This window comes from Achroia grisella, unplaced genomic scaffold, assembly GCF_030625045.1.
Source record: "Achroia grisella isolate CSIRO2021 unplaced genomic scaffold, CSIRO_AGI_Agris_v1 utg642, whole genome shotgun sequence".
NCBI lineage: Eukaryota > Metazoa > Arthropoda > Insecta > Lepidoptera > Pyralidae > Achroia > Achroia grisella.
In genome coordinates, this window is record NW_026712979.1 from 2681208 (window position 1) to 3808431 (window position 1127224).

Here is a 1127224-nt window from a genome sequence, read left to right on the forward strand (position 1 = left end):
TCCAATTGTGACAAGTTCACAGGGAATTTATAATAATAGTTTCCAGGGGGAACCGCGTGGAGGTCAAGCTGACATATGTACATTGCTAATTTATTTATTTATTTATTTAAACTCTTTATTGCACCAGACAAAGATATAACACATAAAATGATATAATACATAAACTGATACAAAAGGCGGTCTTATCGCTAAAAATCTCTTCCAGACTACCAGTAGAGAAAGTAACATTAAGATAAGAAAATAGTAGGTGGTGCACGTAATGAACATAAATATACATTTGTACATAAATATATCTATTAATATATATAATAAAATATAAACATACGTAAACATACATATACTTAATAATGCACATATCTTCAGAAAATATGAAGGGAACTGAGACAAAGAGGACAATATGAACTTAAAGGGAAAGAAAGTGGGATTTGACAGAGACTTTGAAACTAGCAAGTGACTGAATGCTTCGAATGCAAGGGGGGAGTGCGTTCCATAACCTGACAGCCTGGACAGAAAAGGATTTATGTGATCATTAGTCCGTTACTAACAATCCCTTTCCCACTAGACCAATATTGTTATATATATAAGATTAATCAATCTGAATTACAATTAACAAAAGGAGATTAATTTCAGATATGACGGCTAATAAAGACCAGTGGAAAAGATGACATACAGCACCAAATAAAGGTACGAAGCAATGATGAATATAAGTGCTATTATAAAAGACGGGGCAATATGTGTAGCCGCTAGAACTGAGCCGGTGACTGTCGTAATATATTACTCTAATTTACCCCTCACAAATGCCACACGCCGTCGTTTATTTTTATTACCTATCTCCACCGGACATTCATCAAAGTCCAAAATTTCAAATGGTCTTTTTTATTTGGCTGAAATACAGGCGTAATTTACATACAAAAAGGTAACGAATACGCCAACTTAATTCCATTTCATTGAAATTCTTTTTCCATTTGTTAGTAAGTGTTTTTTATTAATCGTTGTGGAAATAGAAAATCAAATTTAAAATGTCTTTATTCATGTAGGTCTATTACAGACTCTTATGATATGTCAAATCTACCGTCAGTTCGGAATGATTTCGAGATGAGAAGAACTGACAAGATACTCAGCTCGTATTCATTTCAAATAAATGTTATATATGTTTACAATGATAACAATTCAAATTGGAAAAATCTTTGTAAAATAAACTTATATAATTACACTTTTGAATAGTCATATCTTTTTATTCTACGATTTAAGTGTAATTTGGATATGGGTAAGATATCCATATCGAGTATAAATTTAAAGAAATTTTCTTCTTAGTATTTTTTACTAAATATATAATTCATGCCAAATTATGCTGATATACATTATGTTTATAATTTGTTAAATCTAAATATATATAACTCAAAGGTGACTGACATAGTGATCTATCAATGCACAGCCCAAACCACTGGACGGATCGGGCTGAAATTTGGCATGCAAGTAGATGTTATGTCGTAGGCATCCGCTAAGAAAGGATTTTGATTAATTCTACCCCCAAGGGGATAAAATAGGGGATGAAAGTTTGTATGAAACTTTGTCAATTTTAAACCGATCGGGCTGACATTTTGCATGCATAAAGCTATTATGACGTAGGCATCCCTAAGAAAGGAATTTGCTAAATTGCACCCCTAAGTCTGGGATAAAATTTGGTACAGTACTTACACGCTGACAAAGGACATAGGCTACTTTTTAATGCGAGAAAGAATTCTACGGAGAAATAAAAGTATATAAGAAAATATCGTCATTTTTAAAGTTAGATTAGGCTGTTAATTAAATACAAATAAATATGACATTGAAAGTTTGCAAAAATGTTACCTTTAAGAGGAGAGATTACATTAGGGGATGAAAGTTTATATCAAAATTCGTCATCTTTGTAGTTAGAACGATGAAACTTTTTCTTTGGGTTCTTGGGTTGAATTATTAAATATTTTTTCTTTATTTAGTTAAGGTCACATATAGATTATAATTTAAAAAGATACTATATGAATTGGGCGAAATATAATGATAAATGTCCAATAAGTGTGATGCAGACGAAATTATTTGGCACAGCTAGTCAATAATAATACAATATAATTTTCCAATTATTGCTTTTGTTTCACTCGTAATTAATGATCGATACAACGATTTTTCATTACATTGTTGAAATAGACGTAATGAAAATATAATAAAGGTTAAGTAAATTTATTGTCTACATCATTTCATTAATAATGAAATATTATATTTTGTTTTTACATTAATTTAATTGAACAAAATATTTATCTTATGAAGTTATGATTTCATGGGATATGGGCGCGTATTTTTTTAATATATTTCTCGGGAACGGCAATGAAGCTGACAGAAATCTAACCCACCTAATGGTAAGTGAGAACCGTCGCTTATAAACATAATATAATAATAATAAAGTATTTTTATTTCTTGCTCATTACAAAGTTATTGTATTACAAATATATATATATATATATATATATCGTCATATAAATTAAAATCGCTATTAAAAATAGGGGTTAATCGTAGAAGGGTGAAAATTTAGGGTTGTTAAAGAAAATTGTCGAAATAATGAAAATATTTTTTTTGGAGTGAGCCACCCTTAATACCAATTGCCAGTCCTACTGAATATACATATAAAATTTCATCAAAACCGGTCAAGCCGTTTCGGCGGCATATAAACATGAAGCCTCTGACATGGGAATTTTATATATTAAATATATGTGTGTATTTATATAGATATATTATATCTATTTCTTACTTTATTGTTAATAAACTTTTTTACTATAAGTTTGTATTATTTTATAACTATTTGTTATTAATTTGTTTTTATATATATATATATATTTATTTAGTTAGAAAGAACTCCCATTGGGTAAAGGCCTCCTCCAACATAATAATAATATCTCAGGATAATTCACACAGCGCACTCTAGTCCCAAGCTAATCCGAGCTTGTGAATAAAACCGTTTGTTTAGGAGATTGTTTGTCTCATACGCACTGCGGCTAAGTACGGTTGCGAATTATAATAGATCTTAAACCTACTGGCAATAAATCCTTTGAGGTGTGGATTTTTTTACCGTTGCACTGTTCGGCGTGGATAGAGAATTCATCCCCCACATGCTGGAACCTAAATGGTCTCGGACAGTGCGGGTTCAGAGGCGTTTCCTACCACGTACACTTAGATTGGTGAATGAACTACGTGCCGAAGTTTACTCGAGAGAGAGAGCATGGGGTTTTCAAGATATCTTAAGGGTCAACTACGCGCACGTGACATCTTTGGTGTTTCAGACGTCCATAGGCTACGGTAACCGTTAACCATCAGATGGACCATATGCTTGTTAGCCACTTACGTAGTATAAAAAAATGGGATTACAACAAACCTATTAAACCGCACAAAATTACTATCATATGGAAAATTTCTTAGATTATATAGTACAAACAAGCAACTTCATTCCCTGGTGATGCGGGTGTTCATGGACAGCGTAGTCATTTACCATCAGGTGTGCCGCAAGCTCGTTTGTCCCCTGTACTATAAAAAAAAGTTTTACAACCTCCATGCTACAGATACTCTATACCCGCACCACACGCACATAAGTCGCTAAATACACTATATATATATATATATATATATAGGTGGGAAGAGAATTGTTGGTAATAGGGTCTAATGTCCCCATTGCTAGCAATGTACCATGTTAAATCGACGTTTACGCAGTTCCCCATAAAAACCATCGTGGTTAATTCCTGATTATTTAATCACAGGCAAACTGACCTAACCTCATGCTCATCTCATCATCCTCCACTGGTGCCCCGCCAGCGTAAACCGTTAGCGCAGGCGGGCCATTCCATTATATCCATAAAAAATAGAAACACTGTATAGTCTAAATAAAATTGAGTTAAAAATAACATACATATTAATCTCTTTTAGAATAAGCTGAAATCGTACATTATATTGATGAAACCAACGAAAGTGGATCTCTGATAGGCCGCATGAACGATCTCGATGTAAGCACAGCCCTCGCCTTCATTAGTGGGTGTACTATGGTACAAGTCATTAGCGATTTTCAACTCATATTTTTTATGACACATTTTTTGTTAAGCTAGTTTAATTATAACATACTATTTGACCCGCGCAGTTTCATCTGCATCACACTTAACATATCATTATATTTCGCTACATTTACATATTATCTTTTTAAATTATAGCCTATGTGTTATTCTGATGTTTAATCTATTTTACTGTGAAGTTTCATCTAAATCAGTTCAGTAGTTTTCGCGTGAAGAAATGCCTCATTTAAATAGTTTTCTCATCAGGGTTGTAGAAAGAAGATTTCGTTTGATATAGATTTGGCACGGCTCCATATGCATTATCGCTTGATTTAGATAATACATAATATTTTTAATCAATTTGTAATACTTTAAATCATACATATATATATATATATATATATATAACATTCCAGTACACACTAAACATAAAGTTGCAATAAATACGATTTTACATGATAGAAAGGCACATTCAATTTCTATATAATAATTATATCACCTTAATAGTTTGTCATGGTTTAACTATGTATATTATTTTTAATTACTTTTGTCCTTCTTTCTCTCATAGAAATTTAAAACAGAATATCCTATATTAACGATCCAGATTGTTATATGTTATGAAGAATTCATTGCTATTATAAACGTATTTCTTTGTTATATGTTGCTTAGGTATCTTTGTTAACTGTATATTTTGTTTTCCTTCACTTATATCATACAATATACGTCAAAGTTATTTAATATATTATTCACATTCCTCTGACGCCTATATCTTGTACCTATCACTACTAACCGAAAAACGTATCTACACCCTAAGGACTGTAAGAAAATATTTACACGCCAAATTAAACCGGCTCGTTTCGTTTCGATTAGTCTTCAAGGGACCTTATATTCATCATTTATAAAGGTATACATGTATCCCCAAAAGGCGTAGATGCTATTCCTATAAAAGTTAGTGTTATGTACCTGGAGATATTGTGGTACATTTTATTGAATTACGTGTTATTTTGCGGATCTCCATTTCACTGTTTAATGCATTTATATTCCGTTCAATTCCCTTTATTTGCATGTGTGAGACCACAAATATTCAGTGCGGAAGCTTAACTACCGATTACTGGAAGCGTTACGACCTTTTCTGTTGGTGATCAAATTCCGATCGTTGTAGAGTCTACTCCCTTATTGCGACACCTGTTTCGCCTCTGAACGAGGCATCATCAAGCATTGAATAGAGCTCGGATATATCTTTATAGTTTAGTGTTGACTATGCGGCGACCAAGCTGAGACACATTTGTGATCTCACCATGCTAATGATAATGGAATTAAACAACATAATATTCTGCAACAGCGCAAACCCCAAATCGTTAATCCTAGCACCTGGATTAGCAAACCCTATAGGCTCGAACACCAAGACTACCATGAGAATGAAAAGGTTTAAGTCGCCAAAACACAAGTTAACAGGAGTACAATGCAGAATGATTCATATTAAAAACAAAACCTTAATAAAACTGGACAGCGCCGAACAAACAGCGTTTAAAAATCTCATGATAGTACTGGAAACATGGACAACAAGCTGCAAAAGAAGGAAAAATAGCACTAAGGGTCATAAGTATTGACCCCATGAGGGTAGGTGTCGACACGCAGTCCCGGACAGATTGGAGTATACCAAAGCCTCAGAACACTATCAATGAATAGTACATAAGGGAAAGAAGAACCTACACTATTACACACACATTTAACACAATATTTTTGGTGGGGCAAGTGATGAAAAGAAGAAGCAAAAAGGTTTAAAATAAAACGCAAAAAAGGGAATTCACTTAAGCCTATGGACAGTAAAAGCGTAGTAAAAAAAAGATAAATAATATTTAAACAAATAGTGATATCGAGATACCTCCAGGTACATTCACTCGATTATTTATAGTTTCGTAGCTATTACTCGCGACTTCGTCTGCATCTTGCTTCATGAAGTATTCAATCTTATTGAGATAAAATATGGCTTATATCCTCGTGATATAATCAATCTTCACTAAGATCCGTTCTGCCATGTAGTCGTGAAAAGGTAAGAGTACATTCGTATTTATAATTATAATATTATTAGCTATTACTCGAGACTTAGTCTAGTGGTTTAGCACACCACCCTACTTCCAATGGTTACGGGTTCGATTCCTCGCATGGTGTACACATTTATATTCATGAGTATATATGATTGTTTGTATCGGTCTGGATGTTCTGTATGTATAATATGTATGTATTTACGGAAAAGACAATATATCTATGTATTTGTATCTGTTACAGAGTACCTATAATACAAGCTTTAGCTAGTTTAACTTGGGTCTAGATGGCGCTGTATATATGGTCCTGATATTATACATTATAGAAACCTTTCTTAACTATGTGATCTTAATTTGACATGACATTATCTAAAAACATAATCCGGAAAGCTTTAGAACCCGAAGGTATGCACAGACAGACAATTTCGCATTTAAAATATTAGCATTCAATTGGTTTATCTTATAGTTTAGATGTACCTTTTTATTTTTGTAATTAATATTTCTCCCTGACATAAATTATGGAAATATAGAAAACAGCTAACGGTCTACACTAGCAAGGCGCCAGCGAAGGATGGTAGGATGAACATGAAGTTGGCCAGTTAGACCATCGAGACAATTTCACCAAGAATTCACCTCAATGGTTTCCAGGGGGGATCGCATGGAGGTCGATTTGGTATTGGTTTTATTTAAAAGGGGTCGATTCGACGTGGTACATTGTTAGCAATGTTACAAACAAAATTAATACGAATATCTAATCTTGCTACATAGTATTTATTAAAGATCAAAGGAACTTCTTTTTATTGTGGTATTTATTATACCCAGCGATATGGCTACGCCAAATTACTGAGTTGCAATATCTCTAACCACTCCATTTGGGTTATCAGTCGTTAAGCTATTCAAATTCAAATTCAAAAATCATTTATTCATGTAGGACATTTTAGCCGCTTATGAACGTCAAATTTTTACATTATAATTTTATTTTTTCCCTACCGTCCAGTTCGGTATATAGATCCAATTGAGAAGAACTGGCAAGAAACTCAATTGAATTTTTTAAAGCCAGTTTATTTACAATGTATATGTATATTATATAGGTGTCTATGTCTAACATTAAATGAAAATTCAGTGCATGAACAACTATTGCCATGCACACTCGTCATTCAAGTACTCGTTTAGTGAGTAATAGGCTTTGCTCAGTAAATATGATTTAACAGATGTTTTGAATTTATTTAAGGGTAATTCCAACATATCCTTTGGTATCTTATTGTAAATTTTTATACCTATTCCCATAAAAGACCTATTAACTTTTTCTAAACGATACTTGGGGACAGCAAGTTTGTCTTTAAATCTTGTATTAATATTATGAATATTGCTGTTTTTTGGAATATTTTATATTCTATATTCATTTATTTTTAAATAAAAACTGTTGCTACTATAGAATCTCATTAGAAATTTAACTAAATATTCCCGACACGAAATATTTACATTGCCCTTATAGGGGAACACGTATCGACCCAAATTGCGAACCTCAAACGATACACCTCTCTTAATTTCCTGCAATAAGTGTGCCGCTTGATCACGGGAAATACGACAAATACTGGAAATACTACTAGTATTTCTTCCTATATCTTCTCTGATTACATGTTTTTATTTATATGTATATTTATAGATATATATATTTACTAGGTGTGCTGGAATAGTGAACTTGACCAAATAAGGAAAACATTTAGAAATGTAACTCATAAAATCTATGTGAACAGATTAATCGAAATAATGAATTTCCATACTAACTTTCATCCCATATTTTATATTAAGGGTTTTTTTTTAACTTTGATAGTCATATTTATTTATAGTTAATACATAGCCTAAAATATAAGTCTTAAGCTTCTAGCTTTAAAAATGACTCCATACAACATTTCATCTACCGTTTCAACCCCTTACAACCCTTTTTTCACATTAAAAAACCTATATCCTTTCTCAGGGTATAGACTATCTACAATAATACTACTGAAACAATTTAAATGATATTTGGTACACTACCAAATTTCATTTACATTTTTTAAGTAGTTTTGTCGTGAAACCGTGACAAACAGACAAAGATACTTTCGCATTTACTATATTAAATATGAATGTGCTTGTTAATATTATACCGGTTTTTTACACTTCAAATACAATATATAACAATGTAAACATTACTCCTTCAGAACAGAAATAAGTAAAAGATAATAAATGCCCAGCCGAGTCATACAAATCTCAGTCATTAGTTATAGCAGTAAGATTGCAAACCATTTACCTTTTTTTGGTTAATATGTCAGAGAACTTATCTCTATCGAACACAAAATGGCCGTATTTATCTACATTAGAACCGTGACATTCTCTTTATTTTAAAAATAGAATGAAATTCTCGCGAATATAGGACTCGGATGCCAAATGAATTTTTGAAACTTCTTTTACTTCCAGTTCCTACCGGTTATAATATGTATACTAGCAATTCGTCACGGATTCGCACGGAAGCATTAATAATCCTTGTTCATCTAAATATATATAACTCAAAGGTGACTGACTGACATAGTGGTCTATCAACGCACAGCCCAAACACTGGACGGATCGGGCTGAAATTTGGCATGCAAGTAGATGTTATGACGTAGGCATCCGCTAAGAAAGGATTTTGATTAATTCTACCCCCAAGGGGATAAAATAGGGGATGAAAGTTTGTATGAAACTTTGTTAATTTTAAACCGATCGGGCTGAAACTTTGCATGCATAAAGCTACTATAACGTAGGTTTCCTCTAAGAAAGGATTTTGACAAATTCCACCCCTAAGCTAGTAAATACATATAAGCTTTCCTCTTGGATCACATCAAAATACGTTGCGTAATTTAAAAGATAAGGGAACAGTTAGCGGCTATTTTGTTTTACACTGTGTAAAGAAGTACAAACAGGGTATTATTATATAAAAGTATTATATTGAGTTGTAAGATTTTCATTATATTTAATTTACATAATGAATACAGGAGTTTCGATATGAAATAACAGACTTATTCTTTTAAAGAATCTATTACTGGATCTAAGCAATTACAAAGTATAATTAAGTTAATAGATATTTTTGTGTATATTTGTATTCAAACCAAAAAGATGTAAAGAATCCGAACAATGCAAATTCGTCCATTTGTCCATCTATTACAGAAACTACTATTGCTATAGTCATATATATTATTTTTACTCTTATTTAATGGGAACTTATATAACGCTTAGTATTAAACTATATTAAAAATTAACTATACCAAATTAGTACTTAAAAAAAATCTAGTTCAATCTTTTTAACTTTAATTTTATTTTCCTGGATTAGTAATTTTTTATTTAATGCCATTTTGTATTAATATTGCGATATTATCTGAAAAAATATATTTTGTAAAAAATATATCAAGCAATCAGAACAGCTGAAAAGACTTCGCAATACTTACTGCTGTTCTAGTTTAAGGACATATAATGTTTATGAGAACGTCTATATATTACTTCATTTCACAAAATATTTCTTATTATTTTTTAGCAAATAATTATTTGTAATTTCAAATTTATTGGTATATTCATAAAGATCATTTTACTGAATCACTGACCTTCAAATATAACAGAACAGTTGTTTACTAATATTCCTCTACAGCACCTTCAACAATAGACCAATCATAAAACATTTCAGATTCTCCTTGAATACCTCATTCATTGGATGCTCCATTAATCTAATCAGAGCTTTAGATCGTTGGACAAAAGGCAGAAAATCGAATAGCAACAACAAAAGAAAGTTCGTAAAATCCGCTCTTGATTGTGACTTTTGTAAGCAGTTTGTAAGAGACTCAGTTAATTGGTTAAGTTACACAATAAAGTAGGTACCATCGTATATCGTCAGTCCATCGCATTCGACCCCTAGAGGTTTAGCGGTTTAGAACACTGCTTTACTGCTCGGTGATTGAAGGTTTGATGAAAAAAAAAGTGAAAGAACTCTTCTTCTTCTTCTTCTTCATCCTCGCCTCTTCCCGTTACTCGGGGTCGGCTTTTCTAATCCTGGGGCGCCATACATTTCGCTGGTAAGCATCGTCATTTGATAGGCCCAACTCCTTCATGTCCCTATGGACATTTGTCAACCAGGTAGTTGGTGGCCTGCCTCGTCCTCTTTTTGTTGTAGCCATGGAAAGGCACTTTCTCACCATGTGGTTTTCAGGTTTACGCAGAATATGTCCATACCACCTAAGTCTACATTCTTTAAGTTTTTCAGTAATAGGTACCACTCCGAAGCTGCCCCTTACATGCTCGTTTCGGACTTTATCTGTAAGCGTAACTCAACCCGCCCAACGAAGCATACGCATTTCAGTAGTGTGTAGCTTTTGCTCATGTACTTGCTTAGTAGCCCACGTTTCACTACCGTATAGTAGAACTGGTCTAACTGCTGTTTTATAAACCTTGCCTTTTGTTTTTATTGGCATTTTTGGGTCGCACAACACCCCCGTGAGTTCGCGCCATTTACTCCACCCAGACGTGGTTCTATGAGTAATGTCGGCTGTAATAGTGCCATCCTCAGCAATAACAGAACCCAGGTATTTGAACTTGCTTACTCTTGGTAGGATTTCTCCGTCCAGCTTCAGTTCAGTGTTTATTGTACCAGATTTGTCGGGGCCGAAGTTCAACACCATGTACTCCGTCTTAGTTCTACTAATGCGCAATCCACCAGACTCTAGAGCTTTCCTCCACATATCTAAACTGCCCTGTGTTTCCAGTTTGGTTTCCGATATCAAAACCACATCATCTGCATATAAGAGGTTATACGGTACTGGTTTCAGAATGTTCTCTGTGAGGTAGTTCATTACCATATTAAATAGTAAGGGGCTAAGAGCACTGCCCTGATGCACCCCCACTTCAACATTAAAACTCTTAGATACACCCGCTGGACTTCTGACACTGGTTTGTACATTACAATACATATCCGTAATGAGCTTTATATACTGTTCAGGAATGTTCTGAGACCTTAAGGCCTGCCATATTAAAGTTCTCGGTACGCGGTCAAAAGCTTTTTCGAGATCTATGAAAGTCATCCACATGGCTTGTTTGTTTTCACGAGCTTTTTCAATTAATAGCCTTATAGCGTGTATTGGTTCAGTAGTTCCCTTCCCAGTAGTAAACCCAAATTGGTTTTCAGATAAATTTACTGAACTTCGAAGGCACTCGCTTATAACTCGCTCCCAGATCTTCAGGGTGTGTGATGTGAGTTTAATACCACGGAAGTTCCCGCACTCTCTAACATCTCCCTTGTTTTTATAGAACGGGACCAACATACTTCTTCTCCAAGCATCAGGCATCTCCTCAGTGACCAAGATCCTGTTAAAAAGCTTCGAAAGCCAATCTTCTCCATCGGCCTTTAGAGATTTCCAAAGCTCGACGGGTATATCATCTGAACCCGTTGCTTTGTGGTTTTTCATTTTAGAGATTGCTCTTTTTACTTGTGCCGGAGTAATCTCATTAATCGGTCCTTTGGTTGCCGGAAGTTCTAGCACGTGTTCCCTAGGAAATTCCTCGTTTAATAAGTTTTGATAGTACTCATACCATCTTTCACAAATATCCTTGTCGTTCGTTAATAAAGTGCCTTCTTTATTTTTAATAAATTTTGTGGTTATGAAGTCTTTGCTATCATTATATCTACGTTTAGCTATTCTATAAACATCGTTGCCAGAAGATAATTCTAGCTGCTGATAAAAGTGGGAGTCGGCTTTCTCTCTCTCAATTGCCACTGTTCTTCTTGCAGAACAGAAAGAACAAAATAGTAAAAATCCTTACTAATATTAAAAATGCGAAAGTAACTCTGTCTATCTCTCTCGCTTTCACGCCAAAACTACTGAACCCATTTAAATTAAATTTGGTGCTATCTGTGTACCAAATTTCATTTAAATGGGTTCAGAGATGTCTGGACCCTGAGAAAGGACATAGGCTACTTTTTAATGCGAAAAAGAGTTCTAAGGTGTTAAAAGTGGAGATGAAACTTTTATATGGAACTATCGTCATTTTTAAAACTAGAAGCTATAAAGTTATTTTTTAAGCTGCTGACTAAATATAAATAAATATAACATTCAAAGTTTCTAAAAATATTACCTCTAACGGGGTAAAATAATTGATGATTTTTTTATGAATATTCTTAATTTTTGTAGCTAGAACGATGAAACTTATTTCTTTGGCTTTTTTGATTTAGATTATTTTTTTTTCTTTATTTGATCAAGGTCACTATTCACTTATCCACGCGGACATAGTCGCGGGTACAGTTACTATAGTATTAAATATAACGGATATAAAATACCTACATCGAGGAATTGAACTCGTGATTATTGGAAATAAAACGGTGTGTTAAAACGCTAGATCACTGGGGTTCTCAAATAGGATGAATAAATAATATGTATATACAAGTAACCCATATAATGATTTCATCATGGGATAATCCATGGGATTGGAATAAACCGGGTTCCATGCGAGACAATCCGAATAATATTCTAACGTTACATGAATTAATAATGCTTTCAGGATTCTAGAAGTTACCGAGGTCAAATTGTGGGACGAGATTGCAATAATATTAGGGGATACCGAGATAATGGCTTGCGAAGTGGAAACATCTATTCGCTAAATTAGGTTCCCCGGTCGATTCCACTGGGCTAGCCACCCTAATTTACCGTGGTGTTAGTATTTTGTTGGATTTTGACAAGAATCGTGTAGTAAAATATTATAATATGTCTCATAACTCGCACAGCGCCATCTAGTCCCAAATTAAGCAGAGCTTATGTTATGGGGGTAAAACGACTGATATATATACATGGTCGCGAGTTCGATTCTTTGACTCAGTCGGTATGATTAATTGTATTGGTCTGAGTGTTTTTCATGTCTATATTGTATGTGTTTACGCAAAAATGTATGTAATGTATAGTTTTAAGTTTGACGCGGTCATTATTTATACGTATAATTAGTAAATCATGGAATCTTACCACGTTTTATTTTTATCGAGTTCCCGATATTTCGGTAGTGTTTCTACAGCCATGATCATGGGTAAACTGAAGAGCAGCGGGTACATGGTAAATAAATCTTTTATGGGCAGACATATTCGTCTACCTTCACACGTCTTCGTATGTTGCTACTATAAATAAATATCGGGAACGCAATAAAAATAAAACGTAAGATCCCGTGATTTACTAATTATACGTATTAATGTATGTAAGTGTAAATCAGTGTAATTTGTAAAGTACCCATAACACAAACTCGGTTACGCATGGAACTGGATGGCGCAGATTGAATTGTCCAGTCTTCTTCTTCTTCGTTTCAACGGCAACCAAATACATATATTTAAATATATTTTCCCCAGAACGCCGCGACAACCCTTGCGCACTCCGTCGCATCCCTTAGGTCCCCCTTTGTGCAGACTGCTGGGCACAAAGGACAAGCCAGCAGGTGTGCCATAGTCTGGGATGGCGCTCCACAGTCACAAGCCTCACTTGAAGCGTCACCCCACTTTATAATTGTCCAGTTAAATATAAACATTTTATATTATACTAACTGTGCCCACGGTCTCATACGCGCACAATTTATGGCTTATGTATTATTCTGATACATAGGCTTTATCATTGTAAAGTTTCATTTAGTAGTTTTTGCGTGAAAAAGTAACAACTATATCCATCCATCAACACCAACAAACTTCCATGTATATTAGTAAGATTTTATATAAACACACATTTTATACTTTATTGCCGTGTAATTGCAAATTGGAACGCACTTCGAGCTGCGAAACTCAAGTATTTCTCGCGGCTTTGCAACAAATTTGCAAATTTCAAACGGATAAAGTTAGTAGCTTCTGAAGTATGTGATAGACGAACGAACACAGTTGCACCTAAAGATCCGTTATAATTTGGTCCTAATATTATAACTTTAGCTGTGCACGTAGTTTTACCCGTATGAAAATTGTAGTCTATGTATTATTCAGAGGTAAAAGCTATATTTCTATAAATCCATTGAGTGGTTTTTGCGTGAGAGAGTAACAAGCCATCCGATGGATGGATGTTAGCGCAGGTGGGTGCACCAATCCATTATCATCCACAAGAAAAAAATACAGTTTATAATTTATAATACTTAAAAAACATGTACCAACTCGACTCGTATCCATATAAATAATTCCATTTGACGTAGTTTAAAATACAAGAGTACATACTAATAATTTCTAAAATAGCCAGCATTTATTATTCAGCCAAATTATGAATTAAATCCCGTGCTTACAGTGACCGCAATGCAAATGGACACTATGTAAACGTTTTGTTTCTGACATTGCATATGACATCAGCAACCGCATGCACTGAGTAGCAGTAGCTTCATTTAAAATTAAATATTATTTTTGAGGTTGTGAGTGACCAAAATAACTCGATTCACAGAGTCTCACACTAACTATAAAAGAATAAAGCCTACGGAGAAAAATACTAAATTATAGTTAATGCCAAGTGCAACCTTTTTCAAAACAATATCTGTATGTTTTTTTTTAATAATCTTTGGTTACTAGTTTTCAAATTAAGAACTTTAATAAGATAGACTTTACACAAATACCTCTCTAGTCTCTCTCGCCTATTATAGCCACCATTTCTTTGTAAGATGTATTTCAGTGGAAAGATAAGATATGACTGAAATTACAGCGTACTAAGCCATGATGCCTTAGTCCTTCAGAACGACAATGCATCATGGATTCCCCGATCAAGATATGTTATATTTTTGGAAGAAATAAATTATAACGAAAATTTATACAGTTTAAAAAAAAATTTACTTAATAATAAACATAATTTACACGTAAGTAAAATACATTATTCAGTTATTGTTTTCTTACTTTCAGAATAGTCGGCGTTAAAGTGCCGGCCTGGTATGAGAGGGCCGTCGCAATCCACTTCGTCCCTTAACTTCCACTGTTCACCCCTCTACGGAAGATCCTTTAAAATTCCCTTCACCTTCTCGCTTTCCTTTATCTTAATCCTGTTTCCATTAATTAACACACAAATGCACGCAAACAATTTAACGTTTCAAAATCAATTAAACACTATATATAATAATTCATTAAAACATTTCAACTTTAATTACGCCAATGCATCAAGTAATATTGATGATAATACAACAATAGTATTTAGTGAAAAATATCAAACACTATTAGATAGGTTCAGAAGAAAAAAAGTAACAAATACAAATTTAACACCTCATAATGAAAGCAATAATTTGGAAACGTCAACAAAAGTTAATAGGAAAGGTGTAATTAATAACACAACTTTAAAAAATGATAATGAAGTTTTAGAATTTCAATTATTAAATAATACTGTAGATATAGAAGCTAACAGAACGTATAGAGAAATAGAAACAAAACCAAGAAAAATAGATGGCAACTCAATGGAAAAACTAAGAGTGGACGATGCAACTAGAACTAAAATATTTCATGACTTTTTCACTACTGTACACAAAAATGTTAAATCTAAATCTGAAGTGCATGATAATGATCAATCTGTAGATTTAATAAGATTCAATGAAAGTATAGTAGAAGATTATTTAATTGGAAGTAATATAGAAAATACGTCAAATCAAGATATAGTGACAAGATTCTTGAACGAGTCATTAGGATATCCTATTGATGACCTCTTTTCCTCTCATATTCCTGCAACTGCAACATTGCAAACACCACGAGCAAGCTTTTTCGATGGTAAGTTATGCTAATTCTAAATACTTACTACAATTAACGAGCTGGCATTGTACATTATTTTGCAACATTAACATTACATTTTACATTTCATATTTCACCAAAAATCAGTTCATCATCAAGAACGCAGCGCATACTCAATTAACATTAATCGTTTTACTGGCAAAAAACTCAGCTGAACTTCATTACTTAATAGATTTATATTATTTTGTTTCATTCCGCTACAATTAGCTTGTATTAAACCACACATATTCAGTGCGGAAACTACCTAATTCTATAACATAAATATGAACTAAATTTCTTACTTCATTTATTTCGATATTGTTAGTCCACTGAATGTACAGTTGGAGTTTTCAGTCAAATGATTTGACGTTGGAAGCTACGTGAATAGTTTAATATTTAAAAAAATATATGAAAAAAATACAATTTACTTACGTAATGTTATCAAAAGTGAAGGAAATTAAAATCACATCCTATGGTTTATGAGAAACCATTTCATAGCCTATTGACTTTTTATAGCGCCGCACTATAGCAATTGATCAAATCAAACCAAGATGAGGAGGGGAGATGTGCCTCCCATCCCACTCGTAAGTTAGGTGCAAAATTGTACTCTTCTATTTATTACTCGAAGCAAACGATTCTTATACCCGCCCGCTGAAATAATAGTTTATTTTATGATCGAGTGGATCATATATTCTATATCTTCTTCTATATATTCTATATCTTCGACTTTTTGCTAGAATAATACATTTTGATTTATTTGAAATGAAGACAAATTAAAATTTATTCTCAGAACTCAAGATGGAGTTGTTACCCGTTCACATTATTAGAATAATGTTTTTTTTTGCCGTTACCCGTGACTTCATCTGCTCAAACTCACACTTCGTCCCTGTTTCACCTCTTTTCATATTATTATTTAAGACTAGCTTTACTCGCGTCTTCGTCCGCTTGGAATTTAACTTTATTTTTCTAAAATAAAAGTAGCGTAAGTTACTTCTTATTACATCAGTTACCTGCCTGCTAAAAAGTCTCGTCAAAATCGGTCCAGCCATTTCAGAGATTAGCCGGAACAGACCGACAGACAGACAGACAAAAATTATAAAAAATGTTATTTTGGTGTATGTAGCGTATTTATATTCATATGCATGTAGTAAAAAACGGTTATTTCAATATTACCAACAGACGCTCCAATTTTATTTGTATGTATAGGTGTATAGATAAGACTATATATCTATAAAATTAATTACAAGCCGTTTAATCATGAAAACGTGAAGAAACAGACATGCGTTCTCGTTTATACATATATAGGTAATATTATACATATCTATAAGGTCTAATATTACGAATAGGACAATATTACAATCAGCACTAATATCATTGACAACTATTCAGTATCTGAAATACAATAGTAAGTTAATTAATATTATCGTTCGGAAACGTATGAAAATTATGGATAATGAATTAGAGATGAATAAAAAACAATAACATCACTCATCAATCAATCAACATCACTCATCAATCAATCAACAACACACAATAAATCTTCATTTCATTTTCATTTTATTTATTAGTATACTATTTATTAGTAAAACATTTATCTTTATTTCATTTTCATTTTATTTATTACTATTTATTTATCAGTTGATCAGTTCTCCCAGAGTCTGTACTCAATTTGCCAAAAAAAAAATTCAAATATGTCATAAAATATTTTCTTTGTAAAAAACCTTATTATAAAATTGAAAAATGTATACATGATAATAATGTTTTTGTAGACAATATCTAACTTAAAATTCATAGCGCTGACAATGTTATCGGATTGAACAGAGATTAAGTGCGTAGCGGTTTCTATATTGATTATCGTATGCCTAATCCTTGTTTAAATATAAGTAAATCAATATTTATTTAAAAGAGCAACACACAAGTTCCTTGTTTGTTCTTCTTGTGATGAATCTGCATTCCGAATAAGCGGTAGAATAAAAAAACTTGACTATTCAAAAGTGCTTATATTAAGTTTATTTGTATAAAGATTATTTCTATTTTTATTTCAGTGCATAATATATAAATTAATTTCATTACCATTGCTAATAAATGGTGGTTGAAATTGATTGAAATTCGATCATAATTCATTTTATGTGATGAACATTATTGAGTTTCTATTGTGCGTGTGTCAAATACATGGTAATATGTATTTTTTATGCATATTTAAAAAAAAAATTGTCTGCACTTCTTCTAAATGTGTGAATTTTCTTATTGCTTAGTCCGGGCAATTTTCGTAACAAAGAAACAAAGTTCAAATTCTTTGCACACACAGTATAATGATTATTACATGAACACAATTTTCTTATTAAATGTAATTTTTTTTTAATTATTTTTTTTAATTATAATTTATATTAAACAAAGGAAAATCTCAATTTACAACCAGCGAAACGATTCAATATAGCGCGAACTAAAAACATATATTATCAATACCATGATGGAAGATGTTTATTCTTATTATATACAACATAAAACAATGTTTTTATAGTTCTGTTAACTAACACACTATATGTAAATTGCATATTTACATAGAAAACAACCAGAAATAACAAAAAGGTTATTCGGATTAACGAAGATTAGACAAAGAATTGTAGCCATTCAACAAACCAATTACACTTTTGATAATATATCATTATTACATTAATTTTTGTTTGCACAATTGTTATATAAAAAATCATTTAAAAACTAGATAATTACAAACATGATTACAAGTGTACAACAAACCAATTACGAGCCTGTCAAATGACGAATATATTAGACACAGGCTGTCAAATGACAATATATTCTGTATCATTCGTAGGCTTGTGGGCCTTGTGTTTATAAATAGTACCATTTAAGTCCAAATCCAATTGATTGAGTACGTACTAATTTTCATGACTAAAAGTTTAGCAACGGTTATCAGCTATCGGCCGTCGATTCAAATGAATGCTCACTCGCATGTAAATGCACCCCGCTTCATTGGTCACAATCGTCAGAGCTTTGTGAACGATCAGTTTCTGGGCAACGCAATTTGCAACTGATATTAGGTGGAAATTGACAAACTTTGACACTAGTCAGTGTGTATTCAACTATAACTCTGAACGTGTTTGTAGCTAAAATAGAATAGAAAATAATTTATTCAAATAAACTTAATTTAAGCACTTTTGAATAGTCTTAACATTTTTTTTTATCTACCGCTCGTTCGGAAAGCTGTCTCATCGCAAGAAGAACGTGCAAAAAACTTGTGTGTTGCTCTTTTACATAATCCTGTAATTTTATATAATATAATTTTATATAATAATGTAAGTTTTCATTTACAAGTCGAAACGTGTGAATACAAACTACCAACCAGCACAATTTTTTTTGGGTCAAATATAAATATACAATAAGTAATAATATAAATAACTTGTTGTATTTAATTATATAATAATTAAATTATATACAGTGCTTCTATTGGACCTACCGTATATGCCATAACTTTTTCACAAGATCCGATAAAGTCTTCTCGAAATATATTTAAAAACTAGCTGTTTCCCGCGACTTTGTCCGCGTAGACTTCAATTTATTTTTAATAAAAATAACCTATGTTTATTCTTATAACATTAGCTTTCTAACAATGAAAGCCCCATAAAAATCGGTCTATTCCGTTTCAGATATTAGCAAGACATTTTATTTATTTAATGTAGGTAAAGTATATATATTTATATATATACTTATATATATATAAGTATAAGTAAAGTATATATATTTATATATATACTTTCAAATAATTTTGTGAAAATCTGTTAATCTTAAAATTACAAACAGACACTTCAATTTTAATAAATTGTATATTTATACCAGGCTATATATAGTATGTATACCCCGCCTTAAACATCAGGCATCGTTTTATATTCCTTTCCCCGAACAAAAGAAAATATTTTCCAGACAAAATAAATCGTTTTACAAAATTAGACACGACACGGTCAAACGCCCAAGTAAATTTGAGGCATAAAATAAATTAATTTACCTCGCTAAATAATCATGTCTTGACCTTTAGAATAGACCTCAGCAAAATTAATTGGCAGGTGGCCCTACCTCCTGAGTAAGGTAATGCGTGGTGATACTAAAATTGCTCACAGTAATAGTTTATTTGTATAGTACTAGTGGTTGCCCAATAGTGCAAATATGACTATAATTCATTTAAATTATTAGGAACTATTTTGTCAAAGTTTATATTTCTGTGCGTGTGTATGTGTGTATCAATTACATAGGTAGTGCATATATTGTTTTTTTATTAATTTAATGTAATTTAAAACAATATTATTACATTCTGAACTCCTTCTATATACAATCCATAAGTGTGCAAATTTCATACTCCAAAAAAAAGGGGTATAAAGTTATTGTTTCACGTATTAATATAATGATTACGTGTACAAAGCTAACGATGTTTCAAGCTAAGGTGTCAATTATATTGTACTTGTATTTATAAAAAAAATCGTACCAATCCCATACAGAGTTCCGTTTACTATTTCTTTATTTATTTTAACTTTAAGCAAACCAAAGGGCATTCTCTACCAGTCTACCATAAGGCAAACAGGGAAATTAGCAAGCAGTGCATTATAGTTAACAAACACAGCTACGTGGTAATTTTTCGTCATTATTTATACATATAACATCAATTTTAGCAATAATACATATTACTATTTGTTTTCCTAATTATTGGATCTCAGACCCATATCACTGTTCTCGCTCATACCTCGTAATCCCACATGACGCCAACAGCGTGCGCTAGAGATGACATAATAATTCTTTCTCTTTCCCACATATACTAAAAATATTATTTGACATACATACAATAATATAATTGTGTATATACGAATGTTTGCATCGTGCGAGGAATCGAACCTGTCACCAACAAACAATTGTTAGACCAACAATTCTTCCGACCTTTCCGTCTTCCAAATTAATCATAATTCATATGGAATCACTTGATAGGTTTAGCAAAGCGAATAAACGCCATTACCCCGAAATACCCTGAATGACTCAGGACTATAAGAAAAGGGGTAATCGAGAATGAATAGGCGGGGTTAACGAAGTGAGACGTTAATCGGGTACGACACGGTGGTTTTGGGGTAAATTTATTGAACCCATTTGAGGGTTATTGAATTTACTTATGCGGTAGAACGACGTATGTCCTCTCGTTAAACGTACCGTTAAAATAATGCCTAGTGATTATTGGTATAATTTTTATGGCTTTTAAATGGTTTTAACTTTCTGCTAGCGTGTTTTGAGGTTTAATCTAATTTCACAGACAAACGCGTGGGTAATTTTGGATATAGTTTTGATTCCTCCTGAATAGGGGTTTCGTGGCAAGTTATTTAATATGGCCCTTGTTTTCATTGCAAGAATTCTGAACTTAGTTAATTAATGATACATACATAGATAAGTTACTTACCTAATATGTAGTGAAACTAGCAGAGCTTGCGACTTCGTACGCAAGTACATTCATACTTCGCTATCTAGTGATGGTAATCATCGTGGCCGTCAATCATAATTGACGGCCTCGGTGGTATAGCGGTTTAGCAGACCGCTTCACTTCCGATGGTCGCGGGTTCCATTCCTCCCACGATGCAAACATTTGTATTTATGAGTATGATTGTATCGGTCTGGGTGTTTTCTGTATATATTAGGTATGCATTTACAAAAAAAATATTTATGTATTAATATGAGTTGTCTAGTACCCATAACACAAGCTCTGCTTACCGTGGGTCTAGATGGCGTTGTGTTAATTGTCCAGGGATATATATTTATTTATTTATTATTATTATCATCTATAATTATAAACGCCATATTATTAATTATAATACCCCTAGACAATTCACACAACGTCATCTAATCCCAATTCTTTTTTGTAAATACATATCCAATATACATAATAAAACACCAAAACCGATACAAACAATCATACTCGTGAATACTAATGACTTTCTAAACTAACATTACACTTGATTCTTTCGTTATTCTTTTCACCTATAAGCTTACTGATATAATTATATAAATTCTCTGTTGTTATTAATAACTTCTTCGATTAACAACATAAGCTATTAATATTAGTAGAAATAAATATAATTAGAGACACCGACAATAAATGAACCAAGCAAAGCTTTGAGCGTTATACTTATTAATAAAAAAAACTGTATCTTATATATAAAATGTATCACAGTTTTCGTTCCCATATTCTTCCGAAACGGCTTGACCGATTCTCATGAAATTTTTTGAGCGTATTGAGTAGGTCTGAGAATCGGCCAACATCTATTTTTCATTTAAATGTTAGGGGTAGTCCACTAATTTTTTTTGTTTGCCGGGACAGCTAGTAGTTACATATATTTGTTATTATATATAATTACATATACAGTTCATATTCTAATGATCAGATGGGTCTTATATTTGTTTGTTGTTATTATAAAAAACCATTCATAATTCAATATTTGTATAATTATATAACAAAACAAAATAAAAAGGCATGTTAACAAGATTCAAACTAAAATACACTCTACAGAAATATGTAAATAAATGCATTTAACTTTCCGCCTTAGCGTTAAAAACACTCGGCGAAAGAAAAAGAAACTAAATAATTAACGCGGGCTCTATGTACAAGCGCCCTTTTCCTCTTTTTCAAAGCAAATTGGATGGATAAAAAATTAATGGAAAATGACTTAGACAGAATTATACTATAATGTGGACAATACTCAATGTAGTAGATATAAATTACCGAGGTATACTTTGTGTAAAGATATCTGTGCGAGTATCTCATTAGGGTCGGCAACGCGTATGTGACACCCCTGGTGTTTCAGGCGTCCATAGGCTACGGTAACCGTTTACCATCAGATGGGCCGTATGCTTGTTTGCCACCTAAGTGGTATAAAAAAAAAATCTCAATTTCAACTGTTTAAGCCGCGAAACAGCTTATTTTGATTAAGGGGTTTGATAACTCAGATAGGCTTTATACTTGTTTGCCACCAATGTAATATAAAACTAAGTGTCAAGTGTGCTGAAAACATATTTGCCATTTCAGTTACATAAATGTACAGTTTGAAAGCAAATTATATACTACATATAGAATAACCAACACTGTAATGTATAATCGTTATAACCCTGGGTAATTCACACAGCACCGTTATAAAATAATAATAATAATCTAGGACGATTCACATAGCGCAATCTAGTCAAGGTAAACAGAGCTTGTGTTATGGGTATTAGATTTATTGAAATACATAAATACATTTTTTAAATACAGAATATCACAGCTGTCTTAAACTAGGCTGGGGCCCTTGGGCACACAAGAATTAGGGGCCCTTTTGGAAAGTAAGAAAAAAAAGCTTATTAGCTATAAGAACATAGGAATAGGCAAAGTAATCGGTATAATGGCGTAGTATATGCCTTGTGATAACTTTCTGATAACATTACTGATTTGTGAAAAAAGTGTAGTGTGCCCGACAAAAATCTTTTGAGAATGTGTGTGAGAAAAATTGTCAGTCCTTCGGGGGCCCCCTGAGAATGGGGGCCCTGGCCACGGGCTCCGTGTGGTCTTATGGTAAAGACGGTATTGCAGAATATTCATAGAAATCACTAAGACCGATAAAAACAAGAGCGCGGATCTTAAATTATGAATTAATATAATTTTTCGTCATAAAACTGATACATGCCTCGGAACTTATATATATAATATTTTATTGACACCTGAGATAAAGTTCCATAGGAATACTTAGAAAATAGGAGAAAACTTTATGTAGATAATAGAAAAACTTGGAGTGAAACTAAAAGGTCCGCATAATGTAATATGCCATTACAAATTGAATGCTTACATTTGTAAGGAAAGAAAAAACAACGTTATTGGTCAACTTCCTAAGTAGATAGATCCTTGTAACCTTTTAAGATTTGAAGTAAGTTACAACTTATTCACGACACACAATATTTAAGTGATTGGGTGAAACTAACATTAAATTTATTTTTAGGTGCATGATACTTTCGTTTCCATTGCCTATCTATACTATATAATATTATAAAGCTGAAGAGTGTTCGTTTGTTTGTTTGTTTGAACGCGCTAATCTTAGTAAGTACTGGTTCGAATTGAAAAAAAAAAACTTTTTGTGTTGAATTTTATTTTATTTAAATTTGGTACAGATATAGTCTTAGACCCTGAGAAAGGGTATAGACGTTTTAATGCGAAATAAGGGGTTGAAACGGAAGATGAAAGATTGTATGGAATTATCATCTTTTTTAAAGCTAGAAGCTTGATCCTTATTTATTAGATTAATGATTAAATATAAATGAATATACCTTTCAAATTTGTATAAAAGTTACCCTTGAGGGGGTAAAATAAAATAGGGGATGAATGTTTTTATAGAAAATCGTATTTTTTTTTAAGCTAGAACAAATAAACTGTTTTCTTTTCCTCTTTTGAGTTATATTATTGAATAATTTCTATTTATTTAATTTAAGATCACTGAACACGCGGACAAAGTCGCCGGCACAGTTAGTACGCCCATGTAGAAGGTGACCACAAGCCATTACAGATGTGTACCATTGTACTTACTTCTGGCGTTGACTGATGGTTACATAGTCTTTGTTTCAGACCCTTATATTTTTTCTTGTGATTTCCCTTTTCTCGTTTAGGTTTCATTAATCTGGTCCCAACTGCGTTTGTTAAAGAGGGTGGCTTATTTATATATATATATATATATATATATATATATATATATATATATATATAATATTTAATAAGACTTTTTGAGTGTATTGTGACGTCATTGGTTAAGGGTGGCGGCAGCCATTGTAGTATATAAAAAAAATCTATGAAAATTATTATGTAAATGTTACTTTTTGCTTACATATTATTTAATTAGTTTGTGGGATTTATAAATAGTTAATTTGTTTTATTGTTACGTCTATAGGATGAATTTTTTTTATAGGGGACTGATATCTTCCTTCTATGAGGAACCAGTGCTCTACAATGCAATGTTAACGGATTGTTATAAATGAATGGATATTACTTGTCTTTATTTATTATTCTTGGCAGTAATTTTTTTCTGCTCTATGCCCTTTCAAATATCACCTGTATTCTTTCTTGGTTCTGTATTGTTTATTCCATCATATTCTTTTTATATCATGTAGAATAATTCTGTTGCTTCCTTTGTTACTTCTTTATTAAGGCCAGTGGGATAAAAAGGAGTAATAAAAATTGTAGCTCTAAAATGACTTATTTTGTGAATGTGAAAATAACTCATTGACTTTGTAAAAAGTCTTCTTGAGTGCCTCAACTCAATATCACCTATTTGAGCTACCCAGCGGCTTCCTTGTAAAATGCGTTTCGATTGAAATTAGTATCGTTACCTTTTAATTTCCTTAATACTATTATCAATGCAAAAATAACTCTTTCTGTGTACCTGTGGCGCTTTCACGCCAAAAGTACTGTACCAATTTAATTGAAATTCGCTGCACAGATAGCCCTGAGAAAGATCATAGGCTACTTTTTAATGCAAAAAAGGGTGTAAGCGTCTTAATTTTTAAAGCTAGAAGCTCAAATTTAAGCATTTAAATAAATGTAAATATGACTTTCAAAGTGTCTAAAAATTTCACTACTAAGGGAGTTAGAAAAATAGTGGCATGAAATTTATTTAAATAAATTTGTATGGTCACTATTCCAAGCGGATAAAGTCGGGAGCACAGCTAGTTAATAATTCTTCCATAAATAGAAGAGAACGCTATTACAAAAGCGTAAAAAGCGTTTATTGCAACTATAAATATCGATATTGGTTTTCATACAATGAAACAAATGAAAAAGAACGATCCGACCCTTTAGAAATATTCTAAATCTGTCCATTCATGAATGGTGCTGGTCCAATTCATTTTTTATATTTCAATTGCTTTTCCTGGAGCATTTATTATTCTAACAACAATGGCTTTAAGCGCTTTCCATTCGACGTTCGCAAACTTCTGAGATTGCACAAAAATAGCTCCCCCATCTTATACCGAAATAGCTTTGTGTACTTATTGGTAAAGACTTCAAATTTTAATTATATTGTTGTAATAAATACATAAAATAAATACTTTATACCTCTTCTTCCGAAATTTGCGAACGGAGGAGTATGAAATTTTGCACACTTATAGTTCATACATATAGAGAATAATAAGAAATAATAATAAGTTTATTGTGCAAAAAAAAAAAACAGTTACAAAAATGGACTTAGCTAAGGTTCTATATCTACTATATATACATATAACTTCACTTTTTATACTAATTTAAAATTTTTATGTAGTCAAATCGATTGTATATTAAAAAGTATATATATAAAAAAAATGAGTGCAGAATGCAATTTGTTTTTAATATGCATAAAAAATACATTTCGTAAATAAAAAAAACATTATATATAGAAAATACATTACACACACCACCATGTATATAATAATAATAATAATCTCAGGACAATCCACACAGCGCCATCTAGACCCAAGTTAAGCTAGCTAAAGCTTGTGTTATGGGTACTAGCAACTGATACATATAGTATACATAGATATATTTTTTCTTTTGTAAATACATATATAGAAAACACCCAGACCGATACAAACAATCATACTCATGAATACAAATATTTATACCGTGCGAGGAATCGAACCCGTGGCCATCGGTCGTAAAGCGGTGTGCTAGACCGCTAGACCACCGAGGTCGTATATAACACATACAAGCGTACATACTCTTTTGTGGAAGTACAACAGACAGACAGGCTCCCGCATTTCATTATTAGTAAGGATTGATCGATATTGCAGAACTTTATTATATAATTTCTGCAGAAAGCAATTGCATTGCAATCGCTATCGAACATTCTAGATAGTTTCGTCATAAACTAAGTTTCGTAGCATAACATTGTCTATCACCGTCTTTGGTATTAATTACACTCCTTCCCCCTCTGTCTTCCTGCCCCTCCCACACACATTATGTGGTAATTAATGTCTCGAATCACGATATACATTGTATTAATAGTTGGTAACACATGTTACCTATAAGCACTATTATATTGGCAATTTCTATGAAATTATATACCAATAACCAACTAAAATTAGCTTTTTATTTTAATGCTTGATGCTGTTATTGTAGCTGATTTATTTTATTCATGAGCATTAAATATTGTAATACAATTTATATATATATCTATACATATAAAAAAAATTGGAGTGTCTGTTTGTAATATTGAAATAACGGTTTTTGACTACATGCATATGAATATAAATACGGTACATAAACCAAAATAACAGTTTTTATAATTTTTGTCTGTCGGTTTGTTTGTTCCGGCTAATCTCTGAAATAGCTGGACCGATTTTGACGGGACTTTTATTTGCAGGAGCTGATGTATTTTAGAGAAACCTTTATTTTAGAAAAAATCTCTAATAAACTTTTTTGTTAAATTCCACGCGAACGAAGTCGCGGATATAGCTAGTCTTACATAAAATTTCAGAAATCATCACCTGGCATATCCTGTCATCCTCCACTGGTGCCCCGTCAGCGTATACCGTTAGAGCAGACACAATACCATTACCATCCAATAAAAAAAATTATATTTAATATATGTATTTTATTTAATTTAAAATATCAATGTAATGTGATATAAGATAATTACACTTCACGCCACTGAACCGAACTTAATGCAATCTCAGTGCGGCGAGTCGCATTGATCAACGGATGAACAGATTGGCAGAAAAATATAAACCTAGATATAAATCTAAAAAAAATTCTATGTTAGTACAGGAAATACTTATAACATTACTCCTTTATTTTATTAAAATAAATCATTTTTCTAAATTAATACGTAAAACCGTAAATAGAAGTAGTACTTCGTAAGTTAGTATAACAAAGTTGCAACTCGTGCCGTAGAGCACTGAGCAAATAATCACTACGATAAAAACGTTCCATATTATTTCATTAAACTTTATTACCTTTATTTAAATGCATTCTATAGTTTTATTTCATTCTATTCAGCCTAATCTATTTAAATTCCTACATATTGCGCGCCAAAATTTTGAAAGATCACAATTCAAAATTCGAATACAAAAACGCGGTAAAAATACATTAGGACAATATTGAATTTTAATTTTGGAATGGAATGAATAAAAGATACGCAATATTTTGAAATTATCATAGCATAGTTAATTAAAATATAAAACATTAAGTAGTAAAATTGAAGACATAGCGTCAAAGGTTAGAAAAAATACTTAATATACAGCACAGATAACATAATATTAGTAATCTTTATTCTAAAAATCAGACTAAACATGCAATTGTTAGATACTTGACCAAATCAAATAAGGAACATCAAAATCTTAAGAACAATTCACACCATGAAGACGGCGGCTTATTACCGTCATTTATATGCATACCCATATCTGATGTGAATAATGAGTAACTCACCAATTTAATATTTAATGTCAGCTAAGAGCCTCCATTGCCTGGCGAAATTAAATTTGTACCCTTATAGTGGTGTGTCGCGGGGTGGTATGCTTATATATTAATTTGTCAAACGTAGGTACAATATCGGAGTTATTGATAAGTGTTCTTCTACTGAGCGGTAATTTTATTATTTTTTTGTTTCTTATATCTGTTAACGAACTTAGGTAGAGCCTGTCCGCTTCGATTATTGAGTCAGCGTTTTCACAGTCGACCGATGTGGTGGCACCGCGTACAACAGTTCGTCCCACACCCCCCGCCCGCAGCTCGCGAGCGTCCGTACAAGTGGAAGCAGCACCAGCAGAGTCAGATTTTGAGCCCGAAGTTTTGCCATTGTCCCCGCTGGAAAATCAACGACACAGCGGCATGAGCCTAAAGTGATTCTGAACAAATATAGAAATATATGATACTAGCTACCCGCCCCGGCTTCTCGCCAGTGTACATGTATTAGATACACATAAACCTCGTATTCACTCTATCTATTGCTAAAATGATTAAAATCCGTTGCGTAGTTCAAAAGATCTAAGCGAATAGACAGCGGAAGTGACTTCGTTTTAGATTATACTAGCTTTTGCCCGCGGCTTCGCTCGCCTTAATTTATTCCCTTAGATGCCTACGTCATAGTAGCTTTATGCATGCAAAATCTCAGCCCGATCGGTTTAAAATTGACAAAGTTTCATATAAACTTTCATCCCCTATTTTATCCTTTTGGGGGTAGAATTAATCAAAATCCTTTCTTAGCCTACGTCTACATAATATCTACCTACCTGCACGCCAAATTTCAGCCCGATCCGTCCAGTTGTTTGGTACTCACCGTTGATTTGAGTTATATATATTTAGATAGACTGCTAAAATTGAATTGAATTATGATTGCTAAAATAAATTCAAACATATTAATTCTACGATAAGTTATTCCAAGATGACCTTCCATCTCAAAGTAATAATGGCTTGAAGGTATGATGGTGACATTTCGTATAACGACTCGACTTTCCAGTGTCAGCCACAAAAAGTAAGTTGAAAGGAAGAAGTTGTACAATTAACGTCACGACTCAACTTGCGTTTCGAAGTGGAACGAAAAGTTTCTATTGCAAAGTTAAACACTTTTTTTTAAATCGGGACACTTAAAACCTCTTTAATTCGTGTACTTTTTTTCTTCTTTCTCCAAAGACTGAGTCCGTGCTCTTATTAAATTAATCAATACATTTCAAATTGATTTAAATTATTAATGATTAAATTTCGAGGAAATCAATAAATTTTGGCCATTCCAGTTGTAATTGACTGGTGGACTGTTTGTTGGTTTAAAGCAGACGTGGTCAGGATAAGTAGCTAGTTAAAATGACTAGCTCATATGCGTAACATATAGGATATATAGGTATATGATATAGTCTATATATTTTCATGAAAAATGAAGCAGTATTTCCAGAAATTAACGAGATTAAAGTAAGAAACAAAACTCTTTAGCTTTGTAATATTGACGGTCTGACTGCTTGACGGCGATAGTAAGGCGGTGTATGTGATAAACAGGTTAAACATCCCACCTCACTTTCAATGGTTGCGGATTCGATTGCTGGCAAATACAAACAATTGTATTTATAAGTATGATTGTTTGTCCATTGGATGTTTATTATATATATATATTATTATATATATAGAAAAAATATATATCTGTATACTGATTTAAAGACGCGATCATTACTTATATCTATTTTGTATTTGTATATAATATTTGTGTGTATATATGGTATTATATATATATATATATATATATATAAAAATCACGAAATCTTATTAGGAAAATACCGCGAACTCATTTAAAATAAGTAAAGCGCTATAAGATTCCGTGTTTTTTCCTAATTGTTTGCGATGTTTATTATATATATAGAAAAAATATATATCTGTTATCTAGTATCCATTACACAAGCTGTGCTTAGCTTAGGACTAGATGGCGTTGTGTGAATTGTTCTAAGATATTATTATTATTATAATTAGTATAGATTAGTGTACGGTAGACACAGAGTAGTAAAATATTGTCTGTGGCATCAGTGTGTGCACAATACGAGTTAAGAAACTAAATTATGTATGTGTGTGAGAAGAAAGGTATATCTCTCTGACGTCATTCCCTCTGACGTAAGGGACTAGGCATTAAAGTACCATTGCCAACTCAAATAACGAATCCAATTTTCAAATATTACATATCCGCGTCCCTTTTGATGGAAATAGAAATGTATATGCAATCTAACTAGAGGATATTGCTCGGGGACCAAATGCAATTGTACTACTGTAACTAGATTTTGAGTTCGGATTTAACTGTACATAGATCTATACAAGAAACGCTACGGTACATGTGTACATTTTAGGAGAATACTTGTAAGTTTAAATATGCAAATATCTACAAAGAATATCTTTATATCTATATCTATATAGTAAGCATAGATTTTTATAAATTAAAGCTAACCTGTTTTGGTTTTTAAGCAAAGAGATAATATTGCGATGTAGCGATTGGTAGCTATGCTCGCACTTTTATAGTCTATATGTTATTTTGGTGTATAAGCTATATTACTGTAAAGTTTCATCAAAACCCGTTCAATAGTTTGCGTGAAAGAGTAACAAAGATCCATCTATCCATGTATCCATACATACTTGCAGACCTCGTTTATAATATTACTAAGATTGATAGTTCTTTTTAGCTTTCTTTTACAATGTTACCCCTGAATGTTCTCAGACAGTTATTAAATAATAGATAAAAGAGTTATCTGACATTTGATATCGTTTAATCGTATTTAACGCTTGTTTTGCTTTCATACTTAAATTTAATAAGCCATTTTTAAGCAAAATCTAATATAACTTCCATTAAGGTTATAAAACATCTTTATAAAAGGATATTATCCCTGACTTTCCTTTGTGTTTGTTCAGTTTTCAACTCGTTTAGAATTAACATCCATTCATTTTTAATTGGCAGTGAAAATTATGTCATAATAAGTAGAATTTTAAATAAGTTACAATAAAGTTAGCTAGTTAAATAGCAGCAAGCTGCGTAGATAGATCGTGATTAGAATCGTAACGACATTTAACATGTAATTACTATTTGCTATGTCCGACAGTTTTACCGTTTTATCGTTTAATTTAAATAAAAAGTAGCTACTGTATGTACGAGATGCGATTTTCTAATTCAGCCTGAATTAGAAAATCGCATCTCGTTGTCTATGATCTCTACTCCTACAGTTTATAGAGGGATGTTTATTTAATTCTCAAGACTCTAGTCATGATGCATGTATAATATACTTTGTCATCATCATCATCAACGTAGTATATATACTATACAATAGCAAAATCTATTAAAGTATTGATTTAAGTATAAATTTAATGTAAGTAGTATTTGAGTAGCCCATTATTAGGGGATATTGAATGTACTGATCTTGGCGTTTTCTGACAGTGATTTAGCCCTTCCGGTTTAGCTACCACCGGTCCGGTTTAGCATGCCACAGAAGAGTACAGTGACTTGTTAGGCGGTTTTTATCCTAACTTTGTCAGTTAGTCAGCATTTTCATTCAATGTATAGTGACTGGGACTCATCTCAATGTAATATTATTCCTGCTTCCTACTTCATTTAGTAGCAAGATACAGTTTCTAATGGGTTTAGATCGGATTTCGTACAAGTAAAGTGCTAGTAGAGCAGCTTGGTTATCCTTATATGTTCTGATTGATGAAAGCCTTAGAATTAGGTTTACGGTGTAGGTTTCTGTCTGAAAGATTGATGCATGTTCCCTATTTATAACCTACATAGTTTCAAATTTTAATTTTACTCCACATATTCAATTCTATTTTTAAATGCATTATCTTATATAAAATATAATTATATTATATATAGGTATAATAATTCGTCATAGATATTTAAATTAAAACTAACAAAAAATCGCAACACAACGAATAATGAACGCCTTCAAATACCACAATAACTTAATTTTTACACCACACGTATTAAATTAATTAAATAGCATATATATTACATTTTAACAGTCGCTTAACGACGTTAAGTTCACCTTCATAGGGTCGTAAAGTAATTTAATCAACCCTAGGCAGCCGAAGCTATAAAAATATGACTCCAAAACAAACAAAGGAATTTTATGTGTGTGTAACAGTTGTACTCACTCCTGGACCGTATACACACATATCTATAGACTAGAGATACGTCCCTTTACACAAGTGCAATAATTTGTAATATTTGTTATATGTGCTTTATAGTAATTTGTAATATTTCATCAGATGATCTGATATAATTACTAACATAATTTTTCTAAAATAAAGTAGGTAAATTAAAATAAAAGAATAATAAAAATAAAATAAAAGAATTTTTCTAAAATAAAGGTAGCCTAAGTTACTCATTATTACATCAGCTACCTGCCAATAAAATTCCCGTCAAAATCGGTCCGGCCATTTCAGAGATTAGCTGACAGACAGACAGATAGACAAAAATGGTAAAAAATGTTATTTTGGTGTATGTACCGTATTTATATTCATATGCATGTAGTAAAAAACGGTTATTTCTATATTACAAACAGGCACTCCAATTTTATTTATATCTATAGATGTATAGATAATGAATTATTGTTTATAATATTTAAACAATACTTGATATTAACAGGGACGTAAAGTTTGCCAAAGGGATATCACGTCGACATTAATCCCCTGCAGTTGAAGTTCATGGTCATTACGATGCTAACTTTTACGACCCACACAGCGTAAGGACTGAGCAGAAGTCGTTTAACGTATAATATATGGTCTCGATGGTCTAGCGGTAGGCAGGCGGTGGTAGCATACCGCAGGTTCGATTCCGAGCTCGGCTTAAACATTTGTATTCATAATTATGATTGTTTATTGGTCTGAGTGCTTTCTGTGTATTATATATATACAAAAAAAATGAATTTTTCATCAGTTGTCTAATACCCATAACACAAGCTCTGCTTAGTTTGGGACTAGATGTGTGAATTGTCCTGAAATTATTATTATTTTATTATTATTTTTATCTCACTAAATAAGTGGTAGTTGATACTTTGTATTCACACATTTCAACTTAAAAGTATAAAGTTAATTATTTATAAGAGCAACACGCAAGTTTCTTGCTCGTTCTTCTTGGGATGAGACAGATTTCCCAATAAGTTCTAGATTAAAAAATAATGATAACTGTTTTCTGAAGTAAGTTTATTAAAAAATAATTTTATTGACTGTTTAACATGTGAAGCTTATTTATATTATATACATTCATATATCACATATCCTTCTTTGTTTTAATTATAAGTAAGTCCCTATTGTATCGTAGCGTGGCGAGGTTCAGCTGTGACACGCTGATATGGGTCTCCTGTCTAAGTTAAATATTATAAAGAGAAAATACTAGTTTTTTTATTTGTAATGGAACTCAAAAAAATTTTGACCGATTCTTAAAATTGTATGTGTGGATGCCCCGCCAGCGTAAACCGTTTTTATTATTCCACAAAAAAAACATCTATTGGTAGGGAGGAACGAGATTGTTAATAATGTGGACTAATAATCGCATTGCTAGCACTATACCATGTCAGGTTGGCCTCCACGCGGTTCCTCCTGGAAATCATGTAAAATTCCTGGTGAGTTTGCTACGATGGGCTAACTGACCTAACCTCAAGCTCATTTTATCAGCTGCCTCTGTTACCCGTAACGTATACCGTTAATGCAGGCAGGCAGGGTTGTACCTTCTATTATCATCCTTATGAAAAAAAAATCACCTATCGATGATATTGCCAGCGATAATATACGCTGTATCCAAATGGGTAGCGCCGGCGGGTAGCTACTAGTAGTATAACTGATAAGCTCAAAAAATACTTTCATTCATTCATTCATAATTTAAGAGCTCTTGTCGATGGAGCTCCCGCCACCTTCCACGATCTACTACGATCTACGAAAAAATATAAAACAGTTTTAAAAAAATGCCTAAAGAAAATTACATTATTACGGTTAAATAAAGCTTTAGAGCAAAATAAAGCTCTTATACTATAATATAATTAATGTAATTGTCCAGTTTGTCTATAAGATATTGCTTTAAGTGATAATCGTCTTTTGTATAGCACATTTATGAATTTTTATTTGTAAATATTTTCTGTGCATCGTAGGGAGTTATTGTATGTTGTATGTTGGACTCCAGTCTCCGCAATTAGCCTCTCATTCGGGCCGTTGTGCGTGCTATTATAGGGAGTTATTGTTATTAAGTAGACCTCCGAACCCGGGGCCAGCCACTAGTTAATATTGTAATAACGACTAATGTTCTGCAAATTAAATAGACATAAAATATATCACAAGAAAATCTACCGTAATGGATACAAGAATCACGCACGATATTAAACCTCCCGTTGCGTTTGATGGATGTGGGTATCGCTTTGTGTTTGTAAATCTCTACTCGAATCATATTTTACGACGCTGCCTTTCCCCGGAATTATTTTGAGGCAAATATGTATACGAGTATGCAAGTGACTCGAATGATTTAAAGCAGTGTTTCCCAACGCGGGGCCCACGATCCAGGGGGCAATTAGATTTTTAAGGATGGCAATTCTAAAATGGACTATATATGTATATATTTATATCAGTTGTATAGTACTCATAATACAAGCTCTGCTTAGCTTGGGGCTAGATGACGCTGACGCGAGAGAACTCTCGGTATATTTTTTAAGGATGGCAATTCTAAAATGGACTGTATATATATATATTTATATCAGTTGTCTAGTACTCATAATACAAGCTCTGCTTAGCTTGGGGCTAGATGACGCTGTATGAATTGCCCTGAAATATGATTTTTCCGATAGAAATATATACCGAGAGAATTATTGAGATATTGAGTGGATTACATATATAGCAGTAAATATAACTTACTTTCATTCCGATCACAATTGCACTTTACATACAAACTGTTACTTAGCAACATTACTTATTTTAAATGTGATGGATTATACTTTTTCTTCTTAAATCAATGTGCCTAATAGAGAACTCTCGGTATATATAAATCCAATGTGGCAGGGGACAAGTCTACTGTCTTCTCTGGAATAAACACGAGTTCAACCCTTCCGCTCCGGGCCTTTTGCAATACTAGGTTTCGTTGCCAAATTTAATGAAAAAAAGCAAATTCTCAAATAACTCTTTTCTTAACACTCTTATTACTAAGAATTTTAGAAAGGCTAATGTGAGACACTACATAAAAAGGTTGGGAAACGCTGATTTAGATTCTTGTGGATATTCCGTTCACGTTTTCCGATTTAAGTATTTAATTTCAATATTCTTGTTACTATTCAACTATTTTTCTCCGACTTTGTGATGGTACAACTACTTTTCTATTTTGGGCCATTGTTTTTTTTTTCATTTATTTAGGTCAACAAACAGTTACACATTATACATACGGCTTAAGACTATTTACTAATAAATTTTAATAAATGTGTCACCTACTACGTTAACCACTGATTACTGTAATTATACAATACTGCATAAAGCATGATATCCATGTGTTGCGGAAGGAAGGACTGTATTAGGGCTGGTTAAAAATGAGACACGTTCCTAGGTGAGGTAAAATAGGTGTAATCAGCTCGCTAGCAAAAATATAAAGACAATATGGCATAAGAAAACAAACGGTATATAAAAACAGAACGTCAAAATATAAAATTCAAATATATATAAAAAATATAAAAACTATCAAAAAGGTTGCCATCGGCAACACCATGTATATGACAGTGTTCCACCTTCTCTGTGACCTTACTAGGCCTCTTTTGCGATCCCATTGCCTCAAAACCAATACGTCACACCACAATCTTCAAATTCATAATAAATATATTGATTTCACTTGTACAAAACTTTTCACTAAATCTTGCTGAAACAGCTTCAAGTTTTTTCATAAACTCACTCAAAGAAATTATACTAGCTACCCGCCTAAATTTTGTATGAATTTCCATGAAACAATAAATCCTCCACAAGGAATTCAAAATACATCGAACGAATAGTGGAAAAAACTAATAGAATACAATTTTCTTATACTATTTATCTATACATGCTATATGTATAGATAAATAATATAAGACACGACGACCTCGGTGGTCTAGTGGTTTAGCACACCGCTTTACATCCGATGGTCGCGAGTTCGATTCCTCGCACATCACAAACATTTGTATTCATGAGTATGATTGTTTGTATCGGTCTGAGTGTTTTCTATGTATAATATGTATATATTTACGAAAAAAAAAACTATGTATTTGTATCAGTTGTCTAGTACCCTTAACACAAGCTTTAGCTAGCTTAACTTGGGTCTAGATGGGGCTGTGTGAATTGTCCTGAGATTATTAATATATTATTATAAGAAAATGCCCTTAGGTGCCCGCAGACGTATCATATACCAGTCGTTAATTGCCTGGGGTCACCTGACATTTGCAACAATGCGTTGTATGCTGCATTTTCGTGTACTTTTGTGATAATCTCAAAAACTACTGAACGAATTTTTATGTGGTTCCATCTATAAACAGGTAAATTGATTGAAATATCCGTGCAAAATCAGAGTCAGATGGCTAGTCAATTATAGCGAGAAGCCGTAAAAAGTTTGTTCAAATAAAATATATATATATATATATATATAGTTATAAAATACCAACAGACGATCAGAGAAAGAAAATTATATACTAGCTGAAGCCGTGGTTTCACCTGAGTGAAATTTATAATCTATATGTTATTCTGATGTATTATATAACGCCGACCCCAAATAAATGGGATAAGGAAGAAGCAGATGATGATGATGTTATTCTGATGTATTATATAAGCCATAATTTCGTAATAGAGTAACAAACATCCAACCATACTCACAAACTTTCGCGTTTATAATATTAATAAGATAAGATGCTTTTGCCATTTTTTTGCGGATTCATAGAAAAACTAGCATAAAATAAGGGTCGAGAAATGATTATTGTATTAGGTACGAAAGTAAACATATTCCTAGCAAATTGAGAGCGACTTGATATAGTTTGCATGAATTTTGCCCTTTCGCGGGTCCCTTTTGCGATTCCAATGAAATAGAGGGATGTCGTAATGTTACAGCCCTGGGCCCAGATGTGCTGATCGTTTCTTATATTCTATGAATATAACTTACATTTTCTATCACCAGTATGAATTACATTACTAATGTTTTAGTACCTTTTTTATGTGACGGGAATGATGTTGTCCGCGTAGATAGATAGATAGAGTACCTATACGTTTATTTATATTATACAGAAAACAGAAAAATTACACTTACATTACAGATTTGTCCATATATATCTATTGTTGACAATTCCTCTGACTACTTCATCTAAAAGCGCAGTAATGAAAATGTATGCATACATTTAGTCATCCTAGCTTAACAATATACTGCATACATACGTACTAGGAACAACAACATCATCATCTGCTTCTTCCTATACGTATGTATTACGTATTATTAGTATATATATATTACTATGTAATATTATATTATCTGTGATATTACTGTCAAAATTGTTTAGTAGCTTTTGCGTGAAAAAGTAACAAACAGTCATCCATCTATGCATGCATCACAAACTATCGCATTTATAATAATAAAAAGATTAGGTATTAATTACTACAACAGTTAATTTTTAATCCAAATGTTGAGTGAAAATTTTACAATATTCAGTATAATAGCCCTTAGAATACTCTTAGACTTAAGTTATATTAAAAGAGACGACTTTTAAATCTTTTTAGGAGAGTAAATTACATAAAGCTTCGCTCTCTAGATGCAATTTAATTAAATCCCTGTGCGATTTTCTTTTTGAATTTCATTCTGCAGCTAACAACGGTAACTGCGTGTTATACTTTTAATAGAAAAAATATTAAATGACTATCTTAGAATAGTTGTTCTTTCGTGGACATGTTAATAATTAAAGCCAATTAGTCTGATAAGTCCTTTATATCTTTTGTACCACCAACGCATTTAAACATAACTAAAATGACAGAGATAAAATTGGAAGTACAGATCTTTAGAATTTTTTAATATCGTCCCACGTTAAGCAGAGCTTGTTATTGGTACTAGATAACTAATATAAATACATGGATATTTTTTTGTAAATACATACATAATATAATAATAAGAATCTCAGGACAATTCACACAGCGCTATCTAGACCCAAGTTAAGCTAGCTACAGCTTGTGTTATGGGTACTAGATAACTGATACATATACATAGATTTTTTTTGTTAATACATACATACATTATACATAGAAAACACCCAGACCGATACAAACAATCATACTCATGAATGAATGAATACAAATGTCAATGAGAGTTATAATATCATATAAATGCCTTATTTATATAATCCAACAATAGTTATTACCTACCTGATATAATTATGTAACAAGTCATCTGCGTAGGCTCCTCAGTCTAACCTATGTCTGCCAGGCTCTTTTCTTTATAATCTGTGTTTCGGTGGTAGTGTAATCACAGGATAGGACCAAAGAATATACAGCAATTACCTTTAAATAAATTCAAAACATCTGTTAAATGATATTTACTAAGCCAAATCCTATTTCACTAAACGATTACTTAAATAACAAACGTGCATTGCAATAGTTGTTAATTCACAGGATTTTCATTTAATGTTAGACATAGATAGACACACAATGTAAATATTGTCATTTCTTCTTAATTGAATCTGTATAGTAAACTGGACTCGTCATCATCATCTGGTTCTTCCTTATCCCATTTATATGGGGTCGGCGTAATATGTTTTTCTCTTCCATTCATCTCTGTTCGCAGTCAACCCGTTATTTACTCCCTTTCTCACCATATCATCTTTCACACAGTCCATCCATCTCTTTTTCGGTCTTCCTCTACCCTTTTCACCATCCACATTCATATGTAACACCGTCCTTAGGATATGATCTTCATTCCTACGCACTACTCTTTAACTTCTCCGACATCGGTGCCACTTTCATACTTACTCTGATGTATGTATTCTTTACTTAAACTGTAAGAGGACTGTAGGAAAAAAAATATAATACAAGAAAAGGCTAAAATTTCCTACATGAATGAATAAATGATTTTGATTTGATTTCATAGGAGGCATGACGTTTACTTTTTCAGAATGACAACGCATAAGCGTTACAAGCATCATATAATAATTATAATTAATTTAATGTCTGTCGTACTGTTAACATATATATATAAATATATATATACAGACGACGGTTACCACTTACCAATAGGAGAGTCAGCTTATCTGCTATTCTAACTGTATAAAAACAGATATTGAAAGTTGATTACAATTCCTTGTAATTGGGTATGACATAACCAAAAACATATTTTTAATATTTGAAGATTTACCAAAACAATTATTATAGCGCTATGGTGTAGTGGTATACAGAATATAGCCAACATCATTTTTTTTTTCAATGAATATCAATTGATATTTTTATTTGAATTTTAATAATAACATTAATATATATAACGTATCCTAGAGGTAGGTACAAAAAGTTTAACACAACATTTATATAAGTTAGAAGTGGCCGAAATCGAAATAATTTACATATTGTACGTATATTCTTTATTGCACTCTAATATTAATTAGATAAAATGTGAGCAAAGGCACTTATCTCTAAAAGAGATCTCTTTAATTCGACGTGACAAAGCTAGTAGTGACTGTGTAACGTTAGTGTCATTATTTAAATTTCTAGTTTTATCTACATTCTGTATTATAATATACTATGTACACTTAACCTTAACAAGTGATTATGTATTTAATATTTTGACTCTATGAATTAGTTCACAAAACTTTATATTTTTAAGTTCAACTTAACAAAATTATTTAGATAAATGAAATTATTTAGACTCGCAAATTTCTTTCTCATAATTCTTGTGATGAAACAGATTTCCGAATTAGCGGTAGATTAACGAATAAGTATGACTATTCAAAGTGTTTAAATTTAAGTTTATTTGAATAAATAATTAAAAAATGAGGTAGGATAGAACAGATTCTATCAATTTTGTATGTATGTGGTAGCGGGAGTGTCATTTTTTTTTAATTACCTATTCTATCTCTCTCTTCTCTCGAATCTCTTAGTAATGACAGCCATTTTGTTCACAGATCTCCCAAAATCGACATCAAATCGCATAGTTTCTATACTGGGATTATTCGAGCTGTCGGTAGGCGATGCTCCCCGAGCAGATGGTGCATCCGAGCTGGCGGCAGCTAGGCTTGCAGTGGCACACGTCAACGACAGAGCTCTTCTACCTGGCTACAAGATGCACCTAATCACCAATGATACTAAGGTATTATCTATATTTTATTACCTCACAATTGTGGTAGTTAATTGTTCACTACCCAACGATTAAGATCCAAGTGTTCTCTAGAATGTATTCTCACCCCACTAATCGCTATTGTTCCACCATCTATCGATAATGTGGTATGGGGCGCCGTAGACTAACCACAGACAACGATATTCATTCTAGAAAAGTAGTGTGGAAAATATGGCGCTGCTATCAAGTTTCTAACGGTAGCAAAAACAGCTTATTGGAGTATAATAAACAGCATTTATAAAAAATCATAACATTTATATTAACATTACATATCCCCTATAACAGCGATTTGTATTGCAATCCTCTCTATGAGTGTATTTTTTTATGGATGACAACGGAATGCTATTGCCGCCTGCGTTAACGGTTTACGCTGACGGGGCACCAGTCGAGGATGATAAGATGAACATGAGGTCAGATCAGTTAGACAATCGTGATAAATTCACCAGGAAGATTTCCAGGAGGAACCGCGTGGAAGTCAACCTGACATGGTACATTGATAGCAATCATTAGGACACATTACTAAAATTCCCTTCCTGCTGCTGCGCCGTATTAAATTATGACTCTGATATCTAACCAAACTAATACCTACACGTATTAAAAATTCGAAAGTGGGTCAGCCTGTTTGTTTGCTACATCTTCTCAGCTAAATGGATGAACGAATTTAATTGAAATTTGACATGAAGATAGATTGTATTACGAAATCAAACATAGGCTATCTTTAAGTTCATAAAATAATCTACCACCGGGTTAAATAGGGATTAAAAGTTTGTGAAAACGAAGTCGTGTGTAACAGCTAGTATACAATATAAAAACAAATCAACTTTATTTGACATAGCTGAAATTGTCTGAAAAACATTTATTGATGTTTTATTACGTACGTCTCACGAGAGTCAAGTTTCGAGATAGGATTTTAGTATAAAAAAATTATAGGTACGGATAAAAAATTTATAGTTACTCATATATTTCTAGTTGAAGATTTTAAATGGAAATAAAGTAGACTACCGTTATAAACTACGTTGAAACTTCGTCAAAAAGAAGAATTTATTTTCATTTTACTACTGAACTCACGTTTGCTAGCGAGTAAAATTCAACTGAAACAAACTTGCTAGGTAATGTTAGCTTATAATGTTGCCTATTTACCGTCTCGAATTTCCCACAAATTCTACCCTAAAATCAAGCTTAAAAATCCCTCAAAAATAATACACAAATATACAGTCACGCTGTTATTTCTGATGGAGTAGTCAGAGGCACTGTCAACAGTTTATGTTGTAGTGAACACCATACTAGATATATCGACATTTCGCTTTGTATGTTACAGGGAGCGAACCTACTACCTTCTATTGGATTAATTTTTGGTTTAATATAAATGTTTCTTTCGATGGAGACACAGCACCATTTTTTTTTGTGTCAACCAGATTTTAACTCACGGCCTCTTAAATGTTATATAATAAATAACAATAATTGGGTAGGTACTTGGAGTTGTAATTTATAGTAGTAAACCTAAAAAACTAAGTCACGGTGCTCTCATATTACAAAAATATTAGCAGTCCATATATTGTGACAATTTCTCAGCGTAATATTGTAAAAGCCCAACTGTTCCCAACTGTGCCCAACGGCCCAACAGCCCAGCGTAATATTGTAAAACCACAATCCTCGTTTATAATGGGTTAAAGGCTTGTTTATTTTCATTTTTCCAATATTAATGTGACCAAAACTCAACTAAGCCCAGTTTCATCAGAATTTCCTCTCTTAGCCACAAAATCTCCTCGACTTTGGCAGGAAACTCCCAAATCTGGCATCACTGTTCTACGTTCAGCTCTTCTTGTACCAACCATATAAATTGCAGTAGCTTGCTGTTCGTAACGAATTTGCACGGAAAATATTTATTTATGGAGCTACGGCAGTGTAATCAGAAATCGACTGTCGACTAAGGGTGTTTTATATCAAAGCGTTTTTAGCCTATTTCGAAAAAGGGGTCGGCAATTTTATTATATATTTTTTTATTATTTTTGCCAGATACCAGGATTTGACGATCAATTCTGGTTAACATATGATAACCAAACTATTATATACATAATTATCGAGTTATCAAGTACATCTAATACATAAAATTCTCGTGTCACGTGTTAGTTGTCATACTTCAATGAAATTGATATAATTTCGTAAGTATACTCTGTAGGTATAAGAATAGGTTATTATGTCTTTATACCCCTAAGTTACGAGTAGAACGGTGGCCCACCACTAAAAACTTTCGTATTTTTTGTACAATTTAACTAATTATAATTTTTTCATCATGTTGATTTAGGGTTGTATGTATACAACCCTAAATTCTCACCCCTCTACCATCAATTCCTATTTTTAATAGCAATATTAGTACTTCAATATATACGGCAAAACAAGGCAATCTGGCGATAATTGTAAATCCTTGTTTAATAAATATATAAAAAGAAAATGTTTGCCAAACGCTTGCCCAGTCAGCTAGTATATTTTTATAGGTTTATCCTCTTAGTGACCCGCTTCGGTTTTGCCCACGTGCTTTTGCTTTGTATATACTAAGAGAATGCCTATATCACCCTTTGTCATTTATAAATTTACTAGCGGTTTCCTCCGCCTTAAATTTCAATAAAGATATAGCTTATATGTTATTCTAATGCATAAGCTTTATTACTGTTCATCTGTTCAGCTTCATCAAAATCCGTTCAGTAGTCTTTGCGTGAAAGAGTAACAAACATCTATACCAACAAACTTTTGCGTTTATAATATTATTAAGTAAATTAAATTTACTTTTTTACAATAAAGTGGCTGTAAGTGCCTCTTCACTATTCAACTGTTACCATTCCATCAGTCCATCCAACTATTCATTAACTCGTCCCAACAGGTGTGCGTTTATTTTATACGATAAAGAAGCTAAAACATTTGTGATAATCAGGAGGTTGTAAGTGCCTAGTTACCTTTTACCTACCTGTTGCCTAGCTACCTGTTACCTTCCATCAGGCCATCCAATCATCTATCAGTTCACCAACAGGTGTTGTGTTCATTTTTCATTTTTGACAAAAAAACATATTTTTTGCTCTACAGTGCGACCCTGGTGTGGGTGTAGACCGATTCTTCCATGCTCTCTACACTGAGAGGGACTCCCGGATGGTCATGCTGTTGGGTACTGCGTGCTCCGAGGTCACAGAGAGCATCGCAAAGATCGTGCCCTACTGGAATATCGTTCAGGTAAATTTAATCTTTATAAATTCACAATATCTTTATTCATGTAGGTCTATTACAGACTCTTATGTTATGTCAAATGTACCGTCAGTTCGGAATGATTTTGAGATGAGAAGCGTGGCTCTCAACAGATGTAAATACAGATTTACATTTAAATTCAAATCTAGGAGAATATAGCAATACAATAGCAAATAGTCTGATCACTGTTCGTAACAAGCAGGTAAAACCAGATCAGGGACCAGTCCCCACAAGTATATTATTACCATCTGTCCGGCAAACCTTGTTTTACCATATAAATTAATATTACTATTAAAAAAATACAGATTGATGGTAGAAGTGTGAAAACTTAAAGTTACATGTACATTTTTTACCCGCCATCGGGTACTCGCGCGTTTTAGCGAGAAAATAAAACGCGCGCGATCCTGAGCGATTGCATTTTACTATTTTTTTTTATCACTCTTTCCCGTGTGATAGCGCGTATGTATTGACAAAAAAGACAATTCACTTCCTTTTTAAAATTTTATTTTTTAATCCACAGTTTTTATGTTTCTAAAACACGTTTAAAATTTATAAATCATAAATAACCTTTTAAATATGGCTTTTAATCTATAGCCTGATGTCCTCCATTTTGCAACGACAATTAATCTATATATATAAATAAAATTGGAGTGTCTGTTTGTAATATTGAAATCGTTTTTTTACTATGCAAAATGTTATTTTGGTGTATGTATTTATATTCATACACCAAAATAACATTTTTAACAATTTTTGTCTTTCTGTCTGTTTGTTCCGGCTAATCTCTGAAATGGCTGGACCAATTTTGACGGGACTTTTTTTGGCAGATAGCTAATGTACTAAGGAGTAACTTAAGCTATTGTTATTTTAAATAAAATCTTTCATTTTAGAAAAACAAAGTTAAATTCCACGCGGACGAAGTCGCGTGTACAGCTAGTTATTATATAAAGACGCTAAATCCCTCACGATTGAAGAACGCGGGAATGCGCGATCTGGCAGCGCGCGTGGTTTCTCGTTCTCTTTGTCTACTAAGTACATGCTCGTTGTTTCCTACAGGAAAGCCGATTTCCTCGTGAAAGAGTGTACGTGTAAAGTCAACTAATTATTGGTATTTGCAGGTGTCATTCGGGTCTACTTCACCAGCCCTCAGCGACCGTTCTGAATTCCCACTGTTCTGTCGCACAGTCGCACCAGACTCCTCTCATAACCCGGCAAGAATCGCATTTATCAGGTATCATAGTATTTCATTTGAAGAACCGATATCAAAAATATATATCGGTTGTTTTATATTATAATATTAAGACTAATACACGCATTATATAACAATTTTCAACAGAATATAAATTATTCACAATCGTTATTAAATTATTAATATTATATTATTATTACTCGAGCGTGCGTTTTTACATAGTCTTTTTGACAAGCACAGCTTTGTGTAGTACACTCCCAACAGAAGTATTTCTGTTCTCATATGTGTGTAAATACATTAATAATAATAATATCTCAAGCATTCACAGCGCCATCTAATCCGAAGCTAATCAGTGCTTATATTATGAGTACTCGACAACTGATATAAATACATAGATATTTTTTTTATACATATGGATATAATATACATACAAAACACCCAGACAAACAGGGGTATATAATATATATCTTACGTGGAACAAATAAGTAAATTATTAAAATAAGAACTTATTAGAGATATTGATTAAAAATATAATATATAACCAAAATTATAAATATACGAAGATTTCTTTTTTTTAATATTCATATAAATTAAGAATAATAATAATCCTCCCTGTGATACTTATGATAATAATAATCTCAGGACAACACACAGCTCTAGACCCAAGTTATGCTAGCTAAAGCTTGTGTTATGAATACTAGTTAACTGATACCAATACATAGATTTTTTTCGTAAATATATACACATTATACATAGTAAACACCTTGACCGATACAAACAATTATACTCATGAATAAAATTTTTGTGCCGTGCGAGGAATCGAACCCACGAACATCGGAAGTAAGGAGGTATGCTAAACCGCTAGACCACCGAGGCTATCAAATATATTTCGCATAATATAATAGGTTTAATAATATTAGAAGTAGATAAAGTACAAGAAGTCTCGTATTACACGTAGTTGAACTTATAACTTTCGAATGCGAATAAAATTCCTCAACAACTCTGTAACTTAAATGAACTCAAGACTCGCGAATTAAGTCTTTTTAGACTAGTTTGTATTTGAAGCAGGTTTTATAGTTTACTTTTCTACAATTTTAAAGATAGTATTCACTACTTTTTTATATACTCATAATGAACTTGTTTCAACAGACGTCTGGGACACGTCGAAATTTTTGACAGTTTGACCGTAAAAATTTATTTAGATATTTTATACTATATTATAAATAACTTAGGGAATAATTTTTTTAATTTTTTTATTCTATATTGCATAATGTTTATTGCAGGTGCTAATATTTTTTTCTTATTAATTTATACTTTTTTATCCATGAGTATATAGCGTTTATTCATAAAATAAAAATAAATATTTATTAGTTGCGATTTATTGTAGTTTACGTAATTATATTTTTTTTAACGAAGATTTATATTTATAAAGATGATTATCAGTCAGGATACGAAATATATGTTTAAAAAAATATTACTGTTGTTTAGTACCGATAGTACTATCTTCACTTAATTTGGGACTAGATGGCGTTGTTTATTTTATTTATTTATTTATACACTTTACTACACCAAATACAAAACAAACGGAAAATTGTAAATATATTATACATTAACTGATACAAAAGGCGGTCTTATCGTAGAACAATCTCTTCCGGCCTACCTTTGGGTGGATAGAGAAAGTAAAGATATGAAAAGAGTACGTGGTGTACGTTATAAATAAATATATATATATATATATATATACATTAATACATATACTTATGTAAAAAAATAATAACATACATATACTTGATAGTGCACATAGATTTCAATTAAAAATTGTTGTATAAATTGTCCTGGACCATTGTCTTAACACTGTATCCTGTCTACTTATATAACTAAACACCTGTTTAATAATGTTATAATATTGAAGAACAAAACTTGTAAAATAACGTTTATTTTTGTCGTAATTACGAAGATTGTGTCGGCTTACGACAAGTTCTGTTTTCATTATAAAATTCATTAATTTCTCCGTTGTATACAACCGTCGTTAATACCTCCCTAAGTCCGTTACGAAAGTTCAACGGGAATCGGCAGAAGTTCTTGTTCCCTGATATTATTTTTGGGAGACAAAATGCGTAAACATTACATCCGTATCTTGACATATGTTGTACTAACAACAAATTGTGTTTACAGTGAAAACAAAACGGTTTTATATTTATTATCGTATTTGCAGAAGAGAATTATGATAAAAGTAATTCATGTTTACGATTAAAAGTTTTGACGGCCTCGGTGATCTAGCCGTTTAGCACACGCTTTACTTCCGATGGTCGCGAGTTAGATTCTTCGCAGAATGTATCTTTGCGCCAAATTTCATTAAGAGCTGTTTAGTCGTTCCTTCGATAGAAGGTAAAGAACAGACAAACACGCTTACCTATTTATGATATTAGTATGAATTTTATTAATTCATACTAAAATATCTTTGTTAATTTTATTAAATTCTTGTGTTATACTACACAACTGATAGATATACTTAGCTATTTTTTTAAATATATGCATAATATACATAGAAAAGACCCGAACCAATACAAGCATTCATACTCAAGAATACAAATGTTTGTACCATGAAAGGAATCGAACCTGCGACCATCGGAAGTAAAGCAATGTGCTAAACCGCTAGACCACCGCGGCCGTCAATAATTTATTTTTTTGTTTATATTTCTATAGGCAATTCGGCTGGGACACAGTGACAGCTTTCTCGCAGAACGAAGAAGTTTACTCATTGGCTGTTAATGAGCTGGTGACACAACTGGAAGCTGCCAACATCACCTGCGCAGCATCCATAACATTCGCCGAGTCAGACTTCAAGGAGCAACTACAGCAGCTAAAGGTTTAGAAAATTATACTCTATTATAATTCGTAGAAAGTCCAATTACATATTTCATAGATCAGCAGTCGACAATTCCTGGCCTTTGACTTAGGTGCTTAAAATATTGTCTGTCAATATATATATATGTATATAAAAAAATATAACGAAATACATAATCAAACGTCCAAATTAAAACATATGTATTATTCGTAGACAGAACCTGTGACTATCGGAAGTAAAGAATTGAATCAAAACAAGCTAGACCACTGATGATGTAAAAAAAATCTAAAAAATTAAATATAGGTATTATAATTTTTTTATACTAGGTCTTTATTTAGGTACTTAGTCACTTCAATATTATCTTATCTGTGACTATAAACGAATTGATTTCTAAATGCAAACTAACATTTAACTTAATGCTTAACTTAACTTTTTCTAACTGTATTATTATTATTTAAAGTAAGAAATAAAGAAGTATGCACAGGGTGAAATAAAAAGGTAGATATTGAATACTATTGAAAACAGACCTCGGACAATCTTGGGAAATTTGATACAGACATCATGATCATCATCTGCTTCTTCCTTAACCCATCCGACACTGTGTAGTGCCTCATGGATAAGGTACGATGAATTTATGAAAATTATTATTAAGGGAAAAATAGAAAGAAAGATCAAGGAACAGTTATATTAGGCAAATTAAAGACAAAATTAGAGTCGTTTCCTATCAACATTTAAAAAGGATGATGGAAAATCGTGGGAATTGCCAAGAGCTCCACCGATAAAAGCGTGGCTTTTAAATTATTAGTGAATGAGATTTTTATTTCTTAAGGATAATTTTGTTATGAGAATATTAATAACATTAGGAACACGTCATTCCATCATTATCATAATCTAATCTAATGAATCTCTGAAGAAGTGAATACAGATAATTTAATAGCAACCTATATATCACTCCTAAAGATACGCGATAGAAGATCCATAGAAATGCAACGTATCTCCAGATGCTTATATGAATATCATATAATGCGTGTAACGGCAGTGAAATTATAGGATAAGAGGCATGACATCTTAATCATGCTGAATGCAAGGCAACGCATGAGGTAACACAGGCATCATATGATAATGTAATTTCAGTGGTATTCATATAGACACTAGATAGACAACCTCGCCGCAACCAAGTATCGTTTAAAAAAAAAATATGTTTTTTTTTGGAATAGGTATAAAAATTTCTAATAAGATACCAAAGAATATACTGGAATTACCATTAAATAAATTCAAAACACTAAATTACTTGAATGACGAGCGTGCATGGCAATAGTTGTTCATGCACGGGATTTTCAGTTAATGTTAGACATAGACACCTATATAAATATACCTACAGTGGTATTTTTAATTAGACGAAGTCAACTGACGTTTACTGTGTTGTCAGTATTTGATGAAATAAAAATAGTGTTGTGACAAAGTGAATAATTGAAAAAACTCCTGAATTAATGGAATAGCCTCGATAGTCTAGTGAATAGTTAGTGTGCCGAACTGCCGATATCGGGTACGGGGTTCGAATTTTAGCCGTGCTTTATACATACCAACGAGTTTACGACGATTATGTTCCTATAGTATCTACCTACATATACTGAATACCGAGTATTTTAAACATAAAGAAAAAATTGCGTGTAACTTTTAAGACTGTCCTATTTACAATTCATCATGTAATTGAAACTATAGATGTATAAAATATAACAATATATAACATAATATAGTTAGGTAATAAAAATAAAAAACTTCGCTTATTACAAAATTCATTTTATTCATCATCAGATAAAAAAATCATTGTCGCTTTCAGTGACATTAATTATAAATCTGTCTAAAAATTGACAATAATTTATTTTTGAAACAGTGTTTCGGTCCACGTTTCTCCGGAGACTTAAATTGTTCACTTTGTATTATTTTAATACATTGTAGACTGAGGTCACACCAATTCCCAAAATGTCAGCTGTTTTCGAAATACATTTGTTTTTTTGGGAGCCTCAATAGGTAATAGTGAAGCAGCTTTCTCCTCAAATACGTATTTGTAGACGTTTTGTATCATAAGTTTTTCGGTAACGTCTTTCTTGGAGACAAGCTTTGGCTTGACGTGCTTGGTTGAGGATCCATATTGTTTGTATGAAACAATATAGTAAATATACAATATACCCAACAATTACCACAAACACAACATGAGGAAAAACTTAACAAAACAGCGTGAGCGCAAAAAAACATGGTAGACCTCAGACCAGAGGTTAGGAGCCGAATTACGAACAAAATGGCGACCGACGCTCGCGACGTTGATTTGTGTTGGCATTAGTAGCCGCGCGCTTTGTAATAAGCCGTCAAAAAACTGATTGTAGTTACTAGTAACTTATATCAGAGCACTTTTATACAATTTTATTGTAAAATAGAAATAATATTCTTTTGTAGTTTGAAATGATTAACTATTCACACTCATTGTTCATTCATGTAACTAAGAACTGAACGCATCACTATTACTTTAAATATGGCAACATTATTTTACAATGTGACATTAGCTACTGTCAGCTAGCTTCGTCTAATTAAAAATACGACTATACAATGTAAATAAACTGGCTATTAAAAAAAAAAGAAATCAATTGAGTTTCGTGCCAGTTCTTCTCAATTGATTCTGTATAATGAACTGGAAGGTAAGAAAAATGTTATAATTATAAAAAAAATTGATGCTCAAAGTGGCTAAAATGTCCTATATAAATGATTTTTTTATTTGAATTTATAGGCAATGATTTCCTACGATTGTAAGAAATCAGTTGAGTCATTCCAATTCCAACATAAAAAAATATATACACTGATTCGATGGACGTCGTTAAGATCGTCACTTAAAATTTATTACACCTGCGTAAACTAATTAAAAAGTTTTATATCACTTAATTTCAAATTTCCGCCAGTGTTATTGTGAATTCGGTCCGTACGAAAATAGCTTAAAGACATTTTGCTGGAATTTAATTAATACATTTTGTACAATTCATTAAGAATTAGAACCAATTTCAATTTAAGAATGAGAGTCAGAAAATGAAAACTGAAATACAGTAATAATGGAAAAATGATTACGATTGCGACACGTGTTTCTCGTCTAAACAAGGCATTATGAGGCAATGAATAGCGTTTGAAAGCCTAGTGTTGACTGTTCGGCGTATTATAGTCGTAGTCCATTAAGTAGTTCCAATTATATAAAAAAATATTATTTCTTCGTATATAATGCTCTTGGAGTGAATAGAAAGTAATCAATGAAGTAAAAAGAAATGACGGCTACTTTTTATAAATAATTAGCAGACCCGTCAAACGATGCTTTACTATATCTATCTAACTATCTCTATTAAAAATAGGGGTTGCTGGTAGAAGGGTGAATATTTAAGGCTGTATGAGTTTTTATTGGCAGATCATAAAAAAAATAGCCCAAAAAAAAAAAATATAGAGTAGGTTACCCTTATCTATTAGAATTATAAAGAACAGATAATATCGTATTCTGTTATCTACCGAGTGTATACTCGTGTATATACAATTTCATCTAACCATTTAGGAGAAGTATGGCAACTAACACATATACAAACACACACATATATACATATATATTAAAAAGCGAGTAATAGCTACTAATTCCTTAATAACAATAAATGTCGCGCCCCAAAAACAAAACTTGTTACTGTTTGAACTTCGAAAAACAAACAAAACTTCTCCACTCAACAAAGAAGCGTTCTCATTGTACTAGATAACTTCAGACACAATACTTACAAGATACATTTCTATGTTAATGACTTTTATATTATATATTTTCTTTACTTTAATTAATTAGCAAACATATTTATATGTGGCAGGTATAAGACTTGAAGCAGCTAACGTGCCAGTCGTTGTAATTAGTACTTTAATCAAAGTCACTCTTTTATAATGACTACTCACTTTGGCATTTTTTTATTATTCTTTATTGCACTTAAATATATTTGTAAGTATATTAATTACAACTAATGTTAACAAAGGAGGACTTATCTCTTAAAGAGATCTCTTCCAGTCAACCCAATAGAGCTTGGCTTCTCATGGGTTTACAGTGACTGGTACGACTATATACTAACATTATAAACGTGGAAATTTATAAGTGTGGATGGATGGATGTTAGTTATTCTTTCACGCAAAAGCTACGGAATATGTTTTAATGAAAGTTTACAATAATATAGCTTATATATATCATAATAATAGGCTTTAAATTTCACACTAACATTGTCATACTGCCAGTCTGATCCTTATCCTTACTTAATATTATATATGCGAAAGTAACTCTGTCTTCTTGTCTGTCGTGCTTTCACGCCATTATCATAGAACCTATTTAAATTATTAAAATATAGGCTACTTTTTAATGCAAAAAAACGTAAGGGGTTGAAAGGGGAGAAGAAAGGTTGTATAGAAGTAGTTTTTAAAGCTAGAAGCTAGAAAAACGCATAAACATACTGATATTAATAGTATGAAGAAAAATGATTTGATTTAATTACAATTGTACGTTAAAACATAGGACAGCCTCAGTAGGTTTAGGGGTTATGCACTCTTTACTTTCGATGGTAGCAGGTTCGATTTCTCGTACTGAACCGTACTATCAGTTGTCTAGTATTTATAAGACAAGCTCTACTTAGCTTGGTACTAGATGGCACTGTGTGAATTGTCCTTGGTCATAATTTTTTTTTAATTATCTAAATATATATAACTCAAAGGTGACTGACGTAGTGATCTATCAACGCACAGCCCAAACCACTGGACGGATCGGGCTGAAATTTGGCATGCAGATAGATGTTATGACGTAGGCTAAGAAAGGATTTTGATTAATTCTACCCCCAAGGGGATAAAATAGGGGATGAAAGTTTGTATGAAACTTTGTCAATTTTAAACCGATCGGGCTGATACTTTGCATGCAGAAATCTACTATGACGTAGGCATCCCCTAAGAAAGAATTTTGATAAATTCCACCCCTAAGGGGATAAATTAACGCGAGCAAAACCGCGGACAAAAGCTAGTCATTACATAGAATAGTAATCATAATAAAAAATATATAGTAATATATAGGTGGCACAGACAGTAATATCCTCGTCACAATGTCTATACCTCTGTAGAAATCTTCATTTGTCATCATTTTCGTTGTGGCTACATATACTTTGGTTTTCTCATCAGGCACTGGATACCCGCATCATTATAGGCAGTTTTTCGCAGGAAATGATTCCGAAGATCTTCTGCGAGGTAAGCAAATACAATCATCGTACCTATATGTACATATACGATGATTCTATCGTAAAATGACTGTAAATTTTGCCAATATTACAAAATGGACTGAAATTCGTTTTAAGATTCATAAATGACATTTATCAAATAGGAAAAACTTCTATTGTGATTAAATTGTTTTATAATTTTTTCATATAATTCGTTCTACCTAATTGTCACAAGAAATAATTTTAACTATTAAAGTGTTATCTTCATAATCAAAATTATGTATTCAGACATGTTATATTATAAATGCGTAAAGTATGTCTAAATGTTTGCTACTTTTTTACTAATAGGGTGATAATTAAATTTAATATGTATATAGATTGCATCAGGAACATTGTGCATTTTATTTAAAAAAAGCCAGTCAAGTGACTGGAGCTTGTTATCCTAAAAGTACCGTCTAGTTTAACTCAGTACTTCAGTTAAGAACTGGCAAGGAACTCAGCTGGTACATTTTATGTATGTTTTTTTTATCAGTCTTTTCGCTTACCAACCAGTGGGCCACATTTGTCATTCAAATTATATAAATAAAGAAATACAACATCACGAAAAGTCCCTTCTCTCCCATTGTCATACCATGTCACACATTGTCGACCCTCATCCCCGTGCGTCGTAATTTATCGATAGCCCTCTTTCCTTGTCACACTTTGTGGACCCCCACCTCTTAACGTGTGACATAACTTGTCACACGATAAGGGGTATATATGCATGTATAGTCTGTGACGTATGCCCGCAGGCATTCAAGCTAGGCATGTTCGGAGCGGAGTACGCGTGGGTTGTAGCTGGCGCCCCGCCCCGAGTACGCGGTGCGGCTCCGTGCGCGCGCGCACAGTTAGCCCGCGCTCTCGAGGGGCTGGTCACCGTGACCGCCCACAGAGGGCTCGTCGGCGACCTCGTCTCGTATTCCGGACTGGTGAGTCATCAATATATGTATACTAGCTGTACCGGCAAACGTTATTTTGCCTTAAAATAAAAAAAAAAATAGGGTTGGACCTAATATTTAGGAGGATGAAAATTAGATGTTGGCCGATTCTCAGACCTACTCAATACGCTCACAAAATTTCATGAGAATCGGTCAAGCCGTTTCGGAGGAGTATGGGAACGAAAACTGTGACACGAGAATTTTATATATAAGATATATAATATCATGAGCACTCGAGGAGCTGATCACCGTGATCGCGCACAGGGGGCTCGGCGGCGTCCTCATCTCATATTCCAAACTGATATTCAATGCATGTATATATAATAACACGCGCACACTCGAGGGGCTGGTCACTGTGACCGCGCTCTCGAGAGACTCATATTCTGAACTGTTGAGGAATGTATAAATCTGGCCCCTTCATATCTGATAAACTTGGATCTCTATTTTAAAGAAAAATGCTATTAATTGAGAGCGTCTTGACCTACTGGGTTACTACCTTGAATTATGCCCAAGAGTTCAAGTCTGGTCGACACCAAAAATGTCTATTAATTTATATTTCTGACTGAAATACCAACTCAAAAATTAATGCGAAAGATGGGGGCAGGCTCGCCAAGTTGGATTCAACTATACCCAGCAAAATGTGGACATGTCAACTGCTGCGTTTACCGCAACATCGCCAGTTGACAATTCCTTTGCCTGCCCCATCTGGGATAACGGTCGTAATGGTTATATACGTTTTGCAACCAATGTTACTTGTTTATATAGTAACTTACAATATGTGAAAGAATATTTACAATCAATTAGTTAATTTTTTACTTTCACCACAATAACTAAAATACAAATATTCAAACATGCACTTCGTGTAATATAATACGCAAAAGAAAAATTCATTTTACACTTACATATACTTACATAATATAACATTAGACTTTACTAATATTATAACATTGGAAAATGAGGACGTACTCCGCTAACTTTAAATAATAGACAAGGAAGACAAGGCGATTGTAATTTAAATATAAAACGAATACATAATGCATCTAAATCCAATCCCGCTTTGTATCATATTATTCAAACTTAATCAAAAGTTTCTTTCTATGATACTATCCTGCCTGTTTGATGTAAAGTTGATAACCGTTGCTTATTAACTGTGACAACACATTCTGACATACTTGTTGAACTTTCACCATGGCTACGGCAGATTATATTGTGGCGCGCTTACCTCTCGTGCGTTGATATACCTGAGGACTAAGTTACTACCTACTACTACCTGATGCCAACTGTACCAGAATCTTCGTCAAGTACGAGATTTTTAGTCTTCGGTAACACACTTGTATAAGAATGAACATGTTCATTCTTATACAAGTGTGTTGTACTAGTATTTAACCTATTGAAATTTGCCAAAATACGGTAATGTACGCGGTTAGAGAGGCAAATTAATGTACGAAATTTTATACGAGGGTCTTTACTTCTTCATACGAGGCTGAATGTTTGAAGGTTGGCAACCCTTACATTTCTATATACCCTGAAAATTCACTGCTAAGTCTCACCCATCAAAAAATACCACAGGTTACAAACCAACCTGCAGAATTGACTGAAACGGAAGTACCGACCCAAAAATCTCCTTCTGAACCTGATAAACAAACAATATTGTTCAGTTCATTCAATGACCGCGCAATTTTTTTATAGGTTTAGAACTGAAATTTTAATTGTAATTTATGATCCATAATTTATGATCCTAATGACAAAGCAAAAACCTTTGGAACAATTATAAATGAAATGTATCCCTAATTCCTCGGAACAATACCTTTGGAATAAACGAATGGAAGGATATATTGCGGTGAATTTTAATGAATGGACAATGTACCCACCAGGTGATAATTGCGATTTAAATGATGAACCGCCTATTAGGCTGCTGTAATAGCAATTATAGAATCCCTTCTATAAAAATTGCAGTATTTTTTATTCTCAACGTACACTATATACCTATCTGCAAATATTTTGCGTAATTTATAAGTAAAACGCAATTTGAAAGCATCATAGAATGCATTGTTATATAGTTCAACGGGTTTTAACACTAAAAGAATGAGCATCGTAAAATAGTCACTAGTGGTCGCGAGTTCAAATCTAAAGGATTAAAAAAATAGGTTCATTATAATATTTCTTCTATAAAATAAGTACCGTTTTAAAATATATGTAACTAGCTGCCCTGCGAAACTTCGTCTGCGTAATTTTTTCCTCCATTTAATAACACTCTTCAAAATAGATTCAATAGATCCCTACAACCCCAAAGTTTACCTCTTTATAATATTAGTATTGATTGTTTTCTTTGTAATACTTTATTGTACAATAATATTATAAATAAAAGGACACTATTGACGTACAATGGCGGACTTATCCCAAAGGAGGGATTTCTTCCAGTCAACCTTTGAGTTACTGAGAGGAATTGTGGAGTGATGGTAATAGGTACAATAAATAATACGCGTCACAATGAAATATATAGGTACACAAAAATAAACAAACATATATAAATTAATGTAGTATAAATAATAAGAATATAACTACTTACGGTAAACTAATACAACAATCAATAATTAGTATTGATTGTTATTCTTTTTATTTGGTTTAATATAAAAATAATCGACAAATATGTATAATAAACCATTCTAATGACATAGATGGAGTCATTCTAAATTAGATATATGTAGATCACAAAATCATCAAAATTTCCACGTAGCAACTCAAGGCAGACAAACCTTTATCTGCCATATAGCGGCACCAGCTGGCTAAAATACCAACAAGATACGGAATTATATTCAAATGGAACGGTCTCAACTGTTCAACATTACCATCAAACCTTAATGATTTCTACATTCATGAAATGGCAAAATTAGTGGAGGATGAACATAACAAAAAAGTAATGTAAACTTTTTAAATTAAAAAATCAAGACGAGAGATGAACTAGCGAAATCATAACTCTGGAGTGCCCTCAAATGAAAGTCATATTCGTCAGGTAGGAGTTGGCCTTCAGTCGCTTCATAAGTCTTCCGCGGGATTGGAGTGCCATCTGTACTCGCCCCCTATCGTTCGGTGGAGCTATCAAGGCTCGCCGCGGAAAAAAAAATTGCATATGTTACATTATTAATTCACCAATTACATTTTTATAATAATATATTTATGATTGTTAAAATATGCATGTATTGCTAGAAACGCTACTACTATACTAACAATATTTAATATATACTAACATCGAAAGTATGTCTGTCTTTGTATCTGTTTATTATCATTTCTAATGACTGTACGAAATTTTGATGTTCTTATCTTTAAGATAATGAAATTATCCCTGAAGTTATACCATGTCACGAGAATTGAAATAGATTTCAGGTACCTTTTATATCAAACTGTATATATGAGGGGATGATGAAGTATAAAAAAATTGTGCAGACGACGTCGCATACAATTGCTAGTATTATAATATTTTCTATGGTAATTAGTAAAGAATAATTAGAGAAACGGTCGTAATATATACGAGTACCATGACATCTATATGGGTCGAAACTTGATAAACGGTGAAGAGATTTCCATACCGGCGCGTGTAGTAACAACTTATTAGAATAATATGTACATAAATTTGTGTCTACTGACTCTTCCAGGTTTTGGGTACTGTATTACAAATTAACAACCTACCTACACAAATGAACGGAGCAAATCTGTGCAAACAGTACCTACCTGAGCCTGTTCATCTTTTATTCATCGGCCTCCTAATTCAGTTTCGGGAATAAACGTAGGCAGCTCCGACTGTGGGATTATTCTCTGTGTGCGACGAATTGGTAGATATTTTGAAGGTTAATCTTAGATTTTTATAAGTGCCTATCTAAATGTCAAATTCCACTTAAAGCACCTACAGGTTTGCCACAGTTTTCAGTATTTACTTTGGTGACAATTTGCGGTATTTACGTAAGATATAATTCCCTGTCTCATGCAGAGATGAGAGTTTTGTCACAATTTGCGAAATTTGTTTATTACTTCTTAAGATCTAATTTATGGTTGTCTATATGAAAGTTTACTTTCCTCATCCGAATTATTATTCAAAATCCGCTTTCCCTCTTTAATATTGGTATTATAGTTTTCATATATCCTTGTTGGTGTATGTTGTTTGCTGCATGAACATGATTACTGACTTTTTACTTTGACTCATTATCCTTTGAGTTATTCTTTCCAAGGGGGACGTTCTCTTGGTAAGAGTAAAGGTAAGTACGCATGAGATTTGGATTCCCCTCCCTCGACTCCAAATAACTCACTAAATTAATTATTACTGTCCAAGAAAAAATGACAATCAGAACCTATAGACGTCCCTTTGAAGAAAAATAATAGGTATTATTTGCCGATTCCTTTCTCTTGCCCACTTGAGTTTGAAAGAGTTCGATGCTACCCCCTACCGCCTAAATATGTCACAAAATGAATGCTTGTCCCCTTTATTACTGATCCTGTATATATCTTATTGTTATAATATGGCACTTATCAGCTAACAATGTTTCAATATACATAAATAAATATATTTTCTATCTTCTTTAAGCCATTTGTTTTTCGAAGACATGTTGGCCCCATCATTTATTTATTTATTTACATCATACTGAACGAGCTTTACAGCTTTTCAGGTATATATAATAAATACACTAATTAACAGAACAAAAATTTGATATAAACTTTACAACAACATAATTATGTAATTTTGATACAACCTAAATAATCTAGTGCCATCCTTCGAAAATCCAGAAAATTACAAGTAAATTATATGTATGCATAACCATAGTTGACACACCTGTTCTATATCACAAATTAAATAAGTTGGAGAGAAATGAGACAGCAACACATCAATGTGGAGTATCTAAATATGGGTCTGCAAATAATAATACGTAGGTAAGGAATATGATTTACTTTTGCCTTAGATTTCTTCTTAAGCCGATTGAATATCATTCCACTAGATATACATTACGAGATTAAAAGATTAAATAATCTTCTGATGAATTTCGGAGTCAAATCAGTGGATATGGAATACAATCAAGCAAAAATACGACTTACAGACATTTTTATTATAATAAATAATATATTATTACGACTCTCATCCCAGATGGGGTGTTTCGTGGATATATCTACAAATAGTCCCATAACAATATACATTGTATTGTAGTATGTATTCTAAAACAAATTGAGTTGGGAGTTGTAGACGCTGCGGCATACACTATTTTGGCATCAAAGGAGAAGGAGAATGTTAGGACAAGGATGAAATTATAGTTAGCTCATTATGGCAAATTCACCAGAAATAAACCCAGTTATTCCGAGTTATGATCAGAGTATATTGGCTGCCAGTAGACCCGATTACTAAAAGTCGCCTCCCCCACTTAAAGAGTAGCTTTAAACCCATCTTTTACTACCTAAATAAATATCGGAATATTTAAAACAATCGTCTCTTAGTTTCCTTTCTAAATAAACATGCAATATTCCATAATAATATAGCGCATCAAATAGACGTCGTCATAGAGAAGTCTCTTCATATCTGTCAGGCAGGAGATGGTCTTCAGCCGCTCCATAAGTCCTTCCGCGGTTTTGGAGTACCATCTGCATGTCGCTCGTATTCCATCGCTCGCTATCGGTGAAGTTGTAAAGGCCAGTTGCGGCCAGCAGCATTTGAATAATTTGAAAAAAAAACGTTGTCTAAACGCAAAAAATCTGTTATATTAGTCTATTTTGTTATCACTCACATCTTACCCTCATTCCTCGTCAGTAAGTAATATGTCTTTAAGTAAAATAAGGAGAGAAAATACAAGTAAGTCGTAACTTAGAGGTTATACTCTCACGAAATAGGCTATAAAAATATGGCGTCCCAACCTCGGCAAACATTGTAGTGATACGGCCATGCAAACATTGCAATACTAGTCCGCCCCTAACAGACTGGTTATAAAACATACTCAGTATTTTATCACACGGACATAAATTTTACACCGATAATTAGAGTAAGAGAGAAACTATGCTCAGGGTTTCATTGTTTGATAGAATAAAAAAGGTATACTTTGTGAAAAATCGTCTACTTATATGCTGCTTCCTGACCACTTCTGTCTATAGCTACCAACTACAGTTACCAGCTTGCTTAGGAAATAAAACCCATCGCTCAAGAATATGTTTCAATTGTCCCTGTCAGGTCTAAATAGGTCAGGTCAGGTCTAACGAACTTTGAAAAAGGACGATCACCACATACCTATGTGGGCCGCAGTGTGTCTTAGCATTTGGCAATAACACAAAAACCTCAATAAAATAAAATAAAAAAACGAACTTCCATCTACAGTTACCACTCAATGCATATAGCGATCTCTTACACGTAATATACGATGAGCTGTCAGCATAATTCGAATTCCAACTATATAAAAAAATCTTAATAACTCGCATTAAACGTTCTTTAATTTTATTATCCCAAATGCTTCCTACCCTTCAGTATTTATGTGTCGCGCCTCTACATATATAATGTGTGACATACATAGTTTATTCTATATAAACAAAAAATACAAGAAACATATATATCCTCTTTATAACATTACCATCCATGCTCATATTTGTGTATAACGATCATAATTATGTAATGATACAAGTGCAATAAAGTTTATATATATATATATATATATATATATATATAATTCCAAACCTACCACGAAATTATGCGCATAAAACTTATGACAACGTAATCAACTTAGTTGTGAATATAATAAAATAGAGTTACTTAACTTAATTACATACTATGACTAAGGACTAAGTTACTTAGCTTAATTACATAGCGAACATAAAATGATAATGAGATTTCCATTTGTTGCAGACAAATGAGATGTTCTATCGAGAAATGGAAAGCGCCGGCGTTCCAGTATCGCCCTACGCTCCGCAGACTTACGATGCCGTTTGGGCAATAGCCCTGGCAATGAGCAAAGCTGAGAATCTCTGGCGAAAATTAGAAATGACCGACAATAATGGAACATTACACAAGGGCGGTTGGAAACTCGGATTGGGCCACTTCGATTATGACAGAAAGGATATGGCCGAAGAATTCTTGAACCAACTAGCCAACCTTAGCTTTCTGGGTGTTTCGGTAAATTTATTTATGTCCCACTTTACTTGAATATAATCAGAAATTTAAAGTTATACTGAGTTAGAGTTGGAAGCCTTTGAAAAGGGCTGTTGGATTTATTTCTGAGACACTTATTAAATATTTAGTGAAGTTACAGTTTTAGAATATCAAGTATTTCTTAGACCTTAAGATTTCGTATATAATCAGATGTAAACCATCCATACAAAAAAAAACATAGTAAATATTTGGATACTTAATTTGTTTATTTATTGCTGATGACTTTTTTTTTTATCTTTATTGCACTTTAAAGAGTGTACAAGAGGCGAGCCTTAATGCCATATAGCATTCTCTACCAGCTAACCTTTATGTGAAATGTTCTTGAAAATATACCAGTTTATACAAATCATGGTCAGTTTTCGCACTGATTTGAACCGTAGATTTGAAAAATGTATGTATTTGGAACAAACTATGAACTTAATTATAGAAGAAAAACGATACCTAATAAATACATCATTCTACATAGAATTCTTCAACGTATCCGATCACAATAACTTCAATGCCTACAGAAATGTGATCATTACGTAACTTATATTTAATATTTGAATGGAGTAATTTCTTCCAGGGTCCAGTTTCATTCAACGGAGCCGACAGAATAGGAACGTCTGCATTTTATCAAATACAAGGTATTTACAAAAAAAACCGTACTAAACTTATATTAGTGGCACGGCACAAATGTATTTGTTACAAAAACAACAGCTAACAATCCAATTCCTAAAATCAACAGTACAATTCTAAAGAAATACAGATTTTCAGAGACTTAGCAAAAGACAAAATTCCACTATTAAAACCTCGGAGATGATGCGTATTAATGTATTGGTGGCCACCAATAACTTTGTGTTTTATGTTACATTTGCGACTAACTTTAGATAGTATGGTAGTAGATTTGCTTCCATCTCTCATGTTAAGATTTACACTTGGCACCACACATGATTTGTAAAGAACGGCTAATGTAAAGCGCTAAAGGGATATATCGAATTCCATATAAGCCGTGCCAAAACTCATAGCTGTTTCTTAAAAAGTGGACAGCTGACAATGCCTCTGACTATCCCATTTGGGATTATAGTTAGGGAGAAATTGTTTTAATTTATTATTTACAATTCTATCATGGTTTATTCACAGTTCTATCTAAGTTTATTGTACAATAAAATTGTTTTTATCTGCTCCAAATACCTACGTCTCTAGACTGAGTTCATAAATAATAAATTGTATACGATTTATTGCTCACTGTTTAGTTACTCTTAATATTCATTCGCTTAGAGAAGGGGAATAGGGTCACAATTTGTACCATGGCAGGTCGATTTCCATGTGGTTCTTTTAGGAACTATTCTTGATGAATTTGTCAGGATTGAATAACTGACCTGACATGTTTATATTACTATCCTCCATTTGTGCCAGGCGAGGCTCAGGCGAGTGAGCAATTTATAATGTACATTAGAAAAAAAAACATTGTTGTTATCTTTCTCAAATACCTCTAAATTGAGTTCATAAATAACAAATGGTGGTACAAGTCATTGCTATTTTGTTACTTTGACCATCCATTCGCATTAGTTACAATAAATCGGCTTATTTCAAGCACATCACGTTATTCCAATCCACTTGTATAAATTGTTTGCGACAACCTAAATACATAATTGAATATCTACTGCTCCATGGCGTTTTGATCTGTGACCGTTTTCTTATCCCATTTCTTATTTCAAGTAGGAATTAGGATTCCCTAACAAAAAAGATATAACATCGTGTTCAAGCCACGAAATAACACACTATAATCGTATTATTAAAACAAAAACTACGGGTACCGAATGTCTTCTAGACAACTTTTGACTAGAAATAATCTTTATTATTCGTTCATTCGTAATTTAAGAGCCGCGCTCCTGCCGGCGGAGCTCTTGCCATTTTCCACGATTTTCCACAACCTCTTTAGTTGTTGATACGATACGATTCCAACTTTTTTCTTGATCTGCTTGATAGAGATGTGTCTTCGTCTTACCCTTTCGCTCTTTCATTCTATTTTTCCTTAAATAATATTAATCATAAGTTTGTCGTGTCGTGTCAAATGCCTCATGCTACCATTTATCTCCGCCTATTTCCAATAATATTTATGATCTGTCTATGAATATTATTTATATGAAGTTTAATTGATAAAATTAAAAATTTTATCGTCCACCTATTCGGATTACAACTTCAGCACAGCACAGAACTTTACATTTTCAATTCTAAATACAACTAATAGGTAACAAATATCACAGCTTCATTAGAGTAGAAGTAATCATTACCATTTTATTTATAGGTGGACGACCAAAAACAGTAGCTCTGTATATCCATGGTAGGGAACTGAGGTGTAAAGACTGTGCGAGACCACAATGGGCTGGTGGTATACCAGCCGCGAGGAGAGTCCTGGTACTCAGGGTAGACTCCGTGTGGGCGCCGGCGAGACTCGCCGTGGCGGCCTTGGCTGCTGCTGGTGTAGCTCTCGCTTTAGCGTTCTTAGTGTTCAATTTGCATTATAGTAAGCGAAGGTAAGCCTATACACATTCCTCTTAATCTTTATATATTGTACAAAAAATATATATTTAATAAGATGTCTGTTAGTACGAATATTTATATATTTTCTATTTAGGATATTAAGTTTAGAGGAAAATAAACTCAGGAACCACTAATTATTACATTTAGTACCTATATTAAAAACTCATCAGTTATGTACGCCTAGACGAATACAGGATAGGCCACTACTTACTTAACATGTTATCTACTGACATGTATATTTACTCATTTCTAGTCTATGGATCTTTGAATGTGCTAATTGAAACTAGCAGTTGAATTTGAAAAAACTAACGATGATGGGAACCTCGCGGATAACGGTTGCACATTTTTCGGTTTAGTCGGACGATTGTGATCCTATTTGCATAGCGAGATTAGTTACAACTCTCTTTAGAAATGCGCCAATAAGAGCTCGGTCGCATAGAAAAATCGTTCGACTGAATAATGTGTGACCACACTTAGAGTTTAATGATCTGCAGTTGTCAGATTACACTAAATTGGAGACCGTGAGACCAAAAGTAGTGTAGGCAGACCACAAACCGTGCAGAAGGGACACCGATCGTAGAAGCATATGTTCAACAGTGTACTAGTGAATAAAGTCTACAGTTATATTCTATTTTGTTTCAGATCCATAAAATTGTCATCACCACGGCTCAACAACATGACCCTTATTGGCTGTGTGTTAGTGTACACCGCAGTGGCCTTGCTGGGACTCGATAATGCCACGCTGCCTTCTTACGTACCCTTCTCCGCTATGTGTACCGTAAGTAGTCGCCGGGAAGAAATAGATAACTCTATAGGGCGAAATGACTGCCTGTTCTTTATCACAACTAAGTCTTGAAAGTACAGTGCTGGCCAACAAGGAATGTATCATTTGTATATTATTAGAAAATGTGACTTTTTTATCATTACCTTTTTAATATATTTGTTTGTTTGCTCTATTGCGTAAATCCTAATTTCCAAAAGGTTATAGGCCCATAACTTTTAGGAATAGGGAATAAGTAAATTTGTCTAGTGTCAATGTACCAATCTTTACTATTTAAATATTTTAACTATTGTGTAAATCTATATTTCCAAGTTAAAAGTAAGGAGACTTTTAGCTTAATAACTTTTAAGTCTACTACATTATAAATTCTTGCTATACAGCGGCGCTGCCTGTCTGAAGTTTGGGGTAACATGGATTTTACTTTTCACAAACTGTGGTGTACTATTTAAAATATTATCTATATCCATAATTTACGTATGTACCTACTATTTACTTTTAGTAATGCTCCTGCGAAGTATAAAGTCGAAAAATCTATTTAATATTGTTTCCCCATACGAATTTTTACCCTCTTACGTTTTCCATTTACTTATTCCTCATCTAAATCTTAAAAACAAAACCTGAGAAAAATAATTTTTTGGGTCCAAGTGTTTACGCTGGCGTTAATGATTCAGCTCCGATTCTATTTTATTTATTTATTTATTTATTATCGGAAAACCAAGGCTATTTACAAACATAGTTATAAATATAATTAAATGAGAACGGCCACTTATAGGTTTTCACGGATAGAAACGTAATATAAAATAAAATAAATTAAATTATTATATATATTAATTTATATGCGAAGATTAACAATTACAATTTATAAATATATTCTTTACTACACTTTAAGATACCATAATAATACTAATTGGAAGCAATCTGAGCAAATGTAATTTTACATTATATATATTTTCTTGAAGCAAACTTATACATTTGCTTATTTCAGGGTAGAGTCTACATCCTATCGGCTGGTTTCTCCCTAGCGTTTGGCTCGATGTTCGCCAAAACCTATCGAGTTCATCGTATATTTATAAGGTTCGTATTTACGATACATGCGACCTCTACATCAATAAATCTAGAGCATTTATCCTTTTTGTTCGCACAGTGATTGTCACTCGAACGGTAGTTGTAATAAATCTCTGGAGCCGTAATGGTGACTATGTATAGGCAGAGACTACGCAGTAAAATACGAGTTTTGATTCTCTGGTGTAGGTGAGCAATAAACAATTGTTACGACTATAATTATTGAAATTATGATTACAGGAATGAAATATGTTTAGCGGTTTGGTGATATTAAAAAAAATAACAACCCCAGACGAATCATACCGCCATCTACTCCCAAACTATGCAGAACTTACAATATTAAACAACTGATGCATGCATACGTGAATACAAATGCGAGAAAAAAGATTTAAATGTCAAATAAAACAATTCCTTTGCAAAAAAGCTTACTATAAAATTTAAGAATTCGTTAACGATAATATTTTATAGAAAAACTTTAAATCCATAGCACTGGCAATATTATCTGATTACACTAATAATGAGTGCGTAGCGATTTCTATGTTGATTATCGCATGCCTCTTACTCGTTATACTGTAATTATTTATATAAAAAAACATCTATTAAAAAGAGCAACACACAAGTTTCTTGCTCATTCTTCTTGTGATGAATCTGCATTCCGAATGAGTGGTAGAATCAAAATATGATTATTCAAAAGTGCTTGTAATGCGTTTATTTGAATAAAGATAATTCTATTTCTATTTCTTATTTTTATTTACAACAATGCTAAATAAACTCTACTATAGAGGATAACCATCATATGGAAATGATCTGCAGGGATCGAACACGTCACCTTTTGTAAAGAAAGGCAATGTACAATAGCATGTGTTAATTAGACACAATCAACAACAAACTACCAAACCAGAAATCAAAGATTTACTTGGCGTAACCAAGGATCCAGTAACTTTACAAATTACTGGAACATGATTTGAACTTGAATCTTTGGCTTCACACATCATAGGCAAAGAACTTAAACAAACAGTTATTCTGCAAATAAGCGAAGTAATAGAACACATTGCAAACCATATTAAAGATTAGAACAGAAAAATCTACAATTATCTATAAATATAAATAAAATAGGAGTCTCTGTTTGTAATATTGAAAAATTTTTACTACATGCATATGAATATAAATATAAAAATAATTTTTTACTATTTTTGTCCGTCTGTCTGTCTGTTTGTTCCGGCTAATCTCTGAAATGTCTGGACCGATTTTGAAGTAGCTGATGTAATAAAGAATGATAAAGAACAGCTACTTTTATTTTAGAAAAATAAAGTTAAATTCCATGCGGACGAAGTCGCGGGAACAGCTAGTATAATATATAGTAATAGCTGTAATTCTATACATTTCCAGTAACCGCAGTGGAGTTTGCAAGACGAAGCTCCTGCAGGACACACAACTAATTTCCTTAGTCTGTGCATTACTGGTGATCGACGGCTTAATAGTAACCTTGTGGGTTATGCTTGACCCAATGGAACGACACCTTAAGAACCTAACTATAGAGATCAGCGCCACAGATCGAAGTGTTGTTTATCAACCGCAGGTTCGAGTCTCCTTTAATATAAATGTATTCGCCTCTTTATTAACTGCTGTAGAAAAATTATAAGAATGCTTCTTTTCTTTATGTAATTGGAATAATAATGATAACCCTTGAAAATTCACACAGCGCCATCTAGTTCCAAGCAAAACCGAGCTTGTGCTATGGGTAATAATTATTTTGACAATGGATCTATTCAAACAATCATTCTCAATAGACAAATGTTAGCACCGTGCAGGGTATTGAACCTGCAACCATCGGAAGTAAAGCAGTGTGGCAAACCGCTAGACCAGTATGGTGAATGACAAACAAACTCACGGTCCATCTATTAAGAATTTTAGTGATGTTTGTTTTATTAGACGGTTCCATTACTTAAATAGAAAATAAGCTGAAGCCCTACATGATGGACCATGCCAGTCCGATAACTTACTAAAGCTTCGGCAGTGTCACAACCAGGAGAGACCTAAAGCCCTAAAAAAATACAGATAAAATGTCGTAAGATTGAATTCGTTAATATAAACTCAAACATTTTTATTTTCTAGATAGAAGTTTGCAAATCTCAGAACACTACCGGATGGCTATGCGCTCTCTACGCTTATAAGGGATTGCTCCTAATCGTCGGTGTGTACATGGCTTGGGAGACCAGGAATGTGAAGATATCAGCTCTCAACGACTCCAAATACATCGGGATCAGCGTTTATTCCGTCGTCATTACAAGTACTAGTGTGGTCGTGATTGGGACAATAATTTCTGAAAGGGCTACACTAGCGTACATCACGATTACCAGTCTCATTCTTATTACAACAACATCGACACTGTGCTTGCTATTTTTGCCAAAAATTGTGGCTATTATGAGAAATGGTGAGTTGCTTCAGGGAAGAAACTAAATCTTAGCGTAATAGTAGACATATGATCAATATTTAGTTAGCTTGTAGTTGTTGAAGTGCCTAGTAGGAGTGTGGTACCCATAAAAATTCAACCATAATCTGGAGTCATAGATAAATTGTACCATAAAGGTATGATTATCTCAACCTAAGTTTCCGAGAAATAAAGTTATTCTTACGAATTCAATTATATTTTGTAATTCCAGTGGAAGAAGATCCTGTCATCCAAAGCATGGGACTCAGACTAGAATGTAAAACTAGAAGATTTGTCACGGACGAGACCCAAGAACTGCATTTTAGAATAGAAATACAAAATAAAGTGTACAAAAGAGAAGTAGCAGCACTAGACAAGGAGATTGGAAGACTGGAGAAGTTGCTAGCGGAGCCACTGGAGTCTGCTAGTAGTTCCAACGTGTCCATTTCTTTACATAAACGAGTAAGTTATATTTCTCCAACTTGAAGTACGAATAAACAGACAATAACGCCCATGCGCGAAAAGGCAAATTTATATTTATGCTATATTACTTTATTATTCAAAATATTTTAATGCATAACATAATCAGGTCATAAATCATAAGATTTTACTCTCAACTCCTTTCGTATGCCTGATACAAATTGATTAGACCAGGATAAAATTTAGACCAACAGATACCTAGGTATTCATTGGAAGTAAATTCAATAGATACAAGTAAAGTTTGTTGACCGAGAAAGAAAAACATAACCCAACTATAACATCAAAATTATTCAAGATACCTTTCCTAAAAAAAATCATACTATTATATTTTTTCAGACTGAACTAAATACTGTAGAAGAAGAAGGCCGAACTCGATCAGACTCTGATAGACGTACTCCCAGCATTAGCGGCGGCCTACCAATGCTCCTGCTTTCTGTACTCCCACCAGTCATACCTAGAGCGAGTTGGCCTTCAGCAGAAGCCTGCAGAGGTCGAAACTCAGTCAGCTTCAGTTCCCAACCCAAACTCTTCCATAGAAAATCACAACCAGCTATAGATTTGTACAGTCTGTGTTTAAATAAGCGAGAAGAAAATCCTGGTCTCCTAAGTAGACTAAAAAGCTTTTTCGGAAGCAGACCATCTAGTAGGAAAGCATCAACGATGTCTATAGCAGATCCTACTGGACAAAGTATAGCAGCTGCTTTGAAGATGCACGTAGGAATGATTGCAGGTCTAGTGCCAGGAAACAGGAAACATTCAATGGTGTTATCGTGCAACACATTACATGTACCACATCCAGAAATAAGATTACGAAGAGAGTCATACGCTAAAAGTGGACCGATCATACGAGTGACTGATGACGAACCGTCCTGTTCCTATCAATCAGAAAGGAGTATATCATCAGGTGCACAAAAGTACATCGCTGAACCTGAGACTAAAGTCAATTTTGTACTTCCAAGTACCCATAATAAATCAATGTCCCATCAAAATTCTAGTGAGAGGATCAAAGGTTCGCCGAGGTTTCCTCATAGGATATCACCAACTGCTCTCAGCTTAACAACCTTAGATAATAGACGGAAGACAAGCGCGGATAGTGTGTTCAGTATAGCAGGGAAAGTGTATGATGAACAGAGAAGATATAGTCATCAGAACGTTAGTGATCAAGAGTCTAAAACTAAAGCAATTTTAGAAAACAGGTGGAAGTCCACGGAAGACGCCAGGCCTGGACCTTCGTCAAGTAACTGAAACAACTAAATTGTAGCTCAATGTTAGCAATTTAATAATAAAAAAAAATATAGCTAATAATAACGTTGTCCTGTCCGGAAAGGCATCACCTACTGTTCAATTGTTTTTCAACCATCCAAGAACCCCTTAAAATATAAACTGAAAAATTTATATAAATCTGACCAGCATATTGGAGGAATTATATACGTACAGACAAATCAACAGTCCACATTTTAAATAACGATGATTTCACAAATGTTTTACTTAGCCATATAATATTTTTTCTGTAATATAACAATACAACAAAAGTCCTAAATGCTTGTTTAATACACCCATTAAGTCATGAGAACCAATAATTAAATTTATTGCTCGTAATAGTTACTATTGCAAATTTTAAAGCTGTGGGTAAAATGGTAAAAGTCATCGATGATGCAGATAATAATAGAAATAGAGTTGCAGATGCAAAGTTTACGATTCGCAAGTGCTACTGTTAAATGGTACATACTGCAGAATTGTAGATTTGAATTCAATCATATGAGAATATCTAGTAACAGTCTTAACTAATTAAGACCCCGATTTTTAGCCGATTCACAATATCCTTGATTATAGACAAAAAATGTACATGATGTGCTATGAAATTAAGAATTTATCTTATTCATTCATAATTTAAGAGCCGTGCTCTTGTCCGTTTCCTACGATGTTCAATGAATATCTTTATCGTCTTCCTGTTTTCCTCCCTTTCCTTGTATTCTTCGTTCATAATTTCATCGTGTCGTCATCGGAAAAATGTTAGGGCACTTAATAAAGTGCCCTTACATTTTTCCCCGCATAAGAATTTCCCTACTGTCATATATTTGTAGTATGTAATTATGTGAATGTTAGTTATTTAAAAAACTATGTAAATAATGTAGAAAAGGTAATACAGACTGCTATAAGTCGTAATGTAAAAGGACATTTAACACCAAAGAGTAGAATTTAGAATTGTGTGATTGTTCATCGGGTATTTTTCATTTGCATATTTTTCTTGTTCTTAGTTATATTATTACAAGTATAATTTATAATTGGCTTTTGAGTTGTTGACACAAATGTATGAAAATCTGTTTTTTGTTTGTGATAAAGCTTATTGTAATTATGCGACATTAATTTCTTGTTAATTATGCGGATTTCTTCATAGCGTAGAACAAACTTACATACATACTTAATTTGTATTATAGTTAATTATAAAATATAAGGTGTGCCAAATTGTGTTAATATTATGAGACAGGTGTAGAATATATTGCGTTTCCGACCTACGTGTTGGAGCGATTTTCATAATGCGTCTGTTTGTATTGCTCTTTTTTTAATCTATACATTGTGAATATACAAAAAATACAATTATTTAATACCAAACGTAACAGCATTATAAACAAAATTTTAATTTATAAATACATATAACATCACATACTGTTACATATCTGTAAGATATATATATTACTGTTTTTATGTTGCATATATAAATAGAAAAAACTATAATTTTTATTAAATAGAATTATTGTCAGCGTACTGTTGCAGCCGAAAAGCTACTTATATTCGGTGTAAGCCTTTTAGTAAATAACAGATTATAAAATCAAGCTACTCGTAGATTAATTCATAAAAAACAAACAGACTAAATACTTATGAATACAAAACATTTGTATTATGCGGAAATCAAACCAGCAACTATCCGCAGGTTATAGCTGTGTAATAAACATGTGTGAATATAAGTTTCAAATGTTAAAAAAATATTGTTTAAAATAGCTTGGCTCTTGATTTTAAAACGTTAAATAAACATCAGTGTTTATTATCTGTGGATTCCATGTTATATAGTATTAACTTTATCAAGCAATATAGTATATCACTCTACATGTGTCATTAAATGTCGCCTACACAGAAATGTAGTAGGCATGTTAGTTTTAGAAATTATAATGTAAACTTGCCCTTATATTTTAAGAGAGGTCCTAGAGAAGTGTTCATATTTTATATGTATAAAAAGGGATTCTTAAATTATCAGATTCCTTTAGACTTTCTTCCGTGTGAGATATGTAATTAAATTTTCAAATATTCATGGTTTTTTTTTTCTTAATAACCTTTTTACCAGTTTTTTTTAGTATACACTCGTACTGTACATGTATTATATATATAAACCTTCTTCTTGAATCACTCTATCTATCTATGACATATATATGCATACATAGGGATGGACAGACAGCGACAGCTACTTTGTTTTCTATATATATATATATGTATATATAATGAAATGCAAGAAAGGAAGATTATGATAATCATATGCATAGATCACATTCATTCAGTGTGAGATATACAATAAAATTTTTAAATACCTATGTTTTTCTTACGAACCTATTCACCAGCTTTTCTTTTAGTATAGCAGTGTAAGAAAAAGAGAGTACAAAGATCAGATTGTATAAGTTTCACATTCACATATACTTAATTCCTTTTTTACTTATATCTACATCAGCCAATGTATATTGATATGTTTTTGTGTTACTGTTTTTATATATTTAATTATTTCAAGTGTTCAATAAAACATAAAATAATTAAATACATAAAAACAGAAAATAGAACAAAAAAAAATGTGACCATAATTAGATGTCATTTAAAGAAATTCTGACACCAAACTTTAGCGACAATCTTGAATTTCTATAAACTTTTAAAATAAAAAATAGTAAATAATTTGTATACATTTATTCTTAATCTTTGATATTGTCTTCTATTATATACAATTTCTTTTCATTCATTTTATATTACTATAAAATTATGATTATTGTGATCTTGGAGAGGTTTTACAACAGATACAAAACAATAGACAACGCAAATATATTACTAAATTAAACTCACCTTTATGTTACACAATTATATCACCTGTTATTTTTATCAATCTCTAAAAAAATTTCATCGTCAATTTAATGTTTCTTATATACGCAGTTGAAATCCAAATAAATACTAAAATCTGTCTGAGCATCTGATAACCTTTTCATGACTAAGCGACTGCACCTATCTTCATAAAATTTCACGTAAAGTTAAACTGTCAGCAACTGATAGGCTTTTCATCTGCTCCTTTATATATGGGTAATATCTATTATCTAATATACACATATCTGCACAATCAATACCTTTTGTATTCCAAATTTACGCAACATTTCTGACCAAACCTTTTTCCACCATCCTTACCACTCTATCATCAATGAGTCGTTTAATATTAGCGTTCACATTTGGCAGTTCACTATGCTTCCTCACTGAAGTCTCAATTTTCTGCACCGTTTGTATTTCCCTTGGCCAGGCCACAAAATTTGTAATAGTGCAGTTATCAGGAGAACCTATCCTGCCAGTTCTACCACATCTGTGTATATAGTCGGCGGTGTACAGTGGGAAATCGTAGTTAATTATATGCTGCGTCTGTAAAAGGAATTTTAGTAGGATTTTTAATTCCTATCTAAATCAATGTTGGTAGAAATTGACTTTTTGTTTATAACGAATAAACTCAAAACGACGTCGTCGACGACGTTCTATCAACAACTAAAGCGATTGATGGAAGATCGTGGAAAATAGCAAGAGCTCCACCGACAACAGGGCGGCTTAAATTATGAAATTTTAAAAATAATTTCAATTATACAAAGGAACATTATTAAACATAGGCTATTTTAAAATGTAACAGAAATAGTAAATGATCATCAGATGTTTTACTGTTTCTGTTACATTACCCACCACCACCACGACCACTTTTCTTCGACTAGGTCATCAGCCAGTGGTAACAGTCGCTGGTAGACATAGAGAACACCACTCATGCATTACTATTTCTAAGGTCCAGGCTATTTTAAAATGTAACAGAAATAGTAAATGATCATCAGATCTTTTACTGTTTCTGTTACATTACCCACCACCACCACCACCACTTTTCTTCGACTAGGTCATCAGACAGTGGTAACAGTCGCTGGTAGACATAGAGAACACCACTCATGCATTACTATTTCTAAGGTCCAGGCTATTTTAAAATGTAACAGAAATAGTAAATGATCATCAGATGTTTTACTGTTTCTGTTACATTACCCACCACCACCACGACCACTTTTCTTCGACTAGGTCATCAGACAGTGGTAACAGTCGCTGGTAGACATAGAGAACACCACTCATGCATTACTATTTCTAAGGTCCAGGCTATTTTAAAATGTAACAGAAATAGTAAATGATCATCAGATCTTTTACTGTTTCTGTTACATTACCCACCACCACCACCACCACTTTTCTTCGACTAGGTCATCAGACAGTGGTAACAGTCGCTGGTAGACATAGAGAACACCACTCATGCATTACTATTTCTAAGGTCCAGGCTATTTTAAAATGTAACAGAAATAGTAAATGATCATCAGATCTTTTACTGTTTCTGTTACATTACCCACCACCACCACGACCACTTTTCTTCGCCTAGGTCATCAGAGAGTGGTAACAGTCGCCGGTAGACATAAAGAACACCATTCATGCATTACTCTTTGTGAGGACTAATTATTTATCCTCTAATTATGTAATTATGCCTTTCAATCTATAAACAAAGCATACAAAGCGAGCTGATTAGCAGCATGTAATAGTATGTACATCTGCACATCAGTCTACGAATGAATGTGTCCTTTAGACGCCTTCTCAAGCGTTTTCCATGTGTTCTTATCTTCTGTAAATCGGAACCTCAGTGGGCCGGCGATCTTTTCTAACATCACTAACACAAAGTAAAAAACTACCTTTAAATAAATTGAATGCATTTGTTAAATCATATCTCAACAGATATGATATGATGAACAAAGCCTCTCTCTCACTCAATTACTTAAATAACAAATGTGCATGACAATAGTAGTTCATGCATGGGATTTTCATATAATGTTAGACGTAGACACCTATATATATAAGCATAAATGTAAATAAACTGACAAAAAAAAATTACTAAGTTTCTTGCCAATTTTTTTTAATTGAATTGTATAAGAAACTGGGCGGTGGGGAAAAAAATTGTATTACAAAAAACTTGCGTTCGTAAATCGGCTAAAACAAATAAACAACTTTTCAATATTGAAATTTTTAAAGAACTTCTATGTATAGTAAAATACAGTTTATTACTAAACTTACCCTTAGCGTGTCCAAACCACGAGAGGCAATATCTGTACATGATAGAACATTAACTTTTCCATTTCTGAACATATCGAATTTCCCTAACTTCAATGGCACGGCCATCTGTCCATTTATATTTATACATTCAATGTTATTCTCATTTAGGAACATTGAAACGAAATCACATGTTGACGTCTGATTTGAGAATATCATGACGGGACGCTGTTGGTTCACGTCTGCATTCACTAACTTCAGCAGTTCAGTTGGTTTTTGTGCTTTACCTAGCCGTATGAATCTGAAAGAAAAGCAATAATAGAATAGAACAGATATAGAGACTTCTGATTACTCAATACTCATTTTTTTTATGTACCACTCATTTGGAATGTTGTCTCATCACAAGAAAAAGAGATAGAAACTTGCGTGTTGCTCTTTTAAATAATTTAGTTATAACCTTACATTTCTAAATTGAAATGTGTGAATACAAACTACCAAGTCTAATGCTAAGTCAAAACAATAAATACACAACAAATTGGGTACCTAAATAAGAGTAAACCAGTTGTAGTGATTAGAGCAGATCATTCCTTACAAGCAGTACTCGTTCACGAGTATGACGAATTAGTATGATGATAATAATAATAATAACCCAGAAGCATTCACGCAGCGCCATTTAGTACCAAACTAATACAGAGCTTGTGTTATGGGTACTAGATAACTAATATAAGTAATTTTTTTTTATAATACATACATAATATGCATAGAAAACACTTATACCGATACAATAATCATAGTCATGAATATATATGTTTGTATCGTGCGTGGAATCGAGCCCGCGACCATAGGAAGTAAAGCGATATGTTAAACCGCTACGCCACTGAGGCCGTCAGTAATATGAATTATTTCAATAAAATGAATAGAGCTCGGATATAGCCTGGAAGTCTAGTGTTGAGTGTTCCGCGATTACACTGAAAGACCTATTACTTACTTTTGAGGTACATGTGGTAATACTCTGTGGATATTTGAAGTGGTAACTGTCTTTAGTGAGTCAGGAGCTACAAAAGAGTTGACACTTTCTGGGAGTTCATGTGGCATTGTGGCACTAACGAGAGTGAGTTGGCACCCTATTGGAGGTAGAGTTATTTCCACTTTATATTGAATCTGTAAAATTAAAGTTATTTATAAACAACATAAGTGTATAAAATGTTTAAGTGTTTAATATGAACTTAGATGGATGCTAAGGGAGAGGCGATCAATAAAGTGATGGATGGATTGTGTAAAAGATATGTATTAAAGGAGAGTAAGCTCTGAGCTTACTTAGATATGATAGCTGATAGGGATCAGCGGAAGAAGAGAACATACTTCATCAACCCCAAATAATACGATAAAAGGATACTAATAATGCATGGCATGGCAAAAAAAAAACTAGCTAACCCAACAAATGTTGCTTTGCCATTTAAATTAATATTGCCATTAAAAAATAGGAGTTAATCGTAAAAGTGAAAACTTGAAGTTATATGTATTTTTCAATACTACATCATATAAAAAATAATATAAAAATAAAAATATATTTAGGGGTGGGTCAACCTTACCTTTAGACAGATATCTAAATACTTAATTAGATGTCTAAATGCAACACCAAATAATGTTAACAAATTATTTTTGAAAATAAATATACACAGTGAGTTTCTTGCAAGTTCAATTGAATCTGTAGTCTGAACTGGATGGTATGAAAAATAACATAAATCTTGAATTCCATAAAAGATGATAATAATTTTTAATATTAATACCAGATAGACTATTGCATTAGGTGAAAGTCTGTAATTATAGATATGTACTCACAGAAAATTTTTTCAGTAGATTTGACACCTTCCCAATAAAGGTATCATCTAATAAAGTATCAGCTTCATCCAAAACTACATGGTGTACATTATGTACCTTGTAGATACCGGTTGTAACCAGTTTGCTGTAGGCACCCAGTGTTGTGATCAGCATGTCACAGTATTCTATAGGAGGATCCAGCATTTTTTGCTTAGTCCGTCCACCAATTAGACTGGTTACACTTATATTCAATTCTTGTGCTATTGACTGTGCTACTTCACTTATTTGATTAGCTGCAGAATAAGAATTGCATCATCTATACATATAAATAAAATTGGTGTGTCTGTTTGTAATATTGAAATAACCACTTTTTACTACATACGTATGAGTATAAATTACATATACACCAAAATATCATTTTTTACAATTTTTGTCTGTCTGTTTGTTTAATCTGTGAAATGGCTGGACCGATTTTGACGAGACTTTTATTAGCAGGTAGCTGATGTAGCAAGGAGATGAAACAAAAGTTAAATTCCATGCGGTCAATGTTGCAAAAACAGCTAGTAAATTATAATATTCAGATCCTCTGTGGTCTAGCGGTTCAGCACACAGCTTTTCTATGTACATTATATGTATATTGTTACAAAATAAATGTCAAAATATTTATACCAGTTGTCTAGTACACACAAAACAAGTTCTGCTTATAAGTTACTGCTTGATACTAGATGGCACTGTGTAAAATCTAAATGATACATATAAGAGTATTGATAAAATTAAACTAACATGGGGAAATGAAAAGGTTACTGAGGAATTTTTTTTTGTATGAATGATGGAATATGTGAACACTGAGAATTAACCACAAATTCCAGGGGTAACTGTGTCAAGGTTAAACTATCTTTTGGACAACTAGTTCTCATTATCAAAAAAATATTTTTACCCTTTAAAATAGCACAGTGCAGTACAAGGGACTGCATGCCATTGTAATACATTAAAAAATTAAACTCACCAAGTTCTCTACTAGGTGTAATCACAACAGCCATTGGACTGTTGAATTCTTCCGGAACATGCTGTTTCCATTCCAAAATGTGCTGAAAAATGGGCAGCAAATACGCCAATGTCTTCCCGCAACCAGTTTCAGCGGTGACAACAGTGTTATGACCCTTCAAAATAGCCGATACTGCCTTAGTTTGTATTGCTGTAGGCAAAGTTATACCTTGATCAGACATAACCTGAATCAACTCGTTTTTTAAGCCTATTTCCTCGAAACTCTTTTTGTAAACATTGTCCTCTTCTATTTTATTAGCATTTCCGTGTATTATGAAATAATCCCCTTTGGATTTAGGATGTGACCAACCCTGAGAAGCTAGTTTCACGCCGTCGAACTTGCTATACGATTGTCCCTGGTAATGGTTAAATTCTGGACGCTTGCAAGATATAATTGGTAACTTTTTCTTCACTTGCCTAGCAGAATAAAAGCGACAATAGGTAGTAAATACAGATTGTTTCGACATCTTATTTCATGAAATTTATTAAATTTCTGGTACTGCAGTTTTATTAAAAATACAAAACATGCTTCGTTATAGTGCATGACTTAACATGACAAATTGACAACAAGCTGTCATTCAAATTGACAACTAAAATACAGTTAACATGTATCTACTGTCAATGTCAAAATTTAAGCATACACAATTTTTTTATCTTGTTTGTATTGCTAAATAAATTGTACTAGGAAATCTGGTTGCAATTCTATTTGTGATATAAAATCTTATTTATATATTACTTACATCCATTAATTTGCATTGTGAATCAAGTTAAAAACATCTGAGCCAAATTGTGCAGGGGTTTTGGTAATTGGACTACCCAGTCCGACCCACATATCCAAGAAAAAGAGCTCTAACTCTTCATCATGACGAATTTGGTTGTGAGTGTCAATTACTTTACTTTTACAGCTTTTACATATATTGGACTCTATTAACGTTGTCATAATCCATTTTAAAAAACTAGTTTCTTTTAATAAATGAATATAAAATGCTGTTTCCCCCTGCGCTAACAGTGCTATTGGGACACCAGACGGGCTGATAGATGAGGACATAGTCTGGTCTGGTCCACTGGTAGAGGAATCATCGATATTTAACCACCAGTTTCCAGTACCATGTGGAGGCAGATTTGATAGAATACCTTGTTAGCAATGAGTCTAATGAATATAACAAATAATAATTATTGAATAGTGTAATTTATACTACACTTTCTGTAATCTGGTTTAGGTTGTAGCTGAATGTTACTTCATAGTATACATAGGTACATTGACAACCTCGGTGGTCTAGTTGTTTATCACACCACTATTATTTTAATGGTCGTGAGTTTATTTCCTTGCACAATACAAGTATTTATATTCACGAGTATGACTTTTCATATTAGTCTGGTGGTTATATATATATTATGTATGCATTTACAAAAAAATGTAACTATTTATATCAGTTGTCTGGTACCCATAACATAACTAGATGGCACTGTGAGAATTGTGTTGTGTTATTACTATATTATGTGGTTGATGGAATAGAGATCCCGCCGTAAGTAAAAAGTGAAAATAATATGGGATCATAATCATATCACGCATAATTATCTGGATACCGCAATGTCCTGAAAGGACGTAAACTGTGAGGAGACTAATGGTAAATTCGTTAGACTGGTTATACCGAATTGTCTCAATAATAAAGATGTTAAGAATTGAAATGAGTGCAAAAGTGCTATCATATAATGTTTATGATAAACTAGATTTGAGTGTGATTGAAAAGTTTGATGTGTGCAGACTAGTGTTGCCAGATGTCCTATATTTCCCAGGATGTATTTTAGACTTAGTTTAAAATGTCCCGGCGGGACTGACTGTGTCCCTTGTTCGAACCATGCTCCGTTTTTATTATTAAATTGATCTATCTATGCTAGACAAGAATACTCAAGCAATGTTTGTACCCCTAATTTAATAAAAAGCGAATTGATGACAGTTTCTAATCAGATTATAATTGTATTGATTTTTATAAATATGTTAAAACTAATAAAAATATGTCGAAGCCGACTTGCTCCTCAGAAAAGTATATAAAAAAGTAAAGAATGTCACTATATAATTTTGTTTTTATTTGTCCTGAGTAAAAAACTATATTGTCATAGTTTTTTGCCTATTTTAGCATTTGAGCCCTATAGACTGAAAAAAAATCTGGCAGCTCTAGTACAGACCCACATAGACTATTGGATTCTGTCTAATAATAACCATGACAAAAGAATTTGGTCCTGTCTTGTTTTGATGATTGCTTAAATTTATTTTTAAACAATATTACAATTTTGTCATAAGTAACCAAACCAATGTTAGAGTAAAAAATAATTTGAATCTTGATATTAACAATAAACAAAATACCATTTCTATCATTTCAGGTCAGTAATAGTAGTACAGACAGCAGCTCTGGGTCTTCATCAGACTCAAGTAGCAGTGTAAGCTCATCTTCAAGCTCAGGGTCTGGTTCTACTAGCTCAGACTCTGAGTCTTCCACCTCTGATACTCCAGCCGTCACAACTGCAGCAGTGCCTAAATCTCCACCTAAACCAGCACCAGAAGAACCTAAAGCTAAAGAAGAACCCAAACCAAGACGGCCCTCAAAAGTTAAAATCTCTTCTTCAAGCGATGATGATGCACCAAAAACGGACAGTCCAAAGTCAATGCCCCCAAGAAGACGCTGCTCAGCAAAACCTAAAGCAGCAATTGCAGTCCTGGCTAAAGGCAAACCTTCACCTAGGTTGCCGACGGGGGCAAAGACTCCAAAACCAATACCGAAAACAATGACAAAACCATCAAAATCAGATTCTACATTGAAAAAGAAAAGTATATTCTCTCCAGATAATAGTTCAGAGTCAGAATCTGAAAGCAAGTCATCAAAAAGTCCTAAAGGCTCACCAAAATCTAAGCGGGGATCTAGAAAGTCATTGGATGAAAAAGATACCCCTCCACTGACCCCAGCAGAGAATGAGGATTCAAACCCAAAAGATAATGTGAAACGAAGGAATAGTAATAGACCAAATGGACCCCCTCCAAAGAAGGTGGTGGAAGAGAAGAGCACATCATCCTGTTCTTCGAGCCCGTCTTCAGTGGAATCCGTATCTTCAGACAGTAACAGTGAACCGACCCCAAAAAAGGATCCCCCAAAGACTGGAAAAACAAAACCACCATCTAATACCAATAAGGTTAGTATTGTAATATACCTATTTAAAAGATAACACCTGACCTATGTATTTTTTTTTCATTGCAGCTTCGGTCCTATTGATCGTAGCGATTATAATTTAATTGAATAATTTGTTTAGTATTGGATAACCCATGTATTGAGGATATTATGAAATCAAATCAATATTACTGGCTAATCTAGCCTAAACAATTAAATTACATTGCCTTCAGAAACTGGTTTCTAATTATTTCAGATATTTCTTTTAGCACCATCTAGTGGTAAGTTGTAACTGGGACCTATATATGTGAATAGCACATCTCATAATAATGTGGGGTCTATCTCTACCTCATCTACCTCATCATGCAATGCCGTTTTAGAAGACTAAATCATGTCTCTGTAATCTGTCATTTCAAGTCTTAACATAAGCATTTTTGTCTGTCTTTTCTTTACAGCAAGAGACAACTGGTAAAAGTGGTGACTCAGGTGAATCTGCAACAAGCACGATGCCCCGTAAACTGACGCGATCGCTGTCTGCGCGGGTGTCTAGACTGGCTACAGTGTCACGTCCTACACACACTGACACTGATTCCGATGTTGATGAAAAAACTAATGGAAAGGGGTAAATATACAGTGAACCCGCGGTAATCCGGCCCCTGTCTTATCCGCCCCCTTGTAATCCAACATGGTCTATTATTTATTATTGAATATTTTTTGACCTCAGAGTGCATATACATACATACTTATATAACATAAAATCTTATCACTGGATCTGTAATTTGTCGGATTACAAGATACTCTTTTGTACAAAATTCCGGACTATAGGGAACCTTTAGGCAGCACTCTATAATCCGACAAATTTGATGGTCCGACACTGCCCTGCAAAACGTTTGCCAGATAACCGGGGGTGTACTCTAATCTCTGCATGATGAATAGTTATAGTTATTTCTATGTACTATTCTACTGGTTGATTGTTGGGTAGTCATCAGTCATACAAAATTTTTATGTCTATATTGTAGTGAAGTACATAACACAAAACAAAAATATATATATAGAAATTTGAAATATTCAGAAACTACTAAAATTATTAAAACGTCTGTATTATGATCAGCTGCAATTGCGACAAAGGCGCGCGCACCGACTGACAGAATGTTTTCATACGTTTTTGTAATAAATAATTATCATTCGCCTCTGATTAATTATAATTAAATGAGTCTTTAGATAATAAAATTTGTGGAATGTCTAACTAAAATTGTAATATTGTTCGTGTTTCATACATTCTTGTATATTCAGTATGAAACATTCATACATATATTTCGTACAGAATACACGGGAATAAGAGTAAGAAACTTGAAACACGTGACAATTTTAAAGAGTACAAAAAATGTTAACAATCTATAATTATGAATCGCATGGGCTTTTCGCGAAAAAGAATGTGTTGTAGGACTTAATTTAAATTTGAATTTTATTTTATATGTGTATAAGTAAAAACAAAACTATAGAAAAAGCCTCGGTACACTGAGATATATATCGGAAAACGAACGGCAAGACATCGAAGTATAAAACGAAATGTACAATGAAAGAACTATAAATTTAAATACATATTTAGTATAGAAAATACATTTCTGTCTAGTCAGTACACTAAACAAAAATATGTGATGACAGTAAGGAGAGCAAGAAGCCGCCGCCGAAGGGCCGGCCGGTCCCCCGGTCGCCGGCGGCCGGCGCGGAGGCGGCGGCGGTGGCGGCCGTGCCCACCGAGCGGCGCTGCCCCGTCGGCGGCTGCGACTCCAGCGGACACCTGGGCGGCGCCGCCGCCAGGCACTTCACCTGGGACGCCTGCCCGCGCTACCACCGCGCCTCGCCCGCCGCCTGCCGCGCCGCCGCCGAGGAGCGCGCCGCCGCCGCCGCCGCCCGCCGCCGCGCCGCCGACCTGCTGCTGCAGCGCCCGCGCGCGCAGCCCACCATCGACCAGCGCGCCTACCAGCTCAAGGTCAAGGTGAGCCCGCCGCCGACCTGCTGCTGCGGCGCCCGCGCGCGCGACCATCGACCAGCGCGCCTACCAGCTCAAGGTCAAGGTGAGCGCCGCCGCGCGCGCAGCGCCCGCGCGCGCAGCCCACCATCGACCAGCGCGCCTACCAGCTCAAGGTCAAGGTGAGCCCGCCGCCGACCTGCTGCTGCGGCGCCCGCGCGCGCAGCCCACCATCGACCAGCGCGCCTACCAGCTCAAGGTCAAGGTGAGCCCGCCGCCGACCTGCTGCTGCAGCGCCCGCGCGCGCAGCCCACCATCGACCAGCGCGCCTACCAGCTCAAGGTCAAGGTGAGCCCGCCGCCGACCTGCTGCTGCAGCGCCCGCGCGCGCAGCCCACCATCGACCAGCGCGCCTACCAGCTCAAGGTCAAGGTGAGCCCGCCGCCGACCTGCTGCTGGTGTCTGCGCGCATCGACCGCGCAAGCTGAGCCCGCCGCCGACCGCTGCAGCGCCCGCGCGCGCAGCCCACCATCGACCAGCGCGCCTACCAGTCAAGGTGAGCCCGCCGCCGACCTGCTGCTGCGGCGCCGCGCGCGCAGCCCACCATCGACCAGCGCGCCTACCAGCTCAAGGTCAAGGTGAGCCCCACCAGCGCCCGCGCGCGCAGCCCACCATCGACCAGCGTGTCTAAGATTTCAATATTAAACTCAGTGCATCTCAGCTTAATATTGAAATCTTAGACACGCTTACCTTGTGAGCTCAAGGGAAACAGAAGCTGCCTCCTACCTAGCTATCGTCGGGTAGAATGCCCACCGTCTCAAATTCAATACGAGACGCAGAATTTTCGCTTCATATCTTCGTCCAGTGTGCATACGTCTAACTCCCACTGTCGACTCTATCTCTCATCATAAACACCGCCACAAACTATGCTGAACACCATCTCCAACAAAACTTGAACTTTGCCACCATGTACCAAGAACCTACCACATCGAGAAGTGTTAAGGTCTCATCCTCAACTAAGTAAGCAATTTTTTTTGTTTGCATGTTTCATAAGAAAAAGTATATGATAATACTACAAAAACATCATGATCAAGTATGTTTTAAATTTGTAACTTTTCTCCCAGGATATGCGATCGAAATGGAAGGGCAGCCAGGAACTACGAGAGAAATTAGCTGCGGCTGGCAACGAGGAGAGCACTGAGGAACGTGAACCTATACTGGAAGGTTTTGCACCGGACTACGATCTTAGATTATTCCGAGAAGCCCAGGCTTTAGCTGCTATTAAGATTGAAGAGGAATTGGGTGATATACCCTCTGATAGAGGGACTAGGTAATATATAATTGTGTAATTTACTGACTTCATTTGTAATTTGTAAACATTATTCGTCATTACGCTACACTTGCATAAGATTTTACGACAATTTGCGAAGAAAATTAATAAAAGCAGCAATGAACCTGATCTGATGGTTGCTGTTCAAGTCCGCTCTCGATGCAAACAGTGTCATTCATAAGTATGATCGTATTGGGCTGAGTGTTTCCCTATGGTTGTATACTATGTATGTATTTACAACAAAATATAAAAGTATTTTTTACAATTGTCTAGTACTTATAATACAAGCTCTCCTCTTTTCTGGGACTAAAACAATATTAATATAATATAATATATATATATATATATATATATATATTAATATATAATGCAACAGCATTAAACTTATTTATGTCAGAACGTCGTAACTAAATAAGTTTAGAAGTCTTCACGGTAGTGTAGTACAATCACTTTGCCTCAAAATAATAAAAAAAAAGTGTACAACATGTTAGCATGTTCTCTACTTCTATTATTTAAATTTGGAACATATTTTGAAAGGCTTTCTATGCTTGCAGGTACGTGGTGATGGGCAAGTACATGATGGAGGTGTGGTACCAGTCGCCGTACCCGGGCGAGGCGGCGCGCGTGGCGCGGCTGTTCGTGTGCGAGTTCTGCCTCGGACACCACCGCTGCGCCGCCGGCGCCGCCCGCCACCGCGCCAAGTGCGTGTGGAGGCACCCGCCCGGCGACGAGGTTAGTACTCTTCGCGCCCAATGGGACCCCACCCACACTACGTCTAGGTGCGTACTGTCTGCGCGCACTGAGACCCGCACGGCGATAAGATGAGTACTCTCTTCTCGCGTACCACCCATATGACATGGACGTGCATACTTTCCGCTCGCACTGGAGATTCAATAGATGATAATAGTATGGTGCATGGTATGGTGGTGTTGATAAGATGAGTATGAGGTCAGATCAATTAGCCTTCGTGGCAAATTTACCAAGAACTATTACGATGGTTTCCATGGGAACACTGGATAGAGGTTAACCTATAATTTAACAATGCTAGCAATGGGGACATTAGTCCGCATTGCTAACCTAATCCAATTTAACAATGCAATCTCTCAGGCACACTATCACAATGATTTTCAATGTTATAATAAATGAGTACATTTTTGATTTGATTCTCCGTTGTTCGTAATAAATCATGCACTGCCAGCATATACCTTTAACGAAAGTAAGGTTTTACTTATATTGTTTCTTATTTAGCGACTAGCGCTAAAGTAGGAAAGCACGGGTTTGCAACCCTGTCCCCCGAGCTGTCCCAATCCCGTACTATACAGTATCCCTTTCTCCCAACCTCATCCTACTCCTCATAAATCCTTCCACGCATATTTCCCTTTCCAAATACTCTCTTTCCGGGGGATTGTTAATAATATGGACTCTAGACCTCATTACTAACAATGTATTATGTCAGGTTGACCTCCACGCGGTTCCCCCTGGAAACCGTCTTGATAAATCTTGGTGAATTTATCACGATGGGCTAACTGACCTGACCACATCCTTATCCTATCTTATCATCCTCCACTGGTGCCCCGCCAGCGTAAACATTATCATTCATAAAAAAAACTCTCTTTCCCATTCCCTATTTCTACTCCTATCAATGGTATAATCACTATCCGATGCATGCCCAAGGAGGGTTGACATCAGACAGCCAGCCTTTCATAAAAATAAATGCCAAAGCCTTTTCTCGTAATCAAGTCCGCCATTATCATCCACTAAAAAACCTATTTATCTCCACTGCTTATGATAAAAACAAAACATTGTATTTAACTATAGAAAGTATATTAATTTTGAACCTTATTGCCAACAGGTGTACAGAAAAGACAATTTAAGCGTATGGCAAGTTGACGGCCGGAAGCACAAACAGTACTGCCAGCACCTGTGTCTCCTTGCCAAATTCTTCCTGGACCACAAGACGTTGTACTACGATGTGGAGCCATTCCTCTTCTATGTGATGACATGTGCTGACAATGAGGGATGCCACATCGTCGGTTACTTCAGCAAGGTGAGTCTGAAACGCGCTAATGATGTTTTCACTGGTTATTGTTCATGTACTATATTACAGTATATTATATGGGGGGACGATTCCATGGGTTCAGCGTTCGAGTGCCTGGTCCATCGTGTTTCAGAGATGGAAACTCCCGGGGCTTGTGACCCGGGAGTAGGTTTCAGGGGCCCCTTTGACGACGTACGTGAACACTCACCTTCACTGCCCGTGTTTCTCTCCCAGCCAAATCTGGTAGGAGCCTGCTAGTGCAGCTTTAGATACACGTTCTAATATAGAATCCACTGCAGTTCTAGACAGGCCAAGATCTTTTAGAAGATTGTAGAAAAATTTACCAGAGCTCGATATTTTGGCATATGTGTGAAATTTATATGTTAACCTGGTATTAACACGAATCGTTTTATCTTATTAATAATATTATAAACGCCAATGGATGGATAGACGGATTTGAATGAAACTTTACATTTATATAGCTTATATATCAGAACTAGCTGCACCCGCAACTTCGTCCGCGTGGAATTTAACTTTAGAGATTAGCCGGAACAAACAAACAGACAGATAGATAAAAATTGTAAAAAAATGTTATTTTGGTGTATGTACCTTATTTATATATCACATGCCTGTAGAAAAAACTATTTTTTCAATATTACAAACAGACACTCCAATTTTATTTATATGTATAGATGAAAAACAATTAAAATATTTTATATGTATGAATTTATGTCTGTATTAATTAATTATAATTAAACTCTACTTATAATTATGACTCTACCTCCGCTCATGAACACAGCTAGTGCAACCTAGTCGAAAAGTCGAGAAATAGAAATAGAAATAAAAAATTATGACCTATATTGCTTCAAACGTACTCTTTTTAGTTAAATTAATGCCATTACTCTGTAAATGATATTTTGACCGACAATTGGATGCGAAATTTGATATATATGTTTTTTTTTGTCTATAAATATATTTAATGTTAATTTCTATAAATATTTTTACGCTTCATATAAGCAGTTTTTCTAATGAAAGTTTAATAACTAGTGGAATATAACATATTATCACGAGGGTGGACATAGGGTACCTTTTATTTCAAACAAAAGCTAATTGAAGTCGCAGGAAATAGGTAGTAAATATAATTCAAACGCGCTGCATCCCTTTGAGTATTCCTTTTTTTTTATTCTGTCTCCATAGGATTCGAATTTCAGTGGAGAAAATCGGGTTAAAAATATAACATGCCCTTTGGTGCAATTTTCAAACAAACTTTGTTGGACTTCACATGTTAAAATTTAATGTTTTACGTTGTCGTATTTGTACAAATAAATAAAATTGAAGTGTCTGTTTCTAATTTCAAATTTCATTATATACACATGATGAATATACCTACGACTTTACATCTAAAATGAATTTAAAAAAATGTCTGTTTGTTCTTCTAATCTCAGAAACGACTGGAACGATTTTGTAAATAGATACAGAATATACATAGATAACACACAGATCAATACAATTATAGTCATTGTGCGAGGAATCGAACCCACGACCATTAAAAATAGAGAGGTTCGCTAAACCGCTAGACAACTGACTGACATTGAAAGATTCAAATAAAGATTTATGTCTGCGATTGCGAACCTTAATAGAAAATGCGAATTTTAAATCAATAGAAATAAACAAACTCAATTTTTTAAACGAAGCTTATTACTGTACATTAGTGAAAATCACACCCAAATCAGTTAGCCGTTTCTGAGATTAGCGAGCACAAACGCACGGACAATTTGTAGCACACATAAAAATGATCATGAGTCATTGTTTTGGGTTCTATAACGTTGATGAAGTCGGACAAATAATAGATTTTATTATATATCTTATACAGACATATATTAAGACAGACAAAAATTATAGCAATCATTGTATTGTCTTTTATTACGTTAATAATAAATAAATAACCCCGGACAATTAACATAGTACCATCTCGCCATCTAGTTCCATGCTAAGCAGAGGTTGTGTTATGGTTACTAGACAACTAATATAAGTACTTAGATTTTTTGTACATACATAATATTGGAAATACCCAGACCGACACAAACAAGCGTACTCATGAATACAAATGCACCATGCAAGGAATCGAACCCGCGACCATCAGATAAACCGGTTTGCTTAACCGCTAGACCACCGAGGCCATCAAAAAGGTCCGATAATAATAGATTTCTCATACAGACGGCAATTAATTATATTCTGATATGCATATAGCATAGATTAGCTGTACTTGAGATCTTCGTCCGCGTGGAATTTAACTTTATTTTTCTAAAATAAAAGTAGCCTAAGTTACTTCTTATTACATCAGCTACCTGCCAATAAAAGTCCCGTCAAAATCGGTGCAGCCATTTCAGAAATTAGCCAGATCAAACAGACAGACAGACAAAAATTGTAAGAAATGTTATTTTGGTGTATGTACCTTATTTATATTCATATGCATGTTGTAAAAATGGTTATTTCAATATTACAAACAGACACTACAATTTTATTTATATGTGTAGATCGATATCTTGCCGGACTCACACTAAAAAAAACTGAATGTGTAATTATAGCAAAGCAAATATACACACTACGCTTACTACATCACCGTACTACGGTGGTGAATGGCGTCGCGTCAGCTGTGGGGTCACTGACCGGGGTGGGACACGCCCCTATGCACCCCAACTCACCCCGCAATCCGTCTGCGGTGCGTTCAACACAGACATTTACCTAAAATTTCATATAAAACTTTTAAATTAATACCAAGCACTTAATAATACTCATGCAAAAAGATTTGTTAATTTTTTACTGTATAAAATGTAATATAAGCGGTGGATGTTAGGTATGTTGTGATCATAACCTAGGTCAACATATAACTGACCCCTTCTATAGCAATTCCCGGGCCGTCTAGTCGGCAAACATCAAAAGCTGCTCTAGCGTATTCAATTTGTCCCAAGCTCCCCTCTTTTCAATATGTATTTCGTTATAGTACTGCTTTTATAATTTGAATTTGCACGACTATACAATATATATCTATACATCTATACATATAAATAAAATTAAAGTGCCTGTTTGTAATATTGAAATAACAGTTTTTTACTACATGCATTTGAATATATATACGGTACATATACCAAAATAACATTTTTTTATCTGTCTGTCTGTCGGTCTGTTTGTTCCGGGTAATCTCTGAAATGGCTGTACCGATTTTGACGGGACTTTTTTTCGCAGGTAGCTGATGTAAGAAGGGGTAACTTAGGCTACTTTTATTTTAGAAAAATAAAGTTAAATTCCACGCGGACGATGTCGCGGGAACAGCTAGTATTATATATAAACATGTATATATATATATATATTATTACGGAACAGAGCTATAATTTTGTACAATATATTTTAGATAATAACTTTAAAATCCAAATACAACTATTCACGTACTATATATAATTTTGTACGGAACGCTATCTTCTATATAAAGATATAATGTAATATTAAAAAAATTAAAATAAATACAGATAACAAACAATAATAACCAAGGTACATATATGTAAATATACACAGTCTAGTATTGGGACCAATATAGATATTACCAATAAATAGTGTCTGACATATATATATGTCTAATATATTTAACTGTACCCGCGGTTTCACCCGCGTCAAATGTATAGCCTATATGTTATTCTCATGTATAAGCTATATTATTCTAAAGTTTCATTAAAATCAATTTCGTAGTTTTTGCGTGAACGAGTAACAAACATCCTTCCATCAATACCGACAAACTTCCACGCTTATAATGCTAGTACGATAAGTGTGCGAAATTTCATACTCCATCCGCGCAATTTCCGCAAAACGTGGTACAAAATTTTTACTTCACGTATATGATGGTGATAATTTAGGGTTAAAAAATCCATACATTTTTTAATGGCAAATCTAAATATTATAAAAGAAATTGTTCAAAAAATACAAATAATATTTTAGGGGTGTACAACCCTTATCACTTTGGGGTATGAAAAATACATAGTAGCCGATTCTAAGACCTACTGAATACGCGTAAAAATAAAAATCGATCAAACCGGTTTCGCAGGAGTTATAATAAAAGTAGTATGGTAACTAACATTGTGATACGAGAATTTTATATAATTACTAGCTATTCACCCCGGCTTCGCTCGAGTATACATGTATTATATATATATACATCATCCTCTAGAATCACTCTCTTAAAAAATATCGCTTCGAAATCAGTTGCGTAGATTTAAAGATTTAAGCATACATAGACGGATGGACGGACAGCGACAGCGACTTTGTTTTATACTATGTAATGATAAGATGTAGATAATAAATGAGATGATTTTTATGTACGTCGGTATCGATGTCTAGTTATGTATATGAAGTTGTCATCCGTTGCTCTGAAAATAAATAAACCTTATCTCTTTGATTTGTAGCAGCCATTTCAATTACACGCTCGACGAGCGGTGATATTATCGCGCTCGGTGCTTTATGCGGATTTCTGTCTGTTTGTAGCATCGCAGGTCCAATATGATGTTCAATTTATATCATTCATGTATATTATACTAAACAAATTATTTTTAAATTGCTTCCGACTATAGAGGTTTAGGGTTTTATTTAAAAAATAATTTGTAATATTAATAATCAGTGCAATTATTTTTATTGTAATTTAGTATAGTTTCACATTTTTGTTGTAGTAAAGTAGGTACATTTAAAATGTAGTATCTATTTTATATTATACTACAAATGACATAAAGTTCTAAGTTATGAGTTCAGCTAGTCTACTATAAATTTTAAGCATTTCATATTAGTAGCTATAGTAACATGACACCTTTGACTATTATCTCAGATGGGGTAGACAGAGGCGTTGGCAACTGTTTCCGTTATTGTTGATACGTTGATCATGCGAAAGTGCGATATTTATTCTTAGTTTTGCGCAGCGCATACGCTTCATATGCTCTGCCAAGTTTATAAGCTGTCAGCTTGTTGTTATTTGAATTGATATAAAATTTAAAAATGGAATTTTGGTTCTAAACAACTCGGTATGGGTATGAAATCTAAAGTGACAGATTTTTTTTTGTTGTTGTTTCGATTTGAACCCTTGGATAGAAGTCGAATAGTAAACCACTAGGCTACTATATGTTTACTTACTATATACTTTCTCATTTTTTTTTACGTTGGGAAAATCCCTTATATGGACACTGCCGTTTGGACGGATAGACATAGAGAGACTATACTTTCTCCTAAGTCATCTCTAACTGATATAAAAAGCAAACTGTTCTTAGGAATCACTGAAATATTAACATCTACTACGCCGTAGCACGCTTCCTCAGAATTTCACGGCTACGCTCGCTGTAGACACCATGTGTTATCAAAGACGTTTTATGAATGTGAGTTCTACTATTAATGTAGTAAGGATAAAATTTATTTGTTCACATCGATAGTATTAAAAACCGTTGAATGACAATTCTTTAATTGATGTAATTTGGCTGTATTTTTTACCCTGCAAGTCTACATCGATTGTGATGATTCTTTTTATTAATCAACCTTTTCTAATATTGGCTTTTTTAAGAAAATACATACATGCTTAATATTATACATTGCAAAAGCGTGTCCATTTTCATTGTATATTTGATATTTTTTATGACTAAACTGATTTTAATAAGTTAGTATAAAGATAGATTATCACGAAGATAGACATATCCTTTATCGCGAAAAAGCAGCCAAACTGGCGGGTAGTGGCAAATAAAAGAAATATGTATCCAGCTATAGTGTGGTCCAGTGGACGCTTGTTGCGTGAATGGTTATAATACTTCTGATCATCCCATGTAGGATAGAAATCCTGAAGTTATGTAACAGTTTGTTCGTTTTTTCTGTTAATTTGTAATTAAAGTACATAAAGAGTAATATACTCATCCGAACTGTCAGCCACAAAGCTTGGTCTCCCCATTGATCTTAAACTCGAGACGGCAATACATTAGTTATATGTAGAAGTGTAGAAGACGTCTACAGGGAGACTCGAGACACTGGGGTCGACGACCCGTCCCACCCGGGCATATCCGGGTACAGATTGCAATTTCAGCTGAATTTCATCAGAGCGCTGTAAAACTTTGTAATAGAAATAATCTTTATTCAAATAAACTTGATATAAGCACTTTTGAATGGCCATATTTTTTTGTTCTGTCACTCAGTCGGAACGCAGACTCATCACAAGAAGAATGAGCATGAAACTTGCGTGGTGCTCTTTCTTATTTTTGTGCGAACAAGTTTATTTTATTCCACACTACATATACATTAACTTAATCCTAAGTAGAGTTTGTAAAAATCTCCCTATTGTAGACGCCACTTGCTTTGTTTTTTGTGTTTCCTTTGTTTTAGAGACTCAAAAACCTGTGATTACTAAAAATAACATACCCACAGATTATAATACAAATAGTCTGATCCAACCTTGACGAAATACATTAACTTATTTCTAGGTAGAGTTTGTAAAAATCTCGCCTATTTTACCCTACAAACAACTTATTTTGTTGTTTGTGTTTCCTTTATTTTAGATACTCAAAAAACTCTTATTACTAAAAATACCGCACCCACAGATTATAATAATAACTGTCTGTTCCAACCTTGATGTTAGCAAAATCATTAAAACTCCAATGGAGCCATAGTTATAAAAAAAAAGCGGAGTATGCACTGTCCACTTAAATCTGTTTGCGCTATGTTTGATCGGAGAAAATGCCGTAAGGTCTTGAGTCCACAATATGCCTTAACACCTTTATTTTTATAATTATGCATTAAATCTTAATAATAAATAAATATATATAAACAAATATGAATCCCCATTTTCCCTAGTCACGGGCTCACGCGTAGTTGTACGGAGCGATTTCGCACATTCTTTTTTTGTCGTGTTGTCAATTGTTGTTCAGCAGAAAATTACAAAAGTTAATGTGTACAATTAGAAAAAATCACGGGATTTATTGTTAAATATTCGAAAAATTATCGCTTACTATCCTGTGGGTAAAGCTTTTTTACCAATGCAATAACTAAATAGTTACTACATTTGCTCTTCTAAATTATTTTCTAAATAAATTATAGGCTAAGTAATATAGTAATGGTAAGTTCGAAATTATTAAAATTAGATTATTTTATTCGTTTTTACAAAAAATACTTTTACAATAGCTTACAGTGATGGTCACGATATTCTTCCTAATTTAATTTAAAAATCTGCATTTTTGCAAACACGTACAAGCTCATTTGAGTTACTTGTCATTTCTTTACTCAAAAGCACTACGAACTGACGGTAGATTTGACATGTCATAATAGTCTGTAATAGACCTACCTGATTAAAGATTTGATTTGATTATACCAGATAGCCTATGTCGGTCCTAGTGATACATGTTTTTAGTTTATTAAAATCCGATCAATAGTTAACTGCTGAAAAGGAAGCAAAAAGACATACATTTATAGTACAAATTAGTATACAGTTGCATGAAATCTTCAAATGAATCGTCTGACGGTTCCACATAGCAAATAAACTAATACCAGAAAATAAACAAGATGTCGATAAACACAGCCGTATTCGTAGACATCTCTACATAAATAATGGAAAGTTCACGTGAACTGTACAACTTAGGTACGCCTGTAGCCGGCGAGGCTGCACCGTCTGCAGCATCAGGTCGATGAACCCCTGGGGGGTGGCGTCTCCACTTCCCGATTCGTTAAAAACCCCCATTCCAGCCCTAAGTAAATATTATAAGCTCCTTAACAAACAATTCTAGAACGTGTTTGACAATTTCGCTGGTTTAGCGTATCCGTCGGTTCCGATAGTTGTGAGTTCGAACCACGTATGGTGCAATTTATATTTGTGTATTCTCTGTATTGGAGCGGATATTGTTGTCATTGTCAGGAGAAAGTTCTAATGAAAGAAAACTTTATTAGGAAAGTTAATTGCGAATTTAATTTCATAAGCCAGGACGTCTATTCGTAACATCTCTTGGGGCAGTTAATAAAATAAATTACTTTTAAACACTCCTGAAAAGTAATACCCTTTTTTCCATTTATAAATAGGAGATAGAATCCCAGAAACCTCATTATAAAGGCAGTTTCATTACAGTGTACACAGTAAATATAATTACTATACATCCTACAATAGCTGTCTAGAAGGGATTATTTTTAAACTAAGCAGGGATGCCAAGCGTTGGAGATTTCTCGTTCAACTACTATATTTTTAGCCTTCGGTAAAAGGACATTTTTATCCTTATATTACTGGATAAGCGGCATGACATCTGATGACACATGATAACGTCATGCCCATAGTACTATTCATATATATAGGCGATGGGTACCGATTACTATCAAGTGGGCCGTCAGCTAGTTGGCGATTCCAATTAAAGAAAAAAAAAACTTCTATGTATAAGTGTGTACGGAATTTTAGCCTATAAAAATCTGTCAGAATATTAGATATAATAAAAGAGCTAATTTGAGTCCAGTGGTAAAGCGGGCTATATGACCGCGCGTATTACGAATGGGCCCGCTCGAACGCAAAAATACCTCACCTCTTTAGAATACGCGTTAAGAGTCTTCGCGATTCGCATGGTAATCGAGGTTTCGGATGCCTATCCTTCTTCCTTTCCTAATTCCTTACCCTACCCACCTCCTCTTTAAATCCCGGCAAATTATCCGCATTTCCTACGATATCGCGGGTACTCATAGACAACGGTAATCACTTACCACAAGCAGGAAGACCTTTTTGAGAAGAACTAGAGCTCTGACCAAGAACCCACATAAAACCAAGTCGACTTATAGAAGTCAAACCATCCTGTTCCATTGAACTTTGTTTACCCATCAGCTGTGTTTGTTGAACACCTGCCCTGAGGCAGCGGCCTGATATAGCTTCCTTAATAGACTGGGAACCCAGGTGGGCTGCTGCAGGTTCAAATTAATAAAATGCGGTGTCACTTCAAGCGATGCTTGCGACTGCGGAGCACCAGGCTATGGTCCACCTATTGTCCTGTCCTTTGTGTCCATCATTCTGCACAGAGGAAGTTCTAAAAAAATGCGCCTAACCTAACGGTCGCATTTTTGTGACTGGTGACTTGTGTTGAAGTGACTTGGACCTCAACTCAAAGACCCTAAAGAGCCGAACACCGACATGGCCTAATATTACGATGTACTCCTAAATGCATTACAATACCCACCATATAAGCGTATTGTAGAATACAAGTGCATTGGTAAATACATTTAGTTGCCATTGAAACGAAAGAAGAAGAACTTGCCACTTTAATAAAAAAATCACTATACTTACATTCTTAAGTTCATCTTACAAGGTTAAATGTTTTAAGGTTGGCAACCCTGAAACTAAGCATCCCCGCGGTATGATACGCACACTGCATTGAGATTTATTCGGTTAGGTGTGTGCACCGTCTAGACTGGAGACGGATAGGTCGTGTTCACATCGATAAATTGTCAGTGGCAGCGTGGGAGGGGGACGTCTTTTGTCGCCATCGTCACCTGATTGTGTATGCTGCATTATTTTTGGTTAATATATTCATTTTGTCCCAACTAATATTATTAGCAACACGCCCTTCTTCGTACCGATAATTCATTGTATAATATAGATCTTAGGTATCGCATTCGCGTTATATTCCAGATATCTATATAGATGGAAAATCATTTAAATATTTTTCGAGTATAAACTCAAAAACACTTCATTGATTTATCAACGTCCAGAATTCTGGATATCGAGTTTTAAACTGCTAAAATGTCCTATATAAGTATATAATAGAATTAATAAAATTGATCAACTTTACCAAAGAAGGAAGTAGGAAATTTTTTTTTATTTAAACCTTATAAAAATGTGGAGTAATGTGATTAACTCAGTGTAAGAAATTGCAGGAAGTAAATGTTATTTTAGTCCTCGGCGTGAGTGGTAACATGAACGCCACATGTTAACATGATGTCTGTGGTGCTGTTTACTTATATAGGCGACGGTAACCAACTACCATCGGGTGGCCGTCAGCTTCTTTTCTATTATAATTACTCAAAAAAAGTCTCCTTACCGTTCATGTAGTCTTAAAATATAAAAATTTTATGTCAAGTTGTTTATCCGCGATGGGATCTAAACTACTAAATTTTCTATGAAATTTTTATTTGTATACTTAGTAGGTATAGGTTGTTATCTATTTTTTATACCCTTAAGTGATAAGGGTAAATCAACCCCAAAAAAAATCTTTATTTATTTACAATTATTAATTATCTCATTTATATTAAGATTTGGATAAAATATACATACAATCCTAAATTTACAACCTTCTACCATCAACGTCACGTTATTCATCGCGTTTATTTATCGTTTTTTTTAAAAGCGAAATTAATTTATATGGAAAAATAACGTTTTACCGGGACAGCTTAAAAATAAAGGAGTACAAAGTTTTTGTTTAAGGAATTAATATTATGATTATATTTTGTTTGTACAGGAAAAGAACTCATTCCTGAACTACAACGTGTCCTGCATATTGACTCTGCCCCCGTACCAGAGGCAGGGTTACGGGAGACTGCTCATCGACTTCAGTGAGTATACCCTGTTCGTTAACCGACTTGTAAAAAGGATTAAGTTCTCTAATGAGGTGTATTTTTTAGGTTAGGGTATGGTCAGAACGGCTCTTATAAAGTGATTTGGGAAAGTCTTAAAATACTCTCGGAACTGGTCTATTGAGGAGTACACCCTGTTCGTTAACTGACTTGAAAAAAGGATTAAGTTCTCTATTCAGGTGTATTTTTTTAGATTCGTTATGCCAGAACTTCGTCTTTTATAAACTGATTTGGCGATGTCTTAAAATATTTTCAGGAGTGATCTATTAAACTTGTTCAATGTAAACGAATTCTATCTATACATATAAATATAATTGGAGTGTCTGTTTGTAATATTGAAATAACCGTTTTTTACTGCATGCATATGAATATAAATACGGTACATACACCAACATAACATTTTTTACAATTTTTATCTGTCTGTCTGTCTGTTTGTTTGTTCCGGCTAATCTCTGAAATGACTGGACCGAATTTGACAGGTAGCTGGTATATTAGAATAATAAAGTTCAATTTCGCGCGGACAAAGTCGCGCGAACAACTAGTCGGTAATAAATCTGACTAGGTTACATAAACCTAGTCAGATTTAGTAAAGATAGAATTTGTCTTTTTTTTTTCATACAAAATTATTATCTTTGTTGTTATACAAACATGTTTATACAATGTTACTTTTATGGTTCGCACAGTGGTTCTTATATAAATACTTTACGTAGTTATACTCGTATTAGTTTATTTTATTTATTTACTAACCGTTACCTTTGACTTCGCACGTGGGTAAGATAACTTATTTTTTTTTAATTATTATAAATTATCGAAAACAAAGTCCTGTCATAATCTGTCCAGACAATCAGAGATATGCTACAACAAACAGACAGACAATTTTTATTTAATATATGCATAGATTCACAAGAAACAATCGCATTATTAAACTAGTAATGACCACGTTCTACTATTTCATGGCTGAAATATATAAAATGATTATCATCATTGCCTTGCCTTTATCCCATTATTTATGGTCGGCGCAGTATGTCATTCTCTTCCACTGATCTCTGTCGGCCGTCATATCTGAGCATTCCTTTTATTCATATAACACATCCATCTTTTTTTAGGACGTCTTCTCTCTTTTCATCTATAAAATGATACGTATAACGTAATATTTTGCGCCATAAAACGACTATAACCAGTTTTTACTACTTACATACAATATATATATATATCTCTATTGAAATAACCAGACATAATATATATATTTACACAGCGCCATCTAGTCCCAAGTTAAGCTAACTAAAGATGGTGTTATGGGTACTAGATAACTCATACGTATATGTATGTGTGTATAGATATATTTTTTTTAAATACATACATATTATACATAGAGAACACCCAGACCGATACAAACATGTTTGTACCGTGCGAGGAATCGAACCCGCGACCATAGGTCGTAAAGCGGTATGCTACACCGCTAGACCACCGAGGTCGTCAATACATATGAATATAAATACGGTAGGTACATACACCTGTTTTATGTGTACATTTCTGTTTATTCCGGCTAATCTCTGAAATGGCTGAACCGGTTTTTATGGGACTTTTTGGCAGGTAGCTGATGTAATAAGGAGTAACTTAGGCTACTTTTATCTTAGAAAAATGGAGTTAAATTTCACGCGGACGAAGTCGCGGGTGCAGCTAGTTGTATATATAATAATAATATCCTGGGACAATTCATACAACGCCATGTAGTCCCAAGTTAAACAGAGGGTACTAGACTACTAATATATACTTTTTATATATACATACAGGTTGTACCACATGTTTTAATTAGTATATTGTTATCGTTTTTTTTAATTGATGTTATGACACATACACGCGTCTCGTGTTAGTACTGTAAATTTATTTTGAACTATGTTTCTATCTGTGAAAACCTATAAGTGGCCTCTCTGATGTTATTTATTACAATGTTTGTAAATAGCCTTGGATTTCCGAGTAAATTAAATAAATAACATACATACATAACTCCCAGACCGATACAAACAATCATACCTCGCACCGTGCGAGGAATCGAACCCGCTCCCATCGGAAGTCACTATGAGAATTAAGTTTCAGGTAACAGCTAGTTATGAATTCAAATCATTACTAATTAAACGAAACAGTTATGGCGAATTAATAAAAACCATAGACGTAAAAATCTATAACCTCAATTTACGCCCGACGCACACCTGAGCGGTCAACATCGTAAACGGGGGTTTGTTTTGCCACCCCCATGGGGTGGCGACGCGGCGCGGCCGTCGACCCCCGATCGATGCACTGCAGTATAGATCGGTCTGCCGTCTAGACTCGAGCCGACCCCCTTTGGGGGCCAGGGGGCACGGTGGAGTGGCGAGACGAATTGTAGATGCCACGAATTTTGATGTTCGTTTAATTACCCATTGTTTTGTCGGTGACAACCATAATTGCGTTTTAAAACCATTCAAATAGAAATTGGGTGTTAATTTTTTATTCTAACAACTAATTTTTTATTAATCGACCTATTACGATTAATCAAAAATCAGTCGATTAATAAAGGACAGAGTGTCAAATTGTGTCGCTTTAACAGAATTAGTGCAGAAGTTTACGTTAAGTTAGCAGTATGTTACTTACTGCTCATGTTAAAAGATTTAGTTGATTTTTTTATGAACAGAAAGTTTACGAATAGTATAAATGCAGAAGTGTGTTTTGTGGAAGAATGCAGGTGTACCTAAGCCTTGCCTTCTTAATCGAAGATAAAATTAGGGATGTAGAAAGATTTTCATCCAAACCACAATATGCACTAATACTGTTAATATATTGAATTTGCAATGATGATGATGTGCATGCAACTAAACTGATCTCATGCTCATCTTATCATCCTCCGCTGTCTTATCATACTCAAATACTTTAGTATTCTTGGTCATATGTTCCTACATTAACGTACATGTTATATGTATACTAAGTTCCAACACCGATTTGGATATACTGTAATGGTGTTGTAATATTGAAATGAATAAATAAATAAGTGTTTATAAACAAGTTTTACTTGTGTAAAATATGTCAATACCCTACGTCATTTACATATATACATAGAAATATATATGTAACTGACGTAGCGAAGAATCTTACGTGTATGGTTTCCTTCCAACAGTTCACGGTCAGTTGGCAAACTATTCGATATGCAAGCCCCGCATCTCTATAAACGAAAGATTCCGTAATACGAGTATATTGTTTATTTTATATTTTACCTGATATATTTTTCCGCAACGCTGACCACGTGGCTTGTTATGTCTCAAGAATTATGTCCTAAAATCATGTTATCTTAAAAATCGCAATCAGAGAGTATACTTATATTAAGTGAAGGTATAGTGAGTATAGTTTGTCGAGATAAATATCTAGAGAGTTTCAATAATAGCAACAAACGAGGACGTGTGACATGTGACGCACATTCCCGCAATTTATTTATTTACCATCTACCCGCTCATCAGTTTAACTATGATCATGACACTTGTAAATTTGACAAAATATCAGAACTCAATAATAATATTTTCAATTTTCACTAAAAAAACGACCGACCAATGATTCGAATAAAAAAGTGGTACGGATCTGAAAACATAGTCATACAAATATTTTTTTAATTACAGAGTTATAAAGTAACAGTCATTAAAAAATACAAACTTTAATTTTACGCATTAACATGTCTGAAATTTTCATTTTCATTTCTCCAGGCGTTTTTACTTAAAATCTATAACAAACACAGGAAACGATTTTATTATATGCAAAGATAGAGACAAATGTGTTGTAGCATATACTATATGTATAAAGTAATGAGCAACTCGCAAACTTGCTCTTTCTTCTTGTGAAGAGACTGCTTTTCTAATGAGTGGTAGAATAAAAATAATATGATTAACACTGTTTATATTAGGTTTATTTGTATTAGGATGATTTCTGTATATAATGGTATATATATATTTATATATACAGTCGTTGCTGTTGGTAGAAAATAATATACCCAAGACCATAGAAATATATTGACAAAAAAATCTAGCCACAATTCTTACGGAACCCTATGTATGTTCAATGAGCGGCAACGTCACAGTACACTGCTTTCCTAGCACAACGGTGTTCAATACATCGATTAATTTATTGCTCTTCGCTTCTGGAACAATGACTTTTGTTTGTGTCCTATACGAGGTTAGCAATCAATCATACGCTCTGCCTGATGGATAAGCGAGCGGCCATCGTTTGCACTAGTGAAGAAATTAAATTTTGATTTCAACATATATATTGATAAAGACCGAAAGTGGTCTCTGAAAAAATAAGGTTTAGAGTTGACTGTTGCTGCAGCTTAACAAATGAGAAATTATCTCCCGTAAAATCTACCTGTATCTGATGTTTTATATCTTATTAATATTATAAACGCGAAAGTTTGTGAGTATGGATGGATGTTTAAACTTTACAGCAATATAGCTGTAAAGTTTCATCAAAATAAATATCAGAATACATATAGGCTATAAGTTTAACCGCGGGCACAGCTAGAAGCTGTTTTGATTTAGTTTCCAGCCATTTTTATTTCGTTCTAAAATCAGTGAATATCATTTTATTAACAATATACCATTGAAACTAATTAATTACTTACTACAGTAAACCTGCAGGTCAAATTTTGGTATATTTTGTGCAAATTTAACATAAATAATATTTCTTTCCCAACAGGCTATCTCCTAACCAAGGTGGAAGGAAAGGTGGGCTCTCCAGAAACACCTCTCTCTGATCTGGGGCTGATCTCATACAGATCTTATTGGAAGGAGGCACTTCTGCGGCGGTTATGTTCTGCTTCAGGCGCTACGCTCTGCATCAGAGACCTCAGCAAGGATCTCGCTATTGCGTCCTCTGACATCGTGTCCACTCTGCAGGAACGGGGATTGATGAAGTATTGGAAGGGAAAACATATTGTTTTGAAGAAACAGGTTTGTGCAATTATTGGATATTTAAATCTAAGTTTGTTGGAATTTGGCTATTGGGGCTATGAGTTAGAGATATTATGATCAGTTGGTTATTGGAGATGGTTTATTGAAGTTGAAAACTGAGTGAAGCTCACAGAGTGAATTCAGAATCAGAAGGCGATTCTAATGTGCTCTTTTCAAAAATCTGATTTTTTGCAATAATTGAAATTGTTTGAAGGTGATATTAAAAAGGTGGTGGTAAAAGGAGGAATTTTCACACTATTTCTCGCCCCAGATTTGACTTCCAAAGAAAATATTTGTCTTCACGCCCTTTGAATATATGGTAGTGAAATGACCTAGTGTTTCAGAAGCTTTATCCGCTAGGTCCTTTCTTATACCACGGTGGCGACAAATAAAGATGAGGCTCAATGAATATTGCCAGTTTTGGGAGATGGTTCATAAGTCATTACAGTTGTGTTTTTATGTTATTGGTATGACAATTAAGATAACGACTACCTGATGGTAAGTGGTAACCGTCGGCTATATATATGAACAGCATAACGATAATGCCATGTTGTTTCTGCCTTCGCTAACGGTTTACGCTGACTCCCGTCAGTGGAGGATGATAAGATGAGCATGAGGTCAGGTCAGTTAACACATTTTGTAAAATCCACCAAGAATGGTTTCTAGGGGGAACCGCGTGGTAGTTAACCTGAAATAGTACCCTGACATGACACCTCTTGGGTAAAAATGTGTGGTAAATTTACGAGGCGCTAATGTCTACTTTACGTGTAACTTTCACCCTTTGGGTAAATATGAGTGGTGATCTCAGGAGGTGCTAATGCCTCCTTTCCGTGGAACTTTCACCCTTTGGGTAAATATAAGTGATTACCTCAGGAGGTGCTAATGCCTCCTTTTCGTGTAATTTTCACCCTTTGGGTAAATATGAGTATTGACCTCAGGAGATGCCAATGCCTCCTGTCCGTGTAACTTTCACCCTTTCGATAAAAATAAACGGTATGGTAATGTCAGCAGGAGGTTATGTCTGCTTTCCGTATAACTTTCACACCTTGGGTAAAAATGTGTGGTGTGGTAACGTCAGGAGGTGCTGGAGGAGGTGTCGCGGCGCGCGGAGCGGGCGCGGTGCGTGGACGCGGAGTGCCTGCGCTGGGCGCCGCCGGCCGCCGCCGCGCCGCCGCGCTGACGCCGCGCCCCCCGCGCGGGCCCCCCCCGCGCGCGCCCCGACCCCGACCCGCACCCGCTCCACCCGCACCCCCACCCCCACCCCCACCCGCACCCGCTGGCCGCGCGCCGCCCGCGCCCCCGCGCCCGCACCTGCGCCACGCGCGCCCGCGCCCTGCGCCTGCGCCGCCGCCCCAACAGCAGCGCCGCCCGCGCCCTCTAAGCGCATCGCCCGCAGTGAGACCCCACCTGATATACTTATTAAGACTATTCATAGGTGGTCTAGTGGTTTACTCCGAGTTAAGGGTCGTGAGGTCTGGCAGTCGCCAAAAACTATGTACGTGTTAGTGTATATTAGTAAGTGACTCTCCAGTCCTGAAAGACAATTAATTTAGAAATAAGAGATACCAAGCCAATCCAAGAGAATTGATTCAAATATGCCGAGCGACATGTGAGCATGTCATATGTTGTGTTCACTCCAACGTCGGCAGTTAACGATGTCTATGGCTACCCTGTCTAGGATAAAAGTCTTGGAGATATGTAATATAATATAATTAAGATATAATTAAGTCTATACATTAGTCTCTTAATTATATTATATAATTAAGAGACTAATGTATAGTATTGAAATATTAAATACCCTTTTAATTAATTATTATCAAATTTATTTTTATTTCATAGTTATGTAATTATGTTAAATGTACATATATTAAAATAGTGAACAACAATGGTGTTTTAAATTTATTACACGATTGTTTACAATTGTACACATTATACAAAAGAATTTATTATAATATGTTACGGTCGACATATGATAAAAACTCTTAAATAATATGATCATGGCAAATATCTCGTTTGTATAAAGTGTACAAGTGTGTGTTTATACTTGTAAATAAATTCTATTCTTTTAGATAAATAATTTTATTTTAAATATAATTGTAATAAAGATTTTTAACTAATATTGTATGATTTATTTTATACATTCTATTTTGACTTGTACATATTTAAAAAAAAATACATTATATAATATTAATCATTATCATTTGTTAAAAAATATCTGTGGAATATTACACTAAAATAAATGTATATATATTCTTTTAAACAAATACTATAAATAATTCAATATTCATAATTGAATTAATCTGTATTTCACCTTGTATATTATGTACAAATAAATATGATAAGGACATTTTAAACTGTGAAAACAGTTTAAACAGTTTAAAACGGTTGTTCACAATTGTACACTTTTTATAAATGGGATTTTTATCATGATAATATTATTTATTAGTTCCACCCGTGAACAAGGCGCAACAGCGTCAAAATATCAGGAGCTCATAAATAATATTATTACGGTAAAAATCCCGTTTATATAATGTGTACAATAAGTAAGTTTACAAAATGTTTAGTATCGTAAAAATGTACTTAAAATATTACTGATATAGTGTTGTATGATGTATTGTCAAATAGCTGTTTAATTGTTAACGTTGTTATGAGTGACTATGGACAATGATGAATAAAAGGTCACAGAACTATATAGTAATTTAATATTGAACAAAATTAGTCGTAAAGGCAGTTAGCCTTTACACGTACCCTCTTTCACGCGCGATACGGCTTTTACACATGAAAGTGTGTGCATGTAAATAACGAGACCGAGAGATCCGCTCGCGCAGTCACGCATGCTTCAATAGAGCATGCTTTCGATCGTTTTTGCAATGAATACTTATAATTGCAAAATAGCGGATCTAATTACAGATTTATGGATAATTTATAAATTTTAAAAGTATTTATGAAATTTGAAGAATATCAAAATAAAATAATGTATAGTATCTGAAGAACACGGGTAATCGCGCGCGTTAGAGGGATTGTTCGTGCGTTCATGCAATCGCGCTCCCGTGCATTAAATCGCGCTAGATCCCGATTGCGGCTGAAAGAATATGTCATGTAAAGGCAGCTATTGCCCTTAAATTGTAATTTAATCTTAGATATCGATTAGGTATATTAAAAACTGATAACTCACCTATATTCCAGGGGTGAACAGTGCATGTCTTGGAAGTCGTACAGCTATATGAATGTATTGTACATATAAATAATAGTAAAGAAATTTTGGTTGATGATGGTTACGCTCGTATCAAAGTAAGTAAGCGATGAAACAAACAGATGTAATAGGTATTTTATATTATACTGTTTATACACAAGTATCAGATTTGTATTTTTGTACATATTAGTAAATTTTCATAATTCGTCAGTGTGGGTGGAATATAGAAAACTCGAGAAGTCAAGTAACAGAGATATTAAATGTAGAAAAAATATAAATAAGATTTAGAAAAAGTTCATTGATGTTTATGAAATATAATATAAAGAGTATTCGTTTAGGTTTAGTATTTGTCGAAATATAAAATATATAATATTTAGATACATAGAAATCTCCACAGCGATCACTACATGCCCAGAACCCAACAGGATCCGCAAGCTCCCCTAATTCCTACTTTCCTTAAGTGTTCTCGTTGATTCTCGAGTATGTGAATCTTAAATTTCCTGATGCCCAGGATCTCACAGCATCCACGGATCTCTCAAAATCCTACTCTTAGCTGCTCTTGTTGATTTTCTATTTTGACATAGTGTAGTATATGAACCTTAAATTGCCACAGTCATGATCAGGATCTCATCATCCTCGAGTCCTCTCTACTTTCTACTCCTTAAGGTTAAAAACAGTACTGTCACTGTATTTAACAATTATGTAATTTTTAAAATAAAAATTTTTACGTGAATTAGGCATGAAAAATAATCCATGTTGCATATTTCCGTTAAACACTGGCAGTTTCATTAATGGCAACTGGTGAATTAATGAAGCAAGTAATCATGGCGTTTTTTTTATAATAAAACTTAGAATAGATATGGGTCATCGTATTATCAGGATATGCAATGAAAGTTCAGGATGCTGGAAAAAATAATGTATGCATATTTAACTTGTATATAAAAAAATGCTTTAGATAGTCAAATTGTACAGTTAAACGTTAAGATTATAGAAGTAGAGAAATAGAAATAATTTATATTCTAATTAACTTGTTTATATTAAGGTATATTTGATAAGTCATATTTTTTTTCTACCTAACATTCGTTACACAGATTCAGCCAAGATGTATACACAATAATCTTGCATATTTCAATTTTGTAAAATGATTGAAGTTTAAAAAAAAAATAGTATCACCGCATGCGTCCTGCATTGCTAGTAATTAAAAAAATAAACCTACCTCATCTTTACTTTCCGCATCCTATATTTCGAGCAAATGCTTGCAAGACATTGTCCTATACCTTAAAAACGATTGCTATCACTAGAGCCAGAAGTTATAATTACTAAAGACTCCTCCCCCTCCCCACTCACCCCTCCTCCTACCCTCCCCCTCCTCCTTGAATGAAAAGCGATGTCTGAAGATGCTTTCCTAGACACTGATGTGAACACGTGTAACGACACTCTATAGTTGTAAATCAGAATCATTTCTATCTTTTTTACATCTCTGTTGGCCCATAGGCCAGGGGTGTTCAAACTACGGCCCGCTGACCAAATGCGATCCACGACAGCTTAATGCTAGTACTATCATAGGTCGACTACTTTAGACCAGTGTCTAGAAATATAGTTAAAAGCAGAAAAAGGAAATTGTTTTATTATTTAATGGATCTTTTATATTCCGATACGAATAGCCTATGTGACAACTTAACATTTAGTATGGAAACCTAGCTATCACAGCTAGTGGAAACGTTATGTTACCTTTCCCACTACTGACTAAACAATACAAATCCATTAAGTAATGAAATGGACTTACGCAAAATAACTCCTCATTCAATGAAATGTATGAAACTGTTTTGGCCTTTGGAACATTCTGGAAAAATCATTATACCCCTAATGCATAGTTTGGAGACCCCTGTAAAAGATCATAATATTTTTAAGAACAAACGTGTACAAAATCTGTTTTAAACTAGTTTCCTGTTATTTGTAGTTCAGCTAGATGTATTTCGAATTACATATTTTTAAAATTTAAACAAACGTTGTTTTATTATATTGGCACAATTGGCATACATCTGCAAAATAATGTTTTTTTCATATCACCTTACCACCATATTGATTATTGGTGATTATGATCACCTGATGGTAAGTGATTGCCGCCGCCATGAGCACCCGGAACACAACGTGCGTTGCCGGCCTTCAAGAAAGCTTTCAAGAAAACAGCTCATTCCTTCTTAAAGGAATGAGCTGTTTTCTTGAAAGCTTCAATATCATATCGGATCAGAAATACCATTGCTGGAAGGTAAAATTATCTTCTACTATATGTAGTAGAAGATAATTTTACCTTCCTAAGATTCTTTTACCTTCGTTAGTACTAATAAATTAGTAGTAATAACAATAATAGGTACATTGCCAATGTAAGTACTAAAATTAAATTACTTAAGTTTGAAAAAAATCTGGAATGGATACTGGCTGAAAAGTTTTTTTATGTAATTGGACAAACAAGGAAAATTTTACCTTACAAATGGAACGTCGTAATTGTCACATAAAAATCACTATGAAGGTCTCAAAATGTATCTTATATAGAGGGTCCCTAAATGAAGAGCGATGTCCCTAGCAATGGGACAAGTGGTCCTAATTACTATCAAAATTTCCCCCTAAAGAGTGATCTCATTAAGAGCTGTTATCAATGAAGCCATGTTCTAATTATAAAAAAAAAATATGAAACGGTTTCTGAAATGAGTAAGTACTGGCTGAAAGCTTATTTTAATGTATTATGAATTACGATTAAACAGCACTACGGACTTCACAAAATATATTGCGCCTCCTGCATTGCATTCCTGAGCAGTAAGTACTTATGCACAGTATTTTCTCTGCCATATCTAAACTCTCAAGTCTAAAACAGTTTAAAAAGCAAACTCCTATGACAGAGACAAGCGAGATACGTAGACAGACAGACTTAAATCAAATCAAAATATTTTTATTCATGTAGGTCTTTACAGATTTTATATGGCAAATATACGGTCACGTCAGTTTGGAGTGCTTTAGAGCTAAGAACTGACAAAACACTCGGCTCCTATTCTTTTCAAATGAGCTTGTGCTTATTATTCATGCAAAAAAATCTGTATCTATTCAAATAATTGGATAATTTTTTTTTTAATCTTCGTGATAAATTCCTGGTGAATTTATATGACTGATCAGGCTTAGTGGATATGAACATGATTATCATACGGGTGCACTATCCCATCCATGCACCGCCAGCGTAAATCGTTAGCTCAGATAGCCATTTTTTAATGGTCGATAATGTAATACACCCGGTATTACATTATCGACCATTAAAAAATGGCTTATAAATCTAATAACAATCCCTTCGAAGAAGCGTAAGCGAACCATTCCATATTTTCATCCATTAACGGTTAAAATTAATATCTTCAATAAATTATCTTTGTGTAAAACAAACTTTGCTTTAGCCAGACTGTTCATTTGTTTAATTTACTCATTAATACCTAACAGTAACCGCAGATCCCATTTACAGATAAACAGACAAGGTCATCTTGAGCTGCCTTTTGACATTTAAAAGGTCGTGCCGTCGGCCAAAAATCCCAGAATCGGGCAAACATTCAAATGAACTCAGTTATATATGCGTATCTGGGAATTATTTTGCATCCATGTTTTATATGTTGTTATATACTTAAATTAAAAAAATATATATTTATATATTTAACTTCAGGCAACTTAATATTATTTCTACAATATTGGCCAATCTATACCTTAAGGATTAACATACGTAGAAAATTATAAAATATAAAACTTGATCACCAAAAAAGCTGAAGGTACGACAGTTACCACTTACCATCAGGTGGGAACCTGATGGTAAGTGGTAACTGTCGCTTATATCATGAAAATCGCCACCCCGAGCGTTAAAAGGAACACTATAGGGGAATTGTGAAAGTAGAGTATTTTTTATAATAAAAATTAACAATTTGAAAAGATTACCAACCGGTCACGGGTCGTCTGGTCCATTTATGCATTACAAAAAGTCTTATAATCAAGCTTCTTTATTTTTTTTAAAAGTTCGTTGCTAACTAGCGACCTGCCGCGACTTCACATGGGTGCAATTATGTAAGTTTGTTTGATATAATCTATACATATAAATAAAATTGGAGTGTCTGTTTGTAATAATGAAATAAACATTTTTTACTACATGCATATTAATATAAATACGGTACATACACCAAAATAACATTTTTTACAATTTTTGTCTGTCTGTCTGTCTGTTTGTTCCGCCTAATCTCTGAAATGGCTAGACCGATTTTGACGGGACTTTTTTTGACAGGTAACTGATGTGATAAGGAGTAACTTAGGTTACTTTTATTTTCGAAAAAATCTGTTATTTTAGAAAAATAAAGTTTAATTCCACGCGGACGAAGTCTCGGAAACAGCTAGTTTAAAAAAATTACCGACGCCATTACTCGCTGAAAAAGAAATAGATATGTTTTTTTTATGGATGATAATGAAATGATACACCTGCCTGCACTAACGGTTTACACTGGCGGATCACCAGTGCAAAATGATTAGATGGACATGAGGTCAGGTCAGTTAGCAGATCATGTCAAATTTACAGGAATTTATCACGATAGTCTCCAGAACCGGGTGTGAGGTAAACCTGACATGGTACATTACTACCAATGAGGTTTTTAGTCCAAATTACTGATAATCACCTTCCCCCGGAGAGATGTGTTATTAGTTATTGGTGCGTAATGTAACTGAAAATAGTATAGGTATCTAATAGGCGGTAGTACCCAAAAGTAGTACTAATAGATATAATTACAATACAATAGAAACGAAAACATTCCTATTGTATTGTATTTATATTTATACAAAAACAGAAATGAAAATAAAATTATATTGGCATCGTTTAAAAATGAGACAATAGTAAATTCTATAAATCTTATTAAACCGTAATCGCTAACAAGGTAACGACCTCTCTGGTAGAAAATGGTCATCGCCTTTACACATAAACGACACCACGATTGTCAGTACATTATGATATCCGTATCACATCAGACGCTTTGCTATTATTCAATTAAAAATAAAATTAAAAAACTTTCGAATTTTATCATCATAACCGAAAAAAGAAATATAAATAATGAGGCGCAAATATTTTGCGCAAACAAGATCAGTAGAGTGCTTCCGAATTTTATTTTATTTATTTCAAGTTACTAGATCCATAGTATAAATACCTTATAGACGTTTAGTCTATCGCCAAAGCCGAAAAAAAAATGAGGGTTAATGGTGGTCAATGTATTATGATATCCGTATGACTACTGATCCTTTGCTATTATTAAAAAAAAATAGCAATGCAAAACTTCCGAATTTTGTCACCGAAGCCGAAAAAAATTATGACAAGCAAAAATATTGCGTAAGATATCTACAAAATACAATTCACGTTTACGTCTTTTTTGGAATGGGTTGGAAGTAATTTTGTTGACCCATCAAACAATGGATCTGATACGTGCGCAGGCGCTGCTATCTAAGTAAAACTAGGATGTCAGACCTTGATACGACGGAGTTCAGTCACTCCGTCAGCGGTGACGTCAGGAGCAATTACAGTGATAATTTACGTAACCATTAATAGTTAATGAGGAATGATAAAATGATTTACGGATGCGCTAAGCAACCCGGCACGTGTCTTTTTTGTTGTAAATCCTTAGTACCGGTTGCGTGTCACGCTATTCTCGAATTTACGGTGCATTTGCGGTATTTGAACCGAGCTAGACTTTGTTGAAAGTCGTCTGCATAGGTACCTATATCTACCTAATATAGGTAGGTATACTACCTAATATAGGTGGTTAGGTAGATATAGGTAGGTACTTATATCTACCTAATTCAGGTGCCAAGCTGTTTGCTGTGTAATCTGTATTAAGGTCAAATAAATAATCTCAGAACAATTCACACAGTGCCATCTAGACCCAAGTTTAGCTAGCTAAAGCTTGTGTTATGGGTACTGGATAACTGATACAAATACATAAATTTCTTTTACATAAATACATACATATTATACATAGAAAACACCCAGACTGATACAAACAATCATACTCATGAATGCAAATACATGTGGCATGCGAGGTGTCGAACCCGCGGCCATCGGAAGTAAGGCGGTGTGCTAAACCGCTGGATCACCGAAGCCGTCATCGATGACTGTTAAAGGATGAGTTAAGTGAAATTACAGGATTAGATGCATGACATAATAGTCTTGCGAATTGCAACACATAGTGGTATCACGGGTCTCATATAATAACATTACAGACAGTAGAATTTCTAATATACAATATTACAAATAGTATGAAATATTTTATATAAACTGTAAATAAGTTATAAAATTCAAAAGTAAAATATTATTTTAAACAACCCCAACCAAAAATCTTGAAACGCCTTCATAGATATTAATAAATTGGAACTAAGGACCATCTCGATCGTTAACTTTCCCACAAAAAAACCGCATCAAAATCGGTCCGCACAGATGCGATAGACATTTAAAACTTATGGCACCCCGTATCATGTTTTAACACAATGTAAATTATATTACATCGCGTTAAAAACATTATTCAAAATAATTTTAACCAGTAGACTGATTAAATTTCGAAATTAACAAATTTACTCAGACAACAAGAAATAATCGTGGGTTCTATGTCCTTTAACCTCAGGGTTAGAAAAAAGCCGTCGGGGTCAACCAAACGGCGTAGGTCGTAAAGGCATTGTCTCCTCAATGTGATCCCTAGTCCCCTCAATGAACTGGGGACCTTCAACTCTCGGATTACTGAGTTAGAGATGTTCATAGAATACTAAAATTGTAGGCTTATATCTAGGGTTCCCACCCGTAATATTAATTTAATTAATTTAAATTTATTTATTCAGAAAACAGAGATCGAATTTGTTAGTAACAATTGTACTTAGCCTATGTTAGTATATCTAAAATTACATATTATCATTTAACCCATCATATTACCACGTAACAATTTGGGTCCAAAAACAAAGTATTGGGCTGTCAAATTTATTGCACAGCATTTTGAATGCTTAGAATATATCTTATTATATTCACTTCATACTTGTACTATACATGGCGACCTCTGCAGTTTAGCGGTTTAGCACACCGCCATACTTCCGATAGTTGCGGCTTCGATTCCTCGCACGGTACAAACATTTGTATTCATGAGTATATTGTTTGTATTAGTCTAGATGTCGGCTATCTATCTATATATGTTTTGTACGAATTTAAAAAAAAGTATTTGTATCAATTGTCTAACACATACCCATAACACAAACTCTGTTTAGCTTGGGACTACATGGATAGTGCGGGACCACAGTCCCGTGTCATTATTATTATATTTTAGGCATTTTGTCATCATCATTACCTTTCCTTAGTCCCAGTTAGAACTAAATTAATGAGTCTCAAATACAATTGCTAAGAAATATATATGTAAAAGATAATTTCTTTTACAAAATACGTTCCTTGGCAACTCTAAAATAAGAAATGGGCTGAATTTTTTTACATCGTAGACGTTAAATTATTTTTACTTTCTCTTTTATTAATGCCCTACCTACATACCTTGAACCTGATTAAATTCATTTATATATTGGGTTTACTGTACTGTTATTAGACTCATCTTTCTTTTCAATGCATAAAATAACAGCCTGATGTAACCCACATCATAAATTTAATAAATATTTGCACCTTACCGTGATACATTAATATGGCGCATTATTAACTAATTAATAATTAATTAACTATTAATTAAAATTAAATAATATTTTTAATTTAATTACAAGAAACGAAAGGGCGAGTGACCTATGTAAACACGTGTAAAGTCTGGTGATTTAATGGATCCGGTTGAACGAGACACGTGTCTCTGTAAGGTAAACAAATTCGCAAAAAATATAACATATTTTGATTATATTTGTCCTTATTATACCTAATTATAAGGTATATTCTTGTTTTATTTCAGATCACTAACTTGTTAACAATGTTTAGACCATAAAGGTCCCGTAATAACCCCATTGCTAACAATGCACCATGTCAGGTTGACTACCACGCGATTCCCTCAGGAAACCATCATGATAAATTCCTAGTGAATTGGCCACGACGGACTGACTAACCTGACTCCTTACTCATCTCATCATCCACCACTGCTGTACCCGTCTTTTTTTTTAAGGATAATAATGGAATGATGCCCGCCCTGTGCCAACGATTAACGTTAGCGGGGCCCTAATGGAGGATGATTGAGCAGATCTAGTCAGTTCTCCCAGTCTTGGCAAATGACAATTATTCAAGATGATTTCCAGGGGAAAACGTGTGTCGATCAATCTGATATGATACTTTGTTAGCTATGTGGCTATTAGTTCACATAACTAACAATTCCTTCTCAGCGTATATATATATATATATAAATCTGCACTATCTTTTTCAGGATGAACATAATTACGTAATTTTTTTTATTCATTTATTTAACATAAATTACATAGGTTTTACTACATATATACAGCTATCGTCAAACTGCTTGACAGTTTGTTTTGCAAATACTCCTCTATAATACATTATTACTCTGTATTATAGAGGTTCTTCATTCAAGTTTGAAACTAAAAAATATTATTTCAGTTGTATTGTCAATGAATGATTTTCCTGTAAATTATTTTATAATTTATTTAAAAATACGATTTTAGCATTATACCATAAATGTTATCATCAAGACAATGTCATACGAATGATTAAATTCAAACCATAAAACAACTGTAATTCTATAAATAGTAGACATTTTAGACCTATAAGGAGATTCTTTGGCAATTTTATATATTTGTACTGTATATATTATATATTTATATTTTATCTATAACATGTATAATATTTGAAATAGAGGTATTCTTTTTAACCATTGTTTTTATTTTCACTCCTTTCACTACGCTCTACTATATTACGTGAGAATGTATCTTATTCTCTCATTTATTATTACTAAATACCTATATTTTATTTATATATAACTAGCTAGCCGCCCCGGCTTCGTACAGGTGTACATATATTGTAATACCTTCCTCTTGCATCACTCTATATATTGCGACAAAATGCATTAAAATCCGTTGCGTAGTTTAAAAGATCTAAGCTAAGAAACAGTAAAAGCGTGTTCATTTTATACTGTGTAAAGATTTGGAAATTTTTTGCATAACATAAATTAATTTTATACCCTTTGAACTTCCTTTTAAGTGTTCAAACCAATTTAGGTGTGGTTCTAAAATTGTGACTAAAGCTCTATACACACTATCTTAAAACCTTACTTATGTAGATACTTACATTTACCTAATAAATACTAATAGTGTAGTTTGTATCGTAATAATAATAACCCTAGGCTAACTAGAGCTTGTGTTATATTAGACAACGGATATAAATTCTTAAATTTTTTTGTATATACAAATATAATATACATAGAATATCGAGATCGGTGCAAACAATCATACTCATGAATAGAAATGTTCATACCATGCGAAGAATCGAACCCGCGACCACCTTAATCAAAGCAATGTACTAAACCGCTAGACAACCTAGGCCTTCAAAATTAACATAATATAAAAACATCGCGGCCCAGTCTGATACTACGTAAAATTACACCAAAGAAATCGTGAGATCAAATATTTTTTTATTTTTATTTAATTTTTCTATTTGACATATCGGGAGGCAAAGGTTTCTAGACCATAAAGCCCACGATTTGAAGTGACAATTTCGTGTGAATTCTTAGAATATATTAAAATATGATTTAAAATGAATGATGAAATGAATCCGTCACTTGGACTTTTCTTAAATATAATAATTTTGGTTTAATGGTTGGTTAACTGGTTTAATTATAAAGCGGTTTATAAAAATATTCATACAAACATGTGTCCGCGACTTTTTTTTAATATAAGATATGATAACGTTAATCTTGTTCAAATAGAGTTGTTTACGTGGACTTCGAAACGTCATATTTTTATTTAACCGTCGGTTTTGCGGGACTCTATTAAATTATTACAAATTTACCATAAACCTATTATCTACTGCATAAAATGTCAACAAAAATTATTTGATATTATTTATTTATTTTTAGACAGTAATCTGTCTAATGATTAAATAAAAAAAAAACTATTTAATATTAAAGTTAAAAATGTTGAGCCGTTAAGCTTTATTTCTTCGTTTTAGTATAGACGTTATTCATTATTATCTATACCAATATTAGTAACGCAAAAGAATCTGGTTGTCTATTCGTTTCTTACCTTTACACGGGGACGTAATACCGATATTATTTATTCTGATTATTTTTTATTGTAAAAGTAAGAAAATTTTTTAAAAAATGTTCAAAATTACATTTCCATTAATATTTTGTTGGATTATAAACTACTAAATAGTATGAATTAACAAGATGAAATAATAATAATCTCAGGACAATTACCACAGCACCATCAAGACCCAAGTTAAGCTAGCTAAAGCTTCTGTTATGGGTACTAGACGATACAAATACATAGATATATTTTTTTGTAAATAAATACTTAATTACAGCATAACAAATCTACCTCAGTTAAATACATATATAATTTTGCATTCGCTGCCAAGTGGTATAGTGTTTTATGCATGTATACTTAAAAGTCTCAGTCTGCGTTTATTTTATATTAAATTGTGTTTGAATAAGATTATATTTATTTCTGTTATGATAACAAAGAAATTTCATATCTTGGTAGCCTTAAATTACAAAAAAAAACGTTATATATAAAATTCTCATGCCACATGTTTTTTACCATACTCCTCCAAAACGGCTTGACCGATTTTTATGAAATTTTATATGAAAAATATATACAACCTAACGAAACTTTACCCTTCGACCATCAATCCCTATTTTTTATTAGCCATTTTAATGTATATGGCAAAACAACATTTGCGGGACCAGCTAGTATAAATATATATATTTCATACCTGATTTAAATAGGTATCTACTTAGATACTAAGGCAGTTCATGCATACCTTATGGCACCTACTAAAGTATACTACGACCGAAACGACAATACTTAGTTGTTTTTATAAGTCAATTTGCTCAATATGAGATATATTAATTTATAAAAGATATTTTTTGTATAAAAAGTTTATGATAATAGAGACACAAAATCCATTTAATACTATGCTCTGTAGAAGGGATCCTATAGATGACTCTCCTGTCGCATTTTTGAGTTTTAAACTATCTCTAGCTGTCCCTACGGTTTTACCTGCCTGAAATTTATAGATTATGTATTACGCTAATGTATGATCATCTGCTTCTTCTTTATCCCATTTATTTGTGGTCGGCGTAATTTGTTTTTCCCTTCCATTCATTCCAGTTCGCACACATCTCGTTAGTTACTCTCTTTCTTACCGTATCATCTTTCACACAGTCCATCCTTCTCTTTTTCGGCCTTCCTCTGCCCTTATTCTTATCCACATTCTTAAGTTACTCTAATGTATGAGCGACTATCTTGTATATAAAATTCTCGTGTCACAGTTTTCGTTCCCATACTCCTCCGAAATGGCTTGACCGATTCTTCTGAAATTTTGTGAGCGTATTGAGTAGGTCTGAGAATCGGCCAACATATTTTTCATCCCCCTAAATGTTAGGGGTAGTCTACCCCTAATTTTTTTTTTTTAAGGCAAACAACGTTTGCCGGGCCAGCTAGTAAATAAAATTTCATCAAAATAAGTTAATTAGTTTTTGCGTGAAAGAGTAACAAACATTCATCTATCTATCTATTCTCATGAACTTTCGCGTTTCTAACATTAGTAAGATTCAGAGGTGCCTAAAAATATTTACGCACCTCCGGAAACAATAGTTTCACGTCCTAATTTAGAACAGCGAGTTTTGTTAATGAATGACATAGGTAATGGCAAATTTGCAACTACTCGCCACTGATTGGTCTAGAGTATCGTGAAGTCATTCGTATTGCGAGTCATAAGTGATAATGAGATTGCTTATTATACAGTTGCTGTTGACCTACGCCTCGATGTCACTGTACGTCGTTTTCTGCGCCGGATTTAGATAACTTCAATGCAAGTACTAACATGCATCTGAAAGTGATTCATACTATAACTAGATGTGCCTGCGGATTCACACGTATAAAATTGATATCCTATGTGTTATTGTCATGTATAAACAAGTTAGTAAGTAACCAATATGTCAATCTAAAATATGATCTATCTATTTACCAAATTTCATTCAAATGCATCTAGTATTTTTAGCGTGAAAGCACCGCACAAACTTTCGTCCTATTTTTCGCGTTTATAATATATTAATAAACGCGAAAATTTGTGAATATGGATGGATGTTTGTCACTCTTTAACACAAAACCTTAATATAACTTATACATCAGAAAACATACAATTTAAAAATATATTATGCAGATAAAGTGCGTGCGTAGCGCGGATAAACTAGTGTTATATATATTTCAGATTAACAAATAGGATACTTGTTATCCGAATTTAAGTGAGCATCCCTGCGATATAAAGTCAGTTTGTCTATAAAATACAAGGGCGCTGTGAGTTGATGAGTTGACTCTACCATCACTTGATATAGGCGCTCCTTGAGAACTAAATAAAACTATTAGTACTGGAAAATTCACGCAGCGCTATCCAATCTTAAAGTAAGCAGTTTGTACTATAGGTACTAGATAAGTGAGATATACTTTTTTTTTTATTGTAACTTAGAATAGAACCAAGAATTTCATCGAGGTGAACTTTGAAAAAGTTGTCTCTATGTTTCGGTTGACAAGTGATATAATACAGTGGATTTACAGGATAAAAGGGATGAAATCTTAACCCTCCGGAATGTAAAGCAAGAGTGGTATTATGGCTGTCATAGTAATGTGATGTCTGTTCATGTATATAGGTACCGGTTGCCGCTTACCACAAGATGGGCTGTAAGATTATTTCTCATTATAATTACATAAATATATGTGTATTGTGTCCTTAACACTTTACTATGTGATGGTCACACCATCATATAGTAAAATGTGTTCTAGACCAGTGGGGTCTTCGAATCGAGAATAAACTGACGAAAATACAGAATGAGCTTAGTGAATGTCACAGTTAGACGAGTGGTTAGCTGGCTCACGACGGGACTTGGGGCGTACGGCGCCGCGGTGCGGGACGACGCTACCGCCGCGGCGGGGGCGTCATATTCGCGAGGAGGCTTCCGCGGGCGGGGTCAGCGACCTCGCCCCCCGCGCGGCGGCGGGCGCGCCAATGTCAGGGCCGGTGCAGCCGCGGTCAGCTGACGTCTGGCGACGCGCGGGGGACGCGGCCACAGCTTCGAGGTGCAGTCGAGCTCCGATCGTCCACGGAGACGTACGCCTCAGTGTTCGGCGGCACGCGCTATAAATAGGAGCAGGTGGTGGCGCCGCGCGCTACTCCGGCGCCAGGGCTGTCCTCACCGAGTCAGGTACCTGAAGTAGCGCGCGGTGCCTCCTCCGATATCCGACCAACACTGCAGCAGCCACCGCTCGAACCGCCGCACGCCCATTGTACTTCATCAGGTGCTCTGGTGTTGATGGTTCCAGGCGCTTGTTGGAGTACACTTACCGTGTCGGCGGTTTACGACGTGATTACCAAGACTACAGAGTGCTGACGGGATAGGACGGCATGACACGTGGTTTTGTGCGAGCACGTGGCGGCGTCGAGGCGAGCTCCAGGCGCGGGACTCACCAGGGTGTCAGAAGGTACGTAGAGATAGCGGGCCGTGGGCGTGGAGACAAAGAGTCGCGTGAGTCACGCGGTAATCACGGCGGCGGTTGACGACCGCTGCAGCCTGCAACCTCACCCCCTCCCTTGTCACCACACCCTCGCACATAAATCCGCACACACGCACAACTGCCCACATCACATTTGCATTGGTCATCGAACTCCCCACCGAATCACTGAACAAAAGCAGCTCAAACTGGTTTTCGTATATTTTTCGACATTAGCCGTCTGCCGGTGCTGTTTCCTGTGCGATTCTTATGAGCCTATAAATTAGTCTGGGCATTATGACGGGCGATTTTCAGGCGAATCAACACAAAAAGCCCGTTAATAACTATAAACGAAACCGGCGTAAAAAATGCGCCGATGTCGTCTCATTTCTAGGTATTTTCGACTGGCATCAAGACAATGATTCAAGTACGACCAGTTCATATAGAATTATGTACCTTATTTATTTCGCATTACAATTGTGTTTTCCTTTTATTAAGCGAATTTTTGTGACGTCACGTAGATGGTTACCACTGCTGCGTTCCTTCGTCGTTACATTACCAAGGTGATTTTGAAATGTTATTGCCTCACTTTCTAGTAAGAAACCACTCGGTATTGATAATTTTAAAAACAGGCTTTTAAAACTGCAGTATGGCCTTTATACCACTGCAATAAAGAGGCTTTTACCTCGTAATTAAGTGAAAATATATCTTTGTTGAGATATATAATGCAAACACCCAATAAAAACACAAGTCTCAGGTGGATGAGTCACAGGAATGCGTCTAATTGTCGAAGTGAAGGTAAAGAATGTTCGTGTTAGATTTTAAATTGAAGTGAAGCGAAATCGAGTAGCGTTGGTAATAAGAATTACTTTGTCTACCTATATCTTTTTCCTAATATAATGAATCACTTAAACAGAGTGAGCCTTTCAAAGTGACTCATAATCTCTCAATTTGCGAAGTGAAACTGGGTAACCCAACTGCCTTTCTTTGTTTCACTTCGCAAATAACGTATCTACGGCTTAATTAGATGTATAATAAAATTCTATATTATACGCTGAATATCTCCTACCTTTGAGTAAATTTTACTGTACTGTGGAAATCTCGTAAAAAATGCAAGACGTGTCTTTTATATTCATGAAATGCCCTGTCCTTCGTCCACTTTCGACCGATATTCACTTTCTCTGTGAAGTAAACTCCTTCAAATCATGTGAAGGGCATTGCTCCAGATTGACTGTCAGCTTTTTTTATTGCGAATTCGTCTTCAAAACAAAAGAATGTCGATACTTTCTTTTGTTATGGTCCTAACAGATTTTGTGGTGATGTTTTAAGCTTTTTAATATTTTGGTCTACTATATATGCGTACAAAATTACGTTTACTCCTCGCATTTTACCTATGTTATAAAAATAAAGTTATGACTTTATCCCTTTGGGTTTAGGCATCGACCACAGAGATTAAAATGGCCTCTTGTTGTATCGGAATAGGTTTTCTTATCGCTACTCAATTGCCTTTATTTGGCTGGTAATCATTATGAGTCTTCAAAACTTGTAATATATTATTTAACAATTTTTTATCCGAGTAAATAGAAATTTTCTGCACATTTAAAGAACATTTTAAATGTAAAGAAGATGGAAGAGGTCCGACATAACTTCTAAACTAGAGATTACGGTTACACTAATAGTTCATTTGATTTGTCCCGTTAATTACTTTGTTTGTTAACAATTATAAGCAGAATTTAATTATAATTAATTAATACAGACATAAATTCATACATATAAAATATTTTAATTGTTGTTCATCTATACATATAAATAAAATTGGAGTGTCTGTTTGTAATATTGAAATAACCGTTTTTTACTACATGCATATGAATATAAATACAGTACATACACCAGAATAACATTTTTCACAATTTTTGTCTGTCTATCTGTCTGTCTGTTTGTTCCGGCTAATCTCTGAAATGGCTGGACCGTTTTAGAGTAACTTAGGCTACTTTCGTTTCATAAAAATAAAGTTAAACTCCACGCGGACGAAGTCGCGGGTACAGCTAGTAGAAAATAAAAATATTCAATATTACGGGAACATCAGTTTATATACCGTTTTTACAAACTGACTCTTTGTCTATTGGTAACTTATGCATATTCTATCTTTACTTATTGTCGTTACTTATTTTAGAAAAAAAAATACGAAACAATGAAATATAAAAAAAAATATTTGACAGATTCTTTTTATTATTTAATATATACACACAGCTTGTTTCAGATTATGGTATAAGATGTATTCAATTATATAGCTATTTCATGAATTTCTAGAAAAGATGGAGAGTGTTCAACGCCTGTTTAAATAATATAATAAGCTTTTGTGGGCTTACAAAGACGCAAAAGGATTCTTAAATTTACTTAAATATCTTTTGGGGGAAATATTATTTAAAATAATTGTATTATCTTGCCGTATTTACATAAAGTAAGCTGTGCTTTACGGATTCAATCATTTAATATTTATTAAAAAAATAAAACCAAAAATTTTAATTTTAAATAACTGCCGACTAAAAAAAGTAATTAATTGTAGTTAAGAACCTTCGCGATCACGTCATCTTTCAAACAAAAACCCGCATCATAAATGGTCCATTAGTTTAGGAACTACGATGCAACAGACAGACACATAGACACGTCAAACTTATAACATCTTTTTGCATCGGGGGTTAAAAATGGAGTAGAAAAAAAGTGGTAGTAAATAGAAAGACATTTTACTGTCTCCAAGGGAGTAATTAATTCGATGTTTTATGTTTATAAAAAAATAAACACAGCAAAAATATTTGTAATTTTAGAATATCATATAACTTATTTCTTTTTCTATTATTTGATCCATTTTGTTCATTCTCAATTTTTAATATATAATTATACATACAACAATTTTTATTTATCAGAATAACTACTCAGTTTTCAATTTATATTTTTCTATTTGTGTACAACAATTTTCATTTAAGTCAATATTTATAAATATTATTTTAAGAAATAAAATTATCTCACACCTAGAAAATCTTGTGTACAACACCACTTTAACATATCTTCATAAATGTTAATTGGCAGATAATACTAACAATCTATAACTAGCAAATATTATAAAACTAAAAATCTAATATAGTAGACCAAAACCTACTTAGTTTTATAATATTAGTTTTTTTTCTAATGTTGTTACAGCACAGAACCCTTCAGGGCGTGAATTCTACTCGCCCTTGACCAAATTTTGTAAATTATAACCTAACCGACTGTGTCCGTCGGCTACGTAAACACAAATTAGAATAATAAGTACCCTATACTTATTATTACCATTGTTTTTTAGACAGTTTTTGAATCAACTAAAAAAAATAACTTCAAAATACAACTGTATTTTTATATATTTTTTTTTATACTACTATGGTGGCAAACAAGCATACGGCCCATCTGATGGTAAATGGTTACCGTAGCCTATGGACGCCTGAAGCACCAGGGGTGTCACGTGCGCGTTGCCGACCCTTAAGAAACCTTAATATACCCTTCTTGAAAAACCCCATACTGTAGTCTCATGAGAAAACCTCGGCAGGAAGTCTTAATTATTTTCTCGTGAAGATATGTATTTAACTTTTTTTTTATTTCAAAATATTGTTCAATGAACATAGAGGTTATATTTGAGTAATAAATTAGAATCAGCGTTTCGTCTCCTTAAATGTCATGAAAACCTAACGCATACCTTTTTAATCTTAATAATGCGACCGATTTTAATTATTTCGTTGCCTGAACACGACACTATACATACTAATAAATTATTAAATAATAATAAATAAATTATAGTAAATAAATGAATAATATTTACATTTATAATATTATTATGACTGGAGCGGGAACGCAACTGCTATTTTATTAAAAATGAAATAATTGTAAAAAATGTGTATTTTTCTCAAAAGGGATCACAGCAAAGAGAAAAGTAACAACAGTTAGTCAAAAGTGACATATAAACATACAGATATCAAAGATATAAAGTTTATATAAGAAAAGAAAGAATCAAGCTGCCACCAACAATTATTAATTATAAAATATAACATATTATATTATTAATTTAAATATCTAATAGATACATTATTATTTATATTTATATAGCCAATAATTATATAAAATTAAATAATAATGAATTAAAAAAACTGATACTAATAAATTAGTTAGTAGCTTATTTTAAATTCTCTTTCTTTAATTAAATTCAGTTTTATTTCCATATATTTGTTTTACACAAAATATACTTGGTAGTCATGTTATCGAAGTAAATAAATAAAATATTTAGATTTTACTGTTCGTCAATCAATTCACAATGAAAAAAGATAATAACCAATTTCACTTCAAAAACCGCCGATAATTATTCGCGTTTTAAGCTAATTCAAGAATTGTGGAATAATATGTTTTTTTATAAAGATTATAGAATAACTATTTTTAAAAAGTAGGTACTATTATAATTAGCAAACTAACAAAACACGATGACCACGATTTCACTCACGAAAGCCGAAATACTTTGTGAGTTTTTAGAATATGGTTCGAGTTTCAATGATTCATTCGTAATAAATAAAATAAATAGACATAGCTTTATCTTGGCGCCATCTAGTTTCAGACAAAGTAGCGCTTGTAACCTACTGTTTGTACAAACAACTGATAGACATTTCACCTCACTTATAGTAAATTTAGGTATATACCCAAGCACGTACTTAAAACATCCATTACGATACCAACATACTTATGAGTACAGTTTCATATGACAACATTTTTGTACTGTAATTTTCTATATAAAATTCTCGTGTTACAGTTTTAGTTGCTTTAAGTAGATCTCCGAAGTAGCTTAAACGATTTTGATGACATTTTATATCTATAGGTACTCGGTAGCTCTGAGAACATGTTATCTATTGATAGATAAAGTAATTAGTGTGGTCCATGCCAAAAAAAATATGTTTTGTAAAAAAAATATTATAAGTATTTATTTCCAGTAGAAACACAGCTTACAGAGCAAGCTGCTGGGCGGTTGATATAGGTAGGCAGGGGTAGACGTAGATAGGACTTCTTACAAGAACGCAATATAAATATATTCGTATATCATAAACATAAATTTAAATAAAATTATTCTAAATTAATTATATTCACAATTAAATACATATAAGAAATCTCAATTGAAACGTACCTATATACTTAAGAGGTTTTCACAAATTTATGTTATCAAAGCATTCCGATCGATCAAACTTTGAATAAAAAACACATGAAATTAATCTGGCATATATCAAATCTTTGATAAGGTCTCAAACTTGTTAAACTCTATTTTCACATCGTAGTCAGAAATGAGTTTTATTCAAACCACATAGGTACTATCCTATGTTATTGAGATTTAATAATAATTATCTGTTACCACGATTTCATCTGCATGAAATTTATAATCTCAATGTTATTCTGATGTATAAATTACCGTAAAGTTTCATCAAAATCTATTCAGTACTTTTTGCATGAGAAAGTAAGAAACATCTATCCATACATCTATACTTCCTTTCTCACAAGTTTTCGCATTTATAATATTAGATATTAAAAAAATACCAGTCGGGTATTGAACCTTAAATTTAAGTGAATAATAAGTATACCAATTTCTCAAAATTTGCCAAAATACTGTAACGGTCTTTTCGAAGTTCTAATTTAACGGATTCATATTACTTTATTAAACGAACCAAAACTAATCTTATGGCACAACGGCTACCAACTGCTATAAAGATACGTTGTCTACACAAAATATCCGCAAAATAACGACTATGATTTGTAAATTATAAATTCGATACACCACTCCATCATCCGTCATACTCGTATATCAGTAGATACTCTACTTATGTCATACAAATCAATCTATATCTTATTAGTATTATAAACGCGAAAGTATAGATGGATGTTTGTTACTCTTTTACGCAAGAACTACTGAACGGATTTTGACGAAAGTTTACAGTAATATAGCATATACATCAGAATAACATATAGGTTATAAATTTCATGCGGGTAAAACCGCAAGCACAGCTAGTAAATAAATAACATTGAAACGTCTGTTTGTAATTTTAAATTAACAGCTATTCGTTGAATGCATTTGTCAACCTATACTATGAATATATTTACCTAGGTAAATACTTAAAAAAAAGTATTAATTAAATTTTTGACTGTCTGTTCATTCTTACTAATCTCTGAAACGTCTGGACCGGTTTTGACAAGACTTTCCTTCGCAACTGCGAATAGCTAACTGGTTAATGTTATAAAAAGTAATTTAGGATACTTTTATTTTAGGATCTATATATTGAAATAAAAATAGCATAAGTTAGCAATAATAAAAAGGGTCAATTCCACGCGGACGATGTTAGCTATATATAAAACTTAAGATTTCATTTAAATGCGGCAATACTAGATTTTAAAAACTTTCATATATTTGATCCCAAAATATTGAGGAAATTTATAAGCTATTAAACATCATGCTACAGCTCTTAGAAGCCGAGCAAAAATAAAAACGTCCAAGTGAATGCTAACCGAAACGCGATGGGGTTTGTACGGGGAACTAACGTGACAGCTATTTCTTTTAATTTAAACAGCGCTAATCATTATATTTATACCATATAGGTAGAGCTAATCTACCTATATGGTATAAATCTTATATACCTACATATTCAGAAAATATTTAGGCGAATTAACACAAAACTACATTATCTACAGATTAGAGATTCCTACATTATTTGTACCCGTGTGAAGACCGGGCAAGTCGCTAGTCTTACTATCTTATTAATATTATAAACGCTCTTTCACACAAAAATTACTGATCGGATTCAGATGAAACTTTACAGTGATACAGCTTGCATCAAAATAACACATACATATAATTTAATAAGATATTGTGTAAATTGGGCGAAAAATGATAAAGGTCAAGTAAGTGTGATGTAGCTGCGCGAGTTATAGTAGGTAATATATTAGTATAATTTACTTTTAAAAGACAGTTCGAGCACCAACGTATAAATAAAAGCATGCATACGTTAATGGAGAGAGCGCGCCGCTATCGACTCCACTTGACTTGGCCGCTGCAAAAAAATAATATAATTAAATCAAGATGGCGCGTTTTATCGTCAAACCACTGTATGGATTCACAGAACTTGTTTTAAGGGCGTCTCGAGGTTAGAAATAATAGAAAAATTCCCTTTGCGCAGTTCGTCACCCTCAAACGGAGGCACATCGGGAGGACACCCTCAGACTGGGGAGGGCCGACCTTCCTCAATGCCCTTGCTCGGTAGAGGTCGAGTCTAGTACAAATAACAAGTGACAAGATTAAAATTTATTTAGGAACGTTGTGATAATAATATCGCTAGTTTACCAATTTATAGGACGTTCGGGGCGGCTTATTGACTATATTCTAAGTTCATATTAATTTAGTTGCCAACGCAACTCTATTTTATAGGACAAAGAATGTCTACGAATATTTCGGTTTTATTGTAATGTAGTTTAGAATAACAAGGTTAAAAATGTGATTATTCACAATCACTGACTACCTAATTGATACTAATAATAATAATAAGAGATGAGATTTTTTTGGAAGTTAGGAATAATAATAATCTCAGGATAATTCACACAGCGCTATCAAGATCCAAGTTAAGGTAGTTAAAGCTTGTATGTAGTAGATACCTAATTCAAATACATAGATATATTTTTTTCGGAAATACACATATATAATACTTTAAAAAACACCCAGACCGATACAAAGAATCATACTCATAAATACAAATATTTGTGCCGTGCAAGGAATCGAACCCGCGACCATCGGAAGTAAGGCAGTATGCTGGATCACCGAGGCCATCACACACAGATCGATCAATTTAGAACTTAAGATGCGATTTTTTTAAGGATTAATTAAGATGTAAGACACTTGATATTACAGTAGCGAAGTTCCTACTGTAATATCAAGTTGTAAATCATTTCTTTTAAGTATAGAGATTTCAGGGTCATAATTGATGACATGTAGATTGTCAGCGTCGAGTGTGTTTATAATACTAGGATTGGTAAACATTGATATTATTATAATTGTTGAATAGAATTATAATATTACTAGATGTGCCTGCGACTTCGTACGCGTTTTATAGTGACCTTGATATATTTATTTATATTTAATCAATAGTCTAAACAAACAAATTTCAAGCTTGTACATTTAAAAATGACGATACTTTCATACAAATTTTCATCTCCCATTTCAACCCTTTACAACACTTTTTTTACATTAAAAATTAACCTATGTCCTCTCTCAATGTCTAAACTATTTGTTTACCAAATTTCATTTAAATAGGTTTTGTAGTTTTGACGTGAAAGCGAGACAGACAGATAGAGTTACTTTCGCATTTATAATATTAATAATGATTACTTTTTATTCAACCGCACCTTCCTCCGTATAGCATCAATATATCCGGGTATATATTGACTGATTGAGACAAAAAATGAATAGATAAAGACAAAAACTATCTCCATCTTTATATCAAATGATAAATGTCAAAATTAAATATTAGTTGAACCGTTAGAGCATCAAGAGGTAACAAAAAACAAGTAAATCAACAGAGCAACTTTCATACTTGTAATATTAATCAAATAATTACTCACTACCTATTGCAGCTATAACCTTCTAGACAGAAGCCTATAAGAACAGAGATTTATATAATGGAGATCGTATATAAAAATATTAACTGTCATCGTCGACTTTATCAGTATTTTTTAGTTATAACAGATGACTTACATCCCTAGAAACAATCTATATTCACCTCAAGTTTCGTTACTATAAGTTAAGCCTTTTCGTCGTGAATAGCCTCGACGAGCAACCGCATATGCCTGCTTACGGTGCAATACCCAATTGCCGACACATGCAATTTCACCTCATAATGCATTACACCTCATTACATTTCTTTTAGCAATAAAATAAGTGTTCGAGTAGCATTCAACCAAGGCGGTTTTATTTAACAAAACCCATCATCAATCAATCAATAACTATCAATACTATATAATATACCCACTCAGTACCACCTATGCTACTGCTTTAGGTTGACTAGAAGAGATCTCTTTAAGGGATAAATCCACCTTTGCATTGTATTATCTGTGCAATAAAGAATACTGTAATATCACAGAACTGTGGGCCTAAACCCCCACATAGCCAATACATATAAACGGACAGATACTGTGACTGGAGCGGATCTCTATATATCTATTCAGTAAAAGCAGGAACAATTAACGTGTGTATGTATATTTCCCAAGAGTCAAAAGTCAAATAAAAAGCGGCATCAAAATAATGCAAATATTAAAAAAAACAGTGAATATTTTTGTTTAACTCTGGACAATTTACACAGCGCTATCTAATCCCACGGTAAGCAGAGCTTGTGGTATGGATATCAGACAACAGATATAAATACTTACATACTTTTTTTGTTGTAGATACATACATAATATACATAGAAAACGCCTGACTAACAGTCATACTCATGAATACAAATGTTTGCACCGTGCGAGGAATCTAACCCGTGACCATCGTAAATAAAGCGGTGTGCGAAACCGCTAGACCACCGAGGCAGTCAATATATACCGTGATATGCTGCCAGTAACACAGTTTGGAATTTATAACATTACTACGGATCGTATATTATACATACATTCTGAAATAAATTCTCTAATTGATAATGAGGACCTTATGTAAATCTCCTCTTTTAAAATTACTAGAAAATAAAATAATACGTAGAGCTGTTGCTACGCACTGTTTCGAATTTCTGTAAAGACAGATTCGTGAGGCGGGCGGCGATTTCGTCTCTTCATAGGGTTGTACATATGATAAAATTAATAGTAATAATAATCTCAGGACAATTCACACAGCGCCATCTAGACCCAAGTTAAGCTAATTAGAACTTTATATTATGGGCACTAGACAACTCAAAACTAAAATACATAGATATTTTATTTGGTAAATACGAACATTTTATACATACCAATACAAACAATTATACTAATCGAACCCACGACAATCGGAAGGCGGTGTGCTAAACTACTAAACTACCGAGGCCGTCAGACCGTCATTATATTTCTAAACAAATGTCACAAATATAAGTATTTGTTTTTTTAATGAATAGTATTATTGCTGTCATTCCATTTACCATCAACAGATGGCGATCTTACAAAGTCACTAGTCAAAGTAAAAGTTACAAAGTCGCCACTGCCGTATAATAATACTAGTTGACACATGCAACTTCGTCTGCGTCAGACTTTCCCATTTTTGCTACATTTGCATTGCAGCCCTGCTCCTATTTGTCATAGCGAGATTATATAAACCTTCAAAATCGGTTCAATAGATCTAGAGCCACACAGCCTTACAAGCTCACAAACTACAAAAGGGATTGTTATAGTTATGTGGACTAATAATCCCATTGCTAACAATGTACCATGTCAGGTTCACCTCCACGCGGTTCCTCCTGGAAATCATCGTGATAAGTTCTTGGAATTCGAATTGGACCTTACCTCATGCTCATCCTATCATCCTCCACTGACGCCCCGCCAGCGTATACCGTTAGCGCAAGCGGGTGCTCCATTCCATTATCATCCATTAAAAAAAAGACCTCACACACTTACAAACTTTATTATAATATTAGTAGAGATAAAAGTACATACAGTGTATAAATATCTGGTAAATAATAGCCATACTATAAATTGGCGGACTATATGTTATTTTCTACATTATTCTGTACTTTATTAGTCAATATTGTAGAGCAAATCCTACAATATATAATTCCCGTTATTTCAGCGCCGTCACAACCTTGGTGCGACCTACAGAGGTCTCGACAACAAGTAAATATATACAAATGGCCGTAGACAGAACAAAAACAAAGCCGTTTAGCAACCCACTACTATTATTACACACACCTTATCAATTCTGAGATATTTATTTGTAAATAAAAAAAATTATACATAAATATTTTGTATAGCACAAATATGGCTCCAGGTATCTAGGTAAAGATTGATATCAATCGTAAAAATAGTTAAAAAAAAATTAAAATTTTGTTTGTAATAACTTATAGCGAAGATACTACTTCGGGCAATGAATCCTCCATTATAGATGTACAGATTATCTGTATTCTCTAGTCCTAGACCTACAACTAATACCAGACCAAACCCAGGGCCGATCACTAGTTGCAAAATAAAGTTCTGTCTAATCTAATTTGTATATACATCTATGGAAATAAATATAATTGAAGTGTCTTATTTTAATTTAACAGATATAAGTTAATGAAATTGAAATATTTTTAAACAAATAAATTTTGTCTCTATGTCAGTCTGATTGTTCTTAACCTCTGAAACGGCTAGACCGATTTTGAAGTCTATTTCAGATAGCTAGTATTATAAGGAGTTACTTATGCTAGTTTAATCTCATTTATTTTAATAAAAAAATAGTTATATTCCACGCCAACAAAGTGCGGGAAACAGCCAGTTATACATGTAGTTATTCACGCAAAAAGGCTAACATCATCAAATATAATGTTAGATTACTCTAGTTTTAAACTTTTCGAAATAAAGAAAAATCAAATCCAGAAGAATTATTATGCCTTATTTTATTTGCTCAACGCGACGGTTGACTGGTAGAGAATGCCATCAGGCACTAAGTCCTACTTGTATACAATTTTATGAGCAAAAGAATTAAATCAAAATATCTTTATCGTGTAGACCTATTATAAACTCTTATAATATATCAAATCTACTATCAGTTGAGAGTGCTTTCGAGCTAAGAAATAACAAGAAACTCAGCACTTATTCTTTTTAAATAAGCTTGTACATGTTTACAAAAATACATATCCATTTTTAAATTAAAATTAAGTAAAATAGAGCGACCACCAGCATATGCTATTGTAATTTTGTCAAAGGAAATAGAAATAATAATTATTATATATACAATAACTATTATTTCTATTTATTAATCTACTAAATAATAATAATGAGTATAAAATGGCAGCCCTATAAACTTAATGGCGACCTTCAAGCCTGAGGGATCACATTCCGCGACATAGCAACAACCTCTAGGTCGTTGTAAACGTTAGAAATCGTTGGCTTACAATGGCGAATAGAAACCAGAATAGACCTAATAGAAACACAAAATATTTGTTAAAGCAAATATTTATTTTAAATAACTAATTACGCTAATTAGGATTGTTAATCTATATTTAGTTAATATTGAAAGCTATCTATTTATACAATAGAATTTCTAGGGGTCTAGAATATTTGTTTAAATACTAGTTGTGACGCGCGCCTCTGTACGCATGAAATTATTCTTTCAGTAAGTTATTTAACTTATACTAAATAATTTCTAAAGTTTTGTCTGTATGTTTGTTCGTGCTAATCTCTGAAATGGCTGGACCGATTTTCACGGGACTTTCACTTGCAGATAGCCAATGTTATAAGACATATCTCCTTATAATTTCTAGAATTTTTTTGCTACGTACAAGCACTTGGTGGAATCACCTTCCAGCAATGGATATTTATTATGTATATCTCATATATATACATAATATACATAGAAAACACCCGTAACGATAGACATAGTCAAACTCATATATACAAATGTTTGTACTGTTCGAGTAATCAAACCCGCGACCATTAAAGTAAGGCAGTGTCTAAACATGTAGACCACCCAGACCTTCATTATGCACAAGTGAAATTTACAAATAAAATTGAATAGAAATACCATTATTATTTGTAACTACAAATAATAATAAATTTAAATTATAAGAGTTTGGATTTTTCACGTAACTTCCCTCTGATGGACCGTCAGTTCCTTAGTCATTTTTCGACTTGCATATTACTTATATTATATATATACATGTAACTTGAAAAACCACTTCCTTTTTCAAGGCGATAAATTTTCAAAAAGTTTATTTATATAACGTAAGTACTGCGTATTCGTACCTACATCAAATGAGGAAGAGTTTCTGGAAATTCCCACCTAAATAAAAGATAACGGGTAGTTGTATGCGTCGTGTATTTCTAGTAAATATAGTATCTATAAATAGACATCAGATATTGTATACTAGACTTATACATAGTGAATAAAAAATTCTGTGTACCTCTTCCGTTATATTATGTTTATAATTAGTAAGAAAGCATACTATAATATTATCATACATATATCAATCAATTGTTTACTGTTGACATAAGTTTATTCCATCATCAAAGATTTTATGGAATTTTTGGGGTTTGCAAGTTATACCACGGGTCTTCTTAGACAAGGCCTAAGGCTACCTTTTACCATCCCACCGCTCGCCATCGACAAGGAATTCATCCCCACACGCTGGAACCTAAGTGAACTCGGGCAGTACGGTTTTAATTTATTTATTTATTTATTTATTTAATTCAGGCTACATGGCCCATATTAATTTATAATAATAACCTTATAGACTAACATACATAAGAAATAATAATAAAATATGTAAATAAAATTGTCTCTATAGTCACGGCACTGACGACGGCAATCTGCCACGGTAGCGCCGATAGACCACCCCCTTCGGCCAGTAGTCCTCCTTCATGAAGGTGGGCAGCATGTTGGTGGGGACCCGGGCCACGAACGCTTTGAAGCTCGCTCGCTTAATGGAAGGTTTTCTTGGAAGACTATAGCATGGGGTTCTTCGAGAAGGATATATTAAGGTTTCTTAAGGGTCGGTAACGCGCTCATGATACCCCTGGTATTTCAGGCGTCTATAGGCTACGGTAAACGTTTACTATTAGTGCACTTGTTTGCCACCATCATAGTATAAAAAAAACAACGTCCGCCTATACTTAGGATCTATGTATATTGTAGGGAGTCCATCAAGAATCTTTCTTCTGTGATAATTATATTATCAATCTTGAGGTATGTGATCAGCCTCTTGTTACCACTAGCCATCGTCAGCTTGACGATCTTTTAGAGAATATCGATCACGTTAGTTCCTCTCGGATGTTCGCTTCGATTCGGATTTTCACAGCGAAACTGCATTCATACGTTTGTGAGACCTCATATCAGCAGTAAAGGACCCAATATTATGCATATGTCAAAATACGATGTGCCTATGTGTTTATAAGTATTATTAATGAATAATAATGAAGCGACTACACTTTGGATTGCAGGGAATAACTACACGAGAAGGGCTAAAGATCGTGCCCAGTGGCGTGACTTGGGAGAGGCCTATGTCCAGCGGTACCCTAGAAGTAAAGTCGAATCCGTCACGCAGGAGTTGGCCTTCGGCCGCTCTAAGCTCTTCCGTGGGTTTGGAGTGCATCTGCACTCGCTACCGTTCAGTAAAACTGCCAACTGCGACCAACAGCATTAGAATAGTTCGACAAAAAAGCTAAATACTATATTATACTATGCATAACAGAACCAAGAAACAAAATGTAAATCTAAAAATGTTTTCAAACAAAATATAGCTGACCGCAGATTGTAAGATTACAAAAAAATATTTTCTTTCGTGGTCATTTCTATGATATAGACCTGTCCTTACATCTTATATGTTGACCCACTTTTAACGTCATTCTATAAAAATGAAATTTCTTCAAACATTTTTACACGTGAAATCTTAAATCACAAACAAATAGTTTTCGCCTTGTTACGATTTTATTATATGTAGAGATAAGATAATATTTACTGTTTCTATTATAGCAAGATTTATTCAAGTTTAGTGACATAGCAACCCTGTGTCCAAAGGACATCTTTACCTGAAAATGGCCAGTCGGCCAAGCGGTCGGCCGTCCGTTCACCTACGACCTTGGACGTCCCGACGGCGACCGGCTGGGGAAGTGTCCTATGTATCGATACTTTGTTTCGATGGGACCGGTCGGGGAAGTATGCTATTTGTCGATACTTTGTATCGATAGGACCGACCGTTGAAGTAACCTATGTGTCGATGGGACCGGCTGGGTAAGTTACTTATTCCATAGATGTCACTGTTTATATAGAATAGGAATAAACTTAATATAAGTAGTTATAGTGATTTTTAATTCTGCTTCTCATTTTAGCATAAAAAAGAAGTCAAGGAACTTGTTTTAAATGAATATTGTACAATTTTATATTTTAATTTATGTATATGTAGATTTCTTATCTGGAATATAGGTATAAATTTCTCGTGTCAGTGTTAGTTGGCACACAGTGATTTTTATGAATTTTTATGTGTATACTCGGTAGGTCTGAGAATAGGTTGTTGTTTATATACCCCTAAGGGGACTCACTCAAAAATTTATGTTTTATTTATTTTTACATTACAGTTTTTTTTTTTGATGTGGCAATAAAAAAATACATACATAATTTACTTTCACCCTTCACCACCAGCGCCTAATTTTTAATAGTGATATTAATTTATATGACAACATAACGTTTGCCGTGTCAGCTAGTATATATAGAAATGTAATAATGAGTTGTGCACTAGACCCAATTTCTAGTATTCCAACAATTCATATGTATTTATATGTACACTTCATATAGTAACCACTGGCGGAATTTCAATGGAACTCAGTATCACAATTACTCGTACACTAAATAGGTCAGCATATAGAATGAAATATTTATTCTAGGAAATAATGTAGCATTTCCACATTCTGGTATTTGGAACTAGTTATAAACCGATCGACTTCATTACATAGTATAAAACAAAGTCGCTGTCAATGTCTGTTCGTCGCTATGTATGCTTATATCTTTAAAACTACGCAACGGATTTTGTAGCTGGTTTTTTAATAGATAGAGTGTTATATATAATAGATGTACAACCGGACGAAGCCGGGGCGAGTAGGTAGTATACCTATAAAAAGGCTATGACCGACCTAGTGATCAAATCTATATTTACGTCAAATTTAATTAAAATTTGTTAAGTCGTTTATTAATTACTAGCATAGACTGATATATACATGACTATTTTTATTAACCTATATACAAATATTAATAATATAAGAATATTTCAAAAGTCACAAGATCAATAAAATTACAAAAGGTTTTGTTGATATATTGTGCTATTTTTAGTGGACATAGAATTTTATAATACTTTTTTAATATAATTTATAACAATATTCATCTATGACTGTACTGTCGTAGGCAGTCTTAATGATGGTAGAGTCATAGACAAAAATAAAAGTAGTCATCAAAATATAGTGTAGATAGAGTTATGTAATATACATTTAATTTAATTTAGACTCTGATATAGTTTTCATATTTAATGTTTATAATTAATGTTTCAGAATATTATTCACAAAATACGCACAATCTTGCCTGGAAGACTGTACTTCCGAATCGATACGCTATTGAAATCATCAAGAGAAAACATCATAGACTAGCTGTGTCTTCGGTTTCGCCTGCATGAAATAGATAGCCTATGAGTTATTCTGGTGTATAAGCTATATTATTGTAAATTTTCATTATAATTTATACAGTAGTTTTTGCATGAAAGAGTAACAAACATGCATCCATCCATTCGCTCACACAATTTCCACATTATAATATTAGTAAGATGTAGTTCCTTAACAGCCGACAGAACACATGAAATTCTGTAGTGTTACAGGTGCCCATGGGTGACGGTAACCACTTACCATCATGTAAACCGCAGACAATGACAACAGATTGGTATGCCCCCAAGTTTGAGTGGATTTTATGACAATGTTGTAAGTATGGGAACAAAGGTTTGGTGGATTTGAAATTAGGGGAGTGGGAATTTTGATATTTTGTACTAGGTTTTCTGTACTAGGTACCTTTAGTATGATGTGCATTGAAGTTAAACAAATAAATTAACTGTAGCACATTTGTGGCCTAATACAACAATACTCTGAAAATGAAAGCAAAAAAAACGTATAATTTATTGAGAAATGATCTTTACTAAAAGGGAAGATTTTTCATTTAATGGAATTTAGGCCAAAATTTTGGGGAAAAGCAATACGATACCTTGACCGCATTATTGTTATAAAAATATATTAACTTACATTTAATTACATTACAGCAAAGGCACAGAAAGTAACCACAACTGCATCTACTCTCTCACAGCTATTCTCTTCCTCTAAGTAAGTTATTAAAATAGAAATAATTATTATTGAAATAAACTTAATACAAGCACTTTTGAATCATATTTTTTATTCTACCACTCATTCAGACCGCAGACTCATCAGAATTAATCATTCTTCTGGTGATGAATCAGAAAAATTCAATCAGAAAGTTCTTTAAATGTTGATCAGAATTACATTTTAAGGCCTTTGTACGAATACTAACTTCCAAATAGCAAAGTTGACATAAATAAATAAATAGTTACTTGAGTAACAAAATAAAGTCATAGTTATCAGAGCAGACCCTACAAATAGCACCCGTTCACAAGTATGACGGGTGAGCCAACCATCACATATGTGATGTTCAAATACACACATAGCAACAAAATCGACATATCTCTAACAGAGCCATCGTACAGTCGACTGCATTTGTTTTATAAGCTGTGTTCCGTTTTTTTTTTCAGAGATATTAATGGAATGGTACACTCGCCTGCACTAACGGCTTACGCTGGCGGGGCACCAGTGGAGGATGATAAGATACGCCTGAAGTCAGAAAGTTTGCCCATCGTGGCGAATTTACCAGAAATTGACCACGATGGTATCCAGGGGGGACTGCGACTACGAAGTCAACCTGACATGGTATATAGCTAGCAATTGGGCTACTAAAAGAAACAAGAACTGGTGTTAAGTCCACCAAATGTACTACCCTGCCCTTTCTCATCCTTCTAAGGACAAAGAACCGAATACACTTTAGACATACATTTATGGATGACACCATGACCTCCGGAATGGTTAGGCATCGAGAGCATCACTTGCCTCATATGACTATGGTGATCATACTCGCTTGCTCTCGACCGACAGCTGTATTGACATTCTAATTACGTAAAAAAGCCTCGTTGTGATAAAAACTATGTCTATGGTTTAGTTTTCTTGCAGACAAGTTTTGCTCGATTTGTTGATGAAGGGGCCCGAAATTTTCAAATACGATTCCAGTCGCAAACGCTGTCTTATCCATGTGAAATGCCACGGAATGAATCAAATAAACATACGTACAACAGCCGCACATATTAGGGCACATAAATGTTTATGTACCGCATTTTTGCATGTCTGTGTGTATTTATAGCAGTGGGCGTCGAGCCGCACGACCTTGTGCCCGAGACGCTCGTCGATAGACGCCTACTAAAAACCATGATTTCACTTTTACACGTATTAGTGCGCTGACTAATTTTAGTACACCGCTGCTTTAGTTACCCATTAATTCAGTTTGATCTTATTTCAGATCACCAGTGGATACTGATCGTGTACAGTGAATATAAAAGTCGTCGCGTGGTACAGAGGTGGCGGACAGCGCGCGCCACAGGCTCGCTCGCCAATTTCGCACACGATAAGTTCATCGACTCCTACAAGGATGCGTGAATGTACGGAAATTAACTGATGCGGCATTTGGTCGTTAAAACAACCGACTTCCGATGTTTTTTTTGTTTATTCTCACTGCGTGAAACGATCGCAACGCATTTTTATAGTTACTAAAATAGAATAATATTTTTTAATTAGTGTTTTTTATTAGATAATTACGATTTAAAATGTCTATATTAATATCTCATGGTTATTATTATAATTGTATTCTGTATCTCAATTATTAATGTGTTTATGATAAATATATTAAGTACCTAATTATGTTTTTGCCTACCATCTTTATCCACGTCAGTAACCCTGTCCAATTTCAATATTTAAATCCTTTAAAATGTGAAAGTGAGTTTCTTTGTGAATTGGTACAGTTATATCAATGTCTCCAAAAAAAAAATAAGATTTGGATGAATAAACACAATCCTAGTAAAATTTAATATTCTAGAAATATAATTTCCAATAATAAAGTTAGTAAAGTTAAGCTAGTAAATAGCGAATAATTAACTTGAAGTTTCGTGTAATTTGAAATAAACTTAGTAATCAGTTTCTTTTAAGGTTTAGACATTGACACAGAAGCCTCTTATAAAGTGGAAAGAGAATAATAATAATAACATATTTATCATATTAATACAATCATATTCACACACACATTCGATTCTGTAGTTTTACTCTATTTTTGTCCGTTTTCTCTTACCACGGACATTTCTTGATCTATAAACCATCACACTATCTAAGTATGATATACTTTGTATGATTGAAACATCTGTGCTTCCAATATTGTTGAATGGTTGCGATAAATTACCTAAACAATATTTCTCCACGCAAGCAGTCATTATATTGTGTACATTAAAAAAAATTGAGAGAATAAATTAAATAAAATTCTATTCTATTCTATTCTAAAAAAAACTACAAACAAATCCAAGTCTTCATTAAGTCTACGAGCAAACGCTACGCAAGCTCTACATTATGAATATTTGTAGAATGTGTTAGATACATTGAGCATCTACAACATGATATGAGAATTGTCGACAAGAGAGAGAAAAGTAAAATGATAGTAAAATGACCTACCTTAGTAATTACACTAAATAAGAAATTAAAATTATCAATAAAAGTTATAATTAATCTAACTATAATATCTGTTTTATTTAGTGACCTTAATTTCAATGTCATTTATGATATATTTTTTAAAGAAGCAAATTTTGATCCAACTACTGATGTGAAATTTATTCCACCCTAAACTTTGGCTTTAACATCATTCAGCGTTTATGTAGTACAATCATATATGAAAAAAGTAAAAGTAACTTTTCTTATCAATTCTTTTTATTTTGAACAGATATCCTTCAATTGCAACTCCCTATTCTTGAAGTCAATGAAAATATAATTTGCTAATGTTTCATTAACTTTCCTTACTATGGAATTTACATATTAACCAAAATAATAAATAACTATTCCAAAGAAGATGGTAACAATCACTTGTGAAAACACAAAAATGTTACAATTATTTACAGAAAGGAAATAGTTATAAAATAAAAAATTTCGGTCACGTCTGCGTTTAGAGAAAAAAACTGTATATAATTGGTCCATTTATTTAGAATTCCACAATTTCCTTCCCTTCAATTCCACACTTTCTTTTTGTGTTGGGATTAAACTTAAAGAGATCAAAAATGTAACACTTTATATATAATAAAGTAATTTATATGCGTGAAGCAAAACCTTTGTGTTCCTTTTTACGAAAACGCACGAACGGAGTAGTATAAAATATAGCAAAATTGTTATTTATATAAAGAAGGAGAGAGCAAAAGCAGAATAAGAAAATTGTGTTGACAGAGGAATAGGAAATTTCTCACAATTATAGTTCATATAGAGAAGAGAAATAGTGCAAAATGTTACCATTTTTTTATTATGCATAAAAAATACATTAAATCAATAAAAATAACATTACACACACTACCGTGTATTTCACATAGACACGCACATAATATTTTCTTTATTACCTGTGCAACTGACAGTGTCTGTAATTGTAGAATAGATAGAAAGTCTTTGACAATAGAACCTTAATAATGTTCACACGTAAGTTTGAATTTTGTGGTCGAATTTCAACTACTAATGTAGTATAAACAAACCGGCCACCTGTGGCGTCACTTGTAGTATAACATGCCACATCCAAATGTAACTTAATTTAAGTGATTTCGAGCGTCCACAGCGGTATGTCACTCACACAAATAAAATCAATTGTATTGTCGCCATGCACACAAACAAAGATTTACTATGTGTACACACAGTCGCGTACAACAGGCGGCAGAATTTATTAGAAATACAATATAAATAAAAGCACAGCCATCAGTTTACAGCGATGATTCGCATAATGACAGATAAGCAAGCCCACTCTCGAATATCAAGAAAATTTGTTCGTCCGTTTGTTCTAGCTAATCTCTAAAACGGCTGGACCGACTTTAATAAGAGTTCACTCGCAGATGGCTAACATTATATGGAGTAACATAGGTAGCTTTTATTTTAGATGCAACAGTGAAGGATCACAAGATGAACATGAGATCAGGTCAGTTAGCCCATCGTGGTCAATTCACCAGTAATTTATAACGTTGGTTTCCAGGGGAACCGCTTGTCAACCTGACATGGAACATTGCTAGCAATAAAGTCATCAGTCCACATTATTAAAAATTCTCTTTCTCCTTCGTATATTAGATAGAGTCTGTACAGTGCTATATGCGTAACTCTATGTGAATGGCTGAAATGCCGCTATTAGGCCGCGAGCCAGAAACAAGTAAGGTGACCGATTTGCTCCCGGTCCAATATTTCTAAAATGGTTAAGATAGTTGTGTCACTCAAAGCCACCTATGGTGGTGAGTTGAAGAGCAACCTCGTAAACATGTAAAAAATAATTCAATTGACAGCCTCGATGGTCTAGTGGTTTAGCACGCTTAACTTTCGATGGTCGCGGGTTCGATTTCTCACATGGTACAAACATTTGTATTCATGAGTATCATTGTTTATATCGGTCTGCGTGTTTTCTATGTATATTATGTATGTATTTACAAAAATATATCTAAGTATTTATATCAGTTGTTTAGTACCCATAACACAAGCTCTGCTTACCTTGGGAATAGATGGCACTGCGTGAATTGTTTAGGAATATTACGTTATTTCTGTCCCGTAGCTACATATATTACGTAGCACTATTTCATAGAAATATTATTTGATCTGTAGCAATATAAGTACTATGAAATTACGTAAATATATTCTGTCCGTGCGTCAGTGAGCTGTGGCCCTTAGATCAACTTGTCGGCAACCATTGAGGTATTATATACCTAGAGAAGACACAGCATAAATAAAAAATAGACAAAATAAATATACTCTAATCTCAGATCTAGTATAGTAATAAAGCTATACGTTCAACAGAGATTAGATCTCTGATGAAGGTAAAAGATAAAAGGCATTATTAACTGTGGACGTCATGGTGTATATGACACTAAAAATACTGGCATTTCGTTGGGCAGGTATATTTATAATTAAATCTGGCGGACGCTCTACCATCAACCTACTGCTGTGTTTAGGACTAATTTGGTTTGTTATTGACAGAATAACATGCTCGCATTGCTTTGTGTACCTACCTATGTTTTTAATCCAACACGACGGAGGCAAACTAAGCGACGTGTTACGCAATAATTTTCTTTGTTATCGGTAACTATCGCCGAAGAATCAAAAATATGAATTGAGTTTGTATGCTTGTATGTAACATCCATACAAACTTTTCTGACTTAAAACTCATGGGATCTATAAGTAAGGATAGTAAACCACTACATTATTTATAACTATTATAACTTCATTAATTTTGAAAATAATATAATTAATCGGTAAAGATTAATGTACGCAACGAGTTTCAATGCCTAATATAATGTACTAAATTGCGGCGATAACGCTACAATTTGTTGGAAAATTATATCTCATATCTGGAACATTATAAATTTATATATCTCATTGGTTTCGAGTAAATATAATGGGTCCACTTCTACAAATATACTCTGTCTTCAGAAGTAGAATTCCCCTTATGTTTATAATACATTACCGTACCTATGTATTTATCATTAGACTTTATACAAAGTCGTCTGCGGAGTATCGCTGTCTCTATTTCAGATTCAGTTTCAGCCAACAAACAGCTTGCTTTGTGAGATATGTCGGTACTAAGAATGAGACATGGTAGTGAAAGTACATGATATAGTGGGATATTTTAGTCCTCCACAAATACAATGCATACGGAGTATCACAGGCATCATGTGATGATATGATATTCGTAGTATTTATGATATATGCGAAGGTTGCCACTGACGATACATGCACCGTTTAGCTTTCCATTTCTTAATAGTAAGCTGGTGGCAAACAAGCATACGGCTCATCTGATGGTAAACGGTTACTAATAACCTTAGGATGCCTGAGACACCAGAGGTGTTACGTGTGAGTTGCTGGCCCTTAAGAAATCTATCTATTTAATAAAAAAAAAATTTCATCCGCTCTCGTCGTGAATTGTCAGATTTTATTCAAAATATTTTTTTGTACACAAATGAAATAGCCGTCTCCTATGGCTCCTCTCTCTGTCCTCTCCGTATGGTTGATTCCGTTGGTTAAAAATTTTGTAGTAATTTTTAACCAACGTACAGGGCCCACTCAATATTCGCTCGCGACCCATAGTTTGACAAGTACTGGCATTAAGGTTTATTATAGAGTAAAATAGCTTGTTTCAGATTTCTTTTGTTTCGTGTACCGTGACGGTGACATTCGTATTTTTTTACTCAATTGTTGAATAAATGGAGATCATGGTTTTTCGTGCATATGTATAAATATTTTTATAACAGCCCAATTTCCTTGTGGCCGACGGAATATGTATTGTATTTTTTTTAATATGACGCTAATGGCATCCTGGCGGTTTATCAGTATAGCATGATATACTGATGAGGATAAAGACCAGGTAGCCAATCATTGTCTATTCAGCAGGAATTACCGTAATAGGGGCGTATCTACCGCATTGGAGTAATTTTTAATTTCAATTACCGAATTTTTTTTTGGTATCTGCCCTATTCGAAACTATGAACTTTTGAGATAGAAATCAGAGCATTAGACAATTATACTACAACTTTCTTATTTATTTATTTGTTATGGAATAGGTACAGCTGTAAATATTGTGTAAATTATTTTTTATAAGCCAATTTAAAGTCAAAGCCATGGTAGATGTGGTATGGCAAGGTAATGAGACGTGTAGAGAGTCATATGGCCAAAATACTCTTGAACCTTAACACCGACTCAAAGAGACTAGGAAGACCTCTACTAACTTGGCAGACTATTATCAATAACGACCTAAAGAAAATAAAAAATAACGATCCAGGACAGATGTATCTGGCGAAAAAGGACAAGAAGAGCCGATCCCAAATGAAATAGATAATGCTGGGCAGAGAGAGAAAAAGAAATTTGTTAAAAGAGAATAACAACTATCCACAATTTTGTACGAAAAGTTTTATATAAATATGTACATACAGTTGAACGCTAGAGGAGAACACCGACTATAATTGAAATAATAAATAACCATAACTTAATATCTTGTTCTAGTTTACTAGTAACTACTGTAGTTCACGCATACAAACCCGCAGAATATAGCTAGCAACAAAATAGACATACATATCAAAAACAAAACAACGCAACGTATTAAAATAGTTATTTTCTCGTGCAATATAATATGTTTTAATGTGTTTTATTGCTGATGACTCCAAAAGATAACTAGAATGTCATGTGAATCTGCTCGGAATGGTTCCTGGTTAACATCCAAACGTAGTAAGAAGCGTTCGTAAATACCATTTACAAATTCTAATTTGGATGTTTTTATACTAAAAGGATACCAAAAGACAACTACAGACAGCATTGAAAGTTTTTTTAAGACATATAGAGTTTAGAAACATTTTGTGAACAAAAATGCTGAACAGCTATTCAAAAGGTATCTTTCTCAGTTTCTTTAAATAAAGATGATCTCTTTTATTCTATTCCAAAAAAAATATTTATATATTTTTTTGGAAAAACACGCGAAGGACGGGAAGGACGGCGGTAGATTTTTCTAGATAAACAGGCATTTAGTAATTTATTAAGTAAAAAAAAGTTAACCTTCGAAAAGTGTTTATACTTAAATAAGTACAACTTTTATTCTGTTCAAATTCCAAATAAATTGAGGCACTATTCTCATAAGCGGGACATACTTAAAATATGCGGATTAAAAAGAGAACATCAAGGTCGACAACCTATAACATTATAAAAAAAGCGATAGAATTTAGTTCCCAAAAATACTAATTCAATTAGCAACAACCTGAAAAGTGGGACAGACAGAAGCTCTGTCTGTCCCACTTTTAGGTCCTGCGCGGGATAATTTACTTTGAACTAAAAATCGGAATGTCTGGCTACACTAATATAGTGTTACATATATCTTACTAATATTATAAACGCGAAAGTTTGTGAGTATGGATGAATGTTTGTTACTCTTTTATTATTTTAGTTTTTTTTTAAGACGAATTAGAAGAATACATGCTCAAAATTAACACAACCGAGTTAGACTGATAGGTACCTAAATGAATCGCCAGCAGCTGTCTTTGTACGGGTGAGATATGGCAGATAAAACACGCTGTATAGTTATTATTTACTATTGTTACAATTATTCTTCAACTATGGTTGACCGATAGAAAATGCCGCATGATGTAAAAATGTACAATTACTTTTGTTTAATTTATTTCAGGCAACTTAATATTATTTCTGTCAAAACATTAGCCCATATTATATTAAGGACTAAGATACATATAAGTAGTTACATATATATGAGATATACAGTATTAGTTGTATAAAAAAAAACAATAAACCGCATGAAAAATACCACGGTGATGTCGGTGGTGTTGTTTATGATATATATTCATTATATACCACACTGGTGATAAAGAGACATGTGCAAACAACCGTCCATGACCATGGGGTGATGGTGAATGTTTACCACTAGACCGTGGACCGTCAAACCGTCAGCTTGTTCGCGATTCAGGTTACATTAGAAATCACAAATCGTCAATTTAAATAAATACATGAACACACAAATAATTAAAATCTACGCAATTTGCAAATAAACAGAACTGGGTCAGCAATGTTTCACGACGCGTGTAACACAGAATGAGGAAAACTGACTTATAAATATTATGGTTGAATGATTTATTTTTATAACTTGCAAAAAACATCCTTATATATGAGCAAATGCAAATTTTTGTAGGTACGTTGTAACGCCTATACTGTAAGACGAAATACGACTGATCTACTGAGCAAATAAACACTGACTACATTTTATGTATATAATAAATTAATACATTAGAGCTTTTATTGGAATATATTAGTAACTAGGTACACAATTTTTATCAGGACGACAGAAGGGAAAATGAGTTTGTTAGTAATTGTGATTGTGATTGTGGACTAATAACTACATTGCTAACAATATACCACCGCAAGTTGACTTTCACGAGGTTCTAGAAACCATCATGATAAATTTCTGATGAATTTGCAAAGATGGGCTAAACTGACACTGACTAGACTGACGGACTGACTGACTGACCTGACCTCGTGTTCCTCTTATCATCTTCCACTGGTGCCCCGTCTGCGTAAACTGTAAGCGCAAACGGTGCACCCATTCCATTATCATTCATTAAGGAAATTAGCACGGGAGGTAGTATTCCTACTATGGTATATTTAAAAATCGTATGTACCGTCAATACAAAACATTATTAAGTATTTTGGTACATACTTGATTAATTTCTTAAAAAAAATTAAGTTTCGTCAAAGAGATATGACAACCGTGGTATTTCATACACGGTAACCGTTTGCCTATGCTTATGCTTGATTCAACATTGTACAATAAAAAAGTGAAGTCTAAACTTGCACCTGTTTTGTTAAAAAGTAATTACAAAAAGAATTACTGATTAATTTATTATTTTAGTTAGTTTTATACATAAAAAGGTACAAAAGACTTGTACTTTTTAATGTAATTGGATTGAGAAATATGTTAACGCCCAACCTCGTGGTTAATAGTACTAGTAGTTGGTTTAATGGAACAGATTGTTGGTTTTATTCTTTTTGAAAATTGATAGATACTGTTAATAAAATGGAAATAAAATTATTTATTGGCTGCTATAAAATTTTAGTTTTAATGTCAGTGGCTGTAAAAAAAACTTGTAAAAAGCAACAGTTGAAATTCCCATCTTCATATTCTCCTCAGCTCAACCTACTCTCCAAAACAAGTACTCCAATCTAAAACTCAAGAACGTATAGTTATTGATAATATTAAATCTTATATTTAATGTAATAAATGGCAATACATGACTACGCAAATAAAATGAACACAATATTATATTATATTATATTAGTATTCACCTATTTATATTTATATCAAGTGCTCCCGCTGAGAGACAAACAAATACGATTGTGTACGCTCTTCTCGAAGTATTGCAATGCATTTTTAAACCGCCATATAAATTTGTTACACTTCAAATTCCTTCGCTCCCGCCAAGATCAGCATTGCAGCAATCTGAGCTGTCATATTATGTAGACTACACTGTGCACGTTGCAACAAGATGTATGCAACGGGCATATATATCATTAAAAAGTAATTAAGCAGTATGGTGGTTTTGCTGTTCTCATACGAATAAATAAAAACAAAAAGTAAATTACGAAATTTCGCGGTATTTAACAAAAATAGAATTATAACAAACTTAAATCGATCTCAAAGATAAATGAGTATGGCGTTGACTCCAAAGATCTCAAACAATGCAATTATTTTGCAGTATAAATAGGGAAAATGTACTAATTTGTCAGAGAGAGACAGTATAACGGAATGTTATATTGTAGAAGCGATTTAAGTTTTAAGTTATATTTTCTTTATAATAAAATTCAAAAAATATTTCAACCTTTTTATTTCTTTTTTCAATAACGACATTTAATAAACTAAATTTATTGTTGTTTTTTTTTTATTGGTGGAGAGATCAGACATAAAACAGAAAAAATGCAAATATTAATTGACAAATTAGAGAACAGGCTTTTTTATCAACAAGAAAATCTTTTAAAGATACTCTTTGGATATTGCTGATCAAGTAACAAGTAGGGTTTCTTTAGGGTCAACAACGTGCACTGTACACGTGATATCTTATATATTGCTTGCGAACTGTTGGACTGTATAGTGCTGATTGCTATTTATGGAGAGCCGGTGAAAAAATAAATTGTAGCATGAGGCTATTTCTTAACCAATAAATTATATGGGAGGGGGTGAAATAAGGGAATAAAACTTGTACAGACGAAGCCGCTGGTAACATGCGTCTGTCTGTTTGTTTGTTACCATTTCACGACTAAATCACTGAACGATTCTTAATGACTTTTGACGCAAAGGTAGATTATCGAGACAAGACATTTAATAACTAATAACTCTACCCGACTGTAACATTTGCACTGACTTTGTAGTAAATATGAATCTTCCAAAATTTTATAACCTCAGTGGACGAGCTGTTTAACACACCGCCTTATTTCCGATAGTTGCGAGTTCGATTCTTTGCACGTTACAAATATTTGCTTTCATGTGTATTTGTTTTTATCGTTCTGGATGTTATCTATGTATAATATGCATGTATTTACAACAACTAATCTATGTACTTATATCAGATGTCCAGTACCCATAACCTTTGCTTAACTTGGGACTATGTACATAGATGGCGCTGTGTGAATTGTTCTGAGATATTACATTATTATAATTATAGTGCTAGACCCAAAATTTTTGTAGTAGTATACAATATATATATTTGTGTAGGTAACTAATGTAATATACATTAGTTACCCGAGATGTAGAGTCTATGACCATGACCAAAAATAAAATTTGGCCAAACATTATGATTGAATCGTTGTGATCCTGGTAGCTGCTACCGTGCTGGCTACTGATCATGCCAGTGGAAAACTGTATGTAAGTATTGAGCAAAGTTCATTGCCCTAAATTGCTAAAATTAACTCTCAGTTGCGTCACTTAAAACCCGTTGGATCGGATAAAAAATGGCGGAGAAGACCACTTGCAAATCGATCTCATTTTTACAATACACTGATATAAAACAGCGTTATTAAAACCTATTACTCTATGTCAATATAAATGTAACTTCACAACCATAGTTCCAAACGACAACCTCGGTGGTCTAGCTGTTTAGCACATCGCCTTACTTACGATGGTTGCTGGTTTGATTCCTCGTACGGCACAAACATTTGCATTCGTGATTGTTTGTATCGGTCTGGGTGTTTTCTATGTATTTACGAAAAAATATATATCGTTGTATTTGTATCAGTTATCTAGTACCCGTAACACAAGCTTTAGCTAGATTAACTTGAGTCTAGATGGCGCTGTGTGAATTGTCCTGAGATAACTATTATTGTTATTGAAATAATTCAGAGATATTATCTATTTTCGATGACCTGGTGAACACAAAACTTTACATATCCTAATTTCGCTAGAAAAATCTGAATCTAACATAAAGGGGGTGTGCCTATATTTTGACTCTCTGATCTATCATTGGAGTTTCCATCACAGGAAGGTCAATCCAATAAATTGATAAAATTTTTAGCAACTGTCATATTTTTTTTCAGAGACTTAATTTATTCGATTACGGCATTCTGCTCTTACTAAAAGTAAACTTCCAATACTACTAACTTAAAAATATACTAATCCATATAAATACGATAGATAAAATATTCCATACTAATACTACTATTATGCGGTGTGTTTGTTTGTTATTTATTATTTTTCACGAGTCAATGGCTGAACGTATCTTAATTAAACTTGGCATAAAGCGATAGTATCATGAATATCAGGTTAAAATAATAAGTTAAATTTTATCTAAAAATGGAAACAAAGTAACAGGTAGCACTGGCGTGAAGATAGTTCATATCACGACGACGGATGTAGACTATATTTCATTTAAAAAAGCAGACCATGTCACGAGTAATAGTTTATAATAAAGTACACACATTTCATAATTCAAATTCAATTCCAAACGCGAACGAATTGATACGAAAGCCTACACGCTCTGAAAATCATATGGAATCCAACAAAAACAATTCTATTTCACATCCGTCATAAAATCACAAGCCAGCAGTCCAATTAATTGCTATTATTTTTCCATTAAGAGTTAAATTTAAGTACTATTATTTTTTATTACCATAAGAAACAACTTCAAGATTTGCTGTCATCACTATGACATAATAATAACTATAATAATCATCTTTAATAATAAAAACTAATACTTTTTATTTGAGACAAATAAAGATGATATTACTCCCTTACAAAACGCCAATTTCATATAATAGGACCTAATATTTTAAAAAGTACACTTGAACTAATAAAAATGACAAACTTAAATCTCATAGCAAAATGTTAACGTCACGTAAACGTGGTCACTAGAAACAGGTCACAGAGTCTGCTAGTTAATATAATATAATAATAATAAACTTTATTAGCCAATAAAATATAGATTGTTATATATACTGTAGGATCTGTATAATCTAATCGAATTATGTAGCAAAAATATCGTTGCTATAATATATATTTTTTGTAAGATTATCGCATTCTTTTAAAACTTGTAGTTTTAATTTTAGTCCACTAGGCTCACTATTTAATTATGTAAAAATTTTCGGCACTCAATGTCTATTGTAAAAATACATTTATTGGTACATTTATATATTTATATAACGATTGTTTGTTGCCAAAATAAAGAGAAAAAAATATATTATATTTTTAGTTATGGTCAGTATGTGATAAATAACAAATATGCATATATTGTCATACCAAGCAGCAAACATATCAAGGAGTCCACATCAGCTGGTGTGACGTCACTGCTCGTGTGACTACTATGACGAGAGTTTACAATAACTCAGATAACCTAGAATTCTACGACATGACATCAGGGGCGTTAATAGGTTGCCATCCCACAGTTCAAGGCTCTCTCACTGCTTGATAACGTTTTTGTATATGTTGTTTTTTTTATTCCGTAATGACGGCTGCTTTATGGTAAATTTATTATGAGGTCTGTTAGGTAGTATCATAAAGTTAAAGTTTGGTCTCGGTAATAAAAGCATATTTTGTGTAAAACCAAACTTAACGTACCTATACACCAAACAAAGCATACGGTCCGCCTAATGGTAAATAGTCTAAAAAAGTCTGTAAGATCGGAAAATTTAAAAGTAAAAATACAACGTGTAAAAATAGATTTAAATAGAACTATAATAAGATCATAATAAGGTTGTCATCGGTATTGAGGTTTCTTAAGGGCCGACAACACGTTACTCCCTAGGTGTTTAAGGCGTCCATAAGCTACGGTAACCGTTTACCATCAGATGGGCCGTAGATTTGTTTGTCGAAGTCGTAAGATGAAAAAAATCTTGTTTTGTACCATCCTGAGTATAAAATGACTCTTCGGATATCCAGGAGTATCTGGATCGAACTGCCGATATTGAAATAAAAATTATGCTATAATTTTAATACGGAAAAACCGCAGGAAGATTGATCTCTTGTGAAATGTAATATGGTTGAGTGCAATGATGGCTGGCTCATCCGTCATACTCGTGAACGAGTTGTGGGGACTGGTCTGTTCAGGTTGCGAACACTGATTAGATTTTTTTTTTTTTATATATAGCATATGCTGGTGATCACTCTATTCTCCCAAATTTGAATTTAAATGAAATAGTATTATTGTAAATATGTACAACATTAAAAAAAAATACGAGTTGAGTTTCTTGTCAGTTCTTCTCATCTCGAAATCATTCCGAACTGACGGTAGATTTGACATATCATAAGAGTCTGTAATAGACCTACATGAATAAAGATATTTTTGAATTTGAATTTGAAAACCTCGATACCAAGTTCATTCGTGAACCCATCGTAATTTCACTTTGGATTCAAACATAATACTTTCTAGTAGGTGAATTGCATGTCGATGGCGGACCATGCGATGGCAGAATGCGACAGTAGGCATCACGTCAAACAATTCAATTAATATTGAAAGTCAAACGGCATGCTATAGATCACATACAATCTATAATTAGTTCCAAAGAAACTGTTGCAGGTATACTAAAAAATTTGTCTGGAAAAGATGGGTTTTAGTGATTCACGGTCGCTCCTTATTTCCTGTGCATATATAAATCTATTATTATTTGTACATATTGTTTCTGTGTAATGAATACTTTGGAGAAAACAATCAAGTGAATTTAAATATAACTATAATGATAATTCTAAGCAAAGACGGATGATGATGGCAATCTGCCACGGTAGCGCCCCACCACACCCTTCGACCAGTAGTCCTCATTCATGAAGATAGTCAGCATGTTGCTGGGAACTCGGGTCACAAATGCCTTAAAACTCGTTATGACTCGATTTATAGGTACGTTGCGAGTTTAATAACCATAAATGCAACTTAAAAATTATAAATGATTTTAATTTCGTATTAAGATCGAATTCTACCAAAAGATGTTTCTCAGAATCGATACATCTATAGGTCATCTAAATTGCACATAAAATATGGTCATCCATGTCACAGCTTGGATATTGGAGCCTATAAACCGCATTCCCTGTGACTCAGTGTCGAGTGAGTGACTCGTGACTCATTTCCGAGTCGGATTCCTGCTGACGTCACGGGGTAGCGTGCGGAGGCGCAGCGACACATCGCTATTTTAAACCACATTCCATATTTGAATTGCGCGCTGTAATTGGTCAGCGTGACACGACACGAATGGAGGGAAAATGTGCTTAGAGATAGGAATTCAGTACTGTTGGAATTGTCTTTTTAACTTGAGGAATGAAAATGTGAGATATTAATACCTTTGTCATGTCATGGGGTGCAATATGTAAAATCACTTAGTATAGACAATTGACAAGCTGAAGAGGAAACTCCACTTCACATCCTATGCGGTTGTAGCCCACTCCTGCATAAAGGAAAATCTTCTTTAGAAATTATATACTATCATGAGGAGATAAATACCACCGTTCCTACGAATATCATTCAATTCTTGTGCTTGACAGGTCCAGGTAGCGATCTCTGAAAATAGGTGAGCACAATATATCTATGCAGGTCGGAGTGCTACAGGTCTAAGTACCTGGGAATAGCTCAATCCTCTCAATAAAAAATAGTATGAACACTTAATTTTCCTTTTTTTGTTTCGAGTAAACTATAAAGTTTACGTACTTGTCTGCGTAGTACCACTGTCTCACATTGAACCAACCCGTTATTTTTTTTAATGGATGATAATTGGCGTGTCCTCATGCTACCGTTTACGCTGGCGGGGCACCAGTGGAGGATGATAAGTTGAATATGAGGTCTGACCAGTTAATCCGGAATGATAGTTTCCAGAGGATCCGCGTGGAGGTCGACCAGACCCCTTTGCTAGCAATGTACTATACATTGCTAGCAAAGGGGTCATCAATCCACATTACCAACAATACCTTTTCCCTGCACCAATTTTATATTAAAGAATGAGATGTGATCGTGAAATTATAAGATACAGAGGTAAGCATTTTAGTTCTTCAGAATAGCAAAGCATTAAGGGCTGCCATAAGCATTTTCAGACGCTGTGGTGCCCCTGAAGTTATTCCAAGTATACAGCCCCGGTTACTATTTGCCATCATATATTAAGTCAGCTTAGTTGCATTCCAGTTACATTTTTTATACTACTATGGGACAAAGAATCATACGGTCCATCTGAAACGTTAAACGGTTACCGTAGCCATATCTGAAACTGCAGGGGCGTCACGTGTGCGTTGCCGACCCTTAATTATACCCTATATAAAAACCTCCCTCAGAAATAGCACAAAGTTGAAAATATAAAAAAATAATATTAATTACATAACTTTGTGCTGCAGAGATAAGTTGGTGGCGGTACAAATACTATATTTAATTTTTATTTAATAATATAAAAAAGCGGAAGTTATGGGTGTGGATGGATGGATGGATGTTACTCTTTCCCGCAAAATAAGGAAACTTTACAATAATATAGCTTATACACCAGAATAACATAGGGTTTAAATTTCAGGCGGATGAAATTTCGTTTTTTTACCATCATATGCTTTTGTTCCATATTTCCAAAGAGATGTACGTATTGTTTTTAATTTTCTCTATGTTTATCATACAATTGTAAATGTAAATGATAATAATGTTTTTGTAGAAAAAACTTAACAGACATCTATACATATAAATAAAATTGGAGTGTTTTTTTGTAATATTGACATGACCATTTTTTACTACATGCAAATTAATATAAATACGTTACATACACCAAAATAACATTTTTTACAAGTTTTGTAATAAGGACTATATATTATAAAGTATCTAAGTTATATTTATATAACTTAGATAACTTTTATATATATAAAGTTAAATTCCACACGAAGTCGCGGGAACAGCTAGTATGTATATATAGTAGGAGCGCTGACAATATTATCTGATTGTACTAAGAATGAGTGCGTAGAGGTTTCTATGTTGAATATCGCATCCCTCTTACTTGTTATTGTGTAGTAGTGTAATATTCAAAAACAAACATCTATTCAGAAAAGCAACACACAAGTTTCTCGCTCATTCTTCTTGTAATGAATCTGCGTTCCGAATGAGTGATTGAATAAAAATATGACTATACAAAAGTGCTTGTACTGATTCATTTGAATAAAGATTATTTCTATTTCAATTGAAGACTATGAGCAGATGTTCTAAAAGTTATGTCATCTAAAAAGGCGTAGATTAATGGAACCAGATGACTAATCAATAAAACATAAGGCCAATTTAAGAGAAGTCGATTCTACTGCCAGATATACATAAGGTAACATTATGATATAACTACGAGTCTCAAAAGTCATTAATAGTTATAATATCTCATGGCAATACTTACAACGTCATCTATTCCGAAGCTAAGCAATAAGCTAAGCTTGCGTTGTGGTACTGGACTAATAATATCTCACGACAATTTATGAAACAACGCCATCTAGACCCAAACCAAACAGAGCTTATGTTATAGGTATTCGACAACTTATATAAATACATTACATTACATTTTTTTGTAAATACATACATAATATACATAGATAACAACTTGTCCAATACAAATAATCAAACTCATGAGTATAAATGATTATACCGTACGAGGAATCGAACCCGCGACCATCGAGAGTGAGGTGACATACTAAACAGCGGGGTCCTCAATTAAATTAATGACAATACTAATTATACAATAATAATATAGTATAAGTACCTATATATTCATTATTCATATAATTTTCACTAGAGTAGGTTTATTTTGTTACCAACCATAAAAAGTCTAGTAATAATATTCAGCTATACTTAACTTACTCGTTATTACACTTTTTCTGTTTTTTTGAGATAAAATGTCCATATACAATTTATCTGATCGTCAAATTTTACCAAGATAAATTTAGGCGTTTACTTGCTAAAAAGTAACAAAAACTCATGCAGGATTTGTTAGTAATGGTGACATTGCTAGCCATCTACCATCTCAGGTCGACCTCCATGCGATCACCCTATAGAAACTATCATAGTTAATTCTTGATGAATTCGTCACGATGCGATGGGTTAACTCAACTGACTTCATACTCATCATATCATCCTCCAATGGTTCCCCGCTAGCGTCAAGGTACCGTTTGCACAGGTGGGTTGAATAACTCCATTATCATGAATTAAAAAAAAAAACCAAGACTGATTTTCACGTTAATATGGAAACGGATTATGTAAAAAAAATCAATAACAACATTGAATGCACTCAGCTATCTTACTCCCCCAGCGGGGAAGTAGCTACTAATATGGACCTTAAAACCCATTGCTAAGAATGTAAATGAAGGTTAACCTCCACACGCGTCCCTCTACACTGGTGCCCCGCCAGCGTTAGCGCAGATAGGTTGCATTACGCTATTATCATTAATAAAAATAAATAATGACATCCTTTCACGTTAATAATATTAGTATGTCTATTGAGAAGTTTCAGTAATGATACCTCGTTGCAGCAGTACTTGATTTTTATTCCTTTTTCAATTTGACACTCTACATAATTTGCGTCGCTGTGTTCCACGGACTTGTCTCGGTTACCTCGAACAGCAAGAAAGTAGGCCGTTCCCTCCTTGTTCCCTTCCACTTTATGTCTATTAGTGGCGACATAATAGTGACGCCACCAATATCAAGTGACTGACTAAGGTTCTAAATTTGAAATGTAAGTAACAAATTAGTCAACTGAGTGTTCTTTATGTATTGAAGCTAACATTAAGTAAAACAAATTATTATTAATAAAAAAATAAAGACAGACTTTCACATTAATATGGAAATAGATTATGTGAAAAAAATCAATAAGAATGCACTCAGCTAACCTTTCCCCACAGTATAACAATTGCATGAAGTGCGAATTACAAGTAATAGCGCCTTGTCGCGTGCCTGCACCGTCGAGCAACGCTAATTTATCAGAAAAACGCGTCACGGCCCGCGCCCGGCGCGCGCGCACTTTTTCCAACCGCATACTCGTACGGAAACGCATACGTATATCGCCTTTTTTTCTATAAATACATTAATTTTAATGCGATTGAGAGCAATGGCCGTGTTGCACATCCATCTAAACAATATCATACCGGTGTAATTCTTATCTGCATTAGATTAGTTACGTTTCTAAGTTTATTTGACGTATTTATTTTGTTCACTACGTTTGACGTATTCAGAGTGGTCAAACTTTGCTTTTTAATTTGAATTTAAAAATTCATCTGTAGTTTTATAAATATGTACAAGCACATTTTGAAAAGAATAAGAGCTGTATTTCTTTTCAGTTCTTCTTAGCTTGAAAGCACTCCGAACTGAGCACGGTAGATTTGACATATCATAAGAGTCCGTAATAGATTTACGTAAATAAAGATATTTTGATCTGATTTGATTTGTCAAGCGAATCCTATCAAAAATAACACAATTTTTAATTCAGTTTTTACGAAAATATTCCTATATTACACAATTAAATACAAAAAGTATATCGTCAAATTTAGAATAATTTCGTATTTTGATAATCAGTTGATAAAATGAATCAGTTGCAAAATGTACCTAATTAAGTCGTTTATATTTTCAATCTTAAACAAAACAAAATAAACAACTCCTAAATAAAAACAATAACTATAATTAATACGTACACTAATTAATTAAACTTAAATTTCTATTCTTGAATTTATTATATTTCTTAGCATTCAACTAACCTTTGTCGATTGACCTTATGAATATTTGCACACCAGAGGCGTCTCTAAAGCGTTTTTGACCCTTATATTTATTTCAATAACTAACTGTCACCGCGTTTTCACCGGCCTGAAATTTATAACCTATATGTTATTCTGATGTATAAGCTGTATTATTGTGAAGCTTCATCAAAATCCGTTCAGTAGTTTTTGCGTGAAAGAGTAATAAATATCCATCCAAACTCACAAAGTTCCACGTCTATAATATTAGGTGATGTTAGTAAGATGGCACCCTTTAAAAAGATATAAACAGCATAGTGTACATATCTGTCGGTATATACACTATGCTGTTTATATATAATTAAGATGATTATAATTTGAATAACACGTGATGTATTCAAGTAGTCCAAGAGTATAGTTGCTACTGAATGATGTCGTAGTAACTAAGAATTTATATAATTACATGACTAATTTCATCGTTCGTTCTTCATTGTCCGGTCAGCAAATATACCTTAGCGCAGTATATCGCCTGGAAGAAATCGCTATTTAACGATAAGGCCGCCCATTTTTACCTCTATATTGTAATTGTTGTTTTCTTATTATTTATTTTTATACATATTAATTTATGTAAACGTTATTTTCTGACTGTTAGAGGAATAATAAAGAGTTTTTCATTCATTAATTTATTCATTACAAAATCATAATAATATATGTAGTATATTGTTCAGACTGCTACGATTTGTATGTAACTTTGTATATGTTACATGCAAATCTGTACTTAACATTAAAACGCAAGAGAGAATTTATTACGTGGAAAATAAAGGACAGAACCACATCGATTTGAGAAATTCTTTCTGTATTTAAATACTACATATTATATACTATATATAATATAATACTATATATTCTAGAATAGCATAGGTTATATATTATGTTAATATATACAAAATTCACGAAGTTATGAGTGCCCTGGTGGAGATAGGCGGGCAAGTCTATATTGTTTTTTTTTTTAATTTCTAATGAAACTGGAAAGAGTAGTCATCAGATGTAATGTTAGTGTTTTTTTAAATGTATGATTATGGAACGGTGCAACTGCCTGCGTTGATGGTTTCGTTGGCGGGGCACCAGTGAAGGATGATAACATGAGCATGAAGTCAGGTCAGTTGGCCCATCCATCATGACAAATTCACTAGGAATTTGACAAGATGGTTTCCAGAGGAACCACATGGAGATCAACCTGACTTGATACATTGCTTGCAATCCCTTTCAACCCTGAGGATGTTTAAGGAATGGTGCACCCATCTGCACTAACGGTTTACGCTGGCGGGGCACCAGTGAAGGATGACTATCAATTTATCAATTTGTCAAACCGCGGAGGAGTTCAACCTGACTTGGTACATTGCTTGCGATGGAGTAATTAGTTGACATTACTTGCGTGAAGTGAAAAGTGATTGTTATCCCTTTCTCCCTTAATGTTAGTTATTTCGTACCTATCTGTGCCAACAAAATAGAATTACACAGTACCTACCTACATTGTTGTTAAGCTTATCTTGCCGTGGGACAGGGGTCACATCGACAACGGGTGTCGATGAACCGGCTGACATTGTACAAGGTGACCTACCCTCTATCTGAGGCATACATTAACTGCTAAACGATCATGTTCCAATTTTATTCCAGACTCGTATTTTTTGAATTTCCAAATTAGTTGCGGAGTTATACCGAGCATAATTCAACTAATATTATGGTATCTTATTATTGATGAGAAATTACGAATTGGTATGATATGAAAATTGTGAATTAGGTAATGTAATATGAGAGTTAATTGAATATATACGAATAATAATCTTTATTAGGAACCAAGTTACTCGATTTTCAAACTTACGGTACCTTTTTTAGTAGCAATCCAAAGTTAGGCACCTAGTAACTATTTTCAGTATTTTAAGTGAACTTTACCAAATACTTTTTTTTAAATATATGCCATTTTAATTTTGGTAATTTCGAAAAAAGATATATATTTCTTATAAGAACTCTATCACACTTATAACACTAAATATTTTCTTCTGTTTCATGTTTTCTTTTGAACTTTCCAAATACTTTCTTTATGTATGTACATTATCATACTGAAGCAAATAGAAATGGATATTTATATTAAATTACTACTGAAAAATTGCATTTAGATGGCAAGAAAATATGCTAATATAATATGTTGTATTTGGATGATTCAGGCTCGGTCGATACAAAAGCACATTTTAACTTGTCATTCATAAAAATTGAATTTTTATTAATTATTTTTGTGTATTGACAAATAATGTTGACATTAGAAATATATATAATATAATACTATATATTCTAGAATAACACAGGTTATATATTATGTTATATATACAAAATTCACGAATTGGAAAGTAACACTGATTAATAAAAAAATATAAATTATGTACTAGCTGTTACCCGCTATTTTGTATGCTTTTTCTTAGATAAAAACTATGCCCGTCATTGTGATATAATGAATGTATCTGCATATCAAGTTTTATCCACTTATTTCTGAAAAGGTAACACATAAACATACAAACACGTTGATAAGGATAATTATATACATAAGGAAAGATTAATATAATTATTATTATACAGCCTCGGTGGTCTATCTATCTAGCACACCGCCATACTTGGGTTGGGGCTATTTGAATTTCCAGGATTATTATTGTTTTGTCATTCTAAACGACGTTTGTCACTTTGCATTAGGTGTCCCATTAATTAGAATAGAATAGAATAGAACATCATTTATTCAAATAAACTTAATTTAAGCACTTTTGAATAGTCATAACAATTTGTATTTTGTCTACCACTCGTTCGGAAAGCTGTCTCATCACAAGAAGAACGAGCAAGAAACTTGTGTGTTGCTCTTTTAAATAATCCTTGTAAGTTTACATTTACAAGTCGAAACGTGTGAATACAAACTACTAGCACAAATTTTTTGGGTCAAATATAAATATACAATAAGATTAAATCAGTCGTAGTGATAAGAGCAGATCAGTCGTAATGATAAGAGCGGACCAGTCCCTACAAGCAGCACTCGTTCACGAGTATGACGGATGAGCCAGCCATCACTGCGCTCGACCATATTTTAGGGAGCCCAATGACCCGGCCCATTACGCCGCCACATGTCTGGACATTTTAGTGAGCATGACTACTCATTCCACTCGACCACGTCACAGCTACAAAAATTACTATATGGTAGTTACAGTATTCGCACTTTACATTAATTTGTTTGATAGCCCAGTTACATTAAAAAAACGCCGCAATTAATAGATAAAAAACACTTTCGTTCATATTTTTTTGAGGGTTTTGGGCTATTTTCAAGTGTAAAGACCTGCAAAGATCTATTGTACTCGCCCTTTTTCAAAGTTCGCTACCTAGACCCGTCAGGGACAAGGATTGAAGGATATTCTTAGGAGCTATGGTTTTTATCTCCTCAGGGTAGAATGTATACTTTTCAAAGGGTATATTTTGTTTATACATAAGTAGACATATTATAACAATCCCCATCCCCCCCCCCATCCTAGTTGTTATAATATGTCTACATTACATTCATTCATTAGTCCACATTACTAATAATCCCCCGGGATTGTTAGTAATGTGGACTAATGACCCCATTGCTAGCAATGTACCATGTCAGATCGACCTCCACGCGGTTCCCCCTGGCAACCATCGTGATACATTCCGGTGAATTTGTCACGTTGGGCTAACTGATCAGATTTCATGTTCATCCTATCATCCTCCACTGGTGCCCCGCCTGCGTACACCGTTAGCGCAGGCGGGTCCACCATTCCATTATCATCCTTTAAAAAAACTACATAGGATGTGTAATGTTTCCTCTTCAGTTTGGCAAACTAAGCAGATTTTTGTTGAGCACAGCCTAAGTTTGCCATGTATTTATTCAATTTTCAGTGTGTTTGAGAGCCCTAGTTATGATGCATATATTGTTTTTACTGCTTACGTACTTACCCCTTAACAGACGAACATTTAGACTAGCAATGGTAAGCATTCCGGTATATACCCCAGCACTGGTAAGCACTCAGTTTTCAATGCATGCTAGCAAATCTGTAAATATTTTGTAGTGTCGTTACAACCTAGCACACGCCATCGTAAATACGTAGATCGAGATTTTATTTACAAAAAAAAGTAGTCGACTATACCCACATGGAGGCGCTAATTACGGTCATAGAAAGGTCCATAATGCATCTGCAAAGTAATTGTGGATACTTGAGCGGTTGATCATAGTTTCGTGATGCACGCGATTGTCTTTTTTCATTGGTGCATCGGACCGAGTGACGGCTGAAGAAAAACGCGGAATGAGGTTACCCGCCAACGGTATAGATCTGGAAAAAACTTCGGTCAGCGTCCGCTTTATTGTAGTAACACGTAGCCTATCAGGGGTTTGTTAAGTTATACAGTATAGACTCCAACGAATAACAGAGTCGTGATGTCTTAGATGGAGAATTATTTGTACCTATCTACGAGATCTCACATCGAGCGGAAGATATCGAAATATATAGAATTACTGAGTTATCAATACCTTATTGAGTGAATGGAGACTTATAGTAGGTACCTAGAACACAGATAGTTTACAACATTGTTTTGACGATATCGGTTGATATTCAGTGCTACATACTTGCAGCGGAGTTTGCAGGTATTATATACATAACATAAGATATAAGTTAGTTGTATGAATTTCATAGTACATGCTGTATTTTAGATTTATTTATAACTATCAATACACACAACTTCGAACGCGTGGTATTCGGAATAGATTTTTGTTTGTGAACTAAATAAATTAAAATACTATATATTACAAGAAGTTTATTGTATTATATTTTTTACAAGAGATTTGAGATTACCACTCAGACAAACGGATAAAAATTATAAAGACAGGTTGATAAAGACACATTGATTTTTTATGTGAAACATAGTACAGTAACAGAATTGTAGATAATGCATGAAATATATTAAGTACATATTATAATTTTATATAGGTATGAAGTATATAAAAAGCATCAATACGTAATGCAATAGGATAAAAAGTCACAGTATTCATTAATAAGCATCAAACAAGGTTAAATAACACATAAATAATAAATAAATAAATACTCAGAACATAATCATATAACCATTGCTATTAAATATATCAGCCCCACCTCGACGTGGTCCCCCTGCAAACCTACCAACTGAAAACCATTGGTCAATTCCTGTTAAAATTGTCACAATGGGTTAATTGATCTGCTCATTTTATCATCCTCCACTGGAGCCCTACTAAATAAACCGATAGTGCAAATGGGTGCAATGCCACCAGTCTCTTATTGACCATTAAAAAATGAAAAAAAGAAGACCCGTTGGCTTAAAAGACTTCGCTACTAAACCAATAAAAATAATAAAATAAAACAACATGGCCGACCGACTGATAGACTGACAGAAACTCCAAACAGCTGTAATGTGTCAATCATTACATCATTAAATTCCTCATACATAATATTCTATTATTCATTCGTTTACAATTTTACATCTTTTGTCATGAATTTTATTTTACTCAATATATATATTTATTAATATTATCAAATTGTACTTAATAAACATGCCTATATACAGCATGCCTCTGCTTTTATTATCGCTTTATTTAAGGTAATGTTTATTCAAATTGAAATTTATTATGTTTACTTGTTTTCCATATGTGAAAGTAATAATTTGTTGTCAACTAGTGTGGATTACGTACAACCATCAAATCTGAAGGACGCACATCAGTTCGACCTGCTTATATTCACACAATTCTGGCCGGCAACTGTCTGCACAGAATGGAAAGAGAAGAATCCGTCCCACTCGTGTGCGATGCCCACCAGACCAGACTCTTGGTCTATTCACGGCATCTGGCCGACAAGGCTCGGCACTAAGGAGCCGTCTTTCTGCAATAGAACATGGCATTTCGACCCTGAACAAATCCAGCCTATCGAAGCACAGATGCTGCAAGTATGGCCTAACATTGAAGCAGGTGAGTTGAGAAGTCATTTTATATATTTATGGCTTGTAATATCATAGATCTCTAATAACTACCCTAATAAATATCAGAACCTCTAGCTATAGCAGACATTAAAGTAGGAATCTTATTTATTTTAAATAAACATATATTTTTTATGTTCCAAGATTACAAATTATAATAATAATTTATACTAACGAGAAACCTGTCCTGCCTTTGCATGGGAAAATCATTCAATTAATTTACAGAGAATTTTAACAAATTAATTTACATTACTTAATGTTTTTCAAAATCACTCATCTATTGATGAATACATACAAACAGATACATGGTAAAGGACTTTGTTTAATAATTTAGCTCATTCAAATTAACAAGTTATTTAGTTGGTTTTGATTAATGCAGCATCCTAGCCATGTGTGTATTTCAAAATTATCTAATATTTTGTGTGATCAGTATTATAATACCTTAAAATGGGAAACCATTTCAAGGTATTATAATCAAGTGCAATAATACTAATCATAAGAAGCAAGTGGAAACACTTGCTTCAATATTTATCGGGTGATTAAGAATCAATTTCCTAGTCTAGTAACACCTCCAGTGGCATTAAGCTGTGCTGCTGAATAAAGTTATTGCATTAATAGCTTATATTTTTGATGTTTAGAAGTATCTTACATATTATTGGGAATAACAATCCAATTATTTCTTTGTATTGTAATATACATAGGTTTAAATTATGATCATAATGAATTGTTATGATTACAAATATAAATTCAGATTTATCAATGTTTAAAGTTGATATAAAAATACTTATACTGATACCATTTTCGTTTCAAATAAATGATCAGAATAAAGGAAATATTTTAGTCTATCGCCACAAAATTATAAATAGAAAAAAGTTATAATAAATGTTTTCAGTTTTAGCATGATTTAGAGTTGACTGACATGACATGTACAACAATGAATTGTTTTTGTTGAGTGTTGGCTTATGATTATGTTATTGATTAGATTATTTATTATTAAACTTTTGATAACATTACCAGAGATGTGTGCATAGGCACCTCAATATCACTTATTTCAGATGCCATGTAGCTTACTTGTGTCAGATTAGTGAAATTATATAATAAGAGATATGATATTTTAATACTCGGGGAATGGCAATGACTTAGGGTATTTTTTAGGCTAACAGATGAGCATGAGATCAGATAGCCCATCATGGTAAAGTTTCCAGGGGGACCATGTGGAGATCAACCTGACAAGGATACATTGTTAGCAATGGGATTCTCAGTCCACATTACTAATAATTCCCTTCCCACAATGAATGTGGAGTATTAGGGGTGGTCATGGGATGGGGTGGTGGTGGTCACCTTTAGGGGTGACAATGTGATGACCATAGTGCTGTTAATTTATATAGATGGTTACTGGTTAACATCAGGCAGGTAGAAAACTTGATTGACATTTAAGTTTTCATAAAAAATTGATATATTTTAGTTACATTCCAATTCTATAATTTACTACAATAGTTATAGAATCCAACTGTAATAAAAATTCACTGGAGTGCCAACTTACAATGTTAATGATTTCCTCCTATAACATTGTTCATGTTTATGATTATTCATTGCAATAAAAATTTGCCTATATTATCCTACATATGTTGGTTAAACAGTTAAGTAGTGAGTGTAACAAACAAAATAACTGTTATATTAGAATAAAATAGTGTAGATCTAGGTTCTTCTACTACTCACTAATTTGCCATATCAACTAGCACTAGTTGATATGGCAAATTAAGTTTCTTACACAAATTGCAAACTCTTCCTTTAGTTGATAACCTTTCTTTCTTATTTCTTTTCTTATTGAAAGAAAGAAAGTTGATGGCGGTAGCAAGATGTTGTTGACACACTTTGTCATTGTATTTAGAGTTGTACTTTTAAAATTACAGAAACATCAACATATGCTTTATGGTCTCATGAATGGACTAAACACGGCACCTGCGCTGCCGCGTTGGAGCCTCTTAATTCAGAATTGAAATACTTCTCGCAAGGCCTTGACTGGCTTAAAAAATATAACATGTTAGATATACTGACAGCAGCTAACATTGTGCCCACAGAAGAAAAAGAGTATCCTATTACAGATATCAATAATGCTGTTGTGGAGAAGTTGGGTGTGAGACCGCGAATTGAATGCAATAAAGTCGACGGTAAGAACCAGATATTCGAGATACGCATTTGCTTTAATAAGACCTTAGATTTAGCAGATTGTGACGGCACCAAGTATTATGATGAGTTCAATACGGTATTGACAAATTGTGATCCTTCCCGAGATATATACTACCCTCATAATGTGGCAGAACCTAAACACTTGTATGTACAATTGTACAAACTGACATCTTGGATTCAATGGTTGACACTATAATATTTTATACACCTGATACCACATAACTCGTGATAATAATTTAAATTTATTTAGTATAATATGTTAACATTAATATGAAATTACTTCCTGCAATTAAATAATTTGTTTATGTATATTTAGATTCAATTCAGTATTCTTTTTTATTGAAATTTAGAATGAATTTTATTTTATGATTTTTTAAAATTTACAATGCAATGAAATTTTATTTTATGTGATGTTTCAATATCAAGAACAACTTTAGAAATGTAAATTTAACACATATGTGGCTATTAAAATACATAATTTCATTTAACATTAGAATCTATAAATAGATTCATTTTTTTGTGTGAATAAACTAAGAAAATTGTTTTAAAGCATAATTTATATCTAAATTAGATATTAGAAAGAAATGAGAACTATTAATATCAGGTATAAGGGACATGTACCCAACATTCATATGTAGTATTGAAATATATGCCTTCCAGAGATGATTTCAGTGATTTCAGTGATTTCAGTGCCTAGTTAGACAAAAATATACTACTAATGGGTATTTGAAGACAATATATTGTTATTAATTTAAATATAAGCTATGGTAAGTGACCAGCCTTTTTGATGACTGGATTTCAGCTGAATAATTTTGCACCTTATGACAGTTGAATTTGAAGAATCAGTGTAACAACACTATACTTCAATCATGGGTTTTGCTCTCTCACAAAATGATTCTAAACTAATTGAAACACTAGTAATTTTCCATAGTGACATTTTGCACTTCTGATCTACATTTGATTGAATATTAGAAAAGATTAATTCTATTGAATTGCTGTATATTGTAATAACCTAACAACTATTTGTAAAAACTTATACTTTCAGATTCAGTGTGCAAAATCTAGTATATAAGCTATATAAGGGGACAATATAAGTATAGGCATGTGACCCTATGAGCCTAGCATGGAATAAGTATATTTTTATAATTTTCCCACTGCTTTATTCCTTAATATCTATTGACTATGGAATTATTGAAAAATCGACTGAATATACAAAATATTTATTTGAAATTGCATAAATATTTACCTATCTATAACATAGTCCTTTTAATACCTATTATTCATTCAGGTATCAAAATAAAAGTGTAGCATAATTATTGTGTACTTAAAAGAAACCAAAATAATAATTGGCACCATAATATTTTATATATTTCTTTATATTTTATATTTAAGTTTACACCGTAATGAACTTACACATGTTTATGTTCTTGGGAAATTACTATGATATAATTTGAGAAAAATTATTAGACATCTTTAAAAAACCTGTTTTATTAAACTAGATCTTAGTTTAATAAAACAGGTATTATTATTTAAAGAAAAAGTAATTCATAATTACTAAATATTTTGCATTTGTAGTTCCCAGGCATTTAGCATATAACTACACCTTTCAATTTATATTACTAATCTTCTAGGAGCTTCTATTTTATCATAGAACAACATGATGTAACTAAATGTAGATTTATTATGTAATTAAGGGATTTGTTTGTGTTTATAGGTTGTATACTAATAGCAGTGTTGCCAGATTCATTTATCAAAATATAACTATGACGAAAAATACAACATGAGGTATGAGATAAAGAAATATAAAAAATGTATACAGACACCATTAGTGATAAACTATACCTCCTTCATGAAATATATCCATTTAAATGAAATTTAATGACCTGTAATTTATAGCAGATCTGGTAACGCTGTCTTTTTTCGTTGTACCTACCTAATAGTATTTGTGGCATGACCAATATTTTTATACTAATAATTAACGATATGCCACATGAGTTTTACCTATTGTGATGTTATAAATAAAATTTATGGACTGGAAAAATTGTTTTGTTATCGCTATTTAAATAAATTAAACTATAATTATCGTAAAAAGTTTTGCAAATGAAGCTGAGCTCCTCCAGGGTGACCAAAGAATAAAATACACAAATACATTATAAATAAATACCACATACTATATAATAATTATTAACAGAAGTATTGTAAACGTAAGAGAATCGAACCCGCGACAATCTGAAGTAATCAACCTATATATACACTTCTAAAATTTATGTAAAAGCACTCTAATGAATGAAAGACCGTGAATGTTGTCTTGTCCTCTGGCTGGCTTATGGCTTAATCAGACGGAAGATGAGAATAATAAAACTATATATACATACACAAACTTTATTATTAATATTCATTTTATATTAATACCTGTTAGCCATATACCAATACCACTCGAATCAATAAACAAGCATAACTGTATCGAGATTGTTTCCACTTATTGACCTCTTGACACTATGATCACGGCAGACGGTACCAAACCTGAAAAATTATATTCATATTACTATAAAGTCACACATGTAGCGAATATCATAAAGATATGCAATAATAGTAATCTAATTAATATAAGAGGACGGGAGAAGTGGATTGTTAGTAATGTGGACTAATAACCCCATTACTAGAAATGTGCCATGTCAGTTTATCTCCACGCTGTTCCACTGCTGTAGACAATCCTCGTAAATGACAATTTGTCACTGGTGCCCCGCCAGCGTAAATCCTTACCTCTGGCGGGTGCATCATTCCATTTCAGCCATAAAAATAAATATATGAGAAGCTGGATGAGTGACGGAAGTGATATATAGAGTGAGAAGGGAATGTATGGCATGAGAGAGGAAAGTGGAAAGGGGTGAAAGTGTATACCGATATTTAGAAAATTCAGAGCCAACATCATAAACATATTTTTTTGTAATAAGAGCCTGGTAACTGTACATCTGTACCTCCGTAGACCACCAGTCGTTATGTGCGGCTGTACATTTATTTATGCAATAAAATTATGGTAACATCTTAAGTAAGTGTAATAAATAGTATTATAGAATGAAATTAATATTGAAATATTTTTACCTAATAATTCCAAAGGTTTTTCGTAATCTTCAGTAGTGAAGATTTTCTTCGGGAATGTCGTCATCAGTTTGAAACTATCTTCTTGTGCGAATTCCTGAGCATTCATTTGCAGGTATAACCTGAAGACAGAACAATTTGACAATTATCATTATTATTATAAAATAGCCTATTAACATCCATATTATTATAAAAAAGCCCATTAAGTCTTTACCTATAAGGTATTAGTCTAATATTATCATGCCTCTTAACACAAATTATGAGATTATGACTTATACAGTTTTTTTTTTCTACTTATATCATAAACAAGAAAGATTTTATTTTTATTGTTTGAATAAATAAAGATAGATAAAGTCATAAGCTACTGAACCCATTTTACAACCTATATTTTCAGCAAGTGATATGGATTTAATTTTTAAAACTTAGAGATTTGTAGTATAATAATATCAATCTATAGTATTTCTTTATGTAAATGGCAAACATGGCTCAACATACATAAACAGCGCCACATACAAAGTCTACCTCGGTAACAGTTGGACTATAAAAAAAAGTACTTTGAAATTCCTGAGAAATAGTATTATAAACAGACAAACAACTGATCCTTTAAAAGTCAGTTTTCTTCTTGTTTTTTAATTTATTAAAATAGTGACAATAATATATTAGAACAAGTCAAACAGCATCATTTAGTCCCAAACTAAGCAGAGCTTGTCTTATGGATACTAGACATATGATATCAATACATAGATATATATTTTTTTATAAACACATACATTATATGCATAGAAAACACTCAGACTGTTACAAACAATTATACTTAAGAATACAACTTTTTGTATAGTTCCAGGAATAAAACGTGACCATCGAATGTAAGGCGGTGCGCTGTGTGCTTATTGATTGTAGCCGTCAAATAGAAAAGTAAATATAATTAAAAAAATAAAATATTAAATAAATCATCGTACCTCACAGCGGCAAGTTGTTCCTTGGCGCCAAACGTGTGAGCCAAAGCTTTTCCATCAGGTAATCGAATCTGGATCCTTGCCTGTTCGTAGGACACCTTGGGGGCTGGAGCAGCGGCCGGCGGCGGGACTGGCGCAGGCGCTGCAGCCGGCGGAGCTGTCTGACCTGATGCGGCTAGTCTGAAATATTGAATTATATTTGTTAGTGAAAAATGTGGAAGCTTGACGTTAGGTCAGTCATAATTGTTGATGCTTTCCCCCAAACCATCCTAACACGACCACCCAATCACGGTGGGCTAACTGACTTAATCTCATGCTCATCCTATCATTCTCCACTGGTGCCCCGCCAGCGCAAACCGTTAGCGCAGGGAGGTCCATCGTTCCAATATCATCCACAAAAAACCTGTTTATGCTCTGAGAGTTTCTTAATGTTCTTCAGTACCTATCAGGTTCCAGGGGATGTACTATCACAATCTTACTGGTTTAACACTTAATTTAACCACTCATTTCAATTATGCTTTACATAATTGAAACGAGTGAAAGTGTTGGGCCGCTACGTCTTTTGAAATTGTAATGGTAGAGAAACAGAGGGTACACTAACCAACTACCAACATTTTTAAACACTAACAATAGCCTTAAAGATCTAACTATTTTTATACAATCGGAATGGCAAAGAAATGACGGCCCACTTCCGCGATGATTGAAGAGGTAACCATCGTCTATAATTATATGAACATAGTTATCATGAAATCTGGCTCTGGCTCAAGGACTATGCAGTTTTAATTTAATAGTGATATTATATATACATGTGTTACTAACTTCCTAGCTTGTTTGTCCGCTTCAATTTGTGCTCTAACTCGTTCTCTTGCTTTTTGGTCCTCGACCTTCTCACGACGACGCTGCTCCACCAACTTTTGCATTTCTTGCTCTTGTAACCTCAGACGTGCATCCTGCAGGTCTTTACCAGACTTGATGCGTAGACGTTCTCTTTCTAATGCTTCAGCCTAGAAGTACAGTAAAATTTGACACTGATAATCCTTCTATCCTCTATGTATATTATGTATGTATTTAAGTATTGAATCAGTTGTCAAGTACTATAACATAAGCTCTGCTTAGGTGGATCATGCGGAAAAAAATTGTTGGACCATCAATCATCAATCATCAATTGGAACAGGATATAAGAATAATAAATAGGTAGAAAGTCTACAACAATATACAACAATTGGTTACTCATTAAGTATGTAGGTATGGTGTATAGCATTCTATTACATATTTATTACTTATCACTTACTATTAATCATTTCCTATGATAAACCATGGGTTATCATAGTAAATGATTAACAAGTAGTTGTTAATAATTTACTATAAAAAATGAGTATACAGTCCTAATACAGTCAGTGCCGTGACCATAGATACAATTTTATTTACATATTATTTCTTATTTATATTAGTCTATAAGGCATTTATAATATGGAACAAATAGCCTGAATTAAATAAATAATACACTTTGTGTGTAACCCCACCCTAATTCCACATTGCGTAGGATCTGTGCTATTAGTTTTTTCACTATGTCCACTTGTTCCCATGGTAATTTTAGACAATATGTAAAATGTGTATGTGTAAGAAATAGAATGGTTATACCTACAAAATTACCAGTTCATAAGAAATTAAATTTTATAACTTAGTTGCTTGATCTGTATATTTATAAATAAGTGAATAGTCAGAATTATATATACAGTATTAGTAGTTGTTTTATCGTAACTGTTGCTTGTGACTTTGCTAATTTATAGACTATATCTTTTATCTTTAGATAAAAGGTAGTCTAGGTTCATTATTATAATACAAACTATCTTCACACTGAAATTTCACCAATATCCCAAGCTGGAAATAAATAGACAGCAGACACACAAAGATGGATACCATAAAATATATTATTCTAAGTGGCACAATACTATAAATTTTAGAACCTTAAATTTTAGAAACATGCCTGGGCTGTTGGTTGTGAATAACAGTTAAGGGTAAGTATATACATACATACAAATGCATGAATACTGACCTTTTCTTTTTCCTCTCTTTCTTTCCGTTTCAGTTTCATTCTCTCTTCAAGAAGTGCCAGTTGCGCCTTCTTTTCTTCCTCTGTCAGTGGTTTTTTCTCCTCTGTGGATTCTGAAAAACTACTGTGGTTGGTTTTCGCTGCGTGGAACTCCATTTCATCTTGACTCTTGAAGAGTTTTCCACACTCATCACATTTGAAGGACTTTGCTTCCTCTGGCTTGGTCTCCGATGCAGCGTCAGTAGCTGAAGATGGTGCAGTATCAGTAGATGATGTAGATGCAGTTGTATTACTGCCGATAGTTTGTCCACTCTCCATTGCGGGGTCATCAGCATGAGCCAATAGCCATTCCATGGCAGGTTCAACACCCTTATAATTTGTAACAGCCAGAGCTTTCTCACTGTAAGGGAAGCGCAAAACAAACACCATTTATAACCTAGCCAGAAGAGAGTAAAAATTCGCAACAAATATAATGTATTGAATTAAATTAAACTTACGCTCTTTCCTTGGAGAATCCCATTTCAACAAGAGTTTGTATTTCTGCCATTGTTACAGCTTATTTACATTTATCGCAGTACACTAAAATTGAAAAACTCATTTATCGTAAATTAAAGAATCATCACATCAGCTGTTTGGAAATAAAGCGCAGTCCACACCACAGATTAATTATTATGCTTGACAGCTGTCAGTTAATTTATTTTTTATCGTGATCGTATACTGACATTTTATACCAATTTATAACCTTCTAAACGGCATTGATTGGACACCTTATTAAAGCCAAAATATTTAATTGATACCCTAGCCTGCATTTCAGCTATAACATTTCCTAATATCTTCTATTTGGCTTATACCCACCCTAATCGAACTGGATAGTAATAACATGGCAGATTTTTAGTGCATTCATAGTTGCACTCAGAACATAAAAATATTTGAAGCTTTAAAAATTGTACAAAATTTTATGAAACTGGCCAACAAGAAGTCCTTTTCCTTTTGATATTTTATTTACTCTATGGATTGTTTGGGCGGTAAAATTTGAAAACCCCATTATTTCAAATGCTTGAATGGATCTTATTGGACAGTCTTCATATGATTTTTCAAATACACATTTAAGTATAGAGGAATAACCAAAATATTGTGGAGTTACTCAAGTGGTTTACCAAAATAAATCTGAATTTAACTCCGTATTGCATTATATTATACGTTTATTATATTGATTTATGGCTTTGCAAAAAAGAAACAGGCGAAAAAGTATTCAAAATAGTGATCCAGGCAAAATTTTAGATTTGATAATAAATTTGAATGAAGATACGTGTGCAGGGTTACAAATTAAAATAAATACATATGTTAGTATTGTTAATTTATTCATAGTTAAAGAGATAATTTTATATGATAGTTGTCTATCTATTTATCTGAATAAAACAAAATGTTTTGTGAGATCAATAATTTAAAATCGCTACATAAATATTGCCCTATATTATATATTTTGTGGGTTATTATATGTTTTGTCATCATCAGGGGCAGTAACGTAGAAATAAGTAAGGGAGCGTGGTTGGATAGTTTTGCCGATTTTTCATAGTGTTCCTGCTGATGTAGTGCAGATTTAACTCCCACCGGAACTGCTCTAGAATTACACCTAATTTTAATGTAATTTTGTATGCGATTTTTTTATATCAAAATATAGGTACCGATTTACTGGGGTAGTGCGTAGCAGGAGGTACCTCAGACCCGGTACTTAGTTTGCTTTGTATATGTGTTCTATCACCAAAACACGTCTTGTTTCGATTATGGAATATATATACAAATCGAACGCAGTAAAAATACATTCTGGTTGTCCGCTTATTAGCCATTGCAATTATATTGAAAAACTAAACTTCGAGTAACTTTCCTATTTCTATAAGAAAGCCGAAATGCGTTGATACTTTAAGAGATATTGCATATTAATGATTTGTTTTAAAAATAATAACTATAGCTGTGTGAAGAATGCGATTCGGAGTTGGTGCTACAAATTGTGGTGAACGGCGAGCGCATGGAGGCTTCAATAGAAGCGGTGGGATCATCCATGTTACCTAGAAAGCTGAAAATATGCGTAAGTAACTGACTTACAAAGCGTGGCACTTAATTGTCTATTTTATTTTCTGGTTTTAAACTCGAATGTTTTTACAACTCTGCGTGCCAGGACTTTGCTTCCCTGATGCCTTTGGGCTCGGAATCCCGTAGTAATAAGGATTAGTAGCTCCATTCATACGAATGTACTATATCAGATGAACCTCTACGTGGTCCTGCCTGGTTACTGAACAGTAGGCCTCACTGGCCAGGATGGGCCCAACTAACTTGACTTCATCCCCATCCTATCATCCTTCACTAGCTCGCCAAAGTCATCGTGCGCGCGGCGTATATATTCTATTATATATTTTTTTAATATAATATACTATATACAAAATTCTGGGTAACATAATAATAATAATCTCAGGACAATTCACACAGCGCCATCTAGTCCCAAGTTAAGCTAGTTAAAGGCTGTGTTATGGGTACTAGACAACTGATACAAATATATGGATTATTTTTTCGTAAATATATACATACATACTATACATAGAAAACACCCAGACCGATACAAACAATCATACTCATGAATACAAATGTTTGCCGTGCGAGGAATCGAACCGCGACCATCGGAAGTAAGGCGGTGTTCTAAACCGCTAGACCACCGAGGCCGACGACACAATAATATATAGTATATTATTGTGTCGTCGGCAATAATATATAGTATACAAAATTCTTGGTAAAATAATTAGCAAGATACCCAGTTAATTTGCACCGCATACTTTTAGATGTCTCAAAAACTGTGCGATGTTCTAAAAACGCCGATGGAACAAACGGATCTGTTGTCCAACTTCGAGGCGGACTTTCAAGCGATTGTTTCTCCAGTAAGTCAAATAAGTAGAAAATAATTTTATGATATATTATTTAGGTACCCTAAGGTCTCCGCTGAAAATCAGCGCTATAGCTTTGGCAACAGCAATATGCTGAGGGGAATCCTTTTTAGCAAATATTCCTTAGTAATATATTTACTTTAACACTTATATTTGCATTTATTTAAAAGATTTTAGCAAACATTCCTTAGTATACTTAGAACAACATTTATTTAAAAGAGCAACGTGCAAGTTTCTTTCTCGTTGTTCATGTGATGAGTCTGCATTGCGAATATGTAGTAGAAAAAATGTGATTATTCGACAGGGCTTATATTTATTTGACTAAAGATTACTTCAATACCTATCTATTACGTAAATATATATGTCAATACTAATATGCTCAGATAATAATAATATATAAATATATAAATACTATAATAGATATAAATATATACAAAATATAATGTATATATGCAACAAACAAAGAAATTACTAAAATATATTGTATATGATAACAGCAGGCAGCAACACAAATTTTTTTCTTTCAGAATATTTAATTATAATAATTTATTTATTTATGTCTACTCAGAAACATGGATGGCAACAAATACTTATAGTAATTTTGATAATACAATTCATAAACGATAGATCCCCCGTCTCATTCAAACGGGGATCGAAATTACGATGGCTTGAGCCGAGATTCGAACTCCTAGCGGTGTCCTCAGACTAAAGTCGTATCCGTCAGGCAGGAGTTAGCCCTCAACCGCTCCATAAGTCCTTCCGCGGGTTTGCAGTGCCATCTGCACTCACCCCCTATCGTCCGGCGAAGCTGTAAAGGTCAGCTGGGGCCAAAAGCATTACATTAGTCCGAAAAAAATATTTTTTTTTACCTACAATCAATATGTTGTAAGGAGCTAGTATAACCCAAGAGAGATCACCGAGTTTCCTTTTACAATTAAAAGCTTACTTTCAAACACCAAACAATACCCAGAATACGAAATAAGCACTTCGTATTCTGCGTATTGTAATGTGTTCTATTTATATAAATTCTATAATTGCAGTTTATCCAAAAGGATACTGCGAAGAAGCGAATCGTGATGTTCCCAGTGCTGGACAAGCCGTTTTCAGTTGTGACATGCGTGGTTGCACCGAGAATTGTTGAAGAGCACGTAGCTGTTCTCATACACGAGTGTTTCTTGTACGTTTACTATTATCTGATTGGACAATTTTAATAAAAACCATTTGTTTGTTTAACTGAAATGTCAAGCATTCTCACAGCTTTTCTAGTGGAGTGGTAACCGTTACGCCATAATCTTTACATAGTATAATGCTACGTTTACATTCAGCCGCTTCCCCTGCCACTCGCGCTGCCGGAAATACTGCCGGGCGACAACTGAGCGAGAAGGCTGAATGTAAAAACACGCTGCCACTCGCGCTGCCAGTCCTTTGATTCGCATACTAAAAACCGACAATCGAGGGAGCGCCGGGCAGCAGGAGTGGCAGCGCCAATGGCATGGGAAGTGTTTACACTCTCGCGCTGCTCACTTCCGTGCTCACTTCCCTGCCCACTCGGGCCGAGAGTAATTTGGGCATAAAATGAAGTCGCTTCCGTTGACTGTTCGTTTAGATCTAAATCTTTAAACTACGCAACGGATTTTAATGCACAGTCAAGAGGTAGGTTATATGTATAATGCGTGTGCTAAAGCGCTAGACCACCGAAGTCGTCTAGTCATAACAACTCGTTGTTTCTCTATAAGGCAAAGGCATGTGTGACTGATAAAATGATGATTTCTTCTTTACCATAATATTTTATTTTATTTTTATTTATAACTAGCTACTCGTCCCGGCTTCGCATGGGTGTACATGTATTATATATATAAACCATCCTCTTGAATCACTGTATCTATTATACATAGGGACGGACAGACAGTGACAGCGACTTTGTTTCATACTATGTAAATTGATGTATGTTTGTAAATTGATGAATTGATGATTTATTACACCAAGGTTAAAAGTAGTTACATTGAAAAATATAACATTAGATTAAAAAAAGATAAAATCTATAAAAAAAATATTTTAGATTTTCGTGGCCAGCATTGAAGAAAAGCATATGCTACGAATACGAGTGTTCACTCAAACAGAAGTGTCAACAACTCCTAAGAGTAGCAAGAAGATTATTCACTCAGGTAAGATGCTGGTATATGAGGTGATGATATATGGTTGTAACACACTCGTGCTTAAACAAAATATCTCCTTTGGAAAGTATACACTCTATCCTGGAGATATGAAAACCATCGCTTATAAGAATATTCTTCAATTCTTATCCCAGATGGGTCTAGGCCGCGAATATACATACATATGTAAATCGGGTATATACATATATATACATTCGCATACTATGCGAGAAATCGATCCCGCGAAACAAAGTTAATACAAAAAATAAAGTATTTTAAACCGTAAGCACCGAAGTATTCATATCTCCCTAAGCTTAAAAAGAAGTATGATTAATGTTTTTCCATATATAATAATTCTAAGCTAACTTTAAAAAACTGTGTAGGTGGCATCTTTAGATACCCTACTACAGATAGCAATGGAACAAGCCAAGCAGCTCACAAAGGCTGAGTACTGCGCCGTTATGTTAGTTGATGTGGAGCGAATGGAGCTGGTTGAATCTTGTTATAAGGTATACAATTACAATTGTACTGACTGCATATCCATTTAATTAAATATGAGTACGTAGTGATTTCTTTTGATTGACACCCCTAACCCTTATTAATATGTATTTACTTAGAATTTAGAACAACATTTATTTAAAAGAGCAACACGTAAGTTTTCCCCATTCTTCTTGTGATGAGTCTGCGTTCCGAATAAGTGGTAGATTAAAAAAAATATGACTATTCAAAAGTGCTGATATTAAGTTTATTGAATAAAAAATATTTCTATGTCTATTGAATTTCTTATAGCTTAGCTATATAGCTTCCCTCTCCCCCATCGATTGATCCCCCGTCCAATTCAAACGGGGATCGGAATTACAACAAACCCCTTGCGGTGCCTCAGACTAATGTCCTATCCGTTAGGACAGTACAGCTGCTCCATAAGTTCAAAAATAAAAGTGCAGATGACACTCCAAACTCTGCGGGTTTGGAGTGTCATCTGCACTTTAAGTTTTTTAAAACAACAGTGATTTAAAAGAGCAACACACGAGTATCTTGCTCATATTTCTTGTGATGAGAATGAGTAGAAGAACCAAAAATTTTGACTATCCAAATATCCTTATATTAAGTTTATTTCAATAAAGATTGTTTCAATTTAATTTCAATAACATATTCTATTTCAAGGATGACAAAGAAGTAATTGAACGCCGGTTTCCCCTAAACATGGGTATTGCAGGATATGTGATACAGAGCGGAACGGTGGTGAATGCTAAATCAGCGAAAGAACATCCAGCATTCGACCCGAAAATCGATGGCTTCCCTGCTAAAGAGTGCAAGTACGCATATAACTAATATAGATTTTAATTAGTCGATATTTGTGTTCTTGGAGATCTTTGGGGAAGGCTGCGATGATGATGATGATGATGATTTTTCTCTTTATCTATCTGCGCTCAGCCAATTAGCTTTTATCAGATTTGATTGCTTTCGCTTTTTGTTCGTCTTTATATACCTACATCTGCTGTTTTAAATCGTAGCCAGACGTGACCTTACGTTGCTCAAGTCTTTGCATGTAAGCCTTACAGGAATGTTCTTCGTGTACCGTAGAATCTCTATATATTCCCGAACCTCCTTGTTTTTTATGTACCAAGGTGCATTGATTATAGTTTTTAGTATTTTATTTTGTTAACGCTGTGTTATTTCCATATTGGAATGACTTGCCGATCCATAGTTCTATACAATTAGTTACTACTATATGTAATATTATGTTATCTGTGCTACTATATACACTTTTTATTTTGTAGATACATTATGTATCATTTACCACGTTAAGAGTTAGAAACTGCATTCTTGTTAAAACAATTTTGATAGAAATCTTAATTCCTAATTATATTTCTTCATTTACATAGGATAATATTTATGCCTTAACAATAAAACTTAATTGTTTTTCTCTTTTTTAATACAATTATTTTATTGTACACTTTTAAAGCAGTGTCAATCATAAACAATATTATATATATAATTGCCAGACAATTCAAACAAAATAGCAGTGCCATCTAGTCCCAAGTAAAGCAGACCTTGTGTTATGTGTACTAGAAAACTAATATGATATGAACTTAGATACTTTTTTTGTAAATACATTCATAATATATTTAGAAAATGCCTAGACCTATACAAATAATCACAATTATATGTGTTTGTACCGCCCAAAGAACCGAACCTGCGACTATAGGAAGTAAAGCGGTTATGCATAAGTACTCTAGCTGTGCCCGCGACTTTGTCCGCGTTTTATAGTGATCTTTACCAAATATAGAAAAAATATTTTTTAATAATCTAACCCAAAAAAGGCAAAGAAAAAAGATTCCTCGTTATAAATTAAAAAATGTCGATTTTCTATACACACTTTCATCTCCTAGTTTTTACCCCCTTAAGGGTAACAATTTTATAAATTTAGTCATATTTATTTATATTCAAACAACAACCTAAAAAATAAGTTTCCAAAATTCTAGTTTTAAAAATGACGATACTTCCATAGAAACCTTCATCTCCCCTTTCAACCCCTTCAATCCTTTATAAAGTAGGCTATGTCTTTTATCAGGGTCTAAACTACCTGTGTACCAAATTTCATTTAAATCGGTTCAGTAGGTTTGGCGTGAAAGCGAGACAGACAGACAGACAGAGTTGCTTTCGCATTTATAATATAAGTAAGGATAAGGATTTATAGTCATACAAGTATAATCTTCCAGAACAATCCTTTGCTTTCCAATTCGAGAGCAAACGGGCATCATTGGAGTTGGTCAGCTGATAAACAAAATTGGCGATCCATACTTCGATGCAATGGACGAGGAAATGGCGCTCGCTTTCAGCATCTACTGCGGTGTGTGCATCACCCATTCTGTTGTCTACCAGAAGATACAGGAAGCTCATATTAGGAATACATTGGCCAATGAGCTGGTTATGTATCATATGAAGGTAAGACGAGAAATTCAGGTAATAAATACCTCTATACTTATCCCACATAGAATACTATAGTATTTTTTTATAGCGGGATTTGGGCTATTCGTGACAGAATCACAAGATTATTTCATCAGCCAGCAGCATGTCCGGGTAAGGAGCGTATGCCTGTACTGTTATATTTATACTGGCAATACTAATTCTATGTTAGATTCTGGCAACAATAACCACAACTCTTTGATATTGGTCTACTGTTCCATCTACTACTCGCTCTGTACAATTTAATTAATATTTACATAAAGTATTTAGTTCTATGTTCAGTGTTAATTCCTAAATATGACTGCATCAAAATATGTACCAAGTGGTTCGTAAGGGCCTGCGGATGACCCGAACTGGACAAAGCTAATAATAGCCTAATGCTTTGAAATTGATGATTTGTAGGTAAGCGACGTAGAAATGAGTCGTGTATTGGAGTGCACCGGTTTCCACAACCATCCGCATATACCCAGTTTGCATTTCAACCCTCGTGCGCTGCCCATGCGCGAGCTACCATGCTACGCGGTCAAGATGTTCTCAGATCTCGGCTTTGATAAGAAGTAATTTGATATTTAACTATATTTCTCGTGAGAACACTGTGCTATAGATCTATTATAGAAAAAAAAATCTACTTTTTTTATACACGACGGTGGAAGTATAGGGCCTAAATGATGGTAAATCAATATGATGAACCAGAGGTGTCACATGTGCGTTGTCGATCCTTATAACTTACCTACCTTAATATAGGTACCGTTCTTGAAAACTCGTACTGTGTTTTCAAGGCGATAGAATTTATTTTTTCAGATATGAGTATAAAGTGCACCCATCGTCGCTAACGGTTTAAGATGGCGGCGCATAAAGAATGATAACATGAATATGAGCTCAGGTCCGTTAGCCTACTGTGACAAATTCACTAGGTATTTATCAAGATAGTTTCCAGGGGGAACCACGTGGTTTAACGTCGTACATTATTAGCTATTAGGCCACTATATCTCATTACTGACAATCCTCTCTGCCGGGGAGAAATAGTGGTAATGTGGACTGATGACTCAGCTCAAGCTATGCGTATCCTCAACACAGAGGGTTGTGACATACTGCAGTCGCTGCCCCGCAGGGACTATGATAGGGCTATCATGCTGCTCAGAGATTTTATTCTTGCTTCAGATTTAGCTAATTATCTCATTACTGACAATCTTCTCTGCCGAGGGGAAATAGTGGTAATGTGGACTGTTGACGCCAGTGATGCATTTGCCTGCATTTTTGTCTAATATATTCTGTGACCATTCTAGTCATACTTACCTCTATCTTTACGTTACTAAGATGGCTGATCTTAGTAACGTAAAGATAGAGGTAAGTATACCACGATATCTTATAACGGACTGTTGACGCCATTGGTAGTACTTTGCTATCGATGGCGTCAACAGTCCACACTAGGTACTAACATTTCCCCCCGGCAGAGAGGATTGTCAGTGATGAGATAAAGTGGCCCAATAGCTAATAATGTACGACGTTAAACCGACCTACATATATTATAAACCTGAAAGTGAGTCTGTCTGTTTGTAACTTTCTCACTAGTAATCGGCTGATCTTAGTTACGTAAAGATAGATTGAAGTAGGTGTGACTAGAATGGTCACAGGTTATATTTGGCACAAAATACAGATATTAAAACAGATGTTTTTTTTTTAATTTCATCAGGTTTAAAATAAGTCGGCACAAGATAGTCCGGTTCGTACTGCACGTGAAGAAGGGATACCGCGATGTGCCATACCACAGTTGGCTGCACGCGTTCAACGTTGCGCAGTGGGCGTTTGCAGCTATTACCAACTATAAACTTGTGCAGCATGGTTTCTTCAGGTAATGTAGGATAATATCTTCCATTTTTTATCATTCCAGGATACACTTATTATAATGTCCCAGGATAAATCACACAGCGCCATCTAGTCCCAAGCTAAGGAGAGCTTGTATTATGGGTATTAGACAACTGATACTTAGATATTTTTTTGTAAATACATACATATATACATATGAAAAACAGACAGATCGATACAAACATACTCATGAATAAGAAATGTTTGTACCGGGTAAGGAATCGAACCATCCGAAGTCAACCGCTGGACTACCGAGGCCAACTTTTATTACATTTCTGAATAAAGTAAATAATAAAATAATCATTAATGAATAAAGCTTATGGTAAAAGATTAGTTAGGAGACGAGCTGGCCTGCCTGGAGTTAGTTGTTCAGAAAAGGGATATCGATATCTTAAATATTTAATATTCTAATGCAATATCTTTATTTTAATGGTTGATAATGGAATGGAGCACACGTGTGCGCTAACGGTATATGTACACTGGCGGGGCATTATTGGAGGATGATAAGATGAGCATGAACTCAGATCAGTAAACCCAAACTGCCAATTCCGCCAGGTTATCATGATGGTTACCAGGGGTGCCACGTGAAGGTCAAGTCGATATGGAAATTTGGTAGCAGTGGAGTAAATAGTTCACATTACTAACAATTCGTTCCCCTAATGTGATAATAAATAATATTACGTGCAGTGATCTCCAAGCTCTTATGTACCTGATTGCTGGATTGGTACACGACCTCGACCATCGTGGAACCACCAACAGTTTCCATATCCACGGCCGTAAGTCGTCTTAATTTTAATCCACATCAAAAAAGAAAGAATTTCTCATTCTGACTTTATTTTTTATGTTACCTCTGAAGTATTTTTCCACTTTTATTTGAAAGATTTTTTATTTGAAAGTAGGTATTCCCTTGTCTTGTCATATTAATTTTATTTAGGATCTCATTAACAATATATGTAGAAATCCATAGTATCTATTATATAATAATAATGCCCCTGAACAGTTCACACAAAGTTATCTAGTCCCCAGCTAAGCAGAGCTAGCGTTATTCTTACTAGACAACTCATATAAATACTTAGATACTTTTTTTGTAAATACATATGTAATGACCGATACAAACAATCATACTCATAAAAACAATTGTCTGTACCGCAAGAGCAATCAAACTTCCGACCATCGAAAGCAAAGCAGTGTTGTAAACCTGTAGAACACCGAGGTTTTCATAAATATTTTCCACTGTCCTGTTTAGCTATAGATTAAATTATTTCCTGTGACAATAGAAACAACACTGGCTGCCCTATACTCAAGCGAGGGTAGCGTGATGGAGCGGCATCATCTAGCTCAAGCTATGTGTATCCTCAACACAGAGGGTTGTGATATACTGCAGTCGCTGCCCCGCAGGGACTATGATAGGGCTATCATGCTGCTCAGAGATTTTATTCTTGCTTCAGATTTAGCTAATTATTTCAAGTGAGATCATTTTGTTATTTTTAATTAATTGTAATAAAATATACATTCACGACCGTTAGTTACATGGGAGTAGTCTTTGTTGGTCCACATATTTATCAAATAGATAACTCTGTGTTCTCAAGAGAGCGATTGTGTTTTGTTTGTCCGTTGTTTATATCGATATTATAATAAAAAAATATAAAACTAGTAAAAAATATATAATTACAATTTATTTACAATTTAGTGTTTCATAATTATTTTCAACCTATTTTGATTCATGTAATATCCCTGAGTATATAAAAAAATTAAAATACATTGCCTATATATACAACTCATTTTACTTTTTGAAACGGGATGTTTCAGAAACCTGAACGATTACAAAGCGATCTCTATGGATTATCAGAAAGGAAACAGAGTGCATACTGTAGCGTTGCAAGCGCTTTTAATGAACGCAGCCGATCTCAGCGACCAACTGAAGGATTGGGGCAGCGTTAAAAAGACCGCTGTTAGTATTGGCTTGATATATGTTATAATAAGTTTTAATAAGTTTACAAGAAAGAAATTATGTAAAACGTTTATTTTCGTTATTTTTAGCTAGCTAACATTTTTATATAAAAACAAGATAGAAAAAAGTATTTAAATTGGAATAACAAACAAGCTGAAAGCTTTTCTGATAGAATGTGGCAACCGATACCTATATATGTACATAAAATCTCCCAAATACGTCACTAGTTTTAAAATTAGGGTAACCCTAAATATTAGCTGAAGGTTAGCTGGTAGAGAATGCCATATAGGATTAAGCTTGTCTTTTTATTATGCAATAAAGAACAAAATAAAATTGTGTAAAGTTCTATTTCTAGTATTTGTTAAGTTTAAATTTGCTGTTATCATCTGCTCTCATTGGCTTAAATTCAGTTCTTCGGCGGTTAATGCGCCCGTAGTTGATACCGGAGCAAAGGGGCCCAGAGGTCCCACCTAGGCAGTCCTAGAGTAGTGTAAAGAAGACGTGTCTATCAATCAAATAGGTAGGGTAGAAGTAGACAACTTACCTCGATAAATTAGTATAGAAATGCTTGTAATATATGTTTTCTTTCTATTATATTCTAATGCTGTGATTTCATCCTATATTCGTAACAAACACAGTTAGTGACCGACCGAACTTTAGGTTAAGGCTGAAACTGAGTTCGATGTCCGAAATTCGGTCTCGGTTTCGTTCGTAAAAAACCAGTTTCGTTTGGACACTAGTAGAAGGTACGTCTAATTTGTCTAGTTACATAAAGAAACATCCAGCCAGTTTCGATTTAAGGCTAAATACAGTTTTAGATACTGTGAGACAGTATCTAAAACTGGTTCTAGTTATAAGGTATATAATGAAACAGCAGATCATTGATCACAGGCAGCTGTGCTGACGGAGTTCTTCAATCAGGGAGATGTGGAGAAGAGCCGCGGTGGTCTGCCGTCCATCATCATGGACAGGGAGAAGTGCTTCATCCCAGATCTCGAGATTCATTTCATGCAGACAACGTGCATACCTCTATTCGAGTAAGATCAGTTTAGTCTAGATTAATTGCCTGCCTAATCTTTGTTGTAATGTATATTTACTTTATTTACACGTAAGTTTATTGTTAATTCTTCTTGTGATGAGTCTGCAAAAGAGCTTATTTCTTCTTAAAAGGCCAGTAACGTACTTGCAATTACCCTGGTGTTGTGTGAGCACCTGCAACCTCTGCACCTCTTTTGCAGACGCATTATTGATAATAACTTATTTATTTTACATAAAGGACTTATGATTAAATTGATTTGACTTTCTTCAAGCCAGGCCTCTTATATGATAGGCACAGGAAGAAGCGAGTATTTTAGTCAGCAATTATTATTACACACTTTTTCTCACAAGTTCACATCCATATCTCACATCAACCGAAATAGTGTATAAAAGAAATTGCTTGACCTCAGAAACAGGACAAGTACCTACTATGTATGTTGAAGTAAAAAACATTCCGCATTATTAAAAACTACTATACAAATTATTGCATGAACTAAAATAATAATGCAATATAAAATATATATTTTTCTATGTTTAGTGTACTCGGTCGTATAATTCCCAAGGCGGTGGCGTGCACGAAGATAATTGAAAATCATATGGAGAGATGGGAGGCTGCTAAGCCTGTATTTGCAGAGGTAAACTGCTTACATGCGGGGGAAAGCTGATTGTTACTAATGTAGACTATTGTACCCATTACTAGCAATGTACAATGTCAGGTTGGCCTCCACGCGGTTCCCCCTGGAAACCATTGTGATAAATTCTTAGTGAATATGTCACGATGGGCTAACTGACCTAACCACATGGTCATCTTGTCATCCTCCACTGGTGCCCCGGCAGTGTAAACCGATAGCGCAGGCGGGTGTACCATTCCATTATCATATATATAAAAAAAAACTGCTTACATGCTATAAAAAAATGTACTCATAGATTCGTCGTAACGACGATACAAAATGCGACGTTACGAAGCTAATGACTGTACCACCCCTAGTCAGAGGGAGGGAAAGGGGATTCTTAGTAATGTGGACTGATGACTGCATTGCTATTGAGTCAGGTTGACCTCCAATTTGTCATGATGGGCTAACTGAACTGGCCTCATATTCATCTTATCTTATCATCTTCTACTGGTGCCACGACAGCGTAAACCGTTGCAGGCGGGAGCACCATTCCATTATCATCAATAAAAAAACCCTTTACTTAAATTATTAGGTTCCGCCAACGGCCGGTCTGTCTGTACTCCTAAGTCCGGAATTAGACAACTTGATCGAACTTAATCTGAAAGAGAAGGAACGCCTACGCATCGAGGCTGAAGCGGCCACGGCTGAACAACCCACTGAATAACCATCATTTAGTAATTATAGTATACATGGTGTTCAAAAATGTATTGCAAATAATTTAAATGCGTAAAGAATTTTTTTTAATATAACGTAAATTATAAAGATACTTCTAAATGGTTTCTATTACTACTTTTTGGTACCTTACTTATTGTTTACTTTAATAGTATTCCAATTTTTAATTGCAGAATATATTACTCTATATGATCCATATTTATTACTGAGAAATAAATACCTTATCACATATTTTCAGTTTAATGGTCTTTTATATTTTATTTTATTCATTACTGTGATTTTTTTACTTTATAAATTGTAATCTTTTCAAAATTGTTTATTTGACATTGAGAATTGCAAACTGTTAATTAAATAAATGATATTGAATGTATTAATAAAACACTTGCATATTTATTTCATTTTTACATTATTAAAAAGCTTCATTTAATCTCCAGAAATTACAATAAATTCAAGATTAGTGTCTATGACTGGTATTGATGTAGTTTATAAGAGATCTAGTGACTGATTATGTAACATTGTATCTAGGGTTTTTAATTTATAATTTATTGTAATTTTATGTATAAACGGTTGCAAATATAAATGGAACTGTACGGCTCAGTTTGCAATTGAAGCTTTTAATAAAAAGGAAGGATTGCAACAACATTACATAATCCAGCCCTTCTGTTAGAAAATGAAATGAACTCTATCTGTACCTTAATAACAGCACCACCAGCTTTTTATGTAACGAAATTAACAATTCTAAGTATTATATAGATTTGCAAAATCCGATGGGTATATTGTATAGTTAGTTTTATAGGTTCCCTGTATTACGGTGACCACATGCTTACATACTGTTATGAAAATATAACAATATATATTTGTATTAATTTGGTTGCCAGCTATAAACAAGAAGGATTTGCACTCATAACTGTGAAATATTCTATAGATAATTGCAAATCTATACGCCTGTTTCTATGAATTCTTAGCAAAAGCGTTACATAAACAGTAGGTTCAACTCACATTAAAATTATGAGCTTGGCCTATAAACTCTAAGTATTTTTACACTACATACCACTATATATATTATATTATACACTTATTTTTTAAACGCTAACGGAATAACAATGTCATATAGTAAAATAATCACTGGACTATACATTAAGTATTAGGAAATCGTCAAAGTTCTAATTTCGCGCAAGTAAAAGCTATTTTACTGGAGAGTTATATGATTTTACAAAAACTAATTATTGTATTTTTTTTTTTGTAAGAACGAACACTGCCTAAATTTTGACTTGAGCGAAATTAGAAAATCAATGGTAAACAAGTAAATATATATAAATAGTTATTAATTTATTACCCTGAATAACTTACACAACGTCGTCTAATTCCAAGTTAAGGAGTTTTATTATAGCTATTAGGCAACTGATGGACATATCTAAATATACTTTCTGTATATACAAATATTAGTAGATAAAATAAAGAAACTCTCTGTTTCTGTTGATAATATTACTACCCTTATCTTAAACCTAAGGGCGAAACTCTGATGAAAAACAAGAAGTAGTGTGTCAGAGGTATTTATATGTACATACAACTTAAGTACAACAAACGCAGTTTCACACTGGTACAAAATAACCACAAATCTGTTATAAATAAAGCAAAATAGATATATTTTAAATAACGTTTTAAATAATACGTTTTTAAATAATAACGTTTTTAAAATAAAATGTTACGTGCACATACACGTAATTGATTTGTCGTACAAAAGGTAAAAAATAAATTTTTAATGCTACAAATATCAAAACAGTAGTAAAATTATTGTATTATAAAATACATCACAGTAATTTGAATCCGAGTCTTGTTTTGCACCTACATTGCTTAAAAATATTACGAAAATATAAAAACACTGTCAAAATTTATCAAACATTGCAAACCATATTAAAAATTAAATAGCTTAGCAATTTAAAGAACTAAATATCAAATTATCGAGGAATAAGAGTAATATAAGTATTAAATTTCAGACTAATTTCTTTTCATTTTATACTATTCGGTATTATGTATAAATATAAAAAAATATATTAAATCCTTCGCAAGCAAATAAATATTATAAATAATAATAAATATTTACAATTATTTACTGTGTTATATTAGCTCATTAACATTTATTCTAGAATACAGTATATCTACTTTATCGTGTAGGTACCAAATTGTATTTTAATATCTGTCGCGTGAAACATTTTCATGTTAGTAATATTATTCAATTAAAAAAAATTAAAAGTATATATGATTATAGTACTCTAACCCTTTCAAAGCTGAATAATACGTTTGTGAGTTTTAAAGCGAATGTGAAGTCCAGAAATTTTGATTACATAATATGTATAATGTTAATTATCATATATTTATCCCACATGTTCTAATGATCATTTATACAAAATATACATACATATTATATAAACATCCTAATGAAATTCTATAGATGCCAGTGTAGACATATGATACACATACACTTACGCCGAATCTCTCACCCGATATATCGACGCTGTTACAAGTCTTCCTTAATTATAGATCGATCTTCGGTTACATAATTCGAAGAATCATAGATAGTATTATTATTAGAATGCTAAACAAGCTGATGACCTTACGGTAAGTACGGTAAATGGGAAGTATCGCCTATATACATAAAAAAAACCATGGATTAACTGATGGACATCACGTTATCATGTGAGGACCTTGATGCAACTCATGTAATGTCTTTCCGGAAGGATTAGATGTCATGCCATTTTTTTCTGTAATTTCACTGCATAATCTCACCCTACAATCGGACAAACACCATACAACAGTTTACAAAGCAAGCTACTTGACGGCTGAAATAACCAGTTTATTAAATATTTAATAAATATTTGTAAGTATTTATTAAATATTTATAAGTATTTATTAAATATTTATAAGTATTTATTAAATATTTCTAAGTATTTATCAAATATCACGTTTATTTAATTTGTACATTTATAAACTTCGAAAAATCTTTTAAACAGTGGTCATATGTAACTTCCAGACATTCCCATTATCATATCATAAGTGAAACACGGTCCATAGATTAAACAAGACGCTACGAGTCTACTATTATCTATCACAGACTGATACTAAACGTTCTTTGGTTAAAAAATCTCAATATTATATTTAATGAATGCATTATTTTACAGTATAAAATATGTTACGGTAACTACACTTATTTTATTTAATTAACAAATTCAATTGTATATTAATTTATCAATATAAGCACTTATTCCTATCACCATTTGGTGTAAGTTGACAGTTCTAATCACGTACATTCATAGAGAATGCCCTCTATATCTTACTATAAATAAAATAATATGGAGCTATTACATAATCACTCGACATTCCTGAAAATATAGGCGGGAAAATCAATATTTGTAAATTACTTAAAATTATAATATAATAAATCAGTAATTTGAATTAAATCAATGTTTCATTAAAACTTATTGATACATAAGAATATTTGGTAATATATTAATTTGTATTATATTATATTTTGTGACATATTGCAGTTACCCTATTAGCCCATTCTCTTTGGGTAGGAGTAGCTCTTCTACGAATTCCTGTACCATTCCCCTCATCTTAATATCCATTTCTTCCTGTTCGCTGTAACAAATATAGTAATAATTAAAAATGAATGTCAAACTAAAAAACTACACGGTTACAGCTCAATCCATTACTTGAAAATTTAACATGTATTATCTGTAATTTAGCCTCTATAGTTTATCCTTATAAATGGGAAAATAACTTTGTCTGTCGCGCTTTCACTACAAAACTACTGAACCGCTTAAAATGAAATTTGGTACAGATAGGGTACACCCCAGAAAACCTACTTTTGAAACGAAAAATGGGTTATAAAGTTAAAAGTAGTGTTAAAGACTCACGTGCGTGTAGGTGCGTTACACACGAGCTCGGCATAATACTTGAGCTTGGGTTCGGTGCCGCTGGTGCGGACGGTAACTGTAAGTCCGCCATCGCACGAAAACATCACCATCTCGCCGCTAGTGTAGTCCTGGTCCAGACCGGTGCCTAGCACCTCTGTATAAATAAAATAAATAAATAAAAAATCATCAATAGTCTGTAATTAGTGAAATAAAGAGGCTGCGGGCCATACCACATACCCGTTTACTGTGCAATATCGACAGCCGACAGCGATAATGCCGGACACATGCAATTTCATCTCATAATACATTTCACCTCATTACATTTATTCAACCTAGGCGGTTTTATAAAAAAAAACATATCATTAGCACGGAACTGTGGGCTTAAACTTCACTTTCTTCGGTCCTTCGAGCCGGATATAAATAAAAAATTACGCATTAAATGAACAATGAAATACTCACTTAAATGTCCATCCCCATTGACGTCTTCAGGCATTCTAAACCCAGTCTTGTGGTCAATTATTTGTACTATTTCACTGGTACCAACTTTCTTCGGATACTACAAATTGAAAGCATTTGATTGAGTTGAAAAAACATTCAGATAAAATGCAATAGGGACAACAATCGAAATTTTTTTCATTAAAAAAAACCTACCTCTCCAGGTACGGTGTAGTTCCTGATTCTTCTAAATATCTTCTCAATTATTGCCGGCTCGTGGCAAATATAGTATGAATTGTGTGTGACATGGTACCCATACTCTGCATACAAGTTGACCAGTTGCTCTGCGAGTGAAGATCCTTTAGAATAGAGATGAGACGCTAGTGACGCCACCTGGAGTGGAATATTTCAAGTATTTTTTACTTAAATAGACACAGACAATGTCGTTTTGGTTTTAACATTAACAGCCGTAATCAGAGATGTTCCTTAAATTATAGCTAACGAATATTTGATTAAGTATCATTAAATCTGTTGATGAGCCGTTCCTCCCAGAAGTAAAAATTTAATGATTATTGTATTGTAATCTATTTTAATTCCATATCTGGTTACCTGTACAGCGGCCGATACACCATCCTTATCCGGCACTCGATGGTTGCACATATATCCGATTGCTTCTTCGAATGCAAACAACGGCAACTTGCCTTGCTGTGCCAATAGCAACGTCGTGTTTCCTGTAATAAATAGAAACATATTTCATAAGTATGTATGGGAATAGCTTATTAATTTATATGCTGTCGAAGTGGGAGCGAGAGGTATAAAAGCGAAATCTCTACAATCTTCTAAAGCATCTTAGCCGTTCTAGAAAGTCTGGGCAGGAAGAGAAACACGAGCGGTGAAGGTGAGGGTTGACGTATGTCCGCAAAGGAGACCCTTAAATCTAAACCCAGTTCACAAGTCCCGGGAACTGCCCAGAGTCTATTAGAGGACATGTCGTAGGACAAATTGATGAATCGAGACAATAAAATAACCAAATACTAAGTTAATTTGTCTATCAGAATAAAGACTATAAAAAATTCTATTGTATTTAACAATATTGTTTTTAGGATATATTAAAATAATGCGTACCTTATGTAATACTGTAATAATGTACCTTTCGATAAGTAAAAAGATCTCAAATTTCACTGTATCAACTTCACATAAGGTACACTATGTTACTACATACAAATCAATTTATTGAAATTAATTAAATTTATTTTAAAAATTTTAACTAATAGCATTGTAGCATGTCAGGCTGGCCTCTACGCGGTTCTCTCTAGAAACTATCGTGGTAAATTGCTATTTGTCAAGATGGGCTGATTGATGTGACTTCATGTTCATTTTATCATCTTCCACTGGTGCCTTACCAATGTAAACCGTTAGCGCATGTGGGTGCATCATTCCATTAATTATCCATAAAAATAATAGCATATGAGGTAGCTCACCCATCCATTTAAATCCTGTGAGGGTTTCAACGAATTCTCCCTTGCCCCGCACGAGGGCCCTCAGCATCTTGGAGCTAACGACGCTGGCTATCAGGTACACCTCGCCGGCTTCACCTCGCGCTTCATGCTGCTGCAGTAGCCACCAGCCTAGCAACGCTCCCATCTCGTTACCAGTGAAGATCTTCCATGATTGCTTGCTAAATAATAATAACCCAGGTTTTAAGTTACAGAAAATTACTGTAAACATTTTATAATAATTTTCCATCAATGGAATGTTAATATTTCAATGCTAGACTAGGGTATTATGAACTAATATATACATGTTTGAGTAACAGCTTGTATTCAACTGACAAAAAGACTTACACAACGTCATACTCGGCGACGGCGAGCCTGTCTGCATCTGGATCGTTGACTAACACTAATTTTGCGCGCCTTTCTTCAGCGAGCTGCTGGCTCAGCTTCAGGCACTCCAGTTCTTCAGGGTTTGGGAACTTTACCGTTGGGAAATCAGGATTTGGGTCTTGTTGTTGCTTGACGCTTATTGGTGGCTATAATAAATATATTCTATATAAAAAATCTGAAATATTATATATACTATATAATATACTAAACTAATTAAGTTCTTGTATTAAATATAGCTTCAAAACAGTGGTATACTAGCCCTACTTCCGGCCGTGGTGGTTTACAAGTTTGAACACCGCTTTCCAATATTGGCGGACTCGATTCCTCATACAGTACAAACAGTTATTTATTTTTAAATTATCGCGTTTAGTACCAGTTAGCTCGTGACCACGGCTCGTACAACCTAGTCGAAACATCGAAAGAGGTAAATACCTTTATTTACTATAAAGTTGTTCGTTTTAAGACCCGTTTAACTATAATATATTTATATTCATGAGTAAGATTGTTTGTATAGGTCTGAGTGTTTCCTATGCATACATGCATAGGAAACACTCAGACATTCCAGAAAATTTTATTTCCAAGTATATCTATCAGTTGTCTGGCACCTATAACACAATCTCAGCTTAACTTGGGACTAGATGGCGCTGTATGAATTGTCCTGTTTTATTATTATTATTAACAATATAGGCAATTCACAGTTTGCTGCTTAGCGGGAAATTTGGTACCGTCTTTCTCTAGTATAATGAGTAATATCAGTTCCGGTTTTAATAAGAATATTAGTTCTGTTATCACTTCCGGTATTTCGAGAGTGGGAGTCTAAAGATATCAGGTAAAAAGGCGGCACCATGGCAGCCAAGGACACGTATCCGTTAGGAGGGAGTTGGCTTTCAGCCGCTCCATAAGTCCTTCCGCGGGTTTGGAATCCGCACTTGGCCCCTATCGTCCGGTGAAACTATAAAGGCCAGCTGCGGCCAACAGCATTAGAGTAGTCCAAAAAAAAAAGTTTAGGACTAAATGGCGCTGTGTGAATTGTCCAGAGATATTATTATTACTTCTCTATATAGCATTAGAGTAGTCCGAAAAAAAAGAAACAGCCGAGGACAGACAGTAACCGGAACGGACGAGTCGTGAGCAGGTTTCAAACAATACATAATTATAATTCATTGTTAAAAGTAATACCTTTAAATTAACAGTGTCAAATGCTTTAACAACGTATTCATAGCCGACACCATGCATTGCACTGTACACGACGTCTATCGCTGCTGTTTTGTTCTCTTCTAGAATATTCTCGTTGAGGCTATTCCGTATGTACTCCATATATTTTGTAGTCACTTCTTCTAAACAATCGGTGACAAGTGGGTGTGTCCTTATGTTCTGTATGTCCCAATGTCCTTCTGGGATACTGCAATGAAAAGATGAACTTATAATACATCAAATCACAAATGTATGTAGTTACAAAAAAGGTGTGTATTTATGCATTATGTGCAGCATTTGTGCAGTTGTTTAATATACCCGTAACATAAGCTCACCTTTGCTTAGAAATATTTATTATTTATAGCAGACGGGACAAACAAGGTTGCGCGGTTCACCTGCACCCGCAATACCAGGGGAATTGTAAGTGCGTTGCCGGCCTTTTAAGTAAGACCAAGCTCTTTTCTTAAAGATTTCAATATCGTACTGGTTCGGAAATACCCTTGCTGGAAGCAGATTCCACAATGTAGTGTGGTGGGAAAATAATCAATGAATAGATGGCGCTGTGTGAAGTATCCAGGGATATTATTATCATAATTCGTTTTAAGAAAGCTAGAATCACCATTTTTGAAGCCAGTTGTGAGAATTACTTACTCTAAACACTGTTGTATTTCATCTAGTATATTATCATCATGGGGCGTGATGATCTGCGAACCGTTCCCCCAGTACACCTTGTACCCATTGTCATCTTTGGGGTTATGGGAAGCTGTCACCATGACCCCTGTCGCTGCGCCATATAGTATTGTAGCGAACGACACGAGGGGAGTCGGGCACACAGCGCTGAACAGGTGGACTGGTATAGAAGCTGACACGAAGACTTTTGCTGTCAATTCTGCGAACCTGTGATAATAATATATTCATTTTATTTATACTCTATTGCAACAAATACAGAACAAAAAATTAAAATAATAAAAATATGTTAACTGATACAAAACGTATTATCGCTAAATAATCTCTTCCAGACTACCTTTGTGTGGATAGAGAAAGTAAATATAACAAAAGGGATAACAAAAAGCGTACGTAATGGACATATGTATGTAATAAATAAGACAGAGTTACAAACGCAGTGTGGCAGTGGCATCCATGGCAGGTGGATTTCCACGCGGTTCCCCTTTGAAATCATCGTTATAAATTCCTGTTGAATTTGCCACGATGGGCTAACTGGCCTGACCTCATGTTCATCCTTTCATCTTCCACTGGTACCCCGCCAGCGTAAACCATTAGCGGAGGCAGGTGACCCATACCATTATTATCCATTAAATACGAGAGACAAATGCGGTTGACTTTGCACAGACTACCTCAGCGATATAATAGCGACCTACTTTATTTCGGATATTTCAACAAATTTATATTAAAACCATAATGAATTTACCATCTAAACCTTTTTCAGAAGTCACTTCATTGAAGGAACACACAATGAAAATCCGTTTAATACTTTTTGTAACATGCAACAAGCAAGAAACAAAATATTAACAAAAGTAATTTATATTAGTAATTATTTGTTTATTTTAATTTCAAAATCTTTTGCATTGTAAAGTAATAACAAAATTATTTAAAAGAGCAACACGCAAGTTTCTTGCTCATTCTTCTTGTGATGAGAAAGTTTTCCGAATGAGCGGTAGAGTGAAAAAAAATGTGATGACTATTCAAAAGTGCTTCAATATAAGTTTATTTCAATAAATGATTTGCAATTCTATTCTATTCTTTTTTACAGATATCTGTAATGTGATATGTAAAATTAGGAACCGCGCCAGTTCGGAATGTAATTACAGCCAAGAACTAAAAAACTTGGCTCTAACTCTAGAGAAATGAAATCGTACATTGCTATAATATTTTTTAATAATACTAAGGTGGCAATCAAGCATACGGCCCGTCTGATCGTAAACGGCTAGCCGTAGCCCTAGCCTATAATACAAATGAATATCTAAACATACGGTGAACATAGTGGCTAATAAGATAACTTAATCAGTGATCATAAATTATTTGTAATTTCGATATATGTGGATATCTATATTTATATGAGGGATCTATTCTGTTGGCTTATCAGAAATGTATTTTTTATTCTATGTACATTTGTATTTAAATTTATAGTTATTTTATTGTACATTTATTTATTTATTCAAAGTTTAATGCACAAATACAAAAAAAAAATAAAGGTGCAAATGGCGGACTTAACACCATAAGGTACATTCCTGTACTTTCTTGTTTACACTTCAATATATTGACAATCGTTACTAATATAATATTTCTGTATTTCTAGTATGTATCTTCTATTTTCTTCTTACCTATATATTATACATATAAAATAAAACTACAACATATGTGACGGTCTTGGTGATATAGCGGTTTAACACACCGTCTTACATCCGATGGTTGTAGGTTCGATTCTTCATACGGCCTAAACATCTGTATTCATAAGTATAATTTGTATCGGTATGGGTATTTTCTATGTATAATACTTATGTATTTATCAATTATATAGTACCCATAGCACAGCTCTGCTTAACTGGGGACTAGATGGCTCCGTGTCGAGTTATTACGTTATATCTAGATAATTTGAATGTATCAGTCCGATTTGAACAATTAATTTTACATTTTATAGTCCAACTAGCTGACCGCCCCGGCTTCGCATGGGTGTACATGTTTTATACATATAAACCTACCTCTTGAATCACTTAACCTATTGCTACAAACTGTATTACAATCAGTTGCATAGTTTAAAAGATCTAAGTGAACAGACGAGCGAAGCGACTTAATTTTATGCTGTGAAGGTGCTTCAGTAAAGTCATGTGTATTTATGTATATTTGACCCTAATAAATTAGTGCTAGTTGGTAGTCTGTATTCACACGTTTCGATTTGAAAAATGAGAACTTACAAGGATTATTTAAAAGAGTAACACACAAGTTTCTTGCACATTCTTTTTGTGATGACACAATTTCCGAATGAGCGTAGATTAAAAAAAAATGTTATGACTTGAACAGTCATAACATTTTTTTTTTAATCTACGCTCATAAGTGCTCATAAGTACGCTCATAAAGTGCTTAAATTAAGATTATTTGAATAAAGGATTTTCTATTCTATTCTATTTCTATTCATAGACTATTAAACATCATGCTATAACGTTTACGTTAAGTGTTTACTATTACACACATAGTGATAAACACAAAGTCGTGATAACAGAGTTACGTATTTTTATGACCAATTGTTAAATATAAAATACAGTCATAATTTTGAAGTGGTATAATTTTTTTTACATCCATTTTATATAATTTGTTGTCTTTTTATGTGCAAACGACTGAGCTGATTTTAATATTTGACATGACGATTTGATATTATCGTTATATTGTATTGATTGAAATTGAAATAAAGAAGGACAATACATATTGTTTAGTTTGTTTTGAGGACTAAACGGCTGAGCAGATTTTAATGAAATTTGACGAACGATATATCGATATCAGGAGGCACATATGGACGTCTAAAAACAGCAGCCGAAGTTGTGGATAAAAGTCAATACTTACTATATCTCCTGTGAATACTACTAATTATAATAATCCAAGACAGTTTTTGACAGACATGCGTAAATGTAAGCAGAACTTGTTTAATGGGTACTAGACAACTGGTAGAAACTTAATTAAATGCATTTTTTGGAAATAGATATATAATATACATAGACAACACTCAGAATACAAATCTTTCGTTTCTAACGTGCGAGGAATCGAATCCGCAACCATCGGAAGTATAGCGATGTGGTAAACCGCTAGACCACCGAGGCCGCTATATATGTATCGTATTTATTGCTGTATAGGGTCAGTTTTTTTCATCTTCAAATTAATTCAGAATTAAAGATTTTATTTTAACCACAAAATTATTAAATGCATGCAATGCAAAGCAAAGCATGAACTACAACAGTTAATAGAAAAACTGATTTCCGACCAGTTCCAGAGAAGTTATACATATAAACAAAGAGTCGTGGGTTCGATATTCGTTAAATATTTTTAGGTTACAAAGCCTGCATACTACTACCATTTGTAATAATAAATTACAAAACGCGGTTACATCGCTCTTAATCTTTAATCAATTATAATTCACTTGTTATCGTTCAATGCAACAAAGAATTATCATTAATCAGAAATTATTGTTTTAAAACAATAAAGTTAATAAAGTAAGTCGTTTATTTGACTTACAGACAGATATAAGTAAACAATTAAGCCAGTGAAGATATATCACTGTAAAAAGGCATATTTCAATATGCCTTTGTACAGTGCAAAATGCAAAATTTTTATTACTAAGCCTAAAAATTACATACCTACCTTTAAAGCTATAACTGTAGTGTCTTTGTGTATATTTATAATGAATTGAAATATGAATTAATATTGAGTCATTAGTAGGTATATAATAATATATCTGCAATTCTCTTATCTCTAAGTTTAAATAGGTGACGTTAAAGCTAAATCTGTCTTTGTATATATATTTATATTATAAATTCCAAAAACTGTGTCTGTGTGTTTGTTACCTTTCAAGATTAAATTGCTGAAGCTATCTTTGTAATTTTTAAAATTAAATATTTGTAATTCAATCATGTGATAATTAGGATAGGTTTTTAATTTTGTATTTAATAAGTACCGTCGACTATAAAATAAAAAACAACAACCTTTACCTATAAACTAGTAAAACATTATTTTATTGAGGATTTTTTTTACGAGTACACAAATAAAAAACAACAACCTTTACCTATAAACTAGTAAAACATTATTTTATTGAGGATTTTTTTTACGAGTACACTACTGACAATTTTCTATTTATTCCCGATATTATATTGTCAAATATATGATTGATGACTGTTTGACAACTGACAGCTGCTTTAAATACGTTTAAAGAGTTAACTGTAGGGAATCAGACGTTCAGTATTTATAAACGTGTTTAGCGAAATTTGTAGTGGTGAAATGCAAAATGAAGCTTTGAACACGTTTAAACGCGATCAGTTTCTTTGGTGAAATCCGACCTTAAATTCATGAACTCTGCATACAAACCGAGTTTGAACATAAGCTATCTTTTACCTCACAAAACCTCTATTAACTCGTATGTAACGAGTAACATAAGTACCGTAAATGAGAACCAGTTACTAAAGTAATATCTATCCATTGACGTCAAAAAAAAAGCTTCACAACCACTTGAAATCATAGTGGTAAACCACCCTGAATTGGCGGTGAATTCATGAGGTTTTGTCACAGAGGATAATGGAATGGTGCACGCGCCACGGTTTGGGGGGGCACCAGTGGAGGATGATAAGGTTAGGTCAGTGGTAAATTCACTAGGATTTTATCATTATGGTTTCTTGGGGGAACCATGGGGAGGTCAATCTGACATGGGATTATTTATTCACATTACAATCCCCATCCTCCCAATAAACAAGGATTAGGGTGGTGTATCATTCCAGTAACATTTATAAAAAAAGACGAAGATATGTTTTCTTAGCATCTTTGTTATTACTTATTGATATTATTATTTAATAAATATGTGTTCTTGAGTTAAAATATCTATCCATCGATGTCAGAAAAAAGCTTCACCACCCCTTGAAATCATAGTGGTAAACCACCCTGAATTGGCGGTGAATTCACGAGGTTTTTCCATGGATGATAGATGCACGCGCCTGCTTTTATGTTTTGGCAGGGCATCAGTGGAGGATGATAAGATGAACATGAGGTTAGGTCAGTGGTAAATTCACCAGAATTTTATCATTATGGTTTCTTGGGGGAACTACGGGGAGGTCAATCTGACATGGGATTATTTGTTCACATTACAATCCCCATCCTCCCAATAAACAAGAATTAGGGTGGTGTATCATTCCAGTAACATTTATAAAAAAAGACGAAGATATTTTTCTTAGCATCTTTGTTATTACTTATTGATATTATTTAATAAATATGTGTTCTTGAGTTACGATATGATATGATACACATAATTACCTACATACAGTGACCCCCGCCGACTAAAATACTCCGATAACAATTGATAAGTGATGGTTTACTCATACACATGTTTTTGTTACAGCACTTTGCGTTTACTAGTTAACTTCTACCGCGACTTCGTCCGTCTATACACGAATAATAGCTATAAAGCAAACGTTTATATTCCACTCAAAGTTACACTAACATTTAATTAGCTACTGCTGTGAATTTGTTATAACTAGCTGTACTCGCGACTTCGTCCGCGTGGAGTTTAACTTTATTCTTCTAAAATAAAAGTAGCATAAGTTACTGCCAAAACAAGTCCCGTCAAAATCGGTCCAGTCATTTCAGAAATTAGCCGGAACAAACAGACAGACAAAAATAGTAAAAAATGTTATTTTGGTGTATGTACTGTTAGCTTCAATACCTAAAGAACACTCGGTTGACTAATTTGTTACTTACATTTCATTCATTAAAAACCATAGTAAGTCACGTGAAGTTGGTGGCGTCACGATTATGCCGCCACCAATAGGAATAGAGATAAAGAGGCCGGGAACAAGGAAGGAGCGGGCTGCTCTCTTTGTTCGAGGCGACCGAGACGACCAGTCGTGAATGTACAGCGACGCAATTTATGTGGAGTGTAATTTGAAGAAAGGAATAAACTAAATGTACTACTGTATCGACGTATCATTTCTGAAACTTCCCAATAGTTTCAGAATTGGGATCAACAAGATCTATATTGGATTCTTGCCACGCCTACAAATGCAAGTAACATTTTTATTTTCTTTCTCCATAAGAAAAGAAATGGTTAGAATTTATTGTACACTGAATTCAATAGTGACGCCACGGAATGTTCGAGAAGTGAAAAAACAAATGTATAACAGCAAAACGAAATAACATCAATGTTCCATGCGTGACGTTCCAAATATGACTTTTATAATTTTATTTTTAAATTCATTATTTGGCTATTTGCGATTGCATGATATAGTATCAGTTTATGGACGTACAGGGATGGTTACGTTTGCATCTTACCAGGGCTATTCTATGGCATGCAAATGCGTTGTGCCGTAAATCTCAATTCTAAAAAGTTATGCACTCTAAATCATAATTTATACTTTCGGGTCAAATGAACCAGCCTGAAAATAAAGTATATTTTTTTTTTAAAGAGCCTTCTTAGTAATGATATTTGTGAAAACCGCTAGAAACATACGGCAAATACTCGTAGATGGATTACCCTATAGCATTATACAATCGTCCTTTAATATTGTGAATATCTTAAAGATGGTACACAATGGGAAACTTTATGACGGCAGGTTGCGTTCTTTACTTTTGGAACAGTAATTTTATAGTGTTGATAAATTTATTAGTAGTAAAAACTGTACAAATGCTAACACATTGTAATATGTTATTAAATAAATAAAATAATAATAACGTCTAAGATGCGGCGATGGCCGGTTCCGACAGGATACCAGGACTCCCTGGAAAGTAGTTCGCCCGCCATCATGCGGGTTGTGGTAATTGAATATATACATATATGAAATATATATTGCGGTGTCTTGTAATGGGCACAATGGATTTTGTTAATATCAATAGACGCAATAATAATGTTTATAAATTTTAAGGTACAAAAATAATAAGAAGTACCTGTTGAACGCGATTAGAATTGATATGATAGGATAACGATTGTGTGGCTTTAACACACTGTTCATTCCATCAACCGAACTATCATATTGTTATTCCTCCTTAATATTTAATTCACTTTCTCATTGATGTGTTCGTAATTTTATACAGTTAACATACGTGATATAATTTGTTAAAACATTTAAAAATATATATAAATTCGAATATGTCTATGCCCTTAAAGATAGGATTCTTGCGAGTCATTGCCTCTCAAATGATTTGGCCGTGCTTTTCGAGAACAAGCTAAACTTTCGGGACCATATGACAACATTGTCAAGTGCAGTTATCGTTTTACTGTCGTCATTACTACATCTACCACACATATTCGGCAGCATTCTTCCGATAAAGTTTATTTGCATTTACTACACACGCGACGCTACCTAGTGTATTTGAATATAATTCAGATATGGAGCTATAATATTGTATGGTACACATATAATTCAAAATGTTCAGACATTGATTAAAGACTGGGATATATATCTGGGATTGCCAATTTGCAGATTACAATATGTGTATATGTGGAATGTTTCAATTTGAGCCTTTTATGTAAAAGACAACATAAACTACCAAAAATTATTAATTGCGTTGCAGTACTCCTATATTATTTATTTTCCATATACATTTGATTATTTAACGTTATTTACCGTATTAAATGTAAGTTCTAGGTATATTGTGGTATGGGTCTACAATCCAGTATTATACTAATTGCAGGCTTTTGGAAAATTCTTGTAATGGTAGTAATTTTATTTTGTGTGCAAATAAATAAATAAATTATTGACACACTAAACGGCAATAGAAAATATTTGTGTACGAAATAGACCGTGATTTGTCAATATAACAGTCTTTGATTCATTACTTAATAGGCCTATATTATTTTGTGTATAATTTTGCTATTGTGAGCATGTTTGAGACCACGTATGTTGAGTGCGGAAGTCTGATCACTGCTACTGGGAGCGTTACGACCTTCTTTATTAGTGATGGAATTTAGACGGATCGACCGTTATTGGGGCATCATCATGCATTGAATAGAGTTTGAATATACATAGCTCGAAAGCCTTGTGTTAGACTATTCTGCGAGTAAACTGCGACAATAGAAGTTTTGTTATATAGTTTTATATTTCAAATTAAAAAAATGCATCAATCCATTGGGCGTAGTAACGAACGTCCAATCTTAGTGCTGGTACACTTTGAATATGGACTTGCGAAATAATTCCTCAAACATAATTACAGTTTGTATCAAAATTGATGTATTACTATGCAATATATATTTTAAACATACTTATGGTATATTCAATTGGACCGTTATATTGTGTACTGGTATATTGTATAGACTTTTGCTATTGCTACCCTTATGAGTTTTCATAAATAATGTTTAACTGCATAGTAGACCCGCTAAAACGAAGAGGAAGACTGGTTCATACTTAAGTGGTTATATATGTGTATATTGTATGCGAAACAGTGTATAATGGATTAAACTTTTAAGTTTCAGTGATGGAACGAGACGAATTGTCCATTGGAAAATCCGAGCAAATCAATGAGGTAGTTGGTGGATACGATAATGACCCAGGAGAGCCCAGGTGACAGGGACAGGGTCCAGGTGATCAGGGTTGACCCAGGAGTACCAAAGCGAAAGGGCCAGGGTACCCAGGAGTGCCCAGGCGAGAGGGCCAGGGTTGACCCAGGAGTGCCGAGGCGGGAGGCCTAGATTTTACCCAGGAGTGCCCAGGTGAGAGGGCCAGGGTCCTAGTAAAGGAGTAATCGTGTAGCCTCATGGTCCTATTTTGTATCGGCGAAGTACATCGCCGTTGGGCAGCGCTGCGAAGTGAACCGAAGGAAGGCGTAGCTAAAGAAACCACGGCATCAAATCCAGCTCGTCATTTAAAAGTTACGTATCACCAGGTACTCAGTCATTGCATATGCATAAACAAGTAATATTATAATATAAATTACAATATTTTAATACAAACCCTGGTTAAAGGGTGTATGTACTAATAGTATAAAGGGTGTAGTAGATAGATAACCTATTCTATGTTAATATCACAAAAACAAATCTATTTGTTATGGGTTTACGACAACTTGGGTGTTAACCAAATTGAACAAGACAAGTCCTCTGTATAATTTGTTTAGCGCTTGCAGTAGGTATGTTACGAATACGTTACTGAATAATATTTTCTTGTAATTAATAATTGGATTGGGAGGACAATCTTTTAGTAGCGAAACTGTCTTACAGTTAACTGTTAATAACCGGAAATTGACTATTAATGTTTTGTAATACCTAAGCTGTTACACTGAACTTGAGTGACGTGTAATGTATGTGGTTTATAATGATATGATCATTCTTAAACAAAGACGGGATTATTTAAATAAGTTCTATAAACCATATACCGTACACCTATAATTGTAATAAATTGTTTTAATGTTAGTAAAGAGGTCGTCGTGATATCAATGGTTACCATTAGTTTTCAATATTTTTTTGGATCTCGTTTAAATCATTAAATGAATTATTATCACATTCTAAGTTACTACAGAAATAATTAAACAAAGCACATGAATAATCGATTGTAATATCGATTTGTTGAATCTGACTTAAACTACCTAAATTACTGATTTTTCTTATTATAAAATGAAACACCGCTGAATCTAGGAAACTGTATTAAACAAAAGTACAATTAGCGCCATCTAGCGAAAAAACACAGAATTATTCCCGACAGTATGATTTCGTAAATATTTTTATTCAAATGTCATATCTCGAAACTAAAATTGACTAGTTACTCATAACTATCAGCTGTAATAGGAATATTATCTAAGTTACTAGGTCTCACCACTTAAATAGTTATTTAAGTAAAGCAACTTTTACGCGCTGCTTATATTCTGCCATACCTTTAAGTCCTTTTTAAGTTAGAAATAATCCCTTAAATGGAAATCTATTCATTATCTTTTACCGTAGTAGAACAAAAAAAAAAAAATATTTGCAATATTTTCCACTGTTCGTGCTATTAGTAATCTGGAATTTTATTTTGCCAATTTTGAGGAAATTACCATTCATAAACATTCTTCAGTTTGAATAAATATCTTAAATGACATAAATACTAAGTTGTACCTATCTCGCGGATTTTCAGACGACTTTCGATATATTATAGATGATCTTTCTCTGAGACTTTTGTTTAAAAATTAATAAATATGCTTTTTCAATTAGTGTAGAAAATCTAATCCATTAAATAATTCTCTTTTCAATACAATTAAATTATTTATTCAAGAAACTAAACGTATAATACTGGTAGAGCTCCCTGTGTTATGGAAAACAAATACGAGTGAAACATGTAATAAGAACAAATAAATATTAAGAACTAATAATCGAATTAACGAAATATGACTATGCGGTTAATCTATAGTTATGGTGGAAATGAGAAGTAAACCAGAAATCTCACGACGATCTTCCAAAAGATCTTGGCCTGTATAGAACTATAGTGAGTTCTATACTGGAATGTGTAAACTTGCATTGGCAGGTTCCTACTTGATTTGGTTGGGCAAAAAAAAGAGTCGCGAGGGTTGAGGGTGTTGACGTATCCGTCGACAAAGGGGTCTCTAACTGCTCGGAGAAACCCTCACTGCCACACGATGGACCAGGTGTCCTCACGGTGGTGTATCCATGGAATGTTGGTATCTTTTAAAATTGCTCTAACCTCTTTCATTAATATATTATTTCTAAAGTTCATGAACCCCACAAATATCTGATATATGCATTTTTGTATATAGACTCCACTTTGCGTAATATAAGTGACACTTCATATAACTATGTATATATAAAAAAAAATGTTATAGGTTTATTACTTTATTAGGTTCTAGTTTGTTTTGTTATTTAATCTTCTACAAATTTTCGCAAACTCTTACAATTTATCAATCGTGTGCAGATCAATGTAACCTAGTGCCGACGACTAATGATCTATTAGTATTACGGTAATTCCTTGACAATGGATTGAATGAATCGTTGACTTTCCATGGGTACACATCTATGTATACGGAATTGCGGATGGACTGAAAAAAATAATATGTCTATTGGATGAGAAAATTATATCTTTGTATATTTTATTATTATTATGTATATTTTAAACAAACTACAATTACTAAGCATATTTCAGGAATCTTGAAAACATATGACGATTTACATGATAACTGTTAACTAATTTTCATGACTGTATTAAAGAGACAGTTATTTGACGTTAAACAACTACAAAATAGGTATACCGAACTAATTAAAATGTCAATTATGACAATCTTGCTATTTGAAAGTTTGTATTTGCACAAGATCATAAATATGTGATGCTGAGCAATTGTTTGAAAAAGCAAAGCGCAGGTTACTTGCTCGTTCTTTTGACGAGCGAATTGTTGTGACTGTTCAGGGGTATTTGTGTTGGGTCTGTATTTCTTATTTGTTACATTGATCATTTTTAATTTTACATTAGGTATTTTATATGGTTAGATCTGTAGAAATCAATATAAATATAAAGACATTTAACGATTTACTAAGATGTTTAAAATGTGTCTAGTGTGTTGGAGGTTCCCCCTCCAACATACTCGCTTTTGTGGCACAGATTTACCTAATTCGAAAGTCAGGGCTAAATATAATAAATTATTATATATATTTGTTAATAAAGATTATCATTACCATATAATAAAGGGAAATAGTTGTTCTTTTGAATGTTGTATGAACTTACCAATTAAATTGGCACACCTCATGAGATAATATAAACGAAATATATAGCAAAACTGTTGTAACACCTTATTGATTATCCATATTTGCAAATAAAATGTTGTTATTATTATTAAGGAAAATAATATCTTTGTTATTCTATTATATAATTGTTTATAAATGTTTCAGTTTATATTAATTTTCGTATAGTGACGTTTTGAGTATGTTAGCGTTATTGTTGTAAATAATAAACATTACATAATTGTTCAATTTATGCTGATCATAACCATGCCTGGTCGTAATGGCGCGCAGGGACTCGCTTCGAACAGGATGGCCGAGCTGTTAGCTTCAATACCTAAAGAACACTCGGTTGACTAATTTGTTACTTACATTTCATTCATTAAAAACCATAGTAAGTCACGTGAAGTTGGTGGCGTCACGATTATGCCGCCACCAATAGGAATAGAGATAAAGAGGCCGGGAACAAGGAAGGAGCGGGCTGCTCTCTTTGTTCGAGGCGACCGAGACGACCAGTCGTGAATGTACAGCGACGCAATTTATGTGGAGTGTAATTTGAAGAAAGGAATAAACTAAATGTACTACTGTATCGACGTATCATTTCTGAAACTTCCCAATAGTACCGTATTTATATTCATATGCATATAGTAAAAAAGGGTTAGTATAATATTACAAAGACACTCCAATTTCATAGAATCATCAAAGAACTTTCAGAATTAAGGACGATATCAAGTGAAATGCATACAAAGAAAATATTGTTACAACTCATATTATCATACTTAGTTATTTAATGCACACAATTTTTAAAATATTTTTATAATAATTTTTGTAGCTTAATTATTGTAAAAATAATTAAACAATAATTTAATAATTGGCAAACACCCTTATATAGTACTAGCTGGTCCGCGCAATTTCGTCTGCTTCACACTTACTTGACATTAATTATTATAATTCACCCATTTTATATAATATATTTTTAAATTATAACCTATATGATATTTTGATGTATCATCATTACATAGTATAAAACAAAGTGGCTGTCGCTGTCTGTCCGTCCCTATATATGCTTAAATCTTTAAAACTACGCAACGGATTTTGAAGCGGTTTTTTTAATAGATAGAGTGATTCAAGAGGAAGGTTTATATATATAATACATGTACACCCGTGCGAAGCCGGGGCGAGTAGTTAGTAAGCTATATTAAAGTAAAGTTTCATTAAAAACTCTTCAGTAGTTTTTGTGTGAAAGAGTAACAAACATCCATTGTATAAATTGTAACTTTGTGACCGTTTTTCGCCTTGACTGCCTCAACGTTTTTTGTTTATACACAAAGGTTATCTGATGGAAAATCCTATACGTCATTAAACTTTTTGTACAAGTTTCATTGTGTAATTAAGAATATATAAATATATAACCTTTTGCTGTTGTAGCGTCCGTCGAATCCAACAACAACGCCGTTGTGTAGTTGACTCTGGTTGCACTGCTTTTGTATGTATGAACACAGACCCTAAAACAAATCATTTCTGTTAAGATAACATCTTATGGATCTTTCTAATAGCTGTATTTGAAAATGGACCCGCCAGCACTATACACTGGCGGGGCACCAGTGAAGAATAAGGGGAAAATGGAACTGAGTCATCATTTTTCCTGATGATTATTTACTGGAAACAAACAATCCTTCAAATACAAATTTAAATACATTTATATATTTTGACCTTTAGTTACCTATAACATAATAATAATTAACACACATTATCATAAGAGTGAAATACGAACCAACAGTATCTCCAAGTGTTAATTGAAGCAGCCCTTACTTGTGCAGTTTGCAGTATAACTACGTAACAGTGTGTCCAAGTGTTAATCTTTACATTGTATAAATTATATATAATACTACACTAATACACGTGAAATAACCTATAGGCTATAAATTGCACGCAGATGAAACCGCGGGCGCAGCTAGTACAGCATAAAACAAAGTCGCCGCTGTCTGTTCGCTTATTTCTTTTAACTTTCAGCAATAGATGGACTGATTCAAGAGGAAGGTTAATATGTATAATACATGCGTGTTATAGTATAGAACATATATGAATGCATAGAAAATGAGAGAGAAATGCATATATGAATCCATGCGAAGCCGGGACAGGTGCTAGTTATAAATATAAAGGATCTCTTACTTGTGCAGTTTGCAGGATGACTACATCGTTCATACACATGTAGCCGGCCCCCATGCGCCCGCGCAGGCCGGCCGTACCGAATTTCTGTCTGTGCAACATTGTTTTCTTTAGCTTGTCCCATCGTGCATGGGCTATGTCATCCTCTACTTCTTGGATTGTTTTTGGGTTCTGTGTATAATAACAATTACACAATAAGGGGCCATTATAATATACGTCATAAAAACACAAAATTTTAACTATTAAAATGAGACAAGTTATGACAGGATTTCAACCTGTATTTGAAATGTTATTTCAATATATTTCGCGCCGCCTCTCAGGGGTGGGAGAGGTCCTAGATTTCATCAAGATTGTGACATTGGTAACAACTTTTTAGATTTTCAGATTTTGCCAAATAAATGAGGAAACACCACTACACATCCTGTGTAGTTATATCCTAGTCATGCATAAACAAAATATCTCCGTTGGAAAGTAAACACTATCCTGAGGAGACAAAAACCATTGCTCCTAAGAATATCCTTTAATTCGGTCGGTTTTTCGGTCAATTTACATAATACCTTCTAATTTATAGCCTATTTGAAACTAATGTTACTGCTACACAACCTGTGTAGTAATATCCTAGTCATAGTTTAACGATGGTCTTTAATAACAATGTTAAACACATTCAATGCCGTCAGACAGCAGACATCAAAATATACACATTATGTGTGGATCACATACAATGTATGACAGCCTCAGTCTAGCACATAAACCTACTACCCAGGGTTTTGACTTCTCATACAACACAAACAAAGAAATTTGTTAATATTCCAACAAAAAAAATTGTATTATATGAAAACACAGATTTTTATAATTGTTACATCTATTACAATCTTTCTGTGTATCCTATTTAAAAATGGCTACTCATTAGATGACAGTGACTCCTGTACCTGTATGTTTGTTTACACACATACATATATTACAGTATTTAACTAAATGTATCACTTGTTTAGTAACCGTAATACAAGCTTTGGTTACTTTGGGATTAGATAGTGCTGTGTGAATTATATTTGGTTATTATTATTATACAAAACTTCAAAACAGTAAGAATATAAATAAAAGAGTAATAAACTAAAAACTGGTAGCTCAGAGGACAGGTTTAAATATGGTATAAGACAGTCAGACGGCACTGTTTACCATAACATGCCGAGTCTAGATCACCATTGTCTGACAAAGATAATAATCAGGAAAGAAATTTGTTTATTATTTTATCTTAATGAAATTTACATACATATACCAATTCAAATTTGGAATAATGAAAACAACAGTTCTCATGGCAAAATGAATGATTTGAAAAATTAATTTTAGTTAGGATATGAAAATCTTTATATATAAAAATTATGTGTCACATTGCTTGTCCGCAATGGACTCCTAAACTACTGAACCTATTGCAAATTTGATTTACACATTGTGTGCAATTTGATCGAACCTGAAACATAGGATAGCATACATCTCAATTAATAGTCGCAATATTATTTTATTCAAGAACCTTAGCCACAGCGACGCGTTGCCGGGTCTGCTAGTAATCCATAAAGTATATATAGTATAAAAACTTTACACAGAAATGGATCAATTTTATTTTATTTTACTATAATTTAAGACTTAACTAAAATTATTATCCACTATTCTTTATTCTATTGCAGGTTTTGTATGAATATTTCCTAAAATTATAAAAACGCTACAATATAATAAAAAATAAACTATAAACAAAATGCAGCAATTCAATGACAACATTTTGTTAATCCTAATATTTAAATTGCTGTATTAAATACTTACCTTGTCGTGTTTTAACCAACTATTAACTGCCACATCCAATTTATGGTCACCGCTTTGGCAAATGGTCATTTTAGCTGGATTACTGCCAGATAGTAAGGTTATGTTTTAAGAATTAACAAAATTAGAACCTATTCAATTTAAAACTCAATTTGAACAACAGGTGTAACAACTGAATTGCACGTTAAATAACTATTAACAGAATAATGTATAAAAAGAATATATTATTTGTACAAATTTAGAAAATTATTAGACAAAATTTCTTTAGCGAAGTCTAACACAAAATAGTGGTACTTAGTCAAACAAGGACACAAAAATAATAATACACTATCATTACAAAATAAATAATAATAAATCACAATGTATTACAATGAAAACAAGTTGAATGTGACATTTAGATTTATATATAAAGAGTTAAAGTGATGTATTTGAATTTATATTATGTATAATTTGAAATACAATAGAATTTTAAAAACTTTAAATTCAATGTTACCAGTATTTGCCTTCATTCTACTTTAATTCAAGAAATTTATGTATTTTCTTATTTTTGGTTGCAGCTTAAAATTATTATTATTAAAATAAAACTTTACGAAACTACTATGTTACAATAAATGAATTAACAAAAATTTATTTTTAACAAAAGCTTAGCTTTTTCTAGTTGTACTATGTAATGTTATCTTATCTGTGGTTGTATACACTCGACAGAGTGGTCATGGCTTTCATAATGATATCAGCGACCGGTAGATTCTCTTCGTAGTCGTCCTTGGTGATAGAGCTTCTCGCAATTTGTCTTCATCTGGTAAATAGGATAGGTACAGTGGTACAGTTAACGTAGAAGATACTAATCGGACCATAATTTACATGACAGAAATACATATTTTTTATGCTGTATAAAATAGTGAAACATGTATATATATATATATAGATATATAATAATATATTTACTAATAATTTTTACCCTAATTATAGATATATTAGCGTAAACTGTCAACACTGGTAGAGTTCCGTCTGACTGACACATATTGACATTGACAACTTAACTGACAGTATTGACTGCCGGTATCGGGTGCGTAAATTTTTATTTTTTATACTGTTTTCGTAATATGTCACCTGAGACCCAAAAATATAAGTATATTGCGTAAAATTAATAATCAATTATGATAAAACATAATTAGCATAAAAATACCTAGATCGATATAAACCTTCAAGTATATACAAATATTATAATTAGGTAGCTATGATAAATCAATTTAACGCCTGATATGGTTATGGATATTGAAGTTACGCAGTTTTCTATACATAAAATAGCAGGCGGTATATGTACTAAGGAACATTGGAACGTTGTTACAATTTTAATGAAACTACTATAATATTGGTCGTGTTGCGGAACTATTTAGTTTATTCAAATTCAAATTAAAAATTCAAATTATCTTTATTCATGTAGGTCTATTATAGACTCTTATGATATGTCAAATCTAGCGTCAGATTGGAATGATTTCGAGAAGAACTGACAAGAATCTCAGCTCGTATTTTTTTCAAATTAATATATTATACATGTTTACAATAATATAGTTTAATTTTTATCGTTAGCAATGGGGTATAGCAATTAGTCTATATTACTAACAATCCCCTTACCCCCTATACTAAGGTCATGTAATATTATCTTCTAATCTCTAATCTAATCTAAGGTAGAGGTGGTCTGATTCATTTTGCCTTTGTCACACACTCGGTCATCAGCACCCCCCTGCGACAGAGCTAACATTCAAACCCTTAGCGGTACCCTCAGTCGTATCCGTCAGGCAAGAGTTGTCTCAGCCAGTCCAAAAGCCTTTCAGTGGGTTTGGAGTACCGGTGAAGCCAGCCAGAGTAAAAGCCAGTTACGGCAAACAGCATTAGAATAGTTCGAAAAAAGAACTATTGTATAAACTACAGGCGATATATAATATTTCTGTACAAAAAATATATGTTATCTGTTGTTGCCTACATGCAAATGAAATAACTAGTGGTCGCCCAGTGGTCGAAATTCGACCATAATAAATTTAACATTCGGTAAGACTATAGATAAAAAATAATAAATACAAACAATGTTAATAGACTCTCAATGTAACCACAGACATATATATGTATGTGTGTCAAATACATGGTAGTGTGTATATTTTTTTTTATTTAATGCTTTATTATGCATATCTTAAGATACATTAGTATTCTGAACTCTTTCTCTGTATAAACTATAAAAGTGCGATATTTCATACTCCTCCACCCGCGCACTTTTCGTAAAAAGGGGTACAATTTTTGATTCACATATTATTAAAAAGATTATCGGCGACTGACCACCGCGAAGTCTTTTAATATTCTTTTTATATAAATTTAGTAGGTATTTAATAATATTAATCGTTCTTTTCATATGTCATGTTTTTTTGAAATTTTTCATTATTTTCTTACCGTAGTTCAGATGCATTGTAATGTTATATTGCACTATTATAATCTTCGTGTTTTCATCATAAACACCCATACAATCTACTGATCCGTTACAATATTGACTTCTATTATCTATTTTTTACTTTTTTTAATGTTACTACCAAACAGGCAGATATCATAGTAATAAAATTTAAACTTTGATTTCAATATATTAAGTACATTGTCGCACAACTAATTAAATGATAAATACCAATGACAATTTAACCCGTAGGGGTATTAGGCTTAGGTTTTAAGACTGATTGATTGAGAGCTGATAAATACTTGCATTATTAAATGTCTTACCGAAAAGAAATATTTTTTACGATCCATCACAAAAGCAATCTTTGCAAATGGTTCTAATTAATAGATAAAATACCTAACAATATTTCTAGGGATTATTATAATTAGTTGTATAAATTAGTAGAGAATATTTTATTCCTCGGAATTAGAAAAGATCATGAGTTCGAATATGGCTCATATAAAAAAAATGTATGTACATAAGTCTATAATTCTGATAGCCTATTCAGTAATGGAAACGCCGATAACAAATCATAATCGTATGCATGCACGTCTTTACCATATCTGATTCACCTACTCAGTAAAAGGTGGGTGTGGCATCACGACTTCATGAAGACGCATGAGCTGGATTTTTTATATTTTGGGTTTTTAAATAATGAAAGGCATTGTTGGTAGTTGTTACCCGGTCGGCCATAGATCCCAGAAGGAAGTGTGAAGGCAGAACCTTTTTTCTACTCAATATCTTGCCACAGAGCACTATATAATATCTTATACAGCTCAGATATTATATAGTGCTACTATATAGATTAATTATCCTTTAATATAATTTAACAGTAGGCTTGTCAAATGTTGACCAAACCATGACTCTATGTCATGGTAAACGAAACACTGGTAAATTGACAATGATTCCGATTACCTCATCTAGGATCCTAGTTGTGAAACTGTATTATGTATATTATTGACTAATACCATAGACAAGATATTATTACATTGCTAATATTTTAGCGAGTATATTTAAAAGTCAATGTTTTATTGCTTTTGCTTAGTGTGTTATGCTTTGATAAGCTTTTAAGCTAAGCTTTTAAGATTTGAATTAACGAACTTATCTAATACTCAGTGTGGTATACTTACATCTACAACACTCCCAGCTTCTTCACTTTTATCCGTTTATTTTTATTTATTTAAATTTCTAGTACATTAATATTAAGCGTAGATGTTATACATGTATTTATACAGACAAAGCTGTTTATATACAGATGCATGTATATCTCTGACGTCACTACTAGTTGATTAGGAAACGGCTCGTTCAATCAGTGATGGTCAATCACATAATTGTAATTGCTGTACAGGAACAAAGCACTCCGAGCTGGTCTACTGGGGGACCTTCCTTCTGGAACATCCGTATAATTTGATGCCATTTTAACCGACTTTCAAAATGAGGGTCTCAATGCAGTTGCATATGTACCTATGTTTTTATATGTAATTGCAATGTTAAAGAAGTTAATGGATCACCTGTTGGTAAGTGATAGTCGCTTTGTATATATATGTTTTTAATTTACGTCTATGGTATATACTTCATGTTATGCCCATGTAATTAAACCGTCAGAATCTTCTCTGTATCTATACACTATTATTTCTCTGGTATCACCTAAACTTTTTTTTATGTTCTACCGAATATACCTTTTTTTTTAGTATCTATAGTAATATCTGCCGCTTCCTTTGTGACGACATTCTTTCGGCCTATTTTTTTATCCTGTACATATATTCCTAACCTTTTTTATCCTTATACTACTTATTGCAAATACCTCTACGTAATACCCTAATTATACATTAATATTTACACTACTTATTCTTATTACTTATTGTTTTTAGGACTCCTGTTGCATATTCCAAAAATACATATTTGTTTATCATATTTACTTATAATTAGCGAATATACCAAGGGACTGTCTTGTAAAGAATTGTTCGACACGATGCCTACGGCTACCATTTACTATCGCACTGCTCGCCATCTACAGGGAATTTATCCCCACGCGTTGAAACCTAGGACAGTGTGGTTTCAGAGGAGCTTCCTCCCGCGTACATTTACTCGGAATGAACTATCAGCCGAGGTTTCTCGTAAAACTTCGCGGATTCACTCGCATTGAATCCATTAAATAAGTATTGGAGATCATTACAATAGAAATGAATATTAGTAAGGATTACTGGCTGTTAGATGGCGCTGAAGTAGCAAGGTGTAGACATTATTTTTTTTTTGTTTTTTATATTTTTTTTTTTAAATAATATGTCATCATCCTATGTTCATTCTAATACCTCAAAGAACATGTGTACAAAATTTCATGATGATCGGTTCAGTTGTTTTTGTGTGAAAGCGTAACAATCATCCCTACTTTCACATTTATAATATTAGCACATATAACTGATATGTAAGGATTTTTTTATTTTTATTTATTTAACTTTAATGCACAAAAACAATGTGTAAATATGGCGGACTTAACACCATGCGGCGTTATCTACCAGTTAACCATGAGTGGTGCAGAGAAAGATTGTTGGCGGTGCACTAATATAAATGAGTTAAATAATTTTATGTGTTAATAGAGTCAATAAATTTCTATTGTAGGTATAATTAAATATATAATATATATAACTTCTATACGCATATTAAAAATATAACTGTCTGTATATAAATTATATATGACAAAATTATTAGGTGGGAGACTTATCCAGGTAACCTGTGTGAACCCAATCTATAATTTATACATTTTATTCTATATTTTAGCGAATTTGTACGCGCTAACCTCAAAACGGCTTAACCTATTTTATTGCGGTTTTCAGCAATATATTGTGATAAGCTTCACATAAATGTTTGTTTTATTCCAATCGGTTTAAAAAAGTAAAAGTTATAGTTACTGCGGAGTATACATTCGGGGGTTTAGTTAGTATACAATAACTTTTATTAATGATTCATAAAAAACCGGTAATATATTGCTGAATAGATGAAACGCTCTTTCACTTACGAACTCATGAAATACTTATTTTTAGATACATATTTGTAATCTCACATAAGTATAAATGAATACATTGCTATGATCTGATTTATTGATGGCATTAAATCAAATTATAAGTAGTACGGGCTTACGGTGCTATAGAATGTAGGTATATATAAAATCATAAAACATATATATTTATCAGAATATGTAGCTATTGACGCACTTCATATCAATAAAGATTTTTTTAATTTTGTACAGCATTGGATAATCGTGTGAGATTATTTTGCGTTTCTGCCATATATGAACAACTAGCTGTGCTCGCGGTTTCATCAGTGTTAAATTTCAATAATAAAAAATACAGCCTATGTGTTATTCTGATGTATAAGCTACATGTAAAGTTTCGTTAAAATCCGTTCAGTATTTGCGGGAAAGATTAACAAACATCCAACCATTCATTCTTATAAACAGTCGCGTAAAAATAAGATAATAATAAAAAATATACCTTCACGATTGCGGGTAGTTAGAGACATTGCAATTTTTAGATGTACAATTAATTTTTTAAAATTTATTTTGGATACTAATGTTAAAGTTTTCTTCTTAAAAACACATATTTGGTAATGAATCTATATCTATCCCCACCCATAATAGCGGGATGTACCTGTTACAGGCATTGCTATGCTTACTAGTTCATACCAACAGTACTATTGTAAAGTCCACTGTTTTGCACGTTATTTCAAAATTTTAGTCCGTTATGGATCATATAGATCCTTTTTTTAGTGAAAATTTAGTTTTTAATACTATAAATACTATATTTTTAATACTATAGATAATACTATTGTTTTGTAATACCACAGATAATATAATATTACATAGTAATACTAACAGACTTGTTTCAAGAAACTGCGTCAATTGTGAAACGTTTAAGTTCATTCAGTTAATTCAGTAAATCTTAATTTACAAAATTACATCGAGTAATTGCCTAAGTATTGTAGAAAATTTTCATAGTTGCACGTTTTATATGGATATTTTATATAGAGAGGTCGGCGAAATGCAGTGATTATACGACTTCCTTCAAAAATAACGGCGAGTGAAACCGTAGCGCACTTCTAGTACCAAATTACTTGCAATGAATTATGTTTAGTATCATCGTAAATCTCATATATGTACTTAGTAGATATATGTATATATATATAAATAAATCGGGACGTTGTACGTAACATTGGCATTTGGGCGGGGCACTTTTCCAACAGTGATCTTCTTGGCCGCGTTAGGCGATAGCCGTACGAAAAATCTATCGGTAAACGGTCAAGTGTGAGTTCCCGACGATGGGCACAGAAGACCCGAATAAATTGGCGTCTGTTGAGTTTGAAGTCTATGGCCAAGTTCAAGGTTGGTCCACACATTTATTTTATTTAATAAGTGGAGTGACTTGACGGGTACTGGGCACGAACTGTACCAACCAATAACCAATATGTATTAAGGTTTTGATTTCAGTTTTCTTTTCTGTGCTGGTGTATTGTGCGATGATTCGTCTATTAATTGTATGTATGCAGTAGAGGTATGTCTAGGCTAATAGAAATTACGGCGACCTTAATATATTTTGTTGACAAAGAAAAGAAAAAAATATATAAATTGTTAATACATTTTGAAATGTATTGTTAATGGTACACGTGGTGGTAAATATCAATACATGAAAGCGATGATCAGCGGATATCATCTTCATGCCATACAAGCTTATTAAATTGCCATATTTCACCCTGCAACCGGAGCTCCTTGATGGCTGAAATGGGTGACACAGATGACTTTGTACAAAGTCTATCTCTAGAGAAATTTCATGAAACTTTAAGAGGAAGGGCGCCGGTGGCAATTTCAAGACATAACTAACAACTACGTAAGGCCCAGGCCACAGGCCCTACGTAAAAATTTTTAACATTTGCTAAAACTTTGCATTCACCGCTTGCACCACAAGTTGAGAAGTAGTTTTTATGTGAAATTTGCAAGAATTAGCAAATAGAATAGAATGATGGATGTAACGCTAATCTCCGAAATGACTAGCTGGTTGCTTCTTTGAAGATTTTGGATTCAGAAATGTTAATTTACATATTATGGCCCAATATGTGAGGAAGGTTACAGACTCTATCCATATTATGCTTTAGAAGCCGAGAGAAAAAAGAGCCTATAGCGCAGACAGTCGATGTAATGTAAAGGCAAACAAATCGGGGAATCATGCCGGCCGACTTTTTTGCGGCTAAAACCGCGTGGCTATGTAGTAGGTAATAATATGAAACACGTCCCGACTAGCGAAAAAGCGGCCGTAATGCTATCTACTATAAAACATGGATGAATATAATTGAGTGGGTACTCATCCAATTTCCGTCCGCGTCGTATGTAGCTTAACCTTGAGACTGTTATTATTATCGAAGGCTATTTCTCACTATATACCCATGGTTATATGTATTATATAATACATGTACATATACATATGTAATCTATTCATAACACAGGTAGAAGAGATTGTTGGCAAGAATTTCGTAAGTTGTCAATCATTATCTCATCTCTTGTCAAATTACGACTAATAGGGCTTAGATATATTAAACAATTTCTTTTTCTTTTTTTGATAATAAAACAAGAAAAAGATGCATATGCACCTACTCACTTACATATACATACAACAACATCAACAAACGTATGAAATATTTATTTAAATAATTTTCTTAACCTAACTATTTTCATAACTTTATTTATTTATTTTGTATAAGCTGTGTTTGGGGTAACCATTCGGGGTTATATGACAGTGAATTATTTGGAACAGCCATATGAAATCTTGTTTCTCCGGAATGACAAAGTATGCAATGTACTACGGGCATATTTTTTTTTGTAGCACAGGGTACAAACTAGCTTGCGGCTCACCTGACGGAAAATGATTACAACCGCCTATGATCACCGTATCACAAGGTGTATAGCAAGTGCGTTCCGGCCTTTTAAGAAGAAATAAGCCCTTTTCTTGAAGGTTTCAATATCGTAACGGCATAATATGGCATGATCTTCGTGATGTTGTTATTTTAAGTCATGGTTACCAACAATCAACTTTTTTTGCGATCGATGTACATAAAAAAACTCAGCCGATTTCATAATCATCTTTTTCTTATTCCGTTATACTGTATACCTATAGCTCAGGCTATCATCAGTCCATCATCATAAAAAAAATAGCCTATCAATACATTTTCTTCATGCATATAATGTGGAGTCTTTGATCATCTTGCGATATATTTAGCCGATCGCAACTGGGTCGATGTCAATTGACGATTTGGACGTGATAATAAACAGAGTGCCTCGTGGCTCGTTAGTTTTCTACCCCAAATTATAGACTGAAGAGCATGAGTTCGAGTTTGGAACAAAAAACTTTACTTGTTTATTTTCCATGATATCATGTCGATAAATGCGTAGATTAGGATGACTATCTTTCCAAGCTATACAGGTGGTTTCTTAATCCGGTAGTATTTTAGTACAACAAGGAATAGCTGTATATTTAGCATAACAGAGTTAAACATTAAATAAATATATTTAATTTTACAAGTCCCCCTCTGATCTATCCTCCATCCTAATCATACGAGGATCGAAGTTCAAGTCTAAGCCGAGGTTCAAGCCCCTAGCTAGCTCTCAGACTAAAGTCGGATCCGTTAGGCAGGAGTTGGCCTTCAGCCTCTCCATAAGTAATTCTACGGGTTTGGAGTGCCATCTGTAATCGCTTACTGTACTTGAAACTGTAAAGTCCAGCTGTGGCCAACAGCAATCAGCAATCAATAGTTCGAAAAATATTTAACAAGTGCAATAAAGTATATATTCTATAATTAATTTAAAAGAGTACAATAAAAACAATATACTATTTTTTAAAATAGGCTTATCTAACAAATAATATTTTTACTTAATGATAATCTATTTATGGACATGAATACATAATAATTAATCACAATGCTATCACGGATTAATTTTGTCGGATGATTTTTAATTGTTTAATCAAGTTCATTGGTGGTACTTTTTATTATCTTGGATGGTAAAATGATCACCATTTCGTCACGTAATACTTCCTGTATATGGCTTATGATTAACGTGACCATTTATTTTTTGACTTTTACTTAAAATGGGACATTGGTTTATTATTAATTAACAAATAGTCAATAAAAACCGCTTTTTAAGTTTATTTATTCTGAAAAAGTTAGCTTAAAAGACACGAATTTAAAAATATACCAGATAAGTATAAAACATAACTAAACATTTTGTTTAGTTATATTTATATCTTTCAGAGGAACAAATTTGCTTTAATATAACTGGTGAAGACTTTAAGTAAGAATGTAATTGCACACGTTTTTTTATTTTACTTTAATTTCAAAACGGTTTTAATGGTTTCAATTTATTTTCAAAACCAACTTCAAAACGGTCCGGTTTGAGGAATGGTGAGAAAGAAGAAGAATTTACGAATGTTAATATATTTTTCATGTACCAATGTTAATTATATTTCAGTACAAAAACGAACAACATTTTCTATTCAAAACTATAATTATATCTACGTGATACGTTTAGATTTCATTTTTATTTATCTTGAAAACGATAATTCGTTATAATGTATTCGGCAGAAAAAAAATGTCAAACTGCGAAATAGCCAGATAATAAATGTAATGGCAACTTGATTAACAAAATAAATCAGTAATAGTTATCAGAGCAGCCCAGTCCATACAAACAGCACCCGTTGATGAGTATAACTAAGAAATTGGCAAATCTATAAGTAGCACCCGTTTACCATAACGACGAATGGTAATCGAAAATAATTCACTCCATGACAGCGGATGCTTCACAACGCTATAATTTATCACTTCTTGCATAGCTTCTGTAAATTATCTAATCCTAGGACATTTATAGAGCATATAGTTTATTGTTTAATCTTAACATATATCCTTCCTTTCCTCAGGCTGCTACTTCACGAAGTACTGTAAGGAGCTAGCTGAGCAGCTGAACGTAGGTGGATGGGTGAAGAACACTAAGAAAGGCACTATTGTGGGCAAGATACAGGGCACAAAAGCAGCAATCGATCATATGTTAGTATTTACGATTACTATAATTGCGACGTAGCTAGTTCTGTGACACATGATGACCGGCAGTCAAGCACTGACGTCATTGCCCTGTTTTTGAAGGAATTGTCGAGTTACCTTTTAATAAATTTTAAAAACTCTGTAAAAACACACTGGGTAGTATGTTACTCACTAAACGATTTTTAAATGACAAACGAATGGTCCTAGTGGTTTAATAAGGATTTTGAAATATTTAAACATCTAGCTTATCTTTATTGTTACCTATTTGGTAAACTTTACATAAAACTAGAATTTATTTAGTTCTAGCTGCGCCCACGACTTCGTCCGCGTAAAATGACGATACTTCCATAGAACCTTCACATTAAAAAGTAGCCTATGTCCTTTGTCAGTGTCTAGACTATCTGTGTACCAAAATCGGTTCAGTGGTTTAGGCGTGAAAGCGAGACAGACAGACAGACAGAGTTACTTTCGCATTTATAATATCAGTAAGGATTATTTATTAGTCGGAGTAGGACAAACCTAGCTATTGTAAAAATGTGTATTATAAAATAGAAGAGTTTGTAAATGATAATATTTTATTTGTAGACAAAACTTAAAATTCATAGCGCTGATGATAATTTCTAATTGCACTAGGAATGAATGCGTAGCGGTTTCTATGTTTATTATTGCATGCCTCTTACTTGTTGTTGTGTAATTATTTATTAAAAATAACATTTATTCAAAAGAGCAATACACAAGTCTTTTGCTCATACTTCTTGTGTTGAGACTGCGTTCCGAATGACTGGTAGAATAAAAATAATGTGACTATTCAAAAGTGCTTGTACAGAGTTTATTTGGATAAAGATTATTTCTATTCGACTTCTATAAAGGTACCGCCACAAAGTTTTATTTAACAACACAATACACGTGCGTTCAAGTACTTACTTTCGCCTAATTATACTCGTACTGATAATAATAATATCTAATCTTTATTAGCAAATACAAGAGATATACTATCATACCTTTTGCCCAGGCTTTCATACTACCGAAACCTTTGAGTTACACATCATTAGACTATGGTAGACTTTGTTCAAATTATCTCTATAGGTAGGTATCTCTCATATAATCGCATCTATAATCGACGGCCTCGGTGGTCCAGCGGTCTAGCACGCCGCTTTACTTCCCATGGTCACGGGTTCGATTCCTCGCACGTTGCAAACTTTTGTATTTGATTATTTGAATCAGTCTAGGTATTTTTTGTGTATATTATGTATGTATTTACAAAAATATGTACAATATATAAGTATTTGTATCAGTCGTTTAGTACACTAGCTTTGTTTCATTTATATCACTTGTCTAGTACCCATAACACAAGCTCTGCTTACCGCGGGACTAGATGGCGCTGTGTGAATTGTTCAGGCTAAAAAAAAAGTTGCCGCCCAGCTTGCTTTACAGACTGTTTCTATTTTGATGGGTGAGATACGCCTGTAGAATTGCAATGTTCGGTGACATGACACTTTATCTTTATTTACGTGATTAGTATATATATAGACCAGTACTGGTATAAAAAAGAATCGTTTGTCGTTGTCCCGTTAAAAAGTTGGGAACGCTGTCTTCCGATACAAATATCTAAGCGGGCATTTCACACATAATAATTACCGTTTATTTATATAATAGACTAGCTGCTCCCGCGACTTCGTAGGCGTAGAATATAACTTAATTTTTCTAAATAAAAGATTATTTCAAAAATAAGAGTAACCTAAGTTACTCCTTAATACATCAGCTACCTGCCAATAAAAGTCCCGTCAAAATCAGTCCAGCCAGTTCAGAGATTAGCCGGAACAAACAAACAGACAGACAGACAAAATAAAAAAAATATATTTTGGAGTATATACCGTATTTATATTCATGCATGAATTAAAAAACAGTTATTTCAATATTACAAACAGACACTCCAATGTTATTTATATGTATAGATATTATATGTATATATATACAGAAAAATATAAATAAAAACATAATAATATATAAATAGAAAAATATATGAGAATCCGAAATGCCTTTACAATATTACCTACTCAAAAAGTGTCATACAAAGTAAAAACAAGGCGTATGGGTGAATACACTTAATACAGAAACCTAATGACGATCTTTATCTGTAATATTAATTAATTGCGTGAATCTAATAAAAGGCAAATAAAGGAACTTTTTACAAATTCAATGATAGGCATTAATGCAGAATAAACTTCTTATGTAACTAAAATGGTAGGAGCGAAGAGGTTGGTTGTAATTGGTTTAATAAACTCATTGCTAATGTACCATGTAATTGACCACCGAGCAAATTCCCCCTAGATACCATCATAATAAATTATTTGCCACGATTGGCTAACTGAACAACTTTTATTTGAAAGAACAACAAACAAGATTCTTGCTCGTTCTTCTTGTGATGATACTGTTTTCCAAAAGAGCGGTAGACCCAAAGAAATATTATATGATTGCTATAATGGAATCAAGTTTAGCTTTATACGGATTTTTTAATTATTATGAAAGATTACTAACTAGGTACAAGGTTTTACCCGCGTAAAAATTATAGCCTATGTCTTATTCTGATGTTTAAACTATATTACCGTAACGTTTCATCAAAATCCGTTCTGTAGATTTTGCGTGAAAGTTGAGAGTACACTTTCACGCAAAATCTATGGAACGGATCTTTTTGTAATATTAGTAAGACTCAAAAGCGCTAATATTAAGTTTATTTGAATAAATATACTCAACCAAATTATAGAAGAATACGATACTCAATTTGTAAAAGGCAATTTTTTTAAGGAAAACCCGTTGTAAATAGATAAGTAATACTTATTACAGTGAAATGAAATCAATTCACTATATTAAGTACCACAATCGTGGCATATGTCAATTAAAGTTTTATCTTAAATCTAAATCTGTTTGGTCCTATATTTTCGTGTTATGACGGAACACCAGTTAGGATTTGGCTGTGACATTCCAAATGATGGATAGTTCAATTGTTTCCATAGAAAAATGGGATTAATGAATATATCATATTAGTCGCATTTCTAGCGATTTATTGAATAAATGGCAGATTATGTTTTATCAACATAAAATCCGCGTCGCATGTACTTCAGGTATTAACTAGTCATTAACTGTAACAAGTAATCCATTGACTAGTGATATTCTAAGGTGATTGCTGAGAATTATTAAATATTAAAAAAATTACATAATATTTTTCATACGTGATTTCTTTCGCCATCTTTTACTATAGCACCGCTTGTCATCGACAGGGAATTCTTCCCTACAGCCTAGAGCTTTCGAAACGATCCAGTATAAATAGTTAAAATTATATTTTTTTCTAACTATTGTGTTAAAAAGTATTAAATACGATATTTCTGTTTCTTTAATTGTACCGAAACCACAACATTTATGAAATGGTACTTATTAATAATAATAATATTAAGTATATGTATAATATTCAAATAAAGAAATATACAAAATTATTCAAATTCGAACATCTAAACCTTGTGGGATTTCTATGTAGTTTTATGAAATTATTTTCATTATTACACTGTTGGTGAAATTTCGTTTTCGGCTTATACACAAGGTTAGGAGATACCTACTAACCTTGTGAATCTATAAATATATATATACAAAATTTAGGCGGCATAATATTCTAGGATTTCTGTATAAATTAGATACATTATACAAAAATAATACATCTACTGCAACCTCAACCATGACAATAACGAACTGTTTCTATTATTTTCTCTCACTGTAATGTCACAAGTTATTTACTAATAGCAAATCTCCTTCCGCGTTTAACTTAATTGAACATACGTGCTATAAATGTCAGGCGTAAAAATTGTATTAAGATCACTTCATGGGATTTGGTTTTTTTATGGATGATAATGGAACGTTGCATGCCTGCGTTAACGGTATACGCTGGGCACCAGTGGAGGACGATAAGACGAACACAAGGTCAGGTCAGTTAGCCCATAGTGGCATTTTTACAAGGAATTTATCACGATGGTTTCCAGGGGGAACCTGGATGTCAAAGGTAATTGATTGATGACACTTTACGATCAAGTTCATATTTCAAGGTTAATTAACTTGACAGATAATGTAAACTTTGCACATTATCTGTCAAGTTAATTAACCTTTTACCATCAGATTGCTTATTTGCCACTATAGTAGCAGAAAATAAAAATTCTATATAAAGTAAATAAATTTTTCAATTTAATACGTGACTGCAGAAACAACTGTTGTGAACTTAGCGTTTCATTGTAGAATACGTTGTAAAACTAAATAATATTTTATAAATAGATTATATATTATATTATATATATAATACATAATTTATTTATAAAACAAAGAGGATACCTATATGTATGATACCTGATGGTAAGTGATTACCGCCGCCTATAAACACCAGCAACACTAGGGGAATTGCAAAGCGTTGCCGGCCTTGTAAGAAGGAATAAGCTCTTTTCATGAAGGTTCGGAAATACTATTTTCTGGAAAGCGATTCCACAATGTGGTTCTGCCCGGTAAAAAGATTCTGAAAAAACGATAATTTAACTAATATTTTACTTTTTATTGTTTCAAGTACAAACTTTTTTTTATAAACGTCTATATTATTAAAATATCTTTTTCTCCATCAGAGATTATAAAGAAATAGTTTGGTAGGGATATAGTTACATCAACATGAAAATATTTATTTAAAAAAGAATGCATAATATGTAATAAATAAAAAATATATATGCCAAACAAAGGTTTTATCTTTGTATATATTTTTTATATCTTAACATTATATATAACATATCCCATGATAATATTTATAGTCGTGCAGGCCTTGTAGTCGCAATATGGTTGAAGTTTGTGAGTAGTTTAAGAACATTTGACCTATGTCGCATATAGTGGCAGGAAATCGCCGATTCGACAGTAAATTGATAGCGTCGCGTAGAAATTTGGCTTATGGAGTACGTCTCATACGTAGACGCAGTTAGACCCTGATTTATTTTGTATAGGTTTCCATTAGTTTCTCCTTCGAAGAAATAGAAATATTCTTTATTCAAATAAACTCAATGCAAGTACTTCTGAATAGTCATATTTTTTTATTACACCACTCATTCGGAACGGTTACTCATCACAAGAAGAATGAGCAAGAAACTTGTTTTTGAATAAATGTTGCTTGAAATAAATAATTATACAATAATAAATAAGAGGCATGCGATAATCGACATAGAAACCGCTATGCACTCATTCCTAGTGCAATAAGATAATATTGTCAGCGTTGTCAATTTAAGTATATTCTACAAAAACATTATCATATACAAACTCTTCAATTTTATGGTAAGCACTTTTACAGAGAAAGTGTTTTATATGACATTTGAATCTTTTTTCAGGCTGATTTAGAACAGATGCGGTAGTTTGTAGTAAAACCTTACGCAATTACTTTAAAATGAATTAATAACTTTAGTTTAATGGCATTTAGTAAACCCTGTTTATTATTGTTACGTAAGCTTTTATGAGTGTTATCACTAACTCTTTTTTAATTGTCTATATTTTTCCTAGCATAAATGATATTTTCGTAAATGTATTAAAAAGCAACAGTAAGGATATTTGATTCCTTAAAGCACTCGAGAAAATTTAACTTTTTACAAACAAATCAACTTTATACGCATTATGTATATATTGCCTACATATTAGATTATCTTTTATACTTTGATTTTGCTATATAGATACACTCGTGAGTGTCCACTAGGTTATTAGTATTAAGTCCAATCATTTCATGAAGTACTTAATTGAACAGGAAAAAATAATGTAATCCCTAAAGATTTATATTTTTCCTTTAATACTCGCGTATATCTAAAAGAGGTGACAAATGTTTAATATACATAGGTACTGAATGGAGATAACAATATTAAAGTACGCGCCTATGTTTGTACCAATCGGCATGAGGAAATACTGCAAATTCATCGTGTTCGATAATAATAGATATGTGAACTGTAATTAATTAAGATTATTTCTATTTTAATAATATTTATGTTGTATACTTAAGTTTCGGTTTATTTAGTTTTACCAATTGAAAAATTAATATAAATAAATAACCTGGACAATTAACACAGCGCCATCCAGTCACACGGTAAGGAAAACTTGTATAATGGGTACTAGACAACTGATATAAATATTTAGATATTTTTATAAACAAAACTAGTGTACTAAACGACTGATACAAATACATATATAATGTACATATTTTTGTAAATACATACATAATATAAACAAAAAATACCTAGACTGATTCAAATAATCAAAGACAAAAGTTGGGTATGGGTACTAGGCAGCAGATATATGCTTATACTTAGATATATTTATTTTTTTGTAAATACATACATAATATATATAGAATACACCCAGACCGATACAAACAATCATACTTATGAATGTAAATGTTTGCATCGTACGAGGAAACAAACCATTGGAATTAAGGCGTTATGTTAACCCGCTAGACCACCGAGGCCGTCAAATATCCTTCTGAAATTTTATTAGAGGAATGATTATGATAAATATTCATTACTAATATTTATTTATTTAATGTTAACATTAATTTCAATTTGCATACTCAAAATGTAGCTGAATACATTACCGCTAAAAAGAATCCATTTATCGTATCTCCTCAGTTTCAAGACACTCTCCTTGATGTGAAGCCAAAACTCGAGGTCCTTGGCGTTAATATATACAGTGCCGTTCAGTTTTGCGGTCATTTGGAGGACAAGGCTAAAGCTTGGTGTGCTCAGTAGAGTGAGACGGTATTTCACGGCGGCCCATCACTTCAATTATACAAGGCGCAGATCCAGCCGCACATGGAATACTGTTCGTATCTCGGGGCGGGAGCACTACAATACCAGCTACTTCCATTTGACCGCATTCAGATCCGAGCAGCCAGAATCATTGGTAATCAACGTCTATGTGACAGACTCGACCCATTAGCTTTGCGGCGAGATATTGCATCTCTGTGCATTTTCTACCGCATATATCACGGGGAGTGTTCTGAGGAATTGTTCGGATTAATACCAGCTGCTGAGTTTCACCACCGTACCACCCGCCAGAAACTGAAATACCATCCTGATCATCTGGATGTCTGGTCTTCCACAGTGCGGTTTTCTAGAAACTTCTTGCCTCGCACAACCACATTGTGGACCTTCCAGCAATGGTATTTCCGAACCGATACGATATTGAAACCTTCAAGAAAAGAGCTTATTCCTTTTTAAAAGGCCGACAACGTACTTGCAATTCCCCTGGTGTTGCGGGTGCTCATGGGCGGCGGTAATCACTTACCATCAGGTGAGCAGAATGCTCGTTTGTTCCCTGTTTTATAAAAAAATATGAAACTATGTATTTATTTATTTTTAAGGACAACGTAGCGGAGGAAGTAGAATACATTTCAATAGTGGGACGTATATAAGTTAATTTATTAGTGGTAGCTACATCAACGAGGATTACCACCTATTTTAAAAGAGAAAATGATATTGTTTGTTTCATTATTTTTTTATTGTTTTGCGTAATTCGAATGGTAATAAGCTGACGATCTATCGGATGGTAAGTGATAATAGTCTAATAATACCCGAGATACCACTATGTGGCACTAATTCACATTCTATAGCACACTAAAGAAATGTCATTCCTCTTATCCTGATTGGACTCCCTAATCGCACCCTACAATTGAAACACTATGTCTGAAATAGGTAAGCCTGAGGCACTCACGCAGGTGACATTTTGCAGGCTACGTCTTTGCATTTATGATTTTAATATGGATTCAAAATATCAAATACCAAAGATATTCGTAGGTATAGATACTCTAAAACAAAGACCACTGCCGCGTCTGTCTGTACATTAGCGATAATCTCCTAAAGTTCTGAACGAATTTTCATGAGGTTTTCATCTAATAATAGAGAATGCGATGTTTACTACCCGCATAAGGCGCTATTTCTATATATACCTACATATAAATTTTAGCATGTAAGATCTAGTGGGGGGACCTGGTGACCTGTGATACAGGTTGTTCGGATGCCTAGTACAGGCACCAGCTCTCCACAAATCTGTATTTTTGCATAGAATTTTACATGCCTCAAAGGCTCTGCAGCACTCTATATTTACTGCCCACCTTCATGAAAGAGGACTACTGGCCGAAAGGTGTGGTGTATCGGCGCTACCGTGGCAGATTGCCGTCTTCAGTGCAGTGATCACACAGACAATATAGTTGTATTGGTTTTTAAATATTATATTATATGTATGTTAGTCTATAAGGTATTTATAATATGGGCCTAGTTGCCTGAAATAAATGAATATGTTATTATTATTATTATTTATTATATAAGTACTATATAGAAACAGCTAGTTTATAGTATAATGTTCGCTAATAACCTCAAGATGGTAAATTGTTCCAGGGTCAACTGGCTTAACACCACGGGCTCTCCGGGTTGCAAGATAGAAAAATGTGATCTTACCAACTGGGAACACCTCGTTCGACCTGACTACAGGGATTTTAGCATACGTTTTTAATATGTACTTATACATAAGCTAAGTGAATGGTATATTACGTGGTTTTATACAAATGTAGATTTCTAATTGTATCCGCGGTTCTAACTCCATATAATTATGTATTATTCTGACGTATAAGCTATATTCTTGTAGAGTTTTATTAATTTATTATATATTATTTTAATTCATTCAGTAGTTTTTGCCTGAAAAAGAAAAAAACATCCATCCATACTCACTAACAAACTTCCACATTTGTAATATTAGTAAGACTAGCGGCGTGCCCCAGCTTCATACGAGTAAGTATTTATAAAAAAAAATATAAGTTTAAAAACAAACACACACACACACATATATATGCACTCTTCGATATCAACAAAGTTGTTCTTGTAATAATTTATGAGACCACAAATAGTTGAGTTACTTTATAGGTAAGATTAATTTATTGTACGCATACCTGTTACAATTTTTCTCCAGAACAGTAGAGGGCGGAATAAATGGTCTATTTTTTTAAACATTATTAAGTTATGACAAGTCTGAAAAAAGCTGATATGATTCCGTGCATAGCTGAATCTGAAAATGTATATTCAGGAGATATGTTAATTCTGGTACACATTATATAGGCAGTTATTAAAAGTCTATAGTTTATTAAAGACACTAACTAATTTGTGAAGTATTTTTCTTAAGTTATAGTTGTACGATGTACCTAAAGTACGTACTAGTAAGTATTCTTGAAATTGAACTGGTTTCACCAAGAAAAGAAATAGAAATTGTAATTTTCATTACATAATTAATTTTGTTTGTATGAACAGCTTAATAAATATCTTCAATTATCCACTTTTTTATAAGCTATTCAGTTTCATGAATGCTATTGCGACTAACATATATACGCTTTTCTGAATCATAATATTTTTATAAAGTACGTTATTGATTATAAAATTAAAAACTTAATATGTCTTTTTATTTATTTCAATGATGAACTCCTGCACCATGTTGGGTTGATCTCCATATGGTTCCTCCTGGAAAGCATTGTGTTAAATTCCTTGTGAATTTACCATGATGGGCTAACTGCCCTGACCTCATGTTCATCTTATCATCCTCCACTGGTGCCCCGCCAGCATAAACCGTTGCATACGGGTGGATCATATTACACTCCTTAATTAAAACTAAACTCCATATTACACTAAAAATATTTAACTTTCATGAAATGAAAATATGTAACTAACAGCCATTCTACCTTTTTTCTCGAAATAAGTTCCAATTGATCCACATTGGAATATGACGATGTTAGAATTTCGCGGCCATTAAATTAAATAAACGGTATTATAATTAGTTAATTAGGTTTCCTCTCGATTGTATTTCAGTAGCAGAACGAAAATAATAGGAATTGTAATTAAAATTGATATTTAGATGCAAGAGGTGAATTAGTTTGTATCAGTTTATGTGTTTTCGATGTCTGTCTGTATTTCCAAAAAAATATATCTAAGTATTTACATCTGTTGTCTTGTACCTAAAACACAAGCTCTACTTACCATGGGGTTTGATGGCGCTGTGTTAATTGTCGAGTGTTATTTATTACTTATTTATTTATACTTATCAAGTTTATTTCTTAAATTTAGGTATAGGTATATGTACTACGGCTAGATTCAAATACAATACGTACAGACGGATATGATAATATTATTTGTACGAAAGTGTATAGACAATCACAAATGACATAATTCGTAATAATGGAAAATTTTATAATTTTAATTATACGATATCTTTAGGTACAAATAGATATCTGAACATCGCCATTGTCGATTCTAACATTAATTCTGTAGTTACTAATAACACTAATAACAAACAAAAGGAGGAATTAAATTTATATCATATGTCATTCGAAAGCTACTGTCATTATCTCTACGTGTGGGAAATCAACATCATGTTTGTTTGTATTTTTATACTAGCTTTACCACGCAGATATACCTACGTAAATTAATAATAAAAACTTAGTTTCACACAACGCTATCTAGTCCCAAGCTAAGCAGAGCTTGTGTTATGGGTACTAGACAACTAATATAAATACATAGATATAGTTTTTATATACATCTTAATATTAATAATTACATAGTATAAAATAAAGTCGGTATCGCTGTCTGTCCGTCCCTATGTATGCGTAAATCTTTCAAACTACGCAACGGATTTTAAAGCGGTTTTTTAATAGACAGACTGATTCTAGGGGTACATGTACACCCAGGCGAAGCCGGGGCGAGTAGCTAGTATAATAAACGCGAAAGTGTGTGAATATGGATGGATTATTTGTTACTCTTTCACACAAAAACTGCTGAATGCATTTTTATGAAACTTTACAAATATTTGTATTGTTTTCTATGTATAATTTGTATGTATTTATGAAGTAAAATTGTATCTATGTACGTCTATCAGTTATCTACTACCCATAACACAAGCTTTAGCTAGCTTAACTTACATACTAGATGGCGCGTGTGAATTGTCCTGTCATGAGATTATTAAATGTGCTAAATATAATACATTCAGCTCCACTTAAAGTAAGACACTGTCGTAATTTAACGCTTCAACTGCTGAGACGAATTCATAGAAATGGTAAGGGCCATCATATATTATTTATATTACGTGCCACGTTAAGGAGGGGTCTACAAAGTGTGACAAAGTGTGACGTGATGTGACAAAAAGTTGGAACGGGTCCTGAACTTTGTGACTTTATATTTCAAAATCGGATATTTATTTTATTTATAGTGTAATTGCAATTGTGATGGATTGGATAATTCGATGATGTTGTGATATATGATATATGATAATAGGTTCTGGGACAGCAGGTACATAGGACGAATGGATTTATATATAGAAATAAAATATTTTAGGAAATTCCGAAAGAAAAATATAATGTCACTTTTTTGCAATAATAATTTTATAATACATTACTTTTTAAATATAAAAATTAAACTAAAAAGAGGTTTCATAACATACACCCCACCTTGCGTGTGCGCAATGCTAAAGAACAACAATAAAATAAAAATAAATCACAGGTTTAGACGTCGAGGCAGTTTCACAGGACGACCAGAACGTGTTGTCTTTGTTAAAAGATTGTCGGGCTCAAGAGCGGGATCTGCGACTTTATCATTTGACCCTGATGACTGTGGAAACTGAATACTCTCTAACATCGATAACTCTAAAGGAAATAAACGTTGCAGTGCACGAACACGTTCACCCTTTGCTGTTTTAACACGTGCTACCCTACCGACATTATCAACACCTAAACATATCTCTAAAATGAGACCTAAAGGCCAGTTAACGCGCTTCAAATCATCTGAACCTATAAGCACGATATCCCCAGGTTGAAGATTGTTCTCGTTTTTAGTGTTCTTTTGTACTAGTAAAGATAAATATTCTGACCGAAATCTTTGTTGTAGATCTGTATTAATTTTTTCGATATAACTATAACGAGTAGTAAGGTTAGGTGATTTAACTTGGTTTAAATCAAACGTAGAAGTATTGCCTACCTTAAGAAACATAGCTGGAGTGAGAGCATTAAAATTTTCAGTACTATCTACTATATAAGTCAGAGGACGTGAATTAATGACAGCTTCTGTTTCGCAAAGTACAGTAAACAATTCTTTTTCTAACAGAGCAGCTTTGCCTAAAACTCTCCTCAAAATTTCTTTTATAGTACGAACCATACGCTCCCACCATCCACCCCACCATGGCGCTTGAGGTGGAATAAAGTGCCATGATATTTTTTGGATTGATATTTTGGAAGAAACGTCATCCCAATTAACCGTCGATAAGATATTGTTCGTCCCTCGAAAATTAGTACCATTGTCACTATATATGATTCTGGGTTATAAATATGTCTTCTGGCAGCATACATAATGTGATGGATTGGATAATTCGATGATATTGCTATTGTATATTATGGTTATTCATAATTTATTTATATAATTGTAAATACGAATGTAAAACGGCCAGTCTATTGAAGAATAGTTTTTATGTTGATAACTGCGTTGCTAGTGTGAATAATGAAGTCGAAATGGAGAAATTTATCAACGAAGCTTTAAATATTATGAATGAAGGTAAGTTTGAGTTACGTTGCTGGGTGACTGGTCTTACTCTAGATATAAATCAAACAGACACTTCTGTGTTAGGAGTAACTTGGAATTCACAAACAGACGAATTGTATTGTAAAGTTCCATTTTTAAAACAAATTGATAAAAAAACTTACTAAACGAGTACTATTATCGATAGCTCAGAGCATTTTTGATCCAATCGGGTTTCTTTGTTTTACTACACTGATACCAAAATTGTTAATACAAAAGTGTTGGGAAAGGACAATGGACTGGGATAAGGAACTTACTTTCGAATTAGAAAAGTCTGCAAAAGAATAGCTCCAACAAGTATCATCAATTGAGAAATGTTCCACGAAGATTGAGCAAGTGTAACCTGTCTGATTGTAACAATACCATTCATACCTTCAGTGACGCAAGTCTATATGCTTATTCTGGTTGTGTCTTCTTGAGGTCAGAATATGCTGGTGTAGTAACAGTGCAACTTGTGCTTGCTAAAGCGAGGGTTACACCAGTAAAGCCCATCACTATGCCAAGACTGGAACTTATTGCAGCCTTATTAGCTACTCGATTATGTACAGAAGCAAAATATGCATTGCAATTAAACTGTAAGAGTACTATTGGACTGATTCCAGCATTGTGTTAGCATGGATTAGACGGGGAATTGGTCTTAATGTTTTTGTGCACAATAGAGTTAAAGAGATTATAGATAGGAGTCACGTAGATGATTGGCATCATGTGCCTGGTGAACTTAATCCAGCTGATCTTCCGTCAAGGGGTTGTAATGCTGAAAATCTTTTTAAAAGTCGTTGGTGGGAAGGTCCAGATTGGCTTAAGAAATCCCAAGAACTTTGGCCTTATTGTGAAGTACCTCCTGATGAAAGTGAAGTTAATAAAGAAATAAAGAAAACATGTTTAACTGTCCAGGAAGTTTATAGATTTACTGACAGATTTCTTTATTTTGGAAAATACTCAAAAATTGTTAGAACTGTAGCATGGTGTTTAAGATTTAATAAATACGATTGTAATAGACAGAATAAGAAGGATATTACTGCAGAAGAGTATGAAAAAGCAGAAAATCGGTTATTATATTTAATACAAAATGGAGATATCGATGAAGTGAAAACAAGACTTAGGTTGGATATATTTAAAGACAGTAAGAATATTATTCGTGTAAAAACAAGATTAACACTAAGTGGTGATACAGAAAACTTCGTAACTCCGATGTTATTGCTCAATACATTACTTTTTAAATATAAAAATTAAACTAAAAAGAGGTTTCATAACAGCAATATTACACCATAGCTGAAAAATCCAAATCGGTATTACAACTTAGTATAGTATATGTGATGCTATAAACTTAAAAAGATATTTATTTATGTAATTCGGATATTCATCCATATTATGTTAGTAAACTATTATAAACTATGATAGTTAAATGTTAACATAAGTCGCTCATTTCATATATTTATGCCCATTGCAATGGTGTCCAGTGCATCTAGAATGTACAATCCGACATATTTGTTACGGTGGGTAGGATGCTGTTTTCTATATTATAGAAAGGTTATACAAGAACCCGATCGGATATTCATGGAATGTTAAGAAGGTCGTTTCTAGGTCTCTATGGAAATGGAACACAGATAAAGAGATATTTCGTAGAGATTTACTACAATACACTTTGTATACTTATGTAATGATTTTATGTCCAATTTAACACATTGTTTGTATTTCCGTTTATATGATATAATATTATATTATTTATTAAATTTAATAAACATTATTCTATTCTATACTATTCTATTTATGAAAAAAAACGCTACAATGCCTAATTTAGAATCAAAAGTCTACTTTTGAATATATGCAATAATATATGTGCGTTTTAGGCAGTTTTGTTAGGCCAAAAATGAGTTTGAGGATATTGCTATAGACTGCCTCAATAATCATGATATGTGCTATTCTTTTTATTAATTTTAAGTATCTATACATAAAATTGAAAAGTAGTCGGTACTTTCATGAAAAAAAATATTGAAACATTTTTTGTCTATACGTCTGTCTGTTGTTTGTTCTGATCTTTAAAACGGCGAGACCGGTCCCACGAAGTATGGGGTCCTAGATAATTTACACGAAATTTGTAACTTCACTAGCTACAAGAATGTCACACATTATTGTTGATTGTCTTTAATGTAGATATTGAATCGAGGAATGACGTGTTAATTTAATCTAGTAATGGCGATGCCTAATACCGGATTTAGGAGTTGCATACAAATATAAAGCATCTAGCCGACAACATAGTTATATGTGTATTATTTAACTTCACGATAACGTACGCGTAATTCACATGATAATATTATCTCCACATTGTCTCAATGAAGTTACAAACTTTCCTCTTATCACTGGGTAGGCCATTTCCAACCGTAATGCATTGTTATAAGGATGTAAACTTAGGAAAAATAATTAGTGTAATATATTATCCAGTGCAAGGAACTCTGGTTTTATTCCAGATCACTGTAAATAGATTCTATTATTGGTGCCGTCTTCGTAATTGTTTTGTTTAATACATCGTTTTTATATGTATATGAAGTTGTCTGCAGTTAATTCACATTATTTAATTGTTACGTATTTATATCGTAAATATTTCAGTACTACGCCATGAGCTCACGGGTCAAACATTTAGCTAGAATCATCACACAACTCTTTGCTTCCTTGTTTTTGGGCTCTAATGAAAAAGGAATTAAAATTTCAAATTGTTTTAAATATCTTTTTTTTTCGGACTACTCTAATGCTGTTTGCTTACAGGCTTACAGGCCAGGCTGGAGTGCAGATGGTACTCCAAACCCGCTTTTAATTTCCTATTTGTATTTTTACACTTGTTTATAGTTTTCTTTATTTTTTTCTTAACTGTTTGACTTTCTTGTTACCGGGTTCGGTCGTCTAGGACATCCTGTATACATTCGACACTTGGAAACTGCTCCTTTTGGAGTAATAATAATTTTGTACATATATTTCATGGAAATAAAGTATACGATAGGAATTGCCAAAATTAATGTACTTTGAACTTCAGCGTGAAAAACTTGTTACAATAGTTAATAAAATATGTTACTTTAGGCTTATAATCTCAAATGTAATTAATTTTAAAGTAAACAAGAATTATAATATTTACAAAATGAGCAGGTTACGACTTTGCGTAGACAAATTAAACAATTCAGATAAATATTATTCATTATTTGCCCGGAGACTACCAATAGTGCATTAGCATTTTTTAATTACACGAGATAAAGCTATGAAATATATTTAATATATGTACCTACAGATTAAGTGTGATAAGTGTTAAATAATCTGGGATTATGTGGCACTTATCATTATTAATATAATCTATTTCGGTTATCTGACACTTGATGGGACCAAGTGTCTGGTCAAAATTAACCAGAACCAATACAAAGAACGTACAACGGTCCTAGGTAGAACTGAAGTGCCCAGAATTTGGTCAATTCATACTATATAAATCCAGAAAACATAACATTTCTAGCTTTCAGATAGAATAGCGGTGGACCGTTTTGGAATTAGGAAATTTGTATCTCTTGCTGTGACCTCATGCTAAAGTCGATTTCGTCAGGTCCACGGGTTTAGAATTCCTACTAAACATGTCATTTTCGTCCGGTGACGTTGTAAAGGTCATATGTAAAGGTGGCCCCTTTACAAATGATCTTTACAACTGCAGTAGTTAAAGTAAATAAATAAAAAATAACTTATACTGTATAGATAGTAGAAAAGGTAAATACCTTTTGTACGTATTTTTTCTGTGTCTTTTTTTCTCATGTAGTTTCCTGGAGCTAGATAGACGAATCCATCTATCTAAGTATATTTTGAGGAAATGGATATGTCTCTTAAATCCTACAAGGCTTGTATTAAGATGCTTCTGACGCTATTTCACCTTAAAATTGTTAGAAAAGTAATGAGTGAATAAAAAACAATCGGATATGTTGTATTATAGATCAATTTATTATGTACTTCCGTGACGAGATAGTATTACTATACAATAATGTAGGCACTTACATATAATATATTTACATTAACTTAATTATTGTAATTTAATACATTTATGGAAGTTTGACTTAGAACGAATACTTATAGCTAGTTTTATACAACATTGGTTTTGACAAATCGACATGTCTGTTTATTGGGTTACTGTCTTTCAATTGCTAAAAAATCGAACCAATTCTAAGCGTATCACTATCTTACGTCTAATTATGTTTTCAATAACGTTTCCTTTGTGGGTTAGTGCGGTGGCATACGATGGATTAGCCGTCAGGTTGTTCTAAGAGTATTTTACATTCAATAAGAGTGGGTAACGTCGAATGGCATCGATGCCGTCCGATTGGCGCATTGGTTGCTACGCCCCGCCATCTTTCTTAATGAGCCAATCGAATGGCGTCGTCGGCATGGGCGATCGGACTAAACCTGATAATGTGAGCTCAGATTAATACGACTAATGTTCGTACTGATTTCGATTATTGATTAGCGCATTTGATAGCTAAGCCCCGCCCTTTTCGTTTTGAATATTAAGGCGCCTTTCACCTATATGCGGTGCTCGTATTAGAGCAATCTGACCACAAATCGAATGTATACTGCCGTTCTTAGGCGGAGGACACATAAACCTGCTTACGAGAGCACCGAGCAACCCATTTCTGATAATATTTCAGTATTTCATATTTCTAACAATAGACTGTAAAAACATTAAAAAAGCAGAGAGACATTATGAACTGAGACTAAACTTCTATAGTTCTTTAAATATTACGTTATAATTAAGAATGAAAGTAAAAAAGTAATAAAAGTTTATCTCACATGTAGAAACTGCTTAATGTTTTCAATAATTGCATTGATTGAGGATTCACAATCTGGGTTATTACTTCTTAATGAAACTTAATTAGACTGATTATTTTAATAATAAAATATACAATCATCTTACACTCAGCTCTGAATGTACACCGTTATATATAGGTAAATAAATAATAACCCTGGACAATTAACACAACGCCGTCTAGTCTCATCTAAGCAGAGCTTATCTTATGGGTATTTAGTACCCAATACATTAGATACTTAGGTTTTTTGCAAAAACATACATAATATACAAAGTAAACACTCAGACTAATACAAGCAATTATTCTTACTTATCAATAAATGTTTGTACCGTCCAAGGAATCGAACCCGCAACTATTTGAAGTAATGCTATGTGCTAAAGTGCTAGACCATTGAGGTTGGTAATGAAAAATTATTTGTTATATATACAGTATACTGATATTATGATAACCTAATACATTTATGACATGGAATGTAATAAAAAATGCGCAACGCCAAATCGCGTGATCAGCTCATACAATTCCATTCATACAACCTAACCCCTGATGTCAATACTAAGTGCAAGAAGTTACAAATATAATAATAAAATAACAAAATTTAATGTACTACAGTCAGTTTGTGTGGCAGAAAGAAAGACAAACCATATCATACTACCAAATATATCACTGGTAAACTACAGTAATACTAAACAACATATAGTACTAGAAATGTCTATCGCGTATCACTAGCAAATTATTCGAGGCTAAACTTTCTCTTCAGGAAGTTGTAACGGTAGGTTTGCATCCTCGGGTAACTTTGCTGAGGCTGCGGCGGCGGCAGCAAGGGCCCTTCTGTGTCGTTTTTTCGTCCGCTCTTTGTGGAAATAGAGACGAAGGTAATGGCATGGGAAGACAACACATTCACCCGCCGGCTCCTCCGCATCAATGTACACCCCTCTGACAAGTATAGAGTTGGAACAGTTGAGAAGAATCAGCAGAGTGAGACTGATTATGTGGGAACTCCAATTGCTGAGTTTGGGCGTTTCTGTATGGAAAAAAACACATATAGGTTTTTTACATTGATAATAATAATAGTAGTAACTCAAGACAATTTAGCATCATCAGTGTCACGTTGGAATATACACAATGATGTGTAGACTAGACATGCCTAGTATTGCGTTTATCACGACGTCAGCAGTTAAAAATGCTTCCAAATAAAGGAATTGAGGGGGAGAAGGGGTTCTTTGTAATGGGATTAATGACTCCATCGCTAGCCATGACATGTCAGGTAGAACGCCACATGGTTAAACCAAAAAATCATTTTACTATAATGGCCTGATTGACCGGAATTTATCCTCGCTAGTGCCCCGTCAGAGTATACAGTTAGCACAGGCAAGTGCTTATTAGGATATGCACTATGCTTTAAAATATTAATGTTTTAAATCTAATTTGATAATAAGGAAGATCGTAACGTTTCCAGTAACGGTGGTCAGGTTCCGCACTAGATATTTATTCTAAAAATTGACAGACTTACCAGGAAACCAGTACACGTCAAGCAAGCCCCAAACGCCGCGCCACACGTTGACAGTAGCTATGAAGGAGATGAGATGGTACACGTCGGCCAGCAGCAGCCTGGGCGCGCCGTGGAGCCTCGCAGCCGCCCACCGGATGGGCGCTTGGAGAGCGAACGTGATCACCACCAGCGCGTAGCCCACTATCTGTGTAGAGAACACACATCTGGTTTCATTTCTGCATTCAGCCATTCATCTGTTGGGAAAGTTTGAGAACATATAGTCAACCTCTGAGATACCTGATGTTTGATGATGTTTTCCCTTAATGTAACGTTACTAAAGGAAAATTAATTTAATCTGGAATATAATTGGAATGTCAAACCAGCTAACAGACCATTTGATGTAAAGTGGTAAAGAATCTGTGGCACTTGTAATGTATTGTCATTTCGAGGATTACATTATGCCATCTTACTTTCTAATTTCCACGCTATATTTGAAATATGACAGCTTACAAAGAACAGTTGCTAGCGACAGAATTACACATAATTCTGCATATAATTATTATATAGTCAAGTTTGTACCTCTCACTAGTATTTTTTATATAAGAAAAACCGTTCCAACTGAATCGTAAATTGTTTCTGGAAAAAAAGCTATGTTCCCGCGCAAGGATACAAAACGATAAATACCTATATTTCACCGGCAGTGGATAATGTGAACAGTACAATACCAAAGATAGAATAAATAATATTTGATCCGATATAATATAATCGACACGGAAAATTCAAGTCAAACATTCCCCGACTTCCTTATCTCAACTGTTTATTCTACGGCGACTGGGATGATCATTAAAAGATTTATCAACTAATACCTTAACAACATAGATTTAAAGTTATTTATTGTATTATTAACATAGCAGAATGTAGCGTATTTGTATAGCTATGGAAACGACCGTTCGTGACTCCAAACAATGATTAACATATTTTATGCCTACCTAACTAAATGTACCACTGTTTCACTTTCTAATTTTATGATAACTGTGAGATATATATCACAGCTTTCAGAAGACTATTATTATCTATATTATAGAACTATTCTAGATTTTTGGATCTAATAAACTTTATGCTAGATTTGTTACTGGGTAGGGAGAATTGAGTGCCTTCTGTACTTGAGTATTGTATACTTTCATACAACTCGTCTTACGTCGTTTTTGATTGACTTCTGCAAGACAGATATTAGGAAGATGGAATCATAAATCCCCAGAAGTAGAGAGAGAAGATAGAGAGACAGGTTAGTCGATTAAGATTGATAGGCTAGCCTGTCTCTACCTCATAGGTAGGCTGTCTGTTTAGTTAAAACATTAAAATGTCCGTTCTAGGACCATTTTGATTGAATTATTGGTCGCCCAATAGTCGAAAGTAAACCATAAATCAATTAAATTATAAGTTTGAGCATTATTAAGGTTCTATTGTCAAAGACTATATACTTCTATGCGTGTATGTGTCAAATAAACGTTAGTGTGTACATAGTATTTTTATTAATTTAATTCAAATTTGAAATTAAATTAAATTATGGCTCTTTCGTTCCTTCCTCTATATAAAATATGTTTTATACATTTCTGTATACATAATTTTCGTGTCGTTTTTGCTTCACGTATTAGTATATAGATTTTTTGTCTTAATAAATGTAATCTTTTGTGTTATTTTATAAATGAGTACCAATTATGTAATACAATGAAATCATTTAGGTACTTTAGTTTCATTCATGAATATAAAGTTCCGGTGTCTGAATCTAGACAAAATAAATAGTCGAATATTCATATTACTGCTAGTGTCGTCAATGATAATTAAACACGTAAGTATTTATAATCCTACTGTTTGTTATAACCAAATCGTAATTATACAGGAAATCCGCATTATTGTTCAAAATACAGAGGTAGGTAGGTACCTGTCTGTATAAATCACTACGTTTTTCTCTATTGTAATTATACTAAACATTTACAGAATACATTAAAGGATTCTTCATGGCTTTTGCTATATTTAACCGATTTTAAAAAAATTAGGAGGTTCTATGTTCTATATTTTTTATAGTGAAAATACGAATATTTTGTATTAAAAATATAAAACTGAATTAATTCTAAGTAAGTACGAACTTCAAAAATACCAGACATCATATATAAACTGTTTCAATAATTAGACGCACAAATCCATACAAATAAATAAAATTGAAGTGTCTGTTTCTAATTTCGAATTACCAGCTATTAACTAAAGGCACTTATTAGTTACATCAAAAAAATTTGACGGGACATTTACTCGCAGATAGCTAATGTTATAAGCAGTAGCTTAGGGTACTTTTATTTCTTTTAATTCCATATGGATGTAGTCGAATCTAACATCTAGTTATCTAATAAACACAATAAACGGTCTATATTTCAGGAACTATGGTAATGAGGTAAATGGTACCTACGCCTCGTACCGCTCATACTTACTAATAATACCGCGCGTTCGTCCGTCCGTAGGTTGGTGCGTTGGTGTAGGACTTCAATGTCATATAATTTTTTGGACGTGCAAATAATAATAATAGATATGAATAAAAGAGTGTCGAGGATGAGTTAAAGTATAAATAGGTTGAGTTATGAATCAGTTGAGTTCTTCTCAATTGAATCTGTACACTGAACTGGACGATAGGGAATAAATATTAATAACAAAATACTTACAATAATACAAAAATACTTTCTTAACCGGCTTAAATCTTACATGAATAAATGATTTTTGATTTGATGAATTTGTAGGATAAATACGAGCAATATACACAATAGATTTTCTTATCTCTTGAAGATAAGAAAATCTATTGGTGTTCGTATATTTCAATCAGAGAATAATATATATATAGAATTCAGTGCTGTGGTAAATCACTGCATATTCCTAACTGCATTTCATGTCTATGGCAAATGTTGGAGGTATCAATCGTCCATCATTTTATATCATTAAACACTAGTATACTTATCAAATTCGATAATAAATCGACTAGACTAATTTATAATAATTAAACAAAATTAGTTCTTTAATCTGACATCTGATTAAAGAAAGAACTAATTATAAATAATGATTAGATAATAAAATACATCTGATTTTGAAATAAATGCCCGCAGAGCGTGATAATAAAACTGTGATCATATTTAAACTAAAAATATATTTATCTTATTAAACTTTATACCTGTCATTTATCATAATTAATATTAATGAAGTTTCATTAAAATTAGATAATTATTATCATATTAAAAAACTATATTAATGGTAAAGTTGTTTCATTGTGTTTATTTTTAAATAGATACACTATTTTTAGAATGTTTTTATTTCTCACTATCTAATCCGCGAAAGTTCGTCTGCGTAAATTTTTTGCATTATTTTTCATCAGGTATATGTAACTCTGTTCCTATTGATTATATCATGATGTTATATAGCCTATGATGCTAAAAAAACGTGGTTTTGTTTTTGTAAAAGAATTTTCAAAATTGGTTTATTAGATCTGAAGAGATTTACCGATCTAAACTCTTAACTTTACCTCTTTTAATTATATATTATTACCTTAAAAAAGACATAAGAACATGGCGATATTATTGTATTGATGGTAAATAAATAAAATGGCAACTAAATTTAGTTGTCTATGACACTGACAATTATTAATAATAAATAATAGTTTGTAATTTTGTGAAGTTATTGTAAAAAAATATGTTTACATCGTTAGTAGAGGACAGTTTTAACCTTAAGTACTGTCGTCGTCGTTGATTTTTTTAATGTATTAATTTATTTACTAATAAAGGCTATAGCAAAGAAGGACTCATTGCCCCCCCCCCCCCCCCGGAGTTATGTACTTATAAATTTTATTATAATCAGCATTATGTTATTATAGTTTATTATTTGAGACAAATAAAGATTATTATTATTATATCAGAAATTATAGATGTATGTAATAATAATTTAGAATCTATGTTTAAAGGCACATTACTGTGCTATACTGTGTACCTTGGGGGATAAAGATGGGAGGAAGAATCAATTGCTACGAATATAAGTGGTCACTGACTCAGTGCGCGGTAACATATGACCCATATGCGGAAAGATAACGCTTCTAAATGAAACACCGCCATTCACAGGTTAAGGTTATGTATTCAGCAATTTAGTTTTTTTGCAAAGTATATAACAATCTTACTAATTATGGGTTGATGGATGATTGTTACACTTTCACGCTAAAACTATTTTATTTTGATGAAATTTTCCAGTAATATATATAGTATATATAGATATAGATACATCAGAATAACATAAAAGCAATAATTCAAAAAGATATTACGTATATTGAATGAAATATACATAATATCTTTTTAAATTACACTAATATTATAAACGCAAAAGTTTTTGAGTTTGGATGGATGGATGGATGAAAATTACTTTACTAAAACTACTTTGATGCAACTTTACAGTAATATAGCTTATACATCAGAATAATACATAGGCTATAGTTCAAATAGATATTATGTAAATTTGGCGAAATCATTACACAGTATAAAATAAAGTCGCTGTCGATGTCTGTCTCTATGTACGCTTAAATCTTTAAAACTACGCAACGGATTTTGAAGCGGGTTTATTTAATAGATAGAGTAATAGGAAATAGAAGTAGAAAGTGGAAGGTTTATATATATAATACACCCGTGTGAAGCCGGGCCGAGTAGCTAGTATAATGATAAATGTCAAGTAAGTGTGATGCAGACGAAATTTTGCGGGTCAGCCAGTTTATGTAATTATAACATTTATGTTATCAAAAATGTTTTGTCTCCATAAATAATACAATGAACAATATAATTCATTCACTATAACCGAACCGAAACCGCAAAATATGAGGATTGTTACAATATTTCATTTTTGTTAACGGATATATGAGGTATTAGGTTTTGTTTTAAAGTCTGTATTCAAAGCTACTAATAGGTACCACTTTACAGTACAGTATATAACACAATAGAGGTCAGGCTATTTTAGGCTATTCATCAAATTTCAACCAGATTGAAATCATGTCTGTACATAACATAGGCCTCAAACATAAAATATTTAAATTTAAAATTGCTGTCTCGTACAAATTCTCTATTTACCTCATTTTATAAGTTGCAGTGCATGCATTTTAAATTCATTAAAACAACAATTGACAGTATCTAATTTGATATGTATAGGTTGAAGGATTTTCAAATGTGTCTTCCTATATTTATTTTATATTTAAACGTTTTAATGAAACATTGTCATTAAAATGTTTAAATACGTAAAGCGGTATTTATATACAATAAAACAAAGTTCTTCATCGTGTCTGTCAGTATGTTAGCTGTTATTCTTATAAACCATTGAACCGATTTTCATGCGGTTTTATCTATCAACACTGACGTTGAATATTGAATAAAAGTTGGTCGAAATTTGCGTGCAAAGCCAGGACAGGTTACTAGTTATATAAAATATACATATATTGTCACGTCATACAATCTGACACATTTAGTAAGAAATATAATGTCTTTGTAATCTACTTTAATAATAAATCTATTTAAGCTTCTATTATAAATAGAAGCTTAGTTGAGTCGTAGAATCTTATGATATCAATATATCTATTACTGAATCTATTGTTATCTATTGTTATATATCGTCAAGTACCTATATCATAGCAAATATTTTGGCCTATCATTGCTAGAATAATCCAAAACTTTAGTAGATAAATTGCTAATGTTAAAGTTGTGATTTATACGATTACAGCACAGAACACCTGAAGGAAATAAATGATACATATACTAAAATTTTATATGTTAAAAAATCTATCTTCAACATTAGTCCCTTACAAGGTAGACAGAGAGAAGCTACTTCCATTGTTACATATAACTCTAATGAGCACTAAATAATAAGATTAAAAAAATTATAATTAAATGATTTCTTTAGTCTCATTATTTTGAACTAATATGTACCTATGTTCAAATGCCTGAAAAGTAATGCCTACGTGAATAAATATATATTGTATGTAATAGAATTGTATATTTACAAGTAAAAACAACTAGAAACCTGAAGTTCTTATATAACAATAACTCGTTTCTTTATAACAATATCAAAACAAAACTTAACAATAATAATATCTCAGGATTATTGGACAAGCTTAGCTTAGCTTTGCTTAGCTTGATGGCACTGGGTGCGTTATACAAGCTAGGCAACGCTTGTCTTATGGGCACTAGACAGCTGAAATACATACAATCTGCGACCATCGGAAGTGAGGAGGTGTACTTAACCGCTTGACCACCGAGGTCGTCAGATTGGACCAAGACAAGGAAACTCACCAGTGACGTATAGCTGGATGTGGCTTTATCTTCAGGATATATGAAGATGTCGAGGAGCGCCCAGGACCCTCTCCAGACGAAGACCACTAGCGACCCCACCACAGTCACCGAGAATATGCAGTCCAGGACATACAGCATCGTCTCTCTGCTACTCTGTAAATAATAACACCCATGTTACATACCTGCTCTAATCCTATTTTTTTTATTAAGGACTTTGAGCTATATCTAAGTGCTTTAGCTCTGTAGCCTTGGAACTCGCTGCATAGATCTATTGTGGCGCCCTTTTCTAGTTACGTTACCTAAACTGGTCAGGGACAATAATTGCAAGGATATTCTTAGGAGTGATGATTTTTATCTCCTCAGGATAGGCTAAAACCGCATAGTCCATGCAGTGGCGTTTCCTCTTCAGCTTAGCAATTTATATATTTTATAAATTTGGGACACTATTTCTAAAACGTATATATCCGAAGGTAAAAGAATTTTTACATACAAATGCTGATGTTTCAGAGATTACTCCTCACGTACAAATAATCTCATTAAATTCGCAATCTCTTTACATAGATATTAGTGGAGATAATTTTTACAATAATTATTACTTAATATCTCAAGATATTTGTTTTAAATTAGGTTAAGGTTGCTTTCTGTGTGATAAGTAGGGTTCCGTGAAATAATTTTATAAACGTTGCACAAATTATAATATGAAAGTATCAAAATCTGTAATTACGTAACCAATTTAAAAAAAAAGAAATATTGTTTCCTAATTACAAGTTGATAACTTATTGGAGAATCAGATTATATTATGACTCATTTCATCCCAGCATTGATTATACGATATATACCTATATATCATAGTGACATGACACAATTTACAATACCAAATATTTTGTAAACATTACTCTAGCGTCGTCATTTGTGATAACATAAATTTTTGTTGTTAAATCCGCATTCCAAATTGGCGGTAAGATAAAAAAATGAAGTTTAATGGTGGTGACTGTATCTATATCTGCTTTTGTTGGACCTTGGTAGTTTAGCAGTTTAACACGGCTTCCGATGGTCGTGAGTTTGATGTCTTGTACAATCTGTGTTTATGAGAATGACCATGTGTATTGGGCCGAAATTATTCCATTTATATCGTGTATATAATTCCAAAAATGACAATATTTAGTCATATAGTATCATAGAACTTGGGTTGCCTTATTTTTGGACTAAATCGCGCTGTGTTATATATGTATGTATATACGTGTAAATTTATTATATTTTATTCATAACGATCCCCTTTTCAAATATGTTGACTAAATAAATTTAAATATTATATAAAATAAATAATTAAACAATTGCACATAAAGATCCCTTTGTGAAAAGACGTTATGTACTTATCGATTATAATCACACAACAGATAATTTGGAATTTCAATCGATCGATTAAATTGGGGTAATCCACTGATAACCGGAGCATCATAATGACTAATGTATATAATTAAGTATCTATGTATACATAAACTATAACAATTCTTATCAAATAATAATTATTGGCGGGAAGACGCCGATTGTTTGTTTACTTACTGTATTTAATAATAATATAAACTATGGTAACGTAATATGATTACGACGATTAAGTACACTTTGCATAGTCGTCTGCGTAGGTAATTCTATCGCATCTTTTTAAGCCAAGCAGCTTGTTTTATAAGCTGCTTGTGTTATAGCGAAAAGGGGTTAGAGGACAGTGAGTTTTTTTTAATGGATTATAGTGGGATGTATCACCCAATTGCACTAATGGTGGTGCACCAGTGAAAAATGATAAGTTGAGCATGTATATATGTATAATGATTAACAGTAATGAGTACAAGTGTCAAAAATTAATACGCAAAAAAAATTTGTACCAATTTGTACAAAAAGTGGGCGGATGGAGTAGTATGAAATTTCGTACAGTTTATGTAGATAAGAAGTGTAGAATGCTATTTTTTTTTAATTATTTATAAAAGAAAATGGAATAAATATAAACAGTTATAACTACCATGTAGGTAGTGTGTGTAATATCTGTTTATATTTATTCAATTTTGTTTTTATACACACATGCATTTATTTAATTACGGTCAAATTTACTAGGCGACCAGTAGTCATACTAGTCAAATTACTTTTTCGTAAAGAGTGCCGTAGATTTCCTATTTAACTAGATACAAATATACCCAGAAGGACAGGCAATGCCAAGTGTTACGATCCGTACAACACGCCTGGACCTGACAATGCCTTTGTCTATCCCATTATGAATAATCGTCGTGAAGGGACAATATTATTAATGTTTTCATTTAGCATAATTAGCAACAATATCAAACAATTCTCTGCTGACAATTCTCAGTATAGCATATCAGTAATTTAATCATTATTATCATATCATGTACAAATCGGTACGGAGATTTAACTGCAACAGTACAGATACATTATTACATTACAAAATATGTTGTAATAAATTTACGTATTATACATAAGTATGACATATCATATACTGTATCAAATATAAATCACAGTGACTATTATACATTATATTATATTTATATATTTTTTATCACATTCAAAATGTATCGATTTATGACGTTAACGGGTAGTGAGGCAAGTCATGCTTTCTCGAGATATTCAATAATGATATTAGATTATTAAGATCGTCGGACTAACAGATAAAGGTTTTACTCATCGCCAAAAAAATGCTGTGTCAACGTCTGAGCCATCTAAAACCGCGGTTCCTAGATAAATATTAGATATAAGATAAAAATAAGTTCAATAGCTAAAAGCCGACTACTAAAAACAGTGTGAAATATGAAATGATTTTATCTGAAATTATTATTACTATCGTCTCACTCCCTCAGCTTTTGCTGGTTTTTTTCCACATTATTATTATTATTATTATTGTGTTTTCTATTCCTTTACAAGTTTAAAAGAAGGTAATACTCACCTACACGGGCCTTAGCCAAGTGTGGGAGAGGTTGTGCTGTGTGATGATATTGTTGAGGAGGTCAAGAATTTACGAGTTATGCGACAGGTATTTAGTATTGTGGCTTTTTGTAGGAGATATGTTTTGTCTAATATTATTATTATTATCATTACTAGAACAATACATTCTCACAGTAGTAATGTATGGCATACATACTCGACTATCTATTTCAGAGGAATAAGGAAAAAATACTCCTTTTATTTCCTCGTGAATACATTAAAATCCGTACAGTCGTACGTGAAAAAGTAACAAATAAACGTACAGATACTCTTTCGCCTTGATAATACTGGCTACTGCCTGAAACTTCATCTGCTTTTAGTGAGATAAAAGGTGGCATGTATGCTTTCTTGTAATCTATATTCTTGTCAAATTTAATTAAAATCTGATCTTCAGAATTTACAATATTAATATGAATGCATTATCGTACAAAAAATACCATCCATTTTAGACTTTTCTAGAAGAATTTTCATTAGCATAAACCTTGTCCTGACAACTATGAACAGAACAGAAAACTATGATAACCATCAATCGATTCATTATCAAGTGGAAAATAATTTATCATGATTGTGTATGAAAAATCATCATCACTTATGCGGCAATTGGTTATTGTTTATATTATATAGATAAAATTAGATAAAAATAATCGATAAAGTTTCTTTGCTCACTATTACTTTAATATTATCTATACGGACACCGGTCAGTGTATTAGGTAGGTATACATTTTAGAGATAATGGTAATATCCTGGTGTTTCATTATTGTTTCCACGATATTATGGCAAGAAAAAAATACTTTATTGACAACTAATAATACATAGGAATGCCGGATTAATACGTTTTATGAGTGTAGGCCATTGTATTTCCGCCGCCCTATGGAGGGAAAATTATTAATTTAGAAAGGTATATATACCTAATATACCTTTCTAAAATAATAATTTTCTCTAATTTAACTGTTTGACTTTTATGTAATCGAGTGACCAACTCTCTCGGATATCTGCCGCCCCTAGGTCGCTGCCGCGGCGTATAGGGCCTATTTATAAATCCAGGTCTGATACATAGGTACAAGTGATCACCCAGTGGTCGAAATGCAACCATAAGTAATTTAACATTCAGTAAGACTACAGTCAAATAATATTAATCTATTCTTAATTTTCTTACAGTCTTTAACAATAAACAAAAGAGTATATATGTGTGTATATGTCAAATACATGGTAGTATCTGTAATGTCTTTTATTTTAATTTAATTTATTTTTTATGCATAATTAAACAATAGCATTCTGCACTCTTTTTCTATATAAACGAGTGACCAAAATTTCATACTCCTAAGTCAGCGCAATTTTTGGAAAAAGAAGTACAATGTTTTGGTTAAAGTATCATTACACATTATAAAATAAAATCGCTGTCTGTCCATCCCTATGTATGCTTAAATCTTTCAAATTATGCAACGGATTTTGAAGCGGTTTTTATAATAGATAGAGTAATTCTAGACGAGAGTTTATATATATATAATACATGTACACCCTGGTGAAGACGGGGCGAGTTAATATATAAATTTTCAGCCTATAATATATAAATTGACAACCTCAGTATTACAGCGGATTAGCAGACAGTTTATTTCAGTGGTCACGGATTCGATTTTTCACATGGTACATTAGTATTTATGAGTATAACTGTTTGTATTTGTCTGGATGATTTCTGTATAATATGCATGTACAGTGTTTGTATCAGTTATTTAGTACATATAACACAATCTTTGCTTAGCTTAGGAATACATGGCGCTGTGTGAATTATCCAGGGTTATTTTTTTACTGTTATTTATTTAACGGCTTCGGAGATCTAGCGGTTTAGCACACCGCTTTAAATCCGATTGTCGCGGGTTCGATTCCTCGCAATATACATATATTTGTATATTTGTACCATCGAAGCTGAATATAATATTATATTCTATTATAAGTTATTTTAGTGCAGATTATACTTAGTGTTGACGATTATGGCAATATAAACTACTTTATATTTTTAGGTAGTTACAATTTTCTTAAATGTTGTTATATGGTTTTGTTATTACATGATATTAAGCAATGTTATTATTACTATTATTTATCTAAATTATATTATTATTATTTTTCTAAAATATGTTCCGAATAATATTTTTTACTAATTCCTTAACAATTTTGTATCATTATGTCCATTACCTAAGTAATTATAATACTACTACTACCTTTTGCTGCTATATTGAATTCAATTATTATATTATTTATATATAAAAATTTAAATTCAAATACTAAAACAGGAAATTCAAATCCAAGCCTAAAAACAATGAAACCAGAAAATATTCTCATCTAAAATGTCGTTGATCTATCCCGTTTAACTAATCGTTGAATTATGGACCATAATCATGATGATGATGCACTTTTAGAAAGTATTAACAAAAATAATAATCAATCTGGATAATTGGCCCAAAATTGTATAGTTAATATTTATAATATTTTAATAGTAAACAACAAACAATTACTTAAATAAATATTTTTTTCAAATTCCTAAAAAATAATAGACATTTTTTTTAAATAACGTAGAACTAATTTAAAATTCTGAATATTTTAATGGTTATGATTTATACTAATTTAACTTACTTTAATTTAAGTTTAATTAAAAGTTAGATTAGTCGGAATTATTCCCTACGCTACGGTGAATTGGCTCAAAATATGATTGGTTAGTTATGATATTAAGATTTTTTGATACACATCTCTTGGCTAACCTAGGAGTAGCAAAATTATCATAAGTACAAACATATATATGCTGGGGTCGATTTGAAAAATGAGACTAATTTGCTTTTTCAACGCAGTTAAATAGAATTTTTATGGTAACAAAAATGATGATAGAATACATTCTTAGCTAATGTAAGTTTAAACTGAATGATTCCTACTTGACCTTGACTTCGTAAACATGAGTTCATGATTCGTTTAAACCTTTTTACTGGCAACAAGCAAAAGATGCTATTATCACTAATAGGATAAACGCGACTTCAAGAATAACTCAGACAGGATGAGTACAATATAAGATAGAAAAAATAACTACGCGGAACACACTGTACACATTATGAATACTAACCGTGCGAAACATGGTCGTGCGGAACATGGTGGGGACATCGAAGTAATCCTGAGGGGAGTCCACTGCCACGGCGAACGGCGCTGCAGATATATTCCTCAAAGCCCGTAACGCAGCTAAAGACAACGTCGCAGCTGCCGTCGTGGACAGTAAAGTTCTTGCGCTGTTCCCTGTACACTCATTGAGAAGATTCCAAACTCCCCTCCAAGCTCCCACACACGCAACCGCCGCCAAACACGTATACAACCTCGAGAATATATAATAAGTCAGTCTTCCTGAATCAGGATTAAGGAACTTGTGCAATTGTGATTGAAAAACACACACGAATAAGTCATATAGCAATCCGAAGGCTGCGCACGCGGCTGCGCTCATCACAGGGTTGTCGGGCAAGACGTAAAGGTCCATTAGGGTCCATGTGGACTGCCAATATGTGACCACGGCTGGTGCGACTACGATGCTGGCGAACAGCGCGTCCGCAGTTTCCAGGAGTGCCGCGTGGGCCCTCGAGCCACTCGCGAGAGTGTCGGCCAGTCCAGCTGTGCTTCCGCGCATGGCTGCTGTTAGAGTGCGACGAGACGGTACAGTACGCGAGTAGAGATTACTACATGTAATTGCATTATCGTTGCCTCCCGCGTCGTGACGTCGCACTGTATTTTGTCGGGACGATGTTTCTGCGCGCGCTCCCTTCGCGATTTGGACGCGTTCATGCCGTCCTCTTTTAGTGGCTGTGTTTATATATACAGTAGTATCGAGACTCGTTATGTAGAGATAATAAGGTCTTTTACCATTTTTCTACGTAGTACTGATAACGAGGTTTTACGCGCGCATTAATAATTCATACTTAGTTTCTGATATGTTTGTGAGAACGCTTGTAGTATTTGTTTTATTAATTAATTGGCAATATGAACTGTTTCATGTCGGACTTTTCAACCTTATGATGTCATATGAAATGATGAAGTAAATTAGTACAATACAACAGGGCAACCAAAGAAAGACATCTCGAACACAACACCTTTAATTACATTTATCTGTCTCCTTCGGGGACAGATCCACCTGCTGTGCAGTAGAAGCTAAATGAGTTATTATGGCAAACATATTGAAGAAAACAATTCTATATAGAGCCAATAATGTATTAAGTGCAATAATGACCAACTTTCTTCTGTAAATTTAAACTTTAAATAAAATCACTGTAAAAGTGTTCAATTTCCTCTGAATAGAAATATAATTTGAAATGCAGATTCGGCCAAGAAGCTGAAATTTGCCTGTTGCTTTTTTAAACAGATATTGTACACCTTTATATTTTGAATATTTTTATGAAATATAAAATGAAATATAGAATTGATAATTAAAATAATCTATACTTGGAGTGTCTGTTTGTAATATTGAAATTACCGTTTTTTACTACCTGCATATGAATATAGATACATACCTACACCAAAATAACTTTTTCTACTGATAATCTCTGAATTACTGTTAATCTCTGAAATGGCAGGACCGATTTTGACGGGACTTTTTTTGGCAGGTAGCCGATGTAATAAGGTGTAACTTAGTCTATTTTTATTTTAGAAAAATAAAAAAAAAATTAAATTAGGATCTAAAGTGTGCGTGTTCGGGGTAATCTACTGTACTATTGATAAAAAAAAAGTAGTATAGGACAGGCAATTTAATAAAACAGTCTATATAACATCACACTATAACTAATAATATGTGTGGTAATATGGTGACTAATAAGTACGGAGCTACAAACAAAAATATTGCATAGACAGGGAAAATGTGACGCAGCCGAAGTTAAGTGAGTCAATTAGTGAGAAATATTATTTAATTAATATACTTATGTTCCATAATGCTTACGAATCACGATAAGCTTTGGAATTGAAGGATACAATATATCATTGATATTATTACATCCTCTACGGTCGTTGTCATAAAGTACCAATGATAAATTTCATATTTTTCATAATATTTTAATACCAACAGTATAATTACCTACTACGAGTGTATTGAGATTTAATTTGACAGATAAGTAGAATATCTATCTATATCTCTCCGCATCTTTAGTGTTATCAAATAAACAATCAATCATATAGCTTTTGTAAAGTAACATGTTGTGACTGAGTGATTATTTCATCATTGTGAGTGATTTAATGACGGAAGTTTATTATTAAAGTACCTTCTGAATTATATAGTTGATAGAGTGAGGAAAAACATGAGAGAACATTAAAAAAAGGCCACCAAGCAAAAAAATTGTTACAATTACGTAAAATGTAATTAAATTTCAAGAGTGTATTTAATAATAATAATAATAATTTATTTATTTGCCTGCTACATGGTAATTTTGATCTTACAATATAATAGATATAAGTACACGACATACAGCACCCCGTAGGGGTATGCAAATATTGAAATTGATATCATAATTATTTAATACAATATGTCATTAAATTTCTTTTCATTAAAGACATTATATAAAAACGAATTAAATGACGAATCTCTCGAATTTATAGAATCTACTGTCTTTCTAGGAATCACACTAGATAATAAAACACAATGGGGTGCACAAATTCAAAGCCTTGCAGCGAAACTAAGTTCAGCAGCTTTTGCCGTGCGTAAGGTTAGACAGTACACTGATACTGATACTGCTAGATTAGTCTATTTTAGTTATTTTCATAGTTTACTCTCTTATGGAATATTACTATGGGGAAAAGCGGCAGATATTAAAAATATATTCATATTACAAAAACGTGCCGTTCGAGCGATCTACTGTATGAAGAGTCGTGACTCATTAAGAGAGAAATTCAAAGAGGCAAATATTCTCACCGTTGCTTCTCAATTTATATATTCAAATATCCTATATGTTCATAAAAATCTTGACTTATTTCCAAAAAACAGCAATATTCATAATATTAATACAAGATTTAAAGACAAACTTGCTGTCCCCAAGTATCGTTTAGAAAAAGTTAATAGGTCTTTTATGGGAATAGGTATAAAAATTTACAATAAGATACCAAAGGATATGTTGGAATTACCCTTAAATAAATTCAAAACATCTGTTAAATCATATTTACTGAGCAAAGCCTATTACTCACTAAACGATTACTTGAATGACGAGTGTGCATGGCAATAGTTGTTCATGCACTGAATTTTCATTTAATGTTAGACATAGACACCTATATAAATATACATTGTAAATAAACTGGCTTTAAAAAAAAAAGTAATTCAATTGAGTTTCTTGCCAGTTCTTCTCAATTGGATCTATATACCGAACTGGACGGTAGGGAAAAAAATAAAATTATAATGTAAAAATTTGACGTTCATAAGCGGCTAAAATGTCCTACATGAATAAATGATTTTTGAATTTGAATTTGAATAATAGGTACCACAATAAAATAATAAATGTCACAATATTCCACCAATGTCAATCAATACTATAAATACTATAAAACTATAATTACATAAAGTTTAAGTTTGTATGTTAAATAATCCCTGATACTGTAAAAATTATTTACAACTAACCACTCCTGTAACGTTGCCCTAAAATGCCTTATATTACATTGTTTGATAGCATCAGGAACTTTATTATAAATTTTAATAAACATAGCAGTGCTATGATTTTGGTACAGGGATGTTCTCTGGATAATTTCTAATAATACGTGTATACAATACTGTTGGTATTCTCATTTTGTCTAGATTTAAATATTTTTTTATGAAACTAAATTCTAATATTAAATCACAATTTTATATATTATGTATCTATGTCTAAATAGGTACTATTTTTTTATCGTGTGCTTGAAAGATTATTGACAGACCGTACCATAGAGGGCTAAATGCTGCATAACTGTAATGCACGTGCCGGACTTACCCTGAAGTAAACTTCCGGATAAAGTCGAAAGAATTGTCGCAAAATATGAAAATATAGTAATTTCATAAAATACCCGTACATAGTTATTAATACTTAATGTGCTGTTGAAGAATAAGTAAATACATATACCTGTCTGTTTACCGTCTCTCTGCGTCAGTTTGTCTAATCTATCAAATTTTATATCATAAAACAATAAATTACCCACGTACTATTATTACCTATGATACGCCGTCTTTGTGTGGATAGATAGATAATCATTGAAATTATAATTTATTTATAAAAATATTGAATAAATTACTCTGGACAATTAACACGGACCCATCTAGTCCCACGATAAGCAGAGCTTGTGTTATGGTTACTAGACAACTGATATAATAATGTGATACAATATTTTTGGAAATATTTACATAATATATACAGAAAACACCCTGAAAATTGGACTAACTGACCTGACTCCATACTCACCCCATCATCTTCCACCGGCACAGCAACAGCGTATACTCGTATTTAACGCTGGCAATTGCTACATACTATTATTATTAAATTTAAAAATAGTATACCACAGACTACTTCACCCAACATATTAATGTTTTCTTCATCGTGACATTTTTATGTTATATAAATATCGTTAGAATCTGTGCTAATAAAAAATCGAATTCAGTACGCTTATAAAACTTTTAAAATAATCGATGGGTTGAGTAGAGTTTTTGTATAAAGATACATATATGAATTTACTTCTATAGAGAATCCAATTCAAAAAATTTTGTAAACCCATCGACTATTTTAAAAGTTTTACAAGCACAAACGTACTAAAGTCGATTTTTTATTAGCACAGATTATATTTAACATTCTAATGTCATATTAATCTGCGACCATGAAACTAATGGATGTAACGGTCAGCGAGGACTTACTAGGGTACACTAGTACACTACTACTCAAACTACCGGCTTCAATATAAGTGGATAATTTAATAATATATGACCCTTTGATTTGTATGTTTTTGCCACACTCAGTTTTTTTTAATTAAATTAAATAATTTACCTAATTTAGGACATATTTTTGGTATTATAATCTGAAATCATATAGGTGTTATTAGCGATATTGTACGAATTACAAAAACAATACTAGGATTAAACGTGTTTCGAATTAGGTCGATTATCGTCGGAGTTTATTTGGTATTTTATAAATAACGTACTATTATTAAAACGTCGTATCTCGATAATCTCTCTACAATCGTCTAAAAGATTATGGCCTGTCTAGAACTGCAATAAGTGCTATACTAGAAATTGCATTAACAGGTTCCTACCAGATTTGGTCAGCCAAATCTGGTAGGAACCTGTTAATGCAAGTAGTAGAGTAGGGATAGAAACATGAGTGGTGAAGGTGAATATGATAAGGGGCCCCTTAAACCTACACCCGGGTTACAATTCCCGGGAACTGCTCAGAGTTACTCTCTCTACCACAAGATGGATCTGGCTCCCGCACGGTGAGTCCATGGATTGCTAAGAGGTTCGTCTCTTAATTTCAATATTAGTATAATTTATTATCTTAGCGACTATTACAAATATTATGTCAATAGTAGTATTATTTCCAAATGTATTTTAAGTAATAATAGATTATAATAAAATATATATACCCTAAAATAAACCACATCTAGTCTCAAAGTAAGCAGAACTTATGAAATATTTTTTTTTGTATAAATATATACCTACAATTAATATTACTAACAATATAAAACCGAAAGTTATTCTTTCACACAAAAGCTATTGAACAGATTTTGATGAAACTTTACAATAATATATGTCTGATATTATGTAAATTGGGCGAAATATAATGATAAATATCAAGTAAGTGTAATTCAGATGAAGTTGCGCGAGTTAGCTAGTATAAAATTAACAGATATATTACTCATATATAATCAAATCTGAACCAACCCAACAATGTATTCATAACAATATAATCTTATTAACAATAAAAATTAAATCTCTGAGGTCATGATTTTACGATATACAATTAAAGTAAATGTTGGCCTTTCTTGTGCAGACATAATAATAAGTAGTATAAATACGAAAAAGTGGATTATGTTGTTTAATTAAAGTATTAAATAATATTAGATGTTTAACTAAAGTCTTAAATAAAATTACATTGTACATAAAACATAAAATACCATTACGACTGTCATACCAGATGGGGTAGTCAGAGTCATTGTCAACTATCGATGTTGTGGTGAACGCAACTGCTGACTATCATTTCGCTCGGTATATCTTCTGTACTACAGATTATACCAATTTCAGACACTAGCTCCAGCATTATATTATCAAAAATTCTAAGTGTATTTTTTGCTATCCATCGTCTCTTGGATTGATTTTGGGTTTATTATTAATGTTCTCTTCACCGGACAGTAAGTCTAAGAAATAATTATTTACACACAAAGATTTTTTATGTCGTTCTCGTGGTGTTTTGAACTCACGACTTCTTGGGAGTAATTCGGGGTAGAAAGCCAGTTTTAAGACCACGACGCTCTCTGTTCTATTGGAAATACGAGATTTAGAAAACTAACTGAAAACTAAGAAAATTAGTGAAAACCGGATTATAAATATGAGATTTTTTGAAGAATAGTGAAAACTGGTAACAGATCGGTTAATCCATTACTGAAATTAGCGTAGAACAGATATACAAACGGAAATTATAACAACAATTATTTTAATCTGACATGTTGGGAAAGTCACCCAATAATAGTTTTCTCAATATATACTTCAAATACAGACAGCGAGCAGTTACATTAATTAAAAGTCTATAAAAAAAAATCTCGATGGAGTGCGGAGTTGTCATCTAAAAAGTGCCACAGAAAACGCAATACTTACGACTATTCAAGTAGAACATCAATGTGTGAACAACTATCCATCGTACCTTATTGGTTTTCAATTCCATCTTAATCAAGTGTATAACTTCAAAAGTCGTGAGTTCATTAACCAACACCCTAAAATATGAGTTCAACTATATTTCTCTCTCTCCGGTAATAGCAAACCAAGAGTCAGGATTGCTAATACTAAAACACTTAACTTCTTACGAAAAAATGAAAAATCTAATAAAATCTCGTCTAATAAATTTTGAGTCTTTACCCTCGTATAAACCTTTTGACAGATTTTTATAAGTCAAAAACTTGTACAAACTTGTCTGGAGCTACCCTAGAACTAAAAATCTTCTATATATTCGAAGTCCTTTTATGACTGGCATGCCATGAGCTAAGTTAACCGCGCTACGTTAAATTCAAATATACTCAGAGAAATGCGACACTGTCAACTGTTTACTACGATTATACGATAAGGTCTCTTGCTCTCCCTTCTACGATTACGGTCGTAAAGATATTATTGTTAGAATAAAAAATACAAAATTCACAATAGATAAATAATGCAAAATAAACTTGACTCATATACCAATTAGATAATATAATAAAAATGTTGACCATGAAAGAAAGTAGTCCATATTGTGAGCTTGACCTCTTTATTGTATAAATACTATAATACAGATACTGCTTATACTACAGATGATAAAAACTTTGATAAATTAAACGTATAAGTCAGTGCGACGTTAATTTTGTTTCTTGCTAATCTCGATTGAAATTCGACCGTCTATATCGATGCTCTATAGTTCAATGACTAAAAATAAAGTCGGTTTGTTTACAAATTACAACAGTTTAATATATAATATATTAATAAAAGTATGTGGGTAATGGTTATATTTCTTTACAACTATATTCTCAGATGGGGCAGTCACAGGTACTATACCTGTACTAGTATAGACTTCATGTCTTCGTTATAGTGAACGTAACATTGAGATTACAATATGTCATTGAGAATATCTGAACTGACATTATAAACAAATTTCATTTTGATATAAAACGTTTTTAACATTTCATGTTATAAAATGTAAAAATAGAATAGTGTGCGTTCTCGAGCGATCGGCATTTGTTTTTTGCATACAATTGTTTTACATTGTTGTATTCAACTTATTATAAAATCTTACTAATAAATAAATTCGAAAGTTTGCGAGTATAATGGACGGATACATATTTGTTACACTTTCATATAAAAACTACTAAACGGATTTTTATAAAACTGTTTATACATACATACATAGAAAAACTCATAGGCTATAATTTAAAAATACATTTATTTAAATAATGATATTATGTCATAATAATATTATATATGGGCGAAATACAATTATAAATGTTAAGTAAGTGCGATGCGGACGAAGTTGCGCGGATCAGATAGTATAAAATATACATGTAATTCCAACCATTTGATATTTTTAATGGCTTTAACTATCGATCACATACTATATACCTTGTTGAGGTACAAACATATAAAACAAACAAAAACATATTTTCATTCGCCTATGGAAAGCAATATACATTATCGGGGAATAGGAGCTGCATTTTTTTAATAGTTTCTTAAAACAAATGTAATCTGTGCGAAGCCACGTCGCATCGCTAGTGTATACTATTAACATTGTAAAATATTAGCCTTGAAAGAAAGTAGTTCAAACAACGCGCTTGACCCCTTTTAAGTGTAAATGTATTATAGCATAAACCTGTGACCTTCACTTTAATTTTTTGCTAATCACAATTCCCGAAAAGTGTCGTTTATCATTGATAATTATTACTTGATAGATAATAATAATATTATTGATAATAATAACACTAATCTTATACAGCTTTAATTTTAATGTATGAGCGCCATGCGGGGTCAACTCTGGCTTGATAGAAAAAAATAATAAACTCTCCAAACTTATGTTGGTTTCTATTATTAGAAGACTCACTTTTTTAGCTCTCTTCTTATTGTTTTAAAGAAAACGTAAAATCGTGACGAAGTAGAAACTCTCTGTTTGTTAATGCTTCATGTAAAATGACTGGACGAATTAAGATGAAATTTTCAAAGAATGTAGGTATATAAAAAAAGTTAGGAAAAATAACCCCGAAAAGCTGCAATAATTGATTAAGTGATAATTTCATAATTATTGAATTAATACATGGCGTCGTGTAGCTGTCGTTTGAACACGGTTAATAGGTCTTCCATGCGCTCCACAGTACGAAACATTGTATGATTACCATAGGCTCGCCATGTTTTTAGATACCTCACGAGACATTATGAGGTAGGGTTTTCATTAATTTCAAACTGATTTCCTTCTATTTTGTAAAACACATTAAAGAGTTTACTACATATTGTTTTATTTTTAATGCTGACCTCTGTCGTTTAGCTGTTTAACACACCGACTTACTTCCGATGTCGCGGATTCGATTTCTCGCACGGTAAAACATCTGTGTTCATGAGTATAATTGTTTGTACCGGTCTGGGTGTTTATTACATACATATATTATACAAGTGACCCGCCCAGGATTCGCACGGATGCAATGTTGATACTAAATATACCTGCCTACTACAGAGTGTCCTTATAAACAACGTCTACAGATTTTTTGTCATTAGACAGTACAAACAGTGTTTCTCTACAATATTATACATGTATTATACATATAAAACTTCCTCTTAAATCACTTTATCTGTTAAAAAAAATACGCTTCAAAATCTGTTGCGTAGTTTTAGATATTGAAGCATACATAGGGACGGACAGACAGAAATAGCGACTTTGTTTTATACTATGTAGTGATAGGTATTTACAAGAAAACTATGTATTTATGTCAGTTGTCTAGTACTAACAACACAAGCCCTGCTTAGCTAGAGACTAGTTGGCGATGATATAGACAAATGCTCTTTTATAAATGTATAATAAATAATAATACATAATAATAATTATAATTATACATAATAATTGTTGTGGTTCATTGACAATCCATTATTATTTTCTAGAAACGTTTATTTTTACTTTATCTTATCACAATTATATTGCAATCTATTTTCTATACTTTATCTTATGGTTATATGTAATTAAATGGAGTCTATTAATATATTAAATACGCAATTCCGCTATACGTCAAATGGAAACGGTTCAAACGATTTCTGTTTACAAGAAAATCTGTGTTTGATATATATGTATAATAATTTCAACTAGCGTTTGTTTAAAAAAAGGTTCATTATACATTACATTGACATTATATGGTATTGTGAATATATATATAATATTATATACAAGTATATGATATTTTCAAAATTATATCCATTCTTAGAGAATTATTTTTTTTATAAAATAAAGCTATGTTTCAAATTTTATTTCCCTATACCGGAATTCGGTATCTTTCTAAAGCGACTTCGCCACTCAGGCAATCGCGCTCGTTGATACACAGGGTGGTTTATTAGTGAGTAAGAATCCCACATATCCCCTCGTTACTTCTCTGTCTTTTGAAGATTTTTCCACACGATAAAAAAAAGGTTTAGTACTATTAAAGGTTAGGCTATTCGTTGACAGTCAGGACAAACGATTTCGTTTATAAATAAATAAAAATCTTAAATTATTCGAGAGCACAAGTATAGTATTTTTTTTAAATTTTGATTTGTTTATCTGTGTATTTGTATTCGACCACCTCGGTGGTCTAGCGGTTTAGCACACCGCTTTACGACCGATGATCGCGGGGTCGATTCCTCGCACGGCACAAATATTTGTATTCATGAATATGATTGTTTGTATCGGTCTGGGTCTAATAAATAGAACTAATTTAATTAATTTCTATACTCTTATTTCTACTCTGTCACCACAATATATAGGGTTTCCAGTCAGGAACTTTTCATCTTACATGGCAGAAACGCCTGCCACAGTGAAATATTAATGATGTGTTGATGACGTAAGCCTTAAAACTATTATAATCCTTATGACAAAATGTACAACTTACAGTCATGATATGAGTAAAAGTAAATCTTCAACACAAAGTCAAGTTTACAATAGCAGATGTAATCTTGACACACTATTTACAATTTGACTACAACTGCCATAAATCCTCCAAATAATTCTCGGAACCCGTACGAAGTTTACCTGTTTACTTTATCAGTATTCTTGAGATAAAATCGTAGAATAAATATCAAATAATAAGCTTAGAATTTTATCCCTGATTGATTAATTTTACACACTGTCATGTTAGGCCCGACTTCTATAGAGCGCATTGTCGCTTATTTTTATCGTAACGCTGCAGATGTGATAAAAAAATTGTTTACATAACAATTAAGAATGCTCCTTAGGCTCTTAGCATTAGGGTTCTAATGCTTCGCCATTTCGAGAGGGAAGGCCTTTGCCACAACAGTATAAAAACACAAATCTACAGAAACAAAACAACATGGTCAGAGATGTAGTAAATATCAGAGAATCTTCACGACAATTACAAGTCCTGACGTCTGATTTCTCCCCATACTAAAAAACGGTGTCATCACATTACGCACTATCGAGTGCACTCTATGGACATAGATGAATATGTGTTGAACATGCAAAGACAATAGGACAATAAGAACCACGATAAAAATTAAAGCAACAACTGAGCAAATATAACTATTTTTGATATTTGGTTGATAATATAATAAAAATGTGGCTGAAGAATACTAAATATTCGAAATTAACACTCTAATAACAAGTCAAGTAAAAAATGTCCTGTTCATACTCACAGATTTTTTATATGATTCCACTCGATGGTAAGTGATAGCCGCTTCTATATACATGAACATCACTTCGACATTACATAGTCGTGTGACGCCCGTTTTACCACTTTAGTATAATTATACCACAGATAACATAATATTACATATTATACTATAGTTATCATTCTAGGGCTAAGAAGTTATACCTCTTATGCTGTAATTTCGCTGTCTTATATCACCTTTACAACAAAAACATACCTTACAAAGCAAGCTGCTTGGCGACGGAAATGGGTAGACAGAAGTACCCGTGTAGAAGACAAATTCTGGCTTTGTGAAAACAATACATTTCGTATGTTTATATTAAAAAAACAAGGGCGTAGATGAAAGCAATTGGATTAACCGTACCTAAATAAGATATTTCAGATAATTAATGTAAATTTGAAATATGAATTCTGATTGATAAACCAACTTTCATTCATTCATAATTTAAGAGCCACGTCTTTTATCATTTACTTTATATGTTGATATTACAAGACTCCGATTTAAACAAACACATTATGATATGAAAAATTAATTTCGCTTTTAGCATTGTATAGAGACGGGTCTTTACTGATCACTTATCAGAACACGCGCCCGATAGATATCATTGATATTGGAATATAGTAGCGATCTTATCTAATTGAACGCCAATTTATTTAAGAAAAGATATTATTATTCAGTTTCTACAGGTAAACCCCCTATAGAATCTGTGTTAATACATCTTTAATTTTTTGAAGGTTAATTTTAATATTATCTACCTATATGACTATTAGGAGATTGTTATTAAAAATAAATACAATGATTAGGTTTAATCTAAGACGATATCATCAAATGTTTGAAAGATTCGCTTATGATTCTTAAGTCTTATTGCCTTCAAATAAGGTTATTTAAATGTGTCAGTCTGTCAGATATCTAGGACATCGAGTACAAGCTCGGAACATTTTGAAAACAGATGGCGCTGTGAGTAAATTCATTGTAGTCTATATACCTACTAGTCAGTGAAATTTAGTGGAATATTTAATTGAATAATAGTACTTTTCTTTAAAGTTTGTATTGTTTTATATAACTTATAATTTGATAAACTTGTACATGCTCTTTATGATAATTTGTCTTATACAATAATATAAAAAATTATAAAAGACCTCGCTTTAATATCCATTAGAAAATTAAAGACACTACGATCTATATGGATAGATATATATATATATATATATATACATAGACTGTACGGTCGATATCGGGAAAAGAAATAGAGAGAAATCGGTGTTCAATATGATAGAACTTTTTATTTGAATTTGATCATGAATATTAGCTAAAACATAGAAGATTATTTTTTTTAAATAATAATTTGCAGCTATTATTATTTTAGCTATTATTACGTGATAATAGTTTGACATAATATTGTCTACATTAATTGTAAAGGGCGACTCAGACTTTCTAAATTTTTCAATTAAATTCACACATGGGTATAAATTAGTTCTTATAATAAAATATTTTAATCACCATATTTTACCTAATAGGCATGTTTACTATAGAATAAAAATTATTGAAACCAATTAGAAATGTAAATGTCGTAAGGTATAATTTTTTTACAGTATTAAAATTTGTCATCTATATAATCCGTTCCGGAATAATAGGCTAGTCTTTAGTAATTAAATAAGACTTAAGTGCATTTTAAAATTTATGTATGTAAATTAATTGTGGATATATGCTTTTTCCAAGAAAAGAGGTTTTATATGTCCTTCGATATATATTTTCCACGCATGACTATATTTATGAATAAATTTCGATTATCTCTTGGCCAAGATAATGCGAAGTAAAGTAAAATAAATTAAAGTCAAAGGATAACCTCTTTGTGCAGAAAATCTTTATACAGACGGCGCCGAGATTATATGATATCAATTTAATTTTCCGATTACGGAAAACACATTAATTTGTGTGATAGCGTATACGCTATATAAAATAGTCTATGGTACAATGTTTAAATAAAAATATTTGTATTTCATGCGAATTGTGGAAACTTCCAAGATGATAATACCGTTATCGCAGCTTTAGTCGCAGTATTTGTCAAAACTCGCTTCACTACTAAGAAAAATCAAGTATCACTGATTAACTGGTTGGAGTTAATTATATATTTGTTTCAGTGCTTAATATTGATAGATTAATTGACAAATGTTCCGAGATTAGGACAATAATCGATGATACAGCGCATTATTTAATTTGTTAGTAATGACAGATTATAGTGATGTTATATATGATAATAGAATTCATCGTTGTCTCACTTCAAAATTAATCGACTGCACAAAATCCCTATTAGATAAGTGTGAGACACTAATCAAATAAACCGTTTGGAAATTATTGTAGGGTAAGATCCGGTAGTAATTTTACCTATACGACAGATATGAAACAGAAATAATTAAGCTTATTATTCATTCTTTTTTTTGACAGATAAATTTTAATGGTTTGGGAAGAAAGTCTAAATATCTTCAATTCCTCCCCTATTAAAGATTTAACGAATAAATTCTCAAAACAAAAAAAATAGCCAATAACACAGCGCTATTTAATCCCAAGCTAAGCGAAGGTTGGGTTATAGATACTAAACGACTGATATAAATACATAGATACATTATTTTTGTAAATACGTACGTAATATACATAAAAACACCCAGCCAGACGCAAACACTCATACACGTAAATACAAATATTTGCACTGAGGGAGGAATTTAACCCACAACCAACGGAAGTAAAGCGGTGTGCTAAAATGCTAAACCTCCGATGTCTTCAATAAAAAAAATCGATTACACTCAGTAAACCATTTATTATTTTAATTTTCTATCTATTTTGGAATTTTACTGGTTTGGAAAGAAAGCTAAATATCTACTACTCCTTACCTATTAAAGATAACGATACCTTCTCATGAAGAAAAAAAAAATACTAGCTGATTCCGTAAACGTTGTTTTGCCATATAAATTAAAATCGTTATTAAAAACGGACAGGGATAAATCTGATAGTGAGGGTGACGACTGGAATCGAGTCATAGAGCGTGTTTCAAGGATGAGTTCTAATCATCATACAACATGTTAACCACCTGTCATCCAAAATAAGCAAAGTATACACCGCGCTACCGTGGCAGATTACCATCATGAGTGCCGTGATCACACAGACAATTTATATTTCTTTTCTTATAATTATATTATTCATATGTATGTTAGTCTGTAAGGTATTTATAATATGAGTCATTAGCTGCCTGATTTAAATAAATAAAATAAAACAGAAGGGGTTGCAACTATTTTTTAATTCCACATTATAAAAAAATAAAATTGTGTCCAAAAATATAAAATAAGTTTTAGAGGTGTACAACCCTTACCACTTCGGAGTATGAGAAATAGATAGTAGCCGATTCTCAGACCTACTGAATGTGCATATAAAGTTTCATAAAAATCAGTCTAGGCGTTTCGGAGAAGTATGGTAACTAACATTGTTTTTTTTTTCGCACTACTGTAATTCTGTTGGCCGCAGCTGGCCTTTACAGCTTCACCGGATGATAGGGGGCGAGTGCAGATGGCACTCCAAACCCGCGGAAGGACTTAAAAGCGACTGAAGGCTAACTCCCGCCTGACGGATACGACTTAAGTCTGAGGGCACCGCTAGGGATTCCTCGCTATGGGTAAACCTCGGCTCAGGCCGTCGTAATATCGATCCCCGTTTGAATTGGACGGGGAATCGATCGGAGGGTATTCGAACTACCATTGTGACACGACAATTTTTAATATATATATATATATAAGATTTGCATTGCGTTTGCTCCTGATATTTTAGAACCAGCAAATAATTTGTGTAGTAAGTATGAGGCATAAAAAGCGTAGGCACCCTATTAAATTTTTACCAAGTTATACCGGGTTATTACCATGCGGGGAAAATGAGCATATATTAAGACTATTAGACCACTAGTAGTCTAAATACATTTACCATCCATAACTACATGATATTTTTACTATGGCATAGTTAGAGTCAATATACATAGGTTTTTTAAGAAAATATTGATATTAAAGGAATTGTATTTCATTTATAAAAACTCGTAGATATTAATGATTATACCGATAACATATCGGATAATATGAAAACACTCTCATTATGTGTACAATCTGACAGACAGGCGGAAATTTTCTGCAATTTTATTATTACTATAGATAAGAATTAACTTGGATTATGTCATTTGCAAAAATAATTGTGTTTGTGTCTTTTCAGGAAATCACTTTATTATCTACACACTTCAATTGTACCAGTAATAAAAAGTAACTAGTGAAAATTAATTAAAATATAAGACAATAGCACTAGATACTATAGTCTTTGTTTATGTACTAGATACTAAAATAGTATATGTTTATATAAGTGTATAATATAAGAAGCTACAAGAAAATTAAATCACATTACCTTCTTTTATTCGCCATCTGCTTTAGTTTTAAAATAAATAAATTCTATTATATGACTGTTTCACTGTTCGATAATACAAATAAAGTTAATTAATATAGAACATTAATAAATACTAATTAAACTACTTACAGTTTTCCTGAATCGTGTCGTGAAGAGGTATGTGGGTTCCTTTCCATCGGTGACAACGAAATATGGCGGAGACAGAAGATTACGAGACGATCGCAGCAAAGTTATGGACACGTAGAAGAATATCGTAAATGCTGCTATAAGGACCGGTCTGTAAAGATATATGAAGCAGTTTTTTAAATATTTTATTTTATGAGACTGGAGTTAGCAGCAAGCTGTTGATGGTAAGTAGCAACTGTCAATCTTGGACTCAAAATAAATTCCCATAAGACCTTTCGACCCTGTGTATATTTTTATCCCTATCTCTACAGTCGAGGTCGTCTACTATATTTGTGAAGAATACGTCGGCGTTCCCCATACAAGGTTAATCGGAAAAGTAATTGAAAGTACTCTTAGTAACCAACAACTTTTGTTCTACAACTTTCCCTGAAACCATATAATTTTTTCGAGAAAAATGGGTTCCAAATTCTTATATATATCAACAAAAGTAAATAATCATGATAAATTCATGGTGAATTTACCACGATGGGCTAACTGACTTGACCTTATACTCATATTATCATGCTCCTAGGTGCCCCGTCAGCGTGAACGTTAGCGCAGGCGAGTGCACCATTCTATTATCAAACATAAGTAAGCAACTGATATATTCATTCATTGGCTAATCAAGAAGCCAATATAATTGGTCTTTTCGATATAATCATAATCGTAGAATGTCAGCACTGTTGCCAGTTGCTAAGAAACAGTAATGATAATGTAATGGACTATATCCCCACCAATAAAGACTCACCTGTGAGAGTCATCATCATTTGGAAGTAGGGCAACAACAGTTGCATCCAGCAGGCCCCAGCCACCTCTCCAATGCATGATGCAGGAGAGTGTAAATATATACGTGTAAACTCGGGAGAGAATCCTCTCTCGTAGCCACCTCCCAGCTCCGCCGTCTTCGTTACTCCAAGCACCAGTTGATCGGGCTAAGAGTTGAGATCTAGTACAAAAGGAAATATATATAAATATATTTATATTTTTTAATGTAGTTAGAATAGTAGCTATAATCTTCATATATAAAGAGACATCATGTTATCGCCCCGACTAAGAAATCATGACTGGTCTGCTCTGATAGCTATGACTGATTTATTTCATAAATCAAGTAACTATTAATTTACTTATGTCAAATTTGTTATTTGGCAAGTTGTATTCACACAGAATCTTAAAAATGTAATGCTGAAGAAAATTTATTTAAAAGATCAAAACGCAAGTTTATTGCTTAGTTTAAGCTTACTATAAAATTGAAGAATTCGTTAACGATAATAATATTTTTATAGAAAAACTTTAAATCCATAGCACTAACAATATTATCTAATTACACTAATAATGAGTGCGTAGCGATTTCTATGTTGATTATCGCATGCCTCTTACTTGTTATACTGTAATTATTTATATAAAAAAACATCTATTACAAAGAGCAACAAACAAGTTTCTTGCTCATTCTTCTTATGATGAATCTGCATTCCGAATGTGTGGTAGAATCAAAATATGACTATTCAAAAGTGCTTGTAATGAGTTTATTTGCATAAAGATTATTTCTATTTCTATTGCTCATTCTTCTTGTGATGAGACTGCGTTTAGAATGATTATTCTGTAATAATTTTTGTTAACTGTATTTGTATAAAATTTTCTATTTTTTATCTGTAATCCTACAACCGCTTACAATGGAAGCTATACGTATTGTTGAGGTTAGACTGAGCTACCCAGACCAACTTGTACAGTATATCTCATATAATAAATAAATATATATATATATATATATATGTACATATATTATTTTTAGAACACTAATTGAGGCTTATATAATGTATTTATTAAGGATTATATTGTTAACATCTACTATTAGAAAAAAAGAGCGGATATTCTTATAAGAAAAGTAAATTCTAGAATCATTGGACCAATTTAAGAATTCTTTTATTATTTGACGTTATATTGTAATGATATTCGCTATATAGTACTCGCCATTAAATTAAATTTTGGAAGATTACGATTATATTTTATAAAAAAAAATCATTCGATCTCAATTTATTTAAGACTCACATGTATCATCAAAATGTAATTCAGATAAGCACGCGCAGCACACCTAAATTAACTTCAAGTAAATGAAATTGGTTAAATATAGAGGATGTTGAAAATAAACATAACTTTTTAAAAATTTAACATACCTTATTAAAGCAAAACATATGTGTATAACAATTCCCATCACATATATCTGGGCGAATGGAAATAGTGTGCTATGGAGATCCATAACGCCCCACGTCCCTCTCCATACGCTGACCACAAGCGGTGCAACCACAAAACACGCAAACACAGCGTCACCTGGTAACAATATGGTTATCATCATTATTACAACATAGTATAAAACAAAGTTGCTGTCGCTGTCTGTCCGTCCCTATGTATGGTTAAATCTTTAAAACTACGCAACGGATTTTGACGCTGTTTTGTTTTTAATAGATAGAGTGATTCAAGAGGAAGGTTTATATGTATAATACACGTACCCCCGGGCGAAGCCGGGGCGAGTACTCTGTGAGTAATAAATAAATGTATAAAAACAATAAAGACCCAGGACAATTTACGCGGCGGCGCGCTGGTAGATATGTGTATATACTTAAAAACATTTTGCGTACATAAATATACGGAAAATTCCCTGACAACTACAAACAGTTATATTGTGCTTGTAAGGAATCGAACCCGCGACCTTCAGAGGTAAGGCGGTGTATTATACCTGTTAAATCAACGAGGCCGTCAAATGTACAAATATCTATGATCATTTCATACGTTCCAGGTAACATTTTTTTCTATTTATCGTGGATAACTGTAATAGTCCAAGCGTGGTTAAATTTTAAAATCTTTACATACTTGTAATACAATTGAGACAGATGTTGATTGTCTGTATATGAAAAATATAGGAGAAATACAATTTTCGTCGTTTTGTCTGTGCATTTCTGCACGCTAATAAGAGAAATAGTATTAACGATTTAGTTACGGTTTTAGCTAATATGTTCCTCTTAAATTTGCTTACATTCCGTTTACAAAAATAAGTTACACCGGCACGGAATCGCGGTCTCAGCTAGCTGTATGTAAATTGTAAGAAAATTATTCTTATACCTAATAAATATTAGGTTTGAATAGTTTGTACAAGTCAATATTTTTCGAAATTGTCCACTTTTACACATAGGACGCATTTATCTTTATTCTATGGGCACAGGCAGGGGTTTAAACTTTGGCTTAGGCCGTTGTAACTTCGATCCTCCTTTTAATTGGACTAGTTTTTGATCGGAGGTGCAAATAAAAGTGTTGTGTGATTATTCCAGTGTTTATTTCTCATGTTTCTTCCTCATGTTTCTTCAACTTAAGTCAAGTTAGTTCTAAAAGTATTAGTTAATCAAAGACTAGATGTTTCATGACGACGTCGATGGCGTTTGGTGGCGTTTAGCGCAATACGTAGCCTTCCAATGCAGGCTCTATTCCCACTCAATACAATTATAATCCTTGTTTTGTTTCTATGTGGACCAAATAACGTATTGTACTTCGATTACAATATCTGTAATATATATAAATTTTACTTTTATTGTCTTTACTTTCTTTATCCACCCAAAGATAGTCTGGAAGAGATTGCTTAGCGATAGTACCGCATTTTGAACCAGTTAATGTATTTTTAGTGTTTTATATATTTGGTGCAGTAAAGTATACAAATAAAAAAATAATTAAACATCCTATACTATAGATTAATCTATAGAAAGTTAAACAAGGTTATATATCCAGGTCATGTACCTTATACTTTTTAGTATATGTATCATACTAATAAATGAATTCTAATTAGACTAATGGTTTACGCAGGTAAAGTCGCTGGCTGACAGCCAGCAAGACACTTGACAGCAAGTAGATAACATTTTAAACAGTAAAGAAGCAAAATGTGCAAACTTAACAGTAGATATATTTTTAAGTGCCTATTAACAATCGTAACAAGAGATATATTGCATGTAAAATCACAATTTCACGCTAACCGAGTTATTTTATTGAGTCATTTATTTTGCCACTGTTAGACATTGTTGTCTAATAACCAATTTTATCTAATCTATGTATATACTTAAATAAACACCATTATTATATGAATCATCATATTGTCAACATTATTACACAAAAACTTGACTTCTTCATAAATATCACGTACAGTAGTGTAATCGGTAATTTACTTTTAAATTTGCAATTTTTTTGATATTTTAATCGAGATTTTTTTCTAAACACAATTATCCAATATTACAATAATAATGTATTTTGTGAAAATTTCATCCTAATCCCAGCAGTTTTTTCTGGGACTCTAATACAGAAACTGTGAATTTAGGTTAAAGTTGCATCTTAACGATTTTATTATATTTAAATATAAATAAGAAAGAAGATAAATATTTGTATATATGCAAACATGACATTGGTTTTGATCATTGACCCAATAGTAATGAAATAAGTACATAATACCTATCACGGACAACGGCTACGACTACTCCCGTCGCACAGGAACAGAGCGCTTACATACCATTATGTCTATACTATTCTGAAGTGCCTACCTAATAAATAATCGTGTGACAGAGGGAGGGGTTTTTTTTAGTAACAGCAACTAGCCCCAGTGATGTCAATATAGACACTCTTTCAGATCGATCTCCATGCGTTCTCTTTAAGATACCGTATAGCTGGTGAAATAGCCATAATGGCCTAACCTGATTTCATCCTGATCAAATCATCCTCCACTGGTGCACTGCCGATGTAACCGTTATCCCAGCAGGTGCACTATTCTATGTTGATTCATCGAAAAATACGATAAGTAATAATCAAGAATATTTGGCATTTGTGAGAGGTCTAATTTAAATACTCGAATCAATCAACTCCGTTTTACACGTTAACTTCGTTTAATATCGTTGCTTCCATTCCTAGCAAGTCAGTTAAATACATAAATGAATGCTATGATGTTTGATTATAGTTAAAATCAAAGTTGAGACCTTTTTGATTTGTAAATTATTGTAGTAAACCACTAGATTACAATATTCAGTACTAAATACCTGTACCGTAGCTAACTTCATTGCAATCACAGTCCTCGTCGCCAGGATCACTTGCAGTATCTGACGTTTTCTCTGAAATCTTGGGTATCACTTGAGGCAATAAATTCTCCGATAAACTTGTCGCCATCTTGAAATAAACAGATTACAAGAGGTTTTTAATTTACTTAACATTGGGGTATAATTATCCTGAAAGTTAACTTAGCACCTACTGTTTTATGAAATCTATAACAACTAATAACAAGTATAATCTCCTGCAAATTATTAGTTTCAAAGAAAACAGACGTCATCATACAGTAATATTTTCATTTTACCTTTTAAGTTCGAAGTCCTAAAAACTATTAAAATAGCTAAATAATAAAATTGAAAATAACGATATAAATTGACAATAATCTATTAGTAGATGTAAAACAGTTATAAAACAAATCGCAATCATAAAATATGACTTGATAATCACACAGATTTGTAGGTATAAATGAAAGACTCACCTCTTCTTGCACTTTCCCCATAGCACTGTTTATTATGAAATTTATAAAAGGAAAACGTAAATATTATAGTACTCTATGCTTAACAATAAATGTGTCCATTTGAAACTGAATAGGAATATACTCTTTGACTTAAAAAAAAAAGAAAATTGGCGCGAACAGCTGACAGCTGTGAACGAACCAAACGTTCTATACCAGGATCAACGATTGATTGAGTCGAGAGCTGTGCAACCACTATAGTTGATGTGATACATTTCGCATGCCTAAAGCTGAAAGGTAATTACGCTTTTTTTCTACAATGCTCAGGCACGGTTCAATGTTTTTTTTGTGTTATAAATTTACGTTATTTACGTATCTCGACGTAATATTAATGACTTAAAAAGGAAGAAAAACTCTATTCGATATTATCTACTTTTACATTACCTTCTTCTATTTTCATAAACTTTTCTATGTTTCTTCTATATTCTGTCTAGATTGAAGACTAAAGTCCTGATAGAACAAAATCTTAATCAATTTCAACGTTTATTTAATTGAACTTCGTATGTTTTTGGTAATTTAGCCCGTTATGAATTCTATTTCAGTATTAGAGCCCTCTGTAATCTCTTTCATATTAAGAAAACGACTCTACAGAATATGATAAAGCAGCTCAGTCATTAAAATAAGACTATTAATTAAATTGTTTTTATTATGCATCTTTACATTTTACATTCTTTTATTTACAGAATATATAACAACGCTCTTTGCATGCAGATAGTTCCTTGTAATTGTAAAATATGCAGATTTACGAAACATTTTACTGTTTTTGTTGTAGGCTGATCAACCATAGCCAATTACTGAAACTGTTTGCCGTTAATATATTAAGGAGATGTTAATGTTGTTTTATTATTTATATTTTATGACCACTTTACTTTTTATAATAAAAAGTATGCTAATTATTACAATTACCTCTATGGTATAAGACTAAGCGCCGTTCGCTTTTGTTAGAATGAGCATAATTAAAAATCAACTCCCGTCGAGTTGATTTTTAATTGTGCTCTTTCTAACAAAACCTTTTCTTTTTTTCATCTATAATGTAGTGATTGTTTAAGGACTTTGTACATATATACTTATGTTGAAAGACAAAAATAGGTATAATGACATTTTAAACACTTATGCATATGAATACTGTTAATGTTTTATATATAAGTACATCATTTTAAGCCGAAAAGCGGAGTCTGAAGTCCTTGCTTTAAACATCGGTGAATCTATTGCTTTGTCTTCTTAAGTTATCTTGCCTGTGCTTTGTTCCCACGTAACAATACACACGATAGCGGTAGATAAACGATAAATTTCCAATAAACGTCTTAACCCTGAACTTGACTTATAACAAAAACGTAATGATTTTATGAAGAAAAAACCATGTTACAATTGATTCTCGTCGACAGAATTTTCTGGCCAAAATAGAAAAAACACATTTCTATTGTATCTGTGATATTACGTGATTTTCGTTTAACAAAACGATTAAGTTTTTGTATTAAATAATGTGGTTTAACTCTATATTGTGGTATTACATCTTTTTTCGTCTAGTCTATTTATATAATAATAATAATATACTTGCAAACAAATATTATTATTAGGTATATATAGGTAAAAATTACTTATATTTAATAATACATAATATACCTTCATGACTAATCCCTGATGGGGTAGTTAGAGTCATTGTTAACTGTTGTAGTCGTCAACGTAACACTGGACATGTTCACATTTCTATGTGTATATTTGATTCTTCCCTTGCAGAGAGCGATCATACCGCCACCTATCGGATCAATGTGATTTGTTATCAAACTTTCCAACGCCAAAGTGTTAGTCAGAAATATAAATGAACAAATATTTTTTGTGTCGGCCAGATTCGAACTGACATTTATAACAAGATCTTTGGCGTTAAGTCTAGTTGTAAATCACTAGGCCATGAGCCGCTCGTTTTTTTTCATCTGATCTGTTTTGGTTAGATAATAGCTAATTACTTACTGACATCAATAATGATAGCGGTGACACTTGTAATAAATCTAAGAGATTTAATTAATCTACTTCAAAAATCTCAACAACAACCACGATGGTCAAAGGGTTTAGCACAACGCTTTTTCGTCCGATAGTCGCGTGTTCAATTTCTAGCATAAGACACATTTGTATTCATGACTACGATTGTTTGTATTGGTCTGGGTGCTTTTTATGTATGTTTTGTATGTATTGACAAAAAATGTATTCAATTATTTCTATCAGTTATCTAGGACCTATATAACAAGCACTGCTTAGCTTGGGACTAGACTAGTCTATAATAGACCTACATAAATAAAGATATTTTTATTTGATTTTGAGAATCCACTGTACCCTGTAATTTCACTGCTATAATTCAGCCTTCAATCGAAATACATCTCATAAAGTCATACATCATATTTATTAGGTTACTGTAGGCGACGCACTACGTTATCAAAATATTGTATATCTTTTATTTTTAATTAGTTAATTTTATTATTATATGTACGTATATATACATAAATATACACGATACGTCGTTCTTTGTCATTTTTTAATAAATACATATGAGGGTGCGCAGAATGTAATTAATATATTTATATTAAACGTAGAAAACGGGTAGATTTCTACCCGTTTTCTACACAATATTGTAGTCGGATTCAGACGATCGCGGTGACGCTCGGTGTCACATATAAAATAAGTGCGTGCTCTCAGTTTGTGAAAATAAGTCGGTGTTTTAGTTCCATCCTTTACAGTTACCATATACTTGTACACAGGGAGAAGGGGATAGTTAGTGATGTGGATTGTTGACTCCATTGCTAGCAATGTACCATGTCAAGTGGTCCTGGAAATCATCGTGGTAAATTGCCATTTCCAACTGATCTAACTACAGTCTCATTTTATCATCCTCCGCTGCTGCCCCTCCAGCGTAAACGGTTAACTGCCTGCGTTAACGGTTGCCTGCCTGGAATGAACCTACATCATTCCATTATCATATATAAAAAATGCCATTCACATATCAATACATACTACACAACTATTGCCTTCAAGGCCTCTACAGGTTATACATAATAGGTAAATAAAATATTTTTTTTCTCATACAAATTTTTATGTTGATATAATTTTATTGATACATATAAACAATCTTAGAACGTGAAGTTCAGACGTTATAATATACATTTATTGTTCACAGAAAACGAATTATTGCAGCGATTACAATAGTATTATACAAACCAACAAATAGAATAGTTTCACAGCCAAGCACACATTTAGAATAAATTTATATATATCTAGAGACGTTCCTTACGTGTATGTTATTTTGGTAGAAAAACACGATTTATTATTTTGGAAACATTTTTGGGGCTTAGTGTACTAAATTACAATCATCCTCAATATATGAGACTCATCAATTGATGTCCAATTACAACCTTAAAAATCGTATTTAGCATTATGTACAAAGCATCTCAGTAATAAATAAATAAATATAGGACAATAGTCTAGCATTTTGAAAATTATAAAAACTTTAAATAGTATTAGGCAGTTGATATACGGTCGGTAAGCCGCAAAAGATACCAAAACGGAGTTCATTCGTTACGTTAGTCGCATTCAGGCATCCTGACGACTAACCGACAGTATACCAACCGTCGTAAAGTCCAACCGACTAGATATTACGACTGGACCAAAATTGTATATATAAAAAAATACTACTGATTAATGTAGTTTCTATTATGGTTACAGTTTCAACTAATTTATTATCGAAACCGAAAAGAACAGAAACGTTTAAAGTAGGCTCACAATATTACTCGTACCGACGACGCTCAACAATTTGGATCGGACATTATTAATAATCGTATCGCTTGACTGTGGAATCTACAGAATTTTCGACTAAATTTATATAGATATTTCGGAACTTTGCAAGAGAGAGATTAACTACATTCTTAAGGCTACATACAACAATTTTGCTAACAACTTTTCCATAACTACTTATACTTTAAAAACTTCAAGTTTATAGTTTTAATAACAGTACCTACTTAACAATGGTAAAATAGGTATTAGACTTATAGAAAGAATACTGCATTCAACGCTTTGAAATAGATAAAGTGCAGGCATAACACAAAAAATAAGTTCTATTATTGTTTAACTTCTTTTATTATAACTTTTCGATCTTCCGAATTTAATTTAACTGAATTAATTTCTCGATAATTAAGAATAATATGAAATATCTGTATGCAGGTATTAATTAGTATCATTACAAGAGATCACATTATATGTACAACTTTATATGTATAGTAAAATCTCAGAGATGTCAGAGTAAGAGCGTAAAGTAGAGAGAGAGATTGAGCCTGCTAGAAAATTCGCAACACATGTACGCTATTGAACGTTTGAGAAAGAAAAAAATAGTACCTATATTGATGTGTCACTTGTTCCTTACCCACAAGTAGCCTTTGCCTGACAATAATCCTAAGACCAATGCATAAATTTCTAGTACATTTACACATAGATAGATTATTGTAGGTCCTGATTTGCTTTTCCACTTCTCCGATATTAAACTTCTAGGCAATTAACAAATTGATTCACGCCTAAGTACGGAAATCTTAATTTTTATGATCGAAAATTTTACGAAAATGCTAAGGTTAATAAAGCCATTGCTTGTACCATTACTGGGAGATATTTAGAAATCTTTTGCCACCCGTCTCGTGTCTCTGAGGATCTAATATGGCCGTGGGATATTTAACAATAGGATAATGAAACAATACATCATAATCAGTAAAGAAGGTACTCAGACACCTTAGTTTAGATATTTTTGATTTTTTAGATTTAGTTAACAATAGAAAATATGACTTAAGTATCAGCTCTGTAGATATTATACCGGCCTGTAAATCTAGCTCAGACGTTGTTTCAATAGTTGATATTGTAGTCGTAAATAAAGTTTGTTTTAATAAAGTTACTTAATATGAAAGGGAATGTAGAAAATGATCGAACAAAATATGAATGGAATGTGTCAAAGAGGAAAACATACATAAAAGAAGAGCAAGCAAAGATACAGCAGTTAAAGGACGATGTACTGGGGAGGCATATTTGGACTGCCATCTGTAGTCGCCCCCTATCGTTAGGTGAAGTTATAAAGACTAGCTGAGCCCAACAGAATTAGAATACTTCGAAAAAAAAAGACATACTACGTTTGAAGAGGACGATGTATTTTTAAAATAATAACATATAAACAAACCAATAATGATAATTCTAATTTAACTTTTATTGGACTTAAAATTAAATAAAATAGATCCATGACCCTTAACTGTATTATAATACTCATCGACCGTGGCCATTTTAGACCGTCTGATATTTAAAGATTGTACAAGTAGATCTAGCTAAATAACAAACTAACTACAATAACAGCTTATTATAACATTTTAACATATACATTACATTGTATCTCTCTTCGACATCAATTAACATGTATACTTGACGTAAAGTTTAGCTATTACTTATTTACTTTATTAGTAAGCTCTTTAAAGTTAAAAGTCGATTATAGGAGTGAATAAAAATAACCCTTAAATAACCCCTTCTCTGTCTGCCTTAATCTTTAGTATTAAAGATAATCAAGTACTTAGTGATAGATGAAGAGCATTTAAAATAAAAGATACCATAGACCTATTAATCAGATATTTTTTCCAGTGCTGTCTGTGGCACCTATTATTATAAATGCTCAATAAAAATATATAGCCGTAACCAAATAATGCTAATTTTAGTACAGTGCCATAGTTACAAATTGATAACGGGTTTAGAAGAATAATGAAACGAAAAATATAACTATTTGTCAACTTTCGTTGAATTCAGATAAATGTATTGATTTATCCCAATTCAATGACAAATATTTATTGCTGGTAACTGACAAACACATTACTACTTCGTTTCGGTTGAAAGTTAGGAATCTACCAAATAGTCAGGAATATTACCAAATAGCAAACGTACGACGCGCCGTACAGTGAAATATTACAAATTATATCCGAATAAACACAGAAGTGCTAGAGAATACTCATTTTTATTGAATAAAAAGTACGAAAGAAATCATGTTTTATTTTATTTGAAATCTAGTTTTAAAAACTAAATGTATAATACTATAATAATATATATGCTTATTAAAACCAATTAAATATCATAAAGATATATATACTCGCCAGCACTGTACCTACTATATTCATGCTAGCGTTATTTGGAAGTAAAAATGATTATATTATAAGAGCTATACTAGAAGAAAGATTCAGGCGAGCCATAGCAATTATCTAATCTTAACCTCCATCAAACTTACATGTGCGTTTGTGTAAGATATGTAAATATTTTCAAACAACAAAGATACATTGAGTACATATTATACTTATTTAGAATATATATAACTGAGTTGGAATTGTAGAATGTCCGTGAAATGATAGTTTTCGTCAGTGATATTTCCTATTTAATAATTTACTGAAATACTCGTATAAACTGTTTTTTCTTATATTGCTATGTATTTAAGGTACCAAATTTTTTATATCCTTTTTTGTTAAAATATGTTTTTCATTTCAAAGAACGTGTCAGTCTAACGGTTAAAATTTGTTTTTAATATAAATAAATAGGTTTTAACAAAAATTTTTAACTACATATATGATATGGAGTGTATCAGTTTGATATTGTGTTTTTGGATCAATCAATAAAATATGGTCAATCCTCTCTACCTCTACTGAGACTAAATCTGCGATGAAATTTAAAACCTTTCTTTTTCTCCTGTTTATCTTCTAGGGGTTTACTGTCAACAAGATTATCAGCACTCTTAGCAACTTGTACGCTTTTTCTTCTATTTTTCATTGACTTAACGAGTTTATAGAATTTGCCTTTTTTCTTAGTTGGGTCTTGGGTTAAATCTGGCAGTTCCTCTTCTACTTCTACGCTGAATTCTGATGATATGTCTCCAAGATCTTCAACGCTGTGGCTTTCAATTTCTCTTGTTGACGGCACTACTAGCTTATTTTTAGAGGTGTCCGGTTTCGGTTCCTCCGGAGGAGGCGGTGCGTCAGGGTCTATGCACTGAAAATAAAATTAAACATACACTTTCGACATGAAGCTTTACGTAACGCTAGAAAGAAAGCAATAGGGGCTATAATTTTGTTAAGTCTATTTCGAGGAAGAAAAGAGATGAAGATGAAGATGTAAGAATTTTAGAAGGCACTCAGAACGTGCTATCTTTGAAGACAAGCAGACGACATTGTAAAATATTCCTCGTATCTATATTCTAAGATTTTAACTATATTTTATTCATGATATAACATCCAAAAATCTTTATAGAATTTCACATATAGGTGTAATATTTTTTATAGATTATGATGGAATAATTGATCCGCCTGCACTACGCGCTATTTTAGCTAGGAGGCACTAGTGTAAGATTGTCTACAGAAGGCCCTAATTCAGGGGCGATTTTCAAGCAGTGGTGCGGAGCGATCAAGATCGCCTTTAATTTCCATGTCGCTGAAATCGTTTAGGGAAAGCCTACTATCTAGAGGTGTTTGTGATTGTGATCAGCATATGAAGCATATGAAGAAAGCCTTGAGGCATGAGGATGAAGTTGGATCAATAGCGTATCAATAAATATCTACAATTTATTGAGTTTAAAAAACAGCGCGGATTTTTTATGTCGAATTATATTTTTTTAAGTAATTAGGTATTACCAGTTAGGCATTCCACGCTCTTTGAATCGTTTACAAATAATACGATGAATAAATTTAGGTGAAATTGCGACGGAACTTTCTTTTGAAATTCCCAAACGATGAGTTCGAGAGTGTTTGAAAGTTTTCAAAGAATCCGTTACCCTGTTAATGTAATTGGATTTTGTGGAATATAAAGGGTTAGAAATGTTCAAGAAAAATCTTCTGCCTCGAGATAAGATGTTCATGCAAACATAAACAGGTTCTTGAAGAAAATGTCATGAATAATAAAGCTACACATATACAATACAACTTTATTGAGGTTGTATGTTTTTACAGTGGCTACCTTTGTCTCATCCATTTCAGCTGCCAAGCAGCTTGCTTCGTAAAGTGTATTTCTATTAAAAGGTATAGAGTCATTGAAGAAGACTAAGCTGACTCTGTTAACACATGTCTGTAGTATATCGTGTCATTTATATTGTTCAAGTATATAAGCGATGCCACTTATAGCTTATAAGTGAACCTTCAGTTTATTTGCCATTCCATTAAATAATAACTACGACTAACTCTTACCCATAACATTGTCCACTGTTACCAAAACCTAACTTGATAAATAGTTACCATGTCAATGTTTATTTCCGGAACAAAAAGTCATCAACTCATCAAAGTTATATCCAGTCAGTCTCTCTCCATACAAAATTATGGTTATTACACCAGGAGCATTTTACCCTTCAAGTTTTATATTCTCCTGACTAAAGCTTTTCTACATCCTTCTTAATGATGTCAAGCAATCCTGCTTGCCTCTAAGATATTACATAACATGACATGATTCTATATATTATGATCCCGCAATCATATATGATTGTCATCTTTTCTTGCAAAAATGTAGCGAGTCGCGCCTACCAGATAAGTAAGTCATATTTGTAACAAAATGGGCATCACGTAAGATATATGCAGAAAAACAACAGCTCAGAAAAATAAATTACTACCATTCATCTGTACCTACGCTAGAAAGATGACATCTGTATACATGTACATCATTTGGAATCGTAACTCCTAAATTTACCACCATGAATTACAAAACAAATTTCTATATTAAAATAGTAACGTAAAGTTTTTACGAGATTTTATAAATTGTTATCAAAGAGTTATAAAAATATTAATATTCTTTTGTATAACTTTGATTTCATTACAAAATTAAACATTTCTAAGGGGTATATTAAAAACAGTAGTTATCACTGCGTACATATAAAAAAACATCGTCTACTGGACTATCAACATAGCGCATACGCTTGAAGCTCGAAACTTGACTTTGGACTTAGGTAGGTAAGTATACGCGAAATTCCTGGGAATGGAATATAACTTAAACATATATTTAACAGTAAATGAGATTCCAACGCAAACGTAAACTTGTGTACATAACAAACAACATAATTGCTTTTCCCCAAACCTGTGAATGTAGGTCAAAATGTCTTCAAAAGTTAAAGGCAGTCTCCTAATACTGACTAACTAATTATAACAGTTGTTCAACTGTAAAATCTAAACTGTATAAGCTATTTAACTGTTTTTATAGTGTAATATTTTTAAATATGAATCAGAATGAATGAATGAAGTCATTTTTAGCCTCTTTGCTAAATTTTCTTGAATACTTTGGCTCGTTGTGTTATATTCAAGAGGTCCAGTCCAGAGCTGCAGACGGCTCCATTTCATCATTAAAGATTAACCGTTTGAGTGCCACGCCTTTTCATGAATGTGTGCACAAAAAAGCCAAAATTGATTTTAATGTCATTTATAAATTTTCCTGCAAAAAATCTGTATCTTGAACCATTGTCCAATTTTAATCATGTCTTCCCTGCGGAGCGCTAGATGCTAGTCTAGGAGCGCTATTGCGCTCTTAGGAACTCTACCAAGTAAATTAAAAAAAACATACGATCTAACACTAATAAAAAAGTTCTTACATCGGCTAATGAAATCCTATACGATGGCACTTGCTCAGGGTGCCTCCAGGGCTTATGGTAGGGTAGATCTGTCAGAGCCTTCCAACCAGGATATCGCCGTGCTGCAGCATGCAGTTGGTGAACAAGGCGTGGAGCCAGCTGCGCCGTCACCCTGCCAACATTTAAACCATCCACAGACTTAGATACCTAATATAGTATATATTTTTCTAATTGGAATGATAAACAAGATAACTTTAAAGCAAAGCTACTCGTAAAACATTGATTTCAAAAATATAGATGTCCATCAGAATTTTACAAACATTAAATTAATTAGAGAAGATATATTTGAAAATATAATGAGATGGTAGATATGTCCTAGAATGAAGACTGCGTAATGGCAAACGTAGCGTACCTACACTCCCCGCAGCTAAGTAGAGCGACGATAGAGCTAAAGATCGTACCCAGCTTTGCTATATCCAGCAGTTGATGATAATATAGCTATAAAATATATACCCTGAACATGAATAAATATACACATGGTAGTTGTAAACATGCGACATGTAAAAATAATTAGCATTGCCGCCGAGAGCGTGTCTGGAGCAATTAAGGTAGCACAAATTAGAACAATGTTCATATACAAAACTATTATATTTTATTACTCACTCTAGCCGTGTACATTATTTATAAATAACTAGCTATACGTCCCGGCTGCGAACGGGTTTGATAACAATGTAAACAACTGCAAAAGTGTAAGTAATTTTTGTATTCATACCATTTAATCATATTGTATTACTTTTCCATATCTTTTTTTAATATTTTCTTTTATACAGTCCTGACAACTGAACAATCAGAAAATAAACATGTCCAGGCATTATGCATTAATCACAATTGTTGATATGATAAATGATTGAGATTGTTTCTAGTTTTACAAAGTCTATATACCTCACTTTTTATTTGTTAAATCGCACCTTTACAATTGATTTTGAAGTTAGTGCAACTGAGCCGATGACGAATTCCGGTATAAAGAATAGGATATAGTATAATTAAAGGGTATGAAAGAAATACACATATTCATATTGTGATCTCGTCTGGATGTTTTCCAAGTATAATGTACGCATTTCCAAAGGAGAATGTATCGAAGTATTCTATCAGTAATATATACCATATTACTGACCATAACACAGATCTGCTTAGGTAATAGATAGAGCTGTGTGAATCATCCATGATTATTAAAATAATATTTAGGTAACGGTCTATATTTCATAAGAGAGATCGTCAGCTTGCTTCCCATTCAAATAACATTGAATAAACAACCGTTGAAAATAAATAGCTTAATTTCTTGCCATTTTATTTAACAGATTTTATCATTGCCATATTTAATACCATCTACGGAGACGCAGTTACATTTACACTTATACTTGATTTTTACAATTATATAATGCTTACATACAATGAAATAGGCGCGTCATAACATGCAGTGTATGATTTTGCATAGCAAAATAAACAAAAATAAGGATTACAGACTTCATAACAAACTTAATAACTACTACATCGTCACAATTTACAACATCGTATTATTTATCATGTAACATTCTCACCTGTTGACCAACCAAGCTGGTAATGCTCCACGAGGGTCTGATCTGGACACGTAGCCCAGCCAGCTCCCACTAGTGGTCCGTGTGCGCACAACGAAGCCAGTAAGAAGAGACAATGCCCTGTCAATGGGTAAAAGATTTCGTTTAATAAAAAATATTGTGTAATAATGTATTGTGAATTATTTGTCTTAATGTGGAGGTTATAGAAGAGTAAGCGAGAGCTAGTAGAAACTAAAACTTAAAAGTAAACCTTATTCAAATAATCTCAGTAATAACTATTTTAATATATATATATATTTGTGTAGGTACATCATAATTAATACGGTAAGCAAAATTTCGTACCCTCTTTTACAAAAAAATACGCGAACTATTGAGAATAATATTCGATATATGGCTAGTGTACATATAAAATCCCATCAAAAACATAAATGTGAAATGATAGCCGAGTTTAATATTATGATATATGGCTTGATTGTTGACTTCTACGACAAAAGAGATGAGATCTAAATGGGTGCCAAGTTCAATGGTCTGTCCTGAAATGTATTTATAACAATATAAAATATCATTTCTTCTTATAACTTAGGATAATATACTGTAGCCTAAGGTCTAACTTGGCCAGTTCTCATATACCAATTATTACTTTCGATTGCTAGTTACTATTAATATTAAAATAGGAACCGACAAGTAACATGTTTAGAACTTGCGAAGGCTACAGTATATTTCGTATATGAAAACTAGCCAAGTTAGACCTTAGGCTACAGTATATTATCCTAAGTTATAAGAAGAAATGATATTTTATATTGTTATAAATACATTTCAGGACAGACCATTGAACTTGGCACCCATTTAGATCTCATCTCTTTTGTCGTAGAAGTCAACAATCAAGGCATATATCATAATATTAAACTCGGCTATCATTTCACATTTATGTTTTTGATGGGATATCATTACTTTTTGTACATAAATTATACTAGGTACATATTTATAACTAAATTAATACCAAATTATTTTTGATAAATTACTGTATTTTCGTATATTTACGGGGTATAATTGTCTTTTTTTTGTGTTATTTTCTATATTTTCTTGTAACTTTTAAATGTTGAAGTCCAAAGCCAATTCAGTATCAGGAATTTTTGGGCAAATCGGGGCGGTATAACGTCCACAGATGGTTGTACTCTACAATAGAGCTCTCGTGACTTGGATCTAAACTGTTAAGACGTACCCCATCTAAGGTTTTAACTCTGGAGAGTCCAACGTAAACCTGCCCTTTATTAAATATGGAGGAGCCTATGTTGAGAAGAGGACTGCCAAAACTAAGGCCTTGTGATTTGTGGATAGTAATAGCATATGTTAAGCAAATACGGAATTGTTCTCTTTCAACATATACATTATTTAATATCTGAAACTTCGTATTGACACGTTATAGTTCGTAAAGACGATTATGTAACAAATTGACTGTTATCTATTGAATTCTCAAGAAAACAATTTGTTACCAATGAGTTCTCATTCTCGAGTTAACTATACATTCCTACTTATAACTATACTAAAATTGTTATTAATTTTTGGTTTAAACTATTGTCTATACCATACGTATTTACTAAGATAATGTAATAATAATATAACCACAAATATATAAGTATAATTTAAGAAAGCTATAAATTTCGTAGCATAAATCGCAACCTTATAGGTTAGATATCGAGAAACAAAACATTGAGACATATGAGGGCGGCTGCCATTCGCTCGGACAGGTTCGCGTCAACGTTTTATCGCACCGCTCCCACACGGCGCCGCCGCGGCGCCCTATACCGAAATGTCTATTATTTAATAATTATTTATAAAAATAATGATTTTACACTATCGATGTGCGCTAAATATTGAAATAATAATTAATACCAAATCTCAGTTAATAACATAATAAATACGAAATTCGACTATACTCCTAGTTATAAGTACGAGTATATTTTAGACAGAATCTAAATTATAGCAACTAGTGTTTATCGCTCAATGCAATATTTGAAGTTTGCTAGTTATCGACACTGATGTGAAGGGGTCAACGTAAATTGGTAATGATCGACGTTTTCATACAATATTACTTTCCGTCCAGTACAAGATGAAATTTTTCGCCAGGGATCAATGTCAATTGGTGTATATCGACGTTTTCATAGAATTTTAGTCTTCGTCCAGTATAAGTTGAAATATAATCAATTAAAGTGAAAAATTGTAGTAAAATGATAACAATTTACCAGTTTCAGATTTTTTCCTTTATATTCACCTAATTACCTATCTGCATGCCAAATTTGAACTTCCTAGGTCATCTGGAAGTGGGTTATAATTTTGATCTATAGTTGATCAGTGATAAAAATGACGATTTTTGGACATTAATATCTAAATAACCGTTTGAGATAGGTTTATGAAATTTGGAACACATATTTATCTCGCAAGTCTCAATATATGAACCAAATTTGACAGGTTTGTGTGATAGAGTTTTTGAGTTATGAGGGGGTCAAAAGTGGCTCCAAATGGTTCGTGTAAATATACACACGGTGCTGCAAGCCAGTTTACTTGATTTTTAATTGTGCTCTTTCTAACAAAACCTTTTCTTTTTTTCATCTATAATGTAGTGATTGTTTAAGGACTTTGTACATATATACTTATGTTGAAAGACAAAAATAGGTATAATGACATTTTAAACACTTATGCATATGAATACTGTTAATGTTTTATATATAAGTACATCATTTTAAGCCGAAAAGCGGAGTCTGAAGTCCTTGCTTTAAACATCGGTGAATCTATTGCTTTGTCTTCTTAAGTTATCTTGCCTGTGCTTTGTTCCCACGTAACAATACACACGATAGCGGTAGATAAACGATAAATTTCCAATAAACGTCTTAACCCTGAACTTGACTTATAACAAAAACGTAATGATTTTATGAAGAAAAAACCATGTTACAATTGATTCTCGTCGACAGAATTTTCTGGCCAAAATAGAAAAAACACATTTCTATTGTATCTGTGATATTACGTGATTTTCGTTTAACAAAACGATTAAGTTTTTGTATTAAATAATGTGGTTTAACTCTATATTGTGGTATTACATCTTTTTTCGTCTAGTCTATTTATATAATAATAATAATATACTTGCAAACAAATATTATTATTAGGTATATATAGGTAAAAATTACTTATATTTAATAATACATAATATACCTTCATGACTAATCCCTGATGGGGTAGTTAGAGTCATTGTTAACTGTTGTAGTCGTCAACGTAACACTGGACATGTTCACATTTCTATGTGTATATTTGATTCTTCCCTTGCAGAGAGCGATCATACCGCCACCTATCGGATCAATGTGATTTGTTATCAAACTTTCCAACGCCAAAGTGTTAGTCAGAAATATAAATGAACAAATATTTTTTGTGTCGGCCAGATTCGAACTGACATTTATAACAAGATCTTTGGCGTTAAGTCTAGTTGTAAATCACTAGGCCATGAGCCGCTCGTTTTTTTTCATCTGATCTGTTTTGGTTAGATAATAGCTAATTACTTACTGACATCAATAATGATAGCGGTGACACTTGTAATAAATCTAAGAGATTTAATTAATCTACTTCAAAAATCTCAACAACAACCACGATGGTCAAAGGGTTTAGCACAACGCTTTTTCGTCCGATAGTCGCGTGTTCAATTTCTAGCATAAGACACATTTGTATTCATGACTACGATTGTTTGTATTGGTCTGGGTGCTTTTTATGTATGTTTTGTATGTATTGACAAAAAATGTATTCAATTATTTCTATCAGTTATCTAGGACCTATATAACAAGCACTGCTTAGCTTGGGACTAGACTAGTCTATAATAGACCTACATAAATAAAGATATTTTTATTTGATTTTGAGAATCCACTGTACCCTGTAATTTCACTGCTATAATTCAGCCTTCAATCGAAATACATCTCATAAAGTCATACATCATATTTATTAGGTTACTGTAGGCGACGCACTACGTTATCAAAATATTGTATATCTTTTATTTTTAATTAGTTAATTTTATTATTATATGTACGTATATATACATAAATATACACGATACGTCGTTCTTTGTCATTTTTTAATAAATACATATGAGGGTGCGCAGAATGTAATTAATATATTTATATTAAACGTAGAAAACGGGTAGATTTCTACCCGTTTTCTACACAATATTGTAGTCGGATTCAGACGATCGCGGTGACGCTCGGTGTCACATATAAAATAAGTGCGTGCTCTCAGTTTGTGAAAATAAGTCGGTGTTTTAGTTCCATCCTTTACAGTTACCATATACTTGTACACAGGGAGAAGGGGATAGTTAGTGATGTGGATTGTTGACTCCATTGCTAGCAATGTACCATGTCAAGTGGTCCTGGAAATCATCGTGGTAAATTGCCATTTCCAACTGATCTAACTACAGTCTCATTTTATCATCCTCCGCTGCTGCCCCTCCAGCGTAAACGGTTAACTGCCTGCGTTAACGGTTGCCTGCCTGGAATGAACCTACATCATTCCATTATCATATATAAAAAATGCCATTCACATATCAATACATACTACACAACTATTGCCTTCAAGGCCTCTACAGGTTATACATAATAGGTAAATAAAATATTTTTTTTCTCATACAAATTTTTATGTTGATATAATTTTATTGATACATGTAAACAATCTTAGAACGTGAAGTTCAGACGTTATAATATACATTTATTGTTCACAGAAAACGAATTATTGCAGCGATTACAATAGTATTATACAAACCAACAAATAGAATAGTTTCACAGCCAAGCACACATTTAGAATAAATTTATATATATCTAGAGACGTTCCTTACGTGTATGTTATTTTGGTAGAAAAACACGATTTATTATTTTGGAAACATTTTTGGGGCTTAGTGTACTAAATTACAATCATCCTCAATATATGAGACTCATCAATTGATGTCCAATTACAACCTTAAAAATCGTATTTAGCATTATGTACAAAGCATCTCAGTAATAAATAAATAAATATAGGACAATAGTCTAGCATTTTGAAAATTATAAAAACTTTAAATAGTATTAGGCAGTTGATATACGGTCGGTAAGCCGCAAAAGATACCAAAACGGAGTTCATTCGTTACGTTAGTCGCATTCAGGCATCCTGACGACTAACCGACAGTATACCAACCGTCGTAAAGTCCAACCGACTAGATATTACGACTGGACCAAAATTGTATATATAAAAAAAATACTACTGATTAATGTAGTTTCTATTATGGTTACAGTTTCAACTAATTTATTATCGAAACCGAAAAGAACAGAAACGTTTAAAGTAGGCTCACAATATTACTCGTACCGACGACGCTCAACAATTTGGATCGGACATTATTAATAATCGTATCGCTTGACTGTGGAATCTACAGAATTTTCGACTAAATTTATATAGATATTTCGGAACTTTGCAAGAGAGAGATTAACTACATTCTTAAGGCTACATACAACAATTTTGCTAACAACTTTTCCATAACTACTTATACTTTAAAAACTTCAAGTTTATAGTTTTAATAACAGTACCTACTTAACAATGGTAAAATAGGTATTAGACTTATAGAAAGAATACTGCATTCAACGCTTTGAAATAGATAAAGTGCAGGCATAACACAAAAAATAAGTTCTATTATTGTTTAACTTCTTTTATTATAACTTTTCGATCTTCCGAATTTAATTTAACTGAATTAATTTCTCGATAATTAAGAATAATATGAAATATCTGTATGCAGGTATTAATTAGTATCATTACAAGAGATCACATTATATGTACAACTTTATATGTATAGTAAAATCTCAGAGATGTCAGAGTAAGAGCGTAAAGTAGAGAGAGAGATTGAGCCTGCTAGAAAATTCGCAACACATGTACGCTATTGAACGTTTGAGAAAGAAAAAAATAGTACCTATATTGATGTGTCACTTGTTCCTTACCCACAAGTAGCCTTTGCCTGACAATAATCCTAAGACCAATGCATAAATTTCTAGTACATTTACACATAGATAGATTATTGTAGGTCCTGATTTGCTTTTCCACTTCTCCGATATTAAACTTCTAGGCAATTAACAAATTGATTCACGCCTAAGTACGGAAATCTTAATTTTTATGATCGAAAATTTTACGAAAATGCTAAGGTTAATAAAGCCATTGCTTGTACCATTACTGGGAGATATTTAGAAATCTTTTGCCACCCGTCTCGTGTCTCTGAGGATCTAATATGGCCGTGGGATATTTAACAATAGGATAATGAAACAATACATCATAATCAGTAAAGAAGGTACTCAGACACCTTAGTTTAGATATTTTTGATTTTTTAGATTTAGTTAACAATAGAAAATATGACTTAAGTATCAGCTCTGTAGATATTATACCGGCCTGTAAATCTAGCTCAGACGTTGTTTCAATAGTTGATATTGTAGTCGTAAATAAAGTTTGTTTTAATAAAGTTACTTAATATGAAAGGGAATGTAGAAAATGATCGAACAAAATATGAATGGAATGTGTCAAAGAGGAAAACATACATAAAAGAAGAGCAAGCAAAGATACAGCAGTTAAAGGACGATGTACTGGGGAGGCATATTTGGACTGCCATCTGTAGTCGCCCCCTATCGTTAGGTGAAGTTATAAAGACTAGCTGAGCCCAACAGAATTAGAATACTTCGAAAAAAAAAAGACATACTACGTTTGAAGAGGACGATGTATTTTTAAAATAATAACATATAAACAAACCAATAATGATAATTCTAATTTAACTTTTATTGGACTTAAAATTAAATAAAATAGATCCATGACCCTTAACTGTATTATAATACTCATCGACCGTGGCCATTTTAGACTCGTCTGATATTTAAAGATTGTACAAGTAGATCTAGCTAAATAACAAACTAACTACAATAACAGCTTATTATAACATTTTAACATAACATTACATTGTATCTCTCTTCGACATCAATTAACATGTATACTTGACGTAAAGTTTAGCTATTACTTATTTACTTTATTAGTAAGCTCTTTAAAGTTAAAAGTCGATTATAGGAGTGAATAAAAATAACCCTTAAATAACCCCTTCTCTGTCTGCCTTAATCTTTAGTATTAAAGATAATCAAGTACTTAGTGATAGATGAAGAGCATTTAAAATAAAAGATACCATAGACCTATTAATCAGATATTTTTTCCAGTGCTGTCTGTGGCACCTATTATTATAAATGCTCAATAAAAATATATAGCCGTAACCAAATAATGCTAATTTTAGTACAGTGCCATAGTTACAAATTGATAACGGGTTTAGAAGAATAATGAAACGAAAAATATAACTATTTGTCAACTTTCGTTGAATTCAGATAAATGTATTGATTTATCCCAATTCAATGACAAATATTTATTGCTGGTAACTGACAAACACATTACTACTTCGTTTCGGTTGAAAGTTAGGAATCTACCAAATAGTCAGGAATATTACCAAATAGCAAACGTACGACGCGCCGTACAGTGAAATATTACAAATTATATCCGAATAAACACAGAAGTGCTAGAGAATACTCATTTTTATTGAATAAAAAGTACGAAAGAAATCATGTTTTATTTTATTTGAAAACTAGTTTTAAAAACTAAATGTATAATACTATAATAATATATATGCTTATTAAAACCAATTAAATATCATAAAGATATATATACTCGCCAGCACTGTACCTACTATATTCATGCTAGCGTTATTTGGAAGTAAAAATGATTATATTATAAGAGCTATACTAGAAGAAAGATTCAGGCGAGCCATAGCAATTATCTAATCTTAACCTCCATCAAACTTACATGTGCGTTTGTGTAAGATATGTAAATATTTTCAAACAACAAAGATACATTGAGTACATATTATACTTATTTAGAATATATATAACTGAGTTGGAATTGTAGAATGTCCGTGAAATGATAGTTTTCGTCAGTGATATTTCCTATTTAATAATTTACTGAAATACTCGTATAAACTGTTTTTTCTTATATTGCTATGTATTTAAGGTACCAAATTTTTTATATCCTTTTTTGTTAAAATATGTTTTTCATTTCAAAGAACGTGTCAGTCTAACGGTTAAAATTTGTTTTTAATATAAATAAATAGGTTTTAACAAAAATTTTTAACTACATATATGATATGGAGTGTATCAGTTTGATATTGTGTTTTTGGATCAATCAATAAAATATGGTCAATCCTCTCTACCTCTACTGAGACTAAATCTGCGATGAAATTTAAAACCTTTCTTTTTCTCCTGTTTATCTTCTAGGGGTTTACTGTCAACAAGATTATCAGCACTCTTAGCAACTTGTACGCTTTTTCTTCTATTTTTCATTGACTTAACGAGTTTATAGAATTTGCCTTTTTTCTTAGTTGGGTCTTGGGTTAAATCTGGCAGTTCCTCTTCTACTTCTACGCTGAATTCTGATGATATGTCTCCAAGATCTTCAACGCTGTGGCTTTCAATTTCTCTTGTTGACGGCACTACTAGCTTATTTTTAGAGGTGTCCGGTTTCGGTTCCTCCGGAGGAGGCGGTGCGTCAGGGTCTATGCACTGAAAATAAAATTAAACATACACTTTCGACATGAAGCTTTACGTAACGCTAGAAAGAAAGCAATAGGGGCTATAATTTTGTTAAGTCTATTTCGAGGAAGAAAGAGAGATGAAGATGAAGATGTAAGAATTTTAGAAGGCACTCAGAACGTGCTATCTTTGAAGACAAGCAGACGACATTGTAAAATATTCCTCGTATCTATATTCTAAGATTTTAACTATATTTTATTCATGATATAACATCATCAAAAATCTTTATAGAAAAAATTTCACATATAGGTGTAATATTTTTTATAGATTATGATGGAATAATTGATCCGCCTGCACTACGCGCTATTTTAGCTAGGAGGCACTAGTGTAAGATTGTCTACAGAAGGCCCTAATTCAGGGGCGATTTTCAAGCAGTGGTGCGGAGCGATCAAGATCGCCTTTAATTTCCATGTCGCTGAAATCGTTTAGGAGAAGCCTACTATCTAGAGGTGTTTGTGATTGTGATCAGCATATGAAGCATATGAAGAAAGCCTTGAGGCATGAGGATGAAGTTGGATCAATAGCGTATCAATAAATATCTACAATTTATTGAGTTTAAAAAACACCGCGGATTTTTTATGTCGAATTATATTTTTTTAAGTAATTAGGTATTACCAGTTAGGCATTCCACGCTCTTTGAATCGTTTACAAATAATACGATGAATAAATTTAGGTGAAATTGCGACGGAACTTTCTTTTGAAATTCCCAAACGATGAGTTCGAGAGTGTTTGAAAGTTTTCAAAGAATCCGTTACCCTGTTAATGTAATTGGATTTTGTGGAATATAAAGGGTTAGAAATGTTCAAGAAAAATCTTCTGCCTCGAGATAAGATGTTCATGCAAACATAAACAGGTTCTTGAAGAAAATGTCATGAATAATAAAGCTACACATATACAATACAACTTTATTGAGGTTGTATATTTTTACAGTGGCTACCTTTGTCTCATCCATTTCAGCTGCCAAGCAGCTTGCTTCGTAAAGTGTATTTCTATTAAAAGGTATAGAGTCATTGAAGAAGACTAAGCTGACTCTGTTAACACATGTCTGTAGTATATCGTGTCATTTATATTGTTCAAGTATATAAGCGATGCCACTTATAGCTTATAAGTGAACCTTCAGTTTATTTGCCATTCCATTAAATAATAACTACGACTAACTCTTACCCATAACATTGTCCACTGTTACCAAAACCTAACTTGATAAATAGTTACCATGTCAATGTTTATTTCCGGAACAAAAAGTCATCAACTCATCAAAGTTATATCCAGTCAGTCTCTCTCCATACAAAATTATAGTTATTACACGAGGAGCATTTTACCCTTCAAGTTTTATATTCTCCTGACTAAAGCTTTTCTACATCCTTCTTAATGATGTCAAGCAATCCTGCTTGCCTCTAAGATATTACATAACATGACATGATTCTATATATTATGATCCCGCAATCATATATGATTGTCATCTTTTCTTGCAAAAATGTAGCGAGTCGCGCCTACCAGATAAGTAAGTCATATTTGTAACAAAATGGGCATCACGTAAGATATATGCAGAAAAACAACAGCTCAGAAAAATAAATTACTACCATTCATCTGTACCTACGCTAGAAAGATGACATCTGTATACATGTACATCATTTGGAATCGTAACTCCTAAATTTACCACCATGAATTACAAAACAAATTTCTATATTAAAATAGTAACGTAAAGTTTTTACGAGATTTTATAAATTGTTATCAAAGAGTTATAAAAATATTAATATTATTTTGTATAACTTTGATTTCATTACAAAATTAAACATTTCTAAGGGGTATATTAAAAACAGTAGTTATCACTGCGTACATATAAAAAAACATCGTCTACTGGACTATCAACATAGCGCATACGCTTGAAGCTCGAAACTTGACTTTGGACTTAGGTAGGTAAGTATACGCGAAATTCCTGGGAATGGAATATAACTTAAACATATATTTAACAGTAAATGAGATTCCAACGCAAACGTAAACTTGTGTACATAACAAACAACATAATTGCTTTTCCCCAAACCTGTGAATGTAGGTCAAAATGTCTTCAAAAGTTAAAGGCAGTCTCCTAATACTGACTAACTAATTATAACAGTTGTTCAACTGTAAAATCTAAACTGTATAAGCTATTTAACTGTTTTTATAGTGTAATATTTTTAAATATGAATCAGAATGAATGAATGAAGTCATTTTTAGCCTCTTTGCTAAATTTTCTTGAATACTTTGGCTCGTTGTGTTATATTCAAGAGGTCCAGTCCAGAGCTGCAGACGGCTCCATTTCATCATTAAAGATTAACCGTTTGAGTGCCACGCTTTTCATGAATGTGTGCACAAAAAAAAAGCCAAAATTGATTTTAATGTCATTATATAAATTTTCCTGCAAAAAATCTGTATCTTGAACCATTGTCCAATTTTAATCATGTCTTCCCTGCGGAGCGCTAGATGCTAGTCTAGGAGCGCTATTGCGCTCTTAGGAACTCTACCAAGTAAATTAAAAAAAACATACGATCTAACACTAATAAAAAAGTTCTTACATCGGCTAATGAAATCCTATACGATGGCACTTGCTCAGGGTGCCTCCAGGGCTTATGGTAGGGTAGATCTGTCAGAGCCTTCCAACCAGGATATCGCCGTGCTGCAGCATGCAGTTGGTGAACAAGGCGTGGAGCCAGCTGCGCCGTCACCCTGCCAACATTTAAACCATCCACAGACTTAGATACCTAATATATATATATTTTTCTAATTGGAATGATAAACAAGATAATCTTTTAAAGCAAAGCTACTCGTAAAACATTGATTTCAAAAATATAGATGTCCATCAGAATTTTACAAACATTAAATTAATTAGAGAAGATATATTTGAAAATATAATGAGATGGTAGATATGTTCTAGAATGAAGACTGCGTAATGGCAAACGTAGCGTACCTACAATCCCCGCAGCTAAGTAGAGCGACGATAGAGCTAAAGATCGTACCCAGCTTTGCTATATCCAGCAGTTGATGATAATATAGCTATAAAATATATACCCTGAACATGAATAAATATACACATGGTAGTTGTAAACATGCGACATGTAAAAATAATTAGCATTGCCGCCGAGAGCGTGTCTGGAGCAATTAAGGTAGCACAAATTAGAACAATGTTCATATACAAAACTATTATATTTTATTACTCACTCTAGCCGTGTACATTATTTATAAATAACTAGCTATACGTCCCGGCTGCGAACGGGTTTGATAACAATGTAAACAACTGCAAAAGTGTAAGTAATTTTTGTATTCATACCATTTAATCATATTGTATTACTTTTCCATATCTTTTTTTAATATTTTCTTTTATACAGTCCTGACAACTGAACAATCAGAAAATAAACATGTCCAGGCATTATGCATTAATCACAATTGTTGATATGATAAATGATTGAGATTGTTTCTAGTTTTACAAAGTCTATATACCTCACTTTTTATTTGTTAAATCGCACCTTTACAATTGATTTTGAAGTTAGTGCAACTGAGCCGATGACGAATTCCGGTATAAAGAATAGGATATAGTATAATTAAAGGGTATGAAAGAAATACACATATTCATATTGTGATCTCGTCTGGATGTTTTCCAAGTATAATGTACGCATTTCCAAAGGAGAATGTATCGAAGTATTCTATCAGTAATATATACCATATTACTGACCATAACACAGATCTGCTTAGGTAATAGATAGAGCTGTGTGAATCATCCATGATTATTAAAATAATATTTAGGTAACGGTCTATATTTCATAAGAGAGATCGTCAGCTTGCTTCCCATTCAAATAACATTGAATAAACAACCGTTGAAAATAAATAGCTTAATTTCTTGCCATTTTATTTAACAGATTTTATCATTGCCATATTTAATACCATCTACGGAGACGCAGTTACATTTACACTTATACTTGATTTTTACAATTATATAATGCTTACATACAATGAAATAGGCGCGTCATAACATGCAGTGTATGATTTTGCATAGCAAAATAAACAAAAATAAGGATTACAGACTTCATAACAAACTTAATAACTACTACATCGTCACAATTTACAACATCGTATTATTTATCATGTAACATTCTCACCTGTTGACCAACCAAGCTGGTAATGCTCCACGAGGGTCTGATCTGGACACGTAGCCCAGCCAGCTCCCACTAGTGGTCCGTGTGCGCACAACGAAGCCAGTAAGAAGAGACAATGCCCTGTCAATGGGTAAAAGATTTCGTTTAATAAAAAATATTGTGTAATAATGTATTGTGAATTATTTGTCTTAATGTGGAGGTTATAGAGTAAGCGAGAGCTAGTAGAAACTAAAACTTAAAAGTAAACCTTATTCAAATAATCTCAGTAATAACTATTTTAATATATATATATATATTTGTGTAGGTACATCATAATTAATACGGTAAGCAAAATTTCGTACCCTCTTTTACAAAAAAATACGCGAACTATTGAGAATAATATTCGATATATGGCTAGTCATCCATCAAAAACATAAATGTGAAATGATAGCCGAGTTTAATATTATGATATAATACGACAAAAGAGATGAGATCTAAATCTATGGTCTGTCCTGAAATGTATTTATAACAATATAAAATATCATTTCTTCTTATAACTTAGGATAATATACTGTAGCCTAAGGTCTAACTTGGCCAGTTCTCATATACCAATTATTACTTTCGATTGCTAGTTAGTATTAATATTAAAATAGGAACCGACAAGTAACATGTTTATAACTTGCGAAGGCTACAGTATATTTCGTATATGAAAAAGCCAAGTTAGACCTTAGGCTACAGTATATTATCCTAAGTTATAAGAAGAAATGATATTTTATATTGTTATAAATACATTTCAGGACAGACCATTGAACTTGGCACCCATTTAGATCTCATCTCTTTTGTCATCAACAATCAAGGCATATATCATAATATTAAAATCATTTCACATTTATGTTTTTGATGGGATATCATACTTTTTGTACATAAATTATACTAGGTACATATTTATAACTAAATTTATACCAAATTATTTTTGATAAATTACTGTATTTTCGTATATTTACGGGGTATAATTGTCTTTTTTTTGTGTTATTTTCTATATTTTCTTGTAACTTTTAAATGTTGAAGTCCAAAGCCAATTCAGTATCAGGAATTTTTGGGCAAATCGGGGCGGTATAACGTCCACAGATGGTTGTACTCTACAATAGAGCTCTCGTGACTTGGATCTAAACTGTTAAGACGTACCCCATCTAAGGTTTTAACTCTGGAGAGTCCAACGTAAACCTGCCCTTTATTAAATATGGAGGAGCCTATGTTGAGAAGAGGACTGCCAAAACTAAGGCCTTGTGATTTGTGGATAGTAATAGCATATGTTAAGGAAATACGGAATTGTTCTCTTTCAACATATACATTATTTAATATCTGAAACTTCGTATTGACTGTTATCAAATTGACTGTTATCTATTGAATTCTCAAGAAAACAATTTGTTACCAATGAGTTCTCATTCTCGAGTTAACTATACATTCCTACTTATAACTATACTAAAATTGTTATTAATTTTTGGTTTAAACTATTGTCTATACCATACGTATTTACTAAGATAATGTAATAATAATATAACCACAAATATATAAGTATAATTTAAGAAAGCTATAAATTTCGTAGCATAAATCGCAACCTTATAGGTTAGATATCGAGAAACAAAACATTGAGACATATGAGGGCGGCTGCCATTCGCTCGGACAGGTTCGCGTCAACGTTTTATCGCACCGCTCCCACACGGCGCCGCCGCGGCGCCCTATACCGAAATGTCTATTATTTAATAATTATTTATAAAAATAATGATTTTACACTATCGATGTGCGCTAAATATTGAAATAATAATTAATACCAAATCTCAGTTAATAACATAATAAATACGAAATTCGACTATATAGTTATAAGTACGAGTATATTTTAGACAGAATCTAAATTATACTAGTGTTTATCGCTCAATGCAATATTTGAAGTTTGCTAGTTATCGACACTGATTGAAGGGGTCAACGTAAATTGGTAATGATCGACGTTTTCATACAATATTACTTTCCGTCCAGTACAAGATGAAATTTTTCGCCAGGGATCAATGTCAATTGGATATATCGACGTTTTCATAGAATTTTAGTCTTCGTCCATATATATATAATCAATTAAATGAAAAATTGTAGTAAAATGATAACAATTTCAGTTTCAGATTTTTGCCTTTATATTCACCTAATTACCTATATGCATGCCAAATTTGAACTTCCTAGGTCATCTGGAAGTGGGTTATAATTTTGATCTATAGTTAATAGTGATAAAAATGACGATTTTTGGACATTAATATCTAAATAACCGTTTGAGATAGGTTTATGAACACACATATTTATCTCGCAAGTCTCAATATATGAACCAAATTTGACAGGTTTGTGTGATAGAGTTTTTGAGTTATGAGGGGGTCAAAAGTGGCTCCAAATGGTTCGTGTAAATATACACACGGTGCTGCAAGCCAGTTTACTTGAAACTCGGCTTGACACGCTGCCGCGTGTCTAGATATAGAAAGTTCATCAATGCCTTGCCGTTATCCCATTATTTGGGGTAATAGGTATATAGAATCGTTAAATTATGCCATATCTTTGACACACAGCTAAAGATGATAAGATGAACATGGAGTCAAGATAACCCATCGTGACCAAATCACAAGGAATTTAGTGTTTATGGTGGATTGTGTGGAGTGGACTGTTGAACCCATTTCCGGCAATATACCATATATTGCCAGAAATGGGTTCAACAGTCCACATTACTAACAGTGCCCTTCCACCCTATAAGAGATGGATGGATTTTTAAAGCAGTTTTATATTTTAAAGAGAGAGGTGGATTCTGACTCTAAACAAATGTTTCCCAACCTTTTTGTGTCATGCCCCGCCTTATAGACAAAATAATATCAGGTCAGCCGGTAACCGAGTATGGCGAAATTAACTGCTATAGTTTGTAAGATAAGATCATATAGATCTCATGGAGGTCGACCTGACATGGTATCTGTCTGTCCCTGTTTCCCACCCTTAATACAAATACTTTGTTTGTCTATACTTTCCTAATAAAATTACCTACTCATCAAGGTACTTCATATTACAGTAAATAAGTAACTAACATCACATCATGAATTTCACAATGAGATTATGAAACACAAAATAAACCTAATTTCCTTTACATTGTTCTCCAAATATTTGAAATGCTTAGAAGTCAAAAGTCCATTTATCATCCTTTGTGTCACCTAACAGAAACCCCTCGTCCGCTACAGAAAGGTTTTGTTTTCAAATTGGCCAGATTGCTACACCATAAACCCGTGTTTTAATCTATTAAATATATATAAACTATAATTTTATATAGTAATAAACTAGTAACCCGCCTTGACTTCACTCGAGTGTTCATATATACATGAGTTTTGTATATGTTTTAATGTTAGATCGATGCATTATTTATGGCTGATTCTGATTACATATAGAGGGGCGATTGCTTGTAATAGGGGCACAATGTCTCATTGCTAGCAATGAGCCCAGTAAGGTTGACTTCCACTTGGACGGGGTTCCAGAAGAATCATAGTTCCAATGATTTCTATGAGCTGAGAGGAGTGTCTTCAGGTTTTTAACCGGTGGTAGTCTATAACCACAGGTCTTTATGGATGGATTTTACTGATATAAAAGAGCGCTCTACAACCCATTTTGGTTAATTTCTGGTGAAGTCACCAGTATAATAATTAATTTACCACGATGGTTTCCAGGGAGAAAAACGTGGAGGTTAACCTGACGTGGTCGATTGCTAGGAAAGGAGTCATTATTCTACTACTCCCATTTACCCCTTACCATACCACTCTTACCACCATATGCATATTATCCACTAAGACTAAGAATAGCATTTCAAAAGAAATTTGCATCAAAATCAGCCTATGTAGCATTAAAATAGACTTGTGTAAGACATTAATTACTTAAAATTAAGGTACTTGCCCTTAGCTCAAACGTAGCCAATAAAAGATAATTACTACCGGCAGAGAAAACACACTGCGGGGCGCTTGGAAACTGCTATAACACTATTTTACGACTCCCGATTTGGTCAATAAATCGAAATTTATACTTAAACACGCCGACAATTTTCATTGAAACATCAACCACTTTATGGCAATTCAATTAAATTCATTGGCCATTACAGCAAATGCCATAAAACTTGATAGATATTAAAAGAAAATTACAACGAATAGGAAATTATCCAGAACGATATCATGTTACTTTATTGCAGTCTCTGTGACCCAGTAAAATATATTTGCAAAATCACACATTTTCTTATTCACAACCTTATATAAATAGAAATGGGGTGGTGAGGTAATTATGTAGTTTAGGGTACAGTGGAACTGGCATGTTCTTTTAGTTTGTACAAAAGTCCCTAAATATCAAAGAAATAAAAAAAGCATAAAATTATATTTTTAGATACCCGCCACTTGGTTGCATTGAAATTATCATTTAGTAAATAAAATATCAAAAATACAAGTAGCTAAAGTTTTTCCTTATAACATTAGCTATCAACAAGTGAAAGTCCTGGCAAAATTGATCCAATTATTTTAGAGATTATCAAAAACAAACAGACAGATAAAGGTTTTTTAAATTATTCTTATAATTCTTAAATATGCCTTCATGTGCAGTTAGTGAAAATCTGGGAATTTGAAATACAAATAGATAGTTTAATTTTATTTATTTGTATGTATGGATTAAAATTTTGGTTACAGAATAGAAACGAACACCAATCTATAGATTTGATTCGATTACGTCTCACGCAAAAGGACCCTCCACCCTCCCCTATTTTAATCTACGATCGACAAACTGTGACATTTTAAGACAACTTATTGTAAACATGTACAATCATATTTCAAAAGAATACGAGCTGAGTTTCTTCTCAGTTCTTCTCATCTCGAAATCATACCGAATCTATTTGACATATCATAAGAGTCTGAATAGACCTACATGAAGATATTTTGAATTTGAATTTGAAACTAATAATAATAATAGTTGAAATGCCAAAATATGTGACGTCACATTAGGGAGTCTCATAAATGTGTCCAACGGTGACAAGAACAGGCTGAAGGATCTAAATATCACAATATTCCTGTGACGTGATTAATAGGTGATCCCTTGATACGACCTGACCAGAGATATTTGGATTTTCAAAGCAGTCTCAACCTTTAAGAAAGAGAGGTATTTATCTCGATACGCAAGAAGTGTGCCTATTTTAATTTTTGAATGACCCTTTATAACAGATATATATGGGTTTTCAAAGCAAGCCTTACCTTTAAGAGAGAGAGAGAGAGAGAGAGCTGTCTCTGCTCTCCCGCCTACGAGTAAATCTAAACGAAAGCACTTTTCCGTTATAAGAGAATTAGCTTATCTCGTTCACTGTCGACGCAGAGCCTACAAGATTAATAACGTCATACGTACGTCATAAGACGCCACTTGACACTAATAAGCGAAATGTGGTTAGAAAAGATAAAGTAGTAAGCCGAGGCCGAATTCATTGAATACTAATGATTCCGTATATAAGTATAATAATATAAAAGTCGCCATCTACTTGTTTGCCAAATTGTCTATAAAAATGGTATATCCTAAATCAAATCATACAGCGTTTCACTAAGTATATGAAAGTACATACGGTACCTACATCAAAAAAATATTTTTAAATCTTTGCCTGTCTGTTTGTTTGTTAATGCTAATCTCACAACAAAAATGAAGACCAGCCGTTACCCACGACTTGGTCCGCGTAAAACTAAAATAAATACAATTTCTAAAATAAAAGCAGCCTAAGTTGTTCCTTATAATATTAGCTAAAGTTTTGTCAAAATTGGTCCAGCCGTTTCGGAGATAAACAAGAACAGACATACATCCCTGTATATCTGAATCGTATTATTACTATTCATTATTAGAGTTAAGATAGATTATTTAAGGTATTCTTTTTTATATGAGGTGCAATTATTACAATTTTGTATTTTGTATTTAAAGTACAATTGACTTAAATAAACATCTGAAAATAAAGAACAACATTATAAGCAATGCAATTGAGTAACTAAGGAAACTTCGTTAAAATACTTTTAGTGAATTAGTATTTTTAAAATACACAAAAATTGGAGGAGTATGTAATAAAGTAACCAAGTTCTACCTTAAAATAAATTAGATGGAACAGGAAATTCAGTTTCCCCAACATATTCCAATCATATAACCCAAATATTGCTTAAACCAATTTCGAAACAAATACTCTACTCGATTCGGAGCATGGCTCGCTACGGAAATGAGATTTCTTGCCATACATCATAGTCACTGAGGTTAAGAAAATGTAATCCTTATAAAACAGGGAATTATATGTCAAACGTTAGTATAAGAATTGAGAAAATTTTTAATATTTATAATATTGAATGGTAATAAATTCGAATGATGGTAAATTCATTGTGGTAATATTATGTTTCTAAATAAATATTGTTAACACTACATGAAATAAATGGCATTTTCATAACTTCAAATTTAATTACATATACCTTACGTCAAAATAGTTAAGATAAGAAATAAGTCTCTAAACTCTTTTGTTTAATGTGAAATATTTTTTCATCCTGGCGTTTAGTATACGAAACAGTTATTATGTATTCACACTGTGGTTTTAAATAATGCTTTGTTTTAATCTGAAAAGTTATATTTTTACTGGGTACAAACCACTGGAACGCAGAACTGTCACCCACGCTTCATATTTATTTATTGAAATTTCAATGCACAAATACACAAATAAAGATGCACATAGCGGACTTCAATGATTTCATTGATCTTAATTTACTGTACAAAAAATGCCCAAACAAACAAAACAGCACTAATACTCTATAATATACACATAATCATTAAATCGCAAATTTCGTTATTATGTGAAGATTAAGAAAACAAGTCCAATGAGCATAAATTATCACTAGCACTAATATCATGTAATCATGTGAGGACAAAATCATCTATACCCTATAATTCCTCTGACTCCCATATCCCAGCTGAAACGCAGTATTTCATATGCTAGCTGTTTGGCTCAGAGGAGCCTATACAGACGAATAAATAGGAGTATGTTAAAAATCTATCTTAGTCATGACACGTAACTGGAACCTTTCAATTAAAAGAAGACTCATCAAAATTGACACGGTAACATACATACTGAAAAATGTTGCAACATTTTCTTTAAAGAATAAAACGTATTGTCTTTGAAAACATATCGATGAAAGACGATTGTCACATTACAACACTGTACCCTAATAGTTAAGTAGTGATGGTACGTAGTGGAGGGTCGTCGGTTCGTCACGGATTGACGCGCGTGCCGGCACCGTTATCTAATCATCAAGTGGCCAGCAAACAGAGGGACGCTGTGCTCGCCATACGCCTACGCGACACGCGTCATTATACCCTAAACAATTAGCTTTACCTACTTTATTTTATTCAATTTGTCAAAAAATCAGGCATATATTTCAAAGACAAAACTTCATCATAAGTGTAAAAAAAAATGTCATAATGACATGCATAAGTGGCTGAAAGCGGTCTACATGATTGTACGGAAGTAGCTAGTTAATGCAAAGAAGAACTGATAATAAACGTAAATGGTGCATTTTGTTATGTTATTATATAGACTTTAAATAAAATAATATAGTGTATATGTCTAACATATTTACTAATAGGTCTCCCAATGGTCGAAATTCGACTCTAATTGATTTAAATTATAAGATTGAACATTATATAGGTTCTTTTGTCTAAGACTATACTTTTATGCATGTCAATGTAAATGCAAAATTAAAAAAATATATTATCATTCTGAACTCGTTCTCTATAATGTGCGAGTTTCAAACACCTCCTGCGCAAGGTAAAAAGGGGCACAAAGTTTTTGCTTCACGTGTTAATATAATGATATAAGGAAAATCAAGCGACTGAAAAACTAATGCCATACCATAAACGGTCGTCTTTTAACGCAACCATCGGAACTAAACTAGTATGTTAAATCGCTAGACCGCACCGATGCCGTCTAATTAGAATAGTTTACCTGACAAATCCCTTCCTTGGTGGATAGTCCTTGTGGTAGACTGAGTGATTTAGGATCATCTTTTCGTCGCCTGTATCCAACCACGACCGCTGAAGCACGAAGTCGCGGTTCTTGAGAGGTGCTGGGCATGACACTGTAACAAAAATATTTTTAAGTTTACCTCATAATTTGTGAGATAATATTAAGTATAGATAAGTTTATTGTTGTAGCATCTGTAAGACGCTTATTATAAAAGGGTTAAAATATTTTTATACGATTGACTTGAATATTAACAGCTTGACAATCAAATTGCAAATGGAGAAAATTCTAAAACTAACTCAACATTATATAATTACTATGTAATGTAATTTAAAAACAGTGTTGATGCTGACAAAATTGGAAAAAAAATTGATTATTACATCATCCAATTTTTTTAAGAGGGGATATTTCAAATAGAAGATACGGGCGAATGCTGTAGGTTTCGTAGACTAAAATCTTGTACCCCGGAGTGAGTTCATACTTTCTATTAAGTTCTTCTTGGCTTAAATTACTTACGGAACTGGCGGTAGATTTGACTCAGCATAAGTATTAGTTGTTTGAGGCAAGAAACAGATCCAATATCTGTTTCTTGCCTCAAACAATGGCCATGTTTGGAATACACGTAGCATTCGGTATTAATCAAAGAATAATTAGTCAAAGTCATAGTTTATTAAATATTCTATTAATTTAATAATTAAAATATAGAATTAATATAATAAGAGACTCGTGTTAGTACTGATATTGATCGGATTATAGAAGAGGTAATTAGGCGAATGAAATATTTCATTTATAATTAAAAAGATTATCCGAAGTGACTACCTACTTTAATATTAATTTTACTCAGGACTCAGGGCACGCTTTGAAGTTTCCTTATTATATAATCATGCTTAATACTTAAAATTATAGTACTTATAATAATGGTATAAATAAATTATTAAAATTCAGCATAACCGTTAATGTTACGCAATAAATAATGGATTTATTTCTTTATTCAATCAAAACACTCCAAAATTATTATTGTCAAATATTTTTTTTATTTTACCGCTCATTCGGAGATCAAAATCATCACAAAAAGAACGAGCAATTAAATATAAAAAGCATATATGCAAACAACCAAAAACAATGGTTTCGTATTCTTTTGGGACAAAATATAATCTGATGATAACATACATACATAGATACCGAAAGTTTATAATATATTTTTATAATTGGACTTGAAGTAAATATTTATCAATACCACAAGCTCTGCTCAGTTTGGAACTAAACAGCGCTATATATCCTGAGATACAATATACTCCTAAAATTATTGTCCTAATTCTATATTCAATAACTTAATCATAACTTCTCTTAACTTGAATCTTTATATACCTACAACTCATGATGAAAGATCAAAAGGAAATGACTTTGACTTAAAAAATGCCTACAGGGAAGGTTTTGCATTAATTCAACTTCAAACGTTAGAAACTTTGCAAGCTAACAATTGCTTTTAGAAAGTCTTATTAACAATCGACTAACGATTTAACAGAACTTTTGTACTAGATACCTATACAAAAGTTCGTTCTTGTTAGTGTAAGTTGATTATAAAAGCTTCATGTATCCGTATTTAATTTATCGTTAACAGCATTATCGAGGGATATTTAATAATAGGTACTTCCAGGTATTGTCGTAAAGAACAATCACTTCATTTAATAAAATATTTGATTTATTTAAAATAACATTTACTTCTTTTATTCGTTATGAAATCAACTTCTACAGAAATACCATCAATCTTTTCAGTTTCTGAAGCGAAAATTATATTATTAAATAAATATACACAGATATATTTTATCGAATTAGGTATTATTTGCGGAAGTCCATTTTATTACTTAATGTATTTATATTATTTTGTTTAACTCTTCTAACATTAGCATGTGTGAGATCTCAAATATACGACCGTTCGATTGCTGAAATTATTGGATATGCACCCGACAAGTGTTTCTCCTTTAAACGAGACACTATCAGGTACTGAACAGAGTTTAGATATGTATATCATTACATATTATAAAACAAAGTCGGTGTCGCTGTCTGTCCGTCCCTAAGTATGCTTAAATCTTTACAACTACGCAACGGATTTAGAAGCGGTTTTTTTCATAGATAGAGTGGTTAAAAAGAAAGGTTTATATATATAATACATGTACACCCGTGAGAAGCCGGGGCGAATAGCTAGTAATTGTATATGTAACTTGGAAGCCTAGTGCTATTCTACACTGTACGGTGACCGGACTAATATTATGTTACTATTTAATAATGTAATTTTTAAAGAGTAACATAATAGTAGTCTGGTATTCAATTTCAATATTTGCATACCCCTACTGGCTACTGGGTGCTGCTTGTATTGTACTCTAATTATATTGCAAGATCAAAATTACCTGTAGCAAGCAAATAAATAAATTATTATTATTAACGTAGCTTATAATAAGTGTTTTTTTTTAACTATACAAGAAATAAACTACTTCTTCCTTATAATAGTAGTACAGACAGCCATAGTGTTATGATCTTTAACTATTCTTCATCAAGATTGATGAAGAATAGTTAAAGATCATAAATAAGCAGATGATAAATAATAGCTACTGCTCATGTAGGCATTTCAACCGTGTGTAGCAAACTTGATTGGTTTACTTTGTTCCAATACAAAGTCGAGCACAACAGCCTTCCGGCCCTTCATCGAGAAAGGCTCTATTCGTTCTATTGTAATTGGAATTGAATACACTTTTGTATTAACTGCCATTGGAGTATAATACAAAAAAATATTATTGTTTTTTTTTATGTATATAATTAGAAATACAAACAAATGGCTCACCTGATGGTGAGTGGTAACGGTAACCTATATATAATACATGAACAGCACCACGGAAAGATGTCGTTATGTGTTGCCATTCCAGTGTACTAAGTTGTCATGCAGGATTTTATAATAGTAATTTAATTTATTGTATTATAATTTGACGACCTTGGTGGTATAGCGGTTTAGCATGCTGCTTCACATCTGACAGTCGCGAGCTCGATTCCTCATATTATACAAACATTTGTATTCAGGTTTGTTTGTATTGGTGGGTATTTTCTATACAAATCCTATGTGTAAAAATTTCTAAATGTTTATATGAGTTGTAGCCATAATACAAGCCCTGATTGGCTTGGCAATGGAAACACAGCTTTCAAAGCAAGCTGCTTAGCGACTGATTAGGTAAAAGTAGAGTAGACCCACGCAGATCACTTTCTACAAAGTTACTAGGTTAGAACTCGCCAAATTGCCTCGTAATTTCGACTCCGGTTGAAATGTCACAGGGATTGTTTCGAATTATAAACATTTAAATAGAGACATAAGAATGACCCAAAAAAAACTGAAATTTACTTGTCACTGCCTTAACAGGAAAATGACCAATTTTATTCGGGTGCTGATTACTCAAGTATGCATATAAATAATGCCTAGTGTCAATTTATCCCTATAGATTTACAAACTGTTAAATAGCCGTGTAATCAAACAAAAGAAATAAACGTTTTTCGTTGGTTTAAATCAATTAATATTAACGAGCTATATAGCCGTAGCGTACCGTAGCCTGCATTAAATATAGGCTTTACGTTACTGGCTATTAATGTTTTTTAAAGAGATTTATGATAAAAACAGTGTTTTTTCATTACTCCATTACTCCATTTATTTATTCACTCCATTCTCTTTTATAATGAACTATAAGGTAGGCAGATATCTATAAAAGTTATTTTATATTGGAAAATAATATTTTAGATGTTTTGGTTTAGATTTGAACACCTAGAAATATACCTGAATATATTTTCTACTTTCGATTGTTCGTCTTCATAAAGGATTATAAATTGACAATATTTATAATTTTACAAAGATACACAATTTACTATTTCAATCTTTAAAAGTGAAAACCAAATATACTTACTACACAACAGACATACAATATAGAGTAGGTACTAGATAAAACATATCTTAGATAGTATTCAACATATTATATACTTAATTGACCTTAAGCTAGAAAAACCCGTGACGTATCTAAGATCAAATTTAACTATTGATACTGTGCCTAAAAATGTTATTTTATTATAACACAATGTAATATTTTCAATTAAAAAATATGTGGTTTTATTATATACAGTCTCATGTTTATTAACTGTTTAAGTAAATCTATAAAAAAGTATGCTGGCAACTCTATGGTCAATGGGACTCAAAAGGACTTGTGTCCAGAGCAGTAATTTATAAAAATAAAAAAGTAATCAGCTAAAATTTTCTCACGCCTACACCACATCATTCTACAATATTTTAGCATAGAACCTGGTAGATACATATAACAGAAGATTTTAGAATAAAATAAAATCCCAATATCTACATTATTTTCGTGTTACATCAAACAGATAACCTTATAATTTATTATATCTTTTCTTGCTTTAAGTTTTAACTAATTACAAAAAAAAACAAAATAAATAATTCCATCAGTCGTGTGACGTACATAACAATAGCGCATAATATAAGGAATAGTCTATGACAAAAGCAAAATTATTTATTTAACGCACATGCAAATGCAAACTTAAATCTTAAATGTGCAAAACTGACTACCAATTAATCAATACAATAAGTGTCTACTACAGCCGGTCCTGTTCACACTATTAATTCACGAGATCTATTCATGTTTGCCCAGCACACCGGAAAATTATTCGTTCAATTTGATTTACCGAAGCTAGGACGTGACAAATGGCATAACGAACCAATATTTGGCCTGCGTGCCAATCAAACCATTTCAAGTCTACCCGTATTTGTGACGTCAGCCAGGGACGCCAACCGTATAAGATATAACGATCGTGATATCCACTTATATGAATCCTCATACGAATATTAGATTTTTGTCCCTCAGACATTTATACAAAGATATATTATTTTATAGTAGATGTACAAAATTTGAGATTTTTTTCGTACCAAACTAAGTGTTTTAAGTTTGGCAACCCTGATATCAATGCCTACACGAAAAGTCGTAACGAATAGGGTTGAGATTCGAATTTTAATAACGTATATGTACTCATATTGTATTGATAAAGAAAAAATAACAAATATGCGCTATTTCATTATTTTATTTTGAGATTTATAAATTGGCTGTTTAATTCTCTGTACCAGTACGGACTTGGCCGCATTGATCATTAATATTTATTTTATTAATTTTTTAAACAAAATTGTTATTTGATTGACGTTGATAATTACTTAATCTGTACTTATAGGAGAATATTTTATAATAAAATACTTGATGGTTGTAACTCTGACTCATTTTTGAAATTATTATTATAATAACTACCCTAGATAATTCACACAGCGTCATTTAGTCTAAGTTAAGTTAAGCTTGTGTTTTGACTAACAACTGATACAAATACTTAGAAATTGTTTTATTTATATATATAGAAAACACCCAGACCGATACAAAAAATATTCATATTCATGAATGCAAATGTTTGTACTGTGTAGAATAGAACTCGGTCATCGGAAAAAAAGGTATGCTAAATCGCTGGACCACTAAGGCCGTCACTTTTTCGTAAATTTGCCTAAATATTTTTCAATTGACTTAATAAAGATATCAATACAACTGTGTCGCAATATCATCATTAATCTTCACCAATGCATGTCTCTCTCAATATCTCATAAATACACAAATAAAACTGATGTTACGGTTGCTATCACGATATCATCAATATCATGAAATGTTTCGTTATTATAACCCTCTAAACTGCTACAAAATCCCTTGCGATTAAATATAACTTAGTTTAACACTCGTACTTAATATGAACATCATATACAGCTTTGACGCACTCGTTATTGTGGCTGCACGTCGTGCAATATTGTGTATCTGTGGCGCATTACATTTTGCGCGGAAAAATAAGAGATTAAAAACAAACTTTTCTGCAGACATACTTATTTTGATATACTCTTCATGCTTAATTGTTTTAGACTGTTTTTCATACCTTTAAATATGTGTTACTAACTTTTAATTCCCGAGTATAAATACTGCCTCTATTAACAACTTGCGTTTATTCAAATATATCAGCAGCCCTATAAATGGATGTTATCTGTGGAAAAACTTAGACAACCCTAGTGAAAAAGTATTTCATGTGAATCAAAGGCGAACGGATGCGTGCCACCCAGACGACTATTCATGGCCTCCAGATTCCACATACATACGAGGGACGAGCGTTTTGATTACAGCGACACAATTCTCTAGCTATACAAATAGTATGTCTAGTAACTACAAGTCTATTTTTTATGGTGCAAAGACTTTTTAAATGCAATAATGGCTAACTCGTCTATTATACTCATGAACAGGTGCTTATTGTGACTGATCCACTCAAATTATAATTTGTTTTATTTATTAACACACAAAGAAGATTACCATCGGGACAAAAATTTGTTTAGAAGCGTATAAGTGGTACAAAACTTGATAGATTGTAGTCCAACATTATGTATGCCTAGAAGCTAAATTATATAGATGCATTCCTATGCTTGATAATAAAGTCCTATAAATAGAAAGTAAAATTACTACTTAATACTATGACAATTTTTGTATTTTAATAGATTTTGTTAACATTTATATAAAAAAATCGGTTTAATCTATACATACAAATAAAATTGGAGTGTCTGTTTGTAATATTGAAATAACCGTTTTTTATTACATGTATATGAATATAAATACACTACGATAATTTTTTCTCTGTCTATCTGTATGTTCCGGTTTATCTCTGAAATAGCTGGACCGATTTCGACGGGACTTTTATTGGCAGGTAGCTAATGTAATAAGGAGTAAGTTAGGCAACTTTTATTAAAAAAATATTTTAGAAAAATATAGTTAAATTTAACGCAGACGACGTAGCGGCAACAGCTGGTATTAAATACATTTATAGCGCTTTGATTTGACTGTATATTGTGGAACTTTTGTTTAATTAAGTAACTATTTCACTCATGTGATATTTTGCTTTATAACTGAAACGACAAACACGTCGACGGCCCTTGGTGGTAAGTGGCGCATGTATCGCGCACCAAATTCAATATTGGGTTCACTCAGTAATTTATGTTTTTTTTTAATTAGACTTTATAATTAAAACTATAGAGTGGACTGTCGAAGCTTGTAATTTTTCAGTTAATCCAGTACTGAACTATAGATAGCAATATAGGAAGCCACGGCATTATGTGATGCCCGTAGCTGATACTAGCTCATACTAGCCTAAATGGGGTAAGACAGAGGTACCAACGTGACTCCTTAGAAAGTCTAGCTCTAGTAAATTGGTTGAATAGTGCTACCTGGTTATATATATTCTCACATATTTTTATAATGGAGTAGTAAACAGCCCTGGTTATTGGAAAGAATTCTTGGACATGGATTAAGACATGACCAGGCCTTTACACTTGTAGCTCTGGCTGGCTCGAACTATCGGGAGTTTATAATTACATAACCACAGGATATATCTAGATTATATAATATGTAATTAACCATGAAAAAATGTAAAATGAATTCATGATGTACGTTCAGAGCTCTAAAAATAAATTGTAATAAAAAACAGACATAAATTTTCATTACGTGAACACGGTATCATTATACCGAAGCGCAGAAATGACGGCCTAATATATCCTAATACATATTATATATATATAGGTATAGCATAAGTATAGATGATTAAAATGGCCACTTGACGCGTATCTTCTAGGAAATCAATAATCCGAACGGTGAAACTGAACAAGTGTGTTAATAGACCGTTTTCAATGCGAGATACATTTAGATACCTTATATTATAAGATATTGTTTAGAGGTTTTGTCACGAAGTGCAAACTCAAAACTCAAACTTAGAATATTGATATGTATATGCCAATTCAACATTGTATTCACGTTACAATTTTTATCATTGTCCCATCATTTTATTTTATTTTCACTTGAATGAACATTCAAGTAGTGACTTAAGATGATTAGTAGACTAGTGATTGATAACAAGTGATTTCACTACCATTTCTAGTTCTCGTAACCTGAACGGTATATATATATATATGTATATGCTTGGCATCTCCGAATGAACGAATGAAATATATATATATTTTTGCAGACATCTTTGCACAAAAATTTCCACTAATAAATATAATTTAACCAATGGAATTGCAATAGAGCATTAATTAGTGTGAGATACCTATTAAACGGGTTTGAATGCAAAATAAATTCAATTATGATTTTCCTAAAGTGGCTATTTTAATGTCCCTTTACCATTTATATTCATTATCACTAACCACAGCCGAGTGCTAACGAGCCGCGCTCTCCTGTGACTGTCACACGTGTGACAGGTGGCGGGACCCTTTGTAATACTTTGATCACGTATTCAACTCCGCCTACGTCGCTTTAGAGAAGCCTTATTTATTTTATAGTATACTAGCTAGCCACCCCAGCTTTGCACGCATGTATATTATACATATAAACGTTTCTCTTAAACCACTCTATCTATTGCTAAAAACCGCATTATCAGTTGCGTAGCTTAAAAGATCTCAGCGAACAGACAACGATTAAGATTCATTAAGGTTACATTTACTACATTGACCCCAGCGGAATCGACTTTATTTTATATTATGTGAAGATTATGATACTGATCCTATCCACATATTCTGAGGAAATTTTAAATGCATAATCGGTAGGTCTTGGAATAGGTTGTGCCTATTTTTTATACCTCTAAAAGATGGCCCATACCATTTTTAATTTATGAGAAGGTTCCGATTTCTTTATGATGTGGTAAGACCACATCATAAAGAAAAAGTACATTCACATACCTAAATCTTCACCATTCTACCACTGACCCCTATTTTTTTATATCTATATCTAAATATATATAACTGAAAGGTGACTGACTGACATAGTGATCTATCAACGCACAGCCCAAACCACTAGACTGATCGGGCTGAAATTTGGCATGCAGGTAGACGTTATGATGTAGGCATTCGTTAAGAAAGGATTTTGATTAATTCTACCCGCAAGGGGATAAAATAAGAGATAAAAGTTTGGATGCAACTCTGTCAATTTTAAACCGATCGGGCTGAGACTTGGATGCATAAAGCTACTATGACGTACGCATCCCCTAAGAAAGGATTTTAATAAATTCCACTTCTAAGGGGATAAATTAACGCGAGCGAAGCCGCGAGCAAAAGTTAGTTAATTTATATGACAAAACAACATTTGCCGAATCAGCTAGTTATTTATAAAAAGAGTTTCCTCTCACCCAAAAGCCTAAATGGTCACGTACAGTGCGGTTATAGAGGTGTTTCCCTCGCGATCGTTCAGGCTGTGAAATCAGCTTCCTGCCGGGGATTTCCTTAGAGAATACAGCTGGGGGTTGTTGAAAAAGGTAGTATTAAGGTTACTTGAGGGTCGACGACGCACGCACGTAAGGCCATTGGTGAACGGCTATATACTTAGTCTGTATGAGTCACTTGCCACGTTGCAATATATATTTAAACAGTTTTATATTAATACAAACTATCACACAATGTTTTGTTATACAATTATTAAACAGTATTATTTGTAAATAATCAACATCGAAGATTTATAATTTCTTTTAAAAGTAATAATACTGAGACATAAAAGCACATATGTATCACTACTGCAACACTGTAACATCATGTATTTAGAAATCCATAGACAATAACCTTTTAATATAATAATAATATAAAAAAAAAATCTCCTACAATCACATTACGGACATTCACATATTATTTAATTTATTATAAAAAGAAATATATTTAAAAATAACTAAAAAAATCTAATAATTATATTTTTACAATGACCTTATCTCAAATTGGATGTGATATTACAAAAAAATAACAATTCTGTGTTTTGTCTCTGAGATAAATATAAATAAAGATTTTGTCCCCAGTTTACTGCTACCCATATGGGTAGTAAACGAGTATATACTAGTAGACAAATTGGGTCACAGATAAAACTGGATTGCACGTTAGTCCAATAATGACGTAGAGATAGTTCAATGCTACCACAAAATATCGACTTGCCTGGGAAACGAAAGCTGCTGTAATAGAAGGAAATTAGTGACACTGCAATTAATGTAATTGTTTGATAGATAAACATTTAGCTATCGATTCGTTTAATATTTTAAGTGGTTTATGCTATTATCTTAATTATATTTATAGCCAGACACTATACCTATATAGTATTGTGTAGGGACTAGTTGCATTGAAATTGTTTATGGCGTCAAATAGGTTAAGTGGAACCATAATGATATAACTTTATACATCCGTTTGTCCATCACAGCAATAAATATCGAAAACTATGAATGCTATTATTTTCTTTGGACGAACTCATACTGGTATTTTAAATTACAAGATATAACGTTAGATTCCCAAGTGCCACCAAAATGAGCAGGAATCAACTAATTTCTTAGACCAGTAATTACTTTTAAATCAAATCAAATCCAACCAAAATATCTTTATTCATATTAGGTATATTATATATATTCTTCCATTCATTATTTTCTCTACCTAAAGGTCGTCTGGAAGAGATTGCTTCTTCCGATAAGACCGCCTTTTATACATCCATATCGCTTTTCTGTATAATTTTTATTATTAATTCTATTGGTGCAATAAAGAGTTTGTAAATAAATAAATAAAATATATTACAGACTCTTCTGATATGTCAAATCTACCGTCAGTTCGGATTGCTTACGAAATGAAAAGAATTGACAAGAATCTCAGCTCGTATTCTTATCAAATAAATATTATACATGTTTACAGATTTTTACAATAATACAGATTCATTTTTAAATTCAAATTTGGGAGAATGCAGTAACCACCAGCATACGCTATAGCAATTTCGTTAAAAAAAATAGTCTAATCAATGTTCATAACCCGAACAGACTAGTCCCTGCAAGCAGCATCCATTCACCAGTATGGCGGATAAGCCAGCCATCATTTCACTGAACTATATATATTAGAGGGAACACATTGATTCGGCCCACTACGCCGCCACAAGTTTGAACTTTATAGTGAGCTTGACTGCTTCAAGTAAATTACCATTACAATGAATGAATCTATCAAAGAATAATATTAATAATGTATACTAAACGCGAAAGTTTAAAAATAAGTCAGACCGCTAGACCTCGGTGGTCTAGCGGTCTAGCACACCGCTTTACGTCCGATGGTCGCGGGTTCGATTCCTCGCACGGCACAAACATTTGTATTCATGAGTATGATTGTTTGTATCGGTCTGGGTATTTTCTATGTATATTATGTATGTATTTACGAAAAAAAAAAATCTATGTCCTTGTATCAGTTATCTAGTACCCGTAACACAAGCTTTAGATAGCTCAACTCGGGTCTAGATGGCGCTGTGTAAATTGTCCTGAGAAAAAAAAAAAATACTTACTCGCGTAGTATCCAACGTCATTGTTGACATTAATATGCCCTGCATCCTCAGCGGCGAGCATGTGGGTGTCCCACACGGACCGGTACTCTGGGTCGTGCAGCACATCATACAAGGCTTCGGGTTCCACATCGTCGAACTCAGCTACAACCTGAATATAAATAAATTCTTTAATTTTAATTGTACTTTAGACCTAATTGCGCGGTTGTCTACTTTTTTTCTAGAAAGGCAAGCTAACTATCCTTATAGAAATGGGGAACCGTCTTCTCTATGTACATGAGCAACACCATGACAACGAATTCAAACGGGGGTCGGAATCACAACGACCTGGAACGAGGTTCGATCACTAGCAGTGGCCCCAGACTAAAATCGTAACCGTCAGTTCGCCTTCAGCTGCTCCGTAAGTCCTTCCACGGATTTGAAGGACCATCTGCACGCGCTCGCATTGTTTGGTGAAGCTTTATGAGCCTACTGAGGATCATAGCATTAGAATAGTTCGCGAAAAGATCACCACGTACACTCGTGATTCCTCGTTGCATTTCTCAGGAATAAGGTGTTATGCCTCTATAGTTCTATATCCTGTAATTACACTACCGTATCATTTAAACTGGAACAGAATTTACAAAGCAAGTTGCTAGCGGCGAAAATAGATGAAACAGAGATAGCCATTTTAATACAAAGTTTAGTTGAAAAGTAAAACAAAACGACAATGAATGCAAAGCCAGTTGCAATGTAAGTACATTGTTAGACTGCAATGTTGTCGTATAAAACAAAATACGGAGTACAAACGATGGAAGGTAATGAGTTTTTCTATTTCAATCAATTGCGAAGTAACTTAAAGAAAACAATGTCCACCTTATATTTATAATATCGTTTCTTAATTTTAAGCTACTTTTAGTTATTTCTATAGTAATACTAAATGACTGGACATATTTTGTGTATGGTTATAATTATTTTTAGAAAAAAAACTAACATACACATATATATAATCATTAAACATTAAAAAAAAGAATACGATAATGAAAGTATTTTATTTTAGAAAATATGAATATTTTATGATTCGTCCCCCCGTGAACATCTGTTACAAACGCTGTTATTTCTCGCCTTTCTATAAAAGCTAACATTTCCGTAACGCGTTTAGAGGTTTTCCCCATTTCCCATAGTATATAATGGGAAAGTTTACGCGTGGTTTAGAGGTTTTACCCATTTCCCATAGTATAAAATGGGAAATTTTACGCGTGGTTTAGAGGTTTTACCCATTTCCCATAGTATAAAATGGGAAATTTTACGCGTGGTTTAGAGGTTTTCCCCATTTCCCATAGTATAAAATGGGAAATTTTACATGTGGTTTAGAGGTATACCCCATTTCTCATAGTATAAAATGAGAAATTTTACGCGTGGTTTAGAGGTTTTCCCCATTTCCCATAGTATAAAATGGGAAATTTTACATGTGGTTTAGAGGTATTCCCCATTTCTCATAGTATAAAATGAGAAATTTTACGCGTGGTTTAGAGGTTTTCCCCATTTCCCATAGTATAAAATCGGAAATTGTATAATAGCGTATGTATATCTGCAGAATTTTAGTAAATAAGTAAGGTATGTGTTCTATATAAGTAAAATTGTTGAACATAAATAAATCCTACCATTCTCAGAATAGAAATTTACATAATAATAGAAAATTGATAAGATCCTGGTATGTGTTATTTAAACGACTAAATAGATTGAAGTGAAATTTTGTACGCAAATAGACTATATAAATAAAAATCTTCATTAATACTCACAAAGCCAATGCAATTATATGTAGATAGATACAAATATAAAGATATTCAATATTGGATACCAATATGAACTTGCCGCAATAATACCCAAATATCGTTTGCATAAATAGGTCGTTTATGGGAATAGGTATCAAATTCTACAATATAATACCAAAAGTAATATCTTTTAATATAATTTTTATGTCGTATTATAATATTATTTACTAGCTACCCCTTCCGGAATTTCACAGACACGATTGTATGATTGATTGTGTGTTCTATCTATTTTTTTTTAATAAAATACGGTCCAGTATTCAATTAATAACACTTATCAATTAATAAATAATAATTAAATAAATAACCCTGAACAATTTACACAGCGCCATCTAGTCCCACGCTAAGCAGAGCTTGTGTTATGGGTACTAGTCACTAGGCAACTGATATAAATACTTAGATATTTTTTTTGTAAACAGATAAATAATATAAATAAAATGCGCCCAGACCGACATAAACAATCATACTCATGAATACAAATATTTGCAGTGTGCGAATAACCGAGCCCGCGACCATCAGAAGTAAAGCGATGTGCTAAACCGCTAGACCAACGAGTCCTTTAACATAATTATATAAAAATTTCATTTCCATACACAATTACACATTTTACAATCTGATCGCAATCCTGTTATACGCTTAGCGTTCTACATTCGCGTTGATGTTGATGGATTAATATCGTGACCAAATACGAGCACTGGAAATACAAATAATTTATATATAACTTAATTTGTATATTTTTAACGTGGTAGTGTATATATATAATCATCTGCATACTCTGACTTACCTATTCCTGCCGCTTAGCTGCCAACAAACTGTTTTTTTTACGAAACTATTATTAGTATGTGGTAACTGCCGCCTATTATTTATTTTTAAACTTATATAATACACATTATTAATATAGTTAAACGGATTTTAACACGTATCTATAGCTTTACGGTAAGCTAAGCAGAGCTTGTGTTATGAGTAGTAGGCAACTGATACAAATAGTTAAATACATTATTTTTAAAATGCATACATAAGATATGTTCAAAATCAAATCCCTGTATCATCGTAAGCACAGATATTATATTATATTAGAGTCCGTTAGTTTTCTGTTCCCGCGCGTTCCCTTCCCCTCCCTAACTAGTAACAAACGGACTGTACAGCGGCCTTGACGCGCGCGCGCATTGTGTTGTGAATTAAAATAAATTAGAACTGTGTTAACCTACTGTGAAGCTGGAAAGCTAGCGAAGATACCTTCGAGACCCTGAAGCCCAAGAAATCCGCAGAACCATAAAGGTAAATAACTGATGCTTCCCTAACATTTTGGTAGCAGAGTAGTTTCCCAAACAATATACATAGAAAACACTTAGACCAATACAAATACTCATACTCATGAATTACATATGTGTGCACCGTGCAAGGAATCGAACCCGTGTAGCATAGCAATCTAAACTAGACTACCGAGTCTATGTCAAAATACCGTCATAGTAAATTATAGGCTATGCTATGACACTTTGTTTTTCAGGAAGGGCGTCATGTTGACGTATATATACTACGATTGCCTCAGTCCCTTAGGTGGGCCGAAAGAAAATTTGCTATTCTATAATAGTAACATAAAAAAACTACCGACTAACTTACTAACTAATAGTAATATTATTATCTGCTGTTATAATAAGTTCAGGAGTTCGGACACGAGACGCCTACAGTTGTCTTGTTTCTCTTCATCGTTTACTTGGTTACAAAAACTTTTTAATTCGCATTCACTCTCAGATTCTTATGTCGAAAAACTTATAGCGAAATTAGATATATGTACATCAAATTAATTGAAATAATAAATATAGATAGACTATTACTATTAAGGGTAGACCCTTAAATTATATAAATAGTAGGTAATAGGTAAATATTATTATTTATCTATTACCTACTATTATTACGGGTAAATAATGGTAGATCATTTTAAAAATCTAATGTAAACTTTCGGGGGGAAGGGGATGTTAATAATGTGGACTAGTAACCCTATTGCCAGCAATGTACTATAGTAGATTGACCTCCACGCAGTTTCCCCTGGAAACCACCGTAATAAATTCCTTATGAATTTACCACGATGGGTTAACTGATCTTACTCATCCTCCACTGGTGCCCCACCAGCGTAAAACGTAAGCGTAGGCGGATGTACCATTCCACTATCACCCATAAAAATGGAAGCTTTCCTCTATTTATTATACAAAAAGTAGTTTTTAAAACCTTCAAACCATGTATATGTTACATGTAATATTTTAATTATATAGGTAGCACTATTTGAGCTCTTTTTATTTCTACTTCTACATTTTCGAATTCGAATTTCAACCCTAACACTTTATTTTAGAGGCTTAAATGTAAAAATTACAAATTGGCATATTTTTGGCGTCTTCCCAATGTATTTAGGCTGTGCATTCATATTTGAATACTAATGAGTCAATTGGAACAAAACATGTACACAAAATGTATATAAAATAAATAATTCTTTAGACAATTTATGAAATGAAATCTCAGAGAGCGTATAAATCATATCCAATTAGTAAGATTATACGATGAATGAACAAAATGTCAAGTTAGCGGGCCAAACAGTAATTATGTAAAAAGGTTATATTAAAAAATTAATTAGAACAGAGAATATGAGGTTGGGGCATAAAATAATCACTGCAAAGGTCACGCTGAATATCTGCAGGGAGAATTTTCATCTATTCTAATATTATAGTATAAAGGAATAAAAGATTTCATTCTGTATGTATTTTGGGTAATAAAAAAATAATGGACCGTTTTTTTACAGCACCGCATTAAAAAAATGTTTTGAGGTTCAAATCAAACTGCGTGGAGGCTGAAATACATACCTACCAGGACCTGTATTTCGGTTATAGGATCCAGATTAAGCCGTGAAATTACAGAATAAGAGAGGTGACATGTTAGGCCTCTGGAATGACAACACGTGAGTGATACCATGGTTGTCATATGGTAACGTAATTTTGGAGCTGTATTTCGGTTGTAGGATCCAGATTAAACAGCGAAATAACCTGACATGTTAGTCCTCTGGAATGACGTCACATGATAACGTGATGGCCATAGTGTTATTTATGTATAAAGATCGTTTACCGTTTACCACCAGGTAGATCGTCAGCTTGCCATTCCAAAAACATAAATAAGAAGATCCGACAGAGAGACATTTCTGTAAATTTCAAGAATCATACGGAAATGTCTCTCAGTATAACAAATATCTCTTAATAGGACCCGACTTTTTTTGTCTACCTACAAAAGATAGGAGCATATTGAATTATGACTTCAGGAAGACAGTTTGCCTTATAATTTCTCCGGCGGAAGGCGATATTTCAATTTGAATAACAGTTTTCTTAATACGAGCACGTACTTTGAAAGTCCTAAGTTGGCATTTCCACGTTTTCTACTTAACGCCATTTACGTATCCATTTTTAATTCTCTCGTAATGTTTACTCGTTATAAAAGTAACATTTGTGTAAAAACATACTTAGTGAAATCCTTTTTAAATGACACTGGTAATTCCGTTTAAGGTAAGTAGACTATTTTATTGTAAAGCTATTTTTAATGTACACTGATATAGTGAAGAGATTGCGAATTTTGTGAGTTTTGCTGTATATGGTGGATAATCTCAGAAACTACCGCACCTGCTTGAAAAAATCCCACATAAATATGAATAAAGAATATAAGTCCAAATGAAGGCTAACCGAAAAAAATAATAGATAATAAATTCTTAAAAGAAAATGAGTAGTCGTAATTTTCCTATAAAATAAAAAGCAGTAATAATAATAATGATGTTTATTTTTTCTTATGTAGACATAAATCAAAATTTATCTGTAATATTCGTATCTATTCAAACTACACAAGAGCACTGGGTACTAAGGATAATCATAGTCCTAAGAAAATAAAACAAATGAGAGGTTCTTTGAAGGCGATTGAAAAACACAGTTTAATTGAAAACCTCCTTTTAGAAGTTGAAAAACATAACTCATACGATAACATTGGTAGTCAGGTAATTAAAACGACCGCGACGGGGCGACAGGGTGCGGCTCCCACGGACAGGAAAACTTTCCGTTTACCTTGTCCCTTGAATTGCCAGACATTTAATATATTTTTAATGATATTATGTGCTTACTTAATCGTTATATTAATACGTGAAAAATTTTGTCCCCTTTTTACAAAAATTGCTCGGACGGAGAAGAATGGTATTTGTCACACTTACAGATTATATGGAGAACAAGTGTAGAATGCTAATATTTTTTAAAATTACACATGATATATACATATATATATATATATATATATATATACATGCATATATACACGCATACATACTCTTTTGTTGTTTATTCCTGGTACAAAGATGTTTTTGTATTTGTGTATGACCGAATTTCGAGCACAGTGCGACCACTAGTCCAATTAGTTATACCACAGATAAGATAATATTACATAGTTATGCTAAATTGACATCAACTATGAATAGAATAACAATATTACTCTTGGACGATTTACACAGCGCCGTCTAGTCCCAAAATAAGCAGAGCTTATGTTATTTATACTAGACAACTAATATAAATATTTAGTCATATTTTTTCTTATAAATACATACATAATTAACATAGAAAATACTCAGAAAATTACTAAGAATCATTCTCATGAATACAAATGTTTCAGGAACTCTAGACCAAGGACCCGTGACAATCGAAGTAAGAATGAAGAAAAGCGATGTGCCAAACCGCTAGACCACCGGGGCAGAGTAAAGCAAAGTTACTATTTTGTCTACTTCATTCTTCTAAACTCTGCTATAGATTCTTAAACGATATTCACTGTCATTTCGAGAATTTCTTACACAGCTAGATTATAGTTGTACGAACCAGCACATGCCCTTGCATAGCTATGAACGGCTGTTATTACAGAACGTCATCATCATATACGAGTATATGGATTATAAAAAATGAGAGACAAGATAGGTAAATTCAATGAAATCCAAGCAGTGTAAATCTATTTATATTTCTAAATAAATCCTGTGAAGGAAACACCGATATCAAACTCAAAATGTAACCCAGGGACAATAGTAGGCTCGCCTCTTGTTACGTTGAATCGAAATATATCCAGCGAAATACGGACATGTCAAGTACCGCGTTCACCACAATATCGACAGTTGACATTGCTACTAACTACCCTTACAGAGATAACTGTCACCTGAAATTAGTCTATATGACCGGAAACATGAAAAGCTAAACAGTTACAAGTATACCGCGAATCGTTTATAAAGGAACCTTTTGTTATAAAGTAATTATGTACCCAACCGAGATTCAATTCCGTTTTGTTTTAAACTACGAAAAATTGAGTTGCAAACAATACGAAAATGTAACTGCATACCTACCAGGAAAAGAGCAAATGGACAACTGGTTCAGTTACAGAATTGTTTTTAAATTACCACGTTTGTAGTGGAAAACATAGTGAAACTCTGTTGAAACATTGAGTATAAAGGAATATTTAATTCACATTTATTTGTTCTATTTTTTGAGGTTATCTGTAGCTGTAGCTGTAGACACAACTGAATATGTTAACAATACCTGTAGAGACTAAATTGATCTATATAAACATTATATACCATATTTTACAAGACTCAAGTGAGCGATATTTTAAAGAAAATCTAACAACTGGAGAGAGTCATGAGTGTGCACTTATTAAATGTAATATAAAGATTTTCAATGGATATGTTCGTTAATACCATAGTCCAGGTCACAAAAAACCTACTTCAAACGCATTATTAAAGATAACTCGAACACTACTGGTCGGTTCTTGAACAAATTTATATGTGACCACACGAGAAGTATCACCTTTCAAATAAAGAATAGTATTAATATCAGTGTGCACTCTTTAAAAAATATAGTATAATAGTTTGCAATACAAAGTTTTAAACAGGTTAAAAATAACATAAAATGACAGTAGAATTTGACCTCCTGTGTTTCGCGAAAGTTTAAAAGATATCTTTTATCTTTTGAACGCTATGTTACAATTATGTGCCAGTCGATACATCTAAACATTAATAATTCTGCATAAAACATTCATTCATCAGGGAAATTACATATTTGTTATTCGCATGGTAGTCATATAACGAACAATCTAAGTGGAAAAGTTGACAATGTCAAATGTGTTTTGCATGTAGCAGGCTTTTACGGCACTACGAGGGTCTAGGGACCCTAGAACTTGGTACTTAGTTATTCCAAAGAGCATCAATTTGTTGCTTTATTACGGTCACTTGTGACTAAACAATGAAAGGCTCTGCTCTACTTGTAATAATAGAATAAACAAACTCAGAACATAATTTAAATATTTATTTCTGAAACTAACTGTGCTCGTGGTTTCATCCGCGAGAAATTTATAGCCTATGTGCTCTTGTGACGTATAAGCTGTATTATTGTAATATTTTATTAAAATGCATACGTGAAAGAGTAAAAAACATCCATCCATCCATACGTCGATCCACACAAACCACAGCGTTTATGTGTGTTTGTATGCGTTTATATTATTAATATACATATTTCTGAAATTTAGTCCTCATTAAAATTGATTACTTTCTACCATTTTTTTTTCATGTAATTAAAATTGCAAACAAAGCTTGTAACTTAGTGAGTGGTTGTTACCACTCTCCTATATGGATGAACAGCACGCCTATCATGCAACGCCCATGTTACCACCTGTGGATTTGCCAATCCAGAAGACCGAAATGTTATGCTTTTGCACCTTGTAAGTTCACTGCCATATCTCACCACAACACAGTTTACAAAGTCACATCCTAGGTGTCAGAAATATATGAGACAAATGTAGTCACGCAGACGACTTAGAAAGTACAAAGTATATCTAATTAGAATTCTCTTATTGTTTATTTCGTAGTCCTATAAATTTATATTTGTACACTATTCAAGACGTTATATGACGATGAAAGGGAGATAAACAACCCATCCTTATTTGTTACACATCAGTTGCATCTTTGAAGATCCGGGTCAGCGACGCCATATTGTTTTAGTTAAATAGTTAATGCCAAAGGGCAGTTATTTAAAATGTCAAACCTACTACATTTAATTGTTACTGTACATTTTTGTAGGTTACGTAGTATATAATACTAATGTAAACATATCCTTAAATATATAATTAAAGTTATTTGTTGTTATTTTTAACCCATATATCAAATATATCAATAACCCAGAACAAGCTAAAAGTACCAGATGGGACTCTATATTCAAAGAGCTAAATTCAAAGTAATATATTTTTGTTTTTTATATCTTATAGGAACTTTACGACTTTTTCTTAACTCAACACTTACCAAACTATTTAACACTACTTACATTGCAGTTTTACAGTTTAATGGGTTCACTTTGTAGTTATGTATGAAGTTCCGTCTTGTACCTTTTAGTTGCCATGCTTGTATGTCATTTAAGCAATTAGTTTAGTGAGTACATAATAATAGGCATTATACTTAGCTTTTAAAAAGAGGAACTCATTTGAAATAAATAGTACAATAGAATGCATACATTTCATTAATTTTTATTATTATTATTATTAAATTTTTATTTATTATTATGTTTTTTTTTCTCTTCTATTCTAGTACCACATCCCACCTTTTGTACCCTTTTATTTTAATTACTCTATTAATGTAATTTTCCTGGTGCAATTAAGAGTATATAAATATAAATAAATAAATAAATAAATAAATAAATTAGACATAGACAATAGAGAATTAAATGCAGGTAAATTACTATTGTACAATGATCTACTACAGTCAAAAACCGTACCAGATAGATGCAAATTGCGAGGAGCTCTGACGCCAAGGAAGATAATGAACAGATGCCATCATAAAAGCCATGACCACTCTGTCAAGAGTGAACGATTGAAAAAAAAGAAATTACTAAGGACAAGAGGTACCATAACAACGTCCTACTTTCTAAAAAATAAAATCTTCAAATATCCAAATCTTTTCATGTCGTATTTAACTCATTTGCCAGCCTTTAAATATTCTCCGCTGTCTTTTACGGTTGCCATAAAACATTCGGCGGAAAGCGCTGGAAAGGCAATGTTCAAAATTACTCCACACTCTCAAATATTCCAAGTATCTGGGTGGTTTTCTAAAACTTCGAAATTTCTGGAAGACATTTTAGTCTGATGACTTCAGGATTACTGGCGTAGATTTTAGGCAGCCGTCTGCGTAGCCATCTCAGTCTCGCATATCTGTACCAAATCACTTGCTTCGCCATGCTATTTTAAAAGTAACACTATAATAATGTAATAATAACTCCCCAAAATAAAACTAGAATAAAAAAAATCTTATGCATAATATAAAATTCTGGTGTCTCAATGTTAATTACCTTACTCCTACCAAACGGCTTGATCGATTTTTATGAAATTTTATATGCATATTCAGTAGGTCTGAGAATCGGCTACTATCTATATTTCATACCCCTAAGTGGTAAGGGATATCCACCCCTAAATATATATGTATTGTTTATTTTTCGGCGTAATATTTTATTTTCATTTCATTCTTTAGTATTGAAAAATACATATAATCCTAAATTTTTACCCTTCTAGCATCAACCCCTATTGTTTAATAGCGATTTTAATTTATATGGCAAAACAACGTTTGCCGGGACAGCTAGTCCCAGTATAGAATTCACATAGTGCGATTCAGTCAACAAGATGAACAGAGCTTGTGTTACTAGATAATAGATAGATTAGATATATTAGGTGTTTTCTATGTACATAATGTACATAGAAATACATAATGTACATAGAAAACACCCAGTCCAATACAAACCATCATACTCATATTTATACCGTGTGAGGAATCGAACCTGCGACCATTGAAAGTGAAATGGTGTGTGACCACCAAGTCTGTGGTCTACCGTTTGGCATGGGAATTTAAATTACAAGAGTAAGAGTACATATATACAACAATATAAGAATACAAGAGCATGGTACCATAGTACTCAGGAATGGCGTCGCATGATTATTACTGAATGACAAATCAGGGCAACTAAATGACTGTAGTGGAGGAGTTTTGGCGCATTTTTGTAAAATTTATTAACAATCGAACTAACAGGTGGTAGACAAAATCACAAAATCATCTGCGTAAAAACTGAATAATTGATAAATGAACGCTATAGAAGATATTTTAACATTGTCTAATAAGATATTAATAAAATATGAATAAACAAAAAACTCCACCTACGAAAATCTTATATACTAGCTGTGCCCGCGACTCCGTCCATCCGCATGGAATATAGCTTAATTTTTCTAAAATAAAATTAGCCTAAATTACTCCTTATTACATCAGCTATCTGTCAATAAAAGTCTGGTCAAAATCGGTCCAGCCATTTTAGAGATTATTATTATTATAAAAATTGTAAAATATGTTATTTTGGTGTATATACCGTATTTATATTCATATGCATGTAGTAAAAAACGGTTATTTCAATATTATAAACGGACACTCCAATTTTATTTATATAGATTACGTAGCTCCTAACCGCATGGTACAAAAGCGTAGCTTTTATGTTGTAACATTTTTACTAATATAATATTTTTGTTATGTATGGAGGAGTAACTAGTAAGGTATTTAAGGACCTGTTTTCGTCTTTTGCAACAATTAATTCTACTTCTGGAAACCTTTCAGGGTGAATGCAACGTATTTGTCAAAGAGTTTAACAGTATAGCACAGTGCCTTACTTCCGAGGTTCACGGATTCGATTCCTTGCACGGTACAAACATTTATTCATGACTATGTTTGTTTGTATCGGTTTGGATGTTTTTACGTATTTACAAAAAAAATATTTAATTATTTCTAACAGTTCTTTAGTACCCATAACACAAGCTATGTTTAGCTTGGAACTAGATGGCGCTGTGTATTATTTTGAGATATTATTTATTTATTTATTTATTTATTTATTTATTTATTTAGGAAGATTAACGGTGTAATTTTACATGTTACTTGTCATATAGAATTGTCCTATGCCAATTAATAATCTTCGCCAATAGTATTACCAGATTAAATTTTTCATTAGCCAAATTTAACATATTGAAGTAATCACGTGACAGTGTTTCAGTTGTAGTTATACAGTACAAGTAAATAGATCAACACACCCACAAGTAGCGATGTATCCACAGAATACACAAATAAAGTACGGCTATGTACCGTTAAAGAATTGGTTACATATGAGTTTCCTAACTGAGGCTGTGCTGGAACAAAACAGGTCAATATCATGTGGTACATGGTTAAAAGATTTACATGCTCGTAAAACGAAAGTGTTCTCTCTGTATCTGGTCCTGACTGTAGGGACACTTAATATGGCTCTTTGTCTAAGTCTTAGGGTATTAGTTCTTAAGTTTATTTTTGATAGCAGCTCCGAGCAATCAATTCTTCCGTTCGCTATATCCATAAGATAACAGACATCGTTAATATTGCGTCTCATATACAGGGGTAGAAAGTGATACTTTCTACATCTATCATAGTAATCTACAGAGCGTCGTTTACATTTAAAATCCAAGTACGCAAGAAATCTTTTCTGGATGGCTTCTATACGGGATTTATAAACCTCGTAGTGCGGGTTCCATATTTGGGATGCGTACTCTAAGTGACTTCGAACATATGCGCAATACAATACTTTTAAGGTTTTAATGTTGCTAAAGTTTATTGATCTACGAATGATAAACCCAAGAGCCTTAGAGGCCCTGCTAACAATATAATTTACATGTTTATCAAATAAGAGCTTGATGTCGTGAATTACACCGAGGTCTCTAAATTACGATATTTGTGCTAGATTCTGATTTTTTAAAGTATAGCCCATGTTTAATGTTTTATGACATCGAGTAAATGACATGTAAAAACATTTCGATACGTTGAGATCTAATTTGTTACTATTGCAATAAGACTCGAAGTTAACAAGGTCTGATTGTAGATCTTTTATATCTTGACTACTGCGAATTACTTTTAGAATTTTCATATCGTCAGCAAATAGAATTATTTTTGAATTTTGAAAACATTTATTGATATCGGAGATGAATATAGTAAAAAGCAATGGCCCTAAAATGGAACCCTGCGGTACTCCGGAGGGAATTGGTGCCCAGGTCGATGTAAATCCACTCAGAACCACTGCCTGACTGCGATTGTCAATGTACGACTTGAACCACCTATGTAAGTCCCCATGTATTCCTGCACAGGTTAGCTTATTCAGAAGTAATGAATGGTCGATGCGATCAAAACATTTACTGTAGTCAGTATATATCACATCGACCTGAACTCGCTGTTCCATACCCGAAGTTATAAAATCATTAGCGACTGAGAGATTCGATACCGTTGAGCGGCCACGTAGGAAGCCGTGTTGTTCCTCACCAAAAGAGCTTTTCAATGTGTCATATACCTGGCTATAGACTATTTTCTCGAGTATCTTAGCAAATAAACACAGTTTTGAGATAGGTCTATAACATTCGATATCACTGTTATCTCCCTTTTTAAAAATGGGCGTAACGAAAGCAGCTTTCCACACTATTGGAACTATACCCTCGGAGAGGGAACGATTATACAGAATACAAAGTGGTTTTACAAGGCTCTCTGCACAGTTGATAATGATATTTGGAGGTATATGGTCAGGCCCACCCGATTTGGAGGAGTCAAGAGACTTCAACAACTTCAACACTTTTTTGGGTCTATGATAATCGATGAGATATTAGAGATGCTTTGGGGTATGGTCGAGTCCATCACATCCACGTTGCCTGAGGGAGTCATACTATTAAACGTTGACTGGAAATATTTAGAAAACAAATCGCTTACACTCTGGCCAGTACTAGCTGTAACATTCTTATACGATATTATGTTGGGGTAGGTTCCAGAATTATTTTTACTTTTTAGGTAGGACCAGAAACACTTGGGATCCTTTGTTATACCCTCTTCTATTCTTCTCATGTATGAGTTGAAACAGTCTCTTTCAATTTGTATAGCCCGTCGACGTAAAAGTGCAAAAGAGTTATAGTCAGATAAATTACCATATGTACGATATTTTTTATGAAATTTAAATTTCTCTTTTAGGATTTTTTTAAGTGCGTTGTTGTACCATGGCGGGTAGATCCTAGATGTAATGGTTTTTTGAGGCACAAATTTATCACGAGATTCATAAAGATGACTATAAAACAGATCCACAGCATCTTGAAATGGAATACTATACAGAGTGCCGTCCCAGTCAACGCTCTCAAGTGCAGTTGATATAAGATCATAACTAGCCCTATTATACATGTACTTAGTTCTACGTTCTTGTACAAGCATGTGAATTTGAGTGAAATTAACTTGTATGCTTAAGGACTTATGGTGTCTATCTTCCTTAATAAGTGGAGTGTCACATGCCTGTACAACCGCTCTGTCATTGGACAATACCAGGTCGAGCAATCGATCATTATGAATAATCATAATGCAACACAACACAACTATAAAGTTGTTATTATATTGGGTGAGATTGCACATGGTTAGAATATCAATAAAATTTACTAAATGATCTTGATTAGATGTTGATATAGGTTTTAAATCAAGTTCATCATTTTCTGCCCATCTAATTGTATTTGGGAGATTGAAATCACCTAAAACCATGAATTTGTCAAGGGCATGTGATAAGACCAACCGACTCAGTCCCTCCATAAAGTTGTCCAACTGCATTTTGTAGCTGTTGCCTTGCTCTTCACTTATCAGATAAACAGTACAGATATGTATATTACATGAGCCCGATGGGCGCTTATTACGTAAAGTAATGGTAACCCACAAATCTTCAGCTGAACTAATCCAATTAATTCTATTAGTAACAGTGAGATTTCGTTTAACTGCTAATAGAACCCCACCACCCATACTCTGTCCCGTGCGGAAATAGTCTCGATCACGCCTCCAAACCAAGTAGCGGTCATCAAAAAGTTCCGCATCAGATATACTGTCAAGGAGCCAGGTTTCAGTCAATGCTATGACGTCATACTCATTGAGACTAACCATTCTGTACAGTTCATCAGTTTTTGAACGCAAACCACGGACGTTTTGATAGTATAGGTTAAGAGAAGCCATTTTTATAATGTAATTTTAAATATATAGCAATGTGTAATGTTTTTAATTTAATACGCTGATTATAATTATAAAGTCTCAACGAAGAAACAATCCCACAATGTGGAGACCGCTCCATAAATACCATCAACGAGAGAGAATCATACAAGTTCCAAATTTTGATGTTTATATAATATTTTTTGCAACTCAATTTAGTATTTATGACCTTAACCTTTACAAATATACGACCAGTGTTCCCCCAGCACGTACAGTAATTAAAATTATTGAAAAATGAATTTTGGGCAATCATACCACCACACATAAGTACCAGCCTACACATACAATATACTCTATAAAACAAAACAGATAACAACAACATAATCAACAATATAAAGTTTAGGATAATCACACTGTATTTACATATTAAACTATTTTTGATATGTCTTTTTCCGTGGTTATTTGTATCACGGGAGATGTAATATTTTTGCGAACATACAGCTTGCAATTTTTGACCCATACAAATTGAAACCCCGCTCTTTAGCTACTTTCTTGGCAGAGGATAACAGGTTTTTGTTGGTGTTGGTGAGGTGATCATTAATAAATATTCTATGCGTTCCATGTAGTCCCAGTGATGTTGGTAATAGTGGACTAGTCTTTATAAACAATCTTGCAGCAGCTATGAAGTTTTCCTTCACATATTTATTAGTAAAACAAGCAATAATTGGTTTAGGTTGATTTTGCTCTCTGGTCTGTACTCTAGTTACAAAGTCGAGCTGGTTGTTCGATATAGGATAATTTATTTTCTTTCCGATATTGCACAGAATGTCGTGAAGATATAATATAAATAATATCTCAAAATAACAAATTGGTTTGTATATACTACTAGTATATACTAGTTATACAAACCAATTTACTAGAAACATTAGGTGTACTCTATTAAACAATTATGATAAGTATTTAGCTTTTTAATAACTGTCGGATTTTATTACTATATTCATTTGAATCTATAAATAAAAAGATTCAGAGTCAAATAATATATATATTGCATTCATGCAAATAATGCAAATGTATAAAAAAAGGTGGGGACCGAAAACAAATTTTGTTTTCACAACAGGCGCGGATTGCCGTTTCGAAGACCCCTTTGAATAAATTATTGATTTTTTCGAGAGCATCAAAAAGTCAGGAGGGAGCACAATATTCCCAAAGAAAACAATGGGTGAAACAAATATATAGATAAGCACACATTTGCTTTCACAACCAATTTACGATATAAGCGATTTATATCAAACATGATTAAAAGTATGTAATATATTTGCATATAATGAGGATTAAGATATATAATAAGGTAGAGTCTTATGACTCATACTTATTATACATGGAGTGTTTCAACATATGTAGATATATCACTTTCATAATAGCATAGAAATGTAATAATACAAGCTATACCCGCGGTTTCACCCGTGTCAAATTTATAGCCTATATGTTATTCTGATGTATAAGCTATGTTACTGTGAAGTTTCATCAATAATCCGTTCAGTAGTTTTTGCGTGAAAGAGTAACAAACATTCATCTATAGTCACAAACTTTCGCTTTTTTAATATTATATATGACGTTTTAATAATAAAAATTTGAGATATAATGATAAATCTAAGTTAAGTTGTAAAGTCCTGTATCCGTTGGGGTGTAACTATTGATGATACCAACTATAAATGAATGTACCCATACAATTAGCATTAAAGACATTATATTCTAATCTAGTTTCTTTGGTCATGTACATGAATACTAAATACCGTCACGACTGCATGTGGTAAGCCTAGGTTTTGTTAATGTTGTTGTTAACGCAACACTTGGTATGCCCGCATTTCGCTGGGTATATTAGAAACCAACCTAGCGGGGGCGAGTCTGCCTCCATTCCTCCCTATTATGTACGTATGTATATTAATTATGTACATCTATAATCGATAAATTATATATGAAAACGGAAATAAACGTTATTGATTGGAGGTTAAATTTTGTGACATATACACCCGTAAAATACGAATATTGTAAAACATTTTTCCTACCAACTAAGATGACAGATAGAAGACGTAAGGTGACGTTAAGATAAAGAGATAAATAATAAGCTATAAGAGATTGTTCTTCAAATTTTATCCGCGACATTCCTACTTATATAATAGGGGTATAGGTTTGTATAGAATATTTAAAAAAATGCGCCTAGAAACAATATTGGCAGAACACTTTAAACAGGGTTCTTAATATTTTTAAAAGGTTCAAGTAGGACGTTGAGAGACTCTTCCATAAGAATGGCAAGGTTACGATCTCTATCGCTTATCGATTTTTCTGTTATTTGTTAACTCGGTACATTGTTTTTAATTTTATCTCACAAAAAAATATGTAAGTACTAGAAAAATAAAAAAATAATTCGCTGATATAATATTTGTATTAAAATATTTATTAATATTAATATTTCTATTTACATAGGGACGGACAGACAGCGACAGCAACTTTGTTTTATACTATGTAATGAAAAGGCTAATGCAACTGTTGTAAGTAAGTAGTATATAAGGATTGATTATTACAATAAACAGACAGTATACACTCAAACGTTGTACCTACCATTTGCCTAACAAGCACCACCCTTATACTGTATCTACTAAAAAACCGTGGTAAGCAAGGCCACAGAATGTATAACACTTATGGTTTATTCACAGCTTGTACAATGTACATATATTGTAATACACAGATACAATTACACTGTACACTTTCTTCAACGCCGAGACTATCTACGCGTTCGTAGCGTAGGCGTGGCGCCTACTCAGTCTACAAGTCTTTGTGTTTCATTTGTATCAGAAAACGAAATATATATACATTTAATGCACATATTATATCTAAGGCCTTATGTCGATACCCATGAAACTGTACTAGATATGTACATTCAAGTATATCAAGGACTCAAGGTCGAAATATAAATGAAACTGAAGTATATATAAGATGTAAATGTACCTACATTCAACGAAATATAAATAAGGTATAAAGTTTCAAAGAGTATCTCTATTATGTATTTAAATAATAATAAATTTAAAAAAATTCAATACCTTATACATTCATCACTTACATTATATTATCAAAGATACAAAGGAATTTACCAGTGTGTAGATCTACATACATTCACGCATAAGAACTATACAAAAGCATAAAAAATATTTTAAATAACTAGACAACAGCAAACAGCAGAACAGGTATTAGATAGATTTATAATATATAAATTATACATGAAAATGGATTGTATAAGACAACTAAAAAAACAATAAAACTACGTAAAAACAATAAAGCAGACGTAGTCGCGACAAACAGTATATTTGTATATAATAACAGATTATTCAAAATTTTTATTATTATCAATATAAACTAATAAGGAATCACTGTAGGTTTAATTTAATATGTTATTGTTCTTTCAGCTATTAAGACATTCTATTATAACCTTAATCATATAGAAAATATTTTAACATAATAGGATAATTTAATAATCTTTATAATATAAGAGAAATTAAATTAAATTTGTTTCAGTAGAGTAGACAGAAATTCTGTACTTGAAAGGAAATTAATTTAATCTTTTACCATAACACAGGTTTTCAAAGACTCATCATGTATGCTATACGAACATAAAAGTAAATTGTATTAACAAACTTTTTTAATTTAATTATATTTAATCCTTCTACTATGCAGGAAGCACTAAATTACTGGCACGAAATACCAGAATTAGTACATTCTAAAACCTTAATGATATCCTACTCTAATTAATACTCTTATAGACTAGTGCTATTGAGTAATAACAATATATGCATAATGACTAGTGCCCTCACTGGTAACTGCAAATTAAATAAACATATGACAAACCTAGAGCTGTGTTTAAAAAAGATTTGCAGATTTTCTAAACGGAAGAGGAAACGCCACTACATATCCTATGTGGTTGTAGCCCACTCATGCGTCAAACGAAATATCTCCTTTGGAACGTACACACCAATCCTGAAGTGATAAAAACTATTGTTCCTAAAAATATCCTTTAATTCTAGTCCCTGACGGGCCTAGGCAGAGAACTCTAAAAAAGGGCGAGCACAGTAGGTGCAGGTAGCAGTGCTACAGGTTCTCTTTCATAAACATCATCATCCTTTAAGCCTGGAAGACGTCCACTGCTGAACAAAGGCCTTCCCCAAAGATCTCCACGACGATCGGTCCTGCGCTGCTCGTATCCATTTTAGGTTCTCTTTGGCATTCAGTAATAGCCACACTCCATTAATAAAAAAAACCCACTAAACAATTGCTTAAATGACAAACGTGCAAGGTAATAGTTGGAGCTACATGAATAAATGATTTTCTAATTTGAATTTCTATTTGAACAAAGCGGTTCACACAAAGCCTGTGATTTGGATTTATTTGGGGTCGGCGCAATATGTTTTTCTCTGTGGTAATTCTATATGATTTTTAAATTGAATTCTTGAGATATACGTTAATCTGTTCCATTAAAATGTCTAAACATTTCCGTTTTAATGTGGGATCTCTTTAAACATTCATTTTTACTGCGTAACTCATGAAAATGTAACGCGGAAAAAACGACCAAGTTTTACTTTTAAGCATACTAAATGCTGAATAAGTGAATTTTGGATTTCTTTAAGGGAAATTTTATACAAGTTCGATAGAAAACTTTAATTAAAACTTGAGGAGCGGTCGTTTATCACGAATAAAAAGAAGTTAACTTCTCTTCTACTATTGGCCATATCATTAATCTTTGATTACGACACATAAATGTTTAATTGCCTACTTTGTTCAGTCCTTATTTTATTATTTGAATTTAGCATTTTAGCGTACAATATATAGACGGCCTCGCTGGTTCAGAAGTTTATCACACCGCTTTACTTCCGATGGTTGCGAATTCGATACCGCATGGTACAAACATTTTCTATTCATGTATGTTTGTATCGGTGTGGGTGTTTTCGATGTATATATATTTATAAAGACAAGTATCTATGTATTATGTATTATATCTGTCGACTAGTCCCACACAAGTTCAGTTTAACTTGGGACTAGATGGCGCTGTGTGAATAGTCGTAGGATATTATTATAAAAAAATATATAATTATTAATTAATGCAATAAAAATTAGTAGTATTAATTCTCTTTTACGTCCATTATATTACCAAGACAAATAATCTAAGATGCCATATACCTATTGAACTAAAATGTTCATATGATACATATGAACATATGAATGTAAATTTATTTAAAATTGTGTATTACAATATTTCGAAGGGAATTTAAAATTAACCATGAGTACTTTTTATCTATGTTTAAATAACACTAACATATTAATCTACTCTATAGAACTGTAGTTATATCCTTTTGCTAATTTGTGAATAATTTCCGTAGCGTCCACTTACAAATATTTAAATTGGTATTTTTCACACGTTGGTTTCATTACCGAATTTACAATCATCAAACAATAAATTTTCCTCTTTTTAATATTAGTATGGATAAACTCATTCAAACACATTCTTTTGTTCATGTAAATTTTATTAAAAGAACAACTCTTAAGTACTCACTCTGAGCTTTATTTGCATTATTTGTGAACGATATTAAAATTTAAACAGGTCAGTTTATCTTGTACAAGTTGGCCCGATGGGCGGACATATTCTGATTAAGAAAACAAGCAGAGCAACTGTCCCTAGCACAGTCCCAAATTAGGACAGGCCTAAACAAACCTAACCAGGTAAATGTTTATTTAGCGTTCTTTCGCATTTAATATTAAAATCAATTATAATTTTATACGTGTACACAACAACTGACTGTAAACAAAGGCTTATTTGAGCTCACACGCAAGGGGTCGAGTTGTTAACCCAGTAAAAAATGTTAATTCGTTGCAGAAAAGCTGACATATATCATTGAGTGTAATAAATAACGTCAAAGATTTATTTAGTAGAGAAATATAACAGACCTTTACAGTTCTTAGGGCACCGTGTGCGGCGTCCTCGGCCCACACTTTGACTCCTTCTTTCTCGTACTCCAACGTCCAACCTTCTTCAGATGCTAGTAAGGATTTTAATGTCTCAAAATCGGAGTCGTCGGCTACGCGCGCTTCGCCGCGCGCCCAACCCGCGCCGCCCATCCGACCGCGAACATCACAACACAACTGCAATGTGGCTCACTCGGGCACAGAGTCGATGGGGCGCGCATGCGTGGAATATGGAGCAATTCTTTCTACCGACTTCAAAAAGAGGGTGGTTTCAATTAGACTCTTTTTATATGCACATTACGTGGATAATTAAGTAATATGATCATTTTGATACTAAACTCTTTTTACAATCAAAATACAAATTTGACTTAAATAGCGGGACATTGTCGACTATGTATCGATCAGGAATAATCTGACATTAAGGGTCCTGAAGTAGAGTCACAAGAGCCGTTTTTACCCCGGGTCCCCACCAACATATTGCCCACTTTCATAAAGGAAAACTACGGCCTGAAGGGGGTGATGTGTCTGCGCTACCATGGCAGATAGCCGTCATCAGTGCCGTGACCACAGAGGCAATTTATATTTTATTATTATTTTATATGTATGTTAATCTGTAAGGTTTTTATAATATGGGCCAAATAAATAAAATGAACATCATCATTATGCTATTTGAAATGTGCTATTAAAATAGATTTTCTTTAACAATTTAACAAATAATTTTCTTTACTTTTTATATTTTCGCCTAACACTTGGACCCAAAAGGTACTAGAGTAGATTAATTAATGAAACTAAAATAATTCTTATTTTATTCATTTTCATACATATATTTTTTATATACATAAGATTTTGTTTTATTTAAAATAACTATTACTGAAATTATACCTACTACTTTTTTTACTATGTTTTTAACATGTTTGTGGAACATATTTTACTAAAATTCTCTTCGTATGAAAGCAAAATATCCACTAGAAACCGCATAACCTAAAAACGAGTGAGTAAGCACCTAACACTAATGGTTCAAGCTGTAATGAGCTTAACACCTCCGACTGCGATGTTTTTTATGCGAAAAATAATGTTGCTTAGTCTACGTTTCATTATGTGTTTTCATGACCCTGCTGGTTATAAACGTTTAAATAAATATATATTTGAGAGTAGGTACTTTACTCTGTGTGGAAGTGCAGATGACTTAAATCTATACATATAATAAAAATGTAACTTGTCGCTGTCTGTACATGAAATATTTATGAGAAAACTGAAATAATTGATTGAAGAACCCAAAAATTTGTTGGTAGAGTTTTTGTCTGTTTGTCGCTGCGCTTTGTGCGTACTTATTTCAGAAACACTAACTAATTTGGATGTGGTTTTCACTAATGTATTATGGTAAACTTCACTTAAAATTTTGTATTTAGGCATTTTATTTCCGATTGAAGTGAAATATCTGAATATAGTTTACAAATAATAATATTACGTGGCGGGGTCAACTAACAAACAATAAAGTTTTCGCCACAAATATCTTTACATAGTATAAAACAAAGTCGCTATCTGTTCACTTATATCGTTTAAATTACGCAACGGATTGTAATGCAGTTGTCAGCAATAGATAGTTATTCCAGAAGAATGTATAATGCATGCTTGTTAAAGTATAGAACAAGCCAGGAAAATCAAAGATTCGTAATGCATACGTGCGAAGTCGAGATGGACCGCTAGTAATTTAAAAGTTTATAATGATATTACAGTTTTAGAAATAGCTTTAGAGAAATATCGAGACGCCATTATTTGGAATCATGATAAAATAAATAGAGAATTTAAATATATTTCATTTATTCTGTTGTGACCATGTTCTAGCAGTTGCTGATGTCAGGGAGCGGTTTGTTTTGGCAGTGTTTGGTCCAACCGCGCCAGGCCAGGAACCGATGACGTTTGTATATCTTCTTAGCGCATTTAGAGGCAACGGTGATGTCATCAGTCAAGAGTTCTGGAAGAAAACATCATTTTTTAACATTTTGAAAATATTCTATTATTATTTCTGTTCGCTACGGTATATTATTACGGTTATTTACGGTTTATTATTCTGTTCCTACTGTAGGTACTTTTTATATTGGATTATGATAAAATAGTGTTCCAGATTACGTTAACAATATATTAGTGAAAGATGGTGTGGTGAGCATAAAATTAGATAAATAGGTAAGCTAATCGTAATGATTTCGTCAGAAATTTAAAACTCTTCATTTTCCGGTGGGACCGCTAGAGGTTGGGTTGGCGTACGAACATTTAGTAGCCATATGTATAATACTATTAAAATTCACAATTAAAATAATATAATCATATACTTCTTTGCTGTTTATGAGCGAACAATTTTATTATCACTGTCTGTAGATACCGTCTGATTCGGTTAGCTAGCACTTGAGAAATACTCACATAACACTCGACTGGTACAGTTGTTTATTTAATCCTCATTACTCACAGTCTATCTCCCCATGTATTAATATATAAGTACCAACATATATAATAATGATAATATAATAATAACAATAATAATCAACCTGGATAAATGGTATCATCTAGTGCCACGCTAAGCACAGCTTGTGTTATGGGTACTAGACAACTAATACATTGAAAACACTCAGACCGATACAAATACTCATGAATATAAATGTTTGTGCCATGCGAGAAATCGAACTCGCGACCGTAAGAAGTAAAGCTAAACCGCTAGTTTGATTCTATTAATTTTATTTATGTTATCTTATATATGTGATTTTATTGTGATGACAATATTTTAACTTATACTTGTTTTTATTACTCTCTATGTTATACCACAGATAACATAATCTATGTAATATTATCTCATCTGTGGTTATACCTTGTTTATTTTTTACTTACGGGAACACGTAATGTTACAGTCCTTCCCGGCTGTAGAGGTGTTACTACACCAGTATCGATCGTTAATCTGGAATAGGCCGTAGTCCCTGGATCCATCTTTATTTGGCTTCCCGACTACGTCCGTCCTGCGACTGCTCTCGCTTTCAACCAGGCATACCCCTAGTGGATGGATGTATAATAACTTTAACATACAAACTGACGGTACTACTGTTTATGAGAGAGCTGATGGAAATAGTATCCATCGCTTAAATACCCGAACACTTCATCTCACTTTTTTTTTTATTTTACAATGACCCCGTTGACCAGACTAGTTACAGCTTTATTAAGACATAATTTTTTTATTATATTACTTCATACATAACAAAATGAACCAGAATATACTATTATGTCTATCTTAGGGAGTATACTATGCTACACTATATTTTTGTATTTTTACTTTTATTTTATACACATATAAGAATTCTTTCTTAGACATTTTTATATCTATTACTTTCTATATCTATTGTATACTAGCTGACCCCCTCAACAATGTCTGCTTTACAAAAACGGGTTTTGCAATATGGAGCCATCGCATTCGCACACATTGATGATATCGGGATGTTTAATAGCGTTCCTTGAAAAATGGGCTAGCCAACACTAAAATAATTTTTTTAATCGGATCTGTAGGACCGGTATTTACCTATTACAAAGAGGCAATGTTTGTATGTATGTCATGTGTTTAGATTTTCAATTCTATGATGATGTTGGTTCTACATTCAGATGTAGAAAACACAATTTACACCAATATTCGAACGATTATTCTATTATTTTTTACTATTTATTTTCTTATTACTCACTATTTATGATTGACTGGTAAACCGATTAATTTAAATAAATAAAATACTTTTCACGACATATGTATATATAAACACCTCTTATATATGAAACTAAAAAATCCTATTACGAAAATCGATTAAAATTAATATTTTATTTCCTAATTAGATATATATTACATATAAATGTGACTTTTTTGTACATGAATGGATGAATATTTGTAATTCGTTCACTACTGGATTAATTCTTAAGAAATTTGATATGCAGATATATCATATACTACATTAATAGATAGGTTACTTTTTACTGTTATTAATGGTAAATACAGTGAATTATCAATATAAATATACACTATACTGTGATAGCCTTTTACATATTTTTATCATTTTTGAATTAATTGACCTATAGAGGTCCTGCTAATCAAATTGTGTAAATACCTGATAACAAACTAGCAGGGATTCCCACTGCTTTGCATTCACACAACTGATTATCGTTTTTTACAAAAAACCTTTTCTCAGTATATGCTTAACGAAAAATCCTTATAACATAGGTAACCGAAAGGTGCTATATCAATAAATGGTTCTGATTTTGACTTTAACAAAGCGTGTACGATCTTTTGCAATGATTCCGACTGCAAATTTATGTCAATGGGTCAGTTGCTTTAATTTTCTGTAGCTAATTTTTTGAACAAACTTTAATTCTCGTAGATAGGTAGATAGATAAAAAACAGCATCTGTATGTCTTCGTGATATCTACACGTCAAATTTAATTAAGATCTGTTCACGTGTATAGTGATAATGTAATAAACAAACTTTCGTATTTTATAATATTAGTATGGGTAATATCGAGATATGGAAAAATAAATAAATGTGGACAACTTACATAGTGCCATCTAGTCTCAAACTAAGAATAGCTTTACTAGATTTAAGCCAAATATAACTAGACTTTAAATTTAAACCTTTAAAGAAGATTTCACAAAAAAAATACATTTTAAGTTAATTAAGTAAACTGTATTGAAGTTTCCACATGATATAGTCCTAAAGCTATAATAGCAAATGTTATTCTATATCTTAATACAAAAAAAATGTAGACTTTGATCAAAGTCATCTATTCGGTTGCCTCTGTCGTACTTATTTATGTCATTAAGCAGCTTTCTGTGCAAGCTGTATTCTGGTAGGTATAAATGACAGCAATACTAGCATACGGGAGCTAGACAACTCAGTCCTCAAAAATGGCAATGCATGATGATATCACTAGTGTTATAAATGTTGTGATGTGTATAGGCGACGGTTATGACTTTCCAAGGCCGTTGACTTGTTTCACAGGCCAGTTAAGTATTAAAAAAACTTCAATCGTATAAAAATAGATTCCTTAATGCAACTCATAAACAAAAACTATTAAAAATTACTTACAATCTCTCAGGTTAGCCTCATCAAAACCTTGACTCCTCAGTGCTCCAACCAGTCCACATCTTGTAAACGTCTTCGCGTTGACATAGGATGTGAACGCGAGAGTAACAATAACAATTAATATTAATTTATCCATTTTTTATTACAGTCAATATATCGATAAACCCGCCGTGACCCGTCCAAACAGCAACACAGAAATGATTTAAATGAAAAGTAGGGGAATTGTTCACTTACGTATGTACTTGTTATGTATTAATAATATTTTTTATTACAATGATAAGTCTGAGATTTCTGAACTGATGTTAGTTACTTCAAGTACCTATAATACGTACTCGCATATTTTTTAACGGATGATTATGGAATGGTACACGGGTCTACATTAATGGTTTACGCTGGCGGGGCACCAGAGGAGGATGATAAGATAAGTAAGATCAGTTAACCCATCGTGGTAAATTCATAAGGAATTTAATATAATGGTTTCCAGGCACTGCTTGGAGGTCACTTAATATGGTATATTGCTAGTAATAGGGTTACTTGGAGGATGATAAGATGAGCAAGATCAGTTAACCCATCGTGGTAAATTCATAAGGAATTTATTACGGTGATTTCCAGGGTGAACTGCGTGGAGGTCAATCTACTATGGTACATTGCTGGCAATAGGGTTACTAGTCCACATTATTAACATCCCCTTCCCCCCGAAAGTTTACATTAGATTTTTAAAATGACATATTCTTCATCATCATCATCGCAGCCCGGAAGACGTCCACTGCTGGACATAGGCCTCCCCCAAAGATCTCCACGACGATCGGTCCTGCGCTGCTCGCATTATTTACCCGTAATAATAGTAGGTAATAAGTAGATAATAATATTTACCTATTACCTACTAATTATATAATTTAAGGGTAGACATAATAGTCTACCTATATTTATTATTTCAATTAATTTGAAGTACATATATCTAATTACGTTATAACTATTTCGACATAAGAATCTGAGAATGAAGGCGAATTAAAAAGTTTTTGTAACCAAGTAAACGATGAAGAGAAACAAGACAACTGTAGGCGTCTCGTGTCCGAACTCCTGAACTTATTATAACAACAGATAATAATATTACTATTAGTTAGTAAGTTAGTCGGTAGTTTTTTTATGTTACTATTATAGAATAGCAAATTTTCTTTCGGCCCACCTAAGGGACTGAGACAATCGTAGTATATATACGTCAACATGACGCCCTTCCTGAAGATCAAAGTATCATAGCATAGCCTATAATTTACTATGACGGTATTTTGACATGGACTCGGTGGTTTAGTGTCTAGTTTAGATTGCTATGCTATGAGTATGAGTATTTGTATTGGTCTAAGTGTTCTCTATGTATATGTGAGGTTAAATCAGTTAGCCCAACGTGACAAATTCACCGGGTATTTATCACGAAGCCGTTTGGAGGTCAACCTGACTTGGTACATTGCTAGCGATGGAGTAACTTGTTCACATTACGAACAATCCTTCTCTCTCTAATCTAACGAATCTTTTAAGTAACAGGTACTTACCTATTTAAATAATTATATATAATACTAGCTGTACCCGCGACTTCGTCCGCGAAATTAGTGACCTTGACCAAATAATGAAAAAATATTTAATGACCTAACCCGATAAAAGCCAAATGAAAAAGTTTCATCGTTTCATCTTCAAAAATGACGACACTTCCATACATAACTCTTTCAACCCCTTATAAACTTTCTATCGCATTCAAAAGTAGCCTATGTCCTTTCTCAGGGTCTAGACTATCTGTGTACCAAATTTCGTTTAAATCGGTTCAGTAGTTTTGGCGTGAAAGCGAGACAGACAGACAGAGTTACTTTCGCATTTATAATATTAGTAAGGATATACATTCATAATTACCACCTGTGGAAAAGCCAGAGATAATGCCAACTGGCTAACGTTTAGACAGATGATGGATGGATGTTTGTTCCTCTTGCACGCAAAGGCTACTTATTCTATATATTCAACATCAAATTTAAAAACACATAGACCATAAATGTTACACGGGTGAAACCGCGGCCACAGCTAGTAATTAATACATTTATATAAAATTTGCTACTCGCCGCCGCTTCGCACGAGTGTGCATGCATTATATATATAAACCTTCCTGTTGATTCAGTCTATCTATTAAAAAAACCGCTTCAAAATCCGTTGCGTAGTTTTAAAGATTTAAGCATACATAGGGACGGACAGACAGCGACAGCGACTTTGTTTTATACCATGTAATAATGTCTATTAAGGAATGTGTAGTAGAATCGGAAGTAATCTACCTATTGAAATCTATGTATTTATGAAAAGCGAAAAACATGATATAATATGTAATCTGACACAAATTACTGGTTCTCAAATTTCTTGTTTTAAATATATAGGTTTCTTTGTTTGCTTATATTGAAACAATTGTAAGATATGTATGACCTATCCTGTAATACAAGAATCATTCAATTGTACTGTTGCGTAAAAATGTAATTATACATATATATTTCATTGGATGAAGAGATAGGCAAGCTTTCCTTTAATTTTTTTTTACTATTATTATATAGTTACATATATTTTACAATGTTTTTATTAATATTGTATAGCATTTCTTCTATACGCAGACTAGCATTTGCTGATGTCAGGAAGCGGTTTGTTTTGGCAGTGGTTACGCCAACCGTACCAGGCCATGAACTGATGACGTTTGTATACTTTCTTGGCGCATTTAGACGCAACGGTGATGTCATCGGTTAGGAGTTCTGAAAATAAAATTATAACTTTTTATATAAAACTAGTTGTCGGCAAACATTATTTTGCGATATAAATAATCTTATTAGAAATAGAAAGGTGAAAATTTTTAGTTGTATGGATTTTTAAGGCAGAATCATAAAATTCTCAGACCTACTAAATATACACAAAAAAAGTCTCTAGGATCGGTCAAGCCGTTTCGAAGAAAAACAATTTGTTTGTAACAAAAACTGATAATAATAATAATAACTAATACTGTGACACGAGAATATTATATATTAAACATCTAATTAAATATAAAAAAATATATTATATACACATAAATATAATAAGTACACAGTACATAAAATTAATAAGTACTTTCTAAATCAATCAGACCTAATTAAATTATTGTAAAATGTCATGAAATGATAATTGACCTAAATTCATTTTTATTCTATCTTCTTCCACTATTGGTATCCTGCTAGCTGAGATATATCATTAATGCATCATTACATATTCGTTTATTAACAAATATGTATACATATCCGTACAAAAAACCTAAATAAAAAATCAGTTATAACATTTTAGCCGCTTATGAACGCCAAGTTTTTTGTAGGTATTAATATTTTTTCTTACTGTCCAATTCAATATACAGATTCAATTGAAAAGAACTGGCAAGGAACTCTATAAAATCCAGTTTATTTACATTGTATACTCTATAACGGGTCTATGTCAAACATTAAATGTAAATCCCCTGCATGAACAACAATTGCTATGTACGTTTGTCATCGTTTAATGAGTAATAGTAATATTACATATATTATGTTATCTGTGGTAATAGCTTTGCTATATTGTAATATAATTATATTTACTTACGGGAACACGTAATGTTACAGTCCTTGCCGGCTGTAGAGGTCTTACTACACCAGTACTTATCGTTAATCTGGAACAGGCCATAATCCCTGGATCCATTCTTATTTGGCTTCCCGACTAAGTCCGTCTTACGACCGCTCTCGTTCTCAACCAAGCACACCCCTGCGTAGACAAAAAAGTACCATAACTTCAAAGTACTTTGCTTATGATATTGGAACATACAAACTGATGGTCTACCTGAGAGATACTACTCTCTTACATCCATTACCCCATAGTTGGGGATATTTTTACGTGACTAGAATGGCAATCATGTAACCAAATCACTTTTTTTTAACGTCAAGTGAATCTTTAGACTCCAGAATCGCTACAATCTTACTGGCTAAAAAACCTAACTGCTATTGCTCTTCAAACATATCGCTGAGACCATGGTAACGCTACCGCATTCTTCCAATCCCCAGCTTGATTCCAATCGGAACCCCATCTAGGCGCACAGGAATAGCTTCTGCACGCCTCCAGACTCAAATGGCTCCCTGGTAAGTTTCGAATTGCCCTAACCATCCTCAACCTTTAGGTCAGCCAACACCCCTAATGAAATATGCTAAATGTAGTCTACACACAATAAAAAACTATGTAAAATATACTATGATGATCACGTCTTATGCGTTTCTGAGAATTAGGATATCAGAGCACCTTAGCGCGTAATTTCTATGAAATATTTAGTTCTTCATATTGGAACAGTCCGTTAGTAGCAAATATGTTACTCCACGAACGACAAGTCCATTACGTAGTTAGTAGGGAAACAGAGGGTCATGGAAGTGCCATTAAGTTACAAGTACGACTATTGGGTACCCACATCAATTCGACTATATTATGATGTATGCTCAATACACTTGCAAAAATACATGAAATTTAGAATCTTTACGTAATAATAGTCATCAGTCCAAGACATAGTACATATTCATTTAAAAGTTGATTTAAAAAAAGTACAAAATACTTACAATCTCTCAATTTTGCTTCATCGAAGCCTTGACTCCTGAGCGCCTGAACCAATTCGCATCTTTGAAATGTCTTTGCATTGATCTGTGATACAAAAGCGAATGCAAGAAAAACAAATAATATTTTTTCCATTTCTATTTTTTTTTCGTTAAACCTGAAGCCTGAATTAAAGACGTAGTGATTATTTGCTCTGTGGCACGAATGATTTCGATTGAGAGAGTTACTTGCTTTTATACTGTGAGTACAGTAGAGGCGAGGGATTCCCAGACGTATTCGGGACGAATAAACTCTTTGTTTGGATCTTGTAAAAAATGTATGATCAATACGTAACTTTAAATAAGGAAAATCAATTTCATTAGGTACTGCAATTTTATTATTACCTATTTTTTATAAATGGAGCAAGTATAGGTAACTATTGTAATTTGCAACAAGGGATATCAAATCAAAAAAGCATTTTTTTTTAATAATTATGACGTGCATAAGAATGTGTTTCATATTTTTTAATTGCTAATAATAAATACTAATGAATTTGGAACCTATTGAGTAACAAAATCGGTAGTCTTATGAAAAGAGTCCCGATTTTTTTACTCCAAAAATTCCCGCTTTTTTAACTTTGCAAGTCTCTCGTCAGCTGAAAAAAAATTGGCAACGCTGCCCAGTGTTTGCCTACCTGCTTAGTTACAACGCCTTATTTCCAATGGTGGCGGGTTCGATTCTTGGACTTCATCGGACAAACATTTGTATTCATGAATATTTTTTATTATTCTAGTTGATCTGGTTGTTATTACATCAATAATTCAACGTAATCGATTTGTAAGTATTAATCCTAAGCACCTTTAAATGTATTAGAAAAAGTAATATAATAAAGTTAAAAAAATATACTTAGATCTAGATATGTAGTGGTATTGATATTAGATATAATATTATCTGCATACATATTTACAATTACGGACGAGGTGAAGTCCCATCCACATATTGTTTCTTTTCACTGATAACCTACAATGTGTTGAAGTACTTATTGCGGAATGATGTGAATTATTGTGAATCATTTTCGCATTACCATCCATATTCATATATAACACCTACCTTAAAATATTCTCTTCATTCCTACGCATTACATGTCCATACCATTACAGACGATTACTCTTCAACCTCTCTGACACCGGAGCCACTTTCATACTTCCTCTATATTCATTCTTTATCTTATCCATTCTTGTTACACCACACATCCATTACAACATTCGCATTTTGCATGCAGTCGTCTTTCATCCGTTAAATGATGCTCCATCGTAATTATATTGAATCATTTCAATGAAATGTTCATTAAACATTATTATCTACGATATTAAAATAATATGAATACAATTCATATCATAATGCTTTATTAGAACAAAGCCATGTTTATGACAACATCATGAATATCGTGAATGCCATGAATAAATAATATATGGATTTAGTCTCGCCCTCAGTTATGTAGGGTGATATAACAGATTGCGATGTTTTTAGGTCAACATGGGGTGGTGGACGAATTATGGTCATGAATCAGACGCCGATAGCGTCCGGAAATGTTTATATAATTTGTTACGTTCAATACAAATGAAATCGGTTAAATCAATCAATATACTTCCATTAACGTTTTAAAATAAATAAAACGGGAAAATATAATGTATTTATGTATCATATGTAAATATTGATAAATTAGAATTTATGCGTATAAATTATGACGTAAAATGACCAGGTGAAAGTTTCTAAACTACAATGGTCCGCTTACTAATTTCTCAGTTTACCTTATGGTGGACGGGTAGTCCTTAAGTTCTACACAAGCCTACCAATTCAATTTTTTTATTATTTTTATTTTTGTAGCTTTCATTTATATTTTTACATTAACTGTAAGACTAAGAAAATTAGGTTTAAATTAATAAATTATCTATACATATAAATAAAATTGGAGTTTTTTACTAAAGGCATATGATATAAATACGTTACATACACCAAAATAACATTTTTTACAATTTTTGTCAGTCTGTCTGTCGGTCTATTTGTTCCGGCTAATCTCTGAAATGGCTGGACCTATTTTGACGGGACTTTTTTTTGGCATATAGCCGATGTAATAAGGAGTAAGCTAGGCTACTTTTATTTTAGAAAAATTAAGTAAAATAACCACGCGGACGAAGCCGCGGGAACAGATAGTTATTAATAATAATATCAAAGATCTTTTCTAATATCTGCAAAGCAATTAGACATGTTTATACAGTGATCACATTAAAATACTGTCGATTTGAAACAAATGTACAGCAATATAATGGAACACTTATAACAAAATAACTACTATTGATATTAGAAAAATAAGTCGATTTAATTTAATATTTCTACGTAGAATTTATTAATATTGTTTATTAATAGCTTTAATATTCTGATTCTGGTAGAAAATATAATAGAATGTATGTAATATAGAAATAAAATAGTATAGAATAGTACAAACATTTATTATAATAATAAAATCACTTGGACAGTATTTTAACTATTAGATTTATAAAACTATAATAAAAATAAGATAGTGTAATAGAGACATCAACATCCAGGACTCAACGGGACCGACCTGGAATCTATTCATGCCGTCGTAGATGATTCAGCAAATATCACTTATCCATTATTCATTATATAAAAGTTTACAGAGTACGATTGCGTAATTTCTCTTCAATATTCTTCTCCACTTCCATCACTTTCTTCATAATTGCGCTATCAATTGTTTTCAACTAAAACAAGTAATAATAAGTAGATAGAATAGTAATGTTTTCTTATAAACTAAAACCATAGAGAACAAATTTGACCTTTTGTTTGTATTGGATGAAATAATAAACAATTTTTTAATATATAGAAATCCACATTACAAGCGTAACAAATAGGTAATATGTGTTTTTATATTGGTAGTGACGCTGCTGTTTTATTAAAAAATCGAATTCTGTTGTAAAATTTCTTAAGTTTCTAGTTAAATTATATGTTAGTGTGTACAAACTTGTGATTAAAATGAATAAAATGAATTGAGTCCAATACTAGTATGCATGCGATTAGGTAGACATTTAAAACAATATAGTTGCTTTCTGGTGAATCTAATCATTTAGGAGCCAAATCAGATTCGGCTCATTGGTATCACTATTTCGTATTTTGACGCCCTCAGTGGTTTTGATCAGGGTAAAAAATGTATTCAAATGTAGTCTAGTACCCTTAACACAAGTTCTGCTTAGCTAGGAACTTGATAACACTGTGAGAATTGTCCTGAGTTATTATTAATATTATTTACAAAACAAGTACCAAATACAATTGCATGTTACATCAAATGAAAAATAATGTGGGTAACTAAATCCTATCCTACCTCATTGCAAAATGAATTCTTTAAATTGGTCAATTGCTCCATCCCATTTGCTTTCTCCTGCTCATATTTGGTAGTTAACTCCTTTATTTCCTGTGTGCGCTGCAGCGCTTTCTTGCATCTCTCGCGACACTTTTTATCTTTATCTTCCGCTTCACGAAGGGCACTAAACAAAAAAAAAGTAAATTTTTATGATGTAACCAAAATGACGAATTTTTTTTGCGGGTTTAGGATATTGTCTGTCTCTTTTTTAAAGTTCGCTACACAGACCCGTCAAAGATAGAGTGAATACTTTCCAAAGCAGATATTTCGATTATACAAGAGTGGGCTACAATAACATAGGATGTGTAAGAGCGTTACCTCTTCAGCTTGACCAATACTGCAAATTTTTGTTAAGCACAGGCCTAAATTTGCTTTAGGATTGAAACAAGTAACTTGTTATCAGGGTTGAATATACTAATCCTGGCATTTTCTGCTAGTAATTCAGAGCTTCCAAGTCTGTCACACTCCTGTTTTACCATTTCTTAGAATTAAGGTATTATGCCTTAATAAACTGTAATTTCACTGCCACATACCAAACGGAAGTTGGGGCACAAACCAGCCTGCTTGGCGTTAGAAATAAATGAGATACACTAATGCTAATTACTTTGTACAAGAGGTATATCAGTGGCAAACAAGAACAATATAGTGCATAATTAATTATCATCAACATGCAACCCATCTATCAACCTGATAGATTTTTTTATATGTAATTGGAATGAGAAAGCAGCTGATGGCCAGCCTGATTGTAAATGGTAACCGTTGTTTATATACATGAACACTACAGATTCATTCATTGACATTGTGCAGTAGTAACATGTCATGCCCAGCCTCTCTCATATTATACTGTAATACCCAATGTTAAATCTGAGTCATTATAATGTTAGTACATTCTTATACAAAAACTAAGCCAAACCTTTGTGCCAATGTCTTCTCCTGTTGCCTCTTCAACTGGCTCTCTTGCCTTTTTTTGCTAGCTTCCTCTCGTGCCGATTTCAATTCGGCAAGTTGAATTTGCAATTCCGTTAGCTCTGTATTCAGAACATCCAATTCACCTTCTTTGCTATCGAAGTCTAGATCGCCAGTTTCATAGTCTCTGTAACAATTTTTGTTATATTTTTATTCTCTATGGCAAATAACGCATCATTTTTTTATGGATAATAATGGAATCGTGCACCCGTCTGCGTTAAAGGTTTTCTCTGGCAAGCACTAGTGGAGGATGATAAAAATGAGGTCACTTGACCTCATGTTTATTTCTTATTATTTTAATTAAATTTATCCCGATAGTTTCCAGGGGAAACCGCGTGGAGGCCAAGCTGACATGGAACATTGCTGGCAATCCCCTTCCCTCTGACGCGGCATATTTAAATTAGATAACAGTTAATACTATTTCAAATAATAAAGTGAAAAAGTAGGAATTCGACTATAGCAACTTTCTAATAATAGTTTATTAAGTGAGGTCACATAGCTTATTTCGCCATGTAGTTTTCTACATAAACATCTTGGAGGCTGAAATCGACAAGAACAAGACAGAGATATGCACATATATGACTAAACTAGCTTTTGCCCGCGGCTTCGCTCGCGTTAATTTATCCCCTTAGGGGTGGGATTTATTAAAATCCTTTCTTAGGGGATGCCTACGTCATAGTAGCTTTATGCATGCAAAGTCTCAGCCTGATCGGTATAAAATTGACAGTTTCATACAAACTTACATCCCCTACTGTTAGGTGTATATACGGCCTCCTCACCGATTACGCTTTTTATAATAGTTGTTGTCAAATATAGATTGACATTAGTGTAAATATATTATAAAAAGAGACAATACATATTCTGCTGTAAACGTATATATTATTTATTAGTAAACTCACCATCTCAACAAAAAAGAACCCCATCACAACATCTGGCGACCGTGACTTCGTACAAAAATGTTGAGATTAAGAAAATCCAGAACAAATTTACGCCGATTATTCACAAAGACTGGGAACCAGTTATCAGAATTATTAAAGGAACCCATACCAAATACTGCGGAAATAAAGGCGTGTCATTCAATATTTAAAGGTATAGCAGACGAATTATTTAAAGTTGATAAAGATATTTACAATGAATGGTTGAATGACGACGAAACAAATGAAGATGAATTTTACGCAGATTGTGAAACGGCCGATGAATTTTTGATTAAATGGATTACTCTAGATAATATGTATCAAGACGTAATACAACGGCAGAATAAACATCAACCTGCCTCTCAGTTACCAGTTGTATCACCTGAGAGACAGGATATAAGTCCAAGAACTTCAAATAGAGATGACAATGAACAGAGTGTGATCAATTATAAAAGTACGAGAATTTTAAAGAATTCACACGATGTGAGTGTCACTAGAGACTCGATAAATAAAGAAAGAGATGAAAAAGTCGAGTTAGTCATGTCAGGTTTTAAAAGTTATATAAAAGAAGTAACTGAACCGACAATGGAATATATTTCATCAGGTAGGTAGGAGTAAGAAATACGAGGGAGATAAAAAGATAGAAAATTACGTAACGATATATTCTTTGAAGTATGAAAAGATTACTTACGACTATAAACAAAAGAAGGAAGAACAAAAACTAGATACAATTTTGACATACTATGATTATGTAGAAGTGGAAAATAAATTAGTAATGATTATACAAAGAGAATATTATCAAGCAAATGACGAGTTTAAGAAATTGAAAAACAAGACTATTTTTACAGATGAAAAGGGTATGACAAGAATGAAAACTAAACTAATTCTGATTAAAGAGGAAAATAGAAATTTTAGACATTTAATAATATTACCATCGAGTAGTGTAATTCTATTTCATCTAGTTCAAGACCAGCATACCAGCTGGAAATTTAAGCCACCGGACCCTACTTGGTGGAGGGGAGGTTGGGTGGAAAGATGGTACCCCTGGTGGGAAGGGATAGCCAGAGTAGCCAAGATTAAGACGAACTCTGATGTTTTCGTACGCCCCTTTCAGAGGCTTTACCTTCTAGAAGCTCATTTACTATAAGCTATCTGATGAGTACTTCATGTCTGCGGGAGGATGTTAGGTGTATATACGGCCTCCTCACCGATTACGATTTTATAATAGCTTAGTTGTCAAATATAGATTGACATTAGTGTAAATATATTATAAAAAAGGACAATACAATTATTCTGCTGTAAACGTATATATTATTTATTAGTAAACTCACCATCTCAACAAAAAAGAACCCCATCACAACACCTACTTTATCCTCTTGAGGGTAGAATTAATCAAAATCCTTTCTTAGGTACGTCATAACCTGCATGCCAAATTTCAGCCCGATCCAACCAGTGATTTGGGCTGTGCGTTGATAGATCAGTATGTCAGTCACCTTTGAGTTATATATATTTAGATACCATCATAATAACCCAAGACAATTCACACAGCGCCATCTAGTCCCAAAAGCTAAGCAGAGCCTGTGGTATAACTACTAGACAACTGATTGATATGCTTCAATTATTTTTTTTAAAATTGCATACATAATATACATAGAAAACAATCAGACCAATACAAACATTTATACTCATGAATACAAATGTATGTACTATGCAAGGAATCGTACCCGTTACCTTCGGAGTAAAGGTGATGCCAGACCACAGAGGTCAACGATTTACTGTATACTTACTTCAAACTCTCAGAGAGTTTCATAATCTCATGTAAGAGATTATTGGCTGTATCTAAATTAGGTTTTATTGTCTGCAAGTTCTTCAAGCTGTTCTCCTTTTGCATTAATGTTACTCTTAGAGAATTCAGCTTTTCCTCAGCTTCTTGCACATTCTGTGCAGCTTGTTGTGCTTGGGCCTTTATATCATCTGCGTCATACACTCTCAGAGCCTTTTTACGATCTACTTCCGCCATTAACGCCTCCTTCTGACTTTTCTTTTGTTCAAGCAACACTTCTATTTTGTGATTATCTTTAAGAATATCTTCTAATTCTTGCTTCTCTTCTTCGTGTGCTTCTGTCTCTTGTCGTAACTCCTCTTCGTATTGCTTTATGTCATGATCCAACTGGAAACAAGAGAGAATATATTACACCATGTATAAGCAGGACTAAAATATTTTGCCGAAAGTATCTAAGCGCATCTCCTCAGGTGACTTCACTTGTTGGGTGAATTCTTTTTTTTATAATCCTAATAAAATATAAATTAATAATGGGGAATGTTAGTAGTGTGGATTAATAACCCCATTGCTAGCAATGTACCATGTCAGGTTGACCTCTACATGGTTGCCCCTGCAAAACTGACATCATCTTATCATCCTCCATCAATCCCTTTGGTCATTTAGTTTGTCATCCCTTAAAAAAATAGAGGTATATACTCTGAAGTGAATAATAAAAAAAAAATACTTTTTTAAGTTTCCTTACCTTCTCAAGTCTCTCTGAACGTTTCCCCTTCTCTACAGCTTGTTCATTTAGCATCTCAAGAAGCCTATTCTTTTTGTTTTCTAATTCTTTAACCTGGAGAAATAATATTTGAATAGTTATATTATATTTCTACTGCATATTCATAATCTAAAGTATAATGGTAATTTAAAAAAGAACTGTCATACCTGCTCTGTCTTGGCGAACAGTTCTTCTTCTTCTGGAGCAATGTCTCTTAGCCTGTCCTCATTGAAAACCATCAAATTAAATAACAAAAGCAGTATTGAGTGTGATGTTGTCACAGATGGTTGTAGGAATTGTGTTAGAGTAATATTTAACTTCATTTGTGGAATAACTGTTACTAAGTGATTGATTACACGAGTTATGTTGATGATTGGCAGGAGATCCCAGTAGTAGATTGTGTGCTCGTTGCGACTTTCTTCAGGAGGAGTCTGAAATAATAGTAAGAATAATATCTCAGGACAATTCACACAGTGCTATCTAGTTCCAAATTAAGCAGAGCTTGTGTTATGTGTACTAGACAACTGAAATAAATACATATACATTTTTTTAGTAACTACATACTCATGAATACAAATATGTACAAGATCATCATATTGCACAATTGTGCCACCAATAAGCCGCAAAGCAGCTTCATAGATGTGTTTTGGTTGGGTAGTGAAGTTTAACTTCACTTCTATCTATTCTATCACTTCTAATTTGTGATTGTCTGACACAGCTTCATAGATGTGTTTTGGCTGGGTAGTGAAGTTAAAGCAGTGATATAACAGGATATGGAGGTACATCTCAGTTCACCAGAAAGGCAATGCATCAGTGGTCTCATGAGTGACACATGATGTGATATCCATAGTACCACTAATGAGTGGCTATTGCCACTATTCATGTTGTCTATACCATTGCACTTGTGGAATTATTTTGTTTGAATTTATTACTAATTACTGAAATTTGCACTAGGATCTATATAAATTGACTGTGATAATAACATATATGAGAAGGGCAGCCCAATAGATTACACTGGAAGGAATTAGAGGAGGCCTTTGTCACAAGGCACTTTGTACTGCGGAATATAATATAATCAATAAAGAGTCATAGAAAAATCAAATAAATGAACAAATTCTGTAATATTAATAAAAAAGAAAATGTATAACAATTCAGGAAAAATTAAATATAAAAAAAGTATGGAAATGCAGAAAAAGGCATCTTTATCTTTAAAAACATATACACATCAGCATTCTAAATGTAATGCATATACCATTCCATGATGATTGATAAGGTGCTTAACAGTAAGAAATAAAAAAACTTATGACTTATTATGAAGATTACAGATAAGTGTAATATTTTTAGAATATATTAGAAACATTTCTAAGACCTTGGTAATATAACACTGATTTTAAACTACCTGAAAGTGAAAAAGTAAAATATTTATTAGACACCATGACAAGTCTCTAATATAAAGTTTACCATCTTATTGCAAAGTGACATAGTACTCCGGAATGATAAAGACGTGCCATAATGCTATTAAAGTCAATGTGAATATTAATTAATTAAAACTAAATTTACACAAAATTTCTCACCATCATAACTGCATCTCGATCAATGCCCAGCCTATCAAACACTAAGAAAAGTGCTCCAATAACTGCATGGGGCTTCTTGAGGTCAGCCGGAGTCAACTGATAGTTGGGAAAGTTGTCATTCCAATTACTAATCAGATTATCAACAGTAAACGTCGTTGGTGCACCTGAAATCATAATTTTAAATTTACAATCGTAAATTATTATGATAATACAATACAATTCAGAATATTAATCAAAGATGCTACTACGTACCTCTTTCCATGTTTATTATTTTGCTTATTTATTAAATATGATATGATGATAAATATATACCTAAAGATTAAACGATCAAATATTTTTTGAAAACGAATTCAGCGCAAACCAAACACTTTACTGACAACAATCCATATAAAGTAAATTTTCAAACCATTACATTCTCTGACACTAATTTGATTTGAATTTGGTAAGATTTTACTATATTATGCTATATTTAAAAACTTATGACAATCGAGTCTAAATAATAATTTGAATTAAACGACACAAGAGATCGATAGAAACTGACAACTACCGAGGCTTCTTTTATTGACATTAATTACAGTCACTGTCAGTTAAACACCAGTAACGTCATTCGGTCTCTCAGTCAAACAGTCACAACTGAACTGACGTACGAATATACGGCAATCGGCAATTCGTCACCATTCGCCAATCAAGATTCATTTTCTCTCCTTACTCTAGATGCAATTTACTTTTGTATACGTATGATCTTTTGAAATAACAATAATAATTTATTATTGTATAAAATAAATAATAAGACTTCGCATAAAATGAGAATAACAAATGTGAGACGCGGCAGAATGATCCGTTTAGTTTCAATTTGTGGTATCCTAATACTTTTGATTTACGCTGTTCACAAGTGGTCTAGTGAAAATTTGAGTGATAGCGACGAACCTGTACTTTCTGAAGCAGAAGTTGGCTATTATAAGTTCCATCGTGATGTATACCCAACATTAAAAACAGGTAAATAAAATAAGTACATACTTCATTATCATACATTAAATTGCTACAGTTATTGTGTACAGTTATTCGGCCTATTCCGCCGGTGTATTGTTTCCAAGCTTTGTTTTTGTTGCCTGTGTGAACGATACACAATATTCAGCTTTAAATCAACATTTTTAATTGATCATTATACCCTGCATGTTTGTTTGATAAGCTGATTTGCTTCACTGGTGCAATTTAAACAAAAGTTTACGTGTCCTTTACGCTTGTGTTTACGTGCCTTTTAAATAGGTGTAGGCCTTATCAACACAAATTACGTTAAACCCGTACTACCAATAAAACAAGTACAGTACTACCAATAAAGGTAAATTGTATATACTGTATATGCAATTTTCCTTTAGCATATATTTTATTAAAGAAAAAAAGGTGATAACAAGTAGGTCTAGTGACCTTTATAGTAGAAGCCAAAATTATTTCAAATAAAGATAAATGATGGACATTAATACATAAAAACCTTTTTATTCATCACATTTAATAATTTATATTGTAATTTGTGTTTTGAATGCATAATTGTTCAAAGTGATATAATACACCTAAATATTTTATTTATAATTTTGCCAATCCATAATTATGATGATTATTTTTTATAATGTTATTTTAACAATTGAAGAAATTTCATATATTATTATAACATAGATGCTTTATTCATAATGGAAACTGATGTATTTATTGAAGAGAATCCCATTTATTATATTCATCAACCCATAAAATAACTAACACTGTTTGAAATATATGGCATTACTTAAACTTTATTCCTGTCTTATGTCTGATGTCCTCACCAAAAATCTGGTACAACCTAGCTAAACTACTGTATATACTGAATGGGAGTCACTTCTAGTGTTCCTACAGTAGGTTTATCTTAGCAATTACTAAGAATATTTATTCTACACCTTATGAAGTAATGCAACTTATTTAAATTTGTTTTATTTAGTAAGCAAATTATATTTCAGAGTTGGGCAACTTTGAACCCAAGGATAAGAAGATAACAAAGGGCCCTGGTGAAGAGGGCAAGCCTTACCATATGTCTCAGGATAGAGCCAATGACATAGCAGAATCTGAGAGTGAATATGGCATGAACATTGCTGCCTCTGATGATATTTCCATGAATAGGTATTTAAAATATCATATTAATCCTGACATTTATGTATTACACTGTAACATTAGGTTTAATTATGTAAACAAGTAATAATAATTTATTGCAATCTTAGGTTGTGTTACATAGTTAAGTTGTACATAACTGTGAAAATACATTTAAACATACATGTATAATTGTGCCACCTGAACTAGTAAAGAATTATATGGTGCATTATTTTCTAAACAAGGCAAATATTATTAATTAATCTCTTAAGGATATTTATTTATTTATTATATTATATTTTAAAATCTATATAAACACATGTAAAAGTGTAAAATTTATGTAAAAGTTTTTTTTTATTATTAATTCTTGTAATCTGTCATAGCAGTCATACAAGCACTTGCTATGTGAGATGTATGTATTATATATATCATTTTTACACTAATTTATCCAGGATTTTAAAGATAGAATCATGTTGTTTACTTGTGACATAATAAAAATTGAACAATTGAAGCCTTTAGTAACAGTTTACCTAGGTTGTTTGATGAATAGTTTTCTATACTAAGTGTTCACTATACATATACTCTATATAAGAAATAATGCCATAGTACATAAAAAATTAATTATCTAATATATGCACCAAAATAGTTTATACTGAATTGATTATTTGGCGTTAGTATAAGCTTACTAATATTATAAACGCGATATTATGTGAGTATAAATGGGTGGATGTTTGTTTGTTACTCTTTCACGCAAAAACTACTGAACCGATTTTGATGAAACTACTTATACAACAGAATTCCATATTGGCAATAATTTAAAAAGATATTACGTATTTTGGGCGAAATATAATAAATGTCATGATAAGTGTGATGTAGACGAAGTTACGCGGATAAGCTAGTAATGTATAAATACAGTTCACATTATATTGTTTCTTAATGATAATATATTATCTGATTACCTAATCTTACCCAAAAACTAAAACACTTCTTACGAAACAAGCTACTTGGCCCTGAAATAGACGAGAGAGAGACTTATCTCTACACCTAATTCTTAAATGGCCACAGCTTTAGCAGATAAAAATAAGTACAGCGTATTCACAGGACGATTCCAGACACTCGATTAGATGAATGTAAATACTGGCATTACCCAAAGGACCTTCCAAGTACTTCCGTAATTATTGTCTTCCACAATGAGGGCTTCACTGTTCTAATGAGAACAGTGCACACCGTCATCGACAGGTCACCTCCAAATGTACTTCACGAAATAGTGTTGGTGAGTAATATACACAATTATACAGTAAACATATAACAAATGTTAATTGGGAATGACACTAATAAAGCTACACTTCAGACGTTAGAACATCGACGGAAAAAGGCCAGTCTGTCGGTATTTTTTATGAGACACTTAGGCGAGTGCGCTCAGGATCTGTATAATTTGATCTTCCCTTTTTATCACCGATCTGCACGAACACTAGGACTTCATCCGTATGTCGTGGAAATTCCACATATTCGCACTGAGCAGTTCGCGTAATTTTTAATTCGCACAGCCAAAGAGTGGGATACACTTCCAGCTTTCGTTTTCCCAAAGAAATATAATTCAAACGTCTTCAATACAGTAGTGATTTAATTTCTTCTACATATTACATATTAGGTCTATTCTAGGTCTCGCCATCATTTTCCACCAGTTGAGTTTAGACCCAACGCAAACACATTTATAATGTAAAAAAAAACTGGTTGCATCTATTAAAATTACTTACAACTACGGAGTTTGAAACTGTATTAATTGACAGAGTTGTTGTTTGTGTTTGTCATTTAAGCAGAGCCTCTTTATAAATGTAATCAAAAATTAATGTATCTTTGTTACACTTGCTTCGACTTCCATGATGCAGGTATAGTAGTAGCCTAGTGTGGAGTCATAGATAAAATGTTACTTAAGTTTTCCAAAATAAATGTTATTGTTATTCTTAAATAAGACGGTGATAGTTTTCACACGCTCAGTGCCGCATACCCGAAAGCTGGAACGTGTGAAAAATTATGCGCCATTGGGTACCCAGTAATTGAATCATTAATTAAATACTATTTTATATAGCATATCTAGTTTCTAACTAGCTCCTCTTTAATGGAAACCCGATAACGAACCTTTGTCGAAATACTACGTTAAGCACTGCCTATATCTATCCCCCTTTGAGATCAGCAGTATTATTATTGGCTTGTAAGTTTTATTATTTTTAAACAATTGTTTGTTAAAATAGTGAATAAAATCTTAAAAACATATGTATTTTTCATTTATCATATAGAATTATGATAAAAAATCATAACTGAATACTTTCTTTAAAAAGTACATAAACTATACACCTGTGTAAAAAAAACTTTTAAACTTGTTTATGCAGGTGGATGATTTCTCTGATAAAGACAATTTAAAGAGCAACCTAGACAATTATATAAAACGGTGGAAGGGTAAAGTAAGACTGATTAGAAATACGCAGAGAGAAGGACTAATTCGGACCAGGTCTAGAGGTGCTCAAGAGGCAACCGGTGAAGTTATTGTGTTCCTAGATGCACATTGTGAGGTCAATGTCAACTGGCTGCCTCCATTACTGGCGCCTATTTACAGAGACTACAGAGTTATGACGGTGCCCGTCATCGACGGCATCGATCATAGAACTTTCGAGTATCGTCCAGTGTACCAACACGGTGCGAACTATAGAGGAATATTTGAATGGGGAATGTTGTATAAAGAAAATGAAGTTCCCGATCGGGAAAACGCCCGGCACAAGCACAAATCGGAGCCGTACAAAAGTCCTACGCACGCTGGAGGTTTATTTGCTATAAATAGACGTTATTTCTTAGAGATAGGAGCCTACGATCCAGGTCTACTGGTGTGGGGTGGAGAGAATTTCGAGTTGAGCTTTAAGATATGGCAATGTGGGGGTAGTATTGAATGGGTGCCTTGCTCAAGAGTTGGACACGTGTATAGAGCGTTCATGCCGTACTCCTTCGGGAACCTAGCGAAGAACCGCAAAGGTTCTCTCATTACAATAAATTACAAGAGAGTCATCGAGACTTGGTTCGACGCGGAACACAAAGAATACTTCTATACTAGAGAACCTATGGCGAGATTTTTGGATATGGGAGATATAAGTGAGCAAATCGCCTTGAAGAATAAATTGAAATGCAAAGACTTTTCTTGGTTCATGGATAATGTGGCTTATGATGTTTATGATAAATTCCCCAAGTTGCCAAAGAATGTTCATTGGGGTATGGTTAAGAATAAGGCCACAGGTGTATGCCTGGACACGATGGGGAAGGCTGCTCCAGCTTATATTGGTAAGATAACTCTCTGTATTAATTCGTTTGTTATAATGAAGATATCTCTATAATATTAGAACTCTTGTCTTTAAGATCTAAAGTTTTACTTCATATAGTCAGTACAAGTACACCACTTTACTTCGTATAGTCACGTTTTCGATTCCTCGCACGATACAAACATTTGTATTCGTGAATATTATTGTTTGTATTGGTCTGGGTGTGTTGTATGTATATTATGTATGTCTTTACAAAAATATGTATTAAGTATTTGTATCACTTGTAATAATAACCTCTGCTTAGCTTCAGACTAAATGACACTCATGTAAATTGTCCAGTGATATTATTTATTTCTTGTGAATTAATAAAGATTTTGAAAATTTTTATTTTTGCAAATGCTCTCATTTTGAAATTCTGTATTATATAACGGGATATTTAATCTGAATATGAATTTTCAGAGGTCCGTTACATGTCCGTTCGACGTTATAAACGGGTATTGCGTGCGCGAAAGTAATTTAAATATAACTACGATTTCCACAGATTGTTTTTATTAGTCCTAAGATACGTTTTATTGTATAAAGGTACTTCAACGTGTCACGGCGCTGGAAACAGCCAACTGTTCAGACTTAATGAAGCTGGACAGTTAGGGGTGGGTGAACGTTGCGTCGAAGCTGACGCCGAGAATGTGAAGCAAGCCATATGTAGGCTAGGAACTGTGGATGGACCTTGGAGGTAATGTTATATTATTATAATCTTTATTCTAATAATCTTAATGTAGGAAATGAAATGGTTTTTATATATATTTGTTAGCACTTTTGAAGTCACAAATATTTTACTGCTATCTTATACTTATTTAGTACTACCTCTTATTCACGAGGGGAAAGGGGATTCTTAGTAACGTGGACTAATGACTCCATTACTAGCAATGAACCATGTCAGGTTGGCGGTTCCCCCTGGAAACCATCATGATAAATTCCTGGTGAATTTGTCACGATGGGCTAACCCACCTGACCGCATGTTCATCTTATCATCCCCCATTGGTGCCCCGCCAGCGTAAACCGTTAGCGCAGGCGGGTGCACCATTCCATTATCACCCATAACCTCTTATTCACTGACTCTTCACAAGAAGAACTAGAAAGAGAGATTGAGAAAACATGTGTGGTTGTTCTTTTAAATCAATATCGTTCAGCATGACATATTTAAGATTTCGTGTTACAAACTGCTAATTCCTGGTTATATACATATAATAATAATGATACTTAATCGATACGATATTTGTGCAGACGTAGTCGTGGGCAACAGCTATTAACAAAATAAAATTAATTGGTTACGTAATTTACATAATGTTCCCAACAATTAAAGCATTTAATAATACTAGTGGTCGCCCAGTGATGGAAATTAATTATAATTAATTAAAGTTATAAGTTTGAACATTACTAATAATTTGCGGTTTTATTGTCAAAGACTCGCTTCACGACTTAATCTGAAGATTACTTTGTTAACAGCAAAGAAACAAGATAATTGTAAAAACCGCAAATAGAGGTTCTATTTGCGGATTTGACAATTAACAGTATTGACATTATTTGATATGGATGTTTTGTTATTAGTCGTGTAATAGAATGATAGTGTGTGTGTTTTTTTAAAGATTAATTGTATTTTTAAAGCATAATTTAAAAAAAAACTGCATTTCACGACTCTTTTTACGGCCGCGGTGGTCTAGTGGTTTAGCACAGCGCCTTACTTCCGACGGTCGCGGGTTCGATTCCTCGCACAGTGCAATCATTTGTGTTCATGAGTATGATTGTTTGTGTCGGTCTGGGTGTTTTCTATACATATTATGTATTTATTAACAAAAAAAAAACTATGTATTTATATCAGATGTTTAATACCCATAACACAAGCTCTGCTTAGCTTAGGACTCCCCCTCTGATCGATCCCCCATCCAATTCAAACGGGGATCCAAATTACTACGGCCTGAGCCAAGGTTCGAACCCCCTAGTGGTACCTTCAAACTAAAGTCGTATCTGTCAGGCAGGAGCTGGCCTTCAGCCGTCCATAAGTCCTTCCGCGGGTTTAGAGTGCCATCTGCTCTCGCCCCCTAACGTCCGGTGTAGCTGTAAAGGCCAGCTGCGGCGAACTGCATTAGAGTAGGCCGAAAAAAAAAAACTTAGGACTAAATGGCGTTGTGTGAATTGTCCAGAGATATTATTATTACTTCTCTATATAAACTATATGTATGCAAAATTTTATACTCCTCCGTTCTCGCAATTTTCGTGAAAAGGGGTACAAAGTTTTTGATGCATAACGTCCGGTGAAGCTGTAAAGGCCAGCTACGGCCAACAGCATTCGAATAGTCCGATAAAAAAAAAGCATATTAATATTATGATTTCAGATATGAGGCTGAGCATAATCAACTCATACACCGGCTGCACAGTTACTGTCTCACCCTGCAGCCGCACTCGCAGACCCTGGGCCTGGCCCCGTGTGACCCCAACAACACGTACCAGCAGTGGACCATATCACATAAGAAACCTAATTGGTGAGAGTGGCTTCACATATAGTTGGTGGCTTATTTGTAAGATATACAATTCGGTAGTTAGTGATTCGAACATTCGGAGTCCTTTATTGACAATTTATATTTAAAAATTACCTATTCCTTATGTCTCTGTGATAGCAGATGTTACGAAAATAAGATATTTCTTTCTTCTTTTATTCGCAAATGATAATCTTAGAAAATAATTTTATAAGGTACAGTGCATAAAGATATATTTGAGAAAAAGGCAGAATTGTCGTATATTGTAAAACCTAACTAAAAAGAAAAAAATCATTCCCTTATTTTAAAAAATCTGAAACTATATTATATTATTTTAAAAAATCATAATAATTACTAATATTTATCGATACAGCAATGAGGAAACAATTCTCAAACTTCTATTGTCATCTTTTTATAAATAATTATATAAGTTATAAATTTTTAAAACAGTTGAGACTGATGTAACAGATCCAAAAAACTGTTTTAAAAAGTTGGTTGGGTTTAGTTTAGTTTAGTTGGGTTTTAAAATTACGACAATTCCGCTTTCTTCCATTGATATCGGAATCGCTCAAAAATACTTTCTACACTAAAGCAGCAGGAGCTAACGAGGCTGAGATTATAGTTATCCACACAAATACTCATTTTAGCTAGACATACAATTTTATGTTTTGAGATTGCCATAAAATATATCGTTAAAAAATATATTTCCACTTTCTTTTTAGCCAAATCTGTATTGATTTGTTTTCAGACCGCGATAAAATATATCTAAAATATTTACTCATTTTGCCTTTTTTACATCTAGATACTATATTGGTAATTTTGCGATTTAACCAATTTGACCATTTCAGTAGCAAACTTATATTTGCAATTGTCAAATAGTTCATAAACATAAATCTATTAATTATAATAATTTCCAAATACAATTCAACCAAAATTAAATTCTTAAAAGTAGTAGAACAAATCATACTATGGATAATAAATTTGGAATGTATCTAAAACAAAATTAGTGAAACAGAAGACACTCACATATTGTTAGAATAGGTCGGACTCTTCGTGCCCCGACTTTCGTTTGATTGGGGCATTATCAAAGATGGCGGGGCGTAGCAACTAACGCGCAATTCAACGGGAGTCATCCGAACGGTTCCCGAAGTCTTAGCGCCCGTATAGAAATAAATATCGGTAGATTATGATGTTTTCTCACTTTAGGTGACATATCAATAAATTTAAACCATGCGAAGTGCCTTATTTTCGTAATTTACTGTTCGTTTCGTTAAGCTCAACTACAAGCCATAATAATGTTAGTAATCGGCTATTTTTGTACTTAAACCTCTACACATTCCTATAAATTGAGAATTATTAGACTCTCAATTAGATGTTGAATAATTAAAAATGGAAACATTTTTATAACGCAATAATGTTTTGGAACTTGCATAATTTGTATACTAATAAAAAATATACACATTTTTCACCCAATATTTAATTATATGTTTAATTAGAACATTAATTTATAGTTTAAATGAATATTGAAATTGTATATTTTGTTCTAAATGTAAAAAATATTAATACTACTTGTCTCAAATTGCAATATTTCTCATTGAGGGATTAGCTAGAGAAGTCAGTTGTGTATCGGAACGAAAGGAATCTACTCTCTAATTATTTATTAGGTGAGCGGTTAATTGTAGTTCATTTATAAATACTTAATACATATTACAAAAATGTATAAATAGCTTGTAAAATATAGATACACTATATTAAATTTCCCTAACAAACTTTTATCAAATTATGGAATTGTATATTGTGTTAAACCACACAATTATTCAATTAGGAACTGACAAATTTTTCCTCGTTTGTCACAAAAGTGTGTAGAATTAGTCAAAAGTATTATGTTTTATATATTTTATATTGTATTACCATTAAATGGACAGCATAATATAGACGTAACAAAAATATCAGTACTTCCGATTTTTTATTCAAATTAGTACTCGGCATGTTTTGTGTGGGAGTAGCACGTAGGCGTTTGTATGATCGTAGTATAGAAATAATTGTGCACAATAAACATGCGAATTTTATTATTTGTAAATGGCTAACTAAACTATACAGTCATATATACCAAGTCAAAAGCCAATAGAATACTCACGAACTCCATGAAAGTAAATATTTATACTGAAAATAAATATTGATTTGCATTGATTACGTACCGGCAGTTTGTAAAAATTGCCGGTTATCTAAAATTTATTTCGTCGTTTTGTTTCAATTAATAACTGGCTTTCGGTTTAGTATTTTACAACTAACCTTTTATATTTTAAATAGGAAGCAACACTTATATATATATCTTTATACTATATTATATTATTAGCTGACCGCTGCGCAATTTCGCTACATTTCATTTTCTCCATTTCTGTAATGTATACCATTATTGCTCCGCTCCTATTGCTCATAGCGTGATGTTATATATCTATCAATCTCAATAATTGGGTGATCATATATAAAAGTCAAAGAATTTACAAAAATTGTAACTTTATAATCTATATATTTAAAACCCAATTTCCCTTGGTCACGGCATCACGCGTGAACGACTGGACAAAATTAAGATCAAGTCAGGAGAAAATTAAGATAATATAAAAGAAAAGATAGGTTTTGTGTAACATTGGAAAAATTAATATGATCGATAAGTTTTCTTTAATCTTTGTATATTATGTACAACGCGCATAGTTAAGACAGACATCTGTCAGGTCAGCTAGTAAATGATTAGTCTATTATTTGGTAAATAGCAGCCAGCCATTAGTATATATTTTCATAATTATAACATGATAATGCTCACTTGCCAGAGACTTACATTTTGCATTTAAAGTATTAAAATTAAGTTTAGAAACAATTTTTGAAATTACAATATTTGATACAATAAATTCTGGATTGTCATGAAATAAATTGTGTTTAATTGTCTATTTATTTTTACAAAATTGATTTATAGAATAAGTAACTTATGTATTAATGATTAGGAATATGTTTTATTCAATGTTTATTTCTTTGGAGAGCCATTACAAAATGTATCTCCTTAATTTGGAACGAAATAACTTTTAACTGTTCTATTCTTCCTCTCTACTCTGTTTTTTTTTTATTTAAAAGTGTACTTTATTGTTTTTTTATTTTTGTAATTCGATCCTAATATGTCATTCGACAATGAAAAATTTGATTTATTGTTGTATATTATATGTCTATTTCGTTAGTGTAAAATATATTGTAATATGTCAATTTTAATAATTTTTAATAATAATATGTATTAAATTGCTCATTCGGTTTGTAAAGGTCACAAATTGTGATAAATCTAATATGTTTGTACTGTTATTATTCTGTGCATTATAGCATGAGGGAGGTGATAAATACATAAATCTAAGACATAAGTTTTCTATGAACGTTGCATCTGCATCCAATAAAAAAATTCAACGTCCAAAATTTACGGAATTTGGTACTAACAATGAGGTTCTAGTATTCGTTCAGGGGACTAAATATTGTTTTTTTCTCATTTTGAGATATCATTATCAAAATTAAAATAATTTATTTATATAAGAATTTTTTTACTACTATGCCTGCCGTCCAGTTCGGCTAATTATTGCTGAAAAAAAAATACCAACAAACTCAATTAGTACATTATATAAAAAATAAAAAAAAATTTTAACCTTTTATTGTTCGGATTTTTCTATCTCAGGGAAAGGCTAAAGGATCAGATCATACCAGCCATTGTTGTCGGAAACATTGTATTATGTTAGTATACACCTTTCATATTCGAATTTTGTCATCAGATGATAACAACGTAATTTATGTTTTTAAACATGTCTCCATTACACCACATGTGTCAATACACTATTGTTTAAAATATAATGAGAATTGGATTATTGTTATTCAAACACAGCTGTTTCACTTTTATGAAACATGTTATAGCTACTTCAATTAATATAGGACCTGTGTAAACTAAAGACGGAGAGTACTTTTTTGTTCGTCGTAAAATCAAACCAGATAGCAAATTTCTTTACCATAATAATTATTTTATTATTCAAACCTTAACCAAGTTGTTCTGAGGCTTAATTATGTAATACTGTTACTAACAATTCTTATTTATAACTGATTAAAGTTACACACTGAGACGCAGTTGCACGCTAATTAGTAACGTTTTCAATTGGTAGCTGTAAAATGTTTGCTAGTTAGTAAGTAATGTACTTCTATGAAAGGTAAAGTAACAAACAAACCGACTGTCGCATTTATAATATTCGTATGGATATAGTAATTTACACTATGGGTCGTTTAATTTTCTTCAAACCTTTCCCCTCAAACTTGTAATTCATTAATTATGAAATTCAGCAACCTATATTGTGTAATATATTGGCATAATATCTATGTACGAGTTACAATCGAATTTTAAATGAATTATGTATTTACTAAAATTATAAAATAAAACAAAATATGTATTGATTTCTAGAAATCTATCTTTTTTTTGTTTTTAATAACTTGCTTTTATATATTAGAAATAAATTATTACTGTTGAATTGTTTTTTTTATTCCTTAGCAATTAATACAAATATAAGCTGTATTTCATCATCAGATACAGTTCGTGACAAACAAGAATACCAGTTTTAGACTTTATCTACAAGTAGCCCTGTATGTTAGAACCTGCTCCATCTAGATATTTCAGAATAAATAAGACGAGAATCATTTATAAAATATTTTATTACAATATAATAAATGCTAAAGTATTCTAAGCAGTTACCGTTGTTATAGTTTAACAATAACATATTACATGTTCACTAGTGCATTTTGAGTTAAATATCTATTTTATAGAATTATTATTTTAATCGAGATTGCACAAATGTTTTAACTACATCTTTATACACATTGCGTAATTAAGTTTTATCATTAATGTTGTATAATGTAAACATTTTTATTGTTATATTAGAAGGCAAGGTTACTTGTCAGTAATGAAAAATTAGAATGCTAAATAAATTACAATTATTTGCTTGAAATTCAAGCATATGATTCTTCCCGCGTATAATTTCTTCATATCAATATTTTCAGATATTTCAATTGATACATGTATAATTGTCTCCAATATTCATTACTATTTAATTAATAAAATTATCACATACTAAATTCCAGACAATTTTAATCACTTCTCATAAAAATATGGGTATTCAGTAACGATTATATTTCTTGAGCCTAATGTTTACATTTTTATGTGTACATTTATATTACGATGGCACCTTTACCCACAAGTCATTCCAATTAGTTATTCTCTGCGTAGGCTCCAATGTTGACCAATTAGGTGAAGGTATATCAGGAGCGAGCCAATTAAAGTCATCGAGACTGTTCCAATTATTGACATTTTTATCTAAAGACGACATATTGAAGTGTTTTTCCAAATCTTGATAATACAAGTTGTATGGGGCAGTCCTAATTTCTATACAGTCTTCAACAATACCTTTACTAGTCACATGTAAGTAAATGTCACATTTACTAGAGGTGTGCATTCTTAGTTGTTGACACGCTGTAACTATCTTGCAGCGAGTACACTTCTCAACAAAGACAGATGATGTGACTGGTCCAGTTAAAATAACACAATTATCTAAATTTGTCAAATGTAAAGTCCCCATAACCCCCTTGAGACCGATGGTACAATTTTTCAAGTTGCGTAAGGCTACGTCCCTCTGATAGAGCTCATTATTCTCCAACATTAGCACTGCATTCTCTTTGGAATCAAACCCAAAAAGTTTGTCATCCCACTTGTTGCTATCTGTTTTTCCAGCTCCATCATTTTCATCCAAAGAACTCTGCTTTTCACTGTGCGATTTTGGTAGTTTTTTTCTTGTGAAGCCGAATTTCTTACGTGGTACATACCTGTCTTCCAATTCGTAACATTTGGTTTGTAAGTTCTGAACAATTCCTAAATACTTTCTCATATTGAACTCTTTAAGGAAAAATGATGATGTGACCACATATTTCTGTAAATCATTCACTTCTCTTTTGATATTGTCAAAATGGGACGGGAGCGTACTTATTTCTAAAGTTGGTACTTGGGTGAGTAAATCTTCAATAAACTCAGATTTAATTTTGAAAGCTCCAGAAAAATAATCCTCATTTTCATTACTAACATTTACCTCTTCCCTTGCTCTGTGTGCCTTTTGAATCTTTTCTAATCTCTGTGCATCTCTTTTACATAATCTTTCTAATATACTGTTTTTATCACTCATTTTCCTCCTTTCAATAATCCTTCTATCTTCTTGTTTAATTCTGAATTCTGATTGGTAGCTTCTTGCAAAATAGTTATTGTATCACGGGAAAACTTTCTAGTGTCTGTGTGTTTTGAACCTTCGTCAAACTGTAAAGAGTAGAAAAGATCAATAAATATTTTAAGGTCCATAAAATTTGTATACAATAAATGATGACATAAATGATAAACAGTTACAAAATGGATCAAACCATGATGATATTAAGATGAGAATTTAACCAAAACAAAAATGTATATAATATCTATTATTATATTAAATATCACAGAATGATTTAGTGTACCAATGCAGTAGTTCTAGGGTATTATGCAAGACCAAACAATTATGCACTAAAAACAAGTTATAGACAAAACACAAAGCATGCCACATGATTAGTTCCGCAATATAAAATTCTAACATTTCTTAATGAATTTTTTTATTTCATTTTCCTAATATAAATTTGATTGTTTAATAGTTCAAATATGAAGCAAAACGTTCTAATACCAATAATATAATATTATGTATCTAGAGGTCCCTAATGTAGAACAAAATTAGTATTAATATTTGAGTCTGTGAGAACCTAAGAGATAGAGAATAAAATAAGTTACCTATCAGTAAACTATTTATAAAACATAAATAAATGTTTACATTAAGTCTAATTTAATCTTTTATTAAGGAAGCACAGTGTGTCATTTTATAAATGTATAATTCATCCACACTTTGTAGATTTCCTTGTAAACTAAACGATCAAAATCAATTTGCCCCATCATAAATTGCATCATGGAACACTTAAATCTACATATACAATCTTTAAAAAACTGTCAATTGGATTCTATTATGAAATAATTTCATTGAAAACTTAAAATACTCAAACTAAGATGACAAAATTATTTAGTTAAAAATAATACTGTTTATGTCCATAAAATTCTTATTTAAGATGTATCCATAGTTTATCCTAAGAAAATTTTAATTATAGTAACAATATTACAGAACTGGCATTAATTTTTGTTTACAATTAATTATATTAATTTGGAATATAATTACTAATATTTGATATCGATGGAAGTTTAAAATAAATATTACTATTATATTTAATAAGCAAACAAAAGTAAAAGAGTTGAACTTCTTTACATAATATTTACTGGAACAGAGATATGAAGTGTGTTGTTACTCAGATTAGTAAAATTATGATTTAAGTTTGTTTCCTTTAAATGCTCTATTTCAACTATAACTTTAATGAAGCCCAGGAGACATCCCAATTGAAAACCACTACATATACAAAAACCAAATTCTTATAATGACCTTTTTGAGGAGTTCATCATCAGGTTTGACCACCTTGTACAGTGCTAAACCGAGGCCTCCAAATGTAAACACCCAAAACGCAGCCCTAATAGTAACGCTCATCTCACCAGGATTATATTTTGCCTTCGTTACTCCAAACTTGCTTATCTAGATCTCGGGTTTTATGTCCGCCAATTCTCTCGCCGAGTTGATAGTAGCCTTCTAATACCCAGCTGTGATTCTGGTACATATACAGACGAAACGCTGAAAAAAATATAATTTTGTAATTATAGTGACATCTTGCAGACCTAGTAAGCCATAAGCTTCAAATCAAGAATATCAAAATTTTAGAAATTAGACTATAAAGATAAAATTTTGGAGTAGTTTTTCCAAAGTTTGTAATTATTAAACTAAACCAATTACAAATTGTACTAGGTGTGTCATATAACAACAATTTCCTTTTTTTATATAACTCGAACGACAAACAAGCTAACGGCCCACATGATCGTAAGTAGCAATACACGATATGCATATACCTACATGAACAGCACCATAGATATCACGTTGCAATTTGAAGCATGAACTGTATAATTAAACTATTATGATACATATCATAATAGTTTAGTAAAATTGTATGATAGAAATAAGTCTATCACATGTTCAAGGGAAAAATTACGTAAAACTCATTCAGTAGATTGCCGGCAGTAAATGCGCGTTTTCGTTCAAACTTCGATCGATCACACAAGGAATGATTTGACATAAATCTATAGTAAACTCACCTCTATCAGTGTTAAGTTTATAATAAACACCGTATGAAACTGCAAATCCTAAGGCTTCCGCGAAGAATATAGCTTTCAATGAGGTCCCGATGAAACGCTTATAAGCAGGTTTCGGAGTTTTTGTTAGCATAATATATGTTGGCTGGAAATGGAGACTTAATTTTGAGATGTAATAATTAACATCCCAAATAAAATATGAAAAAAAAGGTAATGGATTCTATATTTCAAGTAATTTCGACCGTATTTGTCGTGGTGACGTCACAAAAAGCACAGACTTTACAAACTGACAGCAAAAAGGTACTTCAGTCAGAATGTCATTTAAATGACAATCAACACGAGAACACTTGGCTATGGTACGTAGGCAAAGGATGTACTTGTGTACAGCTATGTCCTAAATCACATCGCACCTGCCACAACCATGATTTACCTTTAACTTTACCTTTTACTTTAAATATGTACGTACTTATATTGCTACCATATTCATAAAATATTTAGTAAACAGAAATAAAACTATAAAATAACAATATATACTTTTATTAACTAGGTATAAAACTAATACTTAAAATAATAGATGGGCATTACTTATTAAAATATGAGTTACTTTTTATCGGATTAAGGTTCAATGGTTGTACACCATTGAACCTTTTTTTGTAAACGGCTTATACAATATACGTCTAGCGAAGATAATAATTTTATGTTGGGTTTCAGATCATACGAGCGTAAATTTGAATATATAAAACTATGACTTGTTATTTTTTCTCCCAACGTGACGGATTTTCCCAAATTCTAGACAATGCTTCAGCTTCAACATCCGGTGCTTCTGTAATATTAAATATAATATTTTAATATAATATTGGTACTACACACTATGGGTGCTAAGTATAATTATTATATATAGGTATCGAGTTAAAACGTCGTTTGCATTGGCACCTTAGTCTCCTCTATTTAGCCGCATATATAGCGTGCAACATAAATTAATAAGTAAATACCTGTTTCGTCTTCTACACAGTCTTCTTCACACTCTTGAAAATCATCTGTAGGTTCCCCCTGACATTCATGTGGTATTTCGTTAGGTTTGCTAGAACCCTAAAATGTAAGAACATAATGTTAAAATAAAGATCTGGGAATATATCACGAATAATCTCTTATTTGTTGCATAAATAAATATTTAATTGGATCAAATGTAAAAACAAAAAATACTTCTTAGTGGAATCGAAGTTCAAAGTACAGTGAAGTAAAGGTATAGAATATGTAACCTTCTTTTATGGTCACAATGCTTAGAAGCAGTCACTTTTTTTCAGAGGAGTTCGCCTATTTTTAAGGTGATTTAATACTCCCTATAAATAGTGGATTTATTTCATGGTAGTGGCCAGCTCCGTTTTGTCCCAGTGCTGATAAGTGATATTCTCATATTTTGTAGATAGTTTAGACAAAGTTTTGCCTTCTTTCATATAAAATGTATTTATGTTCATCTAGTTGACGCTCCTTATCAATGAAACGATAGAATGAATGATGAAATGAATTAATGACGTAATATTTTTGCCCCTTTACCACTCGGAGAAACTATATTATATACATATTAACCGGTGTATGTTTCTTCACGCCATCAATCAAATTGTATCGGAATCGCGATTGAAATCCAGTTCTCTTGCCATCGACACACTGCCCTTCGCATGGCTTCCATTCTTCCCAAGTTGTCATTGGACATTTTTCTGACGAGTCTGGATCTGGGGTGACTGGTTCCTCACTGAAAGACAAAATTAATATTAAGCAATATTCTTTTTCCATACTTTTTGTATCTACTATAATTTTTTTCACAATGTATAGAACAATATATGTTGCGAATAATTTCTGTTACATGTTTAAGTGGTAGCTTTGCCATGAAAGCATGAAAATAAATGTAAGTACATATACTTTTTATATATGTACGTAACGGGCTTGCTTATAATCTAGCTATGTTTTTGGGGTAGCAATAGTCACTTATCCCGATTACTAAAATTGTGTGTCATAACTAATAAGGTCTTACAGTCACAACAACAATTAAATCAATTCAAATCAAAGATCATTATGTCATCAACTACTAGTATCCTATAAACTTAGATATATCATTTGTACACCATTACGTATTCGTCTATTAACAAATATGCTCAATTATTCATTTAGGATATTATAGCCAAAAAATATTACAAAAAGAATTATGTTAATATTTTGTAATATTTTTGTCTACAGTCCAGTTCAGCACCTATACAGATCGAATCCTTCATAGGATTAGGTACATTGGTGTAAGCAACTCTTAATAGTGGATTTCTTCTTTTTTTTAATTTTACCTATCAGTTAATAATGTGTTATTTTACGAATTCGTATTTTCATTTAATCAATTACTCATAATACCATAAATGAATTTGAAATAGAGTGTAAGGTATAAGAACTGTAACGCACCTCTTAGGCGTAGTAGGCGGTGGTGGCCTTTCCCCGATAGAATCTTCATCGGGTAGGTTCTCATCAGGTTCCCTTTCGTCTTGATCATCTAAAAAAATTTAATTTATATTGATATTTATTTTGTATAAAGCTAAAAGTTTGATTATTTAGTTGAAAGTATTAATAATTTAAAAATACTAGTTTGAATTAAGAAATCCTTTAAATATTGGATAGCCCATTAATTGATGAAGGTTACGATCAATACGAGCAGAGCATCGATTAAAAATGTTGGAAAAATAGAGAAAATGTGACGCAGATGAAGTTGTTGTCTATGTGTAAAGTCTGTCAGTCTGGTAATTAACAGATATACCTTAGCTACCTGCTTACCATAAGATGGTATTTTTATGCAAAAAAAGAAGAATTTTACTCATTTTTAAGACAACTTTTAGTAAACATGTGGACATGAATTGATTGAAAAATAGTTTGCATTTATCTTATCTGTGGTATGCATAAAACATATACTTAAATTTAAAAAAAATCCCTACTAATAAGACCTTTTAACTATTTAAGTGGTCGAATTTCGTGTATAAATTCGCCATTAATGTAAATCTTATTATACAATCATCATCATCATCATTTCAGCCCGGAAGACATCCACTGCTGAACAAATGTCTCGCCCAAAAATCTCCACGACGATCGGTCCTGCGTTGCTCGCATCCAACGCCTTCTAGCAACAGATCATCGGCCCATCTTGCCGGAGACCTTCCTACGCTGCGTCTTCCGGTTCGCGATCGCTACTCGAGGACAACACTGCCCCAACGGCCATCTGTCCTACTATGTGCACTGCCCATTGCCACTTCGGTTTCGCAATTCTTCGGGCTACGTTGGTCACTCGGTTCCTCTACGGATATCCATTTCTACGATCTCGCATAGAAACTCTAAGGATTATAATACAATATAACTTATTATAGTTTACTTAATTACCAACCAGTTGCTGCAATAGTTGCGGAAGTACATCTGGGCGTGCTATACGTCCGTATCAGGTCGAACCTCAGTCTGGCCATTGGTTTCATTTGCTCCTTAGGCACACCTTTTATTGGCAACGACGATATCGGCTGTGGCGGTGAAGTTTCTTCATTTGGCGACTGTTTTAAAATATAATTATCAAGTAATCCATTAACATATAATATATCACATTAACATATATTCAAGAAAATCTAAAAACTTAAAGGATACTCAGGGTCCAGTTCTCACATGCCACTCCCGTTGTATATATGTAATATAGGATATATTGACCGAGAGAGGCCTTCGCCCTAGAAACCATCATGATAAATTCCTGGTGAATTTGTCACGAAGGCCTAAATAACGATGGCCATCGGAGGTAAAGCGGTGTGCTAAACCCCAAGACCAGGCTGGCAAAGTAAACCTAAGTGTGAGTATTAATTTAGTTACATATTTATTCAGTAGATACCTCAAAAGTCTGCCCGCTGTCCGTTCCAGCATCCATCGGGTAAAGGTTTAAAATGGCTATCTTCGTCCACTGCCCTTTACTTTCACATAACTCCATGTTGGATACTCCTAAGAACCAATCCGGGGATGGTAAGATAGCAGTGGATAACGACACCAAATGGTGTTCAGGACTAGTCCGGAAACTGGCGACGGTTCTGTCGATGGTTGTTCGTGGACTGGTTGCCTTAATGATGGTCCGGACATTTGTACCAAGCTGTACGGGAAGAAGGAAATACTAAATAACTTTGCTGTTTAGAGAACACTAAGCTGACCCGCGCATCGTCGTCTACAGCACTCTTGACATTCACCATTATATTTCGCCACATTTACATAATATCTTTTTTAAGTATAGCCTGTGTTACTCTGATGTTATATTACTGTAATGTTTCTTCAAAATCATTTGCGTAGTTTTTGTGTGAAAAAGAAATAAAGCTTAAAATTTAATTCAATTGAAATTGATATTGTTCTAATTTTTCTTTTTTACACAAAATATACTAAAGAACAATATATATTGTGAGGTACATACCTCTTCCTGAATGTCAATTTCAAATTGGGTAGTATTCCCTTGTTCAGCCAACATTTTGAGGCCTGCACTTGCATCCGCATTATTTTTATACAGAATAAAATATGAGTTATGTGAAGCTCCCACCAAGTCGCTGAAACGAGCGAGACCTCTCGTCTCTGGGAACATTTGAGGATGCGTGTTGAAAGTCCATAAGCCTTCAAAAGTTACCTGAATAAATAAATTATCATTCATTAAATAAAAAAAAAATACGACAGTCATATAGCGATCTAGTGGTCTAGGTCTAATTATAGGTTTTAACTTATTGTATAATTTAGCATACGCTAAGAAATGAAATAATTACCCGCTACATTATATTAAACGAGAAATAGAAATAGAAAGTACAAGGACAACTGCGAACAGGTCAATGGAAGACAACAATATATGATGATATACCTGGTACCTGGCCTCCTCACATGCTTGACAGTTCTCATTTTCCATCGGCTGCATGTCTTCTGCTTTGCGTCTATCTTCACATACTCTTTTTGAGAGTGGACCTTCAAAGCTGTACCACACATCAGGCTTTACAGCCACCACCGCGAATATAGTGACACATTTGTTGCCTTTATATGGAGCTATCCAAAGTGCCTGTAATGAATATGACACAAATATCTTTTATCTTTTAATATCTTATTACTAAGATCCTAGTCAATAGGGCGTTAACCCTATTGACCTATCCACAATGGGCTAATTGACATGACTTCATCCTCACTCTCTTATACTTTAATGGTGGGGCCATCAGGACATTCCTATCAGTCATGAACGTAATTCCTGCGTCGTAATCTTTCATATAGAAGCATATTTTTTGTTCTTTGAATACACTATATGCACAATAAAACTTAAAAAAGACGAGCTTCATGCTATGTGATATTATCTACTAGCTAACATTTTTTAGCTTTGAGATCAAAAGATCCGGCTACGGCTATAGTATGTATATAGACCCTAGAATTTTTTTTCTCTTCAAAATTGAATTTGAAGCAAATCTACCGAATGAAAAAACAGATTTGCGAACAAGCTGCATGACATTTACGAATGTGATATAGAATACAGTTAAGTCCAATCGCCAGTTCGTGAAACTTACCTCAACGAATGTTTTAGGCATAACATCTGTTTCTATAACAGTGTTATTGCATTTGGGATGAACTTTCGAGGCGTCGTCATCACGCGAAGGTATCAACTGACCAGGATGTAAATGCTTGGGTTTCCGAGGGTTTCTTTCATTGACATCTGTGTCCTCTCGGACAGATATAGTAAAACCCATAAATGTTGATGTATTGTCTCGGGAGTATAAACGAACTGTAATGTTTCATACAATAAATCATGTTGCTATTATCGGTTTAGATAATAACCAGTAAAATGATATTATTATGTCTTTATAATAATCCGGCTCGATTTCTAAAAAATGAATTGTGTTTAGAGTGAATTGAAGAGAAATTCTAAGATAGTATCTTACAATTTCTGAGAGAGTACTCTCATATCATTGCAATATATTGACTATTGTTTAAAACTGAAAAAGGTAAATAAACGCGGAAATACATACAGACTAATGTTCGTAATGTCACAGGCTCCTAATAGAATACTTATTTCATAACCTTCTGAAATGTCTCAGCTATCAATCACACTAATTACAGAATAATAAATTAAAAATTTCTCGTGGTTTCGCGAGTAAAATTCGAAATTCAATGTACGGACTAGCACTGCAGATTATGATATGAATGACAAGGATGATTATGAAACCACAATGTAACCGAGCCAGGAGAAGTTTCGTTATGTGGTACTAAATGAATTTACCTTTGTACTCCCTATTTGGTATGTACAAGTCGCCAAACGTATCCACGACATCGATGAAAAATCTGTTGTCGGGTGGTAAAGGTGCAGTTTTGGAGCCCAAAGGTCGTCGATCGCAAAGTTCGTCATTACCACGTGTGATTCTTAGTAGCAATAAAATACATAATACCTCGTAGATACCTAGATGAATTATAAGGAAAAATATAACATTGAACAAAATATTATGTGCTGCAGATCAAATGATGTCGATTGTTTTATTACAAAAGTTCAGTAGGAGTGGTAAAAGTCATAATCTGAACTATTTACAACATAAACTGTACCATTTCGATTGTTATAAATATACATTAAAAATGTAACCCGCCCCATGTTCGCTCGGATGCTCATAATATTAGGAGTTTTTAATGTTATTTGAAACCTTTCAAACAGTGAAAGTTTTATGAGGAGAATGTTCAAATTTTGGATTTCCAAAGGTCAACCGCGTGGAGGTTGATCTGACATGACATATTCTTAGCAATAGGACCATTACACATTATCTATACTAAAAATATATCACGCCAGATAGGTTGTAGATAGTTCCTGGTGAATTTAACAGATTCATTCTGCCCTGATGTTCCCCCATCCAACTATCGAGCGCAGCGAGTGCGACAATAAGCACAATAAAAAAATTCTTAAATCGGTGCTGTGGTTGAATTTCCTCGTAACATAATCTAATCTCTCGCTATTTATCTTACTAATATTAAAAACGCGAGAGTTTGTGGGTATGGATGAATAGATGGACGTATAGATGTTTGTTACTCCCTCACGCAAAATCTACAGAACGGATTTTAATGAAACTTTACAATAATATAGCTCACACGTCAGAATATGGATATAACAAATGGGCTATAAATATCACGTAAGTGAAACCGCGGGAACACTTTTATAATATTAGTATGAATCTAAATTACGACTATTAAACTAAAACCATAAAACTCAATTACGTAACTTACCAAAATAACGATCAGCAATCATTTGTATGTACTTCTATATATGTGTATGGACTTCTATGTGTATGTATGTACTGCTATAATAACAAAATAGTATCAACGTTGTCACAAACAGGTCAATCTACGCATCTAGTAAGCAGATGCGTCTCAATTGAGGTTCGCAGACTAACTGCTTCATTAACAATTATATAGTGTAATGTCACACTTGTAAATTGCATCCAATTTTGACCAATTTACTGCGGGAAGCACATATTTTTTGCCAAGCAAAAAAGTACTTTCGGCCACGATATTAATAAATTACCGAAAATTGCTGTCGTTTCATTATTCACATATTTTAAAATACTAGCGACAAATCTTTGAATTTCTCGGCTTGTTCTATACTATACTATACATGTATTATTTATATAAACTATCCTCTTGAATCACTGATCTATTGCTGAAAACTGCAATAAATCCGTTGCGTAATTTAAAAAATATAAGCGAACAGACTGCGGCGACGACTTTGTTTTATATTGTGTTAAGATATTGTTTATATCCAAAATATTATCAAACTGTATTTTAAAGTTATATATATAATATATATTTGTAGCTTTTGCTACAAACTTAAAAAACAAATAATAGGCCCTCTACAGAACTTTCTTGAGTAGCGGTGGCAATCTCGCGAAATGATTATATTTTATTCATATGCACATTTTGTTCCTTTATTCGTTATATTAATATTCAAAAGTAGAAAATTAAATACACAATATAATAAAAAACTATTTATTATATTAAAAGTATTACTATTGAAAATATACAAAAATTAGAGATGACTTTTATAAACGTTGGCGAAAACATGACAAAAATATCAAAAGTACAAAAATAAGTCCAAAAAGGTGAAAAAAATATTTTTATTATATTATTAATATAAAATATTATTATTATATTAAAAAATCCTATAATTCACTTATGCTGTGCAATATTGGAGGTATTGCTTACTCTTGTTGAACACTCTTGTTGAGTTCTAATAATACAAGGTATAAAATTAAAAAATATGTAGTATTTCGATAATATTAATATTTTGTTAAAGGGCTATCTCTCTTTTTTGATCTCCATGAAGTACCCGGAATTATTTGTGTCATTACCCGACGTCTAGCTGCAAATAAATAAAAATTGTAATATGATTAAGACAACTTACCCCAATTAGAGAACCAACATTAAAATAAAAAATATCCCTATTTTTATCAACATACTAGCTGTTACCAACGATTTTGTCCAAATGGAGTCTAACTTTTTTATTAAAATAAATAAAATTTCTAAATATATAAATAATAAAAGTAGCCTAAGTTACTCTTTCTAACAGCTTTCTGAAAGTCCCATCAAAGTCGGTCCAGCCATTACATAGATAAAACAGACAGACAAATCAATTTTTTTATGTAAATAAACTGTTAATTTGAAATCACAAACAGACATTTTAATTTTATTCATTTGTATAGGACTACAAATAAATAAAATAATAATAGATAGAAATCATATTGAAACATTGTAGCAAAAAATAATTATTGATCCAAATTACTGCTGCTTGGTTCTTATTTTATTAATATAGTCCATCGAATATTTCTTTTTTACTATAGCCATCACTGTACAGTTTTTCACTTCTAGTCCAGTTTATTTACCTGTAATGTCATTGGTGTTTTCTATTGTATCACTATCATCTGTACAGCTCTCCTCACATTCGGTTCTCTCAAAATCATCATACAGAGCTTTACAGTATTTGGATACTTCTTTTTTCGCCGAACGCCAGTTCTATAACAATTAAGCATCTATGTTTAACAGGCAAATTGCTTGCTTATTCTTCTTGGCTGGATCTGCATTCCGAATTAGTAATTGTATTAAACAATATAAATACATTAAGTTTATTTGAAAAAATATTTCCTTTTTTATATTTTATTCACTATTTTCTTATTTCTCAATATTGTGGGTGTACTTTTGGAAAGAAAACTGTGCTTGTATAAGTGTACAGACACATTATATTAATAATAACAATACAGATAAGATAACCTAGGACAATTCACACCGCGCCATCAAGCTAAGCAGAGCTTGTATTAAGGGTACTAGACAAATGATATAAATACTGAAATACATTTTTCTGCAAATACATACATATACTTATACGTAGAAAATTCACAGACCAATACAAACAATCATATGAATACAAATGTTTATATTGTACCTACGATGAAATCAAACCTACGACGCGACGTTCGAAAATAAGGCGATGTACTAAAACGTTGCACAAGTGGGGCCGTCATGACGTGCTATACGTTTCTACTTACACTAGGATCATATTTCTCGACGGCCACTCCATCTACTAGATGATAGCGTTCTCTCCATTTATATCCTAAGAGTTTCCCTCCATCACAAGTACCTTCGCATGGACTCCATTCCTGCCACTGGGACATGGGGCATTTCTCCGATGACTCCGGATCAGCGTCTAATGGACTTTCGCTGAATTTAAATCACAGAGCGTCAATAAGTTGGCAAATAATTTTAGACCAAAAAAATAGGAAATATACGTTGATGAATAATGGAGGTATGAAACTTCGTAACCAATAAAAATCTATTATTAAATTATATAAGTATCCTCATTAGAAATAATGTTAGCAAAGGAGGAATTATCTTTAAAAGAGATCTCTACGAGACCCGATACAACGTGGCATAGGAAGTAATAAGTGATGTTGCAAATAATACTTTAATAATAATATAAATAATAATTATATATAGGTATACAAATATAAAGAATGATATGGAATTTCAGGATACAACATGAGGCCTTAAGCGACTCTGAACGTTGAACGACGTTGAAAAGAGCAATAGTTTATATTTTTGTTATGGAAATGATGAGTAAAAAAGTAAGGATAAAGGAATGGCCAGAATTTAGCAATAACGCGCCTCACCCGCCGTCGCCGGTAGGTAGTTCTGGATTTTGATACCTGGAAGGTTCTTCTGGCTCAACCGGACTAGTATCGCTTTGATCTTCTTTCGGATTTTCTTCTGTAGAGGGAGTTTCTTCTTCCCCTTCTGAAATTTAATACACAATATTATATTTATTTATTTATTAAAAGATTTTATACATCTGCATGGGTACCTCAGGATCATCTATATCAGCCTCCAAGAAGCTTTCGTTGTAAGCTGTGTTTCTATCTGTACGGAGTTATGACACAGTCTTCCGGAAACGCATAGCATGATAGGTGCCACATCCGTGCTGATTTATTTTTTGAATAATTCTAATGCTGTTAGTCGCAACTGGTCTTTACAGCTTTACTGAACGATAGGGGAAGAGTGCAGATGGCACTTTAAACTTACGGAAAGATTTATAGAGCGGCTGAAGAGCAACTCCTGCCTGACTGATAGGACTGTAGTCTAAGGGCCGTAGTCTAACCGTGTAGTCTAACCCCTGGTGCCCGTCGTAATTTCAGTTCCAGCTTTAATGGGACAGGGACTCTATCGAAAGGGTACAATCCGTCTAACGTGTGTGTGTGACACGTGTACGTGTCCGGTGCTGTTCATGTAACTCTATAGGCAGTTACTTATTAAGTACTGTCGGGTGAAGTGCCAGTTTGTTTGCAAAAATATATTTTTAGACGTATCTCTCAAACACCATAACCCCCAAACAAGCGGCAACAGTTTGCCAGAATATTGATGTGGAATAATTAAATTCAAATTAGGTCATTTGATTCTTATTTTGAATTTATACTTATTTGGAAGTCTCATGCTATATGTAACAAGTCTTTACCTGAAGCTTCGTTGCATTCTCTATGATATGTTCTCATTAATTTTATATGAAGTCGCCCAAATGGATGTAAATCTTTCATATCTATCTCGTAAAATGGCGAATTTTTATCATATGAACTCATTTGTACTCGAGATACTGCACCTTGCGGGAATGTTTCAATGTTCGGTGACTGAAAGAGTGGTAAAGAAATAAATGATTACGTAGCAAATTATTAGTAGCGTAGCACTTCAGAATATTCACCCTACAATTATTTCTTCTTTACATAGCATAAAACAAAGTCGCTGTCGCTGTCTGTCCGTCCCCATACCTGCTTAAATCTTCAAAACTACGCAAAGGATTTTGAAGGGGTTTTTTTTAATAGATAGAGTGATTCAAGAGAAAGGTTTATGTATATAATACATATACACCCGTGCGTCGCACGGGTGTTCTAACTAGCTAGTTAGTACTATACTAGCTGGTATATAAATCTGATTTTTTTTTATATTTTATTATTATCAAGTATAGTTTGAATCCCTCTGGATTATCATAATTATTTCAGTGTAAATAGAACATATCAAACTATCCGAATAAAACAAAAATGTTACTGTAATATATACCCACGTTACGCAATTTTCGCCTTGTAATGCGTCTCTATACCGATGGTACCCAGTAGAACAGGAACTGCCATTATTATAAAGCTCAATGGCTCATCTTACCTCGTACGACACACCACTATCCGTACCAGCATCCCAAGGAAACAAATTGAGTTCCCTCTCTGCGAGCCACGTGTTATCTTCTTGGCACAGCTCGAATCTGGTGACTCCGAGGAACCAGTCCGGTGAAGGATACAAACCAATGGCTACGGTGACGAGATGATGGACTTTATCCGTTCGGAATATGGCAAGTGATGGATTGCCCATTTTTCGATAGCCGTGTCCTTTAGCTTTTATTAATGTACGCACTCCATCACCAACCTACAAAATTTAAAGTATTTATTATTGTTCGTGTTACACCTACCTATATACGTATATAAAATGGTAGACTCAGTTTCTGGAATGATATCTGGTTTTCTCGCGAGATTTCAGCATGGGGTTTTCAAGTAGGGTTTCTTAAGGATCGGCAACGCGCTCGTGTCACCCTTGCTGTCTCGTGGCTGGCGTCCATAGGCTACGATAACTGTTTACCGTCGGATGGGCCGTATGCTTGTTTTAAAAAAACCCTCCGATCGATCCTCCATCCCATTGAAATGGAGACAGAAATTTCGACGGCAGGTGCCGAGGTTCAAACCCCCAGCGATGCCTAGTCTAATCTTATCTGTCAGGCTGGAATTGGCCTTCAGCCGCTTCATAAGTCCAAGCACTCGCTGTCATATCACTCGATGAAGTTGTAAAGGCCAATGGCGGCTAACATTATATGAATAGTTCGAAGAATAAAAAATATATATAGTAATAAAATGTAGCAAAAGGTTTCAGCAAATTGTTTTTCATTTTTTTATTTTATCAATGTTTCCATAGCATAGTCAATCAGAAATATTCTTATTGGTATTATAGAAAATTTTTAACTCTGCCACTAAATCAGAAAACAGAATCAGTTCAAAAAGAATGAAATAAAGAACTCTTTTTAAACAAATGTTGTTCAACTTTACAATTTTATTAATTCGTGTGAACTACCAAATAGCACCAATTCGCAAGAGTAAAACATTTATAAGTACATAATCAATTGCACCCGTTTTCGAGTACAAGGTAAGGTAAGGTACATAAAATGCTGTAACATTTTTGCTTTATTTTTTTTCATACATTAAATGGCTTGGAAAATATTCATCCTCTGAAATTATTTTAGGCATTAGACCTCATATAGAATTTAAAATATTTCAACACCTATTTATTTAACACCTAATTATTAAATGAGATACCTTTTCCAAAATTTCAGTTTCCAGTTTACTCGTGTTGGCGTATTCAGCTAAATCTTTTAGTCCTTCTGTCACTAAAGTACCAGGAGTCCATAGAACGTAGTCGGCGCTATGCGATACTCCCACCATATCACTGTAACGTGGGATCCAGTCGTTTTCTGGGTACGACTGTGGGTGTGTATTCCTAGACCATATCCCCGTGAATGATATCTAATATTACAAAAAATAACAATATGAGAAACGGTAACAAACTCTATTACTTCCATTATATAGAAATATGTTACTTTTATTTTTTTTCATCTATTATATATCTAACTCTCAAATAGTTTTTAGAAAATCGCTAACCCATTATCTGTATTATTTTAATCTATACACTGAATACATCATTTATACTTTTTCACATGTGATGATGAATATGCTGAAATGATGAAGAAGATACCACCTCATACTTAGCTTCATCACAAATCTGGCACTCGTAGTTCAACCGCGGGGATACATCATCAGGTTGTCGTAAGTCCTCGCATATCTTCATTGTTAACGGGGAACCATCCTCGTACCATAAGTCTTCGTTTTCTGCCACCATAGCGCGTAGAGTGACGCAACCATTGCCAGTAGGAGGAGCTTGCCAATATACCTAAACATTATTAAAATATATGCCATATTCATACCGGTTTATACCTTCTTTATCTGAAATGATAAACAAGCTGATAGCCTACCTACTAGTAAGTGACTACCATTTCTATGATAATGGAATGATGCACTCGCTCCGCTAACGGTTTATTTTTTATTTATTTTATTTTATTTATAATATTACATGCTCTCAGTGAGTATTACAGTACAATACCAATGCACTCCCAAGGAATAAAACGTATGCAATACATACGTTAATAATAATAGTAGTGATAACAATAAGGTCATAAAAAAAGAAAATATTAAAAATAATAAAAAATAAAAACAGCAACTACACAAATTACAATAATATCAATAATCTAGAAATATACTAATACTGATTATGCAGGCGGGGCTCCAATTCATGATTATAAGATGAATGTGTTCGGGTCAGTTAACCCACCGTGACAAATTCATCAGGAACTTATCACGTTGATATCCAGAGAGAAGCTGACAAGGCATGAAATTGCTAGGAATGGGGTCAACAGTCCTTATTATTATAGACTGTTAGACTTATATAATATGGACTGTATTACCACAGATAACATAATATTACTAACAATCCCCTTCCTATTTGAAATAAATAAAATATTGACAAAAGGAAAACTAACCTCAATAGCAGACTTGTAAGTAGCAGCAGCTTGCTCTACAGAATACAAACATCGGTCGCTAAATCTAGCCGTCGTTGGATCTTGAGGTCTTATGTGTCCAGGGAACTGGGATACTGTTCTCCTTGGATTGCGAGGATCTGGCTTCATATCACCCTCGGCTGATATCATGAAGCCAGTGAATTGTGATGTGCCATCGGTCGCTGTGATTTGGACTGTCAAAATCAAATGTAAAAGTGTTTAATTAAAAAAAAACTGAATTGAATTCGAAATGAACCTGTGGCCCTGGGTTCATTTACAAAATAAAACAATTTACTGCAATTTTGACGGTCTCGGTGGTCTAGCGGTTTAACACACCGCCTTTTAACATTTCTATTCATGAGTATGATTGTTTGTATCGATCTGGGTGTTTTCTATGTATAATATGTATGTATTTACGAAAAAAATATATCTATTATTTGTATCAGTCATCCCCCGTAACACAGGCTTTAGTTAGCTTAACTTGGGTCTAGATGGCACTGTGTGAATTGTCCTTGAGATTATTATTATTACAATATATATTATACAAAGGCAGGCAGTTGCTTAATCTGGTACTGAATAAACATTTGAAGTCGTGAAGATGTCTTACGACTTACTTGTGGATTGTAAACTTTTTAGTATTAGGTACATGTTTTAAAAAGAATTTATATTTATAGATAATTAAATCGTGACATGCGGCGAACCTACCGTACCGTTGTTGTATGGATTAATTTGATTAAGAATTCTAAATTATGACTTAGTTTTTGATTACGATCAGATTCAATCTCAAACCTTCGAGGTCTTTCTTCTATTGACCCATTCTTAACACGAATAATTTTGTGTTTAATAAAGGTATACCTATCTCGACGTTAAGACCCTGTTAACAATGTAATGTGTACTAAACACGAAAGTTTAAAAATAACTTCGAGGTCTCCTTTAATATGTATTGGAATGGCAATCAAGCTTATGGCCTACCTACGTAATAACCGTCGCCTATATACATATAGCCGTATGGATGCCATGTGACTCATGTGATACCACTCAAGCGTTGCCATTCCGGAAGATAGACTCAATGCTCTTATAACGTACAATCGATATATACTCGTACAAAGCAAGCTGCTTAGCTGTTTTTTTGCTAGCCTTTGGAGTTCACCGAAATATAGACACTCCAAATCAGCGAAAAGAATTATGGAGCGGCTGAAGGCTAATTCAAGCCTGACGATTACGACTTTAGTCAGGGGACACCGCTAGGGGTTAAACCTCAGCTCAGGCAGTCGTAATTTCGATTCCTGTTTAAATTAGGCGGGGGATTGATCGCAGGGCGAACATGTGAAACAGAAGAGACACAGCCAACTTTGTACGACGTATACGACACTTTGTTTGTGCATGTGTGTGTGTGTGTGTGTGTTTATATGATAATAACTATTACCTGTATAAAGTTGATCTGGTATGTAACTATAATCAAAACCCATAAGTTTTAATTTAAATCTACCGTCTGGGCGCGCCGACGGCGACGTGGCTCCATACGGTCGCCTGTCACATCGGAAACTCGAAACTTCTCCATACACAATAAAAAAAATGTGCAGTATCACTAAATTTATATTGGAATTCATTTTCAGGAATTTAAAGAGTGGTTCGACTCTTTTTTGTTACACATATAAATATAAGTAAGTCCTATTAAAACACAGATTGTTTAAAATGCACTACTACGAAATAACCCTACGTCCTAACGTTGATACGGTGGGAACTGAAACTGATGGAGAATAATGGAGATCATATTACTAACAAGCGTATCAATGACTGCAATACTATACCCATTTAATAATTTAGACAGCGCAGTGGCCTAGGAATGCTACACCGACATACATCTAAGGTGCTAGGTTCGAATCTGGCCTTTACATAAGCTGTAGGCAGTGTCGACTGTTGTTGTCCTTGTGAACACAATACTTCAGATGTCTGCATTTCACTTAAATATGCATTTGAATTAAATATAGCACAACGCTAACGCTACCGTCCAACTTTCCAATTAATTAAATTATTTATTGGGGCTTGCATCTTCGGAGAGTTAGTCAGATATATAAATTGACTTACAATTTTTTTGATGCCAACCAAATTCAAAGTCGCGACCTTTCTACACCATGGCGGCGTAGGTAAACAACAAAGACATGCCATTTCTAAATGATGAATAATATCCCATGTGTTATTTGTTTTTTTACATATACCTAAATTACTTTCAGTACCTACTTCTTAGAATATTATATATATAAATATTATATCAGAATATCCATTGGTATCTTATCCAATACCAATATATATTTTAACCCAGTAGATACCTCTATAGATTATTATTATAATATTAAAATAAGTTAGAGTGAAGAAGGAAAGAATGGTAAGTGTGATTACGAATTGATATCCTTAACTACAGTTTATTATGCAATAGGCGTTTTAATTGTACAAATTAATATTAATTGACACAAATTGGCGTTCTTGTGTGGAGACGAGTGAAATTGGACCCATGATATCTACGTCGATCATTATCAGTTTAATATTCATAATTACCTAGTCTATTTTTTTAATTTTGTATTAATAAATAAAAAAAATATTATTTAGGGTCTTAAGTACAATTTGGTACACCTTATAATTAAAATGGCAAGAGATTATGATCGGAATAATAGTGACTACTTGCTCAGTGGGTACCCGGCGTTGCGTATATTACTGTCAGTATATGTCAGTATTTCATAGAATGTAAAATTCTATTATATATAATCTGTGTTTCGTATTTTATGTGTTTTCATATCCTGTCTTTATTATATTTATTTTTCATCAATTGTTTAATTGTAGTGGAACAACTATTAAAATCAGCATCAAATGTTAAATAGATGTCTACAGATCCAATAAAAATGCCGTCAGCGACGAAAGAAAAGGACCCCACAATCCTCAAAATCGCAGTGGAAATGTTGAATGCTCCCGACAAGGTACCCCAGTTAATAGAATTTGATCAAAGTCAACCTTTATCAAGTATTATACAGTTACTATGCAAGACTTGGGGTTTACCTGACGCTGAAAACTACGCCCTACAGTTCTCCGAAACTAATAATCAGAATTATATTACAGAAAAAAATCGGAATGAAATAAAAAATGGCTCCGTCTTGCGATTGGAACAATCACCATCTAAAACAGTACAAGACATCTTAGCCAAAATAAACTCTGGGGTCGAAGTTGACCAAATTCTGTCTCTAACAAAACTGGCGACCTTGAGCAGTGATCTAACATTTGCTGTCGAGTTTATTAACAAAAAGGGTTTATCACTTATTATAAGCACAATTGAAAATGGAAGGTTCAAAGGGAATGTTTTAAGATTCGCTCTAACCGCTTTTGTGGAGCTCATGGATCATGGTATCATTTCTTGGGACATATTAGAGACACCATTTATCAATAGGGTTGCCAGTTATATCAACAATCAGACAACTGCACCAGAACCTAAAGTAATTCAGTCATCTCTATCTATACTTGAGAATATTGTAGTTAACAGCTCTGGTAAGAAATCACATGTTGAAAAGGAGATAACAATTCCAAGTCTTGTCTCACATTTGCAAAATTCAAATCATGACAGTGTTATCCAACAAAATGCTATTGCTTTAATAAATGCAATATTTTCAAAAGCAGAATATAGTAAAAAGAAAGCTATTGCAGCAACTCTGGCTTCCAAACATGTTCGCAATATTATCTTCGAAAATCTTATAGGAGCTGGAGAAATCACAAAGAGCTCATTTAAAGATGGTCTTGGAACAGAATTGGCCCATCAATTGTATGTCATGCAAACATTAATGCTTGATCTTCTGGAACCTAAATTGCGACAGAGAGCGGACTATCATGAGCAAGAATCTCAAGAAAAGATAAAAGAATTACGAAAGATAGCTTTCGAAAGTGACAGCAATTTTAATATGGAAGTAACAATTAGACGCCAACCAGGAAGTCTATCCAAAGACCCTAAAAAACTTGGTTTCAAGTGTGAAATTGATCCAATAAAAGATTTCAATGAAGTACCACCAGGAGTTCTAGCCCTGGATTGTATGGTATACTTTGCTAGAAATTATAGAGAAGATTATATCAAAATTGTACTGGAAAACAGTTGCAGAGCTGATGAACATGAATGTCCTTTTGGAAAGACAAGTGTAGAACTTGTTAAAACACTCAGTGATATATTACACATAGGGGAACCAGCCAGCGAACAAGGACAGACATATCACCCTTTATTCTTCACACATGACCATCCTTTTGAGGAATTATTCTGCACTTGTATTGTGTTATTGAATAAGACTTGGAAGGAAATGAAAGCAACCACTGAGGACTTTGTTAAAGTATCAAGTGTTGTAAAAGAACAAATTAGCAGAGCATTGTCAGCATCACCAAAAAGTTTTGACAAGTTCCGTCAAAAGATCAATCACCTGACATATCCTGAAATACGACAAATATGGCAACAGGAACGTACCAACAGGGAGGTTTGGGAGTCTCATGCGAGACCAATAGTGGAACTGCAGGAGAAAATAACACCCGAAATAATTGAACTGATTGAACGTCAAAGGTTAGGAGTATTGGTTGGTGGCACCAGGTTCAAGAAATATGCATCACGACCACAGAGAACAAAGGATAAATTCTCCTTCTTCCGGCTCTCTCCCAACCATAAAGTACTGCATTATGGAGATTGTGATGAAAAAAGCACACCAAGTTTAGAAGAGTTGAGTAACAAACTAACAGTGGCTGACATCAAATGTGTGGTTGTGGGAAAAGACTGCACCCACATGAAGGAATTAAAGGGAAGAAAAATTACACCTCACTTGGCTTTCTCTCTTATATTGAAATCTTCAGAGTTAACATCGCTAGATTTTGTGGCACCAGATGAACAGATCTTTGATTACTGGACAGATGGTATCAATGCATTATTGAAAGAAAAAATGACAAGTAAATCATTTGAGTCTGATTTAGAAACTTTATTGTCTATGGACATAAAAGTAAGGTTGCTTGATGCAGAAGGCATAGACATTCCACAGGACCCACCTCAAATACCAGAGGAGCCAGATGACTATAATTTTGTCTATGAGAATAATTAAAACATTTATATGTCATGTGCATAATAATTACAAATCAGTTATTAATTCATAAATTGATGAGCATTTATGAACTTTTTTTTATGTTATTATAAGGTATTATTAATACAGCACAAATATATTATTTTTATCTAAATTTATTTACTTTGATGTATTATAGATTATAAATTGAAGTTTCACTATAAAATCTTATTAAGATTAAAAGAAAGTAATGAATATGAAATTATCGTAGACAAAATAAATGCCGCAAAGTATCTATCATGAAAATCAAGTGTGCGTTATATTTATATTTAAAAGTAGTCGTTTTTCGCTAACTTGTAAGTATATATTTTACAAGTTTAAAAATATACTATATGCTTATTTTCCTGTTGCATTTGCGACATCTATTTAAATATATTTGTCAAAAGTCGTCAGTAATGACAAAATTATTATTATTGTTAAGATACAGCAATCCATTACGATGTACTTCCGTTCTTTACCAAACGAGTGTAGCATATTGATTAGATATTCGATTATTGTATGACAGTACTACTATTAGATAGTTATATACTTCCATGAATTTTTACAGTATTTTTAAAATAACTAATATTAAATATATGTTAGAATTTAAGACGTAATTTTAAATGCTACTAATACGTTTATGTACCTATTTATATACTTTGTCGTATTTCAAAATGTATAGCGACTGAATTTATATAACTTCCATATATGTAGATACGTGGCCATATTCCAATGTTATATTTTGTATACCAAAGATCATGTCTAAAGAACAAAATATATTTATGTGTAATGTCAAAATAAAGGTTAAATTACTTTACATTGTTTTATGCAATTTTTTTCCTAGTGTGGGGTAAATCCATTAGCTTGAAATATTCTATGCGATGATAATTATAAGATGTCATGAGATAAAAGAATAGTAAGTACATGAAAAATGGAGGAATTGTTATGGTATTTTTTGTTGCATGGGGTACTATATTACAGAATGCCAATTCACTGACTACCGGATTTGTTTATTTTGTTCATTTACGCTACTATTGACATATGATATATAAATAATACAATAGAAATTTGTATTGATGTTTATGTATCGAATGGCAAATAACCCTTTGGCTCGCCTAAAAAAAGTGATAACCGTTGGCAAAGCTGTTCGGAATGACGTGAGACAATTCTATCATAAGAATTGTTAGGGCAGAGGAAGGCCGAAAAAGATATGGAAAGACTGTGTGAAAGATGATATGGTAAGAAAAGCAGTAAATAACGAGATGAATGGAAGAATAAACATTACGCTGAACTATTATTAAATTAATAAATAAATGGGATTGGGAAGAAGCAGGCTCGATGTCGACAGTTAAATTGTTTCTGTGAAGTGTAGTCGACAATTTTGTTAAACATGGGGTCAACATATAGGCTAAAGAAATTTTACCAAAATACTCTCGAAGGGAAATATTAGCATTTTTTTCTTATTAATTTTAAATCTGCATTTATTATTGTTGATTAATAAAATAATATATGGCGTTGCATAAAATTATTTATTTATTTGTGTCGTTTATTATCGTAAATTATGGAGATTAAAAATATTGGCGAAATCGCAGGTAACTACGACTAGTACAAAATTAAAACACAAAATCACATGACGTACATACTTTATACACAACAACAATAATAATAATACTATTAAGTAACTATTGCATCTTCGACACCTCGAACTTTGTGTTTATGATTTCCTCGTCGGAATCTAACAGTGGTAACGTGCTGGTCGGTATATTCTCTTCCACCCAGCGGAGATCGGAGTCTAGCGAGTTACTGTTGGGGTCCGGCTTGACAGGATCCCTTGTTTCTTGGGGATCAACATTGATGCTACTGCCCCGCATTTTTACTCCATATGCGTCATTCACAAATTGTTCTTCCTCTTCTGAAATAAATAAAAAAGAATTGTGTTAACTCACTGGATGATCTAATGTAGAGCCTAAATGACTTTACCAAGTCAAATAATTTAAGCTCTTTTAGCTTGATATTTTAAACAAATTATTTTATGGGGTTACTAACAATACTTGTCTACGTACTGTAGAATACGGTTTCTTTTCCTAATGATTTGACGTGTAACTCACAGATTTTGTATAAAATCATGTATGCGATCTTACCTTTGTCATGTTTAAATAATTTAAAATAAATTGCAATATTTGATAGCGAAATTGTCGAGCATGCACGATACACGTTACTATTATTTACATGTGTATAACTTATTTTGGAATATCCATAGTGCTGTTTACATTTATTGGATGGTTCACGCCCGCAAATTACATGAAACTGAATATTCTCAATGTAAAACCACATTCACGTGACTTTAGTCTATATTTACAAAATAAATAAACCTATTCAGCTTTTTATAGTATACATCATTAATTATACAAATTTATGACACTGACCAATAGATGGCGTTGTACTTAAAACGCCCAAAGCTTAATCAGAAATACAATATTACAATTAAGAAAAAAACAAAAAAAATCACCATCTTCGTCGTCGGCGTTGTCTAGAAGCGGCGTGAAAGCATACCGCTGATTGTTGTTGGTCGGTCTCCACAGTATCATAATGACTATGAGCACGCTGGCAAACAGTATGTGCCAATATGCTTCATCCATCCACACCTCTTTCCACTCCTGCAAGTAACAGTTGGTAGTAACTAGAGATGAAACAAATATACTACAAGGCTAGGCTGGATACTGGATTTAGTATCAGGCCGGATACCGTATAGTAAATTAAAAAAAAAAGAAGTGCGGAACTCTTTGTATAAGCTGACGTCTTTGCGTCACAGATGCCCCAATTAGCATGGTGAATATTTGTTTTTTTATGATATATTTAACTGTAGTGTAATTCGGTTCTTAAAAGATAGTAAAATAGAATAATTTTTGCATACTATCTGTTAACCACGACTTTGTCTGCACAAACTTTCATCCCTGACTTTCTCATCATCCAGATTATTTTTCGAGTTAACAGATAGTCTATGTCCATCTTTGTAATACATATATATTTCAATTTTCATTATGACCCCTTCAGTCGTTAGATGATAACAAACAGACAGATACACATTCGAATTTAAGGTTTTCATAGTTTATTAAACGGTAAAGGTAATTTTTAGTTTTCAATCATAGGTTAAACTACGCGATATAAAAAATAACTCCAAATGAAGATAAAGAAAATGCTACTCACCGTGATACATGGTAGCACCCTGTAGGATTTTATAGAGTATAACATAAATACGACTGACGATATCACGGCGAATATAAGAGTGTTCGTGAAGTGTCTGTACAGGGATAGCTTGATTGTGTTTCTGTAATAAATTATAAAAGAAATAATTCAAATTCAAATTCTTTATTTGGGTAACACAAATTTTATTTAGTTCTATGTAGTTGAAAAAGCCATTATCATCCTTTTAAGGATAAAGATGCCAGGAGGCTCCAGTCTTCCATAGGTTATATAGTAAGTTTAGGACTCATCGTATTTTATTTTTTATTTATTTATTTGATGTTCCTGCATTCGTTCATTTAGGAGGGATAATATCATAGGAGGGAAGAGGATTGTTAGCTACGTGGAAAATTGATCACAATGAGATCATTGTGATCAATTTTCCAATTTTCTTAATCTAAAACCTAACTCTTTATCACCAACGGGGAGAGCAGGGGTCAAAAATCATTACGATTAATGGATAGCCCACAAGAAAAGGGAGAAGGGGATCATTAGTAATGTGAACCGACGACTCCACTATTAGCAATGTATCACGTCGGGTCGATCTGCACGAGGCTACTATCCATTCCGCAGACGTATCCCGCCCACAACAGCCACCGTTTCGGTCGCTTCATGCGTTTTTTGATGCGTAATACAGACGGTCCACCTAGATAAGAGTACAGGCCGGTTTACCTGCGCAGCTGCAGCGTGCGCATGGTGTGGGCGAGCGCGACGAACACCCACCAGCACAGCGCGCTGTCGAGCAGCGACAGCGGCGCCTCCGACAGCAGCAGCGCGCGGCCGGCCGGCCGCCGCCGCACGCGCAGCCAGCAGTTGAGCGCCGCCAGCGCCGCCCACAGCGCGCCCGCGCCCACCACGCGCTGCAGCGCCGGGCCCAGCCGCGGCCTGCCCGCCACACACGACACACGCCACACGTCTTACATAATACCGAATCATTCGGTCCACCTCCCCACCCCCATCGGGGGAAAAGGGATCGGTAGTAATGTGGACTCATGACCCCATTACTAGCAGTGTACCATGTCAGGTCGACCTCCACGCGGTTCCCTCTGAAAACCATCGTGATAAATTCTTGGTGAATTTGTCACCATGGGCCAACTGACCTGACTTCACGCTCATCTCTTATCGCCCTCCACTGGTGCCCCGCCGGCGTGATCCGTTAGCGCAGGCGGGTGTACCATTCCATTATCACCCATAAAAAAAAAACACGACAGCCCCATCTGTAAAGCATCCAATAATTTTGGAAGACACAGTTTTAAAAAGTGTATTCTTTAGTGTGATGCCACAACTGTTCACAGATCGCTAGCCCAAGTTAGAAGATCTTGAGTTATAAGATCTTGAGCAGAAAACACATAAAATTTATTATTAAAAACTACACAGCAGTCCATTGCACAATGTTCTCGTACAGCGTAATACCAGGTTGAAGCAAATTGCGTGGAGCTCTATCGCTAAGGCTATATGCTATCATAAAAGCCATGACCACTCTGCCAAGAGTGAAGGACTGAAGAAGAAATACGGCCTCGGTAGTCTAGCGGTTTAGCACACCGCTTTACGTCCGATGGTCGCGGGTTCGATTCCTCGCACGGCACAAACATTTGTATTCATGAGTATGATTGTTTGTATCGGTCTGGGTGTTTCCTATGTATATTATGTATGTATTTACGAAAATAAAATATTTCTGTGTATTTGCATCAGTTATCTAGTACCCATAACACAAGCTTTAACTAGCTTAACTTGAGTATGGATGGCGATGTGTTAATTGTTCTGAGATTATTATTATTAAAAGCAATTGCAAATTTTATGACTTCAAAAAAATCTATAACAAAGATGATGGTAAATAATTACAAAATTAGTGGAACGTAACGTGTTGATGGCTCCTCAATAGGAAATTACTTAATAATTATTACGTTATGATTTCCTTGACTATATTCGTCAATATTGCGGTTTTTTGTATATCTACAATAACAATTTGTTTTCATTTAGTCGAATGGCGAGTAATTTTGCAACTACACAAATCTATCCTCTGACATAAGTAGTTAACAAATATATCTATACATATAAAAAATAAATGTCGCTAAAACTTAAACACAGCATCACTGATTTTCATTTCTATTTTGTTTTTTTCGTTTCAATATAGGAGTGATTAAAGAAAATCGGAAAAATTCTAAAGTTTAGCAACTAGATTAATTAATAGTTATTTATTGATTGATATTAAATTAATCATTAATTTATTGATTGGTATTCAATTAATGATTAATTTATCACGATTGACGATCATTCTAATCTGAAGATTAGAATGATCATCGATCGTGATAAATTCCTATTCGCTGTAATGTGCCAATTAACTTGATCATATATTTCTTTTTGTTCTGTTAGTCAAATAGAAGGACTATTTGACTTTCGAAAATTATTATGTTAATAAACCCGTGAAGCAAAATAGTTTATATAGGGAAATGGTGCAGAATTAAACATATTTTTAAAATTATTCATATAAATACATTAAATCAATATAAAAAAACATTACACACACATAGACTACCATGTAATCCAAGTTAATCTAGCTAAAGCTTGTGTTATGGGTACTAGATAACTGATACAAATACATAGTTATTTTTTCATAAACACATAAATTTTATACATAGAAAACTGATGAATTAAAATGTTTGTGCCGTGTGAGGAATCGAACCCGTGATCATCGGAAATAATGCAGTGTGTTAAACCGCTAGACCACCGAGGTGGAGCGTCGAAGGTAAATAATGAAGGTTCAAGCCTTGTGAATTACTTACTTTACTATACCGAATCCAAGCGATACAATAATGACTAGCATTCGAGCGAGTGCCCTCTTGGCAACAGATAACATCTCCGCAAACATGTACGCTTCCAGGTTGAAGAATCTGAAAATAGAAAAAGACAATATTTAAAACTGCGAAAGTTGAGATCTGGCAGTGACATTACATATTATATTGACATGATATCTTAGTTATCGGAAATAGCACAATAGATAGATAAAATTGTTGTAAATAAGAGAAAGTCAAATAACTAAATTCAATTATAGGAATGGCGCCCCCCCAAACATGTTTAACAGCATCTGCACTAGTCGAATCCAAGCTTATGTCAGTATTTTTGTTAGAAAGTTTTAAAATTGTAATCCGGTAACAAAAAAAGGCTTTGTAATATATATTACAAATTAGAATTTTAATTTTATTATTTAAACTTACATAAAAAAAAAAACATAAAAGCGTTACCCTGTGCGGTTGATGGCTGCGTATACGGCGTAGTATGTGGCGCTCTCGAGCATGCCGAGGAGCGCGACGGCCCCGATCCAGTACTGGATGCGCAGCAGGTCGCGCCACTGCAGCCAGCACACCAGCAGCCAGCCGCCGCTCGCCACGCTGTACACGCCGCACATCACGCCGAAGAACTGCGACAATATTCTTTTTTATACTACGATTTTAGCAAACGAACCATTTCGCTAGTAACCTGTATATGTGGTATACCCATCATTATAGAACTGCATCAATTTTTTTTATATTACGATTTTGGCAAACAATCTATATGGCTATCCCAGCTTATCTCATTTGTATCAGTCGTATCCCCATCTGTATAGAACTGCACTGATTTTTTTTATACTACAGTTTTGACAAACAAGCTGTTTGCCTGTCACATCTGTGTCTGTCGTGAGCCCGTCTGTATAGAACTGTACTAATATTTTTTTTATACTACAATTATGGTAAAAAGTGGTATAAAGTTATCGGTGTGTTTACCCATCTTAGCGCTAGAAGTATGTGGATCTATTTCTACCGCTTAGCAACTTGGTACGTTCACCTTTTAAGGATAAAATAAGCCAGTGAAATTACAGGTTGCTATGGAACATTTTGTACAAAATATTTAATATTTTTATTGAATAATAACAGATTTTCCATAATAGATTTAACATGTTTAATTTTTGATCCCATTGATCCATGTGTGGTTTTAGACCACGTGGATGACTAAAATAGACCATTAAACATTTTTTTCAATATTATCATCTATTTTTCATGTAAAATGGTGATATTTATTGTGCATTTTGTATTAAATTAAATATGCCGGCTTAATCTTTGAGATACGATTATAATATACAGATACCGTCTACATACCGGCAGGAGAGGCCACATAGCAGCAGACAAGTACCCGGACGGCGCCACCATCTCGACACTGACTGTCAAATTGAACTTCGTTTCACTCCATACCGACATTAATAGTTCATATACACCTTCTCTCTCAACAACCACAAGGGGAGTCACTTTCTGAAATAAAAAGAAAATTAGTTGCGAATATTTTATGCTTCTATAGAAAATATATGTACAATATTCACATTCACGATGGTATCCCAGATGGGATAGCTTGAGACGTTAACTGCGGACTGCGTGCGGACTGGCGACGCGCAGACTGCGCGCGCGTCCGCACGTCCTTTTGATTCAATTTTAGGAAAAAAGTATGTAACTCACTGATTGTGTGACTATGGCAGTATTCTTTGCCGCATCGTCTGATAACTTAACCTTATCGTCGTGCATTATAATCGCTTCCTTCCCATGACATGTGTATATGTCTTTTTTACTTAATACTTGATGCACTGTAGCATTGTTTTCGCCTGGAGCTGATCGTTGTGTTCTATGTGAACATTCGATTACTTGCTGAAAAAGGTCTGGATTTACTATCTATATTCACAACTGTTATAATATGAGGGTCACAGTATTAAAGATTAGTAATTATATGAAAAATTGAGAAATTGGTATATTGCAGAATGCCTATTCACTGGATTCAATTATTTTGTTAATTTACACTACTTTTGACTTATAAATAAATAATGCAATAGTTAGACATTTGTATTAATGTTTTATGTAACGAATGGCAAACAACCTGATAGCCCATCTAACATAATTAATACTAAAAGTGATAAGCATCAGCTACAAAGCTTACTTGGAAGCTGAAAAAGACATCATCATAAGTATTATATAATACAAGAAAGTGGAGGGAATATAATACAAGAAAATGGAGGGGATAGAAGCCACAATTGTGGCTATATGATTAAGTACTTTAAATTTATTGTGATAGATTCTTCATAATACGAGGATTTGGAAAATACCTGTTCAGAATAATGAAAGTAGTCTGGAGAACATGGTGTCGGCGACCACTCATATGCAACAGTAACGTTGGTTGGTTGCACTACATCACACTTTACTGAAATAAATAAGTTATCGTTAGTGGAGGTTGTAATGATTTATCATTATTAGCGCTTCTTGATAATCTCATTGTCTATGTTTTTCATTTAATGGCTGATAAAGGAACGGTGCACCCGCGTGCGTTAACGATATACGCTGGCGCGGCACCAGTGCAGGATGATAATATAAACATGAGGCCAGATCAGTTAGCCTAGTGATAAATTCACCAGGAATTTATCATGAAGTTTTCCATCATCAGGGGTCCACAGTAATAAATTAGTCCACATTAATAACAATCTTTTAAATTAAGTGCCGTCACTTTAATGCAGTTTTCAGCAATAGAAATAGTTATTTAAGAGGAATGATTATATGGGTGTTCTATATAATAGAACAAGCCGAGAAAATAAAAGATTTTTAGTCCATCTGCGCGAAGTCGGAATAGGGAGCTAGTTGAATATAAAGCTCAGATAATTGAGATAAGTATTACAGGTATGAAGCAGAAGGGGATTGTACTAATTTATTTGTTAACAAATGGTTCATATGAGATGAAAAATATAATGAAAAACCTGACATTTCAGGTCTATAAATTATGTGGCAATGTTCTTACAATTTTTGACCCTTCCCTTCAGCTTTGTCAAAGCTGTTCGTATATTTTGCAGTTGTATTAAATATATAAATATTATAGAAATTATAATATTTCCTTAATAGTTCAAATTTCCTGTTTTATATTAGAAATTGGTATATGACATCACATATCTATATCACAGGACATTTACAACCATTATCATGGAAAATAATCATTCTGTATGAATGTTGACACACTCTATGGTATAGTGATTTAGCACACCGTTTTATTTCTGATGGTTATGGGTTAAATTCCTCAGACAGTAGAAACATTTGTAATCATGACTGTTTGATCTGAGTGTTTCCTATGTATATTACCATGGTAACATGTTTGGTCTTGAATATAGAACAGAATATATATATTAGAAATTTTAGATTAATGTGGGATTGTTTGTAGCCAAACATATGGCCACTCCCTACTTTAACCTTTGGATTAACACATAGTACACAAGAATTAAAAATAACACATGAGAATATTTTTCCTTATACATTATTAAATTACAAAACTGTTATCAACATTGAACAAAATAATTACAATTTTATTACTACAGTTATATTTTGAGAAACTCAGTGGTCTAGCGGTTTAGCATGTTGCTTTACTTCTGATGGTTGTGGGTTTGATTCCTTCATGGTATAAACATTTGTATTCATGAGTATGATTGTATGTATCGGTCTGGGTATTTCCCAGGTATGTTATGTATGTATTTACATTTATTACTATTATTTGTATTACTTAAAGATTTTGGAACAATGAGTGTGTGTATAGGTCTGGGTACTATCTGTATGCAAGTAAAATATATTTAGGTATTTTTATCAGTTATTGCAGTAACCATAGCTCTGGTTAGTTTATGATTAGATAATAGAGTGCAAATTGTCCTGATATATTATTATTGTAATATAATGCATACTTACATATTACAATGAGTTTTGAATCCTTAAAAAGAGATTTCGCTAATTGAAATTTGCAGTTATCCTGTAAATAGGTAATAATACATTTTACTGGAAGACACATATCGAGATATATTATTTATAATAATACACATATCTTTAGTTTAGTGTAATATACTATTACAATTTTTTTAATATATATTACCAATATATAGCCAACATTATACTGGAATAATATATATAATGGGAAGAATTTTTAAAAAGTTGTAATGATTTCAGATTATACTATCCTCATAAACTATATCCATTCTGTCTGCTTATAACATTAGTACATATAAATACATATGAATTCAATTTTGATTTAAGAAACAAAAATATAATTATTAAATATAATTGAAATTATTGATGAACTATCAAAAAGATCTCACCATCTTTTGATAAAGAGGAAACAGAGAACTGATTCATGTTTTAAAATTATACTTATTTGTAGTAAAATATCTTTATTCATGTAGGTCTATTACAGACTTATAATATGTCAAAGCTACCATCAGTTTGGAGTGCTCTCTAGCTGAGAAGAACTGACATGAAACTGAGGATGTATACTTTTCAAATAAGCTTGTACATGTTTACAATAAATAGAGGATCACCAGCATATGCTATCACAATTTTGTCTTGTACTATTGTAATTATTTAATAACCCTAGTAGAAACATAATTTTATGTAAAAATTACAGACAGCTCTCCCTATGGTAAATGAATTCAATAGATATTTACTAATGCAATCCTATATGTATCCTATATCCTAAAAATTACAAAGCATTCTATAAACTATGACTAATGATCATAAATACTGTGTATATATACTTAATATATATGTACATTTAGTTAATAGTATAACAAGTGTTATCAATGCTATACTATTTAGGGGCTTAGAGTGAGCTTCCTGTAAGTAATCGAATAGGTAATACAAAAGAATAATCCACAACTAAATCCTTACCCCGCTTAGCGGCAGAATCCACTTTCCGATGTCGGAAAAACATAGCGACATTTTGAAGAACAAAAATAAGAAAATTATACGTCGAAACATTATGTGAGTTGAAATTCTAAAAGATTATCTAATATTTATTTTCTGAGATGTATTTTCAAACAACATTATAATTCGGATTAAAACATTTCGCAAAAAATATTAATAAACAGTAGGTAGCTTCTATTAGGATAGGTAGGTACTTTCGGTAATTATATATTTATATTGTATCGTATGATGTGCTAAACTTTTGACAGTTGACATTGACAAATTTCTGACATACTATCTATTTTAGTGAATTCCGACTCCATACAAAAACCAAGGCTTAATAATGACATTAATATTTCATATGTTCTAAGTGTTCTAACGGGTTCCGAAAGAATGTAGGGAGGTGTAAGGATAAAAGATGTTGACTCTAGGTACATATGTATACTGTGGATATATTTACAGATAGTAGGAAAAGGATTTATACATATATTTATAATAGTATGCAATCGGTCTGGTTTTACAGTCTTGTTAGGTTCCTTACGAATCCTATCGAGATATATCCTCCTGACTAGAAAAATTGTATTTCTATGAAAGATCGAATGAACGAATGCTTACTTACAAAATATAATATTGATATTTGTACAAAGCGGATCTTATACAATAATTTAATAAATAATAAGTGTTCAGCAGTATTTACCCATTTTATAGGCATATAAATTATTTCTCATTTATAAATACTATTGTTTTTTTTTTCTCTTCTTTGGCAAGAGGCTAATTACTATTGTTTATATGTACCTTATGATATCGTTAATCTGTGGTATAAGCGTACATTGAAGAGAATCTGGGAAAAAAGCGCGGGAACTTTCAAAGCGACTACACGTATTTTTTCGCGCTAGTTTTGCAAAATTATATTTTATTGAGTTTTTTTTTAGTCAAAACCAGTAAAGATGACGAAGAGGAGTGGGAAGAAGCGAAAAAAGAAAGAGGAAATATCGGATGATACATCCGATGATATTAATTTTCTAGGGTCTGACTCGGAATCGGCACCTGAGGATGTGGATAAGTATAAGGCATTTCAAATACCAGATTATGTTCGGTACTATCCTGAGGATGGTGGAAACTTTGAATACATTGTATTTATGGAGAGTACAGATAGTAATAAGCCAATCGGTGATAGGGATATGATGTCCTTAGCTACTAATTTGAAAAAATATAATAAAGGAGTTAAGCAATTATTAAGGATGAATAAATTTAAGATCGGCGTCATTTTTGAACGCCCCGGTTTAGCTAATGCAGCCTTAGTTAATAAAAAATTTCTAGACGGATTTAAATTAAAGGCAAGTATACCAGCTTCAGCCACGGAAGTAACTGGAGTAGTTCAGCATGTTCCTACGCATCTATCGAACGAACAAATATACTCTAATATAACCAGCTCAAAAAATATTGTTTGTGTACGCAGATTCATGAGGCGTATTAAAGGTGATGATAACACCTTTACAATGCAGCCAACTAAAACCGTCTCCATCACATTTTCCTGTCCTGTACTTCCTGACACCGTCGACCTGAATAGTTGGCGCTTTGTGGTGAGGCCTTATATACCTCCTGTAAAGCAGTGTCTTAAATGTTTAAGGTATGGTCACATCGCTAAGTTTTGTAAGAACGCTGAAAGATGCTCAGTATGCGGAAATAATCATAATTTCAGAAACTGTTCGGCAAATATTAACGAAGCTAAATGTTGTCACTGCAATGGTAATCATATAGCCATTTCATCACAGTGTCCTATTAAGAAAAAGAAAATAGAGGAGAATAAAAATAAAGTACAAAGTTATGCTGATATTGTTAGAGAGAAATCATTTCCTCAATTAGGCAGTACCAAAACTTCACCTTCGGCACAATTTATATCCCTACTTAATTCTGACCAAATTTTAAATACCCTATTAGAATCAATTGTTAAAATTATAACATTGAATAGAACCAATGACAAAACAATATGTACAGAAAATATAAAACAAGTTCTCCTAGAGACATTACAGAATAAAAAAAACCCAGATTAATCTTTCTTTCTTTAATTTTTTATTTCTTTATGGACCATATAGTAATAGTCCAGTGGAATGCACAAAGTTTAGTAAGTAATCAACAAATCTTTACACATTTTCTATTGGAGAACAATATTCATATTGCTCTGATATCAGAAACCTGGCTAAAAGCCTACTATAAATTAAATATTAAAGGTTTTAACATTGTTAGATTAGACTCAGGCAATGACCATAATGGCGTTGCAATTTTAGTTCATAAAAGTATAGAATTCAGTAAAATTGATACATATAGTGATGATTCCTTACAGAATATTGCGGTACGATTAAAATATAAAAACACAGAAATGTCAGTTGTTAGTTTTTATAGCCCAAATAATTGTAGTCCACGTTTTAACAAAAATAAATTCAGTAATCTTCTTAATAGTATTCCAGAACCCATGTTGGTTGCTGGTGATTTTAATGCTCATCACACAGCATGGGGTTGCTCGTCTATTAATGCTCGTGGTCGTGACATTCTTGAATGTATTGATGGTAACAACTTGGTCATCTTAAATGATGGTACACCGACTACAGTAGGATCACACAGATGGCAGAGTAATGCACTTGACCTTACTATTGCATCCCCTTGCTTATCTCTTGCTTCAAATTGGATGGTACATAATGATCCCTTAGGTAGCTACCATTTACCTGTAATAACAAAAATAGTAATTAATAACAATTGCACTAGATTACCAGAATCCTCAGATTATCCCAAATTTCATAATTACAATCTTATAGATTGGACCATGTATAAGAAGACCACAGATAGTTTGTTACAAGATTTTACACTTTACACTTATAGTAATTCACCCCTGCAGTGTTATACTAAATTAATTGATATTTTCAATTTAGCTCTAGACAAAAGTTATATATCAAAATCAAAACCCATAAACTCTACAACTGATATTCCTTTTAAAAATAAAAGGATTCCATTACCTTGGTGGAATGGAAAATGTACACTTGCAGTAGATAACTCTAAACAGGCATATGTTAATTTTAAAAACAACCCATCAGAGGCAAATTATATTACATTTAAAAGGTTACAAGCCAAAAAAAAGTTAATACTTAAAAGAGAACAATCAATTAGCTGGAATAATTTTTGTGAAAATTTTAATCGCACCACACCCATTTCGAAAATTTGGAATACCGTTAAAAAATTCAATAAAACTTACGTATATAGTCAGATTTCAAATAAAAATAACTGGATTTCAGATTTTCTTAAGAAATATACTCCTGACACTGTCGAGACCCAATTTAAATCAAACATTAATGAAAATAGTAACAAATTAAATTATTTAAATAAACCCTTCACTTTTTCTGAATTCAATGCAGCCATATCTACCCGAAGAGATACAGCATTTGGTCTCGATGGCATACCATATAAATTATTAAAAAACCTCTCTTATACCTCTAAAAATATTGTTCTATGTATTTATAATGCACTGTGGAAAGAGTCAGTTATTCCTTCCGATTGGAAAAAAGATTGTATTATTCCAATTTTAAAACCAAACAAAAATGCAAATGAAATAGATTCCTATAGACCCATAACCCTGACCTCCTGCATGGGAAAAATATTTGAGCAATTATTAAAACAAAGATTAGAATTCTACATAGAGAGTAATTGTTTATTACCAGCAAACCAGTTTGGTTTTCGTAGAGGTAAATCTGCCTCTGAGAGTGTTACTCATCTCCATATTGATATATTTAAAGCACTTAAATGCAATGAAGTTTTGATTGGGGTATTCTTTGATATTATCGGTGCATTCAATAATGTCAATCATCACATTCTTACTCTGGAACTTGTTTCTATTGGTATACCTGGAAAAATTATAAACTGGGTCTATAACTTTTTAAATGGTAGAGAAGTTTTTGTTAAAGTTAACAAGCAGTTAATAGGACCTCGTCTTTCTTATAAAGGTGTGTGTCAAGGTGGAATACTTAGTCCACTACTCTTTATCCTCTACATACACAAACTTAATTTAATTTTAGGACCACATGTCAGGAATCTTCAATTTGCAGATGACCTTGTTATATACTTTTCAGGCCCAGACATTAATAAAGTAACAGAAAAAATAAGTAACTCATTGTTAAGATTAACAGATTACTTTAAATACCTCAATTTAGATGTAAGCCCTGACAAATCTAAAGTAGTAATATTTTCTAAAACTAATAAATCCTACAAAAACATTAAAATATTATATAATAATTCACAACTACCTATTACTGCTGAAGTTAGATTTTTAGGTGTTATTTTTTGTAGCAATTTGTCATGGAACAAATATGTTGATTATTTACTAGGTAAAGCTTCCAAAGCATTTAATATTATCAAAGCTCTATATAAATGTGATCCTAAGATCCTTTTAATGCTGTACAAATCCTTGGTTCGCAGCCACTTTGAATATGGCTATCTATGTTTTGGTTCTGACCAAAACAAGCTTCATAAACTTGAAGTACTTCAGAATAATAATTTAAGATACATAACTGGTGCAATGAAAACAACCCCTATAAATTCCTTACAAGTAGAGTGCTGTATACCACCATTAAACCTGAGATTCTGGTACTTAAAACAAAGATTCATCTTAAAATTATTATCCTTTTCTGAAGACCCACTCTTACAAAAGCTCAAACATATTACTTCTTTATTTCCCCTTTCTAATTCTAAAACAGTTCCCTATATACTTCATGATTTCTCTGACTCAATCAATATTGATCAGCAATACAAAATTCACAAAAGCAATAGATTTTGGAATTGTTACTATGGACCATTTGAAAGTAAATTTCCAAATATTAATATTGTAATTGACTCTGAGTTAAGGACCAAACAAGAAGTTTATAACAAGTTGTCTACATTTTCAACTCATCAATCCATATTTACAGACGGTTCTAAAAACGAATCGAGAACATCCTTTGCTCTATACTTACCAAGTATCAGAACTGGTCATGGAACTAGAATACATAAAGAATTTAGTATTTTTTCAGCAGAATCTTTGGCTATTTTAAATGCACTTTGTTATATAAAAGATGATAGGGGCAATTGCAAAAAATGGTTAATTGTCACAGACAGTATGAGTGTTTTAACTGCTCTTCAAAGTAACAAACTACATTATAAAACCAATTATATCATAGATAGCATTAAGCAATTATTATATGAGCTTTCATTGGAGTGTTATGATATTATTTTATTATGGACACCATCACATATTGGTGTTTTTGGCAATGAAAACGCAGATTTCCTGGCAAGAACTATCACCAACAATGACATTGGCGTTGTCAAGGATGTTGCCATACCTTATTCCGACATTCTTTCTATAGTTTACAAGAGTTTTCGTCAAAAATGGGTTGAACAGTGGCAACTTTCGCTAAAGACCAAGGGTAATTGGTTTTACTCTATTAACAAAAATATTAATTCCTCACCCTGGTTCACTAAATCTAGAATTTATAAAAATCGGAAATTTTACACACTCCTTATACGACTTCGTTTTGGTCACGCTAGATTCAATAGTCATTTGTGCCGAATGAAAATAATTGATTCAAATGCATGTCAAGAGTGCAATAACAGCAGTCAGACCCTAAATCACATATTTTTCGAATGTTCCGCTTATAATATTCAACGCTTGGTCTTTATTGATAATTTACTGAACATTTACAAGAAACCGGAAAAAATCCCGCGCGACATCCAAGACATGCTAACTAATTTTGAAACATATATACCTATATATTTATACGTTACCTCGATATCGATAAAACTTTAAATAATTGATACAAGGATATGGACTACGGATAAGACTTAAATTTTGAACACGAATGAAAACAAAAAATAAACATACATAAGAATTGGCCTTTGGCCTCATCACTTGTTCAAATATGAAGAAGTTTAAAAGTAGACTAGGCTGTACGGTCTAAGGATCTTTGCCTGTTCCATCACTGAAAAGGAGATGGACGAATATGGGAAAAAAAAAAAAAAAAATGAAGAGAATCTGTGCCTCTACTTGATATGGTTGATTTCGTGTCAAAATATTTTTGTTTTGTCTGTCTTATTTTATTAAAAAATAATAACTAATGTTTATTTTTAGTGCTATTTATTTATTTTAATGTTTTACACTACCGGATAGCTGAAGATCATATGAAGTATGTGCCATGTTTTGGTGATATGATACAATAAAGAGGCATTGCAGTAGTCATGTCAGATTGCGCGTTGGTAGCCAATGTAAACGAGCACGATGCGAGCATGGACGTGGGGAACGATAAGTCTCTCTTTGAGCCTACTGTTGATATGATGGTAAATGATTTTGACGACGAAAGAACTCTAGACGAAGAAGAAGCATTGGCTGCGGGCGAGCAACAGGATCCCAAAGCCGAACTTAATAGTTTGCAAAGAGAAGGTGATATGCCTTTAGAGGAACTACTGGCGCTATACGGATACGACAGAAGCATGGATAAGCCAGCACCTGAACAAATTCCAGAAGTGGTACCAGAGGAAAATGAAAAGAATGAATCAGCATTGCAGCAATTGTATACCGAGACTGCCAATCCAGAAGCTACACGTTGTCTTAGGTCAGGTTCCAGGCCACCTTCAGAAGAAGAAGACGATTATGATTATAGTCCAGATGAGGATGATTGGAAGAAAACTATAATGGTAGGTAGTGACTACCAGGCTGTGATACCAGAAGGTTTATGTAGTTATGATGATGCATTACCTTATGAAAACGAGGACAAGTTACTTTGGAATCCAACTGTTTTGGATGAAAAAGTTATTGAAGAATATATGAAAAAGATTTGTGCAATGAACTCTGGTTTGGGTGTAGAAGCTGTCCCCCGGGGGAAACAGTTAAGAGATGATGAAGAGGCCTTATTTCTGCTTCAGCAATGTGGTCACAATGTAGAAGAGGCATTAAGAAGAAGGCGGATATCAGCGCAAACTCCTGCACATGCCAGTTTATGGTCAGAGGAGGAATGTCGCAACTTTGAAAATGGTCTCAAAGCACATGGGAAGGATTTTCACCTAATAAGACAGAACAAAGTACGGACGCGATCAGTCGGAGAACTTGTCCAGTTTTATTATATATGGAAAAAGACAGAACGCCATGATATATTTGCAAATAAAGCACGTTTGGAGAAAAAGAAATACACATTACACCCGGGACACACTGATTATATGGACAGGTTTTTAGAGGAACAGGAGGCTTCTGGTGCTGGGGTTGTGCGTCCAGCATCACCATCACCTATGATGGTCTATGCTCCATCACCAGCAGCGCAGCCTGATCCCCTCGCATTAGGAGAAAAAGAGGTATTCTCCCAGTTAAATGCTCACACACCGCCTCCCCGAGCTCTTTCTACAGAAGACCAAGAACCAGATACAGGCTCCTAATACATGCATTTTGGCAATGCCAATTGTCAAGTAGTATGCACTGTTTCTTATAACACTTCATTACAAGTTTATAAATCGAGTGGACATTGACATATAAACATGCAGTTTTCCTTACATATTCCTAGGGACAAAGTATCCCAGGAGTAACAAAATTACTTATTAATATTTGACTTATAAATAATAAATTGCTGTGAAGAACCTATTGGTACTTTCATGAAGCACTCACTAGCGCTGGCGCAAGTATGCTCTGATTGTCATCTCAAATGATGGCTCTTATTATCACATAGCACTGAGTCAGTCTGATTTTACTTTAGCAGATGTTGAACATATAGACTGACAGTGCAGTAATGTGCTGTAATTTTATATTAATTAATAAGAATGAAAAGTAATTGAAATAATTTTCTGTAACTGAATTAAATGGCAAATTAATATTAAATTGTGAAGAATAATTATAATGTTTACATTGAATTAAGTATAATAAATACATTTATGTTGTTGTATGTTGAACATGTAATGTTTCATTTGTCATATTGTGGTGTGGGATTTGTGGGTACAAAGAAGTTATGTTATGTTTTAGCATTTATATTTATATACAGAAATTGAATCATAGAATTGTTATAAATTCAAAGTATATAAAAGCATATTTTCCTTGTATGACTAATCATAATTGAACAGAAATGAACTGTTTCACAGTTCTGTAGGGAGTAATGAGCGAATCCTGCACCACTTGTATATTTCCCTTATTCAGGAAAACTATCATTTTAATTATTTTATTTAATGTTTTTAATTAGAATAATTTGGCTAGACGTTATGAATGAATGTGTGACTGTACCCCATGGGGCCTTTTTATATGTGAATTCTTTTTATGATAAGGTTTTTAATAGTACAATGTAAATAATTATGCTATGATTGATTATTATTTATTTACTTTCTAATGTATAAGGGAATTATACCATGACTTGTATGCATCTACCCATTTACAATGGGTTGTATACTGTGGAACTTAAATAAATAAAACAGTGCAAATTTTTTTGTTTTTATACTTTTATTATTATGCGTATTTTTACTATAAATGCGAAAGTTAGTAACTTTAGGTGGATGTTTTTTTTTTTGTAGATGATAATGGAATGTTGCACCCGCCTGCGCTAACGGTTTACGCTGGCGGGGCAACAGTGGAGGATGATAAGATGAACATGAGGTCAGGTCAGTTAGCCCATCGTGACAAATTGAGGTGAGGTCGACCTGACATGGTACATTGTTAGCAATGGGGTTATCAATCCACATTACTAACAATCCCTTTCCCCCCTAGGTGGATGTTTGCAGGGCCTACTACTTGCAGCGCCTGTGTATAAAATCTATATAGCACCTCTTTTTTTCTCGTCAGGTTGTTTTGGGAGGCCTTATTATAGTTGAGTTACTTATTGATAATTCAACCCATGATCCTCGTCATCATTATCATTTCAGCCTGCAAAACATCCACTGCTGAATAAGGCCTTTGTTACCCCCATAAAACGTCCCTAAGAGATCGATCAGGGTCTCATTTCCTTGAGACACAGACCTAGTTTTCCTTTTTTTCTTTTCTATAATATTTTTGCCAACGAGCTAATAAATACGATAACAAATGAATAAAGATATCAATAGCTACCTACTATAATTATAATCACGAATCTTACTCATATATCTATACATATGAAGAATCTCTTTGCTTTTTACTAAATGCATATGAAAGTAAATACATAAAAAAAAAAGTTTTGTTTCACTTTTTTTCTTGTTAATCTCTGAAACGGGTGGACCGATTTTTACGGGACTTTCAGTTTTAGATAGCTAATGTTAAGGGTAATTTAGGTTACTTCTATTGATATTAATAAAGATAGGTAAATTTCATGCGATTTAAGTCGCGGGTAACAGCTAGTAATTCAAAATAGTTTAGTACTATGTATTTGTCACTTCCGTATCCGTAGACCACTAATTTACAAATTGGTAGATCCATCCTGTCGTTTATCATTTATTAATGATAAAATAGTTTACATTGTGACCGGTGGGTAGAATGAAGTCGCGGGTAACAGCTAGTAGGTAATTCATAATAGTTTAGTAGTATTTGTGACTTCCGTATCCGTAGAACACTAACTTAAAGATTGGTAGTTCGTCATTTATCATACATTAAAGATATCATACTTTAAATTGTGACTGGGTAATTATGTAACTTACTAAATATTTTCGTATGATAGTCAATGAAAATGACGTCATATGACAGTAACGCGATTATATTGACGCTGTCAAGGAGTATTACAACGGAAATTTAATTTGATATAACGATAAACATTTTATACTGTTTTAAATTTGACGCGCTCATTATTTATACATATTAGTAAAAATCACGGGATATTACCTCGACTTCTATTTATCTGCTGAGTTCCCGATATTCAGTTCACCCATGATCATGGTGGTTGAAATACTGCCGAAATATCGGGAACTCAGCAAATAAAATATAAAAAGTGGTAAGATCCCGTGATTTTTATTTATTATACGTATAGATAAACATTTTGTATGCGAATATAATTTACTTGAGACCGTTGCTGTCTATCCTATTCATGTCCATCCATGTCATTGATCGCTTCTCTGATTTGAATGCTATTGTGCTCGTAGTTTGCCTGATGTAATAATAACACAACGGCGAGAAAAGAATTATTAGTAATGTTGACTGCGAACCTAGAAATGTACCATGTCAGGTTGACCTCCACGTGGAGGTCCGACATTCTCCTTGGAAACCATTAATTTCTCGTGAATTCGCCACTTTGGGATAATGACCTGACCTCATGTTCATTTTATCATCCTCCAGTGCCCAAGGCCCTGCCAGCGCAAACCTTTATCGCAGGCAGGTGGACCGTTCCGTTAACAATAATAAAAAATATAACATCTCAATTTAAATTATTATTGTTATCTGTCTGTCTATTTAAAGATCATTATATATTTTAATATCTCTGTATTGGCGATATCGGCTGTCTCTGGAATAAGCTCACAAATCATTCTAACATTAAGTGCATATAAGGTTGACATATTACGCATTTACATTTTAGTGGATACATATTTATGTATCCACTAAAATTATCTACATGGTACACTGCTAGCAATGACGCCAGCAGACTTCATTAATTTCCTTTCGTGCAATTGTAATCTCGTAACAGCAGAGACTAAAATACGCTAAATTTTAAATCATACAGATATTTCTTATTATAATTCTTAATTGTACCGGATTCAAATCGATGGGTTTGTGATTTGAACCAGTCAAGAGTCGTAGAAGCGAAATAAGTAGTACGGTTTGCAAGAGCAACAATAATATAATAATCTATTGATATTGGGTACACACCGAGGGAATCTCGCCATAATTTTTAATTCTTTACTTCATTTAATTTGTGCCCGATGTACATATTTTAATATATTATACTGGGCAAATAACCACTTTGTTTAGATATTGACAGTAATTGACATATCTAAAATTCAAACTATTCAAAGTATCCTGTGCTCTCTGTTGTGTCTAATCTACACCATAATATTACTGATTTCTAATTACTAATGATTTCTATTCATTATTGAAGAAAATTAATAGTCTTAACTATTTTCTTTTATACTAAATTCAAATCTAAATAAAATTTAGGTGTACTGAATAATCTACACGTGAGAAAATAAATATTAATTTTAAATGGATGCAATTGAAAATTATATGGTACTTGATTTATAAACTAAAAATACTTTAAATTACAATAAGATAATCCTATTTAAAATATGATTGAGACAACAGAAATGACAGAAGTTGAGGTTATTAAGGATTTTAAAGAGAATTATGGTAAAGTACGCAAGTTGTTAGACGTAGATAGCAACCATGACCCGGAGAATGAGCCTTATTTATCTAAATACAAAGCTAAAGAACTATTGAATAATATGCGCGACTGTCTTACCAATGTGGCAAAGAGGGATAATTTAGACCGCAGTAAGTTTGAGGCCATGCTAGGAACTGTGTTAATGGACATTGGAATTATTGATATGGAAACCGAAGATTTTTCTTCCAGCGAGAAAGTATTAATGGAAGCAGTGGATCTATTAACACAGGACAGCGGTAATTGTAAGCCGGAAATGGTAACAACATTAATAAATGTCTATAATAACTTAGGTATTCTGTGGTCCAATAGAGAGGAGCCTGAGAAAGCAAAGAGTTTTTTACTCAAGTCTAAAGAGTTGTATGAGACATTTAAATGTACTTTACAAATGCCTCTGACTATCGATCATGGAAATAGTAACTCTGGTGAGGCGTTTATTGGTGATTTTATGTTACTTGAAAAAGCATATACTTTGACATTGTATTATTTGGCTCAAGTGTTTGGATCTTTAAAAGAGAATCTCAAATCTGCTATTTATTGTCATGTCACATTGAGACGACAACTTCAATATTCAGATTATGAACCCATTGATTGGTCTTTAAGCTCGGCAACATTATCTCAGGTGTTTGCTGAACAAAATGGGTTCTTCCAGTCCAGACATCATTTAGCAGCAGCCTCAATAATTCTTGAAAAGTATGAGGAAGAGTTGAAAGGAAATGATAGTAATGATGAAGTGGCTTTGGCTAAATTGGAGACCTTCAACCACAGATCAGCTGATGTTGCACGCTGTTGGGCTAAATATTGCTTGTTACTTATGACTGCGTCAAAAGCAAGACTCATGAGTGATGACGAAACATTGACTGAAGCTATTTCAGGTAATTTAAAATATAATAATACCCGCTTATAACATTCAAATTATAATCAATAATAGAAAAATCATTGAAACTATAATTTTCTCCATATTTTATTAAGAGGCAAACTGAAAAGCTAGTGGCCAAACTGAGAAAAGTATTTTACCTATTTTGCCTTAGTAAGTAATCTCTTAAAAATACTCTAGTAAAAATGTTTTAAATCTATCAAAGGTATAACACACAATTTGCATACAAAAATATTTTTATTTTAAATTTTGGCTTCTTACATTACTGTTATTGAAATACAATAATATACTTCCTATGCAATATGAATTAAATAATGTGTAACTTTTTATTACAGACATGTCAGACTTGAAGTTAGATGATACTGAAAATATTTGTGGTGGTGATATGAAGACTTTAATATTCCCAGATATTGATGTAACGAAATATGAAAGTAAAATAGGATATAAATTCTTATCAACCTACCAGGATGCACGCGAGGTATTTTTAAGTTGTCAATCTTGGCTTAATAAAGCAAAAGAGTATTATAGAGCAGATGTACTAGCCTCTGATTATACAGAACTTATGCAGGATAGTTCACAGTCATACAGTTACCTAGCATTCTTTGAAGAAGATGACGAACGTAGAGCTAAAATGCATAAACGTCGTATTGACATCCTGGAGGATTTGTTAAAGGAGATTAATCCAACATATTACATGCAGTATTGCAGGCAGCTATGGTACGAACTGGGTGAAGTCTATTCCGATATTTTGAATATAAAACTCGACAAAATAAATAAGGAGAAGCCAACACCGCACGCTTTGAAGAAAGTAAACTTGCTATGTGAAAAAAGTATAGAGAATTATGATAATTTTTTAAATTCCGTCAGAAATAAAAATGGGCAGATGCCAAAAAAACTTGAGTTTGAACTTATAAGGCCAGTTATAAGTGCATACGCATTTATCGGTAGAAATAGTATGAAAAGGATAGCTCTAGACAAAAATACACAATTAAGACATGTTCAGAAAAGTTATGATTCATACAGTGCTGTTGTTGACATATGCATGAACGACAAAGATGCTGCAGTTATGATGCATGAAGAGTATATCTTATGTCAGGAGATGGTGAAGATACTCCCAATAAAAATAAATAAACTTCAAGCTGAATTGGCTGCTTAAATGTCTATTCAAACATTTTATATATTGTTGAATTATAAAGATCTTATATTGGTTATTAAAAAATGTTCCTGTGGCTTAAGCTATTGGCTATAATATTTTTTTATATTTATGTTACGCTTATTAATTTAGGTACAATAAGTTGTTCAGTTTATATTGCTGTATTATGCTTACGCTCCTACGTCACCCAATCGAATTACATTATGTGAAATATAATTAGTTTGTTTTATTTAATATATTTTTATAGGGATGAAAGGCAGTGCTAAAGTTGCGAAGAAATATATGATATTATATTATTTATACATAGTGCTAACAAAATGTGTCTGGTTAAAAGTTTTAACTACGTCTGGTTTAACTTAAAACCAGGCGTAGTTAAACGAGAAGACAACTAACTGGTTGTTTGTACATTAAGCAAGTACTGCATATATACATGTATTATATGGTGGTACACCGAGAGTGAGGAATATATGATTCCTCACCCTCGGTGGTCTAGCGGTTTAGCACACCGCTTTACTTCCAATGGTCGTGAGTTCGATTTCTCACGCGATACAAAAATTTGTATTCATGAGTATGATTGTTTGTATCAGTCTGGCTGTTTGCTATGTATAGTATTACAAAAAATCTAAGATTAAATCAGTTATCGCATAACACAAGCTCTGCTTAACTTGGGATTAGTCGACGTTTTGTGTATTGTCCAGGGGTATTATTATATAAGTATTATGCCTTCATGACTAAGACGCACATAACGCTTGACATGTCCACATTTCATATATTTTAAACCTACTTAGGAAATTATCGCAAACTATGAATATGCATGAAATCATATTATCGTTTCAACGTGCTAGTCGCTATTCTTATACTGCACTTTTCATTAGTTGCAATGTCCGACTAATATATAATATATCTATAAATAAATATATATCATCTCGGGAAATAATAATAAAAGTAAACACTAATATAGTAAATTGTTTATTCTGGTAGCTTATTGTACAGAATTGTATAATCACAGTTTTAATGTACCGAAATCAAAAGACATCAATGGTAGAAAATTGTATTAAGATATGATAGATATATATTATGATTATAAACTTAATAATTTTATAGATAACCCTATAACCCCAAATTTTCCATGATGAACAAAGAAATATGTTAATAGCGATGCTTATAAGGTACCCCTACATCCCTCGAGACACAATTGTCACGGCCTGTACAACATTCAGACTGCGTGATTCTTAAGCGGATTGGATTTTACAGTAACAACTTTAGTGTCGAGTAAAATTTATAATGCATCACAACTTCGATATCCCAAACAAGAAAATAAATAAGTAGTTATTTTGATTTAATATCATAAGGCCATACATTCTTTTCTATCCTAAATATATTCAGTCCGATACTATGAATAAATTATATTTGCTGAAACAATTTTAAATTTAGATTTTACTTTACACACAAATAGTAATTACAATACAATCTTTACGAGAATGGATATCACATAAAAAATTATTCGTTGCTTTATTAACCATTCTCATCGTGAAAGGCATATTAAATTTAGTGAGTTATACAAAGTAAATGAAATCCTATTGAATACTTATTCATGATGTGCCTATTCATCTCTAAACTATAGCCATTAAAAAATTACTCCAGCAATTTAAATCTTTATAAACACTTTCTATAACTGATAAATGTTTATTTATATAACTGCGTTTTCATTTATTTTAGACACTATTTACAATTTTTACAAATATCTTAGAATTGTTTTGAGTTCGATAAAAAATATCTAATGTTTCTTCTCCTTTACATGTAAACTAACTTTTATAACGCGTAATATGAGAGACGCGAATGCCTTTAAAATTAAAACTAATAGGATAATGATCACAGCAAAAGCAGCACCCACGTCCAACAACGATAACTGGATGAAGTTCAAATCCCTTGCAGGGGAGTGTAGTGGGTCCTTATGACCCCACCTGATCACACGCTCCACCCAGTACACTGCTGTGTCCAAGGGTTTTGATTGTCTGTCGTGCCACATTTTGGAGACCAGACGAGCATTCAGCCGCATCCTGGAACAAAGGTGTATTTATAAGACATGGTACAAACCCTTATGTGCAGTAGGTACCTAGTAACAATAGGGCTAATGAACTTCACTCACTAATGAACGTCACTTAAATTATTATTATCTTTATGTTCAATAATCTATCTGTATATTTATTTTTAAATTACCCACCTTATTTTAATTTAACCTTAAGTAAACCGTAAACCTTAGTTTAAGCGTTATTAACAAAAATATAAAACAATATACCTAATTCAGCTTTCAAATTTATTATATTAATTGGATTTGTATCTAAAATGATAATATTATCTTATCTGTGGTATTACTTACTCAGCACTCAGAACACTTTGGATAGCTTCGAAGAGAGACTCGTCGGTGAAGTCAGCGTATGAGATTTTCTTGGCAAAGCCTATGGAGACAGCAGCCGCTGCGTTGGTTGGCTGGTCACCGTAAAATGGCACCACCAGCATTGGTTTCCCGACTGATACCGCTTCCGTCATACCGAGCAGACCGCCATGTCCAATAAACGCGAGTACCTTCTTGTGTTCTGAGGAAATATAATAATAGTATCTAATATATTACCTAGGACAATTAACACAGTGCCATCTAGTCCCACGGTATGCAGAGCTTGCGTTATGGGTATACTAGACAACTGATATAAATACCTGGATATTTTGTTCAATGCAGACATAATATACATAGAAAATATCCAGACCGATGCAAACAATCATACTCATGAATACATGTCTGCACCGTGCGAGGAATTGAACCCGCGACCATAGGAAGTAAATCGGTGTGCTAAACCGCTATACCACTAAAGCCCTCAATATAATTTATATAACTAATTAAAAATATATATTCTAATAGATATCTAATAAAGAAAGTCTTTGTATTCGTCTACTCTGCTCCTCCGCTTAATGAACATGCAACGGATTTTATAGAGGATTCACTATCATTTATACGGTCCCGTACACTTTATACAAAGTTGTTAGCGGTAAGTTAAATCAATTGGACGGTAGGGAAAAATGTTAATATAAAAAAAACTTGACGTTAATAAGCGCCTAAAATACTCTTGAACATGAATGAATGATTTTTGAATTTTAATTTGTGTGGGGACCTCTGTGTCATCTATATTAGGCGTCAAGCAGCTTGTTTAGTAAGCAGTATTTTGGTTAAAGGCAGTAAAATTATAGAGTACGGAGACGTACCATCTTAGTTCTCCGGAATAATAATAATAATCATTTTTATTTGTCTCTAATACAATTGCTGCTTGTACTAAAATTTAAAAGTAATGAACGAGACAAAACGGGATCGTTCTGTAACTCAGAGGGGCACAGTAAAAAAAATAATAATATCCCTGGTCATTTAACACAGCCTCATCTAGTACCAAGTGATGTAGAGCTTGTATTAGGGCTACTAGGCAAACACAACAACATCAAGACAGACGATTATCCTCCTAAATATAAATAATACACAAATATTTGTACCGTCCAAGGAATCGGACCCGCGGCCGCTAGACTACGACCTTGGTGGAATGGCAATGCATAAGTTGTTCCGCGGTTGTTACTTGATAATGTGTTGTCTGTGCTAGTACAATTCTTATATATTTATATTAGAAGTAGGTATAAGTGACTGTTGCCACTTATCATCAGGTAACACCTTGCTTGCCATTCTACGTAGAGGAGATGTGATACTCACTTAATAACTCGTACTGTGGTATCCATCTGACCTTCAATACGTTTCCTACAAGAGTGCCTTCTTCTTCACTGTCCTCGTACTTCCATATGACTCTCTGCTTGAACTTAGAGAGAACTCTTATTATCATCTCTTCCTTGTGTTTTGGTATCGTGGATGTCTTTATCAGGGAGCCAAAGCTCAGTAGAATAACACCATGCTCCGACTCGTTCAGGAACTTTTCTATGTACTGGAAAAAATAACAATAGCGTGTTATAATTTAATACTTATTTTCATGTGATTTCATCACTCTCATTTAATACTTATTTTCAGGTCTCAAGTCCACCATTTTGCTTTGCTATACTATATTACTAAAAAGTGGTATAGTAAATTTCAGCTCTATCGAGTGTCTGTAAAATTCAGTCGATCTAAACAAATATACAAACCTTCAGGCGAAATAAATCGTAAAAAGATCATGGGAAATATTATTACTGACAGGATATTTCAATACGATGTTTTAAAACCCTTGCTATTAAAGGAATGATCAGATTCGGACCAGAATTGGCAAATGTAACAGTGAATAAGAGTCAAATTTAATACATTGTCCGTCTTCAAGTTTATATTTGAATTGTATGTACGGGCCTACTTTAATGATATAGGCAAACATTAATGAACAAACCAACAAACGTTGAACGTTAAATGATATGGCCAATAAATAGTTCATAACACAAATATCATGAAATCTAATCATAATAGAAAAATAAAAGGTTAGTTGTTTAAATTGAAATTAAGTACTTTAATTATTTCGGTTCATTCATACAATTTGTCTTCATTTAGACAAACAAAAAGAATTTGGTCATTATTCAAAAACAAAATCTAAAATATCTTCTATAGCCTTTTTTATATATTTATGACAAGTCTCATTTATATTAGCGCACAGTCAATAATTTTGACCTTGCCCAGTTATGGGTCAAAAATTTATATGCGAAGTGAACGCACTTGCAAATCTAAAAAAATATTACCTATAACTCTTTAATTGAACAATTTTATAAATTTACCGGCATAATACGTGCATTATCAATTGTTAGCTTTCGGTGAATGAAGTTACGATAAGAAGCATAAATGCGAACTAGACTCGCAAAATGTGATAAAGCACGAGTGCGGAGTAGAGGAGCGTTGTTTGTACGTAGGTAGTAATAATAAACGGAACTCCGAAATGTTTTGCCATATAAATTACTTACCCTACCGCGGTTTCACCCGCGTGAAAATAGCCTATGTGTTAATCTGATGTATAAGCTATATTACTGTAAAGTTTCATCAAAATCGGTCTAGTAGTTTTTGCGTGATAGAGTAACAAACATCCATCCATACTGAAATACAAATAAAAAATCATTTGTGTGATATCATTTCATTTATGTGTTCAAATTTATTTATATGTATGTTGGTAATAATTGATTCTAAATAAATAAAATATTAATCCAGCTCACAAACATTTGCGTTTATAATATTAGTAAGATTTCTGGATACGGGCCACCTTTATCACCCAGGGGTGTAAAAATATCCTACGAGCTACTCTTAGAGCTACCAAATATACATTAAAATTTCTTAAAAATCGGTCAAGGAACTTCGATAACAAACACCGTGACAAGATTTTTTTAACTGATATTAAACGAACATTGTGTTATCGGTATACCATAGGTATACAATAGGTTCATGTTCTAAAGTTAATATAAGCAGAATTATTAATATTGGATCTAAGTAGACTTAGTACAAAGTCGTGGTTACAAACCTTTGTCTCACCTATAGCTTGTACCTAGTAGCTTTGTAAGCTGTTTTGGTTGGGGTAAAATATGACAGTGAAACTACAGGGTTCAGAGGCACAGGCCTTAGTCCTGCAGGAATACTTGACCTATTATATATTATATAATTATAAAAAAACAATAAATTAAAGTATATAGTTTGATTTTGTATTTACATTTTCAGTGTTTATTTAGAAAGTGACAGTCATATGGATGTTGTGATGTAAAATCTAATCGTAATATGAAGAAAGTTATTATATTTTGTTATGATGAGAATAAACTTCAGAACCTGCATTGATTTATGAAAATCGTTCAGCGTTTAAAAGGTAATTTATTTCAGAGTGACATAAACTATATATTATGTTAATGTATTCAAAACTCACAAAGAGTAAGCGTAAGACCAGTAGATATCTATAAATATGCTAATGGGGGCCCGCACGGAAGTTTCAAGTGTGCCGACTGCGTTATAATCTTCTAATGAGCCTTATCCTTTAGCAGTTGACACTTCCCACCAAATACTTACAACCCCTGCTTTGTTTCAGAACTCTAACCTTGTTGGTTTATCTTATCGTACTGATATTATAAACGAGAAAGTTTGTGACTATGGATGGATGTGTTAATCTTTTAAGCAAAAACTACTAAACTGATTCTGATGAAGCATTACAGTACATCAGAATAACACATAGGCTATAAATTTCATGCGGATGATATCACGGTCACAGCTTGTATTGACATAATATATAGCCTGGAAGAAATCGCTTTTCAGCGATAATGCTATTGTTGCCTCTTTATCTTGCTCATTGGAGTATGTTTCTACATATATTTGTACATAACAGTGCATGTAAATGTTTGTTTTTATTCACGGAGAAAAACAATAAAGAATTTTCATTAATTAATGATATCTATCTTATGTCACTCTGGATGAATATAGAATTCAAACAGTAAAATCTGCAGAAGGGTATAAGGTTTCTATAGGGTTGATAACACGCACGCCCCCTGGTGTTTAGGCTACTTATAGTGTATTATATATTGTGTGAGGTGATAAAGTAAGTTTAGAGGTCACTACATTTTCATAGCTTGTTTGTTGTACCAGGGAACGAGGTGCATGCAATGCAAATGCATGCAAATTTATAGTATGATGCTAATACTCTTTATTTAAAAAATCTTCATATTTTAGTTTTTTTTTTTAAATTTTATATTTACTTTTATATTAAACTCTCATTAATATAATAAATGGAATCAATATAAATATGAATAAAAAATTCTTCCTGTGCTCATTGCGTCTCGATCCAGGGATCGCTTCGGGTCGTGGGCCCGCAGTATTTTGCCTGTTGTGCTACCCCATAATTACTGGATAACCAGTGGGAACAAAAAGGTAGAAATAAAATTCTTTACCAAACCAGTTTGACGCTAACCAAAGCCATTTGAAATTGATATTATAAGACTATCTTATTTTTGAAGACAATGTGAGCCCAAATTCATTTGTACGTGTTCACAGATTTAATAAAAATCTGTGAAGACATGTTTATTATTGTTCATATTTGATATAAAAAGTCTATTGCAAATATCAAAATATTTATTTGAGCTCCCACTTTACACTATTACGTATATATTATTATAATACTACTAACAATGGTCGCGGGTTCGTATCCTCGCATGGTACAAACGTTTGTGTTCATTAGTATGATTGCTTGTATCGGTCTGGGTGTTTTCTATGTATATTATGTATGTATTTTAAAAAAATATCTGTGTTTTTATATCAGTTGTCTAGTACCTAATAACACTAGATGACGCTGTATGAATTGTCTAGATATATATTATTATAAAATAGAGAACTCTAGCAATCATCATTTATTAAGATAAATGGATATGTCCAGTTCTCGTTTCATATTAATTGTCACCCACGATGCCACGGTGTGTGGTTCTAAATTAGTATCCGGGAACCATGCTGTGTCACATTTATTTAAGTGTACGATATTTAAAAATACAATAATTACCAAAGCAAAACGTAGATATAGAGACAGTCCATTTATAAATATTATTTTGTAAGCAAGCAATTGAGTACCTTTTCTATTCGAGATTTTTTTATTTTTTAGTAATCATTTAAAAGGAATTGTAAACCAAAATGTAATGTAATTGTAAAACAAACCGATGACCCACCTGGTAAGCAGTAACCGTCGCTTATATACTCGTGCATGAACAGCACTACAGATTACTGACATCACATTATCATGTGATACACGTGACCATTCATGGGTTATCATTCCAGAGGAGTAAGATATCATGCCTCTTATCCTGTAATTTCACTGCCTAATATGATCCTATTACGAAAACACAGCTAACAGAACAAGCTGACTGACTCCTAAAATAAGTGAAACCGAGCCCACTTCAGTCTCACCTATTTCAGACGACTTTTATTATGATTTTTACTCTCTTGTTGAGATCGCCCTCGATCGTGAAAAAGCATGTGCTAGAAGATAATGAGAGAATAATAACTTCGACTTTTTTTTGACAAGCGCGTGATTTTCATTCACGTCCAATTGGATATGTTGTTCCGCATAGTCCTGAGAAGACAACAACAAATAGAAAGACTTATACATACTTTAAACCACATCGTCTATCATACCATACCTACTCAGCTAAATGTGTTCCTGTCAAGTGTTGTGTTCATCACAGCATCGACAATGGCCAACGCTTCTTGTCTACCCTATTAGGGATGATAGCCGTGATTTTATATCATTGTTCTATTTATACAGTACAGAAAAAAATAAATTTAAAGTATGTCGTGTTGGTTAACTAGGCACTTACCTATATTGTTATCTTTCCATGCACAGCTATTACGTTTCTATTGACTGTTAATTAACCTATATTTGTGAGTGCAATTGGTTTAATCGTTAGCAATAACACACTGGCCTTCAACACTATGGCTACTCTATTCTTATTAACTCCTATTACCCTTACAGTGACTTACAGTTTCTCATAAAAAAGTAATTTGTAAACAGGAACTTGTTATACGTAATTAAAACCGATTAAGTGCATAAAGCTGTGGAGATTTGCAACCCTTTGTATATTTTATAGCTAATACCAGTCAATATTTATTTGTCACATAATTCTTTATTATAAAACCTGATAAATACCCAAATTTTCTGTTTATCCATTAGTTGTATCATGAAACTATAGGTGGATATAGATAATTATTGATGGAAATCTCAGGAGGTCTCAGGTATATATCTAACTATATAAATCTATAAAACTCAAAAACATCGGAACGATTTGGCTAATTTCGTTTTTGAAATATTTATAGAACTCCAAAGAAGGTTTAAGTGGTGAGAAAATACGAACAGATTGATTAGAAAATAATAAAAACTTTCTTTTCCTATACAAATTGTTCGTACCTTTCAAATAAGGTTTGTTCAGAATTTTATTGCGTAACTATACTTCAAAAAACCAATGACATATAATTTGAGACGTAATTCTGAGACGGAATGGAGTTCGCGGGGTCAGGTAGTATAGTAACATAAATAGGTGTAGCTAAGATTAGTCTATTACACAAGTCTGATGGTCTATGATTTACTTATGTTTGTTCTTAATTCGTATTAAATTCAGCTAGTTTAGTAGTTTTATAATCGCTGGTAGGTTTAATTAAGAACTAAACGCTGTAATTAGAGCGCTTTGTTCTCGTTCGTTTTAACACTGAATAAAAAATCTAAGTACTCACAAGTGGTATAGGATACTCGCTTTGATCTAAGTGCATGCCACCAATTTCCACCAGTCCAGGCAGCAAGGGTCTAGCTCCGTTCAGAGTGTGGAATGTATTCGTCAACATCAAAGTGGTATTTCTTGCAAGAATATTTAAGTCAACAATTTTTCTACCGAAATGTTTCTCAAGTATCTTCTGCTCTTTCAGTTGAATTGCATACCGATACCACACTTTGAAATAACAATTCATAACTGTTGATTCTAATCTTTCTAATAACGTATTTGGGTTTTTAAACGAAGAAGTGAATACTGTTAGGTATGAAAAATTGTCTGTGACACCGATGCGTTCCGCTGACCAAGGCAATAAACTACTCGAGAACAATCCAATAACCGGTGCTGTTACTTTGTAAACATTCAACAGGCCGAGCATACAGTCACTATTAAAATATTCCACCAGTACCACATCATAATTTCTACTCAATGCATCCTTCAGTGATGGCCAGTTCACGAGTTTGCTGCATATATCCAGAGCCATATCAGCTAGTGGAGTAATGGCTTCTACTTGTAGAAGCAGGTCGTCTACACCCACTGCCTTTAGGAACGTGTTTCTATCACTGTACTCAGCTAGATGTATAGTTTCTACTCCTTCTTCAGCGATGCCTTGAAGACTAACATATGTGTATTTTTCTGGAGGTACATTAACAGCAAAGACAGATGCGACGGTGACATTGTGACCTTTTTCTATTAGTACCTTCAGTAATGGCTCAAAGACCATGTGATGACTTTTGCCGGTATGCGGAAGGAGGGCTAGTATGCGTGCAGAATTCACATTATGCAGTATTACAATAATAATATACAATATAATGACAATACGCATCACGCAATGCTTTTTATCACAAAAGCAGACAGTATACTGAATTGCAGCGTATGTATGATTAAATGTCTCATTCTGTTTTATCATAGCAATAGTGTTTCATGTAGTTATTAGGTTATCGGTCGAGTTTTGACGCAAAGTTATCTGTTTATTGTATTTACACAACATAAAGGAGAGTACCTATTGAAAGGGTAATTGTCCGTTTAATAATTTGTAATTAGATTATTCAATTAAGTTGTCAAAGCGCGTTAAACTTTAGTAGGAAGAGAACTCTTACAATGTCATTATTTGTTCGCCTGGGTAATTCATTTCGACATTTATTATTGATTCGATGAGGAATAAAATATAAGAATAATTAAATGTGACAGTAAAACTATATTCTTTTAAATTCCAGTTTGTTTCATTCTATTCATTGGGTTGAAAATCATTCAATTTAGTACGTATCAATTCATGGAATTTGATCGGGAATTAGGACAATGTACCTATAGCGCTGAACGGCCAGCTAATAGCCAATTAATTCTTGGTTAAATACTATAAGACTAAAATAAACTATTATACTATATGAATCTTCGAGTATTCCGAATAGTACTATCTGGATATTTGGTTACTTCATAATAAATGAATATGTTACTGATATAAATATGTATTACGATCGACAAATTTATGAAGTACCTACAAGAAATTATTATTAAAAATAAAACGATAGGAAATTATTATTAAAATTAAAAAAACGATAAGGTGTTTTTTCTTAGGAGCTAGTCTGATATTAAGTAACGTTATAAAGACGTAAAATTTGTAAGTTTGTGGATTTGTAGGTAGGTGGTCAATCTCTGGATCTACTGAACCGATATTGAAAATCCTTTTAAAGTTGGTTAATATATTTATTGAGGCTATAAGTTAACATCACGTTATGATCAATACGAGTGAAGCTGTAAAATGTTGCAAAATATGACACAGACGAAGTTGAGCGGTTTAGTTAGTTAAAAATAAACGGAGACAAATAGGGATAAGTAAGGAAAAAATATAGTTTTTAAGGGTTACAACGCAATCAAAATTTTAACGCATTCGAAATCTAAGATATTCAGATACTTCGACTGATAATAGTGTTAAATGGGACAATATTGTTAGTATTGGGTATTAGAGACCCCAATACTAGCAATGTACTGTGTCAGAATGACTTCCACACAGTGCATCTTGGGAATATTTTTGTTAATTCTAACTGAATTATGGACTAACTGACCCGACCTCATGTTCTTACTATTACTTTCCATTAGTGCCGGCCACATACCATAGTGCTGTATCATTATTGTAGATTTAAGAGGATATAGTCGCAACGATCTACTTCTTTATAATTGTGTAGTTAGTATAGAAATAACTGAGGCTATTCATCACACTTTATGTCTTGACATTTTACTTATTAAGGTATTAACTCATTACAACTACAGCACTCGCACAGAATAATAGAACGTTTCGGCGTAAATCAGGTGGTACGCCTTTTTCAGCCGCCTCTTCGCATAAAAGCGAATACTGATTCGCTAATAAATCAATTTATTATTTGCTATTGAATAATTTTTCTGGATTTTCCTTTTTTTATGAATATTTTTTTCTGTGAGGAGACGTCTAAATTAGTGGAAATAATGGAATAATATGAATTAGTGTGTAGTAGACAAAATGATAGCCCATTTGCAGTTGACTTGCTTAAAGTACCTACGCTGTCTTTTCTCTATAATTGTAAATAATAAATAGATTTAGGCTCATCTGATGTATAAACATTACATCGAAGTATTGACGTTATTATTACATATGACTGGTAAATAGAGAAACGACGTTATTATTGCATATAACTGGTACATAGAGCAACACTTGTGTGTTTACCGTTCTTAGGATCCATGACTTATGAGATTTTATTGGATACTAAATTAATGTAATACAAGCACGAGTAGGTGTTTTTTATGTAATTTGATTGGCAAACAAGCTGACCATCCATCCGATGGAAGCAGTAACATCGTGTGTATACATGAACATCACTATCGTTTATATCACAATGATATGATGATATGGTTGTCACAACACGTTATGTGACAACCATATCATCATATCACTCATGCATTGCTATTCCAGAAGACTAAGATGTCATGACTGTTATCCTGTAATTTCTCTGCCAAACGTGCATCCTATAACCGAAACACATCTTACAATGCAAGTTGGTTGGGGGTGGAAATGAAGAGTTTTTACAGTCTACCTCTACTTTTTCGGGCTATTCTAATGCCTTTACGATAGGGGGCGAGTGCAGATGGCACTCAAAACCCGCGGAACTACATACAGAGCCGCTGAAGGTCATCTCCCACCTGACGGATACAACTTTATTCTGAAGGCACCGCTAAGGGTTCCAGCCTAGGCTCAGGCAGTCGTAATTTCGATCCCCGTTTGTATTGTACGGAGAATCGATCGGAGGAATGTCTCCCTCCAGTAATGTATAAAGGTAAATAAATAAAACTAATTCAAATTTAGGCGATGTTATTCTGTGTAACACACTCGCTGTCGTTGTCGCAGTGATTCATTGTCATGAGTGAAGACCTTTACACTGATTTATATATACATATATAATTAAGTTATAATAATAAAATATTATAATAGATAATAAATTACTGATGTGTTTAGAGATAACACAAATTATAGCACCTATCTAATCGTCACTAGAAAGATAAAGTCTGGCTGGCTAATAGACTGAGATTATGTAGTTATTATACCTATTTATAAATAAACATATATCTACGAGTATGTATATGTATGTACATATATATAATCCTACCCGGGTGTTAGTGAAAGATTGAATAAAGACCGACTTTTATAGTGCACTTTAGTTCAATGTCATTGGTTAACATCACGATTGTAGCACTTATGCATTTATAAATAAAGACTGTTATTGTCTATATAATATTAGAAACGTAAAGGAGCCGTGTATGTTAGGTCGATAGCTCTTCAAGATTTTATCACATAGGTGGACATAGTAATAATAATAATCTAAGTACAATTCACACAGTGCCGTTAAGCTAGCTAAAGTTTGCGTTATGGGTACTACAATAGATAATACATAGATAATTTTTTTCGTAGATAAAGAATCTATATATTATCTTATTTCGTAGATATCTACACTGAGACAAACAATCATACTTATGAAAACAAGTCGGTGCCGTGCGAGGAATAGAACCCGCGACCATCGGAAGCGGTATGCTAAATCGCTAGACCACCGAGGCTGTCACGGAGACCACATAGGTTACAATTTATCTAAAAAAACGAAGTCTCCGGTATTAGTAAGTAGTAGTAATAAATAATTAATTAAATCAATCGTCATATATTTAAACAAACTAAAGCTTGTATGGACGTTGGTTGTTATATAATTGATAGACATGTACTTATTTGTTTTGCAAATAAGTACATTTATTGCAACTATAACTGTAATGTAGTATAATAGATTTTCTATAGAAGTTAGAGTTAATAGGAATATATAATGGAAATTAATAATTAATGGCAAATAAAATGTAGGTAATAAATAATATGAAATGAACTCATTTGTTTATGATAATTAATATCAATAATACTAGCGAGACGCTCCAGTTTCGCACGTTATGACAGTTGTTGTACATTACAATTTTTTTATAATAAATTATTGTTCCTAATTGTGGTACGTTTTATTTTTACGACGATACAAGTGAAAGAAACTTAAAATCTATATAGTAGTTGTTTGTTTGGTTGTACGCGGTAGTCTCAGAAACTACTGTTTCAATTATCAAGATATTTACTGAGGAAGGCTATATATCATCACGCAACAACCAATAGGAGCGGAGCATCAATGATAAATGTAAATGCAAAAACGGGGAAAATGTAACTCAAACCAAGTTGTGCGTATCAGTTACTAGGACTTCTATATAAGTACTGCATAGGGTTTGTACATTGCAAATAATAATCATATTTCCTCTTTATAATAATAATAGATAAGTAAATACAAGTACATAATGTACATACACATATTCACTTAGTGTGGTGCAATAGTAGTCAGAGTTTATGTGTAGGTACATATAGGTATGCGATATTTCGACAACCATAGTAATTGTATAGAAAAGAAGTATTTTGACGCTGCTCCTTTTCTCGTACATTATTCTTGAGTTAATATCCTTTTTATCAAAGCTTTATTCAGAAACACACTCTATTACTGAGAGAAAAGGTGCTTAATTGTAAAATTATTGTTAAAAGTATAAATCTGACCAACAATGTAAATGTATGTAGATTTTCATTTTGGAATAAGTCACATTGTCGACATAGATAATTTGTTTTATGGTTTGTTACTGTCAGAAATAATACTATTACTTTACATTATAATAATATTCTTGTTAAAGTACGCAAAATCTACTTATATAGTTTTAATTTACAATGTTTAATACTTACTTAATTCCGTAAACTTTCTTACGTAGATGCATAGTTAAATTGTTGTATAAATTTATAATGAACATAGTATGAAGTGACTCGTTTTTTTTTCTCTATAAATTATATATAACATTCATAGATACATATATTTTATACTCACACTTGGTATAGGTTTTTCAATCCTATTCAAATGCATACCACCAACTTCTATCACTCCGGGCAATAACTCTCGAACTCCATTCAGACTGTGAAATCCATTTACCAATATCAAAGTTATATTTTTCGCAAGCAAACTTAAATCTATGATTTTCTTATTGAAATGCCTTTCAATTATTTCTTGTTCATTCACCTGTACAGTATATCGATACCACAATTTATAGTACAGATTAAAAAACGTGTTTTGCATTCGTTCCATAAAATGCATTGGGTTTGTGAATGGTGAACTCAGTAAAGGAACATAGGATGGATTGTTGCTTGCACCGAAGCGTTCTGGTAACCATGGCACCATACCAGTCGATGATAATCCAATTACTGGAGCTTCCACTTCATGGACATGCAGCAGGCCGAGCATACAGTCACTGTTAAAGTTCTCTGTCAATACCACATCGTATTTCTTCTTCAATACATTTTCCAGTGGCTGAAACTTCACCAGTTTCGAGCATATCTGCAATGCCAACGTATTCAGGGGATAAAACTCTGAGAACTGCTGTATAAACTTATCTAAACCTGTTGCTTTTAAAAATTCATTCCTGTTCTCATACCCTGATATGTCAATTGTCTCCAGACCCACTTCGGCGATACCTGCCAGGCTGACATCAGTGTAGTTTTCAGGCGGATTTTTTTGGGGGAAAAATGATACGACGGTGACTTCATGGCCTATCTCTGCCAAGTGTCTCAGTAAAGGCTCGAACACCATCTGATGACTTCTGCCGGTGTGTGGGAAGAGGCCGAGAATCCGCGCGGAGTCCACATTGTGGAATATGAAGAGCGCGACGACGGAAAGAAATATTACGCGCATCGCGCGATGTGATTAACACCAAGTCGAGCACTGTACTACCGGTGCGCGGCGCGTTATGCCACCATGTCTTCGATACTAATTGTACCTACGGATATACCTACATGTAACATATGGAAAGGGGCAAGGTTCATTTATATGAAAACAGCGATTGTTTCAGTATTATATAACTTTCGATCTAATTACTAATAACGTAATTTGACGAGTCACGTTTTGCGACATGGAATTACTTGAAACCGATATATATTGACGTATATTGATATCAAATTATAATATGTCATATGACACTAACAATATATAATTCGTTTCACTAGGGTGGTGCTTTCCCGATGTTTATAGAAGATGCTACGTAATTCTGCTGGAGTCAAGCAAACGTTACGAAATATTTTCGCTATCTGTTTTCTTATCTGTATTTCCATAAGTTCCCGATGAATTGATATATTTTTTAATCAACGAGTTTACACGAGTGGTGACTGCATACTAAATTTTGTTTTTTTGGAGGAAATATTAGGAACATTGTCAGAAAGAGTCTGACGTTTTGTATGTATAATACACACTAATACATATTATGTATAACGACCTCGGCAATGTAGCGGTTTAGCACACTGGCTTACTTTCTGATAGTTGCGGGTTTTCAGTTGCGGAACTAGATGGCTCTGTGCGAGTTATTTAGGGTGATGTTTTTTTTTAATAATCATTATTTTCCTGCAGAAACGGAACCAGACAACCCTTTATTTATTTGGGGCGGCGTAATGGTTTTACTACCTACTCAGGGATTTGGTTTACCTGCACTTCTGTTATAGTCTCGTCTGTCTGACGTCAATGCTTTTGGGAATGCTTTTGTTGGTGATTAAACCGGCATCTATTATATCGTACAGGCGATAGGGTCAGGATGAATTCTTTGTTCAAAGTCGAAGTCGTAACGTATCTCAGTTTAAAAGATCGGTTTGTGTGTATATAAAAAATTAATTAAATATTGATATCAATAACATAGGACAAACTCAATAATCAACCTATAACACAAGCTCTGCTTAGCTTTGGACTACATGGTGCTGTGTGAATTATCCAAGGTTATTAAAATATCATTATTGCCACAGTGTTCTCAATAAACTGATATCTAATACTGATATGAATTGTAAACTAATTTTAAAATACTTTTAGCTATAGAAATAACAGGATCACTGAGAAACAGGGGTGTAATTAACAATTTTATTATCAAAGAAATCAGAGATACTTATCTGTAGGTAAAGACAGACAAACAGGATAAAGTTATAACGTTATCTGTCCGAAGGTATGGCGGGTCACTACTTACTTGTATAAATACACCCCGTAATATAAACAACCCCGTTTAATTGCCAATTGGAAGTAATTCAGTTCACAATATTATTGATTAGTGTAATAAACATATGATAACAAATCAATAACATAGTCTGTGCAGGCGAGCTGACTATGATATGCAAAAATGGCTTTTCTTCATATATTCTACTTATCTGAATTTTCGAATATTTGATTCCCTTACGATAACAATAAAATTCAGTCAATCGAATTTTAATTGTAAATAGACTTCCCAAATGCGTGATTTTTCATAATTAAATAAATATGATTCTTAATTTGCGTCTCAATTATTTATTCTTATTTAAACTAAATTGTAGGCATTACTTAGTCTTATTATTCGTTAATTACATTATAAGTAATCTTTTTATATGGATACGATCTTCCACACTTCAATACAATCCATCTGCATGTAGAAACTGTGTTGCAACAAATACAATAAAAATGGAAACACTTTCTTGTATAAAAACAATATTAGTATATAATTGCATGTACAAATTTTTATTTATTGGAAAACAAAATCATACTAGTAAATTAAATGTGACCTAAAAAGTAGGATAGGTTTATGTACATCTAAGTATATGTAAGGACTAATATCATTTAGGTATATCATATGAAGAAGGTTGTCATTCAATAATGTCCGTACCTCTGTAGGCATTCCATAACGTGTTAGGCTTAATAAATGTCCGGTAATTAAATTAGTCACATACGTGTTGCTAATATTATTGATTTATGTACTACAATGTACTATATTTTTCCTCTAATCTAAGTAGGATGATTTAGAAGAATAGATAATAGTTACATAATTATTTACTTACGTGCGGTATAGGTTTCACAGTTTCATCCAAGTGCATCCCACCAACTTCCACTAATCCCGGTAGCAAGGGTCGGGCTCCATTCAAACTGTGAATTAGGTTCACCAGCATAAGCGACGTATTCTTCCCTAACTCGTTCAAATCCACAATCTTTCTACCAAAATGCTTCTCAATAATCTCTTGCTCTTTTACTTGCACTGCATATTTGAACCACACTCTATAATAATAACTCAGGAACGTATTTTGTAATCTCTCCAAGAATGAGTACGGATTTATTATGGTCGACGTTAGTACTGGCATGTACGATGGATTTTCAGTAACACCGATACGTTCGGCCGACCACGGCATCAAACCAGTTGATGACAATGCAACGATCGGCGCTTTCATTCCATAGATGTGCATCAGACCGAGCATGCAATCACTGTTAAAATTCTCCACCAGCACCACGTCGTATTCGTTCCTCAAGATCTCATTTAGCGGTGGCCAGCTCACTAATTTTGAGCAAACGTTCACTGCCATCTCATTCAGTGGAGCGAATGCATTCAATACCTGGATAATCGTGCTAACTCCTGTTAACTTTAAAAATCCTTTGGGCGCTTCGAACCAGGCCAAATCGATAGTCTCGACTCCAACTGCAGCGATACCTTCCAAGCTGACATCGGTGTAGTTTTCTGGCGGATTTTTCAGAGGGAAGAAGGACACGACGGTCAAATGATGGCCCCTTTCCGCTAACGTTCTCAGTAAAGGCTCGAATACCATTTGATGGCTTTTGCCTGTGTGGGGAAAGAGGCCGAGTATGCGAGCGGCGTCCCCATAATGGAAGAGTAAAAGCGCGGTGACGGGTAGAAAAAGCGCGCGCATCGCACCGACTGATTCCAAGACGAGTGTATACTGAATCAATGTGGAGAGTTACCCCCCACCGGGTTTTCGTGTTCCGTTCCCGTAGTTATATTTAACGCGCGCGTACCATCACTACACTGGACACGTATAAAGCAAATGTTAATCTAAATGAATATTATTGCAGTTTTATTTCCACAGTGACTGATATAATTATGCATGATTATTTACTGAATGTAGCCAATTAAACTAACTGTTATTGTTTTTAAACTGATAACGGAGACGAACGTTAAGAGATTAATGTCACATTGAAGAAGCTACAATAATATGTGATTTTATTTCAAATTGGGGATATTTTTTTCTTTTATATGTAGGATTGTTATAAATTAAGTAGGTAGCTAGTTCGCTAGTTTACGATTATCTATGCTTTCAAAATGAAAGTGAATTGATTTGATGAACTGACGTTTAACGAATTAATGTTAGACGACTATTATCCTAAGTCGATATTATTTTATTAAACATTAAACGAGTAAGTGGTGGGCAAAAGCAGGAAATATATTTTATTATCCTGTAGAATAATTATTCTGATATTCTGTGCCTGGTGTTAACTAAAATCAAATTTGATCACTAGCGCACCCAAACCGGACTTTTTGACTTTTCTTGACCGTGAATCAGGTGACCCAGTGAGGTCGTTAGCATAAAGCAAAGTGCCTATAGCTGCACTACAGAGGTCGTTGATACCAAATAAATACAGCAAGCAGTGTATAACATGTTAAGTCAGCGATTCCATAACAAAAATCTCGGAAGTGTGAATTGTATTTATACACGAGGGTTCCTTATAAGAATAAAAGCAAGTTTTGATATTATTATATGGTCTACGTTTGTCGTAGTAAAAGGAATTCACAGGAAGTAGACGATGGTATTAATGTTATTAGTACATAATTATTTGTGATGCATTTTCCTACATTTTTAAGAAAATTGTGTATGTGCCTTTATATAATATATATAATTCTATTTTATGTAAAATTAAAATTAATTATGTATCTAATTCTATTCCATTTTTAAGTGGGTAATCTTAGTCAACAAAATTTCTTTTATTTCATACCTATTATTGATTTATCGCTGTGGACTCTTTGGAGATTAGGCAAAGTAATACTGTTCTTAATTTTTTCATCGTACGTTAAAAACTAAGTGGCACAAAATATTATGAAAGCAGTTTTGGAATGTACAAATGACACCTTTTCTTATAGTATAACACTTACTACTATTTTACTACTTCTACTCCACTTAATCTGTAGCATTTCTAACATTTCCAAATACACGTCGCACGCTCTTTAAAACTGTATTATTTTTTTATTTCATGATATCACTAGTTATTATTGACGGCCTCGGTGGTCTAACGGTTTAGCACACCGATCGGTCTGTGTATTTTCTATGTATAATATGTATGTATTTACGAAAAAAAAAAACATATCTATGTATTTGTATCAGTTATCTAGTACCCATAACACAAGCTTTTGGTAGCTTAATTTTGGTCTAGATGGCACTGTGTGAATTGTCCTGAGATTATTTATTATTGGAATATACGAATAGCGCCGTAACAGACAAAGTTGCACTTACAGTGTCCTGTTCTATCATTTCCAGTGCGAACCCTAAAAGTGTATATAAGTAGGTAGATAGATATGTTATGATCTCAATAATAATTTAATGCACTAAAGCAAGCTGATTAACATTAGGTCCAGTTTCTAGTGGCTTGATAACGAATAATAACTTACTTAATAGGTACTTATCTATATTATTAATATTATAAAGAGGGAAGGAAGAGGATTTTTTTGTAAAGTGGACCAATAACCGTAATGTTAGCAATGTCAGATTAATCTCCACGTGGTTTTATCCATTCATTATCTCCACGTGTGTGGATTAGTCTTCCCCTGAAAACCATCGTGATAAATTCATAGTGAATTTACCATGATGTGCTGACCTGATATACTCATCTTATTATCCTCCACTGGTGCCCCGCCAGCGGAAACCGTTAGCGCAGGCGGGTGCACCATTCTATTATCATCATCCATAAGGAAAACATATTATAAAAATGTAAAATTTAAGAGTTTGGACGTTCGAGGTAATCTTCGATACTATTTTTCCGGTTTGTTTTTTTTTTGTTGGATAGCACATTTATCAAGGCTAAATAATATAACATGACGAATAATAGATGCGGAGCTGCAATGAAAAAATTTGCAAAAATAAGGAAAGTGTGACCCAGACGAAGTTGCACAGGTAAGCTGGTATTATTTTAAAAAATTTAACGGCGTTATAAAATAAAAAAATCAGTCAAGTGGGAGGTAGACAGGTGCATATAAGGTTCTCAACAAATATGTAATAGACAGTAATAGTTAAAAATAAAACTTTTATATTCTCAAAAACTGTGATAGTATGAACCTACGTTCACCTTTAAAAACAGTAACTTTCTTTTAACATCAGAAAATTTTATGATAAAATGGTAATATTATTTTGTTACCGTTCTCCATCGAAAGTCGATACCTACATAGCCTAAAAATAGCACTAAGCGGTTCGGGAAAGTACAAATAAACTCTATTTATATGACAGCAGAGTTAAACTAGTTTAAACTAAATGGAAGTATTTTTTCCTTTTCATTACAAGTGGGTCAACTGAGTGAAAAGGAAATCTGAATAAAAAATCGAAAGTATGTAATCTCTGTAATATAGTCTTGTGATACATAAAGTCGGTGCTAAAGAAATAGTGGATTTCCAACCAAAAAGATAAAACGGCATTTTGCCTATTTGTTCGACATGCCTAAAAGTAATATCTATAAATAAGTAGGTACATACATATCTGAAGTAGGTACATATATATTATATTTTCATGACTAACTTTATGCAGTATCTAAATTAAACTGAGTAATGGGTACCTAAATTACTCAGCGCCTTGATAACGTATACCAATACACTACTTGTAGTAGCATAGAATAAAATAGAATAGAAAATAATTTATTCAAATAAACTTAATGTATAGTAAGCATTTTCGAATATAAAATTGTTAACAACATAAATAATATATGTTAATAGAAATACTAGTAACTATTAAATTAAAATAAAATGTAGTGGGTTTTTGTAAACCGCCTGTTTAAAATGTTTGCACCGTGAGAGGAATTGAACCCGCGATCATCAGAAAAGTAAAACGATGTGATAAACCGCTAGACCACCGTAACGAGTGTATTCATTCATTATATCAGTCAAACTTCGTATTTAAATATTATAATTGAAATGAGCCTGTGTTGATATGTCTTTTAAACCAAGTTTTGTGACCCCCCTAACACTTTGTTATATACACTTTATCTAACCTCCTCCCCCGGGGGAAGGAATTGTTAGTAATGGGGTTTAATGATCCCTTTGCTAGCAATGTATCAAGTTGGGCCGACCTCCACGCGGTTTCCCCTGGAAATCATCTTGATAAATTCCTGGTGAATTTGTCACGATGGGCTAACTGACCTGACCTCATAATCATCTTATCATCCTCCACTGGTGCCCCGCCAGCGTATACCGTTAGTGCAGGCGGGTGCAATATATCATTATCATTCATTAAAAAAAACCCTACGTATGACGTTATTTATGGATAGTTCTTAATTACTTGACTGTCGGGTAGTTAATAGATTTCACATAAAGCCGGTTCATATAATTTCTACTCACTTTCCATTGTACTTGCATGGAATATCTGCAGTAGAAAACGTCATCTCTGGTTTCCTGTCATTTCTTTCTCAATTACAATGTAATACATTAGTAAAGTCTAGGTTTTTCTGAGGGTTTTTTTTTAAAGATAGTGGAATGGTGCATCCGCCTGCGCTAACGGTTTACGCTGGCGGGGCACCAGTGGAGGATGACAAGATGAGCATGAGGTCAGGTCAGTTAGCCCATCGTGGTAAATTCGCGTGAACCGCGTGGAGGTCAACCTGACATGGTACATTGCTAGTAATGGGGTCATGAGTCCACATTACTAACCATCCCTTCCCCCATTTTTGAGGGGTTTGGGCTATTGCATGCTGTTTTAGAACAGTTGAATTGCGACCATCTATTAAAGACTAGTGATCGTCAGATATTGTTACGTGGGTGAGGAAATTACTGCTTTCTTTACATCTTTGCGAGGGTGCTGCTCCTCAAGTCACCCCCGGAACATCTGATACCCGCTGCAGCTGATAATAGGAATCAAAATACAACAGTTTTAACAACCATATATGTCTTCGGGCGAGAGAAAATGGTTGACGTAATTTATTCCTGGCTTTGTGAACATTATTTTTTTTTAAACTTTCGTATTTAATGTGTATATGTTGTGGCGCAACTTCTAAGTAATGGATTAATGAAGAATATAACGATAATAAAACAAAAAACAATATTATCGTATTAACGGTTAATTTTTTTTAGCATTAACGGTGTTTACCATTACCGGAAAGGTAAGTAGGACATTTTAATATCAAGTGGAATTTTTGTACTGTTACAAAGTATATATATATAATCTATGCTAACTTTCGGCGGTCGGCAGCTACCATGCGAATACGAATTGCAATTTTTAATAACGGTAAGTATTGTGAAGGGACTTTTTGTCAATGAACGAACACTGCGAATTTACAGTTAGCGAATACGGTTGCCAGCTATGAATAAAATACCTACTGACCGCTACAAACAATTAGGTCGTAAATTTACAGTTCATAACTTACTGCAGATTGCTTGATGAAAAACTTAGTGAACGGTATTTTTTTTGAGAGCTTCTAAATCTGACTGACAACATTACTAGTTTAGTATGAATTCTTGTACATTTACAATTGATCAAAAAACGATACGAAACTTTATTTTGGTACTTTATACTATTTTTATAATTAATCACAACTTAATATGCACAAAGCACAAACTCTAAACTAACATAATATCCTTTGATAGGTTTAGTACTGTTTTATAAAAGTATATTTTTGATCTTTGTAAATACAAATTATTATGGTTTTATTTAACATATTACTACATTAAGAAATATACTAGATTAAGATAGACTACTTTTGTACGATTAGGTAGTTATGGTTTTTCTGTTTTAAAATGGCGTGCCTCATGTTGTGGCACTTACTCCTTACTCGTTACGTACACCGCGCGGCTACACTGTTGCCTAGTTGCGCTTTATTCTACAAAATAATAGTGTTATGCATCCCTTACTTGTAAAAAATAATATTTATAAGAATATATCTTGTAACTATATTTCTCATGTATATACCGTATTTCTATATTGCAAATATGTAAGGATGGAGTTAACACACTCTCGTTTGCGAAAATTATAATGTACATGAATAGTAGGTACTATTTCCACACGCAAGAGAAAATAATAGATGTCCATATCGAGTCGCAGAGTTAGCGGAAGTAAACAGTCAATTCTCATATGAATTATACGAGATTCTTCTGTAATTGGTATTGTTGGAGTATTGTCGTCTAAGACAATGCCTCGTAAATTATTTATAATGCAAAAGATGTATAGTAAACAGTCTTGAATAACAATACCTACTGTTAATTGTATTTTTCGTATATATTCTGTTACTGGTCTATTTAAACCAAAATCAAAATCATTTATTCATATTCGCGAACCACACCCAAAATCAAATAAATGTGTGTATAGTGCGAGAACCGAACTCACGAACATTGTAAGTAATGTGCTAATCCACTGGATCACCACGATCGTATATGAAATATACATATTTGTATACCATACTACCGACTCGCCCTGGTTTTGCTCTGCTATTAATTTACACAAAACTAATGAATTATACGCCTAAACATTCCTCAAAAATAACTGATGATGGAAACCGCCTGTAACTCTGTTTGAAAGAAAGAAAGAAAGAAAAATTGTTTCGTAGTTTTATCCTGAACATATGGACAGACGCGGCGGAAGACTCTCTATTATCAGTGGCGTAGTTACCTAGGAGCTAGCCGGGGCAGTGCACTGGGGCCCTCGAATCCTTACCATAAAATTTCTATTGAACTGAATTTTTCAAAATTTCTCCCATTTTCAAAATAAATATGACAGGTTGCAACCCGACTTTAATCATGCCAACACAGTTGAGAGAAATTCGACAGTTATACCTTCGGAAAAGTTCCCGAAATTCTTTCTGTGGGTTGACAGTGTCATCAAATTGACGGATAGCGATATGTTCGTTTTAATAAAACTTTAATGTAGGGCTCCACTGCTGAGCAGTGTGGCTCCATTTTTTTATTTTCCCCAGGGCCCTTTGTTACCTAACTACGCTACTGTCTCTTATATGATATGTATGTATATCATTTCAGAAGCGGAGATTTAGTTTGTTATTGGCACTTTTTATATCTAACTTTACTTACTTACTTTGACTTATTGTTATGTAGACTATGACGTACTTACCTTGTTTTTTGGGAGATAGATAAGGAAAAGTTAATCATGTACAGGCAATCATAGTGTTAGATAAAACTGTCCATGCAGTAACAACGTGTCTAAACAAATATATTTATCGCAAATAGTTTTTGGCAAATCATTCAACATTTATTTTTAGGCTCAGTGTATATTTTAGGTGTAGGTAATTAACTTATGTATGTGAATTGTTTAATTTAAACTAGTCATCCATTTTCCTTTTCTACATCCTGCTTGGTATATCATTTATCTGTTCATTCTTCTAGTGATGGATGAGTCTACGTTACCAATTCAAATTTCCTTATATTAAGTTTATTTGAATAAAGATTATTTCTATTTATTTTTAGTCGTCATATCTGTTAGTCTCTGCTTAAAACTACAGTAATTTTTATTCTATATGGTCGTGATAAATGCGTAGAGTAATTGGTTTATTGAAATGATTTGTTTATGTTATTATCAAACAGTACCTACGCTCATATTGTTGTCACTAGATACCTAAGCCCTCCAGAATCTGTTGTGTAGATTCGTCTTTGTCTTGGTTTAAGTCATAGACCTAAACTTTTTACTGAGCCTGTCTACCTACTTGGGAACTTAAATTTCACGTAGTAATTCTAAATACAATTTTAGCGTAAGTCAATTCTTGAAAATTATATGGAGAAATATTCACCACGGCCTAACTTCTTCCTGATCTTATAAACCAGATGGAAAACATTGCTAGCATTTAGCCCACTAGTTTCCTACTAAAGCTAGATGATTATAGTCTCAGATTATTAGAACTTGAACTATTTGATAATTCTAGTTACGTTTAGTTAGATATGTATACAAAGAGAAAGAAAAATAAAAAAGTTTTACTGTTGACACGCAGATCGAGTTGTACAATATAGCTTTATAACTTCGTTCATGGTACCGGCATCCGCAAGTCAATTTAAATTTGTAATTTTATGAAAATAGAACATTATTCTTGGTGATATCGAGGTAGTGTACCGAAAAATAGGCCCGGCACAAAATAGTTCGTAACTGATTTTAGGAACATACATATGAAACAATGTTTATTTTTATTACTTAATGTAGGTAGCTTTTTGATTTACAAAAAAGATTGCGTTATGTGTGACTACTCTTAGGCATTGTCCTTAGACATTGAACTATTGAATGATCATTGCCTATTGATTGCTTGTCAGTCTTGGCAAGTTTATCAGGTCAATTGTTAGCCTTGTACAAGTTTATAGATATAAATAAGCAATGCAATACATTAATTTATATGAAACTTTATTATCAAAATACTGTCCAATCACACTGAGGTAAACTGAGAAGAAACATTCCACTTGTTCGCTTGATTGGTATTATCCATAGAGTTCTAACAATAAATTACTTAATGGAGATAACAACTTCATATAATTTATGCAGCAATCAACACCACAATCATTCTGTAAGAAAAACATTAATAAATTGATATGATTTAATAATACAAGTGGAAGTTGCAGGGGAAGTGGAACGGTGAAGGAGTAGAAAAATTAACATAAATATAGAGAATAATTAATATATCTACATTTTATACATAAAATATTAGTATTATATAATACACTAATTATAGTATTAATGCACATATTACTTGAATTATGATCATGAATTGATTGAATCAGATTTTGATTTTATATTTGTTTGGTTTCATATTTGATTAGAGTTTTTGTATGCTATATCTTTGTAAAAATGTAACAATTTTTATAAGAAATTAATATAAATATGAATTAGTTCTTTGTCTGGATTTCAACAAAATGAATAATAAACAAAAACTTGGCATTGCAGAATGGATTGGAACAAGATTTTTATTCCAATATTTTTTCTGATTTCTATGTGGAGTCTTATATACTTGTTTAAAGTGTCTTGTGAAGTTAATCTTTTGTATACACTATAAAATGAATTGTATAGTTTGGCCTGTGAGTGAGCTATTAACCAAATTGTTATCTACTACATCTGAGTATACTTTGCACTGTGATAAAGTTAAATTTTTGAATTCATCACATTGCATTTTGTTTCATCTATATTTTATATACTTTGAACTCTAAATAGAATGATTAATTATATCATACCATTAATAATTTTATGATGCAATAGAATTAATTTACGAGTATTTAATTTATATCAACATGCTTGCATCTTGCATCAGTATTATAACTAAGTTTTAGGTGGCTTATTAAGGAAAAAAGAAGATAATTTATATTTATTTTTAAGTCTTTGATTTTAATAAAATGCTTCTTATGATAAATATATATAATATATAAAAATAAATGTATTTAACCCCAAGGCCGAATTATTGAAATCGACAATAATTGAAAATGATAACTTGTTAGAAAAATTCTCAAAATATCATGTAGAAGATAGAAAAAGATTTTTATCTTGTACATTATGACTTTAATAAAAAGTGTTACTGCATGTAATAAAAAAGAATTATTGTTTGCAATACAAAATAGAAAATTCAAAGGTAAGACCAAGACTTAGGTATATGTATTGAGTATCTTACATACTACTTTTAATTATTTTAAGGTTAGCAGATATATGAATTTTGTTTGTGTACTTATAATTATTTTGTTGTGTGTTACATCATTAATATACCTACATTAAGTAAATATTAATGGAAAGAATTTACTAACCCATAAAGATATAAAAAGAATGACAACAGATAAAATGCCAGCTTGATCCAGCCTTCTCGTTGGCAAACTGTTAAAACATCAGCATTCATAATGCTTGTAGGATCATATAGACCCGGCCCTGACATCACGGGCCTTGTATAGTATCTGAAATTTTTTTTATATTTATAATTAATCAAGAATACTCATAAGATTTTTATAATGCACCCGCCATTCACATTTCTGTCCTTAAAATAAACAATAATATAAAACATTAATTGAATTTGAGCTTTAAATTAGTGTACCGAAATAAACATAACCTAAAATATCTTACCTGTGTATATGGTACAAGATCAAAGGAATGTTTATCAACAATGAAAACCATTCTCCCGATAACAGGAATAGAACATTTATAAATAAATGCAGTAAATACTCCGGTAATACCAGCTGAAATCAAAATAACAATGAGTAAATAATGTAAGCACCTGAAACAAACACTTTTCTTGAAGGTCAAAACTTACAGGATTAAGACTGTTGCACTGATCTATTGGGTTTTTGTAATCAGTCTTTAGTTCATCAAATGCTATAACATGGAATATAGAGAAAAATATGAGAAAAGCGTCAATTATTAAAGCGATAATATAAGAAAAAGCTGGGAAGCTAAACGCCATTTTGACAAAAAATATTTAAGTGACATTGACGTATATGAGAAACTTTTCATAGATTAATACCAAGGAACGAGATCACATGCCTGCCTGTCACATCTTAATTGACAAAAGGAAAACGATTGAAACAGCTTTTTTTTTATTTTGAAACGGTGTTTTAAAAAAATTTGTGAAGGTGGTTTTGACATTATATAGGAATGATGAAAACAAATTACAACATTTTTTTTATTATTAAATATTTTACGACCCTGAAGTTTTCCTTCCTGGCACATTGTTTCTTTAGTCTTAGAATTGCCATCATTTATTTATGCCTTTTTATATACAAACTTTTTAAAGGCATAAAACCTAAATGGTAATTGTTTTATCTCCAACATGGTTGCGTTATAATATTATAATAGAGTTAGTGAGCTTCTTTTATAATCTGTGTATATGGTTGTATATATATTGTTCCTTGTCTTGTTTTTAATGTCTAATGACAGATGTCCAACTCATATGTAATGCGTCTGAATTAAATAGCAGCCTACATATACGGAATCTTTAAGAATGTTTATACAACTTTTTTTGTAAGTTTATAGATAGTCTACGTTAATTTATTTTCGGGATTTGTGTATTAATATTCTAGAATTGCATATATTATCAAAAGAAAACAATATTCAGTATCATTTTAATATGTACCTGTAAAAAAATAAAATGTTAAATACACTACTTCTGGTATTTTGTGCTGTTCAATTGGATTTAGGTGTAGGGCATGATTTTAAAGGCTTTGATGATACAATTCTTTTCGGTATAAATTGGCCGGGTACTCCAGAGAATATTGAAAATTTAATAGATGGAGATGCTAATAAATTGGAGGTAAGTTTTGTTTCGAGAATAAATTTTATGAAATTATAATCTAATATCTAATTACAATATATGTTAATAATGTAAATTATAATAGAACATATAATATGTATTTTTTCTGATGGTTTTCTTGATAGTTATTTAGTAATACCACAACCAAGTCTACAGTGAGTTGGCTTAACACAAACCTTCAAAGAAATCTTTAAACTATAGCATTATTAGGATGTTTTTCATAACAATACCAAAAACATGATATGGCATCTTTCTAGTAATATGTAAAAACCTGAGAAATTATTGACTCACAAATTTTTCAGAACAAAGAAGTGTTAAAAGTCAAAACATCAATTAATGAAAATTATGAGTGTCACATACCAGAGGTGAGAGTGAAGGAGTCTACTGGTATTGAAGAGTATAATGGGCCGACTCCTCTAAATCTTCTGAAACCTATATTTTCTCAAAAGATATGTTCTTATCGGTTAGAGAGTTATTGGAGTTATGAGGTGTGCCATGGAAGGTACATTAGACAGTACCATGAGGAAAGAGATGGTAAGGTATACATATTGTTGTTTAAATAGAAAATAGACTTTTTTCAAAATTAGAAGCTAGAATTGCCTCCTTTTATGTAAGTCAATTAACACACCGTCTTAATCATAAACTAAATGCTTTTAAAATGATATATAATACTTCTGTGTAAAAACTTTAAATGCTTGTCTTGTAAAAAAGTGTACATTTTGAATACTGCCATTTTTCTATTTAACTAATGATATGTCACATTGAGACATTGTTTTTTTCTCTCTATATTTTATTATAAGTTCAAAAGTCTGTTTATCAGCTTTTCACAACTAAAAGGCTGAAGGGTTCGTAATGAAATTTAGTATGAATATGTGTAATATGATTATGGTGGATATAGGCTATCTTTTATCTGAAATAATAATCACTAAGGGAGTGAATTAGTTTATGAGAGTTTGTGCATGCTAAGTTGCTTGTGAATTTATTACTGTACTAGCTGTACCCGTGACTTCATCCACATGGGATATAACTTTATTTTTTTAAATATAAGTAGCCTAAGTTACTCCTTATTACATCAGATACCTGCCAAAAAAAAGTCCCATCAAAATTAGTACAGCCCTTTCAGAGATTAGCTGGAACAAAAAGACACTGACAAAAATTGAAAAAAATGATATTTATATTCATATGCATGTAGTAAAAAAACGGTTGATTCAATATTACAAACAGACACTCCAATTTTATTTATATCTATAGATGTCAAATATGTCACACCTGTGCATTATTGGAGCATCACAAGTAACGTAAAATAAATTTTATTGTACTATTAGCTTCAAAATTCATCATAATAGATTTAAAAAAATACTTTTTGATTATATGATTTTATTATTATTTTATTTAAAATAGCAACAGGCAGCATATTTGAACATTTGTCTTGTCCGTATATGCATTCTGATATATGCATATATGCATTCTGAAAGACTAGTAGAATAAAAAAGATTTTTTTTTATTCTAATAAAAAAGTTTCTTCATTCTACTGCTCATCATCCATATTTTATTACTTTTATTTAAATAAAAGTTGTTATTATTTCTATCACTAAATATTATTATTATTAATTTTCAGGTAAACAAGTCAAAACTCAGGAGTTTTATCTTGGCCATTGGAATACGGCAAAGCAAGTCAAACTGGAGTCAGACATCAAGGCTGCCCAAGAAACCAAAGAACTGCCAAAGACTACTAAAGTAGAGGGACTCAACTTGCCATATGTTGAAATGGTATTGGATGAAGGTAACTAAATATTTGAATATTCACTTTAACTGTCTTATCACTTATAGAAGCCTTGTCTTTATCCCATTATTTGTCATCGGCGCTGTATGTCATCCTCTTCCACTGATCCCTATCAGCCATCATGTCTGACCATACTTTACTTTTTCTTTTCCATCTTTTTTCAGTCATCCTCTCCATTTCCATTCATGGTATATACTTTTATTAATATAGTACATTATATATTTTTTGTTTTACTCATTAATTTTGTTAACATTGCATTGGAACTATTATGGTTACTGGTCACAGCCTAATCTGCGCCCTGCAACTGATTGACATAACTTACAAATGCTCGCAGCTTGGCAACTAAAATAAAGAGACTTGTGTAACCATGCAAACAACTTCTTATAGTGTACCTCTTGGATAACTTTAATGTAATGGTAATAGCACATCAACCTGGTAATAATACATAAATATATTTTAAATTTGAGGCCAATTAAATTCCCTATTTAATTGATCTAGTTGTTACTACTAGTGATGTACTGGATATCGTTATGCATTTCATTCTAACAGTGATTGGTTTGACTCCAGTACTCAAAGTAGCTATAAGATACTTTGAGATTTTCATCAGTTTCTAAAATTTTAAGCAATTTCTTTTTTATTTCTTATGAGACTGAATACATAGTACTTATATATGACTGAACAATTTATTTTTTTACAGTAGGTCTAAAATTGAGGTTTCTAAAAGTTTTTTTCAAATTCAGTAAAATGATAATCTAGTTCATTCTTCAAAGTATGCGCCACCTATCAATTTGAGGTCTTGCGTGCCGACAGCGATTTAATAAGAATACAAAGATCCGTAACCGCGAATTTTGTCACATCATATCCATATCGGATACATATATATACATTTTTAATGATCCGGCACAGAACTAGTACATTACACTTTTTTTTTATTGCATTTCGGGTGTTACTAGAATTAATGGTTATTTAATTACAGGTACAATATGTGATCTCAGTGGGAAACCTCGTCTTACTCGAGTGTTGTATGTTTGCTACGCACATGGCAAACATGAAGTGTACTCATTCAAAGAGACATCCACATGTGAATATGAGATAATAATTCTGTCGCCGCTGTTGTGTGAACACCCGCAGTTTAAACCGAGTGATGTCACAGAGAACAACATAAACTGTTACCCCGTGGATGGTGCACCCAAGAAGCCAAGGAATCTGTTGAAAATGGAAGTGGACAGTTTGAGGTTCCATCACCAGTCTGTTCGACTTTTGAATAACGTAAGTCTATTTTGCTGTATGTTTTGTAAATTTGTTTGTTTATATATTATGTATTATGCTGTAAATTGTTTTTGAGTGTTCACTGCTCATTATTTGAATTTTGTACGAATTTCATCCATTTTTAAGAAATGTTTCGTATTGTACGTGTACTTTTCGTATGGTAAAGATAAAAATTTGATATAATTCTTTTTTTTTAATAATATTAACGACATCAGTTGTGTACCAGTTCAGCATACAGTCTTACTTACGATACGTCTATACGAACTCACATATTCGTTTCGCAAACGATAGATATTTGTTTATATTTATGATTGATTTGATATTCAACAATCATTTGTTTGTAATTCGACTGTTTTCTTTGTATATGGGTATTTAAAAAAATATTTTTGTATTTCTATCAGTTGTATAATATATATAGGACAAGTCCTGGTTCGTGACTACTAAATGATGCTGTTTTAATTGTTCTGTGTTTAATTATAATGGATGAAATTCACTTATAGAAACTATAAGTTTATCTCTAAAATAAACCCTTCTCAGATTATTTTAGAGATAGATTCATAGTTAGTGGTTCGCGTGTTGTTTAGGTCCCACTGTATTTCACGAGTAGTTAAACTCACGTGTTTGTTTTTAAGTGTTTGTTTAATTAACTTAATTACTTTGTATTTATTTGTTTTGTGTAGAAATTAGAAGCTTGATTAACATTTGTGTTGGCATATTCAGGATAATGAGCCTAAGGATATACTTGCTGTATTGAAAGTTGAAAAGATCGATAAGGTAATTGATTTATTTAGTTATTTCTTATATATTTAGTATGTACATTATTTTATATTAAATATATATATTTATTTTACATAATAAGTATTTATGTCACTGTAGTACTTAGATGGCAATATATTTGGTAAGTGTATTGTAGGATAGAACGCGTTATCTGGACACATTATCGACGGTATGAGATTAAGTTAAGATGGGCTCAAAAGGACTGAATTTGTATCCAGGACAGTAAAACATAATAAATAAAAAAAAGTAACACGTTATTAATAAAACACTATTATTATACATATTATGGAATGAATCCATATAAACTAAAACCTACAAATCCGTTCTACATATGTGTGGTGTTATGTCACTTTCTTTAGAATGAAGAGAATAATGTTTTGTTATTATAAATACATGTGTTTTACGATAAACAAGATGTAATTGTTAAGTGAAACAAACAAACTATTACAGATATCGAAAAACTTTCTCCTGACACAATCTTATGTTACCAACTTTGATTCCATTTTCGTTAATTCAGTCGTTTAGCCGTCAAAGGTCACAAACAGACTGACATACTTTTGTGTTTTTAATAATAGTATAAATGTTTATTGTGTACTTTTATTTTTCTTTGTTTATCTGTGTGCAATAAAGTTATTATTATTATTTTATGCCGTTTATTTTCCTATCTATCTACACGCCAGATCACTAATAAGCTAGACAGCCAACTGAGTTTAATTTTATGATGATATGGTGTTGAAGTTGAGGCATGTTTTAATTTCATTTTCAGCTACGTAGCTTTTTTCTTAAATTTCAGGTTACACACCCAAATAACATCACTCTCCATTCTCCTACAGTTGGGTAATTACATGTGTACAATTCTTTTTAGGATGGCGAAACCCACCTGAAATTCGAGTTGCATCCGTTGAGTGAAGATGAAGGTTTAACAGATAGTGCCAATAAAGTGATGCCAGCTATTGACAAGATGTACCCAGTCATTACAGATGATTCACCAGTTCGAGCGTTTCTTAACGGGGAGAATTGTTTGCATGGAGTAAGAATATCTTCTTATATATATGTCTCGTGTCACAATGTTAAGTACCATACTTCTCCGTAAACCATATTATACCATAGACAAGCAAGATTTATTTTTATTTTTATACATATTACAATTATTTACTAGTGAATTACTACTACTACGTAAGTACAAAAATTTTAATTTTTTCAAAGACCAGTCTTAAATCAGATATAATGTAAATTTTACTGGAACGGCCCGTTCTCTTACGTCTTAGGTTAAAGGTCGTCATATGTTTAATTGGGTTTTTTCTGTTTATGTTTGTTTCTTATTTCAGAACTTGGTCAATTATAAACACATTTCAAAAGTATTTTTATATATTTGCAAACATTGTTCCAATAAAAATTTTATCATAAAAACTCATTCATTATTATTATTAGTGTTTTTTATGATAATGAAATTCTGCACCCGCCCGTGCTAACGGTTTACGCTGGCGGGGCACCAGTGGAGGATTATAAGATGGACACGAGGTCAGTTTAGTTAGGCCATGCTAAATTCACCATGAATTTATTACGATAGTTTCCAGGGCAAACCATGTGGACGTCAACCTGACATGTTACATTAGCTAGCAATTACTAACAACCCTTTTACCCCGGTGTTTATTGTGTATATTAGTAATACGCAATCCCATTCAATTGGTTAAAGATGGAAATATTTTTTTTATTTGAATATTAATATTTATATAGCATATTAATAATTTGAAAATAAATAAATGTATAACAAGGATTAAAATTGTTATGTTTTCCAGGGCAGCGGTTGGTGGAAGTACGAGTTTTGTTATGGGAAACATGTGATCCAGTATCACGTGGATCGCAACGGCGACAAGACTACGCTGTTATTGGGAAAATTTGATGAGCAAGAACACCTTGATTGGGTTAAGGCGAATGTAGCAAGGATGCCCAAACCCGTTGGTGAGTTTAATTGATAAATTTAATATGTTTTTAACCCATAAAAATACTAACGACAACATAAAGGGTAGACTCACTGCTCCCTCTGAGTTTTAGATCGTTTTGTCTCGATTATTATTACTTCTAAATTTTATTACAAGCAGCAATCGTAATAGTTTATTACTTGAGGCAAATTAAGATGATTATTATTATTCGTAAATAATTGAGATTTTAGTGTATTGTTTAGTTCTCATTTAAAAGCGCCATGCGTTGTAGAACTTTGTCTGCTTCATTGGGACATATTTTATAGTATATACTAGTTGCTCGTAATGATCTGTAGTGAAATCAAATTTCGTTAATATTCGTTCAAGACCGACGACCATATAGATTTTCTTTTAATTTATATTAGTTTTTAGTTACTGATTAGTAAAACAGGTACAGGAAACAACTGCAATTCAATTACTATATCTCTCTGAGGAGACTGAAAATGGATACAGATCGAGAATTACATACAAAAATCGCATCTATGCACTTATGTTAGAGCTTAAATTGCTTAAATTGTAATGAGTAACAATTCACAATTTACTTCAAAGCTGCCACACCTCATGACTATTTTTTGACAATATTTTGCCCGTTCTATCTAAATACAGTTTTACTATATTGTATTGCGTACGTGCTATTGAGATCCAAATGTGTGCGGTGAATTTTATTGCAGTCAACCTTTTTAAAAGCCGTTTTTTAAATATCTGTACGTTCGAGTTTCAGACGCCGATGTTAAGTTATCGTCACCTTACGCATCACCAATACAACAATTTATTAACTTAAATATCTTAATTACAGAATACCGAACATCAGTATCCCACTTTTATTCAGACGGCGATGTTTGCGACAAGACTGGTAGGCCTCGCCAGACAGAAGTGAAGCTGAAATGTTTGGAGAACTCGTCGAGTCCTGCTCATGTGTCACTTTATTTGCTGGAACCTAGGACCTGCCATTACATACTAGGGGTCGAAACGCCACTAATATGTGATATTTTGCCATTAGCAGACGAGAATGGTTTAATAAAGCAGGTAAAACCACTTGGAACTAAACAAGAATCGGTTGTTGACAAAGACGATACTGCAAGTACTGAAAAAACACATGAAGATGTAAAGAAGTTTGGTAATGACTAGGAAAATAAATATTTGTTTAAAAGTTATCTAGTTCTTTTATTAAGTTGCTTGTCTAAATGTAAGGGATTAACGATGATGATGACGTGTCTAATGTATAGAATGATAATAATCAATATTGAATGAGGGACTCTGTGGTCTAGCAGTTTAGCACTCCAGTTCTGATGATCGTGGGTTCGATTCCTCACAAGGATGTAAACCAAATGTTTGTTGACTATTCATGGGTAAGTTTGTAACAAGCCGGGTGTTTTGTAAGTAATTTGTATTTCTATTTACAAAAAATATATATCTAATTATTTCTATTATTTGTCTAATACCGATAATACAAGCTTTGCTTAACTTGGGACTAGATGGCGCTGTGTGAATTGTCTAAGGTTATTATTATAATAATACGATTTCCCATGTCAAATTTATTAGGCCATTCGAGTCTATCGCGTGTCGTGCGACTATGATTGTCAGGGATATAAACTAGCTTTATATAATTCACTCCCAATTCTACGTTCATTAATCCGTTATGGAGCGAAAGAGAAAGAAAGAAACCTACTTTAGGATTAAAATATTTAGATACAATATAGTAAGTTCACTGAGTACTTATCTGCATCCGGAAATTATAGAATAATTTTAAATTCATGATATTTTAAATTATCTGTATTCCATACCACAGTGTTATATTGTATTATTTATATAGATACAGAAATTACTTGTCATGCTATTTTTATAAAAATATTATTTACATACAAAAATGTCTTCACTGCATGTTATTAGTTGTTTATTAAAGTACTAAGACAGTTCATTAATCCCTTTAAAGGTCTTTAATTAAACATTTTAAAAGTACCTATATTTTTTTCTATAAAAAATGAATGACGCTGTGATTACGAAATTCCTTCACATCCAATACTAAGTCGCAGAAGTAAGCTGTAGAACTCAAACAATTTAGTAATACTTATATACTCTTTAGTTACCTTTTTAAATGACTGAAAATGAGATAAAAGAAACAAATGCGTTTAAACTTGACATTTATTTACATTTATATCAACAAAACGGGTGTTGTATAAAACAGTTCTTTATATTAATTTTCTCATACCAATTGTATACATACTAAATAAGGTGCCTCGAACATGTCTAAAAATAATTCTGCTGACTGCTGGTTAAGATATGCTGGCTCTGTACGTACCGTGACTCGATTAATTCTTATGAAAATATGTATACGGGCTTTTATTAAAACTATAATGTTACTTTTAATAGAACAATCATGAAACATGAAATTTTTGATTGGTTGATCGCAGATAGTAAGAAAAATAATTAAATTATAGTTCTTAAAACTGTAAATATTTGAAATAATATAATTACTTAATTTCCATAATTTATTTAAGAGAACAGAACAAGTTTTTCAGAAAAGGTACATTTAGGTATCTCACGTGACACATTGGTGATTCAGGTCTATAGGCTATGGTACGCTACATTTACCACAGATGATCTGTACGCTTGTTTGCCACCATAGTGGCAATACAATAAACAAATACAGTAAATATTATAAGTACTTAGGAACATTAACATGATCAACTTTTCAAAAACATCGCTGTCGCGTAATTTTCTTGGTTGCTAGGTCATATCTTTGCAGAAGAAGCAAGTATAGTTTTCATAAGTGTAAAGTAAAATTAGACCAAAACATACTGATACTATTTCTCATCAAAGGAAACATTATTTGTTTAAGAATTTTTGATATGTGAATAAATTAATATTAAAACAGACAATAGTTTTTAAATAAATGTTTTCAGCCAGCGTTAAATTATTTTTAAATTAAGTATACGACATTACAAAATGCAAATTTTAACATTAATGTTTATTCAGCTTCTTGTAGCATCTGTTTGTATTAAATGATGGCTGTATTGTACGTGTTTTGTGAAGCTGGTATAAGGAAATATGTTTTCGTCGACCACTTTCCATTAATACATGAGCGTACTAAGTATCAAATACATTTATAACATATCATAAGTCGACGGCTACACGTAAAGTAATTATCATGATCCTATTAATTTTATAAATGCGATAGTTTGGGAATATGGATGTATGAATGGATATTTGTCACCCTTTCACGCGAAAGCTACTGAATGGATTTTTATTAAATTTAACAATAATATAGCTTATACATCAGAAATACACATAGACTATAAATTTCACAGGGATAAAATAGCGTGGATCACAATATTAGCAGTACGTGTAGCCTTCGCCTAAGATTTTCCATAATGTTTAATTCCCTACAAAAAAAAACATTACGACGTTTATTAAGAAATAATAAGTTTATAAATTAATTACCTTTCATGATTACAGAAATTTTTCAAAAGTTCTACAAAAAATTTTATGACCATACTTTAGTGATTACTTGCTCGGTGGTAATGGGACATCCATATCTCATCATATATCAGAAAATTTCTTTGGGCTAAAGAGAAATTACAAATTATATATGTTCCTTTACAATAAAGTTCAATTTTAAATATCAATAATGCGTTATTGATTTTAAAATATAACTCTTTTTAAAATTACCATGACCATTATTTATAAGGCAAATGATATCTAAAGGAATTCTATAATGACATGCAGCAGTCTATGGTACAGCCTTAACTTTTTCCATAGTTTTCACTGATAATTTAAAGTGGTCGACAACAACAATATTTACATTGCGTCCTAGAAAAAATATATTTCCATAACCACCGTGGACGTGGGACAGACACAACAACAACGGTGATGTCTCAATTCTCTAAGATACCTAGAAAATGTAGGTAAAAAATTGCCTTAATTCAAGTTTTGACATTTAACTAGATCACACCTTATAAAACAGGCTAGTCGAATGGTCGTGTCCAGGATTACGTCTATCTCATCCCGAGATAATGGGTATTCCCAATGTCAAATATTTTAACAAACAACCCTTTATATTTATACCTTACAACAAAGAATGATAAGATAAAGAAGCTGTGCCCGTAGAACACCGCAAAGTCAGCCGTCTATTGTTAGAAAATTTCATACAATATACGGAATTCTGTTAGAAAGCCTGGTAGAAAATCTGCCTGTACGCATATTACTTTTACAAGACTTAGAATCTAATAGAATCGCACAAGTTGGGGGTCTAGTATAATTTTTCACATGTTAGTGATTTGTGGTAGGCGTTGGAAATTTCTAACAGACCATTTTTTACAAGATGCTGACCTTAAACACAGTGTCACCACGAGACTAATTTACTGAAATCTGTACAGCTGTAACACTTACAAGGAAACTTATTCAGTCTAGATATTGTCTTTCATCAGACATCGCAAAATGACTAAATTAAACTAAACAATAAACCCATTTTGATAAATATATGTTTAAATATAATGTAAGTAATACTCAACTAAATTAAATTAATACAATAACGGTTGTCTACCTACATCAGTTCTTTATACGAAAAAAGGTAAACATTGATTAAGGCTGCGCATATACATTCGGTTAATGGTTAGGTGGTTTGAATGAGACTAAAGTTGTGTTTGACTCGGATTGGCGCATTTAGCTGTTATGCTCCACATTCTTTGGAGATGAGGATCATTCGGGTAACCTGACGATTAATCGACTGTATACGAACTACTTAAAACGGGGAATACAAAAATTTTAGTTCATATTGGTCGTACATATAGGTAATTTTTTTATAACAGAATCGCATTGGCACATTGTTAAATTAAAGACATAAAAACAACACAAAATAGGTAGGCATATCTATGTATGATATGGTTAAGTTTTAATAAATTTTCACAGCTTTTTGAGCTTCCGTTCAGGTCTTGTAATAAACATAATATTTATGCAAGTCATTAATTTTAACAGAAAAATGTTACAGGTAGGTAAGTAATACTTAAGAATGCATTTCAATAGAGCTATATAATTAAAGTGCTTGTAGTTTTTATCGATGTGAATCGTGTATTATGATAGTGGTATGAACATTAGGTATTTGTAATATTTTTTTATAACAATAAAACCCCATGACATAATGAACTACACGTAAATACCTACCGTAATGAAACAATAAAATGTGCCAGTGAATATATGAAAAATATTTACGAACGATACACAATAAAAATATAATAATTTTATTTTTAATTAAGTGTTCAATTAATGAAATCCGAACCTTATGAAAATAGTAAATATAGTCTATCATTAAATACTTAAAACTAACAAAAATTTTGACTAAAGGGCCAGTGTTCGATGTGTTACAATAAATTGAAAGATGTAATTCATTGTGGTACATTAAATATAAGTTATACACAAACAAGCACTATAAATATTTTGAAAGAGTATATGGATATCGCAACCATAGATCTTGTGACTAGTATAAGCAAGTAATCACTACTTTTGGATTTGCGTCTATGAACTTTTTTATTTGTTTCAAATTTGCGGTTTGAGACTAAGGAATTATAAACATAGAGTTATATACGCAACGTCAAACTTCTTGATGCGACTAAATGTTGTTGTTAATATGTTGAACATAAAAACTGAGGGTGAATTTAGAGCTTAGATAACCATCACAATTGAAACGCTATTAAGACAAGCCTTATTAGGTCTTGTCTGAATAACTTTTTACTTATGAGGTGGTTATAAATATAATCTTTACTGCGTTTGAGATATCCACATTCCCTTCCAATGGCTCACGAGCCAAACAAAGGAATTATTCAAAGATTAAGTACACTATTGACAACAATAAGTTAAACAATAAATACACTGATCACTTTGAGATCAATTCATTATTTCTAACATCTTATATTTTTAAACGAAAAGAAATCAGTGCCACCTTTAAACTATACGAAATTAATTAAACTGTATGACATATAAAACCTTATTATATCCTTGATTATAGGAATAAAGAGGTCGACTTTTATTTTTTAAGTTAAATTAATTTTGTTTAATTTAATTCCATCAATAGGAATTTGGACACCAATATCCGCGTAAAAGACAATGGCCACATTCAGGTTTATTATATAAACGTAAACTAATAAAGTGGTAACACAAAATAATAACAAAATAATGTTGTTAAAACAACTAGGTATAAGTGAACGAAATTACCGTAATACTTGCGTGGTACGCGGCACTCTCGTTTTGTACCTAATCTTGAGTTTGAATGACAAAATATACTGTAAATACTCATTTGTATTAAAAAAACGCAACGTATCGTTTGCCACAAACAAAAACAAGCTAAAAATACTATCTGTTCTTTGGCGTCCACAAACATGAATGTATCGGTTACGAAACGAATTCAACTTATGCTTAGTGTGACTAAAACTTATAAAATAATTATTTCAATAATATAATAATAAACAATTTGGGGAATACTTTGGAAACGATAAATCCTTTGACACAAACCTTAACCTTATTAGTTAACAACTGTGCACATGGACTCCCGTTTTCGAAGGAACCTTATGACCTATTATTATTCAGTTCAGGTGCACCGGATACATCACAACAAACGTTCGGAATCTTACAACCTTTTTTGCAATTGTTTTTTTCAACTTCATTGTGTATTCGTTTTTTGAAAAATTCACTAGGAACGCGTTCTGGAATATTCTAGTACGGTCTCGATAGTTCTTTAGAACGTTTCAATTGAACTTTGAGTCTCTTTGTACCTATTTGGAAGCCGTTCATGGCTTGTATGGCAGCTTGAGCCGAGGGTGCGTTGTCGTACGAGACGAAACCGAAACACTTGGAGAGGTTCGTCTGTTTGTCAATGAACACTTTGGCCGATATCACGTGTCCGAAAGGAATGAACGTGGACGCCAGGTCCTGGTCCGTGAACTCTTGCGGCAGGTGGTATATGAACAGGTTCCCGCCTTCCGGACCTGAAAATACACACTTAACATTAATCCTGTATAGGCACAGCACAGCACAGTTTTTGTGAAACAACATGTGTTGGCGCCAAATGTTAGTGAACTAACAGTGACATTTCGTGCTCGCAGAGAGACGCTAAGAGAATCGACACGTAGTTGTTTGAGTGCGCCCGTTAAATTCAGTAAGAAAGTAGAAATATTCGAACGAAGGTTGCTAAAACGAATACTTACCTATTAATAAATAACTAATACAGTAAAATTGTGTTTGAGATAAACCGAGCCAGTACCAACTGCTGTCCACTAGTTGAGAAGAAGACTTTTCAGTCTTCTAAGGCAATCCTATCTGCTTCTTCAGCACGCAAGTTTGGCAATCAAAAGACCAACTTGCAGATCTATTTTTGTGGGGACGTTTAGTAAATAGTGGGAGTACATACCCTCGACCTGCTTCCCAGCTGCTGCAGCCGCCGCGGAACCCAGAACGGACCCGAGCGGCGCCGCCGCAAACGTGCCGAACTGAGCCGCGTAAGCTGAGCCCAGCGGTTCTGCTGCTGACCCTGTAGTATATATTGTGCTTTATAGTATCATTCGTGCAAACGTTTTACGTGATACATGACTTGTGGAGTTGGAATACTTAGCTCAAAAATAGATAGTTACAATATCTTACAAATATATTCTTTATACAAGTATCACTTTTGAATCGATATTTTTTTATTTTACTGTCATATTTAGAATGCAAATATAAATCGAGAGAATGGCCTAAAAACTCAGTGAGTGCTAAAAACTAATTTTTAAAAATATTATCTATACCAAATTCTTCATTGTGGAGGGCATGAAAGATACCTTCGGCTAAAAAATCCGTTTCTAACTGACCTTATGAAGCCTAGTTTCGGTCACCCACAGAATAGTGTGTGACTGATAGTGGAGTAATAAGTGTATCTTTATTTTTTTAAGCATCATCATTGTAAATGCGTAGGTATGACGTCAAATTGATTAATATCTAAATATATCACTACTTCAAAGTAGTTTGGTTTTCCCTTAAAATTTATATATTATAATTAGAACTGACTGTACTGTACTGGTATGTATAGGTACTACTTTATATACCTACAATTTAGTTGTCATTATGACAAAGTAGTAAACAGCAAGTGGCTATGGAAGGAATCTTATTACGATTTACCTAATGCAGGTTTTTAACTGCCCAGTTTATATTGCAAGGGTATTATAAAACTTTTTACTAAACAATACAAGAAATTGTTATACAATTATCGATCAACAGCGTGTAATAGCTACAGTAAAAAATTGAAAAGTTGTTTCCTGTTTATAAAATTCTCAAATTTATCAACACACTGATTTATCAATATATCTAAGGGGTTTTCAGTAACATATATTTCTGAATATATTTACATATATAACAAATTATTTTCTAATTAATATATACATTATGTTTAAAAAGTTTCCAATAAACAAACACGATATAATTATTATATCATCAAGACAACCATCGTTTAGTTTTAGCACTTCATGCAAGAACACAACGAATGTTAATGTACACGAAACGTGAATATATCTCAATATTTTACAAAAGTTATTTTGTATGGGTAGTTCATGTATTATATATAGATACTAAGTGTCAAACAAATTATACTGCCTTCCATTTCACACACTATATATAAAAGATATATCAATACATAAATCATGAACAACCCTGACACAAATGATAATGCACAACTCATTACGAATTCCAACATTTACAATTATCAAGAGAAATTACAGTCCGCAGCAAAAGAAGCTAGTTATAATTAAAAGTAACTTGTGTTGCTGACCGTAACGATCATTAAAAAAAAGCAATAATTGTTTTAATTTTCCGTTCACAAGACATTCGATCAATCAAGTTAAATACAGCGGTGTGTCAGAATAGTGTTAGATATTTGATTATAAACAAGAAATGACATTAAAATCATTATAACAAGTAACCATATCACATGGAAATACCGACCCCTGGACGAGAAAAAGCATGTTAAGGTCTTGAATAAAAAAAAAAATTTTAAAAACGTTATTAAGAAACTAATTAAATTTTTATTTTATATTTTTCTCCACATTATTTGTTTTTTTGATACAGTTGACAAAATTTGTCAACCGTATCAACTTTCTCCAGGAAATATTCACTTAATCATCAACTATGAAAATAATTTTTGATTCTTACATACCTGACGTGTAGCTCGAAAAGTTCGAAAACTATTTTCATATAACTGATAACGTGAACATATATGTAAAACTGTTATGTCTCTTCAATAGGCAAGTATCACTTTCCGACACACCACATACATAAAAAAAAAACTGTCAACAAAAGGTGAGAGGTAATAAAAAAGAAATAAGCACCCACAATCCGAACAACAATGTAGGTATTCAACGAATTAAGACCGAACATGAGTTTTAAAAGACAAATAATATATTAAAACAAGATTGTCATCGTGATAACACAAACGGCATCTCCTTACCGCTTTCGATTATTAGACACTAGAACGTCTATTACACAATCAAGCAACGCCAGGCAATAAAATACTACCTATTTAACGCCAACATAGAAATTGTACCAAGCGAAACCTAGATCCTTGTAGTAAACGAGATAAGACTTTAGTAAAAAAAATATATCCCCGCCGGTTATATCAGCTAATACAGAGCAATAGAATAAAATATTTTAAAAATTTGTGTCTGTAAGGTCAAAACAAAATCATTAAGTATGTATTTATTTTTAAATTTGTATTTGTTTGTAATTTAGATTAAAACATTTCTTTTCTAGCATGATTTTAAATTAATAAGTAATAATTATTGATAATGTGGTATAAAATCACCACTCTTCGAAAAACTATTAATAGAGATAGCAATATTGTGTTAGAAATGCTCATGTCATGATGACATAAGTTTTATTCAAATTAATCTTACTGCAGATAAGTACAACGTAAATTTCGGAAAATAGAATATTATTATCAACATTTTTTAGGCAGGGATTGTATTGCTATTAGATATACCAACTAAAATAGATTCAATAGATGTAGTTATCTATTGAAGTAAAATTATAACAGTCTTTCTCATTCACTACACAACTCTATGAAGCCAAAGATAAGTCATTCCATGTAAATAGCACACAGTTTCGATACGTTTGCGTTTTTACCTGTTATGTTAGTCTTCCCGAGAAGACCTGAAGTGTGAAAAATGTTCATCGTTAATTAATTCTCTTTTATATTAACTGTTCTCTATATAAATTCCAACCTGAAATAGGAAAGTTTGCGGACAAAATAGATCGTGACAATTTTTCATGGCCTAAACTATGGTACTTAGATAGTGTCACCACACCAATTACGGATTTGGACAGTTCGTGCAATTAGTGCAGAATTTATTTGCCTTAATTGTCTTACAGGACGAATTTAAGGCAGGAAGGAACACGTTCGGCAATAGAGAAAAAGAAATGACAATTATCGTCGCCATTTTCATTCTCGTAGTGCCGGACCTTACGTTCTTCTATTAAAGAATCTTTGCTAATGAGGCAGTTCCGATTCGAGGGATGGCTAGCGTGACGTACGGATAACAATTCCGTTTTCCCGAATAATTCAGCACTGATAGTTGTAATAGGGCAAATAGCCCTTATTAGCTATGAGACGGTTACAAATGGATGTATGTATCTAATTACTCTTTCTATTAAATAGTAAATTCATGTTATTTGTGCTCTCAAATATCCTTAGATCAAATATTTACAATATTTGATCTAAGGATCGTAGCAAACAGGACGCTTTTATCATCTGCGATTATATAGCACTTAGTTGCTTATCGGAAGTTCAGTTGCAGCTCAAATTAAATATCGCGGTTGAACGCTTCATTCTAACTAAACATATATTACATACATAGTTCCAGTTGGGGCATCAAGTAGTTATTAGCAGCTTGCTGCAGAATGCTACATTGTATTGTAAGAAATCGCCATTACGCGATACAGATTCGAAGTGATTGCCAAAACGCGCGAATCTTATACTCTGCATTCGAGTTGGATATAAGATTTGAAATTAGATTGGTAATAATAAAACCAATTGAAGTTTCTAACAAGTTTGGTTTGAAACTGAAACTGTTTTGCGATTCTATAGGACAGATCTGTCAACAGGTTAATTTCAAAGTATCTAATGCTATAAATGATTTATAGATTTATCTATCTATAAGTCATCATATATAAGGGCGTCAAGTGTATCATATTATTCTTCGATTTTTAAGTTAATCTCTTCTGATTGGGTGCTAATTTAGACCAGTATAACATGGCACTGATAACTCTAGGTAAGGGTGACTCCATACCATATTGAACTAGGGCTACTTACACAGTTGTGGCGCGGCAGGCTGTGGTGCCGCTGCGGGCGCCATAGCAGCCGCTTGCGTCACCACAGGAGACGGCGCCATCGCGGCCAGAGCTGCTAAGTTCTGCACCGACACCGGTGCCAGCATCCCGCCGAGTTGATCTGCCGCCCCCCCACCGATCCCGCCCACCCCGCTGACGGCCGCGACCCCGCTTACAGCACCCCCACTCAGGCCTGCGCCAGGGAAACCGATTTCTGGATAGTTAACACCTATGACGAACGAAAAAGCGTTTTATGAAACAGAAAAAAGCAAAAAAGCCAAATTAAAATATATTATTCAAAAGAAAAAAGAGCAGGCATAGTTTTACTGTTAGGCAAAGATATAAAATGCAAAGAAATAAGTAAATATAACTTCACTACTGTCATCTCAGTGGAATTGTTAACTGTCGTCTTCGTAGTGAACGCAACACTTGACATGCTCACATTTCGTTGTGAGCTGTATAGTATGAATATATTTGAAGGCAGGCAGGTGGAGCCAGGAGCCAATCGGTGTGTTTCGGATATTTGGTCAAAAATGGTAATTGACACATAGTTTCATTGTGTAGATCAGATTCAAACTCACGATTTTTTGATCTTTAATCTTCAATTTTGTGGATGGATTTAATGATGACGCCTCGGAACTTTCCAGAATAAAATAAAAAAAAAAACCAATGTTCTACGTCTGACGTTCCACATACAATTTTTGTAAAACTATATTTTTAATACAACTATTTGGCTATTTGCGCAAACAACTCGAAGTAGTAAATCACTAGGGCATGAGACTTAAAAAATATAATGCAACGGACTAAAACCAAACGCAAAGATATTAGTTTGACAATTTATACTTGTATAAATATAAACTTTGGATATCTACTGTCTAATATAAATTTAGTGTTACACAATATTGAAGGATAATATTGCTGCCCCTAATACCTACTTAACTCAAGGCTTGTGAATCATTAAAACAAACAGTGAGTCAATTTGCCAACCACGACCAACTAGTTAGCTACTCATAAATGTATTGACACGAATCATTATGTATGTACGTACGCTCCGCATCCACTGCTACTAGTAGGTACTTGATAATTTTATGAAAACTACGATTGAAATGCGATAACTATCTAAAACTATGCGAAATTAAATATACTATCTTTTCTGACTAGGGTCTTGCTACTTTGATGATAAATCTCGTTTAAAACAGATTAACATTGATAGTTTTTGTGTTTTTGATGTACAAGAGTCTCAGTTAGGAATTTTTAATTAGAACTAGCATTATAATTTCAATTGTTGGATGATTCTTATATAACCGCAGCAATCTATTTCAAACGAGTATATTTTAAAGTTCGTTATGTACAAAATTATGCTGCAGATCTCTGGCTGGTAGACAGGCAATGAATCGTTATACTCATATAAATGTACTTCCACCAAAACAATGAAAGTCTATGTAATATACACCAAGAACTTGGAGATGTAATATAACCAACTGATCAGCTTTGGTTAATGTTAATGAAAAATTAAGAGAGTGTTAACGTTAGTCCATTTACAATAAAACAACCAGTTTGGTTTATTACATCTAAATTAATTCTAGACTCTAAATTAAATCTAACAATATACAGAGAGGGTTAAAAGGGGATCGTCAGTAATCAGGATTAGTGACCCCAAAAAATATCGCGATTAATTCCTGGTGATCATCCTCCACAGTGTCCAGTTAGTGTATATCGTGTGCAGACAGGTGGAGCATATAGTTATCATCTATAAAAGAAATATACATAACGAATTTTAATACCTTGCAATAAAGTTGATCCTTGTCCTTGCATCAACTGTTGCTGCAAGCCAACTGCTTGGATTTGCTGCAACAGTTGCAACTGCGTTGGGGACAGTGCCGCTTCCGAAGCGAGATATGTTGTGGGTGCCACAGGCGCCGATAAGCTCCATAAGCTCGCTTGGATCGCCTGCAGCTTCTTTTGTTCCTTCTCCTTTTGTGTATCAGCAAACTTAACAACTAGTGGCGCTGAACAACCCTCCATCGTTTGACTGTGGTGCAATGCCTGGAAATTGAAAAGCGATGCTATTGTACTAAGGTATAAGAAAATTTATGGAAATTGAAATAATCTTTATTCAAATAAACTTAATATAAGTATATTTGAATAGTCATATTTTCTTTATTCTACCGAAAGCTGACTCGTTACGAAGAAGAAGGACAAAACTTGCGTGCTGCTTTTTAAAATAAATGTTGTTAAATTTTACATTTTTAAGACTTTGCGTGAACACAAACTGCCAAATAGCAGACTGATTTAAACTTCTATTTTTAGTCATATCGTGTTGGGGTTGTATTTACCCCACCTAGCATGTAACATACATGTATTTTACCAATAGGAAAAGACACGTTGGTTTCTTGATATTTTACTTTGCACTGATTTGATATTTATAATAAACTTATTAGCATCAGAAGACCATGTATACAGGCGCTAACGTATAGTACATGTTTACATTCCCATTATTTTATAATTCATTTTTGACAGGGTAACCGTAGCCTCAACAGGAGCTGACGTAAAAATAGGAGTAGTCACTATTTTTATTAAAGTTAAAATGTTTAATGACTTCATATTTTGAGTATTACACACTGCCTACGTTTGTATATTATTATATATTATCCACTTTGATACTAACCATTATTTTTATAAGAATTGTATGATTTTGATGATGATACGCGTCCAAAAATATTTACCTTGAAAAAACTGCTTGCTCTTTTAGAGTCAGCGTGTCAGTCGTGTTATTCGATTTATAAGTTACGATAAATTAATATTATATATTTATTACAAGAAATAAAAATAAATAGATGATATGATACTTTAAAAATGCTACAAGAATTACGAATGTAACTATAAGCGATATGTCAACTTACTTAAATTGTGCTTACATTTAAGTGAATGCTTTCATACTGCATATTTCAGGTATATTCTTTACAACGATAGTCCAGTCACAAAATCCAATTACCTTGATGGCAGCGATCGCCGCCTGCTTAGATACGAATGTGACAAAGGCACAGCCTTTACTTTGACCCTGCGCATCTCTCAGCACCGTACACTCCTCGATGGCTCCGTGTCCAGCAAATAAACCCCGCACGTCGTTCTCCGACAGCTTCTTGTTCAGCATGCCCACGAAAAGCTTGCGTTCTGTGAACAAACAAATTAAATATAAGCAACATTTGGTTTGGGTAATCAACTTTTCTATTTCGAATTGGAGACACAGTGTAATAGTTTAAATTATGTACAGACTTTATAATAATTCGAAGAGAAAATTTCAATAAATTTTGATAAACAGGTTTATGAGTTTAATAACATAGACAAATGATTAGCATACATAATTTTGGGATCATTTTTTGTGCGTAAAACTTGGACCGCGTACAGGCATAAGTTCTAAAGCTATAACCATCATAAATCATCATAATTATTTTTACTACTTTTTGTTAAAAGATGTTTAAATAATCATATGATATGTTACATTTACTCCTTGTATTTGTATTACGGTAGTTGATGATGAATTCATATGAATATATAATACCAGATATTCGTATAACCAAACATATATATCCGTATACAATGACAATGGAACGCAATATTAATTTCAAAACAATGTCGGAAAAGCGCGGGAACTCGTTTCCCTCTCGGAAGTGTCACATTTAAACTCACAGCGCCAACATCAACGTGTTCATATAGCTAACACGTAGCTGTAGGTATCATGTCAGTTATCAAATATTTGCATCGGATACAGTAGTACACGAGTGCAGTGAGTTCTCACGCGTCACAAATCCTCACATATGATCTTTGAAATATGTACTAGCTGATCCTGAGCTTAGCGGCGGAGTGCGAATTTACGACTCACCATGACACCGGCCATAAAACAGTTTTGCCTCTATGCATACCAATTCCAATTTGAAACCTTAAAACTGTAAAGATGCCGCTACCAAGAAATATAAGTCGCGATGTTACCAAGGTAAATAAGAAAATATTTTTGTGTGCAAAAACCGAACGCTCAAAGGAAACACAATGCAATGTAGAATGTAACGCGTAAAATTCAACATTCGGCGTTCTCAAACCCCGGAGGGGGTGGAGCGAGGCGAAATTGAAAAGGTAGCAAGCCGGGCCGTCTGTTACAAATATTTCATGCCCGCAAAATCAGCACGCTCGCACGGAGATTAGCATGAAAATGGCGCGAGAAAACGAGACGGGATCTGGTGAAAAACTCGCTGTGCAAAGCGCGTGTACCCTAATTTCCACCGCTTTGCTTTGTACAGAATGAATGTTTAAATTTGAGAGATCAACACACGTGAAAATGGCTGGAGCGCCGGCTCCAGTGCCTACGGGGATTGAACAACAAATTAAGTACGCTGGTGCGTATGACGACTACTGTCCTACAAACGTGTTTTTCACAATAAAATATCTTTTGGCGTTAACAATTGTTGTAGGAACGTCTAGTTCATTTTCCAGAGAGAAAAGCAAAACATTAGTTTTTGTATTGGGAACCATGTAACTCTATTTGTGATTTTTTTGTGAATATCTACTGAAGCCATATATTTTAGTATTACTTCGCGAGAATGTTTCTTATATATAGTAGATACGCGTATATGTATTGGAATGTTGTTCTGTGCATCGATTTGCAGTTGCGCTACCATGTATTTTTTTCTATATGTTAAACAGTATTCTACTTCTTTTATAGTTAACCACGTTCGCTGGTCACAGCTTTGTGGTATTTGTTACAGACTAAAAATGATCGCTATGATATATGAGCACCATCATAAACATCACAGAATGCTTACGGTACCCATTACTTTGCGATACATAATATAATGCATTATATATCTCATTCTTTATATATATAATAATATTATTTAGAATATGTAATAAATAAACAAGAGTCATCCACGGCGCCTACTTATTTATTAGCCTATTTAATTCACTAGTAGTGATGTACCCACTCGTATGAATACCCATATAGAGAACTTAGCAGTTGTTTATACATAGTAGTAGAATACTTTCATAGATTTCAGAGCATATTCATCAGAATCGTGACAGTTGCGCGTCCACGCAAAAAGTATTACAGATTACTAAGTCGCGTACAGCATACGGGAGCACGAGCGAATCTCTAGATACAATACTAACTACGTCTATTCAAAGTGCTACCGTAAAAGACCAAGGTAACTACTAATTAGAATATTTAAAGTGAATCCTCTCTTAAACACGGAGGGTAATCAGTTTAAATGCAGAAGTAATTGTGTACTTAGCGCAAATAACGTTTTAAAATGTTAATGCCTTAAGTGCGCCATCGGGCCCCGTAACGGCACCGTTCGTTAAACAATTTACATAACCTCTTGACTGAGGCGCGAGGGGGACGAAGGGGAAAGCGGCGGCCGGGGGGAGGGGAAGTTATTTGTACCATAATAAGAAGGAAACAATTTACCTACCGTATAATTACTGAGGAAATGTTCCGAACGGGACGAAGGCAGCTCATTACTGGTATGTTTACACATTTCGTTTGTCTATTGAATGTGTATTGATTAGTTTAAAATTAGTTATATGTATGTATATCGACGATATAGATCGGAATCTACAATATATTGACAGTCCAGTAGGACTGTCCATTCGATCGATATTAGTAAATATCGATCGAATCAGTGACTTATTTTGTATCGGTATGAACTGTCAGTGTGCCGTAAATTCTGATCGATATTGTAGATATCTAAACTATACATTAAAATATATTGTTTAAAATAATTATAAATACCACATAAAAGCTTATTATTGATAAAGATGTGTTATTCTTATGTACTGTATTTATATGGTGTCGAAATGATGTACTAATGTTTTTTTTAATATTTTATTTATTCGCTATGATGGTCATAGATTTAAATAAAATCTATAATGCAACTAACTATGTCTACATCGACATTAATTTTTTAAACTATAATGTAATAGAGGTCTTTAAATACTTAAACATTCTATTTTTCAATTTATTCGTCTTTGCCCACAAGCTAAAGCTACTCGACGAATTGTATGTTAACCTGGTTTTATATGTACTACAGTAGAAAGATATTTCATTCTTGGAGGAAAAACGTTAAAAACTCCCTTGAGAGCGACGTATCAAATATATTCAGTAGTAGCTCTATACGATTTTATTTATGACTACAATGTATGAATTACCCATTACGCTTACGTAATGATTAATTTAAAATATTATATTGTATATAATTAAAAGGAAACTAAGCTATTTCACGATAACAATATCTAAATGTTATCGTCTCTATCTAACACGACGATAGAACATCTTTCTGTCGTCGTGTTAGATAGAGACAACGATCCTTGTAATTAACAAGGAAATATGAGTACATTCAGAAGAAAGATCGAAATTTCATCTCAATTATCTTTATTAATAAATAACGAATCCTCGTAATCTAACCAACTTAGGCAATTACTTCTCCCTTATAAAATTGTGAAGTCTCTTTGGGAGAAGGGGGACTATTCAATTATTTGCCTCCCAGGACCTGTTCTGTTTATAATATAACACAAACAACCGACTGAGAGCCCCTTAAATGACTTTAAATGTATCTTTTCGCGGAGCATTAAGTGCATTTTACTCTAAACATTCATTTTGCATAATTATTGTACCCATCTTTTATGCAAAGAATTTGAGGACTCACTGCATTTATTTAGGACTTTTTAGATGTTATGTTTATTCTAAAATAGGTATATTTAATCGATAATGAAATTTTGTAGAAAATACGACATTAGGATTCTCTACTAGCCAATCCTTGGGAGTTCAGAGCAACCTTTGGGATATTGGAAGATAGTTGAGTACACCAAATGTATAGTTTACACTGTGGTGTAAACTACACATATACATTAAAGACTAGACAGTGTAATAGGTATCCAAACACAGTTTAGAACATATTTGGTACTCTTATGAACAAGCTTTATTTAAAAAAATATAAAATGTTTAAATTCTCTCACGATATGCACAGAAAAATGTGGGCGTTATATTTTGTCTAACATTATAAAGAACAAAAAATGGTTTATTAATAAAATCAATTAGTCTATATTTGTTTGTGATTACGTAATACGCAAAACGTGCTTATAGAAATCAATCAGTAAACATACTCATTACTGGTCAGTTGTAATTAAATATCAAACACACTACACATTTTAAGAGGTGCTATTTAGAAAACAACCTTTTTCTTCCAGGATAAGCCCTACCTGGCAACCCGGGTTCTAACTGTAAAAACTTCATCCTAATGGACGCGCAAATAAACTAACAAACCGATATCTGTACTTGAGGCTTTTCTTCATATTATGTTTATAAACTATATATTCACTCGGCAGACACTAGATGGCGCTTTTTGCATATAAAGTAAGGTTTAAATCTGTTTTTCTATTTAAAGTGGCAATTTTTTAGAGCAACATTAAACTGATTTTTTTTAATCGAAAAATGTATGGAACGCTTTTTATTATTACATTAATAACTTATCGAAAAGTGGTTTTCTTTTAACAATATTCGTGGTCACCCTACACAAGTCCTTTTTTAAAGTTATTTTTTAAGTAAAGCAATACTTAAAATCAAATTTATTTTTAGCGTCTGGAATAGTTAACATTCAATGAAATGGAACTATTTCAGAATTAAGTGAATTTCAAAAAAAAAACCTCAACTCAAACGCAAACGTCTGACGATTAAACAGTTATATCTCTTGTATTATCAAATTTAATTTTACATTTCGCCCTTTACATTGAAAGTACGAGTACATTACCGGCATAATGGGGTTCCTTGTGACAGTAACAGATGAAGGAGAGGCACTTGTACCGTCAACTATACATAAAATCTCTCACTTGCAAATGATTCAGTAGAACCAAATTTACTGACACATCACATTTGGCATTCAGAATTTTACAAACTATAAACCATTCCTAAAGGTTTGTTACTTACAAACTTGCACTTTCGTACAACGAAACAAATACAAGTATTGTATACAATATTGTGAATATACTGACTATAGACAGATTTATAAAGCTAAGCCGAAGAAAATGAAAACGAACTAAAAATGTTACTATAATGACTTGAATTCTTTAAAAATTAGAAAGAACAATATTGTAACTAACAGCCTATTCAAGAACAGTACTCCGCGGCGTTCTTGACGTAACTTTAAATTACCTATGGTAGTCATTTACAGTGGAGAACAGCAAGTTAATTAGTTTTTAAATGGCTCTTTAAAGTGTTAGTTAAAACACGCGTGTAGGTATTTCAAGGTCACAAGAATAATGTATGTAATAAAATGACCTGAATAACAATTTTTACTCGTTTACATGTCACTTTTTAATAGGAAAAAAAGCATGTTATACTAGGTATCACACTACGACCTGCATAGATGTATTGTGCTTGCCTTTTCAAAGTTCGCTACCTAAACCCGTAGGGACAAGAATTGAAGGATATTCTTAGGAATAGTACCTGGTAACATCGTTATACTTATATTAATGTCAAATTTACGTGAACAGTATCCATCATGTCATTATAACCACACATAGTGGACTTAGACTTTAAAGCCAAAACTTTAGAGTGGATTTTCCAAAGTTTTGTAATTTTTTAGATAATCCAGCATTACACATGTATATTAGATGTGCAATATAATGCCCGTGGGTACCATGCTCTTCATGCGTCTCTGTTCCGAAAGACTAACGTGTGTTCCATACTGTAATTTCAGTGTAATATTTTAATACAACTGCTTCCACATTCATCCGTATGTATGAAGTGTACCTCAGTATTATTAAGGGTTTAAAAAAAAATTAAGGGGCAGATTACCACCCAATATTAGCTAGCAACTGGTATTTTACATAAAATAATAAAAGACGTCCTACTGCCATGCCGCATGCCGGTTTAGTGGAAGAAAATGTAGTATGCCAGTTACAATGATACCATATATAAAAATTAAATAATATTGTCTATGTCTTTAACATCCATACAATGGGCGCCTACTTGGTACTAAGGAATTTTGTATAAATCATGTTTAATAATAATTTATGGCACCATTACACAAGTATATATTTACAAGGTAATGTTTTGCTAGATTATTCAGAATAATAATTAGGTATTGTTTCTCAGGCAGTCGTCGGCCGTGATACTCTATACTTATTGCCTAGTTATGCATATACTCATACCTCTGTTTATAAATATCTAATGTTATAATCAACACTTGTATCTATACATAATCAAAACAAAACTATCATCTATGAATAAATGATTACAGTATGTCTAACAACAGTGACTACTCCCGACTTCTATCTGGGTGAAAATATACATAATATATAACAGTAAAAATATACATAATATATTATATATTGAAATATAATATAGACACAATTTTATTATATACGAGTACATATAACAAAATATAACTTTCAATATATGTATACACAAGTAAGCAGCATTAGATTATATTAGATTATAGCATCAAATCAACTCATATAATAGAATATGAAACAAGTAATGAATGAGGAAAAATATGAATGATAGAAATGGATTAATGTCACATTGGTCCTTCGAGTCGGATAGCAACTGTCAACAGCTATGATACTGGATATCATAGCTGTCATAAAGTTATCTTATTGAATTAATATTAACATCGGACGGAATGTTGAGTTAATATTTGTTAAAATAATATAATTTACAATATAATATTAGGATAAATGATCCCGATTATAATCATATAATAATTATTCCTTTAGATTGGATATCACACAATTGAGGCCAATTAAAAAATGTGCTCTAATGAAACTAGATTTTAAAACCAAAATCGTATTGCGGTATCATACCAAATAAATAAATAATAATAATAATATTTTATTATTGTTGTATATAAAGTTTTGATTTTCGGCTCATACTACTTGATAAACATATACTAACTTTTTAAGTTGCACAAGTTTTAGTATGCGCCGTTTTTGTTTATAATTTTTTTTATTAAACAAAACATTATTTTTCTAACAATTAATGTAATAAAATTGTTATGTTAATCAAAACATTATCTTTCTAACAATTAATGTAATAAATCTCAAAGTTAGTCGTGATTTATTGATACATAATTACACAAAATAAACATTATTCTTTTATACACAATTGATGCCTTCAGAATATAATTACGAAATACATTATGAATTTGTAACGAAAATAAATGTAACAGCTTCATATAATATTATGCACAAAGTTTGCACATACGGGTATGTGTGTAAAAGTAGAATTTATAGCACCTAATAAGCTCAGATTGTGATTCCCAGATTCTAATTTAGGTTACAAGTCCAGTCGTAACTCGTAACCAACAAATAAAGGAACCACACGCTGTTAAGTGGAACTTACGAGATCTCAACGTTTATTGCATTATTAGATTGTCTGTATATTCGTAATATATGACATATTTAATTGTGTTAGTTAAGGTAATAACTATTGTATAATTGTTTATAAACATAACATAATAATAATATTAAAACATTTGATTTGCAACTATTTATTTACTTTGTTTAGATATAATTAATGAACTAATGTTATAGTATAATATATCCTTGCAAACTTGGTTTAACTTTGCCTATTTAATGTTCCAAAAACTTTTGCCACTTTTCCGGGGATTATGTTCATAGGATTTATTATGAGTCAACGTACATCACGATATATATACAATAAATTCTTTTCAACTGTTTTCAAGATTTTTGAAATATCATTCTTTTTATGTAGTATTCTAAATACTTTTAGAATACTACATAAAAAGTATACATTCCTAGTCAAAACAATAGATTTTATATTATTTTTCTACATAAATTATAATTCCTTCTTTCTCGTAACGTTAGAGAATAGAACTGACATTTCAAGCCCTCAAAATGAGGGTGGGGAGGGATTGATTGGGATAGTACTGGGGAATAGTAGTTCTATTATTGCTATCAATATACTATGTTAGGTCGACCTCCACAAAACTATCGTGGTTAATTTTCGGTGAAATCTTACCAATGGGCTAACTGACCTAACTTCATACTCATCCTTCACTGATGTCCCGCCAGCATATACTATTTGCTGCAGGCGGTTGCACCATACTATATTCCTCAATAAATAAACTCAATGTTAGTTATTTATTAAGCTGTAATATAACACGTAAAGTAAATAAAGCAGAGTGGCTGAAAACTTACGACACAAAAAGTTTTCAATGGCACATGTATTTATATGGAGGTCGTAGCGGAGGCACGGCCACAACCAACGTGCTTCCCGAATCGTGGGTAATAAGTTAGACCTCCGGTCGTAACTTTCGCCCTTCGATGCGAGTGCTTATGTCTGTTCATACCCGGACAATATGCGGCTAATAGGAACTTATGTGACGTACACACAATTTCATAGCAGTTGTTTAGGTATCTGAGAAACCCAAATCGTGGTTTATATTTTGTAACCCAGATTATTACGAAATCGATACAGCAGTAAACCCTATTATTGCTAGGATACCATATATAATACAAGATAATGTTACAATCATTCTCTACAACAACAATTTACTCGTAAAAATCGTCACAAGGTATTTCAAATCCGCCATATTTAGCTTTTGGGTAACAAGACAAACAATTAGCATTATTGTCGCCAAAGTTGCAATGTTGTAGGTACCGAGGAATTCATGAACTTTGTTTCAATTACAACCTTTGCAACGAGGCAATGCTAGGTGGAGAGGTGTGAACAGTCCGTCTCTCGCTGTGACATGACATACTTACACACATTAATATTAGCCGAGTTACGCCGGAGAAAATATGAATGTGCATTAGTACTCCAGCGGGATGGATGGAGCGTGAATTTTCACTTTTCTTTGAAGCCGCGAAATGCAGACTAATGGTCTTCACGAAATGTGACGAACAGCCTAAGAGCGCCATTTATTTTATTATTTCGTTTTGAATCCAGAGAAAAGTATCATTTCATTTCTTATTCTAATGTTAAGAAAACCAACCTGTACTTTAAGAGTTTTCTTCAACGATCATTATGCAAATGTATAAGGGAATGAAAATTTTAAAATTGTAATATAATCGTTACGAATCAATACTTTCATATTAGTTGTATCACAATGCATTAATAGACAAGGCAGTTCTAAATAAAAATACTTTTATATATACAGAATCTGTATCTATAATACAAGCTGATATATTTAATTCGTGAATATATAATATAGCCATATTTTATGATATTTACCAATGTATGTAAAGTAAATTTTAAAAACGATTATCACTTTCTATCAAGTAGGCTGTCAGGTTATTAGATAATAAAAATCAAATAAATATTTTCTATACCATGTTATTTTAGCAATTGAATGAAAAAACTACGATACAGAGTACGATAAAGAGCCTGTTCGAAAATTATTAAAACACAATCCAATAGATAGTAATTATATAACAAATAAAACACAAATAGAGCTTTCATTTGCTCATTCGCTAACTTTAAATCCATTATTGTATAACAACACTTGCATAAAAGTATGCAACAATGCATTTGTGTCATAGTTACACACGGTGGTAACTTCTATTATGTTCTGTAAGAGGTTTACATCATCTCGTCTCAACTTCTTACATCTCAGAACAAGCTAAATATATTCCACAACTGGGTGCATTTAAATTACTTGCACGGAATAGTTTCCAAGGTATGAAATTAAGGCGAGGAACTAATTTTCTCTCTATTAAGTTGCTACAAAATTGTCAAAACTCGTTAGTACGGCGGCGGCGGCGGGACCCGGCATTGCCGGCTGGTTAATTCGTCGCATCCGTCTGTAATTAACGGGGTTTAAATGTATTGTGCTTATTACACATTAGGAGAATAGCTCATCTCGTTATCGTGGCCCGTTTGAGACAAAACTGAGGACAAATCGCACTGAAAACCAACATAGTTGACGGTAGTAAAATTTTACTTGATTGTCATAAACTTCAATTAGAACATTTAATTCATATCATTTGTTTCAATAGATCTGATTAGATTTGAGTATAAGACTAAATTATTATTAAGAACGTTAGATAAATAGCAAAATTGCTAAATTTATTTCCAAAAAGATTATGTTGTACACTAAAAATACCATGTATATCTGTGACGTACAATGCATCCCATCATTGTGTTTAGAGTTGATTCAAGATAAAAACAGATAACTAGATGGTACCCACTCAGAGGAGTCATAGAACATTCTATGTATTTAGAACGATAAAAATTTTTCTATATAAAAAAACATGATAGATAGAATCTAGAACACCCCAGTGTCATTTCAGAAAGATAATAGTTTCTTTTAAATTGGTCCAAGCTTTAATTATGCAAAGCAAGTTGCTTAACAATTCCATTTCATAGCGAGTACGTGATTCGAGCAATCCAATAGTATTCAATATGAATATTTTGTTTCTCCCATAGTTTCCGCATACAATGGAACCGGCGGACAGAAACTGCGGAGGTTTCGGAATCCGCGAAAAATTCTCGACAAACAAATTTCGTAGCAAACTCGAGCTTTAGAAATTACTGCTCAAATACTGACGACGGTGGCACGGCATTGTTTCCTCGGAGGAAGTGCTCGCAGCCGTGTTTATCTCCCGTTCTGTTTGACGAGAGTTTATTATGTGCGCTAGCTTTTCAACAGATCCGAGAGAATGGGCGCCGAAAATATACCTACCCTTTTCTATACCAACTTCCATGACACTCAGCGTAGGTTTTCGAGCGGATAAGGCGGAATTCCGGTGAATCGTTCAGGTTATTGAATTAACTACATAGAATTAAGTTATAGAGAACGATTCTACTAGATGGCCATACTACTGTGACCACGTCGGTGGTCAGTTTAGAGCATTTTACTTCCGACGGTTGCGATTCCCGCACACCTCTACTCGAACACAAACATTTGTATTCTCGAGTATAGATTGTATGGGTTTTCTATATATACATTTAAAAAAATATATACATACTTCTACCAGTTGTTTAGTACATATAACAAGACGTTTTATTTCACACATATTTTGTTGAATTCCAATAATATTATTAAACAGTTCATAAAAACTGTACAAAACAATATATTTTTTAAATTCTATATCCAATTATATTGAGTTGCATATTTCTCTCAATGGTTTTGTTTATATTTAGAACATTGGGTTATTTTAAAAATATTATTAAAATAACCCAATATTCTAATTATTAACAAAACGTGTGAAATTTTTATTATTTACATAGCTTGACAAAATGCAAACATTACATATTTTTATAACATTTTATTAATTATGTGTGTGTATATGTATATATATATATATAAAGGTAAAAGTAAAAGTTCAGAAAATATATAGGTGCAACATTTTAGGCAAAGAAATAATCTTGCGTCTAAACACAGGACAAACTCGAGTTCGCAAATCACGTTCAAGGCCGAAGTTTATGTAATCTATTAAAACATCCATATTTGAACAGCGTCGGAGCAAAATTCCAAGACAGCGGACACGAATTTTACAGCGCAATGATTTAAAGAAAACGAGCATATACATAATAATAAATAATGAGTTTAGATAAATGTCAGCAGTCTAAAAATTTACTCAAAAGTTACGTGTGATTGTCTTCAAATCAGACTTTTGTTTAAATTTTATGTTCAACCAGCAAATTGCTCAGTTTTTTTTTATGTGATTATTATCCGAGTATTAGGCATTGAGGCTTGGTTGAACATTAGTTACATTGTTCCGTATTCCGAATACTTCCATAATATAAGCAGGTTGTACCACCGGCTTACTTACTGGAGCAAAGGGCGCTTGATAATACTGGCCACCAATAAAATATGTGGCTATTTAAATTTCGAATTTAGAAAAAAAGCAATTTAAAATAGGAAATGGAAGAAACACTCCGTATTTTTAACTATTTTACAACAACAAAATTATTGAATTATTTGATTTAATATGATTGTGTTAAAAAATTATATACACTCTAGAATGCGCGGCCACAAAACTGCACAGGAACGTCCCAATGTGTATTGGGACGTTCTTAAGAATAGGTGAGTGAGTTTTGTGCTACTTTGCTTATTTTGGGTTGTTCAGAGTGTGGAAGACAAATTCGTATTTCTCCTTCCTTTTCCATTAATTAATTTATTTTCAAAAATACAGTCAACTATAAATTTTTACTTATTCATTATACAGATTCGTAATCCAACATAGATAATTTAGTTACTAAATAAAAACAAAATAAGGATAGTAATACAACATTATTTCAGTTATTTGTGATTCATTGTACATTTTGACTGTGATTGACATCGAGTAAAAACTTAATCTAAATGACAAAAATTCAAATATTTAGATAATTTATTTTTTATTTTAAATTTATTTAAATAACTTTAGTACACGTCATACATAGGTAAAAAGTACACATGGCGGATTTAGCACCTAATGACATGAATTAATCAGTAAGTACACCTAAAATAAGGGTTTTAATTATATGATCGTTTTGTTACATTTATTAGTAAAAAAAATACAACATATTCTGAACTGTGATTACCATTCGCGTGTCTTGTAATCACAAAAATTGTCAGAGTATCGATGTTCGAAATTGTTATAGCTATTATCGGAAAACCTAATCGAAATATAATGAAGTCTTCAAGTGACGTTCGCGTGCACAGCATTCGATTATCGATTAAAGACATTTTAAATCGATGTCAAATTTGTGTTGTCTTTATATCAGAAAATCAAATCTAATTGTAACTTGTGCGTGTTTAGTGAGCATTGCAAAAATCTTCTAAATCTCATTAGCTTAATTGTGGAATTATCTAAATGGTCATAACTTCGAACGACAAATACCTGTTTTATTCCACGAAAACTAATAGCTATCAATCTTGAATCAATACAAAACATTATCCAGTGTGAGTATAATAATCAAAATTTACACCGGCAGATACCGTGGAATATATTAAAAAAGTGTTGTCGTATTAAAAGCCTCTTACGTGTGCTAGTAGGTTGTAAAAATGCACGTGTATAACAAGCATGCTTGATCGCTCAAGGAGTCCTTTACAATAGTGAATAAATACTTGGAATATGCAGAAACGTTCGCTTTCCCGACTATAAGTATCGGATTCGTTTATCGATTAATGACTCTAAAGATTTGAAGTGCCGATGCTCGAATGTTGTTGCTATTATCGGAAAAGCGAATTTAAACATAACGAAATCTTGAAAATAATATCTCGTTATAGGAAAATAACGAAACAATACAACTACTTCAGTACTTGATAGCATCTGTGCATACTCGAAACGAGTTGAATATTTTATAGTCTATTTTGTGTTCCCTCTTGTTATGTCATTGTTTGATGATCAATTAAAATGTATTGCAGGTACTACGACTTCCAATTCAATCACTTTTATGGCGCTTTTATATCTAAAGGATCTCTGATTTTAAGTAAATTATTAATATATATGTGTTCTTACTATAGAATAACAATTAGTATATATATATTATTTCAGGAAATTAAATATTAAATAGGAAAGAGTAGCACGAAATCTATCTCTTTGAGAGGTTGAACCAATTTGTCTGTAAGAGGATGCTTTTAGCGATTAGAAATTAAAGAGTATGCTTTGTATCTATTTTTCTTTATTGGGCAATAAACAGTTATATTATTGATAAAGATGAATAAAATTTTGAAAAAACTTTCATAAATAGACGTTAAAAAATGTATAGGTATTACCTTTCTACGAACTTCTAAAAGCATGGTTTTAATTGAAAACGATAAAAATGAAAGTATTTGTAGCGTCCAAATCTGAATAAATTTATATTTCTTTGTATTGTGTTGATCAACAATATTTATATCTGATAGTTACTTTTAAAGTAAAAAATCTTGAGTATTATTCAGAATGTTCTAAGACAATTGAATGCAGTAAGTGACAGCCCTCGAGTGCGCAGCCCTACATTCAACTATAACAATGACGAGCCGGCTACGAATGCTAATAGACTAGGAAGTGTTCCCGAGACGTTTCATTTCCACGCGGATCGCTCGCTAAAATTGAATAAATTTGAATGTGGAACGCAAGTGCGGGACGCGGGGCACCGGGGAGATCGCGGTACCGTACACACTGTATCGAAAACAAGCTTCGTATGAAATATGGATAAAATAGTGATGTGCTGACAGTTGTCACGATATTATTACAATAATAGTATTAATAAATCTATTTATTGCCAGCAATAGTACAGTGACACAGTTATATAACAATACAAATGTTCTATAAAATGATACAAACTCAGCTGTTTTTGGACTGATCTGCACTGCACCCACCACTGGTTTTCAGATTATATCTATATGGGCGACATATGCTGGATATCCACGCCATAATATAATCAAGTAAATAAAGTTTTACTTAAATAAATAAAGAGCGAGATTCTGTGAGGTTATTTTAATTTTTTTTACTGAATTTTACTTTGGAGTGCTAATGAAATAGTGCACAAATAGAACATATACAGCATACATAAGTTATATATACAGACACGCACAAAAATCTTTCTATGCATGTGTAGTGTGTGTGTCTAATTCAATTTTATGTTGAGATTTATCACTGCAATCCAAGAGATGTCTAATAATAATACTACTAATTTTATTGAAGGAGAAAGCTCTATTTTAATTTCTTGTATTTCACAAAAATAATCATAATGGTAGTGTCTGTAGTTATATTATCCACTTTTTATCAGTAATAATAATAACTGAACAAAATATTTTCAGTTAAAAATGAATTATGAATTAACTAAATTATGATTAAGATAAATATAATAAAACATCACAATTTTTTATTTATTTAATCACTTGATGAATGTATAGTTTCGGAGAAATTTTAGCGTAAGAACAGATGTGTTTCCTGTCGATATAGACTAATTTTCATTCATTTTGCCCCCGTGTGACAATTATAGAATCAACGTAGATATAGTGGCAAAAATCCGATTCAAAGGACCAAAATATGTCAGTGATATTACATTTTGATATGACAAAGTGATCAGTTAATGTATTAACTGATCACTTATTAATAATTGATGTATTAATAAGAACACAACCAATTACATCGTATGTGTAATAAATACGTATAAATATACATATATAATGCTAATGCAAGATATTATATAATATTTAGAAGGAAACGCAAGTGAACAGAAATGACGAACGGACATTTTTGCAAATAGTTTCAGGAATGGGACGTAACGAGGTGTTCCTTTGGGAATTTACTAAAACCTTTTCTTAGTGGCTTAGGCATCCATATCTTTATATCCTTTAGGAATTTCGGTTGGTATGTTTCTCTGTAAAATTTTAAGAACTTTTGTCTACCTTAAAGTCATGACATAGAATTGAATTCCAGCTTATAGGAATTTTGTTTGTGCGGGGTAATTGCTAGGAAATTATCTTCTATTATTAGTAAAGTATACCCTGGACTATTCACGCGGCGCCATGTAGCCATCCCAAGCTAAGAAGATCTTGTGTTATGAGTACTAAACAACTGATATAAATACATACATAATATCCATAAAAAATACTCAAACCGATACAAAAATGAACTTTATGAATACAAATGTTCAAAATGAGGAATCGAACCCGGAACCATTGGAAATAAAGCAGTGTACTAAACCACTAGACCATCGAGGCCATCAAAGTCTTTCGAAGCAAACTTGCGTTTCTACAATATCGCAATGTTGATCGTACAATCGCGTCAGCGGGAACGTACCAGACACGCCCGTCAGCAGTATAAAGGAGTGCCACGTGCAGAATCATGTGTCACGCACGCCGCTGCAATATGTCCCCTATGCACTCACGTTGTATTCCCCGAGCTGGCATTGTAGAGAAAAATCGGCTGAAATGTTCTTTAATCGTGAACTATTTTATACAAAGTCACACACAGCGCCCTCTACTATGGAACATTTACAAAAATATATAGTTCAATTTACCATGCAATAAAAATAAGAATACAAATGGTATGTACATAGTGCCTTATACTTATTGAATTTATTGATCAAAGTAAGCAATTAATCAAATTATAGAAATATCGTTCAATGTTGTGTACGAAAAATAACAGTTCTTGCATACTAAAGTAATCCTATCTATTTTTTAAGTTACACTTCAAAGTGTAGGTTATTAACCTCTCTATTACTACTCTGATTACATCAAATTACACATTTGCATGCATAATATCAATATAAAATATATATCTATCAAATTTTAAATATTATAGAAAAATCGGTTAATTTCTAGACATAATGATCTCACGTCCTTTGTAGATGACATGTTCTATATCGTTATTTTAACTACTGTTTATGTGTATTCATAATATCATATAACTAATACTGTAGTCATTCAAAAATGAGTTCTTTTCTTCAGGCACTATTTAGGCACTATTTAAATATCTACGTATATCTGCAAACATATTTCGTACTTAGGAAAAAACGATCTTATATATTCAGATATAAAGAAATACATCATATCTTCATATGCGTACCGAGCTTAAAAATGTTATATTTTCCCTCTAAAAGTCATACCGGAATAGATGAAAAACGTTATTTTTTATACCCCGAAAAGATAACAGCGGCCGTATCACCTCGTAAGTATATTATTGTGTTTTTACGTATATCGATAGGAATTACTTACAATAAACGCAAGAATGCTCAAATACCTTCGTGTTCCCATTTCAGTTTATTTTATCTATAAGCACTTCTCCCGATACGTCCCAGTTTGATGTATCAATTCCGTCACAAATTGAAACGTACGTGTGTATACCTGTATGTAAAGCGTAACATGTTTCCCTTTGTTGGTCTTTGATGTGAGAATCTACCGAGTTTAAACGTAATGAAATAAATGGCGATATTGCTTGCGACGCTCAAACGCCCGAAGGGGAAATTATTTTAAATGAGTACTCGATGAAAATATTTCTTGTTTATCTCTAGTATCGTAGAGTTGTAACGTTTTATCGACTCGTTCAATGTCGATTATTATTGATGCTGTTTAGGTTTATTTTTTATATTAAGAGTCGCTTTTATAATTTTTTATCGAAAGGTAGCTTTTATTATACACGATATAAAGCATAAGTTTTCTACAAATGTATTCAGTTATATGAAGACGTTGTTAAATTTCCGTCGACGTCAAAGATGCAATATGCGCGTATTTTTTATAATCCAGATATGCATATTATATCTAGGATAAAAAATACGATATAAATGTATGCTGTATCTTTATTTATGAGTCAAATTTTGACACTCCTCTTCTCACTAGTTTTAAATAAAAGACAATCTGCGTGCGTCCTCGTGATCAGTACAATATCGTGATCATATACAATATATCCTTATATTATTAACTAAGATCCGTTCTATTGTTAAAATATAACAAAAAGATGGATAGATATATTTTCATATTAACAATATTAGTATGGAGACTTATTCTACATGCGATGGCATGTAATAACATAAACAAAAATGTGCATCGTGCACTGACATGAAAACAATAATTGTTGCTCTGGCAGACAATAAAATCACATAAACTTAAAAACATAAATAATATATAAAACATGGAAAAAACATATAATTACAGTGAGCAAGACAAAGAGGTAACAATGGGCGGCCTTATCGCTAAATTGCGATCTGTTCTAGGCAACCTTAGGATGGAGACGTGTGATTAGATTTGCGTCAAGCGAGAAGTAACTACATAAATGAATCATGATAGATATTTAAAAAATGTTAAAACCACTAGTTTTTGGTTATTAAGCGATGCTAAATTAAGTATGTCTAATAGTCATTGGTGAAGCTAAAAATAAAACAAATTAACAGCATTGTACGATAAATTAATCTGTATCAAACGAAAGGTGTCGACAATCAATGACACAGTGAGAGGCAAACAGAAACGAAAATAACACCGCTAATTCCACAACTCGCGTATGACCGAGCCACTAAACTAATTAAAACTTGCCCGTCGCGTCGCACCGCCCGTGTATCAGGCAGAATGCGTGTGAAAATTAAACAGCCACGTCTCCCAGCTTTCCATTTCACTTGACGTTATGGTTGTCTTCGTCAGACCTACTCACGAGAACGAGACACATCTCCGTAAAATGCTCAAATTAGTCAAATGTTTTAGAATAGTTTAAATATAGTATTGTACAGTTCCGAAAAAATTAAATAAATTATCAAGTACATTTCTGAATTGGTTGAAACTATTGTTGGATGGGTTAACAAAGAAAGAAGAAAAGAAAAACGTTTTAAAGATTCATTTCATGATACGTAATTTGATGCTAATGTAATAAGCAAAGACAGATAAAGAAAAGATGGTATTTATGGTAAACAAATTAGCTTGGTTTTTTTAATATTTAAAATAAAAACATACAAGTTCATCCAACTCCTACACAGTACGCTATTACAGGTACAAATAAAGAAGTGATTGACAGTTGTAAAGGGTTAACATTTAGAAAGGGGCGAGAGGAAACTAATAAAAGTGTAGTGAATTGGAATCCAAACCTAAATCTGTTAAACTGGATAACTTTGATCAAATGTTTGATCAAGTGAGCGAAAACTGAACATTAAAATTAAATGTGCCTATTTAAACAGTACTAAACTCGGATATCAAGCCAGTGCGGGCTTCGACGCTCGTCGACTGATATCGTGTCAATATTTGGGATCACAGACAATCCGAGGGAGACTATCGAATCGATTCGAATTCGAGAGATAATTCCATGTATCGAGAGAGGCTTAATTGGGGATCGAGCAGTCATCCTCTGCGCCAGTATCGAATATATGTTATGTCCGCCAATATTAGTCCAATTTTGTTTTTTTGCGAGTTAATTGGTATACTACTGTAAATAATATCAGCAAATTTAAGAATAGGTTTTTATATTCGACTGTACTTACTGCAAGAGCTAACAGAGCATATGGCTTGTGAAAGACATTTTTAACCTTAAAAATTTTAGAGAAAATATAAAACAATAGTAAATTAATTATAATAAAATAGCATATTATTTTTTAAATGCCCGTTCTCTCAGCATATTTGTAGTCTTAGATGGAAAATATGAGTTGGGCTAAAACTTTTTATTTACACTAAATAACTGGAGTTTAGTTATAAACTTTGCCATATTTGGCTTCCACTTTTTCTTAATATACTATAACAATAAATATCATAATCGGCTAAATAACATGATTATTTGCTGTAATAATACAAGCTGTGATAATATCAGTTCTACATTCAATGCATAAGACTTGCAAGGTAGTCTTACAAATAAAAGTTTAAATTTCTGCACACATAGTTAAGTACAAACAATAAATTCTTCGGTGCTCTCTACTCAGAGGTAACTTGAAGTTTAAGAATATTAAATTTTCTATATTCTAAACGCGTCCGCACATCTCACTTACTCTCATTTCTCGGAATGTTGCTTTGAAAAGTCTGTAACATTGGGACGAACAACTTTCTATAAAATTATTTGTACTTATTTAGAGAAAAACTAAGTGGTAAAAATGATAATTGGTTTGTATTCGGCTGAGGATATCACATTTACAAGCAATAGCATCAGTAGTAATAATTTTAGACCTCTTAGCTTCAACGTACACTCAATCACTTTTACCAGTTCACCTTCCATTGTTTACCGTAACATGTTAGCTCTCATGTTATAAATAGCAAACTTATTACTCCATCGCCCCAGACGGTAGCTAGACGGTAGTAGACAGTAACTGTACGGTAGTATAGCTTTGGCTGTATGTATATATACTTTATTACTAAAATACCTTGAAGTTTGTTTGTCTGTCTGTCTGTTATAAGTTTCTTTTTATAAGCCTATTTAACTAAACTTTAAATCTTTCAATTAAAATAATAATAAATCAATAAGCAACATTTTTGCACTCCTTTCGTTACAAGACCGTAAGACTCTAAGAATTAATTAGGTAAACATAAACAACATGCCGGTATAAACCTAGAAAAAGTTTAAATAAACTTTACTTGATCAGGTCATCATCAAGTAAAGTTTATTTAAACTTTTTAATTTTAATAGGAAGAGAGATTCGTTGTGATCCAATAAAATTGATTAAATCAATTTATGTCCATCTAAATATATCATCGATATTTAGCAATGTAAATAAGTCGGTTGTGATTGGACTTTGATTTCTGGCACTCAATCAATCAGTTCGTATTTAAGATATTGATGTATTTAGACTTGTGACCTTTTAAGTCGTTGCTTCTTTATGATTTATGAATGAATGGAGTCTTTACGGTATTTAAATTTCAAAACATAAATTGCATATAAGATAATAAACTTATAAAACTCAACTTTAAAGAAATAAATTTAAGATTTATATTTAAATAGTTTGCACAGTATACCTGTGTTCTTTCTAGGAAAAGAATAAACCTAAGCTTTCACAAAGTTTATAGCCTGCAAGATTGAGATCGTAAAGTTCGTGAAAACAGACTCATTCTTTTTTTAAATGAATAATTTCTTTGATCGTGTCTATTTTTAATATGAAAATATCTATACAGGCGTAATTGCGCCAAATTAGGACTGACATGTTTGAAACCCAACTAAGATGAACCCCACTAAGATCAAGCATTACTGTTAAGTTTCATCAAAATCCATTCCGTACTTTTTGTGTGAAAGAGTAACAAATATCCACCCATCCATCTATTCTTCCATACCCACAAATTTTGGTGTATCAAATATTGGTGAGAAGTAAGATTACGATGATATTAATATAGGTAATTACAGAGAAGCAGGTATATACTAATTTAATAGGTATTAAATTGCGGAATATTTCGTTACCACGGCGATAAGATGTATTAAGACTGCTTACCTATCAGGTCTTTACTTAAGAGGATTGCGTTGTAATTTTGGGGTCATTAGTTATTACCTACATACCTACATACATACCATTGATGTTCAGGTGATGACAAAAGGTGATGAAAATGACATTATACACAATTCATTCTAATACTATAAATGCGAAAATGTGTCTGTCTGTTTCTTACATTTTTACGACGAGGAAATGATTGACGAAATTAGGCTCAGGCTCATATGGTTAAATTTCGTACAAAATTCTAGAGTCCTAAGGCCAAAAATCTATTTTTACGAAGAGCTGAACAGATTATAATAAACTTTGACGTGAATATTGTATTGCGAGGACAGAAAAATATTGTTTATCTTAAAAAAGCTGATGAAGGTGCTTGTAATAAGCTAGTTTCATATATTTTTAAATTATTATTTGTTTAAATTGCGATGTTATGTTCTCATCAGCTAGAATTGACATCAATCATCAATTGACACAAAAAGTTATTTATTTTTTGGTGTCGGCCAGATTTGAACTCGTCGTGAGTTTGGCGCGTACTGCGCGATAGTTACCACTAGGTCATGACTCTCTTTAATAACTGATTACATAACTGAGATGATAATAAACCTTTTCCCACGATAATATAGGAAGCGAATGTTTTTGTTTAAAAAATGAAAGTAACATGAATGCTTTCTCTTTTGGGTTTGTCTTCGTATATTTGATAGTAATGTACACCATTATTAGTGGTCTAGTGGTTGAACACACCACTTTATATTTTATTAGTCGCTCAACCAATTCCCGGTCAAGTTAAAAATGTTTAAGTACAAATGGCTATATGCAGTGAGAGTATGTATGTATTATAATGTAATGGTATTGTATGTATGTATTAATTATATTTTTTTTAAATAAAAGTTTGTATACAGAAATTTACTAATCATTAGAGCACCACAGTATCACGAATCTAGTGTGAAAGAGAAAAATAAAATAGTTTCTATAAATAGTATAAAACAAAGTCGCAGCTTGCGACGTTGTCCGTGTACTTCTTTTAAAACCACACAGTGCAATTTTGATATTACTTTAACTATTAATACGAAAGATTCTTATGGATTATCCGACGGTCTCGGTAATCTAGCGGGTTAGCTGCTTTACTTTCAATGGCCGCGGAATCGATTTGTATTTGTGAACAGTTGTGTAGTATAGTACCCATAACACAAGCTCTGCTTAGGTTGGGATTAGATAGCGCTATATTAGAATGTCCAGGTTTATTATTATTATTATTATAGGAGTTCCCACGTCAAGTTTATTAGGACATTCCATGTCACTGCGTGACATGATTGGCAGGGATAAAAAGTATAATATATTCCAAATGCTACGTTGATTAATCTGTTAAGGTATGACAGTGAAATATATAAATTTATGTTCGGATTAAAACACTTAATAATTTTTACATTACCCTTTTTTATTGCGCGGTTTGGGCTATTGTCATGTGCTTAGACCTGTAGCACTGCGGCCTACATAGACCTATTGTGCCCCTTGTGTGATCCTTTTTTCAGAGTTCGTTACCTAGATCCGTCAGGGACAAGAATTGAAGGTTACTCGTAGGAGCGATAGTTTTTATCTCCTCAGGATACTCTTGGAAACATACATTCTACATCCATGTGAAGCCGAGGTTACATTACTAGTAACAGATAAAATAAACTTTATTAAATGTTTGACGTTTTCATGAATAATTCATTCAGCATAAATGTTTTTCTTGAACTTCGCTTAAAAATAGTTCCAGAATTATCATTGGTAGGCAACCCGAGGGATTCTCAAGAAGTAGTTTGATAAAATGAAATATATTTTATAGTACACCGCGGAGCTAATATCTCACCGCGTCATTCAACACTGCTAGAAATGTATACCACCCCGGGGACGAGGTCAAAGATGTACGACCATCATGGAATGGTCTATTTCTTTTACTGGATAATGGCATGGTTGACTGATTGTCCTTGCGTAAACACGGGGAGAAGTTATGACTATAATTTAAAGAAGATATTTAATTATTTATTTTAAATATAAGTCAACCGTTCAGTTTCAAAGTACACGTGGTCTATAATTAAAATTGTAACTGTATCTCAAAGAATATTCTAATATATATAAAGAATATACATAATTTGAATGTAAAGGCAGAGATTGTTTCGAATGATAGTAATACAGGTATTAGTTTATTACAAATAGTTCTTGTAATGCCGTAGCATGCGTCACCACGTTATACGAGAACATGAAACAACTAATACATTGAAGAGACCATTTCGCCATGTGCCTTATTAAAGTAAATAAGGGTACTTAGAATTTCGACCCAGCCTTCACTTCTAAGAAAGTACATATCACCAACCTCGATACCTCTGTCTCGAAACCGTTTATAAAATGACAATATCAGATGTGAACGACGCTTCCACCTAACCTTTATATCCGTAGACATATCCGTAGCATTATCGGATATTTCGACTGCGCAGTGGTTCTCGACGGATCCACGTGCTTTACGTGTCTCATCACTAATTCCCTCTTGTCCGAATCTTGTAATAGGATTCTGTTAACATCTTAAAGGGTTATATTTGTGTTATTAAGGGATATTACGGGTATGGATACTTAACGTTGGTGAGTATTAATGAGGGAGCGGTTAGTAAGTACCTGTCAGAAGACCAATACTACTGCGGTATCCTTGTTGCAATGGATATGCTTACAAAAGGCTCGCTATTGTTTATATATTTTATTTCTTCAAAGTGATGAATTCCAAAAGAATATATATATTTTATAAATTATTTATTCTGTAATATTTAAAAAAGTAATCTACGTAATTCTTTAAGTTTGCACCTGTGTCTTCATATATACCAGAATATTTAATAATTGCAGCCCCACGTTGGGCGCCAATGTAGTAAGTTTGTGACGCTTACATATAATATTTTAGGCGCTAGCGGTAGACTACGCATTTAGCAATAATAAACTTCTTATACATTTACGCAGGTAATGTAATAATTAAAATGCTTGATAGAACATTCTCAAATACTTCCTAAGGTTAGGGGTTCTCATTCTTTTTTCCTACAAAAGAATATTAATATTTTTATTCATTACTAGAATATGTTCTTAAGTTATTAATACTTCATTACTAAGAAAAATAGTATGTACAATTAATGATTACGTATCATTAATTGTACTATCTGAGCTTGCTTTTCTATCTTAAGTTCCCCAGAGAAGGCTTCTGAGGGTTCGAAACGTACCACTAGCACGGGCAATACAATTAAGAAATACTATTAATTTAAATATATTCTAATTTTAAACTTATTCGAAATTCAAGAATGAACATTACACCGTTTGTATGTTGATTGTAGATGACATAGATTCACAAGGTGAAATCTATTTAGCTATAAATTTTCAATGCGACAGTACATACTCCTTTAATCTCGCTGAATACAAGCTTGTTTAACCGCCAAACCGAAAGAGACGTCTGTGAGGTAAATCCATTTTAATATTAATTAGACGGTGCTACGGTTGTGACCTCAAGCCTTTTGAATATTTCATTGGCGGCCCAACTTGAGGGTAAATATATCAGCTAGATAGCGACGCGTTGCGGTCTTGTCTGATGTACAGGTGATTGAAGGGCCTTTTCTATTGCCGTTTCAGTTTATATCATGTGTTAGACCACATTCACACGAGCGTTTATTTTATATATAATAATAAACAATACTATAATAAATATATACCACAAAGAGTACACATACAAATTTTCACATTGCGATTGTTTTTTTTTTCTACTATTTATTCCGTATATTATATTATTCCATATATAATAGAACAATTAAAGTTTGACCGACACAACATATAACTTTAGGTGTCAATTTATATTCCAGACTATTCGATAAATTAAATAATGATAACAAATCAAATTAGTATGTTTCCATCCTGCCATATTTGACTCAAATATACTTGGGGAAATGTAGGAATCAAGTGATAAGTTTATCGCGACGTTTATAGTTAGCTAGGGCTTTAACTATACTATTTTTAAAAATTGTTGAAACGATTTACTTGTACTTATGGATTTAGTTTATTGAATTAAACTTATCACACTAAAGGAGGATATTTTCTAATACACAAAACTCAGAAGGAAGAAGCACGATACAAACATCGTAGATAATATAAAAACAGAGAACATAAAAAAACGAATGATAAACACTATGTAATAACAAATGATTCAAGATCAGAACTTAAAACTGAAGTATGATCTATGAAATATAAATGGAACTGTTATGGAATGGAATACAAACGCATAGATACATTTATATGAAATATAAATGTATACGTTTAGATTCCATTGTGAATCAATTGAAAGCGCGAGTCAATGGAACTACGCTCATTCAACTCAGAGAATTGTTTGTCCCTGTTTTTATTCCTTTGACGTTTGCAAATGAATTCACAGTCGGGCCGGCACCGTCATTATGGAACGTCAGATTGACGTAAAACTACGTATATCGTACGCAGATATACAGAAGTTGGTGAGCGGAAATTCTCTATGAATTTACGTTATGAGGGTTAATTGAGATGTTTTCTGACAGCAAAAATTATATAATAAAAAATATAACATACTTTACGATATAATTGCTACATTTTCAAACAAGTTACTCTATTCAGATTCTTGTTAATCGACTAAAATTACAGCATAATCTCAATTAGTATTAATGCAAGTAAGCATCTACGAGTAGTTACAATTCTGAACTAACACAATTAATTAATATATTTGCTAAGTTGTCGAATATATATCTAGCATAATAAAAAAAATAATACGAAGTCTATTAAAAATTACAGCAATAATTATTTCTAGATATGTATTATGTAAATACTACTGTAATGTAAATAATAGTATTAAAGGTAAAATAAGGTATCACAGGACATATAACAAATATTCCACAGCCAAAAGGTGAAAAAAGCCAAATCTTATTAATATTATAAACGCCAAAGTTTGCAAGTATGGATTTTTGTTACTCTTTCACGAAAAAAATTAATAAAAGTCTTTTATCAATCTGTACAGTATTTTAGCTTATAAATCAGAATAGTATATATAATTAGGCTATAAATTTCATGCGAGTGAAACCGCGGGCACAGTTACTAAACGATAAATGTCACACTAACTTCGCAACAGTCTCTCTGTACATAGAGCTAATTCAACAAATAGAAACCGTCCCCGGCGAGCTGCGGTGATTATAACAATTCCTCGAATGTCGACTATCGAACTGTCGACAAAACAATGGCGGACGTGTGTTGTATACTAATATGCAAACGCGTCTTATGTGAGTAGGGGTTTCAATGTTGCTTCAACGTTGTGTCAATTGAAATTATGACTAGAATTATGATTTTATTAATTACGATAATTATAAATTAAATTATAACTATAATTAAAATTTAATATATGAAATAATATTGGTACACTATTGACTATAGAACAGTCCACAAAACAATAGCGGACGTGTCTTGCACACTAATATGCAAACGCATCTTATGGGAGTAGGGGTTTCAATGTTACTTCAACGTTGTGTCAATTGAAATTATAATTAGAATTATAATTTTATTAATTACGATAATTATAAATGAAATAAATTATAACCATAATTAAAATTTAATAATAATAATAAAATTCAACTGTCGACAAAACAATGGCGGACGTGTCCTGTCATACATATTGCAAACGTCGAACTTATGAGGTTTCAATGTTTGGTTGTTGTAATTGATATCACAATTAGAATCATAATCTTATAAATTAAATAAAAAATATTTAAAATATAGTTACATAATATGAGTATAATAGATTAAACTATTTTTTTCACTCAGGGTATATAACTGGATGTTCTTCATACAGGCCGCTTTAATGTGACATTATGTAATGTAAATTTCATTTATATAAGGAACATATAATAAAAATATAGTTGTGTTGTTTGGATGCAATAAATTTGATTTGATTTGATATCAAGAAAACAATGGCGCTCGTGTCTTGAACACTAATATGCAGCAAATGCGTCTAGGGAGATTCAATGTCACATCAACTTTGTTTCAATTGACATAACAATTGGAATTATAATTGTATTAATTATGATAATTACTAATTAAATAAGAATATTAAAATATTATTGCATAGGAATGAATAATTTAATTTAATGGTTCAATAATTCTTAGAGTAATCAGCATGATGAATAAGCGCATGAGGAAACTCGAATAAATATAAGAAAATACTCAATAATAATAGAATATCAATAATGTTATATGACCTCTATTTTTATATGCACGTTCTAGTTCAAGTTATAATATAAATTGTGTTATTAAAGCATGCCAGTTAAGGGAATAATATATAATTAACCAACAATAATAATAATACATAATACAAATTGTAAAATAATGTTTTCCTTTCTTAGAACTATTCAGAAGATTATATTTGAATTATTATGTTTTTCAATAACTAATTTAAATTTTACCTTCTCTATAAATAAAATTTTGAAAATATAACTGTGTTAATTATTTCATTATTCACACTGACCAACTAATAAACAAATAACATCTATTTTTCTATTTTACCTAAAATAAAATAATCCATTTAGACTCAATTTCAATATCTACGTGTTCATTTTGAATAATTATTAATAACCTAAAAAAGATTGCTGTATTACCTATATAATAAAACTACTTATATAGTAAAGGATTCGACGTAGCAACCCTAATAACAAGGTGTGAAAACGGCATAACAGCTGCATTGTCATTGCAGCTGTGTGCCACGCCATGAATACCACACACGTGTACGTCATATACATATATAAGATCACTAGCTGTCCCGGCAAACGTTGTTTTGCCACAATTATAAAAAAAAATTTGGGGTGGACTACCCCTAACATTTAGGGGGATGAAAAATAGATGTTGGCCCATTCTCAGACCTACTCAGTAAGCTCACAAAATTTCATGAGAATCGGTCAAGCCGTTTCGGAGGAGTATGGGAACGAAAACTGTGACACGAGAATTTTATATATAAGATAAAACCAAGCAAAACGCTTTACCTGACAACGTTGCGGCTATATGAATGTGTTATATACCTTAGTATGATATGCATCTCAGGAATGAGTCAATAACTCTTTCCGGTAAGTCAATCGTATAAACTTGACATTGAAACGAAGAAACAAAATTCTTCAAATACATATATATTAACAATCTACGTTACTTCGACTTTGGCACATGTACAGTGTGAGAGTGACTGTACTTGTGTACATATATAATACATGCGTGTATAGATATCGTATTAATATACATATGTATATTAAAAGAAATATCCGAAAATAGTTTATATATATATATAATATGTATATATAAACTATTTTCGGAAAAAATCTTAAAGTTATAGTAAAAACTAAATAAAAATTCGTTGCGTACTGTTGTAGAAGTTAGGGGACAAAAAGATGGAAGAAAAACAGCCATTTCACTTTATGCTATATGCTACAGATAAAAACATATTGCACACAATATTTGTTTAAAACATCTACACACAAAAACGCCAAATGTAATACGCCCCATTTTCCAATAATCTAATTCGACTAATTCACCACTAGGTGCTATGAGTCGTTCGCTTTCGTAGAAACTAACGTAGGCATATTAAAACAGCTGATCATCAATATCATCATAATGTAACCAGATACTTGCATGTGTGTTTTGATTCTATATCGGTCACCGAGTATTTACTCAGCATGAGTATATGTGTGCAATAGGTACGAGTATATACGTATATATAATTATATCAACACTGAATGGATACTGAACCGCAAATATGCTTCACTGGCATTTAGTATCTCCTAAATTACATGAACGTCCAAAATTCTAGTATGCCGTGCGATATTATAATATCGTCCAGAGAAATGTTATTTTAAGCTGTTTATATACTGTATAACAGTCAAGTCTGCCATCAGGTTAGCCAGCCGTGTTTAGGAGAAAACTCGACAGAATACTGCCCCAATTTCAGATTTCAGGCCGGAGAGCTCTCTAATCGTAAACATATTCTGTTTGATAAAAAATGTAAAAACGAAGAAAAATACTGTTAATAATTATTATAATATATAAGCGATGTTCGCCATTTACCATCAGATCGCCAGTCAGCTTATTAAATATAATTGTACCTGCGGATTAGTGTCGACATAACCGATTGTTATATTTACCTGAAAAGAAAAAAAAAACAATTATTAATAGATATTTCAACTCAAGATTTAGGCTGTGGTAAAAATGAGTAAGGTGTGCAAATACAGTAAATCTTGATTTAGGCATGGCTACAAAAGAATGTGATGTGCATATAATACATTAACTTTTATATTTATACTATGAGTAAATTGTATTTTATATAAATATACTATATAATGAGATGATATTTTACAGCGAGAGTAAGAAAATTTTAATTTGCTCCATGTCTAATAATGTTAAAGAAAGAGATATATACTTAAGGTAGGTTTTAGTCTTTATGAATAAGAGATATACATATTCTGTACAAAATTTCGTATTCTGAAATTTATACAAAAGTATAAATTGTATCCATTATACAATGACAATATTAAATTTCAGTAATTTATGTCGCCATTTGATCTACTCATCCCGGAATATTCCCACTGTATAGAAGTTTGGTGTCAAGTTAATGACAATACCTATTTACAAAGCTAGTCCTGACAAGTTTTAATAAGAAATCCGATATATTCTATTATATTCTATTCTATATTAATTTATGGAAATAGAATTAAATAAATTGTGGAATATTAATATAACTTTGACAATTTGATAATGTAATGTGATATTCTGTTGTTTCTGCTTATCCTGAAACAGATATGGTGCATCGTTACAACATTATAGGTCGACAGTTGACGGCGGTGGATGTAATTTTTTTTTATTAAGATGATTATGGAATGGTACATCCTCCTGCGCTAACAGCTTACGCTGGCACCAGTGTAGAATGATAGGATGAGTATGAGGTCAGGTTACTTACAGGTCATCGTGACAAATTCGTCAGGAATTTATTACGATGGTTTCTAGGGGAACCCTGTGGATATCAACCTGACTTGGTATTTGCTAGCGATGATATAATTAGTTTATATATACATTACTAACAATAGTTACATTACTAACAATCTCTTTCCCGTTAACATAAGTGTCTTTATGAGTTTAGATAAATATGTACTCAGATTTTGTATTTTATTTACCAGTTTTCTGAGACTCTAGGTAAGCTAGGCTAGGTAAGGTAGGTAAGGTAAGCTAGTTTCTTTATAGAAACACAATAAAAATTTTTTAACTATAGGTATATGTATTTTAGTAGTGTAAAAAAATTGATTTTAAAAAATTACAGACTAAATGACACTGATAGATAAGGCCATAAGGCGTTAAGCGTCTCTATCTGAACAAAATTAAAATGACCGAAATACAAATAAATTCACAAGTTTTACTTCAACCGTATGGATCTAATAGGTCCTAATAATATCTGTCAATACATCAATTTCAAATTACGCAAAACTGTGATAGAAAAAATTGACGCCGTATTATGACAATGGGGTCAAGGGGCACTCTCAACATAGCTATTGTGTTCTTAAATAACGTTCCAATGTTTTTGTACTCAAAATATCTGATTCTAGTGTTGTTTTTGTACGGTTCTTTTCGGTGTATCGGTAATTCGACCTTGTGACGGTATAAGGGGGTCATTAGACGTACCTAATTTTATATACCTAACAGATGTTTAGGTAAGCTGTAATGCGATATTGCAAACTTTGCTCTAGAGTACAGCGATCATTTTTAACTATACTTACTAAATATTGTTACCAACCGATGTATAGAAAAAATAAATCTAATAGAAACTATATATTTTGTAAAGCGATTACAGTAGCGAAATCTCTTGAAATTATAAAGCACTTACTTATAAATTTCTGTGTTAACAAATAGGTAAAGGCAAATTCATCATCATCATTATCATCGTCCTTGAATATATATACACATATAGTACATGTTTAGTGGATGATAATGGAATTATACTCCAGCCTGTGCTAATGGTTTACACTGGCGGTGCACCAGAGGAGGATGAAAAGATAAGCATCCGGTTAGATCAGTTAGCCCATTATGGCAAACTCATCAGGTATTTATCACGATGGTTTCCAGATGGAACCGCATGGAGGTCACCCTGATATGGTACATTGCTAGTAATCGGGGTCATCACTTAGTACGATGTAAATAAATAAATAAATAAATTAGTCGGAGTCCACACTAATAACAATCCCCTGCCCCCCTCATTGCCTCTATCATGGCCTTACAACTTGACCTAACTTTCCTTCATCTAGATAGATAGTTACAAAATTTAAAATTATAATTAAGAACCTACTTGATAACGTCAGTATCAAACAAAAAATTTGGTCAATTTATTAAGATGTTACAATGTCACAGACAGATATAGAGACACGTCAAACTTCTGACACCCTTTCTTTATGTTGAGAGTGAAAAATATATAACGCTTAAGTTCGTCTATTTAATTGTACGGAGGGTGTATTGTACTGAAAGTGTACTAAAGCAGTTCAAACACGTTAAGTTCTAATTATAGTGGCACCCTTTGAGCGAAAGATTGTCGCAACTCAATCAATAGGCAATTAATTCCCATGTACAATTGTGAAGGAATTAAGCGTACGCTGTTCTATCCCCACTGATACGTAGGGTTGCCTATTCTTTAAACTTTTTATCGGTATATAATAATAATAATATCTAACAATTTTCAGTAATAAGGAGCCATAAAGCTCCTTATTACTGACTTTTATATGGATATATTGGCATCGTACTTCAGCTTTGGACATTTGAAACTTCCGGAAGAAGAAATTATGGAGAAAACCGGACCAAATTCGTAGCGTGGTTTAGAAGATGTAAGCTATTACAGATAAGATACTAAACTTTTTCCACGGACATCTATAATACAATATTTCATCAATTGTAGAATAAATATTTATAATTAAATTATATTAAAAAACAATAAGAGCAGACTGTAAATAAAAAAAAATCTTTCATTGTTATAATAAACATTATAATTTTACAGATAAAAATGTAGACTCAATTGGTTTACTAACTCCAAATTTTTTTTTAACATGGAGAAAATCCCTCATGCCCCGCCCATACAATGAGACATCTACTCACTAAAAACTCCAAGGTATCCCGACAAAGCGTCTATTGCCAGAGTCGCGGGTTGCAATGTGAGTCCAGCGCGAAATTTAATAGAATTCGCTTGACTGACTTATAATATTAGCGATTCCAAAAACATTAAAAAAATCATCAAAATCCATTGGTTTACCAACCCTAGGTATTACGTAGCGATTAAACTCGTCGCGAATTATCCACAACGCGCGGCGCTAGTGGCGACGATACGGTACGCGTCAGTTGCCACAGAATTATCTATTCATTTGTAACAATTGTAACATACATAATACTGTAAATTATAAACCCGCATTACACACGTAAAGTGGTGTTAGTTTGTAGATTAAATTTATCACATTCATCATCAATCATGTCATGCTGCAATGCAATTTGAATTAGCAACTTAGGACTAAAATTTTGGCTCGGAATTTTTTCATTGATTTTCCAAAGAACCGGTTTAATAGAGGAAAACTATGTTACGTTATTTTGAGGTTACGTCACTAAATACTAGCCTTAGGTTCACTTCTTCTATAAATAAAGAAAAGAAATAATATCACATATTTGTATTCTCCGTGTGTGTTTGTTTTATACTTTGTAATTTCAAATTAATAGCTTTTCACTAAACGCATATGAAAAAATATTCGGGAATTATATAAAAAAAATGTAAGAAATTATTGTCTGTGTGTAATTTTGTTCTTGCTCTATGTGAAACTTAGGCTACTTTACTTTTAGAAATTTTATATAATGTATTTCTACGCGGACAAAGTCACGGGTAACAGCTAGTTAAATGACTAATTATGTATAAATCAAAATAAAAAGTGCATATTTTAATTTAATATCATTTTCTATTAATATGTCTTTAAGAGCTATTCTGATATCATTTCCAATGTATGAGTATATTATTATAAATACGATTTGCCAAATATTATCCATTATTCTGTGTATGTATTTAATTTATGTATATAACCTGGATATATAAACAGTAAGTATATTATGCAGATTCGTCGTGGCGGTGTGCTCTAATCCCTCATTAGTGGTTTGATGCCGTACCCGAGAGTGGGAGCGACTTAATCGAAGCAATTTAACTCAATCTATGTAGTCGAATGCAAAATAGGTTTACAGTTACACGGAGTTCGCACTATAATCGTCGGTGCCAAATTGTCGACCCACTTCATTTATCATTCATTTGCCCTCCACTGTTATAAAAGGTATATATATATGTATAAACTTTACAGCATCGTGCTGTCCTGTCCTTGCCAGGGAGGAAGGGGATTGTTAATAATGTTATAATAACGGTTGAACCACGCGGTTCTATCGCGGAAACTATCGTGATAAATTCCTGTTGAATTTGCCACAATGGGCTACCTGACCTTTCGTCATACTCATCTTATCATAGTACACTGGTGCCAGTGCAAACCGTTAGCGCAGGTGGGTGCACTATACCCATTAAAGCATCATCATTAATTAAAAAATATACTCGAAATAGTTCACAATGGTCGTGAGTTCCAATTTGGCAGACACCAAAAAAAATGTGTGTCAATATATATTTTTAACTAGCTCTCCCGTGATGGAACACCGATAACAAAAACTCTTTACCTGCCATATTCGATTTAAATAGGCTCCAGTGAAACGAAATCATGTCAAGTTACCTTTACCATTCGCCTGCAGTTGACAATACTTTGCAACAACTTCATCTGTATATACTTGTGAATAGAAACTGAAATTTGTGAGTCGAAGTCGCAGATTAGAGCTAGTTTTATATAAACTCGAAAAGTAATATACGTGAGAATACTTTGAATGACTCCGAAAGTTTTGAATCAATTAAAGAGTTTGAACTTAATAAGACCATTTGAGAATTTAAATAATCCGGCCGAGGGTTGAAATCGCAAGTGTTGCCGAAAACGGAGAAAGTCAACAGGAGTCGTTTTCCTTTGTTCTTATCTGTACCTAACAAAACAGTCCATTTTTTCGATATATTGCGAATTGTGGTGAGTAAAGTGGCATTCTAAGTATCGGATTTCTTTATATACATAAAATTTATTATATATATTTTTAATGGATGAATAACACCCGCTTGCACTATGGATATATGCTAGCGAGTAACCAGTAGAGGATGATAGTAGTGAGTTTGAAGATCAGATTATGCATCATGGTCAATTCACTAGGAAGGAACCAAGATACCAGAGGATACACCTAACATAGTACATTCTTAGCAATTGGTCCACTAGTCTCTATTACTAACACAAACTCCTCTCTACATATACCGCAAATAACAAAAAAAAATAAAAGGCTAAAAACATTAGAGTGTACTTTCCAAAGTTTGTAATTTTTGAGTTAAAATTATTGTACTAGCTCTGCGGCTGATATTGATCAATTTTTAAATACATTTGGAAAAACATTAAAATGTTAATAAAGTACGAAAATAATATAATAATTGGTTAGTAGATACATATTGTGGAATACATTGTAGAGTTTATGTCAGTGATTGGGAACTAAGAGTATCATCAAGGCGCAAGCACAAATTGTAAATATAGTAGTAAATTTTGGAAGCTCTATCAATTTAAATATTTTCCTGAATTTATTTATGAGCATAACAACAGGCGTTGTCCTGTGTTAGCTATAAATATTCAATGCTAAATTCATAATCACCAAATGCGCGAACTGTTAAACACGCATTAACATAGTTATAAGTTGCCTTAAATTTTCCATTTCACTGCGCAATATTCTTTATTTTTCGTTCCGTAATAACTTTCTATAGAGTATTAGAAAAGAAAAATATGAATAAAAAAATATTAAGTCGTTTGTAAGTCGTGGTAATTACAAAGGAAATATTTGTACATTATACATTGTTATATAAATAGTTTTTTTTATTCGTTATTATGGCCTGCCTAAGGAAATATATATATAATGGTGTTGCTTATGTGTATATTACACAATAGTAACACGTATAGTACAGTAGAGACTACAGCCTTGGGTTTTTCAAGAATATTAAGGTTCCTTAAGTGTCGGCAATGCGGACGTGATACCCCTGGTATTTCAGACGTCTATAGACTACGGTAATCATTATCTATCAGATGGACCGTTGTCACCAACATCGTGTTTAAAAAAATACTGATTTATGTTCACACTGGAACATAACTTTCAAAGCAAGCTTAGTAGTAGAATCGGTGAGATTATCATTGTAAACTACATAGAAGTCATTATGGCGTGACTAATGATTACGCTTATGAATATTAGTAAAATAGGTATAATAAATTTCACAGTCAATCAACAAATTTATATCGTCGACAGCCCTGTCACGAAGTCGTCGGGAACTTTATCAGAAATCTCAGATTTTCAGTTCACGCTCAATATACAATGCTCTTGCATCGTCGATTTTTCGGATTATAACAAAGTTTCAATTGTTCAAGTACCGACTCCCCATTGTCGAGTCGCAGACAGTTTTAGTGTAACGATCTCGAACGGTCATTCGCTCGGCATTTCGCTTCTTTACTCTTTAAGATGCGCAATTAAGAAAATCTGGCGACGAAACTCGAGTTATTCAGCATTTCCATATAATTGCTTTGTATCGCCCTATTAATACACGAGCGGGACTATTAATGAATAAGAAGAGATGTGTCGAGTACGCTGACAACATTCGACGTAAAACCGTGATTTATTTTCCTATAATACAAATGTTTGTATTCATAAGTATGGTAGTTTGTATTGGTCTGAGTTTTTGCTATGTACCTATTTATGTAAGTAAAAATATACAAGATAAATGTATTTTACGTATCCAGTTGTTTCATAACAATAGTACAAGCTACTTAGTTTGAGAATCCTGTAATGGCTATATTATTTTATGAGTAATCTATACAATATTATTTATTACGATAAAATTTATTACTAATGCCGTATCCTTATTGTCTAAGGAGCAACATTATAATCACTATATTTAACGAAATTGCAATTGAGTATCTACTAAACTCAATCACTGGACTGGAAAACTGCTCGAAAAATTTGAGCCAGACGTTAAAAAAAATCATCAAATTATTTTCCTTCAATTGATTTTTATTTTCTGAATTTAAAATTACATGCCGAGTCACGTAGTGTTTAATAGTAAGTATATAACCAAACTCACGTTTGCGACTACCCATAGTACGACGGATGCGGACTCACCCATCGTTGGCGGCGCACGCGCAGTGAATAATAAAACGCACCGTGTGTCAGGATCAATAACCCACTATTACTGTCGAAGGTAGGGATGTGATGAAATAATCGAATATAAAAACCCGATTATAATTCCATTAAAATATATATTTTCTGTTGTTTTAATATTTCAAAAAATCTATTATTTTACAGCGAATATATTTGTTTTCCGATATTTTCAGTGAAATAATGGAATCGGGAAAATAATTAATCACAAAATTATTGTTATGAATATATGATGATATAGATATGATGTAGTTGATTTAATTGATTGTTATACTATCAAAATAACTGATTAATTAATAATTCATTTTTTTAATAAAATGTCCCTAGATGAAGGAATCCTTGTAAAACAATGGAGTGACCTTTATTTGTATCAATATCGTAAGCTGATTACTATTTTATATATATTTATAATTCGCAATGAGAAGCAAATTTTGCTGCACAAGAAGTTTTTTAGTGCAATGTTGCATTGAATACATAATCTTTAGTTCTATTTTATCTTATTTTATTAGAATGGCAAACAAACAGACAGCCCACTTGACAGTTAGTGGTAACCTTCGCCTATATACAACACCAGGATTATATACATCACGTTATCATGATACCACTCATGAATTGCCATTTCAGAGGACTAAGATGTCATGCCTCTTGTACTGCAATTTCACTTGCCTATCTGACCATACTAACGAAATACAGCTTACAAAGCAATTTCCTCGGTGGTCTAGTGGTTACTTCTGATGGCTGCCGGTTCGATTCTTCGCTAGGTGTAATATTATGTATTTAAAAAAACATGTATTCAAGTATTTCCCTGTGTTGTTTATAATCTCTTCGGGCGTAGTGGCTCTGTTTAGTTTGGGACTAGATGGTGTTATATGGTGATTATAAACTGTCCTATTTTACTATTATTTTATTATATTATGCAATAGAGTTCAAACCCAATTGTAATAACTATAACAACAATAAAATAAAACAGTTAAAATCGAGAGTTAATTTCATTTGTCAACCATTAATCATGTCGCGAAATTTTAATTAACTTTTAACTGCAGCGTATTTGTGGCAATAAATTTTAACGGAGCAATAAATTTGAGGTCAGTTAGCAACAAACGCCACCGCAGCTTGTCTGGCCGTACGTTCATCATGCGAAACTAGAATTGTGAACAGAAATAAAACTGTCCAGTCCGTTTGTATATGTTGAATGTAACCCAAAATAGTTCACTAATAATAAATCACACGAGATCTCGAGACTTGTCGTCTGTTATGTGGATATCGGGTTTGTATTGTTTCAACGACTGCTTTGTTATGTTTGTCTATCTATTATCATTATTTTTACTATATATATTAAGACAGTGTGCGGTAATAAAATAAAATCCTCTTATTTTAAACCAGCTTTTGCCCGCGGCTTCGCTCGCGTTACTTATCCCCTTAGGGGTGGAATTTATCATAATCCTATCTTAGGGGATGCCTACGTGATAGTAGCTTTATGCATGCAAAGTCTCAGCCCGATCGGTTTAAAGTTGACAAAGTTTCATATAAACTTTCATCCCCTATTTTATCCCTTTGGGGGTAGAATTAATTAAAATTCTTTCTTAGCGAATGCCTACGTATTAACATCTATCTGCATGCCAAATTTCAGCCCCATCCGTTCAGTGGTTTGGACTGTGCGTTGATAGATCACTACGATTTACGATTTACTATTACTTTAGATTATTTTTATTAACATAGAAATAGGATAGTACGTCGATCATTTCGTCGACATGATTTCTCCATGTAATATTCATATGTATGTTAGTCTATAAGGTACTTATAATATGCGCCATTAGTAGCTTGTATGAAATAAACAAATAAAATTAATATTGATTAATAATAAATACAATCAATAAAATTGTAGAGAATACTTGGAATCAAATAAGGAAACATTAAAAAAAATATATGTTACCATTAATTTATTTATTAGATAAATAATTCTAAGCATAACTGTGGCTCTGAGGGTTTAACGTCTTACACGATTGGGGTTGCCAAAACTCTGTAATCCGTCGCCTAACCACAGCATACCAGAGCATTCTCATCCTGATCCTATAATGAACAACTAAGACTGAATTCCACAAAACAAATACTGGAGTGAAGCTGACATTCGTCATTATACAGATGTAAGAACATTATTGTGTCAAAATATTTGTATCGTTCAGCAATTTATGACCATTTATGTACATTAATAATATTACTACTTTGTTTACCTAAGTAATACTAAACCATCTTTCCTATCTTTATATTTATTTATATATTAGAAAATAATAACAAATAACCCTAGACAAAGACAGCACCATCTAGTCTCAAGAACTGATAGAAATACTTGAATACATTTTTTTACACATTAAAAACATCAAAATGTGCATATAATTGTAGTATATTTCTATAATAATCCATACTAATATAATAAATGGAAAAGATTGCCTGTCTATCTCTTAGTTTCCTTTTGACGACTAACGGGTTAAACTGATCTTAATAAAATTTGTTGTGAAAATTGATTGTATCAGGGTTCTCCTGATACAATCAATTTTTAACACAATTTATTTAATGTTTTTATCTTATTATCTTATATATATATATATATATATTTATATAAGCTATTTGTTATCTTAAAAAATAATCTGGAGGGAGCAAATCTATTCTTTATTAAAAATAATTCGGAGAGGAATTAACTAAACTATGCTATTTTTGATAAAGCATGAATTAAAAAACAATTGTATAACACATAAACAGTAGTGACACAATCTTCATATGTATTGCACAAGTGAGCCTAACCGTATAGCGGGATGTGTTCATTAAGTTGGTGACACGCTCCGCAATGATTGCCTCGTAGTTCCCCTAGAACTAGCACGAATACAGTCGCGATTCTATCAAATTGAGTACGTATTTGATATCTGTGAATCCTTTTTGTACCTATACGTGATGATTGTCATTTTCTACTAATTCGTCAGTTTAGTATTCTTTTACTTTAGTTTCAGAAATAAAAAATCGTCTAGATATACCTAAATATACGACTATTCTTTAGTGACTGCATTTAAAATGTTATAATAATAATAATTTCAATATATTAAATGCTTGTTTGGCACCTTACAGATTATTACATATCAATGAATTGGACTTGTAACCAATCTACATAAAAATATTGCTTGAGATCGCCATTTGTATCTATATTATTCAGTAAATATATTCCATATAATACAAATCTAGTGCCATACCGCCTCTTGTATGTTATTTTGTAAATATTGTCCACGTAATTCACATATGGTGCAATAAATAAATACATTTCTACATAAAATTCCACATGTACTCTACTACTCGAAAAGCATTTCCATAAGAACAGATAAAAATATCACGTTACGGAACAATATTGTTACACATTAGTGTAACCACTGCTATTACGTACTTGGACACTTGCATATTAGCCACGGCGCATACCTGTACAGCAGTGATTCCGACGTCCATTACTCGAACACATGTTCTATTGTTTTCGCTTCATTGTCTCCAAATACTTAAAAACATACGCGTGACGCATAGGTCATTAGCAGTCGACCGTTTTAAAATAAACCCCGTCTGCCCTAAAGAGACCTTTCGGCTGTTAATTCTGCATATCAATGTTGGTATTCAGTGCAGGTGACTCGTGCCTAGTTACGTTGGTCGGTTATATAAATAGTGATGTTAGTTAACAGCCAAGGATTCGGTTCCCGAATACCGATGCTGTATAAATGGGACGGTGACATGTCAATCTTCACCTGACGTGCTCGTTCGTCGCTTCTCGTGTTGTATTATACAGGAATCGAATGTCCGACCACACAGCTACGTGTGACTTTTTATCATGCGCGGTAGGTAGGGTAAGCGTTCTAATGCATTCGTTATGGGCATAGTTTTAGATTGTTTATCGTGGCAGTGTGGTATTTATTTCCATGGATTCTTATTAAATCTTATCTATAGTAAGTGCGACATAGGGTTAGGGTTAAACTATCCTGGCGTTTTGAACAGTCTTCGTATAGCTTCTTAATTTCCGAATTTTGTATATACTTTATATGACTAAAAAAGAGTTAAAAATCGTAGCGATATAATGTAAAATAATATAAATATAATTCTATAGGTATATTTTTTATATAATATAAACCTAACGCACAGATAAATAAAACTGACAGCACAAAGCAATACAGAGTAAATAGAAACAGAAATATATCGTCTGCAGATATAATTCAAAGGAGTAGTAATATCCGCTTCTATCTTTTATACATACATTCATGACGTTATAATAAGGAACAAACAATACTCTCGCATTAATTCTCGTCCCTGGCGCCCTTGCATTCTGTCCCGAGACCCGGGGTCCGTGTCCGGTAGACACCCGAAATACGGACATCGTCCCTTGAGTGATTGATCTATACTAATACAATATGGATTTTAAGAGATACTCTGTATATTACAAGTAATTATGTTTCGCAATATCTATAACTGAAGGAAATTATTTAATAGTATGATAATATATGATAATAGTATGATATCGCTATTAATGAGATATATAGATGTTTCGAATTGTAAAAATTATAATAGTAAATATATGTTGTAAAAAGTATATTTGTAACTTATACTAAATAATACGATTGATAAAATCATGGTCATAGTGTGATCATATGTGAACATAGTATAATAAATTGGTAATAGGATTAATGCCCTGCAACGTCACCAAACACCAACCACAATCATAATTGCCCATGGCTTTTAAGGACATCACTGTATTAGGACATAGTTTATATTAAGGAATCTTTGTATCTAATTTTTTTATTCTATTATTATTTCAAAAAATGATTAAAAAACAATTTAAAGATCTCTTAACTGATCTACCTTATCCTAGACGTCTGCGAGTATGACGCTTCGAATCCGCTTTGGTGTAGGTAGATCATCATCATATGTTTGTCCACATAAGTATAGCTTATCAATCAACGTCGTAGCGCCAGCAGACACGCCCATCTTGGCAATAAAATTCATTGAGATCGAGCGATAATGCTCTGACAATATTTCTTCTCGACTTGGGCAGTTTATACAACGTCGGTGGCAATCACGCATACGATCAGCCCGATGGTAAATGAGTGTCAAAGTGTATGATCAACTAAGTATCACTTTTTGATGGAATAAGAGATTAAAGTGCGTACAAATGAAGTCGCGGGTAATAAGATGTTATAATATAATAACTGGTGAATAATAATGGGCTAAGAGATGTGGTTTCATTGTCACAGTCCCATCTTTCTTTATTTCCTTCATACAGGCGTGATCACCATTCCATTATTTACCATTAAAAATAGTTATGTCGCTATATTATTCTAACTGTGTCATACACATTTTGAAGCCAACGTTTTCAGAAGCCTGACCTATCGTAATAATGCTTTTAATACCGCGTTAATACTGTTAATAGCCTTTGATACATCAAAACCCGCCTTTTGGACGTGATTTGCGACTTAATGTGAAACTATAAAGTGTTAAACGGCGATTCGTTGTAATGCGTTGCGGAAACCATAAATTGAAATGAGTTCTTTTATAAAAGTGGCAATTTTAAGGTTCCGTACCCAAATTACTGTTTATCTGTATATCTATCCATAAGTCACAACATCTTAACATAAGTACCTACCTTCAACTTTTGTTAAAGGTCCTATATATATGTATAGTATTATTGCCTGACGAGGTATTACCAATTTTATTACTTTCTATATATGTTAGTCCTTAAGGTGTATATAAAATGGGTCTATATTGTTATATTAATAATATTAAGTTGCCTGAATCAAAATAAATTTACAAAGGTTATATATTGCTTTAAATTTTGTTATTGCGTGTTTATAAAAATCGTTTCGGTGTAAAACATTTAAATCAAATAGGTAACACTACAAAATTTACAAAGTACTAATGAAAATATTTCTAATTCCTTTATATCAATGGGAAAAATTAAAACTGATGCTAACTATAGTTCATCTTAATTATTTTTTTCAAAATAAAAGAAAAATAGATAAATACTCTTTTGATACCTCAAAAATATATTTTTTTATACAAATATTTAAACAGAAATTGAGTAGCAATAAGTGATTTTGTATTAGCTACTGAACCCTCTTTATGGTTTTTGCCCGTTAATGTTAAAAATTGTTTAAGGGCGATGTTGTAACACAGAAATATTTTAAAACTAGTGTGTGAAATCAAGAGGTTATTACTTTGCTAGTGTGGTATATTGCCAAATATTTGACTGTACTGTTTAACTAGTTTTACTATTGATATAAGCTCGTTACGGGAAAGTTAACTGAAGGTGACGCAACATTAATAGAAACTGGTTAGTAAGTACTCTATCATTTACCGACTTAAGAATTAAAGTTTAAAAATTATTATATCAAAATGATATTCGATTCAAATGTGTATTTATTGCATGTCACACAGATTTGGAACAATCTTGTATTGAATACGAAAACATTTTGATCATAACTAGTAACAATTATTATAGATGTACTTGTAAATCTGTGAGGTTTTTTTTTGGACTACTCTAATGCTGTTGGCCACAGCTGGCCTTTACAGCTTCACTGGACGATAGGAGGCGAGTGCAGATGGCACTCCAAACGCGGAAGGACTTACGGAGCGGCTGAAGGCCAACTCCTGCCTGACGGTACGAATACGACTTTAGTCTAAGGACACCGCTAGGGATTCGAACCTCGGCTCAGGCCGTCATAATATCGATCCCCGTTTGAATTAGATGGGGGATCGATCGGAGGGAGTCTGTGAGGTTCATCAGTTGCTCTAGAATCGATTCCGTTAATTTCTCTTGTATTGTTTTTTTTGAATCGTAACTACTTGATCTTTTGTTTTTGCTGGTATATTTTACTTTAAACCTAATTTAAATTATCAACATACAGAAATGTATATACTGCACTATTTTGTTTTGTATTGTGTTTATATCTATGAGAGTCGTTGAGCAGAGTTAAAATATATTTAAACCAAAAAAACTTATTTTCTTCTAAAAAAACGCAATGGAGAAATGTGATAGCAGTTTTTCTAATAGTTATTTCCACAATATCTTATTTAATCGTGGAATGTGCATCAAAGGTGTTAAAAATATATTAAGATAGAAAACATCGCTGATTTAAAGTGATGAAAACAAAACAGACCACTGATCTATTATTGAGTAAAATGATCTTTACGCTGATAAAAATAAAGATGTTCTGTTTAGAATTTAACTTGGTACAGTGTCACCCGATGACAGTATGAGGCAGTGTGACGGATCGCATCTGTAAGCGAACACGGCTATGACTTAATGCGCAATATGACGACGACCCAGGGTTGTCAATCTCAAAATATTTAGCTTCATACGAAGAAGTAAAACATCTTGTACACGAACGAGGATCCTCATTCGGTTGCCATCCCTGCATCATTATTATATTATTTTGAATTATGAGGTATCACAGTGTTTAATTAAGGTATATTAATATAGATTTGGAGTAGCATCATCCTTACTTCTGTTTTTATTTATAATAATAATCTTGGACAATTCACACAGATTTCCTTACATACGATAAGAATAAATATAAAGGTAGGAAAGATGGATAGGAAATTTCTTAGATATACGAAGTAGTAATATTATTAATGTACATTAATTATCTGATGAGGTTGAGCTAAGGTTAAACGACTGGGGAGATAGAACCGTTTAAGGACACACTTGACAGTTCCAAGTTTAAAAGTAACAGAGTGATATTGAATATAATATCAAATCTGTTCGAAGAATGGAATTGAAATTGGAAATTTTATGTATGATTATAATATGCAATAGCAGCGACATATTAGTATATTTTTTTAATAGTAACGGTAATGTCGTCACGCGATACTGTTTGCAACTTATTTCTCAAGTCACGCGATTTGCAATTGAAAGAGAGTCAGGTTCATTAGTTGTATATACTATTAGAGATTTTTATAAAGCCTTTATAGCTCTGTTATAGTGGGCTTATAAAGGCTTCTTAAATTTTATGAATAACACCGTATGTATATACATATTAATGTATATATAGGGTTAGTTGTAAAGGTATAAGAAAACAAAACCATGCTGCAATAGGGCCTTAGTTTCTTACGACAAATATTATTATAACATTTAATATGTACTGTAAAATATTTTTTTTTATTTTAAAGGAAAATTCTAAAGTCATATGTTTTGTTAATTGTAATCACAAATTTTATAAATATCGTAGTTGCCTATAATAAAGGTTGCGCTTAGTATATGAAATATATTGTAATGTGTATTGTATATGTACTGCACTGACCGTAACGCCTTACACACAGCCCTACACATCTTTTTTCAGTATAGTTTATAATTGGCATCTGTTGTGATAACAATTTTGATTGTTATTCTACATATATGTACTCAAAATATACAAGAAATACCTAATATATAATTCTAAATATATGTCTATATTTAGAATAATATAGAAATGATAGCTGACCTGACAATCGTTGTCTTGTCTTAGTAAATGTGTGAACTGTCAAACGCCCAACGAAGTGTAAATTACTAATTTACTTTATTTCTAGTCCCGTAAAATAAAAAAAAAAACATAAATAAAATGGCTTCAATCGTTTTCTAGTGAAATCAAAGAGAAATAGACATATACAAGGGGGAAAGCGATTGTTGGTAATGTAATCCACATTACCAACAATCGCTCTATTGCTAGCAATGTACCATGTCAAGGTAACCTCCAAGCGGTTCCCCCTGGAAACCAACATGATAAATTCCTAGTGAATTTGTCACGATGGGCTAATTGACCTGACCTTATGTTTATCTTATCCTCTTTATTGCAGAGGGCTGCACCATTCAAATATTAAATAAAGAAGGGAATATATATACAAACAAAATATTTGTTAATATAATCCCTTGAATAAAACGCTTGCATTTCGCAACCGTGGTAAAGCGTCTGAATGTAAAAAGGTTGTTTGCATTGGAAACTATTGACATTCATAGCTGTCTGACACGTGTTTATGTATGAATAATACAATAACAGGCACACAGGATGTGCTGCAGGGAAGGAAGGGGATGGAAATGAGACAAATACCCATTTATTTCTCGAGATTGACTTTAGGCCAAGGGAGCTTTCCACTGCTGATTTGATTGATTGATGTTTATTACTTATTCTATCGTCGAGCACGTCACTTGAAGATAAAAATGTTATATGACATAAATATATGGGGTGGGTAGAGAAAATAGGGTGGCCGCTATGGTTATTCTTATATACTTTTATCTTACAGTACATTTTGCTTTAAAGATACTTTTTTTTTAATAATTTACAGAGCAAACAATACAATTGCACATGTAATTGTATGCGGCTCTTAACATGTTGATTACGAAAATGCTCTTACTTGGAGTTCATTTATATTACATGCTTTTTTATTTGAATACTTCGTTATTTCTCTGTCTTTCATTTATACCCTGTACTTATTGCTTATTCACATGTTAAATTAAATACTATATTTGTTTGCATATTTCGTTGTATTATGTTTAATTTTGTATAATACATAATTTAATAAAATAGAATAATAACAATAATAAAAGACCTTTGCAATAAGACACATTCAAAAACATAATATTACGTGTCACAATGCCAATTAATGTTTGTGGTATTATCAGACGAGAGTATGCAAATCTTAAAATAATTGTATCCAATGCTCTCTCAATACATAGTTATCGATAGAATGTTGGGATGGGACCTACTGTGTATAACAAGTGCGTAATTTCGCTCGTGCGATATCAGTGTTGCTAACAAAATTTGAGCGATTTCACCAGATGAGACAAATAAAATCGTCAGAAATCACCAGTCTTTAACTACTATTTGATACGTTATAAATTTGTATGAAAAAGTAATTATAATTTTAATTAAAATATATTAGAAAATTATGACATTTTTGTCATAATTTTTAATGTGTATGTAATTTTTCGGTTATTACACACACAGTTTCATTATATAGCGCTATGAAGTTAACTGAACTGTACCCTATTCAGTGAACTATTCTAAAAACATTTTTTATTTGTAAATATACTAATTATAATAACTTTTCCGGTGACTAATCTATTTGATTTGTAATCATTATTTGTATAGAAGGAAGGGAAGGGATTGAATCCACCAGTTCTTTTGGTAAAACCACTAAAGTGGCAACACCGTTCGATATACAGACAGCAGTAAGACAAATGAGCCGTTAATAATGCCCGTTTGTATTTGTCGAGTATATTCTAAGCACGTTAGCGTCTGGTGCCGGATTTAGAACGCGCAATAAGAAGGTGTGGACTTGTGAACTCGAAACTTATCCAAAGGGTGATAATGTGTTCTATAGATTATTATGATATCGTTGTTCCCAATATTATTTAGTTGATTTTCAATCGTTTTGCATATACAGATGGTATATTCTTACAAATAGACGATTTTTATAACATTTTTAAAGAAGTACTGAACTAATCCTTCTAGTCATATTATACTAAACAGACACAGGTATATTTTCAAGATTTAGAAAATAATGCTAATTCATACCGTATGTACGAAGGTATAGTTTGGAATGGTAACACGACCTGATGAAGGTGACAAGGGTGTCATATCGTACATATATTGTGAGGTGTATGATGCTATTCATATCTGCCAGTTAACTCGTTTGCCATTCACATGGTCCTGTCACATAAAAAATGCTTTTTACAAGTTTCGAAACATACATTGACTGATTGTATATATTGTTTCATGATTCAAAATCTCGTACAAAGATGCTCGTTGAATAATAAGCGTGAACAGTGCTCGGGAAAAGCTGTACATTTGCATTTCATGTCTATAGCATACTAAGTGAATGTCTAAAACACGCGTTAAATAATTTAAAAGTTTAACCTCCCGATTTTACGGGAAAGTACATAGATAATAAAATATTTATTTTTAATTCTCGACCCAAAAACGGGCGTTCCAAGACGGTTGTTACTACATAGGTACATGAATATACATACATCTTGAATTTGTGTAGATAACTACTAGAATCTATACATCTAGTTTTGAATGTAGTTTCGACGCGGCTTTTTATTTGGAATTGATAAAGATCACTGTACGTTTCTTGCATAAAAAGGTACCTCACGTCAGCCACCTTGAATCAATGCTAAAGTTGTGATAATTTGTTAAAGCCAAAATAAACTCTGTTATTAAATTAATAAAGTATATATTTGGCATAACTAAATAGTTGGTCTGTACTATATAGCTTCTCAAAATGCGCCTTAAATATCGACCATTTCACATTTTGTACGTCGAAAAGCAATACTGGGTGGGCATGATTCATTGAGTTATAATTCAGGACTGGAAAATTACAGAGGGGCCGAAAAAGTTGCGTTATTGCCGATATTAAGCCGCGAGGGGTGAGCGGAGGGGTTCAGGGGTCATGGGGTGTAGGAAATAGTGAATTATTGCCCCAGCGTGCATTACAACGCGGCACGGTGACACCGCTCCAGGAAAATCCTAGGAATAAATCGGTTTGACACTTATGAGATAAATCTGCATGCTTTTATACTTACAATGAAAATTGCTTTTTTAACTTATGTTTTTTGTGGAAGCATGGACCATTACATACATTTTTAAAAATGTTCTTAATGGTTATGATTCAATATGGTAATATAACCTTATGGTTTGCTCAAATAACTATTATAAAATTTTAGGTTATAAAAGAATAATTTACTTATATTTTATATCAAATAAATTGGTCAACTAATATTACCGTTATTTCAATTATAAGTTGAAAAGTTTGATATCTTACTTGTCCTTCTCATTAGCAATTCTTTTGATACAGTTTTTAGGAATTTCGCATTAAATATTCTGAAAACACGATCGAATTTTGATAAGTTTTATAACAAGAAATAAAGTATTACACCAGAAAAAATTAAAGTGACCTTTCATTATTACACTTCGAGTACCTACGTTATATTAGGATAAACAATAGACCTAAATCAAGTGGGCAAAATACATTACTCCCGCTGTCTTCAAAAGGTCAGTTGTACTTACTGGTAAATTATTAATGTAGTATATTATTCCATAATTACCTGAAATTGAAAAATATTTTAATTAAAATACATTTAATTATGTGTATTATATAATTTAAAATATTATTATTAATTTAAAATTTAATATTATTTAATTTAAAACAATAATATAAGAATATGATGCATGTACAAATCAATTATATTTCAAATACAACATGATATCTTTACGCTGTACATACCTAAACTGGCTATATTATATTATTATGCGCGATCAAATACGAACAACAATAAGTAAGTCTATATGTTATAAGTACTATTAAAATTTGTAATGTTCAGTTCATTATTGTCGACGTCTATTACGCTGCATGGAAGGCTGTCACTGAGATTCATTGTAAAATTGACAAGGCCGCATCATAATATTGAATTACTCGGCAATTTCACATCCATTGATTGCTACTATATACACTTCAACATTACCAATCGATAGTAGAAAGTAATGTACAACATTAAATGCGAAAATATCGATACATGCTTGTATCTTGTGTACTTAATGACGATTTTTCGCTAGTTTCACTTGTATTACCTTGCTAATATCTTATTACCACAAAGACTGCTCATTTATGCGAATTACTTTAACGCCGTTTGATTTTACGTCGATAATAAAACCTTGGCCCTATTTAAGTAGGAATTTCATCGTAAAGTTGATTCTTTATACTCATAAGATGTATGAGTACATCATATACATTTTCATATAGTGTATACACGTGTATAATATTAGACGTATGTACAGATACGTATGTAGATATTATATATATTATTGCCTGTATAATTTTCATTCACTACTCATTCGGCTACACTACTGATTCCTCTCAGATTTCAATCAAAGGCTGATTGGAAAAGATCCATCAGTGGAATCAATCATACTTAAATAATTATTTTTTATGCATTTCGTATGCAAATTAGGTATAGTACAATAGAATGAAAATAGAGATTAATAAATTGAGAGGGTTCTAGTCTAGTAGTCTGCTATATGATTTATAGCAAACCGAGGAGGACTACGAGGAATCGTACCCGCGATCATCGGAAATAAAGCGGCGTGTTAAACCGCTGAGAGACCCAATCTGTTTTCCATACCTTTACCTATAAAGGTATGGAAAACAGAAGATATTCTAATATGATTTTAGTTTTAAAGCTATTTGTGGATATAAAATTATGTGCGATTATATATGCGACTGAATGAACACAGTAACGTCATATATCAGTCATTATGTCACGTAGCAACTGCAGAACCGAGCGTGGACATCGATCCGTTTTCCGTAGCCTTCTGTTGATTAGCGTAACCTTGTAAAGTGTAGGTGCACGTATCACCTTATTACTTGAATAATGGTTAGCCATAATAATGGTACATTAGTTTGTACACCTAACTAATAAATATATATCTATTTCTCTATTACCTTTTTACGACTAAACGGCTGAACAAAACTTAATAAAATTTAACGTGAAGATACATTGCACAGCAAAGTTTATAGTTGCCTTTTGTATCTTTTAAACGAAGTCGCGAATCATACCTAGTATTGTTTTAATAATTATGATAAAGGAATGATAGTGCATCGGTCTGCGCTAACAGAATACACTGGCGGGGCACCAGTGGAGGATGATAGGCGAGCATGAGGGCAGGTCAGGTCAGGCTAGCCCTTTGTGTCAAATTCCACCGGAATTTATCATGGTGGTTTCCTGCGAGGTTCCATCGCGTGGAAGTCAACCTGATATTGTATATTGCTAGCAATAGGGTTATTTTCCATATTACTAACAATATTACATAGAGACCACAAGTACAAGTATTTTACATCCAAAATTGGCACGTAATATGCTATATAAATTAAATAATTTTTACTTTGACTTTAATGATTATATTTATTTGCTTTGCAGTTAATAATGTATGTTACTTTATGTATATAAAACATAATTCAAATTCAAATTCAAAAATCATTTATTCATGTACGACATTTTAGCCGATTATGAACGCATTATACATTGTATATTGAGTAGTGAGGACATTACAATATCCACGTCTGTGCAACCTTCCGTTGTGATTAGCGCTGCCTTGTCAAGTGTAGGTGCACGCATCGCCTTATTACGGCGTTGCTTAATATGTACACTGATGCATAAAACTCTACCTTTACCATATTATAAAACAACTCCCCCACTATAGTGTATTCAGGATAATAATTGAATTGAATAGAAATTATCTTCATTCAAATAAACTTAATGTAAGTAATAATAAAAAATGTTATATGGCATTATATAGCATTATATAGTCAGTCATATAGCATTTTTTTATTTCTCCACTCATTTGAAAACCAGACTCGTCCCAATTAAATAAATATCGTTCATTACAGTTAACATACTTTTATCTATCTTGCTATATGAGAAAGATAGATAAAAGTATTTTTTTATAACATTCTTATAATTTTTCAGGATGAAATAAAAATGTGAAGAATATCAAAACAGCAAGTCAATATTTCTCAAGAACACGTATTAAAGTAGAAAGAACTCCTGAATCTATTGATACGTGAAGTAAACAATTTTTTAATGAAAATTACGCGGATGGAGTAGTATCAAAATTAAGCAGTTTTATTTTTATATATTGAAAGAGTGCAGGAAGATAATGATTTTTATCTTCATGCACTCCTAATATCTCACACACATATATACATAATTACAATAGTATCTGAATAAAATTGAAATGAAATATTAGAAACTACAGATGATATGTATAAAAGAAGAGTCAGCTCAGATATGACACCTGATAGGGATCAGTGGAAGAAAAGGACATACTGAGCCAACTTCAAATAATGGATAAAGGCAAGGCAACGGTGACATAAACTATTACACTTGTATGGTTGAGTGTACTCAATAAAATAAGTAGGCGCACTACACACCCAAGTACCGTACAGGGCACCATTGTGTTAACCATTTGCACATATAAGCCGTTGCTACTGTGTACGCGTATTTAGACCGCCAATTTGCCGCTTTTAAACGTTTGTTTGTTCTGCAAATTAGAATCGGGAAGCAGTCATGATGGTCAATGTGGTAGTAAAACATGCAACACAATTGCGTTTATGGATTGCCGATATAGCCATAGCCTGTTTGTTTAATCCTAATAGTCCAAGGCGATAGAGATTTAGTTTGTTACGCTTTCAGCTTAATTAATTATAATGAAACTTGACACTTATGTATATAACATAAAATTTTTATCCCATGGTTTCGTGAAGAAGTGTTTAGTATAAATACTAATAGTTAATATAGGGAGGAGAAATGATTATTGGGACTAGTGGCCTCGTTGTTAGTTATGTACCATGTTAGATCGACCTCCACGCGGTTTACCCTGGAAACTATCTTGGTTATTTCGAATGAATTCGCCACAATTGACTGAGTGATCTTTATTTTCATTTATTCATCCTCCACTAGAGCCCCGCCGGCGTATAAATTTTATATAGCCACATCTAGACACGAACTTAGCAGAGTTTATATATGTAGTATGTACTAGACCATTAAAATACGCACGCAAATTTAGTCTTAAAATATCTGAATATGAAACCAGAACAATCGCAAGTCAACATAATATATCTCAATTCAATTCTAAAACCTACACAATAGCGACAACAAACCTTATATACGCAACCAATACCAATGAGATCGTAAAAAAACTACGAGTAAATATAGCTAAACCGACCTAAAGAATAGATTCTATTTATTTTTTTTATATTCAACAAAGAACTCCGCAGTCTGCAGTGGTTTTTTCTAGGTGTTGTAGCACCGCATCGTTTGCAAACTCGACTTGTATTAGCTTTGGTTGTAATTTGAATTATTTCGACGCCGTTTACAGTGCTTTATACGAAACTAGATTCTGACTTTTTATATTTGTAAAGGTTAAATGTTGTTTACTCAGTGTTTATATTTTCACTGATTACATGTAAATGTGATAAAAACTAATTAATAGTATTTTTTTATATGACGGTGCAAACACTTGTATTCATAAGCATGATTCTTTGTATCAATCAGTTTTCTATGTACAGTAAGTATATATTTACAAAAAAAGAACTAAATATTTATATTAGTTGTTTAGTACTCATAAGTTCTGCTTACTGTGTGGACTGGATAGTATTGTGTTAATTGTCCAGGGTTATTTATTTATTTACTTATGTGACTGGAATGGCAAACAAGTTGACAACCCTCTTGATGGTGTGATGGTAAGTAACAATACCCTTTATATATGAATATCATCATGTGATACCAGTATATCCCACATACACGCTATTTCGGAGTAAGTAGGTGACATATTGAAATAAATTTTGATTTATTCATACTAAATTGTTTTTAAGAATTTGGTTTAAGTGATAAGGCCGGCTTTTGCTAACCACATAGATTTCTTTTGTACTTATACTTTATGTGTCTATATTGATCACATGACTTTGCATAAATGTGTTAAAAACAATTTTTTACAGAGAAATTTGTTCACTATAAAGAATAATACAAATAACCAAGCCTTCGACTTGCTATATATACCCTTTACTAATAATTCCATATTATAACTTATCGAAAAGTTTTATGGTTTTAGTACGTAAGCATCAATATGTATGTACCACAGCATACTTTAAAATGTGCTTCAAGTTGCAAAGTGTGTAGGAAGTTGGAGTAAGCACTTTTGTTGTGAACTGTACCGCCATACGTCACCTTCATGTAAAGACGACACTTGAACCAAAGTTTATACTCTCTGGCGTCAGCGGAGAATAAATCGCTGTCACAAAGCATAAAAAGCGCTACAGATAAATAGAGACGCTAACAATTCTTTAGAACAAAAGAATAAATACAGCTGCATCGAAAACCGTTTTTAAATGGAAAATAATTGATTTGTAGAGACGTAGACATGTGTAGGGTTTAACCAATGTAATGTATAATAATTTTTGACGTAGGCGATTTTTTATAATGATGGTATGATACAACCGGCTGAATAACTGCCACTAGGTGTCTACCATATGCTTTTACTTATGTATAACGTGAATTTTTATATTAATTTCCAGGCTTGCTAGTATTTATTTATATACAACATTTTATACATTTGCATACATTTATAACTTACTAGCTGAGCCCGCAAACGTTGTTTTGCCGTATTAATTAAAATCGTTATTTAAAAATAAAGGTAGATAGAAGGGTGAAAATTTAGGGTTATATGTATTTTTAATACCACATAAAAAATAAAATTTAGTAAAAAATTTTTTAAAAATGTTAAGTATGGCCAACTCTTATCACTTAGGGATGTGAAAAATATATAGTAGCCGATTCTCAGACCTACTGAATAGGCATATAAAATTTCATAAAAATCGGTCAAGCCGTTTCGGAGAAGTATGGTAACTAAAATTGTGAGGCGAGAGTTTTATATATAAGATTACTATTTTCACTCTAATCTAGTGTATAATCCCTATACACTGTCAAATAGTGTTAATTGCTATTGGATTTTACTACCCTTTCAATAATTTGTCTGCTGTAATTTAAAAAGTTTTGGCAATTTTTGTGTTTTCTACTATTTTATGATATTTATTTTCTATTATTTGTTTCCTCCAAAGCGAGGGCAGTAGGATATTATGTGTTGTAGAGTCTGTCATAACTTGTATTAAAGTTATTTAAATAAATTAGTAACTCCGCTTGTCCCTAATAATTATTAATTTACCATCTACTATCTTACTTGGTTCGATATGGTAAATTAATACATTACTCTATTGTCAAGTAATACCTATCAATTTATCAAATCAGAGCGATCCTGTGGTATAGTAGCAATTCCATTATCCAAGTCGATTGCATCTGATGGAATCGCAACAACAAAGGTGGACCCATCGGTATCGGCAATCGATCGTAATCGCGTGCATCGATGCCACTGGCGGCGAATCGATTGTCTTGAACCGACACAAAGTGGGTCAGCTTTATTGAAACTAACCCGGGCACGTACGTGCATCGATAATAAAAATCGCAGTTACTGTATGAGTATCTATGATAATGTGACAGAATGTCATGGTATAAATATCGAGTGGCTCAGGGTTGGCAGGAGTCAGAATTTGTTACAATTCTATATAATAACGAGTTATAACAGGTTTAGCAAGCAACTTTGGGCGCATGTGTAAAGTGTAATAAATAGTGTTATTAGTCAGGACAGAATTAATAGGATAGTGTTGACAAAAAATTTAAGAAAAATTTGGGTTTTAAGACGAATTATGTTGCTCAATCAATAATCAAATCAACTAAATTATACTCAACTATAATCTTGTATACATTATCAATAATTCAATCCTACCTAAAATATATAAAATAGGTAATTTATATATCGTATAAAAATTGATATAAATTAACTTTGAATATTACATGTCACAATATATAATACAAAATTTTGTAGATTTTTTATTATTCTAGTTGGCAACCCTGAGTATCAACTGCATAAAGAAGTCCGTTAACCTACAAATAAAATAGGGTTGACATTTCAGACGTCCTTTACCGTTTCCAATCGATTACAATTCACTATGCCGTGTCTTATTTATTTATGGCGTGCCGCAGAATTGTTTTCTTATAATATTGTCTTTTGTCAAATTGATCAGTCAATTAGTGTTCGATTAGAATTATAATTGTATATTAATAGAATTCTGTACAGTTTTTTTTTATTTTCATTAATATGTATTGTAATAATATGTATTACAACAGATACTTGAAAGAAGAATTTCATATGTAGTGGTCCCTCTATGTCGACTTTTGAAGAAAGGAGGTCAATATTTTATCTACTTGTGTATATATAGCAATACTAATATAAGATGTATCAGTTTTGCTTGATTTATGAGTGGTTTTATGGTGTAGGTTATATGTTGACAGTATTTTTACAAAGTATAAAACGAAGTCGCTTATGCTGTCTGTTCGCTTAGACCAAATGCAGTTTTAGCGATAGGTAGAGTGATTCAATCAGAAGGTTGATATGCACAGCAATGCGAAGCCGGGACGGATAGCTAGTAAAATAATAAACGAAGATTATAATTATCTACTATTTAATAAAGTACTATAATTTTACGAAAAATCTTTTGTATATACCTACTTAATGATTTTTATGCTTGTTTTTTTAATAATAACAATAACAACGGTTACATGACTTAACTCGCCATGTTTAATAGGTCTTTATCGCTGTAGGTGTAATATTATGTCACTAGTACATTTTTCATTGGCAGCTTTATACAAAGCGTACGCTATTATGATTCATAGAGTTTTTGATTCGCTATAAAACCTCAAGAATAACATGACGTACACAGTGTGAAGTATAATTGTGGTATTTAACCACAATATGTTAATGTATATAATTGTCAACCTACATAATAAGAACATTGTCGTGATAATTGAGTCGAGAAGTATGTTCAAATCTTACGTAATTCGTTATCTATTCTATGCATAATGTTCTTACATTAACTACAGCTTTATGTTAAAAAAAAACATTACAAGAATTAAATTAAAGTGTATATATTTATTTGACGACCTCGGTGGTCTAGCGATTAAGTACACCGCTTTTCTTCCGATGGTCGCGGATTCCTCGCACAGTGCAAACATTTATATTCATGAGTATGATTGTTTGTATCGGTCTGAATATTTTCTATGTTTATTATGTATGTATTTACAAAACAAAATCTAAGTATTTATTTCATTTGTACCCATAAGACAAGCTCTGCTTACCGTGGGACTCAGCGCTGTGTAAATGTCCAGGATTATTGATTTGTTTATAAATTAAATTTTAAAACAAACTTTTAGGTTTGCATGTTTAATTGAAGTTATATATATTTTTATCTGTAAGATGATAAAAGTTTATTAGGTAATACCAACACACCGTTGGAAAAGAAAGAAATCGAGGTATACTGTGCATATCATCAAATATATCGCAAAATCATCAGCGTCATTTCTACTTATGCCTTACCTATTTTAGATGACAAGCAGCCTACTTTATAAGTTGTACATAGCGGTAAAGTTACTAGTTACATACGCTAATTTATCATTACATTTAAATAGAAAAAAAAAATTACTGCAATACAATTTGCAATACAGTTATAAAAACTCAGTGTGCAATAATAAAAACAATGCTAAATGCATTGGCATTCTGCAAATATTATAAAATATGAATAGCATGGGGTTGGTTATTCACATTTAAAACGTATGCTATTCTTTTCAGTTATAAAATATGAAAATGATTAAAAAAACTATAAATAATAATAGTTACTTTTACGTATATTTGTCAAGAATGTTTACCATAGTACTAAAAGATCTATGGTAAACATTCTGTAACGACTACATAATGCCAGATCTTAAGTCAAAGAATTTACCTATATTCTATACATAAATTAGATATCATCATTTTGGAGGTACTTAAACGTTACACTTGGTAGAGATTTTTAAAACTTGACTTTGTTTAAGTTGGCATAATTTAGACTGTAAATTAATTATTATAAAATGCATATTCGCTGTGAACTAATAGATACATCTAAATATTACTTAATCAGAGGAGACATGATCAATTGTACATTTACTTTAGAATATTTCAATTCTGTCTTATACAGAAATAGGTCAAAATAATGCTATAGAACCGACCCCATTGTTGTATTCTTACATCACCGCCGTATGCTGTGTCCGTCACGTAACCGAAGAAACGAGCAAAAATACATCAAATGCACTAATTAAAATTCCTTTGAAGAATAACCTACGCAGTGATAAATAAACATCTTTTATTTAGAAAAATCCCGTAGGTAGCCACTGTAATGAAATGTTAAATGAAACTACATCAATTTTTCGCGCTCGACTCGACTCGCGTGGGGAATTGCGTATTGTTGTTAAATATTTGAGATCGCCATAAATGTCTGCATTGGTATTACGTCTACGCTGTATATTATTTACATGGAGTAATTTTTTAAATAACACTAAAAAAGTAAATTTTAATAATATATCAATAAATAAATATAAAATTATGTTTTTGAAACTAAAACGAAGAGAATCAATTTAATGTAGTAGAAAATAAGAAGTAAATATAGAAGAAATTAAGATGTTAAATAATAACCAAATAACGCACAAAGAGTAAAATAAATGTAAGAAGAACGTAGATAATGCAATGTAGTCTGTGTTACGATGTTAACTAAGGGCACAACAATAACAATTTATGAATACTTTAGTGCATCACCATTGTATCTATAAAAGAAAGAGAAAATTGCACGAGTAAAGTAAGTATAAAAGGTGGATTTATCGCTAATTCAATGCCATCTATATACATACAATCTTTGGAAATCCATACTAATATTATAAATGCAAAAAATGTGTCTGTCAGTCTATGTGTTAACTTTCCACAGACAGAACGAAAGAAGAAGATTTTGATAGAGCTTAATACAATTTTTCGTGATAATAGATATAATATATAATAAAAGATTCACCATCCTTGTGATGTAACCACATGGACGGAAACAGCAATTATTTTGTTAAAAAAAAAACAGTTGTAGTCGCATAAAGCGAGGAGTAGTTAGTAGAACGTTAATTTTAGTCGTTTTTATGCTTTTGTAATATTACATTTTCACTGTATATACAATTTTTAGCATTTTATTCTATAGATAAGGTAATTTATTATATCTATGGTATACAAATATTGGCTATTAAAGTTAACACCATTATATTTTGCAAACCTGAAACAATTTAATTTAAGGTTATAAATTTTCCGCTATCTATATCCTTTGGAACTCAGAGTTGGCCTCTAGTTTCAAAGTTAAAGCCTTTAGACGTGGCTATCTAACTTGGGCGACCGTTACGGTATACCAATATAGGGATTGAAGTAAACGGAGCATACGGAGTGCGCTGTTTCTTTGCAGTGGTCGTTTAAAATTCAGTATAAGCACGTTTTGTACGAAACTACGTTTTAAATAAAATATATTGGAATATACAAAACTTCAACAAGGATTTCTATATTGGATTTGTTATTCTTTAACTGAAACAACAATGGTGTATACAACTATTCCACACCAAACAGGCTACTTTTAATTTCGCACCTAAATGGTGGTTGAATGCGAGGTGCAAGCAATCACATCTTATAATTAGGATTTTACGTCCTAAAAAAACCTTAAGATTTGTATTGAGAAAGTTTACTTTGAGTTATCGAATATTACATACAAATACATTCAAAATATATCTCCAATTATTCATTACATAGACACATATCCAAATAATTAATGCTGAAATTGTTACAAATCGCACACAGAATTTATGCTGGAATTGGTGAACCAAGTACAACGTAAACGAATCTACCTTAATACAAATACAGACGTTGTTTACACAAAACATGAAGGTTCCGTACCTGCGAGCCCTTCACTATCAATCCCATCCGTTGATATTAAATTACGTTTCCAGCTACAAGTCTGCTTGGCAAACACCGTTGCGCCAACAATATGATATCGTAATACCGGTAGCAGATAAGGTACATCGGACGCTTTTAAGGATGCCTCTGCTCTTGATAGTTTTATCCAGAGATTTAAAATAAACGGCCATACTCTGCCGTCTACTCGATTGGAGAACTCTTATCGATAACGTGGATTATGTTTTAGTTAATGGTCTCGATGGAATGAAATCGATTTAATAACGCATTAACTATTTGCCGATCAATTTCTATATGCACGCCTGAATATTTTGATTGAAGCTATGAAACTTTTATTCTCTTAGTTTCGAAAAATATTTGTAACCAGATATTACAAATTAGTATAGTAACATTTTGAAGATAGAAGAAGAAAAAACAGAGATAAAGTTTTCTTTACAGAGCAAAATTTTAAAACAAGACGATTATATAATACCAAAAATTGTTTATTTATTTTTTAATAAAACAATGTACATGCTTTATATCGACAGAATTTGATGTATAAATAATCGCGCTTATCGATAAACAAACATCTCTCGACAGATGTTTAAACTGACATTAATATATGGATGCGACGACGGGCGTCTAATTTGCAAATCGATCAATCTGGTCGACGCAACTGATCGAATCAGTTGATTGTGCGACACATCGAGCACGTGTGCTGGCGGCCTATCAGACCGTCGCGTCCCTCGGAAGTATTGTGATAATGATCTCTAGAGTTGTGCCACACTGTTGCAGTCACTTCGATTGAACTACAAAATCTATTTAGTTTCGATAAAGTGCAAAAGGCGACTTTATACATATTTTAGGACGTCGTTTAGACATTGCGGTATCGTTTTATTTTGTATTAATTATATTTGGTTCAAAGCTATATTAGAGATTTATAGTTAAGAATTTTACTAAGTGATAAAAACTGTGTCTGTCTGTCGTTTATCTATCTGTCTCTTTATTACCTTTTCATATAATAATAATAAGCAGCTCAGCGGGCTCTTATTGAAATTGGGTGTAAAAATAGATTGGATTATGAAGACGGATGGCTATGTCTTATGTTTAAAAAGCATAACAAGTCGCGAACAGCTAACATTTAATATACTCAGGTATCAGGTCCGATATATCAGCAAACTAAATTAGTCATATGAATAACAGGTTGCAAAGAAGAAGAGGTTGGAAGAGATCGCTTTTTAGCGATAAGTTCACCCGTTGCTGCCTCTTTGTCTAGTTTATTATTGTTTTTTTTTTATCTTTTTATACAGGAAATATAGTATATGTAATTGTATTTTCTGTAAAAGAAATAGTAAAAAGAAGATACCGATTTTATTTAATAATATTATTTTCTATTTATTTTATGATGCTACAAATTGCGATTTAATATCACAAGTAAAGCTAGTTTAAGTTTCATCCCTCCAGAGGGATAAAACTTAAACTACTCTATATTGGCGTGAAATGTCTATGTACGAGCAGTGCAGCATTAAATAGGTACCTAATCGAACCAGAAACTACGACCATAGAGCTATTAATAGATTTGTAATCCAATGGAGGGGGACGATGTATTATATGCTTACACAACAGTCTGAGTTTGACACAATCGATACATTGTCGGAGAATGTCTGATAAGAATTGCAAGCTTTATTCATTTGAAAAAGTAGCACACCTTATAAATATAAAAATAGGGATTCGAATTTTCATCCATATATCAAATCTGTTGAAATGATATATTTTCTTCTAATTCTTTTCAACTTTTTTGTACGACAACAATTACTGGATATGAAAGAAGAAACAAGAATGAGATGAAAAATTCTATGAGTCACAAAGTAAGACATACATAGACACAGAGACAATCTCTCTCGCTCTACCTTTTTTCAATTTATTTTAAGGATCATTAATTATAATTTAAAAATTTTCTGACTGTTTGAAAGGTAGATTCTACTAGAGTAACAGATATTGTATTTTGAGTTAATAATATACAGTGTGTATCAATTTATATCCGGTCGACGAGGGAGCGAGAGGTAGACTAGCGAAAACTCTCTATAATATTCTAAAAAATCTTTGCCTATCTAGAACTACAGTGAGTTCTATATTAGAACATGTATCTAAAGCTGTACTAGCAGAATCCTATCAGATTTGATTGGACAGGAAGAGAAACACGAGTGGTAAAGATGAGTGTTGACATACTCACCATAAGACTCCTTAAACCTACACCCTAGTCACAAATGTTGCCTGCCATATGATGGACCCGGAACCTGCACGGTGATTGCTCACAAACTTACGAGGTTCAGGGTGAAGCAGAAACAGCATGAACGAAATGCATGAACCCTAGTGCATGAACGAAACATTGCTTGGTAACAACAAATAACAATTGATGGCTTAATAAATAATATTATAGTCATGGGGCTTTAAACTATTTGTAAGTCAAAGTCTTTAATGACAGCACGAGAAGTCCGTGTCCCGTAGTAGTGACGACATCCTTCTGTCTTTTGTTCCCAACTCAATTAAAAGTTAAATCTCGGACTTCGACGGTTAGGGGCAGTTAGTTCGAGTTACCAAATACTACAGAGATCGTGGGGGGGGTGGAGACCACTGGACGCGGTTTGAATTAATTTCATATTTAACTATTTCGTCTTATAACGAAGGTTTAGGGGGCTTACGGGAGACTTTGTTCATATATCCGTAACTCTCAATATAAGCAAGCGTCGTTTACCAGTAGTAAATAAGATTATTTAACTATAGATAGTTCGAGTATTTACATGCATGCATGTCGCTAGTATAGAGTATAAAAGAAGAAGAAACTCTTTACATCTTTTACAAAAAGAAGTAGCGCTAATCAGCTGATATATTAGACATCAAACTATCTATAACGATGTAAGTACATTATATAATAACTGTTAGTTCTAGTAATGATTATTATAATGACAATTGATAACAATGTGACTTGCCATTAAGTTAACCTCAGAATACAAAGTTAAAAATAAATTAAAATACAATTAATTACGCATTAATTATCAATTCAAGGTAAAAGAGTAATTAGGCATTGATATATTACGACATACTTTTGTATTTCAATACATCAGCCGTTTCCTTTGTTGTAAAAAGTACTATTTTAAAATTAAATAAAATTATTTATATAGTGTTTAATCAACTAGTGTAAATGATACATTCCATAATGAACTTGCAAAGTGTTTAAAATAATTTCCACGCCATAGAAAACTGACTGACTGAGATTAGATGAGAAATAATAATATAGCTCTATGGATATTTATGTTTAAACAAATATCTAGGTTTTTTTGTTACGAAATTTACTGTAGTGTAAGTACTGTACTGTAATTTGTAACTTAATAATTATTAATATGCTGAAAATAAGTCAAAATCCAAACCAGATCAAAATAAAAGTGAGAAACCTTATTTCACTAGTCTGTTATGATTTTTAGAGATGCCGAGTTTTAGTGATAGTCATTATTACAACTCTTTTGTTATCTGGAGAAATAATTTTTCTTTAATTATCACACACAAAATTTCTCGTACTGTGTATTTGAAGATAACTCATATCCAGCGATTGAGTAATATTGTACAATAATACATAATTTTGTCACTGCATTTTTTTTGTTAACGCTGCAAGAAGAATCTGTATTTATTATATTCATAAGAAGAAACAAAACAATGGCGCCAATAGACGCTGGACGTTCTATTTTTAAATGAATATTTTTTAATTATTTAATGGATTTTGAAGCCTTCAATAACTTATAATGTTATATAATAATTACTTAATACACTATAGGTATTAGGTAGATTTTGGTGTTTTATAGTTAGCAACAGCTGTTTTATACTTACGTAATAATTCAAAACTTGTATGATGTTATTTTATCGTTATTAAACAGACCAAAAACTAGGTACGCGATTATTATTAGAGCTCCGACATGCAGCATGCAGTAGATGGAGGTGACAATAGAACTAGTGCATTAGGGTTGTCACTCGACATTCAACTCGACTTGGTTTGACATTTTTAGCAGTTAATATATAAATTTTTTCATCAATTTTAAAACGGACGAGGTTCATAATGCGTTCTTGTATTCCTTTTGTTCTTGTTTGTGACACAATGTTTTCGCTAAAATCTATAAAAATAATGATATTTACTATTTATTTATGATCCTATATAGATATCATACTGAAAGACATCATAAAAAAAAAATCACTTTTGTGTACAAAATAAAATTGCTATACGAGTATATACACATAGAACAGATAGAGTTCATTTCACTTAATGTCACCACTGAAGTACATTTTATTTTTTGGATGGAATTTCAGATGCAGATAATATTCGTTGTATTATTAATAAAAAGAACTAATATTCAAGTTTTCATAGGAAAATTACTTGAACTCTTATATATATATATATATATAGATAGACAAATATGTGGAGAATAAAATCTAACATTTATAAAAATTTCATAGCTCGTTTGAGCAAAAAAATGTGCTAGTTGACATTTTGGCATCCCTAAGTTGGAGCGTGAGCAGACAGCCGAGCGAGCGACATTTTAGCGTGGTTAAACTGTTATGTTTACACGGCTCGCTTGATACGAGTGTTACGGTCGTGGCTCGATTTATTACCAGCGTTGTACTAGCTCCGAATTATGGCACCATATTTCCCAGAACAAAAGGGACGTATCTTCAAAAATTAACTTTTAAATGCAATTAATTTGAATTGCAATGGACCAGAACGTTTTATTTACCGTTCGTTTGCTTTTACAAAACTTTTTATTGGAAAACAATATTTACATTGATTGCACACACTAACCTGGACTGTTTTTTACAGTATATTAATGTTTTATTTCGTATGGAAACTAGATCAAAAGTCAATATTTCTCTATCCTAAATTTTGATTTCTTCCTGGGATTGTACTATTTATTACATTATGACCATAAGGATAAAACAAATAATAATAAGAATCGGATATGTATGTGTTTTTTGTTATCTATTTTTTGACAAATTTCGTCCGTATCACTGATTGAGCAAAAAAGTCATTTGTGAAAACACACATCAATAATACATGCTAAATTTCATGAATGCTATTAAAGTGTGACAACGAAACATACAAATAAAAATATTCTTACAACATATTATATAAGACGCAATAAGAAGTTGAAACCTGTGAAATAAAAATAATGCAATCCAATTTCATTATCTATTAACCATTACGGTTAGTCTACAATAAATTTAAATTCTATAAAATATGTACTTAAGCCGTTTTGCTCACAGCAGCAAACCATACGCGTCAGAATGGTAGTGCGTTCGCAGTGCAAATTATAACTGACAAGAGCTTAGAATTGGACATATGGAGTGAGAAATTGCAAATTACATCCTTGTTATTGATATACAGTGGAGTGGCATATGCCTGTTTAATATCTACATTTTATTTACTAAGGTACACTTTATGAAAAGTCGTCTACGTGGGTACCACATTTTCACCTTTTTCATTGTATTGTAAACTTTGTTTTGGAGAGATTGAAATTACAAGATAAATGAAAGACATGACATCATAATTCTATCGAATGTCAACGCATGAGTTTTTCAAGATTTGTTTCATATAAAACTTATGCAAATACATAAAATATTATAATATATTAGCTCAATTTGGCTCTTTAACCTCGTCTTTAAATCTTAGTATTTTAACCAATTTTTGTAGGTCAAAATTTCATATAATCTTGTACTGGAATTAAAACATACTGAATGCTAAACTCTTCTATCTCTACGAGAAACCTCGTACGATCATCCTTGATGTCGGAATATAATTTCGAATTGTACATAAAAAACTGATACATTGAACTTTTTGTTTAGGATATCCTGCGCTAAAAAACGACGGATAAAAAGCGCAGGTACAGTGACGCATAAAATTACTATTGTCTTTTTGTATAGATCATTACACATGTACGGAATACGTAATAAGAAATAAATGCATGATTCATATTGTGCATGCTACAATATGCTCACTTGCACATATCTTAATATGAGTTAGGTATATCCTGCAGCTCTGAACGTGCGAATTCAGGTAGAAAGTATTCAGTTAGTCAATTTAGGACATCGTCTATCAATGTACCAAATTTCATTTACCCATTCAGTACTTTTTGAGTAATACGTTAATAAATATAAATTCAACTGCACAAATAATCGGATTTTCGGCCTCGATTGAATTGATTCTTAGTGTAAATTACAGTTCTTTTTGTAACACCAACAAGAAATTGTTTTTTTTTTCTATATCGTGATACCTCAAGAAATAAATTATGGCCCTTTATGGGTTACTGCAGGTTTGACAAGATTGTGGTAGATTATCGCACTTGGAGGCCCATGGTATAAGTAAACCTGCAAGATATATAATACATAGTATATACTGTTGATTTACTTACACTGTTATAGTAATAAATAACAAAAGATTATCCCTTTGGAATGTAAAAACCATCATATTATTGTTATCAGTGTTCGTACCAACCGAGTCAGCTAACAAGCTCCGCATTGCGGTGGTATTGTAATAAGAGAACGCTTGCGCAAGAAACAGAGCACTTGTTCAAACAGACGTGCGCGCGCGCAGCGCACACCGATAACCATCACAGGGCGACCACCTTCTGCATTTCATGGAAATTAATCCAATAATACTTATACCTTTTTATTGATGTTCCTTCGCCATAAAATTGAGACGCAAATTTTTAGGATTACGTTAAATAAAAAAAAAAACTGGAGAAACTGAGCAGTAGTTCAAACAGACATGCGCCGGCGCAGCGATCACTGATAACTATCAGAGGGCGACCACCTTATGCATTTCATGGAAATTAATCCAATAAAATACGAGTTTTAGGCTCTCACCTAACATGTAAAATAACATGTAAGTAGGTTAGTTACTGCCAGATATGTAGGTAAGTAATAGAAGAAAATAAAGCTTTAGCCGATGTAGAAAAATGAGAGTAATTTTTTTTACGTTTTCTCGCTAATTTTGCACCGATTTCATGATGTGCCAAATTATTAATTCATGGTTTATCACACTGTCTCAATATTCTATGGTTGTGGATATATGATATGCAGGATTATGTATATTTGTTTGTATTGGACTGGGTTGTTTCCAATGTATTTTGTTCATGTAATTAAAATTAAATTAAATTAAAAAGATTGTATGAAAGATGATATGCATAAAAGGAGAGTAAGCTAAGATATGACGTCCAATAGGAATCAAAGGAAGGTGATATACTGTGCTGATTCCAAATAATGGGATTACGGTAATTAGATGGTGATGGTAGATTATTAACAACAGATATTCAGAGTATATCGATCAATAATTTACTGACGCACTATAGTTTCGAGCTAGATGGAGTTGTGAGACTAGAGTAATTTTTTAATTCCCTCAATAATAAAGTCTCGAACTGAGGTATTTTTAACATAAGTATGTTGTGACAGCATAAAGTTTTAAGTCAATGCTCTAACAAGAGAAATCAAACTCGAACAGGGTCTTTAACCATGCTTATCACAGCGAAATGTTTAATAAAATCCGCTTCAGCTAATTTCGTTATAAACAGCATTACATTGCTTATCGCTTCATTGTTACAATCTGAAACGATCTCTATCGTAAGAACGTAGAGTTTTAAATCGTTCACGTCATTCAAATGCCACCAGGTCAGCGATGTAATGTTTACGTTCACAAAAATGCAAGATCTCAAATTGTTTATTTTACGATGTGACAACAACAGTGAGACGTTAAATGCCACACATATTACGAATGAGACAATGGAGCGGAGAGCTGTTCCCACAATTCAAATTGATTGTATTGCAATTTAATACAAACTGAATTTATTTCTAACAAGCGTTCGTGAATCATTGCTCGTAGAACATACATATATGTGTTACTTTGAATGTAAATTTAAATTATATCGTAACAAACATGCGTGGTGGAGCATAAATCATAATGATGCCTTCACGACTGTTATCTTAAATGGGGTAGTAAGGTGTATTATTAGTTGCCAACATTATGGTGAACGGCGACTCTTGATATACTCATATTTACTCGGAATATTTACATAAAAAGTGTGTTATGAGTACTAGACAATACTGAAATACGTTTTGTAATGCACATAGAAATCATCCTGACTAATACAAACAATGATACTCATGAATACAAATGTTTGTATTATGTGAGAAACCGAACACGCGACTATCGGAAGTAGGCCGATGTGCTAAATAGCTAGGCCACCAAGGGCAGTAGTATGTATATCTGTGAACCGCAAGTCATTAATTTACTCTATATAAAGAAAATATTAATTCTCCTTAGGAGTAATTGACTGTAATCGAATGCCTCGGTGGTGTAGTAGTGGAGTACACCGCTTTACTTCCGATGGTTGCGGATTCGATTCCTCGCACGGTACAAACTAGATCAGTTAGTTGTCTATTACCCAGAACACTTGCCCAGCTTGGGACTAGTTAACGTTGTGTGAATTATCCCGGAGTATTATTATTATTATTATATTATTAATGTTACTTCAAATGAACTTCTTAAACTAACAACTACTAACAGTTTTAGAAAACAGTATATTTTCTCCTATAAATGTATTATAGTATCCATCTGACCTTTATTCTGCTCTAATAGAATCTCGGGAATGTAGGAAAAGCGAAGTGACAAATGGTTGAATTTTATAGCCGTCATAAAACTGAAAACACACGACTAATTATTTAAAAAATCAGCGCGTCCATGTGACATTAAAAAGCTTGATAAAATCATTGTATCACATGCAAATGTTTGTTATCTATATTTGCGCAAGCCTCATACACCCTTTTGACAGTCCAGTGTATTATAATTTGTAACACACAAACGTTTGGATGTCTAAATATTTGAGCAAGTGACACATACATCCTCTGGAGATTTGTTTATATTGTAACAAGACGCGTGTATAGTTAAATTACTGTACAACTAGTGATTTACCCCGACTCCGCACGGTAGCAATTACATATAACAGATTTAACAAAAATATTTACAAATTTGCTATAATGAAATTAGTGGATAATTTTATACACTAATGCGACATCGTTGTTATTTCCGTATAAAGATTTGTATTCATGAATGTGATTATTTGTATTGGTCTTTGTGTTTTCTATGTATAATATTTATGTACTTAAACAAAAAATGTATCTATATATTTATATCAGTTGTTTAGTAAACATAACACAAGCTCGGCTTAACTTTTGGGACTATATAGCACTGTGTGAATCATCTAGGGATATTATATTATTATTATAAAAATAGGCATATACATTTATTCATGACGTCAGATTTAAATTAACGTCACTTTTACTGTAAGTTGTGGTAACAAACCATTAGCCTACGACGCTTTCATAAATTAAATAGAATCGGAAGGAATGATGATCCCACTTGATTTAATAGTATCCACTGGCATGGTTTTAGCGAAAGAAACTGAATGAGAATCAACACAGAGAAATTACAAGGAGTTAACTGGGGCGGTTTTAACGAATGGTTGAAGGAAAGTTGTAATAGTGAAAGAAAAGACGGATGTAGTTGCCATTGATAACAATTTGATAGTAAGAGAAGTCTGACCAGTTACTTCGCTATGGAAAATTTACTAGAAATTAACTACGATAGTTTTCAGGAATTTTCAGGCTTGCGTGAATGTAGATCTGGCATGGTACATTGATAACAATGGTAACAATATGGATTACTAACAAACCCTTGCTCCCCCATCTTACACTAGACTGTAGTCAAACACTGTTATATTTCAGTTATGTTTAGCAGCGATTGTAGAGCCTTGTACAAGGTTCAGGGTCGGCGGAGCACACGTGACATCCTTATATGTTGCATATATACGCACGAGCAGACGTAATCTGCAGTACCTACAATACCGTCAATCGTCTAGCCAGCTATATATGAACTAAACTAATATATATATAGGATTTATTATTTGTTTACAATAAATAAACTCAATAAAACTAATCAAATTTTTAGTTTTTTTTAACAAATAGTAGGAAATACGTCATCAGTATATTTTATATTTACATCGCCTAAATTTATACAATATACTGAGTTGTATCAAGGATACAACTAGTAATATATCATTTTTATATAAGGAAAATAATACACTTTATTAAATAATTATAAATAATTATAATTTAATTGAATTATGTAATGTAATGTCCTGTTTTATAATTCTTATTATTTCTTGAAAGCGCGATGATTGATAGGCATATGACTCCATGTATGTAGTTTTGTACGAAAAAAAATGAATAAATATTATATTAAATTATATTTTTTATTTAACTTTCAAAAGGATCGATCAAATAAAATCAAACGTATCTATCAGCTGTACGTGCATAGCGTGAAGTTTAGTGTATTAGAAAGTAGAGCGGATTCGGTTCCTGTTGTTGCATATTTTCGAACGAAACTTAATAAAGATTTCATTTATTTCATTAAGTAATTTGTAATAATTAAATTACAAAATAGTTTCAATCATGTCAACTTAGAGTTATATTATACTTCTTAAGAACATCCAATCTGCCCACAAAACAAGTAAATTAATGTATTTTGTTTTTGTACGTTGTTTGGTCCTTAGTAATCGAATTATCGAACTATAAATAGTTAATTATTTATAGTACATTCAATATTCCGCAGTATAAAGTTTTCCTCCTTAGTCAAACAGCGGTTATTTTATTAAAATAGTATTATTATATATTTAAATACTAATAGAATAATTGTTTGAGTTATCTTAGAAACAACTTTATAGTTAAAGTTAAAGTTTATATATTCATACGGACAGAATAAATATTAAAAATAAATATATATAGGTACATACAAAGTGTATTAAATTAATCATAAAAACAGATACATGCTCATGACAGTTATACTAAAAAGTATCGTCGAATGCATTATGATGCAAAAATGATGACTGCCACAGACCATTCCCGTCGAAATGTATCCCTTTTTTACCTTCATATTGGTTATAGTAAAGACATAGTAAAGGTTGATTGAAAGAGATAATACCAATAAGATCATACCATGGGTTTCTTTCAATCAAACCGCCATTGTATATTCAAATTATCTCTTCTGTTTTTTGTTACTAATGTAAATTATATTATCTACAATAAATATACAATTAACTAAAGCGTATTTAAGTAAGGGCAACTGTAAATTATTAGTTTGTCCGCTATCAAACCCAAATACTGTAATCTCAATAGATTACAGTTACTCTAAGAAATGTATAAAGTAAAATATTACATATAATGAATAATATAACATAAAGAGTTAGCATATAACGGGATTCAGTATTCAGTACTCATGTATTACATTTCAAAAAATTTCGTGGTTTTTCAAAATGTGTTCACAAACGACTCGATACAAATAATTAACAAACATTAAATCTGTTTAAAACTACGAGACGTTCGTTTCTCTTTACGCGACTACATATATCACGGCAACTACACTGAAAAGTATTGTTTTTCTGTACGCACATCGATCAATGTCTCGTAATCGACGAAAATTACACGAAACGTGAAAACTCCGGCGCATCGGCGTATTTAAATATATTACAATTCACCTCGACGCGATTATCAACAATTAACAAGGATAAACACGTTACCGGCACATAATAATGAGGAAAATTTCAGAGTATTTCAAGAGTATAAAGTTACAGTAGTATGTTATGAATACACAGTGTCAACAATATGGAAAAGACAATGGCAGTAGCGACTGCAATTGACATTCCATTGGAGTCTGCGAGTGGCATGTTCAAACGGAGACCACTTCACAGTGGCACCATATGATGACAGGAGCATATATGTAAATCCTCGAACCTGGCACATGGTAGGGCGTCGGATTCGAAGGCGGCAGCCAGTAGGCGGCGTTGATGGGCGGGTAGTTGGTGCCCGTTCTGCCCCCACTCGTCTTGCCGCGTGCGCCGCCCGCCTCGCCACGCATCCTTCACAACACTTCACACATTCACATCACACACGCGTCTGAATTGAACCGCGTCTGACACACAACTGACTAGTTGCCGCTAGTGAGGTGCGCGAGCGCAGGCGATCACTCATTCTTCGTGGACTCGTGTCACCTAGCCCCCACCGTTTTGTTGGGCTAATGAGTTCCGTCCTGCGGCGTCACGGCCATCCGATGACGTTTTCCATTTGGACCGGTGATGTGGATAGAAGATGCGATCTGACAGTGATGTGACAACATAGCAAATGATTTTAACAGCGTCCGACAATATCAAGGAAACTGAAATACTCAATTTTGATTTTAAAACTGAGAAAGAATTAGAAGAGCTTATGTCGTTTAAAAAACTATAATTAGTTCTGAATTGGCGAAGATTTCGCGTAATAATTATATAAACAAAAAAAAAAAATAGTCTAACGAACATTTTTATTTTCGTAGAATCTTAAAATTAGAGAATATCGTTATTCAACTTAACTCTTTATTTTGACGATACAGTTAGCCAGCAGCTAGCTAATGAATCTGTTGAAAATAGTGCAGCAACATCTGATATCTTGGTGTTTCTAATATGTATGAAAGTGATTGATTTGACGTCATCCGTTAGCCTCTATATGCAATAGAGGCGTATTGCAAATATATGAATGTTAATAACCTTATCGATCTCCACAGAGCTATATATCGATATTTGTTTTAATTCGGTACTACTTTTAGGGATTAAGTGATATACAATTTTATTTAGATTCTGTCAACCATCACTATTGCTCCGTTAGCGTACAACATCAGCTTAGCATATCCATAAATAATGGCAACATTGAACTTGTAGGTAAACTCAAGGCCGAGTAGGTGCAGCAAATCAATGAACGTCTGACGTACAATAATGATTGTTCATTATAGTCATGTTAGAGTACTATTTCTTGTCCAAATGCATGTTCAAATTACACTGAATTGTTGTCTGATTTTCAGGTAGCACATTCGGATTGTATAAATTGAGTTGGACATTCTGTAGTAATAAGCAGAAACTAAACTTTACAGAAGTAGACTTTGTACAACGTCATCTACGTAGGCATTTCCGTCTGACCTAGTTTCAGCCGCTAAGCAAATTTGTTAGCTGTGTATTGGTTGAAGGGAAGGGTAAGATATGGCAGTGTAATTACAGAGTATGGAGACATGATGACAAATTCTCCGAAATGGCAATGACGTTTTATCCGTGGAGCTCTTCATGTAGTTGATACTTAATTAAAAATATCCATAAATCTAAAACGCAGTCACGACGTTGATGTTGGCAGTCTGCCTTGGTAGCGCCGATCCACCAACCCCTTCGATCAGTAGTCTTCTTTCATGAATGTGGAACAGTTTACTATGAGATGGGCCATTAGCCACCGTTGTAGTATAAAAAATGTAGATAGTATGTTGGTACAATATAATATTTTAATAAACATCAACATACACCCGGCAAGAATGTCGGTCCGATTTCATGTAAACCCGATCTAATAGTGCGATACAAGATTCTACATTGTATTATTTATATTTTGCATAATTTCCAACCGTATCGCATGCATGACAAAGATGTATTTTGGTCGCTTTGTTTCGTTAATGTGTTATTTTAAGCATTAATTATCGTCTATTAAGTAAACACCCGGTTAATTTAATATGTGCCTATTATTCGCTAATTTGCTTACATCATATTTCATAAAGGAAAAATGTTGTTAAATTTAAGCGCGGTTTTTTTTTATAATTATATAGCAAAATAACATTGTACTAATTTTTAAGTAGCAAGCGTTCCTTGCTTATTTGAGCAGCAGCATGGACATTATGTCATGTGAGGTCCATAGTAGTCCTTTAGCGTTGCAATACGTTGCGCGGTGGTATCATCTGACCACTATACCTTAGTGTCATGAGGTGTCGCTGCATAATATATGTATATGGTACGATGTGATGAGATGTCGCTACTATATTCGTCGTATATTATAATATGCTTATATTACAATATACGACAAATTTTAATAATAATAGCGACACCGATAGCAGTAGTGAGTATACCGATGAAATAATTGTACTATTTATTATAAATTAGTAAGTCTATTTGGCAATGTTAAATAGTGTTAGACATTCAAATTTAATATTTTTTTTTGTAGCATTTAAGTATATTGTAAGCCATCTAGGCTAAACATGTTGGACAAATTCCTTTTGTATGGATATCATCTCCTTATAGCTTATTAGTAACACGTACATTCGACGCGGCATTGTATAGTGGACTGATTTTACACTGTATTTAAATCAATGTTATCTGGAGAGATACTAATTGAAGGGTGTCGAGTGTTGATAGAAATATTACAAGTGTAAGCACAACGTCATAGTACCATGGACCAAATACAGCTATTGAATTTTCGTTAGTTTAATTCAAGAATTAATAACACCTATGCACTGCGACATGAATTTAAACACTAAAGCAACTATAAACTATAAATTAATTGAGAGTTCGCCTCGAGTGCTCCGTGGTTGGCTACGAATTAATTAAGAATTCATAGCCTAGACGCATAAATAAATGGATAATTAAACGAATTATCGTTTATTAAGTCTATAATACATTTATTAGATTTCAGCGAAATAAAATCCAGAATTGAGTTACAATACAAGTGGCAATCAAGTCTTTACTTGGTAAGAATATGTAATAATGATTTTAGGTATATGTTTTTACATAAATTATCCTTTATTAGTTTTGTTAATTGTATAACAATCATACTTAATGTTTCGCTTACATTATCTTCTTATTATATATAGGGATAATATTTGTAAAACTAGATTTATCTAGAACGTATATTTTCATACTTATATATTATTTATGTTCATATACTTTTCCTTAATAATTAAACAATATTATTAAACAATACATTATTTCTCCCATTTGCAATTCTCGAGTAATTCTATATTACTCTAGCATAGTAAATGGGAGATAAAATTGGAATAGCTTTTTAAATAGATAACCTTATAAGAGTTTGTCGTAAAGCGAAATATCAAGCTGAAATCTAGGTAGAATACTCACAAGACTGAAATACTTTCACCATGATACAAAGCTGAATTTTATTATCAACTTTTCAATTTAGTATAGCTTGATCAGGTTATTGCATATTTTGTATGAAGATTTTGACAAATATTCAATCTTTCATTTTACTCTTTGGGGAAATTTGTTCTGTTATATATACTATAATTGGTACTTATATCAAAGGCACTCATTCTATATCGCAGACGTAATGTTTTCTGATATTAAATTGCAAGGTAGACTTTAGCCGTCAATAAAAATGAATTATAGGACAAAATACAGCCATGCGGCTTTGTTTGCGGTCCTTGAGTTACATAGCTTATCGATATGGCTGCATATCGGAAAAGTAAACAGATTAGACCCATATTCGAGGTGTGCGATCGTGTACTGACTATATTCGTTCGAACAAATATAACTCAAATTGAACAATCGATAAAGATCAAAGTCCTTTATTTCTTTTCTGCACATGTTATTTGGAGTCAGTTTGCTGTTTACCTTTAAATATTATTTGCATAAAACACAACACGTCATTTTTATAATAATACTGTTTTGTTAGGGGATTTTTTGTTTTTGTTTTCTAATCTAAGTATTGTGGGAGGGGAACTATTTTTTTTAATGAACGATAATGGAATGGTGCTCCCGCCTACTCTAACGGTTTACGCTGGCGGGCAATAGTGGAGAACTATAGCATAAACATGAGATCAAGTCAGTCAGCCTATCGTCACAAATTTACTAGTAATTTATCACGATGGTTTCTAGGGGGAACCGCGCGGAGGTCAACCTGACATGGTATATTGCTTGGGTCATCAGTCCAAAAAGTATAAACCCCTTTTTCCCACCGAATGGAGTCCCCCTTCGGTGGGAAAAGGGAGTTAGAGTATTGGCTCATTGCTTTGTACCGCTCCACATGGTTCCCATTAGAAACCAGTACAGTTAATATTTCATTTCGCCACGTTCTGAATATAGTTGTATGGAATTAAAACATACCCATTTATTTTAAACGTCACAGTCGATATTTAGAGCATGAGTGTCTTGTATAAATAGTACTCTACCAAATAATATACGAGTAATATACCAATAAAAACTATATATGGGTTTTCACATCAACGTCCACTATCTAAAAATAAAATATGGATTTAAAATTTTGAATGATTAATACATTATTTCAAATTACTCGTGAATTCTCCTATAACTGTAAAGAACGTTAATAAATCTAAGTTAAACAACTTAGATTTGTAAGTAGATTCCATTTTGCTCAGAGAAATGTGGGACGATCATATTCAATTTCGAGCAGAAGAGAATATAATATGTTCTAAGTTTCTTATAACTTATATTTTTATTGACTTACCATTTCTATTTTCACTGTCAGCTGGTTTCATCTGGATTGGATGGTGCATCTGTAAAAGAAATGAGATTTTTGTTAAAGTTAGCATTCATATAAAAAATAAGGGTTTCTTTTGGGAAAACGAAGAAAGTACACATAAATCCAATAATTTAGGCTGTGATATAGACTGACTGAGCTTTAGACAAATCTGTACATCTCTACTCTAGTTATATCCCCCAATATCATATAATATACATCGAATATTCGAAAAGGAAAATAGTAACTATATATATGTTTAAAATTGTAAAATATTATTATTACACAAAATTGAACATATTGTAAATTGATATTGTAGAGTACGCTATATCGATTTTGGAATGTTTAAAATGGCTGTGGATGTCGTAGTATTATCTCTTTGTATTGTCTTAACATAACACTAACATTTGATAAATGTAACAACAAGAATAAAATCTAACGTATTGGTATTTAAGTTTTAAGTTTCCTAAATAATGTTACAATTGGTGAAAATTTCAAAATTAGTAAAGTAATGGAAATTCGTCGACGTCTTAGCAAAGATTTTGTTTTTTATTTGGAAATATTACTCTAAGCTAAAGAGTATTTAATTACAATTGAAAATTATTTATTCGCTATTAACATATTTGGTGTCCTGTGACACGTCGCCGGCGATTGTGATGTATCGATAAATCGATATTTACACTGCAACCACGCATTCGATCGCAAACAATCGACGCTATTCGAATCATTCGTAAACATAACTCGTGCAGTGGATAATGTGTGTAAACATTAGCTACGTTGCTGTGTGACTGGTGGCTGATTGCATTTGTAACGATTAATGACTTATCATTAATAGTTACAGATGCAATTATTTTCATATCAATTAATTGGTCGACCAAATTATTGCTGACCAATAAAATTATTCTATATCGATAAAACAAATTATATAGTATCAGTGATTGAACTAATTTAAAACAAATTAGTTATCTAGTTAGCTACTGACTGAAAATAAGAAGAAGTTACAAGAAGAACGAGATTAAAAAAAAGTAACGTAACTAAAAGTAGGCACTGTTTTTAATTACTTTGCACTATAGAGCTTTGATATTCGTGTATAAATATTTAGACGACGTGTATAGTTGTTTCCCAAGCTCCCCGTGACAGTGATTATTCACAAAATTAAAAACTAGGATAGTTTTTAATTTTCCAAGCAGCAAAATATTATTCGAACACTTTTATTAAAGCTCTGCGGTCATGAAATCGGGTTTGGTGGAGTTTCATATTCATTCTTCCATACTACAGCCTTGATATGCCGATGCTATGATTAAACATAAGTAAATAAAATAAAAATTAATACAATTTGGTGATTTCACATGACTTATTATATTGCATACTATACATGTACTATTTATCATCGGTATATACCACAATCGCATATAATATACACAGCAGTGTAGTTTGAACATATGGCTCTCGTCACTGATATGCATAAAAAACGCTCATATAAATATACTAAATATGCTGTGCGATTTTACCCGCTGTTAAATTTAAAACATGACTACTACTCTTGTAGACTGACCCACCACATCTTATCGCATCATTCGCCCATGCAATTACTTCATTCTAACTTTCCCGAGTTTGCTGCGCTCCCGTGAGAAACAGCGTGATCTTAATAAAGTACAACCCACTTCTAGAATTAGACTAAATAGCAAAAGTTTTATCAAATATGACAGGTAGTTCCAGAGATAGGTGCATTCAAACAAACTATTTAGTTTTATTATACTATAGTATGTATAGATATAGCACGTATGAGGTTATTAGACTCGTAGGTACCAGTACCATGTCACTGCCAATGCCGGCACTATTGTACAATTGCTGCGTATATAATCAAAGCCTTAGCAAGAAACCTACAACTGTGTTTCTATTTACAGTTTAATGTTGAGAACTAAGGTCTTCTGGTATTCAATAATTTAGGTATATAAATGGATTTTAATGTTTGTAGTATTGTTGTTTTATGTTGTGTGGTACTACACAACTGATATAAATAATTAGATTTTTTTTGTAAACACAAACAATCATACTCAAGAATACACATGTTTGTACCGTGTGGAGGATCGAACCCGTGAAAAAGCGAGACCTTTATTTAAATATTTCACATATCCTCCTAATGCATACACTTTCTACAAAATCATGTCAGTCTATAGTAGATTTTTTTGAAATCATATCCTAAAATTAATTTAATTTCATTCATAGTGTAATAATAATTGTAACGTTTCTCGTTGTATTTTGAGAGTAGATATATAAATAAACAATGAAACATATGTAACAGCGATGTATGTGTCGGTCCGTCCGTCTTGTTACGTCTGTCCATCTTTCAACACCACTGTTTATATATAGGAGTTTACAGTTGGTATTCAGCACTGGCAGCGTGCATGTCACTACAGTATAGGAAGATATTTGCTCTTAATTAGTAACAAACAATTTTTAAAGCATTGTCCTTACTAATATTATAAATGCGGAAGTAACTCTGTCTGTCTGTATCGCTTTCTCGCTAAAACTACTCAACTGATTTAAATGAAATTTGGTACACAAATAGTCTAGATCCTGAGAAAGAACAAAAATAGGTGATGAAAGTTTGTATTGAAATTCTTAATTATTGAATATAAAACGATGAAACCTTGTTCTTTAGGGTTAGATTATTAATTATTTTTTCATTATTTGGTCAAGATTCCACGCGGACAAAGTCACGTTAAAAAATATTTGGTCTTAATTAGTAAGATACAATTTTTTAAGCATTATATTTATATCATTAATATTTATGACATACCTAATGTTATAAATAATAATTTTACAGCCCTACTGATTATTTTTTTTATTGGTAATTAGAACTGAAATAAGGTGGTTAGTTTATTTCTATTATAATTATTATGACCTAAAGGAAAATCTGGAAAGCAGCTGTTTTGCACATATTGTACTATACACATTTTCAATCATTCGCATTTTTGATGAATAAAATATCATCATCAAATATCATCCTTGTAATATGAAATGACGGCAGTACGTTCTAAACGAAACACTTTTATTAGTGGCAAAAACAAGCGAGATAGAGGTATGACCACCTCTATCTCGTTTGTTTGTTTTTTAGACGATTTTGTTTATTTAGGTGGACACTCACAGTCAGTGTTTTGCAAACTCGTTTTTTACGTGACCCATTAAGAAGTGACCTCTTTAACCGTCAAAGTTACCTGCCTCGTCTAACATAAAATATTTCAAGGAAAGAGCAATTTACTAGAGGTAGACCGTAAAGAATCGCCAGTGTTGATACCTCAGTCTCATTTACTTCAGCCGCCAAGCAGCATTATAAAATGTATTTCAGTTGTAGGGTATGATTAGGCCGTGCAATTACAGGTTCAGAGACATTCCACTTAGTCATCTAGAATGGCAACGCATGAGTGATACTACGAATATTTAGAGTGATGTCACATGATAACATTATGTTCGTACTGTTCATGTGGGTCTTCGATAATAAATTTTAAAGTTAATACCTTGATGACATGGGTAGTCTAGCCGTTTAGTACATCACCTTATATTGGATGATTGGGGCACTAGACGGTATAGTGTGAATTGTTCTGTATCATTATTATCATTTAAGCTTAGGTAACAGTCTTAGACTACTATTATATATATATATATATATTCGACTAAAAATATTACAATTAAACTACAATTATTTTCAAAAGGATCGCGTGGGTGTTAACTTAACACAATCATTATGTTGTTAGCAACAAATCCACTAATTTCGATTAATAACAAACTCCATAACAATGTTTCTTTCCAGCTAGGTACGGGCGAGGTGCATACTCTCACTACTAGATAACATATAATGAATTATGGCCTACAGCTATTCCAATAACCGAGATAAATCCTATCGCAAGCGCGTAACACCTGCCAACACTACTCCGATGAATCACAAATTACTAGAGATAACTCGCTCGGTACCAACATCCCTTATCTAATTAGCCCTAAGTGATCATTAATCACACCGAGACACTATGGGCAAACATTGGACGAATGTACAATTTGTCACGTTATCCTTGGTGACGGTCACGGCGCGGTAATCGCTGTCAACGTAACGATCATTTTATTACGCGAGACGTGTAAATTTATGGAGATAACCCAGTAATTATTCTGAACCGTAATGATATTATAAAGTTGTTTTATGGTGGCTGTTGTAAGTACATTATGATTATTTGACGTTGTTTTCTTTGCCCATATTTTTAGCAGTTAGTTTAGTAGCCTTCAGCTGTTATGTACATGTTCCGTTTAATTGAGTAGTACAATACAACAGATTTTTAAAAACTTTGAGGAAACTTCGTCTTGTAATTATAAATGTCCGGTATCGTGGAGATACTAGTATTATAAAACAAACATATCACTATTGTTAACATCTGAAGGGGTGGTCAGAGCATTTTCAATTATTGATGTTTTGGTGATATGGTTATGCTTGAAGAAGAAAGAAATTTATTGTCATTTAAAAACATATATTTATAAAATTACAATATCACTAAATAATGTCACATTTTTAAATTACTAGTTTGCAACACGATCCATATTCAGCATATGCTGTGATAGCTTATTGTCACAGCGCTGGTATTCTGAGTAGCTGGGTTGAAAATGGGAACCCGCGAACCTACCATCATCATCATCATCATCATCATCTGCTTCTTCCTTATCCCATTTATTTGTGGTCGGCGTAATATGTTTTTCGCTTCCATTCAACCGGCGAACCTACCATCGTCTCTTAAAATAATTTTTGGTATCATATTGATGTTTTCTTCATTAAAGAGTAGGTAAGATACATAAATGGACCCAAATTTATTTTGGTGTCGACTAGATTTGAACTCCTGATGTCATGGTTGTAAGCAGTGGTAGTAAACCAACGACGACAACGAGTAAGGGACAACGCTATAAACTCACCATTCACGACTACTCTAATAATTAATTAATGTTTAGTGGGCAACAATCAACTGCATATTTTTACTGATTTTCACGTCTCGTTTTATTAGTAGGATATTCTGAGCGTTCTGTAGTTCTATGTACATATATGTATGTAGACAACAATCGAGTCACCTGATCCAGCAAGTATCGAGATTGAACGGGATTGCTTCGGAAATTGTACCTATGCACCTACACTTAGTATGACTTAGACTTACCACATAATAATCGTAGCCACCAATCTTAATATACATATAGCTTTGTTTTACATTACATTATTCAAAGATGTACTCTATATGAAGTCAATATCAAAAGTGAAGGATTAGGATTCATAAAATAGGCAGATTACAGTAAATTATAGAAATTTAGTTCGGTTTATATTTGTAAAACGATTATACATATATACGATATTTTTACTAAAAAAAACATTACATTATGTTTGTGTATTATGAATAATATCGCATAAATGTATGATCTACACATTCCATGTGAATAGGTAATGTAACCGCAACCAGTTTTGATGACAAAGAAAAAATAACTATATAATGTTATACTACATATACTATTTAATGATTGTTGTCCTCTTTTCATAATATTTTTATTGTTTCCATTATCGGAAGTAGCCAGAAATGTAAACTTTTTGTGTCCAATATCAGTCGAATATTTCATAGCAATATTAATGTTTTTTTTTTCAATATTTCATTCATATAACAACGGACAAAAAATAATGCAACGTTATTCCATATCCTATCAAATGGACGACACCCGTAGAGTAATATGTAAAATCAAACAATTGCAATAATTATAATAATAATTATTTCATTTCATTCATAAATTAAATTCAAAATTTACAAAGAATTTTTATAAATCCGTTTTAATATTCACAACACTAACATAAAAAGCGCAATATATGAGTACACCTCCAAATGGTAAATGGATTATTTGAAAAGGTTTGCTAACATAAAAGGTACCGTGTGTTACATAGGGATGATATTGTTTGGTAGAGAAAGTAAGTCCATACGTAAAAAATGGGGATTATGCCACAGCTAGAAAAAGTGTACGAGTTTTTTTTCACGTTACGTTATGAAGCTCATGTATTTTTTTTAAGTTTTATAAGACAACAATTTTGAACTCTTCTTGGTTTATGTGTTGTTGTGTTACATATAACATTTATAATCATTTTTAATTATGGAGTTTGGGCTATAACTCGGTACTAAAAACACCTGTAGCACTGCTATCTGCATAGATTTTATTGTGCTCGAATTGAAAAATATACTTACGAGCGATGGTTTTTATCATCTCAGGACAGTGTGTACTTTCCAAAGGACATTTGCTTATCTGAAGTTGTCTTTAAAATTTATATACAAAAAGGATTGCAAGCCATTGATTTCTATGTGAATTGTTGTAGCATAAACATTACTAAAATATATCACGTCATATACACTCATATAGAAATTGGTTGAAAGCTTCCTTGTATTTGAACTTTGAAGTTCAAAATTAATGAATGTTTAAGTACTCGTTCAATAACAACTCAAAAGCATTTGCAGAGGGCAATTAGGAGATCCCGTACGAAATATTTACAGGCATGGAATTCGATTCAGCGTCCTGATATACTTCAGGAATCTCATAAACCTCGAAGCGAATGAAGCAAAACCTACATCAATATAAATTCCTCATCGGATAACACCATACATGGGCGTGAAAGAATATACACGTACTTTTATAAAATTTCAGTGAAGATTAATGGAGTGCATAGTGCATGCATTATTTCAGTCGCTTAGAACACTGTCTCAATTTCTTACAGTTGTGGTTTCGATGCAAATAATACGAAGATTTGTATTCATTACGTATGATTTTTGATTGACTGATGATGTTTGATTATATGCAATAATCAAATAAATTATTATTCTTTGATATTTTGTATATACACGGTTGAAGTTGTTATGGGTATTATACCCAGCTGAAAGTCAATTATTATATTTATGATACAGAAAAAAATAGTTAACTCGATAAAAGGAATGACTATCCATGTGTATAGGCGAGGGTTACCGTTTATTCTCAGCTTGTTTGCTCTTCCAATTATGACGGCCCTAGAGGTCTAGCAATTTAGCATACCTTTTTATTTTCGTTGGTCGCGGGTCTGATTCCTTGCTCGGTACAAATGTTTGTTTTCATGAGTATGATTATTTGTATTGGTCTGGGTGATTTCTATGTATATTATTTTCGATTTACAAAAAATATATATACCTAAGTATTTATATCAGTTGTTTAGTACCACAAACAACACAAGCTCTGCTTAGCTTGGGACTAGATGAAATGTCCATGGATATTATATCAATAACATTAAAAAAAGTTTCATTAATATCGAAAGGGACAAATTGTAAATATTTTTTTATAACATCATCCAAACGGAGCGATCGTGGAAATCAATTTAGCGTGAAACAGTTTTAAATTGATATCAGATTTCGCCTTTATCACTTTGGCAAATAGTTTACTTTTATATGTATCATACTTTATACCCTTTACGATTAACCTTATACATCCAATATATTTATGTAAAAAGTATTTTTAAGTACGTGTTAGAAAGGGACAATAAAAACCTTGAATCCACGACAGAATAAATTATAATAAAAATACAGTTACATTCAGAAATTGTGGAAAGTGGAAAAGAAAATATATATTTGCATCGCTGTAAGAGAGATAGAAACCTAAAAGGAAGGCGACGAACTCCTGAAAAATTGTAAAAATAGTGAAGCATAACAGTGGACGAGAATTTAATATTATGACATATTGAAGAATATGTAATTAAATAGTGAGGTGAAAAATTACAAAAAGAAGAATAGTCATGGCTGCATACATGTAGTTATAGCCTATTACTGTTGAGTTTGTTTTAAAGGGATATATGTCAGTGATTTACAGTGTACGGAGGTATGTTACTTTAGATAGATAGATAAATATATAAAATATAGTTTATTCGTGAAGAAAATATATTAAATAAAACATGTATAACTACAATAAGATGGTTTTAGGCTTTCGGTATGGCAATGCATGCACGCACGTCTGCAACCACTACCATCGTAGTCCATTTGCGATGTTTTTTTGTTCTTTTATAAACATCAGTTACACTACTTCTATCAAGTCCATAGTCAATTAGTTTACATTTTAAGTATAAAAATGTGACGACGTTGCTTTTCGAATTTCTTCAATATTGTCTGAGGTGTATGTGTGTGTAACTGTTATACATAAACGTATGTGTTAAACAGATTCATGAGCTGTCTAAAAATAAATGAACTGTGACGATTCGCGCCAAGACGCCCGACACAGGAGCTCATTAGTAAACAGCTAATTAATTTATGGATGCTGAAATATGTAGGCGCAGTTACGATAGTTATGTACGAAAGGAACAGCATCTTTACTTTCATGTTTTTTTAGAATGATAAATTAAGCTATTGAGATATTATTTTATTGGAGCTGACGGAAACACTTTATTTATAATAACCGGATTAGACTTTGGACATTAATTTTGAATAATAGATATAATATATAAAATTATTACATCGATATATAATAATAATATGTATAATATTAAGATATATGAGTATAACAAGCACATGCTACATGCTATGTACCTACAGACGAAGATTATTTTATATTGTGTGCATATGTACATATTAACTCTGTCAAATTGAAAAGCATAGGACGTACTTACTATATTACAAACTTTATTAATATTGTGGTATAAATATTTATTTTTAATTTAGGTTATGTACTCACCTGTCGCTTAATTGACTAGAACAAATTGGGAACGCTCGAGTTTGACCATAAAAATTTTAACACTTTATTCAGACGCTTGATATAAACATCAATATAGATAACACTTAATACATCGATGTCACTATTATTGGTTTAGTACTATATCGTAGAGATTTAATTAAGCGCGTAATTTCACGCAATCTAAATAATTTTCGGAAGGCACATAAACAACATGCGACTTCCCCAAAAGAGGTGTTTGTAATGTTAATAAAGTAAGAGCTACATAGGGTGTACTAGCATTTTGAAATAATAATGTGGACCGCACATATAATAAAGCCACAGGAAAAGGGTCAAGAAAGCGTTTACAATGTAGGCACATTAGCTTCAGTAAAAGCCTTGAGGTTTTGAGAGCGAAAAATCCTCCAAAACAAAGGCCCGCCACTTAATACCTTTGTAAATGTCACAGCGAGTGGTCAAAGAGTCACCGATTTGACATTACGCAATCGTTAGTCCCTACAAAGGTGAATGAAAAGCCCACATTTAAAAGGGAGTGGCGGAATCAAAGAAGCCCTCTTAGGCTTATTACACGGTTCGCAGGGGACCGACGGAAAAAGCTGGCGTTGTTTCGATTGAAACGTTCGGCAAAGGCTGAAATCTACTGCAGTACTGATTTGCTGATTGTAGAAATTGCTTACATATATGTAATCTCTACATATACCTTCATGTCAAAACTCGGTACACAGATCAATTATGTAGTCAATCAATATTTTAGACTAGAGTGGGAAATTTTTCAATTTGGCTATATTTTCTGATTGATTTTTTGTATTCTTTTTTATACTATAATGCAATTAATGATCACTTTAAATTATTCCTTTTAAGCTGGTTAAGCTCAGAGTTTAAATTTGTGTATTGCTGAGAAGTGTTGCTTCCATGCAAAATGATTAGCGATTATATTTTTTAGTATAATATATGGACTTATTTGGTAATAATCAACTTCAATCATCATCAAGTCTATACTTTTTATAAATGTTGCAGAATAACGTATAACTAAACTATAAACTAAAATAAATGTTACAGTATAAATATCTATGTATCAATTGGTAACACAAATAATATTATAAATTCGTAATATTTAGTACATTTATTTTTATGTTAAGAATTTGAAGTTCTTATCCAGTAGGCAATGCTGAAGCAAATTCTTTCATTCTTCTGCCATTATCCACTTAGTTAGATAGACTTACACTGCTAGTTTCCCTCTTCGTCTAAATCTACTTTCGGTGTATATTGGTCTTAAATGGGAACGTAAAAAAGCATCGTTGTTCGAAACGGTCGGCGGACGGCAATTACAATGAGTGGGACGTATATATGCGTCGAATTCGATCGTCGATAGAGACGATAAAGGTTAGAGTAAGTCGTTAACTTTAGTGCGAAATTAGTTTGATTTCGGTATAGATTGGTCGACAACGGAGTCGAGATTCCGTTGTGTTTGTTTTTATGTATCTTTTACCTCTTCTGCTTAGTTGAACAGTCGTAGTAACTTGCTAGGGTACTTTTTTATGTAATTGGAATGGTAAAGAATGCTGACGGCCTGACTTATAGAAAGTAGTAATCGCTTATATGTATGATAAGCATCTCGGATACGGGATATCATAAAATAAATTATGCTGTCCTTTTATGATTAAATTATTATAATTTGTTCAATATATTAATGAATAGACCCAATAAAGATACGTATTTTAACAGATACAATTAAGAAAATTGCTTTAATGGCCTATTTATTACGATAACAGTCAAAAGGAAATTTTTAAAATTAGATGGTTATAATTTCTATTATATCCTCTTCATCGTCATTACTGTATTGCGATTCTCCGCTTTTTGTAACCAGAAATATCTGGCCTTACGTACCTACTGGTCATTTTCATTATGAAGTTTATTTCAAACGGTGGAAATATTTTCCGCATACGTAAATAATACTTCACACCAGAGCTAAAAGTTTCTTTTTCAATGAACACATCTTTCAATAAAGCAAGGCTCTTATCGCGCGTCAATCTGGCAACCCCGCTAGTTTTATCATTGTTTCTAAAGAGCTCCCTATCAACTTTGACCCGTTTCCCCGATACAAGATATCGTTATAGAGAGGTAAATAAAAGTTGCCACTGCGACTTTGGTAATTTCCCATGACGAGAAGTTTCTATTCCTGTACCTTGCGCAGGGCTCTGAATGGCCGATATTAAGTTGTGCTCTTGTAAATAATGAAATATCGGACGTCCAAACAATAGATGAATTCTTGTTTGGTATTTATTGTTTACTTTATCGGATCTTGCCGTGTGTCTACATAATTTATTGTATTGTGACTCTTAATAGAATTTTATTGCATAGCTACATAAAATACTTGCAAAGTACCAGTGGCAGAATTAAAATAAAAAAGAATAAGGAAATATTTTGAAATTCTTGAAATCCTATTAATATTATAACAAAGTTTTACGGGACCAAATATTCAGAAGTGGAATATTACAAAGGTACTTGGGCTGGGCATACGAACTTCGCTACGTAGCGTAGCGCAGCGGCTGATGTCTACGAATTTTCATTCTTGCATTATAATGGATAATATAATAATGCACCCGCTTGTGTTAACGGTATACGCGTGATACTAGTGGAGGACGATAAGTTATGAAGTGAGGTCAGTTAGCCTATCGTAGCGAATTAACTAGGATAGGTATGTAAAGATGTACTTCCAGGCTGTGCCCCAGGAAACTCCTGGGGACACAAAGCGTGGAGACGTACTTCACCTATGTACCATACATTACTAGCAACAAGGCCATAACTAAAAATCCCCTCCCCCTATGTCTAAAGATTATAGACAATACAGCAGTTAATACAATAGTCTAACAGAAAAAAACGGTACTTAATTTCATTATAACCAAAAATGTCCCGCATATTTACTATAGTTTATATTTTATCTTTTAGTTTACCTAACATTATTTGACAACGGTGTAGTTGGAGTAAATATTTGTATGTCAAATTTCTCACTTCATTGCAGTAAACCTTCCGAAGCAGGCGAGTTCAATCAAACGGAAGCTTGATTCTGTATTCTCGACCGTAACTCATAGTAGGTATGCTATGACAGGAGCCATTGTCGTGCGCGACCTATAACAGACCATCTGGAAATAATCGGTAGAAAAACTCCTGTGATCCCTGTTTATTTTCGGGACCGAGATGGGGACAATCCCGCCCCCGGAGTTAGAGAGTTGGAAAAAATCGTCCCAAACTAATGGAGCGTACGACGAGAATGAACTTTTAAAGTTGCCACCGTGGCTATTTTGCGTAAAGCTGACATTCACGAACGTGTACGAATATTGGCTTCGATTTACTACCTCATATTTTAGCGAACCTCCGGCTTACATATTCTTTTATACAACTTGAATAAGAAATAAACTGACGGCGCACCTCGTAGGAAATAGTGACCGGTAGAATTTCTATTATAGATATTATATATCTAAGATTATTTCTATTATAGCAATAATCTTTACTCAAGTAAATTTAAAGTACTTTTGAATAATAAGATTAATAACAGTTTTTAATCTATCACTCATTCGGAAAGCAGTTTATGTACAAAATACTTGCTGCATTTTTAAATAAAAATTGTACTTTTATATTTTCAAGTCAAGGTATGTGTGACATTGTGATACCTCTGATAAGGTGCTATTGGTCTTTAGGGCGGACTATGGTACAATTCTTCATACTCAGTTTTGCTGCTATGTCTCACCCTTTAAAACGAAACAACTTACGAAGCAATTCGTTGACGGCAGGTTGTAAATCACTAAGTCATGGCGCACTCAAATCTCTGAAACTTGTTACGAGAGGATTAATTATGTTGCTAACAACCTCATTTGAAACTGGTTAAAATCTTTACGATTATGCATGGTATAACAGTTACAATTGCGAACTATATAAATTGTTCTGTAAATTATATCAAACGGTTCGTATAACAATGTAAATCTGTTGTAATTATTAGTTACATAGGAGATTTCTTAGCAATTACGTTATATAATAAAGTTACTGATTATTTAATTTTTTTATATAAGAATTATCTGTGTGTCTCTAGTAATTTATTTACGTAAAAAGCTCCGGTTTCTTATATTTTTGTGTGTGGTTATAACTTGTAAGGTTTATATAATTTATAATAAATATAATTTATAATACAACACTGAAATAATAAAGTTAGTGCACCGTTTTCTGAGTTTACTTTCATCATAACTACTCTCATTACAAATGTATTATTACCGTTTTACTTCTGTCATACGATTTAATACTATTTCGATTTTTTTCTGTAACAAAACTAGTGACGTCCACTGAAGGATATTAGAATCGAGACTTTAAGATACTGTATAAACACGAGCGGATGCCTTTTGACTACATTCCTCTAAGATATCCGTTCGGATACAAAAGGCGGATAGGAATAAAGTCGGGGGCTATGTTTGCGAAGATCCTTTTGCCGTCGACTTTCATATGTTGCGTTCTACAAAATGTACATGTTCAGGGAGGATTGTACACAATATCGTTCCGTAACTCGTGATATGAAACCGTATTTCGATGGCCCCATTGTTAAGTTCTTGAAAATCTGTTGCAATTTAATTTTCGATGATGGATATCATATTGGTCTGGATATAATATTTTGTAGACTGGGCTATGTCATATAAAATGAGACAGTAGAATATAAAATTCTCGTGTCATAATGTTAGTTACCATACTCCTCCGAAACGATTGACCGATTTTTATGAAATTTTATATGCATATTTAGTAGATCTGAAAATCGACTACTATCTATTTTTTATACCCTATCAAAAAAATTATTATCATTTTTTTATAAGCATTAAAAATATGTACAACCCTAAATTTTCACCCTTCTATCACCTTAAATTTTTTAATCGATTTTAATTTATTATGCAACACAACGTTTGTATAATTATATAGGTCGGGTTGTATTATCATTAGCATTGCCTTTTCTTTATCCCATAGTTTGCAGTCTACGTAGTACGTCGTCATATTCAGATCATATCAGTAGTCATATCTGCGCTTACTTTCCTTTTATACATATCAAATTTCATACATTTCATGTATCTTTTCTAGCATGTACATGTATATATATTATATGTACATGCTAAATGCAAAGACTGTGTAAATATGAAAGATTTATTTTTATATAGGTAATAGTTTATTTTAATGGATAAACTAAAAAACTAAAGACTACTTGTGATGTAGTTAATGTATAATAAAACAGAATTAATTTGGGATTTAAAATTTAATTTAAATAATATTTTTTGGTAGTATAGTACAAGCTATTAAGTTTATTTGGAACTGTATTGTATTTATCGTTGTGAGGTACGACTGGAATATGTCTGAGAAAACTATAATTCCTGCAATTATTCCAAATAATTAGAGTACTAATTTATTTCTTAATCGTGAAGATATAAGTTCCAATCTAGCGTATTTAATAACTGATTTTATTACACTGGTGTTGGTTGTTTATTATACATTTTCGGTATAATTATTATAATATTGGTTTTTATAAAGACTTTATTATATTGATTATATTGTAGTGCGATACATATTTAATAGCACATGGTAAATTGAGCCGTAAAATATATTCTCATACGCAATCTCATTGTAAACCGATATAGAGCGCCGTTTCAATCCGCTGATACGTGAACAGACTGCAATTCGAACTCCGCTATAGACACGTATATTATATTCATCGACCACCCCCAGAAGAGCTACCTCGGCCCGTGAAGCGAATTATTTTAACTTTATAATTTATGAAAACCGAGCGCTGCTAGGGATCCCTCTAAACTGGTCACGGAAGGTAACCCTCTAACTCTTGTTAGGATAATATCAAGAATAGTGTTCGAATGAAGTTGTCTTGAAACTGAATATAGTTACACAGTTCTCTATCTGCCGCCATAGTTCCTTGGAGTTAGCTCATTAGAATAGATGTTAGTATGAAAGTTCGATAACTTTGTGAAACTAAGAGGAAATATGATGCCTTCGATGTGACGTCACAATTTCTATAACCATACTTCCATACTAATATTATAAAGTCAGTTTGTTACTTTTTCGCGACTAAATGGCTGAGGGATGAAATATGACAGTGAAATTTCAGGGTACGCATACATGACCATTTCATCCCCCGGAATTATAACTCATGAAGTTTACAACTCGATAATGTGATGTTCAAATGGAGGCCTTCAGTTTGTTCACCATTTCTATTATATTAAAAAAAAGACTAAAAATGTTCCTGTTAAAATCATTAGCGTTTGAAACGCTGAACGAAGAAACAATACCGCGCCATAAATTTATCAAATGTTTATATTGAAAAATTGTAATAAGTATAAATTTTAAATGCTCTGTAACTATATTATTTTGGTTTTGGAACATTAAATTTATATTTAAATTTAGAATTTGCTTAAAATCATAATGTTTCTTAAATATAACTGGGCATGTTGACCGAGCGCCGGTTCGGACATTGTCGTCGCTCGCCGTCCGTTCCTTCCGGTATATTGTCTTATCCGGACCAGTGCACGACCATCAATCATAACCGTTACTGGTCAAACAAACTCTGCGTGGATCGCAGTAGGTACGTTATCATTATTCGGGGTTAACATCAACTCGCCTCATATTACATAGATAGAGATAATGGGTTTTCTAGTGGGTAGTCCCGCTCGTAAGTACGGGATGAGTTAATGCATTGTCTCTATTAAAAAAAGCTTTTCTATCAATATTAAAGAGAAAGTAATACTTTCTCTTTAAAATCAATCCCACATTTTTTTTCATGTATAGGTGGATTAGGATTTCTAGACCTTTCTTTAATAATACATTAAAAAAAATAACTACTGGTAGGTTAGTTACTTTTTTATTATATTACACAAGATTTTGTACAAACTTATCTTCTTTTTCGACTAATCTTATATTTATATTTTTTTTATTCTTTACTTGGAGCATTCTCTACTAGCCGAAACTTCGTATGTACCCGTCCATCCTAGTGTACTACGGCTACGCAGATCCATCCTCAATGGAAGACTTAACGAATTGTCCCGACCAAAGGGGCGAGAAGAAATTGTCGCCGCGACGAGAGATATAGGTGGCGATATCTCCAGACCCGGGCAATCAAGGAAATTGAAAGGTCGACCGGGGTTGTCCGACCCGGGTATACCTTTCCGCTACATTGTCTTATCCGGCCATACATCATTTTGGCCCGTTTCACCCGCCGATCGGACACCGATAGCCAATAACCCCGCCGTTTTCCAACTATCGTTGCGGTTAATTTAATAAATCGATTCATACGATTTCTTTAGTTATTCCACTTTCCATTGAGTTATGTTTACTAGAATAGAGCATGAAACTATTGGAAAAGCAACTTGTAAATAATAACAGTCTCACTATAACGTATGGTCTTGTCACATTACATTACGCGTGCGTTTGAAATTTTATCGGAATTGGTTCAATGAAACCTTGGCTTTCAATTTTTAATGCGAAAGTAACTATGTTTGTCTATCTATCTGTCTTGATTAAATATAAATAAACATGACATTCAAAGTCAGTTCAGTAAACATTTAAAAAATACGTAGATTTGTTTTTATTTTCATTACTGAAACTATTGTAGAATTTTGGGCTTACGCTAACGATATACGTTGGTAAGGTACCAGTGGAGGACTATAGTATGAATATGAAGTGTCTCGAGTTAGCCTACAGTGGGCAATTAACTTATTTAAGTCCTTAGAATTAAGTGCAATATTTTTACAAACAACAAAAACGCAACAATTATATAAGTAATTTCTGGACAGTTTTAATATACGTCAATAAAATATACGCGATCATCATATATTTGGATATTATTAATAGTAACGATTCATGCTACAACTTAATTTTCATCGTATATAGAAATCAGAACTGCCTCGAACTGTACTTGCGCACAAATCATACCAAACTATGCAAAGTCCTGAACTGGGGCGCCATAAACATAATCAAGTCGGGCCTTAATAAACATATCAAGAATCGGCCGAGTATGTGAGACCTTTTGGGGTTCCCACCCCTGCCCGGTTTGCTGGTATTATCGCGGAAGATGGCGGGGTGGGGGGCATTGGGGGTGTATTATGAAATATGAGGGCCACATCGGGTAGGGACCCGATACTCGGATTACGGGGGTCCGCTAATCTCTCGCTGACTCCGACGAAATTGCTCATTTCCACCGACAATAGAGTTACAAATTCGAAAGCACCTGTTCTTGAAATTAGAAAAGTTAAATCCGCCATCAACCCGTTGCGATAAAATTTTTCTGATAACGCCAAATTGGAATCACTTTCGCATTGTTATTGTTTCTATTTCTTTTATGGGTAAAAAAACGATGCGGCAAGCGTGATATTATGTTTCCATTATGAAGTTACAGAGCTTACTTCTTCAGTGTTTACATTATCAAAATAATTTACTGAATCGGTAGAAAAAAGTATTATCTTTTGGAAGACTAGTCGCTCGCACAGGCTTCACCAGAAAACGTATAACGTATGTGAGTTTTGTATATATTAACATAATACATATCTTATATTAACTTGGAAAAATATTAATTCAAATAGTGACATTTCTCAAATTGTTTCAATTCTTTATTCAGCTTTTATTTACTCATAACAAAATCCGCTCTATCATTTTGTATTAGGTTAGTATACATGATAATTACATGCAATCTCTGATTTTAGTCCATGAACGCCTGCAACACTGTATATGTCAATTGCACGTTAATAACACTTAAATAATAAAAATCCTAGGCACTTTTCTACAATTAAACAGATTTACAGGGCAGAGAATATCAACGCTATATGATAAAGATATTATAATATGAGAGTAATCAGATTATATCATACTTTTTATTGAGTACGTAAGACACTAATGTGTTGTTATAAGTAGATATTGACGTGTATTTCTTTTTTTATCTTTATTAGAAAAGGGACCTCTGTTCAGTTTTGGTATGTCAGTCCCATCGTACTAATATTTAATACAAATAGAATACACGTATTTAATCAACAAAACAAAAAAAAGGCAACTATACAATAAAAGAAAAAGTGCCCATAAAATGTATACAATTACACATCATAAAAATCTATTATCTCATGTATATAACTATGTCTCCTCCCCCCTTCTTTGCTTCCGATCAAGCCTTGGTCCCATTCTAATGGGAATAGAATTTATGATAGCCCGAGATCCTAGCGGTGCTCTTAAGCTAAAGGCGTATCCGTCAGACAGAAGTCCTCCAGTCGTCCTATAAGTTTATCTGCTGATTAACGAGTGCCTTCTATAGTGATCCCCATTTTCATCTCGCAATAGATACATAATACATAATATCGCAGCAGATTGTTACTATTGCAACGATCAGCTGCGATATTAGAGTAGTCGAACAAAAAGAACTACATCATAATTGCATTACGTTCAAATATCACGCAGAATGAATTTCAAAAGGCAACAACACCAACTTGTGCTGGCTCGCAGCCGGCATTACGTTTAATTGCTTTAACTTTTGAGTTTTACGGTTGTCTAGTCAATTCTCTCGTTAAAATTTACTCGCAAAATTGAGTAAGAGCGATTGGATTGCCGAGAAAGGAGGTGGAAGAAAGGGCGCGCGAATACCCGTAGAAATCCCTTTAATCTGAACGATTATCGCTAATGTACCAATTAATCTCTGTATATCTTTGTATCAAATATAATTTATATTTAACAAGACGGTGATAATATCAAAGGAAGTCGTTGGAGCGATAGCATCTGCTTACAGGCCATGTCAGTTAGAAGAAATATTTAAAAAATCAGAACGTGTATTCAAAATAAAACAATATTCAGATAAGTAGAATTATTTAAATTCTTACACTTTAGTAAAATAAAGCTAAAATAGATGGTTCATTTACAAATCATGGTTTTTATTCAAGATAATGATTTAAATATAATTAATATAAATAACGTTATTAAAGAAATTCTACTATAAAAAACTACTATAAATAATATTTAATTGATAATAACATATAATTTTGATCAGAGATCTTGATAAAATAAATTTAATTAATTCAGAATTTCCCTTACGTATAAATGAACATAATTTTTATTTTATTTTTATATATATATATATATATATATATATATATATATATATTATTTATTATATATATATATTATTGAAATAAGTTTTCCATATCAACTAGAATATTAAATTATAAATTGCCTGTGGGGTAACTAAGTTTGTGGAACTTGTACAAAATATTAGGCAAACTTTTGATTTGGCGGCTTGTTCGTATAATTGAATACATATATAATAAATCTATTTGCAATCCAGTTTATCATTATAAACAAAAATACTTAAAAATATTTGTTTAACGTAATAGGAATGGCAAATAACTTGAAGGTAACCTCTGATCATGCCTCTTGTCCTAAGAGGCCTGATAATTAAATACTAGTAATTTTATACTAGTACTAGTAATTTTACTTCCTCATCGCAAAAGCTTACAAAAAAGGCTGCTCAAATAGTAATACGAAGGTGATACTGATGAATTTTTAGAGTTCGTAAAGATTCTCAGTGTAATTATATACTTACCCATAATATTCGATGCTATGTATTTATACCTACCTCTTCATACTCATAATATTATGATGTTACAGACGAACTTGTAATAACAAAGGTATTTACGTATTGTAAAAATACTGAAATATTTTATAATTTATTCACTTGCTAGATTTATAATTATACAAAACTGCATGAATATATCTATACATATAAATAAAATTAGAGTGTCTGTTTGTAATATTGAAATAACATTTTTTACTACATGTCTATGAATATAAATATGGTCATACACCAAAATAACATTTTTTACAATTTTTGTCTGTCTGTCTGTGTGTTCCGGCTAATCTCTGTAATGGCTAGTCCGATTTTGCCGGGAGTAAGAGTAAGGAGTAACTTAGGTTACTTTTATTTAAAAAAAAAATACCACTCGGACCAAGTCGCGAAAATAACTAGTATATAATATAATTTGAAATATCTTTAACAACCATTAAGGTAATTTCCAAAACTAGCCACAAACGTAGGCTTTGTACAAATTGGTAATTTTGGTACATCCTGTACATAACATTACAAGTTATATAATTACAGAGGTGCTCAAGTTAGCCCACGAGGGGCTGTAACCGGCCCACAAAGTGACCCGGATACTATCCTTCTAAGTACCAACGTTTACCAGTCCTGAGTAATATTAATTTCCAGGTTACAAATTACAACTGTTTTTGTATGATGTTATTCCGTTAAGTCCGCGAGAAAGTCTATTTGCATATTTATATGGCGAAGTGGACTTCGTAAAAAATCAAATGTGTAAACCTAAAAGTAACTTAAACTTGTTTTTTTAAGTTAAAAACTTGCTTTTTTGTTTCGTTTATTGTGGTGACTAGAGAGTGAAATTAGGATAGGTTGCACTAAATATCCCATCTAAATTCTATGGAATAGCAATATATGGCAATGATCTCTATATCTATAATAATCGTCTAATTCATGTATGAATTACGACGGTTATCAGATTAAAAAAACAACGTCCAATTCATACAAGGTTCGAAATAAAGATGGCCTGAGTCGAAGTTCGAAACCCTAACGGTGCTAACGCTGTATCCGTCAGGCAAATTCAAATTCAAAAATCATTTATTCATGTAGTACATTTTAGCCGCTTATGAACGTCAAATTTTTACATTCTAATTTTATTTTTTTTCCTACCGTCCAGTTCGGTTTATAGATCCAATTGAGAAGAACTGGCAAGAAAAACAATTGAATTACTTTTTTTAAAGCCAGTTTATTTACAATGTATATTTATATAGGTGTCTATGTCTGCAGGCAGGAGATAGCCTTCACCTGCTGCATAAGTCCTATCGCGGGTTTGGAGTACATTGAGCGATCTGCACTCACCCTATCGTTCGGTGAAGATGTAAAGGCCAGCTATGGTCAACATCATTAAATTAGTTCGAAAAAAAAACAACGATTTATATTATTTACAAAGATGGTAATTAACTAAATATAATTGTAATCTATTGTTAACAGTGTATAATTAAACTCGTACAATGTATTCACATAAATTACTAGGCAAAGTTGACGTAGCGATGGCTTTTATTTACCTTGCATAAAGTGCTTGTAAACCAAACCGGGTTAACGAGTTGAACTTTGTATAAACTAACAATTAATTAACGTATGGGCTCGTAATATCCTGTCAGGTTGATAATGTATTCCGTTAGTATCATAATAAAAAGGTAAGTGATTAAGTTTCAAGTTGATAGTCGAATGATTTTTAACCTCCAACGGAAAAAGAGCGGTGTTATAAGTTCAATTTTTTTTTATAAATATAGAATATGTAAATAAGTTTAACATGTCAATCTGTGTGTGTGTATGTCTGTGGCGTCATAGCTCCCTAACTATGGACAGTTTTTGATGCAGTTTTTTATTGCTTACTAACGTGATGGAGATGACGTGAATAGAACTTCATACATTATATCTTGCCAGTTGACGGATCAATTTTACCAATTTTAGAAGTTTGGGGTATTAATTAAAAGCATATTATAAAAGAAGTTATTAAAAGTAAAATGACAAATATTATTAAAAGCAAAACAATAATTTTAAAAATGAATACCAAAAACGACTAAAGTTTTTAAAATGTTTTTGTTTATTATTCGTGCACTATATTCCCAGTAAACATACGTTTATCACTGATGTTTTGTAGCAAGCTTGTCGTAATGTTCATGATTTGTTTCTTTGCTATTCAGTTCACAATTAAAAGTACTGCGTAGATCATACGTACGGAAACGCGTGTCAGTTACTTTAAAATAATATAATTGATAACTTGACAACCCTATTACGAGGGCTGACGATCCAACTAAACAAAGCGTTGGCGGTCCACTGCCTCCTTGTTTCGGGCGTGCTATCATTTAGTATGGAATTAATGTACCATTTGTTCCTAAAGTGGAACAAATAAAGCTACGGATTTAGGCGAGTTAATTAATAGTTTTGTTACTAAACTAAGATCATAAGAGTATGTGACAACACTGTTATGACATGTCAGATAAACGCACAACTAATTCAACGTTCATTCCTTCATTTATAACTTAAGAGCGACGGTTTTGTCGTTGGAGTTTTGACATTTTCCACGATCTTCCATCATACTCTTTAAACCTAGATACATTAAATCGTTAATAAAACTTACTTAGCCTACGCTCCGCTTAGTACATAATGCTCAAGGAAGATTCGAAATCAGGACATCCGTAGATGAAATAAAGTGTCGGCCACTCTGAAGAACCAGCCAGTTCTGACACAGACCCGGCACTAGAAAGCAGTATAAGATATCTTATTTTCGCTAATTTCGTCAAGTTTGAAGTTAATAGACTCGGAACTTACTGCATATTAATATCCTAAACTAAATCCGCATCCATGTGTTCTATGTTTGGTTTTCAGCCAAGTTTGAAAATGTAAAGTACATAACTTACATATGCAGTTAACAGGTTTTATAGCACATGCATATTATCTGTGGTGTGTAACTTTTTTGTAATTACAAAGATTATGAAAAGTTTACTAACAGTAATAATAAATAATTTTAAATTTGATTGAAGTCATTTGTTTAATTTAAACTTGTTAAAAATTGTCTGCAATCGACATGGGAAATAGTATTAACTATTCAAGAAGATTTAATAAAGTAGGTTTATAATTATTATAGACTAGATATTACTCGTAGCTTCGTCTGCTTTTTAGATATGAAGGACAGCCCTTGTCCGTTCTCATGATACAATTATATTTCATTAAGATACGATCAGCCGTCTGTTTATAATAAAGTAACATACATTTAGACAGATAGAAAAAAATAACATTTATAATATTTGAATGTATATCGACGCTGTTCATCCCATTGCAATAATTCATTGTCAACTGATTTCTTGTAAAGTTATATTCGTACTACAATTAACTTATAGTAGATGGCAATCATATCGGTAGACTGGTAAACTGAAAGATGCGCTGGGACAAGGCTACTAGTAGGCTACACTTATAAATATAATAGAATTGTGTCCTCCGTTTTCAAATCGGTTGATAAATTAGCATATTATGTTGTACTTTGTGGGGGTGGCTTGAATAACCCTCGGGATAAACAAATGGTACATTAATTCAGAATTAAGCGGTACACAATAACAACGTTTCGGAACACGAAGACGGCGAGGCGGTCGGTCCGCGGCATTGTTTAGTATACGGACGTACAGACAAAGACGACAGCTGTCATGTAATGATACTTTATACATATATATAGGACTTTACTTAAAAGGACAAAGGACCTGCAATATATAAAAAAAAAACAGTCATTTCTTCAGTCATTTTGTTTATTACTATTTATTTTGTAAATATACAATAATTACTGAAAATCAGAAATAGCCGTTTCAACATATTTTCTGTACACCTGTAGCGCGAACTAGTATCACTTTTCTCTAAGACTTCTCTGTTATTTTTTCAAATGAATTTTAGTTTGTTTTCGTTGAGAGTTCTTTGTTATTTCTAAATGAATTTTCATTGTAAAAGTCCCAACTATCTTGTGAAAACAAAGTTGACGCGTAGCCGACATCTATCTCGCGCACGTGTTCCGTGTTACGTCAGTGGATTGACGACAACGCTCCCTAAACGACGGTTTTATTTCTATTTGATTTTCTTCTGTCTTCTGTCTTTTTTACTTTTTCTACATGTAGCATCCATTACTTTTATATCTATGGTAGCGTCATCAAAAATTTTACTCAGATAAAATTTTAATCTGTGCTACTGTTACATAAGCGTTTTTTTTTAATGCTGTTTACCGCGACGATTACTCTACAGGCACTCCAAACTTGCGTAGGCTTATGAAGTGACTAAACGCTAACTTCTGCCTACGGCTTTAGTCTGAAGGCATCGCTAGGGGTTCGGCTCAGGTTATCGTAATTTCGATACCCGATATATATGCGAAAGTCCGTCTGTATGTATACATATATATGTTCATTGTTTTAATCTACAGTGTCACCTCCGGCAGTTATTCCTACACAATTGGCAATTCCTACGTTTTCACAGACTGCTGCCACTGTGTTTACTTTCATCTGTAATGCCTTTATCAATCTTTCTTCTATAACTCCGAAATTACATTTACAACCTTTCAAGACAAAACAACTGAAAGAATATAAATGAAATTTTAAATGCAAATAGACTGTATTATGAAGACGAACAAAGGCTATTTGCAATGTAGGTGTACTATCCTAAATACGGAATAAATTTTATAAAAAAAAAATTTAAGAGAATCCCGGGAAATTAAAGAAAACCGGGGCGCATCGCTAGTATCTTATAAAGGTAATGGAGTATTAACCAAGTCGTGGCGTCTAAGCACAAAGTTGCTCGCTCACGCCGAATTAGATCTATCGATTTACTATCCGACCGCTATACCGTTGTGGACAGTTGAAACTTATTGTTACGTTGTTTGTATCTATTCGTGTGGATATTAGTTCTGATATTCCGACTACGTACTGATATATCTTTTCTCTGCACACAATAATATACTAATTCCTACTAAGTTCGCAACACGATATAACAATAATATCGTCTTTCGCAATGTGTTTTGTAACTTTTTTAATTTATATGCCCAATGAAGAAAATCGTTATTTAACTAAAATACGGCTATATTAATATAGAAATAAATAAATATAATAGTTTGTTGATTTTATATTATCTTTGTTAAAAAAAGTGCCTGCCTCTATATTTAAAGTACAGTTGCCCTATCTGATCTGAGGTCATTAAAATACAATCAAACTAATGAAGTTTTAAAGGTTGTGTAATCTACATGTAACATTTTTGCGAGTGAGGTAATCATGGATACCAGAGTAGTGTCATGCGTAGCACCTTGAACGTAGCTGTATGGTAGCATAAAAGCGTAGACAAGGCGTAGCAAAGAAAATACAATGTAGATTTCAATAATTTCATAACAATAACTCAAATGGTATACAAGCAATTAAAAAAATAACTGATGCGATAATTCTTAATGATACCTTCAATACAGGAAAGCGTTAGAAATAACCTCTCATAGTAGAATTTATAATAATTTTAAAGATATTTTAAACCATATTGATAATATTAAAAAACATTACGTTAGTTGACAATGTAATGCTGAGAAAAAAAAAATAAAAAAATTTATTGAATGTAAACTTGGATGAATGTAAAGGGATATAATGAAGGAAACATACATAATTATATAGATAGCATAAAAGATCATATGCATTAAAAATTACTACAGTGGTTGGATACATGAACTAAAACCCAATCTTCGACGAAGTATGTATTGTCATGTATAGTTTCCATTCATAAAAAATAGTCATAAACATATACAGGGTGTGACTAATATTAATATTTATAATATGTAACTGTTTTTTATAGACAGTAATAACTTTTCAACATCGACTAAAGTAATAAGTCCGATTCCAATCAATAATGATGCGATTCCACTTTGTACTTGAACGTCGCAAGAAACCATCAGGAAAATTAATGACCTACTGAATTGCACTTCGATTATACGGCCATGATAAGTTATAGAACGTCTCAATAATGGCCGGTGCTATAATTTTTCAATAACCATCTCATCGGGGACCCCTAAACCTGCAGCAGACTAATGGAGGCAGTCAATTACTTAAGACCGGGGAAACTCGATCATAAATCCGAACCATCGATCAAAGTTCGCCCTGACCCGAACCGAAAATATAGCTTTTCTATTCTGCGAGCACCGGCTACCAAGTGATTGATTTATGACTTTCTAAAACATATTGGTCAGTCTTCGGCCAATGTAAATTGAAGGTGTGCCTTCAATCCTTGATTTGTGTTGTCCAATTATTTTAATAGCTATGAAGGTCACAACCGAATCACTAAAGAATATTTGTGTTATCATTGTAGCAATCTTTACTTAACTCATTGCTGGCCATGAATCTTCTTTCTTAATAAGAAGAATTAGCCCATTATTATCATGCTAGGCTTGTAGGGTTTTACGTCAAGGTTTACTTATCTAGAATGAATATATTTGTGCTTTCTTTCCCATTGGTATAGATCGTAAATAATCGTCTTGTAGTCGTAAATACAAACTAAATTGGAATAAAGATACTAAGTATTTTGGTTAAGTTTATAAACTTTTTTATAACGTCATCCTATATTATTTTAAGTACTAGAATTGTTTTTTTTTGGATATAAAAATGCTTGTATATATGAACTCTACTAGATGGCACCACAAAATAATATTATTTATCTTAATCTTAATAATATTATAAAGGCGAAAGTTTGTGAGTGAAATGTTTGTTACTCTATCACGCAAAAACTACTGAACGGGGATTTTGATGAAACTTTACAATAATATAGCTTATGCATCAGATTAAAATATAGAGTATATTTTTTACTGAAATTTAACGCGGGTGAAACCGCGGGCATAGCTAGTCTACAATAAGAATATTTTGCAATGCGTTTCAATGCAAGTTTATCTATATAAGCATTTTTTAAAATAAATATCCATGTCACAATCGGTTGCCCAGTTAGTATTACTAAAATCATAAAACCGAAATTGGAATAAACATAGCAGATTCTAGCTAAGTTACGAATAAAACTCACTGTTTACCGTAAATTTACGGTTTCGACTCTTTGAACGGGCGAGGTTGAAAAACGTCAAATTGAAACGCGAAATGCAAACGAACCAAGGGCTAAGTAAACACGAACGCAGTTGTAGGTCACTGCTGCGGAATACTATCACAAATATCCATATATATTCTGTGTTCACTACAGTCCATGCAATGCAATGTATGAACTACATGCGCGGGCATAGTACGCTAAGTTCAATAACGATATGGCCTCATGACTAAAATTCCAGATGGGGTAGGTATATAAAAATGTAGACGTAGCAGTATATGCAACACCTGACAAGTCCACATTTCACTGAGAATATTAGAATCAAACTTTGCGGGAAAACGAGCATATTGGTGTCTTTTCTCAAATTGACTTCCTTTGTATACACAAAATATTTGTATATTTTTAAAATGTCGAATACATTTGGGTTTTATTATCTTTGAGGTTTATACGCCAGTAAAGAAATATTTATTTCCATTTTAACAGAATAAAAATAAATGAAAAAGTAGTAAATTCGACGTGTACTCAGGAATTACTTTTTATTTGATAGGATAAGTTTCAGAATGGTGTCGTAATAATATTATAAGTAGATTATTTTATAAAAGGATAAATTATTTTTGAACTAAATGATAACAGTTCGAAAAAAAAATTAGTTCACTTATAAATTGAGTAATATCCTGCCATTTGAGAATCAAATCCGGAATTATTTAGTTATATTTCAAAATAAAAATATTTTGAAGATGTGTTTAATTGTATGGCTTTGTACAATTAAATGTATTGTATTATTAAATAAATGTAATACAAAATATAATCCATTCTAAATGCTTCTAAATAAATTATACACCTACTGAATGTTGTGATCAAGATTTTTCCGCATGAACAGATACGCCAACTCCTGATATTGACCAAACAGAAACTTGCAGAATTTCAAAACTATTTGCAAAACCCGTGACGCTGGCCCTCGCATAAATTAATACCGGACACGGAATAGTTTGAACTTGGATGATTTCTTGGCGCACGTTTCATTAAACTTTCTAATGGAGCGTTTAGTTCAAACCGTATAGTTACAGAGTTACGCCTACAGGCCTTTCTTTGGCATCTTGGTTCAGATGGTGTAGGATTTTTCAATTCTCGTATGAGAATGTTTATCCAATCAGAGTATGTTTATTTGTATTTCTTTTTATTATTTTACGTATATATATATATATAAAAAAGTTGTACTAGTATATGGCCAATACAAAGACACATTATGGAGTGCAAGGTCTGCTTAGAATGGGATAAGATCGTGTTGTGTGCGTTGTCTAGGTATAGTCAAATAATCATAGAGAATGGTTTTTTTTGAGGCTATGCTGATTGTTTTAACCGTAAAGTATTATTGAATTATACAATAATATTGAAGTACAAAATAAATCTAATACATTCCGGATGAAATCATTACAGGAATTTTTATCTATTAAACAAATAATGGTCAAAACCCATGTAAATTTAAATATCTGAAGATATCTGAAAAATGTTATCAGGTTATTTTAAAAGAATTCGATGAACTAATTACTTTGGTTGAGAAGTTGTGTTGCAACGTGTTAATTAGACCTACATACAGAATAAAATTATAGACAGGTTGCGATAGTTGATGATGATGTTGATTGGAAGGTAAATTCAACATTACATTCAGTTAAATCTTTAAAATATTTATTTATTCTCTGCTCCTTTTAGGCGTAATACTGTGTACCAAAAATGTATATTGTCATTTTCTTTTACTGCTCGCCCTCTAAAACTAGTCCGTAAAATCCCTGAATATTATTGCTTTGCTAGTCCTGGACGCTGGTCTTTATTTCCATTTCGGTCCTATTTATTACGGTCTCGTTTTATTGGGACTGGTTTGGTAAATGGATTCTACGAAAGGCTGATTCTAGGTAGTTTCATCAATGGCATAATCATAAATGACCTACATCAGTGAAAAACGGCATATATGTACCTACAAAGAAAAAGTTTTGGATTATAGTAATATGTATATTATAGTAGTTACTAAAGTATATTAGCTTTCTTGTATTATGTAAATTCTAGATTTTACCCGCGGCTTCGCTCGCGTTAATTTATCCCCTTAGGGGTGGAATTTATCAAAATCCTTTCTTAGGGGATGCTTACGTCATAGTAGCTTTATGCATGCAAAGTCTCAGCCCGATCAGTTTAAAATTGACAAAGTTTCATACGAACTTTCATCCCATATTTTATCCCCTTAGGGGTAGAATTAATCAAAATCTTTTCTTAGCGGATGCCTACGTCATAACATCTACCTGCATACCAAATTTCAGCCCGATCCGTCCAGTGGTTTAGGCTGTGCGTTGATAGATGTCTATGTCAGTCACTTTTAAGTTATGTATATTTAGATAGATTACAGTACCTTGTGATTATATTTCGTTACAATGAATTTGATATTAGTTTATATTTTTTGTTTACTTTATATTGAGATTCAATAATTTTTCATAATTTTTCATTTATGTTATATACTATCCATACCGTTTTGTTTTTTTTAACTTGTCACTGTTTATTCATTTTTTATTGCAATTAGTAACGGAGTAGTAGAGCTGATTAAACACATCGGACTTCTTGTTTGTATCCTCGCGTATGTCCCTGGATAATAGCTGAAAATTAGTGGTTTGCTGTATGAGCGAACAATACACTGCGATATTGTTTTTTTTTTTGCATACGGGCGATGCATATAACCTACGTTACACCTACGTTGCTTGTACCTATATTATATGTTGTTAATTGCCTAATGTAGTTGTGTGTATTTATTTTGTATCTTGTTGTTTATATTACCTCATATGAGTGTCCTTCTACGCAATTACTAAAAATTGTAAAAATGTGTTAGTATCGTTTAATGAATACGAATCTAAATGGGGTCCTACTCTCCTTTACTAACAATACAATACGAGTAATGTTCCATATACTTTATATAAATCTTAAGCTACATCTTGTGGATTTATCCATAATATCACCAGAAATTATAAAAACATTATAGTTGTTATAAAATGAGCGTGTATTTTGTAGTCCATTAATGGCTTCTTATAGGATAGAACTATTAATAATTCAATACTGTAAGCCGGTTCCTATTCTATTATTCATTTAAATTCGAACTACAGGTAAATTGTGGTTTCACAAAACTTAAGTCTCCTGGGGGAATAGTATGCCTACCTTATGCTTAAGTACGATTCCGCTAGTTTATTACGGATAAATAAGATACGGAAATATAGTAAGGCGCTGGACATTAAAGACCTTGACACGCTGACTGAAATTTCTACATAATACATAGAAATTACCTTATTATAATTAATATACTGTTTTAAAATTAACGCGGTCATTATTTATACGTATAATTAGTAAAAATCACGGGATCTTGAGTTCCCGATTTTTCAGCAGTGTTTCAACCATGTAGGGTCTACCCGTGATTATGCTGAAATATCGGAAACTCAATAAATATAAAACGTGGTAAGATCCCGTGATTTTTACTAATTATACTTATTATAGCTTATCTGGGTTATAGCATAAAACAAAGTCACCGCTGCTTTTCGCTTTTAAATTGCGCAACAAATCTTAATGCAGTTTTCAGTAATAGATAGAGTAATTCAAGAGGAAGGTTTACATGTACGTCCGTAAGTATAATACATACGTGTTATATGGAACAATCCAACAAAAAAGATTTATAATGCCTCCGTACGTGTAATATAATGATATAATTCATTGTATTAAAATTATTAACTGATTAACCTTTACTAATCTTGCTTGTATGAAATTGGAATTTTAAGTTTACTAAGTATCAAAGTAAATTAATTAATTAATACTGGACAATTTATGCCACTTCATACATGAAGTAATTTTATATGCACAGTCGAATAAAAAATATAAAGTTCACGTACACTGTCTTTTCTTAGTTTAGGATTAGATGTTATGTCCATGCACAATGTTTTGAACTTTTTATTCTACTTAACCATAAAAATAAAATGCTGTGATCAATCACAGTGAACGAGAATAAAACTACTCATTACCTTATGTAAGCGAAAAATAATATTTCGTAACACAGTCCAATCTACGGGAGCACCTATCTTGAAACGTAAAAATAACGAGATACCGCACAATGCGTCCAATCAACCAATATTTCCCCCAATTTCGGCGAAACAACCCCACAACCCCCCACCTGCCACTTCCATCAAGAAGAGCGTTCAGAATCAATCGGTAGAAAAAAGCCCCTGATAATATAATAGAATTGAATTATCACTGAGATGAAGACGAAGCGAGGGAAAGAAAGGCGAGCGACTCGATGGAAAGAGTCAGTAATTCGATTTCGGTAACAATCGAGATGCGGTATCGAATGGGATGTTTGTTCCTCCCCGCTCTCCTTCATTCTTGCCCATTCCGGTAATGCAATAACGAAAATTGTTATAGATCTCGATTCAGCACGCAACAGGTTCTACGCTTCTCAACATCTTAATGTTTTCTATTTACTTAAACTGGACACAAATAAAATAATTCCATTATAAACAATCAACTATAATTTAGTATTCGAAAATAAAACATTCAATATAAAAAAACCAATCAGCGACGACGATTCGCTGGCATCTCGATGCATACACAACCTCTAGTAATATAATATTGACGACCTCCGTGGTCTGGCGGTTTAGCACACCACTTCACTTCCGCGATGGTCGCGGGTTCGATTCCTCGCACGGTGCTAACATTTGTATTCATGAGTATGATTGTTTTTATCGGAATGGGTGTTTTGTATGTATATTATATATAGGGTTTAATACCCATTAGACGAGATCTGCTTACTGTGAGCCTAGATGGCGCTGTGTTAATTGTCCAGGAGTTATTTATTTATTTATTATTATTAAAGACTATCGAAGTCATTGGGATCTATTTACCATATTTTAAATACTTTCTTATGATACTCGATATAAGATCGGCAAAAAATCGGTCATTAATAAATTATTTGTTAGTCAATACAAATCTTAATTATACGAGCATGACATACATTATATGACGAGGTATGGATAATATGTATAAAAATTGAAATACAAACATTTACTTTCCACCTGTTAATGGAATAATGAAATCTATTATTTAGCACTGCATTATTGAATTTACACATATAGTAAGACATTCATATTTTATATTAACTAAAAAAAAATTTTGCGAAGACCACTTTAATAGTAAATCTTCAAAGTCTACCTTTCAAACGTTCGATATTTATTTATATACATATATCGAACGTAATTGAAAGCCAATTTCGACATTGATTGGGTATTCAATCAATCTGCAATCAAATTAATAAATGTTTTCTACGGCATTTAATTTCATTAACAGGTGGAGTATAAAACGTAGTTAACATATAAACGCACTTACCCCGCTCAATGTTTTGATATTGTGCAAAGCGTCTTGCGCTTTCAACGCTGCTTTGCGCGTGAAAAACGTCACAAAACAGCACCCTGTAACAGAAGCGCACACTATACAAAACATGACATTCACGAGGACACGGCAGGACTTAGGGGTATATTACACTATCATAACATATAAAGGCAATATTACCATCATGTGTAGATTAAATAATCTATTTATGGAACAGGCATTTTTATTCTTAAAAGAAGGCTTCAACAACTATATATAATATAATAGAATTTAGTAAAAGTTCAGTTACTTAAATAATACTGCATTTTGATTTTTTTTTTCAAATATTGACACTATACGATCTACCTAAATTATAAGTGCAAAGATTATTTTATTCGTAATCACAATGACATTTGATATATTTGTAGTATTTAAGATGTTTAAGTAACTTTGATCAATTATGGGCACGCAGAAGTAGTCGCGAGCAGTAACTAAGTAATCTATATCATCATTGCCATGCCTTTACCCCATTATTTGGGGTCGGCGCAGTATGTCCTTATGTATTTCATTCCAATGTCCATATAAATAGACAATCTTTATTTTTTGCAAGAATTTTACCAACTAATTCGTAACGCAGACTCATCAAAAAAGAATCAGCATGAAACTTGCGTTTTTCTCTTTTAAATAAATGTTCTTCATTACATTTTTAAGAGTTTGTGTGAAAACACTGCATAGTGCATACTAATATCACTATCAATTTTTACTTTAGATTTATGGGTATATTAGATAAACGATAATCTAAATATATGTAATATACTCTGTAGGAAATGCGCTATCAAACTCGACATTACTATATCTAGGTCTTATGATTATACAAATACAACAACTTAAATGGAATCAACTTATGCCAGTTCTGCTTAATTCTTATCTTTAGATACTTCTCGCCTAATTTTGTATTCTAATATAAATAATTATTATTTAGTATGATTCATGTTAATTTCTATATTGTTCGAATGCTCCCAAAAAATATGCTTTTTAATTAGTTATTGAAGCATGCATGTTTCTAACAATGAGTAAAATTATATAAAATTACAAACTATTTGATATTATTAATAGTATTTTATTTTTAAATATTTTTATAACATCATTTTTGATACATCTATATTGAATTAGTATTATAGTTATCAGTATACTGTTTTATCAGGAAAAAAAGTAAATTACGTGATATTTTTATAATAGATATAGAATACACATCATCTACAGTAGGTAAATAAAATTCATATTTTAATTACAGTATTCATATTAATATATATATAGAATACGAGCTGAGTTTCTTGTTCTGGAAATCATTCCGAATTGACGGTAGATTTGACATATCATAAGAGTCTGTCATAGACCTACATGAATAAATATGTTATGGATTTTGAATCAATATATTTTTTCAGATTGTATCTAGATAAACCAGTCATATGTTGTTGGTCGAGACGATGTATATTACAGATGGTAATAAACTGACAATATCTACATAGAAATATGATCTTATATACTAAATAACAATAGGAAAATGTAAGGTGGGGTGGCACAGTTTAGACACAGCAGTGCTTATAAACAATATTGAATTTGTCTTACTAGACATTATTAAATGCAATTATTATTTTGATGTATCTAGTATACTATATGTATATTATGATGGTGATGGTGTCCCATATTACTAAAACTAGAAAAGTTAAAAAACCACAATGCTGTATTTTTTACTCTAAGAAATTTAGATAACGTATATTTGAAAAGCATTATTTTTCGTAGGTCCACATTGTAGAACAACGTATATGAGTTTTAACATATTATTAACAACATTTGTAAACACGTAACAGACATACAAAACGTCCACGGGTCCTGCGTGGGTATGCACATTGCGTCCAACATTAACAAAAGGGTTTATTCTTGAAACAAAAGGAACTCTTTCACACAAAAGACATTTAGCGAAACAAACAAAAATGTCAACACGAAACACAGCCCGTCTGTTGCGAGCCGAAACAATAATAGGGTTATTATGAATGTTTTTTATTTTTATTTTATTAAATTTTTATTTTATTTTACCTTTCGTGCGGCGAGTGTATTAAATATGTGCAATGCACACGTACACGTACACGTACGCAGCTACATTGGAACATATGTAGTTAATACTACGATGTGTTCAATTACATACAATGTGTTCACAAAAAAAGTATTTAACTATGTATATCTGGTGTTTAGTACCCGTAACTCGAGCTCTGCTTAGTTTGGGACTAGATGGCGCTGTGTGAATTGTCCATTATTATCTTATGTCTACTTAATCTTCTTTCTGAATATATATAAAACTGCCGATAATGTTTCTACATGTCTATTTAAAGTATACTTATTATTATTAATAATAGTCGAGTATCAAGACGATTAATTTTGACGAAAGTAAAGGGCACTTTATAATATCTATAATTCGATATAAGAAACATACATACAATTTACACACATAATATGCACATTGTTGGGTATAGCAACGTTTTGTCCTTTTGAGTGTTGTTTGTATGTAAAATTAAGCAAGTGTATGTATTTCTAAGTTTCGTGTAATATGTTCAGGATAATATTTATTTATCTTATTTATATACATATTAGAATGTTTTACATTTCTATAAAGTTAAAGCATTACAATACAGATTAAAAAAAAATCAACGCAATTTCACCTTTCTTCGAAAGTTTTCAAGTGATTTATCCTTACAATTATAATTTATGATAATATAATCGACTTTGTATCGACAGGAACTTTGGAAATGAAAATTTGTTGAAATATTAAAACGTAAATTAATTTTCCAAGTGTCGCGAGTCGCTTTTATAGAACAACTTCATCAATATTGATAAACGGCTACTTTGGGAGCGTTTCTTGTGTAAAACAGTTATTAATTTTACTAAAAGGAATTTTTGTAAGAACATAAATTAGCTATATAATACGACGTTTCCAAACAATTACGCTTGATTAAAATTCTTTTAATTTGCACATTTTAAAAGTTTATGAAACTTAGAGAGTTGTGAAATAAACAATAGATTATGAACATACTAATTAACTATATTATATGAATGTGAAAGTTTGTCTGTTTGCTAATCTCTCACAACTAGACCTCCAATCAGATCTTAATGACATTTAAAATCTTAGTGTATAAAATATAAAACACTAATTACTATTAACTTTTAAATTATGTCTCGTCTTTTCATCTGCCTCTCTATATCTTTTCGCCTTTTCTGTGTAAATGGCTAAATCATATCTTCTTAAAATTAGGTATATATCGCGAGGATAGAAATAGTCTATATTTATAACAAAGGTATCTGGAAGGGGGTGAAATAGGGGATGAAATCTGTAAACGAAGACACGGCTAATGCTTGATATAGTGTAATATAACAATTACCAAATTACCAGTGAGTTTTAGTATTTAATATTATGTGTCGTAATATAGTTTTAAAAACATTTTACGCCGGCCTCAAATAAATGGGATGATGAAGAAGTAGAAGATAATGATGATGATGTTATAATACAGTTTTCATTACTTAATAATACAACTTTCCATGTGATATTTAAGTATTCTGATGTTCTACACCGGCAGTTATAAAGCATACAACTTGGATGTATACTTGCACAAGTTGGCCGTACTTTATACATAAAATTACACGAGCCAATCGCTCCAGGAAACTTTCTCTGCTATTGGTTGAAGACGTTGAAAGCTTTATTGTTATGATTCCTTAAGGAGGGAACAATAATAAAGCGTCCCATAACAATATGTCTTTGTATATATTTTTCTTCCAAATATACCGAAGTGAAAAATATTATTAAACGAAAGAAAATTTTATTAGTTATATATATATATATATATATATATATATTACGAAGTTATCTCACTATATATCATTCATATTAGAGTTCTATATATTATAGTAAGGATTCCAATGCTAGAAAAGGTTCTATCTATACAAAGTAATATCTGGTCATTCAGTCTGTGTCACATAACTATACAAATTTTTAAATGAAACGGAATAATTGACTACTTTTTTCCCCTCGAATGTTATAATTAAATATTGTTTTGGGTACATTAAGTACACTATTTTCGTCAAATGAAAAAAAACAGTATGTTACTTATTACTATTATTTTAGCTAACAGTTAAAGAATAATCTGTGTCTATTGATTCCTTACAACAATCTTTCAGATGGCTGCAACATTTTAGGTGCATCTAAATTGTACAAAAATCTTCTATAAATAAAATAGATATAATATTGATTGATTGATTGGATATTTTATGTAAGTTATTATATAAAATGTTGTATAATATTTAACATACTCGTCTTAAAGATATATGCATATTTAAAAAGTTTAAGTTCTAAAATAATGTTTATGGACATGGTAAAATAATATATTGGACGTTAAGTAAAATTGAAAGGAATCCTTATTGAAAAATGCTAAAAAGTGCTGAAGGGCGTAATATGAACGAGCCGAAGAACAAACGAGGCCGCAGTGTCCCAATTTCAATATAGTCGTTTGATATATTAATTGGAATTTTAAACTAAGTCTGTAAAACGTTGGTTACGTTCTTGTGGCAAATATAGTTTGCGTTATAAGACCATTAGATTATTTTAGTTATAGTTTTACTTTTAAGTAGTATTGTAATTGTAATACATTATTATGTAATAACTTAAATTTAATTTCTTAATTAAATTTAAGTTAGATATTTGGTTTTTTATGGTTGCTGGATGCGACTACCGTAATTTACGTGTATACTTTGATACTCTATTTTATTCACATTATTGATAACTCTAATACTCATTTTTACTTAACATTAATCAGTTATTATAGTGAGGGTAAACAAGTGTTCCTATTATTTCTATTCTGGATCCTACCTAATACCTCATCTTCATGACGTAATCGAATTGGAATCTTGTTAACTATTTAAATACGATTAAATATGATTTATACTAAGTTGCAATATATTATATATTACAGAATGGAAACATGAATGACAGCATTACAAACCTTTGCTGGCCCCCGTGATCTTGTCCCTTAGCACGTTGATCTGGTGTACTCTGCCGAACTCTTCAAACATTTGTCGAAGATCGGTTTCGTCCATACTTCTAGGTACTTGACCGACGAACATCTGCAATTTATTAATTTTTAACATTGGTTAAAGGAACCTTCAAAAACTTATCTTTTTTGTAACTAGATAGGAAAAATGACGGTCTACCTAATAGAAAGTGGCATGAGTCGTCAAAATACATAAATATTAACACGGATATGACGCCCGTAGTACTCATGCATTTTGAATAGAAGAACTAAAGTGTAATGCTTTTGCCTAGTAATTTCACTGACATATCTCAGCCTTTAAACCGGGAATAACACTTTGGAAACTACTTGGCGGTTGAAACAGGTCAGACAGAGCTACCCACGGAGTCTTTGTACAGAGTACGCCTTGATATGATCTAATATCCTTCAACTTAAGAAATAATAACCGTAAAAATTATCTGTGTCTTAAATACATCTACTATCGTGGTTTCTGTGTCTTTGCTTTATATCTATTATATATTGTTTTATTATATATATATATTACATACTAAATCATATGCAAAAGGAATTAAAAAATTATATGTTATAACATCCTTAAATCTAGGAATAAAGAAACAAAAAAATATATGTTGGTCAAATTTACCTAGTGACGTGGATTTTGAGTTTTTGTGTTTTATGGTTTATATCATTACACAAATTATAATACTAAAATAATAATTATAAAGATTTAATAATACCTATACGGTTATAACCATATATTATAATGGCATTATCCCATTATATATGGTTATAAATCCTATTGTATTTACTGTATTAAGAAGTAGGGTCAACTCTATTAATGTATGTACGTATTTATGTGTATTTTTTTTATTATAATTCTATTAGCCGCATTCAAGTATCTCTGCACATCCCAAAGGTAGACTGGGAGAGAATGCTATAGCATTAAGTTAACTTTTTGTACCAATTTTAGTTAAAGTTATAAATAAATTTTATGAAAATTATCTGTACAGGGATTTGGCTGACGCGACATTTCACAATGGTAACGTTTCGCCGTTGGCGTGAGATGACTGTGATTCTGGATGCATGAGAGATCTGACGATAACAGCATCCCACTAGATGCGACCTAGTATCCGATTCACTACTGTGCTGTGCACAATTTTGCGTCATTTCAAACGATCGGAGTTATGGTTGGATGTATTCTCGAATGCATAAATAAAACTGCTGATGGAAATTCAACATACATATATGTATATAAAGAATTATTACAGAATAATGTAACTTATATTTTATCTTACTGCTACAGTTTTGAATGGCTTCGGTTTCATCCCTATACAATACAATACAATTTATATGTATATCTGTTTGTTTTGGTTTTAAATTAAATTAATCTTCTCATTAGTATAAGACCATTAAAAAATAATTGAGTTTGTCAGTGATGTATGTGAATATAGTTAAGTAGCAGTAACATTAAATAGCTGTGATTACAACTAACTCCATAGCTATTTCTTAAAAAAAATTTATATGTTTTTTCTTATAAAACGATGGCAACAAACAAGCGCACTAATTTGATGGTCTATATCTGATGGTAAACCATTACCGTAGCCTATGGACGCATGTAAAACCAGGGGTGTTAATGCGCGCACACGACCCTTAAGATTCCTTAATATATCCATTTTTAATTTTATATATTTTACCGTCAAATAGTTACTTTATATTCCTGCCTAAACGCGTCTAAAACACAAGAGAGAATTCACTTACTCCTTAAAAATCTTAATATACTTTGGAATGTATTTATTTAAATAAATGAAAAGAAGTTTAACTATAGCCCATCTCTTGACTTAAGCAAAGAAATTACTTGCAGAATAATTACATTTATTGATTTATATATTGGTACCTAGAATAATTATAAAGAGACTAGTTGTCCCGGCAAACGTTGTTTTGCCTTAAATTTAAAAAAAAAAATTAGGGGACTATCCCTAACATTTATGGGGATGAAAATAAATGTTGGCCGATTCTCAGACCTACTCAATATCATTTTTTTTTGAATCGGTCAAGCCGTTTCTGAGGAGTATGGGAACGAAAACTGTGACACGAGAATTTTATATCTAAGATTATAGTTTTAAAATACAATTTTCTACTTAGTTTAGATACCTGGGAACAATGTAAAATTGGATGAAATAAAATTATTATTATTATTAAATTACTTTTTTTATTCTTCTTATGTGATGTAAGGTAAGGTTAAGGTAATACTCAATAATACGAGCTTTAGTCAAGTGTCGGAGACGTAGTTAGAACTCATACAGTTATTGATATTTATTGTTTAATTACATAGGAGTTTGTATATTTTTTATTATTAAATTAGTTTTTTATAGTCTTTTTAAAATAAAAGGTAATACTCAATAATACGAGCTTTAGTCAGGTGTAGGAGACGTAGTTAGAACTCATACAGTTATTGATATTTATTGTTATAATTATTGTACGAGTTTGTATAAAATTATTATTATTATTAAATTACTTTTTTTATTCTTTTTATGTGATGTAAGGTAAGGTTAAGGTAATACTCAATAATACGAGCTTTAGTCAGGTGTAGGAGACGTAGTTAGAACTCATACAGTTATTGATATTTATTGTTATAATTATTGTACGAGTTTGTACTGGTATCAGAATAGTAAGTAAGTAAGCTGTTATTTATTTAAAAAGTAGAGTTGAAATATATTTATTGAACAAACCGGTTGTCAACTGCAATTGTGCAATGATTTAGAGGCAAATATATAAAGGTCATCACACTGTTGATCAGAGTCAATGCAATGGTAGTTATTTATTTATTGTATTTATATGAAATTCCCGTAACCGATTGCTTATCAAACGCTCTGCATATGTCAATAGAGGTCATCCCTCTGTTTATTTAGGAAGGTATGTACATACACATCTTTCTATCTGTGCGTACAAACACACCCTATTTAGCCAATATCAAACATTACTATATTAAAGTAGTATTTCGATCGATTGGATAATGAAACTTAACATAATTCGCTTTAGACATACTTTATGGGGTTATTAAACTGTCAAATAAGTGCAATTTCGTCTAGCTCAATAAATCAATCTATTAATAATAAAATCAATATTAAATATCATTATAGATGAACAGCAGACAAGGCATTTTAAATAAAACCCTAATATTGAATCAGTAACGACTATTTTAGTATGATTACTAATCTCAATATGGTACCATTTGGAAACTATTACGGTTAATTCTTGAAATTCACGAAAACAAAAGCAAGTTTAAGATAGGTACTATTAAAATATACAAAGATGTATAACATAATATACTTATAACATGATTTATATAAGTGTAACATAATATTATACGCCCACAGCTACGTCTTTTTACTATCGCACCGATCACCATCAACAGAGAATTAATCTCCACATGCTTAAACCTAAATAGTCTCAGACAGTGTGATTTCAGTGGAGCTTCCTCTTAGATACATCCGATCCGTACACTTAGATTGTGGAATGAAATACCTGTCGAGTTTTTTTCGAGAGTATACAGAATGTGGGTTTTCAAGAAAGGTATATTCATGTTCATTAAGGGTCGGCAACGCGCACGTGACACCCCAGGTGTTTCAGGCGTCCATAGGTTAGGGTAACCGTTTACCATCAGATGGGTCGTATGCCCGATTGCCACCTACATAGTATAAAAACAAGTAATTGATATAAGTAGAAGATCTAATAAATGAATAAATAACTGTATAAAACAGGGTTTTTTTGGTAAATGAAGATTGATACAATTATGCGTATAACAAATTAATAAAACACTTGATATATTTCCTTTAGTTATTCTACGATTATAGTAGGCAATTATTTATTATGAATATATGTATGTATTATGTATTCACTACACAACACTCACCTTAATATAATCAGGGTCCGGCAAATCGGCCTTCACTTCATTGTTGTTATTGTTATTTATGCTGTTGTTGTTGTTGTTATTGATGTTCATATTCATCCCACTGTAACAAAATATACATTTATTATAATTATTATATCAACACTGTTATTTACTTTATAAACTAATTTTATTATTCAGAATGAACTGACCAAGCACAGTGTACTCGTGTAATATAAAAGTTTTTGTTCTGTATAAATAAATATAAACAAAATTAAATTAATGTCATAAATTTTATTAGATACCTATGGTTATAAATTAATTCATAGGTTACGGTTTTTTAGCATCAGAAAAACCGTTTTGCTTGATTGCCACAAAAAAGTATCATAAAAGGTATAGTTGTTTTAAAAGTATCATAACATAAATGTGTATTCAAAACTAAACTATATATCTAGATATATCAATTTTTTTTTATGAGTAACTAGATACTCATAAAAGAAATTTGATATTTATACTAATAAATGTTACATTTATAATATTTCAATTAAATGTTAAGTTAAAAAATAATTACTTAATATTAAGTAATGTGACGTCAACTTTGATAACAATTCTTAGTCAATCTTGCAGTCATCGTCACTATATAGATAGTATTAAGATCACACAATTATATTATAGGTATATACAAAACATACAGACATCATAATAACCAATAAAAAAATATTTCTATAAGAAACCAGACTGTGTTTACATTGCACGCTGTTTATATAATAAACTAAAGATGGCGCCACAGTCTCCAAGTAAACCACTTTAAGCACTTTTAAATATTAGTAATAAAAATATCACTGAAATAACACTGAGCTGTTGAAAATGAACATCCCAATAGAATTTAATATACGAAAATAATATTTATTATTTCACTATAAAGAGATTCACTAACTGGACAAAGTAAGTTATGTATTGTTTATAGGTTATGTACCTCATTATTCTAGAAAATGTACCGTTCCAAGCTCTGTAGCCGCCGCACTTGTTTGCCATGACGTTATCACTGATAAGCGCATACATCGCTCGATTACAGGCCACTCTTATCACTTATCAAACTCGATCAACAAACGAGACGGTGTCGAGTAGTTACAACGCGCCGAGGTTTAATAAATGCGGGTAGGTACAGTGAATTGGTATGTTTACCCTACATTTTCATTTATTATTATGCCAGACCAAGGAATTTATGTATAGAGCTTTGTTTATTTGATTTTGGCTTTGAAAATGATTCCTGCAAATATATTGTTAGATGTTTAAATGAAATATTGGCAATGGAATTTTGTAATTAGAAGCATTTGAATGAAGAATTATTTTTTTTCTTTTTCATTTGATGTTAGACATTTCCGCAGCGTAAGCTATGCAACAACATTTAATGCCTATTTTTTAAATCTTTAGTTGCATTATTGAAATTTTAGTAAGAAATGCAAATATTTTTCTAATAACAAAAAATATTTCTCTGAGATAAAATAGTATTCTAATGAAGAAATTATTTTTGAAATCTATTCTGTAGTTTTTAGACAACTCGTTACAAACTTACAAAAGCATAAACCTTTAAGTCCTAATACAATTCGTTTTAACCGATGGAAAGTAAATTTATTAGCTTGCTAGTCATGACGATCTTTAAAACTGTAGGTTTTTTAAAAGCTGTAGTGTTTCTAATCCGCTCAAGTTGCTAGCCTTCTTATCGCGATCACGAACCTTCCAAATTTTGTTATATTATTACATAGTTTTTTTATCGATGTGAATCGAATGGTGCTTACGCTATGTACCTACTGGCGGAGTACCACAAGATTATCGGTCACGAAAAATTGCTATTAATATAACCAGGAATTAACCACGATGGTACTCAGAGGCGGATGCGTGGACATTGACCTGACCATTGCTAAAGATGTTAGAGAGCCATTATCAGTAATGGGACCACTAGTTTGCCCTAATAATTCTTTCTCTCTTATTACAAAACGTTTTATTATTATTATATATATTGTTTAAGTTTATTCTAAGTTTTTATTTCCAACAGAATGTAATAATAAGTGCTACCTACCTATCATTTATACAAATATTATAAATACGAAGTTTTTGTGTCCTTACTACGATTAAATCGGCTGTACGTATCGTAAGGAAATTCGAAGTGAAGATAGAATCCTATCATAAGGATGGTCTAGGCTGCTTTTTACATCAAAAAATGCACATCAAGTCACGGATAACAGCTAGCCATTCATAATGTTCTAAATATCATTAGTCGGAATTAGTTTGTTGAATGCGGAAGTACTTGAATATGTGAACAAGTATGACGAATAAGTAAGGTCGCATACAAAACCAGTGTTGCCAGGTTTTGCTTGAAATTCCTCAAAACTAAGGTTTAAAAAAATCTCTACAACTAAAAAGTCTGTATTACTAAGCCTTACTCAACCCTGATTATCTACTTCAATAGGTTTTCGAAACTTATGACCTATTTTTACTAGGCGCTTGTTCCCATAGTTCTTTTTAAGTCTATATAAATGTGCAATAATTTTCCCCCTCACATTTTGTAATTCTCAAATATTTGCGTGTTCAAAATTTCCCCCAACGCAATCAAAATCCCCTTAAATTAGCGGAATAGCTCCCAATGTGGCATGACTGTACATAACATATATTCATATACTCGCTGAAAAAGGCCTAGTGTGGTGGACATGATTCATTGTAATAGCACTCATTATTATCTATGTTATCTATGGATCGATACATTATTTTGGTGATAACATACGAAACTAATGCTGCTAGTAAAAAAATATCACTATTGCATTTAATTTTCAGGGCATGAATTCAAACCATACTTTTGATTTATAGCATGGGCTCCTAATGTTTTTTAATTTCATCGCGCATACTAAATAACCTATAAAAATGCACGTTGTTTTTATACCACGATGGTGGTAATAAGCACACCATGCCTATCTGATGATAATCGGTTACGGTACTTACTAGAGACGCCGAAAACATGAGGCATGTCACATTAATAAAACTTCATAAAAAAACATATTTTACCAGTTAGTTCATTCCACAATCAGAACATGTGTGTGAGGAAACTAATTTGAAATCGCACTGTCCACAATCAATAAGTGTGTGGAGATGCCCTGAGAACTCTCTTTCGATGGCGAGCGGTGTGAAGTTATAAGGTTGCTGTAAGCGTCATATCAACTAATTTGCTTTGTATTAAAGCCATTGTGAAACCCAGGTGATGAAACTTTATCTCCTTCCGACCCTTCATCTGGGTCCAGTTCAACTGGATTACTAGTGAGATCAGGACTATCGACAATTCTCATGGCAATACTCCTTAGTTAGGATCGCAGTATTTCTTAATGTAAGCAAACAAAAATTGCGTAGTTTGTCATTATTTATATAGATATACGTAATCAGGTATCGGCTAATCTATGGCCTAATTCTTAGCACATGGAAGGTGATAACTGTTTGTTTGTTATTGGACTTTATAGGAAAACTAGAAATATACAAATACATATAGTTTTTTAGATTGTTAAATGATTTATTCTAAATAAATTAAGACATATATATCTCTTTTTATATTGGAAGTGGCTAGTATATAATTACTACACATAATATATTAGGACTATTTGTTACTAGATATATGTAGTAATTGGTTTTATGAATCAATGGAGATATTCATTGGGTATACAGAAGTAAATATAATTTATTCTTGATTTCATCACATAAGACATATCAGTTACTTAGCAACAAGAACATTAATTTTGAATGTGATGGATTATATTTTTTATTCCCCAATCAATGTGCCTAATATGAATCAATTGAAATTCAGTGAATATTTCAGAAAACACGCACGTGTTAAATTCATGCAATTTGATATAAGAACTATGTAAAGATCAAGTATCACGAGACCGAACGTGGGCTATTTTATATCTCAAAAGAGGCAGGCAAAGGTGCAGAAGACAACTAATAAGATTGAATTGTATAAATTGCATGGTATTTGTAAGTAAAACTATAGTACAGTACAGTAGGTACCATCATTGCAGCTAGATGCCCACGCCGCGCTCGGATACTGAATCTGTAAACCATCCCAAGACATTCCACGTTTATGAAAGAATTCCCAGGAACCTACGGCACTGCCGCAGAGCTGCCTACGTAATTAGAATTCTTCTGTCTTTATTATAAAGCTGGGTACATTTCTGGGCAGTTATGGGTTTATTTTTAAAATTTAAAAATGGAATCGCAGAGATTTTTTAAATAACAGTTCAAATTTAAAAATATAATTCGAATATCTTTAGTCACTTATGCAAGCCAAGTTTGTATTCAGTTCTTTCCCTACCGTTCTGTTCAGTCTATAGACTAAATTGAAAATAATTGTCAAGAACTCGACTGAATTTGTTTTTTTTAACAAATTTGTTTTTATTATCCACTTATTTAGGGATTTCTGTACAACATTAAAAGTTAATATTAAGTATTTTATAGTGATAATATAAATGTGAAGATGTAACTGTCTATCTGTCTTTCAGTTAGTTATATTTTTACTAAACGCATGAATAGATCTAAATATTTATCGTGAATATACATGGTATAAGATAATGTATATATATGTATATATATACATTAATTTTTCTCTCAAAAAACACACATGACGACGTAATAGTTAGTAATACTATAAATGTAAAAGTACCTATATAATACGTAGTATATATAATAGTCATTCTGTTTCTTCTTATTTTTATTCTGTTATTTTTTTAGTATTAACCGCTAAAAGGAACTTAATTAAGTATGACATAAAGATAGATTATATCTTATATATTATATATTCTATAATGGCCTCATTTTGTAATATAAAGGTCTACCTGCTATCCTATACTTATATTATACATTCGTAGGTAAAGCAATTCGTTTTATCTCACAAAATTTATCTTCGTGTATAAGTTAAATCCTTTCTAAATGGAGAAGTTCAAAAATATCCCTCAGATTTCAGATACGAGACAGTGAAAATTAGCAACTGGTCCCGCAGAATAAACTGTCAGCGGGTCCACTTACCAACATACCCTACTCAATCAAAATCAAAGTTGAAATCAACTGTCCGTCTCATTATCTTCCCTATTGAAAATGAATACAAATTTCGACAATTCCAAACGTACCAATTAGTTCGAGTTAAATAATTATGCATTATACTTATTTATGAATGCCACGACTTTTTACCGCGGTTAACTTTGTATAAAAATCTGCCTCGTGAGTTTTTAGAGTTTAGATAAGAGTTAGCCATTTTAATTCTATAAAAAATCAAATATACTAATACATGCAGTATCTAAGTATTACAGCGATATTTCAGCTAAGAACATATATCAAAAGTTTGTTCTTTGAATATGCCAAGTAGGATACTATCAAATAAATTTACTAATGTACTTCAGTTACTACATCTGTATACTCACTAAAGAAACAAATAAATTGAGTGGCAACACCTCCTCACATGTTTATGTATATGTGGCCGAAAGTATTACTCATTGGCTAACATCAGATTCACAATTAAGGTTGCAACAGACTCAAACCCCATATTCTTCGCAAATCCAAAGGCTACAGATTAGCCTAAATACAGAGACAATCTAAAAAGCCTAATTGCGGATCTTCCGAAGAGTATCAAATCTCCTCTGGAACTAGAACTCATTGTGGATATGTTTTTTAAATGCACATCAAAGTTCAAAAATGTGTGTATAACGTTCTACGTCCACAAAGTCCTAGACAAGGGTTATTAACGCCAACATTTAGATATATTTTGTAGTAATTTATAAATTTGCTACCTACCAACAGGTGCAAAAACATGTTCAGTCTAAAGGTTACGAAGCTCATGTAAATCTGGGCCGCCGTAATATTACTAGTATTAAAATTCTTAAACGATAAGTCCGCCTTCAGTAAATATTTGACGTGACGAAGCGGACTCTTGATAGGCTAGTTCAACACCGTGTAAGATAATGACGTAATAAGTTAAAACATACTCCTGACGTCATGTAATTTAAAAAATAAAATAAAACACATAATTACTCGTACTAAAAAAATATGAGAGATAACATAATGATGCTGGAAAACTCACTCATTGCTGTCTAATTCCAAAATAAGTAGAGGCTATAGAGGGTAATAAATATATCATCACGACTGACATCGTCTCATTTGGGGTAGTCAAAGACAATTGTTCATATCAAGCGTCAATATTTGATATCCCTACATTTTACTCAGTATATTAGAATTAAACTTTGATACGAGACGAACCCATCGTCGCCGCCGTAGAGGAGCCTACACTGTATGTACTTCTAACATCAATTTAATATACATACATACTGAAATACGTATAGAAAGTCCCAAACTAATGCTAACGGACATAATTATGAATAAAATGGTAGCATAGTGCAGTGATCACATGTATTCTGTAATTAAATTTAGACATAAATCTGTATTTTTGCAATCATCTACAAGCTATGTCAAAAGAATAACAGCTGAAATCACTCCTGACGTTACGTCAAATCACTTTATATCTATAGTATAAGGGTATGTAATAGACTTATATGAATAAAGTTATTTCGACTTGATTTGATGACTTACTATTAAGTAACTTGCTCATGAAACTATCTAAGTACTACAAAACGAGACGCAGATAGCGAAATTTTATCAAGACTCTCCCAGGATAGCAGATTGAACATATAGGGTACAGATTCATTGCTATCAGTAATCAGTTTATCAAAATGCAAAGAAGAAAATGTTAGAATTACACCACATTGTGAAATTGTGGGTTTTCAATTTGATAAGATATATGTTGACACGGTGAACGAAATAACTTCTTACAAGATCTAAGTTGAAGATGTGGGTATAAGAAAGGTGATAGAAAAACTACGTGCTACATATGTTGATAATTTTGAAGACAATAAAATTCTGCTAAAATTCAGATTAAGAAAAAAAAGATGTTACAATGGTATAATAGACTCATATCGTCGATATTCTGTCAATTTTTAAAAACATTTACACAATTTATATCAAATAAAATATACCTAGTCTTCAGAATGTTTCTAACTAACATAACTTGACTAATTCTTTTTCTGTTGTTTGAATCTGTCACAACAAGTTTTGAATGACAGAATATATTTGAAAATTTCATATAACATGCAGACTTGGGTGGTAAAAGCTTTTAAGTTTTTTTACATATTCATTTTCTGCATTTTGTTGTCTTAAAAATTTATTTCTAGACGTGCGTGATGTAAAGCACAGTCAATGACACTTATGATATTTGCACTAGAGATTTTAAATATTGTTTCTAATTTAGGATACCAAAGAATTTTATCTAAGATAATAAGAATTACTGACGGACTATGTTTTCTATATTCAAGTAATTTTGGTTTAGTAGGCAATAAATTGGACCATGTTTGTCAATGTTATACGATAGACGACGATGTCAGAAGATAACGAGCAACAATGAAAGAAAGAAAAGAGGAAAAACTAATTGATGACCTTACTACATAGATACATTTGATAGATTTAAAACGAACAAAATCTATGACATATTACTTGTTGTAGGTACATATGACATAGGAAAAAAAATTAATAATTTATATTCCCACTCATGCAGTGAGATTAAATGATAAATAAATGTATAAAGTGTAACAGTGAGCGAAAGAGAAAAAGAGATGCGTACAAGAGAGAGAGAGAGAGAGAGAGAGAGAGAGAGAGAAGAGATGATATGAGATGAGAGAGAGATGTTAAAATAAAAGAAGAGTTAATTATGCTGTGAAGTTCAAATTTAGATACATATATACGCAATCATAAAACATGACTAATGCATTGGTGTCGTGAGATTAAAAAATAATGAGATTGTGAAAAGTAAATCGGATTGTCTCAGTTATCATTGTGTAAACTAAAGAGATTGTTGTTAACACTTGCTTATCAACCTACAAGTATGATCATAACTCATCTGTATAAAAAAAAGTTATAAAGGTCTACAGCCTCTAAAGATGAATGAATTAACGATTCATCTTGTAATACCCTTCTGCCATGGAGCAAGAAAATTAAGGGTCACCCTGCTAGTTAAAGATGTTGCGAGTGTAATATACACTCTGCCTGATAATCGACGTATAACAAAAACTACTAAATCTAGAAAGCTGTAATCTGGAACGTATATATTATAAAGTATCTGCTAAAAGGAGGATCTTTGTAAAACGCCGCGGGTTACAACCTGGACAGCTGATTGTCTATAATAACACGTAAAAACAAGTACATATTGATCTCTAAGTCTTAAAAAATAAGTCTTAGTTTTGATATATTTTTTTACGACTTAGTGATTAAATTATTCAAACAACAAATGGAAAGTAAATGCTATCTATTTCTGAGAGAATCATTAAAACGGGCGCAGAATTTTCGAAGATTAGCATTTACCGTTTTACACCTTAAACAGCTCCTCAGATAAGCTAGCTGCTTGCTTGTAAGCTGTATTCCGATTTGTAGGTTCAAGTACTTATAGCAACAAATGAATAGGTACGTATTTAGGAATACTTTAGATCTGAAGAATGGCAACGTAGGGTTATAACATATATCATAGTATATTTGTATGATATCCTTTGTACTGATAATTCTCAAATCGATGGGTTTTCATTTCAAATAGTTGGTTGCGCAACTTGAATATGTTTGCCATTTTAGTCGAAACAACATAGTCAAAATAACCAAAATAAAAGAACATAGTCAAATTGGGACATTTTTTGGAGTTTGAATGATATAGAATAAAGAACTTACTTGGGCTTGGAGTAGGGTGATGATGGCGATGATGCCTTATGGTTCCTGTTGGGGTGCGTGTGTCTATTTGCGTTGTTGTCCAGGCCGCCGCCCGGCGATATTTTACCGGCGAGTGCGTTCAGTGAGTGCAGCATTGCGGGCGGCGGCCGCTTCGTTCCAAGCGGCCTGGTCACGCTGATGCCTCGAGCCAGTTTGTCGAAAACCTGCCCGCTATCGGTAACCACGGCACCTTATCTCCTGATAAGAGGCGCGGGGGCACACCCGCCCCCCGCCTCATCGCCACCTGACACTGTCACACTCTGCGTATTTACTGTTTGCCGTTTAAACTGATGTAAGGGTCAGCGTCCTGTCCGTTTTGGGCATTTTTTCATAACGTACAAAATTAGTTTTATTTTACACTTTATGTATTTCACACTTTGTCTTTTACACAAATGAATCACTCAATTACTTATCACAGTTAATCTGTTGGGAGTTGGTTAAAATAGGTAAAGATGGCCGTTACGATATTTCTAACTTATGAAAACAGTAAAGTAAATTACAAAAAGTATATAAAATAAAGTAAACGAATAAGCTCGTATTGTAAACATTATTGAATTAATTTTCTTAATGAAGTTAGGTTAAGCGCCTGAATAAAAATGTATAGCAACGAAACATTGTTCGTCGCAATAAAGTTTATCGTAGGCGTTTAAGGAAAAATATGCCGTGAGCAATTGAATTAACCTCGATGAATAAGTGATTAAGGACAGTAACAGTTTTAAAGAAGTGGACTCTTTACTTGTTCTTTCTGAGAAAGAATGGCTAAATATAAGTTATAACATAAATAAAATTTATCTGCAACTTCGCCTATGGATCTTTAGACTTCATAACATTGAACTAATATGCATAGTTTTGAAGTTTTTATTGTTGTTGTTCCAATATTGCTTCATGTATATATGAAATTTAGTATATTAAAAGGTTTAAAGATTTTTTAAAGGTTATTAGAAAAGTTAAAGTCAGTATTAAATTAGGTTTTCACGACCCATTACTGTATATCATACTATATATACCCATCATATTGTCATTATCCAACACTGACACTGTATATGGCATAAAAAGCCCCGGGGAAAACAAATCTACACCACATTACTATAATAAAGCCTCTCGCCTCAATAACATAGTGCCTGTTGGCTCTCTGCCCATTATGCGACTAATAATCATAATGACACCGAATATCATTTTATAAGGCAAACAAACACATTTGTACAGGACGGCGGTCTTTACTAATCTTATACGTTTCACAATTTAGTTATGGTCATGTTTCTTTGATGATAGTAAGTAATATCTGCATCTTCTGATCTCTAGGGACATAAACATGTATATCCCATTAATTAACTATATAAACAGCAAAGTACGAGTAGTTACAGATATATGTATAGATAATTGCATAGTATATGCAAGTGACTTACTCATTCGAGGTAACAACGGACTGTTAACTCATAATTGTTTATTTTTTCGTCCTCGCTTATTAACGAACCACCGTGAAATTTGATGTATATGTTCTAAGAAAAACATTTTATTGTGAACCATTATACATATGTGTATAAGGGGAAAAGGGGATTGTTAGTAATGTGGACTGATGATCTCATTGCTAGCAATGTACCATGTCAGGTTGACCTCCACGCGGTTCCCTCTGTAAACCTTCGTCATAAATTCATGGTGAATTTGTAACGATGGGCTAACTGACCTGACATCATGCTCATCTTATCATCCTCTACTGGTGCTTCGCTAGCGTAAACCATTAGCGCAGGCGGGTGCACCATTCCATTATCATCCATAAAAAAAACATACATATATAATTAATATACATAGCGTATTATGGTCGGATATAGACATAGATGCTACTTATTTAGGTCACTTGGACAATGAAACGCGTCCTGTTTAGAATGATCTATTATGTAAACCATTAGTACCGATTTAAGTCCAATTACAGACAAAATCCATATTAATATTATAAATGTAAACATTCACATGATTGTCTATCTGTTAGTATGTTTGTTATGCTATTCACGCCTAAACCGTTTAACTGGCACTATATGTAAGAATACAGAGTATAATATAAATCTATGGTTATAGTACTAGCTGTTACTATTGACTTAGTCTGGATTTTTTAGATGAAAGATAACCTATAGTCTTGCTCGAATACTATCTATTTTCACACCAATACCGTTGAGCGGTTTAGTCGTGAAAAGTAACAAACGGACAGACACAGTTCGTATTCATTATACATATATAATAACAAATAATATATAATATGGTAGCAAGGGTTTCAATATTCAATAGAGAAATAGTGTGGATATGTAGGATGAATCCTATTTGTGGCTTATTCATCTCGACAGTAGAGAGAAGTCTTGTCAGCGCCAGATTTCGATTGCGTAATGCCATTTTTGTCTTATCAGGGATCCCATTCCGCTATTTCCAGCTAATTTTATCTGAGCAACACTCGCCCGTTTGTTTCCCCCGGGACTGTATGAGTTTCGCGTTAAATGCTAATGCGTATTGACCATGATTACTAATTGCCTGATTCCAGACGTCTGAATTATTTATACTGTGTACTACTTCCATTGTTACAGCACTTCGAGTAATACTGTGTTACTATATGGAGTAGTATGAGTAATTTTATTTACTAAGATATAATTAATTAATTCTTTTTTTTATTATTTAGACTCCAGTATGGTCTAGCACATAGCTTTTCTTCCGACGGTCGCAAGTACGATTCCTCGCACGATGCAAACATTTGTATTCGTAAGTATGATTATTTATATCGGTCTGTGTTTATTAAGTATGTATTATATTTACTATATATATTTATCTATTTTCTAGTACCAATAACACAAGCTTTGCTTAGTTTAGGACTATACGGCGCTGTGTGACTTGTCTAAGTGTTTTATCCATATCCGCTAATGTAGTTAATTTTTTAAATAATATCTAAATTTTATTTCCCTACAACCTCTAATGGTAATTCTATTACCATAATTCTGCACTTAGCACTTTCATACAAGTTGGTACATCATGCCAAAACGAAGCTCCGTTGTGTGCCAAATTTTTACACATTTATTTGTATTTTTTGTGTTGGACAAGTATTATGTGGTAATTTATATCTTTAACATTTTATTCAAGTATTTGTTAAATTTATATATACTTGACATGGTTCTACAACATGTTATATACATAAGTAATATTCACCCGAAAAATTACTCTAAAATTTAGACAGAATTTTCTGAGTATACAGACCTTGACGGTAATCGATCTCACGACCTATAGTTTCTATAATCTGAGGTAGTAATAAAATAGGGTACAAAAATAAATCTATTTATATAAAATACTAGTTATTAGCCGCGATTTCGTCTACTCTTTTAGAGATAAAAGATAACTGATGTCTGCCCTCGTGGGTCAATTAATGAAATTATACCTGAAGATAGTACAGTTATAATTCCATTAATTTTTGGATGAACCATTATCAAAAAAATATTTTGAATATATTGATAAAACATGCAAGTTAATAAATAATAAAAATACTACTTTACAAATCGACCTAACATTTCAATAACAGCTGACAGCTCATCAAATAATAGACAGTCGTAAATAATAATATATTTTTCTGTTTAGCAGCCAACGCACAAAAACCTTGGATATTTTAAAAGTCCGCTCCGGCGTTTTACGAAACAAAACGAGCATGAAAGGGTCGTGGTAACGTCGCGAATTATCCGCATTGCCTATTACGTGAACATAAATTGACGGAGATTTTTTTTATTGAGCACGCCAAATCGCCGACATCACGAAAGCAGGAACCGGCAGGAGTAGATATACCGTAACTCGGGCTGACGCTCGATTTGAATAAGTCGCTTTAGTTTTTATTTCGATTGTACTTATCAAGATTTGTACTATCGATACCAATATTTTTTATCAAGATATATTTGTTGAGAAGCTCTTTTGATATTAAAAAAAAAAGATATTTGATAATTAATATCAAAAGAGAAATTTGAAATGTAATTATATTTCTTTCTTATGCCATTTTTAAGGAGTTGGTGATATATGTTTTTCTTTCTCATTCTTACCATATCATCTTTTCCATCCATCCATCTCTTTTCCAGCCTTCCTCTGCCCTTTAACCATCTACATTCATATGTTAAACCTGTAATTTATATGTATTGGAAATATAATATTATTAAAAAAATTGATAAACATACTGGCAAGTCACAAATATACAATTACTCCTATATCGCTTACTGCTATTATAATAGCATCATAAACGTAGTTATTGATACATTAGCGTGATCTTACCACAGTAAATTACGTATAAACGATCACAACATGGAAGGAAGAAACGCTAATAAAAAATTGATAGCCGTTATTTATGGTCTGTGCTGGTGCAAGCGGGAGATCCGTGGCGGATTAAATGATAAAAGATAGTGGATGAACATTGTAAAGGGTATAATATAAATATTTTGCTTATATTTTACACGGTCACATTATTTTCAACACAAAGTCGAACAATTTTAATACAAATATTATTATCTGTACCATCTATTTAAAAATATAGATAAATTATAAAAAATATTATCTTCATTTCAATCCGAAAGACGGCCACTGCTGAACAAAGGCCTACCCCAAAAATCTCCTCGACGATCGATCCTGCGCTGCTCGCATAATTAGTAATAAAATATTAAGATTTTAATACAATTCACGAATACTTCTCGATATATTTGTGAGCTAGAACCATACCTGTATAATTATTTTATTTTAAAACATTATTTTTTTGCCAGGTTTTTGAGAGATATAATAATTAATTCTATCAAAAACTAATAAAATATCCGAAAAAATTTTGTGTATTCATAATTTTGAGAGCCATAGAGATCTTAATTGCAAATCTCTGGAATGAAAATGTATTAATTAAATAAAAATACTTGTACAAAATTATTCAATCATCATCATCATCATCATCATCGCAGCTCGGAAGACACTGCTGGACATAGGCCTCCCCCAAAGATCTCCACGACGATCGGTCCTGCGCTGCTCGCATCCAATCCATTCAATCATATTTAATTATATAGTTGTATACTAATATTTATTCGAATATATTTCTCTTTCTCATCCTACTCTATGAAAATAAATAATGAAAATGTCTTCATTTACATGACGTACCATGCCTACTTATCTCTGAGAGTCAACGTCGACTGCATTAACGTCGAACAAGTTTCGTCTCTCTAAAAAAGTTAAGAATGATTTTAATTTCACAAGGCAAGTGCCACTTGTCTGGAAAAGTTGTCTCCGGTAATTATTTATGTATTATCCTGCTGGCCAACTGCAGTGGGTCAGTTGGGAAGTTGTAGTGGGGCGAAGTTGAAGGCACTAAGTGGAGTGCAGCATTGAAGTGTTGTGGACGATATAAATTGTTTGGTTTAAAGGCATTGAAAATGTTAAGAGTTGTGGAGTGTTTTTTTTATTTTCTAACAAAGTTGTCCTCTATATACGTCCATTTAAGTTTCTTATTTATTTATTCTATTACGTTCAGTGATTAATCATCATTGCCGTGCCTTTATTATTTTAGGGTCGGCGCAGTATGTCATCTTCTTCCATTGATCCCTATTAACCGTCATATCGAATCTTACTCTCCTTTTGTACATATTATCCTTTACACAGTCCATCCACCTTATTTTTGGTCGTACTTTCCTTTCTTATAGTTAATATGGGAAGAAACAAAAGTTTGGTTACAATTATATAATAACAGGGATTGTTGTTTCTAGTCTGTAATTAAATCATAATATATTATTAAACTAAATAATTGGTAAATACTTATACGGATATATTCCCTTGAGTTAAATAATAAAAAGATATAATATCTTTTTTTTCTACTAGATATATTTCAACAGACATAGGCATTCGGTAGACATTCGGTTTTTTTTGTTTCATCCCAAATGAAACAAAAAAAAAAAATATTAACGACACTTTCAAGATTTTAATTAAGGAATAAGAGCAGATAAAACTATTTTTAATGAAGAAGAAACCTAAGCAGACTTTATACAAGGACTACTTTGTAGAAAGTCTGCTTAGGTTTTGGGAGATGTGATAGTGAAATACTGTAAAGATCTTGAAATATTGTACGGAGGCAAAATTTATTTGCCCTCCGTAATGACAACGCCTGAGGGGTACCACTTTATACCACTTACCATTAGATAGATTGTTAGGGTAGTTAAAAAGAAGTTCAGTTACATAAAAAGAATCTGTTCTCTCTCCTACATCACACACTAATAAAGAAAATGTTATATTGGTCAATTGATTAGTTTATGAAATTCTGTCCAGTGTAAATCTTACAATATTAGATGAATTTAGATCTGTGTTATTACGACTGTATTTTATATGAAGTTTGCCTCTGTATATCTATTTACTTTGTGGTGGCACCACGAAATTTCATTAATTTTCATTCGCCCAACTTTAGCTTGGCCCGTTCCTCACCGAGAGTTATTTTGTTTCGGATTTCAGCGTCGTATCCTGATTTCATAGTTTCGGACGGATGCCTTGCTTGCGAATAATGTAAAGTCGTGTTCCAGATGAGAGGGTCCAACCGAGTTACTATTAAGGTTTTTGATTAGGGTACAAAGGTAAAGTTTGCGGTTTGTTGGACATGTTTTCAAACTTAACTGTAAAAACATGAGTTTGGCCGATGAAAACACCGTTAATGCTATCACAAAATAGCAAAAATCTGTTTTTTAATAACCATTCACTAAATAATAAGCAATACCTAATTTTAAATGTTTTATGCATGTATAATTGCTGAACAGAATAGAATTATGTACAATTTTAAAATTAAAATTCATCCTAAAACAAAAGAATGTATTCAGTATCGATAATTTATCACTTTTATTTTTATTTTATTCTAATTATTGTTTCCACATATATACAATAAAAAAAAAAGTTATAAATTATCGATACTGAATACATTTTTTTGTTTATCAAGTGTAAATATTATCAGTTTATATTTTGAGAGTAAATAATAGGACTAAATTTTGGTAGTACGTAATATTTTTCTTTAGCTAACTACTAATTATAACAATATTTAACATTGGTTTGTATATAGAAATATAGTAATATAAACATTTCAAAAGTGAGCCTAATTAAACCTCAAGAAGAGTATAGAATTGAATGTGAAATTTGATGTTTATTTAAATAGAAAATCCAGTGCAAACTACATTATAATCGTAGCCGCTAAATTCTCCCAAACCTCATTTTATTACATCGTAAACGGTCATGGCATAACATATGCTGTTATATTAAGTATGCGGAATACGGTTGTAAATACGCCCCCGATTTATACGAATATGGTTTGCAAATCAAATTTATCTTTGCAGTGGTGAGCATAAGTGTCAGATAATTATATTTATGACGAGCTGTGCCTGTGACTTTGTACGGCATCGTTTCTAGAACAGCACGTTTTCTATCAATATTTTTTTTGCTATTCATTAACTGTTTAAATGAAACAAACACTAAATTTAAGGGACCTGGACCTGAGATACGTCAGTGTAAAACGTATTCAAATCGATTTAGCTATTCTAAAATTATATAGATGAATAGATAAAGTAGAAACCTTAGAGAGTACAAGGAAAATACTTGTAGTTATGCACCGGTGTATGTTCACATTATCAATTGGCTATAGTTTTTCATAAATTAACAATGAAATTAAAAAGTATTCAAACGAATATTATAAAGAGTTATATTTTATTAAGTGTTGGAATATATTGACTCACAAAATACTTAGGGGTCTTTATCAAAATCCTTTCTTAGGGGGTGCATACGTCATAATAGCTTTATGCATGCAAAGTCTCAGCCCGACTATGTCAGTCACCTTAGATTTATATATATTTAGATTGCAATGCCATATTTCAATTATCATAATGTATCATTTATAGACCAATTAATTATAACGTTATAAATTTATAAAAAAACTAATTTAATACAAAATAATAGTTCACTAACAAAACTTACCTACTATTGTTTTCTTATATTTAGGAAACTTATAAAATAACCTATCAACTATGACCATTAACTTACTCGCCAATAATCTGCTTTTGGTGTCACCAGCAAAGCATTTTTCTCATCACTTTTTTAACAAGCACTTTTTATGCAAAATGTTTGTATCGGATGCTAGTACAGCGCTGTGCACTTTTAACATTATCATCTACAGGTTGACGCCTAACTAAGAGAGTAATTTTTAAATGTATATACAGATAGACAGTCTCGAGTATTTACATTATAAAATATATGTCATCATAATTATTTCAGCCTGGAAGACGTCCACTGCTGAACAAAGACCTACCCCAAAAATCTCCACGATGATCGGTCGTGCACTGCTCTCATCTAATACTCTCTATCGATCGTGATCAGATAGTCGGTCCACTAAAATATAATCTTAACTCTAAACCGCTATTTCGTCGCCTTCATAATTATTCAACAAATTAGGAGCGCCCGCCGACCTTCGTGATACTTTGATGTCAAATATCATTAGAAATAGTTTAGTTATTACTAAACTATCTATTTAAAAATAAACTATCTAATTTACTGTCTATTTTTTGCCTAATGAGACATACAAGATAGATACACCTTCGCAATATTAGTATGGATACTTCTCATAATCACGTCAATGTATATGATGGGACAGATAGTCAAACACATCTCGATATCGCAGCACACCTGTAGACGAACAGCGGGATCTATCCTGACGGCTTAACTCTGTGCCGCTGGTTCGTCGCCTCCACAATTATTCAACAAATTAGGACCGCCGCCGACCTCCGCTATGTACACTTGCCGCGGAAATGTAATTTCCTCCGCAATGTTTTCCTGCCGCCGGCGTTGGCTCCGGATTGCAACGGATATAATAATAACCGAGAAAAGCCCAGCGGACTTGATTGAATCTTGCCCATGGTAAATGCAAATACTTTAGCACCGTTCTGTTAATATAAACTTAGCCCTTTTACATTTTTAAGTGCCATACATTTATATAGTACACCGTTTTGTGCAACATACTCTTTTGTTACACTCCACACACAATCGACTATTTGCTAATATATATAATGTAATATCAAGTTTTCAGTAAAGATACCCATTATGAGACAAAATATAAACCATTCAAATCAGATCCTCTATTTGTCAATCGGTATAAAATAAATATTATATCGAAATCTTGAGTTATTAACACTCTATTAGTACCATAACTAACTCAATAAAGACAGACTTATAATAGTTTATTGATTTTTACGCTTAATTAAAAGCAGTAAGTAAATAAAATATAGAAATATAATAATAACAAAGAAAGGCCCAGCGGACTTGATTGAATCTTGCGCATGGTAAATGCAAATACTTTCATCATCGCAGCCCGGAAGACGTCCACTGCTGGACATAGGCCTCCCCCAAAGATCTCCACGACGACCGGTCCTGCGCTGCTCGCATCCAATGCCTTCCAGCGATCTTGACCAGATCGTCGGTCCACCTTGCTGGAGGCCTTCCCAGGCAAATACTTTAATGGGGCTAAAAATAACTGAGGCGTAAAACAAGCTGGCGTCATGGTCATCAGGTGAACCCTGATGGTAAGTTATAATTATATTAAAGTAGCTATAGTAAGGCACACCAAACGTACCCTTAAATATATCGTCAATATAAGTAAAGTTATAACTAAGTAAGTATATATTTGATATATTAGGTACTATTATTATTTATATTTCTTTCATTTGATTCATATACCATAGATGTATTCTGTATATTATTAAAGTATAACAATGAGTTATATAAAAAAAAGAAACTTCTGCTGAACTGAAGTGGACACCTACTTTTAGTTACATTTAGAAAACAATGTTGTTATTTGGTAATATTAGTAACAAATTTAATTTATAGTAAACGTTACATGAGAGGACTGATACATATAATACATACACACAGGTGTTATATTTACATAGAACACAGGTGTTATATCTACCCAGTTCAGGTTATCAGGGTCCTCATATTTGTTTACTCAACTGAATCGTATTTATATTTATATATGACTGATGTGATTTTATTTATTAATTAAAATAAAAACAAAATCTAAAATAAAAACCTAAGTTACTCCTTATACATTAACTATTTACGAGTGAAAGTCCCGTTTAGGCTTTCGGAGATTAGTAAGTACAAACAGACAGACTGACAAAAACACATTTATAGTTAATTAATTAAAGTAAGTACGATATAAACACACATATGCATTTAGTGAGAATTAGAATTTTAACGTCACAGACACTTCAACAGACACTTCAACTTTATTTATTTGTATAGATATAATAAATGTTACTTGGCCACTGTTTAGCCTATTACTAGTAAGTAGACTAAAGTCTCTTATAGGAAGAAACCATTCCTAGTAGTGGTACGATAATATGTTGTTTTGATGACGAATTACATTTACCGATGATATCTAAATATGAATATATAAAGTTGTTTGAAAGATATTGCTTAACAATAAGACCGTCCACCTTTTGTGTTACACATTTTTGTCTATCATCTTTATATATTTTCTTTTTTTATCGAATCCAATAAAGCCTGTAAATATATATTTCGGCGGTGGATAAGAATAATGGTATTATTATTGAAAGCCACAAAATTCAATAACAAACTTTGATTACTTCGCCACTATAAATATGATTTGGTACGTGTGCATTGAATGAGAAAATATTGTTAGCAAAATTTCAGTAAATATTATTCTAAATGAATAACTAAATTTTATTAACATTGTGGTAAATTGTTTCTATATTTTCTTTACTGCTTCTAATTAAGCGTAAACTTCAATAAACTATTATAAGTCTGTCTTTATTAAGTTAGTTATGGTACTAATTTATTGTAATAGAATGTTAATAACTCAAGATTTCGATATAATAATTATTTTAAACAGATTGACCAATAGAGTTTCTAATTTCAAAGGTTTATATTTTGATATATAATAGGTATCTTTGCCGAAAACTTGATATTATGTTAAATAATATTTTAAATTGATAAAGTATATTAATTTTCCTCATATGCATTAGTGTTAGAAGACAAAACATTAGCAAATAGTCGATTGTGTGTTGAGTGTAAGATACGCATATGTATACGAAGTAGGTGTTTATATAATACACAAGAACATATGCATTCGCAATAATCGAAACTTATGTATCAATGATCTGAGTGACGACCTTGGTGGTATAGCAGTTTAGCACACCGCTTTACTTTCGATGGTCGCGGAATCGATTTCTTGCGTGCACGCAAACATTTGTATTCATGAGTATGATTGTTTGTATCGTTGTGGGTGTTTCTATGTATATTATGTAGGTATTTGATATGTTATGTATAAGTACAGACAGAATGACAAGTTACCTGCAGTATATACTAATTATTTAATCATTATACCAAAATGCTAAATTGAATTAAATAAGAAATCTGTCAGTAGTTTAGACTATGGATTAAATTTAGAAGAACTGCCAACAAAATAAACTGAGTTTTTATAATAGACACTTTATAGACATTTTTATTTTTGTTTGACATTATCGGTATGCTAGGTATACTCGTAAACTGTTTCATATTTATGTTCTCGAGTATTTATTTATCTTTTCCGTTTCTATTATAACTTGTCACTGCCGGGAGCCACTTTCTTATTGTAGGGCGCATTATTTCACGCATTGACTATCTGACAGCCAATTACGGTACAAAAATTGCCAAGATTCGAGTGTCAGATGTCGCAAAAGAGGCAATAATTGGGGTAGGTGTTATTTTCCGGTTTGCGTAGCTTGTTTGATGTCCTTTATACACGGAATATTGTACGTAGATGTATATAATGTAGATAATAAAGAGTGATATTTATTACAATACTAGCTGCAAGCTGCAAGTTTGTTTGTTTTATTTATGGATTATTTTTTGAGATAAATGATAGCCTACATCCATCCTCATAGTATAGTGTACCTTCACGACGTTTATTAAGATTCGTTTATTCCTAAAATACAAATAGTTTGACAGAGACGATTTCCAATTTATAATGTTAGATGGGCGTATAGAAAGTTTTCATTAATTCTTAGTTTGCTTAGAATATTTATCACAGAAATTTAGAGAAAACCAAATATTCCAAGGCGTTTTTAAGGAAGCGTTGACAATCTATACATATAAATAAAATTAGAGTGTCTGTTTATAATATTGCAATAACCGTTTTTTACTACATGCATATGAATATAAATACGGTACATACACCAAAATATTTTTTTTTACAATTTAAGTCTGTCTGTCTGTCTGTTTGTTCCTTTGGCTACTCTCTGAAATGACTAGACCGATTTTAACGGAACTTTTATTGGCAGGTAGCTGATGTAATAAGGAGTAACTTAGCCTACTGTTATTTTAAAAAAATCTTTTATTTTAGAAAATAAAGTTAAATTCTATGCGGACGAAGTCGCGGGTACAGCTAATAACAGAACAGTATGATTCTTTTGTCATAGAAAGCTGAGAATCGAAATTAGTGTTTCATTTTTACAAAGTAACACTTTTGACACACACTAATTTCGACTAATTACTTATCTTTCTAAATAAAGAAGAAAGATACAGCAAAAAAGAGACATTTGACTGTATCTTTTAAAAATATTGGCAATTAAATATGTCTTTTATGATATTTTATTAATTCAAACTGTTTTCTGTCGAATCGGTTTCATATTGATTTTCTAATTATTGCACTAGTTTTTTTTTGTGAAACTAATACAGTATTGTGAAATGAATACAATAATTAATACCTACAAAATATATAAATATAATATTGTATAAAAGGAAGGTGATATTCTAGTCAAATACATAGGAACATCCCAATTACTGAAACATAATAAGAGTAGTATATCGAAACAATATAACCAATTGGTATGGAGTAGACAAAACCACATGGGTCCAACTTTTGAAGATGCAATAAAGTATATGAAAGCGTACTTTTTATTTCAATAAAAATATCAATACATTTATTTGGGAATAAATACGAGTTTAGAAAATTGAATTTACTTTGAGCGTCTCGAGATGGAACTCTTTGAAACAAATATCTTTGTAGGCGACGCGGTCGGTCCATGTATAGATTTCAATATATCTTCTAAGATAAGTTGCTCAGGAGACCAACATGCAGACGAGATGGATTATCTCTTTGTGGCTGCGAAATCGATACAAGTGGATTCAGATTGTAAAATTCAATTTTAACATTGCAAGCAAATATTATAGCCGTTGTATTTGTAGACGACAAAAGATGGAATATATGCATTTATGGCAAAAATACTATATGAATAAATTGTTTATCAATCCTTTATGGCGATGGATTAAATAATGGAAATAACCTATACAAGTCAAATTAAACATATATGTACTCATGTAGGTCTAATTACCGATACTTATTGCGTACATAATTGTCATTAAAATTGAGTCCAAAGAAAAGCAAGTGATAATGTATGAAGTGTCATAGACAGTTACGTCTGGCTCGTTTGGTATAAATAAAAGCTGAGGAGTCCGATTATCTAATCACAAAATTAAAATTCTCCTTATTTTATGATAAATATGGATGCAGGTTCGTTTAATCGAAATTATCATACCAAGTGCACAGAATTGTGGCATTCGCTGGAAGTTTCCGCTATCAAGCAACAAAATGTTGGAACAATGTTCCGCCGTCCTTTTGACACCTAACCACTATACAGTTTTAAAAATAACAAGAAGAACACTTATTACAAATACAAATAATAGGAATTTCATAGTATTTTCTTGAGTAGCGGTTGTTATCGTGCAAAATGATTATTATTACTTATTTTCTAGTTAATTACTTTTACTCGATAAAATTTCAATGATTTATATCAAAGGTTGTATTTATTATACATACTTTTAATCACCTCCCACCTAACAGATTGTACAAACTAGTAACTAGTTTTTATTAATTATTCTCCCGTACCGTTAAATGGATTAAATCTGAAAACCAGTGTTTTGTTGTCTGACCAGTCTTCCGCACTGAGTTTATGTATTTAAAATTTGTAACTTTATAACTTTTTTATTGCTTTTTGTGTTGCTGTAGTTCACATATATGTAATTACACAAACTTGTTAATCTTATGTCGAACTATGTATTGTCCACATTTCTAGAGTGTTGAGTGTGAATTGTTTGTGACTAGTAACAATAAATAAACGATTTATCTTTGTTATAACAAATGTTTGCACATGCGGAGAATCGAACCTGCTATCATCGGAAGTAAAGCGGTGTGCTAAACCGCTAGACTACTGAGGCCGTCGTATATATGTATATACAATCCGTGTCTTATAAGTAGGGGATAATATTGAACTTCAGGTAAGAATATCTGAAATAACAATTTCAGTTTTATTGCCGGCTGTAAACGTAACGCAGACGAGATGTAAACGAAAACTGAGAGGGAAAAGATCGTACATAAAAGTGTATTAGAAATAAGAGGTTTTTTCAGTTGCATTGACTATTTCGACACATATATTTCGCAATTATTTTATGTGATTTAAATTATAAAGTAAAGTAAATAAATAGTAATCTCCTAATTGAAAATGGTAGCCGTTGGCTGTACTTTTACCATCCATTCTTTTCAATGAAGTCTGAATCTACAATATGTCAATCAAAACAAATCAATTTTTTTTAAAAACTTTAATTTGTGTAGGTCAACTACTGACTCTTATGATATGTCATTTCTAACGTCAATTTGAAGAACTTTCGAGCTAAGAATTGAGAAGAAACTCAGCTCTTATTCTGTTCAAAAGAGCTTGTAATTGATTACAAAGTACTTAAGTAAGTAATTTATAAATAGGGAAAATGTAGTGACTACCAGCATTTAATGCATTTTTGTCAAAAGTACCTAATTGAATAAGTAACCGTAACCCAGTAAAAGTATAATAGGTATGCAAAAGTCAATTTCATGATGTAGATCAGGAGCTAGGAGCTCTCAAATAGAGTAGTCAGAACGTAATGATTTATATGTTCTTTCTCTTGGTATATATGAATGCAATGAGGCACGGAGCATGCCAAAGGCCGTCTCTGGGATTAGTTTAAATTTGAATATAATATTATGGATGTTTTTGTCACTAGATAGAAATATAAAGTGATACATAAAGTTGTTTGGCGTTTGCGAGATTTGAAATCCATACCGTACAGTATAAATGGTGGTAAAATTAAAATAAGATCACGAGGCTCTTACTATAAAAATGCATAAATAATCTACTAGTTCCATAAAGTGACTATTCATTAAAACAAATAATCAGTCACACTTTATTTTCCTTTTTCTGTTTTCTTTCGTGACGGAATGTCGCCTTTTAATTTACTTTTAAATATTTCGTGGCATACCTACGTCACATTTAATTATAGTAGCGTTCATATTTACAATTACCATATATTATGTAGAATTATTATTTAACAATTGATTATTTAACCGACTGCGAAAGAAAAGTTAAATGGTTTGAGTATATATCATATATATATATATATATATATATATATATATATATATATTCTAAGATTATTTAATTCTAAATATAATAAGCAACAGGAATATGTCGCCATCAAAGAGTTAATTTGATCATTTATATTACTTGAACTTCGAATGTAATAACTGGATATACGATCATATATAAAAAAAAGTATTTATTTACCAATTATCATTTATAATTTTTAGTACTAATCTTAAAAAACACTCTCGAGTATCTTTTTAAAACGACGATTTCGGTAAGATTACGTCTTCATATTTATCGAAATTATTAAGCATGAAAAATCAGCTTATATACCTATACTACATTCTCCAATCCAGCAGTCGAGTGAACATGTCCATAATAATAATTACAGCTTATCTCCAAAGTGGGGATAAAATATGTGGAAAGTACCACATTTTCTCGTCCTGATATAGCGAGTCTGAGTATAGCGCTGTATATATCCGAAGCGGCAAACTTCCAAACCACAATATAGCCGGCAGGTGCGCCGCTCGAAATTGTTTCTCTCGTCCAATGTAAATATTAGTTAATTAAGTGTAAACCGGAGGTAGCAGTTAGCTCCGCACCTAGGGAACTGTTTGACTTGAGATGGTGTTTAAAAAGTAGAGCCTCGCCGCCAGGGCCATTCGGGGGGGTGTAAGGTGCGATGGACCGAGCGCAGAGGTAGTTAGGATATCGAGCCGAACATCTAGCGGTGTACGAACGTGGGACGACCGATAACCTATAAATAGAAATGGATCTATATTTAATTAAAATATACTAAATTCCGGATATTTCATTATCACAAAAAAACTGGTAAAAGAAAATTTTTGAAATTTGATGAATTCAATATAAATGAAAAGAAAAAAAATCAAAGATTAAGTATTTCAAGCCTTTATATTTTATAACTAAAAATTTTAAATTACATGTGTAATTAAGTAAAAAAAAATCTAAGAAACATTTCACGTTAGCTTACAATAAAAAAACACATCACAATCGGTCCATACATTTATTTAGGAGCTACGATGCCACAGACATTACTTATAACACACGTCAGAGGTTAAACACAAATGTATTTTTCGGATACCAGAGAACAGTCAAGAGACTGTCTACGTTGTGGTGACGCAATTCATAATGCCCATATTTCTCCAAAAATACTTTGAATTTGCATAGCAGATGAGAAACCAACCGCGGTGGCTTGGATTAAACTATAATAGTTTGTTATGTTGGTATTACGTATCTACGGAGAGTTGTTACTCAGGTTACAAACCGCTACCAATTTTTTTTAATGTTAGTCCATATTGTAATCTTTAAACTTTAGTATTTAAGTCGGGTACTTGCATTGGTAGTAAGTGAATTCGTATAAAAAAGTGGTTTATTAAAAAATGTTCTAAATTAACAAAATTTTATCATTTAACTTTTTATTCAGGCTGCTAACTACGAGCGTGACCACGGCTAGTGCAACCTATTCGAAATGTCGAAAGAGGTAAATATCTTATTTATTATAAAAATATTTATGTCAAGACCATATTAACATATTTTTTGAATTTATTTATATTTTAAGGCTACTAAGTATAGTATAGTTATTGATGATGGCCTTAGTGGTTTAGAGGCTTAGCAGAGAGCCTTACCTCCAATGGGCGCGGGTTCGATCCACTCATGATACAAACATTTCTAATCCTGAGTATGATTGTTTGTAAAGATCTGGGTGTTCTCTATCAGTTGTCTGGTACCCATATCCATAACTCAAGTTCAGCTTGGCATCTAATCCCACTAGATGGCGCTGAATAAATTGTCCTGGGTTATATTATTATCATTGTTTACTGAAATCCTGTCTCGTTAACTTCAGAAAATTAATTTACCAACAGTAACCGCCAAAACTATATACACTAGTAATAAATACACCTCTGTGAAATGCCTAATAACCTAGAGATCTCGACACACCCGCCGCATCTGCTACTTACAGCCTTCGTGACACAAACCACATTTCAGCATCCAGTTTTAAACTTTCCTGTATTTTGGTGGTTTCAAAACTTTATCCATTGAAAACGTAGCTTTCCAAATGATATTAAAGTTGTGTACAAATTCTTATAGTTTCAAACAGATCTTGAAACTTGTTTTAATGAAATTGAAGAAATCATTTAACGGTTATTCGCTTTTGGGTTTCCAATTTATGAACTAATATGATTGATATTGAATCCAAGACTCGGAAGTGTTTGGCAATATTATTATTGGCGACCGACCTCTTCAAATTCTTTTGATATATTTATTATTTTAAAAATTTTATTTTTTAGAACTGTCCTTTTGTATGTCATATTCTCAATAAAGAGAAGATAGAATGTAGATACAAAAGATAAATGATCTATTGTACGTGCTTTCATAATTTTTTTTTCTACTTATCATAGAAATATATTTTATTTTCATACTAAATGTCAATTTTATTTACTGGCCATCATTACAGTATTTTTGAATTTAGAAATAAAATATTATTGAAATTCTATTTACAATTTGGAAAGCAATCGGCAATATGTAGAAAGTGGTATAAAAAAAATCGAATAACATCAGTTCAGTGTCTAACACTTATAAATATTGATCCAATACTATCCAGATATATAGAGGATATAATCGCGTTAACATAGACAAATCTGCAAGCCGGTTTAAATACAACGAGCGAGTGAAATAAAGTGCTCACTCGTCCTTATAAAACTATACCCTAATCAGACTTTGTTCACAGGTCGAGCCAGGAAAAAGTTCCCTTTAGCCCGCACCCCCACCCTGCTTCCTACCACACTTCGGGATTAAGTGGGCGCCGCTAGGAGGATTTGCTGACACGATCCGGGCGACAAAAAGTTGCCAATAGTTAACCGATAGATGTGGAATGATAATGTTATCAGACTCGGATTTCCGAAGTGAACGCTTATTTGGAGATTGTTCTAGAAATTGAGATACATATAAATCATTACTGGAGATTTTTCTTTAATGTCTTTTATTCTGAGGTAGTTATAATATTTTACGTAATATTTTAAGTATCTCTATAATAATAATAATAAGGATGGAACTATAATCTTTCGTCATCACTTTTATCATACTCATATAACTTTTGGATTCATTTACGCTTGGCTAAGGTTCGCGTATTTGAACGTATTACCCCCGTAAAAAGGGTGATTTACAAAACACATATAAAAGAATAATAATAATAATCTCAAGACAATTCACACGCGACATTCAGATCTAAGTTAAGCTAGCTAAAGCTTGTATTATGGGTATTAGATAAGTGATACATATTATATATACTCATTATACATATAAAACATCTAGACCGATACAAACAGTCATACTCAAGAATACAAATGTTTGTGCGGTGCGAGGAACCAAATCCACCGAAATCCGACCAAATAAAAAAAAAGTGGTGTACTAGACCACCAAGGTAATCAGTAAGAGATTCTAAAACGTTTACCACTTGCTTTCAGGAGGCTGTACCACCTTTTGCTTTAAACATGTAAAAAAAAAAAACTAAAAAAGACTTTACTTTATCAAGTCTTCTTTCACTATTCTAATGTAATTTATTGAAATGTACATATTTGGTGGTCCCTGAATGAAATAATTATCATATATATATATCAATTTATTTACAGTCCGAGGGTAATATGAGAGTTCCGTGTGAACAAAATCCACATGAAAGAGCTAGTTAAATTGCAAACAGCTTTTGCGCAAGTGGCTAGCGGGCCCCTTGCCCCGTTTGACTGAACAAGAATCTTATTAAAACTTGCGCACTCCATTTGTTTAACTTTTATTCCCATACTGGGACCGGACTGGGTGTATATATTCGAAACGGTGCCTCTGAATTGCCGGAACTCAGCCAGTATAACTTTGAGTGGGTTTGTACTGTGAATTTATGACTTTTATTGTATAGTATGATAAACTATTTTCAATTGAAAAATAATATATATGGCTTATGTGATATAAATAGTTTACTCTAGAAAAATAGGTTAAGAGTCTCTTTTTTATCTACTAATTGTGAATAGAATAAGAGAGAATACAACGAGAATAGAAAAAGAAAACGAGTAAACAAAGAAATTATCAATATTGATTTTAAATATCAATATATTATTAAGGTGTGCATGGCATATACGTCATTTTGTAACGATAAAATTCAATGCAAACAAATATTAAATTAAAAATGAGTGCTTATATTTTTGTAAATCATAAACATTAGTTACGTAAGCTTAATTAAGTTATACGCTATAAATTTGTAAATTATCGTATCGTAAGTGTGTTTTCATTTATAAATTTCCATTAAGTCGATTACGCAATAACTTACGAGCGCAAAACTTACGTACATAAAACGGCCTAAGGAAAATAATCTTTTCGAACTAGTTATAGCCATAGAATTAAATATCGTATTACTTCCAGCTAAATCATTTTTGCTAGACCGAGTGTGAGATATCATAATTGATTGGTGGGGTGCCCTCGGGTATCTCAAACACGAAAATTGATAAAGTTCCCGGCTTGCACGAAAACTCGCTATCATCAACTTTGTGACTGACGAGGAAACAGACCCGCGCTCGCCGATTAGAATAATGTTACTCCAACGTTTATTGACCTCATTTATCATTTATATATTTACGATTGTATACATTATATAAATGGAAAATTTATAATGATGATATTACTGCTGTTACAAACTTTACAATCAGGACATTTGTAACAGCGTCGAAATATTGGGAGCTTTTAAATAATATTATGTAAATACTTCATTTATGTATTATAATATGTTCATATTACATAAACGGATAAAATTGGACATAACTGAGAAAAAAGTTTAAAATAGTGTTAGTATATTTATATAGATTATTTTTGTATTTGATGTATTATTTCCTTTTTAATTAGCGATAGGCCCCGTTTGCTTCAGATATTAATAATTATAGTGATATGACATATATCACTATGTATGTTATATCTTTTGAAATGTTATTTGTACATAACAATCATACGGGTGATAATTAGTTTCCGATAAAAGGTACATTTGGTGTCTTATGGTCAAGTAGATTACAGAATCGACATCCATTCTGTGATTTATTTTCAGATAAGACAAAACCGAAACGGTGCCGATATTCTCAGTACTTTTTTTTTCTAACTCTCACTCTGACAATGTTTTTAACGACTCCATATGTGATTACAGTCGTGAAGGTACATTTTCATGAGACTATTTCTATACTTTTCAATATTTTCTCTCGTTTTAATATCAAAATATTATTAATTAATTTCTTTTTCTATAAACAATGCATCCTATACAAAATTATTAAAATAAATAGGTCATTTATAGCGGAGGGCCTGCGGGTGCTGCTACGCTAAAAATATACGATTAACACCTGAGTATGAAAATGTTTGTATAGGATGCATTGTTCTTAGAAATAAAATTAATTAATAATATTCTGATATTAAAACGAGAAAATATTGAAGAAAATAGAAATAGTGTTATTTCATAACACTATTTCTATTTTCTTCAAGTAAAATTGATCCTAGTAAAATTGATTACTCAAACTGAGACAAATGAAACTAGATATAAAACCTATTAAAAGGTATATATACAGTCAACTTTATATAGATCATAACATCGGGAATGGTCAAAATTATCATAAGGGATCAAATTCAATTTTATAGGGTAATATCCTGCGGTACGCTGTCAGAATAAGTTGTTGTAACGGTCTAAAGTTGTCAAACGTATTTTAGCGACACATTTTCCAATTTTACTAGGTGATAGAATGTATTCTTTATTACTATGTGTCTACTTGGTGAATATTAATGGAATAGAATAGAAATAAATACATACATTTTTTATTTAAATCAATTTAATAAACCTATAAGAATAGAATTTTGTTTGCCTGGTAAACGTAGGTAACGTTTATTACGGTTACTTATTTCAGCTGCTAAGCAGTTTGCTTAGTTTTCGTTTCCGTTATATGGTAAGATCCGTGCGAGTGGGTGTGCGTGCGTGTGTATGTGTGTGTGTGTGTGTGTATGTGAATGCAATGAAAATATGGGATACGAATGCATGACATCTTAGTCCTTTAGAACTGCAACGCATGAGTGACCTCGGGCCTCACTTGATAACGGATGTCAGTTGTGCTGGTAATGTACATATGCGGTTATAATTTCTCCAGAGAAATACCAAACTACTAAAACCAAGTTTTACTGAATACAGTATATACTTAAGCCGTCATTTAATAAAATGACGGCTTAAGTATAAGAGTCTATAAACAATATGTAATGATAAATGTACTTATTAAGGCTACCACTTACCGTCATATTGTTTTATATATAAACTTTTTTGCCATTACAGTTGGATAAAAAAAGTCAAATCTGGTGATTATAATTAGTGGTAAATTAAATCATATTTTCTTTGAAGTATATTATGGAACAACCTGTCAGTTAATATATATACGAAGTTGATTGTACGAGGAACAAAAATTTATGCATGATAATGTGACACATACGAGCCGTGCTCAACTCGTCAATTTCCTGTCTCGTTTTACGTTTAAACCATACAATATACGAACCACAAAACCACATAAGGGCATAGAACATTCCCTATACGCCACTGTTTTTAAGTAATCCAACGAATTGGAGTAGATTTATCCCTTATTGCCGGTCGTTAGTAAAATGGCGGTATTAATTACAAGTATTGTCCGTGGCTTGGGCAGAGGATTAATGACCCGGTATTCTCCGGGGATCATGTATGATACACTAGCACTGTTTCGCGGCTTAGTTTGAGGAAAATAGCAATGTTGGAATTCAATGTGTAATAAGAATTGATAATAACACGATCGAAAAATATATTTATTGCAGTACCAGCTATCATGATATTATGTATATACTAGCAGAAGCCGCAAACGTTATTTTGGCATATAAAAAATAGAGGTTGGTGTTGGAACGGTGAAAATGTAGTGTTGTATGTATTTTTAATGGCACATTATAAAAAAATAAATGTTAGGGGTGGACAACCCTCATCTCTTAGAGGTATGAAAATAGGGAGTAGCTGATTTTCAGACCTACTGAATATGCATATAAAATTTCATAAAAATCGATCAAATCGTTTTGGAGGAGTATGGTAACTAACATTGTGACACGAGAATTTGATATATGTTTAGTTTGTTTGTAATAGTTTATCGTACAATAGAAATTATAAGTAAATTGACATAATCAACTTAAAGAATAAATACCTACAATGGCGGACTTATGGCAAAAGAGGAATTTGTATAGTTTTAAATAAAATTCATATCAATGTCTGTAGCTTATCTAATACATAGTTTTGAAGTAAGTGAAATATAATGTAAATATTTTTAATGTTTTGATCTATATAATTTGGTATATTCAGCCTATTGCATTATGCAGCTTTGCTTGTACTATACTAGAGTTTTTCAGTTAAATAACGTCAACGAAAATTTAATTAAAACCTCCACGGATAATCAGCAGTTACGCAATAAATTCTTAATCTTGGCCACACAAAGTAGAACGTTTCTTTTATTAAATTATATTAAAGGCCCGACCTTTGTGTTGCTTCCGGCGCCTAATGTTTTAGCGTGATGATAATAACGCTTCGTGTCGTTTGGGTAATGTAGTTTTGAGGACAGAATCGTTTTAGCTCAGTTCATGAACTGGGCATTGTTGTACAGTTGGATAAATAAGTTTTGCGTGTGAACTTCAAATCTATACATGCATACTAATGTTATAGTATATATTGTCTTTTTGGTATTTGTAATATTGGTTTGAATATCGAATAGAATCTCGAATATTCTAGACACATATTTATAAACTAACCATAATAACTGCCCTAATTTGTGTGACGAAGAAAAATGTTCAACATATATTGTAATATAACGACATTAAATAACAAAACTAGATCAGTACCTACTAACAAAATCTAAGAAACAAGTCAAGAAATTGCCTCTAGCTATCTTTATAAAATGAAACGACAAATTTTCCTTCTGACGTTAAAATTAATACAAAATTTTGTACCTGGCGGAAGTTTATACGTTGAAATTAATCATGTTCATTATTACATACCTACTTCTCTCGCAAGCCGCTACAGTAAGAACAACATCAAAATAATTGCAAATTGTACATCAAAGCGAGCAAAAGGCAGACGTAGCCGAAGAATTAAACGGCTAAAAAAAGAGGGGTGGGCACGTTGAAAGCAGCGGGGCATCCTCTACCCTTCTTAATTAACGGCACTCTAATTAAAATTCCATTCATTTGACCGGAAAAAACTCATCTTATAGCCAGTCGGATATCTCGGCCATCTTGTACCGGAACGCCGGTAAAGGGTTATCGATTTTGTAGGAGATTAAAATTTAAATCTCCCGATCTTAATTAGTAACTTTTTCACGACGTGGAACTTTCTAATAGTGTTATCTACATTTATATTACATGTGAATAAAATATGAAATTTTTCAAAGTTATGGGTCATGTATCGTAATAAAGAATTCGGGTTTAATTTGGAATTTAGTATCTTTTGATTATCGGATGAGAACTCGATGACGAGTTTACAGATTTCGTGAAATAAAAATGACTAAATAGAATAGAAATTTGTTGTTATATATCTTTGGTGTTTACTAGTGTCGTAAAAAAACTAAAAAGCTAACAGGTATGGTTTTGATAATGGAGATAATGTTATTAGATATAAAAAATATCAGTTCTTCGAAATCGAAACAGTCAAGTTGAACTGAACACAATGTTGTAATTAGGTTAAATTTAATAATCTTAATTTATGTAAAGTGAACACATAGCGCCATCTATTATCACTTTGGGATTAACTCAGCGCACGCCATACTGTATTCCATCTCTCGTTTATTATTTGTCACTTGCGTTGCGCTGTTAAAAACATATTTTAAAATAAAATATAAGATTAACTAAAAGTTGTCGTCTTTTTCTCGATCCAACCATCTCAATATACATGAATATAGAATAGTTGTAGTGATATAAATATTTAATCTATTTAAGTACATACCTGAAAATATACCACGTAAATACATGTATTCGCATTCCATATAATATTTTATTTATTTGATCTTTTTATATTTGTTAAAGTACAAGGGACTGCGATTATATTTGGCATATAAAATGTATTTTCGTCCATCCTATTTAGACTGAATTATTCGTAGAGAATTTTGCTATTGAAGTTCTTTTTTTGGTAACAATTGTCTGATCCGCGGCTAGCTCGTTAGTATAATGGTCGTATTAATTACATCAATGGTTGGTGACCCTGGCTCGGATTAACGAACCCCGTCTGGATATCAAAACTATATAGTATTTCATTATGGAAATAAAACAAATTTTGTATGGATGTAGGTATCGCATCCAGCCATCAATCAATATTTTTATTTGATATGATGAATTAAGAGGAATTATTAATATTAAAATAAAAAAAAATATATATGACTAAGCGTAAAACTCAAGAACGGCAGAACCAATACTGCTATCTTTTTTTTGTATATTTCTTGACGTTCAAGGAATATGCTTATGAAAATTGCCCGGAAAGATGTTAAAAACGAGATATATATATATATATATATATATATATATATAAACACCTCTTTGGGCACTTTGTTGATCACGCCACAACCTAAACACTTGCCGATTCCACCTTTTACACTGAATAACTTGAGTCCTATCGCGTATATCTCAGGCGGTATGGCAACGTCGCATTCTATTTTGCGATGTGGCCATATATATCGATATACGATATACTCGACACTTTTTTTACTAATAATTCGTGACTGAATGGCTCCGAACGGCTAAATTATATACACAAAGACTTTTTGGCTCTGAATATATTCCAAAAATCAATTAATTATGTTGATCACTTTATATACTCGTCCTTACTGCGATACTTATTTTCATCCGAATATATATAGATACCGTAACGGTCTATCAATTATGAATTTATTAATTTACTAATGTAGATATTTTATATTCGCAATGCTCCATACATAGTAACTCCACCGTTGCAGGGGGGAGCACCGTACACCGCAACCCGCGCACACAAACAAATTAGATATTTTTTGAATACACAAAGACTTTTTGGCTCCGTATATATATTTCAAAAATCAATTAATTGTGTTGATCACTTTATATATATATATATTTTAATCCGAATATATATAGATACCGTAACGGTCTATCAATTATAAATTTATTAATTTACTAATCTAGATATTTTATATTCGCAATGCTCCATACATGCAAGCTCCAGCAACGGTGGAGGCAGGGGGGAGCACCGTACACCGCACCCCGCGCACACAAACAAATTAGAATAAATTAAATTCATAAGATTATTTATGTATTTCGACTGCCTCGGTGGTCACACCGCTTTACATCCGATGGTCGCGGGTTCGATTTATCGCACGGTGCAAACATATGTACTCATCGGTCATCGATTGATTTCATCGGTCTGGGTGTTTTATATGTATATTATATATGTATTTACAAGATAAAAATATCTATTTATATCAGTTCAGTATCAGTCTGTGTTAATTGTCCAGCGCTATTTATTATATTTTTATAAACGGTTATCTTTTTCCATCGCACCGCTCGCTATCGACAGTGAATTCATAGAAATGTCAAAAAACAAAAATAGTTTTGTATTTCAAATACTAAATGCAAAATATATTTTCAAAATACTTTATTGAATTTTGTCCAAACCTCAGATATTTTATTTATTTTACATAGGTATATCAATCATTACATAGTGTAGTATAAAACAAAGTCGATGTCGCATCTAACAGTACATAAATAAAGAAAGAAGACTTTTTGGCTCTGATACCGTAACGGTCTATCAATTATGAATTTATTATACCTAATCTAGATATTTTATATTCGCAATGCTACATACATTGTAATATCCGCCTCCATTCATTGTAACGGTGGAGGGACTAAATAGTTGAATAAAACTGAATAAGCAGTTGCTCCACTCTATAGGTATGCGTCGTCGTCGTATGCTGTTCATTTTTTCACTCGTTTTGGCGCCAAGAGAGGGTCACATAGTCGTGGTCAAGTTAAGAACTTATAATTTAATTTTGATGACAATAGATACAAGTAAAAAGTAGGTATTATATTAATGTACGTAAGTACTGTACTTAAAAATATTTATTCTTTATTGTACATTTGAAAAACTTAACACTTAAGGACTTGTACATATACACGTACATACTGCCATTTTCTCTTAAAGACATCCAGAGAAGCACTATTTATCAAATACGCGGGGTGCACCGACCTTTGACCTTATAACAGCTGATTCGCGCGTAACGAATTACATTGCTACTTACATTACTATTCTACAGTGGATATTTCACTATAAAATATTATTATTTCTTTAGATTATGACATAATAGCATAGTTTACATGATTTTAAGGGAAACATACGATAAAAAAAATTCCCGTAAAATGTAAAAGATAAAAAATGGTTATTGTTGGTTATCCTTGAGAGATAGACATATACCATCACGGACTTTTTTGTTGACCTTATTTTGATACATCTCAAAGCACTAGACAATACGCATTTTCATTAAACAGTATTGTATTTTTTTTATTTATTTAACTTTAATGCACAAAAAAATTTGTACATGTGGCGGACTTAATATCTTGCCGCGTTATTTACCAGGCAACCATGAGTGGTGCAGCGAAAGATTATTGGCGGTGCACTAATATAAATAAGAAATGTCAAAAAAAGATATATAAATACAAAGCAAAATATACATTTCTATAAAAAAATAACAATATACATACATAAATATATAACCCATAAATGTATAAATAAATACATAATGACCCGATAATCAAATTATAAGTACAGTCTCAAATTGAAAGTAAGAAAAACAGAAAATATAGAGAGAACTATAGGGATATAACAAAAAGATGTTAAAAAAGGAGAAGGACAGTAAAAAAGTTACAAATTTAAATAATATTCCCGCAATTTCTGTTTAAATGAATTTATTACATTATTATATATATTAGGCATACGACTAGCCTTATGACTGTTACTTTTTTTAATCTATACATCTATACATGTAAATAAAATTGGAGTGTCTGTTTGTAATATTGAAATAACCGTTTTTACTACTTGCATATGAATATAAATCCGGTACATACACCAAAATAACATATTTTACAAGTTTTGTCTGTCTGTCTGTCTGTTTGTTCCGGCTAATCTCTGAAATAGCTGGACCGATTTTGACGGGACTTTTTTTGGCAAGTAGCTGATGTAATAAGGAGTAACTTACGCTACTGTTATTTTAGAAAAATAAAATAAAATTTCACGCGGACGAAGTCGCTGGGGCCAGTTAGTCTATAGATATACCGAGATTTAATATTTAAGTTGCTATTATGTTGTTGACAAAATTTTACTGTAATGTTACTATTACGTTATCCTACACAATTTGTATTATTTTGGATGAATAAATAAATAAATAAATAATAATCTATACATCTATACATACAAATAAAATTGGAGTGTCTGTTTGTAATATTGAAATAACCGTTTTTTACTACATGCATATGAATATATATAAGGTACATATACCAAAATAACAATTTTTATAATTTTAGTCTGTCTGTCTGTCGGTCTGTTTGTTCCGGCTAATCTCTGAAATGGCTGGACCGATTTTGACGGTACTTCTTTTTGGCAGGTAGCTGATTTATAAGGAGTAACTTAGGTTACTTTTATTTTAGAAAAATAAAGTTAAATTCCACGCGGACGAAGTCGCGGGAACACTTTGTTTTTAATAAAAACATATTTTTTGTGGTACTTGAGAATGTTGAAGCCTGTTGTTTGTAATATTGAAATAACCGTTTTTTACTACTTGCATATGAATATAAATACGGTACATAATACACCGAAATAACATATTTTACAATTTTTGTCCGTCTGTCTGTTTGTTCCGGCTAATCTTTGAAATGGCTGGACCGATTTTGACGGGACTTTTTTTGGCAGGTAGCTGATGTAATAAGGAGTAACTTAGGCTACTTTTATTTTAGAAAAATAAAGTTAAAAACCACGTGGACGAAGTCGCGGGAACAGCTAGTGTATAATATATTAGAGATACCTACGTGTTTTTTTATTGATGACTAGCTGTACACGGGATGTAATGGAATTTAACTTTATTTTTCTAAAATATAAGTTAAATTCCACGCGGTACAGCTAGTTGTCGGTAGTCTAGCGATTTAGCTAGCACACTGCTTTGATTCCTGCTTGGTGGTCGAGGGTTCGATTCCTCGCACGCTGCAAACATTTGTATTCGTGAGTAGGATTGTTTGTAACGGTCTGGGTGTTTTCTATGTATAGATAATATATATGTATTTACGAAAAAAATCTTTGTATTTATATCAGTTGTCTAGTACCCATAACATAATCTTCAGCTAGCTTAACTTGGGTCTAGATGAAGCTGTGTGAATTGTCCTGAGATTACTATTATTACTAATTGGTACACAGGTAAACTACTAACTAGGCCATATTGGTGTTGTTTGTTATGGTGAAAAAACTAGTATATATATAAGTTACACGTACAATTTCAAAGACTTATTTCTTCAAAACTACTGGCTATTCTGAAATAAAACTTTAGGGTTTGTATATGTAATGTTTGCATATAAAATATGATTAAAGGTTACCAGTGTATTTACACTTTTACTGAACAAACAGAGTTGTTTAATAGTGAAAATATTGTGTGGAAGACATCAATTACTTTCAGTACATGTATAGCTTTTCTCTTTTCCTAATTATTATTATTATTAAGTTTAAAGTGGTTGAATTTTACGTAAGGGGTATTTATACATTATTTCTAATTTACCATTTATTTTAAGTTTTTAAACTCTATTCATCGAGACCTATCTAATGAGTCCAAACACGATATTTCTGCTCTAAGTTTTCGAAGAGTATGTTCATCATCTGATAATACTGGTGCCAGCATGAAGTCAAGGTTAACAGATAACTAATTACTTTTATTTCGTCAAAATCTTTAGATTACGTATAATAAATTCATAATATCGCTACCTATTCAAATCAAAACAAGTATTAGGTACTTCATGTACTAGTATATAAATTCATCAACACACAAGTAAATGATTTTTAAATATATTCAGAGCCAAATAATCTTTGTGCATTTAAAAAAATTGCCGATACGGATTCACTATTGCAGGAAATTGTTGAAAAAATATATATCGCGTATAGGTATCTACTACTATCGACGAATACATTTGGCAACAACGCGCAACATATGCGATGTTGCCGTTCCGGCCGAGACCATGCCGGAACGGCAACATCGCATATTAGAATACAAAGATAGTGATAGAAAGAGAGAGACAGTGGAATCAGCAATATCTACGGATCGTGGCTGGATCAACTAAGTGTGCAAGTTTATATAAATGTATATATATATATATATATACATTTGTCTTTAATTCAAAGGAAATATAAATAATGAACGCATCACATTGAAAACAGTATAAATAGTTAATAATTTAATAATAAGTTAATAGTTTAATAAGTACGTACGTAATATTATCACATGGTAACAGCACGTATTATGGCAAAAATAAACATCGGCTGATTTGAAAAGATTTATTATAGTAATAATAGTAATCTCAGGACAATTCACACAGCTTCATCTATACCCAAGTTAAGCTAGCTGAAGATTATGTTATGGGTACTAGACAACTGATATAAATACAAAGATTTTTTTTCGTAAATACATATATATTATCTATACATAGAAAACACCCAGACCGTTACAAACAATCATACTCATGAATACAAATGTTTGCAGCGTGCGAGGAATCGAACCCTCGACCACCAAGCAGGAATCAAAGCAGTGTGCTAGCTAAATCGCTAGACTACCGACAACTAGCTGTACCGCGTGGAATTTAACTTCTTATATTTTAGAAAAATAAAGTTAAATTCCACACGGACGAAATCCCGTGTACAGCTAGTCATCAATAAAAAAACACGTAGGTATCTCTAATATATTATACACTAGCTGTTCCCGCGACTTCGTCCACGTGGTTTTTAACTTTATTTTTCTAAAATAAAAGTAGCCTAAGTTACTAGGTAGTAGCCTTATTACATCAGCTACCTGCCAAAAAAAGTCCCGTCAAAATCGGTCCAGCCATTTCAGAGATTAGCCGGAACAAACAGACAGACGGACAAAAATTGTAAAATATGTTATTTTGGTGTATGTACCGTATTTATATTCATATGCAAGTAGTAAAAAACGGTTATTTCAATATTACAAACAACAGGCTTCAACATTCTCAAGTACCACAAAAAAGATGTTTTTATTAAAAACAAGCTGTTCCCGCGACTTCGTTGGAATTAAACTTTATTTTTCTAAAATAAAAGTAACCTAAGTTACTCCTTATAAATCAGCTACCTGCCAAAAAGAAGTACCGTCAAAATCGGTCCAGCCATTTCAGAGATTAGCCGGAACAAACAGACCGACAGACAGACAGACTAAAATTATAAAAATTGTTATTTTGGTATATGTACCTTATATATATTCATATGCATGTAGTAAAAAACGGTTATTTCAATATTACAAACAGACACTCCAATTTTATTTGTATGTATAGATGTATAGATTATTATTTATTTATTTATTTATTCATCCAAAATAATACAAATTTGTAGGATAACGTAATACATTACAGTAAAATTTTGTCAACAACATAATAGCAACTTAAAGATTAAATCTCGGTATATCTATAGACTAGCTGGCCCCAGCGACTTCGTCCGCGTGAAATTTTATTTTATTTTTCTAAAATAACAGTAGCGTAAGTTACTCCTTATTACATCAGCTACTTGCCAAAAAAAGTCCCGTCAAAATCGGTCCAGCTATTTCAGAGATTAGCCGGAACAAACAGACAGACAGACAGACAAAACTTGTAAAATATGTTATTTTGGTGTATGTACCAGATTTATATTCATATGCAAGTAGTAAAAACGGTTATTTCAATATTACAAACAGACACTCCAATTTTATTTACATGTATAGATGTATAGATTAAAAAAAAAAGTAACAGTCATAATTCGTATGCCTAATATATATAATAATGTAATAAATTCATTTAAACAGAAATTGCGGCAACATTATTTAAATTTGTAACTTTTTTACTGTCCTTCTCCATTTTTCACATCTTTCTGTTATATCCCTATAGTTCTCTCTATATTTTCTGTTTTTCTTACTTTCAATTTGAGACTGTACTTATAATTTGATTATCAGATCATTATTATTTATTAGATATTAACTATTAATGCATAAAAAATATTTGTAATAATAAAGAAAATACATTTAAAAAAATGTTGTACTTGTTGTGTTAGTTATTTATAAGATCTTACTATAATTGTTAGCTGCTTTACAATTTAGAAAGCACAATAGGTAATGTAAATTAAAATTAATTGAATACTTAACAACGTTTTGTTCGATTAAATTCATTTAATTATTAAAATAGTTAATTTAAAATTAGAATAAAGACAAAAAAAAATAACAAAAAAAAATCGGTGGCGGGAATCGAACCTTGAGCGTCCGTTTGGTAAGTTGATTTGAAATTCAAAGGCTTATTTCTTATTACTGGTCATTTTGAAATAATACTTAGGGTTTACCCTTATCGGATACTACTACTACACGGAGTTTCGTCAAAATAAAATATCTAGGTTGTATAATAAATTCATAATTAATAGACCGTTACGGTATCTGTATATATTCGGATCAAAACAAGTACTATGAAATAAGAACGAGTATATAAATTGATTAACACAAGTAATTGATTTTTGAAATATATTCAGAGCCAAAAAGTCTTGTTTCTTTATTTATGTACTTGTTAGATGCGACAGCGACTTTGTTTTATACTATACTATGTAATGATTGATATACCTAAAATAAATAAAATATCTGAGGTTTGGACAAAAACTCAAAGGGTAATTTATTTTGAAAAAGTATTTTGAAAATACCTATTTTGCTTTTAGTGTTATAGTACTTTAACTGTTATGTTTTAAGTAACAATGTTTAATTATAATTAATACTACTGCACCAACACTCCGATCGTGCAAAAAAATTTGCTGTTTCATTATTTTTTAGTTCAATTAGTGGTCTACCTAAGTCCTGGGCTAAGGGGGAGGAGAGTCATGACGCCCCCATGACTCCCATGACCTCCATGACGCTCCCCCCTGGATCCGCCGTTGCGTCTTCTCTTTATTCGCTCAGTAACTTTGTTACAAAAGAAAAGATTCCCGTCCAAAAAATAATAAGTATTGAGGTTTGATCTGGAGTCACGTTACTCCAGACTGATTTCTATAAATATTTAGATTATAGACTATTATTCTTGAAATACTAGCTAGACATTATTTTACTGTAGCCATAATGTAGTAGCCCAAACGTGCCAATGAGGAAGCCCTTGGCAAATGCTGCACCCTGATTGGCCCGTTTGAATTGGATCAAGAACTGCTCGTATGCCAAAAAGGTGGATTTGTATAAAATCGTGTATAAATCGCTTAATTATTATTATTACTCGTCGTGACAGTTGTGGCTCAAAACGGATCAACATTTATATATGGTCATCTGGCATTAGATCAACAAAAGGCCTCCGGATCAACAAGTGAAAAAGGATCAACAAAAAACTACCTATACGGCACGTCTGAGCCACAAAGTGCCCAAGGGGATATTTATATATATATATATATATATAAAATATATTTTGTGTTTTCTTTAAATTGAAAATACATATATTTAATGATACATATATTTCCATACAGTACTGTATGTTAATAAATATTAAAAATATTACTGTTATATATACCCATTGATGTATGTTTCCACTTACTACCTAACAGTTACTTCGCTTGTCATTTTAATTACATAAAAAACGTAATATACATGTATAAAAATCATACCCAAAATATACGAATCTAGTGACAAACAACCATTGATTTGGGATCAATGTATATATTTTTAATCGTATTTACAGTAACACGATTAAAAATGTAAACTTCTCTGATACAACAAAAAAACACACTCAATTATACCACTGTCGTGTATTGATCTTTTCCACTTCAAAACTATACATTTACAATACAAATTCACGGCAACAAGCCCACAGCGGTGAGAGAAAAGAAAAAAGAAAAACAACTTGTTTTTTCTACTCTTCACATTATGCAGATTCGTCCTCCCGAATTACTTTTTTAAGCAATAAACAGAGTAGGACGTCGTATAAGAATCTTCGTCTAGAGCAGTGATGTAGAGGCGGCATAAACTCAAGTCATAAACTGTGGAGTAGCGAGTTTCGACAAACTTTCAGTAAGGTCTTGTAAAATTAGCAGTAAAGCGCAAATTTCTTCACATTTTCCAAGTATTATCTATGTCTATGTGGTTACTTTATACATAGAGCAACTGCAAATACAGTGCATACTGTTTTGTAAATAGGTATAATTCTATATTTTTAAATTACTACATTGAAACACATCAGGACCGAATATAACTTGTTTAATATAAGGTCTGGATTAAGCACCAATAATGTAATATAAATAAATATAGACGGACAGGAGAAGCTAAAAAAAAGAAGAATAGAACAAATAGGCAGATTTAAGGTGGACGTTGGAGCAATGCCAGTGAAGTCTTATTATATTGGTCTAAATGTTCTGTAATGTATACTATTTGTAATTAAATATATATGTGTATACTAAGCTACATATAAACATTACTATGTATCTATCTATACACTCTGCTGTGTTACTTCAAACAACATATGAAGCTGCGACTCTGAGAAATGCTAGGAATTTATTTATTTCGAAACATAATTCGAAAGTATTTTTTTTATATATTACTTTAATAAATACTTATTTACAGACGAAAAATGAATTGATTTGTTTGACAGGGACATCCTTGTACATTTTATCGCTAACAAGTTATCACTTGTACCACTGTTTGTCCAAAGGGCGGGACAGTGATAATGGTTATGGCAAAAGTTCGCTGTTTTAACGGCCGTATTCTGTAGCGGCCGCGCGAAACGACTGTGACGTCACTAGACAATTTGTTCTGAATGACTGTTGGACCGATTTCGTCTAGTCTAAGGTCTAGTGACAAAAATATCTATGTAACAACGTCACACACATTTTAATATACAATTAACTTCATTAAAAAAAATCTTACAATTGTACTAAACAATTTTGAAACTTTAAACAATCTTTTGGGACTTAATGCTTAGTACAATAGATTTTTTACATTTTCATAAAATTGTGTACTATAATTGTAATAGTGACTGGAAACAAAAACTTATAAATTGTTTGTTGTTAATATAGGCAGTATCAACTTTGTTGCTATTAGTATACTATTAGTCTAATTTCGATAAGATTCATGAATTTATTGCTGGCACTTACGGGAAGTTAATAGGCATAGTACAATTAATTTACAGTATGAGTTGCTCCTCATACTGTAAATACTTAAAGAAATATTTATCTGATGCTGGTTCAGCGGGAGAATTGTGGGCGAGAATTGCGACTACTAATCATTACATAGCATAAAACAAGGTAGCTGTCGCTGTCTGTCCGTCCCTATTTATACTTAAATCTTTAAAACTACGTTTCTTTTAATATATAGAATGATTCTAGAGAAAAGTTTATATGTATAATACATGTACACTCATGCGAAGCCAGGGCGAGTAGCTAGTATTATTATAAATAATAGTATTTCTTTTAAATAGAACTGATGTGTTTTCAAATACTTTTTTATAAGCATATTCATGTATTTACAATGCTATCAATGACGTTTTTATTCGCAATTAAAATCGATAGAGATATTTACACCAGATTTCGAATCGTAATAAATAAAGTTAACGCGACATACTGGCATGACATTCATCACGAAACTTTATGTTCATTACGACGAATTAATATCTCCACGTTGTCATGGTGACTTTTGTGTCGCGGGATCTTGATCTATCTCATTCGTCTCAAGATCGGATGTTATTGCGAGTTCTCACTTCTCGAGAACTTCGAAATGAGTGTATTTCATGATATAGGCCTGGGGTGTGGATAATGGCGGGCGTCGAAAACTTCAGTAATACTTAATTGCAAAGACTAGAAAAACGTCAAGATCGAGTTGGGGTCGCACATCGAAGTTCGGTACTTCAGATAATCCGTGAATAGCTTTTCTTTGCAATTTCTTGTCTTCAAGCAGCATTCTTAAGGAACATTCACAGAGATTCAGACACATTCTCTTAATATTTTATAAGAACAGAAATATATTACAAAAAAAAATTAAATGAATTTATCTAAAATATTAGCAATAAATTATTTTAATCTGTATCAAATTAGCTTTGCCTTTATACCATTATTTATGGAGTCGGTGCTATTTTTTTAATCTGTATATTAATTTACATTTATTTTTATTGTGACCTGATAATTGTTGATGGTAAGTGCCGGTCGATAAGTGATAGATAACATGCATATTAGACCTTAATAATTTTAAGTATACTATTATTTATATATATATATATAAGGAATCCTGAAGATTTGATGTGAGACTCAACTCAAACAAATTCAAACAAAAATATTTCAACTGTACATAGGTATGACTTTATTGTTTAGATACGAACAACTGTTAGTAGTTAGACAGAACTATTAGGGCTAGGTCTAACTGTCTAAAATTTAATACATAGATCTATTGTTAAGACAGACGTGCTCAAATTTCAAATCAAAAGAACACTCTTTAAATCGGGGTATCTACAGCACTGTTGAATATATTTATTTAGCATCTAAGGAATTAATCCATAGGCTTCAACGCGAGAATGCATACGTCCTGAACTAGGTTAACAGTCTTTGTATAAATAGGTATTACTATTCTGAGATAACGCCGTCGTTAACACGAAGAGTGTTCCTGTAGTAGTGATTAGTTAGCTTTTAAGGAGTAGCTAATGGCTTTTTTAGTTCCACTACTTCGGGCACTAGACAACTGATAGATATACCTAAATCTGTTAGCACTTATTTTTGACTAGCAATCCTCCTTAGCTTTGATCATCATTAAAACTCTAAAATGTTACTAATATTATAAACGCCATAAAGTGTCGATGGATAAATGAAAGGATAGATATCTGTTACTCTTTCACGCAAAAACTACTGAACGAATATTTATGAAACTTTACAGTAATTTATTACTTATACATCATGATAACACATAGGCTATTTAAGAAGACATTATGTAAATTTTGCGAAATATAATGACAAATTTCAAGTAAGCGTAAGTGTAGACGAACTTGCTCGGGTCAGTTAGTAACAAATAAACCAACTCACTTTTAGAATATATCACGTGCCAGTCCGTACCAATATTAAAATCGATTATTTTAGAAAAGAATATAAAAAATAAGTTTTTTATTGACAGTAAATAGTCTATTCTTTCTATAATCGTTTTAAATTTTAAATTTTCTATTATAACAATAATATAATACATTCTCATTGGTGAGTCCTTATGATAAACGACAGAATTATCCTAACTTGCACAGGCTTTTACCTGCATTAAGTCTGCTTCATTGGACACAACCTACATCAAACAAAATGTTGTCTTCTGGTGCGTTATTGACTCAAGTGACCGAGACGCCAGGCGCAGTTGTGCTCATATGCCGTAAGCAACTACGGATCCACTACATGTCATGAGCGCTGTTCCGCTTTGTTAGGGGTACGTCGTATACAGCATCCATTCAGAACTCAATAAGTAAATTTATATATACTAACACATATATGAACATGTTTTTGAAGGAAATACATTCTTAATTTCGTTTTCATACTCGTATACTATCACACAGTGTTTTCAAGCTACCCAATCTAAACTTACTAATATTATAAACGCGAAAGTTTGTGAGTATGGATGGGTAGATGGATGCTTGGATGTTTGTAACTCTTTCACGCAAAAACTACTGAATGGAACAATTCTGATGAAACTTTACGGTAATATAGCTTATACATCAGAATATCACATAGGCTAAATAAATATTAAGTAAATAACATGCAGACGAAGTTGGGCGGGAAAGCTAGTATTATATATAAAATACCAAATAGATGAACACCTATTTGGTACATTTTTACAACCAAATGGCAAATCTCAATAATATTGACGTAAAAATAGATTATTTCACGAGGATGGACAGAGGCTACATTTGATCTAAAAAAAGCAATGAAAGTCGAGGATAATATATATTTGTATAAATTATGATAAATTAGCATAGGATCATAATTTGACCTCTATCCGTTTATTATGAATACGAATGCGAATTTATTTGTTACGCCTTCATATTTAATCGCTTGACAAATCATTGATTTGGGATGCACATATACATATGTATAAATGTAGTTTGGGATGCAGAAAGATTTACGCTACTTATATCTCTACCAATTAATCATAACCTGAATAAGTTACAAATAGAAACTACTCATTGTATAAATATAAATTCATACAGCAATCAATATTCAATAGATATTGCTGCAGTAAAAAGCCAATTGACGTTCAGCATTCAGTACTTTAAGAATCGTGGCTTTATCTCGATTTAATCCATTGTTGTAAAATAGTTGAGAGGTAAGCACAAAGTCGAATTGTGCTTGAATACAATACTTCTCGCCAAGACGGTGTAAAAAAGCGGTTAAGTGTAAATTGATCGCGTACACCGAGGGTTCTGAATAAATAGTATAATATAAATAGTTTTTAATCTGTCTATTTAGTGATTATTGACTATATGAATAGCCTAAGGACATCACGTCATCATACGAAACTCGCATTACCCCTCAGGTGTGACATTCCAGAGAACTAAGATGTTATGGCTAGGTAACCTATAATTTAATTACCAAAAATACAACTATAAAACAACTTAAATAGGTAACTATGAAAGTAGTAAAACGCCTGTGCTAACATTAAGTTTGAGATGACATATATGAATGGAATGAATAATTATTTATAGCTATAGTAAACTTACGACTATAGCTGTGCTTAGGATTTTCTAGGTCTAAATTAAGGTTGCATTTGAATATTTCTCATAAAAGCATTATTGCATTATTCTTGTAATTATTTCTCTTAATCAACTCTGTAATTATTTCAGATTTTTTTCTTCAAAGACATGAAGCTGTTTACATTTTCCATTGAAAATCAATTGACGGGTGTAAAACTGGTACCATAATGGTTTGGAGTTTTACTATTTCGCTTTGGAACCCTAAAAACGAGACGGCGCTGCAACAAAGTTCTTGTAAACTCATTCCCTTAAAATTGACGTGTTGCTCTGAGAATTGCATTGTGAAATAGTACAATCAGTTGTTAATCTTGAAATTTTCGAAACCCCTTTGACAACGTGATTACTGATTTTATTCTTTAACTCCCAAAGGTGAAAATCGGTAATAACGTTGGATATATTTTAAAAATTATTTGTGTTATATATAATAATAGTATACCAGTTGTTATCGGTACTTTGTTTTGTGCCGTCCGTCTTTTTTATGGCTTAAGATAGCCTATTTATTTAAAAACCCGTCCTCGTAATACATATTGTATTATCGCCACATCAAATTTCATTAATCAATGTTCAGCCTATTAATTATTAAAAGGTAACAAACAGATATGCAGACATAATATCGAGATTATAATATAACTGTAGATTTTCATTTATTCTCGTACAGACGAATTTAAAGTGAACAGATATCCAAACATTGATATTCTAATTGTAATTTGCAGTGTCACACATAGGATTTTAATATTTTATTACGACCATTATCGAAATATCAGTATAGTTTAATCCCAAATTGTACCACATTTTAAATTTTGTTTCATTAATCAATAGTCGTTCAAATTTCCTTAAATAGAATATAATTGTTATTAAAATAATTACTTGGCAAAAGTTTTAAACCAGGCCATTCATATCTAAGTAGTCTAGGATGCCCACTTGGGAAACAATCGTTTACTGCGAAATTGAGACGCATTTCAGTACTTAGTGAAAATGTAGCTATGCCTCGGAATATAATATATTATATTCCGAGGCATAGCTATATATATATAGTAGCCTATTTCTACCTTAAATCTATCACTAAGTATAACGCTAGCCTTTTTATATATATTACATCAGTTCAATACCACTAAATCCATCTGCATGGACATCTGCGTTCTATTTTTCGCACTAAGCAACTTCATTTGTTTTTTTTTCAAACCATACTTCGTGGAATTTAATTTCTTTAAAGGTACCATCTTATAGTTTAATATTTTAAAATCTATTAATGGTAATTATGTAGTTGTATTTTGTCGTTTCGGTTAAAAGGCGAGTTAGGTTAATTTTCAGTGTCGAATGACAAAATAAGATTTTGGATTAAAATTGTCTTGTGCATTTTGATTGAACGTTTGACAAGTGGTCAAACGGTCAATCAAAGTTAGATTAATAATTCGACCACTTAACCACTCTAGAGTTGCAGTTACAAACAAAATTTTGCAGTATGCATTTGCAACTGTAAAATGATTCATAGAATATTAGTGTGTTTCAATTGAAAATTGATAACAATTTCTTTACATAATCTAGCCTCATTGTTTTCAAGATCGGGAGGGGCACCACAGTAATTATTAGTTACGTCGTCGGTGCCCCATGGATCCTAGCACAGGAGTCATAAATCCTCCGATGGTTGCTTGTTACACTAGACAAAACAACGATTAATACCGCCGTTACACTAACGATAGGTCGTTTGTTACATAGATATTGCGGTTGCGATGCGATGCATAATGTTTTGTTTTGGATTACTTGTGTTTACAAGTGATGTGTGGGTACGTTGTTTGTGCTTTACGTTGCCTAGGCAGATAGTTTTTAATGAATGTACACTTAAACGAATACTTACATGAAAAATAATACTTTATCTGGCGGAATTTATTTCTACTTTATTTTATTTTTTAATTTATGAATCAAATATAAGTTCAGAAAATTACTAAAGAACGATGATATTTCAGAGAAATATAAAACTGATTCGAATATTGACGCTCTCAGACGAGTTTATACAATTTCCGTTAATAAGTTCTGATATATTTCGATAGTTTTATAAAATTTACAATAAAATTCATATTTACCAAACTGAAGAATAACAATGAAGCTAAAATCAACAAGAGTTTTACCTATATTTGATGATACACATCATATACACATGAACTAGACAATGTGTAATTTAAAAGAGCTTTTTTTTAATATGAAGACTAAGCCATACATTTATTATAACTTCGCTGACTCTTTCACCAGTACAAATATAACAATAATGTAGTTACCTTAATCTTAAAATTTATTAAATTTTAATAGATAAATATAAATTTACTTAAAAGGTAATTTGTAATAAAAATATTAACACGTAAGAGGTAACTCTATGAACACACTTTAACTCCGAATGAATTCCGAATCATATATCCAATACCAATTAATTTTAGAGTTTAAATATTTACAGTTTCAAAAGAGTTAGTGATTGCACTAATAAAAGCTTACGTAACAATAACAAACTGATTTTACCTAAATGTCGTTTGGCTAAAGTTAGTAATTCGTTTTATGGCAATTGCGTAAGGTTTTACAATAAAATACCAGAGTCTGTTATATATCTGCCAGAAAAAAGATTTAAATGTCAAATAAAACACTTCCTTTGCAAAAAAGCTTACTATAAAATTGAAGAATTCGTTAACGATAATAATGCTTTTGTAGAAAAATTTTAAATACATAGCACTGACAATATTATCTGATTACACTAATAATGAGTGCGTAGCGATTTCTATGTTGATTGTCGCATGCCTCTTACTTGTTACACTGTAATTATTTATATAAAAAAAAAACATCTATTAAAAAGAGCAACACACAAGTTTCTTGCTCATTCTTCTTGTGATGAATCTGCATTTCGAATGAGTGGTAGAATCAAAATATGACTATTCAAAAGTACTTGTAATGAGTTTATTTGAATAAAGATTATTTCTATTTCTATTTCTATTACAAGTGTACAAATTGTAGTTACAAATTTCCATTTCCGTTTACCGTAATTCCGCATAAATTGATTCAACTTTCGATTCATGTTTATGATTTCACACAAAACGTCGAATCGTAATGTCGTGTCCAGCAGAACTTGAATTTAGATCGTACCGAACCATAAATTTGCGAGCAACGTCCGACATAAATATCGTTGTTATGGTACAAAGCGAAGACAAAGATTTACATTTTTTGCACGGCAATAGCCTATTTACATTTCAGGCGGGCCGCTGTTGAAAGCGTTTAGATTTAGGTAAGACTTTATGTAATGGATCGCGTATACCTAAATCAAGATATCGCTGTGAGTATTTGACTAAAAATATCGATTAACGACCTCAACGATCTGGTGGTTTGGTGCACTGACTTATTTTCAAATGGCTGCGGATTCGATTCCAGTATAATGTAATCATTGTATTCATGAGTATGGTAGTTTGCGATGATCTGGGTACTGTATATTGTACACATATATTGTTAAGCAGTGCTTGTGTTGCTTAGAGCTAGTTGGAACTATATAAGTTTTTTATGAAATAGTTGTAAAGCTGAAGATAACACTATCCATTATTTAATGTCATATTTTTTTTAAGAATACTAAGATGTGTTGATTCTTTATGTTTATCAAATCATCTCTTAAACAGCAGAACATCAATAATTCAATTGTCGATATTAATTATCATTAGTGTACAAATGATCAGAACACGATACATAATGCTACTCATCTACTTCTAAAATATTACGCTTGTCATGCTTACGTTAAAGACTTTCTTTTCCGAACTTTTTTTTTCTTTCCGCCGCCCACGTGTTTTTAAATTAATATGGTGACCCATGTGTCATACGAGGAATTTATAAAAAAACCACCTGTCGCGTTAATGACTAGTTAATGTACGCGCCACTTGATTTGTGGACACGCAAAGGTTAATAAACTGTTATGTATTTAAATATTTGTAATCAGAATTTCCTGATTTGATTTCTTACAATTACACACGCAGTGCTCAACCGTTACATTTTATTATGTAATAATATTATGACAACAATTCCAATCTGAATAATTGTTATATATATCTATTTATCTTCTTTAGGCATACTGTCATTTGATGTAGAAATAAGTACTAAAATATAGAAGCAGCAGGATTAGCTTTGGGTGAAAGGTAAATAAGAGTCATTAAGAAAAGGCATTACGAATATTAATTTCTCTAAAAAAACACTATTAATTAGAGAATACGTATCTGAAACTATGAAAATGTTTTGATTAATTATTTTTATTTTTCTTCACACAGCGCCATCTAATCCTACAAGCAGAGCTTGTGTTATAGGTACAAGAGAACTGATATAAATAATCAGATATATATTTTTTGTAAATACATACATAATATACATAGAAAACACCCAGACCGATATAAACAGTCATATTCATGAATACAAATGTTTGCACCGTGCTAGGAATCGAACCCGCTACCACCGCGTAAAGTGGTGTGCTAAACCGCTAGACCACCAAGACCGTCGTTTTAACTATTTTTTTATTTAATTTTTAACTGACTATATAGTTTGTCAATGGGCTAACATATTTTATTCTGGTATATTAAAAGTATTATTATATTCCTTACATAATTAACAAAAAACATTATCACAATTCACGCAGCGATTTCGATTTTAGAATTACATTTCCAACGATAGCGTCGGCACACTATTTCTACGGCAAATAGGCTCCGGTCCGATGACTGGAACGTGATCCCGCCCAAATTAGGCCGGCTCGTACCACCAAGTCACGGTGAATGAAACGAGCTTCATGCATTGAAACGGAATAATATGTATGACGAGCCGCAGCGAGTGTATTTATACTGTATATGTACATGTAACTATTAACGGATCTCTCATTATTCGAGTATGAGTTACAGTTATGAATATGCCATTATCTGTAATAGAATGGTTTACAATAGGTTCCATGCAGCGTTTGTATATCAATACATACATAACTTCGTACTGTTAGATATATCAACTCTATGTACTAGTAAAAGTATGTATTATATTAAAATAACAACTATATAACATTAATTTAACTATGTCTCTAACACAATTCACTTTAGCAATTAAAATACAACCAGCACATCCTGTGCTCAAAGACCGAATGCCGCGGCCTACAAAAACCCTCCCTTTTATACAGAGAAGATATGAGTGGGGGTTATATGCAACTAGTTTAACGATACCGAGTAATAATGAAACTACCTTCTTTTAACATAAAATATCAGATTTTTCGACAATATCGATGTGAACCCTAACAGTACATACACTACTTAAATTCAATATGCATTAATTATAATTTCTTTATTTTAATTTATGTATCTACTGTTTCTGGAAGAAGTCAAGAGTCTCGTCAATTGTCTCGTCCTTATGAGCATATTAAGAGATATAAAAGTGTATGATTTAAAAGAAATGTATATGGCTATTTAACCTTGAGCAGATCTCTACTAATATCATGTACATACACGTATACCTTTATTATTATATATATATAGATTATGTATACAGAAAAAAAATAGGTAGAGGTAGTAAATTATATATTCCAAACCTATATACTGCGTGTATGACGAATTTCTTAATAAATAGTTTAGATTGGATTAGATTTAAGATGCCAAGCCAAGGTAACCAATCTTCACTTTTATAAGACACTAAAATGGTATATTTTTTAAGATAAAGACGTATTACGTATACGTATGTATGTAACGTAAAGTAATCTAACAATTTAAGATTCTCATCTATGGTAAATTAAAAAAGTACATTAAAAATCGTAAAGTCATGTATTTATCGTAACTTGGTACTGACAAGCCACCGTACAAGGGGTTAGAAACAATAAAATATGGTTTCGTCGGAGTAACTACGTTCATAAATTTAATACGCATTCACTGGTATGTAACTTTAAGAGTGGAACGAGATGTTATGTATTTTCAGAATTTAGTTCTATATATGTTATAAATTATATATTTAAAGGTTTAAAATTGTAATACGTACATTAAAAGACGAATTCTATTATGGAATACTAACCTAACATTAATAAGTAACACATTTACAAAAAGAGTAGTATTAAAAGATGTTCAGATACTCTCTTTCTTGTTTCTTATATATCGTAAATATTGTAAATAATGATTATATTTTAACACTTTCAATTAAAATATAATAACGCTTAACGGAATTGTTTACTAATTTCTATAATAGTTAATTAGATTAGATAGTTATAATTGGAATTGTTACTTCATTATAATTATACTATATGTATATTAACGATACTATTTTTACTATAATTCTTATAAAACCTTGTACTCAAAAGTCTTAAAGTTCTCATATTACATTTATAAGGCTGACCTTGACGTAAACGGCCAGTTGTTCGGATGATTAGCGAATGCAATTACAAGAACTGCCCCCGGGCAGTAAAACGGTTAGCGTCGGTTAATTATTCATTTATCGTGGCCCGTAGCATAGGGTTTATTTACGATGTGCGTTTAATAGACGGCTACGGAGAACGCTACGCCGTAGCTATGGCTACGGTGATAAACTCTACGAGATTACGACTTGGGATAGAGACGGGTCACACTCGCGTATCAAGACTAAGTTAGTAATCGCCTATAAATTAAATTTCTTCATTAATGTTTACTTTGTCTGTAATACAATGTTTAATAAATAAAAATATTTAACTGATATTCTGTAATATACGTAATCTATAGTAATATTATAAAGAATGAAATATAGAGAGATTTAGTTATAAGGTCAGTGAACACAGAAATAATTGCATGGATAGGTAAATTCTTTCACGTATGACATACACTATGTATTATATTAATATTTACAAAAACTCGCAAAGTTTTAACCATTCTAGCGAAGATGAAGCGGAGCATTATTGTATAAATATTAGCAATAAAATATTGGATTTACATATTCATGTATTATACATATTTAAAATATATTACATAGGAAGTTGAGTTTAGTGTATTTTCCATTAATATCATCATAATGAATAATATAGGAATTTATATGTAGAATAAGAATAGAATATAAAAACTTTTATTTCGGAAAACTTAAGTAACAGAGATTCTGTAACCCCACATTAGCCTATGCCTGTATTGTGGAAGTTAAAGCATGTGATACGGCGATCAGAGATGATAATAATAATATTGCATTTATATAACAGCAATATTGATAATAAAATAATAATATAGGTATATGCATTTGCCGATTTCGTGTATATTGTTGGTTGTGAGAACTCCGAAGTCCCATGGTCAGATCAAATATCACGTCAACTGAATATTACTGTCAGCGCCGCAATACATCAGGCATCTGAGTGCAGCAGATGGCGACAGCTGTTCGACAAGATAGTATAGAGTCACGATCCTCAGCAGTGATGGAACGATTAAGAAGAAGTGAGAACTATTGTAAATTGCGTTAAAAAAGATCTGTCTTAAATCATGTCAATATCTTTAGTTTAGAGAAATCTCTTGTTGGTTTAGATGTTGATTGTATTATATATTGAACTTCATCACAAATTTGAATACATATTTCACTATTTATGAATAAGTTGGCAACTTCTCAAGTAACAATTTAAATTATTCAATTTCCTTGGTTATAAAGCAGAATGATAGACCCGATGGGATGAAATAAAAAAAAGCAATGACTACAGGGTGCTACGATGCTACGTTTGCTACGGGGATAAACTCGCTACGAGATTACGACTTGCGGTATTACACTGTCGATGTGACGTGAATATAAAGAGTTCTGTCATGGTTTATGAGTTTAGTTGTAATGATAATATTACTTAGTAATTATTGAGTGTATTTCTATTCACAGACGGTTCACCAGTGGAGGTAGACCTGACATAGTCTATAGCAATGAGCCCACTAATGTCCATTACTAACAATTGGATTAAAATACACTGAGTTATCATCCACCACGAGGTCGACAGTTTATATTGCTTCTGACCACATTTGCGATAATGGTCGTGAAACAATATTGTTGTAGTGTCTTAATTTATTGCTATTTTAAGATGCAACATCAGGATGATAAATGAAAGAAAGTCTTAGCATTCTATGGATTCACTGTACGGGGGCTGGTCCATCATGTAGCAGAGAGAGAAATTCTGAGCAGCTCCGGGACATGTGACCCAGGTGTATGTTTAATGTACGTCGACGAGGGGCGCCTTGCCAATGTACGTCAATACTCATTTTTAACGCTTGTGTTTCCTCCCTGACCAGCCAAACCTGGTAGGAGCCTGCTAGTGCAGCTTTAGATACACCTTCTAGAATAGAATTTACTGCAGTTCTAGATACGTAAAGATCTCTTTGAAGATTGTAGAGATATTTCGCTAGTATACATCTCGCTTCTACTTTGACCACATATTGAGCCTATTTGGTTAACATAGGCATTTTTAGTTAATTCATTTATTTATTGATTTTATTGCGTAGTATTTAAGTATATTTGTTTCCCATAGTAAAAAATTGTGCAATGTATTTAATTCATAATATTGGTCAGTGAGCATGTTATCGCACGCTATTGTTGGATGCGTTTATGAATTGTGTTCTGAAAGCACAATTTATGAATTTTTGCACACAAATATACAAGCGACATGCGGACCTAGACACGATGTGACATCTAGGCCGTAAAATTAAAGATGAGATGACATCGGGAACAATAAAGTATGAGTGGTCACATGATGACGTGATGTCCGTGGTATTGTGATATACGTGATAGTTACCATTTCCTGTCTTGAACATGAATATGAATGACATCTAAGAATTGTCTTAGTCAATTCACAGTTCTGAATAATTCTGAGAATAAAAAAACCTGCTGAAAACAAACAACGAAGATTGTTATCATTATTTATTTATTTCAGGTAACTTAATAGTAAAAACTTACTGTATATACCTTAGGGAAAGAAAACATTGCCTTCTATAACATTGCATTTATATATATTATATATTATTTATTATATGTTCACGAATTATTAAGTGCAGTTTCCTCCACAATATCAAGAGTCGACAATGCAGCTGGCTACACCATCACAGATTACGGTAATGAGAGTAAATTATTTTTTTAATTCAATTTTCAGAATATATGGGAGGCTGTTTATCACTAGTTTAAACAGCCTGCGATCGGCTAACGCGGATTAATAGGTCAGAAGCACGTCCATAAATTAGTACGGCACGGTAGGACTGTTAAACGAATAATTGATGGTACAAATGGACGGAACCCCCTCACTAAGGCTAAGCAAATTAATTACCCACGTGCCAGGGCAAACGTTGTAGAGGGGCGATGAATAGAAGGGCTATCCAAGCGATCTTAACTGATTATAAAACAAATGAAGAATGTAAAAAATCTAACCCGAGATTTTAGCTGTCCTTTTTTATAGAACAATAGCCTATATATCTCATTAATTTTATTTATTATCTATAATTTATTGGACACCGTTATTCTTTATACCTAAGATTAGGAAAGATCCAACAATTTTCTTAATTTTACATATAAAGATATTCTATATATATGATCTCGTGGTACAATTTATATTCACGTCAAATTCAATTTATCCATGTTTAAGGAATACTCATGAAAATATAGAATTACAAATTTATATGAATTTGAATGAAATATGAACGTGAAATAAATATGATTATGTTATTACTTTTAATATTTTATTAATTTCTTATTATTCATAGCTAGCTATTCACACGGTTTCACGCATGAAATTTATAGCACATATATTATTTTAATGTATAAGCTATTTATTGTAAAGTTCCATCAAAATCGGTTCAGTAATTTTTGCGCAAAAGAGTAACAAATTTCCATACTCATAAACTTTCGCGTTTATAATATTATTAAGATTAAAGATATAAAGAGTTTGAATACATATAAAGTTACTAAGTTTAACTAACTAACAAAAATAGGCTTCGTTTATTAATTGGATTATTCATTTCTATTTTTAAATTGGACCTCTAATGTATTTAGAATACTAAATCATTAACATAAGGCAATCTATAACTTTACTAACATGAAAATTCTATCCCAAGCGTAATGTTCTTTATGTTTATGGATAATGGTTATCTTTGTCTATCAAATCACTACGACTGATTTAATCTTATTGTGTTTTTATATTTGAGCCTAAATAAATTAGTGCTGGTTGGTAGTTTGTATTCACACGTTTCGACTTGTAAAATGTGAACTTATAAGGATTGTTTAAAAGAGCAACACACAAGTTTCTTGTGATGAGACAGCTTTCCGAATAAGCGGTAGATTTAAAGAAATGTTGACTATTCAAAACTGCTTAAATTAAGTTTATTTGAATAAATGACTTTCTATTCTATTCTATTCTATTCTATAAATATATTATCTACATATTTGCTATTTATGTTTTACAAAAATAAACAGCATTTAACATTGAACTCTATTTATAAATTTAATAATTATTTATCAACTTTTATTCACAGAATATCTATCAAAAGCGTTAAATGCTTGTTGAAAATAAAAACAAAAAACACTCCAAGTGATAATTACTTGAATATAAATCAACCTTCATTTTATTTACTTACAGACTTTCGCCTAAAGGTTTTAGCGAGTCAACGACTTCAAACAAAGTTGCTGCGAGTACTGTGTAAATAAATAGCGCAGTGTAGGAGCCCTGATTTTCAAAGGACTTCAGAAAGATGAAGGTTCTTATTAATTTAACTGTATGTGTTTGATTCATGATGATGCTTATGGTTGCTATATGTAGTACTTGTAACACTATGAGTCCGTACGTCTATTCACTTTACAGGGCCGATTTTTATAATCGATCTTGTAGCTGCCTATATTATGTATTTTTAATATGTAGTTGGAATAGCAAACATATAACGGCCCTTCTGATGTATATGACTGTCGCCTATATACATGAACTGCGTACGGACACTACATTATCATGTGCTATATGTTGCCATTCTGGAGGACTAAAATATATATATATATTTACTAGCTGTACCGGCAAACGTTTTGCCTTAAAATAAAAAAAAAATTAGGGGTAGTCCCTAACATTTAGGGGGATGAAAAATAGATGTTGGCCGATTCTCAGTCCTACTCAATACGCTCACAAAATTTTATGAGAATCGGTCAAGCCGTTTCGGAGGAGTATGCGAACGAAAACTGTGACACGAGAATTTTATATATAAGATTGATATCGCTGACTAATCGACTAACACTTTACAAAAAAAACCACTGATAACTCCACAGGGCGATTTTTCGATAGTGTAGCTGCGTATATATTACGTATTTTTTTTATGTAATTAGAATAGCAAACATGTGATGACCCGCCTGATCGTAAGTGATTGAAGTATATATACAGCGTACGGACGTTACTTTGACATGCTTTGAAATTCCGCAGAGCTATGTTGTTATGTGTGTATCTCGGTGTAGGGCATCGATATTCGCAACACAGATGTACACTTCTGTGAATATCATTGTTTCTTCAGTAAATTAGTACACATGTACATCTGTTTTAAGTAAATAAATAAAAATAAATCAATATACATACACAGGGTACGGACGTTACTTTGACATGCTTTGACATTTCGGAGGGCTCAGTTGTTGTGTATCCTTTAATATCTAATTGCACCCTACAAATGAAACACACTTTACAAAGCAAGTTGCTTGGCATCTGAAATAGGTAAGATTGAGACGTAATCGACTTTTTGCAGTCTACCTCTGTTAATAAAATTAAATCAATATATAATATATAATATACATAAAAGTGTATGAATATGTGTGTAATAACAAAAGTTTTGCATTTATTAACAAAAGTTCCAGATTATACATCGTTTTTTATTGTAAAACTAGCTATTACCCGCTACTCAGCTATTATATATAATGTATGGGAGCCCTGATTTTACAGTTTCTTCAGCCGGATCACTTTTAATGTAACCGCCGGAAGTCGATCTCATCGGTCGTCTTTTCTTTTCTAATGAGACTTTTTTCCTTGACATTAATCTCTAAGGCTTCGTCCTTTAAAAAATTCTTGGCGCGTACGAGACTTTGTTTAAAGTAGGGAACCCTCTTAAATTAAGATTTGATTTTATGAGCACGAACGTTGACTTTCAATTTATATTTAAACGTACCTGCAAGGTTCATTGTTTTATTTAAATATATTAGTAACTAGCTGCATTCGCGAAATTTAATTTACTTTTTTTCTAAAATAAAAGTAGCTTAAGTTACTCCTTATTACACGAGGTAACTGCCAATAAAAGTCCCGTCAAAATCGGTACAGCCATTTCAGAGATTAGCCGGATCAAACAGACAGACAGACAAAAATTGTAAAAAATGTTATTTTGGTGTATATACCGTATTTATATACCTATGCATGTAGTAAAAAACGGTTATTTCAATATTACAAACAGACATTCTAATTTTATTTATATGTATGTATAGATATGAAAAGCAATCTGGTATAATTGATATTAACAATTCAAAGTTAATTACTGGAAAACAGCAATTAGTGTCCCTAATCATGTGTGCAATATATAAATATTTCTGAAGTGATGAAACATCAATCATGAAACAAATTTAGTATTATTTTCATATTAATTTACAAAGGTAGCTTTCAAACGTTGATTAATTATAATTTAAATAGTGATGACAAGCATTAGCTATGGGTAAAAATAAGTGCTTGTTAATGAAATTACAAATTCGTAAACATAATAAAATAACTTAGCAACAGCCGATTTTCTTCTCCATCCTTCTTCGTTGAATATAGATTCCTATACAGTGAATCAAGAAATTACTCAAACTGAGTCAAATAAAATATTACTTAAAATTTTATTATATTTAAATATGATTTTTGTAATACATTACATCACAGTAAGTTACTGAGCAGACAGTTAATCTAGACGGTATTATAAGATTAAAAAAGACAATTATATAGTAGTTAAAGGTGAATCGTGGTATTGAAATAACTGGAAATAACATCTTACTCCTCATTAGGTAAGTAATGTAAGTGCTATAAAGCCTACCAAGTCATATAAAGTAACTACTCGTAAATGCACTAAACAGCGTTTCTCTTCTATACATCCTGTCAATTCTCATTTATGTATGAAACGTTACATAAAACAGCAATTTCGATTCTCGGAACGGTGAATAGTGTAAAAGCGTTGTGCGCATAGCTGTACGCGAGTTAATTGACAGATTGAGTGAGAACCCACTCCGGCGCGATGTTGAATCGACAAATATCGTTAGGTAATGAGTGCGAGATCTTTCATATACAGCAGGATGCAAAAACGAGTGAACCCTGAAATAAAAGAATATATTAAATATTAACGGTATTCATACTTATTGGTGACACACCTTTTATATTTCTTTTCTTACTTTGAACCATGTTTTTACATACAATTTTCTACTTATATTTTTGTCTATTGTTGTTGTGTCAAATGTACATTGTGGTACAAAGGATTGGTGAGTTAGTTATTTTATTTATAAAAAAGACATTCCTTGCCATTGCCAGCTGTACTAATTCTAATATCATAAGAGAAAGTGTGTCTGTCTGTTTGATTGTTACTTTTTTAAGACTAAATAACTGGACGAATAATAAAAAAAAAATGAAGGAAGATTGTGTCACGAGAACATACATAAGTTGTTCTTATCTCAAAAAATCTCTGATTGTCTATGTGAACTACTCTTCACAAAAATATATAGGTAATACAGCTGAATATAGTGTTTTTAGAATATTTGTTTTGTAGTCATTTTTGCCAGAACCAAATATTTGGCATTTATATATGTATTTTTATAAATTATAGTAATTGTATTAACCTTTTTTATTATTATTAAATCTACGTTTGTATTTTCTACGCACAATTGTAAATTAAAAAGAATTTAATATATATTTTTTTTAATTATCTCTATATTATTTTAATGGATTATATTGTAACATATGGATATCTCCCAAGTATGAAAAGTAAAATTGTGCGACCATCACCTAAAATTAATGGATTTTCTTCCAGAGCCCACAAATTTATTCATCCTGTGTATGCTATATAGTGCCAATTGCTGTTCGACGTCTGGGACTTTCAATTCGTTACACCGACATATGTAACCCATTGTATGCAGTAATTGTAGAATTTTATGACCTTAGAGGATTGAAGCTTATATATCAAATTACATTATAGTTTTTATGTCTAATCTGGTAATTAACAACCCATTTGAAGATACGTACCAACCGTTGTCTATACAACAGTATCACGACATCACGTGATATCATTTATGAGTTGCCATTCCTTAGGGTAATGTGTCACGCCTCCGTACCACCATAATTTCACTGCTATTTCCCCACCCTTCAAGGTAACCCACTTAGAAGCTGAATAGGTACCTGAAGTACGATATGACTTTCTATAAAGCGTACATTGGTAAAAGTTGAATGATTAATTAATGGAAAGTGATAATTAAAATGTGCAGTTACAAGAATGTGTTGATATATATCATTAGGCTCAGGTCCGTTGGTATACTTGAAGCTAGCTAGATATTGTACTTCTGTACTTAGTAATTTCATTATCTAATCCACCCTCGAAACTGAATTATAGATAGCAAGCGAGCCGCTTCACAACAATAATAGGTGAGGCAGAGTACTCTTGCTGACGATTTTGTACCAAGCGTTCCTTTGGTAGCCATATATCATATCAACCCATTTTTGTCGCACTACTGAGCATGAGTCTCGGGCTATAAAAGGAGGATTTAGCCTACAATTACGACGCTGGACAGGCATCTTGATATAGCACTTTATTCCGAGTTTACTTTCTCTTTTACTGACGTACCTATATGAATGGTTCCTTGCCTAAGTCTTCTTTATGGAATTCTTATGATGAAAAGGAGAGGTGACAAGTCTAATAGCAACGCAAGACAAGTGCGTCAATATTAATAAATATGTATTTTAGAAGAACTTCTTCTTTCTCACTAGTTCCTTTTTTGAATTTTATTTATTTGTCGCTTTCATAATTTTCCTTCGAACTACACAATATTATTGTATCCTTAGGTTGAAATAAGGAAATAAAATCTATAGAGTCGTATAGCAACGTTTTTAAATTTTCTGGACGGTAAACTTCATAGCGTACACACCTATTTGTGTAATCGTATTTATCCAAGATAATATCGTACAAGTAAATTATAAAAGCAGATATTATGTTGGGGAAATTCTTATTTTGAAATACAAAAGCTGTCTTTTGTGTTTATGTAATGGCATGACCGCAAACATAATTGACGTGGATACATCGTTCGTGAGATAAAACGCAATCGCTTCTAATATCATATGGCATACGCCATATATCCCGAATGGGGGCACAAGTTATTTTCAATTCCGACAACAATACGCTGTTTTTCTCGCAAACTACCCACTTAAATATAATGCGGGTGATACCGAGCGAGCGATAGGGTGTTTTTATTCTTTTCACCTGCGGTTTTAGAACATAAGAGGTGGCGATTTGTGTCTATACCAGGTGCTAATAGGACACACAGGTAAATATTCTCATCTAGATCATTGTACAGTAATCAATTATTGCTATAACTCGGTATTAGGATGGAACTAAGCCTGTAAATAAGGTGTTTCACGAATAAAATAGGATAATAAGATTTATAGTCACGGCACACAAATTTTTATACTGAAACCCTCTACTAAAAATATGTGTTTAAAAAAATACACAATTTTTTAGTAGTTTTGTAGTTTTCTTGTAGCTTTTGTGGTTTATTTGTTGATTTATATCATGAATAATACATATAAAATTAATTTAATAATCCATGAATTCGGAAATAGCTCGTAAAGCAAAAAGAAACTAACTAAAGTAGGTTATACATATCGTCTTAGTAATCGTAAATTACCAGCTAAAATTTGTATCCATTATTATTATTAAAATGAGGACCTTTTCATCGAGACTCTTTTTATCCTACTACAAGGGCTACGTTCATAAGAAAGTTTGCAACTAAAGTGGTTGTTAGTTATTTTTTCGCCACTTAATAATGATTGAAAGAAATTAACTGAAATATTACATAATGATTGATTGTATAGTACGTTAGACATAGGCTATATTTAACTTAATAACCTTATAATTTAGTCCTTCCTTTTCTTTTTATTGAATATGTAATGTTATGTTAAGTAGTGTGTATGTTTTTGTGTAATGTAAAAGTAAATGTTAATAAGTGAAATAATATGCACCCTGGGAAGGTATGTGACATCTGAGATACAGTATAATTCTATACTAGTTCAGATGGCACAATTACACTTGTATGTTAAAATTGTATTGAATCTTATGTACAATATGTTAATTATGTAACACAACCTATAACTGCAATAAATATTATTATTATTTATTATTATTAGTATCATCCGACCTGTTACTTTTCTTTTTTAAGAAAACTATTCCGCTAAACATTTGCACCATATACTAAAGTCCCTCATGGAAGTATTTTATTTAGAAATATTGTTTCGGGACACATGTGAGACTCCGATAGACATTTACTGCTGCGCGGATGGCACAGGTATTGAGTTAAGGAGGGAAGAGAGCGATTTAAATTCCCCTTTATGTTGTTGATGTGGGGCCGCCGTGGACGACTAGATTACAGCTATCGGTCAATGTTAGACAAATTAAGTTTTTATGTTCCCTTTTTATGATTTACTAATCGTATACCGTGACCATATCTATTAGCAATATAATCTGTATTACTCACTGATAATGCACTTTTATAACTGTATTAAGTTTTTTTTAATGAGAGCAGTTTTAATAAAATAATCCAAACCAATATACACACATTAATATAGTGAAGTTAAGAAAAATATAAAAGTAAATTCCCCGTTTCTAATTGAAGTGGACAGGTTATGAACATCATATATTAGCAAATTTGTTGTTTTCACTGCCATTATTAGTGTAAACTTACTAAACAATATAGACCAGACAGTACATACGTTATTTGCTATCTGGATACAATAGCTATTATCTTTTAATAACATAATTCTAGTATAATACTAAAGAAACATTATCAATCTCTTCGAATAGCTCTAATGCATAAATAGCTATATATATTCATATCAATAAAGCAAATATTAATAAAATACATAAAATGGAAAAAAGAAATAAAACGTAATCATGCCTTTCAACTGTAATGGACGTTATGGTTCTGTAAAGTTGTGCTTAATGTTTAAAAAAATATAATTATAAGGTCAGTAGGTTTCCCCTTCTGAAAAATTAAGGTATGTAAGTAAATATAACAAAGTAAAAAAATAAAATTGTTGGTTGAGCTGTACAATACTGAATTTACACTATACGGTATATATTGTTGGTATTCGAATACTTGTGAATAAAGTAGTTCATTTAATATTTTTACGTTAATATATTTCGTGCATTTTTCAAGTCATATGTACTCATTAATCTTACATGTATACATCAAAAAGATTCTAATATAAACCGTAACTTACTTCAATTTCTTTTTCATATAAATCATGAAATTGCTGTGAGCTTTTACTGAAGTACACTTCACAATATAATACCTGTTTATTATTAACTTAGGTATACCGTAAGTAGCGTGAATATATGAGAAAATACTGAGAAATGTGTGGCATTAATTTATTTAAAGAGGTTAGAGTAACATCTTAACATATTTATAAGTTGCTTGGAATACCGAATTATTTAGCGAATCTTTTTTTTGGGTAACAGTTTTTTAATATGTACCTGTAATACGAACATAATAATATAATCCACACATATGTTGTCGTGAAGTTAGCATTCTACAGATATCTTTATATATATGTAGATCTAGACGATAATGAGTAAATAGAATATGAACTCATTTTACAATTATTTTTTATTGAAGAGTTTTCATATCGTTTCATAGTCTTGACTTTTGAGAGATTCTGGGAATGTTCAGGTTAGTTCGCGGCTGTGATGGTAACTATAATAGTTCTTTTAGTTCGCTCGTTCCCTACGCAGCATAGAAAGGTATATACAGCTTTCTGATTTGATATCAATTTGCGTTTGGAGCCGCATATTGGATTCTATTAGTCTTACCGAGATTCGCCACACCGAAATAAGAAAATACATGTCTATTCGTACACTAATGATTAGGGTCATTGTCTGTCGTTTACAGTCGTAAGCTAATGTTTATATTTTTGTATTAGCAACTTTATTATGCTCAGAGTTATTTCTGAGTTAGAAGGTAATAAATCTATCTTAATGTTAGAGCGCCCGCCAATAGTTGGCCAATTATTAAAGATTAAAACTATTTTCTACTCAAGTAAAAATAAAAGTCTGCCTGGATAGTTAAGATAAAACCTCTGAATGTAATAAAGTCTCATTACTACTTACGGGCGTTATTTTACAGAAAATTGGGGTTGTACTTTTAACGTACTAGTTTCTGCCTGAAACCCCGTTCGTGTGTCTGTGATAGACTATGACAAACAAATACTCTCATTTATAATATTAGTTAGAAAGTAGGATTATTGATTTTATACTATTAGTTCTATGTATGCTCAATTTACTTATTATTATTTTTATTTATTTAATTTCAATTAAATTATTATATTGTTCCGTGATCCTGTCATGCAAAATGACCGCAAAGTGTTCTCTATGATTTTGACTTCTACAAATATCAAAGTAGCTAAACTTTTTGCTAAAAATTACTTTCTCACAATTTTATTCATTTCAAAGAGTGTGAGGAAGTACTATGATAATTAAAATAGATTTTTTAGAACATGTAGTTTTTACAATACCCTTTCTTGTAGTAGTTAAGTTACACTACTTTAATTAAAGTCATTTAAATAATCTATTAGTCAATAGAAGCTTATTTGTATTCTACATACAAAATATAGATATATGTACGTTTCAAATCCGTCAAGATAAATTTACTTTAAGGGATGGTCGACGCTAGCGTACCCAATCTGGTCCACGTCAATTTATCAATATTGTATTATGAGAGATGGTGTATAATACAAATACTTCTATGGTTACTGGAGGCAATGGAAAGGAAAGAAGAAGGAGGAGGAATTGAAAGGTTAGCGATACGGTAGTCTTCATTAAGGCGCCTTCGACCCATGTATCGTTAGATGAACCAATAAATTTGTTACAATACTTTCTGAAACCTTGAGATTTGTACGTATTTTTAATGTTAGTTGATTTCTATATTATCTGCTATCAATTTTACTGAGTAATACAACAAAGTGGTAATTATTGTAGTGTTAGTATTTTTTTACGGCAAAATGTATATGTTAGCATGTATTTAATAACAAGAAATAAAAATTTAGGCACATATTTTCTTTACGATGAGAGATTTAAAGTGATCCAAAATTACAATTTTTTTTTTGTTTAAATTGTTAATGACATTTGTTAACTGACAATAAAATTACTTATTTAGTAACATTTATTACGTTATATTTAATAACATTTATATAAAAATAATGGCTTTATTTTTAAATAAATGTTATTAAATACATTAATTATGTTTTTCAATATAAATTTCATTTAAATGTATTTATTCTAGAATCCTTGAATGTAGGATTAAATATTTCGAAGGATTTTAAGGTATACTTTAGAAAATTAATTCAAAATCAATTTACAAAGTTCCTGTTGAGATTAATGAATTAATTTTGTAATTTAAATTAAATTTAGAAGAGGATGTCTAGTTAAATTAATTATATATAAAATTAATTATACAAAAGGCGGAAAATTAAGGAAATCAAGAGAAGAGATCAATAGAGACTATTAATAACTACAACACATAAAGATCACATTAGGACTGGTATGGGTCTTTCCTTCTATAGCGAAACATGTATATATTTATTACCGTAAACTTACTAGAAGGACATTTAGAAGGATAACAAGGACATTTATACTGGTGTATTCTTCTTTGTTTTCCTTTTTGAAAATAATTTTATTTCAATTACGTAGTACTATCTAAATAAATTATTCAAATTATTTATAATGATTGCATGAAAATATGTAAAAACAATGATGAAGCAATAATCAAATAACCTTTATTTTAATAATAATAATTTAATAACATTTAAATATAAATTATGGCGTACAAAGATTAGAAGGCCTACTTTATGATACTGAATGATTAATTACTCATTAATATCTGGTGATATATTTTATATTCATGTTGACTACTAGATAAGTTATTTATAGCATACCATGCAACACCTGAGCATACCATGTTTTTTTTATTAATTTGAATTGTTATCAATGTATTCTCCACAGGAGATATGTATGAATTTTAAATTAAACATAGTGTTAGGTGTTAATCAAATTTTACCTTACATTCTTTGATATCCAGTAGCAAACCTCTAGCCCGTAACCTTATTGAATTTATACTTACTATAAAGCTTTTAGTAAACCTATAAGGTTTTAATATTTCTATGAATCTTTTAACAACCTTTACGATACACCTTCCTCAGATATCCACATCAGACAACGTTATAAAAATATCGGATATTTTTACACCGGCATTTGCGAAAGGAAAAATACGAATTTCATTCCACATGTGCGGAGATGAAATTTTCATACCGATAAAAGCGTGCGAATATCTCGCAACCAGAGAGAATACGGGCAACTTTTTTAATCATGCGGCTATTAAATAATAAATCGTGGGTCCCTCCCCTAATCCAGCCGGCAGGGTACACAGTGAAGTGCGCGAGCGAATTACAGTAATTATGTCGGTTCGTCCTAAGGGAATAATTTGTTGGTTTCGGTCCCCCGCGAAATGTAGCGCCGCGACCATTTGGGGACCGGTTGGGGTATAATCACGACGTTTGCGGTCAGTATCGCGATTCTGGTGCTTGTTATATTGTACTACTACGCTTTGTGTTCCACGCTAGTGAATACATATACAAGAAAGAGTTAAGTATAATTTAAAGTATAGCCATAAAGAGGAATCATATTATTTTTTGGTCGTAATAAACAACCTAATAATACAAACAATACCTACATCAATAAGTCAAACGAGTTCACTCCTAAATTAAATTCTGAATTGAAAATAATTAGAAACATTAATTTAGGGTTTCTGAAAATTTTACATATTTTTGGCTTCCTTCGTCGCTCATTCTGTTTTTATTTTTATTTTCCTACTTCTAAACATAGATAAACAGGAACATAATTAATTAATATTCTTTTTTTAATATATTTACACCAAATTTGAAAGTGAATTAGAGAATGATTTATTGTATTTTCCCCTCTTCGATGAGTTTCTATTACAATCACAATGTTTACTGAGGGATAAAGTTCTGAAAAATGTTCAGGTTCTAATCTTTTGAACAAGGATATTTTATTTTGATAAATCATTTATTGTCTAGATGCTGTATTTTTCGTTTACACTTAAGAGTCATGGGTGACATTTGATCGTTCATAATTTTACATTAGAATTTATCAAAATTTGAAAGATATAAGTTTTATTGCTAAGTAAGTAACCTTTAACTTTAGTATACCTTTTAGGATTTAAAAACAATAATCACTGCAGAAGGAATAATCAAAGCTAATTGAAAAATGATGTACATTGTACATATATGTCGCGTAAATACATATAAACAAAAATATATAGCGTAATTGAGGCCATCGTCTATTTTAAAGTCGGAGGCAAAATCAATGTACGCTATACATCGATAAATTTATAATGGGTGTAATATTGAAGTTTTGACATACGAGAGTTTGTTATGAACTTAGAATTTGCTACAGCGTCCGTGGGGAGTAATTTGTATAAGCTTATGCGGTAAGTCTACGGTTCGATATTATTTCAAAACCGCAAGATCAAGTCTATAATGTTAGGTAACAAGTCTAAACATATTTCCTTTATTTATCATTCTTCTACTTCAATATGTAAGGATTTAGAATTTAAGTAAAACAGAACTCTATCATAAGGTTAACTTATAACCGTCTAGTCGACCTTCTATCATAGCGTTTCTGATACGTAATATAAATTTCGATATTGTTTATTGAATTACGTGCAATGACAAATTATGCTTTTTGTTTTATGTCGACGATAAAATCATTCTTCTACTTTAAAAGGTAAGGGTTTAGAATTTAAAAGGTAAAACAGAACCCTATCATCATAGGGTTAACCTATAGCCATCAGGCCGACCGCCTATCATAACGTTTCAGAAACTGAATATAGTTTTGGATATTCTTCATCCAACCACGTGTAATGATAAATTGAAAATGTATTTTTATGTAGATGATATTTAGGTTCTCACACAGACACTATCAGTCCTCAGGAATTACAACGCTAGAATTATATCATATGCATCATAAATAAACTTTCTAATGTGCATAGTGTTATTCTAATCTATAGGGAATGGTAACCACTTTCCTTCTAATTAGTCATTAAGCAATGAAAATCAAAAGAAGTGGTTTTCCATTGCAGTCAAAAATTATACATATCACATAACGTACCATCAATGTGTTCCCATTAAAATGGGGAGGCAACGCTAAATTAATTGCATTGTAAAGCCATAATATAAAGTTACAACACCATAATTTAATGGCCGTTGTCGGCTATGTCATCGTCCAATCTTGATTGTGTTTACATCGGCTGTAAAATTAATTAGCTATTAAACAGCAAGTGCTTTTATTATTCACGTTATACTTTAGTGGTTTTGTTTGATGACATGTAAAAAAATCCCTGTGCGATATGTTTGTATCAATTTTGATTATATTATATAATTAAACCTTTCGTTTTAAATTCGAGACTAAATAGAATAATTCTGTGTTTAAACTATACATATTTTTAAAGTAAAGTGATAAATAATTATAAATTAAAAATAAATAAAATATTTTAAATAAAATTATGTAATTTGAATGGAATATCGTACTTATCGCATGACTGATTGTCTTCAGTCAGTACTGTATGCGCAATCCACCTGAAACAATAAAAAACACATCAATTAGAATAATATTCAAAATAATTATAAACTGTAAATAAAACGTATAGAAAACGCGAGATTATCGCAGTTTGGCCAGTATCTACTGTCTAATTTTTTGTAGAAAAATGTAGAAAGTCGTAGCATATTAAAAAATAATGACCCTACCCAAAAAGAGGCTATTACAAGATGTTTATGTTACACCATATCTTAAGCAAGGGGATGAAATAATGTGATTATTTTTGCAATTGCTCGAGTTCAGTTTCTTCTATATAAACATGATTTCACATATGTTTATATTTCAGTTTAGTTTCATAATTAAAATAGAATCAATCGAATTAGTAGTTTCTATTAAAAATAGATATTCAGTATGTATTTAAAGGACTTTTAAACCTGTAAATATTAGTTATACTAGTATATGAATTTTACATCAAGCATAAATAACTTACCAATAAAGTATCTAAAATTATAAGTTTCTTACAAAAATGTATTTGTATATACCATTATATGTAGTAAATAACTAAACGAATATTAAATGTTAAGACCAGTCCTTATCATTTCATGATAATTATACACATCATGAATCTTATATTTCGAATAACAGTCGAATGGGTTGACAACTTTTTGATATAATTTCTACTCAATTCTACGGTCTAGCCACGACAATGTATATTATAATACGAGTACAACTACAAACAAAACAAGCAAATCAATATTAACGTTCGGTGCGCCGATGGTACTTGGCGGCGACCGCCGGCACTCGGGACACACGATCGATTCCCGATCGGACTGAAATAACGATATAATTCAACTGGCTACCGTATCCCTCGCACCGCACCTGGACCAGGGCTGTGTGGCTATTTGCTAAAATTAACGTAAATGAAATACATTTTGTTTAAAGAAAATTCAGCGCTTTCAAGCCCCAAGGTAAGTAGAGCTTGTTTATGGGTACTAGACAACTGATATAAATGCCATGTTACCTTTTTTTTAATACATATATTAAAAATACCCAGACCGATACAAACAATCATACTCATATATAAAAGTTTATAAGAGGAATCGAACCCGCGACTATTAGAAGTAAGGCGGTGTGCTAAACTAAAAAGATTACTTATGGTAATATCTATCATACACAATCCTATAATATAAGTATGTATGTTTTTTATCTTTTTATACATATTAGTTAATAAAACTGTATTTTTATTGTCCTTAATTTCATTCATTCATTAAATATTCATTATTACAACTAATATTGCGAGGCCAAATTCCTTTATCACAATGTTATGTACATTAGCCATACTATATAGATAAATTAATTTTCAGTTATTTTTTAGAGGTTTTCTAAATTTTATTTTGGTTTATTGTCTCTTATTACTCTAATCTGAGCTCGTAAATGAAGGTTTTCCAAAGGATTAAGGTCTTTAAACCATTAAGCTCTATAAAGGGTCTGCAAAAGTTTCTTTAGGGTTTCCAGATATCCCTAGGCCAACCGCATAATTTCCGACAGGCTGCTTGATCACCGCCATCATGTAAACTGAAACCGGTTAAATACAAAGTATAAAAAAGAATGTAAACATTTTTCTCATGTAACAACCATTAATTTAAATAAAACATATTAAATCCATCTATCATATCTATAAACAATAGACACTGAATACTTATATATTTTCTTGGTTTAAGATAAATGATCTAAAAATTAAGTGACATAACTAAATTACTTTCAGAATTACTTCTTATGTTGTAAAATAATTTGATAATAAATAATAACTTTAACATATCTGTGTATTGTAGTTATAATATCAGATTTTTTACTATTCAAAGTCGTAAGACAAATGATAAGGGTTCCATGATTTTATATATCTAAACAAAAAATTAAACAGGATAATTTTAGACCGTTTTCCAAAGAACATTCTGAAATGGAAAATACTTTCAAAATATTCGAATCAATTCTCAATCAATCAGTAAAAATATATGAAGCAGAGTACTGTAACTGATGACAGACAAACTGCTATTAAATACATCAATTAATTAGAGCTTTCAACATTTTTAGGGTTCTGAATAACCCTAAAAATGTTATAAGCTCTTATTAATTATACCTCGTGTTTCTAGTGGTTTGGGTCAGCATCTGACAACCCTGTCCACTCCGGGGGAGAGAGGGTAGGTGTTAAACGGCGGCGGTCGTAATTCACTATCCGAGAGATTTGTGGGCACATTACAAGAGTAAGGTCAGTAAATTTAAATTCCTTTTACATTGTTCCATTATATTATCATAGCTATGGTATGGTATATGTCAATAAACTTAAACAAATACAGTATGTTAAGATTTTCGTCATGGTCAATACAAAACTTGAGAAGTACATATTTCGTTGGTATATATTGGATTCCACAACGTGATGGACAAGAGCTATCTTTTAGAATAATTGAATTTCTATCGATATTTGTGTCACACAAAAATCACTTAGAAATATATTCAAGTTTTTAGATGTTGACCATACTCAAATTCATGATATGTTGGTACGTGTACTTTGAGACAATAACAAATTAACAATACATCCACCTTAATAATAATATGCACAATTTAAATGATTTAGAAGTTTTATTTAGTCAACATCGTAATATACCAGGCGTTATGAAGGTAGTTACTTACTTAATGTTACTTACATTTATTCTTCTGTCATTTGTTAAATTTTACGGCTGTTTCGAAAGTGCTTTTTAACTTTTTCTGATATAATTTTATATTAGCATTCTAAGTAAAAATAACTGCATAACAACTTGATACGTAAACAAAACTCCCACAATTTAAAGCCTAATATAAAAGTAACAAAAAGCAGAATCGTTAATTTGGATTTATAGAGAGACTTGCATCGTAAAACCCTCGACCTCAGAACAATTTCATTTAGGGGTTAAAAAATTGCTATTCCAATACAAACTTTTCTTTATTAGAAAATAAATTAGTATTAACTTTAATGTATATTGGCTCGGTGATAAAATACTGTTTGTTGATGTTGTATAATAATTTTGCAAATTTACCCATTTCTTATTATAATAAATCCTGTTATTTTTGAAAATATAAATTACCAGTATATAGACAATCAAGACATTGAATAAAATATTGTAGATTTTAATATCTCTTTATATAAAAATACTCGCCCCGGATTCGCACGCTTTTACGCGTATTATATGTATAAACCTTCCTCTTGAATCACTCTTTCTATTTAAAAAAAACCGCTTGAAAGTCCGTTGCGTAGTTTAGTATAGCTACTTTTTTTATACTATGTAATGATTTAGTGTAAGATTTTCAACAATATAATTATGTCTCCCATTATACATGTGAATAAAGATAACTATTCTAAACCTAATAACAACTATAATCTAAAATGTACATTAATAAAATAAAAACTATAGCATGCGAAACATTGGTTAGTAGCATAGTTAATTTTAAAATGCGATATATACAGATTTAAGGAAATAAAAATAGAATTAAGTTTTTACCAGTTCGACTCAACTAAAATAGCTAGCTAATCTCTTTACTGGGGATATAAAAATGATGACGTTTAAAACTGTGCCTAAAAATAATAAAATATACTATGGCTTACACTTTTAATTTCAATCATTAGAATCAATGTTAAAATTGATGAAAATATCATAATATACCTACAAAAGAAGAGTAGAATCTACGTCAATTGAAATTAGACATTATTGCAGAAGTTGACTTTGAACAAAATTGTTTGGATATCTCTATCTCACTTTATTATACCACCAAGCAGCTTACCTAGCAAGCTAAGTTCCTAATTAAAGTTTGAGTTGTCGTATTGCAATTATAGAGTACGACCCCTCCGATTGATCCCCCGTCCAATTCAAACGGGGATCGAAATTACGACGGCCTGAGCAGAGGTTCGAACCCCTAGTGGTGCCCTCAGACTAAAGTCGTATCCGTCTCAGGCAGGAGTTGGCCTTCTTTCATAACACCACAACTATGTATTGTTTAAACTCTACCCGTCATACCATGTAATGAGTGCGTTTGACAACGTCATTGAATCAGAGTGACCGCGTATATTGTACTAAAAATATTAAATATAACTTTTTGTTATTTACTACTTTTTACTAGCTTTCTGAGAATAGAACCATGAATATGAATCTATACAACCATCTGTTCGCCGTAATGTGTATTAAATGTAAAAGTGTTTTATTGGCCAAAAAAGTTTATTATTATTATTATTATTATCTGAATTATTATTAAAAAACTAGAGTATTCAGTTTCATATAAAAAATGTCCCCTCCGATCGATCCCCCGTCCAATTCAAACGGGGATCGATATTATAACGGCCTCAGCCGAGGTTCGAACCCCTAGTGGTGCCCGCAGACTAAAGTCGTATCAGGCAGGAGTTAGCCTTCAGCCGCTCCATAAGTCTTTCCGCGGGTTTGGAGTGCCATCTGCACTCGCCCCCTAACGTCCGGTGAAGCTGTAAAGGCCAGCTGCGGCCAACAGCATAGTAGCCGAAAAAAAAAATAGAGTACGAATATATGACGCTTAAATCCATAGGAATGGCAACACATGAAGTGAAAATACAGCACTGTTGATGTGTATAGGCAAGGCTTATCATTTTCCGCCAGGTGGACTGTCAGCCTGCCTGCCATTTCAGTTAAATGAAAGTAAAAGTTATTAACATTATTTTCAATTGAGTGTATTGAGCCATATGAGTGAGATATGTTTTTATTGTAAAACCCGTTTCATTCCGGGCGACGTGTAAGGGTGAAACGTGAAAATGGGGCGCGGCGAAAATATCACCAGTGGCAGGCGTATTGTGCACTTGTTTTATAGTTTTCATGTTTTTATGTCACACATAAAACTATATGTGAGGTGTCGAGACCGCTGGTATAACACTGGAGTTATGACAAGAATTATTTTATGAAGTCTTTTGTATCAAAGTGAAAATATAAATTCAATGAATAGGGGACGGATTCAATTTATTAAATTTATTTATGCATTTTCTCTTTATCATTTATTCATAGTAGCGATTGATCCCTACTATAGGTATTATACACTGTGCTTGTGTAAACAATTATGACATTAAAATAAATTGTATTTTTAACTACATTCGCTCGCATTGCATGCGTTATTTTAATAAATATTCAACAACATCCTACTAATATATTCACTATTGTATTTGTTATTTTCATATGTTGATTTGTTACTTTAAAAAGTATAAATTACATATTCCGTATAAGTATATTTATTCACATTTACTTTTTTCTGTCTGTATTTTGACATTAGGTTAATAAATGTTTATTATATTTAATTGAAAAAAAAAACAAAAAAAAATTATAAAATCCTTCAAACTATGGATTGTTGAACGATTTTATATTTGCATTTTACATTTTAAGTGATACAAATGACGATGATCCATCACACTTTAGTTCACAGATAACATAATATTACGTACTTTAGATGATATGGGAAAAATTTGGTGACACCATATAACAAACTTGTATATATCCCACAATACTGATAGGTACATCTTAATTATAAAAATATATATATTATCACATATACAATAACTATATAACAAATAATAATATACATGCACAACAACATTAATATTGTTGAATTTTACTTAAGATACCTTTTATAAAATAATCCACAAAGAATGAACAAGAGGAAAGGAACATTAAATATAAATATGTACATAAAGTAAAAGCTTATTGAAAAATAATGGTAAAGACAGCGTTTCGATTTTTATAAAGTTCATCAGCTTGGACGCCTCTTTTTATTTAGCCGAAGAGCATTTTAGTGTTCCGCGTCGAATTTGGTTAAATCAAATCTTTATTAGAACCATATTCCATGGGAAAGTCAAATATTCAGCTCTGCGACGCAATTGGAGGTAAATTATTACATGAATAATTTTCTTCTCAGTAGCATAAAGATAAATATTCAAACTAATATTAACTAGTGGCCCAATAATACTTCTATGTTTAGTAAATTACAAATGATAAAAATATTAATAAATATAAAAATGAAATACTACTTGTATAATTATAAAAAGAACAATATGGAACTAAATAAATATTTTACATGCTTATACGGATTTGACAGAATTTTTATCCCCATTCTCATACCTTCACTTAAAGTCTTAGTGATGTACTAAAATAACTTCTGTGCGTAGCTGGTTTGGGTGAACTTGTGACATAATTTTGGGAGAGTTAACGAACTTTGCCTAAAACGGCCAACTCGGCTCTGTGAAGAGGACAACCGACGTAGAATCAATAGATCATAATAAAATTTCTGAAGGCCCTTCTTTACTTGGAGGCCGTATTTAGCCACCTGAAAAGTATTATAAATAATGACCCAAGTTCTTTTTTTACGAGAGTCAAGTTTTAATAGAGCATTACAACGTTTTTATTATGGCCTCCTGACGTTACCAGTTTTTAACGTTGAACTGTTATTAGCATTTTTTAAACAACAAAATAAAATGTTTCCTTATTATTATTTATTATCATGATTACTGATTTTTTTATTAATTTCAGTTGAAAATATCTAATTCAGCTATTTATACATTTTTTTATGAATAAGTCAAGAATTATTGTGGGCGATAAAGGAAACCAGGGAGTTGTAGGACATAGATATATATTGTATATATTAATATTATAAAGAAACACTACTAAGGGAAACCGAAAAGGATATATAAAGCTTATAAAATAGTTGTAGACAAATAAGTGGCCTGTATTCCATAATTATATTGAGTTCTTTGATAAGAAACTTTTATTGTGAATATTTGCTAGGAAAATACTAACCCCCTATAATTGTACTGTATGTTCGAGTAAGTAATACGATTTAATTATTGAACTTAAAGACGAGTGTGTGAGTGAGTGGGAGTAAGTATGAGAGTGTTATAAGTATGATAAACACGATTGCGGCATCAAATACGCTACTCTGTGTATACGACTTGATGTAACAACGAAATTCTTGAAAGAAATTGGGCGAAAAATAAATATTTTTATTTCTTATCAGCAAGAAAATTATTTGAAACAATTTAATAAACGTTAATTGACTTTACATGCTTAAAAATAGTTATACCCAGAATTTAATTTCTCAAACATTTCCATGAATACTATTCTACTTCGAGAGGTTAAAGCAAAAATTTTCATAAAATAATACACACAGTGGCACACCGACGTTCTCCGGGAAGTCGTCCCGATAAATAATAATAAAGGAATGCTACGGGAGCGGAATTTAATTATTTCCAACAAGTTGGCAGCTCCTGGATTGTGCAAAATAAATTTCGTGAACTCATCCCCTTCTCGCTCCCTCACTAAACAGTGCAATACGCAGGCCGACGAATAATGAAGACCTCTATCCAACTTGTTGGTATATTACATCATACCATAACAACTCATTGATGTCTCACGACAGGACTCGGGTATCGTCCCATAAGAGAAGGATGTACTCGTATAACTTATGCAACGGTTAGGTGTTCTACTATATAAATATCGCTAAAACTCTGACTTGATTAGTACTAAGAAGTTTACAGTTATATTGTTGTATTAAAGAATACAGTTTTAAGTTACTTAAGCATGGTGACATAATTCTATTTCAAGTACAGGGTCTTATAAATATAGCCAATCTTAATAACAATAGCCAATTTTCCTTATGCCACTTAAATTTTTTCGTAAATTTAATATAGAACATCGTACAATAAACATAAAAATAGACTATTGTCATCCAAGTAATTCCGGGCTAATAACTCAAACGTGAGACGAAATTAAGACCGACACCTCAAAAACGTAAACAAAGCGAATCCGCCACACGACTCGACACCTGGTCCTTTTCACTGGGCAAAAAAGCATAAAATGATAGGGCGAAAAAGTAAAAAACGGGCACATTAGCTAAACAAAAGGGAGCCCAGAGGGTCATAACTCGAGGCGCATTTTCCTTTGTCACAGTGACAGTGCTAAATCCGCTAGTGACGTGTATTATTTACGGGCACGGATGCGAGATTGTCCGGCGCTACCTGACGGCGGATCTATGCAAACGCCTCGGAATGGGGTCACGGTTTTCAATATAAGGTGTGTTATTTTATTATGAGACATACCTTCGTTAGTACCTGTATAAATTTATAAAAACTCAAAACATTTATTTAAAAGCATTTCTTCATAATATTTCTTAAATTTATTATCCAGTTTATGTGAGAAATTCGATTGAGATGATCTGGCAATAAACTACGATTTACGTAGTTTATTATTAGATCAGTTGTTCTTTTTTTTAATATTTTAGAGAAAATATATTTTTATTATTAATTTATATTTATCCGGTTATCTACTGATATGCTAATGTTTTATAAAAGTTCTACAGAAACAAATCGGTCTAAAAAATACTACACAAGAGCTGTCCAGACAAGCCTTTGGCAAAAATCGTAACGAGTTTAGAATCTCGTATTATTGCTTCTATATTAATGCGATCAAACCGAAGAGACGAACAGTATTTTGTAGCGGTAATCTGGTATCATTGGTGATTCTTTGTTCGCTAAGCTATCCATTCCTTCACAAATGGGCCACCCACGGCGCCGTCCCGAGCATCAGCGAGCAATGAAATAAAATGTAACGAATAATACTTTCCTGAAAAGAGACGTGGGAGGTCGTATGCGTTTATTCTATTTGGCTCGGGTCGCCTCAGAAAATATGGGTGTTTAGATTTGACTGTTTGTTTGGGTTTTATTTTTTTGTATTTCTTTGTCGTCTTGTAAGTTCCGTCATGACGTGGTAATACTTTGGAATCGATGGAAAATATTTACAAACAAAAGTATGCGGCTTAAGATCACTGTTATCTATCATGTTATATTGACTACATTATGATAATAACTTAATAATAGTACGTTCTTTTAATCGACTCTAAAAACGAATTTGTTCTCATTAACCTATGCTGTAAAAGAATCAATATCGTTTTTTTTAAATTTAAGGTAATCGGAATTTGTTTTAATTATAACATCTGTAATTAATTCGTTTTGAAATTACCTTAAATTTCTAAGAAATATCATAATCCAATGAGTATAATACTATTTTATCTTTCATCATATCGTAATCTTAGACTTTGATATTAGAATAATAACCTATTTCAAATTAGTCTTTTGAGATCAAAGTCTATTATTATATTCTATTTCCATATATTCTAAACACTATTTCTACCAGAGTGTAAACACGAAATTTTATTCGACTTAACACTATAAAACACATATTTGTACAGACACAGGGTTCTACATCTACTGTTTTGTTGGTCTAAGATGATAGCTGCAATTACTTTAGCGATAAGAAAAAATCTACTTATAAATTATGACGTGAAATACATCTATTCAGTCTCATTAGGTCCCCTTGGCTGTATTTAAATTTCCCAACAAAACGCGTAATGAAACAAAGGACGATTCTTACAGTTGGCGAATATAAATTTAATTAGGAAACTCTTGTGAAGTTTATTACGATTTAGAGAAGTTTTGGAGCCACCACGAATAATGTGGAGTTTGGCGCGATTTATTGTACAACTATTTTACAAGTACATATGTAATTGTACATGTACTTTCGACATTTCCGAGTTCTTGCAAACTTGCAAGTTACATTTGCCTATACGTTAATTATGAATTATTGTATTTGTGTAGGTTTGATAATTAAACGGCTGCGTTCAATGTATTAACTTTTGATTGTATGGGTAAAGAGGTAGTTCTTTGTTGAGTATGTTAAATTATGTCATCAGCAGAATATAATTGCGGAAACATATTTTCAATTTTATAAAATATTGTGTGTATGTACTGTATAGTAAATATATATATACCTATGTATATTATATTCTATACAGTAGGTATACTTATACGTATACTATTTTCTATACACATAGGTGTACGAGTAGTAAATAAGAATATATACATAAAAAATAAACTATATAAATTTATCGCTTTATGTATGTATGTTTTAAATATTTATACATTTTTAATCTTTATTTTCCAAGCAAACTTTCTCTTAATATTTCAGAGGTAGGGTATGTAAATTGTTGTGGCTGAGTTTGAAAGATGAACTTAGTCAATACTCAATTAAATCAACGAATTTTGTATAAAATGTTTTCATTCGTTCGAGATTCATCTCGTCTGTTTTAATGTGATATTCTAGTGAGTTTTAATAGTAATTCATAGGGAGAAAAATGATAAAATGTAAATACTTATTTTTTAGAATCGTTGTTGATTTTTTCAAGTATATTATCCAATTAATATACATATACTTGTTATTGACTTGAAAAGCCTAGGTTAAACGAATTAAGAGTACGTAAAGGATGTTGTATAGTTGTCAAAATTCGACCATAATTTTTTAAAATTTGAACAATTTTAAGGTTATACAATCTACTATAAAGGGGATTGTTAGGAATGCGGGCTCGGACACCATTGATAACAATGACTATATCAGGTTGATTGACATCCAAGTGCTTCTCATCTGAAACTATCGTGATAAATTCATGGTGAATATGCTACGATGGGCTAATTGATCTGACCTCATGCTGTTCCTACCATCCTGGACTCTTGACCGCAAGCGTAAACCAATAGCAGGAGTACCATACCTTTATTATCCATTAAAATTTATATCATACTCACATACGTAGTAATAAATGAATTCACTCCAAAACTACTTAACCAAATAAAAAAAAACACTATTTATACCTCTATATATACAAAAAAAAAATATATAGAGATTAAAAAAAAAATTGTATTGTGTCTGTGTGTGTGTGTGTAATCTTTTAATAAATGTATGATTATTGTTATTTATTTTATAGAAAACCAATGGTACCGGTTGTGGTATGCAAATTGTTTTGACTAACTTTGAAAGCTCGACTTAGGCTCGATACCGCAGACGCAGCACGGTATTGTAATAAACGAAGATATCTCTTTTAGCAACTTTTCTTTGAAGCACCTGTTACATTGTTGTTGTAAAGAGCTGTGGCCAACTTTTAGTTTGAAATTAACGTTTCTGGCAAATTATGTAATGAATGATGTTGGTGAATAAATGAAGTTAGTTAATCTATGTATTTAAGGGTCGGTAAGCGCTTATGACCTCTGGTCGGTTGTTTCAAGCGTCTACAGGCCACGGTATCCGTTTATCGGATAGTGAAATGAAGTGAATTTATTACTTAAATGTGGTTTTACAGTCATAGTTTAATAAGAATATTAAACTATCACTGTAAAACCACATATAATTAATAGAATTGATAGAAATCAATTCTATATTGTGCAATAGGCAAAATGTAGTATGTGCCAATTATATTTATATATATAAAAGAATAAAATTTGGAAATTTTAATCAGTGCACATGTGCACAATATATTTGTTTGTAATCATCAAATGACCATATGTTTGTCTATGTTGTAAATCTATATTTACATACCATATTATATGACAATTTATTGCTTAGATTCTTTAGAACAATAATTAGGTATATATTTTTATAAATATTTTTTGTGGAATACATACATAATATTTTATTTAAAAATAAATATAATTTGTGTACATAATAATACAATTACATAAACATAAATTTAGAACTACGATGGTGGCAAATAAACATACGGCTCATTTGATGGTAAACGGTCACCGTAGCCTATTGATGCCTAAGACACTAGGGGTGTCACGTATGCGTTGCCGATCCTTAAAAGTTGAATACAACATATCTATCTTTTTCGTACCTGGAATATCGTTAGAGGAGATGAATAAAATCCATACCGAGTCGTGTTCAATCCTTTGCTAATCAAAACCTTACAATACCTATTATAATAGGTATGATGTTAGTTAAATTGTGGTTTGTCTATGTGATAAATATAATTTTAATCCACATATACGTCTCTGCGTAAATTAACATTAAAACGAACATATTATTCCATTTCGGTTAAATTTAATATAGTTTACCACAAGGATTAATATATAATAATTGAAGCCTTTGATGATGAGATTATGTTATGTGTGGGTAATACCATTGTATTACAGGATTTAAAATTGGAATCTATCATTATAGATTCCAATTTTAAATCCTGTAACTTGTATGGTGCTCCACTGGGTTATACCAAATACACTTAAGTAGGGTTGCCACCTATTTTGAAATTAAAAAAAATATTTTTTTTAATAATAATAGTTATTTAATTACGTAAAAAACAGTACATTTAGGAAATATTGGAGAAAAATAGTTTTTAATGCGTATTTATTATTAGTTTTAGTGGCAAGTATTATGGACGGACATCATTAATTTTGCTCTTAAATTTCCATACTACGTTGTTTACCGTTAATATTGAATTAAAAATGATAATACAGTTAGCGCTATTATATGAATGTGTGGCGAAAAATATTATTTTAATACTGCAACACTACAACGTCAAGGTTTCAGCGGACCAGAGACAAAATGTTAACCGTTATACGTTTGAGATTCAAATTAGCTAACGATCGCATAGATCGCATATGCATCAGGCATCAATAATAATACTTTTTTATTAAATTAAAACTAGCCTTGAATCTCCGATTTACACAACCCAGATCTTCATCTCACGGAAAGGCGCAAACAAAGGTAACATAATATAATCTTAAATTATGCAGTACAATTGGCTAAAAAATAAAATGATATATTACACATATATACTATAATTACGAGTGGCAACCCTACACCCACGCCATATTTAGCGGGGCTTATATCAAGTTCCATTGTTAGAAGCCTTTATAGATACTGAGCTTCGTTACATTTGAGATCTATATATAAAATGAAACCAGTATCATTGGTGATACCATTAGACATCAATTATAATGATACGAGTCATAAAAAATTGTGAATTTTTACGTAAAAATAGCAGGATATATCAGTCCCAAACCATAGATATGATATATATGTATACTCTGTAATTTTATATTTGGAAACATCGTATATACAGTAAAACGGAAAAAAATGTTGGAAGGTCATGGAGTAATATCAGGAAAAGGATATTTTCAGATCGAATTTTAAATTTCGAATTTATAGCGTTCGTCTTATATTAATTTCAGAGTATATGCGACACTCCGAAGTTAATATAAAATGAACGCTCTAAATTCTAAATTTAAAATATGTATTTAAGAAAGTATTTTAACCTCATTTATAATTAACAATAATATTATTTATTTCATTAAGTTCAATAAACTTTTTAATGGTGTTTGCATTCAACAAGTATATTTTTTTTAATCGAATGGTACTTAAAAACCCTGTATGTACTCTGTATACAGTATGTACTCGTACATACTGTACTGCACTTGATATATTGATAACCTCATATTTGTATGTGCAGTTGCAAGTAGGACATAATTTTTGTTAGGTATCTAATATCTTTATTTTTTATCTATAATTGTTGGATTTTATTATCTATAATCATGTCTTATTATATATTATAAAAATTTGTGATGAAACAACAATAGAGATGTTTACCAAAAGATGAACGATGCTTTTTTTGAGTGAATATTTACCTTATGCCTACGGTTTTAACGTTTAAAATGACACACTTCAAGATTTTACTGACGCTGAAAATTTTATGTAAACAAAAAATTATATAAACAATAAGTTATTAACTCTATTACGATGGACATTAGGTGCAATTTTGGGTGGCAGGATGTTAATAAATTTCGTAGACCACATCAGCGGCGGCAGCGGTTACGTTGCGTTCGAAGCCAGGCTTTGCGTCATTTGATGCTTAATCGGAGCATTAGCACGGCAAGGGGCATACGTTCGGATTACTCGCCGTAGTGGACTAATACATGTATTTTAAGAGTCAATCGATTTATTGGGTCATTACAGCAAATTATAATGACAACGTAGGCGGTGTAAAATCACTAGTATCCTGACGACTTAGGCGTAATGCCGGTTAGTCAGGGAGAGAAACACCTCAATGCCTACAATATTCACAATTATCTATCTCTTATTTGTTTTTATAATAATATCAACACTTTCGCTCCAAAACTCCCGCTGCCTCCGTTCAATCGTCCGTCATCCACTTGTCAATGTCACATAGATTACTTTGGCTCTGGCCTCTGACGTTCCGTTTCAGGTTACATGATTATTGACTTTACCATTTTTAATTAATGGTGCGTCACACGATAGTTAACAGTCGGCCATCCTGCAATAGTGTCTGGCCCAGACACATAGGTAACTGATGAGCGTAGTCATGCTTATCAAAGGATATAGTGTCTACAGGATCATATAACAAATACTTAACTAAATAAACTAAAGATACACATTACTTTCATAACATTGACTATCTTAGTATACTGTCAAAGGTTTACAATCTAAAATCAATACTAACAGAGCTAAGTTTCGGCATGCATTCAGAATGCACAAAATATAACATAACATATATTAATTTACATAATCCAAATCACCCAAAAACATGAACAACCTTTTAGAGTAACAAACAATTATTTGGCGGTGATTGACTTCTATGAGTCAGACTGTAACATATCACCATCACAATGTAAGTTTCCGATCTTATGAACATTGCATTTTTTTTTTATACCTCCAAAATAGAACTTGACATTTCTCATCATGAATATTTTAACGGATAAATTTAACATATCACATTACAAAAGGTAAAACTTAATTACCTACATATATAGAGAAAAAAATATAAAGAGAAAGTAATATTCTCGTGACATAAAATTAGAACAAAATCGCTGCCTGCCTTCACCTCACCAATAGAAAATAACAGGTCAATATTATTCAAGTGGTTCTAATACCCTCAATACTACTACTACTATTTTACTTCGACGATACTCTTGATTTACCAGAGAATTATTTTAATATAACATAATTCATTGAATTTCAGTTATGATTTACTTAACAATACCATCAGCTCACTGGTCAAGTAATCTATTGCACCCTTTGAACCCTGTACATTTAGGGAACTATAAATGATTGTAGATACTGATCTCAATTTTCTTTACAACACCAGTTTAACATAAACCAAAACCCACTGTTCCAGATTAATGTGAAATAGAAATAATCTTTATTCAAACAAACTTAATATAAGCACTTTTGAGTAGTCAAGATTTTTGAATCTATCGCTTATTCGGAACGCAGATTCATCACAAGAAGAATAAACAAGAAACCTGTGTGTTGCTCTTTTAAATAAATATTGATTTACTTATATTTAATTAACAACAAGGATTAGGCGTGCGGCAATCAACATAAAAACCGCTACGCACTTAATCTCCGTTCAATCAGACAACATTGACAGCGCTATGAATTTCAAGTTAGATATTTTCTAAAAAAAAACACTGATTTATAAATGATGACATTTATAAATTTTAAAAATTTATAATAAGCTTTTTTTTTTTTTTTTACAAAGAAAATATTTTATGACACATTTGATTTCTTTTTCTGGCAAATTGAGTACAGACTCTGGGAGTTTGTTGTAAAACCTTGCGCAATTTCCATAAAACGAATTACTAACTTTCGTCAAACGAACGTGAGTTTAGTAAGCCTACTATTCACTTTATATTTTATCGATGGTATTCGTAGCCACTTCGGCCATCCAACGTTATCGAAGGGCCTCATTCGATATTATCATAACAGTTAACATCGGGTAATATAATAAAATTAAAATCATATAAAATTTAGTTTGAGATACTTTACATACTTAAAATATGAAAGTTGCCACTGACAACTACACATTACATTTCAACATCATGAATTCAGTCTTTGTTATATTTTTCCGCCTTAAGTTGTATCACTTAATTTTTCACACCAGGTACTAGTCAGCATCTCTGCAAACACGGCTGCCTAGCTAATTAGTGAAATACCTGTTAAAACAAAACATTAAAAAAATGCCACCGCTTGCCCACTATGACTACGGTCTCAACAGATCTGGATTTTATTAGACTCAGCCACCGCTTGCCCGCACAAGGAGCTACGGCCTCAAACTGGTCAAATTCTCATTAGACTCAGCCACCGCTTGCCCACACAAGGAGCTACGGCCTCAAACTGGTCAGATTCTCATTAGACTCAGCCACTGCTTGCCGCCACAAGGAACTACGGCCTCCAACTGAAACACATCAAATATTTAACAACTGGTCATTTTCTCAATGAGGCATTCACCGCTTGCGCACGCAAGGAGTTACGGCCTCCAACTAGTCATATTCTTTATGGTACTATGCTATTTTTACTTCAGCCTCAAGTGCTCTACATTGCAACTCAACTATGGGTTATATGCACTCCCATCAAAATTTACTATTACTTTTTATTCTATTACATATCTTTAAGAACTGGATTTCCTGGTTCCATTTTACTATTTCTCCAACGCTTTAAAGGACTTTATAACATTTAATCATAAGTTAATTCAATTTAATTATGTACCAAATTCGAATTATATATATCTGGTTGATATATATCTAGTATCTACCAATTTCTGAACGAACATGCAATATATTACTACCACATACCCTACTCCTATTATTATCTACCAAATCTTGAGTAGCATCAACAAAAAGCGAGTCGTTCGTTGTACGTCGCATTGAGCACACGCGGATCCCCATTTTCTCCGTGAACTAACGTATACGGAACCATCAGCCGCGATCTCAGCGCAATCATCTCATCAGTATATCATCAAATCTAAATCACCATCATTTACCTTAAAATCCATAAATCGTATTCATAGTCATATGATTATTATATTAATCTCATAATTTCATCAAAGTATTGCAAATCATTTTTCATTGTCATATCAACCGCCCGTTCTATTAGCCATTTTGCTCATAATTCAGCTTGTCATCGATTGTAACTCATCATTGTATCACTAGCATTCCTTAATCTTTCAGATCTATTCGTTCATGTACAACTCTTCACCGCGTATATTTACCGACTATTTCCATAGAGGTGTATCAAATTTTACCTTGTGATCGTCCTTACTACAATCTTGCAGTGTAACTATCTTGTACACCTCGAGCGCTTTATTCATAATATTTCTAAAGTGTCTGTATACGGTGTCTGGGTTCTATAAATTAGCACCTCTTCTAATTTCCCATTAATTACAACAGACACATAAAATCAATTCTGAAAGGATTAATTTCAATTTAAACTATTTAGTTAGTACAATAGTCAATCCGATTTCTCCAAAGGGCGTTCAGCCACACATACAAGTGCATATAGGTGCTCAGACTAATCTATGGAATCAAATGCCCAGCATTTGATTGCGTTGATCATTACTTATAAAAATTTTAACTTCCGTCGTCGTCAAAGACAACGCTTTAAATTTAATTCAATCTTATTTATCTGATCAATATCAACCAAATATTTGAAAACAACATCACCGTTATTATTATAAACTTCCAATATCTCTACACCTGTAATTTTGTACAATTCAACATTAAAACACCCTCACTTATTTAATACATCCGTTCTCGTATGCTATGCAAGTGACAACATCAATTCTTATATGTTGATGAGTTTACTATTAAAAGCCTTAGTTAACACTTTTATTTTACTTCAACTCAACAGTTATGTCAAAAGTGACAATGGTCTAAATACAACACATCCAATCTCATATTCCAGTCAATTGAGTCAACATGTATACCAACAATTCTTACATGCTCGTTAATTTAGCATTATACGCTTCGATTATACTCTTTTTTTTTTTTTTTCAACCAATTAAAATCTTAATAGATACAATATCTCAAGATTTAACAAAGGTTAACTAGAAATTAATAAAATTGGCAAAACCATCTACAACAGTAATTTATAACTGTAAACTGTAATCTATTGTTAACAATATTTAACTTTCTTATATCTTAACTTTCATTTATATCCTCTAGTAACTTTTCTTATATATTCCTGGGATTAAATTGACAGATATAGCCTTACTTCCACAACTTATATTGTCTCTCATTTTATTTGCATTGGATATAAAGGTCTCTTAAAACAGTTATAGGTTCAATAGGATCCTTTCAACTTAAATCTAGTATACCCATGTACACTTTTCAAAACTTTAATGCTCATACATTTAACAACAATCAATTGTCCTTTTGTTTTTGTTTTTCTTTTAACTACCTGTGCTTCTTAAATTTGTATTCACTATAATACCATTATAATTAAAGAACAATGGCTCAGCTCGCAAACATTTTCTCAACAAATAATTCTCTATAACATGTAAAACTTACAACTTAGACCATGCAGTATTTATTTTTCATTCTACATATATGCTATTCATAAAGTAGTTTATTATCCATCAGTAAACCATATAAAAATCTCATAAATTACGCCAGTATCCATATTCATAAACCAGCTCGTCCATACTGACTATCCATGTCTCTCTCTATGGAAGTTTGCATCCAGTCTTCTCCTGCTGTTTCCTTTTTTTTTCTTATGTCATCTGCTTATCTTTTTTTCTGCTGTCCTACGTTTCTTTTGTCTGTCGTCTCTGCCATTTTCTATATATATATATATATGGCTTATAAATTTTTCATTTCATTATATGGCGTCCTACAATCCAATCAATCACAATACTATTTAAATGTTAAATAGGCATTACTATATGTATTTATACCTGTACATATGATACAATTTTCTTTTGAATCATTACTATTTATATATTTTTTTCTTCTATAAATTATACTGATACTGTGCTTGTGAATCACTGTTCATCCCAACGGATACCAACATCTCACTTTCAATCTAAGTTACATTTGCAGTGATTAACTTGTGTTCACAAGATATTGAGGATTTTTCCTATTCTTTTTTTTTTTTTTTTTACTTATATATTCCTGTCATAGCTATACCGAAATCACCATGCACTGTCCTCTACAGTACAGTAGATTCACAGAAGATAATTGGAAGCTTGCCACAGTATAGAAGTGCTCTCTTCATAAAACCGACTAACTTCAGTCTCATCCTCTTTGGTAACAAAGTTATATTAAATAAAACAAACCACATGCTTATAAAGGCATAGCATAAAACACCAACAATCAGGAATTCTCATAAATATATAACGGTTGTATAGAATGGGAACGAATTTCCATGCATGGACAATTATGCAGCCTATTAATAACCACATTACCAAGGTCATCAGCAAAGTTTTCTAGAATATCCATATCTCTTTACTTTCCTAACAATCTTGTCTGTCTGTGTCTCATAATTTTCCTCTATAATAATTTTAAAGCTTATGTACTTTGAATATCTTAACATTGCCTCCCACAGAGACTATTTAATAATAACTAATTAATATACAGAAACTTCATTAGTCAAATCATAAAATATTTTATAATCCTGTAGTCTACAAATACATAGAAGGTAAGTTACATAAACCATTTAAAAATAGTATCCAATTTTTCCTTTCTCCTCTATTTCACCATATCACAGTATACATGTATTCACTTAATTCTCTCCCATCTGTCCATACCTATATACAACAAAAGAGTGCTATGCACTCATTTATTTCCATTTTCCTGCCATAATATCTGAATTATAAAGTTTATTATCCAAATTTCACAATTCTAGACCACACTGTTTGACACAATCCATGTGCTAACTTCAAGATGAGTTCATTATTAACTCATGAATGCTTTAAATCAGTTATTATCTTCTGATATACATTTATTTATATTAATATTCAATAATATATTCTACTTTTTTTTTTTTTATTATCTGTACTTCACAAATATATAATACAATTTGAATTTAAACAATGATTTCCTCCTTGGTTCACATTTCAATTCCAATACAGATTTAACAATGAATCTGTCCACTTTATAGTTTCTTAGTACTGTCATTCTACAAATGACACTAAATAATAAAACTCAATGGATAACTTAAGCTCAGATCCTTGCAGCAAATCTTCAGTTCATTAGCTTATGCACTACACAAGATTGGACAATATAGCAATACATTGCAATATATTACAATAGTCTATTTTCATTATTGTGATAACAATTGTCGTATGTTGTACATATTCATATTATAAAATCATGACATTTTGTGCAATTTACTGTATGGAGAGTTATAACTCATCAAAAGGCAAATACTCTCACTGTTGCGACTCAATATATATATCCAAACATTCTGTATGTACACAAATATTAACTTATTTCCAAAAACTTTTATTCATATTCATAACACTAATAGTAAATTTAAAGACAAGCTTGTTGCTCAAGTATTGTTTAGAAAATTCAACAGGTTTCTTGTACAATCAATAATACAATCAAGAGCCAACAACATTCATTTCTGGAGTTACCAAAAGCTTTTCTTTAGGTTAAAAGACAACTTCATAAATTATAAAACTGAACCATGTAAGAATAGTCTTACCTGTAATCTATCACTTTCTAACATGTCACATATTAATGTGGTGCTTATAAATTCCAACACTCACTTACTAAACATTGTCTCAAATGACAAATGTACATAGCTACAGGTACCTGCACAGGACCTTTAAGTACCTTTATTGATCAACAATGGCTGCTAAGGGCCATTCTAATGAATTTCAAGAGAAGCATCAAAGAAGTGAACCAATTGCTCAAACATATAATACATTCAATCTGAGCATACATATAATATATAATTCCAGCATAATATGACACCTTTGAGGAATTGGATATCATTTCTAGGTGCTTTTTCAACACATTAATAATCAATATCATATGATTATGATAACCTTGAGGATCCTAATAGATCTCAATTGGATTTTATACTAAATAATGATTAAATAAGGAACTATTAATAATAATAGTTTACAGTTATTCGGTTTTTTAACATTGGAGTTTACTACCAATTGTTAGCCATTGCTATATATATAAAATTCAAAACACAGCAAGAAATAAATATAATAATTGTACTATCAGAGTTAAGTACTATTTTCACTGAGAGCTTCACAGCTAATCATGAGATAGCATCTAAAATGTCTTTAATATCTAATATTATGAAATATAACATGTTATGTTGCTGGTATCAGTTTATGTCAACAATATACTGTGTCTATCTATATTAATATGCTTTATTAATTCATTAATAAACACATATCAAAGTATCAACCAATATAATATATATACATATGACAGTGTCTCAATTTGGGAATATAACCACCATCAAGACATATACCTGGACTATGCCTGTGATTGTCATTTATCTGAAATGGGATCATCAAACATATATGTGTACCTATGTAAAGAAATAATAACAATTCTTCAATTCAATTCACGTAGAACAAACACACAAAACTGAACAGTAAGTTTGACTAATTTACTGTGAATTAGCAACAAACTCAGCAATACCATTACACTGTTTATATGTATAACATGGTATGTGTTCTCATGTTCAACCTGTATGTCAACATAGTTAATGTAACTGTTTCTAATCTGTTGATATCCTATCATACTCTATCATAGGCATTAATAACATAACAATAGTTACTCTGTATTTTAAACTAATTAGATAGCCATGTTGTTCTATACTTAATGTATTCATAATACTTCTTTCTTAGGTATATTGTATACCTCAATATCGTGCTACATGTCATGTCATTACTCTCGCAAGTTATCGTACATACTAAATCTATTTAATATGTAGAAAGCAATTCATCCAAAAGTTCAATAAAACAAGTGAGAAACTGCGTTTAATGGTATGCGTGTTATTAACGTAAATTCACTTACCACAACTTCTAGTCAGAATTACCTTACAGTCGAATTTGTAGGCGGGATTGGTACCGCTTCTGAACTTTTAAAATCACTAGTATCCTGACGACTTAGGCGTAATGCCGGTTAGTCAGGGAGAGAAACACCTCAATGCCTACAATATTCACAATTATCTATCTCTTATTTGTTTTTATAATAATATCAACACTTTCGCTCCAAAACTCCCGCTGCCTCCGTTCAATCGTCCGTCATCCACTTGTCAATGTCACATAGATTACTTTGGCTCTGGCCTCTGACGTTCCGTTTCAGGTTACATGATTATTGACTTTACCATTTTTAATTAATGGTGCGTCACACGATAGTTACCCATCCCCTAGTGGAATGTCATGTTATTATTTGATATACTGATAATTAAGAACAGCTTTCGTTTTCTCGGAGAAATGCTGTCCCGGATTATTCAAGCGTATAGTGAATATATTTCTTCTGGGTTACGATGAGATAAGACCAAGCGCGAACCTAATCTTAATATATTTTTTTAATTAAATGTGGAATTGTACGACTACATAAACAAAACAATTACTTCCTTATTAACGAACCAAATTACGTACACAACAATAAGCTCCCTTGCAATATTTGCATTTCGATTCAACTCAGATATTTAGTACTCTGTTAGTTCTGGTTTCCGAATAAGGCCCAGTATGTCAGGTGTTATATTGCCATACTCTTTGGTCTGACGTTGCATTCAATCACAGACACTGTTACCGTATCGCATTCGGTAAGCATATTCTGTGTTCCCACATATACATGACGTGCATTAAACGAAGTCACGAAACTAGAACGTTAAATTTTGAAAGGCCAATTTATAGTTTACGAACAAATACTCGCGATTTCGTTTGTTTTTTTTTAAATGATAGATAACTTTTTCTTAATATAATATATTTTTACGTCAAATTTAGTTAAGATTCATTCAGTTTACTTCTGAAAGGGTAATTTTTAAACTGACAGTCAGACTTTTTTACACTCTTAATATTGGTATGAACGAAATTACCATTGCTTTCTACACTTTCTACTGTGTGCTCTCTGTACTGTGTGTGTACCTCCTGTCCTACAGTAACGAGACTAAGAATATCCACTTAATGCAATCGAAAAATTATAAATAAATCTGAATGCATGAGGTCAAAAACATAACCACATATTCTAAATTTAAATTAAGAAAGTATTGGTGAATAATTTTCGCATGAAGTTTAAAACAAAAAAACTTAAACACATATTCTAAATATAAATTAAAAAAGTAATGGTGAAAAATTTTACGCATGAAGTTTAAAACAAAAAAAAAAAATAACCACATAATTTAAATTTTAATTAGGAAAAGAATATTGAAGAATATTTGACGTGCTTTAATATTTTTTTTATAAATCGCCAACGTCAAAGATGAAAAACAGAATAGGAGGAGGTCGAGATATTGATCTATATACGGATCTAAACCTCGTTTATTCGTGGAACCGGTGACATATGACCACATTTATTTGAAGCGATATTTGGCACTGGGTAGGGGAGCGATGTTTTATTCACTTCAAGTATTTTCTGGATCTCACATAGCCTTCATTTTTGTTGCGTTCATATTTTGTGTTAAAAATTGAAGTTAAAAAAATATAAAAAGTATTCATTTCTTTGTCTGTACATGAATGTATTTTCGAAGTTATAATGTTAAATTCATAAGTTTGTTTCGTTGTATATATCATGTAAAATGTTTAATATTATAATTTGTATTTTCTACGTACGCCAACAAAGTGAAATGATTTTTCCAATAACATTTAAAAATAAAAATGAATTGATGATATGATTTTGTTTATATTACTTCATATATCTAAGTATAAAGTCACTATTTTGACTCGTTAGTGCAGTGTTTTGTTAAGCTGTAAAATAAGTAATCAGAACATATCAAAAGTTCAATTGTCACTATTCATGGTGACATAAAAACAAATGTAAAGCCTTCAAGCCATAATGTCGTTTAATGTTTATAACAGTAAATGTACATATTCTTTTAGAGTATTTTTTTTCTATGTAATTCTTTTTCTACTATGCACAACCAATGATATATATTAAAATTATGTAAGAAAAATAAACCTAAACGAATAATTATTACCCAATAAAAAGATTGTGAAGTCATAATTCAATGACTTTGAAACAAAAGAAAATTCCAAAAGCTGGTAGAAAACTAAGTGAACGTTAATGAAACAAAATAGTATATAAAATATATACTAATATTTTTAATATAAAAACATCTGTCTGTCTGTAGAAATCTTAATGAAATTTGACATGAAGATTGTATTACAAAGACTGAGACAGGCTATCGTTTACCTTAATAAAACAAATAAAGTAGTAGGTAACAGTTAGTATTCCACAATAATGGGACATACACCGTTATTATAACGTTTATAATCATAATAGTGTTTAAAATAATAATTATTTGATTAAATTGACTGCTCTCATTATACTAGTATAACATAGATACTAGTATGTAAATAGCGTGCAACTATTTGTGTAGTAAATTTGTTAGTCAAAACGCAAAGTTCATGTTGTTCTAGTTCATCTCCCATCTCGGTAACTTCCGTAATGTTTAAGAGGAAAGTTGAGCTTGGTTAATAGGAAAAAAGCCTCTATCACATGACATTTTTTCCATTTCCCTCAAGTTTCGAGAATAGGATAAACAAGTTGCCGAAATTCTTGCAAAGTTAAATATAGAGCAAGTACTTTATCCCTAAATGCTTACATAAATATTTTTACACAATTCTGGACAATACATATTATTTCTATTTTAATTTATCTTTTAGAAAATATACAAATACATTAACTAACTTTCGCTAACTATTACAGACTATCAATTTTTATATGTTCAATTCAACTACAATGGGCTATTTAAAATATGCGAGTAAAGTATTGCATGTAAACATAATCTAGAATTATGTTTTATTTACTATCTTGGTAGTCCATCTCATGATCCACATGATGGAAAGTAATCAATTATATACAATACATGAATAGTATAATGGCATCATGTAACGATCATACTTATTTACACATTAAAATATTTCCATACCCCAAGATGCATACATTCATACCCCGTATTTTTAATATCATATAATAATATAGTATCTCTGGATAATTTACAAAACGCAGTCTAGTCCCAAGTTATTATTAATATCAGAGATTTTGTTATGGGTACTAGACAACTAGCAAAAATACGTAGATATTTCTTTTATAAATACATACTATTTAAGTATGTATCTCATATATACTCATGAATACAAATATTTATACCATGCTAGTATTATAACCTGTAACTATGGAAAGTGAGTTGGTGAGCTAAACCATTAAACCACATAGGCCGTCAAATCTACTAACTACTCGACGGCAGAAATTGGAAATGTTAAATTCTTGCTGAAAGCTGGTAGGTATATTTCCATATTTTTTGTTAATACCCTTGACAACTGCAACGAAGCATCCAGTTACAAAGTGAGCACGGCACAACAAATGGCAAGCGAACACATTTACATTAGTTGCCGTAATGTCCAACATTAGGGACCATTGCCTCAAACAGGATAATTTAGGAGATAGCCACGAGCAAAGGCCACGGTTTATTTTCGTACGCGACTACCCCGTAGTAGTAACTTCTCTTTTTTTCTAAATCCACTTGTTTTGGTTGTTTGGTTTTATGAAATGTTCTATTCTGTTGCTTTAGGGTACTCGGCAAAACCACGAATCCTTTTAAAATGTTACCCATTTAAACTCCGGGCGAATATCTGTTGTTTTAATTAAAGCAAATAAAACGTTATTTAAAATTCTAAATATGTACACGAGTAGCTATATTGTTACGGCTACTGAAGAAATGTGCATAAATGGAATATTTAATGCAATACTAATAAAGAAAGGAAAGGAAATCAATTTGAGAATTTCTTTTACAGTTTCAAATTTCAAAATGGCATAAGATTTACATATATTATGGCAAAATATACAAAAATTACAAAGTTTTGAATACCAGGTTGAAGCCGGGGTTGCTAACTAATAAGTAATGATTCCTTAACGATTCATAAAGCAGAATATTATAAAAACAAAAATTAACCATGAATGTAATATATTTTTGCAGATCAAGAACAATAAAGGTAATAATTCTAACTACGGTTTGGGTGTATTTATAGCTAATAATAATATGCAATAAAAAAAGGGGAGAAAATTAAAAATGGAAAGGCCAATAGCATTGCAAAAAAGAACAGTAAATACGTTACCTTCACTTAACCATTAGAAGGCTAATTCTTTTAGGCAATAAAATCGAAGGTTTACAGCTTAAGATATTTATTTACCTGAAACAAGAAAACAAAGTCGTTAAATGTTTGTGGCGTGCCTGAGACAGTAAAAAATTAACGAACGCATTTGCAGGTTTTAATATAAGCCCGTAAATATATGCATTCAATTTGATTAAGCTATTAACTTTACGATTTATAGATCGTGAACTTTTAAAGCTCGATTATTTTCATTGGCTGTTACATTTTGTTTATTGCTTGAATATGTGTTTTTAAAGTGTAATAATAATAACTCAGGACAATTCACACAGAGCCATCTAGTCCTAAGCTAAATGGAGCTTGTGATATAGTAAACAACTGATGGAATTACATGAATTTTTTTTTTGTCCTACATTACATACTATAATAAGAAACATCCAGCTCAATACAAATAATCAATCATATTAAGTAATACAAATGTTTGTATCATGCGAGGAATCTAATGACCATCGGAAGTAAGGTGGTGCAGTAAACCTCTATACCACTGAGGCCAAGTTAATGATTCTGTGAAAAATATGAGTATAATAAGTTGTGAGGGAACTACATCAATTATCTTAATTAACATGCTTTTTATTTTCAAGTTCTTAGTTTTATGATATAATTGTCAACATCAAAAATCCTACTATAAGATCATATAATATTACATATAACAAGGTGGGATGTTTTATCTTTTTGCTCTTCAGTTATTTTCAAATATACTATGATGTAGTGACTTTTTCTTAAAGTTTTACAATAGTAAATATTCCATCCGCGTTTTATGTTATTTTCTTAAAGTGAACGGAATGTCAAAAATATAAAAACACGAAGTCGAAGTTAGTTGGGACATACGTTTTGAGTCATTTGAAAAGTTTACTTCGAATCCATTCAGGTGTTTTCGTTTTAAGGAAAAGATAAAACTAACGTTGAAAATTTGTGTAAAAAACTTTTCATTTCCAGGGACGTAAACATGCTCCCTACTGTATATTTATATATATAGTAGGGAGCACCTCCCCATATATTTTATATCTAGGGAACTTGTTTTTTTTTGTCGCCTACACAAAAAAGTTCAACAATCCATTACAACGATGTAAGGTGACCCTTATTCTCTAGAGAATTTGATTTATACTCTTGCATATTCTTATTTTTATCATGTCAGCCTTTTGTAAAATTATTTTACTATATATTTTTCGTGAATCTGTTTTTATTCGAGTATAAGTTTAACAATGCTATTCTTGTATTGTGATCTTTAAGATGTATAAAGACACCGAGATTGCTCGTACATGTAAATGTCTTTAAGCGGTATTACTCATAAAATAAATCCACGTTAACACCATACGTGCAGTAAATCCACTCACACCTACCATTGATATCGCAACGTTTCTAATTAAACCGCCAAATTCAGAGAGAAGCGTCGACGCGCTAATATAATAAAGCCAGTATAAACCACTCTAAACCGGTTTAATATGAAGAGGGCGCGCGAGGGGATAGCTCAACTTTCCGACGCGGTTGGGCGCATTACAACTTACAACCGGAGCGGATTAACAGCAGTGTGTACTCAGCTTAATGTTGGCTTCTTTGTTTGTAGAGAACTTGCTAACTTTGTATTGCTATAAATGTTATACTCGTTTCACATCATCCAAACTAAAAAAATATATGCTTAATTATCTCTTGAAGATTTCTGAAACTTTCCCGTACCTACTTCTAGTATTTTCTGAAAAGGTTAGGTTAAAGTTCAGTAATACAATTACTGAACTTTATCCTATTATCTCAAAAGTAAAAAGAGAAGACATCAAAAGTCATAATAATGAAATGAGAAAACTAATGGCATCGAAATTAATATTAACATTATGTAATAATTAGTAGTTAATAATAAAAGCATAACATATACTTTCTGGTCTACATATCGTGTTTAAGCATGTATTTGAAGTAATTGGAATAAACAGAGAATGAATGCCCAGAAATCCAGATGGTAATTGCCGGCTACACACATGAACGCCTCTACGTCACATCTTATTATGACATTAGAGTTACCCGTTATGTGATCTGAAGGTCTAAGGTGATTCAACCCTATGATTCAACTACCATACAAAAATAAACACATCCTCCAAAGCAAGCTTTTGTCAACAGAAATAGGTGATGTAGAGGTACCAATACAGACGCCGTTGTTCAAAGTCTACCTCAGTGCCTGAATAGGCATTTATAAAGTTAACTTGTCCATAAGTAAACAATTTCCGGAATTATGCGACCGACTCACTACCAATGCAGATTGACAATCCTTAGCAGAAGTGCAAAGTAGCATTACTAAGTGGTTTCACTTAAATGATTTCCTATTTATACTGTTTTCAGTTTAAATCTATGTAAATTGACTGAGTCGAACTTGTGCGACGTCGCGCTACAACTCTGTAAGGAAAGTTTTTATAGCCATTTAAGTCAGGGTTAGTCCCTACTGTCTTATGTCTACGACTAGTGTCAAAACTATGTGTTTGTTAATAATATATATAATAATCCTGGACAATTCACACAACGCCATTTAGTCACAACCTAGGTAGAGCTTGAATTGTTACTACTAGATTACTGATAGAAATAATGAAATACATTTCGTACATAATTTTATTGATATTATAAATACTATAAAGTTTGTTAGTATGCAAACAATACTAATCAGATTTTGATGAAACTTTCCAGTAATATAGCTTATACATCAGAATAATAGACACAGGTATTCAATAAATGTTATACATAGAAAATACCCAGGTATATAATATATTATTTTTGTATCACTCAGCTTTTCGATTTAAAGATTGTAATAGCGTAATAAATAATGACATACTCATTCATTTTGCAACTGGAATAAATGCGGATAAACTGATAATCAATCAAATGAAGAAGAAGACATTATTATTCTATATTCCCTTTTGGTGAGGTTTATACATACTTCAAGTACAACTTAAAGTTTTACAATACATAGAAATTAGCACAAGAATTTATATGTATACTATAGTTTAAACGATGAGTGGGAGTCACACTCAGCGTTACCAGTATGTTTTAGCTTTTAAGTTGTTTATTTATATTGTGGATAAGAATAGTGATGTATAGTAATGCTGAATAAATGTCTTTATTATTATTATTAATTTCAAATTCGACAATTAACTTTTCCGATAAAAAAACAAAAACGTAGGTATTGAGATTTTTTAAGTAATAACTTAGATTAACTTGCACTTTAAAATAAATCTTCTTACAAACACGCACAAAAAAAAAAACAAGGAAAAACTCACGTTCTGATTGACGCATGAAATTAGGTTTACTTCGAGTTCAGAATTACCCATACAAGTTCCGACATGGTCCAATTAGCAAGCACCAATGCGCTTATACGCTACGCCCCTGTCTTAAAAGGAGGGTAACGGCAGATTAAGAACGAGTGAATAAGAATCACTTATACGTAGTAATTCTTAGTATAAACAAAAGAGGAAAGCTCTCCAAAAGACTTCGCGGAATAGATCGAATCGACTGAAAGTGGAAGCAATTGAAGGAGGCTTGTGATATGACCTACAGCGGAACAGAGCAGATTCAAAAGACAATACATATATATTTCTTTTAAGAGTATCGCAATTTTTTTTTTCTACTCTAGTTTATATTTAGAAATGAAAGTTTAGTTAATAAATTCGATGTGTAACATGTACGGGGAAAGGAGTGGACTGTTAGTAATGTGGACTAAACCCTAATTGCTAATAATGTAGCAATGGAATATTGTCAGGTTAACCTCCACGTGGTTTCCCCTGGAAACCATTGTGATAAGTTCATGGTGAATTTACTACGATGAGCTAACTGACCTGACCCTGCTCATGCTCATCTTAACTTCCTCCACTTGTGTCCCGCCAGCGTAAACAGTTAGCGCAGGCGGGTTTATTCCATTATCATCAATAAGAAAAAAACTACCTTTTATGATACATTTTCATCTTTATTATATGTATAGATTACTCAATACAAATAATTATTGGTATTAATATTTAATTTTACAAACATATTTGACTGTGTAGTGTACTTCGTCTAATCTATAAGTACAAGATATATTGCTTCCACTAATGCTGAAATTTGCAATAGAAATCAATTCAAATTAAATTTATTTTGCTATAAGTATGTACAAAGTATACTCTCTACATTGTGCTGAAGTGTTCTTATGTTATTAGCTTTTCTAAAACCTTTTCAAAATATTTGAGTGTATTCTATCCGGCTCAATTAGCGGGTAGACTTCAATATTCTCAAATCGCCCCTCGGGTGCACTACAAGCACGAGTTAAGAGGAAGGAAGCGACGCCGAGACGAGGGCGTAACATCCCCTTTGCATCGTGACAGTCCTTTCAATTCAAGATGGGTTGGGGCTGCCTTTAATAAAGAAAAAAACAAACGGAAAATCAGACGCACCGATTCTGAAATGTCAATCTAGAAAGTCATGTTTAACATTCTATAAATACAGAAAACCCTAAGTTAATAAGATATTCCTAGTAGATAATGTAGTTAATTAGAATTGGGAATAATGACATACCAATATAGTGAACGGTTATAAAGAGGTGGGTAAGTAATATTTTTAAGTAGTAGCTATTGTAATATTTATGGATATTCTTTTTTTTTTTAACTAAGATATTTTTAACTTTAGATGACCTTTGTTGGATGTTTATACCCATCAAAAGATCTTGAAAGCTATTCCGAACTTGATTTCAGAAATCCGAGATCTAATTTAGCGTGGTTTGAACTTTGACACCTGACTTTCGCTTGAAATTCTTACGACGGAATTTCGTTAACTTGTATAGACTGATAACTCTTCTTTCATTACTATTAATGATTTTGTACTTTTATTGTAATATATTAACTCAATTATATTAGATTCATTTTTATCACAAATTTGTCTCTTTGTCTGTGCGTGATAATCAGAAACTACTTAAACGGATTTGGATGCGGTTTTTATTGATGTATTATGGTAAGCATTAAATTAAATTTACTGAAGTCACAGATTTGTCTTGTTCAAAATATATGTAATGATATTTTAATTACTTATTCATATATTACTCACATACGTCTGTGGAAGAAACAAATTTAAAAAAAATTTACTTAGCTGAAAGGCTTTACGTCACAGCTTAACTAATTGTTAGTTTCACCAAGTTAAAAGAATCTGAAATAGTTACATTGAAAAGACAAAAAAAAAATAGATTGGTATATAGCAAATAAAATTCCTTCCTTCACTGAATAACTAATTTATCAAAGTATAAGATAAACCACTAAAGATAAATAATTAATATTTCCAATATGTCCTTAACATAGCAAAAAAAAAAAAATGGATTTGCGAGAATAAATCTGTGGTAAATAGCTAGAGTATATATTACAATTATAAAGTTATCAACAATTCGAAAGTTTTAAAATTAAATAAAATAATTGCGTATCTACTTCCATTAATCCCTAAATTATACGATTGAAATTTCCATTTATTCTATCCAAAATATCATCGTAAAACAATTAAACTTGTATAGATTAGGAAGATTTTAATCAAAATATTAATTAAGGTGAATTTAAACTCGGCTGAATGTCATTGTATTGAGAAACAACAAAACAAATTATAACAAAACAGAATCAATACAATCTGTTCTCGAATTTAAATCCGTTCGGATGGTGGTTCCAAAACAGTGGATATTGTTTACGCTAATCAAGTTACTGGTTTAATCATATTTCAGTAATTCAGTAATATTAATACGTCGAGGACGATTAAAAGCAACCAGTGATCAATTAGCCAAAATACTCGACGTGAACGTGGGTGGTTTCACAAATTGTAACGTTATTGATTTTATAACCAACTTTTAAAAAGTAAGTGGCATTAAGTTTGTTTTTATAATTCCGAGTAATATACACGTAATAACCACGGATAACTTATACGGCACCATCTAGCCTTAAGCAAACAAAGCTTGGACTACGAATGTGCTTGTCTACTATTGGTTATCTAAATATTCATATTATTTTGGTACCATTTTATGTCCTTTTTGACTCCCCTCTTGGAAATATATACACTTAAAATTAACCCTCTTTTTGTTTAATTTTGTAGTGATCCTGATCCCAATTCACAATGACTTCACTATTACTAAACTTCTGATACAAATACTTAAATATATATTTAAATACATAGGTACGTAATATACATAGAATACAAAGAAACAATCATACTCATGAAGGTAAATGTTTGTATCGTGCGAGGAATCGAATCAAACCATCGGAAGTAAGGCTGTGTACTAAACCGTTAGACCACCATCAGTATATTGTTACATGAACACTTTGTTATAGTAACATTTCGGCAACTCTAAATATTTATACATAATTATGATCACGTAGATCTAGCGCTTTAAAATGATACTTTCGGTTTTGATAGTCGCAGGTTCTATCCCCATAAATAAACAACAGTTACACTCATGATCATAAAATTGCCTTATTAATTTATATTTACCATTATTATCAAATTATTTATACGACTTATTTGTTAAATTATTAGACCATTTATAATATAAATGTCTAATTATATTAAAGTTGTCACAACTGTTAAAAGTCGTAGAAATATATTATGATATATTAAAAAGTAGATTATTTAAATCTTGAGCATTTATTTTAGCTCTGGCATCATTAATATATTCAATTCCACTAGCAGATGACACTTTAATAATGTTTTTAAATTTGTCTCTAACAAAATTTAAAGTAAATCTTTTTTACTGTTACTCGTATTAATAAGAGTAGAAAAAATGTCAACAAATTTTGTAAATTTAAACATATAAATTCCATTTAAACATATTAAATTAGTTAGAAATTCGAAAGTCTGTTTGTTAACTACTAAGATTTAAGAATAATCATGACTATTTCGTTAATTGTCATTAATATTAACAACCAAACATTATAGTTAACCAATTTACATATAATCTTGCACATTTACGTACACATTATATGTAAGCATTATACGCATTTAGTACGGAGACTATATAGAATTCTTTATTAAATTTACATAGGTTGCATACATGAAGTCACAGGTAAAAAATATGTTATCATATTTTCGACGCCGAAAAACCCAAACAACGAAAACAATTTGAACAAGATTCAGTTGCTAGTTTTACTATAAAAATCTAAATAGAAGACTTAGCGAAATAATTTGATCATATGATTAACTAGCTGTTAATAGATTGTTTGTCAACTTTATTAAGTTTGACAATTTTTTTGAAACAACAATCTTCACATCCGTACTCGTGAAACTACATATCTTTATGTTAGATTCCACTATGACATTTTTAACCATTTAATAGACAAAAGGTAACAAAAAGATACAGAAATACTTTTCGCGTATAGTATTATAATTTGGTATCAATAGATTTAAAATATATAAACTAAATTAGAAATATATATACTCAGATAAATAATTTACAAACTTCGTTGCTCGCAAATAAAACCAGTTTAAATCCGTTTAGTTTCAATTTAGATTATACTTGTTAAGTCCTAAGGATGCTGTAATAAAACAAGGATCTGAAATAGTTTAGGTCATTAGGGAATATTTATTTAGCTTACCTTGGTAACTATAATTAAATTGTATATAACGCAATAATTGTTCGAGAGAGAGAGAGTCGGTCAAAAGAGAGTAGTAAAACATAACAACGAAATTCAAAGCCTCAATGATGTTTTTTTCTCTTTCTTATAGGTACTATACCCATAAGAAAGAGAAAATATCAAGGTACGTAAAATCAACGAAGTCGACTGTAAAAGAATGGTCAAACATGAGTTCAAAATGAAGTAAATTCGAATCTAAAAGTCACAAAATGTGTTGTGCCACTGAATAGGCCTTGGTGGTCTAGAGGTAGTACACTACATTACTTCTGTTGGTTGTGGGTTCGATTCCACAAATCATACAAACATTATTTTGTATTTATAAGTTTGATTGTTTGTATCGGTGTTGTGGGTGTTTTTTATATATATGAAGTATGTATTTAAAAAAAAAACAAGTATTATATCACTTGTCTAGTACGCACAGCATAAGCTCTTACATTAGGACTAGATGATGTTGTGTGAATTGTTCAGGGGTATTATTATAATCTGAAAAAAGTATTGAAATTGATAATATACACGTATATAATGCCGTGACATCTAAAATTACTACCGACTTCCAAACTACAAATCAACACTCAATATTACTATGTAAGCCATAATTTACAAATTGATATTAGATTAGGCTCTGAAATGAGACTGCGTCGTATTAATATATAATCTAGTTGTTATATCAAAGTTATTTCATGATATCACGTAAGTCGCATGAAGCCTGACAAGTTTCAAACTACTAATACCAATATACCTACTGATAGGCAATTTGAATATTATTATCTGTACTCACGAACTGTCAAGTGGGTCGGATTGTTTGGGCTTATGATGTAAACTCAACGAACGGGGATATATAATTATATATAAATTATATATGCAGTGTATACATGGTGTGTTTATTGGTAATTAAATATTAATATTCAGACTTAGTAGCATTTTGTGTCACAAACTTTCACAGCACATTGGTAAATTGAAAGAGAATTATGTATATGACGTAATATATATATCTATATATATATGCATGTGAGTATATATAATACATACTAATATCATAAAAATGTTAATATTACAATTATTACTGTATTATTTTTCCAACTATTATAGATTACTGAACTTAAGACTATTCAGAAATAGAATAGTAATATAGTTATCACTAGTTTCAAAGTCATCACTATCCACTTTCCTCAATCACATACGCGTCCTAAATAAACTTCACACTACTTTAACACTTCTGAAAAATTCCTAATAACTCTTGAAAATTATAGTAACATTATTAAAATGATATCAATTAATTATAAATAACTTTCATTTATACAATTTCTGTACATTGAATAGAACGATAGGCGATAACAAATTTGCTCTTTTCTTTTAAGGAAACAGTCTAAAACACAGACAGTGCCATATAACAAGACGAGTATATACATACGCAATTGTAATAAAAACCGGTGCAATTTGAAGAATTGCCATAACATTGTGCGTCCGGGCCGCTTAATAACTGAGCATTCCCTTCTACATTACAAAGATGACAGCCCCCCTCTCTATCTCGGCCATTTCTTTCCCCCGTGGTAGGCGGTAGGTACAAATTAATCTTCCCGAACAATGGCTCCCACTGAGTGGTTTCGTCCTAGCTATTAGAGTTTACATGCTGAGTGGATGTCGATATACCCATCAAAACTACTCAACTATTATTTTTATGTGATGACAGCCTCGGTGGTCTAGCACGCCGCTGTACTATCCGATGGACGTGGGTTCGATTCCTCGCACGGTACAAACATTTGTATTCATGAGTATGATTGTATCGGTCTGAGTGTTTTTTTATTTACAAAAAAAATGTACCATGTATTTATATCAGTTAGCTAGTACTCATAACACAAGCTCTGCTTAGCTTGGGACTAGATGGCGCTGTGTGAATTATCCTGAAATATTTTTTTTTTGTGTAACAAGGATGACGCTTGAATTCCACCGGATGGAAAATGGTAAACATATATATGAATAATATCATGTTTAATACATCGTCAACTGAATCCTGAAATTCTGAAATTTTCACTACCATATCTCTATATTTCATACTTGAACAAATAATATGCTTGACGGCAAAAAAACTTGTGATAAATGATCATGGCAGACTGCTGTCATGACTGTATTGACCACAGAGACAATACTTACATCTTCTTTAGATATAGATATAATTAATATGTTGGTCTATAAGGTATATGTAACATGGGCCAATATTTTTACATTATAATAAATAAATAAATATACCCATGTAGATAACTTTGTACAAACTCTACCTATATGCTACATATTGTTGCAACGTTTATATATATTACATGAATTTTAAAATCCATAAAGGTTTCATAGACTAGGAATACATTTTTTTATTTTTAAACACTGGTTTAAAATAACCTTAAAGTCAATATCCTATTATATAACGTGTACTGCACAGGCATCGTTTTTGTCTATTATGTTACACAGCACTGTATTTGAATTTGATTTCAATTAACTGTACAGGAAGGTGCAGTATGGTAGAGATACGAGATATAAAAATCGACCCTCGTTTGCATCTACACGCAGTCGGCTTTATATTCCTATACAGATACGTACAGATAGATTTATATTAGATAAGAAGGTAAGATTAAAGGGGTCTTTCCATATACATAAACCGTTTTTGCCTTTCATTGCTTTTTCCGGCTTCATTATGTGTGAATTTTAAGCCGCCATTTCTTTTCTGTAGAAAGTAACGATCATACAAATACCGATGGTTAGAACAATATTAGCATTACAGAAATCCAAACAAATACATACGGCTGTTTATAATAATTATAACACCAGGACAAGTTACATAGCGCCATATAGTCCCAAGTTAAGCAGAGCTTGTATTATGGATACTAGAAAAAAGTATATATCTATATCTAACGGTTGGATATACATAGACACCCAGTTCAATACAAATAATGATGCGCATGAATACAAGTGGTTCTACCGTGGAAGGACTAAAATCCCTGACCATTGGATATAAGTCGGTAAACAAAAGTAACCGCTAGACTACTGAGGCCCTTTAAAATAGAATATACTGCTTCTTTTATTCATAAAAACGCCTACAAAACCTGAGTTAAGTTTTGTTCTAATTTTTCGAGTATTTTTTCATAATGTAAATTATAGTTGCAACACTCTTCAATTATTAAAATATAATTTGGTAGAAGGCTTTTGTTTTCATTTCGGTTTTAGTTCTACTGTACCTAATATCCGTAATTAATTTTTGCGTACCTGTAATTCCAAAGAAGTTGATGGTAATTGATGCAATTAATTAACGTTCGTCGATGCGGAGAGAAGTGCGTCAGGAAATCACGTCACCAAAGTATATCTTTTACAAAATTCCTAATAGTTTTACGGTAAAAAACTCGTATTAATATAATAAACCCATAATTTACTGTAGCCATACTATTACGTGTCATGTTATATGCTCCATAAAAGTACGTGCTTACCCTAAAACTGAGAGCATACACCATCAACTGAGACGAAATGCTAACAAGATCGAAATCCCAATAAAAACTTAGTGTAACCCGCCGTATCACAAGTTAGATTGGCGTGAAAATTGCTCGCCCGAAACTACGGGACAAAACTTAATACGGTGTAATTCTCAGGGTTGTGAAACTAACCTTATCTAATTAGTATCGACGGTATGTTCCTGGAGTTACGTTGATAAACTCGACATAAATCTACAAGGAACATTACGTGTCGTAATAGATATACAGGAAAACTGACAAGTAAACGTTTATAGTGTTTAGACAATTTTGTATTTGTTTTTTTCTTACACACGTGTTACGATTTACGTTGAAAATTCAAATGCGAACGACTGAACTACATTTTACTTACATCCACATAGCGCATTCTTATCCAAAGCAGAGCTTGTGTTATGGATACTAGACAACTGATATAAATAATGCTTAGTTACATTTATTTAACATAATATTTTTGCGAGCATTCTTCACAAATAATGTTTACATAATGTTAATAACATTGTGTATGATTTTTATTCTTAAATTATATTTTTATAAACATCCCTTTATTTTATTACAAATAGTATTATTACTGTTAATTTAATGAAAACAATTTGTAATACCTACACATACAGATGAGATACATAAATAGTTCCATATTGTGAGATTAAATTGAAAAAAAGTCAGCACTGTTAGTCTCCAATGAAGTTCTTGGTAGAAAACATCAGAAATCTTCTGCCGAAAATTCAGATTTATCATATTATACTAGACCCCCCTGAATCGTCTAGAAACATCAAGTTTCTACTTAGTGATTAATTGACATGTCTGCGAAACGCCCGACTGAGTTTGACAGTATTGAAAATCGAATATTCGAGGTCGCCTACGTTTTGCCCATTAATAGTGGAATGACAAATAACTCAATTGTTATTGTCAATGACAATTTTAACCGTGAAATTGGGAATTAGAAGCATTACGTACCTACTGTTCAATAAAATCATTATGTCATTCGTTCATAGTCACGCTCTGGTCGGTGGAACTCTTGCCACTTTCTACAATATTTCTTCCCACTCTTTATACGTTGATACTACACAACACCAATTATATCTTTAATTTTTTAAGTACTCGTTCTTTATAATAACAGATAAGAAACTAAAATCTTTTTGTAGGCACGTGTACGCGAGATTGTCGTAACAAACATTAAAACCGCCGTGTTTTAAAATATACCACTATGGGTATGCATTATTTGCTACGTTACAGTGTTGGCAAACAAGTGTACGGCCCATTTGATAGTAAACGGTTACTCGGTTGGCTGTGATATATGTTTGCGAGTTGCATAGAGAAGTGATTCGAAGCAAAATCGAGGTTCTTTACACATAAAATCTAGAATTAATTAGCATGTATCTAAGATAATATATTTGAATGATACCAAGCCTTTTATCCTACTTTTGTACGACTATGTGTGGGTTTTGTACACTGTATGTATGACAAACAAACACCAGTGTGTGTATTCACAGAAAATACTTTCTTATTTTGTCCAAATAAAAGGTTATATTTAATTACTCTTCTTTAACATAATCATTACACATTAAATTACATATACACATTAAAGAACTTATTTAATAAAAACTTTAAATATGTATGTTTTTTTGTTGTCTGGTAGAATAAATATTATATTTTCATGATTTTTTTATATAGTCGATATGTTTTTTTTAATAATGAAATTTTATGTACCGTTTTTTTTCAAAGCACACTTAATTTCATGTCTTTTGTAATATCACAATAAAGGATATTTACATATTTTCTAAGTTGTGAGGGAATATTTGTTCATATAGGTATGTGAAAGCATCGTCATCAAACAAATCGTTTGTTATCAGAATTGTGCACTTATCATACAAATCTCACCATCTCGAGTTCGAAGTTTTAATGATCTAGATCGTACGATAACAGATAAAACCAAACAGCTTAACGGGCTTTCCAACATGGAGTAGATTTTATTTTAGTTCATTTTAGTCACGTTTGTGACAAACAGAACTATTTATTTTTGTTTATTTTAGTTTCCATACTTCCACTTTGTTTAGGCAATTATTAAAGTGGTTATAAATATAATAACCACTTTAATAAACTAATTTATTGTTCTATGATCTTTGTTCCCTTTACGAATTAAATTACGATCTGCCCGTAATTTCCTTGACTTTATGATTTCCGTTTATTTTTTGTATATTCACTTAATCAATTCTAATTTACGTTTTTCCTATCTTAGTTATTATTGTACAAATTCAACGAAACAAAATCGTTTATGGCTTCAAGAATTTGAAAACGTATAATTTTAATAAGCACCAATGTGAAAACAATGGTTTGTAGCCGTGGAAGGGAATGTACCCCCAACGCTCGGTGCGTTGGGGGTACATTCCCCATCGCAGTGGGGCCACAAACATAATATTGTCTTATGGATATAAGCTTATTGAAATATTACACTGTTTAGGGGAAAGTCATTTTTTAATTATGATAAAAGTACGTTGCTAGTTTGTTAAAATACGTAGGCATCTGGGAACCCTGGTTTAAATGTGTATTATTTTTATTTTATACATGTGTATATATTTTTTTTATTATTTTCAAATACATGGTAACTATACGAAGTAACAATATGTATTTTATTCAGTGCTAATTACATGTTTTTATACGTTCATTTTAGTATTCCTATATACTATGCATCCATTTTAAAGTAGAAATTCTTCAAAGGCAAGAGTATTGTTTTTAGGAGTAATTCAATCATATAATTTACTTTGGAAGTAAATTAAAATTGTTTTATTTTCTAGAAAGCAAGCGCATGTTTAAATTATAATTTTGTTGTGATAATTAAGAATTGTTATACTTTATCACATTTTAAATTCTTATAGTTTTAGATAGTACTTTATTTATTACTACAAATAATATTATTTCAATGAATATTCATACAAGTTTAATATTTCAAATACCTACAAACCTTCTGTGACCTAACGTTGTTGAATATTGGCAGACTAAAGCTTTAATATAGATACATATATTACGGAAAACCGAATAACATAAAAACTTATTGACTCGTTGTAAAACTTTGTTTCAATATTCCATTTCATAGAACTGCAAACGCAGTTTCCTGGCAGTTTCTCACCTCAATTTCCATCTTTTATATGTACTCGATAATGCCTGGCAAAGCTCCAGACGTCGTGTACAACCTGATATCCCATTCCATTATTTCTGTTTTTTTTTTATTATAGCTCCATATATTTCAGGTTCATGTCATACAACTCAAAATGATATTATATGTTATACATTTAACCATTTGAGACAGCTATATTTTATATTTGTAAATGCACCTATAAATTTTATGAGAATTATAGTCTACAATTTACTTGAAAATCAATAATAATAGTTTTAATTTTATATTACTAACAGTATGGCAAAACTAAGCTACAGCAGATTTTCTTATCAGTTCTTCTCTGCTCCAAGAACTTACCAATAACTTACCACAACGATGGCAACTTGTCGAATTTAATACCCCAAAGATAATACAATAATGTCACCTAGTCTCAAAGTAAGCAGAATGTAGTGTTATGGATGCTAGGCATCTGGTATAAATATTTGGATTTTTTTTTTGTAATATCATACATAACATACAGATCAAAACAAACAATCATACTCATTAATATTAATTTTTTGTACAGATCGAGGAATCGTATCTGCTACCATAGGAAGTAAAGGGCGTGCTAAACCGCTAGCCCACCGAGGCCGTCAAAGAGAAATAAAGACATTTTGATTTAAATCAAACAAATGCCTTTTGTTATTTTAAAGCGACTCTGCACTATTAATTAATGTAATATAACATACATATTTTATTCTAGTTGTAATGATCTCTAATTTTTTGTTGCTTTGTTTGTCACAGAACAAAGAACCACTAGAGTCAAAATTAGCACGAAATCGATACGAGAGGAAACACTATAAATATCACAGAGTAGTAACAAAATTTGCAGTGAATGGCTGCAACGGACCAAATTTTATTACTACGTATACGTACGTACATAATACATATGGATCTTAAATTGTAACACAAGAACGGCGATGAATTATTGGATGGGAATATAGCTTGTTCGATATGCTCAGCTTTTAAATATTAAAAAATGGCTTGTTAATGATGACGACTCACCGACTTGTTTCACCACCTGGTGCGTATCCCGGGACTAGTATTTATACACATACTAACACTGTCTGATGTTATCAAATAGTTTGCACAGTGAAGTCCTCAGTTTCGTTCACTTTAATTTGCAATTTGAATTAATTATTGAGACAAAACACTTACAGCCGCGTTCTTGATCTTGATGTACAAGCGACAGTGGCGCTCAGTGCACATGTGGCCGCATGCGCAAACTCTCGCACCACCGTTTGTCCCAGTACAGGTGAGGGAGTTTTACAAAACCCAATATAGCTAGTGTTGCAAACTATTTTTATACCTTTTTTATTGTTTGATTTTTTATAATATTATATTGTTTTTATATGACATAAGTCAATTTAATACAAAATATTCTATCAACTACAACGGTGCTGTTTTACTTTTGCTCGTCATATTGATCTCCATCCTTCACATTTGGTCCTTCGTTGCCGTTTTAGTATTTGCTATAACCATGCAAACGAGATCCAAGACGCAGCAATGTACTCGAGCAAAGGATACTAGCGATGTATATTCAGGGTCGGATATGCCTGTCGCAGATGGGCTCAGTCGGTCACCTGTAATTGACCACATCGTAGACGAAGCCACGTTGGCATCTGCGTCTGGCCACCCTGAACCTGTTACATCTAGTCAGTATCCCACAGTTAGCACCGAACGTACGAATATTAGTGCCGGCTCCAGATCGCGTATATCGGGGTCTCTGCAGTCATCGTCCACGGTTAGGGCACGTAGGTTGACTGCAGAGGCACAATTAGTCCGACAAAGTATGGAACGGGAACGTGAGCAGTTCGAACGTGAACAAGAGTTCGCCATGCAGCTGGCCCAGAAAAGGTTTGAACATGAACGTAAGCTCATTCAACAGGCGAAACAAGTAGAAGAACTGGAGATGGAAGCAAACCTAGCGGCTCAGGAATCAGAGCGCCGCTCCACTCGTTTGGTTAGTCCATCACATTCTCGTACTGCGTCCTGGGTAAACGACGCACATAATACTTTTACCTGTCCAAATATAGACATTATTGAGCCCGTAATGAATCCGAAACAAAAAGATAATGCTCATTTTTTAGCAGGTTCAATTCCGGAACCAAACTATGTCGATCGAAATTATGTAAGTAATTCATCTCATCATATTTCGGAACCCATCAACCGTAATATTCAGACTATATTTTCTTCTGATAATGCTAAAAAACATGAATATTTGCAATATGTTAACAATGAACAACCTTTGACATGTCAAATTACATCAAAATCGACTAATAATAATTTATTTCGGTCAACGTCAAATAATGTTCGTTTCTCTAGGCAACCTACATTGAACGATAACAAACAGTTTTCAAACACATTGCCTAAGAACTTAGAAAATAAAATGGATGTTCCAACCGGAGTATGCTCACACAAAATTTCACATAAATTCATCGATTTATTGCCATTCAGCGGCCGAGTGACCGAGTGGCTTATGTTTAAACGTACCTACCAAGATTCTCAACACTTATTTTCACCAACAGAAAATCTCGCTCGCTTGCGATGTGCACTCCGTGGGCGCGCTCTTGAAAGCGTGTCTGCGTTGCTGTACACGGCTGAACAACCTGAAGAAGTTTTAGAGATGTTGGAGCAGACTTTTGCATTGCCGGAAGTCATCGTCTGGCACGAGATTACCCTTGTTCGAAGTTTGCCTAAGATAAGCTATGATCAAAAAGAACTCAATTCTTTCGCATGTAGGTTACGTAATTGTATATCAGTCATTAATAGCTTGAACCAAAAGGAACATTTATACTCATTAGAAATATTTCATAGTGTACTAAGCAAATTGACACCTATATTATATAGTCATTGGAAAGACTTTGCTTACTATAGTGACAGGACAATCCCAAAATTACAACTTTTATCTAAATTTCTTGATATTGAGGCTGATAAACAAAATAGGTTCGGTCTAGTTCTTGATTACTCAAAGCGACCTGCAATAAATGTAGTTAGCAATAATCCTATGCGTTACCATAATATTAATGCCATATCCACACGCAAAACAAATACTGATCTTTGTCGTTACTGTAAAAATAAACACAAATTGACTGATTGTGACAATTTTAAGTCACTTACTTTAGATGACAAATGGCGTTGGTTACGTGAGGTAAAAATATGTTATAAATGTCTTAAGTCAAAGTCACATCGTTGGAAAACCTGTAGAATTGATCGTTGTGGTGTTGATGGTTGTGAACGTTTTCATAACCCATTATTGCACTCGACATCCACACCTTCCATACATCATGCTGTTAATGAGGTTTCTCTCTTGCCTTCTAATGAAACTGATCAGAAAAGTAACGTCATGGTTACTAACACTTATTCACACAACAGCAGCACATTACAACATAATCAAATATTTTTAAAAATCGTTCCGGTAGAAGTAAGTGGGCCTAACGGAAAATATGCTACATACGCCTTACTTGATGACGGTTCAACGGCGACTTTAATCGATTCTGAGGTGGCAGATCGTATAGGAGTCACAGGGCCAAAGGATTCAATTAAGGTTGACGGCGTCGCCGGCATGTCTACATATAAACCTGTCCAGCATGTAAGTTTTTCAATAAAAGGTAAAAACTGTTCTGAGATGTTTTCTGTCACTAACGCCAAAGCTATCGACTCACTTTCATTGTTCACCCAAACTGTCAATCGAAACGATATATTACAACACGGTCATCTTCGAGATTTGAGCAGTGAACTTACACTTGTAGATGCAACTCCTAAAATTCTTATTGGTGCTGAACACTGGTATTTGACAGTAAGTCGTGAAGTTAGGGAAGGTTCTAAGAACCAGGGGTGTGAGTCGGGCAACCTCCACGTTGGCCTTAGTCATTGCTGAGCCACTCATCCCCGGGGACACGTCCGCGGGGAACGGTGGTTCAGGAATGGATGGGGCTGGTACACTCCGGGCAACAGGTAATAATATCTTCGGGTGATTGTTACCTGTTGGCCAATAGCCTGGCGAGGAGTGGGCGGGCGTCGTTTCCGGTGCTCACCCAAATTGTAGATACATGTAAATATCTGTAAATATTTCGTAGTGATAGATCTGTGATGTCTGAAATATGCTGAGTTCGTATGCGGGCTGGGCGGGTTCACGAATTTCCCATTCCTCGAATAAGTCGAGGCTCCCGGAATCGATGAACAGCCCAGCGAGTAGAGGGTGGCCGTCATACTCGACGCTCACTCATAGCCATAGGTATAAATATTTGTACATTTGTATATATTGTATTATTTTTGTAATCAGTGGGGGGTGGGCGTCATTTCTGGCGCCAGCCCGGTTTTTCGTCTTCTTGTATGTTAATATACCCCAGGGAGGTACCGGCCCTTCATCGGTCGGAGAATCCTCCCCCACCGCACCGGACTTGCCGGGGGTGGGCCGTCCCACGTACTCTGGGGGGGACAGAAAATGCCATGGGGGGGTGGAAGGTGTGGAGGTAAGGCCTACGACGAGCGAAGATAAGTTAAGGAGCCACGCCGTAGTACTCACGCGCGGTAGGAGTGCCTCGCTGAATAACCTCGCGGGTGCAGAGGAGGAGAACATGCTAGTGTCATCAGAATCTGGCAGTCTGAATACAGTAGCTTCAGCGACCATGACGGAAGAGGGTAGATTTTGGAGTGATACCTTGGCTGCTCCTGGCTCTAAGAGACGACGGCTAAGCAAAGCTGGCTCGGGGTCAGACCTCGGCTCTGACACTTCGGCCAATGTCGTTGAAGAAGACGCTGGTACTGTGAAGAAAAAAAGAGGGAGAGGGCGTCCACCTACTACCGGACCACTTGCTGGAACAGCCGATGCGAGGAAAGCCTTCATGAAGGCTAATAGAGAGGAGCTTGAACTGCGTGCTGCCGAAGAAGTTACAGATATGGTGTGCAAAATCCAGTCGAACGCTACTACTCAAGACATAACCAGGTCCAATGACACTCAATCGACCCAGGACCTCAAGAAAAAGGTTCTAGACAGCTTGGAGGTAATCGGCAAAGTTGCTGCAAGATCGAGGAACTTAAAGGGTACTTTCGTTCACGCCCTGAATACTGCGGTCGAATCCATTGGTTATGCGGTGACAGAGTTATCACAGCGCTCCACAACGGACGAGACTACGCGGCTTCATGCTGAAAACTCTAAATTGAAAAGCGAGCTGGATGGTCTCCGGAAAGAAATGTCGGAAATGAGGGAAGAAATGCGGTCATTCCGACCTACAAATTCCGAATTAGAGGAAATGCCAGCCGTGGCTGAATTAGGCACTGAGTCGATGCGGTCGCTCATAATGCGGGATGTTGCCGCTCTATTAAAACAACAGATGGAGGAGCATAATAGGCAAATGAGAGAAATCAGGAAACTCATAGCTCCTAGTCGTCCAGAAATAACATCAGAGGAATATGCGTTGGAGCGACACATACCTCTCCAGGGACAATCAAAGAGGGAAATGCTTGCGAACATCCCCGGGGCCGGAGGTCCTGGTTTCCGCGATGCTCCATGGGCAAAATCAGGGCCCAATAAGAAGGGCCAGCCCAAAGCGTCGAAAGCGACAAGTGCTAGCGCTACAAAGGCGGGACCCAGTAGCGCCTCCACTCAGTCGCTGGATAATAGGCGACCAGGGCTGGCGGACAAAGAGCCTACCGACTCTTGGTCCACAGTAGTCAGGAAAGGCAGTAAACTAACTAGCGTACCGGAAAGTCAGACAGCTGCTCTGGCGAACCAATCTAACAGGAAGCAAAACCAGGGTCCTGCTAAGAATGGGAGAAAAGGAAAAGCCGACAAGAGGGGTCCTCCCCGGCCGTCCAAATTGAAGGGACCGCGTTCGACAGCAGTCGTCATCGCGTTACAACCAGGTGCACAAGAGAAGGGTGCCAATTACGCTGATATCCTGCGAGAGGCCAAAGCCAGAATAGATCTGAAGGCCCTCGGTATTGAAACCTTAAAATTTAGAACGGCGGCTACTGGGGCGCGAATTTTGGAAGTCCCCGGTGCCTCGAGTGGAGACAAGGCGGATATTTTAGCCTCCAAAATAAGAGAGTTCCTCCCTGAAGACGTCGCTCGCGTTTCGAGACCCCTTAAGACCGAAGAGATGCGGGTTATAGGGCTAGACGACTCGATTACTCCTGAGGAGATCGCCACTGCAGTGGCTCGTGACGGAGACTGCGAGGTCGCAATGATCAAACTTGGAGAGATACGCCGTAGCACGACGGGCCTCGGGACATGTTGGGTCCGTGGGCCAGTGCTTGCCATAAAGAAAATCACGACAGAGGGCCGCATGCTCGTCGGCTGGGTGTCGGCGAAGACAGAGTTGTTGCGGAAAAGGCCGTTACGGTGCTTTAAGTGCCTGCAAGGTGGACATGTCAGGGAAACGTGCACGCATGAGGATCGCAGCAATTTATGCTTTAGGTGCAGCCAAAGTGGCCATAAAGCTGCCACTTGCAGCTTAGCACCAAAATGCGCAGTGTGTGCGCCCCTGGGGCGGAAAGCGGATCACTGGGTAGGGGCGAAGAACTGCTCTCCCCAGGGAAGAAAACCTCCCGTGTTGGGGCGGCCTCGACCGCTGCATCCCAGGCCACTGTGTCAGGGGTCCCCCCGGTGGAGATGGACACTGATAAATAACGGCTATCCATCGAATCCTACAGGCGAACATTAACCACTGCAGACGAGCACAAGACCTGCTCATTCAAAGTTGCGTGGAGTGGCGGATAGATGTCGTCGTAGCTGCCGAGCCCTATTTCATCCCTGATGGGGAGAACTGGTTCGGTGATTCTGCAGGCCTCGTCGCAATAGGAGCAGTAGGGCGAACGATCTCGTCCCTCCCGGTGTCCCTTCTTGCCAGAAGTGAGGGAATAGTGATGGTTGAATGGGGGCAATCCGTTATTGTAGGAGTATACTTCTCTCCTAACAGAACAGTCGCTCAGTTTGAACAGTTCCTTGATGGTATGGGAGCGATGGTGGACCAGTATCCGACTCGCCCTTTGTTCCTAATAGGGGACTTAAATGCGAAATCGGTAAATTGGGGATCTGTTGCAACTGATGCTCGTGGCGAGGTTCTGAAAGATTGGGCGGTGGCGGCAAACCTGTCAGTTCTGAACGTGGGCTCCACGCCTACCTGTGTTCGGTACCAGGGCGAATCAGTGGTGGATGTTGCGTTCGCCAGTTCGGCCATTGTGGACCGGGTGTGCAACTGGCGGGTCATGGCCGAGGTGGAGACGCTGTCTGATCACAAATATATTAGGTTCGATGTTCTCCCCTCGGCTCCAGCACCGACCCGCCGGGAGAGAAGTGGTGCTCAGTTTCCCAGGTGGGCCTTAAATCGCATGAACCGGGAAGTTTTAATAGAAGCATCAATTGTGCAGGCTTGGAATTCGACTGCGGACGATCCTGTGGAGGTAGAAGCAGAAGCGGCCCACTTTGGCGACGCCATGATGAAAGTGTGTGACGCAGCGATGCCAAGAGCTGGACCACGATCTACTCCACGGCAGGTGTACTGGTGGTCCGAAAATATCGCAGTACAGCGGAGAGAATGCGCAGCCGCTGGGAGGACTTACACCAGATACCGCCGCAGGCGTACTGACCGCAGCGCCGACATTGAAGCTGGTCTGTATGAAGCCTACCGCTCTCTGAAGAAGACCCTGCAGAAGGCCATTAGTGAAGCCAAAGCTAGGGCACGAGAGGTTCTCCTGGAAACACTGGATAGAGACCCCTGGGGGCGACCCTACCTAAATGTCAGAGGAAAATTCCGCTCCTGGGCTCCCCCCATCGCGGTGACACTTCACCCTGAGCGACTACAGGAAGTAGTAGTTACTCTTTTTCCCTCCCAAACTGAATTTTCCCCTCCGCCTATGATGTCTTCGGGAAGGGAGGAGAGAGTGGAGGTGCCGTCGATCACGGAAGCTGAACTGGACACGGCCGTAGATAGACTTAAGGCAAAGAAAAGTGCCCCGGGCCCGGATGGAGTTCCCGGTCGCGCCCTGGCAATCGCCTTAGGTTCTCTGGGGGATCGTCTCAGGCGGCTCTACGACATCTGTCTCCGAAGTGGCCAATTTCCTCGACAGTGGAAGGTAGGCAGGCTCGTCCTGTTACGGAAAGATGGGCGCCCCCTGAATTCCCCTTCGGCGTTCCGCCCTATTGTCCTGCTTGACGAGGTCGGCAAGGTTTTTGAGCGGATTATTGCGGGCCGCCTCGTCAGGCATCTCAAAGAAGTAGGCCCTAACCTCTCCTCGTCCCAGTACGGGTTCCGAGAGGGTCGCTCGACCATTGATGCGATTGCGCAAGTAAGGAACCTCTCGGAGGAGGCGGTTTCCCAGGGCGGGGTGTTGCTGGCGGTCTCGCTGGATATCTCTAATGCGTTCAACACCCTGCCCTTCAGTTGTATCAGGGAGGCTCTACGCTATCATGGTGTACCTCACTACCTCCGAGACATTATTGGGGCCTATCTTCAAGATAGATCTGTCGTCTGTGTCAGGCGGGACGGCGATCTACTAAGGAGGACAATGGAACGCGGCGTTCCGCAGGGCTCTGTGCTAGGTCCCTTCCTGTGGAACGTCGGCTTCGACTATGTTCTGCGGGGGGCGCCACTAGCCGGAACGGGTCTAACCTGTTACGCAGATGACACTTTGGTCACTGCCCGGGGAAGGACTTATCGAGAGGCGGCTCTCCGAGCAACTGCGTGTGTTGCGATAGTAGTAGCGAGAATTCGCCGTCTGGGGTTGCGAGTAGCCTTGGAAAAATCAGAGGCAATCTGCTTTCATGGTCCTCGCCGCGCCCCGCCAGAGGGATCCCATATCATGGTTGGCGGAATAACTATTGAAGTTAAACCAAATATAAAGTATTTGGGCCTGGTACTTGACGGTCGCTGGAACTTCCGGGCGCATTTCAGAAGCTTGGCTCCCCGTCTGATGACAGCAGCGAATGCCCTAAGTCGACTCCTCCCTAATCTAGGAGGACCTCACGATAGTTGCCGCCGCCTCTACCTCGGGGTGGTGCAGTCGATGGCCATGTATGGGGCCCCTATATGGGCTGGTGCACTCGATCGAGTGAACATAGCCATGCTTCGTCGCCCACATCGGGTGATGGCGATCAGGGCCATTAGAGGATATCGCACCGTTTCGTGTGAGGCGGCCTGCTTAATGGCGGGTTCTCCGCCCTGGGATCTAGAGGCTAAAGCCCGCGCGTCTTTTTATTACTGGCGTGCAGAGCTGCGAAACCGGGGCGAAGTCCCTTCAACAGGCGATATTCGCGCCCGGAGGCTGTTAGACTCACGAGACCTAATGGAGAAGTGGAGGAGTAGATTGGAGGATCCAAGGGCGGGTCTTAAAACTGTGGAGGCCATTCGGCCAGTACTAACGTACTGGCTGAGTAAAGGAGGTAGAGGCCCGCTTACCTTCAGATTAACACAGGTGCTTACCGGTCATGGTTGTTTCGGTAAGTACCTGTGCGAGATTGCCCGGAGGGAACCAACGGCCGCTTGCCATGAGTGCAACGACTGTAATCAGGACACGGCGCAACACACATTAGAAGAATGCTCGGCATTCGCCGAAGATCGTCGCGTCCTGGTTGCAGTCATAGGAAATGACCTCTCGTTGCCAGCAGTTATACGTGAGATGGTGAGTAATGAGAGGTCCTGGTCAGCCGTAGTCGCATACTGCGAGTCGGTAATGACCAAAAAGGAGGCGGCAGAGAGAGGACGCGAAATTTCTTCCTCCGCCGACCCAATTCGTCGGAGACGAGCTAGACGGAGGAGGGATGTTGTTCCTCTCCCTCCGCAAGGGCCAGGGGCGGCGGCCGTGGGGGCGGCTGCCTCCCCGTCGACATCGCAGCCTTGAGAAAGTGCGCGCGTGTACCCGCGCTACTTCTTCTGAAGAAGAGTAGTGACCCGTCTACTGAGATGGGTTCCCGCCGTCGGAGCTGCGGAAGAATGCTCGCGCACACCCGGAGCTCCGGCAACAAGCAGTAGAGGTACACCTTGGGGTTTTAGCCGGTAGAAGTCCGGCAGTACCCGCTCGTTACCCCTGGAGCGGGCGGGCCTCCATGACGGATTTCCCCAAGAAAAAAAAAAAAAAAAAAAAAAAAGGTTCTAAGAACCAACCATTAGCTACGCGTACTGCTTTAGGTTGGGTTTTGTATGGTAAGTCAACTAGGTGGACTAAACCAATTAATTTTATAAATCACACCGTTTTCAACGATAGCAGTCGTAGTGATTTAGTTATTGAGGATCTTATTAAAGATTATTTTCGTTTAGATGCTATAGGTATTTCGAAGTTAGACAGTTTGTGTTCCAAACAAGACAAACTTGCTTTAAATACGTTGAATACCACAGCTAAACGTCTGCCGTCTGGTCGGTTTGAAGTAGGCTTACTATGGTGCGAAAATATTCCCGATTTACCTGATAGCTATCCTCATGCGTTATCTAGATTTGTTGGTTTAGAGAAACGTATGGCTCGAGATATAGAGTTCAAAAAGGCTTACTGCAATTTCATTAATAATATGTTTGAAAAGGGTTACGCTGAAGAATGTCCTAAAGATACATACCATGATGCTGTCGGCCAAACTGAATTAAAATCGGTCCGTTGGTACTTACCTCATTTTCCAGTAATTCATCCTCAGAAGAAAAAACTTAGGGTAGTTCACGACGCAGCTGCGAAGACTGCTGGTATAAGTCTAAATTCATTATTGATCCCCGGGCCAGATCTGTTGCAATCCTTACTCCATATTCTTTTTCGTTTCCGTGAAGGTCGTATCGCCTTAACAGCTGACATAAGGGAAATGTTCCCACAAATTAGAATTAGGAACCATGATCGCGATGCTTTACGTTTCATTTGGAGAGAGAATAGTAGCAGTCCGATAAAAGAGTACAGAATGACCTCTGTAATTTTTGGCGCAGTCTGTAGCCCATGTACCGCCTTATACATTAAAAATCGGAACGCCGAGGAATTACAGAAGTCATACCCCGCGGCAGCAAAAGCTATAATTAATGATCACTATATGGATGATTACTTAGGGAGTATGGACGATGAAAACGAGGCTTCGCAGCTCGCGGCTGATATCGTTACTATTTACAAGGCAGCAGGAATGGAAATGCGTGGATGGATATCAAATGTACCCACCGCGCTTACTGCTATTCCTGAAAATTTACGCGCTGAGCCACTTGAGAATGTTCACGTAGGACCTGAAGCATTTGTCAGAACATTAGGTCTCATATGGCACCCACAAAGCGACACCTTTAGTTTTCGTCTTGGGCCCGGTATACCTGATAATGCAAAATTAACAAAACGGAAGGTGTTGTCTCATTTAATGTGTGTGTACGATCCACTGGGTCTTCTTACTCCACTGATAATTCAAGGACGTATATTATTTCAACAAACGTGGAGAACCAGTGTTGATTGGGACACCGAGTTGCAATCAGATATGGTTCAAAAATGGTTATTCTGGTCTCAACAATTACGCAAAATTTCTGATTTTAAAATTCCTCGTTGGTACAGATGTGGGTTCCAGAACAAACAAATCGTTGACAGACAGATTCACGTTTTTGCCGATGCAAGTGAGCAAGCATATTCTTGTGTCGCTTACTGGAGATTTACTTTTTCAGACGACTCCGTGAAGTTATCACTCATTGGTGGAAAAGCACGTCTAGCTCCGCTTAAACCCACATCTATACCTCGCTTAGAACTTCAAGCATTTTTGATTGCAGCTCGTTTTTCTCTTACCATACGCTCCAGTCACAGTGTTAATGTGAATGCAACTTATATCTGGTCCGATTCCACCACAGTATTAAGTTGGATTCGAAGCGACGCCAGAACATTCAAACCATTTGTCGCTAATCGTGTCGGTGAAATCACAGAGATAACTAACGTTAGTAACTGGAAATTCGTACCAGGTAGTTTGAATGTTGCAGACGATGCAACAAGATTTAAAGATCGCGATACTGATTTGAAGCGATGGTTCTCTGGACCCGAATTTTTATTATTACCGGTCTCTGATTGGCCTAGAGAACCATTGACTTCGGAGACCCTATCCACTTTCGAGGAGTTAAAACCCACGAAAGTGGTAGTGGGACTAACAATTCTGGATGAACCTTCATCGGTTACACCAGATCCCTCGCGCTTTAGTGAGTGGTTTCGTTTGGTGCGTGCAACCGCGCGCGTTCACCAATGCGCGAACAAATTTAGATCTCTTTTGGCACGTTTTAAAGATCCAAATTCTAAATTTAATAGGGACTCAAACCTACAATCTCCGACCGCTTCAGATATTCAGAAAGCTGAAATTGCTATTCTCAGAAAGTCGCAGATAGACAGTTTTAACCAAGAAATGGCTCTACTACACGACTCCAAACCTCTGCCAAAATCGAGCAAACTACTTTCTTTGTCTCCTGTACTTGACGAAGAGGGTCTTCTGAGGTTGGATAGCCGTATCAAGCGCCTAAAAAACGTTGATTGTGACGTTGTATCCCCTATTATACTCGATGGTCGTCATCCAGCTGTACGTCTTCTTATTCGTCACTACCATGTCAAAGCCGCCCACACTTTCAACGAGTTGGTTTGCAACGAGTTAAAACAATGGTTCTGGATTTTTCGTTGCCGCAGTGAAGTCCGTTCGATCGCCAAAAGATGCATGTTTTGTGTGAAACGCAAGGCTAACCCACAGATTCCTCCAACAGGTGACCTACCAGAAATGCGTCTTGACCACCATTCACGTCCTTTTACAAACGTCGGTTTAGACTATTTCGGTCCGGTGGAAGTCACAATTGGTCGCCGCAGAGAAAAACGCTGGATTGCCTTATTTACATGTATGACAACTCGTGCTGTTCATCTGGAAATCATCGCTAATCTATCATCTGATTCTGCCATTGCCAGTTTACGTCGCTTTATAGCACGCAGAGGAGTACCGAAAATAATGACATCTGATAATGGAACGTCTTTTGTGGGAGCGAATCGCCAATTAGCCGAGTTCCATAACCAGTCCGTACAAGACTTCGCTGCCGCTAACCATTGTGAATGGAAATTCATACCACCTGCATCGCCGTTTATGGGAGGCTGCTGGGAGCGTTTAGTACGGACTGTCAAAACCGCTCTCCTGACAACTTTAAAGGAGAGAGCACCAAAAGAGGAAGTTCTTCACACTTTCTTGTTAGAAGCGGAGGCTCTAGTCAATTCCAGGCCTTTAACATACGTCACACAAAACGAAGAATGTCAGAGCCTTACGCCGTTTCATTTTTTAATCGGTACTTCATCCAATCAACAATTACCCTTGAGACTTGATGATGGAGTATTTTCATTAAGGAAGGAGTGGCAAAAATCACTTCGCCTATCCGAACACTTCTGGAATCGTTGGCTTAGAGAGTATTTACCGACTCTAAAACCTAAAAAACAGCAAGGAGGCGTGTTCAAGAATTTTAAAGTTGACGACATCGTCTTACTGGTCGATCCTGATTTACCACGAGGAGTATGGCCTATGGGAAGAGTAACTAGGGTCTTCCCAGGCAAAGATGGAGTCGTGCGAGTAGCAGATGTGGCCACCAAAGGGGGCACGCTGAGGAGACCCGTGCGCAAACTGGCCCTATTGCACGAAGACACAATTGTGTAGCAAAGTGCTACACGGGTGGGACGATGTTGCAAACTATTTTTATACCTTTTTTATTGTTTGATTTTTTATAATATTATATTGTTTTTATATGACATAAGTCAATTTAATACAAAATATTCTATCAACTACAACGGTGCTGTTTTACTTTTGCTCGTCATATTGATCTCCATCCTTCACAGCTAGTGTGATATTAAGTTACCTAAAAAAGTTTTTTCTAAGTAAATAACATTTTAGGATCCATATTCATGAAGTCTTCTTCGTTGGATATTAAACACAACGCTTGATTCAATTAACTCGATAACTCGTAATATCGATGTAGAATCTATTTTCAATGGAACCACTCGACTCTTAAAAGCAGTCTGCCTAGACTATGAATATTCTGCAAGTACTTAACTTAATAAGCCCCGCGAAGTGGCTCGTTCTGGTGGAGAATATAGCCTTAAGACCGCAGTTATTGTGCGGTCGAACGTGTCTGGCGGATTGCCTATGAATAGTTATTTATTCTTGATCGTTGGCTAATAGTGAATAGAATTAAATGGTCTGTATAAGATGCTTCCGGCCTTTTATATCCATTGGCTGAGTAAAAATATTTAATTTATGTAGTTGCAATGGCAAACTCGTTGTCTTTCCTCTTGCAAGGATATAATAGCACTGTAGAATATAGAGATCATCCTGTATCTTGTGACATCCGTAATACCAATCATGGGTTTCCATTGCAGAGGACAAAGATGTCATTTTTCTTATTCCGTAGCTATTACGTCTGTCTAACCTACAGTATTTTTAAGCAAGGTAGCTTCACTGTAAATTAAGGATCATTCTTCTATATCGTTGACACTACAACACGTAAGATGACAGCAATAAGAGATATAAACCCACAAAACCCATTCAACCATTGTTGATAAATGTTTTATATAACTTATTTATTGACATTTTTTTTTATAATAACGATTTGTTTCATATATAACAAGTCAATATAATATTCTGCGACTATACCGGTGCCTTTTTCTTTAATCGTCTCGTCTTCGACCTCCTTCCTTCACAACCATATTCGTTCATATTCATGACCATAAATAAGAGAGACGAATAAATATAAATGTTTATTTAACTGATAATAATCTTTAAAACATCGATTTCTGTATTCCAAATTATCAAATGTACTCATATTAGTCTAGAAAATTATCTCTTCTCTATAAATTTCTCTTTATTACATATAGATAAATCATTAGTTTATGTTAATTTTCCTATCATATTAATCATTTAGATATTAGTATGTCTGTTTTAAATTATTACTACGTTTTTGTACACTTATCTGTAGCATTATCTAAATAAATATTACATATTGTATACATAAATATTTCAGAACTACGAGTAGAGTATTAACTCTACTCCTAGTTTTTGAAATATGTGCTTATTTATATAAACTTTTTCATCTACATTCTAGACAGAATTCCATCTATACCTGGAACCACTCAGACTGAGTGAATAGGTAAGTTTACGAATAATAAATTGTGCCAAACTAGCGCAACCTTGCCAATGTTTCGTATCTACTATACGATACGAATGTTTAAATTCACCAGCGCACGTCATGTCAAGATACAGTTGAAAGATTTTAAAACTGTTTGATTTTCTACATTTTATTTTAGCTTTTGGTGAAAGAAAGTGAATTCAAAATTGCATTAAAATATACTTGTAATAAATTAAGTCAATAATACTATACAATTAAAAACAGTCTTAAAAATCGGCAACTACTTATTTATGAAGACAACTACAATATTTCTTTTTTAAGTTTTTTGTAATTTTAAGAATTTTTTGAGATTGGTTCAAAAATAATGTGTATAGTAAACTGACTAAATAAAATACATTTCTAGAAAAGCACAGTCAGTAACACTAATAAATATTTCTAATATGCGGGAATCAATGGTACGAAAGCAGTATTCAAAGCTTGTTTTTCGATACTGCTTTCGTACTTAGTATACCACCAATTCAACAAATAACAATTCAAAGAGAAACTATAAACAACATTACAACATAAGAGGTAAGCATTTAGCACTAAGACCAGCGGGATCATTCGTTGCGACAACACATTCTACTCGTGACAGTGGTCATAGACCTTTACAATAAAAAAGCTTGTTGCGTGTCGCAATTTAATGAAAAATAATAACAGTCCCATAAAGCGTTTTTCACGGAAGTACATTAGACGGATAGTCCATAACAGAGATTGTAATGTAACGAGAATTTATACTGCTCCCCTATTTCTGTCGTAATAATTTTATTATGATTACAGTTATTCTTCAGAGGAAAAAAAAACATATTTATGTTTGCGAGGAAATCATTTCATATACATATAATATATTATCTTATGAAAACGTAGCATATATAAACATTAGATCAGAAATAGCTCTAATGATTTCGATGAAAATTTCTATTTTGTTAACGTATTGCTTTTCAAGATTATCTACATGTGTGGATGTACATCTAATGATATAAACTGGCTGGATCTTAGTTAATCATCCAGTCATCGTGGAATTTCACATCGATGAACTAACTTTGGTTTGAATTCACTGGACTTGAGTACGATGGTTTCTGAGGAAACTGCATGTAGGTCAACGAGGCGGTACATCGATAGTAATGAGTTAAATGGTACCCATTACTAACAACCCCTATCCTTTGATTACTTATCATAAGTTTCCTGTACTTAATAATGTATAAATTTACAAGCAATCAAAGCAAAACAAAATACCTTTTATTGATTTTTCTTATTTAACAAAAGATGATTAGAAGAACACAGACCCTGAAAGTCGCATTGCTGCAGCAACGTTGTCTACCCGAGCATCAACCAACCAACCAACCCTGGAACTATCTGAATCATCCAACATTCGCTAAACTATCAATCATGTCATTAATTACCTACACTTAATGAGATAATTAATTACAAGCAGTCAGAGCAAGATAGAATACCTATTATCGATTTGCCCGTGTAACAAAAGATTTCAAGGAGAATACAGAACCTGCAAGTTGAGTCGTGTTAGTGGCCCGGGCGTCCACATACAATCCTGAAATGGTCAGGATCTCCCAACACCCGCTAAATTATCAATTGCCACAATAGCTCGCAAGCGGCCACACTCCGCGAAACTTTTAATTGGAACGAAATCCCTGCTCCGAAGGCGTTTTAATTAGGAAAATTTCCTATGAACAAGCGGCGATATAATTTCTATGCAAATTGCGCGTTTAACTTCGCATAACAGTGCTACGGTTACTACAGAAGACGGATCGGTTCATTTTATATTAGCGAAGAGCTAATAGATCGAGATGTGATTTAAGTAGCTATAGTTACTTAAATTTATTATGGTTGTATTTGTAACAAATTAGATTTTAATTAAGCATAGGATTCGATGGAATAAGATTAAGTATAATATGTTCTGAAATTTAAATATATTGTCTATTGTGGTTAAAAGGGATTTTAGTCATCAGAAAAATATATTTCATGAAATAGCAGTGAACATTATAATATCATTATGAAATAATTTTTTCTATATATGATAATGTATTAAACAATCATATGGCTTCTTTGATCGTAAACATGAATGCAACCGCTTGATAGGTACTAGTGGCAATACAATATATTAATATGACTTCATTTCTATGTATGAAGTCTGTGTTAATGAACAGATATATATACAAAAGAATAGATATAAATTTACAATAGTTAACCATGGAACCTTTAAAACCGGATGGAAGGAAGATGAACAAAGAGACAATAAGCAGAGTTAATTAAAATTCGTGTCTGTAAAGTGTTTACACATTCAAGTGCTATGTTTTAGGGAAAGCTAGTTAAATAGGTAAGGAAATAATAATGGGTCTTTGATTTGAGTAAAATCAAGTTTGGTCCCGCCACGTCGATAACGTGATGTCAAAGTCTCTATGTAAATAAATTAACCTGCCAGACTTCGCGAACAAAGGTTGGAGGATGCAGAGTTCCGATACCATTATACGATATATAATGTAATGAATGCACAAGTATTGTTTAAAATCATGCTGCTATTAATTTAATTACTTCAGTATATACTCGTGTAATAGAATTTTGAGGTTAATGCTTATCATTGTATCTTATTAATAATCTAAATGCTTATAGATTTTTTTTTAATTTATAACGTCTAACAAACAGTAATACAATATATTATGTATATTGTGATAAGATGAAATATTTTTAAATGTATCACCAACGACGTTAATCACAGTTTACTAAATAGTTTATAATTTTATACAAAGTTACAATATATAGACTTAATGTAACTTATATATAATATTAATAAAAAGAAATCGTAAAATAAATTAATAAAAAAAGGAATTACTGAGAATAAAAACGAATTAATAGTTCATATATTAAATTTAGTAGGTGTTTAAAAAGGTCTGACCAACTATCTACTACTAAATATGATTGAATATGGATGTTTGTTTCACGCAAAACCTACTACACGAATTTTAATTGAACTTTACAGTATACAGCTTATGCATATATCAGAATAACACATATAAATTTCTTGCGGAGAAACTGCGGGCACAGCTAGTGTTAATAACACATATAGTTGTACGATTTACCTAATAAATTAGAGTTACTGTTTGTCTATAAAGACGGCTCATAAAAAAACAAGTAGACATTTCTGATGATAAAAATAGAAACGTTATTATTCTGTTACGTCATATTTTTATATCTTATGGATTCTTAAGAATACGAAATATGCACATGACACCTCTTGGTGTTTTAATCACATAGGCTAATTCAGACGGTAACCATTTACCATCTGATGAGACGTATGCTTGATTGCCATTTTTATGCTATAATAAATATATCTTATAACTAGCTGTCCCGACAAACGTTGTTTTGCCTTAAAATAAAAAAAAAATAACAATAACATTTAGGGGGATGAAAAATAGATGTTGGCCGATTCTCAGACCTATTCAATACGCTCACAAAATTTCATGAGAATCGGTCAAGCCGTTTCGGAGGAGTATCGGAACGAAAACTGTGACACGAAAATTTTATGTATAAGATTATATTAACATTTCTGTTAGTATTAAATTTCTCGGAATTTACAAAATTTAATATATTAGAACAAATCTAAATGTATCTAACCAAAAATCCGCTTTAAGCTTTAAATTGGGCCATTGTCTTACACCTCAGAGCCAGCATTTCGGATCTATGACGTTAAGTAATTAATCAAATACACACGAGTCACAGTTTCAAATACAATGCGCGACAACAGTACACATAGCTATGTATAATGTATGTATTGTAGCTAATTTAGGTATCATGTATGACGAATTTGCTAAATTTAGAGCTATGTTTAACTTATACACACATGAAGATACGATATTATTAGACGATGCTATTTCACTGGTATGAGTATCACTTGAAACCATCGTGGCTGAGAGGTTTAGTTATCCATCTTATATACGCAAAGGTAGTGTAATTCGATATAAAAAATAAACTGAACTAACAGAACTCTGTGATATTAACACCGTTAATAAAACGTAAATCAAATAAATATGAGAAATGACACTAGTTCAGCCGCTTCTATTTTGTGTTCAATTATAATATCTAACTCGGCACTCAAGTCAAGCTTTCCCTACAACGTCGACAGAGCCTCTAATGACAATATCTCTAGTTATCCCATTCTGGTATTACAGTCATGGAGGCACATTACATTATATTATTATGTTATGTCTTATTTATTTATTTATTTATTTATTAAACTTTAATGCACAGATACATTAATAAAGGTACACATGGCGGACTTAACACCTAGAGGCATTTTCTTCCAGTCAACCATAGGGCAAACAGAGATTCATGTGGGCGGTACATTATGATTAACATAACATATACATACAATATATATACAAATCAACAATGAAAGTCAGATTCCTGAAGGAGGAGAGGTAGAGGAAGATTAAATAGTATTGAAATTTGGAATAAAAGGAATTACTCTAGTTCAAGGAAAGGTGTTTACGCAATTTTGATTTAATTGAGAATTTGGATATTATCTAGAGAGAAGAATTAAAAAAAAATAAAGGATATTATGAATTCTATTTGGGTGAGTTCTTTATTTATTTATTTATTTACTGAACTTTACAATAAGCGGGATTAATGCTATTAACATTCTCTATCAGCCAATCTTAGGGAGTGCCTCTGCACTCTCTATACTCGCAGGCAGTTTAGTTCATTACATAAAATATGTTATATAACATATACATGATAAAATAGTACTTCCTTTATATATATATACTAGCTACTCGCCCCGGCTTCGCACGGATGTACATGTATTATATACATAAATCTTCCTCTTGAATCACTTCTATTAAAAAAATCGCTACCATATCGTAGTAGCATAGTTTTAAAGATTTAAGACAGACAGACAGACAGCGACAGAGACTCTGTTTTATACTATGTAAAGATGATAATGATATTATATTCATTATGCAATAAAGTTACGTAAATGAGTGTAGGATACGTAACGTCTTGAATAATGCATAATATTTTTTCAAGATACATATACTAGTACCAGGACAGATACAATAGAAAAAATCGTCCACATAGACATTTATTACTGATACTATAGTAAATGCCAACAAACCATTTTAGCAATGCTAATATATGCACTAATACATTTCTTCTAGACAGGAGTAAAGTAAATATTTCATTGTTAAGTGTTATCGCGGTATACGCTATTTGAGTAACATAACATTAATTTATCATCTATTTAAGATACTAACTATTTATTCTTTCCAGATATTTATATTCCATATCATGTTATTAAATTACTTATAAAATATAAGACATCTCAGATCACATATCTGTTCATATATCCATAGTCCATCGTCTAACATCCTTCTCATTACACTGCCATATTTCTCGTCGTTTATTTAAAACTTTCTTTCTTGCGGATAAATTAAAATACTACTTTGAATATTCATCGGCTAGAGTTATCCAATAATCACTTCACTGTCCCCAATTACAAACGGTTCTATTGAATTGAGCTCGATTCTTAATGGGGCGTCAAAAGGAAATTGTTTAAGTTACTTATCTCTCTGTCTGTTCTAGTTTTAATTAAGTGATCTATCGCTCGCCGAGTTTTTTGTTGAGTTCCCAAGTTTTGCTTTAGTCTTGTATCCACATTATTACCGAGGGAGACTTTGTACAGTATCGTTTGAGTAGATATTTCTGTCTAATCTATTTCTGCTGCTACGAAGCTTGTTTTGCAAGCTGTATTCCTCTGTGATTAATGAGATATTGCAGTGATATTATACGAAGGTATGATATTTCACTCCTCATAAATGTTATGAGGAATTCCACATTTAATATCGACATTTAAGAATTAACACAGTAACAAACAGCTTTTAATCAAATAAAAATATTTTTGTATATTACTGTTCATATCGGACAGTGCGGTTTCAGAGAAGCTTCCTCCCGCGTACACTTAGATTGTGGAATGAACTACCTGCCGAGGTTTTCTCGAGAGACTACAGCATGGCGGTTTTCAAGAAGGGTATAATAAGGTTTCTTAAGGGTCGGCAACGCGTATGTGACACCCCTGGTGTTTCAGGCGTCCATAGGCTACGGTAACCGTTTACCATCAGATGGGCCGTATGCTTGTTTGCCACCTAAGTGGTATAAAAAAAAAATCTACAACTGTTACCACTCTAATGGGCTATACTTATTTGTCATTCCTATGTGTACTGTGGTTATTAGTATATCTAATTATTTGTTTCTTTGATGCCTATTTGTTCCCTTAGCACGCGAAATTATTATTTAAGTAGAATATAATTATTTGTAAGCCTGTATTGAATCGCTTACAATTAATCGCATTTATGATTTAAGTTTGCTGTCAGTTCAATGTCTAAATAATGAGTGTAGTCTGGAAAGTTGTAAGACAATGGCTAATTGTTGTGCTCTTGCCATATTACTAAATCGTGTGAGTGTAACCAACCCGAAACTTAGTAAAGTAATATATGCACTTAATGATTATTAATGATTATTAGCTACTGAATCAAAAGGTATTAATAATATGGTTCATTAACTGCCTGATTTAAATAAATAAATAATTAAATAAAATAAATAAACATGAACAGGTTATTTTCACCTAAAAAAAATAAATAATATTTACACATGAGAGATACGAACATCTTAGCATTTCATAGGTTCACTGAGCGAGCCGGGTCTGCAAAGAGGGAAACTCCGAGCAGTCCCGGGCAACTCCCGGGTCGGGTGATCCGGGTGTAGGCTTAAGGGGTCCCTTGCCGACGTAAGTACGATACGTAAACACTCATCTTCATCACTTGTGTTTCTTTCCCTGCCTGGCCAAATCTGGTAGGAGCCTGGTAGTGCAGATTAAGATACACGTTCTAGTATAACGTTACTACAGTTCTATATATTTCTATAAAATCCTTAAGAATATTGTAGAGAGATTTCGCAGGTATACTCTTGCTCTAACTTCAACCGCATATAAATAACCATGTAGCCATTTTTATATAAAAAGTATTACTAGTACTATACGGGATATATAGTATTTGATTATAATACATGAGATATTTTTTTTTATGATTTCATGAAAATTGGGTAAACCATTAAAGCGTCGTACACAGCCTTATTTCCCAATTAGAACTTCGCCATGATTAAGACGTGTCTATTATATATGTGTATATTTATTCATACTTTCAAAATATATGAAATCGTTTAGGAACGTATATTATTACAATCTTTTATTAAAACAAATATACATGACATATTATTGGCAGTTGTACTTATTGAGCAGTAAATAACTTGTTACATGTATGAACTCTATAATATAACTGTAACAAATACATATAAAATATATGTATTTATATATATATATATATTACGTAATTGGAATGGCAAACTAGCTAACGGTCCATCATCAGCAATTGCATAGAGTTCAGATATAGTTTGGAAGCCTGTGCTACATACCACCGGATTTATCGTATGTTGAGTTACACCATCTAGTTGAATTCAAACTGAGAAACCCAATAAATGATATTGCGGTCGTTACGATATTTTCTAAACAACAATTTCCTGAAGCCGTTTGAAAACCAGACCACCGGTAAGCAGCCGCCGCGTAATTTTCTCAGGCAACTATGAAGAGCAATCGACTTACTCGTATAATAGTTGAAAGCTCCTATTCCGTCTGAGGGAACCACACTGCGGTGCTCTATTCGACTTTTTCAAAACACCACTAACGAGGCACTTTATACAACCGACTTTCAGAAAAACGAACGAATAAAGACAGATGACAAAGTCTGTTTTTGTATTCAGTCCTGTTGTTTTTAGTGCAATTAAATTGCGGAATTGAGAATGGATATTTGTATTCATGAGTTTGTGTATTTGTATAGTTCTGTGTGTTTTTCTATGCATGTTTATTCAACAGTTAATCGAGTACACTGTAGTAGTTCATTATGTAGTACCAACAATACAAACTTCGTTTATATTGGAAGTTTGGACACTGTGTGGTATATTTAGAGTAGTTATCATTATTTTTAGTATTGGTGTAATAATTTTTGTGAAATGATAACATTTCTAATCGATATGATATCTGTTGTCGACACTATATAAACGAAATATTTAGCGTGATTATATTATTTAAGAGCTCCCGATATTTCAACGCTGTTACAAACGTCCTGGTCACAGATAATATAATATTACATATGGTAAACTCGTATTATCACGTTATATAACCCGTTTATTTAATGTGTACAATCGTAAACAACTATGAACATAACCTTGAAATAGTATTTTTGATATTAAATAATGTTTGATAATAAATAAAATATTATTTATATATATAATCATGACGAAAATTTCAAAGTTTTAAGGCTGAGAAAACAGTATTAGAAAAAAAGCTACTATAAGTGGTTAAGATATCTTCTATCTAGTAGTTAAGGTAACGGCAACTTGAATGACTTAAGTTACCATTCCTTACAGCATTCTAATATGAATACTAATTGAAAAGCGTCCATCTGAACATTAGTGACGACCAATCTTTGATATATCTCAGTAAGATTATCGGACTGACGATTTTAGCTTTTATATTTAGCACATTTGAGTTAAGCGAAGGCATGAAAATTTTATACATCCCGATCCATTTGCAAACTTAATGCGGCAACAGACGACTGTTTACAAATATCCCGCGACTGAAATAGTTTGCAGGAAAGCATCTACACACGGCCTTAAAATCGGGGGAAATATTGGAGCAGGGGTGGAATGCGCCATGTATTGCCTACTAGATTGCTTCGTGTGTAGTGAAATCGGGATATAGTTATAGCGTATCCTACTCATCGGATTGATTTTACCTCTACCACAACTATTTCAATACTGCCCTAGATTTTAGCACACTGTATAGCCTATACAGCCAACGTACGAGGCAATCTAGGAAGTAATCACGATAGAATTTAGGGTCGTGTGTAGAAGTTTTGAGAACCCGAAATAGGTCGAACGAAGGCGACGTTTCGGTCGCCACTTATTTCGTATGTATGAAACGAATGTCTGCGGAAGGCGTATTTAAAACCAGACGTTTGACCGACCGCACCACGACTGAATACGTAAACAAAGTTTACGATGCTTCCTCATGACAACTGCTGTACTTTGGTGGAATTATTAAAATGGCAACGTGCGATAGTCTATGTTACAAGAAACATATGGCACTCTTAATATACTGCACATATATAAAAAAAAAAGAATTAAACTTTAAACTAAAACATAAAGCCAATGTAGTATTGTGTCAAGGGTATTGCTATATGTACTGATTTCAATATATTGTATGTTATTCACACCTCAAGCATACCATGGCAGTTAGATATTACAAAGAGACACACCTACGCCTCTCTACAAAAACAAAAATAAACATAACGGAAAAGGTGTACAATATCTGAAACAGTACGTAATAAAAAAATAAATAAGATGCAATTACGTCACAATTGCGAGTATTTACTTTAGGTAGATAACATTTTCACCTGAAAGCGGTTGCGTCTTCCATTTGTTTAAGAAGATCAAAAAGCTTCTTGGATAAACAGCCACAACCCAAAAGGCGCTGGCAGGAAGTGTTTATACGGCAGAAATGTAAAATTATACTGCGGTTTTCTAACGAGAGTGTATACAATATACGGAAAGTCGTTGGGTCATATCTTTTCAGAGTCTGGTGAGTGCGAGACAAATTAAAGAGAAGTCCTATGGTAGGGTGCACGAGTATTTAAAAACTTACGGATATCTGACTGACAATAATTTTCAAAATTTTAATAAAATGCAACTTTTGACACATTTATATTAAGTATAGCTGCAAAAGTACTTTACAGATTTGAATGTGATGCCATATTTTCTCTCTGCTACTAGTATACATGGTGGAAAGTGGCAAATTCATCTATATATACGAACACCACCAAGGAAATCACATAGTCGTGTTATATTCTCCCTTCTCCCGTCCGCCTTATTCGTTGTCATACCTTTGTACTTAATAATTTCACTGCCATATCTCATCTTTCATCTTTCAAAGCAAGTTACTGTCCCAAAAATAGATGAATTTATATGAAGTCTACTTCGGTGTAATGTTTCGAAATAGAAAATAAGAGTTTATTAAAAGTAATCGGATCATTATGGACCTTAATTATTTATAGCGAACTTTGTCGTAAAATTAACTGAGGCTCCTTCGATTTCTCATTATCTTTCTCTTTGATGAGTAAAACCATCCCCTTGGCTCAATAGAAATAAGACTTTTTTTTTAATTTTAAAAGGAAGTTGAAAATATTAGTAAATGCTATTATTAATTCATTTTTGAAGAATACAGTATATATTTTATAAATCTAAAAATATCTGAGATTAATTTGCCGGCCCACTTCTTGCTGTGTTAGATTCCATGTAGCCAAATGTAGTCAAATTTGGTGTTCACGTCGAGAGTTGCGTTCACTATGAAGTCGACAGTTCACAAAGCATTTGACTACCCCATGTAAAGACAATCGTGAAGGTTGAACTTTTTGTTTGTTCGTTACTTTTCACAACTAAACAGTTTCAAGGATCTTAATAAGACTTGAAGGTAGAATGTATCACAATGACGTACATTGGTTAACTTTTATCTGAAAGTATATGCTCGAATGGGATGATATAAGCGATGAAAATTTATGCCTACAAGAATTTATTTATGTTTCGTTACACTAACGTAATGTAAGTAACTTTACTTTACCATTACAAATTAAATATATATTATTTTGTATTATATTAAATATGGTATTATATTAAATAAATATAATACCATTTACAAATTTTGGGAGAAGAGCGTCTATATTCGCAATACAGTTTTATGCTTCTATGAATATCATCATTTTATCAATGATTTGTACATATGTTTCTGTTTCAAAGAAATAAAAAAAAAACATATAAACTTAGATCAATATTTTTCTCTAATAAAGCTTAAGCCATGGTCATCTCAACAGTCGTAAAGACGTGGCATTCAAACGAGAGTACTCCACCCGCATCTCCCCGCGTCCCATTCATTGTGATTGCTCCGCACTCATTATACATATAGACCGACAACTTTTCAGCCGACGACTGGGCATAAAGCCCTTCTGACGGATACAACGCTCCATGCCGTCTAGGATTCAAGGGGAAAAACATTTTTTCCGTACTTCACCAATTGTCAGAAATCTTTTTGAATTTAATATTTCTCATCCATTGTAGATTTTAAAAAGCATACAATTATTTTTTTATTACAATAAAACATTATTTTGCACTTTTTATAAAAGACTACCTTATTCAATAATTTAAAAGTGAATATCTGTTTAACCGTGTGTTACGTATTTATGACTAAACGTCTGAACTAATCCTAATGAAAGATAATTATCTATATGAGATGCGAGTGTATAAATAAGATATAAGGAGTTTAATATACATACTTAAATCTTCTGTAAATATGCGAAAATGTAGAGAGAATGCATGCATGCAAATCCATTAAACTGTAATGACTATAAATGTATGTATCAAGCAAGTATCGAATCTTCATCTAATGGAAAGTAAAGCTATGTGCTAGACTGCTATACCACCGAGGTCTTCAGATAAATCATTTCGGCTTATTCCATATGCCTGTAAATCTCCCAGCTTATTACAAGATTTTATTTTACAAGCTTCATTCCGGTCCAGCCGGGTAGATGGTAGGAAATATGTATGTATTTCCGTTCGTCCATCCGGTTCATATATTATTAATACACGCTACCAGCTGTGTCTAATCTAACTAAGCTATAATTTTCGTGTTCCTAAAGTAATGATATACTTAATAATTTTAATAGAAGAATATGGTCTGATGATGGAGTCAAACATGGCGTAATAAACATTACATTTCCAGCTGAAAGAATTTTAGCCCAAATTTTGCATATTAATAACCCAAGACTTTTGCCATATCGCATTATACGCAAGCTAAGAAGAGCTTCTGTTATAGGTACTAGACAACTGATAGAATTACTTAATTGCCTTTTTTTGTAAAGATATACATAAAAACACACAGACTAATACAATCATAATTATGAATACAAATGTTTGCGCTATGCGAGGTATCGAACTCGTGACTATCGGAAGTAAAACGATGTACCTACTAAAAAAATACAGCACTGATGCCGCCGAAATAATGGATTTGTTAATCAGTTGGAAAAGGATATGAATCTCAGAATGAACATATAGATGTATGTTTATATTCCAAAAGATAAACAGCTTCCATCTAAATAAAATTATTAAACAAACAATTCCTAAATTATAAATTAATAGCGTCTTGTACACATTATACGTATATAAACAAGATATTTTACCTCGTTAATATTATTTATTATTTTGTAACTAAAAACTAAAAATTATTTATTAACATTGAACATGTGGTCTCTTATGCATATCACATTTTTGAATCACTATCCTTCAATCCCAGTTCAATTCTGCTAGCTTCTATAGTCCAGTTGCCGAACTGCTAAGAAATTCAACTGATATATTTAAACAGTATTATTAGAAAAAGTAGCATCTATAGTAAAATTATAAAGAGAGAGTGTAGATATTGTTCTGAGGTTAGTAAACCTAAGACCTATTGCATCGATTTCAGTTGTTCTTTCAGAGCTCGAAAGTGTAGAGTGACATCATTACATAGTACAAAACAAAGTCGCTGTCATTGTCTGTCCGTCCAAATGTATGCTTAAATCTTTAAAACTACGCAACGGATTTTGAAGCGGTTTTTTTAATAGATAGAGTGATTCAAGTGAAAGCGTTATATGTATAATACATGTACACCCGGGTGGCTAGTAAGGTGTATATTATGTAAGTAACAAATATTTACAATCTATTTGGCGCAACAAAATTTCATTTACATAACGAAACAAAATATTAGTAGTTAAGTAGGTTCATAATAATGAACTAATTAATATCTTATTACTCCAGCGGTTTGAATAGCGGCTAAAGATAATGATGCGCTGGGCTTGTTTCCAATTAAAGTTTCAGTTTTATCAAAGTAAACACGGCTTTATAAGCTGCTTTTACTATATGTAGTAGCGTATATGTAGGTACGTAGAGTGTACGCATACAGTTTTAATTATATTAAAGACTAGTGACTCGCGCCAGCTTCGCCCGGATGATCAGTTTTGTGTATTTTTATACGACGACTTCCGGCTACGCTGTTGTTAACATAACATATACATCATGTTTTTGGAGTAGCGTACATATTAAACAGTGATTCAATTTAGTAAATTGATGCTGATAACAGAACTCCGTAAAGAAGCAGAGAGCAGACGACCTCCCTTTTTAAATTATACTAATATCATTATATGTATAAATTTAACACATAATCTTTTTTGAACTAGATATCAAATATTATTATAGAAATTAATAGATTTCTGTACTAGTAATAACAGAGTTAAACAGATATATGTACGCATTATGCGTATCAATCATTATCTGATATTATAAAATACATTTATATTTATGGGTATAACGCTATATGTTTGTACTATATGTCTGAAAAAGTTAATAAGTGTTTGTTTTTCTGTAATTAGATAGACAAACAAAGACACATATCCTCTTCTCTCTTTTAAAATAAAAAAACAAACGCGGTAAGTGATCTCTGGAGGCCCGACACGAGAATTATAAAATTAACTTGGAGAATATTACACAAATTTGGAAGCGGACAATCAGATTCAAACGACTCTATATATCTTTAACTTTTGTTACAATTATTACAATAATAATATATTAAATAATCTACTTTTTTATACATTAATTTATTTTTAATGAACGCCTATTAATATGGTCGTTTCCCATTGCTATTGGTAAATGGTGTTGCCATTCCTGATTACTAAATATATCTACCTACCCTGTAATTTCACCACTATAATTTGCTTTGCTTTCGAACAGCAAAATAAAATCTGAAGTAAATTACTGGTTATAAATTAGATAAAATAAATGTACTCATGCCAGAAGACTTTACATTTTTTTTATAGATACCCTCTGGTAAATATTTATATATATAACAAAAAATAGACATTTTTCTTTCTCGGCTTACTATCAACAGAGTACTATATTATGGAAACTTTTGTAATAATCATTCTATGCTATCATAGAATGACTATTCTATTACTTACATATATTTACTTACAGATGTAGTACAATTCAAAATTAATACAAAAAACAAACAAGGACCGTGTCAAAACTAAACTTTGTACGTGTCAATTCCCAATGAAAACAATTAGGGGCACAAACGGGCCGGCCATTTGCATAGAGGGCGGCGCGGCGCGGCGTAGCCCCGAGCGTGGCGCGATTAAAACCCCTAAAATATACGTCAACGTGTTGACGTTTTGATGAGGCGAAATAAATTGTATGGGGACGGGGGGAAAGATGCCCCGGGCGACGCGTGCCCCAAGAAAATGAAGGTAATAAGCGGACGGTGTCGCTTTTTTAGGCTCCGTAGGTACCTATGATTGCGATGTTATTAGGAATCTGTATGCTAGTATATACTTGTATATAGATCGACCTTAAGTTCTACAAATAGAACTATAACGCCTAGTAGATTTTTTCATACGCACAAAAAAACCAGTTCTAATTTCAATACCGATAAGAATCGTTTATTATTTTATTTTTGCACTGAGTCAATAAACACACGGGACATAAAATCTATATACCTTTTTGCTCCACCCATAATGATAAAGCCGCAACATAATAATCAATCAAATGTAATTATGCATTTTGTATTGTGTACATACAATATTTTTTTGATACTTGACTGTACCATCAGTGTTCTTTTTCAGTATGATTTTTTAATTAGTAATAAACATATAAAGCGTTATACATAAACAACAAATAGGAACCCAATGATATTTTAGTATCAATATAACTAAACAATAAATCCTAAGTAGCATAAATGAAAATGAAAAAGGCATACAAACTTCGCAATCACGTGACCAAATTTATATAAAAAGTACGCACTTATTTTCCGATTGCCATTTTGTTCCTTCGTTAAAAGACGTTCAATTTCATGAGTATTTTGCCTGACTTTCACCTTACCTTATTATTTACTACTCGTATGTATATACCCCGTACTGATGCAGGTACTACATAAAAAAGCAATATAACCAAATCCACACTGAATCTAGTACATAAGTACGTCTGAAACTAGATCATTCGTATGTAAAACAGTCACTACAGTCGTTCTAACTCAATTTATTTCCACGGCAACCTCATAATAGAAACGTCACCGTAGTCGACACCTCGTCAACGACACAAGGGTGACCATTTAAAACTTTCCGGACGGGATACGTCCCTGCTTGTTGAGTGTGCGGTGACATACGTCGAGATAAAATGTCGCCAGTATGGCGAATAAATGGGTTACATTGAAATATTAATAATATCTGTTACATGTTCACCAGTTTCGTACGAGACAAAGAAAACTGGAATGGCTCGAGTTTCATTATTATTAACGGAGATCGCAATGGAGAACTTCCTTTAAGTATATTTTTGTGTATATCTAATACAGATTATCGTATTTTCAAATCAAATTTTAGTTCTGAACTCGTTATGGTAATTTTACCATGCCATTAGCGTTGCTCCCGTGATTGTTCAAATAATTTATACAAAAACACTTCTGAACTTAAATTATTCAGAAGAAAACTTGATACATAGTAATTTAGTAGTACAATCAAACATACACTATTCATACATAAAGCGAGAAAAGTATTTAGAAACTAAATGACACAAATTCAATCACACATAAACAACAAAGCATGGTATTAAGATTATTGTTGTACACAACAAAGAACAACAATGTATTGTAGCTTTATAAAATGTTGTCCACATCTATTGTGACAAAATTCAATAAGTCATTGAAGTCAAACATTAAGTGTCATTAAGGTATGGTTTGAATGTCAATAGAATATTATGGATAATAGAAAAAACGACAACCTTGGTTTAATATTAGATGGAGACGTCATTATCGGAGGAAAATATTAATGGCGTACGGACATAATGGGAATGCAAAAATAAGAAAACCATTGTTAGAAAGGAAGATGAGAACAATAAAATAATACAATCGTAATAGGAATATTACAAGGAATTATATAATATGTTTGTAGAAAATATACAAAGATAAGATGATTACAGTTAAAATAAGTATTAAGTGTTCAACACTGTAGGGAAGGAAGAGATTTCTAGTAACGGGAAATGTGTCTTCATTACTAGTAATATACATGTAAGGTCAACCTGTATGATGTTTCAAGTGGAAACTATCGTAGTTAATTAATTAATTTTCCGTATCATTTTTGCACTGTCGCTAGTACCGTATATCATCAGCGAATCACTCTATCCTCGTCCACTAAAAACAATATAGAACACTATAAACAAAATGCATTCGGGAGTTTATTCCCATATCCCTCATTTTTTATTTATTTATTTATTTTTCGGACTACTTTAATGCTGTTGGCCGCAGCTGGCCTTTACAGCTTCACAGGACGTTAGGGGGCGAGTGCAGATGGCACTCCAAACCCGCGCAAAGACTTATGGAGCGGCTGAAGGCTAACTCCTGCCTGATGCGACTTTAGTCTGAGGGCACCACTACGGGTTCGAACCTCGGCTGAGGCCGTTGTAATATCGATCCCCGTTTGAATTGGACGGGGGATCGATCGGAGGGGACATTTTTTATATGAAACTGAATACTCCAGTTTTTTAATAATAATTCAGATGATAATAATAATAATAATAAACTTTATTGGCCAATAAAACACTTTTACATTTAATACACATTACGGTGAATAGATGGTTGTATAGATTCATATTCATGGTTCGATTCTCAGAAAGCTAGTAAGAAGTAGTAAATAACAAAAAGTTATATTTAATATTTTTTAGTACAATATACGCGGTCACTCTGATTCAATGACGTTGTCAAACGCACTCATTACATGGTATGACGGGTAGAGTTTAAACAATACATAGTTGTGGTGTTATGAAAACCTATATTACCGATATTCTTACACCCTTATTACAACAGGGATTGAGCTCAAATTAAATCAGAATTATGAAATAATACGGAAATGAAAGTTATGACCCTGTGTCTTAGTGTGTATTGAATAAGGTTGAAATTAGCAAGTATACTTATGTCTAGGAATGTGAAAATGATAGAGATAGATGAGCCGGTTGAGGATAGTGATAAATCATGGTGCGTTCGAGAAATTTGTGAATAAAATCCTTTACGAATGTGGGGTAATTGCACTTGAATTTGGCTGGCACTGGCTGAGAACATAGTGTTTGTTTAGGCAAGGAGTATTATGTAAACTTAATGTCAACTTAGCGAAAGTAAAAGCATTTTGAGGATAAGGGAGTGCTTTTAGTATGAAATACTAGATGTTTCCCGTGACCTTTTGATATAATAGCCTGTGTATATCTGTCGTAAAATTCTATCTTCACGCCAAATTTGATTGTTGTCAAAAAGTAACAACAATTGACAAACACACAGACACACGTCCTTATTAATTTAGTATATATTTCAATTCATATTACAAATACTCCTGAGTATTTTATTTACTATACCGGAATTTTACCGATCTAATTTTCATAATTTTTTACTGTTTTGTTATAATGATTTGTTACGTATGTGCATATGTGTTCGCAAGAAATAAAATATTGTAATAGTAGAAATTGATTCATAGAAGATTTTTATTCTTAGAAACAGGGAAGTAAAATTATTTATTTATTCTTTATTATACTTATGACGATCTCTAGTAGCTAACGATTGGGTGAAAATAAAAAGCGGTTGATAGTTTGGTGAGATTTATAAGATAGCTTACCACCAAGATTGGTATCGGCCTCTCACTGCCAATATGGCTATTGCTTTCACAGGTACATATACGTATTAGAACTAAGGGAATAAAAAATATACAGAGAAGACATACGAAAAATATAAAAAAAACATTGTTTTATTTTTATTACGAAAAGTCTAATTATACTAATCAAATCATTGCAAACAAAAAATCACATCTGTTAGGAAGAGGAAAAGATAAATCATTTCATTCTCGTCCCTCATCATTATTTCTAAACGACTTATTTCAACGTTAGGGCAGCGAAACATTTTCGATGATAATTTATCAAATTAATCACATGTATGTCAAGCGTTGAATGCATGCAAATTGATATTGAATTATGTAGGCAAATGTCAAAAATACTCAAGCGGGGGTTGAGAGCGTGTCGGTGCATAACGAGTTAGAAGTATAAGCAAACGTGTTAGTAAAAGCTACAGTTATCGACACATAATGTGATGCGGTTAAAATGTTTGTGACGTCTGACAATAGTGTTGAACCTTTTTAGAGTACCTACGTATGTTTATGACTTTTTCTGATGTCAGAACTTTTATTGCTAACAAGTGGAAATACAATATGACTAATACAATTTTTTGTAATGATTTCTAATTTTCCGTTATTAGTTTTTACCCGCAATTTCTTCCGCTTGATCATAAATAACTAGAATAGAAATTCATTCATAAAATACAACATACCCGTAGTTACGAAATTTGACTATGACTGGGCTTTGAAGTTTTTTTTTTATTAAACCGTTATAATGTTTGAGAAATTGAAGCATAACAAAAAATTAAACTGATGCATTTGTAATACTCGTTAGGATTTAATTATTGTATTAGTATTATTCTAGTTATTTAGAACGCTTGAACTAAACGTCTTTAATTCTTATTTAATTGCTTCAACTAGTTTATATTTTCCATTGATAAAAGTACTAGTTCAACCTAGTCGAAACGTTGAGAGAGGTAAATAATATCTTTATATTATTTATATACACAGATAATTTTGAGTCTAAATAAGAGTACGATTTGACTATAAAACCTCTTAAAGCAGTAAAATAAAATAAAACGAATACTTAATTTAAGCCCAGCACCAAAAAAAACTGAAACATTGCTCAGTAGATTACGTAGTACGTTATTAGAAATGGCGCATTCTCTGCTCACAAAGTACTTAGCTCATCATGAATATTTTGCTTCTTCGTCGAGTATACACATAAACAACCGCGCCTCCCTCACCAAAATTATTGTACTCATAATCATAATGGCTTGCGATATTTGTCGTCTACAATTACCGCAGCCAATTTAAGGGTGTCTAAGCGAGATAGTCGACATCTATCCTCTTTTTTGATTGTAAAAAAATCCCCACTGTCTCCAATTTCAATATATTTGTCGGGGAATTGCTCACTTCGTCTATACGGCGAGTTTACGTGTGTGCAAAATACCAACACACGCCGTCACTCTCCAACGCACCCACACAACGATTTCGGTATTGGCTATCGAATACAAAAAGGTCCCCCTATCCACCTACATCAGCAATACCGGAAACAATTATTTTCACTCGGCACATAAGCATTGTACAGGGTGGGAGTAAAGTGCCATATATATTTTTAATAAAGCCTCATGAAGTCCTTTTGTAAATCTTTTATAAGAGACTACAGGTGTCGTGATTCATACGAGGCCAAACCGCACCTCGTGCCGTCTCAGCTAATGTGTTTACCCCATTACATCTAGGGGTTTCAGGACTACTGTTATATGGTCTGCTTCGTACCCCACTGCGTTATATAAAGTTGGTGTAATACGAAGGGCCGGCGGCATATCTCTGGGGGCCCGCCAATCTGGTTGTGTTTAACTGCCTTCGCATGGATACCGACAAACATCGTGGAGTCGACGCGTTTGCATTAAGTTTTATTACTTCCCACTCTTGTAAATTATAGCTATAATATACGGGTCGAAACTGAGATATTTTCCATGTAAAGCGATAAAAATGTAACAGTGAAAGTCTTGAATGATTCTAGCGTGTTTACGCGTCGATTTTCGTGCAACATGTAATTTTTTGTCGTTATAAATAATGCCATATGCCAATTCACACATTTGACTGAATTCACATTTTTAACGTTATAGGTTTCATTTTTTAATTTAGAGTAATTGGTAGTAAAATTTGATAAATGAAACAATTAAGTAACAGTTGTTTTTAGTGCAACAATAATTGACAATGTAATATTTATTATAATTCTCACCTAAAATTGCAAAGGATTGATTTGTGACAGGATTTTATTTGATTTAATATAACAACCACTGTTTATATACTACGATACGACCTTTAACAAGGTTTGTTTTGTTTAAGGCCCCTATTGTAGCTTCTACGGTAACTTAAGTGGCTTGTTTTACTGAAATCGTGGTACTACGGGCGAGAGTAGTTTCGACAAATTTTACAATCTTTTAAATTATACATGAAGGAAAATTCAAAGCCTGAGATTGTAATACAAATTTTATACCCCATTACTGCGGAAATTTATCACATTGTGGTGGTAGTTGGTATATAATACTAGAGATGAAAAGGTGTGGTAACGTATTGTATTCATACACCGTCATAACATAAAGACTCTATTCAATAACATTAATCAATTGATAGAACGTAAATAATATCGCCTATTATTTCCTATTCGCCTCTGCACTCTACATTAATATGCACCAGTAGCGCTCACTAGTATCAGTATTGGGTAATTGTAATGAACAGAGTATCGAAAGAGCCTGAGTACAAACATGGGTGTTTTCTATGTATATGTATATATATGAGTATTTATATCAGTTGCCTAGTACCGATAACACAAGTTCTATTTAACGTGAGACTAGATGGTGCTGTGTGTATTTTCCAGGTTTATTATTATTATGTACATAATAATATCTTAGGTACAAGTATCATTTATATATTTATGAGTATATTTTATAACCTAAGTATATCTATAATTATAAAATAAATAGTTAAAAATTTATATTGTTTGAAGGAAACCAAACATTATTTTTTAAACATATATTTCTATGATTGAATGAAATAAACTTAATTTTAAGTAATTGGTATTTTCAATAATATACAGAACATATAATAGAATATTATAACAATTCCAATTCTAGTAAAAAAAAGTAGCAAAAAAATTAGATATAAAATAGAAATTCAAAGAAGCTATTAGCTATTTCGAGTGTTGTTAATAATTAAAATACTTCGCTTATTTGCAGCATGTTATCATCTTTATACATTCGTAATCAGATAATAGCATTCGATTAGATTAATGAATAGATCTTAGTTACTTTAGAGCTCTATTCGTGAGATTATCATGTTGCATCAGGTGGTGGACATATCATTAATTTTGTTGTCAAGCCACCAACGGTATACCAATCATCTTAAAAGCATAATAAAGCCAAGTGATTTTCTTTATATTAATGTAATTACTTGTTTGTATTACCCTTATTTATTTTGCTCTCTATTCTAGTAGACTTGATACAGAAATTTGAAGCTTAATAAGGGACTTTATGATTATGTATCAAGTTAGAAATTGTGATTTTAAAGAAAGAAAGTTTTATTATTATATACACTGTCTGTCTGTGAAGTCACTGACAAATCGATTTTATCGTAGTTTTTATTTAATTTGAAAGCTTTTTTATTAGTTTCTAGAGTTCACTTTATCTACTTCAGCCATTTCGGAGTAGCCATAACTCTTTTTTTGTATTTTTTGTTTTTAATTTAAGAAAGTACTCCGTTAAGTTTTGAAAACATTCTTATTACTCGTACCTATTGGTTAGTTTCAAACAATACCGTTTCATTTTAGTGGGCATTTTTGTATAGTTATTTTATTTTCTTATTATACCATATCGATTTATTTTATTTTCTTATTACTCGCACCTATTGGATAGTTCAAACAATATAATTTCATGTGGGCTTATTGTATAGTACCGTATATATTATTTTATAGCAATTATGTTTAAGTTATGAAATGAAAAACACTTTATTGTTCCTCTCACAGAAAGAGTAATTACATAAATTAATATGTACATTAAATATGAAAATAATAACAAAATAATTATAATATAGAGGTAACAATGGGCGGCCTTATCGCTAAATAGCGATTTCTTCCAGGCAACCTTAGGATGGAGAGGAGTGATTAGACTGTGTCTGGTCGAGGTATAACAATTCGTTGTTGGATGTACAATTTACATATTATATACACATACATATAACTACATAATAATCATTATATATAAAATATACATACACACACATATATACATACATATATACATATAAATAAATTAAATAATATCTATACAATAGCGACGTTACTATGCAGATAAGTTTCGTGAATAATATTTTTTAACGCTCGATTTAAAAGCAGGCAGTGATGTCAATTTACGTATGGGAAGTGGCAGATCGTTCCATAGTCGGACAGCAAGTACCGTGAAGGACATGTCGTAAAAAGCAGTATGATGTACTGGTGTCTTTAACTGGAGATTCTCCGATGACCTAAGATTGGCGTTATTAGAGCTATGAAGGAAAACAAACCGCTCCTTCAGATAGTTAGGAGTTGAAGGGTTATAAAGGATATTATGGAGAAGGGAAAGAATGTGAGTATTCCGGCGAAAGCGAATAGGAAGCCACTTGAGTTTAGTGCGAAACTCGGAAACATGATCAAATTTTCGAAGACCGAAAATAAATCTTATAAGAGTATTTTGAAGTCGCTCAAGCTTATTAAGTTGGTCTTCTGTAAGATTAGAGTAACATGTATCGGCGTAATCAAGTATGGGATGAAGAAGAGATTGAGATAGCGTAATTTTGGTAGCAATGGGCAGGAAATTATATATTTTTTAATTTCGATTTTTTATAAAAAAACATTATTTATTTTATCCGTCTAATATTCTGTTTCTATGGAATAGTAACAACAACAATAGTAATAATAAATAAAATATCGTAGAAAAATATCTCAATTTTAGACAATTACATTTGGATTATTCTTTTCTAGGTCCAATAAGTACCTTTTTTACATCTTATTAAACAATCATGACAAGGCGAAATCTATGTATTTATGTGTTAAGATTTCAGATAAAAATGGCTAGAGTAGTCAAGATAAAATTTTCTTAGAATATCTAAATAAATGGGTCAACATATAGGCTTAAGATATATATTTATAAAACTAGCAACCTGTCCTTGCTTCGCATGGATGCATTACAACTCTTTGAATTTCTCGGCTCGTTCTATACTATAACACGCGTGTATTATATATACACATATTTTACTTTTGAATCACTCTGTCTATTGCTGAAAACTGCATTAAAATTCGTTGCGTAATTTAAAAGATATTTACATATTATAAAACAAATAGCGAAGGCGACTTTATTTTATAATAGGTAAAGATATGCCGTTATAGTTGACTTTATAGATCCCGTAATAATAGCAATAGTATGTGGCACGAAAGTATAAATTTGATTAATATTTGTCAAATATTTTATGAAGTCACCACAAGTATAGTACGGAGTGTGTGTTGCTAGCAACAAAAAAATATTTTGAGTTGAATGATTTGAGTCTATGGTAACAGCAATACATAAGGGCGATAGGGTGGTACCATTGGTTCTTTTTCTCTCTGCTTTTTTTCCCGATTTTGTCTATAATAAGTTGCTCAATGTAATTAAATCCTGTGTGATTCAAATATAATAAGTTTGGTCCAGCAAAGGTGTTTTTCTATAATTATCAGCAACCCACAGTCCTTTCTCAACAGTGTGATCTAAAAATAACACAAAATCGAACAAGGTATGTGTTACCGATAGCATGAAATGAAAAATCCGGACAGCCTTTAGAATTTGTATCGAGAGCAAAGCGTGAACCGTAACGTATCGACCGTCGTCAATGTGGAAACGCTAGGAAATACTGGAAAATGTTAGAAATCTATTGTAGTTGTGACAACAAATGTTGGATGTTAGATTCAAGGCAGGAATGGGTACAGATCAATTCGATCCTTCACGTTCAGTTTGAATTATATACATTATATAAAATAACTGACCAAACAAATATACTATTAACAAGTAATTGGATTATATTAAACATTTTCATATTTGTTTATAATATTAATCACGGAAATTATAGACTGTAATGACAACGCTTGGACATTACAGGCTATAATGTAATTTATTATGTACCTATTGATATATATAGATAATAATTACCACTGTGTTTGTTATCTATAGATGAGGGCTATCTATAGAGGGAGGACTTTTGATTAGGTAGATCGCTGGATTAAAATCTTTTATAGTTATTTAAAACAAAAAATACTATTATATAAGGGGATTTTTGCCGTGATTATCTTTGCATTAATTTCCAATATTGCAGCAAGCTATCTTTAATTATGAATACAAATTGTGTATATTCATATATGTTATTCATACTCGTATGTTGTAATTTTAAAAATTGCAACACTTTATCGTTAAATAAATTGGATTGAACAGACGGACGTTCAATAAAATTAAAATGAATTTAGAACCTATAAAATATACGTGTGATATAAATCGTTTGACAATAGGTCATTGAGAACGAGTGGGTTGTGTGCTGTGTTGTGTGTGTGTCACAAAGCGGGCGTAACGAGGGCGCACCGGAAGAGGTCGCTGGCGCTCGCGCAGCTTCCGCACTGGGCGCGGTTGTAAGAAGAGGGGGTGAGAGCAGTGGTGGGGGGTGGAGGCTAGGGGGTAGAGCGTGTTCTGCCGGTGATATTTCCGCTCGTAGTTCGTGTAACGTGCGCCGTTACGTCGGTTTCAGATTTCAGTACGTTTTGTCTGACGGCGTTGTTCCGGCCGGTGAGGATCGAGAGTCAATTATTTTTTTTATAACCTAAAACTCTTCTGTTTGTGTTTTCGGGTGAAATAAAAAATATTTTGTATTTCACTTTTAGTCTATCCGTTTTTATCTATCACACCATATCTCTATACAATCTGACAATATTTATACAGTTATACACGACAACTAAAATAATATACTTAATCGTATTGAGTATCTTATTTTAATTATTATATGTTTAGTTATAATTTGATTTTATTAATTATAATTTTCTTTTTTTTTATTTACTTACTTTTTTTTAACCATAATGATAAGACTACGGTAACCGTTTATCATCAGATGTGCCTTAAGCTTGATTGGCACCAGTGTGATATAAAAAATACAGGTGTACTTATTTTTCATTATACATTTGGTTCTACTACTACACAATTCTCAGAAATTCGTAAATTATTAGATCGTAACTATATACAGATAAGTACGTCATTGTAGTGAAATTGTTAATATGAAAACGAATAGTTTTTCAAGGAAATTGCATCTGAAATGCATTTTAAATATATAAGTGACGTACTACATTCACATATTCAATGCGACAGTTTATTTTTAGCGAATCTATTTCCACCACGCCTCGTTCTATTTCCGTTATGCTAGACACTGACATGGATTACAGTTTCAGGTTTTCAGATTTCACATAACCGTAAAATACTATGTCATGGTTAAATGTTTTGGCACTTTCGCAGATTGGCTTGAAACGCATATGTTGTAATTTATGTGGAGTTTATTAGTATAATTAATTTGTATGCAAGTGTGATAATATTCATTAAAGTACACTCCAATTTTAAAATTAGTACAGGTCTGTTTAGAATATAAATTTAACTTTAAAATTAATATGAAATTATTTTTATACGTCATACATACCGTGATAACTGTTACTCAGATGGGGTAGTCAGAAGCATTGTCAACTATCCATGTTGTAGTGAATATACCACCTGACATGCCTACAGTTCGCTTGGTATATTTGAATGGAACATGGCATCAAACGAGCCTGCCGTTGTCTCTCAGACTATTTTTTTTTTGTATCGATGGTTCCGTTACCGGACAGTCAGTTATAAATATATTGAATACACATTTTTTTTATACCATAATAATATATGAAAGGAATATTAAGGGCACTAAACCATTAGATCACGACACTCACAAATATATATGCTAATAAAATAAAAGTCAAACTAGGTTTTTCCTGCCTATTTTCGTGTTTCCGCAGAAATGCAACCCCTGACTCTACAAGTCAACAGTTAATAGACACCTTCTCGATAAGCACTATATCCTAAGTCTCGACATCATTGTCCACTGAAACACCAAGCGTAAATATAGCACACCACTTTACTTCTGATGGTCGCGGGTTCGATTCCGCGCATTGTGCAAATATTTGTAGTCATGAGTATGATTGTTTGTATCGGTCCGAGTATTTTCTGGATTTAAAAAAAATAAGTATTTTTATCAGTTGTCTAGTACCCATAACGCAAGCTTACTGCGGGACTAGATAGTGCTGTGTCCACGGATATTATTATTATTATTAATTCTAATATGTATTGTAAAAAAGGTACATCACGTGATCACGAACAACCTGAATGTGTTAAAAATGTAGTTTTCAGGTAACATTGGTGCTATTGTAAGTGCCTTATCATGTCGTGTTACAGCCTGGAGCCCTATTAACAAAACATGAGCGGAGCATTTAACGGAATTTGTGAATGCTCAATGTGCGTTTTTTTTCAAATTCCACAAAAAAATATAGTCAAAATACTGTTTTTTAAAATACTAAATTTATTTATTGTATATATATTTATTTACTGAGTATTAATACACATGGAGAACTAAAATTTGCAGACATTTATACTGATATATTGTACCATATTAATAGATGTGAATCATATCATATTACATAAAATTATTAGAAACTGATTTGTAGGGAGGTAGGTTATTTACAAAAAATACATTTTCTATATAAATAAAATTAAATCTTATAGAATCCGATTTGTAGAGAGGTTATTTACAAAAAATACTTTATAAGAAAAATTGAAGTCGAAGTCCTTAAAAATATTTTATTTAACTGGTTAAAGAAACTTAAGTATAATTATAGTAAGTGCAAAGGCTATCTTCTACTGAATACGTAAAATTTTATTTTTTCTTATTATATGACATTTCACTTCATTGTGAGTATTTCTAATTTCTACGTTTAAATTACTAACCACCATAAGTCCATTGCAAATATTATTATAGTAGAAAAAACACAGTACCTGCAACAAAATAATGACAAAAATTAGTCAATGACATATTACAAAATTAAATATAGTCCTCATTTGATTATGAAATCCTGACATCGATATTTATACATTAAAATAGACAGGGTAACTTTCTATTTAGAAAGTCGGTAATGGTAGTAAAACATGTGAATTTACATTTGCTTACGCATGTAAACCATGTGACTATATGGAAAGCTTACGTCAATGGCATACATTTGCAATTTTCCATTAATAACACGGCTAATTGACTGTTACTTCATCTATTTTTAGGGTTGTGCACACCTGAGCTCGATAGAATGTGTGGGTGAACTGTGTTTGCACCCTCAGGGTGGCATAAAATTAACAAAATATTTTTGTCATACACATACACATGCTGCATACTTTAGGACTCCAAAATTTTACATTTATTACGTAATTAATCTAATCGTATCTTGAATAATTACCAACATGGGAACTTTCATGGGTTCATTTTAAATATATATAACAAATTAGGCTTCTTACTTTGTCCACGTGTGTACTTTTGCCTCATCTATTTTATCCGCCGAAGCAGTTTGCTTCATAATATGTGTATCGGTTAAAGGCCGTGAAACTACAACTGCTGGGTACAGAGGCATGACATTCTAGTCCTATGAAAATGCAATATATGAGAAATACCAAGAGCATCACAAGGTGATATCTTAATCCATGTAAATTGACAGGTAATCCACTTACCATCAAGTGAGCCGTCAACTTGCGCCATTGCCATAAAAAAAAAATGCTTATCTAAAATTTGACAATACTTCATTAATACATAAAAAGAGACTATGAGAGTTAACACAATATACAGATACAGTGAAGTCATTCGCCGCACTGAAAAATTGAAACGGCAATCTTTCTAAACTGCCCGAAATTCTGTTGCTGAATAAAGTCAAAAGATATTCCGCGAGCGAGAAGTCGAGCCAATGTTGTATTTATTTCATCTCCGGTCGGATTAGGCTTTCCCACATCGAAACACGAGGCAACAGGTGCCACCCCCCCGCAACCCCCTCACCCTAGTACAGCTACAAAACAAGCACAACAAGACAGAGCACACCCCGCCCGTCACTAAACACTGTTTGTATACATCATGCCGAGAATAAGTATACACAATCGGCCATTCTAATAACCTTTTACAATCGACCGAACTTTACTTAGCTAAAGCTGGAGACACATTTCTAGGTAACGTTTTCTTGAAAGCCTAAAAAATACTGCTTCTGATCCCGCCTTCAATTCTCGGGGTTATAGATTATAAGAAACACGTGGGCTGCTAATGAGCTCCGAGTATTTTATTGTTTATATAGTGGTATTTATGGGAATTGTTAGCACCTGCGCTGAATCTAGGTGGCATTTAGAGTATGAAGCAAGAAAAAAATGGGTATGTACCATGAAAATCGTTGAACAATCAACTACGTCTCTTTCCTCAATCGATAATGATCAATATTGTGTCAGTTTTATACTAGTTTCATATGATTTGAAGTCAGTTAGGTAGGTATATTGTCAGTTAGGTCAGTTAGGTAGGTAGGTATACACGACTGTTCAAGGTAAGGCGGTGTGCTAATCCGCTGGGCCACTGAAGCCGTCTTTTGAGACAAATTTTATACTATTATATATATAAAATAATAAATAATAGCTATGATATAAAAAGTTGATTACAATATCTCTAAAACAAAAATATGTATAGAGGTAAGTATATATTCTATTGAAGTATTCTATATGTTGTACGTCGGTGAAAATTAGAGGACGAGAAAAATGTGATTTTACATGAAAGCTCTTATAAAGATTCAGTTGAGTATAGATTGTTTGCTTTCATGGTCGCCTAACACAATTTTCTCATTGAACGCGTTTGATAGAACAACGTTTTCTTTAGATGTAGCGTGCATGTACGTACGTACAAAAACAAAGTAACTTGTTACAGCAGATGTGAGAAGATAAATATTTGAAGTTGAGGAGCGAGGCTTTTACATCTTGTTGAACAATATTATTATGTCTGGTATTTCTTTTTCGAAACACACAAACTTCTAGATATTGTTAAAAATACAATTTCAACAACGGATGTTACGGTAGATATTATTTGATAATTTAATTTCTATTATCTATGCACATATTGACGGCCTCGATAGTGTAGCGGTTTAGCACACAGCCTTGCTTTCGATAGTCGCGGGTTCGATTACTCGTACGCACAAATATTTATATTCATGAGTACGTCTGTATCGGTGTAGGTGTTTTCTATGTATAACAACATTATATTTACATTAAAAAATATTATATGTATTTATATTAGTTAGCTTAGTTTTATTTGGGACTAGATTCCGCTGTGTGAATTTACAGTGTTTAGAATTAATCACGCAGCATTAAAGTTACATCCGGCAATCAGTTTTTTTTAAATACCCTTAAAAATATATATAATTCTATAGGAACTTAGAATTAAAAAAAAATGTTGAAGATACGACTTACAGTAATATTTGTGATAAGAAAAACAAAGTCTATAAAGAGCTGTTCTCTTTAATGATGAAGCCATTAAAAGTTTTTACAGTTAGAGACAGTTTACAAAATTTAACTGAAAGCAAACATTGTTTCTATACCTACTACTAGTTATTGAATTATTATTATATATATAGTGCTAAACTAGAATATATCTATCGAAAAGAAAAAAATCAAAATATTCAATTAAATAAAAAAAAAATAACCGCATCACTGCTATCTCATATTGATTTCATTAAGAACAGTTATTTGGTCTAATTAGTAGTCGATTTGAGAGGGTCCAGACAACGTATTGTATTCTTTGAGAAGGGTTCCGTGGCTTGACCATTCCATTTTGAATATCGTTACACAGGTGCCCCGTACCGTATTCTATGGGTGTCATATGATGTGTGGGGTCAGGGAGGTTCATTTTATACTGGCAACCCCTTATTGCTGTGGGCTTGCCATTTCGTTATAATTGATTTCCCTTTTTTACGGTTCGGCTGCCTCGCTTCGTCACGCGTGCATCGTTTCGCTCGTATAAAATTGGGGTTCCGTAAAGGCCAGTAGCTATTTATTGTTACACTCAGGATTATTACCATGTATCTGGGTAACGTAATAATAACATGTTTATGTTAGCTGGTATTCGCTTCGCTCGCAGCTTTCCCCGAGTGATTCCATTATTTCCGGTGTCCGTGGAATTTTCCAAAAACCCTTCACAATAACTTTGAAAGGTAGTATTGAGAAGGGTTAAAATGGAAATTGAATTATTGATATGTTGCTATGGGAATAAGCATCCAAAATTCGGTATTAGATATATTATTTTTATTCTTTATCATCATTTTCAATTAGTATAAAAATAAGTCACTCATAAATTGAAAGTAATATAGTAATTAAATTACATATGTACATAAAAATTTGATAAGTTATTTACAAAAACTCTAACATTGATATTCTTATGAATTGATTACACGTCAAGTAAACTTACAGGGACAGAACATACAGATCTTAAACAAATTTTAAATTTAAATTCAACGTTTGTATTTTTAAAATACGTCGTTATAAGTAAAATGAATCGTTTAGTTGTGGGCAGTGATAAAGCAATAATAGCTATAGCACTTAACTGATTTTAATTAGAGACTCATATTCCAAAAACAGCTACAAACAACCTGATATAATACCTGAATAGAGTAATTACAGTGCTTGCATTGTGCAGTCCATGTAACGTCGCCGGCGTAATATTGCACACTGTAGCGATTATCCTAATCACCTTTGAATAACCAACCAAGTGTATTGCAATTATATGCTAGGATTATATCTAGTAGAGCATTCAAGATGGATAGGAATAAATCATATTGCAAATTGCTATATGGCTTTGTAATAGAGTGGGCTTAAACTTGTTATATAGCATCTAAATGAAGGGTCAAGAGATTATAGATAGTTAATATTAAAATAAATTAACTAAAATATTAAAATTAAAATTATGATAAATATTAGAAAACTAATAATGGGTAAGGTATTTCCATTATTTTGGTTTCTTTAAATTCTTCAGGTTGATAATCTTTCTACTCGTAAGAGCCACATTGAACTATACTATCTAAAAACAAAATATGTACATATTTATTTCACATACTAAAATACATTGCTTATTAAAAAGATATTTAACTTGTTTAAAGTGACAATGGAATATATATGGAGCAAAGCCTATTACTCATTAAACGATTACTTGAATGACTAGCGTGCATGGCAATAGTTGTTCATGCACTGAATTTTCATTTAATGTTAGACATAGACACCTATATAAATAATAAATATACATTGTAATAAACTGGCTTTTAAAAAAAAATTGAGTTTCTTGCCAGATCTTCTCAATTGGATCTATATACCGAACAGGACGGTAGGGAAAAAATTAAAATTAGAATGTAAAAATTTTACGTTCATAAGCGGCTAAAATGTCCTGCATGAATAAATGATTTTTGAATATTGAATTTGAATTTTTTGAATTTTATTATTATCTTTGTAATTATATCAAAGTTACTATAAATGTATAACTTACTATATTTTTGTCTCTTTGATTTAATGTATAAAAATATGTATTCCATTTCTATCCTCAGTAATTACTTGTAAACTTGGAAAAAAATATTGAACTGAATCTCCCTGAAACTACAGATCCCCTGATTTTTCCAGTGAATTGGTTGTTTAATAATTATACGATATAATTTTTCATGTCATTAATTAATATGGAAATTAAATGAGCTATTGAGTGACAATTCGACCGACACAGACAGAAGTTAACAAGCAATTAATACGCATTCCAATGACGATGCATTGAAGTGTACAAACATACATTAATTTATATTGTTATTGTAATTCTTGTTTATCATATTAGTCGAATAAAAAAAAAGTGTAATGAAAGTACAAAATAAATATGTACAATTTTATGCGGCAATGATATAGCCAGGATCCAATCGAAGTATCGAAGGATATTGGGAGATATCTTTTATTTGCGGCTATAGACAATTAAGCGGCAGTAAACGGTGATAACCGCTGGTCAAATTGGCAATTAACCTGTTTCCCTCCCACCAACTCGTGATGAAATCTCCGTACAATATCCTGCAAAAGTGTAACGGGGAAGGTAAACAGCTGTTAATTTATATAGAACAAAAAATAATAATTTCCACCGGCAGTGTGACACAGATAAACGAGGAACAAACTGTGCGGTCGAGATTAAAAAATCGCCTTTTTATTTCTAATTTATAATCGCAATAGCAGGCGAATCGCGCGTGTTGGGTGCGTTTTATTGCCCCCAGGGGGCGCTAATGACGTCAAATAATTGGCACTTTAAATGTAAATGACGACACACACCAAACCCCGGCTTTATTAAATTTTGGCATTGATCTAAGCTCTATAATGCGAGCATGGTAATAATAGATTATGATTTAAGTTTTGATGAACTATTTCCGCTGTAGTAGTCCTTAATCTTAAGAATCTTAGATTTCATTTAGAACATCGTCAATCCTAGTTCTGTAGAACTCACTCCTCATTGAGTGTACTAACTCCTCCAGTTATTTAATGATTTTAGAATATTGCTATAATTTACATTATCATAATATTTATAAAATAGTGACATTATAAGATTTGATTTTTGTTATCTACTCTTGTAATTTATATACATGTGTACTATGTATACGATAGTGCATAGTGCAGAATTAAATAAAAAAAGTAAAATATATATAGCGCAATAAAATTTGTATTTTTGTACATTGAATTCCAATTGTCATTAAAATAATAATATTTATTTATATAAATACTTATTTTTGCACTTCTGAAAATTAAAAAATCGAACATTTATTCCTCTTCTAATCCAAACACTACTTGCAAATCATACTTTATGACGTTTTGAGCTTTTAAGCTCTAAACAACTTGTTTTCACAACAAACAAATTCGAGTTCATATTTATTATATTAGCAAGGATAAAAGTTAACGCTTCTATATGAGAAAGCTAGTTAACCGGACGTGGTAAATTAGCTTATTAATTAAAACGCACACAGTTGTGGCCGCTGTGCGTATAAATTCTAAATGTAGCGTGAACATGATTTATATACGCTCTCATTAGCTCTTTAGAGGTCAACAAAATAGCATCACTTATGCATTATCTACCTTTTTATTACTTAAATGGAATAGTAAACAAATGATGATCCACCTGACGGGAAACGTCAACCATTGCCTGTATACATAAACAGGTCTACGGGTATAATGTCATCATATAATAAATATAATAACCGTGGACAATTAACACAGCTTCATCAAATCTCACGGTGTGCAGAGCTTGTGTTATGCGTACTAGACAACTGATATAATCACTTTTTTTTTGTAAATACAAACTTAGTACAAATAGAAAATACCCAGACCGATATAAACAATCACTCTCATGAATACAAATGTTTGTACAGTTCGAGAAATCGAACCTGCGACCAACAGAAGTAAAGCTGTTTGTACTGTTAGACCACCGAGGCCGTCAAATCATATGTAGTTTAGGTACTCCTTTAACGCTCAGGTATCATACTTTCGTACCCTATAATTTCACTATCACGTCTCATCCGTCCACCGAAATTCACTTTACAAAATAAACCGTATGGTGGCTGAAATAATCGTGATAAGGGTACCGACGCACCGACGCAGGATTACTTGAAACCTATCAAAGAACATTATTGACTGTTTTAACATTGCCCATGACCACAACAATTGATTTGCCTATATCTATCTACCTATCTATGAGTGCCATCTTAATTAATTAAATTTGCTGATATGTATATCATCACTAGAAGATTGAAGCAGCAACTATTATTTGGATCTGTATTAAAAATCAAATGCAAAAATCTCATACTATTAAGTACTAGCAGGACGATCTTCTGGATATGGCATTTAACTCGACATTATTATTATTGACATAATCTATATTATTCAATTTTCTATTACAAAAGTCACCAACAGTATTTACTATCTCATTTATATACCTTAAGTATAGTGCTAATATAAAAGAGAAAAAAATGCAGCTTGATTATTGATATAAATGGTATCATATAAATATATTTGCTGAAGATCTGGTAAGGTTTAAAATAAAGAAAACTTCAATACATCCATTTACCTAATGTTGTGGACAATACATCATTGTACCCTGGCATTTATGTGTCACGCAATATAGTAATCAAATCACCAGTGGGTTTAGGATTATGTTGTAGAATAAATTTGCCTCAATGCAAATGACTTGCATTCATCTACAGTAATGCTTGAGTGAATTTAGTTCCATTAGAACAATTCGTATTTAAATTAGATTCAAATTTTCGCACTTCGATTAAAAGCTCGAAGAGCAACGAGCCTAAGTGCTAAGCAAACAGTGGTACCAGCCAACTTAAACCTATGACAAAGTGTCCAAACAATTCTGAACTGTGATTTCAGGAATCATTTCCCTTTTGGATCCCATTTGTCTGCCAGCAAAAGAGGGGTGCAGTACCAAATTAAACTGGTCACATTCATGTGATCCCAATTACTATGTGTAGAGAGGCAAGCCGCTTATGCAAATGACTATTCCCGCGGACGCATCTAATGGTCCATAAGGGTAGAATGGGGTCGGGATGCACTTTTAGCTGACCCCCCTCATACTCCATTGCGCGCTAAATCAGAATCCTATGATAGGGAGTGGCCATCAGAAAAAAGATTCGCAGATTACGATGAGAAATACTGCCGATGTATGCAAAATGGGTCAAATGAAACCAAGCACGGAGGGAGAGACGTTTTAAATATGAATAGAACTTTTCTGTTATAATTTGACATTGTGAGTACGGTCCTAATAATAAAGCGTGGTTTTACATAGATATAGCGGCGTGGTCATGCCTTGGGGTACATCAACGAGGAGATATAATGATATTTCTGGAATAACTAAATGGGGATTATTACATACAAGTGACTAGGAAATCGAAAAGTAAGAAAACAGATTTTTTAGGCATGGTAAAATAATATAAATTTACAATACCTATTATGACGAAGTCGACGAATATTCAGATTTTGAACCTAAAAATTGTGGCGATTTACAAAAACATGTCCACATAAAATATAATCGAAATTAATTTAAAGTTGATATAAAAATATTAGCTCTTGTACTTACAGTACTTATACAATATTTTTCTTCTTGGTGCATCTTCTCTAATTACCTATTCATGAGTATAGTCAATTATTAAAATTATTTAATTTTAATTTATAAATATGAAATGCAATGCCATCATTTCTTTTCAACCAACTTCATAATCTATATATATATATAACTTAAAGGTGACGGACATAGTGATTTATAAACGCACAGCCCAAACCACTGGACGGATCGGGCTGAAATTTGGCATGCAGATAGATATTATGATGTAGGCATCCGCTAAGAAAGAATTTTGATTAATTCTACCCCCAAGGGTATAAAATAGGGGATGAAACTTTGTCAATTTTAAACCCATCGGGCTGAGACTTTGCATGCATAAATCTACTATGACGTAAGAATGGATAAGAATAGATTTTGATAAATTTCACTCCTAAGGAGATAAATTAACAAGAGCGAAGCCGCGGGCAAAAGCTAGTAATATATATATATATATATATTTCTGTCTAGTATGGATTGAATTTGACATATTTGGTCATTTTACATCGAAACTGGATTATTATATATTAGAATACCGCGATAAATGTCGATATTTTACTTAAATTCAAGATTAAATAGAAGGTCGCATCGCGTGACTTGTTCTACCTAAAATTTAAAAATCTATACAGCAGTGTTTATGTTTTGTATAAAATTTATATCTCTGATACGAACTTGCTTGTGCTGCAAATAAATTGGCTATGCTCCCACAAATTGATCAATTTATAACCCGGACGTAGACTTTTATTGGCTCTCATCCCGTTTAATTGCCATCCTACGAATTAAATCGGATACCCAGGTCTATTACACGTAATAATGTAACGCGAACACATGTTGGAGCCTTATGGATTGTCAATTATCCAGTATTTAATTGCTTTGTTCACGGCACCTTAATGTCCCGTGATACGATATATCAGATTGAATTTAATTGGTACTTCCCATTTAAATAAAAACTTAGTAATTACCAATGTAAAATAAAATTTAATGTATATATCAATTATATACATTAAATTTTTAGATATTTACATTCTACTTACGTAGAAAGACATGAATACTAACAAAGAAATGTTAACATACATTGGCTAATACTTTGTTTCATTACAACGCAGGAGGTGTTACGAGGGTATAAACAAAATGGAGTTTTTTTTTCAGACTAGATTCGCCAATTGTGGAGCCCTCTACATACCTGTGAAGTAGCCCAAATGATGTGGATGCATAAAGTATAGATATTATCATTAAAAAAATGAAAACAGTACATGTTGATCTACTTCTAGATTAATAATGTAGGAATAATAAATTCATTTAACAATTTACGAATGTAAAATTTTATTTCCTATTTCCGTAATTGTCGGACAAATATGTCTCCATGTTAGTGGCCATTTTTTCAAGCCTACTTATAAATTGTACTACATTTTACAAGAAAAAAATGTTACGGAATCGAAATAAAAAAAATATATTTTGTGACAAAATGAGTTTCTCAAGGTTTACAATAACTTTCACTGACAATGTACATTACATGTACATTCACGTGTGACATATAAAATACGAAGTTAAAATAAGAAGAAATATGCTTCCATATAATCTATACCTAATAACAAAAAATAACCTCTCAATCTACATGATAAACTGTACTCGTACGTACCCTCGAAAAGTTAAAAAGTCCAGGCTTGCACCAGTCTTTTTCGAATTTCCCCAATCACTTCAACTTCGCATTCACGCATCGGAAACTTTTTTATTTGCATGCCGTACGGGGCCGTTTCAACTTTTTTAATTTGGCCTTCCCCATCTGAGTCGGGTTTTACAAGGGGAGAAAACTATTACAAACATTGCAAGTCTGATTGAAACTATTTGAGCTGGCCAGTGCCTATTGTTATTGAAAATATATTGTATTGTTGTATCGAGCTATAAATCCATGGATAATTACAATGGCACTACAGATATTCAGTTATTAATTTATTGAAGTCGTTTTACGCCTAGACGTAATATATAATATATATAGGTATTGTATTTAAAGATTTTTGTTGTATGAAACTCCAAATTGTAATTAGAATACTAGTAATTTGGTTTTTACCTAAAAACCGACTGTAAATATTGATGAGAGGATAAAATAAATAATGTTTAACATTAAATAATATTGAAAAACTGTTCAAAGAATATATTTTTCTAGCAAATGTAATATACAATATTGTACTATATTATTTAATGTGTCGTTTGGAGTAACTTATACTTTTGAAAAATTTTGTCCATCATTCTTTTGTATGTATTCTATAAAATATAATTATAAAAGCTATATGAACAGGTGTTGTGAATATGAACATTTTCTTTGTTACAGTAAATATATACGCAAATATCATAAAGAAGCCGTTATAAAGTATTAATTTATTATATTTAAAATTGCTAAGGTAAACTTTGTAAGAAATTATCTCAGTAGGTATCTCTGTCTCACTAAAACCCCCCAGACATAAGAAGGTTGGGTACAGAAAACAATGGTAGAAATTTTAAGATGTAGTACAGCAACTATACTTGAACGTGATATACGTAGTGCTGTTCATGTATATAGGTGACTGTTAATAGTCACCATCAGGCAAACTTACTTTCACGTTAGTTTAATTCCAATTCCATAATAATTTTGTATATTAATATGTATTAAGACACAATTATTTTCGTTTATTGAAAATTTTATTGCACAGGTAAGAGATGAAAGTACGACTACCAAATCTAAAAGTATCATCATTTAAAGAGATTAATGAAAGATCGTGGAAAGTGGCAAGATCTACATCGACAAGAGCGCGGCTCTATTACGTATAAAGAATAAAGTGATGGCAGCCATTTTCTATCAAGTATTCGTTACCTTGTTATTACAGTTAAAAAAATGGACAAAGCCACAAATTATAGTTTAATAAACATTTATTCCATTGTAAATACTGAATTTTAAACTTTAATTACTGAAAGTGGAGTTTTTTTCTGATATTACAATTTTAGCATTGAGTTTGATCGCACGCTACATTCGCCGCTAGTTGTAATAACTGTGGTTGTGTTATTAATTTATTTATCGTGACCTGTCGAGATTAACCTGTTACTTGTAGTGTTTTTAAATATACTATGACATTTATTGTACACTGCACTGTGGTTTTAAATTATACCTCCACGATAACTACTCATTTTATTTTTACTATTATCGAAAATTATTCTTCAGGGTCGCTTGTCGCTTACTAAATTGATGATATCTGGATAAGGTGGTACCTGGTTGTATATAATAGGTTGGGTAATTAGGCTATTTAATTTTTTCAAGTATTAGAATAGCAAATATATATACTAGAAATATATTCATGAAAAGCAAGCGCCACTCGTATAGTACTAGATATTCCGTAGGATACCTATGCCCTGTAATTTTCTCTTCCTGCCTCTATATCCTGTAATTTCACTGCCTTATCTCACCTAACAACTGAAACATAGCTCACAAATAAAGGAGCAAGGCGACTGAAATACGTGAGACTAAGGTATCTATGTAGACGAGTTTAAAAGTCTATATCGATAAGTAACAATAAAAGAATGTTAAAGATAATTGACACATACACTACTATTCTTTTAATTCCATAGAGACTCAGTCATATCGAGGTTGGACAACGGGAACTGCTGATCTTTTAGGGGTCAATAATCACAGTGATATTCCTGCTCTGTTTTATAGTGCAGGAATGACGAGATCCGCTTCACGTTTTACCACTCACTACTCTGGGAAAATTCTTATTTAATTTTTATATAATTATTATTACAAACTGATGGCATACGGATCTTGTCACTTGATCATAGTCTATATCCGATTCTTCGCCTACAAACTAACAGGTAAGAGTATAATGAACGCGTTAACATTCCTGAGAACTAAAATAAATATATTTCTCTATATTACTGGTATATTTTACATCTGGTACGATATACAATAACTAGTTTTTGCCTGCGGGTTCGCTCGCGTTAATTTATCCCCTTAGGGGTGGAATTTATCAAAATCCTTTCTCAGAAAATGCCTACGTCATAGTAGCTTTATGCATGCAAAGTCTCAGCCCGATCGGCTTAAAATTGACAAAGTTTCATACAAACTTTCATCCCCTACTTTATCCCCTTGAGGGTAGAATTAATCAAAATCCTTTCTTAGCGGATGCCTACGTCATAACATCTACCTGCATGCCAAATTTCAGCCCGATCCAGATCCAGTGGTTTGGGCTGTGCGTTGATAGATCACTATGTCAGTCACCTTTGAGTTATATAATATATATAGATATGCTTATGGTACAAGTGGGTCTACCCAGATAGACTCATATAAAGCCTCTGTTATACTTACTAAGGGCAAAAAATGCTAAAATTGTAACATTTCTGTCGCCTATAAAAATCTATAAACATTTCCGCAGAGGCAATATATCTTTTATATATTTCTGAAACAACGAATACATTTTATTTCATGTAATCCTGTATTAGCTTCCAATAGCAACATTTCCAATAAAATCAGCAAGGATCAGCTAGTGCCTTGCCCATGGGAAATTTACATTCGCACGCATTTCATTTTTTGTCTCCACCGCGTCTTTGAATTATGAATCTACAACAAATATGTAGCAGGTTGACATTTGATATATTTTGATGATATTTAACATAAATTCAATAAAAAAATACATAATATATTCATTCATTCACAGTTCTAGAGCCGCGCTGTTGTCTGTGGAGTTCTTTCCACTTCCCACGATCTTCCGCTTTTCTCTTTAAATGTTTATAGGACACAATATACTAATAAATTTTCAATTTAATTTCAATATTCATTGACCGACTGCAAAAAAGGTTCTCATGATGGTTATATTTTTTAAAGTTAATAGAACTCCGTCACTTCGTCAATTTTAAACCGAATTATAAGAATAATTTTTAAATTTGAAATAAAGAAATTACTATCCAAATAAAAAAAAATACAAATCTTGTTAAACTTAGATCAGTAGTATAAAAGTTATGAGATAATACATGAAACATATGTACATAACGGTAATCATCACCCTTCTTTTTACGAACAAGAGTGTACAGACTACGAAAAAAAGTGGTGCTAAGTAAAAAGCCCCTTTAGATTAAACTACTTAAAAATGTAACCTTAAATAATACTTTAAAATAATTAAATATAAAAATATATAATTCAAATTTCAGATAAATATATTCTCAGAGATTACATACGAAATGTGTAGGCTGTTAGCCGATATCGTATTGTGCTCAAATATTGGCGAATGCCTTTAATTATTCATGCAAGCACACTGATCGCGTAAACCAGCCGTGATTCCATTGTGATCAATACTAATGAGTTCAGAAGGTGTAGGTGCTGCGTCGGGTGATGCTAATTACTATTCAGTTACCTACCAATTCACTGTTATATTTCCATTGAACAGAAAAGGTCAGTATTATTATGTAACTAACTGTGCCCGTGGTTTCACCCGCAGGAAATTTATCGTCCATGTGATATTCTGATGTAGGCATTAACTATACATTACGTAAACATTCATCAAAATCCGTTCAGAAATTTTTGCGTAAAATCCTAAAAAATATCCAATCCATATTCATAAATTTTGGCGTTGATATTAGTAAGATATTTTGTCTACACATACAAGACATTAAAATGACTACACTACAATAGACCGCAAAATGTGTATCACCTGCATATACCAATAGCTAAAGGGGTATCATCATTTCACTAATGGAAAATATACCTTCATAACTGTTACTATAAATGGGGTGGTCAGTGATATTGGCCTCGGTGGTCTAGCGGTTTAGCACACCGCCTGAATTTCAATGGTCGCGAGTTCAATTCCTCGCACGGCATAATATAATCATAAGTTATAATTGTTTGTTCTGAATATTTTTTATGTACATTGTGTAAGTATTTACAAAAAAATATCTATGTATTTTTATCAGTTGTTTAGTATACATAACATAAGCTCTACTTAACTTGGAACTAGAGGGTACTCTGTGTGAATTAAACTGCCATATTAATACAATTAATAAAAAAAAATATTTCATAAGTATTCTTATAAATTGTTAGACTTTGCTTAACACGCTGCTCTCATAAATGGTGGATATTATAAATAAAAAGACTAGTTAGTTACACTATCTTATACTATAATGAGGTTTGAATTAATACGAGGAGTATTGAAACATCTGAATGTCTCAGCTAGTTTGGGAACGCGACAGGTGACAGGAGCCCCTTGCGGATCAATCTAACTTCGTTAAACATTAATCTTTGTAGGTAAAATTAGATCAATCCGTTTTATCAACTATCTTCAAAATAGACCGACAAATAGGTAATTGAATGATTAATTTTAAAAGTCCTCTATAACGTTAATCATGCAGTAGATTCTCATTAAACTGTCAAATACTTAAATTTAAAAGTTCTAAAGAAATTATTAAAAAAATATGAAGTGAAAAATTTTTCCGCATGAAATAATGAGAGCTTATAATTTTTTTTTATTACAGTGTTTTTTTTTTTATTATACCTATATTTACTTACTAATAAAAAAAATGAAGATATAGAATGCTTTCGCATATATATGGTTCATTATGTATTTCAACTCAAGTTGTTATTATATTATATACATATTGTACGACAATTTATGGAAACTTCTAAACGTGTAATAATAAAAATTATGAACTCAGTTTTACATGTACAGGCACTAACTAAGGAAATTAGCATATGCATACTATAAAAACAAAAGAAGAATTTGTGGTTTATCCATACGACATAAAATTGATTTTCTCAAGTCGCGTCAGAATAGGTATTGAGTTATGAGTTGATGAGGGTATAAAATAAATGTCAGACACTTTATTAAACTGTTCTTCGATAGATGTCACAAGGAAATAATATAGGAATTGACATCTAGTATTCCTATAGAATTTAACTTACGTCCTTACGAGATTTTTTAAAAACCTGATCGTAACCTTCGCCTACATCTCTTTCTTTCTCTGTCTCTGCCTTTCCCATTTCATTTGTGGTCGGCACTCTTAGTCCTTCTTCGCTAAGCACATCTCTCCTAGGTCGTAGTCGTTTATTTCAGTTTTCTTTAGGTTGTTCTGTATAACGGTTTGCCAAGTTTTTTTTATGTTTGATAATGTAATGGTGCTAACTGTTTACGCTGGTGGAGAACCAGTGGAGGATGATAACATGACCATGAAGTCAGGTCAGTTAGCCCATGATTGCATGATCACCAGGAATTTATTAATTACATACCTTACCATTAGTCATTCCTAGCGATCGCCTTCTTCCCAACCATTCGGAATTGTAATTACGGAATAGACGCCTAGTGGTGAGATTTAAAAAATAGAAGATTTTATTTTCGTCGTTTGCAAAAAGTAAGTAAGTGTTGGACATTAACATTAGCGGTAGCGTGTATAATACAAAGGTTTTTCTGTAATATGTTATTATTTTCATGGTACAGCTATGTCGCCACTGCGGCCGACCGCTTGAGTTTAAAGTAGGGTTGCCACATTACTATTTACTGATATTATTTATATAATATTTAATGTAATAATAATTTATTTATTTATATTTATATATAAACTCTTTATTGCACCAATAGAATTAATACATAAGAATTATACAGAAAAGAGATATGGAAGTACAAAAGGCGGTCTTATCCCTAGAAGCAATCTCTTCCAGACAACTTTTAGGTAGGGAAAATACAACAAAAGTGGTAGGTGGCGCATGAATAGAATGGAAGAATATAATAATAGAGATAGGATAATAATACGAATAAATATTAGAAAATAATACACATTATATATACTGTATATAAAATATAGTATATATAAATATAAAATATATATAATACATACATAGATATATAAATATATAAATACTCAGAAATGCAAGTACAAAACAACAATGTCATATGCAAAGAAACAAGATACATAGCAAGAAGGTATACAGGGAAATTTAAGTGGAGAGGTAATGGGATATAACCGAGCTCTTAAAAATGGGTAGTGATTGTGCGCTACGGATGGAGTAATTACAATAATAATACTAGTATGATAATTAATAGTTATTTCCAAATAAATGCATTTATACACAATATACACACAAAATTTAGAGAAACAACCATTACTAAGTATAATATACACATAATATGTCCATAAAACATAGTTAAAAAGTTTAAGGTTTACTTTAAAATACGAGTGAATTTAAATTAAATAGTATCATACTAAATGCATTTTGAGGACCCTAAGAGACTGATAAAGAGTGAAACATTAAACATATCTGTATATATAAAAAAGGGAGGCAAGTGGGATTTGTAGACGCGAGACGAGGGTTGAGGGGTACTGGAAAAACGCATAAGTATCATCCAAATAATTGGGGTTGGACTTCGCATCTGTAGTATTGGAATTCGATGAATATGTATCATTTTGTATTGTCTCAGATGGCTATGAATATGGCTCTTATGTACAAGATATATATATTATCGGATATATCTTGCCGCAGTAAATACAGATAGTATCTTCGTCTAGGAGTATCCAGAACAATACTATAATACATGTAGATTAGATTTAGATTAGAACAATATGTTTGATTTTATGATAATTTATTGATAATAAGAAACGGCGTATATTCTCTTTTTTATATAATTTTTAATGAATGGAATGTTCACTACGTCGCGCTATGGGAGTGTTTAGTTGTAAATTTGAAAACTCCAGTGTATATCTCAAGCGGAATGTTTAAGTGACTGACAGATTATAGGTACCTGAAGTTTATCAGTGAAGTAAATTAAAATCTAATAATAGGCAGATAAATTAAAATCTAAACTGTCTATTAATCAAAAAGAGACGTTTAATCAAATATTATATAAGTCTCAAATAATGAGAGTCAATGTTATTTGAAGGGTACTTTATGAATGTAACAGGTAAAAAAACCACAGACAATAATATATATTATAAATACATTATATATAATGAAATTTTTTACAATAAGTAACAGTCCTCATAGACTAAATGTAATTTTAGAAGGTTCTAGAGATTTTCCTTGAAACCTTATACAGGCTGATATATTTCGGGCATGTATCCAAGTTTGGCATTAAGTTTTAAACCTGACCTCTTTCACCCTTAAGATATTGTTTACATAAAGGTAAACCTAAAACTATAGAATAAAATTTATAAATAAATACATCATAAATAACACATCAAAGATAAATTTTGTTTCAACAATATATTAAATGACTAATTACTGAAAAAGATTTTGATTTTATCAAAATTTTCTACAACGTATACGAAGACAGGGCGGGTCACCAGTAATAGACAAATATTTTTTTGGAATAATTTAAGCTACGTAGTTTCTACTCAACAGCTCTTTTTCGAGCCATTACCGGAATATAGTCCATTTTATTCTATTTAAATTCTTAAGCTATTGAAAGAAATAAATTTATACAGGTATGTTCTACGAGTTTTATAAATATAGTGAAATAATGTTTCAAAAAGGTCCTAAACACTTTCATCAATTACAACCATTTAGTTGAAGTTATATACTTTTCCTATAAAAGTATTTTTTTTAAATCGCAGCATAAAAGCAAAACATATCCTATGTGTTAATTTAAAATACATTTTTCTGTATACTTATTAAACTTACAATATTATAAACATTACCAATCCAGTTCTGTCAAGAAGTAATATTAAAAACAGATTAAAGCGATTAAAATACTACATAAAAAACAAAAGCGACAACCCTATCACGACCAAATGAATCGCATCCATTATGAAAATTGTTGACGTTCGGTTGAAGAATTATGTTATCGATGCCGACGTATCCGTTATTTATGCAAACAGCCCTATTTATTTTACACTGAAAACTGTGTGATATCGATAAATTTTATCCGAAACTATCATTGTGAATTGACGTGTGAGTTACAGGATAGTTTATAATTTCAAATAATAATTACCACATTCTATCGACAATAGTAAGTGGCATATATTACACTATACTACTTTATACCTAATATGAAGTTGAGCGAAAGAATTAGTAACGAATTGGTGGTTTATTTGTTTAATTATTAAATAACATTTGTAATATTTTCCAAATTTAAAATATATATAGTATATGCACAGTTATTAAAATTCATTCGAATTTGGAAAGCAAGTACGTGAAAGAATAATATATAATTCTCAACAAAGATGAATCTAAAATATTTATAACATAGGTATATAAATAGTACTATTTTTTATGAAATAAAAATAAGAGTTTATTTCATGGAGTTCTCAATTTCTTAAATTTAATACAAGAATTCGTAAAAGTTAATAATAAACAGCTTCAGATACCAAATTGACTTCAAAAGGTTTTCTTTTAAATACAAATTGTACGAACGAACTTATTCGGGGATCAATAAAAATTCTTCAGTAAGCCGATTAAAACAATTAAGACATTCGGTTTCAATTAATCCAGAACCTTCCTTCCCCGTTTCGTTTTGATAGATTTCTTTGATGTTTGAAGCAATGGATTTGCGGCATTGCTCCGGAATCGTTAAGACGACAGGAAATTCGTATTAACATTATATACCTATATATAAGTAGAAAGGTAGATTAACTACGTTGCTTTATTAATCATTTTGTACCTATTCATGGTTTCATTTATATCTAACAATTGTACCTTTCCCATTATGCTCGTATATATGTGTTTATATTCAAGGTAACGAAGCTTATAACCGAGCAATATTAATACTTTTTCATATAGTGACAAGCAGTACATGATGCGTATATTTCTATAACTCTATAGATTTCAGAAATTACTTATGTTCATAAAAATTCAGGTATATACAAAATCCTATTCTTACAGAACCAAAATGTTGCTTTATTATTATTTATTTGGAAGTATACGATCACAATTTTGATTATGTTAGCTGAATCATAACTTGTACACTCTGTTTTTTTTAGATGTTAAGTGTTCTAAAAATAAATACTAATAATCCTTATTTAAAATTTAGCAAAATAATTTATAAATTATTAAAGATTTTTTAATGTTCCGGACGGACCATTATAATCGTTAAGATTAAAAACTTATTATAAACCACCTAAACAACCATGTACAGAGCAAAAATTCTATTATAAAATCTACTCTTTTTAATGAAGTTTACCCCACTGTGAAATTAATTAACCTGTTAGCAGCTATCTTTAAAAAAGCGAGCAAACGTCCTACAAACTTTTGTAGCTTGAGTTCTACCAAATTGTTGCGTAATACAATTAAGAAATTGTTTTGTTGGTTTTATGAAAGATTTACGTTTCTGAATTTGCCCGCGCAAATCAGATTGAGTGGAAACTTTATAGGAAAGTATGTCGGGAAATTCACAAATTTGCTTTTTGTCACGAATATCAAAAGTAAACTGTACATTATGGTTTTTTTTATAGTAAAACTTAGAACGCAGTTTGAAAGCTGATAATAAAATAAAGAAGCCCAAGGACAGACATGAGCCATCATAAAAATCAAATGAAACTATGATTACCATTGTTTAATATTGGGGAAGACATTGTCAACAAATGGAAATATTGCCCCTTTGCTAACATTCTACATTCCTAATCAATTCGACAGTCATTCAATAAATTTTTATAAATTTGTATCGATAATGATGTTTATTTGAAACAGAAAATGTGTTTAACAAAGTTAGAACTTTCTAGAAACAGATATTACGTACTTATTTTTTCTTTTATTAAAAAAATATTTCCTATTATCAAAAGTCATCAGCATCATATTATTATGATGTTATATTATTGTTGTATTAAAACAAAGAGTGTGACCTTATGCCATTGGTTCTTTTACTAGGAATATATCTCTTGATAATTATGTATAATACATAGTACCTATATATAATACAATCCATCACGCAACCAGAGTACGAAGATATCAAAAGTATCATCTCAAATATACTTCCATTGAAATATTCAGTTTTATAATTAGAAGAAGTGCCCTTAAATAAGCCAATGTGTCCATTAAAGAAAAATTATGCGGAGGTGTAATATTACTGAGTATGGCGTGCACCAGTATTTTGAGACCCCGTGTCTCATTATAGAACAATTAATGAGGTTGGAACAAAAAACCGCACGCCGCCGCAACCAGCCCTAATGAATGTAGTCATGCGTTTTACAAAGTACGTTTATTGTGGTTGTGATTTTATTAATAAACTTTTGTGCAAACACCGCGAGTGTTTACGGTCATCGTAATGGAATTCGTATGTCATTTTCTCTATTGTAAATTAAAATTTACAAAATTGCATTTACGACCTCGGTGGTTTAGCGGTTTCACATACTTGGTTGATTGCTCCTTCAAACATTTGTATTCATGAATATGATTCCTTTTTATAATATCGCACTTAATTATATTCTTAAATTTATATGATATATTAAACTTCTACGATTAAATTTCCTACTCCACGAAAATGAAATGCAAATAAATATGATTTTACCTTGTACCAATCCAGATTATATATTTTATTTATAAACAAATCTTTGACGTGACCAGACTGAAATAAAAAAGTTACATGAAACTTCCTTATTTTAGTTTATTGGAGTCTTCACTTACTTTGCAGCGTCAATATATAAACCTGTAAAACGTATATCAGTTATTGTCATATATAATAAAATATTGCGTAATTAAACATTGGTCTTAAATGATTAATCACGCAATATTTTATTATATATGACAATAACTGTGCCTTCATAAGATTAAACTGTAATTATTCATTATTAGCTGGCTTGAAATTAAAAGACTATGTTTTATTCTGATATATAAATTTTGTATATTGTTAAAATATTTAATTCAAATTTGTTCAGCAGATTTTATGTGATAGAGTAACAAACATTCATCAATACATACACGCAAACTTCTAATATTTATAATATTTGTAAGATAATTAGTTAATTTGACATAAAGAAGCAGTTCATGACTGTGTAGAAAAAAAAAAGTTTCATAGAAAACCATACTGCAGAAAAACTGGCAATGCGATGCTTCCACCCTAACCCGGATAAGATGCAAACTGAACAAACTTGCCCCATTGGGATTTGAACCTGCGACCACCGCTTTCGGGCGAATTCGATTTCGAAGGGATAAGGAGGGACGTCGAATATTTTCATATTTTAGAAAGGTTAGTGCGTGCGCTCCAAGCTAAAGAAGGGTGTCCTCATTCACCCTAAATATCTGTTAAATTAATGTGCCTATCCGAGAATATAATGGTAAAAGAATCTGTAGGATTTATAGGTATTGTAAGTTAACCTATAGTTTATGTGGACGTACAGAAATGTATTATTATAACTTGGCAAATTGAGGAATTCATTTTGGAATTCTCATACGTGTGAAATTTATAGCCTATATGTTATTCTGCTGTTATTCTACATAGTAGAAAACAAAGTCGCTGTCGCTGTCTGTCCGTCCCTATGTATGATTAAATCTTTAAAACTACGTAACGGATTTTGAAGCTGTTTTGTTTTAATAAACAGAGTGATTCAAGAGTAAGGTTTTTGTGTATAATACATGCACACCCGTGAAAAGCCGGGGTGAGTGGCTAGTAAGCTATATTACTGTAAAGTTTCATCAAAATCCGTTTAGTAGTTTTTGCGTGAAAGAGTAACAAACATCCATCCATACTCATAAACTTTCGCGTTTATTATGATAAGATAACTGAGCCGGTCAACTATTTTTCGTTTCGAAGAACAGAATGATCTGCAATATAGCTGTTAATAAATGTTCTATCGACCGATATTCACTGATTTTCGTTTCTAAGAAAAACATATTTTTCCGGTATCACGATTTGTCAGTGACACAGATTTCCGTTGCCACGTTTTTCAGGAAACATCGCTCGCAGTAAACGTACAATTATGAAATCATTTTTGACCGATCCGATGTTATATTTCCCCGAAAGCAATTCATATGTAGCTCCACACACATTTTAATCAGAAATATCTTTATTTTTATCGCTTTAACTTGTTTATTTTGGTGTGCGAGTACTAACATTATAATTGTAATAATAAATACCTTTGGACAATTCAAACAACGTCACCTAATCCCAAGGTAAGCAGAGCTAGTGTTATGGCTACTAGGCAACTGATATAAATTCTTAGTTATTTTTTTTGTAAATACAAAAATAATATAATGCATGTATTAAAAAAAATATATCTAGATAGAAAACACCCCGATCAATACAAACAATCATGCTCATGAATACAAATATTTGTACCATACCGAACCGGCGACCGTCGGAAGTAAAACGATGTACGAAACCGCTAGACCACCGAGGCCGTGTAACGTAAAAATGTGAATGACCTATTACATTGTGACGAATATCTTAACATAATAATAATGCACTTGGCTTAATATATCTAATATTATTTATGAAAGTATTGACCAGTTTTTATTTCCATCAATTAAAATTGATCAAAATTGATTTGTGAAAATTGATTGATGATCGACAATCTGTTGGCTAATTATGTAACACGATATGAAATTGTTTCTGTTGAAGTTGTGATGCAATATAAAATAATTTTAATTTAAAAATTGGATCACTGGTCTATTCTTTGAAACTAAACTAGTGGGTATATAGTGATAAATTTTGTCCATGAGCATAAGCGACAGAAGGTGTCCTAAATGATTTCGATATTGTATTCTCGCTTATACAGAGAAAGAGAAAAGAAAATCCTGTCCTTACCCATTTATATAGTAATAAAACCTTACTCCTTATTCAATTACGCATACAAAAAAGTACTTTTATAAGACATCAATTAAAATAACGTACAAATGCAATCGAGCATTCTTTAAATTACAACGCTACAATCCATAACAAGACTTTGTAACAACATATCTTATATGGGTTGTTAACTTTCCTGGCGGTGTAATAAAGATATTTTTTACAACTTCACGTAATTGTTTAATATGCTGGTGTAATTATTTTTTGTTGTTCTTTTCGATGTAGCCTCTTTGAAAGATAAATTTAAACAAACATTGTATAAACTATTCTGGTTATTGTCATCTATTAATTTTGATTCTAAGAAACTTTCTGGGCACTACGATAAACGTGAGAGAAAGACGATAATACGGATTTGATATTTATAATTATTTCCTAGGTATGATTGTCATCTAATTTCTATCGACTTTACCGATACGAATTAAACTTTTTATGTATTTGCATTGGTTCCTAAATGGTTTGGAAACACAACTGGACTAAACAAGTGACTGCTTTTCCGGGCACAATGACATCTCCTGGATTCGTTAGTCAAGTATAATAAATATGAATGTTTATAAAGATATTTAGCAGTTTATTACTCTATTAATACGAACGAACGAATATTAATGAAACTGTACTATCTAATCTCTCTGTATAGTCGTCTCTCCAATTTATTATTTTTATTTATTGCTTATTATCATTTAAGCGTGACAAATCTCAGAATGCCGTAAGACGTATTATAATATTCTGTGATTATATGACTTACTGCATTCTGACAAAGAATTATAACAGAATATTAATCTTTAGGATTATGGTACTACGGTAAACTCTAAAAACTGTGACCACAATTTACTGCCAATAAACTTCATGAAATATAACGACGTATTGCAATGTAGTCAACATAGTACAGGTACATTAGCAACATGATAACGATTGTATTAGAGACATTGTAAAATGTTACAAAGATCTGATAAAGTCATTATTTGTAGGTATATTTTTTTATTATAAAATTTGAATAGCAAATAAGTTGCCGTCCTATCTCTAGCGCAGTAACCATGACCTATTTATATATATGTTATGCGCAATAAATAAAACATTTTATAACGCCGTCTATTATTTTATTAATGAAATAAATAATAATAAGTGGTGTATTGAAAATATTTTAATTAATTATATAATTCCGTTAGAGGCAATGTTCTCAGCCTTTTTAGCTTATATGTTAACAAATATTTCATACTAATTCCTCCAACCAGTTTTAAGTGGAACATTAATACACGAACAATAAGTTCTTGGCTTCACATTTTTATTTCACGTATATGTAATATTATAAATATAAGAATCAGTAGAATCTTATACTTACCTACATATGAATTGAGTGCATTATTGCTTGAAGGGTGATATATGGTAGTTAAATTACAGATATATTACAGAGATACTGTATATCAATACCCTTAGTACTCAGAAATAGAAAGGCACGGGAGGTATTAAGGAGTCGCAATATATTTTGTAATGGGTATGGCGCTGTTTTAGGTAGGTGACGGTTGGCATTTTCCATCAGGTGGGCCGTTGTTTCCCTAATAAATCAAAACCAACCAACCAAATATATATCATAACGACTAATATCTAGTATGGGGTAGTCAGATGCATAGTCATTTATCCACATCAAGGTAAATACAACCCTTGGCAGATCCACATTTCGTTGGGTATATTTGTATCCAACGAGATCTCTCTAATTATATTTTTATCGATCCTCCTTTACCGAAGATTGTTACATAAATACGTTGACACAAAGTTTTTTTTTGTGTTGACTTTGTATAAATTTTATACTGATAATTTTTTTTAGTGTAATTTGGAACGTAAGATGTAGACTTAGAAAAACGTAGACTAACTAGGCCATGACGCTATCAGAACAATATGAAAACCAGAAACACGTTGTTTAGTTAAACATACCGATCTGTAGCAATGACGTATTGAACGCGGATGTTTGTATCGGCAACATATCTAAGTGTTTACATTTAAGATTGATTAAGATCACTTGAGCTTCACGAAGATTGGTAACAAAAACAGTAGCATGTTTAGTTCAGGATTCGCATTAACGGTTTATATACTAAGGCAAACATAAACAGAGTATATGTCTATTTAGTGGATACTTCTTATTCTAAGCATAAAATTACGTATATTTTGTAGACAAAACAACATGATTTTGAATAGAATAGAATAGAAAATCATTTATTCAAATAAACTTACATTGAAGCACTTTTGAATAGTTATTACATTTTTTTAATCTACCGCTCATTCGGAAAGCTGTCTCATCACAGGAAGAACGAGCAAGAAACTTGCGTGTTGCTCTTTTAAATAATTTTATTATTACTTTACATTTTTAAGTTTAAGTGTGTGAATACAAACCACCAATTATCACTAATTCAATTAAATACTCAAATAGTAAAAATATTGAATATATAACCACCTGGTTAAACAATTAATAAGAGGAAATCAGTCATAGTGATTAGAGCAGACCAGTCCCTACAAGCAGCACCCGTTCACTAGTATGACGGATGAGCCTGCTATCACTGCGCTCAACCATATTTTAGGGAGCCCAAAGACCCGGCCCACTACGCCGCCACAAGTCTGGACATTTTAGTGAGCATGACTACTCAAAATACCAGACCACGTCAAAGCTACTTACAATTGTCATTTGATAGTCATAGTATTCACATAAGAATGCATGCGGTATATTTCTAATATAATTAAATCAAGAAAGCAATGAGAAAAATAAATTATAACGTTGTATGCTAATAAACTAATTAAAAATTGAATGAAAACAACATAGAAATAAACGCTATCAATTCGGAAATTCAGTGATGAATTTTATTTTTCTTTCTTCCTTTTTCTTACCTTAATAATGTAACGAGATGCAAACAAAATTGCATGTCCTCCAACACCAATACTGCTTATCTATGAATTTATTTTGGTTTAGTCATTAAAGCCTAAAATTTACAAACAAAGAAACTTACTCTTACATGATCATTTATCCCTATTAAATAAAAGGAAGGATAATCTAAATAAAATAAACCTTTCATTTTCCGAAAATAAGCGTAGAGACGTAATTATAGTGAGAAGTATTACATATATAACCCAATACGTAGGCCATGACTTTCTCCATTAAAAATGCTACGTGTATGCCAAATTTCATCACTATTGTCTGAGTCAGTGACATGCCAAGAGGTGACAAACAAACAAATAAACTCACTTTCATGTTTATAGGCGTAAGTATTAAATATTATTATAACTCTGAAATACTGAAGAATTCGGTTTAGTAGCTTAGTACATTGCCAACTCTCAAGATTGATGTTCACATATACGTGTTTACAAGCAAATAAATATTTTATTAAAGTAGCTAATAACATGCGCATACTACGTAGTCTTGTAAATATCTTGTGACAACAGAAAATCTACTTCGGTGTGGTAAGTATTTCGAAATATCAAGTGGTAGGTACAATGTAACAAGTAATATTTACGATATTATATATTCGTGACCATTGAAATACTTGTAGGTACCTGTTACGAAGACGTAACAATGATTTATAACTATTATTTTCAAGCACAACAAAAGAAATTGTCAAACTTTACTTTTCGGAATTATTTCTTCTGGCTGTCTTCACACCAGATCCTTTACGAGTTTAATACTTTTATCTATCTCTTGAACTTGACGTTCTAGCGATAAGGCTGCCATTGTTGCCTCTGTATCTTATTGTGATTATTTTTTAATATTTGTATGAATATTATTATAGTTTCTGTAATTATTGTTTTTGTTCTGTGTAGGAACAGTAAAGATGTTTTCACTCATCAAATAACATACAATTTTTTATTGTATAATCAGTGACATATTTTTTATATATTCTTTATATATATATTTAACTCTGTATTATATTATATTCTATAATTGGGTTAATAAGTCAAAACTAATTCCATTAATATCTACATAATTGATACTCATTTTTGAGAATCTTCAGTCATAATAATGTTACAGATACAAAAGGTGGACGATCTTTTGTGTTTACAACATTGTTATAGCTAAGGACTTCTGGCTATTTGAAATATTTTTATGTTAATGGTAAAAAGTAATGGTATGAATTAATATCCTAAACATAAACATAATTTCGGAGTTTAATTAAAATTAGGTACATAGGATTACGTAGGATAATTGAATTCAAAAAGTGTCACGCGCAGATTTCCGTTAATTATTTGACATTATTGTATTACGTATTGATAAATATTCAAACGTAACTTTTCTCTTTTACTGTTTATTAGAAAGAAAATTATTTTCTATATCTATCTAACATTTAAGGACATATTATTAAATATCTGTAAATATATAAACAGTTAAGAATGTAGATAATTTATTACTTTACACGTATTTTTTGTGCTATTTACTGTTGTAATATTTTGTTTGTTGTATAATGAAAAATAGAACTATATTAATAAAACATCAATTATCTAACCATATATGTATATAAACCATTGGTGATATATTAAATAAATTCTAATGACATGATTAAAAATATATCACATTAAGAAACATATAAAACTGTCAAAATTTATTAAAATTAAAGAAAATTAGAATTTGAAAGACTAATATTAAGTCTAAAATGAGGGATACAGCGAACCATCTTGTTATCATAACGCATTACTTTTCACCTTACAAAAATATAAGAGATAACAACCACCAATTTACCTAAACAATACTGGAAGCCGACCAAATCTCAAATTAAGGAAGCAGCACTCACCATTCAAAATCTCTAAGCCGGCCATAGTGAAATTACACATTGTAATAATGTAGTTGAAACGTAGTAATATCGCAACGGGCCATCTTATTACCTATTACCACTAGAACTAATATTACCAATAAGAATATTGGTAATTTATGATTACCAACACTGCACTGTAACAACGCGTAGTACGTTACGCATGGCGATCTGGGCGGGCGGCAGAGTACGCTCACGCCGAAAGCTCCGGCAACACTGCCGCTGCCGTTCTGCCGCCCAACCAACCCCCGCCCGCCCCAGTATTTCTTTGTTTCGCATCCCCTCGCCATGTTAAACAAATCTCGAGTGCCGTGATCTCTCTTATCAATTGCCTCGATTCTAAAACCGAATGTGATAATTTCTTTGGTAACATTGATTATTTTGTTTCAGCGCGTGGGTTGTTTTCGTTTAAGCCTTTAAGTGAGCGTTCATTATGAAAGGGAAAGCTGTTAGTTCAGGTATATTAAGGTAATGAATATTTAACAAATGATTCTATAAAAGAATTTGAAAATGAAATTAGTGTAAAGTGTATCAATAGAGGACTTTTCTCATATACATTGTTATACACTCGTCTAATATACATGGACTAACGTTCTTTGTGCACATCTTTCTGATAAATAAAATAATATTGAGTTTACAACAATTAACATCATCATATTAAAAATATAAATTAAAAGTAAAATTAGATATATTTGAACTAGTTGACCCACACAACTTCGTCTGCATCACACTTACTTGACATTTATCATTATATTTCATATAAATATATAGTATCTACGTATTATTCTGATATATAAGCTATATTAGTCGTTCAGTAGATTTTGCGTTTATAATATTAGAAAGTTGCATTTGGTATATACTATAATAGATACTTAATGTTTTATAATCTAAGTTAATAATCTACATATTCTTATCCAATTCAGATAATCTGAATCGATGTGGAAATCATCACATGATTACATGAACCATGGCTACGGCATTATATAATATACTATAATAACCATATTGACTCTACATAACTGCGTTCAAACACAACCTTACAGAAACTTTACTAAAAGTTACACAAATCACAAATAAGATAATATTATATAGCACAAAGTTATTTACAATCCTTTCATTTGTCAAACTGCCTATAAATTAAAATTAAACACACCAGCAATTCAGAACTCCTTACCGAAAATATATATTAATATATATGATACTATAACGTATAAACATTAATACCAATTTGACCTACATTAATTATAATTAACTAAATGTTAAATAATATTTTGTTGTCTTTATTTGTTAAAAAAATAACATATATCCATCAAGATAGAATCTAATTTTACGTCAAACTTTATTAAATCCATTTATCTGCATAGTCTTGAGAAGCTAACGAATAGACAGACTTACAGACATACTTTGATTTTTATAATATTAGTATGGAAAATGAAATTATAATTAATTCGATAATTATTGAACCAGTGATGTTTATTAAAATAATCACATAAATTCGCGTACTACAGGTAACGTATAACGTATTACTTTATTAAATTCGCATCAGTTAATTGAATAACGATGCTTTCCGTAACGTTAGTTCCAGCTTTCGGATAATTGGTATTAGCTACGTCATGTTGTAGCTTTATTTCGTATATGGCATTCATTGTGTTTAGTTTTATTACAAAAAATGAATTGCCTTATCGTCGAATTGTTTATTTTCTTGACTATTATTATTTTAAGTTGTGAAAAAAGTATATTATATGTTTTGAAGTTAGATTTTCTATGTCCATCCACATAATATATTTTATCTTCTCGTCAAAGTTCTTTGACACGTTAGTTTATACTTTATATTTATAACTCTCTACTGTTTATAACTCATTTTCCGTGATTTTACTGCGTTTTTTAGATAAAATTCTATCCTTGGAATATCTGCACGTCAAATTTCATTTAGATCCGTGCAACCGTCAACTAGTAACAAACAAACATACACATTTTCATATTTATAATAGTATGAACGTATTTTATATACTATGTATTACAAATACATACAATAATATTTTAAGATATAAAAGAAAGAGCGGTATTTTCATTGATTTTTCATACTGTCAGTTACATTATTTGATTGTATTTATTTTTAGTGCAATAAATCTTGGCTCAAAGATCACAAGTTGTTTATTATAGCCTGTATAAATATTATCCGTGCTAGAAATAGAAAGCACATCTGAAAAAACTTTACGTTGCGTCTACAATGTATCGCGTTAAAAGCTCTACAAAGTACGGATTTATTATTTTACATGATTTTTAAGTATCAAACATAACCCACAGAGGGCGAGTTTAGAAACACTCGGCAACACAGACAATTATCTCATACATATATATGCAAGACGAATATTTTATTCTTTATTAAGAAATACAAGTAAAATAGGCAACACTAAGAGAACAATAATAATATATTAATAATCTCAGGACAATTCAAGTTAAGCTAGCTAAAGCTTGTGTTGTGGGTATAACTGATACAAATACATAGACATACTTACTTACAAAACACCCAGACTGATACAAACAATCATACTTATGAATACAAATGTTTGTGCAAAGAATCAAACCCGCGACCATCGGAAGTGAGGTGGTGTGTTAAACCGCTTGACCTTAACCGTAGTTGGCCAAGTTACTTATATTTGACGTTAAAAATAAAAATTTTGCTTAACAGTAACATAATTTTATATTTCTTGTATCTATTATAATTAAATTCCAGAGGTAAACATAAATATTTGTATATCAATCTGTTCAAACGATTTTTCTTGGAATTATTATCTTTATGACAGTTTGTTTAAATGAGCGACATGTCAAAAACATTTAAGGAATTTTGATGAGGTTTCGCCTACCAGCTGTTCCCAGAGGTTCGTACTCTTATTTCCTTTAATATAAATAAATATATAACCTATGTTTGACCTCGTGATACAAATTATTACAAACAAATCATTGTGATCTGTTTAGGCTTTAAGTAGTGAAAAGATAACAAACGGACAGACAAACACTTTAAAATTTCTATTATTAAATACAGATTTCAAACGAAGTCTAAAATTGAAATCAATTATATGAAGACTCTAAAGTTCTTTCTCGTGAATTGGTATTCTTATTAAGTGAAAATGTAAGGGTTCAGTATACATTTTATCTATGGCATCCTTACAAATATCAGGCAGTGTGATTATTTTACTCAAAGGTTTCTACTCTCAGTATTCTGTTATTACATAACGTTGTTTATTTCGGCGAAAAACATGGAGGTTTCCCATTTTAACACTATTTTTGTGTATATACAACTTAATACTCATATCATTGGAATTTGAACACATTGGCTCTAATATTTTTACAATGCCTTTTTACTGTTGTATTAGTCAATTAATATTTATTTATTTAATAATTTATTCATTAAAGCTTCGCATTTATTATATCTTATATATATATAGATATAAAATTCTTGTGTCACAATGACAGTTATCATACTCCTCCGAAACGGCTTGTACGATTTTTATGAAATTTTATATGCATGTTTAGTAGGTCTGAGAATCGGCTACTAACATTTTATTTTTTGTAAAATTTTTATTATTTTATGATTTCGCATTAAAAATAGACACAACTAAAAATTTTCACTCCTCTACCACTAACTATTTATTTTATATGGCATAACAACGTTTATGTGGTCAGATTTTTATAAATATATATATTTTTTTTGTAATTTATATAAATTGTTTTATAGTAGAAATATATACAACATGTCCTGATAAATTAACATAGCTGAATGAAATATAACACCGGTATCAGTGTGATTCATGTCGGAAAGAAAATATTTACAGTTTATTGGCGTTAAGGTTTGTGTATACGGGTATAGAACTATAAATTTTATAATCGTACAAAACACATACCTTCTTATTCCAAACATTCTGCTTTATGTTTTAGCTCACAATACAATTAATTAAATACGGAATGAAAAAATACTCGTACTTACGGAAACCGTTGATAAAACCCTAAGAATGAACCTGACATAATATACAAAGTACAATTTGTGTTACATTTATGACATCCTTCATGGTGCAGTGGTTTATAGTAAACTGTGAGATTATGCTGAGTGACTCTTTCATCGTCATTATCGATTTTTAAAAATCCATACAACACATGCTACTATGTACTTTATGAACAGAAGTTACAAACTCTGTATAACTTCTTTTATTTATTTATTCTTCTATTTATTTTCTTAATTGCACTATCAAAACATTTATACATTTGGCGACCTTAATACCATACAGCAAATGGTTAAATGATAGTTCTTTACCATCTAACTATTGGGTAAAAACAGAAATCAGTTGAAGGACTATGGTAGGAATAAGCATTTAGGTATTTGTCTATAAATAAAGACACACTTTTAGTATTTGCCTACAAAGAAATTACTATATTCTCTATATTTATATCTAATAGATTTGATGGTAAACAACTTTGTTTTCCGGGTTTATTAAAATAAGAAATGTTTTTAATTTTGTGTTCGGTAATTGTAATTATCATAATTACATAGTATAAAACAAAGTCGCTGTCGCTGTCTGCCCCTATGTATGCTTAAATCTTTCAAAGATTATTATTAGACTTTATTAGACTACGCAACGGACTTTTTTATAGATAGAGTGATTGTAAAGGAAGGTTTATATATAAAATACATGTACATCCGTGCGAAACCGGGCAGAGTAGCTAGTTATTAATATAACAAACGTTCATAAGGTTCATAAGTAGATGTAACTCAATTTTCACAATTTCCATTAATATAAACAATTATATAGAGTATCTCAATTTAAATTAACTTAAGTATGTATGTGTCTATTATACAAGTACTTAGCAGTTTACGGGAGAGATAATGTAATATAGTACATAATATATGTATACAATATTGGGGTATAGCACATATATTAACCATCAGTAAAAACATGTTTAACTGATCTGCCTTTGAACGGACTTTGTTATGGTTTTTTTGAAGAATTACCTACATTATTATTATTTTATGTTATATAATTTTTCAAAAAAACCGTAACATAGACCGTTCATGTCTAATATATCTTCCATTTCATATTGTAGATTTGTAGATAAAAAACCGTAACAAGTCCGATGCGTGGTTTGGACGTAGAATAATAAGCAAAAAATAAACAGACACTAACAAAGACTTCGTTTTATTTTATTCAGAAATTTACGAGAACATAATATACAAATGTGTACCCATATACATGTCTAAATGATTTCAAAAAACCGTACAAATTTGTGTGGTTTAGAAGTAGTACAACAAGTAGAAAAAAATATAGATCCTAACAGAGATTTTGCTTTATTGTATTCAGATATTTACGAGAAAATAATATGTTCTGGGTTATTCATTTATATCTTTTAAATGAATAAATGATTACGTAGATTTATGTTTTTTATTGCCATCCATAAAATATAATTTAAGTTTTATGCATTACAAAAACCAGTATCAACATAGTATCTATAAACCTAATTGAACTTTGTGACGATGTTTAATAAGAGTCATTTGTGAATGTAGACAAAATGACAGTGAACGCTGCAAAACTGTCTGTCACTCGGCAAACGCTTGACGCCGCGACAATTGCTCGTGTCGCCCGCTTTAATCAAGGGTTCTGTGTGTGCAATTATAAAAGCGAATTTTACATAATGATCAATGTCGCGTCGGCAATATTTATAATGAGGTGGGGTGAATATTTCCCCCTTCCTGTCACATCTTGATGAAAGGGAAGAAAATATTTCATGTAATATAGATTTTTTTAAGTTAATCAGTATTTGAAGGGTTAAAAACAGTACCTGTAAAGAAGAGATTCAAATATTTTGAATATGAAAAAATAAGACATATTACTAATAATCTACGACTATATATCATTTATGATTTGAAATAAGAACATATCGCTTATAATATTATGAATATATTTATAACAATAATTAAAACTATCTGGATTAAAAAAAATATTTCTAATAAAAAAGATGGTAGTGTCGAATATTCATACTCAGATTTCCAAGAAATTATTTTAAACTTACAAAATTAGAATACTACATTCTGTTTCTACACATGAACCCTAACTTTGCATTCTTATCTTTGGTTATAGATACTGCACTTTTAATATATTACGATGATGTATTAAAAGGAATCCTGTCCAATATTATAACTTAGAACTTGAGTTTGTTCATTACACTTTCACGCCTAAACGTCTTAACTAATTAAATCATTACAAAATTTAGGATAGAGGAGGACTAATGTCCTTACTTATTATTAATATGTTAAATTTTGTCTGATTTGTCTGAGAATTATCTGAGGCAAACATAGATGTACCAAGTTTTGGACAAAATCTAATTCGTCAGGTAATTACTTAGTTAGTTTTCATAAACAGCCTAAGATTAACATCGATGATCTAGCGGCTTAGCTTACTGCCTTACTTTCCGATAGTCGTGGGTTCGATCCTCGCACGGTGCTAACATTTGTATTCATAAGTATAATTGTTTATTTTGGTCTGGGTATTTTCATGTATATTATGGGTATATTTACAAATATAAATATTTAAGTATTTATGTGGGTGGTCTGAAAAGTTTCCGACGTAACAATGGTTTATAGGAGGAACCAAGACATTTATTATGATAAATTCAAGAAATTAACGTTCGCAAACTTGAAATTTTGTTGTTCTAATATAATAATATATTATAATGTCAATATTCTCTTCGTTCATCAGTTTATATAATATAATTGCGGAGGTAGTAGTATGCTATGTTTGATATCCCAATATTATATATTGGAGTGTAAGTTTGTTTGTTACGCTGTCACGGCGCAAGGGCTTAACAATCTTATAAACCATAAGTATAGTTAGAACGGCAATTTACATATAAAATAATATAACTAATGTCGGTATATATATAACAGTTGTATCAGTTGTCTAATGACCATAACTCAGGTCTGCTCAGCTTGGGACAAGATGGCGCTATGTGGATTGTCCAGTTTCACTTATTATTATGACTATAAATATCTAGTTTATAGGTTACTTAGCAATTAAACGGCAAGACTTAACCTGAGAGTTAACTCAGAAATCTTTTAAAGAATTTTTGTTATACGATTTATTTTTCAAATAAACCGTAGTCTTTATTATGTAAAATATCTTATCTTAAATATTTAAATAAGGCACTTTCGTTCCATGTCCCGTAGGCGTGGCAAGCCCTGTATATTTCATATTCACATTCATTATAATGTGTATAATCCAAGTATTTTTCTTTGTTACCTGTTGGCAAAGAATTTTTTACATATTTTCTCTAGTTTGAAATTCTCTTTACGTGATACCTAAATGCCTATCGTAACTTCAAAAATATAATGTTTAACGGGCTTTAGGAATTTTAGGAATAAGGACCAAAGGTTCAGTTTATACCTGTATCTAAGGAATAAGAACAATGTATGACGTACATAATTCTAAAATTGTTTGAAATAATGAAATAGATAGGTCCTTTATATTTTTAAAGACAACCAGTGTTTATCTGGAAACACGTTGCGATTAATTTTGGTAAAAATATGGACTTTGTTATTTTACATTAGCTAACTAGCTAAAACTAGCCCATGGTATTCTCTCCCTGAATTATGATACCTATATGTTATCCTAGAATATTTATTGTCAATTTATCGGTTATAGACTTTCATATTTAAAAATTTAACAATTCGCACTATTCGATAATAATATATTATCTCCATCTACGCCTCCATCTATACAGATTATAACAAAATCCTTGCCGTGACTGCCTGTACGGTCACCGTAACTTTAAACACTACTGAATGGATTTTCGTCATTAGATAATGTAAATGACATTTATTGAACAACATCAAATAATTACATACATTTTTCAATCAAAACTGTTATTTGTTTTTAAAATTTTTTGTGTAATTTATGAAGATTTTGTGTAAATTTATTGTAATACTCATGCATCTCCGCGGAGGAATGCTAGTTAGATATACAACATAGATCCCCATAAGCTCCATATGATTAGAGTGTAAATATTACTACGACCTCGATCTCCAGGCGTCATTATTGTCGTTCGTGCATTGTCAACCTAAAACGAACTTGTCTGTGACCATTCATTTGTTAATAACAGGAATCTCCGTTTATGTCGGTTCTCACGTTAAATACCACTAATAACAACACACTGTCACATATTATACTGCACGCTGTACATTAGCCGCAACGACAGGTGGCACAGATCTCAGTTGTCGTGGAAACGATGCGACGCGCCGATGAATAATACATCACGCGACCGATCGTATGGTCGTCGCGAGCGGGTGTTATTTGTTAACCCTCTGTGTGCCGTGTATTTCCCTTTGTGATACAAAGCTGATGCGATCATACCGTAAGGTATTACCAGTTATGTTTTGGAATCGAACGATTTTAAATATTGAAGTAAGGTGGACAAATAAAATATTAAATTTTATATTTTAATTTTTTTCATATATTTTGTCGTGGAGATATTTGGGGGAGGCCTTTGTTCAGCAGTGGCCATGTTCCGGGGTAAAATGAATGAATGACTTTGCTCAAAGTCATTTGCGTTTGTCTCAATTATCATCCACTACGTCGCTTACATTGTAAGGTGTTTTTGTGTCTTTGTGGGCAATCAGTGAAATTACATGCTACACAGGTAGAGCTCTTCCTTGTGGTAACTCATGAATGCCACAGAATGTATAACGTAGGTGCTACCTGTCATATATTTAACGATTACAATTTACCATCACGTGGTATACCATCTTGATTGCCGTTGAAAACAAAAACGGTGAACAAGAAAAAAGTGAACAAGTCCTTCACATCAGACTTCAAAACTCGAGACCGATCTCTATTCTCAACAAACTTAAATGACCACCCTGATCATAGTAGGCAAATATGCCCTGAATTTCATGCCTTGTAATGGGATGTCAGTATGGTATTGTGGTTACGTTACCCACAATGTTATCATTCAACGAATGTCTTTGGCTGTCTCTCAGGATTAAAGTCTTAAAATAATTGTATAACATACTGCTCACTATTATGTCCTGATACAATATATCTTCAAATCAAATGTCATTGGGATTTAGCAATAACAAATTATGTCGATAATAATGAGACAAACAAACAATACTATAAACTTTTTTTATATTATTAGTACAGACTAGTCATTATTCGCTACTTCGTTTACTTTATTAGGATATAAGATAGCCTATGTATGTCCTCATGATATAATCCATTATCAAGTCTCATTTATAATATTACTATGAAATCATCATTAAATGTTAGAATATCTACGCTAAAAACTATACAAAGACACCGATATCGTTAGGTACATGCCGCCTAATTTGTACGAGATTATTGTGAAATACTATTATAGATGAACCAACAATTTCAAATAGATATACCGCCGCCCTCGCAATCCAATGCCTCTTGAACACCAGAGGGGCAATTGTATTTGCGACCAGGTGTCGAGCTGCAGGCTTAATTAATCTGGCCATGTTACAGTTGACACGCAATGGCGGTTGCAAGCGTTGCTAGGCAACGGGACGCTTTGATGTGTGCCACCCGCCGCGTGGCTACCTTCTACCCACTCGATATCGAATGCGTTGCTCATTATATTCCCGCATTTTAAGGGTTGATTGAATAACATTGAAGAACAGACTTGGAAAAATTATATCTTTGATAATAGCCAAGTGTTTCCATATAATATTAAAGAACGAATCAATAAAAACGTTTATTGAAATTACAGACCATCTTTTATTAAATAGTATTAGAAATACAGTTTTTTAAAATAGAAACGATTACTTATTAGACTTCATAACAATAATTAGAAAAGTTATTATCAAAATAAATTCAGTAAAAACGAAGATATCGCGTAATGCATGCACAAAACTCCCTTTTAGATATTATTTTTGTTCTACTTTTTTTTTTAATATTCCTTCACAATAAACTGGTAAGCAGAGCTTGTATTATGGGTAGGTACTGGACAATTGATATAAATACTTATTTTTTTTGTAATTACATATATAATATACATAGAAATCGACCGATACAAATGTTTGTACCGAGCGAGGAATCTAACCCGTAACCATCGGAAGAAAAGCAGTGTCCTATACCACTAGACTACGAAAGCCGTTAATGAAACCAAAACGTATGCTAAAATAAAGATAAGTTATGTGATTTAAGTATTGATAATACATTACTGATAATGCATTGGAAAACTTTGCAACAACCCCTTTTCTTCATAAAAACAAGTTTCTGAATACTGTGACAGGTTAATTTATGCTACCACACCGCAACGCTTAACCAGCAGGGCTTTGATTGAAAGCGGTAAGCTTGGAAGTGACTATTTCATTTTAAGAAATCACACTGTTATTAATATAATGGTGATGTAGGATGATAATTATTAAATTAATATTAATAATATTATTAAAAATTTAATTTTTGTTCCCTGAGAAATACAACCCCGGATTCTTCAAGTCTATGGTGAATAGATATCTTCTGGGTAAGCGCGACATCTTAGGTCTTGCCATCATTTACCATCAAATGAGGTAAGACCAAGCGCAATCCCATTATTAATAAAAATTAAAAAATAAAATAAGATGTAATAAGATTTACTTCGTTTATAAATAGATATATTTACTCTGTTCGGTAAATGATGTCTTAGGTTTTTAGAATCTAAATAGTAATAATAACACAGGACTTTACATAACGCTATGTCCCAAACTAAGCATAGTTTATGTTGTTGGTACTAAACAACTGTGCGATATCCTTGAATATATTTATTTTTGTAAATGCATTCTTATGAATGGGAAATACCCAGATCAGTATACTCATGAAGACAAATGTTTGCACCATACGAGAAATCGAACTCGTGACTATCGTAGGTAAGGCGCTGTGCTAAACCTCTAGACCACCGACGACGACAAGTGGATAGCTTCGGTAGAAAATATTAACATTTTTGATAGAAACGTGTCGCCTCTGTGAGTTAAAAGTATTTCTGAACATAGATAATAAATATATACATAACCAATTTTACTTACTGATTCGACTATGATCTATTGGGTAGTGCATTGCGAAACAAACCTGTAACAAAAAACAAAATAAAATGGTCAAATTTTTGTAATCGAAATAATTTGAATTACAAGTTATTGCAATTTATCTATATGTATCGTGACTTTTAGAGTATTGTAAAATAATAATATAGGTATAACGATTGTCTAAATAGATTCATTGTATAATAATATATAAATTAATTGTATCTACTGATATAAGAATTTATAAACGAATATTACCTATTAATTTACATCTTGTTGATTGTAAGAAATTCCTTAAAACCATACAACACCCTATTTGTTTTATGGGTTATAAACAATTCTTTTTATTTTTTCTACAGAGAATGAAGAGCCACATTATTGTACCTTATTTCAAGTGAAATTGTAAGTTTAAGTAGAAACTTATAATTTCTTATATTAAATTAATCACTCTAAATAATATACTGCGTTACTGAAAATAAAATTGAGATATGAACTTTATTGTTAAAACTTTAAAGTCGAATTAATAAAAAAGATTAATTAATAAAAGGAACCAGAATAATATACTTTACCGAAACAGAATAGAGTTAATTATGTGTAAAAAGAGGTAGTCGTCTAACATTGTTATCTTGTACCGGCCTTTGTGTCTTGAGAGGATTTTTTTTGAGACGAGTGCAAAGGACACTCCGAAGCCTTACGATGGACTTAAAGAACGACTGAGTGCAATTTACGCTTGACGAACACAGCTATAGAGTAAGACATCTCAAAGTTTTTCGCTCTTCACATAAGACGTTCTAGGGGATACTTGATAGAAAGTAAACTGGTAACTATACATATAATAAAATTGTTAGCAATATTGAAATAACCGTATTTCAATACATGCAGTACATACACCAAAATACCAGCTTTTACAATTGTCTTGTCTGTCTGTTTGTTCCGGCTAATCTCTGAAACGGATGGACCGATTTTGACGGGACTTTTTTGGTAGGTAGCCGATGTAATAAGGGTTAACTCAGGCTAAAATAGCCTGAGTATTTTAGAAAAATAAAGTTAAATTCCACACGTACGAAGCTGCGGGAACAGCTAGGTAATAATAAATTATAACTTAGAAATAAATTACTAATGTTACAATATTTTTAGAAGCATTTTTATAAATCACTTGATGGAAAATAAACAAGTGTGTGATGTCTTTGTAGTTACGTTTATTTATGAATAATTAATTGTAATAAATAAATAAATTACTTTTTACAATATTTTTATGTGTATTTTTATTAAGCACTAATGCAAGGAGTCTATAATATTTATACGAATAGAACAACCATTTTGATATTTAAAGAGGATTTAGTTATACATGCTAATATCATAATAGGGATGTCAAATATTAATTCATTATCAAAGCAGGCACTTTAAAAAATACCTTCATTATTCACCGATAGAGCCAGTGATAGCTTGTCAATGTGTACTATGTACAAAGTACGCACCTATTACAGCTATCAATCAGCTTTTCTTGTAAGGTGTGTTTCGGTTGAATAGTGTAGTGAGATATGAAGTAACAGGATATGGAGCTATAGTATCTTTATATCATGTTATAGAATAGGTAATACAAAAAAAATATAAAAAGGAGAGGAAAAAAAAGGAGAAGGAAGGGAAAAAAAAAAAGAAAGAAAAAAGGGGAAAGGGAAGTGAAAAAGGGAAAAAAAAAAAAAAAATTGCCGAATTACGACAAAAAGTGAACTGTGAAATTAAACAATCAATAATTAAACAAAACCTGGACTATAACAAATAGTGAACTTTGAAAATAGTGTTAGAATAAGATTTCATATAATTGTATATGCAGTGTAAGAATTCATAATGTGTATTGTTACATTATGAATTCTTACATTGCACAATGTAATGAAAACTGTGAAATTAGTAGTAGTGTAAGATTTATATAATTGTATATGCATATTGATAAATCTAATCTTCCAAATAAAGATGGGTGACACTGCATGTTGTCAACTCACCCGGCCGGCCAGCGGTGGTTCTGGGCCAGACGGATAAGGTCTGCCTCGGTGTCACTGTTAGGCAAATTGTAACATCTCGGCTGGAGTTGTACAAAAATGGAAATTAAATAAATATAATAATATTAAAGTAAATTAAAAAAGGCACGGACGAATATGTCTGTGGAAAAATGTATTTAAATATAAAAAAAAAAAAAAAATAGGTAATACATGAAAGGTACCACAGGCGTTAAATTACGATATGATGTCTGTGGTGCTCTTTATATATGTATATGCCGACAGTTGCTACTTACCATCATATGTACAATTAGGAAAAATTACGGGATCTTACCACGTTTTATTAATTTTAATCAAGAAGTCGGTTATAGGTTCTCTAATGCTTGTAATCCAGTCATTGGCTTAATTAAACAAAAACAAACATTGTGATTAGAAAGTGTAATAACTGTACGTGAAGATACTGTGAGTATAGTTTGCCAAGATGACTATCGAGCGAGTTTCAATAGCTAAAAATTAATACGTGTGAAGGTAGACGAATATGTCTGCCCATAAAATGTTTTGATTACCCGCTGCTCTTTAGTTTACCCGCGATCATGGCAGTCGAAACACTGCCGAAACATCGGAAACTCAATAACTGCAAAAATAACGTTGTAACAATCGGTGAATTTTCCTAATTGTATGTATAAATAATAACCGCTACAAATTTGAAATAGTATATACCATATAATAATAATAATATTAATTTCAGGACAATTTACACAGCGCCGTTTAGACCCAAGTTAATCTAAACTAAAGCTTGTGTTATGGGTACTAAATAACTGATACAAATACATAGATACATTTTTTTTCGTAAATATATACACATTATAAATAAGAAACAACTAGATCGATACAAACAATCATACTCATGAATACAAATATTTGTGCCATTCGAGGAATCGAACCCGCGACCATCGGAAGTAAGGCGATGTGCTAAAATGCTAGTCCACCGAGGTCGTAATATGGGCCAGTATTGTTACATAAAAAAAAATGGAAACATTGCGTTTCCAATCAAAGGCAAAGCTAGGTATAACTTCAATTTCGCAATGGTTTTAGCCTGTCTCTGACCTGTGACTAATGTTCCCGGATCAGATCCGGGTGTGTGCGACACGAATGCACATTTAATTACTCAACGGCTTCTATTGGATCACTAATGTGTCACGCGTAGTTTAAAAATAAAGAGCGGTAGCTTCATTGTGTTCAAAACTCTATAAATAAAAGAAAATTTTATAATTTAATATCTAATAATATAAAATTTAATAAAACATAAATATGTACTACACAGCAACATTACTATCCGAAAATTAAATGACGGAAGTAGGTGTAGAACATCTTATCTACTGTTAATTTGTTTTTTGGTAAGGAATAGTGTTATTAAATGAAACTGTGACCTCTTCTCATGAAGCGTTTATTGCAACAACTTAACGTTTTTGAATTACATAGGGGTGGAGTATCCACCCTTTTTATTGGTGTTCATATATGTCGCGTGATGAGCGGTGCTTGTCACTGGTCTATTGACTGATGCCGTCATCGCTAGGTTTGACGTCGACCAGTGGTGGTTGAGGATGGCGCCTGTGGCTTTGAGCATTATACTGCTCACAGCAGATTTGCTACTACTGTTTTAACATCTACTATAGTGAATTTAATATATGGAAGGACATTTAACACATGGGGGAATGGAATTGTTACTATGTAATATGAACTAATAATCCCATTGCTAGCAATATACCAAGTCAGGTTGACTGCCACGTGGTTCCCCCTGAAATCATCGTGATAAATTCATGATGAATTTACCACGATGGACTAACTGACCAAACCTCATGCTCATCTTATCAACTTTTACTGGTGCCCCGTCAGCGTAAACTGTTACCGCAGATATGTAACACTTTTCCATTATCATCTATAAGAAAAAAAATACATACTTATTGATTGCTTGTAGCTACTAGCCTTCTCTACTACTAGGTACTCTACTTACTAGGTACCTGCCTTCTCCTCTAAACACTGGGACTCAAGTTTATTATTTTGACTCTAATCAATTTACGCTACTTGACAGCGCATTTATAAATATTTGTATAATGACTGCGGTAAACAAAATATACCTACTAAAATCTTTATATTTCTTAAAAATAACTATGAGTATCTAAATTAATTTAAAAAAAATTTCAAAAGTTTTCTTGTTTCAAAATTATTGGGTATTTGATATGGAGGATAATATGGAGTAGAAATATTTAGACTACTGCATGATCGATTTATACTGGTGGACAATATTCGACGAATAAAACGCGCAGTGTCCATAACGTTGCCGGGAACAGTACGCGCCGACAAGAGTGATTGATGAGCGTCGATCGATTACGAACGGACGCCTCGTTGTCAATGTTATTCGATTTCTGGATGGAAAATGCCATAAGCCTAATAAAAGACAAAATCACAAACACACTGTACAGTACATGGCATCATTAGAGCTTATTTTTGTGCCAAAATTCAAGGAAATTCGAGTGGTTTCAAATATTGTTTGCCGCAAAAATATACAATACGGTACAATCTGAAATAGATTTCTTTTTAATTTTCTACAATAATATTAGTATTGGTGACGAAGGTGTACTGTAACAGTAAGATCCTGCAATATACAATATACATGTCTGTAAATAATAACGATAATTTTGGTGTTCTTTATCATTCTTTTTTTCTTCTTTTCTTTTTTAAAAAAGGCATATAGACTTAATGCTTTTTCTTTTTTTATTATACAAGTACTATATATCATATTATGAAGACGTTAATATTGATCCTTTTTAAAATTCCATTCATTTTACAAAATATGGAAGCCACCTATAAAGATATCACTTTCTATAGGTGTTTGTACCTATTGCTGTGTATCCCATTTTTTGCACCGCGACGTGGATAGTGTACATTTTTGTCGAGTCACCGGAAACGAAAGGGCTCGGGACAAAGGGTTGCGCTTGAGGGCAATTTTGAAGTATTTTTTTGTATAGCTGTTGTTATTTTTGACGTGTTGACAATTTGTGCGTATAATATTCCTTCCGCCCACGGCCTCCTTTATTCTTGCTTTCATATCTTCAGATAGACAGTACTTATGTTACACAGATAGACAGACATAGACAGCAATATACATATATACATATAAGGTAGAAGTTATTCCGTTTGAATTTCGTCATAATGTAATTTTAAAACAGCTTACAACTTTCATAGTGCCGATTTCTTATTAATTTATCTTACTATAAAATATATATGTACCACTTTTATTTCACCTCACGTGGCTTAATTTCAAAGGTATTCAACAGACAACATGCATAGTCGGTCGATACATTGGATTCTAGCGTAACAGGCGCAAGCTCACTACTATAACTTACTGATAATGAACCAAATTGATGTAATTTGGTTTGTTATCAGTATTTCTATCATTGTAGCATTAGAAATATAACACACACTAATCTAACGAACACAAAAAAGCTTGAAGCTTTTTTGTGTTCGTTAGATTAGTGTTCACATTCTCACTAAGCCGGGGTAAGTAAGTAGTAAGTACTAGGGCGTGACGCTTTGTAGTTACAAAATAGTACGAAAGCATAGTGTATTAACCAAACTTACCCCTCCAGACGTAGTGAGTTCAGGTAAAAAAAATCTGTATTCATTTATATTCCTGACTAACTATTAGGTGAATAAAGTAAACACCGGAATAAAAAAAAAATCCGAGAGACGGCTGAATAAAAAGGTTAATCCCGCCACACGGCATTTAAATATACTATACGAAATATATCTATATATATGTACTTGTTAAGTGTTACGATATCGCTAATTGACGATACCTCTGATTAGGATAAAACTCGTAACTACATTTTTATATGACATAAATAAAGTAGTAATAAATAAACTAATATGCTATAAAATATGACATGTCGGCATACGAATACCGATGCCGGAGAAAAGCGCGTCACCAGTGACGCGGCCTGAATAATTTACACCCCGAGTCCCATGTAATTTGAACAAATTATAACCGACCGCCGGGAAATTATCCGCTTGTACACCTCGCCACAAAAAATTAGTTCCGACATAGCACGTTTTTAATCAAATCCCTTTGATTTCTTGCCGGGGCTAATTGATTGAATTCAAAAGGGAATTGTGGGCGCTTTGAAGTCGGTTTGTACCTAATCATTAAAATGCTTAGTCTTATTTTGCCTACAAGAAGACAAATCTTACAAGTATTGATACTAAATACGCGAACCGTTTCATTACCAGTTTTATGTCTAAAATCCAGGATTGGCAGTATTTTAAAGACACTTTTGGACTTTTATATCCGATTATAAAATGTATGACATTAGATATTACAATTTTGGAAGGGACCTGAATAAGAACTGCTAAGTTTCTTTATTGACTTAAAAAGAATCAGCTAGCAGAAAAAATCATATAAATAATTAACTGATTTCAATTCTTTTTGTCAATATTATTATTATAGTTAATTAAGTAATTTAAATCAATTTTTAAATCTTTTCCAATAAATATTTTGTATATCTATTTGGTTGATGATAGTGGATTCAATCTATAATATCATACTTTTCATGTACCTATTGTCTCAATATAAAATGATAGATTGATTTTAAGGCAAATAAAGACATTTACTGCTTTAAACATTTCAACTAGGTTATATCTTTACTTGAGTTTCTTTGCAATTTTATAAAAGTGCTAATGATATATCATAAATTTTATTTCGATATTTATCAGAATCAATAGATACATCTGCCGATCTATGAAAAGGTGAACTGTTGGCATTTGGTTGTATTACCAATACTGTAAGACATTTGAAGAGATACACTGTCCAAAGGCAGTAATACAATTAGTAGCTATCAATGAAATGCCGTAAGAACAAACTATATAAGCAATTACATCTGACAAGTTAGAATAGACAATTAATGTATTTTATTTATTAATACTTTTCCAACTTTACTTATAATTACCAAGAATGATTCTTAAAATTAGAAAAATAATCATTAGTAAAACAACTAATGAGTAACTAATTCTTTTATTTTTTAATGAAACTCATTAGTTGTTGAAGTAATGAGTTTTAATTAAAAAAAAATAGGAATATATCTTATAAATTTGCAGTAATTTTGTGTATAAAGACAGAATCATGTATCGAAACCCTCTATACTTATATCTATACTTTGGTTCGTTCATAACCTTTCTACCCGTAATTAGAAAAAAACTCAATTCGTCATGAATTTTAACCAAGCCGCGTACTAATGTGCAGTGGGTCACAATTTCCCCCTTGATTTGCGGGTGTTTGAATATGAATAATTTCGTTCCGAGCTTTTCACTGCCTTTAACAACAGAGGTCCGGAAATGAAGTCTCCATCCTTAATTAAGTTTCGGCTAGGTACCTATACAATTTTTGAAGCTGATTTGTATTTTAAATGAGTACCATATTGTAGATTGCCCAATTATACTTATACTATACAAAAGTCAGTTAGAGTATCTACGAAACTCAAAACTATTCCCAAAGACGCAAGTTAAAATATGTAAATAAGATCAAGTGGAAAATTGATGCTTTATTTTTTTCACTTTAAACACGTTTGCATATTTAGTGTATCATCAGATGGGCCGTATGCTTGTTTGCTATCATCGTAGTAAAAAAACATATTACTTGCCTTTTGATAATATAGACATAATTTGATAGTATATTCATTTTTGAGTCGTATAGAAAAGTGAGTAAATATAAATAAATGTAAGAAGGAGGAAAGATTTGTAATATTATGGAATGCAAGAAATATGAAGCATTGACGATTTAATTTTTATTTGCAATGCAATTCAGTCATTTTCGCGTCACGAAAAAAGCTACTTCAATCGATAATATAAGAATACCAACTTATAACATCTATAAGAAATAACAAGAATCATCATCACTCAATACCTGAATAAATTAAGAAGAAAACATCACATGACGAACGAGCAAGAAACTTCCGTGTGGCTCTTCTAAATAATTATTGTAACTTTACATTTTTAAGTTAAAATATGTGAATACAAACTATTAATTAGCACTATTCGTTACAGTCAAAATATTAAATACACAATCAATTGATTAAGTGATTAAATTGTAGTGATTAGAGCAGACCAGTCCCTACAAGCAGCACTGGCTGACAAGTGCGATGGATAAATATATCAGACATTTAAAAAAGAACAACAATATACCTTGATAAAAATAAAAAGATTCTCTGAAATATGTTTATCAAATGATAGATGTGATTTGAAGTCATAATTGGTTTGTCAAATGCATCAAATAACATTCAGTCCATACAACGATCATGTAGAAATCGTCATCGTGTTTGAACAGTGTATTAAGCTTGAGAAATGCTATCACTTCGCTAAAATTTCTTTCATCTAATGATAGACTAAGAAGCTGCACTTATATAATTGTTATTTTAAACAGATGGAAATTTCTAGAATAAATATATTGTATAGTAATTAATAAAGAGTTTTATTATGATTGATGATCACAAATAAATTTGTCTCTCGCTAGTATACTAGTATGTATTTTCCAAACAGCAACCAATAATTAGTTTGAGCGCCGTACCGCGAGTCATGCAACATGGCGGATTTTATTGCACACGTCTAATCCTTTGGGGCCGTCAAAGCGAAATGCATCTAGTGTACGTGTACAGTTTTTTTTATTTCTGAAAATTAAAGCAGCTTTGTTGTTGCTTGTAATTTTATCCGCGTGGTAATTTATATTTAACTGGCGATCCGTGCCGAGTCTCGTACTAGTATAATATATTGTTCAACTAGCTTTTTTTTTACTGTAAACAATCTGCGTTATTCACTGACAACAAAGTGCTTCATAAGTTAATAGTTTTTTCAGTATTACTTGATTGATTACAAACAAAATATTTTTATAAAGCTTCAGAAACTTTATTTAAATATGTTTAGTTTAATGTGTTTTTCCAAAACGCAATTTTTTATTTTTGAACGAATTCGTCTGCTTTATTATGTTTCAACCCATATTTCAACCCCCTATATATAAATATATTTTTCATCTAAAAGACTGTCTCCATCTCCGTGAAAAACTTTACATTTACGTCTATCTTTAAAATTCATTTAGTCGTAGCCATGAAAACTTAACGAGTAAACAGGTAGGCTTATTTCCTCATTAATAATATTAGTATGAATGTTCAAGTTAGCCTCAATATTTCATTATAACTTGGACTAGTATTTATTAATTATACGGAATCCCTACTATTCTTGAACATAGTCTAAATTAGTCGTTTAAAGTAAATCTAGTACTCGGTATTAAGATTTGTGTTTTTTGACGGGCTTTAATTGGGACGGTCTTGAGCACAGTTCGACAGGTGTAATATTATAAAAATGATTATATTTATCGATAACCAATTTAATAATAAAAATAATCTTATACAATTCTCACAGAGTTATCTAATCCCAAGCTAAGAAAAGCTTCTGGTACGGGTACTAGATAACTTAAATAAATACTTAAATGCATTTTTTCTGTAAATACATACATAATAACATACTAAACAATACAAATAATCATGCTGGTGAATACAAATGTTTGCATCGTATGAGGAATCGAACCCGCGACCATCGGGAATAAAGCGGCGTGCTAAACCGCTAGATCTCTGAGCCCATCTCATATAATATTATAATAAAGTGTATATCAAATTAACTATAAATTAATATTACATCTACTTTCTTTTACTTATATCAATATCACGACACGAAGAAAATAAACATAACAACGTAATTACATTTTTTACTTGTATCTATTAAAAGGAATTTATTTTATTCCTCGTCTACATTTATCTTTTATATTTTTAGCCAAGAACTAAAATTAATTGCGTTTGTACATTGATATAAATTAACTGTGTTAACTTAAACCACCTTAAACAAAATTAATAATTAAGTAATACATTATTAAATTGAAGTTATTGATTGGCGTACCCATGGGCGTTTGGATCTTATATACAGATCGAAATATCCTAATATTTATAACTAGATGTACCCGCGGTTTCACCCGTATATAATTTCTAGCCTATGTGCTATTCCGATATATATGCTATATTACTGTAAAGTTAAAATACGATCAGTAGTTTTTACGTGAAAGAATAACAAACACCCATCCAAATACACAAACTTTCGCGTTTATAAGTTTAGTTTAGTTGTAGTTTAGTTAGTAAGATATGATTGCTAATCTATATTATTACATATATTTACTTGAATAAAAAAATAATGGATCCATGTGTTAAGAATTATGAACATGAATTGGGGGCAAATGTCGCGGGAACAATCGTCATTGGGGAATATAGGTAAAGACCCGTGAATGGGAAGTCCCAGCTAAGGATATTTTAACTTAAATGTATATATTCTAATCCTAATTTATCATAAATATATGTATTTTTCTTGTCTTTTGCTTTGTGACGATCTAATTGACAACAATTTTCAAATTCGTTCATTTAATTACTTGCGAACGCACCCGTAAATTGAAAGTCCTAGTCAGTCTCTGGGGATGTTTTAACAAAAATGTACATTTTATAATCCTAATTTATCATGAATATTTAGAGACGTCATTATTTTGTCTGTTACTTTATGGTGCTCTAACAAGTCAACCGATCATCATAGAGCTTAAACACAACGGTAACATTTAAGATTAAGATAAATATGCTCTATTTTATCAATTTAATTGCCTGCGGACGATGGAGTCAGAACTAGAATAATATATCGATATCGCCTAGTGAAGTTCAAAAACATTTGCAAGGTATTAAAAAACATAATTAATTTAAATAAATTCATTAAAGAAACCAAAGTCTGCGCAAATTCCGCTGTCTTAGGGCTTTAAGCTTACAACCATTAGAATCTTCATTTCAACAGAAAACTGAACACTGGTGGAGCTTAACTTTTATATAAACATGGGTTTTAAAATATAAATATAATAAAATACGTATAAAGTCTCGTCTATAGCGAGTAAACTTAACAAGATGTATGACGAGCATATTTTGTTGTAGAAAAACTTAATCATCAATGGTAAAGAATTGTATTAAGACAAAAAGGAAGTAATAATGAAGAATATTAAAAGAGAATAGGCCCAATTTTATATAATAATTAATTAATAAGCCTAATAGTAATTAGTATTTTAAGATTTTTTTTTTATTTTATTGCTATCATCGTTTATTATTCTGCGTGTAATATACAATGTGTTTTTTTTTTACGTTATAAACTTTGACTTTATTTACATAACTTAATTGTACAAATAAGAACCTAAAATTAAAAACCTTAAAAATTACAATATAATAACTAAAATATATTATTAAAAGGCGTCCCTTTAGGCAAAGATCCGAGATACTGGCAGCGTTCCCTCTTTGAATTGCTAGACTAATTCTTTGTCCGAGGTAGCTGCCAGCACTTGTCTTCTGTGATGTCGGCGAACCTTTTCGTTATTTCCTTGAAAAGTTATAGCGCTAGGACCCCACGGACCAAGGGTGTCTCCTATATGTAAATTATTTAAATGTAAAGTAGTCAATAAATGTAAAGTATTAAATAGACAGTGTTAATTTTAAATCCATCACATTTAAAATTAGTATAATCCTACTTTTCCTTAGCATGAGTAATGACGATTATATGACTGAAGTGATGTGATGGACCCATTTAAATAATAAATTATATTTACTGCTGTATATCCACTAAATATCTCATTAACCTACATTTACATTATCTATGTTTTAGGTGATAATCAAATAATAAGAAAAACAGAACTATTTAGCTATGAAACCTTATAGCTAAACATTGTGATAGATGGTAGGAGGCGCTACATGACTCCTCTCCTTGAGTGTAATGACTCACTGCTCCAGCAAGTTTATTTGAATTCGCCGAAGTCATTAGAATAGAATAGAATAAAAAATCATTTATTCGAATAAACTTACATAGAAGCACTTTTGAATAGTCATAACATTTTTTTTAATCTACCGCTCATTCGGAATGCTGTTACATCACAAGAAGAACAAGTAAGAAACTTGTGTGTTGCTCTTTTAAATAATTTATTCTTACATTCATTGTGTAATAATAACTATCAGTGGTTATCTTTTAGTATGTTGTGTAGACCAAAAGAGACTCCAAAAGACCACATATCCTCTTGTAGAGGATATGTGTCTTATGGAGGATAAGGATACAAGTTTCCCTATATGATTTTCTTAGCAGGTGTACATATAAGTTTTTCAAGGAATTTTCCACGTCCAATAATCAGTGATTATACTGCATTTTCTTCATCATATCTGGATATTAGTGGGCATTATTATTTCATATTAAACGTTTTCATTTTTATTACAGTATCAGAAATAATTGCTATAGTATATTCCGTCGCTGTAGACTTGCCCTAACCTACGCAAGAGTAATATAAGTTCTACTCAGTTTTATTAACGTTGTCAGTGTAACAACTCCGGTGGCGTTTTTATTTACCATTAATAAAGTTGTAAAGAAATTGTCCATGAGATAACGTATATACTTTAGTAGTGTTCCGTAAACATATTTATAGTTTTAAATTCATTGCTAATATTTCTATTTCACAAAAAGTATTTATTATATACTCTACAATGTAGGAGGGGTAGGGATTATTAGTAATGAGTATAGTAGCCCCATTCCATTTTAAATCGACCTCCACAAGGTCCCCCCGTCCTGAAAACCATCATGGTCAATTTCTGGTAAATTTGCCCTGATGGGTAAACTGATTTGACTTCACGTTCATCCTATCATCCTTCACTGGTGCCCGCTAGCGTATACCATTACCGTTTAACGCAGGATATGCAGCACCAATATTATTTTGTCTAAAATAACTCGACAATAAGATGAAGATCTTTGATGAGAAGATCTATGATGGATTTTATCTTTGATGGGATTTTAAATACAACGCATAACACTATTAAGTAAAACCTACAAGCTACCGCGTACCAACTGCGGTTTTTTTTATCATTGCATCTAATTTAAAATTATATAACAAACTTTTAAAGTGAGTAACAAATAAATGTAATTACGTCGGCTTTGGTACTGAAACAATAGGTAAAAGATTTAAACAATTTAATTAATTTCCATATAACCATCATTGGCTCCGTATAACCAAAAACGTATTGAATTTCGTAAAAGTTCTACCTTATTTTGGAGTAGGTATGCTATGTAACTTGTGGAATTCGCTTACCAATTTGTCTGATCAAATACTTCAGTGGACTCACCGTCCTTACATTTTTACTAATATTATAAAAGTCGAACTGTTTTGCTTGTTTATCAAATATTTGTTACGAGTAGAAAATAGATGTGTTACCGTCAACAGCAACCGTTTACCAGCGTGCCTCGCTAAAGTAGATTTCAGTGATATAGTCACGCCATCTAGTATATGAGTAAATTACCTACATATAAATAAAAGAAGAAGTTCACAATATTCGTGTATGCCGTATGTCGCCCGTAACTCGTTATGATTTAAAGAATATATTTTAAAGTTAATAATATTACTATTATTCATTTCGATTTTTTTTATCATCGTTGTTACACGGTGTAGAAAATAAAATTATGCCAATAATTTTAGAATTAGCAATGATATCACTTAACATACAGTAAAAAAAGAAAATATTGGAACTCAAATTCCTCTTCGAATTGAAGTCTGATCTCGTACGTGATGTACTAACAATCCTCACGGAAAATATAAGGATATACCCTCTATTATAAGTTTATTCGGTCTGCAAATTTTTCAATGCGGTTTTTTTAGTCACTAACAAAATACAAGGAATAGTATGCATTGCAAAAAAATACGTTAAATATTTTGTACGTCCTTAATCCTGTACCTAGATAGAAAAACCGATTGTCGAAATGTTTAATAATGCTCCAACTGTCAATATCTAGACTTAAGTGTATGTAAAAAAATATATACGCGAAATCAATTGTATAAGTAGAAAATTAGAAAAAAAAAAACTGCAATTTATTTATTTTGCAGATTTTTTTTTCCACATACATTTTAAAGTGACATTATATTTATTATTGTTGAGTTTTCGATATTTCGGCAGTTTTACTACTGCCATGATCTTCTTAATTTTACTGGTAAGTAATGACCAAGTCAAATTTTAAAAAGTACATTTATACATTATTTGATACAATTGATATTTTATTACTTATATATTATCCAGACGGATTGACTATTAATACAATCTATTAGGGTCTCCTGCTAACAAAATACACGTAAAGTTCAACGGTATAATTAATCTACAAATTTACCTACCTATAGCTTTTCGGTAAAAACCAACTGACCCTTTTTCATCTCATTACCCGACCGTTATTTTATTTTTTTATTCGCCGTATAAAAAAGGTGAATTTAAAGCAAGAGCCCGTCGTTGACCCAGCCCGGGGCTCTCCATACCTGTTGCTGAGCTAATCAATCAATAGTAATCTCTTCCTAGGCCAGGGATGCTAAACACTTTTTTATGTAATTTAGCTTGTTTGTTGTAATTGAGTTCCATGCAATAGAATACATTTTTAATATGTTGTACAAAAAAAAAAAATTCAAAACATACTTCTTACAAAAGTCAGTAAATTTTGTAATTATTATTAATCTATATGAATATTAAATGTCAATATAAATTGTAATCCTATTATTAATAATAGTATAATCAAATATAGTGAAAAAAGGTGTTAATTTCACTGGGGAAAAATGCGCGCAAATAATTCTATGCTATACACCCACATGTATAAATAAGAAAAATAGCAAATAGAATAAATGGCACAGAAATAAATTCGACGACTGAAATTTGTAATGTGTACTAACCTTGAACTGGTGTAGTTTTTTATCTAAAATAAATTGCAGATGAGTACAGTCATGTTTGCCACCCCTATCAACGTAAGGCCTCCTGTATAAATATTTGCATAGAGCCCGCGCCATGATGTATATACGATCGGTCTTGCTATCCGTCTAGGGAACAACACTGACAGATTAATTTGTTTATCGCTGTTGGAACTATGTACATTATTTCCCACTTCAATTGGCTTTAAATATAGTTTTTTAAGACCGTTCAACTAGTATGTTGAACAATAAAAACAAAATATTTCATTTTTTGATTTAAAAAAATTCTCTGGGTTTAGATTCTCCAAGTAAGACACGCGTACATGTAAAGAATATATCAAACTAAAAAGCTGTAGTATACTCATGTAACTGAACTAGTGACATCAAGAAACAGAGTACATCAGAAAATAAATGATTATTTTTTATATTAAATTTACTATGCAATTTGAATGAAACCATTTTTTTCCAATTTTCAATTTGCTTTATTTGGGAAGGTACTTTCATGAATACTATAAATATTATTCAGCTATATATAAAAAGTATATGCACTTTTTACGTTGTAGGTAAGGTCGAAAATACGTTAAGAAAATGAAAAATATTGACCGAGATCAAAATGAGCAAACGCAATATAGATCTATTCTTCATAACTCTACAGGCTTTACTAGAAACATCTATGCACAATATTTTTTAGCCGATATAATAGATAGTGAACAAGTGTTCTCTACACACACAAACATATCGATCCGACAAACCCAAGTAGCTGTTTCACGTAACGTTTTTCAAGATCTGACGTTTGCCAAAATCAAGGTGTGCGTTCGCACTTTTAGTTTGTATCAATCACAAAATGAAAGTGAATGACTCCCTAGCAAAAAAAAAATAACGATTGAAAAATATGATAAAAGATACAGTAAATGTACATAAAATAAATAACTATGTACGAAATATGACGACAATAAAATCCTGCTACCCACAGGCTGCATATCATAAAAATTCAGCACGGCGCTGTGTGGTCGGTATATTCATTAAAAATATAACTATCAAGGGGGAAAAACTAACTAAAGTTGAAGCTGGACAAAGTTGGTATTCATAATAAATTGTGTTTTTATTATGGAAACAACTTTTTCGGGTCAACTGTGATCTCACTGCTGGGACTTGAAGCAGTCGCGAACAAGCTGCGCTTGTTGTTTATGGTTGCATTTTTTACTGTTTTATATACTATTTTTAATTATGAATAACTAAGTGATGCTTACAACTTTGTCAGCAATATCACTGACTAAACTTAATGTCACTGCTATATATTAATAATAATAAATCTCAGGACATTTCATACAGGCCATCTTGACCCAAGTTAAGCTTGTGTTTTGGGTACTAGATAACTGATATATAGATACTTATTTTGTAAATACAACCATAATATACTGTTTATTCTGGGACTAGTTGACGCTGAGTGAATTGTCCAGACTTATTATTATTAACGGTTAAAGAAGATAATACAAAATTACATTAGAATTTATATTACTATTAAGGACAAATAAGAATAAATTTAATGTATTCAAATTAAAATATAATGGCTCTAAAACTTTTAATTTTTGGGATATCAGTAAGTAGATGCAAGCAATAAGTTGACATTTAACGCAACAGAATAACAGACCATAAAATGTGTTCAAAAAATCGTAAAATACTAACTGTAAAATCAGTAACACCACTCGGCCATATGATGCCCGCGAAATCTCACCCGTATTCACCATCCATCCGGGCGGTAAAACTTATTTTCTCGCCGGAAAACCGCATTACCGACAAATATTTATAGCGGAAGGCGTACATACCGGCAGTGAAGTACCAGTACGCATATGCTTTATCCATACCGGACCTATTGCTCCCTTAGGAGTTTGGAATTTACGTGTATATATGTAAATAGAAGGGTCACCTATACCTACCCACAAGCAGAGCTCGCTTGTGTACTGTCGACCACACAACAAGGTTTTGTGAATTTTTCTTTTAAATTGTTTTCTTTACTCTAGTATGTTTCTTTGGCACTCTGTGAAAGAAAAAGTCCAGAGGGAGTACTATGAATACCAAATGTAAATACGGAATGTCAAGGTCAATACATATATTGTTCGTTGTGACGGATGCTTTACATTTATCAAAATCAAATTAATACAAATATTATACAAGCGGACGTGTATTAGTGGATTTTAATGAAATTAGCTAGCTTTTTTCCCACAAAATTTATCTGAAAGAGGTGAAAAAGAGAATGAAAGGTTGATGTCAAGAATAGAAATTAATTATGTATGTATCTAGAATTATTTAAATATTACACCAAATTTTTTAATTTTTTATTATTAACATGTAATAATTAAAATTACCCATTTCGAAAAATTATGAATTTGGAATTTGTCTAAGTATCCATAGCTCTATTCAGCTCTATTCAGTGTGGAACTAAGGTGTGAGATTCTAGTGTCATTTATTATTTATTTAGGCAGATATATTGTATAATCGTATATAAATAATGAACACAATTCAGGGTTACGATCCAGTCGTGGGTAAATAATTAATGTTTAATAAAACCTTAGAAGCTTGATTTTATAGCGGTTTCCTTCGTATGGGGATACGAAGGAAACCGCTCTCAATATAACTGACCTTTATATCAATAACAAGATATTTTCAAAAAGGAACATCGTTACTTTTTAATGATATTCCAAGAGGAAACATAACAGAAACAACGTACGAAAACATACGTTTTATTATTTTTCGCATAGGAATAACATCACATACTGAACTTGTATAAACAGATAACGTTACATAATATAGTTACAAGTCTTGTTTCCAAACAAATAAAACCTACTTAATTATTGACAAAATTATTATATGTCCGTCTATTTATAACATTTTCACGATTAAATAGCTGAACGGATCTTAAAAAAATTTTATGTGATAGTAGATTGTATCATAACTACAGAAATAGGTTATTGTTTATCTCAAACAATTATTTAGATAGGGGTGAAAATAGGGGATGAAAGCTTGTGCAAATCAAGTCACGGGTGAAAGCTACTTATAATATATGTATATTCACACCGAACTTAAGTTTATATGGAAAATTGCAGTTCCGTCTAACTATAGCTATGGTTTACAAGATTTGTAAGCCCTTAAGGCGTGACAGCGTAACAAACAAACTCACTTTCCAATTTATAATATTAGGATAGCAAACAAAGCATACTTCCTCCCACGATGTTGTATTACATAAACTGATGAGCAAACAGAATATTTACTTCACAATATATTATTATATTAGAACAACAAAACTTCAAGTTTGCGATTGTTAATTTCGAATTTATCATAATAAATGTCTTGGTTGCTCCAGTAAACCAATATTTTGTTGTGCCGCAGTAAAGCGATTAACAAACTTTAGTCGTGTTGGACGCAAATGCGTCCAGCGTCGTTTTTTTTATGATTAATTACTAATTAACTACAAATTTTACACAACTCTATTATACTTTATATATTTCTCTACTAATATTATAAATAAGAATTATATTAAACTTAAGCGGAAGTAATTCTAAAGATTTTTATCGTGTGTTTTATCATCAATAGCTGCATATAATACATTCGCTAACAGTACTGGATTTCACTAGCGCAAAGAATAGAGACCTATTTTTTTAAAATACAATACACACCCCATTATTTAGTAATAATGTAGATTTCAAATGAGATTACGAATTAAAAATCAAATATATTAATTTTTTCATTTAATTTAGTTTATAATTTTCTGTATCGTTATGATAAATTCTACGACATTACATGTATATTATAAATTACAATCATTGAATATGGTGAAAGACCTTATATGTGTCCAGAGTAAGAGATGTTTCTGTTATTACAGCAGCGTGGGAATTACGTGTCGCTTAATCCTGTGAAGTACCTACATTCATTTCAGCTTGAAATTAAATTGTAAGTTTAGCTTTTAGTGATTACTAACAGTAAAAAATACTTGCGTTTAAATTAACGCAACAGTAAGTATGCAAAAGTTATAAAAGCTGCCAATTTTTCTGTGATTGCATGTAGCACATTTACAGGTACATGTTCGATATATATTAAAATATATACGTGAGTATAAGTAAACTTCAAATCAAATTTATTATTTTTGAAGTAAATCTATTACAGTCACTATTTATAATTGAAATCTACAGTCAGTACAGAATATAGTTCGGACCGAGTAGAAATAACAACATTTTTAACAATTTGTACAATACACGACAAAAATGATCACATACAATAAACATTTAACACTACAAATAAACCTCAAATATATAATAAAATTAAATAACATTTAAACTCTAATTGTTTTTCTCCTTTAACAAATAGCAAGCATTAATTATAATGACGTATAAATTTGCGTGTGACTGTACTAACATGAGTTCTCCAGGTAAATTCTGGCAATCACAATCCCGCATGTTTTGTCCGTCCCTAAGGGGGGACTAAATAACGGCCCCTTTAGTCTTGAAGGCGATATAAATATAAAACAATACGCCCTTTGTCCATTAAACTCGGCAGGCAGCTATAATTTGCCCGCAAACTTTTAGATTGCCTTTGTTTTGTTGTATGTTTATTTTAAATCAGCCGATTTTGAATCCGTTGCATTATCTATTTGTTATTAAAGAAAATACATATACAAATTGGTACGTGATGATGCGGCTCGAATGCTCAGATGGTAGATGATGTTGCGGCTCGAATGATAGATGGTAGGTGAGGTTGGCTTTGGCAGATTACGGGTTGTAGAAAATAATAGAATTTGATTACTATCTTAAATTTAATGGTAAATATACTTTTTTTTATTAATAATGGGATTGCGTTTGGTCTTACCTCATACTATTCATTACAAATTATGGATGAGTGAACAAATATACGTTAGATTGATGATTTTTGAAGTCTGTACGTACATCGTAGATTTAAATTGGATGGGTGTGCGCTCCAATCAGAACCTCCCTTTGTGTTGCGTTTTGTTACTGCTTGTACGCGACAACAAACAAATATATTATAACATACTGAAAGTTAATTAATAATGAAATGATAATGATGTATCTTCTAGTCATCACAATGTCAATAAGGCACTGTTGACTACTGTTACATTTATCATACACTGTAATGTACACATTTTACATTTTGTTGTCATTATTTCAGATCTAATTACATCAACTAATATTATATATTTTCATTTCATGTTTATTTGAACGTGTTCTCATAATAATTCTGTTCGTAATTTCATCATCATCCATCATCCATTCATACATCAACCAAAATTCATACTTATTCTTTTTGTAAAAGCCAATACAAGATTACTTTAATACTTTACAAGTACAAATACTAAATATAAGGTCTAGATTCTGGTGCATCTCGTATTCGATGGTACTTCTGGGATAACTGACTCAATTTGATCACTATAACTGCATTCCAACTGTCGCCCGGTAACCGCGGGCCGTTCACCATCCAAGTCACGAACTTGGATACAGTCCGAGTTACAGCGGGGACGCGTAAATGCAAGTAATAGCTACAGTTAGTAATTAAAATGGTAGAGCAGCTGTATGCTTATCATCATTGTAACTGATAAGAAAAGTATGAATAGAGAGAACACGTAAGTGCAAATAACAGCTGCAGGCAAAATCAGAATATTAAATCAGCTTTAGGTCTACCTAATAGAACACTACACTCGATAAGAAAAATATATACAAGAATTTATTGTAGGTATCCCTGATGAATTTTTAGTCTTGAGGAATAAGTTATGACGTCTCAATATTTAGTAACTATGCAAAGAGAGACTATAAAGAATGATATATTGGACCTTACAAAAGAAATACTGCTCTACATGCTTTATAATGGAAGATATACATATATCATTACATAGTATAAAACAAAATCGCTGTCGCTGTTTGTCCGTCACTATGTATACTTTAAAAGTACGCAACGCATTTTGAAGTGGTTTTTTAATAGACAGTGATTCAAGAGGAAGGTTTATATGTATAATACATGTATACCCGGGCGAAGCCGAAACGAGTAGCTAGTATAATATAAAGCTGTCCTAGATGACTTTTTCTACAATCACTACATAGATAAAACACAGTTTTTTATTAATGTCATAACTTGTAGAGTTAGGCTAGTACTCTCCGGAATAATTAATTTAATTTGCTTTTTACACTTACCTTTTCTCATTCACGCAAACTAAGCCGTCAAATATAATCACTTATTCTAATTTTTAAATATTATTATAACCAATTGACTATTACATTATCTGTAGATAAGTATAACACATCATAATTACAACCTTTGTAGTATACAAGAAGGTATAATGTTCTTATATAATACCCATACAAAAACATTGACATATTTCTGTCAATTAATAATATATTCAATTGTTTCTTTAATATTTATTTGATGAGTAATTTTATTTGTCCCATAATATATAATGGGTATTGAACATAGAAAACAAACGTAAGCGAGGAAGAAGATTGTATTATGCCCTCACCCCAAATAACAGATAAAAGCTAACTAATGATATTCATTAAGCTTAATAACTCGAAAATCAGGTATGACATTAAATTATAATATTTACCCGCTCAAATTAAAGCCGCAACCCTGTTAGTCTGCGGACCGAGTTCACTAAGAGGTGTTTGTATTGAAATTGATTTATGGAAATTTCACGACGAAGACGCGTTTACTGAGAGTTGGCGAGCTTTAAGGCATAATTAATATATTCATGTGATGGACTTAAAATATTCACGAATTTTTATTGTATAATTTATACTTTGATGTAATAAAAATATTGATGATGAATATAAAACTATAATAATTAAAGATTTTTTTAAAAATAGTTTTTATCAAATCAAATGTATGATATTAAATTTCTCTTTCGTCATGTTCATTGTTGGTCCAATCACGGGCGAACAAGAGAATACTTTTTCTTTTTCACATAGGTTAATTATAAGACGTAAATATAACAGGAACATTTTATTACATTTATGATAACAATTTTAAATCTTATAAGCATTGTTAACTGTCTATATCGCGTAGTGGTAAACTTAACATTTGACATGAGCATGTTTTTGTTATATTTGAATTCAACGTAGCAGACGAGCCTACTGTACTATGAAATGAAATGAAATGGTATTTAGTAGGTATATACTTAAACTCAAATACACAACACTCACAATTACAGTCAGCTTAATATGAAAAATATAAAATAAACATAAATAATAAAACACATACAAAACAAAACTAAAATCTTAAAAACTACTAAGAATTTTAAAAAAAGTATCAAAATTATTACAAAAATAAGTGTTATTATGGTGGAAGAATATACAAAATAAGGTTTCACCACCATGCGGTAGGGCGCGGTCGTTGGTTCAGAAATATGATGTTAATTCGCTGACTGTTTAAAACATCCAAGGCTTGTTACCTGCAATACATTGGGCTCGTACTCCTGGAGACCACCTCTAAACGGCTGTCGCCGATCACAATGATATACATATGATAGATACATTTTGTTTTTAGGGAATTGTAAATATAATTGTATTGAATACATATGGGATATTGTTTTCAATTTACTTCGGTCATCTATTTTAAATATTTTAGTGGAAGGATATTTTTATCAACAGAAATTTGAACCCTACAAACTCAACTCCAGCTTTTATATCTTACTCGATTTACCTGCTCTTTGAAAGCTAATTTATGTAATTGAATACCAGCAGGAAAATTCTAGACCGTTTCTATTGCTTGGAACCCTTTATCTTCAGTTCTTATAATATTTTATTACAACTTTCTTATAATAAATATTACCTAGCAAGCCTTTGTATAGAATATTAGGGTTTCTACAATTTATATTACCTTGGTTCAAAAAGATGAACTTGTTTAATTATTTTGTATATATTTATATTAGGTATGTTATGTACTATTTAAAAAAACAAGTGTATTATGAATTTATGTCAGTTGTCTAGTACCCATGACACAAGATAATAATATTATTTATTATAAAATATTGTTATTAGCTTCTGTTTTTCTCATTATAAATAATAGGTACCACCTGTAAGTAATATTCATTCATTCATTCATAATTTAAGAGCTGTGCTCTTATCGGTGGAGCTCTCGCCACCTTCCACGATCTTCTATCAGTCCTTTTAGCTGTTGATACGACACGACTCCAACTTTTTCTTTAACTTGCTTGATATAGCTGTGTCTTGGTCTTTCCCTTTCTCTCTATTTTTCCTTCAATAATGTTATTAGAAATTAGAAAATTGTTATTAGTGTCCCAATATTTTTCCCCGCCTAAGTAAGTAAGTAATATAACCTATAAAATAGCTATTTACCAGACAACAAAAAAGCGTGACCTGACTTTACATCACTTATTCATAAACCTATATTTGACATGAAATAAAAAACGCGAATATTCTTAATATCCTTTTTATACTCAAGTCGATAGAATATTGATGGCGTCGGATAACATTTTTGGTACAACCTCTTTGATTTCATGAATTTGTATGCTGTTCACGCCCCGGTGTAATCAAAATTTGGTCGATCGAATTTCTTTCGTTTATGTATTTAAAAGGGAATGTCTTAATACATTAGAAGGTAAATAATAAGGGCTATATTAGAGCGATTGTATTGAAATTGGGTATTCTAAATAATAGTACAAATGTGAGTGTGTTTCATATGAAAATATAGGCTACTCTTTCTATCCTGTCAATGGTCAATAAGGTTACTGAAGGAAGGAAGCTGCGGTCTAGAAGTGTAATATAATAAACATAACATATGCTCTCTTACTTATAAAATTACTAGTCATATCCAATAGTTAGCAGAGGCAATACCGCCTCTGCTAACTACAAAAACCTACTATTTATTAAACTAGTATTATATAGATTACACGTGTATAGCTATCCAACCGTTTAAACCTGATTGAGGAAGAAACTTAGAAAAATTACAATACAAGTATTAGTAAGGATTTACATAGCGTTGCCGTAGCTCGTAGCTTGTTCGTATTACCGTAGCAGATAACTAACAGCTACGTCGGTTGCAAGTAGCTACGCAGCTCGTAGCATATACATCAAATACTAACATGTAATTGTATGTGTGTAGACACTTTGTTTACCTAATTAGACCTTATACAAAGATATATATATATATATATATATATATATATATACCCATAATTCATCTATTTTAGCCGCCAATCAACTTGCTGTGCTGAGCTGTGTTTCAGTTTTAAGAATGAGATGTAACAGTGAAATTGCAAGGTATGGGAGCATGAGAACTATATCTTTCGAGATGGCAATGCGTGAAATATGATACGGGATTGCAACACAGAAAATGTGATAACGTGATATCCATGATGAAGTAGATTGTTTTTACCAATCGTATACGTTTATTTTCATTGCTTCCTAATCATTATACTGGATGCTGATATTCTCGGTGAAATTTAGACAAGTCGGTAATTAAATAATTATAAGTAATGTATACATTAACAAATCAATATATTTTGATGTACTCACAAATAATATGTCTGAGATAATATATATTCAATATAAGTGATAATGAAATAAACGTTAGCAGTAGTTCAGCAATATGTCATCATGCAGAAGTAAAACTCGAAAGCACATTTATTTCATAGGAACTAACGAATATTTGTATGGAAATAGGCGACTAGTAAGAGACTACAAGGAGTTATATTTATTTTTATTATTGGTTATTGAATTTAGCCAATATATTTTAATATTAAAAGTTAAATTTTTCATTCCAAATGCAAAAAACTACTATTTCAATGGAAGGTGAGTCGTAGATTTTATGAATTTCACGAACTACCTGTTATACAACGTTACACTTTGTCGATGCCACCCCCTGTTCCCTCATATAACGCATACATAAATTTAAGCATAAAACTTTAATTTTGGTATATATTGCAATATTGATTTAGTGAAAATTTCATGAATGTTTATTTACACAGTTAAATTTCTACAATAACGTATTATATTATAAAAAAATTTAGCGTCTCGAACTACTGTCAATCGTATATTACTCTCCCAAGGGACAAAACCTACGGACGGTCGGTCGATTAAACTCCCGAATTAGTGTAGACAGACGAACAGATGGGACCCTATCATATTTCAGTATAGAAACCGTGTTGCTGCTAAACTTTACTAACTACACCTGTGTGATATACGTTGCTTCATAAAAGGGTGCTTTGAGGTCGAGCTAGGTTGTTGTGCGTCTGGGAGATAGGACTTGTGTAAATAGTGATAGTGTAGACTTGACTATGTCAACTGAAGGAGCAAAAAGTTATAGGATGAGGAATAGAGAGGTATCGGGCTGTACTGAAGACATACCGCTGTACAGGTAGACCGTGTTACATATCTCAATTTGTAACTTTTCACTGCTCTCTTCCATTTCTCTATCTTTCATTATTTTTTCTATTCTAATCTCTTTAGTTCTGTGACTGTCAGACTATCGAGTATCTAGTACATATTTATTTTATATATAAGAGTCTATATATTTATGTAATTTATGATTGTATTTCTTAGATATATATTGTATTTATCGTTCTGTTTATAATTTTGTTGCATTTCACTTATCATTTATTATATTTGCACCGCCAATGGTTGTCTGGGTGAAAATGCCGTATGGTGTTAAGTCTGCCAAATGTACTTTACTATATTTTATGTATTATGTGTATTAAAGTTAAATAATTAAATAAAAAATAAAAATATGAAGTTCTCTTCGCCGAGGAATGAACGAAGCCGCAATGTCACAATTTTAATATAGTAGTTGGACAATTTTAATTGGAATATTGTTAATTTCATATTAAAACTGTAATACTCACTATTTTCTTATAGCAACTGTGGTTACATTATGGTTTCTAGCATACATTCGTTTTAGCATTGAACGAGGATGAACTCATTTTTTGTTATAGTTATAACAAAGAGGTGCTTATATATATATATATATATATATATGTATACTGAACCAGCTAGAATAGGAAAAGTAATATCACTTTCCTATTTATAAATTCTACTTACAAAAATCGTTATAAATATATAACGCTATTATAATAAATATGTCGATCAAAAATTAATCAAGGGAAATTGAGTATTCCAAATATACCTGCCTTTATTTAAGAAATAGATTTCGATTTTATACGCTTAGTAGATCTAAGACCTGGCACAACAACAGAGACAGCATCTTGGTTCAAAAATGAATAACAATAATAATTTCAGGACAATTCACACAGCGCCATCTAGATCCAAGTTAAGCTAGCTAAAGTTTGTGTTATAGGCCCTAGATACATGGTACAAATACATAGATATACTTTTTCCGTAAATATATAAACACCCAGAACGATACAAATAATCATATCATATCATACTCTTTAATATAAATATTTGTGCCATGCGAGGAATCGAACCCGCGACCATCGGAAGTAAGATGGTGTGTTAATAAGCTTGTGTGAGTTTCTTATCCTATTACGGTTGCGTTCCTTTACTGCGTGAATGGATAAATTTGATATAATCACATACGCTGTAGCTGTATATTATATAGAACTTGGACTCATATGGTATTTATACACTAAAATCAATATATACTTATGTGTATATACATGTGGCAATGAATATTTTTTTGTCTTCTTACCAGTGGTGAAATTGCGTTTATTTATATATTTTTAGTAAGTCTTTTAGACTTATATATATAAATAAAAGACTCAATACACTGGCATAGATATATGTAGATACAAAAACAATGAATAAATTTAAAACGAATACTTATATGAATATTAAAATTAATGGTCAATTTCTATTATATACATTACAGTTAAAATAGGTAATTAAGCTATTTATTATTAGATAACTACTAACTTATTAATTTTTAAAAGATTTTAAAAATAATAAATACTTTATTTGAAGCAACCAGTGAAAATACTAGGTCATGACATAACTTATAGTAAGTTGCAAAGAAATTAATTACTGAATATACATAAACAATTCCCTTAAACTTTCAAAATAATATGAAGTATGATTTTTTTGTTATTTACAAGAATATTCAAGCATGAATATATTATATTATTATAAATAATGGGAGTTCTTGGACTACGATAACTAAAATATACTATAAGAAAAAGTATTTATTAAGTCTTTTTATAGCAACCAATTTATTCGTAAATTTGAATACACGAAATTGAAAGTATTCTAGTATTATTTTCTCACTAATACATATATCAATCTTTTGTTTCAATATTTTTAAAGCCGTATTGTACATATAATGAAAAAGTCAAAGAGAAGATAGAAGTATAAACTTTAATATATAGAATGTTTGCGCAATACAAAAATACTACATAAATTATTCCATGTCCTACACTAGACAAGACAAAGTAAGAAATCGATAATAATTATTAAAGAAATTTATTGCAAATTTGATAATGACATATTGTAATTTAAATAATATTGTACAAATGATTCCATATTAAAAGAACTGCATTAGAAAGCGCCTATCAACCACGGTGCAGTCACGCATTCTGACCTTCTTCGGCCATGTATCTCGCCATGGTACTTACTCCATAGAGCGTCTCGTAGTGCAGGGAAAAATGGAAGGCACCAGGCCACGTGGTAGATCACCAATGAGATGGATAGATTAGATCAAGGCCGCAACTAAGTGCTCAGTTTACGAATGTACCCGGAAAGCAGCAGTCCGCGCCGAATGGCGCCGTATTACCAAAAATCTCACTCATCGTGATTCAAAGTGTTGACCACAACCATTTTGACAAGAGTATACCGAGTAAGAAGAAGAAGAAGAAATAAAATATTGTAATGGGTGAAACTGTGATTGTTATAGCCTATGCTGTAAATAATATAAATGACGTAGGGAAGTAACTTGAAACGGTCATGCTCGCTATAAAGTTCAATCTTATGTCGGCGTGGTGGACCAGGTCGACGTGCTAACTCAAATATGATTGAGTGCAATGATGGCTGGCTTATCCGTCATACTCGTGAGCGGGTGCTACTTGTGGGGACTGGTATGTTTGGGCTGCGATCTCTGATTAGTCTGGTAGTCACTCTATTCCCCCAATTTTGAATCTAAAATTCATCTGTATTATTAATATTATTGTATTGTAAACATGTATAACAAAATTCAAATAATGAAAAGAATAGGAGCTGAGTTTCTCGTTCTTCTCATCTCGAAATCCTCCCGAACCGACGGTATTTGACATATCATAAAAGTCTGTAGTAGACCTACATGAATAAAGATGATTAGAATTTGTGATATATTTAAAAAATAAGCATATTTTTCCAAAAAAATTATACTATATGTGTACATTGTACTTTCACATGAAAAATTAAATAAATAATGGTATGTGGATTTATCAACTTCCAATTCAATAAAATATAATAATAATAATACGACTTTATTCTTTATTAAATAAATAACCCTGGACAATTAACACAGCACCATCAAGTCCCCACGGTAAACAGATCTTGCGTTATGGGTATTAGACAAATGTTTGCAACGTGCGAGGAATCGATCCCGCGCCGCTAGGCCACTGAGACCGTCCAACAATCCATACATATATATACATAGAAAAATAAACAGTAAGTACAAGAGTGAACTTATCTCTAAAAGGAGATTTCTTCCATTAATATATTGTTCAAGACGTAAACTTTGTAATAAGTCATTTGCGTGGGTATATCATTCTCTGCCATTTGTACTGTAAAGTAGCTTGCTTTGTAAGCTGTGTTTTGCTTGCAGGGTGAGATTAGTCAGTGGAATTATAGATTAAGATGCATGATATCTTAGTCCGCTGGAATGACAACGTAACACGTATGTGTGGTTTAACTAGCGTCATATAATAAAGTGATGTCTCATACTTAACAGTATGAGTAATTAGCTACTACTAATCTTAACACTTGATACAAGTTTAAAAAAGTCTGTGTTTCACTTCCGAGAGTCGTGTCGAGAGTAGGGCACAAGATGGCGGCCTATGAACAGTGACTCGGACAAAATGGCATTATACGAGCACCCTCGAACAAAACGGACGCATAATGCACATGTATCAAATAATCGTGAATGCCTATATAATAAAATTTGGTTATTATTTTAATTACTCAATGTATGTGTTTATACACAAAAACAAGGACGTAAACATAGATATACTAATATTCCCTTATATATTAGAGGTATATAGATAATTTCATATGTCTATAATTTTATAATAATTGCTTATCAAAGGACGGTCTGGTACAATGATTACTACAATTTGTGTTTAACACGTAAATAAGCTTTAAGGTCTTAAAAATAGAAACTTGAGTATTGTTATTATAAATTTCACATACCATACAAAGTATTATATTTACGGTTTTTTATTATACTAAAACAAAAAATCGAGATTGCTTTGCAACATTTTTCAATAATTAAATTAATTAAAATTCTCTGTGCTTTCACGTTCCGAGTTAGAGTTAAATTTCCCCCGGCGCTATCTAAGTTTCATTACAGAGCGGACATGTTTGCTTTTGTTCTCAGGTCCGTTACCTGTTAGTATAAATAAGAATCTATTGTATATCCTATATATTTTAAAGAACCAAATTGAGTATTTATTTAGGCAGTGTATGCGTTTGAATGGAATGAAGATTTCAATTGGCCTATACTTTTTCATACATACTTCATTAGTATTAAATAATTCTTATTTAATTGACTTAAGAAAAATAAGAAGATTCTAAATTGAACTGTATTATGACATCAGGACTTTTTTCTACTTGAACCGATTTTGATGATTTTTTTTTTGTTTTGAATTCTGGCGCTTGTCATGACAATGTTACTAAAATTTAAAGAAGATCTGTCTTCTAATTTTAGAATAATCCTTCAAAATGTGATTGAAGGCGATTTATTTCGTGACCTGAACATATATGCTATATACATAACTAATATTATTTAACATTTTATTTAATAACATTAACTATTTGAAATTACATAACCGTTTCTACTTCACTCGAGTCGAATAATATTAAAAATTCAATTATAATGTGGAAAAATTATAATAGTTTTGAAAAAAAACTGATTAAAGCGAATATGGGGACTTCTGATTAAAAATACTGCTTCATAGAAAAGCTTCGAAACTGGACATTTTCCAAGAATTGATTAAAATCCAACCGACTGAATGGAGTAACTTTTTATGTTCATTGCATGCCGTTCGACGATCGTTCATTAAAGTATAAGCTTGAATTAATTTTATTCATCGATATTTTAGGTTTTTGCTGTACGTTCACTTCAGATATAAGTAACAGTTTCAGTATTTAAAAATTACTTTATATTGTTATCTTTTTATTTTTAAAACAATCAGAATGTTGACGGACTTTTTGTTAAAAATTAATAAACATTGAATGAATAGTAACAATACATAAAACCAGAATATCGATTATTATAGAGGAATTAATATGAACACATAGAGAATTAAATACAATATGGTATTCTATTGTATTTAATTAGAATACAACTGATGTAAATTTATTTATTTATTTATTTATTTATTCTTTTGTACATAAAAATGTATAAATTATTATACATTTTTGTGTGCAAAACCCTGAAATTCTTAATGCCTGAAATATAGGAGCCATTCTCTTCATACTTCTTTCTTTGCTTATATTTACACACATACATACTCACATGTATATTAAAGTTATAATAATTAATATAGAACATAATAATAAAATAAATAAATAAATAATCTCAGGACAATTCACACAGTGCCATCTAGACCCAAATTAAGCTACCTAAAGCTTGTGTTATGGGTACTAGACAACTGATACAAATACATAGATATGTTTTTTTTTTCTTAAATACATACATATTATACATAGAAAATACCCAGACCGATACAAACAATCATACTCATGAATACAAATGTTTGTGCCGTGCGAGGAATCGAACCCGCGACCATCGGAAGTAAGGCGGTGTGCTAAACCGCTAGACCACCGAGGCCGTCAAATAATGTAAGTAATAATAGTAAAAGATATCTTATATCTATAAATAAGCTTAATATTCTTTTACGAACAGAGTACATTATAGTACATCAAAAATAAATCTCATAATATCGAAACAATCTCTCAAGAAATATAGTAAGATATATTCTCTGCAGTGTAACAAGGCCTAATGTTACGGGACGATTTCCCTCCCGACTTTTTTAGTATATCAAACTTCACTCTACACCGGGGTCGATAAGGTTGCTCTCTCACAGTATTATCATGTCCTTCATACGGCCGCTCTAATGCTTTTTATGTTTTTATTCCATTACTTTGAGGCCGTCCATGAGTGTGCGTCGTGTCGTTAAGGTGACTTACTGCCATAGGTAATGCTTGCGTTACGTTTTATTTTAGTGTATTCTTCATTCTCTTGAAGGTGAATGAGAATAAAGACCCATAGTTTGTTGTTACGATAAGTGACTCACTAACTTTTTCTTGAACGTAGGCAGTAGTGTGAGTTTTATATAGGTTTGAAAGAAGAGTCTAAACTATTATTATAAAGAGAAAATCATTGCGATTTGGAAATTAGTTCAATATTTATAAGATAAATTAGTCTAGTGATTCAGTGAATTAATCTAATCATAAATGGACATATGTATATCCAATTAAGATCTACAGTCCCAAAATTACATGCAAGCGAGCAGTTAAAACCGAAGCTGCGTAAATCGGTACCATTTCTAACTTTTCAAATAAGAGCGCCGTAACTGGATGTCCTTTCTAAGAGACAAAATTGACGATAACATCATTATCTATCTAATCACTATGACTTATTTTCTCTTATTAATTGTTTAACCAGTTGTTGTATATTGAATGTTTTTTCTATTTTATTATTTCATTGATTAGTGCTAATCGGTGGTTTGTATTCACACACTTAAACTTAAATTGTAAGTAAGAATAAATTATTTAAAAGAGCAACACACAAGTTTCTTGCTTGTTCTTCTTGTGATGTAACAGCATTCCGAATGAGCGGTAGAATGAAAAAAAAATGTTATGATTATTCTAAAGTGCTTCAATGTAAGTTTATTTGAATAAATGATTTTCTATTCTATTCTATTATCACTTACTTTAGAATACAGATTTAGATATTTTTATTGATAAGAAACTCAACAGTTGCGCATATTTTTAAAAATGGAATTCTACAAGATTACGTATTTGTGCAACTACAATTTCAACAATGCATCGAATAAATAAACCTTTTTTCGCATCGAGGTTTAATAAAGTTGATAGCACACGACAGCTCATTTTCCTCGCGAATATAAACAACAATTTCCGATTAACAAACGGCGGATTCCGCTCGCGAATGCAATAATTTTAGTTGCGAAATTGTTTGGAACTAATTAAATTATGGGGTCCCCATAAATAACAAACTAATCCCGGCTAGGCGGCGACTGTTAATTAAACAAATTAGTTGAGAGTTGGTTGTAAAATCTCGCGACAGATTCCAACTGAAGAGTGCGGCCCCAACGTACGTGAGCAATTTACTAATGCACAGACGTCGGTGTGCCTATAGCAATGGGGGCTAAAATTGAGGTTCATAACACAGTGATTGAGAACAGCGGACTTGTCAACGAAAGTACGGACAGAGATGAGGATGAACGACTTATGTATAAAATATTAATCACTAAAATAATACTATGTTCTTCTTACAGTACGGGTAAAGATCATTAGATCGAGATAAGGAGACGAGTGTAATCAGTTCACTACTTTACAAAAAATATGTAAATGTAAATAAATATAAATCAAATTAAAGAGTTCAATGTTTTTATATTGAAAAATTCAATTATATACACTTTAATATATAAATTAAGTATTATTATCATATTACAATTAAATTATCCCACAGAATAGTCCTCGTTACTGTATCGTTTAACATTTCCTTTTTCTCAAAAATTGTAATTACTTCAACTAAAATAATTGTCAATTCAGTCAATCACAGTGCATATGAAAGGTGTAATTAGAAGTAAATAATCGCTATTTCTAATAACAATGGCCACACCCGACATGTTAGCACACTGCTCAACGTATGCTCTCTATCACATCGTATTTGCCACTTTCATTACTGTTATTAAAAAGTAAAGAAAAATCTGCATATCAATTACATTAATTAAAAGTCTAGTGTTTCATCAATATTTGTAAATGAAAAATAATATAGAAGTGACAGTCCCTGTCGCTGGAAAGAGCTCAATAATATTGACACAGTAGTCAACCATTCACGTAAAACAATATGTAGTATTAAAAAATGAACAGTAGAAAATGAGATAGAAACATAACACAAAAACATGATATCTTATAATAATGTTAATTTCTTAATCTCACGAAGACATCTCTTTACGTAATATAAATACTACTCTTAATACTACTTTTGTGGCAGCAAGCATACGGCCCATCTGATGGTAAACAGTTACTGTTGCCTTTGGACGTCTAAATTCTGCGGGTATCACCTTGGGAGCTTCTTAAATAAATAGTGTATTTAATGTAAAATAATGTGGCTTAATAATCGTAGGAAAGATTTACATAAAACCCATGCGGCCAAAGCAATGGGTAAAGTTAAGTTTTAATAACCAAAATATGTCAGACAAATTAAATTTCACTAATAAGTTGGTATAAAACTTTACATTAAAGGCACTAGCCGTTACAACAGGTGGATAGACGGTAATGCATTTTTAATTATACTTCTTTTCTTGTTTTATGATTAAACTTTAATACACCAAAGCTCCTTTATACATTTAAACCCCTTAAACTTAATGAGATTCATTTTGAATTAAGTAACACATTTACAAAGTTAATATTTATTAAATAACTTTAAAGTTAATAGACAATTTCAAATATTTTATACAATGTAATGTTTGAATCTACTATATTGGATGCTTCATATTTTGAATACATACCTACAAATGAAATAATAAAGAAATAAATGCCTGTTGTTGTCTAAGAGATTACTAAAATTGGGAATAGCAATAAAAAATATATAGATAATAATAACATAAGTCCGTATTGAATCTGTAATTCTACATGTTTCTTTGGTATTGGTACTTTTGCTATGGTAAGTTTTCCCCAGATTTTCACTTCTAAATCTATATTGATTAATTCTGATACAATTGTAGACTTATCTACACTCCAATGTCTTAACATTGGAAAAGAATTTATATGAGAAACTCATAATTTTTCATACAGTACATATTTATGAAGTTACAGGCAACATTCAGTTTTTAATAATAATTATATTAAAGATTTTTATGACTAAAATAAGCCATTGTATAGTCGAAAGCCATATATTTTCAGTCATATAATGAAATGACGAATGAGGTATTGGGTTTCAAATAATTGATGACATTTTATGCCGTATAGTGCAAATATATTTTTTAATTAATGGCAGCGAGGTAGGCATGCCAGCATATGAATGGGTAACCATGTTTGTTATTAAAATAAAGGTAATTACGAAACGTATCATTACAGAGGATGCTGTGCATTCATAATTACATATTTATACGATAAAATGGCGAATGTAAAAAATACGTTTTCGAAATTTAATAAATTACTGTTTCATATGTTAACATTGTGTTATATTTCATAAAACAAAAAAATAAAACTATTGACTAAAATGACTAATTTGATCAGAATTTATTCTACGTTTAGTTTGAGTAGTCTTACTACCTACCTACTAATTGTTACCCGTGACTTCGTAACATCTGTAATTTAACTTTTCAAATTTTATTCAAATAAATAAAATTTTTAAAAGTGCCCTTTATTACTTCTTATAATATTAGCTATATTCGAGTAAAAGTCTTGTCAAATTCGTTAAAGTTTCAGAGATTAAAAAGAACAAACAGAGAGACTATTTTTATAAAAAACTTTGCTTATATAATACAGTATAATATACATTTAGTGAAAAACTGTTAATTCGAAATTACAAAGAGACGCTATTACAATTTTATTTATTAGTATAGATATCATCCACGAAGCATCTAGTTCGTAATATATATATATATATATATACATACATATTTCGGTTAGAGTGTGAGATAAAGCAGGGAAATTATAGGATACAGAGGATTAATATAATACTGGTGTCACGAATAACATAATATTCTAGTGTCAGTTGATGACGTATGACCATGATATTGTTCATGTACATAAACGACGTTTGCAAATCTATTAAAATAGTTGAGGTCCTGACTCAGATTACTTTATATAAAGTCATTTGTCTGAATTCATTACCGAATAATTATTATTCGTTGTTCTTAATTAAGAAGACATGCTTATATATCTGGATTTGTAAAATACCTACCTTGATTTAAAGCGTTGTGTACATAATTGAAAATTGTCCCACGCCAGGTCACCTCGTCCTAACCAGGCTGGAATGGCGGATTTAATAACAGATAACAGTAAACGGCCCCCGGTTGATGGCTTAACAGGAGATTTAGTTAACGGCTAACCTTTAAACTGAGCCTACAAAATACGCAGACACAGATTATTTGGAAACGTCTATTGTAAAGTGAAATAATCTATAATATATATAGTTCCTAGTTGTACTTTATAGATATCAAATATTTCTATATTATGACTATCAATCCGAATATTATTAGGCGCTGAAAATTATTCAATCATGTGCTTTGACGTATCGGCCTCTATGCAACTGTATAGCTCTATATAGTGAGGGTCCCGGATGCCCCGGAAACCACAAGGTTTCTTAGTATCTGAAGACACATTACTACAGAAGAAGAAAGAAGTACAGAAGTACACATAAGCTGTACGAATATCTTTACTAATAATACAAATGTAAAATTGAGTTTACTGGTGATACTACCGGCTATATTACAATCAGTTATTCCGATAACGCGGACAAAGTAACGGGTAAAAACTACTTTATATACATATATACTGCAAAACCAGCGAAAATTCAGTAAAGATGGTTACTATGCAAGAAAATGTGTTGGAATGCCTTCGCTATGATAGATCCGCTTAATCGTTGCATGCCAAGATATAACTTTTGCATTGTAATTCTGCATATCTACGCATTTTATTCGTTAAAGGAAATATGTGCAAAGTCATTGCTGAGCTGATGCAAAGGTCCTCACTTTACTAGGAATTTAAACATCAACCAGTGTATACTTCAAATATCAAGACTGGAATAATTTACACTGGTCGTTTATTCATTGAAATTATTTCTTTAAAAAAAAATCGAAACACTAGAACTATATATTAGCAGTGATCACTGTTCAATAGGAATATTATTCTAAATTCGTATTCTCTATTTCATTATTTTTGGAGTTAATATACTCACTGTATTAAATCTTAGTATATAAAAGATAAGGCCATTCCATAATGTTGTATATCCATAAGAAAACAATTTTAACAGTTTCAAGCGAGGTGTCAGCTAACAAGTATGCTGGCTTGATGGCGAAAATATTCATGCATATTATTTTGTATAAACCCAAAGTGGGGTCCTTTTGTTTGTTGTCATGGTTTAATAGATTTTGATCAAATTTTTATATTCGGTTCGCATAGCCACAGAATAATAATATTACTATGTGGAAAGAGAATTTAAGAACTTAATTTTTATTACAGTTTTAAATAAACATTTCAAGGAGTTGACAAAAAGACAAAACGATTGTAATACTTAAACAAATAATTTAATGACATAAACTTATTCTTCAAGTCTCGCCAGCGATATCCTATCATATAAATTTTACACACAGTAATATATAAATTAATTAAAATGGAATTTATTGATCTCAAAAATATTATTGTAATTACAATAGTTTAAAATAAAAGTGATATAAAAATATAGGAAATATGACGGCCTCGGTGGTCTAGCTACTATAAACATACTAATAATACTCTAAGGCATGACCTACTTACTTTCCAAATTTTATTCGAATTATATTTGGATTAACAAATATGTATCTATACACCGTTTTTGTATTATAATTTTGTAATAGTAGACATATATTTGACGACCTCGGTGGTCTAGTGGTTTAGCACACCGCTTTACTGCGGATGGTCGCGGGTTCGATTTTTCGCATGGTGTAGATATTTGTAGTCATGAAACTGTTTATATCGGTCTGGGTGTTGTCTATGTATATTATGTACGTATTTACAAAAAATACATCTAAGTATTTATATCAGTTGTCGTTGTTGTAGTACCCATAACAAAAACTGCTTAACGGAACTATCTAGTCCCACTGTAAGTAGAGTTTGCGTTATCCATCATGGTGGACAATTAACACATCGCCATCTGGTGCTGTATTAATTGTAAGTTTTTTTTTTCGAACTACTCTAATGCTGTTGTCTGCAGCTGACCTTTACAGCTTCACCGGACGATAGGGGGCTAGGTACCCCAAACCCGCGGAAGGACTTATGGAGCGGCTGAGGGCCAACTCCCGCCTGACGGATACGACTTTAGTCTAGGGGTTCGAGCCTCGGCTCAGGCCGTCGTAATATCGATCCCCGTTTGAATTGGACTGGGCTCGATCGTAGGAGCTAATTGTGAGGTAAATATAATAATAAGAGGATTAGTACCTGGCATCTTAGATTAATCAATAAACTGTGTTTAGGAGTAAATGACGACATGATATCTACTATGGTGTTGTTCATGTTCAGTGACTGTTACCACTTACCACCAGATGGACTGTCACCTTTTCCAAAGTGATAATGCATTATAACAAATAAAGCAAACACTACAGACTCTATGTTACTCTGATGAAATGACTCTATGTAAGTATATAGTTTAACTAACGCACAAATGTCTACTCCTAATCTATGTTAAGACGTTAAGATAGGTCCCTTCTATACGGATCCCTATGATAACGTCATCTATGTATTTAAGGCAATATTAACATGTACATAGTCGTTGACAAGTCTCACAAGTTAGATTCAAGGGTTCTCAGTACTCAACAAGGCATACTTGGACGATAAATCCAAGTTCTAATCACTTTTTAGTAATCTGTTAGATTTAGTCTTAATGATGTACCATGACCAAAGTATTTTTTATATTTTCTTAAAGCGGTCTAATAACTATTTTTATTATATTTATGATTAACTAGTAATACAGTAGTATAGTGTAATATTAAAAAATCTTCGCCAATATATTTATACCTGTTAGAGTAATTTGTTCTTTGAAATATAGTATTTTCACTGTGTATCTTTCAATATTATTAAAGTAATGTATCATGTTTATATAGTAGCAGTAGATTAAATCCATGCCTTAAAAAGATTATGTCCAGCCAGAGGAATAACGCTGACGAATATTAAAGTAAGCCTCGGTGGTCTAGCGATTTAGCATACCGCTATTCTTCCAATGGTCACGGGTTCGATTCCTCGCACGGTCGCAAACATTTGTATTCATGAGTATGATTGTTTGTATCGGTCTGGGTGTTCTATATATATTATGTATATGTATATATTTACAAAAAAAAGGATCTAAGATAATAAGATTAATATCAGTTACCACTAGGTAGCTTATACAAAGCATAAGCTCTGCTCACCGTGGGACTAGATGACGCTGTATTAATTGTCCGAGGTTATTATTATTATAAAGTCATTTATTTATATTACATATATATATATATATATATATATATATATATATATATATATATATATATATATATATATATATATTACCTAAACCACAGTGCCATTAGCAGGCTGTGAAGCAATATGCCTTTTCTCAGTAGGTAGTAGTATACATTTTTTTTATTACTAACCCTAATAATTACATACATTAATCCATAATACAAACATACTCACTTTTATTCCTATCCATAACTAATGACAGTTTTTTTCATAATAAGTTTACCTTGTCGTGACTTTCCAATTATTCAGTCTGAATAATATTGTCTAGAAACTTCGAAAGTGCTTTGTTATGTTGCAAAAATAAATATGATTTACAGCTTATCGTTGTTAAAAGTACCTAAAGAAATATGATGCTATAAGTGTTTCAAAACTTAACCAATTATAAATTTAAAAGTCGATATCTTTGTTTACTATGAGAATATAGTGAGTTTATTCATTTATTAAAAAAAGAAATGCATTTAAATATTGTCTATTACCTACTTTGACTAAAGATATCACTATATGATGTTATTCCGGAATTATTTAATAATATTATCCGAAATTCTTTCTTTATTTTAAAACTCTACTGACTATTGTGGACAAGTGGGTGGTGAGTGGACAATACCACAATAGTAATGTAAAGACAAAAACAATAACCTACTGTTGCTGTGGAAATAGGTGAGATTGTGGTACCCACACTATTCTTTTTTTGTTGTTGTTGTTGTTATTATCATTTATGTATAAACTTCTATTTCTACCACACCACAATACCTTTCAGTTATTCAAAGGTTGACTGGGAAGAAACCCCTTTTTTTTAGGGTGAGTACAAAGGCGGTACAATTTATTTCTTAAGATCGCTATTTATTTTTGAATGTTCTTACTGTAGAATAAACTGTTACATACAAAACAAACACTCTATAAAACGTCTACTATCACTAAAATTTGCCGGTACTACAAGTGATATGACATGCACATTGCCGTATTATGTTATAATAACTACTATATTAGTATTCATGTACAACAGAAATGATAGAAACGACTGTCACGTCTAATTTATTGAATTCCATAATAAAGAGGCATGCAATGAAATAAAATATAAAAAATTCAAGAAAACAATGTCGGAAATGTCACAGTTGCCTTGAGTCCCCAGATGTTCCTTGTCTGATTTCTCATAAGACAGCGTATCCTATTTTGAAGCGCAGGCAATTGCTTAGATTATGTGCAACTTATTATTTTTACCTTATCACAAAAAGACGAATAACTGTAGATTTTTTTAGTAATCATATTATTATATATATGGTGATTGTGATTCTATTTTAATTCAGCTATATAATGTAACGAAAATAAGATTTTAATTTTAAGAGTTATTTGAATATAAGGATAATTTTTACTCAATCACGTTTGAATTTGAATACAATTCCATGTACCGATTTATTGACATTTTTCACACTTTTAACTTCATATGAAATACAGTATGAGAGTTCATATAATATTGTCTAAACAAAAACATATTTGCAAAAGACAACATAACAAACTTTTTCATATCTAATGCTATTTCTAATTGTATTTGTATTTTTCTAATATTATATATTGTAATATTTCTAATGATATTTTTTCGTATCTATTTCTTATCTAGACAATTATTTTGCCATGCTGACATATTTCCTTTCCTCCCTCAGGATCTATAAGCAACGGTATGCACGAGAGAAAGCCTAAGGAAACGTCTGCTAATAATATCAAATTACATCCCTGATTGACTCCTCGCCTTCCAATATAAGGGTTCTGTAATTCTATCACCCCTACCATTACACAGATGTACTAGACGGCGCAGCCTCTAACTGTCTCGATCCCTAACGAGGTGCAGCCCTATTCATTTTCTTGTTAGACGAGTACTGATTCGTATTCATTCTATACAAGATAATAATACAACTGAAGCCTTGCGTCTATGATGATTGGAATATACAAAGAAATCATGAGCTATTTTATCTCCTTTCAGATGTAATGTAAGTAAGTTTCATGCCCAGAGTTAGAGATCATTAAAGTTATTTTGCATAATAGCAAGTCTGAGAATCTCGTGGTTTGTAGTTTAGTATTTGCCTTCGATACTAAAGGTTGTGAGTTCAAATCAAAACAATATAAAGAAAAGTATGTCAATTACTTCAATTCTTTTCTATCAAACTCTTCAGTGATGAAAATATTGATACATCGCTACTGTATGCATTATTACCTACTACTAAGTAGGTAGTATTAATATATTGTTTAAAATTTGACGCGGTCATTATTTATACGTATAATTAGTAAAAATCACGGGATCTTACCACGTTTTATATTTATTTGCTGAGTTCCTGATATTTCGGCAGTGTTTCAACTGCCATGATCACGGGTAAACAGTTAACCCGTAAGATTCCGTGATTTTTACTAATTATAGGTAGTATTAATATTAAAATATAAGTGTAATATGTATATACATTTGTAATAATAAGTATGACTCGTTATTCAAATTTGATACTCTTTGCTAGCAGGAATAGTGTCAAGTTGTCAAATTGTCAAACATAAATTTAACGATCCCTTTAAAACTGAGAGCTGATCAGATTTGTAATCCAGCAAAAAGTACATATAACTAAAAATATATATTTTTATTTGAAAAAGTTAAAGGAATATGCTCAAATTGAACCAAAAATCTACATTGAAAAAAAAATCTTGCATGACAATGAGGGCATTGTCTTCTGTTATATCTAACATCCTATATATTTTAGACATGCCTTAAAACCATTTAGGAGTAGTTGATAGATTCTAAATAGTCAGTTATCACTGAATTACTATCAACTCTACAAATATATAGAAACATATTTATATTTAATTAAAAAAAAAAAAATATATATATATATAAATTATCATAAATATCAGCATTATTAATACTTTTTTCATATACCTAAACTAATTATATTATTTACGAATTGGGATAGCAGGCTAAAATTGTCTATTACACTACATCAGGAAGTGGTCTGATTATCTAGTAATTGCACGTTTCTCAATGCTCTAATGACTTATTACTTGCAAGCTGATGCTGCTATCACTTCCAATGCTGGCGCCAACGGATATTGAGAAAATATTAAAAGCCAAGGCACCGAGTTTATTGACTGTCTCCCTACTGTACTTAGGCTTCCTAATCAAGCCAGGTAATACCGGCCGCTCCACTGATTGGATATCGACCGTCTGCCCGTTAGTTCTGCTGTTGACGCTCACTTTTCGCAGCTCGTTGGATTTATAGCAATGTTTTCTAACCTTAATACCATGCCCCACCTCAGCCTTTCCAAAACACTTATGCCCCTCGCCTCTTCCCTATGTAACATATCATTACATGATATAAAACTAAGTCGCTGTTGCTGCCTGGCCATCCCAATGTATGCTTGAATCTTTAAAACTACGCAACGGATTTTGAATCTTTGAATTTTCTTTTTAATAGATAGAGTGATTCAAGAGGAAAGTTTATATATATTATACATGCCGTGCAAAGCCGGGTTTGCACGGCATGTATAATATATATGTGGTTTAGTTTCTTTTTTATATTTATACTAGCTACTCACGCTAGTATAAATATAAAAAAGAAACTGTTCACTTAAGAAACTTAAACAATAGGTTTTTTGAATTTGTTATCGAAACAGTAAGTAAATTTTCAAAACATAATGAAAAATTTAAATTTATATACCATATAATTTTAATAAACAGTCCATTTTCGAATTACCCCCCGTAACAATCATATTGCCCCCCTGTGGAGCATGGGCCCCACGACGGGAAACACTGATTTATAGTCTTGAGTCATCATAATGTTTTAATTGCACAAATAAAGGTTCCAGACAACACTATACTTTCGGATGGTCGTGTGTTCGATTCCTCGCACGGTGTAAACATTTTGTATTCATGATTATGATTGTTTATATCGGTCTGCATTTTTTATATAAATATTATGTCCGGATTACCAAAAAAAAGTAGCTATATGTTGTATCAGTTCTTCTGTACCCGTAACATAACACTGCTCTGCTTAGATTGATACTATATGGCGCAGTGCGAAATATCCTGAGGTATTATTAATATTATTTACTAGCTGTGCTGTTTCACCCGCGTTAAATTTGAATATACAAATTTCAATGAAAAATATCATCTATATGTTATTCTTATATATAAGCTATTAATATATATACTGTAAAGTTTCATCAAAATCCATTTAGTAGTTATTTCGTAAAAGAGTAACAAACATCCATCAATACTCACAAACTTTCGCGTTTATAATATTAATAAGATAAGATAATTCAACTGACGTATCATTAATAACATTGATTGGAAGATACTGCAAATAAAATAACCTTATTATGTATTAGTAACTAAGTTTATGCAAACACAAACCACGTAACCAGCAATTGATACTAAATCAACATAAATAGAAATAAAACGCGATCCATTCTACTATAAAAAAATAGAAGACTTTTAATAACACATATTGTTTATTTCAATGTAATCATCTTACATGTACACATGTACGTTAAATTTAACAAATTAGATTGCCAGCATGGTCGATGCACGTGTATAAATAATTCTACATTCTCCTATACTTAGGTATAACAACGCTAACGATGCAACTGCATTACACTGAAGTTCTGTATTCACGCTCCGAAGGACCCCAGTTCATGTTACACATGTGGCCTTTACGTGCTATTGTTGTACAACCTATCTTTGGAGTTTGGTACAAATTATAAGCATTGGAAAATATTTAATGCTATAAATTATATATATAACTAATAATTAAATGATAACTTTAAAAGTTTTCTATTTATTTCGATGTTTTTAAATTAAACCTAAACGTTTTTCTTTTTTTTCACACTTAAGAAATTATTCATATATCGCCATCTAGCGGCTTTCTATATATAAATTGCGAAACATGACCCTTATTATATTAATTGAAATTGTTTTATATTTGTATCACAACTTTGATAGAAACACTTTCATGCAGTGTTACATAATTGGCCTCCAGGTAAATCTTAATTAATATATAATTAAAAAAAAAACATCTTATCATGTGATTGCATAAAGAATTTAAAAAATGTTGTAGTTTCCCTTAACATTGAGACAAGTTTATAGTTTACTTTCTAAATGTGGTGTCAGTTAATATTGTATTGCACTTTGAATCCCGGTCAATCAATTTACTTCAGTCAAGGAAAATGAAGTCATTGCTAGAAATTAAATAATATTAAAACGACCACCAATAAAATTTAAAAAACCTGTCTATCTGGTCACTTGTTTACTATACATGTGTATATACATATATAATTACATACATATACATATATAATTTAATTGCAATCAAGGTACGGACGAAGGTTTAACCGAAATTTCATTTACTTGTATTGATTCAGATAACCCTTGCTGTAACGAACCGTAATGGAGAGTGATCCGAACACGAGAACATAACCGTATGTCATTCAGTAAAGTAAACTAGTATTGGTCTACCAAATCAGAGGACAAGTTCTAGATCGTGTCGGCTCAGATTTGACTCAAGTGCCAAGTCCGAGCGGAAAATGTATGTTAATAATCGCCTTATCCTTTTGCATAACCTATAAAAACCATTTATTTAAAAATATATCTAATCTAGAAAAATATCGTGTATAAGAAAAATAATTACTTTTTGTAATTTACTAGTATCATGTAATATTATATATTCTGTGCTAGTATGCAAATAATAAACCGTATTTTATGTATGCGTTAAATTGTATTGTCTAAATAACATATATAACTATTTAGTTCATCATCATCATCATCATCGCAGCCCGGAAGACGTCCACTGCTGCAAATAGGCCTCCCCCAAAGATCTCCACGGCGATCGGTCCTGCGCTGCTCGCATCCCATGCCTTCCAGCGATCTTGACCAGATCGTCGGTCCACCTTGCTGGAGGCCTTTCCACGCTGCATCTTCCGGTCCGTGGTCGCCACTCGAGGACTTTTACTGCTATTAGTTAATAAGACAGAATTACACGCCTGCAGAGAAACTCCGACAGGAGGTTTGCAGGACAGTGATTGTAAACACTGTAAAAATAGGAAAATAAATATTTTTATCTATCTATCTATGTAGGCAGAGTGAGTATTAAGCTGTGTTTTATGTGGAGGCAGAGTCGATTCTATATTTATTAAAAAAAAATATTACCAGGAACATTTGTTTGTACTACAATAAGAATTGAAAGAGTTGAGGCTTAGTGCTTAAGCTCTGGTCATGGAAACATCGATAACAAATTAAATTAATCCGAGCACCCGCGCCGCGGCGTTAGGTTTCAATTAAACGAAGCGAAATTTCAAGTGTTCCTATTTGCCAAGCCGTCGATTATCGACAGCGACTTTGACTACTCCTTCTGGGATTGTGGTCGTGAATATATGTCATGTGTGTTATTTTCCACACGTGTACCCCATACCGGTAGCAACATATGTTCCCCAGCTATTGCAGTACATAATACATTTGTTACTCCCGCGAATCATATTTCCGACAATATCATTTCGTGAGTCGACGTACCATGAAATACGTCTTGAGTGACTCGGCACAAGATGCCGCCACTAAAAACGGGAAGCTTGTTATACACAGACATACTAACGATTAATACTGTTTCCGGTGCTATAAAATTTTAATTGGTGTATAACTCAAACCTTAAAAAAAAATGCACTTTCTGCCGTGGACAATGAACATCTGAAATTATGAAATTGCTAAGTTTAGAGTAACTTTCACTAGGTATGAGATATAACATAATTGTTTAAACCGTTACGAGATTTTTAAACATATATTTCTATTATTACATTTTAATAGGTAAAACATAATTCTTATATAAAAAATTAGGCACTTTAACTAGTACATTTATAAATAAAATGTAAAACAAGCAAAACGAAATAAATTAAAGAATACTTTTATGATATCTCATTATTTTTTTATGCATCAAAATTGATGATGATATGATATGATTTATAATATTAAAATACCTTTGTAATTATTACGACAAACTTTACCACTCGTTAATTTAAATGTTACGCTCGTTTCATAGCTTTATTTCGCTACGCTATGTGTACTACACGCACCCCCCAACTCGTCCTTTCGAACTGCTTCCGTTGTAATATTTTATCCCTATTTCTCCCCAAATCATGGAACTTCTTTTACAGTGATTTGATGATATTGCACTTTGACGAACCGTGGGGATGTGGAGAAAAAAAAGAAAAACAAGATGGATGATTTCTGGCGAACGAGTGTTCCGGAGGGTCGGACAAGAGCGGTCAAATGCCCTTTAGTATGAAATTGAACACTTACAGTGATTACTTTTTACTTGCTATTGTTAAAAAAATAGTACTTAAAAACTGTCTAGATCTTGGTATTTGAACTACGTCGTTTATAGTAATCCATAGTTGCGCAACAGTTATTCAGTTAAATTTAATAACAGTTTATTTGCGTATATTAAGAAAAAATAAATATTACAAATTGTTATTGTTATATACAATATATACAAAACAGTGTATTTACAAAAACAATTATACATAACCATAGGTTACTTATAACTGTGACAATTGTAAATAATTATGTCAAACTTAAGAGTGGAAGATATGAATTGAACAAAAAATATTATATTCCATAAATAAATCTACACTAATCTCATACCGTTTACAAAGAACTTGTTTGATTGAACGTGCTAATGTTATTTTAAACTGAAAATTAATTTATGTGTCAGATATGCCTGTTCATCCAGGAAGATTATAGACTTTATAATATCACATAACAATCAATAAGAAAAAACTGTCGATTTTTTTTTTGAGAGCATCTACTCTCTAATATGACACAGCGCAAGACTCGTTAGAACACTCGAGTTAAATAATAAAAATAGTTATCATTTATGTGAATAGTCCAGTAATTTGTCCAGACATACCTGTCAGTGCCCCCAGCCATCTTGTAGTCTTGAATTTCCATGTCACCAATATACTGTGTAAAATCTGAAAGTAACGGAATTTCGTTTTTAGATATACAAAAGAAGGTGATTATAAATTGTAACTATGGGTATAAAACTATGAGATTTGGTATCACGCAACGGATTTTGGTAAGGCTTCCACGATTATTTTAATAATTTCATAAGAATGGTTTATATTTGTAATATATACATATATATGGCCTCCATATACTGTATCTTTATTCGTATAAAGTTGAGGCGGATAGTTAGTGTATTCGAATTAATAATAATAATATAATAATAACCTGTACAGTGCCATCTAGTCCCAATCTTAGCAGAGCTTGTGTTATGAGTGCTAAGACAATTGTTATAAATACTTACATTCTTTTTTTAATTAATACTTATATACTGAAAAACACACAGACCAATACAAATAATCATAATCATGAATACAAATTTTTGCACCGTCCGGAATCGAACCAGCGAGCATCGGAAAGTAAGGTGGTGTGCTAATAAACCGCTAGACTACAGAGGCCGTCAATTACCTTTCCATTCGAGATATATGATATCTTTATGACTACCTTTATCTCAGGAAAACAGACAAAGTCGTAGGTAACAGCTGATATGTAGTAAAAATAGAATAAGCAATAAATAATAGTTATAATATATTTTATTGTTATATTATGTTATCTTAATTGTTTACCTCCCCTGCCATTACCAATATACCCGTACAGGATGCTCATAACAATATCGAAATATCGGATACTCACAAAAAGATAATCACAGTAAATATCCTGTTACATATTCTGTGTAATATTATTGTAACATTTGATGATTGGTGATTATAGTTGAGTTATGTATGAATCATGTATTTATTCATTTAGTCGTTATATAGTCGTATATAACATACTAATTATTCCTGCGACTTCGTCTGCACTACATACATCTCTTATTAGATGTAGATTATGTTCGTCCCCGTGATCGTAATCTACCTTTCTATCTTTCATTAAGTTCCATTTTCCTCTTAAGTAATAAAAAAGTAATACACGGTTAGACATATTTTTGCATTTATAATATGAATTATTTTGTAATAAAATGTAAGTTTTATAGAATTCAGATTTATATTCATACTATACTAAAAGCCAAAGTATCTGTTTATCCAATCTGGATATCCGTTAAGAATCCAAAATTATTAAATTATTTATTAAATATATTTTGTACAAAAAAGTTGCCAGTGTATAATAAAAATGAATAATTAAAAACTCCAGTAATTATCCATCTGAACAGGATACGTTTGAATGCGTTATGAACGCCAGGCTTTTCATTATTGAATCACAAACAATGCCACAATAATATGTCATATATACAATATTCAAACAAGGCGGAGAACAAAGGGAGCGTAGTACGATAGTCGAATTATTTATAATTCGACGATTTTCGACAGCATCCACATTCGCACCCTTTGGCGAAAATACGACTCGATTCCGTATTCGAATCACGGCCATCGAACGTCCGGGCGTACGACGCATCACGCGCGTTGTGGCCACGCGCTAAATGAATATTGACATCCAACTAGAGAACGGATTGAATTGATAATCGACTAAGTATCAAACTAAATTCAACTATTTCATAAATATATTGTTATACGAGTCAGTAGATATAGGACCGTAAATGAATATTGACAAGTGAAAACTAAATTAAAGCTGACTGAGTGCTGATAGATTATTACTTTACTTTATTATTTTCATACCTATCAATTTAAAAATAACTTATATTAGATTCTTTTGAATATTTTGTCAATTTCATATTTGTAATTTAAAAGAAAGTAATGTTGATTTATTTTTAACAGATAAATTTATATTTTTAGTGGCATACTTCAAATAATGATATACAGACAAGGAAATTATGATGATGAAAATTACATATTTTAAATAATGTAATTAAAACTGCTGCTGCTAATACAAATAATAATTTAATGCTAAAATCTAAGGATAAAATCTAAGAATCTACATATTAAAAATAATACTAATTAATTTTATTGCAAATAGAATACTACATTAATTGTATTTTAACAAAATATCATACTCAAGAATTTATACTCTTAGTCAAACTTTCATCAATCATCGTTCACTCAAAGATTTATCTATAGAAAACGCTTCCCGCATTAAGTTCTTGTAATTTTATACAACGAAATTAAATAGTACATTTTAAATTTAATAAAACATTTTAAGATTACCGACCAACCGACACTCATTTGTCAAAAGGGAAGGCGAATATACAGACAGAATGACAAAACCTAGCAATAAAGAATGCGACACACCTGTATAATTTGAATGGCAAACAATGACGGTGTCGCGCGACGACCCCGAAATTGAAACGGATAGCGCCATCTGTCTTATATATTTTTCATAATTTCCAAGTAAATAATTTTGTCCATTTTGCAAGATAATAGAGGGGGCCACGGGGGGGTAAGCGGGAGGTTAATGAATGGTACAGATTTTGCATAATTAAAAGGGGTGCCTCAGATGATTGCTTATTTCAATGACTAATGGTTCCGTTTGCGCGACGGCGTCGGGTCTGTATCGTTATTTATTTAAGAAGGCATTTTTGCGGAAAGCTTTCAGGAAACGTTACAGTCAGAAAGTAATTACCCTTGAAAGGTACCTCATGAATAGGACAACAGCTACGTGAATTAAAATTCACTGTTTCCGTCGTACATAAATAATATTGTTGTTTATTTCTACAGAATACTTTTATACGATGGTGATATTAATAATTTTATACTCTTTCTTCAATGTTAGTTATGTACCGCTTTTACATATATCTTACTGTAATACTTTTCTAGGGTTGGCGATTTGAAACCACTCATGACACAAATATTTATAAGACTGTTTGTAATTAAGCAGTGAGATAAACAGAGGGAATGTTATTTTCTGTAAGTTAAAATAAAATAAACTATTATTTCTTTTAAGAAAGACCAGTCAGACTAAAATTCCTTAGTGTTTTGTATATACTTCTGTATCCAGTGCGTGCCTCTGATGACGCTGGCATAAATGATAATAAAAATTGCGATCTACTGTGGTAGATGAAGCATTATATGAAGAAAAAAAAACTAAAATTATAAAGCGATGCGAAAAGTGAAGGATTACTCATGGTGGAAGTCATTGAGAAAAGGCAATTTAATCAAAAGCAAAATGTATACAGAAATGATTACGACGCTGTAAGTTATTACTTGAATTTTTACTTAGTCCGTGACTATACATAATTACAATATTACCTAGATATTTTGAACAGATTTTAGAAGTTTCGAAGGGTACCGGAGCCATAAAAAGCTTACTGTTTTTTGGAAGCCTGTCGCAACGACGTGACGAGGGCGCCAGAGGTACCGCTCGTAAATCATTGCAGTCTACCATACCGTTTATTGTCAGGTTTGGCTTAACTAGATTTTGTGTCTACGTGATTCCCAATTCCAATTTACGTCAATATCTGATTAATCTGTATTGGTATGAATTAATTTAGAAATTGTTTAAATTCTTTCTGATTTTAATTAAAGATATAGCATCTATTTTTTATTATTACTTTAATAATATATATATATATATAATATAATATATATATAATAATATATATATATATATATATATTACACAAAACACAGTGTTTGTATAGATAGCTGTCTAGTGTCGTTTATATATATATATATATATATATATATATTATAAATAAATAAACAATACACACAGTTCAGTCTAACTCCAAACTAATAGTTTTGATATGCTTGATAGGGAAAACTACGACTGGTCAAGATAAATTATTTATTTCAAATATAAATTACATATTGTACAAAAAGCTTTACAGTATATTATTGTATTATATTATGGCCATTAAATGGCGATCGGATTTATTATAAATACTACATTTTAATAACAAATAATTAATTATATATTATTTGCTATAAATTCATATATAATTGATAATAATATAACAGATATAACAATGTATCACATATGTAATAGTTAATATAGACGTTACAACAAATATTCACTAATAATATATATAATGATAATTATATCAACATATAAAATAATTATTATTGACTATATTTCCAATAATACCGTCCATCTATATAATTATAACATTTGTTTAATATATTATTTTCAGCGAATTAATGATTAATTATTATCGTTATATTTGGAAAGAGTATGTCAGATGCATTTCAGTAATTACAGATTGACATTTACTACTTACCTCATTCTGATGGCTGTATAGAATTGAGCTTACCATATGATAGTAATGCTTAGTGAAACGCTATATTAGTGAAAGTATAAGTATATAAGTGTAATATAAGTATTTATAGTCCATACTTTATACTAAAAAAATTAATGTTCTATTTAACAATTCAATTGAACTAAAATTATATAAAACTAATAAGGGTGCAATAGTGGCAATAGCAATGGATGTAGATTCAATAACGGTCGGAAATTGATCATTAAATAGGTCTTAACGCTTCCAGTAACGGTGGTCAGGTTTGAACTGAATATTTGTGGTCTCATATATGCTAATGGTTATACAAAATAATATAAATCCATTAAGTAATGAAATTGATTTCCGGAAATACCTAACCTACCTAACTACTAATTCAATAAAACATAAATTATTTTATTATTGAACACAAATTTTACTCATAAATTATGATGTCTAATTATACCTTAATCAACAGGTTTAATCAGCTTTTCCAACATTATGACATCACAACAAAAAAAGAAAAGTAGGCAATTTTGCGCACCAATTCCTTCTCAACTCGAATAAAAGGAAGCAATTGGTGAATTGGCATTTTTATTCCATTATAATTGCTGTTCCTTTCTTTAACTTTATAAGAACTTAATGAAGACAAACGAAATCATTCCCCCGAAGAAAAAGTTAGCAAATTTCTTCGAACTTGATAAATTGAACCTTTCTCGATTTTCCACTCGGGTATCGAGAACGTAAGTGCCGAACGTTATCGTTCTATCGAAATTTATTAAGCGCCACATTTCACTTGAAATTTTAGTATAAGGGAATTGGAAAAAACAAGCTCGTAAAAATTTTCACAGTATTCGAATATTTCTTAGGACTTTGCCGCCCTTTGTACATTTGCACGTACTTCAAGGTGCTAGAAAATAAAAAGAGAGAAAACGCGTCAAGTTCAAATGCTGAATGAAATATTCGACATCGCCAACTTTTTCAGAGTAATTGACTGAGGTGTTCGATAAAAAAAAGTAGTGAAAAATATACTGACACCGATATATTACTGTTCAGAAACTTTCGCCGAAGTTTTGTAGTGCGCACATCAATTTCGAGTGTCTTGTTCGTTTATTTTGTTTCTAGCAGTACCTTATACAAAATGATATATTATTACAATGTTATATGTAATAAGAAGCGAAATGTTGATAAAATAACAAAATAAAAGAGCAATCTCTAAAATAGGACGCTTAGGAGCTTAGGGAAATCGATTCTAAATAGAAATAGGCCAAGGTTGTAAATATCCTGCATGTCTACCAGATTTCGAGCAAATTAAGCCCTGTTGTTTAGGTAAATAGATAAATGTATTTTAACATCAACAGAATAAACGAAGTAAACTACTGCAGGAAACAACATATTTATATGTCGTAATAAGAAAGGCACACACATATGCACTTAAATTTTAAATCTCTGTTACAAGAAGACAAACTAATTCAGCGACAATTGAGACGATCTATAAAAGATCAATGAAACTGATATCTAGGTTATAAAAAACGTAATCCCATCATAGACGTCACCAGTATCGTAGTCAAATATTATTTTAGTTGACTTTGTACAAAGTCATCAGATAATGAAATGGTGCACCCGCCTGCGCTAACAGGCACCAGTGGAAGATGATAAGATGGGAATGAGGTCAGTTCAATTAGCCCATCGTAATAAATTCATCTGGAATTTATCACGGTGGTTTCCAGGGGGAACCGCGTCGAGGTCAACCTGACATGGTACATTGCTAGCAATGGGGTCGAGAGTCCACATTACTAACAATCCTTTTCCCCCCATATCGACGATGTTGACCATATAACATGAGTTGACAGCTTATTTGCCATTAAAAAAAATACATCCATGTGACTAGGGCATCTTGATTAAATGGGACTAAAAGTAATTTACGTCCTTATCCATTTTAGTTACTACTGAGGCAATAGGTTCAGTCCTTGAGTAACAATAATATACTATAACTCACGTTCAAATTGAATATTAAGAAATCCAGGTACCTATTCTTTAAAAAGCTGTTCAGTATCCGTAGATATGCAGTACAGGAAAATGAGAGAAAAATCACATTTTGCAACAAATCACGTTTTCTACAAAGCATCGAATCAAAGTAGTCACGTTTTTTGTGCTCCAATGATTTATTTGAACCTTTGCTCTTTTGCATTCGCCTTTATTCGGACTATCTCTACACCCGCCCTTTTAGTCAAAGCTATTAGGGCGCGTTTAAAATACAGTCTCTAAAATCGTTTACAGTATTTAATTAAAAAATATTATATTTGCTATGGTGTGAGTTTTTGAATATCAGACTATACATATATAACACTAAAAACATAGTCTAAAAATACTAAGTCCTTATTGGTTATTCTTGAATTCATATTCCGAGTTCAAACATTTATTATTATTATTGATATTTTAAAATTAAAATTACCATATTAAATTTTACTGTTTTCTCTAAACTCGTATACTTTTATACTAGTGGAGTATTTCAATCGATATTCCAAATAAGAAAATATAGTTGCCTCAGTGTGGATTTAGCTCAATGTACCTTCTACCGTCTCAGTCCCTTACCCCGGCTATATTTCTTGATCCCTGTCCGTGGCACAAAAGTGGGAGCGCTGTTAATCTTTTTACGTTGACTGCATTATTTTAGGATCTGTTCACTGTATTGTTTCAGGCACTTTTTATAGCTTACTAGGTTTTACTCGGAGCAGGTGAACTTTAGTCGAGTGCTTATTCAGTTTTTGTGGGATTAGCTTATTTTGACTATTCAAGAATTTCACTGTATTTTGAATTTTGATTTTAATTATTACGGAATATGTTAAACAGATTAACTGTTTCAATATATATTATATTAAACACGAAAGTAAAAATAACTAATGACAATAAAGCGCAATATTTTAAACACTTAATATAAAATATTAGTTTAATATTATTGCTGCTAGCATCTATACTAGGACGTGCCATAGAATCTTAGACGCTAGTTCTCTAAATGGCAATTATGTATGGTTTTCTAAAAATCATCGAACAAATCAAACACTTGTGTTTTTATGTTATAGTCCACATCGAAGCTTTATAATTTTATTAATAACATAAAATTATTATAATAAAATATTGATGATTCAGCTCGACATACGTCGGGATCATTGTGCACAACTTTATTACTGTTACTCTTTTATTGCAACGTTTTCTTCTTTTTCTGTAACTAGAATTTTGGTGTTGGCACGCGAATAACGAGAATTTGAAAAGTTTTCAAGTCCATTTCTCAACAGAGCTCGACAATTTCCAGGAAACGGAGTTCGTCTGTCGTTTCATCGGCAAGTTTGCGTGATGGAATGAATTAAATAAAAAGTATTATGCGAAATATTTTTTGACAATCTCTGTTTCATCCGGGCGCCATGTTGGAAATTTTCTCTTAGGTAGACTTTGTTGCTATTATGCATCTGAGTACAAAGATATGTAGAGCAGGTATATCTTTTTCGCCTGTTTCGCCACAAATCAAATTACTTTTAAAGCCGTGTTTCTGTCTATAGAGTAGCAATATTATAGTGTAAGATGACGTGCACTTCAGTTCTCAAGAAAATCAGCGCATGAATTAGAGGAGCAAAAAAGGGCCTCAATATTGTCCGTTGATAGCCCACGGACAATATTTTGTTCTTTTTGTCGCTATTCTAATAATGTTGACCACAGCTGGCAATTATAGCTTCACCGATCGATAGGGGGCGAGTGCATATGCATTCCTAACCCGCAGAAGAACTTACGGAGCCGTTGAAGGCCAACTTATGCTTGACGGATACGACTTTAGTCTAAGGGCACCGCTAGGGTTTAGAACTTCGTCTCAGAACGTCGTAATTTCGACCCCTGTTTTAATGTTTTGTCCGTAATGGTGTTTAAATGAATAGAATAAGATTGTCACTTTCTATCATGTGGACCGTCAGCTCTTTTGCTATTCCACTTACATAAAAAAAGTCAAACCTAGATTAAAAAGTTTCTTGTGCAATATTCAAACAGAGGATCACCACTCTCGCGTCCAATAAGGGCGGTTGACGGTAATAATAAAAAGTTGGAAGTTTGCGCTCCTGTCACGTGCGTGAGGCAGAGTAGGAATGACGGAAATGGAGGAGCGAGATCGTAATAGGTCGAAAACTGAGACCTACAGGTATGTCTTGAAATGTAATCTGACAATTTATATTATTAACTTGACCCGCCCTTGCTTCGCACAGAACAAGATATTTTTATTTCATTAAATGAATCTAAGTTACACCTAGTTATTAGTTAGTAGAACCTAGTTAATAGTAGTTAGTAAGATATCGCCATCCGTGGAAATAGCATTCAATTTTTGACAAATAGACAGACGGACAAAAAACTGTTCTTTAGAGTTGAATGCATTATAAATCGACTATTTACAATTTTATTTTAAAGTTAACCATGAAAGGTATGCTCCTTTTATTTAATAACTTATTTTTAATTGGAGTTTAGTGTAAATATATATCTAACACGTTGTATATAATTTGGTGTTAATTATTTGAACAGATATACCAAATAGTTTATGACTGTATGATGTAGGTATTTTTATTATAGATTTTCCTATTTAGTAGTCTTTTTTCTTACTGTTATAGTATATATGTTTCAAAGGCTAAATTGTCTGTGTAACGATAATTTTTAATAACTTTATACTCTTATAGTTAATAAAAAGATAAATAAACTTATTTTGTAATAGGTCCCCTTATAAGAAATATACTACTCTATAGTCCATACCTTTTATACATACATAGATAAGTAGTGAACGCTAAAGTTTAAACGTATATTATTCTACCATAAAAGGAGGAAATTAGTCTTCCAATTGAAGTATTGGAAGGGAAACTTCGTGGAGGCATTTGCCGTTTACACGTCGCAACCCCCGAGTGGTGTGTTAAAAAAAATCAACGCAAGTGAATTTCCAACTGTTACATTACCATAAAGGAGGCGGCGTCGAGCAGTAATCATTGCCTGCGCGCATTGTGAACTGAATACAGATAGGTTTATAGCCCTTGCATATACTACTGTCTTTGGAACTCTTTAGAGATATAATCAATCTACAATATATTCTAGAGATCATAATTATAATATAACACATGACAATTCACACAGCGCGATCTAGTCCCAAGCTAAGCAGAGTTTATGTTATATATACTAGACCAAATATAAATGTTTAATATTATACATAGAAAACACCCAGCCTGATATAGACAATCATACCAATGAATACAAATGATTGTACCCTGCGAGAAATCCAACCTGCAACCATTAGAAGTAAGGCAGTGTGCTAAACCACAAGACCACTGGGGCGATTATTAAACACTAGCAACCCGGCATTGGATAATCCATGCAACATTTATATTTTTTACTATCTGACCTGCGCAACTTCCTATACATATGAGAGAAAAAGTTTTCAAAAGGAATTAGTATTTCCCGTTTATGCGAAGGATTTTACTGATGCCATGCTCCTATTTCTTGTAGCGTGATAAATAGGATATCCTAGATCAAAACTAATATAGATCATCAACAACAGAGCATCATGTTAGTATAAATAAAGTTATTTTCATAGATGATGTATATGTTTAATTGAAATGGTTAAGATTTTCTTTTATTAATATCACAAATAATAAAAAAATATATTTCCTAAAACATCCCCAAATAAATATAATTTAGATATACATTTGCTTACTTTCAGCTTGAAAAAAAACATCAATTTTGTTGAAACTCACAAAACCATCACTTAAAGTTTTCAACACTAACTATACATTCAGTACCTATCAAATATTTTCTAATTCCTAGTATATTTTATTATATTATAATAATATTGTAAAGCTCTCATTGTACAGTCGTCTTAACACAATTCAATATGTACAAGCACCTACGTTGTTTAAGAAAGTTCGCGACCGCATTGCTTTTGAGACTTGGCATTTTTTACTTCCCCAACTATCTGCGTTTGACGCAGTCTTATTTCTTTCTACGTAAACTATTGTGAAAATGCACAATTCTTTGTTGTCGGTCTGTAAAGGTATTTCAGTTCTAAAGCAGTAACGGTAAATGGCAGTTGAATATAGTATTGTACTTCTGTCCTAATAGTTATCCATATATTATATTATTTGTGTCCATACTAATGTTAATAAAAAAATATTAGAGCATGAATCTTCAGTCTATTAACAATAAGGGTGTAGTTTAAAATAAAATATTAAGTCTGACACACAAAAAGACAGACATACTTTTTTACATAATTGAAATAGTAAACAAGCTGACGGGTCATTTGATTGTAAGGGGTCAACATCGCCTGTACACATAAACAGCGTCACGAATATCACGATATCTTATGACACCCGTGATACCACTTATGCGTTGCCATTCCAAAGCAAGAAGCTGCCACGTCTTAATTCTAATTTCACTGAACAATCTCATTTTTCTAAAAAGTAAGCTGCTTGGCAGCTGAATAGGTTTCATCAATCAATCAATATTGGATATAGAAGCCTGATAGAGAGCACATAACTATTTAAGTCTACTTATTAGGCAACGTTGACACATATCTTCTATTCCGCTTGCTGTGCCCAACATAATTAACCTACTTTGAAATGTACCTGTCTATCTATCTACTGTAAAATAATGGAATGCAAAGCTTAAATAAATAAATAAATACATATGTACAGTATCGTATTTAAAGAATTATTATCGATAATTATAAATATATGTACTTCAAAACTACTGTTAAACATATGACTAGGCACCATATGTTAGACAAAATCTGGTTATTATCGAAACATATGAAGTGTTCTAATTAAACAATAATTCATGTCGTTCCATGTTTATTACTATTGCGAGGCATTATTAAGCTTCTAATAAATATCATTTAATTGGAAACGCCGTTCGGTAAAGCCCGGGATCCCGCTGTCACTGTGAGTTACTGATCAACGGACGGACCATCATTTCAAGGTATAATTTTATGTATATTATTTTATTAATCATATTTAAGAGCATATAGTTCTAATGATATATTATTAAAACTTAAATAGAAAAGCAGTGAGTTCGAATTTGGCTGACATAAAATATTTTGTAATATTTTTGACTAATTTGATCACGATATTTATTTATTGAAGTTTTAATACACAAGTACAATATAGTGGACGTAACACCTTAAGGAATTTTGTTCCAGTCAGCCATAGATATCAACTATAACAATCCAAATTAATATGAGAAACGCTGATAGAGCCGCCTTTACTATGCCAGGCTTTAATTTACCGAGCAAAATATGGATATCTGAACTTTGTGTAAATTTATATTTTTTAATATCTTGTTCATGGTGTCAGCCGAAATCAAATATCCATTCATTTAGATTTACCAAGAGATAGTGGTAGGCTCGCCCCTACCAAGTTGTATACAAATAGTATAATTTTGTTTTAACTGAACCACTAATAACAATCTAAATAAATCTGGCTGTAGTAGGCGTTGAATTTAAATATACCGAGTCAAAAGAAGCATTGCGTTCTCTACGATATCGACACTCACTACCTTCTCTGAGGTAACGGAAAAGTTACCTTCTACATATCTGAGGTTCGTGAAATTATTATAATTTATTAATGAACTTTAGAAAAGGGAGTTTTTAATGAACTCATATATTTCTTGTTCCGACCCACAAAATTATCTATGCATAAATGAGACATGGTAAAGGGTCACCGTAGGATAAGCACCAGGATTATGTTGGGAATGGGGTAAAATTGAAAACATTACATAAAAAGGGCTTATTGAACGAAGGGCTAAAGTCTTCCAGAATGGTGAGCCAACGAGATAAAGAGCATTAAATAGTACAAATTATTACATACAATGAAAATACAAAAAATATCCGTAAAATAAAAGAAAATTCTAATTACTATAAACAATTATTGACGATTATTTACGACATCTATAATTAACTGTTTTTCATAATTTTTTTAATGTTGTTATGATTATTTATAATTCATTTATTTTCAATATTTGGACTTCATCTTTATTAAAAGTTTTTTATGAAAACAACATAGTCGAAAAGAATGTTTTTTTTTTACAATAGAAATTCTACATGAATTTCTAAAGGAAATTTGGATAAATATTTTGTTTAATTTACAATCCTATTTCTATATAAATAAAAGCAATAATTGCAAATACAGTGCATTGTTTGATAAGTTGTTATAAAATGGATCTGATAAGCATACAACGGTTTTTATAAATCCGACTCATATCATAACAATTTTTCTGTATATGAAAATATATTTTCCATTACATCAGTTTCGATTGGTAATCCCAAATCCTGCCCTTTAATATCTTTTCCAATACAAAAGCCCCTCATTCTGATGTAGACATAGATATACCGAGTGAAAAGGTTGACCAGTCTTTTGTCGAACGCCAATATCCATCGAATTGTATAGAATCTACTACGGAAAGCTCTATTCATGTCAATGCTTATAGGCAGGTGGGTATTTAATAACTGATGTTGTGGAATTTTATGTAAAATACAATGTATTCACATCAAACAATAATATTAGAAGTTTGTCAGGCAGCTGTTTACAACTTTGACAAAAATAAATATCGAGTTAGATATCTTCATGTAAACTCGCGCGTGGGCAGCTCTGTTTCAACTAATTTTAACCACTAACTATCTAGAGTAGATAGTTAGTGGTTAAAATTAGTTGAATTTTGAGCAAGTGAGATTTGAGATGTGGTAGTGAAACAATATGGCATTATTAGTATGTAATATTTTATTTAAATTATAACATGATATCCGTAATGCTGGTCATATATATAATCGATGTTTGCTACTTGCTAATAGCATGGGCCGTTAGTAAGCTTGTCATTCATACACTTGCCAATTAATTACTAAAACGAAGAAGTGATGTCAACGATTTTGATGATTAATTATTAAATATTTGGTTGGGAATTAATTAAAAGCAAAAAAAAGTGAAAAAAATTCTTAAAAAAATTAATTAATCACAGATTCACAAACTAATTAACGAATATTTATTCTTCCTTTATTATTTAATACTGTACTAATATTAAACAAACAACATAGGTTTACTTCCCATTTAAAAATCTAGTTATAGTCATATCATATTTATGGTTTAGGTAAGCTAATAAAATATCAACATTAGAATTAAAATAGAATACTATTAATTACTAATGAACTAACTACTTTATACTTGTTTATGACAGAAAGTCATCGCCTAGTTATTCCGTTTTCCGTGTTGGACACAAAAGTGCTAGAGTTCGAATTTAGTGGACACCAACACTTTCTAATGTATATTTTAGACTACTTTAAAGAGAATTTAAGATCTTAAACCAAATTATCACAGGCAAATATTATAAAAAAAAATAATTTTCACAGATTTTTACGATTTCAGCCAGCCTCAAAGCAGTTCTTTTGTTAGCCGTATTTCGGTTGGGCGGGATATGATAAAAGTGTTATGAAGAGTGCGAGTGAAATTACAGGGTACAGAGGCGTATTATCTTAGTCCTCTAAAATGGCAACGAATGAAGTGTATTACGGGCATATCATTATGATGTTTTGTGCGCAGTGCACTTAATGTACATAGAAAATGGTTGTCACTTACAACCACGGACCACCTACCGTTAGATTTGCCATAAAAAACTTGACAATAGGAATCATCATCATCATCATCATCATCATCTGCTGCTTCCTTATCCCATTTATTTGGGGTCGGCGTGATATGTTTTTCTCTTCCATTCATCCCTGTTCGCATTAATAATACTAGTCCTCTACGACTAGTATATATAACGGGATTTTATCATCAAATAAACATGATATAACTTTTGAATAATCATATATCTTTTTATTCTACCACTCATTCGTAAAACTACAAACTCGCGTGTTGTTTTTTAAATAAATGGTGTATTAAGTTAATACACAATAACAAGGATTAGGCGTGCGACAATTGACTTAGAAACCACTACGCACTCAATTTTTGTCTACTAAGAGAGAGAGACTAGATTTTGTTATGAAGAAAGTAAAGTCCGTGTTAGTGACGTACACTAATTTCATCATGAGAATAAAAACTTGTGATCTTACGATTTTTTATATAATATGTAAACTTTTTTATAATTCAGATAAACCCTACACGAGTCTAACTCAAAGCTAATGGAGCTTACGCACTTTTTGTGCATTATGAAGCGTTTTCCTAACATCCCTTATCGAAAATTCCACATGCATGCACTACTCAATTTGCGACCAGAATATTAAATCGACTTGCTCAAACTTCAGTCGCTGTCTCATTCTTTTTGTATTTTATATAACACTTATTGATAATGTGGTTGCGAAAAATCAACTAATTCAGTATAGTAATAATTATATAAAATATCATGTAATAAAAATATATAAAATAATTTCAGAGTTTACAGAGGCATTTTCAATTATCCACTTCGTGGTAACGTAACGTAACGTATGTCGAAAACGTCTTTCAAGCAGTATAATCAAAAGCAACGGAGTCTGGCTTAATACAATTTCCTGTACTGTACTATTTTAGTTTAGTATAAGTATTTCTATCATAAAACTATTAATATTAAGAAATATAAACAAACACAAAGATTTTGGTGCTAAAATGTTTTAAAACCTCGGCTGTAGTTAGTTAGGCCGGGTTGTAATTCTAAGGTTCAACGTTCTCGGTTAACCTAATAAATTAGCACTAAACACTAACTACAACAATAAAATTTAGTAAATTATAAATCAAGTTACTTAAAATGCTTATAGCGTCTCCTAATCAGGGTAATCAATTACGTAAACTAAATTACTTAATTTACGGTATATGTTTAAAAAGCACGCGCGTGTAATACGTTTACCAAACTAATTTAATCAACATCAAAAGGTTTTTTGCGATACTAACGAATTCAAACATTAGCACATCAGCACTAATCAAGTTCAAAGCGGATAAAACCAGTTCATCGTCTTTGCGAGCCAGTGTTAACCATTCCAATTTTTGGAGGGTCGCAATTTACTGTTGCAATCAACTACAGTGTATACCAACGGCCTACTATATTATAAAACCAAACAGCCTCACCTAATTACATTTTACTATGTATACAATTGGACATATGATACCTTTTAAATAATTAATTTATAATTTAATACATATAATATTTCATAATAAATAGAAAAATATAAAAAAGGTATACTAATTCTATGTTCTAAGTACACAAAGCAAAGATTACATTTTTTAGATTACAAATGTAATGTCTTAATTGCAGACCGTTTTGTCCACAAAGTACTATTAATTATATATGCTCTAACTAAAACAAATAAAAATTAATTTAAATAAATAATATTTATTAATTATCTTTAAACAGAGAAGTAGAGAAGTTTGTAGAAATAGAAGTTATTATTACTACCCAAAATTAATTTACTCCAGAAAACGTGAACTTATATATATTGTTTTTCAGATTGATCACAACTGCTTTAAACAGTCTACCCCTCAAAAAACCCTGGTAACGCGTTTAAAATATCCAAAGGCGTATTGATTTCTGGTCCCCTCTGTTAATAGTAAGGGATGTGCTTCGAGGGTGCTGTCAATATGTTCTCCGTTTTAAGGGAGTACGATACGTAGATACCTAATATTTTATGATGAAAGAGATTGGTAACCTTTTTTATAGACTGGGTAGACAACAAACTTTCTATTATAGTCACTTTTATTATTGTACTTTAACTACAATATTCCTTTAATAAACTAAATCAGAGTTTAGGGACCTATATAATAAATATATTAGTCTGTAATAATACCTATATTAGTCTAAATTACCAAACCAAGGGAATCGTGAGTACCTCTGTCTCATTTCAACCGCCAAATAGTTTTCTTGTAAGATTGGTCTTAGTTGAGATATGGCAGTGAAAAATTATGGATGTAGAACACCTTACGGACGGAATGGCATGACTTGTACTATAGACATAATGACATAAGGATATGTTTTTCATATTGCTGTTGGTGTGTATAGATGAGCACTACCACTTACTACGTGGATCACATATAAATAAATAAATTATAACACCATTTAGGTGTTATAATTTATTTATTTATATATACATATATAAAACTATCATTACATAACATTAATTAGAATTTTGAAATATAAAATAATTATTATGTATTATTTTATATTTTAAATAATTCTTTTAAGTCAACAAAATGTTGTCATTAAGCCATTCTTGAAGTTTCTTTTTAAGTATATTATAGTTCACAGTTTTCATTTGGAAATTTGTTACATATTTTTACAGTCTACAAAGTTTTTGTCATGTTTGTCTGAATTTGGAATGTCATTTAGTTTATGTCCTCTGTTTAATGCTAATTACATAATAATAATCCCGATGTAAAAGTTGGCGTAGATTCATCTTCTCCCATTAGATTACGAAACATATAGACATACAATAGTAAATTAAAAAAACATATATAAATACAACGTTGATTGTTGAGGTTCTCAATTTATTTTTATACCATCTCCTTATTCAAGATACAAATTTCTTTTTTCTTAAATGGCATTACGAAATAAAACAGTTTAAAGAAAACAAAAACAAACTTCATTAACGATACTATGAAACAATGAAGGGCGCGACCTTAAATTCTCGAGGCACGTTTAAGGGCGTAACTCACTTACGACTATTCAATTTGACGGGATATTTTTGAATCAATTTCTCGGTTCGCTTATTTCGCTCGCTCCGTAGCACGTGTCGCTCGTGCGTATAGTTTTATGATACCGCGACGAGACCCTCAGACACGGGGAGCAAATTTCGCGACGCAATAAGTGCGTGCTTTGATTGTTTTAAGTTTACGTGAAAAAATGGACAAAAACAATTTCAGATTTGGTATTCGACGACAATAACGTCAATCTTCACTAGATTTGAAATATATCTTAATCAAATAAATACTTATGAATAGACATTTTTTATTATATAGCGAGAATCAGATTAAAACTATTAGTAATGAGAAAAAAATGGATATTACTTTATAAAACAAGTTAAAAAATAGCTAAGAACTTTTATTTAAAAAAAAACTTGTTGTACTTGTTTTTCTTGCCAGTTTTTCGCAAGTGAAGTAGCAAGCCGAAATGAAATATTAAAAAATATATGACGTGCATATAAGAGTTCTGTATGAATATATTTATTGATATTTGTGTTAATTTTAAATAACAAATGATATGTAAATTGTCATAACATCATAATTATAGCATTTATATGTCAGTTTATTATTAAAAACAAAGTTGCCATGCGTGCGATTTCAATAAATCAATTATGCAATTGCATATTGTATACAGCAATTCCTGTATACAATATAAATGTATGAAATACAAAATAATTGAGGATTTTTGCCATTCTTTCTACTTCCAAAAGGGCTGTAAAGTCGATTGATCTACGTCATATGTATATGTAATTATACTTTTATACAATTTTCACCCTCATCCAAATACTAAAAATACTTAATCATTAGCTTCAATAGCCAATTATAGGTTAGAGAAAATTAAGTTAACATCTGTAAATTGCTGCTTGGCGCAGGCAAATGTATTGTCATTTTATCCAAAACAATTAGAATTTGCTGTCAACTGTCAAACGTAATCGTAAAAAAAATACGAAATAGTAATAATCTAAACGAGAGGTTGATTTAAAATTTCACAGTGTGTATTGAGCCTAAATATTGTGCACTAATATTTCGTCCCTTTGTAGTACTATTGATGTAGTCGTTATATCAAACAGATATACTGTATTGATTGGAGTGCCGAGCGGGGATCGTTAGCTATTTGTAATGGCATCCACTGGTCACGGCGCTTATTGTTATGGTTTTAGTGTAGCCCAACTTACAATATATATCGTTATAGATTGCTTACTTTGGCTGTATGTACATATTCATTAATAACAGGATCATAATTACACTAAAAAGGAATTAAAGATAATTTATAGCCTTTTTACGATCTAATTATTTTGAACAATTTAAGATATCTGAACCACTGTGAAAATATAAAAATATGGCTCTATAAGCAAAGTCCCTTTGTCTTTTTGAAAAAGTTAAAATTAAATAAAGTCCCCATACATGTAAACATTAAAAATACAATTTATTTGAAAATATTAAACAATTGCACTGTATAAATCACTATTTTTTTTACAAATGGCTGATTCATCAAAGAATCTATTGAAAAACGATACTTACAATTATGATAAAAACTTAAAAATAGCACCTATGATAGCTTTCTTTAGTTAAATAAAAACACCATACCATATTTGTAAACAAATAAAAGTTCACTTCTTAGACGATATTTAAACATTCAATTCGTCAAATTCGTCTATTTCATTACCGGCAAATTCTTCAAAGCGGACAGGTCTATTGCAAAGTTGGATAACACGATACCTACAGTTAATATCGGCCCGCACGAATGTCGACTCGTATGATTGATTACTCCACTTTTTTTGTCTCCCATCTTCATTTTATTGAAATTGATGGCTTGTTCAGTTCCATATAGACAGCTACTCGATACGTAATCGGGCGATTTTCAAGTATTATTAATGACTTGTAAAATATAGAAAAAATGCCATGGATGGGAAGGTGATAATTTGTTTAAACGGTGATACAATTGCTTGTGTAGAAGCTAATATAATTATTTATAGCAGATGGTTGTTTGGTTGTTGGGGAGGAGTATTAGAAACTAATTTGTTGAAACTTGAAAGAGCACAAAGAACTGTCTTGAAGGTATTGACTATAAAATCAATTCTATTTTTCACCAAACAATTATTCGATTTGGCAGATAAGTGTCCGTCAATTATTACCTTCGTAAAAATTTTTATATGTTTCTAATCATATAAATTTAAAACGTAAAACCTATAAAATAAATACTATAAAACCTTGTCGTATTGCTTGTAATAGCTAATTGTCATTATTACTTGAGTTCCTATTCCACAATAAATTTAAGGTGGTATCATCATCATAATCTCTTTGACTACACATGTATTCAAAATATTTTGAAATCTATCTTATATCCATTTTTTTTCGGTCCATCTGGTGGTAAACGGTTAGCGTTGCCTATGGACACCTGAAACAACAGGGGTGAAGTGTGCGCGTTGCCGGTCTTGAAGATTTTTTTTACCCTTCTTGGAAAAAGTATAGATGTCAAATACAGGCATAAACTCTTTTTGTTCATATCTTTATTATTTCTTTTAGCAAATTTAAATTTTGTTAAAAAAATTATTTTTTTAATTTTATTAGTAAGTTCAGTAACATATTATACATTTTGGAACTATATAAATTCTGAGGAAGGCATCGATATTGGTCTCAGTTTTATATTTCTGTGAATTTCTCAAAATCTTAAACTAAGCATAACATTTATCGATTCGGGAGATCGCATTTCCCTTATAAAGTATGTTAATTTAATATTATTTAACTGGATGGTTAAACAACAGTTCACCAACCAGATGTTGCATTTAATAAACGAGTTTAACTTCATCATGTAAACTTTGTTGAATTAAGCACTCAGAGCTCAGTTGGCCTTGTCGGTTGGTGTGCATCAACGAAGTTAAGCAACGCTACGTTGCGATTTATAGTAATAATATCCAAGAACAATTTACAAAGCCCCAACTAGTCTAGTAATAATATACAAAGAAATCCACCAGAACGATACAAACATTCATACTTATTTATTGGAGAAGTTCTTTGTTTCCGACATGACTATGGTAGATAGTCAATACAACATTATAGCTGATAAGAGGTGGTAACCTCTCATTAAATAGTAACTATCGCCAAACATACAAAAAACTACATACTCCACATCATCATGTAACACCCGGGATACCAACCATGCGTTGTCTGAAAAGCAACTAGGAGGACTAAAATGTCAATGCTTTTATTCACTGCCTTATCTCATATCTGAAACATAGCTGATGAAATAAACTATTTGGCAGCTGATACAGGTGCGATACAGATGACTTCTACTAGACAAGGCCTACCTTTATAAATTTATTTATTGAGGTAGAGTTTGTGTAATTTTATGTGATTAAAAATAAATACAGGTAAAATGTAACTAAACTGCAATTTATTTCACATACCTACAAAACAGATAAAAAAGCTCTTAATCATCAGATCAAGTCCCAAACTAAGCAGAACTTGATAAGTAACGCTTGTATTGTACGTAAATATAATACGTTAATAAAAATCATCAAGATCAATAATACTTAGTCATTATACTGTTAACTATAATTTACAAAAAGTACTTATTGTGAGGAAATCGAATCAACGACTATCTAAAAATAAGGGAATTTGCCAAACTTGTTCAATACTACCGCCGAAGTAGTCGCGAAAGCATTTTTACTACTTAAGTGCTTAAAAAATAAGCGCATTAAAGCCAATTTATTTTTTTAAAAAGCAGAAGCAAGAAAAGCTGCATAATATTCTATAAAAATATTTAAGGTCGCATTTCAATTAATTTTCATCCGGGAGTAATTACCCTAATAATGATTCAGTAATGATGTAAAAATTCACAATTACGCCGCTGTTGACTGTACTGTCTAGTTCATTATTCACATAGGGTTAGGGCTGCCAAATACAAAAAAATAAATTTATATATAATGTAAGATAAATGTTTACCTGCCAGTATCACTTTATTACGTTTTTTTCAAATTTCACAATTTATCATAATATCATATTTATTTGAAACTCTGTTTTTTTTCATGATATTGCTGCCTCTATTTAACCGTTAATGATTTTGTATGGTATTTATTCTTTAAAAAAAACTAATAAAACTATATACGAAATATAATAATAAAATTTATTATTAGTACTTACTAATATAAATATATCTATGAATGTCCACCATTTGAATCTGTGAAGCGATGACTATATTATTGTTAAAAACCAAAAAAAGTTACTTAATGGCGTAATAGCATATATATATATAGATATAATAAATCCTTTAAAATTGGATATTGCATAACATTGTTTATATATTTTTAATAAACAATCGCGTCAGTTTATAGGCGAATACTCAGTTTAGCAGAGGCTAAATTCCAATGTTAATTAACAGTTACAAACGTTAAATAACATATGTGACAACCCTAACTGGAAACCATAGGAACGAAGAAGGGGTGAAACCCCGCAGTCTCGTTGCTAAGTAATAGAGAGGGTATCTAATTGTAACGTTCAGAATGTATTGTACCTACTTAACTTTATATACCAAAATATATTGTTTTAATTAGATCACGGAGCGTACATTAGTTTTATTTAATCACTCTCCAAACCCAGAGCTTCTCGAATCATAATGGCAAACAAGCTAATGGTAAGTCATCGCCTATATACTTGAGAGACCGTGGTAAGTCATATGGGTTGGCGTAAAAAAACGTAATCCTCTGGGATTACGTTTTTATATCACGGTATCCTGTAATCTCACTGCTTTATGTGCCAGCTGTTAAGAAGATGTGTAATACAGAGATACGCATGCAGACGACTTTATACAAAGTCTCCATTGAAATACAATTGTTACTTTCTAAATCAATAATATCAGAAATGTGGAGAGAAGCTGAAGAATTAGAGTGACCGACATAGCCCGAAGAAATGCGAAATTGAAGTGGCAATGGGCAGGGTATAGCTCGTAGGACAGATGGCCGTTGGGGCAGTAAGTCCTCGAGTGATCGCGGACCGAAAGACGCAGCCTAGTGGCTACTAGGTCGTCTACTACTAGATCATCGGTCCACCTTGTTGGAGGCTTCCAACAAGGTGGACAGGTCCAGCAACTGATCAAGATCGCTGGAAAGCGTTGAATGCGAGCTGCGCAGGATCAAATGTCGTGGAGATTTCTGGGGAAGGCCTTCAACAGTGAACGTCATCCGAGCTAAAATTATGATGATGATAAAGCACACAAAGTAGGTATAGAAAATTATATCAAAGTTATATTATGTGCGTGATCATATTTAATTAATACTTCATAATTACTATATAATATATGATGGAATATACGTGGCTTAGATCATCGAGTGACCCATTTAGTCTAATGGAACAAAATTCAGAAGAGCAGCTTTCATTCTTAGACAGACTTCTAAATGAAAATCGTTTCGAAAGTCGACTTGGTAAGAGTATCTACCTTATCACAAAGGACTTCTTATATACAGAGTGTAAGTTTGAGCACTGGCTTAATCTATATAATGATATATGATGAGTTCGGTGGTTTAGCTGTTTAGCATATCTTCCGATGGTCGTAGATTTAATCCCAATTTGACACAAACATTTGTAGTACCTAATAACCTTCTATCTCTTTCAATAGTATTCACAAAAAATAATATATGTATGTTATTTTTATCAAGCAGCAGAGCATGTAGCTCTGCTTATAAAACCAAATGCCTTGTGCGAATTGTCCAGTCTTATAAATTTTAGTAATTATATAGAGTTATCTTTTGAACGTTTGAATGATTAATCTATAGATACACAAATTAAATCCCTACAGCCATTTAATTTGTAGTTATGCCAAGTTTTAATATATATTTCTTTTATTATGACAAAACTCGGTAATAGTTAACATTTGAATTAGTCAATGATTTTAATTGTTCTGAACGATAACAATAGATTAATTAATTGACTATTGAATAACAATACTTTTGAAACTGAGCACTAGCTAAAAAACTCACACTCTGTATAATTTGATACTCAGTGACCGAACCTTGCAGGATTGCAATAAAATTGCAGCATGCAATCGCAATCTCCCGGGGTTGCTACCAACAATCAATCCCGTGCTGGCGTAATTTACTTTTGCCGCCTTGTAAATAAGGATCAAACATGGACACCAAAGCATTCCAAGTCTTACCCTGGGGCTTTCGCGAAATGAACAAGCGAAAACACAACGTTCCTTTGTGTTGCTTACGATTTGCAACTACTCTTTACTGACTGCTGAAGAAATAGAGGAGTTTTGTTTATCGCGTGAGACGGTTAGCTTATGCTGGGCTTATTTATGTTTTAAGGCATCAAATATTATTAGACTTTAATTAACTGGTAAGAGTAGAATTTTCTTAATTCATCAATATTTGTATATTAGAAAACACAAATATAAAATGGAGTCTTTTTTAATGAATAATATAATCAATGGTGCTTTATAAAGGTACTCGCTAGCGGGGCACCATTGCTCCATCAATCTAATATTTACCCGGTCCCCCAATTATATAGGCTTTGAAAATTGATGTTGAAATCGATGCTAAATATACTCTGATACTTTCCTACCGTGTTTTACGTGTAGGTATGTCATAATTAATAATCACCCACGCCTGCACTATGCCTGAGAATGATCTAAATGATAAAAGTGCATAAACTAAGATTGAGTAAGAATAGAAGCACATTTGGTTCTCTTTACTTACCCTCTCTACTTACAAGAGACATAGCGTTAATATATATAGATAGACAGAAAATATTCTAGAATATCCAGAAGAAAAGATTATTATTTTACGAAAACATTATGTAAACTTGTATTATTACTAATAAACCAATTTTCACCTTAACTTTGGTATTAACAACAAAACTTAGGCAGTAACTTTGACTTGTAACTTTAGGTGGCCGATTCACTATTAGAGTACAATAAACTGTTTGTAGTCTTCGCGCCTTTAGTGAAAACTAACGTATATACATACATTTTCATGTTCAAGTTAATGTTATAAAAGAATATTATAAAATACGAGTATCAACGTACCTCAGTAGCTAACTTCACTCAAATCAAATACGGGACTTTAAGTTTGATACCGCGAATGAAAAAAGTTCGAGTTCCTTCACCGGGGGAATAGCGGAACGCTAAAAAAATTCTGATTTCGTTATCTGTAAGCCTCTTATATTCTTAACACGAACGAACGCCAAAATATTTTTTTTTCTCTCCCGCGCGACGAAATGTAATTTTGCTAGTAACTTTTCACTTAGGTAACTTGCAAACTTCGCAGATGCTACACTGTAAGTTGAGATTATTTTCAAAAGTTTTTTGGAGCACTCCCAAATAAAGTGGGGTATGATTCGCGCTCTTTGCACTTTCCCCATCAACGTTAAATTAACGTGTTTATAAACGTTACTCAAGTTTTTATAGCTTTCTTATTTTTTTTCTCGCAAACGCAAGCCTCGATGGAGCCGTTACTTTTGACAATATTAAAAACTTGAGTTCGTTGTTTTTTTAATAAAAAAAGAGTTCTTATATATCACATTGCTCAGCGGACATTATTTACTTATTTATTTATTTATCTTTTGTTATTACTGAATACCACAAACAAGAGATAAATAAAAACAATACACGTCCCATGTGTTGTAGAATTTACATATTGTCAACTATATATAAACTACAAAATAATAAAATATTATGCCTTTGTAGGGTACAAAGGAATAATATTTTAATATTTTATTCTTTGAAATTGAAATTTAATTCAAATTCTAAATAATTTATTTATATAGGACATTTTAGCCGCTTATGAACTTTAAATTTTTACATTATAATTTAAATATTTTCCCAACCGTCCTGTTCGGTATATGTTATAGATCCAATTGAGAAGAACTGGCAAGAAACTCAATTGAATTACTTTTTTTTAAAAAAGTCAGTTTATTCACAATGTATATTTATATAGGTCTCTACGTCTAACGTTAAATGAAAATCCAGTGCATGAACAACTATTGCCATGCACACTCGTCATTCAAGTAATCGTTCAGTGAGTAATAGGCTTTAATTATCTCGAATATATAATTTGAAGGTGGAATCATATTCTCAAGTTATATTAAGTATATTTAAAAAAAATTACTCCTACTGTATTTAAATCTAATATCATCGACCATATAGTAATATCGGAAATTTTCTTTATTTCCTATTGAGTATGATTGATGATTGTTTTGACGGTAGGTTCGTCCCTTATCACGTTGGACACAAATAATATGCTCAGCGAAATATGAGTATATCAAGCGTTACGTTCACCATAATGCCTACTGTTGACAATGCCTCTGTGATAACTAACTCATTTCGGGTCGAGAGGACATTTTTTAGTATGTAATGGAAACACTCGATACTGTAAATAATCACCTATTTGCAAAAAGTAAGTGTACCTTAGAAACGTGTAAGTTTGTAAGTGTCGATGGATGTTTGTTAATCTTTCACCCAAAACCTACTGACTGGATTTTAATGAAACTTTACAATAATATAGCTTACACATCAGAATAACACATAGGGTACAAATTTCAGGCGGATGAAACCGCGGAAATTTGTCTCACTTACTTCTGCCGCAAACAATTTGCTTTATTAACAATGACTACTTTTGGCCGATCGTCAAAATTTAAATAAATTTTAATAATAATAATTAAGTGTTTGAAGGTATTACCCCCGTAAAAAGGGAGATATACAAAACATATATAAAATAGTAATAATAATAGTAATAATAATTTTAATTTTACTTATTGAATTTTGATAATTCTAAAAATCTTTTTTATTCTAAAAATAAGTTGAGATTATAGATACTTGGTATTTAGTATATGTCCATAAGATCGCTAGCAGTTAGGAATTCCGTGTCGATTTTTTCTTATTGCTTCAACATGGAAAGGACATGAACAAAATTAAAACATTATTAAATAAAACTAAGTACAAAAGGTTGGTCTTATCGCTGATGTAATCTCTTCCAGACAACCTTTGGAAAGAGAGTATTTCCAAAAAAAAAATAGTTTGGCGCATGAGTGGAAATAACTTAGGAAAATAGAATTAATGTAAATAAAATTAAAATTGTCATACGCTTATATAATGTAAACATGTAATATGATTATACTTCTATTTGTGCAAAAAATATTCTTTTATTTGTATATAATCATATCTAAATACATCATTTATTGTAATTTTGTCAACATAAACCGTCAATAAATAAACTGTTATCTTTCAAAATGAATTGTGTCTGTCTATTCTTGGTGACAGTACTATTTGGTTCCTAGTTCCGACATCAACGTTACCTACTTCAAATGGGTGGGGAAACGGAAATGAAAGAAGTTCTTCCAATAAGATTTTCAAGAAGTCTGAATTTTTCTTTGCGTTAACTTGTTCTATCCAGAAATTTTATTTTAAAATATATTTAGGTTCATTGCATTTTGATTCCATAATCATTCACAATTGAAATGTGTTTTTACTATGGCACAAGAATTATACACCGCTTTAGCACACCGCCTTACTTCTGATGATCACAGGTTCGATTCCTCACATGGTACAAACATTTGCATTCATGTGTATGATTATTTATATCGGTCTTGGTGTACTCTATGAATATTATATATGTTATTAGAAAAAGAAATGTTTTCATGTATTCATATCAGTTATCTAGTACCCATAATGCAAGCTCTACTTAAATCAGTACTAGATGGTGCTGTGTGAATTATCTGAGATATTTTATTATTGACAAACAGCTTTTATTTAATATCTAGCTCTATTTAAGTAGTAAGTAGATCAATAGAATCTAATCTAAGAAAAGATATGTTGTATAATAAAAAAAATTTGATATATAATAAAAAAAATGTAATAGTAAAGCCACTCACTATAAATTATTGGTAGAAGAATGAAGAGATAGTATATATAGAAGAGATAGAATGTAAAAAGTCTCTTATGATGGCTTGTCTTTCTTTTGTAAGCCGCTAAGCAGCTTGTTTTGTAAGCTGTTTCTTTTTCTATGTCGTCTGGAATAGCAACACATATGTGGTATAGTAGATATCATGATAGTTATGTTCACCGTGATGTTTGTGTATGTAGGCGACCATTACTTGTTTGTCATTCAAACTTCATAAAACAAAAATTATTGACACTACAATAGTAACAATATTAACACAATTCATTTACCTTCTTAGTAGTTTATGAAAAAATGAGTATTTTCTACTTACTTATGTGCGCCAGTTTGCCGACTTTCTGAAATCTGAAGAAAAAATATACTTTAAAAACAAGCTTTGGTACTCGTATGTATTGGCTTATCTCAATAACTCCATGAACAGACCGTAATTAATACCTGTCAGCTCAGTAATTATCCAGATAAATGAACCCAAGTGTATAGGGTTGCATAATATTATTCAATAGCTACTTTTGAACATCATCAGCAGGTCCATGATGATCTCGGTAGTGTAGCGGTTTAGCACAGCGCACTACTTCGGATAGTTGCGGGTTCGGTTCCTCGCACATGTCATGTATGTATTAACAAAAAAAAAGTTAATTTGTACCCTTGTACAAGCTCTACTTATTTTTGGACTAAGTTACGCTGTGTAAATTATCCTATGTATCTGTATTTGTATGTATAGGTGTTACAATAACATAATACGTGCTAAATTCTGAATAAAGTTGATGTATATGTATATACATGTAGTGAAAATTTGTTAATTTTTAAATTACAGAGTGACTTCAAATTGATTTATTTGTATAGATAAAATTGTTGTGAAATTAATGACAACTGGAGTCATATCAACCATTAAAAAGCAAGGTAGACGATCGTAGGAAGTGGCAAGAGTGGTGTTCTAAAAATATGAATGAATAAATCTGATAAATTATATTATTTAGGTATACGCCAACCTAAAGTACATAAATAATAATTATCCTTTAACATTTTATATTATTCATGACTAACATGAAATAATTAATTCAATTTCAGGAAAAAAGTCGGATAAGATTTAAAAATATTATCCATTAAAAACCCTATTCACTAAACATCTATTTGGAAGTATTTTCTTGGTAAAATGAAACATTCATGTCTGTAAATTACTATAATAGTATGCATCTATATATAACTAAGTCATTAATCTAATATGTATTAATAACGCATGAATATTAATATACAATATCTTCTAAGTTCCTGGAAGGAGGAAAATTACACTAGAAATAGATAAAAAAAAGGCTAATATTTCGAATTTCATAGAATGTCTATTTTTGATTTCTTATTTATAAATATCCTCATTGCCTTCAAACTTTATAAGGACATGTTGACTTCTAGGAACTGTTCTACATGTATGAAATAAATATATTTAAATCATACAGAACTACAATAGTTCCTTACTACTATAATTCCTATTAGGGTTAAGCATAGATAATATCAACTATTGAGGTATTATTTCATTTGTATTAAATAAATGGATAAAAGATATCTATCAAAATGACACAAAACCTACTTCCTACCTAAAGATGTATACTTGAAACTTCTATTACTTCCAAACACTTTCATTTCCTACATAAATTAAATTTATCAAATATGTAATTCCTTTGCCTACAGCTGTCAGTGTGATAAAGCAAATAGAGTTCAAATTCCTTCTTTGCAACGTTTTCAATTTGCATGACAGTATCACAAGTTTTCCACCAAGTTGTCAACTGCATGTCACTGTCGTATCGCGCAATTGTCAACCTAATCGTTTCCAAACGTTGAGAAGTGATGACAGATGCTCCCTAAAATCAAATAATGAATAAAACCTCAAGACTAAGGCGTTTGCACCCCTGTGCTAACGAGAAAAGTTGAGTTTAGCTGATACGGTGACTACCGACTGTTTCGCTTTTAGGGACTGCTCACAGGAAAATGAATCAGCGATTTCATAGATAGCAGTAATAAGTCAATAAGTAAGTATAAAAAGTTAAGTTCGACCGATAAATAAACAGAAATTATTATTTCTTATTAATGAAAGCATTGTAGATCGAATTACGAATCTCGTATTTTAAAAGTGGCTAATCACTGTCAAAAACTCAATGGTCATGAATCATATATTATTTATCAATAAAAAATATTTTTTAATGTCAATATTGCATTCATTCAATTCAACATACAGGCAATATTAATATATAGTTTACCGTACTATGTTCAATAAAAATGGATACTATGTGTCAATCCATTATAATATATGATCACACTATGTATTAAAATCCATATAATGCCAACCAATAATCCTCACAGACGTTTGGTTTTATACTATTACATGAGTTAGATTTTTATTCTACCAATGATCTCATCGCATTGAGCACCTCACTATTGATTAATAATATATTCAAATCGCTGATGGCCTCTGTGGTTTAGCGGTTTAGCACACCGCCTTAGTTTCCAACGGTCGCGGGTTCGATTCTTCGCACTGTACAAATATTTAATTTTGTCTTCATGAGTAAGATTGTTCGTATCGGTTTGGGTGTTTTCTACGTATAATATGTATGTATTTACAAAAAAAATGCAATCATGTGTTTCTATCAGTTGCCTAATACCCTTGGGACTAGATGGCACTGTGGGAATTGACCTGACATATTATTTTTATTTAAATCGCTGATCTTATCAGAATATCCGCAGTGTATGGACGCTTATACAGAATGATTGCCGCGCACGAATGTCAGCGTTTCTGGTTCATCTCCCTCGTTAGAGCACAAACGCAGACGTGAAATTAAAATTGTCTCTTATCCACCGGTTGCCGTCACTGCAGACATGTCAAAATGGAATTTATATTTTAAAATTAATTAAAAAATATTTATTTCATACATTTAACTGTTTAATTATAATTTATGCTATGTAATATACTCGTGAACGGGTGCTGCTTGTGGTGACTGGTTTGTTTGGGTTGCGACACTGATTAGACTATTTGCTTTTTATATACATATGCTGGTGGTAACTGTATTCTCCCAAGTTTGAATTTAAAAAATAATCTGTATTATTGTAAACATGTATACTATTAATTTGAAAAGGATACGAACTAAGTTTCTTGTCAGTTCTTCTCATCTCGAAATCATTCCGAACTGACGGTAGATTTAACATATCATAAGAGCCTGTAATAGACCTACATAAATAAAGATATTTTGATTTTTTTTTTAACTTTTTAACAATTTAAAATAATGTAAATTATTACGAATAAACGAAATAATAAGTATTATAATAAGAATCTATAGTTTTTTGTATCTATCTATACGTATATTATTATAATCGTTATAAGGAGATGTGTTTGTGATATAGTTTGACTTAAAATGGGTGGAGGTATTAGAATGAAATTAAGTATAGATTAATTTGTGAGTACCTATATTATATATATAAACTAAAGTAATATACATTTTATTTCATCTGAGATATGTTTTACACCATTCTATAATTTATTATGTATATATATATATATATATAATATGTACGTATGTATGTATATAGAAAGATCAATATAAACTATGATATTACTATATATATAAGTATGTACAATTATATAGGTGTATAAAATTTTAAACAATGCTTAAGTGGGAGCTTTTTCGAGTGGATGCTACTGCGCTTGTAAGCCGATTAAATACTCTGATGAGGCTACGGACGACGACATACAGACATATATTCCATCGAACATTTCAAGTTAATATTCTCTATGTATAATAAAACTATCATCCAGTTTATTTATAGATTTAATTGAGAGAAACCGCTAAAATCTCAACTCAACTCAATTCATCATCTATAGACGATGAAGAGGACCAGGTAGTCTGTACAATATCAGCGGTGTGAAGGATTCATTTTTTTATTCTTAGTGGTGACCATATATATATATTGTAAATTATTCATTTAACTACTAATTCATTCTCGTCATTGTATTGTATGATATAAAAAGCATAATTATGTATAATATGTATGTATTTACAAAAAAAAATATATATATTTATGTATATGTATCAGTTATCTAGTACCCATAACACAAGCTTTAGCTAGCTTAACTTGGATCTAGATGGCGCTATGTGAATTGTCCTGAGATTATTATTATTATTATAATTGCCAGTATAATCTATAAATATAATGCATTGTCGGCCTCGATAGTCTAGCGGTTTAGCCACCGCTTTCCTTCCGATGGTCGCAGGTTCGATTCCTCGCACGGTATGGATATTTGTATTCTTATGTTTGTTTGTGTCGATCTAGGTGTTTCCATGCTTGTAATAAATTTACATGGTACACATACCATGTTGCACTTATTTTAACCACCGTACAGCTTTTTTGTAGATATTTGACAACTTTATTTGACATTCCAATTAGACCCAAGAAAAAAAACATTTTTTTATATATTTTTTCATAAGACGCTAATAGTATAAGTTTTGAGTGGTTAGTTAAGTTGAAAAGCAAATAGAGTGAATTATGAAACCGTATTGCACGTAATCTGATAGATAGTAGGCGTATTTAGTCTACATATTTATAAGTAGATACAGTGTTAATTCCTCTATGTACATACACTTATGTATAATAAACTACCTGACTTATTAAAATGTATGAGTGACTTGCGAACACCATACTAAGGGGGAAAATCTTGTAATCCGCTTAAATCGACCAAATTGTAAGTATTCAGTCCATTGTCTATAAACATATCCTCTTTACATATTAATAAACAGGAAAAGCATAAATATTACATAGCTAATACATAAACCAAGGTATTATTTTAGTAACTAGTCTTTACCCTTGATTTAGTTTACCTTTTATCCTCTCCCTTGAATTAAATCACAACAAAGAAAGCAAATTGTTTGGAATAAACTATTAAATTTTAATCCTCGATTTCGGCCCTTGCTATTTATTCTTAAAATTAAGAGACAGCTTATACCGTTCTCGTGATACTGTCTATCTAGAAGTCAAATTCATTAAGTGTTTTCCCCTATAATGACTAAACGTCATAAGAAGGTAACACAAACAGAATTAAAGTACATCTGTCTATAGACAGATATACTTGAGTTTTACTTGTATAGACAAGTAAAAATTTGTATATTAATTTAGTATAATAGTTTGGACAATATAGGCCGTGTTGTAGATTGTGTGCGATGTGAAAGGAGTCACTACTTTCAATTTATATAATTTCCACAACAGAAGCTATACAAAAATAAATAAAAACAAAATTATACGAAATGAGACAAGACGCAAAATACAAAGGCTGTATGGTTTTAGTTTCAGTGATTTTTCGAATAAATAAGATGCAAAAAAACTGAAAGTACTGGCTGCTGAAGGCAAATGTTTTAAAAAAAAGGACAGGCACATTCTTTATTTTAAATAATAATTAACTGTTGATGGATAATTATCATATACCCTCATTACCTACTAGTTTTTGTGTTTAAGTAGTTATTTTAATATCAATTAATGGGCAGACATAACAAAAGCATACTACCTATTTGTTACCAGAACTATTTTAAGATAATACTGAAAATTCTGTTTCAGAATTTTGAAATTACCTGGTGGTAAAATGTGGCTGGAACAATAAATCAATACCAACAGTTTTATAGCCACTGCAGCAAGAGATATCTTCCATATATTTTATTGAATAGATAGTATTATCTATAATATTATTAAGGATACTATGATTATATATAAGAGTCAATAAGACTTTCTAATAAGAATTACCAAAATTAATCTTCTTCTATCTATTAACCGTAGAGACGTAGTATTTACCTAAATACTTACTAACTTCTTATTAATCATTGATTGTTAATTGAGACCAAATAAACTGTGTATATATACAATGTTGTGGATTTTCTGATGATCGTCATGAGATAAAATACGTATATTATTGCAACTCTCTAATCTATTTTTAAATCCTTAACTTAGGCGGCCCGGAAACTAGACGAAACGGAAAAAAAAACAACATACTTAATATTTTTTATAGCATTTTTTTATTTTAAGGCTTTATTTACTGTACAAATCTGCTGAGAAGTATGGTTAAAAATTAATAAAAGTAGAAATTAAAATAATTTTGTACCTCTCCACGAGAAAAACACAGTATCCGATTATTCGAGTCACGGTACCACTAAAACGGTCACGGTATCACTAAAAAAATGCACACGATTATCAACACAAAAAATTTCGAACAAATATAAAAATATCGAAATCAAAAAAGACTACATAAAAAATATATATATAAAAAAAACACACAACACAAAATATTAACTAAAATTTTAGTCACATCGCTCCACCATTGTTACTCCACTGAAATACGGGACGTAGAAATGTCATTATTTTTAAATGAATTGTGCCAGTGTCATTAGGTAACAAAAGGAGATTGTATACATAAGGACTTATTAAATTTGCAACAATATCATAATAAAAACAAATCTCTGGAGTAACATTTTTATTGTTTGGAATTTGTAAACTTTAAATTCCAACTAGTTATAGTATTAGTGCTCCATTGCACTAATACTATTTGGCCAACCTTTGCAAAAATATTCAGAGCCCCTTATATTATATAATTTAATTAGAAGCTGACTATCAATTTGATACATACCGTACATGAATAGCACTACAAACATCACATTGCCATGTAACCCCCGTGTAACCTCTCAGGCATTGCTATTCCAGGACATTAAGGCGATATGCCTGTACTTGCAATTGTACTGCTAAATCTCATCGTTTAACGGAAACAAAGCAATCTATTTTCTGATTACGTCAAGTGAGACCATGCAACCCACGTAGACGGGGGGAAGGGCATCGTTAGAATGGGAATTAATAACCCCATTGCTAGCAATGTCCCATTTCAGGATGACCTCCACGTGCCTTACCCTGGACACCATCGTGATAATTCCTAGTGAATTTGCTGTGATGGACTAACCTGATCTTGACCTCATGTTCATATTATTATTCTCCACTGGTGCCCCGTCAGCGTAAACCGTTAGCGCAGGCGAGTGCGCCATTTCATTAACATCCCTTAAAAAAACCCACGTAGACGACTGTACCACTGTATTAAATATATACTCTTTATAAAAATACCGGTACCGAATAGGTCGAATTTATAATCGCATTTCATCAAAGTCAAATTGTATTTATACATTGTTGGAGTTCCATATCTGACCCGATTGCATCACAAATTGTTCATGAATAAATAATAATTCAAAAGGCGACTTAAGGCGAAGTTTTAAGTCTCATATTTCTCACAATAAGTTTATATTTACTTCTTACCTCCCAAACGCGTGATACAATTTGTCACCTAATCAGTGGGTTGATCTGCGGAATTTTGACAAATCAACGAGCGAAGAATAGTATTTAGGGCAGATATGTTTGTGTTGAGTAGGTTCATTCAACTCTGTTGATAAATTCGTTAATAGATCTAGAGATCTAATAACAAATTAAGAGTTGTAAATATTCATATGTAACGCCTCCAAATCCGATAGCACTTTTGGATTGAAATTTGATTAAGCGATTGTTCACAAAGTTTGATGCTGTTAGGTCTGAGTTATAATTTTATTTACATCTTAAAAAGACTGACACAAGATGTGATATTCTGAATGACTTCAATGTATATTCTTCCTACAGTACGTTTGATTCCACGTATGTCGAAACAGAAATGAGAGATGGTCATACAGATCTCTAATGTGGCGACATAGAGTTGGAGACAGAAACATAGGCAGCTGATAGGTGATCGTATGACAACAAACGACAGGGTTGACCTGGAAAAGATGCGCCGCAACCGAAGAAGGTGGAATATTATCCATTAACTTAAAAGAAGACTTTGGATTTCATCTAGGAATAGTTTATTTACTACCTTTATAATTACACTTAAAAACAATTACAATTCCTATATTAACACACAAAAAATATAACAGTAAACCATTTACTAAATTTCCATTTTTGAAAAATTTATGATATGCAATACTATTATTTACAACTAGAAACACTATAAAAAGTGAAGTAATACTATACTTATGTAGGAGTATTTATTAGAGTAATTTATATTGTAATTTATTAGAAAGCCACTCGAATTCAAAGGGCAATTGTAATCCCTTTTCAGTTATTATCCGGCTCGCATTAAAATCGTTCGTAATACCGACCGAATAACCGTTATAAATCCAAACTCTAGACATTTATAACGCAAAATTTTTCTTCGTTTTTGTGTTCAAAATTGCCCTCGTAATATATTTACGTACAAAAGATTCTACGACGTATATAGAACAATCAATTTATGAGATCACTTTGGGCGTTGCGTTGCTTGCGTGGATTAGGATGAAACAAGCATTTTATGTATGTACAAAAAGGTGCATCAATATTCCAAATTTTATTCAAAATTATTCAGTAACAATCAATTCAATTAATTATCTGTTAATAACAAAAAATAAAATTAATTTAATATTTACCATTTTACTGGGATGCGCTAAATCTAAAGATATACGAATAGATAAATCAAATTATCGAATGATACAGGATAAGAGGCATGATATCTTAGTCTTCGGAAGGTGATAAGTGATACGCAGTTCATGTATCAGCTTCTTTCCATTTAATTTAATATTTAAGAAAAGTTGTTTGTAGTTGACGTTTATAGTGAACCGGCTGGTACTGTAGTAATTGCAAAAAACGTTCAATTGAAATACTCATTTGCGCTTTGTCGATTTAAATGTTCATAAATCGCTAAAAGTCTTAAGTTTACTCAGTAACTCAGTACTGATCTGCCTATTTGTAGATATTTATAATTGAATTTAGTGTAATTTACTGTTTTCAAATTGAACATTTAATAAAATTTGATTCGTATCTAAATTGACTTCTTGAAATAGAACACTTGGCCTTAAAATGAAACTGAGTTAAGTCAGTTCATGATTTTAATACACTTTCTAAAGAAATTGATACGAAAAAAAATATTAGCTTGCCTCAGAGGAGAATTCAAAACGTGATCGAAATCTCGGATCATCGTCTTGGAAGTCTAGGAGATAGAATTCATATAATTTTATTAATAAAATTTCAATAATACATTCCTCAAACCCAAACATAAGAAATATCTATAATATACTACATAGTAATCTATATACATATAATAAAAAACCAATTTTTTGCTGTTAGTCAAAAATCTTTCGTCTTTTCTATTTTTAATGTATTACATAGGTTTATAATGAAACGATTTTGTTTTGGCTAGTGATCAATACCTCCTGATTTAATCTAGTAAATTCAATTAAATAATTAACTATGTAATTATTTAATTGAAATAAATAAAAATCTATAAAATACATTTTCTTAGGGAATACTGCTAGTTTAGGCATGAATCATAAGTATAAGGTTTTTAGCATTCCGTTTGTAGTAATCAACTAGAGTAATATACTAAATATTAGGTATGCAGTAATTACTTTAATAAAAAAATGTTATAATAAATTTATGTGAAAAACATGAATACTTTATTTAGAGCGAAAATTACGTATTCACTTTTACTGCGCGTAAAAGTATACAGGCTGCTAGACTATAATTCAAATCAGATTTACGAGTGAATATTACATCATTGTTATTTCTGATATTTATAACTGAATAATACAGAAAAGCTTGTTATTATTTTCCACGATATTTGATAGTATTTTATACGAACAGGTACTAGTATAAACAATATTAACTTTCTTTACTTATTTACATGAATATCCAATATGTTTGAGACTTAGAATACCTTTATTACTTTCTAAAAAGAAACTATGATAGAGACGGAGCTTAATGACAGATTATCTTTTTGAAATATACCTAGCAAAATATGGACAACAACGTTTATTCACGACCGTACCAGCGATGATAACCGTCGTGAAAGCATTATTATTAACTAACTATTATTTGTATGTTTTAATTTCATAAATATATATTGGAGCCAAAGACTGCATTTAACTAGATTATATGTGAATTTTGCAAGACAATCTGTTAACCGCGTCTTCGGCTGCTATTTTATTAGATAAGGTATAGAACATGTCCTCGCCCGTAATACTCTGAGTCTTTAATTAAATTTCATTAAAGATGGCTATATACAGTTGTATATATATATAGTGTTGTATATTTGTATACAACACTGCACATAATCTGGTATGTATACTGTATACTGTATTGTTTTAAAAAAGCAAACTTCGGGAGACGCAGCTGTAAAAGCTGTAAAATGTAGATAGATCTCTGTTTTGCTTCTTGATTGATTCTCTATACTGAGCTATATGCAATGTTGTATTGCTGTAGCACACACATGTGGGTTTACCCATATTGTATTGCATTGCTTGAATTATATATATACTATTTGTAATTAAGTCTGCATGTGTGTACTAAGATACAAATCAAAATTCTAATCTATCTATCTATATATATGTGTACGTTTATCTGTACAGTGTTTGGGTCGCCACTGGTATGTAAGCTTCTTACAGAGCGTCCAACCAATCGGTCAATACTGTATTGTATCTATTCCGTATCCAAGTAACTGCCTCATCAACTATTGAATACATATCGATCGGTTACATTCTAGTATTGGACATTTGCTTCGTAAAAAGTTACTTAATGTTTCCGTTGTTTGTATAGAAGATAGAAATCTAAAATGCATATCTAACGTGCTCTATCAATCACTAACATAAAATTTATAATTATAGTATATAGGTATATATATTCTCGTAATAGGTACAGTCTATGTTATACTTAATCTATAACGTTTGAACTGGATGTTTATAATGTACTCTGTGCATTTTTGTAGAAGCGGAATCTGTATTGTAAAATGGCGGGAAGAACCAAATTAAATGTGTAACGGGAGTTAGCTTTTCATTTAAATAATGTTTAAATTCAGTATAATTTTATACAATAATATATGTTTATATAATTTGCGTATAACCGCATGGTGTCCACATACTACATTTGTTAAGTCGTAATTAATCACTAAGTACGCACAGCCGGACGTATCTTTTATTTAATCATCTCCATATATTATCAACATTATTTATATTCATCGGGAGTAATCCCTATACTTTGTTGATAGTCCACCAAGTATAGGGATTACTCCCTATACAATAGTTTTTGAATAACAGACAGATATCTGCGTTTTGTTAAACATTTTTTAGTTTAAAGATAATTTTTTATCTTTGCCAAAATCCGTTCAGCCGTTTCGTCGTAAAATAATAGGGATAATGAACAAAAAACAGTTAAATCCATTTTCATCTTTACCATTAATATAATAAAGGTGAAAATGTGTTTATGCATTATATATTTATATACTAATACATAAATAACATACTTTAACATAGACAGAGATACTGTCCAATGTTCTAGTGAAAGTAGCACTTCCATATTAACATTTCGTTAAAAATAATTGAATCCAATGTATTTTATATTAATGGTTTGTTATCGTTGTTTGCGTTACCGGATCATCAGTCAGAAATATGTTTTTATTTATATATATTTTTTTTCTAAATCTATTAAATTTTTGTTTCAGGGATTAAGACAGTTCGACTCTTTCACAAAATATTAATAAATAATTACTACTAATAAATAATACACATAATGCGAGAAAATTTAGTAGGTATCGACTAAATTTTCTCGCATTATGTGTATATTATGATCGCATATATGCGATCGACTACAATGCATTGAGTGCAATAAATATTCCAGTTCTGAATAGATTGGTAATGTATAGATACAGCGTGTTCTGAAATCTTTCCATTTTAATATAGAACGCCGAACTTTCTTAAGTATAAAATCTTGGAACTTTTGTTTAAGAGTTGTGTAACAACTACCTCAATTGTGTTAATTAGAGCATTAATTGCTTTCTGGTGAAGTATAAATTGGATATAATATAACATTTGGGTATAGCTAAAATCTGAGCCTGTATAAATAGATAAAATAATTACAAAGAATAATCTATTTATAAATGTAATGTAATGTAATGAATAATTTTTAAATGTAAACAACACGATTTCACGTTAAAGAGTTGTTGATACATCAGTGAAAATACGTATCCTTAAAACTTTTTGTTCATAAATCAATTATAATGAAAATCAGGAACTGATTAAAAATTACTTTATAGGTTTTAACATTAGATATAATATTATGTTACCTGTGACTTTAGTTATAACGTCCATCAATATTTATGTAATTTTTCTTCTAATTAAATCTTTCAAGTGTAGACAGCAATAAGTTTTATTTTTATTTTATTTTATTTTATTATTTCATAATGACTATTTCACTATTTACTGATATGTAACTACAAAGATGAACTTAATGAATAAAAATAAAGTGTTTTCATATATTTTTAACTTTACGCAATTACCTATCAACCTGTATACAATAGCACCTACTGCATCCACTAGGCGGCTCGGTGCCAAATATCCATTCATTTATCCATACATTTTCATACATGCCTTTGTAATACAAATGCTATACATTATCATGCATAGCTTGTACTCTAATCAGAACATTATTCATTTTCATTCTATTTTCGTTGAACAGCCGCTGACATAATATCTCTAGGGACAGGATATTATCATAATTAAGATTTATGATTACATCCATATTAGAACAGAACTGTGGTTCTCAAAGTATTAATTTTAATTACTCCATAGAAATGTATTCTTCATTATATGAGACAACTACTCTATCTACTTTTTAAGATAAAATATAGCCTATGTTCACCTTTAAGAATCAAGAAGCAATGCATAGGTAGTATTCAGGGCATCGTGACGTGATATACATGTATGAGACAACACTATCATCAAAACTTCAACATATTATATGACAACTTCAATGGTCTAGCCGTTTAGCACACCGCCTTAGTTCTAATGATCACTGGTTCGATTCCTCGAATGGTACAATGCATTTGCATTCATGAGTATTGTTTGTATTTGTCTGGGTGTTTACTATGTATATATATATATTAGGCAATTCTTTACAAAAAAAATTGTCTTTCTATAATTTATCTAGTACCCATATCAAACTGAACTTAGGACTTGGGACTAGTTAGCGCTGTGTGCAATGTCCTGGATTATTATTATATGTGTATTACCTATACGCAAAAACTTGTTATGATATAAATTTACGTATTTATTTGTATATATCCAGTAAAATTGTGAAAATCCAATCAAATCCCACTATCTTTGGGGACTGGATTCGTTATACGGTTGTCATCACATCCGTAATTTTCTGTTTGTATTTTTAGGGTTCTCATCTAAATCGGTGAAACGAAATTCTTATTGTGGTATTTCTCTGGTTGATTAACAGTTTATCAGATCATCTATTAGAGATCAATACTTTATTTATCTAATAATGCAAAATTAGTTAAATTCGCACATTTTTTATAAACATTTATGTTTTGTATATGTACTCTCTAGAGCAAATATATTGATATTATAACTGATATTGTTCCGGTTTGTTTTTGTTTACACTAAAATTACTTATGTTTTTAAAACTGACGTTTTTGTTAAATACTAGAAACTACCAATGAATAGTGACAAAATCAAATTTGTACGAAACCCCTCACTAAAATCAGTTGACATTTTATGTTGTTAATTTTATTTCCCTATGTACACATGTACAATATTTTTATATGTACAACTATACACAAATTAAATTGCATTTGTAACTATATCGACACCCTTGAATATACATACGAAATTCTGGTTCACCTGCATTTCAGACCAAGCGGGGAGGAATAGAACGATTCCAGCCAGAGTCACGTCCGATTTTAATAGGGTGTATGAATTACAGGGTTTTGTTCAATCCAATTTCGGGTTTTCCATTCAGTTCTACTATTCCATTTCTTCTATCGCAATATATAGATTATTTGAAGTATTTACTGAATTATATACATTATATTTGTATATACATAGTGTTACTATTACTTTAAACTAGCTTACGCCCGCTACGTCGTCTGCATTATACTTACTTGAAATTTATCGTAACATTTCGACTAACTTTAATAATCATAACATTAATAATCCCTTTTTTAATTATATTATGTATTATTTTGATGTATAAACTATATTATTGTAAAGTTTTATCAAAATCCGTTTACTAGTTTTTGCGTGAAAGAGCAACAAACATCCATACTCGTAAACTTTCGCGTTAGAGTATTTGTAAGATTCGAACCTGGTTACCAATGAAAATAAGATGTTTTCATTCTGATTATTTGTTGTACCTACTACTTACATTATTTGCATTACTTTTATATATGACGTCAGAAAAAAAGGTAAATTAATTTAAAAAAGTGTCAATTTACCTAAATGGCCAATAGCTATGGAGTTGGTAATTTGAAAGTATAACAAAAGTTTAAAATTAATCTATAATACATTGCCTAAAATTACTTAATAAATTGAAAGAATAAGATCATTCTGTATTAAATTAATTTATAGTATAAATATTAATTATCTACAACGTAACAGACTATACACACATAATAAAGTGTTGAAATAATGATATTGAACTAGAAAATCCGAGTGTTTCTCTCAATTTCCCGGGCCGTTGGCGAACATAGTACCGACTGCACTAATTGTTTTGGATGTACTCCAAACTACATACTTACCCGAAATTCATTGGTAACACGCTGCATTAGATTATTCAGCTTTCTCTTGCTGCGACCGTATTACGACTATCAAGTGCAGTCCGAGTTATTATATTGTTCTTTAGATTACAATGTAAATTTTTTATTACATTAATTGCAAATACGGAGACAACCACTTGATGAAAAATTAAATAAAAAACGTACATGAAATATATCAATAGCGTGATAGTTATCGTAAAACACAGTGTGACGCCCATTTACGTGATGACTTCGTATAAAGTCTCTCTCTCTTTCTCTTTCTGGTGGTTCTGATCTGGTCTCATACTAATCTTTGCATATTAAAAACGAAGTCGCTCCCCTTGTCTGGTCGCATAGAACTTTTAAACTACTCAACGGATTTTAATACAGCTTCCAGCAATTAAAGGGGGAGGTTTCTGTGTATAATATATATATATATATATAAAGTGCTAAAAAGCCGTAATTAATTTCATGGAGATGAAATAGCGGGCACCGCTAGTATTATATATGAGAAAGATTGTAATTAAGTACATTTGAATGTTTACAGTCATACAGTCATTTAAATGTCTCTACAGAATTCACGTAATATTCGATATTTTTTGTATATGTTATCAAAAAATTATACAAAAAGAGTTATGAGATATACCTATTTAGTATAACTCGAATTACAAATTGAGTACTGTTTTAAATTATCCATACAATAAAATTCTAAATATCAATAAACTTCTCGATGAAAATAAATATCATTAACAAATCAAATTATATCTCGTCTGTTCAAGAAAATAGTAAAATTCAACTATATAACTACCATATATGAAATGTACTGTGTTTATTAATATTAACATATCAACTTAAGAGACTTCTTAATCTCGGCGGGTTGTATAAAGCAAATGCTGAACATAAAAGTATTATTATTACCCTCTGATATACTTTTTAACAATTCACTACACTACACACAAGTACTAGATTACTAGTGCCTGCTTTCCTCGATACGGCAGCAGATTCAATTTCCGTATCCAAACAAGTGTTTGGGTCAGCGTTTCAATACTTACCTAGAATGTAAGTATAGAATATCACTTTATACCTCAGAAATCGATTTATATTGTTATTTATGTATTAGCTGAAATTATGTGTTTACACAATCCTTAATGTACCTAAAATTTAAATCTGCTTTAAAAATACGACTTGAATTAAAATTGATTTCTATTAGGAACATTGTATTTGATCGATCTTTTATTCTTCTCTATTGACAGTTGCAGTTGAGAATAGTGCATTTGTTATACATAATCGTATATGACATTGAAATATTCACAATTATCTACGAGTATAGGCCATATATCTGAGCTATCGGAATAATAATAATACACCGTCACGCCTGCTTTCCTAGATGGGGTGTCAATTCTTGAGGTCGTGGTGAACAAAACACTAGCCATTCTCACATTACGCTCGGTAAATACAATATAGATATTCTCACTTTTCGACCGATATATTTGAATCTAATTTGGCGGCGAGCCTACCGTCGCCTATCCGATTAAATTAATTTAAAAATACAAAATGACACACAAAGTTTTTTGATGTAGGTCAGATTAGAACTCATGAGCTTTTGTCTTTTGATTTTAATGTGTTTTAAATAAGAAATGATAATAATAATTACGTAATATGTGAGGGATGAATGAAATCAATGACTGTAAATACACTAATTTATTAGTTCTCAGCGGCAGTGAGGTGTCACGACGCAACTGCTATAATATACATATCAATATACATATATTAATAATAATATTTCAGAATAATTCACTTAGCGTCATATAGTCTCGAGCTAACCAGAGCTTGTGTTATGGGTACAAACATAACTTATATAAATACACATAGATATAATTTGTAAATATATATATACTACACGTATAAAACATTCAGAACAATAGAAACAATCATACTAATTAATACAAATGTTTGAATCGTACGAGGAATCGTAGCCGCGACTATTATGTTATTACCATTGATGATCAATCATTATGGAAGTATGGCAGTGTGCTAAACCGCTAAACAATCCTTCTGCGATAACGGTATAAGGTGGAAGATGAGCATGAGGTCAGGTAAGGAGCCTATTGTAACAAATTCCCTAAGAATTAACAAAGTTAGTTTCCAAGTGATGGCGATTTGACAGTTGGGTCACAGTTGCTAACAATCCTCTTCCCGTCCAATAAGAAACGAATACTATACGTAATTAAAACTGCTGTAGTCATTCAGTGTATAATACAAATTGTTTCTTTTGATGTAGGCACGCATGTCATTGTGTGAATTCAGATTTTATAAATGATACCATTTTATAAATCTAGCGGCTAGCGACAGACATGCAGCGCAGAGCTTCGCATTGCAAGACAAGAATAATTACAATTCGAGGTCACATCACACCCACGTCCGCACATTTTATTTTCTCCCGTGCAACGGCCGAGATTTAATACTGCAATATATTTCACTAAAATCACTTTGTTTTTCGCGCGTAGAATATGTGTGAAAGTATTGTTTTTAAGTACAACAAGCCTATGGATGAAATGTAAACATATTAATAATAATATATCGGGACGATACACACAGGGCTATCTCGTGCCAAGCAATGCAGAGCTTGTGTTACGGGTACTAGACAACTGATTATTTTTTGTGTAAATACATACACAATTTATATAGAAAACACCCAGCGATACAACGAACAAACAATCATACTCATAAACATATTTGTTTGTACTATGCAATTAATTAATCCCTAGAAGTAAGGCAGTGTGCTAATCAGCTAGACTATCAAAGCCGTCATATTATATGTATTTTAATTGTGCCTACATTAGATTACTGTTAGATAACTTGTTATGATGTAGTATTATAAATAAACTACTTCACCCCGGGTGCTTAAAACTTTGTTATCTTTTTTATTTATTAACGTAATATCACTCTAGAATAATGTATCTTTGTATCCTTTTTTTAAGAATTTTTGTATCCTGTAGTTCTGAAATCTACTTTTCTCATTACAAAATTCGCTTCCTCTCACACTTTCTTTATGATACACATAAAATAATATCATTATTTGTTATTATCAGCAACTTCTGATCCACGGCGGGCATGATCTCCTCTTAATTTCTTGATTTCTCCTCTTTACAGGAGAATTTGTCCTGCTGTTATATTGGCTAAGTAGTAAGCATTCGTATATGGTTTTATTCAAAGTTTTTCTTCTCTCACATCACAGCTATTCTAAATAGCGCCCAATATATTATAGTTGATCTATTGTTACCTCATAACTACTGTATTTACTAATACTTTATTTATATTTCCATTACATAATGTAATGTAATGATGAAATGCAGTGGTCAATATTATTTATGCATAGATCTCCTAGTAAAGAACCAAGAGAATTTTCACCTGGGCATACAAAGTAAACAACACAATGAATTTTAACGCCATCATTAAATTGAAAATATTATATCCATAACTGAAATGACTGATGGAGTATTCAGAGATATTGCCATCTGCCGACGTCGTGGTGAACGCAACACTTGACATGTCACATTTTGGTGCATATATTTAAATCTAATTTGGCAGCGAGCGAGCATATACGCCTAATTTGGTTAGTAAGCGGTGCGTTTCATGATTGAGGAGTAAGTTAGAAATGAAAATTTCACTACTGAGTTCTTGGCATCAGCTAGATAAGATTTCAGATCTTGTGTTGTTGTAGCAAACAACTAACGTCCCAATGTTAATCATAGATTTATTATTTCAATTTAAATTTTATTTACACCTCTGGCTTAATTAAGCCTATGTCTTATTGCGATGTGTAAACTATATTATTGTAATGTCTCATTAAAATAAGTTCAGTAGTTTTTGCATGACAGAGTAAGAATCATCCATCCATCCATCGACAAAGACAAACTTTCGCGTTTTAATTATTTCTAAGATTACTATGATATTACATAATAATTAATGAGTTTATCTAACCATGACCATACATTTAATTGGTAAACTATATCGCATATAGATAGCAGGGACATGATCAAGGAACGAGATAAAGATAGCGCGGCCGCGCAGAAATGCGTTGACCTATGCAGCACAGTTGATAAGCATGGGTCAGTTGGTACTAGAGAAGTTTATATACGGCACTGGGGCACTGGTGAACATTGTTTTATTTATGCATTTAATCGATACTCGATACGTATATTATAAATGATCCTGTACGAATATTTGTTTGTTTATACATGAGAACAACGATATTTGAAACAAATATAATATTTATACGTATAAGTCCTACAGTGAAACTTCTACTATAAACTTAAATCGCAGTAGGAACTAAAGAATTATACTAAATATATATACATATATATTAAAATGATTGTTTGTATTAAACGAATAAAATAATAATATATAATAAATAGTAAGGGTAGTACAGATTATAATATATCTACTATTTATATTCGTACCTCAATTGTTTATCTTATTTGGAAAATAACAGACATCTATACAATATAATAAAAATAGCATAGGAAAATTCACACAGCGCATCTAGTCCCAATTTATAGATTATATAATTTATCGAATGACGTTTTATTTGCGGAAGTTCAATTCACTATTTACTGGATTTATATTACCTTATTTAGTTCCGCTACAATAATTGTAGTAAATAATTATAGCGAAATTGAACAAAATAATATAAATGTTTTAAGTGGTATATATAGATACATTTTATACATAATATACAAATGTTGGTAACGTGCTAGGAATCGAACCCGCGCCCATAGGAAGTAAAGCGGTATGCTGAACTATTAGACCACTAAGGTGATCTGTAAAATAATACCATCATACCATCCTACATTCTACTTCACTTGTAACTGGTATCGGTTATCTTTTCTAACTTTTATTAGGTCAAACAAGGGAATATAAGATATCGGAATATTCACTTACACAACTGTCCACACTAGTTTCATCCCACATACACAATAAGTAAGTGTGGTCATCTAAGTCTAGTAATTTTTGTATAATTATTATTTTTTGACAGATAAATTTACAAGCACTTTTTAAATTATCAATTCGTATATAAATATCTTATCTAATAATTTAAATTTTGTGCCAGTACAAAAAAAAAATAGTTAATAAGTAGACAGCAATTATATTTTATTAAAATAAAAGGGTAACTAAATAAATGCACTTCTATAATAGTCTTATATCAACAAGGTAAGAAGATATACTAATTTATTAAACAACTCAAAACTGTATCGAACATAAGGTTATAGACCTTTTCAGATACTTTTACTGTGATTATGCCATAATATCGTATATGATAATAAAATGCTTATTTAAAAAATGCTAATTATATCTAATACAAAATTTTTAAATAATTATTTTCAAAAATGTGAAAAATATATTTATAATAAAATTCATGAAGTCAAAATGTAAAATAAATAAATAATAAATACCTATTATTTTTATCAAAAATAAATACGTTTAATTCTAAATTCCATTATATCTTGGACTGTATACATACATATACTTATTTAATAATCGAATTATACACATTTAATATTTGCCGAGAATCATGTATACATTTTTAAATTTAGAATGTTGTTAATTCTCTGCTCATGTCCGAATACAAGAATATTTAAAAAAAGAATACATAAAATTTAAATTTTTTGAAGACTCGAGTCTCCTAGGGGAATTGCATTATCCTTGAAGAGCGCATTTCCCTGGGGTTATAGGATTAGAAATTTACGAGAGTCGCTACTCAGATCATCAAATAAGGTTACTCTATATAGAGTTAATACAGTTTCATAGCTCGTCTATGTAGGTCATATTATGAAATATTATTTCATCTTGATGTAAATGTCATGCGCCAAGAAAGCTAGTCAGTCTATTATAAATATTATTACTGTCATAATTAAATTCACACCTTTGCTCTTCGGGGAGATAAAATATATAAATTACCTCAATTATATATTGAACTAACAGTACGCCCCGGCTTCGCACGGTTTGGATAATGCATAATATACACATATTTAAGTATGCACAGATGCATTTGAAAATTTAAATTCAAGTAAGGCGTATTTTTGACAATTTAGAAGGCAATTAAATTACTTATAGAAATAAATTATATCTCTGTTGCATAATGTAATGTAAAAATTAATATAATATAATTATTTTATTATACATTGTTTGACGAATTTAAATAATTACTATGTAACTTACCTATTCAAATAGTGATAATAGCCATTAAAAATAAATTCACTACACTCACTACACTAACACACACATAAACAAAAACGAGCGTACAACTAATTAGGTTCCCAAACAGTCGACTGCAAAGTTCGTTAATCAAGCGAATTGTTTGAAAACTTCGCGAAACCACGTGTTGCACGAAAAACCCCGGGTAACATTAAAGGCGGAAAAACAATTTTATAAACAGTGGACGCGCGCCACTCGCTTCTCCACCCCACTGTAACTGACAACTGACTGACCGCTACGTATTTACGTACTAGTACGTATAAAACAATTTATTTTCAAAGCAATAACAAACGCATTGAACACACACATCGATAAAATAGAAGAAGTGCGAAAATCGGCATCTTCTTTCACTATAGCGTTCTATTTTTGAATATCTGCCAATGAAACGCGACAGCGCAGACCCGATTCAATGTTTGTTTTTAAAATCTGTTGATTCCAAAGCCAACATAATAAACGATTTGTTATTTCAACATAATTTTCTTAGAGCTTAATCTTCTTTGAAAGCGATAAATAAGATAGATTCGTTTAGTTATGTCATTGTAGGTGCGTTTTGTGAAAGTTTTTGATATAAATCTCATGATTTTATGAAGTTTATTAAACTATAGAGTGAAAATAATATTTTAAAATTTATGTTCCATATTTAAATTTTGACAGTTTTACTCATGTTACCTTTCGTATTTTTTACTCATTTGTGAATTATATAATGTAAATTTCACTTACAAATCTTATTTATATTATAAACGCGAAAGTATAAAAGTATGGATGAATAGATGGATGGGTGGATGCTCGTTATTCTCACGCAAAAACTACCGAATGGATTTTGATGAAACTTTACAGTAATATAACTTATACATAAAAATAGCACATACTACAACTATAAATTGTATACGGGGTGAAACCGCGGGTACAAATAGTACTTACATGTTAGTAAAAATATTACATAGTAACGAAAAGGTGAATTGATAGATTAAAGTGCATATAAGCTGCAATTATGTAACTGCAGTGGACATGTTATTATATGCAATTACATTTTATCGGCGAAACTTGATTATTCATTCTAGATTATTTATCGATTTTTGAGAATACTCAAATATTGGTATAATTGTCTACTATACGTTGTTGTTATGTCTTTAATGTCATTATTATCAGGTCATCAGCTGATATCTTCTCATACTCTACTCTTTCTTTAAACCTCGCATACTGTTATATAAAATGCTTAATAAATATAAAATAGAAAAATATAATATAATTTATTACTAATTCTCTTATAGGGAGAGATTTTAATAATAATAATAATAATATTCACAAACTATAAAAATAATATCCATCAAACACAGCCCACGATTCGTCATCTAGTCCCAATCTAAGTAGAGCTTGTTTTATGGATACTAGACAACTGATATTAACACATAGATAGTTTTGTTTTGTAAATACATACATAATATACATAGTATCCACAAGGCGGTATGGCAAACCGATAGACCACCGAGGCCGTCAAAGTCAGATCATTACATAGCTACTGCAACAAAACTTAAGTGAAACAAAAAAAATCGAACAAAAACCACCTAACGTAATAGCTTTACTGATGACCTATTGTAAAAGGAGGGGGAAGTTAAAAGCAAATGACCAAAATCGATAATATGGCCTTTAAATAATTGATATGTCTAGTCGGAAATAAGTTGGTTTCTACATTTGAATGGCTTGCGTGTCTTATCGACCGGGTACTTCGGGGTTTACCGCCGATACAATCTGACAAAAATTGTGTATTAAATTATTGTATTCATTTGTTTCGAAATCCGTAGATTACGAAAAAAATACATGGCATGTTCAAATCACGTGCATCTCCTTAGTTATATAATAGTATACATATTTCGTTATATAAATACGTTTACATTAATACGGATGCAAAAATGTTGTATCCCATTTTACGAATTTGCAAGAACCGAGGAGTATATTTAATGTATATAAATATGAATGTATAGATTAAATCAATCAAAAACATTACATACACAACCATTATATTATACGACTGATAACAAAACGTCAATGTTAAATAATGTTAATATTGTTGATTGTTAAATCAGCGAATCGAGGTGTGTTTCTGTGCTGTTGTCAAAGTAGCCTATATCTATGACAATAGAACCTTAATAAAGTTGAAACTTATAATTTAAATTAATGATGGTCGAATTTCGATAACTGAGTGAGTACTAATATAGATTAATATTTCCATAAATAGTTTTTAATTATTTAAGATCTATTTATAGCAGTACATTTACTTTTTTAGTAACTCTGTCTAACGACACATATAATTACTCTATATTTTTTGGCCGCCAACACAAATTTGTAAGGGTATCGTGATCATAGTTTTTTAAATATGTTTGTACATACACAGAACATAGACAAAAGTTTCTTTAAATATATGTAAACTTTTGGCATCCTCATCCTATTATTACTATCGATATTTCTGACAGTTCTTGTTGGTTCCAGATACTAATTGTTATCTACAAAACACTTTTACTTCTAGTAAAATATGACTAATGCCATCTAAATAACGACTGTCTTGTTATATAGAATTAAGATCAGTTTGGATTGACGGTTGTTGGGAGCAGACGAGCGCCTTTTAGTATGATGCCGTCTTTACTGCCTGAGCAGTAATAATCAGGTTTATTATAAACTTGTAATAATACTTACCGGGTGTACCTACATGTAATATACATATAAACGTTCCTCTTGAATCACTCTATCTATTAAAAAAAAGAGCTTTGAAACGTAGTTTTAAAGATTTAACTCCACGGGGACGGACAGACAGCGACTATGTAATAATTCTTATCAAATCAATAATTCAGCAGTAGATAATCACTAATAAACAGTCCATGAGAGTACCTCAGTCTCATCTTTTGAACTCACATCATATTTCTAACTAGACAGAAACTCTATATGTATGTTGTCGATGGTAGTAGCTATCGTTGTTTTTGTTTGTTTGTTTTTAGCATCGGGTAAACTGTTTGTTAGTTTTCTATTCCACTTAAATAAAAAAAAAATGTACACATTAGGTAGGGTAACTTAGAAAGAAAGAAAGAAAGAAAGAAAAAAATAATTATTTTCTCTTATAACAAGGAATCTATTCTTAGTTGCAGGACCTTAATTGTCGTTTTTTAAGGCTAAGATAATTCACATAACGCTATCTAGTATTTACAAACTAATCAGAGCTTGTACTTTGGCTACGAAAAACTAATACATATCCTTAAATATATTTATACTTGTTTCGTAAATACGTATATTATTTACTTAGAAACCACCTAGACCAATATAAACAGTCATATTAATGAATACCTAGTGTATACCGCGAGGAATCAAATCTACGATCATCGGAACTAGGGCGGTGTGCTAAACCACTTCATCACCGAGACTCTGAAGGTAGTAACGGACTGTACTACAGATAATGCAGAAGAGTTGTTATACTGGCTGAATGGGTAAATTATGCAAAAACACTAGTAAAAAACAGAGTTATACAAAAATAGTACTTTAAAAAAATTATTAAGCTTCTAAATCATGTTTCAAGATAGTCCGTCGACTGCCGCACTAGGTGTATTTTTATAAATAGTGAGAAATTGTAAGGAATTTTTAAATGAGTTGTTACTAATTTAAAAATTCTTTATACAGTCTGACTTTGGAATTCCGAGAGCTATTCGGATGGGCACTAATTTAGTTGTGAAATAAAATGCTCTTCCTCTTTGTTTTAGAAAGAGAGTCGTAAACTACTTTGAACAGTAAATATTGCATTACAACATTGAATTGGGTGATAATTTCTTACTGCTTTTGTAAGTACAGATTCTGTTTTGTCTATGGTTTTTATAGTTCTGTTCCTTATATAGATTTTCCATAACTGCTGCATTATTTACATATAACTTTTTAGTAAAGCCAATAGTATAGACAGCAAGGATATATAGATATATTATAGGTGCATTATTATTAATAACAGCAATAATATATTCAATAGATGGATCAAAATAACACTGCGTTTAATAAATGGAATCAGGAAAATTTATGGGTTCTGGGTGCATGAATTTTAGTCACTTTAGTCCAATGAATTAGATATTAAACTATGTAGTTTTGCAACCCACATTGAAATAAATACTGTTTTATAATACAATGCAATAATTAGATTAATTGTAATGCATCTTGCTTTGTATGATATGTTTTGGTTGAAAAATTTTCATCTTAAAACATTAAAATTACAAGTTCGTATGCGTGACATCTTAGTCCTCTCCGAAATGCGGAATTCTATGGATGTCGCATGATAAAAATATGTCTATGGTGTTGTTCATGTGGTAGTTATTACTTTCCAAGGGCAATCATAGGGGAGAAGGGGATTGTTATTAATGTGGACCCATTGCTAACAATGTACCATGTCAGGTTGACCTCCCCATGGAAACTATCGTGATATATTCCTGGCGAATTTGTCACGATGGGCTAACTGACCTGACCTCATGTTCATCTTGTCATCCACCACTGGTGCCCCGCCAGCGTAAACCGTTAGCGCAGGCGGATATATCATTCCATTATCATCTTTAAAAAAGGGCATTCATACTGTTTGCTATTCCATTTACATCTATGTATCATTATGAAAAGTAGATATAATATATATACTGACTTCAATGAGTTGCTATTACTTTCTACTTTAGGAATAAAACATATTAATAACGTAAAGCGACATATATTATATCCAAACTTAGTAAAGCTTATATGCAACTACAAAATATTGATGTTAATATAACATATTAATCAATAAAGACTATTATTAGATGATTATTAGTAAAATCTGATTTAAAACCCTTTTGTTGAACATCTGATTGAACAGAGATTAAGTGCGTAGCGGTTTCTATGTTAACTGACGCATGCCTAATCCTTGTTGTTAATTAAATATAAGTAAATCAATATTTATTTAAAAGAGCAACACACAAGTTTTTTGCTCATTCTTCTTGTGATGAATATGCATTCCGAATAAGCGGTATAATAAAAAAACTTGACTATGCTAAAGTGCTTATATCAAGTTTATTTGAATAAAGATTGTTTCTATTCTATTCTATTCTTTACGTGTTTATTGTCTCACAGCTGAAAAAGAATTTCCTCTCAATATATTATATTCGAATAAAAAAAAACAGTTGTGTTTATTCACCTAGAATCTTCTGTAGCAGCAAAAGTTGCAACAAACTTTTCTCCACTGACATTCCAAGACTGTAAGAAATAAACTTTTTCTCAAGAACTTTTTACTGCACATGTCAAAGTTAGGGGATTTCGGAGTAATTTGGCACATTGGTGTCGCGTCGTTAAATAAAGCATTAACGCCTTCTTGTACTTTTAAGTTCGTTTAAAGTTGGATTACACTACGTAGACACTACGTGCTTTTAACATTCATGTTTTTTCCTTTAAGCTGAATGCAAATAAATGGATATTATTTATTATTCCCTTTATTATGTTATATTATACAGGCTAAACTTATAAGTAATTGATACCCTTGAGTCATGATATGGTTATTATTAGAGAAAAGATACCCTAAATCGTTCATTAAAATCCGTTTTGTCGATTATTAGTGAAAAGGTATCAAGTACACAGATAGACTAACAGACAGACTTGCTTTTAGAATAGATATTAGTATGAAAGTATGAACAATAAAAGTAATATTAAGTAAATTTAAAATGTTCACTTTGTGCTTGGATTTGCAGTATTCAACTTTAAACACTAAATTACATAAACTTGAATAAATCATCTACTCTATTCTTTGTTTATGAAAGAAAATGTAAATATTTTTTTTATAAGTTATACACATACACAAACCAGTTATACCACCACAATGACCATTACCATTAATTAATATTATATACATTTACAATATACAGTTCAAAGTAGGTATAAAGAACAAGAAAATCGTAAGGTACCCCTCTACGCTGCCTTACTCTTCAGAAGATAGTCCATTAGCTTGTTTGGTTTTCCAATCACATAAAAAACATCACAAACCAATATACAATAACAGTAGGCAGCTAGGTATGTAGGTATATAAATCGTGTAAGCCACATTATTATAATGGACGTGCATTCTCCTATATCGTACAAAGGGTTCGCTCCAACATCGATATTCTATTTATGGTTGCATTCTATAGGCTTCCACAATGAATAAACTATACGTAACTAGAACGCAGCCTTACTACCGTTTTAATAAAAGAACTAATATACTCAGAGACAAAATAACCCGGGAAAATTCCATTGGTGATTTTCAAATTTGGAAGTATATTCAAATTTCGATTTTCTTACTGCTATAGAGGACAGCATTCCATGGGATGTTGAAAGATTTTGTAAAAAGATATTTAGTAATTAAATTAAAACGAATATTTTTTTACTTATTGGCCAGCTCATGGTCTAATCGAGTCTGAAATACCGGACCTCTATTTCAAGGCTTTTGATTTTAAAGGCATGAAATTCAAATTTGACCTACTATTTTTGATTAAGTTTCCGGAAATGGTAACACTAGTAACTAACTAAATTAATCCAAGAAATGGCAGGCGTCTTTCTCTTACTACTCTATATTATAGACCTTGCGAAATGTGGGCATAAGAGTTTCGTTTATTATAATACCCATAGTTTACGTAGGTTCTGACCCATCTGGGATAGCAGTCGAATGTTTGTTGTTGCTTATTTGACTAATTTTAATTAGTCTAAAATAGCATTATTGGTGATAAATATGTTGATGACTTGATAAATAGGGGGCATGGGATATTAGTAACAGGGAATTGTGACTCTACGTAGTGTTATCATCCAATAATAAAAAAAACATAATGAATAAATTATTCTCTGCACCACCTATGGTTGACTGGTAGAAAATGCCGCATGGTGTTAAGTCCGCCAAATGTACTATACTATATATTATATTGTGTGCATTAAAGTTAAATAAAAAAAAAAAAAATATATAGTTTGTAGTTTTTCTTTACTTATTACTAGCTGTTACCCGGAACTTTGTCTACATAATTTTTTATCCCCAAAATAGATAGTCGGACAGACAGATAAACGAACAATCGACTACATTTTCGAAGTCATAAATAGCATTCTTATTTGAAGTTATAATATACTTTAAACATGTAATATACTTCAAAGTCGATATTTGAAGTAATTTAAAAACTTAACTCTATACGTCTCGAGCGAATTCTATTAGTTTGCAAATTTTTCAATATCTCCTTTGAACGTCATTAAGTCAGCAGAGCTAGAGATTCCAGTGTTGTCGGAAGGGAAGGTAGAATTTTATAATTTAATATGAATTTTAAATCCTCAAAGACGACCGAAATCTCAAACCCATGTAGTGTTTTATATTCTTTTTTATAACCTTGGATAATACACACGGCGCTGTCTGCTGTCTACTCCTAAACTAACTAACCAGATCTTGTGTTATGGGTACTAAACTATTGAAAGAAATACTTAAATTTATTGTTTTATTATAAATACTCGTGAATACAACTTTAAAAAGGGGATGTCCGTATTAAATGTATGTATTATTGTATTAATAAATGTATGTATGTATTAATAAAGACACATCATTGATTTTATTTTTATTGTAATCACGCATTGGCATTAACTCAAAGATCATTAATACTAATATATTTATTTATTTACTCTTTACTGGGCTAAAAGTAAATTACAAAGAACATAAATAGAAGTAGTAAGATACAAAAGACAGTATTATAGCATAAGCAACCTGTACCAGACAACCTTTGGGAAGAGGACAGAAGACAGAAAGTGGTAGATGGCGCAAGAATGGACTAGAGAAATAAAAAAAGACATAGCAATACTAAATATAAATAACAATAATTTACATATATGTATACACTTATTTATAAGAAAAAAACTAATTGTTTTTATTTTTAGTATTTATAAAATGTTTATGGTTCAATATTTCTAAGAAAAATTACTATGTTGTTACACTAACCATTGGTACGAACTAACAGGAGTATAATGATGTCAATACCGGTAGGTGTAAGCAGTTTCTTCAATCTTTACGTAGTGCCGTACATTAACTTAGGCGACGGATGGCGCTTATCATCAGGCGGGCCTTAAGCTTTATTAACACAATATATCTGTAATATTTTCTTTCATATCGTCACAACAAATAATTCGAATTATTTTAACTCAGAATAGTTCATTCATTCAGTTATAATACGAAGCGATCTGTGTATATTATATTTATTGGTAGATTGCTCTGGCACGGCTCCAGCTGCATGGTCACTTTATTACATACATCTATCTCTCGTCGGTTGTCGTAACGATTATTGTGATGTCCTACTCTGGGAATGCGAGGGCATATTTCTAAAGTTTTACCTGTTTTGTCTACGCCATAATAAAATTAGAGATTTTATAGTTTACATACGATTCACTGTTACAAACAACTACTTCACGTGTATAAAACTATTACATTAAAAACATGGATTGACTTACTTTTATTTTTTACGCCATCTATTGTCAAGTAGAGTTAACTAGAAACATGATTAAGAAAATCACAATTTATGGTTTCCAAGAAACTTGAAGTTTTTATAGAGTATACATATTGTGTTGTAATATATACATTATGCAATAGTTATAAAATATGTTTTAAAGACGTAATTACTACTCAGAATATTATTCTTAGATTTGCTTGAAATTTACAAGTACATATAAATTCGGAGATTGTATAGTAAAAATTCTTTGTTATCAAATAATAAAGATGGATGATCCCAAGTTTTCCACTATTTTAGTGATCTATCCAGTTTGAACTGGAGTTTCAATGAGTTATTATTTACACCATCCTAACGGGTTGAATGATAGACGATAATACATTACAGTCCTATAACGTAACAATGAAGACATTTTAACTCTTTATGTTGAACTTCGTTGCATAATTTATTTGACATTTGCTTTTTTCTGAAACCTTATTTCAAATAGCATTCAGTTTATGTTTTATGTACTTTATATTAGAATACTAAATTAAAAAATAACACTTGTTGTCTATTCGATTTTCCTTCTTGGTCTGAGTTGTAGCGTTTTTCGTACGTTTTTGTATATATATAGTGTTCTTATCATAACTTGGTTTTCTTTTCGCCTACAGGTGCTACAAACTGTATCTTTGTTGAGGCTGCTTTAAGACTGAAGAATTACGTAATCCAGTAGTATCTCGCAATAGACAAAAATTTTTGGAAGCTTAAAGAAATTTGAAAAGATATATATGCTCATGGGAGGAACTTGACTAAGAGTACAGTACGAATGAAATAGTTTCAGCTCTTAACGCATAATGGTTCAACGGAATTAATAAATACGGTATATTATTTTCATACACTAATTAGCCTTCATGAAAGTATTTTAAAATGTAAAACAATATTTTCTATATATACGAAAAACTGAAAATATGAATACTATAATTAAAGTAGCCAATATTAGAATAGAACGTAAATAACAACCTACGCATTTTGTGTGCTAAATAAAAATGTTTATTGCAATTTTCAATGGCTTTGAGATATTGTTATCTTATACCCATAACAACAGTAAAAGTGACAGCACAAACGGAAATGTCGACTCGAAATATGATTTCGTGAAAAGAGATAGATGTTTGTTGACGGCCATATACACTATTTCTATATATGTTGTATGTAACATATATATTTTTACACATTTTTCTGACATGCTAAAAATAACCATTGTCAATGTTTAATATTAGAGTATAAAATTACTATATGCACCTTTGATATTGAGGTTATTATATTATATATTATTATATTATATCCATAAATGAGGGCTTCAATTGGATGGATGGTTCATACACCACCACCACCAATCAGATTTTTCAAACCATGAGCATGTCAATTAATTTAATTATGTAAGTAGTCCTGAACACTTTATATTAGTATATAGGTTCAGATCTATCCTCTAATTTCACTATATCCCACTCATAGCTTACAAAGTAAACTGCTTAACAGTAGAAATAAGTTAGTCATAAGTGAGAGATAGTTAGATAGACACAGACTACTTTGAACAAAGTACACTTTTATAAGTAGTCATATTTTGAGTTACAGTTACTTTTGTACCTCCTGTACCAATCCTCGGTAAGTCTCGGAAATAGGAATATAAAGTAACAAACAACCAAATCACCCATAACCGCAAACAAATTAAAAAAAAAAATACTGAATAATAAAAAACCAGGCGAAGTCGCCTGTACAACTAGTAATCTAGTACTTGTTGACATTCTAAATAATTGAGCACTATGTTAGTAAGACCCTATATATACTTCTAAGTGTATTTTCTACTCGACGAAAATAATTTTAAACTGGATGCAGCTATTTGAAGAATTCTCGGCTTCTCCAGAAACGATTATCCTCTCGGCAGTTGAGTGGACGCAGCAAAATGGCGGCGGCACTTCAAGCTCTTGACAGTACTCAAATGCTCTTTCTGACAATTTCGTCCTTACTAAAATATTGAAGGAATACTTACTTAATATAATCAGAAGTATGAAATTTTACAGGGATACCTCATTATAACGCAAGTATAAAATACGGAGGCATTTCTTCAAAAATCGTATTAAACAGAAAGCTGTTTGCATTTTTTTACTGGTAAATTGCTTTAATTAACTTAATTATAGCTTAATTTCATCATTTTGCTTGCTATTTTACGAAATATAAAAATATTAATTGAATGGTTTAATAACTTTGTGAGTTTTATATGTACATATGACATTATATATTTAGTCTATGTCAATGTAGAACAATAATGTAACCCTTCAAACAGTAAAAAAAATCTAATCAGTCCACTGCACTGGAATTTATAATCCATACTCTCTCGTTCTCTCTTTTTCATATTATTATTTATTTATATAAATATCACTGCATATCACTCATATTATTTAAAGAAATAATTATGTAAGTTTTAATACCTTATTGAGTACTAATAAAAAATAAGCTAAATATAGCTAAACATTGAATTGATCAATGAAAAATATATATATCTTATTGAAGATAGCGTAGCTCTTTGCCCTTATACCGCACATGTGTAAAGTGTATGTTATGTGACGAATACTCGTATCCAACTGTATATACGTATATCTTTACATAGTATAAGAGAAAGTCGTAGCCGCTGTCTGTTCGCTTATTGTCTTTTAAATTATATAACGGATTTTAATGCAGTTTTCAGCAATAGATAGAGTAATTCAAAAGGAACGTTTATGCAAAATACATGCGTGTTATAATAGTAAAGAACAAACCGATAAATTCAAAGATTTGTCCGAATCCGGAGCGAGTTTAATATAAACCTTCCTTCAAAAAATTGTGAAAAGTATATAAAAACGCGTGGTGTAGTTTAGTACTAAACGAAGAAACATATATTTGTAAAATAAAGTGTAAAAAGTCTAATACAACACAAAAATTTGGATATTCCAATACTTTTACTATTAACAATTCCTTAAGATTAAGTGTAAAGTGAGAGTTTTGGTTGCTACTTATTCGTAATCGAGCGACGCAGTTGTTGGCGTGCCGCCAGATCAGACCTTCGTAGCTCGTTACATATCAGACCACTTACTCTTACAATTGTGATAAAGTCCCATTTTTTTCGACTTCATTTAAATAAACCGTATTTTTTCAGCAGCAATCTCTGTCATTTATCTGGAAATACATGAATTTTAAAATGCAATCGACCTTTGGGGACAATTATTCAGTTCTGTATGTAAATAGGACAATATTTGTGCAGTAAGCCACATATTTGTTTTTATAAATATTTTCTGTTTTTGTGAATCATGATGGTGACTATTACATGTTATCTTATCTGTGCTATTACCATTCATAAACAAACATAATACTGGGGGAATATAGGTGAATTATAGAGACCGGAATGGCAAACAAATCAGATAGCAAATGGCAACCTTCTCTTATATAAATGAATAGCACCACGGATATCATGTTAACATGCGACGCTCGTAGTACCCCTTATGCGTTGCTATGCCAGGGGATCAAGGTGTTATAGCTACATATCTTCAGTCCAAAGATATGCTGTATACTGTCCACCTCGTATTCCTATATCTATACATATGAAATTCTCGTATCAGTGTTAATAGTAGGCTTAAACGAATTCACTGAAATTTTATAAGTATACATATGTCGTTAGATCTGTCAATAGGTTGTTTTTATTTTAATTTTTGTATGATGTGCCATTAAAAATATATACTATCCTAAATTTTGACCTTTCTCCAACCCCAATTTTTATAGCGATATTAGTTTATATTAAAAAACAAACTACCGGTTTAGCTAGTAAGGATATATATATAAGGTTTGTCGGAAATGTGGGAAGAAAATATCCAAAAATATATAGACGTAAATATATGCGAATTGTATCTTACTATTCATAAGTAAATTATCAATATGATGAATATAAAATGGCTACCAACATTCATCAAAGGATTACATTCGAGGCAATATTTTTTCCAAATACTTACCTCCCGGATATGTTACCCCTGAATTTAGGTGTCTATCGAGAGGCCTGGCATTCTGCCAACAGGATGTTGTTTCATTCTGATCGCTTTGTCACGCTGCTACTCGTTTTTCAACCACTCGTAGTTTCCTTTGGAATAATATAAAAAATGTACGAAGAAATTCCTCGGGAAATCTTTAGCATTTTAGCATTGTAAACGAAAAGTGACGTATCTATGTGTTATTTTTTAAGCAAAAAGCTTTTTTATACTATATTGTGTAACGGGATGTCTACGACAGTCTTTTTGACCAACAGCCAAATGAAGACTTTCAATTGGTATGTACCTCTGTTATATACATTACATGATATTTTTAGCATAAATGGATGTTTTTACATTGAAAGCGAATATAAATATACACGACAATTTATTTTTTATTCCGAATTTGGATGTGTAAAATATATATTTTATTATATATTAATTGGCTTGATCCTTTTCTATCCGATACTGTTAATCTGTTCAAAACTATGTTACAGTAAAGTTAATAATTTATCGGTGTAAATTATACAATCCATTCTTAACTCTATACTTTGTTTTATTCATTCAACAAACAAATTATTTGTTAGAATTACAATAAAAAATCGATGTTGTAATAATAACCTGGTTATTATATTGAATTAATACAACAATTGTATACGGCCGCCCCCCTATTATGGTCCACAGAAAACATAAATTTATTGTAACTTAGATCGCATTCCCTCTCTCCTTTCGAAAATGGCCTCTCACGTCTGCCGAGCTTTGTGTAAATAATGTTCTTTAAATTTATCGCCATAATAAATGTTAGGTCCCCTTTTTCTATGAAAATAAGTTTAAATTTACCGTTTACGGAGGTCAAGTTACATTACATTTCATTTTACAGATGATTTTCGTGTTCCTTCTTTGTTTAACGTTCGTTCCAAATTATTATTTAGTGCTTTAGTTTAGTACAGAGATCAGTACATTGAAGTAGTTTATTATTTTTGTTTAAATTCGCTAATATTAGCGTATGTGAGACCACAAATATTCGGTGCAGAAATCTAACCACCATGACTGTAGTGATCACCTATCTCTATCAGTGATAAGATGTATATATGTATATATTCATACTACACTACACTACATTGTTAATTACTATACAAATTATGATACTATATATATATATATATATATATATATAACTCAAAGGTTACTGACATAGTGATCTATCAACGCACAGCCTAAACCACTGGACGGATCGGGCTGAAGTTTGGCATGCAGGTAGATGTTATGACGTAAGCATTCGCTAAGAAAGTATTTTGATTAATTCTACCTCCAACGGGATAAAATAGGGGATGAAAGTTTGTATGAAACTTTGTCAATTTTAATCCGATCGGGCTGAGACTTGCATAAAGCTACTACTACTTGCATGTATAAAGCTACTATGACGTAGGCATCCCCTAAAAAAGGATTTTTATAAATTCCACCCCTTAGGGGTGATTAATGCGAGCGAAGCCGCGGGCAAAAGCTAGTTATGTATAAATTTGAAGTTTAGTTCGAGCATAATTATAGTATTCATTAAAAATATATCTACATATAAAAAAAAGACTTCATTTTTATACCATTAAGTTATTTAATTTCATATATTGTTTAATTAGACTGTTTATTACACTTAAAATCCTGCGCATAATTTTTATATAATTTATTTTTGTACAAGAATAATTAAATATTTTAAAAGATATGGTAAATAACTCCGGATGTGTATTACAGTTTAATAAACTCGTCAATAAAGTTTCAAAATTTGCCCCTCGATTGCCGTCAATCTGAGCTTCCTCAAAGTTATTTGTTCGGTTCCTGAAGGCAAATACGACTTTGCCTGTCTTATTTTAATAAGTGGTGTTGAGACTAAGGTTGCTTTCATATGGTAATTGATAAGTACTTCTATTTAAGAATAACTGCCTATCGGTTTCTGTGTAAATTATCGCATGCCTCTTATTTGTTATTGTGTAATTATTTATTAAAAAAAAAGTATTAGAAAGAGCAACACACAAGTTTTTTGCTCATTCTTCTTGCAATGAATCTGCGTTCCGAATTAAAAATATAACTGTTCAAAAGTGCTTGTATTAAGTTTATTTGAATAAAGATTATTTCTATTTCTATTTAGGTATACATTTATCAGTTTCCAGTAACATTTAATGAAACTGGAATGTCCAATAAGCTGACGTCCAATATGTTAATAAAAATAATGTTAAATGGTAATTTTAATTGATAAGACCAGGTAATAGTGTTCTTAGTGTTATTCATATATATCTAGGCGACAATACGTCATCATAGTCATCCGTATTATCTTTCATGCATTGCTAGTTCTCACTCTACTATGGTCACCCTTAAGCTGTTCTCATGAAGTAAGCTATTATTTTTGTAATGATGTAGCTAAAAACTAAGCATACGTCTTTTTACAAACTATACCAAAAGTACCTATATTAAAATATATATATAGGTAAATAAAAAAGAAATATTACCTAAGTATAACCATATCAACAGAAATAAATTTATATACCGCGGTACACGGAGCTTTATGTGAAAGTTTTTGAACGCACTGCTGTAATTAAAAGTTTCATCTTTGCTATGTAAATATTTAGAACATCAATCCCTTTTGATCGGATGTCGGAGCAATTTACACGAGTACAGTTTTCACGATTGGTTTTTTTATGCAATTCAACTAAACGGCAGTTAGGCGGCGGATATTGAGATATTTTTTTTTTGGTTTTTTTTTATAAATATATTGGTATAACAATTTTCATTATATTGATTAAGAATACAGTAATTTTTAAAAGCTAAATCATAAATAAATACTTTAAATAATATATAAGATAGCTAAATTACACAAAAAATTATTATTTTACAGCTTTTATTTATTTCTTTGCTCTAAATTAGTAAATAAATGAAATAGTCAACAATCAACATATTTAAATTTATATTACCATATTTATTTTATGTAGATTTTTTATAAAGTGATCAGTGAGTTTTTGTCACTCTTTATTTCATCAGCAGCTTGCAATGGGAAGGAAATATGGGACTAAAATTTCAGCGTATAGGGCATTACACCTTAGACCTAAAAAATGATAACACGTCAAAAGCACTATACTCATCACAATATACTTTCCAATATCCATGGTGTTATTTGTTTATATAGGTAAGAATTACTACATTACGTCAAATATGTCGTCAATCATTTAATACTACAGTTACATTAAAAAACCAACCATTAATAATAAAGTGCTATCACAATTACCTTATATTTATTACTTTAGTTCAGTATAAACACATAAAGCGTACAATGGATGTTTAGTTTAATTGATTTTATAATATATTACTATGTTTTAGAACACTTATAACCAAGTCAAATGTACAAATATATCTCGTAATGTTTAGGTAGAAAAATTGATAGAATGTTGATTAGGAGGTAAAATTACTTTAATTTAAATTAAATGTAAAGATATTGTGTAACAATATATAACGTCATTATTTTAAAAGTCTAAAGAAAATAAAAATAAATACTAAAGAAAAAATATACTACGGGCGTTGTCCAAAAATTGTCTCAAAGATTTAAAAATATGTAGATTAAACCCTCACAGCCTTACATTGGCAATTGTGAAAGAAATTTCTGTGCGGATAACGACTGGCAAATCCCCCATGTGACCACTCGGCGGAATTTACCCGGATAGCAAAAATACCGCACGAAAATACAGTCCGCACACCGCACCGGCAATACTCTTTATGCCGGATTAAATTTTGCGGAGGCACGACTTAGTCGATTTGAGCAGATAATGTCGGGATCAATTTAACTTTTTTATAAGGCTGCAATGGTTACCATAATTCCACAGATTATATTATGTTTATCAAGATATTTACAAAATTGTCGATTCTAATCTCTCGACGAGCGAGCAAAAGTGATGAGGTTACGAAAATATTGATCCTACTAAATTTATGAATTGTAGCATTTATTTATTTAAAATGAATATACGCACAATATTAATTCTTTATTAACATTTATTATTTCACAGATCACTCGCTAAGAAACAAAAGCGATAAAGTTACTTGTTAATTCAGTTTCACTAAAAACTCTGTCCAGGAGTTTAAGTCAAATTGAGTAACAATCTCCAACTCTTTCAAATGTTTTGTGCAGCACAAATGTATATAACATATTTGTATAAAGGCCTGTAACAAAATAGGCCCATATCTAGAAGACGCTCGTGAATTATGCCTAGGACGGGGAAGGCAATCAAGTTTGCTGAACACTAGCCACGTTGCGTCGTATGGCACGACTTCAGGTACATAAGTCTGCCGGAAACTGAGCCCACACAATAGCATCGAGCTAATTTATTAGACAACGCTTAAAGACAGTGAGGCTATAAGAAAAGCGTAATCGTAAAGCGTCGATAAAACGTGTAAATATTTCATGAAATATATTTTAAAATTTTTATTTAAGGCGCCTCCGAAATGTGTTCTTAAGTTATGCGGTGTATTTATTTTCAACTTATTTTTCATATTGAGAGGTTTATTTTCGTAGGCAATTTCGATTATGTTCTGTAGAAATTATAAATCATGTTTATTGTGAAATTTTACTAATATTATAAACGCAAAAGTGTTGATGGATATTTTTACTATTTTACGCAAAAACTACTGACTGGATTTTAATAGCGCTTTACACTAATATAGCGTATACATCAGAATAACATATTATATAGGCTACGAATTTCACCCGATAAAAACCACGGACACAGTTAGTAAAATATACTTCTAAAGCAACATCCTGTATGTTCTCCACTCCTGTCGAACTCCACTGCTGCATCGCCACCGCAACTTACCTAAACTGTTAGTGCAGATAGGTGTACTCTCTTAAATAAAAGCAATGTTTATAAAGACTTTATATATTAGAATTAGTTATACGAAGACACCTTCACATAACGCGTAAAACGTATGTATACTAGAACATAAAACAATGTATTTCCTATATGTATTCGTTTGCGTGGCCCTACACTTAGAAGGTAGTTGGTGAAATTTACACCGGACCACCATGCTGCTCTCTTAATAAGCTTTCTAACAAACACTGAGTAGAAATTATTCGAATTCATGGTTCTACTTATTAAGTTTATGTAATTTGTAAATGGTAGGTACTATGTAAAATATTTTCTATAATGTTTGGCAATAAATCGAAATTATTATTATAGTTAATTTTAAACTTTCGTGTTTAATATACATTATTTAAATTATTAACCGGGTCTTAACACGAATAATTTTATGACAAATAAAGGTATTTACCTCTCTCGACGTTTCGACTAGGTTGCACTAGCCGTGAGTCAGTCAGCTCGTGACCACGGCTAGTGCAAAATAATTTAAATAATTATTATTATATTTCGATTTATTGCCCTCTCAATATAATTTTTAGGATAATCAAGCTGATGACCCCCAGTATAATGGTAAGTAGCAACCGACTCTTATAAACAGTACTAAGAACATCATCATACTGTAATTCCCTAAACAATGATTAAAGTGCTACATTCTATACCCTCTTATTTCACTGTCATGTTTCACCCTTATCCAACCAAAATACTTAAAAAGCAATAATGGCAGCTAAAATGAATAATACAGAGACAATGCAGATGTAAAAGTCTACTATTATAAAAACAATAGGTACCAACCGTCAATCTCTTTTTCCTTGTCTTTGAATAATGAATACGATCATATGAATCAATAGATCATATGAATAATGAATCAATAGATGTCAACTATAATGCACTATTAACTTAATGTGATAGGGGGAGCTTATCGTTTTTCACCAAGCATTCTAACGGGGAGGAACATTTTCCAGTGTTGATTTTATTTATGAGGCGTGTGTAACGCTGTGTGTATCTCAATGTTTTATATCCACATAAAACAGTACTTTGATTTTAATAGTTTAAACTCACGTATTCTCTTTAAAGCTGCAAAAATTTTATATATTGAGATTTACTAGTATGTGCAACAAAGTAAGGGTTGATTAAAATATTATTGTTTCGAAATCGTTAACGACAATAATTATAATTTGATTTTAATGTTTAATATAAATATAATGAGAAAGAAGTTGAAGCCCCATCAGTTGAAAAGTAGTCACTGTAGCCACTAATATATCAACAATTAATATAATATTTTAGATTTTATTAAATTAGTATAAAATGAAGTAAAATAAATAAACAATTTAAGAATGTTTTAAATCGCGTCTATTGAAAACAGATTAAAAAATATATATTATATTGGTAGTAGGATAATTCCTTATACATTTTTAATAATACTAGTGAGCTAGGATAATTTCCAGTCCTATGAATAAATTAATTCAATTATCGATCTAACGGCCTTGAGATACGGTATTGAACTCTTGGACTCTTCATTATTATAATTAAGCCATCAAACTGTGCATTATACAATTAGAATCCATTAGTATCGTTTACAAATTTAACGAATTTAAATGTAAATAAAGGTTCTGTAACGAATCTTGTCAATTTTGGCAACCTATTTCGTATTATTAAAGGTAAGCTCTTAAGAAGTATAGCTATAAAGTTGCTACATTTATTTAAGTAGCATAAATAAAGGGTCCCTTTAAGCTAGGCTTAATTAAGTATCTACTGTCGCGTTTAAAAGTATTCACATGTCATTGCAATAGAAGTACTGAATGTGTCTGTCTGTATATAATTTTAAGCTTTTTTTAATTTAATAATGGTACCTTCATGTCGACGTCACCGTTCATCAACGTCATGATATATCCCAAAAAATAGCTGGGTGTATTCTAGGTCTACCTGATATGGTGGATTATGACACTACCTGATTAATTTTTGGTTTATGTAAGTGCCTCTATTGCTAAATTGTCCGTTAAAAATATAAAAGTAGACACATATTTTTAAGGTATCCAAATCAAAGTAACGACCTATGGTAGTAAACCACTAAGCCACAAGCTCTCAATTGTTTCTGAAGCTAAATAAAGCTTGCTTAGGAAACTATAATTTACTTAGTGAAATTACAATATATTGATCAACATATATCGTAGTCCTTAAGAATGGAAATACATGAGACCGTGATGTCGGCAATGGTATAGCTTGTTTGTCTTTCTATAATCAGTCACGCAAGAAAAAGTTATTACTAACGTCCATAGCACTTTTTCTTTACTATTTAAGATCCGTTGAAAAAAAAATGCGTTCATAGCATATGCAACAACAAAATTATTACCAGTTGTTGAGTTGATACCAGTTATTTAGGTAAGAATATTCTGGAAGACTTTAATTTTATATAGTTTTTTATACTTTCCATTTCCAATACATAAATCAATGATATAGAAAATGTCTAAAGATAAAGAGTTACGCATAACGAAGTACTAACAGACTAACAACTTTTGAAATAATAATACATTTCAAAAGTTGTTATATTTTATCGAATAAACAACTCGTTACAATCTAAATCTCCACCCAAAACCCCAATTTCAAAACTTATCTCACTTAAAAACGTCTAGGGTACCCAAATTGTCTCTTCCAAACGACAATAAGGGTGACAGGGGTGTGAATGTTCACAGTAGATAAGCCTCACACACGACTGCTTTTTGTCTCATAATGCGGCAGTCTTAATACAAGCATTTGTATTAAATCGTTAGCTTATGTGAAGGATTAAGCTAAGTTCAGACTTGGGATGAAGTAATTGCCTCTATGAACAAAATTCAATGTTTTACTGTAACCTATCTAGTTTCCCATTTACCGTGGTGAGGAGACAAAGTATTCATCTAATATACCTTCATGACTGTAATATAACGATAGGATATTCAGAGGCTGTGATAATTATTAACGTCATAGTGGGCGTAACACTTAATACACCCATGTTTCGCCGAGCAAATCTGAGTCCATAATTGCTGGTAGTGTGGAGTTCTCCTGAAAAAAAAATTATTGATAATCGTCTGACTACCACATCTAGTATAACAGTCGTGAAGAAAGTTTATATTTGGAAAATAAGCAAATTATTACGACCAATACATATGTTCTATAGCGAATACAAAGGAATGTAATCACTTATTAGCACATGATTTCTTAGACTAAAAATAAAATAACGCGATAAAATATTTTAAAATTACTTGATAATATTAAATAACTTATTAAATTTAATCTCAAATTTATAAATGTATGAGTATTTTAATACTATACAATATTGCCTTTTAGAAGCCTTTAAGAAGTCAACTTAATGTTACGCGAATGTAATGAACAGACTAAAACTCGGTTAACTTTGTATAAAGTGAAAATACACACTTCATATTATATAGGTACAATATGGGCAAACTGTTAATTGCTACCGGTATTCTTCAAGGCTTTGATAATGTAAGTTTTTGATGATGAAACAGGGAGCATGGCTGGACCTCTATTATTGCAACATGATAACACCGTGTAAGACGACAATATTCATGTTGACAATGGTTTTTAGCAATAAATTGTGATATTAAATATTTTAAAATCAATTATAATATTTTGTAGTTTTTTTTTTTAATTATAAGTAATAGTAAGTAGTAGTAAGACAACTTATGATTTAAAAAAACTTAAATAATATGTTATTATATTATTATGAAAAATTTTTTTTCCCATTAAAAATATATTCAATGGATGAAATGATACATTTTAATCGAAGTGTACATAAAGATTATTTTTGAAGTATATAAAAATCTAGATGCAATTTATAAGAAACAAAAAAATCTACATGATATTATAGCTTTATTTAGGTAAGAATATTAAAAATTGGTTTATACATAGATACATAGATGTTTATGCATAGTTTCCTTTGGGAGTTATTTATTACTACTATGTAATATTATATTATCTGTATTGCTACTATTTTTTATTAAGACATGTATTGTATGTGTATTTACAAGGTATGTATTGTGATGACATGAAATATTATTTTAATTAGATTACTAAAACTTTTACTTGAAATAACTATTTACAAATTATATCACATATTTTTTATATAACTAAATAAAATTATATAATTATCTCATAAATTCATAATCAGAATATACCTAATTACAATAGAAAGCCTCTAAAATTTCACTATTGTAAATATTAACATATAAAGTATTTAGGTTATGAACGAACCCATTCATCACAAAAGACAGAGTCAGTGCCAGTTATCTCTGATGATAATCGATAACCTTCAAAACTTTGAAGTCCATTATAGGAGTTAATGCAAGTGGAAGAATCTGGCTGTCTCTATTTGATCGAGGTCGGGCTAGCTATTAGCAGATTGGACGTGGGAAGTACATCAATCAATGTACAGGATTGACCACGGACCTGTTTTATTGATGAGTTATAGAACAATAGGTGAGAGGGGAGTTGAGATTTGACAGGTGGGGAACAGAGACATGCAGTAGTGATGTGTTAAGAATGATATATTTTTGGTGTTCCGTCACGCGATCGTGCTCTGTTTGATTCCAAATTAATGATGAAAATAAAACTTATATTGTTATTATATTGTAACAAAAAGTAAACAATATATATACACATACGTATTGTATATTATATATATGATGTTTGTGTTTATTACATTATTTAGTAATACTTAATAATACATAATAATTAATAATATATATTTATTATTTTATACAGTAACTATAAATATATATTTGGTCCTATTACTATGCTTATCTCCATCATTAATTTATACTTCACTTCAAGTAGATTATTTAATCTTAGATGATATTTACTTTAGATTACTTGCAAAAATTGCTAATAGTGTAAAGGGGCAAAGTAATGTAGCGTAACGTCAGTTAAAAGAACTATCATATAAAAGATAGTACATATAATTTGAAGCTATATAATGTAGGTTCCTAACTATATTCAAATAATTAATTATAACATGAAAGTACAGCTTATGTTTTTATAAGACCATTCTTGCTTCTTCGCGTTATGTGCTCTGTTTACTATAAATAAATGTATACTTAATAATAGATCATAATATACATTGCTCCAAATCAGTATCTTAACTTTTCAAATATTCAGCAACATACAGAGGCGCCAAATATCCTATCACGTGATAGCATCTCACGTTCAGACGTATTGTCTCTAATCCCATTGTGCGGGAACTTTGGAATTGTTCTAAGGAGAATTAATAGAAGTTGCTCTGAGCCTTCGCCCCTGAGCCCTATTGTGGCTTGATTTATCGGTGAAGAACAATAATAAATCAAATATAAATTGCTCCGGAGAGTGTTCTTCAAGAATACTATTTAGAATTAGTCCACATATTGAGATCGGGTAAATTTGTAAGTTCATTATGAAGATAGTAATTAAATTTATTTACATTCAGATAAACAGCTATAATAATAATAATAGGCCAGTACAATTTACATAAGGCCATTTACTCCTAAACTAAGTTCAGCTTGTTATGAGTATTAAACCATGGACAGGAAATACTGAAATATACATTTTTTTTTTAAATAAAATATATACTTAATATATATATAAATACCAATAAAATATAAATATTTGTATCATGCGAGGAATCAAACCCGAAATCATCAGAAATAAAACTTTTTGCTAACTCTCTAGGTAATCAAAATAAGATCTGCTAGTGACGTGTATATATAAGAACTCCTTTTATATTACTTATTAAACATTCCCACAAACTCCTTCTATTCAACACAAACTCCTTTTATAGATAGATAGATAGAATATTTGTAACACTTTATTTGTAACACAGTAAAGAAAAAGGCATAAATAAGATATTAAAGGACAACATGCATAGTTACAATAAGGCGACCTTATTCGAAAACTTCTTACTCCACCTGTAATAAAATACACTGGCAACCTTAGGGTGCTTTGAAACGATTGCTTTCAGCAATCTTCTGCCAAATCTTGCCTTTCATATTACTTGTTGTACAATTAGCGCATACATTATAATTATACTCCAATTTAAGCTAAGTATTTTATGACAGGTGGAGTAAGAAGTTTCGAATATATTACGGAATACGAATGATATGAATCTAAATGAATAATTATTAAAAGTCAGAATTCTTAGGATGTTAGGATTCTTAGTGTCACGTACTTAAGAATATAATGCGTGATACTTCTTTTCATCAACAAGACCTGCCAGGTGACCAGATAAACGAAGAACAAACACACTATAGTAGGAAAGTAAACCGGATATCAAAGTAGTCTGTCAAGTCCAAAGAAGTCAATAAATCTGCGATGTTTAATCTTTAATACGTATAAGTAATTGGATCCCACAGTTTTTATAGATCTATAGCCATTTCAATAGTAAAAAATAAATATAAATATACGAAACGTTACTCATATATAATTACATAAATTGTAATGATCAGATTATAGTAATGCATTTTATAAAAATTACAGAAATGCAAATCATAGCATGTACAAGTTAGGACATGAGGACAATTGTATACGCCATTGATTTTACTTTTTAAGACAAAATAACCTGTCGATGGAAATCCCTCAGTACCCTCAGTAGCCCCTCACACACGCCAATTTCTAACTCCGATCACGTGCCATAGTTCTTTCTGAAAGGAATTGGCTCCAATAATTTCGAAAGGCAATTGAATTTAAACCTTTTTCTCACGTAACACGCCCCACTTTGCTATGTACTATGGAACAGCAGTGATTCTGGTGGAAAATCTCAAAATCTTTCGATGTTTGTGTACTTCGTATGGACCACGGCGCCCCGTGTTGGACGGTGAAACCTTTTACATCAATTTTCGTATTACCAATGGATTAAATCCAAGGGTTATCCCCTACAAAAGTTTCCGATTGGATTGCGAGCGGCGGTTGTGAATCAATGTTATAAAATTTGTATTCAGCTTGTAACACTACTTACTTTCTCCCTGGACAGCATTCTGATCGATTTAAAATATATGAGAGTATGTGGATTATAATTTTTTACATGTATCGGTCAATCGACATTGTGTCGGTCAATATGCATACTACGTTTTTACTTTAAGTTTAACGAACGAATATAGCAAATATTTCAAGATAGTAATTATTAAGTATTTATTTTAATCTGCTAAAATATTTGTAACATTCATAAAAAATAAATAAAAAGAAATTTTACCTAACTAGTACTATTAAGCTAACAGCTACTGAATGTAGGAGAGGCGTAGTGGTTTGTTGACAAAATAATAGTGAAAACCAAGTCGTATCATTTCAATGGACAGTTTAGAAGAGAACAGGAGAGAAAGAAATGTAAATAAATAGCCACTTTCCTTAATAATATTTACAAATTTTAATTACGTTTGCATCTATTTTAGTTGTCTTATTATCATGAAATATTGTTATGTTAGATTTATTATTTCTATTGACATAACCTAATTTCGATAATTATTTCTTCTTCATTATTTATTAACATAATACCAAGAATTTTCCTGCTATTATGTTATTTAATAATGATCTGACTTATTAGGAATTTTAAAAAGTTACGAAAATGTGAATTACCATAATGGTTTCTGGGAAACAAGTAAAGTAATTATCCAAAGATAGATTAAATTGGGTTTGGTGTAAGATAATAATCAAATCTTGTACTTTAATATAATAATAAGATATTACAAATTGATCTAAATTGCTTTGAGCCTAATAAGAAGAACTTTAATTCGAAACGGAGTTTGTAGCCTGTAGGAAGTATGTAGAGATGAAGACTTTGTAGAAAGTAATAAAATATGTCTAAGCTTTCTTAATGTAAACTATATAAATACAGTCACATCTACAACTGTGATATACATATTTAGCTTTTCATATGAATTTATTGTAAATGATACACTTTGTATAAACTTGCCTACATGGTCACTTCCACCACGCATTTTTCAACTGCCAAACAGCTTAATTTGTAAACTTTTTTGCAGAGATATGACTATGGTGACAGGGTAACTTTATCTAAAATCAAATATATTAAAGAAGCCGCAAAATGAAAAAAAAATACACTTATTAAAAGCAGATGGATAAACTTAAGAAAGTGTCTACTGCTTCTGGAGATTATGATACCTGTACTCTTGTACATGGGATCACCATTTCTCAGAATATTTTGTGCGAAGAACATTCATACAAAATCTTCTTACATCTTTTTCTCTTCATACATAATCATAAACATATGAACTGTACTTTCCCATAATAAAATTCTACGCCATATAGATGTATAGAAAAGGTCAAATTTATCAAATAAAGATATCATATTTATTTTTTTCAATTTTACCTCCTCCTTAATGTACATAATGTAATAACAATGACCCTTTGAATTTTTAAAAAGACAATTACGAGATGGGTTACCTTTTTCTAGTTTAATCGAATTTTACTGTCAGAAACAAAGTGCGATCTTTCAATATTAGTGGTAGAGTTTAAGACTATGTTATGCGCCAACCTCATTACGTACTCACGGAATATTTGTTCAGGTGATAAACGCTATAACATCGTGTATATTGTATTAGTGAATCACATATCAAATCTTCTATCTACGCTTTTGTAACAAAGTAAAAATTCTTCAAATTATTTACCAGAGACAAGATATTTAAGTTTGTTATGTAATAACATGAAGAATATGGTCAGCCTTTGTAACAAATATTCAAACACCTTTACAAACTTCCACGTTTATACAGTATAGAATTACTTCGTAATTTGGTTCAAGTTGATTCTAGTACGTAATTGAATCTGTGAAACTCGATATAAATAATTTTAGATTGTAAAAGCAAATTTATTAATACTGAAACGTCGGTAGGTATAAATTAATTATTTATTTCATAATTCATCGTCCGATTGCTGAATAAACAATATTCAAAATATTGTTATTACATAAATTTGTATACATTTCAAAATTATTTTCGTGGCTTTAGTCATGGCATAATACTGAGATAGATCCCTTACACACACATTATCAGTTCACAGTGACGCGATGAAGGTACTTTGCAGTGGTGGATAAGCTATGCATTTTGCTTTGTTTTTATTATTTTTGTATCTGTATGTTAGTTTATGTTTGATTTTCTTACTCTTTTTTTATGTAATGATTTTAATGCATTGTGTTATTTCTATTTATATGTTATAATAGTATATGCTGCTGTGAGCATCATCATTGTTGTGTGATGTAATAAATATTATTATATTCTATTCTAAATATATGTTAAATGTTAAGTGACTTTAGATACAAAATTTAGTTATTACATAGGAATATTATATTACACATATGGGATCTATTTGATTATTATGTGACATTGATTGGATAAAGATAAGTACACATTTCAATCTTATCTCACGCACTTTCGCTTCGTCTATCTCAATCATTAATCTTTCATTGCTAATTTGTTCTACATGTTCTAATACCGTACCTTTATATCACCTGATATATGGCACTTTAATTCGCCCTAATAGATATATTGGTCATTCATATTAATTTTATTGTTACAATTTATTATTAATCCCCACCCACAAATATTTTTACCTCTCATTGATCTAGAATTACTTCTGCAAACGCAGACTTTTTAGCATTTCCAGTACTAAAAATATTGAAAATTTTATTATAAAACCTAACATTCAATTAAATCATATAAATCTCAAATTAAAGAAACCAATAGCTCATTCGTGTATCCAGTCATATCTTATTTTTCTCATACAATGTTTATTCACAACCAATTTTTCTATGATATTATTATTATAGCTCATTCGTGTATCCAGTCATATCTTATTTTTCTCATACAATGTTTATTCACAACCAATTTTTCTATGATATTATTATTACATGTAGGTATTTAATATATATGTACAAAATTTTCTAAGTAAGTACAATTTAGTATTTTAATCTTTTACTATATATAGTATATATTTACTTAAATAATTAAAATTTTTCATTCTAAGAATTTTTTGTCTAACTTGTAAACAAAATATCAAGTTAAATAAATCAACCATATCCAGATTCTTTATACATAACATCTTATTATATAATGTCATTTAATATAATGGTAGGTGTAACTCTATGTCGTTACTATATGGTCACAAATCCAATAACCGCAATATTGCATCACCGCGTTAATTGACACTAACCATTCAGGGCAATAGAGCTGTGAACATCTCAGGTAAATATGTATATCAATGCTAACATATTTATTTTTATATAAACTACAGATAGAGGAAATAACAAGTCGCATCGACTTGCATACTTTAAATTATGAATATGTGTAAAAAATAAGTTGAAGTAGATTCATAAAATTTAATTAAATAAAAATACATACAATTATTACACAATAGATTAATTGGAGATTTAGATGTTGTTGAATAAACTAGGAACCTAAAACTAATAGTATTAGTCTTATTAAGATACTGGTTATATTGCAACTCATCAATAGATACGGTAATTGTATGGTATACTAAAATTTTGACGCCAGATTTTTAAGTAATTATGTTAGAATAAAATCGAAATAATATTGAATGAATCACATACATTAGATGGTAATTGACCTATTAGTATTATGTACTCGTATTTATATTTTTAATTATTTGTGCAAACATTTATGAATCAACTGTATTTAATAATCTGTAATTTGAATATATAATATTTTATTCAGAATTTTGTTTTCATTTTGAATCAAATACCATAAATAGGTCTAATATTTCGAGTGTACTCTTGTAATCTAGTTCAAAGTAAATTATTATTGGATTTATTACTATACTTATTACTAATCCTCTTGTTCTTCACTATCCTTCTATTCTTTACACTGTACAGTATGTTGTACAATGTTGACAATAGATATTAAATCATTGTTTAAATTTATAACATAGAACTAATAAATCAACAGCAGTATTCTATGATAATATTTCTAAACAGTGATGTAATGTTTGGATGAACACGTTGTTAGTTGAAAAAATATTTTTTTCTTTCAATTGCTACAAATGCAATATATTACACATTTTTTCGGTAGAATAAAGTTGAATGGAATCATGAATATTTGCTTATCATGTGTTCGCATTCGAGTGATTTTGTCAATATGAATAAATCTTAGGCGATGACGACTTATATGAAGTATTGAATCAATAGAATTGTCTAAAATTTATACAAATTGAGCAAACATTATTTTTGATTAAATATATGTATATTACTATAATAAAATATAAACATATTTATTTTTAAATTGCATTTTTCGAAAATTAACTCCTGAATTAAAATTTTATTTTCATCTTGCAGTACCGAGGTATAAAAACAAAATCTAATAAATGCAAAGAATATTATTAAATAATGAATTACAGTTATTATTGTTAAGTATTTTGTCGCGAAGGTAATAATGTATATTAACTGGAATATGTGACTGGAATTCTTCTGAAAATACACAAGTAAAAATAAATTAATAAATAGTATTTGTAATATGGTAAATAGGTTAATAAATGTCAAATTAAAATAACTTAAATTTAGTATAATGAAAATAAAATGTTATGCACAAAACTAATAAACTAAAGAATTCGATCCTTTTTCTCGTACAGTAGAAAGTTGTAGCGCTAAGTCCAAGAACACCGGAATGAATCTTTCTCTCAAATCTGTTGTACTAATTCCGAGACCCTTCCGATGATGTCCAGTGACCATAGCGATGGTAATTATCAAGTGTTTTTATTTTTACCTGGCCGTTCATTATCATAACAGAGTGGAAGCGGCGTAGCGTAGCGTGCGCGGGCGCATCATAGTGATGGGAACGCACGATACACTGGACTTCCGTGTTTTTTACAAATTACGAGGAAAATAAAATAATAACATAAATATAATTACATTATTGTTGTACATAGGCGTTTAATATTTTTATATCGTTACCGTAGTTTTTATCGTTAATTTTATTTCAATATATCTATAATGGGTAATTTTATGAATATCTAAGTTAAAAAATTCAAGATCTTAATAGTATAATGTATTAATATAAATTTTATTCAATACTTTTGTATATAACCCTATAAAGTTATTATAATTCTTTTATTAAAACTAATAAACAATATTTCGTATAAAATAATCTACTATGCATGTACATAATACGATAATACGAGTACAATATACAATCAAAAATTCACTAAATTTATACTAATGTTCTAAAAGAAGAGAGAGGACTTTATTATAAGGACTGTAAACTTAGGAACCACTGTAGTGACTTGAGAAATTCTTTCGTTGTTTGATTGGTGGTTACAGTATTCCAGAGTGACGTAGGTTATATATGCAAAACTCTCAAAGTAACGAGCATCCGGGCGAAGCCATACAATTATACAATATTATACGGTCGATTATCGATAATAATACATCACTTCACTCTCTAACTCGCCTTCCTTGACAGTGTTCAGTGTTACGTACCGAGCGCATGCGCGCGATCGTTTATTTCAGTGGGTTTATATTTATATTAAAATTATTTTTATATGGCAGTGGTGACAAAACCGTGTAGTGACCTCCATTGTATCAGGAATAGAGGCTGTTCTAGGTCTACGCAACATGGCTGGGTAATCACCCTTGTTATAATACTGTTAAGTTAAGAATGACCTTGTTTTACATCGATAACTACTATCTTTTACTATTATACAAATTATCACCTGTAACAAATAATGTATTTAATATTTTTATTTATATTTTAACCTTATCGTGTAGGTAGTTGGGACTACTGCAAGTGTAAATATTCCATTTGTAGATATATTAAAATTCTAAATAAATAAATAGTAGTATATGTAGTACGAGACAATAGAATCACCAAATATTTCCAACTAAATATGGATATGTGCGGTGTAGCTTCGAATACGTCGTTTACAATTTACTCTCTTTGTCTACTTCATATGGGATGCTAGTCGTGAACATATATTTTTTATATCACTAGGAGTGTTTCATCCGTTATAATTTTAAATTAATTATAGGGATTATTCTGCTTTAGTCAAGTATGAAAGCTGACAGTATTCACCAGAATAGAAAATCATGTAACGCCCATTAAATAATGAAACAAACACTGAATAAAAAGGTTGTTGCTTGTACATGGAAGATATATGAAATCGAAATAATTATTAAAATATTTTTCTGTATATCTGTACGCGCTTATCTCAGAAATGACTACCATTTGGGCGCGGTTTTCACAAATGCGGTACGGAAATCTTTACTTAAATTTTTAGAATTATCAGTTTTTAATGTATTTTATAAATTAATAAATTATAAACTAGTGTTATTCCGAACATCACGAGTTCTTATTATGAAAATTCAGTTCATAATTCTATAAGTTATTGATTATGAAATATAAATTTTGTTCAAGTAGCGTAAATAATCTTATTTTCATGGCCATCAAGAACGCTTAGCGTGATTGTAATTGACGGAGCCAATAAATTATATGCTCTGTGTGAGGTAATAGGTATTTATACTAATATTATAAATGGGGAAATGTATCTGTTTATTGCCTCTTTGCGATTAAACAGCTGAACAGATAGATCTTTAGAAAACTTGACGTAAAGATATATTGTATCATAGACTGTATTATCTCAAAAAATCTTCTAGAAAGAAATAGAAAAGAAACGTATGAATATTCTTGTCTCTACTTATTGTACAAAATTATAAAAAAAAAACACATTTCGATAATGGATTGGTACTGCCAGCTAATGATATACAACAACTAGATATAGAGATGAAGTCAGTATGGTCAAAATTGGTCAGCTTATAGCTTAGCTCATCTTTTTATTGTCATTTTCTCTAACGAATTCATAAACTATGATGCCGGTGCTCTCCAGAGAGATTGCATGCAGGTTACCGAGCTAAGTGCAGTTGTCTAAAAATTATAGTGGGTAGTTCGGCAAGGACAAGCTTGACTACATTTATTCTCATGGTATCGTGTACTACCGGTGCCCAACCATCATCAATTTTATCATCATCAGTCAATAGTTATACATAATATATTGATTAGTCATCAAAACCCAAAAGCATGTAGAGGAGTGTATGTAGCATGGAGAGGAGTTGCCTTAAGGCTTCAGTCATTAGATTCTGAACACCAGCTAGGTGGTACTTATTGAAATATATTCAACAAGGTTAAGCACTACAATTGTCACGGCATTCGAGTGTAAAGGAATAGTGTTTTTTTCCGAATTTTCCTTGTGTTAAGCCAAGTGCTTATTATTTATTTTCTAACTTAAAAAAAAATAATATTCCCTTCTATGTATTTGTTTATATATAATAAATATATACGGTTGTCTTTTTTCAATTAATGATAATGGAATTGTGTACCCGCCTACGCATTATATATATGAGCATGAGATCAGGTCAGTTTACCCAAATTTCGTAGCAAATCACCACCATACGGTCGTATTGAGCCCGTATGGGTATAATCAAAACAATGAATTCTGATACGCTATTTAACGTCTATTTATTTTCACTCTAAAACTTTTAAAGTGTAGGCAGAAAAAGACAAAGGTATATTTTGTAAAAAGTTATATACGTGGGTATATTTCGTTACTTATTACAGCCATTATGTCACTTTTTATTGACACCATACTGACGTCATGTGATAACGTGATAGTCGTGGTGCTGTTATTATAAGCGACGGTTACCAGTTACAATCAGATTATTTGAAATTCTAATTAGGTATATAAATAAAGTGTAATTATATATGCTTACACAAAATTTAACTCTCGCATCAGACAATGCAGACACTGTCCTTTAAAAGGTCGACTTGGTATTCCTTAGTACCAATTGCTTCTTCTTTAGCATACTTAAGCTTAACTTTTATACATTTATATTGAACTGCTATCGTTACGATGAAAGATCTTTCAATTTCGCTGTAACTCTTCGAACTGTAATTCTGCATCAGTGAATATTTTGAAGGCCACTAGCAGTCAACCACGGCGATGATACGTTGTGAGATTATAGAATACTTGTACGGAAACAAATTAATCGACTTTTTTTCGAATGCTTCACGCTTCGCTTGTTTTGCTTGAATACACGACAACGCCTTTGAAATTGGATATGTAGTTTTTTTACAATATACCCCACACCTTCATCCACGCAGAACAAGTTCCGAATTCTTGAAAAGATTTGGTAAGAAATTAATTATCAAATACTTTTTTGGCCTTATGGCGGCGTTTCAGTCACATTTCCTCCATTTTATTACAGTATTTTTTATTGTAACTCCGCTTCTACTACTCGTAGCGTGATGATGATAGCCTACAGCCTTCCTTGATAAACGACCTTTGTACTTTTAACCGTTACAATGCCAAGGTCTCCATTAACTTAACTACACTTAAAAATATATGATGTCCCTTACACAAAACCAAAATTTAACCGCAAATGTGAAATTAATTTTCCATGAAACTATACAAAGTAGTCAAATTAAGGTGATTATTTATTACTTATAAGTCATCTTTACAAGGTTCTGTGATTGTGTTATTCAGTAGACGCGAAATCTGCATACTCTAAGCTAGTATGTTGACGAATACCTGGTGTAATACTATACTGTATGTTTAGAGTCATTCTAATACTACTATATATGTAACAATTTGTAAAGCTGTTTCTATCTTTGTTATTGAATTACGCTTACATGTCTTAAGGGATTTGAAAGGAATGTTGTGTATACATTGATAAACTATGTACTGTATTGATGTATAAGATACTATTGTTCTAAGTCATATGGACAAATCTATATACGCACCTAGTTAAAATATAGACAATTCTATATTAATATAATAACCATTCTTCTTTTTATCAGCTATATCCTGCGGGAATATTCACGTGAATTTAGGTAATAAATATCCTATGTACTACCACAGATAACATAATCTACTATAAATATACTAATAATAAATACTCTAAGTCATGACCTACTCACTTTCCAAATTTTATTCGAATTATATTTGGATTAACAAATATGCATCTATACACCGTTTTTGTATTATAATTTTGTAATAGTAGACATATATTTGACGACCTCGGTGGTCTAGTGGTTTAGCACACCACTTTACGTCCGATGGTCGCGGGTTCGATTCTTCGCACCGCACAAACATTCATATTCATGAGTATGATTGTTTGTATCGGTCTGGGTGTTTTCTATGTATAATATGTATGTATTTACGAAAAAAAAAATCTATGTATTTGTATCAGTTATCTAGTACCCATAACACAAGCTTTAGCTAGCTTAACTTGGGTCTAGATGGCGCTGTGTGAATTGTCCTGAGATTATTATTATTTCTGTTTCATTATATATACTTAATACTACGGGCATGTTAGGGAACCGAAAGTAGGATTTTTTATACAAAAACAGTCTTCTAGATGAATCAATGTTCGATGTATTTTACATTGAGAGCAGCGTATCTCCATATTGTATGTAGGTAATGTCAAGTAGGTAGTACCAGGTTTACTTAGACAACCCTTATCATTAAATAGAATTCAATTTTGAGACGCCGTGGGCTCGATTCCACATAAACTGTTTGATCCTTAGAAATTTTCAATTCAATAGTGTGACGGTTCGCCTGGTATTCATTTTAGTTAACACCATAAATTTTATAAAATTATGATAAAAGAAAATAAATATAATAATTGTTTAAAACAAACAAAACAAAAGAAAGGAATAGTTATTAGTATATAATTCTAATGTAATTATCATTCTGATAAACTCCATGATAATTAGGGGGTCGACTGTGACGGTTCGCCTAGTACTCATTTTAGTTTTAACGTCATATTTTGCATAAAATGAGTGATAAAAGGAAATAACAATAAAAATGTACATATTAAAAATATTCACTTCAAAAATTGTATTTGATAACTAAACATAGAATAAATTAGCATATATTCCGTTATTTAATTGACAAAATAATTGTAGTAGAAGCATTGTCTTATTTGATAAATAAAATACATAAAATAAGTTATATGTAAAATAGTACAAAATATTAAATAAAATCAATATTGTGTATTTAGCTTTCAACACCAGAAAAAGGATAGTTCGCTATAACTATCTATAGGTATAACATGTGTATCAAAATAAAGCCATTAAAAATTGTTAAATGCATATATGTAAACATGGTTACTAGCAGAAAAGACAATAGGGCGGCATCCTTTTGTGTTCGTCAAAAAGAAGGCCGACAAACACACTATCTACAGATATTACACGTGTGTTAAAAACAAAACTATTAAGAACTGTTAAATATTTTTCTGTAAACATATTTACTAGCAAATAGGACAATAGAACGGCATCCTTTGTGTTTAACAAAAGAAAGCCGACATGCATGCATAGGATGTTCCAATTTACTACGTTGTAAGAGATCATGATTTAAATAGATAAATAGAAAACGACTTCTAAGGAATTAATTGTATTGAAACATTAGTTCAGGTTTTGATAATAGAAAGGAATTTATTAGAATTTCATAAAAACACAGTATGTAAAATAATAGTATCAACAGAATGAGCGGTTATATATGAATACTAACGTTTATCTAATTATAATGATTATTAAGTAAATTATAAATTACATTTTTATTTTTATTACAGACTTTAATATTAATTACATATTATATATGTGTTTGAGATTTATTATAATGTTATATCAGCATTAAATTAATAAACAAGTAAATTTATTATGTAAACTCGGTAAATGGGTGTTTATATTTTATATAGGAAAAATATTTGTAAAACAAAATAAAATTTAGGATAAAGAAAAGTGTTACAAAATAAATTTAAAAATCATCCTGTATAATTAGTGTGAAATGCCTAAGAACGAAGTTCTCACGTTGAGTTATGTTTATATATATATATTTGGCAAAAACAAAGTCGGTAGAAGATTGTGAGGAAGGATGAAGAATCAAAAGAAAGATTAGTTGTCGGCGAGCTTCCGTCGGAGTAACAAGTGTATATTTAACTCTTTTACTATTCGTAAATAAGGAGATTTTAGTAAGTGATTTTAATACTTTAATATCCGTTCTTGTCAACATATTGGTAAGTCATTTTAATTCTTTCACTTTATTTATTGTGCTCATAATATACTGTATGTCTGTTATCATTTGACTGCATTATTGGGATATGTTAGATAAACCACCAAGTTAATTAGGAAATGTACATGTGTTTATTTATTTTATGATTTGCGTGGAATTAATATGTTGACGAATACATTGATTTAGTTTAATTACTTATAATATAAAATTTAACGAGCATGGTTTATTTGTGTCTTTTTTTATATTACGATAATAGTCTCAATTTGTACCTAAATCTGAGTTATATTGATTTATTTTCTTTAGTTAGGTTGAAAGGTTAGGAGTTTAATATTAAATGTGTATATTTACTCGTTAGATGCCAATGACTGTAATTGTGTCCTTTAACAGTTGTTGATAACTCTAATATTTTATATGAGAATTATATTAATAATAAATTTACTACGACTAAACTAAAAGTAAATTAAGGAAGTTATAGTAAAACCCTATTGTACTTATAATGATGGCTAATAATAGTTCAGTTACTTATCAAAAATAAATATTTCATTCACTTATTTCAGCTATTTATTACTTATTTCAAATATTTCATTACTCACACTAAATGTCTTGCTGTGTGGTGTTCCTTGTTTGGGATAGTAAATTACGTTTACTATTTCGAATATGTAAATATTGCATGGTTAATATTTAGTACATGTCTATATTACATTACACGGAAGATATAGTGAGAGGAAGATCTTTGAGTCTTATATATATATTTTTGCTGAAGGCTTTATTAGAAGGAGGCAAATGTTTGTATCGATAAATAAACTATTGAAGTAACATTTTCCAATAATTTATGATGATCAAATGTGAACCGTAAATCTCTATGGAGACTTTAGCAAGTAAGTGAAGTTTATAATAAATAGGTTGTGGAAGTTTTTATCAGGAGGAGAGAGAGGCTCAGATCGATGAATCTATGATGAAGTCACATGTTCCATCATTTGAGGAGAGATGAGTCAAAGCTCGCAATGAAGGTTTTAGACCACGATCCCTGTGGAGATTTCTACAACCAGTAGGGACTTAACTTAGTTGATAACACTGTGGTTATCTAGGACACACACCCTAAGTTTTACCGTATGCATGTTGTATGGCTAGTGTATCAATATAGCGATATGTTGCTACTCTGGATATGCAGCATTGTGTGGGTAAAGTTTAGGACGCATTACATTTATTATATTACAACTTATTATACACTGCACAAATTAAATAGATAATTAATAGACGAATTAACTCATACGAAGATTATATACATTCCACAAAAGATGTCGCTTGGGGGTTCTGGTTACTGAAGGCTTCACTAGAAGGAGGAAAATACTTGTATCGATGATTGAACTATTGAAGTGACATTTTCCAATAGTTTTTGATGATATATTATGATCCGTAAATCTCTATGGAGGCTTTAGTAAGGAAATATAATTTCTGTAATAGTTGTGGAAGTTTTCATCAGGAGGAGAGAGAGGCTCAGATCGATGAATTTATGATGAAGTCACATGTTCCATCATTTGAGGAGAGATGGGTCAAAGCTCGTAATGAAGGTTTTAGACCACGATCCCTGTGGAGATTTCTACAACCAATAGGGATTTCTGTTTAGTTGATAACTGAGTGGTTATCTAGGACACACACCCTAAGTTTTATCGTATGCATGTTGTATGGCTGGTGTTTCAATATAGAGATATATTGCTACTCTGGATATGCAGCATTGTGTGGGTAAAGTTTAGGACGCATTACATTTATTATATTACAACTTATTACACACTGCACAAATTAAATAAGTAATTAATAGACGAATTAACCATTGAATATAATTATATTAACCAGCAGAAGCAATAGCAATGCGGTTCACTATGACTTCCTTATAGATATAGAGATGTATTTTGCATTCTATAAATAGTGGAACTATCAAATTAATACAGAATTATCATATTGAATTTATACGAATGTGACTATTAAACTACATAACATTGAAATTAGTAATGTTAAATGCATTTAACCTTTCTATTGAATATATTCTACATGAGTAATATAAATTAATAATTAGGGTTGTAATAAATTACGTTAACTATTAGGTGAAGATATGGATATTAAACAGATAAGTGAAAAGATATGTAATTGTGAATATTGTAGGGATTGGGGGGTTTATTAGTTGGGAATGGGAGGTTACCAGAAGTAGTGAAGGTGAGTGTTAATGCATTCTAAAAGGTACCTTTAAACCTACACCCGAGTCACAAGTCTCGGGCACCACTTGTGGTTCTCTCCCTGAACCATCAAGGGCCGATATGAATGCTGAATTGTCATCATAATTAGTGGGTTTAATAAACAGGTACACATAAAAGAATAATTGCTAATTAAGCTGGTATTATAATAGGACTATATTGTTTCCTTATTTAATAAAACTACAATGTAATAATATACATATAAATAACTATAAATAAGACATGGAATTTTAAATCTCCAGTCATTTTTATCGATCACCCATGGGGCAATAAGAATCCCATGTGGCGATGCATTATCAAAATTATTATATAATTTTGAATATATTTAAATACAAGACCAACCATATACATATATATATCGGTAATAATAATATTACATTTTATTCTACAATCAATTCTAAGGAACTTTGGTTCTTTATTAATTAATATATTTAATATTATTCTTCTTGTTCCAGTCAATTCAATAAAATAAAGGTTTATTTTAAGGTCTTTGGCCTTAATAATAAATACTAATTACTTGAGCGTAAATATTCAGTATAATAATATTAGGACTCTTAGTCCTTTAATTTATATATACATATTATATGTGTATATATACATACGTATATAAATATAAATACATACACATAATCACATCTATGGGCTTCGGTCCTCAATGAAAATATATTTTATGACTATCCATTTTATGGCTAAACATTTTATCAATTACCAAGCCTTGGCTTTTATATCCAGGACTCCGGTCCTCTATCATATCGACTATCCACCTAGTGGTTGTCTATACATAACAATCATCCAGGTCACAGACCTCTGTCACTATTATTTATATTATTATGATTATTTCACTATGTGATTAATCAAATTCTACTGATTACTATATCAGGACATGCAGTCCTTCTACAAACTAAACATTACCTTCTGGTTGATTCTTTATGTGGAGCATCCAGACATCTATTTTCAGATATGGGACTTATAGTTCTCGCTTATAATATCTCATCAATATAAAGATTACTTCGCCATGCAAGTAATTCTAATTTACATATAATCAATCATATTAGAGCCCAGCTCTTATTCACAAATATCTAATTCTTAATTCCTTGAGTATTCTTGGTATTAAGTAAATTTATAAACTTTATATGCTATGTTTGTAATATAGCAATTATCAACATTATATATTGGATTGACCAATATTGTGGTGTTGATGGCATTGAGTTATCACACTACTCTATTATTATTATTTATCGTACTGCAATTACTGGTGATCTCCAATGTCACATTATAGGGCCGAAAGGATTATCCATTAGTAAGTTCTGGTATTTGATTGACCTCCTAGTTTCTGTTACGACTCGTACTGTATCTTCAGTCTGATCTCCAATGTCACATTATATATAGCCGAAGGGTATTCCCCATTAAGTAAGCTACGTGACCGAGTGATGCTGGGATTTAGTTTCGAGATCGGGCAGTCTCTTTGACAGTCTCTCTATCGCCACATAGAACCGAAGGAGTCAATATCCATAAGTAAGCTTCTGTGTCGTGAGTGATCCTGAATTCAGTTTCGATCTGCCTATGGCAACTATATTTTATCTACCTGCTTTAAGCATCGCAAGCTTGGTGAAACCACTTGTAATGTTGAATTAATAATATAAATTAATCTTGTTTTGGTGCTGAGAATACTCATCCCATCTCATCTTCAAATCGTGTATATTGCAATTCTACTTTGCATATCCCACCTTATTTATTAAAATCATAATGATTCAATGATTCGATTATATACCTGATAATTATTATTCATAACATATACTCTATAACATAATTATATTATTGAGATATATATTTATCTTGCAGTTATTACTCCATCATATACCAATAAAAGAATCTATAGTTACTACACATACACAACGGGTCCACCGATACTAGACGATCACAATAATTTATTTATATGGCCAAATGATTAAAGATTAAGTGTTCCAATGCGTATTTGATCTATTATATTTAGGTGATCCTCTGATGTTTAGAGAGGGTGTTTAGTTCATTTATTAGGTAAGGGGGGGAACGTTACAATTGGTGTGGCGCCGTGACCAGGATGCCAGAATTGGGGTATAAGTAAAATTTTATTAAAATAGATCACTTCGAACACTTGATCACAATTGGAGTCTGTGACTGAGTGAATTGGTTTTAAAATATGATGAGAGTAGCAAATATATGTAATTTAATATGTTATACTATTATGAAAATAAATTTACGAATATATTAAGTGAATAGTGGAATATTAGGTGACTTGTGGAATATTAGGTGGCTTGTGGAATATTAGATGACTTGTGGAATATTAGGTGAATAGTGGAATATTAGGTGACTTGTGGAATATTAGGTGGCTTGTGGAATATTAGATGACTTGTGGAATATTAGGTGATTTGTGGAATATTAGGTGACTTGTGGAATATTAGGTGACTTGTGGAATATTAGGTAACTAGTGGAATATTAGATGACTAGTGGAATATTAGGTGACTTGCGGAATATTAGGTAACTAATCCACTAGTACGAATCTAATGAATCTAATTGCTTTTACAGATGACGTCATTTTCACAACATTAAATAATTGCGAAATTTTGCGATCGAAGTTAGATAATTGGTCCACTGGTTAAAATATAAGTAAATGTGTTAAGTTAGTTAATATGTATTATTGTTTCGAAATTACTAAAGGTTTGGGGGTCGCTTAGAAATTAAAACTGTTGAGAAGATAGAATAAATTTAACGAATAATTAATTATATAAAGTAAATGTGTTAACCAGCTACTACTATTTTATTGCTTTCAAAATTACTAAAATATTGGGTGTCGCTTATAAATTAGAACTGGTTGGGAATCGATAGAATAAGTGCAACAAGTAAATAATTATGTAAAGTATATGTATCAAATTAGTTACCATGTTATTAATTGTAGGGTCGTTTATAAATTAGAACATGTTAATTATATAAATAATATGTATCAAACGTAAGTTATTATGCTATTGTTTTTTCAAATTACTGAGGGGTTGGGGTCGATAGAAATATTTATATAACTATGTTATGGATAAAACTAATTATTAATTACTGTTTTCGAATTATTAATCAATTGGGGGTCGTTTATAATTTAAAATTGTTGGGAGTCGATAGAAATATTTACAACAAAATTAATTATATAAATAATATGTATCAAGCTAGTTATTGTGTTATTGGTTTTTCGATATTACTAAAGGATGGGGGTCGATAGAAAAATTTACAACAAAATTAATTTTATAAATAATATGTATCAAGCTAGTTATTGTGTTATTGGTTTTCGAAATTACTAAAGAATGGGGGGTCGATAGAAGTATTTACAACAAAATTAATTTTATAAATAATATGTATCAAGTTAGTTATTGTGTTATTGGTTTTTCGAAATTACTAAAGGATGGGGGGTCGATAGAAGTATTTACAACAAAATTAATTATATAAATAATATGTATCAAGCTAGTTATTGTGTTATTGGTTTTTCGAAATTACTAAAGGATGGGGGGTCGATAGAAGTATTTACAACAAAATTAATTATATAAATAATATGTATCAAGCTAGTTATTGCGTTATTGGTTTTCGAAATTACTAAAGAATGGGGGGTCGATAGAAGTATTTACAACAAAATTAATTTTATAAATAATATGTATCAAGTTAGTTATTGTGTTATTGGTTTTTCGAAATTACTAAAGGATGGGGGGTCGATAGAAGTATTTACAACAAAATTAATTTTATAAATAATATGTATCAAGCTAGTTATTGTGTTATTGGTTTTCGAAATTACTAAAGAATGGGGGGTCGATAGAAGTATTTACAACAAAATTAATTTTATAAATAATATGTATCAAGCTAGTTATTGTGTTATTGGTTTTTGAAATTACTAAAGAATGGGGGGTCGATAGAAGTATTTACAGCAAAATTAATTATATAAATAATACATGTATCAAAATAGTTATTATGTCATTGTTTTCGAAATTACTAAAAGGTTGGGGTCGATAGAAATACTGATATAACTATATTATGTATAAAACTAATTATTAATTATTGTTTCCAAATTGCTAGCAGTTTGGGGGTCGATTATAGTTTGAAAGTATAGGGGTGTGATAGAAAGATTTATTAGAAATGAATAATTATTTTCGAATTGTTACCTTCTATTAGAAATGGCATCGGCCTCTGCAATAGTATACTCAATAATCCATTAATAGAAAAGACCATCAAAATGATTAATATAGTCAAATTTGGCATTATTGAGAGAAATGTATCATAATTTTGATATTTTGTATCAGCAATACAAACATCGATGGCAGTGGCATATTCTCCGGAAAAAAAAAAAAAATTTTTGAATTTGAATTATTATTAATAACATTGAGGTCGAAAAAAAAAACTGTAGGGGTGGATATTAATATTTACTACAAAGTATGCACTATCAAATGGGTTAGAATGCAATGCAGGTCGCAATTAGCGTTAGTATATAATATTATCTTATTAGTAGCATTAGTAATAAATGATGCATATGCCTTATTAAATTGTCAACCATACTTAAATCTCCGTCAATACGTAAGTTAGATATTGTATTGCATAGCTTTGGGAACAATGTTACAAAACATAACCACATAAAAAAAAAAATTATGTTCGGTCATTCTAAAAAAAAAAAAAAAAGAAACAGCTTTATAAATATAAAAGATATTGTCAAAAGTTTAAACCTATAAGTTATATAATGAAAATAAAATATGTTATATAGGAAAATCTAATGTAATTATCATTCTGGTGAACTCCATGATAATTAGGGGGTCGACTGTGACGGTTCGCCTGGTATTCATTTTAGTTAACACCATATATTTTATAAAATTATGATAAAGGAAAATAATAATAATTATTATTAAAGATTAAGACTTATAAGTTATATAATGGAAATAAAGCAAACAAAACAAAAGAAAGAAATAGTTATTAGTAGGTAATTCTAATGTAATTATCATTCTGATAAACTCCATGATAATTAGGGGGTCGACTGTGACGGTTCGCCTGGTATTCATTTTAGTTAACACCATAAATTTTATAAAATTATGATAAAAGAAAATAAATATAATAATTGTTTAAAACAAACAAAACAAAAGAAAGGAATAGTTATTAGTAGGTAAATGTAATGTAATTATTATTCTGATAAACTCCATGATAACTAGGGGGTCGACTGTGACGGTTCGCCTAGTACTCAATTTAGTTTAACGTCATATCTTGCATAAAATGAGTGATAAAAGGAAATAACAATAAAAATGTACATATTAAAAATATTCACTTCAAAAATTGTATTTGATAACTAAACATAGAATAAATTAGCATATATTCCGTTATTTAATTGACAAAATAATTGTAGTAGAAGCATTGTCTTATTTGATAAATAAAATACATAAAATAAGTTATATAAAATAGTACAAAATAATTGTAGTAAAATATTAAATAAAATCAATATTGTGTATTTAGCTTTCAACACCAGAAAAAGGATAGTTCGCTATAACTATCTATAGGTATAACATGTGTATCAAAATAAAGCCATTAAAAATTGTTAAATGCATATATGTAAACATGGTTACTAGCAGAAAAGACAATAGGGCGGCATCCTTTTGTGTTCGTCAAAAGAAGGCCGACAAACACACTATCTACAGATATTACACGTGTGTTAAAAACAAAACTATTAAGAACTGTTAAATATTTTTCTGTAAACATATTTACTAGCAAATAGGACAATAGAACGGCATCCTTTGTGTTTAACAAAAGAAAGCCGACATGCATGCATAGGATGTTCCAATTTACTACGTTGTAAGAGATCATGATTTAAATAGATAAATAGAAAACGACTTCTAAGGAATTAATTGTATTGAAACATTAGTTCAGGTTTTGATAATAGAAAGGAATTTATTAGAATTTCATAAAAACACAGTATGTAAAATAATAGTATCAACAGAATGAGCGGTTATATATGAATACTAACGTTTATCTAATTATAATGATTATTAAGTAAATTATAAATTACATTTTTATTTTTATTACAGACTTTAATATTAATTACATATTATATATGTGTTTGAGATTTATTATAATGTTATATCAGCATTAAATTAATAAACAAGTAAATATATTATGTAAACTCGGTAAATAGTTGTTTATATTTTATATAGGAAAAATATTTGTAAAACAAAATAAAATTTAGGATAAAGAAAAGTGTTACAAAATAAATTTAAAAATCATCCTGTATAATTAGTGTGAAATGCCTAAGAACGAAGTTCTCACGTTGAGTTATGTTTATATATATATATTTGGCAAAAACAAAGTCGGTAGAAGGTTGTTAGGAAGGATGAAGAATCAAAAGAAAGATTAGTTGTCGGCGAGCTTCCGTCGGAGTAACAAGTGTATATTTAACTCTTTTACTATTCGTAAATAAGGAGATTTTAGTAAGTGATTTTAATACTTTAATATCCGTTCTTGTCAACATATTGGTAAGTCATTTTAATTCTTTCACTTTATTTATTGTGCTCATAATATACTGTATGTCTGTTATCATTTGACTGTATTATTGGGATATGTTAGATAAACAGCCAAGTTAATTAGGAAATGTACATGTGTTTATTTATTTTATGATTTGCGTGGAATTAATGTTGTCGAATACATTGATTTAGTTTAATTACTTATAATATAAAATTTAACGAACATGGTTTATTTGTGTCTTTTTTATATTACGATAATAGTCTCAATTTGTACCTAAATCTGAATTATATTGATTTATTTTGTTTAGTTAGGTTGAAAGGTTAGGAGTTTAATATTAAATGTGTATATTTCCTCGTTAGATGCCAATGACTGTAATTGTGTCCTTTAACAGTTGTTGATAACTCTAATATTTTATATGAGAATTATATTAATAATAAATTTACTACGACTAAAATAAAAGTAAATTAAGGAAGTTATAGTAAAACCCTATTGTACTTATAATGATGGCTAATAATAGTTCAGTTACTTATCAAAAATAAATATTTCATTCACTTATTTCAACTATTTATTACTTATTTCAAATATTTCATTACTCACACTAAATGTCTTGCTGTGTGGTGTTCCTTGTTTGGGATAGTAAATTACGTTTACTATTTCGAATATGTAAATATTGCATGGTTAATATTTAGTACATGTCTATATTACATTACACGGAAGATATAGTGAGAGGAAGATCTTTGAGTCTTATATATATATTTTTGCTGAAGGCTTTATTAGAAGGAGGCAAATGTTTGTATCGATAAATAAACTATTGAAGTAACATTTTCCAATAATTTATGATGATCAAATGTGAACCGTAAATCTCTATGGAGACTTTAGCAAGTAAGTGAAGTTTATAATAAATAGGTTGTGGAAGTTTTTATCAGGAGGAGAGAGAGGCTCAGATCGATGAATCTATGATGAAGTCACATGTTCCATCATTTGAGGAGAGATGAGTCAAAGCTCGCAATGAAGGTTTTAGACCACGATCCCTGTGGAGATTTCTACAACCAGTAGGGACTTAACTTAGTTGATAACACTGTGGTTATCTAGGACACACACCCTAAGTTTTACCGTATGCATGTTGTATGGCTAGTGTATCAATATAGCGATATGTTGCTACTCTGGATATGCAGCATTGTGTGGGTAAAGTTTAGGACGCATTACATTTATTATATTACAACTTATTATACACTGCACAAATTAAATAGATAATTAATAGACGAATTAACTCATACGAAGATTATATACATTCCACAAAAGATGTCGCTTGGGGGGTTCTGGTTACTGAAGGCTTCACTAGAAGGAGGAAAATACTTGTATCGATGATTGAACTATTGAAGTGACATTTTCCAATAGTTTTTGATGATATATTATGATCCGTAAATCTCTATGGAGGCTTTAGTAAGGAAATATAATTTCTGTAATAGTTGTGGAAGTTTTCATCAGGAGGAGAGAGAGGCTCAGATCGATGAATTTATGATGAAGTCACATGTTCCATCATTTGAGGAGAGATGGGTCAAAGCTCGTAATGAAGGTTTTAGACCACGATCCCTGTGGAGATTTCTACAACCAATAGGGATTTCTGTTTAGTTGATAACTGAGTGGTTATCTAGGACACACACCCTAAGTTTTATCGTATGCATGTTGTATGGCAGGTGTATCAATATAGAGATATATTGCTACTCTGGATATGCAGCATTGTGTGAGTAAAGTTTAGGACGCATTATATTTATTATATTACAACTTATTACACACTGCACAAATTAAATAAGTGATTAATAGACGAATTAACCATTGAATATAATTATATTAACCAGCAGAAGCAATAGCAATGCGGTTCACTATGACTTCCTTATAGATATAGAGATGTATTTTGCATTCTATAAATAGTGGAACTATCAAATTAATACAGAATTATCATATTGAATTTATACGAATGTGACTATTAAACTACATAACATTGAAATTAGTAATGTTAAATGCATTTAACCTTTCTATTGAATATATTCTACATGAGTAATATAAATTAATAATTAGGGTTGTAATAAATTACGTTAACTATTAGGTGAAGATATGGATATTAAACAGATAATGAAAAGATATGTAATTGTGAATATTGTAGGGATTGGGGGGTTTATTAGTTGGGAATGGGAGGTTACCAGAAGTAGTGAAGGTGAGTGTTAATGCATTCTAAAAGGTACCTTTAAACCTACACCCGAGTCACAAGTCTCGGGCACCACTTGTGGTTCTCTCCCTGAACCATCAAGGGCCGATATGAATGCTGAATTGTCATCATAACTAGTGGGTTTAATAAACAGGTACACATAAAAGAATAATTGCTAATTAAGCTGGTATTATAATAGGACTATATTGTTTCCTTATTTAATAAAACTACAATGTAATAATATACATATAAATAACTATAAATAAGACATGGAATTTTAAATCTCCAGTCATTTTTATCGATCACCCATGGGGCAATAAGAATCCCATGTGGCGATGCATTATCAAAATTATTATATAATTTTGAATATATTTAAATACAACACCAACCATATACATATATATATCGGTAATAATAATATTACATTTTATTCTACAATCAATTCTAAGGAACTTCGGTTCTTTATTAATTAATATATTTAATATTATTCTTCTTGTTCCAGTCAATTCAATAAAATAAAGGTTTATTTTAAGGTCTTTGGCCTTAATAATAAATACTAATTACTTGAGCGTAAATATTCAGTATAATAATATTAGGACTCTTAGTCCTTTAATTTATATATACATATTATATGTGTATATATACATACGTATATAAATATAAATACATACACATAATCACATCTATGGGCTTCGGTCCTCCATGAAAATATATTTTATGACTATCCATTTTATGGCTAAACATTTTATCAATTACCAAGCCTTGGCTTTTATATCCAGGACTCCGGTCCTCTATCATATCGACTATCCACCTAGTGGTTGTCTATACATAACAATCATCCAGGTCACAGACCTCTGTCACTATTATTTATATTATTATGATTATTTCACTATGTGATTAATCAAATTCTACTGATTACTATATCAGGACATGCAGTCCTTCTACAAACTAAACATTACCTTCTGGTTGATTCTTTATGTGGAGCATCCAGACATCTATTTTCAGATATGGGACTTATAGTTCTCGCTTATAATATCTCATCAATATAAAGATTACTTCGCCATGCAAGTAATTCTAATTTACATATAATCAATCATATTAGAGCCCAGCTCTTATTCACAAATATCTAATTCTTAATTCCTTGAGTATTCTTGGTATTAAGTAAATTTATAAACTTTATATGCTATGTTTGTAATATAGCAATTATCAACATTATATATTGGATTGACCAATATTGTGGTGTTGATAGCATTGAACTATCACACTACTCTATTATTATTATTTATCGTACTGCAATTACTGGTGATCTCCAATGTCACATTATAGGGCCGAAAGGATTATCCATTAGTAAGTTCTGGTATTTGATTGACCTCCTAGTTTCTGTTACGACTCGTACTGTATCTTCAGTCTGATCTCCAATGTCACATTATATATAGCCGAAGGGTATTCCCCATTAAGTAAGCTACGTGACCGAGTGATGCTGGGATTTAGTTTCGAGATCGGGCAGTCTCTTTGACAGTCTCTCTATCGCCACATAGAACCGAAGGAGTCAATATCCATAAGTAAGCTTCTGTGTCGTGAGTGATCCTGAATTCAGTCTCGATCTGCCTCTGGCAACTATATCTTTATCTACCTACTTTAAGCATCGCAAGCTTGGTGAAACCACTTGTAATGTTGAATTAATAATATAAATTAATCTTATTTTGGTGCTGAGAATACTCATCCCATCTCATATTCAAATGGTGTATAGTGCAACCCTACTTTGCATATCCTACCTTATTTATTAAAATCATAATGATTCAATGATTCAATTATATACCTGATAATTATTATTCATAACAAATACTCTATATCATAATTATATTATTGAGATATATATTTATCTCGCAGTTATTACTCCATCATATACCAATAAAAGAATCTATAGTTACTACACATACACAACGGGTCCACCGATACTAGACGATCACAATAATTTATTTATATGGCCAAATGATTAAAGATTAAGTGTTCCATTGCATATTTGATCTATTATATTTAGGTGATCCTCGCATATTTATAGAGGGTATCGTAGACGTCATTTTCTTAGGTAAGGGGGGGAACGTTACAATAGTAACAATTGAAAATGATATCTGACCTTGGAAGGGTTATCTTACCTCAAAGATCTCAAATATTAAATGGTAAGTTATTTAACCCAAGTAACTTAAATATTAGATCGTTGAAGAACGTGACACAATTGAATGAATCTATAATATATTATGTATGTATATAGAATACTTTCACGACTATAGTCCAGATAGGATAGGTATAGACGTAGTTAACTTTCAAGGTCGTAGTGAATTCTACAACTTATATGACCGCATTTTACTCATGGCATTTTAATCATGATTGAGTTCGAACCTACCGCCGTCTCTCGGATGTACCAATTTGGTTTTCAATCGGTATTTTTATAGTCGGAGAGCAAGTCAAATATATACATATACAAATATTTTTTTTGTCAATTTACATAAATTGACACAAAAAGTTATTTGAGGCCAGCCAGATTCGATCTTAAGGTATTTGAGATTCTAAGTCGGGATAATAAACCAGTAAGCACATTTTTAGATATAAAAATCATTCTCTGATTTAAACACTAATAGAAATACATTATAAACAAAATTTCATCGCACTTTCTTGCTATATACTAACTACTTATTACTAACTTTCGCGTCACTATTTAAATATTTTTCTAATTCAGCACATATACTCCAAATAATAGTGGGCAATTTATTCGCGCAATATCGCAGTTACGCCACTTTAGAATTAAAAAGATGGTCAAATTTAATTGGAGATCCTCTTTCGACATTAGCTATTTTGCACATTCAGTGAATAAATAATATAATAGTTGTTTATAACAAATAAAATCATAGTTTAAATTTAAATTATTATACATTATACCTAGACACATTATACTATAGATGAAGTTATCATGAATTTCCTTACATTATGAATACGATAGTATGATTTTTACAACGAAGTTGCTGAACGGATATTACTAAAATTTGACATAAAGATAGATTATACGACGAGGAAGGATATAGGCTATCTCTTATCTTAAAAAATAAACAGAAAGGAGAAAATAGGGGATGAAAGTTTGTGCAAACGAAGTCGTGAGTGATCCAAGCAGATTGTTTCGTAAGCTATATTTTAGTGGTTTTATTTTAGTTTAGTAAAGTTAGAGTGAGGACAAGGGAGTAAATTTATAGACTACGGAAACTTGATCATCATAGTCCATCGGATTGGCAGCGCAAGAAGGGCAGTGCTATTAGTGTCACCTGATGACAAGATCAGGTGCCTCAATACATAGAGTATTAAGGCAGAGGATTGAGGCGATGTTGCTAGTTAGTGAGATTTTAGGCGTATCTAGTCATATATAAAAAACTATAATTAAAACAACTTGATATAAATACTTTTTAACAGTCACGTCTTTATGATGCTTCCGCTATTCTTAAAGCAAATTCAACCTGAAGAGACTCAGAGAGTCAAATATCTTAGCTTTGACTTTTGTCAAACAAATGTAAAATATTATATGCTTCTGATATTGTGTGATCACTTGCAATATAAAAGGCTTTCCTCACAAGTTGTTTACCCTTGAGATAGGAAGACGTTCAAACTGGCAAATACAACAGTATGCTAGAAAGAATACTAGAAAAATTCATAGGTGAGATGGATGTGCACGTAATTCCAGATATATCCAGGTAGCTCAATTCCGCAAAAAATATACTCCAAATATTTAGTATCTTTATGTACGTCATAAATACCTTAGAGGTATATAAACACAATTAACATTTAATACATTGAAAAAATGAAACCAAGTAATATATTAATATTACAATGATTAGTAAAATGCGTGTTTATTCAGTTTTGCAACTGAAATGTTCATAACAAAACATTTTCAATAATATTACATAATAATATATATAATGACAAGACACATAAAATAGTTCATAATAATAAGTATATAATAAATTATAAATTAATAAAAGTACACGTTTGCGAAATGTAATTTTTTTAAAAAATGTGTAGACAGACAGACTAATATTCTAAAAACATTTATCCTTCAAAGTACGGCATTAATTAAAAATAATATTGTATGTTACTTTGACTTGTTTTAGCATCTATTGCCTAATCAATGAATTAATTACGTGTCGAGTTGCTCATTGTTTGAGATCAAACAAACGAATGTTGTTGCTAGTAAGTACGTCTGCATTCGTGCTTATATCGAAAATAATTAATTACTTCGATACTAGCAATATAGCTGTACGGTCTCCAGTTCCTTGGCGGTTGTATATGCTGTGAAATTTTCAGTAAATAAAATAACTACTCTGGGAATTCTACTTCAACCCCGATTATTATATTTTATGCTGATTTCTATGTATATCTTATGTACAAGCATGTGTGTTTATATATATGTATATGGATATGTAGGTAGGTAGTGTGTATGCATTTGATGCATGTGTGTATGCAATAAAAAAATTAATGTGCAAATTGAACTTTGTGATATTAATAAAGAACTACAATGAACTGATGTTAATAAAGAAGATTTGAATGTATCAGTCACTAAAGTTACTGATACATTCAAATCCTTATTTATTATTCCAGTTTCTAAATAGGAAACTAAAAATTTATTAACTACCGACTACTGCTAGATTATATGAGCCGTGTAAACAACACGGTATTATAAAGAAACGTACGCTGGCATGTGAGTTTATAACCAGTAATTATATTTATATGTACCTAAACATCTTACCATTTTATAGCAAATTACTATCCATATCTGCTACTCAAGGGCACTTGATGGTAGGTAATTACCATCGAGTCATGGTTACTGTGGTGCAAGGTAAAATAACGCGAATAAATCTTTCTATTTAAATTGTGTTTAAACAGACATAAAGATAATACCGCCACTTTGAAATGCAGGGATTGCTCTGTCACACGTAAGTCAGTTATATTTTTCATTTCCTAGAAACTATACACCTTTTACCTTTTTCTTTTACTGTACAATAATACTGACGGCTTTTACCGGAGTTGTATAACTTTGCATGTTTTGTATATTATATGTATATAAGATTTAGCCTATGTAACTCTGAAATAATGTACCTTTCAAACAGTGAAAGAGTTTACTTTCCTTACAGCTTTTTAAAATTAGTGTAAGTGTTATGACACTGACATATCTTTGTTTTCTTAAATTCGAGAAAGAGATGACGGTCTCACTTTTATATGTACTCTCTATATACTCATCAATACCAAAATCAATGTTTCTTTTTATAATCAATTAATTTTATTATTATTTTGATATTTGTTACCATGTACTATGATATTGTAAAAATTAATAACAAAATCTTCATTATCGAATAGACAATCGTCAGGTGCATGTTTACACTGTTACAAAGGAAGAATGCGTCATTTGGTATCATATTCGTATTGAATGTTTAGAAAACATTGCACTTTCAATGGATACAGCTATTTGATCTATTGTGGAATGAACAACGTTGTTATATAACATCATATTGACTAAGATGGTGTAGTGGTTTAGAGTTCGATCCGCATACAAAAATTTAAATTCTTGAGTATATCGATGGTCGCGGGTTCGAGTACATCGTTTTATTTTCGAGTACAAACATTTCTATTCATGAATATGATTATTTGTATTATTTTATAACCATATATATATATATATATTTAATATCCAGCTAAAAATTGCAGGTGACATGCAAAAGTTAGGCATGTGGAACACGCATTCTTTTTCCATCTGGTAACAGAAATAAATATTAGCATAATTATAATTTATTCAAATCTATACATACTTCTATAGAATATTCGGAATAAATACATCCTAATTATCATTTAACAGGAAAACTCAAAGGAGAAAATATCCAAGTCAGTGGAGAAATAAATATATACACATCTTATATTAAATGCCTAATCAAAATGTTATTTAGCAGTCAAATATTTATTTGATGAATTATTAAATAATTTATTAGTACTGTTTCTTTTCTTTGGGGTTGTGCAGATCAGTAATTAAATAATATAGCCTATTTCTACATACAGTAATGTATCTTTTAAATGAAGAAACAATTTACTTAAATTGGAAAAAATATTTAATAATAATAAATATTTAATAATATTAAATTAAAATATTAGAAAATTTAAGACAGTAGAAGTAAATACAAAAAAATACTTATATTGTAAGATTTTACTCTATTTTAAAAAGGCTCTTGTAAATATTGAAGTAAATTAATTATTTATGTTAATACACCCTAAAAAAGTGTTTAATCTGTCACTATATAAATAAGAGTTATTTTAATACGTAACACAAACACAAAATACTGTCAGATAAAAACAAAATGATGCAACTGTAACGGCGGATCGAGTAAGTCGCAATGTTAAACTGTTTTGGACCACTGAATTTCAATTTTGCTGAGACGTTTATTTTTTATTTTATGGCATTATTGTGCAAATTAGAAAGATAACCCAATCACAATCGAATATTCATTCATTGCGCAATTGTATAACATTTTTTTGTTACGGATAAGCCCGCATGATTTTGTTATTCTAAAACAGAAATGAATTCACTTCAAAATCTGCTTCATACGTTTTATTGTATATCAATTGCCTAGAGAAATTCATTATTAATCATATACCTACCAAAAGTAGGAAGTTTATAATTTCAACGATATTTTTATATTTCATTAACATAAATTTGTAGAAGTTATGTAGTTACCCACAGCGTCGAGGACGTTACTTGAAATTTTAAATAATTTTTTGACAATATCGTCAGCTATGGGAACAGTTGCCAAAACTCCCACAGAAGATGAGTTAAAGAGTCTGCTCGAGCTAAGCCGAGTTGCCGAGTAGCCTAGAAAGAGAGAGGAAACAGAAGTATAGTATTATAGTTAACTATTTTATACTAACACGTGGAATTTAACATTTTTTTAATACAATAACAATAAAATGTATAAAGTAAAAGTAGTCTAAATCACTCCTTATAACACCAGCTATCTGAAAGTGAAAATCTCGTTAAAATCAGTTCTGTCATCTCAGAGATTATCAAGATCAATCTCTGTTCTGTTCTGAACAAACAGTGCTTTAAATTTTTTTTTATAATAAGTTCCGTATATATTTTTATATGCATTGTTATAGTGAAAAGCTGTTAATTAGAAATTACAAACAGACATTTCATTTTTATTTATTTGTATTGTAAATATGTTTAAAACAATTATAAGCAATCAATAAATTGCTTAGTATCTAATCATAGTTAAGTATTACATTGCGTGTTTCTGTAATGTGTAGGTAGGTATATAATTGATGTATTTACCTCGCGCATGATGCTGTATTAATTAATATAAAGATATCAGTTACGTCCGCTGTAAATACAGATATGGTTATAAAAAAAGTATAGTTTTAAAATAGGAGAATATAACAAAAAAGATGGTATTTTATGATGGTAATGTAAACAGCAAATTTTGATTTTTCAATTATTCTGCCGCCACACTCTGAAAATATTAGAGTATGCTCGAAAAAGATACATTAAATTATTTATTTTTTTAATTATACTATTTTATAAGTGGGTTAGAATACATTAACGGATATAAAATACTACTCCCTACCTATGTCCTTTTACATAACATATATTACGTGAATGCTAAATTTTATGATGATCAATAGAAATGTTTAAGCAAAAATAAGACACAGACATACATACATTCAAACTTTAATATTAGAAAAGATTTATTTGTAGTCATTCCAGTGATTAATCTATATTAATAGCAACTGTTACAGCAAGAATGGGTCAATGTTTTACATACAATTCTCTCAATCTAGCATACTAAATCTTTGTCACTCTCAATTTCCAGTATTTTATACAACTCTCTGACTTAAGTCATATATTTTCTTTACAGACAGTGAAATCAACATGCGACTGCATAAAAACTCAACTGAGCACAATAGCAATTTCCTTGACACTATTCAACACGGTGCGCCTACCGCGGGAGGCGTTCAAACATGGAGCAGTTCCTTACCTGGTGGTCTACTCATTTTGGCTGCTAGTAGTCAGCCTGCCGACGACGCTACTGCAGCTTGCTATGGGACAGCTGAGTCAACAAGATCCTGTTGGTGTATGGAGAGCTGTTCCAATATTAAGAGGTAATCAAGATACATTTAAAGATATGTAGCTTATACTAAGTCGTGCTTAGTAGTACCTTATGAATTATAAGTAAGTCTTATATCATAATCAAAAATAATTTATTCATGGTAGGACATTTTAGCAGCTTTAGATTTTTTTTATTTTTTACCTACCATTACCGTAGGTACGTACCGTTTAGTATACAGATTCAATTAAGAAGAACTGTTAAGAAACACAATTGTTTTTTTAACCCAGTTTATATATATTGTATACTTATACAGGAGTCAGGTGTAATATATATGTAATAGATAATAATATATATTTAAAAGCGTAACAATTCTCAGATGCGGCTAAAGTATACCAATGTAGCTGAAGGGCGTCTCATAAGTACTGTTTATTTTTTATATATCAACTAGTTCATACCCAAGACATGTCTATCTTTTAAAAACCTCAATATAAAAACTTCATTTAGACCGTGTCATAGGTGGGTGGCATCTTGGATTTGATGGCGATGGTTACCACTTACCGTCAGGCAGTGTCTCTGAATATAAGACATCCTAGTCATCCGGAATTTGTATTATTTTAAACATGTACAACATTTATTAGAAAATAATATGAGCTGAGTTTCTTATCAGTTCTTCTCATCTCGAAATCATTCCGAACCGACGGTAGATTTGACATATCATAAGAGTCTGTAATAGATCTATATGAATAAAGATATTTTGAATTTGTAGTTATCATTTACATGAATAAATTTTTTTTTTTTTAGGTATTGGTCATTTGAGGATTTTGACGTCATTCATATGTTGTATGCTCAACGTGATGTATGTAGCCCTTTCGTTGGCGTTCTTAATTTGGATAGGAAAGGACACATTCCCACTGAAAGACTGCACTAAGCTGCATATAACACCGGTAAGATCTTTATTATATATTCTATGTTCTTATCATAAAAGCAACTCCGAAGTAAACTATTTTACTAATCGTACTAATATTATAAACGCAAAAGTTTGTTAATATGGATAGATAGACGGATAGTTGGATGTTTGTTGCTCTTTCTCGCAAAAACTACTGGACGGATTTTGATGAAACTTTACAGTAATATAGCATCAGAATAACATATATTCTATCAATGTCATGCAGGTGTAACAGCGGTATAGTAAATGTTTAATAAAATATGCCTTCCCTAATTCTAAATAAATTGTGATGATTATATTTAAGGCACAATATTACTATCACAATGAAATACATTCTGTATCTTATAATGACATCATTAATAAAGCAAATAGGACGATCATTGAACAAAATGTATTAAAATTAACCCACATTAACTAAGAAATCACTAATAATGGGAAATCCACCTCGAAATTAAGTCATTAACGTCGTTAATCCAAAGTTTGTAGTTTTAAAACGAAGTATAATTTCATTATTAGGCACGTCATTCAATCATTTAGATCTACTTTACTGTTGTATTTAATGTTGTCATCATTCAGGGGATATCATACATTGCATTTGCTTTTACGGAGTCATTCATGTACTTACTCTCCCATTGATATCCTAGTATTGTTTGTAATACGATTACTTGACCGTCCGTTCATGTACATTACTCTAAAGATACGTATCTACATTTGAGATTGATATCAGAAAGCGAAATTCCATTACATTATTCTTCATATGAAAATAAAACCTAATATCATAGTAATAAGCACTATTATTCCACTTTATTATTTCATTCAAACCACATACACTCTGTATAGGAACATCCCATATGCATGTGTTAATTTACGAAATTTCGTTCTATATGCAAATTCTTATGAACATAATAATGTTTAATTGCTACAATTAAATTTTTACACAATCCGTAATAGCATATTGTATAGAATAAGAGAATAATTATTTAAATTAATTAGTGTATATTCAATTTACATCTAAAATATCTTTGATAGAAATGAAATAATATTTTTAAATAAAGAAGACCTAATATTCCATATTGTGCACTAAGCACAGGAATTGTAAACATGTTTTGTTTGTTGTTTCAGCACGGATATGAAAATAAAATGAGTGCAGCCGAATGTTTCAAGTTAGTATGTAATATTTGTATGTATTTATTTATTATACAGACTATTTAAAAAAAACTATAGGGTCTTTAACTTGTTTTTTAACTAAAAAAAACGATTGACGAATGGCGATAAATTTTAAAGAAAGAATTTATTATTTAAAATTTAAATATCATTATTTATGTAGGCATATGCCAGAGAAGTTACAAGTGAAATTGACAATGCAATTAGAGTAATAAAGAATTTACAAGAAAATGAGCTCTTACTGTTTTTTTATGATATGGAAGTACATTACTAAAATATAGATTCATTTTTATATTAATTTAGGGTCAATGTAGTGATTCCAGCATAATTGCTATGGACTTTGCTTTCTTAGTAATTCAGAATGAAATATGTTTTTTCTCCTTCCTGATGTTATTCATGTATGTATGTATGGTTATCATAAAATAAAATAAATGTCGCTGCAGACTTTGTAAAAAGGCGTCTGCGCGAGTAAATATTGTTTTGGTTGAAGGATGAGATAAAGTGAAAGGATAAGTTGTACTCAGTACTCAGAAATGACAATAGTATCACGGGAGTCACATGATAACGTGATGTGTATTATTGTTTATGTATATACCTTTCTATCTGAGATCAACGCGACGACTGACTGGTAGAAAATGCCATCAGGCATTAAGTTCTCCGTGTATACAATTTTATGTACAAAAGAATGTACAAATAAACGAAGTTTGTGACTTTCCACCACGTCAGCTTACTTGTCATTCCTTTTACATTTGAAAATTGTATATTTCTTATTTTAAGATGGTTACACAACTTAAAGTGGACCTTTGGCACTTTGGTCTGTTTCTGAAGATGTATAGAATAAGAGATGGTTTATTACAATTTTGTTTCAGCACAACATTCTTGGCGCCGTTCACGGATAACCCGCAGTATCTAGGAGTAATGACAGTTATAATATTTATTTTATGGTTTTTCGTGCCAATATTGTGAGTATAATATTTTATGCGTTGCATTTTATGGGTTTTAGAAAATATTTCTCTACAGTCATCTAATGATGATATGCATTTTTAGTTGTACTTCTCCTTTTCAAACTAACTACTAAAGAAAAAGTAACTCATTATATGACTTTTAATATATAAACTAAATCATCTAATAAAATAGAAAAATAATTTGCTTACTCGTCGTTCCCTTCATGATAAAAGAAACATATTAATTGCTGCAATTGTGTTCGACATATTATTTTTTACATAGAATCATATACATATATATATATATATACACTTTCACAATATTCCGAACAGACCCAAATATCGTGTCATTGCCGTGTTTAATTAAATTCGCTACATTTGAAAATATACAGCCCTAAATTAGCGCAATTAACATTAATTGACCCAATTAGATACTCATTGTAATGAATGTGAAATTAGAAGCGATCTAGTGTTCTAATTACGTACATTGTTATTTTAAATTATTTGAAAATATTCGAATATTAAAAATAAATTAATTGGCCGATTCAGTAGCGTCGTGAGTCGGCCTTGTTCATAATAAAATATAATACTTAATCTACCGTCATTATTAAATAAAAAATGTTACAAATTTAAAAACTAAGACTTCGATATAAAAAGTATAAAACATCATAATGAAAATGAAACTTATAGACACAAAATTGCACCCGAAAATAGAACAGGGTATTTGATGTTCCATTGTTTCTGCTTACTCCATTGAAAGATAGGTGTGGCGAATTTTCAATACATAATGTATTAATTTAAAAATGCATATATAATTTTATTGCAAAACTTGTACTATGCATTTTCATACATTTACTTAAATAAAGTTTTTATTTCTGTTGTTTTTTTTACTCGCAGTATTGAGTCGCTGATTGATATTTTAAGATTTTATTCTCTATTTAAATATATAAAGGCATAAACGTTAAACATTCTACAATTTTTAAACAATTATATTTTATTCGAATATCAATTGTACAATATTTTTATTTTAAAATTAAGAGAATCAATACATATTTGGAATTTACAATTCAAATAATCTTTCCAAAAACAATTCCAAATTTGAATTTTAAAATGTGTATCATAACATTTATAATTTTTTTATCTATTATGTTTAATTTCGTTGAGTAAATTGTTTTCTTTCTTTATTTTCCAGTTTGTACCGTCTACACAAATCGTTAAGAATCTCACTAGCCGTCATGGCTCCAATAGTTGTCATAATGACAGTTATACTTTGTACATTTCTGTCTAACAGCGAGTCCCTGAGGGCAATGTTTGAATCCTGTGAGAAATGGATGCCAATATCCCAACCATACATTTGGCACAGTGCTTTGATACAAGCTTTGTTGTCCACACAGATTGTAGGTGGATATTTGATTAGTGGCGGAGGAACTGTTTATAATCATTCCGATGTGAGATGGTAAGGGTCATTTTTAAATGTTATAATAATAACATTGTTTTTTCGTAATTTATTTTAATAATATCGTGAATTTAATTTCTGTATGGAATTAGAAATTTACTCATTTTATATAGGTACTTGAATAATAAAAAAATATATATGGACAATAATCTAATAGTACACCAGTCTAATAACCAGGCATTAACGATATACGCTGATGAAACATCACCACCGTCATATCAAATGAACATGAGGTGAGGTCAGTTGGCCCGTGGTAAATTCACCAAAAATGAATGACGATGGTTTCCAGAGGGAACTAGGTGGAGGTCGACCTGACTGCATTCATAACAATAATTAACAATTAAACACTAACCCGTTCCCCGCTAAATATATTATAATTTTTTCAATGAACAGGTAGAATAAAAAGGTAGTATTTTTTTTATTTAAATTGACGTGACATATTTCAATTCTAAGGTGCGCTGGCAGTATCCCATATACTCAAAAAATTTACTATCAACCTTATTCACAATTGAGAGTATTATTTGACAAATATTCAAAGTGATATAATATAGTAATATCATAACTCTATATAAAAAACTACTGGTTTAATTCTGATAATAATATTGAAATATTAAGTAATTCTAATACGAAACAATTGATATTGTCTATTGCGTGACGCTAATTAAATATATATATTAGAATAATATATAAATCTTGAACTGGTTGATTAGAAACTTTGCAGACCAATTAATTTTGGATGACAATAGACGAATTATTCAGGCACGTTGAAACTTCGACAAGTTCCCGTAATAAATAAAATCAATTATAAATTGTATTAATAATTCAACAATCGCCTTTTTACATGAACTGTACCTCGGATATAATAAAATGACAAAATTAATTTATGATGTTAGTGCTATTCGTTAGTATTCTCGTGGATAAAAATGTTTGGCCCCATATGCTGCAAATCATTCATTTCTTTGCAATATCCCATTCCTTAAATCTTGCAAAACACATCATGACGCAAGAAATAAGTTTTTCGATTATATTTATTACGAATACCTCTTTTTTATTCAAACATTTTTTTTTATAGGGTATCGACCTCTGTAATACTCACAAATCTGATTTCTGGTTGGTTGTGGGTCTTGGTATGGGAATCAATTGGTGGTGATGACAAGAAAGATACAAGTTTTATAGCAATTCTAGTCTTAATATACCAATCTAATGTGTCAGGGAGAAGAACAAAGGAATGGCCGATGATTGCATACGGAATAGTTACAGTATCTGGCATTATAACTATGGTTAGTATAAGCTTCTTATAGATATACACTTACATATATTACATAAATAGTTTGTACAAAAAGTTCAATAATATATAATACTACAATCAGGACCTTGGATGATTAACACAGAGTTATATAGTCCCAAGTTAAGCAAAGGGTAAGTTGGTAGAAGGTAGTGTTATAAAAGTACCAGGCAACTAATAGAATACTAATTTAGTTTTTTTTTATAAATACATAATTACTTATAAAACAGCCACACCAACACAAACAATCATGCTTATGAACACAAATGTTTGCATCGTGCGAAGAATCGAACCCGGCTGTGTAAGCAAGATCATCGAGGCCGTAAAATAATAATCAAAATGTTTCACAACCGTTATCATAAATGGTGTAGTTAGAGGCATTGTCAATGGACGAATTAGCCCAATACTTATGATGCTCAGATTTGACTTCGGATATCGCGTTGATTGTCTAGGTATAATTTGTAAGTGTAATTAGTAATTATGTTTCTTTGTTTAAAGTAAGAAGTATTTATGACATCGGTATCGCAGGTAGTAGGTATATTGATTCCCATACAGTGTATTGAATTTATCTAGTTAGGCGATTAACTATATTTTTTTTGATAACTAAATTTGATCACATATATACATATATATTATGTTATTATTATACATATGTATATATTATACACATATATACATATGTATTATATATTATGTCTGGAAGAGATTGTTTCAGCGATAGGACTACTTTTTGTGCATCATAATATTTTGTCAGTATAATTCTTGTATAAAATATTTGGTGCAATAAAGAGTTTATACCTAAAACAAATAAATATATTTCGTGATTTATCAGTTACAATATTAAACCACTAACCCACAGTGTTTTTATTATTATTCAATAAGTCACTCTGTCTCACTAATTGTCATAATTATTATTTTCCAGCTAACTCTTCTATTCCCAGTATATGATAAAATACACCGTATGGCAGGTGGTAACTGGAGACTTTTTGCAACGGCATCCTCAGCTGTCGGTACAGCCGTAACAGTGGCTATTTTAGCAAAAGGTCTTGAAGTAGCCACAATATTAGACGACTTAGTGATACCAATTTTAGCGGTATTCACCTCAGCAGTAGAAGTTGTTGGCTTCGTCTTTATTTATGGTATGTGTTTTAAAATACCATCCCAATCTTCTGGATGAATGGAGGTCCTCCAGCGTGCGTTTTTTAGAAACTTTTTGCCATGCACAAGCTCATTGTGGAAAGCACTTTCCAGCAATGGTATTTTCGTACCGATATTGAAATCTTATTGAATCAATAATTGAATCGATATTGAAACCTTCAAAAAAAGAGCTTATTCCGTCTTAAAAGACCGGACCTATTTGCAATTACCTTGATATTGCTGGTGCTTATGGGTGGCGGTAATCACTTACCATTAGGTGAGTTACAAGCTCATTTATCCCCTATGCTATAAAATAAATTAATAAATCGATTATGAAGGACTAGAAATAAATTAATTGATATATGACTCGAATTTTGATAAAATTTATATGCGATTAACATAATTACATCTAAATAATTAATCATAATATTTTTACAGGATATACAGTTAAGTTAAATAATATTGATTACATAGACCTAATGCCTCTATTGTTCTCGCTTTTAGATGTCATTTTATATTAACATTACTAGTAGTATCTGTTAGATGGTGTTTATTCGATACAGCGAGATTGTGAATCATTCAGAGCTATATTTAAAAAAAAATACCACACGCTACCAATAAAGAAGAGACTATATTAGACTATAAGAGCCTATCGTTATCTCTCCATGTCTTGTAGTAAAATCGGTTACTTTTTTTTAACCCTGTAAAATTCACAGATGTTTTTAACAGTGAATTTATTACAGAACTTATGTTTTTAAAGTATATTATTACTTAATTACACTAAAGCTAAAACTTATAACTAAAATTTATACCCAAATTTATATTAGGCATTATGAGATTAATCATTATCGAATATTGTAGCCAACATAATATCGCTAAACGTATCATTATAGCCATATCGATAGTGCTGAAATATCGAAGTCATTAAAGATTCATAACGTATTAAGCTGATAATAAGCATAATATTTATGGCTCTAAAAAGTGTCTATATTAACATTGTTAACAAATTTTGAAAGCATAGAATTATAATGATTTTGTACAAATAGAATATTGTATAAAAAGTGATATTATATTCCATTGGATTAGTAGAGACTTTGTCAAGAGACTATAGATACCATGGAGAATGTTCACTTTATATATATATTCATATTTTCTGGGTATATTGGAATCCAACCTGATGTCTTTCGGATTAATTTGGTTTCATATCGGTGTTTACATCACCGGATAGTCAATCAGAAATATAAATTGTCATTCAAAGTTTTAATTGTCTATACTAATACAATTAAATGCCTCAAAATATACTAGACCGAATAAAAATTCTTTTCTCTATACAACAGATACAGCAAGTAACATAGGCTATATAGTTAATTTAGTTACATATTAATTTTGTATATTATTAAAAAAAATCTTATATTTGCTATTCAGGTTGGTTTTACCTCGCAGTGGACATAGAGTTTCTAACAGGCATTAAATTGCCATGTATTTGGATTGGCACGTGGTGGCTGACTCCTATACTTCTGTTGGGTACGACTGGTTGGTGGCTCCGTGGTGTACTCCGAAATTGGAGTTACACTCAGACCTTATGGCCTTTACTGGGGGTCTTCATAGCGATTTTGTTCATCATGATAGTAATGGCAGCCATTGCTGTAGCTAAAGAAGAACAGTATAATTTTGTTACGGTGAGCGTTTTTTATTAATTATTTATTCAGGCAATACAAACTTATGTAATTAATTATTAATTATAAATCGAATGCTTCGCTGTAATGTTAAATGAGCGTTCTGTGAAAGTACGCATGAATTGTAACCATACAGGTAATTGTATTATTGAATAATAATGTGTTGTTATATTTTATTGTAATCGTATATACAGTAACAAATATATAAAACAGATGACTATTGACTACCTAACGAGAAATATTACGAGGAAGATTTATTTATGAATATTAGACATTAAAAGTAATATGAAATATTTTTACGATTGAATTCCTTTTATTTTTTTAAATGAAAACATGTTAATTTTGATATCCTGAAATCCCAATTAGTATTATTGTTATAAAAGTCTTGAGATAAGGACTTTGAAATGAGGAATACTATTTTGTGGTCAATCAGAACTATGTCGCAGATCAGTTAATAATGAGTTTAATAAAGATATAATTTTCCTTTTTCAGAAAGTGGCTTCAGCTTTCAGTCCATCCAGGTTATGGGGACCCGAAGAACCAATGGCGAGATACGTTTGGATGTCACAACGATACTCTTGCGAAGTCACAAGCTCTGATAACGATAATAGCTCCGAACCGGTCAATTATTCCCAAATAATATTTAGTAAAGACAACGAAAAGATACACAACGACAATTGGCTTAAAAGCAACAGTATATACCAAAGAAATTATAATCTGTACAACAAAAATGTATATTTAAACACAAAAGATGTTGAATACAATAATCCACCTATATACACTACTTATTCTGTACCAAGAGGTAAGAAGAAGAAGAGAGAAGAAGAGAAATTCCGTTCACCAAATGTGTGTATAGCAAAAAATGAAATAGGTGGTCCCATAGGTTGTAATTGTAATAGACACTTTACGTTAAATGTACCAGATTTAAAGAAAAACGAAGTAACGACTAGTCTATAAATTTAATAAGGAACTAAGAACTGTAAATAAGTAATGCAAGGAATCGTTTTATAAATCTAAACGAGGTGTTTTTAACTTCTAGAGATGTAGTGCCAATTATTATTTTACAATATTTATAAACAGCTGTCAGTGATTTTGATATTATAAATAGAAACACTTAAGTTTGTGTGATTGATACGTGTCTTGATTTTAGCGTACAACGATGGCCTTACCTAGTCTAACTTATAATTATAATCGTGATAAAGCAATAAATTAATTATAATAGTATTATCAAATCTTTATATTCCCACAAACTTTAATACCTGCAACGTTCTGCGATACCTTATTTTATATACTATTGAGGATGACGATATTCTAGCTTTATTATTTTCATTAAGGGTTTAAGCGTGAAATAGTGACGACCACGTGCCTTATCTAATTAAATAATGTAAACTGTAGTTATAGCGTTGACAGAGAAAAACTTGTAATGGCAAAAGTCAGTAGCTTTGTTATTCGGTTTACTTAATTATTATTTTTTATTTAAAATATATTTTTTATTTATCTCTTTCGCCAATATTGAAAGAACGTAAGGAAAATCATAACTTTAATTTCAATATTTTATTGAAATTAAAATTAAGAACAAAAGCCGGTCTTATGACAGGTGTAAAATTTTATACACAATAATGAAATAGAGCATTTTCAAAAAACAGTAAGCATAATTTGTAGATGTAATTACAGGAAATGACAAATAAGGATGAGATACTTAATAGACACTTGTAATTCACGCTTATGTTATTGTCTACATAGTCTATATTTCTTACTGCTGGAAACACCAATAAGAAAGCAAATTAATCCAAACTTTGAGAGATTGGCACCTACTATATTGTAATCAAATATAGGTAATCAGCGAAAATCTTTAAACTGCGGAACTTTAAAGGTTACATTCACAATAACATCAAGAAATGACAATCTGCTCTCTGTATTTAATCCAACCTTACCACTTCTGTGATTTATAGTCGTGGTGATATAAATCCCAATCATAATTATTATATTGATGGTCTCAGTGGTCTAACGGTTTAGTACCGCCTTTCTTCAGCTGGCGGGTTCGATTCCTGTGGAAATATCTTGTTGTCATAACTCTGATTATTTGTATCATCCTTGATTTTTTCTAGATACATTGTACTTAAAAAAAGAAACATTCATGTCGATTGTCTAATACCCAAAATATAAGCTCTGTTTAGTCTCATGACGCTGTGTGAGTTTTCCTAATTCATCACAAACTTCAATCACATTTACAGAAATTATAGGAGATAACAAGGAGCTATCAATGAAACCACAATGTTAAAGTTCTGTGCCCGCATTGGAGAGTATCAGCTTAGAGTTAGATTTCCAAATCAACTACGCCAAAACCTAAGTAATGATAAGCCCGATTAAACCCACTAGAGCTCCTAACTCACTCACAGAGGCTTTTAATATCGAATTCGACGTTTATCATATGGTCACCTCTTTACTTAGTTACATTTACTTAGGAGACAATATTAAAAATAGGGGAAATGTGAAAAACAAATTTATTCGTCTGACCTCCGGCAAAGTATAATTCAGTAACATTTACACAAAAAAATTTAAAAAAAATTTTATTTATGGAATCTCGAATTTTATTCATATAGATTATACTATGGTGTGGATGCTCAGCACATATGGTTAGTTACACCCGCGTAGGTATATACTGAAAACCAGAGCTGGGCGCACATCAATCCAATAATAGCTAATTTTGTACCTATTGCCAATCATTATAAATGTTTTGTACATCTAACTGTCTTATTATACTATTGTTGGCAATAAATATAATATTATTATTATTTATTATTATGGAAAATACAAAAGCATTTAAAAGCAAATTTTAATATAGCAATATCCCATACACGATAAATAATTATCTTACTCTAGTATAATCTATACCACAGGACGGATCTCGTTTTCAATATATCAGCGGCATAAAAAATATTGAAAATTCTTTGAATTTAAATTTCCATAGAAAAATAATAAAAATGCATGAGCGTCATGTATTTGTGTATTTAGGTTTTTATAAATCAACCCGTGACCTTATTTTGTCCACGATGATATTTATAATTAGCTATCTAACAGGTAATTACAGCTATCGAACTATAAGTTAAATGTACCTATAAAACCTACCACCAACTATATATAAATACAACATTATTTGTAGCAAATTAGTAGTGACTCAGTCATAACTATTTGAAAATTACTACAAGCATTACACTCTTATCACAAAACTAAAGTGATATATCATAATTTGACGACCTCGGTGGTCTAACGATTTGACACACCGCCTTACTTCCGATGGTCGCGGGTTCGATTCCTCGCACGGTACAAACGTTTGTATTAATAAGTATGATTGTTTTTATCGATCTGCATGTTTTCTTGTATAATGCGTATGTACTTACGAAAAAAAAATCTATGTATTTGTATCAGTCATCTAGTACCCATAACACAAGCTTTAGCTAGCTTAACTCGGGTCTAGATGGTGCTGTGTGTATTGTCCTGAGATTATATATACTTTTATACATCTTAGTATAATATCATAATTTAAATTATACTATTTCATACAATTTTAAAGAAAAATGCCTGCGGTAAGTAAGGTATATCTTAATATAGGAAGGTAAACAAAATTAATGGAGCTATTTAAAAATTCCGACCGCAACCACCGACAGCTATAGAGTTTGAGGGTGCCCATCAAAATAACTACACAAGTACACTCAAAAAAGCGAAAGAGATCCTCACAAGTAATACTTTTTGGAGTTTTCCACGAGATTTATGTTAAAAACTTAAGCAATTTTTCATTTTTTCCCTCGGCCCGCGTGCTCGTTCGCTGTGTGAACGATTATCATTTTGTTACTTTTCTTTGGGTCAAAACTAAAGTTTCCATCTGCCAGTTATTCTTTCTCTTACTATAGTAATAACTTCTGCGTTAAAACACTCGTATTATATTTCGAATACGATATCAGTATATGAACTCTTCGCAGTCGAATATGATATATTCAGTTAAGCATTGGGCATTATGTGTCAGTACAAAAATATTATAAAAAAAAAAAATTTGTATACATACTGTTCCATATACCGACCACTTTCTAGAAAAAAACAGGTTGTATAACCGACTCGCTTACTGGAGCAAAATGGCGTTCTATAATACTGGCCACCGAGATAAAAATAAACAGACACTTAAATTTTGAAAAAAGAATAATTGAAAATTAGAACTGCTAGGGAAAGAAGTTTATTATTTGAAATAAGAAAATATTGAAATAATCATTATTAATAAATCTACATTCTAGATAAATCTACCTAGAATATAGGCTTTCAAGCAATAGAGAGGAGATCTTGACGTATCTCAGTAAAAGGTTAGTGAGTTTGTAGTTACTTTCGGGTGTTCGGAGTGTAGAACACATTCCAAGTAGGGATGAAATAGTATAAATACAAAAGGTAATTTTGTACAGGGAAGAAGAAATTCTTCCTTACCTTTTGTTTTGTAGAACACTGTCCATCTCGTCTCTTTATTTTTTTCTTAGTATGGGTTCGTACTTCAACACACATATATGTATATACACGCACCAAAAATCACGAAAAAAATAATAGTTCTTAATATTAATTATAGTATTTATAGTCAATATTTAATAAAATTACTTTAAATAATAATAATAATTGCTGAGATTAAATAATTATAATTCATGATATAGCTGCGATATATTTAAAAAAAAACTGATAAAAATATGTAGACTATGTGAGACGCGATGCATTTGTTATAGGTAGGTATATTATATATATTATTGCGGAAGAATGTTTTAATTATTCTAATGAATAAGCAAAATGAAAAATAAATAATCTAAGTTACGAGCGTGTAAACTAATACGTGCAAAATAACTCGTTTCCAAACATTTCTTTGAAATGGAACCTTTAAAATTTTAATTTGTCTTTAACAACAGTGATAAATCCTTGAATAATCCCTAAATCAATCGTGAATTCTAAGAGCAGATAAAAACTTCGCTACGAAATAAATTGAATGATAATTTGTTCAATGTCGGGACATAAGGAAAAATCGCGTTTAGAGACCTGAAAACAAGATAGATAACTGGAGATAACGGCGAGACGATGCCTCCACATCGAGTCTTTCAATTGGAAATTTTATCGATTCCCGATGCGGGACGAATTACGAATTTTACTCGGGTTTCCATTAAACAATGGGTTCTGATTTTAAAAATCGGAAGAGGTAGGTATAATTTGTTTAACGAATTATCGTAAATAAACTAACAATTTTTTATGGAAGATTCATGGAATGATGCATTGATGACATACAACTGACGGTGGATCAGCAGAGGTCGATGCGATCAAGATGAAAGCAGTATAGATTAGCATTGTTTTCTGTTGTTCTTTATTTATCTGTAATTTTATTAATTAATTATTTTAAGTGACGTCCTATCTCTTTTTCATTACGTTTTAGCTGATGCCACTAAAAACTAGCGGCATATTCGTATAGAATAGGTCATAAAGCTAAATGGAACCATTTCCATGTAAAATTTGTTTATATTGATTTATTTCTTGGATTAATACTAAAAATTGTATGTATGTATATAATATTCTAACACTGTTGCAATCGGTAACATTACTTCTATGTTAAGATATTTCTAAATTTTACTTTTAATTTTCACAGTAGTCTTTATAGTTTCTTTTGTCTAATCATAAACAATTATAAGTCTAGTAAGTAATCAGAATGAAACGGAAAATATCACAAAACCATCTATCATCCGGTGTACATAATACGTGGTGCAGATACAGCGGTAGGAAACGTAATAACCGGTGTATAAGAAATCTCGAGGGGCGAGGTAAGTGACGACCACATTTGTCCCTGCCATGCGACCTAGCCTATCTGATTGTACGGACATACAGATGCCACTAAAATAGCGCCATTCACAAATTAATAAATATAAAGATATTGTATTTGCTCAAAACCAAAATGTAATAATTTTATTTACTAGAATTTGCTTAAAGCTATGAACAGTAAATGAAACTATAATAGATTTACCTGTAACGTTGATTCTTATATGATAAAATGTAGTTATACCCTTCTGATCACAAATATTAAGCGTACAAATAGTAAACAACTTGTAGGCTTTGTTCAGACATTACAATATGAGTGGTGGTGATAAGTGGTACGAAACTAATCCCGGTCAATCATGATCACGCGGGTTACCACAATACAATCATGCAAACTGCCATCAAAATCGCTTAAAAAACAATAGAACAAAAATAATCATTGTTTTGGGTTTTATTAGGTTGATAAAATACCACAATAATAGTTTTCCTTATGTATCTGCAATGTACAGCGAACAGTTACAATTGTTACTGTATGTTCAGTAAATAAACATAGTTATATTCTTATATTCAAACAATTAATGTAATAAATATTTTAATAATAATTGTATTGTGAAAACTGAAATTAATATTTATAAAGATTACAGATTTTTAATCAATTTCTAGAAAATAAATAAATGCGTCATTTTATCACCCCCGTTTTATAAGAGGTCATTATTAGTTGCTATTAATTTGAGGCAATCTGCCCTTTGTTGTCCGGTTTTTGTCACGTACTTTCAGGAGTTTCACGACTGCCCTCAATGTGTATTTGTGTAATCTCTGTTTTTTATCAACTCTCTCCACGTTTTGACGTAATGTACGTTTGTTGTAGTCATTTTATTGCATCTGTGATACTAGTTGAATGTTTATTAGTTGCAGATTTTATGTTGTTGCATGTTATATTTTTTCTTGTTTCATATTAGTTCTGTGTTACATTTGTAGACAAATGAGAATATAAAACCTTCATGCTTATATAACAATATTTTACTTTTTATTTATAGGACTATTCTAAATTTGAATTTTAAAATTAATTTATTATATAAGTGTGATACCATAATATTTGTTACTTCGTAAAATTACTTATTATAAGCACTAGTAAACAAAAAATTGGTATTATTTTTTCAATTTGATTTTATTATCGTGAAAATATTACGAGATACACTTTCTGTAGCAGTGTTTTGTTTTTATATTTAAGTTGAATAAATAATTTATGTAATAAAATTCATGTTAATACCATAATAATCATAAATTTTCGACTACTATGGCTGAATATGTGGTCTCAGAGATAATATAAGCGTGAATTTAAATAAATGTATACCTTAATTAATTTAATTTTTTTGGGTAGGTTATTTAAGTTTGCACAGCTCTATTCTACTGATAAGTAAGACAAAAGACATAGATTACAGGCTTTACTTGACAATTGCGTAATAATGAAATTTTAAAATTTATTCAATACCATTTACCTTTATATATCTTATTCCATATAATTCAGTTTCTCAACTTACTGCAAACAATACTTTCGAACAGTAGTCTCATAGTAATTAAGTTTATACACAAATTTTAATTAAAAACAATATATTTTACTAAACAAGATAACTTACTCAGACTGGCTTTATAAAAGTCTGTTTAAAGTTACACCGCGGTCGCTATGCCATTTCAGGTAAAATGTTGAACGGTAATTAAGACCAAATCTGCAGTAGACGACAGGTGGCGTCTTATTAAACTTCCTCTAGAACGTTGCGCTCTAATTTATGTAACTATCAGCCTAAGATATTACCTAACTCGGCACAAGCGGAATAGTTGAGAAAATTATCAGAGGAGACTATACTAGGAGTATTACTTTTGAATTTATTCACATTAAAGCCAGTAAACAGAGAATAAGGTACAATACGAACGTTGCTGTAAATAAATTACTTACTATATTTACACAAAATATTTTTTTATCAATTTTATTTTATAAAAAAATAGGCTAATATATTTTTTTCTTATCTTTTGTATTATATTATTTTTGTATTATTATATTAATGTAGTGTCAAGTAATTTATCTTTAATTATCTTTTTTTATGTAAATAGAATGATATACAAGCTGACGGCCCACCTGATAGTAAGTGGTAACCATTGCCTACATACCTGAACAGCACTATGGACATAACATTATCATGTGATAGTCGTGATACTCATGCCTTGTCATTATCATTATCATCAAAAGATTACTATATTCTTCTTCGTATGGCGATAGAATAATGAATACCAGCGCTCATTTTACCTATAAGGATCCTAAGATCCAAGTAACGAAGTATGCAATGAATAAACTCTTGGCTAATACGTGCTAGGCTAATATGATTAACGAGAGACAGAGATTATTCTATATTTTTTTTTAAATATAAGTATAATTACACAGTGCTATTATTTTTTATTATTCCTATCTAATTCTCTACGGTGAAACTGAAACAAGAGCTAAATGTTGCATTCACCACAACGTAGTCAATTGACTAATAATCATCAGCAACTACAATAATGAAAATATGTTATTGTAATAATTATAATATTTGAATTCAATTTAAAAAGAGATGTTAAGATTAATTTATAACAAGGATGTACTATAATGATGTAATTGCCATTTTATCCGGCATGGCGATGAATAATTCGAAGTTCGCGGCACAACTTCATACAAATGGCGCGGTTGACTTCGGTTGTACTATGGTATTGGTAATAAACATTTAGCGATTTTGGAAGAATAATCTATACATCTAAATAAAATTGGAGTGTGTGTTTATAATATTGAAATAACCGTTTTTATTACATGCATATGAATATAAATACGATACATACACCAAAATAACATTTTTTTTTCAATTTTTATCTGTCTGTCTGTCTGCCTGTTTGTTCCGCCTAATCTCTGAAATTTGGATTCCGAAAATCGGACTTTTATTGGCGTTTATAGGTAACACATAGGTAGCTGATGTAATAAAGAATAACTTAGGCTACTTTTATTTTAGAAAAATTAAGTTAAATTCCACGTGGATGAAGACGCGGGTACAGCTAGTATATAATATAATCTATCTAAATATACTTTCTACTATTACTACTCTCTATATAAATGAATGTGACTAAGTATTTAAATGAAAGTATATTTGATTGAAAAAGCAATCAATCAATAAAAAGAAAGAACATACTGATTGTAAAGAAGAAACTGAAAATAGAAATATATTTTTATAACTAAAGGTCTAGCTGTAGATTAAATCATAATATACGAAAGATTTTAAAAGCACTATTGCAATAAAATGGTATTTCAATATCAACAAGTTTTTCTCAAATTACAAAGAAAAATTGAAGAATTTATAAAGGATAATAATGTTTTTTTAGAAAATATCTAACTTAAAATTCATAGCGCTGATAATCTGATTAAACAGAGATTAAGTGCGTAGCGATTTCTATGTTGATTGTCGCATGCCTAATCCTTGTTGTTAATTAAATATAAGTAAATCAATATTTATTTAAAAGAGCAACACACAAGTTTCTTGCTTATTCTTCTTGTGATGAATCTGCATTCCGAATAAGCGGTAGAATAAAAAAAACTTGACTATTCAAAAGTGCTTATATTAAGTTCATTTAAATAAAGATTATTTCTATTTCTACTTATCTTAACTTCTATTTACATGTATAGTACTTTTTTACTTTACGAGAGAAACTAAAAATTTTATTTTTGTATATTAGAATCGCAACTGATTTCATTATTATTTCATTTTTATAAGCGAACAATTTAGCTTAACGCAGACCAGACATTTTACTATATGTCTATGTAGGTGGAATCTTCATTTATATTCACCGGTGTTTTGTGTTTACTTCCCTTAGTTACCTCCTAGTAACCCTGCGATGAATAGGGTTTAAAAACTGTAAACCCGCTTCTCGCTCACAACTTGATACAACTAAAATTTACTGCGTTTTGCGCGATTGTTGCAATCCCCCATTTCGGGTTATTCCCGTGCACCCATTCGTGGTTCGTTAACTTTGTTATACGAGAGCTCTATGCTTAGTTCATGATTCCGTTACGAATAAACCTGAGCGTGGATTATTTTTAGTTTGTTACATTGTGCAATATGTTAAAACTTTTCTCATTGTTTTTCTCAACGGTAAAGTTGTTTGGCACATATTACATGAATTCATTTTTGTATGAATGATTTAATATTTATTTATGTATACATATTTAATTAAATAAGTAAGCAAATGTGCAGGCATATGTATACTAGTAGCCTGCCTCGACTTCAACCATGTGGTCATAACCCTTTGTGGACCCTTTGGTTTCGTTTAAACAGTGGAAATCTAAAACTTTTCATATTTACTATTAATTAGATAATATAAAGAAATCTAGAAATACTATTACTACTTATACAATTATAGAATTGGGTTACACTTAATACGTCAAATGACTAAGAAGCAGATTGTCTAAAAGAGATAAAACAAAAAAATAATCTGTTTAAAAAGGAGGCTCTATTACAGTGATGTATAACTGTCGACAATATTGTTAATATAACTATAAATAAATAAAAACACGTAATATAATATCAATTTACTTACCTACCTCTCAATTATACATTTACATATATCGTCAAGATATAAAATATTTCTCTTATTTGAGTGGAATTCAGAGATAATTTTGCAACTAAGTGTAATATATCGGCGCGTTTAAGTTCAGCAATATATAACATAGTGATCCGTGAAATATTTGTATCCGCCATGATTTACTCTCTAGCCATTTATCATAGGTAACTGTCACACACAACCTACTCGTGCAAATAGCGAATTGGAGTAGGTACGCGTTACGAGTTTTGTAAAGCTTATATATTACAGTTCAACGGTTTGTTTGTATCTACCAGTGATGGCAGATTGGTGGTTTTTTCCCCAAATTTGGGATTATGAGTAAAAATTTGAGAAGCTGAATTGTAGATAAAAAAAAATTAAAAACTAAAACCTCCCAATTTATTTTTTTCACATCTTATTGGCATCTTAAATGCAACTTAACCCTTCTGGCTAAAACGTTCAAGAAATGTGGTCAATACGGCCTAAACAAAGAGTCATCAATTTCACAAACCAGTATAGTCCAAATATCAAAAAAGAAATATAAGTAGGTAGTTAAGATACCGAATTTTTTACTTTTTTGTCGCTTTTAAGCAAAATTTGGGAGAAATATTAGGTAGCCATCTGGCAACACAGATCTTATTTTAGGCTATTTACAAACACCCACGTTTTATTTCAAACCCTAATCAGTTACTTGAATGCCGTGTCAAAAGCGTACGTCTTATTTTTTTCACAGTACGTAAACAAATCACTTTTTTTAGCCATTTAAAAATACGTACAAAAGTGTCGCTTGATATTTTATGTAAGAACAATATCTGAACCCTATTGTCAAAAGTATAAAAAAATCATTTTTTATTTAGACTTTGTACTAAATATTAAGAAGTAAACCCTTTAATTCCATGTTATTTTTTTTTAAAACAAGGTGATTCAAAAAACATTTTTTATCAATGTATAGCCCAGAAAATTTTAATCACATTTCAAATTTCTATTAATAATCAAATACAGGTACCTCACAATTTTGGTAAAGATATCTCTTTAGAGGGTTGGTTGAAAATTGCCTCGTTCCTCTTATATTCAAAAGCCTTTGATCGAATCGAAGGTACTTACGGTAAACCCAAATTACTTTATTCTGGTGTTAATTAAACGATTGCGCAGTCGTTCATCCTGTTTCCGTAACGAGTCTAGACTAGTCTTGAGACAGTCTAGGACCGTAAGTCTCTCATTGGCACGCTAATCCTGAACCAAGTACCTGTAATTAACGCTCTAAGACAGCAAAACGCTTTCTACTTTTTTATTCAGAGTAGTCGGTAATGTCGTTTGAGGAAGAAAAAATATATACTTATAACTTAAGTGTTCTAAAGTTTTTCTTAATGAGTAGGTATATTGGTATACTGGTAATATATATTGATATATATATATATATGTACTCCCATAAATTCAAGGTGAAGTAATATCGACTTCTTCTGCACACACTTTCAACTGTTTTTTTTTAGTTACTACTGCGTGCTCTTTCTTATTTGTCTGCTAATCTCAGAAACGCCTTATTCTACGTAGGTGCAATTTTTATTAACGTTTTCTGGTAAACTTCAATCAAATTATAGTATTTACTTTATTCTAATCAGTTTACATGGAAGTCGCGAGTTCAAATATTATGCAATATTAATAGACATCAAAATTAAAAATGAAAATCATATATTTCTCAAACAAAGTTAATCACACCATAATGCATTTAATGTGTTAATTTAACCGTGTCTAAAGTATTCATGATAATGTACTTTGTAGACGACTCTCTGAATCTGGTGTGGAGATGCGCGATACATTTTATATAAGACTCCATTGTGCACTCAACTTGACGTTGTAGGGTTACCGCATTTGATTTGAATGTATACAATATAGTATTTACGCACTTATTTTTTGCCCCACTAACTCAGTGTTGGATATTTTTTCAATGAAAACAACTAACGGCCTGGAAAATACAGCTATCATAAAATCTACCTCAGTACATAAAGGATATTTTATTACTTTTGACGACTCGGTGCTCTAGTGGATTAACGAACCGCTTTACTTCTAATGGTCGCGGGTTCGATACCTATATTACAAACATTTGTATTCAGTATGATTGTTTGTTTGGTTCCGAATGTTTTTTATGCATATAAAGTATGTATATACAAAAAATGTTTCAATGTATCAATTGTCTAGCACCCATAACATAAACTCCGGTTTGGCTGAAACTAGACGGCGCTGTGTGAATTGTCCTGTGTTGCCAAGCCTTGTACAAACTGTTTGAGATGAAATTCTATTGATCCCGTTTAATTCCGTTTGGTTTAATTAAGATTTAAAAAATACCGTAAGGAAATCGGTTCCACTATTTAATAACTAATTTGTTCTAGGTGGTTGATTTTTGATTGCAGATGTATGTATATATACAGATTATTTCCAAATTATTACTCATTTTATTGGGTATAATATATATTGAAATAAAATATTGTAAATGAAAACCTAGCTTTTATTTTCACACCCAAACATTTTATTACTCTAAAATGTTTATTTACTACTATAAATTTATACTGTAAAATTCTAATAATTCATTTCGTGCATGTTACACAGTAAATAAAACGTAACTATTCCGGACCAGACCGCAGGCTGTGTACTGCATACCTTTGTACATCTAGACGCGAATTCCATCCGACCTATTGTAATAGAACAGATTAAGATCGGCGATAGCCCACGCTACTATCTGTATAGAAATAAATTAGCAACACAATAAGACTTCCATCGCTTCCGACCCGAAATGCTTACTTTACTGGCGCTTAAGAATTAATACAAATTTTGGTACTAAATATCAAAGAGTAGGAGAATGTAAAATAATCATCATCATCACCATCATCATCGCAGCCCGGAAGATGTCCACTGCTGTCCTATTTTGGAGAGGCCTATCTCTCCAAAATATCTCCACGATGATCGGTCCTGCGCTGCTCGCATCCAATGCCTTCCAGCGATCTTGACCAGATCGTCGGTCCACCTTGCTGGAGGCCTTCCCACGCTGCGTCTTCCGGTCCGTGGTCGCCACTCGAGGACTTTACTAACGGCCATCTGTCCTACGAGCTATATACCCCGCCCATTGCCACTTCAGAGTCGCAATTCTTCGGGCTATGTCGGTCACTCTGGTTCTTCTGCGGATCTTCTCATTTCTGATTCCATCACGCAGAGTAACTCCGAGCATAGCCCTCTCCATTGCCCTCTGAGTGATTCTGAGCTTGACCATGGGGCCCATAGTTAGCGACCACGTCTCTGTGCCGTAAGTCATCACTGGCAACACACATTGGTCGTAAACCTTCGTCTTGAGACACTGCGGAAATTTGGACGAAATGTCAACCTAAAAATTTGCATTTTTGCATACCTACTTTGCAGGCCTATACTTCTTTAAGTTACGATATCTTTATATTGTTAAAATTCATAATAAAAAAAAAACTTATAAATGTTTTTATTTATTACTCCTAGAAAATACATATTCAATCTGGACCAGAATACCGCCAACAAAGTTCAACATTTTAATATACTTTGTAATAACATAATAACCGTTTCCAAACTATTGGGTTATTTTGCAATTAACGAAACTTCAAATTACAGGCATGGGAAACTTTGTAACATATTGTGTTGGCTAAAATTTAACTACGGTTCATTTTGATTAAATTTACTTGGTTGAATAAACACAAAGTATTCCGTGCTACTGAAACTACCTAAATATGATTAATATGCAATGTTTTCGTTAATATAATTTGTGTGGCCTGCCATGGATTAAATTGGAAGCGAACTACATAAATGCTTTGTTATATTGACCGCAGAAGTCAATACTGAAAGCTATAAAATGATACCTTAATTTTAACTTTGATAATTGTAATTACAATGTCTAAAATTGAATGAAAATGTCCATATAATAGATCGGCAAATCTCTAGCTCTCTATGTTTCAGCGGTTTTACATACCACCTTAATACAGATGGTCGCGAGATCAATTCCTCGCATGATACAAGTATTCGTAGTCGTGTAATTATTGTTTGTATGTTAATATTGGTTATTAAATTTGGTATTATGTTATATATGATGTTTTTAATGTATGAATAAATATATGTATTTATTTATTTCTGTCAATTATTTAGTACGTATACTCAGTACAAACTGTGCTTATTTTTTAGTGGTAGTAATAAACATTCTGGGTTGAAATTATCATAATATCTACCTTAGTAACATATTCTCAAAAAATAAAACTTTAATAGTATTAAAAAAATATATTTCTCAGACACCTTATTATTAAATAAATACTTTATCCCCTATTATTAAATCAGTAATATTTATTTTTCTCAATAATAAATTATTTAATATAAAAATATGTTTACGTATCAGAAACCGAAATAGTCAGACTCATAACCTATCTACCTATAGATTGTTATTGCAAAATTAATTGGCGAATAATTGGCTGCGCCCGGTTGGGTTACGTCTGGAGGCGCTGCTATTGACTGCTAGTTAATTAGAACCGTGGAACAATGTGGAACAAACGATGCATTCAGCGTAATGGCGGAATGGTCGGCGGTAAGAGCTTCACCGTCTTACCTACTGTTAAAAGCGGTTACAAGTCTCGTACCTGTATAGGTAATGCATATGACTAGTAATTTAATCTTACTGTATATCGTATAGGTGTTTGTTACTCTTTCACGCAAAAACTACTATACGGATTTTGATAATACTTATTATATAGCTTAAACTAGCTGTCCCGGCAAACGTTGTTTTGCCTTAAAATAAAAAAAAAATTAGGGGTGTACTACCCCTAACATTTAGGGGGATGAAAAATAGATGTTGGCCGATTCTCAGACCTACTCCTACTGCCGTTTCGGAAGAGTATTGGAACGAAAACTGTGACACGAGAATTTTATATATAAGATATAGCTTATATTTCATAATAACTTATAGGCTATAAATTTCATGCGAGTGAAACCGCAGGCACAGCTAGTATACCATAATGTATAATATATTGTTCTTATTTTGTAATAATATTTCTACTACCCGCATAGCATACAGGAGAGTATTATATGATCTAAATATTTTTACTAATTTACATGCATATTACATATGTTATTATTTATTTGACTGAAGGTCAAATAATTATTATTATAATATGCATTTCCAACAATGATATTACATTTTAAAAATAAGCACAAAGAATATTCTACATTGTACTGTCTTATACCATATTTTTATTCACGAAAATTATGGCAACACCCAGGAAAATTCTTTCATGTGAATATGACCTGAAATACTTCAACGCGACAGGAACAATATCCAACGGGAAACAAAACAACATTGTTGCTTGGCATTCTGTTGGTGTTTTATAATAAATAACATAAGGTTTATTTTGTCATACTGTAGCTTTTAAAGTTCTTTTAAGTTTAATGTTTTAATATATTGTTTCAATTGAAAAGTAAAAAAAATTCTTACATTCATTTTAAATTATTTTGCAGTAGCAATATTAAAGTTTACGTTTTACTTACTTATAGTTTTGATGATATCATTTTTAAATCAATTATTGGCAGTGTAAATACCGCCGTGCCTATATGAATTCATCCATTGGTGTTTCGCCAGCGTAAGCAATTAGCTCTAGCGGGTGCATTATTCCATTATCATGCATAAAAATAAATATCACCTGTAACCACGAACAGCAATATATATTATATTATTATTTGACGTCCTTGATACTATGTGTTGCCATTCCGGTCAATTTAGTCATGTCGGATCCTTTAATTTTACTTCTTTATCACTATTTAACCGAAACACGTCGTACAAACCAAGCTGCTTGGCAGCTGAAATAGGTGAGCCTCAGTACTAATGGATACGTCTTTTTTTAAATCTTCCTCAATAAAGTTACAGTAAATTAATCCTATTTTCGCACTTATTTCTTTTTAGTTCGTAAAGATCACCGCAAACAACTCACTACAGGTAACGCAGCGTTAATCAAAGCCACGTTCACGATTTATAGCGTACCCAAACCTAGGTAAACGCAAGAAAAAGGGTCTTCTAGTTAGTAAACGAGAAACGGGGGTTAACTGCTGGAGCAGATCAGGTAAACGTATAGAATTAATCACACCTCAACGGAAAGGATCGGATACTAGTCAGCATTCGGTTACGTATGGCCATCAACTCAGCGGACGATTATATAAAATGTTTATATGTAATATTGACGACAGTAACATTTCTGAAGAAGATTTGAATAAAGTTTTTTTTAATACATAAATATACAAATAGATACATATTCATAAAAATCATTAATGTATAAAAGATAGAAAATAATATATTTATTTACAATATTCCAAAATAAAATAACTCTGCATTGACAATGTTAAAATTACATATCAAAGTTGTCTCAGCTATCTGGACTGAGAAGTTAATGTTATAAGGTGAAAATAAATATTATTTTTTTTACATTCTAACATAAATTTAAAATAGTAGCTGGGCTTATTCCTTTACGATTATGTTTTGTTTGTCACATAACAAATTGTTATGCGGAATAACTAAAATAAAATTCTTAAGTTATAAGTTACAAAAACTTCCTATTCTAAGTACACGTAACAGAGTAACTTTAAATATCTACAACAAAATAAAACTGTTCCTCTCTAACCATAGTACAAAAATTACATACATATATTTCAATAAAATTGATATAAACGTGTATTCATTAAATTGAAGATTAACAATTTTTGGTTCAACGTATTAAGCATTCCTCCCGCCGTACTAGTGGCCAACTTCACTCACTCGCACCAAACCTTTTCTCAGTCAGAATAGATCCTCATTCAATTATCTAAATGAAATCCGGATCAGTCTTGTGATCGCACGACGTTAACACAATTTGTACCAGTCTCGGATCAGTTGAATTAAGAATCAAAGTTTTAGGGTGATGTAATTTAATAAATTAGGACATCGGCTGGTTCCTTTTTTTCATTACATTGAGTGGAGTTACAATACTAAATTTTATTCACAATGTTATTTGCATTTCTTTACCTTTCTTTTCTATTCTTTTTACATTTCATCTTATTTTTGTATAAATTAGTTTCGAACGCGAGTTCACTCTACATAAACTCCAATTTTATTCTTTCAAATAAGATTTGAATACAATTCATAATTCTAAATAATTATGAATGAATGCAAACTATTTATAAAATATTTGTTAACTATGATAATGGCATATTTAGTTTATATTTTAGTAGCACCCATTTCTAAGTAAGCACGATAAGGAAATCATCAAATAAAATAGACATTACTTATTTAGATCTTTTATATATCATAAATTGCTCAGTGCTTTTGATTGTACTGCAACAACATATATATACATTATTGTAGTAAGTTGTAGTCATATAAATTGTAGCTATAAGCCTATATTTACAAAAAAAATATATAAATGACATTATAGTCTTATAAAGCTATCGTTTTAGATAAAAATAAAGCCTTAAATAATTTAACCGTTTAATAACTGTATTATTTTAATACCGGTACCAATAGTTCACTAACTTAAATAACTTCTGAACTTTTAGTTCATACCACTTAAGTAGCTTTGAGCTATCCACAAAGTAGATTATCTTTTACAGTAGGTATAGAATTAAAAAAAAAAGGATTGAAAATGAATCCTCCTAATATAAAATATTCACAACTAAGCGATTAAATTTTAATTCCTAGTATTTAATACTAAAAAACGTAAAATACATACTGATTCATAATATATGAGGATATAAGGATCATTTATCAGATTAAATATGTGATACGACAAAAGTTTCCTGTTATATATTTTTTAATCCTAATTGTCTTCATCTTATAAAAAATTTACAGTATTATAACACGGACAAAATGAGAGAAAATCTTACTTCGGACTTATAACGAACTCTCATATACATCATAAACGTTTGGATATACACAATGAATAAATAAATTTATTACAGACAAATAACATTAAACAAGGCATTTTTAAGTTAATACACGGTAGCTATATAAATATTCTAAAATATTAGTATAAAAAAGCTAAACAATTAATACAACTTAATTTGAAAGTTTAGGTACCTAACCAATCAGTTCTATATTTATTACTGTATGAATCTAAAGTTATTTCTACATTTGGAAATTGAAATAAACAAGAAGTAATATTTCATACTTCCATAAAATATAACCAGTTCTGATTCCACTTCAGAAGCGAGCACGCGCCGGATTTCAACCGTGTTCCGGATATGACGAACAAATTCCTGATATCCTTTCCAATATTTATTTTAGTTACTGCACGGAACTTGAGTGTATAAGTCGGTTGATACTTATATATCAATTTTTCAAAGTAAAGTCGTAGAAGGAAATAATTTAGAACCTTTAAATGTATGTATGTACGGTCTAATAATATTTATTTATGTAATACTTGTCAAGGAGTATGGTAGTTTCGAACGATATTGAAACTTTCAAGAACAGAGGTCTTTATATTTTCCTTCTTAAAACATCAACAACGTATTCGCAATTCCGTTGGTGTTTATTGGTTTTCATGTGCCTGCATATGCGGTAATCACTTAGCAACAAATTATTTAGATATATTTATAAAAAAGTATAAAATTTAAAAATCAATTTTCGAATGATGTAAGTGCAATATTTGAGAACTCCTGCGCCTTCGAACGAATGTAATTTTAGAACTCACCAATTTTTTATATATTTGTAGTGAGGGCAAAGTATAATATCAATATTTAAATATTCTTACATAGGGTGATTTGTTTAGTATAAAAAATGTCCAAATTGAAAGAAAACAATCTGTTGTTTAGTTTCTTAGAGTTGTACAACTCTAAGACTCTAATTTACCAGTGAAATGTTGCCGAAAAATTGATTAACGTTTTACATCAATTTAAAGTCACGATGGGCAACTAACTTTTAATAATAATATAACTAATTTGTTTATTTATTAATAAAAGATTCCACTGAAAATTAGCGTTTGGGCATTGCAGGCACAAAGCTCGGAAAACAATTTGATCGCAGATGTATTTTTTTAATAATTGATTATAAATATTTGTAATATTATGCATGTTATTTACTTGTTACACGTCTAATATGAATGGTAGTTTATGCCAAATAAATATATTTTTCTTTCTTTTCCTTCTTTCTAATTCTTAATAGATATAAATTTATAGGTTTGTCCATAGAAACCCTTACGATATATGTATTTTTATATTTTAAAATTCTTTGTTTTGTTTGAAATAACATAGAGATCTTACTTTAAAGTAACACATAATATGTAATGTCAAAGACAGTAACAAAAGCTTAGGTACAAAATCACAGACAAACATGTATGCCACGATGGATAATCACAGAACTATCCTTTCCTTTTGCTCAACAAAAGGTATAAAAGTCCTCAAAGCCACGCGTGGGCAGGTAATCGCCACGTGACGAGGTTTCCCGACACCTGGGTACTTGAAATATTATACTCGAATTGAATGTCCTATTCTGAGGTTCGATTCATTTGAAATAGGTAATTCGGACCCTTTTAGTATCTGTGTCCAGCTGAGGGATTATTGAACGGATTGATATTAAAGGCACAAGTAGGTGTTGGTGTAATACGTTTTGGAAATAGAATCGACAAATTACATCACGACATGTCCCTACTAATATATAAAAGTAACTGCAAACAAACTTATTGTTTGTTTGACCAGTAGTATTTGCAAAAAACTTTTGAATTTATTAGCCCAATTCATGAAGAAAGTATAACGCTTCTGACCTTGGGAGGTAAGCAAAAAGAAATACGTGTCAGAATGAAAGGTAAAAGTAAAATAAGTATAATATGTATGCGGCTAACGCAATGCGAATTGATAAAGGTAGCGTAGGATGCCGCGCTTCTAATTGGACCTACGATATACGCAGGGTTGCGGATAATGACTGGAAGAGAAGGGCTGGAGATCACGGCCAGAGGAGTGCCTTGGGAGAACCGTATGTCCAGTAGTGGGCTGATGATGATGATGATGGATGTTAGGGGGGTGCCCATTTTCGAATTAAACGGCGGGTGACACCGCGGTGCGTAACTAGCGCATAACTAACATATATATTGTCAGACTATTTGGTATATATTTAAGTTTATTGCATATATATGTGTGTATTTGTGTATATAGGTATCATATTTGTATATATTTATGTTATATATTATTGTATCTCTTAAGTATATATATATATATATATATTGTATATATATTTATATTTTGTTGCATTTTGTTTATGTTTATAATTTTGCACCGCCAACAATTATTCTCTGCACCACCAATGGTTGACTGGTAGAAAATGCCGCATGGTGTTAAGTCCGCCAAATGTACTATACTATATTTTATATTGTGTGCATTAAAGTTAAATAAATAAATAAATAAATAAATATATATTTCAGCGACATTGTAGTAAGCGTAATATTAGAGATGTCAACATGTCGCTGTCGCTGAGAATATTTAAAGCCAACGTAGCAAGTCAACCGACCGCGATTTCTCTCGAATTAATTGGGTTGTTATCGGTATTTTATATATGATGGAGGTAACCAGGCAAGGATCCTCTCAAAGTAGTATAGCAATGCAACTTAATAACTCAGGATACGACGTTTCTAGGTGTATTTAGTAAGTAAAAAACCCCAGATATTTTACACGCTTCCCTCTTTGGATCAATGACCTAGACATTTTCCACACATTAGAAAAAGAAATAGACACTTAATATTACGAGAATACTCACTTGAGCAATCTAGTTGGGCTGTGTTTAGTGCACTTAGGTCCAGGTGAAGCTATAATGTCAAAACATGATAAACGAAGGGTACTTTGTTATCGTTATATGTCAAATCCAGTGGCACTTTCCCGCAGCTAAATGGGCTGTTCTGAGAGTAGGCTGCGGCGATTATTTTTGACGAGTAAAAACATAAACTTGTGTATGTTTGTGGCATATGAGTAATATATGATAGTGCACTAAGTTGTTAGATTACGTTTTCGACTAACTATACATTTCGTTACTTGTATTTTTTTTGTAAGAAGTAATAATTGGCATTTAATATTATTTATAGAAATTAATTAAAGTTACTTTTTTTGCGATATTGCTAAGTTTGACTAGGTTGGTATTTACTTCAGTATCCGCAGTGATGAGGCCCGCTGCGGCCACCGCCGCGCCGTCGGTGTCGCGGTGGACTGTACCGATCCCGGGACCCCGACATAAGGCTTTGGATGAGGGAAATCTTGAAGTTTGTAGTCAGTAGGAGTTTCACAGTACCCGCATACCTCTCCTGGAGCTGACGGGTCTTCACCTACTACAATTACGAATAACTGACAAGAAGCTCAAATGTTATAAATCATTTTTATAATCAGTGTTGAGGAATGTGTTCATGCAATAAATGTGGAACATAAACGTCTCAGCCGCTGGAACAATTTGATATACTATTTTTCTTGATTGTATTACTCAAACTCCATTGTGCTGAAACATGTAAAATATAAACAGTATTTTTATAGGTTTAAATATATATATATTATTATGGACATAATAGAATTCTAATATTTTTCTTCTCGGAAATACAATTTGGGATTTAATTATGTATTCTCTTGAGATAGTTATTTTTCGTCCTATTTCATTTAAAGCAACAACAGTAAACCCTCTGACATGTAAAGATAATAAATAAAAGTAAAGTTATTTATACAATTTAATGCAAACAAAATATTATTTCGTACAGAACACAAACACTCAAGTCGAGTTAATAAAATCAGAGTCCACACTGACCCTCGCATTTAGTGAGACAAAGTTCCATTTTCTCGGCACCATAAAGTCCGATACGACTCTGTCGCCGTATAGCCTGTTGCTTTTATTTTCATTTACCCAACATAACTTAATAAAGTGGTCTCTTCTCCCACAAAGAGTTTGCTGTTTCATTAAAAAAATCATATTTTCAGGGAAGCTTTGCCTTTTGTTTTCATTTTGCGCCTCATTAAAGCGGAGTGCGATACAATTCGATTTAGAGTAGGTATTGTGGGCTACATGATTTGTAAATATTAATAAAAGGGTGAAGTTGCCTTAACTATGTATGTGGAAATATAGTTCACGTTGCGTTTAATGATATGAAAATATACTTTGATGCAATGATGGATATCCAACCTGTCATACTCGTGAACTGTAGCTGTATGTAGAAACTGGCCTACTTATATCATCACTACTACATTTTTTTCTTATTTTATAGTTTCTGTTCGTATATTAAAATAGTATTTTTTTTTTATTTCGTGCTATTTGACAACTTATATATCTGTAGTCTATTGCTCTATCAACTGAGCTGAAATTTATGTGTGTACCTACTAAAGAAGCGAATAAAATTATAATTTGAGTGGAATCATAATAAACTACTATTCAAAAGTAAGTTTATTTAAAAATGATTTCATTTCTACTCTAAATATTGAGTTCTTGGAAAAGTTATAAAAAATCCAACTTAATCAAAACTTGTGAAAACATAAAAACGTTATTATTAGCATATATTTAGTCGCAGAGTTACAAAATGGAGGGAAAGAGCCACAAAAACGTCTTGGAAATGGAAGTTTCTCGACGAGTTTTTCGAGTATGCGTTACAGGGATTTCCCTTACTTTTTTGAGACAATAAGTACCTACGTAAAACACGTAATACCTTTTTATTGTTCAACCTTATGAAAGTATTCGCAGAGTCGTAACTTCTTATACGGTTCGAAGCTCGAGTAATGGAAATTTACGAAGTTTCAAATACATTGACTTTTAGAAATAAAGCTTTTAATGTAAGGTGAGTATCAGATGAAAGTATACTTTTATCAGAAATAAATAAATAAATGTTATTTATTATTATCGACATATTATGCAGCACAATTTATGTAAAACTAAAATAAAACTATTGTGGATACTAAGCAACCGATAGATATATACTAAATATTGTTTTTGTAACTAAGCACTTAATAAAAACACATAAAGTAAACACACTACGTAAATTTATTTGTGAACTTCCATATAAATTGTTCTAAAAGTTAATTTTCCCAAAATATAACCGTTTATTATTAAGTGTTACTCTATTATATTTCAATTATTATAATAACAAGTATTATATTTTAATAAGTGCATAAAATTATATAAATACAAGGAATAAACACTCATTTTATCAATAACTGAATTTACCATAAAATGTAAGCTTGAGATCTACAGTTACACCGGTTCAGACCCAAATAAAAGTCAGGAGTTAGCATATGGCCCTCACGAAAAACTTTATTTCCATTTAAATTTTCGACTATCCGTCCAGTGGTAGGAAAGTTTAGTAGCAAATAAAATTAATACAAAGAACCTAGTCTACTATTACGGTGCTGTCCCAATGATTTGGTATTGGGGTTGATTACGAAGTTTCCTCCTTTTCACTGATTTATTGAATTTTATTGCTTTCTAGTATTCTGTTTTTATTTTATTTTAAATAAATTCCATAAAATAAAAAAGAAAAAACATGAAATGTATTTTAAATTTCATTATGTAAATTGGTTTAACCTAGCCGAAGTCCAGATTGGCCATTAAATTAAAGGTATGTAAGTATAGTAATAAAATATATTATATATTGGTATACATATACAACAACTTTGGTGGTCTAGCTGTTGAGTACACTGTCAAACTTCCGATGGTCGCTGGTTCGATTCCACGTACGATACAACCACATATAGTATTTAATAGCAAAATTTATAAATGTTTATTAGTAGACCTTCGTTCTTTCTTCTTTTCCGTGCCTGTGTCTGCGTCCCATTGTCCCTATTTTTGCAACTTTTTATTACATCTTCGCTCTTATTAGTCGTAGCGTGACGTCATATACCCTATGATAATCACAAATAACGTAGCTTTCTATTGGTAAAAGAATTATCAAAATTTGATCAAAGTATCGAGAGACTCACAAACTTACAAACTTTGCCTCTTGATAATATTAGTGTAGATTACTTTAATAGTACTCAGCCTTCAATTTAGGACGTAGAAGAACGTAGAGTTTCTGCGTCCTTTAGTAATAGCTAAAATAGGTATTATACATTTATTTATCAGGCAACCTAAAATTTCCAATATAAAAAAATGCGTTCCCTTAATACAGTTCAGTCATTCTTAAAGTTTAAAACTTTTTTATCATCCCCTAACGCTTTCACAACTATACTTTAGGGACATCACTTTGTATATAAAAGTTTTATGGCTTGGAAAAAAGGGTTCGGCTATCAAGAAAATACAGTCCAACTTTTTGCATCAACTTTTTCACAGTTTATTATGTTTGCGACTATTGTAAATCGATGCGGCAAATAAGAATTATCCTGCGATACCAGTGGCGGCGATAAGACACATACCATCGCTATTCTTGTGAAAAAAATAATCAATTAAAGAAAAAAGTCAAATATCGTTCAATAATAATAATAATTGATTTTTTATTCAGCTGCTCCTAGAAAAAGTTTTATCATCTCCATAAATTTAACAACTATTTATCTGTGTATGTATAAATACTAAAAATAATCACGACATTTATTTATCTACCTACATACGTATATATATATGTATATTAATTTCAAGTTAAATAATAGTTTCGCATTAAGTTACATTATGGATGTCATTGTGGTGTGGTACAACGATGTTACTGGTGGTTGAATGCAATAATGGCTGGCTCGTCCGTTATATTCGTGAACGAGTGCTACTTGTAGGGTTTGGTGTACGTTGGTCTGATTTAAATTGTTACTTATTCCATTGTGCTTTAAAATATTTAAATTTAAAAACCTTTTATTTATTTGATAGTTTGTATTCCTACAAAAACTTGTATGTTTTTAAAGTGTTATAAAGCGAGAATTTATTATGGGATATTTAACTTCAAACGAACTCATGTGGATTCACAGCCTGTCGGATTGAACTGAGAGAAGGATCTAGTTTTCAACCTTGTTTATTCAAGATACCTATATATACATATATATAATATGTATTTGATTAAATTAGTGAGTCAGTGACTTTGAATTTAAACTAAACCTATTGTATATCTATTATTTATATCTAACTCTATCTATACTGTTATATTATAATCCCAAATTTATTTTTGTCAAATATTATTATATGAGGGCAAGTTAGCTTCCAGTTGTTGCTAAAGAAATTCAAACAAACGTAGAATTTTAAATTTATTTCAGAACTCCACGCCATGTTCGACAATACGTTATCCTTTCAAATATTGTTACACGGTACAAAAATATTAAACATGTTATTTTATCGGTATTATTAATATTCTCATTTGTGTCTATTTTTTTTTAATTGGCGGTTTTGAACTATTTAAGATCTGTAACATTATAAACGGCATATACATATCTATTGTGCTCCCCCTTTTTCAAAGTCGCTACCTATACCCGTGAGGGATAAGAATTGTAGGATATTCTTAGGAGCGATGGTTTTTATCTCCTTGGGATAGATTGTATACTTTCCAAAGGCGATATTTCGATTATGCATGAGTGGGCTACATCCACAGAGGATATCTAGTGGCGTTTCCTCTTCTGCTTGGCAATATGTCTCTATCTGTCTGTTTATTACCTATGTAATAATGACTGGATCTTAATAAATTTGATATGGAGATAGACTGAAGCAGGTTGTTCTCTTTTCTTTCTCTTTCTGGTATACAGGGTAGTAGGTACTTAGTAATAATATATTTGTCGGTGTAATACACCACATGTCTCCGATAATTATATCACGAGGATGAGTATAGCCTATCGTTCATCTCAAAGCAAATGAAGTCGCGGGTAACCGTTAGTGATATATACAATTGGAATGGTAAAGCTACAAATAACATTATTAACACATTAGTATTCTGATACTGTTATAAACAATAGTACCTATATTAAAAAAATATAATATAATAAAGTATACAGTGTCTCTATTCTGCCCCAGTATCTGAGTTTTTATTAATATGTAAAAATATATATGTATATTTAATAACTAAGTCACTTTTGAAGTAGTAGGAAAATTAAAAACGCTTTAGTAAATTAAAAAAAGCCTGTTGAACCCATTGTTTATCGGTGAATAATTGTATCCAAAATTTTTGTAACGCCTTAACTTGTATAATGTAAGAAAATCTTATATAAAAATGCTGTAACGTAATGTCCGTGGTTGTCAAATAAGTTCAGTGTGCATTTTATTTGAAATTCTTGTAAGTACGTGTTCGTTTCTTCTAACTTCGGTTCAGCACTTAGAGATTCGAATGGAGGATAAAGTTTACACGGATATCTCGTACAATACTTACTAATCAATACAAATAAATACAGTTTTCATGTTTGTATATCATTTCAAATTAACAGCTTTCCAGTATATACGGTACATACCTAAGTGAAAAAAAATGTCTGTCTGTTTGTTCTTGCAAATCTCTGAAACGGCTAGACCAATTTTGACAAGACTTTCACTCGTAGGTATATACGTAATGTTGTCAGGAGTACACTGAGAAACAATTATTTTAGAATTATTATAGTATTTATTTTAATTCCCCGCGGACAAAGTGGCGGGTACCAGCTAGTTATATATAAGATACTGTAATATGAGTTACAATAAATCTGTAGACCAAATTGAATATAAATTGACATTTAAGTACAATTAATTGAAACGTGTAAACATCCACATGAAGTTACTAACACATTTATAATGCAACACAAAAAGAAATGGGACAAACTGTTTTTTTTTATTAATGTAATAGAATAAAAAAATAGTAAAGAGTATTAATCCAGCTTGGTTCTATTTTAGTCATAGGAAAATATATTTCAAGTGCCTATAAAAAATACCAAAGATTTTCCTTTCCTCTAACTATAGGTACTTATTGGAAATCAATCCACTTCACGTAGTGGGGAAACTATAAAAACGGAACATGAGAACTATTGGATAAAAGTATCTTTGGATTGAGCAAAGGGCAGACATATTATTAGCACTATTTTTCTTCATTAAATTCACAAATGTAAATAACGAATCATATTATAAGATAATATAAAACCCACTGTGAAAAAATGCAATAATTTAACTTCTAAAATACAAAACAGAATCTCAATTTACAATTTGTATTTAAATTATAATATGTCTTCCAATTATTTGCATTTATATCACTTTTATATATTTTTTCTTCATCTTAATTTATGTTTAATATGTTATTATACTTTTTTTTTGCTACATTATAATTGTTGTTGTTAAAATAAATTTGATTACATTATTTTCTTTTCTATGAACATATATTTTTGAATAATAGAATCTACAAAGTAACTACTGACTAAATTATAAGAATGACAATACTATGTTATTATGGTAAGCTTGAAACATGTTTTTTGACAAAGATACGTACCGAAAAGATCGTGCATATTTTATGGGATGATAATACAGCTGTATTAATATGAGACATCTATGGGTGTAATTATGCGTATGGTATTAAAATAAATGCTGTAGCCGTAAATATTATAATAAAAAAATGTCATTTTTTAAGGACAGGCATAAAGGTCATATAAATAAGCATACAGTAAATAAAGATTTCAAAAATCCAAAGTGTAAAATTGGTTGTTTTTAACATATTTATTTTATACTTATCTTGAATTTTATACAATTAACAAAAATATTTTATATCTTATACAATTAGATATATATTTGAAATTTTACTTTATTGGTTGGGGATTTTTTTTCTGATTGACGAGTTCTATCTGATTTTCGGTTTGGTTGCCCTTTACCTTTGCTACTTACCGTGTTGATGTATGATTAATTTCAATTCGATTACACTATAAATTATTATTTCAAAAAAAGACATATCCCTAACAATATTTAAACTAAGAAAATAGTATGATACTTTTCTAGAATTAAATTTTAATTATTAAATGGATTTACTGGTTATCGGAAATAATATGAAAATTATTAAATAACTCCTAATTATTTTATACTAGCTATGTTGTATGTTACTTGAGTTAAATATCAATATATAAATTTCTGATGTATGAGCTATATTACCGTAGTTTCATCAAAATCCATTCAGAAGTTTTTGCGTGAAAGAGTAATAAACATCCACACACACAAACTTTCACGTTTATAATATTATTACGATTAAGATTAAATTAATTGTTAGACAAAAAGAGTCTTTATTATAAACTAAAAAATAAAATACAATTTGAAAAAAAAAATACGATACGATTCTGTAAATGTATGTCACTTACCTTATACTCACCTGTCACGAGTTACAACCCCAATGAAGTTGAGGGCTGAAGTATTTCCTTCCGAAACGAATGATTTCACAGTTGTGATCGATTGTCTCGAGATAACATGACAAATCCGAGCCAAACTTGCGACATCTATATTTACAATTCGAAAGTGACGACTTTTTCCTTGTACTTTTATTGAACTTTGCTCTCCGGGTAATGGAATAAAAAGTTGTTTGGAATCGACCAAATCGGCTTAGGTTGGGAACGGTCACACCTGGACGTTTTATCTTAAACAGAAAGATTTATAATTGTAAAAGAGAATGTGACCGCTCAATCGATACTCTTGTTTACAAACGGTTGATAATGTAAACACGACTTATTAAATACTTTATTAATATTATTGCTTACTGTATTAATATGGTACCATCACGACTGTTATACTAGATAGGGTAGTCAGAGGCATTGACACGATATGTCGTGTCGATATTGTGGTGAATGCAACACTTGATATGCTCACATTCCGATCAATACGGCAGGGGATGAACCTACTGCCGTCTATCAGATAATTTTTTGGTTTAATATCAGTATTTCCTACACCAGAGTGTTTGATGAACAAAGTTTTTTTGGTGTAAGCGAAATTTGAACTCACGACCTCATGTTTCCAGCACTGACAGATGCAGCAGCTCATTGACTGCTACAGAAATATCAAATATTTCTGCAGCAGTCAATAAGACTGCACCTACATATATTCGAATTATGAATACACTCAGTTAGTCAACATCTTTTTTTCCTGTAGCAATCAAGATTACCATAATACTATAACTTTAATTAAAAAAAACACAAGACCATAAATTAGTAAATATAAAAATATATGAAAATTAGAGGAGATAATAATAATTAATTTAAAAATAATTATAATTAAAAAAAAGTAATGTAACGTAATTAAAAAGAAACACATAGTTTTAAAATTTGCAATATTATCTAAATCATATGACTAAGACTTTAAAAGAATAATAAAAAATATTATACTATTTAATTGCGACCTCCATCTTTTCGAAATCCCATACTAATAAAAATTTCTTGTATTGACTGTACACGTGTACACCTTCCTTTATTTTGTAATCAGGTAATAAATCTACAATTAACTAAATCCACAAACCATTACGCAATCGTTAGAAGGGATCAACTGTATAAATAATGAGGCACGAAATGAAATAGGTACCTTTTCCACTGTCAGTTAAGAATACAAACATAGTTGAAATCTTCAAAAATATTTGCCCAGTGGAAGTTCATGCCGACTCGGAAGGGTCGTTGGGTGAAATCCTCTTTGTGAGCGGCTGTATTCTGGGATTATTTTGTACCTTTACAGTCGATAACAGCTTAACAAAACTTTGCCTAAAAAAATGATATGTAGATTATTACAATTTCTGTTTCCGGAATCTTTATTATATAGGTACTAACTAATATTATAAATAAGATACACTTTTTTATGAAAATTGATAGTTATATAATTTTATCGTGTTTTCATGTGTCTTTTTTTTAATAAAAGTTTAATGCTAATTTTCATTTTCATTTCTGGACTCAGCCCTCTTAAGAAAAGTCAGTTCGGTACTAAATTGGTCTAATTTAGCTCTTAATTAGACTATGGTACCAAATATACTTAGAAGAAAGAGAAATAAGAGAATCTCCGCACATTAAGATCTATTCAAGCATTGGATCGACACAAAAATGTGACAAACGAATATACAGCCACACTTTTGCATAAAATTAGTATGGATTTTAAAAATAGGAAACGAGATGACAGCTTTTCATCAAAGTCAGTTATTGTCTTGTGGATGAAGATGAGTCCAGATAGTAGTTATATGTGGACTTATGTATGCAACATGCAATATTTTGTTTAGATGTCAACTAGGTACTGGGTCCCACAAACAACTTGAATACTGAAGATTGTTTCTTCTTCAGTATGTAAAATTTATAATTACATTTTTAATAAATATAAACTACGTTATCTTTTACTTATTTGATGTATAATGTACAGTTTAATATATATTAAATAATTTGTGGTGGTTGGTGTAATAAGACATCAATGCAAATGAAAGAAAGAAAGAAAAAAAGAAAAATATTTTATTCAGTGCTTTTCAACAATGTAAATCGCAAAAAATTATTCATTAAATTAATGCAACATAATTAATGTTTGTAAATTTTCAAAATAACGTGAAAATAATGCCAATTGTCAAACGGTGCCATTCCAGAATATAACTTCAGACAGGGACAGACTGCGGACAATGTCTATTGTTGTTTTGATTAAATTTCGACAGGGTGATGCAGATTGTTCTTTTATGCATCGCGGGGAGAAATTGTCTGGATGGAAAATATTTTCTATGGGCAGTCTGTGCGGTGTGTCAGAATGAAAACACCATTCGCAAATGGACACAATGAGGTTTTGTTATTTGATTTTCAATTGTTTTTATTTAAAAGTTATTACTGAATACCGGCTATTTGTGTTTAACACATTTATTTTAAATACACGTAGATACTCACTGAATTAATTCGTATTCGATATTTGTTATCCAAGTGGATGGATAAATTTGAACAAAATTTTGGTAGTCAATGTTACTGAATTAATCTGAATTTGATACTAACAATAAATATAATTTAATATTTTAATTTAATTGAAATAACTAACTGTCAAATTTAATATTATGAAAATGTAATTAAAATTACAAAATTATATCAGAGTATAATACCGTCAGTATGTATTGAATATAGCCACATAGGTACTAGGATTTTAACATTTTTCCAATTATTTTTAATTTGTTCAAGTCGTTATTAAATATTATCATGGTATCAGTATTTAATAGAAACTAAATCATGATAAAAATATTAACAAAACAATTACAGAATTTAGTAAAAATTAGAAAATGCAAAAAAACCTAATAAAAATTAGAAACTAATGTTATATTGTAACAAAAGCTGATGCATGTGATTGCAATTCGACCGTCGGATAACAATTGCAACGGTAACGCTTCACCGGACGGTCGGTAACACCACGAACTTGTCCTTGAATGCTTGCGCAGGTAATTGCGGAACACTTTCTTATTGACAACTATAAATACAAGATAGTAATTACATCGGATCACAATCGAGAACATGAGGTTAGTGGTAGCAGTTGCTGTAGTATGCCTCGCGGCAACATGGGCGAGGGAATTGGGGGAGGAGGAGAAAGATCTCGTTGCGGCTGCTAGCGGAAAGAGCCACCATCACGAGGAAGGTGGCGGTCATGAGCATCATGCGCATCATCACCACGAGCATGGAGAGAAGGGCCATAAAGGACACAAGGGACACCATCATCACCATAAAGGTGATCATGGACATCATGGGAAACACCACCATGAAGGTCATCATCACGAGCATGGCGGCGGCCATAAGAAACACCATGATGAACATGATCATCACGGTCATCACCACGAGCATGGGCATCATCATAAAGGTGGTAAACATGGGCATCATAAACACCACGACAAAGGTGAGAAAACAGACGGCTACCACAAGAAATACCATAAAGATCACTTCCACAAGGACCATCACTTCTACGATGACCATCATGATGAAGGCAAGCATCACAAACACGGTCATCATCATGGACATCATGAGAAGAAAGGAGGTCACCACAAGAAGGGGGGTCACCACGAGCACGGTCATCATGAACATCATCATGGTAAACATGGTCATCATGATAAGCATCATTACGATGAGGATCACAAAGGTCATAAGGGTCATCACGGACATGAGGAGCATCATCATCACCATCATGACCATGGCAAGAAAGGCGGTCATCACGATCATAAAGATTGGGGTTTCCATCATGGAAAACATTAACCTCCTTCCAAAGCACAGCTGTGATATTATGTTTGTTACGTGTTTTTATTAGTTTTTAAATATTTAATTATTATAAATAATTGTTACAAAAAATAAAATGTAAAGTTTTAATTTACTGAGTTTCTTTTTAAATCGGTTATGTAAACATATTTTTAGTGTAGTGAAAAATATATATCTATAAAAATGTTACGGGTATAAAGAGTAGAAATTATTTCATGGTTTGAAAGGTACATCATTCCAGAACGCTACAGGCAATTTTTTATTTTACAGTTTACAGACAATTGTTTGTAATAGGTAACAAAACCCACAGTTTAGTCGTAGTAGACACTAGTCACTTATAGCAGATATAAATATCTGCACCTCACAACTTCAACAGTAAAATATATGTGCACGTAATGCATAAATCAGAATAAAATATCTCTATTAGAAATAAAAATATTGAGAATATTTTCTAGCAGGTTTATACCCCTATGGCTATGTGTATTAATAGCGTTATAGCTTTTAATATTCTCTAGTCCAAACAGCTGTTTTCTCTTGTAGTACTATATACTGGCACTAAATGTAAATATTATATATTATGTAATTATGTAAATGTGAAATATAACAATAGATATGCTTTCAGTAACTGGAGCAATACCCTAAAATGATAATACAAAAGATAGGCCAAAAAGCGAACCGCAAACAATTATCGCGTAAAGGAATTAGTGGGTCCTCGGGCGATTTCTGCACAATTACATTTATTTGGCTGAGTGTACAACCGTTGGACTGGTACTACATCACCTAAGGTACAGTTGGGTCAAACATTAGCAGTTAGACACAGTAAATGGTCGAACTTCCGAAGTAACTTTAGGGTATTACGGCGAGACCGCGGTCACGTTGAGAGAGGAAGCGTCTTAGTAATATATTAGGTGTAGACTATCAGCTATATATCAAATGACCACACTAAGGCTATATATAACGTGACCGTTTTTATGAAACAACATTATTTGTAATAGAAAACAAAAACAGAGATAGACTTTACACAAAGTCATCTGTATACTTCTTATGCATGTCTGTCACCGGTAAAGCAGTTTATTTACAAGTTCGGTTGTATGGTGAGTTTTGGCAGTTCAATTACAATGCACTACTACTACGAGGTAGGATGTACTCGTATAATAACTGAAAGTACAGCGGTCTAGCTTGCGTGTTGTATTCGTCGTACAGTACAAATATTTAAATTTTTAGTATGAGTTTTTACATCGGTCTTGGCATTTTCTGTGTATATTTTATACCTATGTATTTGAAAAACATATATATCTAATTATTTATATAAGTTGCTAGTAACACAGCATCTATAATACAGCTCCACTTTGGAACTAAATGGCGCTGTATGAATCGTCCAGGGATAGAATATGATACAAAAGAAACTTTAAACTTACTTAGTATATCTATAGGTATATCCCTGCTAAATACATTCATCACTATCAGCTAACTGATGATGATTTTATATTCATCATGTCATCTTCTTCGGGTACTCCGCCAGTACTAATATACTAATTAGTGCAACATACTATATCATTATTACATAGTATAAAACAAAGTCACTGTCGCTGTCTGTCCGTCCCTATGTATGCTTAAATCTTTAAAACTACGCAACGGATTTTGAAGCGGTTTTTTTTAATATATAGAGTGATTCTAGAAGAAGGATTATATGTATAATACTTGTAAAGGAGCCAAGCCGGGGCGAATAGCTAGTTTTAATATAAAATATATCAAAAACCATCGCTAATACCATCATTGTGACTACAACCCGAATACCCTTGAGACCCGTGATATAAACGTAAGGGTATTGTTATCTGCCTATTGTTACTATTTATCTCAGATCTAACTACGTGGCATCAAAATTTTACTTTCATTTCATATATGTCTACCTTACGCTTCAGCTTTGTTTGTTCTCTACAATTTATCCTAAGGTCATAAGCCCACGTAGAAGCTACATGAATGTAAGTATTTATTTAAATCCTGTATTATATATATGTATATACATCTCTTTGTATATATATATATATATATATATAGCAATGAAATTACGAGCAAATCACCCTGCCTTACCTCGTGATTATGTAAAGTCCTAGCCTATATGTGTATCCGTGTGTCATAGCATATTGTAAGGGTACTGGTGCAGTTCAAGCAACATATCACTTTCCCAGACGTAGGCTATTCGAACAATGAAAGAATTTCTAAAATCGGACCAGTGGTTCCGGACTTTAGATTTTCATAATAAAATTAACCTTTTTAGGTTGAAATATAAGAATAGATAATATAATACCATTGCATAAAATATTGCGCTACGCATCTGTGGAAATTTTAAAGGGCTTAATAATTTAAGCCAATCTGTAATATTTTGTTGACAACTGCGGTTTCCTACCGGCAACCACATAACCACTAAACAACAAGACTCGATTGTTGCAACCGCGGAATATTGCACATAGCAGTTTACTATCAACTATAAGCCCGGTCACACAAACACCAATGTCACAGTATGTTCCTTCTTAAGAATCTTTTTTCTTTTTACAATAAATGCTTTTACTCCATTGATGAGTTTTTTAATAAATGACAAATATTGTAGCTCAGCTTAGAAATTATTATCTATTATAATTTTTATTATTATTATTACCGAGAGGGATATTGTTATTATTAATTTATAGATATTATTTAGATTTTAGAATTAGATAATAATTTAGTATAAAAAATTCGACACAGTTAAGAATTATAAATAAAAAATAAATAGATACTATTAGAAAATGTAATAATATTTATACATTTTTTCATATGAATTCATACTAACATGCCACATACCTACCGATTCTTACTCTTAAGAATTTACAGAATGTGGAACTGGTGTCAAATTTAGAAACCGCGGTAAATATAAAAATAAACTCAATCTATAACGTAGTGCTTAGTTTCAGCTAGTTATTTAAAGAAGCATTTGCTTATCAATTAAATACATATATTAGTACTTAAAATGTCTAAGAACATGCATATTGTACTGTTTTATAACTAAACCAATTTGTATGCGAAATCCCTAGGTTACACGGCTGTGACCTGTCTATACGGAATTATCTGAAACGTTCAGATAATTACCATTACTGACATCGAGTTAGATTCTGTCGACTTATACAATAGCAAAACTGGAAATAATATTATTCCTTGCATGGTCGTTATGGAATAAATTTTTAGATAAGATTTGTAATAACATTTGTCAATTGTAATTGCCATTTTTATATTGTTATATCAATTCCTTTTTTTTTCATTATTTTGCGTCGGCGCAGTTTGTGTTCTTCTTACATGCACCTTTATGCTGATAAACCTTTATCTGAGCTTACTCTCCTCTTATGCATCACCTTCACAGCATCTATCTTTTTTCGCTCGTCCTCTCCCTTTATATGCATCTATTTTCATTTTTAAGAACTTGCTTAGGTCATGGCCCTCAGTCTTCACATGTGGTTCCCAAGATAATCTACTTTTTTACAGATTACAAATACATCGACATATGTCTATCACTAGAGCAACTTACAAACTTTCTGGTATATACTCAGTTTTAAATTATTGTCCTATACAAATATGTCTAAATATAAAGTAACAAATAGTAACTAAGTAATAGTTTAAATTTAGAATATGTTGATGACTTTACAAAATCTCACACAAGTATGATATACAAGCAAGTATAAATACAGTAATAATTATATGATTTTTTTTTTCATACTACGACGTCGTCAAACAAGATGCGGCGCATCTAATGGTAAACAACATCCTAATACAACTATAGGCACTGTAAATGTTTTTTGTAACATAAATCTTCTATACCATCGAATGTTTAGTTGACATTGTTGAACATAACATGCCGACATGTCATCAACTGATAGAACAAAGCAATTCCGATTTATTCTGAAGTCTATAAAGTAAAGAGAACCGCCTGTCGGAAAATTCGTAATATTCAAACAAAAGGACTTCTTTGTTTCAGCTATGTTATTGTTAAGTAAACTTTGTTTAGAGAAATAGAAATGTTCCTTTACGAGTCTCAATAAGAAATAATAAAATACTTTATATAAATATTGAAGTTACATCGCTTTCACGTTTTGTTCATCTTTATTTGGTTTGCAAAATTTGTGGTAATTATAATATTGATATTTGTAAAGATGTTTGAATGGATGGTAGATGCAAAGACATAATTAAATCTAAATATAAATCTAATAGGAACACTTTCATACTTTACTGCCAAAGAATACTATATGTATTTAATGTATGTAACATGTTACCTAAATAGGTTCATGGACTTTAATGAACAGTGTATCATTATAATCTAAAAATATATAGCAGCTTCAGACCAAAGAAGTGTGAATATGTTATTATTAAGAGTAAATTCAATTTAATTCATTTTAAATACTTACATATATCTTAAATACATTATCACCAACGAAATTAATACAAGTATTTTATCGCAACTACTTGTTTCATACTAAACAGTCCGTTTTCTAGTGAATATTAATAAGCTTTGTAATCGATGACATTAATTACTATCCAAATAAATTTTTAGGTGAAGCTTTCACTATAAATGGCATTTAAATCGAAACAAGACGAAGTGTCATCTCAGCGTCTAACCTAGTAGTACTTCACCGGAATATCAGACAATACAGTAAATAATTAGCTCATCGATGTTGGGTATCGAATGCGAGAACATTAACGTAACACCGTTGAAGTCGTTCCAGTTAATAGGGAACACCAATAGGAACAAATATCTGGAAAGTAGTTAACGGTAATACAGTTCCAGCCACTTACCTTTATTGCTATCGAGGAGTTTGTTACATCCTTCTAATGCTTGTTTACGACTATTGAACTTAGATGTTTTGCAGAAAATATAAGTAGGTATATTAAATTACGTCCAAAATCTCGGTAGAATTCTATCGCGATCACGTGACTCGTGACGTCGCAGCTCATATATACAGCGTGTGGTTTTTTAATGAGTTAATATCACACATCCATTGCCATCTCTTTAGTACATAGCAGGATAGTCTTTGAGAAGATTTTTCAACATGTTAAAAAAATGGTATATCAAGGTATCGTCTAACATTACTCTTTGAAGATCTTTGTTACAACTGATCTTATTAATCATTTACTTTTTATATACTCGTATATACCTAAGCGAAATTGAAATAAGTTGCATAATGTGGGATTATTGTATTTATTATTATCAATTGGATACCGGGAATGCAGTATTTTATAAAAATGTATACGAAATAAAATATAAATTCTAAGCACAAAACAATATATTATATAATACCGAAATAATTAGGTGTTATTTAATAATAAAAATATTTATTTACTACGTAATATTATTAAAAATCAATTATATAATATGTGTATTTCATATAAAGAAACCATATAGGGACTTATCGAGGAATTAAAATACATACCTATTGCAAAAATTAAATTAAATACATTCAGATAGTCCACACGTTACAATTACAAAACATTAAGTAAGTAAGTGTTATTATAAATGCAAAATAATAAATTTGTTTGTACACTTACATAAATTAACAGCTTTAACACCGTCCAAATTTTCATGATTAACGAACCTAAAGCAGAAATGAAATCGAACAGTAATGTAACAGAGATCATCCTAAGACTATAGCCGTCTAAAAACTACGCTATGGGCCCATAAATCTAAGTCGTTGCCAAGTGCTATCCAAGTTTGTTACTAAACTAAACAGAGGGAAGGATATAGGTATATGGACTGTTGGAACTTAACTAAAACTGTGAGGATATCCCTATAGAAGGTATATTATGGTCTAGATATATACAACGAATCGACCGCATGATTTCAGAGGTCACCTGGGATGTTCGAATTAGATAAATAATTTACCCAAAATACTGTTAGCCTATTTTTTTGGTTGGTATCTATAACATTTATTTTTTAATTTTTCTGCAGATCTTTTTATACAGTCGTAAAGAATATATCAAGCCAAAAACTAAGTAGAACACGTATAAAAATTATTGTTTCTAAAAAGAAATTTTGAACTTATCATTGTTGAGTCAGAATGTGCATTTTGTATGAACGCATTAAAAATATTTTCAGATCTTGAAGCTGAGTTTCAGAACAACTATCGTTTACAATTTATCCTAGGTACATTAATAATTTAACTATTCTATTATTTTCGTTATTCTTATCCTATAGGTACCATTTGGAGTTGCTGTATGTTTCACTCTTCAATTGATTTCTGTTATTCTATTGATTACTGGTTCTAGTTTATTTATTCCTTTGCTTGCCGTATCATCCTTCACACTGCCCATTCATTTTATTTTCGGCATTTCTCAGCACTTATTATGTATAACAATTATAATGATAAACTATACTTCTAATGGAGCAGTAACTGTCACCTAAATATATGCTACTACACCATCATGTTATCATGTGATACCCCGCGTTGCCATTCCAGAAGACTAAGATATCTTTTATCCTGTAATTTCATCTACTAGCAACAATATATAGTCATCTATGTGTAATAGGGCATAAAGCTCGTAGGACAGATGTCGGTTGGGGCAGTGAAGTCATTGAGTGGCGACCGCGGACCGGAAGACGCAGCGTGGGAAGGCCTCCGACAAAGTGGCCGGTGATCTGGTCAAGATCGCTGTAAAGCGTTGGTTGCAAGCAGCGCGGGAGGCCTTTGTTCAGCAGTGCACGTCTTCCGGGTTAAAATGATGAAAATGATGATGTGTTATCATCCACATTTAATATATAACACTTAGTTTGAAATAGTATTTACATACGCATCGCTAATAATTTATGATGCCTAAATTTCCTATTGTAACGACAAACAACTATGGTGAGAAAAGGTAGTGTAACACTACAAGCTTCACGAAGTGCCGCTACCGAGCACGCAATGAAACAGAGTGCACTTTTCGCGGTACGTGATACCTGCCCTCGTCGAAGGATATAGTGCGGTGTGGGTACGTAATACTCTCTTTATCCTTTCTACTCTGATGTGGTTTAGTAGGGTTGTCAGTTATATAACGAGCCCTTTTTGTACAAAGTAAGTAGTACTGTTTTTTTGTAATGAATTTATTAACATTTACTAAATCAGAGAGTAGAGTAGGAGTGTATATTTGGTAGTTTAATTAAATAATTCTTTTTTGTCCTGAAAATTTTAATGAAATAAATTTATTAAAAATCTCATAATCTTTATTTTTGATCAAATTTATATAAAAATATTTCATTGTCATGCAGAATGGAATGAAAAAAATCAACGATGATCTTATAGATATATAATTTTAAATATTTTGTATTTCTTACGTATTGCTGTATCATAGTATTGTATTTTTTTAATATACATGCATTTGAAATTACTTTTCGAAAACAAGAGTGCAAAGAGAACAAACAAACCTAATAAACTCGAAAGAAATAAATCATTCACTTCGTAGAAAAAAAAATACATTTTCCGGAAAAAAGTAATAAATATTGTTAGGAACAAAATGTTATTATTGTGTTGCTCTCTCAAAATTCGATGAGTGTCTAAAACAATGCCTTCCATGATATATGGCAACCCTTATATTTGCAGTGTACATTTTATCTCTGTCCGTGCGTATGCTCTCACCTTTTGTTTTCACTCACATTGTTTACAAAGAGCCATGATAAACAAGCTTATCGGATTTGCCGAAATCGTTTCGTATCCATTCGTGATGTGTTTCTTATAATGCTTTATTTAGATGGATTTCTCGTTTGAAAACCCGCCTTAACAGAATACCGCAAGTAAACCCAGGATATACATTGGTTTAACAAACTTGCTGTTACCCGCGTCTGTCTATTTGAGACAAAGTATTAGGACGAACCTAATACAGTCTTATTATCACGTCAAATATCAATCATATTACGTTAATAAACAGACACACTTTCGCATATATAATATTAGTAGATAAGTTAAAAAGTGAATATATAAAGCAAGTAACCAAATTAGTATTTAAACAATGCCGAGGTGAATTCTATTGATTGCAGATAAACATCAAAATTGTTGCATAATTATTTTAATAGACAAAACCGAAATAGAATTTTCAATTCGATTGTTCAAATAAACAATGAAATAGTATCTGAAATATAATGTAACCAAACCGAATGATTCAAAAGTCTGGATACAGCTAGTAGAAATTAAATTTTAAGTTCATGTAGACGTTGATATTTATTTTCTACTAGCAAACCACTCTGACTTCGCACGGGCTTATTAAAAATCTTTCAATTTCTCGGCTTTTCTGTACTAGAATATAAAACTTTCTCTTAAATCACTCTATCTACTGCTAAATACTCCTTTTAAATCCGTTGTAATAAATAAATGATCTAAGTACACACACCAGCGGCGACTGAGTTTTAAATATCGTGTAAAGGTTGCAGTACAGCGTCATAACTACAAACTAATTGTGATCATACCTAATTCGGATTATCTAATTCATAGGATTTTCGAAAATAGTCAAGTAGGTAAATCATCAAATCCTTTATGGAATTAATAACATTTGTATCTGTTTATGAATTTGCTATAAAGATAGATAAGTGAGTACATAGTTAGATATTGAGATAAAACAAACATTTTCATGAGGGGTTGCTCCCGTCTATGGGTTTTATGTATTTAAAACATTTACAAACATTTACTTTTCATCAAAGTTAATGTTTTTGGGTTAGCCCCTATTATAAATAACATAGTAAGAAATTGTGATATCCCACACTTCCTTATTACAATGGGAATAAAATTCAAATTTAAACAAACCGGTAACAAAAATTACAACACCATGCGCAATTTCGTTGGAATACCAGATTTTACTGTTGTAAAAGTTTTATGAATAAGGGACCCTGTTTTTAATTAATTGAACTTGATAGCCCATAAAGTAGATATTATTAAAATATTTCTAATACAAAAGATTAAAACTGAAAATATAATATTTATACAACAATTTTTCATTATATTATTTTTTTAATCCTTTCATAAAACGATGTTTCTTAATTCGCTAAATCCTTAATATGTACATTACATAATATAGACACAAAAATGTACAAATCTGTAAATAAATAGTATCGAAAAAAATATATAGTATTCTATTGTTTCTTATTTCGACCTTTTCCGTTATAGTATTTAATTCAGTATAATAATATATAATTGCAAAATTATATATCTAACGATTTATTTTAATATCTTCCTAATCTAAATAACCTGTTTAAAATTATTGGCAATTACACGACTTATTTTTATGTACATGATAACATAGATTCTGTTTCCTCTTTCCAAATTATGTACACAAATGTATACTACCCTAGTATACTGTCATGTCTTAAGTTATAAAATGTTGCGATATGCACTTTATATTTTGATAGTATCACTTACTATCAAAATATAAAGTTAGTTAATAAAAGTTTAAGTTAATTCTCTGCTCAGTGTTATATATATAACTATATATAAATACGTGAATAAAATCTTTGTACCCCTTTTTACGAAAATGACGCGGACGGAGTAGTATGAAATTTCCCACACATAGATTATACAGAGAAGTGCGGAATGCTAATATATTTTTTTTAAATTACGTATAATAATAATGCATTATTAAAAAAAAAGGATTAGCTATGCGACTGCCAGTGCCTATGATTACAGAAGTAGTCTTAGACAGTAGAACCTCATTAATATTCAAATTTATGATTTAAATTAATTATGGTTGAATTTCGATTAACAGGCGACCACTAGTATAAATGAAATGTATGTGTAAGCTGTGATACTACTAAGAGAACAAGTAAAATATCTATAATAATAATAGCTCTTGTATATATGACTCTTTAAGATCATATTTGGTCTGTCCAATAAATATTTGTTCATATCTTTTTCCAATAAGTATAAATGCTTCGTTCTAATCGGATTGCATCCTATCTTAATCGTTATTGCTATTGAAACGATATGAAATGTAAGGATCATTTTTAGAACGGCTTAATAATGCTGTATGTTATTTTATATCTTCGCCATTAGTAAACCGATTTTATACACATATTTTATGGACTATAGCAATAGATGAATGGAAAATGTTATTTCTATTTTGTGGAAGTAATATTTCAATGTTATTTTCAGAATATTCCTAATCCGTATATTCATACTAATATTATAAATGTGAACCTATCTTTTGTTAATTTTTTAGAACTAAACAGGTAAAGGGATCTTACTGTAATTTGTCCTGAAATCATCAATCAGTTTGTGTTATGAGGATGAACATATCTTATCTTCAACGAAGTCGCGAGTGACAGTTGGTAAAATATGAATTTTCTATCAACCAATTATAACCCTTAAAGAAATATAATAGAAAGTTTCGTTTTATTCCAACTTTCAGCATTGCATGACATATCAACTGACTAGAGGCTATTCCGCCAGAATCTCATTACACACGCCAATTCCTAATTCACCTCTCTGCAAACAGGCCGCTCGTAAAAAGGCGTCGATCATAAAAATATTTGATTAGGCGCGTAGAGAGCGTCGGTGCCAATTCGCCATCTTGAAACTTTTATTAGGTACACGCGCCAGGATGAATTATTTAGTGTGATGTAAACGTAATTTCTGTCCTTTACCGGAGTAATGTTGACTGATGGGCGTGGTATATTTATATTCTAAATAATAATTGATTAAATATTTTAATTTGTAAGTACAAATTTTTTATCTGCATTATACTTATAATTCTTATTAATATTATGAATGTAAAAGTAATTTTTATCGACGTAGATATTATTCTATACAAATTCTTCTGAGTTAGTCTGACTTCAGGATTAAAGTCTGGACATATAGGAATATGTCCTGACATTAATCCTTTTCATAATTCTACATCCATCAATAGCTGTAAGTGAATTGCAATTACACTTTTTCAAGTTTACAAAATACTTTTGTATTTCCCTCCGATTTTTATCATAATTAGTGTGCTTATTGGTTGAGTTTTATATTGAAAAAGCGCCTGCAAAATAAATGTAGCAATAAAGAAGAAAAACATCTTGTAATCAGTTACAGTAAAATACAGTTTTTATTATTTACTTTTAACTATACCATTCAGATCAGACTAAACTCAACTGTTATTTAATCCGTCTGAAAAATAAAATAATAGTTACTGAATTTATGTGTATAGTAGTAGTAGTATATTTCTTGCACTGAGAATCCCCTACATTAGTAATATCACAGATAACATAATATTACATAGTAATATTTATGAAACTTTATACCTTTATTGTAACTTTAAAAAAGCTTTGCCAGAATCGTCGTTTCAGTTAGGTAGTACCTTTATATAATGAATTTTTGACAAAAAAAATATCCTTACAGTTTACATATCGTGCCATCAGTCATGAATCCAAAACATAATGCCCAGTCCTGAGAAGTGGACCGTATACTGCTGAGGGCGTAATAAATCAACCCTTGTTTGCTTTCGAAGCCCACAAATTATGGAATTAGTGGATAATCCGGATAAATTTTTCAACGGCGTTATTTTCATCTACCTAATTATAAATTGGTACAATGAAAGAGTTGCCAAAAGCAAAGTTATAAGAAAAATATTTTCTGAAATTTAAATGGTTAGGTATTTAAGAATCATATTTAACAACCAAAGGACCATATTTACTGATTTTAGATTTTTATGGATGATAATGGAATGGTGCACCCGCCTGCGCTAACGGTTTATGCTGGCGGGGCACCAGTGGAGGATGATAAGATTAGCCTGAGGTCAGGCCAGGTAGCATATCGTGACAAATTCACCAAGAATTTATCACGTTGGTTTCCAGAGCAAACCGTGTGGACGTCTACTAATTTTAGTTAGTACTAGCTTTCTTCTATTTATCTCGCAACAGTTTGAAAGCCATATAACTAATCTTCGAAATATTAACATACAATTTTAGGTTAACCAAAATAGTGGCATGGCGTAATGGTTTACTATCCTGAATTACGTTCAAGAGGTCGTAAGTTCAAAAAAGACTGACCACAAGAACACTTTATTTGTCAATTTATATTACTGTTTATAGGTATACTTTTAGTTGAAAGAAGCACCAATATCAAACTAAAAAAATATCGAGAGATGGCGGTAGGCTCACCCGCTGCCCTTTGGATTGAAAAAAAACCGAAATGTAGCCATGTCAAGTGTTAGTTTCAATATAATATCGATATTTGACTCAGGCTCTGACTACCCCATCTGGGATAATAGTCAGTATGTTTCTTTGTTTTGTGTACATTTCGGTGAATATATATTAATATATACGTATTTATATACGCAATAATACTATTAAATTTAAAAACTACATAATTTTACAGTCTATTAAAAACTATCTAGAAGTCAAAGTATCAGATTTGGATACTTTACAGAAAATAAGTTTAGTGTATTAAAGAATACAGCTAAGCGACTAATGTTCAGGTCGTTAAATATCGATTTGGCGTAGATACTGTTACAAATAACGAACCGGTTTAGTTTGAATAAGCTACGAACTAATACCAAAAGTTTATTCTACTAAATAAATATCGTGAATCTTTACCATATTTAGAATGTTAGTTTTTTTAACCTGCGCAAATGGTTTACACTAGCGGAACATCAGACAGGATGATAATATGAACTTGTAACGTCAACCAGCCCATAGTTAATATTCACCAGGAATTTATCACGATGGTTTCAAGATAGAACCATGTTATGCCTGACACGGTATATTGCTAGCCATAGCCATGCCATATTCCTAATTATCACCTTTCTCTCTTCGATAATATTGATATTACGGTACATTTTGGCTATGGAAGTAGACTTTGTAGAAAGTCTCTATCTCACCCACTGTAGCTGCCAAACTTTGTAACCTGTTTCTTTTGCAATTTAATTCAATTAAATTATTAAACATGGTACCAGTTCTCTAAATATTTTTCTCGCCAGATCACCTGAACTATTTTTTAATCATTGTAAACATTCTATTAACGTGTTCTTGCGTATTACTTACCAATTTCTTTGTAAACCATCAACGTCATTTCTATAAATTAAAATATATCCTCAAGTTATTCTACAATCATAGCAACCCTACAATGTATTGTCGGGTTCATGACACACTCCATTATCAAACATCGGACCGGCTATGAAAAATATTTCCTTTCAACCCCTCTCCGGAACTCTCGTCCATTTTTTTTCGAACCTCCCTATATCATTGTCACGTGTATTGATTTTAAAGGCACGTCACTCTTAAATGACCCGGTGTGAGTACTTGAAAAGGGAAATCGAGTGATTGCATTGTTTATTGAGGGCATGATTATAGGTACATAATTGAAATTTGAAATAATTAAAATACTATAATAAATAATAATATTAATTGTTTCTTTTACATAGTATAAACCGAAGTCTCCACGGCTGTCTGTACATTTAGATCTACTGTACTGTTTAGACTTACTTAAATTCCGCAATGGATTTTAATGTCTATATCTACCTGTATGTCACAGTACAGAAAAGCCGGGAAATTCAAAGATTTGTAATGCTCTGCGAAACGGAGTGGGATTTTATTATTAATTAATAATACAAGTATTATTAACATAGTAAACGGATTTTAACACGAATAGAAGAATACTTTTGCCTTTAAAGAAGAATATAGATTTTTTATTTTAAGCAATTATTAATATATTTTCATGCTCTCTTCTTAAGAATCACAACCGTAAGAAATGTGAGCTTTGTTTAAATAAGAATTGAAATTGAAATATTAATAATTAGAAATATAACAATTAAAATTCCACTAAAGTCACTTAACCTTGTCTACTGAAGTAGGCAAGACCAAGTTTAGACAAACAATTAGAAAAAAATTACAAATTTAATATAGTTATTGCTTAGTGATAAACCGTTTTTTGTAGTAATTATTGTAATTTTTTTAATTAAAATATTTATGTATTCGGTGCAGTAAAGTGATAATCTCATACAATGTAATAAAAAAGAAATATTATTATATTGTTGTCAACACACCATATAAAGTAACAAATAAATATTAGTTACAAAAAACACTTTATAATATATAATTTCGTATATATGATTAAAAATCAATATAACTGAAAAATAGTACGATTTTATACATATTTCAGTACTACCTTTTATTACTCGATTATTTATCTTAACTGTTGAGATTATGAAAAGCAAAATTTGGCATGCCCATTTTCATCGAATTTAACGTAGAGAGAGACTTTGTCTCTCGAATTTATTTTGTTTATCACCTATATCTTTAGGTCTCAACGCTGAGAGCGTACCTATTGTTGAGATAATTTTTAAATGGGGTAATGATACAATAGTCTGCATTAATTACTGTTTAATATATCTAATATTTAAATAAACACAACCCAGAATAGTTTAGTATAACTATAGTAAAATAATTAAGTCTTTTACAATAAAATACATATTTCAATATAGTACCTTGATGACTACCTAATATCCCACTTTATTAAATAAAAAACGCTACGTTTCTTACGTAATTTGTTTTTAATAAATAATAATTTACCTTATAAAGATAAGATCTACCTATGGGACATTAACACCTTAAAATGAATAAATAATTCAATTTTTGTAAAGAGACTGCAACAAATGTGTAGTCTTAAATAAATGGTATAATTTTAATATGTTGTTTGTTACTTTGATATTTCACAACATAATTAACAATGTATGAATTTAAAATTATAACATATTATTTATTCATTTGTATTTTTACTTATAGCTAAACTATTTTATGTGTCACTGTACGTGAAGTTTGAATTTGAAATGCTATGGGAACTGGGTGGTATTGTTAGTGATGAAAACTCTTCTATTCCTGGCCATAGACTACGTGGAGATCATCCTGACACCCTGACAAGATGACTTCCACGTAGTATATCCATTTAAAACCATAGATAAGCACTGAACTCAATATTAGTTAACCTACTTTATGTCATTCTACATTAACTTCAGTTCCTAAAATTTTTGGAGATACTGAAATATTTCACCAAATAGTGATGAATTTTGGGATATAAATATGTTATGTTGTTAAATGAATGTATGATATATTTTTGTACTAATATACATAGGCAAGGCCGGGATTTATAGTTAGTTAATACTGTTTGTATTTATGTTCTAATCGGTTTAAAGTTAACCCAGATATCGCGGTCAATGACCCTGCCAAAGTTGTAATCAGTCACTGGCAAAGACTGTGGTGTTCTTGCACAAGGTTCGATTTCAAACTGCTTTAGTATCGAACTCGTTATTCTTCGTACAATTTGTAGCGACAGTTGTTCACCTGTAAAAAAATAAAATATATTATTACAACTATTGTTTTAAATAAAGCTTATTTAGATTTTTACAGACGTGTTGGTATATTTTGTAGAAGTTTTGAGCGAGCCTATAACATATTTTTACCAGAATAAGAAACCCTAGCAACCAATGTACGGCCCAAACAATAATGTCGCAAATATCTACTCGTTATTATATACTTATGTTCATATATATATATACGTTACACTATACCAATGCAATAAGAAATAAGATATAAAAATATAAAGATTAAACACAAAATTATTATTAAAATATTAACAAATATTTGGTGGATAGAATGCTCTCATAACTTTACTTGCAGTCACCTTTTACATCGTCCGTATTTCAAGAAGGAAGCGCCGTTAAAAGAGCTATCATTATTTTGATATCTTAAACATATTACCGAATTTTAAAATTTAAATTTTGAATTGATACACATTTTTTATAGTCAACTAGGACGTAACTCTCGAGGCCCGTTTCATGAATCGAGATAATTAAATGGCGAGTAAAGGATTTCTATACAAAAAACGAATTATGATAAATATATTTGTAAATTTTCTCGTGTAAAATATTTTTGTATTTCACTCTTAAGCCCTTTCATTTTATAACCATTATAAAAGGACGATATAAAAAATGCTTGCCATATCATTTTATGAGAACAATATTTCATGAGTGCAACCCCAGGTTTAAGCTTGGTTTCGCCTGTGTCAATTTTAATTATGGCGGTATTACATACAGTTATTAGGATTGTGTTAACTTTATTTAATTGCGGCTAATTTTAAATAGTGTATAATATATCTACGATTATGTTATAAATAGTTATACGTGATGATGCTGGTATGACGTTATAGAAGAGTGAGACCAGAGTTTCTTCTCATTTCTTGTCGGTCCGAACTACGTGTATAGTTTGACCTACATAGCTACATAGTATATCTGTAATAGAGTATAATTGTTTTCTTAGTTTCTGCGAATTTATAATATATTTCGGAAAAGCATAACGTTTTGTATCGAACTACATTGGACAGTTTTATTGCTGTAGTAGGAATTATTAATTTATTTGTACATTCTCTAGCAAAACCAACATAGGATAAATGATCCCAAAAAAGTACGCAAACTTATATTATCCAGTCGTAAATGTCGACTTTATTATAAGTATTACACTTTCATAAAACTTTCACAACCTGATATTTGTTTTATATTATCTTATTTTTTTGTCTGCGCTGAGCTTTGTCAAACTAAATCCAATCGTAAGACAACGTCACGAAAGTTGTCATTCTTCTGCGTGTGCACGTCAATTTGTGTCAAGCAAGTTGTTACAAAGAAGTTATTGTGGTTTATATTCTAAGTATAACTATGTATATAAAATAATCATTCACATACAAGTGTGAACATTCAAGTGCGATGTATTTGAAATAATGATGACAAGAATTGTTAAGTGCTGCTGCATCTATTGTGAGCAATAAAATGGATTTCGTCATATTTACCGTTGCGGCACGTAGCGGTATCTATTATTAATTATATTATAAAACCATGTAACGGTCAAAAGATACGTTATGCTCAAACCATAAACTTATGTTTAAAAATGTAAGGAATAATTGCATTGTTGTATGTTGTTTGATCAAGATATAAATAAATGTATAAATTCTTTAAATAATATAGAGATAGTGAGCGATTCTATAGTAATATTATACTATAAGTATATTTTTTTTTATTCATGGTTTTGGGCTGTTATCAGGTGTTTAGACCTGTAGCACTGCGACCTACTATTCGATCTATTGAGCGCCCCTTTTTTCGTTCGCTGCCTAGACCCGTCAGGGAATAGAATTGAGGAATATTCTTAGGAATGACGTTTTGTATCTCCTCAGGGTAAATTGTAACGTTCCAAAGGATATTTCGTTTATGCATAAATGGGCTATAAGCAAATAAGATGAGTAGAGGCTCTTCAGATTTTTGTTCAGCACAATCTAGGTAGAGCTCAAATGCAAGTATCTTTTCATGACATTACGAACCACGAATGATGTGAAGATATGTTGTACAATTTGGATGTAGGGTACTGAGACAATACCTATATATATATTCTAGCTAGGTGAATCAATGAATAGACATTCTAGTTAGCCAGAATGTTTATACGGTACCAAAGCTTCCTTATATAACAAATCCATGATGTTTTTCAAGAATTATAAAGGGATCTTCGTGGGCAAGGCAGCGGTAAACAACTAATCGTTAACTGTAAAGGATCAATGACACAGCATAATAAATATTGTTTTGCATAGCTAATTTTGAATGATATGTTTTGTATGTATTGATAATTAATATTTTGTAATAAGGCATTGTATTGTCAAAATGCCACATAATGTAGGTACTTTATGAAAATTGACAATCCTTCTAATATTTGTATTTAATTGATTGAACTATTTTGTGACTATGTTTTTATGAGTTGTAAAACAAAGTAATATAACACAACAATCTGTAATAATAATACTTAATATTGCATGCTTAATATTAAATCGCATCAACTCAAATATTGGCAATTTTGCGAAATGAACTTTAATTGTTATAATTTTAATGTCGATTTTTCTAAATTTGAAAATTTTGAGTTAATACAGTTTCGTACTACGTGTGCGACATCAGAAATGCTAAAGTGTGAGTGTCTGTCTGTTTGCTTGTTTTAATTTCAATCCACTTATAATCTGATCTTTTAAAACATAAGCAAAACTAAAAAGTTCTTAAGTTCGTTCAGTCAGAATTAATATTTTGCTAATGTAGAATTCCAGAAAATTAAAAGGTGCGAAACGACGCAATCCAATGTTTTGGATCAGATTTAGTTTCCAAAGCAAACCAGTAGATGGCTGTCTACGTATTTGCCATTCTAACTTTATAAAAATAGGGTTCTAGAAGGAACCCTATTTTTTATTAGGATGTTTCAATTTACAGATGAGAAGTTATATAGAAAATACTATATACTATATACTTCAGTACATTTTATAATGCAGGAAATTATTTTCTAATTGTATATAACATTGTCATCAATTATAATTCCTCACCAGTATAGATAATGACATGAGATAGGATAGAAATAACGTAAATTAAAGAGATAAAACTGGTTTTGTAACAAAATCATCTCCCGACCATTACAATGCATTATGGAATCTCACAAGAATCTCTGTAATTATATTTATGACTAGCGAACCGCTCTGGTTTCTCACGGGCGCATTATTAATGAGAAGTTTAATTATTTTGAAAATAAAGTACAACATATTATACAATGACTAGCAATGTAACGATCTATAGGTGATTTTTTAGTATGTGTTAAGTATTTTTTGTTTTATCGATCAATCATATTCAGCCATTTAGTTGTGGAGATATAACAAATGAACAGATACACTCTCGAAATATCGAGTATAATATTTATATAGATGTTATCAACAACTAAGTTTCGTATTGACTCTTTACTTTTAAATAAACAATCTACACAAAAAGTGCTACAATTAAATGAGTAAATGACTCATTTATTAAAAAATTAGAATAATAAAAAAAAATCTTACCAATACACCTTCTTGGACCAGTACCAAATGGCAAATAGGCAAAGCTATGTGCATTCGAATTATTATTATCCAAAAATCTATCCGGATTGAAAACTTCTGGTTTGGGATAATAAATTTTATCTTTGTGCAAAGCATCAACTGGTATATTAATTGTAATTCGTTTATCAATCAACAGACTGCTATCGTAATTGTATGTGTTGACACATTGTCTGGTAATTACGGAGTACGGTGGATGAAGCCTCAAAGCCTCTTTAATGGACGCGTCCAAATATTCTTCAGATAGTCTCACTTTTTGCTGTGCCTCTGGGCTCTTTGCCAACTCGTACAGTAAAGATGTTAGCAAATTATGACACGGCACGTAACCCTCCGTTACGAATGATGCTAACATGGAATATGCGAATTCTACTTCGCTAACAGTTCTTTTTTCTTTTTCTTTTATGCCCAATTGGAAAACGGACCCAGTTTTTATTTTTTCCATCAATTTTGATTGTTCAAGTATTTTTTTCGTTTTGTTTGATGGCTCTTCAGGTACTGTAACTAGACCAAATAAAATATATAGTGAGGGGAATATATTTTTCAAATAACTCTTTAGTCTGTCCACCAAAGGACGTCTCTGTACAGTTGATCTTATATTCGTTATTACGGTCGCATCAGAACTACTATCCAATAACATGTCTTTGAAGATCGCATCCAATACCTTTGACAACAACTGTTGAACGTTAGCATCTCCATTTGTTCCCGACAAACAGCCATGTAAACTATGTCCAAAGTCGCACTCGAAACTATCCATAATAGATTCTAGCCCCTTCCGCAATAAGGTCCACTTTTCTCCTTCAGCGTAAAACAAATTGTTTCGTAAACAAACATCCTGAGATTTGTCCAAGCCAAGGCCTCTGCTATGGAAATTTGCAAAATCTGTTGACAGCATCTTCTTTATGGCGTCCGGGTCTCTAACGACCAGATCCGGTATCCTGCTCTTAACATATCCGACGAATTTCTCCTTAGGATGTTTCTCATAAAGTTTATTCACTTCTTGAGTTGTGTTTCTGATACCAAAGACTCTATGGTAGTCGGAACCGAAGAACGGTATCGACGATTTATAAGGTATATGCCTGATATACCAGTAGCTGAAGAATTTTGTGACATAGTCGATGATTAAAGCTAGAATTAATACTATTGAGACGATCGCGTTTAAAAGAATACTTTCGAAAAACATCTTGGCGTTCACACTATGCGGCAAAGCGATCTCTACTGGCAATTCTTACGAAGCATCGCAAGAGTAGGTCAGAATAACGGTACGGTCAAACTATGTATCTGTGCTTATGCATGTCAAGTTTTTATAACATTGAAGTTGCTATAGAGTGTTTGGAAGCTTCATAGAAATACAGGTACATATAGGTATAAAAAAAATACCGTACAGCGAAAGTTGTAGGTTCAGATTCTACAAGCTTATAGTAAATAGGCTAAATTAAACATTTTAAATTGATTACTTATAATTACATATTCGGTACTAATGATGTTCTAAAGGTTTTGCAGGGCAGTCAGAGAAAATAAATTTTGTTCACAAAGCCTAAACCTATGATCTATTTTAATGTCATAGAAAACTACTTTTACCAACTGTCAACAAAAAAGGAAATGTTCATTTAACTGTTTCTTTTCTCAAGTTTCTCAACTGAACAACTCTTAAAATATACTTTAACAGTTATTCATATCAAAACTTCACATTCCTTGATTATTTTTTGGGATCGTTAGAAGATTTAGTCTAGCTCTGTATTAGTCTAGCTCTGTATTATATTATTATTCTATTATTTTTATCAGGAGCACATAACAACCAATTTTTGAGGAAAAAAGGTAAACACTATTTCTTGCAATAATCTAGATTGTCTCATAGAGTTTTTTGTAAGTTATAATATGTACCTATATCTAAATTAAATACTAGTACCTGATGTAATAAATATACATTTAAATAACATAAATCTATGTATATCTAATAATACCTATTGATAATAAACTCAAGTACCTACTTAAAAGTACGAAGTTAGGTTTCAAAAAGAGAAAAAAATTCAGTATAGATTCGTATTAAATTAAAAAGTTAGTGGATAAAAACATCGCTCTTTTTCAAAATGATGATAAGTCTACAGCAGACATCGTTACAAAAAAATGGTTTTTGTAATTCAATAAATATTAACCCATCTTGACGACTGAATAAATTTATTCATTATAACTAGATCTTTGGTATTTAAAACAAAATTACATGTCTTAAATATCAAGATTTCCTAGACCCAGAATTTATATAAAGATACATAAATAACAGAAGGATATCCATGTCAAGAAATATGGAGAAACTTTAAAAACATAAGTAAGTACCATGAAAATTATTTCCGAAATTATTAAAATGATAACCCAAAATTATGTCTCAACGAAAAATAACAATAAATTTATTTGTAAATAGCGCCATCTCTGTTTTATAATAGGAATAATTATGATGAAGCTTACTTGCTACGTCTCACTGTTGCTAATTAATATGTATTGCAGCGCCATCTATCCATTAAGACCTCAATGAAATAGCACCAATGGAAATGGGAGCTTGCATTTCTTTCTTAAATTGTAATACATAATTTAATACAAAGATGGCGCTATAGGTTATTTAATATTAAAAAAATATCTTCACATCAAATTGCGTATTTTGAATTATATCCGTTTATAGTTAATAGATATAAGAGTTATTATTGCTATTATGTTACTGTGTTTAATTCAGATCAATGCTAAAAAATCCTTTTTGACAAATGTTCTTGTCAGTTCTTAGCTCTAAAGCACTCCGAACCGACGGTAGAATTGCCATATCATAAAAGTCTGTAATAGGCCTACTTGAGGAAAGATATATTTTTTTTTAATATAGCATAATGCTTACCTAACTATTTATATATAAACATCTTAGGATACATAATGACCTGTTTCAATATCGAGACAAACTCTATACATCGTACGTGCCTACATTATTCGCCTACCCAGTCAGACAGAATGTATAAATCAGAAACATTCAGAGATAGACACTCTTAGACATCTCATAAAGCAAATAAAACAGTATAATTGAGAATACTTTAATTATTACTTTTATATAAGAAACGTATTACTATGGTTTTAGCTATGAGCACCAGTAGAATATCTATTGCTCAATATCTATGTATTGATTGAATTCTGGAATATACTAATTAGGTACTAACATAATATTCCAAAACAAAGTTTATATATGTCAATCAATGCAGGTATCGCGTACAGGTGATGTGCTGTCGCGTTGATATTTGGGACCGTCACTCAAAAACAACGTCAGCGTAAGAAAATCAAAACTATGTAGACATGGCTGTATGAACGCAGACTCCTTTGCCTTTCCGATAAATGATACAATAATAATAAAAAAAATATCATGCTATCTAACTTACTAGTAAATATTATAAATGCGAATCTATCGCGCTTTCACGCCAAAACTACTAAACCGATTCAAATTAAATTTCGTACATAAGTAGTCTAGAGGTCTATCATAATTTTTAAAGCTAGAAGCTTGATAAAAGGTTAATAAAATGGGGGATGAAATTCTGTTCGGAGAGTCGTCTTTTTTACTGTCTCTATTCCACGGGGAAAAAGTAGATGGCTCAGTTAGTTTATAATAATCCGAATTACCGATATCAGATATTGACCTAATATATAGATGTAACTGTATACGATCAGTATCGCCCATGCCTGTATTGTAACATATTAATCAATTTCAGCTGGAAGCCTTGCAGATCTCCAATCGAATTGCAGTAGCACGCTTCGCAATGCGGTCGCAATGCCAACGGGCGCGACGTGATTATAAACTTGGGATCTGTGCTAAGTACTATATAAAACATACTAGCGTTTGCCGGCGGCTTCGCTTCGTTTGCGCGTTGCTTTTTGTGGTTGTAGAATAATGGATGGACGATTCCATTATTCTTCAACAGAGATGTACAAAGTCTACCTGGGTAACGATTCGATTATACCAATGCTGTATTTAATCAACAAGTTGATTAAATAAAGTTATATATATTATAGGATCGGATAATATATATTATCAAATCGGACTATCTGGACCCAAGGAACCTATAACTGTCAAGTGGCCTACATAAAAAGACTACCATTAGTTATGTTGATTTTTATATAAGAGGTAAGTATGCACCTGATACTTATTCTGTTCATTTCGTTCGTTCTGACTGAAGTTCAAATTCCATTAATAATTAGCTGTGTTAATAGTCTGCTATTACTAATAAGAGCTAATAATAACGCCAAAACAATTTACACAACGCCATCTAGTCCCAAACTACGCAGACCTTGTGTTATGAGTACTAGATAACTAATATAAATACATAGATATGTTTTTTGTAAAAACATACAAAATACAAATGTTTGCTTTTTGTGGTTGAAGAATAACGGAATCGTCCTTCCATTATTCTTCAACCACAAAAAGCAACGCGCAAACGAAACGAGGGCTATAGCGACTACGCTAGCGGGGTACCAGTGGAACGACAGAATGAGGATGAAGTCAATGATGTCAATTACCTCATCATAGTGAATAATTATTTCCAGGGAGAACTGCGTGGAGGTTAACATGACATGATTTATTGCTAAAAGAGAAACATAAAACACCATTGTGCAAGAGAAGAAAAATTCGCGATAACACCTTAAACTAACACACCTTGCTACCTTATAACTAGTAATAGCACAGATAAGATAATATTGCATAGTAATTTATGTTATCTGTGGTAATAGGTAGGCTAAAAACTTACAATGAGATTAAATGCTCGCTCCAGCTTGTGACGGTTCACCTATACCCATAAGTATATTAAAAATATTTAGTTCAAAAGTAGTGGTTTGGTGACTTAGCGCACGCTTTCTTTTCTGTGTTCGCGGGTTCGATTCCTCGCGTGGTGTATGTATTTGTGTTCGCGAGTATGTATGTTTGTAACAGGTAGGGGTTTCTATGTATGTTATGTATGAGGTTACATAAATAAAAGTATAAAGGTATTTAAATCAAATGTCCGTCACCCGGGACGCGACTTTGGTTGCCGTGGGCTACGTGACGCTGTGTGAATCGTTCAAGTTCGTGTTACTATGCAGATACAACAACGTCTATAATTGTGTTATTGTGTGCATGTTAGTATTATAAAATTATTTTCTCTAGGTTTTACATGTATTTATTTCCTTTTTCTATAAATCGTGTGTTTTACTATGTGCTTAATTATTAGGTAATTGTACACCATACAACGGCTAAAATATATATTTAGGTAAATTGTGTTTTTAACACTTTACGTAAGTCATAATCTCCAGAAATTCGTGTATCGGATTATATTAATTTGTTGTTTCCTAGGCGTTATACGTTTAGATTTTCATACAAGCGTTTAGTACCTACTTCTAGTTAGATGTTAAGTATTTTCGTTATGTTAGAATTTTCAACGATTATAGATATTCTTATACTTAATATGAGGATTCAGATAATAACAAACTTATTATAAAGAAATATAAGTAATCTAATGGAGTTATAACAGAACTTTATTGCACTTGTGTATCTATTAATAATTGAACTACTTACTTGCCGACGGTAAATATTTCTCTTACTTACTTCATCTATTAAGTACTTATTTTAAATATTTTATTACTCACACTGAATAACTAGCTGTGTAGTGTTCCTTTGTTTGTGATAGTAATGTAAGATTGCTATTTCAAATGATGGATATTGCCTGGTTGGTGTTTAGTACATACTCATACATACATTCCACAAAAGATGTCGCTGGGGGGGTTCTTGGTTACTGAAGGCTTCACTAGAAGGAGGAAAATACTTGTATCGATGATTGAACTATTGAAGTGATATTTTCCAATAGTTTTTGATGATATATTATGATCCGTAAATCTCTATGGAGGCTTTAGTAAGGAAATATAATTTCTGTAATAGTTGTGGAAGTTTTCATCAGGAGAGAGAGAGGCTCAGATCGATGAATTTATGATGAAGTCACATGTTCCATCATTTGAGGAGAGATGGGTCAAAGCTCGTAATGAAGGTTTTAGACCACGATCCCTGTGGAGATTTCTACAACCGATAGGGACTTCTGTTTAGTTGATAACTGAGTGGTTATCTAGGTATAACACCCTGAACTTTACTATATGTGCGTTGTATGTGTGGTGTATCAATATAGAGATATATTGCTACCCTGGACATATGGCGTTACGTGGGTAAAGGTTTAGGACGCATGACACATTTATTATATAACACAAATTATTACACTGCACAAATATGTATAATAGATGACTTAACCCATACGAAGATTATATACATTCCACAAAAGATGTCGCTTGGGGGAGGGTTCTGGTTACTGAAGACTTCACTAGAAGGAGGAAAATATTTGTATCGATGATTGAACTATTGAAGAGACATTTTCCAATAGTTTTTGATGATATATTATGATCCGTAAATCTCTATGGAGGCTTTAGTAAGGAAATATAATTTCTGTAATAGTTGTGGAAGTTTTCATCAGGAGGAGAGAGAGGCTCAGATATGATGAAGTCACATGTTCCATCATTTGAGGAGAGATGGGTCAAAGCTCGTAATGAAGGTTTTAGACCACGATCCCTGTGGAGATTTCTACAATCAATAGGGACTTCTGTTTAGTTGATAACTATGTGGTTATCTAGGCCTAACACCCTGAACTTTACTATATGTGCGTTGTATTTGTAGTGTATCAATATAGAGATATATTGCTACCCTGGACATATGGCGTTACGTGGGTAAAGGTTTAGGACGCATGCCACATTTATTATATAACACAAATTATTACACAGCACAAATATGTATATAATAGATGACTTAACCCATACGAAGATTATATACATTCCACAAAAGATGTCGTTGGGGGGTTCTTGGTTACTGAAGGCTTCACTAGAAGGAGGAAAATACTTGTATCGATGATTGAACTATTGAAGTAACATTTTCCAATAGTTTTTGATGATATATTATGATCCGTAAATCTCTATGGAGGCTTTAGTAAGGATGTATAATTTCTGTAATAATTGTGGAAGTTTTCATCAGGAGGAGAGAGAGGCTCTGTTCGATGAATCTATGATGAAGTCACATGTTCCATCATTTGAGGAGTGATGGGTCAAAGCTCGTAATGAAGGTTTTAGACCACGATCCCTGTGGAGATTTCTACAACCAATAGGGACTTCTGTTTAGTTGATAACTGTGAGGTTATCTAGGTCTAACACCCTGAACTTTACTATATGTGCGTTGTATGTGTGGTGTATCAATATAGAGATATATTGCTACCCTGGACATATGGCGTTACGTGGGTAAAGGTTTAGGACGCATGCCACATTTATTATATACCTAACACAAATTATTATACTACACAAATACGTATATAATAGATGAATTAAATTGTACTGAATATTAATTATATTAACCAGCAGAAGCAGTAGCAATGCGGTTCAGTATGACTCCCTTATAGATATATAGATATATCTTGCATTTCATAAATAAAGGAATTGCTAAATTATAATATAGAATTATTATATTGAAGTATAAGAATGCATTTATTAGATCACCACATTGAGATTAGTAATATTAAGTGTATATGCACTGGGTTGTAAGAGATTACATTAATATATATGTAATTGTGAATATTATAGGCATTGGGGGGTTTATTAGATGACTTCTGGGAGTTTACCAGGAGTAGTGAAGGTGAGTGTTAATGCATTCTAAAAGGTACCTTTAAACCTACACCCGAGTCACAAGTCTCGGGCACCACTTGTGGTTCTCTCCCTGAATCATCAGTGGTCGGTATGAAGACTAATTCGTCATCATAACTAGTAGGTTTAATAAACATGTACATATAAAAGTATAATTACTAATTAAGTCGGTATCGTAATAAGACTATATTGTTTTCTTATTTACTAAAACTTCAATGTACTAATACATAAATAACTATAAATAAGACATGGGATCTTAACATCTCCAGTCATTTCTAACAGTCACCCATTGGGCAAACGGCGATTCATGTGAACGATCAATTATCAATATTAATATATAATTTTGAATATATTTAAATACATGACTAACCATATATATACCGGTAATAATAATATTACATTTTTATTCTACAATCAATTCTTATGGAACTTCGGTTCTTTATTAATGAATATTGTTATTCTCCTAGTTTCAGTAAATTCAACAAAATAAAGTTATTTTAAGGTATTTGGCCTTAATAACGAATACTAATTACTTGAGCGTGAATACTCAGCTTAATAATATTAGGACTCTTAGTCCTGTAATTTATATATATACATACATATATAAATATAAATACATACACATAATTACATTCATGGGCTTCGGTCCTCAATGAAAATATAATTTATGATTATCCATATTATGGTTACTCATTTTATCAATTATCAAGCCTTGGCTTTTATATTTAGGACTCCGGTCCTCTATCATATTGACTATCCACCTAGTGGTTGTCCATACATCACAATAATCCAGGTCACAGACCTCTAACATTATTATCTATATTATTCTGATTATTTCACTATGTGATTAATCAAATATTACTGATTACTATATCAGGACATGCAGTCCTTCTTATAAACTAGACATTACCTTCTGGTTGATTCTTTATGTGAATCATCCAGACATCTATCTAGATTTGGGACTTATAGTTCTCATTTATAATATCTCATTAATATAAAGATTACTTTGCCATGTAAGTAATTCTATTTACATATGATCAATCATATTAGAGCCTAGCTCTTATTCACAAAATCTAATTCTTAATTCCTCGAGTATTCTTGGTATTAAGTAAATTTATAAACTTTATATGCTATGTTTGTAAAATAGCAATTATCAACATTATATATTGGATTGACCAATATTGAGGTGTTGATGGCATTGAGCTATCACATTACTTTATTATTATTACTTATCGTACTGCAATTACTGGTGATCTCCAATGTCACATTATAGGGCCGAAAGGATTATCCATTAGTAAGTTCTGGTGTTTGAGTGACCTCCTAGTTTCTGTTACGACTCGTACTGTATCTTCAGTCTGATCTCTAATGTCACATTATATGTAGCCGAAGGGTATTCCCCATTAAGTAAGCTACGTGACCGAGTGATGCTGGGATTTAGTTTCGAGATCGGGCAGTCTCTTTGACAGTCTCTCTATCGCCACATAGAACCGAAGGAGTCAATATCCATAAGTAAGCTTCTGTGTCGTGAGTGATCCTGAATTCAGTCTCGATCTGCCTCTGGCAACTATATCTTTATCTACCTACTTTAAGCATCGCAAGCTTGGTGAAACCACTTGTAATGTTGATTTAATAAAATAAACTAATTTTGTTTTGGTGCTGAGAATACTCATCCCATCTCATCTTCAAATGGTGTATATTGCAATCCTACTTTGCATATCCTACCTTATTTATTAAAATCATAATGATTCAATGATTCAATTATATACCTTATAATTATTATTCATAACATATACTCTATATTATAATTATATTATTGAGATATATATTTATCTCGCAGTTATTACTCCATCATATACCAATAAAAGAATCTATAGTTACTACACATACACAACGGGTCCCACAATACTAGACGATCACAAATTATTATTTATATGGCCAAAAATGATTGAAAGATTGAGTGTCTCTGCGTGTTATGATCTATTTATTTAGGTAATCCCGAGTAGTTAAATTCCTTTTATTCATTTATTTAGAGAGGAGAGCTTTCTCTCTTCTTTTTCTACAATTTTTTATTAGGTAGGGGGGGGGGGAGCGTTACAAGCTTCATAACTAGATGAATTTTGTATATATTAACTTACTTCACTTAGAAATAACGCAATTAGAGATTTCAACTGCATATCTATACATCGATACATATAAATAAAATTGGAGTGTCTGTTTGTAATATTGAAATAACCGTTTTTTACTACATACATGTTAATATAAATACGGTACATACAACAAATATTTCTTTAATTCTTATATCTTTAATTTTAGAAAAATAAAGTTAAATACCACGCGGAAGAAGTCGCGGGAACAATTAGTTATATAATAAAAAAAAGTCTAGATTCAATAATATTAATTCGAAAACTGTTTATTTTCACGTTTTTAATATTTTATTAAAGCCAAGAAAGTAATCATCGTAAATCGAACTTAGGACTTTATAGTCTAGTTAAACCAGTACTAGATAGCTGGATTAATGAAATTTAAATATAAAATTTATAGTGAAACAATTTATGAAAAGATTAATGTCATAGTATTTATTGTAGTTGCATAAATATCTTGTGACATCCTTAATTACTTTTCAATATTGATTGTTCTGGATTATTGATTGAATTGTCATTAATCATTATTTTCAATTACATAGTGATTACAACACTATGAAACATTTTGTTGCTTCGCATAGTCTGTCTTTACAATGATTTTAGTGTGTTCTGAATGTAAAAAAAAACAGTATACTATACGCTAAGATGTATGCCTTTACTGTTTTTTTTTTATTCAGAATACACTAAAATTATTGTAAGGACACTTTGTAAGTACAGACTATGCGAAGCGTACATCTTAGCGTATAGTATACTTAATACTATTTTTTTTTATTCAGAACACACTAAAATCATTGTAAGGACTCGTTGTAAGTACAGACTATGCGAAGTGTACATCTTAGCGTATAGTATACTTAATACTATTTTTTTTTATTCAGAACACACTAAAATCATTGTAAGGACTCGTTGTAAGTACAGACTATGCGAAGTGTACATCTTAGCGTATAGTATACTTAAAATACGCTAAGATATATGCCTTTACTGTTTTTTTATTATATTCAGAACACACTTAAGTCATATTTATAAATGTATGTTTATGTTCTATCATATTATAATAATCATCATGGCAACAAAATTGGCTGACACATTATTAAACTGTATAGGGAGCGTATTATGAACTCTTTAAAATCTAGCCAGTTTCCAGGCAGTTCAGTTTAAGCCGTAAACTTAATAGTTAACGGCCTCGATAGTCTAGCAGTTAAACAAACTGCCTTACTTCCAATAGTCGCGGGTTCTATACCTCGTACGCCACAAACATTTGTATTTTGTATGTTTTTACAAAAAAACATATCTATGCATTTATATCAGTTGTCTAGTACCCACAACACAAGCTCTGCTTAGCTTGGAACTAGATGGCGCTATGGCAATTGTTTTGGCGTTATTATTAGCTGTTATTAGTAATAGCAGACTATTAACACAGCTAACAATTAATGGAATTTGAACTTCAGTCCGAACGAAGAAATGAGCAGTATAAGTATCAGGTGCATACTTACCTCTTATATAAAAATCAACATAACTAATGGTAGTTTTTTTATGTAGGCTACTTATACCATTGACAGTTATAGGTTCCTCGGGTCCAGATAGTCTGATTTGATAATATATATTATCCGATCCTATAATATATAAAACTTTATTTAATCAACTTGTTGATTAAATACAGCATTGGTATAATCGAATTGTTACCCAGGTAGACTTTGCACATCTCTGACTTACTAATATGTCCTTGTTGTATTAAAATTATGGCTATAAGGTATGACACCTTAGGTCCCTGTAATGACAAATGATTTCTGTGGTGTTCATGTATTATATATTGACGGTACCACTTAGCATCAGGTGCAACGTGAGCTTATTTGCCATTCTCAGTACATAAAAAAATCTGTTCTGAATCTACTAAAATAATTTGTACACTACACACTAGAAGTATGTAATATTATGTTATCTATGCTATAACAGAAGTATACATCATCATTTAGAGAGTCTTCTCTTATATTGAAAACTAAGTTCTGACCTCTACATTCCAGGGCAATAAGTTTAATTATTATAAAAAAAAATATTATTCGTTCCAATTTTCCATTTCTACAATTTCATTAAAATAGCATAACACATCATTATGATAGTATAAAGCAATTCAATAGACTATTTTGAACTCGGGGTGGATTCAAAATAGTCAGGAGTCATGAAAAAATATCCAATCACACACTCATTGACCCGAGACACGACAATAAAACGATAACAATTCATTGCTGGCATCATTTCGTTTGCGACGTAATCAAAATCGAGATCGATTTCGACCAACAAAAGATCTATAGATCACTGATCGATCCCTCACTGTGATCGGGAAAGTGTTCTTTTTGAACTCTTTATTGATTTTAAATCAGCCGTGCCGTTATAACAAAGGGTGTGAATAGTTTGACTCGTATTCGTAGAAAAAATTGGACTCATGAAAGATCGATACGTCTGACGACCCTGCAGTGCCATTTTAATTTTGTCATTTGTATGTACATTAATAGAGATGTACCGTCATACGACAATTTAATCGTAATGAATGTAATATAGAGTCTACGAGACATTAATTAAGAATTCATGATATAGCATAGATTACTACTATTTACTTCTATTGTTAATACTATACCACTACAATTTTTTCCTTAATATGTTTAATATATTTTTGTCTTCCCATCGTTTCCTTATATTCTTTCTATTTTAATAATATTATTTATAAGTTTATTTTACCGTCTATTTTATTTCTTACTATTTTAACTTTCCAGCTAAGTATGTATATATTTATCTTAGTTATAGAATAGTAAAGCCTATAGACATGGAAGAGTAAATCCTCCTGACATAGATATTTTTATTTTTATCCTTTGAGGCTTCAACAATTAGATATATATATATTTAAGTAAAAATTTATTACCTAAAGAAATAGAAAAGATATATTTGTATATTTGTACAATATATTATAAAACAAACATATACCTACATATAACTTTATAATATATATTTACAATATATAATTAATAAAAAATCGAGGTAGAAATTGCTTTTGACAAAAATAAATGCATCATCATCACCCTAATTACGTCCAATAAAATTGTAAATAGTCTGTGCCGCTCGGCGACACTGTGTCGGTGCACCCGAGGCGATCCTGCGCATTACTCTAATCACTACGCCATTATGGCATGAGACCATATACTCTCGTTTATTAGACATAATAACCTTAACGAGTTTTTTATTCGCCATCACGTCTTTTGGGTTCCGAAAAACGGCTATCATTGCGTGGACCTCAAATTATAAATCTATGATGATTTTCGGTCAACAATCTATGGTTTATATTTTTTTTTAATGTAATAATATATTCTTTTTAATATTCACGCGTATGATGATTACTATTTACAAATCTGAGATGGAATAGACAAAGCGCTGTTCATAAAAAAAATCAGCCATTAAGCCAAATACAGCGATTTTTTTCACTATGATAAATGCCAAAATTTTTAACTTATTAGGAAAGATATTTGAAGAGAAAAAAATACTCGTAATCTATGACTATTACTTACCACCTTATTTATTACCACAGTGAAGTGTAAATTTCTCTCCGTTTTGTATTGTAAGGGGTCAGTATCCTTGTAATATTATGTCAGATATCCTAAAGCAGCTGTCTAAGATATAAGACAATGTGTTGTAATATATACGGTATACATATCTATCATTGAGTAATAGGTATGTAATAATCTAACGCCCAAATAAAACCATTTGCACTCTAATAAATTCGCTTACGAAATCACGTCCAACGTCAATCATAGAGTATCGTGACGTATCTGTATTGAACTGTCTTTCCCATACTCATATATAACTGGTTTATTGATATCAATTAGCCCTTGATACTTAGGTACAAACCTGCACTGGTTGATATTCAATTCTATGCCTTTTCACCCCCCCCCCCTCTGAATGTATTATTTTAAAATGAACTCAGACTTCTACACTAACAGTGCACACAAACAAATATGGACTTTAATTGACTGACTTAGATTATATTTAGAAAAGTTATTATGTGCTAGCGGTATTTTGCGACGAGGACTACATCCTATGACTCCAACATTTTTTAAAATTTATGCATTACAAATAAACATATATATATATATAACTAGCTGTCCAGGCAAACGTTGTTTTGCCTTAAAATAAAAATTTAAAATTTAGGGGTGGACTACCCCTAACATTTAGAGGGATGAAAAATAGATGTTGGCCGATTCTCAGACCTACTCAATAAGCTCACAAAATTTCATGAGAATCGGTCAAGCCGTTTCGGAGGAGTATGGGAACGAAAACTGTGACACGAGAATTTGGATATAAGATTACATAATTCCTCTTTATAGCTTTGTGGAATATAGAGCCTAATGACCACCATGTGGATATAACCTTCATTCAGAGTAGGTTCAATCTATATATTGATAAAAGCGTTTTAAAATATAAAAAAATACCAAGAAGAGTTTTTCCTTTTTCTTGTCGATGTCATGAAAAACAGTCATCATCATCATCAATCCAGTGCAGTCCACTGTTGTACATCTAAATAATAATAAATATATCTTTGCACTATAATATTACTATTAGTTGGATTATTTTGTAAATATATTGTAAATACATATAGTAAATATATTAACCTTGTATTGTAATACAGAGTGAAAGTGATCTTTATATATTTTTATTCCATAAAAGTATAAACAATAATAACGGTATCAATTCTTAACAAAACAAATGAGTAGTCTTCCCCCTAACCTTGGGGTCTGTTTACCGTTATGTGTTTTTTTAACAAAACCTAACGCGCAGCTATTCCTCTGATCTTGTGCACCGCAAAAGGAGCGGAGTGATATATATTATAAAGGAGCATGTACACCAATTTTATCTTACACATGTATGAGTAATATGCAAGTTATGTGAATTTTTTACTTGTATTATGCAGATACAAATAAACTTACTAACCATGCATAACTTCGAATGTTTCAACATTTTGCAAAATTACATTGGTGTTAGGAGATTAGAATTACTAATGTAATCTAATATTTATTTAAAAACGTAGTATTTAGTATATCTATTTCTAAGAAAACTATTACTAGCACCTACTATCATTGTTTGTTACATAATAGTAAAATAATAGGTAACTCTGAGAGCATATAGGTAGACTAAAATATGAACATACCTAATATAATATTAAAACTAAATGTAAGTATCTTCTATACCTATTTAAAATCGGGGATTATACATTTTTTTTATTTAAAAGCGTTTGCGAGTTATATATATATTTATTTTTATATATATATATATATATATATATATATATATATATATATATATATATATATATATATATAATTTTTTAAATAATTGTTAATGAATGTTAATATAATATAAATATATATAAAGATAATATATTGTTAATGAAAAACAATTGGCCTCAATTCGCAACAAATTATAATGTCAAAAATATTTATTTCGCAAGTAAGATTTGATATACAAGTTACAAGTTTGTAGTGTGAAGTATCTCTTACGCATGGCTGGGACGCTATGGCGACGACAGTTTTGACTTTAAATAAGTGTTGTATTGTATTCAATGTATGCCGCTACCGTCCGACTGGCGGTGAAACACAAAAGAATTTGGAATCTGTATATTCACTAGCCACCTACTACGGATTTACTTGTTGCTATTTAAATAACATTTTTTTTTAAATATTATAATTATTCAATTTGAAAGCTGATTAAGACTGATGGACTTATGGTTTAATTTAATATTCAAAATAGTATAGACTATTTATTCTAACGATAAGTAGAGTTTTATGCTTCTATCTTTTAGCAACTTTCTATTTCTTTCTATTTTTTTGCGAACAGTAAATTCACAACTAAAACTTTGTCTATTTTTTACCTGAATATTCCAGACATTTTAACAATTCCACTGAAATTGTACTTATAATATTTTTCCTGTGATTTAAATATATAGACAATATTATTCTAATTTTACTTACAACAGGTAACAAAGAATGTGTATTCAAACTCTGTCGGTATTATTATTTTTTCACGTTTATTGATAATACATTGCAATGATTAATTATAATATATAACATATAAAAAAAAAATATAACAAACATATAAATAGCATATACAATTTATACAGCTACAAGAAACAGACAGACAAATAGAGTTCAACGCTTTACATAAGGAGTCAACGTAGATCCCGCTCGAGCGGGCGACTTTGTGATATTTTTTGCTTTCGTCCCTAGTTATTGTCCCTCCAATTTTTTATACCGTGCTAATAAACCTTGGATAAGCCTTGCATATCTTTTGGTTGTCACTATCACGGAATATCAAGTTTAGATAAGATAGAAAGAGAGGGAGACAAGTTTTTTGTACTTTTTTAATAATTGGGTTAATAGGTTTGATGGCCTTGATTTTTTTTTATATTTGGTTTTGGGTATATCAAATATAAAAAATATCAAAAATATATCAAGAAAGCATAATGCACATGCGTAGCGGCTTTTGTATTGATTGCCGCATGCATCCTCATGTAAAGTACGAATACTGTAACTACCATATAGTAATTTTTTATGACATGGTCGAGTGGAATGATTATAGATAAAATAACATGTGGCGGCGTGGTTATTCTAAAATATGGTCGAGCGCAGTGATGGCTGGCTCATCCGTCTACGTGAACGAATATTTAGGGACTGGTCTGCTCTTAAACGACTGATTTAATCTTATTGTGTTTTTATATTTGACTAAATAAAAAGCTTTTCGAATAAGTAGATTTAAAAAAATGTTGACTATTCAAAAGTGCTTAAATTAAGTTTATTTGAATTGATTTTATATTCTATTCTATTCTATATATGGTTGAAGAACTTATTAACCTTATTCAAAGTAACTATCTACTGAAATATTTAAAAAATGCAATAACACAAAAAAGGTATTAATTTTTAAATAATTAAATTATCTCCCATATCTATGAGTTATGAGTTAATATGATGATCTATCTATTTAGAAAATTTTACGTAAATCTGTTCAGTAGTTTTTCCGCGAAGAAGTAATAAACTATCCATTTAACCATTCTCCCAAAATACGTAATTATTTACATTTATAAAAAATATATTTAACATTAACAAATAATTTGTAAATAGCTTTACGATTTTTAATTTATTTACAAGAAACATTAAACAATATAGCTATTACATATCTTTGTGTTACAGAAAATAAAGAATCACTATTCTCAACCTGAGCAGATAAATACCTGTACATTTTTATTTCAATAATAAAATATTTATTACTGATATTATTTTATGACCGTACATAATTGAAATCACTAACAACATCCGAAGAATGCATAATAACAGTGCAGTCAAATGAAATCATCCTGGCTGTCGATTCCACATACGCAGACCAATTCCAATAACGATAGGCAATAAATCGGGTATCCACCGAAAGACACATGAATAGAGTTAGACTACCATAAGGTTAATAAATTAATAGATCGTGATACAATTATTATTATAATGACCAAGCTCCCGGTCTCGTGTAACTTGGAACACGCCGTTTGGTATCGTAATTGAATCTGGCGGACGCGGGTAATGCTACTGAATAACGTAACGTTATTGTTATAATAACAGTTACAAAAAAAAACTGTTATATCGTTATTTAAATAATGTTGTAAACCTTTTATATACTAATAACTAACTAAAATAATTTTAAAGTATGTAACCAATAATTACTCTTTCAAATTATTCATTGCTACTTGTAATTTTTTTGTCGGTATATTAATACAGACGAAAAAATTACAAGTTTACAAAGTTTACAAAATTATAATTATATTATTAAATAGAACTATTTTATTTACTCTCAACTATTGTAATACTATCTGATCCAACTTTGTATTCATCAGACCTACATTTATCATTATATTCCACCCAATTATAACCTATGTGATGTATTAATATGTAAGCTGTATTACTGTAGTAAAGATTGACAAAAATCCGTTCAGTAGCTTCTGCGTGAAAGAGTAATAAACATCCATCCATTCATCCAAACCTTCACGTTTATAATATTAGTAAGAAGTTACATACAAATAGTCTAGACTAGCCCAACTTTTGGTTAAATAATATATATATTAAAGAAATACACATTAATGGAATACTGTCAAGTTTAAATACCATATTTAGTATATATTACAACAGTATAAAATTATACTTTAAAAGATAAATAAATAACTTGTAAAGTAACCAGTAGTTTCTAATTGCAACGTTTTACACTTGTGTTAAATTATAAGTCAATTAGGTCTTGAAAAGTAGATTAAGTCTTGAGGCGATTATCATTAACAACATGTAAATTATTTATACATTTATACAAACCCTTGTTCTACAATCTGTTGAATTAATAATACTTATTATTATTGCATTTACAAACGACCTACATACAAAAGACATATTTTATTATACATTAATCCAGTAGTATACATATTGTAAATTACAATAGTGAATAAATCGTCGGCATTTCAAAAGAAAATAATAAAAACGACAACTGCCGCAACATTAAAAAGGGTAGAATACCGAAATATTCGTCAAGAAGGACTTCGATGATAATTGAAATCTGCATAAAAATCTCTTCAGTTGTTTACGTTATTAACGCAGGGTAACTGTTATCTCATATTTAATTATATTCGCTATTTCCCATCACTAGCAATATAGTACTGTTCTTGACAGTGTAAGCTATCATAACGTCCATGCACGTTTTATGGTTTTTTGATCCAAATCTTAAATTGCTTTTTACTCCTTCGTGATTGGTTCTTGATTTATTTGGTAAAAAAAAGTGTAGGTAACCTATCATCTAGGGATAGTATGAGTGATTGTTATCGAAAAATTCAATCGCCTGCTCCTACAATCAGAGTTTGAGTAGTACAGATATAAAAGTAAAGACTTATTATATACATACATTTTATTCTTTAATATGCAAAAAAAAATTAATATATATTTTTTTAATAGTATTAAGAATATATTGTAAGCAATGTTATCAGATATATTGGCAAATGTTGATACTTTGGTAAACTTAACACTTCATTTGCACATGCCCTTATTTCTATAGACAATTTCTTTTTTTTTAATCTTTATTGAACCAAGAATTATACACAAGAATTACTCAGAAAAGAAATAAAGATGTACAGAAGGTGGTTTTATCACAAGCAAGCAATCTCTTCTCGACAACCTTTAGGTAGAGAAAAAACAATATATATATATCTAGTAGATAGATAGATAGATAATTGATTTATTACCAACATAAAACAAATAATACAATTTACAATAAGACACAAAATAAGAAATAAATAATATCATAGAAAGTTGGCAATAGGAGCTGCCTCAGCTGTTGCTGATATAAGCACAACCTCAATGAGGTGCACCTATACAGCGCTGGTTTTCAGGCATGCCCATTACTCATTAAAAAAAACTAAGATGCGGGTTTTTTACTATATACAGATACATATAAATTAAACAAAAAAGAAATATATTAAATAAGATCTAGGATACACAAATATAAATATACATATATAAAATAAATTACAATATTCAATGCTCACAAAAACCAAAATCAGTTACAATAACAGTATCAAAAGGAAAAAAAAATTACAAAGATAAAAAGAAAAGCCAATCTGTATATCCATATTAGTATCTACTATATACAGATTGGATACTAGATATATAGATTGTTTTTTCTCTACCTAAATATACCAGATATATATCTGTATATATGGTATATTTAAATCCAACATGTAGGGAACAGGTAGGGAACAAAGCTACCGCCATCTGTCTGATATATTTTTGTTTTGATATATATCAGAATACTCTCAATATAAATAAAACATTTTTTTTTACACACGCAAAATTTTGTGAAATTTTATTTTATTCGGTAATATAATTTACACTTCACCACACCGATAGCCTCGTATCGCCCCCAGTGATTATTCGAATGAATAATTATTCATTCGATTATCATCACGTACGCTTGCTCCCTTACAATCAACTGCATTAAAATATCCCATACCGCCAGTAATTACAGCTAGTTCATACACCGTGACAGTGGTTGTCAAAGTTCAATTCACCCGAACTTTTCTAGCAAAAAGAATCCGAGACAAACTATTCTAATCGTCAATTTTTCTAGGGAAACTTAAGCGATACTAATATTAATAAAGAACTGTTCAAATAATCAGTGAGGTAGACTGTTAGTGTTACCTATGTCAGTCATAAACCAGCTTGCTTTTTCATCTGTGTTTCGGTCATAGAGTCAGACAGTTAAATTACAGAATAAAATGCATGGGCATCATATATTAATATTGTATCAGTAGTGCTGTTTATGTATATAGGCGATGTTTACTTCTTACCGTTAAGTATTTTTCAGCATTTCCAATTATGGGATTCCAATGTGTACTTGTGGTCGCATTGGAAACAATATGTATGTCCAGGAAATTATCAACGTGAAATTCTGGTAATTAATGATGGGCCTGAATCCAACCACTGGTTCCCCACTAGCATATACTATAAGCGAGTGAGAAATATTAATATTTAAAAGAGGTATTAGAATAATGCGTGTTGTCGGTTTTGCTTCGTTTCAGGGCCCGAACAATATCCGCTCGCGACTCATAGTTTGGGAAGCACTGGACTGTAATAAAAATAAGAATAACGTTGAACAAAAACTCATCCGCCGTACGATCCATCAACTACCAGATTTGTTATTAAATCGGTGGCGATCTAATGAAATCGATACTGACGTAATGTGGATCAAATAACCACGTACGAAGTTGAATTCGAAATTACTATAATCGAGTTGGGCTCCAACTGGCTACCGTTGGCTATCGAAATTCCGTTTTCTGTTACTTAGAAGCTCATTGGTTATCCCTAGAGATGAAAGTATATCTGCATTAAAATGTTGCTCTAAGTACACATAAATAAAATTGGAGTGTTTGTTTGTAATATTGAAATAACCGTTTTTTACTACATGTATAATAATATAAATGCGGTACATATACCAAAATAACATTTTTTTAAATTTTGTTTACTGTCAGTCTGTCTGTTTGTTCCGGCTAATCTCTGAAATGGCTGGACCGATTTTGACGGGAGTTTTATTGGCAGGTAGCTGATGTAATAAGGAGTAACTTAGTCTACTTTTATTTTAGAAAATTAAATTCCACGCGGTAGAAGTCGCGAGAACAGCTAGTATCTAATAAAATTATTATAATAATTATTGGAACTTTTGTTTAAATACGACAAAGAACTGAATAATACAATAATCAGTGTAAGAAGTGCCAATTAAACAATGCAGATATTGCAGTATAGCAATAAATTATTATTCCATGGTCATTATTACCTCTCAATCGTTAGATACTAAAAATAAATATCTGACATTATTATAATACGTTAATCAGTTATAACAAGATGATATCAATAATTGAATTTAAGGTAGATACGAGTACATAGAATAAAAATAATATGACTATTCAAAAGTGCTTATTTGAATAAAGTTTATTTCCATCTAAGAAATGCTGGCATACCTAAAGATTCGCCGTAAGTCATTTTCCAACAGTTTATATTCATCACAAGATAACCTTCTTTCATTCTTGAACTTTCATTGTTTTATTTAACATAATAAAACATTTATTGAATAATAAAATTTATTGTTCTATATACTACGCGCTAATAGTTATCTAGTAATTTTGTTTACTCAATGCATTAAAATATAGAACATGTAGGGTATATATAGAATTTAGTAAATGTATAACTATACTGAATTAATAAATAAACACAACTGAATATATTACATCACATAAAGCATTCAGTCGACACTAAGCACAGCTTTTAGTATCAGTACAACTAAAAAAATATAATATTTACGTACCTATATGTTTTTTATGTATATGTAATAAATTATATAACACAACAAAAGTACATAATTAATGATATAATTTTATTTATTTTTCCATTTTAATTTCCATTTTCAACAAGACTTCCATTTAATTCAGGACAAATATTTTACAAGTTAACGACTAATTGAATTTGTTTACAATTGACAAAACATATCACGTAACATGTACATTAAAAAATGTCGACAAATCAAGAACCTTCCTCTTAAAAGTAAGACAAAAAGAGTCCTAACTAAATCAAAACCAACGGTAATGTTACATTATGTACGCATCGAAAAACCGTATCAAGTTATTGGCCAGTAAAGTGAGCTGTGAATTAGACAGTAACACAGGAAATGGCTTCTTAAGCCGTCAGTGATTAGCAATCGTGATCACCTATCGGCTATCACTTCTAGTGATCGGTTGATCACTGACAAGCGAGTGCCGGTGTCGGTAAAAAGTTGCCGCAAAGATTAAAAGTTTACAGAAGCGCCAGTTTTTTTTTATTTAATATTAATTATTACTTATATATTTAATATTAATTATTACTTTCTGTTACTTTACAGATACATTGTAATATTGTAAGATTATTTTTAATACATTATCATAGTAACGAACTATGTCCCATGTGCTGTGTGAATGCATAGGAATTTCAAACATATGCCACACGATTTTACTACTCAAAACTAATATCTCTTACTGGGTCATCAGTCTGGAAATTACAAATCTTATATTTTAAAGATCAATCAATCAATAATAAATCTGTGAACGAATGTGTATAAGACAAATTGAGAACTCAAAAAAATCGATTATTTTATAAAGTTATTTTTTACTAAGAATTAAAACTACGATGAAAAACTATGGAAGACTCCACTCCGTTACCCTTCCTCCAATTGATCCCCCATACCATACTAACGAGAATTAAAATTAGAATCCAGATTCGGACCCCCCAGGGGTTGGCTTTAGACTAAAGTCGTATCCGTCAGGCATGAGTCGTCTTTCAGCCGCTTCATAAGTCCTTCCACAGGTTTGAAACGCACTCTCATGTGGTGCCGTTTTTAGTACTATAAAGTTAAGCTATAGCTTAGCGTTAGAAGAGTATAAAAAAGTAGGAAATAAGTATATAAAAAAAATTATACCCATCTATTCTATTTGATTCTACAAACATTGTTGCCGCTCTCCATCCTGCGTATAATCTATGACTGACTAGCAAGCGTAGTTACCGTGTGTTTAAGTAAGGCACGATAATTGAAGATATGCTTCTATCATACATACCAGTCCACTTCCAGTGAGTGACGTGTGATTACTCTGTGTCCAACTAGATGAGATTATTCTTACGGCCATAAGAAGAGCGATTTGTTTGTTCAATTAGCGATTTTATAAATTAAAACATTTCTTATAATGTTTTGGGTACAATTTTTAATGTGGATATGACATTGTAAAGAAGTTAATAAGTTTAGCACATACTTACGCCCTGTAATCTATATAATTTTCAGTTTAGATATACTCACAGATTTTCTTTCCTCCAGACTAAAAAAAAACTAAAAATATAATAACATTAATAAACATAATAAACAACTTATACATATATCTCATTTAATTGATATATTTTTTTTTTGTAGAATGTAATGTAGCTCTTCTAGAAACATTACTTTTATTATTGTCATTTGTAAAAATACACAAAAATAATAATTTTAAAATAAAGTATTCTACCTAGAAATAAAAATTACGGTAAATTCAAAACGAATAAAATATAATTAATTTTTGGGAAATTGCACATCTTGGTTTTAATATTTTTATTTATTATTGTACTTTATAATAGTTAGAGTAAATAAAATAATATAATTTAATTTAGTTGCGGCCATCCTTTTTTTTCTACGAATTACATAAAAGTTAAAAAATATGGATTAGATAGAGAAACTTAAATGTTTTGCAACAAAATCGCCCTTTTTAATACCACACATAACATTTTAAGGTATCCATTTCAATGTTAGCTTTCGAACTATTTCATTATGTTCGTATGTCGGTTCTACGTGCAATAATTACAGAGTAACAAGGAAAATATATTCGACAGAGGCATAATTCGTCGCTTCACTTTGGAGATAGAATAAATACGTCACTCAAATAAATACATAAAAATGGAACATAAACCCTTTCATGTGATTACGGTTTCAAAGTTCATGTTGTAAGGTGAAAATTTCTAAATTGTACTTCTAATTATGCAAACGTTCATAGGCTGCATTGATAAATCATCGTCAGGCGGAACATATGCTTATTGTCTGTTGCATGTAATACTTTGTAATGTAATAGTTACGAAACCTAACGAGAAAAATGCTATATCTTTGTATTGTCGTAGCCATATCTCACTTTATTAATATTAATCAAATTATCTTTACTTGATATAAGCAAGTCAAAGATATTATACTTATGTTGACGACATTACCCATATGAGATATCCATGCAATTGTTTTTATATGTATTAGTACTGAGACAGTTATTTTATACAAGCTATCTCGTAGCTTGTACCGCAGTCGCTGTTATATAAAAAGACGTAATAAGTAAACCCGTATGAGTGTATGAAACGAAACTACTTATTATTAATATAATGGGCAATTCACTGTACACATACCTACCCCTATACAGATGGACAGTAAAATTCAAACCACACACATGTTTCGCAAGTCATACGTTAATTTTTTTTTATGTAATTTTATGTATATGTTAGTCCTAAAGGTGTATATAATATGAGGCAAAATTGTTATATAAATAATATACGAATACTGTGTATGTATGCGATGTATACTTACATATGAAAACATTTTTGTTATAAATACTAATCGTACTATTACCACAGATAATATAATATTACATACTATTACTATAAATGCGAAAGTTTGTGTCTATGGACGGATAGATTAATAACAAATATTCATCCATACAGGATGGATATTTGTTATTCTTTCACGCAACAACTACTAAATGGATTTTGATGAAACTTTACGGTAATATAGATTATACATCAGAATAACACATAGGCTATCAATTTACATCAATTTACACAGCTACTAAAAATAAAAGCGAAAATGTGTCCGTTTCTTTATTACATTTTCACGATTAATCATACTAACTGACCTTAATAAAACGAGGATTGTTATTATAATGTATAATTGACCTGTATCTTGTTCTATTTTTTGTTTTGGAGCTAAATGAAACACTACTCGTAGTCTATGTCCGTCCTCGTGATACGATCTATCATCACATCAGATATCAATAAGATTCATTCAACCGGTTAGTTGTGAAAAGGTGAAATAGATAGACAGACATACTTCCGTTTTAACAATTTTGCTAGTTGTCACGCGTGACTTCGCCTGTTTCAATAAATGTAAATGCATGTTCGTAATTTTTTACCAAATTGAACTTGTACCTGTATTAAGATAAAGTTTCTGTACATAAAGACACCCTTGAGCTTAGTGCTGGGATTGCTGTAACAACATATCGTATATAATCATTGAAGTAAAATCATTACATAGTATAAAACAAAGTCGCTGTCGCTGTCTCTCCGTCGGTATGTATGCTTAAATCATTAAAACTACGCAACGGATTTTGAAGCGGTTTTTTTTTAATAGAAGGAGTGATTCAAGAGGGAGGTTTATATATATGTATATATAATACATGTGCACCCGTGCGAAGCCGGGGCGAGTAGCTAGTATATTAATAAATAAATATATAGTAGGGATAACATTCGTAATTCCCATTCATATAATACTAATAAATGTGATGAATAAAGGATTTGTAATGAATATGGTATAAGAAAGGCACAAATCAAGGCGTTGAAAGCAATTAACAATGCCATACTTCAAGTAAGTTGTGAGGTAATCAAGAGTACTGAGACTTTTTGTTCAACTCTCCTGGTAGACCTCTATAGGGTAACCATAATGTTCTATTATTCTATGGATATTGTATTGACCAATTACCTAAAGACATAGGCAATATGACAAATTATTGAGTTATGATATGATACTGTGCATAATGCACCTTTTTATATGATAATTATATTTTTTTATATATATATATTTAAATATTTAGTTTCGTTCCATTTTTATTGTCAATTTGAAATATATGTCTTTTAGCATCAGCGACCGTAGTTTCTCTTGTAACTAAAATTAAAATATATTAAAAATACAGTGCTTAGAAACATTGATAATTAAAAGATACATTTGATTAAAAAAATGCAAGTTATATGATTATACTTTGGTATTATCAACTAATTTTAAGATGGATGTAATCTCAATCACTCTTTCCTTTTGCATATAATTTATTTATTTTTATTTAAATAACTTTAATGCACGTCATACACTGATAACAAGTACATATGGCGGACTTAACACCTAATGGCATTTTCTACCAGTCAACCATGAGTTGTGCAGAGATAAGTTGTTTATAATTTACACAGTATCCTTGCGATTTCTGAAATATTTTTTATAATTTATTGCATTAGTCGAGTTTATTCATAAATACCTAAAGGATAAATTATATATTCCGACTTATCTTGTTATTGGAGATCGATACAGCGTATTTTTAATGTTCATTCATTCAGTCCTGTAACCTTTGGATTTATGTCTTTTTTTAGAATGTCAACATTATTAGATTAGAGGTTTTTTTTTCGAATTGACTAGAAAATAACGTAACGTCACTTAGCTAAATTATTATTATTGAATCTTTAATTTTTTTTGTACCATAGCTGAATTAAAATTAGGCCTATTCAAGAAATTTTAATTTAAATATGTTTTTTTATTATAATACTAATTTGTCAAAAGAAAATTTTCTATTATTTTGTTTCTTACTCTAATTTATTTTTTAAATCGATGGGCGACTATCGATTTCTGGGTAATCACAAAAGCGCATTATCGTCTCCTGTCGCGATTCGTAATCCTGGCTACAGTAATGATTGGTAGCCGGGAGCCTGCAGTATCGTGCGCGTTAATGACCCGCCATAGGCACGTACCGTATCGGTAGCATCAGTAGATGGCGCTTCCAGCGACATCCCATTATACACGGAATATGTATTGCATTTTTCTCATGGAATGAAAATCGTTTTTTTACATTGAACTCAGAACTCATACCAATTTGGACACGGAGATATTCGTTACCTGAATCTATACTAATATTATAAAACTGAAGAGTTTGTTTGTTTGCACGCGCTAGTTTCAGGAACTACTGGTTCTAATTCAAAAATTATTTTTCTGTTAGATAGTCTATTTGTCTAGGAAGACTTTAAGCGATATTACCTTACGCTACGACCAACAGAAGCGAAGTATCAGTGAAAAATGTTGCAAAAACAGAGAAAATTGTTCTTATGAATGAGCTTCCGTCGCGTGCGCTCCGTGAACGATGTCGCGGGCACAGCTAGTGTAATAGATTTATAAGTAATTTGTCAAACATAATAGTTTTCAATACAGAAATATTACCTTATCGGTAGCATCGGTAGATGGCGCCTGCAGGGACATTCCATTATACACGGAGTATGAATTCCATTTTTGTCATGGAATGAAAATTGTATTTTTACACTGAACTCAGAACTCATACCAATTTGTACACGAAGATATTCGTTACCTTAATGTAATATACTTATATGTGAATTGTTAAATATAATAGTTTTAAAATTGTAATATTAAAAAAAAACCTGTACTTCTATTCTGGACTTATTAGACAATGACTTCGATACATATATTTTTAGTAAATACGTACAATATATATATAGAAAAACGAACACTCATACTCAAGAATACAAATCTTTTCATCGTGCGAGAAATCCTAATCTATACTATAAAATAAATTATAAAATGAATATGAAATATAATATTAAATATTCGAAAGTCTAATTATGGATAAAACGTAATATATTTTATTACCAATTAGAGGAATAATGTATTATATTATAAATATTTTATGTTACACTCAAAAAAGTAAAATTAATATTTTACGTAAAATAACTAGGTACTTATATTTAGATTATATTATATCATGTTGTATTTTTTATTTCGAAAAAGGTTCTAGTGATTTCTATGAAATTTGTACGACGATACCGTTTTGCTTTTAAAGTTTTTCTATATATGTCATGCATACAGGAAGTCACGATAGGAAACTAGTAAAATGAGAAATATTGAAAAAAACAATATAAAATTATACATTTTAAAAAATTGTTAAATAACGAGTTTTGCGTATAATTTTTAATATGTGTTATTTATTATACTTATAGTAATGAATGTACTCAAAGGCAAACACAGCTTACTTAAGTACTTTCAATGCTTTTGTTAAATTTAATGTATACTTTAGGATATTTTTATAAAGAATACCAAGAGATATTAATAATATTGCCAGAGGAGATATCCATTTACATAATTACATATCTACATAAATTTTAATACTTATACATACAGCGACAAGAGTAAGAGAAAAATAGAGAAGTTGAAAAGTTTTTATGCTATGAAATATGACATGATTTGGTTGTTGTACATAATACAAAAAAAGCAATTATTGGATACAGTAGCCCTGTATATCATACCTCGGAGGAGCAGGCTCACGCGACTACTGCATTTTTGTATAGACGTAGAGAAAATAACTAAAATGAATATTGAAATAAAGCTACCGGAGTCTGAATCTCCATTGAACAATTCTTCTTAAACAATTGAATAAATTCGTGCTATAATAATGGCAAACTTTAAACATCACTACCATAGTATATGTAAACATCGATGTATTATTTATATATTAATTTCTTATGTTAGTTTTTATAGTACGTAGGTGGTAATAAGCATACGGCTCGTCTGATGGATCCGAATCTATTACACAAAAGTCTGCATAATCATTAATGCGGACTTTTGTGCAATAGATTTCTAATTTTTATTTAATAAAATATAATACTATATAGTAAACTGTAAATTATATCTATTTATCAGCGTGCCTATATCTGAAATCGCTAGTTATAATAATAAAAGAATATAAAACTTTTTAACACTTTTGTATGCGTCACTACCGCGCTGTACTGTGATTACTACCAGTTTTTGTACCGCAGAGTCCCCAGACACGTGGTGCGATGAAATTATGGTAATCATAGTTGGTTTCATTGCAGGTCTCTTGTTTTTAGGGTTCGTTAAGTTTGTAGTACGAGTTGTTTGACCACTACGCGGTTCGAATTATGAATGACAGCGTTCTTATTTTAAAATGCCTGACGGTCAGTAAATAAAAAAAGAAGCTACTCTAATCGATTCCCATTTAAAATAAAAATGTTTTTGAATTCTGTTCATTTAATTTAATTCATTATATATAAATAGAGTTTGATATGATTCTTGTAAGTGAGACTGAGAATGCATTTTGATACATTTGCAAAGTATACCAACAAGATCTTTCTATAATCTGTAAAAATACATTTGGTTTGTAAAAAATAGCAGGAAATTCTATACTAGATACTCAATCTAAAGCTTGGAAAGAAGTATTTTAAATCTACGCATGTGCTACCGGTCTTGGAATTCGCTCGAAGTTTCTCTTCCCGCCACATGATAGACTTGACGCTCACTGGGTGAATCTATGGATTGCTAGGAAGTTCATCTCTCGCAAACCAAATCATGTGTAAGTATATTAAAAGCAGAGTAGCATAGTAGTAAGTAATAGCACTTATAACTAAATACTTCAAATTATAATATATATAGGTTTAGGTAACGTTAAATAAAAATAAATGACACAAAAAGATAGTACTGTAAAATAAAGTAATAAAAGAAGCATTTTTGTGAAGAAATGATATGATAGATGAATACCACGAGTATCATTATGAATATAAGAAGCAGAACCCTTTTGTAATTTTCCGACCCATCTGTGGGACCCTTTATTTTAATTTTAAGTATGTAGTGCATTTTTTACCATAATTACCGGCCACATTCATCAACATCTGTTCTATTTGTCTCATCTCACGCACGCGTTTCAGCACTTATGTGTATGTACCTAACTATAAGTTGTAGGTAAAGGTGAGGTTTTTGTGTATAAAGTTTATAAATCGATATATTTTAATTTACTTTAATACATATTCACAAAAAAAGAATTGAAGAAGAATTGAGTTAACACAGAATAAAAATCCGTTAAAATTATCACTATCATGTGGAGTATTCCCAAAATCATTATACTGCTCATTAAATCAACTATGATTAAGGAACTCAAGTAATATAGAACTACAGAAATCTACTGTATTAGATACGTATTCAATAGTTAGGAGCTTTTTTAGTAATAGAATAAAACTATAAAAATAAACTTGTTGGTAATATAGGAAATATATATATATATACATCCTGTCCTTGTTATCACTATAAAACTACCAACTATATGCTGTGAATTGAACAACAACAAAGGTAATAATAAGCCTGCGCAATATAAACCTTTTAACGCTACAGCAAATTCACCATACTCGCACCATAACTCCAACAAATGGTCCAATGCGTTGAATCACGCCAACTCGTTCTTCATTCATACAATGATTATTATAAGAAAAAATGGAATGCCTACTATTCTTGTTAAATGGCAAAGAAAATAGTTTGCTCTCGAAATTATTTTGTACAAAGATGGGAATTTGGACAATCACAGCTAATATGGAAGAAATTATTTAAATAAACCTGTACAGTATTACTGCATAATTACAAATGTAAATAACAGTACCTTATTCCGTTTAATTGTGCCAACGTTGAAACAGATTTAAATTGCTTAGATTGTTCTAATAAATTAATTTCATTTTTTTTTAATTAACATAAATATAATTATAATATTATTTGAACGATTTAAATAAATAGATTATCATTTACATTGATAATCTTCATTATTTAATCTATACGTCATAGTCATATTATAAGTTTTTATTGTTTTTGTTTCCACACAGAAAGAGAGTTTTCCATATAATATAAACTGTTTCAGTGTTAACAAACAATTATAAAACACTTATAATGAATAAACAAATATTTTTTATTAAACGAAAGTAATGATTCATTATGTTTATAATTCATTAGGAAAATAGTAAAATTATTATATTTAAAACTATATTACTGCAAAGCAAAAAAAAAACGCTGATTCAGACGACGTATCACTCGTGTTCTGCAGTATAGACCATCCAACTGCGATCATATATTATATAGGTACCTTGAAATAACAAAAGAATCCATGAAATTTAAAACAATCAACCGCGCCGCAATCGCGCAATCGATTCTGTTTACATACCGCATCGATAAGCATATAATCAGCGAGTAAAGAAATTCGATGCTTCTGTTGTTATTATGATTGAAGTCTGGAAATAATTTCTCTTTATTAATAGTAGTGTTGTTCTGAATGTTTACGAAGTTTCATTTAAAGAAAAGGAAGAAATTCTATTTTGTTAAATTAAAATTAATTACTTCATACTGTTTTCTATGCTATTTATTCCAATATAAATATAAATGTTTTGTCACAGATTTTCAAAATAAGAAAATAGTTCGAGTTAAAAGATTTTTTATAATGGAACCTCCATTAATTAATTTGGAAGAATGTACCAAAACTTTAATAATTTGAATCGAGTTGATTAAATTATACACCAAATAACTTCATTTACTCGAAAAAGAATGAGACAGACGAATATACATATGTTTCGTCCTATAGTGGAATGAACGTCCTGTATGTTTGGTAGCTAGAGTATTTTGTTGTTTGTATGTTTTGTTGCACAGGATATCTATTTTTAGAACGTACTTTAAATTATAGTAATGTCCTTCTTCCTCTTTCGCTTAGACATATTCTTCCACAAGACATTTAGTACTAAAAAGTTCTTCAAAATTCACTATGCAATATTTTCACTGTATGCGTGGGTTTTTCTATTGAGGGAAGGGATTGTTAGTAATGTGGACTAATAATCCTATTGCTAGCAATGTCTCGTTACCTAGTCTATCTAATAATCTATTATCTAATTTACCTACACGTGTTTCTCCTGGAAACCATCATGATAAATTCTTGATAAATTTTCCAGGATGGGCTAACTGACCTGATCACATGTTCATCTTATCATCCTCATTTGGTGCCCTGTCAGCGTATACCGTTAGCGCAGGTGAATGCACCATTCCATTATCATCCATAAGAAAAAAAACATGGTGTTTTTAGTATCTACGTACTATAAATATTTGTTCAGTGCATCACTGCGTTCATTCACATCCCTACGTCTGATCACGCTTTATAATTTAATGTTCCCAACAAATTGCAAGTCGCGCGTCAAGTTCAAGTCGCCTCTTCGTCACGTAACTTCATAATGAAACACACCCAATAATTACAGCTGGGTAATATCCTGCATCGGAACAGGTTCTGTGTATTCAACATCCATTCATGTACGGTTTGATAACGTACTTTAGATCGAATAGATTGTATCCGAGATGATGGTGATCGGTAAATCAATCGGGGTTCGCAGTTTATTTACATAGCTGAGTCTTAAATTTGATTGGATCTTGCCTTATCGATTCTTACCTAATCGAAATGTGAAATACTGTGAGTATTTCCCTTTTTTTAAACTATTTTATTTTTATTGCTATTCGCAGCTTCAACAGAAAAAATGAAATCAGTATTACACGTTAGTTACAACTTAAATTTATGTTCTTTAATTTAATTAGATATAATTTAATACTCTTTTCTTTACGGTATATTTACCGTGATTATTTTCGTTAACAGCTCACGATATTTTGATGCTGTTTTCTAGCATACTAATAAGGGATTGATTGGAGATGGCGGTAGTTACAAACTGAGAAATCGGCCTTCCAGCTTTCTCAGTATGTTTAGTATTACGTAGCGTAATCGTGAATTAAATGTTAGATATCCTTAATTAAGTCTAAAACTGCTCCTAAAAGTCGAGGTGATGCAATGAATGTGTTTTGATATCACTATCAAGTGTTTTCGACTAATAGTGCTGTCGGTATCTTCTGTTTTGTATCTTGTATCTACAGTTGTTGATTCTTATGATGCGAGAAGAATATTCTTACTACTTAACTGTAATATGCGATAAGATGAGTAATATATTAAATTTTACCAAAGTTCTTTTACTCTGGCATTAATATTTAATTTCAACATTTCTGTTCGAAAACATTTTTTATTTATTAACACTTCTCTGCTATGTCGGAATTAGAATCTCTTGAATTTAGCTACTGTTTATTTGAACCACAATAGGTTTAATAATTACATTTAGTCGTGATGTCCATGATGCTGTTCATGTATATATGTGACAATTGCCATTTATATGCAGGTGGGCCATCAACTAATTTACCATTACATTACACAAAATAATTAAACAGATACAATAATTATTATATTTATATCGCTATAATAATTCAATCATAAACGAACGAAGAAATTGGGTAATGATGTTAAATGAAAAACAAGAAATATATAAAGAAAACAAGTGGAAATGGCCTTTAAGCAACAATGTTTTATTCATACTGTTTACTCCTAAATTCGGGTGCATTATGGTAATGATGTAATAATGCGCTGACGATTCTCATTGCCTTATCCAATTTGAAATTACTCCGCTTAAAAAACATTTAGTAAAGAAGCAACGCCGGGGCCATTGGGGTATTTTAATTCTTTCTCGGAAGATAAACTTACATAATAGATTAATTTTCAAATTGTGATGCCAATGCATCTGTAAAGATATATAACCCGGGATGTTATAATATAATACAGACAGCTCCATCTAGTTCTAAACTATTTAGAGACCTTATACTACCGGCACTAAACAACTGATAGAAATGTTTTTTATTTATAAATTTAAATATAGTAACTACCTGATTTATTTATTTACTAGATTTTTTAAATACATTTTTTGGTTTTTAGTTCTCTATTCACAAGTATAGCATAATAATGCACAATCACAAAACTCATCCCATTAAACAAAAGTAAATTGAAATTTTTACACATTAAAGGTAATTTCAAGGACAACACTTTTTTAATATTAAAAGTTTATTAGCGGAAAATCGTTCACTACTGCGTACATATGATATTATATATTCTTACTATGAAATTATAAAAAATAACTTTCATAACTTCAATTTCTATACACACTGCAAGTGAAATGGGATTAGATTGTAAAAAGTCTTTATAAAAACCAATCTCATTCAGCTAATTGGCGTTTAAATTAATAATGATTAATACAAAAAACTTCCAAGAATCACATTTAAATCTCCAATTAGACCATAAACGGGGTCTTATCATGAAGCCATTAACCGACAACGAACACGTAGGGAGGTTTATGAGTTTTACTACACAAAATCGTTGGCAGCCATTTTGAACAATCTGCTCTCGATTTACAACCAATTAGCTCAATAAATACGGGTGCTTGCCTATAACGTGGGCCGCTAATACAGGGCCACTAAAATAGCGTTAATATTATGTACAGACAAAAATAAATGGACAGACCCTACCTACCTACATCTACACAGTTACAGAACTAATTTGTCGTTGATAATTCTAAATGCATTTTTAATTTGATTTGCGTCTATATATATATGCTAAGTGGTGACTATAATAGTTCTTATTGAAATTCTGGTATGATTTACATTGTATGAGCATTTTTTAGGATTTTGTTACTGAGCATTAATGGGTAGATATTTTAGATTAGTTGGATTTGATGTATAGAAATTATATTCATATTGTATATAAGTATAGGTACAAATTTTAATACAATTCCAATTCCGATGTATTACATCGGAATTGGAATTGTATTAAAATTTGTTGAAACCTGCTTTTCAAGCTGTTTTTTTTTTGTACCATACCGGTCAAACAACATCCCAGATAGATCGTCATTGGCTTGTCAACTGCCATATTGGGTATGTTTGAATTCAATGAGGCAGGGGGCAAGCCTACTGCTGTATCTCGGATTAATCTTTGTTTTGTTAAAGGTATTTCCTTCATCGGAGCGTCACTCAGAAAGTAAAATACAAATTGTCACATTTTATTTAGTGTCGGCCAGATTTGAACTTATACCGCTTTGGGCGTAATTCAGGGTTTAACCACTAGGCTACTACACTCTTTCGGTATTAATAATAAATTACAGGGTATGAAGTCACCAGAACTTAAGCCTTAGCAATGTCAACGCGACATATTGTGATGATGATATTCTTATATATTGATAACGATTCCCATATACCATCAGATAGAAATTAAAAAAAAAATAAGCCCAAAAAAGAAGAATATTCCAAAATAACCTACAACTTAATGGACAAACTCTATGAATAGGTAATAAAACGGATCAAATGAGAGCCGAATTGTTGAATATTGCTCGTTTATGGGAACCGCCATTGGAAACAAAACACTGACTAATTGAACATAAAATATAATTATTGATGGACGCCGAACGGTAGCTTTCGTGTTATGACTCGAAATATAAAAAAAAACTAAAAGCTTTCCTTTGATTTTATGTTTTTCAATCAATTTTGAAATGTGGCCAGATAAATACAGTCATTAAGACATAAAAGAGTTCATTAGATGTAGTAAATACCACAATGTCATTATAAATCTTTATGTCACACTGTTGTAGTATTCTTAGCTCAATAACGATTATTGTAATTAATAGAAACATAACTTATATTTTTGCACATATGTTTTGTATATCACTATCTCGCTAATTTATTCTATATGAATAATCCACGGTACCCGATATTTTTTGTCTAAATTTTAAGCATGAAAATTGATATGATAAATTATATGTATTGTATTATATAAACTCTATAAATGGACAAACAGAGCTGACCAGAGCTAATAGAGATAATAATAATAATAATAATAATATAACACCAGTCACACCAGGCACACAATAAGTACACACACACTCACGCATACATACACGCGCACACACACATATACACACTCTGCACTTACTTGGTTTCGGCCCGTAAGTGTGGAGAAAACCAGCAAAAGCTGAGAAAAAATAAAGAATAATAATAATGATAATATAGAAATACCTAATACAAAAAATCTAAAAAACACGTAGAAAAATTACAAAAAGAGCTTCCAATATCAGAAGAAATAAAACAAGTATTCCTCCAAAATACACTAAAAATAATAAAAGTAATATTATTATTTACAAGAACAATACATAAAAAAATTTAAGAACTAAAATTAAATAAATAATATTAAATTCCGCTATATAAGGCTGTTAGGCTTGTGCTAAATATCGCTTCTGAGTGCCACTATGGAAAAAAAAATACCTTACGCAGAATATGGTAACAAGTGACATGGAATGACTCGTCCTCGGTACTAATCACCAGCTGTCAGATGGGGAAATAATAATACTCAGGACCACTTCATATAGGGTCATCCAGGCCCAAGTTAAATAGAGATTGTAGTATTGATACTAGAGAATTGAGATAAATTATATTATAGACTGATACAAATAATAATACCCATAAAATGAAAATTTTTATACCGCGCGAGAAATAGACACCATACTAATATAATTACGCCTTATTGCAAAGATACCATGTATCCTTTGTTATATTGTTTGTGTCTCTTCTTTAATGTATGTTGCACATAAAGTATTTCTTTCTATTCTATCTATCTAATATTATAAATTTAATCTAAAACGTTTCCCATTTTTAGATTGATTCAATCTAATCTATGTACTTATACGTTATGCCTTCTATTGCTGGTAGGCATATAATTATAGTCAACCAAAAAATAGAGCATGAAACTAAACTAAAAAATAGGTGCACAATCTCGATGGTAACTTAATTTCCATCGACGGTATGTTACATAAAATAATAATAAAAAGTTCAACAAAACTCGAAGGAAGTATCTAATAGTGCTCTAAAACACCTTGGCTGCAGGCTAAACTGTTATTGCTGTCAGTGATCGGAAACTACCTTAATTTTAGTCATTGACTTCGAAAATGTAAATCAATACTAGTCTTTTTAAATTTAAACTTTATAGTGAAATACATAAAGACTAAAATTGTTTAACATTTCACTGAAGGTACAATATCCGGCCGGTTAATAGCCCAAAGCAATAATATATTAATGTTCCTGTACCCACATTTTGATAGATCAAATTAGACAAAGGTTGATCGAGACTTCTCCGAAGTATAAAGTCTTCATCGTTTTTGAGTTATGATAGTATACAATTGAGATACGTTGAGTGATCTTAAAGTTGTTATTAATCAAAAGTTGAAAGCAGTCTATTGTGGCTAACTACCAAATGGGCGCGGTAAATAACAATTAGGACTATGTTTCGTAGAAACTCTTACCTTGTATATTACTCTGTAGATCATTCTATTATTATCTAATCTATAATAGAAACTAGCGATCCGTCCCGGCTTCGGACGGATGCATTACAAATCTTTGAATTTCTCGGCTTATTCTATACTATAACATGCACGTATTACATTATATTTATAATACTTCACCTTGAATAACTCTATCTATTGCTAAAAATTGCTAAAAAGATATAAGCAAACAGATAGCGGAAACGATTTTCTTTTATACTATATATAAAGATAAGTACGATTTAGTTCATATATTTTAAAAATTTTGCTTCTAGAAGAATCTTGTTAAGTTAACAAGCGTTAAACATATTAAAATTTGTTTTTAGTTTGAGTTTTTTGTATTTCATTAAATTTGCAAAGAAGCTGACGTTACACCTCATAATCGTCAATATACTTGATCATGATCAGCACCACGGTCTTCACCCTATCATGTGATACCCGTAATACTACTCATAGATTAACATAGAAGACTAACATGTTATGTCTTCATATGCTCATATTTTACTGTTTTTGAAACACAGCTTATAAAGCAAAGTGCTTTTGGCGGCTAAAACATGTGTGACTGAGTTTCATACGCAATGACTTTGTAAAAAGTCACTAAAATCACTAAATTACTTCGAATTAATAGTAAGTTTAATGAGACAGACATATACTTAAAATATATATAAAAGTTCCTAAAACTGAAAAGTTGAATAAAGTCTTACGTATTCATATATGAATAATTATCAAACTTGATGTAGTGTATGAAATAAATATCAACTATTTTGTAACGAGATATCAGCATATGAAATATAGATAATCTTCTGTTGATCGAAGTCGAAGCTCTTTCCACAGAGCAAACAGAAATGCAAATTTTAACAAATTCATGATTCAGAATCTCATACCCATTGAATTTAATCGAACTACTCATTCATTCTCTAATCACTGTTGTATAGATTTCTACAATTAATATTTAAATAAATGTAATATAAACTTGACGATAAAAATACCAAAAAAATATATATAATATTTGAATTTCAAAATGCCGACAACCATCACAGGCAATTACTTGCGTCAATAAATTTTGAATTCGCTACGATGTGAACACTAAATAGAACCATTTAATATGCCATAGCCCAAAAAAATTGAGAGCCAATATCGATATAAATTGAATAACGAATAATTATTGGAACTTTTACCTTTAGATAGCATCTGGCACTCAAACATTCTTTAGTAATTCTAATGTTCGTATTGTCGGCGCGTGCTCAGTCTATCGGCTTTCATCTTGTTATAATAACTGCTCGTGGTGTATAATAAAAATTCGTATCTCGATTTGTCGATTTACCGTAATAGCTGGAAGCTTATTTCGACGAATGCTTATTACTCCTCTTTAATATATATGAACCAAAACAAGCGGTTTTAATGTTTTATTTTCACCTATGAGCTTTGAAAATATGATAATAATTTGAAAATTGTTGTCATGTGCAATATGTTTAAGTCTGTTGTCACAATTAAACTTATTCCATTAATTTGGGTGATGTTAATAACTTCTTATTAGTAAAGACGAATAATGAACTTGATCCTAATAATATTATGTCTTGTTAGGTTACTTTCTGCACTGTCTTCTGTGAAATCACCGGGGTTAATCTGATATCCTGCCAGCATTATCTGTTAATTTTTTTTTTATGTTAATAATTAAAGTAAGGTGTAGCAAAGTCAGTGATAGATTTTATATTATATATATTTTTAATACATTGTATATCATGGTCATATCAGTATCATCTTTCTATTTTTGTAATTTGTTATATTTTTTTTGTATATACTACATTGCTGCTTTATAAGGTTTTAAAAATTACACAATAATATTTTTTGTATATAACTGCTGTAGCAAGGAAGGATGTAGGCACATGAATAGTATCACATACGTTATGTCATCTTGTGATATCGGTGATACTATTCAAAAGATGCCTTCGTGCCTTGTATTTTCAGTGCCATATCTCACACTTGAACCAAAATACAGTTTACAAAGCTTGCCAATGGCAGATGAAACACAGATGATATTAAACAAAGTCTAACACGGTCGGTCTACTTGACAGCCTCAGTGGTCTAGTGGCTTAACACACCGCTTGACTTCCGATGGTCGCGGGTTCGATTCCTCGCACAGTACATACAACTGTCATGAGTATTATTGTTTGTATTGGTTTTGATGTTTTTAATATATGTTAGGTATGTATTCACAAAAAAAATCTAAATATATATATATGTGGGACTAGATGGCGTTGTGTAAATTTTCCAGGAATATTATATTATTCTTATATTATTAATTCATACAAATAAAAACTTCACACATATTATTATGATATTAAAATTATAGTGCACAAAATTTTAGTGCTCTCCGTAAGGTGTTATAGATTTTTTTATACATTAACTGCCAACCACAAACGTATTTATGGCGTCACAAAATTACATACTGGTTGTGTGTATGTATTATTTAAAGTAAAACACTATTGAAACTAACAATTTGGTCCACAGTACCGTTGGAGCTATAGATCAGCTCAGGTGTTGTCTGCCTGAGGGCTTTAGTTGTGGTGCAAGTTACTAGTTAATAGAGTGTTTTGACCCATTGTTATCATATAATGTTTACCATAAAATGTCTTAAATTAAAAATCAAGCGGCTATAGACATATTTACGCTAGGTCTTTTACAAGTTATTACAATTGCAAATCTTTATTGTCCCCTATATATTTTGTATTGTCACAATTGTAAACAATAGAATAAATGGCTTTATGAGTTATGGAACCGAAATATAGCCACTGACGGGCGTATCGTCAGTGGATATGTTTCGCCGTCGTATAATCCAACTCAATGTCGCTCAATGAGGTATGGATGTAAAGCTATCCATGTACTCCTTAGATAAAATCTAAGGAGTACAATCCTAAACAAAGTAATTCGCTAAGGAACTAAGGTAATCGACATAGCTATATGTACTCACAAGTTGAAGTGGCATTGGGCTGGTCATATCTGTTGCAGAACTGATGCACGCTGGAGTAGACGTTATAAAGTGGAGACCGCGAATTGGCAAATATAGTGTAGGACCTTACGATATACGTAAGGTTGCAGGTAATACTGTAATATAAAAGAAGGGCTAAAGATCGTGCCCAGTGGTGTACCTTGCGAAAGTGCAACCTGTGTCCAGCAGTGGACTTGTCAGTGGCAGATGTCAATAATGGTGATAAAAAATTAAATTAAACATAATTTTAATAAACATATATGATTGAATAGAATATGAAACAACAGAAACATTACAGAATTTGTTACTTAGACCAAATTTAGCGGACTGGCAGGTGAGGGTGCTATGTTAGATTATTGTGGCCACCACGCCCGTCCATATGGGAGAATAAATTTCAACTTGTTGGTAAAATATTATTGTTAGCCTATGCTTTACGATAGTGTACTGTCATCGGATTTGTTCATGAATAATATTGTTTATTATGTGAATAATAAAATAGCATCATTATCCGCTACGTTTCTAGTATTTTGAAATTCAAATAGTTTTTAATGTTATTTGTAGGTGTGTAAATATTGATTTGAAAACTGAAAGCGTGCTCATATTTATGTAGCGTTAAAGCAATCAAGATTAAAAGCTTTCATCCACTCGACTTTGATCGATTCAATCATGTGAAACTAAATTACACAATCTCTACTTTATTATAATAATAACCTTTTCTTCTTTATTGTATTTTTATACTACCGCGTGGATTAGCACAAAATTTTTATTTATAAAAATATGGTTAATCGTCATCGTCATCACATGAATAGATTCTTAGACATTACGAAATACCTTATCATACTCGTTCTTTCATGCACTATCACTGCTGAGGATTAAGACATCATGCCTAAAAATTTTATAATTTTACTGCTATATTATGATATAGGTATGTTATATCATAGATAAAGGGTAAGGGAAACATAAGTTCTTCCTTTATTTTTTTACGTCATTTGAATAGCAAACAAGTCGACGGCCTGCCTGATGGAAAGCCATAAACATCGTCTATATACATGAACAACATTCCAGACATCACGTCATCATGTGTCATCATGACACGTAATAACGTGATGTCCGAAATATCACGCATGCATTGCTGTTCTAGTGAACTAAGATATTCTGCCTCTTATCCTGTAATTTACAATGCCTGACATTACAACCAAAATATAGCATACACAGCAAGCTACTTCTAACCAAGAAGGGTTACAAGCAGCTTGCTTTAGGTCAGACCAAACTACTTAGTGGTACGGGCTTAAGAAAGAGATATCACAGAGAGAACTCTATACAAAGTCTATCTCAGTGTTTCTTTTTTGTGGAACAATAAAAACCTATTTAATTTTATTAAAGCTTAAATTGCTCCAGGCATTGCTATAACCCTAATCTCAATTAATCACCGATGTTAAAGCCTCACGAATTAAACCGAACTGTGTTGTCTTAATCAATTAATTAAAATTGGTGAACATTTGATTCCGTTATAAAAATGAACGCCCAAACGAGATTGATTTGTGATATATTTAATACGGTTTCACGGTTCAGTAGTGTCGTAACTAGATTTTTGTATTTAAACACCTTGAATATAATTTTTTTTTATTCATTAAAACATAAGCAGGCTTAATTAAACCTCTTTAATAACATGGTTTTTTAAAAGCTGTTCCTTGATTTAAAAGAATGAAACGAAGCAATCTCTACAACTGAAATATGGTATAAAGGTGTATAAATTTACACATGTAATAGAAAGACTAAGCAGAAGGCATTAGACAACAACTATATATGAATACGCATTTCTTAAATTCGTATTCGTATTTTTTAAAGAGTCTGCTATCTTTTCACGATTATACGGCTGAATGGATATTAATATAATTTAAACTAAGGATAGAAAAGATACAATTTCATCTTATTAAATGCAAACAAAGACTAATCTCATATATAAGTAGCAAAATTATATGGAAACAGTACAAAGTCATCTGCTTCTGGTTCTGCTGCTTCCCTTATTCGCTTTTTGTTACAGAGTAGCTGCAGGCTAATATAAGACCTGGAAAAGAGTAAACATGCTTTGTTAATGCGAAACAAACCACAAGACACACTAATGACTATAGACATAACAATGAACAAAAAACAACTGATTCTGAATAAAAAACATACGAAAAGATAGGACTTGAAGGAGTTTTTTTATTTATATACGTTATATTAGATAGACAGATTGGAATCTATAAAGTCAAACACGATTATGATGATGACCAAACAAAATAAACTAGATATTAATAATCACTTCCATAATGTAAGCGAGCTTGTAGATACTAATTTATCAAAATGATTTTTAAGTAACTACTGAATTTTTATCTTCAAATAACATAGTGAAAAATGGACTAAAACATTCCGTAATACGGAGTTTTATAAAGCCTTTAATGTTACCGATAGCGGTAACTATCAACTGGCTGGAAAGATTTCCGCCAAAGCGAGTGTATCTGCTGTGAATAGAAGTAAAGTTTAATGTGGTGCAATAAATCATTATCTGTGGCCACTGCCGATAACCAGAGTGGAGTTTTAAAGGCCCGGTTATGCGTAGGCGATGGTACGTAATTAAAGTTAGCGTTACTTGATATCGATCACAATAATGACTTTGATATATAAATCTAATTGCACACCAAATTATCGCTACAGATCGCTATAGCATTGCTACTACCGAAAAATGTCATGTTTGAAGCTATATATATTACTAGTCATTGCCAATACTCGAACGGAAAAGATTAACTTGTTTTTGGTATTGTCATGCCTTAATTACTAAAGAATATATCTTTAAACCATATCCAAGTGTGCTTTAATATAAAACACTAGAGTTGTTAATCATAATTCCATCCAAAAATATAAGTATAACATCTAATTAAGTTACATTTGAATTAATTCAATCAGTCTATAAATGTCGTAATAACAAATTTTTGTCTTTTCATTCTTCCTAGCTTCCAGTAAAGTAGTTTCAGGCCGTAAAATCTAGTACTTTGATAATAATTTCCACAGCCCACGACGCTAGTTATTCTTGGCTAATTAATCGCTAGCTAAATCTGACATTTATTACTTGTACTTATCAGAAATATATATTACTAGCTGTCCCGGTAAACGTTGTTTTGCCTTAAAATAAAAAAAAATTAGGGGTAGACTACCCCTAACATTTAGGGGGATGAAAAATAGATGTTGGCCGATTCTAAGACCTACTCAATACGCTCACAAAATTTCATGAGAATCGGTCAAGTCTTTTCGGAGGACTATGGGAACGAAAACTGTGACACGAGAGTTTTATATATAAGATTACTTTATCTATACTAATTTTATTATAGCTTTTATTAATAAAAGCGATATATCGATGGACAGCTACCCTAAAATCATATATTACTTGACGACCCGATTTAATTTAACGCCCACTGTAGTATGTTTGAAAAATGTGTGAAATTATATTAGTTCGATAAATTAATGTATGTCACAATATTGCATATTTTATTTTTTGGTCATGAATTTCATAGTTTCCACGTTGGTGGCTTTAATTTAATTAAAAAAAAATAGATGTTTTTCGACTACTAATAAGTCCCTTACAATCCTACAAAGGCCAATTTCATTACTTCCGACACGTTTGTATACATACGGTTTATTTTTCTATTATTTTATTATTAATTTATCAACTTTATGAACAAGACTAATTAACTGCAATGATATCGGTTGCATCGTTTATACTTGCATATTATAAAAAAAAAAAACAAACGTACCGTCCTAACATCGTACGGGTTTTTCAATTACTTTACATAAAATCTTAATTAATAAAATAGTAATGACGACCTCGGTGGTCTAGCGGTCTAGCACATCGATTTACGTCCGATGGTCGCGGGTTCGATTCCTCGCACGGCACAAATATTTGTATTCATGAGTATGATTGTTTGTATTGGTCTGGGTATTTGCTATGTACAATATGTATGTATTTACAAAAAAAAATCTATGTATTTGTATCAATTGTCTAGTAAACTATTTAGCTAGCTTAAATTGGGTCTAGGTGGCGCTGTATGAATTGTCCTGAGATTATTATTATTATTATTACTAATAATTCCCTTATACCTTACTTAGAAATGACTCAGTTGATTAATTAATAAAAATCACACGAAAATTATTCAGATTTTATCGAGATTATCGCAAACATATAGAGAGACGAAGCTTATTTTATACAATGCATAGGTAACCGATTCAGTTAAATTCAAATTTAGGAGAATAGAATGACCACCAGCATATGCTATTGCAAAAAATAAAGAATCTAATCACTGTTCGCAATCTGAGCAGACCAGTCCCCACAAGTAGCAGCCGTTCACGAGTATGACGGATGAGTCACCCATCATTGCACTCAACCATATTAGAGGGAGCACATCGACCCGGCCCACCACGCCGCCACAAGTTTGAACTTTATAGCGAGCATGACTGTTTCAAGTTACTTCACTACGTCATTTATATTATTTACAGCATAAACTGTACCAATCACAGTTTTCACCCATTACAATATTTAATTTACTTTATTTAAATAGAAAATTAAACTCGAATAAATATTTAGTATTTATTATAGTAGTAATTATTTTAGTGTGCCATGACTTCCTTTTATATATCTAGATAATTTATCAGGAAATACACAGAGCAATTTACTAGGTATAATTAATTTCTATTCATCTCTTATCTATGATAAAACTTTCAGACCCACTTTAAATATATTTTATTGAAAAACACACAAGAAACTAATTTGTTGAAAATTATTTATCTTATCAAAATAAAACTCTAAATTTGAATCCGTAATGAATTGCAAAAACATGCTTTAAATAAATCCAATAACTACTTTTAAGTGACAAAACAACATTATCTGATGAAATCTATCCGAAAACGTGTTATTGAAAATGTTAATCATAGGTAGGTTAGCATAAATTTAAATGTAGGCGTTTAATTTATATAACATTGTTACATTTTTTTTCTAAATAATAGGTTTATACAATTTTGTAATTTATAACATATTATATTAAATATCAGCGGACAAGATCAAGACTTATAGATCACAGTTTAAGAGCTATTATTTAAAAAATAGAGAACATTTTATATATATTGATAAATAACTATTTAAACTTATACATGCAGCTGGAATTCGCGAATAAATCAACGAGTTACCTAAAATATATGTCTTATATCCAGTGATTGGTTTAATTAAACAAAAATAAAAAACGCGATCAGAAAGTGTATTAAATATACGTCATATATATAATATTTCAATTAGAATACTATTCTAACAACGGTAGGTAGTACACAAAAAAAAATGTTTTTGTCCTGTTAATACTAAATGTGAAAGTTGATAATTTTGTAATTAAAATAAATATCGAATGACCTGAAGGGGCACGTGATTGAAAATGACCGAAAACCAGATATTTGAAAGTTTATTACTCAATTTCCTTTAAACAAATAGATAGATTGTAGTAGTGGATAGTGATATTATATTGTACTTGTACCCTAAATTAAAACATTGAATAGTTTAAGTCGATCAATAAGAAAACAAATCAACAATAAGAAAATAAAAGTGAATCAGTCCAATGTTATTTTACTTGTCTCATTCACGGCTATAAAAAAAACTAATCCATCTCATTCGACGTTATCACAATGGAGATAATTAGCTCACTGTCTGCTACCATTTCACCATTAAAGGGTAAAAGAAAAAACCGAACAAAAGATGCTTTGAGTAAAAATTACCCGTTTGTTATGAATATCATTATGGTGTAACATATGCGCGGCACATGGTCAATGGAGCATAAGGCTTATTGATAGTATTCGTATATTTCAAGTAAGTTTTCTAAGGAAATGTTTTTTGCTCCAATTAATATTGTATAGGATCTGTATTGATGTTTCGTTGTCGATTTTTAAGGTAAGTAAAAATTATGAATTGAATAATATATTGTAGTAACACTTTTTAGCTGAGTACTGGCAAGCACGAAGAGTATTTACTATAAAAATATATAAGAATATTGTAAAGAGGAAAGGTTTGTTTTATTTACTTATTTTTTATCGAACAAAAAAAAATACTTTTGTACAACAGGCGAGCTTAATGTTGTATGACATTCTCTCCTAGCTACCCTTTAGGATATAATCAGAAAACATTGTAGGTTAGTAGCGAGAATTGTGACAAATTTACTTTTTGTTACTAATAGAAAAACTTAAAAATTACTAAATATATTTTTAAATATCCTGCACCATATTTTTATTGAGTTGCAGAGGCTGCAATTGATGCAGATACCGCTGTGGGACAAAGTTAATTAATTTACAATTATAATAGATATTGTAGGATTTGTTTAAATAATAATAATAATTTTAATTTTATGCTATAATACCAGAATGATGATAAATATTACTTACCGTGAATTTAAAACGACACCCCTAGTTAGAGATTTGGTACCTATATAAGGTAGAGATTATAAGGTAAGGTATATATATACGCTTACTCTCATAATGATGACTATACAATTGATCTGGTAACTATTTATTTACTTTTATACTAATACATATAAAATATGCATAATATATAACGTCAAATAACATTTGAGATATATATGTACTTCTAGCATATCGTATCTTAAACTGATTTGACCTACCAGCAAGCGATCATCAACATTAATACTACATTATTCATTTGATACACTATAAACATTTGCTATTGAGGTAGCTGCCTCTAGTAAAGTACCAGTATTGCTTTGAATACAAATCACCGTCAGCCGCAGCGACAGTTTTTTGCCGCATTAGGCCCTATGCGCGCACCCCGTCACGGTGTCGCGTGTTCGGATTTACCGCGCTCCACTGCACCTTGCTCCATTTTTTCCTTTTCTCTAATAAAAAATGCATAAGCTGTCGAAGGGTTCCGTGAATGAATAGTCAAATTGGTGATAAAGAATTTTGACATTTGTATTTATGGTAAATTAACTGACTCGTGCAACTTTGGCTGCGTTCCCCGTTTTGGCAACACTTTTAAGTACAGCTTCGATGTTATTGGTCGTAGCGTAATGTTATATAGTATATAGCCTTCCGCTATAAATGGATATATATATATATATATATATATAATATTAGTATATGTAAATAGGATTTAAAAAATGTAAAATGTTACATAAGGCTTTATCTTAAAGTAACTATAACAGAAGGAAACTGTAGACAGCTTCTTATCGTACTAATGATTCGGGTGCTCATAACTTTGTTAATTTTGAATATTATAATATATTATTATAATATACGGATATAGCCTGTGTCACTTTGGAATAATGTATCTAAAAAACTGTGAGAGAATAAAAAAAAATGCTAATCGATAAGGTCTTTCACAGTTTTTCAGTCAAAGTACTTCTTCATCATATAATTAATGACATATTTATACGTATAATCTCTCTCAATTTATAACACTTTTCTAAGTAGACTTTGTTAATACTTTTACACAATATAATACAGAAGATCTACCCCCATATTGTTCCTGTGTGATAATGAAACATAGAAAATAATGTACAGGAATTTTGTCATGATAATAATGACTAAATGGTAAAGATACATAAATATTTGAATCTATCTCAATTACTTGTCTAATAATTAGTGTATACTGTATAGTTTCATAATTTAACAAGGAACCCTGAAACGATCACCTAGTGGACGATGACGAACGGAAATTTTGTGGTCCTGGCACGAGCTACGTAATGAGTGCCAGGAAAAAATAACACGCCGAGTTCCATCGAGATCGTGGTCACAGCTTAATTCGAAATGCTGAATACGTTTACTGCTACTTTAATTTAATTATTTATAGATTTCAAGTTTTATCTTAAGTACATAAAAATATTAAATTTAAATATTTTTCTGTAAAAGTATTGTACACAAATTATATTATATGTACTAATTTGTTTTTCTTTTAAACATTATATATATGTACGTCTTCATTGCCTTGCTTCTATCCCATTATTTGGGGTCGGCGCAGTATGTAATTCTCTTCCATTGATCTCTATCGGCTATAATATCAAATATTATAGCTCATACTCTCCTTTTATTCATATCATCTGTCACACAATCCATGCATCTTTTTAGGGCGTCCTCTCCCTTTCTATCCATTTTATAAATATATGTACCTAATGTATTTTATTTATCTTAAATGTTCCTTTCTCAAGAGGTAATCCTGGTTTAATTGAGCAGTACTCAGTTTGCGAATCTTTTTGCTGTGTCTTGAATTGCATAACTTTTGAGATGAGAGAATTCGTTATGCGGCCCGTCCATTTCTGTTTTTATTTATATAGACACAGAAACCACCTTGCTGCCATAACTTGGATCAAATTGGTACTAAATTGATCCAAGTTAGGGCGGTAAATTCACCCTTACTATCTTAAGGCTTAATAATATACTAGCTGAGCCGCACAACTTCGTCTGCAACTCATTTTATTGACTTTTATCATTATATTTCGCCTAATTTACAATGAATAAATAAGTCACATTACTGTAAAATTTCATAAAAATCCATTTGGTAGTTTTAGCGTGACAGAGCAAGAATCATCCATCTATCCATAATAGCAAACTTTTGCGTTTATAATATTTATAAGATTAACTTTGTGAGTGACATATGTACTCGCATACTCAGTGTAATATAGGCATTAGAAATATTATGTATACTACTATAACAGATAACATAATATTATATACTACTATGTAGAAAGTTAATAATGTATCTAATTACTCCACCTAGTACTGCTAGTAATGTAAACTGATGATCCCATTGCTACTAATGTACATTTCTGGAGAAATTCTCATGATGGGCTAACTGACCTGACCTATTCTTCTTTTCATCCTCCACTGCCCTGTTATCTTATACAGTTAGCGGATGTACTATTCCATTATCTTAAAAAAAATGTATATTATTTATGTCAAACGTAAAAAATATGTATCAAGGTTGGTGGGTACTATTAGAGAGTAGTCTTTTGACAACTAAACTTAAAATTATGATTAGCAGAACTGGATTAACAAAGTTACTGTTTTTACACATACTGTAGTTATTTATAGCGTGTTTACTAGAAGTCGCTAATAATTTATTAGTACAGTGAGAAACTAGTCCTAAGGCGCTGTTACCATTCGCACGATATTTTTGTAGCTACAAACTTAAATACGGTTGCTCATTTAATAGTGGTTTTTTTTGCAATAAAAGTCGATTTCGTCCGTTAACTCAACCGTTTCCGTTTCGTCCCCTTCGATTTAATTGAGGATACAACGAGTTTCGATCTATGTGACGTGTGTAACTTCATTTTTAAAAAGTCTACGCAGTTTCTATATGTTCATTAGATATTTTGGCTAATAATTAATATTCTTATTTTTTTTTTTTTCTCTTCTTTTATGGATTTAAAAGAAGGTAATACTCACCTACACGGGCCTTAGCCAAGTGTGGGAAGGTTGTGCTTGAAGATATTGTTGAGGAGGTTAAGAATTTTCGGGTTATGCGACAGGTATTTAATATTGTGGCTTTCTGTAGGAGATATGTTTTGGATGGATGAATGTTTAATGTTTGCAGACTATTTTGAAGTGTTTTGGGTACAATACCGGTAGAAGAAAGTACAAAGGTAGTGTGTTTCATTGTGTTCTTACCTCTATTGCAAGATCCTGATATTTTGAGACTTTATCTGAAATGGTAGATTGTATGTTGTGTGTGTTAGGTACAGCTATATCTATAAGATATACTGTGTTAGAGTTTTTGTCATGTAATGTGATATCTGGCCTATTGAAGTGTACTGTCCTGTCTGTGAGAATGTGGTAATGAATTATTATTATTATAGAATATAACACAATATAACTTCATGTCATAAAGAGATTCTTTTTTTTTAGCGGGTTTTATTAGGAGGAAATTAAATTTCGAAATTTGAGAATATTTTCATTATTTGAAAGATATATTATTCCCAAATAAATTAGGTTATATACAAAATACAAAAAAATAAAGTTATAAAGTAAAACTAAGAATAGCTGTGGATAGGATAGTCAGATACAATTGTGATAAACGCAACACTAGATACGAAGCCGTTTATACTATTTTAGAATAATATTGGAAATTGTAATTGAAACTCAATTTTCTAGAACTTGACGATTCATAGATCAACGTTTTTTTTTGAATGGATTTTCGTTTAAATTACAATTTCTATAGAAATATCGAGCATAAACAAGCTTTCCACGGTTATATATATATATAAGGTTAGCGATCACTTTTGTATTGTAGCAAAGGCGACATAGCTTTTTACTTTTTATTGCAAGCTGTATTAAGCTTACAAAAATGTCTATATAATTAAACTAATATAGTTAAAGTTTCTTACTTACTTAGAGTACATAGATTATCTTTATGTAACTAATTAGGGTTTGTTTTAATTGCGTAATTAAAAATCTTGTAATAAATTTTGATCATGTAACCAAGCAATTCCAAACGAATTTTCTATGGCCAAGCCAAAATTATATTTTTTTAATTATTTCTATAAAATATCTTTGATGAAAATTATCTTTTTATCTGAAAAGTTTCATATATATATTTAATACATACTCGGATTGTTTTAGACTATTCAAGACAATAAAATTTATAAAAAAAAACAAAAACCTACTTCATTTTTATTGAAGTTTCACATATTTATGGGCATTATTGTTGTATTATTCTATACCGTTGTTAAGATTTAACAATTTGAAGTTAAAAATCTTGAAAAACCGATCTTCTTTAATTACTCTAAATATAACGTTTGAGTTATATTAATTAACATTCCACAATTCGCTTTGTAACTTTCATATTTATTGCCAAAATCCGTACCTATTATAGATTGCTCTATAGCAATATGTTATACAAGCGCATTTTTCTACTCAATTATTTCAGATTTTTAAAATAATTATATATTTATTTACCTGTATGAAATAATTGAGACATATAAAACAACTTATATATTGTAACGGATAAAAGGTACCAAAGGAGTTACGATATAATTTGAAACTACAAAAATAAGGTGGAAATTTTGTAAGCGACGTTAGGGATTGTCCATTAATCACGTGAGGCTTGAAAGGGAGGGACGGCTTTGACAAAAATCATGAAAATATCACAAGGGGGAGGGAGAGTGCAGTAAGATATCACGTGTATTTATTTTTTTCTATTTTTATGCAAATCAAAGACAACCTGCAAACTAGTCTAGACGTTTTTATTATGGTCCTTAACTTTATAATAAAATAGAATTATATTTTATATCTGTATTTAAAGATAATATTTAAAAAAATATATCATTTTTGCAGGCTCTAAAAATACATGTGATGTTGGGGTGATTGTCCTAAACCTCACTACATCTCACCAAGGAGGGGGTTAAAAAGTGCTAAGAAAAGATCAAGTGATTAATATATCGTGAAGGGGCCGGCCCCCTTTACGATATATTATTAGGTAGGTAGGTACGTTTATACGCACTTGTATAAATAAATTAAGTCAAGGGCAGCCTATAATATGTAATAAATTGACAAGAAGAATCTAGAACGTTCGTCTAAATATTTCGACACAGCGTTATGCATATGCGGTAGATATTATTATAATATTTCTAAAGCATTAACAAGCGCTCTACATTTTGTTGTATAAAAAAGAGGCGTGCAGTTAAGTAGATAAAACAACAGCAACCGTCAAATTTTCTTCAGACATTAATCACACTATGTATGTTCGGTAAGCTTATCGGGTGAGCATAATTTGGGATATTTGCAGGCTGTTAATAATAATACTATATAATAATTTTATCACACGTATTGCCTATGTTATATAGTGTAATGTCATAGATCTCAAAAGTCTCCCTTCTTATTGAAATTAATTCTATGATATTTTTTATTGAAAGTATAATTTTTATATAATCAAAATAACAAAAAATCTGATGGCAGGTTAACTAAAAAAATAATAATATTAAAAACAAAATTGCAGCATAATAAAGTAAAGTAACATAACAAAATAAAGTAGCATATCATAATACATAGTTACTTAAATAACTATGGCTAACTTATCATAAAATTGAGAAACGATTTTCCAGTTAAACATTTCAATGTTATATTATTCATAAAAGAAAATAATATGTTGAAATAATTATATTTGATTTATATGTTGTAAGTCCACACAAATATTTATGATATATATTTTTTTTTGTTCTTCTATATCGGATTAATTAACAAATTTTAATTGATCTCGCCAATCAAAATTCATAAATTTTAATTAACCTCATAGATAAACGATGAAGCATGGGCACCCTATTCGCGTGCCGGCGCGGTCGCGCACTTTCTACTGCTAACGGTCGGCGCGTGCGCACAGCACCTGTCCCGCGACCCCACCGCGCCGTGGTTACCATTACGTGCATTTGACTCATTACATCGTGAAATGTTATTGAGGTTTTAATTTTAGAATTGAATGTTCATAGAAAAAAGATAACATTATATTTCTGTGTATGAATAGAACTAACAAATAATTTTTGAATACATCGATACGGTCATAGAAATAATGAACAGATCTCTCTCGTGAAAGAAAATTTAAAGACAAAAAAAGGAGTCTTCAATTTCATTAATTAATTTAATTTAAAAAGAAGTTGTTTAAATTTAATACAGGAAAATGGAACAATCAATTCTATGTTTGCCTTGAATGATCATAAAATAAATAAAAATTAAGCACAATTTATCTTCTACTAATCGATATTGATTAAAATTAAATTATATAACAGAATAATTTAATTTTAATCAATATCGTCAACGATTGACTAATTTAAATCAGGAAGTACTTGTTTAAAATATAAAATGGATTAAAAACAGTGATAATGGAAGTTCCATTATCAAATCAAAATCATCTTTAGAGTGAGGTTATTTGAATTTTTACATCTATTGAATCGTAATTTTATACATTTTGAAACCGTTTAATCCCATTAAAGGTTGAATAATGAAAATACGTTTGTGCAGTCGAAAGCCTGAAATTAACCTTTTTGCCTATCAGTAAGCAATTGAAGTGAATTCAATTGTCAATTGTAATGTTAGGAACGGTTTCGACATTTCAGATTACCTATATTTATAAGGCACACACGATCTGCAAGTTCATCGACCAAAGAATCGATGAATCTCATTCGATTTAACCTCGACAAAGTTAGTGTGTAAAATGAATGGATTATTGACAATCGAGTCCATTAACCTTGCCCACCTCGACGAATGCGGAAAAATTGATTTACAAAATACAATCCTGCATAATAGTTAATATTAAAAGACTTACAGAACCTTTTCGTCCAAACATTGATTACAGATTAGACGTAGTAGATAGTAGAAAGTTTGAGAATAATACCATTGCAAAACAACTATAAAACTATATAAAGTCAAAATCAGTTCAGAATTAGCAAAAAGAGCATATCACACATTTTTTTAAATTTAATAACAATTAAAAAGTTCGTGATCTCCTTTTTAAAGCTAATTGCAAAATATAGGGTTATAAGGCGTATTTAGTTTTAATACCTATTAATATCAGTTTATGTAGCAACTAAATATACTCTTATTACAATATTTAATTTTGAATTAAACAGAAATCTTAGATGTTGCTTGTTTGATACATCAAACTATCCTATTACAGCAGTCAGATTTATTAAAAGACAACCTATTTTAATTTATCCATAGAATTAGACTAATAATAAATAAATAGAAATTGAACACGTATACAGAGTAATAATATTAATGTACATACACAAAAAGATCTTAATTCTTTTGTGATAATTCAAAATAGGTATTATGGTTTCTATGTATTGACTACGCCTAACTCTATCATTGCACAACCAACTAAATACAAAAATTTTGAAGAAATTATCTATCGTAAATGATACCATACGAGCAGAACCGCGGACAAAAAAGGGTAATGAAGAACTTGTCATATAATAATATTGTTTGATAAAAAAAAATCTTAACGCCATTGATTTAATCACACGTTACGTCAGCACAGGGCCGAATTAACGGTCAAGGGGGTGCACGAGAGTGTGGGTGGAGAGGGGAGTTGCGCAGGCGCAACAGGTGAACACGCACCTGCGCCAACGGTCGTCGCTTCCTTTATGCGCTTGACATTATGATGGTTAGATTAGACTTATGGACTGTGGATAGGCAGGTATATTTTTATACTAGTAAGTCGTAGCTATTACTCTTGTTCCGGAATTCTAATGCAATCAACAGAATTCAAAAAGGTGCGTAATCTTCAATTCTGTTTTGAATTTTATGTTTATTGTTTAATAACCGCTTAGTTATTTCCGTAACGTATCCTGGGTTTAAGAATAAAATGCTATCTGAATGTGATGAAAAAGTTGTACCGTCGCCTAAACCTCCGCATATGTAATGAGCAGCAGCCGTTACCGCCAACACACCTTGCAAAGCAACCTGCTTTGCTGCAGAATTGGATTATCCACGTAGATGACTTTGTACAATGTCTCCTTTTGGTTGATGCTTGGTCAATAATATAAATTTAATTATAATATTCTTTTATAATTCTTTTTTTTACACTTTTAATGATACTTGCACTAAAATTGTAAAAATAAAACAAACATAATCAAATTTTATATTATACATGATATATTGCAGTTTAAGTATTATAACTATACTATAGGTCTTCATCTAGTTTCCTATTTCATTTGTTTAAAAAATATTATACAATATTTAATAGCTGTATGAACTGTATTTCAACAGCAAACAGTTTAAACAATCAACTGCGAAACAGTAATCGACACTACAAATATTGAATCGTGAGCCAGTATTTTAAGAGCTTTGATAATAACAAGAAATAGATGTAGTAAAATGAATCCTATTGTTTTACAAATAAAAACAAATATCCAATGTATCATAACAACGTGTATCGTGCAGCAATTGTTTTCTAGCACGTGCCTCCTTTAACCTAGTTCAGTCTTAGATTTGTCTTTGCTAAAGTTAATACTACATACAATGCAATATTGAGAAAACCAACTTGGAAGAATTTAAATGATTATAAGGTAAATTAAACATTATTAACTGCGGTTTCACTCGTGATAAATATTAATAAAAAATATAGTCTATGTGTTTTTGCGTGAAAGAGTAACAACAACATGCTTACAATCTTTCGCGTTTATAATTTTAATTAAATGTATTTTATATAACATAAGCATTGTGTATAAGAAAATATATATATATTCAAAATATGTATTTATATATCTACATTTAATTTACATATCCTTGACTTGAAGTTTACAAATACTACTTTGAAAATTCAAATAAAGACATCAATCTAATAACTGTTAATACACTCGGTTCTTTAGTGAAACACTATTTTACAATTCAAATATTGAACTTGTATTTGCAGGAATAAGTTACACAATTACGGGAATGCCTACTGATTCCTTGGTTCGAACTTGGCCATCATAAACACGGATTGGTCAGCGGTAGAGTTATGTTCTTTAGGCACGCGACCCCGAGTGGTAACCGATAAATTAACTCCTCGCACCCCGCTAATGCTTTGTGCAAATCGAACATCGATGATTTATGAACAATTATCGATTAATTCAAGCAGCGATCGTAAGTTTAATCGAGATTATTAAGGACTCGATTCTGCACCGAGAATCGACAGTGCTTAAATCAAATGAGTCCGCAACGTGTTGGGCAATTAACGCTTTACTAACTAACATCCTGTGGTTACTCGTCATGAGATCACTAGAAATCATATTAGTGTCAGTTTATATATTATTATACTATATTACTCTCCTGTAAATACCTCTTGTGTTTCAGAAAAAAATATTAATAACTCGAAATATCGTTTCGTTGTTTAGTTGTCATTGCTAATGCTTCAGTCCTCTGTAATTCTACTGTTTAATAATGTTAAAATAATAAAATTCGAGTTTTAATTAAAGCTAAAGGGAGAACAAAATGCGTCTTCAAGATAATCACCCTACCGTTGCAACGTGCACTTGAAGTTTCAAGCACTAGTTTTTGTTCTTTTCAAAATAATAGTGCAACTATTTATTTCAGTTTTAGTATAATTTCTACTACAAATATGTATAAGATAAATTTCACGATTGGATTAGCAATGCTTATTTACAATAACTGAATTATATACTGTCATTCTGATAAAATCTAATCGAATTAGATTTTATCAGAATTTTTATGGCATAAATTCCTGAAACTGACACTAAGTCATTTTGAACTATATCCACTAGTATTGCCTCGTCCTGGAAAATGTCATCAAATGATCAATCTTTGCCCTACGAAGTATTGAGAATGAGTGGACAATTCTTCAAACTGCTTCTTAAACAATATCAACAGGTTCCGTGTTGGCGACCGTACTGGAGCGTAGACGTACCACCGATCACTTTTTGTTAGCAAAATGGGAGCAATTCTCATCAGATAAAGTAACAAAAAGCCGATGACGGGCCTCGCACAAAGGCGCCACCGACTCGGTTCGATTACTCCCTATGACAAAGCAGTTTGCTCCGAACAACACTCCATATTGATCCAAACAACTTTTCTATTTTGTTTGGGCTTTATTACATTTTTTGTGTGGTACATAGTCTGATAGTTCTGTGTGAATGTCCAATCGATCTCGACCTATCAATAACTGTTGGAGTATATGTAGTGATATGTCAATTTAAAATAGTCACTCTTGGTAGTTGGTGCGTTGGCTCCCGTGGCGCGATCTATGGCATTGTGCGCCCGCGCCGATTTAAATTGTTGGTTTAATCAAGCTTTTTGTAAGCACCGTTTGAATGCAATAGTCTGATCATCGCTAAGTTTGCGTAAAAAGTGAAAGAAGGAAGTAACATTACCACATAAAAATAAACAAAAAATGTGTAAAATTCCTTAATGATAAAAAAAATATTTTATATAATAAAATATTCTGAAATATATTTCGACACATTTTCGCACCGGTCCAAATTTTAAATTCATCTAAAAAAATAGTGTCGCAATAACAAATTAATTTTTTGAATCAAATGATTACTAATAAATGGATTTAGAAATATTAAAATATGTATTTAACTATTAATACATTTTTTTGCTAAAGTACTTACTGTAACTGCCCAAGCGAATTAGTATACGAGTACGCTTTAAAAATAATAGCACTTTTGAATACAGACGACAATAGAGTGTGGTATAATAAAAATTGGTAATATTATTTAATTTTTCCTCACAAACATGGACGGTATCATATATATGTACTATTTTAGATAATACAATATGTCATTGTGAGTTCATGTTCATCCATAGAAATGTATCATGTCAGTTTGACCTCCGCGCGGTCCACCCTGGAAACCACCGTCATAATTTCTCATACCATTATCTTCCAAACAAAACAACGTATTGTAGATATGTATAAAAAAGTAAGTAAGCCATTGCACTGTGGCAAGTATGTCGGTCGAATTTCGACCATACCCGATACTAGGTCCATTAAAATTGTTCTAATATTATAAGCGAAAGCTATAACCAGATAACAGCTATTATTAACAGCTGGTATTGTTTTCTATAATTTCATATAGAAAACGTACAAAGAACTGTTATTAAACACCCACAAACGTATTACTTTGAAGTGTAACAGTTTCTCAGTATCGTTTTATATAGTCGTGATCGAGATGGGTATATTATCAGGTAATAGACTAAATGTTTTGGTGGTCCAAGACCACCCAATCGTTAGTGAACGTTATAATTGTTTTCGTGTAAAGATTTATAATGCTAAAGATCGACGGCGGTTTGGTTATGGTAGCCTCTTTATTTGTACAGGCTGTTCATAAAACTGAAAATTGCACGATTATTTAAAATGTTTTTTTAACTCTTAGAACCTTTTCAACTCACTTAATGCAATTTATAACTTTGTTCTACGGAATTTGATTGTTTTCTTTTTTAAATTGAAATTAGACCTGACGTTTATTACAATACTAAAAATCTAAAGGTACCTTGAACTTGATGAACAAATATTTTCAATTGCACAGTTAAAATTTGTTCATACCTACTACTCAAGCACCGTAATGAAATGTCGATGTTTAGCAAATACTAACTAAGATGAAATACTGCTTTATTTATATTTTAATTTAAACATATTAGCAAGATTGTAATGGTATGGTAATAGTATGTAATATTCTATTATCTGTGGTAATAGGATAGATTTCTACCTTTACTAGCATCTTTTTATATATCTCTAGGAAGCAACACGTACTGGACCAACAAGTAAAATAGTTTCAACCTGTATATTAACTAGGAAACGAAGTACACGCTAATACAGGATGAATTAATCATTTGTAGGTACATAATATTATTTATCTAATAATGTGCCTAATTTATTAGCGTCTACAACAAGTGAAAGTTATCATTGAATTACGGTATCAAACAGTCATTAATTTGACATATGAATACATCCGTCAATACTTACGTTAGTGAAATAAGACCAATGATACGTTATGTGGGATATAATTTTGACTATGACATTAATTTTATGTTATTCTAGTAGTAGAATTGTGTTTTGAACTAACTATCCTGATCTGTGGGCCAATCAAGTACCTGTCCCAATTAAATGGGGGTCGAAAGAATAAGAACAATAACCTGAGCTAAGGTTCCAACCCCTAGTTGTGCCATCAGACTGAAATCCTATCCATTAGGCAGGAGTTGACATTCAGCCGCTTTATAAGATTTTCCGTGGATTTGAGTGATCCGATAATCCCAAATATTTTGATCCGGTAAAGATGTAAAAGCCATCTACGGTCAATATTAAAAAGAAAAAACTATCATTTTTTAATTATTTCCTTTGTAATGTTTAAGGTATCATCAGATCATGGTAAGAATGGATTATCATTACATTATTAAATAAGATGCATTTCTGTTGGAGACAGTGATATAAGTTAGTCTAATTGCTGGGTGAGAACCATGACATCTTAATCTTCGGAAAGGTAACCCATGAGTGATACCACGTGATGTCCGTAGTGCTGTTTACGTATATAGGCTAGTGGTAACACTTACCAAAATGTTAGCTATTAACTTATTGCCTATTAGAATTACATAGATGATTATTAAAAAAAATAACAATGTCAGAAATACTATGGAATATGTAATAAACCGCAAAACCCTCGCCGTAATTTCTATTTTGAAAATAATTAATTTATTCTAATATGCAATATATTAAGAATATATAAAACAAATAAACAATATGTTCTTATAGATGACAATACAGTAGCAATTTTTTTTATATTACCTTCTCAGTGCAATTCACCAACAAAATATTTATTGCGCCTTTTAAATATAGCGGTCTGAGCGTAGGCGTCGAACACGCAAGGCTCGTACTCATTTGCATGTAACAACTTCAGTTGGAAGTATTAGGTCTTAATTGTGAGTCCGGGGAGCATGCTGGGGTCCTGTGGGACGCGACATGCTTCTGGCACTCGATAAAAGCAATTCCAACATTTCATTCTGAGGCAGGAGCCGTGATACATTTATAGCTGTATGGAGTTCCACGAGTATTTAACGACAGTTCTAAATAGGATACGCTTTTGTTTTATAGGTTGATGGTACACAAACGTTATTCATTATTTTTTATATATTGAGTGTCGCAAATCTTTAGTAATATTTATTTCTAACTAGCAGTAATCTGCGACTTTGTGTACATAAACTTTCAGTCCCTATTCACCGCCTCCCTCTTTTTATTATTTGTATAGATAAAAGTTAGCCTTACACATCCTCTTAATATAATCTATGTACCTTCATATCAAATTTCATTAACATCCACTAGGTCGTGTTTTCGTGAAAACACAGACATGCAAAGATATAGGCAGACATACTTTTGCATTTATAAAATTAGTATTGATGCAAAAGTGAGTTTTTTTACGCCTCAACGGTTTAAACATATTTTTTGCTTGATAGATATTATAGGTCGAAAAATGAGATGGCCACAACTTATCCAAGTCAAATAACAAGTTCCACGATTATACCGCGATTACAAAAGATTACTAAATAAAATAAGATGCCGTTACAATTTCATTATGATGTTGTTAAATTACTGTACATAATAATAATAACCCTAGACAACTCATATAGCATTGTCACTCCTTAGCTAAGTAGAGCTTGTGTTATGAGTACTATACAACTGATATAAGTAGTTAATATCATTTATTTTTTTATAAATATATAAACAACATTTATAATAAATACCAATAACAAAAATCCTACTCATGCAGTACTAAGACGGTCTGCTAATCCGTTAGACCTCCAAGGCAGTTGCCATTTATTAGAACGGATAGTATTGCGGCGAAGTTATGACAATAACCATTTTAATTCAATACTATTCAGAATGCATTGCTTATGCTTGGTTCTTTTAATTAATAAGTCCATAAAGTATAATCTCTATGAATCTAATGATGGTATTCGTGATACTGTAAACTTACTTCCAACGGAATTGGATTGAACATTTATTTGATCATATTTGCCCTTATTGGTATTGTTGAAGATTTATTTCATAGATATATTATTTGATTAATTCGATTGTATACGACTTTAAGTTTCTAAGAGCATGACCTAAGTAATATAGTTTAGTGTATGATGGTAGCTGTCCTCTGTAGATACCGAGGTCGAAATTTCAGTAATATTTTTGGCATATCTCTTCATCTCTCTCATATATAGAGCTCTATTTTATATTCCTAATAATGTGGAAAAATGGTAAAGAAAATCTTAATTACTACATACCACAGAAACATTATACGTATATTAGATTTATTCAATCAACTTGTAAATTAATAATTAATAGTTAAATTAAATTAAAAATATTTTTTTAATAATTAATTAAAATTTATTTAATAATCAATCAAATTTATTTAATAATTAATTAAAATTTATTTGATTATTAATTAAAATTTATTTAATAATCAATTATAATTTATTTAATAATTAATTGAAAATATTATTTTATCATGTAACATTAATTTTATGACAAAAAATTATTACAAAATTGCTATTTGTTATATTAAAATGCTATTTTGTTATAATTTCTTATCATAAAATTAACTTTATATCAGTTAATGATGTTATTAACAGGTAGGATTCGGTAAATAGTAAACACAAAGGTATGTTGAAAGAAAATTTTATTACTCGAATAAACTTATCTTAAAATTATGATATAAATAGTTTTTTTTATAAATTAATAATTCGTTGCAAGTTTAAGCGTTTATTTACATAAAATTTGGACGGTGTTTATAATCACAACATACGTACGTAATGTAAGTATATTAGTATTTTATTCTACATAATATTATGTAGTTAATATATTTACATGCAAGTATTATATACATCAAAATATATACAAACATATTTTAATTGAAAAGAATTTTGTTCTAAACTGGGCTTCAAAACATGTCATATAATTTATGTATCAATGAACATTTATATCCTATACGTTTAGATATATATTTAATACTGAAGTAAAGACAAAAGTTTACGGTCTATCGGATGGTTCGTAAATGGTGATAAGAGTGATAGCAATTCTTATATAAAAGTCAAGCAAACTTAAAAAAATAACAGTTTGTCTAAAAATAGATTATTATCAAGATAAACTCTTTTCTTACAAAGCAAAATAAGTTCACATATTAGAGATGATACGATATAAAATACAGGTAAACAAAATTAGAACCTTCTCCGTTTTGAAATCGGTAAATAAATTAAGAGACGTAATATGAAACATTGAATTAATATGATGATGGATGATGTTGATGACATATTATAGTTAGTGAACCAGTCTTATTGTACTCTTAATGCTAATTGTGGTAATATTATTTGCAGGTATTACTAATACTATTTATTGAAAAATAATTGTTTCTGTAATGCTTATACTTTGTATATTCATTAGTATTACGTTTAGTCTAAGATAAGTCAGCACAGAAGTTCAAACAAAGTACACAGTATCTGCTAATTAAAAAAAAACAACTTTAAATTTTAAAAATTACTCTATGCTTAGGTCAAATGAAATATCATTTGACCTAAGCATAGAGTAATTTTATAGTTTTTGTACTAAGTTGTCTATTTCTTTTACTTCTTCTTGTTTGTAAGCTGTGTTTTATTCTCAAGTGTTAAATGTGCTATATAAAATGCAGACTTCATAATAGATAAAAAATATTTTATTGTTTCTGAAATTGCCAGATAATGCAGATCATTTGAAACTTCTGTAATAAACTCTTTTAGAAAACCTATTATTATAAGAAAACCTCAAAATTGTACAATAAAGATGAATACCTAAACCAAATATCAACACTTTTTTCAAGTCTTGTATAAAACCTCATTATTTGGGACTTGCATACACGATTGATAAAGAACATTTCTTACGTTTGTCAATAAATTATAATCAGTACTTTGTTCTGACATTATTATGGATCTATATTAATTATTATTTTCTAATAGCCTAAATATTAGAAAAAAATTTCTTATACATAATCGTGTAATTAAGAACCCAATATTATAGTCGGTAATAACGTATGTACACATAGTAAAAAATAAGTACCTATAAATATAAATATTTTATAAATAAATTAACACTTAAAGTTAACTATTTCTAATATCACACTTTTAATATCTTTTTATGTCATGAATGTGTTTGTATGTGTATGTATTTGTAACATACAATTATGTACTGTACCTATATAATAACGATTATAATTTTCTTTATTTCAGGTAGCATCCCTGGCGCTATTTCTTTGATGTTTTGCTGTAACAAGAGAAAACAAGATCTTTATGTAATGAAAATAAAATACTTTCATTATTTACTATTAATTGCTCTTTTACAATATATTATTTGCTCTTTCGACATTTCTAATCTAAACAATATTTTATAACAATTGCGAAATAATAAATATTTAGTTATATTATTTGTCATTATTAGATTTAATAAGAAAATATGTTTTGATTAAAGAAAGAGCTTTATATTATAGATAATTTTCAAGCCCCTTGAAAGTTTACAAAGGAGAATATTTTTGGAGAATGACATTAGATGGATAAATTTATCTACTCACCTGTATGAAGAAACAGATGATTCTTCAGATTGGTATGCTTGGAGAAACCTCTTGAGCATATATGGCATTTGTATGGCCACGACCCGCTGTGTACATACATGTGAGATTTCAAATCCCCAGGGGTGGGGAAGGACTTCGAGCACAGGTTGCACTTGTGAGGTTTTTCCTGCGAAAAAAAAAATAGTTTTAATTGAGGGCATGGGATTACTAGTAATGGGGACAAGTAGACTAGTAGTGGATGACCATTGGTACATTACAAGCATAGGGAGTCCCATTGTTAGTAAAATATGGTACAGACAGGATCAGTGTCAGGTCAGATCGAAGTCTAAGCAGTCTGCCCTGAACCATCGTGGATAATTCCTGTTGTATTCAAAAATTTTCGATTGTTATAGATTAATATTTTTTAAGTATAGAGTATATGTATAGTGTAGTATTTCTTTTAATATTGTTAAATTGTTTTATATTGTTAAAGAAGTATTAAAGACCAGTACGTAACCAATAAGGATATACTACAGAAAATTGTATATTTAAAAAGATTAATAAATTTATGAGAGATATTTTATCTCCTATTTAATTTACACCTACACTATTATTCAAGGTTAATTATTTTAATACAAATTATGCGCGATTTTTATCACCTATAAAATTTAAATGGTCGTTGATAGCGAAATTTATGGTTTAATTTAGGCGTGGGAGAATGTCACTGATTGAATCTTATAAAAAATAAACATGATTTAAATGTTATTAGTGATATATTATAATAATATATATTTATTAAATAAATACTGTTTTTTTTTAATTATATTTATATTTATTCATTAAAAACATTGATTATAAATACTGTGAAATTAATAATAACAAATTTAACATATAAAGTTAGTATAAAATCTCATTTAACAATGATTAAAAATAAATATAAAAAAAATGTTTGAACATTCATATCTGTTAGATACAGATATGAATGTTCAAACATTTTTTTCTATGAAATTGCAATGACAAACAAACTGATACACTATCTGACAGTAAGTGGTAACCATTATCTATATATATTAACAGTACTAGGATATCAAGTTATCATATGACGCCGGTGATACCACTAATAGGTTGCCATTCCGAAGGACTTAGATTTTATAACCCATATGCTGTAATTTCATGCTATATCCTTAAAATATGCTGCCTTATCTGACCCTGTAACCGTACGTAACACAGCTTACAAACCAAGTTGTTTGGTGGTACTTTAAATAATATTTGATAAACGTCAGATGCCTCGGATGGAATATGTCATACGTTCAAAGAGATATAGTACCTCTGCATTAACCGGTTGCTGTATGATTAAATCACCACACTCGCTTCCGTTACAGTTGTAAGCACATTAGTGGGGTGTGCGGGGAGCCTAAAGAACATTACCAACCATCATTACGACGACATTAGGAGCAGTTACAAATGACCATTTCAACGACAGAACGCATTATAATATTCGGTAATAAACTAATTATAGAGTGCAAATTTTAATAGAAAAAAAAACATTTCTCGTGCAATGCCTATGTATCAGCTAATTAGATAAAGAGGACAATTCTAATAAATTTCATATATAGACACATGATTCCTGGCTACAATATGTAAAAATAGATTTTTGCCAATTCTTCTCAATCGAATTTGCCAGTTAAATTGAACAGAAATAAAAGAAGTCGCACAAATGGGGCAATTGTCTTACATTAATAAAATGCTCTTTAATGATTTTATATAGTTCTGCTCTACTACAGAATCTATATTTTACCATAGAATAAACGTATGTATAAAGTTACGTATGTATAGGTATAAAGTTAATCTATGAATTTAGAGATTGAAATGAGAATTATCACATTGTAATTTAACTTTGTTACTTGATTTAAATGTTGATGTAAAATTGGCGTCAATCGTTTAAAATGTCCATTAGATGTGAACATCAAAATTCCATGTACAGTAGTTATTAACTCTTTTAAGAACAAAAGACACCGCTGATGGTCGGTAAATGTACGGTGAACGCAGTGTAAATTGAATACCATACCGACATTGCGGCTTCCCATGACTTATTAAACAATAAATTACCATTTTTTTGTAATAGTCAAATGACGGCGTGGTTTTATAGAACATTTAGAAATATTTCTAATGTTGCTTTGACCTTTTAAAGATTATTGTATGACATTATAGCTGAGTAGGAAATTCTAACTTAGAAAAATATGAAGCATAGCTTTGCAATTTGTAATTTAAATAATTTTTATAAATTAATATTCATAAAAAATATCAAGTCTAAAGTATTGTAGTTTGAGCTAATCAGAACTGATAAGAAACTGTCCCTCGCGTTTTAAACAAATACGAAAAACTTGTCCTCGCTCAAATACGATTGTACATAACTAAATTATACATAGTAAAGCTTAGGTTTAGGTTTAGTATGAATGAATACAGTTAACAAATAATTAAAATAATGATTTATAGAAAATAATTCAATGAGTTTCTACATACAAACAAATACACGGAATACAAATGACGGTGTAATAAGGACGTTGTATAATATAACAACGCAGTGGAATGACTCTTAAATATTGCAACCGTTGATAGTAGTAATAACCAAGGTTCCTTATTACAATACTTTGTGGTGAAATAAGGAATTTGCATCATCGATGGATAATAGATAGTTTGGAGTGATGATGATAAAGAAACAGATAATTTGTATGTAGTAATAAAATCCATTATTGGATTGAATTGGGAAAATATTTTTTTATATACGAATATATATATATATACTGTATATACTATGTAAAACAATAACACAATCGATTTAACCATGATCAAGGTGTGGTGAAACATAGGGAACTCAATAAAATTAAATAAAATGTTTAAACTTTAGATCCCGAGATTTTCTTTTTTATGTATTAAAAAAATTTTGTACAGTTACTAGAAATGACGATGCCACCTTTATTAATAATGATATCAATATTAATAAAAACCCTTCTAATTTCCTGCGAGGTCTCCAGTTCCATTAAAATCACTCGAAAAACTTTTAATAAATCACTTTTATTGCACACAGCACCTCCCATTTCATTTTCACTATCCTTCTAAATATTCACACCCACAACCAAAACTATAATTACTATATCACGCCTAAATCAGAAAGTGGAGTTAAAGGGAATTCATTTAACTGAAATATGAACTTCCGAATATAGCAGGGTAGGCGCTGCAGCAGCAATCAAGGGACAAAAAAAACGAGTGTCGATATTAAATCGACCTCTCTCGCTACCGAATATTGTGATATATAAATCAATAAACAAAGAGTCATTAGTTGTCTGACAATTTCCGTTGGATAAATCACGGGCCCAACAAAAAACTGGTTTTTATACTCGGCTAATAAAAGGACCCAAAGAATTTTGCGACCGAACGATACAGCAAAGATATGATAATATTTGCAATATAATAACTTTTGCATACATGATTTTGAAGTGGTACATTATTTGAAATTATAATTATAATAAATTTACACATAGGTAAATGCTTGCCATAAATATTTTTAGTGATTTATAATTTCGAAGTAGCTTAATATATTACAATACAAAAATGAATAGCAAAATAATACAGATAAAATTATTGAATTTATTAAAAAAAACGAATAAATTCGTCCGAGATTTCTTTTTGTCGAATTTTTTATTATTTAAAAATAAATAATCAATTGTGTTATAATTTGTACACATTTTGCGTAAATTGGTAAAAAATTGTCAACTTGAAAACCCATTCCTTTTGATGTTGGTTACGAACATGTTGGAATATTTAAAAACGTTCGGAAATCGGTCTCGGTTCGATAACATAATCGCTCACTCGATCACCGATCCATTCTGTAGCAGACTTGTACAGTGACGTATGCCCAACTGATACGCCTGCATCGCGTTATGGAAATCGAATGCAAATGTGATGCGCCTCGGTTAATTTAACTAAATAAATTGAGGCAACCTGCGTGTAAGGGATATTACGTTTGGGCACTGTGCTCGTTAGTGTATATTCTTGGAGGTCAGAGTATATGGTTTCTATGGTTCTGGGATTTTGTGGCAAAATTGTTTTACAAAAATCCTTGAGCATTGTAACTACATATACATGTCAAAAAAATTTGATAAATTTGATTGGGCTCTCAAAGACTTTACTATTGGTTTTATTAAAATTGTAAATTCATAAAAGGCACAATACCAATAATTTTAATTAATTCATTAGTATTTAAACAACATTCACAAAACATACAGAAAATTATTATTAAGACTCCTAAATCATAACTGAACGGAGAAATAGGTATACAAAATGAGTCAACATAAAATACGTACTTAAAAAAAACCGAGTAAGTTGGTGTCTTTTAAATAGTTTGTTTTGCCGAAAATATCGTGTAAAAAAAAACAAAACATACAACGAAAATTAATAAGTCAACTGACATAAGTCTGCTTAAAAATTAGTAAGTTGATTTTACATAAGCCTGCTTAATTATAAATGAGCTAAATAGTTATAAATCAGCCATACATGAATGCTCTCAGTCATGTCAAACAAAAACTGATGCCGTTCCCATTATCAATAATACTCAGAGGCCTACTCTTACATCTCAGTATCATAAAATTACGCCCATCCGTATTAATATATTCAAAACCGGTGGAAACTAATTAATAACCATAGCCCAATTATCTGAAACTCTAGTTAATCAATAATGTGGTGTCGGTTGAATCGTGGACCAAGACAAGGAGCATATTAATTGGTACGTCGTATATCTTGAGATGTACCTATGTTATGATTATGTATGTTATGAAGGAGATGATACACTTATGGCCAGGCTTAATTTTATTGAAAAACATTAAAAAATAAATATTTTTATTCTCTTAATGTTAAATTTAATAAACCATGTAATGACTATCATATTATATATCGTTACCTGACGGCGTTGGTGGTCTAGAGGTTTAGCATACCGCTTTACTTTCGATGGTCGTGGGTTCGATTCCTCGCACAGTGCAAACATTTGTATACATGAATATGACTGTTTGTTTCGGTCTGGGTGTTTTCTATGTCTGTATTTACAATAAAAATATCTATGTATTTATATCACTTGTCCAGTACCCACGACTAGATGGCGTTGTGTTAATTGTCTAGTTATTATTTATTATTATAATTAGATTAAAAATTAAAATATATAACTTGAATTGTATCAATATTATTGAAGAATTAATGAGACAATTCACTAATGTTAAGGGTAAATTATTATCAATTTTATTATAAAACATTTATTATTTCTGACAATAAATAAGTTTGTACTCTTTATTCTAGATTTAATTAACCAATGCAAGAAACATATAAATTGGAACATTATATATCCTGAGTTGGATCTACATTATTAATGAACAACGATAAATGACGATGACTTACAAAGTATTTCTCAATGCTAAAAATGATATTGGACGGTTGTATTCTTTGTCTTATATTTAGTTTAAATAAATATAGTCCAAAAAAGAGCACATTAATTGGAATATCATACATCTTAAGGATTCATAAAAACCATACACATGTCTTTTCTGAATTTATTTTTATAGATGGTTTAAGTAAAAGTAAAATATTTATTAATCTGTAGCATTCCAACTACTTAAATGAAGTACTTATAGTACTACTTAAAGTAGTAGTAGCAGTACCTACATACTTCAGTTCTTACGTAAAAATATATTGCCGATTATTAAAAAAATATATCTAAAAAATTCATTTAGTTTTCACTACACACAAACTCGAATACATAAATCAATAACAGAGTTTCAATTCAGACACTACCAAGTGTGCGTCCTCTCTAACACTGGGCTATTTCATTAAGTCACCTTTCCAGAATAATTTAATCAGTAGGGTCGGCAAAACAACGATAAAACATGATTGATAGTGCCGTGCGGATGCAATCGGTACACGGTATCGAATGCGACTTATTTTGTCGCGATATCTTCACGCGATTTTAATGAAGGGAATCGGTGTGAGAGTACTGATAAGAGTTTAAGATTGTTTATACTATTTCATATGCAAATTACGCGATGTGAATATTTATTGCCTTTTAAAAATTTGATTGTTTCTCATTTCTTTTTTGTTTTCGATTTATCAGACTTTGAATAATTGAATGAATTAAATTAGTTTTAGTATTTAAACTATTATCAAAAAACAGTTTAATTCAAAAATATAGTAAATAAAAGTTGTATTTTACAGCTTTGATAAATTTGTATAAAAATATATTATCTAAAATGTCATCCATTTTTTTTACGAAATTTCATTCTAAAGTACGGAGCTATTTATCATTATACATATCTGAATATTGTATGTGTGTATTCATAAAGCTGCAAAATATGTAATTGATAATACGGTAAGCACCAATTAGGAAAAAATATGTGAAAATCAATACAATTAGCTTATAAGTCACTTCATAAAAGTAGCAGTCTTTTTATTAAAGTAATATTTCAGTTAATTAAATACTAAATTATTATATTTACAACGTCTTCTTTATAAAAATATATGAAATATATTTTTAATTTATGTTAATTTTTACAACTATGTACGCGAATTTAATGTACTCACAGAGTCGAGTCACTGCGGCGCGGCGACGCACATTAATCACTGAATAAGACCTCCGAACGAAGTTGAAACAATGGTCACAGTAGTAGTATATAACATAGTAAGTTAACACAATGGATATAATTTAAAAAAAAAAAAAATCTCAGGACAGCGCCATCTAGTCCCAAGTTAAGCTAGCTAAAACTTATGTTATGGGTACTAGATAGGTAATACATGTACATAGATATATATTTTTTTTGTAAATACATACATATTATACATAGAAAACACCCAGACCGATACAAACAATCATACTCATGAATACAAATGTTTGTACCATGCGAGGAATCGAACCCGCGACCATGGGACGTAAAGCGGTGTGCTAGACCGCTAGACCACCGTGGTCGTCAACAAAAACGCATTATGAATCTATTTTGAGATTAATTATGGCCATTTTTAGTTTTATAAGCTTCTAATTAACGCATGCATATGTAATAAATATTATATTTATAGTAATAAGTTTACCTGTAATTGAGCATACAAGTATAGGTAATTTTATAATGTAATACATATCCTACGAGTAGGTTCTACATAGAAGCGATTATCATTTAGTAAACATCAATTAATTATTGCCACTTTCAATCGTGATACTAAGGAGAAATGAAAGAGACAACTCTATCATCGTACGCGCTCATAAATTATTTATTTTTGTTACAGATACTGCTAAAAGCGAACTAATAAATCAATATAGCTTCAATGACGATAACAACATCTGAAAAAAGTTAGACAGGCATGCTTTGTCACTATGTAGGCGTTTGATATTGATTCTTTATTAAATTATATTTTGAACCTTATGTCAAATTACTTTTAGGATAGATTTCAATTATCATTGTTATTCATTTGTAAATCATTTTAAGCGTACGTATTAAGTATTGAGTGACATTCAAAAAGCCGGTACTTAACAGGTATGGCAAGTTATATTTTAATATTCTTTTCATCGAGCCGAAAGTGTGAGATAGTGTCAAGAACTTCTTTAGTTAGATAGTATATTATTAGTTACATTTGCATTGCAATGAATTTTTGGGTCCAATGAATAATTTCTATCATAAATTATTGTTAGTAAAACTGTTCGTTTTAATCACGTTTTCTATAAAATTTCTCACATAAATAAAAAACAACTATGTTTATATATATAGTTACTTAAGCATTGTATATTGCTTTGAATATTGATTTTTTTCTTAAGAAATATTATTATGAGGTAATAAGGCTACCTTAAGGTCTTTATTATTTATTGTTCTTTCAAATTTTTAACTTCTATAAAGTATTGAAATTATACTACATCGTAGATTATACTATATATGTAATACATTACATGTATGTGATAAATATATAAAAGTGTATATATATATATACATTAATTATATGTGTCTTATTTTAAGAAAATATTCTGAAGGTTAAACGGTTAATTAATATATTACTATAAAAAAAAACAATATGGTTGTTCGAGAAGTTATAATGCACACTATATACCTATTTGTCGCTGAACCAATAAAATGAGTCTATGAGGTATAGTATATATGGCGTGTTTTAAGTCAATACAATGACTTACAATAAAAATACTAAGTCGATCGCTAATTTATGCAGTAGTAACAGCTAATAATATAAATCCTACTCAATCACATATTGTCATGTAAATCGCTAAATCACAATACAATAGAGAAGCCTCAGTCTGTCATTATAAGGAAGTTCATAAAATCGTTCTATAATTGACACAACTTGTTTTTATGTACTCTAATCATTACAGCGCACTCTAGTATTGCGTATAATGGAATTATCTGCACGTATTCCCCTGCCTTATTATTGAAAAAAGAAAAAAAAACAAAATGGCGTAGCCACACGCGCGCCGCTTGATTAAAACGAATTATGATTGTTTGAAATACAAGTCATTATTTGTAGATCAAGTATATGCAGGTGTGTACAGCACGCAATACCTGATGTATACTGTGATATGCACTTTTGTTTGAATAAAAAGAAAGCGTTTATGGGAATGTCATGTAAACGGACGTGTAACCATTTTGTGATGTGTAAAAAAGTAGTCCCATTATTTGAAACGGCTTCTGTGTTAAGGGCTCTGAGAAACTGTAAGCCACAGTGAGGTACAAATTGATGGTATGCGTAAATGGTCTTTTATGGTGTGAGGAGCGTGTGTGAAGCTGACACATATAAGGTTAAAGTATCTTACCTAAAAACGGTATGAGTAAAATATGTTTGTGGTGTAACGAGAAGAATGAAAATAGCCCGGTTGTGTCCATACCTAATCGTTTACAAGCTCAATTAAACGAGATACACGTACGCAACGCCAATTTTGTACCAGAGATTTCGCTATTACTGGCGCATTTAATTATAAACTTGCTTTCTACACACGGTTTTGCACGCGTGAATTACGATAACATGCAGCCTAAGCCTTATAATGTAGGATATAGTCTGTCTGAGTATCAAATTTACTTCACCTTATTAAGCCGCTTAAAGCATAGTAAGTAGCAAACATCAAAAAATCTGTATAATTTTTCACGTTAATAAAAGAACATACTTTAATTTTTTACTTTTTTTTTTGTTTTATTATCTTATCTTTACGCAAGTTAAGTTAAGGACAATAATCTCGAGACCCATGCATATACAATACAATGCGCAAGCATGTACAATTATTTCTTTCATATACACACTTTAAACACATGCGTAATTATAATAAAACAAATGAAGAAAAATAAAAAAGGATATAAAACGTATTTTTCTGTACTAATTAAATTAGTCAGTACACTACATGAACCAGTATGATTAAAATAAACAAAAAATAAAATCGTTTTCCCTTGCGAACTAGCTAGTGTATTCGTTGAAGTAATTTATTAACTTTTTAATATTCAATACTACTTTCTAACAAATATATTATCTCCGCTTCGTGAATTTTGAAAATTATATTAACTTATTCTAAGCAAAACACAAAGAGAACGGTTTCAATGCGGACCGTAATTCAAAAATATACTCGTAGTATCAGTGTTCAAAACATTTATTTCCATACAAACTAAAATAACAAATCATGTGGAACGAGTAGACTTCTGTGTCATAAATTTCAGCTTTCTCATACATTGTCTATAGGTTGGTTTGTGGGCTTTTCATTTTGCTCTACATTATCGAGGAGTGAAATGTATTCGACATTTTGTACTGTGATGTAGTTTTTTGTAACAAAAACGATAGACCACTAGCATCCTGTCATTATATTATGATTATTAATGTTATATCTATAATATTTAGTTATTTTTATTTAGTATTAAATTTAAGTTTCTTATAGCGCCCATAAACAAACCGTCTTTACCCTTATAAAGGTTAGTTCTTTTAGAATTACCTTTATTTTTTGGAAAGAAAGCATGCTCATAATATCAATTTTGGTTCTATATTTCTTTGTTTTTGATAGGTATATAATCAAGTTGTTTTATGATGATTTATGGAAATAAAACATTAATACAAAAAATTACATTCATAAGCGACTAAATTGTCCTACATGAATAAATGATTTTTGGATGATTTGATTTGAGCTAGTTATTATTCTCCTTCTTTATTGAATGGTACGTTATAGGATTAAAGTATTGTGCCTCTGTATTACTAATTTCACAGTCATATCTCTATCAAACAACTTTCTTAAAATCGCTATGTCGCGGCATATACATGTATAAGTTCCAAGTTATTAATCATAATACATTCACAGTACGGTCAAGTAAGCAACATACTCAAACCTGCTGAATGGCAACATCAACTACATTTCTTTGAAAGTTGTCCTAATAAAACACATTAATCGACTTCCTGCGGTAACAGCAGTCTTCTTAATTCTGTATATATTTTAGGTAATGTCGTAAAAATGCGCCCGAAGCGGTACTTGTTTAGGAAGTTGTAGACGGAAACTAATGTGGCGAAATAGCTTTTTAAGTGTTATGTTAAATTCGTTGCATGTTTCCCACGTACAAAGTCTATAGTAATATCACAATATAACATATCACAAATTCCACTTTTTTCGTCCTGAATGCATGGCGCTATGATTTATATAATACTAGCTATTCGCCCCGGTTTCGCACATACATATATAATACATGTTCATCCGTACTTGTATTATATATATAAACCTTCCTCTTGAATCACTTTATCTATTAAAAACAAAAAAACCACTTCAAAATCCGTTGCGTATATTTAAAGATTTAAACATACATAGGGACAGACAGACAGCAATAGCGACTTTGTTTTATACTATGTAATGATTAATGAAAAGTAAAAACATTAACGACAACAAAACAATAATGACACAAGTTTTAAAGTCATTGTTTTCATTGTTTAACGACAAATTTTTTTCAATCAAACGTACCTAAATAAACTTATTAGATTCGAATTAAAACTGTTTTAATGTACTATGTCACTCCAGTAGTTTATACTATAACTTTATCGCCTGCCGGTCCAATAGACCTCTAATATATATTGTATGTTGTATTCAGGTATTTATTACCAGTTTAATTACAAATTAAAGACAATATGAGCAAGTAAACTATAATATAAGTAATATATAATATAACACTTACTAACCTACTAATTGGACATATACTCATTAATAACCTTAAAAATGCGAAAGTTTGTATATTTGATTTCCACCAAACAGGTGGAACAGATCTTAATAAAATTTGATGTTAAGATATATACAAGGATCTATATAGGCAATGTTTAACATAAAACGGCAAGGTAATGTATAAAATTTAGAATAAAATATTTAATTCACTGTTTCTGTAAGGAACTCTTATTAAGTATTAAATTCTCTAATCCTATATACAGCTAATAGAACTGGAGCTAAGTATACTACCGTGGCAAAACTACCATATAATTATGATTACTCAAATACATTAACCCATTTCTGTCAATTTGACACTATCGGCGAGCATCTAAAAGTACAAACTATAATTAATATTTACGTCATCGAAATTGTAACGTGTATGTAATTAAAAAAATGCCTTCCGATTTTTTTAGGCCCATATAACGGCAGGTGTATCGAACACCGGTGTTTCGTTACTTTAATGATAACATAAAGGCTGTATGGCGTCCATCGTAAAGTCGGTAACGACTTTTTAGTAGTTAGTATAAACGGGTAATGTACAGTGTTATACTGGGGAATATGAAAAGAGAAACGTGTTCTAAGGAATTTTCTTATTTCACCGCACTTCTTGGAACAATATGGAATATCGTAATATTTTTTATTTGTCTGTAATATGCACTTACTAAATGCAGATGTAAAATTTATTGATCAAAATTATTGTCTTAAAAATTCACAGAATTAATATTTTTATTCAGTAAAAGCTTCCACATATTTGCGATAAAAGTCGGACGGTTTGTGCCGCGCCTTCCTTAGTAATGTGCCAGTCAAACGGCGTCGGCACGGATGAAGTTGATAATTAGAGCTTAGGTTAAGGATTAAATAATCTCACAATTGTAATATTTTAATAAAAGTCATTAGTATGAGTTAAAAGTATAATCAAGACCTTATTTAACAATCCAGTTAACCTTTTGACACATTTAAAACATTTTGACCTTGTGTCAGATCCATCTATTCCCTAGATTCCTGTACGATACCTAGATACTTTGCTTTTTATCCATATTGCGGGAGGAATTAATACAAAACAATAAAGGGGTATTGTATTTTATTAAAGTAATAGGGATTATAGAGTCCCATGGCTCAGTAATTTGATTTCTACTCGTTGCTCCTCGCAAAATTTTGAGGTTAATTCCTTTTATTTCTTAATAATAATCTTCATCAGACTCCATACTAAAAATACTCTGCTAGCGTATATCGTTAGCGAAAAATAACATGCTATCATTATCCATTAAAAAAATAAATATTAAAATGTCACTTTATTGTTTAAAAAGCAATAAAAGTACTACATAAAACTATATATACCTATTTATTTTTATTGAGATAAAGATAAAATTAAACAATGTATTGTAGGTATATTCTAATACAGACAATATGGATACTACTGGAAGTATTAAGAACATAAATCGCAGTCCCATCTTAGACAACTACCGACCTCCTTACCTGCTCGTTATTTAAAATATATCCCAAAGTATAAGAACATGCGGATATAAATATACTTTAAAAAACACAAAATTTATCATAATTTTAACTACTATCATTTACAGCAACCAGAAGGGCAAGGTACATAGAGTTTTATCTCGATCAATAATAATTACGTGAGCTAAGTTACAGAGAAAACCCAACATGTAAAAAATAGAAAAAACTGGTAGCAGAGTTTATAAAATTCCGCGGACGGACGAAGTTTATACACAGGAAGAGTGCAGAATGCTAATATATTTTTCTTTATGGATTATGGATCAAAAATACAATAAATCAATTAAAGAAACATCCTATACACTATCATGTATTTGACACACGCACGCATATACTATTTAATTAATTAAGTCTATAGTCAAATAGAGTATAGAATAATGTTGTTTGTATTTAATATTCTTTGATAAATGTCTTACTGAATGTTAAATTAATTATTGTCGAATTTCGAACACTAGGCGACTATTAGTTATATTTTATAATATTATATAAGATATTAACATTTATCTATTTCGCTTGTGCTTCTAACTTACACCACACTATATGGCTTTGTGTGGCTAGTAATTGTGGGGACAAAATGTTGTGATGCGTCAAGTTTCAGACACACAGATGGACAACAAACAAATGATAGTGCTTTAACGAGTTGAAAAGTGTCAAGTAAGTGTGCTAAATTAGTTAAAAGGAAAAACCTTGTCCAACTATACTCCTTATGAGAATTTATTTGTGAAATATTTAATGATGATTCGTGTACTTAAGCGATTTGATATTAGCAAAATGTATTTATTAAATTATTACTTTTTTTATATATATTTTGTGATGTACTAGTTGATATATTTTTATGGAAATTAACACTGTGGACTGCAAAAAAAATTATCTTAATAATATGTATTAATTAAAATGTCCGACTTATTATTACTCAATGACAAAATCTCAAATACTAATGAACATCTTTTCTTTAGAAGATAACACAAATATCACTTAATCAGTATAAAATTGATTAAGTATTTCTATAAAGTTTACAAAAAACGCAGTTACTTGACCCTTCTCCTTTTCGGAGTCGGTTCAAAAGCTTTTCAACTGTCAAAGCAGATGAAAATGGTTGACGTCACTTGGAGTTGAATCACAATGCTATACAATAGCCTGATGGTACAGAGAGTTACAATGGACAATACATAACCCATCAATAGAATAAACAGTTCATTGTAGATACAGACACTATAGCTTTATTAGGGCAATCTAGAAATTACTATATAGATACACTATGTCTCGCAGCTTTGTCTGCACCGATATTTAATTTGCATTCTTGTGAGTTTTTTTTTAGTATATTATTTTTCAATGAAATAATGTTGTATGTAAGATGTTATCAGTGAAGACTGAAATCTTAAAAATGATACTTTATTTCTATCTGCAAACAGTTGTTTACATAAATGTAGCAATAAGTTTAAAGATTTCATGTACAATTATTAAATAAAAAATATATTAATTACTATACATGTTTATATGTATAAAATACTGGTATTTGTCCAATATATGGTAACTCTATCCATAACCAACATTTGAGCCAATGCGTTACCAAAATTCTTATTCCCACGTATGACCAAGGAACCGTATCGTGAAGACGATACTGAAGAAGTGTTAGCCAGCAGACCGTATCTTCACACGGTCGTGTGTGAACTCATGCTATATGAGACGCTTGTACGGTCATGACGTACCGAGATCATATTGTTACTAAATATTATATTCATAATCAAATCAAATCTAAAATAATTTATTCATGTAGGATATTTTAGCCGCTTCTGAACATCAAGTTTTTGTGATAATATTATTTCTTTGTATTGATATTTCAAAAATGATTAGGATGAATAAAAACAAAGTAACATGCTTTTTTCTTCATTTGCATGATCAAGACATGAAATTACATTTTTACTATGTCGTTCACTTCAACTACTACCTATAATAGTAAGCTTAACTTATTTATCAAGAAATGTGTTAGACGAGCCTTTCTATAAAAGTAACAGCCAGTGTTTAATAAATTTGTTTTTCGGGATTGGGCAATAAACTTAAACTGTGAGGTATAATTATTTAATTTTTTTATATAACTGGAATGACAAAAGAGCTGACTATCCACCTGTTTTTATCGCACAACCGTCTCCTATACATGAATTTTACCAAGTACAGTAGTAGAACACCACATGTATTGCCATTAAGGTGAACTAGTTGTTATGCCCTAGTACACAGTAATTTCATTACCATATCTCATTTTTTACCTAACAAAAGCAAGCTGCTTATCGGGAGAAATATATGGAGTTTTCCATTTATTTCTACCACCGATTTCAATACAGGGATTGAGAAGATAGAGGATAGCTCATGCAGTTGACATTGTAAACAGTCTACCTCGGCAACTATATAACAAAGTCGTCAAACCTTAAATTAGTAGATGAATTATAAATATATAAAGCAATGCATTAAATTGCGTAAGTGGTCCATTGTCAATAGTCTCAATTGGTCACAGTGCCTGACCATAGGGTGAGTTCCCACGTTGAGTTGACCCGGTAATTTATTGGCCCCTGCACTTCGCCGCCTTAACTACTTTACCTGCGACCGCAGGTGCGTCTTAAGAAACTAGGGCTGGCTAGTATTTTATTGTTAATTCGTATTAATGTTTTAAGTAGATAGAATGACTTATTTATATCTTCAGCTCACACATAATAGCAAAACAGAAAATGGTAAACAGGACATATACAAAATAAGTGACAAGATTAAAATCATGTATGAGCCGTAGCAATACTAAAGCTTCGCTTACATAATGGGGAAGAATCATAATACAATAATATTGGGAATATATTATTGGATATTGTTGATCATTTAAAATATAAATGTTTTATACCTATTTTTCATTTTTTAATTAGATAAACATGAAGAAGAAGGAAAGAGATATTTCAAAATTAAATAGTTTGGTATCGATTATTACATTACCTGCCTGAATTGTTAAAGTATTCTTCGTGTTAATTTATAATGCGATTTATAACAAATTTCATTCAAATCCGTCTATTAGGTCTAGCGTCATAGAGTAACATAACATTCATCCAAATTTTACTGTTTATACTACTAGTTTTTACTAGTAGTAGTAATATTTTATCGTTTTCTTAGGACTCAATTTCTAGTGGCAATTTTTTTTTATTAGATGTATTGTATGTATGTACGTATAATATATTTAAAAAAAGACTTAATTCTACAATCGCTGTCGCAACAGCCCTGTGACCACTCACCGTGCGATGTTGTGTGATTTTCTTAAGTCTCGGACACATGAGGTCATAGTTAAATAAGTAAAAACTTAGGTGGGGCGTTATGGGAACTGAGCACGGTAACATCACCGTATAATGTGCACCAAGCTTTACCGAACCGTAATACACCACTTCGGAATAAATTATCATCTCTTAAAAGCGGATAATTATGTTTTTAATGTACGTTGTTCATAATGTTTGTGGATTGTATTCTAATGCTGAAGTTATGAATTCTTTGTATTGTCAACTTTTTGTGTGAGAATTTAAGTATGAGTTTCGAGACATTAATTTTTTTTATAAAATTCTCTTTATAATCTACATAAAATTCTCGTGTCACGTCAAGACTTATGTTAATACAGTGTTTGTATTAACAAAACTCCTCTGAAACAGCTTGACCAACTCTTATGACGTATTGCATTAAAAATACATACAATTCTTAATTTCAGTTTCCTGCCACCAACCCCTATTTTTTAATAGTGATATTAGTATTTCAATTTACATGCCAAAACAATATTTGGCAGTTCAGCTAGTATTAATATAAATTGGAAGTATATTCATTTTATTTATATTCTGGTGGCTTACAAAAAGATATTTATAATATCACACTCAAAGTAGTTATTATACATATTAGTCTTGACATAGCTACTACTGAAAAGTGAAGTAGCTATAAAAATGTATTGAAATAATGATCCAACACCCAACTGTACTGTCACAAGCGTTACTGATCTTCGTTTTTGTATGGTCATATATGCAACAGTCGCTTTTTACAATCTCTCGTTTCACGGCTTGAGAATATTGAATATTTTACATTCCATCACCTTTTTACTGGTTTTGTTTATTCACTTAAATTATAATACATTTGAGGACGCGATCCCTTACATTGCATTATAGTTTTTTTATTAATTTACATTAACAATTTCTTACTGGTTGACTACTCTGTGGAGATATTGCAATTTGCATTGAAAATTAGTCAATAACTTATTCTGAATTTTGATAAGGATAATTTTTATTTATATTGGTATAGTCTTTTGTATGGTATACATTTAAAAATAATCTAGGAGTCTCAGAATTATATTATACAATGAATATGTATGAAGGATTTTTAGATAACTTTGTAATTACAAATTACTAAAATAATATTTTGAAATACATAGGCTTCTTATATGATATGATACATGTACATAATTTTGCTAACAATAAGTACGCATTTGTGTGTTGTATAAGAAGTCAGTACTTACAATAAGACAATCAATTGTATAATTTTCAGGCTGAAAAACTTAATTTTACAGTCTGATAATAGTATAGGATGTGCGAGCCATGTGAATTATCATTAGAAAAACTATAATAACTCAACCCATTGTTTTTCCATCAAGGATAACGTGTTTTTATGAAGTTTCGTAAGCAATTTACGTTGCATGTAAGTTTCCGTGTTTGAGCAAGGCAAAAGGACATAATATCGTTGCACGCCACTGATTGCTACATATTGAATATTTCATAAAAATATAATGAACTATTTCTGATGTTCATTTATAAAAATCACCCGAATGCTCATAACTTTTTGAGATTGGCAAATATAAACATAGCGTATGTATATATTTAATATATGATCAAAAATAATTTATCCGAGAAACAACGAAAGATTTGACATGGCAAAAGACCCCTTGAATATTTCCTGATTAAACTATCATTAAATAAAATGTCTCAGACTACTCCATCTGGGATTACAAACTTGAATGCAAACTAATAAGCTTTTTCCACTTACTCGGATAAAAAACATTAAGATGTCATTATAACTAAATAAAGAATTTAATAAATTAGAATTCAGAATTGCTTTACATGGAGATAATGAAAAATTCCACTCACCTTTATATGGGTCATCCTATGGTAATACAGGTTGGAGCTGGCAGTAAATCTTTTGCCGCAGTGCTGACATTGATGTGGTTTTTCTCCGGAATGTATCCTTCTGTGGGTATTAAGACTACTCGATGTACTGAAGCCTTTATTGCAGACCATACAAACGTGGGGCTTCTCGCCTAAAATGAAAAAAATATAATATAGTAAAAAAAAAATAGTATAACCGAAAAATAATAATTTAGATATGTAATTTCTATTTACTATTTTACATGTTACGTGATAATATTTTTTCCAGTATTCTACAGTTTGATGCATGTGTATCTAAATATTGTATCTAAATAATAAATATTGACTATTTTACTATTTTAAAACTTCTGTGGCATAAATATATATAAGTAGAAAAAATAATTGTAATAAAAAACAACGTACACAGTCTTTTATATAATTCGAGGCATAATATTTGATTTATTAACTAGCAAATATATATATGTATTAAACCTCATTATATTCCATTCTTAATGAAATACAACAGTAAATTAAACATTATTAATTGAAATAAAATTTATTACACATTTTGAAACGCTAGTCCGTAATACAGGTAGCGAGAAATCCAATCTACTGACGTTACGCAATGTATAATATATAAACAAAATTAATTAAAGTGAGGATGCCATAGAAGCACTCGTGATAGAAATTATTAATGAATACGTACCTACATATATAATTGCGTTTTAACTGTAACTTACATAATACTAGAGCTGTTTTAAAAATAGCCTAATGTATGCCAATAATAAACTAGGAAGTGAAATAAATACCTACATTGCGGAATGATTGCAGTTATAAATACATGAATAATCATCAATGGACTTATTTACATTTTTAATTAAATAATACGCTACAACTTATTATTTATTAATTAATATGAATTAAATCTACCTGTATGCGTTCTCATGTGTCGTTTCAAAAGTGAGGGTCTATCGAAAGCCTTTCCACAAACTTCACATGGCAATAATGCTCTTTCAGACTTTGCTGGCCTCCTTTGGACTTTTGGTGTCATTTCTAAAAGTTCATTTGATGATCCAGCCGACGATGACGTGAGAGAATCACCTGACACTGATTTATGTTCGTCTTCTGGTCCGGATGGTGGTGATATTGGTAGTAAAACTCTTGAAAGAAGAGATGTAGATAAATCTAATGGTGAGTCTGTGGAAGAAAATTTTAATCAGATATCTTAGGAAGTATTACCAAATGTACATTATATATAGATATTGTATTGATACTGAGTACAGTATAAAGATACTCAATAAGGAGTACTTTAAGTGTATATGCTATTGTAATGGCTAACAATAAAGAGTATATGATAATTTTATCAATAAAAAATCATGAATATTTAACATTATTTTCTAAATAAGACTACAAAAAATTCTTTACAAACCATAACGGATATAGAATATATAAAGTTTTTAATCCAAGCACTTTTAATCTCTACTAGCCTTCAACATACAAAATAAAAAAATATATGTTTAGTTTCAGGATTTTAACAATAATATGTATTTGATTGTAATACATAAATTCAGGAAAATAGTTACTTTGTGTTTTAAACGTAAAATAAATTATTCGATTAATATCACCAATTGAAAGAATTATCTTACCTTAAAATCGAGTCTATCAAATAATTAGACAACAAGGTTTACATATATATATACACAATTATAATATCCAAATTATATGAGAATTATCAACAAAAAATAATAAGTATATCTTATTTATATAGATCAAATTATTCACATTAAAATCTTGATTCAATTTGAGTGAATTTAATGGACCAATATTTTACAACCATAAATTTTGCTATGGAATTCTAGTCAGTTTACGTTTATTATAACCCGTTTAATAATTTCCGTTTTAATTAATATTGCTTTATCGTTCTTTATCTATAGCGTTTGTACTTTACCGAGATTTTGCAAAATCCCTACAATGTCCTTAATCACTAGATTTGCTATAAATCTTGTTATATGCTGTCACGAGATGTTGAGTATTAATTAGTTGCTGCGTGTTTCTATCCCAGATTCCCGTTTAGTTCTGTACTAGGGATGTTTATAGTGTATTTTCTAGATCTTTGGATAGGCAATTCCCGATAAGACGCGGCGACTAGACAGATGGTTGGACGATAGCATCTTTCGCTAGTTGCCTGTCTGCGTTTCGTTTTGCCTACTCTATTTGTTATGGTCTAGTTGAATGATTTGTTACTTATGCTATTTTTGTTGTAATTAAATTCAGTACACTTATGTAGATACAAATTAGTTTCAAGTAGAGAATTTATTTCTAATTATAGTTCGGTAGTCTGCTTAGTTATGTATTAGGTTATAGCATTTAGAAATGATTAAGATTTGAAATCTAGAAAATCTGAAAAGACTTGTAGAATTCAATATTTCTCTGTCTATATAAGTTGCTAGAAAATCATTGAAATCTAAAACAATTCTTTCCGATTTGATGTAATTGATTTCCTAAATAACTGAATACAGGAAATATATTTTGGAACAAAATTATAAAATAACCTAAATTATTTACACTGCATTATATTTCAATGATGCGGTAAAATAATAAAAAAAATATTATACAATACTGCTTATACTGAGTTAATTTCAATAACGATACGCAATCATACGTTGCTTAATTTGGTTTGGAGTTAGATGGCGCTGTGTGATATTTATTTGTTACTTTTCCATTTACACTCGCGAGTCCGCACCATCTCATTGAATGAACAGTTTCTTAATACCCGCGGCTTCTACAAAAAGTGTTGCGATATGTATTTATACACATCCGCTGACAGTTGCGTTTGGCTTATCGATATAGTCCGCAGCGATCGAATCGGCGGTCGTCCGCAAACGGTGCCGCTTTCGTTATCGGCTCGTGTGTAACTCAACTCGGCAGTAAAGCTGAGTGCACAGTTGCGCTATCTGATATAATATCGAATAATAAATAAATAATATAGTTCATATTGATGATCTCAATAATGCAATTGCCAGCCAACGCATGTTGTAATATTTATGTAGCGATCGATATAACTTATAAGTAACGAACTTTTCTATTATAGATTGTGATCGTTGTTTCATATTGAATATTTATTAATGGTAGAATTTTTTTATTAGCTAAGCTAAATTAATGATATAAATAAAATTATATAAATAATTATTACAAATATTAACATAGTTTTAAATATGTTTTCAAGTTTATTATATTATTTTTTTATTAATTGAGTTAAGTCCTGTTTTGTGGTAAAAATTAAACAATGAAACTTTGTCTGTTTATATAAAAATTGGGAAGATAAATAATAATTGCTAGATAGAGATAAATAGATCACATTTAAATAAGCAGAGTTAATTACAGCGGCCTTTTAATAATAAGTTTGTGTAATCATACACTACATTGTTGAATCGATTCGAAAGAAAACTTCGCATATAACAATGTCACGAGATACATATCGTTTCGAATGTTATAAATAGTATTTTTAATTAATGATTAATACTATAGGTATAAAGTTGCGTATACGCATTTGTTGATATTTCGTTGAATAATATCTAAAAATATGAAAATTATCAGAGCTACTCTAGGAGTAAGTATTAAAATTTTGGTAGTTTTTAAGTGGTAGTTATTTTCACAGAGGTTACAAGCGAAAAATTCTCAACTTGACACCTGAGTTTCTCCTTTTTGTGTATCCAGAATGAAATCAATTACAATCAGTGTTTTTGCAATCTTCGAAATTAAAATTTTGTTATTAATATTTTAATTTCTGCAAGCTTTTTTGAACACTTTAATATAGATGAGCATGCTAAACGCGACCTAAGCTTTATAAAAAAAGCAATCACAAAGACAGACTACCGAACCGACGCCCGCGCAAGTAGGAATCTTCTTTGTAGTGCCGACATCCTAAACTGGGAGGTTGTATGTTAAGGGCAACACAGAAAATGTATGAAAATACAGTTGTAATTAATATTTTTGTTTAATTTTTATGTTTATTCAGTATTACTTATTCGTGTTCAACATTGTAAGAAACAATATAGTGTTTTTTAAATTCCTTATTAGTACTAAAGTTGACGAACCAAAAATCCCGTATCTCAATCTACCCATTCAGTTGTATTCTTAAAAACTGATACAGCCAGTTTATATTCACCATTGTTTAGAACTATCTATTGAATGCATATGATCTTTTTTAATATCATGTTTGTAATACAATAAATATGTCTTAATCTTTTTTTTAATTGATATATTATGGATACACTCTACAGATTGTATTACTAAAAAAATAAAGTTGTTCCATACTTTTGACAACAAATAAAATAGTATTTCTGCCAAAAATTAAGTTTTACTATATAATATTATGTTATCTGTGGTTTTACTTACTGTATTTGTTTCTTTATTTTAGTAAGAAAAAATCGTCGTTTTTAAACTGTGGCAAATAAGAAAAAGCCATATTTCTTTTACAAGTTGTATGAGTACAGATCAGCATTTAACCAATTATTGTTTTTACGAGACTTTAATGCAAACGATACTTGACATTTAAACGGTAAGGACTTTTAAGGTACGGATATGAGATGTAGAACTAAATCGTCTAATAATGCCATAAAATGACGATAAACAGCTAAAGTCCATTACTATGTGAATTTTACCGCAATATTTAATAACTATGTATGTAATAAAATGTGAGGTTCATTTAAGGTTTTATAGGAAGTCTTTACATTCTAATCTTTACATGTTTCCTATTTATTGAACCTCAGTATGATATTCCTACATATACTTATTTAGGTTTTAATAAATTTCTTTAAAAAAAAATACATAACTATTAATATTAATCAATAATTATTCATCTTATTTTTTTATAAAAAAATAATTTTCATAATAGTTACATTGCTGTGTCAGGCAAAAATAAAATAAAATGTAAAGGCCATATTTTCTACAACTGTGTATAGTTTATAATTATATATTTTATTACAATCAAATCCAGCTAATTCTGTTTTATTAACATACAAATTTTATACCATTTAACGTTATTTTTTTATTGGAATACATTACAAATTACTTGAAGTATGAGAAAATATTTTTTACATTATGTTTTAGACGAAATTTAGTAGCTAAGCATCTTGGTTTGTAAGTAGTTGCAGTTGTGATATTACATGATAAGAAGCATGATAACTTAGTCTTCTGGAAGGTCAACGCATGTGTGATATCGCGTTAAATGATATCTATAGTCCGATGTGCGTATTTCTAGGCAACGGTACCACTTTACCACATATTCTTTACCATTGCAACAATATAAAATAAAAAAAAAACAATATTCAATATTGACCTTCTAATATGGAATCCATTGTTTGTCTATAAAGGTTATTTCTCATTCTCACAAAGAACATCTCCTCAGGTCTCTCAGGAAGGTAATAAACTACCAGCTCGGTGTGAGCAGATACCGGTTTCACTGCTTCATATACAGGCTCTCCTTTAACTTTTGTGCAGACTAAATTGACCTGCAAAAAACACTTTTATATAATAATATCACTTTTATATAAGTCTAAGAATAGAAAGAGTTATCTACTCTGTATTTATGACTGTTATCTGGTTTTGTGCAAGTACAATAAAAACAAATACTACTGTGGTTGTTGTGGTAGCAAATAGTTTATGAAATTTTCTTATGTGATTATGTGAAACATTCAACAGGCATTCAACAGTGTATCAAATCCATAGAAGATTGTATAAAGACCTCCGCTGAGTATTTGCTCTTAATTTTGTATCAATGAGGTTACTTTTTAATTTGATTTTCTGTTGGTTTAACTTACAAACGATCGTTTCTAAACTATCTTTGGTCGACATGTTCAGCATTGTTATTGATATTGGTGAGTACTAGAAATTCAATGTAATTTTTTTTTTCTATTTAATGTTTATTTTTTGTCACTTTATAGTTAACTGTAGACTTCTTCAAAAAGTTGTTCTATAGGTTTTATTCTAATTACTCACTTGAGGTCCATAGTTTTCAGAGACTCGAAGGAATCGAATCCAGTTGCAGTGTCGTACTTGAACCCCTCCCGAGGTGCAGACCTCATCGAAGAGACCAAACCGGTGACGTATCTGTTGGTTAAAAAAATATATATTAAAAATACTATCTATGTCATGACTATGTAATATTCTAGTTCTAGTGTATTTTCTGTGACTTCATCTGCTTTTTGTACATAACATAAAACCTATATCAGGACAGATATTCTATAAAATCCATCTTCACATAAAATTTCTGTAAGTTCCGTTGAGACATTTAATCGTAAAATTTTACAAGTAGTTGTCGTTATGATGTAATTGTTATCCGCAAATTCATATGCCCAAACTTTATCCCTATTTTACCCCTTTCCAGATCATTTATTGAAACAACTATGGTTACTTATGGAACAATCTTTAATTATTACCAATTTTATTCCTTAATGAAGTTTATAATGTTCAGTAGAGAAAATGTTATAAACAGACTAACACAATATCGTATTTATAATATTTGTATAGATATATTTATCTGAATAATGAAACTAGATTTGAATCCAGACAGATATGTTCAAATAACAATTTTAATTATAATTATGTATCTAATACCTTTACAAAATGGTATTAAGTATAATATCACAAGTGCAATATGCATAACCACATTATCATAACGTGATGTAAATTGGAAGCATTTCTATAATCACGTCTTCCACAGAATATATTATTAAGTGATGCAGATAGGACGCTGGAAATTATGTTACTTCAGAAGATAGTACTTCAGAAGGTAGTATTGTACGTAAATATATTAAATTTGTATTATAATGTATTATTGTATTGTATTGATTTAATATAAACATGATGTACTTCTAATATATTATACAAGGACAAGATATATTTTTTTTATCATATATTAAACTATTTTTTTTAAATTGTACTACAATTTTTGAGTTCTATTTTTATTTCGATATTTCCAAAAAATCAAGTAGGTTTTAAAACTTGTCATTTTCATCAATAACAACAAATTCTTTTGACTTTGTTTAACATTCAATTATTTAAATTGATGATTTTGTTACAAATAATACTGTTACAAATAGTAGTGTTTATAGTATACACAAAAAAAAGTCTACATTTTAATATCATTATTGTTCATTATATTTATAAAAATTAAATTTAGTGGCTCACCTGATGGTAAGTGATTACCGCCGCCCATGAGCACCCGCAACACTAGGGGAATTGCAAGTACCTTGACGGCATTTTAAAAAAGTATAACTTCTTTTCTTGAATGTTTCAATATCGTATCAGTTCGGAAATACCATTGCTGTTATTATGTTATGTTATATCCATTTTTTCTGAGTACTTATTTATTATATTATATAAAAAAGCAAATATATTAAATATTATGTTGTTAGTAATATTTTACCGTCAAAAACCATTACAAAGTCACATTTATATATAATCTACATTAATTTTCACTTAAAGTCCTAAAAGTAAATAACATAGAAAGCAGTAATACCACTATCTACAGCATGTCGTTATTTGTTACATATTATGTATTCAGACATGAGAAAATTATCAGTTCGTATTACCCCTGCTGTATCTATCCCATTTACTACTTAGTCTATGACCAGCGTACAGCTTTCAAGTAACCGCTCGAGCGGAGGTTACGCGTAATGACGTGAAAATTGCTACAAATATGAACAAGCGAGAGCATGGGCTGTACCACAAGATTCAATCCACTAAATGCAATTAATGTATTTATTCTGTAATGCAGTTCGTACATTTAGTACTTATTTATTAGTATTCTATTGCGTTTGTTAGTAAGGTGAAGCAGAATGAGCCTAACTTTAGCCTGTCATTGCGCATGAGTAATGTGTCATGGGCGTCACTTGATAATGTCATGTACTTTTTTTTTTGACTATTCTAATGCTGTTGGCCGCAGCTGGCCTTTAAAGCTTCACCGGACTATAGGAGACGAGTGCAGATTGCACTCCAAACACGCGGAAGGACTTATGCAGCGGTTGAAGGCCAACTCTCGACTTTAGTTTGAGGGCACCACTAGAGATTCGGTTCAGGCCGTCGTAATTTTGATCTACGTTTGAATTGGACGGGGGATCGATCGGAGGGGAATGTGATGTACGTGATGCTGTTCATATATATAGGCATAGTGCGAGTGCAGACAGCACTCCAAACCCGCGAAAGGATCTATGGAGCGTCTGAAGGCCAAGTCCCGCCTGACGTATTTGACTTTAGTCTGAGGGCACTGTAGTAGTTCGGACCTCAGCTCAGGCCATTATAATTTCGATCCCCGTTTGAATTGGACGGGGGATCGATCGGAGGCGAATGTGATGTACGTATGTAATGGTAACCGTGGCATATATATATATGCCACGGTTACCATCAAGTAAGCTGTCAGCTTGTTAGCCAATCAAATTACATAAAGGAGTTTGCTGTCTCGATTTACCAATTATTATAGTTTCCATTAGGTAGGTTATTTGCGTTAATAAAGAAACATATGTACAGTAGTATTATAAAAATCGTATAATGTACTATTTTACATGCGGTTCCTATAGTTCGCAGTTATAGTTAATGACCATCAAATAGTCCATAAATTTTTGATATACTACTAATATAAACATATTAAAATTTTAAAAGATTATTAGTTTTGAACTAGTTGTATGCCCCAGTTTAACCTTGAATAACGGGCAACTAAATATTAATTGCTTCTAAATAAAGTATAAAAAACAAACATCCGAAAATATTTTCTATACAACGGCTACCATAAAACTATTATTTTGTAATATAAAATCAATATTGAAATTTATGAACTGAATTTTGACACATGATATTACGATCTATGCTGAGGATAGTAACATATTCATTGATGGTCACAAAGTTGTATAATAAAAATGTAAATTTATACTAATCTACTAATAAAAATTATGTTTACAGCACATCGTATAATTTATAAACTGTTGAAATTCATAAAAATCAAATACAATCCATTGAAAGTGAATATTTAAGAAAAACTGTGATATATAGTCATCTTTAATATGATACCTACTCAGATCATGATAGCGGAATATATATGTCTGTGCAAATGTTGTGTCTACATTTTTTAAATATGTAATATATGCAGTGATATTAAAAAACAAAATACTATAAACTAAATCATTGTTTTAGATACTGTAGTAAACGAAATTACATTTTACTCAAAAAACTATATTATAAATTTATGTAATAAGAACTTTTCCAAGAAACATTTAAATGTATACTTCTAAACGCAGTAATATACAAATTATATTATATTATAATCAAATAAGAATGAATTTATTTTATATTAATATAAAATAAATAAAAATTAATTATTGTATATTGCTCATTATCATTATAAACAAGTTACACATTGTCAGTATTTCTGCCCATGTGTTCCATATTTAAATGTCTCCTTTCACCCTCTCATTTATAAATCAAAGTCCCGTTAGTTCGGTCCCACATTCTGCCATTGTGGTGGTTTTTGCAATGACAAAGCCTTTGTCTTTCATTCTGAGTCCTTGTGAGTCACGGTAGCGAAATTTGGAAGTAGACATTAAAAAAGAAATTTTGTAAATATTGGGCAGTCTAATTTGAATCTTATAAGTTATTGTTGAAACGTTATTTTTGAATATATGTTTCAACTAATGACTAAGACGATTATTCTTAACGCTAATCAATAACATTAATACCGGTTGTAAAAATGTACCCAAATTAAAAATAATACAAAGTTTTTTTTTTTAATATTAAATTAAATTAAATTAAACATACTTCGATTATAATTTAGTATATTATTGTACTCTATACTTATTATAAATTAAAAGTAAAAAAATAAATAACAAAGAATGTTTTTTATTTATCTACTCTACTTCTACAAGAGAAAGCACGATAAGATACTATACCATAAAATTGCAATTCTACAACAACTAACCTAGAACATTATGGTCATTTAACTTAGGGTTGTCGCTCATTTTTAATATAAAGAGTTTGCAAAACAATACCTTACAAACAAGTTGAGTGACTTTTAATATATTTATATCCATATATTAATTTCTTCACTATAGTTCTAATGACAGAGTTAACATAAATTTGCTCTAATTTAACATAACAGTTGTGTTGAAATAATCAAAAATCCCTTTTTATCAGTTTCAGTTACTTTATAAAATATTCCAAATAAGTTCATACACTTTAATTTTTAAATATATATGCTTAGAAAACACCGAGACGATTTCGGTAGTCTCACGGTTTAGCACACCGCTTTACGTCCGATGGTCGCGGTTTTAATTTCTGGCACGGTACAAACATTTGTATTGATGAGTATGATTGTTTGTATCGGTTTTAATGTTTTCTATGTATGATATGTATGTAATTATGAAAAAAAGTAATGTATGTATTTGTATCAGTTATCTAGTACCCATAACACAAGCATTAGTTACCTTAACTTGGGTCTACATGGCGCTGGGTGAATTGTCCTGAGATTATTATTATTAATTTTGATTACAACTATTGATGAGTCAGAATAAATAATTAAAAGTATGAATAAAATTTGAAGAGTGTTGTGGACTAGTGCTTTATAGCACCGATAAAAACCGAAATGTTCAAATATGCTTGATATAATGACTTGAGTGTTAAAATGATATGATGAATAACAAATTAAAAATCCTAGAAATGCGTTAGACTCATCCATTGGGACTTTGAATTGAAATAAACCGAACGAAAGGGCATTCCAAGGGTTGCATTCATCACGACGTCGTCCATTGATAACGCGTCTGACTAACCAATCATATTATTCGTACTTTCTGAATTACTATTTAATTAATAATACCTAAACCGAACCTTAAATGCAACAAACCCTAAACTGCGTATGGCGGCGCGCGCACACCTCGAGCGATCACGATCTGGTGCACAGAAGCGCCGAGGCCTCAGGCGTCAAACCGTTCACCGTGCGTGCACGCTTCTCGTAATGGACCTTGTATACTTATTTCTAATACTTTGCAATATAGCTACCATTAAATAAGACGTATGAATATCATGTGTATAGTATAAAAAAATCGCGAATAGTGTTTTTATATCAGAAATTCATTAAAATATCATATTCATTATTTTATCATTGACATGAATATATCATGTCAATGGTAAAAGAATTGAAATGTATAGATATATGAAATAATTAATACATTTTTTCTGAATTAAAGCAACTATGATGAATATTTGTCAACACATATATATGATAATTCAAAATAGATGCTTTCGAGATGTGGTGTTGGCGCAAAATGTTAGGAATATCATGGACGGAGCGTCGCACTAATGCATCTGTTTTGGAACAACTGGATATCAGAACCCGTCTCTCTACTGTGTGCTTCCAGCGTCTGCTAAATTTTTCGGCCACGTGGCCCGCCGAAAACCAGATAATTTTGAAAAAGATATAATGTTGGGACACGTGGACGGTAGAAGGGGCAAGGTAGGGCACCTGCACGTTGGACTGATCCTGTACGAGAAGCAGTCAAACAAAATATACAGTCGGCGGTCCATTTAGCACAGGATAGAAATGCCTGGAGAGTATTGGTTGGAAGGAGCATTCCTGGTGGTCACGACCCTCAGTCTTGAGGAACCGACAAAGAAGAAGAATGTATGATCCGAATGTAAAAGTTTGTATGTAACGTGAGAAATTGAGATAAATTATAAGTTATTTGATTGAAGAGTCAAAATTATTATATACTGCAGTATATGTATAAGACGAAGTATAGATGAACGAGTTATGAATGTCAGTAATGTAAAGATTGTAAGAAATATACAGGTAAGTATAGATATTAATATACATAAATTAATTAGACAGGAAATATATTCCTAATCAAAAATTATTCGGTAAATGTAAATGGCTATTAAATGTACCAGCAGAAGTAAAATAATGACAGCAACGGCCACTTGCTTCTTGACCCGTACTCAAATTCCAAAGGTAACGAGTTTCATTCACAACTGTTTTGAATTCCAACAATAGTATTCTAAATAGAGAACAGTGCTAATAATATATTTTCTATAATATTAATATATTTGTACAAAAACAAACTATTATATCTTTCTATTCCAAAAAGAAAAAGATTATTTAAATAATTTAACTTTTTGTAAGTGTATTTGTTTTTGATTGTATATTATTTTTATTAGTATTCTGAATAACAATAATTTTTGTTTCTAAACCAATTTCAATGAAAGAAAATTTTAACAGCAAAGTGAACACACAAGTGCAAAGAATAACAGACAAAATTTGAGAAATATGAAGTTCGTCTATAATAGATTTCTCATAGGTATATCTTCCAAGTACAGACAGCAATCATTTACATTAAAAAAAAAGATTGAATGAATTGAATATATGAAGAAAAAATAATAATTAAACAATAGAATGATTAAAGATTGTTTAAATAATAATATTTCGCATTTACATGTTTAAATTATTTATTATTATATTATATAGTATATATATATATCGAGTATAATTTCTGAGCAACAACTTTAATGTTAATGACCTCTGTTTTCCAAAAAATGTATTTATGGTTACCCATTTCGATATTTAAGTTCGTTTCCATCTTAAAGATAATATACGTAGACTAACTTAAATGCAGTGCATTAAGTAAGTAATTCATCAAATGTTCTTATACAGAAGCCCAAATGGGCGTCCGGGCCTCGGGCACGCTTTGGCATGCCAGCGCAATGGTCGGTTGAAATTTAGTTAAACTGCGGTTTCATTGTATGAACATGTTGTTACTGTTGTGTTATAATATTATTATTGATATTATATATCCAACAAGAATTTCCTAATTTAAATGTGATTAATGTTTTCTTACGTGTGTAGACGTTTTCATAAATGAATATTTAGTACAATGCGTAAATAACAATATAGTGTTTCTGTATTTGTATGGTTTTTTCTATATATATCTAATACGGATCAAGTAAAATATAATACTGTGATAAAAAATTAACTATTCATATAACATTAAACAAAACATATTTTTGTACGAGTATATATAAATTATAGAATCGAAGTAAAATGTAGGTATAATTTGTAAATCTTCCTTCCTTTTCCTTTCTTAAAGTTGACTTTAAACAAAATTAAACTCATAAGTTATATATTTAATTGTAAATATATACTACACGAGACAAAGTCTCCGGTAATAGCATCGGAGACTTTGTTTACTTTTATGAGTTAATAATAGCTAGCCAATGTCATCATACCAAGCTATACGAAAAGTATGCTTTACGAATGAGCGGTAGAATTAAAAAATATTATATGACTATTTAAAAGTGCTTATATTAAGTTTATTTGAATAAAGAATTTCTACGTATATTTCAAATTTCAGTCGTTTCGTATTAAAAACATTATGGCGTACGGATTTGTACTTACCGTAAAACATATGTTAAATCTCTTGGAAACACAACGAAATGCCGCATTACCGTATACGCTCCAATGAAACCACAGTGTGCGTGCATGATTACAAGTCATCGCCGCTGGCGATTATTTGCCTCACTACCGCCAAATTGCGCGTACGTTCGTGCCCATACATTATTATATTTTGACTGTCGACTGAAAAAAGCTCGTTAGACAGCTGAACATAAATATATGTTGGTTTACCGCCCACAGGACATTAAAGGTATTCGCTGCTGACTCTGTATGAGTGAAATTTTTTACCAAATAACACTAACCCAGGCAAGAAGTATATTTATTTACTTTTTAATTTACTGAAGGTACCAACAGCTGCAAATAAACTATATGTCGATAAGTAACTCGGTTAGCCAATAATAAATCTCCACGCATATCTATTTTATAAAAATATTTTACAGGCGATTTTTTTATCTGCATTTTCTAAGATAAAAGATAACCTATATCCATCCTCGTCATACAGCCTATCTTTACAGCAACCTTTATTAAGATCCTTTCAGTCCTTTGTTTAATATTACTATGGATATGTAAACTAATAATATTTTGATAAAATTATTTGTTATAACTATAAGTTAGGCAATTTAGCATTTGATATGGAGCAACTTGGCTATTTAATTTTTGAGTTTCGTATATTAATTGAATATATTTTATTACTATAGACGAGTCCGAAGTATGCAAGAGTAAAAAGATAAATTTTGTATTACTATTAATAGTCCGAGAATAAAATCTAAATTTTATTGAATTCTCTATCCACAATTTGGTGTAGAATTGAACACATTTTAGCAAAAATATTAAATATTTACTATAAAATACTATAACTGCCTGTAACCAATACAGCACGTGCCCAGAAGTGAGGAATGATTTTTGAAATAATACAAGTTCGTGAAGGCCGGGGGTGAACGGGGTAATAGCATAATATTACGCGCAACTGGACACTACAAATTGGTATGTAATTGATAAGCTGAAGCGATAAGAGTATTTTTAAATTGCTAAATATTCTAACCCGCGCAATATCGCCTGTGTCTCATTTCCTGGTTGTTTGCAACGTTTTCATCATTTTCATTTTATCGAAGCTCTGCATCAACAAAGTTATATTGTGATCTTATATAGTCTTTCTCTCTTATGTAACTGGGCTATCAAACCGTAAAAGTATTTTCAACAATAGATCAATAGCACCAATAAAAACTACCTATATGTATACATTTGACCACAAAATAAAAATATAAAGATTCTATTTCACGTTCTGAATAGCTACGAATATAACGTAGGATGTTGACATAGAATTGATTCTTTTTTTTCTCAAAATTAATATAAATTTTCATGACATTTCGAGTGAGTTATATTATATAACGAAGTCTGACATTGTCTATCTTTTACATATACAAAGCAGACTAATAAATAACTAAAATTATATTTCTCCTATTTCTAATGGAAAATATTTACGTTCAAACGGTTTTTGTGTCGCTATGCTTGTAGCTAGCACCATACATGTCTGTAGGGTATACCTGCCGAGAAACCAAATGGTACAGTCATGATCCCAAATTACATCTCATTTTGTTACAGTACCTACCGTGTATACTGATTGTGTACTATTCGACAGCTACATGAATGACATAGAAGTAAGGGGAAGGAGTCCTACTTTGGTTTCCTATTTGAACATACTATACACTTAGAATGTGGCACGCTTGATTACGTAAATTGGATATATATTTATCGTATAACTAAGGAAACGAAGAAGCATATGGTGATCTTCAAGATAATTTTCGTTATGATTAATTCAGTCTTGAAACCAACAAATATGCAAACAAACACTATTGACATTATATCAATCACAGCTAGATATTATAATCAATAATGATATAAATAAATTAAAAAAAAATACAACAGTCTACAATACTTTCCTCCATAATTATCTGTACGAGGAGGAGATATCTTTTCTTATAAATGTGAAAAAGAGACTGTCGATGTGTCTATTTCTTACATTTTTACGACTAAACAGCGGAATAGATGTTTATTCAATTTAACAAGAATATAGATTCTATCACGAGGGCAACATAAATTACCTTTTATCAAAAAGTTTTACATGAATTAAATAAACATTTACACAATGTTTTTACGTAAATTGAATAATCATTTACACTGTATAATGCTATTTACACGGCTATTGCGTGCAATACCGACCGTGACGTGTAAGTCACGCTTCGGTATACCACGTGTTGTGCGGTATAGCTGGGGTGTTTAACAGGCCGTAAAATTGTTGTCATTTATTGAAATTAGTCATTTATAATTCATTTATACAGAATTATGATGGATTAATTAATCTTTATGGCAACTCGTTGCATGCAATGGTCAACTCTGTGTATATTAAATTTTGACAAGTTCTGTTCTTTCAATAGGACTTGCTTACTAATAAAATATTTCAACAGATTTTAATTCATTAATCAACTGCTCTTATCTGTATATGTATATTTCACGTAATGTTTTAGTTAATGATTGATTTTAATATTTGTAATTTTATTCTGATCTCGTTTAGTTTGAATAATTTTTTTGTCTTGAATTACATACACTTCCCAGTTATCTTAATCTGTTGGTTCCAAATTGTTATGATTTATCTATTTCAATTTAATTATTTTTGGTATATATATTCTATATGTATCTAGTTACATCGAGTGCCTGGATTCGGGTAAAGCATTCAATTTCTTAATTTAAGATATGATCTTACTGTCTAAGGAATTTTATTCAAATATGTCTTATAGTAACAAGTAAGCATAAAGCATAATTGAATCATCTCAATATTTATATGTGTTTACTAAGTTTTACATGTATAAATTAATATAATATTGGCACAAAGTTAAATGGGTTAATTCTACAAACTAAATAATACATTATAATAATACATTCGTGAATAAGGAAAAGACTTGTTACCTATGTAAACTACCTGTGTCAGACAGAACTGACCTCTCATTTTTTTATACAACGGCCGTGACATGTCACGCTGTGACATACAATATACTTAAATTAAGACGTACAGAGATGACGGACCAAATAATTGTAGCCATTTTACTTGTAATTTTATGCTACAATAATGATATCATTATATGTATAATTGAGATACCAATGGTTATAATAAAAAAAAAGAATACCGAACTAAATCGGTATATAAATGGCAATAACTTTCCAGAAGACATTTACTTACATTTCATTTCCCTTGCAAAAAGTATGTCATTTCCTTGTTAAAAGTATGTAATTTTTTAATTTAATTAGATTTTCTAGCAAGCGGTATTCCCAACTGATTTTCATTACTAGGCATCACTTATACATTGTCAATCCGAAGTACAAAGATTGACATCTTGCCTCAGTATCTTGTAAAATCACTGTATTATCTCACCCGTCAACCAAAACATAATTTATCAGTTTTAAATGATAACATAATATTTGTAGTGCAGTTCATGTATCTATATAGGCTACCGTTTCCACTTAACACTAGGTGTTATTGTACTACACTGTCCATTTATCAGCAGTTCATTCCAATTATATAAAAAAATGTAACTGCGCTAATGAGGATTAAAAACGTTTATAATTTACGGCGGAGTGCAAGCGACAGGTACCTGTCGGCACTACTAATAGCCCCTAATACTACAAACACCTCCCGCTATGTCCATATGTCACACTTCAGTACAGCACGTGTATAAAGGGTGGGTACTAGACTGTGACATTGTACACAATAACAAGTTTATTTGTGGTTATTGTAGAGTGTTAATCAATTACGTGCAATACCGACCGTGACGGAGGGGCGAGAATGTCAGGCCCCAGTATATCACCTGTAATATCTTTATTAGAGCGTGCACACCTGTTATTTAAAAGTGGGACGGCAGTTTTGATTTATGATTTTACTAGCAGTCACCCGCGACTCTGTCTTCTCAATCTTCCCACCGCTATTATTTTAAGAAAAGACAGCTAATAATATTTGTGGTACAATCTAACTTCTTCTCAATTGTCAATAAAATGTTTAGGGCCCCTTAGTCATAGAAAGGTATTAATAAACAGAGTGTCTTTTGCATTTATAATAATATTATAGATTAATAAACTCTTTATTGAAGTCAATTAAGTTATTATTAATAGACTGTGAATGACGTAAATATAATATTCTTGAATAATAATAAAAGACCTGATTTTGGTTTATTATAAAAAAAATTGTAAATAACATTACTGACAGAACAGAATAAGATGAAAATCAAGGATTTCTATCAACATTGATTTTCTATATTTAAAAAGTATAAATGAGAACGTAATTAATATACAAAACGTGCGTTGTATACAATATGTAATGTATATAATAAATATTAATATCTTTAAAATTTACATTTTCTTTATCTTTGTGAAATAAAATGGTACCGCACATTCTACTTAATCGAAAAACGTTGACAGTTGTATAACAACAGTTTTGACTACTGAATAAGAGAAAATCCGTTTACAAAAAAAAAACGCCACACTACAATAAGATCGACCATTACCTACAACAGCAAATGATCAATACAGTATTCTATCTGATTTCCAAAGCGTCGTGATCACTAGACGAATGTTAGACTGAGACCGTTAAATTACATTAAGTTACACATTGTTTGTTCCTCCGGTGCGCACACGCACCGTTCCGCTCGTGACCGAGCAGTGAAATGTTTGGGCGACAACAAAAAAGTGCGATAATTTCATTTTGTCAGTACTTTCAAAAAGAAACCTCGTCAAGTGTCTCAAACTAGGGAATTAAATTTAGTTGCAGCGCAAGCTAAACAAAAACGTATAAATCTACTTCATTAAGTTGGACTTTGAACTATCTTATTAAGCGGCAACATAATTTTTTATATCTCTGGCAATAACGCAATTGAAGTCCCATTAGAAAAATGTGCAAAGAATAAGAGTAAAAATGTACTTGGCTAAAAAAAAGGTAATCGAGTCAGAATTTAATAATATTTAAAAGTACTACACAGGATGTGTCCAGATGACGTACATGATGTTGCACATCATCCGCTGTCAAGTCAAACAAGATATCGTTTTTATTCGTAATCTGGTGTTATATATTAACCGACATTTTAATTAAAATCTTATTTTTATTTTATAATGTATAAAAAAAACTATAATAGAATTCAATTTAGGGTTTTATTGATAAATATATTAATATAATACAATTCTGGCAACCAAAATTGTAATTAGGTCAAGAAAAATCTTTATTTTCTATTAACTATTTATAATTTTCTCAAAGTTATTATATGCTTGAGTAAAATTCAACCATATACAATAGTATTTGAAATATTACTATTTTATGTTTTCAATTTTAGAATTTCTATTATTTTAGTAATTCGCCATGAATGAAAAATCATTAGATATTATTCAGCACAAAAACATCCAAAAGGAAATGCTCAGGTCGTGACTATTGGAGATATTTCGTTTGAAAAAAACATGAGGATGCAAAATGCCCTAACAGACAATCAGGCCGTCACAATTTTAATCAAGGGCCTCCGCAAATTCTATTACTTTTTTTCACTTTTGCATTCTTTTTCGACGTAATAATTGTGGTGAATAATAGGGCGGAGTTTGAGAATCGCCCAGTTGCAATTCGGTAGGTGGTAAATGAATAAGATACACTAGAAGTGTTAACTATGCACGTTATTTAGTCATTATTGGTCACCATATCTACTTATTTTGATTAAAAAAATATGCGGTAACAAAAGTCATTATGATAATTTTTTTAAATACAAGGACAATAATTATAAATGAATGAATGATAATTCTTTGTTGTTAGTCTCTTAGTATACAAACAAACATTTATATTCATTATTAATATATAAATATTTATAAACATACAACATTCTCAAAGGGAAGAGGCAACAATGGACGGCCTTATCGCTGAAAAGCGATTTCTTCCAGGCAACCTTAGAATGGAGAGGAGTGATTGACTTGAGTCTGGTCGAGATGTAACAATAATAAATAGTGAGAAGTTATATTAAAATAGCTACATATATATATATATATATATGTATACAAATTACATATTTCGAATACACACGTATAATTATAAAATATGTACATACATATATATATACAAATACATACAATTATGATATTACTATGATATCTGAAGATAGATATCTATCGGCAACTTACAGAAGAAGTGGTTTCAAATACGTGATTTGAAATTCGGTAATGATGTTATGCTTCGAATATTATGATACATGGATAATTAAAATATAGCAAAATGAAATCCCTAATAAATTACATATTACTACTAGCATCCTAGTAGTAAGATGCTGTATATAACCCTTGAATAGAATGAAGAACTATAATGGTAACTAAAATACATGTAAATTGTTAATCAAGTCTCACAATATCTTTTCTTGTAGTAGCGAATCTTACCCTGGATGACTAAAGTTATGATGATATTTTTATAAATTTATTATATATATGCAATCATTATATATTAGGAAGACAAAAATGTGTTTAATTACTAAAAAAAAAGTTTCGCATCTAGACAGGGTTTTAAATCCATCGCCCACAATCCCCGTAAGGTTTGTAATTATTTAGTAATTGGTGGGCAGTACCGACTTGGTAGCAGATATATCACGCTCCAAGATTAAAACTTGCCGTAACTCTATTGACGGCGGGAGCGAGAACGCCTCGGGGCCAGATATGTTTTATTTGTTGTTTTTAATCAGATATCCAGTATACTAGTTTTTTACTAACGATAAGAGATAACTTTGTAAGTGCAATAACGGTTAATCCAGTTATAGTAATAGGAAATTAGCAGTTGCTTCGATCTGCTAATATACACAACACTCGCCAGGGAGCTTAACCATGTACGTTGACTAAGAATTCCTACAAGTTAAGTAAACATTTTTTACCTGTATATGAAAGAATATTATCATGCACTAATACTACACAGGCGACGATAAATAAACAGGTATTTAGATTTTCTTACCAAGCAACCACAGAATAGAAAATATAAATGCCAAACGACAACCCACTGCTCTCAGATTTTAATTTAAACAGTACCTTTTTATACACATAGTATTTTATTGCTCTTTCTCAAAGAATGACGGTGGTAATCTTATAATTTAATTAGGTCGTGATTAGTTTGAGTTTTTTTGAAAAAAATAATGTATTTCTGTTTAATATAATTTTAATATGATCACCGCTCATTTAATATCATTCATGTTCAGCATCGATGGTATAAAATTAGTACCCTTTATTTGCAAACGTTTTTGTTTAGTTGCAATTTCAAGAAATTGCACCAAAACTATTTTATTTCGTTGTAGGTTGATAACATTCTGCATTAAATTGCCTAAGTGGCATTCTACACAAGACTAAACTTTAACAAGTGAATAAAGTAAGGATTTTACAATGCGATCATGTTACAGTACAAAATAGCGAAAAACGTTAAATATGCAATTTATGCTTTTCTTTACATATAATAAATGTAACAATATAAGCGACTTAAAAGTGTTATCCATCTCGAAGGTTAAGACCAAGTTATAAAAAATAATTTTTGACACGAAAACAAAAACGAATATTCATCCTAGTAAGTAGCAGGTATGCAAAATATCTAGTATCTATTTGTAAACTTCGTATGGAGAATAAGTATTGACAAGTTAATTAAAAAACAATGTAATTAACACGTTCCTATTTTTTGGGATTACGTTGTGGTAAAAGGTTCATGCCCATCAGTCAGTAGGATGGTAATAGTTAAGCATGACGACATCTAACTCTAAAAATTCTGATTACTGCTCGCATTAATAAGCATAAAATTAAGAGCATATCATAAAAAATTATGCCCCGCCAAATTAAATCACGCACTTGTTGTTTAGTCATGCGTCTTTCTAAAGATAAATGTATATTACTTGGTTTAGAATTAGCATTCCAGTTTGTACCGTTATACGATATAGATTCTTTGTCGGTTCTTGCAAGTAAATTTGTGATACATTTTAATCACCTTGTTAAATTGGATTAAAAAATGTCATTATTTTTCAATGACATTCTCTCTAATGAGACGTGTAACCAGAATATGGAGTTAGAAACTTTATTGATTAAAGAATATGGGATTTAATACAACCATCGATAACATATTGAGAAATTTAACCTGCCTGGTTAAATTAGCTTCTAAAACAAAGGAAAATTATAACTTTTGATTTTTCAATAATTCAACACGCATGAAATTTAAAGTAAAAGTAGCAATAGTCATAGTAAGTGAATAAAGTGAGTAAAGTGAGTAGCGGAAAATTTCATTATCTAATACTTTTAGAAAACTACATTTAAGAATTGACCTAATTATTTATATTAATTCTAAGCATATTACACATATTTATATATTAAACTACATATTTCGCTGGTCGTAATTACAATGATTAAGATTTAACCAAGTGACGCCGGCTTTTCCCTTTAATCATACTAATTTCTATAATGAAAATATATGAAAATACCCAAATGAATTATAATAAAAAAGATCATTTTGCATTTGAGCATATTAAAGTATTAATTAATTTTTAATTTACATTAAATTTATTCATATAAACTAATTATAACCACGTGGGTGGTATTATCGTACTCTTGTCTATTAGCATCAGATTAATAATATGAGCTCACGCTATGTTAGTGAAATCTGTTTTGCTATTATACGATCTAATGTTATTTTTTTTTGCAGAATATACAAATTGAATACCGCCTACAACGAAAAATTTAAATTCTCTAGAAAATAGTTAATAAACATTAACTATAAAAACAGACTTTATTTAGCATCAACATACCTTATAAGGTAGCCAGAGCGGATCCAGTTTTCTATAATGTAACAACAATATAATATATTGAAGAAATTTATTTGATTTTTTGTTATAATATTCAAAACAATTTTATCAGTGTATATCATATCTATATCAAATGATCGTTAATCAAAGGTCTATTAAATTATTACTAATAGTATCATTATCGATATCGGAAAGTGATATAAACTAAAAAAATGTCGTCGGCACACACAAACGATTAAAACTTTTTATTAAAAAGTTGGATAAAATAAACAAGGTGACCAAAATGAAGCTATAAATTGTGAAAGCGGCACTTTTAGTCTCACATCTAACAAATTAACAGACGATTAAGCTACTGATTTGGGTCAGAAGTGCTTTCAATACCACATTAATGGGACCCAACAAATAATGATGGCGGGGTGGTTACAGTCATAACGAAAATCTATTAAGTACTTTTTTATGTTATTTTTTCTTATAAATTTACAAATACTTATAAATAGGAAAACGGAGAGTTGAAATAATATTAATAACTAGTTGAATGCTATGAGATTGTCTACAAAAAGGTAAAATATAAAATATTTGCGCTATGATCATCATCAAGTCGTGTTCTGTCTGGATACTAAACTTCATTCAAATCCATTAAGCTCGATTGAGTTCCATTTATAAATATTTTTAAACATATTTACGAATCTTCATATAATATGACATTTTACGTGTAATAAAAAGTTTAATGAAGAGTTAAAAGTTGTGTATAATACCAGATGTAATTAACTTACTTTACATTGCAAAAAAGAAAGTCGCAATATATAAAAACACGAGCAATTGGAATTATATCGACGATCACTATATTACATATAGCGGAAAATGCGTATTAGTGCTAATTAAAAATCCTAGTATTACAGTAATAAAAAATAGCGAAATATTCAATTTATCTTTTCATTAAGAACTCGTTTATAGCTATATCTTTACTTTCTAAGAAATTAAAAATATGCTTCTGTAATATTTCATGTACCTCATATTATTCTTACCTTTAATAAAAGACATCTAATTTGAAAATTACATATTTTACAAAAGTATTCTTCACTGTGAAGTGGAGTTACTAAATTTAATTTCAGTGTATACATGAATACTTAATATTTAACATTGACGGCCTCGGTGGTCTAGTGGTTTAGCACATCGCCCTACATCCAATGGTCACAGGTTCGATTCCTAACACGATGTAAACTTTTGTATTTATGAGTTGTTTGTATTGATCTGAATCTTTTCGATGTATATACTGTATTTGCAAAATTAAGTATTTAAGTTATCTGGTACCCACCCACAGCACTGCTTACCTTGGAGCATGATGGCGTTGTGTAAATTATCCTTAGTATTAATATTAATAGTTAATTTTCTCAATTAAAAAAAAACAAAAAAAAATACATGTAAGGTACAAATTAGTTGAACAACTTGTTTTCTTGAGCGTACCATATATATTATCTGAACTTAACGACGTGGCCTCTCAGATGGCCGATAGTGACATAAATCCAAAAATTGATTCAACAACGATTAGTCACAGCAAATATTGTGATAAAAATTTTATTTACATTAATTTATTATAATTTATTACTTAAAGCTTCTAAATTGTTGTATAAGATAGGAGAATCACTTTAAAGTTTGGATGCTACGCTAAAAACGGTTGAAAAATATTATTTGTTTATATCACTGATCTGATACATTTAATGAAATTTATGTATTGAAAATATACATTTACAACTACACTATACGAGGCAGATCATCTGTGTAAACAATAATATTTTTTATGATTTTGTTTGATAAAAAATATGTCAATTCAATTAATTTATTTGTTCATCAAATTAGTTTTCTATTGCAAAAATTTTATAATATTTGTATTCACAATATAGTACCTATGCCTTTACAATGATATATATCTGTGCTTTAAGTACATAGGCGAGTTTTCCTATTTTAGCTTTGATTGAAAAGTAAAAAGTATAGTGATTACTTTATAAGTTCATAATAATTTTTAATAATAAAAAAATATATTGTTCTTACAAAGTAATCTACCAAAATAAATTTTGTACAAGTTTAAACACATAAGGAAGTTTGTTTAAAGTGCATACTAATAATAATAAATTATATAATTGTACTACTATAGTGCTTATTAGTTCTTATATTCTTAAAGCAACTTTCTAATAAGATTTTATAGAGATTTATTGGTTTAATCGTGGAAACTAGCGAATTTCTTACAGGAAGTACAAACCGAATTATCGGAATCCGCAAACAAACCAGCTACTCAATAAACGTGAGAAAGTGATAAAAAACCGACAATTTTATTTAAACATATCCCACACATGTCTCTGATTAACAGTATTTTTGTTTTTTTTACCTCACAAATTAATGGAGAGTAAATTTCAACATAAATCAGTTTAGATTGAGGTAATATATCTAGTCCTTCACTAAGATGGTCAATTTTGATTTCTTTAAGCTGTATATCAATCTACGAGTGGGAGAATCAACTATCACCATTTATCTATACTAATACTACAAAGCTGAATAGTTTGTTTGTTTTATGTCTAAACTCAGAAACTATTAGTACGCCTTAAAAAAAATTGTCTTGTATTGCCCATTAAAATAACATCATGCTACGACCAATAGGAGTGAATATGGATAAAAACTGTTGCGAAACCAGAGTAAATATATTCCTTTTAAAAGCGCACGAAGTTGCGGGGTATTGGTAGTTTTATATATTGTAAACATTGGATTTGACTTTGCAAAAATGTGAACTTGTTATGTCTATAGATAACTTGTTCAGATTACTTTGTTGATATTTTCCCATGGTAATACTAATTGATAAACAAGTTTAGATATTTAAGTAGAAAAAGGTATAAAAAAAGTAATTCCTTTTTATTGATGTTTTTTTCAAGATTCTATAAATTATTTAATTACTAGTAACGTGAATGTATGTCATTTCGATTTATTTAAAAAAGTTAATATTGAGATATTAGTTAAAACATCTCAATAAGACATAAGTATAAGTGCCTCTGTTTCTTTTAGGGCTTAATTGACAAAACTTTAATATAGAAATTAAAAATAAAACAAAATATGCAGTACATTCCTTTTAATACACGTAATAATAATGATATATCTAAATCTTCACCTAAGTAAAACATAGGTACAAGATTTGTCTATTTTAAGTTCTGATATAGATTTTCTTATAAAATTTTGTAATAATCATTGTCTTAACTAACATTAAAAAAAACTGCAACTTATTCTAATAATAGCATAGGCCTCTCATCATCGTCATTATTAGCCCACTGCAGTCCACTACTGGACATAGCTACAGTACATCTTGGTACAAATATAACTCGTAACGTCAGACTAGATCCCGCAGGACTGGTTCTACAGATATTTGCAAGTAATCCACAGCTTATGAATAAATATGACAATCTGATGGAAGCAGACGATTTTATACACAAACGTAAGACAGCGTGAGATGTTTTAAATAACTCAGCTTAATATAATTAACTAGCTGTACCCGCGGTTTTACCGTCGTGAAATTTCAGTATAATATATAGCTTATGTGTTATTCTGATGCATAAGTTATATTACAGTAAATTTCTTCAAAATCCGTTCAGAAGTTTTTGCGTGAAAGAGTAATAAACATCCATACTTACAAACTTTCGCGTTTATAATATTATTAAGATGTTTTTAACTAGTCTATATACATAAAATTGCTGTACTTTAGTACCGCTAAAACTCGAGAACGGCTGTATCGATTTGGCTAATTTTAGTCTTGAAATATTCCTCGAAATCCAGGGAAGGTTTGAACGGTAATTAAATATGAAGAAATTGCATGTAAAATAGTAAAAACAACAGTTTTATTTTTCCATACAAACTGCTGATACCCGTCTATCAAGGGTGTGTTCAGAAATTTATTGCGTTACTAAACTGCAAAAAACCTTTCACATATATAATTTTGAGGCGCAACAGAGTTCGCGGGATCAGCTATTCTGTGATAATTTAGGTATTTGTCAAACTAAAAATATATACACCAAGTCACCACGGTTATGTTGTCAATTTTGCCAAGTTTTTATATTCGTGTGATATTTCTAAAATTACTTTTTATTTATTTTATTTTAACTAAATTTAATTCTTAGTCACTTATTCATTTCTCTTAACATTTGATTATTATATTTACAGAAACTATATATGTATATTTTTAAATATAATTAAAACTCGTGTAACGTTATAGAAAAATATTTCACAATTATATTGCTCATTATGTTTCTTGTTTAATCCCAATTTAAATCGTTAATATGTAAATCAAATCATTATTGACGAACTAGTTCGGTTTTATTAAAGTAATTCATGTATGATCCGAAACCGCAGAAGTGGTTTATAACACAATAAAATTAAAACAGAAACACACAGACAAACCAGTAGAATAGTATAAATAATAGTAAAATACTGGAGAGAATCGATAAATTACATTTTGTCGGCATTTTGCTTACTGTTTTTGATGTCCCCGACCAATTTATGAGGAAATTTATGAGATCGACTTTCCGTTTAGAAAAATAGCGTCGCACTGCCAATTCAGGCGGTGCTTTTAAAATGTATTTAAAACCTGATCATGCATGCAACGGTCTTGTACCATAGTAATTGGCTGATAAATCAATTGACCGCCAACTATTACTTATACCGAGATATTGATTTAAAATAGGTAATTTAATTACGGAAATTATATTAAATGGTATGGTGAAAATAATTAATTTAGACGACTGATTTGCATATCAGCAAAACAGTGTTGCCAACTATGATTGGGCAAGGCCACTAAGAGGACCACTTAGAATACCACCGAATTTTTACGTGTATACTAATGAAACCACAATTGGTTTAATAGAAATACAAATAAAATTAACATTCCAAAATTATTTTAATCGAATAGTTGAGTGTTTTAACAAACAAATTTCTATCAAAATAGTTGTAATAATAATAATAATAATTTATTGTCAGACAACATAGTCCATTTTGTTTAAAACAACTTATAACATAACTTAACCTATGTTACTAATAAAAAAAATGAAAACTTAACGTCTAACCTAACTTTTTAACATCACTTTTAAAAATTGAGCGATGTTTTGTCTTAAAAATATAATAATATAATTTATAACAATTTTATATTTTTGCATATTTCACTGATAATGGAAAATGACCATTAAAAAGTCTAATAACTACCGGAAACAAATTTTGTGGCGAAGCAACTAAAGTTGGCAACACTGGTGCAAAGTATAGGTTATTAATTAATTTAGATTTCATGGGCCTACGTATTATGATAATTTGCGACATCACGCCTAATCGATTCTCGTGATTTACTGATGCGCTTATATAAATTTACACAATTTGCATAAAGAAATTGATTGAGATTAAAAAAAAAGATGTAAATTAGTAAATTTATTTCCCAATAAATGAGATTTACTTATTACTATGCGATTAAAATAATGACATATAATTCTTTAAGAAATTGCTTTACCATGATTTTTAATAATTTCAATTGATTAGTCACTGGCTTGCAAATATAGTTCGTATTTTATATCTCTTCACATAACGGAAATTGGTAAAATATATGCATTTCTAATTATATATAAGAAATACGAATTACATGTAGGTATAGTGGTACATTATCATTGTAATTTTACACTTAAACTAAAAAAAAACGAATTTGTCTAGATATTATTAGTATTGGTAGTATCTACCGGTAACAAATGAACCACCTTCATTTTACCTTTCGTTTTGAATGCGGACAAAAATAACTATAAAAGTATGTAATCATTTCTGAAAACCGAAAGCGATTGAACGAACGATGAGTTCCGTGGAATACCATGATTTATTTCCTGGAAAATAATTAAATCAGATAACAATAAGCACGTTTTAATAGGTTTTAGACCGACAATTACCCGAAATCGAGTTCACTCCTTATCTAAGAGTAATGTTGAACAAATTGTTTCACTCTTGCCGGTAGTTACAGAGGCAATTCGATTACTGGATCGCTGTTTATGGCGTGTTCCGTCACGAATGGACGCAAATTGAAAATTACTACATTTAAAAGGCTATTTTATTGCGAGCAAAATAAATGTTCAACTAAACACCCTGTCACTGTGCTAAATGTCACACGTCGGACTATAAAAATAATGAATACCTTAGAATCACACCAATTACATGGCCTTTAAGCTAGAATATCCTGTGTTAACAAAAACCAGTTCGAAACGAATCTCTAAGGAAAATCTAGATTCATTGATGTGCTTAAGTGGCTAACAATGTCTACTATAAATTTATGTCTTTGACTCAAAAATATTTTGGAAAGTGTTCTCATAGTAGAGAATGTAAATATATATTATGGTCTTTGTGATTTATTTTCACTGACTTTTTTTTGTTTATTATATTAGTACTACATAAACAACTTACATTTTACATAAGCTTTATATATGGTGCTTGCTGAATTGTATTACTTGATTCATCCTTTCACCAGTTAGAAAACATAAAAGAGATGTAGGTATATATGTACGTTATACATATATAAAAACTATACCAATAAAAAAACTGCATTTATTAAAGGAAAGTAGCAATCCATCTAAGGTTATTGGCCATTAACAACTCGCTAACCGTTTTAACTTAACTAAAAGCTGTTAAAGTGATCGTCGATAACAAGAAGTGAGCTCTGAACCTATGACCTCAGTTTGGCGCTTCTAAAACCAAACTGTCGAATCGCCTAATGATTTGGTATTGCCTATCGAAGTAAAATTACTTTAGTTTGAAAGTGATTTTTTTTATTTAATCTCTCCAGGAGGACAAAACGCTGTATAATGTATAAAAAGAACTTAAAAAAATAATACATTTAATTTCACCCTTCATTTGACTTGCCTGATACCTAATTATTTTTGTTTAAAAGATAAACATATAAAAAGACATAGTTAGGTCCGGACGTGGAATACTGTATATGAAAATATCTCTCTATATATATAGTTTAGATATACATAGTCTTCCAATAACCTTCATAACATGGTTGTTATGGAGATAATAATATTAAAAACAGATCATGTGATTAATTATATTTGCACCGCCAGCAAATATTCTCTGCACCACCTATCCTTGACTGGTAGAAAATATCTCATGGTGTTAAGTCCACCAAATATATGCCTTTTCTATTATGTGTAGAAATTAAATAAGTAAATAAAATAATAACATCAGTAAATTTCTTACAAGTTCTTCTCAACTAGCCAAATTGGACCGTAGGGATATAAATAGGAGTAAAAGTATTATATATAAAATGAATAAGCTTCTATATTTGTCCTATATGGTTAAATAATGGATATTTTGACTTTGATAATTATTTGCTAAAATCAAAATATCATCTTATATTGCTTTAATTATAGTATATAAAAACTTTATAAATTTTAAGGAAGTCACAAATCTTGTTATGTAAAGAAGTATATTATCATTAATGTGGTTTAATGTATTAATGAACATATATCAAATGACGATCAGTATTGGTTCTGTGGTGAAATATGAGTGAAATATATGCGGTGAGTTAACACGGTTGCGGCCAAGGATAGTTCAAGAGCAGGTGGTTTACGTCAGATTTTATACAACTTATACATATATATGACCTAGCATATATAGTTTATTAATATAAACAAAATCAATGAGCATATATATTTCATGAAGAATAAATAGCAAATTATTAAAAAAACCGACCCAAGGGAACATTATAAAGTCTTTCACGACTTTAATCCTGGATAATAATTCCAATCAGAGACATCGTCACCTGTTAATGACGCAGTGTCACACTTTATTTATTAATATATCAATAATTTAAAGTCATATTCATAAAATTACTAAAATATGTATGAGTGTATGTTTAAAAAATAGACAATCAAACAATATCTGTTCACTAAATACCATGTTGAGTAGGTTATATTTGGTATATTTTTTTTTTTTTTTTAAGTTGGGTATCTGCTATCAGTACTGGTACTATTAGTAGGTGAGTTGTTGGTAGTAGGCGTGGGAGGATCTCTATCCTATGATAAGGTCCCCATGTTTCTGCTAGCTAGAAATATGGCTATAATATATTTTATTTAAAATATGGTATTAGTTTTAATTTTGTGGTAGCAATGAAGTCAGTTATAATAATCATTTTAAATAAAATATAAATACCCGTTATTTCTCTCAAGGTTATTTTATTATCTATACACACGAAAGCTCATGACGAAACCCAATGTTGTTTTATACTTTTTGGGTGTTCATTTATGTTATTCGAACTAGTTTTGTTTCCCTAATGATCTAATTCATAATTTGCTCCGTCATGCAAATGGGAGTATTTATTTTGTTAATAGTTTTTGAATAAATTATGACAACTTTATAATACTAATCGAAAGGGTTTAACGCATTGTGAATGGATGTTAACGTATCCGCTTTAGATGTTTACGATATAAGATCTGCCACGACAGTATGGGACACCAAATATTTTAATTGAGCATTACGGTAAAACCATGGAAATCTCACATTTATCAATTATAATGATACCGTACTTCCGACAGGAAAGTTTTAAAGGAAGCTATGTTTTTAAATGAATTTTTATTTGTCATATCAATATTAACAGCAGAGCGTTATAATATATGGATTCTGCTAATGCTATACGACAAGATATTGCTTGATAACACATAAAATGTAGTGTACCGGCTTCCGTCCGTCCTTGTAAATAAATTACTATGTTTGGCTCGTAAATTTTATTTGTTGGAATTTGATGGGAGTTCTTAATGTTTTATAGGTTTAAGACTCATATTGTAAGGTTGTAATGATAACGTCTCGCTGTATTATAACAGTCTTATATATGTATGTTTAAATATATGTAGGTAATTTTTTTATTACTAATAGTATGCTACCTATATTTTACCTACTGCTACCTATACATCAATTAAGAAATTATTGAGTTATCTTTTTTGTTGGCATAATCGCAGAATTTTAATTTATTAAATCAGATTAGGTAATGATTCTTAGCAATGAACTATGAATACAAAATTTACAAAGTATTGTAATTTTGTATGTTCCTTATTTAATTTTCCATTAGCCATTTATGTACACAGTAAATCTCCCATTTGCGTTTCTTGCACCAAACTATTAGTGTAATAAATTATATGTGAGCATGTCGATTATCCCGTTTTGATTCACAGACTGCATCGGTTCAATAAAAAGCGACGCAAAGTTAGTTTGATTAATAAAGGTTTACACACATAGCACCGCTAGTGGCTAATGTGTTTGACCTCACATCTACGGGTGTTAGCATTTGAACTATGCTCTTAATATTCATCCACGAATCACCAACTAAAGCTTTCCCATCACCCATCAAGCGGCAGTCACGACAGACCGTATTAGCATCAACAGCTATCCATCAATTGACACCTGTGCTTTTGGATTTGCTGCCACCATTGCCGCATTTGTTGAGTCATATATCGTAAGAAACGGTTTTAAGAACGCATTAGTTAAATATTTATCAGTACAAATCGTTCTATTGATGGATTGTTGTATATAGGCGAGTGTGATGTATAGACATACGTCAACTATCAAATCGTTGTAACTATAAACACTCGTTTTACAATTAACAGACTATATTTGAATAAATTTGTGTCAATTTTCAATAGCATCACTATAAATCTATTTGTTAAATGGATTATAATGTGAATAAATATTACTTTTATATATATGACAGTGTCAATATACTGCGTTATTGCTATATGTTGATGATACATTAGAATATGAAAGTTGGTAATGTGAACATGGTTAGTATAATTACATTAAAAAATATGTATTTTGGCGCCTAACTACATATAATATATTACTGACACTGAATTTAACAGACGAAGAAATATTATCCTCTACGCTACATTAAGTATTATATTTTAAAAACTCATGGAGAATACATTATTCATTATGATGAAATCTTTTTCAAGAAACATATTAATCATAAAAACAGTTTAGGTAGAATCTTGTCTGATTAGAATCCTAATTAGCACTATTTAAAAAATACATATAATATATTTAATGATCTTTTTAACCTGTAAGTAACTTAAAAAGATTATAAAGTATATTCCTAGGCCATGGCGAACAAGCTTATGCTCTACCTGATGATAAGTTATAACCGTCGCCTATGGGGGGAAGGGGATTGTTATTAATGTGGACTAATGATCCCATTGCTAGCAATGTACCATGTCAGGTCGACCTCCACGCGGTTCCCCCTGGAAACCATCGTGTTAAATTCCTGGTGAATTTATCACAATGAGCTAACTGACCTGACCTCATGCTCATCTTATCATCCTCCACTGGTGCCCCGCCAGCGTAAACTGTTAGCGCAGGCGGGTGCACCATTCCATTATCATCCACAAAAAAAAATGTCGCCTATAGGGGGGAAAAGGGATTGTTAGTAATGTGAACTAATTACTCAATCGCTAGCAATGTACCATGTCAGGTCGACCTCCACGCAGTTCCCCCTGGAAACTATCGTGATAAATTCCTGGTGTGTTTGTCACGGTGGGCCTTCTTATCATCCTTTACTGGTGCCCCGTCAGCATAAAAATCATTCCATAATCAGCCATTAAATGAACCGTCGCCAATATAGACACCACTATGGAGTTCACGTTATTATGTGACGCCTCTGGTGCATCATGCATTACCATTCTATAGAAATAAGGCATCATGTCATCTTCGCCTAGACTTTCAACTGCCATATAAACATACAGTATCCGACCCATGATTCAGAAGTTGTCACGTAGACTTATTTGTACAAGGACAACTGATATAAATTTTCAAGTGCCATAAATAGTTAAAAAGCCATCAATAATTCTCTTAAACTATGATGTTATTATGTACTAAGTTGTCCAAAACGACGGATGTCCTGTTTTTTATACGAAAATTATCAGCATAATGGTAACGCATAATTAAATAGTCTTTTCCTATGGACATATATTGGTTTTTATATGTTCATAATGTTCCTGTGTGAATATTGGTAGTTATTAGTTTATTTAATAGTATTTAGTAAGATTATTGGAATATTTATTGTGTCGTTACTTTTACTATTAATTAAAAGTCGATGATTGAAGAACCAGTTGAATATTATTATATGATCTATAGACTTAGATTTAAGAAAATATTGAATGGTTCACTTCGATGAACGAAAATAAAGGCGAATGAAGAAAGCATTCCACACTTGAGCCTATGGAGCCATTGGCCGTCTTCAGTTGATGAGTACAACTTCAGACTAAGAGTATTGACATCGATCGATCTGACCAGTCGTGGTAATCAGAGACTTATTCCAATAACCCTAAAGACTATATATTTAATATCTAAATGTTTGAGACATAGTTGCTTATTATGATACAAATTAAGCCTTATTAATCTGTTGTAATTTCATTGCCATCACATTTATCCTTTAACCTGAAATAAAGCTTGTCTAAAATAAGATACTAAAGGCAGCAAAATTACATAAGTGAGAGATACTTTATACAATTTTGTACATTCTCGATATTTTATAAATATCGAAAATAAATAACAACTGTCATATAATAATTTTTAAACACATTATAAATTCAGTAAACATAATACAAAAGAAAAGATTCAGTAATCATAATTGATAACTAGTGCAACTGTAACAAGTACTGTAGTATTACAACTACTGTGTACTGTGGGTATTATAATTTAAAGTACAGCTATCTACATGAAATCGGATATCCTAGAGATTGTAAAGTTATACGTCACGGTCTACGCCTCATAGCTTTCCCATTCTCATGTAATACTCATGAGATATCAGTGCCTATCGTCATGCTGCCAACTATTTAGTTAAAAAAAAATGTATAAATATGTATTGTATTTTTCCTACTACAATTTAAATAAATTGTTAGTATTGTATTATTATTTAAAATTTATATAAACTTTAATTATAATTACCAATATGTAATATAATTTTGATATATGTCATGACGTCGATTCAAATATTTCTATTAATTGTTCTTATAATAAAACATTTGTACACATATTTCATTTTTGTTAAATGATATATACGTTCTTATATTACTATAGTTATTACATATTTATTGCTGTATATTATCTGCCATATTGTTTGATAACATTAATTTATTAATATATTTAATCGAATTAAATATATTAATAAATTAATTAATATAAATCCATCGAGTAGTATTAATTTATTAACTCATTCATGTAATCGCTCACTTCCATCCTGTTTATGAACACAATATGCATCTAAATTATCGATCAAAAATATTGATGGTTTTTCTAAAACGATTGCACATATAATGCAATTTGTATAGTCTTATAAAAAGAGTCTCATTTGTGAAACCCAGAATTTTAACGCATTAGCGGGACCTTTTCTTTTGGACTGTCAATTAATTCTATCATTCATTTTTTTCCCTGCAGGTATCTTGACTCTTTTTTTTTTTATTAATGATCGACTTTTTTAAATTTGCACATTCGGCGTTTATTCGGTTACCTGTGTTTCGCTAACGATGCATCGAATTGTATACTTCCGGATTATTTTTTATTTTACACCTGTCACTTGTTTCTCTGAGGCAATAAAAGGGAGTCGATAAATAAACTGCGGATCAAATTAAATTATAACAATTCATATAATTTTGTTTCTTATTCATTAGGCTGTATTGTTACATATACATTATCTATACTGATATTATATAAAGACCAGTACTATTATTACTAAACATAGAACAACCTATATAAACCTGTATACAGTCTGCTTTGTTTGGGCTAGACGGATTGTTCTTAAGTAACTACATATTTTTAAGTGCATACAGAATATACATAGAAAATACTAAGAATAACACTTAAAATCATACTCATAAATACAAATGCGTGTTTTCTGCATAGAATATAATTACCGATGCCTTTACTATAAAGACGAAATAAGTGTCCTTTTATGTTTATATTACTGATAGATAATCTCAAAAATTACTTAACTAATTTAAAAAATCTGACTTCTTCACAGAGCTAGTGTTTTATATTGAAAATAATAGACGTTTCTTAACTACTTTCTATTATAATAAATAATAAGCGCTATTTGCATTTTATGGCATAGATATTTTTTACAAAAATATCGTGAATAGTTATAATGTAGTAGACATTAAATCTTAATTAAGAACATTCAAAGTAGTGCGAAAACTTATCAACAAACTATTTAAACACCAGTTGCATTCACTAATTAATCCATTGCAACTTTATCTAATAATAATTAGTATTCATTAAACAATTATAAATTGTATTACATTGACACAAGGAGGAAATTCCAATGATCCCGTAGATTCACAATCAGCTGTTGGCTGTTATAATCTTGAGCACTACAAATCACAATTTCAATAGCGCAAACAACAAATTGGTTTCCTACAAATAATTATATTTTATTGCAACGTTTGCTGAGATAACAGAAAGAACATATTTCTCGTTCAAGCCTTAACTAACTGGTCTGACGGGGACTGTAAGTAAGAGTGTTCCTGAGATAATTTGTATTTATATATTTTATATATTTATATTGGAAACGGCTCACTGATACCTAATATAATTTATTGTAGTCTTAGTATTAAATAAGGATTTTATAGAAGTTTTGTATTTTGTACATATCTCTATTTCAATGTTTATTTTATCAATGTTAATTAGTAATGAAAAAAATTTTTTTTAAAGTGTACCTAATGATTTCCACAAATAAGAATCCAATTGCAACATATTTTTTCCTAAACATTTCGAATCTATTCATCAATATTGGTTTATAATATACGTACAATAGATATATAATAAATAAATATAAATACAAAGTATAAAATATATAAAGTCAATCACATATTCCTTTTTTTGAAATCGGTTCAAAATATAAGTGTAATCACCTATTAGAATCGAAAATCTTTACTTCCGCCCAAAATTTCAAACGAAACAAAACTACTGATTGATGACTTCTAACTGTTGAACATTATTTAAACGAGATTTAATTTACAATAGGAAGCAAAACGAAGGAGTAACGAACTGTTTAACCATAAATAAACCATAACGATTTACTGGTTAACTGCCACGGTGCATCTTTATTATATAGTATGTTTCTCAATTTCCGAATATGTGTCCGACTTGTTGGTTATTGGCTATTTGTTTCCCACGAGGTATATACTCGTATTAGTTTTTTAAAAACTAACGCTAGTTAGTTTATAAGTTTTGACATGAGTTAAATTAAAAACCTGTATATTTTCATTTAATTTAACTAAAAACTGCTTCCAAATGATATACGACTCGTAATGGAATAAGTTTTGTCGCCATTTTATCTAGTTTTTTTTTAATTGAGACCGTATTGAGTGTCACAGTTTTTCTTATTAGAGATGATATTATTAAAGATAATAGAATATTGCTCCACCCTACGCTAATGGTATACACTTGCAAAGCACCAACGAGAATGATGGAAGAAGCTTGAAGTCAGGTCAGGTATTATATTAGTAGGAATGGTACTCCTATTTCCCATTATCAGAGATATTACTAGCATAATGTTAAACTATATCTTCTTCTTCTTAGTCGGTACACTCTTGTGAGAGTGGTCGTGGTCAACATTTTGAATCACGATGAGTGAGGTTTTTGGTAATACGGCGCCATTCGTCGCGGACTGTACTTTCCGGGTACATTCGTAAACTGAGCAGTCTAAACTATATAATGCAACGTAAAGATCTTGTATGCTTACCCAGTAAATCTACTGCCTTATCTTAAGAAAACCTACCATTCAAGTAAGCTTAGCCAGTAGCATTAAATGGTGAGTGTAGAATGTCGTTTACGTAAAATATTTAAGAAATCGCAATGGGAAAATCAGTTTTAATTATCAACTTAGAAATATTTGACGCGCAAAATTCTCAGGTGATTAAAGAACGTAATCTGCTACTAAATAGTAATGTCAATAAAATTTAATTTTACAACTTCTTTATCTTCTACATTAATTTAAGAAAAATGCAAACATCTTGTATTTGATTTGTAATAAAACTATCTGGAAAGGCACATATTTTCAGTAAAATACTTATAGCAAAATATGTCATATACACAACGTATCACATGCTGAATATTGCACTGCGTTAACAAAAAACATGATTTCAGGAAATAGTCTTTAAAATTTTAAGAACACAATCGATTTAAAAAATATATATTCTATTATTTAATTACCAAAAATAGTCTAGTATTATATTACCATAAATTATAGAAACATAGTGTTACAAGTATTTTAAAATCTTCACTTTGTAAAATATGCAAACGAAAGGAATTCTATTAAATATAGCCCTTAATAGCTGCCGCTGATTATCAATATTAGTTTACTCGTAAAAAAGCAAGTAATTGATGATAGTAAAGCTTAAGACATATATTAATGGGCTTCGGAAGCAACGTAAAAGATATAATTATGTTAAGTATGTGTACAGCTATGTATGATCGAGATAAATATTTATTTCCAAATTGAAATGTCTCTATTGGCATGTTTTATGTCGGATTAAAGGCTTTAATGCTTTTTATAATTCTATATTTTTAAGATATATTTATATTTATAAGTATACGTAGAGACTTTTTAAACATTTAACTGTGTTTAGAATCTCGGCAAAATGTATATTCGTCAGACCTGACAAAAATTAGGTTATTTATACATATTTTTTTTCTGATGTATGTCATGGTATTGCATTTAAGAAATTGAGTAAATAGAAAGCTATTTTATAATTCGAGATACTATACAAAGAGTGGCGCCAAATTCGCCATATAATTTAGCCCGTATTTTGCATAGTGGTCTACAGTGAATTATTGGTTTTGAGTTAGACTTCGTGATTATTAGAATTATTTATGTAAGTGCCGGTTCTGGGGGCCTTTGTCTTTTCGAGATATAGCATTCATTAGGGATCCATCAAGTGCCTCCAGCGGCAAGTATGCCATAGTGCCCCGTCTGTATAATCGTGCGATATTCGTCTATCTACAGAGTGATTCCTGAGAATGTTCAAGTGCTTAATTCATTAATATTTTATGATAAATATCCACATAAAGTCGGGATGAGTATACTGCAAACTATATTTCATATATATCAAAGTTCATATAGTTTCAATTTATATATACAGGCATATCGATAATTTTAATTGTACCTACATTTTGTGACTTACCGAACAATAGGTGATTATATTCCTATAAAGAATGATTATTGCACCGCGGGGAGATCATTGTGTTTATGCATTCGTTCAAAACTTTATTTTATCGATGAATCGTATTGCCGAGATTTCAATTAAACATCGATTCGTTATATGAACAGCTAACAAGGGCCCATCTGTTTTCAATTAATTTAATTTCTATGAATAAAAAGTTAAAAGATCGCTCCGAGTCAACTGTTAATATGATTTGTTATATTCTTGTAATTGTAATTGAGTGTATCAACAGTTTTAGTGTTTTGATTGAATTTATGATTATTATTTTTTATTTCTTAATAGATTTTTGTTTGGTACTATTTCGTCTAGTTGTAAGTGGTGATAAGATCTAAGATGTAATAGAAGTATAATAAAAATATCTCATAACACTTCACGCAGCGCCATAGTCGCAAAATAAGCAGAATTTGTGTTATGTACTAGATAACTGTTATAAATACTTAGATACGTATTTTTTTATAAATACGTAATAGATACGTATTTTTGTAAATGCAAACATAATATACTTCGGAAAAACACTGCGTGAATCGACTAAACCACTACGGCCGTCGAACAGAAAATAATTGTTATCATAACCGAGTTACGCATCTCCTAATATATTATAGAATTTTTCAGGATTCAGTACCTAGACAAGATTTCCATTAAAAAGATAGTTAAAAAAATTAACACATTAAGATCAGACAACATAGAGTTTTTTGTTCCTAAAATAAATGTGTAACGTTTCAGATTATATCTTTTCATAAGATTTAAAAAGATAAAAAGGATACGGTCTATTAAATGAGATATAGTTAATATATATATACCTATATAATCGTTATTAGCAATGAACTGAATGTACACTGTGATATCCTTATGAGTTTATATCCCTAAGGATCATCCAACAATATAAGTGTAACAAAACTAAAACATAGAAATCTAAAAGAAATAGTATTTTCTACTTTTATAATATAGTATTAGTAAGTACAATTAGAGCTATTTTATGTGTTTATGTTACATTTATCTTTGTACTATTAAATTGATTACATAAATTATTTATTCAATACCAAATGGTATTATCATTTATCAAAAAAATATAAAATAATACTGAAATGGTGCTACCGAAAACGCAAAAACTTAACAAATTACATCTGACTATTAATAGCAAATTAAATGTATCCGTAGCAATAAATATTAGAGCTGTTTTATATTTAATTCTAGATGAAATGTCGTGATAATGACCTGGTCTTTATTAATTGATACTTATGAGCATTTTGGATATAATGGTCATGTTTATCAATCGTATTAACTTTTTGTCTACACAACCTTACTTGGTAGTGTTAATTTATAGGGTAGTACATATTCGTTGCTTTGTATGAACAAAAAAATATATGAAACTTAGATTACTAGGCAATAGGCATGCTAAATTATTAGGCCTGCATGTAATTTTATTTATTACTAGCTGTATCCGCGACTTCGTCCGCGTGGAATTTAACTTTATTTTTCTAAAATAATAGTAGCCTAAGTTACTCCTTATTACAACAGCTACCTCTCAAAAATGGTCGTGTCAAATCAGTCCAGCCATTTCTGAGATTAGCCGGAACAAACAGACAAACAGACAAAAATTTTTAAAAATGTTATTTTGGTGTGTACAGCGTATTTATATTCATAGGCATGTAGTAAAAAACGATTATTTCATAATTACAAACAGACACTCCAATTTTATTTATACATATGTATAGATTATAAATTTATATTAAAACACATAATTTATGAATTTAAATAAATAAGTAGTACTTGAAAAATATGAAAATATATATTCAAAGTAAATGTAAAAATTTTGTATATTTATTTTAATTAGTCGACTTTAAAAACTAAGGTACAAATAAACAAACCTTTGTTGTCTAATTATTGTTATATGTATTATATATTATTTTTACAGTCAATCTAAATATAGTATGAAAGTATTTTTAGAAAAGAAATAGTGATTTCAATAATTAGTTCCGGTATCACTAACATGAATGAATCATTAAACATTCGTTCATGAATATTCAAGCGCAAACATTACTAGTTCAACTGCGTAAAGTGAATTTGTGTTTGCATATAAACAAGTAAATATATTGGTTCTTAAACATGAAATGATAATGTAAGCGATCGCGTTTGCATACATTATGCAGGGTTGCCATTTTAAATAAAAATAGATATATATATATATATATATATATATATAGTGTACAACTAAGTTCCCGCTCTCACTATATATAAATTGCACATTGCAAATATTACAACTTTTAACATTGTATTTATTTTAGTGCAAACAGTTATTAGGATGCAAAGAACCATATGATATATGTATGTACTCAGTAAAACGACAAAACAAATAAACAATCTTAAATAAGAGATCCATATAAGCTAGACGTGTTAAGAATGCGCTGCCGAACCTTGTATGACATGAAGATATTGACTCACAAACAGTATCTATTAATGTAATCATAACTGGAATTCAAGAATTACTATGTTTACAGCGTACATAACCAAGATTTTCATACGTTTTAAGTAATATTAGTAATATGGTATTTCTACCTCTACCTGCATTTAATAATACAATTCCAGTAATAAAATTACTCATGAGTTAATCAGTCATAACCGTAAGAGAGCATAAATGTTATCGAAAAGTGTGAATAGGAAGTTTAAAACTAATTCTACTATTTGAATGTTTACAATTTTCTAAAAACACATCTTAACACCATCACAAATTAATTCCAATTATTATACATCAAAGTATGTTTACTACTTACTTAAATAAGTAATGAATATTTTACTTGTTAGCAAAAGGACCAGATTATGTAATAAAATGCAATGTTAAATTAATGTTATTGTAAATAGAGATTAATTGCTTTGCCTTTACCTAATTATTTGAGGTTACAGCATTATATCTTAATAATATTATGGTAGTCTTAGCCCGTCAAATCTGAGCTTACTCTCCTTTTATACGAGGCAAAATATTTAAAAATAAAGGAGAGATATACCATCTCTTTCAAAATACGTCCATCTTTTTTTGGTAGTCCACTCTCTCGTCTTTATTTTTAAATTCATAGCGCAAATAATATTCATTTGTGTTTTACTTATATTGGATTTCTGTAAATAAAATTAAAGAAATATACTCAATTTTTTAAAGGCTTATATAATACTAGTTACTCGCGTCGGCTTCTCACGGGTGTACATGTATTATACAAATAAACCTTTCTCTTGAATCACGCTATGTGCTCTATTTGATGCAGATTTATCTATTTACTGCAGACAATTTAATTATTTATATAACAATATTGGCCCATACTATACCATAAGAACTTAAATATGTGTAAAATAGTTATAATGATTAATATTATTATATCGCATAAAACCGTCCTCATGAATACTAAGGAATCGACACATGCAGCGCTTCTGAATCCTTTCCGTATATTGCTTTCCATTTTGAAAGCACTCCTCATAAAGTAAGCATGATGTGTTATTGTATTATATTAAGAATGACTTGTTTATCGTTCACGCCTTCAGCTATTTTAATACAGTCAACACGAAGTAAATATTATCTGACTAGTTTACCTATACAACAGGGTATAATTTTATTTATGTTCTGTTTCGAGACGGGACTATATTAATTGACAGAGATGCGTTATATTTTTCTTTATCGTGGAAACAACCCTGGTAAGTTTAAAACACTATAGCACTAAAGTTAATTATATACAAATAAAAAAAAGAGAGAGAGCATATTATGTTACGAGGAAATTCTGGAACCACTCCACCGATTTGAGAATTTCTTTCGGTTTAAAGGTATATTATATCAAAGAAACAAATTTTATATACGAGTGATGGTCCACTAACTAAACAAAATATTCAGATATCTCTCTACAAACTAGTCATTATTTTTCTACAGGAAATCCGTCATCATGCATCTGAAGCCACGACAAGGAACACCGAAACCCGAGACGATTCTAAAAGTTTAAGCTTCAAGAAAATTTAGAAACTGGAACCCTTCTATTAATTTGTAAATTATGGTACGGTTTGTATTATTTATTTTTGGTAACAACGAGACACATCAAGTATCAAGCCACACTTGACTGGTCATGACTTTTTATGGCTTCGCTGTTCACCGTTTTTTGCTGTTGATCACTTTGTTTTGGAGAGACGACAATTTTTTACCATTTCTTTTAATAACGATAGCGTTTTGGCTTAGCGGTATTATATTATTTGAACTTCAGGAATGAGGTTGTGGGTTTGATTTTGTTCAAATACGTACTATTTGTAACGAATCTTTTAATCAGAAGGAGGATATAGCCATTGATATTGAGAAAAAGTACAATCTCTTTTGTAAATTCTATGTACACAGATTTTTCCCATATAGTACTGTTTTAATCCTTTGGGATGTAAAGGATTTAAACACTACTACACGGTAGGTACTGTAAATAAATTTATTATTATATTTTTTTAATTCAGTATAATTATTCTTTATCATTCTTATTATTGTAATGGCTGAATCAGTCTAAATACGAGTAAAAACGTCTCTAAGATGATCATAATATAATTACTTTAACGCCTAATTATTTTAAGGAAAGAAAGTTCTTTACTAGTTTCTGCATATCTATTTATACTCCATAGATGTACAGACAAAAATTCTTCACAGCTGCTCCTGACAGCTATATATCATTCGACCACTTTAGCGATGGTCGTGTATCTTCAATTAAATTCTCCTATACCAACATAATTAGCCGTTCTCCTTACATACTGTACTGATACTTATTGGCTGTTCAAAATTACAAATTGTTAGTACACCAAAAACAAATCACCGTGCCGTGATTCATCAATTAAAAATATGTCTGTAATTACCGTAGACCGTTTATGAGTGCTTTTAATTAAAATATGAATATGAATTTCTAATGAGAACGTTGTTTGAACGATGTTTATATTAGTAATACTTTTTTAGTTTGACCCGCGTATTCACGCTTCAATGTGCAAGCAATGGTAAATTAACGAATGCTTTTAAAATTGTACGTAACCTCTTTGTTTTAAAGCCATCTCAATAATGGAAATAATAATAGAAAGCTAAGTTTTTAGCACATGTAGCTTAATGGTTTTATTCCCCGAATAATAATTTTACACTAAGATTGAACTACCTGCCGAGGTTTTCTCAAGAAACTACCTACTAACTACCTCTGGTGTTTCAGGCGTTCATAGGTAACAGTAACCATTTACCATAAGAAAGGCCGTATGCTTGTTTGCCACCATCATAGTATTAAAACAAAATCTCTAATATATAACAGTCACTAATGTATATATAAAATAATAAATTGCTACACGGATTTTCAATTTGAATTACCTAAATAACTTCTTTGCGGTCATGTATAATACAGACAATAAGGTTTAGAAACGGCGGTAGTCTTGCCACTTTTCATTCACACATGCTGATACATAAATATGTGTGCATGTCAAGTGTTACCTCCATCATGATATTGACAGTTGATGCAACGTCTCTAACTGCCTCATCATGAAAAAAAATTGTAATGGCATAAATCAAACATATGCTTCGACTGCGAGGAGGCGTTTCGAATACTTAAAGATTATTTTCGATGATTTACCAAATCTGACTAATTTTAATATGGAATATTAAATAAAAATTCACAAATATAATTAGATAAAATATAGAAAAATAACTATTCCAAAAAATAAATCGATGATTAATTTATGAAACAAGAAGATTACCTTCTACTTGTATTTAAAAAAAAAAACATTATTAATATTAATAAACAATAAATTATTATCATTTAAATGAATTAATTGTTATTTAAACGTAAGTATTCCGCAATAAGTAATTAATAAAACATTGCATATTATTTTATAACCACAAATATATAGGTTATCTACAGAGATTTGTTCATAATCAGATTTTGAAAATCCTAATCTAAGATAGAATTGAGAAACTTATTGCGTCATTAATTAAGATAATTTGATATGTTAGCAACAAGGTGAGAAATGCGAAAGCTATATTATAGTCGTAATATACATGAGTAGAACCTATTGTCGTGACAGAGATGCAATATAGTCATAATATATACGTAAAAGTTGCATAACGATTCTCATATTCGCACAAAAAGCATATCGTGGTATCAGCAAGGCCAGGAAGATAAGCTAATTGGATAAAAACAATTGCTTGGCGCCCACAGGTCCTCAGCCTGAACATAATGCCACGTAAAAACAGTATGAGTTACCACATTAGAAGAGAGTGCGCATTGTTTTCCAAGACAAAAGCGAAAGTTCATTCAATATGAGATAATTAGGTGTTTCACCCGCGACGCAATGGATTGCGTCACACAGTTTTTCTCAGTTTGGACAGTGAACTTGTATGAAGTGTATGAAAGGTACTTTTTATTGCCTGGTATTGTGATTTGTCGGAAGCGATTATATCTATTGATGCCAGTGAATGATGACGATATTATTCGTATATAGCTTGTTTGAGGTCAACCATAATCTGTTGTTTGAGTAATTTTCTTAGAAAATTGTAATTTAATAGAGAAAAGAAATTATTCAGTAATAATGTTTGTGTATTTTAGAAACCGAACATTGCTTACTGGTAATGTGTTGTATTTTTAAATTTATATAGATTTAATGAAATAATAAAACAATAATTTTGTAAACTACTGTCTCCTCTCTCCGCCTTAAGAAATACGTAGGAGTATGAATGAAAGGTAAATAACTAGATAAAAAAATGTCTATACAATATACAAAAATCATACCAGCAATATAAATGTGGAAACCTGTAGAAGAAATTATTATTGTATAAACGCATATTGAATAAAAAATTTGATTTAAATGTTATGTATACATTAATATATACCTTGAGTACCATTGATAACAATTCAAATTTAAAATATCAAATATTATAATTTTTAAATTCCGTACAATAAAAAAGTACATAAAATTTTAATTGTTTAAAACTATGTGTCACTTTCGCGTCATTTAAGAAGAAATTACAGAAACCCTTTCTTACTCAATACATTCAACATCGATACAAAGATTGTATACAATATCCCAAAGTCCTAAATAGCAGCTACTTGATAATATCAGTTACCTATTGATCACATTGAGAGAAAGATGTTCAAACAATCGTTTCAAATGCAACATAATAAATGGGAGTCTTATTAGACCCAGACTGGCGGTTCGAGAGTTTTGCGGTCCAACAGATGCGGTACAGAATAATTTTAATAAATGGCAGTTGTCAAAATATACGGAACAATCGTAATTAGCCTCTTGTGTCTAACAAAAGCGAGTGCTGTAATGAACTGTGCGCGTGCGTGGAAAGCTAAAAAAAGCTACTAGTTTGGATGGTACAAGTCAGAAGCTCTTAGCAATATATTAATTGTTTTTTCTCCGTATGTACATTATAATTAAATGTGTAAAATGATTATCTTCATCAAACACTTTCACATTTGTTAGTTAATAAATTCCGTTCTTTTATTCTTATTATTTGAAACATAAAAAGTGGTATGGAATTAATAATTTCTTGTAGTCTTTGTTTTGTTTATCAGTGTAACCTGCAGTTTTTCAAGGATAGAGAGAACATAAACATGTGTATAAAATTTAAGTGGAAATAATCCAAGACATTCGCTAACCTTTTTTCTTTTACTCCACTAGTTCGTTTAACATTATTCTTCACTATTCTTAACTGTTAAAGTGTACAATACTCTATCCACGACTTTGTTTGCAAAATCATTACTAACGTCTGCTTCTTCATAAATTTTATACTGATTGATTAAACCATGAAAGTATGGAAGTATAATAAATATGTTTGCTCATTTGTTAGATTGGTTAGGATTTTATTCCAAATTAAGACATTTAAGACATTTTTAAATTAGCAAAATTAATCTAAACATGAGTTTTAATTGTAACCTATTTGAATACATCTACACACTTAGTAAAAACAATAAGCAGCAAATGCAGTTTTAATTCAATTAAAATGAAAAATACTGCAATATAATTTAATGGAGAAATGGAAAAAAACTGTCTAAGATTATTCGCAACAAGTAATCACGATAATTAAAGTAAATTCGAACCAATATTGCTAATAAAGTGAGTCATTAAATAAATCGCTTCCTCTTCCTTTACAATCCGTTTGAATATTTCATCAGTTATCTCAATGTGCAACTAACGAAGTCAAATTAATTACAAACAATATTGTGAATGCGAATTCAAGTCTAGTTCTGTATTTTATGAAAGTGTAATAGTAAGTTAATACATACATACATTTAAATATTAGGTATATTCTTTCTCGTAATTTACTAACATTATATTTTAAATACGGAAGAGTATCTTTCTATTCATTTTGTTTCCATTTCAAGACTAAAACAAATTTGATTTATTTGTTTAAAAAAAAAAGCAACCTTGAAGGGGTGAAATAGAAAATATGGTGTTTTAATGTAAATTTTGTTTCAATATTTTTAAGACACCAGAAATTTGGCAGTGATAGGCAGCCCTAAATGGTGGCGCACGCGCAATGCTGCACCATATTTTTAAACAACATCTCGCACCCGGCTGCGCTTACCACAAACCAGTCCACTAGGCTCGGTGAAAGTTATACATTTGTGCATACTACATCTTAATTTCGGTACCTATTACATATGTACTATTGCTTCCGGTTCGAACGCCTTGGGTGTTGTTTTTGTAAATAATTACAGCAACAGTATATTTGGGATTAGCAGAACGGAAGTTTGAAAGCTATTATGTAGACGAGTCAAAAGGTATTTACGATATCTCCACCTGCCCACAACTGGCAAGCAATTACAATCAATAAAGACATATCTAAACTAATTTGAAATGTTACCGCTACTTTGTAATAGTAAATTGTTCCATTTTTTATAATAGAACTACTAACAATAAAATAATAGTAGGTTCACTACTATTGTATGTTATTGTTGTTACTTAATCTGAAAAGGAATAGTTATTTCAGATATAATTTTTCTTCCTTTTATATGTGCAATAGAGTACTACGGCGATACAAATTATAGACGTATGTACAATAGTTTTGAAAATTTGACTAATAAATATGAATATCGCGTTCACGCAAACAGAGGATCCTGTTCCTACTCAAAACACTCAGAAGTTAAACATTTATAGCAATTCTATGTATTTTTGCTATATAATTTTAGATATTGTTAAGATATTTGATATTTGATATTTGATAATATAAGTAACAATTTATATTGTACAATTTTTGCTGCTAAGAAATTCATCAACACTGTAAAATGATTGCTCATCAGAAAACAATGAATAAAAAGCTTCCAATTATGTATTTTCTTTCGATACTAATTTTTCAATATATGTTTTATAATGTTAGGGTAATCCATTCTGTATTTTCTCTTATGTCTCGATTCTCCCTGGTCTCACTACCAACAATACTTTTTACATTAACGAAATATGTATAAGCAGTCAGTCAAAATGATTGACCACTTGTGGTATACGGACAATAGTCCTAATATCTTTTTTGTGGCTTATTTATATTGTATTTATAACTATTGCCCCAGAACTTTATACTATATTAAGTTTTGATTCGCATAATAAAAGTCTTCAAATCGAAATTTAGCCACAAGAACTGACTTTTTAAGTTAAATTAGTTTTTTATCAACTCCCAAAAATCTGACCGATTGAGATCAATTCTTCTACCATTTACAACAATATCTATGTCCTTAATTTAGTACTTTTGAATAACAAATATGATAAATTATTCGCAGAAAACCAAGTATCGAAAATGGAAACTAGATTCGTCTTTATATCAAACTTTGCAGAAACGATAGCATTTGTGTCATCATTTTTATCAATCAACGATTCAATGTGAAATTCAAACGTTATTCATATATTAATTTTTATTCTTATTTTTGATATTTTCCATTCTTAATTTCTCAGGCTAAGATTTATTTTAACTCATGCTTATGCCCAAATAATTTTCTTAACAAGTATGATATCAAATAGTTAGATATAGGCCTACAACTTTTTTCTTTACATTTAATTTACTTAATATGTCGATCATTATACTAATTGCATTAGTCGTTTTATTTCTTTGGTATCCAAATTGTCTCTTATTTATAATATTGTTTTATCAAATGTTGCAATACGATAACAAAAATTTTAGATAACAATGGCAAAGAATAGGTCGGTTATCTAATTTTGAATTCTTTTTATGTACTGGTATTACTTTGGATATTTTCAACTATTCGTCTAGACACATATTAAAAAAAAAAGGCAGTGCTATTTCTTTATTATATTGAAGTATTAATGTTGGCATTTCATCATACGATTTTTTTTAACTATTTACTTTCAAAACTCATCCGGCATAATAATTTTTTACGTTATTTTCTTTTCTTCTGAAGATATTTTAATCTCGTTATCACTAATTCGTATCATTACTTTGGTCAAATTTTATTGAAAACTGTTTCACAATGTCAGTTGGATTAATTAAAATTTTATTCTGTTTAAAATTGTTACATACCTTAAATTTTTTGTTTTATTTCTCTTGTCATTTACTACTTTCCAAATGCCCTTAGTATTATTTTTAGCTTTTTTTATATCTTTCTGTATTGATGTTTTCTTGGCGTACCTTATAACCTTTCTATATAATTTCTAGTTATTACGATACAAATAACTTGTATCATTATTTGATATGTTAACGTCAATTACAATCCTGTCATCATACTAGATACTTTTATTCCCTTTGTGATCCATTTAGATGCTGTGTCATTTTGTTCTTATATGATTTTTTTTAAAACAATTTTTAAATATATCTACAAATTTAGCTATAAAATTATTTATTCCCATTTCTAACCAATTTATCTCATTAACGTTTCAGTAAATTTTTGTTTATTTTTTTTTTGAAAAATTACTGTCTTATATTCTATTTTTACTGTCTGTTTTTTCTAGTTGGTTTAGAATAAACCATGTCCATCAGAAAGGCCGTTATGATCTACATCGGTTTTTTTAATCATATTTTCATTTACATTTGTCAATATGTTATCAATACAGGAATGTGAATCACTACGTATGAAAACAAACATTGGATATTATGATTATTTATATGTAACCATAACAGTGTAGCAAATTTATAAAATAATACGATTGAAATCGCCACACAGAACACAGTTTTTATTAAAAAAATATTCTAATGACTTTTCCAATTTTTCTGTCTAAGGCATAAAATACACAAGTTTGTCTATATCTCTTACACCACAAACTTCAAAATATTCCTCCTTGTAGAAGTCTTACAAACAAGATAATAATAGGATCACCTCTTTTTTTTTTATTATAGAAGATGCTGTTTTATATTTGATTACGAATAAGAAAATTTATGATACACAAATGAATACCTATTACTCTAGATTATAAATGTATTTTAATATTAAATTTTGATGAAATACATTTAATTCATTTCTATCGTATTTGAATAAACATTTTTGTTTTACATATAACATAATATGTCACTTGTCTATTGTCAATATGAACGTTAAGTGTCATTGTCCCAATTTTATTTTTTTCAATATATGTTTAGTATAAAAACATTATCGAAATTTATTCTTCATAAGATTGAAACATAACTTTTGTGAAAATTAATTAAAATCATATGGATCGTATGACTGTTTACCACTATTGTGGTATAAAAAAATCTTAGAATCAACAAATACTTTTAACTATTTATTACTTTATTTTTTACTATGATTTTCTTCTAGGAGTGAATCTGCAATTCGTATCCGGGCCTAAGGCAGCTTGGTAATAAAATTCGCCTCTGATTGTACACCCAATATGTACTCAGTAATTTCTCCACGAGCTCGCCAATATAATTTCTAGTGATACAGGCACGGAAGGCACACAATCCTGTGGTTAAATTATGATACAGTTTTTGTTCGATTGTTTGTAAAAACCCTCATCTCGTAACCGACTCGGTACGTGATAGTTATTTGATATTTACTTTCTTATTTGTAATTGATATAACAAACAACTTGGATATTATGATTATTTACTGACGCATATATACATAATATAGCACTGTCTAGGCAGTTGTCAACTTATCAAGAGACACAGAACAAGTGTAGGTATCTTTTATTATAGTTTATTTGATTACGAATAAGTTTATGGCAAACATTACCTACTGATTATATGTATAATATTAAATTATGTTATATAGTAGATTTTACTACATTAATAAACCATTTTGATTTGTCATCTTGCTCAGCTGCATATGAACGTTAAGTGTTTGTAATTTTTTTTTCTCTACCTGTAAGTATAAAAACCTTATTCTTCCTATTGAAACATAATGTGAAAATTAATTCTATGGTATATGAGAGAATTTTATTGCGCCAATCAACTTGCTTTTTAATAGGTATTTGTAAATAGATGTTTTGTACGGGATTGGATAATTAGACCTCCATAATTGATACTGCATATATTTATGTATATTGGCAAGGGTTGTTGCAATATAATATATATATAATATATAATTTTAATGTATGAAGTTGCAAAGCAAGAAAATGTTCTTGCTTTACCATTCATGTTTCTTATTCTGTAATTTAAAATATTTTGCAATATTTTGATATTACTGCTTTCTATCAGATGGGCCTTCCTGCGAGATGTTGTTTAAATTTATATGAGCAGAGTTTAATGATACGAGTATATTATAATTCAAAAGGATACATTTAACGTAATATTTGTTTAATAATATTTGTAATTTTTCAAATTTGAGTATCTGACGGAGCAGATCCAGTAAGATAGGTAATTTAATTACATAGCCGTACATTCGTAAATTCAAACTACGTCATTCTGTGGTCAAAGTCTTCAGCAATTAAAATCAGGTATTTATCAAAACAATTGGCAACGTCATTATCCTGACCTTTGTTTTTTTATATCACTTAATTTTATCGGGTCTTTGTTGATTAAATTAAAAATGCGTTTTAGTAATAATCGTCATATACATTATTACGAAAAAACCCTTTTAATGAACACCTACATAATAAAAAGGAAGAATTTAAGATAGTTTATTACGTTAATATTTTTTTTTACATAAACTATAGTTGCTAAAATTGATAACCGCATACATATACCGAGTGTAAAGAACATATATTTTTTTGGACATTATTATTGATAGAATATTAAACTTTATTGAAAACTACGTAATTTGGCAAACACCAACATATAAAAATATATAATTTTGTTTAATTTCTTATTGACAGCTTTATACACCACAGATACAATACAAATATAAAGCAAGTCGCAGATTTATGTAAATCCACTTATTTCTTTTAAACCACTCAAAGAATTTTAATATGGATTTCAGTATTTTAACATTTTCTTTAGAAAATGTTGCTACTAAAAACTATATGCATGTATAACTCTAAATTCTAGCCGAGTTGGCTAGTATACTGGGAAATACAAAATGATAATATGAATAAGAGGTTATCTCTATTAATTAAATCTACATAACAAATCTACAAAATCACATTATATCTTCTTTACTGGATGTAAAAAAATCACTTTTAAATGTCATATATTTTTATGTCTGTATTAATTGACTGTTTCTATTAATTTACATAATAAACATATTAACAGGCATCAATAAATATATTTTTGATGCCTTTTGAAGTAAATTTACGTAGTAGCAGTATTATTTTTCTCACATATATAACATAATATTACCTACAGATCTTACTAGGTTTCTGTAATAAATTAATTAGTATTAATAAAAAATTCAAATGTCAAACCATATTACGCGGGTGTTTATTTTTTAACAGGAAATTATAAACAGTCTCGGCATTGTCAGGTAATTTATGTGTATATAGCATTTAGGTATAAAAAAATCCTCGTCAAATAGTTAATTAGTCTCGCTATGTGGATCCTAGTGACAATAAAAATAATAATTTTAATTGAATAATTTAGTAAATTGCATTACATATTAGCGACGGCCTCGATGATTTAGCACACCGTAGCGGGTTCGACAAACATTGATATTCATGAGTATGATTATTTGTATTGGTCAGACTGATTCTTAGGTATGTTAATAAAAAAAAAGTATTTTGGCGGTGTGTGATTTGTGGTGGGTTTATTATTATTGTATTTAGTATTAGCGATAACGTACAATATCTCACATCACCCAATCATCATTAATATATCACAGTACATGGTGCAAGAGGACCAAATCGAAAATTTATCTGTTTGTCCTTCTTGCAAGCTAACAGCTCTAATCAGCAAACCTTCATCCGTAATATCCATATCCATCCTATGGAAAATTCACATGCCACTTTTGATGTACTATAATTTGAAAAAACAATTAGGTAAACTACGAAACAAACTATTTTATTAAATTATTTAATACAAATAAATAAGTATTTATACAATTTTATAAGATAATAAATGTGTTGAAGTATATGTTGGAGACATCTACTGGAAGATTCAAAGTTTTAAAGTTCACCTACATGCTAATTTGAGTAAACAATAATAAACGCACGTGTTTTAAAATTTATTGGATATATTTATACATATGAATTATTTGCTATTAGTAAGATGGATTGTCATACTTACGTCGTGATCTGGCACGTAGGAGTAAACATGGAGCTTATCAATCCTGATAGTGCCTTGGAAGGGGTACAACAGAGACCCTCTCTGTAACTCTGATGAGGACCATACGCTGACAGATGCCTCTCTACCCCTAGCACCACCAGGCCTTAATGCCAGACTCAGTTCTTGCGGTATCAATACCAACGTCTCCATTTTCAAATCACTGACACAGTAGAAAGTTAATCTGATCTTTAAAATGTAATAATTAGTTCATACACCCACCCACAGTCTTCAACATGTCATAAACGAGTAATCATTGGGAATGTGACCCGTCTCGTCCATCACGGTTAATGAGGATCAATATGTTATAAAAAAAATCGGGACGTCGTATCGATTATCGAAGCGATGTCGCCAATGAATATCGGTTGACGTGATCGATAGTCCGGTAAGACGTCGGAGCCGATTATTAACTTAGTTTGAGTTTTGTACCTTATCTCAAAACGATTCACTGGTTTAGAAGATTTGTTCTAGTGAGTTATCACTTTTTTTTTGTAAGTTCGTTAACCCGTTCGTGTACTGTATTAGAACATTACGCTTTGGGCGGATACTGCACGGACGCAGGATGCGCGCGCGCTTCTCTCTCAACGTGCACTGAAGGAAGCGCTAACATTGACCTTAGCCACGGCCGTGATCGCGTTTACAGTTCATTTTTTGTTCGATAAAAAGGAGAGGAGTAAAGCCCTACAACCTGTTACATTCATCTCCCGTTGTAATATGCACCTTATTGCTATGGTGTTAAGGAATGGATGGTTGTAAGATGAAGTTTGTAAGGTGTAGAGTAAGGTGCTCCCCTCCAGAGGCGGCACCTGCTTACTTCTGCGCCGCCCGTCAGAGCGGCTACGAACGTCGGCCTGCTCGCGCGCACCTGACATTCAAATATTTTTTTATGTTTGGATTAACGTATGTTTTTCAAATGCCAAACGGAGCAGGTGACAGTGTATGTTTTTTATTTTGACTATTTGGCTCGCGACGTTTTTTGAGATATGTGTTTGAGTCCAATATTTTTTTTATGCTTGAGTGCAGTACCTTATTACTTAAACTCAATTGATTGATTATGATTGAATGTTCACCTGTTCAATCAAATATGAACAATATTTGTTATGCTAAAACTTAGTGTAAACTAAATGACAAAATGTATAAATTAAACGAAAATTTTAAAAAGATTTTAATTGTTTTCATTAGTAATAATATATAGTTTTTTAATACATACTTATATATTAAAACATATATAAGAATAGGAATGGATAGGATAGTTAAATGGTACCTCAATTAGTTATATTATTAAAATATATAATTTCAAACAGCTTTTCTGATTTTACTTCAGTGGTTTTTTGTTCTTTTACTATAGATTGTGTAAACTTACATATGCGACAAGCACACTATCATAACCGATACTACTTGACAGATTTTGATTAATGAGGTATCATATCATTTCTCGTATATCGCCGAGTGTTATAGGCCATAAAATATGCGTAACATAAAAACAATATTACTACATATACATAACTTATAAAACTACTGCAGCTATAAATATGTTAAAATTAATTTTAACGGTTAAGATAACTTATATCAAGTAAACTCGTGTTTTTATATCAGTATAGATATGAATTAAGATAGCATTAACATAATATGTTAAACAACTTTGACTCATATCCTTTACATGTTTCTTCAGTAATTATGTGACATTTTAAAAATTAATTAACTGTCAGTACCTACAATGCAAAATTAATTTAATCACACTTATATTTAAATAAGTAACCAAAAATACAGAAAGTGTTTAAAAATTAACATAATTTAAATTGCTGTTCCAAATTTACTTATATACTTTTTTTCTGTCATTATCCATCGATCTTCACGCCATATCCCTTACGGGGTAGACAGAGTATGTATTACTATTAAATGTATTTTTTCATTGGTACTGTTACATAATTCTCTATTTTTTCATAGACACACGTTTTTCATAATATTTATCCACTTTTTTTGTTTTTTTTACACAAAGCCAAAGAGCTGCACTATCCTAATTTAATATACATACTCTATCGTACTAATTGTTACTCTAAAACACATATGAAATTATAAATGTGTAATCTCATTTAATTTAATACCAACTACGTAGTTGTAATATAACGCGAAATTTTACCAAGAAAGTAACCACAATATTACCAAGATGCTTTCTTTCAAACACGACAAGGCTTTAAAACTAACAAGTAGTAGTATTGTAAAATATATCTTAGCAGAAAGTTATAGGGTTTACATTTGTCTGATTATAGTAACACACATGATACAGAAAATGTCGACGACCTGAACACACCTGCTGCAACCGCAATCCACATGTACTTGGTAGATACACTTATTATACAAACCAGTATACATTAGTAGTGTACTGCAAGTAGATTAATATTTGATTTAATGTATATAGATATGAACATCAATCCTAGAAATAGAATACAAAAGATTAGGCTGTATGGTCGTTACCCTTGCGTTTTTACTTATGAAAAAAATATTACTACCTGCGAATAGATTTTGCAACTGCGTACTCTTTTCGTATCATATATTTATTCTAAATTAGGCTATTAAACGCGCAATAGATTCTTAACTAAATATCAAACTATGACGTTCTTATTTTAAATCTTAGTTCTAAATTGAAAAAAGTTTATACTTAAAAACAACTTTATATGTAAATGACGTCATATTAGGGAGATCCTATGAATAAATATAGTGCAGTAGTGTAATACGCTTATTTTTTTTTTATTTTCCATAATAGTGCTAGTTTTAGTCATTTAAATATTATTTTTAATTCTTATAACGTGTTATACAATTTCCAATTGTGAAAATACTGATAACTGTTACTCTATCTATGCCAGAAAATATATATATATATATATTTATGTATGTATGATATTTTTATACAATTACGATTCCAATTTAACACATGGTCCGCCTGATGGCAAGGAATTATAGGGTGAGTCGATTACTGATGGCAAGAATGACTCACATCTACCTAACCGGCATTATATGAAGGTCTTGAATGACAGTACTTTGTTTTTTTTATTATAATCATTTTGAAACTGTTTTAATTTTGATTTGTTATTTTTTTTTTTGCATTCTAAAAGATAGCGTCTCTACTTATTTATGTGAAAGCATTTATTCGTTTACTTATATGTTTTTATTGTATTATTTTATGGAGCACCTATGTCATGTGGTTCCGCGAGTGCTGTTCTTAAATATACGCAACAGTTGATATTTACAACTCGGTAGTAATTAAATTGTCTGTCATTTCAATTACATTAAAAAAATGTTACTTTCATAAAACAGTTAATCAAACTGTTTTAGTTTAAGTTTAACTTAACTTTTCTTTCAAATAATATAATTTTGTCTTTTAAACTATAAATTTTATATACAATTGACATTATATTTTATATTGCATGTCTATTTTTAGTTTTCATTTTATCCATAAATATTTTGACGCCTTTTTTGACATTAGACATCATCAGTAGGTACAGTAATAATATTCTTGATACAAATTTTCCTATCTACCAACGAGTACTTGCCACCCTATATTTATGAAACAATTTTGTTTTAAATAATAGTAATATAGTGATAACAATATATCTATTAATAAGGTAACTCTTTCTGGCACAGTGAAAAAATAAGTTTCAAAAGAACAATATTTTATAGTACCTTACCTTTTTTATCTATTATCCAATCATATAATAAAATACCTAACTTTTATAGTTACAATAAGTAACTATAGTATTACAACATAGATAATGAATAATTATATGAATATGAGAACAAGTGCAATCTTATGTCATAAATAGCATTGGAGATCAAATAAAATTTAAAAACGTAAACATTACTGAGAGGGCGGAGTTCTGGCATGGGCGTGGCTACTGGCGGCCAGCCTCCTGCGCGTGCGCCTTCGTGCTTTACCGATCCAGTATTGTTTGCGTTTTGTAGCTTATTGCGTCTTTTTAAGGCTGAATTTGTATACAATGTAAAATGAATCACAATTTCGAGAGTTTAGAGAACTGCTGTTGCGTCTGTATTATATATTGCATATTATATATTATATTGCAATTGAAATTGAATGGGATATTGGAAATAAAAAGTAATATGACAGTCATAATATAAAAATAATTTATCTACATAATATTGTCTACTTACGTGTACTTACGAAAGTAGACTATAGTAGTATGTTTATTAAAAAAAATATTCGATTAATTTTTACAATGAAAGATTTAAATTCATTCTAATAAAAAAAAATTAACAATTTTGACGTTTTGTAACTACGAAGTACTAATCTGTAACAGTATATTGAAATATCCAGTGATTTTTCAAGTAAATTTAGTACGAAAGCTCGAAAAGTATTGCCAGATATTCAATTTGTTTCTTGGTGAAAGTAGTTCAATTTCATAAATTATATTATTATATTCTTCCTGGCTTCGGCTTCATATATATCATCTCTTATCTGTGGTAAGTACTATACGACTATCTATACATATTTACCCATAGATTTAATTATTTATTTAATTTTAAAATCATTATAAAACAAAGCTTAAACAAACGCAAAAGGCATATAAATAGAATATTCCGATAGCATAATAAAGGTTTCCCAAATAACTGTTAATTTGTTATTATATAGTCAAGACGATATTATAAAATGAATAAAAATAAGTCTGTTAATCTGCGTTACATTTTGTTTTCTTATTGCCGTAGGTATTTCATGTTTATACGGCTCGTATGATTACCAATTTGAAAACACACGCATACATAAAACGCTCATAATCGGATGGTCGGATCTGTTATCAAACATGTAGCCTAAATATATTTCGACAGGTGCTCATTTGTGTTCTTCATATAATATTGTTCTATATGATCTGTGGTATAAGGTACCTATTACTTTAAATAGTGTGATATAGCAGCGTGTAAATAGCCACTACATGCGGGAACTTAACTAGATCTAGAGGGCGTCTTTCCACAAAATTGTATACCCAGTATATGACTGCGTGGTAATAATTACCCATAAAACCACGGTACCCACTTACCTGCCATCCAATATAGAGCATTATCAAAGAACAGTGCTGGCCGGGTTCAAGCAGAAGAAGACATCTGGATAGCAGGGTAATGAAGACAGTCTCTTAATAAATATCATGAAAGCCACTCGCGAAATTGTTTCTAACAGTAAATACAGATAGTATCTTCATCTTGGAGTGGTGTGGTGTGTATTAAACACATAAATAATTATTTAATGAAGAAAAGCAGAGAAGAAGATGTTGTTATATGCCTGTTCTTATAATAATTCATTAATAAAAAACAAAATACGCGTGCGTATATTCTCTTTTTTCTTCTTATTTATTTAAAAGAAGGTTCGTTTTATTAGCGGCTAATTATATATTTTCAGAGTATCTCGACCGTAATATTTAATCAAAGGTGACTAATATATTATGGTATATATAAGTATATGAAGCCTATTAGTCAAGTGAACTACGAGTATAAGTATGAGAAAGATTTTTAGAAAAACGGTCTAACTACACTGAAATAATTTCTCAAATCAGTACAGTGCTATTGAACCACTGTACAGATTTAAGTTTAATTTTCTAGTATAAAAATCCGCTTTTTCTCTTTAGAATATTATTTTAGATTTTATTACAATAAATTAAAGGATCTTACAATAAAATAAAATTATAATTAAAAACTTATTAAAATAAACACTAAACTCAAATATTGGGTGATTAATCTATTACCTCATTTATACTGAATAATATTACTTAATCAGTGCAATTATTGTCTTGCCTTGCCTTTTACCTTATGCTATTTAAATACCACATCTTTTCCTAAAATAATAGTTACGCACATATCATTTAATTTTGTTTCGTCTATTTCAACAAAATGTAAAATGTATATACCACAGCCAGAAATTAATAATTTAGTAATTAATGCTATATATATTATTACAAACGCGCCGGACTTTTATGTATTGTAACGACGTGTGTTTTCATATCAATGATCCCACAACGGACAGACAGTAAGCGGCTTAATTAATATTAATTTCGACTCGATTTGTGTCGGGATGCATTTTATCTGGTATAACACGTCAGTACTGTTCCTTTGGCATGCATAGTTTTAAACCAAAACTCATAATACTATCGTCGCTTATAATGTTCACCCAGTAATGGTCGGAGACTAAATACTCGCTTTGATTTGAATACCTATTATGCGAAATAGAAATACAAATAAGTGAGTATTTGAGTCTAGCAATTTCTTTTTTCATATTTTATTACATATATGTTTTTCTTAAATTATTAAATTCAAGCAAACGGCTTATCTGAGTACATGTATTAAAAACATAAATAATATTTTATTATAAAAAAGTTATCTGTTATGTATATTTATTTATCACTTTATTTTCAAATTATTTTATCCTATTTCTGAAGTCACTAGCTTTACTATGTAATACTAAACAAATCTTACATTATTATATAACACGTTGATTAACTGAATAAAAAAAAATTACAGGATGTATATGATTTTTTTTTCTTCTTATGATGAAATATATAAGGACTAATACCTATATGACAATAGATTATGTAATCAAGTGACGTTTATCTAGTAGTACTTACTGTAGTTAGTAGTATTGTAAATATTTCTATAAAATAAATATTTTTATAAGAGTACTTTTAATTCGCAGAATTATAAATATGGTTTTATTTAGAATTTATTTGCATTTTACAGTGAAGAAAAGATATACCTAAATAGTATATGAAATTACATCTGTACAAATAAGATGGCCTTATTGCGGCCTCGGTGGTCTAGCAGTTAAGCATACCACCTTACTTCCGGTGATCGCGGGTTCGAATCCTCGCACGGCACAAACATTTGTATTCATGAGTGTTTGTATTAGTCTGGATGTTTTCTATGTATAATATGTATGTATTTATGAAAAAAAATATCTATGTATTTGTATCAGTTATCTAGTACCCATAACACAAGCTTTAGCTAGCTTAGTTTATCTTGGGTCTAGATAGCGCTGTGTGAATTGACTGGGATTATTTTTATTGCAAAATTAGAAATATTTCCAAGGCAACCTTAGGGAAGCAAATTTAAATATAGAATAGGTAGGTAGGTAATATGCAAAAAGGAGAAAAAAAAATACAAACATATATTAAATATAATTAGCTTTATTTAGAAAATTGAGTTATATTCATTCTAACGATGAGTATCTAGTAATGAGTGGGCGCGGGACCAATCAAAGTATAGTTTTATTTTTCGGTGTCCGACCATGTAGACCCTCAAAGCTGTACCGCTTCGGGGATCCGATCGATTTTAATCTGCATCGCCAGCCGGGATGACATCACTCTTGTTTTATTTTCCATTGGAGACATCTCTATTTGTGAGATGTTATATTGAGCCTGTGACGTGTTATTATAACAAATAAGATGATTATTGAATTTGTTTTCATGTATTAGGGTACGGTGTAGTAAGATGTATCCTTAGGAACGAAATTATTTCATTTTTTAATATAGTTTTTTTTCAGTATATCCAACAAAAATGAAATCCTACCTCTTTATAAAACTTGTAGGTAAGTATAGATTATATTGTTTTACTCATAGAAGTTTAGACATGTATCTTTATATACTTATAAAGGCACTTGTCCTGATTGTACATATATTTTTGTATCTTGGATTCCATTACGCTCGGTGAATATTCCATTTTTTTTCTATCTAATTCTCTCTGAAGCTCCTACTAATTGTTACTTAGCAAATATTCTTTAATATACTATATTGCTTATCTACAAATAGCTTAAATGTAAGGTGTCTGGCTGTTTATTTTACAATCACTTCTTTTATACTAAACTAAAGTGATGAAAAATTAAACTTAGCGAATATTACTTACATCATAGTTTATATTATTTGCATATTACCGTTATGAACAGTGAAATCCTTATCCTTTGTGCTTACGCAGATTAAATTTTTTTTCAAAGTGTAGATTGTCGGAACTCATCTTGCTCATTGCTCATTACTTACAACTTGCTACAATACTTTCAAAATTGGAGTTGTTAATGGAATGCTGGTTTTCAGGAATTATGCCGAAATTATGGTATACGCATTTTTTAAGGAATCGTACATAAGAAACATATCAATTAACTATTTTTAAGACTATTTAACAGATACAACATTATAAATAAATAAGACATAAGAATAATATTCATTCAAATACCACTTTTGTTTAGCACTTTTTTAATCTTTCTGATAAACTCTTTCGGTAAGGAGTTTCTGCAGAAAAAATATGAGCAAAATTTACCTATTATATATAATATAATTTGTATATTGTTTTTAAGAAAAAACAATATACAAATTTATATTTTTAAGTCAAAATCAGTGTGTAATTAAAGCTGAACAAGATAGACTAAACAGTCATACACTTGAAGCAATTTCAGCCAATAGAAGTTAATTTACACTCCACACGACTTAGGACATCAACTGAGAAACATTTCTCAGTTGATGTTCCAAGTCGTGTGTGTATGTACCGACATCACTATAATGTCTCGCCATTAAAGTACAAACCAGAAATGCCATCACTTACTCTTAATACCTCACAATCAAAACGTTGAATATTAAAGAATGCATAAAAACCACCTACCTGCCTATAACGCACGAAGCGTGCGTGAATAGCTTCTACCATTACGCGAACATTCGCATTTAGCCGGCTCCCATTTAATTTGGTCCTCTTCCGGCCCTCAGGCGCAACTCTCCGCCGCATACTCGCACGCTACCCGCCACATAAAGCTGCACTCACATTCTGTACGTACGTAACAGAAAGATATTAAAATACCCCTTGCTTTGGTCTTGGGTATTTGACTCAAAGATAAAAAAAATTTGAAGTACTAAGTAGTTTATTTTTTTGTTTGGAATGTCAAACAACCTGACAGCTCACCTGATGGTTAGCGGTAATCGTCGTCATACACAACCTGTGGTCTAGCAGTTTAGCACACCACCTTGCTTTCGATGGTCTCAGGTTCGATTTCTCGCAGGGTACCAACATTTATATTCATGAGTATGATTGTTTGTATCGGTTTGAGTGTTTGCTACGTATACAATGTATGTATTTACAAAAGAAAATATCGGTGTATTTATATCAGTTATTCCATAACATAAGATCTGCTAAGTTTAGGACTAGATGGCGCAGTGAGAATTATCCTGATATATTATATTATTATATACATACGGACTGCAGACATCACGTTAATATGTACCATCAGTAATACTATCCATGACTTGCTATTCCAGATTATTAAAGTATATGGTAGTAAAGTCAAAATAATGCACCTTATCCTAAAGTTTAATATACTCTCATCTCCAATCAATCCCAAGCATAATATACCCAACAAATGTTATATTATAGGAATGCTATATAAGCTTATGGTTATCTACATTCAGCATTATCATAATTAGCATTTCAATTTTACAACCAAACCTTTACTTGGCCCCTAGTTGATAACTAGAGAACGCTATTTCTGTATTAAAATAAATAATTAATGAATCAGAAACAAACAGTTCAATTGTGAATGAAGACTTATCATTACAACATCATATTAAGTCGTACCATAGACAAACGAATATTCCTTTTTTGTGGGCGTACGTTATACATGCTCCGCCATATTTGACTATAGCTCTCTCAAAGCGATCTAGAATTTAATTACAAGTAGATCGTAGTTACAGTTGTTCATTATGGTACTATGATTTATGTTTCTGACTAGCTTTTGCTCCGGGCTACTAAGTGGTCACTGGTACGATTACTATTTAAAAGAAAACTTATCATTTAAATAATTACATAAAAAATAATAATAAAAAAATTAAATCAGCTCAAAATAGTTAATTAGGTGTATAAATTTTTTTACCATTACATCACCATCGTTATTCTAGGGTTGTTTTATCTGTCACAAAGGCATTGGTATTTATCAATGTTATGGTGACCGCAATACTTACAATACTAGGTATGTTTTGTTTGTGTCATATAAAAAATATTAACTCCCGAAATGTTAATATTTTTATATTTTACTGATTGAAAATCAGCGCTGTACAGAGTATGTAAACGTTATGCTCACAGCATCAGCTGAGTCAGCGCCTTTTACCCAGAATATGCAGTATCAGGTTAACTACTGTTTCTGTTTTACATGTATTTAAGAGGCTCGGAGGATGTGAATCCAAAGTGTCCTACCACTGTCTCTTGGATTATTTTGGTAGTTGCATATCGATGTATTCTTCACCGGAGAGTCAGTCAGAAATATAATTGGTGTCGGGCAGATTTGAACTCACGACCTGTTGGGTGTAAGTAGCCTACTAAGTAAGTAAACCACTAAGTGGCGATGTACAAATTTATCGCAATAAATCTATCTAGTATTAAACTGTTTAGTTTATGTTGATACCAAAAATATCCTCACAAAAAAAACACTCCAAATATGGCACTAGCTTGTTAGGTTAAGTGTATATATTGTTAAGTCTTTGTCCTTTTATATAACTACTAGCTTTTGCCCGTTGCTTCGCTCGCATTAATTTATCCCCTTAGGTGTGGAATTTATCAAAATCCTTTCCTAGAGGATCCCTACGTCATAGTAGATTTATGCATGCAAAGTCTCAGCCCGATCGGTTTGAGATTGATAAAGTTTCATCCCCTATTTTATCCCCTTGGGGGTAGAATTAGTCAAAATCCTTTCTTAGCGGATGTCTACATCATAATATCTACCTGCATTCCAAATTTCAGCCCGATCCGTCCAGTGTTTTGGGCTGTGCGTTGATAGATAACTATGTCAATCACCTTTGAGTTATATATATAGATTATCTAATTATTTCATTTCCTGCCACAATCAAAGATGCTGATAATCCTGTGCCCCGGGAATGGTTATCCCTGAAGCGAACCCGTTTACCACGGTATCGAGCCGTTGTAAACTGTTTCGCTCCAAGGCCCAACCTGCATGCTCCTATGATTTTGCAGATGACTCTATGTCTGTGTGTTATACTATACTGTTACTACGAATGACGTAGCAACAAGTCACGTTCAGACAGATGTGAAATCACATAGTGAGTGAATGGCGAAATATTATATCTCTATTACTGATAAATTCATTCACAGTCATTGATCAGTAATTAATTGATGTTTATAATCGATAATACTAATATTTCTACACGAGTATTGTATTAATTTACTCACGATAAATACAAACGTAACTATTGGCTTTTACTTTTATGTTCAAAATCAAATTTCTTCTTGTTTTACGTTCTCTAGAATATTATTTGATACCATAGTCATGTACATTAATTATTAAAAAAGTGAGAAATTACACAAAATTGTGTAACCGCTTAGTAATAATAATAATATAAAGCTTGATGTAAAAGAGCCTGAAATAAAAGAGTATTTTAAGAAAACCTGACGTATGACTCTAACACAAAAATTCTCACTAAGACTGATACTTAGCTCGGTACAAATACATTATCTAATGAGGACTAAGCTCATTTTTTTTTATCTTAACAAACATTCCCAGTTAATAGTTTTATCATTTACTACAATTAGATTGATTAGATTAGCTCTTACTTAAGCAAAATAAGTAGTTAGATAAAGGAAACGGAAAATTATTCACAGACGAAAAAAAAAATAGGCAAATCACGAGATAAAGGCTAGTACTATACACATAAATAGGCAATCTCACAAAAACCATAACGGCCGGTGGGATGTTCCCGTGAATGACGGCTGATTTAACATTTAAATTCACTCCTGCGGCGATACGGCAGTCTAATTGTTCGACCGCGCAAATTATAAATTCATTAATGGAGTACACCGGGGGCTATGGAGATTTTTCATTCCTTACAACTTATATTTAGGCCCTTTGCTTGTTTTGTTATATCAAGCTGTATAAGTGAGCGTTTATAATTTAAGAAAATAAGGCTGAGGGATATTTATATAATGTTTAAAATTTATTTTAACTGCAAAAAAGTATTTTATTTATGCTTCTATTGTAACTTCAATATATATATTTCATTTATTGCTTATCTAGTTTTTTTATGTAATTGCATTGCAAGCAAGCTGATAGTCCACCTGAGATGACAAGCAGCAACCCTGTTCAAATGTATACAAGCAATGTTAATACTAATTATGTTATCTGTGGTACTACGAACTTCAACGACATTAAATGCTCTTGCTACCTTTCATGCGTAGCCATTCTGGAGGAATAAGGTGTCATGCCTCCGCACCCATTAATTACACTGCACATGTAAGTTTTTATTCTTTCACCGAAAAATAGTTTATAAAGCAAGGCTGTGCATACCCATAGTTGTATAAGGTTACATCTGCGCTGATATATTAAAAAAAACTAAACGAGAATATCTGATTGTACACTTAAGACGCTATGGAATTCAACTCTGTATTATATATAGGCTTCAGTACATCTTCTTCATAAAAAAAACAATATTTTTTTAAATATATAAAACCTTTCTGAATATCACATTTTTACCTGTTCTAATATCAATCCGAATAATGACGCTAGTGAATAAAAAATAATATATATGTTATAATAATATGTATATTATATATATATATATTGTTATTCGTACAAATCCTGTCAGCAATAATGATAAATAACCTACTTAGATATTGTGATTAGATATACCTATATGAATTTATAATTTCGGATCAATCACTGTCATAATATTATTGATAACATTATGATATTGATAATTACAATAGATATTACCCCTATTTTTAGAGTTCCATAGACAAAGTATAAAAAACGAAAGTAAAAGATTAAGACAGTATTACGAAGAAAAATGTTCCTAATAGTGTAATATCAGCTTTCTAAATTTATAAACTATAGAATAGATGATTCATAGATAAAATTTATTTATGGTACGCCTATCCCAAGATACAGTTGTGATCTATTTTAAGGATGAATATACATATCATATTAAATAATTATTGGAAATTATAAATATTGAGGTAGACATCTAATATTAGTACATACTAACTCAATGTTTAGCAATGATGATTATTTTAACTAGGCTAGAA

The 1127224-nt window shown here is 31.9% G+C and overlaps 34 protein-coding genes and 1 long non-coding RNA gene across 45 annotated transcripts; 15 read left to right on the plus strand and 20 right to left on the minus strand.

Annotated features, from left to right (window-relative positions):
• The first annotated feature begins 15031 nt into the window (after positions 1-15031).
• On the plus strand, positions 15032-70043 carry LOC131849448 (gamma-aminobutyric acid type B receptor subunit 2). The gene is made up of 16 exons (XM_059199527.1): positions 15032-15851; positions 40476-40660; positions 43766-43909; positions 45037-45149; positions 47814-47976; positions 53170-53235; positions 53996-54172; positions 61047-61313; positions 61915-61975; positions 63640-63868; positions 64518-64653; positions 65642-65730; positions 67108-67297; positions 67834-68152; positions 68382-68611; positions 68966-70043. Exons 1-16 carry the CDS (start codon positions 15032-15034, stop codon positions 69872-69874), a joined length of 4098 nt encoding a protein of 1365 aa, XP_059055510.1. The 3' UTR covers positions 69875-70043.
• A 2928-nt stretch (positions 70044-72971) lies between these two features.
• On the minus strand, positions 72972-78368 carry LOC131849395 (probable ATP-dependent RNA helicase DDX28). Its single transcript, XM_059199463.1, has 5 exons — positions 77802-78368; positions 76817-77088; positions 75963-76135; positions 74999-75275; positions 72972-73285 (listed from the first exon to the last, which is right to left on the minus strand). The coding sequence occupies exons 1-5, from the start codon at positions 78304-78306 to the stop codon at positions 73019-73021; spliced, it is 1494 nt and encodes a 497-aa protein (XP_059055446.1). The 5' UTR covers positions 78307-78368; the 3' UTR covers positions 72972-73018.
• A 155-nt stretch (positions 78369-78523) lies between these two features.
• On the plus strand, positions 78524-103088 carry LOC131849396 (histone acetyltransferase KAT7). Its single transcript, XM_059199464.1, has 10 exons — positions 78524-78716; positions 80222-81025; positions 81456-81622; positions 82666-82999; positions 84096-84301; positions 84856-85033; positions 86154-86348; positions 96827-96920; positions 101655-101908; positions 102987-103088. Exons 1-10 carry the CDS (start codon positions 78702-78704, stop codon positions 103086-103088), a joined length of 2349 nt encoding a protein of 782 aa, XP_059055447.1. The 5' UTR covers positions 78524-78701.
• Positions 103089-118605: 15517 nt separating this feature from the next.
• On the plus strand, positions 118606-133321 carry LOC131849422 (uncharacterized). Of its 2 annotated transcripts, none has more exons than XR_009357796.1 (2): positions 118606-118823; positions 133020-133321. XR_009357796.1 is itself a non-coding variant. In XM_059199499.1 (2 exons), exons 1-2 carry the CDS (start codon positions 119130-119132, stop codon positions 133220-133222), a joined length of 333 nt encoding a protein of 110 aa, XP_059055482.1. In that variant the 5' UTR covers positions 118943-119129; the 3' UTR covers positions 133223-133321. The 2 variants fall into 2 exon arrangements, 1 of the variants encoding a protein (XP_059055482.1); XM_059199499.1 differs by lacking the exon at positions 118606-118823 and adding an exon at positions 118943-119259.
• A 35-nt stretch (positions 133322-133356) lies between these two features.
• Positions 133357-137647, plus strand: LOC131849423 (uncharacterized). Of its 2 annotated transcripts, XR_009357798.1 has the most exons (4): positions 133357-133809; positions 135117-135929; positions 136373-136547; positions 137188-137647. It is a non-coding gene; the product is annotated as an uncharacterized LOC131849423 (long non-coding RNA). The 2 variants fall into 2 exon arrangements; XR_009357797.1 differs by lacking the exon at positions 133357-133809 and having other exon boundaries at positions 134903-135929; positions 137188-137644.
• A 23480-nt stretch (positions 137648-161127) lies between these two features.
• On the plus strand, positions 161128-164525 carry LOC131849425 (ribonuclease Oy). Its single transcript, XM_059199502.1, has 3 exons — positions 161128-161286; positions 161364-161650; positions 163572-164525. The coding sequence occupies exons 1-3, from the start codon at positions 161240-161242 to the stop codon at positions 164042-164044; spliced, it is 807 nt and encodes a 268-aa protein (XP_059055485.1). The 5' UTR covers positions 161128-161239; the 3' UTR covers positions 164045-164525.
• Positions 164526-166233: 1708 nt separating this feature from the next.
• LOC131849479 (UBX domain-containing protein 1) lies at positions 166234-170614 on the minus strand. Its single transcript, XM_059199561.1, has 6 exons — positions 170454-170614; positions 169960-170356; positions 168723-168907; positions 167907-168083; positions 166951-167069; positions 166234-166371 (listed from the first exon to the last, which is right to left on the minus strand). Exons 1-6 carry the CDS (start codon positions 170501-170503, stop codon positions 166328-166330), a joined length of 972 nt encoding a protein of 323 aa, XP_059055544.1. The 5' UTR covers positions 170504-170614; the 3' UTR covers positions 166234-166327.
• Positions 170615-171032: 418 nt separating this feature from the next.
• LOC131849459 (cGMP-dependent 3',5'-cyclic phosphodiesterase-like) lies at positions 171033-184258 on the plus strand. The gene is made up of 16 exons (XM_059199538.1): positions 171033-171299; positions 171926-172042; positions 172788-172883; positions 173930-174066; positions 174949-175054; positions 175426-175551; positions 176207-176358; positions 177766-177991; positions 178415-178569; positions 179706-179864; positions 180566-180654; positions 181156-181345; positions 181688-181829; positions 182721-182866; positions 183406-183502; positions 184074-184258. The coding sequence occupies exons 1-16, from the start codon at positions 171174-171176 to the stop codon at positions 184203-184205; spliced, it is 2196 nt and encodes a 731-aa protein (XP_059055521.1). The 5' UTR covers positions 171033-171173; the 3' UTR covers positions 184206-184258.
• Positions 184259-187659: 3401 nt separating this feature from the next.
• On the minus strand, positions 187660-208309 carry LOC131849452 (glucose 1,6-bisphosphate synthase). The gene is made up of 12 exons (XM_059199531.1): positions 208021-208309; positions 206209-206376; positions 205450-205541; positions 192294-192539; positions 191628-191850; positions 190410-190594; positions 190047-190243; positions 189175-189296; positions 188782-188958; positions 188590-188686; positions 188131-188284; positions 187660-187852 (listed from the first exon to the last, which is right to left on the minus strand). The coding sequence occupies exons 1-12, from the start codon at positions 208087-208089 to the stop codon at positions 187759-187761; spliced, it is 1824 nt and encodes a 607-aa protein (XP_059055514.1). The 5' UTR covers positions 208090-208309; the 3' UTR covers positions 187660-187758.
• Positions 208310-214736: 6427 nt separating this feature from the next.
• Positions 214737-228011, plus strand: LOC131849486 (acylphosphatase-2). Its single transcript, XM_059199567.1, has 3 exons — positions 214737-214871; positions 218449-218575; positions 227011-228011. Exons 1-3 carry the CDS (start codon positions 214808-214810, stop codon positions 227123-227125), a joined length of 306 nt encoding a protein of 101 aa, XP_059055550.1. The 5' UTR covers positions 214737-214807; the 3' UTR covers positions 227126-228011.
• Positions 228012-230142: 2131 nt separating this feature from the next.
• On the minus strand, positions 230143-230799 carry LOC131849534 (uncharacterized). Its single transcript, XM_059199621.1, has one exon. The coding sequence runs from the start codon at positions 230797-230799 to the stop codon at positions 230143-230145; it is 657 nt and encodes a 218-aa protein (XP_059055604.1).
• A 350-nt stretch (positions 230800-231149) lies between these two features.
• On the plus strand, positions 231150-232449 carry LOC131849535 (uncharacterized). Its single transcript, XM_059199622.1, has 3 exons — positions 231150-231192; positions 231642-231791; positions 231878-232449. Exons 1-3 carry the CDS (start codon positions 231150-231152, stop codon positions 232447-232449), a joined length of 765 nt encoding a protein of 254 aa, XP_059055605.1.
• A 3870-nt stretch (positions 232450-236319) lies between these two features.
• LOC131849455 (uncharacterized) lies at positions 236320-271233 on the minus strand. The gene is made up of 7 exons (XM_059199535.1): positions 271107-271233; positions 268218-268371; positions 266795-266992; positions 266011-266158; positions 243882-244034; positions 237553-237736; positions 236320-237063 (listed from the first exon to the last, which is right to left on the minus strand). The coding sequence occupies exons 1-7, from the start codon at positions 271231-271233 to the stop codon at positions 236783-236785; spliced, it is 1245 nt and encodes a 414-aa protein (XP_059055518.1). The 3' UTR covers positions 236320-236782.
• A 6616-nt stretch (positions 271234-277849) lies between these two features.
• LOC131849536 (uncharacterized) lies at positions 277850-284035 on the minus strand. The gene is made up of 4 exons (XM_059199623.1): positions 284031-284035; positions 282812-282928; positions 281235-281385; positions 277850-278662 (listed from the first exon to the last, which is right to left on the minus strand). The coding sequence occupies exons 1-4, from the start codon at positions 284033-284035 to the stop codon at positions 278300-278302; spliced, it is 636 nt and encodes a 211-aa protein (XP_059055606.1). The 3' UTR covers positions 277850-278299.
• Positions 284036-289820: 5785 nt separating this feature from the next.
• Positions 289821-336118, minus strand: LOC131849444 (START domain-containing protein 10-like). Its single transcript, XM_059199523.1, has 6 exons — positions 335946-336118; positions 315069-315216; positions 303616-303748; positions 295590-295706; positions 294012-294162; positions 289821-291429 (listed from the first exon to the last, which is right to left on the minus strand). Exons 1-6 carry the CDS (start codon positions 336114-336116, stop codon positions 291067-291069), a joined length of 1083 nt encoding a protein of 360 aa, XP_059055506.1. The 5' UTR covers positions 336117-336118; the 3' UTR covers positions 289821-291066.
• A 1673-nt stretch (positions 336119-337791) lies between these two features.
• On the minus strand, positions 337792-341252 carry LOC131849378 (lysozyme-like). Its single transcript, XM_059199446.1, has 3 exons — positions 341069-341252; positions 338844-339002; positions 337792-337938 (listed from the first exon to the last, which is right to left on the minus strand). The coding sequence occupies exons 1-3, from the start codon at positions 341199-341201 to the stop codon at positions 337805-337807; spliced, it is 426 nt and encodes a 141-aa protein (XP_059055429.1). The 5' UTR covers positions 341202-341252; the 3' UTR covers positions 337792-337804.
• A 2368-nt stretch (positions 341253-343620) lies between these two features.
• On the minus strand, positions 343621-345889 carry LOC131849388 (lysozyme). The gene is made up of 3 exons (XM_059199456.1): positions 345679-345889; positions 344684-344842; positions 343621-343836 (listed from the first exon to the last, which is right to left on the minus strand). The coding sequence occupies exons 1-3, from the start codon at positions 345806-345808 to the stop codon at positions 343703-343705; spliced, it is 423 nt and encodes a 140-aa protein (XP_059055439.1). The 5' UTR covers positions 345809-345889; the 3' UTR covers positions 343621-343702.
• A 2270-nt stretch (positions 345890-348159) lies between these two features.
• Positions 348160-355378, minus strand: LOC131849468 (coiled-coil domain-containing protein 69-B-like). Its single transcript, XM_059199547.1, has 8 exons — positions 355338-355378; positions 355086-355249; positions 353679-353942; positions 353494-353586; positions 352756-353138; positions 350002-350181; positions 349050-349212; positions 348160-348432 (listed from the first exon to the last, which is right to left on the minus strand). Exons 1-8 carry the CDS (start codon positions 355345-355347, stop codon positions 348346-348348), a joined length of 1344 nt encoding a protein of 447 aa, XP_059055530.1. The 5' UTR covers positions 355348-355378; the 3' UTR covers positions 348160-348345.
• Positions 355379-355767: 389 nt separating this feature from the next.
• LOC131849442 (N-acetylgalactosaminyltransferase 7) lies at positions 355768-363211 on the plus strand. Its single transcript, XM_059199520.1, has 6 exons — positions 355768-356081; positions 357071-357230; positions 358299-358470; positions 359588-360524; positions 361085-361235; positions 362896-363211. Exons 1-6 carry the CDS (start codon positions 355889-355891, stop codon positions 363044-363046), a joined length of 1764 nt encoding a protein of 587 aa, XP_059055503.1. The 5' UTR covers positions 355768-355888; the 3' UTR covers positions 363047-363211.
• A 4545-nt stretch (positions 363212-367756) lies between these two features.
• Positions 367757-370694, minus strand: LOC131849419 (tubulin-specific chaperone C). The gene is made up of 3 exons (XM_059199497.1): positions 370593-370694; positions 369310-369403; positions 367757-369250 (listed from the first exon to the last, which is right to left on the minus strand). Exons 1-3 carry the CDS (start codon positions 370692-370694, stop codon positions 368277-368279), a joined length of 1170 nt encoding a protein of 389 aa, XP_059055480.1. The 3' UTR covers positions 367757-368276.
• Positions 370695-370704: 10 nt separating this feature from the next.
• On the minus strand, positions 370705-371615 carry LOC131849418 (protein CEBPZOS). The gene is made up of 2 exons (XM_059199496.1): positions 371351-371615; positions 370705-370835 (listed from the first exon to the last, which is right to left on the minus strand). The coding sequence occupies exons 1-2, from the start codon at positions 371478-371480 to the stop codon at positions 370705-370707; spliced, it is 261 nt and encodes an 86-aa protein (XP_059055479.1). The 5' UTR covers positions 371481-371615.
• Positions 371616-372001: 386 nt separating this feature from the next.
• On the minus strand, positions 372002-378768 carry LOC131849417 (spondin-2-like). The gene is made up of 11 exons (XM_059199495.1): positions 378617-378768; positions 377631-377807; positions 376921-377135; positions 376236-376427; positions 375804-376010; positions 375240-375491; positions 374757-374913; positions 373790-373877; positions 372935-373097; positions 372340-372436; positions 372002-372170 (listed from the first exon to the last, which is right to left on the minus strand). The coding sequence occupies exons 1-11, from the start codon at positions 378636-378638 to the stop codon at positions 372100-372102; spliced, it is 1641 nt and encodes a 546-aa protein (XP_059055478.1). The 5' UTR covers positions 378639-378768; the 3' UTR covers positions 372002-372099.
• Positions 378769-379622: 854 nt separating this feature from the next.
• On the minus strand, positions 379623-387249 carry LOC131849491 (spondin-1-like). The gene is made up of 10 exons (XM_059199572.1): positions 387001-387249; positions 385557-385768; positions 384719-384910; positions 384280-384486; positions 383084-383341; positions 382389-382557; positions 381550-381673; positions 380929-381100; positions 380269-380398; positions 379623-379748 (listed from the first exon to the last, which is right to left on the minus strand). Exons 1-10 carry the CDS (start codon positions 387182-387184, stop codon positions 379666-379668), a joined length of 1731 nt encoding a protein of 576 aa, XP_059055555.1. The 5' UTR covers positions 387185-387249; the 3' UTR covers positions 379623-379665.
• A 1104-nt stretch (positions 387250-388353) lies between these two features.
• On the plus strand, positions 388354-390878 carry LOC131849443 (engulfment and cell motility protein 1). The gene has a single exon (XM_059199521.1). It carries the CDS (start codon positions 388451-388453, stop codon positions 390680-390682), a length of 2232 nt encoding a protein of 743 aa, XP_059055504.1. The 5' UTR covers positions 388354-388450; the 3' UTR covers positions 390683-390878.
• A 1322-nt stretch (positions 390879-392200) lies between these two features.
• Positions 392201-401865, minus strand: LOC131849427 (transmembrane protein 87A). Its single transcript, XM_059199504.1, has 11 exons — positions 401629-401865; positions 400657-400717; positions 399045-399139; positions 398407-398592; positions 398056-398205; positions 397165-397340; positions 396706-396813; positions 394595-394807; positions 393887-394007; positions 393189-393336; positions 392201-392591 (listed from the first exon to the last, which is right to left on the minus strand). Exons 1-11 carry the CDS (start codon positions 401716-401718, stop codon positions 392362-392364), a joined length of 1578 nt encoding a protein of 525 aa, XP_059055487.1. The 5' UTR covers positions 401719-401865; the 3' UTR covers positions 392201-392361.
• A 5826-nt stretch (positions 401866-407691) lies between these two features.
• LOC131849382 (mesoderm induction early response protein 1) lies at positions 407692-409382 on the plus strand. Its single transcript, XM_059199450.1, has one exon. The coding sequence runs from the start codon at positions 407899-407901 to the stop codon at positions 409084-409086; it is 1188 nt and encodes a 395-aa protein (XP_059055433.1). The 5' UTR covers positions 407692-407898; the 3' UTR covers positions 409087-409382.
• A 3266-nt stretch (positions 409383-412648) lies between these two features.
• Positions 412649-415201, plus strand: LOC131849415 (KIF-binding protein-like). Its single transcript, XM_059199493.1, has 2 exons — positions 412649-413836; positions 414174-415201. Exons 1-2 carry the CDS (start codon positions 412870-412872, stop codon positions 414992-414994), a joined length of 1788 nt encoding a protein of 595 aa, XP_059055476.1. The 5' UTR covers positions 412649-412869; the 3' UTR covers positions 414995-415201.
• A 1250-nt stretch (positions 415202-416451) lies between these two features.
• Positions 416452-433629, minus strand: LOC131849412 (UDP-glucosyltransferase 2-like). Its single transcript, XM_059199488.1, has 4 exons — positions 432678-433629; positions 418740-418965; positions 417372-417588; positions 416452-417051 (listed from the first exon to the last, which is right to left on the minus strand). The coding sequence occupies exons 1-4, from the start codon at positions 433533-433535 to the stop codon at positions 416769-416771; spliced, it is 1584 nt and encodes a 527-aa protein (XP_059055471.1). The 5' UTR covers positions 433536-433629; the 3' UTR covers positions 416452-416768.
• A 7560-nt stretch (positions 433630-441189) lies between these two features.
• Positions 441190-443264, minus strand: LOC131849414 (protein cornichon). The gene is made up of 4 exons (XM_059199492.1): positions 443086-443264; positions 442899-443011; positions 442589-442732; positions 441190-441364 (listed from the first exon to the last, which is right to left on the minus strand). Exons 1-4 carry the CDS (start codon positions 443233-443235, stop codon positions 441337-441339), a joined length of 435 nt encoding a protein of 144 aa, XP_059055475.1. The 5' UTR covers positions 443236-443264; the 3' UTR covers positions 441190-441336.
• Positions 443265-443734: 470 nt separating this feature from the next.
• On the plus strand, positions 443735-451046 carry LOC131849413 (endoplasmic reticulum lectin 1). 2 transcript variants are annotated; one of them, XM_059199489.1, is made up of 8 exons: positions 443735-444081; positions 444384-444615; positions 445700-445864; positions 446841-447133; positions 447854-447907; positions 448776-448940; positions 449710-449872; positions 450689-451046. In XM_059199489.1, the coding sequence occupies exons 1-8, from the start codon at positions 443920-443922 to the stop codon at positions 451018-451020; spliced, it is 1566 nt and encodes a 521-aa protein (XP_059055472.1). In that variant the 5' UTR covers positions 443735-443919; the 3' UTR covers positions 451021-451046. The 2 variants fall into 2 exon arrangements, with proteins under 2 accessions (XP_059055472.1, XP_059055474.1); XM_059199491.1 differs by lacking the exon at positions 447854-447907 and having other exon boundaries at positions 443736-444081.
• A 5158-nt stretch (positions 451047-456204) lies between these two features.
• On the minus strand, positions 456205-865669 carry LOC131849410 (CUGBP Elav-like family member 2). Of its 8 annotated transcripts, none has more exons than XM_059199484.1 (14): positions 865420-865669; positions 844876-844907; positions 817706-817769; positions 650216-650263; positions 580073-580172; positions 576133-576253; positions 571103-571185; positions 539260-539308; positions 464228-464406; positions 463017-463278; positions 461216-461461; positions 460030-460056; positions 457292-457411; positions 456205-456869 (listed from the first exon to the last, which is right to left on the minus strand). In XM_059199484.1, the coding sequence occupies exons 3-14, from the start codon at positions 817744-817746 to the stop codon at positions 456598-456600; spliced, it is 1548 nt and encodes a 515-aa protein (XP_059055467.1). In that variant the 5' UTR covers positions 817747-817769; positions 844876-844907; positions 865420-865669; the 3' UTR covers positions 456205-456597. The 8 variants fall into 8 exon arrangements, with proteins under 8 accessions (XP_059055467.1, XP_059055468.1, XP_059055469.1 ...); XM_059199485.1 differs by lacking the exon at positions 865420-865669 and adding an exon at positions 850690-850894; XM_059199486.1 differs by lacking the exon at positions 844876-844907.
• Positions 865670-895310: 29641 nt separating this feature from the next.
• Positions 895311-929938, plus strand: LOC131849434 (sodium- and chloride-dependent glycine transporter 2-like). Its single transcript, XM_059199511.1, has 10 exons — positions 895311-895448; positions 919790-920033; positions 920783-920925; positions 922050-922090; positions 922961-923053; positions 924228-924491; positions 925564-925771; positions 926699-926915; positions 928339-928592; positions 929082-929938. The coding sequence occupies exons 1-10, from the start codon at positions 895368-895370 to the stop codon at positions 929544-929546; spliced, it is 2010 nt and encodes a 669-aa protein (XP_059055494.1). The 5' UTR covers positions 895311-895367; the 3' UTR covers positions 929547-929938.
• A 30451-nt stretch (positions 929939-960389) lies between these two features.
• LOC131849511 (histidine-rich glycoprotein-like) lies at positions 960390-961118 on the plus strand. Its single transcript, XM_059199591.1, has one exon. The coding sequence runs from the start codon at positions 960390-960392 to the stop codon at positions 961116-961118; it is 729 nt and encodes a 242-aa protein (XP_059055574.1).
• A 15074-nt stretch (positions 961119-976192) lies between these two features.
• Positions 976193-981196, minus strand: LOC131849484 (cytochrome P450 6l1-like). The gene is made up of 2 exons (XM_059199564.1): positions 979973-981196; positions 976193-976413 (listed from the first exon to the last, which is right to left on the minus strand). Exons 1-2 carry the CDS (start codon positions 981186-981188, stop codon positions 976244-976246), a joined length of 1386 nt encoding a protein of 461 aa, XP_059055547.1. The 5' UTR covers positions 981189-981196; the 3' UTR covers positions 976193-976243.
• Positions 981197-1042121: 60925 nt separating this feature from the next.
• LOC131849424 (zinc finger protein 235-like) lies at positions 1042122-1114742 on the minus strand. The gene is made up of 7 exons (XM_059199501.1): positions 1114130-1114742; positions 1067025-1067135; positions 1066366-1066537; positions 1061955-1062221; positions 1061028-1061197; positions 1043154-1043319; positions 1042122-1042849 (listed from the first exon to the last, which is right to left on the minus strand). The coding sequence occupies exons 1-7, from the start codon at positions 1114316-1114318 to the stop codon at positions 1042812-1042814; spliced, it is 1113 nt and encodes a 370-aa protein (XP_059055484.1). The 5' UTR covers positions 1114319-1114742; the 3' UTR covers positions 1042122-1042811.
• Between the last annotated feature and the right edge of the window lie 12482 nt (positions 1114743-1127224).

Excerpts from the sequence above, each read along its gene's own strand:
- LOC131849534 (XM_059199621.1), bottom strand. The coding sequence starts at position 230,799 with ATGGTTCGTACTATAAAAGAAATTTTGAGGAGAGTTTTAGGCAAAGCT.
- LOC131849448 (XM_059199527.1), top strand. The coding sequence starts at position 15,032 with ATGAGAGGGCCGTCGCAATCCACTTCGTCCCTTAACTTCCACTGTTCA. Across the intron at positions 40,661-43,765 it reads TAATCACCAATGATACTAAG|TGCGACCCTGGTGTGGGTGT; the intron begins GTATTATCTATA and ends TTTGCTCTACAG. Across the intron at positions 68,153-68,381 it reads TGTGGCTATTATGAGAAATG|TGGAAGAAGATCCTGTCATC; the intron begins GTGAGTTGCTTC and ends TTGTAATTCCAG.
- LOC131849443 (XM_059199521.1), top strand. The coding sequence starts at position 388,451 with ATGTCTACAGATCCAATAAAAATGCCGTCAGCGACGAAAGAAAAGGAC.
- LOC131849422 (XM_059199499.1), top strand. The coding sequence starts at position 119,130 with ATGACGGGCGATTTTCAGGCGAATCAACACAAAAAGCCCGTTAATAAC. Across the intron at positions 119,260-133,019 it reads GCATCAAGACAATGATTCAA|GGAATAACTACACGAGAAGG; the intron begins GTACGACCAGTT and ends TTTGGATTGCAG.
- LOC131849486 (XM_059199567.1), top strand. The coding sequence starts at position 214,808 with ATGGGCACAGAAGACCCGAATAAATTGGCGTCTGTTGAGTTTGAAGTC. Across the intron at positions 214,872-218,448 it reads AGTCTATGGCCAAGTTCAAG|GCTGCTACTTCACGAAGTAC; the intron begins GTTGGTCCACAC and ends TCCTTTCCTCAG. Across the intron at positions 218,576-227,010 it reads AAAGCAGCAATCGATCATAT|GGTCAACTGGCTTAACACCA; the intron begins GTTAGTATTTAC and ends AAATTGTTCCAG.
- LOC131849412 (XM_059199488.1), bottom strand. The coding sequence starts at position 433,535 with ATGCGCGCGCTTTTTCTACCCGTCACCGCGCTTTTACTCTTCCATTAT. Across the intron at positions 418,966-432,677 it reads CTGTGAAACCTATACCGCAC|TACATAGAAAAGTTCCTGAA; the intron begins GTAAGTAAATAA and ends TATTTTTTCCAG. Across the intron at positions 417,589-418,739 it reads ACCACAGTACGAGTTATTAA|AACACAAGAAGGTACTCGCG; the intron begins GTGAGTATCACA and ends ATATTTCCTCAG.
- LOC131849378 (XM_059199446.1), bottom strand. The coding sequence starts at position 341,201 with ATGGATAAATTAATATTAATTGTTATTGTTACTCTCGCGTTCACATCC. Across the intron at positions 339,003-341,068 it reads TGAGGCTAACCTGAGAGATT|GGGTATGCCTGGTTGAAAGC; the intron begins GTAAGTAATTTT and ends TCCATCCACTAG. Across the intron at positions 337,939-338,843 it reads CTGTAACATTACGTGTTCCC|AACTCTTGACTGATGACATC; the intron begins GTAAGTAAAAAA and ends GTTTTCTTCCAG.
- LOC131849396 (XM_059199464.1), top strand. Across the intron at positions 81,623-82,665 it reads GAAAAAACTAATGGAAAGGG|TAAGGAGAGCAAGAAGCCGC; the intron begins GTAAATATACAG and ends ATGTGATGACAG. Across the intron at positions 84,302-84,855 it reads CCCTCTGATAGAGGGACTAG|GTACGTGGTGATGGGCAAGT; the intron begins GTAATATATAAT and ends CTATGCTTGCAG.
- LOC131849410 (XM_059199482.1), bottom strand. The coding sequence starts at position 588,975 with ATGCTGCACTCACTGAACGCACTCGCCGGTAAAATATCGCCGGGCGGC. Across the intron at positions 539,309-571,102 it reads ATATCAAAACATTGAGCGGG|ATGCACCATCCAATCCAGAT; the intron begins GTAAGTGCGTTT and ends TTTCTTTTACAG. Across the intron at positions 457,412-460,029 it reads CGGGAAGACTAACATAACAG|GGTCAGCAGCAGAACCGCTG; the intron begins GTAAAAACGCAA and ends TATATACTACAG.
- LOC131849424 (XM_059199501.1), bottom strand. The coding sequence starts at position 1,114,318 with ATGGAGACGTTGGTATTGATACCGCAAGAACTGAGTCTGGCATTAAGG. Across the intron at positions 1,062,222-1,066,365 it reads AATGGATTCCATATTAGAAG|ACTCACCATTAGATTTATCT; the intron begins GTCAATATTGAA and ends TTTCTTCCACAG. Across the intron at positions 1,042,850-1,043,153 it reads TCATCTGTTTCTTCATACAG|CAAAACATCAAAGAAATAGC; the intron begins GTGAGTAGATAA and ends CTCTTGTTACAG.
- LOC131849427 (XM_059199504.1), bottom strand. The coding sequence starts at position 401,718 with ATGTTTCGACGTATAATTTTCTTATTTTTGTTCTTCAAAATGTCGCTA. Across the intron at positions 398,593-399,044 it reads ACTTTCATTATTCTGAACAG|CAAGTAATCGAATGTTCACA; the intron begins GTATTTTCCAAA and ends GACCTTTTTCAG. Across the intron at positions 394,808-396,705 it reads CTTGGATTCGGTATAGTAAA|GCCGCGGCTGGGCCCGGCGC; the intron begins GTAAGTAATTCA and ends TGTGGCGGGCAG.
- LOC131849491 (XM_059199572.1), bottom strand. The coding sequence starts at position 387,184 with ATGAATTCCAATATAAATTTAGTGATACTGCACATTTTTTTTATTGTG. Across the intron at positions 382,558-383,083 it reads ATAGTGGTGTGTCGTACGAG|TCACCGAACATTGAAACATT; the intron begins GTAAGATGAGCC and ends CCACTCTTTCAG. Across the intron at positions 379,749-380,268 it reads AAACACCAATGACATTACAG|CTAGACGTCGGGTAATGACA; the intron begins GTAAATAAACTG and ends ATTTATTTGCAG.
- LOC131849415 (XM_059199493.1), top strand. The coding sequence starts at position 412,870 with ATGATTGAGACAACAGAAATGACAGAAGTTGAGGTTATTAAGGATTTT. Across the intron at positions 413,837-414,173 it reads ATTGACTGAAGCTATTTCAG|ACATGTCAGACTTGAAGTTA; the intron begins GTAATTTAAAAT and ends TTTTTATTACAG.
- LOC131849455 (XM_059199535.1), bottom strand. The coding sequence starts at position 271,233 with ATGGCGACAAGTTTATCGGAGAATTTATTGCCTCAAGTGATACCCAAG. Across the intron at positions 266,159-266,794 it reads AATGATGATGACTCTCACAG|ACCGGTCCTTATAGCAGCAT; the intron begins GTGAGTCTTTAT and ends ATATCTTTACAG. Across the intron at positions 237,064-237,552 it reads TGACGTGTACTGGTTTCCTG|AAACGCCCAAACTCAGCAAT; the intron begins GTAAGTCTGTCA and ends TTTTCCATACAG.
- LOC131849434 (XM_059199511.1), top strand. The coding sequence starts at position 895,368 with ATGGCAGTGGTGACAAAACCGTGTAGTGACCTCCATTGTATCAGGAAT. Across the intron at positions 920,034-920,782 it reads AGCTGTTCCAATATTAAGAG|GTATTGGTCATTTGAGGATT; the intron begins GTAATCAAGATA and ends TTTTTTTTTTAG. Across the intron at positions 928,593-929,081 it reads AACAGTATAATTTTGTTACG|AAAGTGGCTTCAGCTTTCAG; the intron begins GTGAGCGTTTTT and ends TTCCTTTTTCAG.
- LOC131849444 (XM_059199523.1), bottom strand. The coding sequence starts at position 336,116 with ATGGGCGGCGCGGGTTGGGCGCGCGGCGAAGCGCGCGTAGCCGACGAC. Across the intron at positions 315,217-335,945 it reads GTGCCCTAAGAACTGTAAAG|GTTGTAGCTGAGTTCGACGA; the intron begins GTCTGTTATATT and ends ATTTATATTCAG. Across the intron at positions 295,707-303,615 it reads CCAAGGAAGGGATTTGTCAG|GGCATTGTCTCTTCTTACTG; the intron begins GTAAACTATTCT and ends ACCCATTGACAG.
- LOC131849418 (XM_059199496.1), bottom strand. The coding sequence starts at position 371,480 with ATGCTAACAAAAACTCCGAAACCTGCTTATAAGCGTTTCATCGGGACC. Across the intron at positions 370,836-371,350 it reads TAAACTTAACACTGATAGAG|CGTTTCGTCTGTATATGTAC; the intron begins GTGAGTTTACTA and ends TATTTTTTTCAG.
- LOC131849479 (XM_059199561.1), bottom strand. The coding sequence starts at position 170,503 with ATGGCAGAAATACAAACTCTTGTTGAAATGGGATTCTCCAAGGAAAGA. Across the intron at positions 168,084-168,722 it reads GCGGACAAACAAGCTAGGAA|ACTAGCCGCATCAGGTCAGA; the intron begins GTTAGTAACACA and ends TCAATATTTCAG. Across the intron at positions 167,070-167,906 it reads GAACAACTTGCCGCTGTGAG|GTTATACCTGCAAATGAATG; the intron begins GTACGATGATTT and ends TTCTGTCTTCAG.
- LOC131849468 (XM_059199547.1), bottom strand. Across the intron at positions 353,139-353,493 it reads GTTCAGAGAGACTTGAGAAG|TTGGATCATGACATAAAGCA; the intron begins GTAAGGAAACTT and ends TCTTGTTTCCAG. Across the intron at positions 349,213-350,001 it reads GAGAAGACATTGGCACAAAG|TGCCCTTCGTGAAGCGGAAG; the intron begins GTTTGGCTTAGT and ends TTTTTTGTTTAG.
- LOC131849413 (XM_059199489.1), top strand. The coding sequence starts at position 443,920 with ATGTTAAATACACTACTTCTGGTATTTTGTGCTGTTCAATTGGATTTA. Across the intron at positions 447,134-447,853 it reads CTGTTCGACTTTTGAATAAC|GATAATGAGCCTAAGGATAT; the intron begins GTAAGTCTATTT and ends TGGCATATTCAG. Across the intron at positions 447,908-448,775 it reads AAGTTGAAAAGATCGATAAG|GATGGCGAAACCCACCTGAA; the intron begins GTAATTGATTTA and ends AATTCTTTTTAG.
- LOC131849484 (XM_059199564.1), bottom strand. The coding sequence starts at position 981,188 with ATGTTTTTCGAAAGTATTCTTTTAAACGCGATCGTCTCAATAGTATTA. Across the intron at positions 976,414-979,972 it reads TGGTCCAAGAAGGTGTATTG|GTGAACAACTGTCGCTACAA; the intron begins GTAAGATTTTTT and ends ATTTTTTTACAG.
- LOC131849419 (XM_059199497.1), bottom strand. The coding sequence starts at position 370,694 with ATGAGCGTTACTATTAGGGCTGCGTTTTGGGTGTTTACATTTGGAGGC. Across the intron at positions 369,404-370,592 it reads ATGATGAACTCCTCAAAAAG|TTTGACGAAGGTTCAAAACA; the intron begins GTCATTATAAGA and ends TACTCTTTACAG. Across the intron at positions 369,251-369,309 it reads CAATCAGAATTCAGAATTAA|AAAGATTATGTAAAAGAGAT; the intron begins ACAAGAAGATAG and ends ACAGTATATTAG.
- LOC131849395 (XM_059199463.1), bottom strand. The coding sequence starts at position 78,306 with ATGTCGAAACAATCTGTATTTACTACCTATTGTCGCTTTTATTCTGCT. Across the intron at positions 77,089-77,801 it reads TACACCTAGTAGAGAACTTG|CTAATCAAATAAGTGAAGTA; the intron begins GTGAGTTTAATT and ends CTTATTCTGCAG. Across the intron at positions 73,286-74,998 it reads GTGGTTTGGACACGCTAAGG|ACGCAGCATATAATTAACTA; the intron begins GTAAGTTTAGTA and ends TTCCTTTTACAG.
- LOC131849459 (XM_059199538.1), top strand. The coding sequence starts at position 171,174 with ATGGCTTTGCAAAAAAGAAACAGGCGAAAAAGTATTCAAAATAGTGAT. Across the intron at positions 176,359-177,765 it reads TTCCCTGCTAAAGAGTGCAA|AACAATCCTTTGCTTTCCAA; the intron begins GTACGCATATAA and ends ATAATCTTCCAG. Across the intron at positions 181,346-181,687 it reads GATTTAGCTAATTATTTCAA|AAACCTGAACGATTACAAAG; the intron begins GTGAGATCATTT and ends GGGATGTTTCAG.
- LOC131849417 (XM_059199495.1), bottom strand. The coding sequence starts at position 378,638 with ATGATTGCTGATCGTTATTTTG. Across the intron at positions 373,098-373,789 it reads CCGCCTACTACGCCTAAGAG|TGAGGAACCAGTCACCCCAG; the intron begins GTGCGTTACAGT and ends TTTGTCTTTCAG. Across the intron at positions 372,171-372,339 it reads CTGTGTAGAAGACGAAACAG|AAGCACCGGATGTTGAAGCT; the intron begins GTATTTACTTAT and ends TTAATATTACAG.
- LOC131849442 (XM_059199520.1), top strand. The coding sequence starts at position 355,889 with ATGAGAATAACAAATGTGAGACGCGGCAGAATGATCCGTTTAGTTTCA. Across the intron at positions 357,231-358,298 it reads GATGATATTTCCATGAATAG|GACGATTCCAGACACTCGAT; the intron begins GTATTTAAAATA and ends GCGTATTCACAG. Across the intron at positions 360,525-361,084 it reads GGCTGCTCCAGCTTATATTG|GTACTTCAACGTGTCACGGC; the intron begins GTAAGATAACTC and ends TATTGTATAAAG.
- LOC131849425 (XM_059199502.1), top strand. The coding sequence starts at position 161,240 with ATGCCTATATACAGCATGCCTCTGCTTTTATTATCGCTTTATTTAAG. Across the intron at positions 161,287-161,363 it reads TTATTATCGCTTTATTTAAG|TGTGGATTACGTACAACCAT; the intron begins GTAATGTTTATT and ends GTTGTCAACTAG. Across the intron at positions 161,651-163,571 it reads ATGGCCTAACATTGAAGCAG|AAACATCAACATATGCTTTA; the intron begins GTGAGTTGAGAA and ends TTAAAATTACAG.
- LOC131849535 (XM_059199622.1), top strand. The coding sequence starts at position 231,150 with ATGGAGAAATTTATCAACGAAGCTTTAAATATTATGAATGAAG. Across the intron at positions 231,193-231,641 it reads TTTAAATATTATGAATGAAG|AATATGCTGGTGTAGTAACA; the intron begins GTAAGTTTGAGT and ends TCTTGAGGTCAG. Across the intron at positions 231,792-231,877 it reads ATATGCATTGCAATTAAACT|TTAAAGAGATTATAGATAGG; the intron begins GTAAGAGTACTA and ends TGCACAATAGAG.
- LOC131849382 (XM_059199450.1), top strand. The coding sequence starts at position 407,899 with ATGTCAGATTGCGCGTTGGTAGCCAATGTAAACGAGCACGATGCGAGC.
- LOC131849511 (XM_059199591.1), top strand. The coding sequence starts at position 960,390 with ATGAGGTTAGTGGTAGCAGTTGCTGTAGTATGCCTCGCGGCAACATGG.
- LOC131849452 (XM_059199531.1), bottom strand. The coding sequence starts at position 208,089 with ATGACCATTTGCCAAAGCGGTGACCATAAATTGGATGTGGCAGTTAAT. Across the intron at positions 191,851-192,293 it reads GAAATACAACAGTGTTTAGA|TATCCCAGAAGGACATTGGG; the intron begins GTAAGTAATTCT and ends TTTTCATTGCAG. Across the intron at positions 187,853-188,130 it reads TGTAACGCACCTACACGCAC|CGAACAGGAAGAAATGGATA; the intron begins GTGAGTCTTTAA and ends TATTTGTTACAG.
- LOC131849414 (XM_059199492.1), bottom strand. The coding sequence starts at position 443,235 with ATGGCGTTTAGCTTCCCAGCTTTTTCTTATATTATCGCTTTAATAATT. Across the intron at positions 442,733-442,898 it reads ATCTTGTACCATATACACAG|ATACTATACAAGGCCCGTGA; the intron begins GTAAGATATTTT and ends AAAAAATTTCAG. Across the intron at positions 441,365-442,588 it reads TTCTTTTTATATCTTTATGG|AATGATTGTGGTGTTGATTG; the intron begins GTTAGTAAATTC and ends TTTTTCTTACAG.
- LOC131849536 (XM_059199623.1), bottom strand. Across the intron at positions 281,386-282,811 it reads CCAGCTTGGTTGGTCAACAG|GGTGACGGCGCAGCTGGCTC; the intron begins GTGAGAATGTTA and ends AAATGTTGGCAG. Across the intron at positions 278,663-281,234 it reads ATAGGATTTCATTAGCCGAT|TGCATAGACCCTGACGCACC; the intron begins GTAAGAACTTTT and ends TTTTATTTTCAG.
- LOC131849388 (XM_059199456.1), bottom strand. The coding sequence starts at position 345,808 with ATGGAAAAAATATTATTTGTTTTTCTTGCATTCGCTTTTGTATCACAG. Across the intron at positions 344,843-345,678 it reads TGAAGCAAAATTGAGAGATT|GGGTGTGCTTGGTTGAGAAC; the intron begins GTAAGTATTTTG and ends TTGTCTACGCAG. Across the intron at positions 343,837-344,683 it reads CTGTAACATTACGTGTTCCC|AACTCCTAACCGATGACATC; the intron begins GTAAGTAAATAT and ends TTTTATTTTCAG.